Source organism: Saccopteryx leptura, chromosome 8, assembly GCF_036850995.1.
Source record: "Saccopteryx leptura isolate mSacLep1 chromosome 8, mSacLep1_pri_phased_curated, whole genome shotgun sequence".
Taxonomy (NCBI): domain Eukaryota; kingdom Metazoa; phylum Chordata; class Mammalia; order Chiroptera; family Emballonuridae; genus Saccopteryx; species Saccopteryx leptura.
The window spans coordinates 1,083,985-2,193,984 of record NC_089510.1 but is presented as its reverse complement, the minus strand read 5'-3'; the positions used below and the strand labels follow the sequence as shown (position 1 = coordinate 2,193,984).

Genomic DNA, 1,110,000 nt, shown 5'->3' with positions numbered 1-1,110,000 from the left:
CAGAGGTAAGTGACGTACCGGGTCCGTAACGGCAGAGCTGGGATGGAGTCCCTGTGACCGCCGGCTGGCCGGTGCCTAGGAAGTCGCGAGGTGTCCCGGGGCTCACACCCTCCAGGCCCTGGGAGGGTGGGCCGTTGGGGGGACCGGAGCCCACGGGGGAGGAGACCCTCGCCTTACCCGCCATGGCCAAGCCCCAGAAACCCTCCAGACCAGCGTGTGGGTGGGGGGTGAGGGCCGGAAGGGAACGGCACTGCCCGTGGGTGCTGGCAGGCCCCAACCCCGTCCATGGAGCCGGGCGTCAGGCTGGCCAGTGGGGAGAACGTGAGAATCCGAGGGGCCTGGCCTCAGCCGAGTCTGCAGAGCTGGGGTTCCACTGCACATCCATCCGCTCGTGGGGCGCAGGGGGCCTGGGAAGCCCCCACCCCCCACAGCTGCCATCCTGGGCTGCTTGGCCAGCCAGCCAGAGAGCCCCAAGCTTGCTGTCGGGGCGTCAGGGGACACGGATTGGGGGGGCAGGGAGGGAGGCAGGGGGAACCGAGATAGAGGAGAAAGCCACACAGCGCTCCCACCTGCCCCAGCTGGTGTCTGCACCTGTGGGCAGCGCGGGGTCTCAGAGCAGGCCAGCTCCTCCTCCAGCCGGGGCTGGGCCATGTGCCCCCAGGTCTGTGTCCCTGGGGCCAGGTCAGGAGCCCTCTCCTCACCTCAGACCCCTCCTCCAGCCGGGGCCGGGCCATGTGCCCCCAGGTCTGTGTCCCTGGGGCCAGGTCAGGAGCCCTCTCCTCACCTCAGCCCCCCCCCCCATAGCGGCACAGCGGGAACTCCCCAGAACTCGGATCTGGTGTCCCCTTTTCCAACAGGAACGTGACAGGCCGTCCACACAGCACTTGGGAGGCCCCCCACCCCCACCCCATAGCCACAGAGACCTGTGCCGTCACCAGGTCGTGCCTGCCTTTCCCGTGACCCACCCTCTGACTTCCCTCAGCATATTCTCATTCTGAGCCGTGACACCCGTCACACTGTGGGTTTGCTGTGCCTATTACAGTTTCCCCCAATACGCATTAAAATAATTACACGACTGAAAATCTTCCGTTTTCCTGCCGCCCCACCTCACCTCATCCCACCGGCTGTATTTCACTCGGAAACACCGAGCATGTCAGAGTACCTGGGTTGCAAGAAACAGGGACTGAGTCTGACCACTGGAAAGAAAAACAGGGTTTTATTAGAAAGTTGCGGGGTGTGGGGGTGAGAGGGGCAGTATCCAGGACAGGGAGGGAGGCAGAGTCCCTCGCTCACGAAGGACAGGGCTAGTAGGTCCGGTCAGTGGGTAGAGGTGCCCCGGGGTCTGGACTGCAGCCCCATCCCACTCAGCCACTGGGGTGAGTGACAGCCAAGCACTTTCGATCTGTAAGTCACTCTGTGATTCAAATGCCAGGTAAGGCTTTGGTGGGACTGCCCGGTTGGGAAGAGAATCGTCCCGAAGTAGAGGTTGCCGGTTCAATCCCTGGTCAGGGCACATACAGGAACAGATCGATGTTCCTGTCTGTCTGTCTCTCTTGCTAAAATCAATAAATGAAAAAAAATTATTTAAAATTCCAGGTAGATAGTGCCCATAAGCCTGCATGGGTCTTTGCCCACCAATAAGAGGGACAGTTATAGAATGGATGACACACCATCAAACCCCCCACCCCGTCTGATCCCTTAACTGACAGTTGTCTCTGCAGCTGAGTGTCTCACCAGTGTCACACTAAAGGGACAGCCAGTTTCGTCTGTTTAGGGCAGATTTGGTTTGGGGCGGGGGGTGTGTGTGTGGCATTTTTACATTGTTGATTTGTTTGATGCTGAAGCTTTTTTGGGAGCAGGGTGGGATACAGGGGAGCATTCACAGCACTATAATCATCTAGTGTTTAAAAATAAAGCCTGCTTTAACTAGGTTTAAAGTATCTTAATGATCATAATGGGCCGATGCTCTGGGCTCCATGAAAGAAATTCTTCCTGGTTCACATTCCAAGCCCAGGCGGGCTCCTCCTGGTTCAACTAGAAAGCCGGACGCCCAGTTCTGACCAACGGAGAGCAACTGAGTGAGACTTCCCCCATAGCCACACTTGTTTTTTTCTTCTTTTCCATCCGTTCTTCCTGCACTCCGCCCACTTTCTTTTAGGCAATATATATATTATATATGTTGCATACATTGTACTGTATATATATTGTGTGTGTGACAGACAGCCCAGTCCAGCTGCCCTTCTGCGGGCCCCTGGCCTTTAGTGTGAACCCCACCACTACCCTCAAGTGTCCCATCTGCCCTGGATGGGCCCTGGGTCCGTTCCCTTTGACCTCGGAACCAAGGGCGGCCCACGCAGCAACTCCCGTGCCACGGGGTCAAGTGCCCACCGGTTCCAGTCGCTCTGCCCGCTGCCAGGATCAGCCACAGCATTGATGAGGCCCCTGGCTGAAAGACTATTAAAGAGTTTCGGGACCGCAGGGCATCAAACCCGGCAGAGACAGACCTTCCCGAGCTCGGCCTCCCCCCTCCCCCCCACTCCACTCCCATCCGAACCAGCGAGGTCTGGTGCCCCCCGGTGTCCTCACGCGAGAGCCCACCCTCCCTCCACGCCACGCCTCCTGGGCTCCACAAACCCCGCTCCTCGAAAAGGAGGCATCGGTCTGTTGTCGAAGGAAAATGTAAAAAACCCATCAGAGTCATAAAGCGCAGTATTTTTATTACACATTGTTTGATGCAGCATTTTCTCCCCAGGAGACGCTCAGTGTCCTCCGGGCACCGGTCCCCTCCAGAGCTCGCAGGGCACCCAGAGGGCGTTCGCGGAGACGGTGTTTGTAATTAAAAAAATACAAATGGGCACAGCTCGAACGTCTCGAGGGCACTGGTGCTGACAAGGAAGCGAACCTGGGAGCCGAGCAGGACGACGTTCAGGAAATCTAAACAACGCACTCCTGGCCATTCCCACCGGGGGTTCTGATTTTGGAATTCACGCGGTCGACATTAAAATTTTTTTATGTCTTTTATGATTTCTGAATATCCATAGAGCTAGAAACACTTAAGACCCCCACCCACACCAAGTTCCCACCCCGAAACCTGGGCCACCAGACGGGCAGCTCTGCCCAGCACCCCCTTTACGCCCCGCCCCTCCTGCACGGGTCCCTGTCCCATCCCTGGAATGTCCACCCCGTTTCCTCCCCGCCCCTCCTGCACGGGTCCCTGTCCCATCCCTGGAATGTCCACCCCGTTTCCTCCCCGTCCCATCCCTGGAATGTCCACCCTGGGCACCCCCGTGAGATGCAGCTGCGTCTGCTCATTCGCACCGTGAGCCCCCGCGGGAGACCTGTAACCCTGCCCTAAGTGACCAGGTGCAGCAGGTCCAGGAAACGGGCAACGTCAGACCTGCAGAATTTCTCAGTATGCACCCCCATGACTTTGGGGAAGGGAATAATTGGGGGAAGAGGAAGGTAGAGAGAAGTCCTTCTGGCTATCACGTTGAGGTATGTCACTTAAACCACTTCAGTCCGCACATGTTGACATGGCGTCACACACATACAAAGTTTGCATCTGGCCACAGCGCCCTCCCGGGAATCATTTACTGGTCTCGTAATGGTCCTTCCTTCCAGTAAATTCTCTGCAATCTTACCAAACTCTGCCCCTACTTTTGGATGTTCGAGCTATGTCTAATTTTCTAATTTGCAAGTAAATTTTAATGTCTGCATCTTTCTCCATTTTAAAAAACAACCACATACATTTCCTAGCCTGACCAGGCGGGGCGCAGTGGATAGAGCATCAACCTGGAACACTGAGAACCCAGGTCCAAAACCCCGAGGTCACCGGTTTGAGCATGCGATCACAGACATGACCCCATGGTCGCTGGCTTGAGCCCAAGGTCGCTGGTTTGAACAAGGGGTCACTAGCTCTGCTGTAGCCCCCGCGGTCAAGACATATAGGAGAAAGTAATCAATGAACATGTAAGGTGCCACATGAAAAATTGATGCTTCTCATCTCTCTCCCTTCCTGTCTGTCTCTCTTGCTTAAAAACAAACAAACAAAAACACTCTTTCCTTCAACCAGGTTTCTAAAAGTGGGATTTCTGAGCCGGTGTACAAAAATATATAGGGAATGATACATTTGGTAAAAACTGCATTTTAAAAAGCTGCAACAATTTCAAGTGCAGCAAGCAAAGGAAAAGAGTATCAAGTATACCGGAACATATTCCCGCTTCACATAAATACTTAAAAATCATTTCCGATACATCTTTGCTACTGTTACTGGCAAGGAAAGAGAGAACAGTATTTTGGAGTTGGGAATCCAACACTGCGGATCCCGGGCTGGACGTTCAGAATGACCTGAGCCGTCCTTTAATTAAAGCTGGAGTAAAAACTGGACCAGATGAGCCCGCAGGGTGGAGACTCCGTCATCTCAGAGAACAAGGCACTGTGGGAGACCAAGGTCAGGGGCCAGGGGTCGACCTGAGGAAGCTCCCACCGGCCAGAGAGGCATTCTAAGGGTGGGAACTGGGACGGATCACAGCACGTCGGAAATGCTAAGACCCATGAAGTTATGATGACAGTCGATGGAACAGAACTTCGCGGGTCACTCTGGAGGATGAGTGACAGCTCTGCGTCAGAATGCTTTTGGAACCCGAATGACCTGCGGGCCAGTTCCCCTGTCTGAGCCAGCCGTGCAGAGGACTGCCCCTGGACCGACCCGTGACAAGGGAACAGCACGGACCACAGGGAGTTCACGGAGGGGCAGCGACCATCGACGGCTGCCCAGGTCACGGACAGCAGCACCGCAGGACTCCGAGGGCCCCTCAGGGAGGTGCACACCACCTACCCTAGGAAGTGTTCCTGCCGAAACGTCTGAGCCCAGCTCAGGTCAGACCACGGCTTTACAGAGCATCCACACTGGAGGGCGGGCGGGGAGGCCGTCGGCCAGATCCAGACGGTGGGGAGGTCCTCAAGACCAAAGAAGGCTTCTTCAACAAAAGACTTAAAAGGGGAAAAAATTAAGCTGAGGGGCACCAGTGAATTAAGTTATTTAAGAGCCATATTAACCAATCATAATGTGGGACCCTTTTTGTTGTTCTTATTGTTAGTTGTTATTTTACCACTGACTAGGGGTGGGGGAGAGAAGTAAGGCAGAGAGAGAGGAAAAAAAGCATCAACTTATTGTTCCATTGAGTTGTTGCACTCAGCTGTGCACTCACAGGTTGCTTCTCCCGTGTGTGTGCCTGATCGGGCATCAGCCCTGGGACCTCAGTGCACCAGGACAACGTTGTATCCACGGAGCCGCGAGGCCATGACCTGGGATGCTTTATCTGGATTTCAATTTAAACAAAGTTTTTTTTAAAGAGTCGTTTTAATAAGACAGCTGTGGATTTGTGAGCACTGACAGGATTTTTTTAGGATAGTAAGGAATCACTTCATTTCTTTCTGGCACACAATGGTTGGTGGACCTTTTTAAAGTCTGTACCTTGTAGCGAAACATACTAAAAAGTGTACAATTACAATAATGTCTGGAATGTATCCAGATTCGAGTGGCCACGAAGGCAGGGATGGAAGCTGAGGGACGTTTTCGACGGGGTTCATCATACGAACACTCCTACTTTTTTGTACGTTTGAATTCTCTGTCTTTAAAAGGAATGTCCTGTTTCGGACCGGAGGCCCCGCCCAGACCTGCGGAACCGGGCTCTCCAAGGTGGGCGCTGGAGCCGGGCCGTGCCCAGGAGACTCGGACGTAGCTTGTCTGTGGGCTGCCATCCGGGAAGCAGTGACTCGGCGGACTCCCAGGGAAACCGAGGCACAAGGACAGAACACGTCCTGCTCGAGCTCATGCACATTCCCGGAAGAACTCAAGCTGTCTGACTCCGGCCGGGGGTCCTTTCTCAAGACCACAGGCAGCCCCCCCGAGAGCCAACGCCCTGGCTCACCAATCATTCCCCAATCAGGCACCTGGGTGCTCTGACCCGGGCCGTCCAGGTCCGCCCCCTCCCTGAAATCACCACCCCATCGGGCTACCCGACCCGTGAGGCCCTCGGTGTCTATGATGGCCAAGGAGGAGACCTGCGCGCACCTGCACGTGGGAACTCCACACTGAAGTTCCGGGGACTGACAACCGAGGTTGTACACGAAGACCACAACCCCCACCACCCCCCCCCCCCCGGCCGTCCCTCAGAACTCACAGCCCAACAGAGTCCCCTATGTCCTCAGCCACTTTCCGGCATGTTCCTCCCCCCTGTCCGCAAGGAGACCAGGACGCCCAGTGCTGGCTGGCGAAGGCGCGCCGAGACGCTCACTCCCCGTGACAGAAAAGTCTAAAACGGTGCGATTTTTGGAAAAGAAAGCTGGCAACGTGCATCCTATGAGCTTTAAAATGTTGACACCCTTGGACCCAATAATGACATGTCTGAGAATAATCCAAACATTTTTTTAAATGAACATGAAAATGTTATGCATCATGACGCTCTTCACTGCACAGTAATAGGCAGAACAGCCCAGGTTTCTAACAGGGTTCTCCGCAAACTCGAGCCAATGACTGCTGGTAGCCACTCAAGTTGCAGTTTCTAAAGGTCTGTAACCTGGAAAGGCAGGGCCATTGGTCCAGAGAGTTGATTTTCCCAGAAACAAATGAAGAATTTAACAAACCCTTAAAAAAATAAAAGGTCAGCATGGCCAAAAACCACCTGAAAAGGATTTTCCTAAACACTCTTATTATAAATCAACTGCGCACACCCGAGCGGCACTGACGCGCAGTCACATGGAGCATGCGCACAGGGAGCCCTGCGAGCGCGCACGCGCCCCAGGGAGCGAGGCCGGGGCGTCCAGGGCGGGGCGCCCCTCTCCAGCCGCCTGGCTCCCGGGTGGGCCAGAGGGAAGACCGAGTCTTGCGGGGACGTGTCTGCAAAGCCATCACTCCTGAGAACTGAACGTGCGATGCCCATGGCGAGTCCCGTCTGCCAGCGCTCCGCACGAGGTCGCAGGGGCACCGCCTTACTTCCGTGCGAGCTGGAAAGGAAGTCGGCTCGCCCCCACGGCCAGAACCCACGCTCAGCCACACGTTGTTAAACCCCTTGTGCCCCTTCTCTGGACACCATGCTGTCCTGTCCACTCACGCTGCTGCCCGGCTCTTATCACGCGGACACATTTTTTCCTTTTTCATGTTGAACTCGAACCAGAAAAACCCCAGCGTGTCGTACTTGATTCTGCATCCCAGCTCTTCCCACAGACCCGGTGTAGGCTTTTCATGCTGAGATCTGCTTTTATGGACTTCCTTTCAGGAACTGTGGTTTATGCAATTCTACAATAATAAAGAACAAGCAATGAAACGTTTCTTAAAAACCCACTTAAAATGTTTTTTATTCCCCAAGGATATTAAGAATTAAATGTCAGCTAGGAGACTGGGACGGCGGGTTATCAAGTGGCATTCAGTGTGTAATAAACCACAATCGTCCCAAACATAAGTCTGTAAAACCTGTTACCTAAATACAAATCGAGCACGTACAAGGAAACCCTTCAAAGGTGCTAGTGCTATGAGACTGCAGTGTTAGTTCTATTTATTGATGGGAGGGAGGGAGGGAAACATGGACTCCGTTGGCCCACCTGCTCATGCTGTCCTTGGGCGACTCTTGGCCGTGCCCCACTGGGAATCAAACCCACAGCATCGGTGTCAGGACAATGCTCCAACCAACCAAGCTACCTAGCGAGGGGCTAGTGTTACCATGTTTCAGATGTTCCCATGCTTCATTTACATGAATACTGCCAGTTTGTGAATTCTGAACACCGCCGCAGGACAGCCACCGTGCCAGGGACTTCCATGTGACTTCACCCTCACACGGAACACGCAGCGAGAACAGACGGTCCCACAGCTCACGCAGTGGGGGGTAAGAGCCAGTTTCTAGTCCACACATGACTCCACGGCAAAAGGAGCATTTAATCCAAACAGTGAGCTGACTAGATGCCAAAATTCTACTTCCCTTTCCAACAGACAATAAATAAAACTGCGAAAGCATTTGTGGGGTAGTCACGACCACGGAGGCCACACAACTGCAAACCACAGTCTGCGTTGAAAACGCCTCTGTACCCCACGCAACGGAGCACCGCGGTTAAATCCCGTCATCGTAACCGCTCAGGAGAACGCGGCATCAGGGTCTTCAGAGGGCAGAGAACGTGGGGAGTCGGCACGTGTGCACTTGGTGTTCCTTTGTTTTCTTTTTTTTTTTTTTTTTTTTTTTCATTTTTCTGAAGCTGGAAACGGGGAGAGACAGTCAGACAGACTCCCGCATGCGCCCGATCGGGATCCACCCGGCACGCCCACCAGGGGCGACGCTCTGCCCACCAGGGGGCGATGCTCTGCCCCTCCGGGGCGTCTCCATATTGCGACCAGAGCCACTAGCGCCTGAGGCAGAGGCCACAGAGCCATCCCCAGCGCCCGGGCCATCTTTGCTCCAATGGAGCCTTGGCTGCGGGAGGGGAAGAGAGAGACAGAGAGGAAAGTGCGGCGGAGGGGTGGAGAAGCAAATGGGCGCTTCTCCTGTGTGCCCTGGCCGGGAATCGAACCCGGGTCCTCCGCACGCTAGGCCGACGCTCTACCACTGAGCCAACCGGCCAGGGCGGTGTTCCTTTGTTTTCTACTGAAGATTTCACGAGAAGAGAGATACTGATGTGCCGTTTGGGAAAAGGCCTTTTCAAATTCTCTAGGTCTAAGGAAACACACGCTTCAAAGAGAAAGGAGGCTGGAAAAAGAACCCAGGCACAGGACCCCACGGACGCACCCGGAGCACACTGCGCCCCGTGAAACACACCAGTCCCCGAAAGACAAAGGCTCCTATGAATGACGCCCCTTATTCGAGGGACTTGGGACAAACTCACAGAAAGCAGAATGGGGTGGCCAACAATGGGCAAATGGGGAGTTATTTTTAGAATAACAGGGAATTCCTTTCAGCATGATAAGGATGCTGTGGTTTTGCTTTCAATACGTGCAGACAGGTTGCTGCCCGCGGGCGGGTGAGTGCTCACTCCATACAGTATCTGAGGTCCCTCCTTGAAACAAAATGGGACAAAGGAGCTCCTCAAAAAAGGAGAACCAGTGAGGGAATAAAAGTTCCTACATCAAGAGAATAATCTATCAGGAAAATACTTCATTGAAGCTGAAACGTGTGACCTGCAGGAGCCCTTCAGCCACGACCTGGAGAGAGGACGCGTCACCTTCTTCTCCCGGAAGACGCTGCCAAGAACCAGACACAGTTACTACGCTTGCATGGGGAGCCGTGCAGAACTCTGCGTGAAGTTGGGTTTGCCATGAAACCAGTTTTTATTAAAGAAATTAAAAGTGAGAAGACAACAGGGGACCCTACACCGCTGCTCGTGACTACGTCATCCCCGTGTGGAAAACAAGGGAGCAACAGCCCAGAGAGCAGCCCGCTGCGTCCGTGTGCCCGGAGGACGCGCAGCACAGCCACACGCGGACACCAGCGAGGACGCCCCGGAGGACGCGCAGCGCAGCCACACGCGGACACCAGCGAGGACGCCCCGGAGGACGCGCAGCGCAGCCACACGCGGACACCAGCGAGGACGCCCCGGAGGACGCGCAGCGCAGCCACACGCGGACACCAGCGAGGACGCCCCGGAGGACGCGCAGCGCAGCCACACGCGGACACCAGCGAGGACGCCCCGGAGGACGCGCAGCGCAGCCACACGCGGACACCAGCGAGGACGCCCCGGAGGACGCGCAGCACAGCCACACGCGGAAACCAGCGAGGACGCCCCGGAGGACGCGCAGCGCAGCCACACGCGGACACCAGCGAGGACGCCCCGGAGGACGCGCAGCGCAGCCACACGCGGAAACCAGCGAGGACGCGCAGCACAGCCACACGCGGACACCAGCGAGGACGCTTCACTGCCAAGTCGACAAATGACAGGAGCATGTGGCTTGTGCCCTGTCACCGCCCCCTGGCCGCAAGATGGAGCTCCGGGCTGCAGAGGTCCCCACTGGGAGCTTCCTGCACCGCCCCGGGGCGTGCACCTGTGTATTCGCTAAGTCCTGAGAGGGTACTAACAAAACTACAGGAAAAAAGCCAAGGGATGATGAACGAAACCCCCTGTACTCGACTCAGCAACACGCGTGTGAAATGGGAAGAACCCACACTCTGGGAGGTCTTCCTCACGCGGTCCCTCACACTCACGTCACCGCCTCACCAGAATCTGGTTTCTGTAATCCCCCGTCACGCGGTCCCTCACCAGGATCTGCATTTCTGTAATTAGCTATTCCACTGAAATGAAACAAAATAACAAGAAAGGAAAAAAGCTCTCCTGTTAAATGCACAAAAGGGGCATTATCTTTTTTAAAGCACTTTTCTCTGCTCAGGAAACACACTATCATGGTCATGAGAAGAGGTTGAAAAGTCACTTTGGCAAACAGATTAATCTGCTCTCATTTTTAATAATCAAAATAGTACACTTTTCATGGGCATATAATTTTTCAGAACTTACACCGCCACAAGGTCAAGAATTATTTCTCATCAACTAAATTAGATCACAACAGGAACTTCTTTTAAAAAAATTTTTTTTCAAGTGCTCAAGAAAATTCAAGTTTGGGGGGAAAATTACGGAAGTGCTAAGCAGTGTCTGCTCCCTCAGAGACTCTAACTAGGATAAGTCTCAGGGTAAGCCACAGGAAGTCTGCAATAAGGAGAAATGAGGTCAGTGTACACTCACTTCTGCACAACTTGAGCTGAAAAGCCAAAAGCATTGAGCCAAATAAGAGCCTCCTTCGGGGTCAGGGCTCTTTTGTTCAGTTCTTTAATCCCTAAATTCTCATCACATGACAGCTCAGAAAAGCCCATGCTCTTACTGACAGTAATAAATTGTGTCCAAAAACATCCCAAACCTGGTTCTTTCCATCTCCGCCACCTCATGTACGTCCTTCCTCTCACCTGAGGAAGAGGGGAGACAGAAGGGCAGTAACCTGGGAAGGAGCCCGTTTATAAACGTCAGGCTGGAGGGGAAATGGTCACGCCCTGCCCTGCCCTGCCCTCTGTAAGGCAAGTGGACGACAGGATTTCTGCCCCTAGGCAGCTCTGGCCGGAACGGGTAACTGACCAGCAGAGCCGGACAGGGACACTTCCTCCAACCAGAAGGCCCTGCTACTGATCTGAGTGCTCTTACATAGGAAACGAACACTATGCAATTATAACATGGCAGACTACCTCCCCTTACTATTCATCAATTTCTCAACCCATTCGACTTTCACAGAATCCAAGGAGAATTATTTTAATTATTTCTCATTAAATAAAACTACAACTCCAGAAAAAGAAAAAATAATGCCCATAAAACAATCTAACACACACATTACCCAACCTGAGAGAATACCCCTTCCGTCCACCCCGCAGGAAGCCACTATCCCCGCTTGGGGACACTGACTGGCAGAACAGCCAGACCTCATGGCAGCAGCCAACACGCCCCGGAGCCGACCTGCCCTCAGCGCCCCCTCGCCCGCTCCTCCAGCCGTCCTGAGACAGAGCAGGCTCTCCCTGCCCCCTGCTGCAGGGCCCCACGCTCTCTGACCGCACCTGCCCTCAGCACCCCCTCGCCCGCTCCTCCTGCCGTCCTGAGACAGAGCAGGCTCTCCCTGCCCCCTGCTGCAGGGCCCCTCACGCTCTCTGACCGCACCTGCCCTCAGCACCCCCTCGCCCGCTCCTCCTGCCGTCCTGAGACAGAGCAGGCTCTCCCTGCCCCCTGCCCTCAGCGCCCCCTCGCCCGCTCCTCCTGCCGTCCTGAGACAGAGCAGGCTCTCCCTGCCACCTGCCCTCAGCGCCCCTTCGCCCGCTCCTCCTGCCGTCCTGAGACAGAGCAGGCTCTCCCTGCCACCTGCTGCAGGGCCCCTCACGCTCTCTGACCCGCACCTGCCATCTCAGCAGCAGCAGGTGCTCCACACGCGTGATGTGCAAAGAAAAGGTCATGATGTAAAATTCCCTTCTCCCAGCAATAAACAGAAAAATAAACGTATTAACTTCAAAAATGACTATGTTTGTGGGTTGTAAAAAACCAGCACCAAACGTCCACGGTTATTCCGAGCCACACTGAGAAATGACCACTCCGACACTGTGGATAAGAGAGTAACTTCCAAGCAGTGTCGCACGGTGGGAAGGCCCACAGGGTGACCCTGTCTGACCGGCTCCCTCTACAGCAGGGGTCGGGAACCTTTGTGGCTAAAAGAGCCATGAACGCCACATATTTTAAAATGTAATTCCATGAGAGCCATACAACGACCCGTGTACATTACGCATTATCCAATAAAAATTTGGTGTTGTCCTGGAGGACAGCTGTGATTGGCTCCAGCTCCCCCCCCCCCCATGAACATGAGCAGCAGGAAATGGATTGTAATACGAGAATGCATTATATTTTTAACATTATTTTTTTCATTAAAGATTTGTTTGCGAGCCAGATGCAGCCATCAAAAGAGCCACATCTGGCTCATGAGCCATAGGTTCCCGACCCCTGCTCTACAGCGACTGCAGGCTTGCCAGCCGGGCGGGCACACGCCTCCTGCTCAGCGACCCCCCCAGACGGTGCAGCTCCTCTTATTCTGTGGCAGGGCAAGATTAAGTAAAACAACTTGAAAAAAAAATTTAAAAGCAAGCTATCACTGGAACAGTTTTCTACTCTCTCTTTTAAGAGGGGGACCCATAAATCAAGTGAAAAATGCCTGAATGAGAGACAGCGGCAGATTCAGAAAGAGTAGGGTCAGCTGGAGTCTTCACCGCCCTCTGTCACACGACACTGCAGCAGCGCCGGGGCGGCGGTCAGAGGGTTCTGCCTACGCAGACACAGCCATTGTTCCCGCTGCGAAACACATTTCAACTCCGTAAGTGGCTTCAATCAACCTTCTGCACCGCAAACTGACACACCACTGGACGCCGTTTCCTCAAAATGACTTTATTTTTAAAATTTACTTAAAGCTAAAAACGTTCTTTTTAAAAAATACAACAACAAAACAGAACTCTAAGGTGCCTGAACAGAACCTTGTGGAAAGGACACCATAGCCAGGGTTTAAAAAGGGCCTGCAGAGGCACACACGGCAGCTTCAAACTGCGTCTGTGGCTAGTTCTTGTTAGAAAATGTCTTGATCGAATACACTTGTTCCGTAACAGATGATGTCAGGACAGAGAGCTAATCTTTCCCTAGTAAGTACTTGCTCAGGACATAGGTGAGTGCACTGAAATCATATTGCTTCTTTAAAAAACCACAAAAACATCAGCCTGGCATTCCATGAAGAGAAGGCCACGCCCAACGCACTCATCTTTTGACCTCTGGGGACTAGGAATACCCGTAAGTCTCATCGAAGACCCCGCTCCGCACACCTACCGGGTAGAGGAGTCTCGGGCACCGTGACTTCCACCGTCGTCTGAGAAAATACAGAACTCCAGCTGCTTGGACGAGGGAGCCTGGAAGTGTGTCAGGTTCACAAACACAACAGACGGTGCAACTACTCAGAGGAGCTTTGAGGGACTTGATGTCACCAACAGGGCAAAAAACAACATTGTGGTTTTCTCTTCAGATTTTATTTGAAATCTAATTCCAATTGTCAAAACTACAAAACGGGGAAGACATGAACAGGCTTCGCGAGGCCTCGCATCCTGAGATGAGGCCGCTGCCCGGCAGGCCCGCTCTCCAGCTTCCGGTGGAGTTCACAGCAGAGTCCATCGTGGACAGGGCCACAAGGAGAGCGGCCGACACGGCATAGAACATAACAGGTCTACAGAGGAGTTACTCATGAGCTCACCATGCGTTCACAAACAGATAAACAAAATCCCAGGAATGCTTTCATTTGATTAAAAAAACAAAACAAAACAAAAAAAACCCCAGACCGTTCAGGCACAAAACAAAATCGCATTTCCAATAAGTGACAGCATCTTAGAACTCTATGTCAGTGTTTGTTTTTCTTAGACTTTTTGTGAGACCTGTGTGGTGACCGGGACTGGGATCTGGATTTCTTCCCTGATTTTTTGGGGGATCGAGACCGCGACCGCCTAGACCTTTTGGGTGTCCTTGAACCAGACGGTGATCTGAGGAAACAAACAGAAACACGTTATCGCAGCTCTCGGGGCGGCAGGGGCTCCTGACAGTGTCTGCAGCGAGCTCATCGGCGGACTCGACCCAGCGGCACACACAGGCCGCACGCTTCCTTCCCAGACTCGGGCTCGCCCGGTGCGTGCACACGGCCTGGGCACCCCGCCTGCTCAGCACAGACCCTGACCTTCCTGCCGCCCCGCCCCCTGGGGTGGGGTCTGCAGTCTTAGGGAGCCCCTCACTCACTGCCTGCGTTCCTCAGGCTCCCGCCTCCACAACCACGAGGTCAAGTTCAACCTGGCCTCTCACACCAATCACAAAACTAGAACCACAGGCAGCCTGCAGCCTCTCTCCCTGAGGGAAGAGGCCCCACTGCCCAGGGCCACGCAGGGGAACCGCTAACTAGCCAGCGCTGTTCTGTGAGTGCTGTTCAGAAGGCTAAACCAAACACAGGCACCCGTGTGTGTGAACACACATGTAATTACTTATCTAGTCATAGAGATTTTACTACCGACGGTGACAATATGAAGTTTTAGCTCTCAGGAAAATAGCACCAGATAAGAAAAATTTCGGAACCACTTTTCTGGGACTACAAGGAAAAAAGCAGAGAGTAAACTATAGACTGAAGAGACATTTATTTTCACAAGTCTCTACCCAAGAACTTGCTGTCAGGACTGCTGGAGGAGGGGAGTGTGCTCTTCCTTCAGCCCAGACCAGAACAGATGCCTGGAACCCTGAGCGGAGCGCACAGGGAGGTGGAGCCGCCAGGGAGCCCAGGCCGTGAGCCCGCGGGCCTCTCCGCGCTGTGCGAGGCTTCCCAGGCTCAGCCGCAGGGCCCGCCCCTATAACGACAGGGTCTCTGTTCTGTTTTCTAAACCCTTTCAAAAATGGCTGCCAATCAAATTTTCTAAAGCTGGTGGAATGACAAGGAACTGCAGGCAACGGCGTGCGCTTACCTCTTGGCCTTCTTGCTCACGTCCCTGGGAGAGTCCTTGTGAGATGACCGGGACCGGGAGCTCTCCTTATGGGACCGCTCTGACCGCTCCGAGCGCTCCGACTTCGGAGAGGGGGACTTGGCCCGCCGGCCGCTGCTGCGCGAGGGACTCGGGGACGCACTGTGCCTCCTCTTCCTGTGGGCAGAGCCCCCCCAGGGAGTGAGCCAGGCTGGCACTGCGCTCTGGGCCCGACCACACCTAGGGACAGACTGATCGGGCCCAAAGCTGAGCCCAGTGAACAGGCCTCTCCTGGGCTGAGATGACCAAGACAACCGCACTTTCACTAAGCTCCGATCAGGGATGTTTTCTTATGTTAATGTCACCGCCCTGAAACTGGAATTGTGGTTTACATATGAAAACGGGGCCGTGTGGCAGGTCCCTCTCCAGTGGGGAGGAAAGGGGGGAGGGAGGGGAGGAGCAAGGCCATTTAACATTTGGGGAACACGCATGGAAGACCATCTGGAATTCTTTACACTAGTCTTGCAACTTTCCTGTAAAGCTGAAATTATATCAAAACAATAATAAAAAAAAAAGTAACATTTATTATTTATGCAAAAACTATGCTACCTGTAACTATCTGCAGTGACTAAGCCAGAATTTTTTATCTGCATTCACTTGGTTTTTACCAGGTTCACTGAAGCAATGTTCTCCACTAAACCAGAGTTAGAGACTTGAGTCGGTGACACGGACTAGAATAAAGACCAAGGGAGGGGCACGTCCTCACAGGCTGGGGAGGGGGGCTCAGCAGGAGAAAAATGCTTCTGCTGGAGACAACAAGGAAGACGGGCCAGCTGTGCGGTCACTTGGGCCCGAGGTCTGACACTCAGCATGGTCACTGCATTCTCGGGCTGCGCTACCACTAAGGCGCCGGCACAGGCAAAGGGGAAGACAGGAGGTCCCGGGACTCCACGCTGACCCCCGCCCCCGCCAGGGAGCCAGACGCGCTCACCATGGGAAACACTCGGGCTTGTGGGAGAATGTTATAAAGAGGACCCCCACTGAGCACCCCCAGCACAGGGGAGGGGTGACAGAAACGCCTACCTCTCTTTCCTTGTTGGGGTACACTCATCCTTCTCCTTCTTGTCTTTGGACCGAGATTCCAGTTTCTCTTTATCCTTCTTATCTCTTTCTCGTTCTCTTTCTAATTCTTTCTCTTTTTCCTGTTGTTTTTTAAAGAAAGAACAGTCATTTAAAAACATGAATCTTGGTTAATCGCATTTGTGTGTGTACTAACATCCTCTCCTCTACCTCACTAACTTTTAAACCACAACAGAAGGAATAACACCATGTAAGAAACACCACCTCGTCTTCCAGGAAAACCAGCCACTTCTGTCCTGTGGCCAGCGAGCACACCGTGCCCCCCCAGGCAGCGGCCCCCACACCTCTCCTGCCCCCCCCAGGCAGCGGCCCCCACACCTCTCCTGCCTGCCGCCCCCCCGCCCCCACAAGAACAGTACTTCTGCTGTCACGCTACAGGGGACAAGGAGACGCAGAAGGCCCTGTGCCGCGCCCAGGGGGTCACAGAGCAGTTGGGGCTGAGACCTCCCTGTGGGGGCTGTCCCTCTCCAACACAGCTGGACAAAGCCCGCGCCACACTGACCTGGCCACCCCCCCCCACGGTAAGACTGCAGGGACACTAGTCAGTCAGCAAGCTGATTTAATCAGCACAGAGCTGTTACCAAGGCAATAGGATAAAAAGGAAAAAGAGCTATTCACAATAATTGTCCATCAGAAAATCTTACTAGTTAGAGACACAAGTACCAGCTGTATAGGAAAGTTTAAATCCTAATTTATGAAAAGAACTATGTGGCTATACAATTATATAAACCAGAAAAGAAAACTTATTAGTCTGTCCTCAGATGTGACAATCGCCACTTCTGACTGAAGGAGCCCACAGAGCCAGCTCCCCACCAGCAAGAACCTGCTGCTCTCCGATGGACGTGCCCCTAGTGAGCACCCCGAGGGCTGGGGGGGCCACAGGCTGGCACGTGCCTCCTGCCAGTGCCCAGACAGGAGACACTTTCTGCTCTGTGGCCAGTGACTGTCGGGCGTGTTTGGCTCTGCCACTGGCGTGACCCACAAGCTCACTCACAGCAACGAGGCGGTGGCTACCCTCTGCCGACCAATCATACACTCAACCAGCACCCCGCCTGCCTGACAATCACATGGTGACACATGCCACCACCAAGGCACAGGGGGCGTCCTGATGGGGTCTTCTGTGCAGACCTGACCCCTGCCACCATCTCCAGGGGGGTCCGTGTGGCACGCACACAGAGCGTGTTTCTCCATCAGCGCGCCAACCCCAATGCCACCCTGTCTCTGGGCCGCTCCTCGGGGCTGCCCGCCTCTCAGGCTCACCAGCCCTCTCCCGACTGGGTCTCCCCTGTGGGGGCAGATCTCAGCAGGCCCTCCCTCGCTACAGGCAGTGCCTGTGGTAAAATACCCTTTTCCCAGTGGAAATTATACAACATCAAACTTCAAATGTTCCTAATTGTCCTCCGTACCCAGCATTCGTACACCAAGGATGCAGTCTGGAATCTATTTTCCTTACCACACCAATACACCAGTATTCAAGGTAACCACACAAACAACTCCAGGACACAGTCGCTGCTGAGCACACGCACTGCTTACTCGTTGAAGAAGCTTATCTCTGTAGTGTTCTACTTGCTCCTGAAAGCTCTGGCCTGGTTTTTTAGGTCTTTTTCCAGATTCCAATTCATCCTGAAACTTCATAACTTTGAGCTGTGAAGTAAGACATTCATATAATAAATTTCTTCATCACTAGCTTTTCAAGTATTGCTTACCTCTTTTATGTAATTCTTTTCTTTGCAACAAGTATGTAAAACAGAAGGGCAAACACAGCAAGCAGCAACAGCTAAGGGCGTGGCAAGCAGAACCCCACACAGAACTCCGTGCAGGAGCACCACTGGTCAGACGGGCCCAGCCCCCGGGAGGCCGGAGACCGTGAGAGTATCTCCTGCCCTGAGGAACTCGCCCTCTCAGCACAACGACACCGCGTGGGGGGGGTCTGGTTCCCGCACAGGCCCGGCATGGGGGGCCCACAGGAGCAGCGGACACCAGCGCGAAGACCCCACAGCGAGCACGGAGGCTGGGGCTGTGCGGACAGAGGGGGAGCGTGTGCGTGTGCGCGTGCATGTGCGCGCACGAAGAAGCAGAGACCCCGGAGAAGGGGCAGCAGGCGAGGGCCTGAAGGAAGTGGCCACGGGGACGTCCAGCGTGGCGGGATGTGCACGGGGAGGTGCCAGGGGAGCCGGCGCAGGGGGGTGGGAGGGCGAGGGGCTGGCGGGGCGCCGGGCGAGGCCCACCTCGATCTCCCGCAGCTTGGCCCGCTTCTCCTCGCTTAGCTCCGAGTACTTGGAGAACTTGGCCTCCGCCGTCTCCTCCCGGATGGGGTTCGAGTACAGGTGGTGCTCCTCGGACTTGGAGCTCTGCGTGTCCTCCTCGTCCTCACTCTCCTCCTCCTGACTGTGGGGACGAGCGGAACACACTGCGTCAGCGTCGGACAGGCCAGCGCAAACGGCCGGCAGTTTAAATAACGCTGACAAGATGTACGAGGACAGTGCAGCACTAAGCCTTTTTTTTAAACAAAATATATGTTTCATTAAATAAGAGACAATTGTACAAAACTCTCTGTTTCCTCCACAGAAAAAGTCGGGGCTCCAACACCATCACCCTCTAAAAGCTCTGCTTATGCTGACGCCGTGTGTACCTTCTGCGCTGCGACAAGCTTCGCAGCAGTTCCGTGAGCCCGCAGGGCAGAAAGCTCCCTGTGGCTTCCCGTGTCCCCTGCAGCAGGGCCTGGGGCCAAGAAGACACCCAGACACGGTCAGTGCAGCACGCAGCCGGTCCGATCCACACACGCCCCTAGATACAGAGAGCAGCGTGCAGATTTTAAATACTGGCACACTGAACGGTTCTGAAAGCTGAGCTGGCTCTTTGCAGATAAGAGGAAAGACCAGGTGCCTGGCTGGGGAAGGATACAAAGTAAAAATCTCCCCTGCATCCCAGAACTGTCCAGTGGGAACAGACAGGTGGGCAGCTCTGTGGAGAGCGGGTCAGGCTAACGGAATGTTCCTGAAGGGCATAGAAAGCAGTTGTGAGCTGCAGGACTGGGCTGTGTGTGTGTGTGTGTGTGTGTGTGTGTGTGTGTGTGTGTGAGGGGGGGGTAGAGGAGAGGGGAGAGGGAGGGAGGGAGGGAGGGAGAACTCTGGGTAAAACAAGTCCTCTGCGTACAAACTCAGAGGACAGTGACACTGTGACACTGACAGTGCTGGCTCAGCCTCGTACCTGGGTCATTTCCCTCCAGCTTCTGAGCCTCCCCGGCCCTTGTATGTTGGTATCTGGGTACTAAATCCATTCTGCCATAGGAGTGTGTGTGTGAGAGAGAGAGAAAACTTTAGCAAGACAGTTAATAGTCAAGTGCTGGCCACGTAGACTCAGGACACACTACTAAGAAGACTGGTTTAATTTCTCACCCAGACGTCCCTTCCAGAACATTGCTAAAGCACCGTACACACCCCATACTCCAGAGCCCACGGGCATCAGTACCACATACAGATAGAGAACAATACGACTTAGGGAAGGAGAAGTCAAAATCAACTATTAAAAACAAAACAAAAAACTATTATTTTTAGAAATAAACTTTTCACTTAATAGTTCGTTCATATGTCAGAAAGCTCCTAAATGCACTTTTTAGTTAATATTTGAAACACAAGAATTTGTTTATGGTGCATAAAATTTTTACGGGTATTTCAGATGCTCTTAAACAGTTAAGTGCATGTGTGCATGTGTGTGTAATAAGGCAGGTGTCTGCTGAAGGACCCCTCTGGAAAGGGTCAATCAGTAAGAACCAACAGCTCATTAAATCGTGGGACCTATGTGATGGGAATCACTTTCATTCCAGCCTGCTGCTTACGTTTGTTTCTATGTGTTTTTTGGTTATTTCCGACATTCCCTGGTAAACTTCTTGTGAACTCATCAGGATGACTGCGTCCAAACACAGACGACCACAGAGCAGATCGACGTGCACTGACTGGGACTAACACCCACGGCACTGGTGACAAACGTGGGTCACAGAGCAGCACGCACAGGATGGTCTGTGTTCAGGAGACACACCTGTCCCTCTCGATGCACCAAGGGCCTCAAGGGGCGGGGTGCACACTCCACACTGAGCATGCCACCGAGACTTCAAGTGAGCGGCTGCTCTGCAGCAGTTTAAACACAGTTGTTTAAACGACAACGCTGTGTCCGTGTGAAGGCCCCAGCAGTGTCCCCACTGGCTTAGACCTCAGCTCTCGAGGCGCCAGTTCTAGGTCAGATCTCATCACAACTCCACCTTGCTCTTCTCACAGAAATGGAAGTCAGGACTCTAAACCCACAGAACTCATTACAGAGGAAGTTATATTATTAGCTGGAACTTTTCTCCAAAGTGTTCAAGGTGCTACATATTTTTTAAATCACATTTCTGCCACAAATAATAATTCCTAGTTTGAAAAAACAGCTCCTTAGTAAAAAGGCACTTTGGATTCAGCCATTAGCGAGCAGTAGTGAGACAGAGAAAAATTTCAAGGACAAGAAAGCTGTATGTGAAAATCTTTCCTCCTTGCTGTGTGCTTTCATAAAATCATTTTTATGCTTTATTTAGAGCTCCTAGTAAAGTCAGAAAATGTAAATTGTATTTTCGGTGCTCTATGCTTACCGTATGAATGAACGTATGCGTATTCTACTCTCCACAGTAAAATGCACTCCCATTCCAAACTAACAGATAACAAACTTACGCAAAAAAAATCAGTCATACCTTTAGCAACAGAACCAGCTGAGCAATAATACTGAAGCTCGGCGAGCCTCTGCCCATGCCTCTCCCTAAATCAAACAGCCACCGCGCAGGTGCACACGCCCCACCACGGCATGGCTCTGCAGGGTGAGGTGTCAGTAACGGGACTGTGGATGTAAAAGGGGTTGAGCACACCACTGTGTGAAAGCAGAACTGTTCCCAACGCCTACCCTCCTGACAGGCTCAAATCACCATTTCCATCAGCAGAACACAGCCATGTTCTGGAAACATGCCACAAGCATGTGGACACGCTCCGCTCACACCAACAATTACAGAAAGGCCCCAGTGCTGTCACCTGTCCTCGTCAGACTGTGTCCCCACAAAGGCTGGACATCTCAGCAACCTGCCTGTGGCCACCACCCATCTCCTGACCGCACAGAGACAACGCCCAGTCGTGCTGGGACCGTCCCTCCGCGCCCCCTCCCCCTCCGTCTGAGAGCAACAGCGCACGAGGCCCAGAGAACAGGAGCCTGCCTGTGCGTCGTACGCCACCTCTTCTCCCGCTGGGGGAAACTAGCTTCCTTCGCTGCGACTTAAAAAGGTGTCTGATGCTATCTAAAAACTACAAATGTAAACTTGCAGGGGAGTTTAGGAGGAGGGATCCCTATGATTCCATTTGGCGTTAATCGCAAGAACAACTTTGGGGTGATTACCGAAGAGCAAACTTCAAAATTCTAATTTCTTTATTGGTTCAAGGAAACATCCTCCCTCTAGTGCTGGGTCTTTGGAGATTGTCACATTAAATGACACACAGTGGTCGCAACGTGGTGTGTACTGTCCAGCAGGAAAGAGGCAGGTCCTTCCCGTTCGCATTTTAATAACCACGCTCTGTGACACCACAGTAGAGATTTAAGACAAACGCAGGGAACTGCTGAGTAGCTGCTGGGCTAGAACCTAACACCCGGCACAGAAAAATAAGCCCAAAGGGGGAGAGAAGCCAGACACAGCGGGCCAGGAGCCACAAGCTCTCGCCTCCTGGGGGACAGCGGAGAGCTGGAACGACCCCTCCACAGCACTGACACGGGAGGTCCCCTTCCCCAGGTGGAACGACCCCTCCACAGCGCTGACGCGGGAGGTCCCCTTCCCCGGGTGGAACGACCCCTCCACAGCGCTGACACGGGAGGTCCCCTTCCCCAGGTGGAACGACCCCTCCACAGCGCTGACACGAGAGGTCCCCTTCCCCAGGTGGAACGACCCTCCACAGCGCTGACGCGGGAGGTCCCTTCCCGGGTGGAACGACCCCTCCACAGCACTGACACGGGAGGTCCCTTCCCCGGGTGGAACGACCCTCCACAGCACTGACACGGGAGGTCCCTTCCCCGGGTGGAACGACCCTCCACAGCACTGACGCGGGAGGTCCCTTCCCGGGTGGAACGACCCCTCCACAGCACTGATGCGGGAGGTCCCTTTCCCGGGTGGAACGACCCTCCACAGCGCTGACACGAGAGGTCCCCTTCCCCAGGTGGAACGACCCCTCCACAGCGCTGACGCGGGAGGTCCCCTTCCCCGGGTGGAACGACCCCTCCACAGCGCTGACACGAGAGGTCCCCTTCCCCAGGTGGAACGACCCTCCACAGCGCTGACGCGGGAGGTCCCTTCCCGGGTGGAACGACCCCTCCACAGCACTGACACGGGAGGTCCCTTCCCCGGGTGGAACGACCCTCCACAGCGCTGACACGAGAGGTCCCCTTCCCCGGGTGGAACGACCCTCCACAGCGCTGACGCGGGAGGTCCCTTCCCGGGTGGAACGACCCCTCCACAGCGCTGACACGAGAGGTCCCCTTCCCCGGGTGGAACGACCCCTCCACAGCACTGACACGGGAAGCCCCTTCCCCGGGTGGAACGACCCCTCCACAGCGCTGACGCGGGAGGTCCCTTCCCGGGTGGAACGACCCCTCCACAGCGCTGACACGAGAGGTCCCTTCCCGGGTGGAACGACCCCTCCACAGCGCTGACACGGGAGGCCCCTTCCCCGGGTGGAACGACCCTCCACAGCGCTGACACGGGAGGTCCCTTCCCCGGGTGGAACGACCCCTCCACAGCGCTGACGCGGGAGGTCCCTTCCCCGGGTGGAACGACCCTCCACAGCGCTGACACGGGAGGTCCCTTCCCCGGGTGGAACGACCCTCCACAGCGCTGACACGGGAGGTCCCTTCCCCGGGTGGAACGACCCCTCCACAGCGCTGACACGAGAGGTCCCTTCCCGGGTGGAACGACCCCTCCACAGCGCTGACACGGGAGGCCCCTTCCCCGGGTGGAACGACCCTCCACAGCGCTGACGCGGGAGGCCCCTTCCCCGGGTGGAACGACCCTCCACAGCGCTGACGCGGGAGGTCCCCTTCCCCGGGTGGAACGACCCTCCACAGCACTGACACGGGAGGTCCCTTCCCCAGGCTGCCGAGTCCCCGAGTGGATGAGGGAGAGCATGCAGTAAGGGACTGAGAAGGCTCAAAACTTAGACTCTTACTTTTGATTTTCTTCCTCTTCTGATTCTTCGTGCTGGTCAAACAGCTCCCACTTAGACGTCGTCACAGCTGAACGAGGGAGAGAAGACGTTATCCAGAGGTGAGGCAGCGTGTCCGCAGCAGCGCGGGAGAACCGAGCTTGAGAACCGACACTGTGCTCTCGTCTGACAGCTGCTCTACGGCTACGCTGATCTAGCCTCTGCACGGCCCTTCCACACTCGCTCCAGCTCCTCCCTCCCCATCTGCACTGAGTGTGTGGGGGGACAGGACCGTGTTCCGCATCCTGTGCTGTGACAGATGGCGCGCCCGTGACGCACGTCCCAGGAAGTAGGAAAGGCAAACGCAGAAGTCCCCCGCTACGGGAGGGTCGACGCTGGGCTTCCCTGAGCCCAACCCCCCGCTACACTTCCAAGAGCTGCAGCTGCCCCATCGCTCTCTACGGGGCACCTGAGCCCCAGTGGCGCCCAGTGACTTCTCTAACTGCCGTCTCAGCACGACACCCACACAACCTAAGGAAACCCCAACTACAGCCGCACAGACACCAGCCCCCAGATGTGAAATACGGCAGCACAATCCCACGGGCGAACCATGCAACACGTGACAGGAAAACGCGCACACACACACACACACACACACACACACACACACAGTGAGGAGTATGCTACACACACGCGTGCACATACACACACACACCAGTGAGGAGTATCCTGCATGCACACGCGTGTGCGTACACACACCAGTGAGGAGTATCCTGCACACACACACACCAGTGAGCAGTTTCCTGCATGCACACGCGTGCGCACACACACACACACCAGTGAGGAGTATCCTGCACACACACACACCAGTGAGCAGTTTCCTGCATGTGCGCACACGCACACACCAGTGAGGAGCGCCCTGAAGCTCAGCGCTTGCTTTACTCACCCTGTGCCTCCAGCTCAGACTCATCCACAGCCTCCCACTTGGAGGGCGCGACCTTGAATATGGGCTCATTCTTCTTGGAGTCATCGGTGGCGTCCACTGTCGAGGAGAGACAAGCCGTCAGTCCTGGTTTCCAGGGGCCTACATTCAAGAGTTGATGGGCGTTCAACCAGCGTGCATAAGGATTTTAAAACATGCAAACCCGAGTCGTTAGCAAGACCTCTTTCCCCATACACGTGTCAAAAAGGTGACAACAGCCAACACAACAATAGCTGTCCGATGTGAATGAAATCAAAATTATACTTTTTCTTTTTTGGCCAGATTAGCAAAATACATACTGCTCACAAAAACTAGGGAATATTTTATTACTTCATATTCATTTTGAAATACCCCCTAATTTTTGTGAGCAATGTATTTCTTGGGTGTGCCACAGAATTTTAGAGATTAACTTCTGTGTACCATGAGATGAAAAGGTTGAAATTGTTGCACTGTATTATTAAAAAGTAAAATAAAATAAGGTCACAGATAGACTAATAATTCTGGTGTCAATAACTAATCCAAATCTCTGCATGTGGAATCCGATTTTTAAATAGTGTATAAATCAACACAGAACATAAATGTTGTTATTATTTCAAGCAAATGGAGAAGTAAAAGAATCTTTAATACCTTCACTTAATTGCTGTTTAAACCAGAGACTGTATAGACTGCTCAGTATCTTAATATGATTCAAATGCAGTGAAGAGCTTAATTCTTATTTCCAAAACTGATGTTCGGCAGCCAGGAAATGGAATGTGTCAGGAATGCTCACAATAAAAACAACGGATAAAACCCGACACCTGGGATTATGAACCTGACTGTGCACAAGATTCCACCTCTAGTTTCCTGACAGCTGAGACAGAGACATGCTCCTGGATGAGGCTAACTGTCCCAACAGAGGGGCGTGACCGAGAGAAACCCCTTTCTGGCCCAGTCAAATGTATTACTGGGTATCTGAAATCTGAAAAGGCAGAAATAAAAAACAGATAAGCTAACAAATGACACCTTACTCAGAAATTATAACCTTTAACCATATCCGCTTGTGTGGAAATTAAACAGTCTTAGGACCCAAGTTATTAGCGAGACGGAGGTAATCAGTCTGAAGCCCAAACTCACAAGGCACTCCATCAAGATCATCATCAAAACTCTTTATGGGGACCCCGTCGAGGTCGTCGATGGGAGCAGCGTCAATGGGAATCCCATCCACATCTTCTAGAGGGGCCCCGTCGAGTTCCTCCTCAATGGGGGCCCCGTCAAGGTCATCCGGGACATCCTGTGGAAACACACACACTGGTATCCTGTCTCCAACTTCCTCATGTCCATCACGCTGCAGAAGACGAGGGTGCCATCGAGGCGAGCCCACCAGCTGGACACCCACATCCCAGGCCCACGGGGAGCACAGAGACAGCCCGACAGGGCAGCAGCCATGGGCCCCGCATTATCGACCAAATGGTTACTAAGTGCTCGCTGGCACCAGGCACCAGGGGAGGCACCGGGGAGGCAATGAGCAGAAATATGGCTGGCTTCCCGGTCCCTTGTCACAGGGCTTAGAATAGGGTGGGACAATCAGATAGTCACCACCACACCTGTGTAACTAACTGCCTCTAGGAGCCGCCACCACGCATGCTGCTAGAGTGTGTCACCAGCAGGTCTCCCCAAGGGGCAGAGGAGACGGAAGTGACGCGCACACTGAGGTCTGAAGGACCTCGGGCAGAGAAGAGAGGTTCCGGGAAGAGGGACTCGCACCAGGCACCAGGCCCAGGGCCGGGAGCCAGTTAGGAGGTGCTCGTGAGGGTGAGACTGGGAACACAGCCGGGTCAGTTACGGGGTCGAGATGGACCGAGGCGCCCTGAGGAGGGGAAAAGCCCCAGGACGGGGAGGAGCGACCCCTGCACGGCACTGCGGCGTGTCCTCTGCACGCGGGACCTTCAGTCTGACCGAGGGAGATCGTGCCACACTGCGGCTACTTGCTCTTATCTAATATGTTACAAACCTCTTCATGTCAGCTAATGAAACACGAGTCACCAACTCTCACAGAAGGAAACAAAATGGACAGTTTGCCACACATCACTTCAATGCCTGTAACCCAGTAACAAATCCACTACACGGTGGTCAAGAAGTAGTGTCCTCACGAGGAAATGTCACACCTGGGACATGTCCCACCTCCACAGCACCCCCAGAGATAAATTTTAAAACAATCAGACAAGGACACTGAGTACCTACCTCCGTTTCCTTTTCTTCAATAATATTTACAAGTCCTAAGAAAATATTTTGAAGCTTGATCAAAAATGGTTCTGGATAAATCGCCCAATCTTCCCACGCCCTGAAGCAGGTCATTACCCGTTGCTAAACAAACAGGGGAAAGACAATGAATTACGATTTAGAACAAGATATCTCAAACTTCAACTCACAAGAACGAACATCACAATTTGCTGGATTTCATTCTTTTTAAATTTAAAGAAAATAACATCACTGCCATGTTCTTAAACAAATCAATGTCACTTTTTAATTAAAAAATAAAACTCCAAATAAATATAATGAAAAAGAAACAGTAACTCTTTGCTCTTGACCACCCAAGACCAACTTCCCACACGTACCACAGTCCCACGAGAGATTGGCCACACTCCGGAAAAGTTATCTCAGAAACTTAGGAAGCTTGGATATCAGGGTAGGCAAGTTTTGACCCAAATTCCTTTCCAGGCCAATGAAACACTTCGTAATTCTGGCTAACACTTGTTTCTGTCCCACTCCTAACCTGTCAGTATAAACTCTGACTTATGGTCAGAATTCAAGGTCAGAGGATTTTTAAGTGGAGTTGTTTATTTGGATCCCCTAAATGGTGGGGTCACTGGGCATCTTCCCACACTAAAAATTTTCCTTACAAAATAGTCTTCTTTCTATAAAAGTATATCTATTCAATTTTAAGGTAGTTAGTTTGGCTTTTCTTAAACTTGGTTTACAGCATAAGGTTATAAAAATTAGTAATGCAAATACTTGGTAAACCTGAGTAACTACAATGTGTGTTCCTAACCCAGCCAAATGATGAAAGTCAGGGGCCGCGTGACAACAGGGCCACGTTCTGGGAAGGCTGCAGAGCAGCTCCGTCACCGTGCGGTCGTCACAGCGTCACAGAGCACGCACACAGCCTCAACGTGACAGCTGGCGACCACACACTGAGGCGGCACGGTGCCGCCCGCTGGCCAGGCCACAAGCCTGTACACAACAGGAGACTAAGCCAAACACAGGGCAAAATGACCATCAGGAGATTCATGAGGCTGCAGTCGGTGAGATGACAGACCATTCTGCAGCAAACTTTTACAGTAAAAGTACAATCAACACATAAACCAATAACATGGTGCTTTATTATAGTTATCAAGTATTACGGACTATCTCGTACTTCCATATGCTGACAGTAGGCTGGTTCACACCAGCATTGTTCCAGTCATGAGGATGTGCTGCACTACCGCATGACGGTGGTTATGACGTCACTAGCCTAGGAATTTTTCAACTGCACTGTGACCTTCCAGAACCACCGTCTTTTACCCACACGTCGCTCTGCATGCATCAGTGTGTATGCTACAGAACAAGGATCACTTGTGGTTTGTGAAAAGAGAAGACTAACAGTCAAATATTTAAACAAATCACTTAAAACTAAAACGCTTGACAAAATAACATTAGATAATAAACTTTAAATTTGGGAGTATGGCCCTGGCCGGTTGGCTCAGTGGTAGAGCGTCGGCCTGGCGTGCAGGAGTCCCGGGTTCGATTCCCAGCCAGGGCACACAGGAGAAGCACCCATCTGCTTCTCCACCCCTCCCCCTCTCCTTCCTCTCTGTCTCTCTCTTCCCCTCCCGCAGCCAAGGCTCCACTGGAGCAAAGTTGGCCCGGGCGCTGAGGATGGCTCTGTGGCCTCTGCCTCAGGTGCTAGAATGGCTCTGGTTGCAGCAGAGCATCGCCCCCTGGTGGGCGTGCCGGGTGGATCCCGGTCGGGCACATGCGGGAGTCTGTCTGACTGCCTCCCCATTTCCAGGTTCAGAAAAATTAAAAAAAAAAAAAAAAAAAAAATTGGGAGTAGGTTTTGATAATGAAGGTAGCGCTGCAGTCCATTCCAAAACAGTAACTCCTGAAAGGTGCCAGTAGGAGTTGTGCTTGCCTCACGAACCCCCAGCCCCCACATACACAAGGCAAAAAAGAATAAAGCAGCAAACATACCTTGAAGTTCTCCGACTGTAAATGGCCTTGAATTGTACGATAGGTGGCATTGAGGTCTGAAAATATCTGACATAACTTTGTTTCAAAACTGAAATTGAAATAATACATTCTTTATCATAGCAGTTGTTTTAAAATCCTCCGTCTACTTCAGCATGTTATGGGCCAAACCCCTCCCAGACTTAAAAAAAAAAACCCCAAAAACGTATGAATAAATTAATCAAGTAATCTCCTAACAATCAAGAGCTAGGTAAACCCTAGAACCGTAACTGAACTGCTCTACCTCCTAGTGTTCTGAGCATTTCCCTGCGAAAACCCGGAAGAGTCTGAAGGAGACCCTGTGAGTAGCAAGGAACCTTCCCCCAGACACTGAGCCACCCAGTCTGATCACTTTGTTTTATGAAAATGGAACCAGAAGTCAAGTGACTTGTCTAAGGCAAAAACAGCTAACAGCACAGCTCAGCTTAGAGCCCATGCCTCCAAATGTCCATTCGGAGTCAGTCCCTAGAGAACAATGTCCTTAATTCATAAACCCCAAATGGGGACTCTGGGAACTCAGGAAGAGTTAGTTACATTTTCATCCCAGCGAGCAACACGCCTCCCGCTGACTGGGGACACTGCCCGGGATGTGTGGTGATGACCTAAACGGCACACCCCGTAGTGAGTGACTGCTGTCCTGCGTTTCTTTATGCCTGCAATTACTGCTATTGTTTCAGCTTACTTATTACACAAGTGGCTGAATGGTCAATAAAAAGTTACTTTTTAAACTGTTCCTAGTTGTTCTATTACCAAGTTAATCAAGAAACTGATATAAACACTTAAAAAATAACTGCTAATTTAGCTTAAAGTGGTTTAGTTCAATGAATGCAATCCAACTTTAGAAAATTCTATGATTATGAAGAAATTCAAATTACTTATTACTGAAAGGTGTTAACAAAACCTCTCTTCTGAACTCCTTACCCTTAAATGTTTACATCAAGACTATCACCTGACATCATCATACTTACAATTTTCTATAATATGAAGCATTGGCAACTTTTGCGGAGGAGTTGTACAGCACGTCAGACACCAGATACAACCTGGCAATCTGGAATACCAAAGACAGACAGCCCGTCAGCAAACAGCACACCTGGAGAGACTGCTCACTGCGTGTGCTGGAGTCAGCGTTGTGGGGCGAATGCTTCCGTGCGACTCAGTGACCACTACCTCCGAGACTGGAGACAGGACGCGTGACATCGCCCCCCCAGGACCTGCAGAGACAAGGGCCCGCCGTACCTTCTTGGGCAGCGGCGTCTTGAGGATGGACAAGGACTCGGTGATGCAGTCCACGATCTCCTCGGCGGCCTCCGCGTTGTTGAGGCAGAAGACCATGGCGTCGCCAATGTCGTTCTTGCGGGGCGTGAGCCCCCGCAGGATCTCCTCCAGCTTGTCCCTCTGCCTGAACGCACGTTCCGTAAGCTCATCAACACTTATCAGCACAACACTCAGATCGCTTACAGTTTCTGCTCACAAACTAATCTCTTTAAAGCCCAACCAGTAAAATAACTGACGATTAAATTGTGTTAAGTCTGATTTGTAGAAGTCCCCCAAATATTCCATTTTCTGAAGAACTTGGATGAGGATGACTTAATTTTCCTGGCCTTAAACTAGTAAGTGATTCTAGTGATTTTTAGATACAAATTAAATAAATTTAAATTTATGGGTATTTTTAGCGCATATCTGAGAGTATCCCAGTCCTATCATCCCACTGCACTGATCCAGAGCCCTCCTGTCCCTTACTCTGAAGGAGGGCCGCTGTCTGAGCACCACAGAGCACGGGGCAGGCTGGGGCAGGGGACAGGCAACCCTTACAGCAGCTGTTCTGAACACAGGACAGAAGGGAAGAGCTTACTCTTCCTTCAGCGCTCCCTTTTTGCTGGGCTCCTCCACGAAAGCCTCCGTTTCCTGCTCCTCCGACATCCCGTGCAGGTATGGGTTCAACGGGGGCGGCCTCCAGAAGGACCCGTTCTTGAACATTCGGAAATCTTCCGTCCGCCACTTGGTTGGCGAGTCCCCCTAGAAGAGACACAGCGTGTCAGCAGTCGTGCCGGCAGTGCGGCCAGGAGGGACAGCAGGAGGGACAGTGAGGGTCGTGCCGACAGTGCGGCCGGGAGGGACAGCAGGAGGGACAGTGAGGGTCGTGCCGACAGTGCGGCCGGGAGGGACAGCAGGAGGGACAGTGAGGGTCGTGCCGACAGTGCGGCCGGGAGGGACAGCAGGAGGGACAGTGAGGGTCGTGCCGACAGTGCGGCCGGGAGGGACGGCAGGAGGGACAGTGAGGGTCGTGCCGACAGTGCGGCCAGGAGGGACGGCAGGAGGGACAGTGAAGGTCGTGCCGACAGTGCGGCCGGGAGGGACAGCAGGAGGGACAGTGAGGGTCGTGCCGGCAGTGCGGCCGGGAGGGACAGCAGGAGGGACAGTGAGGGCGGGACTTGCCTGCAGGATGGAGTAGAGCTTCCATCTGTAGTACACGTGGGCTGGCGTCTGGTTTTCAAACAGGAACCTGCGAGCAAACAAAGGACACATCACGCTTTCTGGTGAAGAACCGTCCTGAGTACACGACCGAGAAACACCACCTGCCTCTTGAGTTCTAAACGGAGCCAAAGGCGAAGGCCGAGCGGAAGCCTCCCCGTGGCCCGCGTGCCCCAGCTGTCCCCTCGCCCGCCCGGGGCCCCTGGGCCCTGACGTGAACACTGCAGTGCAGGCGCCTCACTGACACCCACGTGTCAGGTGCTGTGTCTGACAAGGAAGAGATTTCCCCAAGATACCACTTCAAACACTGGTTTTTAAACTACTTAGAATACTAAGTGAGTACCTCAGGCATCATACTTATTCAGAAGAATAAGAAATTTTCTAGGAGCCTCAGTTGTTCTAAATTGCATTTATGAAAGACTCTCACTGAAAAGCATAGGAAATGGATTTCCCACTAAAGAATGCTCAAAGCAATGCTATCACTCAACTCAATCCAGCTCAGAGGAACTGACCAAGGTCCATTCTGGCCCCGTTCCTAAAGCTGCCTTCTCCTCCCACTGCAAAGATAACCTGATACTTTCAGAATTTTATTCTTGGAAATACCTTTCATTCTAAAAATGAAGCAAAGAGTATTTTTAAAATTCACACTTGGTGACAAATGAAATGTGGTACGCACATGCAATGAAATATTTTTCAGACTTAAAAGTAACAGATTGTTGACAAATGACAAATGCCAAACCACAGACGCCCCTTGAAGACACAGTGCTAAGTGAAATAAAGCAGTCATGGAAGTACCATGACTGCATGATTCCAGTTACAGGAAGCACCCGCAGTAATCTCCGTCAGAGACAGGGCTGAATGGGGCTGCCAGAACCTGGGGACCAAGGGGCCCGGGAACGGGGGGTCGCTAAGTTGTGGGAGACTGCAAGTGGCAAGGCCCGGGAACGGGGGGCCCGGGAACGGGGGGTCGCTAAGTTGCGGGAGACTGCAAGTGGCAAGGCCCGGGAACGGGGGGCCCGGGAACGGGGGGGTCGCTAAGTTGTGGGAGACTGCAAGTGGCAAGGCCCGGGAACGGGGGGCCCGGGAACGGGGGGTTGCTAAGTTGTGGGAGACTGCAAATGGCAAGGCCCGGGAACGGGGGGCCCGCTAAGTTGTGGGAGACTGCAAATGGCAAGGCCCCAGCACTAAGTGGTACAGCTTCAGCCATGGAAGACGAGGGAAGTCCTGGAGGTGGAGAACTGTGAGGCCACACAACAACCTGAGTGCCCTCAATGCCAGTGAACCGGTCATATAAAAGTGGTAAAAACGGTCAATTTTATGTCATGTGTATTTTAGCACAATCAAAAACATGCAGACCTGAACATGGGATTGTTGATCTCTCTGTTCATGATCATAGCTTCAAACATGGGCCCTTCACGTACAACAAACTCTATCATTCGATGTATCAGGGCGAGCAAATTCCTACAACAACAACACAGTTAAAGAAAATGGATTCAGACCTACCACTAACACAACTACACTCGACCTAAGTTACTACATTGTGCAAAAATAATTATTCTGATGACTAATACAGAATTTTATACCAAAAACGTAACCTGGAGCACGTTATGCCTTGTGCATTAGGAGGGCGGGACAGGGGGATGGGCAGTGAGGGGGGGGAGGGGAAAGGAGGGGAAATCACAACACGGCTTCACAGTAATAAAGGCTTAATTCTCTAAATGCCACTTAACTGCATTTTCCAAATGCAATAATTAACTTATGAATCACAACTAATTAGAAAGCTGCAAATACATAATATCAGTAACTTAGAGCTTATTACATGTTATCATAGCCATCTAAAAACTTACACACTACCTCAGTTTTAAAAGAAAATATCCCTAAGCCAAGCACTTCTGTGGTGGTACTGAAATATTATACACATGACTACCGTATATAAAAATGCACAACTATGAACAGACTTAAGGCCTGATTGATAAAAACTCCCCCGGCTCCTGTGCCGTTGCGGCACATGCAGAGCAGACGGGAGTTTTTACCGACTCTGACCTCTGACGAGGCAACATCCCTTTGGGCCACACTTCCAGCGAGTGCACACTGTTCACAGCATGTCTGACTCTGCCCGGTGCTACGGCTCAACGAAGCAATTATACTGCCAAAGCCCTCCACGAATGGAGCCCCCTTCTGAAAATACTCCAGAATAAGGGACATGGTGGGATGCCGTTCACATCCCTCATAACAAGCACTTTCCAGCAGTTCGGCCGAAAATAAACATGTAACTTTTTAATACTTTTTTTATTTTACGGGGCTGGGCTCATAGCAACTATTTTTAACTTCTGAAACTGGGTCCTAAAATCACAGCTTACTGGACTCCAAACAGAATTTTAGGCATTGATCCTGATGTCAGGCAAAATGCTCAACTTATTCCATGCTGCGGCTGCTTTCTCATCTCACCAGCCCCCAGCAGAGCTGGCAAGTAGAGACTGTGAAAAGCAAAAGGATGTTGGCTCGTGGTACAGGCACTCTCTCAACTGCACCTCTAGCATTCCCAGCTCAAACCAAGTTGATAAAACTGCTACAATATAAATAAGGATAGAGTTACAGAATCAGACAGACATTTTTGGCTCTAGAATGCCTGCTTCAGAGTACATGAACAGCAGAAATAACTTATGCTGATTATAGTTATTTTCTCACATTTTTCAAACAAAGCTACTTAAGTGGACACTAAAATTTCTACATAGTAAAAAAAAAATGAAATTTTCTTGGCCTCCTAAAAGGGGTCCTAAAAGAGGTCAAGAAAATTATAGGAAGGTTTAAATCTTTACAAATGGAAAACTACATTTTTTAAAACTACTGATTCAATTTCGCACTGTTAAACCAAAAACCAAAACCAAAAAGCATTACTTAATTTTAAATCTAAAAATTATTTTTCTTTCAGAGTAGTAATTTCTCTGCAAATTTGCAGTTCTTGATTTCCAAATATTAATGTTTTTAGGTCCGTAGTTAATGACATTATTTTGAATGAAGGGATGGACACAGTGTGAAGTTACGATTCAGTTCCAAAACTCACACTGGTATGTGTCAAAGAACAGTGAAAGGAAATTTCATGTATCATAAAAAGTAACATCAATTTCTAGGTGGGTAAATATATAAATTCGGAAACTGGTAGGGATTAAGTCAAAAGCAACTTGACTTAGGCATGAAGGGTACAGAAAAAACGGTTTAGCAAGTTTAAAACAAAGGAGTCATTCTCATGGCAAGTCAAGGTTTTTTAAGCAAAATGTACTCAAAATTTTATTTAGATAGAAGCTGATCCACTACTAGTTGATATATGCTTTTTCAAAGCTAGAAATAGTTCCCTGAGAAGGATTTATCAGTGGAAGAAAAAACCCACTCTAGTTTTAAACAGGCTTGTAACTGATAAAATCTATTTTTTTTACAAAATTTAAAGTTCAAAAGAAGTTTTAAAATCTTGCATATGATTATTTAAAATCAGAATCTGACAATTAGTAGTTGCTAACTTGAGTTCAACATGATTAAATAATTGTAAGCACACTCTTTTTCCTAAAGCATTGTGTGTCTATTTTTAAACGGGTGACTTTTCTACCAGAAGAAACAGTGTAATACAAAAAGGTGATATATTTTAAGTGTGCTATTATATTTTAAAATGGTAATTATCTTACTCTGGGCAACAACAACAAAAAATAAAAAACCAAAAATATTTTTCTCAGTTATAATAAAACCACATCATTTATTGGAGTCGATCGTACCAATGTCTGGTCAAAAACTGTATACTTTCCCAATCCATCCCATGATGCTTTCCTGGTCCCGCTGCCGCAGACAGCTCAGCTGGTGCTGCTCACCAAGGCCAATGTCAAAGAGAATTTGGTATTCTTTTGTGTTCATTTATTATTCAACCAGTGTTGTGTTCCTGTGTTTGGGAAAAGGCTTAGCTTGACTGAGCAAGAGCACACCTACGGCATGAATTCCTCGACTTCAACATTGTGTTGCAAAAAAAAAAGAAGGAAAATAAAAAAATTCCAAACACCTCTGTTATTGTTTTTTAAAGCTTCTAATATGTTCAATGTTCATGAAAATAATAGAAATTCCATCTCAAATAAAAAATAAAAAAAAAGCAAAGCTATGCCTTCAATCAAGAAACTCAAACTAAGGTGGCACATTAAACATAAACAATTCAGAAACAAAGAAAAAAACTGACTGGGTCAAGGTATAACGTTATCTAAAATTTAAGATACATTCAAAACACTTCCTTTCCCATCACAATAATTTAATAGCACCAAATTAAATCTATTAAACACATTCTAACTAGTAAAGCTATAAAATTCCCTACAACAGTAACAATAAAAACAAAACCAATGATAACATAAAATTGCACAGTATATACTGAAGTTAGTTAAATTTCACATATCCCCAAAAAAAGTCCTGGGAAGGAACCATTGCTCAGTCAAGATATCACCTTTCCCTCAACACCACGTTTTTTTAATTCAGAGGGGATATTGTCTATACTTAGATCAGTAATAATAAAGAAAAACATGTACCTTTCTGTTGGGATAACCACTTTGACTATGGCTTGCGACAGAGTCTGTATATGAAGTCACATCAGATAATAAACATAGAATATGTGAGTATTGTTAACAAGTAACAAGCAAAAATATACATATGCATTGAAAATACTACACATCTAATCACAAGTTTTGCAGGCAATCACTGCTTTTGAAGTAATCATACACTAAGCAATTACATAGAAGCAAAACGGATGTGTCCAGTGAACAGGAGACGTTCACCCAATGCAGACTCAGACCACTCCCGCCAGAGTGCACCTCAGCGCACTGGCACAGGGCACACCGACAATTATCAGATCAAGATTTTAATTTGTGCAATAATTAACGGTTTGCTTCTGACCATAATACAGTTCGCTACTTTGTTCCCAAGCCTTTAAAACCAGCCCTGTCATTTTAAGTGTAATTAATTCATAATTCAACCAACAAATTCTTGTAACTTGAAATTAAGTTGGTTTTATGTTTAATTTTAATAAAAAGAAAATACTCACCCTTTGCTCTTACTAGAGTAGTCAAATGTTTTTAGAAAAACCACATATGCCCTCAAATAGTCAAATATCTCAGATCTTGAGAACTAAATTATTAGCTAGCTGCTATCCAAACAGTTTAACTATTTAGGAGGTCTAACTGAAAAGTCATCTAGCTAAATACAAAGTATCAGTTTCCCAGATTATTAGATACTGTACTTAAGCAAAGCAGGATACACCAGTGGACCAATGGGGGCGGGGGAGGGACTTAATAATAAGTGGTCAACAAGGAGTAGGAGCCACAATCAAACAGGGTTTTCATTGGCTTAGGCAGGGAACACATCTACTTCAGAGTTGCCAAACAGAATTACACATTTTCTATAAAATTGTTGAAAAGAAATACTACCACAGATTTAGTATTTACAAATATATGCGGCCCTATGTACACTTTTAAAATTACCTTCTCAAAATCCTCCTTGTTTTTAGGTGGCGGCAACATAGGGGCGTTGGGGTTCTTCAAGCGCTCCCTGGGCTGCGCGTTGAAGGGCAGTCCTGACGGGGGCGGGGGCAGCGTGTGCTCCATCATGGAGGGCGGGATGTAGATGGGGTGTGGGGGGATAGGCACCGCTTTGCCCCAGCCCAACTTCATTTCAAATGACATTATCATCTTTCCTACGAGAGACGACCGGGAAGAAAGGTCACCTGGGCAGTAACAACTCGCAACAGGGAAGGTTTCTGGGATCTAAATTCGTTTTTGGTTTTTCTTTTTAGAGACAGAGAGAGTCAGAGAGAGGGACAGACAGGGACAGAGAGACAGGAAGGGAGAGAGATGAGAAGCATCAATCCTCAGTTTTTCATTGCGACACCTTAGTTGTTCATTGATTGCTTTCTCATATGTGCCCAGACCATGGGCCTTCAGCAGACTGAGTAACCCCTTGCTCAAGCCAGCGACCTTGGGTCCAGGCCGGTGAGCTTTGCTCAAACCAGATGAGCCTGCGCTCAAGCTGGCGACCTCGGGGTCTCGAACCTGGGTCCTCTGTGTCCCAGTCCAACGCTCTATCCACTGCGCCACCGCCGGGTCAGGCTGAATTTGTTATTAACCTCTCCAATTCTGGTCCATTTCTTTATCTCTAAAGCTTTTATAAATACACCTGGCCTAGCATGGTGCAGTGGAGGAAGCGTCGACCTGGAATGCTGAGGTCACCAGTTCGAAACCCTGGGTCGGTCAAGACTACAGGCTGATGTTTCCCATCCCTCCCCTCCTATCTCTAAAAAAATCAATAAATAAAGTCTTAAAAAGAATTCCTTTAAAGTTTTTACAAATACTTTCCAGAACCAAAGAAACAAAAAACAACCAACCACCTCTGAACTCTGCAAGGGACAATACAAACTTTCTTACCATTCAAATTCTTCAGAGCTCTTTCGGCATCTCTCCTGTTCATGAAGGCCACGAAGCCACAGTTTCTCTCTCGCGCCCGCTCCTCGTCCGTCCGGGGCCACATGATCTTCACGCTGGCCAGCGGGCCGAACCTCCCGAACTCCTGGCAGAGCATTTCCTCGTTCATCTAGGAAAAGGTGTAAGAGGTTTTTGTATGCCAAAAAAAGGGGGAAGAAAGCATCCTGTGTCACAGTAAACAAACTAGCTTTTGCAAAATGAAGAGAGAGAGATCAGTGCTACGTCTGCCCATTCAAGTACTAAACCTCCAGGGCCTGGCCGTGCAGCTCAGCTGGTTAGAGCGTCGTCCAACACGCCAAGGTCACAGGTTCCACCCCCAGGCAGGGCACGTGTACGAATTCACCAGTGAACGCATGAGTAAGTGGAACAGCAAACCAATGTTTCACTGTTTCTCTCTCTCTTACATCAAACAAGAAAGTGCTACCAGCACTATATTCCACAACAGAACTCGCCCTCGTGTGGCATTCCACATTTTTACACCAGAAACAACTGCTTCACACCAACCAGGGGACAGGGTGAAGAGGCCGGGGGCTGGAGGAGCCCAAGCACGCCTCCCCTGGCCTCTCTGCCCTCTGAGACCCCGCCCCTAAGGCCAGTCTCTGCAGGCACTCGGCAGTGCTGTCCAGGCAGCAGTGACCGCCACATCTGAGTTCGGAGGGAGTACTAGTTGGTGATGAAAGCATAGGAAGGATCTGATCACCCTTCCTTCCCAGCACCCAGCTACAGGTGCAATCAAGAATGGGGAAAACGGCGAACACGCAATGAGGTCCAAAACAGATCTAATTTTTAAAGAGTACACTGTGTAACCACCACTACATTCCACATAAAACAACACTGATGTGGGGGAAACAAATACTCCTTTGCTGTTATGAGGAGAAAGAAAGGAAACCCGTAAGGAACCACACTGTGCATCCGGAGGGACTCTCAGAAGTGTGTCGTCCACTACTGGCCATGCCCACGTGGCCAATAACAAAGTTAGCAGCTAGTGGACCACTGCAAATTCAAAATGCGCACAGTGCAGCTACAGAAAGAGGGGACAAGGCCCTGAGGATGGCTCCCAGGAGCCTCCACCTAAGGTGCTAAAAATAGCTTGGCTGCAAGCATCAGCCCCGGATTAGCAGAGCATTGGCCACAGACGGGAGTTGCTAGGTGTTGCCAGGTCGGGGTGCCTGTGAGAATCTATCTCCCCTCCTCTCACTTAAATAAAAAAATTTAAAAAAGGAAAAAAAAAAGAAAGAAGGGACAAGCCCTTAAGAAGTTTATCAAGACAATTCAGCCCACAGAAACACTCTAGTTCCATCCCATTTACTGACTTCAGATTCCTGACTTAATTTTTTTGCTGACTGATAGGGCAGTTTTCTCTCTAAGCACAGCAGTCTATAGGCGACCCTCCGTCTCACTGTCCCGTCATCACCTGTGGGTTAATGTTTCCCAGGTATAAGTTTGTGGTGCTTGGATCTCCCACGTCATGCGACCCGGGTGCATAATCATCCAGAACTAAAAAAAGAGAGAGAAATTATAACCTGGAAAATACAAAATCAACACAATTTCTATTCATTAAAGAAGCAAAAACACGGTATTACCACCAGATGATCTATTTCTTCTGGAAGGCGCATCCACTGAAAAGAAGGAGAGAGCTGTCAGTGCTCGGCCCAGGCGCCCACGCGCGGGAGCGAGAACACAGGCACTTACTGGAGCGCCGCTGCCCGTCCGAGTCAGACTGCGGGGGCTCGAAGCGACTCAGCCTGCCCTTCGTCTTGTGTCTCTCATCGCGCTCCTCTTGAATTCTGTTGGAAACATTTACAGTCACTAATAATGAGCCCAAATGTGTTTGCTCACCCTTAATGAAAATAAAACTTAAACAGGCATCACCTTCAAATAAGAAGACCATCCTGAGCTATAAGAAGCACGAGAGCATTTCCGGGGCCTTGTGCAGTCAATGAAGGCAAGGCCCACGTGGAGGGTGAGGGAGAAACTCAGCATGAAAACTGAGACTCTGCTCCTCCTCGCTAAGCCTGACCATTCCTCAGCTGACACTGCAGTGACTACACTGTTTCCACTGCAAACAGGACTCCGGCCATTAGTCCACTAAACTGCACCGCGTAAGGCCAGCAGCCTCCACGCTGGCTGAGACGCTGACATGCTTCCGAGCACAGGGCACAGAGTGCGCCCCCGTGTCCAGAAACCGTCACGGGAGGCCCGTGTGCTCGCTCTCCACACCGCGTGTGTCAGGGCCACACACCGAGAGCCGTTCTCAGTGCCAGCGAACTTACTGTTTCAATTCTTCTTTGAAGAGCTCCAAATTGCTTTTTTTCTTCTCTTTCTCCCCTTTCTTCAGTGGCTATAAAGAATATGACAAGTTATACTTCAAACAAAAGAAGATTAAGCAAAACTAAGGGTTCGATAATCATTTAAAATTTTTATTTTAGTGTCAATTACATTCTAATGATTTAAAAGTTTTTTTTTCTTTTCTTTTAAAAATCAGCTGTTCTTTATTTATTTTTTTAATTTATTCATTTTAGAGAGGAGAGGGAGAGACAGAGAGGAGAGACAGAGAGAGAGAAGGGGGGGAGCTGGAAGCATCAACTCCCATATGTGCCTTGACCAGGCAAGCCCAGGGTTTCGAACCGGCGACCTCAGCATTTCCAGGTCGACGGTTTATCCACTGTGCCACCACAGGTCAGGCCTCTAATGATTTAAATTAAAAAGAATGAATGCTTCTGTTATCAGTTTCCCTTCCTACTCTCTCAAATTAAGAATTAAACAATTTTTAAAACAACTAAACAAAATGACAACCAGCAGTTGTAAAGGAGCTACTAACATTAGCCCCCAAAGCCTGCACGACTGAGCCCTGAACACTGTTGGAGAGAACAAGGGACAAAAATTAATGAACATAAAGTCACTGAGCCACCACGTAAATAACAGAACGAACAACTACCAAGAGCATGCACTTTTCAAACAGCCACTTTGAGAAGACGAGCCACTGAAACAGTCGGTAGCTCCTTTGGAACTTGTACAAAATTACTTCCAAAACTGCTTTTGGAAGGACCTTTTGAAAGTGCCAAAATTACTTAAAGGAGAGAGACAGTCTTTTTAACAAGTTCCAGGACAACTGGACATCCTCGTGGAAAAGAATGAAGCTGGAACCCTAGTTTGCAGCTACAGGAGTGGGCCAAGTCCTTTTACAGTGGTCATACAAATAAACACTGATAAACAGTAACACAGAAATAAACTCGGTTTTGCACACTCACAACTGTCAACCTAGTTTTGCCCACCCTGTATAAAAAAACTTCACTCAAATGGTTCATATACCTAAACAAAGAAGCTAAAACTATAAATTCTTAGAGAAAAGCACAGGAGTGAATCCTCATGACCTTGAATTAGGCAACAATTTCTTAAATGTGATGCCAAAAGTACAGGTGACAAAAGAAAAGAATTTATAAACTGAACATCAAACTTTTGTGCTTCAGAGGACACTTGTAAAAAGGGCAAATATAACCCCACAGAACAGAACACATCTCTGCAAACCACACAGCTGATAAAAAAAACTTGACTCCAGAAGGCGTAAAATCTTTTTTTTTTTTTTACAGAGACAGAGTGAGGGATAGACAGGGACAGAGAGAGATGAGAAGCATCAATTCTTCGTTGCGACACCTTAGTTGTTCAGTGATTGCTTTCTCATATGTGCCTTGACCGTGGGCCTTCAGCAGACTGAGTAACCCCTTGCTTGAGCCAGCAACTTTGGGTCCAAGCTGGTGAGCTTTGCTCAAACCAGATGAGCCCGTGCTCAAGCCGGTGACCTCAAGGTCTCAAACCTGGGTCCTCCGCATCCGGGTCCGACACTCTATCCACTGCACCACCGCCTGGTCAGGCTACATGCAAGTGTTTACAGCAGCATTATGCTATTATAATGGACAGAGTGCACACAGCCCAAACGTCCATGCAGTGTGGTAAATGGACAGACAACATGCACACACATCACACAGATGAGCCAACCCCAGACAGGCATGAGGACAGACACAGGTCACCAGACGGAGGAGCCCTGAGACAGGACACTGAGGGGCCGGACACAAAAGGCACATGCTGTACGATCCCATCTGCACAAAACGCCCAGTCGCCCAATCCAGAGAGACATCAAGTAGGCTAGTGGTTGCCAGGGGCTGGCTATGACTAAACACAGGTGTGAGATTTCTTTCTGGAATAATAAAAATGTTCTGAAATTGGACATCCGCGATAGCTGCACAACTGTCAAGGTACTAAAAAAAATCCCCTATTATATAAGGATGGATTTTATGGCATGTGAATTGCATCTCAATGAGGCTGCTACTATTTTTCAAAATTGCTTTCAGGACTACTTCAAGTCACATGAGAGAAATCAGCCATTATCCAATGTCGTCCTATCTCTTCACCAAACCTGAATCTATCTACCTTCCCACATAAAAACGTCACCCTCAGAAAATAAAAGTTTCTTAGTAATTCTCAAAGGGTCACCAGTTCTGACAATAATTCCAAATCAATTCCAACACACTGCAGGTGCCAGGGCACACCGCTGGAGTCCGTTGGTCCCAGGTAACGACACGGCGTGCACCTCAGACTTAACCAGCCCGGGTCAGCACCGCGTGCACCTCAGATTTATTTATTTATTTATTTATTTATTTATTTACTTATTTTTGCATTTTTCTGAAGCTGGAAACAGGGAGAGACAGACAGACTCCCGCATGCGCCCGACCGGGATCCACCCGGCACGCCCACCAGGGGACGATGCTCTGCCCATCCTGGGTGTCGCCATGTTGCGACCAGAGCCACTCTAGCGCCTGGGGCAGAGGCCACAGAGCCATCCCCAGCGCCCGGGCTATCTTTGCTCCAATGGAGCCTTGGCTGCGGGAGGGGAAGAGAGAGACAGAGAGGAAGGCGCGGCGGAGGGGTGGAGAAGCAGATGGGCGCTTCTCCTGTGTGCCCTGGCCGGGAATCGAACCCGGGTCCTCCGCACGCTAGACCGACGCTCTACCGCTGAGCCAACTGGCCAGGGCCTGCACCTCAGATTTAACCAGCCCGGGCCAGCAGCCGCCTCAGAACACAGCCACCGCTTTCCGCTCTTCCCTCGCCGTGCACCCCGAGAACGGGAGCCTGAGACGCGCTCAGCTGAAGAGCCCCCCAACAATCTGCACGGCCCACTGACTTAGTCACTCTCGTCTAAGATTAGGCATCAAAACCCAACCTCTGCTCCCAAAACAGTGACAAAGGATGGAAGTTCTGCTTCCAGCAGAGGACGGGCAGCACCAGGCAGGGCCCCCCCGCACGGCACGGCCCAGGGCCACTTCTCTGCGCGGGACTTACCGGCTTTTTGGTCTCTATCACAAGAAGAGACGGCGGTCTCTCATTGGATGACTGACTGGGAGGGTTTTTCTGATCGGCAAATCTTGACGACGGCTTATAGATTTTGCCTCGCTTTTCATCTGTTTCATGTTCTTCTGAAATTTAAAATGTTAAATTTCAATATTACTTTTATATTACTTAGGTTTTATTTACTTGCTATTTTTATTCAGAAATAAAAATTAATAAATGCTTTTACTACTAAAAGAAGATCGATCACTATTGACCAAAAATGAAGTTAAATTCAAATATCAGTACATTACTCTAAAAAAATACTAATTTAGTAGTTTTATAGTAAAATTATAAGAAACATTAAAATTTTCTGAAAGCGTTCTGCTGTCTTAAAACTTGAAAGAGGAAATATTTCTAAACCTCTGGATCCAGGGTCTCCCTGATCAGCACCTGGCGGCTTGCCTCGCTGACCACTGCCCCCACTAGAGGGCGCTGACAGACAGGAGCCGCTGACCCACAGCAGCCGGGCTCCCGCCCTCCAGCCCTCCAGCCCTGCGCCCGGCTCTGTCCCCTCAAGGCTGCAGCACCCCTACCTTTGGCAGCGTTCACAACACCCCCGCGTACAAACGTCTTCACTTTGTTGCCGTCGCTTCCTTCAAACGCAGCAAGAAATTCCTCGTAGATCTCAGCAGCGGCCTTCTCATCCTCCTAAACACAGAGGAGTGTGTAACCATAGCTGCACATACAGACCACCGCACACAGATGTGAGCTAATCACGGAATGATGGTAACGGGACCCTCCCTTCACCAGGAAAGCAGGTTAAGCAGTCCTAATAGGCCATATCTAATCCTTAATAAATACTATTATTAACACTGAAACTAAGAGAGGCTTTTTGAGTAAAATTTATTTAGAAACAATTCAAAGATCAAACTATATGACAACTGTCTACATAATAGATATTATTCTATTAATGTTTACATTGTTCTCAAGGTACAATGATTTAACTCAATGAATACAAAAATTTCCTTTATAAACCACTAAAGACATAAATACTGAAAACTGAACTAGCATTAGGTCCTGGCCTGGTGACTCTGTGGATAAAGCTTCGTCCCAGCACGGCGAGGTTTCAGGTTTGATCCCCAGTCAGGGCACATATGGAAGTAACCAATATATACACAGCTAAATGGAACAGTTAAATGAAACAAGGAGCTGATGCTTTTCTCTCTCTCTCAAATCAATGGAAATTTTTTTAAAAAAGAAAGAAATTGAACTAGAATTATCTCTGAACAGCGGGCATGAAACAAACAGCTCAGAACCGTGACAAGTTCCATTATAACTATGCCAAATGTTCTCAAAATGTGTAAGAAAGGCCAACGGAACAGGATAGAAAATAAATCCAAGAGCAGGTGAAAATTTAGTGTTCAGTAAAAGTGGCAAATCACATCAGTGAGGAGCAGATGGATTTTTCAATGAGTGATGGTGGGGAACACCTTCACAGCTATTTAAAAAAGATTAAATGAACCAATCCTTCATATTTTGACACAAATACAAATTGCAAATATATCAGATTTAATTTTAAAAAAAATAAAACTGGCCCTGGCCGGTTGGCTCAGTGGTACACGTCGGCCTGGCGTGCAGAACTCCCGGGTTCGATTCCCGGCCAGGGCACACAGGAGAAGCGCCCATCTGCTTCTCCACCCCTCCCCCTCTCCTTCCTCTCTGTCTCTCTCTTCCCTTCCCACAGCCAAGGCTCCATTGGAGCAAAGTTGGCCCGGGCGCTGAGGATGGCTCCATGGCCTCTGCCTCAGGTGCTGGAATGGCTCTGGTTGCAACAGAGCAACGCCCCAGATGGGCAGAGCATCGCCCCTGGTGGGCGTGCCGGGTGGATCCCGGTCGGGCACATGCGGGAGTCTGTCTGACTGCCTCCCCGTTTCCAGCTTCAGAAAAATACAAAAAAAAAAAAAAAAATTTCTTTACTAGGTGAGAGTTAAGAGAAATTTCACTGAAAAAACAGAACCCCTAAGACAGGACTGGAAATTCTGATTACATAATAATTCTTTCTACACGAAAAAAACAACAGGAGCAAAATACACTTGATCTTAGCCAAAAGGCCGAGAAGCGATACCAGGAGCAAAATAAACAGGCAATGGAGGAACTGAGACAAAGCACTGCCGTGTGTCAGACACAGGTTCACACACCTGATACACGAAGTGTATACATATACAGATAACCCACCGACTCACAGAAAGTTAGTTTAGTTATGAACAGATCGTTCAGAGAAACAAACACAAGAGAAACTGCAAATGGGAATGTGAAACTACTGAGATACTCCATCCTTTCTCGTAGCAGATGGGCAGAACCTCACTGATAACGTCCTCTGCAGACAGGATATGGGAAATCACCTCTCAGAAACTGCTGCCAGGAATGCAGAACGGCCCTGCCCGTGCAGAGAGCAACCCGACAATATCCAGCCCAGCTATTCTTAGTACTTACCACCAACCCAGTCACCTCACTGAAGGGAATATCTATGATACAGAATACCTCTCAGTGATACAGTAGCAAAATAAACCGTCTGTACAGTACTATCCAATAACAGCACTACCTGCAATGACCAAAGACCCAAACATAAATGCCCTCAAGAGAATTTTAGTTGAAGAAACTACTGCAATCTACACAGCCATTTACCCTCCCCCCAAAAAACCCACCTCAATCTCTCATACACAATGTACAATGAAAAAAAGCAACAAGGAGAACAGTGTGCTGGACACAGCGTGCTTCCTGTGCCTCTAAGAAGACTGGGCACAATTTACATGTACACACTTGCTGATGCAAAGAATAGGCCAGAAAGGACCTAGCCCGTCCCTTTCACAGCAGGGAGGGAATGGGGAGAGGACCGAGGTGGGAGCTGCCCCACTACGCTCGCTCATGTCACAGACATGGCCGGAGGTGGCGGCCGAGTCTCTGAGAAGCGTTTCTACGGCCTCCCCGGATATGTCCACCCCCTTTAGGCGCCTTTGTTTCCAGGGACAACTCAAAGTCCAGGTAAAACATTACCTTCTTCTTCAGTTCTTCCTGCTCCTTCTTACTTAAAGTTCGCTTGGCTGTACTCATTTTTCCAATACTGAATGCTTTCAGCTTGTTTTCCAGGAGAGGCTGTGAAAAGAAAGAAGCAGCATTCACATACACACCCTCAACGTGTCCATAACAAGTTTTCAGGAGACAGCTCGTTAGAAAAGTAACTCAGGGTAAAGAAGAGCGGAGGTGCTCTAAGCACCAGGGCTGCCTCCTTCAGCTCAGCGCTGACGCGAAGCGGTCAGTCCTCACTTCCCAGCCAAAGGTCACACACAAAAGCCACCTTTTAGAAAAAGATTTAAGAAAAAACAGGTTTGAACTCATTCAATTCGCTTGCTGGCAGCGAGAAGGAAAGCGCTTGAGGAGGGAAAGCGTCCGGTCTGAGCCAGGGCCGCGCAGGGGGCAGCCGCTGACCAGGAGGGAGGGAGGAGGGGCAAGCGCCCGGTCTGAGCCAGGGCAGCACAGGGGGCAGACGCTGACCAGGAGGGAGGGAGGAGGGAAAGAGCGCGGTCTGAGCCAGGGCAGCACAGGGGGCAGCCGCTGACCAGGAGGGAGGGAGGAGGGAAAGAGCGTGGTCTGAGCCAGGGCAGCACAGGGGGCAGAGGCTGACCAGGAGGGAGGGAGGAGGGGAAGCGCCCGGTCTGAGCCAGGGCAGCACAGGGGGCAGACGCTGACCAGGAGGGAGGGAGGAGGGGCAAGCGCCCGGTCTGAGCCAGGGCAGCACAGGGGGCAGCCGCTGACCAGGAGGGAGGGAGGAGGGAAAGAGCGTGGTCTGAGCCAGGGCAGCACAGGGGGCAGACGCTGACCAGGAGGGAGGGAGGAGGGGCAAGCGCCCGGTCTGAGCCAGGGCAGCACAGGGGGCAGACGCTGACCAGGAGGGAGGGAGGAGGGGCAAGCGCCCGGTCTGAGCCAGGGCAGCACAGGGGGCAGCCGCTGACCAGGAGGGAGGGAGGAGGGAAAGAGCGTGGTCTGAGCCAGGGCAGCACAGGGGGCAGAGGCTGACCAGGAGGGAGGGAGGAGGGGCAAGCGCCCGGTCTGAGCCAGGGCAGCACAGGGGGCAGACGCTGACCAGGAGGGAGGGAGGAGGGGAAGCGCCCGGTCTGAGCCAGGGCAGCACAGGGGGCAGCCGCTGACCAGGAGGGAGGGAGGAGGGGAAGCGCCCGGTCTGAGCCAGGGCAGCACAGGGGGCAGCCGCTGACCAGGAGGGAGGGAGGAGGGGAAGCGCCCGGTCTGAGCCAGGGCAGCACAGGGGGCAGACGCTGACCAGGAGGGAGGGAGGAGGGGAAGCGCCCACTCCGGCTCTGGCTCCGCAGCAGGAAGGGAAGTGCCCTCCACCCGCTGGCCCAGGTGCCGCGACCACGCATCACGTCCCTATAATCCCACTGGCCCCTCAGCTTCCTCGTCCTCTCTGCTTTCAGTGCTTCCCCACTTCCTTTCCTATTTGTCATTTACACTTTACGGAAGTTCCGTGTCGTTTCTTGGGAGTTTCTGGTGCACAGCCTTTAGAGTCATATTGTTTTTCAGTTTTTGTTTTGTTTTATTTAGTGAGAGGCGAGGAGGCAGAGACAAACCCCAGCATGCACACCGACCAGAATCCACTGGGCCCTGGCCGGTTGGCTCAGCGGTAGAGCGTCGGCCTGGCGTGCGGGGGACCCGGGTTCGATTCCCAGCCAGGGCACACAGGAGAAGCGCCCATTTGCTTCTCCACCCCTCCCCTCCTTCCTCTCTGTCTCTCTCTTCCCCTCCCGCAGCCAAGGCTCCATTGGAGCAAAGATGGCCCGGGCGCTGGGGATGGCTCTGTGGCATCTGCCTCAGGCGCTAGAGTGGCTCTGGTCACAGCAGAGCGACTCCCTGGAGGGGCAGAGCATCGCCCCCTGGTGGGCAGAGCGTAGCCCCTGGTGGGCGTGCCGGGTGGATCCCGGTCGGGCGCATGTGGGAGTCTGTCTGACTGTCTCTCCCTGTTTCCAGCTTCAGAAAAATACAAAAAAAAGAAAAAAAAGAATCCACTCGGCAAGCCCACTGGGGGGGACAATGCTCTGTCCAGCTGGGCCGCATCTCTGTTGCTATGCAACCATGCTATTTTAGCACCTGAGGCCAAGGCCCTGGACCCATCCTCAGCACCAAGGGCCAACTTTGCTCAAACCAACTAAGCCATGGCTGTGGGACGAGGGTAGGTGGGTGGAGAAGCAGATGGGCACTTCTCCTGTGTGCCCTGACCGGGAACCAAACCCGGAACTTCTATACACCGGACAGATGCTCTACCGCTGAGCCAACTGGTCAGGGCTGGTCACATTCTTTACAAAGTGCCCCCACCGTTTCTGGTCCCCACCAGGCGCCACACATCATCACCACACTGTTACTGACTCTGTTCTCTCTGCTGTACTTCACATCCTGTGACTATTTTCAACAGCAGCTTGCACGTCTCAGTCCCTTCACCTGGCCCCTGCCCCCTGACGACCAGCAGTCCGCTCTCTGTGTCTCAGTCCCTTCACCCGGCCCCTGCCCCCTGACGACCAGCAGTCTGCTCTCTGTGTCTACGGGTCTGTGTCTCAGTCCCTTCACCTGGCCCCTGCCCCCTGACGACCAGCAGTCTGCTCTCTGTGTCTACGGGTCTGTGTCTCAGTCCCTTCACCTGGCCCCTGCCCCCTGACGACCAGCAGTCTGCTCTCTGTGTCTACGGGTCTGTGTCTCGGTCCCTTCACCCGGCCCCTGCCCCCTGACGACCAGCAGTCTGCTCTCTGTGTCTACGGGTCTGTGTCTCGGTCCCTTCACCTGGCCCCTGCCCCCTGACGACCAGCAGTCTGCTCTCTGTGTCTATGGGTCTGTGTCTCGGTCCCTTCACCCGGCCCCTGCCCCCTGACGACCAGCAGTCTGCTCTCTGTGTCTACGGGTCTGTGTCTCGGTCCCTTCACCTGGCCCCTGCCCCCTGACGACCAGCAGTCTGCTCTCTGTGTCTACGGGTCTGTGTCTCGGTCCCCTCACCCGGCCCCTGCCCCCTGACGACCAGCAGTCTGCTCTCTGTGTCTATGGGTCTCTGTCTCGGTCCCTTCACCTGGCCCCTGCCCCCTGACGACCAGCAGTCTGCTCTCTGTGTCTACGGGTCTGTGTCTCAGTCCCTTCACCTGGCCCCTGCCCTCTGACGACCAGCAGTCTGCTCTCTGTGTCTATGGGTCTGTTTCAATGTTGCTTGTTTGTTTATTTTTAGTTCTTTAGATTCCACGGAGAGGTGAAGGCATGTGTATTTGCTTCTCTGACAGACTTGTTTCACATTGTATGTTCTGGGTCCAACATACTGTCACAAAGAACACTTCACTCTGTCATGACTCAGTAATGTTCCACAGTGTGGTGCACCACAGTGTTTTTATCCACTCATCTACTGAAAGGCACTTGAAGTCACCTCGTTCTTCGTCAGCGACACTGCTGTTTATGAAGGTCACTTCGTCCCTTCACTGGGAGCACATCACAGAGAGCCAGGGTGGTGAGCGCCAGACCAGCAGGCAGAGCCCACTGATGTACAGCAGGTTAAGGTTCTGCACAAGTCAGCATTCATCAACTAATTCTGAGTATGAGAAAATGGTACCTCAGAGAACTCTTCATTTAGTAACTCAGAAGCACTTTCCTTCCGAAATGTGGCTTGAATAAACTGTAGACCTTCAGATGTTGAGTTATTCATTTAACTGTTAGATTGTGACCCATAACTCAAAAGAAATGCTGATTAAATACAACCTAAAATATTAATCTGTAACTGACATCTGAAAGTTTCTCCAGCACCTATGAAAAAGAGATGTTAACCAATTGCAAAATTAGAACTGATCAGTCCCATTACCATAAAGGCTTGCCTGGAAATATGCAGAATGAAGAAATAAAACTGCTGCAAACTATTGTAAAGCTGCATTAAAATCTGTTCAAAAAAGCAGAGCAGTTTGTAACCCAAACATCAACATTGGGTTTCAGGAACAAATTCAAAATAATTTCCCCTCAAATAGAAGGAAATATGTTTCACCATCATCCAGTCAACACCTTTATTTCAACTTCACAAGTTTATACAAATTGTAAAATCACATATAAATTCCGTGAAAGACATAATTTTCAAAACAAAATGTTTGGGCTCAAATTTTATTTATATCCTAAGAGCTAAGCCCGAATGGAAATGGTCATGGGAATTAAGGCAACTGTACGCAAAGAAATACAACCATCCACTTAAAAATTTTATTTATAGAACTTTTGCAAAAATTTTAAAAATTAGAACTGAAAACAGTATTTTTAAGTGTTCCTGGAAAATGGATCTCAGCAAAGTAAAAGTATTTTTATACGGAGAAATACTAAATAGGAAAATTAGTGTTACCAGTCAGTGTTAATACTGGCTAGTGCTGACTATCTGTATTTATTGTATTTTCCAGATTTAATCATAAGAAAACGTTATTTTAACAGAAGAGCACGTTTCAGATCCAAGCAGTAAAGAAACTCCTTCCCCAAGTTCCTGCAGTGCCCGGGCCAGGGCACCCAGCAGGACGGAGGCCTCTGTGGCCCCCCATCCAGGGCAGCCCCCAGAACTGGGCACTGGCAGGAGCAGACAGCGCTCTCCTGCTTCCCGGCAGGACAACGGCTCCCTGAGGACCTGGGCTTCCACCACCTGAGCGCCTCCAGTGACTGGCACTGGGCACTGGGTTCAGTCAACATTTGATAGAGGGGATAATAAATCTGACCATTAACCATCTGCCATTCAAACCCTCCTTGGTTTCTGAACTAAGATTTAAAGTTCTAAATAAAACATACCTCACTTATAAGTGAAAAAACATTGCCTTGAATGAACTTAAGTTTGTCAATAACCCAGAGACAATGAAGAGTGCTGTCTTGAACAAGACAAGATGCAACAACAAGCACAAAACCGGGATGTGCAGCCAGCAGCCTCCGGGTGGACGCAAAGCCCAGCACGCTGCCTCACCTGCGCGGCACTCACTTTGGAGAGGTTCTGGTGAGGAGGGTCGCCAGGGCCTTCGCGGGCGCTCTCGCTCCTGTAGCTGTGTTTCCTGGGGCTCTTAGCGCGTGTCCGACTGGGCGCATCCCCGTCTGAGGGCCCGGACGCCTCGATCTTCAGAGAGAGGAAAACAAGTGTTTAAAATCACACGGGCAGTACTGAAAACCAGACATAGCCCCGATGGCCAAATACTGACAGATTTAGGTACACGCTATCAAAACTCACATTCCCTACTGTCGTCATCGATTTCAGACCAATGTCACAGGTCTGGAGAGAGGGGCAAGTTCTCACTGTTCTTACTTGCTACTGAAAGCTCAAATTCTGTATCAGTAACAAAGAGCTGTTTACTTTGAAGTAACAGGTCCACTGGCCTTCACTTTCAAGAAAATATCTGCCTTGTACCACCAGAGTGTGATTAACCTTACCATGTCAGTTGCTCCTTAAATCAAAATAGTATTCCACGAAAGAAGCCAGTTCATTCTTCAACTTAAACAAGAAAACCAGATCTAACATCGTAACTCCATGGCTCAGAAGAACTGTGTGGAGAAACGGGCCTGCTCTGGCTGTGCCGTGGGAAGGACATTTGGCAATGCCGCCTTGATTCAGGTGCCAGCATTTCACCCATCAGTTGCTTTTTCACCGTTAAGTGCCAATGTCAACACAGTGAAAAAGGAAAATGACGCCTTTGTGTTATTACAAAATTGTTTTGAACTCACCGACCCCCTGATAGTCTCAGTGACTCCCGGGGTCTGAAGACCACACTTCTGAGGACTGCTGTAGTAACTTATGTAAAGAATGTTTACTGCAGTACTACTTGAAATGTCAAAGCCTTGTAAACAAGAAGTATATGCCCATTCCTGGAGAAACACCTTCACAAGTAACTGGACCTCCCCTTGTGGGACATTAGGACGCCATCAGAAAGATTAGGGGAGGGCTCAGCACGAGACGGCAGGGTTTCCGCACAATGAGAACAGCATGAGCAAGCACAACACCATGCCACAGCCAACAGACAGTACGCACATGTGTCTGTGCACACAGCTGTATGAGCACAATCAAGATAAAAGGAGACATACAAAATAGGTTCCTAACATGGTGTGACAGACCAACTATGGGACTAGAACAAACAGAGGGCACCTAACAAAGATGGCGGAAGAAAAAAGGGCACATACATGAAAACTGTTTATATTAAGGAAATGACACAGACTGTCTTTTCTACTCACGTGTGCATCTGAAGACCCAGATGAATGCGCATCTGACGATCTGGTCTGTGAGTATGAAAAAAAGAGGCAATATTAAATGATGAGAAAATGTCTTACCATGCTAACAAGTGCTTCTCATACTCGATTTTTCCAAACTTGCAGCAATTTCATCTCAGCTAGTAAAACCACACAGGGGCAACATCTGACTTACAAAAACGTTGGGATCCAAACTGTATAAGTCCATTCTTTAAAATTCAGAATGTGTATTTCCCAAAATACGATAGAAATGAGTTAAGACACACTGGCCTGGCAGCAAGTCTCACTCTACACAGCAGAGAAGCCACCCTCTCCGACCACCCAAAGCCACACCAGAGGGTGCTGATACCCAGAAACCCACGTCTAAACCCTTGATGTCGAACAAAACGTACAAATCCCACTGCAGAAATAGTTCAAGAAACACAAAACCCTGTTATCCAATCCCGGACAGGCCCTGTTGGCAACCTGCTTTCAGGGCCTCTTTCCTCTGGCCGGTCACTGCCGGCCACTGCTCCAGAGCTCAGTCTCCCAGCCCTGGCCCTTCATAACGATGTCACTCCCAAATGTCATCTCATTTTTTCTTAACTGGTCGACAGTTCAGATTATGTCCAGCATACATCTCACTGGTGTCTCACTGTGCACCCAAGAACAAAGCCCCGAGCTCCAGGCTATTTAAGCCCGACGTATATGGATCCAGTGTTACTCCATCTTATCTAGACCTGAAGCTAGGAACAGCTGCTCAGACTTGCATACTGCATCAGTTTGTGCCTCTGAACTCCACGTACTGGGTCCCAGCCAAACTGGCCCAGAACCCCGAGGAGGGCGACACCCCACCTCCATTCTCCCGTCCTCGTCACTGTCCTGCCTCGGCTTTTCCTGTGCGTCTCCTCACTCCCTTCCGTCTCCTGCTGACCTTCCTTAGAAGGTGACTGGTACAGAAGAAGTGCTCTTATATTTAAATTAACTAGAACAGTGAAAGAGTTTTTAAAACGCAATTGGAAATGTGCCCATTTGCAGACACTTAAAAATTAGAAAATCCGCCCTGGCCGGTTGGCTCAGTGGTAAAGCGTCGGTCTGCCATGCAGGAGTCCCGGGTTCGATTCCCGGCCAGGGCACACAGGAGAAGCACCCATCTGCTTCTCCACCCCTCCCCCTCTCCTTCCTCTCTGTCTCTCTCTTCCTCTCCCGCAGCCAAGGCTCCATTGGAGCAAAGTTGGCCCGGGTGCTGGGGATGGCTCCATGGCCTCTGCCTCAGGCGCTAGAATGGCTGATTGCGGCAGAGCAACGCCCCAAGATGGGCAGAGCATCGCCCCCTGGTGGGCAGAGCGTCGCCCCTGGTGGGCATGCCGGGTGGATCCCGGTCGGGCGCATGCGGGAGTCTGTCTGACTGCCTCGTTTCCAACTTCAGAAAAATACAAAAAAAAAAAAAATTAGAAAATCCTCGAGAATAAATCATTTCTCTTAGAAAAGAAAAAGAATTCAGTCAAAAGACTGAATGGTCTGGGGGTAAAGAGCAACTGCATTCCAATGTAGCAGTGTTAACCTGCTAGGTAACAAAAACAATATCCTAATCACACACTAACAAAAACATCAAACACCCAGAAACCAGACAAACAAAACACACACAACCTGTGTGAAGAAAACACAAACTTTAACGAAGGATTCGGCTATTCAGGTCACCACCATGCCCAAATGTATTTACTTATCTAACACAGTTTCATTCAACAGCTCATAATCCCAAGGGGGCATGGAGGGTTGCCAAAAATAACTCTAAAGTTCACCCAGAAGAATAAGCACAGAAGAGTAGCTAAGAATTTAATTTCCTATGCCACCACATTCAAATCATTTCTAGGATTTAAAAATAACAGCATGGCTTAGGAAGATGAATCAGCTGATCTCAATTAAACGTAAGATGGCACTGGTCATGTTTACTGCAAACCAGACAGTTTCCGCTGATACAGAACTACAGCTATACATACAGCATGCAGAATGGAAATGTTTACTGCAAACCAGACACTTTCCCCTGATACATAATTACAGCTATACAGCATGCAGAATGGAAATGTTTTTAGGCTTAAGAAGTTATATTCAAACAGTAGTTAATAAGTTTTTTATTTTTGGTTTTGTTTCTGTTTTTAGGTGAAAGGAGGGGAGAGGATGAGACAGACTTCCACATGAGCCTGGAGCAGGCTCCAACCTGCAACCCCATCGGGGTCCAATGCTCAAGTGCTCAATTATTTTTAGCGCCTGAGGCTGATGCGCTCCAAGGATACTCAGCACCCTGGGCCACACTTGAATCAATGGAGCTGCAGGAGGGAAAGAGAAAGGGGAGAGAGGCAGAGAGATGCACACGTCTCCTGTGTGCCCTACCCAGGAGTCGAAACAAGGACATCCATAGCTGGGCTGAAGCTCTACCCACTGAGTCACTTGCCAGGGCCAATAAGACTTTAGAAGAGTAGCTAACTTCCAAAGCTGGTGGCTCAGGTAAACAGTAAACACAATACTACTTTATAAGCTGAGCCTCTCCCTCTTCTTAACCTGGAACTAAATGACATTGTCTTGGACTTGGGTTTTTACTTTTTAACTTAAAAGCAACAAATTAATGCTTAAAGATCTTCTGAAGTCTGCAGCACAATTGTTCATCCAAATGATAAGACCCAAAAGCAAGAAACGGAAAAGCAGAGTAAGGGCGGTTTGAGGAAGTGAAGAGGCAGACAGGAGAGAAACGTGTCTTAGGGTAAACTGCTGGCACAGCAGGAAAATCCAAGAGGAAAAGGACTCTTCTGAAAGCTGCTGAGCTGAGATCAGGGTCAACCCAACCACACTCAGGATCCTAAAACTTGGGGGGCGGGGAATAAAGACTTTTCTTCCAGGTGGGTCCCGCTTTACCGCAGGTGAAGCACTACCCCGGGAGTGTCTCTCCAGCTCGGCCACGCCCCGGTTCAGCCAGCTCTCCACGCCCCTCTCCTCCACCGTCCAGCTCTCCACACTCCCTCCTCCTCCCCCTCCTCTCCTCCACGCCCCTCTCCTCCACGCCCCTCTCCTCTCCACGCCCCCCCTCCTCCCCCGCCCAGCTCTCCACACTCCCTCCTCCTCCCCCTCCTCTCCTCCACGCCCCCTCCTCTCCACGACCCCTCTCCTCCCCCGCCCAGCTCTCCACACTCCCTCCTCCCCCTCCTCTCCTCCCCCGCAGGAAGCCGCCAGCACCTTTGTGCAGAGATGACCCCCCACTCCATCTCCACCCTCACCCTGCTCCTCCTGGGCATGTGCACCACGCGTCTGCACGCTGCTCACGTCCAACACACCTAAGACTCCCCCTGTCCTCTGGACCTCACTTCCGACACCGGGTGAGGGCTCTTGATCACTCACTCTGGAAGAAGTGACAGGTTACGAGCACAAACTCTGGAATCAGCCCCCCCCCCCCACTTGTAGCGTGTGTACAGCGGAAGAGCACCTGCCCGGGGCGCGTGTGGTGACAGGTGGACACAGTGAAGGATGGCGATCTGTGCCTGTAAGGAACGACCCCCTGCTGAGTGCCAGCCAGCAGCTGGCTCTTCCTGGGCTCCTTCCCTATCAACCAAGTGGAACTCTGCTCATCCTGCCTCCAAGGACACCGCTGTGGCCACCTCCTCCTTCCAGCCAACCATCTAATGGTGCTGTGCTTTCCAAGAGACATACAATAAAATAAGACACAGCTCCCTCCCATCATTAGGAGCTAATAACAGACAAGAAAAACGTGGCTCTGTCACAAGAGCACAGGCAAATCCCAGCGGGAGTGAGAAAAGCTTCCCAGAAAGGATCTGCAAGGAGGTCTTCCACACAGGTCTCAGCATCACATCTCGTTAACTTCACACTGGTCAGCACCTCCAAGTCCCTCCTAAACCACGCCCCAGAAAGGCCTTCCTAAAGGGCTCTCCTGCCTCAAATGTGCCATGGCTCTGTCCTTTTACTCTCTAGCATTCAAAGAGCACCACTTACCTTTCCGTCCCAACCCCTTCCTGTCATAGGCAAGCACCCCCTGTGCTAGTAAACCACCCCCATCACCAATCCATTGCCCAGCCACTGCTCTCCCTCCTCGCCCACCTCTAGCCTTCATGCCTGACCAGGCGGTGGCACAGTGGATAGAGCATAGGACTGGGATGCAGAGAACCCAGGTTCAAGACCCCGAGGTCACCAGCTTGAGCACATGGTCACTGACTTGAGTGTGGGATCACAGACATGACCCCATGGTCGCTGGCTTGAGCCCAAAGGCCACTGGCTTGAAGCCCAAGGTCGCTGGCTTAAGCAAGGGGTCACTTGCTCTGCTGTAGTGTCCCCCCCCCCCACATCAAGGCACTATGAGAAAGCAACCAATGAACTAAGGTGCCTTAACAAAGAATTGATGTTTCTCATCTCTCTCCCTTCCTGTCTGTCCCTATCTATCCCCCCACACAAAAAAACAAACAAAAACAAACCCCAAAAACCTCTACTCTATTCAGAAGGACTAATCATGTCCTTCCATGCTGTTGAAGGTCCCACCCTCCACTCCCAGCTGCCACTTCTTTGCTAAACTTTCAGGTACTTCTGATAGCTCCGTCTTGTACTGTTATGTGTCAACTCATTCCACTAGACAGCACGGTCCCCAAACGTGAGTAGTCTCATTTAATGTTTTTTCCCTCAATTTAAAGCACATCTGGCAAGTGACAGAGCCTCAATATACCTGTTGACTTAACCTGTTCCAACAAGTACTCACACAACAAAAGTGAGTGCCACACGTTAACATGCTATGCTGTCCACTCACGGGGCAGCTACCTAGCTTAATGCCACTCTCCAAGCCAAGGTCACCTCTCAAAAGAATAAACTCTATCCGATCACTGAAAAGAAACCATATATACATAACACAGACATAGACAACAGGGAAGCAACTGCGGAGAAAGAAGGTAGAAGGAGTGCAGGAGGGGAAGGTAGGGGGCAAAAGGGGGGACAGGGGTGGAAAGCACTTTGCATGGGGTGGGGGCACAATGCCATGTGTAGAGAGTGTTATATTGAGGACACTTGAAACCACGTCTACACAATAAATTTAAAAATTTTTTAAAAGGGATCACTGAGACACTCACTATGTATAATCAAGTTAAACAACAAACCTGAAATGACCTTTAAAATTACATCCAAAACACTACCAATACATGAAAAGTTTTAACGTATGTTGAACGTCCTAGAATTTATTTAAACTGAGCAAGGGACTACTGAAAAAAAAAAAATTAACTCCTCAAAGAGACATATAACAGTACCTAATAGTCTCAAGTGCTACAGGCAAATGTATCTTGCTTTCAAACAAATTACTTCACTGAAATATCTAGCACATGGCTAGTGCATAAGAAAATGTTAAAGCTACTTAATAATAGCATAAGAAGCAAATTATTTGTCATATCAATATTTTTTAGTTTACTGTCCTATAGCAAGTTTTTATTTTTATTTCAAAATTGATGCTTTTAAGCAAAAAGGGAAAGAGAGGCAGGAGTCTTCAACTTGCATCCCAAGTGGGATGCAGGAAGACAAATGGGTATCTTTATAGGGTTACTTTCAAGGAAAAACCCCAGCAGAGGGGAAGGGAGGGGCGGGGAGGACTTTCAGAAAACTATCAATTCAATCCAGTAAGACAGCCTGACCAGGCAGTGGCACAGTGGATCGAGCCTCAGACTGGGACATGGAGGACCCAGGTTCGAAATCCCAAGGTCACTGGCTTGAGCATGGGTTCATCTGGTCTGAGCAAGGCTCACCAGCTTGAGCCCAAGGTCACTCAGTCCGCTTTAGCCCCGCCCCCCTTCAAGGCACAGAAGAAAGCAATCACTGAACTAAGGTGCCGCGATGAAGAACTGATGCTTCTCATCTCTCTCCCTTCCTATCTGTCTGTCCCTCTCTCTGACTGTTACCAAAAAAAAAAAAAAAAAAAAAAATCAGTAAGACATGAATTTTTACCCATCTCAGCTGTCATATTCAGGCACCAATGCTGCAAATACTCAAGTTTCTAAAAAGCACTGATTAAGAAAATCGAAGTTCATAATTCCACTCTCCACCCAAAAACACAACCTTCTACACATAAAACTAACCACCACATATTTTAAGATAAGACTACAAACATATTGAAATAAAAATTCAGTTTAAACTAAAACTGGAAACTATGAAGAGCCCAATTTTCAAGGTTGTGTTTTGTTTGTGGAGATTTTCACATTTAAATCTTACATATCTTCAGGCACTCAAAAACAGAAACAAAGAATCCTGTCCACGGCAGGAACAAATACCCAGGGATCACAACAAGCCCTGGGGGGACCCTCATTTTACTTCTTTTCCTCATTTAAGATTTTCCTTTGATTTGAGGGAGGGAGGGAGAGAGAGAAGGGGTGGAGGGAGACAAAGAGAGAGAGGAGCGGAGGCTCCTTGCTTCACTGAGCTGCTCCTTTCAGCTGTGCACCCCTGGCTGCTCCTCCTGGGCCCCGACCGCAGGCAACCCACGTGGGGGCTCCTTACTTCACTGAGCTGCTCCTTTCAGCTGTGCACCCCTGGCTGCTCCTCCTGGGCCCCGACAGCAGGCAACCCACATGGGGGCTCCTTACTTCACTGAGCTGCTCCTTTCAGCAGTGCACTCCTGGCTGCTCCTCCTGGGCCCCGACCGCAGGCAACCCACGTGGGGGCTCCTTACTTCACTGAGCTGCTCCTTTCAGCTGTGCACTCCTGGCTGCTCCTCCTGGGCCCCGACCGCAGGCAACCCACGTGGGGGCTCCTTACTTCACTGAGCTGCTCCTTTCAGCAGTGCACTCCTGGCTGCTCCTCCTGGGCCCCGACCGCAGGCAACCCACGTGGGGGCACCGGGACAACACTGTCTGCTGAAGGTGAAGGCCTACCAGGATCTTACTTGTTTGGGTTTTTTTAAGATTTTACTTATTTTATTGATTTGAGAGAGAGACAGAGAGAGAGAGGGAGAGAGATCATAGTAGCTTCACTTTAGTTGTTCACTGACTGGTTCTCACATGTGCCTTAACCCGGCAAGTCCAGGGATTTCCAACCGCGACCTCAGCACTCCAGGTCAATGCCCTCCCCATCCCAGATCAGGTTCTTCACTTATTCCTACCAGTGAAATACTTGGGTTAATCAGCAGTTCATCAAAATTGTTCCCAAACCAACTTCACTGGATGTCAAGGAAGCCAGAAGTACTTTATTTATCTATCTAACCCAGTTTTGGACAATAGGGCAAAAAATCAGCATTGTCAGAGAGCAATAACAGGGCACACAATTCAATATTAGTACTGTTCCCAGCACAGGAGATGCAGAAGGAAAGAAAATATCACATTCTCTTCATGTCATTTTTGTCAGCCAGCAAATAAAACAAAAAGAACTATTAAAATCAAAATATAATTTGATAAACTAAAGTCTAAGGAAATAGGTTTAACAAGTTTATAAGCAAATAACCATAGGCTCTTTGACCCACCTCCCAAAATCAGAGCCACACAAGGCATCATCAGCACCTCTCCCCCAAAGTGACATCTTAGTCCGATGCTCAACAGGAGTGCTGCGCAGGAAAACTTGTCTAGCTCATTCCTCACTTCTGTATTTGCCAGGCTTTAGAATGAAAAGTATAGCACAATCACACAGGAAATAAAAGGGCACAGGATCAGTTTACCCGGGACAACCACACATAAAAGTTGTCATATTACTATGCATATATAAAATGGAACTTAAAAATCTTGTGTACTGTACATTTTTAAATTCAAGTTTTCCTCAATGCCTAGAAATACAATTTACAAACATCTCTCTCTACACCAATGGGAATTTAAGCACCAAAGAAGGAGCATGAGACAATCTTTTCACACCACCTGTATCCTAGGCTGTCACTCATCTGCTGTCCCCGGAAGGAGGGAAATCATCCAGAGGTCAAAGGCTAGAAATGACAACCACGGTTGCGTTAGCCAAAATGACCCCATACTCTCCCCAGTGATTTCTGGATTTGTGTTAAAAATAAAAAGCAACAATCTGGACAGTCATTACGACAGTCAATGACTTAGCTTCTAAATCTCAGGATTAGACTTTATCCTAACATTCTGAAAAGTACTTTTAATTTCCTCCACGAATAAAAAGGGAAAAGAACTATTATTATGTGCTTTATAGACATTAAATCATTTAATCCTTACATCAACCCTGTAAAAAAAAAAAAAAAAAGGAATTATATCCATATTACACAAGAGGAAATGAAGGCTCAACAGCTTATGCAGTCTGCCTTAAAATTGTAAATAAAATTAATTACCAAAGCAGGGTTCGGAATCCGAATCTACTTTATTTGTTAACAAAAAGACATGTCAATTACCATCTGCACCCTGAGCCAGTCTGATTCCTTTCACAGACACCAAGAGAAGAACCTCTTAGTGGCATCCCTGGATAACCTAAAGCAATTATACTTTCAAAGATCACTGGAAGACCCGACAGTTGAACTACAGACAGGTCACAGCCTCACACCACCGGGCGAAGGACTCTTGCAGAAAGGACGACTGCCCGCAGACAGGACAATGTTCTCCATGCATCCAAGGCCTCAGGACAGGAGCCACCTGCACACGTTACTGGGAGGAGAAGCCGGAACCGCCATGCTTCCGCGCGCGTCGTTGCGAGACGCAGCCGGCTTCAGTAACAGGAACACCCCGGGGAGGAGCAAGCAGGCACGCCGGTGGTCGCCCTGGGTCGGCGGCCAGAAAGCGGGCAGGGGGCGGGGCCCGTCGACTCCACGACCCACGCGGGAGATGCACATGGCGGAGGGGAGAACACGATCCAGTCCACGCAAAGCCACCGCGTCTCCGCAACTAACGGGCGTCCGGGGGAGCCGGTGCTCAGCTCAGGCATCATGCACCGGACGGCGCGAGCGCGAGTCGCGCTTTCTGGGACACCGGGCACCACGCCCCGACTTCCCGGGAACACGCCTTCCCATCACACCCTCCCCGCGCTGTAACAGCCCCGCTCCGGGCGCCGCGCGCCCTCCTCCGTGCCCATCGCGGAGCGCGACACCCCCCGCCACTTGTACCCGGAGTCCGCGGCGGGCCCCTCCGAGGAGCCGCGATTTCATGACCCGCCCAACGTGGCCATGGAGCCCCGCGCCGCCCGGTGCAACCAAGGCCCCCAGGCCCGGGCAGCGCCGCCCGCGCCCCCGGAGCCGCCGCCCCGGGGAGACACCGAGCCCAAGATGGACCCGGACACCGGCGCCCGCCCGGCCCCGCGAGCGAGGAAGGGAGGCGCGACCACGTGCAGCGCGCAGCCCCAACCGCGCCGCGTCCCTCCCCGGAGGTCGTCCCCGCGCGCCCGGCGGGCTCGGCGCGGTGCGTTCCCGGCGCGGGGGACGCGGAGGGCGGCCGGACGCCGAGCTTGCCGACCCCCCGGCACCGGGGACCAGACGCGGAGAAGCCGCGGCCGGCGCTCCAGGCAGCGCTTCCCACCGGAGACGCGAGGCCGCGTCGGCGCCGCTCCCGACGCCCCGCCGGGGCCCCCGGTCACTGCGAGGCCGAGCGCGGGCCGCGCTGCGCCCGGCGGCCACGAGCCAGAGCCGGGCGGGACGGAGCGGGGAGCAGGCCTCTCCGCCTGCGCAGCACGGCGCGTTGGCGCCCCGGCCGGCCCCCTGTTCCCGGCTGCGGGCTCCCGCCCGGCCTGCGCCCCCGGCCGGAAGCGCCCGTGAGACCCCGACGACGACGACGAGAGGCCCCCCGGCCGCCCGAGTCCACGCAGAAATACCTTTGAACTGGCCTTCTGAGACCCGCCTGGCGTCTTGTCCGCCATCTTGAGCTTCGCCCCTCCTTCCGCGGCGGCGGCGGCGGCGACGGCGGCAGCAGCGCGGGCGAGTCGAGCGCCGAAGCGGCGGATCGCAGCCGAGTTCGACGGAACGCCTGCCAGGCTGGCTAATCAACTGCCGAGACGCGGAAGTCGCGCTCGAGTGGGGCGCACGTGACTTCCGGTGCCGCCATTTCTTCCCCTTTCGGCCCTGCCCATCACGCCGGTGTTTCCGGTCGCTGGGAGGCGGGGCTTGTTCCTGGACCCCAAAGCGGACTCCGAGCGTCATCGTCTCGTTCTGGCTGTCGGGGGCCCGCAGATGCCGCGCTGTTTTCGGGCGGCGGATCGGGGCGACCGGTGGCGTCCCCGGGGATAGAGAGGCGCTGATGAGCGGGACGGGGTTCGACCAGCCCGGGGCGAACGCGGGGCCGGCGCTGCGTGGACCGGGCGGCGTGGGCACGGGCTCGCGGGCGCGGCGTGGAGGGAAGCCGGCCTCCACCCCGGGTGCTCCGATGCAGAAGAGTGCCCTGAGGGCGGGGGACAGGCGCGCTGGGCCAGCCGTGTGCCTGAGGTCCTGGCGGCGGGGCGCCCCCGCGGGGGCCGGACCCGGCTGTAAAGCCGGCGTGCGTGGGCAGTGCCCCCTAAGCCCCACACCCCTCGGGTGGGCGGGAGCGCGGCTCCACGGCCCCCGGCGCCCGGAGCGCTACGGGGGACAGGTTCTGCCCCGAGGGCGCTGCGGGCCCTCTGCGGGCTGGGGGAAGGCGAGGTGGGCAGAGGACGAGGTCAAGGCCTTCCTCCCTCCCTCGTTTCTGCAGAATGACCCCAGCCCTTCCGGAGTCTCACCGCCTGCCCAGGGGGCCGAGGCTTACAGGGACGAGTGATCGCGCCCTGTCTTGACGTGACTTAAAGCCTGATGAGGCGTGGGAGGGCCCAGCAAACACGCTGGTGCACAAACTGAGGCTGCCCGGAGGGACCAGTGGGGGTGGGGTGGGACATTTCACAGAGAAGGGAGCATTGGAGCCCAATCTGAAGAAGTCCAGTTTTGTCTGTTGGACGGGAGGGGGGGGGGGGGGAATGGGAGGTTGTCTGCAGTCTGAGCCTTGTCACCCTTTCTCAATTCTGTGCCTCTTACCCCACCCCCTATCCTGGCCACTAACTGAAGGCCACTCAGTGTTCTCTTATTGAAGGTGGTACTTCCTCCAGGACCCTAGGGACCTCCGTCCCCCATCTAAATTAGAGATGGCCTCCGATCCCCAGAAAGGGCCCTTTCCCAATCAAGATGCTCATCAGACAGATCTTCAGCATCGTGCGTGCGCAGTCGGGGATTAGGAAGTGAAATCATCAGCTGCAGTGGATGGAGGGGCGGCTGGCTGTGCCTGGTCTTGGCCGGGCCCTGCTGCAGGCCGGTTTTGTCTGGAAAGTGAATGAATATATGCACGCTCTTCATTCAAATCCCTACTGCTAAAGCCCCACTGCTCATAAAAATGTTTTACTAAATGTTTACCCCTAAAGCAGGGGTCGGGAACCTATGGCTCGCAAGCCAGATGTGGCTCTTTTGATGGCTGCATCTGGCTCACAGACAAATCTTTAATAAAAAAAATAATAACGTTAAAAATATAAAACATTCTTATGTATTACAATTCATTCATTTCCTACCGCTCATGTTCATGGTTGCAGGTGGCTGGAGCCAATCACAGCTGTCCTGGACAACACCAAATGCTTATTGGATAATGCGTAATGTACACAGGTTGTTGTATGACTCTCACGGAATTATATTTTAAAATATGTGGCGTTCATGGCTCTCTCAGCCAAAAAGGTTCCCAACCCCTGCCCTAAAGAGTTAAAAACAAAGCTAATGCAGACTTCCTTCTCTTTTTCATTCAATAAAGCCCCAGTAGAACTCAAACAAATGTGACCTGACCAAAAGTGATGCATAAGCCTTTAAGGTCTAGTTAAGTATACTTTTAAAAACTCACAACCACGGCAATGAGCAGAGTTCTCCTGAATACATATGTCATGAAATCTTTGCCCTATTACTGAAAATTAAAGAGGAGGAAATAGCATGAATAGACAAGTGGAATCTCACAGAACCTGAAGTTTTTCCTTCGACTCACAATTCCTGTGGCCAAGGAACTACACATGCATAGTTCGAAAATCATACAATTTACTGCAGTTAGTATTACTTTCTCACAATCACGCTAATAACCAGGCTATTTTTCTGTCCCACACCTCTCACCTGTTGGTCATGGTTCTCCCTGCAGCTGGCTCAGCAGTGACCACAGAGCAGTGCCAGTTGCAGCCCACGGAGGGGTCTTGCTTGGCTCCAAAAGGGAGGTTTTTGTTTTTTTGAAATTTGTGTCAGCCCTGGCCGGTTGGCTCAGCGGTAGAGCGTCGGCCTGGTGTGCAGGGGACCCGGGTTCGATTCCCGGCCAGGGCACATAGGAGAAGCGCCCATTTGCTTCTCCACCACCCACCCCCCCCTTCCTCTCTGTCTCTCTCTTCCCCTCTCGCAGCCAAGGCTCCATTGGAGCAAAGATGGCCCGGGCGCTGGGGATGGCTCCTTGGCCTCTGCCCCAGGTGCTAGAGTGGCTCTGGTCTCGGCAGAGCAACGCCCCCTGGTGGGCAGAGCATCGCCCCTGGTGGGCGTGCCGGGTGGATCCCGGTCAGGCGCATGCGGGAGTCTGTCTGACTGTCTCTCCCCGTTTCCAGCTTCAGAAAAAAAAAAAAAAGAAATTTGTGTCAGCATTTTAAAATCGGGGGAGTTGACATTTTTATCCTCAGATTTACAGCTTTTCTCTGAAACAAGGGGAAGTCTAGCAACAAGCCACAGCGACCTCTTTGAAAGGGTGCTGGGCTCTGGGCTTCACCAGGCCTTCACCACACACGCGTGTGCTCAGAACTAGTAAATGCACCATAGTTAGACACAGAAGGCCTCTGAGTTTCCTACTTGTCAGTTTAAGAAACATCCCAACCTGTAGAGAATTTTTATGAGCTTATTTGAGCCAAACTGATGCCATATGCCGGGGAGCAGGATCTCAGATGCTCCTGGGAATAAGTTTTGCAGCTGCTTTTATGCATTTAGAGTCAAGGAGGTGAGATAAGAAAGGTTGCATGGAAGCCGGCGAAAGCCAGGCAGGAACTGGGTCACAGGACAGTTAATAAGACTCAGCGCTCTCTGGAGGGTGTTCTGATGTTTCACTGGTGTGTTCATCTAGACTGGCAATTTTCAACCAGTGTGCTGCCGGAACTTTTAAAACGCAGTACCTGACTATGCAGCTGGGCACTGACCTTTTGTTAGATTGTCAAAAAAAAAAAAAAAAAAAAGCCAACAACACCCAACACAACAATAGTGGTCTAGTGTAAATGAATCAAAATTATACCAACTTTTTTGTCAAATCAGAAAAAATTAAAATTGTTGGTGTGCAGCAGGATTTTAGTAGTTTGCGTGTGCCATGAGATGAAGAGGTTGAAAAATCACTGATCAAATGCATAAGAACAGCCCTGGTCAGTCGGTTAAGAGCATCGTCCCAAAACAACAAGGTTGCGGGTTCGACCCCCGGTCAGGGAACACTTGGGATGCAACCAAAAAATGCACAACTGAGTGGGACAGTGGATGCTTCGCTTCCGTTCCCTCTCCCCTCACCCTTCCTCTAAAAATAATAAAAATAAAACCTGGTGGAGAGCTCAGTTGTTTGGAGCATCACCTCAGAGCACAGAGGTGGCCAGTTTGATTCCTCCGGTCAGAGCACATACAGGAACAGCTCAACATTCCTGTCTCTCTCCCTGCTCATAAATAAGTAAAAAATTAATAAAGGCACAAGAATGGGCAGGGATGACTTACAACCTTTCACTGAGTAAGTTTTAAGCTGCAGTGTGACCCCACCATGCCTTTGCCCAGTTAGAAATTTGTGAGGCGATCACTGTGAGGTTGCTTTCCATAGGACTCACCCCCCCTTTTTTTTTTCATCCACATGCTTATCGTATACAACTTTAAGTCTTACTCAGGGTGACGATCACAACATTTCACCGTCAGCCTCCCAAGCACCAAGGAGAACGCTGGGCAAGGCAGGTTCTGAGCTTAGGGCGCACACAGAGACTCACGGTTTTCCCAAATACATTCATTGCCTCTTAAAATATGCGAGAGAGGAAAAAAAGACATAGACAAAAGCAGCATTTCACAAGATACGCAACAAAAGAGAGACCTTAAACAGGACGGCGTCTCCGGTGGCGTGCCTGAGACGCAGGGGCGGTGGCGCTGGGGTGCTCCCGGGATTCTAAGTGGCTCCTCCCTGCTCTCCAGGCTTGAGGATGCAGGCGGGTGACAGCACAGTCCCATCCGCGTGTGCACTTGGCAGTAACGGAACTTCTGTCCCGCGCCAGGTTTTAAGGAAGGAAGGCGGACGGGGAGGGACAGTCGCAAAGCAGATTTGGCTCCTCTGCTAAAGGTGCCTGGTGGCTTCCAGGAAGAGGCAGGGACCCTCGGAGGAGGAGGGTGTGGTCTGTGTGGCATGGGAGGGTCTTCGGAACTGGATTGCCCAGCCCAGCCTACCCCGCAAAGCGAGCCCAACAAGGGTTTCAGTGGCGATGCCAGCCTCCCCTCCCTACCCTCCCCCACCCAAAAAGTGCCCGACTGACTTACTGATGCTATCCAGAGTTCTTTCGACAGTAGTAATTAGCAGTGGCATTTTTTGTTGTTGTTGTTAAACTACAGATGCCTGGGAAATAACACAAGTTAAAAATGATGTCAAAAAGCATATAGCCCGAAGATGGGGTCGTAGAGCTATAGGGACCTGTTGGAGATAATAAAGATTGCTACTGTGGCCATGATCCTGATGGGAAGGTTACCGTCACTGTGCAGCAGCTGTTGTGTCTATAGGACGAGACAAAGCGTGGTCCCGGTGGAGTATGGGGAAAGGGGTATTCCCAAGTGAGCAGGTAGAATGTGGTGTGTGTGTGTGTGTGTGTGTGTGTGTGTGTGTGTGTGACCGTGGAGGACTGAAGTTGCCCGTAGAAGGTCATCACAACTAGCAGAAGGCAACGTCTCCAGACTTCTCACTTGCTGTGGCCTGGCAGTCCAAAGGTGGGCTTGATGTGGACCACCCAAAGGTCAGGCCTCACTTAACTGGTGACTTGCCTTCTGCCAGTGGGGAGCCTGCCTATCCCCATGAAGCCTGAAACTCTTAAGACAAGACCAGGTGATACAAAAGGCTGGGTGGTAAAGAGAAAATGCGCCAAGACCATTTCTTTATCAATTTCATCTGGTTGCCAATTAACAGAAGTCCAACTCTAGTGGGTCTTACACATATAAGGTGGTTGGCCAGTGGCTCAGTAGATAGAGCGTCAGCCCCATGTATGGACATTTCAGGTTCGATCCCCAGTCAGGGCACACAGGAGAAGTGACGGTTTTCATCTGCTTTTCTCCCTCTTCCCCTCCCACAGCCAGTGGCTGGGTTGGTTCGAGCATGGCCATGGGTACTGGGGATAGCTGGTTGGTCCAACTGTGTCAGCCTCAGGCACTAAAACTAGCTTGGTACTGGAGCCTTGGCCCCAGAAAGGGTTGCCAGGTGGATCTGGTTGGGGCACATGCCGGAGTCTGCCTCACTATCTCCCCTCCTCTCACCTGAAAAACAAAACAAAACAACAAAAAAACCACATAACGCTTTATTTTCACATTGCCACCATTGTCTTTTTATCAAAGAACGTGGCATAATTTTCATTTTCAAGCTTTATTTATTGCTTTCACATTGATGTTGCATATTTCTTGTTACTTTTTATCATTTCTGTTAGAATAGAATAAAGCTTTCCCATTATTGATGTGCCCTAAATAATTGTTTATAGGCTGATTACTAGACACTAGTGTTATGCCCAACCATTTTGCTGAATTCTTCTTTGTATAGTTTTTTTTTTTTTCCTCTTGGGCTTTTCAGGTATACAATTATATCATTTGCAATTAACTACAGATTTACGTCCTCTTGCCCCATTTTTGTTTCCCCTCTCTTTTGCCGAAGAATGCCGAAGGTTAGTCAACCCTGCTAGATAGAGTCACAGTGATAGTTTCGTGCTCAGAAAAACCAGGACAACTCCATGACTTGGGAAAACAGGAACAAGTTAGAAATGTACTGCTCTGTGCACCAAGGAGAATGAATGGGTCGTGGGGAGGGCTGACAGGGGGAGGAGGACAGGTAGAAATTTGTGTTAGTGTCCTGCTGTGACAAATAAGCGCCAAGCTAGTGGCTTATGGCACACTGTGTCATATACACATAAAACATTTACATATATACTGTGCAATATATACTGCTCACAAAAATACGGGGATATTTCAAAATGAATATGAAGCGATAAAATGCCCCCTAATTTTTGTGAGCAGTGTATGTGCATGACATTTCAATGTGCTGGTCTCAGTCCTGGAGGTCAGAAGCCCAGATGTCCCGCGGGCCTGTTGCTTTTGAAGGCTCCCAAGAAGGACCCGTTTTCTTGCATTTTCGGGCTTCCCAAACTCTCCGGTTCGTGGCCCTTTCTCTGTCTTCGGAGCCAGCAACGTAGCATCTTCTGTCCTCTCTGAGCTCCGCTTCCGTCCCTGTCTCTGCTGTCTTAACTCCGCTCCCTCTTAGAGAGGACCCTGCGATTAATTACACAGGGCTCGCCATGGCAATCCGGGATAATCTCCCCGTCACAAGAGCCTTAACTTAATCACACCCACAAAGTCCCCTTGCCACACGAAGCAACATATCCCACAGGTCCTGGGGATTAGGGTGTGGGCGCCTTTGGAGGGCTATTATCTATTTACCCACACCGCGGGATTGCAAATGAACTTTCCGTGTCTGCCTGCATTTGGTCACTGGCTGGCAGGCGGAGCAGGGGTCCCGCCGGGAAACTGAGATGGGAACAGTCCTAACAGATGCTGAGTGCTGAAGAATTCAGTGGGAAGGTGGAGTGGTCCCAGGGAGGATGGGAGGAAACGGTCTCTCGTCAGACGACTTACAGGGTGCAAAGGGGACGGAAGTGTCATTATCGGAGTGTCACCAGCGAAGACAGATTTCAGTCCAGTTTGCTCACGGCCACAGCTGCGGTGCCTACAACACAGCAAGCCCCTGAAGGCGCTCAATTAAGTCCTTGTTAATGAAAAAGTCTACTTGCAAGGCCGGTTTTGGGGGGGGGGGTTTAGGGGGAGCTCAGGAAGGATGCTGTGCAGTTGTTTTTTGGGGGGGGACGGAGTTGCGTTCTGCTCACAAGAGTTTGCCGCTGGGGCTAACTCCCTGAGATCACTAGAAGCTGCTCAGAGAGCAGGGTGCAGACCTTTTCTCAACGTCGTCTCTTTGTTTTAAGGAAATGCAAACCTCTTGCTAATTTTCAACAGCTGTGAAAGTCTCCCATCAGTATAAAGTTAGAAATGATATGAATCTCCCATTCCCAATTTTAAAAAAATTTATTTATTTTTTTTTGGCAAGAATTGTGTAATTTGGAAGAGCGCCCTTCTCATTGTGAGATTGGGAGGCAACCCAACTCACGAATCACTTTTAATGAAGGCAATTAAGACCTTCAAATTAAAAGAGAGAAAGAAAAATAGAGAGAGAAAAAGAGAAAGAGAGAGAGGGAAGGGAGGAAGGAGGGAGGGAGGGAGGGAGGGAGGGAGGGAGGGAGGGAGGGAGGGAGGGAGGAAGGAAGGAAGGAAGGAAGGAAGGAAGGAAGGAAGGAAGGAAGGAAGGAAGGAAGGAAGGAAGGAAAAATTGTGTGATCTCGCTCCAGGGGCTGCAGTGTCATGTGTCACTCGGCCGCATGGCGGCGCTGCTGCCACCGGCAAACAGCACAGCCGCCTGCTTCACCGGTGACAGGTGAACACAGGGGAACTCTGTGAGTGATCCCAGGGCTGCGGTCCCGTTTAGGTTACAATTAACCATCTACTCTCCTGTCCTCGTCAACCAGGCTTTGGCTGAGCAATGGTGCTGGTGCTGAAAGAATAATTTAGAAGGGGAAGTTCAATATGGAACAAACAAACAAACAAAGCGGTATACCGTGTTGCTCATTTAGAACAGTCCACAAAATATTAGTGACAGTAATAAAACTATTAGGGGTGACACCTTTGCACTCAGGCTTGCTCTGCTTCTCCAGGGCGGGGCGGGGCTGAATCCCCCGGGAGGGGGAGGGGAAGAGGAAACATTTGTGAAACAAACGGTAAACACACAGGAGGTGGCAACCTTGCCACTCCTGAACTGCTCAGAACCACCCAGACACTAACTAGAAGTTCCTGAGACCGAATTCTAAAACCCCTGCCGGGAATTTCCACAGAACCCAGCTCAGGTTAGCTCCGTTCTTGGGCTGACCCAGTGCGCCCAGGGACATGACTCCCAGGGGCTACGTGGGTAAAGGAAGATTTCGGGGAGACAGGGTGTGAGCAGAAACTAACTGTATAGTACAAAGGGATCTCGTGATAGGATAGAATTTGTTTTTATTGTGGTAAAATACAGATAACATCAAATTGGCCATTTGAACCATTTTTTAAATGCTTATTTTATGTATTTTAGAGAGGAAGAGGGAGAGAGAGAGAGAAAGAGAGGAACATCAATCTGTTCCTGTATGTGCCCTGACCGAGGATAGAATCAGCAACCTCTGTGCTTTGGGACGATGCTCTCACCAACTGAGCTCACCGGAAAGGGCATTTGAACCAGCTGTAAGGGTACAGTTTAGTGGCATTAAGTACATTCACCACCATTCGTCTCCAGAAGTTCATCTTCCCCAGCTGACACTCTGTCTCCTGTTAAACACAGACTCCCCCCATTCGTCCCCAGGCCCCTGGCCCACAGCCCCGGGGAAAACACCATCCTCACTTTCCATCCCTACGAACCTGACTCCTCTCTACATCTCAGGTAAGTGCAATCGTCCAGCATCGGTCATTTTTGTGACTGGCTTATTTCAGGTGACCTGCTGTTTTCAAGGCTGATCTGTGACGGAGCAGGTTTGAGAGTTTCCTTCCACTTTAAGGTTCAGTAACATCCCACCATCCGTCTGTCTTGTGGATCCATTCACACGTGGAACATGGGGGTTGCTTCCGGCTCTCGGCTAGTGTGAGTCGTGCTGCTGTGCCTATCGTCAACACGGTTTTGAAATCATGGCAAACTCTCCACCAGCTGTCCTGAAAGCACCTCCTGTCGGGTGGGGGTCAGCAAACAAGCCAGCACCACGGATACCCCCATGTTTGAGGTCTTCGGCTCTTCAGATAGGAGTGTTCGGTGTGGGGGGAGAACATCTGAGGCAGGGGTCGGGAAACTTTTTGGCTGAGAGAGCCATGAACGCCACACATTTTAAAATGTAATTCCGTGAGAGCCATACAACGACCCGTGTACATTACGCATTATCCAATAAAATTTGGTGTTGTCCCGGAGGACAGCTGGTGATTGGCTCCAGCCACCCGCAACCATGAACATGAGCGGTAGGAAATGAATGGATTGTAACACAGGAGAATGTTTTATATTTTTAACGTTATTATTTTTTTAATTAAAGATTTGTCTGCAAGCTAGATGCAGCCATCAAAAGAGCCACATCTGGCTTGCGAGCCATAGGTTCCCGACCCCTGGTCTGAAGGCAATCACTGTGCATTTCCACTTGGAAAAAGTGGGAATCGGTCACTACTGGGATCCCACAAACTGGCCACCAGCAATGATCCTCATTTGTGTGACGTCATTGAGACTTTCTACCTGCATGAGCAGGTGAGATCCATCAGACAACTGGGTGACCACGTAACAACTCACGCAGGTCAGGGCCCCCGGAACCGGGCACGGCCAAGTATCTGTGGAGCTCACCCTGGGGGGCCATGGAGAGAACTAAGACCCAGGCTGGCTTCCCACGGCCTCGGGGGTGACGTCCCTGGTCACCTATGCAGCATATGCATGTTGGGGTTACCCTGACCTCTTCTGTAACTGGTACCAAATCATCCACTATGTCCTTTCATTTGTACCATTCCATCACATAAAGTAATTTTGTACCCCTCCCCAAAGTGAAATCACATAAAATAAAGACAGAGTGTTGAGGTGAAAGGAGTCTTAGAGCCCAAGCATAGCTCCCCTCCAACTCCCCTTCGAATTCTGGAATCTTCTCTACAATCAGTGAGCTTCTGTCTGCACATGTCCACGGAGAAGTACTTATCTCATTCAGGTAGATTATTCCACTGTGATCCAGTGTGGATGGCAGGAGGGTGAGGTGACTGTGGTTGGCTTATCTACGGAGCACCTGGCTGACTAGGGGCCACACTATCTGCATAGAATCTGAGTTCTGCTAACAAGAGGAAGGAGGGTGAGTAATAACACTGTCTCCTACGCTGTGAGCATCTAAGCACTTTTTTAGAAAAACTATTGATCTCAGTGGCATATATTAGAAAACACTACATCGCTTGCAGCACCTGGAGACCTATTTTTTTTTAACTATCACACATGTGACCTAAACCTAACTCAGAACATGGATTTCTAAAACTCTGAGTGTTGGTCATCGATCTGGAAAAGACACAACGGGCCCGAGTGAAGCAGGTAAGGCAGCGGCACCTAGAACCACGCCGGCACCTAGAACCACGCCGGCGCCTAGAACCACGCCGGCACCTAGAACCACGCCGGCGCCTAGAACCACGCCGGCACCTAGAACCATGCCAGCACCTGGAACCACGCTGGCACCTAGAACCACACCGGCACCTAGAACCACGCCGGGGCTCACCGAGAGTCAGAGAGGCAGGGGCAGGGTTCAGCCGGTTGGCACCAGTTTGGCAGAACTGATACCTTTTTGTTGAGTTCAGCGGACTGGTTGTTACAATGGCACTTGTCATCAGGGCTCTCTCTCAAGGGGGCGCCTGGGCAGCCGCCCAATGTGGAAATCACACATTGACATTCCTCACTCTTTTCTAATGTTCATCTGCGCAACGGCGTGTTCTAAGTGCCCATAGTCGTGTTCATTCCGTCCACAGGTGAAAGAGATGGCGAGTGAGGACGCCAACTAAGAAGCAATATGGAAATACTTTAAATGACGGTTCTCTTGTTTTTTTGTCAAGTATTACTATTTTTTCCATGAATATTTTAACTCTTTCTTATAATCTAGTTTGGTGTCCCTGTTTTATTGTTCTTATTTAAGTATTCAATGCATGAAATAATAAACTGCCCTTCGGTATATCGTTTTCGGTTTTGTGTTTTTTATTCTTAAAACGGTCTTAATTTGGGCAGAGAACCGATGGTTAAATTATTTGTGTCCCATCCCTGACATTACACTCACAGCACATCTCACTCCCAGCTAAGGTGTGCCGCTAGACCTGTCGTGTCCAGCAGAACTTCCCGTGACGATGGAGACGTTACATCCGTGTTCCCAGTGGAGCCCTCTGCCCTCCTGGGCATGCAGTCTTTGTCTGGAGCGCTTCTCCCGGCTGCCACCAGGATGAGGAAGTCCGGGCCCTCTCCTGAGGTCACTGCCCCAGCCTCGGGCATTTCTACAGGAGGCCTCAGATTCTCCCGTGACCCGCACCTCCACCGTGCACAGGGGTGTCTGTAGGGTGCACTTCTGGAAAGAAGAATGCAGGGCTAGACAGTCTTCACATTGCTAACCGTGATAGGTATTTTCCAGTTGTCCCTCGAGGGGTGGTCTCTGTCCCAATTCATATTCCCAGCAGGGCATCTGTCCAGTGTTTTGGGCTGCTACTGTAGTATCCTGAAGGTATGGGCGGATTCCCCACATAGGACATTAGGTTGTTTCCAATTGGGGTCATTACAAACAATGTTGCAGTCCTCCTGTGCTTCTCTAGGGTAATTAAAGAAAATAGGGAGAAACCCAGGAGGCAGCCGCAGCACAAAGGCTACAAGGGGGAGAGAGCCCCATGGTCCCCAGAGCACAGGGGCAGGCGGAAGATCAGAGGGCACAGGTGGGCGGCTAGCTCCCTACTAGGGCCGTGGCCATTGGTAAGGATTTGGATTTGACTCCAAGATCAAGGTCGTCTGCTCTGCAGTTTGAAAAGATCCTTCACCCTGCAGCATGGAAAATGGTTTTGAGGGGTCCTGGCCAATTGGCTCAGCAGTAGAGTGTCAGCCCAGTGTGTGGAAGTCCTGGGTACCATTCTTGGTCAGGGCATGCAGGAGACACGACCATCTGCTTCTCCACCCCTCCTCCCATATATTTCTTTCTCTCTCTCACTTTTCTCTCTCTCTCTCTTTCTCTTCCCCTCCTGCAGCCATGGCTCAATTGGAGGGAGTTGGCCCCAGGCACTGAGGATAGCTTCATAGCCTCCGTCTCAGGTGCTAAAAATAGCTTGGTTGCCAAGCAATGGAGCTGCGACTCCAGATGGGCAGAGAGCATCACCCCCTACTGGGCTTGCCGGATGGATCCGGGTCGGGGCACTTGTGGGAATCTGTCTCTGCCTCACCTCCTCTCATTGAATAAAAAATAAAATAATAAAATGAAAATGGTTTTGAGGGAAAGACTGGAAGCAGGAGGCCAGGCGATGACGACAGTAGGAAGAGGTCCCGAAGGCCTGGCCAACGTGACGGGCACAGTCCTCCACAGGTTGCGCCACATGGAGAAGAAGTGGAGCAGGCCCTGTGCTGCGCCCGGCAGAGGGGTCCACGGAGTGCAGTGCGGGACACGTGGACCCACGGGCCTCTGTCCTCAAGGACCTGACTCCCCAGCGAGGGATCCAGAGACGACGCAGACAACAACTTCCACCCGTGTGGACGACAGTCCCGTGTGACAGAGAACGGTGCACACAGGCTTTGACATGAGGTCATTCTACATTCAAAACCCTGCCCTTCCGCTTACTGTGTTCCAGTGCTCCAATCTCCCTCCCCCTCTCTGTCTCTTTCTCTCTTTCTCTCTCTCCTGCAAGTGTTCACGAGAGGACTAAAGGAGATCATTTTTTTAAAAAAGCACCAAACAACAGTAAAAAGGAGCGCCTGAATTATATTTAGTGGATGAATGGGGGCGGGGGGTGGGGAATTCCCTTTCTGGGCCCTCTGTCTCCCTGTGCCTCTGCCGGCCTCTCCGGGCAATCACTCTGGTTCTTAATTCCTGCTACCCACACACACACACACACACACACACACACACTCCGCACCAACCAACAAGACTGTTGTTCGGGGTCCGTTCTTTCGACCCAGCTCAGTGACACTTGGCAGGCGCCTTCTGCCAGCATAAGTTGCCAGGCAAGGCCAATTCATTTCTTCCACTCCCTCGGGCTTAACCTTTTCCAAAGTTACCCTTTCTTTAAAAGTAAAGCAAATCCCCCCCCACGCCTTTTTCCTCCCCCTTTTATCATCAGGGAATTTAAACTACACTCCAGACAGTGAATGTATCTGGTTAACGAACACCAAAAGGACTGTGGCCGAGTTTATTGTTTCAGACCGAGCTTCATGGGGAGACCAGTCAAAGCGATGGCGTTTGCTCGACCCTCAGTTACTCTTAGTTAATCCGGTGGTTCAGCATGCTGCTCAGGGAACACGCCATCCCACCGGCTCCGGATGACTGTGCCCCACTGGCGAACAGAGAGTCAAAGAAGAGGATTCTATGCAAGTGGGCAGGTTGAGAAGACGGAGGTCGTTTTAAAAGCCCCTACGCTCTCAGCGCGAGTCGCAGGTATCCGCTTAAATGGAATTTCCTTTTAGCGTCTGTTTTCCTCTTCAGATCTTCTCACGTTTTTAAATGGAACTCCGAGGAACCCTGCTCTTAAGCTCCTGAAACCACATCAGGTATTTTAAAGGGCTTTCTTTGGCGTGGAGGCCCTCACGAAGATGATTTGTTTTGGCAGTTATGGGACTTTTGCCTTCCTTGTCCGTAAATAATTGAAAACTGACAAAGTAGGACGATGATAAAATATAGCAGCTTGCTGATTCAGGTCACAGCCACCGTGGCAGAGGGAAAATAACGTTGTTTTTACAAAGTCACGTCACCAGAGCTTTCCACTCAAAGACACCAGATCGTCAAGGTGGCAAATCAAATGTTAACGCTCATGTGTACCCTGTCATATCTTCCTCTGCTCTCATACAAATTTCATATATCATACATACAGATACATATATATTAGTATATACTATAAATGCATGCATATGCAAGGCCGTTGTTTCCCTATGTCTTGTATAACAACATGAACTCAAAAGCTTCCGGTTTAAGCCTGGCCAGGTGGTGGCGCAGTGGATAGAGCATTCACCTGGGATGCAGAGGACCCAGGTTCGAAACACCGAGGTCGTAGGCCTGAGCGTGGGCTCATAGACATGACCCCAAGGTTGCTGGTTTGAGCCCAAGGTTGCTGGCTTGAGCAGGGGGTCTCTGGCTTAGCTGGAACTCCCCGGTCAAGGCACATATGAGAAAGCAATCAATGAACAACTAAGGTGCCATAACTATGAGTTGATGCTTCTGATTTCTCTCCCTTCCTGTCTGCCTGTTCCTGTCTGTCTGTCTGTCTGTCTGTCTCACTAAATTAAAAAAAAAAAAAAGGAAAGAAAGGCTTCTGGTTTAAGAGATTGAACTAAACACACACATTGGCCACCTGTTGCTCCAGAGACCATCATTATATAGATATTTTTTAAGGGGAAGAGATGGATACAGTTAAAACGACAAAGGACGCAGATATGGTGAGAGAGAACCCTGGCATGGGCAGTTAATGAAAACATCACATGTATTTATTTGCTTACTTCCTTACTTATTGTAATGCCAGTGGTCAAGGCCAGGCAGGTCCACACTGGATCCAGGCAGACGGTGGGCAGGTGAACCGCGGAGCCAGAAAGCGGTGGGTCATTCCCGTTGATCGGAGGCTCACAGAGACAGGCGGGTGAACAAACAAAGGAAAGCAGCTTTTTGCAGTGGAGGACCAGGGATCAGGACCACCACCCCTCATGGTGGTGGCCGAGGGAACCAGGGAACCGCACCTCGCGGCGGCGGGAGAGTGATCTGGCTGAATCACCCCCGAGGGAAAACACCCCTAGCTTCTCCTACAGAGACACACAGGCTCTCTGCCACGAGCTCCCGCACTAACCGTGCAAAGTGCTCGCAGCCGGAAAACCAGCCAGCAAGCCTCACACAGCTCTTTGCCCCACAGCCTACTCGTTTGCTTATTTGCAGTGCAAAAACGTATGCATTGTTTATCTCCGGAATTTTCCAGGTAACATTGTTGGATGGTGGCTGACTCTGGGCAACCGAGACCGCGGAAAAGTAAACCTGCATTTCCAAGGCGGACATCGGCCTGGGAACCATCTACCAGCCCCGCCCCCTGGAGAACATTGGGTGTCGCAGAAAACTAGGTCCGTGCTGCCGGTGAAAAGAAGGTCAAAGATGTTCCCGTTAAGACAAATCCCTTTAGTGACGTGATTCGAGTGTTTCCTATTTCCTGACAGTTTGAAAAGTCCAGGAGAGCCGGGTCCCATGTCTCCTCTGGACGGGTGCTCAGTCTTCCTCTCTCGGCTTGGCAGAATGTTTGATGATGTCCCCGAGTGACGGCTACTCTGACTTCTTGGGTAAGCAGAGCTCTCTTTTATTTTTTTCCAATCACAGCTGTTGTACACCTGCAACTAACAGAATAGTGCACCGGCACACCGCGCTGTAGCAATGGGGACGCTGAGGAAGTTCTGCATCCGGTACCACCTGTGGTTTGCTGCTTCTGATCTTATTCTCACTCCTTACTGTATCAGAAGGTGGCGATGTGACGTGTGGCCCGGACAAGCGATCCTCACTGTTCCACGGCTCAACTCGGGGATCAGAACCAATGCTCTTCCTGGGGGCGGCGGCCGAGGTGGGTTTTGTTTCCAAATTGTGGAAGGGATCCCAGTTTCCAACAGAACGACTCTCTGGGCCCCATGAGGCTCCACGCCAGAAGACACCGCGGGGACATGGCTCAGTGCACTGTATGTGCTCCGGAAAGGTTAGCTCTTTTGTCATGGCTCAGGAAGTGGCCTTTGTCACTCTCCCAGTCACCGCACACACTCGCCACCGACTCCTTGGCAGAAAGGCACGAACGACATCCTGTAACCTGTACATCCGTTCATTCCCTTAAGAAACCTTCAGGTTCTTTTCAGGTGCTGTTTTTGATTTTTGTTTTGTCTTGTTTTTGAGAGAGTAGTCTACAAAAAATGAGGATGCAACACATTCCCTGATACACCCATCCTTTTATTTATTTATTTATTTACTTACTTACTTATTTTAAATGAGAAGAGAAGAGATAGAGAGACATGCACCCTGACTGGGATCCACCAGGCAACCCCCCACCTTGGCCTGATGCTCAGACCAACCGAGTCATCCTCAGTGCCCAGGGTAACACTCAAACCAATTGAGCCACTGGCTGTGGGAGAGGAAGAAGGAGAGAAGGGGGGAGAGGGAGGTGAGGAGAAGCAGATGGTCGCTTCTCCTGTGTTCACTGCCCAGGAATCAAACCCTGAATGTCCACACACTAGGCCTATGCTCTATCCACTGAGCCAGCTGGCCAGGGCCAAGCTAAAATTTCTAATTGTTCTAATTGTTTTTTTGGGTTTGTTTTTCTTTTTTTTAGTTTTTTCTGAAGCTGGAAACGGGGAGAGACAGTCAGACAGACTCCCGCATGCGCCCGACCGGGATCCACCCGGCATGCCCACCAGGGGCAACGCTCTGCCCACCAGGGGGCGATGCTCTGCCCCTCCGGGCGTCACTCTGCCGCGACCAGAGCCACTCCAGCACCTGGGGCAGAGGCCAAGGAGCCATCCCCAGCGCCTGGGCCATCCTTGCTCCAATGGAGCCCCAGCTGCGGGAGGGGAAGAGAGAGACAGAGAGGAAGGGGGGGTGGAGAAGCAAATGGGCGCCTCTCTCATGTGCCCTGGCCGGGAATCGAACCCGGGTCTCCCGCACGCCAGGCCGACGCTCTACCGCTGAGCCAACCGGCCAGGGCCTCTAATTGTTTTTTAATTGGAATCTTTTATATTTTCTGTAATGCAAAAGTTTGTCTTCAATTTAAATATTTATACCACTTGTTAAATTTATGGAGGAATCTTATCACATTCGTTAAAACTTTCCAGGCCCTGGCCAATTGGCTCAGCAGTAGAGTGTCAGCCAGGTGTATGGAAGTTCCGGGTTTGATTCCCAGCCAGGGCACACAAGAGAAGCGCCCATCTGCTTCTCCATCCCTCTCCCTCTCCTTCCTCTCTCTCTCTTCCCCTCCCGCAGCCAACGCTCCATTGGAGCAAAGTTGGCCCAGCCACTGAGGATGACTCCATGCCTCCGCCTCAGGCGCTAAAATGGTTCCAGATTGCAGCGGAGCAATGCCCCAGATGGGCAGAGCATTGCCCCCTGGTGGGCATGCCAGGTGGATCCCGGTCGGGGGCATGCGGGAGTCTCTCTCTCTGCCTCCCTGCTTCTCACTTCAGAAAATACAAAAAACAAAAACAAAAAAACTTTCCAAACATATTGACTGTCAAGATCGCGCCTTTGTCCCTGATTTTAATAGCCATTGCTCCGATGTCCTGCTCCGTCGGGGGATGTTGCTAACTGTAACTCAGTCTTTTTCAGGGCTGGGTTGTTTCTGTCTCTCCTGTAATAACTGGGATTTGGATTAGAAAACCTACTTAACTTCATCAAATGTTTTCACTTATTGCTACAATCACATAAGTTTTACCTTTCATTTCATGATTTTTCTAAGTCATGTTAACCTGTTTTCCTAAGGTTCTAAAACAATCCAATCCTGGAATGAGCACGGCATGATTATTCCTGTGCTACTCAAACCATTCCAGACCCCGGGGAAAAACCAGACAGCTCCTCAGTTCCCCGTGCATTCTGCCGTCTCCTTAGGGCCAAAACCTGCGACAGAATCTACCACACAGGCCCTGGGTGCTTGGCTCAGGCAGTTAAGAGCATCACCCCAAAACAGGGTTGCAGGTTCGATCCCCGGTTAGGACACACATAGGAAGCAACCAATAAATGTATGACTGAGTGGAACAACAAATGTTTCTCTTCCCCTTCCCCTCTCTCTCCCTCTCTCCCTCTGTCTCTCTAAAAAATCAATAAAAATTAAGCCTTGGCTGGTTAGCTCAGTTGGTTGGATGTTGTCTGGGAGCACAAAAGTTGCCGGTTGGATTCCCTGGTCAGGGCACATACAGGAACAGCCCAATGTTCCTGTCTGTCCCTCTCTCTCTCAAAAAAAAAAAAAAAAAAATATATATATATATATATATATATATATACACACACACACACACACACACACACACACATATACACACACTATATATATATAAATATATATACAAAAATTTTACTTAAGATACAAACAATTCTAAATAAAATATTATCAAATTAAATCTAGCAGTATGTTAAAAGAATAACAAATGATATGAGAGAATAATTTGAAGACCTAGATATTCAATAACAACAAAGTTAACTAGTGTAAAAGAATTTCAAAAATGACTAAATATCATAAAGCAATAATAAATATATTTTAAAAAAAAAACAAATAGCTTTCCACTACACTAACAACAAACAGAATTGGAGATGGGAAAAACATACCTTTATCCATACCATAGGTTGTTTTATATTTTTTAAACCAAATTCTTGAAAGACACATTATTTTCAGTGTTATCAGTACTTGTGGGCTTGGGAAACATTATCCTGAAAATGGAATGTGAACATGAGTGGGCCCCGAGTGCCGTCTGATGATTCGTTCACGCCAGGGTGGTTTAGGGCCGGGGTGGTTTAGGGCCAGGGTGGTTTAGGGCTAGGGTGGTTTAGGGCCAGGGTGATGGGTACACTCCCGACTCATCCCACCTTCCACTAACGCACGTCCACCAAGCCTCACGCAGAACTATCCCAGGGCTCCCCTGAAAATTACTGACTGAACTGTGTTTCGCAGGAGAATTTCTGAAATAAATTTCTTTTCGTTTGGGCAGGTCTTTGGATCACGGGCATGGCCGATGTTCACGTTACGTCTGCTCAACATGGTCTTGCCCCTGTTCACGAGCTTAAAAAATTAAATTAAATTAAAAAATACTGCACATGTCACTTAGATAGAAATTCCCCTGGGAAGCAAGGACGGGGTGGTCTCATGTTTTGGAAGGTTCCTGTTTCTGGGAATACAGGGACTCCCTTACGGACGTAAGGGACATGAATGGCACGCCACTGCTGTGCCGTGTGCAGCACGACAGGTCCGGCCGCCGCCCGTGGAGCGGACAGACGAGGGGGCTGAGTGAGGACAGCGCTCCACAGAAATTGTGACAGGCTCATCACATCCCCGGGGAACAACAGCACGAGAGCGGCGGGTGAGGAAGAATTCGTTATCTCCAAGTCTAACTGAACAAAAGGGGGCTTTATCACTGACATGGCCCGTGGATTCTAACACGACACAGCGAAGTCCCTCCTGAGTTCAGCTCCGTCTCCAGCTCCCTCCACCGCAGGGGGCCCGTGCTCTCTGACCAGACAGAGAAGCAGCAGTTCCCCGCTGGCCTGCCTGCCACCCTCTCTCTGCTGCCGGCCAGCGTGAGTCAGCCTTGGGCCGAGGCCAGCATGAGTCCGCTAGCCGGCGGGGACTCTCCCCGCGGCCTGGAGGCTGGCCCTGCTACACCCTCGATGCACACGTGTACAGTGAGGACCCAGGGTCCAGGACAAAGTGCGGGCAACATCCCTGGGCAACACAGGGCCTGAGACCTGGGTAGGCTCTGGGTGATGGGAAGAGACAGCTCAGGTTTTTCCTCCAAAAGAAATAACTTGTTCATCGTAACACAAGCCACCAAACTGTGCGTATTGTTTGGTCTCATAATTCCCTGTGGGGGAGGAAATTTACATCCAGGAGGAAACAACCTGAAGGAAAAGTAAAGCGGCCAAAGGCATTCCCCTAACAGGGCTGCGAGTTCCCCTAACAGGGCTGCGGGTCCCCCTAACAGGGCTGCGGGTGATCACGACGAAGTCTTAGCCTCCCAAACTCGGCCGGTGCTGGAGAACAGGAACGAACGGAACCAGGACGCAGACCAAGGGGCTGGAAATGGCAGGGCGACGTACTGTGCCAACGCGGAGAAACAACTCCATTTAGAACAGAACAGACGATGGAATTCACACGCAGGTTATAATTATACGAAACCCCAGCAGCGTCGCGAGAAGCACTAGGAAAGAATTTAGGACATTGCTGATGGTGTAGAATTTGTGTGTGTGTGTGTTGTTGTTTTTTTAATCTGGATTTCTCTATTTTAAAAAAAAAAAGAAAGAAAGAAAAACACCCAGTATGCAAATAAGGCTAAATGGCAACTGACATGGACCTATAGGACCTTATTCAGGTCAGGCTTAAAAGGAAACAGCAGGAGCAGTTGCTGGTGGGCTGGGATTGGTTGGGGGGGGGAGCTACCCCCCCACCTCCCAGGGTCCTTAACAGAGCCCAGGCTCTGAGGCCCCCACCCACTCCGGGCAGATTGCCCTGATGTCAGCCAGCCTGAAACACGAGCACGCGCGCGCGTCTCCGCATCTCTGGGTTCCTGGTTCAGCGCTCTGTCCCTCTTCCGTGTGACTAGCGATGCTAATCGCCCCAGGCCACCTCCCCGGAAGCTGACTGCTTGCCCAGACCACCACCGTGTCCGTCCACCTTCATTCAGCCCTCCACGTCCTCACCCGGGCGACCCCAGCACCTTCTTCTTCACGTGGGCCTGTCCCCTCGACACCCGTGGCATTAATGCCTTTAGCTGGCTCATGCCCAGAGGCCCCCGTCTCACCGGAGTTCATCCCTTCACAGCGCAGTGGCTTTTCCGTGTTTGAAGGGTCTCGACTAAAAGACAACCGTCCCTGAAAAAAACGTACCGTCTCAGCCGGAGCTTTGCCGTCTTGCGGCCGGGCGGCCCCTCCTTGGGTGAGCAGGGACACGGGAGGAGGCCCGGGGATAACGGGGACAGCCTCCTCCCTTTCGCGAATTCCTAGTCTGCGTCTAGCACGTTTTACCCCTCGGTGTTCGCAACAGCCTTGCGAGGAAGCCCGATGGTCTCCCTGCGCGGGTCAGAGAGGTGAAGAAACAACTTGCCCGCGATCACAGAGCTGGTATGCGACCAACTCAGACCTTCATTCAGCCCAGGCCTATCTGACTTGAAGGCCGGGGCTGAATTCCACACCCCACACGGGGTGCCCTGTGCCGTTCCAGGACAAGCACGGGGCTGGGAGTCACACGCCCAGCTGGGTGGCCTCGCCCACGGCGGCCGTGGCTGCTCTGGGTGCCAGCTGCCTCATCTGGACAGCGAGGGAACTGGACTCGAAAAGCTGCCCTCAGGGAGGTACAGAAAGGTTTAGGGCAAATGGCCAAAACGGTCCCCAAAGGCCCTCCTTTCCAATTTCACCCTGAGGACCCCTGACAGGCCCTGCCAGGTGCCCACGTGGCACCGCTCTCGCTGGAGAGAAACCAGGAGAAAGGGTCGAGGGTGAGCACCCCCGTCACATTTCCCCCAGCTGTCACGTGAGGAAACAGGCGCGGGACCTCTCACACATTTGGAAAGAGAATCCTTTCTGATAGCGAGCTCTGAGCTGGCCATCTGAAGCTCCGTTAATAGAAACATCTTCCCCCGCGCTGTGGGGCAAGTCCTGGCTGCGCGTCCCTGTGGGCACAGGGTTGGCGGCGACGAGGTCCTCGCACAGTGGGCTCTGAATTGACAGAAAGGGCTGGAAGGGGGGGAAATGCCGCCAGATGTGTGTGGTTTCTGCACCCAGGACTCAGGAATGTCACCAGACTACACTATGTCACCAGAGAAAACACGCGGAAGGCAAATGAGAGGCAGCACTGCATTTGGGGCAAACCCCTGAACCGGTGAGGCAGGGAGGCGCCAGTAGTCTCCTAACGGGGACTGCCACCAGGGGACACCTCCCTGGGTCACCCCACCCACACCTGAAAGCACAAGACTGCCCTTCCCTGAGTGTTACAAAGCGCGCTAGCTGAAATCCAACCTTCATCAAGCCGGAAGGCATTCAAAAGCCAGCTTCCACCCATCTGTCCCTGATGCTGAACCCGAATTCCCCCCCCCCATGTATCCCCATGTCTCCAGGAGCTGTTTGTCCCTCCTGAGTCTCTCCAGCAAGCCCTGGGCTGGCCCGGACCTTTAGCCTGGTTCCTGAGGGACAGTCAGGTCACTTGGCACCTGCAGGAGCTGCCCTGTCCAGGAGAGGGCACGTGTCAACCAAGCTGACAGCACGCAGTGGTGGCTGGGCCGCTCCCTCAGTCCTTCCCTGGGCTGCGCGCGCCTGAGCAAGCGCGCGCACGGGGGGGGGGGGGGCAGCGCAGGACCCCTCGCCTCGGTGCCGCGAGTGGAGCGGGTCCTCCGGGAGTGTGCAGCGCTCCAAGAGCTCCCGGCACGTGCAAAACTGCAAGCGTGTTTACACCAGGCTCTCAGGAGGAAGACAGGGTCAATTCCGAAAGCTCACACCGCAGGCTGAGCTGGTGGGAAGGTTTTCTGCACCTCCCACGCACGCAAGGTCTCACTCCGCGCTGGTCCCCCGGGTCTCGCCTGGCTTCGGTGCCTCTTGAGGCCATCCCCAGAAGGGATGTGGGGGGTTCTCTTTGGTATGTTGTTGGAATTGACCTTTCAAATTCAAAGCAGAGCGCTGCAAGTCTTTCCTATCAGACCAGCCCATGTTCTGTGTCCTTTCTTTCCAGATCAATTCCCAGTTCACGGCAAACACGCTCCTATTTTTAAGGTCTCGGAGGAGTACAGGTGGGGGTGGTGCGCAGGTGTCCTGGGGCGGCTTTGTGCTGGTGTGGGGGGCGAGCCCATGGGAGGGACTCTGAGGTGTAGAAACCACTTCCCCAGTCCCCGAGGGTCACAGCCAGCAGCTTGCGTGTTTTCTATTTTTGGGTTGGCTTTTCTGGGCTGCGGAGGTCAGTTCACCGGAGAGGATTCTTCCTGGGGCAAAGCCAATACAGAGCGTGTAAGTTGTGCCTGGCTCTGGGCGTAGAAAGCCTTGCGGGTGGGTGTTCTTCGACTTCCCACCAAGGTCCATCAGGTGCCTACTGCGCGCCAGGCCCTCGGGCAGGGAGAGCAGCGAGCAAAAAAGCCTGGGGCTTCTAGTTCAGTTGAGGAAAAGAACAAATAAATACACACACGCTACACCACACATTAGATCGTATCAGAGAATGAAACAGAAAAAAAAGGAAAAAGTAAAGCAGGGTGAGAAGGCAGAGAGTGAGGGGGGCGGGTATTCTAGATAAGCTGGGGGCAGAGGTTTCTGAGAGGTGGTGACGTTGAGCGGGGAACGAAGTGAAAGGGGGAACGTCAGGACAGGAAGTCATTGAGGCAGAGGGAGGCAGAGAATAATGCAAGTGCAAAGCCCCTGGGGGCAGCTGTCACCCCACCAGTGGATCAGGGAAAGGCACCCCCTTCTGGGCAGGCAGCCCAGGGCCTGGGCTAATTCTGGGCTGCTCATCAGACCTCCCTGTCCAATGAGCCAGGCCACTGTGCAGGGGACAGCCTGCACGTCGTGAAGTCTCCTAGGGGCACAGGCTGGGGACCTGGAGGAATCACACCAAGGTTGGTTCTGTTGGGAAAGAGACAGGATAGTCTCAGGGACAGGGGTCACTAGCAACCACAGTCTTAAAAAGATTAGTGAGTTAGGTCCTAGCCGCGTGGCTCCGTGGATAAAGGTCAACCAAGCATGCCAGCCAGCAGTTGTAGGTGTGACCTCCGGTCAGGGCACGTACCAGAAGCAATCAATGAGTACACAGCTAAATGGAGAAATAAGTGAAATGAGTTGATGCTTCTCTCTCTCTCTTCCTCCCCACACCCCCGCTCTATAGAAGTTAGTGATTTAGAATAAAAATCCTTTCCTTACATGAACTAACCACCAATCACATGGGACGGATTTAGGAGTGGCCCCTCAGTGGGACTCCTCCCAACTCCCCACTGGGGAAATGATTTTCTGCCACCCACCGTGCAGCTGAGGTAGGATTTAAGGACATCGGCCCTAATGACGATACTACTTCCATTTGGAAACTAAAGGCTGGCTGTTTCCACATCCATCTCACAGAGAAATCCTCTTCTTCCTCCCCCACTTTCCTCTTTTCTCTGTAATATTTGCACCATGCTTATCTCTCCTGAGACAAGACATTCTGTGTGGTGAAGTCAGAAGAAGCTTTGCATAAGTGTAAAATCACTAATACTTTTTCAGTTACAAAATAAACCAAGTAAAATAGACTTTCCTCACCCCTTCTTCCATCTCCAGTTCCTGTCCTTATGAGACATTTTTCCCTCCCTCTTTTTTTTTTTTTTTTTTTTTTTTTTGTGACAGAGAGAGAGAGAAGGACAGACAGACAGGAAGGGAGAGAGATGAGAAGCATCAATTCTTTATTGCAGCATCTTAGTTGTTCATTGATTACTTTCTCATAAGTGCCTTGACTGGGGAGCTTCAGCAGACCGAGTGACTCCTTGCTCAAACCAGTGACCTGGGTCTCAAGCTGGAGAGCCTTGCTCAAACCAGAGGAGCCCATGCTCAAGCAGGCGACCCCAGGGTTTCGAATCTGGGTCCTCTGTGTCCCAGTCTGATGCTCTATCCCAGGGGTCCCCAAACTTTTTACACAGGGGGCCAGTTCACTGCCCTCAGACTGTTGGAGGGCCGGACTATAAAAAAAAACTATGAACAAATCCCTATGCACACTGCACATATCTTATTTCAATGTAAAAAAACAAACAAAACAGAAACAAATGCAATATTTAAAATAAAGAACAAGCAAATTTAAATCAACAAACTGACCAGTATTTCAATGGGAACTATGCTCCTCTCACTGACCACCAATGAAAGAGGTGCCTCTTCGGAAGTGTGGTGGGGGCCGGATAGATGGCCTCAGGGGGCCCCATGCAGCCTGCAGGCCGTAGTTTGGGGACGCCTGCTCTATCCACTGTGCCACCACCTGGTCAGGCTTCCCTCCCTCTTTATCCCTTCCTCCAGCCCCTCTCCCTAGAAACCACTTCACTTTTATCCATGTCTATGAGTCTCAGTTTTATATCCCACCTATGTGTGCCATCATGCAGTTCTTAGATTTTTCTGATTTACTTATTTCACTCAGTACAATGTTCTCCAGGTCCATTCGTGTTGTCGTAAATGTCACTATGTCATCGTTTCTTATGGCTGAGTAGAATGAGAGATTTGTTCTCTGGTTTACTTCTGAACAGTTTAAAATGTCTTACAAATCTACTATTGCTTCAGCAAGCCCATATCCCATTTCTCGATATTATTCTCATGCCGAAAAGTAATGTGAGAAAACAAAGTTGGGGTGCCGTATTGTGTTGACATGGACGCGAGCTGCCTGTCTTCCCTCAGCGGTTATCATAAAGGCATTGGTGGTGGGGGACGGAGCATATGCGCATTGCCGAGGGGCCCTCTAGAAATGTTATTTGAGGGTTTCCAATGCTGTCTGGAGCTAGGGTATGGGACAGGATTGTAGAGAGAAGAGCTGTTCCATTCCCACCTCCCACCCCTCTCCACACAGACCCAACTGAATCAGGTTAGTACAGTCAGGAAGCCTCCAATACAGGAATGGCCGCTCATGCGATTTACAAGTCGGAAACAAAGTTCAATTCCACTCTCCAGCACTCAAATCTATTTGGTAATCAGAAGTGAGCAAGCCTGGCACTGGCTGGTTGGCTCAGTGGTAGAGCGTCATCCCGGCGTGTGGACATCCCGGGTTCGATTCCGGGCCAGGGCACACAGGAGAAGCGCCCATCTGCTTCTCCACCCCTCCCTCTCTCCTTCCTCTCTGTCTGTCTCTTCCCCTCCCGCAGCCAAGGCCCCATTGGAGCAAAGTTGGCCCGGGCGCTGAGGATGGCTCCATGACCTCTGCCTCAGGCGCTAGAATGGCTCTGGTTGCAGCAGAGCGACGCCCCAGATGGACAGAGCATCGCCCCCTGGTGGGCATCCCGGATGGATCCCTGTCAGGCGCATACAGGAGTCTCTCTCTCTCTGCCTCCACGCTTCTCACTTCGGGGGTGGGGGTGTGTGAGCCTAAGCATTGTTCCTGGGTGGGAGGTCAGAGCAGCAGGGAAGGGTCGAGACTAAATCAAAATGAATGCATTTGGACCGTAGGATTTTGGAACATAAAGATCAAAGGAAGTGTGCCGGTGGGTGGCCATGAGAATAAGGATGTTCCTGAAAAAAATGCTCCTTGTTCACTGTGTAGAAATAAATCATGTGCTGAGGGAACTCACTAGTAACCCCAAATTCTTGTGGTTTTCACATCAATAGGGCATAAGATGAACATAAGATAATTGAAATACACTCTTAAAATGTCAATATAGGGCTTCTGGTCAAGATGGCGGTGCAGGTAAACGTGGTTCTTACATCTGCCCACAAGCACACCAAAACTACAATCAAACTACAGAACAACCATCACCCAGAACCACCTGAGAGCTAGCTAAACAGAAGTCTCGTAAACGTGGGATTAAAGAAGAGGCCACATCGAGACTAGAAGGAGGGGTGGACACATGGAAACGGCTGGTCCCACGTCCACATGTGGTGGGTAAAAATCAGGAGGGACGTCTCAGCTTCAGACGTCCCCCCCTGAGGAGCCAGGGGTCCCAGTCTCACACCAGGCCCCCCAGCCCAGGGTCTCAGGGTTGGAACGAGACGTCCCCATAACTTCTGGCTGTAGAACCAGCAGGGATTGAGGGTGACAGAGATGGAGGCCTGCTTGAGTCCCAGACGCTCCTCTTTTCTTTAAAATTCTTTTCATTGACTGATTTTGAGAGAGAGGAAGGAACACACACACACACACAGAGAAACATCTATTTGTTATTCTATCTATTCATGCTGTCATTGGTTGATTATTGCCGGTGCCCTAACCAGGAATCAAACTCGCAATCTCAGCATGATGGCACGACTCGAACCAACTGAGCTACCTGGCCAGGGCCCAGGCAGTTCCTCTGAAAGGGTCCACACACAGACTATCTTGGATGCACTCCCTCTGGGCTTCAGTGCTGGGACAGCAGCTTAGAAGGCCGTAGGGACATACAGGAAGGAACGGAATCATTTAGCTTCAGCACGAGGGCTGGAGGAACAGCCTTCTCCCAGAGCGAGCGCAGGCAGGCACGTGGTCCCCTTGCAGAGCGCCCCCCCTGCAGGGCAGGCAGGTGCTGCATCTGAGTCTCCACGCTGGCTACTTTCCTCTCACCCTTGTGTTCTCTGAGACCCCGCCCCGTGTTCTCTGAGACCCCGCCCCCGGGTTCTCCAAGACCCCGCCCCCGGGTTCTTCAAGACCCCGCCCCCATGTCCTCCCAGACCCCGCCCTCATGTCCTCCCAGACACACCCCCCCCCCGTGTTCTCTGAGACCCCCCCCTGTTCTCTGAGACCCCGCCCCCGCGTTCTCTGAGACCCCGCCCCCGCGTTCTCTGAGACCCTGCCCTCGTGTTCTCTGAGACCCCGCCCCACCCAACATGCAGGCCCACCCCAGACATTTCCAGGGGCATTACCATGCAAATAGCCAGCCTTGGCTCATGCTACAGACTTGCCTAAAATCTCCCAAAGGTCGGTAAACGCCAAGCAAACAGCGTCCGGCCTTGGCCCACTACAGAACTCGTTCTAAGCAGCCCCAAGCTCGGCATGAGTGGCACCGGGACCTGGACTCCACTCAGAGCTTGGCCTCTCCCGGGCAGCTCCAAGCCCTGCGCAGGGGGCAGCCACCTGCACATTGCTCTGTAGCTCCTGCCGGGTGGCCTGGGGCAGGGCACAGGCAGTAGCTGACCATGGCCTGCAGCTCCCTGGGGAACCCAAAGCCAGCACACTCACTGGACAGATTCAGACCACGATGAAGCACCATGCAACCACCTCAAAGGGCGGTCACACTCCGGGGGCGGACTGGACAGGCACCAGGGCCTCGCTGAAGTGAGCACTGCTCTGTGCTGTGGGCCCCTGCACCGCAGCTCCCTCGATCTACTTGTAGTTGGTCCTTGCAACCAATCAGCCTGGCGTCAATACCTCCGATTGACTTGCCAACAACAATCTGGTCTCAACTACAACTGGCGGATGTCCACAGTCCACACAGAGGGGGCACTGCCAGCTCGGGTGACCACAGGGACTGCACCACCAGGCCCTAGAGTGCCGCGGACCAGCACAGCTCCTAATAATGGTGCAGAATTGAGGAAACACACTTTGTCAGAACAAAACCGATGGGACCGAGAGAACTCTTTAAACTTCCTGGCAGTATCCAAGTGAGTCACAGCCCCAGTTCGCTTTATTATATAGACCTATGCAAATCAAGGACCAAGATACAAAGTTGCACATCAAAGGCTAAGACAGGAACTCTCCCAAGGCAAAAACAGGATAATTAGTGAAATTTACAAACATCTGAAACAAAGAGTCAGAGGAAGGGCATGTATATTGCTTCCCGCAACCCAAGGAAGGAAGCAGAGTGGGTGCAAATACTCAGCATCAAAGCCAAAGGTGGAGATGGAGGGGGGAGAACTTAGCCCCCTGCCAAGCCTCGAATCTATAATGGCTTTTTGCCATTAACGGTCCACAACACTAGAGGACACCTACTGCATGAGGCCACTCCACCAAGACCACTGGACCCAGTACACAGCCACAGACACAGGGAGAGAGTCAAAATGAGGAGACAAAGAAATGCGTCCAAAATGAAAGAACAGGAGAAAACTCCAGAAAAAAGTAGTGAAAAAGCAGGGAACAAAATGGAGACAAGCAACCCACCAGACGCAGAGTTTAAGACACTGGTCATCAGGATGCTCGATGAGCAGCCTTACAGGGGAAGAGTGGAGCGATCCAGTGAGAACTTCAACAAAGAGGAAACAAACACAGAGATACAAAATACTTTTATATAAAAACCCGTCAGAAATGACGAGTGCAGTAACTGAACTGAAGACCACACTGAAAGGCATCAACAGATTAGATGAAGGAGAGGATCGGATCAGAGATTTGGAAGACAAGGTAGAAAAAACACTCCATCAAAACCACAAAAAGAATACCAGAAAGTGAGGATAGCCGGGAGCCTCTGGGACAACACCAAGTGTAGCGACATTCACAGCGTAGGGTACCGGAAGGGGAAGAGAGAGAGCAAGGGATTGAAGACCTATTTGGAAAAATAATGATAGAAAAATTCCCCAACCAGGTGAAGGAAACAGACAAGTCCAGGAAGCACAGAGAGTCCCAAACAAGATGAACCCAATGAGGCCCCACACCAAGACACGTCCTCATTAAAATACAAAGGTGAAAGACAAAGAGAGGACCTTACGAGCAGTCACTGACCTACCAGGGAGCTCCCAGAAGACTGTCAGCTGATTTCTCAACAGACACTTTGCAGGTCAGAAGGGAGCGGCCAGAAACATTCAAAGTAGTGAAAAAGCAAGGACCTACCACCAAGATGACTCTCCCCAGCCAAGCTGTCATTTAGAATCACCGGACAGATAAAGAGATTCCCAGACAGGAAACGGCTAAAGGAGCTCATCACCACCAAACCGGTGTTACAAGAAATGTTAGACGTCTTTTAAAAGAAAGGGGGTGGGGGGGAAGATCATAAATATGAATAACAAAATGGCAATAAATCCATATTTATCAACAATTACTTTTTTTTTTTTTTTTTTTTTTTTTCATTTTTTTTTTTTTTTTTTTTTCCATTTTTCTGAAGCTGGAAACAGGGAGAGACAGTCAGACAGACTCCCGCATGCGCCCGACCGGGATCCACCCGGCACGCCCACCAGGGGCGACGCTCTGCCCACCAGGGGGCGATGCTCTGCCCATCCTGGGGGTCGCCATATTGCGACCAGAGCCACTCTAGCGCCTGAGGCAGAGGCCACAGAGCCATCCCCAGCGCCCGGGCCATCTTTGCTCCAATGGAGCCTCGGCTGCGGGAGGGGAAGAGAGAGACAGAGAGGAAAGCGCGGCGGAGGGGTGGAGAAGCAAATGGGCGCTTCTCCTATGTGCCCTGGCCGGGAATCGAACCCGGGTCCTCCGCACGCTAGGCCGACGCTCTACCGCTGAGCCAACCGGCCAGGGCAACAATTACTTTAAATGCAAGTGGATTAGATGCTCGAGTCAGAAAACACAGGGTGGCTAAATCGATAACAGAATGAGAGCCTTCTGAACGCTGCCTACAAGAGACCCACTTCAGTTCAAAAGACACACGGAGACTGAAAGCAAAGGGATGGAAAAAAATTTCATGAACATGGGAACAGTCACAACAAAAAAGCTGGAGTAACAACACTTATTCCAGACAAAATATTCTTTAGAACAAAGGCTGTACCAAGAGACAAAGAAGAACTCAGCAACTCTACTTCTGAGTATTTATCGGAAGAAACCCAGAGCCCTAGTGTGAAAAAACACACATCTCCACATGTTCACTGCAGCATTATTTACAACAGTCATGATATGGAAGCAATCTAAGCGTCCCTCATTAGTTGAGTGGATAAAAAAGAAGTGGTGTATATACACAGTGAAATACTACTTGGCCATAGAAAAGAATGACATCTTGCCATTTGCAACAATATGGATGGATTTAGAGGGTATTGTGCTGAGTGAAACAAGTCAGACGGAGAAAGACAAATACCATACGACTTCAGTTCTACAAGGAATCTAGAGAACAAAATAAATGAACAAACGAAACAGAAACAGACTCAGAGGCACAGAGAACATTTTGATGATTGCCAGAAGGGAGAGGGTTTGGGAGGGCTGGGTGAGAAAGGCAAAGAGATGAAGAAGCACAGAACAGTCACTGGACGTAAAGTGCAGCACAAGGAATAGAGTCGATAATATTGTAATAACTATACAGTGCAGGTGGGTACTAGATTTTATTGAGGTAATCACTTCATAAATTATATAACTGTCTAATCACCGGCTGTATACCTGAAACTAATATAGTACTGTACATCAATGGTAACTGAAAAACAAACAAAAAAAACCCCATATTTTAAAAAGTAGTTTCTATCCCTTTGGTGTTGTTGTAGGGTTGTTGTTTTTTAAGTCAATATACACTGCTCACAAAAACTAGGGGAGCCCTGGCTGGTTGGCTCAGTGGTAGAGCGTCGGCCTGGCGTGCAGGAGTCCCGGGTTCGATTCCCAGCCAGGGCACACAGGAGAAGCGCCCATCTGCTTCTCCACCCCTCCCCCTCTCCTTCCTCTCTGTCTCTCTCTTCCCCTCCTGCAGCCAAGGCTCTCCATTGGAGCAAAGTTTGCCCGGGCGCTGAGGATGGCTCCATGGCCTCCGCCTCAGGCGCTAGAATGACTCTGATTGCGGCAGAGTGATGCCCCAAGATGGGCAGAGCATCGCCCCCTGGTGGGCATGCCAGGTGGATCCTGGTCGGGCGCATGCACGAGTCTGTCTGACTGCCTCCCCATTTCCAACTTGGGAAAAATACAAAAAAAACAAAAAAAAACAACCCCCCCCCCAAAAAAAAAACCTAGGGGATATTTTATCACTTCATATTCATTTTGAAATATCCCCTAATTTTTGTGAGCAGTATATATAAGATACTCTTCAATTAGCTTAGTAATTGGCACCTCTATAATTATGCGGATAAATATTTTCAACAAACAGATACTGTGTCTCAAAGAAAAGGAAAATCATCACATTGAAATAGAAATGAACGGGTACATGAACAGATCCTCGCCATCACTAATCACCAGGGGAGCGCAAATCAAATCCACAGCAAGGTCTCACTTCGCACCCATCGGCACCAGCTGTTACCAATGAGGCGAGGAACAAGTGCTGGTTCGGGTGTGGAGGAAACACGTGTGCACTGCTGGCGGGTGTGTACACTGGTGCAGCCGCTGTGGAAAACAGTACGGCGGTTCCTCAAAGAAATCAAAGAATTGCCATGTGACCCAACAATTCCCCTTGGAAGTCTTTATCTGAAAAATAAGGAAAACACTAAATCGAAAAGATACAAGCACCCCATGCCCAGTGCCGTGTTATTTACAACAGTCAAGATATAGAAACAACCTAAGTGCCCGTCAACAGGTGAGTGGGTCAAGAAGGGGTGGTACACGTATACAATGGAATATTCCTCAGCCATCAAAAATAATGAAATCCTGCCATTTTGTGACGGCATGGATGGACCTCGAAGGCATCACGTTAAATGAAATGAGTCAGACAGCAAAAGACAGACACCATATACGATATCACTTATACACAGAATTTAAAACAAAACCAAGCCCATGGCATCAGAGACCAGATTGGTGGTTGCCAGAGGTGGGGGGCAGGGGCGTGGGAAAATTGGGAGAGGGGGTGGTCTAAAAGTATAAACTTCCAAATGTTCTAGGAGTATAATTACAGCACGGTGACGATATAGGTAACAGTACTGGGTTGCATATTTAAAAGCAGCCAGGACAGTAAATCTTAAAAGTTATCATCACAAGAAAAAGGCACTACCTGTGGTGACAGGTGTTAACTAAGTTGATCTATACAAGTATCACAGCATTGTGTTGTGTACCTGAAACTAATACAATGTTGTATAACAAATGTACCTCAATTAAAATTTTCAAAAATTTTTACTTTTTTTTTTTTTTTTTTTTTTCATTTTTCTGAAGCTGGAAACAGGGAGAGACAGTCAGACAGACTCCCGCATGCGCCCGACCGGGATCCACCCGGCACGCCCACCATGGGGCGACGCTCTGCCCACCAGGGGGGCGATGCTCTGCCCATCCTGGGTGTTGCCATATTGCGACCAGAGCCACTCTAGCGCCTGAGGCAGAGGCCACAGAGCCATGCCCAGTGCCCGGGCCATCTTTGCTCCAATGGAGCCTCGGCTGCGGGAGGGAAAGAGAGAGACAGAGAGGAAAGCGCGGCGGAGGGGTGGAGAAGCAAATGGGCGCTTCTCCTGTGTGCCCTGGCTGGGAATCGAACCTGGGTCCTCCGCACGCTAGGCCGATGCTCTACCGCTGAGCCAACCGGCCAGGGCCTTCAAAAATTTTTAAAGAGAGAAAAACAAGAAAAAAACCTAAATGGGACCATTGGCCAGTTCGCTTCTTTGAGGCCCAAACACAGCCCAATAACTGAGAGGCCTTCCCCTTGATCTTTGGGTGGTCGGCAAAGTCATTAGTCAACAGAGCCAAATAGAACAGTACAACGATTGAAATTTCTTTTGAGAGCCATTTTTTATTAACTTAAACTATATAGGCAGGTACATTTCTTACCGAGGTAGCACCTGCACATGGTATTTTGTGGAAGAGCCACACTCAAGGGGCCAAAGAGCTGCCTGTGGCCCGTGAGCCGCAGTTTCCCAACCATAGTACTAGGCCATAATATCCTATTTTTTCCTGCTGTATTAATCAATCACTGTAATGGTTGATATTGTGCTAAGTGCAAGGCTCATCTATGAAGTCTTGGGACCTGCCATTTGCCTCTTCACAGAGATCTTAGTATAAATATATGGCAAGTCTTCTGGTGACATCAGATGTTATTTGTTTATGGGAAAATGCTATTTAAAAATGGACCTTCCTGCCATGCCTAATCAATATCCAGCCGTCACACACTGCAGGAATACCTGTCTCTCTCTGCCTCTTTCTTATCAGAGACTTTCTAACCAGATCCAAACGGTGGCCCCATTCAACGATACTTACGGCTGAGCTTGGGGCCACGGCGCCAGTATTTGTGTTGTTTTTCCCCTTCTCATTGGTTATGCTCATTTAATTATTCACAAAGCTTTTGAACAGCAATTTAAAAAAAAAACTTAAAATGAAAGAGGAGGCCATGTGAGGTACAAGGCTGAGCCTCTCTGGTTTCCTGTCTGGAAACGGAGATCCTGGATTCACCTTGCCAAGAGCACTCTGGGAATTAGAGATAATGTATGTAAAGTGCCTGTGCCGGTACCCACATCCAGCATACGATCAAGAAATGGAAACAACTGCCATAAACGGGAAGAGAGTCTCACTAGATGACTTGAAAGATGAAGTGACATTTCTAAGAGTCTAGGACTCTGAGTTCTAACCTTTTAAAGGCTTACCGCACTGAAGAGAATCTCCCAATCACAGATACGTGTTGAGTGCTTACTACTACGGGCAAAGCACTGCATGTCCAGGGCTATTGTCAATAGGCGGAGGAGGAGCAAGAACTGAATCACCGATTTCACGCCCTTGTAGAATTGGTTCTCCAGTAAAATGAATGGAGACTACGGAAAAGTCCCCTCCCAGAGCAAGCAAGAGCCAGTGACAATCTCTTCCTCCCCGAAGGGTAACAATTCTGAATGAGGATGAACAGAACATGCAGATAGGAGACCTTCGTCGTCAGGGATAGTAGGAGCTTTAGCCAGGAAACAGGAAGGGCAGAACTGGGAGAAATAACTCCAGAATGCAGACGGCCACCCAAGCTCAGGAAAGCTGCGGGAGGGGCGGAAGGCTCGGGCAGGTCCGGTCAGGGCTTAGGGACTGTTGATGGGGAGATGGCGACCCCAAAACACCCTTGACAGCAACCTGAGAGGCTACCCCTGCCCCCCTGGACCCGAGAGAGGAGATGGGAGCAGGTGGACACGCAGGAGCAGCGATGGACTGCAGAGAAATCAGTGGCGTTTGGATTGCACACCTTTTATCCACCAGTGTCGAGGCACCACCAGCCCATGCCCTGCCGTATTATTTTGTTACCTCCATGTAAGATGTAGTAAGTGTATCATACAAACCTTCACAGGGGATGGACATTTAAAAACAGATCTATGGCAACGGAAGTTGTCGCATTGTATTCTTCACCTTCCACCAGGCTTTGTGCGCGCCCACTCCGGAGAGAACAGGTGAAGTGGGGGGCGAGAGGGACATAGGGAGGTGCCGCTCCCTGCGCAGAATCATCAAAGGCAAAAAACACCCTAACAAGTCTCCCTGAGCTATTCTTCCAAAGAGAACCCTGCCTGTCGCCACTTCAGTAAACAGCCAGGCCTAGCGCCAGAGAAGAACTCAATCCCCCACCACCCTCTCCGGCTTCCGGCCCTCTACCTGGCCTTCCGATTCCGCTTCTCCTCAAAGGTTGCCATAGTTACACACCCGATGCCACTGCCAGGTGGTTCTCCGCAGGTAGGATCCTAACTCTCAGACCCTATAATCTGGTGGTAACCGTATCTGACCTGGAAGAGTTGGGATGGTGGCGCTCTTCAGTTGGTGGCTATTCTCAATTTAAGGAGGAAGGGACGCCCTCTGGTTAGGCTGTATCTTCTGAGGAGAGGGACAGAACCTTCTAGAGCTCTCTTTGTACAAAGTCTTGGGTGCAATAAAGCGCCGGGTTTTGTTCGTTTGGTTGGTTGGTTGTTCGGTTGGTTGGTTTTGGCAAAAAATGAGAGGAGCAAAAAAATTGCTTCCTCCTCAACCAGGTGTATTAGCTGTAAATATCAGAGCACATTTTTTAAATGCGGGTTTTACACAGAGCTCATTGTCCCTATAAGAGAACATCAAATTTGCTGTGGAACTTTTTTATATACTTCATATGATTACTGTAGGGACAAAACACAAAGAAACACAAACTCTACGGGTCCTGTTTGCTCCAGCTCCTGGAAGTGACCGCATGTGGGCAGCCAGGACCCCTCAGTGCCCGAATGTGCAGGGCCTCCACGGGACTGCCCACACCACTCTTGGGGTCTCGGTTTAACAAGCCTTCCATTGGGAGAACCCAGCTGGTTTCCACCCCTAAACGCTGGCACACTGCCTTGTCAATGGCACCGGGCGATACCTTTCTGCCAAGGGCTTGGTAGTCAGGCCGGGGCAGCCTCGGGATGCCTTATCACCCAGCGCACCTGCCGGGCCAGCGGCAGCCCGCTCTGCTATCTGCTGCATCTGTCAGCCAAGCCCAGGGGGTGTGAGCATGGTCCTTGCTGACAAGCAGCAGTTAGTTACTGGAGTTAAAGACAAACCACACAGCCCAGCCTGCGTAGGGTCTGGAGAACTCACCTTTATATCTCAAAACACCAAAGAAAAATTAATGCCACCGTTTGGTAGCAATTAAGTAAGTCCTATTTCTGGGGGTGGGGGGGGGTGGTGTTTGTTTGTTTGTTTGTTTTGTTTTAAATAAAGTTAGGTGAGTTTTTCTGGTTTCTCAGTTCCTTTTCCCTTGGGTTTGTCCAGGTATAGCCTGCACGGCTTCTCTGGGCTGACGCCAAAGACCTTCGGGAACACCCCTCCACAGCTGATTTTGCGCCTCGAGTGGGGCGGGAGATATACAAGAAAAGAGAGAAGCAGGTCTCTCAATGACTTCCTGAGAGGCTTATATAGGAAGGTGACAACAGGTTGTGCTGATGTTATAAAATACTGAGTGTTTTCAAGAACACTGTATTTTATCATGGTCAGCCTCACCAATCCTAGCCATCAAGGCAAATGTGATTTTATCTAACTATAGAGTTTTTACACATGCATTTACAGTCAATTCCTTTCTCTTCTATTTCCCTCAATTAGCGAAGAGAGCTGATTACGTAACGAAGAGGTTGGCAGATAAGAATTATTACAGGATCAACATTTTTTGGCAGGCCCTCGCTCGGGCTGTCTGTGGCATAAAACAAAGAGACTATGAAAAAAAAAATTATTTTCTGATCTGCCCTAGATTCATTCAGGGTTAGCATTCCTAGGCCTGATTAATAAATGCCTGAATTTTAATCCCTTTTCCTACAAATTAGCCTGGTCTTTAGTCCAGATGTGAAAGAAACTAGACTTTGCTTTAAAACCGCAAAGCTATGCAAGTGGGAAAACAGAAAATACTAAAACAAAATGCAAGCTAAGTCACTTGGGCAAGATATTAATTTAAAACCCACTAATCAGGAATTTGTGATGTCAGGAAGGCATCAGATAGGAATGTACCTTTGGCCTAATTGTGTAAGAGTTTGCTAAGCCAGAGGAAAACTTTTTTTTTCCCCCAGAGAGGAGGCTGAAACTTTTAAAGACACTCTTTCTATTACCTGTTAGTAATTTTAGACACTTACAATACCGAATGATTTCTTTTTTTTTTTTTTTTTTTAATTTTTTTTTTATTTATTCATTTTTAGAGAGGAGAGAGAGAGAGAGAAAGAGAGAGAGGAGAGAGAGACAGAGAGAAGGGGGGAGGAGCTGGAAGCATCAACTCCCACATGTGCCTTGACCAGGCAAGCCCAGGGTTTCGAACTGGCGACCTCAGCATTTCCAGGTCGACGCTTTATCCACTGCGCCACCACAGGTCAGGCATGATTTCTTACTTATAAAGTAATTCTTGTCCACAACCGAAGTCCTTGAGCCCCTGCTAAGTAAACAAACCTTCCTTGGCTTACCTATAAGATCTGCTATAGTGATGAAGGTGGCCTTTCATTTCTACAATACAAGCCTTTCCCCAAATCAAACGCTCCTAGTTTTCTATGAGCAAAGCAGCTTGTTGGATGTTCTGGTGTAAGTACATGAGATCAGAAGCAACTTGCCGAGGTTCAAATCCTCCCCACCCCCATCCCGGGCTTCCATCAACTGGGCAGGTTATGTAGGGTTATGCTGCCTCCATTGTTAAAAAAAAAAAAGGGGGGGGGGACAATAATAAGTATACCTAAAAGATTTTTAAAAACCGTTAAGCACTTAGAACACTGCCTGGTCCCTTATAGTTAGCTCCGGTTGCCATGACACCGTAGTGTAGGTAGACACAGTCATAGAGCCCTAAGGCCTCTGTCGAAGAGAAACTTCTGTGAAATGGTAACCGTTTTTAGAGCAGAGCAGACAGGGTTTTTTATTTCCAGCTCCCCACCCCCGCCCCCGCCACCTCCCCCCCTTTTACAAGGCTCACGGGCACGTTGTCACACGCAGTGCATCACAACGTTTTCCGATTCTTCCCTCGGCCTCTCTTCTGGCTTCCTGCCACCCAAGCCTGCCAGGTACCGCTGGTCAATTATGCATAAGCTTCTTCCGAGCCACCGCCTCCCAGTCTCTCCGAACTGTCCCTGCTCGCTTTTCGGTGGTTCATGCGAGGATCCACCTCTCCCTGAAGTCACCTCTCCTCGGTGCCCTCCACCAGGATAAACCCTCGACTCAAGACACACAGCCCTGCCGGGGGGAGCCCGTGTCCGGAGATTCCGCCCGGTCCTGAGCAGCCCGCCGCCACTTCTCGGACTCGGGGCTCCCCACACAAGACCAGAGACGACGACGAGGATGGCGAGAGCGACCGGACAGGCCAGTGATGGGATGGTTTCTTCGGACAAGACCAGGACGGGGGAGAAGGGAGGTTCATGACGCACCTGCCTAAGTCCGCTACACGAACGGATATAAACTGGGGCTTGGACGCGGTGCCGACAACGGGAACCGCGCGCGCTCCCGCGCGCGCGCGCACACACGGGGAAAGAGGGGCTGTCCCGGGTTTCTGACAGTGACACGGGCCTGATCCGGACATGGACCCACAGCTCCCCTGATTTCCGGAGCGTCCCTGCCCCCGCCACCTCGGGACTCACTGTGCGCGCATCTCCGCGCCCCGCGCGGGCTAGCGCGCCCTGCCCTCCCCTCCCCGCCGCTTCCCTCCCCCCGCCCCCGCGGCCGCTGCTCTACGCCCCTCGCGAACGCGCTCCCCAGTGTCCTCTCGAACGCCCGCCCGCCCGCGTGGCTGCTGGGCTCCGAACCCCGGCGCCGACCCTCGCCCTCGGCGCGCGCGGCCGAGTCGCTGGCGCAGCCTTTGCCCCCGCATCAATCATTAACGGGCCAGCTCGGGCTGCGGCGGCCCGAGGAGGGGGATGGTACGGAACTCGAGACAGGGGACAACTCCATCCCCAGAGGCGGCCGCGAAACACTAGCCGGGGAGGCCCCCGCCCGCCCTCCAGCGCCTCTGCTCCCACGTCCCCGCCTCCCGCGCCGGGGGCAGCGGCGGCTGCGCCCGCACCGCGCGATGCCCAGTCACCGGGGCAGCGCCGCCGCCGCAGTCCGCCGCGCCGCCGCTGGGGCTGCCGCAGCGCGGGCGGCCCGGAGCCGGTAGCAGGGAGCCTGGCGCAGGGGACGCCGAGCCCCGCGCGCCCTGCAAGTCGCCGGCCGCTCACAAAGTGATTCTTATTTATTCACTTATTTTTAGGACCGGCTGCTCGGAGGTTCAGGTCTTCCCTGGAACCTGCAGCGACGCCCCCGGCGCGCGCACAAAGGCTCCGACGGCGGCCGGCGGGGGCTGCGGAGCGCGCGGGAGCCGGCGCCAGAGGTCGCCTGTTCACCGGAGCCCGCGCCAGAGGTCGCCTGTTCGCGTCCTAGCCAAGCCCGGGGCACCATGCCGCGGCGCCTGCAGCCCCGGAGCACCGGCACCAGGGGCCCCCCGGCCACGACCGGGGCGGCTTTGGAGGACGTCTCGCGCCCGCACCCCTCGGCCTCCGGGAACCCTTCGGCCCCGGCCAAGGCGCTGCTGCGCTGGGACGAGGTGCCCGACGACTTCGTGGAGTGCTTCATTCTGTCCGGCTACCGGCGGCTGCCCTGCACGGCACAGGAGTGCCTGGCCTCGGTGCTCAAGCCCACCAACGAGACGCTCAACTTCTGGACGCACTTCATCCCGCTGCTGCTGTTCCTGAGCAAGTTCTGCCGCCTGTTCTTCCTGAGCGGCCGCGACGTGCCCTTCCACCACCCGTGGCTGCTGCCGCTGTGGTGCTACGCGTCCGGCGTGCTGCTGACCTTCGCCATGAGCTGCACGGCGCACGTGTTCAGCTGCCTGTCGCTGCGCCTGCGCGCCGCCTTCTTCTACCTGGACTATGCGTCCATCAGCTACTACGGCTTCGGCAGCACCGTGGCCTATTACTACTACCTGCTGCCGGGCCTCAGCTTGCTGGACGCCCGGGTGATGACCCCTTACGTGCAGCAACGCCTGGGCTGGCACGTGGACTGCACGCGCCTCATCGCCGCCTACCGCGCGCTGGTGCTGCCGGTGGCCTTCCTGCTGGCGGTGGCCTGCACCGTGGCCTGCTGCAAGAGCCGCACCGACTGGTGCTCCTACCCGTTCGCGCTGCGCACCTTCGTCTTCGTCATGCCACTCAGCATGGCCTGCCCCATCATGCTGGAGAGCTGGCTCTTCGACCTGCGCGGCGAGAACCCCACGCTCTTCGTGCACTTCTACCGTCGTTACTTCTGGTTGGTGGTGGCGGCCTTCTTCAACGTCAGCAAGATCCCCGAGCGCATCCAGCCGGGCCTCTTCGACATCATCGGCCACAGCCACCAGCTCTTCCACATCTTCACGTTCCTCAGCATCTACGACCAGGTGTACTACGTGGAGGAGGGCCTGCGCCAGTTTCTCAAGGCACCGCCCGCCGCGCCCACCTTTTTGGGCACCGTGGGCTACATGCTGCTGCTGGTCGTCTGCCTGGGGCTGGTCATCAGGAAGTTCTTGAGCAGCTCCGAATTCTGCAGTAAAAAGTGAGCCTCCGCCTTGCAGGCAGGAGACCGCTGGTTTGCCCACCCCGTTTGGACTTTTCTGTTGTCCCTACTGTTTAGTTTGTTTTCCAATTGTGTTGTGTTTTCTTCTTTGCGCAAAGGAGGGCGCTGCAGAGCCACAGGGGGCAAGTCCGGTTCCACACGGGGCTTTCGAGGCACTTGGGGCTTTGGTGTAGGGAAGTGGGTCTAGCAAGAGGGAGAGAGGGTCACTGGGTTTTTGTTTTGTTTTTGTTTTTTTCTTTTTTTGTCCCGGGAGACAATTCAGATGGTGTCTGTGACATCCCGGGGTTTTTAGAAGGCAGTGAATAAAATCCCAAATAAAACCCCCAAACAGTTCGATTTTCAAATCCTCTTCTGTGCCTGTGGTAACAAGAAGTAGCTCCTGTGAGGTCAGGTATGCATTCAAATGGGTAAGTAGACAAAATCCGGGGTACTTCCCTTTCCGTCTGAGGAATGCTTGGATTCGTCCAAAGAATGGAGCTTTGTAGGACATGTGCACCAAGATATATAAGCCCAGGGCTTAACCTACTAGAAAATGCATGGAATGTGAACACGAGTTAACTACTTCAAAAGGTTTCTCGGATATCGTTTAAATAGTAATATATATATATATACAGTGATCTCTCGTTATTTCTCGAGCCTGTGCTGTGCACTGAATTTTATTTGTCCTCCTGCAGTTTTGAATTTGGTGATCCTTTCTGCATTGCACACACTTGAACTAGAAGTCAGGGCAAGGTGCCCGAGAGTCCTCAACTACTTTCATAAACAGTGTTTCCTGAAGGCCTGTGCGCCGGGGACTCAGTGAATTACTCTACCTTAGTTAGACTACTAGTGAGGAGCTCAGTGGTCTGGGTAGATCCCAGCTGCCCGTTTACTTTAATGTATTCCATGAAACCTATTTTTTCTTTTTTTGTTTGTTCTGTGTTTACTCTTATTCTTTCCTTCCCTACTTATTTAAATTACCACTGGAATCAATGTGCCTTTTGAAGCAATGTCCAAATGGCTGGCCCTCAAAGACAGGGGAATAAGCTTTTTTTTTCCTTACTGGACTGCAAATCAGGGTCTAACATTCCACCCAGGAGGGAAGGAAGATGGTGTTGGTTTTAAGTTTTGGGTCGCGCCGGAAGTGCTGACCAGGACCGGCCGCGCCTAGGGCTTCTCCTCTAGGAGAAGGGGCCAACCCACTGGTGTGGCTGTGGCTCCTCGCGTAGCCGTCAGGGAAGCTGAGGGGACGCCGTTCTAGCCTGATGCCATCTCTCCTCGCTTAAAAAATATAATACTCAGGAATACACGAGGCAGTTACATGAGGAACGCCAGGAGCGTACTACTTGAATCGTGACTGAAATTTTTGAGTTCTAATACGATGACCTCTTGCCTAGCGTCAACACTGAAATCTCATTGGGATGCAGACCGGTGGTAAGGAATGCCGGTCATCCGACGTCGTGGAGAAAGGAGTGGACGCGCTCCTGGGGGCCTTTCTGGCAACCACCCTGGCCAGCGTTAGGTAGGACATTTTTCTTGTCCATGCTGGCCTGCACCTGAGACCACTGAGGCCGTTGATTTGAATACTGAACACACTTCCTGACTCATCCTTTGGTTGTGAGCCAAATACGTCACTGAATGGGAAGTCTTGACTTGATGGGGTGACTCAGATCAAGCACATAAAGCAGACGGACACCTACCTCAGCCCTGGTAGGTGACGCTCCTGAAAACATGGCTGGTTTTGTTTGCCGCTTTTTTATTTGTGACGGTCTTGGTAAACCGAGAGGCCCGGCACCGTTCCCTGGAGGAACCAGTGTGTTCCGTGTGTCCATCTGCACGCAGAAGTTCATTTCATCTGTGTCTCCATTTGATGTGGAGCCTCTCGAGGGGATTGTAAATACACTTTGCACGTTTGCGGACGGGGATCGGCGTCTCGTCTTCTGCTCGAGTGCAGGGAGGGGGCTCCCGCTCGGTGACCGAGGCTGAGAATCGGTGCCTACTACCGATGCCATTTCTCACCTGCCTCTTCATCCAGTACCTGCCTTCAAGGGCAGCGGCGGGAGGCCGGGCATGTCCACCTGCGCGCTTATTCGCCCGGCGCGCTTGTCTCCTCTGGAGCTCCAGAGAGCGTGTGCTGGCTTGGGAGCTGGAGACGCGGGTCGACGAGTGTTTAAGGGGGGCCTGTCGGGAGAGAAGACGGCTTCTGAAAAGGGGCCGAGGCGTTTGAGAACAAGACGCCCGTCCCGGACTCGTCCTTCGCCGTTTCTGCCGGAGGTCTGGGTCTGCATGCCGAATGCTGGTTCTCGCCCTGTGTCTCTTTCCCTAAGCGGAAGCCCCTTCAGGATGAAGTTATTATTATGCCCGTTGTCATTTCCAAACAGTTGTGACGTGTGAGCCCGGTAAGATGTGTGCCCGTTTCCCTCTCAGAGGTTTCGGCACCCGTTCCGTCCCGGAGAGAAGGAGGACCCCTCTCCCCTCCCTCCCCTCCCCTTTTCCTCCCCTCCACTTCCCCTTTCCCATCCCGTCCTCATTGTGGTGCGCCCCGCCGCACACGGACTGACAGAAGGACATCCTGGCCAGCCGGAGCCGGCGCTGGTGCTTTGCCTCACGCTGGTGCGCAGAGAGGGTCCCGTGGACGGGCGCTGCCCGAGGCCAGAGAGGTTTGGGAACCTGTGTTATTTGCTAAATTATATCGGATTTCTGTCAAGATAAATGATGATATTTTAGAATCAGCAAATATTTACTAAAGTCTCCCAGTTTGCGTGGAACCCCCCGGGTATGTGACCTACCTACGTCGGGGGCCATAATGGCTGTGGGAATAACATAGCTTTAAAAATAGGTCTGCCCTCTCCATCTCGCCGCATCCTGTAAAGCTCAGGTTTTACTGGGTTGGCGTTCAGCTGTTGGAGAATGGAGGGCAGTGAGGAGGCGCTCCGTGATGACCTCTCCGCCACCTAGTGTGAGAGCCTGTCGTGGAACTCACCTTCTTTCCACTGGTCCGTCACGATCCAGGGGATGTCACAGGGAGCAGCGCCATCGAGTCGTGCCACAGAGATGAGGGCGTTTGATCTCCGTGCCTGTCCCCCTGTGGGGCTGGTCTCTGGGTCTGACTGGGGCTCATTCAGTTGATGGTCGTGGTGAGGGGGTCCCTTTCGTCCCCGTGCTGGCTGCTGCACCCTCAGCTGAGGAAGATGACCTTCCCAGAGAGAGGAAGTGAGTTCTTTGGTCATGTCACGACTGGCTTGTAAAAATAAATGTGATCTTTTTCCACTGGCTGTCCACCTTCTATAAATAGTCCAGGAAGACCGTATGGGGCTCCGGAGTTAGCTGGCTGGCTGGAGTGGCCTCCACATGTCCCCATTCATAAATCCTGCCTGTAAGTGCTTGCCGTCAAAACAAACAAACAAACAAAATGCTCAGCCTAACTCATCATGCTGCTTCAGGGCACATATTTCTAAGGATGCAAAATGAGGGGATGGAGGTGAATTTTATAAATTTTTTTTTCTGGTTTGGTGCTGATTCCGAGGGCTAACAGCAATAAAAACAGGTACTTTTATCTTCAATTTCTTCACAACTTGATTTAGTGAGCCTGTACCAAGTCAGAACAGAAGTTACGGCCGCGTTTGTCTTCACGCCAAGGTTGTACCGTTGGTCCGAGGCGACACAGTTGTTTTCAAACTGACATTAGAATGTGGGCCGGTCGTGTGCTGGGCTGGGAGTGTGTACGGGCCTGCACGGCTGTGATGGCTGGCCAGCCACAAACACGAACGGGAGAATAAAGACGTATATTGTAAAACACACAATTGTAAAATAGAGTGAAGTAAGATGCCCGCTGTCCTTGAATTCAGATGATAAAATATTACGCAAAAACGTTCATTTCTGTCATCGTGGGTTGTTCATCTGTTGACGTCGGCCAGAGCCGACCGCCTTCTGTCAGCGTCTCTGAGTTGATTCTCACCCCTTCGTTCATGTGGTCCCTTCAGTGGTCCTTGAGCGTCCACTGCAGGTTGGACATGGGGGGGGGGGGTCCATCACATCACAGCCGGCACCCTTTGTCTGCAAGTGGGCGGGGTGGGAGCACCAGAAAGCCCCCGTGAGGCCAGGGACCAAACTGATCTTCGCCACAAGCAGAATGTCCCAAGCCACCCAGTGTGGCTCTTTCTCCTATTAGCATAAGAGCAGTGCATAGAATCTTACTTCAATTAACATGCTACTTACCCACAAGTTTCTTTCTATTTTTCTCTTTTATTTTCTTTCTTTTCTTCCTTCCCTCTCTCCCTTCCTCCCTTCCTCCCTTCCTTCCTTTGTTTCTGTCTGCCTTTAGGTTGTTGAGGATTTTATGGTTAAAAATAATTACAAAATTGAATGTAAATCCAGGCGAAGGGAGAGCAGGCATCTACTTACAAAGGAGTTGAAAAACTTTATCAGGACCAGTTAACACAGACAGTAGTAACAATCACCTTTGGAAGGGTTATAATAGCCACACCATTATGAAGTAAGGTTCATCCAAAGTGCCTAAGTTGTGATGTTATTAAGTGTCTGAATTTCATAGCTAACCTAAGCTTTTGTTCTTTTTTAAATGCAAGCTGAGATGCTTACCTCTCCAAAGATGGGTGTTCTTTAGTCTTTTTTTCCTCCTTTAAGGTCTTCCTGTTGTAATCTATGAGACATGTCTTAGAAGAAGAATAAAAAAAAAGATCTGGAGGAAATTATACAGAGAAAGTATCAGATATTAAACAATAAATAAAAGAAAAGATAAAAGACTGGACGGAGGCATGCGAGTTAGGGAGAACCGAGGGCTAGGTCCTGTCGGCTCGAGGGAGCAGCCGCCAGTTCAAGGAGGGACAGCTTCACCCGGGTTTACGTTTTGTCCCTGGAGGAGCGGGTGAACCCTCCCACCCCCGCTGTTAGCGCTCAGACAGGCGGGCGGGGAATCCTACCGGGCAGCCTAACCACACCCTGCAGCCTTGCGCCTGAGCCCGGGCGCCCAGGTGTATACGAGTGGCACACGTAGGTACCCCCTGGCTTCGTGTCCTTCATGTGCTCCGGTACAACGAAGGCTTCAGGGGATAGAGAGCACCGGACAAGTGCAGTTTGCCTTCTGAACCCTTTTCTTGAGAGATGACCAGTGTTCTGCCGTGTAGCGCCTGGCAGAAAGCGCGCAAGCCTCAGCAGGCTGGGAAGGGAGCCCCCGCCCCCGCCCCCACCCCCACCCCCACCCCCACCCCCACCCCCACCCCCACCCCCACCCCGGGCCAGGGCCGCAAACCGCTGTGTTTCTTCCCGAGAGGCCTCACGCCTCTCCCCGTGGAAGATCGTATTTCTTCAGTGGGACTGTTTCTCCAACGTGAAAGTGGGTGGTCAGCCCTCCCGAGTTACTTTTCCGAAAGGCTGATAAATACAAACGGCTGTTGTGAAGAGGTCATCGACGTCATGCCCCCGTGGCTGCCCGATTTCTAACCGGTTGGCAGGCTGTTTTGTTCTAGAAGAGCTTCTTCATGAAGAGCCTGTGACCAAGTAGCAGAATTGGAATGTTTATTTATAGGTCAGGGGCCAAGAGTGCTCATGTGGCTGTTTATTGTGGCAGGATGTGACTTTTGAAAGCTCTGAACACACAGCTACCTATATGCAACAAAGTGCTGACTATTTACCTCTTTTTTTTTTTTTTTTTTTTTTTTTTTTTGGAGCTTTTGAAGCTATTCCCCCACTAGACGGCGCTTCTAAATGTAATGCCTGAACTCAACTACTTTTTGTTCTTGAACAATCTCTGGAAGCTCTTCCAAACACAGCATTTCTTAAGGAAAACCTTTTGAACGTGCAAAAGTTGCAGGACCCTTATCTCGGCCTTGCGGCTCCACCCGAAACAGGCGCCCCGCCCTGTGGTGGGCGTGGGGAGGTCCTCAGCTGGCTGTGGGCCCTGCGGCAGAGACGGCCCTTCCCCGCAGGGCGGCTCCCACGACGTGGGGAAGACGCACCGTGGAAATAAACCTGTCCCTGGATGAAAAGAGTGCGGGGGGGGGGGGGGGGTGCACTGATTTCCTTTCTACTTTTATTTCCGTCTCTGCTTGCGAAGCGTCCTCTGTTTTTCATATGCTGGATGCCAAATGCCAATAGGAAAATTTTGAAAGCGGGACTCTTAAGTTTATCTTTTATAAGGTTGTAGTAGCAATTTGTCTATGAAAACAGGCCTCAGAGGCACACAAGTGAGAACCAGCACCTTTTAGAAAGCCTTGTCCTGTCTTGGGCATTTAACCACCTGGATCTCTCACCCAACGGATTAAGGCCTAGCAGGTCTTTTAAAATGCCGATGCCGTAGCGTTTATGAGACGGGGTGCTCAGAGTCGGCCGGCTGGCCCGAGGCCACCATGTGGGTTTCTCAAATTCGTACAGGAATCCACCCTCCACCCCCTTGCTGACTGACCCCACCCAGCCCACAGCCCAGTGCCACCCTGGAAACACTGGGAAATAAAAAACATAATAAATAATATGTTAAAAAATTTTAAGGAAGAAAACTCTCAGATATGTTACACGTGTGTCACAAGGCTAATTAAAAATCCTTGTTGGAAACTTTGTTAAGTTCCCTCTCCCGGCGAGGCTGAGCACACAGGGTCTACTGTTCCACCCAGCCGGTGTCTGCCATCCAGGCTCTGAGCAAACTGCTCTCGGCGACTGAGTCTCAAGGCAGTAGAGGGCCGAGGAGCAGGCCACGGTGTGGGGGCAGAACCGTGGGGAACACTACAACCCGAAACACGCTCAGCCCCGGCACCTGCTCCTGACTTCTCTGGAGTGGGAGGAAGAGCCAAGGCCTGTGTGCCCTCACTGCACAGACCAGGGCGAGGGTGTCCCGGGCGGGGGGCAGGTTCCGAGGGCCGCTCAGGTCTCTGCATGGAGCCCGCGGTAGGGGTGCTGAGCGCTTACCTCCCCCCCCCCCATGGCCTCCACCCTTGACGCCTTCGCTCGCCACAAGCAGCTTTGATGACAAAAGGTTCCTCAGAGGATTCCATTCCGGCCTTCTCAAACCATCTGCCTTCAGGGAGGTCCATCCATTTCTAAGCCAAGGGTCCCAATAGGACTGCTGTCCTCAGAGTCACAAGGACGGACCACCAGCAGGTCCCCTTCCTGCAGTGCAGGGATGTTAGCGGAAGGGCCGCGCTCAGTGGGGGTTCCTCAGCTCAGAGGCAGGCGGAGGATTTCACAGTGACCAAAGAGAGACCTTGTACCAGGCAGGTTTTTTTTGTTTTGTTTTCGTTTTCCATTTAATGGGGATCATGGAGGGAGGAGAGAGGAATGCAGGCACGAAGGAAGAAAGAAACAGTTCTTTTTCCCTACCGCTTGCTACATTAGCTTTCAGGCCACCCGGTCTCCCGCCATCACACACATCCTACCCAGCAGTGTGGAGAGAGCTAGCGGGACTTTCTCGGGACGCACGAACGTCCCACCCGGGGTTTCAGAGCCTGCGCGCACTCCGCCAACCATTGTTTGTTCACAATTCTGCACTATCTGGTAAATGAGCAAAAACAGTCCCCAGGAATGGGTGTCACTTGGGTCAGTTCTGTGCACGTGGCTGAACTAATTTGTGACGCACCTCTGTCCTGTGGTTTGCTCTGATCTTCCCTCGGGTCTTGCATATAAAATTCTGTAAAACTATGCATTTCTTTTTTGGCTGAAAAAATGAATGTATGAAATAATAAATTATTTGTAAGCACAGCGTGTAGGATTGCATTTGTACGCCTCTGTGTGTGTTCAGAAGATCTCTTCCAGCAAACAACTTATTCCAATATTAATAGGAAGCATGTGTAACACTAGTAAGTAAGCGTGATAAGAATAAAACATCATCCTTTTTATAAAAATAAGCGGAGCAGAAGGGAAGAGTGTAAGTTTGTCCTGAAGAAGCACCCTGAGGATATTATTACTTGACACTTTTTAGTTAAATGAAATAGAAAATTCATGAGTTGCTCTGAAACTGTATCTTCTAAGAAAATACTTGTAAGTCTGGACAATGAGGATTTTCCTTAAAGCCCCCTGCTTTCCAAGGGCGCACGCGGCCCGTGGGCTTCTGGGTAATACAGACCCCTGACCCCTGCTGGCGGGTGGGAATTGGCAGTAGCCCTGCCCCCAAATAACCCCAGCAAGGACGCCCGGCCGGTGGAGACGGCTCCGTTTTTAAGTCCTGTTGACTCTTGTTTCAGGCAGGGTTTTGTGGTTATTAGGAACAGGAGGCCTCCTCTTGTTTAAGCCTGGAAAGGTCTGTAGGAAGAATCCCGGGGAGTTCAGAGGACGCACGGAGCTGACCGCGCAGGCCGCAGGAAGGACAGCGGCAGGGACGGTGCAGGAGGCTCCCGCAGGACTCCTGCCCCCAGGGAGCCGCTCTCCAGCGCCCGCTGCTGCACGAGCGAGCCAGCGTCAGCTGTTCTCGGCCCGGGTGGCCCGTGCCCAGCTCAGATTCCGGGGAGGAGAGTGTCTGATTGTCCTAGCGCAGCTCACACGCGCTCTCCTGGCGTCAGGGCGCGCACACCTGTGACTCGGGGCCCTTTCCGGAATCACATGGAGGGAAGAGGCTAAGTCTCCAAAGGAAGAGAGACCGGGTAGATGGAACAGCGGCTGTCCACTCCACTGTCCACCCGCTTTGGCTCTGTGGCTCACAGGCACACCGCCGTGATCCCACCCCGAGGAGGTGGATGGTTTGCCCAATGGGCACTATGCAAAGCACTTTTCCAAACCAAGTGTCTTAGGGTGTGGGGCCCCCCGCCTGAGCTCTGGAGCACCTGGTGACAGAAGGAGGGAGGGAGAGGAACCGTGCCAGCAGCCCGCAGCCACTGTAACCACAGCCCCGTGCCCCGCTGGCCCACACCCTGCTTTCCATATGTGTTTTCCTTACTGCAATACGGCTGTTATTTGTGTAGTCTGAGTCTCCTCGCCCCCTTCCCAAAGTCAACCCAACGTCCTGACGTAGCACTGCAGCGAGCTCCGGGCACGCAGGACCTCCACACGATGGGACGTCCCCTCGGTCAGGGCAGGATGTGGCCGGCGGCCCGCGGACTCACCGCACAGCGGCGGAGGACTGGGCGGCTGAGAGGCCAACTCCCACTCACGTCAGCAGCGTGCTGCGTCGCCGGTACAGGGCGGCCATCGCATCCCGTGGTCTGGGGAGCACAAGCCCTTCATGGTGAGAGGAGCTCCTCGGTCCCGTGGGCTGGGAGGACCTCTGTCTACCTTGCTCGTGGCCACTGCCCTTGTGACCACCCAGTATCTCCTGGGTCTGTTCCAGCCATCTGCCTGCCGGCCTGGAGACCCATCTCCCCATCCTGCCCCTCATCTGCTCTATCTCGGAGCTGATCACAGGCTCCCATACCCTCTGGCTGTTCGTTAGGTCCGGGCAAGGGAAGAAATGGAGAAAGATTAAATGAAAGGAGAGGGCAGGACACAGGGATGTCCCCCTTGCCTCCTCTGCCTTCTTCCTGTATGGCTCCATTTTCCCCCTGAGATTCTCAGCGCTGGCTGATGCTGAGGGAAACCAGGATAAAGAATAAAGCCAGCTAATGGAGTGGTGCCAAAAGGGTAAATCACAAAGGGAGCCTTGATCAATCTGTGCCTGAAGCCTACCCACTTTTGGGCTTTCTGCTGTGGGAGGCCATCAGTTCCCTTGATTGTACAATCTGGTTTCAGTTGTATCTATGCCTTGCAGTGCGAAGCATCCTGACTGGCCCGTAAGGTTTGCTAACCGTCCGACCACGTATCACAGGATTCCAGCTTCACTCAGCCGGTCCATATTTGTGGCTCTGCGTGTGACATACACGAAGTACTCAATTGTAGAGTGCAGATTTCTGTACTGGGGCTCAGGGCTGCCCAGGGACCCTGCTGTGTTGCCCTAACCGCTTTCTCTCCTGTTCTCCACCTCAGGCTTTTCATCTCTCTGACCCCGCCCCCGACTCTCCCCTCCCATCTGTCTACCGATTCCCATCCCTGCAGAAACTACCCTCTGCCTGCGGCCCATTGTTCTCCAGGGCGGTCAACTATTCTCCTCAGTAGGGCTCTTCCCACGGACGCTGAGAACGGGCTCCTCTATCTCCCGCATGCCGAAAGGAGAAAGCCACCCTCTCCCCACCGGGTCCCCGCTCCACAGCCGACCTGGGGCAGGAGCGGTTTCCAGGCCTCCCACTCACTCGTTCGCCCACTGCGCTCTGTCTCCCTTCATCTCACGAGAACGGTTCCTGCAGGGTTTCCAAGAACCCCCTTCTTTTTTTTTTTTTTTTTTGTATTTTTCTGAAGCTGGAAATGGGGAGAGACAGTCAGATAGACTCCCGCATGCGCCTGACCAGGATCCACCCGGCACGCCCACCAGGGGCAACGCTCTGCCCACCAGGGGGCGATGCTCTGCCCCTCCGGGGCTTCGCTCTGCCGCAACCAGAGCCACTCTAGCGCCTGGGGCAGAGGCCAAGGAGCCATCCCCAGCGCCCGGGCCATCTTTGCTCCAATGGAGCCTTGGCTGCGGGAGGGGAAGAGAGAGAGACAGAAAGGAAGGAGGGGGAGGGGTGGAGAAGCAAATGGGCGCTTCTCCTATGTGCCCTGGCCGGGAATCGAACCCGGGTCCCCCGCACGCCAGGCCAACGCTCTACCGCTGAGCCAACCGGCCAGGGCCCAAGAACCTCCTTCTTGACCGACGGGCATTTCTCAGACACCCTACCTAATCGACTCCATTCTCAGGAAAGTCCTCCCTCGGCCCCTGTGACCTCCAGGATCCCCTGCCCACCTCCCGTCCTGCTCTCTCAAAACCTCCTCTGCTGGCTCCTCTCCGCTCGCTCATGCTCACGGACGTGAAGGACATGGTCAGCACCGTGACCCGGCCACCTGACCGATGCAGGCAGGTGGCAGTGCCACCCTTGTCCTGGGAACCTCGACCTTGTGCCTCCGGCTCCTCCAACCAGCCGGTGCACCGGACACCAACCGGGGGGATGTCTGTTCATCAGTCCCTGTCAGCCCCACATGGCTGGGGTGGAGTCCGCTGTCTGCAACTGCAGCCCCCCGGGACACAGGCAAGAAGGACCGGTGACCAGAACAGGGAAGCCATAGCTCTCCGCTCCTCAAAACCAACCGCCGGCAAGCGGCACGCCGGGCTTCTGGGATTTTACCTTCCTTTTCCCTGGAAGACAAAGTTGGTTCTGTGTCAGGCAGCTTTTTCACAGAGTTTACATCTATTCCAAAGCAAAAAACAAAACAAAAACCAAACAACAACAAATAAAACACCCAAAAACCCCCAAACATGAAGAAGAAAATTACCTAGGAGTTTTGGGGTTTTTCCCCCCTTAATGTCAACTTAACATAGCTGAAGAGATACTACACAAACACTTAGACGATGTGTCAAGTGGAACAATAAGTTTAAATAATTTTCATAAAGAAATTCAGCTCCTAACAACAAAAATGCATGAAATAAAAGAGTACACAGAGTAACAACATTAGATAGGTGCTCCATGAGGCTTTGATGTAAACACTGAAGGGAGACCCCCCACCCACCCCAGCCGGAAGCCATCAGAAGTCAGCCCGAACTCCTCTTTCCCGGGACAGAGGTCCTTATCGCTGTCACACACTCTCCTACTTCTTCTAGGAGTACCCTCAGTTTTCTTTTGAGAGAGAGACGCAGGAAGAGTGAGAGAGAGAGAGAGAGAGAGAGAGAGGGAGAATGAGAAGCATCTACCCCTAGTAGTTGCTTTCCCTTCAGCTGGGCACTGACTGCTTCTCCTACATGCTTTGACCAGGGATCGGTCCTTGAACTCAAGCCCAGACAGTGTCCCCTTGCTCAAGTCAGTGACTTTGGACTTCAAGCCAGCAACCTCTGGGCTCAAGCTGGTGACCTTTGGGATTGTGGAAGGATTCCCCCCCACCCTCCTCCACTCAAGCCAGCAATCCTGCACTCAAGCTGATGAGCCCGTGCTCCAGCCTACAAGCTCGACCTTGGGGTTCCAAACTGGCGACCTCAGCACTCCGGGTCATCCACTGCACCACCACCGCTCAGGCAGCAGTGCCCTGAGTTGTCTCTTAGGAAGAACTCTACTGCATTGATGAGAATGCTCTCCCTGGGCGTGGGTGGGCGTGAGACGCAGGTAGACCTGCAAGGGCAGAGTGTCTATGGATCCCAGACCTGCCAAGACTCGCCCGTATGTGTCTTCCTGCAATTCTGTGAGGTGCCCACAGCCTTGCCTAAGTACTGCCTCCTTCTTTCTTAGTATTCTTCCTCCCTGAAGTAAGCCAGAGGGTCCCATTTCCTGCAACTAAGGAATACAGACGAGACTTCCAGTTTCTAGTCCGGCGTGTAAAGAGCTTAGACGTCGTCACTCCGCCCCGACAACAGTACGAAAGCTGAACAAACGGAAACACCAACAACTGTTTTTAGATCCGTCAGGGCAGTGGGGTCACGGGGCAAACCAGCCTCCTCAAAACCGGAGATATTTCTTTCTTTTTTATTTGTTTTTTATTAAGTGAGAGGAGGAGAGGCAGAGACACAGACTCCTGCATGTGCCCTGACCGGGATCCACTCATCAAGCCCCCCCTACCAGGGGATGCTCTGACCATCTGGGGTCATGCTCCCAAATGAGCTATTTTTAGCACCTAAGGTGGAGGCTTCAAGGAGCCATCCTCAGCGCCTGGGGCCCATGTTCTCGAATCAATCAAGCTATGGCTGTGGGGGGGGGGGGAGAAAGAGAGAGAGAGAGAGAGAGAGAGAGAGAGAAGCAGGGGTGGAGCAGTGGGAAGCATCAACTCATAGTTGCTTCTCGTATGTGCTTTCACGAGCAAGCCTGGGGTCGCAAACTGGTGACCTCAGTGTTCCAAGTCGACGCTCTATCCACTGCACCAACGCAGGTCAGGCAGAGAAGGTGGATATTTTAAAAATCTGATTACCTGTGCAATTTATAAAGTACTTCCTAAAATCATAGAATTAATCAAAGAGGCCCCATATCCTGTCTACTCACACAACTTCCATCCTGCCTACCTGGAACCCATGTATCTGTAAAAATATATGTGAAAAAACAAGAGTTAGGGAGAAGGCATGCAGACATTTTCCGTAGAAAATGTAACTCTGAGAGTTATATTGTTAATTAAAGATGACTTGAGTAGGTTTTTACTTCAGCATTTCATTCCATGGTTCCCCATGTTGGTTGATCCTTAGCTGCTATAAATCTGTTTTTTGTTTGTATTTTTTCTGAAGTGAGAAGCGGGGAGACAGAGAGACACAGACTCCCACATGCGTCTAATCGTGATCTACCTAGCATACCCACCAGGGGGCAATGCTCTGTGCATTTGGGTTGTTGCTCCGCTGCAACCAGAGCCATTCTAGAGCCTGAGGCAGAGGCCATGGAGCTGACTTCAGCACCGGAGCAAACTTTGCTCCAAAGGAGCCTTGGCTGCGGGAGGGGAAGAGAGAGGCAGAGAGGAAGGAGGGGGGGTGGAGAAGCAAATGGGCACTTCTGTGTGCCCTGGCCGGGAATCAAACCCAGGACTTCCACACACAGGGCCGACGCTCTATATAATTCTGTTTTGATAATCTGTAGGTATCAACATCAAGTTCTTTCATATTCTTATCTTAGTTACACAGAAATGCCATGAAGGACAGAGAGAAACAAGTTTCTGCAGACACCCACCTGTATACTCCACCAGCTGGGAGACGATGGACACGTCTTGCGTCCCAGGCAAGGAGAAGATGCATGGCCTCCATCCTGGTGTGGTTTCAGTCGATTGTTTTGGTTTCCATTTGCTCTTTTTAATTTGTAATTTTGGTGTTTTTCTTTGTATCACTTTCAGCTCCCACAGAACGGGTCCAATATAAAAGATGGCAGACGTGGAGTCCCGCCAGCAGCCCCTAGTTTTGGTCCCCGGTGTGACCTGTGTGTCTGACCGCATGTCAAGCGTGTACCTGGACAGGTGCTGATGTCTCACAGAAACCCACGAGGGGACCTGGGGCACGAGGTATAAATCTTGGGGCTTCCCTCCGTTAATTATTGCGAATGGAATCTGGCTCAAAGGAACTTAAAAGAGAAAAGTGATGAAGTAAAGGTTGGGGGGGGGGGGTCGGGGGCACCAGTGGCCGTTGGGTAGTCTTCCCACCCTGGTGCTGGACGGAGCCACTTGAGCCCCGGCCTGTCTGGCTGCGGTGGGGAAGGCACGGAGCTGTCCCGCAGAGCTGAGTCACTGCCACCCAGTGAGTCAGACTCTGTCTGGTGCGGATGCGGTTCTCCTGTCCTCCCTGAGCGCAGCGAGCCCGAGCTCCACCGGGGACACCAGGGTACCTCGGAACATACACCTCTTTCTCCCCGTCCATGCTGTTCGGTCCCATAAGCAGTCGTGTCGCTCGGCTCCCCGCACACGTGCTGGGACTATTCACAACAGCTCTGCAGAACCCACCCCCACCCCCCTGCCCCAAGGAAACAAGTGCGCTCCGGAAAAGGCGGGGCTGCGGCCCCAGGGCCTCCTGTGCGCGCACCGCATCCAAGCCGCACCCCGCCCCCTAGCCCGCAGCCAAGCCGCACCACGCCCCCTAGCCCGGAGCTACCGCAGCAGGGGGAGCGGGCCCCACACTGGGGGCAGCGGCGAGCATCCTGCCCCTTGCAAGAGCCCGAAGAGCTGTGCACGCACACACGCCCCCGACTCACACGCCCTGGGCACTGCGAGGTGGCCAGATGCCTCCCGGGCGGTACAGGTCTCCAGACAGGAGGGGCAATTGGGCAGTTCGGGGTGGGGTGGGGTAGTCGCTCTGGTTTGGTTCCCCCAGGAATTCGGGCACGGCCCATGCAGGCTCGAGGTCCAGGGCTCCGCGCGTGGGCACTGGTGGGGCGGGTGGAGCGGTGGGACCCGAACTCCCGGCCCTGCAGATCCCGAGAGCGCAGCGTAGTGGGTGAGCTCCTGCCTCCCGCAGCCACATCGGCAGACCTGGGCCAGGGTCGGCTTAGGAAGCTACTCGACCCCTCTGGGCCTCCATCTCCTCACCTGTGAAATGGGGTTAGAGCTACTTCCCACTTCATGGTAGTGTGAGGATTCCCTGCATGAGTGCAAAGCTGTTTCGCTTAGAGTCCAGGGCACGCTATGTGTTCCGGACATTTTAGTGGCTGTTCTATCGGCTCAAAGTCTTAAGAACTTGTAACACACCCAGTCCATGGGACCCCCGGGGCGGGGGGAGGGGGTTGTGTGCACCCCGGAGGAAAAAGCTGGATGGAGTTAACTTTCTACTCAGTGCCGTCACAGAGAAGAAATACAATGCAAGCCACACGTGCAATTTTCCACTCCCTACATTATAAGAGAGGAAAAAAAAATGATGAAATTAATTTTAGTGATATATTTCCTTTAGCCCACTGTATCCAAAATGTTGGCATTTCAACATGTGGCCTGGGCCACATTTCAAGGCCTTCAACCTCCTGTGAGCTGGACAGCACAGTTCAGACTGGTCACCGTTTCAGTCTCAGCTCCAATGCCACCAGCACCTCTGATTATCTAAGTAGCTGCCCCTGCCTCCAGCCCCACACCCCCCCCACACACACACGTGTTCAGCATGGCTTCACCCTATTTCTAACACATCACCTCTCACCGTGTGACATCGCCTGTTTGTCATCTCTCTCTCCCCATTGGCACCTCAGCTCTGAGACGGCAGAGGGGGACCCTGGACACCAGCACGGCCCCGCACCCTGCGGCCGCTCATTTGCTCCTTGCGGCCTGACAGGCAGCAAAGAACCTAATAAGTGGACAAATGACCGGAGGTGGGAGATCGTCCTACTTTACAGACAGACAGGGCCAGCACCCGAGGGTGACAACGAGGGTCTCTCGTCCGCGCGGAGGTAGTCATATTGCAGTCGAAGAATTTACAGGACGCGCAGTGTTCACCGGGACGTGGAAACAGGCTTCTATAAATCTGGTGACTGATGGAGCAACGGCGAGTGACGCAGCCGCGACCTTTACGCGGAGGGTTCTAGACGGATTCACCCAACTGTGATGAGGTATCACCCGTTCGACAGTCGTTCGTTTTCTTTACGGAGGAACTGAAATGTGCCAACGCCAATATATAAGATTTGTAAAAGAAGAAATAGTTCTCAGAATAAACACTGATACGTAAAAATACTAAACTGAAGAGCCAGTTAACTGTGGGGTGGGTGACCCTGCACTAAAAAGAGAATCAATGGCCTGGCACGCCAGCGTGGGTGTATATATGCTCTGTCGAGACAATTTAGCAATAGTGTTCTCTTGATAAAACGAGACATTTGGGCTATGGGTCAATAACAGTAGTTAAAACTGAGTTCTGGACAGGCTACAGAATTAAGGCAATAATTTTTTATTTTTATTTTTGGTACCAGTTCTAATGGACTCTTTATTACAAAATGGTTAGTAAAATGGCGATTTCCAAATCTGGCTGCAAAGAATTACCTAGGGGACTCCTACAATACAGATGATTCCTGGGCTCTAACCTCGGAGACTAGAACTCAGGCACCCTACCCAGGCTCTGGAAGCTGTCGTTAAGAGAGCTCTCTTGAGGTCTCCAGGGGTCAGCTGGGTCTGGGAACCCTCTCTCTGCAGCAGGACTGTCCAAGTGTCAACAGACGCGGATGCTCCAGGACACGGAGGCTCACTCTCCAAGCGCCTCTCATCTGCCTGGGTCCCTCCCAAAGCCCTCTATGTAATTTTGCATTTGTAATGTTGTGTTCTTTTTCTGAAAGGAGGAAAAAAAAATTGTCATGTGTTCTCTCTCTCCACAAAGCCTTGATCTGTTCCCGGCCATGAACTCGACTGTAGTCAGAAAATTACAGCCGCAGAGCAAGCCTGGCCCTTCGCCTGGTTTTGTACAACTCACAGCTAAGAATGGTTTTTACATTTTTTTAATGGTTGAAAAAAAAAAGGGGGGAAAGAAGAATAACTCTTTATGTATGACACACAAAAAATTATATGAAATCCAAATTTCAATAGCTAGAGGACAAGTTACATGGGCTCACAAGCTAGGCTCGTACACTTCTAAATCGTCGGTGACTACGGCAAAGTCAGACCTGAGGAGTTACGACAGAGAGTGTGTGGCCTGCAAAGCTTAAAATATTTACTGTCTGACCCTTTACAAAAAAAAAAAAAAAGTGGGCCAACTCTTTGACCTACCATCAGATGATGACATTATAGACAGCAGAAAGTTGATTGGAGAGGGTGACTTTATTAAATATGAAAAGCCTGATAAGGAATTGTTTGACGTAAACAATGGTAGAAGTGAGACACTTGAGTTCTCGGGTGGTTAAATTCAATTGTAACGACTGTCAAAGACTTTCTAGAACCATAGTATCTTCCTTAATATCATTTAGAGACACGATGGCAGAACTGAAGGGTTTGTAAGAGGATTCAGGACAGAATGATTACCAGTAAAAAAACAAACAAAAAAAAAAAAAACAAAAAACCACACACACACACAAACAAAACCTTTCCAGGTTGAAAACACAGGAAAAAATCTTGGAGGATCATTGTAAAAGATGTATGCAATGAGATTAACCATGAATAATAAAATAATGTGTGTTCTGGGTTGTGGAAAAGTACTGTAAGATGTTGCTCAAGTTATACTTCAAAGTGTGTGGCTGAGCCAGTGAACCCAACACTTGAAACAAAGCTAAAAAAAAAAAAAAAAATTAGAACAGCAATGATTAGGTGAACTGGACCAGAACTGTGACAGATCATTGAATTCTGGCAACAAAGCAGATCGAACAATATTGATTTACTTGTCCATTGTCATTGACGGATGACGGGAATGTATGCGGAGTCGTGAGGGTCACTCTGAAGCTCTGAGAGGGAGGAGGGACGTCTGTCAGAGGACAGTCGTCACAGCACCCTGAGCTGGTGTGTCCAGTCGCCGGTCAGGGTCCGTAGACGCAGCCAATGTCTCAGCCGAGCAAGCAGCCAAAGAGCAAATCAATGGGGAGGATTCGTCAGTGAAGATGTTCGTTAGGGCCCTGGCAGGTTGGCTCAGTGGTAGAGCATTGGCCTGGCGTGCAGAAGTCCCGGGTTCGATTCCCGGCCAGGGCACACAGGAGAAGCGCCCATCTGCTTCTCCACCCCTCCCCCTCTCCTTCCTCTCTGTCTCTCTCTTCCCCTCCCGCAGCCGAGGCTCCATTGGAGCAAAGATGGCCCGGGCGCTGGGGATGGCTCCTTGGCCTCTGCCCCAGGCGCTAGAGTGGCTCTGGTCGCAACAGAGCGATGCCCCGGAGGGGCAGAGCATCGCCCCTGGTGGGCGTGCCGGGTGGATCCCGGTCGGGCGCATGCAGGAGTCTGGACTGTCTCTCCCCGTTTCCAGCTTCAGAAAAATACAAAAAAGAAAAAAAAAAAGATGTTCGTTAGGTTGAGAGGTCAGTTAGAAAGGCAGAAGCTTTATGTTTAATAGTCATTCTGACATTGCAGAACTCATGACTGGATTGTACACAGGAAAGTGAGAGATCTTCCTTAGCTGACACTGGGGCCCGGGGCTTTGAAGACCCAGGTGATCTATCTGCTCAGTCCCGCTCCTGATGGAACCCCGTCCGTGTGGCGGCCATTTATTCTGTGTCTTTTAGAGGGAGCACAGCCGTCCGGGTTCCAAAGGCCACCCGGGAATAATGTCCCAATCCTAGTTCAGCTTTCCCACTTGTATGACGAGAGAAGGCTCTTGCGAGCTGGAAGCCCGGGGAAGTGTTGGTGACCTGAAGGAGGAGTGAGTCACCAGGCACACACAGGCAGAGAGGAAGAGCAGCCACGTCTCGGAGCACCTGCCCTGTGCTCGACACTGGGCACAGGCTACTTCGTGGTCTCCACGTTCCCCCGGTACCGTTATCCTTGAGTCCACCTTCCACGTGCAGGTCTGAGGAAACAGGGTGAGTTTCTAGCTTCTACCGTCCGGCCAGTGACTGTGGAGTTGAACTGGAATGCAGGTCTGTCCCTCTGCCCAGCACTGTGTCTTCACCCTTCCAACTCATCCTGCTCCGGCAGGCTCTCCGCGCGGAAGATCACGGCGTCATCAATAGGTTTTCCTGGCCTGACCTGTGGTGGCGCAGTGGATAAAGCATTAACCTGGAAACACTGAGGTTGCCGGTTCGAAACCCTGGGCTTGCCTGGTCAAGGCACATATGGGAGTTGATGCTTCCTGCTCCTCCCCCCTTCTCTCTCTCTCTCTCTCTCTCTCTCTCTCCTCTCTATAATGAATAAATAAAATCTAAAAAAAAAAAAAAAAAATAGGTTTTCCTGCTTTAATGACCAGCAAGGCCTTTCTTTAAACTTACCTGAGTTATAAAAACTAAACTCCTACCCTCCGTTAATTCATTATACTGTCTCTAAGATGGAAGGTCACATTACCCGTCGTGGTCCCTCTTAAAGGGACAAATTCTTCATCTCAAAAATGTCCTCTTGGCCTGACCTGTGGTGGCGCAGTGGATAAAAGCGTCGACCTGGAATGCTGAGGTCGCCGGTTCAAAACCCTGGGCTTGCCTAGTCAAGGCACATATGGGAGTTGATGCTTCCTGCTCCTCCCTCCCCCTTCTCTCTCTCTCTCTCTCTCTCTCTCTCTCATTCTCTCTCCTCTCTAAAAATTAATTTTAAAAAAAGTAAAAAATAAAAAATAAAATAAAAATAAAAATAAATGTCCTCTTCTAGGCCCCTTGGAGAGTGTACGCATTTACACACCCAGACAGGCCATAACAATTGTCTCATAGGTTGATGCAAAGCTTGGCTGACCACAGGGGGCCCCAGACAGGCAAGCAGTCCTCCTGACCCCTGATTCCAGGGGTGACTCCGTGGTTTCTTTTCCACCACACTCCAGTTAGAAGTGAGGTGGTAGTTCTAAGTCTCTCCCCGACTCCCTGGGGTGGGTTCTTTACACAAACCATCACAGCAATGGATCACGTGGTCTTTGCTTAGGTGATGCTCAGTGGTAAAAACACATTCATCATTAGAGGAATTATTATCAGCTTCTTTTAAAATTGGTTAAAGAACATGTTGCCGTTAAGACGTCCTTTAGTTCCCAGACAATAAAAGCTGAGGGAGTTCCTCACCGTCAAACCAGTATTACAGGAAATGTTGAAGGGGCCTTTTATTTTTAATAAAAAGGTAGAAAATAATAAATAATAAAATGGCAATAACTACATATCTATCAACAATTACTTTAAATGTGAAGGGCTTAAATGCTTCAGTCGAAAGACATAGGGTGGCCCTGGCTGGTTGGCTCAGTGGTAGAGAGTCAGCTGGCATGTGGAAGTCCTGGGTTCGATCCCCGGCCAGGGCACACAGGAGAAGCGCCCATCTGCTTCTCTACCCCTCCCCCTTTCTTTTCTTTCTCTTCCCCTCCCACAGCCATGGCTCCATTGGCTCAAGCAAGTTGGCCCTGGGCACTGAGGAGGGCTCTATAGCCTCCATCTCAGGTGCTAAAAAATGGTTCCAGTTACAACAAAACAATGGCCCCAGATGGGCAGAGCATCGCCCCCTAGTGGGCTTGCTGGGTGGACCCTGGTTGGGGCACATGAGGGAGTCTGTCTCTGCCTCCCTGCTTCCCCTCCTCTCACTGAAAAAGAAAAAAAAAAGACTTAGGGTAACTGAATAAATAATAAAATAAGACCCTTATATATGCTGCCTACATGAGACATACTCCAGATGGTAAGACACACACAGACTAAAAGTGAAAGGATGGAAAAAGATATCGCATGAAAACGGAAATGAGAAAGAAAATCTGGGGTAGCAGCACTTACCTCAGGCAGCAGACTCAAAGCCACTCAACACGAGATAGAAAAGGCCCATGCCTCCTATGTTCGTCACAGCATTGCTTCCCAGAGCCGAGCCGCGGGAGCAGCCCAAGTGCCCCTCGATAGAGGACTGGGTAAAGAAGAGGCTGTACCTGTCTACAATGGGATTGTACTCAGCCATAAAACAAAGCGATATCTTGTTTTTAAAAAAACTGTATTGAAATTATTGGGGCACCATTGGTTAATAAAATTATACAGAATTTCTAATATAAAATTGTGTAATGTCAACAGCCATTTAAAAAATTAAAAATCTAAAAAATATGATACAGAATTCTACAATGTGTATATTCTACAGTGTATATTACACTGTGTCTTCTCCACCGCAGTGGAGTCTCCCTCCATCACCATGTTCCGCCTCTCCCCTCCCCCACCCCTCCCCTCCCCCTTCCTCCCTGCAGCCCCCACACTGTCGTCCATGCCTGTACCTTTCTTCCCTTTGCTTATTCCTGTCACTGTTTTTGCCCATCCCTCGACCGCCGTCCCCTCTGACCGCTGTCAATTTGTTCTCTGTATCCATGAGTTCGCTTCTATTTTATCTGTTATTTTGTTCAGTAGATTCTACACCTGAGTGAGATCATATGGTGCTTGTCTTTCTCTGACTGGCTTATGTCACTTAGCACAGTGCTCTCCAGGTCCATCCGTGCTGTCACAAAGGGTAAGATTTCCTTCTTTTTTACAGCCAAGTAGTGTCCCTTGTGTAAACATACCACAGCTGGTGTATCCACTCATCTACTGACGGGCACTGGGGCTGCCTCCAGATCTTGGCTGTTGTGAATAACGCTGCAGTGAACACAGGGGTGCACATATGCTTTTAAATGAGTGTTTGAAAAAAGAATGAAATCTCATCATATGCAACAACACTGAGGGACCTGGAAAATATTATCCTAAGTGGAATAAGTCAGACAGAAAAAGACAAATGCCATTTGACTTATTTATATGCAGAGTCTAAAGAGCAAAATAAATGCACAAACAAAACAGAAACAGACTCAGATAGAGAGAACATTTCGACAGTTGCCAGCCAGGAGGGGGAGTGGGGGGGGAAGCAGTTTGGTGGAAAAAGGAAGAGATTAGATGTGCCAATTGCCAGGTGTAGAAATAGTCACGGGGATGTAAAGTACAGCATAGGGAATGTAGTCAATAATATTGTAGTAGTGACGTATGCTGTCAGATGGACACTAGACCCATCGGGTGATCACTTTGTATGGGACAATATATAAATCTCTAATCACTGTGTGGTACACTAAAAACTAATATATTATGTCATCTATAGTTAAATTTTTTTTTCATTATTTAAAAATAAATATATTAAGGAATAAATAACCCAGAAAAAAGACCTTAGTAAGTTATTTTATTGACTGGTAGATATCTCATTCTTTTTCCTCTTTTTCCAAGTGAGAAGAGGGGAGATAGAGAGACAGACCCCTGCATGCACCCTAACCGGGATCCACTCGGCAACCCCGCATCTGGGACCATTGCTCTGCCCATCTGGGGCCATGCTCACAACGGAGCTATTTTTAGCACCCGAGGTGGAGGCCCCAGGGAGCCATCCTCAGCGCCTGGGGCTGATGCGCTTGGAACCAATCGAGCCATGACTGCGGGAGAGGAAGAAAGAGAGAGAGAGAGAAGGGGGAGGGAGAAGGATGGAGAAGCAGATGGAAGCTTCTCCTGTCCAGGAATCAAACCCAGGATATCCACACGCCGGGCCGACGCTCTACCATTGAGCCAACCATGCAGGGCTAATTTGTATCTATTTCTATTCCCTCCAAAACTGTGTTCTCAAGTTTGTCAGAGATTAAAGTATTTCTTTTTTTTTTTTTTTTCCCTAATCACAAACCATTCAGAAGAGGCTATAGGAAGAAACTACCATCAAGAAAAGCTGTCTTATTAAAGAATCCTGTGCACTCTAATTTAGTTGGCTTCCTTTGTAAACCTGGGCCTAATCTCAGAATAAACAGAACAAACGGTAGCTCGCTAGATGGCCCCTGGAAATCTGTTTGCTGTACCGCAGAGGCGCAAGCCAGGACTTCCTTAATTAGCAGTTCAGAAAGCTCGTTTCCCAACTTAGAAGCAGAGCGGAGAGATGACCCGGCACCAACCTAAACAGACATTCCATAATTACAGGGCTTCAGGCTTGGAGTTACTTCATGTAATCTTCGCATGACCCAGAATTCAACCCAGAAGAGGAAAAGAACGGCATTTTCAAGTCTGCTCATGAAAATTAGGGACTAAGCTAGAGTTAATAAAACGGAGAGAAAGAAACACCGGAAGATGTTACTCAAAGCAACGTAATTCTTACTCCTCAACGCAAAGTGAAAGAAATATGTCATTGTTCATGTGCCATTGTAACAGGTAACACTTTTGCTTGTAGATTTCTGAAAAAAGAATATAATACTCTGGAGGTGAGCCGTTCCCTGCGGGAAAACCAGTTTAAGATTCTGCTGCTGGAAGAAGCCCGGAGTTTATCAGATCTGAATAAAAGATTGATTGATGGTGATTCTGGGTTTAAAACTGAAAGCCCAGGCCAGCCGCTGACTTTTCACATTATGAGAGTATTGACAGCCCAGTAAATCAATAAGATCAATTCTGGTTTCTATGGGATGGGTTTTATAAGAAGAAAATTATGACATGGGATTATGCTTTTCCAGAAGTCATCATTTACTTATTTCACTGGCTGTCATTTGTGAAAATTTTTATTTTGATGTATTTAATGGATAGTATTCACATGGTACATTAGAAAGCCTAGTCTACTAAAAAATGCCTTTCCCCCCCATCTATTGCTGATAGAGGTGATCATTTCAACCTGCACGCAGGGTGTACTTGATTTGCAGAAACAAACAATCTGATCATCTGATTGATAAACTCAAATTCAAGCAAACAACTGCTAACTTTTAATTATGTTGAAACTGATCCTCTTTCTGGGAAAAAAAAAGAAAAAAGACACAGAGAGCTTAAAGATAGCCACATCATGCTGTGAAGAAACATCATCAGAGCCGTGAGTCTTCGTAAATAAACGGTGTCTTGTTTATTCAACACCTTAGTTACTACTTAAGCCTTTTCTCAAAACCAGGTTACCAATTCACCCGAGCTTTGCCTTTGGTGAAGCCCATCTCTCAGGTGACTTAAAGCTGGGAGGGAAGGTAAATGACCTTCCATGAGTTTAAAATGAGCTATAAGAGGAAGCCTGCACCCTGACACTGACCTTTAGCCTGGTCTCCTCCCTCAGGTCCAGGGGGTAGAAATGATCTCACTGAATAATGCAGACATAAGCACTGAAACAATAACATATGTTTCCAAATTGTGCTTTCATAAAATAAGGAGATCAAGATTTTTTTTTATCTTTTAGGATGACCAGACACTTGGTTACATTTAAAATAAAGTAATGAGAAGTGCCTGTGTGGGCCCTGGCTGGTTAGTTCAGTTGATTAGAGCACTATCCCAGAACACCAAGTTGTAGGTTCGATCCCTGGTCAGGGCACATTCCGGAAGCGACCAATGAATGCACAACTAAATAGAACAACAAGCGAATGCCTTTCTCTCTCTCTCTCTCTCTCTCTCTCTCTCTCTTCCTTCTTCTCTTTGTCTCCTAAAACTAATCAATAATTTAAAAAAGTTTTTTGGCAAAAATCAGTATTATTACAGTATCTTTTAATAAGTTGAGCATTTTATTCTCTAATGTGTAGCCCTCCCCCATCCCAAAGAAACCAGTAAGAGGGTGAGAAAAAAAATGCTACTCTATTGTACTGAATGCACAACTAAGTGGAAAAATAAATAGATGCTTCACTCTCACTTGCTCTCTCTCTCTCTAAAATCAATCAATAAGTTTTTTAAAGCCTGACCAGTAGTGGCACAGTGGATAGAACGTGGACATGGGACACTGAGGTCCCAGGTTTGAAAACCCGAGGTCATCGGTTTGAGCGCAGGCTCACCGACTTGAGCTTCGCTGGCTTGAGTGTGGGATCAGAGACATGACCCCATGGTCACTGGCTTGAGCCCAAAGTCGCTGGCTTGAGCCCAAGGTCGCTGGCTTGAATTCAAGGTTGCTGACTTGAGCAAGGGCCACTGGCTCAGCCGGAGCCTCCCGGTCAAGCCACATATGAGAAGCAATCAATGAACAACTAAAGTGCTGCAACTACAAGTTGATGCTTCTCATCTCTCCCTTCCTGTCTCTCTTTCTCTCGCTCTCTTCTCTCTCTTGGAAAATATTTATTTTCTTTTTAAAGTTGCCAGTGTGGAAAGAAGTCGCCTTTTCTTTTAATTTTTATTTTATTTATTAATTTTAAGAGAGAAAGGAAAGAGAAAGAGAGAGCGAGAGAGAGAGCAAGAAACATTACCTGTTCCACTTATTTACGCATTCATCGCTTGATTCTTGCAAGTCGCCCTGACCAGGGAAGTGCCCCCTCTATGAGGACAAACGGAGCAGGCAGCTTCGCGAGGGACACACATGGAGCAGTGAGGCAGGCAGGGGACAGCGCCTAGCCAGCCAGACCAGCGGATCAACCCCTGTGAGCCATGGGGTGGAAGGTGAGTGTCCCGGCCAGGTTGCCCTCACACCCTAAGGTAATTTCCAGGCATTCTCTGACCTTGTCTGGGGGTACTGCCTCAGGACCTCGTGTTCTGATCACCCTGTGCAGGGCCTCAGCACTGAATGACTGACCCACATGCCCCGGGGGAAAACACTCAACATATGGGTTTGTCTGGATAGGGGCTAGTTAGGAGGGACTCTCCCGGTCATCCCAGAATTAAATTTGTCCTTCAAAAGTCTAGACCAAGAACAGCCAAGCTTGCTGGGTGGGCCCGGTGCTGGATCTGCAAGCCCTCCTTAGCTGACAATATCGCAGCGGGGTTTGTCTGGGGCGGGGGTGGGGGAGCATTTGGAAAGGGTCAGCGAGCCTACCCTTTCTGGGACCTGCCTAACCCACAACGATAAAGGTGGCGGCCAGGGCGTGATGTCCACCCTCGGCTCCAGGAGGGGCCCCGCGGAGGAGCCAGGGTCAGACCCGCTGCTCTCTCGGCACCGCGGTCCCCACGTGACCCTCCCGGCCGCAACCCCCTTGCCTGCAGGAGAAACCTTGTCCTGGGCCAAGTTCAGCGAAGCGCGTGCCCTGCCCTGCCGACCGGGCCCTGCTCAGAGCTCTGGTGCCACGTGGTCCGCGCCCCGCACCAGCTGGGGTGCCTGCTTCTGGGTGCGAGTCCCAGAAACCCCTGCTCAGGTTACTGCCTAAAGCAAAGGCAGCCGTTTGGCTACTAGGGGGCTCTCGGTTTAAGCACTGAAGATAGATTCCGACTGATTCAGGACACCGGTTTTCTGAAACCACGTTGGCGAAGGCGAAGGCGAGGGGGGAGGGGCCGCGCAGCCTGGATGGGGCGGAGGCAGGACCCTGACGCTGCTCCCAGCGCTGTCGCCGCGGGACACAGGATGCTGCTGCTGTCACCGTGACGGCCACCGCCGGAATGAACCCTCCGCTGTCCCACCTTCCTCTCCAGGTCACCTGCTCGGGACTCGCAGGACCGTGCAGGTGGGTCTGAGGGCCGCTCCGAGGAAGAGGAGCCTGCGCTCAGTGGTGAAGCTGCCCTGGACTGGGGCGGTCCGGTCCTGGAAGGCGTCTCTGTCCCCCGCCAACATGCGTGTGTGTGTGTGGGGGGGGGGACAGATCGCCACACGTGACCCGTGCTGAGAAGCAGGTCCGAACCTCACGTCCGCACACCGCGTTCATTCAGAAGGGAGAGCACCAGAGTCCCGCCACAGTCCTGCCCCTGTCCCTTCCTGTGGTCACACGGGAATTCGGGACGTGCCAGAGCCTGTCACCTGCGTCAGACACTGGGATTACTGGGACTGATTTACGCCAATTAGGGGTCATCCTGGGGGTGGGGATGAGGGTAATCCCACATAAAAAAAACAGGACTCATTCAAAATGGGCTGATGCTTGACGGATGTTCAGTTGGAAACACTCCTTCTCCAACAACAGTCGCTGGTCTTTCAGAACTTACATTTTCATGCCTTCTCTTATTTTATATATATATATATATATATATATATATATATATATATATATATATATATATAGATATAGATATATAGATATATAGATATATAGATATATAGATATATATATAGATAGATAGATATATAGATATAGATAGATAGATATACAGATATACAGATATACAGATATATAGATATATAGCTATATCTCCCAAATTGACTATAGGATCCTTGTGAAATAAGGGCCAGGTGTTTTTTTGTTTTGTTTTGTTTTGTTTTGTTTTCTACACACAGAGAGAGAGTCAGAGAGAGGGATAGATAGGGACGGAGAGAAATGAGAAGCATCAATTATCAGTTTTTCGTTGCAACACCGTAGTTGTTCACTGATTGCTTTCTAATATGTGCCTTGACCGCAGGCCTTCAGCAGACTGAGTAAACCCTGCTCGAGCCAGTGACCTTGGGTCCAAGCTGGTGAGCTTTGCTCGAACCAGATGAGCCTGCGCTCAAGCTGGTGACCTCGGAGTCTCGAACCTGGGTCCTCCGCATCCCAGTCCAACGCTCTATCCACTGCGGCACCGCCTGGTCAGGCAGGGCCAGGTTTATAATCTTAGAATTCCCTCCATGGTTAACATAGGATAGGCCAGTGGTCGGCAAACTCATTAGTCAACAGAGCCAAATGTCAACAGTACAACGATTGAAACTTCTTTTGAGAGCCAAACTTTTAAACTTAAACTATATAGGTAGGTACATTGTTATTATAACCTGTGCACCCGCACGTGGTATTTTGTGGAAGAGCCACGCTCAAGGGGCCAAAGAGTCGCGTGTGGCTCGCGAGCCACAGTTTGCCAACCAGGGGGATAGGCCCTTAGCAAGTGACAGTGAATCAAAGATTGTTCCTCCGTTGTTCCATTGTCAGTGATCAATTCATCAAGACCATTAAAGTAAAGTTGAAGCAAGTCAAATAATTCAAGGACTAGAGTTTTCAGTCATTTCGCCAGAAACTTACCTTTCACATAACAGGGACCACAGGGATTCCTTTTAAAGGATTTTGAACTACTTGGGTGGGGGGGGGGGGGAATGACTTCATTTAAGTCAAGCATTCTCTTATTTCTCTTGGAGCCCTAAAATTGTCAAGAAGGGTGTTATTTATGAGGTCTGTATTTCTGGTGTTGCCTCCGAGTGTGTATTTCTAATCAGTCCCTTTACCCCTTTTCTCCCGACCCCCCGTCTGCAGTACAATTAGTACAATTAGTGATTAGAAGAGACACACGTCTTCAAAAGTGTGTCCTGCCCTCGTTAGTGCCAAAATTAATCTCCCTTGGGTGAACTGACATAACATACTTTATAATTACTATTCTCACTCTGTGAACTCTTCCGTAAGTCTGACTGCAAAGAAGTCCTTCCGAGACCAGCCTTGTCTAGTTTTCATCATTTGCCGGTGAGCACTATTTTTTTTTTTTTTTTAAGTTGGTTTCAGAGTTCTTCTGAACATTCTTTGGGACTTATGTAAGTTACATAAGTAACTGGCTTACATCGCTAACTTGGAAACTTAGTAAAGGCAAAGGTTTATGGATTCAAGTGTCCATTTTCATAAGTTGTTTATATTCAAGTTTAAAAAAAAAAAAGTTTCCAAGGCTCCTCCTAAGCTTCCAGAACCCTCCCAGGTTGAGGGAGAAAGTTGGAACCTGCCGTCTCAGGATGGAGCTGTGGGTGGGGGTTGGAGGCCCGAGTCCGCCCCTCCGGCTTGTACCCCCCACCCTGCACTTTCTGCCTGAAAGAACGGGAGTGAGGGTATCCAGCCCCACACCGGGGTTTCCCGGGTCCTGACACTCCACCCCAAGGTCTTTGAGCGAGGTGAGTATTTCATTGCCACGTGCCTCCGAGACTTCGTGGAGGTTTCTTTCACAGTAATATCTACAAGCAGCTTAGTTGAATATCATTTTGATCAGTTCTTCTGGGACTGAATTTGCTTTATGGAAGATATGAAAGTTGCTCTAGTTTTCCTGGTGGTGGCGCAGTAGACAGTGTTGACCTGGGACACTGAGGTCCCTGGTTCGAAACTCTGAGGTCGCCAGCTTGAGTGCGGGCTCATCTGGCTTGAGCGTGGGGCTGCTGGCTTGAGTGTGGGATCACAGCCATGACCCCAAGGTCGCTGGCTTGAGCACAGAGGTCACTGGCTTGAGTCCAAGGTCACTGGCTTGAGCAAGGGGTCACTGGTTCAGCTTCAGTCCTCTGGGTCATAGCACATACCAGAAGCAATCAATGAAAAACTAAACTGAAGCAACTACAAGTTGATGCTTCTCACTCTCCTCCCTCCCTTTCTCTCTCTCTCTCTCTCAATCAATAAATGAATAAGACATAAAAGTTGCTCTTAAAGATCAAGACCCCAGGCTCTGAGAACTGAGACTCTCTCTAGCCAGTTCATAGACCTGTGGTTCACCTCCCTGCAAAGGACGCGTAGAAGTTCTTACACGTTTTTGGCCCCGAACAATGTCTTTAAAATTACTGAGAACCTGAAGACCTGTTTTTGCTGGGTTACATCTATTGATATTTACAATATTAGAGATTAAAAGAGAAATTTAAAAATATATATGTTTATCAATTCATTTTAAAGTAACCAAAATAAACCCATCAATACTAACATAAATGACATTTTATAAAAATAACTATATTTCCCCTGGCCGAATAGCCAGGTTGGTTAGAACATCGTCCCAAAGCACAGAGGTTGCCGGTTCAATTCCTGGTTGGGGTACATACAGGAACAGATGGATGTTCCTGTCTCACTCCCTAAAATCAATCAAATAAACTACAAAAAATATAAAACTGGATTTTCCAGAACAACAACAACAACAAAAAAGATGTGGTGAGAAGGGAGCACTATTTTACATTTTTAGAAATCTCTTTAATGCAGTGCCTGGCCCCATGGGAGACAATTAGTGTCACATGCTTCTGACATTAATTTGTTGCCATATGCTATTTGGGGGGAAGTATATGAAGAACATATGACCCCATACAGACATGAAATTGCAAAATGGAAGAGCGTTTTAAGAGTCTTTTCAGATAACTGAAGACTCTCTTTTGTGCCCCTGCACCCTCGCTTAACAAGTGGCAGCTTCTGAAAAGCTGTTGCTGTGTGGAGGCTGAGACCACATTGAATATTTTGCACTCCGTTACATTGAAATCCATTGGTCCATCAACATTTTGAAAAGGTATTTCGTGTCTGCGTGATTTTGACCCCACGCGCTCCCTGGAATGGTCTTGGGGACCCCAAAGGGTCTCTAGTCCACACTTTGAGAACCGCAGGCATACAGAGCGTCAGATATGCTTGGTCTACAGTCTACAGCACGAGCCGCCGTCTCTTTGCGTGAAACACAATTAGATAAAGAACGCTACCTGCAATCTCACTTATCACATTAACAAAAGCTGCACTTGTATTTTAATGATCCTTGCAACTTATGTAAATGAAACCAAAGAATAAGGTTGAGTTTTTGGGTTTTTTTGTTTTTTTTTCCAACCACCTTTGTGTAGAAAACGTAGCTGTCTCCTGTATCAGTCTCAACTCGTGTGTGCCAGGCACTGAACAGATAGATAGATGCTGGGGATACAGAGGTAAGACGGACAAGGTCCTCGCCCGGGATGCGCTTCTGGTCTTACAGGCAGCAGACGGTAAGCAAGGACACAGACAGAGGGTCACCTCAGGTTCTGGCTGGCGCTTTGAAGAACGCAGGGTCCCACAAAGTGCAGCTCTGATGTGGCCTGGGAAGCGAGAGGGAAGAGGATGCAGCTCTGAGTCTGTGTTGATCTATGTGGGAACCGCCAGGCCCGCCGGGCAGAGAGGAGGGGTGGTTGGGACCCGCTGCGGGCAGACGACGGGCAAAGCCGAGGCAGGCACTGCTGGGGTACGGTGGGGGCCCTGTGGGGGCTTGGTCTCTTTCCCCAACCCTTACTGAACTCAAGGGGTGCTGCATTTAAGAATGAGACTCTGCAAGGTAGTTTTATTGACTTGCATCAAGTCAAGGAGACAGGGGACTCCCGTCCAAAGCTCCCTCTCCTTGACTGGAGGCTTAGGCATGAATGATACACCTTTATTTAGTCAATTACATGTTGATTTCTTCTTCGGACTTGGCTACATTTAGCCCCCCCCCCCCCCCAGAGTTCCTGGTTGCTTACCCTGTTAACTGCTGGGTCTGCAAAAGTCTATGCTACCTGTTCACACTGAACAAGAATAACATTTAGTTACAAATGACATTTAGAGCGGCTCACACCTGGAGACCCCTTCTCCTATCTAACTCAGCGACCTCTGAGGAATCACTGCCCCGTCTGGGCAGTTCAGGCCCCTTGAGGCAAGGTGTCAGCCCCACAGGGGTGTCGGGGTAACAGGAAGGTGGTTCCGGAGCTGGGCCCCGGTCAGGAGAAGACAGCAGTGGGTCCACCTGGCCCACCCCTTCCACAGACCGAGGGACTGCCAGGCAGGGAGGAACGGGTGAAAGGAACTGGCTCTCTCAGGGCATCTGTGTGCAGCCTGTGGGGACGGGGTGAGGGGCAGGGGAGCCCAGGCTGTGGCCCCGGGGGCTTTTCTCACACACTCGAAGGAGAGTCACCGACAAGTTTAAAGCCCAGCTCTACCGCTGGAGACCCTGAGCCCGTCATTCAACACTCTGTGCCTCCGTTTCTTCATCAGGAAGGTGGGGATACAATGACCTCGACCTCGCCGAGATCTCATGAGGACTGAGTGATTTAATTTAATGAAGCATTTAGAGGTCTCTGTGCCCCCGGGGTCATAGGCAGGTCAGTTCTCGCCCAGTCCACGAAGGGGCGGAGATGGGTACACGCTCGCGGTGGGCAGGAGCTGGGAGCCGGCTGCACCCTGAGGGGCAAACACACACGATGGAATGCCAGTGGTCAGCAGGAAGCAGTGGACAGAGGTGTTAGGTCCGACCACAGGAGGGACGCACAAGGCCTGATGGGTTCTCTGAGAAGTCTATGTACGCATCTGCAGACAGGCAGGCCGAGACCCCGGTGGCATCAGCGGAGAGCTGCAGGCCGGGGGTGTCTGATGCAGGGACTGCGGCAGGCCTGTGCTCCCGTGGGGGTGGGCGCACCCGGACGTGCTCAGACGAGCGTGCCCTGGTCTGTGGCCCTGATCACAGGCTGTCGCCCCTTCCCGACCCTCGGGCCCCTACTGATGAAACCAGCCACCTTCGCGCTTTGGGACGAAGCTCTAACCAACGGAGCCATCGGGCCAGGGCAAAAGTGACATTCTGAACCTTTTCTGAAAGGTTACAAACCCAGGGGAGCAAGAGTGGAGGGGGCAGGGCAAAGAGGAGGAGGAGGGGAGGCCAGCATGGGGCTCCTGGCAGGCTGGCCCCTGGTCAGTGGGAGGCACAGCTGGCCTCCCGTCAGTGGTGTGGGAAGTTTCCAGAGAGGCCGCCTGGAACCCCTGCTCAGAAGAGTCCTCTGAGGGAGAGAAAGAGAAGAATCCCTCTTTCCGTGGGTTCTCGCCCACCCTCTACCTCTCAGTGGTCAAGAGCCTCTTCATTCGAATCTGCGTCACTGGGCACTGACTTCCTGCAGTTCCGACACCATTTCCTGGCCCCCTCTGGTGGCTCTGAGGACACAGCAGAGACAGCTGCCACCTGCCCGCCCGTGAGCAGGGGCAAGCCAGGGACCCTCCCTGCAGCTTCCCGGGCCCTAGGGAGCCGGCGTGGCCCCACAGGTCCTGTGTGTCTTAGACCTCAGCGGTGACAAGGAGGGCCCAGGGTGGGGGAGCAGGGGCCTGCTGTGAGGCACAAGGCAGGGTAAGGACAGGGCGGTGCCGTGGGACGCCGTGGGCCCCGTGGCTGGGCAGAAGGCGCTGCAACACCATGGCCGCCCCAGCAGCAGAGCTCCCTGAGCTGGTCGCACAACACGATCAGACCCACCTGCCTGGGCCCCGAGGACGGCGCTGTTCCCAGAGGGTCAGCAGCAGCACGAGTGAGGAAGACGGCTGGGCCCAGGCAAGTCCGTCTGTGGGGACCTCCTCACGGGTCTTCTGGGCCCAGGCAAGTCCGTCTGTGGGTCTTCTGGGCACAGCAGGACGTCTGTGGGGACCTCCTCACAGGTCTTCTGGGCACAGCAGGACGTCTGTGGGGACTTCCTCACGGGTCTTCTGGGCCCAGGCAAGTCCGCCTGTGGGGACCTCCTCACGGGTCTTCTGGGCCCAGGCAAGTCCGCCTGTGGGGACCTCCTCACGGGTCTTCTGGGCCCAGGCAAGTCCGTCCGTGGGGACCTCCTCACGGGTCTTCTGGGCCCAGGCAAGTCCGTCTGTGGGGACCTCCTCACGGGTTTTCTGGGCCCAGGCAAGTCCGTCCGTGGGGACCTCCTCACGGGTCTTCTGGGCCCAGCAGGACGTCCGTGGGGACCTCCTCATGGGTCTTCTGGGCCCAGGCAAGTCCGTCTGTGGGGACCTCCTCACGGGTCTTCTGGGCCCAGGCAAGTCCGTCCGTGGGGACCTCCTCACGGGTCTTCTGGGCACAGCAGGACGTCCGTGGGGACCTCCTCACGGGTCTTCTGGGCACAGCAGGACGTCCGCGGGGACCTCCTCACGGGTCTTCTGGGCACAGCAGGACGTCCGTGGGGACCTCCTCACGGGTCTTCTGGGCACACACAGCAGGACATCTGTGGGGACCTCCTCACGGGTCTTCTGGGCACAGCAGGACGTCTCCCGTGTGCCCGCGGCCAGTGGCGTGGCTGGCTGGCCGGGAACCTCTGTCTCCTGCCGCGCCGGACAGTGTCACCTTAGCCTCCTAAATCACAGCTCTCAGTAGCTGCTTGTTATTGGCGTGGTCTGATTATTCCCTTTCCTTTCCTACAGATAATGCCTGAAAAACTCGACCACTGCTTCATAAATTCAGCCCCCGGGGAGGGGGGAGATACCCATGAATATCCCTCTCGTCACCCCCTCCTGAAGACACTGCTACAAGGTAGCTCTTACCAAATTCAGAGGGAAACAGAAGCCACCGTGAAATGATGATGTCAGTGAGGCGTTTTCAACTCCTTGAAGAGAGAGGCTGCCCTTCAACCCACGTTCATTTCAGAACCAAAGTTTTTCCCACCGTTTCCAGGAGGGGGCACAACTTCATTTTAAGTTGATTCTTGGTGCCTTGCCCTTCACAGCGCACTCTAACCTCACCCCACGCGCGCACACACACACGCCCCCTTCACTCCCGTCGTGCAGTGGACTGGATAAACAGCTCACTCTAACCTCACCCCACAAACACACACACACACACACACGCACACGCCCCCTTCACTCCTGTGGTGCAGGGGACTGGATAAACAGCTCACTCTAACCTCACCCCACAAACACACACACACACACACACACACACACACAAACGCCCCCTTCACTCCCATCACGCAGGGGACTGGATACACAGCTCACTCTAACCTCACCCCACAAACACACACACACACACACACACACGCACACGCCCCCTTCACTCCCATCACGCAGGGGACTGGATACACAGCTCACTCTAACCTCACCCCACAAACACACACACACACACACACACACACGCACACGCCCCCTTCACTCCCATCACGCAGGGGACTGGATACACAGCTCACAGCCTCACTTCAGAATCTGTGAAGCGCAGCCTCAGGCAGGCTCCCCTTGTAGCTGCAGGACCCCGAGTGTTTGTGGGGGCTTCCTGAGTTTTCTGGGCAGGGCCGTGCCCACCGGGCCCAGACGTGGGGCCGGCAGGGGGGGTCTGACACCGTAGATGCATCTGGCTGAAGTTCCAGTTCCTGTAGTACATATTTTCCCTCGTTTTCCTGTGGCCTGTGCCTCCCAAGGGCAGACAGGCCTCAGAGGGCTGCATTACCCAGACGGAACTCTGCTAGTAAAACAGATGAAAGGCTGGTCTGCTTCCAGCGCAGGGGCACACACACAGGCAATGCCACACAGTGTCAGATACCACGTGGAGTGCTCTTCCTCCCCCCCCCCCCAATCTTTTGTTGGTCTACATTAAAAAGAAATTGTTTTTTGAGGTTACAATTCAACTTTGTCATCAATACAATGAGCCTATGTTGCTGTTTGTCCTTGAATCAACGTGGTGTGACCTCATGCAAGTCAGCCCAGGGAAGCCCCCGCACAAACGCACTACCCTTTGGGCACTGGGTTGGGAGGGCGGGGCCTGCTGCTCAGAGTCCTCGTGCACCCCCCTGCCCCCCGCCCCGCCCCCCACCCCTGCACGTGACGCCCCAACACTGCCTTCCGCGTCAACCCTGGACCCGAAATCACCGATGCCAGCCGCGACCCTGACTCATTTTACGTCTTTAATTCTGTGTGACCTCTTGGAATTTTATTGATAATTAAAATTAAATTTTTAAATCTTATTTAAAAATTACTTAATTTATTACTTAATTACTTAATTTTTAAATAAACTGCAAGGTCTGACACTTTTGCTTAGTCAAGCGCAAATTTTAGTGCATACGGGAAAAATTTTACTGCATTTGAGTCACAGCTTTAAAAATTGAAATTATTATTGTCCCTAATGTTATTGTGTTATCTAATGACAGTTAGCCTCGTCTGTCGTTATTCATTTCTGTGGCAGGCAGCCTAATATGTTGGTATATGATTTTTTTCTTTCAAAAAAAACTAATGTAATTAAAAGGCATTAATCTATTGCGTTCTCCCTCTCTCTTGATCCTGCAATCGTTTATTTTATTACTTAATTACTTTAATTACTAAATTGGCTTGAGTATTTAGAAGATAACCAATAAAAGGAAAATGTTTTTTTCTGTCTGTTCTTATTATTCTTTTTTTCTTTTTTTTTTGTATTTTTCCGAAGCTGGAAACGGGGAGAGACAGACAGACTCCCGCATGCGCCCGACCGGGATCCACCCCGCACGCCCACCAGGGGGCGACGCTCTGCCCACCAGGGGGCGATGCTCTGCCCATCCGGGGCTTCGCTCTGTTGCGACCAGAGCCACTCTAGCGCCTGGGGCAGAGGCCGAGGAGCCATCCCCAGCGTCCGGGCCATCTTTGCTCCAATGGAGCCTTGGCTGCAGGAGGGGAAGAGAGAGACAGAGAGGAAGGAGAGGGGGAGGGGTGGAGAAGCAGATGGGCGCTTCTCCTGTGTACCCTGGCTGGGAATCGAACCCAGGACTTCTGCACGCCAAGCCGACGCTCTACCACTGAGCCAACCGGCCAGGGCCTGTTCTTATTATTCTTCATTTCACTGTCCTGACCGCAGTGACGCACAGAGGGGTGTCCACGTGCCCCCTGCGCCGTGTCCAGGACGCACGGGGCAGGGCACGTCCTGAATGGGAGACCCCTCGTGGGTCATGGAGCCCGGTGGCCAAGCGGTCCGCCTGCTGAGACCGAGCCCCGCCCCTGCTGCCCGCAGTGAGTCGGCCCCTGAGGCTCTGCAGGGACCGCAACCCTCGCTCCGCCTCCCTTCATCTTCTTCTGTTGTGTATGTCACTCAAATGTCAGCTCCAGGGGGAGCCAGGCTGTTGCCTGCTCCGCGCCGCTCCCCGGGAACGCGGGACAGTCCGGGTGCATTTTGCTGAAGGACAGAGGACTGCGGTGTCGCTGGGCACTTAAGGCGTGGGCCCCTGTTCACGCCCGGTCCGAGCAAGCGTCAGCGTCCCCCCGGGTGCTCACTTTGCCCCCTGGTGGTGCCCACTCTGCAACCGCAGGCTGACCTATCGCTGACTCCAAGGTCGGGCCACCAAAGACCATTCCAAAAAATGACGAATGGCTGAGGAGTTAACACTCGATACAGAAGAGCATCCATTCTTCTTTTACATTCTTTTCTCACCGTTTTACTGGTCTCTTTAGGGTGGGGTTGGAGAAAAAGCTCAGCTCATTAGAAGATACCGGTAACTGGGTAACTGGTAATGATCAATTTTTAAAAATGTGTCCATTGGTTTGAGAGAGCGAGAGAGAGAGAGAGAAAGGGAGAGAGAGACAGAGAGATGGAGAGAGAGACAGAGAGATGGAGAGAGAGAAAGAGAGAGAGAGGGGGGGGGAGAGAGAGGGAAGCATTCTTTTGTTGTTCCATTTAGTTGTGCATTCATTGGTTGCTTCCCGTACGAGCCCTGACCGGGGATGGAACCCACAACTTTGATATCTCTGGACAGTGCTTTAACGGCCTAAGCAACCAGCCAGGGCCCGATCTACGCCAATTTTAATGATTTATTTCTCATTCATGGAACGGATGCCCAGGAGTACCTCTAACCGCGTCAGAATTACTAAACATTATATTCAAAGTGGGAAGGAGGAAAGAAAGTCACTCTAAGGTACCTGAGCTGCCCATATAAGATGTTCTTTCAAGACAGGTAATGTAGAAGGTTAGAATGAGACATCCTAAAAACCGCAGAGCCCAGCCTCAGTCTGTAAAAGAAGAAGCCAGGGAACATGAGACGTTTGTCTGCCTCACAGTTAAGGGGTGGAGCCTGGACCGGAAGCCAGCACCCTTGACTTTTACCCCAGGCACTGTCCTGAACTGCAGAAGTATGAGAAAATGGCTCTCTGGCTGTTTATGGTACCAACTGGCATAAGTTATTTGAGATAGATGGTCCAGGGTTATAGCTCTCGATAGTGGACATTGGCTGAACAATGAAAAAAGAAAGCTTCATTGGCAGATAATATACTGATTCGTGAAGATTTGAAGTTACCTTTAGGATTTATTTATTTATTTTTGCATTTTTCTGAAGTGAGAAGCAGAGAGGCAGAGAGACAGACTCCTACATGCCCCTGACCGGGATCCACTAGGCATGCCCACCTGGGGGGGGCGATGTTTGGCCTATCTGGGCAGTTGCTCCGTTGCTCAGCAACTGAGCTCTTCTTAGCACCTGAGGCACAGGCTATGGAGCCATCATCAGTGCCCCAGCCAACTTTGCTCCAATGGAGCCTTGGCTACAGAAGGGAAGAGAGAGATAGAGAGAAAAGGAAGGGGAAAGGGTGGAGGAGCAGATGGGCGCTTCTTCTGTGTGCTCTAACCAGGAATCGAACCCAGGACTTCCACATGCTGGGCTGACGCTCTACCGCTGAGCCAACCGGCCAGGGCCAGGAATTATTTACTAAAAAAAAAAAAAAAAGAACCACGTATTATAGCACATACGTTTCAGAGGTAGAATTAAAGAATATGTTAAGCATCTACCACTTTACCACATTCATGACCTATGTCCTATAGAGACCACAGGATGAATAAATGGTAGTACACACTTACAGAACACCATATGCAAGTCTCTGTCCTAAATGCTTCACACTGACTCACACACCAAACCTTCACAACAACCTGCTTTTATCATCACCCCCACTTCACAGATGAGGCCACTGAGGCTTGGAGCTCTCCACCAAGATCCAACAGCTTGTAAGTACAGCTCTCCCTAGGCCTGGCCAGCATAACAGGAAAAGGTGGATGTCAGCGCGGATTTAAGGAACAATAAAGGAAGAAAGAATCTTAAAAGCTACAAGAGCAAAGCAGTTAGTCCCCTACAAGGGAGCTCCCACAAGACTATCAGCTGATTTCTCAACAGAAACTTTGCAGGCACAAAATATTCCACGTGATGGAAAGCAAGGACCTACAACCAAGACTACGCTACCCAGCAAGGCTGTCGTTTAGAACAGGAGGAGAGATAAAGAGCCTCCCAGACAAGAAGAAGCTGAAGGAGCTCATCACCACCAAACCAGTGTTACAAAAAAAGTGGAAGTGTCTTCTTTAAGAAAAAAGAAAAGATTAAAAATATGAATAACAGAATGGCAATAAATACATATCTATCAATAATTACTTTAAATGCAAATGGATGAAAGGTGTCAATCAAAAGACACACAGTGGCTGAATGGATAATATAACAAGACCCATGCATATACTGTCTGCAAGAGATCCCCCACACAGACTGAACATAAGGAGATGAAAAAGATATTTAATGCACATGGAAATGGAAGAAAAGCTGGGATACCAATATTTATACCAGACAAAATAGACTTTAAAACAAAGGTTATATATAACAAGAGACAAAAAAAGGACCCAGCAAATCTACTTTTGGGTATTTATCCAAAGAATCCCAAAACACTAAACCGAAAAGAAATACACTCCCATATGTTCATTGCAGCATTATTTACAACAGCGAAGGTATAGAAGCAACTTAAGTGTCAATAGATGAATGGATTAAAAAGAAGTGGTATTGATATATACATATAATAGAATATTACTCGGCCATAGAATAGAAAGAAATCTTGCCATTTGTGACAACATGGATGGATGGACTAAGGGGGTATAAGCACTGAGTGAAATCGGTCAGATGGAGGAAGACAAGTGTCATATAATTTCACTTATATGTTGAGTCTAAAAAACAAACAAACAACCACAATGGAAACATACTCACAGACAGAGAGAACGTTCTGATGGTGAGGGGATAAGAAGTACAGTTGGTCATAGACAGAGAGAACGTTCTGATGGTGAGGGGATTAAGAAGTACAGTTGGTCACAGACAGAGAGAACGTTCTGATGGTGAGGGGATAAGAAGTACAGTGGGTCAGACAGAGAGAACGTTCTGATGGTGAGGGGATTAAGAAGTACAGTGGGTCAGACAGAGAGAACGTTCTGATGGTGAGGGGATTAAGAAGTACAGTGGGTCAGACAGAGAGAACGTTCTGATGGTGAGGGGATTAAGAAGTACAGTTGGTCACAGACAGAGAGAACGTTCTGATGGTGAGGGGATAAGAAGTACAGTTGGTCACAGACAGAGAGAACGTTCTGATGGTGAGGGGATAAGAAGTACAGTTGGTCACAGACAGAGAGAACGTTCTGATGGTGAGGGGATTAAGAAGTACAGTTGGTCACAGACAGAGAGAACGTTCTGATGGTGAGGGGATAAGAAGTACAGTTGGTCACAGACAGAGAGAACGTTCTGATGGTGAGGGGATTAAGAAGTACAGTGGGTCAGACAGAGAGAACGTTCTGATGGTGAGGGGATTAAGAAGTACAGTTGGTCAGACAGAGAGAACATGCTGATGGTGAGGGGATTAAGAAGTACAGTTGGTCACAGACAGAGAGAACGTTCTGATGGTGAGGGGATAAGAAGTACAGTTGGTCACAGACAGAGAGAACGTTCTGATGGTGAGGGGATAAGAAGTACAGTGGGTCACAGACAGAGAGAACGTTCTGATGGTGAGGGGATAAGAAGTACAGTGGGTCACAGACAGAGAGAACATGCTGATGGTGAGGGGATAAGAAGTACAGTGGGTCAGACAGAGAGAACGTTCTGATGGTGAGGGGATTAAGAAGTACAGTGGGTCACAGAACAGTCACAGGGGCATCAAGTGTAGCACAGGGAATAGTCAATAATATTGTAATAACTACGTCTGGTTTCAGATGGGTGTTGGATCTGTCACGAAGATCACTTTGTACATTATATAAATGTCTAGTCACAAGGTTGTACACCTAAAACTATATAACATTGTACTGTATGTCAACTGTAATCTAAAAACATATATATATTTAAAAACAGATTAAATTAAGCCTTAGCCAGTCGGCTCAGTGTTAGAGCATTGGCCCGGTATGTGGATGTCCCAGGTTCAATTCCCAGTAAGGGCACACAGGAGAAGCGCCTGCCTACTTCTCCACCCCCACCCTTTGCTTCTCTCTCTCTCCTCTTCCCCTCCTGCAGCCATGGCTTGATTAGAGTGAGGTGGCCCTGGTGCTAAGCATGGCTCCATGGCCTCCACCTCAGGTGGTAAAAAATGGCTCTAGTTGTAACAGAGCAACGCCCCAGATGGGCAGAGCGTCGCCCCCTGGTGGGCATGCCAGGTGGATACTGGGTGGGCACATGCAGGAGTCTGTCTGACTGCCTCCCTTCCTCTCAATAATAATAATAATAATAATAATAATAGATTAAATGATTTCAAAAGCTATTTTTTGCTGTACAGTTAGTTGCTATGAGCTCATTTCATGTATTGACGTCTTGACAGCTGGTTCTTCAGAATTTGACTCTATCTGGAGACAGGACCTTGAAAGAGGCAAATAGAGTAAAATGAAATTATGAAGGTGGGCCCCAACCCAATCCGACGCGTGTCCTTCTAAGAAGAGGGGACGAGGACACCCCCACCGCAGAGGGAAAGACCGAGTGGAGACACAGGGAGAAGACACCGTTCAGAAGCCACGGGAGCGGCGGAGGAACCAGCCCTCAGACCCTTGATCTTGGACTCCTGGTCTCCAGAGCCCCGAGGGCATTAGTTTCTGATGTTTACGCCTCGCAGCTTGCGGTTTTCTGTCGTGGCCGCCCAGCAAACTAACGCGGAGGGATAACGGGTCGTATAGAAACCGAGGGCAGAGGTACAGGACGAGTGAAAGTTAGCCCGAGGACCTCCACACCAGACACACACACACACACACACAATCTCTCTCTCTCTCTCTCTCCTCTGTGTCTGACTTCCTCCTCTTCTGTCTCAGATGGGCTTGCTCTGCGTGGAGGGGAAACCCGGCTTGCACTCCGCTCCTCTCTTTCAACGTCAGAACATGAATATGCCCAGGATGGGCCCGACTGGCCCGTGTTCGACCCCAGACCTCTCTGTTGTGCCCCTGTCAGGTGTCTCTCCACCACCCACCCTTGCGTGGCCTGTGTCCTGAGTCCGGGGCCTCCTCTGGTTCCCTTTCTTTAATTTTTTATTTATTTTTATTAAATTTAATGCAGTGACATTGATAAATCAGGGTACATATGTTGAGAGAAAACATCTCCAGATTATTTTGACATTTGATTATGCTGCATACCCCTCACCCAAAGTCAAATTGTCTTCCATCACCTTCTATCTGGTTTTCTTTGTGCCCCTCCCCTCCCCCCACCTCCCTCTCTCCTTCCCCCTCTCCCCCAGTAACCATCACACTCTTATCCATGTCTCTGAGTCTCATTTTTATGTCTCATCTATGTATAGATTCGTATAGTTCTTAGTTTTTTCTGATTTACTTATTTCGCTCCGTATAATGTTATCAAGGTCCATCCATGTTATTGTAAATGATCTGATGTCATCATTTCTTATGGCTGAGTAGTATTCCATAGTATATATGTACCAAAGCTTTTTAATCCACTCGTCCTCTGACGGACACTTGGGCTGTTTCCAGATCTTCGCTATTGTGAACAATGCTGCCATAAACATGGGGTGCATTTCTCCTTTTGGAACTGTTCTATGGTGTTCTTGGGGTACATTCCTAAAAGTGGGATAGCTAGGTCAAAAGGCAGTTCGATTTTTAATTTTTTGAGGAATCTCCATACTGTTTTCCACAGTGGCTGCACCAGTCTGCATTCCCACCAGCAGTGCAGGAGGGTTCCCTTTTCTCCACATCCTCGCCAGCACTTAGTCTGTGTTGTTTTGTTGATGAGTGCCATTCTGACTGGTGTGAGGTGATATCTCATTGTGGTTTTAATTTGCATTTCTCTAATGATTAGTGATGTTGAGCATTTTTTCATATGCCTATTGGCCATCTGTATGTCCTCTTTGGAGAAGTGTCTATTCATTTCTTTTTCCCATTTTTTGATAGGATTGTTTGTCTTCCTGGTGTTGAGATTTACAAGTTCTTTATAAATTTTGGCTATTAACCCCTTATCAGATGTATTGTCAAATATGTTCTCCCATTGTGTAGTTTGTCTTTTTATTCTGTTCTTATTGTATTTAGCTGTGCAAAAGCTTTTTAGTTTGATATAGTCCCATTTGTTTATCCTGTCTTTTATTTCACTTGCCCATGGAGATAAATCAGCAAATATATTGCTCTGAGAGATGTCGGAAAACTTACTGCCTATGTTTTCTTCTAAGATGCTTATGGTTTCACGGCTTACATTTAAGTCTTTTATCCATTTTGAGTTTATTTTTGTGAATGATGTAAGTTGGTGGTCTAGTTTCATTTTTTTGCAGGTAGCTGTCCAATTTTCCCAACACCATTTATTAAAGAGGCTGTCTTTACTCCATTGTATTTCCTTACCTCCTTTGTCAAATATCAGTTGTCCATAGAGCTGTGGGTTTATTTCTGGGTTCTCTGTTTTGTTCCATTGATCTATATTCCTGTTCTTATGCCAGTACCAGGCTTTTTTGAGTACAATGGCCTTGTAGTATAACTTGATATCAGGAAGTGTGATACCTCCCACTTTATTCTTCTTTTTTAAGATTGCTGAGGCTATTCGTATTCTTTTTTGGTCCCATATAAATTTTTGGAATATGTGATCTATATCTTTGAAGTATGTCATTGGTATTTTAATTGGTATTGCATTGAATTTATAGATTGCTTTGTGTAATATAGACATTTTAATAATGTTTATTCTTCCTGACCATGAGCACGGTATGTGCTTCCACTTGTTTGTATCTCCCTTGATGTGATTCCTTGACTCCCCTCGGCCCTCTGTCTGCAGCCCTCTCAATGCTCCCTGGCTCGGAAGCATCTCGGCCTCCAGCCGGGGGGCTTGTCCAGGTGCTGGCCAGGCCCCCGCTCCGTCCCCAGCACTACCCACATGCAGAATCCCGGGGTTTCGCTCTCTCAGCTCTGCCAGGTTACGCTCCATGCCTTGAGCCCCTGACCACGTTCCAGAAATAAGCTGACACAGCTCGGCACCCTCTGTCTCTGTGCCCTCGGCCTGTCTGCCCTCTCTGCCGTCGTCTTCCTGGTGTTCTGGAAGGGCTTGAAGAAAAGCACATGGTTTTCCAACTGCAGCGTTGAGCCAGAAGTCTATTCCGGGGATTTTCAGGTAACCCTCTGTGGACATGTCACAGTGGCTGCCTCCTGGCCCGGTGGCAGTAGCCAGGGCGGAGAGCCCTATGCAGGCTGTGGCCTCGCCCCAAGATCAAGCAGATAGCGGGCTTATACGATTTCATTCGAACAAAAAACCTTTAACTAAAAATAGAAAACCTTAACAACCACTGCGTAACCCCAAGCCCGGCTCCTGCATGTTTTACGAGGCGGTGGACACGCAGTCTTGTATTCTGATTTGTTTACCTCAGGCTGCATTATAAATATCTTTTCATATCTCTGTAGCTATTTCATAGTCAGTTTCCTAACCCAGGGCCTGGCACATGATGGGCCCTTAGTAAATAGTGATTCAATGAATTGTAATATTTATCAGCTGCTCTTTCTAATTTTTTTGTTATTAGAGTCGTAACTTTTTCTTGTTGATTTTAGAGAGAAAGAGAGAGAGAGAGAGGCATCCCTTTGTTCTTACACTTACTGATGCATTCATTGGTTGCCTCCCGTGTGTGTTCTATCCAGAGATCAGACCCACAACCTTGTTGTTTTAGAACGATGCTCTAACCCAGGGGTCGGGAACCTATGGCTTGTGAGCCAGATGTGGCTCTTTTGATGGCTGCATCTGGCTCACAGACAAATCTTTAATTAAAAAAAAATAATAACGTTAAAAATATAAAACGTTCTCATGTATTACAGTCCATTCATTTCCTACCGTTCATGTTCATGGTTGCAGGTGGCTGGAGCCAATCATAGCTGTCCTCTGGGACAACACCAAATTTTTATTGGATAATGCATAACGTACACTGGTCGTTGTGAGGTCAGGAAGTAAACTTCCCCCCTTTTATTCAAGTAGTCAGCTAGCTAATTGCAGAAACCCTTTTGACAAAGAAGATGGCTAAAAGAAAAAAAGATGAGGAGTATCGTACTTTTCAGCAGGAATGGACAGAGGAATTCGCCTTTGTGGAGAGAGCAGGTTCTGCAGTGTGTCTAATATGCAATGATAAAATTGCATCGATGAAATGGTCAAATATAAAGCAGCACTTCGACACACGCCATACTACATTTGCTTCGAAATATCCAGCGGGGGACAGCAGGAAGAAAGCATGTCAAGACTACTGTGCAGAGTGCAAGCTAGTCAGCAGCAACTCCGTGTTTGGACCCAACAAGGTGACTGGAGTTCGGCTAGCTTTGCTGGTGCTTTAGATATTGTGAGAAATGGAAAGCCATTCACAGATGGGGAGTATGCCAAATCATTCATGCTTGATGTTGCCAATGAACTTGTTGACAACTTTTCGGATAAAAACAAGATAATCAAACGAATAAAAGACATGCCTCTGTCGGCAAGAACTGTTCACAATCGTACCATCATGATGGCAAATCAAATTGAGACAACACAAGTGAAGGACATAAATGCAGCACCATTCTTTTCTCTCGCTTTGGATGAGTCAACAGACGTAAGCCATTTATCCCAGCTTAGCGTGATTGCAAGGTATGCTGTCGGTGACACACTACGTGAGGAAAGTCTTGCTGTTTTGACTATGGAAGAGACAATAAGAGGGGAGGATTTATTCAAGTCTTTCACTGAGTTCGCTAAAGAAAAAAAAATCTACTGATGGATAAACTTATTTCAGTGTGTACTGATGGTGCTCTGTGCATGGTGGGGAAAATCAGAGGATTCGTAGCGCTTCTTTGTGAACATGAAAAGAGACCCATCCTAAGTTTTCACTGCATCCTACATCAGGAGGCACTTTGTGCTCAGATGTGTGGTGAGCCTGATGTCACTGGTCATTCGGGTGGGCAACTTTATTGTTGCCCGAGCTTTAAATGATCGCCAGTTTAAAATACTGCTGGATGAAGTTGGGAATAATTATCCTGGTCTGCTTCTGCACAGCAATGCACGTTAGTTGTCAACAGGGAAGGTGCTCAGCCGTTTCAGGGCTTGTCTGAGTGAAATCCGGACTTTTCTTGAAATGAAAAATGTTGAGCATCCTGAGTTAGCTAACACTGAGTGGCTTCTGAAGTTCTACTATCTCGTGGACATGACTGAATATCTGAACCAGCTCAATGTGAAAATGCAAGGCATTGGAAATACAGTCTTATCCCTTCAACAAGCAGTGTTTGGATTTGAAAACAAACTGGAACTCTTCATTGCTGACATTGAAACAGGTCATTTACTACACTTTGAAAAACTAGGAGAGTTTAAAGATGCACGCACAGCAAGTGACCCTGCTCAACATCTTGATCTCCAGCAGCTAGCGGGCTTCACATCTACTCTGCAGTCATTCAAAGCACACTTTGGAGAATTTCGTAAGCGCACTTGTCTTTTTAAGTTCATCACCCATCCACACGAGTGTGCAGTGGACAGCGCTGACCTGAGTTACATCCCCAGTGTTTCCATCAGAGATTTTGAGCTACAAGCTGCTGACCTGAAGGCCTCAGACATATGGGTGAATAAGTTCAAGTCACTGAATGAAGATTTGGAAAGACTTGCATGACAGCAAGCAGAGTTGGTTAGCAAACACAAGTGGGGAGAAATGAAAAAACTTCAACCCGCGGACCAGCTGATTGTCAAAACTTGGAACGCGCTTCCTGCCACATACCACACACTACAGCATGTGAGTATTGCTGTACTGACAATGTTTGGCTCTGCATATGCATGTGAGCAGTCTTTCTCACATCTAAAGAACGTTAAGACCAACCTACGATCACGTTTAATGGATGGAAGTCTCAACACCTGCATGAAGCTTAACCTCACCACATATCAACCAGATTACAAAGCCATCAGCAAACCATGCAGCACCAGAAGTTGCATTAATGGTAAGAAGTACTTTATTCTTCATTGCTTAGCAACAGCATAACAACGTTATTAAAAAGAATTCAGAGACTTATTGTGCTTTAAAAGTGTTGGTCTTACATAAAATGCACACATTTACTTGTATTTAGTGTTAAACATATTGTATGGCTCTCATGGAATTACATTTTAAAATATGTGGCGTTCATGGCTCTCTCAGCCAAAAAGGTTCCCGACCCCTGCCCAAGAGCAATGGGGACTGTTGCAGGGTTCAAATAAAGGGACAATGTTGCATTTCAAACAAACAAAAAAAAAAAAATGAAAGAACACCACAGCTTGCTTACAATAGGAAGCGTGGATGGAGGAAAAAGCGAGACCTCAGCGAGGACCCCCGAGGGCCGGCAGAGACTGGACGGCCGTGCAGAGAAGGGGGCAGGCTCACGGACCGGGCAGGCAGGAGCACTGAGCTTCGGTGGCTGCAGGTGGGGCGTGAAGGGGAGGAAGACGGTGTAATGACCCGGATTCCCGGCACAGGCGCCACGGGGCTTGGCAATACCATCCAGGCAGAGACGGCAGCCCGGCCGGAGCCAGAGAGCGCACTGGACACTGGTGCCCGAGCGACAGCAGGTGGAGCTGCCTGTGAAATAAGAGAAAATGGGGCTCGGGAGCTCGGGGAGCCAGGCTGCAGCTGGGCACCTGGGAACCTCAGCACAGAAGTGGGAAGAGCTGTGGGACTGCGAGGAGCTTGCTGTCTCTCGGGGAGGGGCGGAGGAGAAGGGGGTGGCCTATGCTCAGACCCCCAAGGCGTGCTGATGGTCAGCAGGTAAGGACGGGCCCAGGGAGAGCTGGCTCTCAGGAGACGCCAGGTGTTGGGTGGAATCCAGGGACACGCTGAGCCGTGGGAGCCAAGAAAAGATGGGGAAGGAGGAGCAGCCCGTGTGTTGGTGTGACAGGGACCGCAGAGTGGCAGCAGGGAGGGCCCCTGTGTGCTTGACGAGGCAGCCCCAAGCTCAGCGATGGGACAGGAGCCAGGTTGCCATGGGTTGAGAAGCATCTGAATTTCAGACAAATTATCTAGGCGAGAGTTTTAAGACGTGCCACAGAAATGCAGCTGAGAGAGAGCCTCGCTGGAGGGGAAGAAGAAGGCAAAAGAGACTAGAGTGCTTTCCGTGATACCAATGGCTCCCTGTACCATCTATTTAAAAACAAAATAAGGCTCTCTCAGGTTGGATCAGTGGATAGAGCACGGGCCTGGCGTACGGACGTCCTGGGTTTGTTTCTCAGTCAGGGCACACAGGGGACGCAACCCTCTGCTCCCTCTTCCCTTCCCACAGCCACTGGCTTGATTGGTTTGAGCACCTGCCTCAGGTACTAAAAGTAGCTTGGTACTGGAGCATCAGCCCCAGACCGGGGTTGGCCAGATAGATCCTGGTCAGGGTGCATGCAGGAGTCTGTCTCACTATCTCCCCTCCTCTCACTGAAAAAAATAATAAAATAAAAAAGAAATACATTTAAAAAGAAATAAAACACACAGAACTCCCTCGTCTACTGACACGTCAGGGGGTCCCCAAGGTTTGGCTCCACTAGCTCTGCATCCTACTGTTCTCTCACCCTCACCCTGTGCTGTGGTCAGACGGGTTATAACGTTCATGGTCCCCGAGGAAAATGCGTGGTTCGCCGCTGCCCTGGTGTCCTCCCCTGAAGTGCCTCTGTCACCTCCCGAGGCGCGGCATGCCTGCCCTGGGCTGCTCATCGCTGGCTCTTGAGAACCCCCTGTCCCTCCAGCCTGAGAAACCCCAGAGCCCGCGGCTCACCCCACCCTGGCACCCTTCGTCGTCTTCCTTGCCTATGCTGTGCGGGCGATCTCTCTTACGCCCCTACTTTAATTCCTGAATGGATGGACGGCGGCTTACTTACCACTTCATAAACTTTCCGTCTGCAGCGAGAGTTCAATACACCTGAATGAACCAGTGTTTCTCTCTCATACACAGTGGCCGCCGACGCCCTAGCAGGAAGCAATTCCCACACCGCTGACGATGACCACGCCGTTCTGGGTCCCGGCATCTTCATCCAATAGTAGTAACTCCCCGGGCACCACCCCCCCCCCGGGCGCCCGGCCTGTCGTCTGTTTTACACCTCGACCCTGTGAACCGGCTTCGGTTATCATCCCCTGTTATAGACGAGGACAGGAAGGCTCAGAGAGGTGAAGGAAACAGCACCAGGTCACACAGCGAGTGAATGGCAGAACCAAGACAGAGTTCAGACTAAGTCCCGGCCCTTGGAGTTCACGGCCCTACCCAGGACACAACGCTGACGCTGCTGACTTTGTTCTGCTTTCCTTACTGACTCGAAGAAGGAAGAAAAACAGTCGTAGGAAATGCTCTAACTGTGCTCTCCGTGAACATTCATATAAAAGACTGAAAACCATCCTGCTTCAGGAAGCCCTTTCGGACCAGCAGAAAAGTCCATAGATTCCGCCCTTTTTCTTCTTTTAAAATTCGGCAACGAGGAAACAACAGAAACAGTAGCACCTCCGAGAAATAGCCAGGTGGATGACAAGCACTGAAAAAGTCAGTGTGGTTGGGAAAGCATGGCTGTAATCAATCATCAAGTCCTTAACTGGGCAGGTCACGGTGGGTGGTCATGCCCCAGGCCTGTAACTTCTTCAGTGAGAGGTGTCTAAAGGTCAGGGTGGGTGGTCTTGCCCCAGGTCTGTAACTTCTTCAGTGGGAGGTGTCTAAAGGTCAGGGTGGGTGGTCATGCCCCAGGTCTGTAACTTCTTCAGTGAGAGGTGTCTAAAGGTCAGGGTGGGTGGTCATGCCCCAGGTCTGTAACTTCTTCAGTGAGAGGTGTCTAAAGGTCAGGGTGGGTGGTCATGCCCCAGGCCTGTAACTTCTTCAGTGAGAGGTGTCTAAAGGTCAGGGTGGGTGGTCATGCCCCAGGCCTGTAACTTCTTCAGTGGGAGGTGTCTAAAGGTCAGGGTGGGTGGTCATGCCCCAGGCCTGTAACTTCTTCAGTGGGAGGTGTCTAAAGGTCAGGGTGGGTGGTCATGCCCCAGGCCTGTAACTTCTTCAGTGAGAGGTGTCCAAAGGTCAGGGTGGGTGGTCATGCCCCAGGCCTGTAACTTCTTCAGTGAGAGGTGTCTAAAGGTCAGGGTGGGTGGTCATGCCCCAGGCCTGTAACTTCTTCAGTGAGAGGTGTCTGAAGGTCAGGGTGGGTGGTCATGCCCCAGGCCTGTAACTTCTTCAGTGAGAGGTGTCTAAGCAAACTTTGCCCCTTATTTCTGTGCATCTAGGTTAAGGCACCTTGGAAATAAGCATGACCACTCTCAACACAGCGCCTGGCGTCCTGTAACCTGGTTCCCACCCTGCCTTCCCTCACCTCCAGCTCATCTTCCTTACGGTCTCTTCTTAATTCCCAATGCCTAAAAGAAGCTGCAAAACTGTCACTCTCCGGAGCGTCTGAGGTCTTGTTTCCTGGCAACTGTCATCAGTGTTAGCTCCAATAGACTCATAAAAATCCTCTACAAGTCGACCGAGGTAACGGAAGATGAGGAAGGAGGGATGCGGGCAGAAAGAGACAGTCGCTTTTTCTTGGATTTTATTTAAGCAATACTTAATACTTAGTTGTGAATGGTCGACTGCCGGGCATGATTTTAAGAGCCAGTTTCTTACAAAAATTGTATTTGTCCATGAATTTCCTAGGAACATTCTTTCGTGGTGAGACAGTCAGGTGGCTTTCGCTCTTCACACTTGTAAGAGCGACTCTTTGCTTACACGACCCTGTTGTCCTGGGACAGACACACCAAGCGTCACAACGTCCCGCCACCTGGAAGGAAGCCCAGGGCCCACCCCCAGGGAGCCATCCCGCAATCGGACCGTGGTTTCTCTTTTCACAACCAGGTGGCCGTGGAGGTTTTTTTTTTTTTTTTTTTTTTTGTATTTTTCTGAAGCTAGAAACAGGGAGAGACAGTCAGACAGACTCCTGCATGCGCCCAACCGGGATCCACCTGGCATGCCCACCAGGGGGCGACGCTCTGCCCACCAGGGGGCGATGCTCTGCCCCTCTGGGGGGTCGCTCTGCCGCGACCAGAGCCACTCTAGCGCCTGGGGCAGAGGCCAAGGAGCCATCCCCAGCGCCCGGGCCATCTTTGCTTCAATGGAGCCTTGGCTGCGGGAGGGGAAGAGAGAGACAGAGAGGAAGGAGGGGGGGAGGGGTGGAGAAGCATATGGGCGCTTCCCCGTGTGCCCTGGCCGGGAATCAAACCCGGGACCCCTGCACGCCAGGCCGATGCTCTACCACTGAGCCAACTGGCCAGGGCCCGTGGAGTTTTTTTTTTTATTCATCTAATAATACTGCTCGTTATTTATTGATGATGATTATCTAACAGCTCATTTGTTTTTATTTGGAAAATCATTTTTAACTAGATATTCACTATAATAAAATTAAAATACAGCTCAATCTTTGCTAATGGGTGGGCATTCTTCATATTAAGAAAAAAAAATCTATTTCTACGGCATTACAAAGACATTGAGTTTCCAAGATTGTTTTTCAATGAAGTCAGAGACATCCGGCGACGGTCCCTCCTTGGGCCGGATTCCCGGCGATGTCGCTGTGTCTTTTCTTTTAGAACACTGGTTCGACTTTTAAAGTGGGGCAGTCCGTCCTTGCATGATGTGAGAGAGTTCTCTTTCGGTCTAACTCTCGTCTTCTTTCTGATCGCCCAGGTGTTCCCTCAAAAAGTGGTCCGTGAACAAGTTTTAAAGTGAAAGTAAAATGAAATTGAAATGAAAACTGCAGTGTGTCGAGGGTTGAGACTGATGACAACCAGTGACACTGAAGCAGCAATCGATGACACACCCCCAACACGGCTTCACCGGTCAATTTCCCCAAACAGTTCAAGAAGAAGGACCCCCGAGCTGGCGTCAGCAGCACGTCCGCACTGAGGAGAGCTGACGCCTATCCTTTTCAAACTATTCCAGAAACTCAAAAGGAGGGAAGACCTCCAAGCTCATTTTCCAAGGCAAATACTACCCTACTTTCAAAACCAGATAAAGACACCACAAAGAAAGAAAATTATAGGCCAATATGCCCAATAGACATAGAGGCGAAAATCTTCAACAAAATGTTAACAAACCAAATTCAGCAATAACCTTAAAAAGATCATATACACCATGATCAAGAGGGATTTAGTCCTGGGATGGGAGCTTGGTTCAACGTTCACAAATCAGCGGGAAAAATGAAGGATAAAAAATCACATGTTCATATCAATAGATACAGAAGAAACATCTGACAGAACCCAACACCCATTTATAATAAAAAACCTCTCAAAAAAGTGGAAATAGAGAAAAACAAACCTCAACATAATAAACCCACAACTAACATCACACTCAACGGGGAAAAGCTAGAAGATCAGGAACAAAGCAAGCATGTCCACTTTCACCCCTTGTGTTTAACATAATAGTGGAAGTCCTAGCCACAGCAATCAAACAGGAAGAAGAAATAAAAGGCATCCAAGTTGGAAAGGAAGAAATAAAACTATCATTATTTGCAAATGACATAGTACTCTGTAGACAGAATCCTAAAGATCCCACCAAAAGAACTACTGGAACTAATAAATAAATTCAGTAAGGCAGCAGTCTACAAAATGAATACTCAGGAACTGGTTGAATTTTTATACACCAATGAGGAACTATAAGAAAACAAAATTAGGCCCTGGCCGATTGGCTCAGCGGTAGAGCATCGACCTGGTGTGTGGAAGTCGCAGGTTCTATCTCCAGTCAGGGCAGACAGGAGAAGCGACCATCTGCTTCTCTCCTCCTCCCTCTTCCCCTTCTCTCTCTCTTCTTCTCTCACAGCCAGTGGCGTGATTGCTTCAAGCATCAGCCCCAGGCACTGAGGAGAGCTTGGTTGATTTCAGCATTAGGCCCAGACGGGGGTTGCTCGGTGGATCCCGGTTGGGGCACATGTTGGAGTCCGTCTAACTCCCCTTCTCTCACTTAAAAAAATATTAATTGTATCAAAAAGAAAATAAAATACCTACAAATAAATTTTTTTTTTTTTTTTTTGTATTTTTCTGAAGCTGGAAACGGGGAGAGACAGTCAGACAGACTCCCGCATGCGCCCGACCGGGATCCACCCGGCACGCCCACCAGGGGCGACGCTCTGCCCACCAGAGGGCGATGCTCTGCCCCTCCAGGGCGTCGCTCTGCCGCAACCAGAGCCACTCTAGTGCCTGGGGCAGAGGCCAAGGAGCCATCCCCAGCGCCCGGGCCATCTTTGCTCCAATGGAGCCTTGGCTGCGGGAGGGGAAGAGAGAAACAGAGAGGAGGGGGGGGGGCGTGGAGAAGCAAATGGGCGCTTCTCCTATGTGCCCTGGCCGGGAATCGAACCCCGGTCCCCCGCACGCCAGGCCGACGCTCTACTGCTGAGCCAACTGGCCAGGGCCCCTACAAATAAATTTAACTAAGGAAGTGAAAGAACTATACTCAAAAAATTATAAGACACTGAAGAAAGAAATGGAAGAAGATACAAATAAACAGAAGCATATACTGTGCTCATAGATAGGAAGAATTAACATCGTTAAAAGGTTCATGCTACCAGAGACAATCTATAGACTCAATGCAATCTCTATCAAAATACCCATGGCATTTTTCACAGAACTAAACAAATAATCTTACAATTTATATAAAACTACAGAAAAACCCAAATAGCCACAGCAATCTTGAGAAAGAAGAACAAAGTTGGGAGGTATTATGCTTCCTGATAGCAAAATAAACTACAAGGCTCTAGTCATCAAACAACATGGTCCCGGCATGGAAACAGACACACAGACAGCGGGACAGAATAGAGAGCCCAGAAATAAGCCCACGTCTTCATGCTCAACTAATCTATGACAAAGGAGGCAAGAGCATACAGTGGAGTAAAGACAGTCTCTTCAATAAATGGGGAAAATTAGACAAATACATGCAAAAACATGAAACTAGACCAGCTTCTTACACCACAGATAAGAATAAATTCAAAATAGAATAAAGACCTAAATGTAAGACTCAAAACCAGAACACTCTAGAAGAAAACATAGACAGTACCCTGACATTGTTCTTAGTAATATTTTTTCCAATGCATCTCCTTGGGCAAGGGAAACAAAAGAAAAATTAACAAACGGGGCTTCAGCAAACAACGTTGTTGCACAGCAGAGGAAACCACCATCAACACCCGTCAGAATGGCTATCATCAAAAAGTTCACAAACAAGTGTTGACGAGGATGTGGAGAAAAGGGACTCCTCCTGCACTGCTGGTGGGATTGCAGACTGCTGCAGCCACGGTGGGAAACAGCATGGAGGTTCTCAAAAAATTAGAAATTGAGCTAACTGCCTATGACTTAGCAATTTTACTTCTGGTTATTTATTTGAAGAAACCTGAAAACACCAATTTAAAAAGACATATGTATCTTTATGTTCATTACAGCCTTGTTGGCAATAGTCAAAATATAAAAGCAACCTGAGTGTCCATCAATGGTCTACTGGATAAAGAAGAGTTGGCACATATACACAATGCAGTATTACTGGGCTATAAAGAGGAATGCAGTCTTCCCATCTGCAACAGTGTGGATGGATATTTCCGATGGCTTTAGGCGACCCCTGTGTTTTGGTCGTTCGACCCCTGCCGGGGTCGCAACCCACAGGTTGAGAACCGCTGACCTAGAGGGTAGTGTGCTAAATGAAATAAGTCAGACAGAGGGAGACCAATACCGTACGGTGTCACTTATCCGTGGAATCTAAAGGACAGTATAAACAGACAAACAGAACAGAAACAGACTCGTAGACACAGAGAGCAGACCAACAGCTGCCAGAGGGGAGGGGGGTTGGGGGCTGGGCGACAAAGGCAAAGGGACTGAGAAGCACAGATCGGTGGTTACAAAATAGCTATGAGGATGTAACGTGCAGCACAGAGAGTGTGTTCAGTAACATTGTAATAACTATGTATGGCGCCAGATGGGTGCTTGAATTATGGGGGTGGTCATTTCATAAATTATACTGTTGTCTAACCACTATGCTGCCAACCTGAAACTAATATAATATACTAACTAAATGTCTGACCAGGAAGTGGTGTAGTGGATAGAGTGTTGGCCTGGAACACTGAGGACCCAGGTTCAAAACCCGAGGTCACCAGCTTGAGCGTGGGATCATAGATATGACCCCATGGTCACTGGCTTGAGACCAAAGGTCGCCGGCTTGAAGCCCAAGGTCACTGGCTTGAGCAAGGGGTCAATGAGTTGCTGGAGTCCCCCCCCCGTCCCATCAAGGCACATATGAGAAAGCAATTAATGAACAACTAAGGTGCCACAGCTATGAGATGATGCTTATCTCTTTCCTTTCCTGTCTGTCCCTGTCTCTCTCTCTCACTTATTAAAAATAAAAATAATAATAATAATAACATACTAATAAAACTAATATAATTGAATGTCAACTGTAATTGAAAGAGGACAGAGGGAAAGGGGATGATAGGAGGGGATAACCTGAAGGGAAGGGGGGAGGGCGCTGTGGGGAGGGGGGAAGGGAGATGTTGAGGGGAATATAGGGGAGGGGGTGCATTCGGGGCAGCTCTAGAATCTATGTAAACAAAATAAATTAAAATCAATTAAAAATGATTTTTAAAAAAGAAAACTATTAAGTGCTTAGGCAGTGGTTCTCGAACTTTTTGCAGTTGGGGCACATTTAAAATTCTACAAATAATTGTAGGTGCACTATATGCAAATTTCTAAGAATATGTTATAATAATTAAGTCAAATATTAGAGAAAAAATATAAAGTCCAAGCGTGTTTTATGGTAATTAAATGAAATAAAAACGACAAAATTAAATTTAAATTTATTGACATTAAAAAACATTTTTGTTACATTTTTTGAGTTATGCTTTTTAGAATTTGTAAAAAAGGGGTTAAAAAATTAAAAATGACAAAAATTATCTTTATATATAGATAGAGAGATAGATAGATAGATACATTCTTAGTAAGATTTAGTAAATTCCGCAGGTTCTGGCACGAATGTGTTAAGTTTCTTCATTCTTGTGTTTATGAGAAACATGAGCCTGATGTGTCCTAGCGATTTCTGCAATGTTTGGGCATATATTTGAAAGGCAAACTCTCATTTCCTCATCAATACATTGAAGAATTCCTCTCTTTTTACTCTTAATTGTGTTGAGTGCAGAAAACCCCCTCCATACATATCATCTTAACTTTACATCAAACAAAGGATAGAAGAAACTTGCCTCCAGTCTTTCCGGGGAACATGGAGGGTAGTGTAAACAATTCAGCACCACAGTTTAACAGCCTTTTGCAACCTAATCAGGCAAGTGAGGTGGAGGGTTGGGCAGACTATCAGCTTATAGCCAATTCCTCACACTTCTGTCTCCCAAAAATCTAAACTCCAAAAACCCTGTTGGTTTTTTGGTCCCCAACAGGCACATATTTCTCTGGAATACCATGGGGTGCACATGGAAATCTTCTAGGGTGCCCTGGTGCACCCTGGCGCACACTTTGAGAACCACTGGCTTAGAAACTGTCCCAGCACACGCCCTCCCCGCCACCACCACCCCACCTCCTCAGCTTTTGTGGCTCTCCAGAGCTGCTCCCTGAACTCCCCTCTGAGAGCAGAGGTGGCAGCAGAGCTGGGCGCAGGTGGCATCTGGACAGACCTGAACACCTACTCCCAAGCACGAGCCACTCTTCCAGTGTGGGGGTCCCAGTTCTGAATGATGCCCCAGGACATTCAGGCAGACGGACTGACAGACAGATCTGTCCCATCCTTTGCCCATCCTAACTTTTCACCACCTTACACCATTCCCCTGCTGAGATGCAAATATCTCTTACTGGAAATCTCGGGGGCAGATATTATGTCATTCATTCATTCATTCATTCATGCCACCGACACTAGTCGTGCGCCTGCTGTGTGCCCAGCACTCGGCTAGGCTCTGAGGATAGGGCGCCCACAAAGAGCTCGTTCCCTCAGTGGGGTTACAGCCACAGGTAGAGGAAGCCACACGTATAAGAGTGAGGACTCTAAGTGATGGAGGTGCGGGTGTAACTGTGTGCTGAGCACAGCAGGGGAGATAAAGGAGTAGGTTCTAACTGAGGCAAGAAGCCAAAGACGCTCAGATCAGTGAAGCTTAACGTGAGTCTTGAAAGAAGAGGAGGCATTTGCCAGTAGAGGGGGGTGGGAGGGTGGCAGGAAGGGGTGGGGGAGGGGGAGGGTTCAGGGGTGGGGTGGGGTTGAGGGGGCACGGTGTGGGGGTGGGGGCAGCCCCTGGCAGAGGACGCAGCAGGAGCTTGCCTGCTTGGTTGCATGTGACAGAAACCTGACCCCAACTGGTTTGAGCAGAAAGGGAATGTGTTGAGGAACCGAGCGAGATGACAAACAGTCCAAGGATGAACGTGCCTCGTGTGGGCGCACTCAGGGCCTCAGCACTGCCCGTGGGATGCGGTTTCCTCCCAGTGCCCTCTGAGACGGCCTCGGGAGTGTCCGGATGGTGGCCGCAGCTCCAACCCTGCAGCCACTCAGGTTCCAGCGTCAGGAGACAAAGTGCCACCCTGTCCCACTCTTCTCAGAAGTGACTCGTCCTCCAGAAATGTCTCGGGACGCCCCGTTGGCCCTGGGAAGGGCGCAGTCCTGGCTCATCCCTGAAGACATCACTGCGGCCAGGGGAGTGTGAGCCTCTGAGTAACCGGCCTGAGTCATCGCTCCCCGGGGAGCCAGGGTGGAGCTGCCCTCACTCACCAGCACAGCCAGAGCCGGACGGAGCATCGGGATGGACCATCCAGGCCCTGACGTCTCAGGAGAGGGAGGTGGACAACAGATGTCCATGCAGAACACTGCTGGCCCGTGTCACTCTGACCAGGAACCTGTGGCCAAGCGGTCCAACACCACAGAGCCCCCCGCGGACCAGCACCAAGTCAGAACCTCGGGAAGGCTGGATCTCTGGCCATCACCCCCGGGAGCAGTCCGCTTCTCGGCAGTTCACACCCTGGGAAAGGTTTTCTCCTCACCTGCATTCAACCGGAGAGCCCCTGCCTCCTGGGCAGCTGGAGAGCCTGTGGCCACAGGGGACACCTGGCTGGCCCACGAGAGAGGACACACCCTTCCCTTCGGCCCTCCCCTCCCCCCCCACCCCTCCGTCCACCACAGCCAGGCCACGGGCAGTGTCCCCTCAGCTTGTCACCTTTACTTCCCCTTCCCGCCATCTCTAAGGGAGCAGGAGTCCTGCAGGCTCAGGGCCGGGAGCCCAGCTTCAGGTCTGTGCAGCGGCCTCGCTCCTGGGTCTCAGAACCATGTCTTCTACCTGCTTGTTGCATGTCATGTGCTCCTTAAAGCGAAGGCATGCTCTCACTCTCGGTACAGATCTGTCCTCTCCTGGGGACTTTCTGACTTACGTACAGTTCCCACCATCCCCACAGCCCTCACACGGATGAGGGGAGATTTTATACACACACACACACACACACACACACACACACACACACATCCATACGCACTTTACAGGTAGGTATGTATTTTTAAATTTGTCTTTATTGACATTTTTGTGTTTGTTTTCTTATTTTCTACCTTTCCCCGTGGGAATATGTGTTCCACAGGGGCAAAGACTTCGTCTTACGCATCAGATATATCAGATATCCTCAATGCCTAGGGCCTTATGCACCGTAGGAGCTTCACAAATATTTGATGAATGAATGAAAGAAAGAAAGAAAGAATGAATAAATGAATGAATGAATAGGATAATCCCTTGGAGAAGGGCAAAAGATGGGAAGTGAAGATCATTGAATTGCTGGAGTAATTACCCCCAAAAACTGAGAGGAATCTGGAAGTGATTGGGTTTAGTTTGAGTCAACAGGCAAGATGAAGTTTCCCGTCATCAAAAACTTAAGAGATGGTTTATTTTCAGCTACAGAGGAATAAAGCAAGTTCCATTTTGGGAGCTACCGGGTGGCTCAGTGGATAAAGCGCCCACCCGGTGCACCAGAGGTCCGGGTTCAAACCCAGGCAGGGCACCCACCGGAAGCGATCAATGAACACACACAACACAGTAGAACACCATGTTGATGCCTCTCTCTCTCTCTCTCAAATCAATGGGAAAAAAGTTAAAAAAAAAAAAAAAAGTAAAGTTCTGTTTTGGTGACATCTACATCTCTCTCATAAGCTTCGTATATGCCGCACAATTGATAAAAACACGTTTTCACACATGTGTAAAGATGACTCAATTAAAAATGAGTGTCTGGTTTGACGGAGAAGATTCTAGTTAATGATTGAGGCACTAGCACTAGGATCACTAATTGTATCTATGACATGTGACCAAACTAAATATAAAAAAATATTTCTGATTTCTTTCAAACACTGATAAGATTTTTACATATTATTAAAATAGTTTTAAGTGTCTTCAGAAAAAAAAAAACCCACATTCTTGTTGTTGTTCTTTTAAGTCCTCTGAAAATATAATTAAGTTGCGTTTCATAGAAGTCTAAGCCCCTCTGGGGCAGGTGTCCCCAGGCTGCGCTATCCGGGTCAGAAACGCAGCGGAAGGTGCCCACGGCGCTCACAGCGCAGTACCCGGGTCAGAAACGTAGAGGAAGGTGCCCACGGGGCTCACAGCGCAGTACCCGGGTCAGAAACGCAGCGGAAGGTGCCCACGGGGCTCACAGCGCAGTACCCGGGTCAGAAACGCAGCGGAAGGTGCCCACGGCGCTCACAGCGCAGTACCCGGGTCAGAAACGCAGCGGAAGGTGCCCACGGCGCTCACAGCGCAGTACCCGGGTCAGAAACGCAGCGGAAGGTGCCCACGGCGCTCACAGCGCAGTACCGGGAAGGACCTGCATTAGGCACTTAGTCTTCTAAAGTGAGATGCTGGCCATTCTTCCGGAAAAGCTCTCCTTGAAACAGCTTCTGCCGTTCTCGTAAGGGTAACGTGAACTACCTGCTATTTTTAAATGCTTCTCTTTTACTGTCTGAGCCGGCCAGAGTGGACTCCGCTGTTTGCCCGAGCAGCCTAACCAGTACAGCCCCCTCCAACGTCTTATTCTTGGGAGAAAGTGGGGGAGGTCTAGGTGCTAATGTGTGTTTACAAACATCAAAATACAGTGAGCCCTTCATTCTAAATATGCTTCTTGGCAAGAGTATCTACTCATGGATCTGTGCACAAGAACTCAAAGACCATGTGGAGTTCCTAAATACGGATAGTATCTAAAAAGCTGACTTCAGTTCCTAAAAAGATTTAAAATGGACCTGCCTCATGACTCGGCAATTCCACGCCCAGGGATTTACCTGAAGAAACCTGAATTAGTGCTCACTGCACCCTATGTTCACTGCAGCCGTATTCACAACAGCCGAGCTCTGGAGGCAGCCCAAGTGCCCATCAGTGGACGAGTGGATACACAAGCTGTAGTACATCCATACAGTGGATGACCACTCGGCCATAGAAGCAAAGAAGGAAATGTTACCATTGTGGCAGCATGCATGGGCCTGGGGGCCTTGTGTTCAGTGAAGTAAGTCGGTCAGAGAGAGACAAGTACCCTATGATTTCACTGGTATGTGGACTCTAAACAACCAGATAAATGAGTACACAAAACTGAAGCAGACTCACAGAGACAGAGAGAGAACCGGTAGCTGTGGAGATGGGTGGAAAAGGTTCAAGGACCGGTGGTGGCGCAGTGGATAAAGCGTCGACCTGGGACGCTGAGGTCACTGGTTCGAAACCCGGGGATTGCCCGGTCAAGGCACATACGAGAAGCAACTATTACAAATTGATGCTTCCTGCTTTGCCTCCATTCCCTTCCTCTCTTTCTCTCTCTAAAAAAATCAATAAATAAAATCTTTAAAAAAATTTAAAAATATATATAAATGGGTAAAATTACACAATAGTCATGGGGATGTGACATACAGCACAGGGAATAGAGTCAGTAATATTCTAATAACTACGTTTGGTGTCAGATGGGTACTAGAATTACCAGGGTGATCACGTCCTTACTAGGTTACATCACGTCCAATCGCTGGGTATACACGTGAAACTGATGTAACATTGTATGTCAACTATAACTGAAAAAATTTTAAAAAACATTTTAAAAAATTTCAGAAAAGGCAGTTCCATTACTAAGGCCTCATCACTATTGTAACCTGACACCAGGGTCTCCTCCCAGATAAAAGGGCGTGGGGAATCTCCGGTCTGACAGTTCTACAGACATACAGTCGTCATGGAAGTGTCGCAAACACAGCACTGTCGCTCACTGGGCCTGCATAAAGGAATTCCTACACTCCAGGAACTGCCTTCCAGATCCTTCTCCTGCTTGTCACACGCTTCTAACACTTGTGAATCAAGAGATCCGTGTGTGGCAGCTGGGGCCCTGCCCTGTTCACGCGCGGACCACGCCCAAGGTCCAGAGAGGGCTCCTGCCTTTAAAAGAACAAGGACGGCTGGCTAGCAGGGGTGCGGCCCCGCCCCATTGTCTTCCCGCCCCGCCCTCTCCCCCTCAGTCTGACCCCCTGCCCTGGATGCACTGCTGCTGCTCCGGCACCTCTCAAGATAATTGGAGACTGTCATCTGAGATGAATTGTGTTGAAGAAAAGGCCAGTGAAAATGGACTTCAAAGAGGCTTTGAATGTTCACTGGAGAGATATTCTCCAGGATTTTATCTTCAAAAATGAAACTGGAAATTCAAAAATTAAATTTATGTTGCAGTGAACAAAACATCATTCCTATGGGCCACTTGGTGCCGTTCTCACGATGAGCAAAGAGCGGACGACTCCATGCGCATGAGAGCAACCTTTTCCTACAAAAATGCGTTCCAGCAAAACAAGAACATCCCCCCCTTCACTTTTGACTTCTATAATATTTTTTTCTTTTTTTTTATTGATTTTAATTTGTTGTTCACATAGTTACAAGTGTACCCCCGAATAGATCTCCGTCTCCCCCCCCTTGTTCTCCTTGATACCTTGGCCCCTCCCCCCACCGCCTTCCCCCCCTTCCCTCCCCGATTTATGATCCTGCCCCCCCTCTCTCTGTGATGAGTATATATTTTCACCAATGTCTTTCTTTGCTCTATAGTATTCATAATGTAGAAGATGACCTTTGAAAAAAAATACTGTGGGCCCCCCTTTCTTTTTTTATTTACTCACTGGCTTTTCTTTCATATTTTGGCATTAAAAATCATTCTTCTTTGGAAGGAATTTCCGGTCAGCAAGCTTTTTTTTTTGGTTTCTTTCCTTCGGCTGTCCACTGGAGGAACTCGTCCAGGTCTTCACGTGTCAAGAGAGCCTTCGTTCCCTATGTCTTCCCACACCACTGGCACCCGTTTCATGAAGCCATCCTTGAGCCACCGCCACGGCTCGAGTGGGCACTGGATTCACAGCGTCTTTTCGGGTGTTTACAAAGATGAGGAACTGACCAGAGACGGACCCACGGGGATGTTGACACATTGGGCCTCGCTGGATGTGCTAAGAATAGGCAGCAAGGAGTGTCTGATGCGGCACAATTTTTGTAAGCGGTCAGCCCGCTGGGGGATATTTTCGTATGCCTATGACTGGTTCTCTGTGCTGTCTGGTGGACAGGAGGGACGGGGTACTATACGCTTTGGGTCACGAGGATCATTTCACCGACCGCGCGGCTTCTCGACGGAGACCCACCCACCGGGTCGCTGTCCCGGCTCCTTCACCCCTTCCCTCCTGCCCCGAGGTCTGTGGCTCCCTGTCCACATCAGGGCTGCTGGGCTCGAGTGCAGAAACGGGTTTCCCGGGAGTGGACCTGACACACACTTTCAGAGTCCACTTGAGCCTGTCTCAGTTTGAACACATTAAGCTTCTCAGGACATTTAAGGTTTAGAATTCTGTTCAGAACAGTGGCTTCACACGTCCAATGTGTGTTTCTAAGACCCAATCATATGTGTTCTCGTAAACTTTTTTAACATCACACCATGACATCGATGTCTCTCTGTGTGTCCCAACAACAACAGAGCCACCAGTGTAGGGACCCCAGCTCTCTGGTGAGGACACGAACACAGTCGCAAGTCCGTAACTTAAGAAGTACCATTGTATATTTATGCTCAAACAGTTTTCTATTCATTTAGTTGTGTTTAATATTTTTGTCTTTTAGTTTTAAATTTTGAAAACTTTTAGCTTACTCCTAAGAATGAAGTACATATTTTCTGGCTATGATAACTTCAAATCATTACCAGAAAGTGAGTTGAGCAATATTTTCACTTTATAATTTAAAATAGGACTTTTCAAACATAAGACTTTTTAATAAAATGTCATCTAAAACATTTATGTGGTTGGATGGCAGATTCTTGAAATGTGTGCCAAATAAACAAACATTTATTTTGCTCTTTGCTTGTTTTAAAGCGATATTTATTGGGTTGAGAGAGCATGTTTCAGGATATAAAGTAGTTTGCCAAATTCTGTAATCCCTATTTTTTTTAAAAAATGTTGCACAGGGTGTGGTGCCTTTAGAAAAATTTTGAGAAGTTGTAGTTCTCGGTTTTTTTCTTCTCTTTTTTCAGAAATAGTAAAATAATGCAAACTCCACAGAGAACTATTAGTTCCTACTATAGGCTGATGGGCTTCCTCACTATTAAAAGTCAAATTATTCCCTGCAACTAGTTGTTACTACTTTCCCCCAGGAGTGGCTATGCTGTTAACTCATTATTAGAAACGGAGTCTTGATACCGACTAATTTAATGTTGTATTTTTGTTTTTTTGAGGGGTTTTTGTTGGCTGTTGTTTTGTGTGTTTTTTTTTTACTTAGAAAGGTGTCAACATTCAGCTACATCCCTCTTGCAGTGGTATGGTTGTTGAAAATCTCAATAAACCCACTGTCTTCTTGTATTTCTTTTATTAATCCCTAGTTACTGGGAAGCACTCAACAAATTAAAGATTTAGAATTGTTTTACTGGTCCCGGTTGGCTGGCCCACTCCGCTGGCCAGAGGTCCCGGGTTCCACCCTCTGTCAGAAACAAAGAGTTGATGCTTCTCTCTGTCTCTCTCCTCAATGGAAAAGTTTTAAACATTTTTGAAAAATAAAGTTATTTTTCTATAATTAGAGGAAAGCCTTGATCTCACAAAGCTGGAGTTGCTGTTCTTAGAAAAACAAATTCTCTGTGAATCTTAACTTATCCTTTTCAGAGATGCTTGCAAAAAAAACACATTTTCCGAACCTGAGAGGTTGGGACGCAATGGTTCTGCCTCTGTCTCGTCACCTGACACAGTTAGTGACACAATGTCTCAGTGGCTGAAAACGCACGCCTGGCGCCTGCGCGGAAACCTTCCGTATTCTCACACACCAGCGACACAGGGAAGAACCTCCAGACGAGATATTCAAGAAAGACAACGAGAGCAGGGGCAAAAACAGGAGAAGCTCTCTTCTGTGTCCCCTTTCTTGCCTTAGGTGTGGGTGTTTGAAGGAGACAGAAATAAGGAATCCAGGTTTTTCAGCAAGCGCTCATACTTGTTTAAAAAGCCACTAGGGAAAAACACTTCCCAAAGCAAACCCTGACCCTACCACACCCCACACCCCATGACCGTCTGTGGATCCTGGAGGAAGCCAGGTCGCGCTTGGGTACCAAGGAGCGGCGGGGGGGGGGGGGGGGGGGGGGGGGGGCGGGGAGGTGGGGGTCACCCGTCCTCCCTGTCCCCACAGGCCCCTGCAGGTGGGTGGGACCGGGCTGTGGGTCCCAGGTGTGGGGAGGAGACGCCCGCCCGCCCCCGGAGAGGAGAGGAGGCGCTCCTGCCCGGGGCCGCCCCTCCCGCCTCCGAGAACAAACGGGATATTCAGCCGAGGCCAGTGGCTGCCAGCAACTCCTCGGGGAAATGAAACGTCGAGTCAGGCTGCACCGTGAGCGCCTTTAAAAGCGCCCGGACACCGCTGGACGCGCACACGCGGATACCTGGCTGCCCGCGGCCGTACGCGCGTGTGTGTGCGCGCGTGAGTGAGAGCGCGCGCCGCGTGTCCGAGCCGGGGCGCAGCAGAGTCCGAGTCGGCACTGTGCGCGGGGAGGCGGGCGAGCCGAGGGCGTCTGTCTCCACGGCCATGAGCGGTGCGCGCGCCTGGGCGGTGCTCGGCCTGCTGCTGGCGGCCCGGCTGTCGCGGCAGCAGCCCCCGGAGAGGTAATGCTCCCCGCCGGCTCCCTCCTCCTTTTCTCCCTCCTCCTCCTCCCCCCGGGGCAGCCCTGCAGCCTCGCGCGCAGCTCTGCGCAGTCCACTCCGGGCGCCCCGGGACCTGGTCCCGCACGCAGGCTGTCCCCAGGCCCCAGGTCCACGCCGGGCCGCGGGGCTCCCGGCTGGCTGCGGCCCCCCCGCCCTGGCCGCCAGCTGGCCACTCGGCTGGCCCGGCCACCACGTGGCGAGGGCGTCATCCGACCTGCGTCTTCCCTGCCCGCGTGTTTACGCGGACGGAGGGAAGCATTAGGGCCCACTTGTGTGGACTCTAGTTGACTTCTGATTTTTCCCCGGGGAGAAAGACCGATGCCTACTAGGGGAAAACTCGCGTGAGGCCCAGCAAGCTGCTCCCATCCACTTAACTCTTCGCCGACCTCTGAGCTGCCAGGCCGCCCCAGTACCTGGACCAGGGCACCCACCATGGCCAACTTGGGCATCTCCTCGAACACCTCCATCACTACAGACCTCCCTTTTCAGTGGGGGGGCTCTCCCGATGCCCAATGATTTTCAGAGAAAGAGAGGAGAATTAGGCATCTCTCCAAACCTAGGAAATGTCAACTTTTTTTTTGAATTAACCAATTGCTTGTCTACCTTGAAACCATGCACTTCACACAGCCTAGCTCTCATTTCTCTCACTGCCCCTCACTGGGTGGGGACTGCGGGAGGGAGAGGGGGTGGGGGAGGTGGAGGAGGGGAGAAGGGGGATAGAAGGTGAAGGAAGGAGAACACACAATACAGTATACAGATGATGTTATAGAATTGTGCGCTTCAAACCTGTATAATTGCATTAGCCAATAATTTTGATAAAAATTGAAATAAATAAAAAAATAAAATTTTCATTTACTAGTAAGATACTTGGAGGAATTGGCTGCCTCTGGATGGATGGATGGATGGATGGATGGATCTGGTGTTGTTATGATGGAGACAGGGAGCAACTGGACAGAACATGCTATCAGGCTATAATTGAAATCTCCTGAGAGCCAGCAAGCTTTCAGATCCCTTACGGTGCAGGCATTTATTGATCCACACTCACTTCATCCATATTAATAGACGCCTTTCTCTTGTTGACGTGTCCCCCTCCCGTTTCCCAGGCCCGGTTTCACGTGTGGCGGAGTTCTGACTGGAGAGTCTGGGTTTCTCGGCAGTGAAGGTTTTCCTGGAGTGTACCCTCCCAACAGCAAATGCACTTGGAAAATCACAGTGAGCACATTTTCAAACGGTCCTCTCCTGGGAGTGGGTGCCCAGAACAATGGAAGACAGGCTGCTTTTTTTCCCCCTCGGAGGTCAAGGTGCGGGTGAGGGGCCAGTGTCTGACGGTGAGATGTTGGATTTGTCGCAGCTATTGGGAGGTTTTTTATTAATAGAACTAGTGGCGCCCGGCATTAGCGATCGGAGAGCGTGCCAGACAGAGCTCGGAGGGATAAATCCTTAAAGCAGATGTGTTTCTGAGAACCCTGCGTTTCGTGGATTAAAAATTAAGGCTATTTTCAGTCAAAGGCCTGTGGCCCTGATTCTTAGAAGCTATTTGTTGCCTGTGCCTTGCATAACTGTCTCCCCCGGGGGAACAGAAGATCAAAGTCAGTGCTTACCCCTGACCACTTCGCGTGCATTACAGAAAAAGGGGCAGGGGAGGGAGACAAAAAGTCCCGGTTAATGTCCCCGACTTGAAACCACCAGTGAGAGCCATTAGAGAATGAGCATCGATTCCATTTATATGTGGAATCTGAAGGACAATATAAACGGACACACAGAACAGAAACAGACTCATAGACACAGAGAGCAGCCTGGAGGTGGCCAGAGGGAGGGGGGTGGGGGTCGGGTGAAAAGGTGAAGGGATTAAGTACAAATCGGTAGTTACACAGTGTCACAGGGATATAAAGTGCAGCATAGGGAATGAAGTCAGTAACGCTGTAGCAACTATGTAGGGTGCTGGGTGGGTAGTGGAAATATTGGGTGAATATTTTGTCAAATATCAGCTTGTCTAACCCCAAGCTCTACACTTGACACTAATATAATACAAAATAATATTGAATGGAACAAAAGTTAAATAAATTAGCAAAAAAAATAAATAAATAAGAAGAATAATCATCAGAGGGACAAAGGCTAATAAAATGCCTGTGCTGGTTAGTAATGGCATAGATGATGCTGAGGATAGGACTCAGATTTAAAGCCATCAGCTTTTCAGAAAAAGATGTTTGGATTTACAGTTAGCTAGATTGAGTCATCTTCCCCTGTCAGCAGAGTAGCGACTGTTTTCTTCTTCATTCTTTGGTTGTTGGGAAGCTGTTTGGTAATGGAACACCGTGGCTCACCGAGACATCCATTCACTCAGAATACGCCACCCACAGATTATGATTTTTAAAAGCAGCTCCCTCCAACAACAGCACTGTGTGCCAGACACTGTGCCAGGTAATGAACAAGGATAATCTCACTGAATGCTCCAGATCACTCTAAGAAAAGGGCATAATTATCCCCATTTTATAGAAGGGGAAGCAGAGGCCTAGAACAATTGGTATCAATCTATTTGACCAAACCTTTGGTAAGTCCAACTTTATGGAAAGTGAAACTTATTTTACAATGAGGCATTCCCAACAAGGTCATTTGATAGACAGATGAGAGGGGTTCCCCTCCATAATATAAGCCCTGACTCTGAGTGAGAGGGGTTCCCCTTCATAATATAAGCCCTGACTCTGATTGAGAGGGGTTCCCCTCCATAATATAAGCCCTGGTTCTGAGATGTATTGATGCCCTCCCATCAGATATCAACGACCTGATGAGCTGGCACAGACTCTACCATGTTGCAGCGCCTGGGGCCAGGAGAGCATAAGTCATAGAAAATACTTTTGAAATACTGGTATTAGCATAAATGTGAAAGATGACTCAGAAACAAACATAAAGGTAACCTCACCAGAGGTGGCGCAGTGGATTGAGCACCGCCCCAGGATGCTGAGGGCCCCGGGTTCAAAACACCAAGGTCCCTAGAGCGCGGGATTGCCAGCTTGAGCGTGGGGTCGCCCCCTTGAGTGCGGGATGATCGACATGACCCTGTGGTCACTGGCTTGAAGTCCAAAGTCACTGACCTGAAGCCCCAGGTGCTGGCTTGAGCTAGGGGTCCCTGGCTGGGCTTACGCACCCTCCCCTCACACACTTACAAAAAGCAATCAGTACACTAAAGTGAAGCAACGGTGAGTTGATGCTTCTCATCTCTCTCCTTCCACTTGCTCCCCTGCTTGTCTCTTTCTTTCTCTTAAAAAAAAAAAAAGTAACCTGGTTTTCATATTATAGTTGAATTTCATTGGAATTAAATGGCTACAAGGTCAAAATGACCCAAGAAATTTTATGACTGAGAGGAATCCTGGCCCCAACAAGGAGGAATTCACAGTTGGCTATTTATTTGGGGTGTTACGGGACACCCCTGTGTGGCGTCAGACTTGGATTAGGGGGGGCGGTGTCCAGTAAGGTTTTCCTTGGTAAAGAAAGGGGTGCCTCCAGAGAGGCCTGGCTGCCTCATTCTTCTGTGGGGGGCAGAGGAGGTGTAGATGCTTCGTTTGGACGCAGTGGAAGGCCTGTGGGCTCGGCAGTCACACCTCCGAGATTCACCTTCTCCTGTCACTCATCAGCCGTGTGACCAGGACGGATCTCTCCTAACCCTCCGGACTGTTGTGAAGATGCAGGAAGATAGTGCAGGTAGAGCCCTTGTTGTGAAGATACAGGACTGTTGTGAAGATGCAGGAAGATAGTGCAGGTAGAGCCCTTGTTGTGAAGATACAGGACTGTTGTGAAGATACAGGAAGATAGTGCAGGTAGAGCCCTTGGGCTCAGTGCCTGGGATGCAGTGAGTGCTCAATACATGCTCGCCATCACTGTTTGATTGCCATTATCCTCGTGATTGCTGGTGTTGAGTTGTCCTGTCTTCTGCCCCAACGTGGCAGGTCACTGCCCACTGCTACCCCTCACCACACTGGCCAGACTGGGCTTGTTGGCATCAGCTCAGAGCAATGCTGACCCTCAGGGAACAAGTACATGGTCATCTATATCGAGGAAGACCTTCCTCCTGTGCTTGGGTTCCCCGGTTGTAATCTTACCGGAGCAACTCTGTGTGAGCCGGGGCAGAGTCGGCTTCCAGAAACAGAGACCAACAACAACAGCGGCTCCGACAGAGGCTAAGTCCTCCCTCCCATAAAGGACCGTGGAGGTAGGCAGCCACCCAGGAGTCGTGTGGCGGCTTCACAACCATTAGGCACCCAGTTATCTTTCTCCCCCCCCCCCCGCTCTGCACACCCCCTTATGGTCCAAGATCTCTGCTCCTGTGCCAGCCATCACGTTCCTGTTCCAGCCGACTCCAAAGGGAACAAAGGCCAAACCTCCTCCCTTTAAGGACATCGTGCAGAATTACATGCCACTTGCTCCTTACCTGTCACTGGCTGGTTCTTAGGTATGTGGCCACTGCTGGCAGCAAGGTGGCTGAGGGTCACGTCTTCTGTCACTGTGGAAAGAAGGGAAAATGAGCAGTGGACAGGCAGTCTTGGTGACATACTGATTTGGGGCATGAAATTGAGAAACAAATGCCAACCTTTTTGGGGAGAGGGGAATAAAGAGTTGTCTCTAGAAAGCGGGGCTAAGGTGGAAGAAATGACGCCCGGTTCGCTTTCCGAGTTAGAGGCTGTACGGTTTCGTCTCTGGGCCCGTGGAGTTGTTCCTGCCGCCAGGGGCTGCCTCTCCGGTGCCTGCGTTCAGGCAGCCACCACGGCTCCTGGAGGAGCTGGGCACGCTCTCTTGGTCTTCACGAGAGCCTCAGCAGAGCGTGTACAAAGGCCCTGGGTGCCTCAAGGTTTCCTTGTGACACCACCTTTGTTTCTTTGTATCTCACAAGGAAGAGCACAGATTCGTTTGCGAAAACATCCGTGGCCCTCTGGTTTGTCGAAGTAGCGGACTGGAGCTCCCAGCTCCCGTGGACCGTAGCAGAGACGAAAGAACTGTGGTAGCGCTAACCCGGTAGCCCTGAGGCCTTTCATTCACTCAGTGATGTGTGTCAAGCGCTGGGCACTGTTGGGCGGCAGCGGCGAACCAGGCCGCCAGGCTCTTTGCCTTCGTGCTGCTGGTTTGGGGGTAGACAGGCAATTGTTGTTTGAAAAACAACAAGAAGAAATCAAGTATTGATAAATTATAGAACTAGAATAGATATCACATCACAGACAGAACAGCGATGATGGGGGGGGGACAGGAAATAACAAGTGTTGGCAAAGATGTGCAGAAATTGGAACCTTTGTGCATTACTGGTAGGAATGTCAACCGGTGCCACTGTGAAAACACTATGGCAGTTCCTCAAGAAATTAAATATCGAGGCCCTGGCTGGTTGGCTCAGTGGTAGAGCATCGGCCTGGCATGCAGGAGTCCCAGGTTCGATTCCTGGCCAGGGCACACAGGAGAAGCGCCCATCTGCTTCTCTATCCCTCTCCCTCTCCTTCCTCTCTGTCTCTCTCTTCCACTCCTGCAGCCAAGGCTCCATTGGAGCAAAATTGGCCTGGGCGCTGAGGACGGCTCTATGGCCTCTGCCTCAGGCACTAGAATAGCTCTGGTTGCAACAGAGCAACGCCCCAGATGGGCAGAGCATTGCCCCCTGGTGGGCATGCCGGGTGGATCCCGTTCGGGCGCATGCGGGAGTCTGTCTGACTGCCTCCCTGTTTCCAACTTCAGAAAGATACAAAAAAAAAAAAAAAAAAGAAAGTAAATATTGAGTTGCCGCATTACTAAGGCATTCCATGTCTGGGTCAATTCCCACGGGAAGGGAAAGCAGGGACTTGAACAGGTATTTCTGTGTCTGTGTTCATAACATCATCACTCACAATAGGTACAAGGCAGAGGCAATCCAGGTGTCTGTCCACAGAAGAATGGATAAACAAAACGTGGTACAGACATACAGGGAGCACTATTCAGCTACAAAGTAGAGAAATTCTGACACATGCCCTCCACATGGATGAAGACATCCTACGTGACATAAGTTAATCACAAAACGGTCAGTACTGTAGGACTCCACTTAGATGGAGCACCGAGAGCGGTCACATCATAGAGACAGAGTAGAGGGTGGTGGCCGAGGGCTGCGGGGAGCGAGAATGGGAGTTCATGTCTGATGAGGACAGAGTTTCCATCTGGGAAGATAAGAAAGTTCTGGAGGTGATGGTGATGGTCACACAACAGCATGGATGTACTCATGTCTCAGGACTGCACATTTAAAAATGGTTGAAAGGGTTAGCTTGGTGACGTATATTTTTTTTAATTTTTTAAAAATTTTTATTCCTGTATATTTTTTAATTTATTTATTCATTTTAGAGAGGAGAGGGAGAGACAGAGAGAGAGAAGGGGGGGGGAGGAGCTGGAAGCATCAACTCCCATATGTGCCTTGACCAGGCAAGCCCAGGGTTTCGAACCGGCGACCTCAGCATTTCCAGGTCGACTCTTTATCCACTGCGCCACCACAGGTCAGGCCTGGTGACGTATATTTTATCACAATAAAAATATATTAAAAATAAAGTGATGGAGACCCTGGCCGGTTGGCTCAGTAGTAGAGCATTGGCCTGGCGTGCGGAAGTCCCAGGTTCGGTTCCTGGCCAGGGCACACAGGAGAAGCATCCATCTGCTTCTCCACCCCTCCCCCTCTCCTTTCTCTCTATCTCTTCCCCTCCTGCAGCCAAGGCTCCATTGGAGCAAAGTTGGCCCTGGCACTGAGGACGACTCCATGGCCTCCGCCTCAGGTGCTAGAACGGCTCCAGCCACAATGGAGCAATGTCCCAGATGGGCAGAGCATCGACCCCTGGTGGGCATGCCAGGTGGATCCCGGTTGGGCACATGCGGGAGTTCGTCTGACTGCCTCCCCACTTCTCACTTCAGAAAAAACAAAAAAATAAAAATAAAGTGGTGGAATATTGTGCAAGTCCATTTACACGAAATGTCCAGAAAAGGAACCTATAGAAAGGGGAAAAGGAGATTGGTGGCTGCCTAGAGCAGGGGAGAGTTACAGGAATTAACAGGAAGTGGTCAGGTGGGATCTTATTGAGAGGATGGAAAGGTTTGAAAACTGCCAGTGATGGTTGTACAACTTGATGTACTAAAAATCACTAAATCATGCATGGGTGATTGAAATGGGTGATTTTATAATTTGTAAAATATACCTCAAGAAAGTTGCAAAACACACACACACACACGCACACACAACATGGTGGCGGGATAGAGAGTGGCTATGGTGTTTCATTTAGGTGGGATTGTCTGGGAAGGCCACTCTGAGAAGGTGACATTTAAGTGGAGTTAGCCATGTGAAAGACTGGGGAGGAGCATTTTAAGCAGAGAGACCAGCAAGTGCAAAAGTCCTGAGGTACAAAGAAACTTGATTTGTCTAAAGAACAGCCAGGCCAGCGTGGCTGGAACAAGGGGGACATGGGAGGAGAATGTAAACAGGTGAACAGAGCCCTACAGGTCATGGTGAGGAGAACTTTGAATTTTAATGGAACAGGAGTCCACTCAAGAATCTTAAGCAGAGGACTGAGGTTACAGTGTAGTCCCCCTTTACACAAGGGGAATATGTCCCAAACCCCCAGTGGATGCCTGAATCCAGAGACATACTGAACCCTATCTATACTATCTTTCCCCCTATACATACATATATACATATGATAAATTTTAATTGCACTAGATGAACAATAACTAGTAATAAAATAGAACAATTACAATGCTATATTGTAATAGAAGTTATGTGAATGTGGTCTCTCTCTCAAAATATCTTACTGTATTGTATGTACAGTGTGATTGTTCTGGACAAAGGGCTGACTCACGTCCTGGGTGGGATGGAGTGAGATTTCACCAGGCTACTCAGAAAGGCAAGCCATTTCAAACTTACGCATTGTGTATTTCTAGAATTTTCCATGTCCTATTCCGGGGCCATGGCTGACCACGGTTACGGGAGCCGTGGAAAGGGAAACCGTGGATAAGGGGTTCCTGCATCTGATTGGAAATACGGTCTGGCTGCTGAGTGGAGGAGGAACATAGGGAGTGGAGAGTGGAAGCAGGGAGACACCACATCAGTGGAGCTGGGGAGACAGGGGAGGGTGGAGTGGACCCGGGCGGTAACGAGGGAGGCGAGTAAGCACGGAGTCTCCCGCGTGCTGACTCGGCAGCTCGGAGTGCAGCTCCATCACCAGCCCAGGGGCGGGATGCACCTGGCTCCAGACAGGGCCATGCTTCGAGTGTGTCCTCCGAGGCTGTCAGGGGAAGCCCCCCCCCCCAGGGCTGGCAGAACCAGCCCATGTGTTTTCCTGCACCTGCAGTCAGTAAACCAGGATAGAGTGCCCTCTGGGCAACTCAGCGTCGTTCTTATTAAAGCAACACAGAGACCCCTCCAGATGGATGGGTCGTAGGGTGCCCTCCAACTTGGGATTCCCGTGGCTGGAGAGAAATACCCTCACAGTCCCTGCCTCTCATTCGATTCTTCCAGAGTGGAGGGGTGTCCCAGAAAGGTGGCTTCCACCACCACTTTGTTTTTACTCAACTCTGGTGGGGAGAGGGGTGAGGAAAGCCCGATTTCAGCGTCTGTACCTTTGAGAAGGATGAATGGTACCCACACACCCAAACTCCCTAGCCAGTTGTGCTGGGCCTTCTGGTACGGAAGTACAGGATACAGACTGGACATTCAGATCTGTCCTGCATGTCCACTAGCCAGCACTTTAACCTTTTCCTAGTGATTCCTTAGACTGCTGTACTGTCTACTACACCATTCACATGGGCTATCTAAATGTAAATGAATTAAAAAGTAAAAATGACAGATTTCAGTTCCTCGGCCACACCAGCCGCATGTCAAGTGCTCAGTAGCTGTGTGTGCACAGTACCATCCACATCAGCTAGTATAGAATACGGATACTTTCATCACAGAAATCTCCTCTGGTCACGGCTGTTCTAGAGAAGTTTCAAGCTCCGTTTTCACTGGTGTCAAGGTGTCGAGGATGCGGACGTGCCGTGCTGCTTAGCGGACTTCCGCTTTGCACACAGGGAAGCTGACACTTCTTCTGCATCGTTGTTGGAGCTGTGACTGGAATCCAGCCTCTGGACTCACTGCTATTTTTCTGGCCTCCAACTCTTGGTGACTCCATGTAGTCTCAGGTTTTACTCATTAATTTTGCTGTGTTCTCAAAAGTCAGATATTAAATGAGGTAATGGAAGGGTGAAGAAACCATTAAATATTTTGTAACCCACGATGGCGTGGAGGGTTTCTTAAGTTTTCTGTTGATTTTTAGGGTTGTTAACCTAAGAGCATCTGCATGAAATGGCTAGGGCAGGGGTTAGGTATGTTCTGACAGCAAAGGTATGTGTAATCCTCTGAAAAACGGTGTCTTTTCTCCTTAGCAGCTTGCGAGGACAAGTAGAATTAGGTTGAGGCAAAAGTCACCCCAAATGATTAAGGATGAGAACCAATAACTCAACCTATACCCCAGTCCTGCAACAAGAAATGAAATTCCAAGTACTGGCTTCCCAACCTCTGGAGCCCTGTATTTCAGTGGTCCTCCTGCCGGGTCCACGTGCCCCCAGGGGCAGGACTGTGCGCACCGTGTGCAGGAGACAGTGCGGCATCTCTGAGGTGTGAGAGGAACTCGGGAGAGTGGATCATTGTCAACGAGAGCACAGCCACTGTGATGTCGTTCGCGGACACGTAGGCCAGGCCCAGGCACCGGGCTGGGTGCTGGGACAGAAACATGAAGACAGAGGTGGTCTGAGCAGGGGGCTCCCCGTGATGCTGTGCTCCCCGGGCCCTCAGCGGAACGTGAGATAAAGCCCACCAGGTTTGCCTTCTTGGCCCCAGAGGCGGCCCGGCACGGAGATCACCTTTCCACATGAGAGGTCAGGGAAATTGCCACAGTCCTGTGGTCATTCACTGGGAAAGCAGAGGTTCATCTTGCCACCTCAACACAGAAGCTTTCAGAGGAAATCCGTATCTAACTGAATCAAGTCTTAAAACTCCTCTATTAGCCAGTTTTAACATCCTCTGCAGTACGGCCCCCTCCGCCCTGCCTGGGCTCCCAGCTTACCGGTCCCCTCTGTGGGCACTGAGCCCCTCCTTGTGCTGAGACAATGCTGAGTACACAGTAAGTGTTCAATAAATGCACACTTGTTCCAGGTTTTTAAGGATAAAAACAAGAGAGTCCCCAGACCATAGATAAAAGTGTGGAAGCTTTTATAAAAATATATGACTCTTGGGAAAAGCTGAACATTGACTAAATATTTGATATTGAGAGAGTATTGTTACTGTTTTCAGGTGTGATTATGGTGCTGTTTGTTTGTTTTGTTCTTTTTTAAATCCTTGTGTTTTGGACTGAATTGTTTCCCTAAAAATCCGTATGTTGAAGCTCGAACTTCCATGAGACTGTGTTTGGAGATGGGGCCTTTAAGGTGGTCATTAAGATTAAATGAGGTCCTAAGGTTGGGGTCCTGATCCAACAGGAGTGTTGTCCTTATAAGAGGAAGAGACAGCAGGGGGGCAGGGAGCGCAGAAGAAAGACCATCTGCACGTCAGGAAGGAAGGTCTCACCAGAAACCAACCCAGACGGCATCTTGATCCCCGCCTCTAACCCTCCAGAAGTATACGCCAGTAAATTTCTGTTGTTTAAAAAATCAAAAACAAAACGCCATTCCATGGATGATGTTATCATGAACTCATTGCAAACTTGGCAAACGACCGATACGTCTACTCCTTGGCCTTTTCATCCACAACCTGTGCGTTTTTAATCTCATCGTAGAATCAGAGTTCATATTGATGATTTCACGCATTTTAAAAAAATAGGTATCAGTAGCAAAATACATAACACCTTGTGAAAAAGACTCTTCAGAGTTGGACCTGGGCTAGGAATGGATGGCCCACTGAGTGGAACCGGCTGAACCTTTGAACTATGCAAATGAGAAGAAACTTTAGCCGAGAATGTCGGCGAACTCCCCTCCAATAGGTATATAGAAATGATTTAACATTGGTTCCTTAAACAATCCCATCTGAATGTGTTAGGCAGTTGCTCTTACTATCCTTCAGAAACAGCAATTAGTATGCAAAGATCAATGAAAATAACTTGAGTTCTTAGATTTAAAGCTGGGGAAACTCTACAAAACAGTTTTAAAATAAGATAAGCCATGTATGTGGTCCTATGGTTACAAATCATTGAAATTATGAGGTATTTAATATTTATTTTTATTTCAAAAAAATTTTTTTCAGGCACAGAGCCAATTATTGAAAGGTCCAGTTATTTTCGAGCTTGGGAAAAATCAAATGTTTGCGCCATTTAAAACTTGATATTTATTGAAGTCCTTTAACTCGGAAGTAAATAATGAGGGAGGGTGAGAAAGTCAAGACTTTGTCAGAAATGGCAGGAGAATTATAACAATGAGTGGAGTCAGTTCCTTTTAAGCTTGAAAGTATGTGGCAAATTTTTCCTTATTTAGCTAATTCATGCAGAAGAAAAAAAAAAGCATAAATTATATATGTGGGTTTTCAGATCTCCCAGGTAACACATGTACTATCAATTTGATAACTACCTATCCTGTTTTTCTATTCAGCTAGAAATTAAATATACTAGTTGTTATACAGAGCATAGATCTAAAATAATGTGTGGTTTTCAGCATACCTTCTGTCAACCCATGGTTGACGTCAGCTTAACGTCCACACGTATCCCCAGTTTGAGGTGAGGAAACTCTAGTCCGTTCAAAACAGCTCGACTGTGATACAGTCGAGCCTACCTGGGGCTGTGTGCCCCTCACTGCCGGTGTTCTCTGCTCTGTGCCAGTCTGGCTGGTATGTTATGATCTGGTCCCATCTGCTCTTGCTCTGCTGTTGAAGCTTCAGCTGCTCAGCTCCAACCCCAGAAAAACCATCTTACTTGGAAAGGCAAAGCAAGACTCCCACAGCCCTAGGAGAACTGCCTTATATAGACAGAAGTCTCCGCCCCTGGCCCCTGATTGGTCTGCCCTCATGCAAATGAGGACTCCAAATCCTCGCAGTTTGAGTGTTTCTAAAGGCACAGTCCTGATTGGTCTGAATGAAGCCACTCTGATTGGTCAGTGAAGAAGCTGATTGGGGGGAATACAGCTGCGCAGCTCTGATTGGATGGGTAAAGCCTCAGTCCTATTGGTTGAAATAGGATTCTGGAACTCCTCTATATAAGGGCTGGCTCAGGTGGTGGGAGCACAGTGCGAGCAGATCATTTGGTGCAGGCTTTTCCCTGAAGTGCAGTTTGCATGAGAGGTCGTTGTGTAGAAACGGCTGCCAGGCTTTCTGTTTTGTGTGTGGGTGTTTTTTTTGTTTTTTTGTTTTGTTTTGTTTTGTTTTTAGTCCAGTTAGCCCCTGGGAGCCCTTTTTAGAAAGTATCTTCTTTCTCAGGGTCTACACTTAAAATATATTGTATCGTTTTATTCATTTGCCTCCAATTCTGTGAGGGATACGTTTTAGTGTGCCCATTTTCATTAAGTGGGGAAACTGAGGTCTAAAGAACTTGTACAGTGCCTGAATATTGTTACGTTTGCAAATGGCATGAGAAGCACAAGATTTCTGGCTCAGTGACACAGATGCACCACTACACACTTATTTAGCAAACAGATAAACATTTATTCAGCTCTTATTGAGTACCTACCATGCGCTACACATTGGGTTGGGCCCAGGGCAGGTACAAAGACCAGCCATCGTTTCTGTTCTCTGGGAGTTTATAATAGGGTAAGGAGTAGACAAGAGCATCCGTAGTAGTCACATATGTAGATAATTACGATGTTTACTGTACGTGGTTTTCAGTATGGACAATTTGAAATACAGGCTTCTTTCCATTTATTTAAATTGTTAAAGGTCTTAGATCACTTAAGATGAAAATATTTACTGCCTCATGCAAATAATAGAAGATGCTATGACCCATTTTACACCTGTCTACTACTCTAAGACTGGAGAAATTGTTTCTATGCCCCTTTTGGTCGTTCGACCCCCGCCGGGGTCACGACCCACAGGTTGAGAACCGCTGCCCTTGTCTGATGGCACAGAGCTATTTACCATACACTCCTGGATATTCCCAAATATGCCTAATAAACAGTTATGGGCCATTGCCTTGGGAGTGATGTTATTAATGTATATTAAAGTCATCACACAGAACCCATGTTCCAAAGAGCCTGATTAAATTTAAGTGACATTCCTATTTTATTTAAAGAAGTAATAGATTAAAAATATGATGGGATTTATATCTTTATGATCACCTTCATGTGGCTTCATGAGCAGAAATTCCTCAGTGGTGGGCCATGGGCTGTGTAGAAATCGAAACATATAGTGATGTTCTGGTAAGATCAGTGCGAGGTATATCATTTGAGAAAACAAGTAGTGAATATAAACAGGAACTCAATATTTAAGTCAATTATACCTAAGGGCATAGCAAGGGATTCTAAAATTACTGTAACTATTATATGCCTGGCATAGGCGCTCAGGAGAGATAGGGGAATGGAATTTTGGCCTTAAACACATATTTCCTGGCTTTAAACTACATGTAGGATTTAGCATTATCCAAGAGACTTAAATACCAACCTTAACTACGGTTTTGTTTTGTTTTTTAAAAAAGTGTAACGTATGCATTGTTGGACTAGGCTCAGTTAGGTCAGCTGCCTGGATAATAATTTAACCCAGTGCTTGAGTTAATATGATTGACATCTGATTCCTCAGTAGAGATGACTATAATTAACAGAGAAAGTCTGAACGACCAGGCTTGAGCCCTGACTGATCAGCCTAAGAGCACCATAGCTGGGGTGGGGGTGGGGGTTGTATCATGTTTTAAATAATAGAGTACAATTCAGAGACTTTGTGATTCTTGATGACATTTAAACTGTCCCAGTTGGGTTTCAGGAGGTAAGATAGGGAAAAATGAAAACATTTTCCTTGCTGCCTCAATCCTTCTGGGAAGCAGGAGGAGTATAAATCCTAAATAAATAAGCAAGGAGGCGACATATTCCACTGGGTCCTCCATCCAGTTTTTTATGGTTTGGTGTTTTGTTTTGTTTTTCTAAATGTGTTGAGTTTTCCTCCTTTGCTTCTAAAGGTTTCTGCTGCTTGTCTTCCTTTGCTCTTTCACATGGGAATCAACTATGTTTTTATTGATTGAACACCTGATGTTTTATAAATGTGTTTGTAGTGCTTGTATTTTTTTTTTTTAAATTCATTTTAGCAAGAGAGGAAAGAAGAGAGAGAGAGAGAGAGAAAGAGATCAATTTGCTGTTCCACTTATTCATGCATTCATTGGTTGATTCTTGTATGTGCCCTGACCAGGGATCGAACCCACAACCTTGGCATGTTGGGACAATGCTCTAACCAACTGAGCCACGTGGCCAGGCTACTACTTGTATTTTCAGTGCGATGCTCAGGCAGATGCCTTAGAGAGGGCTAACTGAGTAGAGAAGGAAATGACAAAACATGAAAATGGAGTCTTCACTGGGTATTTCTTTTTTCTGAAAGAGGTTCTCTTTACTGGATTAATGACCAAAAAAGGTCATTCCTTTCTGAAACATCCCTATAATAATGGAGCACAGAGATAACGCATTGAAAACCCCTCTGTTACATACATTGAGAAGGTGTATAATAGAGGTTAGAAACCCAGAAAGAGTTTTTAAGAACATATTATTAAAAAGACTAATTTTTTTTTTTTTACTGTCACATCCTTTGCTCTCCTGAAGAGTTCAAGGTGTGATGTGGAATTGTGGGTGAGTTTGAATTATACCGTGACTTTGAAATCTTACAAATCTATCAGGTCCTGGCCCTGGCCTGTCGGCTCAGCAGTAGAGTGTCAACCCAGTGTGTGGAAGTCCCGGGTTCAATTCCCGGTCAGAGCACACAGGAGAAACATCCATCTGCTTCTCCACCCCTCCTCCTTCTCTCTCTGTCTCTCTTCCCTCCTGCAGCCATGGCTCAATCGGTTCAAGCAAGTTGGCCCCAGGTGCTGAGGATAGCTCCATGACCTCACCTCAGGTGCTAAAAATAGCTCAGTTGCTGAGCAACAGAGCACCAGCTCCAGATGGGCAGCGTATCACCTGGTAGGGGGCTTGCTAGGTGGATCCTGGTTGGGACACATGTGGGAGTCTGTCTCTGACTCCCTGCCTCTCACTTTAAAAAAAAAAGAAAATCTATCCAGTCCTGACAGTCAAGAAAAGAGAGAGCAGTCTCATTGGTTAATTGCTTTAAGAAGGTTTCTCCTTTTTTGCACATTGTTCTGCTTAGAATTAGGAAAGCATGCCTGTGGATGGCCGCTGTCCCAAGTCCCTTGCTGCACAGGAGCTTGATATGTGCATTGCCGGCCCCTGATCCGATGAAGAATGCCATTCGCGCCGTCAGCGTGTCTGCCGCCCCTCCCCACGAAGCAGCCCTCTCCACACAGCAGCTCTCCCCACGAAGCAGCCCCTCCCCACGAAGCAGCCCTCCCCACGAAGCAGCCCTCTCCACACCAGCAGTGGGGCTCTTTTGGACACTGTGACTTTTTTAGGCTCGCCACTGGGGAGAATAGCAGTGCTGTCTTCAGGTACACAGTTTGTTAGACAACGAGAGCCCATGGGGCTGGTGTCCGGGAAACCACCAATATAAACATCTACACAGAAATGAAACGGCCACACAGAAATGGGGAGGTGGCATGAGAGGTGCCCAAGCCTCTGCCATTAAATGTCACCTCTCATCCACTACCTCACCCCAAGGGCACTCCTGAGCATGACGCATAATGAAGCAGTGTGTCCCCCAGTGTGGAGCCAGCCGTGGCTGCCCCCAGGACCAGGCTGATGAGGACACGGGGAACTCAGTGGTGATTCTGATGCTGCTTTGTGCTCCTAGAAACAGATCAGTAGTCGATAGGGGGCCTGAGTGCTCACCACACACTGTCCAAAAGACCCAGGGCTACTGTGGACCTTGGGAAGAAATCGTAATGTATTAATTCATTTAAAACTATGTCCCGGCCAGGGCTGGAGGAGGTGTGAGGTGGCTCTTGCTGGTCAGGGAGGTGTCCCAGACATGAGTACCAGTGGCTCAGGGTGACCGGGTTCAGGATAGAGGGTTACACCTGTGGTGTTCCTCGGCAACTAGAACAACAATGGGCATCGGGGACGCTTGCTGACCTTCACTGGGAATGCGATGGGGGCTTCCAGAACTTTCTGAGGTTGACACTGGGGTCGGACCTGCTGTGCGAGGGTGATGTGAGGATGGAAGGGGCAGTAGGAGAAAGGCCCTGGGCACAGCGCTTGGGGTGAGCAGTCCTCAGGTAATGGTGTTGGCGATGACTTTTTTTCTTTTTTGCCAGGTAGCTAACACTGTGTTGGACACATGCAATGGGACTTGAGTGACAGAAAGAATGTATGTATGAATGAACGAAGAAATGAACCAGTGTATGGGGCAATTTCTCCACCACCTACCTTTAGGCAGAACCACACAGAAGCGATAGTTTCTGCAGAAAAGTATCCGTTGACCGCCAGACAGATCTGGAGATGGGGACTTGCTCTGTAAAATCTCGGAGTGGGTAGAATGCCGCGGTTGAAAGGGATGGTCTCACCCTGTGTCTGCCCTTCTGCGTCTCTGGCTGTGTTCTGTGTGTGCTGTCTGCCCCCGCCCCTGGGTTGGCGCCTTGTACTGGGTGACTGTCAGTCAGCAGGACAACATCCGTGACGCACACAGGGCAGCCTACCGTCGTGGGTTTAATGTCAGTGTCCGACTCTTCCCGCCCCTGCACGGGTGAGGGCGAACGTTCCGGATGCTTCCTGGAGGGAAGCTCCCCTCGCCCCCTCTCTATGCTGACATCCCACCGCAAGCGGCGGTGCCGGTGCAGGTTACACTTCTTGTCCGTGCGGTTGGACCACGAGGCGACATTCACGCTGGTTCGGAAGGCTGTGAGCTTGATGTGCACACCTGTTATGGATTGGAACGTGCAAACAGTTAAACGGGAAGACAAACAGTACAGACTAAGAGAGTATAGTCTATTAGCTAATTAACTTTAGGAAAAATACTAATTTTTTTTTTAGAGCCAACAAAAGCCTATGAAAATGTAAAGTAACATGAGGCTGAATGGTATAGATGAGGTCAATTATTCTTCTAACATATTTTAACATTTGTAGGCTTGTTGAATGAACTAGCATTATAACATAATATCATATTCAGCATTGTGTTTAAGTTTTAGGTATTTCATTTCTTATTTCTATTTTTTTTTAAACAAAGTGAGAGGAGGGGAGGCAGAGATACAGACTCTCGCACGCACCACAACCCAGATCCACCCAGCATGCCCCATATGAGGTGATGTTCTGCCCATCTGGGATCATTACTCCGTTGCTCAGCAACCAAGCTATTTTTAGCACCTGAGATGGATCCTCATTGCTGGGGCCAACTTGCGGACCAATCGAGCCATTGTTGGGAGGGGAAGAGAGAGAAAGAGAGAGAAAAGGGGGAGGGTGGAGAAGCAGATGAGCGCTTCTCCTGTGTGCCCTGATCAGGAATCAAACCCAGGACTTCCACACGCCTGCTGACTCTCTACCACTGAGCCAACCGGCCAGGGCCAGGTATTTATTTCATTTAGGCCACAAATCTCTTGATTATAAAAACAAGAACATTGTAGGTGGAAGTCTTCACATTTTATGAGGATGAATGAACAGTGAAATTGTCATCCTATTAGTGACAATACTTGGCTCTGGCTGAATAGTGATTTTCACACTGACCCGAGGTACGTATTCACGACTATGGAGTACATCCAAGAAAACAGGTGTGGCAACTTGGGCTGCAGAGCAGTGTGACAGCGGCAAGATTGTTTCCCTGCTCGGTGTTATTTTGTGAGCTCTGATGTAGACTGAAGGTGGGCACGGTTATGGATGCAGCCAGATGCTGGAATGAGAAGTCACAGTATTATTTTACTGGACTTAAGCTTAACACACATCTAATGAGCACCTACCCGGTACCAGGTACTGGTTAGGCACCGGGGAACTACGCAGACAGGCACTCGTGTCCTCGAGGGACTTTGCATGCCTGGCATGGACCGGGAACAGCAGGAAGGCAGCGAAGGGAACTCAGGGGAAGGCAGCGGACACCGAGCTCAGACAGGGAAGGGGGCAGGTCTTGTGCAGCCTTGTGCACCAGTGTGGGCTGTGAGGAGACAGAGACGACGCAGGGAGCAGAAGGAAACTGCGAAAATGATCGTTACCCTTGGAGAGACAGGCGAAGAGATCGTGCACGTAAAATAGAAACAGGATGCTAAGAAAACAGTAAGAAAAACCACGCTTGGAAATTAGTGACTTGATAAACAGATAGGTGCATAGAAGGGCTGGAGGGTGAACTTGAAGGAGACACTCAGAAAGTAGACCAGGGGGAAAAGATACAATAAAAACAGGAGGAGAGCAAAGACGAGAAAATGAGGGGATATATCCGGACAGGCTCCATCTGACTGGTGAGAGTTCTAGAAGAAGAGAACAGAGAATATGGAAAGAAGGGAATGATCTAAGTACAATCAGTGGAAAAAAAACAAATACCATGGTGCATCTTTGTTCAAAATCCAACAAACTTCTGGAGGGCGGGGTTGGGGCAGAATCTTACGGGAAAGAAAAGAGCATCAGCCCGTCGGAAGTCAGGCAGCCACGGGACAGTGCCAGTCCCACGTGATGACAGTTATTATTTATTTATTTTTAGAGAGAGGCAGGAAGAGAGAGACAGACAGAAACAGTTGCGTGTGCCCTGACCAGGGATCGAACCGGCAACCTCTGCATTTCGGGCGATGACAGTTATTTTAAAAGCTGCCATTCTGTGCAAACGGGGCAGGCAGGTGTAAGCCCAGAATAAAGACGTTCTTAGAGAAGCAAGATCTCAAACATTTTATCTCTGTACACCCTTTGTCATAAAACAACTAAAGGATGAGCTCCAGGAAAATGAGGGATAATATAGCAAGCAAGAAAAATAAATAAATGAAGGAGCCCTGGGGGAGGGGTTTCCTGAGTCGGTGGTGCAGCAGGGGCAGCAGCCCGGGTTCCGGAATGGAGCTGATAGGGTACCAGTGCCTGTCCATCATCGAGACGGGTCTTAGTGATAGGTCCATAGAAAAGTAAGAATACTTAAAAGAACGAGGCAACTGTTTGCCCTGGGAAAACAACGTGCCAAAAAAGAATTGGGACAGCTTGGCTCAGTAGCGAGTCATCTAAATTTATGTGGTCGTAATAACGGACATCCTGACCACCGCTCTGAGCAGAATGTTGATGGAGCCATGGAGGGTGGTGACGGTCAGCGAGGAGAGAGCATTTTGAAGGGTTAATCCAGGAAGTAGCAGCACAAGCATGTCACTTAGAAACAAGGAGGTCAGTTCCAACCCAAGCCGTGGAAAGAATAAAACTATTTGCCTCTGAGGACTCAGAAGATGGATAGGGGTGCGGAGGGATACAGTTACTCTCCAGGACAGCCCGGTGATGCTATTTTACATCATAAACGGCGGGCGCTGGTTTCTTTTCATAGAAGAACCAGGTTAGTTCTCTTGGGGAACCCTGCTGCCACCATGCAAACCCTGTTTTCTTCACGAGCACACTGGCTGCTGATTTGAACTTGTTCTTCTTTTCAAATGTGTTTATGACCTCACTGTGATTCCTCTCTCTCTCTCAGAAGGGAAGGGCGTTTTGTTTCATTCCTTAAAAAAAAAAAAAAAAAAAAGATAATTTTGCGTTTCTGATCCATGACATACTTCTCAGATGAAATTACAGATCCCAAAAATATTTTCTTGAAAATGTCATTTCAGATTTTTCTCTTAGGCCGTGGCATTCCACACATCACACTCACATGGCATGCAGAAGAAAGTGTGGGTGCCGCACGACAAAAAGACCCCGGGCTCGCAAATAAAAGGTCTCCCCCCACCCAGGCTTTTGTGTACCTGTCTCCCCCAAGCCTTGCTTTAAGACAACACGTACGGGTGACCCTTTTCTCCAAGAATCTCCACCAATGTTGCTTTTCCTGTGCTCTGTTCACTTGTGTTGACAACATCTCGAGAATTGAAAGGATAGCCAAACATGACGGAATGTACTTTGCTCCATTGTTTTCTTTGTTTGTTTTTGTTTTGTATTTTTCTGAAGTTGGAAATGGGGAGGCAGTCAGACAGACTCCCGCATGCGCCTGACCGGGATCCACCCGGCATGCCCACCAGGGGGCGACGCTCTGCCCACCAGGGGGCGATGCTCTGCCCATCTGGGGCGTCGCTCTGTTGCAACCAGAGCCATTCCAGCACCTGAGGCAGAGGCCATAGAGCCATCCCCAGCGCCCGGGCCAACTTTGCTCCAATGGAGCCTTGGCTGCGGGAGAGGAAGAGAGAGACAGAGAGGAAGCAGGGGGAGGGGTGGAGAAGCAGATGGGCGTTTCTCCTGTGTGCCCTGGCCAGGAATCGAACCCGGGACTTCCACAAGCCGGGCCGACGCTATACCGCTGAGCCAACCGGCCAGGGCGCTCCGTTGTTTTGAGGGTGAATTGCAGCGTGCACCTTGTTCCTACTGGATGCTCTCAGTGTTGTGTTTGCTCCAAACTGTTTGTTGTCACTGGCTGCTGTGCCCATGGCCTGAGACTGTGCCTGCTTTTTGGTGGTCACGTCACCCTCCTGATTCCTGTAGAACTTACAAGCACCAAGAACAGGGGAGATATCACCTGCACTTACCTGTCACTGACCTGGGGGGAAGGATGACTCGGGCATGTCCCTACTATCCAGGTGTTAATCGTGGTCATTCACAGCAAGTGCACATCAAACAGCCCTTCCCCCCATACCAGTGGCCAGCACAGCAAATGGTTACTTTGTGCTCACGCCACAGTCCAGTGCAGGGGACAGCTGTCCTGGGCAGTGACTCCCTGGGCAGCTAGCTCTGCTGTCCCCAGGGATCTCCTTGTTCCCACCCCTCCGCCCCCTCCTGGAAGCACAGAGAACCCCAGGGGGCTGCACGGGACATTGTACGGCTAGGGCTGGAGGCGGGGACCCCACTCATACCTGCAGCCTGTTGACCACCACTTAGTCACATGGCGCCACCCTAACCGAAAGGGATGCTGGGTAATGTCGACTTCCTGTGCGCCCAGGGACAGGGGACACAGGACCGGTGAGCATGTCCACAGCGTCGGCAGCGGTCGGGCCCCAGGAAGCACAGTGGGCAGCAGTCAGGGGGCCAGGGCTCTGCCGCCCGACTGGCCGGGTGGCTTTCGGGAAGTCAGTATAGCCACTCTGAGCGGTTTCTCCTTCCAATAAGGTGCTCATACTCCTTGCCTTGAGCCCGGGAGTGACTTTACGTTGTTATTAAATGTATACGCTAGCCGTAGGAGTTGTGGCCCACACGTTTGTTTTTTTTAAAATAAGGATCCCAGTGATTTATTCAATGACTCTGAATTCCTGTAATAGTCCAGCGTTGGACAAGCTATGGACAAGCTCTGACCTCCAGAGCTTGCCTTCTGGTGCAGAGGTGGGTGATGAATAATCTCTGGGGACAGCTCCTGACTAGGTGACCGGACACAGCTGAAGGGCTCAGGACAGGCCTGTGTAAAAAGGGGACACTTTCAACTTGAAGCTGAGACCTAAATGAAGAGGTGGAGGCTGACAGTCGGACGTGACTGTGTGCAAAGGTCCTGAGGTAGAAATGGGCTTGGAGGGTCTCTCGGACAGCCGGGTTGTCATCTGAGAGGGACAGATGCCGGTGAGAGCTGGTCAGGGCCGTATCATTGTAGCAGGGCCTTAATCTCCCTGGGTCTTGGTGTCCTGGGCAGCAAACTATATAATACCAATCATGCCAACTTCACAAGGCTGCTTGTAAGGGACACAGTGAAGTAACATGCAGAACGTGCTTGAATGAAAAGAGGCACGGCCCCAGTGTGGGGCTGTGAGGGACAGTTTTATTCCGGGTGTAATGGGAGAGTCCTGGACCGGTTTCAGCGGGGGGTGTCACCCAGTCCGCTGGTGCCTCTGGGCGGGGCCTCAGGTGGTTGAAGGTGCCTTTCCTCCTCCCAGACATCCGCGTGTGAAGGTTGTGTTGTGTTGTGTTTGTGGGTGAAATCCCCAACCAAAAACAAAACAAGAGCCTGACCAGGCGGTGGCGCAGTGGATAGAGCATCGGACTGGGATGCGGAAGACCCAGGTTTGAGACCCCGAGGTCGCCAGCTTGAGCGCAAGCTCATCTGGTTTGAGCAAAGTTCACCAGCTTGAGCCCAAGGTTGCTGGCTTAAGCAAGGGGTTACTCGGTCTGCGGAAGGCCTGCGGTCAAGGCACATATGAGAAAGCAATCAATGAACAACTAAGGTGTTGCAATGCGCAACGAAAAACTAATGATTGACGCTTCTCATCTCTCCCTTCCTGTCTGTCTGTCCCTGTCTATCCCTCTCTCTGACTCACTCTCTGTATCTGTAAAAAAAAAAAAAAAAAGATTATAAAAAAAAAACAACCAAGAAAGTTCAAACCATCACATGCTATTTCCACTAGTCAAAATTTTTTATTTTCTAAACATTTATAAATTCCCTTAAAAAAAAAAGAAATAAAAAGATTACTTGACTATCCGTGAATAAAATCTTGTCCTCGTCTCGTTGGGCCCCTCTCTTGAGATACAACCAAGCACGTATTTGTACGTGGAGTTTCCCGGTTCCGCGCGGGGCACGTGTGAGGCGGCACTGCCTCTCCGCGCTCTTGAACTTGCTGTGGGATGAAACGCGCCCGGCATCAGAGCAGAGCGCGCTCACCGTCCCAGGGCGACCGCGTCGTGGACGAGGGAGGTCTGGGGGAGGTTGGAACGTGGCTTTGACAACCATGGGCGGGGCTGTGGAAACCTCTCTCTCCGCTCCAGTTAGTCAGTGACGAGTCAGGGAGAAGAAAAATCCCCACCGACACTGAGGATAGTGACGCTCCTGCGGAAATCTCGCCCACCCCTGAGCAGCTGGCCCTGGATTTGCACTGTGTGTCCTGAAAACGAACCACCGTCGGCCTGAACCGCGGTCCCCCGTGGTTCGCTGGCAGCCGCTTGGCAGAGGGCATCATCGGGAGACTTGGCACGGTCGCCTGTGACAGTCAGGCCCCCCGGGGGCTGCGGGGGTGAGTGAGGTCACTGTTGCCGCACTGGCTCTCGGGACTCCCGGCTGCGGAGGAACACGGAACGCAAGCGCAGAATTGCTTTCCTCCCGGCAGACAAACAAATCCCCCGGTTGGTGTCATCGCACGCCAGCCCCGGTAGCTTTGTCCAGGTGCCGCCAAAAAGCTCCCTAATGGCGTTTCTGCATGGAGTGTGAGCCCTTGACAGTCGATTTGGAATCTAGAGCTTCTTGAAAGATACGTATCTTCCGTTCTGTAAAGAAAGGCTTGGCAGGACGGCGGCCGCAGCCCCCACCCCCCCCCATCCCCCCGCCGGCCGGACAGGGCTGGGACTGTTAGAGCCGCACACACGGTGGAGCCCCCAGGAGGTGGTGGCTTGGCCGCTGATCTGTGAGAAGGAACTGGTTTCCCATTTGGCTTCCGAAGAATTCTTGCATTTAACATCTTTGTGACGCACCTGAGACCAGGTGCTGTCCAGTGGCCGGCCGGGGACAAGGCAGGGGACAAGGCGGGGGACAAAGCAGGGGACAAGGCAGGGGACAAGGCAGGGGTCAAGGCGGGGGACAAGGCAGGGGCCAAGGCGGGGGCCAAGGCCGGGGACAAGGCAGGGGACAAGGTGGGGGACAAAGCAGGGGACAAGGCCGGGGTCAAGGCAGGGGACAAGGCCGGGGACAAGGCGGGGGACAAGGCCGGGGTCAAGGCAGGGGACAAGGCCGGGGACAAGGCGGGGGACAAGGCCGGGGACAAGGCGGGGGACAAGGCGGGGGACAAGGCCGGGGACAAGGCCGGGGACAAGGCAGGGGGACAAGGCAGGGGACAAGGCCGGGGTCAAGGCGGGGGACAAGGCGGGGGATAAGACTGGGGACAAGGCGGGGGACAAGGCGGGGGACAAGGCAGGGGGGACAAGGCAGGGGGACAAGGCCGGGGACAAGGCCGGGGGACAAGGCCGGGGACAGGGCGGGGGACAGGGCGGGGGACAAGGCCGGGGACAAGGTGGGGGACAAGGATGGGGACAAGGCGGGGGACAAGGCCGGGGACAAGGTGGGGGACAAGGCAGGGGACAGGGCAGGGGACAGGGTTGGGGACAAGGCGGGAGGGACCCGTGCCTCCTAGGGCCCTATCTGCCAGGGAAAACTGACCGTGAGTTGGTACCTGGGTTGAGCCGTGTCATGCTCAGAGACCGAGGGGCGGGCTGCCCACTGGGAGAGCCCGTCCTGGGAGGCAGTGGTCCCCAACCTTTTTTGGGCCACGGACCAGTTTAATGTCAGAAAATATTTTCACGGACCGGCCTTTAGGGTGGGACAGATAAATGTATCACGTGACCGAGACAAGCGTCGAGAGTGAGTCTTAGACGGATGTTACAGAGGGAATCTGGTCATTAAAAAAAAATAAAACATCGTTCAGACTTAAATATAAATAAAACGGAAATAATGTAAGTTATTTATTCTTTATCTGCGGACCGGTACCAAATGGCCTACAGAACAGTACCGGTCCGCGGCCCAGGGGTTGGGGACCACTGCTGGGAGGGGAAGGGTGCAATCTGGGTTTGCCTCCAGGAAGAGGTGGCGTTGGCACCATTTCCCTGGCTCATGCTCAGGGAAAGGGCAGAAGAGTGAAAGTGTTCAGGGCAGAAGGCATAGCCCGGGAAGGCCCAGGGTGGGTTTTTACTTTATTTTTAATTTCTCCCCTTCACCCAGAAAATTCCAGGATGCCCAGGTTGTGGAGGGATTGTAACAGTGTTGTCCCATTTCCAATTATCTTTAAAACACAGAACACACAATGCTGTGTGTGGACTCACTGTGCGCACAAAGGTATCTCGGCTGATACGGAAGGAAACCCGCCATGTTTGGGACAGTGGTCGCTTCCGAAAAAGGAGGGAGGGAGGGGGCCTGGGCCTAGGACAAAGAAAAGCTAACCTCATTTTATCGGAAAATGTGAATTTATTTTACCAAAGGAGACCTTGAAAAGGTGTTGACAAAACAATGATCGATCCTGGCTGGTTGGTGCCTAGGCATTTGTTATATCACTCTCTATATCTCTGTACTGTTCTATATTTTCACAATATATATTTTTTTAAGATTTTACTTAATGATTTAGAGGGAAAGGGAGAAAGGGAGAGAAAGAGAAAGAGAGGGAAGTTGTAGTTGCTTCACTTTAGTTGTTTATGGTTGCTTCTCGAATGTGCCCTGACCGGGCAAGCCTGGAGTTTTGAACCGGCGACCTCAGTGTTCCAGGTCCGTGTTCTGTTTCCTGCGCCACCCCAGGTCAGGCTCACAATTTTCTTAATGAAGAAAAATCAAGGCTACCGACTGTGGCCTCTCTGAGTGGAAGGGTCATCTTCAGAGACGACGCTTTCCGAAGTCCTTCAGACTGACCTTCTGGGACTCTGGGATCGTGCGGCACAGCGGCATTGGACGAGCTTGGCGGCTGGTGTAAGTGTGAGCTACAGCCTCCGTGCCCCCGGCAACCGGTCCGCGGCGCCTCCTGCTCGCTATCAAACCTCTCCTGGGCCTCCAGTCAAGACGGCGCTGGTCTCTGGTTACGGCGGACACCCACCCGCTTCCTTCCGAAGAGTTTCCGCCAGGGGCGTTGGGACCAGCCCGTGCCCCGAACCACAGGGATTCTCTCGCTGAACGTCCTGTGTCTCATTCTCAGGGAGGCTACAATGTCTCCTTGCAATGGGAGCAAGTGAAGAACTTTCTAGAAGGAATGATGATGGATCCCCGCTGGGGGTGAGTAGCCAGGGCCTGCATCCATCTCCACAGCTGACGACAGGAATGAACCAACAGAATCTTCTTGGTGTCAGAGAACTGGGAACTTGGCAACGAGAGGAGATGGTGCCACCCTGTGCCCTTCCGTGTCATCGTCACCTAGAGACCTCGGGACTGTCTTCCCCACTTCTAGTCATTTCTGGCTCCTGGTTCACTGTCACTGTCACTGTCTTTCCTCCTTCTCATGGTTCACAGTAATTGCAACGTCCCTGTGGATGACCCTCCCCTCTCCAGCGAGCTGATCCCCCAGCATTCCTCAGCTGCCCGCTGCCATTGTCACTGCCCTCGCCTCCGCCACAATCTAGGGCTGCTCACCCCGCTGTGCCCTGATTTCTGTCCTTATTTCTGTCCTCAATTCCATGGTCCGTCTCCGCCGGTCATTCCCCTGCCCTCGTCCTCAACTCTCTTGTTGGCTCTCTCTTCTTCCACGGTCCCTCACCTGGCAAACACCCCTCTCTGCTGGCCCCCAGCTGCCACTGCCAGGACCAGCTCCCTGCCTGCGCTGCACCCCGACCCAGGGAGCTGGCAAACACCCCTCCCTGCTGGTCCCCAGCCGCCACTGCAGGTCCAGTTCCCTGCCTGCGCTGCACCCCGACCCAGGGAGCTGGTCGTGGCAGTGGCGGGCCTGATACGTTTCCCCGTCCCTTGTCACCCCGGTCCTCCGTTCTCGGACTCCCGAAGCTGCCCTCAGACCTGCTCCTGCTGCTGATCCCCTTGCGTTCTGTTTCAGCGAGGAAAGAAAAGCCATCAGGAGAAAAGTCTCATGGGCTCCTCCCACCTCGGCGACTACCCTGCGTGCACCTGCCTTCTCCGACACCCAGACACACACACACACACACACACACACACACACACACACACACACACACACACACACACACACTGGGAGAATCGTCGGAGCTCCTGTCTGGGTCACCTCCTCCACCCGTGCCTGAGGTCACATCTCCGTCTTCCCATGCTTGCTCAGTGACACTTCTCCGGCCATTCTCCCTCTCTTACTTCATCCATTTGCTTTGCCAACTCTACAGAATGAGTCCCATTGGGAGCAAACGTGCCTTAAAACAGCCCACATAGCCCTGGCCAGTTGGCTCAGTGGTAGAGCATGGTCCCCGTGTGTGGATGTCCCCAGTTCAATTCCCGGTCAGGGCACACAGAAGAAGCAACCGTCTGCTTCTCCACCTCTCCCCCTCCCCTACTCTCCACCTCTCTTTCTCTTTCTCTCTCCCACAGCCATGGCTCCACTGGTTCAAATGAGTTGGCCCCAGGAGGTGAGATTGGCTCCCTGGCCTCTGCCTCAGGCGCTAAAAATAGCTCAGTTGCTGAGCAACAGAGCAACACCCCAGATGGGCAGAGCATTGCCCCATAGGTGGCTTTCCAGGTGGATCCCAGTTGGGGTGCATTTCTGCCTCCCCTCCTCTAACTTAATAAAAGAAAAAAAAAAAGCACCAGCCAATGTAAAATCCTGTCTTGACCTCACATCCCCTTCCAGCAACACTTCTTGAAAGGTTCACCCATATTCCCTGGGTCCAGCTCCTCTCACTTCCTTTTCTCTTCATGTTTGTCTTATCAGGCTTTGTCCCTGCTGCTCCTCAGACACAGCTTTGTCGGAGTGACCGCCAGCCTTGAGTTGCTAACCCCAGTGGCCATTTCTCGGTCCTCATCTTCCTCTCGACTCAGCCGACCGCTCCTTCCTTCTGGACACAGCCTCTTCCTTTGGGCTCTAGGCCCCACCCCTCTGGTTGCCTACTACTTAGGGTCTCGATCTCTTTTGTGGTTTGACCTCACCTTGAAGACCGGATAACCTTGGCATGCCCTGGGGCTCTATTCTTAGACGTCCCTCCTCCCCCCCCCTTTTTAAAAAAATCTACACTCATCTCTAGGTGGAATGTCTCATGGCTTTGAATCACCCTCCATAATGTCTATCAGCACATGGATACCAATAGTCGTTTTTCCTGCGAGGACAATCCAAACTGAACTCGTTGAGTTCAAAATATTTTTCTTGGCTGGGAATTTTTCAGTGACTCATAGAGAGCTAGCTGGCTTAGAGTCAAGGTTACAGATGGTATCTCACTTTTCACAGATGTCTGATCATGGGATAAAAGCAGAGGTGGTATGCGACAAACAAAAAAAAAAACAAGAAGTTCTGTAACAGATCTCAGCGCGAATGTTTAATATTCCAGTAGCATTTTCTGCTATCCATTTCTTAGGCTGTGGCTTTAGAACTCCTGATATTCACGTTATCAAGATAAGCTCCTAGCAACTTCCTCAAATAATTAAAAAGGGAACAGCCTGATGACCCAGCAATTCCCCTTTTGGGGAATTTACCCAAAGAAACCCAAAACACTGTAATTCGAAGGACTATATTCATTGGAGCATTATTTACAACAGCCAGGCTATGGAAGCAACCCAGTGTCTGCCCATCCATAGATAAATGGATAAAAATGTAGTTGTACCTGCCTGACCAGGCAGTGGCGCAGTGGATAGAGCGTCAAATTGGGACGCAGAGGACCCAGGTTTGAAACCCCGCGGTCACCAGCTTGAGCGTGAGCTTATCTGGTTTGAGCAAAGCTAACCAGCTTGGGCCCAAGGTTGCTGGCTCGAGCAAGGGGTCACTCGGTCTGCTGTAGCCCCACAGTCAAGGCACAGATGAGAAAGCAGTCAATGAACAACTAAGGTGTCGCAACTGATGCTTCTCATCTCTCTCCCTTTGTGTCTGTCTGTCCCTGTCTGACCCTCTCTGTCTCTGTCACACACGCACAAAAACTGTAGTCGTACATACATTCAAGGGAATGTTACTCGGCCATAAAAAAGGAATGAACTTCTAATATGACAGCATGGATGGACCTATGGGAAGTGAGCTAGGTCAGTCAGAGAAAGACAAACGCCATAGGATTTCGCCGATGTGTGGAATCTAAGGAACAAAGTCAATGAGCAAACAAAACTGAAACAGAGTCACAGACACAGAGAGAGAACTGCGGCTGCCAGAGGGGCGGGGGTGGGGGCCGGGTGACACGGGTGAAGGGACTGAGAGGCACAGACTGGTGGTTACAGGAGAGCCACAGGGAAGCTGTACAGGGAAGTACTTACTGTACAGCGAGGGAACACAGTCAGCCATACTGCAGTCAGCGGGTAGGGGCAGTTTGGGGTATGGGGAAAACAGAGAGGGCACCAAGCTGCACCCCTGAAGTAAAAATAAAATAAAACTGAAAGAAGGAGAAAGCTCCTAACCTCTAGACTGCAGCCATGGCAAGACCAGAACATTCCCCTTCTTGCGACGCTCCGTGACTGTTTCTCCATTGGGATGGGAGGTGATGATTGACAGAAAAGCAAAATAGCCCTGAAACACTTCTTATCGTAAAAAAAATAAAAATAAAAGAATTCATGGCACTGAACTCACCAACATGGGGAGCCATGTTTCTGTGAGAGCATCAGTTGACTCTTGAGTTTTCTGACAGTTCATTAAAATGAATCTAAACCGCCTGACCTGTGGTGGCGCAGTGGATAAAGCATCAACCTGGAAATGCTGAGGTCACCAGTTCGAAACCCTGGGCTTGCCTGGTCAAGGCACATATGGGAGTTGATGCTTCCAGCTCCTCCCCCCCTTCTCTCTTTCTGTCTCTCTTCTCTCTCTCTCTCTCTCTGTCTCTCTGTCTCTCTCTCTCTCTCTCTCTCCCTCTCTCCCTCTCCTCTCTAAAATGAATAAATAAAAAAATAAAATAAAAAATAAAATAAAATGAATCTAAACCAACCAGTGTGGCTTGTGGGTTATTTTTTTTTTTTTTAAATCACCGACCCTTGTCATCTGTAAGATGTGACAGAATGAAATTTTTTATGCTCTTCAGCGGGGGACCTCGTCTAGATAAAAAAACGATGAAAGGAATCTGATCGCGACTTTATGACTCAACTCCTTGAACGAGGAAATTAGAAGGTGCTGGGAACGGGGCGGGGCATGGGCTTTTGTGAGAATTCTGCCACATGCTCTGCAGCCATCTTCCTTTACGTTGTTGTTGCTGTTCTCGTGCCTATTCAGGGGCTAAGGAGGGACGTGTTGTCAGGATTATGTGGGGGAAGCCGTGGGGAAGAAAGTTTTACCAGAAAGAGAGGAGCCATGCTTCCCACCCACGTGCTGTGTTTCGGGTTACCTGGTAACCAGCGTTTCCAGCTGGGGATCGAAGGCTCAGGGGCTTTGAGAAGGGGTGATTCAACCAGTACGTTAATGTCGCCGGTCTACGTGGTTGGTCTGGGTCTTCCAGGACCCAGAGGGAATGATCCAGAGATTAGCTGTACAATTGTTGAATACCACCGCCCCCCCCCTCCGTGTTCACGCGTTAGAGAGAGTCCATCTGGTGAGATTGTCCCGTTGATTTGTGAGCCGTGACCCTTCCCCTGTCCCTTTGGCACTGTTTTAGCATATGCCGAGGTCCGATCAGGACCGGTGTTCTCCGTGAGCGATGAATCAACGACTCAGACTGGGCCTGGGACCCACGCTGTGTGCCCTAGAAGACAGTGGCATTTGTCCGAGATGACCCCTCTTTGAGTTTTATGAGGCATACCCCGTCGGGCGCAGTTGAGGCTGGAGGGGAGAAAAAGCGTCCTCGTAGCCAGGGGCCGAGTGGGAGCCCCCCACCCATGTTGCTCTCATGACAAAGTTTCCAATGGGCTTCTCCACCCCCCCGCCCCCGGCAGGTCCCCAAGGGCAAAGTGGTCGTTCTGCACTTCCGCTACCTGGACCTGGAGAGCGACAGCCTGTGCCGCTACGACTTCGTGGACGTCTACAACGGCCACGGCAGCGGCCAGCGCCTCGGCCGCTTCTGCGGCACGTTCCGGCCGGGGGCCCTGGTGTCCGGCGGCAACAAGATGCTGGTGCAGATGGTCTCCGACGCCAACACGGCCGGCAACGGCTTCATGGCCACGTTCTCTGCCGCGGAGCCCAACGAAAGAGGTACGTCCCGGGCCCTGGCCGGTTAGCTCCGTCGGTGAAGAGAATCATCCCGCAATGACAGGGTTGCGGGTTCGATCCCCGGTCGGGGCACACACAGGAAGCAACCAAAGAATGCACGACTGAGGGGAACAACAGATGAGTGCTGCCCTTCCCCCTCCCCTCTCTCTCCCTTCCTCCCTCTGTCTCTACAAAAGAAACATCAATAGTGGTCAGGTAGATGGTTGGTGGCAGCGTTGCTCTGCAGCTGTAATGTTGCTGGTTCAGTTCCCGATCGGGGCACATACGGAGCAGCAGCACCAGATTCTTGTCTCTCTCTTTAAAAAGAAAAAAAAAAAAAAGGTGCGTCCCTACCTTGTGGCAGTAACCACAGTGACTGAAGGCCTACTGTGTGTCGGCGCTGGTCTCGGCACTTTATATGTATTCACCCCTTTAATTTAAAGTTTATGAGACGCTCTTCTATAACAGAGAGGTCATAAATGCTGCTGAACCACCAGGAGACCGTCACAGATCAGTTCCTTTTTCTTTTTAAAGCCCATATATATGTTAAAAATTCAACTATGGAAACTCAGCGAGTAAAAACATGAGGTCTGTAGACACGTGTACACAGACCGCTAGAGGAAACACACCCCTTCATTCGATGGCAGCCCCCGCTCAGACGCAGTCATGGCAGGTGGTTCTCCAGTCTGAGAGGGCTGAGAACTCCCGCAGTCGTTTTTAAAAATGTCAGGGGGATCGTGCAGTCACATTGTTCCACAACATCCTCTTTTCATTTAACACCATGTGCTGGGATGTTTTCACATCAGTACACATGAGCTCCCAAGGATAGAAACCTCTACCCTCAAAAGATAACTGCATTGACTGACCTGTGGTGGCGCAGTGGATAAAGCGTCGACTTGGAATGCTGAGGTCGCCGTTCAAAACCCTGGGCTTGCCTGGTCAAGGCACATACATGAAGCAACTACTACAAGTTGATGCTTCCTGCTTCTCCCCCTCCCCTTTCTCTTTCTCTCTCTCTCTCTCTCTCTCTCTCTCTCCTCTCTATAAAAACCAATCAATAAAAAATCTAAAAAAAAACCCTTAAGGAATTAAGTTTAAAAAACAAAAAAGGTCATTGCCGAGGGCAAGATCTGTTAGGTCCGCAGCCTTTTCCCTGAGGGCAGTCAGTCCTCAGTCTGACCTGGCCTGGGGTTGCCGAGCAACAGGACTGGACTGGGATGTCCGAGGTCGGAGTCTGCGGCTGACAGAGTAGCCAGAACGTTTGGGAGGGAGTCCCGGCTGGAGCTGCAGGGGGCCTGGGGCACACGGTGTCCACATAAAATCCACCCCTTCCTTGGCCGACAGCTGCATTCTGCACGAGTGGGGAGGGCTCAGAGCCTGGCACCAAAGCGTCAGTGGGAAGATGGACGGACAGACACTGAAGCAGCTGCCAGCACCAGACAGACATGTTTGCAGCTTGGGTCCAGCTGAGTTCAGTGCCAGCTGCAGCACAAATCATTTTTATAAGAACACCACAGAATCTGGACCCCGTGTAATGTATGGTTCATAATGTCCACTGTCCCCACCATGTCAGGAAACCAGAAAAGAGCACCTACATTCCAGAAAAAAAAAGTTTTCAGTCCGTGAAAACTGACCCCCCCCCCAGACAACTCATATGTTTTGCAATTAGCAGACAGCACTTTAAAGCAGTGATTAGATATATGTCTAAAAACTTAAAAGAAAATCATATATATACATACATATATATGTGTGTGTATATATATATATATATATATATATATAAAATAGGTTGAAAACCTCAGAAGAGAAAGGGCAACTATAAAAAGTAGTAAAATGGCTGGCTCTGGCTGATTGGCTCAGCGGTAGAGTGTTGACCTGGTGTGCAGGAGTCCCAGGTTCAATTCCCGGCCAGGGCACACAGGAGAAGCGCTCACCTGCTTCTCCACCCATCCCTTCTCCTTTCTCTCTCTCTCTCTCTTCCTCTCCCACAACCAAGGCTCCATTGGAGCTAAGATGGCTCGGGCACTGAGGGCGGCTCTATGGCCTCCGCCTCGGGCACTAGAATGGCTCTGGTTGCAACAGAGCAATGCCCCAGATGGGCAGAGCATTGCCCATGGTGGGCATGCCAGGTGGATCCCGGTCGGGCACATGTGGGAGTCTGTCTGCCTCCCTGTTTCTCACTTCAGAAAAATACTAAATAAATAAATAAATAAAATGGTAATTCTAGAACTGAAAGACACAGAATCTGACATTTTAAAATTTACAAGCAACTTGGAGATGAGAGAAGCAAGAGCAGTGACTTTGAATAGAAAGGATCTGATATGAAGAACCAGGAGGGGAAATACTGACACGAGAGAGCCCCAGCTCCAGACGGTGAGACAGTGTCCAGTGGCCCTGCCCGTGGGTCATTTGCATCCCAGAGAGTCACAGAGGGAATAAGGTGCAGGAAAAAAATCTGAAGAAATAACGGCTCCGAGCTACCAAGCTTTAGTGAAGTGTGTCCATGTCCAGACTGAGATCAACAGACCTCAAATGGGCTCGATAACCCTGAAGCCGCACGGAGGCACATCTAAACTAAAAATGACAGAAATCGAAAGATGGGGGGACATCTTAAAAGCACTCTGATAAAACCCAGAGGACGCACCAGGGAAAGAGGGCTTGTTTAATCAGAAACGAGGGTGTCCGGAGGCAGGCCGGGGCCGGCATTTCTAAAGTGCCGGACAGAAGTGCCAACCCAGAATTCATAGCCAGTCTTCAAAACCGAAAGCGACATCAAGACTTTTTTTTTTTTTTTTTTTTTTTTTACAGAGACAGAGTGAGTCAGAGAGAGGGATAGATAGGGACAGACAGACAGGAACGGAGAGAGATGAGAAGCATCAATCATTAATTTTTTGTTGCAACACCTTAGTTGTTCATTGATTACTTTCTCATATGTGCCTTGACCATGGGCCTTCAGCAGACGAAGTGACCCCTTGCTCGAGCCAGTGACCTTGGGTCCAAGCTCACCTTTGCTCAAACCAGATGAGCCCGTGCTCAAGCTGGCGACCTCGGAGTCTCGAACCTGGGTCCTCCGCATCCCAGTCCGATGCTCTATCCACTGTGCCACTGCCTGGTCAGGCAACACATTTTTTTTTTCACTAAACACGTGCATCACAAGAAATCGTAAAGTAAGCTCCTCAAGCTGAAGGGAGGTGGTAACGGGAAGGGTATGGACAGATTGGAGGCCATGAGGAATGGTAAACATAAAAGATGATCATTCTTCTCTTTAATTTCTTTCCATGTGTCCATTCAAAACTAAAACCAGTTTAACACTGCATTGTGGAATGTATGATATATGTATAATGAATGTCATATATATATATCTCACAAGAATAGAACAAAGGCTGGAGAGATAAATGGAACTACACTGTTGCAACCCTGGCCAGTTGGCTCAGGAGCAAAGCATCGGCCTGGCATGTAGAAGTTCCAGGTTCGATTCCCAGTCAGGACACACAGGAGAAGCACCCATCTGCTTCTCCACCCCTCCGCCTCTCGCTTCTCTGTATCTCTCTCTTCCCCTCCTGCAGCCAAGGCTCGACTGGAGTGAGTTGGCCCCAGGTGCTGAGGATGGCTTGGTTGGTCCAAGCACATCAGCCTCAGGTGCTAAAAATTAGCTTAGTATCAACTCGTGCATCAGCCCCATATGGGGTTGCCAGGTGGATCCCTGTCAGGGCCCATGCAGGAGTCTGCCTCACTATCCCCTCCTCTCACCTAAAATAAAAATAAAAAAAAAGGAAAGGAAAAAATTATTGAAGATGTGTCACATACAACTTTTTGTTTTTTAGGTAATAAGAGTTTTCTATACCACCTAATTCCGTTTTTATCCATGGGCACGGATTAACATGTATGCCATGTGTTGAGCCTGCATGACTTCTGAATGAGTGCATGCCCAAATATTTTCTCTTTATCTGTCCAAAAAAGAAAATGAAAGAAAGAAAAGAAGCGATAGTCCTGACTCCACTCCTTTGCTCTGTGCTGACGTGACGTCAGGTAGCAGAGAGCACTCAGCCTGTGCGTGTGTGCGTGTGCGCGCGCGCGCGTGTGCGTGCGTGTGTATGTGTGTGCGTGTGTGTATGCATGTGTGTGTGCACACATGTGTGTGTGCGCTCACGCGTGTGTGTACACGTGTGTGTGTCACGTGTATGCGCACATGTGTGTGTGTGCCCATGCGTGTGTGTGAGTGTATGTGTGTACGTGTGTGCACGTGTGTTTGTGTAGAAGAGACTTTGGGACGACCTTTAAGAGAAAGTTTAAGAGCTTCTGCCATCGTCTTTATTTCCTATAATATCGCCTAATATCCCAAATTCCTACTTGCCTCATGGTCGCGTTGTGATAACCTCTACAAAGATATAAACTTGGATTTCTTCCCCTCTATTTAATAACATCAGGGGATCAGTATTGTGGAGGACGCCTTGAGAGACCTTCCGGCTCCTTTAAAACCCCCAACTGGCCAGACCGTGATTACCCTGCAGGAGTCACTTGTCTGTGGCACATCCTGGCCCCCAAGAATCAGGTGAGAGCCGCCCGAAAGTGTGAAGTTACTTCTGTGTGTGTCTAGACCATGTGAGAGCCCCCACTCTCGAGAGCTGCTGCCCATGCCGCGGGCACAGGTCTCCCTGCCCAGGAACACCAGATCCGGATGGCTTTTGTGCTTATTTGACTCACAAAGTCGTGGGCTCACGTTTCCTGTTCCTAATTTCCGTGTGCAAAGCAGGTTTTGAAACACGAATGGCAGGCACCTCGCACGTGAGATGGTTTAACTGCTGTAGGAGATGTTACAGCAGCAGCCACCACTCGTTGTGGGAAGACAAACGTCCCCAGGAGCACGTGTGCACGCTCAGGGTCCCCTTCGCTCCCATAGCAACCCCCTCGCGTCCTCGTCCTCGTAGCAGGCGTCCCCGTCGCTGAATCAGAAGCAGCCAGCGGCCTCACTTTGACAGAGCGAATGTCAACAGGCCCCATTGTCTCTTCCAAGAACAGGTGGTCTGCTGAGACAGCTCATCTGCTTGATAGGGTTTGGGTTTTTTTCATTATTGCTGTCACTGTTATTTAAAATAGAATCTGTGTGGGTCCTCACAACTAACTTAATTCATCGCTGTGAAACCGACCCACAGAGAAGGCCTTGTTTCCAGTGCTCATTAGTTTGTGGTTACCTGAATTTGCACCGGGATCCACTTCTGTATGTTAATGGCAGGACAGAACGCCGCCTGGGAATGGACCAGGCCCACTCTGGGGACATTTGAAAATAACCCCCCCCCCGTACTTTCATACTTTTTTTTTTTTTTTTACCAAGGAGAGTCGCAGTCCCCTGCGAGCCTGAGGAGAGGACGAGGGGACAGTTTCCCTGGCGGAGACCCCGCAAGGCCGCCCGGACCCCTCTGACCCTCTGCTTTCACTCCAGGTCATCGAGGTCAAGTTCGAGAAGTTTGACGTCGAGCGGGACAACTACTGCCGGTACGACTACGTGGCCGTGTTTAACGGCGGCGAAGCCAACGACGCCCGGAGAGTCGGGAAGTACTGCGGGGACAGCCCACCCGCGTGAGTGGCGCCGGCGTCTTCCTTCGGGACGTGTCCATGGCCCTCGCGTGTCTCTCCTTCGGGACGTGTCCGTGTCCGTGTCCCTCGCGTGTCTCTCCTTCGGGACGTGTCCGTGTCCGTGTCCGTGGCCCTCGCGTGTCTCTCCTTCGGGACGTGTCCGTGTCCGTGGCCCTCGCGTGTCTCTCCTTCGGGACGTGTCCGTGTCCGTGGCCCTCACGTGTCTCTCCTTCGGGACGTGTCCGTGGCCCTCGTGTGTCTCTCCTTCGGGACGTGTCCGTGTTCGTGGCCCTCACGTGTCTCTCCTTCGGGACGTGTCTGTGTCCGTGGCCCTCACGTGTCTCTCCTTCAGGACGTGTCTGTGTCCGTGGCCCTCACGTGTCTCTCCTTCGGGACGTGTCCGTGTCCGTGGCCCTCGTGTGTCTCTCCTTCGGTTGCTCGGTCATCTATCTTTTATTTCCTGAATGATTGTGTGTTGCCATGTGTTCATGACTCCCTGTGTTCTGTGACCGGGGAACTGACACCAAGAATAGGCAACCTGGAGAGTCAGGTGGTCTCACCATGTCGGAGAGGCCTGGAGAGACACACACACACACACACACAGACACACACCATACACAGCCACACACACACACACACACACATACACAGCCACATACACACACAGACACACACACAGACACAGAGACACACACACACACACAGACACACACCATACACAGCCACACACACACACATACACACACAGAGACACACACACACAGACACACACACACACAGACACACACACACACCAGACACAGCCACAGACACACACACGGACACACACTCCAGGGGCGGGTGCCGAGTCAGATGCATGCAGAGGTCACCGCCCTGCAGACGTCAGGTCACGACAAGCAGCATCAGAGCGAATGAGACAATTCTGAGGGGAGAAGACAGGAGGCTGCCTCCTGGGTGTCCCGAGCAGGCAGCCAGGCAGCAGAAGACAGACCCAGGTGACCTGACCTGATCAGGTTCCGTCCTGGACCTTTCCAAGCCTCAGAGCTCCTCCTGATGTTGTTGCTCGGATTTTTGGTGTGAGAACCTGAAAGCTACTTATCAGAGCATTTCTGGAGCTGCACCACTGGCTTGCTAGCTAGCTGTGTGACGCTAGACACGGTGCCCAACTGCCTAACTCCTCTCTACTGTATTTTGGTGCAAGATATACTGCTCACAAAAATGAGGGGATATTTCAAAATGAATATGAAGTGATTAAAAAAAAGAAGCATTTGGCCCTGGCCAGTTGGCTCAGTGGTAGAGCGTCAGCCTGGTGTGCAGGAGTCCCGGGTTCAATTCCTGGCCAGGGCACACAGGAGAAGCGCCCATCTGCTTCTCCACCCCTGCCCCTCTCCTTCCTCTCTGTCTCTCTCTTCCCCTTCCACAGCCAAGGCTCCATTGGAGCAAAGTTGGCCCTGGCGCCGAGGATGGCTCCATGGCCTCTGCTTCAGGCGCTAGAATGGCTCCGGTCACAACGGAGCAACAGCCCAGATGGGCAGAGCATCACCCCCTGGTGGGCATGCCGGGTGGATCCTGGTCGGGCGCACGCGGGAGTCTGTCTGTTTGCTGGCCCCCCCTGCTTCTAACTTCAGAAAAATACAAAAAAATAAGCATTTGATTTTTTTTATTAAACGAGAACATCAGAAAAGCAAACAACAAGTCAAAGAAAGTGGTTCAATTATGCAAATGAGAGGCAAAACCAACTTTTATTTCATTGGTGAAAATGCACTACATAAAAGGTGGAAAATACTGAAATACTGCAGTATCTATACGTTCCCTGGTCCCCTAATTTTTGTGAGCAGTTCACATCTGCGTGTACAACACTAGGAAAAGTGACAACACGTGAAATGACTGTAGCTTGCCGTGGAAATCACCATTCTGCCCAAGTGAACACCCTCCCCTCCTCTGTTGCTCACACGTAATTCGATTATATGAATCACTGCTTTTACATACATTTCTACGGTTTCCACAGGCACTTGGAGTTAAAGCAAGGATTCTCCTTTGTTTTTTTCAGTTTAAATTCATTTATATTTAAGTGCGATCGTTACAAAGAATTTTTTTAATGCATTCAGGCTAGTGGCAACTTAAAGACCGGTCTATCTGAGTCCGGCAGCATGGGTGCCCCTGAATGCTGCTGGCAGCAGCTGGGACACCCAGCGTGTGTGGGCGTGTGTGAGGTAACCGGATACAAAGATGGGTCAGGAGTGGGCAGGGTGGAACGGGCAGATGGGTGAGCTGGCAAGAGAGTGTCCTGGGTGAGCTTCTGACAGGGGGTCGGGCGGTCAGGGGGGCTCTTTGGAGGAGAGGCGATCTCTTGGAGGAAGAGTTAGAGGCAGAAGGAAGGACAGACACGTTCCAATCAGAGAGAACGCCATCAGCACAGACCCAGGAGAGACGCACGCTCTTCTAGAGCCTATCCCCGGGGTGGGGGCCTAGAGAGAGATGGGGGGGTTGGTCGGGCGCCCCATCCTGCAGACATGGGAGCCCTCGGAGTGCGTTTAGGCGGGAGGTAATGGGACCAGCGCCCCTAGAACCCGTCCCAGGCATGGTGAGCAGGGCTGGTTGGGAGGTTGTGACAGGGCTCCAGGCCCAGTCGGGGTAGGAGGGGGGAGAGAGAGAAGGAGGGAGGGGGAGGGAGGGGGAGGGAGGAGGGAGGGAGGAGTGGGGGAAGATGAAGAGGAGGCGGAGGAAGAAGGAATATTTAGGAAGCACCGTAGGCAGGACAGGGCGGTTGATTGACTTTGATCGAAGGAGAGGAAGAATGGGGTGTGACACAGCAGAAAGTGTGTGACACACGGAACCGTGTCCTTCACCTGTTCCCAGATTGCTAGGGCAGAGTAGATTTCCTCTCGCCTTCCTGGCGATTTGTAACGTGGCACGCGGCCCTCCATCCACCCGTGGCGCCCCAACTCTGTGACCTCCACACGAAAGCTTGGTGGCAAGTGTGACAGAAATAGGAGTGTTACCAAAGGACCCCCTTCTTGAGAAAATTCAGAGTCCCATGTGTGCTTCCAAGATGCGGTCAGAGCATGACCTCTATGATCCTGACACCCGGCCTGGCGGGCTGACCTGCGTGTGTTGGTCTTGAAGGTTTCCTTCGGTGCTTACCATAACTTGACGAAACATTTGGTGACGGTGGCAAACAAAACAAGAGGAACATTGTGTCGTTTGTCTGTTGAGAATTGTGTTTCATGCATACCGTTAGTAGTTCGTATGTATTTAATGGGATGAGTTTTCAAAAGCAAGGTAGAATATTTCTGTCCAAGGCGTGATTCTCAGAAGGGTTCTTACTGTCACCTCGTCACTTGCTGTCCACGATGCCAACAAAGAGATCCCGCCAAGGAGACGCCTCGGAGAAAGCACATTAGTCAGCCCACCCATTAACTCAATTAAATGACTTCTTTCATTTTCCACTTCTGACTTAGTTTTTAAATAGAATTAGACAAACAGCATTTCTTTTTTTTTTTTTTTTTGTAGCGTTGTTTAAATGAGAACAGCAACAGCTTAAATGGAGCTGCTATTTGTCGTGCCCTGAGATTTAAGAGAGCTGTTGAGCCGCCCGTGATGGGCGCCGCTAAGTCGTTAGTACCGACGAACCAGCAAGCCCCTGAAATAGCTTTCAAGTTGGAGTTTGTAACGGTGTCATTCATGGCCATCGAAACAAAGTGTCCCTTTCTCTTTCTCCTTCATAGAGTTTTGCTACCAGGAGGATACACAGAGTTGTTTCCGTGCAGAAGAACACTCTTTAAGAATGTTCGGCTGAGCCCTGCATGGCTTTTATTTTTTTATGCGCAGGTGACCAGCTCTTTGGCCGTGTCTTCGCAAGGTCTGGGAGAATTTGTTCCTTAAATTTCTCCATCGGATTCTCCGTGGGCAGCGTCCCTAGCTCTCTGGGACAGCTGGGACCCAGAGCCCTCATTCAGAGAAGCCGTGGGGGTCTCGCATTTGGCTGACTCCCAGCCGCCGCCTCCATGTTCACATGGGTCCCTGTGTCTCCCACGGTCTCCAGACTCACCTGGTCCTGGGTTCAAAGCCCAACTCTCCTGCAGACTAGCTGCAGGGCCACAGGCAAATCACTTGAACCCTCTGAACTTCAGCTGCCTCTTCCATAACGAAGGGATAAGAATATGGTGGTGGGCCTTGACCAGTTGGCTCAGTGGTAGAGCATCGGTCCTGTATATGCATGTCCTGGGTTCAATTCCCAGTCAGGGCACACAGGAGAAGTGCCCACCTGCTTCTCTGTCCCTCCCCCTCTTGTTTCTCTCTCTCTCTCTCTCTCTCTCTCTCTCTCTCTCCCCCTCTCCTGCAGCCATGGCTCCATTGGTTCAAATGCATGGGCCCTGGACACTGAGGATGGCTCTGTAGAACTTCCACCTCAGGCACTAAAAATAGCTCGGTTGTGAGCATGGCCCCAGATGGGCAGACAATCGGCCCCAGACAGGGCTTGCCGGGTGCATCCTGGTCAGGGCACAGGCAGGAGTCTATCTCCTCTCCTCTCACTTGGAAAAGAAGAAAAAATCGATTAAAAAAAAGAATAAGGTTGTGGTGCAAATAGAATTGGAGGGTGTGGGTCAAGCACAGGGGGCCCCCCTTAGCGAACGTGCAGTAAATGGTAGCGATGAGTAGGAATAGTGATGCGATTAAGGTTTTCACCCTTTCGAGGTATTTTAGCTTTTAAGTTTAAACCAGCACAGTAGTAACTTGCCAGAAATTAATGGAAAGCTAGGAGAGGCTACCTTTCAGAGAGGTGCCACTTAACCCTACAGTACATGTATTCATTACACACGTTTCTGTTCCTTTAGGCCCATTGTCTCTGAGAGAAACGAGCTCCTCATTCAGTTCTTCTCAGACTTGAGTCTAACTGCGGATGGATTCATTGGTCACTACAAGTTCAGGCCAAGGAAACTGCCCACGACCACAGCGCCCACAGTCACCACCACGTTCGCCGCCACCACAGGTGCGTCCCTCGGTCCTGAAGTCGGTGCGCAAAACTTAAGGCGTGTTTAAAAAATAAAAATCCTTTGAAGTAGGAAAAAAAAATCAGAAGGAAGGTGGTTGACCCTAAAATAAGCTAACTAAGATGGTAACATCTGTAAGGGAATAATAATGACACCCGCTTAATAAAAGGATAAGGGGGTAAGCATACTAATAAAGCTATTAATTTTTAAGTGTCACCTAAGAAAATTACTAGGAACCCTGTAACCGATCATTAGAAGACTGATTTTTTTCTTTCTTTCCTCACACTTGTAAAGTGATGGTTTTCTTTTTATTGTGTAGAATTATAGGTTAAGCCTGTTCAGTAGATTGTAGGTTGCAGTTCTAGAGCTTTGCTACCTACCTGTTCTCACTGTCATCATCTCCCAATATGTGGCTGGATTCTCTTGTTTTGTTGTGTGTGTGTGTTTTTTTTTCTTCCTTCCAAAATGTGTCAAATACACAATAGGTTACTTTTCAAATGGGAGTCAATCGAACGAAAATAGCTGACGTGTCCCAGAAGTCATTTGCACACTCTGGTCCGGGACACATCTTAAGAATTGGAAAGGCAGAGAGGGAGACCCTAGCCCCACCCACTGGGGGGTCTCAGGCCTCAAGGATCAAACTCTAAATCCAGGGAGGAGGAAAAAGTGAGAAGGAAGGTTCTAAGGCAGGGGTCCCCAAACTTTTTACACAGGGGGCCAGTTCACTGTCCCTCAGACCGTTGGAGGGCCGGACTATAAAAAAAACTATGAACAAATCCCTATGCACACTGCACATATCTTATTTTAAAGTAAAAAACCAAAACAGGAACAAATACAATATTTAAAATAAAGGACAAGTAAATTTAAATCAACAAACTGACCAGTATTTCAATGGGAACTATGCCCCTCTCACTGACCACCAATGAAAGAGGTGCTCCTTCCGGAAGTGCGGCTGGGCCGGATAAATGGCCTCAGGGGGCCGCATGCGGCCGGCGGGCTGTAGTTTGGGGACCCCTGTTCTCAGGGTAATCAAGGAGCAGGCTGAGATAAGATCAACCCCATAGCGAGGCCGTCCTGGGCTGGTTATTCCCCGGAGCACCCCTCCCCCACATGTGCCACCTTGTGGCCTGGACCGGGCACTGCCTCCCACTCATCTCAGTGGACCCTGGAGTCCTCCTTCTTTCTAGTGAATTCTCAGGGTCACGCCCATGGTGCTGACGGGTTCCCCAGCTCTTTCTGAATGTCCAGTCCTAACCTGTCCCTGGCATTGCAAACACGGGCTTGGAATTCTCTCCTGGGGTTTCGCAACTGGTTGAATGAAAACCCATCAAACTCAACTTGCTTCTTATCACGCTGTTTTCTGCCTTAAACCAGCTTCTCCACCTCTGCCCCCCAGGCATGGCCCACAGCAGCAGAGCCAGCACTTAGGTCATGTGTGACCCCTCCCTGCATGCTTGTCCCCCACCCCCACCCCACAGCATACACACAGGGCCAACCCCACTGTTCCCCCGTTAAAGTCATTCGGTGCCACGCACGGCCTTAGCCGCTACTGAGCTGTTAAAACGTGCCCGCTGACACTGAGGAACTGCAGTTTTAATTTAATGAGATTTAAGAAGCCCCGTGTGGCTAGTGGCTCCCTGCGTGGTCAGCGTGGGGACCCGGCTCCTTGGCGTGTCCATAGGCCCTCCGCACGTCACTCCCGTTCTCTCCCTACTTGCATCGTTAGTCCCGGTTCCCGCTCTCCTCGCTCTCCCCGCTCTCCGAGTAGTTCCGATTTTATCCTGAGGGTGGGCGGAGCGGCGGATGGATTTAAGCAAAGTTCAGGATCAGACGTCACTGTGAAGATCGCTCGGGCGCTGGGCGGCGAACAGATCAGCGGGGTGAAGGGGACCCGTAGGCCTGTAACCACAGGCCCTGTGAACAGGGCTGTGACAGGCGCACAGACAGATGCTCAGTGCTGTGCGAGTCACAGACCTTGGGAGAGGGTGACAGGGCTTGGTGATGAACCGGACCAAGAGGGGGTCAGAAAGGTGTCAAATAGGCCTCCCGGGTCCCTGGCTTGCAGAGCACCCAGAGGACAGTGTAGCCATTCAGTGACGCTGAGAACTAGGGTTGGGGTGGACTTTTTTGTCGTATTTTTTTGAAGTGAGAAGCAGGAAGGCAGTCAGACAGACTCCCCCATGCGCCCGACTGGGATCCACTGGCGTGCCCACCATGGGGTGATGCTCTGCCCATCTGGGGCACCACTTTGCCACAATCAGAGCCATTCTAGTGCCTCAGGCAGAGGCCACAGAGCCATCCTCAGCGCCCGGGCCATCTTTGCTCCAATGGAGCCTTGGCTGCGGGAGGGGAAGAGAGAGACAGAGAGGAAGGAGAGGGGGAGGGGCGGAGAAGCAGATGGGTGCTTCTCCTGTGAGCCCTGACCGGGAATTGAACCCAGAATATCTGTACACCAGACCAATGTACACCAGGTTAGGGGGCTTAAACAACAGACTTTTACTTCACCATAGTTCTGCAGGCTGGAAGTCTAAGATCAAGGTGTCGGCAGGGTTGCTTTCTTCTGAGGGAGGCCTGTCTCCTTGACTTGTTGATGGCCATCTCCTTCCTGAGTCTTCACATGGTCTTCCCTCTGTGTGTGTCGTTCCTAATCTCCTCTTCTTATAAGGACACCATTCCTATTAGATTAGCACCCACCCTACTGATCTCATTTTAGCCTCATTACCTCTTTAAAGAGGTAATGCTCCAGCACCCCAACCAAACAATTTTGTTCCAGTTGTTTTGTTTAGTTCTTCCTAGAATATTGCCACATATAAGTGAAGAATTAGCAAATATTTTTGAAGCTTTTTTTTTTTTTTAATGATGGTAAGGGGGGTGAAATATGTTCATTTTGTTAAGTTGGGGTTTCTCAACCTTGGCATGGTTAACATTTCGGGCCACAGAATTCCTGTTGTTGTTGGGCACGTCCATTGTGAGATAGCTTGAGCAAAGTACCCACTAGATGTCACCCCCCACCCCGAGTTGTGACAACCAGAAATATTTGCAGACGGGCATACATGACAGGCTCAACATACATGTTTAGTAGTTGGTTGCGTCTAACTACAGATCTGACACACTTGACACAGGAGCGGTGTCTCTAAAAACCCTGCGCTACTCACATTTAGGCAATTGCTTAAGTTAAATGCACTAGAGACCTCCCTCCCTCCTCGGGGGACACACCCTACGATTCCTTGGGCACAGTGAAGAACTCACCTGTCGTTCCTGAGTTCGTATTTGTGGTACTAGGTTATTCTCATCAGGACACGTGAAGACTGTATCTATTTTTGGTTATAGTATTCGTTTTATAAAAAGGGAGGAAGGAAATAGGGCTAATTCTAGGTTATCTTTGATCTCAGGTTTAAATTTCAGCGAAGGGTATTGAGTTAGACGGAGGACGTTGGACCAGTTGCTGGTCGCACAAAAAGTTTCTTTGGCAAGCCCTCTGATTACATTATTTCATTGCAATGACGTCTGGGCGGCTCCAGGCAGCGGGTGGGCATATGAAGTTGACGGATTCGTATCTAAATACCCATTGTACTTGAATTGATTTTCCTGAAGCTCCCTGTCTTTCTTCTTTGAATGAAGGTGTCAGACCCACCGTGGCCACGTGTCAACAGAAATGTCGGTGGACAGGTACCCTGGAGAGCAATTACTGTTCCAGTAACTTCGGTAAGAGATCAGACCGGCCTCTTCTCGTGAGTGAGGAAAGCGAGATTGCGCACTTAGTCTGAAGGGAATGACCGTGAATGTGACAGGAAGGGGTCAGCTCCACTCGGGATGGAGCCAGGGAAACACGTCCGCACACGCGGAGGCGGCTGGCTGGCCCTCTGCAAAGGGTTCGCTTTCACCACCGCGGAAAAGATGCGTAGACAACACACACTCCTGAGACAGGGGGCCGCCAGGATGCGCCCTCTGACGGGCTCGGTGCTCCTGAAAAAACAGCTGTGCGTGTTTTTCTCTCGCACGTGTTTCACGTATTGGTTACTTTTTCACACGTCTGTAATTTCCGCATCAGTACACGAGAGGCAGGCGAGCTGGCCTCTCGCACAAGAAATTCAAGTAGTATTTCCTCGTTGGTGTCCTACCAAGGACGAAATTAAAACTTGGAAATCTGAAATTCATTAGGAAACACCGATAAATTGGGACTTGAGTAGGCGCTACTTAGAACGCCTGAGCTTTCTCAATTAAAAAAAAAAAGAAAGAAAGAAAGAATTGCACTTTTCATGAAAACCACTCAAGAGCCAAAGATACCCAACATCATGATGTTGCTTCTTTTCAAAAGGACCCTTTAAGCAAAGTTTGACCGGGAAACGGAAGCTGCCGTAGCCCGAATAGCTAGCCCAGGACTGGGGGCCTCGGCCAAGCGGGCAGATGTGCTGTCCTGACGTGAGGTTACGTAATAAAAAAGCAGCTGGATTTTGCCGTTTTTTGTTTTTTTTTTAAGCAAGACGATGTTGTGTGACCTCTCAGTTCTATCCTTTGACTTGTTAAATGGGATAGGCAGGGTGGATGAGAAAGAGAACATCAAAGGCCCAATAACAGACAGATGTTTACGGATAATTAGAGAGAGACAGCGACCCATGAGATGGGCCGAAGTTGCAGGAGCGAGGACAGCTGAGAGAGGGGTGGGTGAAGGCGCAGAAAGGCAGGCTCCCACCCACACAGAGAGCGAGGGTCCCATCTCCGTGGCCAGACCCCGGCATGCAACCTCTTAGGTGTGGTGTGGCCCCTGGAGATTCAGTTGTTGAGCACGCCCCGTGGAGGCTGAGAGGCCTGTGTCTTCCACGTTGGCTGAGACGTGGTGAGAGTCCTCCTCTCCGTCACAGACTACAGCGTGGCTCCCTTTCTTCAACCTGAATTTCAGTGACAAGCGTCCGGAATCAAATCAGACACCTCTGTTAGGGCCATCGTGGGTCTCTTGAGCATGAAAATGCATCTCCTCTGAGACCTGGAGAAATGTGAGATTCTTCCGGGTCCTGCCTGCGCCTGCCCGCAGGGCGACACGGTCTCACGGCTGTTCTCTCCCACAGTGATCGCTGGCACCATCATCACCACCGTCGCTCGAGGGGGCAGTCTACACGCCACGGTCTCGCTCATCAACATCTACAAGGAGGGGACCCTGGCCATCCAGCAGGCCGGCAAGAACATGAGTGCCAAGCTGGTCGTGGTCTGCAGGCAGTGCCCGCTGCTCAGACGGGGTGAGGAAGCGGGAAATCCCGCGCCTGGTTGCAGGGGAGCTCGGGGGACAGGGAAGGGGACGGGGCGGGGGGGGGCGCTCCGAGCAGCGCCTGGGGGTGCCCCTGCTGCGGCTGCTTCCGGGAGAGAAGGAAGACCAGGGGGTCGGGCAGAACCAAGCGCTGGTCCTGGTTCTCGTGCTGTGTGTGGACCAGGAGGAGGAGGTCAGCACAGGGGAAGAGGTTCGGGAGATGTTCGGCAAGAAAGGCAGCTCAGAGCTGAAGTTCAGAAGAGAGAGAGGAGAGGCGTGTATGGGCCAGAAGGAAGGATTGGGGATCATTTTCAGAAATAGGATCATTCAATCCATAGATGGGATTGGGTTTTATAAGAGAAATTATGGAAAAAGGAAAATGACTCCAGAGCCAGAGGCACATACTCTTTTTTTTTAAGTTCTCCATTGACTTCAGAGAACCAGAGAGAGAGAAGCATCAACTCATTGTCCCACTTAGTTGTTCCGTGAGCAATGCACTCATGGGTTGCTTCTCACATGTACCCTGACTGGGAGTTGAACTTGGCACCTGGGGCACACCAGGACAATGCTCTATCCACTGAGCCACCTGGCCAGTGGCTAAAAATTCTGGAAGAATTTCTAAACAAGCTCCTTAACTTAGAAAAGTAATATATGTTAAATATATATAATTATATTATATTATAAATATACTAAATTATAAATATATTGTTATATATTAATATATGTTTTATATATATATATTAAGTTTAAGTAAAGAGAGAAGGATAGAAAATAAAATGTGAAGCTGTTTCCCTTTTAAATGCAGAGGTCCTATGAAAAGCTCCTTCCAGGAAGTCTCTACCCATCAATACACTTAGACAAATGGGATCAGACTAGACATACCTTTTGCAACTCCCTATACACACACACACACACACACACACACACACACACACACACACACACACACGATATCCGTGCGGACATCTTTCCATAAACGACCCATGTAGTTACAGCCCTCTCTCTGGAAGGGCAGTGAAGTGACTCCTGGTGCCCCACGGTGTGATGGTCAGGTCTCTCTGCCCCATCTCGTCTCATCCGTGTCCTCACTCTCATTCCAGGACTCCCAGGACCAAAACAAAACAACCAGACAGACAGACAGACAGAGATACAGAATGTTCACTTCAAGAAAGCTTGACTCTGACTCTGGCTGGTTGGCTCAGTGGTTAGAGCATCGGCCTGGAGTGTGGATGTCCCGGGTTCAATTCCTGGTCAGGGCACACATGAGAAGTGACCATCAACTTCTCTACTCCTCCGCCTTCTCTCTCTCTCTCTCTCTCTCTTCTTTTCCCTCTCTCTCTCTCTCTCTCTCTCTCTCTCTCTCCCCCTCCTGCAGCCCTGGCTCAGTTGGAGAGAGTTGGCCCCAGGTGCTAAGAATGGCTCCAGAGCCTCTGCCTCAGGCACTAAGAAGAGCTCAGTTGCTGAGCAACAGAGCAACACCCAAGATGGGCAGAGCATCGCCCTCTAGTGGGCTTGCCAGGTGGATCCCAGTCAGGGCACATGCAGGAGTCTCTCTGCCTCCCCTCCTCTCACTAAAAAAAAAATACACACACACACACACACACACACACACACACACACAGAAAAGAAAGCTTGACTCTAAAGTCAGGAAGCCGCAGTCTCGTGTGGATTTTTCAGAGGAAGTAGTGAAGGCACTATGAAAAAAGATAACCCTTCTTCCCAGTACGGCCGGTAACGCCATATCACGCACATCCAAGTGCGAACACGGAGAGCTCCTGGTGACGCGGACAGTCCAGCCGTGGGATGGCCCCAGCCCGTCCAGCCTTCGCACGCTCAAGACCACGGTGACCACGGTGTCAGCCCCCAGGGCGAGGGTGATGCAGGAGGAGCAGCAAACGCGCATCTCCCTTGCGCCACCGGCGGGAGAGGGAGAGGGGAGGGCGTCCTCGTGCGCACTGCCGCCGCGACGGTTTTCTGCCGCGATGTGAATCCTCAGAGCCGAACCCATCGAACCGCGGTGCGGGCCCCCGTCCGGGTCCAACCTAGCCAGACACACGCATATGATGAAAAATGGTATCAACAGAAGTGCTTTATTCGTACCTGTCACGCCGGTGGCCGAGGCCAAGCAGGTCCACGTGGGATTCGAGCAGACGGCGGAGGAGCTGCGGGGCCGGAAGTGCTGGGCCATTTCCGTTTATTAGGTTCTTGCAACAGCGGACGAGCAACAGGCCGGGGAAACCGCTTCTCACGTGGCTGTGAGCCAAGAGCAAAATCAGCCCTCGCGGCGGCGGGCACGGGGTCCCCTAAACGGCCCCTCGCGGTGGCGGGCACGGGGTCCCCCAAACGGCCCCTCGTGGCGGCGGCGGGCACGGGGTCCCCCAAACGGCCCATCGCGGTGGTGGACGGGGGGGGGTCCCCCAAACGGCCCCTCGTGGCGGCGGCGGGCACGGGGTTCCCCAAACGGCCCCTCGCGGTGGTGGACGGGGGGGGGTCCCCCAAACGGCCCCTCGCAGCAGCGGGTGGGGGTCCCCCAAACGGCCCCTCGCGGCGGCGGGCACGGGGTCCCCCAAACGGCCCCTCGCGGCGGCGGGCACGGGGTCCCCCAAACGGCCCCTCGCGGCGGCGGGCAAGGAACCGGCACCAAGTCCTGGCTATGTAGCCTGACACAGGCTAAGGGCTACAGACGTGGCTCTGCCCCATGCTCACGCACTAACCCTGCAAAGGGCAAGCCCCCCACGGCTGTTTTCCCTGCGGTACCTGTGTTCTGGGGGACGACAGGATGCAAAGAAGTACGCGATCCAACCGCGCCCTGAAGAAACTCACAGACTATAGATGCCTGAGACTGGGGAAACCTTCAAGGCAGCAAGGCCTGAAGACCGGCCGTTAAGTTGCCAAAAGTGTGGAGAACCCAGGGGCCCTGTGGGAGTGGGAGAGGCCGTGTGAGGAAGGCACTCCAGGGAGCGCTAGAGGTAGCCTGAGGAGCGAGAGCCCCTCACATGGACACGTGTGTCGTTCTTGGCCAACGCACAGTAAGTGTGCCGGACCACAGCACCCAGAGCAGGCGTGACTGTGCCTCTTCCTCCCACCCGGGCTCCTCACGTCAGCACAGCTACGTCAGCACAGCTGGGACACTAGATTTCTGTTGATGGGAGTCTTAAACCAGATCTCCTCCTAGGTAGAATAAACGAATCGTTGTTTCATTTATATCATTGTATCATTAATGTTTATCTAGCCTTAGCCCGGCCTGTGGAAGTCTCAGGTTCGATTTCCCATCAGAGCACAGAGGAGAAGTGACCATCTGCTTCTCCACCCCTTCCCCTTTCTCTCTCTCTCTCTCTCTCTCTCTCTCTCTCTCTCCTTCTCTCTCTCTCTTTCTTTCTTCCTGTCCCACAGCCATGGCTCAAATAGTTCGAGCAAGTTGGCCCTAGTCGCTGAGGATGGTTCCATAGCCTTGCCTCTGGCACTGAAATGGTTCTGTTGCCGAGCAACCGAGCATCACTCTGTAAGGCAGCGGTTCTCAACCTGTGGGTCGCGACCCCGGCAGGGGTCGAACGACCAAAACACAGGGGTCGCCTAATATGTATTTTCCAATGGCTTTAGGCGACCCCTGTGTTTTGGTCGTTTGCCCCCCGCCGGGGTCGTGACCCACAGGTTGAGAACCGCCGCCGTAAGGGGTTGGCCGGGCAGATCCCGGTCTGTCTGTTTGCCTCTCCACCTTCCTACCTCTCACTTAATTTTAAAAAAATGTAATCTAGAGATAAAGTATAGGTGAAGTTGTTTCAAATAAACACACATAGAGAAAAACTTAATGTTTTCTTTCTTTCTCTCTCTCTTTTTTTTTTTTTTAGGTCAAAATTACATTATTATGGGCCAGGTGGGTGACGATGGCCGAGGCAGAGTCACGCCTAGCAGCTTCGTCATGCTGTTCAAGACCAAGAACCACAAGCTCCTGAACGCCCTGGAGCGCAGGCAGTGCTGAGGGCGGCCTGGGTCCTCGGGAGCTCCGGCCTGTCACTGCCGCCGAGAGAGATCTATTTTTCTCCGTAGAAACACAGCCTCCCTCATCCTGTTGAATATCGAGCACTCAGAAAGATTCCCTCTTCACACGACGCAGGTGCGGGACCTGCAGGACCGCGGACGGAGGCCGGCTGTGTGCCCGCCCCCGGGGCAAGCAGACGCCTCGGAGCGGCGCTGGGACGTGAACGGGACCACACGCAGACAGCATGGAAGCGTGTATTTATACATCTCTGTGAAAGGGGATTTTAGAAATGGGGTTTTGTGAAGATGTTTAAAGAGAGAGAGAGAGAGAGAGAGATTTCATAAGTGCAATATTCACTCCAAGGAGTTTATATTCTTTTCTTGCCTTTTTAAAGTCAGTGCTTAATAAAATATTTTTAAATGATTCTTATGACAGCCATGAAACTGCTTTTCTATATAAGGGGGGGAGGACACTGAATAAATAAGATTCCTGGCTATTTACATAGAAGTAAATATGTACTGTCTTTGTAACGATTTACACTTTGCCGGAAGACGGCATATGCCGAGAACTTGGGGGCTAGGTGGATCCGGTGGTGTGCACAGACGATAATTCTTCTCTGCAGAAGCAGAAGACGTGAGCGCTCACGTACCATCCTTCAGGGATCGGGTCAGCGCCGTCGTTTTGTAATAGAAATCGAAGTTCAGGTATATTTAGTGACTTGTCCAAACACACATCTCTCCCTCGAGGCAGAGCAAGCCCTTAAGCTCCGACATCCTCGTTCCAAACCCAGGGCCCTCACTGCTAGGACAAGTTCCTCCCTGCCCCAGAGGGAGCCGTGCTATCCTGACTGACCAAGTGCAGCCCTCTGTTCTCCCAGCCTAATCATACCTGGTCGCTCTACCGGACTTGAAATCAGCAGCGAGGCCCTGGCCAGTTGGCTCAGTGGTAGAGCGTCGGCACAGCGTGTGGATGTCCCAGGTTTGATTCCTGGTCAGGGCACAGAGGAGAAGTGCCCATCTGCTTTTCCACACACACACACCCCCCCCCTCGCTTCTCTCTCTCTCTCTTCTTCTGTAGCCATGGCTCCATTGGAGTGAGTTGGCCCCCACCACTGAGGATGGCTCCATGGCCTCAGCCTCTGGAGCTAAGAAGAACTTGGTTGCTGAGCAACAGAGCAACGGCCCAGATGGGCAGAGCATTGCCCCCTAGTGGTCTTGCCGGGTGGATCCTGGTCGGGCGCATGCAGGAGTCTGTCTCTCTGCCTCTCTGCCTCTCACTGAATGAAAAAAGAAAGAAAGAAATGAGAAGGGAGCCTGACACCCTACCCTGTTCTCATTACCTGGATCAGGGTATATCAGTGTGATGCCAGGGCCGAGGCCAGGCAGGTCCTCACTGGATCCGGGCAGACGGGAGAGGAACTGCGGAGCTGGAACGCAGCGGGACGTTCCAGTTTAACAGAATCTCGCAGCAGAGGGTGAGCACACAGGCAGGGGGAGCCACTTCTCACGCAGCAAGCGAATGAACAGCCAGAACGGACCCTCCCAGCGGTGGCCAGGTGACCCCTCACCCACCCTGAGGGCAAACACCCGTAGCCTCACACAGACCACACACACGTGCCCCGTGCTCACACACAGCTACTCAGGCAAAGTGCCAGCGAGCGAGCCCAACACAGCTGCCTTCCCACAGTCAGCTAGGGTGCACCCGCCTTTCAAAACTCTACATGGCCTGACCGGGTGTGGCTCAGTGGATAGAGTATCGACCTGGAATACTGGGGTCGCTGGTTCGAAACCCCAGTCTTGCCCGATCAAGGCACATCTGAGAAAGCAACTACCATGAGTTGATGTTTCTTGTTCCTCCCCTGCCCCTTCTCTCTCTAAATTTAATAAATAATTTTTTTAAAAACAACTGTTTAAAAAAAACAAACCCAAACTATTTTCACTCAGCATGGGAGGAACCATGAAAGGGTGCCCCATCGTTTGCACAGAGCCGCTCAAAATGCCACTGTAGCTGCCACGGCTGCGGCCACAGCCCTCAGGACGTTGCCGGCCGAGGTGAGAGCCACCCCCAGCCGAATGGGACGGAGAGACATTAGGGACAAACAAGGACTTGAGTCACACGCTCTCCCGTAGTAGAAGCAGAATTTTAGAAAATAGGGAAATATTCTTTGGCGTGAAAATCCAAGTATCATATATGCTATTTGAAACTGATACCTAAAATGTAAGGACACACAAAAGTTGAAGAGACAGAAAAAGGTAACTATACTGGGAAAATATCAAGTCTGATGTGGATTTATTCATGTTAGAAAAAAAAATAAACTCAAGATGAAGAGGTTTACCAGGAGATACAACGATCCCAACATCTGCAGGCAGCTAATAACATCCTTCAAAGTAAGTAACGAAAGCTGGTGTTTGTCGGAAGACCAGAGGGGGATCTGAACACATTTTCTCAGTAATTGGCAGGTTTAAAAGAAAAAAGAAAGATATAGAAGATGGATCCACACAGTTAACTAGATTCGCCTGATAGATGTCTACGGAACAGAACCAAAAGCATATTTTAATCTCAGTATGGAACAATTTCAACACCTGCTCTCTTACTGCCCCATGAAACAAATCCCAACAAATTTCAAAGAACTGATAACATACAGACATCCTTCAACAACAATGAATAATTAGATGAAGAATAAAAAGCAAATAATAGTAAAAATATATATATATAAGGAAAAACCTGATGTTGGACATTGAGAAATGTGCATTTCAATAACTCATGATCAAAAGGAAATTATAAAAATAAAATATTAAAAATGGAATAACAAAAATGCTAAACTAAAAAATTTAAATGTGTGGACCATAGCTTAAATAACACTTTAAAACATTTTTTTTTAATTAGGAGAATATGGGGGATTTTATATTTTATTTTTCGGTTACAGTTTACCTTCAAGATTATTGTGTGTTGGTTTCAGGTGGACGGCATAGTGGTTAGACAACCCTACTTTACAAAGTGTTCCCCTCGACATTCCAGCATCCACCGGACACCATACATAGAGGAGGGTGTAGCTTTGCATGTGTACTATAAAAACTTCCTTAGCTGAAGCTTATTCTTGTTTTTAATTAACATTTCTATCTTATTTTTGAAATAATTCTAGACTTACAGAAAAGGTGTAAAAATAGTGCAGTTTAGGTATACATTTCACCCAGCTTCCCCAGCTTACACCATCCTAGCTCAAGGGTCAAAGTCAGAAAACAGACAGTAGAATACTATCGGTTATACTATAGGCCTTTTTTTTTTTTAATTCAGTGAGAGATGAGGAGGCAGACAGACAGACTCCCACATGCGCCTGACTGGGAGCCACAGGGCATACCCACTAGGGAGCGATGCTCTGCCCATCTGGGGTGTTGCCTTGTTGCTCAACAACAAAGCTCTTCCTAGTGCCTGAGACAGATGGCCGTGGAGCCATCCTCAGTAACCAGGGCCAACTCACTCCAATTGAGCCATGGTTGCAGGAGAGGAAGAGAAAGAAAGAAGTGTGAAGAGGGGTGTGGAGAAGCAGATGGTCATTCTCCTGTGTTCCCTGACCAGGAATCCAACCTGGGACATCCACATACTGGGCCAACACTCTACCACTGAGCCAACCAGCCAGGGCCTAAACTTACAGGCCTTATCTGCATTTTACCATTCTCCCCCCCCCCCAACTCAGTGTTCTAGGATATGACCCAAGATCCCAGATTGCATTTAGTTTCTGTCTCCATGGATGGTCTCCTCCAATCTGTGCCAGTTCCTCAGTCTTTCCTGGACTCTTTTATTTTAATTGAATTTATTGGGATGACATTGGTTAATACAATTATACAGGTCTCAAGGGTACAGTTCTATAATACATGGTCAGTGTGTTGTGTTGTGTGTTCACCAGCCCACGCCACGTCTCCTTCCATCGCCATTTACCCCTTCACCCTCTCCTACCTGCCCCCTTCCCTCTGGCCAGCCGCACACTGTGGTCTTATGTCTAGGTGTTTATCTTCACTTAATCCCTTCCCATTTTCCGCCCAGCCCCCAACCCGCTCTTCCCATCTGTCAGCCGTCAGTCTGTTCTCCCTATCTCTGAGCCTGTTTCTATTTTTGTTAGTTCATTTTGTTCATTAGATCCCACATATAAGTGAGATCATATGGTACTTGTCTTCCTCTGACTGGCTTACTTCATTCAGCAGAAGACTCTTCCGGCCCATCCCTGCTGTCACAAAGAGTAAGATTTTTATTTTTATTTTTTTACAGCGTAATAGTATTATTCTACTGTGTAAATAGACCACAGCTTTTTTATCCACTCGTCTCCTGACAGACACTTGGGCTGTTTCCAGATCTTGGCTACTGCAAAAAAAAAAAAAACTGCTGCAATAAACACAGGGGTGCATATCTTCTTTTGAATTAGTATTTTTGGGATTCTTAGGATATATTCCTGAAAGTGGAATCACTGGGTCAAGAGGCAGTTCCCATTTCTAGTTTGTTGAGGAATCTCCACACTGCCTCCCACAGTGGCTGCACCCATCTGCATCCCCACCGTGCAGGAGGGTTCCCTTTTCTCCACACCCTCGCCAGCACCTGTTTATTTATTGATGAGAACCATTCTGACAAATGGCAGGTGACATCTCATTGTGGTGTTGATTTGCATATCTTTGACCATTAGTGACATTGAACATATTTTCATTTGTCCTTGAAGAAGTGTCTGTTCAGGTCCTTTGCCCATTTCTTAATTGGTCCTGAACTGGGTCACTTCCCAGGTGAAATCTACCAAACGTTCAACGGAAGACTAACACCTGTCCACAAACTATTCCAAACAGCCAAGGGGAGGGAAGCCTCCCAATGCATTCACGGACCTGACTGGCTGCATAAGTCCTTTTTTGAAAACATATGTTTACCTCTGACATAACCCTGCTGTTTTGCCTGTGGTGTTGCTGTAATTTAATTTACTCAGAAACCATGTCTCTTAAAGATGGTTATTTTTAAAGCATGCAGCTAGCACCTAAAAAAAATTTTCCTTCACTGATTCTGAGTTGTTCTATCTTAAATATTTATTTCAAATTGGGGGTGGGGAGAGCAGGAAAACGCAATGTGGAATGATCCAATGAAGGGAAACACTGTAACTGGTGATCCTTTTAAGTATATTTTCAAAAAACACAACATATCTACAAACAGGGAAGTGATGTCAGAAAGCTAGGAAGTTAACTGACGACTGAGGAATTCAGAGCAGCTGTGAGGCTGGTGGCCAAGGCCAGGGAGGTCCACACTGGACTCGGCTGACGGTGGAGGAACCGCGGAGCCGCAAAGCACTGGGTCATCCTGTTGATTAGAGTCTCCCAACGGAGGACCAGCGAACAGGAAAACTGCCCCTCACAGCGGAGGGTCAGTAACCTGCACAAACGGCCCCTGCAGCGGCGGGCAAGCCATAGGCTACGCACACGTGTCACGTACTAATCATGCAAAGTGCAAGCCAGCAAGCCTCCCACAGCTGTTTGCCCAGCAGCGGCCAACGGCGAACGCAGCAAGGATATCGGAAAATGCCGGAAGATGCCAAATAACATGCTCAACAGTGTGTGAGCTCGTCGGGTTTATCACGTCTGAAGCAGGTGACCGGGGCCGTCGGGGGAGACGGGAGGCCGTCGTGGAGGGGGTATTCTCTCTGTCATGCGTGTGCTCTGGGCTTTGACAGGTGGGCAGAACCTCTGAAGTGACAGCTTCAGAAATCCAGCGGCCAGGAAAGGCGAGAAGGGCGTGTGCAGGACAATGGCAGCGGCGGACGGACTAAGGGCAGGACAGACACGGGAAGCACTTGCTCACCAGTTACCTGCTGGCGCACCTGCAGCCATGCAGCCAGAGGTCACAGCTACAGAGTCCCCGTGTGCGATAAACCCTCGTGCTCGGGATCTGAGGGCGTGACGGGGCGGGGGGGGGGCAGGGAAGCGAGAGAGAGCGAGGTAGACAGGACCGCGGAGGGGGCGCCCCTCCCTGGGTGTCTCCCGGCTGTGACGCAGCTTCTGCTGCCGGGCCTCAGCTCGGGGCTGATTCTGACCTACTGGAGAATCTTTCTTATGAATGATTTTTAAGAACAACTTTGATTTTAAAGGTATTAAAATATTTTTTACAAGACTTTGTTGCTCTGTAGGACCCCGGTATGCATTTTGTATTGCAATTTATTACCGGCATGGATTTGTAAACAGTTTCTTATTTTCATACTGAATCATATTACTTTTTATTTTTCTTTTATTTTTATGTAGTGAGAGGAAGGGGAGGCAGAGACAGAGTCCTGCATGCGCCCTGCTGGGATACACCTGGCTTGACCACCAGGGGGTGATGCTCTGCCCATCTGGGGCATTGCTCTGTTGCAACCAGAGCCATTCTAGCGCCTGAAGCAGAGGCCACAGAACCATCCTCAGCGCCCAGGCCAACTTTGCTCTAATGGAGCCTTGGCTGCAGGAGGGGAAGAGAGAGACAGAGAGGAAGGAGGGGGGGAGGGGGGTAGAAGCAGATGGGCGCTTCTCCTGTGTGCCCTGGCTGGGAATCGAACCTAGGATGTCCACATACCAGGCTGATGCTCTACTGTGGAGCCAACCGGCCAGGACCTGAATCATGTTACTTTTGTAACTGAAATAAGCAGCAGGGTTAGTTCATGTTTACTCTTTTAAGAAAATATAAGGATAGAGTAAAAAAAAAATATTCCATGTAATTACAATTGGAGGTGGGAGGGGCACAGAGGGGTTTGAGGTTGATGTTTTGCATTTTAGGTCTTTCTTACCATGATTAAAAAAAACCCATCCAAACACTGAGTTGTATACTTTAAAAGAATGAATTTCAGGATGTTAATTATATCTCAAAAAACGTGTATGATGCCCAGGCTGGTTGGCTCAGTGGTAGAGCGTTGGCCTAGCGTGCAGAGGACCCGGGTTCGATTCCCGGCCAGGGCACACAGGAGAAGCGCCCATCTGCTTCTCCACCCCTCCCCTTCTCCTTCCTCTCTGTCTCTCTCTTCCCCTCCCGCAGCCAAGGCTCCATTGGAGCAAAGATGGCCCGGGCGCTGGGGATGGCTCTGTGGCCTCTGCCTCAGGCACTAGAGTGGCTCTGGTTGCAACATGGCGACGCCCGGGATGGGCAGAGCATCGCCCCCTGGTGGGCAGAGTGTCACCCCCTGGTGGGCGTGCCGGGTGGATCCCGGTCGGGCGCATGCGGGAGTCTGTCTGACTGTCTCTCCCTGTTTCCAGCTTCAGAAAAATGAAAAAAAAAAAACAACAAAAAAAAACGTGTATGATAATACAATGGACAGACTGTCAATTTACAATCAAATGTCAAGTTTTATTCACCTTTCTTACAATATGCTGTCATTGAAAACACACCTCATGAGTGATCCATGCACACAGTAAGCATTCCATAAATACTTTTATTTAATAAGTAGGCATTTTTTAAATTGACTAAAAATCCTGATGTAAAATCCCAATTGGGAAGTGCATAATCCCATTGTAGACAAAATATATAACTTTACAATAAACATTTTTATAAGAATTTGCCCCAAAGAGGGAACACTTATAATTTGGGAATTAAAAAGCTAAAAATAAAAGGTGAGATAAATACATACTAATATATTCCGACAAGGACCCTGCATGGGTGGTGCTTACAGACCCAGGGCTGCCTGTACCCTGAGGCCTGAACACCATCTGACATTCAGTTAAGAAGGTAATTATACACCTAACAACCACTTCACTGGGAATGTTACAAGAATAGATAAGCAACAACCTGCCAAAAAAAAAAGAAATTCTAACTACATCATTTGTATGAACATAGGGGAAAAAATTTAATATATATTTTTATTCTCCAACTTAAAATAAATCAATACGTTTCATGTTAAGCAGCAAGAATGACCTGGCAGTAAGCATGAAGCCACTTTCAGAGATGTTTGTTAAACCCTGTGGAAAACACTTCAGGAGGTAAGTTCAAGAACCTCCGTCCAAATAGAAAACAAATCCTTGCATTAAAGGGTGGGTCCTCTGATGTTTACAAAAATAAGAGAGGCAGTGACCACACATGATAAAGAACTATCTTCTAAATCCTTATTTTGGGTTAGCTTTATAACAATGAACATTCACTCCAACTTGAAAAAGAATTCTAGCACTATTATTATACGGAAAAGATAAAAACTACCAAATGCCTAAGCTTGGAGAGATATCTGTGCTGACCCATCAACATAAGCAAGCACTCTAAAGCTACAAATAAGAAGTCTGCTAACAGTATTTTTTAAAAGTGACATAATTCTATAAAAATTAAATATGGGAACTATATCGATGCATGGAAATGTATATATCAAATACCATTCAGTGAAAAAAAGCAAAATTAAAAATATAGTGATTACAACCATGTAAAAGTAAATATAGTACAATAATAAAAGTGAAGTGACTTAAAATTTATAGACATAAATAGATTCAAATAATCATTATGGTCATTTCTTTGTTACTTAAGATTATAATAAAACTAAAAATGGACTATTGTGTTAAATAAAACTATACTCCTAAATGATGAATAACTATATTCTATGTGAAGTCCTAAAACAGAGATTTTAAAAACCACGATGTCAGTATGTCCAGTTAGTCTGTGGACAGAAATCAGCCCACATTTACTGGTCTTTCATGGACAGAAATGTGTACAATAATAACAGCCCTTCTCAAACATAGAAAGAAAGAATGTTAGAGCGCTATTCAAATAAGAACACGAGGCAGCATGCTTTCCAAAATCTACCTGTGCCTTCTGTCTGCCTCTGTGAAGAGCCACTAACCGCGGGATTTCAAAAACTAATTCTATATATGTACTTTACGTAACATTTAGGCTGTGAACATTGTAAGGAATGGCTTTAACTTGACTCTTTGTTTCAATATGTATCTTAGCGGTTTTATTGCCAGTGATGCAGAAACAGTCTTTCAGATTTACTACTGGGGAGTTCTTTCTCTATGTGATTTGGAGAGCGGTCAGTTTCTTGGGTAAAGCATAGCGTACTTCGAGGTCCGGAAGCCCAGCAGGTCCCGGACCTCGTTCCGGAAGGTGGACAGGTCCTGGCGCAGCTCGCCGAGGCTCTCCACGGTGGCCTGGTCCGTGCTCTGCGTCCGCTGCCTCATGGAGGTCAGGTAGCGGTGCACCAAGCAGCACATCACCTTCTGGTAGTTCTCGTCCCTCCTCTGCTTCAGGTTCCGCCATTCCTTCAAGACAAGCGGGCACAGGGCATGGACAGTGGGCACAGGGCACGGACAGCGGGCACAGGACACGGACAGCGGGCACAGGGCACGGACAGCGGACACAGGGCACGGACAGCGGGCACAGGGCACGGACAGTGGGCACAGGGCACGAACACAGGGCACGGACAGTGGGCACAGGGCACAGACAGTGGGCACAGGGCACGGACAGTGGACACAGGGCACGGACAGTGGGCACAGGGCACGGACAGTGGGCACTGACAGCGGGCACAGGACACGGACAGTGGGCACAGGGCACGGACAGTGGGCACTGACAGCGGGCACAGGACACGGACAGTGGACACAGGGCACGGACAGTGGACACAGGACACGGACAGCGGGCACAGGGCACGGACAGTGGACACAGGACACGGACAGCGGGCACAGGGCACGGACAGCGGGCACAGGACACGGACAGCGGGCACAGGGCACGGACAGTGGGCACAGGGCACGGACAGCGGGCACAGGGCACGGACAGTGGGCACTGACAGCGGGCACAGACAGCCTCTGAACGAGGTGGGCTTTTCAAAAATATTCACAATTACAAACACACCTTCTAAGGCCGCCGCTCTTGAGTTATAAAATAACATTTGACGGCTGTCTAAAACAGGAGCAGCCTGCAGGTTTGTTTTATTCATTCACCTATAGGCTTGTTGTGATTCAAATATAGTCATAGGGCCTGACCAAGTGGTGGTGCAGTGGATAGAGCGTTGGACTGGGTCACAGAGGACCCAGGTTCGAAACCCAGAGGTGGCCGGCTTGAGCCCAAAGGTCTCTGGCTTGAGCAAGGGGTCACTCGCTCTGCTGCAGACCCCACCCCCACCCACCCAGTCAAGGCACATATGAGAAGCAATCAATGAACAACTAAGCAGATGCTTCTCATCTCTCTCCCTTCCTGTCTGTCCCTATCTGTCCCTCTCTCTGACTCTCTGTCTCTGTTAAAACAAACAAATGGAAACAAAATTAGTCCCAGGAACCCGCAGATGATGGGACGAATTAGACCCATCGGTGAAGTTGACCCACTCCCCAGTGTTTATGGCCTGTGGGCTAAGAACAGTATTTATCCATGAACATTTGTTATTAGTTTGATGGTAGGAAATAACTGAGCCCCAATCAAACAAAACATTATCCCTCCAAAATGGAATTCCATTCTTCTCAGTAATAGATCTGTATTACAAACATTATTATTACTTGATTACTGTTACATGTTTAATTTCATCAATAAAAACAATGAAAATTTATGTTCTTTCTTATATTACTACTCATATAAATCTTTGATTTTTGTCTCAGCCTACAGTCTGAATTATTTACTATCTGGATCTTTGCAGAAAATGTTTGCCAACTTCCGGTGTATAGCAACATGTACTGAATTATACATGTAGTAAATAACTTTCAAGAAGAACCAGAAAAACAGGAAATGACTACAGTAGTTATTGTTTATCGAGGCTCACAGAATAGGGGTTATGAATCTTTTCTATGTTTAAAAACTGAGGTACAATTTCACTAAAAAAAAAAATTGCAGCTCTCTCTCTCTCTCATTCTCAATAAATACTTACTGACTCCTTACTTTATGTCTAAGCCATGCATCGGGGATCCAGGAGTTAAGAAAATCAGACAGTCCCAGGCCTCAGGAAGCCTATATACAGATTTATGCCTCAGGAAACATCTGAGATTGGGAACCGTTCAAACTTCTGTGTTGCAGTCCTCATCTTACCTTCAAACTGTTCTGCCGTTTGACCTTGCCTTTCGAGGTGTGAGAGCAAATCCATTTACTGAGGCTGCTGAGCATGTAGCAGATGGTCTTGGGTGAGGGGATGATGTTAAAAGGGGGGGGGCAGCGTACACTTGTCGTCAAAGTAGCTGAGCCACAACTTGGCGCGCGCAAACTTCCATTCTTTGTCTTCATGATTCTGCGGGGGGCAGGTGTAGACGCAGTGCGGGATGGGCACACGCACATGCACATACATGCACACGCACACACACGCACATGCACATACATGCACACGCACACACACAAACACGGGGTGGGGTGGGGGGTGGAGAAAGAGAGATCGTTTTAAACTGTCCAAATGTTTCCACACCTTGTAGGTAAAAAATCTGGTTCAGGGTTTGCTGTTAATATACGTTCCTTGCATTTAAAGAAACCTCACTGTAAGATGACACCGATTCTGGTAACTATCTGGCGGCCCCCGTCCACCGCACAAGCCCGGTGTGACCTGCAGGGGGCGCACTCACCGCGATCAGCTGGAAGCTCTTGTGCAGCATGGCCACCAGCAGCTTGGTGAGCACGATCACCACCACGGCGTTGTACGTCCCCACGATGACGGCCCCCACGAAGGACTGCAGCTCCTCGCCGTAGCTGAACCGCGTGACAAAGATCGCCACGTGGGCTAGGGAGAAAATATACCAGAACAAAGCAAAGCAAGTCCCAGCGAACCTGTAAAGATGATCACGTTTTTGTTTAAAAGACAGTGAAAAGAAGCAAGTAGCAAAAAAAAAAACACAAAGCATTTATTTGTCTCGACACATTGCACAGTGCATGCTGGTAACCCAAGAATGAGCATGCTGTGTAAAAATAAATGAGGTAAGCCTGACCAGGCGGTGGCGCAGTGGATAGAGCGTCAGACTGGGATGCAGAGGACCCAGGCTCGAGACCCTGAGGTCGCCAGCTTGAGCGCAGGCTCATCTGGTTTAAGCAAGGCTCACCAGCTTGAGCCCAAGGTCGCTGGCTTGAGCAAGGGGTCACTTGGTCTGCTGTAGCCCCCCCAGTCAAGGCACATGTGAGAAAGCAGTCAATGAACAACTAAGGTGTCACAACGAAAAACTGATGATTGATGCTTCTCATCTCTCTCCGTTCCTGCCTGTCTGTCCCTATCTATCCCTCTCTCCGACTCAGTCTCTGTAAAAAAAAGAAAAAGAAAAAAAAGAGGGGTGGTATTTTATCTGCCTCACAACAACTGGCTGTCCAATTCCTTGTTGAACACACGTAGAGTATGCACGCATTATGATAACAGTAAACTAGAGGAAAACATTGTTCATGACGCACACTCTAATAATTTTCCACTCTAACGTCCTCCTAACACGTGATAAAACCGTGAGAGACTGCTTTGGTTGTAACAGTGACTGAGAAGCAGAGAGGCTGAATGAACATCTTGCAGGATGTACAGCCGACAAAGAACTGTCCTGCCCAAACACCAGCAGGGCACAAGCCGCCAAGCGTCCCTCTCTTCAGACAGACGGCAACGGGGAGACAAAAAAATAAGTTGGGCCTGCTACCTATTTAAGATTCTATATGTGAAGATAACTATCAAATGATTCATAGAAAATAGGTATTTCTTATTAAAAAGGAACTTCTTTTTTTTTTTTAAGTGAGAAGAAAGGAGACAGACAGACTCCCACATGGGCCCTGACTGGGATGCACGTGGCAACCTCCCATCTGGGGCCAATGCTCTGCCCATCTAGGCCCGATGCTCACAACCGAGCTATTTTTAGTGCCTGAGGCAGAGGCTCCATGGAGCCATCCTCAGTGCCTGGGGCCAATGCACTCAAATCAATCGAGCCATGGCTGCAGGAAAGGAAGAGAGAAAAAGAAGGGGAAGGGTGGAGAAGCAGATGATCACTTCGGTGTACCCTGACCGGGAATCGAACCTGGGACATCCATACGCCAGGTTGATGCTCTACCACTGAGCCAGCGAGCCAGGGCCAAAACAGAACTTCTTAAAGAAAACCTGAAGTTCTGTTTCTGTAGGTTCTAGTTCACACACAGCACAAGGGAAAGAACTATTATTTACTAAAAAGTTTAAGGCACTCACGAATGGAAGGTGTCGTTGCTCTGCTCTTCACAGAAGATGCCCACGCAGTCCTTCTTCTCTCTGGAGCTGTAGCCTTTATCATAGAGTTGTGTCAACCCAATCGTGAAAGAGAACAAAACAAGAAGGAACATCCCAAGGAACTTTCCAAAATCTTGAAGCATCTGTCCCATTGAAATCTGGAATACACAACACAGGGGTTCATGAAAATTACCAGGAAGACAAAATAGGAAATACTAAGTGACCGGTCCGTAACAGGACGACGGAAAGGAGCCATAAGCTACTCCTCTGCGCCATCTGGCGGAGACAGCTCAGCACGTGCAGAACGTCTGAAGTCGCTGCCCAAGGACACCCCCCCACCTCCCCCACCCCCGTCACGCCAAGCCTGCAGGGGCATCGCGGGGGGGGGGGGGGGGGGAGGTAGAAGTGTAAGGAAGAAGCTAATCTGTGAGGAATTAAAGGAAACCCCCTGCTCAGGTCCAAAGGGAAATACGTGCTCGTATTTACTGCTTCTTCAAGTTTATGAACATATGACCAACATGACAAGGCATTTCATCGAGTTTTTGCAACCAAGAATAAACCAATTCCCCAAGGACTGCACGTCCTCCTGCAGGACCGCCCTCTCTTTTGCTGGGGTAACTGGTTTTCTTTCACTGGGGGCCTGTTAGAAGAAAATAACACGAGCGCAAGCCCCGTGGCCGGGTCCAGTGTTGACATGAGCGTCTTTTGCCGTGTAGACCTGTGCGGTCCACCTGGGAGCTTCGTCCAAGCCGGATGTCATTCTGCAATACTCTTCGGCATCTGGGGAATCATCAGCACTTTATTACAAAATTTCTGGCATACGGATTTGGAGAGTAATTCGACACTACCCTTTCGGCTCGGCGAGTCTCTCCCTACACCTCGCCAACAGATCGGAAGTCCACAGAGACGCAGGTGCACACGCGGATTCCACCGCGGCCCTGGCGGAGGGAGCACGGGAGAGCATCCCGGCTGTTGTGTGTCCGATGGAACGGTCCAGCTACGCGTGCGGGGGGGGGGGGGGGGGGGGAGTGCGGGCGGGGGGGGAGAGTGCGGGGGGGGGAGAGTGCGGGGGGGGGGAGAGTGCGGGGGGGGGGAGAGTGCGGGGGGGGGGAGAGTGCGGGGGGGGGGGAGAGTGCGGGGGGGGGGGAGAGTGCAGGGGGGGGGCGGGTGCATAAAACAGGGAGGCAGAAAACCAGGGCGCGGACAGTGTGGTAACAGCTCCCGTGTCTGTCTCTCAAAGGCTCTGTCAGATCCATGTTTTCGGGTAGAGAGGGCTTCGCACGCACAGGAAACCTCTGTAAGTTTATGCAAGAAACTGTTCATGTGCACCTGTAAGGAGGTGGTGGGGCTGGGGGCTGGGAGGCAGCCTTTCTCACTTTGAACTTTCTTTGATTTATGCATTTATTCATCTTAAAGTACACCCCTTTCTCTCTTTCTACTCTCTCTAAAAAAAAAAATCAATAAAGTAAAATATTTAAAGCACAAAAAATAGTGTTTAAAAATAATCCTCCCTCAAATTTAACCAGGTCAGATTTATATCATTAAATCCAGCTTCAACTGAAGTTCCTAATTGCCTCAGCCTGCCCAAGCAACACGAGCCACACAGCGATGACACAGGCGGTGACAGCAGGAAGGTGGCCCTGCGTGAGCGGCTCACCCAGAGCGGAGCCACGCCGGATTCTCTGGGCCACCGCACGGAGCGCCGGTCTGCGGCAGTGAGAGAGAGGCCCTGAGCCCGACGCACACCTGACCCCCGTGTGGCACTGGCCAGAGTCTCAGGGCTGCTTCTAGAATCATAAAGCACGAGCCGTGTGGGTCGTCTTAGAAAAGAAACCATTTAGTCAGACCGTGAGTGCTGAGAATAAAGGCGCACTGTGTCAGTAGAGAAGGTAGTAAGTCATGACTGTGAGAACTCAGTAAGTGCTTTAAAAGGTTGCCTTTGAAGACAATTTAGAGGCTGAAATTTATACAGAGATTTTTTTTTCCCCAAGAGTGGCTATGTATGATGTTATTTTAATTTTAAGAATTTAGTCCCAAAGTAGAAGGCTTAATTTAACATGACTAAGTTTTAAGAGTAATTCAATTACAATGTGAAGATGGGCAATATTTTAAAGAAAAAAAGAGAGCAATGTGTAATAAGAAACCCACAGACTTCATGACCTGATTTTTAGAAGCACAACATTAGTCCTGGGGCCATGAGGTCAGCCCAAAGCGAGGACTGGGGGGACCTCCGAGCTGATCCAGACCCGGGAGCACGTGAGCCACTCACAGGAAAGGCAGACGTTAAAAACAGCACATTTATTTTAGTCTGAGAAAGTACAAGACGTATTGATTTCTAAAAATAATAACAGTATTTTCTTACATGTTTACCTAAAGCTTATTAGCAAATTTTAAGAAATCTGAAATATGAAAACTAAGAATTAAGCATCAGTCTCAAGTGCTAAAAATAGCTCGGTACTTGAGCATCGGCCCCAGATGAGGTTGCTGGGTGGATCCTGGTCAGGATGCATGGGGAAGCCTGTTTCTCTATCTCCCCTCTTCTCACTTAGAAAAGAATTAAAAAATGGGGGGTTGGGGGGTTTGGAGGAGGGTATGGGGGGATAAATTGATGGACGGAGACCTGACTTGGGGGAGGAGGGCGAACACACAACACGGCGCACAGAGATGTGCTGAAGAACTGTGCACCTGAAACCAACAGCGTTTTGTTAACTAGTGTCACCCCAATAAATTCCATTAAAAGGGTAAAATAAAATATTAAAAAAGAAATGAGTGGAGACAGGTAATGAAAATATCAATACTGAAACATACGCAGCAGGTAATACTGATAACACACACAGAGAGAGAGAAAAATATACACATCTCTCCCCGTCATCAGAAAAATGGAAATTGAAGCAAACTACTAAGAGCTCAGGAAGAGGCAGCGCGAACACCACTCAAGGTGGCGGAGACGGTGCTCTGGCTCCGGCACTGCCTGTGGGACGGCACGCACACACCCTCCCGGAGAGAGACAGGCTGGAGGCTCCGGAGAGGTCCCCCTGCGGGACGCGGTCACGCCCCTGAGGACTCGTCCTGGGAAATGGGCGCGCGGAGGCGAACCGCCGCACGCACACCGCCCTGCGCACGGTGGCCAAACGCAACGCCCTGCGGACGAAAGGGCGCAGCCACAACGCCACGTCTCGTCCTCCCCAACCTTCCGCCAGGGAGAGCGGTCGGCATCGACCTCAGAGTTCCCGTCGGGTCATTGGCGCTGAAAACCTGCTCTGCGTGTGTGAGCGTGGTCCAGCTCCTGGCACCGGAACCGCCGGCACCCAGCCTGGCTTCTCTCTGCAGCCTCGCCTGAAGGACACGCTGTCTCCTCTGCCGTCCAAGCGGAAGGACACGCTGTCTCCTCTGCCGTCCAAGTGGAAGGACACGCTGACTCCTCTGCCGTCCAAGCGGAAGGACACGCTGTCTCCTCTGCCGTCCAATCGGAAGGACACGCTGTCTCCTCTGCCGACCAAGCGGAAGGACACGCTGTCCCTCCCTAAGCGTACCTCGCTTCCAGACCCCACGGTTCGGTTTCTGCTCCTCTCTCTCTGCTCCATTCCAGGCGAGCGGCTCATCCCTTTGAGGCCCCAATCAAATGTCACCTCCTCTAAGAAGCCTTCCTGACTCCCTCCAGGCACTGTTCAGTCATGCTCCAAAGCAGTTTGTGTATAATCTCTAAAATTCTATTTTTCACTTTATACTAATGTTTCTGTCCCTTCTAGCAGTCTTTAAGGGCAGGACTATGTCAGTGAGCTCCAGAGCCTGGTATGTTAATTAAAATGTTAAATGCATAACTACCTTTTCTATGCCTTTTGACCTAACTCAACCACTTTCTGAGAGCAGTCACCCCACCAGGCGGGAAAGGCCAGTATTAACTCCGTCTTCCCGAGGGGCGGACGGAAGCTCAGAGAGGGGCGGCGAGCGGCTCAGGGCGACAGAAAGAATGCCAGGCAGCAGTGAATTTCTGCTTCCAAAGCCTCACAAGTGCTTCCCTGACACGTCACCATGCGGCTGTATCTGGGCTCTCCCATGAAAAACCTGGGACTGGGTACAGTGAAGAGGGATTTAGTTCGCACCAACAGTCCCTCCCCCCCCCCACCCCCACACACACAGCACGGCTTGCTGAATTAACACGTGAATAAACACACAAGACAGATGCAACTGTTCACATTTCACGCCAGGTCTCTTGCTAACGCTGAGTGAGCTGAGCCGGAGTTTCCTGAGCGTCAAAGGGCTGAAGGCCGGACGCTGTGTCAGACCCGGCCACCCACAGCTGGTCAAGATCGGCCAGACTTCACTCCGGTCTGCTCAGTCAGCATCTGCAAGGTCGAGGTTGGGGTCGGGACTTGGGGCTGCAGGTGACGGGCCCCCCCCCCATCTCCGTGGCTCTGAAGCCTCTTGTTTGAGAACCCTGCACGACCCCTGAGTTTTCCTCGAGCTCTGACACTCTGTGCTTCTTAAAAGAAAAATAATCTATCCCCCAAATCACAAAACCCCTAACATCACTCTGGACTCATCACAAACGACAGCCATGGGCCCTTCACGCCACACGGGCCACTGAGAACTCTAACGATTACCCAGCGAAGCCCCACGACGCACTGGGAGTATACACCATGCACTCGCGTGCCGGTCACTCCATTCACCCGTCCAGTTTTCTGGTGTCGTGTTCGGGTCAGCCACTGCTAACCCCACCGGCCACAGAGGGGCTGGAGGAACCTCTGACCATCTGTGGGAGGCGTCAGCCGTGCATCTTACACTGACCCATTTGCTCCTCTCAGCAGACACGGAGCCCCTCGGGCACAGGGGTGCGGTGAGCAGGGCACTGCAGGGCAGGTCGTGACCCGTGCTGTGTGCTCCTCTCTCTCCGTGCTGTCTGGTCACCCCACTGCCAGTGTTATAAGTTCTGTATTACATTGGAAACACGTGGATAAACCAGGAGTCGTTTTTAAAAATCTATAAATTAGTAAAGTCTGTTCACAGAAGTATTATACAATGAAGCTTAGTGAGGAAGCCTGACCAGGCGGTGGCGCAATGGTTAGAGTGTCAACCTGGAACACCGAAAACCCAGGCTCGAAACCCCAAGGTCGCCGGCTTGCGCACGGGCTCATCCAGCTTGAGCACAGGGTCGCCGGCTTATGCGTGGGATCATAGACATGACCCCATGTCTGGCTTGAAGCCCAAGGTCGCTGGCTTAAGTCCAAGGTCACTGGCTAGAGCAAGGGGTCACTGGCTTAGCAGGAGCCCCCCGATCAAGGCACATATGAGAAAGCAGTCAGTGAACAACTAAGGAGCCGCAATGAAGAATTGATGCTTCTCATCTTTCTCCTTTCCTGTCTGTCCCTTGTCCTTCTCTCTTTCTCTCTCAAAAAAGAAAGAAAAATTAGCGAGGGAGTCATATTACTTTGCAAAAAAACAACAACAAAAAAACCAGAGAGTCCACTTTGCCGGGTGGTCAGACCGTGAGCTCCAGAGCCGTATCACCTGGGCGGGAACCCTGGCAGCCTTGCTCAAGTCACTGAATGTCTCTACGCCTCAGTTTCCTCCTCTGTAAAACGGGACACAAGAGTCTGCCTCTCAGAATGGCTGTGAGGATTAAGAGAGGAGATACATATAAATAAAGACCTGAGAACAGTGCCGTAGTAAGCACCCACACACTCACGGCCATTATTACTATGACCACCTGCTTATAGATGCTATCTTACCGTCTGCTTGTTAAAATATGTAACGTTACTGACTTCTGCCCGCCCCCACTCTCCTCTGCTGCAGTGGGTGAGCTAGTGGCTCCGTGCTGGCAGGAAAGCCATCGGCCAGGAGCAGGTTGGCCTCGGCAACGAAGCACAGGGTCAACGCCTGACTCCACTTACTCCTTCTCTGAGCTGTGCAACCGCTATCATCCCCAAGGGGCGTCGTTTGTACAGTGGAAATGAAAACAACAAGCGTGGTGACAAGGACGCTGAAAGGGGAAAGCACTCCCCACGCGCCCAGGGCACCCAGGACGCCCAGGAGGCGCTGGCTGCTGGCTCCACCTCTGAAGAAGGCAGCCACGGCCACAGACAGGGCGACCTCCCTCCTGGTCGGCCCTCTTCCCTCTCGCCAACCGGTGCCGGTTCTCCAAGTCAACAAACATCATTAAGCAACGTGAGAAAATGACCTGTCCTCCAGGAATGTTTTTTAACTTAGTAGAAACAACACAACTGACTGGTTTAGACAAACCGAGTTCAGATTGCCTTCCAGGGTAGACCAGCCTCAGAAGTGCCAGTTCACCGGGAGGAGCGTTCCCCTGGCACAGGAGCAGGGACAGACGGCAGCCGGCACGCGCCTCTCTCCAGGGGTCCCCCCACTCGTCCCCTCCGCCTCCTTCCTCCTCGCCCCCCCCCCCGTGCTGAACTCCGGGGAGCATTCTCTGACACCCCCCTGCCTGCAGCTCCCTCTCCCAACGCCACTGCCCTCCTGCCACCCTCGTGGGCTGTGAGCTCCGTATGGAGACAGGGCAGCTCGCCCGTCTTAGGGTCCCCAGAGCCCAGGGCCCTCCTGTCACCCTCGTGGACTGTGAGCTCCATACGGAGACAGGGCAGCTCGCCCATCTTAGGGTCCCCAGAGCCCAGGGCCCTCCTGTCACCCTCGTGGACTGTGAGCTCCATACGGAGACAGGGCAGCTCGCCCGTCCTAGGGTCCCCAGAGCCCAGGACTCTCCTGTCACCCTCGTGGGCTGTGAGCTCCGTATGGAGACAGGGCAGCTCGCCTGTCCTAGGGTCCCCAGAGCCCGGGGTCCTCCTGTCACCCTCGTGGGCTGTGAGCTCCATACGGAGACAGGGCAGCTCGCCCGTCTTAGGGTCCCCAGAGCCCAGGGCCCTCCTGTCACCCTCGTGGACTGTGAGCTCCATACGGAGACAGGGCAGCTCGCCCGTCCTAGGGTCCCCAGAGCCCAGGACTCTCCTGTCACCCTCGTGGGCTGTGAGCTCCGTATGGAGACAGGGCAGCTCGCCTGTCCTAGGGTCCCCAGAGCCCGGGGTCCTCCTGTCACCCTCGTGGGCTGTGAGCTCCGTATGGAGACAGGGCAGCTCGCCCGTCTTAGGGTCCCCAGAGCCCAGGGCCCTCCTGTCACCCTCGTGGGCTGTGAGCTCCGTATGGAGACAGGGCAGCTCGCCCGTCCTAGGGTCCCCAGAGCCCAGGGTGCACCAGGAACCGGATACGACTCCAACAGGCAGAGGATAGACAGGGCTGGGACATTCTAAACAGGGTGACCCCAGTGACACGGACGTGGGAAAGCACAGGACACGTGTGACATTAGTGATGGAGACTGAGACAGGAGGACAGGGAGAGAGGGCCGAGCGGACAGGCCGCCTTTCCCCGGCTCCCTGCCACCACACCGACGCCACGAGCCAGCAGAAAGGATGCAGTCACTGCCGAACACAGGACCACGTCATGTATTCCACCACAGGACAGTCTCGGATGGTCCCTTACAGCATCTGTCCCAACTGAGTAATTAACAGCATCCCTTTCGTTCCCCCAGTGTCTCCATGTGGATGATAAAATATGGTCATGTCCAAGCCTGGCCTGTGGTGGCGCAGTGGAATAAAGCATTGACCCGGAACACTGAGGTCGCCGGTTCGAAACCCTGGGCTTGCCTGGTCAAGGCACATATGGGAGTTGATGCTTCCTGCTCCTCCCCCCTTCTCTCTGTCTCCTCTCTAAAATGAATAAATTTTAAAAAATAAAATAAAATATGGTCATGTCTGAACCAAGGGAGAGATCTGTCTGTACCTTACTGAATAGGTTATATAAGCCGTTTAAAAATCAGTCTGTCAACTCCTAAATCTGCAAAGATTTGAAAGGAAATAATGTTAGCAGATGCAGATAAATTTAACAAATAACTGCAGTAATCACATAAAAACGTGGCCCGAAATAGCAGGTTATGCACATAAAGGGGGAAAGCTGCACTTCTGCAAAGGTAGTTACCATCGCCAACTGCCTCCTCTCGTTTATTTTAGTTTTATATTTATAACTGAATTACTCTACCTTATTTTAGTTTTATATTTATAACTGGATTACTTATGATGAACAAAACGTGTTTTTTAAAAAAGGTATTAGAAGTGTTATACATGAAATTATTCCAGAATAGAATACTTCGGCACGGTTACGTAATACAAATCTGTCATGTCAGTAAGACTACACCAGAGAGCAACACTTCTCTTTTAAAAAGCCTGCAGACAGGACTGTGCAGGTGCCTGGCCCACTCTACTTTCCTGCCCTCTCTTCCTGACTAACCAGAGCTTGGTTTCTTGAGGGACAACACGCACAATTAAAAGTGCCTATCTGCTCAGACGTTCCTGTAGCCGCAAATAGCCAGGCCACCCACTTCTGGTCACTGGGTTACAGGTGGAGGTGTGTGGAAAATGACGGTTCTCTTGGTAGAAAGGGGAAAACGGCTCTCTGCTCCCCCTCCTCCTGCTGGGCGTGGAGCTGACACGATGACCACAGTGGGGAGCCCGCTGTTGCCTGAGAGCCCACGGGCGACCTCCTGTCTGAGACCATCTGCTGTGTGACACCACAGTGCTTGCACGATGCTTCCAGATCCTTCAGCTCCGAGACCCGCCCGCCCTAGACAGTCACACACGGATCGGTGGTCCACGGTGGCCGGGACAGGGGTGGGAGCACTAATGCAACAAAGGCATCAGGACGCTTCCCGAGGGAATGCAGGTGTTCTACGTCCTGGTGGTGGTGGTGATGACACAAGTTCACACATTTCAACACTCATCAAACCGTACACTTAGGACGGGTACCTTTTATTCTATGTGAATTATACCTTAATACAGATACTTTTACTTTAAAAAGATTTTTTTTTTTTTTTTAGGTGAGAGGAGGGGAGATAGTGAGGAAGACTTCCACATGTGCTCTGACGGAGATTCGCCAGGCAACCCCGTCTGGGGCCGATACTCAGACCAACCGAGCTATCCTCAGTGCCTGGAGCCAACACTCTAACCAACTGGACCACTGGCTGTGGGAGGGGAAGAGGGAGAGAAGGGGGGAGAGGGAGGTGGAGAGAAGCAGGTGGTCGCTTTTCATGTGTGCCCTGACCGGGGATTGGGCCCGGGACTTTCACACACCAGCCAGGGCCAATAAAGATACTTTAAAAAAAATCCTTTGCTGAACTAGATCATAATATTAAAACATATTAATGATTAACCTGCAGACATTTGAAAATATATATATGAACACAATAAATATAAATACTTGCTGGCCTGACGTGAGTAATACGTCAGCTTTCCGGTGTTAGAACGCTACACGGCGTCCGGCCGGAGGGGCGGGGACTGGCTCACCTGCAGCGGGCCCAGCACGGAGCTCGTCGTGTACATGAAGAAGAGCCGGAGGTAGCTGAGGACGTTCGCGAACGCAAACAGCCCTTCCGCCACCAGGGTGGGGTGGAACGCGTCCCAGTCTTTCCGGTCCGCGAAGTCGTGGAACTGAGGGCGGGGAGGAAAAGCCAACGGTCAACAGCTCTCTCAGGGAGGACAATAAAATCATATTCCAGTTCTTGAAAGAAAAAACAAACCCCAACCCATGTCAATTATGGTCTCCTTGTGGGAGATCACTGCTTATACTTGTATCAAGGTCTCCTTTTAATACAGGGGGGTCCTCGGGCTACGACAGTCTCGACACAGGACGTTTCGAGGTCATAACGCTCACTTCCCTGAGAACCTGAGACAGTTGAGACATGAGTGTTTCGGTCTGTGCCCTCAGCATCGTACCTACGGACTGTGTGGGCGAACTAGTTGGGTTGCAGGTGGCAGAACACACGGTAACTTCGCATGGGAGTGAGGGAGTTGGCGTCCCCCACACGCCATGTGGGACTGTTAGAAGCACAGGTGTTCCATCTGTGTCCAGCTAGGGTGTGTTTCGACTCAACACCAACATTCAGGTTACGTCTCTGTTGTGGGAACGGAACTGTGTAGTAACTGGAGGCCCCCCTGTAGTAATAACATTGTTTTAACTAAATAAAAGATTTCTACACGGGGGAGGCAATATCACTACTCTATAGGAGGTTTCCTCAGACACGGGTATGTTTTATTAAAAAAAAATTAAACAATTTAAAAAAAACGTCATTAGACCTGTGTGAATGAAATGTTTGCTAGCTTTTCTGAAATTCCACAACACAAATTTGAGGGACATTTACATGTCAGTTGGTCAGCCGTCATATAAGTTAACCTGGCCCCCTGACTAAGGATCCTAGAATGAACCGTAGATGTTCCTGTCCTCTCTCAACACCGAGGAAAAGAGTGCCCAGCTACCGGACGCAGAGTGGCCACGTGTTCTGGTGGCCTGGGGCAGTCGCAGGTTATCCACCGGTTTTCCCGGCACAATTAATAAGAGCGCTCGTCCCCTTTTACCCTCAAAGTGACCTGGTTTGGTTAATACGTGACTTGGGCATCCCACTGCTAGGGCTAAAAGAAAAAACAATGGCCCTCAACTCTTTTTTTTTTTTTTTTACAGAGACAGAGAGTGAGTCAGAGAGAGGGACAGATAGAGACAGACAGACAGGAATGGAGAGAGATGAGAAGCATCAATCATCAGTTTTTCGTTGTGACACTGTAGTTGTTCATTGATTGCTTTCTCATATGTGCCTTGACCGGGGGGGGGGCTACAGCAGACCAAGTGACCCCTTGCTCGAGCCAGCGACCTGGGGTCCAAGCTGGTGAGCTTTGCTCAAGCCAGATGAGCCCGCGCTCAAGCTGGCGACCTCGGGGTCTCGAACCTGGGTCCTCCGCAACACAGTCTGATGCTCTATCCACTGCGCCACCGCCTGGTCAAGTGGCCCTCAAGTCTTTATTGAACCATATATCTATATGTGACCAAATTTTATTTCTTAGTAATTTCACAACTGAGGTTATTGAACGTATCTAACAAAGCCATACTACTGATTACTTCAAGAAATAGAGTTTTTTTAATAAAGCAAAATGATATTAGATAACCAGCTCACCTTTGCTATAGTCTATAAATTGGTGAAAACAAACAAACAAAAAACCTCAGAAAATACTGTATCTTTTAGTTCCTCAACTGTTACACTTAGAAGAATTTTAAACTCAGAGTTTAAACAAAGATAGTTAACATAAAATCTATGGCCTTCTCTGGGCTTTGGGGAGTGAAAATCTTTATAAAAGTAAAATGATAAGGTATTGTGAAGGCTAGAATTCTTGTCAAATTCTAAATTTAAAAAGAAATCGGCATCAGAAAAATAGTTACATTTACATTGCTTTTAAAGCTGCGTAAGGTGATAATCATAATTTGGAATGTGTAAAACACTGCATAGTAAATCCCATGTAGATAACTCCCTCTCGACCCTGCAGATGTAAAGATATCAAATACTAATTAATTTAAGTAACTTAGTGTTTTCATTTTAACATAAACAGGTTAATGAAGCACATGAGCGCCGCTCAGATATCGGGAATCAGCACTTGGTAGAAAGAAAACGCCCAGCACAGGTCGGATTTAAATCCCGTCTTGGACAAGCTACTTGATGGTTCTGAGCTCGTTTTCCTTACTTGAAAAGTGGGGGACGCACGTCTGTCTCATCGAGTCCCTGCGAGGAGGGAATGAGATAAAGCACAGCGGGTACCAACCAGGGCACCTGGCACAGTAATAGGTAACCAGGCAACCAACGCTCCTGGGCAACAGGCATCCTCCCGCCCCAGGAAAGGAAGGAGACCGAGCACTCCGTCCCACGCACGGGGGCGTCAGGCACAGCCGTGAGCACGCGGGCGTCAGACAGGGGAGGTCAGACAGGAGAGGTCAGACACAGCCGTGAGCGCGGGGGCGTCAGACAGGGGAGGTCAGACACAGCCGTGCGCGCGGGGGCGTCAGACACAGCGTGAGCGTGGGGACGTCAGACAGGGGAGGTCAGACAGGAGAGGTCAGACACAGCCGTGAGCGCGGGGGCATCAGACAGGGGAGGTCAGACACAGCCGTGCGCGCGGGGGCGTCAGACACAGCGTGAGCGTGGGGACGTCAGACAGGGGAGGTCAGACACAGCATGAGCGTGGGGACGTCAGACAGCCGTGCGCGCGGGGGCGTCAGGCACAGCCATGAGCCTGGGGGCGTCAGACACAGCGTGAGCGTGGGGACGTCAGACAGCCGAGAGCACGGGGGCGTCAGACACAGCCATGAGCGTGGGGACGTCATGTGAGCACGGGGACATCAGACACAGCCGTGCGCGCGGGGCGTCAGGCACAGCCGTGAGCGCGGGGACGTCAGACAGGGGAGGTCAGACACAGCCGTGCGCGCGGGGGCGTCAGGCACAGCCGTGCGCGCGGGGGCGTCAGACAGGGGAGGTCAGACACAGCCGTGAGCGTGGGGACGTCAGACAGCCGTGAGCACGGGGGCGTCAGACACAGCGTGAGCGTGGGGACGTCAGACAGGGGAGGTCAGACACAGCCATGAGCGCGGGGATGTCAGACAGCCGTGCGCGCGGGGGCGTCAGGCACAGCCGTGCGCGCGGGGGCGTCAGGCACAGCCGTGACCCCGGGGGGGCGTCAGGCACAGCCATGAGCCGGCGCGACTCTGAGCCGGGTGGCCAAGCACCGCGGGGCTCTTCCTAAGTAAGCCTCGTGTGTGCCTCCAACCGACACAGCAGACAGTCACCTTGTTGTGAGCCACCACCTTGAGGGCAAAGGTCGCCAAGTAAAGCGAATTCATGACAAAACTGAGTTGATTACGAGATTCTTCTAAAAAGTCTTCCAGTCCTTCATACCAGAGTCGCTTAATGTCAGACCAAATCATCCCTAAAAAAATAAATAAGGAAGGAAGGAAAAAGATCAGATAACACTGTTTTTGATTCAATAATAAACTGAAAAATACCATAAGACTGAACATGTTAAGTAACATCTGCATCAGCGATAGCCTCATAAAAAAAAAACAAAAAACTTTTCAGTTAAAAAAATATTCTCAAAATTTGAAAGAAAATAACCTTAAGTTTCATGCGATAATATCTTTCCAAGAGAGGGAGTAAGCTCAAACAGGCATAAAAGAACAAATAAACTGATGCCACACACCCACACCCCCCAAAGGGGCTCAGTCCCCCCTCTTTCCTCCATCTGCACTCCCTCCTACAGTGACATCCGTCTAATCTAACAGCTATAAATACCAGATAGGCGGCACTTCCAAACTGCTCTCTCTAAACCCAACCTGTATTTATGTAACAGCTGATACCTCTAAACCTCTCTCTTAAGTTCCCCTGGGATAGGTACCCAGACCGAGGAGCCCCGTTCTCTGACTGCCGTCTCTCTGAGATACTGCGAAGCCTAACTCGTTGCCAGGGAATATGACTTTAATTTGATTCTTGTGTAGGCTTGGGTGAATTGCATCTTCTTTACAAAATAAAATAGTCTTTCTCTTCATAATGCCATTTAAACAGTAGGTTATAAACAAATAGTACAAAATTTCCATTCTGTATGACCAAGGCATATACAACCACCTTTCAGAAATCGTTTAAATGAATTGGGGAAGAAAGTGTTTCTTAGAGATTCCTTTGATCCCCATTATCTCTTAACCTACTCAGATGACAATATACGCTAATTTCACATTGAAAAACATCTATAACAATGCAATTTGGAACTCCATGTGATAAAGTATAAATTATTCCCTAGGCTAAAACATACCATTTCAGAATAGCAGAAACACAGGAAATATTAACAAAAAGACACTATTTAATTGTCTTTGACCTAATGTTCAGATGTGTTTTTTTATTTTATGCAGCTTGTTTTATTTTGTAATGGCTTTTATTTTTCAATCACAGCTGACACGCAATATTGTATGAGTTTCACTTGGACACACAGGGATCAGACACTTATATGACTTAGGAAATGGTCACCCTATAGGTCCAGTGGCCATCTGGCACTATACAGACTGAATACATTATTGATCGCATTCCCTATATTGTATTGTGCATCCCTGTGACTGTGTTCATACTTGGCAATGGGCACAGCTTGCTCCCTTCCCCCTTCTCACCCAGCACCCCCCCCCCAAACGCCCTCCCACCCAGCGACCATCAAACGCTCTCTGTACCTATGAGGCAGCTCTGCCTTGTTCATCCATCTGGTCTCTCAGATCTCCCACGTAAGTGAAATCACAAGAGATTTGTCCTACTCTGTCCCACCCGCCCCACCCAGGACAACACCCTCCACACCCACCCATGTTACTGCAAATGGCAATATTTCACTCCCTCTGAGGCTGAGTCAGATTCCGTTGGACACACGTACCACCTTTTCTTTATGCACAGTGGTAGTCAGCCTGGTCCCTACCGCCCACTAGCGGGCATTCCAGCTTTCATGGTGGGCAGTAGCGGAGCAACCAAAGTATAAATAAAAAGATTTAACTATAGTAAGTTGTTTTTATAAAGATTTATTCTGCCAAACTTAGCGAAAATCCGACATAAAGTACTTGGTAACTATTATTATATGCTTTCACTTGCTGTAACTCTGCTTTATAAATTTTATAAAGTAAAGTTACTTCCCTACTTTATACATCACCATTACTGTGGAACCGGTGGGCGGTTAGAAAATGTTACTACTAACAGAGATACAGAAGTGGGCGGTGGGTATAAAAAGGTTGACTGCCATCGCCCTGGCTGGTTGGCTCAGTGGTAGAGCGTTGGCCTAGCGTGCGGAGGACCCGGGTTCGATTCCTGGCCAGGGCACACAGGAGAAGCGCTCATTTGCTTCTCCACCCCTCCGCCGCGCTTTCCTCTCTGTCTCTCTCTCTTCCCCTCTCGCAGCCAAGGCTCCATTGGAGCAAGGATGGCCCAGGCGCTGGGGATGGCTCTGTGGCCTCTGCCCCAGGCGCTAGAGTGGCTCTGGTCGCAACATGGCGACGCCCAGGATGGGCAGAGCATCGCCCCCTGGTGGGCAGAGCATCGCCCCTGGTGGGCGTGCCGGGTGGATCCCGGTCAGGCGCATGCGGGAGTCTGTCTGACTGTCTCTCGCTGTTTCCAGCTTCAGAAAAATGAAAAGAAAAATAAATAAATAAATAAAATAAAAAGGTTGACTGCCCCTGCACTAGTCTGTCAGTGGACAACACGCCTGGATTGCTTTCCTAGCTTGGCTACTGTGAACAATGCCGCATGTCTTTTTGAATTAGTGGTTTGGGTTTCTCCCAATAAATAACCAGAAGTGGAATTGCCAGGTCCTTCTTTGTCTCATTCTAGACTTTGTTATAAAGTCTATTTTGTCTGAGATAAGTGCTGCTCCCTAGATTTTTGCTGTTGTTTCTATTTGCATAAAATACCCTTTGCCATCCGTTTACCTTCAGTCTGTGTGTGTCTTTTGATCTGAAGGAGGTCTCTTGTAGCAGCATATATATGGGTCTCGTTTTCTTATCCATTCAGTTACTCTATGTCTTTTGATTGGAGCATTTAATCCATTTACATTGGCAAGTATTAAGTTATTGCCATTTCATTATTTATGTTTTTCATCTTTTTTCCCCCTTCTTCTTAAAGAAGGCCATGTAACATTTCTTGTAACACTGGTTTGGTGGTGATGAACTCCTCTAGCTTCCTCTTCTCTGAGAAGCTCTTTATCTACCCTTCGATACTAAACAGTAGCTCTTTATCCACCCTTTGATACTAAACAGTAGCTCTTTAATCCACTCTTTGATACTAAACAGTAGCTTTGCTGGGTAGAGTCATCTTGGTCGGAGGTCCTCGCTTTCCATCGCTCTGAATATTTCTTGCCAGTCCCTTCTGACCTGCACGGTTTATGTTGAGACATCAGCTGACAGTCTTCTGGGAGCTCCCTTGTAGGGAACTAACTGCTTGCTCTTCTCTTGTAGCTTTTAAGATTCTCTCCTTGTCTTTCACTTTTGGCCTTTTAATGGTGTTGTGTCTTGGTGTGGGGCCTCTTTGGGCTCATCTTGTTTGGGACTCTCTGTGCTTGCTGGACTTTTGTGTCTATTTCTTTCACCGGGTTAGGGAGGTTTTCTGTTATTATTTACTCAAATAGGTTTTCAGTTCCTCTCTCTCTCTCCCTCCTCCTTCTGGTACCCTAGGGTGCGAATGTTGGTGTGCTCAGTGTTGTCCCAGGGGCCCCTTCAACGATCCTCTTTTTTTTTCCTTTTGCTGTTTTGATGGGGTGTCTTCTGCTTCCTTGTCTTCCAGACCCCTGATCCGACCCTCTGCTGCATCTAGTCTACTGCTGACTTCCTGTAATGCATCCCTCATTTCAGTTATTGCATTCTCTTCCTTGTCTCCTCATTTGGGCAGCCTCCCTGTGCTTGTCTCTGTGCATCAGGTAGAGTTGCTGTGTCCCCTGGTCTTGGTCGAGTGACCTTGTGTAGCAGGTGTGCTGTGGGGCCCAGTGGTGTATTCTCCCTGGCCACCTGAGTCCAGTGTGGCCCTTGTGTGGGTTTGTGTGCCCTCCTATAGTTGAGCCTTGATTGCAGCTGGCATGTCAGTGGGAGGGACTGACCAGCAGGCTGATTGGTTATCAGGACTGGCCGTGACTCCAGTGGTGGGGTTGTTGTGCAGGGGCAGACCCTGCCGAGCAGGACTCCAGATATGGAGCCTATCTACACCTGCACCCGGGAGGGCCACAGCTCAGCAAAGGAACAATGGCTTCTGTCTGGGAGAGAGCTGCCCCTCCGGGCCTCACTCGAAAGCCAGACAACTCAGTTCCTCCCAGTATGACCCTGGCTGTGGCCCCAGCGCTGGAGCTCAGAGCCAGTGAGCCAGTCAGCATGTTAAGTCCTGGGTGGACATTTAAGAGGAATACCCGGGACTCTGACAGCCCTCCTTCCCACTCAGACATGACCCTCTGAACCAGAATCCCTGCTGGTTGTCCCAGCGCTGGAGCCCTGCCCTCCCCAGGGGGCACCTCCCAGCCCCCCGACTCTCAACTGCCACCGCGGGTGTGAGCCCAGGCTCTGTCGTGTCTCCACCCCTCTGACAGTCACAACGTGGCTCCTCCTCATGTCCTCAGTTAGAGGAGTTCTGTCCAGCTCTGACAGTCACAACGTGGCTCCTCCTCATGTCCTCAGTTAGAGGAGTTCTGTCCAGCTCTGACAGTCACAGCGTGGCTCCTCCTCATGTCCTCAGTTAGAGGAGCTCTGTCCAGCCAGGCTGCGGGCCCTTCTCCGTCCTGGCCGTGTAGTTTAGCTGTAGCTGTGACATGGCTACGGGAGGAGGCGAGGACATGGTGACCGCTCTGCCATCCACCCGGAAGACCGTTCTGTCTACCTGACTTTAAACGTGGATGTACCACAGACTGAACTCTGCCAACAGTGAAACAATGACTGAAATCAAGTTACTTGAAATTAATTTCCCCCCAAAAAGGAAAATCCCAAGTATGCACATTGATTTTATAGCTGAAGGAGAATTAAAAGCCAACAGCATCCACGAACTGTTCTCCAGTTGTTTAAGGACCGAAACAACCGAAGGCACATTCATCGATCAGTGCTTTCAACCATATACAAGACTGACCGTCCATAGCCCTTTACAGCAGACAGTAGAGAGAGGACTCGGGAATGCTGGGGTTAAGAGCAAGGCTGAAGGTCCACAGAGAAATAAAGGAGACGTCATCCAAGCCCAGAAACACACACTGGTCAGACCACAACGCCTTACCTCCCAGCCCAGCACAGAAGGGCAAGGGCAGCAGTCACTTAAAATACTCAATACTCAGCATACTTACAAAAAACAATTTTCACAAAACGGAATGTCTTAAAAAAAACACTTGTAATTTCTAAAAAGCTCTAGCTATCAATACAAAAAACTGATTTTTTGTGTGAGTCGCTAAGAAAACAACTACAAAAGTTCACAGGTTCTTTAAAGAAAAACTAATGATATAATAAAACAAAATACTTAACTCTTAAAATGCAACCAAATATAAAATATATTACATTTCAAAATATGTAAAAATAGGCTTACACTCTTATACCCCCCAAAAAGCATTCATCAGCAAAATTTGTTTTTGTTTTAACAAACTATTTTAGAGACTGAGAATTTAAAAAATTTTAACTTCCATGTAATTAAGTAATATTATATAAGAGTTCTGTTTCCTTATCAAGTTCAGGAACACTTTCCTTTACAAAAATGTTAGTTAAGACTTCAGTGATCACAGAAGTGCTCAAATTCTTGATGCGTAAACAGTGTAAAACCACCAAGCGAATGCACTTGTTTATGCCACCACGCAGAGGAGAATGAATGGGCCAATAGAAGCAGAGCCTTTCAAACAAACATGACACTCACCAAAGATCCACAGTATAAGCAGGTAGTCTATCCTCTCCAGGGCTGGTCCCATCGTGTTCTTCTTATCCTCGTTGTAGACGAGAGAGTACAGGTTCAGCAAGAGCAAGAACGTGAAGTAGGACGCTCCGTGAATAATGAACTTCATGAAGGGCGTGTGGATGATTCTGCCAAACTGAGATTTGGGGGCGATCAAATAGCAAAGAGACAGAAGCGGCCAGCAGATGCCCACTGTTAAAACGGTCATTATCTTCTTACAGGTGGGCTTCCGTCGGTACCCGGACATCTGGCCAAACCAGACCGTGTTCAGAAACTGCTGGCAGTTAGACTGGGACACGAACTGAGAAGGAACAGACAGACAGACACACACAAAAGTCACGTGAAACCTGTAAGCAGGACCTGGTAATACCACTCTTTAATGGCTACTCAAAGCTTTCATAATAAACTCGCTTTCACGTGGCCCACACAGCTGTTTTTCTTAGACGTAGTCAAGATTGGAGAGGCTAAGAGCACAGGCTCCTGAGCGAGAAGACCTAGGTTCACACCTGGACTCTGCCACTTAATGACCTTGAGCACGTTTTGAAACCTCTCTGAGCCTGAGCCTCAGATTTCCCATCTGCAAAAATGGAGATAGTAATAGTATCTACTTCATAAATGTCCTGCAAGGATCGCATGTCAAGTTCTTGAAATAGTGCCTGGTTCACTATTTCACTAGCATGCACTGTTACACTAATGACCATTACTTAGCTACTTTGCAACATTTAACTTATAAATACGCTTATAATATTGTTTATGAAATTTCAAAGTTAACAAGTAAAGTCCACAGAAACAGACTTCAGCCCACAAAAACTGACGATTTCAGTTACAAGAAACCAAGATGGCGATCGCGGTAGCGAACCCAAGGATACACACCACATATATTTCTGAACCATAAAAACTGAAAATTTTAAGAGCAATAAGGATACTAAAATATTCACAAATAAGAAGAACATTCCAATTCTACTTCAGGTATAGAAAAGTAACTTACAGAAGTTGACAAAGCTTTTCAGTTTACGATTTCCAGAAGCAGTGTGTTCCTAACAGAATACTCATGCTGGGACATTAACACAGGGATTCTGTAACTCTACACACAGTGCTGTGGTCAGGTTTGACATTATCAGAGTCAAGCACAAGTGGTCATAATGGCATTCAGAGAGCTAAACAGTGTTTAGTCAATCTTGTTTTAAAATGATTCATCCTGAGATAGAATATAATTTGTAGAATGCAACACTGTAGTAAAAGAGAGAGAGTTTCTATTGTCGTTTACTGTGCTTGTCAAAAATTTTCCTAATATACTATGCTTTTGGGAGCTTAAGTCTTACTTCATTCTTAGGCGTCTGCTCAGATTCAGGTGTTCTCAGGAAATCTTAATTGTCCTTCAAGACAAAATACTGGAGAGAGAAACAGCTTTCTCTCCCACAAATTACCCAGCTTAGTAGCATCCCACACTTAAGTGGCTTCACCTTTTCCCCAGTTAACAAAGCAATCTCAGGACTGTTTGCTGTCCTTGCCTCCCTCTATATAACGATTTAATTAACAGTAGTGTTAAATATGTAATTGGAAAAGCAAAGTTTCCATTAGAAATGTTACAGGTCCGTGGTGGGTTTAAAGCAGGGGTCTCAAACTCAACTCAGCATGTGGGCCGCAGAGCAAGATCACAGCTGTTTGGCGGGCCGCACTAGATCTACAAAAGGCAACTGTTACGCAACACTTTTCTTGAACTTCGTGGATTAGTCTGCAGGCCGCACAAAATTGTTTGGCAGGCCACATGCGGCCCGCGGGCCGGGAGTTTGAGACCCCTGGTTTAAAGTGTAGACTCACATTATTTGGTACCTCGTTAATCAAAAGGTGGGCCATCACGGTTCCTGCCCCTCAGCGAGCCTGTGATCGCTTTCGGCAGGAGGTTCTAGAAGTGATGCTATGAGACCTCGGAAGGTCGCTCCCAAAAGGTCATGTGGCTCCCACCCTGAAGAACACTAGCTCTTGGAGCCATACCCTGCCACGCAAAGTCCTATGAACGTGCGTGTGGCCACCGTGCTGCAAGGAAGCCCAGGCTCTACGTAGGACTCGGGTCAGCGCTGCGAGGATTCTCAGACTGTCCTCGGGCCGTGCCCCTCCGTGGTTCCGGTTCTCAGGAGGCTGTGCCCCTCCGTGGTTCCGGTTCTCAGGAGGCCCACCCTCTATGGATCCATCCGCCTGAGCACTCCACCCACTCAGGCTCCGGACCTGCTCGTGAGGAAGCCTCCAGATCAGTGGTTCCCAACCCCCGGGCCGCAGACCAGTACCGGTCTGTGGGCCATTTGGTACCGGTCCACAGAGAAAGAATAAATAACTTACATTATTTCCGTTTTATTTATATTTAATTCTGAACGATGTTTTATTTTTTAAAAAATGACCAGATTCCCTCTGTTACATCCGTCTAAGACTCACTCTTGATGCTTGTCTCAGTCACGTGATACATTTATCCGTCCCACCCTAAAGGCCGGTCCGTGAAAATATTCTGACATTAAACGGGTCCGTGGCCCAAAAGAGGTTGGGGACCACTGCCCCAGATGACTGCAGCCCCCATCACCTGAGCCACCTCCAGGTGAGGCCTTCAGCTGGGGAAGAAGAGACATCACCTTTGCTGTGGCCTTGTCTGATTCCTGACCAAGAGAATCCAGAAGCAGGAAACCGTGATGATAAAACTACTACAACATGGTTATGAGAGGCTGTGTTATGCCACTAGGTAGCAGGGTAGCTGTTAGGATGAATTCCCCAAATAAAGTCTTCCAACATTTTGGGAAAACATTATCTTCTTCGAATGTATTTAAAAATCTAGTTGAAAAAGCTATTTTACATTTTCAATCATCCTTAAAATTATGTAGTATCTTCCTTTCAACTAAAAAGATCATCATTTCTTGTTGCCTTTTCCTTCATCTTCTTTAGAATTAAACACTGTGTGTCCTTCGGGAGCACAATGATGTCATCAGGAAACCACGTCACAGGCTTTTCTTCCCTGACCCCAAATAACCTGGTTCTTCCCGCCTTTCTGTGATGCTCTTTGCCCGGTCACTGAGGTTGCTTTTTTTGTTTCTTTTTGCTTTGTTTTTTAACCTTTTATTTATTGATTTTAGAGCGAGAGAAAGTGAAACATCAATGTGTTGCTTTACTTATCCATGCATTCATTGCTTGACTCCTGCATGTGCCCTGACTGGGGATCGAACCTGCAACCTTGGCTCTAACCAACTGAGCTACCTGGCCAGGGCCTTGAGTTAATTCTGTACCTTGTGAGCTCTCTATTCTATCCTTTGCTAAAATTTCCTGTCAACTTACGTAAAATATTAAGTTGTGGAACAAAGAAGTAAATAAATTAACCAAAGATCTAGTCAATAATTATTGTCTAGTCAAAATACATATTAAAGGGAGAACACGTCACCGGGTTTCTATTCTCTGTTCCTACTTACACCCATTAGCATTGTATTTCCTTTTTAAACCACATAGGTATTTTATTGATTTATAAGCTCATAGCTACTCTGATCCAAATTCTTGCACTTAATTTTTTCCCCTATAAATGTTCTACCTCAACTAATAATCTCGGAATACTAAGAAAGTAATAACAATAAAACAAACACAGGTTTTGAAGTCAGAGTCCTGGATAAGCCATAGACTATCGAGGTAATCTTAAAATTCCTGTATCAAAGCTACCGTGAGGCTCAAATTTTCAACCAAGATTAAAAGAAAAAAAAGTCTGTCCCTAGCATCAAAGGTCCTGTATTTTGCCTTCTATCATTACCTACTTCAGGTCACATTTTTGTATTAAAATGAATTTGATAAATGAGCTTTATTATCTCTGTTGATATTACAATAATGGGTCTTAGAAGCAATCCCTTTAAAGTGCCATTTATCAATACTCTATATTGCTGGCTGGATACCACTGTCTGTGTATAAAATGTTCAGTGAGTTATCCTTGAAACAAAATGTAAAATGCTTACCTTCCTGCTTCAGGTTCCTGAGCGTGTGTGTGTGTGTGTGTGTGTGTGTGAGAGTGTGAGTGTGTGAGTATGTGTATGTGTGTGTGTGTATGTGTATGTGTGTGTGTGTGAGTGTGTGTGTGAGCATGAGTGTGTGAGTGTGAGTGTGAGAGTATGTGTATGTGTGTGAGTGTATGTGTGTGAGTGTGTGTGTGTGTGAGTATGTGTGTGTGTGTGTGTGTGTGTCTGTGTGTAGTACAAATGGGCACATCCCTTGACGGGAAGGAATGTATGTGGTCAGGAAAGCCAGGTTCAACTGAGTCACCTGTCACCTGCCTCTCCACCTCTGGGTTTACAATGAATTAACAAGCAAGGGCCAGAAAACATAATGTCTGATACTTTATTTTTAAACAGAAAGGCACCATTCAGAAAAAGGTAAGAACTGTGTGATTTCACACATAGGTGGGATTTAAATCTGAGGCTCATGGACACAGATAAAAGTGAAGTACTTACCAGGGGGAGGGGATGGGGGGAGGGGGGAGGGGGAAGGTGCAAAGAGGGACAAATATATGGTGACAGAAAATTATCTGACTTTGGGTAATGGGTATACAACATAATCAACAGCTCAAATGCTATAGAGATGTTTACTCAAAACCTATGTACTCTTATGAATCAATGTCATCCTATTAAAGTTAATTTTCTAAATAAATATATTTTTTAAAAAAGGCACCATTACTATAAAAAGGACTCTATAACCGATCAATAAAACAAATCACAAACAACAAAACACAAAATGGAAACTTCATGATGAGGTCATGACACAAGTCCTCACCTGTGTAGCTACTATTTTGCAAAAACGTTAAACTAATAATGTATATTATTATAATTAAACTTGTTTAAATAAATAATAGCAACTATATCTGGACACTGGCTGAATGCTAGTACTCATGATACTAAACTATTAACTACATCTCCTTAATTATTTCTTGAAACTAAAGCTCAGACAGGTTCAATAACTTTCCGGGGGGGGGGCACCCAGCTCCATGAGGCAGAACTAGGACCTCAAGCCCCACACACGCAGCAAAGCCTCCACTCCCCACTCGACAGCTGGGGGGGGGGCATTTAAACATGTCCCAGAAACCCTCCTACCTCCTTCTGGTTATATTTGATGGCAAGCTTCAGCCGACTCAAGTTCATCCTTTCTTCTAACAAGCCTCGTTTGTCCAGGGGCTCGTCGCTGGACGTGTGGTTGAGAATGACCTCCAGTTCCCGGGAGTTCCGGGCTTGGGCCAGCAGGTCTTTAGCAAACATTTTACACTGCCGGGCTAGCTCCTCGTAGTCATTCCTGCAAGATGCAACGACCGGTGATTAGAAATGTCACCGCCATCCTGCAGCTAAGCTCCTTTCACAGAAAACGACCGTGATACTTCAGCGCGGCGGCGCTGCAGGAAGTCTCAAGCTGCTCGGTTCTGTGCCGTCAATCCTAGGAAGCTGCTGGTGCACTGTTCTCCCACAGCCGTGGGGAAACTGTAACAGTTACGTTCCCAGTGTTCACACTGATCACCTTAGATAAACACAGCGTTTCCTTCCACGTACTGATGCTCCTAGAAATCCTGATACTATTTGTCAACCAGTGCTCCACTTAACTCATTTGACCTTATTCTTTAAAAGTGTGACATAAAATATCCTTTCATATTATCTAAACAGGAGATGATATATTAATGCTAGGTAGTAAATACTATTATATCGTTTTTAACTAAATAATTTTTCAATAACGGCTTACAACATGTTCATGCTACTTCTGACATTAAAATAGTATTCTGATACACTTTTAAAGTTGAAAAAAATTCAAGTTAGGAAAAGACTGAAACAAGCCCAGTAAATAACTCTCTTTCCTAGAAACTTAGGATTTAACTGCTGTTAAAGGCAGACTAAATCAATTTGTGGGAAACTAAGAAGTTTAATAGATACATATATCTCTTTAATAGCAATTATATTAAAGTTATGCCTGAGTATAAGACAAGGTGGAGTGAGGGGAGGGAGGACTTGGAGAGGTTACAAGTCCTTCTGCTCTTGCTCAGGGTCACTGCTGCCACCACCCCAGGATGCTGCAGCAACACTGAGCAAAGCAGGAACCTCAGGGTGGTCCAGGCGGGTCAGAGAGTGGGTGCGGAAGCGGTGACCTAAATGACACCAGGGTCCACTCCACTGAGGGGGAAGGAAAACCCCGAGGAGAGGCCAGCAAGGCCTGGTCATCCTGGGTCGCGTGGAAGTGGACGCATGTAAGAACTTGGCCTATAAAAACAATCTGGCTGACAATATTCTGAAAAAAAAAAGAAGATATAATTTGTCATTTCCACTCATCCCCACCTGAATTCCACCTCCACGAGGCTCAGTTCTTTCAAATCAGCGCTGAGTTCAAATGCTCTCAGAATCGGATCCTCCTCTGTCAACATTATCAGAGCAGGACTGGCCAAACAGCGGTAAATGTCCAGTCGGAACCTGTGGTAAGATGTGAGTGACCCCATGGTGTGAGAGAAAATTATCCCAGACACCGTTAGTGCTTTCAAGTCACAATTTTCATAAATTTAACATTAGACTCTTATAAAATCAAAAGAAAATACAACAAATACACTTATTATAAGATAACTTGCATAAAAAGACTAAAATATTTTGAGATGTAAATATTGAAAAAGTTTATATCTGTTGTTTTTAAGGAAATTGTTTTAGTATTTCTTTTCATAGATTCAAAACTATTCTTCAACACAATTTAATTTAAAATTTTTCTATTCCTGAATCCAACATTATTTTAAATGAAATATACTAATACATTTTGATTATTAAATTTTTCTGGCCCCAGCCAGTTGGCTCAGTGGTAGAGCATCGGTCAGCGTGTGGAAGTCCCAGGGTTCAATTTCTGGCCAGGGCACACAGGAGAAGCACCCATCTGCTTCTCCACCCCTCCCCCTCTCCTTCCTCTCTGTCTCTTCTCCTCCCGCAGCCAAGGCTCCATTGGAGCAAAGATGGCCCAGGCGCTGAGGATGGTTCCATGGCCTCCGCCTCAGGTGCTAGAATGGCTCTAGTTGCAACAGAGCAACACCCCAGATGGGCAGAGCATCGCCCCCTGGTGGGCATGCCGAGTGGATCCCGGTTGGGGACATGTAGGAGTCTGTCTATCTCCCTGCTTCTTACTTCAGAAAAAAAATAATAAAAATAAATAAGCAAAATTTTCCTTCTCCAATAGGACTATTTTAATGTGCTAAAAACATGTAACACATGACTCATTCAACCAGATTATTTTTTAAAGGTGTTTCAAATCTTAAGAGTGAAATCATGTACTTATGCATAATCTACCTAGTAGATTACTCTTTTACCTTCTGTAAACTAATTAATGTTCATATTCAATACCTACATAAGAACCAAATCAGAAACATTTTGCTAGAATTCTTTCATTTATAAATATATAATTCTTAATTTATAAATTTAGTGGGTGTTATGTAGTGTATATTTTTCTTTTAAATATAAATTTAATACATGCTTGTTGTTTTAGAAAAGGAAGTACTATAGAAACAGGATGCTCCAATCAGTTGAATGACAATCATGTGTCACTGTTTGTTCTGGTGTAGCAGATACGCTACACTGGTCAGAGAGCACACCGGAGCCGAGTCACTGTTCCTCTACAGAGCGCTCCCTCCACACGACCAAACCTTCATCTGAGTCAGCCCGGTGCACACTGGGGGCCACACCCTGGGGAGTCCCTGAGACCCCACTCCATCCCAAAGGTCCGTGGGCACAGAGCAGGTGGCCGCTCGCCTCAGGGAACCCACAGACGGGCTGACAGCAATCAAGACTGCTGCTGAGTGGCCGCGGACCCAGCCCTGGCTGAGTTTGAATCTGACTCCGTCTGGTAAACACCCCTCGTCCCTGCCTGGTGGCTCACTGAAAGCCTCACTCATACAACTCGCGTGCCCCCGGAGGCTCTCTCAGAGACCGAGCCCGACGGGCAGCTCACAGGTGAAGGTGGTCTCGGGGAGTCCGGGCCTTTTGCTGACACCCCCTGGGGTCAGTGCTGGTGGAAATCGGCCTTGTGCAGCTGAGCCCCTCCCACGCACACCCAGGTCCAGCCGAGCGTCCACAAACTGGATCACTCCGTACCCCCAAACAGGTAGCACAGGGCCCGTCACTGGCCGCACAGGACATCCAGCAGGACTGGAGCCCACCCAAGGCACCCCGAGTCAATACAACCAGCGGTGCAGACCACATCACTGCACGACCCAATAAGCTCCACAACCAGCACACACACAGGGAGGCAGGGAGGCCTCAGCAGACACCAGACCAGCTGGGTGGATTCGGCTTTGCGTAGCCAGCCCCTGCATGGCAACTGTACGTGGCACTCGGGGTCAGTTCCCGGGGCCGGCTGACGGGCGAAGCCATCCACGGACAGGCTCACAGCAATCAAGACTCAGCTACAACAGCAGAGCTCACATGACTCCCACGAGAAGCGTTCCGGGAGCACCGAGCTCAGGAGAGTCAAGACCGCTCCTTCGAGCCCCAGAGAACAGCGACGCATCAGGCCGCTGCACCGCAGTGCAGAGCACCGCCCACACTGCACCGGAGCACGGAGCACCGCCCACTGCACCGGAGCGCGGAGCACCGCCCACACTGCACGGCCCACGCTGCGCCGCAGCGCGGAGCACCGCCCACACTGCACGGCCCACGCTGCGCCGCAGCGCGGAGCATCGCCCACTGCACAGAAACTCCTCGGCTGTGCTCACTGTTTCCAGCTGGGGAGAATGGGGAGAGAAACAGACTTCAATACGTACTGTGTGAGAAGAAATAAGACACAACAGGTTAATACTGATTTAGATAGAAAACAAATTTTGTTATAAAAAGATAGGAAGTGATATCTCTACCCCTTCTACTTGGAAATTCTCATAGATTAATAAACTGTTTCTTTTTTAAAAATGTTTATTTATTGAATTTAGAGAGAGAGGAAGGAAGAGAGAGAGAGAGAGAGACAGGAACATCAATCTGTTCCTGTATGTGCCCAGACCAGGGATCAAACCGGCAACCTCTGTGCTTCGGGACGATGTTCTAACCAACTGAGCTAACTGGCCAGGGCAATAAACTCTCTTTCTATAAAGCAAATGGTGCCCTCAGTCCCCACCAGCAGAAATATGAAATAAACCTTACTCATAATTTGAAGAAGTTTCCTAATGATTCAACTTTTAGGAGACATTTCTAAAAAATTAAAATTAAAAAAAAATGCAGTCCTCATTGTATTAAGCAAAGGAGCTAGAAGTCTGGCTTTCATAAACTCATCCCAGTACTATATTTCGTAAAAGCTTCAGAAAGAACAATAATTAAATTAAAAAAAAAACAAAAAAAAAACTTCACTGACAAGCATCTGACTGCATTACACATCTATTTACCTGGAGTGCCGGAGGCTGTCCTTCTTGTTCTTGGCGGAGCACAGCGTGCACTCGCAGCCCACGGCGTGGGGCCTGGGCAGGGACACCTCCCGCTTCAGCAGCACCGTGAGGATCTCGTAGTTGTTCCGGTGGGCGGCCAGAATGACCGGCGCGACGTCCATCGTGGTTGAGTAATCGGGATTCTGAATCTGCTCCATTAGTTTCTGAAAAGTATTTACGTCAATGTTCAAAAGCTGTGTGTGACTTCAAAAAAATACCCGTCATCATCAGAGGAACAAAATGGCAAAATAAATAAATAAAATTAAAAAAATATTGGAAGACACAAGGAACATAATTCTTTCGAGGGACACGATCGACATTTTGCAGGATGAAATTTTTTTTTGAAACTTCCAAACTTAACTTTAGCTTAAAAATGTAATACAACCAAGTCAAAATCTTCAACAGGCGGGTGATGGGTATGCAACAGAACTAAATGACAAGATAACATGGAAATGTTTTCTTTGAATGTATGTACCCTGATTTATTGATGTCACCCCATTCAAATAAAAATTTATTTAAAAAAAAACAAACCAAAAAAAAAATCTTCAACAGGAAACATCCATAGGACTCAAGTTCTGTTCTCCTAGAGAAACTCATTAGGAAAAAGTATCAGAAGACGACGGACCGTGCATGACAAGGACAAAGAACAAGGGTTTTAGAAAACAGAACATACTGAAGAGAGAGACAGAAATGGGAAACACAGGCGGAGCATAAACGCGCGAGACAACCTTGGAAACCCCTGCAGCGCGCCTGTCACGCGGTAGCAATGGAGCGGCTGGAAGGGGGTGCGTGCACAGAGCGCCTCTACTGCGCGCAGTTCTCGCCACGCTCTCCACCATCGCCTCACTGCCTTCTCGACAGATGCACAAAAACACCAACAACGGCCGCCAGCACGGCCACTGGACGCTCATCACCTCGTTCCATCCCCACGGTCGCCGCAGAACCCCGCACCTCCTCCCCACGGCGGAGCGGGGGCTCAGAGCAGTTCGCGTGCCCCAGGTTCACGCAGAGCCGCCAAGCGCGGCCCGGAACCAACCGCCCGGCCGCTGGTACCCCAGGGCCTGAGCTCTTGTCCCCACGTGGAAAAAGGAGTGCACACACATCATAAAATATCTAAAAAAATTACAGGAGAGCTGAAGGAAGAATACAAATACTCCTGTTCCTACTACACACCGCCAATCCATTTTACATTATTTCTTTCTGGTCCTTTCTTTACCACGCCCCCTTTTAAGGACTATCTTTGGCATAAGTGACTTGACAGCAGTAATTAAAAACAACGGTCCCTCATATTTGGAAGATCAAGGGCACTTTTAATGGTTTCATCAGGCGAGAGCCCAGAATCTTCCAGAAAAAAATTCATGTATAGAATTCTGCATGCCATGTAGGGAATTTCATAGACCGTATTTTAAAGATATTTTATTTTGCTAATTTAAATAACACTATCACAAATATCTTTATGAATGTGTTTTTTTCTTTAAATTTAGGATTACCTCATTAACACAGAACCCCTGAATTGCAATTATAGATCAAAGGGCCATAAACACTTTTGACTTTCCTGAAGCACATTGTCAAAGTCCTTTAACCTTTTAATAGCTTCCATTACCAATAATATAGGAATGTACCCAGTTCACTCTAAAGGTTTATTTACCAGCACTGGGCAGGATCATACGTAATGAAAAATTATCATAAATATTTACTTCCTTTTGAACACTGGCAAACTTTAATATTTTCTACATATATTTTTGCCCTCTTTAATGAATAGGTTGTTTATATGCTTCCCATTTATTGGGAATTTCAAATTAATGAATTTATCTAAGATTACAGAGAATTCTAAAAGTTTAGCCCTTTCCCACTTATCAAGGGTTATAAAGAGGAGAAAATTGTATTCAGTCCCTTAAGAGGAAAATGGTCCTCATTTTTCCTATGAAATATACTATACTATATGAAATATACTATATGAAAACACTACTAGAGAGAGATAAAAGTTAATAATTTCATTGTTGATAATATGAGCTACATGCTAAAAACAAAACAAAACAAAAAACAAAAAAAACCCTCGTATTTTTAAGTCAAAATTTATTAAGAGCGTGACCCCTGGTGGCACAGTAGATAAAGCATCGACCTGGAACGCTGAGGTCACTGGTTGGAAACTCTGAGCTTGCCGGGTCAAGGCACATATGAGAAACAACTATGAGTCGATGCTTCCTGCTCCTACCCCCAACTTCTCTCTCTCTTTTCCTCTCAAAATAAATAAATAAATAAATAAATAAACAAAATTCGTTAAAAGGCAATTTTGACAAACCAAGAATACAGAATGAATTTACTGAAATGGTTAAAAGGGTATATAGAATATTTAACATTGCCTATCTAGAAGTCATAGGGCTGTCAAAACGGGATCTTGCTGTCGCTGGAAGAATTCAAACAAGGGCTTTTTTGTTCGCGGCAAAGTAGAAAGTGTTCTTCCACGGAGCAGATGCTGACTCCCACGGCCTCACAACCCACGATTCAACTGGCAGCGGTCACGGTGATGAAACAGCAGCCGCAGTTACTCCAGTCCTCAGCACACCCCGCCCTCCAGCCAGGAAAGCGGACGGGTGCACAGAAGGTGGAACAGGTGTACCAAATTCCAGTGGTGACCGCAGGACAGGTGACAGGACGTGGAACAGGACCGTGGGTGTTTCTGACCCTTTGGGCGGGGGCTAGCTTCTTAGCCCTGTTTTCCTCTGTTCCTGTTGGTTTTCTGCCACCGGTTAAACTAGCTGGTACCATCCTTCTCTGGAGGAAGTCACGCTTGCACAAATTTTTTGATAGTTAAACTTGAGTCAAATATGCAGTTAGTACATAATAAAGTAGGCAACTTAGCAGAGTTTCTCACTGTTCTCAGATCATGCCTGATAACCTACAACCAATTTTTAATTCTTTCTTAAGCAATACTTTCCTTCTGAGCATAGCCAGTTTACACTCCAGGAGTTATTTAAATGCTTGTTGTGCTATATGATGCACCAATAATGAATGGTACAGTTTTTAAATTTTGATATACAACAAATATCTCATTTTTAAAGTATAGTATATCTGACTGCTAATGAATATCTTCCTAAAAGCAATAAAGAAATATAAAAAGAGTAAAAATAAAATCCTTAATTTGGCAGTGAGACCGCTGCTACCCAGGGACATTCCGCTACATTTCTGTACGGCTCCCTTTTCTATGCATATTTATAACCCTGGACTGAATTACATACACAGTTTACTGTTCTCACTTTTTATCCACTTTCTATATCACGTTTTCCATGTTCCTAATATTCTTTTAAAAATACCATTTTAATATTGATGTAGTTATTTAAATTTCCAATCTTCTATTTTGAGATATTTAGGGTTTTTTTTCACTGCTACAAGTGTGATCACAAGTCGCATTTTTATCTACACGTCTGACCATTTCCTAAGCAAGTTCCCAGAGGAGGAAGCGCGGAGGGAAAGAATTTGAACACTTCCTGCTTCCCTGAGAAGGAAGAAAGGAAAAGAACACAAGGAAAGGAGCCAGCAGGGGAAACTGAGTCAGCCAGCGATCAATCAACGACATCCCCTAGTTCTCTAAATGGTGCGTAGAGTCGCTCACAACGCAAAGCAAGGGTCTGTACGTAGCTATGGCCAGTGATCTGGAGACCCCTCCCCATTGCTGACCCACCCGAAACTCCCCCTCCCCTCTCCTTGAGTCCTGGGAAACCTGAAACAAAGGAATCACGCGCCCATTGCTTGGATACTGTAAAGATAGATAACCTGTGAGAAAGTCAACTTCGGGGAGCCCGTGTTTTGGAGCTACAAGCCCATGTGCTCCGCTGGCTTTAATCACTTCTCCTTCCTTCGTCGATTAGGTTGTCTGAGTGTCCATCCTCCGTCGGGCCGCGTCCTGACACGTCCTGACACGTCTGCCCACAGCTAGCCGAAGTCCCGCCTGACCGTGGTGTGCGAGACGGCACCACTCCCCGCCATCGGCGATTTTTTTTTTAATCTTGTCTAATTTGACAAGTAAATATCAGTATCTTGTATTTGATTATTGGTAAGGTTTCATGTTTTATATTCTCTTTTCTTTTTTTTAGATTCTTTTTTTTAATCCTTTTATTATTATTATTATTTATTCAGTTTTAGAGAGGAGAGAGAGAGAGACAGAGAGGAAGAGAGAGGAGAGAAAGATAGAGAGAGAGAGAGAAGGGGGGAGGAGCTGGAAGCATCAACTCCCATATGTGCCTTGAGCAGGCAAGCCCAGGGTTTCGAACCGACCTCAGCATTTCCAGGTTGATGCTCTATCCACTGCACACCACAGGTCCGGCCTATATTCTCTTTTCGAAGATTTTTTTTTATGTCCTTTTCTGATTTTGGTGTTTTTCATCAACTTATCTAATATTAAGAGGATTAACTTGTGAGCTACGCTGCAACCATCTTTTGCCAGTTGTCCATCTGCATTCTAAATTTTGCTTGACGTCTGAATTCCGGATGTTTCCTGTCTACGCAGCCAGAGGCTGGGCTGCTGACGTCTGTTCATCGCTTGTACACTTAGAAAGTCCTTCCCCTTCCAGCAAGCTGAACATTCGCCTACCTTTTCTTCCAGATTTATGATTTCACTGTTTATATCTACTTCTTAAATTCATGTAGAAACTGATTTGATTTTTCAACTTCACCTGCAGAATGTTCCAAGCTAAAAATACTGGTCCGCACTGATGGAAATATCATGAATTTAGAAAAGGTTTCCTGACAGCCACATTATTCTTAGTGCCTATTTACTTTAAAGCAATATTTTACAGAGTAAAAGAAATCTATTTCCTTAAGACAAAATAAATTTGGGGGAAGAAAAATAAAGGCAATTGAGCAGGAGATCTATTTTGGTTTAAAACTCCAAATTAAAAACAACAACAACAACACTGGAGAGCACTGACTACTGTAGTTGGAGGTCTCGCGACAACTTTGGTCGATGGCTCAGTAGTATAAGGACAGTGCCCACTACATCAGAGTCCACTGCCACCAAAAAGGCATCTCTGGATTTTAAAAAGAAAAGTTAAAAATGAAAACGGAGGATAAGAAGGTAAACTGTTTATGTTACTAGTTCATAAATAAAACCATTTTTTAAAATGTGAACTGTATTTATACACAGTAACTGAATTCCCTCAAGTGTAGAAGGTCAGAGCAGCACAGCTCCGTGTCATCGTGTGCCACTCAGGCGGGCTCTGTCCTCGCTCCGCCGCACGGGTCGGGGACACTGAACGCTGACAGACAGCTTTACTCACGGGACGGTGCTGATCTGTGGCGTGGGGGAAGCTGAAGACAGTTTTCAGGATCTTAACTCTTCAACTTTGAATCAAAAGAATCTTAACATTCCAAATCTATGAAAGAAATTGCCAGGAACTATTCCTACAGACAGTCCAATAAAAATGACCATCGACGCAACCAGATAGGAGACGAAAGAAAAGACATAAATGGGGTGGGGGACAGGGGGTGCCCTCTGGTCTCAGCTTGAAAACATACCTGGCTGACCAGCACGGTACGAGTCTGAAATTAGTGTCCGTGGTCTTAGCAAGCAAAACTCACCAAGAGCTGGTGACCAATGTCCTTAGGGACAGGACGGAAAAGTGACTTTGTCGTTTTAACCTCTAATCTTAGAGCTCATTTTGAAGCTTCAACTTTGACAGGAGAAAGTAATGACAGGCTCAGAAAATGGGGACTTTCTGTAACAAAAGTCCACCTACAGTTTCATTGTAACACTTGACAACTGGAATATCAGGTTTGGGGGTTTCTTTTCTTTTTTTGGTTGCTGTTTCGTCTTGTTGTGTTTTTTTTTTAAGGAAAATCATTAAGGCAGAAAGGAAACATGGGGAGAATGATTGAATCTAAGAAAATGTCCCTGATTATTTTAATCTGTATATTTTTATACTGTTATAATCTGTATCGACTATTTAAATCAATGTTCTCTTAAAAATAAAACTACACCAGTTCTTAAGTATTCTCCATAGCTGGAAGGAATAAAGGCTTCATCTACTTTACCTAGATAGTTAAAAATGGAACTAAAAATTACAGACTTTATAGGACTAAGCAGCCCTGGCTGGTTGGCTCAGTGGTAGAGCATCAGCCCAACGTGTAGAAGTCCAGGGTTCAATTCCCGGCCAGGGCACACAGGAGAAGCACCCATCTGCTTCTCCACCCCTCCCCCTCTCCTTCCTCTCTGTCTCTCTCCTCCCCTCCCGCAGCCGAGGCTCCATTGGAGCAAAGATGGCCCGGGCGCTGAGGATGGCTCCATGGCCTCTGCCTCAGGCGCTAGAATGGCTCCAGTTGCAGTGGAGAAATGCCCCAGATGGGCAGAGCATCACCCCCTGGTGGGCATGCCAGGTGGATCCCTGTTGGGCACATGCAGGAGTCTGTCTCTCTGCTTCCCCACTTCTCACTTCAGAAAAACACAAAAATAAAAAATTAATTTAAAAATTAAAAAATAAAAATAGGACTAAGCATCCCCAAACAGGATCATGGGCCACACTCGTCATTAGGACTCACCTATGTATTCTCGTAGGAAAAACTCCCCACTCTGATAAAATCTTAATTCATTATTTTGTCTGCTGAAACTTTTAGGGTTCATTGGGCTGTAGCCTATTCATTGAAGTCTAGCATTATTACTCCTCTTCTTAGGAAATGTTTCTCTTACCTGTTTAGTTTTTGCTGTATTTGGTCAGGTGAAGCAAAAGAACAAACAACAGAAAACAAAGAACCGTGCACTCAGTCCTACTTTACAGTTCCTTTCTGATTTTCAATATTAACTGTAAAGCTACATACGGTAAACCACTGCTCTCAAAGCGAAAACACCAGGAAATTCCAACCACCTGAAATGTAACCATGGGTCCAGCTGCAAATTTCCCCAGAAAAAAACACATTGCGCTCACGGTCACTAACTTCAGGGGCATCGTTTCCCCAAAGGAACTGCCTCCACCACACTGACTTATGACGGGGAAGGAAGAGGGGGAGGGGAGGAGAGGGAGAGGGGAGGGGAGGAGAGGGGGAGGGGAGGGGAGGGGAGGGGAGGGGAGGGGATGGGAGAGATGGAGGGGTGAAGGAAGGAAGGAAAGAAGGAAGGAAGGAAGGAAGGGAAGAGGGAGGGAGGAAAGAAGAAAGGAAGGAAGGAAAGGAGGGAGGAAAGGAAAGGAAAGGGGGAGGGAGGGAAGAAGGAAGGAAGAAAAGAGGGAAGGGAGGAAGGAAGGAAGGAAGGAAGGAAGGAAGGAAGGAAGGAAGGAAGGAAGGAAGGAAGGAAGGAAGGAAAGGAGGGAGGAAAGAAAAGGAAAGGAGGAGGGAGGGAAGAAGGAAGGAAGAAAAGAGGGAAGGGAGGAAGGAAGGAAGGAAGGAAGGAAGGAAGGAAGGAAGGAAGGAAGGAAGAAAAGGAAAGGAAAGGGGGAGGGAATGGGAGGAAGGAAGGGAAAAAGGAAGAAAGGAAGGGAGGAAAGAAGGAAGGAAGAAAAAAGTAAGAATGAAGGAAGGGAGGGAGGGAGAAAGGAGGAATGGAGGGAGGGAGGGAGGAAGGGAGGGAGGAAGGAAGGAAGGAATAGAGGGAGGGAAGGAAGGTGGGAGGGAGGGAGGTGGAAGGAAGGAAGGAAGGAAGGAAGGAAGGAAGGAAGGAAGGAAAGAAGGAAGGAAGGAAGGAAGGAAGGAAGAAATGGAGGGAAGGAAGGAGGGAGGGAGGTGGAAGGAAGGAAGGTAGGAAGGAAAGAAGGAAGGAAGAAAAGGAAAGGAAAGGAAAGGGGGAGGGAATGGGAGGAGGGAAGGGAAAAAGGAAGAAAGGAAGGAAGAAAAAAGTAAGAATGAAGGAAGGGAGGGAGGGAGAAAGGAGGGATGGAGGGAGGGAGGGAGGAAGGGAGGGAGGAAGGAAGGAAGGAAAAGAGGGAGGGAGGAGGGAACAGAGAGAGGAAGGGAGGGAGGAAGGAAGGGCAGGGAAGACAGCGGGAGGAAGGAGAGAACACCCCGCGCGGCGGCCTCGCGGTACCTGACAGCCGTGGTCCAGGAGAAGCTGCAGGATATCCAAGTTCTCATTCTCAATAGTTATCGTCACAGCGTTCCTGCCAAGGACATCCATGCAGTTTATGTTCAGGTCATCGGAACTGCTTTCCTCCAGAATCTTTTTGACCATATAATAGTCACCTGAACAACAAATACAAACACGGTTCAGCATTCATGACACATTAAATACAAACGACTGCAACAAAAGCCTAGCCTGTCGATATAAAAGATTAAAAGAACCCTAAACTCATTTTTGTATGTGGAGATGTGCAAAGAAAATGCGAACATTTCCTTGTTGAAAACCTATATCCTGAAAAAAAATAATATGTACATCAGCTGCAAGCATAAAAAGTAAAAATATAAAATAAAATAATTTAAATGTGCAGTTTGACGTCAATGTTGCTATTTTAAAATTCATAACTGAATTTAAAAAAAAGAAGAGGAACTTTTAGAAGACATATAAAGTGACAAAGAATGTCCAATGAGCCTGACCAGGCGGTTGCACAGTGGATAGAGCGTTGGACTGGGATGTGGAAGGACCCAGGTTCGAGACCTCGAGGTCACCAACTTGAGCGCGGGCTCATCTGGTTTGAGCAAAAGCTCACCAGCTTGGACCCAAGGTCGCTGGCTCGAGCAAGGGGTTACTCGGTCTGCTGAAGGCCCGTGGTCAAGACACATATGAGAAAGCAATTAATGAACAACTAAGAAGTCACAACGCGCAACAAAAAACTAATGATTGATGCTTCTCATCTGTCTCCATTTCTGTCTATCTGTCCCTGTCTATCCCTCTGACTCTCTCTCTCTGTCTCTGTAAAAATAAATAAATAAATAAATAAAAAACAAAAAAAAACCCTATTTAAAAAAAAAAAAAAGAATGTCCAATGACATGGACTGGGAGCTAAAAAAGCTCTAAGCCTCAAGTTTTGCATCTCAAACACACATCCATGTCTACTGGTACATCACAGTGGTTAAAAATGGAGAATATTGTTAAGAGGTTTCACATACTTTAGAAAAGTAGTGTGAATATGTATCTATGCTTGACAAAGGAATGCCTGAAATTCCTCTCCTCTTCTCTGCATACTCCCAACACACACACACACACACACACACACACACACACACACACACACACACACACACCCCTTATCTCATAAACGACTCTGTTTAAATGACCAGGCACCGTCCAACTCACACAACTCTCAGAAGGACCAGGAGGCCAAAGTCAGAATATTGCAAAGTAACAGTGTAACCTGTCGGGAGCATGGAGACTTCCTTCTAATTCTAGCCCACATCAAAACAGCGGACCCGGCCTGACCTGTGGTGGCGCAGTGGATAAAACATCGACCTGGAAATGCTGAGGTCGCTGGTTCGAAACCCTGGGCTTGCCTGGTCAAGGCACATATGGGAGTTGATGCTTCCAGCTCCTCCCCCCTTCTCTCTCTCTCTGTCTCTCTCTCTCTGTCTCTCTCTCTCCCTCTCTCTGTCCTCTCTAAAAATGAATAAATAAATAAAAAATTAAAAAAAAAAAAAAAACAGCGGACCCATAGGGAAAAACGAGAATAATTATGAAGGTGATCATTTTCACGGAGGGCTCACTATATTGTCCGCTGACCACCCGCTGAAGTACTAAGAGGAATAAACCAAAAGAGAAATGCTGGTTAACTGGACAAAGAAGGCAAACTGGGCCTTGATGATCTTAATTATACTTGTGAAGGTAACATGAATAAGCCATTTTAAATGACTTGCAAATACAGTTGTTATTTAGACATCTGTAAATAAAAAACTGAAAAAGAACAGAGTGAAAACCTGAGGAAAAAGAAATGAATGATTTCATGGTACAGAAAGGGTAAGTTTGAAAACCTAAGTGAGTGAATAAGAAAGGTACCATTTGGCCCTGGCCCATGGCTCAGTGGGTAGAGCGCTGGCCCAGCATATGGGGTCCAGGTTCGATCCCTGGTCAGGGCGCACAGGAGAAGCAACCATCTGCTTCTCTCCCCCTCTCTCTCCACCTTCTTTCTCTCTTCCCCTCCTGCAGCCAGTGGCTCCACTGGTTCAGACCTCAGCCTCAGATGCTAAAAACAGCTCAGGTGATTTGAGCATTGACCCCAGATGGAACTGCTGGGTGGATCCCATTCGGGGCATATGTGGGAGTCTGCCTCACTATCTCCCCTCCTCTCACCTAAACAAATAAATAAACAGGTAACATTTTTTTCTAGCAAAATTTCAAATACTAGATTTGCTATTATTTTTAATCAATGACTTTCAAGTCCCCAGTGCATGTTGGAAGAAGCTGGATTGTCACTTGCCGGGGTCCAGCCCCGCGGGGGATCCAGGGGTCCCACAGGAGGAGACGGCGTCGGCGAAATCGAGTGAGAGAGCCGAATTCTTTTCTTTCTCTTTATTCTCTTGTTAGCATTTACTGCCAGGCATCTCTCTCAAATGCTAGTACAGCTCCTTTTTTATACACACACACCAAGTTACAATTACATGGTATTAATCATTGCTTCTGTTTCACTATGTTTACATGTTTCCAGATAACAGTTAATTTATATCTATAAACTACAAATCAGGTGGCAAATTATTCAAAGTACAATTAAAAAATAACTTGAATAGCGATAACATCGGTAAAAGCTTTTAAGGGATTAGTACTAACTAATAACTCAACTTTACTGTTGTTGTGAGTCAAGGGGCAGAGAGAGATTAACAGACAAAATCATTAAGGACTAGCAAAGGACCACCACTTGCTCAGGCAAATGGCCTTGAGTTTATGCAGTGTCCTAACTTTTCTCACAAGACTTCAAAAGGCTTGCTTATTAAGAAATTGTCATAACATCAAGAGTAACTTTTGCTTAAAGATATATAGAGTGCACCTGCAAGATAGCTAGTAGCAACATAATATTAGAAGGCATTAATTGCTATTGCTTCTATGGATTCTTCTATATTCCTCTTTATTATCTGAACGAAAAACCTTGGGAAAGTATATAAATCTCATGAGAATGTCTCACTGAGAAAGCCCAGTAACTGCCTTTAGTGATAAAACAAGTCTTTTAACAAAACATTTTTTACTAGCCAGCTGCACTCCTATCCAAGGCCATGCAACAGGCCACTCCACTACACTTTACCTAAGATTCTAATGTCTAGTTAAACTTTATTTATTTACTATATTCATATACTAGCTAAGTTCTAACTATATTCTTTCTAACATGATTAATAAGAAATTCTCCTACAAACTTAACCCTTTACGAGGGATATCATAGCCAGCCTCTTATGTTTATGAGCCCAGATCAAGGGGCTTACAGGCTTTTCTGTGGAACTTACACCTTCTGTCTCATTTCCAAAGAAATTACTACAAATCTACAGGGAAAGTACGGTACTATTATCCCTGTGCTACAAATAATAGCACACACCCAGAAAAGGGGGGAATATAAGGCCAGATTAAGTCAAAAGATTAAAGGGGGAAGTGTCATTGTGCCTTTCCTTGCGGTGACTTTGTCAACCCGCAGCTGTTGGTCTTACTGCGGTGACTCTATCTTCTTTTGCTGTGACTTTGTCAGCCAGCAGTTGTGGATCTTCTTCTGCTGTGACCTAGTTAGCCAGCATTAGTGGATTGGCTCCCGACAGTCACTTTCTTTCCTCAGCTTGTATCTCTGTGCCCCAGCCTGGTTCGGCCATTTGTGCTGCGGCCTGGATCTATTCACCCCCTTTATCCGCCTCAGTTTCTATATTCTCAGTTCCCAGTGAAAGCCGCCCTGTTAAGGTTAGTGAGGAAAGCGGAGCATTTCTTACTCCCTATTTCCTTCGGGGTTTGATTAAATATTTAGCCAATTTTTCGCTCAACCATACCTTCGGGTGTATTGCAAAACACCTGGAGGCTCCAAGGATAGGTTTTTCTGTTTCTGGTTGAAGATCTTGTTGAGTTTTGGGGGAGATTTATCGGTATCGCTTCCTACCGCGCCATTACGCTGACGTCATGAATTGTCACTTTCTTGATGGCACATTTCCCTCAAGAAGGAAACCAATCACAAAAGAAAATATCTTCCTCATAGCACTGCTAATTAATAATACTGATGCTCCATGGTCAAAACGTATCAAACATTTCACAAAAATGAAGCTCTTAGTCACAAACTGAACTGAGAGTGAACACAGACAGACCACTGGAAATTTATCACTAATACTGCGACATTTAAAACCATATTTCAATAACGTAGTAGAAGAACACTACCCATAAAAACTGATGTGTTTTCTTTGGTTTTATGATGTGTTTAAGTGAGAGTTTTTAATTTATCCTGCTTGGGACTCATTAGGCTTTCTGAATCTAAGAATGTCTGTCCTTCATTAATTCTGTAATATTTTCAGCCATTACCCAAATATTGCTTTAGCCGCATATTATTTTTTCTTCTATTGGAACTTCTATTCGACAAGTTGGATCATCTCATCCAACTTCTGTGTCTCTCGAAATTACTTATTTTCCTCTTTTTCTCTCTTTCCTGCGTTCTGCAGAATTTCTTCAGATCTCTCTTCAGTCCTCTTAATCTATTTCTGATTAACCCATGCCTTGATTTTTTTTAAATTTTAATGACTTTTTAAAATTTCTATAAGTTTTATTGGATTCCTTTCCAAATCTTTTGATTTACTTTCTTTCTTACATTTTTCAGTTCCTTATTTTAAGTTTTTAATCATCTTAAGCACACTTATTTTATGGTCTCTGTATGACAATCACAGGAAGGTCTTAAGGACTTACTATTTCTTGTGTCTGCTGATTTGCAATAATGGATGCCTGTCTTCTAACGTTTTATTTACTTTTTATTTATTTACATGAAATTTACTGGGGTGACACTAGTTAACAGAAGTATACAGGTGTCAGGTGCCCCATTCTACAGCACGTCATCTGTACCCTGTATCGTGTGTTCAGCCCCCAAGTCCAGCCTCCGTCCGTCACCACTCATCCCCCCTCCCCCCTCCCACCCCCTCCCCTCGGCAGTCACCACACTGTAGGATGTGTCCACGGTTTCCTCTTTGCTCAATCCCTCCACCCCCCTCCCTGCCCCTCCCTCCACCCCCTCCCACCCCCTCCCCCCTCCCACCCCCTCCCCTCGGCAGTCACCACACTGTAGGACGTGCCCATGGTTTCCTCTTTGCTCAATCCCTCCACCCCCCTCCCTGCCCGCCAAAACTGTCAGCCTGCTCTCTGTATATGAGTTGGTCTCTATTTTGCTTATTAGCTCATTTTGTTCATTAAATTCCACATGTAAGTGAAGTCATATGGTGCTTGTCTCCTTTCTCTGACGGGCTTATGTCACTTAGAATAACGATCCCTGGGCCCAATCATGCCGTAGCAAAAGGTACGATGTCTTTCTTTTTTTACAGACGAGTAGCACTCCATTGTGTAGACACAGCACAGTTTTGTCCACTCATCTACTCATGGGCACTTGGGCTGCTTCTAGATCTCGGCCACTGTAAATAACACTACAATGAACACGGGTGCATATATGCTTTCAAATTAGTGTCTCAGGTTTCTTTGGGTCTATTTCCAGAAGTGGAACCACTGGGTCAAAAGGCAGCTCCATTTTTAATTTTTTGAGGAATCTCCTCACTGCTTTGCACAGTGGCTGCACCAGTCTGCATTCCCACCAACAGCGCATGAGGGTTCCCTTTCCTCCACACCCTCACTAACACCTGTTTTTGTTGATTTATTGGTGACAGCCATTCTGACAGGTGTGCGGTGATATCTCACTGTGGTTTTTAACTTGCATTTCTGATAAATCATAACATTGAGCATCTTTTCATATGTCTAATGGCTGCCTGTAGAATACTTTGAGGAAAGGGGTTAGTTCTTCCTTGAATGTTTGGTAAAATTCACCTGTGAAGCATCCAGTCCAGGTCTTATGTTTGTTGGGAGCGTTTTGATTCCTGCTTCAGTTTCACCAGCTGTAACCTGCCTATTCAAGTTCTCTGAGGCTTCCAGATCGCTGTGGAATGTTGTATGTTTTTAGGAATTTATCCATTTCGTCCAGATTGTCCAATTGGTTGGCATATAGTTGCTCATACTATTTTCTTACAATCCTTTGTATTTCTTTGGTGTCAGTTATTACTTTTCCTCTTTCATGTCTGATTTTATCTAGGTCCTCTCTCTTTTTTCCTTGATGAGTCTTGTTCAAGGTTTTTCATTCTTGTTTTTTATTTCAAAGAACCAGCTCTTGGTTTCATTGAACTTTTGTATCATTTGTTTAGACTCTAGTTTGTTTATTTCTACTCCGATCTTTGTTATTTCATTTCTTCTGTTCACTTTGGACTTTGCTTGTTGTTCTTTTTCAAGTTCCTTTAACTGTGAGATGAGATTGTTTGAGGTTTCTCTTGTTTCTTGAGATAGGTCTGTAATGCTACAAATTTCCCTCTGGGGACTGCTTTTGCTGTGTCCCATAGATTTTGGGTTGTTGTGTTCTCATTTTCATTTGTTTCAAGGTTTCTTTCCATTTCTTCCTTGATCTCATTGTTAACTCATTCACTGTTTACTAACTTGTTGTTTAGCCTCCATGTCTTAGTGCATTTTTCAGGGGTTTTTTTCTTGTGGTTGATTTCTAGTCTTATACCATTATGATCAGAGAAGATGCTTGATATGATTTCAGTCTTCTTAAATTTACTGAGACTTCTTTTGTGTCCTAACATGTGGTGGTCTATCCTAGAAAGGATCCCATGTGCCCTTGAGAAGAATGTATGTTCTGCTGCTTTGCGATGAAATGCTTTGAAGAGATCAATTAAATCCGGTGAACCTAGTGTGTGGTTTGAGGCTGCCCTTTCCTCGTTATTTTCTGTCTGGAAGATCTATCCACGGATGTCAATGGGGTGGTAACACCCCCTGGTGTGACTGTATTTATCTTCTGAATTTTTAAACTGAGGGTTGCAAACTCACCTGCCTGCGCCTCACCTGTGGGAACCCTGGCCGCCTGGTTTGAAAGCCTGTCTCACAAAGAATGTTCTGCCTTTGCTCTCTCCAAGTAACTTGGAGGTTTTGCTGCCTTGTGAACCTTTTTTCTATTAATTAATTTCTCAGTTTAAGTCTTCCAAGACCAGGTAGGAAGAATTTAAACCCAAGCCAACGTTAGGCAGGAGCAGTTACCAATTCTTTGGGGAGTCTTACTGACAAGCCGCTTTGTAGCCCCCTGTGCGGTGGACGGGTTCTTCTCCTCCTCTAACCCTTTGCCGAAGGTTTAGTCCTTTAAGGACCCTGGTCTTTATGCCCGGATGCTGTTCCAATTCCCCACTATGTGGCGCCTCAAGACCTTGTGACCTTTTCCCACCTGAGCATTAAAATCCAAATTCCTACCATGTACAGACCGGAAACTCCCATCCCCCCGCATGAGGCAGCCAGAGTGTCAGCTTACACGCTCCTCTGATTCTCAGGCTTTATTCCATCTTTGGATCCCGTGGTGTTTCCTCTCCTTTCTTCAACACTCAGCTGTTCATGTAAGTGGATGTTTGATACATTTTAGCTGTCATTTGAAGCAGAAGGGTTTTTAGATCACCTGGTCAGCCATATTGCTAGAGACAGATAAGTATAAAGAACTCTATAATTCTTGTAACATTTTATACATTTCAGGCATAGCCAAGAATAACTGGTATACATTTTAAACGTTCAGATAGCAATTTAAATAGTAATTGTATTGTAAGCCCTAGCCAGGTAGCTCAGTTGGTTAGAGCGCCATCCACTGAGCCAGCCAGCCAGGGCTCCTGCACAACATACTCAAATGTTGTGCTTACTGACAGTCGGTGAAATGTGTTAGAATTCTGTCTACAGTGTGCCCCTTACCTCTCATTTCTGCAGCACAATCCTTATTATGTTGGGTCCCCCTGTCAACGTAAACTACCCAGGAATATGCACTTTTTCCTCCCATCCAAGTACTAACCAGGCCCGACCCTCCTTAGCTTCCGAGATCAGACGAGATCGGGCGCGTTCAGGGTGGTATGGCCGTAGACATGCACTTTTTCCTTACTACGGCCTTCCTCTTTCCCCCCTTCCAACAGTCCAAAATCTCTTCTCAAGCAGAAAAAAAAATCCCATAAATATATTAAGGAACGTGCTATTAAAACAGCAAGCTTTCTATTACTTCACCCAGAAATGCTGCCCTCTTTTCAATACGCTCAGCCCAGAAGTAGGAAAGCACAGTTTATGCAGGAATTCAGGCATCAAAGCACCCGCCTTACAGTGCAACGGTCATGCCACAAGGGTGACCAGAAGGCTCCAGGCTGAGCCAGAGGCTAATGTTGAGATTCAGCTCTCTCCATCGCTGCTCTGACCTCACGGTGAAATTTCAGGAAGGCCTCCCAACCCATTCCTTGCAAATCAGATTTCCTGAGAATGCTCCTCATGGGGAGTTGGCAGAAACTGAATCCTAGACTGAACCTATTTATCACTTCTTCTTTTTTTTTAAGTGAGAGGAGCGGAGACAGAGAGATAGACTCCAGCATGCACCCTGACCAACCAGAATCCACCCGGCAAGCACCCTACAGGGTGATGCTCTGACAATCGGAGGCCAATGCTTGGCAACTGAGCTATTTTTAGTGCCTAAGGAGGAGCCTCCAGGAGCCATCCTCAGTGCCCAGGGCCAACCTGCTCTAGTGATGGCTATAAGAAGAAGAAGAGAGAGAAGGGGGAGAAGGAGGGGTGGAGAAGTAGATGGTCGCTACTCCTATGTGTCCTGACCAGTAATTAAACCCAGGACTTCCACATGTTGGGCCAATGCTCTATCTACTGAGCAAAACTGGCCAGGGCCAACTTCATTTTTCTACATGAGAACTGATCACTGATTGTCAGCAGATTAAGGGGCTTCCATACATCTAGCTCATGAATATAAATGAAAAGCTACCATCTGCTCAACAGTTACTCAAAAGAGGTGAGAGAACGTAATTATATTTACTTTCTGCTCCCTTAAAAAAAAATGGTATGAAGCCTTTCTCCAGCCAGCGAGCCTGAAGTTACACCACAGGCTTCCACAAATAACAGTGGCTCATTACCATACCGGCTTTCAAGGGGACTAGAAAAGACATGGGTGGCAAACAATTAATGCTTAATATTTCATAAAGCAACACATTTGCCAGCTGTCGTTTCCATTAACTTTTACCCTGGCATGGAGGCGTGCTGTGTCTAAAAAGAATGAGTGTACTTTCTGAGAATTTTCCTCGTGAGAGACCAGACTTAACTTGATGTTACCGGAACAGGAATTGGCAATTCGCTTTTTCTTCTAAATGTTTTACAAAGATAAGGAACCAGTGTTGAATTTGAGATGACTCTGACCCATTTTCAAAATCAGTAAATAGTTACTATTAAGCGGCCCCTGCCTGGATTGGCCCTTGTCTAGCTCTGTGGAACTCACTCACATAAAAGCCAGCTATACATACTACAAAATCTTTTTTTTTTCTTAGATTTTTTTTTTATTGACTCCTTAATCTGTACGTACCTTTCAAGGCCCACCCACCCACTGACATACACTTTAGTATTAACCAACCACCTTGTCTCCACAATGTTTGCTTCAGGAATTCTTCCTAAGTGTAACAGATCGTGAACATTGTATACATGCAGAGTAAGCTTACTACATGAAAAGGATCAGAAACAGGGACTTCTACAGCAGATCTGCTCATGTGCTGCTAAAGCTTTTTACTTTTATTGGATACATTTAATCTGCAAAAATCAAAGTTTATAAAGCATTCATAGAGAGCAAGTTTAATCTTCAACTAATGCGTCCAAATGTGAACATGTCTTTTCTTTTCTTTTTTTTAGATTTTATTTATTCATTTTTAGAGAGACAGGAGAGAGAGAGAGAAAAGGGGGAGGAGCAGGAAGAATCAACTCCCATATGTGCCTTGACCAGGCAAGCCCAGGGTTTCGAACCAGCGACCTCTGCGTTCCAAGTCAACACTCTATCCACTGTACCACCCCAGGTCAGGCCGAATATGTCTTTTCTAATACAACTGATTTTCACTGATGTCATGAAAAGCAGATCAATATAACAGTGGTTAAGAGGCCAGCCTCAAGAAAGGACCTAGTTCTATTACTCCCTTAACTAATGTAACCTTGGGCAAAGTAATTTTAATATTCTGCTAAGACTCACTTTTCTCAATTTGTAAAACAGGGATAATAACAGATATGGCTCTTGAGATTGTGAGGGTTAAATGAATTCTCAGGGACAAGTATGTGTACTCGACTGCAGACAACTGTTTTAGTAAACAGTTTCTATTTGCTTTGATGAAAGCTTCAATATAATAGTAGAAATTATAACTACTTTCGGATATTTTCACTTTTAGATTTGGTTTGGGTAACACTAAAAAAGGTTTACAACATTAGTGAATACAAACATGCAAACAAACACTGCTATAATTCATATTTATTTTCTCCATGTAAATATATACCATTAGTGTAGGAAATAAGGGTTTTTCCCACTCTAACTCAAGAGTTCATTTTACGCCTGACCTGCAGTGGCGCAGTGGATAAAGCGTCGACCTGGAATGCTGAAGTCGCTGGTTCAAAACCCTGGGTTTGCCTGGTCGAGGCACATATGGGAGTTGATGCTTCCAGCTCCTCCCCCTGTTCTATCTCTTTCTCTCTCTCCTCTCTCTCTAATAAAAATGAATAAATAGAATCTAAAAAAAATTTTTTTAATTAAATTTAAAAATAACGCAAGTGAATTAAAAAAAAAAAAAAAAGAGTTCATTTTACTATACCCAAAACAGGGCATACGTATTTACCCTCATTAAAAAGTTTTAACTTTTTTTAAAAGATTTTATTTATTTATTTTTAGAGAAAAGGGAGAGAGGATGAGGAAGCATCAACTCATAGTAGTTGCTTCTCATCTGTGCCCTGACCAGGCAAGCCAGGGTTTTGAACCAGCGACCTCGGCATTCCAGGTCAACGCTTCGTCCACTGCACCACCACAGCTCAGGCAAAAAATTTTAACTTTATATGGAAAGAAAAATATGCATGTTTACTTTCTACCCAGCCCCAAAAGCCAAACATCTCCGAGGATTAAAACTTTCTCCCGTTTGAGATATGCCACACAACAATCTTAAATATACACACCACACAAGTACTTACTCGACCCACATTCCTTAGTTTGACAGGAATATCAAATTCCCTTTCCTGACAGACTCTGTTTGCTTTCCAGTGCCCACAGCCCATCAGCGGGGGGACGCAGCAGTGATTTACCCGTTCTGGTACAACACAGGCTTTTCCCTTCCCCTCGGAGAATTAGTTCTTAGGGAAAAGAGCTCACACAACCCACTCCATTAATACCAACCAGTTTTATATACTCTGCAAACAATGACTTCTGTGAGGTTCGCAGACGTATACTCTGCACCTCTTCACACTGCAGAGACTCTCCAAAGCTGTGTTCACAGCAGACTTTCACAGGTACTTTCAAAATACAGGTTCATACTTTTACATAAGAACATAAAGGTGGCAGACATAGCTGGCCTTTACATGTCAATGTGTTTGCAAAAAGGTTGTGTCAACAATAAAATTCTATTTCAAAAGCAGCAAGAGAAGTTGGAGAGGCTGTTGCTTATTAAAAACACACCCGCACATACCAACATATCAACAAAAAAAACCTTGTAGCTAATCTTTTCACAGTGTAAGGGGCCCTTTGGGCTTATGCTGTGGAAGTCTGTATGATCCTAAACAGAGCTTTCCTAAGTGAGCACGGCCGTTGTATGGTGTGAAAACTAATCAAGGGAAACCTCATTTGAAATGGTGTCAGGAGGCCAGAAAGGGGTGCTCAATGTGCAGCGCCAGGAGAGGTTCAACTGCGGAAGAGGCCCGGCTGGCTTGGCTCAGTGGATAGAGCTTCAGCCTGGCTGTGGACGTCCAGGGTTCCAGCCCCAGTCAGGGCACAAGAGAAGTGACCATCTGCTCCTCTCCCCTTCCCTCTTCCTCTTCTCTCCCTCTTACTCTCCCACAGCCAGTGGCTCAGTTGGTCTGAGTGTTGGCCTCAGGTGCTGAGGATAGCTCGGTTGGTCCGAGCATCGGCCCAAGACAGGGGTTGCCAGGTAGATCCCAGTAGGGGCACCTGTGGTAGTCCATCTATCTCCCCTCCTCTCACTTAAAAAAAAAAAATACAGGAAGAAGTGATTATCAATTACTGACCCCAAGAGAAAAATCCTCAACAGGAAAGAATCAGTGGTAGGCCCCAATATAAAAGATGTCCACTGCATGCCTACAAGACCAACGTAAAAGATGTCCACTGCACCCCTACAAGACCAACGTAAAAGATGTCCACTGCATCCCCTACAAGACCAACGTAAAAGATGTCCACTGCACCCCTACAAGACCAACATAAAAGATGTCCACTGCACCCCTACAAGACCAACGTAAAAGATGTCCACTGCGTCCCCTACAAGACCAACATAAAAGATGTCCACTGCGTCCCCTACAAGACCAACGTAAAAGATGTCCACTGCACCCCTACAAGACCAACATAAAAGATGTCCACTGCATCCCCTACAAGACCAACGTAAAAGATGTCCACTGCACCCCTACAAGACCAACGTAAAAGATGTCCACTGCATCCCCTACAAGACCAACGTAAAAGATGTCCACTGCATCCCCTACAAGACCAACGTAAAAGATGTCCACTGCACCCCTACAAGACCAACGTAAAAGATGTCCACTGCACCCCTACAAGACCAACGTAAAAGATGTCCACTGCATCCCCTACAAGACCAACGTAAAAGATGTCCACTGCACCCCTACAAGACCAATGTAAAAGATGTCCACTGCATCCCCTACAAGACCAACGTAAAAGATGTCCACTGCATCCCCTACAAGACCAACGTAAAAGATGTCCACTGCACCCCTACAAGACCAACGTAAAAGATGTCCACTGCATCCCCTACAAGACCAACGTAAAAGATGTCCACTGCACCCCTACAAGACCAACGTAAAAGATGTCCACTGCACCCCTACAAGACCAACGTAAAAGATGTCCACTGCACACCTACAAGACCAACGTAAAAGATGTCCACTGCGTCCCCTACAAGACCAACGTAAAAGATGTCCACTGCGTCCCCTACAAGACCAACGTAAAAGATGTCCACTGCATCCCCTACAAGACCAACGTAAAAGATGTCCACTGCACCTCTACAAGACCAACGTAAAAGATGTCCACTGCATCCCCTACAAGACCAACGTAAAAGATGTCCACTGCACCCCTACAAGACCAACATAAAAGATGTCCACTGCGTCCCCTACAAGACCAACGTAAAAGATGTCCACTGCGTCCCCTACAAGATCTCCACCACCACAGCAACTCAGCCAATGAGAAACCGTCATCCCCTTCAACTCACGATGTTCTCCAACAAACTTCTGTTCGACGCTACCTGTCCCGACTTCCCTTTCCCCATAAAATAAGCTTCCTCTTCTCTGTATGCTGGACGTGCCTGTGGCTTTTGCTGTGTGCGGCTTGCTTGCTCTGAACTGCAGCTCTTTGCTGTTCCCAAACAAGCCCATTATTAATAACTTTAAAGGTCAACCAAGGCAAGCCGAATAAATGTAGAAGGAGAAAATTTACGGCAGTTTTGGGGTTTTTTTTGTTTTTTTACACAGAGGAAATAAAAGTAGTCTTAGGGCAATCAATTTCCCACGCCTTTTATTACGTGCAGCAGGAGAAAGCATGCATAAGCAAGCATACTTCATACGGCCATAAAAGTGATGGATCTCTAGCTGTTGTTGGTTTTGTCTGTTGTTTTGTTTTGTTTTTAAGAAAAAACATTAAATATATGCCACATTTTTTTGCCCTGCAATTATTTTGCTCTACCTTCATTTCTCAAAGAAGGCCCAGGAGCAATCAACCTTCCTCTCCCATAAAAAGCATGCACAACGTGGTGTGCATCTGCAGAAAGTTGGAGAACACTACCTCAGCCCTGACTTTTTTCTCCACCGGGGATCCTGACATACCCGATGACTGTCCACAGTCACTGAACACCAAGGCATGGGGTGGGTGAAAGTCAACACTGTCATCACAGAAGTGATCTTAATGAAAAGGAGAAAGGAAAACCCGGCGAGAACCCTTAAACACGAGGCATCTTAAGCAAGGTCATGAATTTTCTTATTAGACAAACCCCTTGGGCTTCAAAACAGAAAGAGTGGGAGCGCCCAAGGGGGAGAGGCCAGGTCATTCAGGAGGTCAGTACAGAGGCAGGGTTACTCAAGTCCCTGGGTCCGCGTCCCCTCCACGCGCCCCGAGCGCAAGACGCCAGGCCGGTGCCCCGGGGGCCACGGGTCCGCGCGGGGAAGGCGGGTGGCACCGCGCTCGGAGCGCAGCGGCGGCGCGGGCGCCCGGAGGGGAGGCCCCGGGGCAGGCCGGGCATCGGGCGGAGAAGGGGGCGCGCTCACCCTTGTCGCACGCCAGCAGGAAGAGCTTCTCGCTCAGGGTGTTGTCCTCCTTCACCTCCCGCACCTCCTTGAGCGCCATCTGGTCGCTGGGCGGCGAGGACGAGGACGCCGAGGAGCGCGGGGAGGCGTACGGGGAGCCCGCAGGGTCCACGACCGGGGACCCGGCCGCCGTCATCGCGCCCAGGGCCGCCCCGCGGCCGGAGAACGGGTGGGTCGTGCCCGCGGCCGCCCCCGCGTACGGCCCATTGGCCACGAAGGGCATCACGTCCCGCGGGAGCCAGCATTCGCCCTCCACCGACAGCCCCAGGTTGGTGGCGGCGCTCGCGCGTCCCCGGGGCCAGCGCCCCCTCCCCGCCCGCCTGCGCCCCGGCCGAGCGGGTCCGCGCCGCTCCGGGGACGACAGGGTGGCGGGCGCCAGGGTGGCGGCCGAGCGCGGGGCCGTGCCAGGAGCTGCGGGGGCCGCGGGGCGGCCCGACCCAGGCAGCGCACGGGAGGGCGGCGGGGCAGCGCTGGGGGACGGCTCCGCTCCGCCGGGGCCGTGGCCGTGGCCGGGGGTCGAGGGGCGCCCCAGGGGATGCTCGCGACTCTCCTCGCGTCACCTTCCGCTCCGCCGCTAACGATGACACCGGGGCGGGGCCTGGGAGGGGCTCAGCGCGGTGGGCGCGGCCTACGGCGCTCCGCTCCGCCCCTAACGACCTGGCCGCCCACCCCTAGCGACGTGAACGCCCCGCCCCTAGCGACATGGACACTCCGCCCCTTGAGACTGGATGCTCTGACGCTAGAGACCTGGATGCTCTGTCCCTGACGACCTGGATGCCCCTCCCCTAGCGACATGAACGCCCCGCCCCTAGCGACTTGGACGCTCCGCCCCTAGAAACCTGGATGCTCCGCCCCTGACGACCTGGACGCCCCGCCCCTAGCGACATGAACACTCCGCCCCTTGAGACTGGATGCTCTGACGCTAGAGACCTGGATGCTTGGCCCCTGACGACCTGGATGCCCCGCCCCTAGCGACTTGGACGCTCCGCCCCTAGAAACCTGGATGCTCCGCCCCTGACGACCTGGACGCCCCGCCCCTAGCGACGTGTACGCCCAGGCCCTGGAGACCAGGACGCTGCTGGAGGGCTCCCGGCTGAGCCTGCGAGCGGCCCTGGCACAAGTGCGCGGCCCGAGGTCGCCTCCCCGCCGGCCCCTCCCGCACGGAGGTAAGTACGCAGCGCTCTGAGTCACGGAGCCGCTGACGATTCGGGTTCGGGTTAATGCGGAGCGCTGTGTCCCCTGCTTCGCCGCGTGGGCTACCCACCCGCGTTTCTGAACGCGCTGCTTTTTATCAGCTCCTTTGCGGTCGAAGATGCGCGTCCCGTGCCGGATGTCGTACATATATTCGCGTGGAACTCAGATGTACTGACATGTAACTATGAATGAGTACATTCTTAACAATTTTCTTTGGATTGGTTCATTTTACAGACACCAAGAGAGAAGCAATCATCACTTGTTCCACTTAGTTGTGCCCTGCCCGCTTCCAGTATGTGCCCTGACCCGGGGATCGAACCTGCAACTTTAGTGTTTCAGGCCGGCGCTGCTACCACTGACCAAACCGGTGGGGTGGATAAGTATATGTTTAGGATCGACTCTTGCTTGCATCACAGACCTTCAAGTGGTTTCTTTTTCATCTTCACATTTATAAATCCGATTTTAAAAAGACCCATGCTATTTAGGCAGAGCTCACTGAAGCACGGTAAGAGCTACATTCCTTGAATAGTTTATTTTCTTAAGCAAGCAAGCTTTTATTTAAAGCATGTTCTTGCCCTTTTACAACCTGGGGAGGGAGGGAAAGACCAGGAATTATATGGCTTAAATAATTCTTACTGCTTTCCACCCCCGACCATACAAAACTCTAAATCGTGTCCTCACAGCCTTAGGTTTTCAAAGCAGTACATACTTTCACTTCAGAGCATCTCGTATTTTAGGGAACTACATCCCGTTCTTCTCAGGTTGATTTGTTCCAGCCTGTCCCTGCCAACACTACCTCCCAAATGTCCTAAATATATATATCTTTCTTGTCATCCGAAGCCTTCTTTAGACATTCTGTAAGAGGCCCTACTAGGCAAGATTTTCCACCTTTTGATCTTCATGTCTTTACTTCAAAATAGTGGATTATCTGTTGGATCTTTTTAGCCTTTTTATACATATATAGCATATATCTAGATCATAAATCTTCCTATTCTATCTTGTTGAATTCACTTTCAAGTGTGTGTATTTGGCAGAATGTCAAAGTTGCTCGCTGTGACTTTATGACCAGAGAGCCTGGCGGTACGGGTTTGGGTTCATGTGCGTGAGCTTGTCCAGTAACATGCTTACTCAGTAGGAGGACCACCCTGACCTTGACCCATCCGAAAGTCCCCGTGTTAGAGGGTAAAACTTCAGAGAGCTCAGAACTAAGCGTACCACGTGAAAGTCTCTTCAAGCGTCTGAGTTTAGGTGGTTCCCGTATGACTTCCACAGGGGCTGGGTTAATTCCTTCGGTTCAGGGGAATTCCTTTAGCAGAGGGAACCACGTGTCAATCCAGAGTTATCACAGGGCTTCTTCCTTCAGAGTCCGCCCAGTGGCAACTGTGTCCTGTTCCTCAGAAGTCTTGGCATCATCAGATGTCAGGTGATACACCCTTGCCGGTCTGGTACCTTTTTTTTTTTTGTGACAGAGAGAGGGAGAAAGGGACAGATAGGGACAGAAAGGAAGGGAGGAATGGAAAAAGATGAGAAGTATCAATTTTTTGTTGCACTACCTTAGTTGTTCATTGATTGCTTTCTCATATGTGCCTTGACCGTGGGGCTACAGCAGACGGAGTGACCCCTTGCTCAAGCCAGTGACTTGGGCTCAAGCTTGGTGAGCCTTGCTCAAACCAGATGAGCCCGCACTCAAGCTGGTGACCTCAGGGTCTTGAACCTGGGTCCTCCATGTCCCAGTCCAACTCTCTATCCACTGCACCACCGCCTAGTCAGGCTCTGGCACATCCTTGATATAGCAGAACATCCCCTGCGTGGTCTGCTTACAGCAGTGGTTCTCAAAGTGTGCACCAGGGCACACCGGTGTGCCCTAGAACAGTGGTCCCCAACTCCCGGGCCGCAGACTGGTACCGGTCTGCAGAGAAAGAATAAATAACTTACATTATTTCCATTTTATGTTTAAGTCTGAACAATGTTTTATTTTTAAAAAAATACCAGATTCCCTCTGTTACATCCGTCTAAGACTCACTCTTGACGCTTGTCTCGGTCATGTGATACATTTATCCGTCCCACCCTAAAGGCCGGTCCGTGAAAATATTTTCTGACATTAAACCAGTCCGTGGCCCAAAAAAGGTTGGGGACCACTGCCCTAGAAGATTTGCAGGTGTGCCCTGTGGTATTCCAGAGAAATATGTGCCTGTTGGGGACCAAAAAACCAACAGGGTTTTTGGAGTTTAGACTTTTGGGGGACAGAGGTGTGGGGAATTGGCTGTAAGCTGACAGTCTGCCCAACCCCCCACCTCACTTGCCTGATTAGGTTGCAAAAGGCTGTTAAACTGTGGTGTTGGATTGTTTACACTACCCTCCATGTTCCCCAGAAAGACTGGAGGCAAGTTTCTTCTATCCTTTGTTTGGTGTAAAGTTAAGATGATATATATGGTGGGGGTTTTCTGCACTTGGTAAAATTCTTAGGTTGCCTTGGAAACATGATCAAAGATCTCATTGATTTGCTAATGGCCCACTTTGCCCTATAAATAAAGCAAGATGCGCCCTGGCCGGTTGGCTCAGTGGTAGAGCGTCGGCCTGGCGTGCAGAAGTCCTGGGCTTGATTCCTGGCCAGGGCACACAGGAGAGGCACCCATCTGCCTCTCCACCCCTCCCCCTCTCTTTCCTGTCTGTCTCTCTCTTCCCCTCCCACAGTGAGGCTCCATTGGAGCAAAGATGGCCCCGGCGCTGGGGATGGCTCCTTGGCCTCTGCCCCAGGCGCTAGAGTGGCTCTGGTTGCAACAGAGCGACGCCCCGGAGGGGCAGAGCATCGCCCCCTGGTGGGCAAAGCGTCACCCCCTGGTGGGCGTGCCAGGTGGATCCCGGTTGGGCGCATGCGGGAGTCTGTCTGACTGTCTCTCCCCGTTTCCAGCTTCAGAAAAGTGCAAAAATAAATAAATAAATAAATAAATAAATAAAGCAAGATGCAGTTTGGAGGCATGCTTTGTTCTTGCCAGCAGCAATGACAGGGCCCTCCTGACCCCGTATTTTCTTAATTCCTCATCGTTCCCAGTTGGGACCCGGGATTACTAGCTGTGTTGGTTTGCGGCATGTGCCCAGATATAAAAATAAATATAGTTACTCTATTATACCATTTCATTACAGAAATACCACGCTTTTTGTTAACACATCATTATTATATTTATTATTAACACATCATTATATTATTTTTAGATAAATACACCCAAATAAAATGGCTAGATTTCTCTAAAAGAAGTGTGATATTGAATCTGATTCTGGAAGTGAGCAAAAGTTAAGTGTAAATAAAATAGGACTTGAAGGCGGATGGGCAGAATTTAATTTATAGCATTTTCCATCACTTAACACTGAACAATATGATTGGATTAGAAACCCATTCATGGAAGCTTCAAGTGATTTTGGTTTAACATTAACAGAAGAAGAACTGGCAGCTATATCCACTGATCGTGGATTGATGATTAAACATAAGGAATTGTCTCCTGAAGCCTTTTGGATTTCTATAAAAGAAGAATATGTGGCAATATCTAAAAGAGCTTTGAACATTTTACTACAATTTTCAACAAACTATTTTTGTGAATTAGGATTTTCTACCCTCAACACAATTAAGAGTAAAAAGAGAGGAATTCTTCAGTGTGTTGACGAGGAAATGAGAGTTTGCCTTTCAAATATATGCCCAAACATTGAAGAAATTGCTAGGACACATCAGGCTTATGTTTCTCATAAACACAAGAATGAAAAACCTTAACACATTCACACCAGGACCTGCCGAATTTACTAAATCTTACAAAGAATGTATCTATATATATATATATAAAGATAACTTTTTTGTCATTTTTAAATTTTTTAACCCTTCTTTTTTACAAATTCTAGAAAGCATAACTCAAAAAAACGTAACACAAAAATGTTTTTTAACATCAGGATAAATTTAATTTTGTCGTATTTATTTTAATTACCATAAAAGCATGCTTGGACTTTATATTTTTTTAATATTTGACTTATAACATTTCTCAGAAATTTGTATATCGTGAGCCTACAATTATTTGTAGGATTTTAAATGCGCCCCCATTTCAAAAAGTTTTAAGAACCAGTGGCTTACAGGGAGTCCTTGGGTTAGGACAGTCTCTACATATTTCAAGTTTACGACGTTCACTCCCACAAAAACCTTAAGAAATTGGGATGTGAGTGTTTCAGCTTAGCCGTTAGCATCACACTTGCAGACCAGGTGGGTGAGCTAGTCGGGTCACACGTGGCCAAAGAAGACACAGAAATGTGACATGTGTGAGGAAGCTGACGTCCCCCGGTGAGCTTCCCTACGCCAGTTTGGACTGTTAAAAGCGCAAGTGTTTCATTTCTGTTAGGCTTAGGGTATGGTTCGACTTACACCAAAATTCTGGTTACCTCACTGTCCTAGGAACGGAACTGTGTCCTAACCGGAGGACCCCTGGTATTTGCTTCCGTCACGTGGAAACCGATGGCGGAGGTTTGATGAACAGAACTTGCACTTGACTCCGAGAGCAACTCACCACGCCGCAGGATCAGAAGAGGAGCCACCCCCCACTCGGGCCGGAGGGGAGAACACCAGATCCCAGTCCAGTCCTCTAAGCCGACTAGAGCCCATCTGCATCTCCAAACTCTCACTGCTCCCAGACGTGTACCGATTTCTTCTCCTGAAAGGCCCACAATACTCTGTCTGTCCAGAACCTCTACCCAGGGGTCCCCAAACATTTTACACAGGGGGCCAGTTCATTGTCCCTCAGACCCGTTGGAGGGTTGGACTATAAAAAAAAAAAAACTATGAACAAATCCCTATGCACACTGCACATATCTTATTTTAAAGTAAAAAAACAAAACGGGAACAAATACAATATTTAAAATAAAGAACAAGTAAATTTAAATCAACAAACTGACCAGTATTTCAATGGGAACTATGGGCCTGCTTTTGGCTAATGAGATGGTCAGTGTGCTCCTCTCACTGACCACCAATGAAAGAGGTGCCCCTTCAGGAAGTGCGGCAGGGGCCGGATAAATGGCCAATGGCCTCAGGGGGCCGCATGCGGCCCGCAGGCCATAGTTTGGGGACCCCTGCTCTACGCCTTTCCCTCTGCTGACCCTCATCACAGAGCTTTTATCCTTCCTGTGGTCTGTGTCACATCCTTCAAGAGCCCGTCCCTGAGCACCCTAACTAAGGTGACCTTCAGCCCTGTTCCCAGGTGGGTCTCTGTCACACCACGGTTTCACTGCTCCTCCCACATCTGTCACTACCCGAGGGTCCCAGCTGCTCATCCCTTGTCCCTCTTGGCTAGGACATGAGAGTCCGGAGGGCAGGACACGCCATCTGTACTTTTCTCAGCTGAATGTCCGGTGTCTAATGTCATACCTGAATCGTAACAGACTCATTTACGTTCTTGAATGGGTTGAGTCACTAGAATTACGTCAGCACAAATTAAAGTTGTAGCGATGTGTAGTTTGGTCTTTACTAAAATTCTTCATGTTAAATGACCATAGGACCACGTTCATTCAAAAATAATCTAGTAATTGTTTTTAATTTTTTATTTTTAATGGGAGAGAGAAAGAGAGGCAGACAGACAGAAAGGGAGAGAGATGAGAAGCATCAACTCTTAGTTGTGGCACCTTAGTTGTTCATTGATTGCTTCTCATATGTGCCTTGACGGGGGCCGGGGGGGTTCCAGCTGAGCCAGTGACACCTTGCTCAAGCCAGCAACCTTGAGGTCATGTCTATGGTCCCACACTCAAGCCGGTGACCTTGGGGTTTCAAACCTGGGTCCTCAGCGTCTCAGGTCTATGCTCTATCCAATGCACCACCAGCTGGTCAGACTAATAAAAAATTTTTTGTTTTAATAATTAGTTTCACAATTAGTTTTACTAACTAGTAATCAGGAATTGTTTTACTAATTATTTTAGTTTCTCTTTTCTGGAGAATAACCTTATGATAGGTTACCATATTTTTCGCTCCATAAAACGCACTATTTTTCCCCCCAAAAGTGGAGGGGAAAATGCCCGTGCATCTTATGGAGTGAAAAATAGGATATTTTATTAAATACTTTAACACACCATTTTGTTCAGAATATTGTTTTTTCTTATTTTCCTCCTTAAAACTGCAGGTGTGTCTTATGGTCAGATGCATCTTATGGAGTGAAAAATATGGTAATTTTCAAAGTTGTATATGTTTCTTTAAATGAAATAGACACTGACACATTTGTGCATACACAGAATTTTTATTAAATATACTTTGAGAAAAAGAACACGCTACAGTACTAAATTTTGTGTAAATTGGATAACTGAGTAACTATCGTGGTGAAAAAAAAATCTTAAGGGGGAAACATGATTTAAATAATTTCACAAAGGAACAGGAACATCTTAGTCGTCATTTTAAAGAAAACCATCATCAAAATATAAAAGGAAAGGAAATCTCTCTCTCGTAGAAGAATATATTTCATCGTTCTACCTGGTGATGATTTCAGTTAAAAATTCTAAACACCTGAGCTGTCTCACGCTTCCCAACACGTATATTCTCATCAGTGGCAAAAAGGGACGTGCGACTTCTCACTCACACGGACATAAAGGGACAGCACTTCTGTTCAACAGCACATTCACCGGCACGGACGGGGGAAAATGAAGGGCCAGATGTCCGAGTTCAACTGTGAGCGAAGAATCTCCCTACTGCTAAAAATTCGGACAATAAAAACGGGGGTCTCAGGCTCAGCTGTTCCCGGGTAACCCGAGCATGAATTAGCCAAACATTGCCAACTCACAGGAGGTGGCGGAAGAAGAACAAACAAACGTGAGAATACTCTACGTTCAATAGTAGCTTTGCGTCCCGTCCCGTACTGCTCAAGCAGTCTGGTGGGCAGGTTCTAAGTTATCTAGGGCCTCAGTGTTGACCGGAACGAGCATCTGTAATAGGAAGCTGACGTTACGGGGTCAGCATGCCTTGAAATCCTCTGGCCAGCGTTCGGCTGTAAATAGTTGGAAGAAGTCCATCGAAAAATAACCATCACGCACATCGGCAATGGATATTTCTACAAGAAGTTTTCACATACCAAATAGCTACAAACTGAGACAAACACGCAGTGTGGGGGTGAGGGGCACAATAAATATAGTACTTAATGGTTGGCTGACTTACCAATTATACATACTGTTGAGGAAAAACTAGGTTATTCAGGTACAACATATACACACACACACTTCTCTAGTAATGTCCTATCAACATATATATGCTGCCCATCATGACCAAACTAGCGTGGGTAAAGTATCAATGCAGTTAAAATTAAGTTTTAAGTAAAAAGCTCTGGCTTCTTACATAAGGGAATGAACTTTGGGGTTTATTCAAGAGTTAGTTCTGATTTATATATATAAAAAATTAATGTTACTAGGATAATACTTGTCACTTAAAAGCTTCAGACAATATAGAAATTTACAGACAAGTTAAAAGTTTTAGACTACTGCTCACAGAGGAAGCCCACAGGGATTAAACCGGATGACTCTGAAAACAGGGATAATCAAAATTAACACACACAAATCAAAACCCGTTTCATAGTAGGAACGGCAAAAAAAATTTTTGTTTTGTATTGATTTTTTTTTTGAACCCTGAAAAAAAAAAAAAGAATATTAGTCTTGTTTTAATGAGACTTGCAGGAAATGAAAATAATTTAATTAGGAAGTATCCACTTGATGTGGAACATATTCTATGATTGGTATCTACTAGTCAATTAATTGTGTTATCCAAAAAGGGCTTGAAAACTCTTAACAGGTATGAAGAGGATATTGAATTCATTCATGAATTTTACAACTGTTTTGAGCATACAAATCACCTCTGGTTTCAGACCCACTATCTTTCAGAATTCTGTAAACTGTGAGGCATTCAGTGTGTTTGCTGTGGCAGAATAGCATACTGAATGTTTATTTTAATCTGTTCAGTCCTTTCCCCATCAGGCATGCGAACACTGTCATCACCATCTTTGGTTTCACTTCCACGAGGTCATCGGGTAAGGCGTATATCCGGGCACCGATCTTTCGAGCAACTGAAATGGCGTATCTTGAAAAGACAAGAAAAACATCCTGGTCTTTGGTATCTATCTACTGTGTGTTCACTTCATATATATGTTAACACAAGAATGAAACAGTGTGATTAAGATATAACTTGACAAAAAAGTTAAATTTATGACTCTTTACGAGTCCTACCCCTGCCCAAGGTGTGTGTACTTAACAGTGTGAATTTTTAAAGATTAGTAACTCTGCCCGGAAGGCTTTAAGAAATCGAAGAGGCACGATGTTCCGAACAGAAACCGTAAAGGCTTACTTAGCGTTGTTCAGCCTGTCCTCATCAGAGAGGTCTTCTCGCTTCACCATTTCTTGACGAACCGCGTTTGGTGCGATGGCATCTATTAAATCGAGGACAGGTAAACTCGTGCTAATAGATTTGTCCTAGAGAATAAAGATGACAGACGAATATTCATGTCAGACCAGGCAGGGGGTCATAACCACAGACCTGAAAGCAATCTGTACATTTTCATTATACTTCATTCAGCTTTCCTGCAACCAGCGCACATCAAAAACCATTTAAAATGCACTTTTTTCTTCCATCTTTACAGAGGTTACAGAGTAGATGGAGCTGTCACCATACCTAAGGTCTGTGGATATGACAATTCTTAAAGTGTGCTAACAACTTTTTTTTTTTAATTAAGTGAGAGGCGGGGGGGAGGGGCAGAGAGACGGACTCCCACATGTGCCTGACCAGGATCCACCCGGCAAGCCCACTAGGGGGTGCTGCTCTGCTCATCTGGGGCCACTGCTCTGTTGCTCAGCAACCGAGCTATTTTAGCACCTGAAGTAAGGCCATAGAGCCATCCTCAGTGCCCAGGGCCAACTGGCTCCAATCATTTGAGCCATGGCTGTAGGAGGAGAAGTGGGGGGAGGTGAGGAGAAAGCAGATAGTCATTTCTCCTGTGTGCTCTGAATGGGAATCGAACCTGGAACTTCCACACACTGGGCTGATGCTCTACTGCTGAGCCAACTGGCCAGGGCCTATACACAACTTTTGAAAGGGAGTAGAAGGTGAATTTTAAATGAATAGTTTTGCAAATTCTAGGAATAATATATATATTTTTAGACCATGGATTCCTAAGCCGTCACTTGATACTTTTCAACGAGAAAAATGACAGGAGAAGGAACTAACATGCACAAAGGCATTATTCCTGCTGCGTTCCATGCTCAGCTTATCTGACCCTCCTAACAGCCGGGTGTTCAAGGGAGCACAATCTCTCTTTCAAAGAGAAAGCACATCAGGTTCACAGGCTTGAGTGACTTTATCACTTAGTCAGTAACCTGTGATTTCCGCGTGCTCGCTTTTCTGCGGTGATTCAAACACAGACGGGCAGCTTAGCGGCTGCGATATGTTGACGGCTCATTGGCCTGTTTGTGAGGTTTTTCTTGTTTAAGTTTGGGGACATTGTTTTATTCACTTGTTTTCTTTTCCGGCTCTCTGGAGGTGTAAGACAACGTGGTAAGATATCTGAAGCATACATCTTGATGCTGTGAAACAATGACTCTCATCTCGTTAACATGCCCAGCAACACAGGTTTTATGCAGATACACACATATATGATGAAAACATGTAAGTTCTATTCTCTTGGAAAACTTCAATGATACAGTGTAACATCAACCAGAGTCATCACGTTATATATATATATACTTCAGATCCGGAGACTGCATTTATCTTGTAGCTGGAAGACTGTAGACCCTCCGTGGTATCTGAAATATTGCTTCACTCAGATACAGCAAACAAGGATTTTTCCACCCTTTCCCTATGATTCACCTCAGGAATCACTTTGAGTTGAATGAAAACCTAAGTTTCAAAGATTCTATCAGGTCCCTTATCTTCCTATTTCCAAGAAAATAAGCCCATCTTCCATCTCCTCTGATTTGTACATTATCAGCGAAAAACATTTTACTTTTGCAAAGGGAGGAGGAGCTGGAATAAAAACCCTTAGTTTCGTATATAAATACATTTTCATCATTTTTCCTTCCACGTTCCTTCACTTGATCGTAAAGAAAATATAAGATCCTGGCTGGGTAGTTCAGTCGGTTAGAGCATTGTCCTGACACTCCCAGGTTAGGGGGTTGATCCCTGGTCAGGACACATACAAGAATCAACCAATGAATGCATAGATAAGGGGAACAACAAATCGATCTCTCTCTCTCTAAAACCAATAAATAATAATCAATCAATAATAATAATAACTCAAATCCCTCTTCTCTCTAATGCTCAAATCAAATCAAACTTTCTCCATCAGGTTCCACCAACTATTCAGTTGGAAACAACCCACCGGGTTTATCCATTACCATTAGCTGCATTAATTCTTTGGATTTTATCATTTACTCTGTAGTACTGTTACTTTCTTCAGTGAGACAAATTTGTCTTTCAAATAAATGGTGAAAACCCTCTGAGGGTCAAATTAATTTCTTAAATTCTGCACCTTCTTCTTTGCCCAGGAAGGTTATTTAATAGTAAGAGCTCAAAAATAAACTTTTCTCCTAAATATTTTCTGTGCTTGACTTAATTATATACATGTTATTTTTTCATAAAGCATAAATGCCTCTAATTCCCAGTATAACATTTTAATGAGTCAGTGTCAATTAGAGAATTTTATATGTTCTCTTTCCTGTTATTATATTTTTAAAGTTGTTTTGTCTCTAAAATCTATAAAGGCAAATCATGGACCGAAATTCTTTCTGTCTATTTGAATAAGCAACGTTCACAGCTCCATGTCATGAGTCCCTTCCAAAAGGGAAAAGAAAGAACACACTTTGAACTAGGAACTCGGGCAAATCTCAGCCAACACCCAGCTGTCCCGAGAAAGCCACTGGGGGGCTTCGTTTTTGGTGAAGATGAGAAGATGGAATTTATCCTTTTTTTTTTTTTTTTTTGTATTTTCCTGAAAACGGGGAGAGACAGTCAGACAGACTCCCGCATGCACCCGACCGGGATCCACCCGGCACGCCCACCAGGGGGTGATGCTCTGCCCCTCTAGGGCGTCACTCTGCCGAGACCAGAGCCACTCTAGCGCCTGGGGCAGAGGCCAAGGAGCCATCCCCAGCGCCCGGGCCATCTTTGCTCCAATGGAGCCTTGGCTGCGGGAGGGGAAGAGAGAGACAGAGAGGAAGGAGGGGGGGGTGGAGAAGCAAATGGGCGCTTCTCCTATGTGCCCTGGCCGGGAATCGAACCCGGGTCCCCCACACGCCAGGCTGATGCTCTACCGCTGAGCCAACCGGACAGGGCCGGAATTTATCCATTTTTGACCTTCCTTCTGCTCTACCATGTTTCTGAACACACAGAAAAAAAGGCAAAGAAGAGAATAAAGATGGGTAGATAGCTCTTAGGAGAACTCTTGTAGGGGGCCCTGCATTGTCACTCTTTTATTTCGCTAAATAATAATAATAATAATAATAATAATAATAATAATACAACGTGCTAATTTTTCACTTATCATACACAATCACCACAAACACGAGGCTCACTGAACGGACGTGTACAAGCGGGCATGCTTCGTGGTGGCTGACGTCAGCTTGCATGCAAAAGCCACAGAATGGAAACGCATGGCTGTGAGTGAGCATGTATGTGCGGGTGACATTTCTGGGTGCTTTATGAACCGTCCACGGATGCTCGGAAGGGGGTGTTAACGTGCCACCGAGAAGCCACACGACAAGGCGGTTTCCTCCTACCAGTTTTCTCAGCGCCGTGACGCGGGTCTGGCTGGTCCTGCCATGCCTTGGACATGGTGTCAGTACCATTCTGAGACCGCTGCTAGGGGAGGGGGGCACAAAACGTTATAGGTCCTTATATAAATGGTGTCTCCTTCTGCTCTCTTGTTCATCTGACAGTTGGGATATTTGGGCCCCTAGTCTGTTTCTGTCTTAAAGATCAGGTGGACCATCGTCTGATAATATTAACCAGCAAGCACTTCTACACCATGAAGACAACCCATCAAAAATAGGTAAGAATTCAAACTTATGTCTGGTTTCCACATCCCGAATCAATCAGTGTGCCTGAGCTCACACAATCAAGTTCCTGAGACGGAACGTCCATGGAAACCCTGAACCCAAACCAGCATCCTTCCCAATAGAGATGTCTTCCTAAACTTAATTTCTTGCCAAAAAAGAAAAAAAAAATTTAAGTAGCTTTTCATTACCTTGAAGCTGGAAATAGAAGTACTTTTCTTTGCATTTTTAAGAGTCTGATTGACCCACTTGATGATAACCTCATCGTTGACTTTTTCGCCTTCCCCGAGATCTGATAACACGTTCAGTGTGTACCTGTGTAAGAGAAAAGGCACGTCTTCGAGACGAAAAGGGGTGATATCTGCTCCCAGAGCCTATATATCAATGTTTAGATAAACATGGAAGAAACATTTCAGTTCTCGTAAAGATTTCTAATCTTCGTCTGGTGTTTGCTCTTCACGACATTCCAGACTTACAATTACTTACAAAGACTAGTCTATCACCCACAGTCAATCATTTAAAAGCAGATATTTTTGTAGTCTATTTTTTCTGTTCTTATTATATCTTTAGAATGTACTAAAATTTGAGTTCGGGTGACTGGGGGAAGCCCGTCCCCATATCGCTGTAAATGCTGCAGCCCTCACTCACTCACCTCCTCATCCGCTGCAGCCCTCACTCACTCACCTCCTCGTCCACTGCAGCCCTCACTCACTCACCTCCTCATCCGCTGCAGCCCTCACTCACTCACCTCCTCGTCAGCCGCAGCCCTCACTCACTCACCTCCTCGTCAGCCGCAGCCCTCACTCACTCACCTCCTCGTCCACTGCAGCCCTCACTCACTCACCTCCTCGTCTGCCGCAGCCCTCACTCACCTCCTCATCAGCCGCAGCCCTCACTCACTCACCTCCTCATCAGCCGCAGCCCTCACTCACTCACCTCCTCATCAGCCGCAGTCCTCACTCACCTCGTCAGCCGCAGCCCTCACTCACTCACCTCGTCAGCCGCAGCCCTCACTCACTCACCTCCTCGTCAGCCGCAGCCCTCACTCACTCACCTCCTCGTCAGCCGCAGCCCTCACTCACTCACCTCCTCGTCAGCCGCAGCCCTCACTCACTCACCTCGTCAGCCGCAGCCCTCACTCACTCACCTCCTCATCCACTGCAGCCCTCACTCACTCACCTCCTCGTCCGCCGCAGCCCTCACTCACTCACCTCCTCGTCAGCTGCAGCCCTCACTCACTCACCTCCTCGTCAGCTGCAGCCCTCACTCACTCACCTCCTCGTCAGCTGCAGCCCTCACTCACTCACCTCCTCGTCAGCTGCAGCCCTCACTCACTCACCTCCTCGTCAGCTGCAGCCCTCACTCACTCACCTCCTCGTCCGCTGCAGCCCTCACTCACTCACCTCCTCGTCAGCTGCAGCCCTCACTCACTCACCTCCTCGTCAGCTGCAGCCCTCACTCACTCACCTCCTCGTCAGCTGCAGCCCTCACTCACTCACCTCCTCGTCAGCTGCAGCCCTCACTCACTCACCTCCTCGTCAGCTGCAGCCCTCACTCACTCACCTCGTCTGCTGCAGCCCTCACTCACTCACCTCCTCGTCTGCTGCAGCCCTCACTCACTCACCTCCTCGTCAGCTGCAGCCCTCACTCACTCACCTCCTCGTCAGCTGCAGCCCTCACTCACCTCCTCGTCCGCTGCAGCCCTCACTCACTCACCTCCTCGTCAGCCGCAGCCCTCACTCACTCACCTCCTCGTCTGCTGCAGCCCTCACTCACTCACCTCCTCATCCGCTGCAGCCCTCACTCACCTCCTCATCAGCTGCCACACCAACGCCAGGGTGAGGGTGGCATTCCCTTCGTTCAGGTCCTGCCCGGCGATGCCCACCAAGGAGAATTTGGCCTTATTCTTCCCAAGCTCCACTGCATAGTTGCAGTTTTCAATCTACAGGTCGGTATAAAAAAAAATTTTAAAGAGTAATATATCTCCGGACTCTGCCAGCCTCGTTGGGTCACCTGCAAGAGAACAGCGATGACACCGGACATTGCAATACGGAGTTTCACTTCATCATCGTCTGGGGGAAATTAAGAAAGTGCTTGTTCCCGTGTCACCGCTGAACATATCGAAAGCATGGAGGGGTTGGTTCACCAGATAAACACCTGGCTGGAGAGTTTTCAGATCCCTCTCATCTGGCAAGTCTAGATGGTCTAAGATGACAGAGCTTTATTGGTGGCAAATCTGTTGACGGAAAATCTAGGTTTCCTGCATTCCATTAATAGGGGTAATACATCCAGTTTTGTCTAAACTTAAAGGAAAGAGAAGGCTGTTGTTTCCCTAAGAGTCTGACTTCATCTCCAGTATTATTTATCTAGATCTTCCTATTCAGCTGAAATTCCAGTTTCAGCCTCCTTTCTTTGACCAGGGTTTAACCCGGCGGTTCTCAACCTGTGGGTTGCGACCCCAGCGAGGTCGCCTAAAGCCATGTGAAAATACATAATACGTATCAGGTATTTACATTCCAAATCATAACTGTAGCAAAATTACAGTTATCAAGTAGCCACCAAAATTATTTTTTGGTTTGGGGTCACCGCAACATGAGGAACTGTATTGCGGGGTCACGGCATTAGAAAGGTTGAGAACCGCTGGTTTAACCCTTTAACTGGGTGACAATAATCTATTCCTTGTCTGAACCCCCAGTGCTCCTTGGGTAACGCGTGGGCCCCAACATATACTCAGTGTCTTGTCTCGTCCTTTCTGCAGCCATCACACAAGGGTCTTTCAGAAAGCAAAAACCGTAATGCGTATAATCTGTATCACACTCCTCCCTCCCAGCAGGTGCCCTGGCTACAGCGAGACTCTGAGGAGTGAACACCAGGTAAATTACTTACACACACACACACACACACACACACAGAACTGACTCGTATATAAACTCTTCACAGAACTGATTCATATATAAACTCTTATGTATTTGAGTTTCTCTCCACCAAAACTGTAAGCTCTTGCAATCGTGGCTTGTATCACCAGTAGTGAAAAGTACTTGCTAAGTAATTTTTAGAATCAAGGGAGCTTTAGTTAAGAAAAAAAAGTGTAACTGGTTTCTCCTGACCTTCTGTCCCAAGTTTGTGGAAGCCTCATTACAGAACAATTCATCCTAAGACACACAGACGCTTTTTCCTAAGAATAAGACAATATTTCCAGAAAAGGACCACACACAGTAACAGAATTTGCACAAATAAGTGGGTATTATTTTGTTTCTCGTTCTTTTCTCTTTCACTTATTTTTTTTGTGTGTGAGAGAGGCAGACAGGCAGAGAGAGACAGACAGGAACATCGAGCTGCTCCTGCATGTGCCCCGACCGGGGATTGAACCAGCAACCTCTGTGCTCCGGGACGATGCTCCAACCAACTGAGCTATCAGGCCAGGGCTTTATTTTTATTGACTGATTGATTTTTAGAGAGAGAAAGGACAGGAGAGAGGGGGAGGGGAAGGAGAGCATTCATCTGTTCCCCTCAGTCGTGCCCTCACTGGCTGCTTCCCTGGTGTGCCCTGACCGGGGATCAAACCCAGAATCTTGTCATTTCTGGACACTCTAACCAGGAGCTAACTGGCCAGGGCTGGGTATTGTTCTCTACAAAAGAAAATTCAAATTCCCCAAGGTCATTTTTACAAATAAAAAACGACAGATCTTTTGAACTTGCTGCAATATCTGCTTGGTTTCCTAAATTAAAAAAAAAAAAAAAAGTCTTTGATATGTATTCATTCCCTTAAAACACAAAGAAATAAATGATATTTCAACATCCTTTCATCTTCCTAGTCGTCATCTGACATCATAAATCTAGTCTCCCTGCTAGAAGTCCATGCGATAGAAACGCACAGGTTTGAAAAAGTGGCCCAGGCTTCGAATTCACAGAAAACAGCATCAGAACTCCGATTCTGCCTCCGTGTGAACAGGAGAGACTGAAGACCAGCCTGTTTTCCACGCCCACCCATTTCATTAGGAGAATTCTCTAGCAAATTGTAATAATCATTTTAATAGAAAATGTGTTTCGATGAAAGGCCACCGGTTTTATAATCTGACCAGAATGCCTGAAGGGATAACAGTGAGGAGCTCAGAGTTGCCAGTCCAGAGCCCGAGATGCCGGAAGCCACCACCGTGAAGGGAAAACCAGAAACGGATGCAAGCGTGAGGGAAAAGCTGTGTTCTCCATTTTGGCAACATTAGATGCCAACTTTGGCAAAACACTCAAGATATGAAAAGGCAGACCCTGCCTGTTGGCTCAGTGGTAGAGCATCGGCCCAGCATGTGGAAGTCCCGGGTTCAATTCCCAGCCAGGGCACACAGGAGAAGCACCCATCTGCTTCTTCACCCTTCACCCTCTCCTTTCTCCCCCTCTCTCTTCTCCTCCCGCAGCCAAGGCTCCATTGGAGCAAAGTTGGCCCAGGTGCTGAGAACGGCTCCATGGCCTCTGCCTCAGGCGCTAGAATGGCACCAGTTATAAAGGAGCAACGCCCCAGATGGGCAGAGCATCGTCCCCTGGTGGACATGCCTGGTGGATCCTGGTCGGGCACATGTGGGAGTCTGTCACACTTCTCACTTCAAAAAATACAAAAAAAAATGTTTCAGGTATAACGACTCGTTCAATTTTTGTTTTCCTGCTACATTTTGCACCTGACAGTTCTTCGTGAAACACTTCAGTAAAATTGGTTCCATGATTAGAATTGTAGGCAAATCAAATAAAACTTAAAGTGTAGGCAAGTCTAATCACTAGAAATACTGAAAAATATGAATAGAAATTTCTTAAAATTATACTCCTCATTCCACTAATTTTAATATCATGATGCATTTCCTTAGTCTTATTTTTAGTTTTTTTTAAAGTATAAAGTTTATTAATACCTATTCATTCTAGAGAGGCGAAGACGACATGTCCTTTTTTGTTGTTTTGTTTTGTTTGTTTTTTTTGTTTGTTTGTTTTTGTATTTTTCTGAAGCTGGAAACGGGGAGAGACAGTCAGACAGACTCTCGCATGCGCCCAACCGGGATCCACCCGGCACGCCCACCAGGGGCGATGCTCTGCCCACTAGGGGGCTATGCTCTGCCCCTCCGGGGCGTCGCTCTGCCGCGACCAGAGCCACTCTAGCGCCTGGGGCAGAGGTCAAGGAGCCATCCCCAGCACCCGGGCCATCTTTGCTCCAATGGAGCCTTGGCTGTGGGAGGGGAAGAGAGACAGAGAGAAAGGGGGGGGTGGAGAAGCAGATGGGCGCTTCTCCTGTGTGCCCTGGCAGGGAATCAAACCTGGGTCCCCAGCATGCCAGGCTGATGCTCTACCGCTGAGCCAACCGGCCAGGGCCCTTTTTGTTTTTTGTGGGGTTTTTTTTGTATTTTTCTGAAGTTGGAAACGGGGAGGCAGTCAGACAGACTCCCGCATGCGCCCGACCGGGATCCACCCGGCATGCCCACCAGGGGGTGATGCTCTGCCCATCTGGGGCATCACTCCATTGTAACTGGGGCCATTCTAGCGCCTAAGGCAGAGGCCATGGTGCCATCCTCAGCGCCCGGGCCAACTTTGCTCCAATGGAGCCTTGGCTGCGGGAGGGGAAGAGAGAGACAGAGAGGAAGGAGAGGGGGAAGGGTGGAGAAGCAGATGGGCGCTTCTCCTGTGTGCCCTGGCCAGGAATTGAACCCGGGACTCCTGCATGCCAGGCCGACACTCTACCACTGAGCCAACTGGCCAGGGCATCAACGACATGTCCTTTTTAACTGCAAGCCTCTGTGTGTGTGCTTTAAACAAAATAGATTCATACGCATATATGCTATTTTGTATTCTGCTCAGTTCCATATCACTATTCCTAAAATTCTAAAAATGCTGTTTTTCAATGGTGCATTTCCCTTCATCTTATGGGTATATCCTAATTTACTAGTAACTCATTATGGAACAGCTAAATTATTTTCATTTTTTTTCTTTGCTCTGTAAATATTGCTATGATGAGTAGTTTGGTACACGACTTCCTGTCCTTCTGAATATTTCACCAGGATTGATAATAACTGAAATGATTAAATCAAAGGACGTTTTGCAGATTACTGCTACGTATTTCCAAATGGAATCTAGAAAGATTATACAAACACTTCTAACACTGGATGCAGTGCCATGCAATTCTTTCTCATCTTATTATTTTTGTTAATTGTTTCTTATTTTAAATTGCACTTCTCTATCATGGACGAACAAGTTTTCATATGTATTATCCATCGTTCCTTCTTGTCTTGTAAATTGGTCACTCCTATCGGTCACTGTCCCATTCGGCTATTATCATTTTACTACTAGCAAGCCAGTTTTAGAAGTTGATTTGTACGACTGTTTATATGTAGAGCATACTAACTACTTGTCACATTTGTTGCAAATATGTTTCCATGTTTACTGTGTCTATTGTTTGCTTTTTAATTTTGCTATGGTATTTACTTTTGTAGCCAGAAGTTTAAAATGTATATGTAATTTGCTATGCCATTTTTTCCTTGTAATTTCTATATCATTCCAATGAGATAATCGTTCACCTTTTTTTACTTGTCTCTTCATGTTGACTTTGATTTTAAAAAAATGTGCACGAATAGCACGTGCCTTCCCAATTTGAGTTGTTAAATGTTAAACACAACCTTCTATTATATTTTTCATACTTTTTTTATGTGTGTGTGTGTGTGTCTGTGTGTGTGTCTGTGTGTGTCTGTGTGTGTGTCTGTGTGTGTGTCTGTGTGTGTCTGTGTGTGTGTGTATCTGTGTGTGTATCTGTGTGTGTGTCTCTGTGTCTGTGTGTGTCTGTGTGTGTCTGTGTGTGTCTGTGTGTGTGTGTGTGTCTGTGTGTCTGTCTGTGTGTGTATCTGTGTGTGTGTCTCTGTGTCTGTGTGTGTGTCTGTGTGTGTCTGTGTGTGTGTGTATCTGTGTGTGTATCTGTGTGTGTGTCTCTGTGTCTGTGTGTGTCTGTGTGTGTGTGTATCTGTGTGTGTATCTGTGTGTGTGTCTCTGTGTCTGTGTGTGTCTGTGTGTGTGTGTCTGTGTGTGTGTGTCTGTGTGTGTGTGTATCTGTGTGTGTATCTGTGTGTGTGTCTCTGTGTCTGTGTGTGTCTGTGTGTGTGTCTGTGTGTGTGTGTCTGTGTGTGTGTATCTGTGTGTGTGTCTCTGTGTCTGTGTGTGTGTGTCTGTGTGTGTGTATCTGTGTGTGTGTCTCTGTGTCTGTGTGTGTCTGTCTGTGTGTGTGTCTGTGTGTGTCTGTGTGTGTGTCTGTGTGTGTGTCTGTGTGTGTGTATCTGTGTGTATGTGTGTGTGTGTATCTGTGTGTGTATCTGTGTGTGTGTCTCTGTGTCTGTGTGTGTCTGTGTGTGTGTGTGTGTGTCTGTGTGTGTGTCTGTGTGTGTCTGTGTGTGTGTGTGTCTGTGTGTGTGTGTGTGTATCTGTGTGTGTATCTGTGTGTGTGTCTCTGTGTCTGTGTGTATCTGTGTGTGTGTGTGTCTGTGTCTGTGTGTGTGTGTGCGGCTTTCACAGCCACGGTCACTATGGTCATTCACCTTCTTCATGTTCCCCCCGAGGGCGGGGTAAGGAGGCTTGTTGACGTGGCTCCAGTTGACGGGCACACGGATCATCTCATAGAGCTGGAAGATCACCAGGGCGTCGGAGAGGTCACTGGAACGGGAGAAACAGAGGGTGAGGGCGGAGAAAGGGTGGGACCACCAAATCTGATGAAACACACCAGAGATGGACTTACATCCTTCCAAGGACAGCCGGGTCCACTAAATGCTTCGAGAAGTGACGGGATATACACACCATTTGACCCAGAACTCCTAATCTAGGAATCTGTCTGAAATTTTTTCATAGATCTTTACAAACCTAGACATTATATGTACAAGGACATTCGTTGCCATAGGATATATAAATTTGGAAACAACTTAAATACCAGGTGGTCGACGGCTGCTGAACAGCCTACATACCATGGACTCCAGGGCCACCATTAGAAGGGTGGATTCCCAAGCTCCGACATGAAAAGCTTTACAAACATACAGTGTGTCTGTAAAGTCATGGTGCACTTTTGACCGGTCACAGGAAAGCAACAAAAGATGATAGAACTGTGAAATCTGCACCAAATAAAAGGAAAACCCTCCCAGTTTCTGTAGGATGATGTGGCAGCATGTGGCATGCGCAGATGATGATGTAATACCGTGTATACAGCGGAGCAGCCCACGGCCATGCCAGTCGAGATGTGGACGGTACAGAGGAAAGTTCAGTGTGTTCTGTGGCTCGCTAAATTCGAATCCGTGACCAAAGTGCAATGTGAATATCGGTGTGTTTATAACGAAGCGCCACCACATAGGAATAAGATTACTCGGTGAGATAAGCAATTGAAGGAAACCGGCAGTTTGGTGGAGAAACCCCATTCTGGTAGGCCATCAGTGAGTGATGAGTCTGTAGAGCAGGGGTTCCCAAACTTTTTACACAGGGGGCCAGTTCACTGTCCCTCAGACCGTTGGAGGGCCGGACTATAAAAAAAAACTATGAACAAATCCCTATGCACACTGCACATATCTTATTTTAAAGTAAAAAAACAAAACAGGAACTGTGAATTTAAATCAACAAACTGACCAGTATTTCAATGGGAACTATGCTCCTCTCACTGACCACCAATGAAAGAGGTGCTCTTCCGAAAGTGCGGCGGGGGCTGGATAAATGGCCTCAGGGGGCCGCATGCAGCCCGTGGGCCGTAGTTTGGGGACCCCTGCTGTAGAGGCTATACAAGATAGCTACCTAAGGAGCCCTAAAAAATCTGTGCGTGAGCCCACATCGAACTGCACTGAATAGGTATGAAACTGGGAGAGTTTTCCTTTTATTTGGTGCAGATTTCACATTTCTATTGTCTTTTGTTGCTTTCCTGTGACCGGTCAAAAGTGCACCATGACTTTACGGACACACTGTATATGCAATTAAAAAGAAAAAGCATGCGGTCAACATGGCATGGTGTATTATTTATTAAATTTGTTTTCAAAATTAAGAGTATTTCAATACCTATATGTTCTATGGGCTGTTAAGAGCGATGATCTCTGGGCAGGAAAGAAAGGAGCACAAGAAGCGTAAGGGCTGGACTCTCGTGTTATGTTTTATCCTACATACTCGTTTCCCGGAGCCTGTACAGTGGGAATGGAGCTTACGTACTGCTTATGTATCATGGTTTTTAAAACTTTAAAACAATAACTACACAAAAATCACAATAGCTAACTCAGGAGGCAGCCATTCATGTTAAATAATGAGGGTTAAGAGGGAGGCATCCAGCCCTGGCCAGTTGGCTCAGTGATAGAGCGTCGGCCTATGGACGTCCTGGGTTTGATTCTCAGTCAGGGCACACAGGAGAAGCAACCATCTTCTTCTCCACCCTTCCCCCTTTCTCTCTCTCTCTCTCTCTCTCTCTCTCTCTTCTCCTCTCCTCCTGTAGCCATGGCTCAATTGGAGGAAGTTGGCCCCAGACACTGAGGAGGGCGCCATGGCCTCTTCCTCAGGCACTAAAAATAAAATTGGCTCTGGTTGTAATGGAGCAAAAGACCCAGATGGGCAGAGCATCAGCCCCTAGTGGGGGCAGATGGATCATGGTCAGGGCACATGTAGGAGTCTGTCTGACTGCCTCCCCTCCTCTCACTAAAAAGAAAAAATATACACAACAAATTATGGCATAATTGAGGGTTTTGGCAAACAAATAGAATGTGACTTATAATGAAAAATATTGATATAAGAACTATTCATACAATATTACTATTACTCTAATCTGTTAAAATTGAAATAATTTATTTTCCTAATCAATAATTATAAGATTGTTAAGATGAATTATCTTTATCAAACTATTTGTATCATCAGGAATTATAATTAGGCCCTGGCCGGCTGGCTCAGCAGTAGAGCATCAGCCCCATGTGGAAGTTCTGGGTTTGATTCTCGGTTAGGGCACACAGAAGAAGTGCCTATCTGCTTCTCCACCTTTCCTCCTCTCCTTTCTCTCTGTCTCTCGCTCTCTCTTCCCCTCCCACAGCCAAGGTTCCATTGGAGCAAAGTTGTCCCGGGCACTGAGGATAGCTCCATGGCCTCCATCTCAGGTGCTAGAATGGCTCTGGCTGCAACGGAGCAATGGCCAGATGGGCAGAGCATCGCCCCCTGGTGGGCATGCCGGGTGGATCCCAGTCCGGTGCATGCGGGAGTCTGTCTGACTGCCTCCCTGCTTCTAACTTTGGAAAAAATACCAAAAAATAAAAATTAAAAAAAAAACCCAAAACCAAAAAAGAATTATAACTATTATTATCTTTTCAACCAATACTATATTTTTCTTTCTTTTTTTTTAAGGTGACAGGAGGGGAGATAGTGATGCAGACTCCCTCATGGTGCCCTGACTGGGATCCTCCAAGAAACCCTGTGTGAAGCTGATGCTCAAGTACTGAACTATTTTTAGTGCCTGAGGCTGATAGGCTTAGACCAACTGAGCTATCTTCAGCACCTGGAGCAGACGCTCTAACCAACTGAGCTACTGCCTGCAGAAAGAAAAGAGGCAGAGATGGGGGGAGAGAAAGGGGAAGAGAAGCAGATGGTCACTTCTCTTGTGTGCCCTGACCAGGATTTGAACCCAGGATGTCCATACACCAGGCCAATGCTCTACCCACTGAGCCACTGGCCAGGGCCAATATTTTTCTTTTAAAACCATTCCATTGCCAATTCCCAGCATTCTGAAACTAAACATTGGCTAAAACTCTCACAATTTTTATACAATGTCCTCAGGTAAATATACCTATAGCTTGAAACTAGAACACCTGGATCCTAGCCATACAGCTGAAATGCAATGAAACAGTTACCTGTACAGGTGATTAATGTAGGGGTTGACCCCCAAGGAATTCATCCAGTTTCGAAACGTCCGCTCTTCCTTGCTCTCTCCTAGAGTGGACACAAGCTCACACTGATGACTCAGGACAAAAAGGAATGCGGAACTACACTGTAAACAGTTCAGGCAGGTGCAAACAGGCCAGCCATACTTTGCCATGGTTCCTATCATACCACGAAATGTTTAGGGGGGAAAAAAAATAAAATCTCTCATTGCCAACGTCCCATTTTCCCCTCTGTCTAGAGAGCCTCTGTGGGCTCTAAATTTTTCCATCGAGAGAGCTCTTCACTCAATGTCTGTCAACTACGGAGCCGTGGGTTTCTCTGTCCAGAGAAAGTAACAAACCAAACGTCTGTGTTCGTATAGCCGCAGTTTGAATTGCATGCAAAGGGACTGGCTAAAAATCAATGAAAGGGCATGTTTCAGCAGTCAGGGTAATATCAGCACGTGCGCTCAGCAGACACGGAAAAGCAGTCTGACTCCACCTGCTCAGATACGGTCTTACACAGGAACGCTGCCGGGCACAGAAACCAACATTTTAATGACACCCAACAGCAAGGAAGGAGACGGGGATTCCCGGTAACGTACAAACAGGGCATGAGGGAACGGAACTATTTCATAGCCTTCTTGAGTTATTTTAGACGGTCCCTATTCAAAATACAGAAGGGACACATTGTAGCATAGCAAGTCCCTAGACCTCTACGATCACCTCCAGAAGAAATTCCTGCAGGCACCACCACGGGACCTGTGATGACCGGGGCGTGCCCTCAGAGCAGAGTTTATGTATCCTTTCTACGGGAAACGTAGGCTATTGTGTGACACAAGTGAGCAGAGAGAGAGATGTACTCCTCTGGACCTGTCTGCCTTCTAGTTCTCTCCCCCTCTGCCCCCCACGGGTCTCAAGGAGACTTAAGTGACTACTAGTGGTACTGTTTGTCTATCAGAGTTAGGGGACAGTGGATGGGATGGCCCAGCCGGCAGCTCAATGCCAGACGCCTGAAAATAACGAAACGTGGACAGTACACCTGTAAAGCAGATGCCAGGTGCAAGCCGCTTACTAGACTTTGTCTCAGGGAGATTCCCGGGACAATTGGGCCTATGAGTCTACAGCTGCCTGAGCTCCAGGGGCCCGTTCCTGTCGAGCCAGCCCTGCAGGTGTCTTCAGACGGGCTGCCCCAGATACGACAAACCCGCAGGCCCAGGGGAGAAACCAAAACCTTGCAAAATCTAAAAGGTTCTGGGTGGGTTGTTTTTTTTTTGCTGTTATTGTTGTTTTTTTGTGGGCCAGCTATTCAGGAAATAATCTGTCCCCCATACTTCCATATGGCCCAGAACCTGTCTGAATTCTTGCTCTCTTTCAATTATACAACCACATCATTTCTGGTTTCACTTTCCTCCCCTCATGCCTGCAATAAAAAGGTCACTGATCATGCTACCGCTTTATAATAAATAACCTATATGAGAACCTTTAAAAAAAAAAAAGAACCAAGTTAACCTTAATATTTCTAGAAACCACACCCGGCTTCTTTGATCAGAGTTACTGAACGGGTGCAAAGGAAACGTCTGAACTTTTCTGAAAGTGACAATAAATATAAACATATTCTCATCAACAGCTTGATGCATGTGACACAATCTCTACCACAATCTCTTGTTTTGTGGCATATAAATTTTTTTTTCTAGTCATTCGAGAATTTTTACATCATTTCCATCTCTGAAGATCCAAATGATGTTTTAAAATTATAAACAGGAATAGTGTGACAACTGTTTAATTTTGAATTAAAATAATCTCTAAATTCTTCTGAGCCTGAAAATAGAGTGAATAACATTGAAAAGAAGATACTTGGCCCTGGCCGGTTGGCTCAGTGGTAGAGCGTCAGCCTGGCCTGTGGATGTCCTGGGTTCGATTCCCGGCCAGGGCACACAGGAGAAGCACCCATCTGCTTCTCCACCCCTCCCCCTCTCCTTTCTCTCTGTCTCTCTCTTCCCCTCCCGCAGCCGAGGTTCCATTGGAGCAAAGATGGCCCGGGCACTGAGAACGGCTCCATGGCCTCTGCCTCAGGTGCTAGAATGGCTCTGATTGCAACAGAGTAACGTCCCAGAGGGGCAGAGCATCGCCCCCTGGTGGGCATGCTGGGTGGATCCCAGTCGGGGTGCATGTGGGAGTCTGTCTCTGCGTCCCTGCTTCTCACTGAATAAAAATAAATTAAAAAAGAAAAAAAAAAGACACTAAATTGTCTCTTGACCAAGTTCCATGAATATTATACATTTCAGAGGTCTGCATTTCTTTCTATAGTTCTCAACTAATTATATAATTTTTTTACTTAATTTTTGAGACCCAGACAGTAAAATAGATTTTTTTTAAGTGAGCATTTATTTATCTAATACCATTTCAAGTTGTTTTGGTAAAAAAAAAAAAAAAACGCTCAAAGTCAGCAGCACGGTGCATTTGTGCAAGAGCCAAGGCAAAACATCTGTATTCCAGTTGGAAACATTGTCTGCAATGCGGACAACTGAAGCAATCTTAGGAGAAAAAAACAACAACTGTAAAACATTCTTTTCATTTTCAGGGTCAAACTGACATCTGCAACTGATAAAAAGTTTCAGAAAGAGTAACAAAGATATGAAAGACAGGCCGAAAGAACAGGAACTAACGTATTTAAAACAGCCCCCTCCACATGTTCGGTGATGTGCTCTCTCCCTCGGCCTGACCATCACTTGAGCACAGACTGTATGCTCACTTTTCGTTCACGAAAAGTCATCGTGACTCATGCTGTCATTCTTCGAGAGAAGTATGATGAGTCTTGCTTTTATGTATGAGAAAACCAAGGCTCACAGAGGTCAATCAGATATCTGACGGTGGAACCATGATTAAACAAAGTATAATTCCGTGGCCTAGGGATTTTCTGACACCACAAATGAATTCTGACACGATCTGTCTGTATGCATCAGCGTCCACATTGGGCTTCATTGAATAGGAAGGTTTAATATTTAGCTGGGCTTCCAATGTCCCTTGAGTCCATACAATAAAATGCTTTGCCAATGAGGACATACTAATATATGAATATGGGATTTCTTAAGGTCAAGCTTCAAACTTTGTAAGGATCCAGGAACACAAATTTACAGAGGAAAAAAAAAAATTCCAATGACAGTCAAAGTCAAATACATTTCGGCAGATGTATCAGGACATACATAAGTTCTAAATAAAGATGATTGATAAATATTTCCCATGGTATGCTTGCTTGTATACATATTAGTAAATACTAACGGACTAATGGAAATATTTAGCAATCCGGTGCACACTGAAAAATTCCAAAAGCATGCTGAACACTAGCAAAAGAATTCAAACGCTACAAACAGGAGAATGAGCAAGTCAGAGAAGAAAATCCAGCAAGAATCTGGGGACTAAAAGAAGCAGGTCATGTTTAATATGCCCCTCTAAACAATGCTTTCTCACGCCAGCCATGGAGGAACTCGGAAAGCTCCCAGACGCGTAAAAACGCAGCCGTCTTCCTTTCCTGTTTCATTTTTCAGAAGTGCTCACTCCTCACCCTAAATGTCTCCGCTGAAACATCCACGTTTTTCTCTCTAGCCTCCCTCTTAGTGAGCTGAGTGGAGGAAGAAAGTCCCGATTTTATCTTACTGGGCCTCAGAGAGAGTGGACTGAATCAGTCGTATGCCTTAAGAGAACGTATTTGCTAACTCTGAAACTTCATGACTAAACAAACAAACAAACAAACAAAAAACCCTGTAATTATAAAGAGACACATTGGAACTCTGGCTGTGTCGGTCAAAAAGAAAGGATCATGAAACTAACTCGTTCTGTCTCACGAGGGGAGAAATGAGAAGCGTGCGTGGACGAACACTGAATCATCCAATTCTCCCCACCAAGCAGGGTCCTGACTTGAGGACTGCCTTCTCCAAACCAGGGCCACCAGCGGGTGTGGTTTAGGACCGCCCTCTCCTCCCACCTCTGACGGCTGCCCCCCACCAAGGCTGCTTGACGCTCATGTGGGTTTTGGTAAGCGTGTGAGCGAGAGGGTGGGAAAGGGGGAGAGAAGAGGAGAGAGGCTGCAGGAGACAGGGTGCAGGAGAAAGAACTAGATACAGAGAATGTATCTGTCATTATGATGATTCATATATTGTAGGCTTCAGTGACATTCAGTCAACAAAATACAGCCGGAGAAACAAACAAAACCCTCTGTGCGGTAGATCCTCCGCAGATCTTTTCCAAGACGGCTGGCGATACAAGAGGTTTGTGTGTTTACAGGAGAGTGATAAAGGCTTTCACATCAAACCACAGAACCCAACTGTCCATACTGATCGCTAATGTGTTTACAGCGATGCCATCCCACCATCGCGGAAGGCATGTCAGGTGGGGAATTGACAAAATATCAAGCTACGCTCCGCTAGTCTAATTACGTTTCATTTGTGTTTCTTGCTTGTCATCATGCATTCTTTAGGCATATTAAGACTGAAAAAAATAAAAATAAAAACACAGCATGAACAATGCAAAAAAAAAAAAAAAAAATCAACCCAGACAGAAAGAATACATGGTTCTAATTTAAAAAAGAGCATTCAGAAGGAATATATGATAGAGTATAGGAAAGTACTAAATACAGTACCTACATTAGGAGGGGTCAGATCTGCATTTCACGAAGCAAAACAGGAAAGTATTATCAATTATGAGACAGATAACAATAGCCCCCACACAAGACAAGTCATGAATATCATCAATTTTTTTTTCACGTACACTAAAAACATTAAAAAAAAAGAGGACAATACTGGAGTCAAAAACTGTAGCTTTCAAAGGAGAAAAGAAGCTACGAATAATTATGATTTTTTTCTTTCCAATAGATAATTCATTGTCCATCTGCGTGGTGGAGTTATGTTATGTGGTCATTGAAGAGGATATTTTTCACGTATGACAGTTTTCACTATCGTCTTACAAAGAAATGACAGACAAGTAAGAGTTACCCCAGCCCTCTCTTCTAGCCAACACCAACAGCAACTTTCTGGAACTTGAATGTCTGACGGGACGCACAGACCTACAGACAGTAAAATACGTCCCCCCCCCTCCCCCGGCCCCCCTCCCCTACCTCCAGCAGTGAGGCAGGACGAGACCACAAGGAGACACACACCGTGTATCCAGTAGAGGCAGGAAGAACGTACCTTCCAGTAAATTCATATCGATGTCATTATTATCGGGCTTGTGTAGGCATGGGTATGTGTTAAACAGATTAGCTACAAACGCTAAATTAAGCTTAGGGTTGCCTGAAACCACATCTGCGGGAGTGACGAACTGTCTGCAGCCCAGCTTGTCGGCTTCTTGAAGCATGAACCCAGCACGCTTCAGGTCATTTTTCTCCTAAACAACGAGATGGAAAGGGTCAAGGTTAAACTTTTTTCCTGATTTACATATTTAGAAGCCACTGCGACTCTTCCCGGGTACGCATCTATCTAACCGCGGCGCGAAATGTGAGGCCAGAATGGGCAGGAACTCGAAAGCAACGTCCCCGTTTCTTTTAAATCAATCGACAGGAGTAAGTCTCTGAGTCTGCTGCCTGGGCTCAGAGTAGTATTCCACCCTCCTTGCTGAGATACTCGACAGAACTCTGCAACACTGTATCAGGAAGCTCCCGCTGCAGATCCAACTACAGGGAGCTTGACCAAGGCCACGTACTCCAGTCGCCCGCTGGTTCAGAGGCTCAGTTTTTCTCACCCATTCTGTCCCAAATGATATTTTCAATAGACTCTTTTCTCAATGAAAACAAGTTGGGTGACATTATATTTTAATTTAAAAGAATATTAAAATCAGAAGGAACAACCACCTTCCACAATAGCAAGAAAGACCCCATGGAAACAAAGCAGGTGATTATCCACAGGGGAGTCGATACACAGACTGTTAGGTCCACAGAGCGACGTACAGCAGCGTGAGCGACTTCGGAATACACAATGTTCAAAGTAAGGACTAGACATGTAAGCAGAACGCGATCAACTTGAGGCAGAGTTGAGAAGTAAAATAACTTAATTTTGCAAGGGATCTATTGATATTTGGTTGAAGAAAAAAAAAAGCAGAAAAGCAAAAAAAAACACACAAAAAAACGGTGACCTTAAGATGCAAGGCGCCCACGATCACAGTCAGGGAAGGCAGAGGGGCGGCCAGGACAGAACTGCGGAGCTAAAACGGAATTTAACGCCATGGTCTTCGCTTCCATTGTCGGGTTGAGAGTTCCGAGGGGCGCGTTACAATCTCAACACCAACAACTACAAACAAAAGATACTCCGTTCTCATGTTTCCTTGGTGTCTTCTGATCTGCGTCAGATCGGAAGTTCCTAGGACTTCTATTTTTTACCTTCATAAGCGGGGCACTTGCGGAGTCAGTCCTGGGATACTCTTTACCAGTTATTTTGTAGCATGTCCTTCCACCGGAATGTGTCTAACGCCCTCTTCTCATAATTAGATAAAGGACATGCAAGCACTTTTAATATCTGTCATTCCCCTCCCACAAAATGCACCCTTTTCAAGTATACAGTTAAGTGATTTTCCGTATATTTATAAAGGCGTAAAACCACGACCACTATCTAACTCTGGAATATTCTCATTATCCACCTCCCCACACCCCTCCCCCAAAAGAACGAATAAACAAATGAACAAATGGATATGAGCCCACGATGACAGTATATCATACACGAATTACGCCGTATCTAATTCAGGGCAGCAGACTTGCAGAGAAGTAAGAGGAAAAGACATCAGAACACTGATAGGTGTAATGCTGTTAAGCAGCAATAAAACCTTGCTAAGGTAAACATCAACAAAGCCCGACGTGGGCACCTCATTTAGATCTTACCCCAAATAAACTTTAAAAAGGCAAATCTGACATTTATGAGCCAACGGGATGTGTCAATGTTGACTGGCTATTGAGATGATATGATGGATGATTGTTAATATTTACGGGTGAAATAAAGTATGGTGGATCTATTTTAAGTGTCTTTATCTTTTGGAAAATACATACTGAAATACTTATTGATGAAAAGACACGATGTCTAGAATTTGCTTCAAAATAACATGGGAGAGAAAGGAGATTTGGCAGATGGTAAAACTGAAAACACAAGCCACGAGGTTGATCGCTGTTGAACCTGGGGTGTGCACACGTGGTACTCCGGTTTACTAAGTCCCTTCACTTCTGAATATGTCTGAAATTTTACATGTTTATTTTTTAAGCTCCTAATATTTTTTATTCAAACTAATTGGCACATTTGCATCATTTTCCAATACGAGCTCTCTTAAGATGTTTCATTACAATAATGTGGAATACGATGGAGGAATGACTTACGTGGCCTTTTAAACTAAATATTGTGAATGTTGTACTTTTAAGTGCTTGATAGATTTCCATACAAACGGTATCGCCTGAACGGATCATGATGTTTAGACAGAGCCATCCCTGGCACTGACAACGTAGGCTGGAAGAACGGGCGTCCTGGGAACTGTGTTACTTGGATGAGGGTCTGTGTGAGCCCTTCCACGCCATAAACAGTAGGGATTGTCACCTTTTATGGTACGTGTCTCGGCACAGCAGTTGGAAGCAATGGCACTCCATTGCTTAGCGATCTCACACTGGCTTGTGGCCCCCTTCCTCGGACACAGCGATGGCCACAGAGACACTCCGTGAGTTCCAGCTACATCGCAGGGAAAAGGACCTACAGATACAGGGTTGGTCCCGCACACACTCAAGGCTGGACGTCTGCCACTCCCTTCTGCCGTGACAACCAGATGACGCGGCACGGAGACTGGCAGCTTAAGGCGTGAAAAAGCTTCCCAAGACCAAGCGTGAAGGGAGGGCTGAGGACCCCACCGGGAATGCTCCCTGTGGACAACGGCAGTCTAGATTCGACTGTCCTCACGAGTCAGATTCAGGGACCTGGGGGCCAGAGCAATGGGGGGTCACAGCCGGGGGCAGGTCTCACTACGGGAAGGTGGAAGGAGTTCTAGACCCGGACGGTGGTGGCAGCGGCTGCACCCAGTGGGAACAGCTCAAGGCCCCCGTCCTGCTCACCAAGCAATGGCTAAAATGGTCACCAATTTCATCTTATGCTTCTTTTACCAAAACTTTAAAAACACTTTTAATGAAACAGTGGACTCACATTAAACCCTGAAAGGTCGATGGGGATGGCAGGCCCGTCATCCCGGTCCCCTCGGGGTGCGATCTGATCCAGCAGGTGAAAATAGGCTCTCGAATCCTTCGAGGAAAAGAGAGGAAATGGAAGTTTTTAAATGAATAACATCGTCACGGGACTTCGGGGCGAGGGGGGGAAGTGCTCAAACTTCCCCTTTGGAAAAAGCCCTTGTCCCGAAGAACAGAAGAGAACTATTCACCGGACTGATTCCCTGTGGGTTTCTGAGGGCGCGATGCGACTCTGCCCTTCAGAGCTTCCAGGAATGCTGTTCCCCGCCCTGGAACATACCCTTCCTCGCCTTGTTCATTTGTACGTCCCGCTGACCGTCAGGGTTAAGTATTATCTCTTGAGAGCCTTCCCTTGATTCTCGAGAATGTCACCACCCGGTAACAAATGGTTCAATGAAGTCACATCCAAAGATGTGGCTGGCACACGCGTCCTGGTGCGTACACGGGGGCCCCTCCCGTTAACCAGCCCTCCCCATTTGACTCAGACTGGACTTGCGACTTGCTCCCACCAGTGGAATGCGGTCAGAGTGCAGTTCTGGGGCTTCCAGAACTTCTTAAGCGAAGCCTGAAGCGTTTCCACTTGGAACTCCCAAGTCCAAGGTCTGGGACCCTCATGCTGTGAGGACGCCCAAGCTGGTCATGTGGACAGAGGCCTCCAGGACAAGCAGAGCCACCAGACACATGACCGCGCCCCTGCCCGCGTCCCGGGCCAGCCCAGCTCACAGCAGGACGCAGACTCAGTGAGCCCAGCCGGGACCATCAGAAGCTGAAACCCCCAGCTAGGCTGCTTTTAACAGTAAAAGATGAGAATATCCCATGTGTGCTGCTTGGTGGCAAATCAGGCGTAGAAGGTACGCCAGCCTTCTGTACGCGAGAGTGCGGGCGAGAGCCCGTTGGCGGAATGGAACGTTCATCACGGGGAATCCCGCTCAACTGCGCCAAGGCGGACACAGTGTTTGTTGACTGAATGACAAAAATTCGAGCAAGAGAGATGGAAGACACCAAAAAGGGTAGGAAATAAAGAAAAGGAAAAGCTGAACCGTGAGAATCAGAGAAAGATGCTGCACTTTTATCATCAAAGCCCAAACTCCTCTCCTACCTGGGGCCACGTGAACAAGGGTAATGTACACCCATGTCCGTGGAAGGCTCAGGTGACCGAAATTACTTTAACATTTTGGACATTGTTATGTGTCATTCAAAGCATAAATTGGAACTATACTGAAACTCAACTCCACTTAAGAAATAAATTACCCTGACCAGGCGGTGGCGCAGTGGATAGAGGGTCGACCTGGGATGCTGAGGACCCAGGTTCGAGACCCTGAAGTCTCTGGCTTGAGGAAGGAATCACTGGCTCAGCTGGAGCCCCCCGGACAAGGCACATATGAGAAAGCAGTCAATGAACAACTAAGGAGCCACAACAAGTTGATGCTTCTCATCTCTCTCCCTTCCTGTCCCTCTATCCCTGTCTGTCTCTCTCTCTCTCAATTGCTAAAAATAAAATAAAAATTAAATTTAAAAATGAATAAATTAAAAAGAATAAAATAAAATAAATTAACGTGGCTTCACCAAGAAGCAAATCTCAATGTATTCTGTAACTGCCTGCATTACTGCGGCCCTGAATGCAATGTAGGAGCTCAGGTTCTGAGGGCAGTCTTCCTTAGACTGGTCAAGAGGAGAGCTGGGGCGGAGCACGGGAGGAAAGCCTACTTCCTCCAGCCGACTAAAAAGCTTTACTTTTGGTATCACTTAAAAATGTCTTCGTCTTCCAGTGCCTTGAAAATGACCATTGTGAACATGACAGGTACAAGGTACCACTTTTAAAAAAATCATCGTTACGCAAAATACAGAAGAAAAGTTATTGGCATGGTTGTTGCATAGAGTTACGTTGAGAGCAATTCATCAGTGAACCTGCGTTAACTACCTGGTGATGAACTCAGAAAAGTGGTGAGAACTTGCATGTGAAGATTTTGAATAGGCCTTAATTTTGAAACTAAAAAATGCCTGGTTACATCATTCTAGTCTGGGTGTGTCCTCACTGGCACTGTGGGCCCACTGCCCCATGTGTCCTGGTGAGAGAATGTATTGTCCAGTATGAAGTACAGCTTTTCTTTTTTAAGTAAAAGGAGGGGAGATAGTAAGACAGACTCCCACATACATCCTGACCAGGATCCACCCAGTGACATCCATCTGGGGCCAATGCTCGAATCAACCAAGCTATTTTTAATGCCTGAGGCTGATGTTCAGAACAACCGAGCCACTGGCTGCAAGAGGAGAAGAGGGAGAGAAAGGGGAGAGGGAGAACAGAAATAAATGGTCACTTTTCCGGGTACCCTGACTGTGGATCGAACCCGGGACATCCACATGCCAGGCAGATGCTCTACCACTGGCCAGGGCCCCAGTTTTTTTAAAAATATAAGATTTTGTAGAGGATAACTCTCAGAGAAGTACAAAATTCTGCATCCTACACCGTGCCCCGGGGGACGAATTGCTTTTGCACCCTCCTGCACCCTGGCTTGATGTGGCACGTTTGAGCGTGACGACAGCACCTTGATGTCCTGGCTGAAGTTGTTGATGGTGTGCCAGCCCGCGTTGGTCAGGTGGTAGTTCACCCAGCGCAGCAGCAGCTCCTCGGGCGACAGCTTCATCAGCTCCTCCAGCTCCTCCCCGTCACTCAGCAAGGCGATCAGAGCTGCGGGGAGGAAGGGAGAGGGGGGGGGATGCCACACGTCAGCGCGCTTTGCTGCAGGCGTGCGTCCCGGAGCTGCACGTGCTGCTGCTGCTGCTGCTGCTGCTGACCGTACCTTCGTTCTTGGAGAGCTCGATGTCCGCAAACAGGCCCACTTTGATGATCTGCCAGAGGAGCCCCAACACCAGGTGCGGCTTTCCCTCCTTGAGGTCCTGCGCGCCGATGTTGACCACCGTGCAGCCGATGGCCGAGGCGGAATTCAGGGCCAGGTTCAAATTTTCCTGAATGGCCAAGGAGAAAAAAAAACACCCATGAGGAGGGGTGTACCTGCCAGAGTCAACGCATGGTGAAGGGAAGTAAGGAAGGGAGATTGTGGCATTTCAGATCTTTGAAATGTAAGTAGTATTTTTCTTCTTCTTCTCTTATTTTATTCAGTTAGAGGAGGGGAGGCAGAGAGAGACACTCACATGCGCCCCAACCAGGATCCATCCCCATCCCGCAAGCCTACTAGGGGGCCATGCTCTGCCCATCTGGGGTGTTGCTCCGTTGCTTGGGAACTGAGCTATTTTTAATGCCTGAGTCAGAGACCATGGAGCCATCCTCTGCACCCAGGGCCAACTCACTCCAATTGAGCCATGGCTGCAGGAGGGGAGGAGAAGAGAGAGAGAGAGAGAGAGAGAGAGGGAGAAAGAAAGGTGAGAAGGGGAGGGGTGGAGAAGCAGATGGGCACTTTTCCTGTGTGCCCTGACTGGGAATCAAACCCAGGACATCCACATGCCGGGCTAACGCTCTACCACTGAGCCAACCTGCCAGGGCCTATAAGTAGTATTTAAATGAGCAGAACACCAATACTCAAAAGAAAATGCTGGTTTTGACAATGACCTCTCTATGCCGATGACTTTCAAATACCTGTCTCCCAGCCCCCGCTCTGAACTCTACACCTGCAATCTCACTTGCTTAGGTCTACCTGGGTGTTTCATAAGCACCTCAAATGCAGCAAGTTCAGAAGCAAAGCAGCTGTCCTGCCAGGCTTCCCTGGTCTTCCTCTAACCCCCTGTTACAACTGGCTTTTCTTTACTTCCTGTCTTGGTTGACAGGACCCCCATTCATTCTTGCCTTCTTCCTTCCTAAGTCAGAAATCCAAGCAGACTCCTTGTTCTACCTCGTCCCCCCAAAACAAGTCACCAACACCTGTCCATGCCACCTTCCGAACACCTCCGGAAACTGTCCACGGCTTTCTTCAGGTTCCTCAATTCCTTCCTGACACCCATCGCCAACAATCTACAGTCTGTCTTCCACAGCACTCCCCTGTCGGTGACCACAGTAAAATAGAACCCGGATGGTGTTCGCTAGCTTGAAACCCCTCAGGCCCTGGCAGGGTGGCCTGAGGGGGTGGAAAGAAGTCATGGGTTCGATCTCCAGTCAGGGCACATTCGAGAAGCAACTGATGAGTGCACAACTAGATGGAGCAAGCCAGTGGAACAATAAGTTAATGCTTCTCCTACTCTCTCTCTCTCTCTCTCTCTCTCTCCCCCCATTCCTCCCTCCCTTCCTCTCTCCGTCTCTCAAATCAATGGAAACATTTAAAAAAAAAACAAAACAACCTTCAAACGTTCCCTGTCACTCCTTCTAGGTCCTCTCACTCACGACACAGGACCTCTGAACTCCTCTGGGGCACCCTTTCCGCAAATGTCCGCCAAGTCCGTCAGTATTGCTTAAATGCAGCCCATGGCCTTTCTGATGACCCCACACAGAACAGTGGCATCACCCCGGCCTCTGCGGGCACACGTGTCCCTACTTGACTCCTGAGCGTCCTCTGATGGAGTCTGTCCTCACAGGTCTATCGTCGTATCTCCCCCACTCAGAGTAGGAGCTCTGTGATAACAGGTTTTCGATACGTTTGGGGCTGCTTCCCAGGTTCTTAGCACATGGAGCCTGCTCCACAGGTACTGACTGGATAAGCGGGTGAACGGGTAAGTGATGAACGGAACGGAGGGAAAGGAGAAGGTCAAGTCCAACTTCGTCATCAGGCCTGCCTCTTCTCATCCGACGTCAGTCCACTCCTTCAAGCATCCCCGAGACCTAGAGTAGCAGTGATACCCCACTCATACCGCAAGGATGAGCTCTCTAAAAATAAAACTGTAACAGCTTAGCCCCTGAGACCCATCCTGCAGCTACAGTTACAGAACCTTTCTCCCTTTATTTTCTTTAATGCACCGCATACACGTACCACAGGTGAAATCAATTAAGTTTATACAACATTAAGAAATGTGGTATTTCAGTGTCGGCCCAGCATGTAGAAGTCCTGGGTTCAATTCCCGGCCAGGGCACACAGGAGAAGCGCCCATTTGCTTCTCCACCCTTCCCCCTCTCCTTCCTCTCTGTCTCTCTCTTCCCCTCCCGCAGCCAAGGCTCCATTGGAGCAAAGATGGCCCAGGCGCTGAGGATGGCTCCATGGCCTCCGCCTCAGGCGCTAGAATGACTCCAGTTGCAGCGGAGCAACGGCCCAGATGAGCAGAGAGCATCAACCCCTGGTGGGCGTGCTGGGTGGATCCTGGTTGGGCGCATGCGGGAGTCTGTCTGACTGCTTCCCCGTTTCCAACTTCAGAAAAATACAAAAAGAATAAAAAAAAAAAAAAAAAAGAAATGTGGTATTTCAGATTCAGCACCGTAAAAAATTGTGACATGTGTTCTAGAAATAAGCCATATGTGAATATTCTCAACAGACATTACATGAAGCATCCTGACATACAAGATGTGAAAATAATATAATAATTATTATTATTATCCAGCAATTACACTCAGAAATGGGCTTCTTCAAGAATGGTGGTTTCGGCAAGGGATACGCCCTATTATTGGCTTACTGGAGCAGGGGACACAAAGTTATGTTAGTCAACATCGAGTTCTATAACTCTCAAGGACAAACAGGAAGTGGGGAATCCTCCACATAGCCTAAAATTAACCCCGGGCCACGGTCCTGAGGTCACAGCTTATAGGAGGGACTTGACCACATCCATCAGCAAACGCAAGTACTGCACATGCCCCCGGGAACGAAGGGGACAGCTCAGCAGGGTTCAATTCCCACAGCGGCTGCTGCGACTCGCACACTAAATAGCGGCTGTCGCTGCCACCACGTCAGAGTGGCAGTGTGGCCCCAGGGGCTGGAAGGAGAAGCGAGTCCTGGACCGTTGGGACCCCTGGGGTCACGGCCTGGCTCTGACACTGTCACCTCTCGGTGTCTCAGCCTTCACCAGCTCTCAAACCACCGTGACTTGTTTTCTGGCTGCTGGGAGGAGTCAGGGGGACAACTCATGGAGTGCGTCTAGAACAGTGACGGGTACCCCGTAAGTACTCAGTCAAGACTGACACCCACCCACTGATCCAGACAGTCTGAGGGAAACTGTGGTGACGATACCTGAACAAGGGAAACAGTGTGGTGCCTGAACCTGAACAAGACGTGAGTGGACAACCTGCCCACAGAACAATTACAAAAGAACAGCTAAATATTTTGTGAACTGGTAAAAAAAGTAGGCACTATTTTTTCTTTTCAACCGACCAGTGAAAACACCAGCATGCAGCAGATCTTGATTAATAAAATGACAGTGATGACAGTAACATAATCTGGATACTATCATCTTAAGTCAAGAGGTTCATCCAAAGTCCTTTGGATCTTAATTGCATTCATTAGAAAATGTAACTAAGTTTGTATTTAATAAAAACCTAGTTTTCATTTGAAACTGAAATTATGTTAAATCATAGGTTTTACTTGGGCCTAAACATCCATTAAGAAAGGCCTTATAGGCCCTGGACAGTTGGCTCAGCAGTAGAGTGTCAGCCCGGTGTGTGGAAGTCCCAGGTTCAATTCCTGGCCAGGGCACACAGGAGAAATGACCATCTGCTTCTCCTCTCTCTCTCTCTCTCTCTCTCTCTCTCTCTCTCTCTCTCTCCCCTATCCTCCCATAGCCATGGCTTGAATGGTTGGAGCAAGTTGGCCTCAGGCACTGAGGATGGCTCTGTGGCCTCACCTCAGGGGCTAAAAATAGCTGGGTTGCCGAGCAACAAAGCAGAAGCCACAGATGGGCAGAGCATTGCCAGTAGGGGGCTTGCTGGGTGGATACCAGTCTAGGCACATGCAGGAGTCTGTCTCTCTGCCTTCCCTGCCTCTCCTTAATAATAAAAAGGAAAAAAAAGTCCTTGTAGTCTGACTAGTGGAGACACAGTGCATAAAGTGTTGACCTGGAATGCTGAGGTTGCTGATTCAAGACCCTGGGCTTGCGCTGTCAAGGTACATATGAGAAGCAACTACTACAAGTTGATGCTTCCTGCTCCTATTCCCTTCTTTCTCTCTCTGCCTCTCTGTCTCTCTCTCTCTCTCTCTCTCTCAAGTCAATAAATAAAATCTAGAAGAAAAAAAGGAAGGAGGGAGGGAAGAAAGGAGGGAGGGAGGGAAGGAAGAAGAGAGGGAGGAAGAAAGGGAGGGAGGAAGAAAGAAAGGGAGGGAAGGAGGGAGGAAGAGAGGGAGGGAGGGAAGGAGGGAGGAAGAGAGGGAGGGAGGGAGGGAGGGAGGAAGGGAGGGAGGGAGGGAGGAAGGGAGGAAGGGAGGAAGGGAGGAGGGAAGGCCTTACATTTTACAGCATAGTAACATTGTTACTGGCAAAGTGCAAATACTCACAGAAATAGTGAAAGGGGTGAGCTTTTTCTTGTTAATGGCTCTTTCGTCAATTGTATCCGGTTCAGATAAGTTGATCATTTTGCTAAAGAGAAAATGGGAAAAATTTAGTGTAAAATTCCCAGCAATGTTTTCAGTTTATTTTTGCAAGCAGGCAAAATAGTTAAATTTTGAAAAGAAAGAGGAATCCACTTCCTTACAACATTACACTGTAATTCACGTCAGGGACTTTATTGTAAAACTAAAAAAAGATCCTCTAACCCTAAAACAACTTCATCACGCACGGCCGTAGCGACAGCACCACTTCATCCTGATTTTCACAAACGGTCCTGTGTTTTCTGTACGTGAGTCTTGTCTTTTTTTTTTTTTTATTCATTATAGAGAGGAGAGAGAGAGAGAGAAGGGGGAGGAGCAGGAAGCATCAACTCCCATATGCGCCTTGACCAGGCAAGCCCAGGGTTTCGAACCGGCAACCTCAGTGTTTCCAGGTTGACACTTTATCCACTGCGCCACCACAGGTCAGGCTTGTCTTTATTTCACGTCACGATCACCGGCACACAGCGCGGCAAAGACTGTCTCGAGAAGCCGAGCTTCAGAGAGGAAGCCACACGGTGACAACGACTGTCCTCAGACAGGAAGGGAGCCAGAGACTGGGTCTTTCTAAAACTTTCAAGAGTTCAGACACGTTTCAAGAAATGACTACACATCTTATCTCTCTGTTCTAGAAGATATTTTGGAAAACATCCAATCAATTAATAATAGGCATTCCCTCCGCAGGTCAGAGGAAGGGAACCAAGTTGCAGGTGGACATCACAGTATATTTTTGCTCTTCCCTTTTATTTTATTCTTTTTTTTTTTTCTGTATTTTTCTGAAGCCGGAAACAGGGAGAGACAGTCAGACAGACTCCCGCATGCGCCCGACCGGGATCCACCCGGCACGCCCACTAGGGGCTACGCTCTGCCCACCAGGGGGCAATGCTCTGCCCCTCCGGGGCATCGCTCTGTTGCGACCAGAGCCACTCTAGCGCCTGGGGCAGAGGCCACAGAGCCATCCCCAGCGCCCGGGCCATCTTTGCTCCAATGGAGCCTTGGCTGCGGGAGGGGAAGAGAGAGACAGAGAGGAAGGAGAGGGGGAGGGGTGGAGAAGTAGATGGGCGCCTCTCCTGTATGCCCTGGCCGGGAATCGAATCCGAGACTTCTGCACGCCAGGCCGACGCTCTACCACTGAGCCAACCGGCCAGGGCCTTTATTCTTTTTTATTACACTTTTTTTTTTCTGAAGTTGGAAATGGGGAGGCAGTCAGACAGACTCCCGCATGCGGCCGACTGGGATCCACCTGGCATGCCCACCAGGGGGCGATGCTCTGCCCATCTGAGGCATTGCTCTGTTGCAACCAGAGCCATTCTAGCGCCTGAGGCAGAGGCCACAGAGCCATCCTCAGCGCCTGGGCCAACTTTGCTCCAATGGAGCCTTGGCTGCGGGAGGGGAAGAGAGAGACAGAGAGGAAGGAGAGGGGGAGGGGTGGAGAAGCAGATGGGCGCTTCTCCTGTGTGCCCTGGCCGGGAATCGAACCCAGGACTCCTGCACGCCAGGCCAACGCTCTACCGCTGAGCCAACCAGTCAGGGCCTGTTTTTTTTTATTTTTTAAATCATGAGGCCTTGCTTTCAAGGTCTGCATTCCTATGGAAAGAAGGTGAAGGGATTAAGCCAAAGAAACATATACACGTCACGCACAGACACAGAGCACAGGGTGGGGACAGCCAGAGGGAAAGGAGGTGGGAGGTGGACACGGGCCGAGGGGGTGACGGGGACGGACTTTGTTTGGGGTGATGGCGCACCATACAGGGTGCGGATGGTGTTTTGTGGAGTTGGATGCTTGACACTGGTACGGTTTTGTGAACCAACGTCATCCCAATAAACTCAACCCACTTTTAATAAATAAATAAATATAAAAAGTTCAAGCGAGCTTCAGCCCTTCTGCTCCCCGGGAGGGTCTGTCCTCTCTCGGCTCAACTGAGGACACCTGTGTCACTCCATCTGACAGGTGTGCCTCCCCAGGACCGAGCCAGACTCCAGGCAGAAGGAACAGGGTCTGCGGTCCCACCGACCCCGCCAAGCCTGTGCCCTCGGTGGTTTCGCTGGAGCGCAGGCAGGGGACGGTGGGGACCTCGTTCATCTGCTCACAGAACTTGTCACATGTCATGTCCTAAAACAGTAGTCCCCAAACTTTTTACACAGGGGGCCAGTTCACTGTCCCTCAGACCCATTGGAGGGCCGGACTATAAAAAAAACAACTATGAACAAATCCCTATGCACACTGCACATATCTTATTTTAAAGTAAAAAAACAAAACGGGAACAAATACAATATTTAAAATAAAGAACAAGTAAATTTAAATCAACAAACTGACCAGTATTTCAATGGGAACTATGCTACTCTCACTGACCACCAATGAAAGAGGTGCCCCTTCCGGAAGTGCAGCGAGGGCTGGATAAATAGCCTCAGGGGGCCGCATGTGGCCCGTGGGCCATAGTTTGGGGACCCCTGTCCTAAAAGCTGGTATCCTGCACTCGGAGGGAGGGGAAGGTTTTCTTTCTTTTCAAGTAAAATCACTAAAAACAGGCTGATGGAGATATGCTGGATCGGGAATAACGGCTAAGTGTGGGTGATAAGAATATTTGTGATGGTTCTTTTCTTCTTTGTACGTTTTGTGTTTTTAGACACATTTTTTTTATTTAAAAAAAAAAAGAGGCCCTGGCCGGCTGGCTCAGCGTGAGAGCGTCTTCCCGGAATACGGAAGTCCCAGGTTGTTTTGTTTTGTTTTGTTTTTTGTTTTTGTTTTTTTTCTACAGAGACAGAGAGAGAGTCAGAGAGAGGAACAGATAGAGACAGACAGATAGGAATGGAGAGAGATGAGAAGCATCAATCATTAGTTTTTCGTTGTGACACCTTAGTTGTTCATTGATTGCTTTCTCATATGTGCCTTGATAGTGGGCCTTCAGCAGACCGAGTAACTAACCCCTTGCTCGAGCCAGCGACCTTGGGTCCAAGCTGGTGAGCTTTTGCTCAAACCAGAAGAACCCGCGCTCAAGCTGGCGACCTTGCGGTCTCGAACCTGGGTCCTCCGCATCCCAGTCCGACGCTTTATCCACTGCACCACCCCCTGGTCAGGCAAAGTCCTGGTTTGATTCCTGGCCAGGGCACACAGGAGAAGCGCCCATCTGCTTCTCTACCCATCCCCCTCTCCTTCCTCTCTGTCTCTCTCTTCTCCTCCCGCAGCCAAGGCTCCATTGGAGCAAAGTTGGCCCAGGCACTGAGAACAGCTCCATGGCCTCTGCCTCAGGTGCTAGAATGGCTCCAGTTACAATGGAGCAACGCCCCAGATGGGCAGAGCATCACCCCCTGGTGGGCATGCTGGGTGGATCCCAGTCAGGTGCATGTGGGAGTCTGTCTCTCTGCCTCCCCACTTCTCAGTTCAGAAAAATAAGAAAAACGCTTGCTCTGCACCAAGAACTCCGCTGGGACCACAGCACACGACAGAGGTAAGACGTGCCCTTTGAGCATTTCCAGCGGAGAAAGCAGACACTGACCACAGAGTCGGGGGCACGGCAAGGCGGCACCCCACCCTGCGTGGCGCTGCAGCACTGATGCGGTCGGTGCACCTTTAGCTCCCATTCCCCCGTGTGCTTGTCTGTCCCCATCGAGAATCAACACCCCCACACACCCATCAAGAACTGGAAAAAGGAGCCCTGGGAATGTTTCAAAATACATCCGAGGCGTAACTCCAAAGCGTCCTGCCAGTTTGAAGGTGCAACGATAACACAGACATCAGAACATTTAAAATCACATTTGAAAGAAAACCCTGGGACACAGACGGCATTCACCCCCTGCGGGGTGTCAATTCTTCCAGACCTACGCGGCCACCTGTGAACTGATTCCAGGGGACAACGGGTCTGCTCACGCGTCACTGTCACTGACCGCTCCTCGGTGGGGACGGTCAAGGCCACGGCTCCCTCAACCCTGGGGGCTCAACTCACCACAGAAGGATGCCGTCTGCGAGTGACCTGAAAAGACTGCCGTCGCCAGGGTTCATGGGGAGGAGGTGCCTGCAGTCCGGGTCGTCCTCCAGGGCTTTGTTGATCCAGTTCACAAAGGCCACCTTCTCTTCCTCTGCAAACAGAAAAGGCTCGGTAGCAGACCTCCCGCCGCAGAGCGCAGAGCGCACAGCGCACGGCTCGGGGGAAACGCCGCCGTTCTGAGATGATCAACGCCAATGACTACGGCTCCACTGAAACGCTAAAGGGGTGTCAGGGGAGGGGAAAGGGGAAGTCACCCCACTTTTTTTTTTTTTTTTTTTCATTTTTCTAAAGCTGGAAACAGGGAGAGACAGTCAGACAGACTCCCGCATGCGCCTGACTGGGATCCACCCGGCACGCCCACCAGGGGCGACGCTCTGCCCACCAGGGGGCGACGCTCTGCCCATCCTGGGCGTCACCATGTTGCGACCAGAGCCACTCCAGCGCCTGAGGCAGAGGCCACAGAGCCATCCCCAGCACCCGGGCCATCCTTGCTCCAATGGAGCCTTTGGCTGCGGGAGGGGAAGAGAGAGACAGAGAGGAAAGCGCGGCGGAGGGGTGGAGAAGCAAATGGGCGCTTCTCCTGTGTGCCCTGGCCGGGAATCGAACCCGGGTCCTCCGCACGCTAGGTCACCCCACTTTTTCATCTGCTGCTGCACTAGGCACTTTTGGGGGGGGAGGGAGGGATAGATCTCGTAAAATGAGCACAATAAACAACTCAGTTTGATTCTGGAGTCTTTCCAAATATAGATTGCTCCTGAGAGCAAATGGATCAGCAGAAGGCAAGCATCGAAGGTCAGAGACACACACACACACACACACACACACACACACACACACACACACACGGGGGGGAGGGAATAAGAAACAAATGTCTACCATCACCCTTGAAAAATTCACAGACTTGTTATTTGGGGTTTACAACAGAGACACTTGACTTCAATCAAGAGTTTTTAAGGCTCTGGTCAGTTTGCTCAGTGGATAGAGCATCAGCCCATCATACAGATGTCCTAGGTTCAATTCCTGGTCAGAAGCACACAAGAAAACAACCATTGGCTTTTCTCCCTCTCCACCTTCTCTTCCCACAGTTCAGTGTTGGCCTCAGGGTCAGGTGGTCCCAGTGCATCAGCCTCAGGTGCTAAAAATAGTTTGGTTGATTTGAGCATCGGCCCCAGATGGTGTTGCCACGTGGATTCCCATTTGAGATGCATGTGGGAGTCTGTCTCACTATCACCCCTCCTCTAAAAAAAAAAGAGTTATTCAAATAACATCCAGATCTAGACACCAGCACTATTCTCAGCCACTTGCACCATCACCTGCCCAACACATAGCTACTGGCGTGAGCACCTTGACCTTTAGGGAGAAATGCTGTTGCGTTAATGCAGGGTGCAAAATCGGAAGGGACTGAAAGGAAAAGTGTTCTATTGCTCTATTATTATATAACTATAAAAAACCTTTAACAATATAAAACATAAAAGGAAATGAGTCCCATGTCCATCACTGGGTAATACGCAGTAAGCTGACCTTCTCCATGACTGCCCCCATTCCAAGAATTAGGCAGTCCTCCTTAGAGCATATCTGACAGGTGACCCAAAAATTTAATACAATACACAACACAGATACACACACACACACACAGAATCAAAAAGATACAAACAACTACTAATGTTTCTCTTTTGTACTTATTATAATCTCCCTTCTATCTCCTTAGGGACTTACTGCCCAGGGATTTAAAGATCACTGAGACACTGGAGCTTCACGATAAGATAAAACAGATAAACAAGGAAATGCAATGTAAGGAAAATAAACACACCACAAGAGAGATATAAGCCATGTTTTGAAGAATTTGAGAAAAGAAATAGCCCTCGCTGGAGGCACAATGAATAAAGCATTGTCCCAGAGCACCGAGGTCACCAGTTCGATCCTGGGGTCGCTGGCTTGACCCCGAGGGTGCCAGCTGGATCCTGCGGTTGCAGATTTGAGCCCCGGTCAGGGCACATGTGAGAAGCAATCAATGGCACAACTAAGTGGAACGAGTTGATGTTTCTCTCTCCCTCATTCTCTGCCTCAACCTCCCTCCCTCTCTTCCTCTATCAAAGAAAAGAAAAGAAAGATAAAGAAGAAACGGAGAGAATAGAAAAGATCACTTCTGGTTGGGGTGGATGAAGAAAAGGCTTTCTGGAGAAGGTACTATGTCATACTAAGTCAAAGGCAGGTTTTAATCCATGAAGCTGGGCAGGGAAAGGGACCAGGAACGAGACACACCTCACAGCCACGAGCCGTGACAAAGACAATGGACACACGTTGCAGAGAAAGGGGAGAAGCAGGACCTCCTGTGCAGTGTTCGCGGGATGTACCACGGTACTGATACTTTGGGAAGACAGTTTGGCAGGGTTGTCTTTTTATTTATTTTTTAAATGCTATGCCTAGAGCTCCCAATGTGACCTGGCCACTCTACCCGCAGGTGTCCCCAGGTGTGCCCCTCAGAGAATTCAAAGCCTGTGCCCACAGCGAAATGTAAACACGGGCGTTCAAACAGCCTCGTCCTAGGAACCCCCAGCGTGAAAACAACCCAAACGCCCGCCGGCCGCCGGGAGGGGCTGCGAGTGTGGCACCCTCCCCGGAACAGAGGGCTGTTCAGCCACAGACAGGGACGGAGCGGGAGGGACGCCACAACACGAGGGAGCTCTGAAGCTGTCCTGCCACTGAAGCAGCCTGCCAAGCGGAAGGCCACCACCGCAGGGTCCCACTGAGGTGACTCTCCGGAGCAGGCGAACCCCGAGATGGAACGCACGCCAGTCAGCAGCTGCCAGAGGCTGGGGGTGGGGGGGCGGGGAGCGGCAGCGAGCGTGGGGCTTCTCTTCGGGGTAATAAATGGCTGTCGATAAGATAGGGATGATAATGACCGCCCGACTCCTGAACAAATCTGCCCAGCTGTGTACACTTTCTAAAAGGGCGCATTTCACGCTATCTCAATCGCATCTCAGTAAAGCTGATCTTCTAAAAAGAAAGAAAGAAAAAGGCCATTCAATGTATCTCTTGTTGTAGATAATAGTTACCTGGGTGTGTTCATATATATATAAATCATCAAACCATATAATGAAAAAAAGCGCCCTTGATGTACTTAACTATGTGTATCATATACCTCCACAAACAACTCAAATGTGTAGTGAAGGACACAGAAGAGTGGTCCCCTCTGAGGAGGAGTACGTGCTGTGAGAGACAGGAAACTTCTCAGGAGAGAGAAATGTCATGTTTGGGTCTGGTTGGCAGCTACATGGATGTAGGTAGTTACAAGATATATATATATGCACGTAAAAATTCAGAAATTACAGCACTTGGCTAAATGTGCATATTACCTCAATTAAAAGGTGGGGGTTTTTTTGAAAGGAAGAAGCCTTTTCCATTAGACTAGACAGGCAGAAATGTAGTCAAAGAGAAAATAATAGACCTGGCCAGTTGTCTCAGTGGTAAAGCATCAGCCTGGCATGTAGAATCCGGGGTTCAATTCCCAGTCAGGGCACAGAGGAGAGATGACCATCTGCTTCTCTTCCTTTCCCTCTCCCCCTCCTCTCCCTCTTCCCCTCCTGTAGCCATGGCTCAATTAGTTCAAATTCATCACCCTGGGCCAAGGATGTCTCTGTGGAGCCTCTGCCTCAAGTGCTAAAAATAGCTCGGTTGCCAACATGGTCCCAGATGGGCACACATTAGCTGCAGATGGGGGATGCCAGGTGGATCCTGGTTAGGGCGCATGTGGGAGTCTTTCTCTATATCCCCCCTCCTCTCACGTGGAGGAAAAAAAAAAGAGAGAGAAAATACCTTTCCAAAAATGGAGGCAGCAGGTATAGACCACTGCCAGGCAGGAGAAATGCTAGGGCACCGTTCGAGGGAAGTCTGGTTAGAGAGGGAGAAAAGCAACAGGATACCTCACAGATTTAGATCTCAAAGGAAGCCAGGAGAAAAAAGCTACAGAGAGTTCTCATGAACTCTTGAAAAACTTCACAAGCACAGGTCTAATTCTGTCACTTTCATATGAACAAAAGGAACTTGGCCAAAGGCTCTGTGACATCTCGACCCCAACAGGCAAGCATCACGCGGGGCAAAGCATCTCATCCTAAGAGCAAACGGGACTCTGGGTTTCTCACCAGGCAACGGTCCAATGGTTCTATCAGATCAAGCAAATCAGGAATGGTGCTCTCTTGTCACTGGGACGCTTGCTAAATGGCGAATCGGGAATCTCGGCTCCCGGAACAAGAGAAGGCAAAAGTCCTCGCAATAAAACCTCTCCACAGATGCCTAGATTGGGTCTAAAGGTAACTCGCTTTAACAGTCGGGATGAAAATATCCATTCAAAGGCGATGCCTGAACACAGTCCACACTGAATAGAAGTCATATTTACTGTGTTGTTTCTTACTTTTTTTAAAAAAAGATTTTATAATATTTATTCATTTTAGAGAGGAGAGAGACAAAGAGAGAGAGAGAAAAGAGGGGGGAGGAGCAGGAAGCATCAACTCCCCTATGTGCCTTGACCGGGCAAGCCCAGGGTTTCGAACCGGCGACCTCAGCATTCCAGGTCGATGTTTTCGTCCCTGGTGCTGTTTCTCCTCGTCGCACGCAGCGCCAGACACATAGGAGGAACTCACGGATTTCCCTGGTTCCAGGGTTTTTCACTCCAACATCTCTGGAGTTTGAGAGACATTTCAAATTTGACGGCAAATTATCATTTAGTCTGGTGCTCCCCCCCCCCCCCCCCCCCCCCCCCCGGTGTTCATCAGGCAGCAGCAGCAAGGACCACACACAAGATCTTAGCTCGGACGGACAGGAGGCCTGCAGAATGAACGCGTCAGCGACAGGGGGCGGTGTGGGGGGGGGGGGGCTCACCCGAGTAGGAGTGCTGGGTGCCCTCGCTGGAGATGGACGACGTCCCTCCAATGGCGGTGATCCCTTCCCGCTTGTTGATTATTTTCCGGAACGTTCTGCTGATGTCTTTGCTCTTTAACTCCTGCATGAGCTGGAATGAGATAAAAAGGTAAGATGGAGCCTCGATCAGATCAGCACAGAAGGCCTGGCCACAGGAAGGGAGAGAACTATGCCGGCTGCTGTATTTATTTGGAATGACGTCATAATCAACCCTAACCAGGTATCCTTGCTCTCAGCACGCAGCGCTTGGACTCGCCCGATTAACACTCATGTCATTTTACAAAAAGAAAAACAAAGCCTGACCAGGTGGTGGCGCAGTGGATAGAGCGTCGGACTGGGATGCGGAGGGCCCAGGTTCGAGACCCCAGGGTAGCCAGCTTGAGCGCGGGCTCATCTGGTTTGAGCAAAAAAGCTCACCAGCTTCAACCCAAGGTTGCTGGCTCGAGCAAGGGGTTACTCAGTCTGCTGAAGACCCACGGTCAAGGCACATATGAGAAAGCAATCAATGAACAACTAAGGTGTTGCAATGAGCAACGAAAAACTAATGATTGATGCTTCTCATCTCTCCGTTCCTGTCTGTCTATCCCTCTCTCTGACTGTCTCTGTAAAAAAAACCAAAAAACAAAACAAAAAAACAAAACAGACACAAGTTTGCACCCCAACCACTAGAAGATATTTTGTTATAATTAAGCTTCAATTCTTCTTCCAGACTTGCCCTGGATCTATCTCTTCTACTGAAACGAAACAGTAACTAACTACATGATAGAGTTTTCAATGCCTCCAGGAGGGTATTTTGCTGTCTGAACATCGCAGATGTATACAGGTTGACGTAGGGAGGTCGGCTCATGTACGAAAGACCCTGGAATTAGAGAAACGCCCTCTCCCAACCACTGACTCGCTGGACTTTCTTGAGGATGGTTAGCCTGCATCATTCAGTACTCCAAGCACCAGCCATGGAGAGTTTTAAAAAAGGCAAATCCGATCACATCACGTCACACTCTGTCCCTCCTCTGTCATGGCTTCCTGTTGCTGTTAGGCTAAGATCAACAATCCTACAAGAGCCCGCAGGCCCTGACCCCGACTCACCTCTCCGGCCGTATTCCTTTTCCCTTAACTAGCTCAGCTCTGGCCACATGGACCTTTTTTCCCCAAGTGCTTAACAGCATCTACTGTCCCTAAAGCCACAGAGTCTCGACAGAGGCCATCGGCTCTGCCTGCCTCGCAGTTCATTCACCACCCTCCACACCCCGTTCCGTCCCTTTTCTTTGTTGAAGGTTTTCTCTTCAGATCTCGGCTCAGTCTTTGCAGCTTTGGGGACCCCCTCCCCCGCCCCCATGGAGTCCCTGGGTTCTCCAGCCTCCCTGTCCAAATCCAATCCGTTCTGCTGTAAACTCTCGGGGAGACCCGTCCTGCTTTGCCATAGCAACGGTCACAGTTCTCTTTTATCCGCTTCTGGGGACGCTGCCTTCCCCACGGCACGCACACTCCACGAAGCAGGGGCCACATGGCCTCCTGTGCAGCCCAGGACTCACTGTGCCGGGAGGGAAGGCAGTTTACATGTCACAAATATTCATTTCATTCTGTGGGTGGTTATATTTTTCACATGAAAAATACAGTCGCGGTGGTGTGGATGCGAGGAGGCAACAGCTCCTGGCTCAAGTGCTGGCTGACACCGGTCATCTCTGTTGGCCCGAGAGATCTGAGACACATAACACTCAACACACAGCTCCACAATCACATTTTCGTTCCTTGGTTGAAGTCGTCCATATATTATTCCCACCTTGTTCAGTTCCTTAAGCTTCGGTATTGTTTCATATGAAAAGAATGCTACCCTAGCTAGCCTCGAAATATTCCTGGTGGCCCTACTCAAACGGACGATATAACTCATCACCAGGAAATGACCGCTTCCTGGGAGGTACAGCTTCCACATCGTAGCTATTTCAGTGTGTGTGTGTGTGTGTGTGTGTGTGTGTGTGTGTGTTTCATTTCCCAAGGCCAAATACGAAGATATAAAATTATTCTGCGCACAGAGATAGTCCATGAACACGCCATGCAACTACAGTTTCTACGAGGGCATGAATTGTTCTTGTTCCCTAAGCCTGACTTCCACTCCAACAATGTTTGAGAATGATTGTTTTTCTTCCGCTTTACGAATTATTTGTGGACATTACTGTCGTTATCATCGCCATCATCATCATCATCATCATCATCGATTTTAAAGCAGTGCCTGTTCTGGTCTCAGCAGCCAGTGTAACAAAACGGAGCAACGACCTTATTAACACCCCTCCCCCCCCCCCAAAGAAGGATGGTCATTGGCCAGGGGAGGGTGAGATTACTTACGGACACAAACTCTTCAAAACTGATCTTGCCATCTTTGTTGTTGTCGGCGACGGCCAGGATTTTCTCCACAATCTCGCGCACTTTGTAGCCAGGCAGAGGGAGGCTCGCTTCCTTAAACAGGTCCTGCAGTTCGTAGTCACTGACATATCCGCTGTTGTCGATGTCTGTAAGACAAATGAGGAGCGGTCGGCTATCAACGGCACTCTTGTTGGCGAGACACGTTCCGACGGCCGCCTGGTCCAGTCACAGGCAGGTAAGCCACCTGTCCCTTTCTCCACAAGCGGCCGTAACCTTGGCTCCTGCATGTGAACTATACAAGGTGTTCTACACACTGTATAAAAAACTCGTATTTAAATGGACTTTTTGCCCTGGACAGTTTGCTCAGTGGACGGAGCGTCAGCCTGGCATGCAGACGTCCCGGGTTCTATCCCTGGTCAGGGCACACAGGAGAAGCGACCACCTGCTTCTTTCCCCCTCCCTCTCCCCCTTCTCTCTCTCTTCCCCTCCCACAGCCAGTGGCTCGACTGGTTTGAGCACTGACCCCGGACGCTGTGGATGGCTCGGCTGGTTCAAGCATCGGCCCCATACAGGGGTTGCCGGGTGGATTTCGGTTGGGGCGCATTCAGGAGTCTGTCTCCCTCCCTCTCACTTAAATAAGTAAAAAATTAATTAATTAAGTGGACTCTGCCCCCGTAGGTGTAGGACTGCCATACTTATCTTTAAGTACACAGCACACACATTTCTCCACAGATGAAGAATTCAGGGTTAGCCCATGACTAAGCGCCAAAGAACTCAGTAAGGACTGGGAAGTCTCAGCTCTCGAGACACAGCACGGCCCCAACGGTCAGAAGGGAACACCCTGCCCGCCCCCGAGCCTTGAACTTCTCCACGGAGTTCACGCAGTGGCTTTGCCGGACCGACCCACGCTTCCGTGTAAGTGATGCACGTGTAAAACGCACGGAAGGCGTGGCTGGTCTCCATTTCACCCGGTGGCAAGTTCTGTTTCAGGTGTGAATAATTCACGCCTTCCTCATCACGAATTCATGAGCCCATTATGTAGGCGGAGCCATGTTTGATGTCCCCTGGAGATGAAGTGTCCCGGCAACAACTTCACAATTTTGGACTTTTCAAAATAGGTTTCCTGGCGTTTTCACGTCAGACCCGAGAGGCCTCCCCTGGGTTGCCCTGGAGACTGGACGTCACTGGTTGACACAGAACACAAGTGACACAAACAATTTTGCCCAGAACTGGCCGCCGAGCCTCGGACTGTTGGGTGAGTCGCCTGGATCCACCGTGGACAGGCTCTCACGGCCCGTTTGGTGACAGCTGCTTTTGTTCCTACATTGCTTTCTTCCTCCCAGTGAAAGAGCTGCCCTCACAACAACTGAATTAGCGACAAAGGCAGACACTTTTCTTTAAGTTTCATGCCCATGTTTCAGAATGAATACTCTTCAGGACAGTGAAATTTTTTTTCCAACATAGAATCTACGGATAACCAAAACACCGCTGTGTCTCCAAAGTCAGTCGGGAAGCTACATGGCTCGGTATCTCGATAATGAATACCGCCTTCTTGGAATGCAGACCAAACCTCATTATTCAGTAGACCACCCTATTCTCATGATTTAGTAGATCACCACCAGCAGTTCAGAGCTGTTTCCTATCATTCCGAAATAGAAAAAAGAATAGACCAGGCTGGCTTACTTCCAGACCAGCACGGTGCTGGGGAGTACCTAAAAATAAACAAGACAGAAGAAAAGTTGTTCACCTGCTAACCACCATGCTCACGAACAAGAATGCTGCAAGTCAGGGCTCTGCAGACAGAAAGACGAGCATGCACCGATCCTGGCCCCACCCTCCCTGGTCTCTGCTGTTTGGACATGATGACACAAGACATAACAGACACCATTTTACAGGCACTGATTCTTGTGCCAAGATTTGTGAGGGACATGACTTATCTCATGAAATCCTTACCTCCTTCAGTGAGTTGATAATACTACTCTAATTTTGAAAAGGAGAAAATCAAAGTTTAGGTTAAATAACCAGAATGATCACATCTTCAGAAGAAATAAGACATTCCTCCAGCTCAATGAGAACAACAACCACAACTGACATGATTTAAAAACGGGCAGAGACGTGAGGAAGTCAAGTACAACACAGGGAATACAGCCGATACTGTTACAGTAACTATGAATGGTGCCGGTGGGTATCAGAAGGTAACGGGGACCATGTGGTAAAGCAGGGGTCCCCAAACTACGGCCCGCGGGCCGCATGCGGCCCCCTGAGGCCATTTATCCAGCCCCCACCGCACTTCCGGAAGGGGCACCTCTTTCATTGGTGGTCAGTGAGAGGAGCATAGTTCCCATTGAAATACTGGTTTGTTGATTTAAATTTACTTGTTCTTTATTTTAAATATTGTATTGTTCCCATTTTGTTTTTTTACTTTAAAATAAGATATGTGCAGTGTGCATAGGGATTGGATTTGTTCATAGTTTTCTTTTTTTTTTTTTTTTTTTTTTTTTTTTTTCATTTTTCTGAAGCTGGAAACAGGGAGAGACAGTCAGACAGACTCCCGCATGCGCCCGACCGGGATCCACCCGGCACGCCCACCAGGGGGCGATGCTCTGCCCATCCTGGGCGTCGCCATGTTGCGACCAGAGCCACTCTAGCGCCTGAGGCAGAGGCCACAGAGCCAACCCCAGCGCCCGGGCCATCTTTGCTCCAATGGAGCCTTGGCTGCGGGAGGGGAAGAGAGAGACAGAGAGGAAGGCGCGGCAGAGGGGTGGAGAAGCAAATGGGCGCTTCTCCTGTGTGCCCTGGCCGGGAATCGAACCCGGGTCCTCCGCACGCTAGGCCAACGCTCTATCGCTGAGCCAACCGGCCAGGGCCCATAGTTTTCTTTATAGTCCGGCCCTCCAACGGTCTGAGAGACAGTGAACTGGCCCCCTGTGTAAAAAGTTTGGGGACCCCTGTGGTAAAGTATCTGACTGTCTAACCACTGCACTGCACACCTGAAACTAATATAAAGTAATACTGAATGTCAGCAGTAATTGAAAAATATTTTTTAGTTACAATTTTTTTTTTAAACGAACAATGGACTTAAGTTGACATTTCCCCAAAGGAGACGCACAAACGGCCAATAAGCACCTGGAAAGCCGTTCAGCACCGAATGTCTAATCATCATGGAAGTTCAAATCAAACCCTCAGTGAGATACCACTTCACACCCATGAGGATGGGCACCACTATATCAAAAACAAGACAGAACAGAAAATAACAAGTGTTGGCAAGGATGTGAAGTGATTAAAGCCCATGTGCATTGCTGAGTGGGATTCTAAAATAATGCAGCCACCACAGAAAACAGGATGGTGGTTCCTCAAAACAATTCACCATAAATTTACCATATGATTCACCAATACCATTTCTGAGTACATACCCAAAATAACTGAAGACTTGAACAGCTATTTGCACACGCATGTTCATAGCAACATTATCATCAACAGCCAAAAAGACAGAAACAACTCGAGTGGCCATCGACAGATGAATGGATAGACAACCCGTGGCACAGACATACAATGGAATATTATTATTCAGCCTTTAAAAAGTAAGGGAATTCTGACACATACGATGACACAGATGAGCCCTGAAGACATTAGGCTGAGCCAGTTACACACACAAAAAGAACACACAAATATTTTATGATTGGACATGTATGAGGTCCCTAGAGTAGTAACATTCCTAGACACAGACAGCAGAACGGCAGGAGTCCTAGTGGAGGAGGGGAGACGGACATTGTCATTAACCGAGTCTGGGAGTCTGGTGACAGCAGGGGACGGTGAAACCGTTCTCGACACCGATGGTGGCATGACAATGTGAATGTACTGGACACAAGTGACACTACATGGCAAATTTTTTGCCTATCTAACCACAGTTTTAAAAAAAATAGGACAGGCCCTGGCCGGTTGGCTCAGTGGTAGAGCATTTGCCTGGCATGTGGAAGTCCTGGGTTTGATTCCCAGTCAGGGCACACAGGAGAAATGCCCATCTGCTTCTCTACCCCTTCCCCTCCTCTTTCTCTCTCTTTCTTCTCCCTCTCTCTCTTCCCCTCCTGCAGCCAAGGTTCCAATGGAGCAAGTTGGCCCCAGGCACTGAGGATGGCTCCATGGCCTCCACCTCAGGCGCTAAGAAGAGCTCGGTTGCTGAACAATGGAGCAACGCCCCAGATGAGCAGAGCATCCCTACCAGCCAGCTTGTCAAGTAGATCCTCATCTGGTGCATGTGGGAGTCTGTCTCTCTGCCTCCCCTCCTCTCACTGAATTAAAAAAAAAAATAGGACAGAACTATTCTAATTGCCCACTTCTCCCCAGGGACTCTAAGACACCCCCCCTGGTTCGACGGGAGAGGCCTGAGAGAAGTTTGCTGGTGCAAACAAGCAGTGGGCTGGCCGAGCTCACGAGCAGCTCTTCACCTGGTAGATAAACAGGACACACTCTGCGGCTGCTGGTCCTCCGCCCTCACGGAGCCAGGTACCTTGCTGTCAGAATCGCCCCATCAATGAATTATTGATTCAAAATATCATTAAATAAATATTACAGGATTACATGTCCCTGAGTCACAAAGATTGCAGTTGGTGCGCTACACAAAGGAAAGGGATGACTAATTCATTTGTTTTCGCTACGATCTGGGCGGCGCTTTTTTAGTCAGGCTACGAAACGGCACCTAGGAAAGAAAAGGATCGCCCACGTGAAGAGATGCGTTTTTACGACACACTTCCTCTATTTCAACGCTTAACATGAGCAAAATATTCCAACAATTGTCTAGTTTCCGTCTCGAAAAGACTCTGGGCCTGGCATACAATATGATCCAAAATTTATTTATTTATTTATTATTATTATTTTTTTGTATCTTTCTGAAGCTGGAAACGGGGAGCGCCTGACCAGGATCCACCTGGCACGCCCACCAGGGGGCAACGCTCTGCCCACCAGGGGGCGATGCTCTGCCCCTCCGGGGCGTCCCTCTGTCGCGACCAGGGCCACTCTAGCACCTGGGGCAGAGGCCAAGGAGCCATCCCCAGCGCCCGGGCCATCTTTGCTCCAATGGAGCCTTGGCTGTGGGAGGGGAAGAGAGAGACAGAGAGGAAGGAGGGGGGGGGGGGTGGAGAAGCAAATGGGCACTTCTCCTATGTGCCCTGGCCGGGAATCAAACCTGGGTCCCGCGCTTGCCAGGCTGATGCTCTACCGCTGAGCCAACCGGCCAGGGCCCAAAATTTATTTTTAATAATGATTTTTTTTTTTTTTAGAAATCATACCAAGGTCATGCAACGCCCTGATGACAAATCAGTGGTCCCCCAAATAAAGACGAGAGGCAGAAGGCAGCATTCGCTGTGAGCCGAACTCGGCCACCGTGCAGACTGTATTCTGTGCTGTGGGGACGGCTGGCCATGTGGGGGCCTGTCCTGAAGTTGGCAGAAGTCACTTGACTTCCTAGCGATGATTTGTAAGTCAGAAACTTCCTGAAGGCTGTACTTTTTTTTCTTTTCTTTTTTTTTTCCAAGAGCTTTACTTTTTCTCTTTAAATCTTACTCTGTTTTGGTCTCCAAAACCCATTCCGCACGGCAACGCAGCTGCCTTCGTTTCCCTTTGTAAGAAATCGAGGTGCAAAAAAAACAGCGCTTACTATATTATCTGACCCGGTCTACCTCCTGACTCCTGAGGAAGGGGCGGAGGCTGGTGACGTCACCAGCCCAGCCAGGGTCAGCTGGCCGGCAGCTTTCGGCCGGTTCCCCTTTCACAGGCAGGCCTGAGCAGACTAGAGCTCGTCACTGGGTTTCTACCAGCGAGTGAGCAACCCTGCAGAAGAAGAATTGCAATTCAAGAGCACGAGGGGATGTCTTTGGGTGGGTGGGGCGAGTAACAAAGCTGTTAAAACGATCATATCATAAAGACAAAACACTGGATGGCTTAAAAAAAAAAAAAAAAGCGGTGGAAGAAAAATAAGACACAGGACCTTTACTGACCACACTGAAGATCTCTTAAATGATGCATGAGGGAAAAGGAACGTATAAGCCAAAGTGGCCCTTTAAGAAGAACAGTTAAGGTTTTCAAACATTCTGCATGAAGTCAAAAAGCTGTTATCATCAGTGACCAAGGCATCGAGGCCAAAGTTCGGTTTGCAGACAGGGGAGTGTCTCTGTGTTTCTCTCCCCTCCCCTCTGTAATGAGGATATCATGTTCGGCATATTCAATTCTACGGTCATTCATTAACCTGAATTATCCCTCGACAAAGAAATGATCAAAGAATTCAAGCTACAATTGCCCTAGAAATTCAAGCCTGGTTTCAGTGTCTCTTTCAAAAAGAAGGAATCCAGTGAAATCTAGATAGAAAAAAAAAAAAAAAAAAGGAATAAAAGGAATAAATCTCAGGGTAAATGGGTCACGGCAAATGCAGTCACAGGGACTGTCCCACCCTGGACGCCCGAGCCCCAGTGGGAGGGTCACGGGACACTGAGTCAGTCTCAGACATACCTATTTTATTAAAGGCTTCCTGCAGCTCTTCCAGCTCCTCCCGAGAAATGGTCATGGTGCTGTTTTCCATCTTTGGACAGGAAAGACTGCCTTCGGGTCTTTATATCTTAAAAATAAAAAATAAAATAAAAAGCTACGTTAGAAAAAAAGAGCCCTTTAGAAACATTTCTCTGAGCAATACAGAGTACACTGACAGACAGTACGGTATCACCTGAGAGGTCTGGCTGACCAGGAACAAACAAATACATCCTCCGGTTTTCCACAGGGAAGAAACACCGGTTTTCCACACCCGGGGGCTGTGTCTTAACAGCCGGCAGGCATGATTTCCCGTTTACGCTTCACACCACTATTTCAGTCACAGAGACATTTCGAGTGTGAGAAGAGTGTAGCAGTTGTGAATGCCAAGGAAGAGATGGGGGAAAAAAATATTCATTCGCAAACAATGTCCCCAAATAGAAGCAAGTAAGAAGAGTCTGACCACCACCGGGGTCCGGCGCTGATGGCCTCCACGGTCAGCTCTAGGACTGTCAGCCATTGCTGCCGACACGCCCTTCCGCTGTGTAAGGTCCCTCCCAGATGTGTGGGTCCCTTCCTACTCTGAGCAAGCAATACAAACTAAAAGATTTTAAAAAAATCATGTAAAACTGGGTTGTTAGAAAAACAGACTAGTAGTCGATGCAGAAAGTAATTGGTAACACGCCCAATATAGAAAATTAGCATTGATGGTCTACTTGTGATCACAGCTGCTTCCCGACACATAACATAAAATTCCCGGTGATCCCACCATCCAGAAATATCAACTCTGTATCATTTTATTTTCTATATCTAATCTGCTGTACTTTTCAAGTACCTGTGTACCTTTTTAAGGGGTGAAAAATGTGAGTATACTGCTACATTATAATTTTTTTGTACTGATACATTGTATGTTCCATGTGTTTTTTATTTGTTTGTTTTTTTGGTGTGTTTTTTTTTTGTGAGAGAAAGAGAGACAGACAGGGATAAACAGGCAGGAAGGGAGAGAGAGGAGAAGCATCAATTCTTCCTTGAGACACTTTAGTTGTTCATTGATTGCTTTCTTATATGTGCCTTGATGGGGGGGGGGGCCTCCAGTTGAGCCAGTGACTCCTTGCTCAAGTCCATGACCTTGGGGTTTTGAACCTGGGTTCTCAGCGTCCCAGGCTGATACTCTATCTACTGTGCCCCTGCCTGGTCAAAGGAATCCATGCTTTTCTTAGTACATTTAATGGTCGCCTATTAAAACATCAGCACTTATCTGGTAAATCTCTTGTTTTGGGGTATTTCCATTGTTTCCAGCACTTTCATTATAAACAATGCTGCGATGAAGATGCTTCCAGATAAATATGTGTACATATCTACGTTTATTTCTGTAAGAGAAATATCTCAAGATGGAATTACAGTAACTCTTTTAAAGCTTCTGATACGTATGTAGCAGGGCAACTCTTTTTAAAAACGACTTAGTGGTTTGGCTGTTCCATGGGAAGAGAAAGGTGAATATCAATCATATTGCCTTCCTCCTGTGCACCCCCGATTACGTCGTAGCGTTAATACACACTTCAGATAATAAGTAAAAACGAGTGTTTCTATAAAGTAACAAAAACGAAAGCAAAGTGGGAAACTTTTTACATATATATATATATATATATATACACACACTTATATTTGTACAGTATGTTCAACACGGGCCCTGTTAACTTCTCAGGGAAATAAGATTATTTTTGAAATTAATTTTTTTTTTTTGTATTTTTCTGAAACTGGAAACGGGGAGAGACAGTCAGACAGACTCCCGCATGCGCCCGACCGGGATCCACCCAGCACGCCCACCAGAAGGCGATGCTCTGCCCCTCCGGGGCGTCGCTCTACCAGGACCAGAGCCACTCTAGTGCCTGGGGCAGAGGCCAAGGAGCCATCCCCAACGCCCGGGCCATCTTTGCTCCAATGGAGCCTTGGCTGCGGGAGGGGAAGAGAAAGACAGAGAGGAAGGAGGGGGGGGGGGGGGTGGAGAAGCAAATGGGCGCTTCTCCTGTGTGCCCTGGCCAGGAATTGAACCCGGGTCCCCCGCACGCCAGGCCGACGCTCTACCGCTGAGCCAACCGGCCAGGGCCTTGAAATTAATTTCTGTGTTAAAATTTTTCACTCATCCTTTAAAAATAATAGGAAATGGCGTGAAGCCCTCCAAAGGGTGAGGCTCCTGCATCATTTGTCGCCCGTCTGCCGACGTGTTTGGTGGCTTTTCTGGTGTTCTTTCAAGAGGATAGATTTCTAGCTTTTACAATTATTCTGGGCCTGGTTCTAATGAAAAAAATGTCATGAAATCTTTTAGTTTTAAATATATCTATTCCACTGCCTACTATCTGATTCTACACTGTTTTGTTTTTCTTTTTCTTTTTTTTAGTCTGAAAGACATCAGTGGAGCAGGAATCAGGGGCGAGTGGAATCTGTCTTCTTCCCCAGAAGCCGTTTCTTACATCTCAGCGACGGACACCCCCATTTTACTGAACTCTCACCTCTAAAACGGCTCACTGGCCCTGGCCGGTTGGCTCAGCGGTAGAGCGTCGGCCTGGCGTGTGGGGGACCCGGGTTTGATTCCCGGCCAGGGCACATAGGAGAAGCGCCCATTTGCTTCTCCACCCCTCCCCCCCCCTCCTTCCTCTCTGTCTCTCTCTTCCCCTCCCACAGCCGAGACTCCATTGGAGCAAAGATGGCCCAGGCGCTGGGGATGGCTCCTTGGCCTCTGCCCAGGGCGCTAGAGTGGCTCTGGTCGCTGCAGAGCGACACCCCCTGGTGGGCAGAGCGTAGCCCCTGGTGGGCGTGCCGGGTAGATCCCTGTCGGGCACATGCGGGAGTCTGTCTGACTGTCTTTCCCCGTTTCCAGCTTCAGAAAAATACAAAATAAATAAATAAATAAAAAAGGCTTCCCGTATTTAAAACTACTATTTACAGGCCATCTTATTTTCTCCTGAAAAGGTTAAGGAGTCCTTTTAAGATTCTCCAACACAGTCCTCCGGCTCTGCAGACTGCTAATTCTGTCGAAGTTGGCTCTGCGCCTCTGTGGTTTTTGGTCATCCTGCATATGTTTCTCATATTCAAGATGGTTCCTCTCCCTTGCCTCCAGTTTTAAAAATAGTAGTTCAATTTTAGCACCTGCAGACCACAGAACGTCTGCAAATTAAAGGTCCCTGGGTTGACCCTGCCTTGGAAATGATAAATATACCTGGGGTCCTCGTCTTTGTTCTATTCAAATTTACGTCATGGGCTAATGACATTAAAAAAAAATTTTTTTTTTTTTAATTCTCCCATCATCTGGCAAAGCTAGCACAGGAACTTACTGAAAAACCAACTTACCCAACCCATGCAATAGAACGTTTCTTATTTTTAAAGCTTGGTTTTTATAAAGTATAAAGAAGTTGCTTCAATTCCTTGGGTACTTGAATGAAACAAATAGAAAAATATAGAACAATCTTCAAGATATCCTCTTCAAAGAACACAGCAAGGTGCAGAAGAGTAGGTATGAGGGGAGAAAGGGGGTTAGTCCTATCAGTTGTGGGTGTATGAAACATTTTTGGAAGGCTACAAGAAAAAGGTAGCACTAATTGATTGCCTCTTCAGGGGATTTGGGGGGGGGGGGTTGAGGCAGAGTGGGGAAGGGGCTTATTTCTCATTATGTATACGTTTTATTTATTTTTAAGAAATATAAACTTCTTAAAAATAACTAAAAACAATACAGTGAATTGTAATAAAACACTGAAAATAATAAATACCAGTGGTTTGCAGGTCCATGTCATTGAATGCTGATAATAAAAAGCTTAATATGTGTTAAGTGCCTATATACGTTATCAATTTTAAATAAGAGCACACATATATTTCATTACAAATGGAAATACTGTGATTGAAACAGTGAAATAATGTATAGCTCTCCACAAAGGCATGAAGAGTCAGCAGTCCAGTGGCTAATGGAAAATATGTTGCCTCTTTTACAAGTATAGACTCATTCAGAAACATAGTATCAGTATTCGTCTGAGTTTTCCCAAAGTTGTGCTAATATTACGATTCTTCAAAAACTAAGTACAGTATAGGGTGTACCTTTACCTTCACAGGCATTTTTACATACCACAAGAAACGTACTGCAACATATATGGTTGGCTAAGAGAATAGAGTACCGTAGTTTGATTTGGTGTATAAAAGACTAGTTCCAGTTACATGATCCCCAAAATGAATCTTTGATTATGATGTTCTTAAAAAAAATAAAAATTTCCTGCTACAATAAAATAGCACTGACCTTTTTTAAATGTATGGCAGAGAATGGAGGCCATCAACAAATTTTCAAAATAGTAACATTTTAAAAGAAAAGCCCAAAGGCCCTGGCCGGTTGGCTCAGCGGTAGAGCGTCGGCCTGGCATGCGGGGTACCCGGGTTCGATTCCCGGCCAGGGCACACAGGAGAAGCGCCCATTTGCTTCTCCACCCCTCCCCCCCTTCCTCTCTGTCTCTCTCTTCCCCTCCCGCAGCCAAGGCTCCATTGGAGCAAAGATGGCCCAGGCGCTGGGGATGGCTCCTTGGCCTCTGCCCCAGGTGCTAGAGTGGCTCTGGTCGCAACATGGCGACGCCCAGGATGGGCAGAGCATCGCCCCCTGGTGGGCAGAGCATCGCCCCTGGTGGGCGTGCCGGGTAGATCCCGGTCGGGCGCATACGGGAGTCTGTCTGACTGTCTCTCCCCGTTTCCAGCTTCTGAAAAATACAAAAAAAAATAATAATAATAAAATAAATAAATAAATAAAAGAAAAGCCCAAAGACCCTATAGCTGGGAATACAATATTTTTTTTCTCACTAGACCCCTCCACACACACGTAGTTGATTCATGGGTCCCTGCGCTGTCCTAAGTACTTGGTGGCCTTGCTCATTTAATCCTCAGCACTGTGAGCTGGGGGTTGTCTTCATGGTGGTAACTGAGAAAGGGATGTTTCACAGGGGGCAGTGACATTCTCCAGGTGTCAAAGCAAATCATCTCTCACATAAAACGTCTAATAGCTAAGCTGTGCTCAGAGACCCAACTCTGTCTCACGCCTGCCTCTCGGTCAGTACGCTCTGCAGTAACCCAAACATCATCTAATAGCCAGCTGTATAAACACATAAATACTTGTATACTAATCATACCACAACTCACAAATATATGAGGCACATATTATTACTGACTTGTGAAATAAGAGCATGCATGTTCAAAGGCATCGGTCTCTGGAAAGCGCTTTGGCAAAGAGTTTTGGGTAAAAAAAAAAAAAAAAAAAAAAAATCCCAGTGAGACCCACTCCCTACTTCTCAGGCACCGTACTTGTCATTCCTGAAAACACTCAAGAAAAACACTAGAATTCACTTTGCAATGTGAGAAGTACAGAACACAGCGTCTCACCAGCACCACACACTTGGTGCTGAAGCACACATACCTGGGTGCCCGAGACTGCCAGCTGCCAAGGACAGCCCAGAAGGGCACAGGTTCCAAGAGTTGGTTCCAAAAGACGCAGCCCAGAGACAGCCGGGATCGCGGGCCAGAGAGACCCAGCAGCCGAGCAGGTGATGCTGAGCTCTACAGAGAGACACAGCGTCCCAGGGATTTGGACACAGGCTCTGTGTTTCTCCAGCAATCCCAACACTGCTTCCCTCTTCCGCCTTTTCTCGCTCTCTCTCTCTCTTTAGCCTGTATCATTTTAACTGAAACCTTGTTTCACCAAGTAAAGCCTCTATTTTTTTTTTTCCTCTCTCTTAATCCTCAAGTGTTCCTTGACAGAAGCAAACATATATTTGGAACCTGAGGAAGTATATTCTAAAGTCGAACTTCTCATTTTAGATGAAACTGGATCTCATCTTTCATCTTCCCTCAAATTTCTAACTTCCTTGAGATTTTAAAAGCTCTGCCAAAATTAGCATTACGCGGTCCTTTTTATGGATCAGCGGGCTCTCACGTCCCTGGAGCAGGTTCAGAGAAAAGGGCATCGGAACGGCCCTGGGACAAGACTTCCAGGCCGTTAGAAAGCGCACCGCTAGGAGGGACCAGAGCTGCTCCCACGGGTTACCTTTTGCCTTCCCGGCTGTTCGGTTTTGCCTCCCACCACGGCGGCCCGAGACGGGGTCCACCTGAGATTCTGAGTTCAAAATGCTTTTCTTCCCTTATTTCACCTTCTTTAATGTAAAAAAAAAAAAAAAAAAGCACATATTACTGAGCTTTCAGTGGGCCTGGCCCTATGCTAACCTCCTCACACACATGAGCTCACTATGTATTTATCTGTTCTTCTACTGATAAAATAAACATCCTCCCTGAAAAAAAATGTAAATTAGAGGCCAATGGACACTAGGTAACCTACCCAATGAAGGCAGACAAAAGAACAGATTGGAAAGCAAAGCAAATATTTCCAGGGCCCAAGCTCTTCAATTCTACGTGTGGTTCAAGCATCATGGGGGGAGGTTGTGTGTGTGTGTGTGTGTGTGTGTGTGTGTGTGTGTTGTTTGTTTTTTTTTTCCCTGGCTGTACTTTAAAGCAGTAGTGTGTGTGTGTGTGTGTGTGTGTGTGTGTGTGTGTGTGTGTGTTGTTTGTTTTTTTTTTCCCTGGCTGTACTTTAAAGCAGTAGTCCCCAACCCCCGGGCCGCAGAGAAAGAATCAATAACTTACATTATTTCCGTTTTATTTATATTTGTCTGAACGATGTTTTATTTTTAAAAAATGACCAGATAATCTCTGTTACATCCGTCTAAGACTCACTCTTGACACTTGTCTCGGTCACGTGATACATTTATCCGTCCCACCCTAAAGGCCGGTCTGTGAAAATATCGATATTTTCTGACATTAAACCGGTCCGTGGCCCAAAAAAGGTTGGGGACACTGCTTTAAAGGAAGTTTTTAATTTGTCAGTTATAGTTTACATGCAATATTGTTCTGTATTAGTTTCAGGACTACAGCACAGGGATTAGATAATCATGTCCTTTACTAAGTATTCCTCCAATGTTTCTAGTCTGCACCTGGCACCATACATGGTTATTAAAACTTTATTGACTACATTTCCCAGGCTGTACTTTACATCCCCATGACCATTTTGTAACGACCAATTTGTACTTCTTAATCCCTTCACCTTTTACACCCAGCCCCCCCAAACCCCTTTTCCCTCTGGCAAATATCAGCCTGTTCTCTGTCTCTGGGTCTGTTTCTGTTTTGTTTGTTCATTTACTCTGTTCATTAGATTCCACATACCAGTAAAATCATATGGGATTTGTCTTTCTCTGAGTTATTTCACTTATAATAACCTTGCAAATACAAGATTTCATTCCTTTTTATGACTGAGTACCACATCTTCTTTACCCAATTATCTATTTATTGATGGACATTAGAGGCTGCTTTCATATCTTCCTTTTTTTTTTTTTAGGTAAGAGGAGGAGAGATAGTGAGGCATCCTCCCGCATGCACCCCAACCAGAATCTACCCGGCAACCCGTCTGAGGCCGATGCTCCAGTACTGAGCTATTTTTAGCACCTGAGGCTGATGCTCTCCAACAGAGCTATCCTCAGCGCCCAGGGCCACGCTCTAACGGTTACCAATCGAGCCACTGCCTGCAGGAGGAGAAGGGGGAGTGGAGAAGCAGATTCCCCTGTGTGCCCTGACTGGGAATTGAACCCAGGCTGTCCATACACTGGGACGATGCTCTATCCACTGAGCCACTGGCTTTGGCCTCCATATCTTGAGTACTATAAATAACGCTGCAATGAACACAGGGGTACATGTGTCTTTTTGAATTCACGTTTTGGTGTTCTTTAGATAAATACCAAGAGTGGAATTGCTAGATCATAAGGTAGTTTTATTTTTAATTTTTTGAGGACCCCCCCAACTGTTTTCCACTGTGACTGCCCTAATCTACAATCCCGCCAACAGTGCACGCGGCTTCCCTTTCTCCACAGCCTTGACAACACTTGTTGTTCGTTGATTTATTGGTGAGAGCCATATTGACAGGTGCAAGGTGATATCTCAATGAGGTTTTGATTTGTATTCCTCCAATGATAGTAATGTTGAACATTGTCTTTTTCTACGTCTATTGGCCATCTGTATCTTTTTTTTAGAGAGAGAGAAATACCTATTCAGGTCCTCTGGCCATTTTTTCATTGGACTGTTGGGTTTGGGACCAGCTGGTTTTGGTGTTTACATGAGATCTTTAAAAATTTTGGGTAGTCACCCCTTATCGGATCTATATTTAGCAAATATTTTCTTCTGTTCAGTAGGTAGATTTTCTGTTTTGTCAAAGGCTTCCTTTGCTGTGCAAAACCTTTTCATTTGATGTCGTCTCATTTGTTTATCTTTTGTTTTCCTTGTCCAAGAGATGTATCAGAGAGAGAAAAATATTATCATACTAAGAGCAAAGTCAAAGAATTTATTGTCCATGTTTTCTTCTAGGGAGTTTTATGGTGTTAGGTCTTACATTTAAGTCTTCAATCCATTTGGAGTTTATTCTTGTACATGGTGTAAGAAGATGGTCTAGTTTCATTGTGTGTGTGTGTGTGTGTGTGTGTGTGTGTGTGTGTGTGTGTGTATCTGTCCAGTTTTTTGTTTGTAGTATTTTCTTATAATCCTCTTTATTTCTGTGGCGTCACTTGTCACTTCTCCTCTTTCATCTCTGATTTCATTTATGCATGTGCTCTTTTATTTTCTTGATGAGTCTGGTTAAAGATTGATCACTTCTGTTGATCTATTCAAAGTATCCGCTATTGGTGTCATTGATCTTTTGCATTTCTGTCTTAGACTCAAGTTCATTCATTTCCACTCTGCATTACTTCCTTCCTTAGGCTCATTTGCTTTGTTTGCTGTTCTCCCTCTAGCTGTTTTAGGTGTCAGGTTACCCTGTTTATGAGAGATTCATCGCTCCTCTCCTTCCTGTACCCCACCCTCCAGACTGTGGCATGTTTGCCGGCACCTCCCAGAGGCTCCTGAAACAACTCTCACGTGTTTTTTTTTAAATACTTGTTTTCTTTTTGCTCTTCTGAGGCGATATTTTCTACCTTGTCTTTCTTTTTTTTTTTTTTTTTTTTTTTTTTTTTATTTTTCTGAAGCTGGAAACAGGGAGAGACAGTCAGACTGACTCCCGCATGCGCCCGACCAGGATCCACCCGGTACGCCCCACCATGAGGCTACGCTCTGCCCACCAGGGGGTGATGCTCTGCCCATCCTGGGTGTCGCCATGTTGCGACCAGAGCCACTCTAGCGCCTGAGGCAGAGGCCACAGAGCCATGCCCAGCGCCCGGGCCATCTTTGCTCCAATGGAGCCTTGGCTGCGGGAGGGGAAGAGAGAGACAGAGAGGAAAGCGAGGCGGAGGGGTGGAGAAGCAAATGGGCGCTTCTCCTGTGTGCCCTGGCCGGGAATCGAACCCGGGTCCTCCACACGCTAGGCCGACGCTCTACCGCTGAGCCAACTGGCCAGGGCTACCTTGTCTTTCTAAATCTCCTATTCAATCCAATGTGCTGTGAATTCCTTCTAGTGTGGTTTTACAGTCTACATTTCTCACTGGCTCTCTTTTTATGGTTTCTGCCGTTTTTGTTTTTGTTTTTTTACTCTCTGTTGAAGTTCTCACTAAGTTCTTGGAGCATCCTTATAACCAGTGTTTTGAACCCTGCATCCTGTAGACTCCTGTCTCCACTTTGTTCAGTCCTTTTTCCGAAGATTTCTTATTTTTTTCATTTGGGATATGTTCATCTGTCTCCTCATTTTGTCTGCCCTCTGTGTTTGCTTGTGTTTAGTAGGCAGAGCTGCTCTGTGTCCCAGTCTTGGCAGAGTGTCCTATAGTAGGTGACCTGTGCGGCCCCGTGGCACAGTCTTTCTGATTACCTGAGCCAGGTGCTCCCAGGAGAGTCCCTGGTGTGCGGTGTGCACCCTCCTGTTTCAGCCGGGCCTTGATCGCTGCTGGCACATCAGCAGGTGGGGTGGGTCCTCAGGCTGACTGACTAGCTGTGAGGACCGGCCACAACCAGCACAGCATACAAATGGCTGTGTGGGCTGACCCCTCGGAAAAGGATTCCCCACAGTGGGACCTGTGCCTGCTGAGACCGCCCTCTGGGGTGCTGCTTGTAGAACTAATGGGGGAGGGGTGCTCCCTTGTGCTGTGAAGCCGGCAAGCAGGTATATTGGTTCTGAGGCCTGTCTAGAGAAGGACGCCTGTGCAGGCCAAGGTTTGGAGCTGCCCGTCACTGGCCCCAGGGCCACTTGGTACAAGCTACAAGTAAACTGGCCTGGAGGGATGTGGGAGAGGCCAGCTGCCGCAAGCACCAAAACCAAGCCTGGGGCCACTCAGCAGGAGGCACTGAGCACCCTGAGGTCTGACACCTGCGGGCTCAAGTGGTATGTGAGTTGGTTGCAGCCGGGTCTCAGGAAGTCACCAGGGCAGGGCAGGTGGACTTCACTAGGTTAATGCAGGTTCAGACTTGGCACCAATGCCAAGCCTAGGACCAGTGAGCAAAGGCGTAGGGCACATGGAGGCCAGCAGACCTTTGAGAGGTATTAAGACAGACTGCAGCACCCGTCAGGGCCGGCCATCTACCGCTGTAAGAGCCTGTGTTGGTGCGAGAGCTGCGTGGCATGGACCTCAGGAAGTCACCGGCGGGTCGAGTGGTGTTGACCGGCTAATGCGGATTCAGACTTGGCCGTGTGTGTGTGGGGGGGTGTTCAACACAGGACAACAACGACAGTCTCTCCAGCACCTGCCCTAAAGCCACACAGCTCAGCTTGTGTGTCCCCTGGCGCCCCAACAGCCCCCGTCCCTTTGCTGGAGCCCAAGGTCCGTGCCTGCGAGCAAGTAATTCTGTGTGCAGGCCCTTACGGGGATCCCTGGGTTCCCTGCAGGTCTTGGTCTCATGTGGACGCATTAAGTGCCCGCTGTTGTGGGGTCCCCCCTGCTGGGCACCGGTTCTCCAGGCTAGGGGACCTTGTGTGGAGCAGGGGCCCCTTGCTCCTAGGAGACCGCTGCAGCCTTACCAATTCTCAACCACCCCACGTGGGTCTGGGACCCCGCTGTTCCGGCTCCGCCCCTCCTTCCAGCTTCCACGTGGCCCCACCCCTTCTTCCAGCCTCCACGTGGCCCCGCCCCTCCTTCCGGCTTCCACGTGGCTCCGCCCCTCCTTCCGGCTTCCACGTGGCTCCGCCCCTTCTTCCGGCCTCCACGTGGCCCCGCCCCTTCTTCCGGCCTCCACGTGGCCCCGCCCCTTCTTCCGGCCTCCACGTGGCCCCGCCCCTTCTTCCGGCCTCCACGTGGCCCTGCCCCTCCTTCCGGCTTCCACGTGGCTCCGCCCTTCCTTCCAGCCTCCACGTGGCTTCCTCTGTAGCCGTAGTTACAGGACGTCTGTCCAGCTGGTCCTCAGATGGTCCTCCCGGCTGCCTGTTCTGTAATTTAGCTGTAACTCTGATGTGGTCACGGGAGGAGGAGGGAGGGTGCTAGCTACTCCGTCATCTTGACCAGAACTCCGCATCGTCGTTAGGTTGAAAGAAAGGATGGGAGTCTGACCTGCAGCAGGAGCAGAGGGGGGACCCCGGAGAGCCCTGAGCCGCCCCACCGCTGGGGTCCTAGCTGCCACCACATCCGGGGAGGGGCCGGCCCCAGTCACCACCACCGCAACCTGAGCGGGGCGAACAGAGACCCCGCACGACGCTGCCGCCCACCCTCGGCGCGGCGCCACCAAGCCCAGCACCGTGGGCAGCGGTGGCCCCGGCGGCCTCACATGGGTGCCACTTGCCGGTGATGGGGAGGGAGAGGGGGCAAGAAGGTCATCTCAACAAAGATTCTGGGAGCAGTAAAACGGTTCCGTGTAAGGAACAGATACGGTTTCATCGGCAGGAACAACATCAAGGTCGATGTGTTTGTCCACCAGGCCACCCTAAAGAAGGAGAGCCCAGGACGCGCCTGCGCAGGGCGGGAGACGGAGAGACTGTGCAGTCTGAGGGTTCGGAGGCGGCAGATGTCACAGGCCCCGGCGGGGTTCCAGGGCAAAGCAGGGAAGAGGCAGCAGACCGTGAGCGGCAGGGGTCTCCACGCAGTTACCAGCAGGGTTAGCAAAACAGTAAAAGGGGGGCGGGAGTGAGGGATCAGAGAGTGCTCCAGGCCAGGCCACCAGTGCCAGCCCTACCGCAGGCAGGTGACAGGTCCCACCTGCTACCCTATGGGCTTCAAGCACGGTGTTCCAACCCTCCTGTGCAGGGAGAAGCCGGGGAGGGTGCCCACACCCAGGCTGCAGGGGAATAAGGCAGACCAGCTGAATCCACTGGACTATAAACCCTTGGTACCTTTTGTGGTTACCTAAAATCCTTTTATTGTTTTTAAAGCCAGCCAAACTGGGTTTCTGTTGCTTGCAACAAAGAGTCCAAAAAAATTGAAATTACAAAGAGCACTTAAGGCATAATTTACAAAAAAGAAAACGGAAGGGGAAGTCAGTTCTTCAAAGGATAGAAAATATTTGGACATTCTGAATCCAGAAAGAAAATGAACCACAATCCTATTTTCTGAATAAGCTGAAGAAGTCTAGTTTAGAAACATTATTTCTGTCACAATGTATACTTTTACCAACACGGCTCACCTGTGGAACCGTCTGTCCGTCTGTGGATAGTTTCCCCCAGGGCAAGCTGAGCTGAGGATGACATCCCTGCCTGATAGCTGGTGGCTTCTTTGCACCACCCCCCTTCACTTTATCCACAAAGATTCTTCCCATTTCTCTCTCAATTCCCCTCGAGCTAACAATGACAAACTGAGTAGTCAGCTCTCCGAGAAATGGCAGGTCTTTCTGGTGTGAGGCAAGGCAGGGTCATCTAGCTGTGATAATAAACACTCAAGGGCAACAAATCATTAAAACCAGGAACTAATGCATCGTGCATATAGGGTGGGGGTGGGGGGTGGGCGGGGGGTAGTAATTTATCCAAATCAGTGAGAATCAAAAAGTACCTGTAAGTCAGGCATGTTTACAGGCTTATCCCCAAGCACCACCTTCCTGCAAGTTGGTCCGATTTCCAAAGAGGTGCTGAAATCAGACCTCAGAAGGAGCCATACTAGAGTCGCCATGTGGTACACTGAGGAGCTTCCAAAGTACACAGGGATCAAGAAAGAGACTCTCAAAGCACGACTGAGGCCAGAAAAATAAAATTCCCTGTCTAGTCTTACGATAGCATTTTTATACACAATCAGATCGCTAATGTAGTTATGGCTTCTCCATGAAATAAGCCTGAAATAAAATTTAAGGGGGCAGGCCCTGGCTGGTTGGCTCAGTGGCTAGAGTGTCGGCCCAGAATATGGATGTCCTGGGTTCGATTCCCAGTCAGGACACACAGGAGAAGCGACCATTTGCTTTTTCCTCCTCCCTCTCCCCTTTCTCTCCCTCTTTCCCTCCCACAGCCAGTGATTCGATTGGTTTGAGTGTGGCCCCAAGCATCAAGGATGGTTCCATTGGTCTTGGTCTGAGCATCAGCCTCAGGTGCTAAAAATAGTTCAGTACTTGAGCATTGGCCCCAGATGGGGTTGCTGGGTAGGTCTTCGCTGGGGGCTGGGGCACATGCAGGAGTCTCTGTGTCTATCTCAATTCTCTCACCTTAAAAAAATGTATGAGGGCACATCAAAAATGACACCCTCGGCTGAGGCTGTGCACCAACCACAAGGAATGACACTTCACGGACAAACTAAACTGGCATTCAAGAGCAAGGCCCCTCAGTCCCGGTTCAAGATGGCGGAGTAGGAAGATCCTGAGCTCCCCTCCTCTCACACCAACCCTACGAGGACATAGAGAACACCTAGCTCTGAGAACAACCTGAAGACGAGAACAGATTCCTGCGGCTACGGATATAAAGAAAAAGCCACCGTGAAGCAGGTAGGAGGGGTCGAGCCTCAGTCTAGTCAGGACCTACCCCACCCCTCAGTCCTGTGTGGTGACTCACAAACAGCAGGACGGCACAACCCTGGAGGTCGTCCCGGAAGACTGAGGCGTCTGGCCCTAGCTGGAGGCGGGGCGGGTGGGGGGGCCTGCACCAGGAAGAGGGGTCGTCCCGGAAGACTGAGGGGTCTGGCCCTAGCTCGGGGTGGGTGGGGGGACCTGCACCAGGAAGAGGGGTCGTCCCGGAAGACTGAGGGGTCTGGCCCTAGCTGGAGACGGGGCGGGTGGGGGGACCTGCACCAGGAAGAGGGGTCGTCCCGGAAGACTGAGGGGTCTGGCCCTAGCTGGAGGCGGGGAGGGTGGGGGGACCTGCACCAGGAAGAGGGGTCGTCCCGGAAGACTGAGGGGTCTGGCCCTAGCTGGAGACGGGGCGGGTGGGGGGACCTGCACCAGGAAGAGGGGTCGTCCTGGAAGACTGAGGGGTCTGGCCCTAGCTGGAGGCGGGGCGAGTGGGGGGGACTAGCACCAGGAAGAGGGGTCGTCCCGGAAGACTGAGGGGTCTGGCCCTAGCTGGAGGCGGGGCGGGTGGGGGGACCTGCACCAGGAAGAGGGGTCGTCCCGGAAGACTGAGGGGTCTGGCCCTAGCTGGAGGCGGGGCGGGTGGGGGGGACTAGCACCAGGAAGAGGGGTCCTCCCGGAAGACTGAGGGGTCTGGCCCTAGCTGGAGGCGGGGCGGGTGGGGGGGACCTGCACCAGGAAGAGGGGCCCCCATAACTTCTGGCTTTGAAAACCAGCTGGAGTCACATCTGGGAGCATCAAAGGGCCGTAGGAAACCAGGCTGTGTTCTTTCTGAGTCCTGGCCCAGGGGCAGCAGTGTGAAAAGCACTTGGGTCACAGGTGAACGTGACACAATGACAAAGTGTAGGAGGGTGTGTGCTGGAGGGACAGGAATCTGCTGGGACGTTCTCCTGAGTCAGTGGGGGTGGCAGGTGTCATTCCCACCTCCCCCCCTTTCTTTAACCGAGCTGGTCTGGCGCTGGCAAGTGACACATTAACCTTGCTAACCCTGCCCTGGCATTTCCCTGAGGACCCTCTCGTGCTAGCACCCCTCCAAAGGGGCTCCTGTTTGGCCACACCCAGTGGGTGGCCTCTGTCAGCACCAGCATATACCAGTGTGTCTGCAACAGTGTGGCTGGACCTCACAGCTGGCCACACCAAAGGCTTGCCGTGCACACCAGTGAGCCTGTGACAGCTGTGCCCACATCACACAGCCTGTGGGCCGGGGACCATCCCAACCTGCCAGTGTGTCCGTAGAAGTTGTAGCCCAGCTGCAATAGGAGGCCCCATTAATCCACTTAGGGGACAGACACCTCTGGAGCACCTGGCTCTGGTGACAGGGGGAACTCCATCATTGGGTCTCAGAGGACACCTTCTAAACAAGGCTATGTTTTTAAGACCAGGAGATTCAGCTGACCTACCTAATACCTAGAAACAAACAGGTGAAGTGAGGAGAGAAAAGAATATGTTACAAACAAACAAATGAAGGATAAAACCCGAAAGAAACATATGAAACTGAGATAAGTTGTCTACTAGATACAAGAGTTCAAAGTCTTAACCATAAAGAGGCTCATCCAACTCTGCAGACAGCGAATGAACTCAGTGAGAACTTCAACAGAGAGGTAAAAATGACAAAGAAGGACCTATCAGAACCGAGGACTGTAACAACTGCAATAAAAAGTACACTGCAGGGAATCTACAGCAGATCAGAGGACGCAGAAGAATGGGTCAGCAACCCGGAAGACAGGATAGTAGAAAATACCCAATTGGAAGATCAGAAAGACCTTCCTGACCAGCGCTGGCACAGTGGACGGAATGCTGACCTGGAACGCTGAGGTCACTGGGTTGAAACCCTAGGCTTGCTGGTCAAGGCACACACAGGAAGCAACTACGAGTGAATGCTTCCTGCTCCTCCTCCCCTTTCTCTCTCTCTATCCTCTCTCTAAGATCAATAAATAAAATCTTAGAAAAATATATAAAGAAAAGGAAAATACAACCTGACCAGTAGTGGCACAAGGGATAGCGCACTGACCTGGATTCGAAACCCTGAGGTCACTGGCTTGAGTGTAGGCTCACCAGCTTGAACACGGGGTCACCAGCTTGAGTGTGGGATCATCGAAATGATCTCATAGTCACTGGCTTGAAGCCCAAGGTCGCTGCCTTGAGCCCAACATTGCTGGCTTGAGCAAGGGTCACTCTCTCTGCTGTAGCACCCCCCCACCCCCGTCAAGGCACATATGAGAAAGCAATCAACAAACAACTACATTGACACAACCACAAGTTGATGCTTCTCATCTCTCTCTCCCTGTCTTCTTGTCTATCCCCACTTCTCTCACTCACACATTGGAGTATTAGCCACACAAAAAAAGGAATCTTCCCATTTGCAACAGTACAAGCAGACCAAGAGAGTATTAGGCCAAGTGAAATAAGTCAGAGTAAGACAAAGACTATATATATCATGTCACTTCTGTGTGGAATCTAAAACAAACAAACAAACAAATGAACAAACAACACAGACATAGATACAGAAAGACGGCAGGTTGCGGAGGGTTGGGTGGTGGGGGTACGGGCAAAAAGGGTGAGGGGGATTAGGAGGTACAAACTTACAGTTATCACATAAAAAGTCACAGGGTTAGAATGTACAGCATAGGGAAGACAGCCACTGATGTCTCAACAACGTTGTGCGGTGACAGAGGGAATAGTGGACTTTTTGTGCTGGTCACTTGGGAAGGTGTGACATTTATGTCATGCTCCAGAAATTAATATAATATTGTATGTCAGCTACACTTGGGTTAAAAAGAGCTTTACGCTCCAGAACGAAAAATACATAAGTAAAAAGGACAGAGCCTTCTTTGTCATGTCTATTTGCTGCTTTTCTTCTTGTTCTGGACGCCCAGTTTACATCTTCATGAGATGTCACTGTATCTCTGTTCACAATGACACCAGCTGTCTACTTATACTCTGCTTACACTGCATAGGAGGAGAAACCCCAGAAGCTGAGGAACATCCCACAGCTGGCTTTCCTCTTGTTTTCTGTCCTTGTTCCTCCGAACCATGCTTCATAGAAAGACTTTCCTTCCACAGAATGTGGCCTCAACAATTTCAGCGGAACCTATGCCCCGAGACTCTCCTCCGCTGTGAATAACTCTCGGGTCCCCTGTCCCCTGAGAAAGGTCTCGTCTTCTTCCTCCTGCGGTCTCTCCCTGATCCTCCCGGAACCTTCCTTCCTGTTGTTTTTCTCTCCCTAGACCTCCGTCCTCCCACAGTCAAATCCTCGCCTGCCCTCACAGCACCGCTCAGATTTCACCACCAACTTCTCCACCGCCCTCATCGCCTCTCAGCACGTTCCCCGAGAATATCTAGTGCGCCAGGTTGTTGTGTCAAGCGTTGAAGGCAATCAATGACTGACACAGGGTCCTGGCCCTCGGGGAATTTGCAATCTAGTAAGGGAGTCAATAAGCCACAGATAACGGCGAGGACGGCAAACACAGGAGAGTCCCCTGCTTATCGCATAAGAGCTGGGGCCACAGCTCGAAAGACGCAGGGGACGTGTGTGGGGGAACGGAGTTGGCTGGCTTTGGGTGAAGCTGGAGGGGTCGTTTTCTCCCAGACAGAAGGGCTGGCAGACACCATCGTTCCAGGTACGGGCAGGTGACACGGGCAGGTGACACATCTGAGTCCCCATCAACCTGGCTCACACTGCTGGCCCCACCCTAGTGTTGTTCCCTGAGACGCCGCCCCCACCCACTCTCTGGTCCACTCAAGCTGCTTCCGGCGGCTTTTCCATTCAAACAGCCCGTCCTGGCTCATGCTGTGGACTTCCCTAAAACCGCACAAACCCCAAACCAGCAGCAGCGACCCTGCGTGCCACGAAGCTCTTGCTACGCAGCTCCAAGCTTGGCAACAGTGACAGATGACCTCAGTTTGCAGCCCAGCCGTTCCCAGGCACCTCCAAGCCCAGCACAAGTGGCAATCATCCGAAGGACACTCTGTGGCTCATACCAAGTGGCCCTGGGCAGGGCACAGGCAGCGGCCGACTTGGGCCTGCACCTCCTCCCAGGAGGCCCAGAACCAACACACCCAGGGGCCAGCTCCAGACCACATCAGAGCACCACCCAACCAGCTCCGCAAACAACACACCAGCAAAGGGTGGACGCAGCAGGCGCCCCAGCACGGCTCTACCGCCTCCTGCTCCGAGGGCCAGCCCCTCCCTGCACGACGGCTCCCCTGCTGGGGTCAGAGTCTGTCCTCCAAACTCATCAGCCCGAGGGTCAGTCCCTCCACTGGGGTGCAAACAGCAATCAGGCTCAACTACCACAGGGGTGCACACACAACCCACACAAGGGACCCTCCTGGAGCACCCCGCTCAGGCGACCAGGGAGGCTGCACCCCTGAGCCCCACAGGACACTGGCTATACAAGGCCACTCCACCACGCCCAGGGGGGACGTACCAGCTCTACCTGATACATAGAAACAACCACAGGGAGGCAGCCCCAACGAGGAGACAGAGAAACACACCCCAAGTGAAAGACCAGAACAAAACAGCAGAAAAAGAAGTAAACAAAATGGAGACATGTGATGGTCAGGTGCAGAGTTCACAACCCTGGTTATAGTGTGGAGACTGCCGGGGGTGGGGTGGGGGGAATGGAGGCGGAGGAGGGTCCGGGGGGATAAATGGTGATGGATAAAGACCTGACTTGGGGGGGGGGGGGGTTGGACACAATACACAGATGTGTTGTGGAATTGTACGCCAGAAACTTGCATAATTGTGTTAATCTAGGGGTCCGCAAACTACGGCCCACGGCTGCATGCGGCCCCCTGAGGCCATTTATCCAGCCCCCTGCCACACTTCCGGAAGGGGCACCTCTTTCATTGGTGGTCAGTGAGAGGAGCACACTGACCATCTCATTAGCCAAAAGCAGGCCCATAGTTCCCATTGAAATACTGGTCAGTTTGTTGATTTAAATTTACTTGTTCTTTATTTTAAATATTGTACTTGTTCCCATTTTGTTTTTTTACTTTAAAATAAGATATGTGCAGTGTGAATAGGGATTTGTTCATACTTTTTTTAATAGTCCAGCCCTCCCATGGTCTGAGGGACAGTGAACTGGCCCCCTGTGTAAAAAGTTTAGGGACCCCTGTGTTAATCAGTGTCACCTCAATCAAATTCAAAAATTAAATAAGACAAAAGAAAAACACTGGTTATAAGGATGTTCAATGCTCACAATGAGAACCTCAACAAAGAGAGAGGAAACACAAAAATGGAGATAGAAACTATAAAAAAGAACCAGTCAGAAATGAAGCATACAATAAATGAAACGAAGACTATTATTACAGGGAAGCAACAGTAGATTAGCTGAAACAGAGGGTCAAATCTGAGATTTGAATGGCAAGGTAGCAAAAAAAAAAACCAAAACACCCAATCAGAACAGGGAAAAAAAAGGAATCCAGAAAAGTGAGAATAGTTTAGGGCAGGGGTCCCTCAGGGGGCCGCATGTGGCCCGCGGGCCGTAGTTTGGGGATCCCTGCTTTAGGGTGTCCTCTGGGACAGCAGCAATCATATCAATGTTCGCACTGTAGGGTTACCAGAGGAAGAAGAGAGAGCAAGGAACTAAAATCCTACGTGAAGAAATAATGATGGAAAACTTGCCTGACCTGGTGAAGGAAACAGACATACAACCCAGGAAGTGCGGAGTCTCAAACAAGATGAACCCAGACAGACCCAAAGTAGGACACATCATGATAAAATGCCAAAAATTAAAGACAGAGAGAGAAGATCTTAAAAGCAGCAAAAGAAAAGCTACTTACCTACAAGGGAGCCCCTCCCTCCCCCATAAAACACTGTCAGCTGATTTCTCAGGAGATTCTCTGCAGGTCAGAAGTGAGTGGCACAAAACATTTAAAGTGATGGAAAGTGAGGACTTGCAACCGAGATCACTATGGCCAGCAAGGCTGTCTGTCGTTTAGAGGTTTAGAGTCAGGACAAAGAGCTTTCCAGCCAAAAAAAAAAAAAAAAAGGCTAAAGGAGTTCATCACCACCAAACCAGTGTTGTAAGAAATGTGAAAAAGTTTTCTTGAAGAAGTAGAAAAAAATAGGAATCATAAAATGGAAATAACTATGTACCTAACCATAATCACTTTAAATGTAAATAGATTAAATGTTCCAGTCGAAAGACACAGAGTAGCTGAATGGACAAGAAAACAAGACCCTTACAGATGCTGTCCACAGGAGACTCACTTCAGATCTAAAGACATACACAGACTGAAAGTAATGGGATGGAAAGAGAGATATTTCATAAAAACAAGAGGGAAAAGGCCAGGATAACAATACTTGTAGTAAAAGTAAACTTTAAAACAAAGGCTATAAGAAGAGACAAGGAGGCCCTGGCCGGTTGGCTCAGTGGTAGAGCGTCGGCCTGGCGTGCAGAAGTTCCGGATCCACCCGGCACCCCTCTTTAGCAATAATACACATTCGTGGGCACTCACCACAGACCGAGCCCTGCTCTACACGGTATCTACCGTCTCTCCTCATCTTCACCGCGGGACAAGGCCAGTAATATTACTGTTCCCGTTTTCCAGTTAAGGAAGTTGAGGCCACAGGCTTCACAATCCCTGGGAGGGCTGGGATCCACTCCCGGGGCGTCTGCAAGCCCGGCCCCTCAGTTACACATCCCCTTCATAACAGGGTCCCCACACGTCCCCTCCCATCTCGGTCTCTCAGGTTAACAGGCTGCCACCACCTCCCGGCCAGAGCTGCCCTACCACCTGAATCTCCAAGGTGGAACAGTCAGTGCAGCCTATTATGTAGTCACGGGACATTATGGAGAGAAAGGTCCCGACCGTGACTAAGTTTAACGCCAAGGATCTCATCGGAATGAGCAGCCCAACACTTCCAGCCAAGAATTTCTATGTAAACAATTCACAGCAACAAAGCCGTCCTGGTCCACCTGGGTCCCGGCCCACCTGAGTCCCGGTCCACCTGGGTCCTGGTCCACCTGGGTCCCGGCCCACCTGAGTCCCGGTCCACCTGGGTCCCGGTCCACCTGAGTCCCGGTCCACCTGGGTCCCGGTCCACCTGAGTCCCGATCCACCTGAGTCCTGGTCCACCTGGGTCCCGGTCCACCTGGGTCCTGGTCCACCTGAGTCCCGGTCCACCTGAGTCCCGGTCCACCTGGGTCCCGATCCACCTGAGTCCCGATCCACCTGAGTCCCGATCCACCTGAGTCCTGGTCCACCTGAGTCCTGATCCACCTGAGTCCTGGTCCACCTGAGTCCTGATCCACCTGAGTCCTGATCCACCTGGTCCTGGTCCACCTGAGTCCTGATCCACCTGAGTCCTGGTCCACCTGAGTCCTGATCCACCTGAGTCCTGGTCCACCTGTGTCCTGGTCCACCTGGGTCCTGGTCCACCTGGGTCCTGGTCCACCTGGGTCCTGGTCCACCCGGGTCCTGGTACACCCGGGTCCTGGTCCACCCGGGTCCTGGTCCACCCGAGTCCTGATCCACCCGGGTCCTGGTCCACCCGGGTCCTGGTCCACCCGGGTCCTGGTACACCTGGGTCCTGGTACACCTGGGTCCTGGTACACCTGAGTGGGGGATTCCTCCCCAGCCTGTTTCCTTGTCAGGGTCTGAACTTGACCCTCCGAAACCCATGTCAGTTTAAACTGGAAGTTTTTCAGTTTTTTTACATACATATACATCAAAACACTGTTTTCAAGAGCTGAGACTGTGCGGTACTTTATTTAGGCACCTGAAGAATCCATCCCTGACCCTCATTATCAATCGGAAAAAGGAAGGAATTTTCACATCTGTGTCTTTTCACTTAGAAAAAATCAAAGGGGAAACAGGACATGTAAAAATGGGAACAGCAGGTGTCTTGGGAGCGAGGCTGGTGGGAGTGCGGACGATTTTTTTTTCTCTAGATAGCTGCACAATTTTCACAAAGACTCTAAATATGTTAATTTTATAGCGGACAGGAGATGAAGACGAGGAAAAGAGGGAAGAGGCACAGTGACTAGTTCCTGCCTGACAGTTAGAAAGAAGTTTGGTAAAAAGAAAGGGATAAACCTTGTGTCCTATAGAACAAATCCGCGGTGATGTCTCACGAAACGCCCTACAACCCAGACACATTGTCAAAAACCAATGGCCAGGGCGGTTATTTTTCTGACCTTGTATGGCTTCTCATCTCTGACACACCACGTGTATAATCACACCCATTTACTTCCCTGGTCTATAAAACTCTGCTGGGTAATTTTAATCAACATCTTACATCACTTCCAATTTTTTTTAATTTTTTTCTTTTTTCTTCTTTTCTAAATGAGAGGAAGAGAGATAAGAGAGACAGACTCCTGCCTGTGCCCCCACCGGGATCCACTCTGCAAACCCCCGTCTGGAGCTGATGCTCTGCCCAACTGGGGCCAGGCTCAAAACCGAGCTCTTTTTTTAGTGCCTGAGGCAGAAGCCTCCACAGAGCCATCCTCAGCACCCAGGGCCGAAGTGCTCGAACCAATGGAGCCATGGCTATGGGAGGAGAAAAGAGAGAGAGAGAGGGAGGAAGGGGGGCGAAGCAGATGGTTGCTTTTCCTGTGTGCCCTCACTGGAAATCGAACCCAGGACATCCACACGCCTGGCCGACACGCTACTACTTACTGAACCAAACGGCCAGGGCCTTGCCTCATTTTCAATGACTGGTCCACAGCAGACGTGGTTGTTCTAGGCTTCCCTGCACACTGGACATACATGTAGAACCACTGACACAAAATAACCCTTCAATTAAGTCAATACTTCACGATGGCTCAGTGTTCAGTACTATTTATGTTAACCATCACAGGAGATGATATAGAAGACATACTGGATTCAGTTTCTGTACTCAAAACATTTGTTTTTAAAAGATTTTATTTATTAATTTTAGAGGGGGGGAGAGAGAGAGAGAGAGAGAAAAGGGGGGTTTGGAGGCCCGGGCCAGTTGGCTCAGCAGTAGAGCGTCGGACTGGCGTGCGGGGGACCCGGGTTCGATTCCCGGCCAGGGCACATAGAAGAAGCGCCCATTTGCTTCTCCACCCCACCCTCCTTCCTCTCTGTCTCTCTCTTCCCCTCCCGCAGCCAAGGCTCCATTGGAGCAAAGATGGCCCGAGCGCTGGGGATGGCTCCTTGGCCTCTGCCCCAGGCGCTAGAGTGGCTCTGGTTGCGGCAGAGCGACGCCCCGGAGGGGCAGAGCATCCCCCCCTGGTGGGCAGAGTGTCGCCCCTGGTGGGCGTGCCAGGTGGATCCCGGTCGGGCGCATGCGGGCGTCTGTCTGACTGTCTCTCCCCGTTTCCAGCTTCAGAAAAATACAAAAAAAAAAAAAAAGAAAAGAAAGAAAGAAAAAGAAAAGGGGGGTGGGAAACATCAGCTCGTCATAGTTGCTTCTACTGGGCAACCTGACTGAGTAAACCCAGGGTTTTGAACCAGTGACCTCAGCGCTCCTGGTCAATGCTTTATCCATTGCACCACCACAGGCCAGGCTACTCAAACCGTTTAAATTCATTCATTTATTCATTCAGGAGAGCATCCAGATTTCTTTTGGAAAGCAGGGTTAGTGGCAAATATTTTTTACTGACTCTATTGGAGTGACATTAGTTACTAAAATTACATAGCTTTCGGGTGCACAATTCTATAATACATCACCTGTATATGGTTTTGTGTGTTCCCCACCCCAAATCAAACCTCCTTCCGTCACCTACCTGGCTCGGGCACTCCAGGGGCCGTAAGGGACACAAATAGAAATTTAAATAGCAATGTTTGTATTGTGTGTGTGACCAATAATGTTCAGCAAAAAAATGTTAGGAGATGTTCAAAATGATAAGATCATTTTTAAAGGGTCACAGAGTTGCTGGTGTGGCCCAGACACAAAGAACAGAACGTGTTTAAGGGACACGTGGTGATGGAAAGGGACAGCGTGGCATCTCAGGTATGACGAGAGGAGCCTGCTGAAGAGTAACTTTCTGTGGTACAATTCCCCCCCTTCCCGCACCCGCCACCGTTCCACCACGAAACCAACTGGATCTGAAGGGGACTCGGGCACTTGGTGAAGTGGACACCACCAGGACCACAGGCCACCAGGACCACAGGCCACGAGGACCACAGGCCACCAGGACCACAGGCCAGGCAGGACCACAGGCCACCAGGACCACAGGCCAGGCAGGACCACAGGCCACCAGGACCACAGGCCACGAGGACCACAGGCCACGAGGACCACAGGCCAGGCAGGACCACAGGCCACCAGGACCACAGGCCACCAGGACCACAGGCCAGGCAGGACCACAGGCCACCAGGACCAGAGGCCACCAGGACCACAGGCCAGGCAGGACCACAGGCCACCAGGACCACAGGCCAGGCAGGACCACAGGCCACGAGGACCACAGGCCACCAGGACCACAGGCCAGGCAGGAAATCGGAGACTTGAGCAGATGTCTGCCGGGAGGGACGGCCACATCCAGGGACCAGACGAGGGCTTACATCTCAGGGCAGCTTGTGTCAGGGAAACAAACCCCTCAACTCCTCACCTCATAGCCATGCCGTGACGCTAATCATAAAAATACTACCCAGGGAAGACGGCCGGGTTCAGCCTGCAGTGACTGAGTTTTACCCCGTGAGGACTGGAGCAGCCTTCCCCGATATGGGTACTCATGACAGAAACGACACTGTCATAGGAAAATAAAGATGTTTCTCACGCACCTCAATTCTGACGCCTAAGGATTTCTCCTCGCTACAGGGGCTTCAACAAATCAAACGCACTCAAGACGGCAAGCCATCCCATTCCGAAACGAGCCGCAGAGACACGGAAGTCGTGGCCAGTGTTTGCCTGACACCACCCCCGGGCGGTCTGGGTGAGGGAGGCGTGTTTGTGCCAACGCTGAAATAATCGCTACTGTGCCCTGGGTTCCAAAGTCAGCTTCACCGACCAGCTCCGTGGACTCACCCAAGAAAGCGGCCCAGCTCTCCTCCTCAGCCTTTTTCTTGTACGAAAACACAAACAGGCGAGAGGCCTAAACACATCTTAAAACTATCACAAGGGGCTCTGGTGGGTTTGGCTCAGGGGGAGAACATTGACCCGGTGTGTGGATGTCCCAGGTTCAATTCCTGGTCAGAGCACATAAGAAGCAACCATCTGCTTCTCCTCCCCTCCTCTCTCTCTCTTCTCCTCGCGAAGCCATGGGTCCATTGGTTTGAGTGCACTGGCCCCCAGGCACTGAGGATGGCTCTGTGAAATTCCAGCCTCAGGTGCTAAAAATAGCTCCGTTGCGAGCATCGACCCCAGACATGAGTTTCCAGGTGGATCCTGGTTGGGGCACATGCGGGAGTCTGTCTCTCTATCTCCTCTCCTCTTAACTTGGAAAATAATAATAAAAAAATAAGCCCTGGCTGGTTGGCTCAGCGGTAGAGCGTCGGCCTAGCGTGCGGAGGACCCAGGTTCGATTCCCCGCCAGGGCACACGGGAGAGGCGCCCATTTGCTTCTCCACCCCTCCGCCGCGCTTTCCTCTCTGTCTCTCTCTTCCCCTCCCGCAGCCGAGGCTCCAATGGAGCAAGGATGGCCCGGGCGCTGGGGATGGCTCTGTGGCCTCTGCCCCAGGCGCTAGAGTGGCTCTGGTCGCAACATGGCAACGCCCAGGATGGGCAGAGCATCGCCCCCTGGTGGGCAGAGCATCGCCCCCTGGTGGGCGTGCCGGGTGGATCCCGGTCGGGCGCATGCGGGAGTCTGTCTGACTGTCTCTCCCTGTTTCCAGCTTCAGAAAAATGAAAAAAAATAAAAATAAAAAAAAATAAAATAAAAAAAAATAATAATAACAGCACCAGTCTTCATAATAATCAACACTGCAGAGAGCTGAAAACATACAAAAATGAGGAACCGTGCCAGAGACAAAAGGAATCGGCAGCTCTTGTTTGCACACTGCTCTCCAAACTGGTCCACCTGGAAGAGGTGATGACCTGCGTCCCCTGCACCCCGAAGTTGTACTGCTGGGGATTGGTCCAGGAGAAACTTCAACACAAATAGAGAGGTTGGCAAAACCGGGTTTACACCTGTCCTTATAAAAAATGCAATCATCAATCAATAATAACACGAGAATAAACTTCCACATACTCACAGCTGTAAACCTACTTTTGCTTACCCCATGTATGCCAAAATACAGGTCAAAAGCACAGCACTGTTTACAGGATCAAAAGTTTGTACACCACCTTCATGCCTGATATCAGAAAACTAGATAATTGTAGAATATATTGCATTTCGTGAAGCACTGCACAACAGTTCAGGTGAAGAAGATCATCTGTACGGACGTGAGAAGATCTTGGAAAGGGGTTAAATGGCAACGATGGGCAGCAGGTATCATTTGTAAACATTTCAACCCATTAAAATAGTTCTCCATGCCTGACTAGGAGGTGGCGCAGTGGATAGAGCGTCGGCCTGGGACGCTGAGGACCTAGGTTGGAAACCCTGAGGTTGCTGGCTTGAGCCAGGGGTCACTGGCTGGACTGGAGCTCCCCAAGTCAAGGCACATATGAGAAAGCAATCAGTGAATAACTAAGGTGCTGCAACTATGAGTTGACGCTTCTCATCTCTCTCCCTTTCTGTCTGTCCCTGTCTCTCTCTCTCACTGAAATGAATGAAATAAAATAGTTCTCTGTTATTAATGGAAATTTTCATGACAAATACAGAGATGGACAGGAAGAATAATTAACATGTGCCAACCTCAAGACTGTTGGCGGGGGTGGGGGGGGGTGGGGAGGCCGGCAAGATCTCCAGGGTCTTATTCCTCACAGAAAATAAAGAGCTGATATACAAAATAAACGGCAAATTGCTGACATTTCTTCAAGCTGGAGAGAGAAAAATAGGAGTCTATATTACATTATTCCTTTTCACATTTCATTATTTTATAATTAAAAATACGATAGGAAGTTGAAACAGAAGCATAGTGCATTAGGGCACATCCCACAACTGCGTACAGTGGTCCTTCTTTCCACAATACGTTTTACTTAACCCTCCTCTTTACCTGGTTTTAAACGAATATATAGGTGAAAACCTATTTCTAAAGCGAATGACGTAGTCACTCCCCTAAGTTAACATTTCAATTTGGGAACGCACAGGAAAAGCTTAGATGTGTGTCGGAATCTGTTTTTTAGGCTTAAATAAAAAGCACCTGGAGTGAAAGGCTACAGCGTGAACCGGGGTGGACGCAGCAGACCAGCCTAGATGCGCCTGCACGAACATGGAACGGACGGCACAACCTTCTGCACAGGTGATGTGAACCGACGGGCAATGCACTTTATTTTTAACCCTGAGAACCACCCCTAAATGGAGAAAGAAAAGCTACTGTTACTAGTAAAGAAACTCGAGCTCAGGAAGGTTGAGTAACTTGCCCCACACCAACCACCCAGCTGGTACACGCTTGAGTCATATAATTAAAACCACAGAGTCAAGGTCCACATTTTCCCTCCTCCATAAAAGGGGAGGTTCGGGAAAGCACTCTGGACCTGCCACACACAACGGCCTGGACTTCTTCTGCTTTAGAATTAGTCTGACTCTGCCGGACTCCTACAGTCTTAGGAAATTTTGCTGTAGTTCACTTCAGAATCTGAAAATAGCATTAATGAGCTGATACAATGTTTCTCTGTGTGTGTGTGTTATGTGTTTTAATGCGATGGATTTTCCCTTTAAGTCTGTTTATTCAGTTAGGATAAGCGTCTCCAGGCAAATTTGCTAGAGGTTTTACCTTTAGTTAATAATAATGGGCCCTGGCTGGTTGGCTCAGTGGATAGAGCATCAGCCTATCCACTGTGGATGTCCTGGGTTTGATCCCCGGTCAGGGCACACAGGAGAAATGATCATCTGCTCATCTGCTTCTCTCCCCTCTCCCTCTTTTTTCTCTCTTCCCCTCCCACAGCCAGTAGCTCCATTAGTTCAAGTGTCAGCCCAGGCATTGAGAATAGCTCAGTTGATTTGAGCATTGGCCCTAGATGGGAGTTGCCAGGTGTATCTCAGTTGGGGCTGGGTTGTATGCGGGAGTCTGTCTCCCCTCATCTCACTTAAAAAAAAAAAAGAAGCATATCCTAATATGTCATTCATATTTCTAAAAATTATTCCTTTTAGAAAGGACTTCCAAGCAGTGACAGTCACTTACTTATAAGGATAAGTTAACATGCAATGTAGCAATATATATTAAAAATAAATAAATAAATGGGGTAAAAATTCAGAATAAAACCTTAGAAGTCATCTGGTCCAATCCCTTCTATTTACAGCTGAGAACAATGAGGCCACACCTATGGACCCAGAAGACAACAGTCACCAAGAAAACAACCATCTCCACCGGAGGGCAGAAGTAAATATTGGGGGGGGGGGAATATATTAGGGAATGAAACTAGACTTATAAATATCTAACATATGTATCTTCAGGAGTAGCCTTCTTACTTGGTCCTGTGGACAAAGGATTCCATGACACAAACAGCTCAAGGGGACGCTCCAAGAGAGAAGTAGTACATGCCACAAAGCACAGGCTGGACAGTGGACCGTCACGCCTTTGACCATGACCAGCATCTGACAGCCTGCAGTTTATCTGCACACCTACCTGGTGAGTAGATTAAGAGATGACATAATTGAGCTGATATCCAACCTATCTTCACCAAATGGGCAAGCAGCTTTCAAAGATACCTGCCAAGAAACTGTGTACGGAAAACATACTACAAGTACAAGAAAACGGGTAGCTCAGTTGGTTACAGCATCCTCCCAATGTGCCAAGGTTATGGTTTCGATCCCAGGTCAGGGCACATACAAGCATCCACCAACGAATGCATAAGTCAGTGGAACAACAGATTGATGTTGCTCTCTCTCTCTCTCTCCCTCTCTAAAATCAATCAATAAATTCAAAAATAAAAATTTAAACCAGGCAACTGTGACCAAGTTGGACATACAATTCAAAATGATCAAGACAATCAAATTACAGCCTTACATCGTGAGGGGCAATAAACAGAGCCCTGGGCGTACACTGTCCTGTGAAATGTTACATAAGGGTATTATAAAATCCTGGCGAACAGCGCATTTTTTGCTAGTTAAATAGAGTGTCTTTTCTATCCTGCGAGACTGAGAATTGGGTTGGAAAGATCTGGGGGAGGGGAGGGGAGAAGGACAGTGAAGGAACCCTTAAAACCATCAATCCCAGTAGAAGGATGTAATCAGAAAGGTCGATACACTTGAATAACTCTCAAAGCAACTCAAGCCCAGACACACAGCGACGACGGGAGATTCAAGTCAGCACTTGGAAGAAAAAAAAAGCAAGGATAGGTTGTGCTTTTCAGCGCACCCCTGCCCAGGGCCACTCCCCCGGGCCGTGGTCCTGAGGGGGTCCTCAGCAACGGGGGTCTTCTACAGCCCTGTGACCCTCGCGGGCGGTCAGCATGACCACAGACTTTCTTAAGGCTGGAAAAGGCCACGCCATTAGTAGCATTTGTAGCTATGCAAAGTAACACAATAAGGGTAATCAAGTATCATGCTTTGGTCAGTAAACTGATCCAAACTGGGGATCATAAAGGAATGCTACGCCCGCCCCGTCCTCTGGGAGAACACAATTGAGCGTTCAGGCTGGTTCCTTAACGCCAGGACCCGCGCCCGCCTCGGCCTTTGTTGGAGTCTGGACATGATACAGGAAGGGGAATTCTGATTCCTGAGAGAGTCACAAAGGGTTGGCTTCTTTTTTTTTTTTTTTTTCTCCCTCTTTTAAAGAATGACGTGAAACTCATCCACGGCACTCACTTTCTGGAGCTCACCGTCTTGATGTGTCTGTCCGCTTCTCTGAGAAGCACCCCAGTGCCACCCTCTATTCTGACTCCCCTAAATAAAGCCAGGGCAGGTAGAGAACGTCTTCACCTTGGACTTCTGTCTGAGAGCTCGGGTCCCAGACAGAGGGGAACTTGCATTTAAAAAAGAGCCGGCCCCTTTTCTTTTTAAGAAAACTCAAAAGAAGAGTGTATTTCACTCTTTGGCATAAAGAACCTATGCAAACGGCCAGCGGTGTCGGTGACCAGGTTTCCTGGGCATGCATCATTTAAGACCTTCTCAGCTTCCCGGGGCGGGGAACTGCTCCTTTTCTGCTTTTACTAAGAAAAGAGCTTCAAGGGAGACGGGCTTTGTGGCAGCTTTCTGGAGCAAGGACAGATGGCGGCTGGGGGTCGACTTCAGAAGCGGGGATGAACGCTCAGCGCGGGAGGGCTTATCTGTACACTATTCCGGAGGAAACTTTCTCTGGGAAGTCTGCAGCCTCGTCTCCAATTCAATAAAGCCAGCGACTACAGCTCGGCTCGGGAGCCAGAAGAGCCCAAGCTCCATGTGCATTCTGGTTCTTAACAACCGGGAAGAGAAAGCCTTCATTCCACGCAGACCTCCTCTGCAGACTTCAGACGCCTGCATACCGTCTCCCCACACCCCTTGCACTGGTGACAGTCCTTGTCACCCTCTGTCTTATACACCAGTGGGACCCTTTAGGAAAAAAAACAAAAACAGGAGTTTTGCTTTTCCATGATTCAACGGCAGACTAGAAGAGAGCCGTTTGGTCGGACTGTAACAATCAGGCTCCGGAGCAGTAATTACCCGTGCCCCGTACATTACATTCTAGCCGGCACAGAGAGAGCACATTCAGTCACATCCGTGTTTTCCTAAGGCTTTTTACACACTTCTAAATGGAAGATCGAAGCTCAATCAAAAACTGTACATGAACATTCTTTTTAATCCAACCCCGAATAAGCCAAAACAGTCCTTTTTGTACCTAACGAGTGCTGCGTTAAGGAAGCTGTCTTCAAATATGAAAAAATGAGAGAGGGTTTAAGATGATATGATCCTTATACCACGATTAGTTACAATTTGCATTGATTAGGCAAAGTCTAATCCCCAAAGCAAGAAATGTCCTAGAAAACAAATGAACAAACAAAAAACACCATGAGGGTATTTATCTCAATTTAACAATCTTACTAAAAAAAAAAAAAAAAATTAAAAAAGGCAGTTCTAGACTCTGAGACTACTCTTAACATAAAGGAAAGTTTTGCATACCTGCTTCCACTGGTCTTATCCCCTGAAATTTGGAGGTCCAAGAAGACAAATCCAGAAAATGTAAAACACAAGTCTCTCTAAACCGTGTCTGTTCCCAAATAGTCCTCGGCCAAATTCAGCGTTTGACCAAAGAAAACAAGCAACTCCACACTGAAGTGTTCTGCCTGCAAGGGCAGATTTTAATCTAAAAGAACTTGGTCTCAAGTAGAAAGGCCAATTTGCAACATGGGTGTGGTTTGGAACTATAAAAAAAAAATCAAGAGGCAAAATGTAGGCGCCATCAGCATTTCCGTGGATTCTGACTGTGCTGAAGGTGTTATCAGGATGCTCCCAGGAGCCTTCGGAGACCTCTCCAGCAGGTCTTCCCCTGTGGAACGGGGCTGCCCTGTGAGCCCTGACATTTTTATTAACAGATCTTTGCCATTCTAATTTTGAAGTGGCAACTTAGTTTTCGCCACTTGAAACAATCATTTAGCAATTAAGACGACATTGGGATTCCTGTAAAGAATCAGAAAACTGTGTTCAATGTTACTCCAACCAACCAAAAAAAAAAAAAAACAACACAAAAAAACAAACAAAAAAAACCCTACTGAATTTCTTTTGTTTACAGTCACTGGACTAATTTCAAGCGAAGGTACAAAATTACCTTTGAATGATAACTGGAAACATGGTATAGAATTACACAGAGCTCAAGCCAGGGAGTGCCCAGAGGGGAATCGTCCCATTCCCACTCCATAGGGAAGGCAAGAACAAGTTCACGTATAAAAATCCCTCATCTGCTCTCACGGAATGGTTACTTCTCGGAGGAGGAAGTGGGAACACCTTTGATGGTCGCTCCATAAAAGTAATGAACGGCTGTTATAAAACCGCTTCACAAAGTGAAAGAAAAAGTGAAGGTGTTGTGTGTTACAAGCCAGTTTAAAAAGGAAAGTACACGCATCGTCTAATTCCATCTCTGTGAAATTCTAGAAAATGCACGCTAATGTACCACACTGTGTACGGTGGACAGCACGGAGAGCAGTGGTCCCCGGGGGGACGGGTGGAAGGAAGAACGCCCTGACTGTAAAGAGATGTGAACAAAACTCTGGAGGGCAATGAAAACGTTTTGCATCTCGAGTGTGCTGGTGACTTTGTGGGTGTATTAAACTCTATGAAGTCCAATTTCCTGGGTGCTGTCTGTGAGACCCAAATCACACCTCGATGACTGTTCCAAGTAGGCACACACCTGTGCACTGAATATTTAAGAGGCGCCCGTATTAAAGAGGGCTCACCGCTGCTCCACGTGGCCACAGGATGGTGCTGAACGAGGGCCACGAAGCAGAAATACCGGGAGAAGAATTCTGCACCGATAAAAGGAAACACCTTCGGGCCCTGGCCGGCTGGCTCAGCGGTAGAGCGTCGGCCTGGCATGCGGGGGACCCGGGTTCGATTCCCAGCCAGGGCACATAGGAGAAGCGCCCATTTGCTTCTCCACCCCCTCTCCTTCCTCTCTGTCTCTCTCTTCCCCTCCCGCAGCCAAAGCTCCATTGGAGCAAAGATGGCCCGGGCGCTGGGGATGGCTCCTTGGCCTCTGCCCCAGGTGCTAGAATGGCTCTGGTCGCGACAGAGCAACGCCCCAGAGGGGCAGAGCATCGCCCCCTGGTGGGCAGAGCATCGCCGCCCCTGGTGGGCGTGCCGGGTGGATCCCGGTCGGGTGCATGCGGGAGTCTGTCTGACTGTCTCTCCCCGTTTCCAGCTTCAGAAAAAAAAAAAAAAAAAAGGAAACACATTCGGTCCGAGCGGTCCCACCCGGGCTACCTGGGGAACACCGAGGTGCTCTTCCCCGGGCCTGCTCCCACACAGGCTCAAAGTACATTCTGGGGGTGCAAACGACACTGTGTTTGAGGTTCCTACATAGAGAGTTGGATGAATGTTTCTTGCATCAAAAATTCCATTATTTTGGCTGAACAGGTGGTGGCTCAGTGGACTGGGACACGGAGGACCCAGGTTCGAAACCCTGAGGTCACATGCTTGAGCGCGGGCTCACCTGGTTTGAGCAAGGCTCACCAGCTTGAGCCCAAGGTCGCTGGCTTGAGCAAGGGGTCGCTCTCTTTGCTGGAGCACCCCCCCCCCCACATCAAGGCACATGTGAGAAAGCAATCAATGAATAACTAAGGAGCCACAACTATGAATTGACACTTATCATCTCTCTCCCTTCCTGCCTGTCTGCCCCTCTCTCTGTCTCTGTTTAAAAAAAAAAAAATCACTATTTCAAAGAGAACCCTTAATGGATGTTTGTGACCCTGCCACCGTGGTACGATCATGTATTTGGTGTTTCTGGTCCCCCCCTCCAAAAAAAAATTTCACTTTGCAGGAAATTATCCATTAAAACCCAAGGCCTCCTTTTAAAAAATGGATCCAGTATGGTTATTTCCTGATTGCTTTTTAAGTAATATATAAAATGAAAATACTTGGAAAATAAGAAAATTCAAACTGATCTTAAGCACGCCATTCAGAAACGGGCAGAACCCCGTGGCGAGTTTCCAGGCTCTCTCTCTGCACGTGTGCAGAACACACGTCGCCGTCGCTGTTCTCTCTTCAACACGTTGGTGTCTCTCAACAGACAGGGTGGGGCAGCAGCAGGTGTAGAGTCGTTCACATGGAAAATAACACAGTAACTGACAACTCACACTACAAGAACAAGCTGTGTTTCGCATTCTCACGCGGTAAGCCTACTGCTGCCCCAGCCTGTACGGTGTGAGCTAACTTTACTTTCTTTTTTATTTATTTATGATTTTAATTTGTGTTTACAGAGATTCAAGTGTCCCACCGAATATATCTCCCCCCACCCTCTTATTCCCCCTTGGCCCCCCCATGTCCCCTCCCCCCAATGCCGTCCCCCCTTCCCTCCAGGATTTGCTGTCCTGCTCTCTATAACGCTGTGTCATGTGTATATACCTTCATTAATCTCTTTCCCTTCTCTGATGCCATCTTCTCTTCTACTTTCCCTCTGAGCGCTTTCCCTCTGGTCCCTTTGATCCCATCTCTGTCTCAACTCCGTTCCTCAGTTCACATTGTTCATTAGATTCCTCAAATGAGTGAGGTCCTATGATGTTTTTCTTTCTCTGCCTGGCTTATTTCACTCAACATAATAGTTTCCAGATCCATCCATGCTGTCGCAAAAGGTAAGATTTCTTTCTTCCTCACGACCGCGTAGTATTCCATTGTGTATATGCACCGCTGCTTTTTAATCCACTCGTCCACTGACGGACACCTGGGTTAGCTAACTTTATCACGTAAGATGTTTCCCATCTCATCGAGCGTTTTTGGAAAACACGCCTTGCATACTTCTGTTAGTCGTCCACGTCGTGACTGCACCAGGAGCGATTTAATGAGCACTCGTGTTGGTGAGGGAGGGGCTTTCCAGCGTGTTCCCTTTGGAAATAAGGCTCCCACACGCTCGAGCTCAGATCCTGCACAGGAAACGAGGGGACACACGGTCCTGCATCCAGCGTCTCCATCATTTTATCCACCGCATTTTGTTTCACGCAGTTTCAACGTCCACTGTGCCGGGAAGTACGGTAGACACTTACGATGAGCGGTGTGGTGGCTTCTGCCTCCGCTGACGCTGGTTTGGTTTTGTTTTTTTCATCTTGAGTGTCTGCTGTGAAAATGTATTGATTTTTCTTTTCTAAGTGAGAGGCGGGGAGGCAGAAAGATAGGCTCCGGGCATGTGCCCCGACCAGGATTCGCCCAGCAAGCCGTCTGGGGCGGATGTTCTGCCCATCTGGGGCCGCTGCTCCATTACTCAGCAACTGAGCCGTTTCAGCGCCTGAGGCGAGGCCATGGAGCCATCCTCAGTGCCCGGGGCCAAATTCCTCAAACCATTCAAGCCATGGCTGTGGGAGGTGAAGGGGAGGGGGAGAGAGAGAGAGAGAGAGAGCGAGAGAGAGAGAGAGGAGCAGAGGGGTGGAGAAGCAGATGGTTGCTTCTCCTGTGTGCCCTGACCAGGAATTGAACCTGGGACTTCCATACGCCAGGCCAACACCCTACCGCTGGGCCAACCAGCCAGGGCTAAAAGGCACTAATTTGATCTCAGTTAACAACTCAGTAGAAAATGACGTCATGTGAGTCACCCATCAGGGTCAAGTGCATGGTGCAGTTTTAACAGCCTGTGAAGGCAAAAGTATTGTTTGAGCTGTTACAGATACTCAATAAACACTGGAAAATAATAAACTGGATTCAGAGTTGCTTGTGTAACTTAAACTACTTGATACAACAAGCACACTTAGAGAAGAACCTACTGTTCCATCTTTGCACCTTTGGGGCACAAGCCATACTTTTAAAATCTCTGTAAACCCATAGATCTGTTTTTTGGGTTTTTTTTTTAATTTTTTTTAATTTTTTTTTTTTTTTTTTTTTTTCTGAAGCTGGAAACGGGGAGAGACAGTCAGACAGACTCCCGCATGCGCCCGACCGGGATCCACCCGGCACGCCCACCAGGGGCGATGCTCTGCCCCTCCAGGGCGTCGCTCTGCCACGACCAGAGCCACTCTAGCGCCCGGGGCAGAGGCCAAGGAGCCATCCCCAGTGCCCGGGCCATCTCTGCTCCAACGGAGCCCTGGCCGCGGGAGGGGAAGAGAGAGACAGAGAGAAAGGAGGGGGGTGGGGGGTGGAGAAGCAAATGGGCGCCTCTCCCATGTGCCCTGGCCAGGAATCGAACCCGGGTCCCCCGCACGCCAGGCCGACGCTCCACCGCTGAGCCAACCGGCCAGGGCCCCCATAGATCTGTTTATAAGAAGTATTTCCATAATACGTAAAGAATTTTTTTTCTTTGTCTTAAAAACAGTTCATTTCTCAAACTTCTAAAACATCAGGGTAACGATTAACCTTGAAAGGGGTTGTAACAACTAGTGGTCATAACTAGAGGGTTCTGGGATTATCACTTTGGTTTCTTGGTCAAAGTGTTGGTTTTGTAGGAGAATGTGTGCAACTTCATCAAGTTATTATACACTTATGATTAGTACATTTTTGTGCTTGTATATACTATACATCAATTAGAGATTCAAAAATACAAAAACAAAGGAAAAGAAAATAAAAATCCTAGTTCCTTGCCTCCTACGTTCCAATTAGGTAATCTGTCCAGACATGAATTAACATATTTGGTAAAAGTAAACCAGAAACCTCATCTCTAAAAATCCAAGTTTTACTCATTTTATTCTTATCATTTTTTTTAATTTTTTTTTTTTTTTACTGATTCATTTCAGAGAGAGGAAGGGAGAGAGAAAGAAAGAGACAGAAACATTGATCAGCTTCTGCATGCTCCGTGACCAGGGATCAAACTGGCCACCTCTCACATCGGGACGACGCTTCATCCCACCGAGCCACCCGGCCAGGGCTCAGTTTGACTCACTTTCAATTAAACATTCCTAGCACCGTTCCTGTATGAACAACGGTGCAAGGAAACAAGGCACATGCCTTACAGGGTTGGGGCGTGTGGACAGCATAATCAAACTGCTGAAGTTTAATAACTTCACATCAGTTCGACACGTGGTTTTCTGAGTGCCTCCTCGTGTCCAGGATGTCGCAGGGGCTTCCTGCACCTGCGGACTGAGGGAGAGGAAGGGCAGCGGCCTCAGGGAAGAGCCCAGAAACCAGCCCCGAGCCCGGCCGGCGACAGGCACGCCTTCCATCCTCTCCGTCCAGCGACTGGGAAGCGTGAGTGGGTTCCGCCTGTGAGCACCTTGGACGATGTCTCTGAGAATAAGCGGGTGTCATAACTTGTCATCAACTTGTATTTTTTTTCTTTTCTTCTTCTTCTTTTTTTTTTTTTATTATTTTTATTTTTATTTTTTTAGCAAGAGAGAGAGAGAAGAAGAGAAAGAGACGAACAGGAACAGACAGGAAGGAACAGAGATGAGCAGCATCAATTCTTCATTGTGGCATCTTAAGTTGTTCATTGATTGCTTTCTCATATGTGCCTGGATTGGGAGGTTACAGCAGTGTGAGTGACCCCTTGCTCAAGCCAGTGACTCTGAGCTCAAGCTGGCGAGCCCACGCTCAAGCTGGCAACCTTGGGGTTTTGAACCTGGGTCCTCAGCATCCCAGGCCAAGGTTCTATGCACTGCGTCACTGCCTGGTCAGGCATAGACAGGTATTATTATGAATACACGGGCAGAAAGAGTTTTTAAAAGGACAGCCGGAGCGGCTGGAAGCGCGTGAACAAAGCTGCGTTGAGTCCCCAGAGCACATGGTGTGCGGGGAGAAGCCAGGAGCAAATGATCCCGGCGGAGTGATGTGCCCATTGCAACATCCATCCTTCGTTCCTGGACCAAAAAGGACCAGAGAAGCAGGCATTGCGTGCATCGCTCCCCGGGAGACACACAGAGGTGGGCACTGCTGCAGGTCGGCCCGAGACATCCTGCGCAAGAGTCCCGACACATTCCTTTCAATAGGACCGGCTCTGGAATCCAGCAAGCAGCTCTGGAATCCGGCCCTGAGGTGACCCTGATACAGAAAACGACCCACTTACATCACATTTTCTCACACACATCAACGTAGTGCCCGCAGCCCCACCAGCACCAGAACCAGCACCGGAACCACCGCCGTCTTATTTGTCAACAGAGGAGACAACGTGTCTGTGGCAGCCGTAATAACTCCCCCCAACGTGCCCAAGACCCGAGTCCTCAGAACGTGTAGCGAGCACGTGACCTCACAGGGCAGAAGGGGCTCTGCAGACGTGATCAAGGGCGAGGGCGTGGCATGGGCAGATTATCTCGGGATGCCCAGACAGGCCCAGTCGAGTCACACGAGTCAAAGAGCAGAGAACGTTCTCTGCCGGGAGAGGGGAAACAGAGGAGGAGGTGGAGGGGAGACTCCAGGTGTCAGAGGGCTGGACCCACCCTGCTGGCTGTGAAGACGGAGGAGAAGGGGCCAGGAACCCAGAAATGCAGGTGGCCTCAAGAAGCCGGAAGTGGCCTTCAGTTTGTGCCCTGTAAGAAACGGGGGTCTCACCCTGGCAAGCTGGCTCAGTGGTAGAGCGTTAGCCCGCCGTGTGGAAGTCCCGGGTTCGATTCCCGGCCAGGGCACACAGGAGAAGCGCCCATCTGCTTCTCCACCCCTCCCCTCTCTCTCTCTCCCTGTCACTCTCTTCCTCTCCCGCAGCCAAGGCTCCACTGGTTCAAGCACATCCGCCCCGGGTGCTGAGGACGGCTCCAGGCCTCTGCCTTAGCGCTTGATGCCGGCTGACCCCAGATGGGCAGAGCATCAGCCCCAGACGGGGGCTGCCAGGTGGATCCCAGTCATGGCGCATGTGGGAGTCTGTCTATCTCCCCTCTTCTCACTTGGATAAAAAGAAAAAGAAAAAAGAAATCAGAGTCTCAGGCCTACCACCTCAAGAAACTGAATTCTGCCAATACCACAAATGAGCCGTGGAAAGGATCCCCCCTGCCCGGGGCCTCCGGAGAGAAACACAGCCCCACCCATACCCTGATTTTAGCCCCGCTGAGCCCCATGTTGGAACTGTCAGATAATAAATGTGCTACTTAAGTCACTAAATCTGTGGCACTTTGTTACAGGATCAACAGAACACGAATATGGGCTCAGAAGAGTTTTATTCAGAACAGGATGTTCTCATTACCTTGGCCTCACGTTGCCCAAAAGAGAGAACAGCTGTCATCGGGGAGAAGTGGAGGAGGAGCCAATACTGGCTTCACACAGTTCTCCTTAAATAAATAATCTCTCTGAGAGGTGATACACACTTATTGGAAAGTTAGTCAAATATTCAGTTTAGTAGCTAAAAACAAACAAACAAACAAAAACAAAAAACACTACAAAAATTAAAATAATCAAGACTGTGTTAACAACGATAAGCACTGGTAACTCCCTGCCTGAACCCCCCCTAACTTAACAGACTGGGGCCCAGAGACTGCTGCAGTCGACACGAAATGCCACCCAGCAACTGGGTGCCGTGGTTCTCATCAGTGGTGTTAAGACCACCCTGCAGAGCTTACTTCAAATGTTCATTCCCGACCCTGGCCAGTCGGCTCAGCGGTAGAACATTGGCCCGGCGTGTGGCTGTCCCGGGCTCGATCCCCCGGGAGGGTGAAGCCCACATTGGCCCGGCGTGTGGCTGTCCTGGGCTCGATCCCCCGGGAGGGTGAAGCCCACACCCGGTTCTTAAGGTTCTATAGCTTCCATACTACGCCTCCCCCCATCCAAGGGCGTTTGTAACTTCTGCACCAAACTCAGAGCCTCTCCTGGCTGCCAAGGGACAAGTGGCCCCCAGGGACCACATCCCAATCCTGCCTGAACACATGTCCTCTGTGGCTCACTCAGTGTCTTTTAAATTCTGGAGCTAACACATAAAAATGAGGATACCGGCCATGGCCAGGTAGCTCAGTGGATAAAGCATCCTCCCACCGCACCGAGGTCGCGGGTTTGATCCCCGGTCAGGGCACGTAGGAGAAGCAACCAACAGGTGCACAACTAAATAGGACAATGAAGTGGAACGAGGAGTTTGATGCTTTCCTCTCCCTCCCTCCCTCCCTCCCTCTCTTTCTGTTTCTCTCCCTCCCCCTTCCTCTCTCTCAAATCAATGAAAAAACGTTTCGTAAAAATGAGGACGTGGACATAAAATTCACATTTGTATTATCTTCTCCACAGCTGGCTGTGGCCTCCACGATCTGTCACAAAGTCATCCTTGTAGGAGTCACGAACGAATGGACGAGTGTTTACCCCAAAGTGGCCCAGACTCTCGGAGGGCAGAGGACTCGACGTAAAAAGACAATCTTCTTTTGAACATCTCTAGATCCTTAAAAGACCAGGACTCATGAAAAAGATAAAATAAAGTATAAAACAGCCAAACCTTGTATTGTTAGAGGACAAGAATTCCATAAAAATCCAAAGTTACCAAACGCAGCATCGTATGGCACATTTAACTTTTTAAAATTACATATAAAGCAAAAAAAAAAAAAAAAGAAAGAAAAGATGTTTATTGTCTCCGAAAGACCCTATTACCCGATAGCCCTTTCTATTTCGCAGTAAACTAGATTACAGAGGATTATTAACTAATTAGGAAGTGATCATTGTGCAATAAAAGTGTACAAAATCTTTTTTTTTTTTTTGGTCTCAAATTATCTGTTATTGGCATGGACGATGAACTGGTTGAAATGATTGCTATGTCACCATCAAATGACGGCCGTGTCACCGACGGAGACTGACTCCATAGTGGCACAAGTCTGGGTACCTCTTGAATTTCTGACTGTTGGCCATAAGATTAGATCAGTCAGTGTCAAGGTGAAAACATTTGATTTTCAAAATTCTTCCTTCTCTTTCTCACTTTCTTCTTTCCAAGGCCAGCACTTATGCGGGAAAAATACAATGTATCCCTCTGACTCCCCTTTCTTCTCAGAGACCTCCTAGGAGGAGAATGGATTCTGTTGTTCTTTCCCTCCTGGTTGGACACAAAACAGGTCCAAGAGTGAATTCAGGGCAATTCTCAATCATCCGCTAGGTATCTTTCACAGGTGCGTTCGCTGAAGACCTAACCTTTTCTACTGACCAAACGGAAGGAACAAACGAAACCAGGGCTCGGGCCAACCCACAGTGAAACGGTCCACTGCGGTGACGAACAATGGCTCCTTTGGAGGACGAGTTGCACAGTGCTTTCGTGTACTGTGTCACGTGCAACAGAGTCTTTTGTGAATTCTATATACAAAGTATCTGTAGTAGTTACACAGTGCTTTCGTCACGTGCCACCGTGTCTTTTGTGAACTCTATATACAAAGTATCTGTAGTAGTTACACAGTGCTTTCGAGTACTGTGTCACGTGCCACCCTGTCTTCTGTGAACTCTATATACAAAGTATCTGTAGTAGTTACACAGTGCTTTCATGTAAGGTGTCACCTGCAACAGTCTTTTGTGAACTCTATATACAAAGTATCTATAATATGATTTTTTTAAGCTGAACAAAATGCATGGCTTTATGGTCAACCCACCCCTGCCCCGACCCTCGGTGTGAACTCAGGAAGCTCACGGAAGAGGAACACTTCAATGCGCTATTTATCCCACGTGAGTCTGAATGGATGATCTCTGCTTGTGCACAGGATCAACAGAAAGAGCCAAAACTAGGAGGACGCTCCCTTCCCGAACGTTTTCTCTTTCAACTGCATTCTTGCTTTTTAGGAAAAATAATCTTTTAATCTTTAGTTGCCACTTCTATTTACTTACATTGCAATAAAAAAACAAACAAACAAAAACCTAGTTCAACGACTTCAATAAAACATCTATTTCAGGGCCCTGGCCGGTTGGCTCAGTGGTAGAGCGTTGGCCTAGCGTGCCGGTTCGATTCCCGGCCAGGGCACACAGGAGAAGCGCCCATCTGCTTCTCCACCCCTCCCCCTCTCCTTCCTCTCTGTCTCTCTCTTCCCCTCCCGCATCTGAGGCTCCATTGGAGCAAAGTTGGCCCGAGCGCTGGGGATGGCTCCATGGCCTCTGCCTCAGGCGCTAGAATGGCTCCGGTTGCAACAGAGCAACGCCCCAGATGGGCAGAGCATCGCCCACTGGTGGGCGTGCCGGGTGGATCTCGGTCGGGTGCATCGGTAGTCTGTCTGACTGCCTCCCCGTTTCTGGCTTCAGAAAAATACAAAAAAAAAAAAAATTACAAAACATCTATTTCAGTACCCAGGAAGGCAGAGCAAACATACCAGGATGTGCACAGCTCTGGAGTCGGAATTCCTGGGAATGAATACATACTCTGGGGTTGTTTTTTTTTGTTTTTGTTTTTTGTATTTTTCCGAAGCTGGAAACGGAGAGAGACAGTCAGACAGACTCCCGCATGCGCCCGACCAGGATCCACCCAGCACGCCCACCAGGGGGCGATGCTCTGCCCCTCCGGGGCATCGCTCTGTCGCAACCGGAGCCACTCTAGCACCTGGGGCAGAGGCCAAGGAGCCATCCCAGCGCCCGGGCCATCTTTGCTACAATGGAGCCTCGGCTGTGGGAGGGGAAGAAAGAGACAGAGAGGAAGAAGAGGGGGTGGGGGTGGAGAAGCAGATGGGCGCTTCTCCTGTGTGCCCTGGCCGGGAATCGAACCCGGGACCTCTGCACGCCAGGCTGACGCTCTACCACTGAGCCAACTGACCAGGGCCCATACTCTGCTTTTTAACCTTGGGTACATGTCATTCCAAATCCGTGTTCTCACGGCCAAAAATTGAAGATGATGATGATGATATCAACTTCAGAGAGTCTGGGGAAAGGGTCAATTAAAATAAACAGCAAGGAGCTTAGAAAAGAACCTGAAATTGAAGAGGTGCTCAACAGATGTTAGGCATTATTTTGAGTATGTATTGGTGATTTGTGATTTTCATAAAATTTGTGGTCCCTAATAGTAACATATATGTATGTGCTCCCACGTACATTACCTATTTTGCATAATATATAAATGTGACTATTGCACGTTAAAATGTACATGTCATGCAAAATTAGACATAATTTGCACAGATGACATTCGCCAGTAACTGATGGAAAGTTGCTTACTGAAGAAAGAAGCTGGAGGGAATTATGTGGAAACGCTGAACTTGAATAATAACTCAGGAAGGCACTGCCTCTACTGTGCGACTCTAACACCATTCAGCGCTGCTTCTGGGACAGGGGTCGTCGGCAACCTCGGCGCCACAGGCCAAGTCTGGCCGACAGACAGCCTGCTTGGACCTGACCTGTGAACTAAGCGTGGTTTTTGCACAGTTCAACCGTTGAAAACAATTCAAGAGTGATCGTTTGTGACATGTAACAAGTATAAGAAATTGACACTGTAATGTTCATGGCCATAAGTAATGCTTCCCGGAACACAGCCAGGCTCATCCACTTACATGTGTTTGCTGTTGGGGCTACAAGAGCAGAGCTCAGATGCTGAGCCGGAGACCACCTGGCCCACGAAGCCCAGAATACTTACTAGCCTGTCTCGATACAGAAAACGTGTGCTGACCCGTGGTCTACCCTGTTGTTTCCACGAGGACAAGGACTGCAGGAGCGGAGCTCAGCGCCTGGCGCATGTGTTCAGCACCCATGTGATGAAAGAACAGGGCACCAGCATAGCGAGCCCAAGGCGGGGCTCCCGGCACGTCCTAAAGATCACTGCTCTCGAGTGACAGAGAGCCCTTTTCAAACAGAGAACAAGAGAGAACTGCTCGCGTCTGTGTAACCCAACGAGGGTCTTTGTTACGGCCGCTCTCGTTCTAAGGGTGTCATTTAAGGCCACGGTGAAGCGAGTGGAAAAGGGCAGATACTGAAGACAAGTTGAAGAGGAGTTCTGCACTTCCCATGGGAGCTCTGCATCACGGAAATGCAACTGAAGAAAATCAGTCTGGAAAAAGCATTTATACAAACAAAATACACACACACACACACACACACACACACACACACCCTGGGGCCCGAGTTCACCATAAACTCATTTCTAGAAGTGGCTACAAAGTTTGCAAAGTCTTAAATCACATGTATGTACGTGTATGTGTGTGTGTCCAAATCACAGCCAACATGAGGTCTCACGGTAATCTAAACGAGGTCCAGAGTGCCGCCCTCAACCCAGGAGTCGCTCGTGCAGGGAGGTACAGGGACAGCCCCAGTCTCGTGGAGAGCTATCAGCATGGTGACGGTCCCATTGTGGTCACAACTTCAGACACGGCCCAGTAGACAGAACTGGAGGATGTCTAGCTTGGAGATCAAATCCCAGTCCCGCACTGGAATTAATTTAAATAGTTACTAACTATTCCCGTACACTTCCCGTCCCTGCTGGAACTGTCTTTGTGTTTCCTCTCTGTTGGTTTGGCAAACTAACCCGTTACTTTAGCCCTAAAGAAGGGGAGGCAGAGGAGTTTGTTGTTCATGGAATAGCCATGTGCTTGTTCTCTCTCAAGTCCAGCAGGGTCACGTGATTAGTTCCAGCCAATGAGCTGTGAGTAGGCGTGACTCCGGACCCTCTAGGCCAAACTTTCAGCATCCCATCTGCCAGTTCCCCTACCCCTGCGAATACCATCTGGAAGCCCCGTGTAAAAACGACATGCAGGGAGTGATGTCACCACTGACCAGCCTCAGCTGGATCCTTTGCTCATCCTCACACTTCCTTTCCTGCTTTATGGCTCTCCGGCTTCACTTTCTTTTCTTTTTTTTTTTAAGTTAGAGGAGGGGAGATAGACAGACTTCCACAGGCGCCCTGACTGGGACCCACCTGGCAACACCAGTCTGGGGCCCAGGCTCGTGTACTGAGCTATTTCTTTTCTTTTTTTTTTTTTTGTATTTTTCTGAAGTGAGAAGTGGGGAGGCAGAGAGACAGACTCCTACATGCACCTGACCAGGATCCACCCAGCGTGCTTACTAGGGGGTGATGCTCTGCCCATCTGGGCTGTTGCTCTGTTGCGACTGGAGCCATTCTAGCGCCTGAGGCGGAGGCCATGGAGCCATCCTCAGCTCCCGGGCCAACTTTGCTCCAGTGAAGCCTTGGCTGCGGAAAGGAAAGAGAGAGACAGAGAAGAAGGAGAGGGGGAGGGGTGGAGAAGCAGATGAGCGCTTCTCCTGTGTGCCCTGGCTGGGAATCAAACCCGGGACTTCCACACACTGGGCCAACACTCTACCACTAAGCCAACCGGCCAGGCCTGGAGCTATTTTTAGCATTTGAAGCTGATGTCTCGGACCAACCAAGCTGTCCTCAGTGCCCAGAGCCACACTGGAACCAACCGAGTCACTGGCTGCAAAAGAGAAGGGGGGGGGGGGGGAGAAGCAGACGGCCGCTTCTCCTCTATGTCCTGACTGGGGATTGAACCCAGGACGTCCACATGCCAGGCTGATGCTCTGCCCACTGAGCCAACCAGCCCTGGGCTTCCTTTTCAGGAAACGCATGTGGCAGTGGAGTTACTACTCGGCAGACAGACATGATGTTGCAGCGCCCTGGGCAGAGCTCGCTCAGTTTCCCTTCGTTACAGTCAGCAAGTACGCCGCTAATCGGACTGACTGATTTCGGTGTGGTCTTGAACACAGACATGCTGTCTCTTCTGGCTGGCAGGGAAAATGTTCAGTAAAATGAGGATTGAAGCCGATGTCCTTCGATCCACTCCTGATGTAAATCCACAGGAAACCGTGCGGCCTGACAGACTGCAGGCTATCAACGTCTACGGCCCCGGGTTCAGTTCTCAGCTCAGCTCCGCCCCGCTGTGTGAGTCGAGTGACACGGCCTCTCTGAGCCTCTCAGTCCCTCCCCCCGTCGGGCGTCTGTGAAGGTCAGCAGAGCTGGTGGAGGCAGAAGCGCTCACTGGACGCTGGGCTCTCGCGGCCCCCGTGACAGGGACAAGTCTCCCCGAAGCGAATCTGAGTTTCTATTAACTGTGTTTTATTACACAAGCAAAACAATCTTCTCGGCTGCCTTGAAAGCAGAGACAAGTATGCTTTTGGCTTTACCCTGAGCCGAGAGGGGATGACAGTCTCCAAAGTAAACTCGAGCATCCAAAATGGCAACAGAGACCTGTGGTGGCGCAGTGGATAAAGTGTCGACCTGGAAATGCTGAGGTCGCCAGTTCAAAACCCTGGGCTTGCCTGGTCAAGGCACATATGGGAGTTAATGCTTCCAGCTCCTCCCCCTTCTCTCTCTCTGTCTCTCTATCCTCTCTCTGGCTCTCTCTCCTCTCTCTCCCTCTCTCCTCTCTAAAAAAAAAAAAAAAAATGGCGGCAGAGCAGGTGGGTGTTACACACACCCCCCCCAGGACTGAACTGGGGGTACAGGGGCACGTCAGAACCATCACCCCGATTAACCAGCTCCAGACGGCACGGAGAGGGGTCCTATAACCGAGGAGTCCCGGAAGAAGCCAGACGGGGCGGGGCAGGAAGGGCAGAGACGCAGAAAGGGCTGCCCCCTCCCACGAGCAGTGGGGTGGCTGAGGTTTGAGGACCGGCTCAGCTGTGGGTGTGGGGGGGCTCCCACTGGGAAGCACAGAGCCTAAACTCCAAGTGGGACTCCTCAGCCCTAGAGGACCAGAGCCGGGAAGGAGCACCCCACAGCCGGGAAGGAGCACCCCACAGCATTCTGCTGTGAAAAGCGGCGAGGTTTCTGTCCACCAGAAAAAGACAGGCGTCCATAGAGACGCCGGCACCTTCTTAAAGGGCCAACGCACAAAACCCCATTCACAGTCATGTACCCTGGGCTCTGGCGGAGGGAGGCTGAGTCGATTCAAGGTGCCTGAGTAGAGAATCAGGGGTCCGTGGCTCTGGGGACAGACACGGTGGGGGACAGCCACCAGGACCCCTGTGCTGAGTCGTTCTCCAATACTAGAAGTCACCGTCTCTCTCAGGGGGAGCCCGCCCCTCCATCAGGCATTAGCCTGGGGGAGGACAACGTCCCCACCCTCGGATCTCCCTCTCACCCCCCCCCTGAAGAGATCAGGCCTGGCTGAGGAGTCAGGGGCCTTGGCCAGGGAGTAGAGGTCTGGACAGACTCAGCAGACTGCGTCACTGAGGGGACAGTGACGCAGCTGTCTGGCTTCGAGGCAGGGGCCATTCCCACACCCCCTCCCATGACTCTGAGTGGCATTTCCCCCTCATGAAAGACTCGGTAGAACCACTCTCCCGTCAGCCAGCAGACCCAGCCTCCGTTTTCCAGGGGCCCTGCCCACCCGACTGCCAGCGGCTTCACAGACTCAGACCTGTGGCTCAGGGGTGGGGCCACAACCCACCACCTTCTCTGAAGCCGTATCAGCCCCTTGTCCTCAGGGGAGCTCCGCCAGCCCCATCCTCCCTGTCTCCACCAGAGGTGCTTTCAGTGAGTAGAGGTGGGTCTCGAGGTACCTTGGGACTCTTACTGCCCTGCCCATGGGCCCAGTGCTGGTCAGAGCCAGCCTCAGTGGGCATCTTGGTCCTTCCCACAAGCCCCTGAGCCCAGCAGAGGCCCCTACAAACTGTGGATCCAAACAGGTTGCCGAGGGCCAGTCACCGTCAGCATCTCACACTGGTCTGCACCAGTTCCCTCCTAAGAGGCCCAGAACCAACAGACCCAGTGTCCAGCTTCAGACAACACCAGAGCAGCGTCCACTTAGCTTCCCAGCAGCACAGCCAAAGGGAGGTCTTGTCGGCAACCAAACCCAGCGGAGGTGCATTCAGCTCCCACGGTCAGCACCTGCCCAGCGGCTCACCTGTGGTGATCAGGGTAGAGCCCCACAGTCAGCCAGCAGGAGGGTCCATCTCATGCACAATGAGCCAAGAACAAACGAGACTCAGTCCCAACAGCAGGGCCCACAAACCCCACACAAGGGGCCTTCCGGGAGCACCCAGCTCAGGTGACCAAGGAGACTGCACCCCTGGTCCCAACAGAACACCCGCCACGCCACGTAAGTCAGCTGGCAGCTCCCCCAGTCTTCCCCATGAAGACTGGGACCAGCAGGAAACCTAGCTGCTACATAGAAACAAACTCAGAGAGGCAGCCAAAGGGGGAGAAAAAGAAACAAGTAACAAATGACAAAACAGGAGGAATCTAAAGAGCTAAATAAAATGGAGGTAAGCAATTTATCAGCGATGGAGTTCAAAGTAATGGTTACATGGATGCTCAAGGAACAAAGAGAGAACTTTATCAAAGAGATACCAAGCATAAAAAAAAACACAAGGAAACCATAAAGAGGAACCAGTCAGAAATAAAGGATACAATAGACAACATCGAGAATAGTCTGGAAGCCTGGCCGGCCGTGGTGCGGGGGAGAGAGTATCAGCCTGGTATGCTGAGGTCCCAGGTTCAAAGCTCGGAGGCCAACAACTTGGGCACGGGCTCATCCGGCTTGAGTGCAGGCTCACCAGCTTGAGCATGAAATCATCAACATGATCCCACGGTCGCTGGCCTGAAGCCCAAGGTCACTGGCTTGAGCAAGGGGTCACGGGCTTGGCTGGAGCCCCCTGGGCAAGGCACATATGAGAAAGCAATCAATGAACACCTAAGTGACGCAACTACAAGTTCATGTTTCTCTCTCTCTCTCTCTCAAAAAAACAACAACCTAAGAATATAGGAATAAACTTTAGTCAAGAATAATACAGCAATATGGGTGCATGAATTATAACAAACGCACCACCCTGACGTAAAGCATCAATCACAGGGTCAACTGTGGGTCCGAGGGGGTTCACAAAAACTCCGTACTTTCTGCTCAATTTCTCTGTAAAATCAAAGCTTTTCGAAAATATAAAATGTAATACGAAAAGGTATGTCATCACAATGAGATACCACTTCTCACCCATCAGTTGTTAAGATGCCCTTAAAGAACTGAAGCCCCCGGTCAAGACACATAGGAGAAAGCAATCAATGAACAACTCACATGCCACAACTATGAATTGATACTTCTCATCTCTCTCCCTTCCGGTCCGCCACAAGAACTTTTAAAACATGTAATACCTGACTGTTTAGTCAGGGGCACTGACTTCTTCTCCCTTCAATTGTCAAGTAAAAAATGACAACAGCCAACACAGCAATAGCTGTCCGGTGGGAATGAATCGAAATTATATTTTTTGGGGGAAGGGTCAGATGGGCAAAAAAAAAATACATTTTTTGGCATGCTGCAGAATTTTAGTAATTAGTTTACAAGGTGAAAAAGGTTGAAAATCACTGGCATGAGAGACCAGGAGTCAGCATAAACCTTCACCCCCTGAACTTGGCCGCCCCCGCCCTGGCTGTTACAACGGAAAGTAAACCTGCCTTCTCCGTTCCCCCACATTTGGTTTCTACCTAATGGCTCTCGGGATGCGACCGTGAATTCACGCATTTTTAACCCTCCTGCAGGAACCACACGTTTTCGGAGGGCGCGGCAGGAACCTTCTGCAATCGGGTACGTTCTAGTCGCTCCAAACATATTTGTTGAGAAAACTTCACCTTACGCCCAGATTAACAAAATGAAACCCCAATACCTTCCCCTGGAGGATAACTAGTCATTCAGAACTGGTTTGGGTCACCTCCTAATGTCACCTAGAACTGAAGTGGGCTACTCAGTGCCGCTGGCAGAATAGCAGCTATTTCAAAACACGGAATAGCAGCCAAGGGCTTGTTTCTTGGGAGAACTGGCCAGGAAAGGGGGTGGGGGGCGGAAATAGAATCAAACAAGAAACTTCCAGAGGACAACAATGGGCACAAAGCAGCCGCCACTTGGTAAATGAGACTCATTAAAAAACAACCACCACACATCCTGACCAGGCCGTGGCGCAGTTGGTAAAGCGTCGGACTGGGATGCGGAAGACCCAGGTTCGAGACCCAAGGTCGCCAGCTTGAGCACGGGCTCATCTGGTTTGAGCAAAAGCTCACCAGCTTGGACCCAAGGTCGCTGGTTCGAGCAAGGGGTTATTCAGTCTGCTGAAGGCCCATGGTCAAGGCACATATGAGAAAGCAATCAATGAACAACTAAGATGTTGCAATGCACAATGAAAAACTAATGATTGATGCTTCTCATCTCTCCGTTCCTGTCTGTCTGTCCCTGTCTATCCCTCTCTCTGACTCTCTCTCTCTGTCTCCCTCTCTACTCTAAAAAGAAATAAATAAAATAAAAATTTAAAAAAAAAAACCACCACCAAAAAATAAAATAGCAACAAACAAAAAATCCCCATCTGAACCATTCATTTCACGATGATAGTAAAATGTCAAGACAACAATTATTTTCTAGCAGCCCACCTATCTCAGACCCCCCACACTCCAGCCGCCTGGGAGTTTCCAGATCATCTACTGCGGAAATTCTCTGGCCCCAACCCAGACCTAAAGGAGAAATGCTGCCTTGGCAGAGTGGCCCAGTGGGTCAAGTGTCCACCCGGCGAGTCAGAGGCTGTGGCTTGACCCCCGGGGTCAGGGCACGCAGGAGAAACAACCAATGAGCGCACAGCTCAACGGGACAGCTAAGTGGAACAGGCTGATACTTCCCTTTCCCCCTCCCCCTCTCAAATCAGTGGGGTGGGGGTGTGGGTGGGGGGGAGAATGAGACATCTTGGGTTGGAACCAGCAATCTGCTAACTCTCCAGGTCACTCTTACACATGCTCAGGTTGGACAACGCGTTCAAGTACCTGCCGTTTCCTGAACAGGCCAGCTGTTTCCGGTCTCTGGGCTTCTGCTCCCGATGCCCACCCCCGCCCTCCCCCTACCCCCCAGGCATGCTCCGTCCTCTGCTCTCTGTAGGTTGAACTGGTACCATCCTTTCAAAGCTCAGCTCAAGGGCCCTGACACCTTCCTCAACCCACGGCACAAAACTGACCACCCAGCATGAGTGCGCCCCCAAAGTTTCATCCTGCCCTTCCCCCAGGACCCCCTCTCATCACGGGGCTCCCCCTGAGCCTGCCTCCTCCGTCTGACCAAGAACCAGGGGTACAAGGACTAAGTCTCCCGCCCGGCCCCACCCCTGCCCACCTCCCTTCCCTCAATCACGTCCCTCGGAGTCGGCAGAGGAGAGAAAACAGTCTTGTGGAACAAGCCTCCGCTCAACAAGAATGCTGACAGGCACACCCGACCCCTCTGTCCCTGGTGGAAATCAGTCGATGTCCTGCCAAGTGACATCTGCGGTTTAGGGGGGGCGGTCACTGAAGGCACCCCGGCAACACAGACATCGCTGGAAGGGCTCCGTGGTCAGAAGAATCATTGAGGACTGAGAGAAGTCACATAAATGTCACAGAGAAATATGATTCCCTCTGGTCAGTGAAAGAAAAAAAAAAGTAGATTAATTGGAAGAACCCTAGATTTGGGGCTAGACCAGCTCTGTGAGGATAGGGACCCTTGATCTCATCACTATGGTCCCCACACCGAGAGCCCTGACACGCTGTCAAGTTAAAAAAACATGGCCTGGCCCTGGCCGGTTGGCTCAGTGGTAGAGTGTTGGCCTGGCGTACAGAAGTCCCGGGTTCGATTCCCAGCCAGGGCACACAGGAGAAGCGCCCATCTGCTTCTCCACCCCTCCCCCTCTCCTTCCTCTCTGTTTCTCTCTTCCCCTCCCGCAGCCAAGGCTCCATTGGAGCAAAGATGGCCCGGGCGCTGGGGATGGCTCCTTGGCCTCTGCCCCAGGCGCTAGAGTGGCTCTGGTCGCGAAAGAGCGATGCCCCAGAGGGGCAGAGCATCGCCCCCTGGTGGGCAGAGCGTCGCCCCCTGGTGGGCATGCCGGGTGGATCCCGGTCAGGCGCATGCGGGAGTCTGTCTGTCTCTCCGTTTCCAGCTTCAGGGAAAAAAAACAAAAAACAAAAAACCAAAAACATGGCCTGAGCAGGCGGTGGCACAGTGGATAGAGCAGGGGTCCCCAAACCTTTTACACAGGGGGCCATTTCACTGTCCCTCAGACCATTGGGGGGCCGGACTATAAAAAAGAACTATGAACAAATCCCTATGCACACTGCACATATCTTATTTTAAAGTAAAAAACCAAAACGAGAACAAATACAATATTTAAAATAAAGAACAAGTAAATTTAAATCAACAAACTGACCAGTATTTCAGTGGGAACTCTGGGCCTGCTTTTGGCTAATGAGATGGTCAATGTCCGGTTCCATATTTGTCACTGCTAGCCGTAACAAGTGATATGACGCGCTTCCCAAACCGTGACGCATGCGTCCCGCGTCACCAGAAGTAGTACTGCACGTGAGCAACACCGCGCTTTGTGGTGCCACCACATACAGTGCTCCTCTCACTGACCACCAATGAAAGAGGTGCCCCTTCCGGAAGTGTGGCGGGGGCTGGATAAATGGCCTCAGGGGGCCGCATATGGCCCGCGGGCCGTAGTTTGGGGACCCCTGGTAGAGAGCATCAGATTGGGACACAGAGGACCCAGGTTCAAAACCCCAAGGTCACCAGCTTGAGTGCAGGCTCATCAGGTTTGAGCAAAGCTCACCAGCTTGGACCCAAGGTCGCTGGCTCGAGCAAGGGGTCACTCACTCCACTATAGCCCCACAGTCAAGGCACATATGAGAAAGCAATCAATGAACAACTGAGGTGCCGCAACAAAGAACTGATGCTTCTCATCTCTCTCCCTTCCTGTCTGCCTGTCCCTATCTGTCCTTCTGTCTCTGTCACAAAAATAAATAAATAAAATTTGAAAAAGACACGGAAATGAAGACACGGACATGAGTTCCGTGTGCCACTTCCAAGCCAAGGACCCTTCCCCCGGGCAGGCCAGCCTCTAAGTCTGGGCCACTTGTTGGTGAAAGGTCGGCCAAGTCAGAACTGGATTATAACCACTTCCTTACCTCACAGTTTACCAACTGCCCTCACCTCCAATGTCTTGTTTAATCATCAAACCCGCAGTCAGAGAAAAGGCCTCCCTTCTCCTGGGATCACAGACGGAACGGCAGACTTTGACTCTCCCTCCATCCACAGTCCTTGACCACGGGCCAACGCACGACTCCAGCTATCTGAACGTTAAATCACCAGGAGCTCATATTGTTCGACCACTAAACAAATACGCAGAGCCTTTATTTATTTATTTATTTATTTTGTATTTTTCTGAAGCTGAAAACGGGGAGAGACAGTCAGACAGACTCCCACATGCGCCCGAACGGGATCCACCTGGCACGCCCACCAGGGGCCACGCTCTGCCCACCAGGGGGTGATGCTCTGCCCCTCCGGGGCGTCGCTCTGCCGCGACCATTGCCGCTCTAGCGCCTGGGGCAGAGGCCAAGGAGCCATCCCCAGCGCCCGGGCCATCTTTGCTCCAATGGAGCCTTGGCTGCGGGAGGGGAAGAGAGAGACAGAGAGGAAGGAGGGGGTGGGGGTGGATAAGCAAATGGGCGCTTCTCCTATGTGCCCTGGCCGGGAATCGAACCCGGGTCCCCCGCACGCCAGGCCGACACTCTACCGCTGAGCCAACCGGCCAGGGCCGCAGAGCCTTTAGATAACCTCTTTCAGCCTGACGGTGATCTTGGTTTAACTTGGCCCATTTGAGGGTAAGAAAAGGGACCGGGCCCAATTGCTACGATTCTTATTTTGCTGAAATTATTTGCATTCATCTGCATGACATCTTTTGCTAAAAAGAAACCATCACTGGGTTTCTGTGAGCCGTGTTTCCCGCCTGACACCCCACTGACCTGGTAGTACTTAAAACTCTTCAAGAACCGGGCCACTCGTGGAGACATCCCCTGGACCACAAGAGTGTCCCGGTGAACCCACACCTGAGAGAGAGAGGAGAAGGGGACTTCGCAGTGACAGAGTGCCGACAGTATTCACGGGAAAGAGGCAGGAGTCTCTGAAAACTTGCTGGCGTCTTCTCAAAAGGTTATAAATACCGCCCGACCTGGGTGGCACAGCGGATAAAGCATTCGACCTGGAATGCTGTGGTCACCCATTCAAAACCCTGGTCTTGTCCGGTCAAGGCAGATAAGAGAAGCAACTATGAGTTGATGCTTCCTGCTCCTCCCCACCTCGCCTTTCTCTCTCACTCTCTCTAAAATAAATAAATAAAATATATTTTTTAAAAAGGTGATAGCCTGACCAGGTGGTGGTGCAGTGAATAGAGCATCAGACTGAGATGAAGAGGACCCAGGTTCGAAACTCCGAGGTTGCCGGCCTGAGTGTGGGCTCATCCAGCTTGAACGTGGGGTCACTGGCTTGAGCGTGTGACCACAGGCATGACCCCATGGTTGCTGGCTTGATCCCAAAGGTCGCTGGCTTGAGTCCAAGGTCGCTGGCTTGTGAAAGGGGTCACTTGCTCTGCTGGAGCCTCCCCAGTCAAGGCACATATGAGAAAGCAATCAATGAACAACTAAGGAGCTGCAATGAAGAACTGATGCTTCTCATCTCCCTCCCTTCCTGTCTGTCCCTATCTGTCCCTCTCTCTGTATCTCTCTGTCTCTGTCACACAAAAAACGGTTATAAATACTAACTTGATATCTATCTAGCTAAAGGTTCAATTATGTACTAACTTGATACTGTCTTTCTACCAAATTATTGATGAATAGCATTAAAACCCTAACTAGAGACTCATTTATCAAACCTCGAAGTTCTAGTGTGCATTGATTTTTATCTATAAAATGACACAGTGAGTATATATCACCCAGAGAGAGAAAAAAAAGAAAAGAAAGAAACCAACATAACCATAAAAGATAACATTTAAGATGACAAAGTAAGATGAGACAAAAAGTCCACTTGTACCTTTGATCATAAGTTGTAAATGAGTCCGTTCAGAACCTGCTTCTCTTCTCTCTTAGTTCAGCTATTGAATCTAGACTCTGAGCACCAGTTAGAGGAACAATGTGTGAGAGCAAAGGTGGTTCCTCTCCCGGAGGCATTCAGATTGCTCGATCAACATCAGGTTCGGGCCACAGATGGTCACGCACTGCTTGGAACAGTCGTGATCTGTGGAGATAGGCTAACTCAGGTGTTTCTGAGTACGGGGGGCGCCGCAAGGGAGGTCATTGTTGGGGACAAGGTTTAGAGACAATCAGACCTTGGCCCAAGGGGTAACGAACCTGACAGATCCTTCTCTACACACTGACCAATGTTTTAGACTCAAACTCAATGCGAGCCTATTTTGACAGCACCGGTAAACGCTTATGTTTCTTGGCTCTCCAACAAATTGTAGGGACTTTTCTCATTTTTAAAATTTTTTATTAAAAGATGAATTATTTCCTGGAACTAGGCCTTTAAAGAATGTAATTCATTGAGTTGCTTAATAATAAAGTAAATCTGGTTTCCTCTAATATTTTGAGTCTTACGGTCAACCATTCCCCAAAACCTTTTGCTTTTTATCACAAAGAAGCCTCCTCCCCCCACCCCAACAAAACCTCTTCCACCTTCCTAAGACATCCCCCCACCATACTTTCCTGTTTTCTTTGTTGGTTGTCTTGGATTTTTTTTTTAAGGCGGCAGGTCTGTATGTAACCAGTTATCATCCAAATACTCTTATAGTTTTATAGCTCTGGATTGCTCAAAAGAGTAAATCATAAACATTTAGTTGACTATAAAGTCTGAAGTCCTCATTCACAACTGGACTCTGTGAACAAACTATCTGTAAGTCTGCTAGAAAATAACACAAGGCCCTGGCCGGTTGGCTCAGCGGTAGAGCGTCGGCCTAGCGTGCGGAGGACCCGGGTTCGATTCCCGGCCAGGGCACATAGGAGAAGCGCCCATTTGCTTCTCCACCCCTCCGCCGCGCTTTCCTCTCTGTCTCTCTCTTCCCCTCCTGCAGCCGGGGCTCCATTGGAGCAAAGATGGCCCGGGCGCTGGGCATGGCTCTGTGGCCTCTGCCTCAGGCGCTAGAGTGGCTCTGGTCGCAATATGGCGACGCCCAGGATGGGCAGAGCATCGCCCCCTGGGGGGCAGAGCACCGCCCCTGGTGGGCGTGCCGGGTGGATCCCGGTCGGGCGCATGCGGGAGTCTGTCTGACTGTCTCTCCCTGTTTCCAGCTTCAGAAAAATGAAAAAAAAAAAAAAAAAAAAAAAAAAAAAAAAAAAAAAGAAAATAACACACTCCTGGCCCTGGCTGGTTGGCTCAGTGGTAGAGCGTCAGCCTGGTGTGTGGAAGTCCCGGGGTCGATTCCCGGTCAGGGCACACTGGAGAAGCGCCCATCTGCTTTTCCACCCTTCCCCCTTCCCCTTCTCCTTCTCTCTCTCTCTCCATCTCTCTTTCTCTCTCTTTCCCTCTTGCAACCATAGCTCAGTTGGAGCAGGTTGGCCCCGGGTGCTGAGGATGGTTCCATGGCCTCCACCTCAGGCACTAAATAATAGCTCAGTTGCCAAACAATGGAGCAATGGCCCCAGCTGGGCAGAGCATCACCTGGTTAGGGGGCGTGCCGGGTGGGTCCAGGTTGGGGCACATGCGGGAGTCTGTCTCTCTGCCTCCCCGCTTCTCACTTAAGAAAAAAAAAGAGAAAAGAACACACTTCTGATAAAACAAGTATAGAAGAAAACCTCTCCTGCTCATGATCACCCCAACTCTCTCGCCCTGCCGGTGTGGACGGGGCTGCTAAGCGGCACCTCGTTTTTACGGAAGCCGTGCTCTCTGCTTCTCCCAAGAAAAGGCAAACAGGAACTTTCAGACATACACCGCAGTGCTGAAAAGAAAGATGACCCATGTTAACACAGGCCCCCCCTCTCAGGTGACTTCTGAGTCAGCACCACTTCCCGGAATCACGCTGTACAACTGTGTGACGTGCAATAAACCTGAGTGTAGCACAAAGGCCACCTCCCCTCTCCCTGACGGCCACCACTTCCCGCAATCACGCTGTACAACCGTGTGACGTGCAATAAACTTGAGTGTAGCACAAAGGCCACCTCCCCTCTCCCTGACGGCCACCACTTCCCGGAATCACGCTGTACAACTGTGTGACGTGCAATAAACCTGAGTGTAGCACAAAGGCCACCTCCCCTCTCCCTGACGGCCACCACTTCCCGCAATCACGCTGTACAACCGTGTGACGCACAATAAACCTGAGTGTAGTACAAAGGCCACCTCCCCTCTCCCTGACGGCCACCACTTCCCGCAATCACGCTGTACAACCGTGTGACGCGCAATAAACCTGAGTGTAGCACAAAGGCCACCTCCCCTCTCCCTGACGGCCACCACTTCCCGGAATCACGCTGTACAACCGTGTGACGCACAATAAACCTGAGTGTAGCACAAAGGCCGCCTCCCCTCTCCCTGACGGCCACCACTTCCCACAATCACGCTGTACAACCGTGTGACACACAATAAACCTGAGTGTAGCACAAAGGCCACCTCCCCTCTCCCTGACGGCCACCACTTCCCGGAATCACGCTGTACAACCGTGTGACGCGCAATAAACCTGAGTGTAGTACAAAGGCCACCTCCCCTCTCCCTGACGGCCACCACTTCCCACAATCACGCTGTACAACCGTGTGACGTGCAATAAACCTGAGTGTAGCACAAAGGCCACCTCCCCTCTCCCTGACGGCCACCACTTCCCGGAATCACGCTGTACAACCGTGTGACGCGCAATAAACCTGAGTGTAGCACAAAGGCCACCTCCCCTCTCCCTGATGGCCACCACTTCCCGCAATCACGCTGTACGACCGTGTGACGCACAATAAACCTGAGTGTAGCACAAAGGCCGCCTCCCCTCTCCCTGACGGCCACCACTTCCCGGAATCACGCTGTACAACCGTGTGACGCGCAATAAACCTGAGTGTAGCACAAGGGCCACCTCCCCTTTCCCTGACGGCCACCACTTCCCGGAATCACAGATGGATTCAGAGCTTTGTTCAGGCACAGAGTCGGGTGACCTGAGTGAGTGATGGGCAGAGGCCAGAAGCAGGTGGTCTTTCCTCTCCTGGGAGCACAGACCCGGAGGATGCAGAACACCAGCTCAGGAGAAGGGGAAGGAGAAACAGGAAAGGGAAAGATGGCTCAGACAGCACAGGGAGGGAAGACCTTTCTCCCCTTCTCCCCTTCCTCCTCTCTCTCTCTCTCTCTCTCTCTCTCTCTCTCTGAAACCCCATGAGAGGTGATGTTAGGCTCCTGTGGTGGTGAGGCTGGATGGTTAGCATTTCCTCAACAGCCAAGGGCCACTGATCCAATCTGGGGACCCGCTAGCCCTGCCTCTGAACCAGCTGTCCCTGACCTGGGGCCCTATCAGAGGTGTCTATCTGCACACGCCTGCCTCCAGTGCAACGAGTCCACATAGACTCCGGAACTTCCTGACCTCGTTCAGGTCTGGACCCTTCCTTGCTTCTGGACTGCGGTTCTCGGACCACAGTCCCAAGGCCTGGGATCAGGGTAAGGGTCAAGACTCACAAATGTGGGCCCTGGCCGGTTGGCTAGGCGGTAGAGCGTCGGCCTGGCGTGCAGGAGTCCCGGGTTCGATTCCCAGCCAGGGCACACAGGAGAAGCACCCATCTGCTTCTCCACCCCTCCCCCTCCCTCCTCTCTGTCTCTTTCTTCCCCTCCCGCAGCCAAGGCTCCACTGGAGCAAAGTTGGCCCGGGCTCTGAGGATGGCTCTGTGGCCTCTGCCTCAGGCGCTAGAGTGGCTCTGGTTGCAACAGAGCGACGCCCCAGATGGGCAGAGCATCGCCCCCTGGTGGGCATGCCGGGTGGATCCCGGTCAGGCGTATGCGGGAGTCTGTCTGACTGCTTCCCCGTTTCCAGCTTCAGAAAAAAAGACTCACAGATGTCCCAGGGCTTCTAGCAGGCAGGGGGAAAAAAGTCCTTACAAATCCAGCCACCCTAAAAGAGAATAAAAAATTACATAAAAACTAGAAAGGACACCTGACCGCCTTAAGAGTCCTTAGGCTCATACGCAGGGTTTCCCATGCAGCCCCAACTCCATGTGTCTCCTGGCTCACTCTACCAACTCACCTCTGTTACCCCAGTTCCTCTGAAAGAGGGAGGGAGCCCAAGAGAACAGGCGTTATGGGGCTCCCAGATAAAGTGCTGCTGCCTCAGCCTCCACAAATGCTTCGAGAAGAAAAAGGACAGAAAGACTAAGTGGAGGCCCTGGCCGGTTGGCTCAGCGGTAGAGTGTCGGCCTGGCGTGTGGGGGACCCAGGTTCGATTCCCGGCCAGGGCACATAGAAGAGGCGCCCATTTGCTTCTCCACACCCCCCCCCTTCCTCTCTGTCTCTCTCTTCCCCTCCCACAGCCAAGGCTCCATTGGAGCAAAGATGGCCCGGGCGCTGGGGATGGCTCCTTGGCCTCTGCCCCAGGTGCTAGAGTGGCTCTGGTCGCGGCAGAGCGACCCCCCGGAGGGGCGGAGCATCGCCCCCTGGTGGGCAGAGCGTTGCCCCTGGTAGGCGTGCCGGGTGGATCCCGGTCAGGCACATGTGGGAGTCTGTCTGACTGTCTCTCCCCGTTTCCAGCTTCAGAAAAATACAAAAAATAAATAAAGAAAGAAAGAAAGAAAGAAAGACTAAGTGGAGTAATTAAAAACAACAACAACAGGAAACAGAAGGACTCATCACTGTGGTGTTGTTTCTCAGATTAGGGTCTGGCTCACAGAATGCTGGGAGTTTCACCAGCCCAAGCCTGGGAGCCTTCTCGGCGGATGCAGCCCAAGCATCTGTTAGGGTTTACTGCAGGTAATGTTTTGCATCTTGTGAAAGATATTTGATTAAGTTATTTAAGCTCTCTGTGCCTGGAGTCGGGAAGGGCTGGGAACCAAGCTCAGCCCAGCCACGTGCTCACTGTGGGACCTCAGAGATAGGATTTTTATCCAGGCCTCGGTTTTCTCATCTGGAAAATGGGAATAATAAACAACTGCATTGATCTCACAGGATGGAGTGCTCAGTACACTGGCCGTGAGAAAGACTCCTCACTACTGGTTACCAATATTACTATTATTATTTTCAGCACATTACATAAGAGTCATTTTATCCAGGATGGTGGTAGTAGGTAACTCCAGATTTTAATATGTGGGCTTTATTTATTTATTTATTTTTCATTTTTCCGAAGCTGGAAACGGGGAGGCAGTCAGACAGAGTTCCACATGCGCCCGACCGGGATCCGACCGGGATCCACCCGGCATGCCCACCAGGGGGCGATGCTCTGCCCATCTGGGGTGTCGCTCTGTTGCAACCAGAGCCATTCTAGCACCTGAGGCAGAGGCCACAGAGCCGTCCTCAGTGCCCAGGGCCAACTTTGCTCCAATGGAGCCTTGGCTGCGGGAGGGGAAGAGAGAGACAGAGAGGAAGGAGAGGGGGAGGGGTGGAGAAGCAGATGGGCACTTCTCCTGTGTGCCCTGGCTGGGAATCGAACCTGGGACTCCTGCACGCCAGGCCAACGCTCTACCACTGAGCCAACCGGCCTGGGCCGGCACTTTTTTGAAGAGTATGTGACGTTGACAATGTGGCTGTCCAATCAATTTTGACGCAAGTCATGATAAAAAAAAAAGTCATCCTGCGTTCCCTGGCCGACCTTCCCTCGCCCCAGGAGCTGTGTCTCTCCCCTCAAGGGCTCTCCTCTCCGTATCTGCATGAGAAACAGCCGGTGGAAGAGGGGGACATGCCCTCCACCTACTCCCTCAATGCTGAGTGCCCCGCCATGGGAAGGCTGTGTTTTGATTTGCAAAATGGCTATTTGCAACACCTGTTCCAACTAAACAAATATTCCAAACTGGGATTTGGGGTTCTGAGGGGTTGCCTTCTGGCTTGTTTTTCCAGGCTGAGAGTCTGAGCACAACACTCCCTCCCTCTCTCTCTCTCTCTCTCTCTCTCTCTCAACAGTTCCTGGGTCATCAACAACACGACCATCCCTCACCACGTGCTGACAGTGTCGACTGTCTCTCCCAAACACACTCTCAGTCCGAGGGCTTTGGGCCAGCCTGTGGATGTCGTCTGACAGTGTCGACTGTCTCTCCCAAACACACTCTCAGTCCGAGGGCTTTGGGCCAGCCTGTGGATGTCGTCTGACAGTGTAGACTGTCTCTCCCAAACACACTCTCAGTCCGAGGGCTTTGGGCCAGCCTGTGGATGTCGTCTGACAGTGTAGACTGTCTCTCCCAAACACACTCTCAGTCCAAGGGCTTTGGGCCAGCCTGTGGATGTTGTCTGCCCCCGACCACCTCAGCTACGGTGACCCTTCCAGACTCCTCAACTCCTTCGCGTGCGGATTCCCAAAGCCCCGCCTCACGCCCTCCTCACTCTGTGTACTCAGCCTGGAATAGACCCACCATCCCTTGCCTCATCTCTTCCAGTGACAAGCCATCTGCCCCTCGGCCACTAAGTTCCCCCCTTTGGATTGGTCTCCGAGAGCTTTGGATCCACAAAATATTTCAAAGTGGACTGTCCTGCTGCCAATGCAACTTCCTCTTGGGGCCAACCACCTCAAAAAGTAAGGGTTCGTGCGCCTGACCACTGTCGTGACGCAGTGGATAGAGAGGGCATCGACCCCAGGATGCTGAGGGGCACCGGCTGGAAACCCTGAGGTCGCCAGCTTGAGCAAGGGCTTGCCGGCTTGCGCTCAGGATCGTCGACATGATCCAAGGCCGTGGCTTTAGTCCAAAGGTCAGTGGCTTGAAGCTGAAGGTCGCTGGCTTGAGCTAGGAGCCACTGGTTCACCTTGAGCACCTGCCCAGGTCAAGACAGTATGAGAAGCAGTCAACGAACAACTAAAGGAAAAGCAACTACAAGTTGATGCTTCTCATCTCTCTCTCTCTCTCTCTCTCTCAAAATAAATAAATAAATAAAGCAAGGGTCAGTGAAACAAGCATAGGGCTAGTAGCGAAGAGATGTAAGTAGAGGATCTGGCTACACCACGAGCTAGCTTAATTAAGCATACTTCAATTCCTCCTCTATGTAACGAGGGAATGATGTGGATAATGTGGTACCTTACAGCTCTGAGATACTAAATGCCCACCCTCCCCATGTCAAAATAGACCACTTATATACTCATGCAATAACTATTGAGGGTCTACTACTGCCAAGCCTGGCATCGTGAGGGGTTCAAGACCAGCCCTTATCAAATGAGAAATAAGACAATTACATCAGTCACTGTAAAAAAAACAGAAAGAAATAATGTCGTGATCGGAGGTACTTATTAGATAAAAAAGAAAAGCATGACCAGCCTGTTACCAACACAACAAGCCTGAAATTAAAGTAATTTTCAGCATGTCCTTCCCTCTCTGCATCTGGTCTTTCACCAGATGCTTTTTTCCCTTTACACCATTTCCTAAATCTGTGCTCTCCACTCTGCACTTAGCAGGCAGGCCTTGGGCAACACTCCTCCATGATGATTTGACCTCTGACCCCCAACATTTCAAGCTGGTGTGACTGGACGACTGTTCTGCTACAGATCCAAGGTGGCCTTCCCCAAATTACAGAACATACACAATCAAATCCCTTAAAAAAAAAAAAAAAAAAAACTGGCCCTGGCCGGTTGGCTCAGTGGTAGAGCGTCAGCCTGGCGTGCAGGAGTCCTGGGTTCGATTCCCGGCCAGGGCACACAGGAGAAGCGCCCATCTGCTTCTCCACCCCTCCCCCTCTCCTTCCTCTCTGTCTCTCTCTTCCCCTCCCGCAGCCGAGGCTCCATTGGAGCAAAGATGGCCCGGGCGCTGGGGATGGCTCCTTGGCCTCTGCCCCAGGCGCTAGAGTGGCTCTGGTCGCAACAGAACAACGCCCAGGAGGGGCAGAGCATCGCCCCCTGGTGGGCAGAGCTTCGCCCCTGGTGGGTGTGCCAGGTGGATCCCGGTCAGGCGCATGCGGGAGTCTGACTGACTGTCTCTCCCCGTTTCCAGCTTCAGAAAAATACAAAAAAAAAAAACAAAAATACAAAAACCAAACAAACTATCCACGCCTCTCGTCCTCTCTCCCACAAACAGTGGCTGAGAATATACTTTGTACTTGGTGCTGGGTAGGATGTCTTGAGTCATAGACTAGAACCTCCCATAGGTTTCACAGGGGCCGGGCCGAGAAGTTGGGGCCTGTGCTGACATACAACAATTCAGAAATTGAAAGCCGAGGGGAATCCTCACAGCACAGAGGGCAGCAGTCAACGCTAGAGGATTCCGAAGGTGGAGAACTGTTTTCTAGTCACAGTCATCAAAGCAAGTTTCTAGGAAGAAGTCACATCTGAACTCCTTACTCCCAGCACTGTGGGCAGGACGTCACGCAGGGAGGCACACAGGTATTCTGGCCCAAGGGCCCAAAGTGACCGAGACAAGGAAGGAAGGCAGTGTCAAGACCAGCAAATGGTTAGTTAGGTCAGCGTTGGGAGAGGGGATACTTTTTTTTTTCTTTTTTTTTAAAGAGAGGATACCTTTTCAAAGAACTGTACAAGGTTACTTACTGGAAAGTTTAGTAGCAGGAATAACTATCTGCTTCAGCCAGACCACACAGTGTAAAAGATGAGGATCTTTAACAATCTAACCAGACTGTGAAGAGAGAGTAACAGCAGAGCTCTGGAAATCAGAAAACTGTGGGGTTCCATCTCCACCCCCGCGCCCCCCGCCCCAGCTTCGCCAAGGAGGGGTTCCGGGGAGGCCACCGCAAGTCATTGAACCTGGCTGGTCTCAGTTTTCTCATTTGTAAACTGAAGCATCTGAACCTCTGACCTGTGAGGTCTCTAGCGTTCAAACCTAAACCTACTGTGTATTATTTCTGCCATTAAAACATTCATCACGGGCTGGGGGGGGGGGGGGGTATGGAGGGAAAGGCTATCTGTATTCCCTTTCCATGAGGTTTCTCTCCCTGAACTAAACATGTCTTTTCCCTAAACGTTTTAATTCTATGCATATGCCTCCTCCCACATCATAAATGTAACAACCTAATAATATTCAGCGTGTATGTGTGTGTGTGTGTTTCTGGTTCACAGAAACCATAGGTTACTCAAGAAAGGTGTGCCGCACAACCTTCCCCCTTCCCCTTGTAACCAACACCGCAGCCCCAGGGCAAAACGTCTCCGCAGGAGCCACACAATGTGACAGGGTACATACACAAAGGAGAAAGAAAAAGGGCGACCTCTGTTACTCACCTAGGCCAGTTCCTTTCCAAAGCCTGAAATAACAGTAACGTAGAAAAGGGGGGGGGGGATCTTAAATTTTAGAAAGTCTCTACTTTCTAAAAATAAATAAATAAATAAAATGCAGCGAACATGCGGAAAGTTTTTGGCGCTGAAATTGATCGAAAAGTTTACTTTTTCGATGGCGCATCCGTCAGCAGGCGCGCACCGCTCCTGGAAAGGCAGCGAACCGGCACCGCGGGCGCGACTCGCTCCGGCCCTATCGATCCTCTCTGCACCAAAAGGCCTCCGGCACCGAGCCCGACCCAGAAGGCGAGCGCAGCAGACTGGGTCGGAACGCGCCGGCGGCCGCCGCCCACCCAGGTGGAAGGGAGCGAGTTCCCGAGACGCGGAAGGGCGCGCAGGGGGCGGCACGCAGCTCCCGAGCCGGCCGGGCCAGCGAGCAGCAGGGGCGCACACCTTGGCACCTGTGCGCCCCCAGCCTGCGCGCCTCGGGCAGGAGCGCGCACCGCCCCGCACGCCGGGGACCCCCGGCACCGACGCCCTCCAGCCGCGACCACGCCGAGGGAGCTCGTCTCCGGCCTCGGCGCCCAGCCCTGCTCCCCGGGCACCCCGCGCCGCGACCCCCGCACCTACCGCGTCCCGCCGGTGCCCGCAGCTCCGCTCTGCGGCTGCCTGGCTGCGCTCGCCCGGCTGCCGCGCTCGCGCCTCTGCGCATGCCCGCCCGACACCCAGGCCGGCACGCGGGTAATCCACCTGCCGGGTTTTGGCTGCGGCTCCCGGGGACGACGACCCGAGTCGCTGCGCCCGGTTCAGCAGGAGGGTGCTGGGAGGGGCGAGGGGAACCGCGTTCTCCCGGCCGCCCGGTTACGCAGGACGCACGCTCCTCCCCGCCGCTGGGGGACCACCTCCATCCCTGGACCACCTCTCAGAGTCACCTGCGCGGTTTGCTCAACCGCTGACCCCGCACCCGGAGTTTCCCACTCAAGTAGGGCGTAGGGAGGAGGCCCAGCAGTGGGCACGTCTAACATTTTTCTACGGGGAGACCGCTGCCACCAGACCCCGGCGTGCCATGCACGACGCTTTATGAACCAGGGGGCTAGAGAAAAGGGTGACATTTTCTCTCCCCCAACACTTTCTGGGATTTCACCAAACACTTCCTCGTCACTTGACAGAGCCACACCTGCTTTAAAAATAAGTAACTGCACCCCACACGCAAACAAAGGTGGGCTATTTTCCTTCTGCGTGTGAGTCACGGAAATGGAATGCAGCCCCGGGAGTTCTCACATGGTTTGTAGTAGCGTCATCTAGTCTTGTCACTTCAGCTCTGTCCCCGGCAACGGGGCGGGGGTGGGGTGGGGTCCTATTTTACTGCCCCCCCTCACTGCCTAGCACATTTCTGGGTACAAAACAGGTACCCAAGAAATCCTGAGATGGTTATCAGTGGGGCTGCAGAGAGACCGGAAGGAAGAAGGATGCCGAAGTTATTTTAGGAACCCAGAGGAACTGATAAGCAATTAAATATGGAAGTACGTGGGCCAAGTTTGGGGATGATAAGGATTTTTCCTTGCCTTCCACCTAGAGAAATCGGTGGATTTAGTATGCTTCTAGGAGCCCAGATATGCAGAAGGAATTGAGTAGGCAAGCTGTCACAAAAGCTTTCTGTGTGTGTGTGTGACAGAGAGAGGGATAGATAGGGTCAGACAGAAAAAGAGAGCGATGAGAAGCGTCACTTCTTTATTGTGGCTCTTTTGTCTCCTTGGTTGTTCATCGATTGCTCTCTCTTATGTGCCTTGGTGGGGAGGCGTTGGGAGGCTACAGCAGAGCTGGCAACCCCTTCAAGCCAGCGAACTTGGGCTCAAGCCAGCAACCTCGGGTTTTGAACCTGGGTCCTCTAGCATTCCAGTCCAAAGCTCTATCCACTGCACCACCGCCTGATCAGGCGAAAGATTTCTTAACCTAAACACAGGTCTGCCACACAAGCCAGCCATTCCATTTGTGAACGAAAAAGGGGGCTTTAATAAAGCTGACAAGTCCAGTACCAGCAAGTAACCTCACAGGGTGATCTGATCATAAACTCCTAAATGGGCATAGTGCATAGTCATGGTGCATAGTCCCCACCCCCACCCCCACCCAGGCATGTAACTTTTTCAGTAAAAGGTCTATCTTCGCCTTAAGCAAAACCCCGTCTGGTTGTTCTTAAGCATCTAAATTAACATGCTTTTGAAATGCCAGTGTATTCCTCTCTTTTTCAGACTCCCTCTGAAGCAACCAGCCTCAAGAAAGCCCGTAATCTTGTTGACTACCCTGTTATCTAATCCCGAATCCCTGTTTTTCTCTCCCCCACCTCCGTGTAGTCTTCCTTCCCTTCCCTTCTTAATTCCAGATGTATCAAAGAAACTGCACAACTGGTGTGTTCTCCAGAACATTTGAGATCTTGCTTCCCGGCAGTTGTCCTAAGTTTGGCTCAGAAAAACTTGCATAAACATTCTCTCTACAGCTTTGAATGTTGCTTACGTCGATGCATTCATAGGCACTATTACCCACGAGAAATGAAAACATATGTTCAGCTCAAATCACATGGAGGAAGAGCGTTTGGAGAAAGGGTATGCAAGTTCCCAGTTAGCTGATAGGAAGAGGGCAGGACTGTGCTGGTCAGAATGGTTGGAGAAAGACGTTTAAAGCAGCGAGGCTAGTTAACACCCGTCTCTTCCCAACTCGTTCCCAGGAAGCTACAAACTTTTATGAAGGACACCAAGTGTCACACCTTGAGGGTAAACTACCGATACATCCTTGTCTTTTGAGTACTGCTCCTTACCTCAAATTGGCTCAGCTAATAAAAAAACGGTCAAAGTGAATAGAGGCTCTAAAATACAAAACTAAACAGCTAACTAAACATTATCACACATTTGGAGGGAGGGAAATCACCATGAGAGAGACCCCACTTCTACAACTAATATTAGAGAAAAGCAGACCTAGAGAACAGTCAGAAGAAGGCATTTTTGAAAAGTATAGTTAGCCTGACCTGTGGTGGTGCAGTGGATAAAAGCTTCAACCTGGAATGCTGAGGTCGCCAGTTCAAAACCCTGGGCCTGCCAGTCAGGAAGTTGATGCTTCCTGCTCCTCCCCTCTTCTCTCTCTCTCTCTCTCTCTCTCTCTCTCTCTTGCCTCTTTCTCAAAAAAATGAATAAATAAAATCTAAAAAAAAAAAAGCATAATTAATACACGAGATGTCACATATACACAAAGTTAACTAGGGATTTGGGGGTTTAAAATGTCGCTGACTGAGATACAAATTGAATGCATGTTTCCAAACAGACACAGGTGGTGAGCAGGAAGGGTCTGGAAGATCAGGCCAAGTAGTTACCTCAGAGAGAAGTCAGCCTAATAGGCCTTGGGTGGGGGGTTGACCTTTAGGGCATAGAAGGGTGATGAGGGGGCAGCTTATTACAACCTCCATCCTCCCCTATGCCTTGCCTATCCCTATTTGAAATAAAAAAAAAAAAATCAGGTGAACATTAACCGAAACATAAGAGCTGTAGAGCGTGGTGGAGACTGCTCAGTGTCCCACTTTTGGAAAGTTCTCATTGTGCCGCTCGACATTTACGGAAGACCTGCAGGAGTTCTTATTTTTGCTAACAGACAGAAATCTGGAGAGGGTCTTTGCTTTTGGGGTGGGTGGGGGGAGAGAAAAGCGAGCAAGGCGTTCAGCATTGAGTTCAGACCTTCCCAACTCGAGGGAAGTGTGGTGTACCCCTGGAGCCAAGACTGGTGCCACCAAGCTCCCCCTCTGGGTACCACACTCAGCATCTCAGCCCCGAGAGCCGCCCCAGCTCTGAACTGTGTCTGTCAGCATCTGTGCTGCATGCATCTCAGTCTGTCTTGGGCATCGTGAGCAAGACTGTCCCAGGGTCTCAGAAAAGCCCGAAAGAGCACATTAAGATGTTAGCTTTAGCGTGACCCTGGAAAGAATTAAGCATATAGGTTATTTTGGGGGACTCTGGGAATGCTCAACACATTTTTCCGTATAAATTAATGGTGTTTGTTTCTTTGCTTTAGTTTGTCTTGACTTGCAAAAAGCTTTCACAGGAAGGCTCTGCTTTTGGATAGTGGGGAGAAAGCCTGTCTTTCGGAAATGATGGCATATTGAAATAATGGGAAATGATGAGCTAGCCAGTGACAGATACAGGGTTGTGGTCTGCCCCACTCTGTCCTTGGATCCTTCCTGGAAAGCCAAAATTAAGTTTCCCAGGTTCGCCCGTCATTAGGGCTCCGGGTACTAGATTTAGGCTCTACCAAGCCCTGTGAGACCTGGCAGGAAGCCGAAGGGTGAGAGAGAGGCGGGGCGTGTTCCTCTGTCCGCTGTTTCCAGATTCTGTCAGTCAGCACCTGCCTAGGCAGGAAATCTGGGGGCTTCTTGAACTCCCATGATTCTGTAGATTTTCTGCTTCTCACCTTGAACCTTTTTATTCTTGAACTAGCCAAAGGGACTCCGTTCCTGAAAAATGCACTGTCCATCTGAGAAGAAGCAACCTGTCTTACTCAAAAATAATCAGGAAATAAAATGAGAAAATGAGTACTAGGAAACTGAATACAAACATCTTAGTAAAAAGTACAGAACACTTTTAACCTTTGGGTGGACCTTCCTCAGCAGGACTCAAACCCCAGAAGCTGTAAAGAAAAAGATGTGTTCCTTTCTGCCTCAACTACCTGTAAATCACCCATTCTCACTTCTGAAATCTAATGCTTTGCCCCACCCCCACCCCCACCCCCCACCCCCACGCTTTTCTCCTTTGTCTGAAAATGTCACCTATACCCAATGTTGCCTCACTATCTTTGGAATTCTCATGCATATGTGAATTCCCCAAGCACGTTAAAATTGTGATGTTCCTCCTGCTAAAAAGAAAAAAGTAAAAAAAGAAAGGAAGGAAGGAAGGAAGGAAGGAAGGAAGAAAACCTCTTTCCTCCACCTTTATTTCTGTTGCAGAACTAATAGGAGGGTAAGAGCAGATGACACAGATGAAGTATTTTCAGTAAAGTCAAAGTACAATGATTGCAAGTGCAAATTAATCATTGCCACTCAAACCAACTGGATAGCATCTCAGTGTCATACTTAACAATAGGGATGACAATAATTCACTGCTAAGGTAGAAATCTCTTGCGTACATGGGAAAGCAGTCCCATTCCTGATTCCTGGTTCCTCCCAGGAATGGAATGGAGTGGAGTCCTAGTTCTATAGCACACAGCCTTAGGAGATGTGAAACCGCTACATGAACTGGATAACAAGTAGCTTTCCTTTTGAGTTTCTCAAATATTATTAGTTTCCCTACTGAGAACTAGATGTTTTTTGTAATTTTTTTTTTTTTGCAGTGTTTCTACTAAATGAGACACATGTGTTTTTGCTATTTGGCTATACAGGTCCACTTATTCTGCTTTATTTAGTTTCAGCATGTTGACTGGTATTTGAGGCTTTATTCACTTGAAGCCAATGGACATGTGCCCTTTTTTTTTTTTACACCTGTCAATCTGTTTGACAATATTCAATACCTAGTAATATTGTTGATGCAGGGGAATGGCACAATTGTATTTGGGGTTTGAAAAGACTGCTCTTTCTGCTGTGTAGAACATTTCCACAGAATATCAGCATTAAGTAGAAAAAATTTTTTTTTCCTAATTATTAAACGTGCAAACTATTCAATAATGAAGGTGTATTTTGAAGTTCATTTCGGGTGGAAAAAGGAACCTGTCAAATTGTATTTTTTTTATCTCACTTTTTAAAATTTTTATTTATTTTTTTGCATTTTTCTGAAGCTGGAAAGGGAGAGGCAGTCAGACAGACTCTCGCACGCGCCCGACAGGGATCCACCCAGCACGCCCACCAGGGGGCGATGCTCTGCCCATTGGGGGGGGAGGGTCGCTCTGTTGTGACCAGAGCCAGTCTAGCGCCTGAGGCAGAGGCCACAGAGCCATTCTCAGTGCCCGGGCCATCTTTGCTCCAATGGAGCCTTGGCTGTGGGAGGGGAAGAGAGAGATAGAGAGGAAGGAGAGTGGGAGGGGTGGAGAAGCAGATGGGCGCTTCTCCTGTGTGCCCTGGCCGGAAATCGAACCTGGGACCTCAGCATGCCAGGCCGACGCTCTACCACTGAGCCAACCGGCCAGGGCCTTTATCTCACTTTTAAAGGATTTCTATTTTAATGTTTGCTCTGTGATGCTAATGATACAGTAGAATATTGACCTAATACCACAAATGAAGTTAAAAAACACACACACACACAAAAAAATCCAATGCATTATTAATGGGACTTGCAGAGCTGGGCTGCAAAGAGTTTGGGTATTTGACAGAGAAACCTAACGATCTCGGTCTCATTTGAGTTGTAGTGCCACCTAGTGGTCATTCCAACCGCAAAAGTTCCAGGAGGAACTTTCCGTTTCAGATGGAGTGCCGCAGTTTCCTGATCTCCCTGTGGAGCAGATAGGACTTCTCCCGTCCTTATCTTTCCATTGCATAGTATTTCTATATTTCTTTTGGCATTCACTAAATTTTTCTTTGCTTTAAATTTTCTGGGTTACTATATCCTTTCTACATCCGCAGATTGTACAGATAGGACTTGAAAGGGACTTTGTCTTGCTCACCTTTGTGTCACAGAAGAACCCGACACAACGTCTCGCACAAAAAATACCTTCTTGAATTAAATTAGGCTCCCAATGTATTGTTTCTAACGCTTGTTCTAATTCAGCCTTTTACAGTGACAATGCTATTCAGCCATTGCCTCTCATGTCATTTTTATTTTTGCCAGGGGAGAGTGGGAACGCAGTCCCCAGTGACCACAAATCACGCAGTCCAGTTTCCCACACTTGTGGAAATCACAGTTCGTGGTCATGGTATCTCCTCTGCCAAGTTAGTATTAACAATGTGATTTTTACCATCTTTCTTCATATGATCCAAAAATCAACACCTAACATTTGTTACTTTTTTAGTTGATAAACTGTTTTTCAACCTAAGCTTTAAAAAATATTTTTTTATACATTTTGGGATATGTTAACCATACAGATACAAATAGTAATATAACACCCACCCAAATAGAGCAAATATTAAACTTGTCATAATTAATTCAGATCCTCTTAAATGAAAACCCTCACAGGTATGTTGAAACCTCACAATTTCATTCTTCTGCAGTTAATGTATAGCTTCCCAACCCTTATATGTATACATATATATTCTTAGAATATATGTATGTATGCATAACTCACACAAAGTCTTTATTTTGTGGTTTTATGTTTTTGGTTTTTTTTTTTAATTGATTTTAACGAGAGGAAAGGAGAGAGAAAGAGAGAGGGACAGGAACATCCATTTCTTCCTGTACATGCCCTGACCAAGGATCAAACTGGCAACCTCTGTTTCCGGATGAAGCTCGAACCAACCGAGCTATCTGGCCAGGACTTTGTGTGTGTGTGTGTGTGTGTGGTGATTTTAGAATGATATGTAAGTGGTACACTATTATGTACTCCTTTGCAATTTGCAACATCATTTTCAGGATTTTTCTTGGTTAGCACGTGTTGCATAATGCATTCATTCTTTTTTTTTTCTTTTTTTTTTATTAATTTTTAGAGAGGAGAGAGAGAGAGAGAGAGAGAGAAGGGGGGAGGAGCAGGAAGCATCAACTCCCATATGTGCCTTGACCAGGCAAGCCCAGGGTTTTGAACCTGCGACCTCAGCATTCCAGGTCGACACTTTATCCACTGCGCCACCACAGGTCAGGCGCATAATGCATTCATTCTAACTATAGAATGATATTCAAGCGTATGACCCTACCACCTCTTATTTCATCTTTACCACGATCTTATAAAGTATATATTATTTATTCCATTTAGAGGTGAAACGCTGAAGTACAGAGAGGTTAAGTAACTTGACCTAGGTAACACAGTTTCTGAAAATGGAATGAGAATTTGTGCATGGTCTCTAATTCCTAATCCTAGGATCTTTCCACTGTATCATTCAACTATTTAACAAATATTTACTGAACACCAACTATGTGCCAGGCCATGATGTAGGTTCCTGGGTATCTAAGTAGAGAAGATCCTACTCTCAAGGAGCCTATATTCTAATTACCGGAGACAGTCAATAGAATAGTATGCAACACAGCACTTGGTTCTGGTTCTAAGTGCTGTGAAGAAAAAGAAAGCAGGTGGAGGCGAAGAGTGGCATTTCAGCGCTCTCTGGTGGCGCTCCAGCAAATACCTGAAGAGGAGCGACGAGAGAGGGGCGTTCAAGGTCAAGGCAAGGGGTTCAACAAATGCCAACTCCCTGAGGCAGAAGCATACATGGTTATCATTCCATAACGTTGATATTTGTCTTCTTTTTAGATACTGTATCCACTCTCCATGTGCAAAGAACACGTGGAAGCCCACTGCGCGGCTATGCCTGCTTACACGCACTCTTTTGACATGTTAACGGTCTCCGGTGATGGGTTGGGTTGGGCCAGAACATGTCTCCAGACAGAATCCACAGATGGACTGGAGGCGCCCCTTAAGATGGCAACGCAGCACTGCTGCTCACCGGAGGAGAGACCTGGACACACAGCTCGACCCCCTTTCTGTATATGAAAGACTGGGGAAATCTTCCAGGACACCCGGGTGACAAGAAGCTAGAAAAGCTGCGGAAACAGAAAGGGCAGGGAGGAGCCCCCTTCTGCACCCTGCGTCAGAAAAGCTGCCGAGAGAGGGAGAGGAACACGAGGATTATACAGCCAGGGTTCTCGTCTTGGCTCTAACCCCGCGGGATTAGCTCGGTTCCCAGGTGTGTGACGTGGAGTCCAGCCGGTGTGCCTCCTCGCACTGGGGAGCGGCTGTACCGAGTGTTTCCCTGTGGGAGCTAAGGAGCAGCGCGCCCCGGCCCCGCCCCCGGCCCCACCCACCCCGCTGTGAGGCCCCGCCCACTGTGAGGCCCCGCCCACTGTGAGCCCCCTAGCCCCGCCCACCCGCGCGCCTTCCCTGCCGGAAGCCGCCGGGGAAGCCCGCCCTGCGCGTGCGCCCGCGCAAACCCCCCGGGCCGTCGCCCTCGGCGCAGAGGGGCGGGTCTGGCGCGCGCAGCCGCCGCGGCTTCCAGGAGGAGGTTTGAACTCCGCGAGGCCCCGTCGGGCGCCGCTCCTTCCCGGCAGAGACGCGGCCGTGGGGCCGCCGCGAGCCCGCCTGCGCGCCGTGGACGGGCCCCGCGCCGCCTCAGCATGGGCGAGCCCGGCCTGGAGCTGGCGTCCATGATCCCCGCCTTGCGGGAGCTGGGCAGGTAGGCCGGCCGGCCGTCGCGGTCCTCACGTGGGGGTCCCTTCCCCGTCCGCACGCGCGCTCGTCCGGCCTCGGAGGCGGCGGCCCGGGGCTCCCCGCCCGGCCCGGTGGCAGCGCTCGCGCGGGAGTGGCTGTTCAGCGCTCCGCGTAGACCCAGAGCTCCGGTGCGGGGAGAATCGGCCACCGGCTCTGGTTCTGGTTCCGGTTCTGCGCGCGGCGGCCCGCTCCTCCCGGGGGGCGGTGGGGAGACCGCTGGCCGCCCCGGCTCGGCGGACCCCGGCGGGGCGCTGCCCACCCCGGAGGACGGCGCGGACCGGCCTCCCTGCGTCCCGGGGCCGAGGCGGGGTGTCCTGGGGGCGGGCGCCACTCGCGGGCGCTCAGCTCCGGCCGCGGTCCCCGCGTCCCGGCTCCTTATACGGTTCCCACCCGCGGAGCGCTGCGTCCCACTCGGCTCCCGGGTGGCGGGACCCGCCGCGTCTGGTGTCGCACGCTGTGCACATGGTCACTGCGTGTTCCCGGTCAGCAGAGCAGCACCCGCCTTTCCAGCTGACGGCGGAGCCACCCGGACCAGCGCCCGTAGACCCGGTCCACCTTCTGGGCTCAGCGCCCGTGGTCCGGCCCACCTTCTGGGCTCAGCGCCCGTGGACCGGTCCACCTTCTGGGCTCAGCGCCCGTGGACCGGCCCACCTTCCGGGCTCAGCGCCCGTGGACTCGGCCCACCTTCCGGGCCAGTTCCCGTGGACACGGTGCACCCTCCAGGCTCAGCGCCCGTGGACCGGTCCACCTTCCGGGCCAGCGCCCGTAGACCCGATCCACCTTCCGGGCTCAGCGCCCGTGGACTCGGTCCACCCTCTGGGCTCAGCGCCCGTGGACCGGTCCACCTTCCGGGCCAGCGCCCGTAGACCCGGTCCACCTTTCGGGCCAGTGCCCGTGGACACGGTGCACCCTCCGGGCTCAGCGCTGGGCCCGGCGTGTTCTGCTCGGACGTGGAACCCATTCGCTGATGCCGGCTTCTCCGTTCCGTTCTCGCTCCCTCCGAGGCATCGGCAGGAGGCTCTCCCGTCCATGGTCACCCTCCGGGTCCTTCACTGGCAGCCACGCGAAAGGCATGGATTGGAGAGAGCTGCTCCGCAGAGCACTGTCCCTGCCGGTGTGCAGTGTCCTGGCTGTCCCGTCGCCGCTGCCGCAGTGTCCCAGCGTGTCCGCCGTATGGGAGGCAGCGAATGTTCCCTCCAGGGAGATGCGGAGCCCCGAAGGACACAGAGAGCGACCCCGTGCGCCGGCAGGCCCCCAGGCCTCCTCTCCCGGCTGGTGTTACTCTTGCGGACGGTGGCAGTGAGATTTCTGGGGAAAGTGGGATGTCATGCAGTGATGCTTGGGCTCTTCTTGCTCTGTGTCTCTGAGGTGACAGTTGTTCCAGCCTTTTCTCTGCCCGGCCTTTCTGGGTGGGCGCCTGCTCTCAGCTGCACTCTGCTGTTTGATGAGGCCTGATGTCTTTTGCCAAGGCGTGTCCATCGGAAGTGCAACTGCGTGTACTTTTCTTATTTTTTATTTTATTTCTTTATTTTTTATTCAAGTTCACCGATGTAGGGGTATTTCAGTAAATAATACAGTGTTCATTCATTTTCCAGACCAAGAACCTGAGAATCATTCTTCACTGCCCTGGTGCTTTGGGGCTGTGTGCTTGGCTCTCTCTTCACCATCTTCCCGAGTCACTTTATCTCTAGCCCTGTGACTTTATAGATCAGCTAAATGCCGATAACTCCCAGACTTTTATGAGATGTCAGTTCTGTTGCTTACGGAACATCTACACCCAGGAATGAAAATGAACACACCAAGAGCAGACCTCCTGATTTGCTGCTCCTCCCAATGGGTCATTGTAAATGTACCCACCAGCAGCCCAGGAGTGATCCTTGATTCGTGCCCTTATCCCCGGTGACCCATCCGTAAGTCTCATCAGCACTTCCTTTAAAAGACACTTCTCATCTTCCCTGCTGCCACTGTAACTCTCATTTGGACGACTACTGTAACCAAATGAGACTACTACTGTAACCTCTCAGCTTATCTCTCCATTGCCATCCCCCCCCCCCCCCCGTTTACAGTGGAATTCCCACTCAACAATCAAAAGTGATTTTGATAACTGTGAATCATACTGTAGATTATATAGCATCAGTCCCCTGCTCAAAGCCTTCCTCTGGCTTTCTGTGGCACACTTGGAATAAAATCCAAACTCCTTTACCACAGCTCTAAAACCCTGTGTCATCTGGCCTCTGCCTGCCTCAGACCTCATGACCGAGTGTCTGCCCCTTGCTCCCTCTACTCCAATAGCATGGTTCTTATCTTCTGTGCCCACCAAGGTCCTCCCTGCCCTCAGTCCTTGTCACTTGCTGTTCCTTCTCTCTGAACACTGGCCAGTTCCATTCAGGTGTCATTTCAGAGTGGCCTTCTCCGATCCTCCTGTGTAGAATTACTTTGTAATCACAGGTTGTGATAGATGCTATTAAGATATTAAATGAGACAGTGGGAGGGAGATATGGTCCAGGAGCAGCTGCATTAGCCAGTAGGGGAGGTTTGGATGGCAGAAAGCAGCCAGTGATTGGAAAGGTGTCTGGGATGGAACAGGAAGTCCAAAGGCCCCTATGTGGGAGTGAGCCTGCGTTTGGAAGGACGGGAAGGAGGAGGAAAAGGAGGCGGTGGGATTAGTAAGGATGAAGGGAGAAGCAGGCAGGGGCCTGGTCCTTTAGAACCTTCCAGACCAGGGTAAGGAGTTGGCTTTTATTTTAAGTGCGGTGGGAAAACCATTGGAAGGTCTAAACAGGGAAATAACACCATTGAATTCATGTTTTAAAAACATGTTTAGCTGCCTGATTGGGGGTAACACAATGGGTAGAGCGTAGACCTGGAATGCTGAGGTCCCAGATTCGAAACCCCGAGATCACTGGCTTGTGCGTAGGCTTTGCAGTTTCAGTGCAGGGTTGCTGGCTTGAGCCCAAGGTCGCTGGCTTGAGCTCAGAGGTCGCTGGCTTGAGCAGGGGGTCACTGGCTTAGATGGAGCCCCACATTCAAGGCACCTATGAGAAACAATCAATGGAGAACAAAAAGTTGATGCTTCTCATCTCACTCCATTCCTGTCTCTCTCACAAAACAAAAAAGCCCCCCAAAAATGTTTTACCTCTCTTCTTCTTAAAACCTTCCCAGCGTCTTGTCTCGTTGCCTTCTGTACAAAATCCAGCCTCCGTAGTTCACCCTTTGGCCTTGTCTGAGATTCTGGAGCAGCCTGTGTTTATTCCTGAGCCTTGGTTTCTTTCCTCCGTGGGGCTCGCCTTTCTCCCTTCCCTTGTTTTCCCTGCCTCGCCCCTTAGGGACCCTGCTTTTTTATCTCCTCCTCCAGGGCGCCTTGACTGCTTGGCCCTTCTCAGGACTGAGTGGCCCTCTTGTGCTCTGTGTTGGCACCATGCTGCGTTCAAACGATTTGCCCTTTAATTTACAAATTGTTGTGGGGCAGACGATGCACAGTATCCTCCTGGTTATCTGGTTTTGAGTGCGTCCTCGTAGGAGGTAGGTGCCCGAGTGTCTGCTGCTTATGTCAGAGCATCCTGTGACGCTTAAGTTTCCACTCAAATAGTACAGTGTGTATATGTACACACACACACTGTCCCCTGTCCCCCAAGTGGAACTGCTGTGTCTGCCCGTGCTCCTGTCTGGCCTCGTCCGCGTGCACGCAGCGTCTCGGCCCAGCAGTGCTCCGGGCACAGACGGAACTTTGCGTTCTGCCCTTTTGGCTTCCTGTCCTGCCCTGAGTGTTTTTCTGTGTTGTTAGGTGGTCATCATCTTTCTCATACGAATTGTTGCACCCTGTTCCAAAGAGTACATAAATAACTTAATAACTATCACCCTAATGTAAGTCACTGAAGTGGTTCCCTATTCCAGTGGTCCCCAACCCCCGGGCCGCGGACCAGTACCGGTCTGTGGGCCATTTGGTACCACAGCCTAGGAGTGATCCTTGATTCGTGCCCTTATCCCCGATGACCCATCCGCAAGTCCACAGAGAAAGAATATTATTTCCGTTTTACTTATATTTAAGTCTGAACGATGTTTTATTTTTTAAAAATGACCAGATTCCCTCTGTTACATCCGTCTAAGACTCACTCTTGACTCTTGTCTCAGTCATGTGATACATTTATCCGTCCCACCCTAAAGGCCGGTCCGTGAAACTATTTCCTGACATTAAACCGGTTCGTGGCCCAAAAAAGGTTGGGGACCACTGCCCTATTCCCCCTGTCACAAATGACGCAGTGCATGTTTTATGGAGACAGCGTCTTGCTTCGTCTGAGTTCCTTCCTCAGGTCCCTTCCCAAGGGTGAGATAGCTATGTCAAAGGGCACGAATGGGTTAATAATTCCTGCCCACGAGCTCAGTGGCACAGCTTCCCTGGTCTTCCGAGAGGGGTGGGGGGTGGGGAGAGAGTGCACCAGGTATGTCCCTGTGTCTGTTGGTGTCACTGGGGGGGGGGGGACTGACCCCCAGGCTGATCAGCTTTGAGGACCGGCTGTGACCACAGCACAGGAGCTGCCTAGCAGGAGTCGACCCTACAGAGCAGGACTGGCTTCAGTGGGGCTTTGCTGCTCCCCCAGTCTGCCCCTTGAGTGTGTCATTCATGGAGGTGGTTGGGTTGTAACCCAGGGTGATCTGAAGCTGACCACAGGTGCACTGGCTCTGGGGCCTCCCGGGAAGTGCAAGGTCAGCCACCACCTGTGCCCTGCCTGGAGCACCTGGCATGAGCTACAGAGCACTGTGCAGATGGCTGCTACTTGTGCTGGGCATTGAGGTGCCCGGGAGGGGCCAATGAACCAATGCTGGCTATGGCTCCTGCCAGGCCTGGGGCCACTTAGCAAGAGGTATGGGGTACACAGAGGCCAGATGCTGCTTATTTGAGATTTTAGGAAAGTGCAAAGCAGGAGCCAACACAGGCCATTTGTATGGAAAAGTCACTGGTAAACGGCTTGGGTGGGCCAGCAGGTTGGGTGGGGAGGGGTCTCGGTCCAGCTGGGTGGCGTGAACAGTGAGAGCCAGGATGATGGGGACTCAGATATGGTGTCCACCTGCTGGCTCTGTAGGGAGGGAGGTGTCTCAGTGAAGGAACAGTGACCTCTGCCAGCACTTCTGTGTGAGAGAAAACTGCCCCCATTGATGTTGACGGGCACAGTCCAGTTCCTCCCCGTGTGCCCCTGCTGCCCTTCAAGCTGCTGCCCCAGCGCTGGAGCCCAGAGGGAGGGAGTCTGAGGCAGTCCCTGTGGGCCCTTTAAGAGGAACGCCTGGGACTCCAGCAGCTCCGTCTCCCTCAGCCACAGTCCCTGCTGGTTTTACAGCCAGAAGCTGTGGGACTTCTCTTCCCGGCTCTGGAGCCTGGGCGGGGTCCTGGGCTGGGGCTGGGACCCCTTGCCCTTCAGAGGTGGACCTTCACACCTGAGACCTCCCTCCTGATTTTAAACCACCTCCTGCAGGGTGGGACCAGCCCGTCCCTTGTCCCCGCCCCTCCTACCAGTCTTGATGTGGCTTCCTGAACTCCCTAGACTTCCCTTCAGCCAGATCTCAGGCGGTTCTGAGTGACGGCTGCTCTGCCGTCCAGCTGTGACTTGGCTGTGGGTGTGGGAGGAGGTGAGGGCGTGTTCACCGGCACTGCCCTCATGTTTACCATGCGGGCCTGCATGTCTGACCTTTGGTGTTTTCATGATGATGAGTCTTGGAATGGGCTTCCTTGGGTTCATCATGTTTGGGACTCTTCTGTGCTTCCTGGACTTGCGTGTCTGTTTCCTTCACAGGTTAGGGATGTTTTCTGTCATTTTTTTTCCCCTTAGGTTTTCAACTTTTGGTTCTGTAGTAGAGACCAATAGTACAGTCTCTATGAATGTCCATCTCCTCATCTGCAAATTAAGGGTCAATATTTCGATCTTATTGCTTGTAAAAAATGAAATAATACGGACAGTAGTTTTTAGCTTTTTAGGTATTACATGATGATAACCTGTAGCTTTAGGCTAGGTATTTCTTGAGGTCTGTAACTGTAATTTGACAACCTTTTGGACATCCCACTTAGTTGTTTCCTTGAGACCTTAGGCTCAGTATTTCTCTGGCTGGCTTTGTTTCTCTCCCCAGACGGGGCTTCCTCCTGTGTAGACTGTGGTGAGGGATCTCAGCCCACCTCGGGGAGAGGGCGTGGTTGAGTGTGCAGTCTCCCCCCACTAGTCTGTCTCTTTCAGAGTCCCAGCAGAAGCTCCTGACGTTGCGCCTGGTGCATCACAGGTGCTCGGTAAATATTTGTTGATCGCATGAATGAGTAATCCTATGCGATGGAACACAGACTTCCTACTCTGCTCTTATATTCTGTTCTGTGGTGGTTTACACCAAATCATGGAGTTTAAGTTAAATTCATTTAGGATTCTAGGATACCATTTTTTTATTTAACTATTATATCATCTCTTTATTATTTTTCCTTGATTGATCCTAAAATACAATATATGTATTTTTTCACATTTTTTAAGTTTTTGTGATAACTTTTTTTTTTTTTTTTTTTTTTTTTTGCATTTTTCTGAAGCTGGAAACAGGGAGAGACAGTCAGACAGACTCCCGCATGCGCCCGACCGGGATCCACCTGGCACGCCCACCAGGGGGCGACGTTCTGCCCACCAGGGGGCGATGCTCTGCCCATCCTGGGCGTCGCCATGTTGCGACCAGAGCCACTCTAGCGCCTGAGGCAGAGGCCACAGAGCCATGCCCAGCGCCCGGGCCATCTTTGCTCCAATGGAGCCTCGGCTGCGGGAGGGGAAGAGAGAGACAGAGAGGAAGGAGAGGGGGAGGGGTGGAGAAGCAAATGGGCGCTTCTCCTGTGTGCCCTGGCCGGGAATCGAACCCGGGTCCTCCGCACGCTAGGCCGACGCTCTACCGCTGGACCAACCGGCCAGGGCCTGTGATAACTTTAAACATACAAAATAAGACAAAATGATACATTGATTTTCCATGTAGTCACCACCCAATAATCAATTTATGGGCCTTTTCCTTTCAACTCATTACTTTGAAGCAAATTACATCATTTTATCAATAAATAACAGTAATTATCTCTGAAGGGTAAATACTTTTTTATTTTAAGTGAGAGAAGGGGAGAGAGACAAGACTCCTGCCTGCGACCTGACCGGGGTTCCATCCAGCACCCTTGTTTTGGGCCAGTGCTCGAATTAACTGAGCTATGTTTAGTACCTGAGGTTGATGCTGATGCTGGGACCAATGAGCCATCCTCAGCAACCGCTTAGGCCGTGCTTGAACCAGTCCGGCCACTGGCTGTGGGAGGGGGAGAGAGAGAAGGGGGAAAGGGAGGGGAGGAGAAGCAGATGGTCGCTTCTCCTGTGTGCCCCGACCGAAAATCACACCCGGGACATGCGCACACTAGGCCAATGCTCTATCTACTGAGCCAACCGACCAGGGCCAAGAAAGACTTCTTAAACACACCACAATACCATATCACACCTTAAAGTAATAATCTCTTAATAACATCAGATATCCTGTCTCTGTTCTAATTTTCCCAGGGGTCTTATATTACGGGCTAACAGTTTTTATTCTGAATCAGATTCAGCGTAGGTTTATACGTGGTTTATAAGTGGTTGATACGGCTCTCATGTCTTAGTTGTAGGTCTCCTGCTCTCTTTTCCTTGGAATTTATTTGTTGAAAAAACTGTGTTCTGTCGATTTTTAACAGTGTAGGTCAGCTCCACTCAATAGAAATATAATGCATATGTGAAATTTGGATGTTCCAGTTGCCACATTATACAAAGGAAAAGGAAATAGGTGAAATTAATTTTTAATTATATATTTAACTCTGATAATACTTCAACATGTAATTAACATAAAGTTATTGAGATGTTGTGATTTTTTTTTTTTTTTTTTTGCATTTTTCTGAAGTTGGAAACGGGGAGGCAGTCAGACAGACTCCCGCATGCGCCCGACCGGGATCCACCGGCACACCCACCAGGGGGCGATGCTCTGCCCATCTGGGCTGTTGCTCTGTTTGGACCAGAGCCATTCTAGCTCCTGAGGCTGAGGCCATGGAGCCATCCTCAGTGCTCGGGCCAACTTTGGTCCAATGGAGCCTTGGCTGCTGGAGGGGGAGAGAGAGACAGAGAGGAAGGGGGGGGAGGGGTGGAGAAGCAGATGGGCGCTTCTCCTGTGTGCCCTGGCCGGAATCAAACCGGGGACTCCTGCACGCCAGGCCAACACTCTACCACTGAGCCAACCAGCCAGGGCCAGATGTTGTGATATTTTTTTGTACCAACTATTCAAAATCCAATGTATATTTTATATGTAGAGTCCGTCTGAGTTTAGGCTCAGCAGATTTAAAGTGCTCGGTCCCTACTGCGTGTGGCTGCTGTCACCACGGCGGCTGGCCACCGTGCTGGCCTGGGCGGTGTAGGCTTTGCGGATTGGATGCTGTGGTGGAATACAGCAGGTCCTGTTTTCCTCGTAAATTGGTGGTAACATGTATTTAGGTTTTCCTTTAAATAGAAGAATATTGTGACTGTCAGTGTTAAAATTATGCACATTTGATAAGTTGAGCATTTGAGAATGTCTTACGATTGAAACTGCGACTCCCTTCAGAGGTGCGGCCCTGTCTGTCTGTGTTTCAGCGCCGGTCCAGAGGAGTACAGCACCGTTGTGCAGAAGCCGCGGCAGATCCTCTGTCAGTTTATTGACCGAATCCTCACAGATGTGAACGTTGGTGAGTAGTTATTATGTCTCATATTAGAACTCAAGTTGTTTTCCTTTCCGGTCTGGTTGGATAGCTCAGTTGGTTAGAGCATCAGACCGAAGCACAGAGGTTGCTGGTTTGATCCCCAGTCAGGGCACATACAGGAGCAGAACAACGTTCCTGTCTCTCTAAAATCAAGAAAATAAGCATTAAAATGAGTGAGTGAATGAATGAATGAATGAATGGATTCTTTTCCATATAGACAACATTTTGCAAGCAGTTTTCTCCATTTAGTTTTCTAAAATTAGTATTTACGATAGTTACTATTTTCAAGCAAGTTACTTACAGTATAATTTGTTACATAATGTGAATTAGGCTTTTAAAGTAAGTCTTTTCCTACTTGTTACCTAGATTTTCCTGCTGCTTACTATGACTTCTTTGGTAAAAAATATTATTATGGATTAAAAAACATACTTGGCCAGTTCCAAAGATGTGGCTGAGTTTTAGTTAGGTCTTGTGCCGGTGGTTGAAAAAGACAAATGCCGTAAGAAACTGGTGACTCTGTGTGTGAGTTGTTGCGTCGACTCCTGTCTGTGTTTCCTGTCCGTGGCAGTCTAGAAGACAGATGACAGACAGATGACAGACGTGATGGTGTCGCCTGTGTCATAGGTGTCAGCGCTGCAGTGGAGGGCAGTCCCTCAGCGAGCCGTGCGGCTCAGGGTTTATACACTTGATTCCAAATTTGGCACAGATTTTATGACTGGTGATAGTTACTCACCTTTCTCTTTCCAACCAGTACAAGTACGCGTCTCTGAAAAGCACAGAGGACTGAGAAGGCTTGCAGGGTGTGCTCCTCCTGTTAGCCCCCCAGCCCCTCCCCGGGTGCCCTCTGACCCCTCGTCATTTAGGGGGAGGCAGCCTCGCTGCACCTTCCCCTCACCGTGTCCTCGACTGGGGACGAGGCAGTTGACTTACTGTATTGTCATCATGAATGTGTTTGTCTGCCTCCCCGTCAGGGGACTGTTTATCCTCAGACCTGAGCACAGGGCGGGCATGTTGTCGGCCACGGGACACATTTGGTGAGGGGATGCGTAACCGATGAGTGAGCACGGTTACTCAGCATCTGAAATGAGAAAGGGGGGCGGTGGCGGTGAGCCCCTTAACAGAGCACCGCTGACTTGTCCCAGCTCTGCAGTGAGCCTTGTATTTTTAGTTGCTCTAGAACTCGTCAAGAAAACGGACTCTCAGCCAACCTCGGTGATGCTGCTCGATTTCATCCAGCATATCATGAAGTCCTCCCCACTGATGTTTGTAAACGTGAGTGGGGGCTGTGGGCAGACGGAGGCCAAAGGCAGCTGTATCGGTGAGTCCTGGTGTGGGCATTCGTGCAGTCTGTCTTGTGACACCTACCTCCTCTCTGGACAGAACACGTACATAGACATATTCTAGCCGTACTTGCTATAAATTGAAGGAGCAAAATGGTGGTGGTTACTTTCAGGCATCCTAATTGTTTTCTTCTGTTACGAGCTAGATACCCACAATGCAACAAGCTTTATCAAAGTTGCTTGTTTGCCATGGAATACCTTAGCTGTTTTCTTTTTTCTGGTTTTGGTAATCTCTTTCTCTAGGTTAGGCATTAACAAAAATGGCCCACAGGCAGGCTGCCTGTTTTAATTTTTATTTATTTATTTATTTGTATTTTTCTGAAGTGAGAAGTGGGAGGGCAGAGAGACAGACTCCCGCATACGCCTGACCAGGATCCACCTGGCATGCCCACCAGGGGGCGATGCTCTGCCCATCTGGGGCATCGCTCCACTGCAACCAGAGCCATTCTAGCACCTGAGGCAGAGGCCACAGAGCCATCCTCAGCGCCCGGGCCAACTTTGCTCCAATGGAGCCTCGGCTGCGGGAGGGGAAGAGAGAGACAGAGAGGAAGGAGAGGGGGAGGGGTGGAGAAGCAGATGGGCGCTTCTCCTGTGTGCCCTGGCCGGGGATCGAACCTGGGACTCCTGCACGCCAGGCCGACGCTCTACCACTGAGCCAACCGGCCAGGGCCTGCCTGTTTTTATAACTATTTATGGTAACACAGCCACACTCATTTATTTACTTATAGTTGAAACTACTGAGAAGACAACATTGAGTAGTTCACATGGAGACCACATAGTCCTTGGACCTATCTGGCCCTTTAAGAATGAGTTTGCTGGGTTTTTTTATGGAGGGGGTTTGTTTGTTTGTTTTTGCTTAACCCCTTCACCTTTTTAGCCAAGCCTCACAACCACAACACAAACGAACAGATAAACTCATAGACACAGACGTAGTGTAGGGATGTGACCATAGGGAGAGCGTGGGGACGGAGGAGAGAGTGATAGGAAAAGGACGGAGGAGAGAGAGAAGGGATGAGTGGTGATGGAGGGAGACGTGGCTCGGGCTGGTGAACGCACGGTGCAGCACACAGACGGTGTGTTACAGAACTGTCCACCTGAATCCTGCATAGTTCTATTAATCAGTGTCACCCTAATCAATTCAATAGAAAAGAAAGAAACAAGAATGAATGTTCTCACACCTGTCCGAGATGTGGAAGTTTTTTTTCTAGACTTACTCCTTAGTTTTCCCACTACTGGTTCTTTTTTTGGCTTCCTCCTAAAGAGATGTGAAGTAAACATCTTTTTTTATGTACAATGCACAGAATATTAAAAAGAATTTTTGCATGAATTTCAAGATTCAACTTTGATAGCATATCCTCCAAAAAATCCCGGCTGCCTGGCTTCGGACGGGCTTTGTCGCTCCTTCGTAATGCTTTGTTAATACACACTGTTCTGCATTTCTCCTGTCATTGTGGTTTTTAAATTGTATTATAAATACTGGTTTTTCTATATTCTTTTCACCCTGTTTTTTAAACAATAGATGGTGACCCGTTATGGGTTCTGAAGATGAACTAGAACAGACTGGAAAGTTTCATAATACACTACATGGAATGAGAATAAATCCTGTTCCATGAAACTGGTTTCATCCATTCAAATAAATATGCCTAAATGTGTTTGGTCATGACATGAAAATGTGTATCTTAGCTTTAGTCAAAAAGTTCCATAAACTGTATTACAGGGTTTAAGGGGACGGGACTCTGACTGACGTGTTCTTGTGCACTTGGGACGAAGTCGCCGCTCTGTCAGTAGTTGTTGAAGGAAGGGGTGATCGTGCCTCTGCTCTCGAATGAGTGTGTATTTAGCCTCAGGCACTGTGCTGAAAATTCCACATACAGTGTCTCACATGACTCTCACAGTCACCGTAAAGTACGGTGTCCTCATTCCCCTGTCACAGGTGAAGCCAGAGGTTTGGAGCACGAGGGAGTGGAAAGCCAGCACCTTGTCTGTTGGACTGCACAGCCAGTGTTCTGAATTACCCTCTTTTCCTTGTAGGGGGGTTTAGACTCCAGTTCGTAACGTTTGTACTTCAAATTATCAAGCACTTAGCAAACTAATGAGTGTTTCTGGTGTACTTGTTTTGTCTCTCTCGAAGACTTCAGCAACTGGATCATAAGAAGGCTCCTGAGAATCGCCGCCAGCCCCTCCTGTCACCTGCTGCACGAGAAAATCTGTGACGTCATCTGCTCGCTGTTATTTCTCTTTAAAAGCAAGAGTCCTGCCCTTTTTGGCGTCCTGACAAGGGAGTTACTGCATCTGTTTGAAGACTTGGCGTGCCTGCACAGCAGCCACGCGGTGGGGCGCCCGGTGGAATGGCCCGTGGTCGTCGGCCGGTTTTCGAGTGGGTTGGACGAGCACGTGGGGTACCTGCAGCCCGCGCCTTTGCAGTTCCCGGGCCTGCAGAATCTAGAACTCACCGCAGTCGCCTTGCTGACGGTTCTGACTCGCACCATCGCGCTTCTGTTTGTCAGGAGGCAGCAGCTTCTGCTCTGGCGGGTGGGCTGTGTTCTGCTGCAGCACGGCGGCCCGAAAACGCAGTCCCTGGTGCTCAGCCTCCTGACCGAGCTCTTTGAGCTCGGGGGGCTTCCCGCACAAGCAGCCGGCCCGTTCTTCAGCTCGTTTCTGGAATTGCTCAGACACCTGGCGGAGCTGGAGGCTGACCAGCTGGCACTGTACGAGGAGCCGCTGTCCAGGCTGATCCGGACGCTGTTCCCCGTGCGAGCAGAGGCCCGCGGGCACGTTGCGCCCGTCTACTTGAGCATGCTGCTGGAGAGCCTCCGCGGAGTGTTCCAGGCCAGCGTGCTCACCCGCCTGCGCTCGGATCTGCTGCGGGAGGCGCTGTGCCACGTGCTGCGGTATTTCCTCACCTGCGTGCCGGCCGGGTACGAGTCCGCTCTGCCGGTCAGGCGGGGCCACGTGAGGGCCATCTGCAGAGCCCTCGTGGACGTGCTGGGGCTTCAGGCAGATGCACAGGTAGGTCACTGTGACCGTTACCTGTTCAGTATGTGTTTTTTCATAATGTGCATATGCATGTATTTGAGATGTGATAATGAGAATAGAATATTTTAATAATAATGCACGTTGAGAAGGGGGTGGTTTTCATAATCTACCTGGGCTTCCTATAGTGGATATTTTACTCTGATTTCAGAAGAACCTGTCCACTAAGTTGGTAATGAACCACCAATGAAGTCTGATGCTTTAAAGTAGGATTTGTGAAGTGTATGCACGCTGGCCACATTATTAATTAAAAGGGGGCCAGTTAACAAACGGGTTTTATCTGCCATGTTGTGATCAATGACTCTTAGAAAACTTATGGGATGTAGCACTTGCTAGTCATCCTCAGTCACACTTCTTTTCCCGTTTAACTCTGGGAGACCAGCAGCACAAGAAAACAGATCTGCGTAATGTGATCAAATACAGTGGTACCTTGAGATACGATCAGACCACCATACGAATTTTTTTTTTTTTTTTTTAATATACGAGCTGCAACTCAGTCCATATTTTTGTTTGAGATCCGAGCGAAATTCTGAGATACAAGTAGTGATTCGGGTAGCTGCCGCTAGTTGGCGCGTTGGTGCACGGGTCCAGTATTGGCAGTTTGATATACCAGTTGACTGACTTACGAGCTCGGTTACAGAACAAGGTACCTCTGTACTTCTGTTTGCTTTATCTATGAGAGTTGCTGGATTTATAGTACCGAAGAGCAAGTAGTTCCCTGAGAATTTCTTTTGCAGCATTTTGATATGGGGAGAAACAAGTTATAGGGAGAAGGGTTTGTTCTGCCCTCGGAGAGGAGAAGCACAGTTCTAGACAGAGAATTGTATGTAGACTTAGGTCTCTGTTTTCCTGATGAGTCTTTGGAAATAGTTACCTCATTAGAAAGCTTACAGCTCACACCTAATGAATGCGTTTTTGCTGTCTATGAATAATATAAGCATTCTCTAAGAGAGAGCTTTTGAATTGTCTTTGCTTTCTCAGTATTTGTTGGGCCCGCTCTATGCTGCTTTAAAAATGGAAAGTATGGAAGTTATTGAGGATGTTCAGTGCCAAGCTCAACAGGAAAACCTCAGCGGTGACGGTGACGATGACGGAACGTCCCCCAAAAGGTGCCGGCTCAGCAGGTCTCTAACCTCTTCCCAGAGAGCAGCACGTTGGACCAGGGAGTACGACCTGCTTCAGTCTTTACTTAGTCGCGTAGTAAAACTTCACTTCAGTTCTGAAAATCACCTTCAGTGCTTCGACTTAAATACACGAACAACATTTGTTCTTCCTGAAGGTGTTTGCAGGAGGGCTTAAGATATTTTAATAGTGCTGGTATGAAAAATTTCATGACTAAATATGGTTGCTTAAAAGACCCTCAGGCACTGATCAGCTGGCTCAGTGGGTAGAGTGTCGACCCAGCCTGCAGACATCCTGGGTTCCTGGTCAGGGCACACAGGAGAAGTGACCACCTGCTTCTCTCTCCCTCCCTGTCCCCCTCCCTGTCCCCCTTCTCTCCCTCTTCCCCCCCACAGCCAGTGGCTCGATCGGTTTGAGCGTGGCCCCAAGTGCTGAGAAAAGCTCAGTTGATTTGGGCATCAGCCTCAGCTGCTGGGTGGATCCCGGTCGGGGCACATGTGGAGTCTTGTCTGTCTATCTCCCCTTCTCTCACTTAAAAAAAAGTAATAAACACTTTTAAAAGTCTTTACTTGCCTATCTAGTTTAACTTGTTAATATATGAAAAATCTCTGAGATTGTACATCTAATAGCAATTTTAAAAAATGTAAACAAATAAGTGATATTTTTTCGTCATATGGCCAAAGAATTGCTCTATTTCAGACAGCCCTAAAAGTTGTTTTAGATCTTAGGATAAATGTGAGTAGTTGACATGTTACCTTCTGTTTTAAGTATTGTTCGCATTTGAACCGACTTACATTAAGTGTATGTATACTTGCACTGTGGTTAACACTGCAGGGTTCGTCGTGTGGATATGAGCAGCAAGGGTGTGCTGTGGCGCGCACTGAGACAGAGAGCTGAGGCCCTGCTGGCCGCTCTGGACGGCGGCCGTCCGCAGAGCCCCACGCTGGAGACTCTGGAGGGCATCGCTGTCGTCCTGCAGCTGACCGCCCTGTGCACTGTCCACTGTCCTGAAGACACGGACGGGTGAGGTGACTGGTGGTTTCTGGGTGGGCCTCCTGTAAAATAAATACAGATTTGCCGTTTAGGAGACCTCATTCGCTTGATTTGTGTGACCTTAGAACACGTACTCCGTCAAACAGACAAATTCCTTTTTTTTTTTTTTTTTTTTTTTTTTATTTTTCCGAAGCTGGAAACGGGGAGGCAGTCAGACAGACTCCCGTATGCGCCCGACCGGGATCCACCCGGCATGCCCACCAGGGGGCGATGCTCTGCCCATCTGCGGCGTTGCTCTGTTGCGACCAGAACTATTCTAGCGCTTGAGGCAGAGGCCACAGAGCCATCCTTAGTGCCCGGGCCATCTTTGCTCCAATGGAGCCTTGGCTGCGGGAGGAGAAGAGAGAGACAGAGGAAGGAGAGGGGGAGGGGTGGAGAAGCAGATGGGCGCTTCTCCTGTGTGCCCTGGCCGGGAATCAAACCCGGGACTCCCACACGCCAGGCCGATGCTCTACCACTGAGCCAACCGGCCAGGGCGACAAATTCCTTTTTTATCGAGCACTTGCTAAACACTAGGTACTGAGATACGTGCTGTGTGTAACACTTAATTTTTCAGTTCTGTGAGGTAAATGGTTGTTATGCCTACTTTACACATGAGAGATCGGGGCTCTGTTTTGTCTGAGGTCCAGACTTACCTTCCTGAGCGTACATGTTAGAAAGCAGCAGGAGACATTTTTATGCAACTCAAAAGCCAATGTTATTTTAGTCAGATACTGAGTTTAGAAGTACAAATTTAGAACTTGTTAGAAGTATATTTTTGGTTCAGTATTCTTAATATAGGTTAATTATTCTATCAGAAGAAACAGTCGGATGAGCTCTCTCTGAAGAGTGTCTTTCGATGCCACATGATCGACCAGTACTCCTTGTTGGTTTTTACAGGATCGTTTGTTCTGTATTTCCTGATTTACTCTTTTAAAAATGACAGTTTACATGCAGTATTATTCTGTGTTAGTCTCAGGTGCACAGCACAGTGTTGAGACAGTCCTGTACTTTACAGAGTGGGCCCCCACATGTGGTTACTATGACACTACTGACCACGCTCCCTGTGCGGTGATCTCTGTTACTATGACACTACTGACCGCATGCCCTGTGCGGTGGTCTCTGTTACTATGGTACTACTGACCGCGTTCCCTGTGCGGCGAACTAGTCAGGGCAAAGTTATGGAGCAGATTTTAAGAAACTATGTCAATTTAGCCTGACCAGGCGGTGGCGCAGTGGATAGAGTGTTGGACTGGGATGCAGAGGACCTGGGTTCGAGACCCCGAGGTCGCCAGCTTCAGTGCGGGCTCATCTGGTTTGAGGAAAAGCCCACCAGCTTGAACCCAAGGTCACTGGCTCCAGCAAAGGGTTACTCAGTCTGCTGAAGGCCTGCGGTCAAAGCCCATATGAGAAAGCAATCAATGAACAACTAAGGTGTTGCAACGCGCAATGAAAAACTAATGATTGATGCTTCTCATCTCTCTGTTCCTGTCTGTCTGTCCCTCTCTCTGACTCACTCTCTGTCTCTGTAAAAAATAAATAAATAAAAATTAAGAAACTATGTCAATTTATACTGCATTACAGTTGGGATTTGGGAAAACTTGAAGGAATAACTAATTAGGCTGAAGTCTCCTCTTGTCCTATTATTAAGAAAGAATTTACTAATCAAGTCAATAATTATGCAGGCATATCTTTGGTCATTTTTAAAATTTATTTTATTTTTTTACAGAGACAGAGAGAGAATCAGAGTGAGGGATAGACAGGGACAGACAGACAGGAATGGAGAGATGAGAAGCATCAATCATTAGTTTTTTCGTTGCGCATTGTGACACCTTAGTTGTTCATTGATTGCTTTCTCATATGTGCCTTGATCGCGGGCCTTCAGCAGACCGAGTAACCCCTTGCTGGAGCCAGCGACCTTGGGTCCAAGCTGGTGAATTTTTGCTCAAACCAGATGAGCCCACGCTCAAGCTGGCGACCTCGGGGTCTCGAACCTGGGTCTTCCGCATTCCAGTCTGACGCTCTATCCACTGCGCCACCGCCTGGTCAGGCTCTTTGGTCATTTTTAAGCCTAGAGATTTTAGCTTTAAATATCCTAGATTAATTTTAAATACCAAATCCTGAGAGTGATTTAGAAAGACATAAAGAGATTAGACTTAAAAGAATAATGACATATTAATTGGTTTACATACATATTTACTTTGATTTGGTTTAAAGTTGTATGTTAGTTTTATGCTGTACTCAGAATTTCTTTTGGCTTACTATGTATATTAGGTTTGACCAACGATTCATTTTAATCTGTGTGTTAAAAATGTGTTAACTACAGCCATAATTTCAAGGACTGTCAACAGAAGTATATGAAGAAACCTTCCGTAGTAATAACTTGGATGTCTTTGGATTTTTACACAAAAGTGCTTAAGAGCTGCAGGAGTTTGTTGGAATCTGTTCAGAAACCTGACCTGGAGGCAATCATAGATAAAGTGATAAAAATATATGACGCTTTTGTTTACATTCAAGGTGAGTACACATAAGCAGTAAGAATAATCTTGAGAGATCTGAGTAGTAGAGAAATCGATTTTTTACCCAACACGTGTTTGAAACCAAACAAATGTTTAAAATATCCTAAAGTGTTTTTGATTTCAATTCTGTTAAGTTTGTCAGTAATTTCCAAGTTCCAGATTTATGTGTGTAATATATAACTTTAAAGTTTTTTGATTTGAGAACCTGAAGAACGCAGTGGTCCTCAGCAGCACGCAGATGCGTATTGTCAGAAGTCACACCTACTCTGTCTGGCTTCACCGGCCTGAGAGCACAGTCTCAGGGTCCTGGACCCTGTCGGCCATTTGTTCTAGTTCTGCCTGATGTTGAGGACACCTGTTTCATTGGAAAAAGACAAGGAGATGCTGTAACTGACCACCTGCTGTGTGTTTTTGTAGTGAGAACCCCACTTGAACTGACCCCCTGCTGTGTGTTTCTGTAGTGAGAACCCCACTTGAACTGACCCCCTGCTGTGTGTTTCTGTAGTGAGAACCCCACTTGAAGTGACCCCCTGCTGTGTGTTTCTGTAGTGAGAACCCCACTTGAAGTGACCCCCTGCTGTGTGTTTCTGTAGTGAGAACCCCACTTGAAGTGACCCCCTGCTGTGTGTTTCTGTAGTGAGAACCCCACTTGAAGTGACCCCCTGCTGTGTGTTTCTGTAGTGAGAACCCCACTTGAAGACGACTTTCTGGGGGAGGTGTGTGGGATGCTCTCCCTCCCGTGGATTTCCTCCCATCCCGACGACGGCTCGTGGACGCTGACCAGCTCTGCCCCTTGTCTTCTGACCTTGAGCCAGCGGGTCTCGGACGGCTTCTGTAAGTGCTCACGGCTCCACCCCTCCCTCTGTGGGGCCGCTCACCTCTGACTTTGCAGTGATGAGCAGGGGAGGCACGTTAATAGTGCAAGAACAGGTCAGACATGTCAGAGTTAAAAACTAGGATTTGCATGTCCTCAGCTCTGTTCTGTCACACGGGTCTCCAAAAATGTCGGTCCAGTTTACACTCCTGTTAGCAGAATGTGAGAGTGTACATTGTTTCACATCCTCACTTTAAAATCTTTGCTATCTGCAAAGAAGAGAAAAAATGTCAAGGGGGTAACTTATCTAACAACAATAGTTATTTTTTTGGTTATGTGATGGGTGTGATTTTCAATTTGCATTTCCTTGATTATATAGTAATATTGTACATAGTACTTTTTTCTGTGAAAATGGGTTATTTTTGGAAAAGGAATTTTTTTTTTAAGATTTTATTTATTGATTTTAGAGAGAGAGGAGAGGGGGTGTGGGGCAAGAAGCATCAACTTATGGTTGCTTCTCAAATGTACCTTGACCAGGCAAGCCCAGTTTCAAACCAGCGACCTCAGTACTCCAGGTCGATGCTCTGTCCACGGTGCCACCACCGGTCGGTGGAAAGGGAGCTGACTGTAATTATTATTATTGTTGTTGTTACTGTTTTTGCTGTAGAGAGAGAGGGAGCAGCATCAGCTCACAGTTGCCTCACTTTACTTGTGCATTGCTTCTCGTATGCACCTTCGCCTTGACCAAGGAGCTGTCCCCTTGCTCAGGTCAGCAACTTTTGGACTTAGGACAGGGACCTAGGGGTTTTTATCCCAGTCACCTTAGGGCTCAAGCTGGCGACCTAGGGATTGTGTGAACGATCCCCATCCCCTGCTCAGGCTGGCGAGCCCACACCTAACACTGTTGAGTTCACGCTTAAGCCGGCGACCTCAGGGCTGTGAACTGGTGACTTGAGCGTTGCAGGTCAACACTTTGTCCACTGCACCCCCACTGGTCAGGCTGGAAAGGGAGTTCTTAATTAGATTAAATAGTATATGTATTTTAGATGCACCTCACAACAAAGAATGCACATATGAGTGTACGTTACATATAAAATTAACCCTTAGAGCCTTACCAGGCGGTGGTGCAGTGGATAGAGTGTTGGACTGGGACACAGAGGACCCAGGTTCAAAACCCCGAGGTCTCCAGTTTGAGTTTGGGCTCATCTGGCTTGAGTGCAGGCTCACCAGCTTGAGTGCGGAGTCGCTGGCGTGAGCCCAAGGTCACTGGCTTGAGCAAGGGGTCACTCGCTCTGCTGTACCCCCGCCAAGGCACATATGAGAAAGCAATCACCAAACAACTAAGGAGCTGCAACAAAGAATTGACGCTTCTCATCTCTCTCCCTTGCAGCCTGTCCCTCTCTCTGACTTTCTATCTCTGTCAAAAAATAAAATGAACCCTTGGAGGTCTTATTTAATAACTTAATTTCTCAGCACCACAGGCACAGTCACGATGCGTCTTTCTTCTGACTCTGTTCCCGAGAAGACTGCTCTTTGAGTGGAGAGCGGCGGTTTACAGCTGGGCCCTGCAGAGCCCCCAGGAAGTCATCAGGATGAGTTGTGTCCACGGGTTTTTTCTCCTGTTGCAGAAGCAGAATTCGTGTAGCAGAATTCCTAAGGTTCTTGTGTACGTCTCATCATTTTACTGTGAATAGATAGCGTGGTTGGAAAGATCACATATGCACGTTTATCTGAATTGCTGATGTCAGCAGAGCAAATGTTATGTCTTGTTTTAGAATTTAACTCTTTTATCTTCGAGGCTTTGCCTTCCTAGTACTTGTGCCCCAGATTAAGCAAGACTATTCAGATCACAGAATTAAGCTAGAAGTTTTCATCCTTTTCTTTTCTTGTTCCCTCAGAGATAAAGTGAAAGACGATTCTGATACTGTCAAGAAAGAATTTGCCTCTAGACTTGGCCAGCTGGTCTGTACACTTCATGGTGCGTTTTACCTGACGAGTTCTTTCACAGAACCTTTTGCTGAGCGTGGGCGGAGCGACCTCTTGTGTGCGAGCCTGAGAGCCACTTCCCGGCACGGATGTGCCTCTTCGCGGCTGAGAGCCGACGTTTTCAAGCCATTCCTTTTCTTACTGAAGAAAAAAGTACCCAGTGCTGTGAAACTCGGTGAGTGCTTTGTTATTTGATATTTTAAAACCTACTTAACCCCTGTTTTTAGAATCAGTGATAGCATTAGCCTGAAGCCTTACAAGTTGGACTTGCTTGATAGATTCAGTGCTCGTGTCAGGATTATTTATCCAGGGGTGTTGGGTAGAGCAGACTGCATCGCAGAGCTCACAAGGGAGTAATTGGGGGATGTTAAAATGTGCTTATGATTTCACAGCATCCTGGGGCGTCTACCTGATGTCCGGTCCAGGGGAGTGTGGTTCAGTGTTCTGTGTCCTCTTTGGTGATAGCAGGGACCTGCTGAGTGTGTCCCCCACCACTGCCTCGGGGCTTCAGAACCTCAGAGAGTTGGATACCGCCCCGCAGAGACCCGTAGACGGAATCTCCGCAACCACTTCCCAGTGGCAGGGGTGTGGGCTTGTTGGGAGCATGAGATTTACGCAGATACTTGGGAGACCGCTTGTTTGGGTTCTAATTTGTAACTTGTTCTCAAGTTTTCAAGACAGTCTATAATAGCTAGCTTCTAGGACTTCCTCCATCTGTCAAGGAAGACGAACAGCAAGGCTTAGGTTGCCGAGTTCACAGTTCCTCACAGTAGTGACACGTACTTTTAAGTCTGTCTGGTAACACACAGATCTAAGTGACTAGTCACTTTTACTACTTAAAAAAATCCTAGAATTTATTTTAGATAGAAATCATTTCTACCTTAATAAGTATAAAGTATATTTAAAATTGTAAGTTCATTGTAATTCTCCACAATTCTCTATATGCTCTACAAATTTAAATACTTAGTAAATATTGACATCATAAGGCAACTTAGAATTCTGTGTAGCATATTATTTATAGACTGTTTTTTACACAAAAACTCCGATATCTGATGTGTGAAATTAGTCATTACTCTGCTCTTGCCTTTTAGCTTTTATAGATAATCTAGGTCATCTTTGCAAGCATCTTGATTTTAGAGAAGACGAAACAGATGTAAAAATAGTTCTTGGAAAGCTGTTAGATTTAATGGAAGACCCAGACAAGGACGTCCGAGTGGCTTTCAGCGGAAATATCAAGCACATCCTGGAATCACTGGACTCTGAAGATGGGTTTGTAAAAGAGGTGGGTCACCTTTACTTTTAAACACTTGTGTTTGCATCAGCCTGGCCTTAAACGATTTAACTGGTGAATTTCGTTGTTCCAGCTTTTTGTCTTGAGAATGAAGGAAGCGTACACACGTGCTCAGATCTCGAGAAACCATGAGTTGAAGGACACCTTGATTCTCACCACAGGGGACATTGGAAGGTGCGTTGGGCGGCGTTTATACGCCTCCTTACTTGTTTTGGCAGGCTTTGTGTTGTCTGCTGGTGCTGGGCGTGGCGGTATGAGAGATGTGATACCGTGGGAAGAAATCTGGCATCAGCGTGTGTTTGTTTGTGGGTGTGTGTTTGTGTTTGGGACCCTGGAGGTCACCGTTTCTCTTTACTTCCAGGGCCGCCCGAGGGGACCTGGTGCCCTTCGCCCTGCTCCACCTTCTGCATTGCTTACTGTCCAAGTCGGCGTCGGTCTCCGGAGCCGCTTACACGGAAATCCGAGCCCTGGTTGCCGCGAAAAGTGTCAAACTGCAGAACTTCTTCAGCCAGTACAAGAAGCCCATCTGTCAGGTGCGGCCGGCGGCGGGCACTGTGGGCAAGAGCGGTGCTCGGCAGGAGTCAGAACAAGAGCATACACCTGCTTTGGTGCTTTTTTTGCCTTAAAAGATAGAGTTTTTATAATGATGTATTCCATTTATGTAAGAGAGCCTACATCTTTCTCGTTTTATATTTTAGCATCTTGGACTGAAGATGCAGGTTATAAGGGGGAGAGGGAAAATTCACCTGATAATAGACTGGATTATCATGCTCTATTTTTAAGCTAGGAAGAGTTGCTTTTCCATTGTAGCCTTTCTTTCAGTGATGATAAACTTCTGTGCTTTGATATTCTGGATAAGGGATTTTAAAAGGTTGACTGACTTGATGGCTGGAAAGTTAGGATATGTTAAAATATTGACTTTGCCCTGTGTCGGTGAAATCCTAAGAAAGACATTCAGGTTTCTTAACAAATCCTGGCTACTACCCTGTAAAAGGGAGGTTACAATTACTCTGTCCTGTTAAGGTTCTTACAGCAACTGAATGAGTTAGTTCAGGGGTATGTTTAGATCGCTGTCTGGTCCTGTGTGTGTCCTTTGTGTCGCCTCACAGAGTCTCAGCACAGTCTCTCCTTGTGTGGAAACTAACACCCCGTTTCGCTCTAGTTCCTGGTGGAATCCCTGCACTCCAGTCAGGTGACAGCCGGCCTGGGCACCCCGTGCCAGAGCGCCGAGACGCGCCAGCAGGACGTGGCGCACCAGAGAGACATGGCCCTGAACACGCTGTCTGAGATCGCCAACGTGTTTGACTTCCCGGATCTCAACCGGTTCCTCACGGTACGTTGCGCAGCGGGGTTGGCGTGTGCGGAGTTTCACTTCCGTGTTTTCTTTTGTTCTAATATTTTTAAAGACAAATTGGCATGTGCATTGAGGAGCATGCAGACCCTAGATTTTCAGATTCTGACTTTGATTTGATGTAATAATGTTACTTATGGTATAAAATTTTAAGTTCATGTTGCTTTGAGTAATTGCTCTATATCAGGAGTCGAGTCCCTTTTTGGCTGAGAGAGCCATGAACGCCACATATTTTTAAATATAATTCTGTGAGAGCCATACAATATGTGTAACACTAAATACAAGTAAATGTGTGCCTTTTATGTAAGACCAACACTTTTAAAGTACAATAAATCTCTGAATTCTTTTTAATAACATTGTTATGCTGTTGCTAACCAATGGTGAATAAAGTACTTCTTACCATTAATGCGACTTCTGATGCTGCATGGTTTTGCTGATGGCTTTGTAGTCTGGTTGATATGTGGTGAGGTTAAGCTTCATGAAGGCATTAAGACTTCTATCTGTTAAACCTGATCGTAGGTTGGTCTTAATGTTCCTTAGATGTGAGAGAGACTGCTCACATGCATACATAGAGCCAAACATTGTCAGTACAGCAATACTCACACACTGCAGTGTGTGGTATGTGACGAGAAGTGCGTTCCAAGTTTTGACAATCAGGTGGTCCACGGGTTGAAGTTTTTCATTTCTCCCCACTTGTGTTTGCTCACCAACTCTGCTTGCTGTCGTGCAATTCTTTCCAAATCTTCATTCAGTGACTTGAACTTATTCACCCACATATATGAGGCTCTCAGGTTGGCAGCTTGTAGCTAAAAATCTCTGACGGAGACACCGGGGATGTAACTCAGGTTGGTGCTGTCCACTGCACACTCGTGTGGATGGGTGATGAACTTAAAAAGATGAGTGCGCTCACAAAATTCTCCAAAGTGCGCTTTGAATGACTGCAGGAGATTAGATGTGAAGCCCGCTAGCTGCTGGAGATCAAGATGTTGAGCAGGGTCACTTGCTGTGCATATGTCTTTAAACTCTCCCAGTTTTTCAAAGTGTAGTAAACAACCTGTTTCAATGTCGGCGATGAAGAGTTCCAGCTTGTTTTCAAATGCAAACACTGCTTATTGAAGGTGTAAGACTGTATTTCCAATGCCTTGCATTTTCACATTGAGCTGGTTCAGATGTTCAGTCATGTCCACTAGATAGTAGAACTTCAGGAGCCACTCAGTGTTAGCTAACTCTGGATGCTCGATGTTTTCCATTTCAAGAAAAGTCCAGATTTTGCTTAGCCAAGCCATGAAATGGCTCAGCACCTTCCCTTTTGACAACCAACACACATTGCTGTGCAGAAGCAAACCAGGATAATTATTCCCAACTTCATCCAGCAGTGTTTTAAACTGGCAATCATTTAAAGCTCAGGCAACAATAGAGTTGATCACCCGAATGACCAGTGACATCACCTCACCAAGCTGCTCGCCACACATCTGAGCACAAGCGCCTCCTGATGGAGGATGCAGTGAAAACTTAGGATGGGTCTCTTTTTATGTTCATGAAGAAGCGCTACAAATCCTCTGTTTTTCCCCACCATGCACGAAGCACCATCAGTACACACCAAAATAAGTTTATCCATCGGTAGATTTTTTTTCTTTAGCGAACTCAGTGAAAGACTTGAATAAATCCTCCCCTCTTGTTGTCTCTTTCATAGTCAAAACAGCAAGACTTTCCTCACGTAGTGTGTCACCGACAGCATACCTTGCAATCACGCTGAACTGGGATAAATGGCTTATGTCTGTTGACTCATCCAAAGCGAGAGAAAAGAACGGTGCTGCATTTATGTCCTTCACTTGTGTTGCCTCAATTTGATTTGCCATCATGATGGTACGATCGTGAACAGTTCTTGCCGACAGAGGCATGTCTTTTTATTTGTTTGATTATCTTGTCTTTTTCCGAAAAGTCGTCAAAAGTTCATTGGCAACATCAAGCATGAATGTTTTGGCATACTCCCCATCTGTGAATGGCTTTCTGTTTCTCACAATTGCTAAAGCACCAGCAAAGCTAGCCGAATTCCAGTCACCTTGTTGGGTCCAAACACGGAGTTGCTGCTGACTAGCTTGTACTCTGCACAGTAGCTCTTGACATGCTTTCTTCCTGCTGTTCCCCGCTAGATATTTCGAAGCAAATGTAGTATGGCGTGTGTCGAAGTGCCGCTTTATATTTGACCATTTCATCGATGCAATTTTATCATTGCATACTAGACACACTGCAGAACCTGCTCTCTCCACAAAGGCGAATTCCTCTGTCCATTCCTGCTGAAAAGTACGATACTCCTCATTTTTTTTGCTTTTAGCCATCTTCTTTGTCAAAAGGGTTTCTGCAATTAGCTAGCTGACTACTTGATTAAAAGGAGGGAAGTTTACTTCCTGACCTCACAACAACCCGTGTATGTTAGGCATTATCCAATAAAAATTTGGTGTTGTCCTGGAGGACAGCTGTGATTGGTTCCAGCCACCCGCAACCATGAACATGAGTGGTAGGAAATGAATGGATTGTAATACATGAGAACGTTTTATATTTTTAACATTATTATTTTTTTTATTAAAGATTTGTCTGCGAGCCAGATGCAGCCATCGAAAGAGCCACATCTGGCTCGCGAGCTGTAGGTTCTCAAAAGATTAATGCTAATTAGTTGAACTGACTGAGCCCTTCTGTCGTTAGTGCTCTGACTGGTGCTGTTGGTAACGCAGAGTCTAACATGGTAACTTCCACCCTAGAGGACTCGGAGTAATCTAGGATAAACCTGGCGACACCCGTGGTCTTCTGTGACCTCGGATGACAGTTTCCACCCTAGAGGAGTCGGAGTAATCTAGGATAAACCTGGCGACACCCGTGGTCTTCTGTGACCTCAGATGACAGTTTCCACCCTAGAGGAGTCGGAGTAATCTAGGATAAACCTGGCGACACCCGTGGTCTTCTGTGACCTCGGATGACAGTTTGGAGGACGAGTGGTTTGGGAAGTCATCAGGGCTGAGATGTGAGGGACGGATGGAGGTTTTTCTTCTCGCCCTTTCTCAAAGGCAAAGTTTGTACTACTTTCAGCCAATGTTATAATAGTGGTTTACACGGTTTTTTCTACAGTATTATATTTTAACAAACTTAAATTACTTCTAAATTGGTCAGATCGTGATGTTATACAGTAAGGACTATAGCGCTATTCTTCCTTCTCGTTCAGTATTTCCAATGTGGGAGCCAAAAGACACATGTTTATTGCAGCATTTTCTTTTATTTATTTATTTTTTTTTTCTGAAGCTGGAAACGGGGAGAGACAGTCAGACAGACTCCCGCATGCACCCGATGGGGATCCACCCAGCACGCCCACCAGGGGCCACGCTCTGCCCACCAGAGGGCGATGCTCTGCCCCTCCGGGGCGTCGCTCTGCCACAACCAGAGCCACTCTAGCGCCTGGGGCAGAGGCCAAGGAGCCATCCCCAGCGCCCGGGCCATCTTTGCTCCAATGGAGCCTCGGCTGCGGGAGGGGAAGAGAGAGACAGAGAGGAAGGGGGGGGTGGAGAAGCAAATGGGCGCTTCTCCTATGTGCCCTGGCCAGGAATCGAACCCGGGTCCCCCGCACGCCAGGCCGACGCTCTACCGCTGAGCCAACCGGCCAGGGCCGCAGCATTTTCTAAGAAGCAAAACTAAACAAAATCCTGAGAATGAACTTAACTAAAGTGAAGGAACTACGAGTTGATGCTTCTTATCCTTTCTCTCTCTCAAAAACAAAACATAAATTTTCTTTTATTTTTATTTTTTTAGCGGAGAGGGAGAGACAGGCAGGGACAGACAGACAGGAAGTGAAAGAGATAAGAAGCATCAATTCTTTGTTGCAGCTCCTTAGTTGTTCATTGATTGCTTTCTCATATGTGCCTTGACTTGGGGGCTCCAGGAGAGCCAGTGACCTCTTCCTTAATCCAGTGACCTTGGGCTTCAAGCCAGTGACCTTTGGGCTCAGACTAGCGACTATGGGGGTCATGTCCATGATCCCACTCATGCCGGTGACCCCGTGCTCAAGCTGGTTCACTCTAGAGCTAGATGATCCCACACTCAAGCTGGCAACATCTGGGTTTTGAACCTGGGTCCTCAGCGTCGCAGGTCAACACTTTGTCCACTGGACACAACCTGGTCAGGCCAATACATAAAGTCTTTAAAAAAAATAATGAGCATGAGTCTATTTTAACACCCACTTGTGGAAAAGGATCTTCTTTGCCTATTGGCTGCCTCTCTGTGTGACAACGTGAACTCTGTCACCAGGGACCTTGCCTGGCTTTTCCCTTCACCTGCAGTGCTAGGTCATAGTGGATGCTCGGTAAATACAGTGTGTTCGTAAAGTCATGGTGCACTTTTGACCGGTCACAGGAAAGCAACAAAAGACGATAGAAATGTGAAATCTGCACCAAATAAAAGGAAAACCCTCCCAGTTTCTGTAGGATGGTGTGGCAGCATGTGCACATGCACAGATGATGACATAACACCGTGTATACAGTGGAGCAGCCCACGGCCATGCCAGTCAAGATGTGGACGGTACAGAGGAAAGTTCAGTGTGTTCTGTGGCTCGCTAAATTCGAATCTGTGAGCAAAGTGCAACATGAATATCGGTGCATTTTTAACAAACGTCACCACATAGGAATAACATTACTGGGTGGGATAAGCAGTTGAAAGAAACTGGCAGTTTGGTGGAGAAACCCCGTTCTGGTAGGCCATCAGTCAGTGACGAGTTTGTAGAGGCTATACAGGATAGCTACCTAAGGAGTCCTAAAAAACCTGTGCGTGAGCCCACATCGAACTGCACTGAATAGGTATGAAACTGGGAGAGTTTTCCTTTTATTTGGTGCAGATTTCACATTTCTGTTGTCTTTTGTTGCTTTCCTGAGACTGGTCAAAAGTGCACCAGACTTTATGGACACACTGTAAACGAATAAATGGTAAATCTGAACTCAGATACGTCATACGTGGACTTCAAATTTGCATTTTACAATAGTTTTGTACATGGTGTATGTTGACTGCTTCACCATCCAGACAAACGTGGTGTCTGTTTTCCAGAGGACGTTGCAGGTGCTGCTTCCTGACCTGGCGGCCAAGGCCAGCCCCGCCGCCTCCGCCCTCATCCGCACGCTGGGGAAGCAGCTGAACGTCAACCGCAGGGAGATCCTAATCAACAACTTCAAGTACATCTTCTCCCACCTGGTCTGTTCCTGCTCCAAGGATGAGTTAGAGCGCGCTCTCCATTATCTGAAGGTCATCCAGTGTTTCTGCGTCACTCCTGTCTCAGTTAGCACTGAGGGAAGCTGCAGTCACATTCCTGCAGGGCGGGGGGTGGGTCCCTGACAGCCCCTCCTAGAGTCAGACAAGTTCAAATGGTATTCTGTAAATAAGCTTTGTCCTGGGCCCACAGGAGCTTAGTACATAGAATTATTTTTGATCATTTCATCATAATGGGATATGATAATTATTCATTCATGGATCAGATTCTCAGCTCATTTTATTTTAGATTTTTTAAATTGATTGGAACTATAAGTTGACTTATATGCAAATAACTATATCTATAGGAAGAGGCAGTTTCCTTCAAATGGAGTATAATGTTAGCATTTACCTAGTTACTTTGTGCACTGCTTACAGTTTCGCTCAGCTTCCTGCTAGTTTTTATATTTGAAATGACAGATTGTGTGTCTTTTTTGGTGTCATATTAGCAGTAGTGTCTTTCAAAAAAATGAGATATTCTGTATGATATGCATGTGTGTGACCTTCCTGTTTACTCTGACGTTAACTTTTTGGGGCTGGGAAGGGAGAGAAGATGAGAAGCATCAGCTCGTAGTTGTGGCACCTCAGTTGTTCCTTGATTGTACCTCATGTGTGCCTTGATGGGGGCGAGCCAGTGTCCCCTTGCTCAAGCCAGCGACCTTGGGTTTTTCATGCCAACAGTGTTTGGGTTCAACCTGGTGAGCTTTGGGATTGTGTGAACTGTCCCCCGCTCAAGCCAGGGACCCCGTGCTGACGAGCTAGCGACCCCAGGGATTTGAACCGGTGCCCTCAGTGTTCCAGGTGGACACTATCCACTGCGCCTCCACGGGTCAGGCGCCCTGTTGTTAATTATTTCACGTGTTTCATGAGATGCCAGCAATAGCTCTCTTTCCAGATGAGAGTTACTGAGCACTGAGTATGTTTATTCGTGTTGGAGAAGAAGATCCGTGTCACAGGGGGAATGATACTGAGGAGTGCTTTTGGAGTGCTCACAGTGTGTCAGAACCTTTGCCAAGCAGCTACGAGTCATTTCACTCGCAGGCACCTGATGAGATAGCAGTACTGTTCTCTTTCCATTTCTGTGGGAAGTAAGGCAGGGACAGGTCGGGGGCGGTCGCTGGTTCAGCTCCCAGCACAGCTAGTGACAGAGCTGGGGCTGGAACCCAGCAGTGCATGGAAGGCTGTGCTGCCTTTGTCCTCGGGGGCTCTGTGTGTGGGAATGGTGAGCTGATGGCACTCCGAGGCCTTCCCCAAGACTAGGGCTTCCTTTCCAGGTTTTATTTCCCAGTAAAATCTGACCGTGTCTCTTCAGTACCTCTAGCCAGCGGGGACCTCCCAGGAGAGAACGGGATGAGAGTCGTTTCCCATCGCTTTTAAAAACGTCATTAGTACAGCTTATCGCTGATGTAGAACTCTTGAATTAAAGAATCAGTATTTTTAGGATGTTGGTGTGGAGAAAAAGCTAAGGAAACGTTCGCTGTCTTTGGGTCAGAATGAGACGGAGATCGAGCTGGGGAGCCTCCTGCGGCAGGACTTCCAGGGGCTGCACAACGAGCTGCTGCTGCGCCTCGGGGAGCACCACCAGCAGGTCTTCAACGGGCTGGCCATCCTCGCCTCCTTCGCGTCCAGCGACGACCCGTACCAGGGCCCCAGGGACGTCATCTCACCGGAACGCATGGTGAGGCCTGTGTCCTGGGGGCTCCTCTTCCTGCCGCCGAGGGGGGGACTGGGAAAGCGCGGTTCTGGAGTTCCCTAGATGCTGGAGAGGAGTTTAAATTTTACCTTGGGATCTTTATTTTGAAAAGGTTGATGATTTTGATTGTATGGTCACAGCAGGGCATTGACAATATGTATTACCATGTAAAAACAGACATTTTCAGCCCTGGCTGGGTAGATCAGTCGGTAGAGCATCGGACTGAAGCACAGGGGTTGCCAGTTCGATCCCAGTCAGGGCACAGAGAGGAGCACATCAATGACATCAGTGTTCCTGTCTGTCTCCCTCCCTCAAGTCAATAAATAAAATTAAAAAAAAAAAGAAGGTAAAGAAAAATACACATTTTCAAATGACTTTAGATTTTTTTCCCCACTGGGTTAATAATGTTTCTTTTTCTTCACTGGTTGACTCGTGTGTGTGCCCTGACTGGGGACCAAACCGGCCCCCTTGGCGTATCAGGACATCACTGTGACCAGCTGAGCCACCGGCCAGGGCTGGAAAATACTTCCATTGCTGCTCTTCTCAGCTCTTCTTTTGCCGTTTCCTGCCCGTATATTTGAAAGGGGAATATTCTTCGCAGGTTACTCACATGCCCAGCTTCAGTTCTTTTCATCTTGCTGTGTTCTCAGTGAGTGGTGCTGTGACTTGATCCGACTCCCCAGTGACTCTGCGTAGGGGACTCTCCGTGTTCCCACCCTGCAGGCTGAGAGGGGTTAAGGAAGTGACCCCACAGCACTCGCTGGGAAGAGTCAGAATTGGGATTCACGCCCAGGTCCGGCTGACTGCAAGCCCGTATCCTCTCCGCTGTGACCCCCTTTCAAGAAAGAGTAGCCCCGAGAGTGCCCTGGTCAGTGCTGCCCATCCTCTGACCCTTCCCACGGTTACCCCAGGGGACGAGGACTTCTGGGCAGCAGCCTCGCTCTGGCCGGCACCGCCTTCTCCGGCTTCGCTCTGCGTGCTCTGGAGGGACAGTGGTGGCCTCTCCTGTCGTCTGTGCCTCCGGAGGGGAAGCGCCCCCCTCGCTGAGTCCAGAACCCAGGGCTCCTGGTTTCCTCACACAGCTCTGCATAGTCACGTTTGGTCGTGGTGCTAACACATACAGAAGTTTCACTGGTTCTTAAAATACTAGATGTGACAATATAGGCATTTGGAGAAACTTAATTGCCAAATGTCTGTTTTTGTTATTCTAATAGGTCAAATAGAAGTGGTGTTAGTTAAATAATTAAACTGTTTGCTTCTGAAATTTGATCTGTATGAAGGATATATAATATGGGGTTTCTTTTTTTTTTCCCCTTAGGCTGATTATTTGCAGCCCAAGTTGCTGGGCATCTTGGCCTTTTTTAACATGCAGTTACTGAGCTCCAGTGTCGGCCTTGAAGACAAGAAAATGGTAGGTGGAACCGGTCCAGCTTCAAAATGCTGGAATGGAAATCTTACAGCATGTGCAGGAAACGCGGCTTCTGCTGCTCCCTGCAGACAGTCACAGATAGAGAGGAGTCGGACAGAACACGGCTTCTGCTGCCACCTGCAGACAGTCACAGATAGGGAGGAGTCGGTCAGAACTCGGCTTCTGCTGCCACCTGCAGACAGTCACAGATAGGGAGGAGTCGGACAGAACACGGCTTCTGCTGCTACCTGCAGACAGTCACAGATAGGGAGGAGTCGGTCAGAACACGGCTTCTGCTGCTACCTGCAGACAGTCACAGATAGGGAGGAGTCGGTCAAAACACGGCTTCTGCTGCTCCCTGCAGACAGTCACAGATAGAGAGGAGTCGGACAGAACACGGCTTCTGCTGCTACCTGCAGACAGTCACAGATAGGGAGGAGTCGGTCAGAACTTGGCTTCTGCTGCTACCTGCAGTCAGTCACAGATAGGGAGGAGTCGGTCAGAACACGGCTTCTGCTGCTACCTGCAGTCAGTCACAGATAGGGAGGAGTCGGACAGAACACGGCTTCTGCTGCTACCTGCAGACAGTCACAGATAGAGAGGAGTCGGACAGAACACAGCTTCTGCTGCCACCTGCAGTCACAAATAGGGAGGAGTCGGACAGAACACGGCTTCTGCTGCTACCTGCAGTCAGTCACAGATAGAGAGGAGTTGGACAGAACGCGGCTTCTGCTGCTCCCTGCAGTCAGTCACAGATAGAGAGGAGTCGGTCAGAACACGGCTTCTGCTGCTACCTGCAGACAGTCACAGAGAGGGAGGAGTCGGACAGAACACGGCTTCTGCTGCTACCTGCAGTCAGTCACAGATAGAGAGGAGTTGGACAGAACGCGGCTTCTGCTGCTCCCTGCAGTCAGTCACAGATAGAGAGGAGTCGGACAGAACACGGCTTCTGCTGCTACCTGCAGACAGTCACAGAGAGGGAGGAGTCGGACAGAACACAGCTTCTGCTGCCACCTGCAGACAGTCACAGATAGGGAGGAGTCGGTAAAACACGGCTTCTGCTGCTACCTGCAGTCAGTCACAGATAGGGAGGAGTCGGTCAGAACACGGCTTCTGCTGCTACCTGCAGACAGTCACAGATAGGGAGGAGTCGGTCAGAACACGGCTTCTGCTGCTACCTGCAGTCAGTCACAGATAGGGAGGAGTCGGTCAGAACACGGCTTCTGCTGCTACCTGCAGACAGTCACAGATAGGGAGGAGTCGGACAGAACACGGCTTCTGCTGCCACCTGCAGTCACAAATAAGGAGGAGTCGGACAGAACACAGCTTCTGCTGCTACCTGCAGACAGTCACAGATAGGGAGGAGTCGGACAGAACACGGCTTCTGCTGCTCCCTGCAGTCAGTCACAGATAGGGAGGAGTCGGACAGAACACGGCTTCTGCTGCTACCTGCAGACAGTCACAGATAGAGAGGAGTCGGACAGAACACGGCTTCTGCTGCTACCTGCAGTCAGTCACAGATAGAGAGGAGTCGGACAGAACACGGCTTCTGCTGCTACCTGCAGACAGTCACAGATAGGGAGGAGTCGGACAGAACATGGCTTCTGCTGCTACCTGCAGTCAGTCACAGAGAGGGAGGAGTCGGACAGAACACGGCTTCTGCTGCTACCTGCAGACAGTCACAGATAGAGAGGAGTCGGACAGAACACGGCTTCTGCTGCTACCTGCAGACAGTCACAGAGAGGGAGGAGTCGGACAGAACACAGCTTCTGCTGCCACCTGCAGACAGTCACAGATAGGGAGGAGTCGGTAAAACACGGCTTCTGCTGCTACCTGCAGTCAGTCACAGATAGGGAGGAGTCGGTCAGAACACGGCTTCTGCTGCTACCTGCAGACAGTCACAGATAGGGAGGAGTCGGTCAGAACACGGCTTCTGCTGCTACCTGCAGTCAGTCACAGATAGGGAGGAGTCGGTCAGAACACGGCTTCTGCTGCCACCTGCAGTCACAAATAAGGAGGAGTCGGACAGAACACAGCTTCTGCTGCCACCTGCAGACAGTCACAGATAGGGAGGAGTCGGTAAAACACGGCTTCTGCTGCTACCTGCAGTCAGTCACAGATAGGGAGGAGTCGGTCAGAACACGGCTTCTGCTGCTACCTGCAGACAGTCACAGATAGGGAGGAGTCGGTCAGAACACGGCTTCTGCTGCTACCTGCAGACAGTCACAGATAGGGAGGAGTCGGACAGAACACGGCTTCTGCTGCCACCTGCAGTCACAAATAAGGAGGAGTCGGACAGAACACAGCTTCTGCTGCTACCTGCAGACAGTCACAGATAGGGAGGAGTCGGACAGAACACGGCTTCTGCTGCTCCCTGCAGTCAGTCACAGATAGGGAGGAGTCGGACAGAACACGGCTTCTGCTGCTACCTGCAGACAGTCACAGATAGAGAGGAGTCGGACAGAACACGGCTTCTGCTGCTACCTGCAGTCAGTCACAGATAGAGAGGAGTCGGACAGAACACGGCTTCTGCTGCTACCTGCAGACAGTCACAGATAGGGAGGAGTCGGACAGAACACGGCTTCTGCTGCTACCTGCAGACAGTCACAGATAGGGAGGAGTAGGTCAGAACACGGCTTCTGCTGCTACCTGCAGTCAGTCACAGATAGAGAGGAGTCAGACAGAACACGGCTTCTGCTGCTACCTGCAGACAGTCACAGATAGGGAGGAGTCGGTCAGAACACGGCTTCTGCTGCTACCTGCAGTCACAGATAGGGAGGAGTCGGTCAGAACACGGCTTCTGCTGCTACCTGCAGTCAGTCACAGATAGAGAGGAGTCAGACAGAACACGGCTTCTGCTGCTACCTGCAGTCAGTCACAGATAGGGAGGAGTCGGTCAGAACACGGCTTCTGCTGCTACCTGCAGTCAGTCACAGATAGGGAGGAGTCGGTAAAACACGGCTTCTGCTGCTACCTGCAGACAGTCACAGATAGGGAGGAGTCGGACAGAACACGGCTTCTGCTGCCACCTGCAGTCAGTCACAGATAGGGAGGAGTCGGACAGAACACAGCTTCTGCTGCTACCTGCAGTCAGTCACAGATAGGGAGGAGTCGGACAGAACACGGCTTCTGCTGCCACCTGCAGTCAGTCACAGATAGAGAGGAGTCGGACAGAACACAGCTTCTGCTGCTACCTGCAGACAGTCACAAATAGGGAGGAGTCGGACAGAACACAGCTTCTGCTGCTACCTGCAGACAGTCATAGATAGGGAGGAGTCGGACAGAACACGGCTTCTGCTGCCACCTGCAGTCACAAATAGGGAGGAGTCGGACAGAACACGGCTTCTGCTGCTACCTGCAGTCAGTCACAGATAGGGAGGAGTCGGACAGAACACGGCTTCTGCTGCCACCTGCAGTCACAAATAGGGAGGAGTCGGACAGAACACGGCTTCTGCTGCTACCTGCAGACAGTCACAGATAGGGAGGAGTCGGACAGAACACGGCTTCTGCTGCTACCTGCAGACAGTCACAGATAGGGAGGAGTCGGACAGAACACGGCTTCTGCTGCTACCTGCAGTCAGTCACAGATAGGGAGGAATCGGACAGAACACGGCTTCTGCTGCTCCCTGCTGTCAGTCACAGATAGGGAGGAGTCGGACAGAACACAGCATCTGCTGCTACCTGCAGTCAGTCACAGATAGGGAGGAGTCGGACGGAGGGTGCTCTGTGTCAGTGAACAACAGAAGTCATGGCATTTGCAGTTCTTTTTTTAATAAAGGACAGAAAACTCAACCCAGACTGGCTTAGAAGGAATCTGTTGGCCCTGTCACTGAAAGTAGGAGGGCAGCACAGCATCCAGTATTGCTGGATTTGGGGCACCGTGTTCTCAGAACCAGTCTCTTATCTCCCGGTCCCCTAGATTGATTAGCTCAGTGCTTACCTGCCAGGGGACGGCCCAGCAGTCTCAGGCTCCCCTCATCCCAACATCTATCCCAGGGGTCGGAAACCTGTGGCTCGCGAGCCAGATGTGGCTCTTTCGATGGCTGCATCTGGCTCACAGACAAATCTTTAATAAAAAAAAAATAATAACGTTAAAAATATAAAACATTCTCATGTATTACCCTCCATTCATTTCCTGCCGCTCATGTTCATGGTTGCAGGTGGCTGGAGCCGATCACAGCTGTCCTCCGGGACAACACCAGATTTTTATTGGATAATGTGTAATGTACACAGGTCGTTGTGTACAACGAAATTACATTTTAAAATATGTGGTGTTCATGGCTCTCTCAGCCACAGAGTTTCCCGACCCCTGTTCTAGCTCACGGGGAGATGGGAGCCAGCGATCAGGGGAAGCTCAGAGAAGTGCTGCCGAGTTGACTGTTGGTCCACGTCGGTCTGATGTGGTCAGGGCCATCGTGGTTTTGCACACTGAGGACACGAGGTGTCTGTGGCAGGCGCAGTCACCACACCTGGTGGTGGGTTGTCGGTTCATGTTCACCTGTGTCTGGCACAGGATGGTCTCACTGTGATTGCTGTCGCCATTGGTCACCCCTGGGAGTTTTTGTCCATAGATTGGGAGACATTTATATATTGATGATTTGCTTTTACCTCTGCGGTCAGTAAAATTACAGTTAAAATCCGTGAGTAGAAGTTTACTTCAGTCTAGACTGCTCTTCAATAACCTCGAGGAGCCAAGACAGACACGGTACAATGTGACACTCCACAAACTTGAGCTACACTGCTGTTCTTTGCTGTCTCCTGGTGAAGTCAGTCCCCAGACTTCTCGTTCGTCTGCACGGCCTCTTCCGTATTGGTATCCTGATGAGAGAGTCTGAAGTCTGAGAAAACTAGAGTTTGCTTTAAACCACAAAGCTCTCGCACGTTCTGGCATAGTTATGGCTGGGCTAGAGTTTCTCTGCTCCTTCATTGGAGTCGGAGCTGCTGACACAAGTCTGGGTCTGTTTCACACACAACAGAATGTGTGTTATTGGTTACTTGTTCTACTAAACTCAGAGCATCTCAAATTCAGTGTCGTGAGGATGAAAATGCATGTACTGCATAGCAGTGGGGCGGATTTGCAGAAAAATCACACAAGGGTATTCTTTTTTTTTTTTAATTTTATTTTTTCATTTTTATTATTTTTTTTATTTTTTATTTTTTTTGCATTTTTTTTTTCTGAAGCTGGAAACAGGGAGAGACAGTTAGACAGACTCCCGCATGCGCCCGACCGGGATCCACCCAGCACGCCCACCATGGGGCAATGCTCTGCCCACCAGGGGGCGATGCTCTGCCCATCCTGGGCGTCACCATGTTGCGACCAGAGCCACTCTAGCACCTGAGGCAGAGGCCACAGAGCCATCCCCAGCGCCCGGGCCATCTTTGCTCCAATGGAGCCTTGGCTGCGGGAGGGGAAGAGAGAGACAGAGAGGAAGGTGCGGCGGAGGGGTGGAGAAACAAATAGGTGCTTCTCCTGTGTGCCCTGGCTGGGAATCGAACCCGGGTCCTCCGCACTCTAGGCCGACACTCTACCGCTGAGCCAACCGGCCAGGGCCTATGTTTTCATTTTTAGAGAGGAGAGAGAGAAAGGGAGAGAGACAGAGAGAGAGAGGAGAGAGAGACAGAGAGAGAGAAGGGGGGAGGAGCTGGAAGCATCAACTCCCATATGTGCCTTGACCAGGCAAGCCCAGGGTTTTGAACCGGCGACCTCAGCATTTCCAGGTCGATGCTTTATCCACTGCGCCACCACAGGTCAGAATCCACAAGGGTATTCTTTTTTTTTTTCTTTTTCTTTCTGAAGCTGGAAATGGGGAGAGACAGACAGACTCCCGCATGCGCCCAACCGGGATCCACCCAGCACGCCCACCAGGGGCGATGCTCTGCCCACCAGGGGGCGATGCTCTGCCCCTCCGGGGCGTCACTCTGCCGCGACCAGAGCCACTCTAGTGCCTGGGGCAGAGGCCAAGGAGCCATCCCCAGCGCCCGGACCATCTTTGCTCCAATGGAGCCTTGGCTGCGGGAGGGAAAGAGAGAGACAGAGAGGAAGGAGGGGGTGGGGGTGGAGAAGTAAATGGGCGCTTCTCCTATGTGCCCTGGCCGGGAATCGAACCCGGGTGCCCCCCACGCCAGGCCGACGCTCTACCGCTGAGCCAACCGGCCAGGGCCAGGTATTCTTAATAAACGGGAAAATCACCGGCCAGAGGACCGCCAGGACTAAAGTAACAAATCACCTTCAAGGGAAGAAGTACAAACCAGAGCTCATAGATTTCAAACTCTTACTTCCTACACGAGGAGGTGGACAAGGAGGACCGGCCAGCATCTGTGAGCCTATGTGGCCAGAGGCTTGATTCTCCTGGGAGGTCGGAGGTTGGGGCAGGAGCCCGTGGGCGGGGCCCTCTCCCGTCCCTTTGCCGGCAGGCTGTGTGAATGCCCTGCTTGCTTTCTAGGCCTTGACCAGTTTGATGGCCTTGATGAGACTGATGGGCCCCAAGCACGTCAGCTCTGTGCGGGTGAAGATGATGACCACGCTGAGGACCGGCCTGCGGTTCAAGGACGACTTCCCCGAGCTGTGCTGCAGGTGAGTGGCGGCCGCGCAGGGCTGTCTCCGCATTCCTGGGGGGCTGTGGCTCTGTCCATCTGTGCCTGCCCCGCACATGCGGCTCGTAAGCCACTGGGGATTTGTAGGCTGGGCTCGTTGCTAATCCAGCTTCAACATTGCGGCTAACAGTAAGGCGACCGATACGGTGTGAGCTTCTTGGAGGTTCTGTGTGTCCTTAGACTCTGGCTCCCTGTAGATGGGCAGTCAAGGTGATAGGTTTAACATCACGTGACGTGCCTGTGTTCTGTGTGCAGGGACCGCTAACTTGATACTTGATATTGTTAGGCTTGTTTATGTCAGTTTGTTTAAAACTTTTAGAGACTTTTTTTTTTTTTTTTTTTTTACAGGGACAGAGAGAGAAAGTCAGAGAGAGGGACAGATAGGGACAGACAGACAGGAACGGAGAGAGATGAGAAGCATCAATCATCAGTTTTTCATTGCAACACCTTAGTTGTTCATTGATTGCTTTCTCATATGTGCCTTGACTGTGGGGCTTCAGCAGACCGAGTAACCCCTTGCTCGAGCCAGCAACCTTGGGCTCAGGCTGGTGAGCTTTTGCTCAAACCAGATGAGCCCGCGCTCAAGCTAGCAACCTTGAGGTCTTGGACACGGGTCCTCCGCATCCCAGTCCGATGCTCTATCCACTGGGCCACCGCCTGGTCAGGCTTACCCTTTATTACTTTCAAAATCATATAGTACGTTTGTTTACATTGTCCCAAATTCAAATTTGTTTAAGTTACACTCAGAGAACCTAGCTGCTGTTCCTGCATCCTGCATTCATCTGTATTAACTCGTGTGCAACGCCCCCTTTCTGAAAGCATGAACAGACTCACACACACATATGTTTTTCTGTTACCCCTGACAACGCCCCCTTTCTGAAAGCATGAACAGACTCACACACACATGTTTTTCTGTTACCCCTGACAACGCCCCCTTTCTGAAAGCATGAACAGACTCACACACGCATGTTTTCTGTGTTAACCCTGACAACGCCCCCTTTCTGAAAGCATGAACAGACTCACACACATGTATGTTTTTCTGTGTTACCCCTGACAACGCCCCCTTTCTGAAAGCATGAACAGACTCACACACGCATGTTTTCTGTGTTACCCCTGACAACGCCCCCTTTCTGAAAGCATGAACAGACACACATGTATGTTTTTCTGTTACCCCTGACAACGCCCCCTTTCTGAAAGCATGAACAGACACACATGTATGTTTTTCTGTGTTACCCCTGACAACGCCCCCTTTCTGAAAGCATGAACAGACACACATGTATGTTTTTCTGTGTTACCCCTGACAACGCCCCCTTTCTGAAAGCATGAACAGACTCACACACGTATGTTTTTCTGTGTTAACCCTGCCTCAGCGGTGTCATATGGTGAGTGCTATTTTCACTTGGCTTTCCTGTCTTAACATATTTAGTATTGGGGTATACAATACTGATCTTGATTCCATTTCTGCAGCTACCTTGTGATTTTATTACCTGTATGTATCATTGTTCATTTAGCTAGTAACTCACTGATGGGCCTTTATACATTATAAAAAGAATGTGATTTGTAACTTTTCTTGTTTAACTTTTATTTATTGCACAGAGCTTGGGACTGCTTCGTTCGCTGCCTGGACCACGCCTACCTGGGCCCTCTCCTCAGTCACGTGATCGTGGCTCTGCTGCCGCTGGTCCACACGCAGCCCGTGGAGACCGCAGCCATCTTCCATTTCCTCATCATTGATCACAGGTGTGTGGCCGACCCGGGCAAACAGCTTGTCATCACTGTCTTTATGTCTCAGGGTACAGGGTTACTGTTACGTGGAACTGGTCATATTCTTTTTAAAATAGTTTTCACTTGCTTTTTATTTTTCCATTGATTTGAGAGAGAGAGAGAGAGAGAGAGGGAGAGGCATCAACTCATCGTACACTTAGTTGTTCCATTCAGTTGTGCACTCAGTGGTTGCTTCTCACGTGTGCCCTGACTGGGGATCGGACAAGTGACCTCGGCGCACCTGGACGATTCTCTCCACCGCGCCACCCACCCAGGTCCTAGTCCTCTCTTTACTTTAGAGTTCATCAGTAAACAAAAGTAATTGGCAGATATTAAGACAATCCATACTGAACTGATACTATCTCGGTTGTGATATGGCTTCCACTGAAATCATATTTTAAATTTATTCATTAGTAGGCCAGCAACTCAGTTGTTTTTCATCAGTGTTGTAAAAGGTGAGGCTGGTTTACCGTTCCTCTCGCAGCTGAGAGGCAGGTAGTCGAGTGTCGTGTGGAAGGTTGCAGGGGATATTCACCTGCTTGCTAATTTTCCTTAGTTGAAACCCTTACTCCAACGTTAGATTAACTTTTAAACCCATCTCCCTTCCTTGGAGCTTTTACTAGGTTTCCTCCTGTGGTTCACATGTAAAAGCCCCTTTATCTGAATCACTCCAGCAGACAGAGACGTTCTCTGGTTCTGCATTCCTGACCGACAAATTCCAAATTGCTTATCCGGACATTCTCATGGCTTCCCAGAGCCTGGCCACATCTTTACAATAGTTAAAATCCTCCCCCAAGACTCTCTGGAGCGCACACCGGGGCGGGAGCGATCCAGGCTGCCGGGGCGGGACCTGCGTGGTTTCCGTCCAGCTCGGCGCCTTCAGCCCGGAGCGTTCCTGTGCATCTCACACTGTTTCCACTTTGCCCTTATTGTCGTGAGTCGTGGTCCCTGTGCTTCTGAAAGGCCAGGACGCGAGGCTGCCACTCACCGAGGTGCTCAGACACTGTTGCTTTTCCCGTTCATCACTTCCAGTAACTGCCCCATCAGGGAGAAAGTAAAGAAGAAAAGGGTAATGGTAGTGTTTTTTTTTGTTTTGTTTTTATTAAAAACTTTTGTTTTTGATATGTTGTACATGATAGAAGAGCATAATCACTAATGTCCATCACTTTTCAAATATGTTTTGGGTTACCATGCAAGTAGTGTATCTTTGCTGTTTGTTATTTGTTATAGAAGAGTCATTTCTCTGCCTTTTTTGTATCACTGAAGACTCCTCTGTCACTCGGTCCTCAGTCGAGGTTCTCGGGCTCCAAGGGGAGGAATTGTGTCAGCTGTCTTTATTGTTGCAAACTCATGTCTAGTGCATAATAGCACATTGTACTTACTTGGTGAATATCTGTTGCCTGAGTTAATGAAGACTAGAATTTAGAAATACTTTATTTGGACCCAGGAAGATTTGAGTATTACATTTGAAGCAAATTAAAAATTGTTGCCTTAGTAAGGAATTATTTGAAGTTTTCTCTAAAATTCTTCATGAGAATTTGTTTTAGGGCTGGATAAGCTGTCTATTGCCGCATTACAAAACACTCCAAAACAGACTGTCTTAAAACAGTGAGCAGCTTGACTTAATCAAGAGTTTTACAATCGGGGGTTCAGCTGGTTGATTCCATGGCCGGTCTGGTGAATGGTTGTTGGTGTGAGAGCAGTCAGGCTTCTGGTAGACTCGGCTGGGCTCTCCCTGTTTCCATGTGATCTCAGAGCCTGCCTGTCCACGTTGTCTGTCCATGTCCACAAAGCCTGACCTTGTTGGTGGCAACTCAGGGTTCTCGTGAGTACAAACCGAGCCAGCAGCTGTCAGACTAGAGCATGCCTACCCAGACCGGCACAGTGTCCCCTCTGCCGTCTTCTGTCTGTGAGAGCAGGGCACACACCTCGCACAGATTGGGGAGGAGGTGACTATACCAAGAAGTATCATTTGCTCACGGCCACCAATGTAGCAGGCTGCCACAGGCTTATTAGGTTTGATTTTTTACCACTCGTAGTAGCTGAGCGTTGCAGACATGGTTAGGAAGAATACTTTGCATGTCAGTGATTGACTCGCACTTTTAAATTTGCATTAGGTTGGCCTGTCGGCCCCCGCTTTATATACTTTTCATGTGCGTTCTCTCTGCAAATAATTCTTTCTTCTCCAACTGACTCTTAGGGACGCCGTACATGATTTTCTTCATGAAATATACTTTTTACCTGACCATCCGGAATTAAAACAGATAAAAGCAGTTCTACAGGAATACAGAAAGGTACTCAATTTTTTATTCATGATTCAGGAGATCATTGATACAAAATTATTCCCAAATTCCACTACATTTGAAAGAAATTCTTTAGAGTCATATCTAGGGACAATACAGTCATGTTCTGATGGCTGATTCCTGGTGACTAGATAATCCTGTCATGAGTCCATGGTTTCTAGAAGGAAGTTCTAGCATTTAGATCAGAGATGTGACAGCATGAGATAGAAAAGAGTGCAAAACATGCCTTTCTTGTGCCTTCACTACCCAGGTCAGTGTGTTCCATTTACAGTCCCCAAGAGAAGCCACCGCAGCTGCACGCCCTGTGTAACAGAGCAGGCTATGGAACGATTCCAGTTATATTCTGCTGTAAACAGTGGTGTGGGAATCGGGTCCAATATTCCTGAGCTCTGCACGGGGAATGCACGGTGGTCCGTTACCTTGAGGTCCAGTGGACTCTCTGAAGGGATGGAAATAGTAGTGGTGACTCCATAGAATTTTACGGCAGAAAGTGGGGTACCTGACCTCAGATCAGAGAGGCAGAGGTGTTGACTGCAGACCCCATGGCTGGATGTGAAGACCTGTTTTCTCCTTCTGTGGGTAGTTCATCCCAGTCGGAGAAAACAAGGAGCCCAGGTGAGAAGGGGAATCATCTGCATAGTCTGCAGACTTGTTTCAGGGCCGTCGTGTGGCCCTTTGTAAGCTGAGGGAAACTTGTATTTCTTACCAAGAAAGATTTATTTTACGTAAGTAAACTCTTATTTAGTTGAAAAATGTTATTATCTGCAGCTTCAAAGATTTTAAAATGAAATCCCTTTCCCTGAGAATTACTAACAATGAGACAGGCTACACTGAGGAAGAGATGGAAATAGTATTTTAAAGCTGCTCTTAACGGGGGTATGACTTAACTACTTTAACGGGTAGCGTAGGGACCTGGCCTTCCAAGTGGTTGCTGACGGGGTCATTGACCGGCACGCCTCTGCCCCTCCCACAGGAGACCGCTGAGAGCGCTGACCTGCAGACGGCTCTCCGGCTCTCCATGAAGGCGGTCCAGCACGAGAACGTCGATGTCCGCACGCACGCCCTCACGAGCCTGAAGGAGACCTTGTATAAGAACCAGGTATGCTGAGATGTGGTTTAAGAGCTACAGAAGAGGGAGTTTGGAAGTTCAAAGACCAGGTGACAGTACTGTGTTTACTTGAGGTTCAGTGGGTCCCATGAAAGTGATATTTTAAAAGTTACCTGTTTTTCAATTACATTGACATACAAAAGAAGAGATTTTTATTTTATGTAGATGATCAGTCTGACACAGAGTGAGTAGTCCATGCGATGTCCTTTGATGCTGAACGTCCGTGGTCTGCGGTTTTTGTTTGAAGGACCGTGGTGTGGTGGTTGCACCTTAGGTCTGCGCCTTCCTGAGTGGGGGGTGTGTGTCTGAGCAGCACAGCTTATGTGAGTCTCCTCGTATAACTGCCCATAGATATCTGCCATGTAAAATTTTGGTAATTTTGCCATTTTACATTTTGACTGAATTAACTTGATTAGTTTTGATGGAGCTAAATTTTTAAGTATACTTTTTCTTGGGGCCAGTGAACTTTATTCTTTTCGTTGTCAGTATAATGTAGATTATCTCTAATCTTGGTGACAGTGAGAACTGAATTTAAAATACCAGATTGGCCCTGGCCAGTAGCTCAGTGGATAGAAAGTTGGCCCAGCCTGTGGACATCCCAGGTTCAATTCCTGGTCCGGGCACACATGAGAAATGACCATCTGCTTCTCCCCCTGCCTCTCTTCCCCTCCTGCAGCCTGTGGCTTGATTGGTTCAAGCATGGTGCTGGGTGCTGAGGATGGCTCTATTGGAGCACATCAGCCTCAGGTGCTAAAAATAGCTCGGTTGATTCAAGCATTGACCCCAGACTGGGAGTTGCTGGGTGGATCCTGGTCAGGGTGCATGTGGAGTCTGTCTCACTATCTCCCCTCCACTCACTACAAAAAACAAACAAACGAGGTGACTATAAACCTATACATTGGAAACATTTAACTGAGGAACTAATTTCTGCATATCAAGAACTTACATGATACGACGTGAAGGTCTAAGACCCTCCTGAGTTAGTGTTACGTCTGTTTTCATGACATGAGGAAGCACCTACTTAGGACAGAGTGTTTAGTTTACTCAGCATGGTGGTGATGGGCACGTGCTTCTGGACCAGTGAGCCTGCACGGCCGGGGTGCAGAGCAGCCAGTGTGGAGGCGGTCCCACCACACGGGGGGCCTTGCTCTCCTCGCGTCTGTGATTTGTGCCACCCTCACTGTGGGTCTGCGGTACGCGTGTCACATCCTCGGGCTCTGCCCTGCACGTCACTGACCCCACCACTGACCACTGGTCCAGACCGCGACCTGGGTTCCATCTGTGAAGGTACACGTGTCACAGCCTCAGGCTCTGCCCTGCACGTCACTGACCCCACCGCTGACCATTGGTCCAGACCGCGACCTGGGTTCCGTCTGTGAAGGTGCACGTGTCACAGCCTCAGGCTCTGTCCTGCACGTCACTGACCCCTCTGCTGACCACTGGTCCAGACTGCTACCTGGGTTCCGTCTGTGAAGGTACACGTGTCACAGCCTCAGGCTCTGTCCTGCACGTCACTGACCCCTCCGCTGACCACTGGTCCAGACCGCGACCTGGGTTCCGTCTGTGAAGGTACACGTGTCACAGCCTCAGGCTGTGCCCTGCACGTCACTGACCCCACCGCTGACCACTGGTCCAGACCGTGACCTGGGTTCCGTCTGTGAAGGTACACACGTCACAGCCTCAGGCTCTGTCCTGCACGTCACTGACCCCACTGCTGACCACTGGTCCAGACCGCGACCTGGGTTCCGTCTGTGAAGGTGCACGTGTCACAGCCTCGGGCTCTGTCCTGCATGTCACTGACACCTCCGCTGACCACTGGTCCAGACCGCGACCTGGGTTCCGTCTGTGAAGGTGCACGTGTCAGAGCCTCGGGCTCTGTCCTGCACGTCACTGACCCCACCGCTGACCACTGGTCCAGACTGCGACCTGGGTTCCGTCTGTGAAGGTGCACGTGTCACAGCCTCAGGCTCTGCCCTGCACGTCACTGACCCCACCGCTGACCACTGGTCCAGACCGCGACCTGGGTTCCGTCTGTGAAGGTGCACGTGTCACAGCCTCGGGCTCTGTCCTGCACGTCACTGACCCCACCGCTGACCACTGGTCTAGACCGCGACCTGGGTTCCGTCTGTGAAGGTACACGTGTCACAGCCTCAGGCTCTGTCCTGCACATCACTGACCCCACCGCTGACCACTGGTCCAGACCGCGACCTGGGTTCCGTCTGTGAAGGTACGCGTGTCACAGCCTCAGGCTCTGCCCTGCACGTCACTGACCCCACCGCTGACCACTGGTCCAGACCGCGACCTGGGTTCCGTATGTGAAGGGCCTCGAGCTTTTTTTTGTTTGTTTTAAAAGGGAGCATGATTTTATTGAAATGTTTGAGTACAGTGTTGGAAAATCTTAAAATCCTATATTCTAAACCAATGCAATTGCTGCACATGACGGATTCCTGAATCTATTTGACGTCCTAAGAGAGGACAGTTGCAACGTGAACGTCTGTAAGTTGATTCATACAAGCTGGAGGCTGAGCGGCTCCAGCACATTGACATTCTCTGTCTGGCTCCTCATCGGGCTGCTTTTGCTGAGTCGGCCTCTGTTCCACAAAGCCAGGCTCAGTGTCTTCTTTTTCTTTTGAAATGTATCACTTTAATATGAACCGCAGTTTTAACATTGAATTTGAGATGCTCGCTTATATATGCTTTACTTTTTTGCTAGAAAGAAAGTGATACAAACGAGGTTGTTCTAAAGTGCTCTCACAAGTACAGTAGCTCAGTCTTAACTGGCTTGAGGGTGGGCTCTTCTTTCTTAAGGTTTTGATTACATCATCCTCAGGAGACAGATGAAGAAGGGTTATTTGAATCACCGTATTTTTCTTTAAGGACACCTTTTTCCTCTTACCTCCTTTAAAAAATTTTTTTTCTTTTTTTTTTTAAGTGAGAGAAGGGGAGGCAGAGACAGACTCCCATATGTGCCCCGACCAGAATCCACCTGGCAAGCCCATGAGGGGGCGATGCTCTGCCCATCTGGGGCGTCGCTCCATTGAGGGGGCGATGCTCTGCCCATCTGGGGCATTGCTCCATTGAGGGGGCGATGCTCTGCCCATCTGGGGCATTGCTCCATTGAGGGGGCGATGCTCTGCCCATCTGGGGCGTTGCTCCATTGAGGGGGCGATGCTCTGCCCATCTGGGGCGTCGCTCCATTGAGGGGGCGATGCTCTGCCCATATGGGGCATTGCTCCATTGAGGGGGCGATGCTCTGCCCATATGGGGCGTTGCTCCATTGAGGGGGCGATGCTCTGCCCATCTGGGGCGTTGCTCCATTGAGGGGGCGATGCTCTGCCCATCTGGGGCATTGCTCCATTGAGGGGGCGATGCTCTGCCCATCTGGGGCGTTGCTCCATTGAGGGGGCGATGCTCTGCCCATCTGGGGCATTGCTCCATTGAGGGGGCGATGCTCTGCCCATCTGGGGCGTCGCTCCATTGAGGGGGCGATGCTCTGCCCATCTGGGGCGTTGCTCCATTGCTCAGCAAGCAAGCTCTTAGCACCTGAGGCGGAGGCCATGGAGCCATCCTCAGTACCCGGGGCCGACTTGCTCTAAATGAGCCATGGCTGTGGGAGGAGAAAGGGGGGAGTTTGAGAAGCAGATGGGTGCTTCTCCTGTGTGCCCTGACAGGGAATCGAACCCGAGACTTCCACACGCCAGGTTGATGCTCTACCACTGAGCCAACCAGCCAGGGCTTCTTCCTACCTCTTTTTAAAAAATCATTTCCACAGAACCCTTTTCCCTTTTTTCTTTTCTCTCTAGTAGTCTTTTACATACTTTTCAGTTTTCTTGTTTTAACTAATAGCTGTTCCTCCAAGGTTTATTTACGGGAATATTGGTTGACTCTCCTGAGTTCTTCTTCGTCTTCTTCATTGTTTCTTTAGCTTGTTACTGTACATACCATGTGATACTTTAATTACTGGTTTACATGTCTGTTTTCCCATTAGATTGTGAACTCGGGTTAAGAACTGTGTCTTACTTTTTTATGCTGATGTAGTCATACTCAGTCATTGTTTAGTAGGTTAATGATTTAAACTTTCAAACACACTTAAAACACACTTAATTATTATAATACTATGGAACATGTTGTGAACTATAATATGTGAACTTACCAAAAACTAGCTGAAAAGACTGCAGATATGGGAATTTAATTTTGTCCTTTTCTGATTGACTTGATTGGGTGGCACTGGCGAACGTCACCACACAGGCCTCAGGTGCCTGGTTCTGCGGCACATCTCTGTGCCCCGTGTCGTGTGCTCATCCCGCACGTTCAGTCTCCGTCGTTCACTCAGATGTTCCTTAATACACGAAAGCGCTTTAGCTAGAAACGTATGCTAGTTTGTAGAAGCTACGTGCAAACCTTTTTCTTTTTCTTTCAGGAAAAACTGATAAAATACGTGACAGACAGTGAGACGGTGGATCCCGTGGTCTCGCAGCTGGTGACGGTGCTGCTGAAGGGCTGCCAGGACGCCCACCCCCAGGCCCGGCTGCTCTGCGGGGAGTGCCTGGGGGAGCTGGGCGCCGTGGACCCCGGCCGGCTGGACTTCTCGGCTGCCGAGACCCACGGCAAAGACTTCACGTTCGTGGTAGGTCCCGGAGAGGGGCGTGCCCGGGAGTTCTCTGTCCTGTCGGGGCTGCCGTGCCTCTTTCCCAGGGGCCCGTTCCGTGCTCCGGGTGGAGCCGCGCTAACACGGACAGTGTAGGTGACTGCTACGGTTGTTCCTCCCTTAGTGCTACTGCAGAGCTCGTTTGACAACAAGAATGAAGTGTGAGCCCGCTGTGCTGTGCCGAGTTCTTTAAAATAAGCTTCCTGATCTACTTCTGACAAATCCTTAGAACTTAATTAATTATTTAAATATTGCTCTTCAGCCCTGGCCGGTTGGCTCAGCGGTAGAGCGTCGGCCTGGCATGCGGGGGACCCGGGTTCAATTCCCGGCCAGGGCACATAGGAGAAGCACCCATTTGCTTCTCCACCCCCCACCCCCTCCTTCCTCTCTGTCTCTCTCTTCCCCTCCCGCAGCCGAGGCTCCATTGGAGCAAAGATGGCCCGGGCGCTGGGGATGGCTCCTTGGCCTCTGCCCCAGGCGCTGGAGTGGCTCTGATCGCGGCAAAGTGACACCCCGGATGGGCAGAGCATCGCCCCCTGGTGGGCAGAGCGTCGCCCCTGGTGGGCGTGCCGGGTGGATCCCGGTCGGGCGCATGTGGGAGTCTGTCTGACTGTCTCTCCCCGTTTCCAGCTTCAGAAAAAAGAAAATAAATAAATAAATAAAATAAATATTGCTCTTCAGGCCCCGGCTGAGTAGCTCAGTGGATAAAGCATAGACCTGTCGTGCCAGAGTTCGAGGGTTTGACCCTCGGTCAGGGCACATACAAGAGGCAGTTAATGAGTACACAACTAAATGGAACAGCCAAGTGAAACATTGCTTCGCTCTCCCCTCCCTAAGTCAATGGGAAAATTAACTATTACTGTTTAAACACTATTGCTAAGTGTTTCCAAGGGAAACTGATTTCCTGGGGTGTTCTAAGAGTGTACATATAGGAAAGATTCTTTGGCCAAAGGACTTTGGAAAATCCTGTATAAAAAAATTAAACATGCCTGACCAGGCGGTGGCGCAGTGGATAGAGCGTCGAACTGGGATGCGGAAGGACCCAGGTTTGAGACCCCGAGGTAGCCAGCTTGAGCACAGGCTCATCTGGTTTGAGCAAAGCTCACCAGCTTGTACCCAGGTCGCTGGCTTGAGCAAGGGGTCACTCGGTCTGTTGAAGGCCCGCGGTCAAGGCACATATGAGAAAGTAATCAATGAACAACTAAGGTGTCACAACAAAAAAATGATGATTGATGCTTCTCATTTCTCTGCATTCTTGTCTATCTGTCCCTATCTATCCCTCTCTCTGACTCTGTCTCTGAAAAAAAAAAAACAACAAAAAATTAAACACGACATTTAATATATTGGTGCACATTGTGAGTCTCCAAGAGAAAGTTTTATTCAAATTATTTCTTGGAGCTTCTCAAGTGACCAGGGTTCTACAGAATGCAATTTAGAGAATGACATATATACAGTTTTCTTTGTCAGGGTTAACAAACAAAACACGGCAAACTGTTAGTCACTGAGAAGTGGAATGGCTCTGCTAGGCGTATGAGCAGCCTCCCCAGCCCTGGGTCTGGCTCCGCTGCTGCAGCTCGAGTTTACCCTCAGCCTGGCCACCAAACTCAGCTTGAACCTCCTGTTTTTCTAAGTTAAATTCACCGGGGAAGATACAGTTCAGTAGAACAAGTTACACAAATTATCCATGCATTTTTTTCTCATTTGCATTGAGACTGGAGTGGAAGATTTGAATTTTGCGTATGGATTGTTGATGGAGCTGACCAGGGCTTACCTCGCGTATGCAGACAATAGCCGGGCCCAGGACTCCGCTGCATACGCCATTCAGGTGAGCGTGCGTGCGTGTCGACGGGGCTGGTCTGGGCCGTGGGCCTCGGGCAGAAAGCCCTAAACTCTGTGCTGTGAAAACTCGCGTTTTATTTTAAGCTCAATTGAGAGCACGGCCCCAGGTGAGTGTTACCAGGTGGATCCTGGTCGGGCACATGCGGGAGTCTATCTATCTCCCTTCCTCTCACTTAGAAAAGAGGGAAACCAAAAAAAATAGAAAACTCTTATTTTTTTAACTATCGTTTTAACTATCAAAGTAATTCAAGATCATGATAAAAATCCTAGAGTACAGAAGTATATCCTCTTAAGAGATTATAAGGTACTTTGAAAATATTTCTACATATATATAAATATGTATGTTTTCTCCACCAAACAAGGATATCATATTACTTGTGATGCTCTATAACTTGAGTTTCTTTTTGTGTTTAACAATTTGTCTTGGGTAAATTCCATTTTAATACAATTCATTTTCTTCAATGACTTAATTTTCAATATGAATATATAATTATTTAAGAAATGTACCTGTATTTTCCATATATAAGACGCACTCTTTTCTGAAAAATTTGGGGTCTAGAAACTGGGTGGATCTCATACAGTAGTTGTGGCATTTCCAATGCCATAGATGGAACTGAGGACAAGGCCATCTATGAAGACAGGGACTCGTCATCAGACACAGAGGAGGAAAGGATAATGGATGGGAGTTCTGACAGTGATGAGGAGTTGTGTGAGTTTTATGATGAATAAAACTAGAGTTCAATAACTTTATGTAATACATTTTTTTTTCAAATGTCGGGCCCCAAAATTAAGGTGTGTCTTATACATGGGGAATTACAGTATTTGCTACATTGAGGTGGTTTAATATTTTGCTTTTACCAAAAAAAAAACAAAAAAAAAACGATTTAGAGAACATACATACATTTCTGAGCACTTAAGTGATATGTCAATAATATAAATGCCCAGAAATTAAAATGTGTTTCAGAGCAAGTATAGAATTTTATAAAAAAAAAGTTTTGGTACTGGCTGGTTGGCTCAGGGGTAGAGTGTTAGCTCGGTGTGTGGAAGTCCTGGGTTCGATTCCCAGTCAGGGCACACAGGAGAAGCGCCATCTGTTTCTCCACTCCCCCCCTTTCTCTCCCCCCCAACCCCGAAGCCGTGGTTCGGTTGGAGTGAGTTGGCCCTGGATGCTGAGGATGGCTCCATGGCCTCTGCTTCAGGCCCTAAGAAGAGCTTGGTTGCTGAGCAATGGAGTAATGCCCCAGATGGGCAGAGCATTGCCCTCTAGTGGGATTGCCAGGTGGATCCTGGTCAGGGTGCATGTAAGTCTGTCTGTCTGCCTCTCTGTCTCTCACTTAATTAAAAAAAACAAACTTTTACAAGTTCATACTCCCATGACAAATCCTTTTTTCTTCAGAATTTTAAATCTTTACCAGTGTTACGGATAAAAAATGGTACTGTTTTAATTTACATTTAATTATGAGAGAGTTATAACATTTTTTATATATTTATTGCTTTTTTGAGAATTTTCTCTAGATCTTTTCCCATTTTCCTCTTAGTTACTGGTTTATTTTTGTTGATATGTAAAATCTATTTGGATATAACAGAAATTAACTCTTTGTCTATTATACATGTAATAAATAATTTTCCAGTTTGGCTTTCTTTGCCTTTTTAATTTTATTTATTTATTTTTAATTAAAAGTTTCTTTGTTTCATTAAACGTTCAGGTCTGGTATTCAGGGTGAGACGTCTCTGTGACAGACAGATGCTAGATTATTTTGTTGTTGAGATGTTGCTTACAGCTGTGGTTCTGGATGAGGTCGTAGGTTCTGGTACTGAGGTCCAGACAGTGAGGTCAGTGTGGGAGGACGGAACAAGAGAGACACTGGAAGGAGCTGTACGTCAGGTGGGAGAACGTGCTGTTCCACAAGACGGGGAAGCGTTTCAGGAAATGTAGGTGACCTCCTGTGTGTTCAGTGCTGGCCACAGCTGTCGTTTAAGGACTGACAGTGGACTCGGCTTGTTACCTAGAGGTCATGCGGACTTGGTCAGAGTAGCCCCAGCGGAGTGCCGAAAGCCTCGTGGAGGATGTGGGAGCATGCGTGGGAAGTGGGGAGTTAGAGACCTCCCAGACACGTCGAGGGCGGGGCAGAGGAGCAGCTGGCTGGGCAGGAGAGGGGGAGGGCGGGCAAGCCCCAGGGCGTGCCTGTGCTGCTGGGGCAGCGTGGCAGAGGGACACGGGCGGCCCAGGAGGCGGTGGAGATGGAAGTGCAGTGTGGCAGTGGGACACTGGCGGCCCAGGAGGCGGTGGAGATGGGAAGTGCAGTGTGGCAGTGGCAGAGGGACACTGGCGGCCCAGGAGGCGGTGGAGATGGGAAGTGCAGTGTGGCAGTGGCAGAGGGACACGGGCGGCCCAGGAGGCGGTGGAGACGGGAAGTGCAGTGTGGCAGTGGAAGAGGCTCTCTCATGAACAATGAGGACGGCAGTTCCTAGTGATGAGAGAGAGACACTGGTGCTGACATTGCCGAGCTGGGTGGGGCAGGACGGACGGATGGGAGAGGACACAGATGGGTAGAAAGGATGGACCGATGGGGGAGGACGGACAGACGGACAGGGCAGGATGGACGGACGGATGAGGAGGATGGACAGACGGATGGGGAGGATGGACGAACGAGGCAGGACAGACAGGTGGGGAAAGACGGATGGATGGACGCTGCAGGCTGTATTCTGGCTGCCGCTGCTTCCTCAGGGAAGGGAAGCACGGTGCACACCAGTGGGTGTGAGCACCTGTGAGTGTGCGTGGTCCTGGAGCGAAGCCGGGGATTACTAAGGCTGTCTGTTAGCCGGAGCAACTTGGCCAACCACCAGAAAAAGCTGGCTTCAAATAAAACTGTAGTAACACTTTCACGTTATGTGAAAGTGAGTTTTGGATATTGCTGTATTTGAACTTACCTTACTTTTATTTTAAAATGCCAAATAAAGTATAAAGTACATATTTTGCTAGACACTACTCACATTTTGTAAGTCTTAGGAATACAGCTATTGCATGTGGTTGTTTTAGTAGAATTGGAAAGAGTAACGGATGATGGAAGATATGGTACCCAACCATATTTGATTGTTTTCAAGATTGCTATTAGAGACAAAGATTTTTTTCTTCATGTATAGCATCTTGTTTTATTTTTAGGAAAGTAAAATATGATCATTTAATTCCTGGGCTTGAGGAATAAATTGGTCTTTAACATTTACATTGTATTTTTAAAATTTTAAGCTCAGTATTTTATATCTAGAATGTGAGATATTTTCACTGTTTTGTATTTGTAGTTGCTTTCATTAAAATTCAAAATAGATTAAATTCTAAGATTTAAACTTCTGAAAATATAGAAAAAAATTTTTTTTTCTTCCAAATAGCCCTTTTAAAAAAAATAAAATTTTTTTATTAGAGGAGGGAGGCAGGGAGGCAGAGACAGATTCTCTCATGTGCCCGACCCCAATCTACCCAGCAAGCCCCCTACAGGTCGATGCTCTATCCATCTGGAGCCACTGCTCTATTGCTCGGCAACCAGGCTATTTCAGAGCCTGGGGGGAGGCCATGGAGCCATCCTCAATGCCCAGGGCCAAACTGCTCCAACCATTTGAGTTGTGGCTGTGGGAGGGAAAGAGAGAGAGGAAGTGAGAGTGTGAAGGGAGAGGGGGAGGAGTGGAGAAGCAGATGGTCACCTATCTTGTCACCTTTCTTGTGTGCCCTGACCAGGAATTGAACCCGGGACTTCCACACGCCCGGCCAACACTCTACCAACTGGCCAGGGCCCAGATAGCTCTTACTCTTATTATTTCAATACATGCTATATATAGAACATAAACTGCATGTTCACGTACTGCCCCAGCTTTGTGACCTTGACTGAGTCACCTAAATTGATTCTAAGCATTGAAATAAAGGTCCTGAGCAAGTTCATGAGCCTTAATTTTACAATTCCGTGTTTTTCCATGTATTTTTATAACTGATGGGTAGACTGTTGAGTGTGAACGCTTCCCTGTGTTGCTGTGGACTCACAAATGTGAACTTGGCGTCTGTAGGAGTTACTGTCCATCTACGGCTGCAGAGAGACGCAGGTGGACGGCCCCGGCCCCCAGCTGTGGAGAGCGTTCCCGGAGCACGTTCGGGAGATACTGGAGCCTCACCTGAACACCAGGTTGGTAGACTCCTTCAAACTGGTTTCATACACTTGTCTGACTTTATAAGAGTAACTTGATTATTTCTTCAATGATATTTTAGCATTCAGAGTTTTTTAGTATGTTCAAATAAGTATTTTTCATTGTGATTTAAGTTTATAATCTTGTTAAAATGAAAGTACAGTTTGCTCATTGGTTAAATTCTATAAGTATTTAAGCACATTTGTTGAAGCTAAAAGGATGGGCTTCCAAAATGGTCAGCTGTCCTGGTACTTTGAAAGAACCTACTTTAAGTTGATTATGGGTTAGTTGAAGCTTTTGATACATGTAATTAATATAGAAGTTTAAAGTTAGTCTCAGTGTCTTTATTAACCCCAGTTAGATAAGCCATTTCTCCTCATGAACAGGTTTTCTTCTTGTACTTTTAAAAAATAGTATAATAAAAATTATTTGTATAATTATCTGTATACCCATAATAAATATTGGTCTCTTAATCTTCGTTTTGCTAACAGGAGTAACTTACCAGAGGTGATCTATTTTAAATAGATCATCTTCTTCATATTTTTCCATTAATATTTTAAATATATCTCATCATTTATTTTTAAAGCAAAGAAAGACTGAATCCCACGAACTATGGCACTCTTCATGATAAGCATAGAGGAGGAAATCTGAGAGTTACAATCTCAAAATTCTTTTATGAAGGGAACAGTGTGGGCATATAAGGTTATTTTTAAGTGAGAGGAGGGAAGGTGGAGAGGTAGACTCCTGCTTGCACCCCAGCTGGAGTCCACCTGGCGACCCCTGTCTGGGGCTGATTCTCTGCCCATCTGAGGCCCGTGCTCACAACCAAACTATTTTTAGCACTTGAGGCAGAGGCTCCACTGAGCCATCCTCAGTGCCTGGGGCCAGTGTGCTTGAATCAGTGGAGTCTTGGCTGCGGGAGGAGAGAGACAGAGAGGGAGGAGAGGGGGAAGAGTGGAGAAGCAGATGGGCACTTTTCCTGTGTGGCTGCCGGGATTCGAACCCGGGACTTCCACTCGCCGGACTGACGTTCTACCACTGAGCCAACCTGCCAGGATGGGGCATATTTATAAAAACCAATTCATGTAGCTGATTTGTGGAAGGTTTATATAAGTATAACCTGAACATACTTAATAAAGACAACAGTAGACTTATTTCTATGCTCCTCCAAAGTGAGGTATTCAAATACAAGTTTAAATAATAGACTGGTAAACAACAAAAAGAAGAAAAACAGCTTTTAGATCGGAGAGCTCACAGAAAGGTGCCATCAGACGTCAGATGTGGTTTCCTCTCTGGAGCAGAGCGGTTTTCCACGGCGGTTCTTCCTGCCCCTCCACCTCTCCTGACGGGCACCGCGGAGCCGGGTTCTCAGGCCCCGGTTTCCATGTTGGTTCTTCCCGCACCCCCACCTCTCCTGACGGGCACCGCGGAGCTGGGTTCTCAGGCCCCGGTTTCCATGTTGGTTCTTCCCACCCCCCACCTCTCCTGACGGGCACCGCGGAGCCGGGTTCTCAGGCCCCGGGTTTCCATGTTGGTTCTTCCCGCACCCCCACCTCTCCTGACGGGCACCGCGGAGCCGGGTTCTCAGGCCCCGGTTTCCATGTTGGTTCTTCCCGCACCCCCACCTCTCCTGACGGGCACCGCGGAGCCGGGTTCTCAGGCCCCGGTTTCCATGTTGGTTCTTCCCGCCCCTCCACCTCTCCTGACGGGCACCGCGGAGCCGGGTTCTCAGGCCCCCTCTGTGTGCTCTTAATGAACCGACTGGGGCTGACGTTCGGTCTGCTGAGAACCTGGGGTGCTCTGCTCTTCGGAGCCTGCTCCCCGTAGTTTCTTGCAGAGCGCTGAGATCGAAATAAAGACTGGAACTGGGACAGCACGGTGCAGACGTCCTTGCTTCTGCACTCGGCCATGTTTGTCATTTCCTGTACGTGATGGGTTTCGAATAGATCATCTTCAGGGAACAGTTTTCGGGGGGTTTTGTTTTCAGACTGAAGAATGGTGGCTACTTTTCTTCTTTCGTGTCGTCTGACTTTCCCGATGGAGAAGTCACCCCACTGCCCCCACCCTGGGACACCAGGACCCTGTAACCCTTTCTCCTGGGCCACCATCGAAGTGCTCCTCCCCATGCACTTGGTTTTTCTCCGTCCCCGTCACTGTCACCACACGTGGCATCAGACTCTCCCTTTTTACTTTTGGTTTGACAGAGCATTTTCATTTTGGGGTCAGCAGGGATCTTCGGGGGTTCAGGGGAACTACAGAACCCTTTTCTGAAGCTCCGATGGACAATTTGGAAGGTTTGCCGTTTGAGGTCCGTGTTTCTTCTTGCCTATTTTTTGGCTTCTTTGTCTTCTTGCTCACTGGTGATAGTTCCCGCACGCTGTAAGGTGACGACCTCATATTTGAACGTGAAGTGTTCTTGGAGTGATGTTCCTGAGGCGTTCTCTGATGACGTCACTTCAGTGCGTTTGGCTCACGCTGCTCAAGGCTTTGGGGCCACTGTGAGCACGTCTGTCTGTTTCTTCAGAAGCCTGTGCGCTGCTGACCCGGCCGTTGCTCATGCAGTCGCGGTACAATCAGGCTTTTTACAAACTTACAAAATTGGTATCATTACCGAGAGGAGATTTAGTTGCTGTGTCAGGTGTCAGTTCCCTCGTGGCGTGAGTGGCTTCAAGCGACTGTTGTATCCGCTTCTGTTTTTCTTTTTAACATGCCTCTTCAGTGCCCTTTTTTCCACTCCAGTCTGCCCACGCTCCTGGTAAGGTTTGGGCTTCTCTTCACTTCTCTCACCTTCTCAGCCCCGTGTTTGAGGGTCAGAGCCCGGCTGAGCCACGGTGGGTGTAGGAGGCGGGTCTGCTGCGGGCTCATCAGCCTCTTCCTCGACTCTAAAGATAGTATTTTCAGCCCTGGCCGGGTGGGTCAGTGGGTAAAGCGTCGACCGGGTACCAGAGGTCGCGTTTTGACCCCTGGTCAGGGCATGTAGAAGAGGGGACCAGGGAGCCCCCAGCTGAATGGAACAACTAAGTGCAACGAGTGGATGCTTCTCTCTCTCCCTCTCCCACCTCCATCAGTGGAAAAACGTGATTTCTCATCCTTTTTTAATTTTATTAACTTTGTTTGGACTCACTGAAACACATAAATTATGTTATTTTTATTTAGAAACTGTTATTTTAGGTACTAGATCACATCCTAATTGGATATGTAAACTTGGGTAAGTTAGTTTACTTCTTTGGACCTTGGTACCATGCCTAGCCTTGTATTAATTCTTTATAAGAGCCTGAAGTATGCATACTGAATTGCTAGATACATTTTTATATTTAGAAACCTTTTAAACATAATTTTATTTTTTATAGGCAGCATTATTTAAAGATACATTTTATTAGTAGAAAATGGAATTCTACAGTTAAACTTTGGTTTTTCTTGTGTGAGCATTCCACCCTTTCTTCTGTAGTCTGTGTTTTGTGGCCTGTGTTGCTAGAGGCTGTCTCTGACCTGGTGGCAGGTGTTTGGCCCTGGAGTCACGTAGCTTTGAGTTTGAGTCCTGGCTCCGCATTGGCTAGCACAGAAGTATCGGGCAAGTTGCTTAACATTTCCAAGTTTCAATTTTTTTTTGTCTTAAAATGTGGATAGTTTTATTTACCTTGAATGATCATTGTTAGAAATGAAGATAATATTAAAATGTACCTAGTAGAGTGCCTAATATTTGCCTGATACTCATTAATAATGCTTTTTCAATCCCAGCTTGTTGAATCAAGTCCTTGCTTTTTCTGTGAGGGAGGGGCTAACTTTCCACGCTAACGTTTTTGCAAACTTGCTATTCAATTTGATTTTTCATAAGAAGCCAACATTATATGCCTACTTGTTTTTGTTTTTTTTTTAAATTTTCCATTGATTTGAGAGAGAGGGAGGAGGGGGAGAGAGACATCCACTTATTGTGTCACTTAGTTGTTCCGTTTCGTTGTGCACTCCTCGACTGCCTCTCGTTCGTGCCTGGACTGGGAATCGAACTCTGCGTCCTCGCTGTACCAGGACAGCGCTTTACCCACTGAGCCACCTGTCCAGGGCTGCTCACTTGTTATCCTTTCCTGAGAAGCAACGTTTAAGAGGTCATTTGTAAGAGTGATCTCAGCAAAGCGGTACGAGTTCTTAGGGTCCTTCTGTTTCTACATGTGGGAGCTTGAAGGGACCTCTCAGATGATCTCTCAGTGGTGGGACTCAGGAGGTTTGTGTGGCTGGGATCTGCTCGTGGGGCTGTCGCCTCGTAAAACCACGAGGTCAGTAGAGGGCAGTGTTAATGGAGTTGAGCCATGTTTGTTTGAAAGCTTCTGTATAAAACACCAAGATGTCAGGTTACTCGACAGGTCACTTTTATAGCTCGGACTTCTTGATTCTTGCTTCAGAGGGCCTGGGAGAAATAATGGCTTGCACCCTGATATTAGTAGTTTTCTAGCTAAGTTCATTATAAAACTTGGTAAATCACCTGGAGAATTATATTCATGATGATTTAGAATAGCGATGGTTAACTGAGAGATTACTGAATTTTTAGAAATTTGGGATATGGTGAGATCCAACATGTTTGCTGGGGACCTTGCATACAGGGCACTTTCTACGCCTGTCACTTCCTAACCTTATTGGTGATTGACAGGGAGCCCAGGCTCCTAGAGATGCTCCACACGTGTGTGTGAGAGCATGTGGACAGTTCTGTGCTACTGCTCAGGGGTAGGCACAAAGGTGGCGTGGAAGTCATGAGAGAGGTGAGGACTGAGACAGGCCCTGAGGAGCGTCTGGAGGGGCGTCACATCCAGCCGGAGGTCAGACCGGAGGGAGCAGCTGCTGCTTCTCTGCCTTGGGAGGAGGAGGGGATGGCTGCAGCTCAGCCAAGGTTACGGATGTGAGTCTGGGAAGCAGTGGTTGTCCTCCACGCAGTCTAGAAGATGAGCTCTTGGCGCAGGTGGCAGTGGAGTTGGTGTGGGTGTTGTGCGGGGAGCGGCGACTAAAATGGTCACTGTGGAGAGCAGGAGAGAGTGGCGACTGAAACGGTCACTGTGGCGAGCGGGAGAGAGTTAACGGGCAGAGCTCGGAGCTTCCTGGGCAGCAGACAGGCCTGCCGAGGTTGAACAGGACCGGAAGTACTGATCTCACAAGCAGCCGAGTGGCCTTCCCACTTCTCAGTGCAGTGGCCCTGGGTGTCATTACAGGGGAGGCAGATGTTTAGATTGACCCCAGGCTGGGAGGTTGGCAGGTGAGTCCAGCTGGTAGAGACGGGGTGGCAGTGGGGTGCATAGGGGGTGTCCCCCAGAGAATGGTTGAAGGGCCATGGAGACCACGCTGGTCAGGGAAAGTCAGTGAAAGGCACGATTGTGATGAAGAGGGTGTAGCTAGGTCAAGGGACAAAAGACCTCAGTGGGGGACAGATGTGTAAGAGTAGCTGGTGAAAGAAGGGAAATTTGGGAAGCTGTGGCCTAGAAAGGCGTCTACCTAGTTCATTTTGAAAGTGGTAAGTCTTTCTGTATTGGCAAGGGAGTCATGATAAAGAAAAAGAGGAGAAGACCATCAGAAGGTTCCAGTCTGATGAGAAATCCAGCCAGACATGGAAGTCACTCAGGATGACTAGACGTGGGGAGGAGAGAAAGCCCCGAGCGTGTACTGACAATATCAGTGAGTTTGCTAATCAGCGGGGTTGGTAGATGCCCTGATGAGGAGAGAACGACATTCCTGGGGGGCTTGAAACTCAAAGGAGACCTTTCTTACGGAAGGTAAGAGGGGAGTTGGTCGGCTCTGAAAGGAGCAGTGAGGAAGAAGAGGCAGACTGGAGTCCTTCGAAGTGTTACTTATGTGTTAAGAATGACCTCCCACCCCACCATCAAGAAGAATATAAGAACAGTAGTTGTTTTAACTGGGTTTCAGTAAAGGCCAAGCTGTCGTAGGATAGTGAGTGATAGCTTATAGTTTCTTAGACTTTTACTAAAGATCTTAACAGATAGAAATCTAATAATATATTTTTAATACACAAATTTTCAAAATTACAGATACAAGAGTTCGCAGAAGTCAACAGATTGGTCTGGAGTAAAGAAGCCAATTTACTTAAGTAAATTAGGTAATAACTTTGCAGAATGGTCAGCATCTTGGGCAGGTTATCTTATAACAAAGGTAAGAGAGCCCTGTTCAGAATTTGTTACCTGAACAGAAATTCTAAAGGAAATGAGAACACCTATCTGAATGTGTAGTACACGTGGGAGGCAGTGAATAAAATATTTGTGCTGCTGATAGAAGTTTCTGTAGAAAATATGTAACTAATAAAAAGTAACAATTTTGCTATTGCTACTAGTAACAGTTTCTGGGTAAGAAGGGAATTACCCAGCAGTTACCAGTTTAGTCAAGCAAATTACTGTGTTTTTAGTGTGTTTGTAAAATGTCTGTTACTTTATGTCTGCTCATTTTGAGTTGCCAAATACTGTTTAAAAGGAAGTTGATACCTTATTAGTATTTATTACATCATAAAAAGATTCTTTATGTAGTAAAAAGATACATTATCTGTTAGTGGTTACCTTTTTAAGAATATACATGATCTGAACTTGCTCCAAACTAAAAATACAGATTTTCCAAAAAATGAAATTTCATGGAAAAATAGATGTATTTCTCTCCCCCCCCCCCTTTTTTTAGCAAGTTAGAGAGAGACAGAAAGACACACATATAGTTAGGGGATGAGATGAGAAGCATCAACTCGTAGTTGCAGCACTTTAATTGTTCATTGATTGCTTCTCATGTGTGCCTTGACTGTGGGCTCCAGTTGAGCCAGTGACCCATTGCTCAACCAGAGACCTTGGGCTCAAGCCAGTGACCTTGAGATCATGTTAGTGATCCTGCACTCAAGCTGGTGACCAGGTGCTCAAGCTGGTGAGCCTGCGCTTGAGCCAGGTGAGTCTACAACCTTAGAGTTTTGAACCTGGGTCCTCAGCATCCCAGGTCAGTGCTCTGTCCACTGCTCCATCACGTGGTCTGGCAGAGAGGCATATTTCTGATGTTTTCTGATGTGAAATTTTGACATATGCAGAGAGAAAAAGGTACTCTGTGTTCCAAGAAAATGTTTAAGGCAAATTTGAAAGTCAAAACTCTTTAAAAAGTTAATATTTATGTTAGTGTTTAAAATTATAATAACATATCATAATTTGGATAAAGTTTTTTTTTTTAATAAACATACTAAAATGTGAAATGTGAAAATGTTAATTACTTCCAGTTGTGGAAATTTTTTAGGTTTTTTTTTTTTAAGTGATGCGTTTATATTTGAAGAAGGAAAGCCTTTAAAGTTTTGTAAGAGAACAAACAGACAGTGATGTGAGTGTATCAGAGGTTAGGTCAGGGGTCAGGAACCTATGGCTCGCGAGCCAGATGTGGCTCTTTCGATGGCTGCATCTGGCTCACAGACAAATCTTTAATAAAAAAAAAAATAACGTTAAAAATATAAAACATTCTCATGTATTACAATCCATTCATTTCCTACCGCTCATGTTCATAGTTGCGGGTGGTTGGAGCCGATCACAGCTGTCCTCCGGGACAGCACCAAATTCTTATTGGATAATGCGTAATGTACACGGGTCATTGTACGGCTCTCATGGGATTACATTTTAAAATATGTGGCGTTCATGGCTCTCTCAGCCAAAATGGTTCCTGACCCCTGTGTTAGGTCACACTAATACAGTTTTATTCTTAACTCCCAGTAATTTAATTTTCTATTTATTTTTTTCCTATAGTTAATCACTGTTTCTTACTTATTAAATATGTTAACCTTATATTTCATGGGCTGGCCCTGAGCATATTTTTGGTTACTTTTCTCATCTGTGTGCCCAGAAAATTAATACACTAAACTTAATGTTAGCCAAGGAAAATATTCCGTAATCAGGGAAGTGCATCTGTAACAAAACATGGCGCATTCTACAATGAGCTGTAGGTGGAGGACTGTGTAGGCCGAGTCGTGGGCAGCCCGGGAGCGGAGCTGCGTGTAGGGTCTCAGCAGTGCTGGCACTTAGGGGCGTTTAGGTACAAGAGCGGCAGCTAGCTGGACTCTTCCCTGCTTGAGTCCCCACCCTCTCTCTGTGAGAGAGTCCCCGCTCACAGGAATAGATAATCTCACCTTTCCCTTTGACATTCATCAGCAGAATGAAGTGTGTAAAGCTACTCACTGTCCCTCGACCGTTGGATTGACAGGTGCGGCATGATCTCGCCAGTAAAATCTTCACCTGCTGCAGCATCATGATGAAGCATGACTTCAAGGTGACCATCTACCTGCTCCCGCACATTCTGGTGTACGTCTTGCTGGGGTGCACCCCGGAAGATCAGCAGGAGGTGAGGCTCTGCCCGACCCACGTTTGTCCCGTGCATCCAGCGCCACACGGTAGGCTGTGGGGGTCGGTGCCATATCTGCGGCTACGTCTGAAGGCTTGCAGCGTCCTTCGACCTTTAATCAGTCAGTCAACACTGATTGATGCTGAGTGCGGAAAACCAGAACGTGTGTGTTCTGTACGCCCCAGCAGACTCGAGACATTCGAGGAGGACACAGGAGCATGAGGACCGTGGTTTTTCCTGTGAATTAGGGTGGGGAGGGAGAGTATTCTATCAATCATTTAATAATATTTTATGTGTTTAGTTTTGTAACATGCAGTGTGTAACACTTTAAAAATGATTCTTCATAATAGCATAAGTAGCATATTATTATGTTCCTAAAGTAAAAATTCAAGTGATACGGATAAATCAAAGTGTACTCTTGGACTACCATTCTAATCTATATGTTCAGAGGTCATTACTGTTATTAATTTGATGTATATTTTTCCAGACCTTTTTTTTTTAATGCAGTGTGTTCTGTTCTGTTTTTTATAATAGTTTCCTATTCTAGGTGTTGTTCTGCAACTTGCTTTCTTTTTTTCAAATTTCATTCAGTGAGACTGTGCCGCCCTTTGTTCTGTTAGTGCTGTATAACATAATCCCACTTGGTAGCTGGTGCTATGATTGACGTAACTACTGCTGTATAACATAATCCCACTGGATAGCTGGTGCTGTGATTGACGTAACTACTGCTGTATAATGTATAACATAATCCCACTTGATAGCTGGTGCTGTGATTGACGTAACTACTGCCGTATAACATAATCCCACTGGATAGCTGGTGCTGTGATTGACGTAACTACTGCTGTATAATGTATAACATAATCCCACTTGATAGCTGGTGCTGTGATTGACGTAACTACTGCCGTAGTAATGACGATCCTTTCCGGTGCTCTGCTCTTACAGACGGTGCTGGGGGAGCCCCGTGGCAGCTCACACTGTGAGAGTGTGTGTGCAGGGTGGGTTCCGAGAGCAGAGCTGTGGCTTCTGTGGTGTGTGCACTTACGTGTCTCTTAGAGACTGCAGAACGCTCACACCTGTGCCGTCCTGCCAGCAGTCACAAGTCTCTCCGTCTCCCAGACTCTTGCCACCACTTCCTGTTTCCAAACATTTAAATTGACGCAACATGATTATAGATTAAAAAAAAAAAAGATTTTTTTTTTTGTTTTAACTTGTGTTTTTATTATCCCCAGTACTTATGTTTTTTGGCCATTTGGATTACTTTTCTATAAATTATCTATTCCTATCCACTGCTTGCTTAGAGGTGTGTGTCTGCCCGTTTTCACTCACTGGTAGGGGTTCTGTGTCCGTCCTGGGCAGCAGCTGTGCCGCCACAGCCAGCAGAAGTCCTCCCCAGGAGCGGCTTTCTTCCTGGCCTCGGCTGACACCCGCCGCTGTGCAGAGCTTCCAGATGTAAATGCCGGTCAAACACCAAGCCTTTTATGCGGAGCCTTCTCTTAGTCCAGCGGCTTTCGACCTTTTTCATCTCATGGCACACATAATAACTAAAATTCTGCAGCGCACCAAAAAATACATTTTTGCCAGTCTGACAAAAATACAGGTATAGTTTTGATTCATTCACACCAGACAGCTGCTGTTGCACTGGCTGTTGTCACTTTTCTGTCGCACCGGCGAAGGGGACAGAGGCCAGTGCCCCTGCCTACACAGTCAGCGCCGTGTGCTGTAACAATTCTTGCTGCACTGCAGCGAGCCTGCCTCAGCACACCAGTGGGAAGTTGCTGTCCTAGAAGAATTTAAACATATTTTTGTGTTTACATTATAACTCTTTTACAGATTTTCTTTTTAATGTAAACTTTTATTAGCTTAACTATAGCTAAGAGGGATAATTTATTATTAATTGTTGGTGTGTTTTTTCTTTTGAAAGTTGTTGCCTTAGTCGTAGAATGGCTCAGTACTAGTACGCTGACATGTAGACACGTTATCCACCACACCACGGTTTCTTCTCAGGTTCACGCAGAAATCATGGCCGTCCTGAAGCATGACGACCAGCACGGCACGGGGACCCAGGACAGCGCGTCCGACCTGTGGCAGCTGAGCACCCAGACGGTGTTCTCCATGATCGACCACCTCACGCAGTGGTCGCGGCACAAGCTGCAGGCGCTGAACGCGGAGAAGTTCCCGCAGGGCAAGCCCGGCCGGGACAAAGCGTGCCCACTGGGTGAGTCCCGGCCACCGGCTCCACAGGTCTCAGTTATGTCCAGAGCAGCTCCTTTCTGGGTCAGTCCTGCTGTTTCAGCGATAGCTGTTAAAAGACCTTTTTTTTTTTTTTCTTAAGGTGGCCTTTTCACTGAGAAAAAGGAGTGAATTTATAGTTAGCAAACCTCTAAGTCAGCGGTTCTCAACCTGTGGGTCGCGACCTGGGGTCACGACCCACAGGTTGAGAATCGCTGAACCACTGCTCTGAGTTCTCAGTCTCATTTTCTCAGGCAGGACACCCGCTAGTTCTTGTCAGTGTGACGCAGGACTGATGGGACCGCTGCTCTGAGTTCTCAGTCTCATTTTCTCAGGCAGGACACCCGCTAGTTCTTGTCAGTGTGACGCAGGACTGATGGGACCGCTGCTCTGAGTTCTCAGTCTCATTTTCTCAGGCAGGACACCCGCTAGTTCTTGTCAGTGTGACGCAGGACTGATGGGACCGCTGCTCTGAGTTCTCAGTCTCATTTTCTCAGGCAGGACACCCGCTAGTTCTTGTCAGTGTGACGCAGGACTGATGGGACCGCTGCTCTGAGTTCTCAGTCTCATTTTCTCAGGCAGGACACACACTAGTTCTTGTCAGTGTGACGCAGGACTGATGGGACCGCTGCTCTGAGTTCTCAGTCTCATTTTCTCAGGCAGGACACCCGCTAGTTCTTGTCAGTGTGACGCAGGACTGATGGGACCGCTGCTCTGAGTTCTCAGTCTCATTTTCTCAGGCAGGACACCCGCTAGTTCTTGTCAGTGTGACGCAGGACTGATGGGACCGCTGCTCTGGGTTCTCAGTCTCATTTTCTCAGGCAGGACACCCACTAGTTCTTGTCAGTGTGACGCAGGACTGATGGGACCGCTGCTCTGAGTTCTCAGTCTCATTTTCTCAGGCAGGACACACACTAGTTCTTGTCAGTGTGACGCAGGACTGATGGGACCGCTGCTCTGGGTTCTCAGTCTCATTTTCTCAGGCAGGACACCCACTAGTTCTTGTCAGTGTGACGCAGGACTGATGGGACCGCTGCTCTGAGTTCTCAGTCTCATTTTCTCAGGCAGGACACCCGCTAGTTCTTGTCAGTGTGACGCAGGACTGATGGGACCGCTCAGCATGTTGCGGATTAAAGTAAGAGGCTGAGTGTGTAAGTGGTGGAGTGTGGCAGACACTCTTCGTGTCTGTGACCTTCTCTCCTCCTTGCAGCAAGTGGACGGCGTCTGTCACCTGCCTGCCTCTGCGCACCTCAGCCACAGGCTGGCATGGCCGTGGCATGGTCCCCGCCCCCCGCCCAGGCTTTGAGGCTAATTGGAAGCCTTGACCAGCAGCTCTTGCAGAGCCTCCTCTTCCCAGTCCTCCGTTTCCGGGCGTCCCCGGCCCGGGACCTGTGCAGCTCCGGTGTTCCTGTGCCTGAGCACGAGAGTTGTTTCCTAAAGATGTTTTTTACTTTTTGAACAGGCAGTAATTATCTGTCTGGGGGAATGTTTTTCTCTGGAATGTGGCTGATAGATCCCATTATCTAACACGTAATGTTTGTCCCTGTTTCTGCCTGTGGAAGTGGCATCATAAAGCCAAGCATGAACTCTCCGGTCACCGTTCCCGCTAACATTGCAATGAACATTCTAGCTCTCAAGGATAATATTTACAACGGTTCAAAAGTATAATATCTTTAATATTTCTTATAATTTGAAATGATACACATTTTTTGATGGAAGTAAAGGACTTATTTTAAATATTATATATTTATTATTGCAGATTTTACTTATTTTTTTAAAAGTTTTAATTGAACTTATTGGGGTGACACCGGTTAGCAAAATGACCCAGGTTTCGTGTGCTCAGTTCTGCAGCACGTCATCTGTGCACTGTGTTCACCCTTCCCCCGACTCAGGTCTCCGTCTGCCACCATTCACCCCCCCCCACCCCCTTCCAACTCCCCCACCCCCAGCAATCACCACAGCGGTGTTTGTGTCTGTTAGTGTTTTCTGTTTTTTTCTTTTTGCCTTTTTTTGCTCAATTTACTATCTCTATTATTTAAATTTGGGAGAAATTTATTTCTACTCCATTTTCCACATACCATTACGAATCATTATTAAAACTAATATGTTTTAAATAAGAATTCAGACATTGGACTGCTCTCATTTAGAAGTTTCCAACTTATGTCAACACAGGTTGTTAAAGAATTCTAAACTTTAAAATTAAAAGGCTTATTGTGATATTTCAGCTTTTCCCCTACCGATGGCTATACTCTATCAATGCTATTAGTTACCAGTAATTAATAACTTCTTTATATCTTTTGTATCGTGTTTGTATCTTTTCAGCAGTTAGTGTAGTTTTGTGCCTTATCCTCACCACAACATTGTAAGGAAGGTAGGATGGACAATGAGACTCCTTTTATTGGTGAGGAGACAGAAATTCTGGCACTTTCTGTGATTGTCCCCGGCAGGGGCTGTGAGGACGGGGGCTGAGGCAGGAGTCCTCCGAGCTGGCGTCTTATTGACAGCTGCCTTCTGAGTGTGGCCCCCTCATATATGCTGATGACTTTGCTAGTGCCGTAGATGGAGTTTTTAGCACAAGGGCACTGACGTTGAGGTGAACCCTCGTGGACTTCCCTTTTCTAAGTCTTCAGTGGCCTGTCTCCTTCTGCCGCAGTGTCCCCGGCGGGTTACGAAGACTATCAGAGTGTGGCCCGCTTCCTGGACCTCATTCCCCAGGACACGCTGGCCGGGGCGTCCTTCCGCTCCAAGGCGTACACGCGCGCTGTCATGCACTTCGAGTCGTTTATCACGGAGAAGAAGCAGGACATTCAGGAGCATCTGGGATTTCTGCAGGTTCGCAGTTCGTACAGTGAATTGAATCGTGTTTATTGCCAGCCCATGTTGTTACATTGTTACATTGTCCGTTCTGTCGGGTGTGGAGATGCCGTGCTGGGAACTGGGTGTCTGTAAGCACTGCAGACGCTTACAGACCCGTGGGGAGAGAGAATCACTGATTTAATGTCATTGCCTGGGTACAGTGACATCGGTGTGCCCTGAGGAGGGACAGTTAACTCGTGTTCTGTGAGGGCTGTGGCGAGAGACGGGGTGGTGAGCCCGGGCTCCGTGGGAGCTTCTTGGGGGTGACGTCTGGGGGTCTTGAAGACCGAGTGGGTGGTAAGTGGAAGGAGGCGGACACGCCACACGGAGCATCCCTGTGGGTCCCGGAAGGAGTGCGGAGGGAGTGGCGGAGGGAGACCTCAGAGGACGTCTGAGCTGCCCGGGGCTCTGGGGGATCTGAGCAGCGAAGGGCTAGGAGGGCACTGGAGCGGAATGCCTGTGGCGTTGTGGAGGGAGGAGCCGGGCAGGGCTGGAACGTCAGGCGAGCAGGCGTCACTGTTGTCATGGGAAACGGGGGCGGACCTTGGGGGGCGGGGAGGGGAGGCACCCTTACAGCAGGGATCAGCCCTGACCTCGTCTGAGAAGTGGTTCAGGGGACCCTTCGTGAGGAGAGAGAAGGCCTGGAGGGCAGGGGTGGCCAGGGCGGTGGCACTGATGCGGGAGAGCAGCTCTGCTGGGCGTCTCCCAGGGCGGGAAGCAGTGCGGCCAGAACGGGCCTCAGGAGCTGTGAGCCCACCCCTGTGCTGTGTCCCCTCGCATTGTGTCCCTTGTTCCTTGTTCAATCACCCCCCTGACCCCTGACGGGATGCTCACCATCCTGGGTCTCCCTCCCTCTGTGCGCTGCCTGCCGGCTCGGTGCAGCTCCAGCCCCCCTGCCCTCGCCCGTCTGCCTGGGAGCCGCTGGCCGTGGCTGGGGACCCTCAGTCCCAGGACTGGCTTTCACTGCTTTTCAGTTCGCAGCCCAGCGCTGCGGCCGCTCTTCTGGATGTCTCTCCCTAGAGGACCGCTTCCTCCCCTCAGGTCTTACCCTCCTCCCTTCTCAGCTGCGTCTCCGACATGGGCTGCGTGCTGCGCTGCCCGTCTGCAGATACTGCAGCCTCTGCATGAGTTCTCCCCTCCCCTTCCCTCCTTCCTTCCCCTCCCCCACTCCCCTCCCTTCCTTCCTTCCTTCCTTCCTTCCCCTTCCCCCTCCCCTCCCCTCCCCTCCCCTCCCCTCCCCTCCCCTCCCCTCCCCTCCCCTCCCCTCCTTCCTTCCCCTCCCCCACTCCCCTCCCTTCCTTCCTTCCTTCCTTCCTTCCCCTTCCCCCTCCCCTCCCCCTCCCCTACCCTTCCCCTTCTTCCTCCCCCTCCCCCTCCCCTCCCCCTCCCCTTCCCCTCCCCCCTTCCCCCTCCCCTCCCCTCCCCCTCCCTTTCCCCTCCCCCCTCCCCTCCCCCTCCCCTCCTTCCTTCCCCTCCCCCACTCCCCTCCCCTCCCCCCTTCCTTCAGTGCAGGCCTCTGCTCAGCTCTCTGTTCCAAGCAGTCACACCTTCCAGCATCCTGCTTCCCCCAGGAGCGCTGACACTCTCTGGGCTGCAGAGGGTACAGACACGCTGTGCCACCCCCTTTGATTTCCTACAATCCCTTGGTCTTCGTGCTCCGGCAGGGGCTCCGTCTGTTGCACTCCGCATGGCTTTTAGAAGAGTTGTCTGTCTCACCGTCAGGCACCTCTCCCCTTTGCTCTCGGCCTGCTCCGCCAGGACCTCTGGCCCCATCCTGCCGTCCCCGCTCTTGTCACCAAACCCAGTGTTCCCGGCCCTCCTGTCAGCCTGCACTGTTCGACCACTCCTTCCTTAAGCAAGGCGTCTGCTTCTCCCCCACAACTCCTGGGGCACCCCTTCTCTATGTATCCTCAGACGCTCCGGTTCCTGCTTCCGCTTTTATTGGCCCGCTCGTGCCTGGTTACCGCCTGCCCTCCCTCCCTGGCGCTGCCCTCTCCGCTCATTTCCCAGGCTGCCAGCCTGTCCCGCCTCCTCTGAGCTTGATGCCCCTCAGCGTGTCTCTGCCCCAGTCTCTTTGGACCAGATGGACGGCTTGGTCTCTTGAACGCATCCAGATACCAGCATGTTAAAGTGCTTGTTTACAGGGCTTTTTATTTCAGATTGAATGAAACACTTATAAACTGTACTCAACAGAATTTTTTTAAAATTGGGTTTAAAGAGAGTTGGGGACCTTGAGGCTCTTTACAGTGTGTTAGAGTAACGGTTAGGAACACAGGTTTGTCTTTAAGTGTGGCAGGGATAGAAAGTCTGGGAATAAAAGTGATTTGATTGTGTGTCGTCAGCCTTGAGAAGAACTCATCGCTGCTCGGAGAAGAAATTCTCGTACATCCCTTTCACATGAACTGGTGTTTCATGGTCGTCTTTCCCCTCGTTTGATTGTTTCCAATGGCTGAACACAGAAACTGTACGCCGCCATGCACGAGCCGGACGGGGTGGCGGGGGTCAGCGCGCTGCGGAAGGCGGAGCCCTCGCTCAAGGAGCAGATCCTGGAGCACGAGAGCATCGGCCTGCTGAGGGACGCCACCGCCTGCTACGACAGGGCCATCCAGCTGGAGCCCGACCAGGTGAGGGGCCGCGGGGCGCCCGCACAACTCAGTCCCTCCCAAAAACCAAAATAAACTCAGTCTCTCTGCCGTCTCCACCGGGTCCCAGGGTCCCGGGGACTAATCAGCGCCGAGCGTGCGTTCCTGCGTTCCCTGGTTGATGACGCTCGAGACTGCGCCAGATGATCTCATACAGCCCTTCCAGCGCCAGGCCTCTACGACCTGGTGCACCCCCACGCCAGGGCGATTTTTCACGGAGTATCTTTATTTTAAACGGTGTGTCAGATTACTCCAAAATTAACATAGTGTCAGCCTGCTACTAAAGGTGTAAGACAGGCATCAGTTTTTGATGGTAATAGTGATACTCGAAGAAACTGAGATTTCCCACGCTCCCTGCCAGTGTCTGCGACCCCCTCGGAGAGCTGAGTGAGGGGGGTGCTGCCGAGCCCAAGTTTATCGGGAAAGGAAGGGGCTTAGAACCGCTGATTTATAATCCCGGCTGAAGTTCTCTCTAATCCTGGAGTACTGCTTTGTGTCGTGTTTAACATGTTTATTTTCTCAGAGGCTTGGCGTCCAGGGCTTTTGTTTTTCATAGTCTTGTGTTCAGTTTTAAAGAATATTGCATAATTCCATTAAACTTTTTTGTTACTAAAACACAAAATCTGTATTAATAATGCTGTGTCATTGAACTTTTATATTTTATGTGACAGTTATGACAAATAATCTTTAAATAAAATATTAAAGAGTTATTTGTTACTTTGATGTTTGATTTGAACCAAAAATTAGGCCACCTTTGGGCAAAAATAATGAATTTAATCTGAGTTTTTTAAGGTTGTCTGCATTTTAAATAAACATGCAGATGTGTTCTGACATGGGTAGGAGACTGCCATATGCCAAGCCTGATGACGCTGAACTAACATGCATGGGCTCCACGAGAGGCATAGTGTTTTATAAAATAAATATTAAACCATTTTGGGTTCCCAGGATACATTTGAAGTGACGATTGTTATTTAAATATCTTTAAATTTTTAGATCGTTCATTATCATGGTGTGGTGAGGTCCATGCTGGGTCTTGGCCAGCTATCCACTGTAATCACTCAGGTGAATGGAGTGCATGCTAACAGGTAATGTCTTTTAAAAGAATGATTTTCCTTTGTTATTGTACCTGGTCAGGGCACACAGGAGAGGTAACCATCTGCTTCTTCACCCTTCCTCCTCTCCTTTCTCTCTGTCTCTTTCTTCCCCTCCCGCAGCCAATGCTCCATTGGAGCAAAGTTGACCCAGGCGCTGAGGATGGCTCCATGGCCTCTGCCTCAGGTGCTAGAATGGCTCCAGTTGCAACAGAGCAACACCCCAGATGGGCAGAGCATCGCCCCCTGGTGGGCATGCTGGGATGATCCTGGTCGGGCGTATGCGGGAGTCTGTATGACTGCCTCTTCCTCACTTCAGAAAAAAAAAGAAAAAGAAATTAGAGAATATTTAATATTCATGCTGCTATTTATTTTTATAGATTTTTAAAAATAAAACAAATACTAGTTAATTAATTTGTTACATTTTTAAAATGTGTTTTTACTACAGAAAGAGCAAGGAGGACTTTTAAGGGCATTGATCCTCCCTGATTCTGTTACCTTCTTTATAACATAGAAATATAGGGGCCTTTCATTGTCACTGGTTAACTAAGTGGAAAAGTGCACCCCACCCGGGGTCTCATATAGCAGGTGTTCAAATGGGGTACTAGTAAAGAAGAAATGTGGGGAAAGTCTAGCTTCTTGTGTGGAGTCATGATCTAAAACATCACCAGCTATCTTAGTGCCACTTAAATAGAATACTTATGGAAATTAATTACCCATACATATCAGACTGTTTTTGCAAACTCATATTTCGGAGTTCCTGAAATCAGTCTAAGAGTAGACATAGACTTGAGTGAGCGAATGTCGTACACTTTGTTTCTCTGGGAATACCTCCTTTGTGACTGTCACGCCCTCACGTCACTGAGTGTCTCTGCACTCCGCTCCTGCCCCTGACATGCTGCGTCCTCTCCTGTCATCTCACCTGAAATTTCATTCATCATCCCCGAGTGTTGGGAGTGGCTTACCCCTGAACATCTGAACACAGGTGTGTTCAGCTGGCTCTTCCTCTTCTCCCTTTGTTCAAGTGAAGCACGGAGCTCATCTTACAGGTGCACTTTGTGGTTATCCAGGTGTTCACTCTGCTCCAGCGCAGGGCCCGATCTAATTCATCAAGGAATGGCATTTTCTAATGGCTCCATCGGCAGTAATTGTTAAAGAGATGTTTGGGGGAAATAGAAAGATGAAAATTTAGGAGGTTCTGCCCTGGCCATGGCATAGTGGATAGAGTGTCATCCTAGAGCACTGAGGTCACAAGGTCAATCCTAGGGGCACCAGCTTGACCTCAAGGTCGCTGGTTCGAGTCCTGGTCCGGGCACATATGAGAAACAATTACTGGGTGTGCAGCTAAGTGAAGCAATGAGTTGATGCTTCTCTCTCTGTCTCTTTCTCTCAAAAAATAAAAAAATAATTATTGTATCTAAGAACAAAATACAGTACAGACACAATAAACAGAACAATAAATAAATACAATTAATAGAGGATAGAAAACAATGAAAATAATCTTACATGCCACCTCAAATTTAAATAAGTAGAAGCTACATTGATACTGTTTCTTTTAACAGGTCGGAGTGGACAGATGAGCTGAACACTTACAGAGTGGAAGCCGCTTGGAAACTGTCCCAGTGGGATCTGGTGGAAAACTATTTGGCGGCAGGTAAAGTTGCATCTTAAAATACGAGCAGTTTTACTGTGTCGTAAACAGTTAGACTTAAGTAGCAAAGTCACAATGAACCTCTCGGCTTGTTTTACAAGAGCCTCGTGTACGTGTTCAAAGCTGCATGGGACCACCTGGTCAGCGTGTCCTCCGACCACGTCGCCCAGTGAGGCCGGTTCGCAGACCTGGCTCTCACACACGCCTCGGCCGTGGTTTGTTTTCCAGACAGGAAGTCGACCACCTGGAGCGTCAGACTGGGGCAGCTGTTGCTGTCAGCCAAGAAACGAGATGCCGCCACTTTCTATGACACGTTGAAACTAGTGAGAGCGGAACAGATCGTGCCTCTGTCGGCGGCAAGCTTCGAGAGGGGCTCTTACCAGCGCGGATACGAGTACATAGTGAGGTATTGAGAGCTTCCTGTGTGTCCCTGGTCTGCGCATGTCGTCTGATGGCCCAGACTCTTCTGATTCATAGACAACGGATAGTTTGTTTGCCATCGTGCGTGGCTAAACAAGATGGCTTTTTCATTCTTTAACTCACAATCACCCTATTTTAAAAATGTTTTAACATACATTCTGTGCCTGACCTGTGGTGACCCAGTGGATAAAGGGTCAACCTGGAACGCTGAGGTTGCTGGTTTGAAACCCTGGGCTCACCTGGTCAAGGCACATATGGGGGTTGATGCTTCCTGCTCTTCCCCCTTCCCCCTCTCCCTCTCCCTCTTTCTCTCCCTCTCCCTTTCCCTCTCCCTTCCTCCCTCTCTCTCTCTCTCTAAAATGAGTAAAGTCTAAAAGAATGTTCTAACATACATTCTATTGATTGGGAAGGCGATCATGAGATAGAAAAAATAAAAAACCCGCCTGACCTGTGGTGGCACAGTGGATAAAGCGTTGACCTGGAACACTGAGGTCACCGGTTCAAAACCCTGGGCTTGCTTGGTCAAAGCACATATGGGAGTTGATGCTTCCTGCTCCTCCCTTCTCTCTCTCTCCCCTCTCTAAAATGAATAAATAAAGTCTTTAAAAAAACAAACAAACAAAAAACCCCAAAAAACCCTTGTATTTGTCCTGATGTAATTCATAGTTTATTTTTTATACAGCTGATCTGAATAATCTAGACATCTGTGCTTGGCAATCGGTGTTCACTACTTGTCCCCTTTCCTTCTTCAATGCCCTTTAGAAAGGCATTTGACATTTCCCCCCCAAAATGTAGGCATTACATTACTAGAAAGGAATATTAACTATTAGAAGTAAGAAAGAACTTTATGGAAAACATTTTAGGTCTCTTAATTCATCTGAAGAAAATAATTAAACATGGTTTAATTGAACTACAATAAATTGAAAAGATAAGCATTTATTTTTATTTTTAAAAATTTTTTTATGGATTGATTTTAGAGAGAAAGAAGGGGGGGAGAGAGAGAGAGAGAGAGAGAGAGAGAGGGGAACATAGATCTGTTTCTGTAGGAGCCCTGACCAGGGATCAAACCAGCAACCTCTGCGCTTCAGGATGATGATCTAACCAACTAAGCCATCTGGCCAGGGCAAGCATTTGTTTTTAGTTAGAAGAATTTACTATGTTTGTATAACCACCTTTGGTAACAGCTTAACGAAACCAAGAAAGAGTTTGAACCACCAGTTTTATTTCTGTTCTGTTACTGTCTTCCCGAAGGAAGGGGAGAGAGAAACATCGGTTTGCTGTACCACTGCTTGTGCACTCACTGGTTGATGCTTGTCTGTGCCCTGACCGGGGATTGAACCCACAGCCTTGGCGTGTCAGACGGTGCTCTGGCCCCCTGAGCCGCTCGGCAGGGCCCGGAGCGATAATCTTGAACACTGACGGAGTCAGACACCGACGGCTGTACACGGGAGAGAGGCTGTTGTAAAAGTGTCATGAGTGTTTCCATTACTCTTGGGTAAAAAAGAACCACGTGACGTCATTTTGCATTTTTTACTGGCATCTACGTGCCAGGTCCTTCTGTGTATAGATAGTTAGGTTGACATGTAACGATCCAAGTTTTCTTTTATCTTTACGTAGGAGATAAAGTTTCGTTTTCACACATTTGAGTTTAGTTTTATATGTTCTTCTCTAATCCATAGGAATTTGGGGATCACAGCAAAGCACTAAATATTTAAGTAAACATAAGTTGGTATTTCTACCCCATATGAAAAGATGTTACTATTTATATTTGCTGAGGATATATATTAAAGTTCTTCCAAGAAAACTGGACACATCAGATTCTTCATGGCTAATTTAAAGTACATGCTGTATGTGTGAGGTCAGTAAGGACGAATGTTACATTGAACACAAGCCCCCTCTCTCTGCAGATTGCACATGCTCTGTGAGCTGGAGCACAGCGTGGCGCCTCTCCTCCCCCAGCCTCCCGGCAGCAGCGCTCAGGAGGACGCCCTGGACTGGGCGGCCCGGCTGGAGATGACCCAGAACTCCTACAGGGCCAAGGAGCCCGTGCTGGCCCTCCGCAGGGCTCTGCTCAGCCTCAGCAAGAGGTGCCACACTTCCTCTTACGCAGCTACCGTGAAGTTAGAAACGTACTTCCAGATTATTCGAGCGTATTTATTTTCCCTCATTTTCTCTCTGCATACACATATTTCCGTTTTGGGTTTATTTTGTTTGTTTGGGTTTTTTGTATTTTTCTGAAGTTGGAAACGGGGAGGCAGTCAGACAGACTCCCACATGCGCCCGACCGGGATCCACCCAGCACGCCCACCAGGGGGCGATGCTCTGCCCATCTGGGGCGTCGCTCTGTTGCAACCAGAACCATTCTAGCGCCTGAGGTGGAGGCCGAGGAGCCATCCTCAGCGCCTGGGCCATCTTTGCTCCAGTGGAGCCTTGGCTGCGGGAGGGGAAGAGAGAGAGAGGAAGGAGAGGGGGAGGGATGGAGAAGCAGATGGGCGCTTTTCCTGTGTGCCCTGACCAGGAATCGAACCCGGGACTCCTGCACGCCAGGCCGACGCTCTACCACTGAGCCAACCGGCCAGGGCCATACACATATTTCTGTTTTTAATTGTTGAGGCTACCCTGTGTAGTTGAAGTGAACCTAGAGTGTAAGCATCACGTGTTCCTGCCGTGTGTCTTTCTCTTAGTGCAGAAGACTTACCAGGAGGAGCTGCAGACACAGGTCAGTGATAGGTCTTCCAGACACAGCGTCGATAACATGGAGCGCTTTAAGAAAATAAAAATATTTTTTAACAAATGAAGTTTGGACTCCTTTGACATGATAAGGATGTCCTGTGTTAGGAAGGGGTGTTCTGGTTGTCACGGAGCACATGTGACAGGATGTCCCGTGTTAGGAAGGGGTGTTCTGGTTGTCACGGAGCACACGTGACAGGATGTCCCGTGTTAGGAAGGGGTGTTCTGGTTGTCACGGAGCACACGTGACAGGATGTCCCGTGTTGGGAAGGGGTGTTCTGGTTGTCACGGAGCACACGTGACAGGATGTCCCGTGTTGGGAAGGGGTGTTCTGGTTGTCACGGAGCACACGTGACAGGATGTCCCGTGTTGGGAAGGGGTGTTCTGGTTGTCACGGAGCACACGTGACAGGATGTCCCGTGTTGGGAAGGGGTGTTCTGGTTGTCACGGAGCACACGTGACAGGATGTCCCATGTTGGGAAGGGGTGTTCTGGTTGTCACGGAGCACACGTGACAGGATGTCCCATGTTGGGAAGGGGTGTTCTGGTTGTCATGGAGCACACGTGGACATGCTCTCTCTCTGCTGTTGTGTCGCCCGCAGCCGAGACACGGCGGAGATGGCGGGCGAGTGCTGGCTACAGAGCGCCAGGGTGGCCCGGAAGGCCGGCCACCACCAGACCGCCTTCAACGCGCTGCTCAACGCCGGCGAGTCCCGGCTGGCCGAGCTGTACGTGGAGAGGGCGAAGTGGCTGCGGTCCAAGGTACCGTCCCGTGTCCGTGTGTCCGTCCGTGTGCTCCCGCAGCTGGGGACTCCTGCAGCGGCCTGAGTGAGGCCACCCGCGATGTCAGTTCCTGGCTTCTCTTCCTGTCACGGTTCTTCCCCTTTCATCTTCCAGGGTGGGGGGCCTTCCCCCTTCATCTTCCAGGGTGGGGGGGCCTTCCCCTTTCATCTTCCAGGGTGGGGGGGCCTTCCCCCTTCATCTTCCAGGGTGGGTCTCCCTTCACCTTCCAGGGTGGGGGAGGGGAGGCTCGCCTTCTGTCCCGCGGGCCCCAGGGTTTTCCAGTGCAAGACGGAAACTCGTTCCTTCCGTTCTCATCTGTTGTGCATGTCGTTCCTGAGGGAGGGACCAGTCTTCACCTGGTAGTGACCTGTGCACGTCAGGGGTGCGTGTGTTGAGAACTCAGGCAGCACTTGTCAGGGAACACAGCCCTGTCCTCATACGTCCTTGGCAGGTAGTGGGTCAGGTGTGGACTGGGCAGTGTCGCTGTGAGCATTCACTTCTCGTTAGTTCAGCCTGTCGCGAAGGGCTTAGCATCAGACCCAGGGTCCCCCGTGGGCCCCGATTAAAGCTGCAGTCGTGAGGAAGGGGCTTTCTCAATGTCGTGACTGTGACGCTCCTGTCCCAGATTTACGTGGCTCTCACTTGTTTCCTCACGCTTGCCGCCAGTGCAGAGCGAGTAGTAGGCGTCGCCTGTTCTGAAACCGACGGTTACCAGGTGGTTGGTGCAGCTGGGGTCGCCCCACTTCCTGGTGGTGGACAAAGGACAGGAGAGAAGGTGCTTCCCCGACAGGAAGTGAAGGTCATCGTCCAGGCCATGTCAGTTACCGAGCTAGTGCTCATCTGTGTGTTACAATACCTGAAACACAGTAATTTGAAAATGCAGTTTATCATCCAGTCCTCAATGCCCGTTTCTCCTCCCAAATTCCCTTTATTCTGGGAAGGACGCCGCTGCCTTCTCTCACCCAAGGCAGGATCTCTCACGCTCCCGCCCTCTCCGCATCCGGCTGGAGACGGAATCTCCTTTAGAAGTGTCTTCAGCATTCTCTCCCTCTTCATCGTCTCTGCTGCTTTGATTCCTGCCATTCGTAGGCGGAACAATGTCACTAGCCCTCTGGCTTCTCAGCTGTTCTCTGAGCACAGTGCTGCAGACTGCGGGGCTCCCCAGAGTCACACACACTGATTCAAGTCCCGCACAGCGTGCCTGTGCCTTTCGGGGTGCGTCTGAGCGCGGAGCAGTCCACAGGGTCCCGGACCTCCAGTCTGTCTCTTCCGTTTTCTTGGCCACCCTCACAGACCCTTGAAGCTAAAACCGACTACTTGTCTTTCCCAATGAAATTTTTTTTTTTCTTTCTACCAAGAATGTTGTTCACTGAATTCTCTGCCAGGACAGTTGACACTCATTCTTTAAGACCTAGTTCAGGCGTTCCTCATTTCATAACCTTTCCTGGCTGCCACTCTCCCCCACTTTCTTGTCTTCTCAGGTGCATTTGGGGGACAGCGCCCTCTCTCTTTGCCCCCACAGTGCCCCTGTGAGTTGCTCTGTTATAGCTCTTGGCACAGTGTGTTGTCTTATATAAAAGGCTGTTTCCTCATTTGACTGTGAGCTCTTCAAATCAGAGATTTTGATTGATTTATTCATTTTTATCCCCAGACATACAGGTACATCTTCAGTTTCCTGCCTTTGATTGACAATAACATGAATGAGTAAATGAATATAATTTCTACATGGAATGAAGACACACTTCCCTTTTGGGATTTTACTTTATAGAGTAGAAATATGAGCTGAACGTGAAATTCAGATGGGTTTATACATTCACTATCCTGAACTTGACATCTTAATGATTTTATTTGTTTCTCAGAAGATGGAAATATGTTCTTAAAGTAAAAGGTTTGCTGTTGGTCTTTTTTTTCTTTCAGGGTGATGTTCACCAGGCACTAATTGTTCTTCAAAAGGGTGTTGAATTATGTTTTCCTGAAAATAAGACTCCAGCTGAGAGTAAGAGCATGCTGATCCACGGTCGAGCCATGCTGCTCGTGGGCCGGTTCATGGAGGAAACAGCCAACTTTGAGAGCAACGCCGTTATGAAAAAGTATAAGGCAAGTAGATGCGTCATGCAGCTTCATGTGACACTCACTCTCTTTTTTTTTTTTTTTTAAGATTTTTAAAAAAATTTTATTTATTTTTTACAGAGACAGGGAGTGAGTCAGAGAGAGGGATAGACAGGGACAGACAGACAGGAACAGAGAGAGATGAGAAGCATCAATCATTAGTTTTCCATTGCACGTTGCAACATCCTAGTTGTTCACTGATTGCTTTCTCATATGTGCCTTGACCGTGGGCCTTCAGCAGACCGAGCAACCCCATGCTGGAGCCAGCGACCCTGGGTTCAAGCTGGTGAGCTTTTGCTCAAACCAGATGAGCCTGCGCTCAAACTGGCGACCTCAAGCCATTCTCAAAGCGAATTTAAAATGTTATTTGCATGTAGTACAAGAAAATGTAGTCCCAGTGAGTCTTAATGAGGCTAAGTGTCCACCTGAGAGAATTAGAAAAGGAAATAAAAAATAAAAAAACAAAGACTGTAGAAGACGGGAAGTAATAAAGTAAGAGCCAGTGGCTGGAATGTGTGTGGCAGATAAGCTGAGAAAGAGAAATAAAACACAGGAAGTTGTAGGTGCCTGGGAGGCCCCGGGGTCCGACTGAGGAGGCGTCAGGGGGATGTGCACAACTGGAAACTGAGGCCCGCTGGAAACAGCGACTGAGGAAGGGTCACCGGCGGGGATGAGACAGAGAACAGCATGTGGGGGGGCAGACAGACCCGTTCACGTGAATCACGCGTGTCAGTCTGTCGGGACACAGCCGGAGAGAGAGAGTAAACTGACAGGTAAACTGACCTGGAAGGGCAGACTGAGGCCGACCGGCCTGGGCATCAGGACGCCACAGAGCTGTCGTAATCGAGCTGAGTGTGCTCCCGTGAGGTTAGACGAGAGCACCAGGACGGGGCCCAGGGAGGGGCCTCCGGGGGTGCCGGGAGCCCTGGGCGTCGTCTTCTCAGTGAAGGGTGCTGTGTCGTCCGGGTCCTTACAGGGAAAAGAGGTCGGTGGTGTGTCGTCTGGGTCCTTACAGAGAAAAGAGGTCAGACCCGGTCTCCTCTTTACACCATAACAAAAACAAACGTCACAGGTAAGTGGTAGAGCTAAGTGTGCAACACCAAATAATAAAGGTAATAACAAAGGTCCCAAAATATACATAATACAGGAGCTTATCTTCACACCTAGCGGTTTGAAAAAGTTAGGACTTCTTCAACAGATCAAAACCCTAACTGTAAAAGAAACACTTGATACATTTCACTAGCTTCACATGATGAATTTCTGGTTATCAAAGATACTGGGGCCTGACCTGTGGTGGCGCAGTGGGATCAAGTGTCGACTTGGAATGCTGAGGTCGCTGGTTTCGAAACCCTGGGCTTGCCCAGTCAAGGCACATATGGGAGTTGATGCTTCCTGCTCCTCTCCCTCCTCTCTCTCCCCTCTTCTCTAAAATGAATAAATAAAATCTTAAAAAAAAAAGAAAAGATACTGGGAAGAGTGTAGAGGCAGCCCTGGCCAGGTAGCTCGGTGGGTTGGAGCGTCGGCCGGAAGCACAGAAGAATGTAGGACGAGCCGTAGATGACGAGGTTTGCATTACATCAGTGATAAAGGCTCAGGTCCAGAATACTGTAAGAACTCATGAAAATCAATAAGAAAAATACAGAAAACTAAAGAAAATTTTTTTAAATGTATTGATTTCAGTCAGAGAGTAAGGGGCATGGGGAACAGAGAGACAGGAACATCAATCCATTTCTGTCTGTGCCCTGACCGGGGATGAACCCGGCAACCTCTGCTTCAGGACGATGCTCCAGCCAACAGCTATCCGGTCCGGGCTTATGATCATTCCAAAACGACCTTTTTATGTTTTTAAAGTCCTATCCTTTTCAGAAGTTTGATATTATCTCTGCTTCCTTTGATTTTTTTTTAATAGTAAAAATGTACACACACACAGAGGCAGAAAAGACTAATGGAAATTACTTTGATGTATCAGACAGAGTCGCAGTGTAATGGAGTTTTCTTTTCCTATGTAGCAAATTATAAAGTAGACCAGCGGACAGTGGCAGGTGCCGACTGGCCATCCTGAGGAAATGTTTGTAAGAAAGTCGCTGTTCTTGTCCACTGGAAGAGTCTGGCAGACTTGGCCCTCCCCCATGGGGCCTCCGCTGTGGGTCTCAGTGCCTGTCCATGCTCCCCCAGCCCAGTGCGGGCCGTCTGAGGTGCTGTCCCCATGGGGCCTCCGCTGTGGGTCTCAGTGCCTGTCCATGCTCCCCCAGCCCAGTGCGGGCCGTCTGAGGTGCTGTCCCCATGGGGCCTCCGCTGTGGGTCTCAGTGCCTGTCCCTGCTCCCCCCAGCCCAGTGCGGGCTCTCTGAGGTGCTGTCCCCATGGGGCCTCCGCTGTGGGTCTCAGTGCCTGTCCCTGCTCCCCCCAGCCCAGTGCGGGCTCTCTGAGGTGCTGTCCCCATGGGGCCTCCGCTGTGGGTCTCAGTGCCTGTCCATGCTCCCCCAGCCCAGTGCGGGCCGTCTGAGGTGCTGTCCCCATGGGGCCTCCGCTGTGGGTCTCAGTGCCTGTCCCTGCTCCCCCCAGCCCAGTGCGGGCTCTCTGAGGTGCTGTCCCCATGGGGCCTCCGCTGTGGGTCTCAGTGCCTGTCCCTGCTCCCCCCAGCCCAGTGCGGGCTGTCTGAGGTGCTGTCCCCATGGGGCCTCCGCTGTGGGTCTCAGTGCCTGTCCCTGCTCCCCCCAGCCCAGTGCGGGCTCTCTGAGGTGCTGTCCCCATGGGGCCTCCGCTGTGGGTCTCAGTGCCTGTCCCTGCTCCCCCCAGCCCAGTGCGGGCTCTCTGAGGTGCTGTCCCCATGGGGCCTCCGCTGTGGGTCTCAGTGCCTGTCCCTGCTCCCCCCAGCCCAGTGCGGGCTCTCTGAGGTGCTGTCCCCATGGGGCCTCCGCTGTGGGTCTCAGTGCCTGTCCATGCTCCCCCCAGCCCAGTGCGGGCTCTCTGAGGTGCTGTCCCCATGGGGCCTCCGCTGTGGGTCTCAGTGCCTGTCCATGCTCCCCCCAGCCCAGTGCGGGCTCTCTGAGGTGCTGTCCCCATGGGGCCTCCGCTGTGGGTCCCTGCTCCCCCCAGCCCAGTGCGGGCTGTCTGAGGTGCTGTCCCCATGGGGCCTCCGCTGTGGGTCTCAGTGCCTGTCCATGCTCCCCCCAGCCCAGTGCGGGCTCTCTGAGGTGCTGTCCCCATGGGGCCTCCGCTGTGGGTCCCTGCTCTCCCCAGCCCAGTGCGGGCCGTCTGAGGTGCTGCCCTGTGCTCTCTTCCAGGATGTGACCTTGTTCCTGCCCGAGTGGGAAGATGGGCACTTCTACCTCGCCAAGTACTACGACAAGCTGATGCCCATGGTCACAGACAACAAGATGGAAAAGCAGGGCGACCTCATCCGGTACATCGTCCTTCACTTCGGGAGGTGCGTGTGGGACTGGCGTCCGCTGATCAGACGTGTCAGGGTGACTGCTGATAGTGGACTGTTGTCACAGATCTCGGCATACTCAGGATGTTTTCTGCTTTGCCGCTGATTCAGCCTAACACCTCAGATGAGATATTAATAATCTCTTTATATTTTTTCTTCCCTTTAAAAAATAACTATTTTAATGGAGGTAAGCATGCGTACTTTTTTTTTTTTTAATTCAATAGCCCTAGTAGATACAATGAAATTAAGTGCCCTCATTTCAGACTTCATCCCGAGTGTACCGCCTTGGAATTCCAGAAGACCCTAATTCGTGTGTGTTGAATGGTTGTATTTCATTGCCTGTGGAGTCTTTCCCTCCAGCCCATGTTACTAAGAAGTAGGGGATGGGGTGTGGCAAAAGTTGGTTTACAGGTGTTCATATGGAAAATAATAACAAAAATAGAATAAACTCTGTTTTGCATGCTCACAGCTGTAAACCTGCATTAGCCTCACCCTGTATAGAAGAGAATGGTTTTGATATCAGGTTTATAGAAAGAGTTTATGTCTTAAACTAGGTGACAGGTGAAATACAACTTAATTTTGTATGTTACAGTAAATGCTGTATTATCTCGTGCCTACTGTTTACAGGATCACAAATTATTAAGAGGTAATAATGACATTCCAGTTATTTTATTATGCGTGTTATTGCTTTATACTAAAGGGTAACTCACTTCAGAGCAATAAATCTATTTAAAGTTGCCTATTATTAGGTATGTTGACTTCTCAGTTTAATATTTTCAGGAATTAAAGCAATATATGTTTATCTGTGATTGTAGGATTGTAAGATTTTAGCCAAACCTTTCTTCCCAAGATGGAATTCAAGTTTTATAAAATCTAAACCAGTTTTATTTATTTGATTATCATTGCTTGTTATCGAGGCAGAATTTCTTGCTTATTGGTGGTTTGAAATGGAAGCGTAAACAGAGGATATTATTTTCCTTTTCTACAGTGACCAGTAGCTTTCGTTTGCTCTTGAGCGTTAGTATAGACCATGTACATTGTGTACAGGGTTTATTTAATAATACATTTCTTCTAAGACTGAGTTCTTCTGAGTCGTTAATGTGTATAACATTGTTAGGTATAGTGGGAGATATTTGTAAGTGTAGTTGAAGAAAATAAGGCTATTTTAGAGCATATTTTATTCATAGATAAAATAAAACATTTGGTTGCTTAAAGGAGTACACTCAGGGCCCTGCCTGGGTGGCTCGGTCAATAAAATGCCAACCCCGGGTCTGGGCATGAGAAGCGGTCAGTGAGCGCACAACAGGAATGAAAGAACTAAGTGAAGCTTGATGCATCTTCCTCCCCCCCTTCCTCTTCCTCCCTCCCCTCCATGCTCGCTCTCTTTTTCTGTCTCTTTCCCCCTTCCTGTCTCTTTCTCAAATCAATGGAAAAATCAAAGGAGTACACTCAGCTGTCCAGATCGATTTATCCTCTGAGTGGTTGGATTACTGTCACTACTAATTAAGCCTTAGTATTTGCCCTCCGGGAACGACAGGCCAGTTTGATGGAGGGACCCTGAGGCACACGGAACATTTAAATAATGGTCCATAATAGAATGTGTGATCAGGAATAAAAAAAAATGGTATAAATGTCTCTCTGGTATTACAAGATACCAGAAGCAAAGCAAACGAGCCCAGAAGTCATGAGTTTTGGGCAAATCTGAAGCCAAAACTCCGGCCCTGGCTTCCTGGTCTGTAAGGTCTCCCTTTCCGCCCTGCCCTGCTCTGCTGCGGGTCAGGTCGGCCTCGGGAAGAAGATGGGGTGTGAGGCCTTCAAGTCAAGGGGATGGTGTGGCTAGCTTTTCACAGGTCTGGCAGAGAACCAGGGTCAGAGTGGTTTGTGGAAAGGAAGGAGATGAAGTCTGACCTCATGGAAGAGGTATGCGGGTGCGCAGGAGGAGGCTGAGGTTGGAAAGTTGTAAAGAAGCAAGATTGTGTCTGTTTTAATCCTAGGCAGAGTCATTTACGTGGTCTTAATAATATAGGTGGTTAATTCCTGTTTTTGCACAGGGGGGAGAGCATGATTAAACTAGAACTTCAGGGATGTTAGTCCAGAATTTATCGAAGGGAAGGAAGGTAGAATCAGGTAGACTGAGTTATAGTTTCCCAAAAGTGAGTGACAGGGCTGACCGGGGCTTCCGGCCGAGGAACGCAGCAGAAGGCACAGAGCAGTGTGGGAGCAGTGCGGGCGGACGGGCTCTCAGGAGGCCGTCCTGCGGTTCCTTGAGGCACTGCGGTGTAGGGCTCGGTGAGGAGAGCAGTGAGGGAGGGCGGGGAGGAGGCCAAGACGACCTGTACCATGGGAAGTGCTGACACCACAGCTTCTGTCAGGCTCTCTGTAACTCAAGAGGTGGTTTAAATCCTAACATGTTACTATCTAACATAAACAAGGGACACTGTGTCACGTGTAATCCTAACATGTTACTATCTAACATAAGCAAGGGACACTGTGTCACGTGTAATCCTAACATGTTACTATCTAACATAAACAAGGGACACTGTGTCACGTGTAATCCTAACATGTTACTGTCTAACATAAACAAGGGACACTGTGTCATGTGTAATCCTAACATGTTACTATCTAACATAAGCAAGGGACACTGTGTCAGGTGTAATCCTAACATGTTACTATCTAACATAAGCAAGGGACACTGTGTCACGTGTAATCCTAACGTTATTATCTAACATAAGCAAAGGACATTGTGTCAGATGTAAATCCTAACATGTTACTATCTAACATAAACAAGGGACACTGTGTCACGTATAATCCTAACATGTTACTGTCTAACATAAACAAGGGACACTGTGTCATGTGTAATCCTAACATGTTACTATCTAACATAAGCAAAGGACATTGTGTCAGGTGTAATCCTAACATGTTATCTAACAAAAGCAAGGGACACTATGTCAGGTGTAAATCCTAACATGTTATCTAACATAAACAAGGGACACTGTGTCAGATGTAAATCCTAACATGTTATTATCTAACATAAACAAGAGACACTGTGTCAGGTGTAATCCTAACATGTTACTATCTAACATAAACAAGGGACACTGTGTCAGGTGTAATCCTAACATGTTATTATCTAACATAAACAAGGGACACTGTGTCAGGCATCCCCTCTGTGACTGCAGGTCCCTGCGGTTTGGAAACCAGTTCATATACCAGTCGATGCCCCGCATGCTGTCCCTCTGGCTGGACTTCGGTGCCAAGGCGTATGAATGGGAGAAAGGTATGATTTTGTACGTAACATTTTAAGGAACCAAGAAGAATTACGGTGTTTGTACAAAGTCAGATTTGGCTTGACAGTTTAACTTACTAAAACCTAGGAATGATTTTGATAATTAAGATTTTATAAGTTCAGAAAAAGCTGTAATTGAGAAATTTAAAAAAATATTTTATATGTGTGAACAAGAAACTGAATGTTAAAAAGAAGAAAGACTAAACATAGACTTTTAAAATTAAAATACAGTTAACGAACAATATTCTGTTAGCCTCATGCGTCCCACACGGTTATTCAACTTTCACACGCCTGGCAGAGGGACCAGCGCGTGAATCCGATGCCACCGCCACTGCGCAGAATCACCACACTGTCAGCTGTCTTCCCTGTGCTGTAACCTCCATCCCCAGGATCGCTCATTTCATAACTGAGTTTCTCCCTCTTCTCCCCTCCCCTCCCCTCTGACAGCCACCTGTCTGTTGTCTGTACCCATGAGCCTGTGTCTGTTTTGTTTTGATTTTAAAATACTTAAATGTAGATTTTTAAGTAGTTGCTGTTCAGAGCCTGCAGTGGAAACTCTTCTGATTCCCTGATGAAGCTGACACTGAAAATACTAGTTTAAGCCAAATAACTTACCATAAAAAGTACAATGGGTTGTGGCTTGTTCTGTTTGTATGTTTGTTTGTTTGTTTTTGTATTTTTCTGAAGTTGGAAATGGGGAGGCAGTCAGACAGACTCCCGCATGCGCCCTACCGGGATCCACCCGGCATGCCCACCAGGGGGCGACGCTCTGCCCATCTGGGGCGTTGCTCTGTCGCAACCAGAGCCATTCTAGCACCTGAGGCGGAGGCCACAGAGCCATCCTGAGCACCCGGGCTAACTTTGCTCCAATGGAGCCTTGGCTGCGGGAGGGGAAGAGAGAGACAGAGAGGAAGGAGAGGGGGAGGGGTGGAGAAGCAGATGGGCCCTTCTCCTGTGTGCCCTGGCCGGGAATTGAACCTGGGACTTCCACACGCTGGGCCGACGCTCTACCACTGAGCCAACCGGCCAGGGCTTGTTCTGTTTGTTTCTAGTGACAACTAATGGCCCTGGAATTTTTCAGTGGCTCCTAAATGTCTGTTCCTGTTTGGGCAGAGAAAACTTCTTTTCACCAACGGGCACGTGATCCGATTCTGTACCTGAGGAATGTGCAGCAGCCCCCTCCCCCAGGCCCGGGGGTGCCCGACACCACGGGTCACAGACCCCACTTGGCTCCCGCAGGCTGCTGGCCAGGGGTCTGTGCTGTTCAGGGTCACCTGCTCCGGACCCTGTGACCGCCCCGCAGTTAGTGAGTGGCGTGGCATCACTCATTCTGGGCGTCCTTTGCTGAAGTCTTCACGGGCTCAGTACTCGCCGGGCAGCTCGTTGCTCTCCATCCCGGCAGGTCTTCTGTTCCTGTCTTTCACCAGACTCACTGAGCACTCCTCACATGTGGCTGTCTTTCACCAGACTCACTGGGCACTCCTCACATGTGGAGTCCTTCTGCAGACTCACTGAGCACTCCTCACATGTGGCTGTCTTTCACCAGACTCACTGGGCACTCCTCACATGTGGAGTCCTTCTGCAGACTCACTGGGCACTCCTCACATGTGGCTGTCTTTCACCAGACTCACTGAGCACTCCTCACATGTGGCTGTCTTTCACCAGACTCACTGGGCACTCCTCACATGTGGCTGTCTTTCACCAGACTCACTGAGCACTCCTCACATGTGGAGTCCTTCTGCAGACTCACTGAGCACTCCTCACATGTTCCTGTCTTTCACCAGACTCACTGGGCACTCCTCACATGTGGAGTCCTTCTGCAGACTCACTGAGCACTCCTCACATGTGGAGTCCTTCTGCAGCCTCACTGGGCACTCCTCACATGTGGAGTCCTTCTGCAGACTCACTGAGCACTCCTCACATGTTCCTGTCTTTCACCAGACTCACTGAGCACTCCTCACATGTGGAGTCCTTCTGCAGCCTCACTGAGCACTCCTCACATGTGGAGTCCTTCTGCAGACTCACTGAGCACTCCTCACATGTGGCTGTCTTTCACCAGACTCACTGGGCACTCCTCACATGTGGAGTCCTTCTGCAGACTCACTGAGCACTCCTCACATGTGGCTGTCTTTCACCAGACTCACTGAGCACTCCTCACATGTGGAGTCCTTCTGCAGACTCACTGAGCACTCCTCACATGTGGAGTCCTTCTGCAGACTCACTGAGCACTCCTCACATGTTCCTGTCTTTCACCAGACTCACTGGGCACTCCTCACATGTGGAGTCCTTCTGCAGACTCACTGAGCACTCCTCACATGTTCCTGTCTTTCACCAGACTCACTGGGCACTCCTCACATGTGGAGTCCTTCTGCAGACTCACTGAGCACTCCTCACATGTGGCTGTCTTTCACCAGACTCACTGGGCACTCCACACATGTGGCTGTCTTTCACCAGACTCACTGAGCACTCCTCACATGTGGAGTCCTTCTGCAGACTCACTGAGCACTCCTCACATGTGGAGTCCTTCTGCAGACTCACTGGGCACTCCTCACATGTGGAGTCCTTCTGCAGACTCACTGAGCACTCCTCACATGTGGAGTCCTTCTGCAGACTCACTGAGCACTCCTCACATGTGGAGTCCTTCTGCAGACTCACTGAGCACTCCTCACATGTTCCTGTCTTTCACCAGACTCACTGGGCACTCCTCACATGTGGAGTCCTTCTGCAGACTCACTGAGCACTCCTCACATGTGGCTGTCTTTCACCAGACTCACTGGGCACTCCTCACATGTGGCTGTCTTTCACCAGACTCACTGAGCACTCCTCACATGTGGAGTCCTTCTGCAGCCTCAGGCACGGTAGCAAAACTAGCAGGAACCTCTTTACTGTTCTTCGCAACCTCACAGATCAAAGAGTCCTCTTAGAGCAGGGGTCCCCAAACTTTTTACATAGGAGGCCAGTTCACTGGCCCTCAGACCGTTGGAGGGCCGGACTAAAAAAACTATGAAAATCTCTATGCACACCGGACACATCTTATTTTAAAGTAAAAAAACAAAACAGGAACAAATACAATATTTAAAATAAAGAACAAGTAAATTTTAATCAACAAACTTACCAACATTTCAATGGGAACTATGGGTTTGCTTTTGGCTAATCAGATAGTCAGTGTCCGGTTCCATATTTGTCACTGCTAGCTGCAACAAATGATGCAAGTGTTCATCAGTTAGTCTAGATTGGGTTGGACATTTAAAATTTTTCATCCTAGAAAATGTCTGTTCGCAGACATAAGTGCTGCCAAAAATTGTTGACATTTTAAGGGCATGGTTCCTGATATTAGGATATGTCTCTGATGAGAGAGAGGCATAGAAATTAGGCAAGTTGTTTGACTTGAATGCGTCTTTCAGAGAGTCACAATTCTGCAGTTCAGCCAGTTCCATTTGGTAAATTGAATCCACATTTTCAGTGTCAATAGAAAATGGGTTACAGAAAAGCTGAATGTCCTGTTCATGGAGATGAAGCTCTTTAAATCTAAATTGGAACTCCTTTTGCAACTTTTCCAGTGAATCCACACATACTTCTTTTGGGAATGCAATCAAGGGTTTTTCCGCTAACAGATTTTGAGTTAAGGGGAGATGGCAGAAATTTTCCTCCTTCACTTGTTTAATAAGGAGGCCTAATTTTACTTCAAATGCTTTTACATGTGACTGCATATCACAGATGAGCTTCCCTTTTCCTTGAAGTTGCACATTGAAACTGTTGAGTAGCTCTGTTACATCTGTCAGAAAGGCGAGGTGCCATTTCCATTCTGCATCATTGAGCTCTGGTACTTCTTTGTTTTTTGAAAGCATAAAAGCTGTGATCTGTGGAAGTAAGTCATAGAAATGTCTCAAAACTCTCCCTTGACTCAGCCAACGGACTTCGGTGTGGTACAGAACATCTTCATAGGCCACATTTAGCTCAGACAGAAATTCCTGAAATTGCCTGTGGTTTAGTGCATTAGTTCTAATGAAGTTAACACAACGTACCACAATTTTCATAACAGAGTCCTACTTCAGTGATTTACTACATAACACTTGTTGGTGGATGAGGCAGTGTATGGCTATTGGATGAGAATGGTTAAGTTTGTCCATCTCTAGGTTAATGCGAGCGATTACTCCTTTCTTAGGCCCCACCATACTAGGCGCACCATCAGTTGTCACACTGGATAGTTTAGCCCAGTCCAGCTCCAAATCCTTCACAGTTTGGGACACCTTTTCACAGATATCCTCTCCTGTAGTTGTTCCTTTGATGCTTTGCAGTGCAGCAAGCTCTTCTGTGACTTCAAAATTGTCATTCATCCCACGAATAAAAATTAGAAGTTGTGCAGAATCACGACCATCATTGCTCTCGAGTGCCAAGGAAAAATAAGAAAGTTTTCTCGCAGAGTTTTGCAAATGCTGATGCAAATTGTCCCCCATTTCTTCAATCCTTCGTGTTATTGTAGGTCCTGAAAGACTAACTGTACTAAATAAGTCTGCCTTTTCTGGACACATCTCTTTGGCAACAGAAAGAAGGCACTCTTTAACAAATTCTCCCTCCATGAATGGTCTGCCAGCACATGCTATTAGCTTGGCAACTTGAAAACTTGCTTGCAGTGATGAAATATTTAGCTGCTTCTGCTTCACAAAAGTATTTCGCTGAGTTGACAATGAATTTTTCAGTTTTAATATTTTATCTTTTCTCACATCTCCAACCAAACAATCATATTTATCTTTATGTTGAGTTTGATAGTGTCAATGCAAATTATACTCTTTGAACACAGACACTATATTCTGACATATAAAACACATAGCTCTTTCCTTGTACTGCATGAAAAAGTAATCATATGATTCTGCATGAAACAGAATCATTCACTGTTCTTTGAATATCCTACACTCTGAGTCAATTTTTCTCTTTCTTGACGTCATTGTTTCCTCGGGATTCCAAATTGATAATAGTTAAATACCTATATATATATATATATGCTCTCTGCCCCTCCATATAGGTCCCATGCTCTCTGCCCTTCATGTAGGTCCAGGCCTCTGCCTCCCATGTAGGTCCAGGTTTCTGCCCACAATGTAGGTCCGTGCCCTCTGCCCCCCATGTAGGTCCAGGTCTCTGCCTTCATGTAGATCCAGGTCTCTGCCTCCCATGTAGGTCCATGCCCTCTGCCCCTCATGTAGGTCCATGCCCTCTGCCTCTTGTATAGGTCCATGCCCTCTGTCCCCATATAGGTCCAGGTCTCTGCCTCCTATGTAGGTCCATGCCCTTTGCCCCTCATGTAGGTCCATGCCCTCTGTCCCCATATAGGTCCAGGTCTCTGCCCCCTCATGTAGATCTAGGTCTCTGCCCCTCATGTAGATCCAGGTCTCTGCCTCCCATGTAGGTTCAGGTCTCTGCCCACAATGTAGGTCCATTTTTAAAATCCAATTAAAAAATAAATAAAAAATATACTTACCTACTGCAGCAGCCGCTGCCGCGCTGTGGACCCGGCGCCTCGGTCTTCAGTCTTTTAGGCCTAGATACGCACGTCGCGCGCTACAATGTCGCGACGTGATCATCTAGGTAGGACAGTGAGCGCTGAGCGCAATACAGGAAAGAGAGCGCATTATTTCAATTGTAAGCGCCAGAGCGCTTACAATTGAAATGAATCAGGGAACCAGCTGAATCCCCGTAAGTGCGACGGGGGCTGGGTAAAAGGCTGTCGGCCCGCGGGCCATAGTTTGGGGACCCCTGTCTTAGTGTATACAGACTGTAGCCACCTCAGCGTGCAATTGTTTTCTTTCCGTGTTGTGGAGAACTTGCACCCTTTCGCTTAACCGAAGCTCTCTGTGGCTTCTTGGGCACTCTACGGCGTGTCTGAACTGCCAGTGTCATGACTCTTGTGCTTGGGGGCTGTCATTAAGTAAATAAGGGCGACTTGAACACAAGCACAGTGATGCCACCCTGGTCGACCCGACAGCTGAGAGGGCCACTGAGTGGCCAGTGTGTGCAGTGTGAAGACTCGTGTCCCAGGGAGGACAGGCCGGGTGGCAGATGTCACCACGCTACCCAGCATGGCATGTGACTTAGAACTTAGGACTGCCTATTTCTGGAACTTTCCACTTAGTATTTTTAGACAGTCCTTGACTGCCAGAAACCCTTCGTACATTTTATAAAATGGAGATGAACCGAAAAGGTGGAAAGCAGAGCTGTGGACAGAGGGCATTACTACACATCGTAAAGCCGTTTCTAAAACAAAACTTCTGTGAGATGAACTGATACGCTATTTTATTCTTTTTAATTTTTAACATTTTTTTACCTTTGATTTTCCTTGCAGCTGGCCGCTCTGACCGCGTCCAGATGCGGAACGATCTAGCCAAGATCAACAAGGTCATCCTGGAGCACACGGGCCACCTGGCCCCATACCAGTTCCTGACCGCCTTCTCGCAGCTCATCTCCCGCATCTGCCACTCGCACGACGAGGTCTTTGTGGTCCTGACAGAGATGGTCGCCAAAGTGTTCCTGGCCTATCCCCAGCAGGCCATGTGGATGATGACAGCTGTGTCGAAGGTGACGTGTCAGGCCCGGCGGCACTGACGGCTCGGTGCCAGGGTGCGGGGGCCGGGGCTCCTCCCTCCTGTCAGGTTGGCAGTGAAACACACATTTCAGATACTTAGAAAAGAAGGACATGATACATGTGTCGTGTTTCCATTTGGAAACATTTGCCATAGCAAATGAAGCGACTAGTTAGTTTAGGACCAAAGAATTCAACATGCTTTTTCTTTTATAAGGTATGTACATTTTTAGTGCTTGGTATAAAATGGCAACCCATTTCAAGTGTTTTCATCCAAAGTACTTGAACTTTTTTTTTTTTTAATATTTAATTTTTTAGTGATTAGAGGAGGAGGCAGGGACAGACTCCCGCATGCACCCAACCGGGATCCACCCGGCGTGCCTACCAGGGGGCCATGCTCTGCCCATCTGGGGTGTTGCTCTGTTGCAACCGGAGCCATTCTAGCACCTGAGGTGGAGGCCATGGAGCCATCCTCAGCGCCTGGGCCATCTTGGCTTCAGTGTAGCCTTGGCTGCGGGAGGGGAAGAGAGAGACAGAGAGGAAGGAGAGGGGGAGGAGTGGAGAAGGAGATGGGCGCTTCTCCTGTGTGCCCTGGCTGGGAATCGAACCCGGGATATCCACATGCCGGGCTAACGCTCTACTGCTGAGCCAACCAGCCAGGGCCCAAACTACCTGAACTGTTAATACTAGAAAAAATTAGTTGCATTATTTTTTTTTTTTGCATTTTTCTGAAGCAGGAAACAGGGAGAGACAGTCAGACAGACTCCTGTATGCGCCCGACCGGGATCCACCTGGCACGCCCACCAGGGGGCGACGCTCTGTCCACCAGGGGGCTATGCTCCCATCTTGGGCGTCGCCATGTTGTGACCAGAGCCATTCTAGCGCCTGGGGCAGAGGCCAAGGAGCCATCCCCAGTGCCCGGGCCATCTTTGCTCCAAAGGAGCCTTGGCTGCGGGAGGGGAAGAGAGAGAGACAGAGAGGAAGGCGCGGCAGAGGGGTGGAGAAGCAAATGGGTGCTTCTCCTGTGTGCCCTGGCCGGGAATCGAACCCGGGTCCTCCGCACGCGACGCTTTACCGCTGAGCCAACCGGCCAGGGCCATTATTAATGGAACTTTACAACTTGGTAAATATGTTTGTTTAATAAATATTTTAGAGACAAGCAAAAATACACAGAGATATAAAATATTCACTATTCATTCATGTTTTATGTATATTTATGTATTTTCTATGCATATTTTGGCCTTAATTTGGATTGCATTGCTATGTAATTTTATATTTTTTCACTTAAGATTGTTATCATACATATTTCTATGTTATTAAATACCCTTTGAAGACACAATATTAATAATCCTATAAAACTTTATAGTAGTTAGCCATCTATATTTTAATTGTTGATTATCATTAAGGTTTATTACTGTTTTTTGCTATTGTAACACATTTGGAATCATCTGTATTTATTCTCATTTCTGGTTACTTCTTCAGGGTAGATCCCTAAGAAGGGAATGTATCTTCAGGGTAGATCCCTAAGAAGGGAATGTATCTTCAGGGTAGATCCCTAAGGAGGTAATGTATTAGGTCAGAGGAGAGGAGTGTCTATGACTCTGGATACTGTCGGAAATCTTGTCTCTGTATAAACTCTCATCATGAATACTTTTGAGGTTGATTTTTGTTCAAAGTTTTATCTTTTTAAAATCTTGTATAAAACTTCATTTAACTTTTTTTTTATGACAGTCGTCTTATCCCATGCGTGTGAACAGATGCAAGGAGATCCTGAATAAAGCGATTCAGATGAAAAAGTCCTTGGAAAAGTTTATTGGAGATGCAACTCGCCTAACAGATAAGCTTCTGGAACTGTGCAATAAACCGGTATTTTCACAAATCTTACGACCTTGTAGACCAGTGTTGGGTAATTTTATATAAAACTTCCATAGGATTTTAGCTGGTTTTCTTTCCTTGGATTAACTAGGTTAAAATTCTAACATATATCGGTTTGCACAGATACCGGACATCATCAAATTGTATACTTTAAATGTGTGCGGTTTATCTTAATAAAGTGGTTTTAAAAATCACTAATATATGTCCCTCTCACATAGCTTCTAAATTTCTAAAAGTTCTTCATGTGAATTTAGAGTAAATGACCCATATTTATTAAGAACAAGGTTACGTGAGGCTGTGAAGGAAGCCGTGGGTAAAGCATGGGGTTAAAATGTCTCCAAGGGTGTGTTCTGTCGAATCTTTAAACTCTGAAGGCGTGTGCCCTAAGCTGCAGTCACGAGAGGGAGGAGGAGGGCCGGGCTGTGGCCTTCATCCTGGCCGTGCGCATCGCTTTCCTGCCAGGACGCAGGCCCTGGGCTGAGGGAGACCGAGATGACTAAGACGCACTCTCCTGTCTCGAGCTCAGTCTCGTAGGAAAGTCGCAGGCGGTGGCTCTCACTGTGACCACTCCTTTATTCCGTAAACTGAGACTAGAGTGAGGAAGTGCTCACGGGAGTGACCCACTCGTCTACGTAAGGGATCCGAGGGGGAAAAGCTCTGAGGAGGGTGTGGGAGAGGCAGAGTGGGCAAGGCTCGTTACGAGGAGGGGAGGCCCGGTGAGGTGGACAGCTCTGTCTCTCTGCACACCGTCACCGCTGGCTGTTGCTAGGTGAGAAGACACAGACTGCCCCCGTCTCGCCTTCCCTCCACAGCTCACATCTTGAGAGAGTAATCTGGTTTTGTTTTAACCAGCTTGAATACTCTGGTTTCTGAGGCACTGGACATTGTCAAAAACTGTTGTGGTAATGGCCAAGACATATTGAACACTGGAATCTGTACAAGTTCCTAATTCTTTATCTGAAACCTTTGTGGCCCGCTACATTTAGAAATTTAGAACTTTTTAGATTTCTAAAGGGAGTATACAGTACATATACTTTATATTGAGTATCATAATCAGATACATAATTATTTCTGTGGTGAAACGAGACTCCGGTTTCTCATTTAGACACTTACAGTCCTGTGATGTGGGTATTCTCATTGATTTGGCAGAAGAATACCAAGAAGTTAAAATGAGACGAGGTGTAGAAGTGACTTAGAAAACTACAGGCTGTGGAGCCGCTGTCATTGAGATACTGCAGAAATGAGAGCATATTTGGGGCAGCACTGAGGGTTCTAGAATTCAGGGTGAACAGAGAATGTCGAGCCTGCCCCCCTTCCCCGCAGGTGGACGGAGGCAGCTCCACACTGAGCATGAGCACGCATTTCAAAGCGCTGAAGAAGCTGGTGGGCGAGGCCACGTTCAGCGAGATCCTCATCCCGCTGCAGTCCGTCATGATCCCCACGCTGCCCTCGGTCCCGGGCGCCCACGCCAGCCACGACCCCTTCCCCGGGCACTGGGCTTACATCGCGGGCTTTGATGACACGGTAAACTTCAGTTTTACAGAAGCATGACTCTGTTTTTTTAAATTTCGTAACGAGAACCTTTTCAGCTGAAGTTTAAAAGCGTTTTTCTCAGAGGCTAAATGAAGTCTATTTGCGAAGGAAAAGTGATTTGTAATTCAGAAAAGAAAAATGCTTACACTGGTGAGACAAAAACCAGTGACAAAAATCCCACGTTAACCGAGTCTTTAGATTTTCACAGGCTGGTGTCTGTGTTGGGATCAACTATAATCTTTACCTTTTATACAATTTGGTTTTTCCATACTTTTTTTTTCGTTATATATGGAGAACAGAAAGAAAAAAATACCACCTTTTGTTTGTGTTTTGGAAGGAAGTGAAGTTCAGCTAGAAAGAGCTTGACTCTTTGATTGGAGTATGATTGTGACTGACTTTTAAAGAAATGGTGCTAACAGCACTTCTGAGGAAATACTTTTGAAAACTGTATTTACTCCAATACTTCTGTGACTCAGAACAGTTGCGTAACTGTGTCAGAGCCCATGATTAAATCACACAGTGCAACGTTATCGCTTACAGTCACACTTTGTTGTTAACGTTATTAAGCAATTTTCCTCACCTCATTGGGTCACTTGATTTTTCAGGAGTTTCTTCTTTCAAAAATCAAGTGACTTTCCATAGGTAAACATTTCTTACCATTAAAAACATTTAAAAACAGTGTCTCAGGCTCTGAAGAAAGGTCCTAAGAATATTTCAAAAAGATTATAAACATTGTGACTGCTTCAGGGGCTGGCTAATGTGGATGTGCATGACCTCACACTGCTGATGAGATAAAGGGCCTTGTGCTTCACCGTCATTCCTAACGCGTGAGTGTGTGTCTCCCACCACGCGCCCCGTCCTTTTCGTGGGTCATCAGTAAGATAAAAGAAATTAAAGGATAGGTTTTCTGCATAATGCGGATGATTCTCCTTATTATGATGTCGTATCACAATGTTTATAATACATGCAGAAGTTAGAAACAGACTGGTCCTGATGCACCGCGTCGTCTTTCAGGTGGAGATTCTGGCTTCTCTGCAGAAGCCCAAGAAGCTCTCGCTGCAGGGCTCGGACGGGAAGGGCTACATCATGATGTGCAAGCCCAAGGACGACCTGCGGAAGGACTGCCGGCTCATGGAGTTCAACTCCCTGATCAACAAGGTGGGCAGAGGGCGCGCTCTTATTCAGAATGACCGTCACGACTGTCGATGTGGTGCAGGTTCTCAGAGCGCCAACAGGTCCCTCTTAGAAAGAAGGAAGGCTTGACCGATGGTGGCGCGGCGGATAGAGCGTCCACCCGGGACGCCAAGGTCCCCCGTGTGAAACCCTGAGGTGGCTGGCTCTGAGCGCGGCTCACCGGCTTGAGCAGGAGACCGTTCATAGGGTCCAAAGCTCGCAAGCTGGGGCCCAGAGGTCATGGGCATGAAAAGCCCAGGGTCGCTGGCTTGAGCAGGGGACCGCTCATAGGATCCAAAGCTCGCAAGCTGGGGCCCAGAGGTCATGGGCATGAAAAGCCCAGGGTCGCTGGCTTGAGCAGGGGACCGCTCATAGGATCCAAAGCTCGCAAGCTGGGGCCCAGAGGTCATGGGCATGAAAAGCCCAGGGTCGCTGGCTTGAGCCAGGGGACGCTGGCATGTCCCTGGTCAAGGCATGGCGAGAAGCTCAGTGCACAACTACAGTGAAAGCAACTACTGGTCGATGCTTATCTCTCCCCCTTCCTGCCTCTCTCTCAAAAAAAAAAAGAAAGGGGGGGAATGAAATGCAGTTCCTTTCATTCCATTTTCAATTAATTTTTAAAACTAGGATAAAATATAGGTAACATAAAATTGACCATCTTAACCATTTTTAAGTGTCCAGTTCAGTTCAGTGGCAATAAGTACATTCATATTATTGTACAACCGTCACCACCATCGTCTCTCCAGGAAGCCTTCATCTTCCCAAACTGACACTCTGGGTCCACTACACAGTCACCCCTGGCCCCTCCCCCGCCTTGGCACCCACCACTCCACTCTCTGTCTCCGCGTTTTACTGCTCTGGGCCTCAGGTCGCGCAGTCACACCGGCTCTTCCCTTTCCACTGGCTTGTTCCACGGGGCGTTGTGTCTCCAAGGTCCGTCCCTGTTACAGTCTGTGTCCGAGTGTCTTCCAGCAGGCTGAATAGGTACACACGTACGGGGGTGCCACATGCTGTGACCCGTTCCCCTCAGCGCATGCCTGGGGAGCCGCCCCCTTTGGCTGTGAGCCCGGTGTGCGCAGCTGTGTGTGCGCTCGGGAACAGCCTTGAGAAAACGTATAGGGTGTATTAACGAGGGAAAATATTTCCCTCTTCATGTTCCAGTTATCTGTAGTGTACTTTTTTACATCAGATTTATTTATGTTTTATGTTTCGTGCTAGAAAGAAAATATCCATTTGTATTTTTAACAACACGCTGTTTAAAGGTGATCATTAGTGGGGTTTTTTGTTTTATTGAAGTACTTAATTTCTTTCTCATAAATTTTATGAAAAGTCTCATTAAAGGGTTAAGAATATCTGGTCTTAGATATTTTGAATTATTCTGTAGCCAGGTCTTAAAGAATGTACAGAATCTGTTTTTCTGTTGGTAAAAGTAACCCATGCTTGCAGAAGGATGAAACCTCACCTCTTTCCTCTACGCCCTGGCCAGGCTCCCCACGCTGTCCGACACTTCACTGGGACCTCTTCTGAGCAGAAAAAGATACAGTACCAGATGAGTTCACTTTTTAAACAAGCCAGTTAGGATTTGTGTTTAGTTTAATCAAAAGTAAGTTAAAAACTAATGCCGTACTTAAAAACCCATTTCAAAAGCGGTATGAAGGGAAGGAATAGTATTTATTTTAAAATGTTGTTTGGTAAATTGGTCACTTAATTTACTATTCAGCTATCCGTATGTTTGTCCCACAGCTTTCTGACTATCAAGTGGCCTGGCTCTGGATACATATTGATCTTAATCAGCCTTGTTAGTGGTTACCTTCTTTCATCACTATTGCTCCACTTGCCCATGGTCAAATAACGTAGCCTGAGTGAGCAAAGTGGGAGGTTCTCCATGTTGGTCTAGGAGGCCGCACACTGGTCTTTACTGGTGATTCTAATGCCTTACGGCTTTGCTACATACTGACATTTATGTATCTGCTTGTTTCTAGAGCTGACAGTGTTTTTGGTCAGTGATAGTACCTTTGAATTGGACAGGTTATCATTATAGATATGCATTCTTAGTTTATTTCATACAGTTCCAGAATTAAGCAAAATGTGCTTCATCCTTAACCTAATCTATTTCAGGATTAATCAGATGAGATGTGGAAAGCTTTCTTATGAGAGGATTTTTCAAATGAAGGTGTAATATTAAACTGCAAGAATAAGAAATAAATCTAGGGGATATCAGAAAACTCACATTCTTTTGTTTGTGCATTTGTGAGATAATTAAAATTAAACAGCCTTCTCTGTGCCTTTAATGTTTCAATAACATTTTGGAAGCAATAAAAGCAAAAGTATTTTGTCATTGTTAAGTACAATACGCAACTATGATATTTTTTGTATGTATGATATATTGTTGTCACATTTGGTATAAAATTAAAAAGAAAGACTTACCCAAATCATTTTTAATGATTTGGAAAGAGATTAAGGATACTGTCCAGGTAGTTTCCTGGCCTGTCATTCTGAAGAAATATTCATGTACACCACATGGTAAACTTTTATTAACCTTCTTTTGCTATGACATGGTCACTCTTGAGCTATATTTGATATGATGTTTAGAAATTTTTAACTTTTTAAGTTTATCTGTGTTTTTTTAATAGTGCTTAAGAAAAGATGCTGAATCTCGTCGACGAGAACTTCATATCCGAACATACGCGGTGATCCCGTTGAACGATGAGTGTGGGATCATCGAATGGGTCAACAACACGGCTGGCTTGAGACCTATTCTCACCAAACTGTATAAGGAAAAAGGTGCCGAATTCATTTCTGCAATATGAATATATTTATATAATATACGTATAATGACTGCTAACGTATACTGTGGGTATGATTGTTATTAACATATGTCATTGAGGATTTTTTTTTTTTTTTTTTGTATTTTTCTGAAGTTGGAAACGGGGAGGCAAACAGACTCCTGCATGCGCCCGACCGGGATCCACCCGGCATGCCCACCAGGGGGCGATGCTCTGCACATCTGGGGCATAGCTCTGTTGCGACCAGAGCCATTCTAGCACCTGAGGCAGAGGCCATAGAGCCATCCTCAGCGCCCAGGCCAACTTTGCTCCAATGGAGCCTTGGCTGAGGGAGGGGAAGAGAAAGACAGAAAGGAAGGGGAGGGGGAGGGGTGGAGAAGCAGATGGATGCTTCTCCTGTGTGCCCTGGCCGGGAATCGAACTCGGGACTCCTGCACGCCAGGCCGACGCTCTACCACTGAGCAAACCAGCCAGGGCTTTGAGTATTTTTTTGATGTAAGCCATGATAAAATTTCTGTTCAAATCAGATTCTGTAGACAGAAGTTCTAAATGTTTTCTTTCCTTCCTTCCTTATATTTTAATTTCTTTTATCTTCATTCCAAAAGGGTTGAGGTAGCTGGCAAAAATGTATATGAATATATGTTTTTCACAGAGTTATTGGTTAGCAATTCTGGAACTGCTTTACGTGGACACTGGAATCAGCAGATAGTTAACTGTATTGGAGCTAGTTTTTCTGTCCTGAGAAAGAAGAAGAAAGGGAAGGGTAGATCAGAAGAGAGCCTCCCACTGGTCGACCCTGGGACAGTATGAGCACCAAACTAGGTAATGGTAGGGTTGGGTTATAACCCCGGGTAAAATAAACAGACCCACACTAGTGTAAACACATATTTGAATAACAAGAAATCGGGAATTACGACCAGTTCTTCCTACAGTAGAACTGAGGTGACTCAATGTGAACGAAATGATGGAAAGAGGAAGTCATCAATTCGCAAACACCATAGTGATATTTGTTGCAGACAGTGAATCTTGGTGGATCCTGAAATTAAAGTGTGACAGAAACAGATTATTTACAGAATCTCAAGAGTTTATCCCCTAAGACAGTTTATTAATTACAACAGGAAAGAATAATAACTTCACAGTGAGAAAACAAAAATATAACTGCTCAGAATCCTTTAAAAATGATAATGTAAAGAAAGACAAAGATAGAAATCTCCCAGATTTGAGCACAGGGAGGAGATGTAACAACCGAACGCAAAATAGGACCCTGGATTGGGCCCCGATCCAGAAAAGGCTGTTGTAGGGCAGGTGGTGAGATCTGGTGGTCTGAAGGTTCGTTAATAATGTCACAGCAGCCTGACCGGGCGGTGGCGCAGTGGATAGAGCATCGGACTGGGATGCGCAGGACCCAGGTTCGAGACTCTGAGGTCTCCAGCTTGAGCGTGGGCTCATCTGATTTGAGCAAAAGCTCACCAGCTTGGACCCAAGGTCGCTGGCTCAAGCAAGGGGTTACTCGGTCTGCTGAAGGCCCGCGGTCAAAGCACATACGAGAAAGCAATCAATGAACAAACTGAGGTGTCACAATGCGCAACGAAAAACTAATGATTGATGCTTCTCATCTCTCCGTTCCTGTCTGTCTGTCCTTGTCTATCCCTCTCTGACTCTCTCTCTGTCTCTGTTAAAATAAATTTTAAAAAAATGTCACAGCATATTGAGTTTCTGGTTTAGATGACTGTCTGTTATAGAAAAGATGAACAATGAGAAAATCTGGATGATGAATATATACAGGATCTTTGTATCTTTTATGCAGTTTCTTGTAAGTCTGAAATTATTTGTAAACTGTTTTTAAAATGCATGCGATACACACATTAAAAGTAAACATATTGTTTGAGTGAAGTAGAAAATGAGTCTATCAGTTTTCCAGGGCCTTTGTAACACAGTGCTGCAGCCTGGCTACAGTGTCCTGTCACAGTTCTGGAGGCCTGCGTCCAGAATCACGGTGCCCGCAGGGCCGGAGCCCTCTGAGGGCCGGCGTCTTCCAAAGCCCTCCTGCTGGTCTCCATGGCAGGTTCCGGCTGACGGCTGCAGCGCCGACCCCGGACAGCCCCCTGCCACTGTCTCTTCCCGGAGGGACACTGGTCACCATGCATTTGGGGCCCACCCTGGTGACTTCATCTTAACCTGATCCCATGGACAGAGACTCTATTTTTAGACCCTATTTCCAAATAAGGTCACGTTGATCGTTCACAGGAACCAGGGGTTAGGATTTGAGCATATTTTTCTGCGTAATACATTTCAACTCACAGCATTAAGCAGTATTGATAATTGACTATATTATGGGTTTTGTGCTGAGCATGTTATGTACATCGGTGGTTTTCAACCTCTTTACACTTGGGGACCCATGAAAATAGGAGAATTATTTTGGGGACTGCTAAGGCAGAAATTGCCTTGAGCATAAGTGAATTCGAGTAAGATCACTGTGTCTGTAACCCTTTTACAACATCAGGGTGATGAACTCTTCTGCAGCCTAGCAGGAAATTTCTGGTGGACCAGTCTGTGGAACGGCGGTTGAAAAACACCAGTGTCCATTATTTTATTCATTATTCCTTCTTCATGAAGAGCGGCAGAGGTTGAGCCATTTACCCACGGTCACACAGCGAGGGTGCTGGTTGAAGAGGGGCAGTCCAAGCATATTTGCATCTGGTTTCAGAGAACTTGCTGCTGACTGTTTTATTCAGAAGCATGAAGTACTGTGGAAGTTTTACTTAGCGCTTTTGGATTTAAAAATGTATATATTTTCCACTTTACCATGAACACACAATTAAACTATGTAACATTTGACTCTTAAGAACCTCAAATCGCAAATTTGTCCACGAAGCTTTTAGCTGTGCCTTCGGTATAAAAGCATTAAACCAGGTGGATCTGAATGGGGTGTGATCAGCTGGAGTCACACCAGTCCTCTGCTGTGGCTCAGCAATAATGTCAGGGCAATATTGAGTTTCTGGTTTAGATGACTGTCATAGAAAAGATGAACAATGAGAAAATCTGGATGATGAGTACATACGGGATTCTTTGTATCTTTTATGCAGCAGAAGGAAGGGCCGCCTCCCGGGCGGTTTGCCTTGTGCGGGGTGAGGTTGAGAAGCAGCTGCACTGGGGCCCTGGTAGGCTCAGCCGGCCTTCGCCCAGGGCAGACTGGCAGAGCAGCGCAGTGCGTTCTGTAGCAGTGGTTAGGGTGGCCCTGTACCACGCACTGACTGACAGAGAGATCGCTGTAATTTTTTTTTTTCTTTCTTTTTTTTTTTTTGAAGCTGGAAATGGGGAGAGACAGTCAGACAGACTCCCGCATGCGCCCGACCGGGATCCACCCGGCACGCCCACCAGGGGCGACGCTCTGCCCACCAGGGGGCGATGCTCTGCCCCTCCGGGGGGTCGCTCTGCCGCGACCAGAGCCACTCTAGCGCCTGGGGCAGAGGCCAAGGAGCCATCCCCAGCGCCCGGGCCATCTTTGCTCCAATGGAGCCTTGGCTGCGGAGGGGAAGAGAGAGACAGAGAGGAAGGGGAGGGGGGTGGAGAAGCAAATGGACGCTTCTCCTATGTGCCCTGGCCGGGAATCGAACCTGGGTCCCCCGCACGCCAGGCCGACGCTCTACCACTGAGCCAACTGGCCAGGGCCGATCGCTGTAATTTTAACGAGGGCTGTGGCAACTTGACGATTTTTACAAGAGGCACTGTTCGCGTTGGGTTTATTCTGAGTGCTGTTTTTGGTGTTATCTGATTCCACAACATTGGTTTTAGTTGACGTCAATTATAACCAACAAGATAAACTTTCCTCTGTGTAGAGAATTATCCACTCTTGCTTCTGAATAACAATTTGAATAAGAGTAGACGTGTCCTGTCCTGTACTAACAATAACAGCAGCGAACGCCCGCTCCTCCCCGGCCTGAGTGACAGGTGCCCGCTGTCCTTGCAGGCGTCTACATGACGGGCAAGGAGCTTCGCCAGTGCATGCTGCCCAAGTCGGCCGCCTTGTCCGAGAAGCTCAAGGTGTTCCAGGAGTTCCTCCTGCCCAGGCACCCGCCCGTGTTCCACGAGTGGTTCCTGAGGACGTTCCCTGACCCGACCTCATGGTACGTTTCCACGGTTACAGTACGCTGTCACGGCCGGAGCTCTTAGAATTGTTCTCAGTGCCTGTTCCCCGGTTTGCTGAGGGCCCCGTGTTTCTCAGGTACAGCAGCAGGTCTGCCTACTGCCGCTCCACCGCGGTCATGTCCATGGTGGGCTACATCCTGGGCCTCGGGGACCGCCACGGCGAGAACATCCTCTTCGACTCCTTCACTGGAGAGTGCGTCCACGTGGATTTCAACTGTCTCTTCAATAAGGTAGGTGGTTGGCTCCCGCGCGTTCGCGGTGTGTTTCCTCCTGACGCGCTCTCTTCCTGGACGGACCCAGTGGCAGCAGTGACGGGCACGGGGGCCCAGGTTCCCGCAGCCCTACGCAGAGCAGCTCAGAACTGCGAGAGCTCAGAGAGCGCTGAGCCTAAGCCCAGAAACAGAGGTTTGGGTGCTAATTCAGCCAGTTCTTAGCCACATGAAGACAGACAGAGCAGTTGCCTTGACGGAGACTCACTGTTAGAGAAACGGTCATTCGACCGGACGGTTTCCGACTGTCAGCTTCAGAACCATCGAGAGTTTGTTCTGTAGTGCAGACATCAGGAATCGTCCCAGGGATTCCGGTTCTGTAGGTCCAGAGTGGGGCCTGGAAACACATCAGGCCACGTGGTGTTTCCTCCGGCGCCGCCTCCTCTGGGGTTGGATCTCAGAGAGCAGGTGGCAGGTGGACCCAGGTGTCTCTTCATCCTCATTCTCTCTGGGTGGCCTTCTGCTGTCACAGAGCAAATGGAGAACAAATCAGGGATAAACCACACGTGTAGGTTAAGCATACAGGAGAGGAGTTCAGGGAAACTGGTGGGGGGTGAGAAAGTCCCACGACAGAAAGGTTAGGTAGGCAGTGGCAAAAAAACCCCTAAATGAACTGAATGTCATTGTATCCCATGCTGCCTTTCCTGAGGGCTGTGAGCATCTAACATGTGGCTGTATTTTTTCCTTCCTGTTTTAAAGTGAGAGTCTTAAAGAAATTAAGAGGCTCTGGCTGGTTGGCTCAGCAGTAGAGCATTGGCCCGGTGTGTGGAAGTCCTGGGTTCAATTCCTAGTCAGGGCACACAGGAGAAGCGACCAACTGCTTCTCCACCCTTCTCCCTCTTCCTTCTCTCTCTCTCTCTCTCTCTCTCTTTCCCTCCTGTAGCCATGGCTCAGTTGGAGCAAGTTGGCCAGGGGTGCTGAGGATGGCTTCATGGCCTCACCTCAGGCACTAGGAAGAGCTCAGTTGTTGAGCAACAGAGCCACAGCCCCAGACAGGCAGAGCATCACCCCCTAGGGGGCTTACCAGGTGGATCCTGGTCAGGGCACATGCAGGAGTCTGTCTGTGCCTCCCCATCCTCACTGAATAAAAAAAAATTTTTTTAAAGAAAAGAAAAATGTGACAGCACTTATTGTACCTTATATTATTCAAGAAGGACAGTAAGGGAGTTAATATAAGACTGTTGGCTACATACAAGTTTCTCTGTGATGTTGCTCACCATGGTCATTCAGTGAAAACTGAGTCCGTCCATCTCCAGCTATTCTCTGAGAGGCGGCCTTTAAGTTCCCCGGAAGCCAGTGCAGAGTCCTCTCGAGCCTTTAGGATATCAGCCTCGAACAGGGTTACAAATACAGATGTTTTGATGGTATGCTTCCTATTTACGAAATCAATATAGGCATGAAATTCTAAATCTCTTGCATAAAGATTTTAACATTCTAACAGTATTACTTTTTAATGAAACACCCTGTTTGAAGGGAGAAACCTTTGAAGTTCCAGAAATTGTTCCATTTCGCCTGACTCACAACATGGTTAACGGAATGGGTCCCATGGGCACGGAAGGCCTTTTCAGAAGAGCTTGCGAAGTGACGATGAGGCTGATGCGAGATCAGAGGGAGCCTTTAATGAGGTGAGAGTCTGTGTCCTCAGCCTGCGGTGACTCTGAGCTGGGGTAGGGGTGGGGCTGGGCTCCTCATGGGTTTCCTTTAGTAGAAGCCACTTTGATTCTGTTGAAGTAGACATCTGTATAAATAAAAATGTAAATGTTTGTTCAAAATCTTAAATCTCTGAAAGTTCTTTACCAATTGCTTTGAAATTTTGACACAACGTTGCATTCACATACACGCATGTTTTTATGTTTTTATCTACCTACTATTATATAGATGTCACACCTGTGACAGGTAAAAACATGCTTTTAAAAAAACAGCGCCATCTGTTGGACGTAAAAGCAACACATACTATACTAAGTATTTTACAATTCCATTTCAACATTATGTGAGAAATATAAATCGCACATGGCTGAAGATATTTTCCATCGAATACGCAAGGAAAATTTAAATATGAACATGGATTTCACAGCAGAAATCTACAAAAAAGCATTGATAATGATTGAAGATTTGTGCTTAGAGATTGCAAACAAAGTTCTCAATCAGTTGGGAATGCCATCACCGAATCAATCTGCTGCTGCTTCGTTTGATGTAGAATTGCATGGTGAACAAAATTACAACACGGGTGATCTTTGTCGTATGTGCAATCAAATATTCCTAAGCTAACGCTTGAGCAAAAAGGCATTTATGATCAAATAATGCAAACTGTCAATAACAGGGTTGGAGAAATCTTCTTTGATGCACCAGGAGGAACTGGTAAAACATTCCTAATTAGATCTATTCTGGCAGCAATTCGATCCCAAAGTGACATAGCCCTAGCTCTTGCGTCGTCTGGAATCGCTGCGACATTGCTACCAGGTGGAAGAACTGCTCATTCCACTTTGAAATGGCCATTGAACATGCAATTCATTGAAACTCCCACGTGCAACATTTCCAAAGCATCCGGTATGGGAAAAGTATTGCAGAAATGCAAACTTATTGTTTGGGATGAATGCACAATGGGGCACAAAAAAAACGCTCGAGGCTCTTGATCTATCATTGCAAGATTTGTGTGGAAATATCAGACCATTTGGGAACGCATTAATATTGCTTGCAGGAGATTTCAGGCAAACATTACCTGTAATTCCTCGATCAACACCAGTGGATGAAATAAATGCTTGCCTGAAATACTCTACTTTGTGGCGACATATAAAGACGTTAAAATTAACTATAAATATGTGTGTCCAGCTGCAAAACGATCGATCAGCTGAGATATTCTCACATCAGTTGCTGGAAATTGGGAACAGAAAGGTGCCGGTTGATCTGACCTCAGGACGAATTTCATTGTCTCATAACTTCTGCAATTTAGTGACGTCAAAAGAAGAATTGGTTGAAAAAGTACTTCCCAATATTTAAACCAATTATAAGAATCACGATTGGCTGAGTGAACGAGCCATTCTTGCGGCCAAGAACAAAGACGTCTACGAACTTAACAGTAGTATTCAGTCTAACATTCAAAGCGAGGCAGTCACATACAAGTCCGTCGACACTGTTGTGGAAGCAGATGAAGCGGTTAATTATCCAACAGAATTTTGAATTCACTCGATCTGCCAGGGATGCCACCGCATGTACTGCAGTTGCAAAATTGGCTTGCCAATTATCATGTTGCAAAATATCAACCAGCCAAAGCTTTGCAATGGCACGCGGCTTGCAATAAAAAAATGAATGAGCAACGTCGTAGAAGCAACAATGTTGACAGGACCTTTCAAAGGTGAAGTCCTCATTCCTCGCATTCCTGTGATTCCAATGGATATGCCATTTCAATGTAAGAGATTGCAGTTCCCAATTCCATTGGCGTTTGCAATCACCATCAACAAAGCTCAGGGCCAATCTTTAGAATTGTGCAGTTTAGATCTAGACATGGATTGCTTCTCACATGGACAATTATATGTTGCATGTTCTAGAGTCGGCAAAGCAGACAATCTCTATATCTGCACAGACAATGGAACAACAAAAAATATTGTATACCTACAGGCATTGTGTAATTAAACCTATTAGAAACGTGTGCTTTCTCTTTTCTTTCTTTTCCATTTATCCAGACTGAGCCACAGCAACGCGTGGCCGGGCGCAGCTAGTTTTTAAATAGTAACTTTGTGTAATGTACATACCGTAAAATTTATATATAGATCCTTTTAAAGTGCACACTACAGTGGTTTTTAGTATAGTTACAGAGTGCAGCCCTCATTGCTGTCTGGTTAGAAAACATTTCCATCACCCCGGAGAGAAATTGGCAATCACTCTCCGTCCCCATGCCCCCCATCGCCACGCAGTCCCCCCTTCGGGCACACTCTCCCACCTGCCCCCTCTTCAGTCCCGTCCCTCCCCTCCCCGTGCACCCTCCCATCGCCATGCCACGCCCCGGCCCCCCCTCCCCACATCGCCCCCATACCTACCAACCAGGATGCTGCTTTCTGACTGGATTTGCCTCCTGGACATTCCGTGTATAAGTTGGATCGCACTTGACTTGGGAGGGGAACACACAACAGCCTACAGATGACGTGATGTAGAACTGGGCACCTGAAACCTGCATAGTTTTGTTAATTAATGTCACCCCCATAAATTTGATAAAAAGGAAAAATAAATTTTAAAAATGTATGTCTTTAAGTACTTCATTCCATTTAATTTTGAATTGTTGATTGCTAGTGTATATAACTGGTGTTTATATGTGATCTTGTGCCCTGCAACCTTGCTGAACTTGTTTATTACTTCTAATAGTTATTTTAGATATCTTACAATTTTCTCTCTACAACAGCATGTCACCTACAGGTACAGTTTTACTGCTTCCTTTCCAGTCTTCATCCCTTTTCTTTTTCTTGCCTGATTGCCCAGCTCCATCAGTGTTGAGGAGACGTGGAAGTGGTCTCCTTCCGTGTCTTGTTCTTGGTCTCAGGGGTGGAGAAATCCGCCTTTCACCATTAAGTACAATGTTAGCTTTGGGAAGGGCTTCTGATGCTTGGACAGCATGGGGTCAGGGTATCAACCCCTGCGCTTTGGAAAATCTGTGTCTAACTTTTAACTCCCCGAAAACTTAACTACTAATAGCCTACTGTTAACTGGAAGCCTCAAATTAACATGTATTTTGTATATTATATACTGTATTCTTACAATAAAGCAAACCAGATTAAAGAAAATGTTACCAAAAGTATCATGAGGAGCCCTGGCCAGAGAGCTCCGTTGCTAGAGCATCATCCTAAAATGCAAAGGTTGCTGGTTCAATCCCTGGGCAGAGCAAGTACAGGAATGGCTCCATATTCCTGTCTTCCTCTCTCTCTCTCTCTCTCCCTGTCTCGCTCAAATCGATAAATAAAAATTACAAAATAATAAAAAGTAAAATCATAAGGAAGAGAAAATTTAAATCTAAATTTACTATATAGATTTATTGAAAAAAAAATCCTCATATAAGTAAGGACTTGGTAGTTCAAGCCCACATTATGTTGTTCATGGGTCAACTGTAGTTTTTTTTTTTAGTTTTTTTTTCTTTTTTGTATTTCTCTGAAGTTGGAAACGGGGAGGCAGTCAGACTCCTGCATGCGCCCGACCAGGATCCACCCAGCATGCCCACCAGGGGGTGATGTTCTGCCCATCTGGGCGTCACTGTTGCATCCAGAGCCATTCTAGCGCCTGAGGCAGAGGCCACAGAGCCATCCTCAGTGCCGGGGCCAACTTTGCTCCAATGGAGCCTTGGCTGCGGGAGGGGAAGAGAGAGACAGAGAGGAAGGAGAGGGAGAGGGGTGGATAAGCAGATGGGCGCCTCTCCTGTGTGCCCTGACCAGGAATCGAACCCCGGACTCCTGCACGCCAAGCCGACGCTCTACCACTGAGCCAACTGGCCAGGGCCTCAACTGTAGTTTTTAAAAAGGACCTACAAAGCTCATTTATTCACCTTTTCACTGCAGACCAGTCGTTGTGGTAAAGTGCGTTAGTTGGCTGGCTGTAGGCAAGAGCAAGTTCTGGAGGGAGGAATGAAGTGCCTGGTGACCCTGTCTCTCTGGACAGGTCAGGAAGTTCCTTCCGGAGGAAGTCAGTAGCTGGGGCCCTGCTGATCAGTAGAGGTGGCCCAGCAGAAGGGAAGCGAGTGCTCTGGGGGGTGGGGGGGGCACGGCCTGCCCGGGAAACGCGGGGTCCCCTGGCGGACTCCCTGTGGCACTCCTCCCTGTGCTGTGCTGGGGACTGGACCCCGAAAGCTCTCGCCCCCCGAGGGCGCTTTACTCGTTTAAACGTTTCCCTGAGGACAACCAGAAGCCACTGGAGGTTTTTTTTTCTTAATTGAATTTACTGGAGTGACAATAGTTAATAAGACGACATAGATAGGTTTCAGGTGTAGCGTTCCTTAACCCGTCGTCTGTACGCTGCGCGGCATGGCGCGTTCTCCACCCCACGTCCTCTCCTCCGTCACCATTCACCCCTTTGCCGCCTCCTGCCTCCCCCACGCCCACCCGGAAGCACCGCTGCTGCCTCTGTCTGAGTTCCTTTCCTCGGCCCAGTCCCTTCTGCCAGCACCCCCCTCCCCCCCCACGGGGGCAGTCTGTTCTCGTTGTTTACGTTGTTCATGGGATTCCACATGCAGGTATTTATCTCACATAGCAGTTTATTCCTAGCGGGTGGTGTGAGCAGAGCTAGACTAGAAAAGGTCTTCGTGAAGCTGGTTTACACATTTAAACTTCTCCCTGAGAACAACCGGAAGTCACTGAAAGGTTTTAAAATCAAAACCGGGGGAAATAAAAGGAGAAAATGAAATCATCAGATTTGCACTGTAGAAAAATTCCAGTTCTTGTTTGGGCTCGAGGCCGGAAAACTGGTTGGAGTATTGTCGCAGTGACTCAGACAGTGACAGCGACAGTGAGGGTGGTGATGAGTAGAGTGTCAGGTGGTTTCCAGGTAGAGCCAGAGGACGAGGCGGCAAGGAGGATTCCTAGAGATTTATTCAGGGCCAGTGGGCACACAGTGTTGCTCGTGACTGATTGGAGGCATATAAGAGAAACAGTTTGAGGAAGAGTCATGAAGTTCTTTTATTTTATTCATTTTAGAGAGGAGAGAGAGAAAGGGGGAGAGAGAGACAGAGAGGGAGAGAGAGAAAGAGAAGATGGGGAGGAGCTGGAAGCATCAACTCCCATATGTGCCTTAACCAGGCAAGCCCAGGGTTTCGAACCGGCGACCTCAGCATTTCCAGGTCGACGCTTTATCCACTGCACCACCACAGGTCAGGCCAAGTCATGAAGTTCTTTTAAAAAATAAGATGCTAAGTGGGTGTTTCCCACAGGTGACTGGATTTGACAGAGCATAGTAGAAAACTCTGGGCGGGGGTCTGTCTGTGGTCGCTCTACATATTTCATGGCTGTCTGGAGCCGTGGCAGGGGATGAACTTCACTCAGAGATTCAATGGCCAGGTTACAGTGTGCGTTCAGAGAGGGCACGGGAACATCTTCCTGTCCTCCACCTTGTCTCCTCCGCCCCGCCCCACCTCACGCCCCTCCTCCACAAACAGTAATTTCACATATTTTACTGAAACAGTAATAATGTGTTGTAAATTAACCATTATCAGCTTCTCATCCGTCATTTATTCTTCACCTATTGTCAACTTCATTAAGATTTTTTTTACGAAAATAACACTGCAATTTTTTTTTTTAGGATTTTATTTATAGATTTTAGAGAGAGAGCGAGAAGGGTGGTGGTGGGGGTGGGAAGCACCAACTTGTATTTGTTGCTTCTCACATGTGCCCTGAGTGAGAAATTCCAGGGCTGATGACTGTGCCACCACAGGTCATGGATACTGTATTATTACAATATTTTCTTTCCGTTTTAGTGTCTTAAAGACTTTTCTGCATGACCCTCTTGTGGAATGGAGCAAGCCGGTGAAAGGGCATTCCAGAGCATCACTGAATGAAACCGGGGAAGTTGTCAACGAGAAGGTTAGTGTAGCTAGTGTGATGCGAGCTGATACCATGCATCTCTCCAAAGGAAAACTGACTGTGAACACTGCCAGTGACTGACCACAGAGTCCTTGGGACTCTGGTTCTCTAGCATGTCAGTGCCCTAACCCTTTTTACTGTCACTGCTATCATTAATGTTATCATTTGTGTAATCAAAGCCTCGTTCAGGACACACTTGTTTAACCACAGACAGCTCACAATTGTGAGGGAGAGAACCTTGAACAAATTGAGTGAACTTACAGAGCAGCAGCTCTCAGCTTTAACATTTTAACTGTTCTGATTTTATATTCATCTTAAGTATATAAAAACAATATATAAACTTAGTCAACACTCTTCTATCTGTAGAAGTAAATTTTTAATAGCTGCTTAGTTATATCACTACATTTTTATTGCAAAATAGTTATTTGAGCACTTAAAAATGGAAGGTGTACAAAGATTAAGACATGGTGAATTGACTAGCCATGTGGTTGACATGTAAAACTGTTTTAATACAACAGTTGCGTTTGTGTCTACACACAGATGTCCATGGTAGTTAAACAAGACACAACGTTGAAAAGACCACGTTTGTTAAAACAAAAGGACTGGGACTAACAGGTCGGGACTGAGTGGCAGCAGCATATTCACTCAGCTCTGGGTATCTCAAGTTTTACAGTTTGCATTGAGAGTTACTTCTTCTATCGACACTGTAAGGAAAACAAAAAAGAATTCACCCCCTCCTGATAGTCCCTGGAATCTGAGTCCAGAAGAACGGCTGGCTGGTTGGTGTTGGATCAACACTGCAAGCCGTCCTATCGTGCCCTGTGGTACTCGTTTCATTTCTTGTACTCTCCTCTTACAAAAGGGGCTCTGATCCGTAAAATAACATTAGCGTTTGTAATAACAGAAGGGTAGTGATTCCAAATCATCAACATGCACAGGTCACTGGGTCCTTAGAACTTATGATACTCAATTTTTCCTTTTAGGCCAAGACCCATGTTCTTGACATCGAGCAGCGACTGCAAGGTGTTATCAAGACCCGAAACAGAGTGACAGGCCTGCCTTTGTCTATTGAAGGCCATGTGCATTACCTTATACAAGAAGCTACTGATGAAAACTTACTCTGCCAAATGTACCTTGGCTGGACCCCATACATGTGAAAAGAAATGACTTCAGAGAATACGTTAAATAATCTAAAATCAACATATTTGGTGTTAATCTGTTTTTATCTGTTCAATTCTAGAGTACAAGATAAGTTGTTTTATGTTCTCGTAGCAATTGGTATTATTTCCAGTTGTTAATAATATTGAAAATAATATATGTTGTTATTAAGAAATAAACTTTCTTAATATGTACTGTGTCTTATAACTAGAGAAAGGGAACATCAAATGTTCTTATGCTCTAAAAATATGTATTTGCAAGGATCAAACCAGTCTTACTTCATCTTACAACTTTTATTTTTAAGTACTTGCTAGCCTAAGGATTCATTTGGACAACAAAAAATTATATTGAATAAATTTTGTGGATAAAGCGCTGTGCTAGATTTGTTCAGAGCTTATGTCCCTTGCCCTCGGGAACTGACAGTCTTATAAAACAGATATAAACATAAATAGCACATCAGTACGTTCACTTAATATAACTTTTTTTTTTGGATGGTTGAAAGTGTGATAGGGAAAAAAATAAGACAAAAAGCATGAATGTGAAAACTGTATGAATATTTTGTGATTGTTTAGATGCTGCCATGGCTCGTTTGGTGAATCATGTCATCCCAATAAATTAAAAAGGGAAAGAAAGACCAGTGGGGAATTTCTGAGCAGAGGAAGCCTATGAACACTGCTGTTTTGTATGGGCATTCATTCTCTGTGCTCTTTGGTTGTGGTGAGAAAACAATTAGCAAAACAGCTTACACTTTTATTTACTTTTCCATACCTCTGCCCCATGTTTATCTTCCTCAAAATCCATCCTCCCTCCCCCCAAAAAAAACTATTTGAGAAAAAATAATAAAGATGCTGCCATATTCGTGCAGAATCCCGTGGCCTGGAAGACAGCAATACTTGAAATTTCATATTTGAAAGTCTAAAAAAAATGTTTAATGTGGTTAAATTTTTTCGTGTTTTTTGCAGAGGACTTAAAAAGTAATTACAAAGCAATGAGGTTATTACACTCAATAAATGGAAGACTTTTTGTAACAGAAGATTTCACTTAAGTTTCCTTCCAAGACTTCCACTTCTGTGTACCACTGCAAGTGTGATGGGGAACGAGGAGGAGCCAGAGGTATGAACGTGAAATCCAAACATTTCCATCTGAAGGCCTAATACTGAGACTTAAGGAGGAAGCTGGTGGCAGGCAATGGAGGGAGGCAGGAATTTTTTTTCCAGCAAATAACTTGTTAAAGAGCGTTTTTTTTATTTTGAGAGAGAAATGGAGAGAGGGAGCCATCAACTTGTCTACGTGTACTGCTAGTTGCTTCTAGTCTAAGCCCTGCCTGGGCCCCAGCGGGCGATCACCCGGTCCTAGCGCACAACGCCCGAACCCCAGCGAGTGATCACCGGACCCTAGCGCACAACCACAGATGACCCCCAGCCCTAGCGCACAACCCACAGGCGACCCCCGGGCTCCAACGGGCGACCCCGAGCCCTGGCAAAGTGATCACCGGGCCCTAGCGGGTGACCCGCGGACCCTAATAGGCGATCCCCCGGTCCTCCCGGGCGACCCCTGGACCCTAGCGGGCGATCCCCGGGCCCTAGCGGGCGATCCGCGGGCCCTAGCCGGCAATCCGCAAGCCCTAGCGGGTGACCCCCGGACCCTAGCGGGCGATCCCCGGGCCCTAGCGGGCGAACCCCGGGCCATCCCGGGCAACCCCCAGACCCTAGCGGGTGATCCGCGAGCCCTAGCGGGCGATCCCCGGACCCTAGCGGGCGACCCCCGGACCCTAGCGGGCAATCCACAAGCCCTAGCGGGCGACCCCCGGACCCTAGCGGGCGATCACCGGACCCTAGCGGGCGATCCGCGAGCCCTAGCGGGCGATCACCGGACCCTAGCGGGCGATCCGCAAGCCCTAGCGGGCGATCACCGGACCCTAGCGGGCGATCCGCGAGCCCTAGCGGGCGATCACCGGACCCTAGCGGGCGATCCGCAAGCCCTAGCGGGCGATCACAGGACCCTAGCAGGCGATCCGCGGGCCCTAGCGAGCTACCCCTGGACCCTAGCGGACGACCCCCGGGCCCTAGCGAGCTACCCCTGGACCCTAGCGGACGACCCCCGGGCCCTAGCGAGCTACCCCTGGACCTTAGCGGACGACCCCCGGGTTCCAGCGGGCGACCCCAGACCCTAGCGAGCGACTCCCGGGCCCTGGCGGGCGATTCCCGGGTTCCAGCGGGCGACCCCAGGACAAGGCCTCGTCCCCCGCAACACAGGCTGGGGCTCATGGACACTTTTAATAGAAACTCCGCTGTGTGCGCCCCTGCAAGACACCGAATTATCCACTAGACACCGATTGAGGAATAGGCGGCCTGCAGGGCCCAGCATCTCCGGCGGACAGGGTGGTACCACGCACGCGCCGGGCGCGCGGCCGCAGCAGCGCGGACACGCGCGGGACGCGGGGGCGAGCGCGGCGGGGCGGGGCTGGCCTGGCTCGGCCGCTCTAGGCCGGCGGGCGCTCTGTGGTCGGGCAGCCGTGTTGTCATCTTTGGGAGCGACGGCCGGAGGCGGCGGCGGCGGAGGTCTGGCCCGAGCGGAGACAATCGGGGGTGACAGCGGAGATGGGCGTCCCCAAGTTCTACCGCTGGATCTCGGAGCGGTACCCATGTCTGAGCGAGGTGGTGAAGGAGCATCAGGTGGGCGAGAAGGCCGCCCGGGACGCGGGACGGCGCACCGCGGGCGGCGCAGCGGCGAGGACGGGCTGTCCCCGGCCCCGCGGGCCCCGGCGTCGTCCCGCGGAGCCCCGTCCGTGCCCGGGGGCGCGGCGTGCGCTCCCCCCTGCTAGGGATCGCGGGCCGCGGGCCGAGGGCCGCGGGCTCTGGGCCGCAGACAGGCCTCCGCCGCGCAGGCCCGCGCGCCCACTGCGCCTGCGCAGCCCGGACGCGGACTTCCGGGAGCGCGCTCTCCCGCCCGCTGGCCCGCGCTTGCGCGCTGCGCCTCTGGGGGCCGCGCGGGGCGCTGTGACACCCCGTGCGGGGCTCACTCTCGGCCGGGAGACACGAGTGAGCGGGCTGTGCTGGTTGTACCCGCGGCTCCGGGGCGGCCCCCGGAGCTCCGCCGAGCCCTCCAGAGGTGCCCTGGAGTCTCGCCTCGGAGCCCGGGCCCTGGCCACGTGGGGGACGCGCGTCGGCTCGCCTGCGGTCCGCGTGAAGCGGGACGGAGCTGGGTGTGGGCGACATTGCCGCCCCGACACGAGGGGAAGGTGACCGGCGCTCCGCGGGAGCGCGTACAGCAACGCTGGCCCTCCGGCCCCTTTCCCGTGGACGGCGGCCGAGTGCCCGCCGCTCACGATCGCGCCACCTGTCGCGTGCGGCGTGGGTGTGGATCGGACTCCCGCGGTCAGGTGTCATTTCATTCATTCGTGCTCTTACTCGGTCTCGTGGGCACAGAAGTCGGTGTAGGGAAGCATCTCTGGTCCTCCCGGTCTCTTCGAGGGTCCGGTTCCTAGGGGACGGACCTCTTTCACGCGGTTCCACGAGGTGCAGGCTGCGGGTGGGGTTAACCGTGCTTCGCCACAGTGATGTCTCACGTAAGGGGTGACCCTGATTCTCAGGGCGGTGCTGAGAAGACCGCATGCCTAACCGGGCGCGCAGTGGGTCTGCAGCCAGCCCTGTGGGGGCAGGGTTCGGGAACGCTGGTGGCGGTGGTGGTAGCACAGTCCTTGCTCTATGAACCCTCACATGAAAACAGAAAGCAATCAGATAGCAAAACTTAAAATGCATAGAACTATAACAAAACCATACAACAGGGTTACCCCTACACATTCCAAAATACAAGCAAGGGGACAGACTACCAAGGGCCTTTAGACCCATTCGTGTTGGCCCCTGTGCAAGAGGAAGACAAACGCAGTGGGAGACACAGGATGGACTGGGAACAGAGCTCCATGTGGTCCCTGAAAGACCTCAGGGCCCTACACAGCGGGTGCACTAAGGAGTGCTGGGGGCGGCGCTTCTACCTCCTGGGAGCGCGCCCCGCGGACTGGCCAGGCTCCACTCCAAGGCAGGGCTTGCCCTGAGTTGAGACTACTGGGAGGGAAGTAAAATTTTATTGGAAAAGGGACAATAGAGATAAGTAGAAGGTCCAAATAAAAGTTACAGAGTCAGGCAGGCCCTGGCCGGTTGGCTCAGCGGTAGAGCGTCAGCCTGGCGTGCGGGGGACCCGGGTTCGATTCCTGGCCAGGGCACATAGGAGAAGCGCCCATTTGCTTCTCCACCCCTCCCTCCTTCCTCTCTGTCTCTCTCTTCCCCTCCCGCAGCCGAGGCTCCATTGGAGCAAACATGGCCCAGGCGCTGGGGATGGCTCCTTGGCCTCTGCCCAGGCGCTAGAGGGGCTCTGGTCTGGCGTCGCATCGCCCCCTGGTGGGCAGAGCGTCGCCCCTGGTGGGCGTGCCGGGTGGATCCCGGTCGGGCGCATGCGGGAGTCTGACTGTCCCCGTTTCCAGCTTCAGGAAAAAAAAAAAAAAAAAAAGTTACAGAGTCAAGAAACCTTAGCAAACAGACTGCCAACCCAACCCCGCTGTTTTTGACATTATCCTAGAACAGCAGAAGAGGGAAGCTTTGTGAAGTTACGACTTTCCTGAACCCTTGCATTTTAAAAGTTCAGGGAAATTAAATTTACATAAAAATGAGCAGTAGACAGGTACCAGGGTCAAACAGCATACAGTTATTACAGGGGAAAGAAGGAAACTAGGCAGGGTTCCCCCAGACAATCAGCTTGTAGTAAAAACACGCACATACAACAGACCGGACGACCCTCTAGTATTTCAGAATGAACTAAAAGGTGCTGGGAAAAGGAGGTAAGACATGAAAGAACAACATGCATCAATTATGAAAGTCTGTTACTAAGGTGGCAGGACTTAGGGAAAATTACACATAAATGAAAAAATTATTTCAGAAGTGAAGCCAGGCAAGAATAAATGATGCCATAAGAAAAAAAAAAAAAAACAAGGGTGAAAAGAAATTTTAAAAGATAAAAAAGTTTTAAGAGAAGGTAAGAATAACATAATGGGGGTTTCTGAAAAAGGAAATCAAAGCACCATCACAATAAATATTAAAGCTATAATTAGGCCTGACCTGTGGTGGCGCAGTGGATAAAGCGTTGACCTGGAACACCGAGGTCTCCGATTCGAAACCATGGGTTTGCCTGGTCAAGGCACATATGGGAGTTGGTGTTTCCTGCTCCTCCCCCTTCTCTCTCTCTCTCTAAAAAAAATAAATTAAAAAAAAGCTGTAATTAAAACTTTCCTGAAATTAAAAAGAAAATTGAAACTTCATGTTGAAAGAATAACCATGTGCCTAAGGATATTGATTCAGATGACCAACACTAAGACCTATTCTAGTAAAGTTAACTCAACTTTAAAGAAAAGGGAAAAAAAAGCCTTTGGTTAGTTAGAAAAAAAGAACACATGCTTTATAAGGAAAAGAAAATTAGGTTTCCATCACAGCACTTATGCCAGAAGAAACTGGAGTAACATGATAGTCCACTGACATTTGAGCAAAAAGGATAAGCTGATAAACAGCTATCTGTGTGCAAGAATTCAGGAATATTATTCCTTTGAGCACTTCCTTGAGGAGTGAGCTTCACACAAACTGACTCGGGAGACACCAACAGGCCCCGGGTGGACAACAGATACACAGAAACAAAATGAGGGTTGAGGGAGAAAGCTTAGTATATAGTAGCTATATGCTCTGACAGTGTGTAGGCAGCACAACTGCGAAGTAAATGGATGGGGAGAAGGGGAAAAACTTGGGCAAAGAACATTTTTTGCATCACCAGGGCTCAACATTGGTGGTGATATCGATATTTTTTTTCTGAAATCTGTGTGGGTGATATGATAAATGCCTAATATAGGTAGTTTTAATTCTATCATCTCTTGAATGCTTGAGAACCAAGATTCTTGGTATGTACAAATAGAGTTACAGATGCAGTAGAAAAAAATGTTAAGTCAAAGCTCTTTAGTCATGAGTTGGAACTGGAAGCATCAGTATGAACCTGAGACACACACGTGTGTGTAAAATTTCTAGCTCTGGCCCTCTGCCATCCCTCAGTCCATGGAGCAGGCCTAAACACAGCGCTCAGTCCAGTAGCCATATATATCCTTGTACCCAGGTTACGGCCTTGAAGTGCCGTATTCACTAAAAGAAGTCAGGATTTCTTGGAGAAATGACAGATTCTAGGTCAGGCAGGAAGTATTCCAGGCGGCTTGGGAACTCGTCATGATGCGCAGCGAAGAAGCTGCTAACGGGGAAGAAGAATGAAACCTCTGACCAATAACAGCTGCCATTCTCGAAAACCGTGAGACTGCCGACACACCCGAGTCCAGCTTCCACTGAGGTTGTTGCTGATGTAAACTAGTTTCTTCCCAGGGTCACCTGCCCCTGTCCCATGTGTCCTTGGGCCAGTGGTTCTCAAAGTGTGTGCCAGGTGGTAGATTTCCAGGTGCGCCCGATGGTATTCCAGAGAAATATGTGCCTGTTGGGGACCAAAAAACCAACAGGGTTTTTGGAGTTTAGATTTTGGGGGGGCAGAGGTATGCGGAATTGGCTGTAAGCTGACAGTCTGCCCAACCCCCCACCTCACTTGCCTGATTAGGTTGCAAAAGGCTGTTCAGCTGTGGTGCTGGATTGTTTACACTACCCCCCATGTTCCCCAGAAAGACTGGAGGCAAGTTTCTTCTATCCTTTGTTTGGTGTAAAGTTAAAATGATATGTATGATGGGGGTTTTCTGCACTCAACACAAGAGTAAAAAGAGAGGAATTCTTCAATGTATTGACGAGGAAATGAGAGTTTGCCTTTCAAATATATGCCCAAACATTGAAGAAATCACTAGGACACATCAGGCTCATGTTTCTCATAAACACAAGAATGAAAAACCTTAACACATTCATGCTGGGACCTGCCGAATTTACTAAATCTTACTAAGAATGTATCTATATATATAAAAAGATAAATTTTTTTGTAGTTTTTTAACCCCTCTTTTTTACGAATTCTAAAAAGCATAACTCAAAAAATGTAACATAAAAATGTTCTTTAATGTCAGAATTTAATTTTGTCATATTTATTTCATTTAATTACCATAAAAGCATGCTTGGACTTTATATATTTTTTCTTTAATATTTGACTTAATTATTATAACATATGTCTGAGAAATTTGTATGTACTGCGCCTACAATTATTTGTAGGATTTTAAATGCACCCCGACTTCAAAAAGCTTGAGAACCACTGCCTTAGGCTGTGGCTGTCCCCACGTCTGCGTTTCCCAGATACCTGGCATTGCTGTCTCTGAGCCTCTATTCCTGTAGTGCTGGAAAGACCTCCCCCCCCTCAGGGAGGCCTCTGACCCCTCCCGGTGGCCTGTCCTGCGGAGAGGTGCATGGTCTTGTTGCTGGTCGTTTTCCTGTCCGCCTTCCCTTGCTTGGTTACACCTAAGGGCAGGAACTCTTTCTTTTTCTTTTTTTTACAGAGACAGAGTCAGAGAGAGGTACAGACAGGGACAGACAGACAGGAATGGAGAGATAAGAAGCATCAATCATTAGTTTTTCGTTGCGACACCTTAGTTGTTCATTGGTTGCCTTCTGATATGTGCCTTGACTATGGGCCTTCAGCAGACCGAGTAACCCCTTGCTCGAGCCAGCGACCCTGGGTCCAAGCTGGTGAGCTTTGCTCAAACCAGATGAGCTCACACTCAAACTGGCGACCTTGGGGTCTCGAACCTGGGCCCTCCGCATCCCAGTCTGATGCTCTATCCACTGTACCACTGCCGGTCAGGCAGGAACTCTTTCTTGAGTGGTTCACTTCTTTCATAGTGCCTGGCAGTTAACAGCTGTTCACTCCGTGTTTGCTGATTTAATGAATGAGTGATAGAGATAAAAGGAGAAGTAGAGATGATGTTCTAATGAGGAACACATGCAGGGTGTGGCAAAAGTGGGTTTACAGTTCATATGGAAAATAATAGTGATTAATAAATAATGCAAGAATAAACCCTGTTCCATGTAATCATAACTGTGAGCCTGCTTTTGCCCCGCCCTGTAAAGCTGATAAAAACTTAACACTTACAAAACAAAGGTCATGTGATTACGATGATGGTAGTCCTCTGTGATTAGAAGGCAATACAGTGCTGTCCTCATGCCCAAGGTTTGTTAAGCACTTGCCATGTGTAAGCACTGTGGTGTTTTATATGCATTCACTTACCTTTTGTAGCTGAGAAAGCTGAGTGTCAAAACGATTGAGTTATCCAGAGTGCTTGACTCCACAGCTAGCAGAGTCATTGTTGGAGTTGAACTTGGCATGGACCAGGGTTTGATTCCCAGTCCGGGCACACAGGATAAGCAACCATCAGTTTCTTTTTTTTTTTTTTAAAGCATTTATTGATTAGTAGAAGCTTAAACAGTTTGCATAATATTTTCAATACAATATCTGGGAAGGACTATTGGAAAACTCCAAATGAAGGCACTAGAGGGGAACAACCATCAGTTTCTCTACCCTTCTCCTCCCCTTCTTTCTTTCTTTCTCTCTCTTCCCCTCCTGCTGCCATGGCTCGATTGGAGCGAGTTGGTCGGGGCGCTGAGGACCGCCGTGGCCTCTGCCTGAGCTAAGAACTTGGTTGCTGAGCAACGGAGCAGCGCCCCAGATTAGCAGAGCATCGCCCCCTAGTGGGCTCCCAGCAGGGGCGCATGTGAAAATGTGTCTGCTTCTTTTCCTCTCACTGAGTAAAAAAGAGAGAGAGATTAATTTGTGGCTCCACTTATTTATACATTCATTGGTTGATTTTTTTTCTTATTGATTGATTTTTTTTTTTTAGAGAGAGAGAAGAAGGGAGAGAGAGAGACAGAAACAGAAACACTGAACTGTTCTTGTCTGTGCCCTGACCAGGATTGAACCTGCAACCATCTCATTTCAGGATGACACTCTTAACTAACTGAGCTATCTGGCCCAGGGGTGATTGATTCTTGTATGTGCTCTGACCGGGGATTGAACCCACAACCTTCTGTTGGGTCGACACTAAGTGACTGGGCTACCCAGCAAGGGCACCTTCTGGACCATTTTTCAGTGCACAGTCCAGCAGTGCTGAGTGCATTTACAGTGTTGTGCTACAGCTTGTACTTTTAAAACCAGTCTTCTCTGCATTTTGTTACAACTTGCTACTTGACTATGGAAATCTAAATTTTCAAATTACAGGGAACACAGGCTGGCATTTCTACTTAAAGCATTGCTCCGTGTTGGAGCTCATCTGTCGTATTCTTGGCTGTACTCACTATCCTACTGCATTCACTGTTACGTCCCTGCCCCTGTGTGTGGCAAGCACATCTTCAGTAGATATTTATGGACTGAATGAACTTTTTAACTACAGCATATTATATAATCTATAAAATATACATAGTATATAAAACACTGTATTAAATGTTTATTAAAACAGTATAGTGTATTAGTATGTCTTAAAACAGAATATTAAGAAATGAATTGAAGAAGCAATTGTTAAAATAACAATTGTTAAGTAGTATTAAGAAACTAGAGAAAACACTGGGGGAAAAAATTTTTGTTGCATCCACAAAAACACTTGTTCTTACCTAATTCGAGTATGCTGATCTCAAATTTGACATTAGTTTTTCTCTGTAAGCTACAGTTTTTTTTGCAATTCAAGATTTTAGATTTTCATCTTATTGTAAAATTTTCAACATTTAATTTAACATAATGAAGTAGAATGTCTTCTTGGGCATCATCTTTGTGAAAATGTAATAATTTATATAATGCAGTAAATACACTAAAAGATATGATTGCATCAGAATTTGTCTATAATTTTGAAATAGGACATATTAAAACACTTATTTTAATCATAAAGTTTGCACAAAACTCATTTAAATTCTATTCAGGCAAAAATTTGTGTTTGTAGCTCTTGCGTTTGTGTTTGGTTGAGGACAATCTAGTTTGATGCTCCAGCAGTAGTCTGTTCATCATTAACAGCTCCAAGATTTTTGGGAAACTGATCAAGGTGACTGTTCAGGAAGTGAATCTTAACGCTCATGTTACATCCAATGTCACAGAAAGCCAACAGCATCCTTTGAACCAGAAGTTCATAGTTTTCTGCTTTTTTGTTGCCAAGGAAGTTCTTTGTAACTGCCACAAAAGACTGCCATGCTGGTTTCTCATCCTTATTCATCTTCCTGGCAAATTCTTCGTCATGTATGAGGGTTTGAATTTGAGGTCCATCAAATACACCTGCTTTTATCTTTAAAGACAAATCAGGAAAAGCAGACATAACATGTTGAAAGCATTCACTTTCTCTATTCAAAGCCTGAACAAACTGCTTCATTAAGCCAAGTTTGGAAGTGTGGGAAAAATGATCCTGTCTCAATTAACTATAGGTTCATTCACAATATTTGCATCCCTGCTTCCAGAGCTTCAGGTTTTGGCCACTCCTTCTGTGTCCAGTGTTTCTCCTGAGCTTGGCTGTCCCACAAACACAGAAAGCAAGTATACTTCGTGAAACCTCTCTGGTGTCCTAACAGGAAATTTACCATTTTTAAGATCCACAGAAATGATCTAGTTATGCTCCTCATACTTTGGAAAGTTGAGGACAATTTTTTATGTCATTCTTACTAAGTCATTCAATTCAGGTTGGCTAAACTGCTGAGCGGTTAATGACTGCTTGGCATCAGAAGAAGACCCTTCAGATTCTGCAACCATTTCCTCATGCATCTTATCAAAATACACTTGATCATCATGTTCACTTTCTTCGTTCTTAGAAGAAATAAAGCCATTGAAAACTGGAACCGTGAGTGTCTCAGAGTGTGGGATAGGTCGTATTGCTGAAGGAATATTAGGATATGTGATCATATGCCGTTTTTTCTTGCCGATGCCCTTTGAGTGGACTAGACAGAAATAACAGTCACTGCTGTGGTCCTTAGGTTCACGCCAAACTGTGGGAATACCAAAAGGCATCCCTTTGTGTTTTCCTTTTGTCCAGTCACGAAGCATTTCCTCACAATTATGACACACAATATGAGGAGCCCAATTCTTGTCCTGATTACCAAGGGGAACTTGAAAATAGGCAATATATGCACATGTCACAAATGATGAAATATTGCGCCTTTGACGTTGAAGTGCATAATAGCGACATATATAACAGGAGGTGTCAGGACTATTACATTTACGCCTACTCAAAGAAGCCATGATTCAATCTTAAGACAAGAGGATGTTTTTATCAGATAATAATTTTTAACATTTAAAAACAACTACAATTATGTAAAAGTGATGTTTGTAAAACATTAATTGCCTTGTGGTTATGTTCAATCCAAGAGTCGTTGCCCTCTAACTCCAATTTAAAAATTAATGCATGCCATTAACTGTAACAAAAAGAAATTAAAATTGCATAAAAACTAGAGCATGTACCAAAAATCGGATTTCAGATTTGGAATCAGCAATGCAGAAATATATAGAAACAGTTCTAAAACCTCATGTAACAGAAAATGAAAAAAAAAATTGTTCCCCAGTGAATTAACGCTCTTTTGAACAGTCAAATAGATATTGTCTTAATGTGAAAGGCATTTTGCAAGGACACTAAGTAGGATGCAAAGTTATACTAACAAAAAGAAGCTGGTGTTGTGAGAGAATTAGATGCAGAGATGTTAGTGTGGTACTTAGCCACAGTTGAAAGCAGGATGTGTGTGCCTTCCACGTGAGTGTGGAAGGCTAGATTGCCACACAGTCAGTAAAAGGAGAGCTTTATCGATTTATTCCTTACATATTTTTGATTTCCCACTTTGTGTCAGGCAGTGTGCCCAGACTTCCACACGTGAGCACATCAGAGACCTAGCCTGGGGGGTCAGAGTTCAGCAGGGAGGGACACACATTAGACTCCAGCTCTCCACAGCCATGTGCAGAGCACCTACTACGTGCCTGGCACTCCTGTATTTGTTGGGAACACAAAACAAGTACGATAGGACATGAAGAAAGGAGCTTTCCTGTCCCCTTGGCTGAGGAAGGCAGAGCTTCCAGACAGAGAGAGCGACGCTGCATCCTGAAAGCAGAATCAGAATCCATACGTCATGAAGGGAGGAAAGAGTTTCTGGAAGTGGGAACAGCATCTGTAAAGCCACGGAGGTTTGAGACAGTGCAGCGCAGTGAGGGCTCTCTCATTTAGTGTCGTTAGCTTGTAGGTGTTTGTGGAGGCAGGGGAAAGGATGGGATGGGCGGGAAAGGTAGCCCCCAAACCATCCATGACCTTTTTTTGGTATTAAGGATTCGTAGTATCATATGGATTTAAGGAAGTAAGGGAGCAGCATGGTCAGGTTATGTTTCATAAAAATGGCTAAAGAGTGGTGAGAGAGAAAGCTGGAAGTAAGCAGGCCAGTTGGTAAACTGAGGCAGGAACAGGGATAGGGAGAAGATGGGATGGCCTGACACCATGGGAGTGGACAGGGGCTGCAGATACACTCGGGATGCTCACAGTGACCCTCAGACTCACTGGATTTGGGGTTGACACAGAGGGCAGTGTAAATAAGATAACCTGGAGGTCTCTTTCTGTTACAGTTTCTAGTTATTGCAGAACAAGATTCTACTGCGTGTTCTCACTGTCTTTGCTACTTTGGCCAGTCAGTGATTGCTTAATCATGCTGTATCCTTCTTACTAATCAAGTTTAAGAGAATTTTAAATTTTTTTCTAAAAGGAAAATTACAGGTTTTTTTCAGACTATAAAGTGTACTTGTTTTGTAAAAATGCATATAATACAGAAAGATGTAAAAGCTGTTATATATCTAGAGGAAAGTAAAAAGCAGCTGGAATCGTGTCATCCAGAGTTAGATGCCATACCTCAGTTTTGGATACATACTTTCATTAGTTATATCAATTGACGATTCCCGTTCCAGACGACTGGGTGTGAATGCCGTTGCTCTCTTTTCTAGCTCTGTGGCTTTCCTCTTCTGTAAGATGGGGAGTCTAAATGTTTCCTCTTCTGTAAGATGGGGAGTCTAAATGTTTTCCTTTTAAGGCTGTTTTAATTAAGCGAGCCAGTGACTATAAATGTTCTAATAAATGCTTAATAAATGGCAGCTATTGCTTTTTAAAAATTTTTTATTGATTGATTTTGGGAGGTAGGGTGGGAGGCATTGACCTTGTGGTTGCTTCTCAGATGTTCCCTGACCAGACAAGCCCAGGGCTTCGAACCTGCAACCTCGGCATCGCAGGTCGAGGCTCCGTTCACTGCGTCACCACAGGCCAGACAGCTATTGCTCTTTATTAAAATATGTGTTTCCCGGAACCTTACCAATAATGGGTCCTGTCAGTCTTCCTGATCTTTGCACACATGATGGGAAATGGTGTGTCATTTTAATTGAAATTTGGAGGAGTCGAACGGCTCTGCGTGTTTATTAGACTTTTGTGTTTCTTCCTTGCTTTGCATTTTCCGTGCTTTTAAGTTTTGCTCTTTTTCTTACTTCCGTTTTAGCATTTTTGTATATTGGGAATGTTGACTTTGTCCCAATTTGCAAGCATTTCTCTACATTTTGTCATATTCATTAAACTTGTTTATGGCTCTTTTTTTTATCCCTATCGATTTAAAAATATATTTTTAGATAGCCAGCTCCACTGTTTGTTTGATGTATGATTTCTGGCTTTCCCCACCCTGATTACCAAAATATTTGTATATGATTTTTTTACTTACATTTCTCAATTAAAATTTCTAATCCTCGTGGAATTTATTCTGTTATAAAATGAGCTAGCTTTGTTTCTGCATGGTTAGCTAGGTGCCCCATTCCTTTCTGTCATGGATTTGAAATGCCTCTGGTTACTGCGTTTCTGTATGCCCTTAGACTACTTATAAACTATTTGGTTAAATCAAGTCGTTTTATAATTTTTAATGTATAGGACAGATTTTTTTTTTCATTACTCTTCTTTTCAATATTATTCTTTGTATGTTTATTCTCCAAGGGAAGCTTCGTAATAATTTTATAAAGGACCCTCAATCTTCTCTATAAAAGGTCATTTAGATTTTGATTGAGGGTTTTCAGATTTCTTGAAAATCTTGAATGTACTTTTAAAATCTTATGATTACAGTTATTTCAGTTGTATCTGTTATTCAGTAAGGGCATTTACAATTTTATGTGGTACATACTACAAGTGGGTGCTCTGCTGAAATGTTTTCATAGTGTTTATTGATTCAGAGGCCAAAACTTTTCACACCCCTAAAGTTCAAAGACATGTCCTTTTCTCAATAATAGAAGCTGTTGTTACCTGTGCATGTGGTAGGACTTGAATGCTTGTTTCAGAGTTGTTTTTCATTCCTCATTAAGTTTATACAAGGAAAGCCCGTTGTATTTTTTTGTTTGAAAATACAAAATACTTTTTTTTTTTTTTTTTGTATTTTTCTGAAGCTGGAAACGGGGAGAGACAGACTCCTGCATGCGCCCGACCGGGATCTACCCGGCACGCCCACCAGGGGCGACGCTCTGCCCACCAGGGGGCGATGCTCTGCCCCTCCGGGGTGTCGCTTTGTCACGACCAGAGCCACTCTAGCGCCTGGGGCAGAGGCCAAGGAGCCATCCCCAGCGCCCGGGCCATCTTTGCTCCAATGGAGCCTCGGCTGCGGGAGGGGAAGAGAGAGACAGAGAGGAAGGAGAGGGGGAGGGGTGAAGAAGCAGATGGGTGCTTCTCCTGTGTGCCCTGGCCGGGAATTGAACCCGGGACATCTGCACGCCAGGCCGACGCTCTACCACTGATCCAACCGGCCAGGGCCCAAAATACTTTTTTTTAAAAATTAGTATGTAAGGCAGACTACTCTAAAAATTCTTTAATTGCACTAGGTATTGTACCTATTAAGTTGTGTCCATGTCAGTTCCTGATTGAAGTGCATATATTTGTTTCAGTGGTGTCTCCCTTACTCGCTCACCAACATGTAGACAGAGGAAAATAAGTGAGACCCAGAGGCTTGAAGGCCTCTTAGTAAAAGCAGAGACCTGTTGGCCGTCGGCTACAGAGTAAAAAGAAGTCGGTTTTCAGAGTTAACGAAATTACTTGGCATAATCTAAGCTTTTAGAATTAATACAACCAAATCAGTGACTCTGTTTTGGTGAAACCAAATATATAGTAAGGCTTTAAGTCATTTGTAAAATCTTTTAGTGACCATGTACACGTAGCTTTTTTGAAACAGATGGACATTATTTATCCAAACAGAAAAACTGAGGCGTGGAGAGTTCCTGTCAGCTAGTAGGAAGAAAGGAAATCAATCTTTTAAGTACAAAGTGAGCCACGCACTTTTTTTGGGAGGGGGTGTTTTCCCAGGTTATCTTATTTTAAATAATTAATTTCCTGACAGTAACTTTGATCAATTGCTACACAATGTATGTAACCATATACTGTGTCTCTGTCTTAGCAGTTCTTCCTGTTTTTGTCTTTATGTTCTTTATTCAGATGTGGCTGTTCACTCAGTTTTATATATATAATAAGGCCGCCCCAATATCCTGCTTTTTATCAGCTGCTTTGCCCAGCTGCTTGGATATCCCTGGTTGATTATAATAATGATCCTAACCATTTTTGTTTGTGTTTTAGATTCCTGAATTTGACAACTTGTATCTGGATATGAATGGAATTATACACCAGTGCTCCCATCCTAACGATGATGACGTTCACTTCAGAATTTCAGACGACAAAATCTTTACGGATATTTTTCACTACTTGGAAGTGTTGTTCCGCATCATTAAACCTAGGAAAGTGTTTTTTATGGCTGTGGACGGTGTGGCTCCTCGAGCGAAAATGAACCAGCAGCGTGGGCGGCGTTTCAGGTAAAAGGTTACCTCTTGCTTCATTCAGAACGCCGCTTAGATGAATCAAATGCATTTTAACTACGTATAACGGACTTAACACAATGAATCCTCTCTTCATGTTTCTTTTCTGCTCTACTTTCCTTAGCAATGGAAATGTACCTACAGTGTAACATTGTTTCAGTTAAGTCACAATAATTCAAGAGAGGGGCCTTTCTCAAAGCCTGTGTTAGGCTGGGGCGTCCCTCTGCTGTTCCTGGTGGCGCATGGTCAAACATCTGGTTGATAATTTGCAATGGTAGCAGTAGAGACAGCTGCTGTGTCGTGTGCCTGGGGCTGGAAACTGCAGAATGAACAGAGCAATGGTTTTAATCAGAATATCAGGGAAACTTAATTTAATTCAATAAACATTTGTCAGATGCCCAGGCTCGGGGTGGACGATGACCCCTCTCCCCGCCCCCAACCGAGCTTGCGTCCAGGGCAGGTGAGACAGAGGTGACTGATGAAGCGTGGGGACAGAGCTGAGCTGGGTTGGCACGCCCACTGTGCAGGTGGGCAGAAGCGGGCATACGGCCGTGGGTACAGGAAACAGTTCATTCATGTGTTATTATGTATTGATTACTCTTTTGTTCTGCATGTGAACACCTGTGCACCTACTTTGGGCTCACCCTGCAATACCAGCCCTGGAGTTGGAGAGCAGAAGTGGAGGGACGAGAAGAGGGCGTGCACAGAGAGAGGGTGTGAAGTCACAATCCTGGACGTGTGAAATGTTCTGAAGGACAGTGAGAGCCTGCTGCCTCTTTGTTTATGGCTCGCAGAAGTCAAGTTAAAGAGGGTTTTCGAGTTGAAGGAACAGAAGCCTAAGTTCAGCTTATTTGATGAGTCATTAGCATAATGAGCCTTCACCGTAGAGGCAGGTTAAGGGCACCCGTGAATCAAATGTGGGGATCGTCAAGGGCCGTAAGGGCACCGTGGAAGCCAGCACTGAGTGTGGGAGGAGGGGGGTGTGTGTCAAATACCAGCAGAGAAAAGATTCTGAAGATACTGGAATCATTGTGAAATCTTTGAAGACAAGGACCATCTCTTACCAAAACTTAGATTCTCAAGTACCATCCAAGACTTATTGAACCTGAATCTTTATAAGTTGGACACTGGAAACTGTTTTTACAAGACACCCCTAGTATTTGTTGAACTAGTTTTGGGAGCTACGAGGCTAGAAAATTTAGTATTGAGGAAGGGTTACATCAGCCCAGTGTATCAGTCAGTATTCAGTCAAGGTAATAGAAACCTAGCTACTTTAAGCAGAAAGGTCTATAATAGAATTAGGTGCATATAAACATTGTTATAAGAGCCCAAAGGGTGAGCCTTCAAGAATGACTTCCAAGAAGAGCTAACACTTCTCCTTCTCAAACTGTTCCAAAAAATTCAAGTAGAGGGGAGACGTCCAAACTCATTTTACGATGTATGCATTATCCTAATTCCAAAACCACGTAAAGATACTAAAAAGAAAACTGTAGACCAGTATTTCTGATGAACATAGATGCTAAAATCCTCAACAAAATATTAGCAAACCAGATCCGGCATTGCATGAAGAAGGTCATACACCATGACCAAGTGGGATTTATTCTGGGGATACAAGGTTGGTACCACATCCACAATATGATATACCACATAAACAAAATGCAAGCTAAAAAGCAGGTAATTATATCAATAAATGCAGAAAAAAGTATTTGATAAAATCCAGCACCCATTTATGTTAAAAACCCTCAGTAAAGTGGGAATAGAGGGAACATACCTCAACATAATAAAGGCCATCTCTGACAAACCCTCAGCCAACATCATACTCAGTGGGTGAAATCTATAAGCATTTCCTTTAAGATCTAGAACAAGACAAGGATGTCTACTGTCACCACACTTGTTCAACATAGCACTGGAAGTCCTAGCCACAGCAATCAGACATTAAGAAGAAATAAAAGATATCTTAATTGGAAAGGAAGAAGTAAAACTGTCATCTGCAAATGACATGATAACTATACATAAGAAAACCCTGTAGACTCCACCAAGAAACTACTATAACTGATACATGAATTCAGTAAAGTATCAGGATACAAAATAAATGTTCAGAAATCAGTTGCATCTTTATACACCAATAATGACCTATCAAAAAGGGAAACCGAGAAAACAATACATTAACAATTACTTCAAAAAGAATAAAATACATAGGAATAAATTTAACCAAGAATGTGAAAGACCTATACTGGTAAATTATAGTCACACGGAAGAAAGAAACTGAAGAAGGTACAAATAAGTGGAAGCACATACCATGTTCATGGATAGAAAGAATTAACATCATTAAAAGCAATTTATACATTCAGTGCAATTGCTATCAAGGCACCAATGACATATTTCACAGAACTAGAACAAATAGTCCAAAAATTTATATGGAACCACAAGAGACCCCCCAAAGCCACAGCAATCTTGATAAAGAAGAACAAAGTTGGAGGAATCACTCTACCTGATACCAAACTATACTACAAGGACATAGTAATCAAAACAGCATGGTCCTGGCATAAAGACAGACATACAGATCAGTGGAACAGAGAAGAGAGTCCAGAAATCAATCCACCCCTACATGGTCAAGTACTATTTGACAAAGGAGGCGAGAACATACAATGGGGTAAAGATAGTCTACTCAAGAAATGGTGTGGGGAAAATTGGACAGATGTGCAAAAAACAATAAAGAACACTTACTACACCATATGTACACAAGAATAAACTTAAAAACTTATAATGCATTAAAGATTTAAATCTAAGACATGAAACTATAAAAATACTCGAAGAAAACATAGGCAATAAAATCATGGCCATTTCCTACAGCAATATTTTTTCAAATATATCTCCTCGGGCAAGGGAAACAAGGGAAAGACAAACAGGACTACATCAGACTAAAAAGTTCATGCACAGCAAAGAAAACCATCAACAAAATGAAAATACAATCCACTGAATGAGAGAAGATATTTCCAATACATCTAATAAGAGATTAATATCCAAAATTTATAAAGATCCTTTAAAACTGAACACCAAAAAAAAAAAAAAAAATTAAAACATGAGCAAAGGACCTGAATAGACACTTTTCTAAAAGGGACATTCAGATGGCCAATAGACATATGAAAGGATGCTTAAGGTTACTAATCAGAGAAATTAAAACCACAGTGAGATACCACCTCACACCCGTCAGAATTGCTATCATAAATAAATCAACAAAGATGTTGACAGGCTGTGGAGAAAAGGGAACCCTTATGCACTGCTGTTGGAATGCAGACTGGTGCAGCACTGTGGAAAGCAGTGTGGAGTTACCTCAAAAAATTAAAAATGGAACTGCCTTTTGACCCAGCAGTCCCATTTCTGGGAGTATATCCTAAAAATCCCAAAACACTAATTCAGAAGAATGTACGCTCCCCTGTGTTCATTGGAGCGTATTCACAACAGCCAAGATCTGAAAACAGCCCAAGTGCCCATCAGGAGATGAGCAGATACACAAGCTGTGGTACATATACACAATGGAATACTTTGCAGCCACAAAAAAGAAGGAAATCTTACCGTTTGTGACAGCAGGGATGGACCGGGAGAGCATTGTACCGAGTGAAGTGAGCCCGTCAGAGAAAGACAAGTACAGTGTGAGTTCACTCATCTGTGGGATGAAGAAAGTGAACTAATGAGCAAAGCCGAAAGCGGTTCCTACATAGAGAGCAGCTGACCGCGGTCAGGTGGGAGGGGCTGGGTGAGGGAGGTGGGGGAGCGATAGAGCAAAGGACAAACACCCTCATGGACACAGACAGCGGTGTGGACAATGTGGGTGTGGTGGAGGGAGGGTATGGGGGGATAAATGGTGATGGATGAAAACGACTTGGGGTGGTGGACATACTCTGTGGTGTACAGAGATATGTTGTAGAATTGGGCACCTGAAACCTGTATAATTATGTTAACCAGGGTCACTCTAATAAAATTCAAAACAAGAAAAAGGACGTCCATGCACACCGTACAACAGACGCACCAGTAGGTGGCACTGCGACGGCCACTCTCAAGGAGGTGAGGCGCTCGGGCCGCTTGGGAACAGGTAGTTCCAGGAACTTCTTTCAGCTGTGATTCAGAGATGAACAAATTACCACCCGAGCTGAGCCGTTGGCTCCAAGATGACATCACTTTAGTTGAAATTCAGCTAGAATCTAGACTCTAGAGCCCCAGAGCATCTGCGTGGTCCTTAAGGGAAAGATAGACGCCCGTGCCTGCTTTTCAGTGCCTGCAAGGAGGCAGAGTGACGCGGTCTCTTCTGTGGCTGATGGACACCCCGCCCCCCCAGCACCCACACCCCGGCTGTCCAGTGCACCTGACCCCACTCGCCCCTTCCAAAACTTGCTGGACGCATCTGACAAAATGCAAGTCCCGTGCAGAAGCCTGGCAGCGGGAAAGCCCACGAGTCTGAGTGTTTCAGCTTTCCAGCGCCCCGCCCCCAGTATCGGAGGGCAACGAGGAATGGAGCGGAGACAACCCCGCCCCCCATCGGCCCTGCTCTCTTCACTCACAGCCTTGCATCGTAACCCTTCCACTTGTCTCATTTCACCCGTGTCTGTCCTCAGGCTTTCTTCCCCGCCAGGCGTCCCCAAACTATGGCCCGCGGGCCGCATGTGGCCCCCTGAGGCCATTTATCCAGCCCCCCACCGCACTTCTGGAAGGGGCACCTCTTTCATTGGTGGTCAGTGAGAGGAGCACTGTATGTGGCGGCTCTCCGACGGTCTGAGGGACTGTGAACTAGCCCCCTGTGTAAAAAGTTTGGGGACCCCTGCGAGACCCACCGCACCGCCTCACAGATGGCAGACGGACTCCACTGCCTAGAGCTGAAGAAGGGGCCCTTTGTCTGCGGCATTCTAACCAAGTCGGCCTTTCTTTTCTCAAACTTCGTGTGGCCACACACTCTCTGACCGCCCCTGTCCAGCCTCCTTTCCTGGTCTTCCTCTGCTTTTTCTGAAATATTGATGTTTTCTTAAGGTTCCATCCTGGGTCCTGAGTGATCTTATCCAGTGACTTCAGTGATTGTGTCTGTACTGATGACTCCCACACTTGTCTTTCTGGAAGATGCCTCCGTCCAGGGCCCCTGATATCCAAGTGCCTGCTCAGTGTCTCCTCGGACTCCACAGATACATTTCAGGCTTAACGTGTTCAGAACTGAACTCACGTTGCCTCAAAGGTGCCTGCCTTCTACCTGGCCTGTTTCAGTGAATGACAACACCATGCAGATAGCTGCTCTACCAATACACCCAAGAGTAGTTTGGACTTCTCCCCCCCTTTTTTTCCTCTCTTATTTAAGTCCTTTATCCAATCTCTTAAAAATTCCTCATCTCAAGGCCCTGGCCGGTTGGCTCACTGGTAGAGCGGCGGCCTGGCGTGCAAGGGGTCCCGGGTTCGATTCCAGGCCAGGGCACACAGGAGAGGCACCCATCTGCTTCTCCACCCCTCCCCCTCTCCTTCCTCTCTGTCTCTCTCTTCCCCTCCCGCAGCAAGGCTCCATTGGAGCAAAGATGGCCCGGGCGCTGGGGATGGCTCCTCGGCCTCTGCCCCAGGCACTGGAGTGGCTCTGGTCGCAACAGAGCGACGCCCCCGGAGGGGCAGAGCATCGCCCCCTGGTGGGCAGAGTGTCGCCCCCTGGTGGGCGTGCCGGGTGGATCCCGGTCAGGCGTATGCGGGAGTCTGTCTGACTGTCTCTCCCCGTTTCCAGCTTCGGAAAAATACAAAAAGAAAAAAAAAAATTCCTCATCTCTATGACCTAGATTAATAGTCTGACCTTGTCCCTTTCTGAAACATTCTCTTGTAGTCACATAAACCTTATGGCGGTGTCATTTTCCATCTCCCACTGGAGCTTCTCTTTTGCTATATCCCAAGAACTTGTCACATTGTAACAAATTGTTCAATCTATGAAGGAAGGGGAGGGAAGAGGGAGAAGTGGCTTTCACTGGAGAGGTTACCACCCAGTTGCAATCTTTAGAATGTTGGTTATATGGAGGTGGTTGGTAAGAGGGAGAGTTCAAGGTGAGGCCACGTGGGTCACAGAAGGAGAACGCCACAGGGCACAGTGACAAGGCTGCAGAAAAGGTGCGTGAAGCAGAGCTTCCTAACCTGCATGCCGCGTGGCACGCTGGTGTGCCACCAAGAGTGGCAGTTCTGAAACGGGACAGGAATTCGGATGCTGTGTTCACACCTCCTGCGTCTGCCTCCCAAGCTCGTGTTCCTTCTGCCTGGTGCACCTGACAGCCACAAGGACGAGTTGGGTTTACCAGCTGGTGCCAGTAATGCTATTAAGCTTTTATTCCAAATGTTTTTATGAGGAGACCTGAAGGAAAAGACCCTGCACAAATACAGTGTGTCCATAAAGTCATGGTGCACTTTTGACCGGTCACAGGAAAGCAACAAAAGACGATAGAAATGTGAAATCTGCACCAAATAAAAGGAAAACTCTCCCAGTTTCATACCTATTCAGTGCAGTTCGATGTGGGCTCATGCACAGATTTTTTAGGGCTCCTTAGGTAGGTATCCTGTATAGCCTCTACAGACTCAGCACTGACTGATGGCCTACCAGAACGGGGTTTCTCCACCAAACTGCCGGTTTCTTTCAACTGCTTATCCCACCCAGTAATGTTATTCCTATGTGGTGGCGCTTCGTTATAAATGCGCCGATATTCACGTTGCACTTTGGTCACGGATTCGAATTTAGCAAGCCACAGAACACACTGAACTTTCCTCTGTACTGTCCACATCTCGACTGGCATGGCCGCTGTGTACACGGTGTTATGTCATCATCTGTGCATGCACACATGCTGCCACATCATCCTACAGAAATTGGGAGGGTTTTCCTTTTATTGGGTGCAGATGTCACATTTCTATCATCTTTTGTTGCTTTCCTGTGACCGGTCAAAAGTGCACCATGACTTTACGGACACCCTGTATAAACGGTAGTTAACTTCAGAGCAGGGGTTACTTGGAGACAAGAGATCTTGGAGTGTGTTGACCACACAGGAGCCTGGCCTGGGGTTACTTGAATGCAAGTACGCAGGATTCTTGGAGAAACGCCTTCAAGAACCAGATGTCCTTTGTGATTGATAAGCTCTGAGACTCTGACTCTTCTCGTGTCCTTGATCATGAGGAAACAGTAGACGTGCAGGATTGGGGATGAAATGGATGGGAAAAAGGCTTTTGTAGCTTTCTAGTTTTATCTGCTGAGCTGTGGCTTTTGGAACTCAATAAATATGCAGTGACGCAGTTTCTCGGGGCCGATTCCGCCTAAGAGTTTCAGCCTCTGCTGCACTACTCTCATCTGACGTGTCTTACTCCTTGCGAGTCCCGTAACAGAGACCTAAAGAGACAATTACAGTTTTATAATTATTTTTATGTAGTATTCTTAGAAATCATGTTTACAATGTACTTCTTCTTTGATCGTGAATGTAGATACAGGGTGAGGCAAAAGTAGGTTTACAGTTGTGAGTGCATAGAACAGCTTACTTCTGCATTATTATTTGTGAATTGTTGCATTATCTTCTGCACGAACAACTGTGAACCTACTTTTGCCACACTCTGCATAATGGGTGTTGAACGCTCTATACCAGGGGTAGTCAACCTTTTTATACCTACCGCCCACTTTTGTATCTCTGTTAGTAAAATTTTCTAACCGCCCACCGGTTCCACAGTCATGGTGATTTATAAAGTAGGGAAGTAACTTTACTTTATAAAATTTATAAAGCAGAGTTACAGCAAGTTAAAGCATATAATAATAATTACTTACCAAGTACTTTATGTCAGATTTTTGCTGTTTGGCAGAATAAATCTTTATAAAACAACTTACTATAGTTAAATCTATCTTTTTATTTATACTTTGGTTGCTCTACTTTGGTTGCACACCATGAAAGCTGGAACGCCCACTAGTGGGTGGTAGGGACCAGGTTGACTACCACTGCTCTATACTTTTGAGCTTATTCTGAGAAGCAGTTTGCAGTATACTGGTGATGAGAAAGGAATTACTTTGTAGTTAAGTGTTTGTAATGATGACAGTTTCACACTGTTACAATGTTCTATTCGCATTGTCCTTACCTGAAAAACCTCAGTTCTTCAAATAATAGACACAAGCAAGACTGAGGCTCATCTTTACCAATATAAGTATTTCAAAACGTTTATGGTTTTGAACCTTAAAATGGACACACTGGTATTTTTGTTATAAAGACATCTAAGTAACAGTTTACTTTATGGAAAGATCTCCACTTTTTCCCAGAAAGTTTAAGGTGTTTCCTGCCTTCTCATTTAAGGTCAGCAAAGGAGGCAGAAGACAAAATTAAAAAGGCCGTGGAGAAAGGAGAGACTCTCCCCACGGAGGCCAGGTTTGACTCCAACTGCATCACCCCAGGTAAACTCACTGCGGGGACACTCTGAGGGGCATAAATGTACATTTTATTTTATTTTTCCAACTATGTCTTGTCATTTTTACCTCCAGTTATTTTTTCCTTAGGATTCCATGCACTTTATTTGTCCAGTTGTGTCTCCTCACGAGACGGGCGGGTTGCTTGGTCATGAGCGCTCCTGTGAGGACCACTGTGGGGATGGGCGGTGTGGGCGAGAGCAGACAGGTCTCCTGCAGAGGACAGGACTTCGGACCTAAAGGGAGCTTTTAGGGTCTGGCCACCGGCCACCGTATTTCCCCATGTATAAGATGCACCCTTTTTCGAAAAAATTGGGGTCTAAAACTGGGTGCGTCTCAGACAGTGGTTGTGGCATTTCCAATACCATCGATGGAACTGAGGACGAGGTGATATATGAAGACAGTGATTTGTCATCAGACACAGATGAGGACGAGCTAATGGATGGGAGTTTTGACAGTGATGAGTTGTATGAATTTTATGATGAATAAAACGTGAGTTCAATAACTTTACGTAATACAATTTTTCAAATTTCAAACCCCCAAATTAAAGGGGAAGTAGAATTGGGGCAGAGGAAGTAGAAGACCTAGGTTTATTAGGAAGTTGAAACTCTGCCCTTTGAAAATATTTGAGGCGTGGTCCTGAGGCAGCTGTAAGTCACATCCCTTAGCTGTCCCTGTGTGACAGTAGCTTCATTTCAGGATAACCAGTGAAATTAGAAACAGTGCGTCTTCTGCGTGGGAGCGTCTTATACATGGGAAATACAGTCTGTGTGAATACGGACTCTGGGGCTGTGGTTCATCTCAGCCCACGCGGCCAGCTTGTCGTGTTCCAAATACAACGCCGAGGCTCCCAGCCGCCAGTGCTGTTTCTGTGGCTTAAAGAATAAATGAATTCGTTAGTATTATAAGTTTAATGTTATAGACAACAGCATACTGTACTTCCTAGATCATTGTCAAACATCATTACAATCCTTTACTTTGGAAAAAAGTAAACTTGAAATCTTACTTTTTCATGAATTCTTTACTAACTGATCATTTTCTTTTTCATAAAGTGCCCTAGTCACACACTGCTTGGTTTAATCACCAGCTTTCTCCTGATTGTGGTTTAACACTGTATTGCCTTGACTACTGACCATCTCGGCTTTCATAAAACATAGTCATCCAGACAGTTTCCAGATCCATACGGATTTTCCAGGTTAAGAGTAGTAATACTAACCGCAGCCTTTGCTGTGATTAGCAACCTGAATAAAGTTGCATGCCTTGCCAAAAAAAAGAAAAAAAAGAAAAGAAAAAAACAAATCTTCAGACTCCAGCAGAGGAAGTAGAAGATCTAGGATTATTAGGAAATTGAAACTGCCCTTTGAAAATATTTGAGGCGTGGTCCTGAGGCAGCTGTAAGTCACATCCCTTGGCTGTCCCTGTGTGACAGTAGCTTCATTTCAGGATAACCAGTGAAATTAGAAACAGTCGTGGTGCTTGTTGGGGAAAGATGCAACAGGACGTGTTTCTAGAGGAGAAGCTTCTGACCTCCTTGGGAGGTCTCAGACCTCATGAAACGGGACACCGAGATCCCGTTTCATATTGTCACTGGCAACACACTGTTTCTTATCTCTCAAATTAAACCTTTTATATTTATAGGGACCGAATTCATGGCCAGACTCCACGAACATCTGAAGTATTTTGTAAACATGAAAATTTCTACAGACAAGTCGTGGCAAGGAGTTACCATCTATTTCTCAGGTCATGAGGTTGTTACCTTTTTTTATTTTTTATTTTTTTACCTAAAGAGTTTTTTTAATTGAATATTTTAATGCAAATCATATTACCAAACTTTTTAAAACATTATATTTAGACTCCCGGGGAAGGAGAGCATAAAATCATGGAGTTTATCAGATCGGAGAAGGCGAAGCCAGACCACGACCCCAACACCAGACACTGTCTGTACGGCTTAGACGCTGACCTGGTGAGTGAGGCCTGCCGCCCGAGTGCTGGGCCGTGGTGCTCAGCACCTGAGACCACCCGGTCTCTGTGCAGGGGGCTCGCTGGCTGCGGTAGTGACCGCCGCTTCTGCCATGACAAGAGCAGCTGGAGGACCGGCTCTCGTGCCCTGTGTTTTGGTCACCAGGCCTCCCTGTGGTGGGCGTGCTCACCTCACTGACCCTAATGCTGTGAGTGACCTGCTGAGGTCAGGGTGGTGGCCCTGTCACCCTCATGCTTAATACGTGACTTTACCACCTGACTTGACCCCAAGACCCAATCACTTCATTGGATTGTGTGTGTTTGTATGTGCGTGTGTGCATGCATGTGTGTGCATGCATGTGTGCGTGTGCGTGTGTGTACGTGTTTACGTGTGCGTACATGGGTGGGTGCGTGTGTGCATGCACGTGTGCATGCGTGTGCGTTTGTGTACGTGTTTGCGTGTGCGTGCATGGGTGGGTGCGTGTGTATGCATGTGCACGTGTACGTGTGCGTGTGTGCACATGTGTGTGTGCGTGTGTGGAAATTTTCAGATGTAAACAAAAGTGGAGAAGAGCCTGCTCGTGCCCTTTATTTACCTTAGATCGTTTCCAGCTCCCGTCCTTTGCCGACTGTCTCCTTTCTCCTGCTTCTCTGGATTCTGGAAGCAAACCCCAGACCTTGTACCACTGAATCTATAAATATTTCATAATGTTTCTCCAAAGAGGGTTAATTTTTGAAAAAAATAAATAACACAGTGCCATTAGCCCACATAAAACAAAAATTAACAATCGCTGTTGAATATGTAAATAACCACTGAGTATTTTCCTTTCTCCGATGGCCTCATCAGTGTTGCACTTTGTTTTAATCAGTACAGAAAAAAAATAAACACGACATCGCCATTGTTGGTGTAGCTCACCAGACTGCTTACGTACTCTGGGGATTAGAATGCTAAGTGAGGACGCTTGTCTCCCGTTCCTTCTGAGTGTTCTCACTCAGAGGTGTCCCAAGCCAGGAAGAGTTCCCCTTCCTCCTGCTGCACAGCTCTGGCCTTGGGCTCCTTGTCCAAGCCCATGGCCAGTGGGAGGTGTGAAGGCCAAGAGGAGTTTTCACACACATGGGGACGTGTTCTTGTGGGGAGTGTGCAGTGAATGTCTAAGGTAAACACTGTTTCCTTAAGAAAGTACACACACTTTACCCCATTCGTAATCTATCAGGGGATCATATTTTGATGTTTCTGTATTTACTGTGCTAACAAATTGTTTCATTTTCCTTAAAGTAATTATGCTCTTCTCTGTATAGAAATATTTTTTATTTGATTGCTCTTGTGAACCTGATACTATGAAACATGATGGAACAGACATTTCTTAATCCTTGCCCACAGATTATGCTTGGATTGACCAGTCATGAGGCACACTTCTCTCTGCTAAGAGAAGAGGTTCGGTTCGGTGGCAAAAAGACACAGAGGTCAGTCATTCCTTCTGCGCACACTACAGGGAGACCGTGACCCTGTGCAGACACGGTCCGTGAATGGTCGTTCTCGTCTGTGCTTACCTCACAGCACGCGGTCAGCCAACGCACTCGGCTCTTAGCTGTGATGAAGTCCAGTCTGTTTCTTTTGTTTCTTGCACTAATTTAAGTGTAATGTCCACAAAATAAAGCTTTTCCCCATTTTATGCTGAGTTTAATAGCTTTAGGTCTTTGATCCATGTTGAATTAATGTTTTGTAAATGGTGTAAGATAAGGATCCCACTTCATTCCTTTGCATGTAGATATTCAGTTTTCCTCCACCACGTGTTGGCAAGGTCATTCCCTGTTGAATGGTACTGGCCCTGTGGTAGGAAATCACTCGACCACATGTACACGGGTTCATTTCTGGGCTCTGTCGTCTATCCCGTCGGCTGCATGTCTGTCTGTGCCAGTGCCACAGTTTCTGTTTTTGTTGCTTTTGTTTTTGTTTTGAGAAAGAGAGAGGAAGGGGGAGGAGGGGGAGAAGCCTCAACTCAGAGTTGTGTCACTTTAGCTGTCCATTGATTGCTTCTCGTACATGCCTTGACCATGAGGGGCTCAAGCAGAGCCAGTGACCCTTTGCTCAAGCCAGCGACCTTGGGATTATGCTGATAATCCCACACTCAAGCAGGCGACCCTGTGCTCAAGCTGGTGAGCCCACACTCAAGCTGGTGACCTTGGGATTTGAACCTGGGTCCTCAGTGTCCCAGGCTGACGCTCTATCCACTGCACCGCCACCGGTCAGGCTGTATCACAGTATTTTGATCATTATAGCTTTATAATAGTAAGTGTTGAAATCAGGAAGGGTGAGACCTCCAATTTTGTTCTTGTTTTTCAGGATTATTTTGGCTATTTGGGGTCTTCTGAGATATAACAATTTTTAGGATGGAGTTTTTAATTTTTGTAAAAAAAATCCTTGGACTTTTCTTAGGGATGCACTGAATCTGTAGGTCCTTTCGGGAATGTGGCATCTTGATGTTAAGTCTTCTGCTCCATTGAGATGGGCTGGCTTCCTTTATTCCTTCCGGCAGCGTGTGGTAGTTTCACTGCAAGCCTTTTGCCTTCTTTATTTTACTTTTATTAAAAACTAGCTGCACCCGGCCACGCGTTGCTGTGGCTCAGTCTGGATAAATGGAAAAGAAAGAAAAGAGAAAGCGCACATTTCTAATAGGTTTAATTACACAATGCTTGTGGGTATACAATATTTTTTGTTGTTCCATTGTCTGTGCAGATATAAAGATTGTCTGCTTTGCCAACTCTAGAACATGCAACATAATTGTCCATGTGAGAAGCAATCCGTGTCTAGATCTAAACCACATAGTTCTAAAGATTGGCCCTGAGCTTTGTCGATGGTGATTGCAAACACCAATCGAATTGGGAACTGCAATCTCTTAAATTGAAATGGCATATCCGTTGGAATCACGGGAATGCGAGGAATGAGGACATCGTCACCTTTGAAAGGTCCTGTCAAGATGATTGCTTCTACGACGTTGCTCATTAATTTTTTTACTGAAAGCCGCGTGCCATTGCAAAGCTTTGGCTGGTTGATATTTCGCAACATGATAATTGGCATGCCGATTTTCAATTGCAGTACGTGCGGTGGCATCCTTGGCAGATCAAGTGAATTCAAAAATTCTGTTGGATAATTAACCATTTCATCTGCTTCCACAATGTCACATACAAGTGTTGACGGACTTGTGACTGCCTCGCTTTGACTGTTAGACTGAATAATATTGTTAAGTTCGTAGACGTCTTTGTTCTTGGCCACAAGAATAGCTCATTCACTCAGCCAATCGTGATTCTTATAATTGGTTTGAATATTGGGAAATACTTTTTCAACCAATTCTTCTTTTGATGTCACTAAATTGCAGAAGTTACGAGGCAATGAAATTCATCCTGAGGTCAGATCAACCAGCACCTTTCCGTTCCCAATTTCCAGCAATTGATGTGAGAATATCTCAGCTAATCGATCGTTTTGCAGCTGGACACGCATATTTGTAGTTAATTTTAACATCTTTATATGTCGCCACAAAGTAGAGTATTTCAGGCAAGCATTTATTTCATCCGCTGGTGTCGATCGAGGAATTACAAGTAATGTTTGCCTGAAATCTCCTGCAAGCAATATTAATGCGTTCCCAAATGGTCTGATGTTTCCATGCAAATCTTGCAATGATCGATCAAGAGCCTCGAGCGATTTCTTTGTGCCCCATTGTGCATTCATCCCAAACAATAATTTTGCATTTCTGCAATACTTTTCCCATGCCAGATGCTTTGGAAATGTTGCACGTGGGAGTTTCAATGAATTGCATGTTCAATGGCAATTTCAAAGCCAAATGAGCAGTTCTTCCACCTGGTAGCAATGTCGCAGCTATTCCAGACGACGCAAGAGCTAGGGCTATGTCACTTTGGGATCGAATTGCTGCCAGAATAGATCTAATTAGGAATGTTTTACCAGTTCCTCCTGGTGCATCTAGTAATATTTCTCCAACCCCGTTATTGACAGTTCACATTATTTGATCATAAATGCCTTTTTGCTCAAGCGTTAGCTTAGGAATATTTGATTGCACATACGACAAAGATCACCCGTGTTGTAATTTTGTTCACCATGCAATTCTACATCAAACGAAGCAGCAGCAGATTGATTCGGTGATGGCATTCCCAACTGATTGAGAACTTTGTTTGCAATTTCTAAGCACAAATCTTCAATCATTATCAACGCTTTGTTGTAGATTTCTGCTGTGAAATCCATGTTCATATTTGAATTTTCCTTGCGTATTCGATGGAAAATATCTTCAGCCATGTGCAATTTATATTTCTCACATAATGTTGAAATGGAATTGTAAAATATTTAGTATAGCGTGTGTTGCTTTTATGTCCAACAGATGGCGCTGTTTTTCAAAAACATGTTTTTACCTGTCACAGGTGTGGCAACTATATAATAGTAGGTATATAAAAACAAAAACACGCATGTATTCTAATGCAACGTTGTGTCAAAATTTCAAAGCAATTGGTGAAGAACTTTTGGAGATTTAAGATTTTGAACAAACATTTACATTTTTATTTATATAGATAAATGAACAAACAAACAAAAGCTGGCACGCTGTACATTTTATGCCCAGAATCTATGCACCCAGTGACTGGAGCCTGCATCTTCAAAGCACTCACTCATTTTGCACACCCCCCACCCCCGCCCTGGAAGCCTTCGTTCTGTTCTCTGAACTTGGTTTTTGCCTCTGGATTTTTTCTTTTGTGCCCTTGGTCAGGTTTATTACTATGTGTTTTATAACTTTGGATGGCGTTGTAAGTATAATTGTTTCTTTATTTCCTTTTTGGATTGTTTGTTGCTGGTTTGTGAAAACACACTGATTTTTGTGTGTTTATCTGCTGCTCACTAGCAGCTTTCCTGAGGACTCTGGGATTTCATGTGTGTAGAATTATGTCATGTGTAAATAAAGTGTTAGTTCTCCTTTTCCAGTTTGGATGCCTGAGGGCCCTGGGTAGGGCGTCCAGGGTAGTGTTGAGTAGCTGTGTGGAAATGGGCCTCTTTGTCTTCTCTGTGGTCTTAGAGAGCTCTCAGTCGTGGACCACCGAGTGTGATGTAAGCTATGGGTGTTTTATAAATTCCTCTGACTACATGAAGGGAGTTTCCTTCTATTCCTACTATGCTGAGCGTTTTTGTCATGAAGGGTGTTGAGTTTTGACACTTTTTTCTGCTAGGTGATTGTGCGGTGGTGTTTCCTTTGCTTATTGACATGGTGTGCGGCTTCCCTTCTCTCCTGCGTGGAACCGTCTCTGCACTCCTGGGACAAATCCCTCTTGCTGTTGGTGCAGAATGCTTTTCTTCATATGCTCTTGTCAGCTTGAATCTGTAGCTTTGCTCGGAGAATGTGGACCTGTGCACCCAGCCAGGGAGGGGGAGGGAGGTGACAGAGCTTCCCCGTGGTGGCCTCCCACAGCACAACCGTGGACAGGGAAGGACAGGCTGCTTGTCTGCACACTGGCGCTGGGCACAGCCTTACACGCCGGTCCCGTGGTTTCTCAGAACATGGATTAGGCTTTCTTAATTCGGAGAGTGCTTCCATAGAAAGCATGATGTGAACCAAGTATTGTGAGCTTTGTGCTACGTGTGTTATCATTGTAATCGTATTTTTAGCTTTGCGTTGTCCTGCAGCTTTCGTACATATTACATCCCTTACAAGAATTGATTATCTTCTAATGATAAGTTTTAAGTCTTGCTCCATTTTTAAACTTGGACATTAATTAACTGTGTTGATCATCTGACTGAATCCAGGGTCTGCGCCCCGGAGGAAACCACGTTCCACCTGCTGCACCTGTCCCTCATGAGAGAGTACATCGACTACGAGTTCTCGGTGTTAAAGGTAAGGAGCCCGGCAGCCTGGCGCAGACAGGGGCGCGCGCAAGTGTCTGCAGGAATCGACTCCTTCTCCGTGTCCCTGCAGGACAAGATCACGTTTCCATACGACATAGAGAGGATCATAGACGACTGGATCCTGATGGGCTTTCTGGTCGGCAACGACTTCATCCCTCACCTACCTCATCTGCACATCAACCACGACGCCCTGCCTCTGCTCTACGGGACCTACGTCGCCATCCTGCCCGAGCTCGGGGGTGAGCACTCGTGCCTGCACACCTGCAGGGGGGGCCACGGGGGCTCCTCTGAGTGAAGGGGCAAGCTCTGCAGTTACCAACGTCAGCAGTTCATAAGCAAAGAGAATGACCAGACTTCCGGAGCCTCAGTGATTGATAGATACCTCACTGACCTGTGCCCTTAAGTGTTTAGAAACTCAGTCGAGATCGGTGGTTTCTCTTCTGTCATAATTAAGCATAGAAATCCAGTTTTTCTGGATGGGTGGCATCAGGGCCTAGTCCGAGGGAGGAGGGAGTCAAGTTGCAGGGAAGTAAAGCGGCAGAGTGGCAGGTGCTGGTCCCCCTCCTCTCTCGGTGACCCCGGGGAACGCTGTGCACAGACTCCAGACCCCGTTCAGCGTCCTTCACTGTCGGCAGGTGGTGCAAGTGTGCGGGGATCACGATTACGTGAACCTGGAATTTTCCATGTTTTGCTTCGGTTCTTTCTTACTGTGTCTGCCAGTCCCAGCAGGTCCAGAGAGACTAGAGCCGTGTGGGGTCGAACCCTGCGTTTCCCTTGTTTAATGATTTGTAGAATGTCAACATTCAACACGTTGCAGAACTTTGTAGAATTGTTTTTTAAAAATGTCATCTTTTACTGCATATTTAGATTTTGTTCCCTTTAGGTTATATTAATGAAAGTGGCCATCTCAGCTTACCTCGGTTTGAGAAGTACCTTGTGAAGTTATCAGATGTAAGTAGCAACAAGTTTTTGTTTTCCTGACACAGGGTAGCTGTAGATGGTCAGTATGATTGCATGATACCAAAAGGAAAAAGAAAAAATTGTTTTGTAACTTTAACCCAGTTGGCTGGTCATCCTGTGTACATAATTTTACCTAAATTATTTTTATTTTCTCTCCACTTCTCAGAGTCGTAGTTGAGGTCCCCATGTGCATGAAAAAATAACATCCTCGGATTCCCTTTGCCCCAGAAATAGTCCGTGTTAAAAACTTGTCTTGTATTCTTCCAGACACACTTAAACGACTTTTAAGTGAATTTGCGTATTTCTGTGTAGTTTGACAGGGAGCATTTCAGTGAAGTGTTTGTGGACCTCAAGTGGTTTGAGAGCAAAGTGGGTAACAAGTACCTCAACGAAGCAGCCGGCTTTGCGGCAGAAGAAGCCAGGAGCCACAAGGAAAAGAAAAAGTCAAAGGTGTCCATTCTTTTAAGTGTCCTTCCATTTTTTTAGCTGTAAAGATAAGGCTTATATTTCTTGTTTCTCATTTTTTTGCTTATGATTTTGGGTTCCTTTATTTCATTTTTGTTTCTTCTATGGGTGTATTAAAAACTATTTTTGATTTTTCTTTCTCTACTAGAGCCTATCATTTAAATCTGATCACTGAAAAGCAGTTTCTTATTTTTACCCTTGAAGAACATTATTTCCTTTGCTCTTCTATTTGAAGTGTAGAAAATATTCCTAAATATCATAGCCCAGAAAATTAGTTATCTTTTTAAAACATGGATATGTATAGCATTTAATGTTATGAGACATGAATGAGATCAGTGATCTTTCTGGAGAAATAATTTGTATATAAAATCCTGTACGTAACACAGCAATAGGCCAGGTCAAGAGTGATGAATAGCACAATATCCCAGAAATGTTAAGTGCTCATTAAATGAATAATAGAATTAGTTAGAATATGCTAGTGCCTTGTAAGACATCTCTGATAAGGCATCAAGGATACCGTGTATGTTTTAGCTGGGAAAAGAAGCCTCAGCTTATCTGTAATTACTGGATTCTCTGGACATTGATTTCCTGTATCCTCCTTGCTCTGCTGGTGCCAGTCGGGGCTCTTGCTCCAGGAAAGGCACTGTCTTTGACTTGCCTCTCAAGTCCTCCTAATTGTGTGAGTTTTTCTTGGTGGAGCTTAAGCACCAGCCACTTAGCATTCTGGTTTGTGTTTTCTTCCCTAAGAAAACAGCCTCTGTGACTTTTTGGGAACCTGGACTCACACATCTTACATTTCAGCCAATAATCCCTGGCCCCGCCCACCTCAGCTCTGTCCTTAAACTTCCCAAGTCCCTCAGGCATCTGTGGTTGACAGAGACACCTCCGTAACACGAGAGGAGCTGGGGAGCTGCCCCCCCACCCCCCGTGTGCCTGAGGAGCAGGACGGGATGGGGGTCGGGTGGGACCACCTGGTGAGAGTCCCTGGCAGGAGCGAGGGAGTCAGAATAGGAGAGGGGAGAAAGGTGACAGCACGAGAGAGGACGAGGACAGGAAGGACCTGACGAGATGGAGGAACTACAAGGAACAGGTGGCTGCACACGAGAAAACAGACGTGAAGGGTGGGGGCGGAGTCAGGGCGGGGGTGGAGTCAGGGCGGGGGCGGAGTCGTCAGAGTGACGGGCCCTAAAGGTGCAGGGAGGAGGTGCTGTTTCTAATCCCTGGGCTCCAGCCTCGTCAGTGACACTGTGTTCACAGTGGCCCTGAATTCGACACATAAAAATGTTAAAATTGATCAGTTATAAAAGGATTTGGTATTGATTATATCATTTTCTCTAAGTAAATGAAATATTTTTGAAGTGTTTTTTTCTTAAAGCACTTATAAAATTAAATATATTTTTCAAAAAAATTATGTACATTTCTTTTTTATATTTAAGACAATTACTTATTATATATTTTTTGCGAGGCCTGCATGTTAAGTTCTACAATTAAAGATTTGTCACTTTATGTCTGACCAGGCGATGGCACAGTGGATAGAGTGTTGGACTGGGACTGGAAGACCCAGGTTCGAAACCCTGAGGTCACTGGCTTGAGCATGGGTTCATCTGGTTTGAGCAAGGCTCACCAGCTTGAAGCCCAAGGTCACTGGCTTGAGCAAAGGGTCACTCACTCTGCTGTAGCCCCCCCCCTCGTCAAGGCACATATGGGAAAGCAGTCAGTGAACAACTAAGGTGCTACAACAAAGAATTCATGCTTCTTATCTTTCTCTGTTTCTGTCTGTCTGTCCCTATCTGTCCCTCTCTCTGACTCTCTCTCTGTCTCTGTCAAAAAAAAAAAAAGATCACTTTAGAAAACCAAAAACATTTAGACAGTATTTGAGAATTATTTTTAAAATAAACTTTTATAGTGTGTCACTTAAGTGTCATTCTGTTCAGTATCTTTTTTGAAATCTCCCTGTGAAACATCTCACTTTAAAATACATCTTGCGCCCTGGCCGGTTGGCTCAGTGGTAGAGCATCGGCCTGTCGTGCGGAAGTCCCGGGTTCGATTCCCGGCCAGGGCACAGAGGAGAAGCGCCCATCTGCTTCTCCACCCCTCCCCCTCTCCTTCCTCTCTGTCTCTCTCTTCCCCTCCCGCAGCCAAGGCTCCATTGGAGCAAAGTTGGCCCGGGCGCTGAGGACAGCTCCATGGCCTCTGCCTCAGGTGCTAGAATGGCTCTGATTGCAACAGAGCAACGCCCCAGATGGGCAGAGCATCGCCCCCTGGTGAGCATGCTGGGTGGATCTCGGTCGGGCGCATGCGGGAGTCTGTCTGACTGCCTCCCCGTTTCCAACTTCAGAAAAATACCAAAAAAAATAAATAAATATAAATAAATAAATAAAATACATCTTGCCATTAAGTTTATATTGATTTATAATCTATTTTTATAGGGCCAGGAAAATGCCGTGTGTTGGGCCGCTCTAGATAAAAATAGAGAAGTGGTGGCTTTGAAGGGTGAGTACACACTATGTGTTTTAATGTTACCTTCTGTACAGAAGGCTGTTACAGATTTCTTTTATTAGTGCTCAGTGAGTCATGTGTGGCACAGATTTCTGCGATAGCTTGTGAGCATCTACTTGGATGTGTATCTCTCAGAGCGTAGCCGTAGGTGAAGAAACAACGTCCGTCATTGTCAGCCACGCTGTCTCTGGCGTTTCTTGCAGACCACCCGGAGGAGGAGACGGAGGAGGACGACCTGTTTGAGACCGAGTTCAGACAGTACAAAAGGACGTACTACATGACAAAGATGGGGGTCGACGTGGTGTCCGAGTGCGTGTCCGCCACCGCTCACGGGTGCTTCAGAGCCGGGGCAGTCGGCCGGCGGTTCTGCGTGAAACAGCCTGTTTTTGATACTTACGGGAGTGGGAAAGAGGGCTTTTTGGTTTCATGACTCAGTCTCGATGAGAAGGTGATATTAACTGACTTGTGTGGGATTCCTATGATAAAAAGGGCCAGATAGAAGTGGTTAGTTTTTGCTTCTCTCTCCTAACAGTGACATCACACTTACCCCAGAGGCCACCGGGCTCAGCCCCAGGTGACAGGTACTCCAGAAGATTCTTCAGAACCGGGTCTCTAGAGCTCTGGCTTTCCTGCTTTTAACTGCAGCCCACGATACGAATTAGCGTGCTCATGCTTCATTTACATACTTGAACTCGCAAACACGTGCCAGGTGCCTGCCAGGTGCCAAGCCGTATTTTAAGCATTTAAAACTATTCACTCATTTAATCCTCACAGCCATTCTGTAAGACAAGTAGAGTTACTGTTGATCAGTGGAGGAGGCTGAGGAACGAGAGGTGTGAGCGGTCTGCTCACGGTGACCGAGCAGCAGGGAGAGCCCGGCTTTCTGCTTCAGAACGTAGAGTTACTGTTTATCAGTGGAGGAGGCTGAGGAACGAGAGGTGTGAGCGGTCTGCTCACGGTGACCGAGCAGCAGGGAGAGCCCGGCTTTCTGCTTCAGATCGTAAGCCCCCCGACGGGGTGAGGCTGCTTCTCCGAGTGAAGCTTTCAGGAAATGCTGTGTACCCCTATTAGGGCAGTATGCATAGGTATTTTCTATACTATTATTTTTACTTTTTAAAAGTGAGTATGATAAAGCCCCAAATGTTAGATCTTTTCTGGAGCCGGCCCAGGGGTGGACGGAAGCTCTCAGACTCTGCTCTACGCCCTCTCAGACTGTCTCCTAGTCCGGACAGTCCTTCTGAAGGATCTCATCCCTCCTGACCCCCGGGACCCACGGACACAGGGATTCCGGCCCAGCCCACCAGCTCATCGGAAGCTGTGTCAGGTGGCGTCAGCAGGGAGGAATTTTGAGACTTGAGAAATAAAATGTCTACGATACTTATACCTTGACCCCTTTATTCTGTCGTTCTCATTTCCTGGGCTCCAGGGGTGGAGAACCGTAGTGCCTGCAGCTGGCACTCAGTCGGCTAGGCAGCCAGTCTTTGGTTTGATTTCCCTTCCTTTAATATATTAAAACACAGACTTATGAAATGAGATACCAGTTGTTTGCACAGAAAATAAATCTTTCTAAATTGTTTTATTCATCACTGGTCCAGAGTAGTGGTAGACTTCTTCCCTTAATTACTGGTCAGGACAGAAATTGGTGAAACTATTTTGGAAAGCATATATGCACATATATCCAGAAGCCTTGAAATATTTATTCCTCTGACCCCAAAATTCTAATTGTTAATCTATCTTAAAAATACAAGCTCAAACACAGAACATTTTTGTACACACAGATATTCACTATAAAGTCTTTTATAGTAGTGAAAAATTATTACACTATATTTCCAATAAGAAGGTTCGTTGTAATCATCTTCACCTCCTCATTATAGCCACCATCTACACCAGAATCTGCAGGTCTGCTCAACTTGAACTTACAAAAAGCCCATAATAATTTAGAAAGATGCTTTACATTGTTAATAAGTACAAGTTTTAAAAGCAGGACACAAAAAGTGTGTGTGTGTGTGTGTGTGTGTATGTGTGTGTGTGTGTGTATACTTCCATTAAAAATAAACAAAAACACTGGAGACATACCGAAGTATAAACAGTGATTGCTGTAAGGTGATAAAACATGCTTTTCTTCATTATCTAGATTTTCAGTAATGAGGAAATGTTTCTTCTATAATGAGAAAGTAATACGTTTCATTTTTAAGAGTGTAGCCTCATGAAAAGCGGAGATCTGGAGCGTTTGAGTGCATCTCTGCTTGAGGTTTGGTAACAGGCACCAACAAGTTTATAGCCCTTTTGGATTTAGCCTAGAGCTCTTTTTTTTTACCCCCTGATGAAGATTTACTTTATCCTAAATGACAGTTTTTGAGAAAGAAGAAGGAATTAAGAGGGTAGATGGTCTGTGGATATAGCATGTCTCACAGTTTGTCCTAACTGCTGTAACGAGGTTTGAACTCTTTCTGATTCCCTCCCGGAAGAAAACCCCCACCCCTGTCTCTCAGAGTGCCCGCCGTCTCATGGTCTGGCGGTGCCCCCCGTGTAGAGAGCTGCACGGGCTGAGTCCTCAGCCTCCACCCCAGAGCACTGCACATTGACGGAACAAACAAACTGCTCAGCGGGTTTACACGCCCTGGTGGCCGCTTTAGGAAAAATAGAAGGCAAACCTTGACTCTGACAGGATGGACGTTTTTTTTAAAATAATGTTTTGGAGTTTTCCTAATTATAATAATTATCGAACTTGCTCATTAATTAAGTGAAACATTGAGGCAGAGCGTGGTTTCAGCAGATAGGACGCTCTAAAGACAATGGCCTCTCTTTAACAAGCGACTTGATAATGAAAACCCTCTGTTCTGTTTTCAGTGACTTCCTGGCCGCCCAGGCTGCGTGCTACGTTCAGGCCATCCAGTGGATTCTGCACTATTACTACCATGGAGTGCAGTCCTGGAGCTGGTGAGGGCAGTCTGCTGTCGTCTCGTTTAGGGAGTTCTTTTCCTTTTGTTTATATTTTTTGGTGGCATTTTTTAAAGTTAGTTTGAGAGAGAGAGGAAGCGGGGGGAGAGAAAAAGGAAAACATCAATTGGTTGTTCTGTTTATTCATACGTTCGCTGGTCAATTCTTGTCTGTGCCCTGACTGGGGATCGAACCTGCAACCTTGATATTGACACAAGCTCGAACCAACTGAGCCACCCGACCAGGGTCTTCAGTTTCTTTTTGTTGTTGTTCTAGTTTTTTTTAGTAATTAAATTTAATGGGGTGACATCGATCAATAAGAGCACATAGGTCTCAGGTGAACGTCTCTATAGCATTTGATCTGTTGATTGTGTTGTGTGCCCGTCACCCAAAGTTAGACCATTTTCTGTCCTGTGTTTGTCCCTCTTTACTCCCCTTGCCTGGCATTGGTTTCAGCAGATACCACTTTTATCTGTGTCCATGAGTCTCAGTTTCATATCCCACCTGTGTGTGAAATTATACAGTTCTTAGCTTCTTCTGATTTACTTATTTCACTTAGTTCTCAAGGTCCATCCATGTTGTTGTAAGTGGCAATGTGTCATCATTTCTTATGGCTGAGTAGTATTCCATTGTGTATATGAACCACATCTTCTTTATCCAGTCCTCTAACAAGGGACACTTTGGTTGTTTCTATGTCTTGACCACTGTGAATAATGCTGCAATGCACATGGGGCTGCATGTGTCTTTGCATACCAATGTTTTTGAGCCTTTTGAGTAGATCCCCAGTAGAAGGATTGTTGGGTCATATAGTAATTCAATCTCAATTTTTTGAGAAATCATCATACTTTCTTCCATACATTCCCACCAGCAATAAATGAGGGTTTCTTTGTCTCCACAGCCTCTCCAGCACCTGTTATTATCTGTCTTGTTGGTAATAGCCAATCTGACTGATGTGAGGTGGTATCTCATTGTAGTTTTGATTTGCATTTCTCCAATAGCTAGTGAAGATCAGCATCTTTTTATATATCTGTTGGTCATTTGTATGTTCTCTTGGGAGAAGGGTCTGTTCAGGTGCTCTCTTCATTTTTTTATTGGATTGTTTGTTGTTGAGTTTTGTGAATTCTTTATATATTTTGGATATTAACCCCTTATCTGAGCTATTGTTTTTAAATATCATTCATCTCTCATTTGGTTGGCTGCCTTTTTGTTTTATTGTCGGTTTCTTTTGCTGTGCAGAAGCTTTTTAGTTTGATATAGTCCCGTTCATTTATTTTTGCCTTTATTTCCCTTGCCTTTGGGGTCAAATTCATGAAATGTTCTCTATAGCTGCAGTATATAAATTTAGTAATTATGTTTTCTTCTCTGTAATTTTTGTTTCAGATCTTATATTTAGGTCTTTGATCCATTTTGAATTAATTTTGTTTGTTTGTTTGTTTTTGTATTTTTCCAAAGCTGGAAACGGGGAGGCAGTCAGACAGACTCCCGCATGCGCCCGGCCGGGATCCACCCGGCATGCCCACCAGGGGGCGATGCTCTGCCCATCTTGGGGCGCCACTTTGTTGTGACCAGAGCCATTCTAGCACCTGAGGCAGAGGCCATGGAGCCATCCTCAGTGCCCGGGCAAACTTTGCTCCAATGGAGCCTTGGCTGCGGGAGGGGAAGAGAGAGACAGAGAGGAAGGAGAGGGGGAGGGGAGGAGAAGCAGATGGACGCTTCTCCTGTGTGCCCTGGCCGGGAATCGAACCCGGGACTCCTGCACGCCAGGCCGACGCTCTACCACTGAGCCAACCGGCCAGGGCCTGAATTAATTTTTTTGCATGGGGATAAGGTGTAGTTAAGTTTTATTCTTTGGCATGTGGCTTTCTGATTTTTGCAGCACTATTTATTGAGGAGGCTTTCTTTTCTCCATTGTGTGTTTTTGGCTACTTTGTCAAAGATAATTTATCCATAGATATGTGGTTTTATTTCTGAGCTCTCAATTCCTTTCCATTGGTCTTTATGTCTGTTTTTTGTGGCCCACCATATTGTCTATCCTTGAGAATGTACCATGCACATTGGAAAAGTATGTATAATCTGATGTCTGGGATGACATGTTCTGTAAATGTCTATTATGTCCATTTGGTCTAGTGTGTCATTTAAGGTCAATATATATAAGACACCAAAATATATAAGACATCTTTTTTCTTTTTTTTTTAAAGAGAGAGAAAGAGAGACAGGAAGGGAGAAAGATGAGAAGCATCAACTCATAGTTGTGGCACTCTAGTTGTTCATTGATTGCTTTCTCATATGTGCCTTGACCAGGGGTCTACAGCTGAGCCAGTGACCCCTTGTTCAAGCCAGAGACCTTTGTGCTCAAGCCAGCCACCTTTGGGCTCAAGCCAGCGACCCTGCACTCAAACTGGTGAGCTTGTGTACATGCTGGCGACCTTGGGGTTTCGAACCTGGGTCCTCAGCATCCCAGGTTGACGCTCTATCCACTGCGCCACTGGCTAGTCAGGCAAGACATCTTCTAATGGAACAGAAAAAATAAACAGACAAAAAGACAATCATAGTTGGAAATCTCAAAACATCATTGACAGTTTTAGATAGATCATCTACAGAAAATCAATAAAGAAATACGTGCCTTAAACAACACATTAGACCAAATGGTGCTATTTTTTAGAAAGGTAAATACAGCTACGTTTAAATGAAATAAAAATAATCTTTTCGTAAAGATAAACCTTTGTATGACAGAGATACTTTCAGCCCTGGCAGACGGACCATAATAAAAGCCCTTTATTAATCTGAAGATTTTAAAATCCTCTGTCATGATGAGCCAAGACTGACAAAGCCTTTATAATTATTGGGTCTGAGTGATTGTTAGGTGGGGTTGTTTACTATATTATTTTCTACATTTTCTGTGTTTGAGGAAATTTTTTTAGCAGGAGTCATTATTGAGGAATGGGTTATTTGAATGTTAGACTGTGATGGGGCTAAAGGAAAGGAGAAAAGAATTATTTGCTTTTTTTAGAAATAGTAGTAATTTTCCATCTCTCTCTGCTTCCTATTCCAACAAGTTTTATCTACACTTCCTAACTATCCACCCAAACAGAAAAATAACAAACCAAACTCTGGTGCAGGGAAAAGTAGTGAGCTTACCAAGAGCCTCCTGACTACCTCATTACTTCCCTCTAAGAATGTGTTCTTTGGAAGAGTCACACTCAGCATTTTTGGAACTAAGCCATTATGTTGCATACGTCCTCCAATTCCACTGTACATCCCAATATTGGGAATGTGAAGCTGTACTTCAAAAATTAAGTGGAGGAGGATGATTTGACTTTGAGTGAGGGGTATGCAGCATAATCAAAGGTCAAAATAATCTGGAGATGTTTTCTCGGAACATATGTACCCTGGTTTATCAATGTCACTGCATTAAAATTGATAAAAATAAGATTAAAAAAATTAAGTGGATATAACATTTGTCGCCATCATATGACCTAAATTTTCTGAGAGTACTGATTTCTTGTATTCAAGGGGTAGAAGTATTGGGTGATCATTTTTTCCTTTAGGATTATTGGTATGTGCTATGAAAATAAAACGTGGAAACATGTATACTTACAATTGACCTGCTTCATAGCGTCACCCGTTGTCTGACGCTCGATTTTGTATTCTAGGTATTACCCTTACCATTACGCACCCTTCCTGTCTGACATCCGCAATGTCAGCGCACTCAGAATCCATTTTGAACTAGGAAAACCTTTTAAACCATTCGAGCAGCTTCTTGCTGTACTTCCAGCCGCCAGCAAAAACCTGCTTCCCGAATGCTACCAGGTGGGTTTTATAACTAAATGTTTTCATGTTCTTTTTCATATTTGGGACCTCCTCCTCCAAACTAGAACCATAGTAACCCAATTTCTTTAATAGCTAAATGTACCTTTATTTTCAAAAACAGGAGTTTTTAAGTCCCTTGCAAAGTAATTCTGATTTGAAGTGAGCTTTGTTTTCAAAGCGCAGGCAAACCTTACAAACCATGTAGAGCATAGACAGCTCTTTCGTCGCCAGCACCTCTGTGCACGTCCGCAGTTTGTCTCTGCGCTGGTGAAAATAAACGGGACAGGCAGACTCTGAGCCGTCTGCTTCGTCCAGAAATGGACACTTCCACTCCCGTCCTCTTTTACCTTCTCGGGTCAGGTGAGGTGTGGTTCCGGTACACCACTTACCCCTACAGAAATGTCGCCTCAGGCTGTACTTGGGCTTAAGCGTTTTGTTTATCGGCTGTGGATGAGAGGCTCTTCTCCTGTTGCCATGGTACCTGACGGGGTGGGTGGGTGGGGACTAGGGGCAACTGAGTCACCAAAACTAGACTATGCCTACTACGCTGATGCTGGGGGTGAGATTCATTAAGCTCCTCTACAGCATCAGTCTGGTCTTCAGATTCCATGGCCGGGTCCCAGGACTAGAGTAAACACGCACACGCGTGCACACCCGTGCACAGGCACGCACGTTGCCTCTGGTGCCGTGTCAGGCGCCCTGTGCGCCCCCTGCAGCCGGCCCACGGGCCTCCCTCTCTCTCCTGTTTCTCTGAGTCTCTTCCCTTCCTTTACGGACACTAAGGATTGATACTTGGTCGCTTTATAGCCATATCTGCCTGCCTGCTCTGTGGCCACGGCGCCCTGGTCATCGCACAGTTTGAGTGTTACCCTGAGGAGCACGCTGTTCTATTTCTTAGAAGACAACCTCATGCTTTCATGTTTCAACTCGCTTAAAAAAAATCTCCAGTAAAAATAGGTCTTACTGCACTTTTCATCTCTGCTGTGAGTGGTGAAGAGATTCTTGAGTCTCAGGACTGTTTTCTTTTTAAATCATCTTAGGCGATAGTCTTTATGTTACTTAAATCAATTGATTAGGGCATTAAAGTAAATTCTTTAAGGTTTAAAGTGGGAGGAGTATTAGAAGGCTGTGAAATAAACTGGCATTTGCACAGGAAAACAGACTTTAGGTGGGCGGGCCTTGCATAGTGAAAACACAAGAGAAGATAGAAATGGCAGAATTTAAATCCGAGGGCCGACAGTTTGCTGCGTGACCAGGGGAGTGGGGCGTGACGAGAAACTGGGCAGTCGGAAGTGCCGCGGCTGAAAATCAGAGCGGAGCAAGGGCATTGCCCATGTCGAGACATAAACATTTAGTTTTGCTTTGCTTAGAAACTTTGAGCTGTAACCTTTGAGGAACTGTTATAAATATGTTCACAAAAAACTGTATCGATACTCTTCTATTACACTATTCTGTCTTTCCCCAGCATTTGATGACCAGTGAGGACTCGCCAATTATAGAATATTACCCACCTGACTTTAAAACGGACCTAAACGGGAAACAGCAGGAGTGGGAGGCGGTGGTGCTGATACCGTTCATCGACGAGGTCAGTGCGTGAAGGCGTTACGTATGTGCACGCGGTCTGGCCGACGCAGAGACCGTTCCACATACGCTCGTGAGCCGTGGGCTTCAGTCACTGAGTCTGCGTGGCTAATGAGATTAACCACAATCTTCTTTCGTGTGTGTAATTTGTAGCTACACTAATGATAAGAGCCTGGAGTGGCTTCACTAACATCAGGCAAAGTGCACTGCTGAACATGGAGTGTTACCAGAGACCAGGAGGGATATTTTATACTGATTCAAAAGTCAACTCAGTTTATCAAGAAGACATAAAAATTCTAAATGTTTATATACTTAATAACAGAGCTTCAAAGACAGGAAGCAAAAACAGTCAGAATAGAAAGGAGACATCGACACCCACAGTTACAGGGGCAATGTCCGGCCCCTCCCTGAGGGCGGGGCAGTGTCCGGCCCCCTCCCCGAGGGTGGGGCAATGTCCAGCTCCTCCCTGAGGACGGGCAATGCCCGGCCCCCTCCCTGAGGGCGGGACAATGTCCGGCTCCTCCCTGAGGGCGGGACAATGTCCGGCCCCTCCCTGAGGGCGGGACAATGTCCGGCCCCTCCCTGAGGGCGGGGCAGTGTCCGGCCCCCTCCCCGAGGGCGGGGCAATGTCCGGCCCCCTCCCCGAGGGTGGGGCAATGTCCAGCTCCTCCCTGAGGGTGGGGCAATATCTGGCTCCTCCCTGAGGACGGGCAATGTCCGGCCCCTCCCCGAGGGCGGGGCAATGCCCGGCCCCCTCCCTGAGGGCGGGGCAGAGCGAGACCGAGACTCTGGAAGGAGGGAGACCTGGCCGGTTGATCGGCAGTCCCAGAGCGTGCGCCCACCTACCACGGGACACATCTGCTTTCTAAGTGAATAAGGAGCCGTTGCCAACATCATCGGCTGTGATATAAAACGTGTCTCAGTCAGTTTGAAGGGCTGACGTCACACAGGTTCTCTGACCGCATGGAATTAAATTAAAAATCAACACAAATGTCTGGAAGATCTGCAGAATTTTTGAAATTAACACACTTCCAAATAACCCGTGGATGAAAGAAGAACTTGAAAGGGAAGTTCAGATCCATTTTAATTTGAATGACAATGAAAACAACACAAGGAACCTAATCTGTGTGATGAATTTTAAGGAAAATTTGGGTTCCTAATGCTTATTATACTAAATAAAAAATTAAAAATAAATTATATAAGCTTCCTACCATAAGAAGCTACATAGAAAAACAAGATCAAATTAAACCCAAACTAGGCAGAGAGCTGTCTATTTATGTGGAAAAACCTAATCTTGGTCCATAGCTCACACCGTGCCCAAAACTTAATTCAAAATCCATCATAGCTCTAAATATAAAAGCTACAACTGTAAAATTTCTTGACATAAACAGGAGAAAATCTTAGACAAGATGCAGAATGCACTAAACATAAGAAGAGAATTGACCCGGGTTCGATTCCCGGCCAGGGCACACAGGAGAAGCGCCCATTTGCTTCTCCACCCCTCCGCTGCGCTTTCCTCTCTGTCTCTCTCTTCCCCTCCCGCAGCCAAGGCTCCATTGGAGCAAAGATGGCCCGGGCGCTGGGGATGGCTCTGTGGCCTCTGCCTCAGGCGCTAGAGTGGCTCTGGTCGCAACATGGCGATGCCCAGGATGGGCAGAGCATCGCCCCCTGGTGGGCAGAGCGTCGCCCCATGGTGGGCGTGCCGGGTGGATCCCGGTCGGGCGCATGCGGGAGTCTGTCTGACCGTCTCTCCCTGTTTCCAGCTTCAGAAAAAATGAAAAAAAAAAAAAGAAAAGAAAAGAATTGAAAAGTAGGTTTCATCAAAATAAAAAAATTGCTTTTCAAGAGACACTTTTTTTTTTTTGAATAATAAACGGCTTTATTGAGCATGGAGCGCATATCCCTCCCTGCAAGGTTCCCTGGTCCCGAGAAAAGAAAGATGGAGGAGATGGAGGCTAGGGAAGTTGCCCAAAAGACACTATTAAACAATGAATAGGTAAGCCACACATTGGGAGAAAGTATTTGCACAGCATATATGTGCGAAAGACGGGTGTGCAGAGTTTATAAACAGCTCTTCCAACTCAATGTAGGAAGACAGGAAACCCAATTGTAGAAACAGAAAACCTAATTTTTAAAATGGGCAAAACATTTGAAGGGACATTTCAGAAAGCAAGATACACAAATAGTCAGTAAGCTCATAGAAAGTATGAAGCATCATTAGACATCAGAGACCTCTACAGTGAGGCCATGCTGAGATGGCACTGCACTGCGCTCTCAGCAGAATGCAGAAAAATTAGAAGATTGAAACAGTACCCAATATTGGCAAGAATGTGGAGCAACTGCAATTTTTATGCATTGATGGTGGAGTGTAAAACAGCACTAATAATTTTCCTATCTGTCTGGCACTTCCTTATCAAGTTAAGCATAAAGCTACCCTAGAACCTAGCAATTCCATTCTTAGCTATTTACCAAGAGGGGGGATGCTCACAGAAAGTCTTGTGCAGAGTACTCCTAGTGACTGAACACGGATCAGCCCAGTAGCCATGAACAGCACGGGCACACAAGTTGTGATGAGCCCAAGCCATGCAGCACTGCTCAGCAGTCCAGGAAGAAGAGGGGCTGATGCCTGCCAGCCACGTGGAAGAGACTGAGAAACAGTCTGAGGAGAAGAAGCCAGACACACGAGAGAACAAACCAACCTCTGGTGGAAGAAAGCAGAACAGGGGTCACGTCGTGAGTGGGGAGTCGGAAAGGGTGGAGCGGGAAGGACATGCCGGATGACGAGTGTTCTTGGTGCGCAGCTGTCCAGTTCCTCCCCGCGTCCGCTGCAGGCCCACGTGCTCCACTGAACCTGAATTCTGCCTCAGTTGAATACGTGGTGTTGGAGGGGAGGTAGGGTGTAAGTAAAATACCATTGTGGAAATTCAATTTACTGTTTATTTCCTGAGAGAGTGTCATTTATTTTATTGTATCCCTTACAATATCTGTGGTATCTTAAAATTGAGAAATTATGGTACAGTATTATCTGTTTCACTCCATAATCTTTTTCAAGCTCTTTGCTGCTTCTTTCTACAACTCTGTAAAGGCTTGGAAAGTGGCATAGATCGTTACTAGAGCGAAAGTCTAGGAAGACACTCAGGAAACGGTTCAAGAGTTCTTTACAAAGTTAAACATAGATTTACTGTCCGACTCAGCAGTCACCCTCCTGGAGTGTGATTTTTAAAATTTATCCTAGAGAAATGAAAACGTGTGGCGTACACAAAAACCTGTGTACTAGTGGTCAGAGCAGGTTATCTGTGATCATTCCAAACTGGAGGAAATTTAGATGTCCCTCAGTGACTTAGGGGTAAACACACTGCAGTCAGTCTGTGGGCCACTACTCAGCAGTAATTATTGATAGAAACAATGTGGATCAAAAAAGTCAATCTCAGAAGGTGGTATATGACATGCTTCTATTTATATACTGTTATTTCTTAAATAATATTCCTGAAATGACAAGATTATTGTCATATAAAACACAGCAGTGATTGCCAGGGGTCAAGGTTGGGGACACAGAGGGGCTAGTTTCTTTATGACGATGGGACGGTTTCTGTTTCTGTTTGCGTGGGGGTTACCCGAACCTGCAATACACACGACAAGCATTCCACAGCACTGTACACACACAGAGGAGACCACAGGCAGGAGCTAGGGAAATCTGTGCTGCCCGTAGCTCAGTTAGAGCGTCGTCCTGATGTCAAGGTTGTGGGTTCGATCCCCAGTCAGGGCACATACAAAAATCAACCAATGAATGCATGAATAAGTGAAACAAATCAGTATTTCTCTTTCTCCCTCTATTTCCCTCCTTTCAATAAATAAATAAAAAAACAAAAACAAAAACTTTAAACCATTGCAATTCTAATTGGAATTATGTTAAATATAAAATAATTTCAAAGATAAACATTTCTGTACCATTGGCAGAATTTGTAAAGTAAAAGATCAAGGTTCTGTAAATTATGATAAATTATAATAAAGATGATAAACTCATATTTAAATTTTGATTCTCAGCTCTGGCTGGTTGGCTCAGCAGTAGAGTGTCGGCCCAGCATGTGGATGTCCTGGGTTTGATTCCTGGTCAGGGCCCACAGGAGAAGCAGCTGTCTGCTTCTCTCCTCCCCCTTTCTCTCTCCCTCTCCCACATCCATGGCTCCATTGGTTCAAGCACATTGGCTCTGGGTGCTGAGGACAGCTCCATGGAGCCTTCTCATCAGGTGCTAAAAATAGCTTATTTGTGAACATGGCCCCACACGGGGTTGCTGGATGAATCCCAGGCAGGGTGAATGTGGGAGTCTGTCTCGCTGTCTCCCTTCCTCTCACTTGGAAAAGAAGGAAACAAGAAAAATTTGATTCTCTGCTGTTCTTATCCCCACTTTAGTGACTGCTTTTGGAGTAATCGGTTCAGAGGAATTTGCAGAGGCAAGAAATATATTCTGACAATATTCCAGGCCTTTGAAACCATGAATAATAGCAAATTATCTTTTCGTGTAACGACATGGAAAAGGATCCCATTCAGTCAGATTTTCGTTTTTCAAGAACACAGATCATTCGGTGTCCTGAGGGAAAGTACTTATTCTGCATGTTGAAATGAGGGGATCTTTATACTTTCAACCCCTCTCTTTGGTCTCCACCTTCAGAAGCGACTGCTGGATGCCATGGAGCTGTGTAACCACGCCCTCAGAAAGGAGGAGAGGAAGAGGAACCAGCACAGCGAGTGTCTGATGTACTGGTTCGACGGGGACACAGAGTTCACCTACGCCTCTCCCTGGCCCGGGAAGTTCCCCGCCATCCAGCGGTGCTGCACCAGGTGACCCGCCCCCGCCCACGGCCCCACCCCACGACCAACAGGGAAGGCTTGGGAACAGAGAGTTGGAGAACGAACAAATAATGTGTTAGAACAGTTATAGTCAATTTATAGTTAGTCACCTCCCACTTTCCCAAGACGAGGCATCTCTCACTTGTTTGTATGGTTCTCTGCCTCTCTCTCCGTCTTCCGTTGTGTCCCGGGATTTCCCTCCTTAGCCTGCATCCCTGTCGCTCCTGCCCCTCCGGGGTGTGGGGGGCTTGTTCCCTGTCCCCTCCAGCATCCAGTGGTGATTGGCCGGCTGGGACTCGCCCCGCCACCCCTCTGGGGAGAAGTGGAAAGGAACACGGAGCCCCTCTGTTTTCTTACCCCAAACCCACTTCTTTTTCTTCCTCGTCAAAATGTCTTCCTTGTTTAATCCTCTTCTCTCGCTGTCCAGACCAATGCTGTGCTCAGGGGCAGCTAGTTGCAGACAAAGGGAACACCTCTCACTTAGGATGTTTTTTCTTTTTTTAAAGCAAGAGAAAGGTCAATAGACATAAAATATTTACTTTCCATTCTAGGTTTTAGAATATGGAGGATAGGGAGGTTTATATGTAGTTAATATGACCCATTATTTTAAAAAATAATTATATGTATAGTTTTGTTTACATATGTGTGTGTGTGTGTGTGTGTGTGTGTATATATATATATATATATATATATATATATATATATATTGTTTTGTTTTAAACAAATGGAGAAAACTTGCATTCAGTCTCCTACAGGCATGGTCGTGCCTGTCTCAACAGAGAACCTGGTTGTCTTTGTTTGTGAGGAGGAGTTGTCGGTGCCTTGTTTAAAAGCCAGGGTGCTGGTCAGGGCACATATGGGAGTTGATGCTTCCAGCTCCTCCCCCCTGTCTCTCTCCTCTCTCTCTCTCTCTCTCTCTCCTCTCTAAAATGAATAAATAAAATAAAAAAAAATAAAAATAAAAAAGCCAGGGTGACCAGTCCCTGGACAGCGGCTCAGAGGATAAAGCTCCGTCCTGGCACTATGGTCACTGGTCAGTCCCCGGGCAGGGCGTGTAGGAGAAGCAACCAGTGAGCACACAGCTAATGGAGCGACTAAGTGGAGCAGCGAGTTGTTGCCTCTCTCTCTCTCTCCCCTCCTCTCCCTTCCTCTCTCTCTCTGTCTCAGAATCAATGGAAAATTTAAAAAAAATAAATAAAAGCAAAGATGACTCTTGCAAAACATTCAAGGGGATGCTGAAAAACTGATTGCGTATAACCTGTGAATTTCTGGTGACCTGTCTTGGCTCCCCGTCCAGGTACCAGAAGATCTCTCTGGACGCCTGGCACGTGGACATCAGCCGGAACAGGATCACCCGGGTGGACCAGAAGGCGCTGTACTTCTGCGGCTTCCCCACCCTGAAGCACATCCGACACAAGGTCAGCCGCTCCGCTCAGAGCTCCGTGGGGCTCGTAGTGAGTGTGCCGGGATTGCAGAGAAGAGATTGACATTAAATCCCCTGCCGTTCTTTTTTCACTCAAGTTTTTTCTGAAGAAAAGCGGGGTCCAGGTGTTCCAGCAGAGCAGCCGCGGGGAGAACATGATGCTGGAGATCTCGGTGGACGTGGAGTCGGAGGAACTGGTGAGTGTCCCGTGCTTGGCAGGGGCTCCTGTGGCACAGAGCTGTCCTGCCTGCAGCCTGGCTGCCGAGGGGTGTCCACGGGGAGGGCGGCCGGAGCCCCGCGTGGGCCTGGGCCCTGGACCTCAGTCTGGGCGGGGCCGGAGAGGGGCTCTGGGTGAGAGGAGTCGCCTGACCTGGGGGTTGTGGGAGAAAACAGGTGGGGTGCAGTAGCTCCCGCGTCTCAACCTCTCTGTGAGTGAAGGTTTTCTTAACACTCGCTCTTGTGTGGGAGTCCACGTGCAGCGCGAGGGAAGGGGAGATGGCCGGGTGGACGGAGGAGGTGTGGGGGGTGCGGGGGAGGGTGCGGCTGGAGAGGCAGGTGCTGCCAGGACGCGGGAGGGACGGAGGAGGTGTGGGGGTGCGGGGGAGGGTGCGGCTGGAGAGGCAGGTGCCGCCAGGATGCGGAGGACCGGGAATTCCAGGCTGAGGCGTTGGGACTGGTTTTTTTTTCATGATTGTTATCTTGAAATCGGAATTTTCTTAAAGATGAATTTGGTGGCCGCGTAATAGGCTGTTGCACAGGAGAGAAGCGGAGGGGCAGGGACAGCCTGTCGGTCAGAGGCTGGGTGTGGAGGCTTCCTGTGGGCAGGAGGGGCCTCGTCCATCGCAGGGCACTGGCAGATGGGCTGTGAGTGTCTGCGGCACACCAGGACGTGTGTTTGCTGGTCTGACAGGTGTAGTTTCGATTCATGCACACTGGACGGCTGTTGTCGTTATTTTGTTTGACAACCTACGGAAAAGAGAGGAGGTCAGCGCACCGACTCTGGACAGACACTGCACGTTGTCAAAGTCCTGGCAGCCTAACGGCTGGAAATTGTCAATCTAAGTGAACAGGACTAAATAAAATCGACCTTTTATCAGTTGTTCAAATCTAGGAGTTGAAAAGAGGAGAAAACATGAAATGTGACTGAGGATCTAGGCTAATTAACCCGGAAGTGATGGCCGTTTACTGGAATAAAGAGGTTAAAAGCGAGGGTCCCTGGGGTGAGGGACCAGTGGTCAGTAGTCAGGGAAGTTCAAGGTGGTGCTCGCCCTCTGCGGTGGGCCTTTCTCAGCAGGGACTGTGCAGGGCGGAGGCCCCTGCCCTGAGCCTCACTGGTATGTGGTGGAGCAGCTGGTCTCCACTTAGAGTGAGTGCGTTGAGGACGCTTCTGCTTCCGTGCCGTGATTGGGAAGGCGGAGGAGACAGTCACATTGTAGCATCCTGTGCTTTAGACGACCACTGCCCACCGGGGAGGGCCCTTGTCCCCAGCTCAGCACCTGGCGCTGGCGCTGAGGGGACAAGTGCGCAGTCGTCAGCACGAGGCGGGTCAGGCCCCGGGCTCATTGCCCTGAGGATTCGAGGGCTCAGCATCAAGAAGTGCTCAGCCAGGCCTGACCAGGCGGTGGCGCAGTGGAGAGAGCCTCGGACTGGGACGCAGGACCCAGGTTCGAGACCCCGAGGTCGCCAGCTTGAGCGCGGGCTCATCTGGTTTGAGCAAGGCTCACCAGCTGGAGCCCAAGGTCGCTGGCTCGAGCAAGGGGCCACTCGGTCTGCTGAAGGCCCACGGTCAAGGCACATATGAGAAAGCAATCACTGAACAACTAAGGTGTCACAACAAAGAATTAATGCTTCTCATCTCTTTCCATTCCTGTCTGTCTGTCCCTATCTATTCCTCTCTCTCTCTCTAACTCTCTCTCTCTCTCTGTCCCTGAAAAAAAAAAGAAGTACTCAGCCGTTAGGAAGGGTGGGGATGGAACAGTGACCCTGACAAGGTGTCAAGAGAAGTAAGAGAGATGCCCCAGGTATGCAGCATCACCGAAGTGTGGGCTGGGGGCTGCTTCTAGTGCAAGAAGAACAGAAACTGAGAGAAAGGCTGTGAGTTTGCCGTGCAGGCGTCACGGGTGGCCTTTGAGGGTGCATTCTCACCCTGAAAGCTGGAGCCCCTTCCCGAGGACTGTGGGACCCAGTAGGGGAGAGCAGAGGCAGCAGGCCGTGGGGGCCCTGGAGAAGGTGCTCCTCATTTAGCAGAAGGCTGGAAGCACAGAGGCGGGGGGGGGGGGGCGGCCCCGGAGCTGAGCGCACAGGAGAGGGGCTGCTGGAGAAGGGGGGTGCGGGCGAGAGGAGGGCGCTGTGCAGTGAGAGCAGTGCCCGGGCGGCAGGGAGGGGCTTGTCCACGGCTTCTGTGACAGCGTCACTCTGGGTAGGAGGGCAGCTGCTTCCAACGCTGAGGGAGAGGCTGGGAGGACGCAGTCAGGACTAGAGGTGTGGACAGAAGAGAAGGGACAGGACAGTTCCTGGAGCCTTGTTCTGACGATGAAGCTTGTTTTATTGATCAGAATAGTCACTCCCTTGTAGCTCACAGTAGGTAATGTCTAAATAGAATCCATAAAATTAAAAGTTAGCACCAGAAAGTCAGGAGATAGTCATCTCTAACTGCGAAACCGGGTGGACGCAGTGTCCCCACTGTAAGGCCTGTGTTCTTGCCCCAGGATACTGACCACAGCGTGAAGAGAGGTCAGGTCTCAGGTCCTCTTTTCTACTATCTGACTTCTGAGATGGATCGATGAATAATAACCCTTTTCTAGGCATTTCTGCTCTTCCCCCCCCCCCCTTAATTTCTGTAAGAAAAGTAAGTGAAAGAATAATAAAAACTATGGAATCGTAGAATTTTACAGCTGGATAGAATTTTAAAAAACAGCCAGAGATTGACTAGACCTTCCCTCAGCTAGGAGACAGCAGAAGGTAGGCTTCCCACTGCGTGTGTCTGCTCAGGTCGGCAGGGACTGGGGACACTGACATCTTGTCCGTGAGCGCCCTTCTGTCTGATTGTCCTGAAGCTTGTTTTCTCAGTAAGCACTTCCATCCAGGATTAAGACGAGGGGGCGCTCCATGCACGCTGCTGAGAAAGCGAGTCGGAGGCAGACTCCCTGTGTCGCAGGGCGTGTGCGCCGAGGGGGACCTGCCTCTCCAACCCGGAGGCGGGCAGAGCGCAAGGTCTGCTTGGGTAACTCGCACAGGCTCGTGCTGCGTTCAAGGGCCAGGAAAGGCCTGTATTACAGACAGCTGAAAAATAACTTTTCCAAAAAGGAAAGGAAAACAGAACTTGAAAACATCCCAGAGATCCTGGGGAGCGTACTATAAAGAGAGGGTAGTCAGCAATTAGGTGCAGCGTAAGGACGGGGAAACTGACAGACTCCCGCGGGCAGCCGTGGAGCTGAGTGGACGTGGAGGGGCGGCGGGAGCGAGAACGGGGGGGGGGGGTCCCCAGCTGGCGTGCGCAAGCGTGTGCCCGTCTCCGTCACGGCCGCGGAGTCCTCTGCCGATGCTCAGCCCACAGTCGCAAACAGCTCCCAGTTCTTCCTTCCGTTTAACGTTGCCTCTGAAATGTCCCGCGGGCCTGAGCGGTCTGAGCGTGCTGCTGCTTCCCCCGCAGCGGATTGAGAGCGTTGCCGCCGCCGTGCTCGGGAAGCCCGTCTTCGTCAACTGGCCTCATCTGGAGGAAGCGCGCGTCGTTGCCGTGTCAGATGGAGAGACCAAGTAAGCCTCCACTGATGATGTTTACAGATGTCTGTTTGCCTTGCTGCTTCGTGGCTTTTACTGATACAGTTGTTAAAATATTTGCACTCTGCAGTGACAAGGACAGCCCTCTGGTCACAGCACTTGAAGTTCAGCCCCGATTGAGCTCATGGCCCAGCACAGAGAGCAGTGACAGAGTGGTCCTGGGCGCAGAGCTCAGCACGGGGGATGGAGGCGGTGGTTCTGAGAACGAACTGTGTGTGGGGCCAGGCAGGGACGAGACTTACCAAGGGTCACTTTGCAGATTACGTCAATGTCCAACCACCAAGCTACTCACCTGAAACTGCTATAAGCTAATAGTAAATGTCAGCTGTAATCGGAAGATGAAAATAAGGTAGCTAGGACGTTAGCGAGTCTATTCTGAGCCCTCCGTGGGGGCCGCCGGCTGGCACCTGCTTTCCTGCCTGCTCCGCATGTCCGCCTGCCAGCTGGGCAGCAGTTCCCAGCAGAAGGAGGCGCCTTTCTCACACCTTTTTAAAATTTTTCAACATTGTTTTAGCTTTGGGCCCTTTGCCTTTCTATATAAATTTTAGAATAAATTGTGTATCTGCCAAAATCGCGGAGAGATTTAATAGGCATCGTATTAAACCTAGGCGTGAGTCCGGGGGGTCTGCGGTCTACCCTGCTGAGTCCTCTGACCCGGTGGACCTGCGTGTCAGAGTCCCTGGTCCAGCTTGCAGAGCCTGCATGTGTTCTGTTAGGAGCGGAGCTCAGCGTTTAACCTGCTTTGAAACAACCGTAGATGGGGTGTGTGCAAGTTCCATGTCCCAAGCCAGTCTGCAGAAATCCGGAGGATTTCTGCGTGTTGGTTTTCTGTCCTAGGATTTGGCTGAACCTCCCTCCCTGCCGTTCTACCGAGGAGGGCAGGCCAGATGCTCCGTATGGGGTCTGGGTTTCCTGGCTGTGTCCTCTCAGCCGGGCCTCCAACCCACAGGGCTCCGGGGAACTCTGGCAGGCGCGGTGGCTGTGGGGTCAAGTTAACCATCTTTAGCAAAAATGCTTTCTAATTTTTATATTTTTATGATTTAGATCGTTTCTGAAGAGAGAAAGATTAGTCATTTGTTTTTAAATCTGGGTTAAAATAGTTGACAAGATTTTGCTCTGAAATTTATATTACAGTTTTTAAAAAGAAAGCTTTTACATTTTGTTTTGCTGTTTTAGAGTGTAGACACCTTTTTGCTTTGCCAACTCACCCTGCTAGACCTCTCTATTAAACTGCAGATGTGGGGGCCGTTTTATTTTCGCATTTAAGGTTCTACGTGGAAGAACCCCCAGGAACACAGAAACTGTATCTGGGAAGAACAGCCCCGCCCTCCAGAGTGGTCCATCTCGGGGACAAAGAACAATCCACCTGGACAAAGGAAGTCCAGGGCATTTCAGAGCAGTGAGTGTCCTGACGCGCTCGGTGTCACAGAGCTGCAGCGGGGCTCCTGTGCTCGTCACCTCCGCTTCCTGCCCACCATACCTCACGATCTCCTCGCACCCAGAGCCCCCCTCTGCGCGGTCCCCTCCCCAGCCCCGCCCCAGCCCGCGGCCCAGGCCCACGTGGGGCTCCCCCAGCTCACCCCCCCCCGTGGACTGTGGAGCCACTGCAGGACACCCCTCCGCAGACATGCTGCGGTCAGGGCAGTTTGTGGGGCTCCCCCAGCTCACCCCCCCCCCCGTGGACTGTGGAGCCACTGCAGGACACCCCTCCGCAGACATGCTGCGGTCAGGGCAGTTTGTGGGGCTCCCCCAGCTCACCCCCCCCCCCCCGTGGACTGTGGAGCCACTGCAGGACACCCCTCCGCAGACATGCTGCGGTCAGGGCAGTTTGTGGGGCTCCCCCAGCTCACCCCCCCCCCCCCGTGGACTGTGGAGCCACTGCAGGACAGCTCTCCGCAGACATGCTGCGGTCAGGGCAGTTTGTGGGGCTCCCCCAGCTCACCCCCCCCCCCCGTGGACTGTGGAGCCACTGCAGGACACCCCTCCGCAGACATGCTGCGGTCAGGGCAGTTTGTGGGGCTCCCCCAGCTCACCCCCCCCCCGTGGACTGTGGAGCCACTGCAGGACACCCCTCCACAGACATGCTGCGGTCAGGGCAGTTTGTGGGGCTCCCCCAGCTCACCCCCCCCCGTGGACTGTGGAGCCACTGCAGGACACCCCTCCACAGACATGCTGCGGTCAGGGCAGTTTGTGGGGCTCCCCCAGCTCACCACCCCCCCCCCCGTGGACTGTGGAGCCACTGCAGGACACCCCTCCGCAGACATGCTGCGGTCAGGGCAGTTTGTGGGGCTCCCCCAGCTCACCCCCCCCCGTGGACTGTGGAGCCACTGCAGGACAGCTCTCCGCAGACATGCTGCGGTCAGGGCAGTTTGTGGGGCTCCCCCAGCTCACCCCCCCCCCGTGGACTGTGGAGCCACTGCAGGACACCCCTCCGCAGACATGCTGCGGTCAGGGCAGTTTGTGCAGAACGAGCCCCTAAGAAGTGTGTGTCTAGAGAAGAAAGCGTGTACAAACCATGAACTACTTGATAAGTTTTCAAACGCGTAACCAGAACACAAGTCAAGAAACAGAACCAAAGAAAAACTTCTGTCCCTGAAAGCCAAGGATTCTGACACCAGACCCTTCCAGGCCTTACCGTCCGCCCCCCGCCCTGTTCCCCTGCCCCCCCGCCCTGCCCCCCCGCCCTGTCCCCCTGCCCCTCCCGCCCTGTCCCCCCTGACCCCCCTGCCCCCCCCCGCCCTGTCCCCCCTGCCCCCCACCCTGTCCCCCCTGCCCCTCCTGCCCTGTCCCCCCTGCCCCCCATCCCCCTGCCCCCCCGCCCTGTCCCCCCTGCCCCCCCGCCCTGCCCCCCCGCCCTGTCACCCCTGCCCCTCCCGCCCTGTCCCCCTGCCCCCCATCCCCCCTGCCCCCCCGCCCTGTCCCCCCTGCCCCCCACCCTGTCCCCCCTGCCCCTCCCGCCCTGTCCCCCCTGCCCCCCATCCCCCTGCCCCCCCGCCCTGCCCCCCCGCCCTGTCACCCCTGCCCCTCCCGCCCTGTCCCCCTGCCCCCCATCCCCCCTGCCCCCCCGCCCTGTCCCCCCTGCCCCCCCGCCTGCCGCCACCTGGCCCTGCGATTGCTATTTTGATTTCTAACTCAGAGGTTCCTCTTTCTGTTGAATGTTGTATGATTGATTCATACAGAATGTACTCTTTTTGAAGCTGACCTTTTTGCTCAGCGCTGTGATTCTAACATTCATTTGTGTGGTTAGGTATACGTCCTTGGCTCCTTTTCGATAATGGTGCTGTTACGTAGCGTGTTTGTTTAGAATTTATCAAAGCGTTTGAGGGTGAGCTGATGGTTTGGATAATCATTACCACCCTCGAATACATACACACTCATACGTGTCTGTATGTTTTATTCTTTCTTTTAGGTACCTGAGAAGAAAAGGAATCATAATAAATGAAACATTTGCAGTCGTGTATGCACAGTTACTCACAGGTCGTAAATATCAAATAACTCAAAATGGTGAAGTTCGTCTAGAGAAACAGTGGTCAAAGCAAGTTCTTCCTTTTGTGTATCAAACTATCGTCAAGGTGAGTGCCCCTCAACTCCCAGCTCCGTCTCAGAGCCCAGGGTCGCACACTCTGTAAGAAGACGGTGTCATGTTAACCCTTACATAGCGATGTATCATGAAGACTAGTACACTTTGTGAAATATTGTCTTTTTAAAAGGAGTGTTACATACTCAGACACTCTGAGGTTAGGAACTTGTCCTTTTAATTTACTTTTTAACTTAATCTCTAAAAGAAAAATTCCAGGATCAACTTTTATATTCTTGCATTTTTAGATTTTTATTCTCTAAAAAAAAAAAGGTTTGGCTTAAACAAATTAGTAAATGCAGAAGACTGTTGTGCTTATAATCTCAGGTGTGGTATGGGATCAGAACGTCTCAAAGCGTGTGGATACCCCGTAACTCGGGGAAATAGGATGGTGCTGTGGTTAAGAGCACAGACGCCCCAGCCGGCTGCCCAGCTGTGTGACCCGGGGCGGGGCGGGGTGGGGCGGGGCGGGGGGCGCCCCGTCTGTGACAGGGGCCGGTTGTGGCCTCCCGCAGCGCGCTGTCCTGGGACTGAAGGGGCTCGTGGCCGTGTGCAGTGCCGGGGATGGCAGTCGGCGTGGGAACAGCCGGGAACTGTGGCTGCTAGTGTGGCTGTGTGGACGGTCACTTCTGAGACGCGCAGACCGCACGGCCGTGGTCCCCTGGGGAGGACGCTGGGTGCCGCTCAATCCAGGTTCTGACCGTGATGGTTTCCTTTGACCGTTCATCCTCTGCAGGACATCCGCGCCTTCGACTCCCGTTTCTCCAACATCAAAACGCTGGACGACTTGTTTCCTCCGAGAAGCACGGTCTTCATGCTGGGAACCCCCTACTACGGCTGCACTGGAGAGGTCAGTCCCTGTTCCTGTTACGGATTGATCTTTCTCTCTTCTTTGAGGTTAACACGATTCTTTAACTTCTCTTCCTTGAGGTGTCAGAGAAAAGGTGACACCACAGGGGGAAAATAAGGAAGAACTGACCCCTCTAACTCGTGAACAGAGGCAGCGTCTGGCTGCGCAGCCTTCCGCTTGAGCGGGCTGGGGTCAGGACGTGGGGGGAGAGAGAACTCAAGTCCTTCTCTCCTTGGCGGTGTGCTGTGGTGGCGGAGATGAACCAGTCCTGTAGCTACGTTAGACCATGCTGGGGTTGATGGGTGTGCAAGTGTGCTGCTGTTCTGGCGAGCTCAGCGCTCTCCCGGGAAAAGGTATGAGCAGATCTGCATATAGTCCACGCCCAGACAGGCCGGATTTCCTAGTCTGCTGGCACAGGAGGAAGGAAGCAGGGAGACTCTGGTGGCAGTGAGCCGATGGAGTGCCCACACCTTGCCCTCTGATGCCGTACCCCGCTGCAGAGAACAGGGCTCCTCGGAGACACGGCTGGGGCCGGGGCCAGGCGGGCAGGTGGGCGTCAGCAGGCCTGGAGCCTCTGGTGTGTCAGGAAGGGAGGGAGAGCCCCTAGGAACGATGGCAGGACATCACGTCCCAGAACCAGGCTGCAGGGGCTCCTGCCGGTCGAATCTGGGACAGTTTGAGGATCAGAATAATTATGTGCAGGAATGAACTATGAACCATTGGGGCAGAGACAGGAATTGATGATTTCATGGTGGAGATGAACAATTGGTGACGGGAGGCACTCTTGCTTAGAGCGTTCTGTCCGGGCCAGTGAGGGGAGTGTGCTGGGGGGCGTGTCACGGTCCAGCCTTCAGGATAGACTGACCTGGGCAACAAGCACCTCTGGAAGTGAGTCTCGGGCAGTCTTAGATCAGGAGCAGGAAGTTCTCATGGTCTTGAAAGTGTTTTCCCACAAAACATGCATTAGTTTTAAATTCAACAAATAACTATAATTGTACAGTGAAGAAATTGAGCACCGTCTTGATGGTATGGTCAAAGTTCTGATGAGTGACAGGTGAGCATCCCGCCCCTCCAGATGTGACGTTTCTGAGAAGCCCACAGCCGCTGTGCACTGTTCTGCTCACAATACCTACCCTGAGCCTAATCACAAGGGAGCCTCAGATACTTCCAAAATGAGGGGCCTTTTCCCTAAGGGCAAGTGAGGGGGAGGAAGGGACCCTGCCCGCAGATGCCGCTGCTGTGAAGGAGAAAGGGAAGGCCTGGCGGTCACTGTCCTGTGTTAACGGAGCTGAAGGGAGAGGGGCCGAGAGCGGGTCTGGTCACCGCCCGGGCCTGCCGTGCAGGGAGACGGCTTTCCGTCAGGGACACGTCAGGTCCCCTGACAGAATGGGAATGTGTAGGAGAGTCTAGATAAAACCGTTTCAACAGTGTAAGTGTTGTACTCCGTAACTGTGCTGTGATTATATAATGAAATATCCTTCTTAGGAAATAGACATGAAATATTTAGGGGTGAGGGGCAGATACATATAATATACCCTCAAAAAGTTCAGAAAAAGTAATTATGTAGATTTAAACACACATACAGAACACATGTCAAAACAAAGGGAGTAAAATTTACAATATGATCACATTCACTTAGAAATTCCAGGAGAGTAACTGATATCCAACTTTTTTGTGTTATCATAGTTTAGAAATAATAAACACTTTAAGTAAGTAGAAAAAGCAACTAAATGAAATGTAGTGGAAGAGAATAAACATGCTGTGATTTTTCCTCCCAGGTTCAGGATTCGGGGGATGTGATTGCGGAAGGTAGGATCCGTGTGGTGTTCAGCATTCCCTGTGAGCCCAACCTTGACGCTCTCATACAGAACCAGCACGTAAGTACCGCGGTCCGTCTTGTCCAGCTGAGGCCCGAGGAACTCGAGAGGTTTAGAATGGTGCTCTTGACAACCTCTTTGAATGTATTGTAAACATCTTGTTTAAGTCTGATTAGATTCCCAGTAACATCTGTAGCAGTGTTATTGAGAACTAAGGGTGGGGTCTGCTCAGAACTTCATGTACCTGTGGGGGAGAGAGCACTGACCCCCATTACTGCTCTCTGACGGTCATCACGGGCTGCTGTATTCAAGCTTCGCCGTGGCACATGGACTAGCGTGCCCACTAGGAATCAACTTGGGCTAGTTAAATGTTTCACAGTTAGTCAAAGCCTGCATTTTTACTTCCAAGTGACAGATGGCCTTCTGCACAAGTTTAGTGTCCCTCCTTAGCTCAAGGGGAACCGTTTCTAGAGAAAGTTTGGAAATCGCACTTAAGGTCACAGCACCGTTTTTCAGGGCCCTTTCCTCAAAGGTGTTCACTGGCTTCCTTTGACGTTCCCCTGTGGAGGTGGGGGCTCCTGGGAGGGGCCACTGTTCTTACTGATTGGACAGTCAGCGTGACTGAAGTGAGGCCATGTGGATAGTCAGCGTGACTGAAGTGGGGCCACGTGGACAGTCAGCGTGACTGAAGTGGGGCCACGTGGATAGCGTGGCTGAAGTGGGGCCACGGGGACAGTCGGCGTGACTGAAGTGGGGCCACGTGGACAGTCAGCGTGGCTGAAGTGGGGCCACGTGGACAGTCAGCGTGACTGAAGTGGGGCCACGGGGACAGTCAGCGTGGCTGAAGTGGGGCCACGGGGACAGTCAGCGTGACTGAAGTGGGGCCACGTGGACAGTCGGCGTGACTGAAGTGGGGCCACGTGGACAGTCAGCGTGGCTGAAGTGGGGCCACGGGGACAGTCAGCGTGGCTGAAGTGGGGCCACGGGGACAGTCAGCGTGGCTGAAGTGGGGCCACGGGGACAGTCAGCGTGGCTGAAGTGGGGCCACGTGGACAGTCAGCGTGGCTGAAGTGGGGCCACGTGGACAGTCAGCGTGGCTGAAGTGGGGCCACGTGGACAGTCAGCGTGGCTGAAGTGGGGCCACGTGGACAGTCGGCGTGACTGAAGTGGGGCCACGGGGACAGTCGGCATGGCTGAAGTGGGGCCACGGGGACAGTCGGCGTGACTGAAGTGGGGCCACGGGGACAGTCGGCGTGGCTGAAGTGGGGCCACGTGGACAGTCAGCGTGGCTGAAGTGGGGCCACGGGGACAGTCAGCGTGGCTGAAGTGGGGCCACGGGGACAGTCAGCGTGGCTGAAGTGGGGCCACGGGGACAGTCGGCGTGGCTGAAGTGGGGCCACGGGGACAGTCGGCGTGGCTGAAGTGGGGCCACGGGGACAGTCAGCGTGGCTGAAGTGGGGCCACGGGGACAGTCAGCGTGGCTGAAGTGGGGCCACGGGGACAGTCAGCGTGGCTGAAGTGGGGCCACGTGGATAGCGTGGCTGAAGTGGGGCCACGGGGACAGTCAGCGTGGCTGAAGTGGGGCCACGGGGACAGTCAGCGTGACTGAAGTGAGGTCACGGGCAGCAGCTCTCGCTGCTGTCCTGTGCGCTGACGGTCAAGTGTGTAGCTCCCTGCCCTGCAGAGTGAGTGTGAGGCTTCAGCACACCCAGGGGGAGATGGACATGTGGAAGGCAGGCAGATCGGCCTGAAGTGCTGCCCTGCGGCCCCTGCCCCTGGGCTCTGGCCCCTGGAAGAAGCCTCCAGAAAGCACAGTCAGGAAGCTGAGGGTGTGGCCCCTAGATTAGAAGCAGGACTGTGCTCTGGGGGTCCGGGGAGGAACCCGTGTTCAGGCCGTGGAGCCTGGCTCTCTGGGCCTGGAGGGACCCCCACCCCCACCCCCGGACTGTGCTGGAGGCTCTACCGCACGGTGCTGTGGGTCGGCCTCCCCCGGGCACTCGCGGTCCTCACGGACTTGAACTTCTGCTCAGGCCTGCCTTCTCTTCCCTGACCGCTCAGCTCTGGGTTTGCACTCTCCGGGGTATCTGTGTGGTTTTCGTTCATTTTAATTGTACTAGAGCCAGTGTTTCTACAGGAGTCCAGTCTGTCCTTTGCCTGGAAGGACAGCGGGCCTCCTTGACCCTGGACACTGAGGGCTGGTTGCCTGCCAGCTGACCCATTTCCAGGTGCCCCTTAGAGAAGCAGCTCTAGCTGTGACAGGGAGCTGCTGCTGAGCTCTGCTGTGGCCGTGAGGGCCCGTCGGTCTGTGTACACGACTGCCCAGTCTGACCCGGTTCCGGAGGGAAACGGTGGTGAGATCTTGAGGAGCCGGTCAGTGTGCTCTGACAGTCACTGTGTGTGCAGGCCACCCAGAACGTTGACCCACTCACGGGGGACTGCAGACAGGACCTTTGAAAGAGTAATGGTGGCTGAATCAGTTCCCTACCAATCTCTGGAAATTTTGTATTTATTGGTGATAAAAATCCTTGTTTTCATATGAAATATGAATATAAAATATTTTTATAATTCATATAAATATAGAAGTTTTACATTTACATATTCATGAATATGAGTACAGTACGTGAAACCCATATAAAATAAGTATGAGCTATCATGCACAGTGTGTTAGAAGTACACAGTGGCTGACCCCAGTTGGTACTGGACTTGGGAGTAATTTGCCTTTGGTTATAAATTATATGATCTGATACGTAAAAAAATACTGCCAGTCTTCGTGGTTTGCTCCCTTACTTGCACAGATTAAAAGATGAGCTCACAGGAGCCTGCTACTCTCAGGTGACAGTGAAAGTGAGGGAACAGTGTTACTTGTATCCGTACATGAGGATACTTTTGGCTTTTGCTCAGTAGCCGCTCTTTTGCTGACATACCCATGTTTTAATTCATCATTATGATAATCAGGGTCTCCTTCCGTCCTGGGTCCTGACTCAGCCCTGCTTGGATAGGAGAGTCAATGTTCTCAGTGTAATTCTTGTCTGCAGCTTGCTGCTCAGCACTGAGAGCTGATCTCTTGAGACAGTTGCACAGACGGTGTGAACCCCCCTCCCTGGCACCCACCCTGGGGAGTTCTGCCCGTCAAGGAGGGGGAGGGGCAGAAAAGGTCTGTCTACAGATCCTTTAGAACAGAAAAGAGAAGTGATCCCTGACTTTTCAGAAATCTTATATAGCCACAGTCCAGTGCTTAGTCCTGTCCTGGTTGCTGCCAAATGTGATTTATTTTAATTATTTTTAATGTATCAATTTGAGAGCGAGGATTAAGGGGAGAGAGGGAGAAACATTGACTTGTTGTTCCACTTATCTGTGCATTCATTGGTTGATTCTTGTATGTGCCCTGACCAGGGATCGAACCTGCAACCTTGGCCTATTGGGACGACGCTCTAACCAACTGAGCTACCTGGCCAGGGCTCCTCCAAATTTTAAACGTAAAGAAATAACATTTAATGCTTTGTGTTTCTATAATTGACCTTTTTGTTTTTATATTCAAAGAAATATTCTATAAAGTACAACCCAGGATATGTGTTGGCCAGTCGCCTTGGAGTGAGTGGATACCTTGTTTCAAGGTTTACAGGAAGTATTTTTATTGGAAGAGGATCTAGGAGAAAGTAAGTTTATGTTAAAGAAATTTACTTACAGTGACAGAAAAAATTGAATGATAAAGATTAAATGGTTACTATTTCAGTATATATTTTCACTTATTAATTGCTTTGGCTTCTCCTGAAAAATTATGCAGAAATTTCTTGATGATCTTTTATTTAAATGGCACGTGTTATTAGGTGGTTGAAAAGGACAGTTTTTAATTTTAGCAGTTAACAAATTGAACCTTGAAAAAAGGTATCAAGGTGTGTGTGAATTTCAATAATACCTTTCCCTGCATTTTCTCATTTTACTCTGCTCCCTAGTTACGTAATCTGTGTTAACTGTTACGCTTTGTTAACTTAGATTTTGAAGCCTTTCCTCAATTTTTTTTAATTACTGCTACTTTGGAAATAACCATGATAACTAAAATAAAGAAGAACAATCCAAACTAAGCTTTTCTAAGAATTAAAAGCCAAACTTTGGTTCTCTGAACAAAATTTTAAAACTCTTCTGGTGTGTGTGCGTGTGATTTAAATTCAGCCCTCACGGAGAACACAAAGCCAATGTGGGGCTCAATCTCAAGTTCAACAAAAAAAACGAGGAGGTCCCTGGATACACCAAGAAAGTTGGAAGCGAGTGGATGTACTCCTCGGCCGCGGAGCAGCTGCTGGCCGAGTACATCGAGAGGTGAGTGCCCGGCGGGGCCCCGCAGGTGCCCGGGAACGGGGCGGGGTCTTAGCAATCTTGCCCTGCTGATCCCAGTGTCAGAGAAAAATGTTTCTTTTAGGAAGATTTGACAGGTGGTGCATATAAACTCTTTCTTGGCATTGGCAGACTTTTATTTATTTTAATTTAAAAAGTTTTAATTACAGTTGACATACAATGTTATGGGAGTGTCAGGTGTATAGCATAGTGATTAGACAGTTGTATAACTTACAAAGTGATCACCCCAAAAAGTCCACTACCCATCTGACCCCATACACAGTTCTTGCGATATCACTGACTCTATTATTACCTGGGCTGTACTTGAAATCCTTGAGACTACTTTTATCATCTCAGTTTGTACTTCCTCACTACCATCCCCCTTTCCACCCACACCCACAACACCCATCTCATCTGACAACCATCAGAATGTTCTCTGTATCCATGAGTTTGTTTTTCTTTTGTTTGTTCGTTTATTTTGTGTTTTAGATTCTATGTGTAAGAGAAGTCATGTGGTATTTGTCTCGGTCTGTGTGAATTATTTCACTTAGAAGAATGCCCTCAGGGCCCATCCATACCGTTGCAGACGGTGAGATTTCATTCCTTTTCATGGCTGAGTCATACTCCCTAGGGCACATGTATCTTCTTTATTCATATTTCTGTCAGTGGACACTCCAGTGGCTTCCATATCTTGGCTACTGTAAATAACGCCGCAGCAACTATGGGAATGCGTATGTCTTTTTGAATTAGGGGTTTGGGTTTCTTCAAATAAATACCCAGAAATGGAATTGCTGAGTCATATTATACTGTTTTTCAGTTTTTTGAGGAACCTCCATACTGCTTTCCACAGTGGCTCCACCAGTCTGCATTCTCGCCCACAGTGTGTGAGGGTTCCCATTTCTCCACATCTTAGCCAACTCTTGTTGTTGATTTATTGCTGACAGCCATTCTGACAGGTGTGAGGTGGTATCTCATTGTGGTTGTAATTTGCATTTTGCTGATGATTAGTGACGTTGAGCATTTTTTCATATGTCTTTTGGCCATTAGTATGTCTTCATTGGAGAAGTGTCTAGGTCCTCTGCCCATTTTTTAATTAGATTGTTTGGGTTTTTTGGTGTTAAATTATGTGAATTCTTTATACAATTTTGGATATTAACCCCTTATTGGATATATCATTGACAAATGTCTTCATCCATCTAATAGGTTGTCTTTTCATTTTGTTGATGATTTTTTTTCTCTATACAGAAACTCTTTAATAATCTCATTTGTTTATTTTGTTTGCTTCTTTCTTTCCCTTCCTAAGACAACACACTCTAAAAGATATTACTGAGAGAGATGTCAAAGAGTTTACTGCCTGTTTTCTTCTAGGGGCTTTAGGGTTTTGAGTCTTAATTTCAGTCCTTAATCCATTTTGAGTTTATTTTTGTATATGGAATGAAAAGTGGTATAGTTTTGTTTTTTGCAGGTATCTTTCTTCTGTTCTCAACACCATTTATTTAAGAGATTGTCTTTATTCCATTGTGTATTCTTATCCCGTTTGTCATACATTAATTGACCATGTAGGGCTGAGTGTATCCTGGACTCTCTATTCTGTTCCATTGACCTATAGGTCTGTTTTTACTCCAGTACCATGTTGTTTTGGTGTCTATAGCCTTGTAGTATAGTTTGATATCAGGTAGTATGATACCTTTAACTTTGTTCTTCTTTTTCAAAATTGCTTTGGCTATTCAGGTTTTTTGTGATTCATATTCAATTTTAGGGTTATTTGTCCTAGTCCTATGAAAAATGCCATTAGTATTTAATAGAAAATGCATTAACTCTGTAGAGTGCTTTGGGTTGTATGGATATTATAATGACGTTAATTCTTCCTATCCATGATCATGGTATATACTTTCATTATTTGTGTCATCTTTAGTTTCTTTCTGCAGTGTCTTAGAGTTTTCAAGTATAGGTCTTTTACTTCCTTGGTTAAATTTATTTGTGGGTATTTTATTTTTTGGTGCAATTGTAAATGGATTGTTTTCTTAATTTCTCTTTCTGATAGTTCATTGTTGGAGTATAACCGATTTCTAAATATTAATTTCGTATCCTGCTTCTTGGCTGAATTCATTTATCAGTTCTAGTACTTTTTTGGGAGAATCTTTAGGATTTTGTACATACAGTATCATGTCATCTGCAAATAATGACAGTTTTATTTTTTTCTGTTCCAACTTGGATACCTTTTATTTCTTTTCTTTTTCTTTTATTTTTTTCTCTTTCTTATTTTTGGCTGATTGCTATAGCTAGGAATTCCAATACTGTTTTGAATAAACAGGTTGGACAGCCTTTTCTTGTTTTGGATCATGAGAAGTACTGTTTTACCTCTTTCTCATTGTGTATGATGTTAGCTGTGGTTTCGCCATATATGGCCTTCATTATGTTGAGGTATGTGCTCTCTAGTCTCACTTTGCTGAGAGTTTTTATTATAAATGGATGATGGATTTTGTCAGATCCTTTTCTGTATCTGTTGATATGATCATAGAAATTGTATGCTTGATTTTGTGTGGTATCACATTATTTGAATTGCAGATGTTGAACCAACTTTGCATCTCAAATATAAGTCCCACTTGATCATGGTGTATTATTTTTTAATGTATTGCTAAAGTTGATTTGCTAATATTTTCTTGAGATTTTTAGTATCTATGTTCATCAGGGATATTGGCTTATAATTTTCTTTTTCTCTAGTGTCTTTGTGTGGTTTTGAAATCAGGGTAATGCTGGCTTCGTAAAATGAGCTTGGGAGCATCTCACCTCTTCAATTTTGAATATTTTGAGTAGGATAGGTATTAAATTTTTTTCTGAATATGTGGTCAAAATTCACCTGAGAAGCCATCCAGTTCAGGACTTTTGTTTGTTGAAAGATTTTGATCACTGATTCGATATCATTGATTGTAATTGGTCTGTTTAGGTTTTCTGGTTTTTCTGACCTCAGTCTTGGAAGATTGTATGTTTTTAGAAATTTATCTTTTTCTTCCAGGTTGTTCAGTTTGTTGGCATATGATTGTTTGTATAATAGTATTTTCCTATAATTTCTTTGGTGTCAGTTTTTAATTCTCCGCTTTCATTTCTGATATTTATTTGAGTCTTCTCTTTTTCATAACTGCATAACTGATGAAAGTGTCATCAATCTTGTTTATCTTTTCGAAGAACCAACTGTTGGTTTTATTGATCTTTCGTATTGTGGTTTTAGACTCAAGTTTGTTTATTTCCACTCTGATTTTTTTTTCTTCTACTTTGGGCTTTGTTTATTGGTCCTTTTCTACATTAGGTATGAGGTTGGATTGAGATTTGAGATTTTCTTGTCTTGAGACAGACCTGTATTGCAATGAAATTTCCTCTTAAAACTGTTTTGGCTGTGGCCTTTGGTGTTTGGCTTGTTGTATTTTTATTGTCATTCCTCTCATGATACTTTTTAAAGTCTTTCTTGATTCCATTGTTAATGTAGTGATTGTTGCATAGCATGTTATTTAGCCTCCGTATGTTGGTGTGTTTTTCAGTTTTCTTTTTGTAATTGATTTCTGGTTTCATATCACTGTGATCCAAGAAGATGCTTGATATTGTTTCAGTCTTCTTAACTTTATTGAGACTTGTTTTGTGGCCTAACATGTGACCTATTGTGGAAAATATTCCATGTGTGCTTGAAAAGAATGCATATACTATTGCTTTGGGGTGAAATGTTCTAAAAATATCAATCAAGTCTATCTGGTCCAATGTGTCATTTAAGGCCACTATTTCCTTGGTAATTTTCTGTCTGATGATCTAGCCATTCATGTAGTGGGGATGTTTAAGTTCCCTACTATGAGTGTTAGTTGTTGATTTCTCCCTTTATGTCCATCAAGATTTGCTTTATCTATTTAGGTGCTCCTGTTTTGGGTATGGAAATGTTACCAGTGTTTTATCCTCTTGTGGGTGGGATTGGTCACTTAATCATTGTGAAATGTCTTTTATCTCTTGCTACAGCCTTTATTTTAAAGTCTGCTTGTCCAATATTAGTATTGCTACCCTACCTTTTTTTTTTTTTTTTTTTTTTTTGAATTTTTCTGAAGTGAGAAGCGGGGAGGCAGTCAGACAGACTCCTGCATGCACCAACCGGGATCCACCTGGCATGCCCACCAGGGGGCGATGCTCTGCCCATCTGGGGTGTTGTTCTGCTGCAACCAGAGCCATTCTAGCGCCTGAGGTGGAGGCCATGGAGCCATCCTCAGCGCCTGGGCCAACTTTGCTCCAGTGGAGCTTTGGCTCCAGGAGGGGAAGAGAGAGATAGAGAAAGAAGAGGGGGAAGGGTGGAGAAGCAGATGGGTGCCTCTCCTGTGTGCCCTGGCTGGTAATTGAACCCAGGACTTCCACACACCGGGCCGACGCTCTACCGTTGAGCCAACCAGCCAGGGTCTACCCTACCGTTTTTAAATTTTTCATTTGCATGAAATATCTTTTTCCATCCTTTTACCTTCATTATGTGTGTATCTTTCGTTCTGAGGTGGGTCTTTTGTAGGCAGCATATATATGGGTCTTGTTTTCTTACTCATTCAGCTACCCATTGTCTTTTGATTGGAGCATTTATTCCATTTACATTAAAGGTGATTATTCATAGCTATGTAGTTACTGCCACTTTATTAGTCATATTTTTTATATTTTCTTATTGTTGTTCTTTTTGAAGAACTCCCTTTAACATTTTTTTGTAACACTGGTTTGGTGGTGGTGGACTCCTTTGGCTTTTTCCTGCCTGGGAAGCTCTCTATCTGTCCTTGAATTCTAGATGATAGTCTTTCTGGGTAGTCATTTTCCTTATATGTTCTTATTGTGTCCTGCAAAGTTTCTGCTGAGAAGTCAGTTTGCAGCCTTGGGGGTCCCTCTGTAATAACCAGGGGCTTTTAAGATTCTCCATCTTGACCTTTTGCATTTCAGTTACGATGTGTTTGGTGTGGGCCTCTTTTGAGTTCATTTTATTTGGGACTCTTCCACGCTTCCTGAACCTGTGTGTCTGTTTCCTTCACCATGTTGGGGAGGGTTCCAACGTTACTTCATCAGACAGGTTTTGGTTCCCTGTTCTCTGTCTTCTCCATCTGGTTCCTATGTGGTGTGAATGCTGCTGTGCTTTATATTGTTTCAGGGGCCCCTTAAACAATCGCCATGACTCTTTTACTATTTCTTTTCTATTTGCTCTTCTGATTACGTTTTCTACTACCTTGTCTTTCAAGTTGCTGACTTAACCCTCTTCTTCAGCTAATTTGCAGGTAATTCCATCTAGTGCAGGGGTCCCCAAACTACGGCCCGCGGGCCGCATGCGGCCCCCTGAGGCCATTTATCTGGCCCCCCGCTGCACTTTCGGAAGGAGCACCTCTTTCATTGGTGGAAAGTGAGAGTACTGTATGTGGCAATGCCGCAAAGTGTGGCGTCGGTCACATACAGTACTACTTCCGGTGACGTGGGAGGCACGCGTCATGGCTCTGGAAGCGCATCACATCACTTGTTATAGCTAGCAGTGACAAATATGGAACTGGACATTGACCATCTCATTAGCCAAAAGCAGGCCCATAGTTCCCATTGAAATACTGGTCAGTTTGTTGATTTAAATTTACTTGTTCTTTATTTTAAATACTGTATTTGTTCCCGTTTTGTTTTTTTACTTTAAAATAAGATATGTGCAGTGTGCATAGAGATTTGTTCATAGTTTTTTTGTTTTTTTTAAATCTACCATCTTTTTATTTTTTTATTTTTTATTTTTTTCTGAAGCTGGAAATGGGGAGAGACAGTCAGACAGACTCCCGCATGCGCCCGACCGGATCCACCCGCATGCCCACCAGGGGGTGATGCTCTGCCCCTCCGGGGCGTCGCTTTGTCACGACCAGAGCCACTCTAGTGCCTGGGGCAGAGGCCAAGGAGCCATCCCTAGTGCCCGGGCCATCTTTGCTCCAATGGAGCCTCGGCTGCGGGAGGGGAAGAGAGAGACAGAGAGGAAGGAGGGGAGGGGTGGAGAAGCAGATGGGCGCTTCTCCTGTGTGCCCTGGCCGGGAATCGAACCCGGGACTCCTGCACGCCAGGCCGACGCTCTACCACTGAGCCAACCGGCAGGGCCTGTTCATAGTTTTTTTATAGTCCGGCCCTCCAACGGTCTGAGGGACAGTGAACTGGCCCCCTGTGTAAAAAGTTTGGGGACCCCTGCTCTAGTGAGTGCTGCTCATTGCAGTGACTGTGGTCTTCGTTTCTACTGGTCCTTCTTTATGCTCAAGTTCTCACTGAGTTCATCTGCTCTTCCCCTGAGCTCACTGACCCTCCTTATAACCAGTGTTTGAACTCCCTGGTGCCCTTCAAGCTGCTGCCCCAGCGCTGGAGCCCAGAGGGAGGGAGTCTGAGGCAGTCCCTGTGGGCCCTTTAAGAGGAACGCCTGGGACTCCAGCAGCTCCGTCTCCCTCAGCCACAGTCCCTGCTGGTTTCTACAGTCAGAAGCTGTGGGGACTCCTCTTCCCGGCACTAGGACCCTGGGCTGGGGGCCTGGGCTGGGGCTGGGACCCCTGGCTCCTCAGGGGGAACTCTCACAGCCAAAATGTGCCTTCTGGTTCTTATCCTCCACACATGGGAGTGGGTTGAGCTGATTCCTTGACCCCGCCCTCCTGCCAATCAAATCCTTTGTTGTGGGACTTCAGCTCGGCTCTGGGCAGCTCTCAGTGCCGGCTCTGCAGCTGACTTGTAATTCTGGAGTCGTTGTGGGCAGATGACAGTGTTTACCTACCTCCCTGTCTGACTGGAGGCACACGTGTGAACTTAATTCTGTGTCATGGAGTGTCTTAGCCATTAGCTGAAATAGAGTGGGGAATACTGTACTTACAGTATTTAAAATGAAAAAGGATGTGATGGTTTTCTTCTCACCGTTGTTTCTGTTCTCTCTCTCTGGGACCTGCTGGGTCAGTGGTCTGGGCTCCCGGAGCGCCTCACCGTTTTCCGTGCCGCACCGTTACACTGCCCTCTGCTGGTGGGAGGGTCCGTGCCGCACCGTTACACTGCCCTCTGCTGGTGGAGGGTCTGTGCCGCACCGTTACACTGCCCTCTGCTGGTGGGAGGGTCCGTGCCGCACCGTTACACTGCCCTCTGCTGGTGGGAGGGTCCGTGCCGCACCAATAGACTGCCCTCTGCTGGTGGAGGGTCCCTGCTGCACCGTTACACTGCCCTCTGCTGGTGGAGGGTCCGTGCCGCACCGTTACACTGCCCTCTGCTGGTGGAGGGTCTGTGCCACACCATTAGACTACCCTCTGCTGGTGGAGGGTCCATGCCGCACCGTTACACTGCCCTCTGCTGGTGGGAGGGTCCGTGCCGCACCGTTAGACTGCCCTCTGCTGGTGGGAGGGTCTGTGCCACACCATTAGACTACCCTCTGCTGGTGGAGGGTCTGTGCCACACCGTTACACTGCCCTCTGCTGGTGGGAGGGTCCCTGCTGCACCGTTACACTGCCCTCTGCTGGTGGGAGGGTCTGTGCCGCACCGTTACACTGCCCTCTGCTGGTGGGAGGGTCCGTGCCGCACCATTACACTGCCCTCTGCTGGTGGGAGGGTCTGTGCCGCACCGTTACACTGCCCTCTGCTGGTGGAGGGTCCGTGCCGCACCGTTAGACTGCCCTCTGCTGGTGGAGGGTCCCTGCTGCACCGTTACACTGCCCTCTGCTGGTGGAGGGTCCGTGCCGCACCGTTACACTGCCCTCTGCTGGTGGAGGGTCCGTGCTGCACCGTTACACTGCCCTCTGCTGGTGGAGGGTCCGTGCCGCACCGTTACACTGCCCTCTGCTGGTGGGAGGGTCCGTGCCGCACCGTTAGACTACCCTCTGCTGGTGGGAGGGTCCGTGCCACACCGTTAGACTGCCCTCTGCTGGTGGAGGGTCCGTGCCGCACCGTTACACTACCCTCTGCTGGTGGGAGGGTCCGTGCCACACCGTTAGACTGCCCTCTGCTGGTGGAGGGTCCGTGCCGCACCGTTACACTGCCCTCTGCTGGTGGGAGGGTCCGTGCCACACCGTTAGACTGCCCTCTGCTGGTGGAGGGTCCGTGCCGCACCGTTACACTACCCTCTGCTGGTGGGAGGGTCCGTGCCACACCGTTAGACTGCCCTCTGCTGGTGGAGGGTCCGTGCCGCACCGTTACACTGCCCTCTGCTGGTGGGAGGGTCTTCAGCTCTGTCTTGTGTCGTTCCAAAAACTGCTGTTCCTCATAACCATTTTTAATTTAAAAGTGCATCCATATTCTCTGACATTCCCTTTTAAAATATCATCTTGTTCTTAAAATGAGTGAAATATCTTTTCATTTTCTCAAGGTAGTATTCCTAGATTTTTCTTCTTTTGTTCTCTGTTTTCTCTAAGTGGGTCTTTTTGTTTGTTTGTTTGATTTGATTTCTCTCTCTTCATGTTGAAACTTTTCCAGTTGGCTGGTGGGTCTCAGGTGTCCAGTCATATTTAAGAGTGAGGCGCAGAGAGTCTGACTGGGATTTCCGCGTGGTTTGGTGGAGCCTGCCGGGGCTCGGCTGTTCCTACGGGGGGGTGTCCAAGTATGACCCCTGCCTGTGTGTCTTCCCTTTGAGGCTGCGGGTTTCCCCAGAGAGTGTCACAGCCTTTGTCTTAGAGGACAGGTGTGGAGAACAACGCTGACTCCCGCATCCTGGAAACTGAGCAGGGAACGGGGTGTCACCATGCTGTGGGTGCTGTGACACCCCCCCTAGTGCTCCCTTTAGGACTGAAGGGCCTGTTGCAGCAGGGACGCTGCTGTCTGGCACCTGCGGCCATGAGCTCTCTGCAGGGACAGCCAGGCGGAAGAGCTCCACCTCTTCTGCAGTGATAGCCCCTTCCCCCCACAGCCGTAGGTCCAGTGCCTGGTCTGCAAGCAGCTGTGAGGGCCCAGCACCGTGACTGCTCCAGCTGGACAAGTCCAAAAGGCCATCCCGGTCTGGGGTCTCTGGGACTGGCCAGAATGACACAGCCCTGCTTCTCCTGGGTGCCAGCCTGCCTCCTCCATCTTCTCTCCCTCCTGCGGGGACAGGCTCCTGCACCTGTGCCTGCACCCCAGTCTGGTTCCTCAGGACACTGTGCTGCCCGTACACACGTGCAGTGGTCATGCTGTCCCTGTCCCCTGTGCAGGGGGCCCCTCCTCTCCACCTCACGCCCTGCCCCCGACCCCACTAGCCGCGCAGGTGTGCCTGGCGTACCCAAGCAGGAGCACCATGTCCCTGCTGGCCTCTGAGATATGCAGACTGCGGCTCTCACGCCAGTGGTGGCGTGCAGTCCCGTGACTGTCTACTGCTAACGAGGCAGAGTTTTCTGCTGAAAGGCTGCTAGACTTCCTTGCACCCTGCAGCAGTAGAACCCACTGGAGCCCACAGTGCCTGGGCTTTGTGGACTTCCACAGCTCAGACCAGCCGTCTCCTGCTGACTTCCCGTGCACGGGGCTCAGGTGCAGGGCATTCTGTCCGTCATGTCAGTCAACACCTGTCCGTCCCGTGTTCCGTTTCTAAAACTGCTAACACCTCACATGTGCTGTCAGGCTCTGTTTCTCCTCGCGGCCTCTCCAGGTCTGTGCCCTGTTCCGTGCGCTCTGTGGCTTCCGTGGGCTGAGAGGGGAGCAGCGGACACACAGACATTTGTTCTGCCGGTGCACCTGAGAGCCCTGTGCTCTGGGGACGCAGCACTTCTGAGGACGATCGGAAGAAACCTTTAATGCATTTTAGTGGCTCTTTTGTGGAGTGCTCCAGCTTTGCTGTCAAAATTAGAAAATGTACCTGTCGATGTAATTTTAGTCCATTTATCAACATGAGCTAAGGGTATAGAGCCAGAAATTGAAGTTTATTACAGTTTACAACTTGAATCATTGCTCCCTCAGCGACTGAAAGGTTTGTGACGGCCTATGGATACTTTCAAACATTGTAGTCTCTGTTCCTTATTAATGCTCTGTAGACAGTAACCAGCTCTCAGTATATTTCATATGTCCCCTTAGCATCCAAAGTTATTTGATGGGAAGTGATGTGAAGTTTGCCATATGATTTTCTAAAGCAGTGTTTTTGTTTGTTCGTTTGTTTGCCCAGAGCTCCAGAACTATTTAGTTATATCGCCAAAAACAGTCAAGAGGACGTGTTCTATGAGGATGACATTTGGCCTGAGGAAAATGAGAACGGGTGAGCAAGACGTGTGACATGTGCTGCCTCACAGGTCCGTGCAGGGGTCCCAATGAACATACAGGAGTAGTTTTTTTAAGAACTTATATTACTCCCCACCTGACTGGTGGTGGCGTAGTGGACAGAGTGTCGACCTGGAACACTGAAGTCCCAGTTTTGAAACCCCAGGGTTGCCGGCATTAGTGCAGGCTCATCCGGCTTGGGCATGGGATCATGTCTGTGGCCACTGGCTTGAGCCCAAAGGTCACTAGCTTGAGCAAGGGGTTACTGCTCGGCTTGAGCCCCCCAGTCAAGGCACATATGCGAACGCAATCAATGAACAACTAAGGTGCCGCAACACAACTATGAGGTGATGCTTCTCATCTCTCTCCCTCCCTGTCTGTCTCGTTTCCCCTCCCACCTCTCTCTCTCTCTTAAAAAAAAAAAAGAATGTATATTACTTTAGGGGACAGGGTTTTATATTGTTTTGTTTTTGCTTTAAGATCTTAATACAATTCTTTATTTCTTTTAGGACAAAGTACTTTTAAACTAATTTTGTGACTTTTAGAAAAGTACTGAGAATGAACATATTCAGAGTCACTCCCAGTTAGGGATAGTGACCGATGTCTAATTAATTACACATGGATGACTTCCATACTCTGCAGCCCTCCGGAGGTTTCTGTTGGGCCTTTGATGTAGCCCTCACGAGGCTCTAACCTGTGGGAAACCGTTTGTTTTCCACGTAGTGCCGAGAAAGTTCAGGAGATCATGACGTGGCTGAAAGGACACCCGGTCAGCACCCTGTCGCGCTCCTCCTGTGACCTGCAGACCCTGGACGTGGCCATCGTGGAGCGGATCGAGGAAGAGGTCGAGAAGTGCAAGGTACCGCGCTCTCCATCCTCCGCCTTGACGCAGTGGGAAGCCGATTGATTGCATCCCTTTCTGTAACTTTGATTCTCCTTCCCACGTGCCTGCTGTGGGATCACGGAGCTGTCCCTCTGCCGACAGCGGCAGGGGCGGAGGGAGTGGGCTGTGCCGCCGACCACGCCCCCGTTCCGCCCCCGCCCCGCCCCGTGCTCCTGGCCGGGCAGACTGGGCACCTCCCCTGACTTCCTTTCCTCGTGTACACCGTGTACACCGAGGATAAACGCACCTGCCACGGGGTCACCAGAGGGCTCCCCGAGGGGGTGTGGTGCCTCCCTGTCGCCGTCATTCACCTGGGGACCCCGGGCTGCTGCAGCTGCGCTCTCTCGTCAGTGTGAGTGCAGTAGAAAAGCACCAGGTGTGACTGCCTCTCTGGGGAACGAGGGTTTGGTGCTTTGAAAGGTCATTGAGTTCAGCTGAGGACAGAGTCTGCATTTCTTTTTTTCTTTGTCTTTTTACATTTCTTTTTAAAAATCTACTTGTCCGGCATTGTTTTTTTGTTTTGTTTGGGGGATTTTGTGTGTGTGTTTTCAGTGAGAGAGACAGACAGGAAGGGAGAGAGATGAGAAGTATTAACTCACAGTTGCGGCACCTTAGTTGTTCATTGATTGCTTTCTCATATGTGCCTTGACCGGGGGGCTACAGCAGAGCGAGTGACCCTTTGCTCAAGCCAGCGACCTTGGGCTCAAGCTAGCAACTATGGGGTCATGTCTATGAGCCACGTTCAAGCTGGCAACATTGGGATTTCGAACCTGGGTCCTCCGCGTCCCAGTCCAGTGCTCCAACCACTGCACCACTGCCTGGTCAGGCCCAGCACTGTTTTTGAAATGAGTTTTCTACTTAATAGAAGTTTGTAATTTTAAGCCCCCAAATTTTACTTTAACCCATTTGGACACAGAGCTTCCTAAAACGTTTTACACGTTTCTCTTACTTTATAAACAGAAGATACACGTGCAAAGCTGTAGCCTAATGTTCTGGTTACAACATTTTTTAAATTATGTGTGCCTGTAAATACAAGGAATTAAAAAAAATCTATTAATGTGTCAAGGAGGTACAGTTATGAGTGATGTTTATCCCTTTTAGGGCAATAAACAAACACAAAAGGACAACATTCTGAGCACAGTCGATATGTTTATAATGCAGGATTATCATTAACACTCTCGGTCGTTTTCTTACTGGACGGGGATTCCCAAGCTCAGCTAATTATAAAAATTGCTTTGCTGGAGGCATTTTTTAAAAAACACGGCTCTGGGTTCCGCCCCTATAGTGGTGCTGCTCGCACTTGAACATGCAGAAGGTCCCAGGCAGGTCTCATTGGGACACGGGTTCTGGTTCCGTAGCTCTCAGGTAAGCACGAGACTCTGTTTCTGACGAGCTTGCAGGTGACCACATTTTGAATAGCCAGCCCCAGAACTTCTCATCCAGTAGTTGTGATTTGGGGTTTAGTGTGAAAATCCCTGGTGTATTGATTTGCCTAATGGGTCAGGTGTGATTGCTGTGTCTTCTCATTGGTGCTACAGTGTATCGCTACCTGGGGTGTGTCATCTCCCATGCTACAGTGTATCACTGCCTGGGGTGTGTCATCTCCCATGCTACAGTGTATCGCTGCCTGGGGTGTGTCATCTCCCATGCTACAGTGTATCGCTGCCTGGGGTGTGGTATCTCCCATGCTACAGTGTATCGCTGCCTGGGGTGTGTCATCTCCCATGCTACAGTGTATCACTGCCTGGGGTGTGTCATCTCCCATGCTACAGTGTATCACTGCCTGGGGTGTGGTATCTCCCATGCTACAGTGTATCGCTGCCTAGGGTGTGTCATCTCCCATGCTACAGTGTATCACTGCCTGGGGTGTGGTATCTCCCATGCTACAGTGTATCGCTGCCTGGGGTGTGTCATCTCCCATGCTACAGTGTATCACTGCCTGGGGTGTGGTATCTCCCATGCTACAGTGTATCACTGCCTGGGGTGTGGTATCTCCCATGCTACAGTGTATCGCTGCCTGGGGTGTGGTATCTCCCATGCTACAGTGTATCGCTGCCTGGGGTGTGTCATCTCCCATGCTACAGTGTATCACTGCCTGGGGTGTGTCATCTCCCATGCTACAGTGTATCGCTGCCTGGGGTGTGTCATCTCCCATGCTACAGTGTATCGCTGCCTGGGGTGTGTCATCTCCCATGTTACAGTGTATCGCTGCCTGGGGTGTGTCATCTCCCATGCTACAGTGTATCGCTGCCTGGGGTGTGGTATCTCCCATGCTACAGTGTATCGCTGCCTGGGGTGTGTCATCTCCCATGCTACAGTGTATCGCTGCCTGGGGTGTGTCATCTCCCATGCTACAGTGTATCGCTGCCTGGGGTGTGTCATCTCCCATGCTACAGTGTATCGCTGCCTGGGGTGTGTCATCTCCCATGCTACAGTGTATCGCTGCCTGGGGTGTGTCATCTCCCATGCTACAGTGTATCGCTGCCTGGGGTGTGTCATCTCCCATGCTACAGTGTATCGCTGCCTGGGGTGTGTCATCTCCCATGCTACAGTGTATCACTGCCTGGGGTGTGTCATCTCCCATGCTACAGTGTATCATTGCCTGGGGTATGTTAGAGCCAATTCTCCAGGCACAGTTCTTTACTCTGCTTTTTAAAATCATTTTAGATGTTCTGTATTCTCTCCCCTCTTGCGGTTGTCAGTGGATGGAGACCAGTTGGGTCTCTCAGTCCTTCCGGTCGGGAAACAGGGGCACCCTGTCAGTGAGGCCATCCCTGGTCACCCTGTTTGCAGCTGCCCGCCTCCTGCCTGCTCTGCTCCTCACTGTGCTTTCTACCTTCAAACTCACTATCTTTTCCTTATTCTGTTTCTCTGCTGTCTCCATCAACTGGAAGACAGGAACACATCACTGCTCCGTCCCCACACCAAAACCAATATGTGGCCCACAAAGGGAGCTCAGAAATTGTTGTTGGGCGAATAAACGCAGTGTCTCTGTAATATAATAAAGTGTGCTCTGTTGAAGGGCCGGGGTATCTCACAGTGCGCACACGTGGGCCCCATAGCGTGCAGGTGCTGCAGCCTGGCCGTCTCGTGTCCCCTCTCTTACTGCCCTATGCTCGGAAGACGGGTGACCGCTGCAGGCTGAACTGCTGCCGTGTTCCTGGTCGCGAGTTCAGTTCAGAGTGTGTTGTGTGACGGGTGGTTGTACAGCGCTGGGCATCAGCTAGCCTGACAGTCTGTCACAGCACAGGTCACAGGTGGTGCGCTTCCATCCCACAGATGGGAAGGAGTGACGCTCCGTGACGTGTAAGCTGACGGAGTTATTAATACAAGCACCATAGATAACAATGCAGAGGGCTTCTGCCAGCATTTTGTAGGTCAGAAAATTCAAACATCAGTGCTTGTTTCGCAACAGAGTTCAAAAGCAGGGATTTTATTAAATGAGTGGTACCTGTTTATAAGTAGCAACAAAACCCACAATATTGGCATAGATCAATACTTTATACCTTTAAAGAAAAAGTCTTTGTTGACCATTGTTTACAGTACTTTTTAGAGTAAAGAAGTCATTTGCATGGGCTAGCATTTCCATCACGTGTGACCGTGGGTTCTGGCAGGCAGGGTGCTGGTGGGAAGGCTGCTGCCAGTGCTCAGTGATGGGCAGAGCTGTCTCCCAGAGCCGGGCACGCTCACCACAGACATATTCATGCCGTGAGCATCCACCAGGCTGCCTCCTTGTCATTCTGCATGTTTCTATCTGTCTTATTCTTTAAAAGTGCTACTGTAAGTTAGAATTTATTTAGCCTGACCTCTGGTGGCGCAGTGGATAAAGTGTCGACCTGGAACGCGGAGGTCACCAGTTTGAAACCCTGGGCTTGCCCGGTCAAGGCACATACAATAAGCAATCAATCAATGAACAACGGACAGTGAAGCCACTAGGAGTTGGTACTTGTCAGTCCCCGTCTCTCTCTCATCTCTCTGTAAATTCAATAAGTAGAATCTTAAAAATAAAGAAAGAAAGAAAAGAATTAGTTTATCATTCCTCCTTGCTGCATCTGAAGAACCGCAGTCATCAGTATCTGAAACGCTTTGTCTCCTCAGCAAAGGAAGAGCAACAAGAAGGTGCGGGTGACTGTGAAGCCCCACTTGCTGTACCGGGTGAGTCCCCGCTGCCAGGGTCAGAGCGGTCCCAGCGGGCAGACGCCGCGGCGCCGTGTGCTGTCGCTGTAGCCTTGAGATCCGGCCTGGTCGTAAGCCGAGCTGTCTCCCCTTCAGCCTCTGGAGCAGCAGCACGGAGTCATTCCCGACCGGGACGCGGACTTCCGGCTCTTCGACCGCGTGGTGAACGTGCGGGACAGCTTCTCCGTGCCCGTGGGCCTGCGGGGCACCGTCATCGGGATCAAAGGCGGTAGGAGCCTGGCGCCGGCCCCTCAGCGTGGGGCGTGTCCGCGGCGTAGCAGGCAGGGATGATTAGAACAGGGGCCTCTACATTCTTTTCTGTTGGTTGTTTTGTTTTAGTTTTCAAAGAAAAATCTTTTCTGTCTCGTGTCAGCCAGTGTCTAGGAAGTGATTAAAAGAAGGGGAAGCTGGGTGAGGACTGCGGGAAACCTGGCAGCTTCTACAGAACTCGTGAAATCGCAGGAGACCTTGGAGCACGTGCACACGCCCTCGTGAATCCGCGAGGAAAGCTTGTCGTGTCTCCCGAGTCAGGTCTCCGGCTGGTCTTGCTGGATGTGGACCTTAACGGTCATCGTGACCTCTTGGTTTCCATGGAGAAACAAATAAATGTGAATCATGAGCTTATTTACAGTGAAGAGTTTCCAGTTCAATATGCACATTAGCTTGAATTTTATAAACACGGCTAGATTCTGGATATAGAACAGACCCACCTATCTATTGCACAGCCGTGGGCAAATAGTTAACACTTCTGTGCTGTACACTTAAAAATGTTAAGATGGTAAGTTTTATGTTGTGTTTTCTTTTACCAAAAAAAAAAAGTGAGAGAGAGTGGAGAGGAGACAGAGGGACAGCTAGGACCTCGGGGTGCCTGGGGGGAGTCCCAGCAGGGACCCCAGAGAGTCTGCCCCACATAAAGCGGCCCCTCTGAGGCTGGGCCCAGTGCTGGCCGTGCAGCCCTCCCCATCTGGCACCCCCGCTTGCTGTCAGGAGGGAGGAAGGGCAGGCGGACCGTGAGCCCGGGAGAACTGCTTTTTCAGCGCCAGCCCTATGCCAGGCGCTCGACACTTCACATGTAGCCCCAGGTGTTATTCCCCCCCCCCCCCGTGGTTAGGTGACTGCCCTGTCCTCACCTCGGTGGGTGGCGGTGTGGGGTTCGAGCTCTCGCCTTGCTCTTTCCTAACTGTGGGCGTGGCTCTCCACGGTTCCCATCCTCTAACTGTGGGCGTGGCTCTCCACGGTTCCCATCTAACTGGGCGTGGCTCTCCACGGTTCCCATCCTCTAACTGGGCGTGGCTCTCTGCGGTTCCCATCCTCTAACTGGGCGTGGCTCTCCACGGTTCCCATCCTCTAACTGTGGGCGTGGCTCTCCACGGTTCCCATCCTCTAACTGGGCGTGGCTCTCCACGGTTCCCATCCTCTAACTGTGGGCGTGGCTCTCCACGGTTCCCATCCTCTAACTGGGCGTGGCTCTCCACGGTTCCCATCCTCTAACTGTGGGCGTGGCTCTCTACAGTTCCCATCTTCTCATCCTCTGGGCGTCTCCCCTGTTTAGTTGAATTCTCTAAAAGAGAATTTTCTTCTCTGATTTGTATTTTTCTGAAGCTGGAAACCGGGAGAGACAGTCAGACAGACTCCCTCATGTGCCTGACCGGGATCCACCCGGCACGCCCACCAGGGGCGACGCTCTGCCCACCAGGGGGCGATGCTCTGCCCCTCCGGGGCGTCGCTCTGCCGCGACCAGAGCCACTCTAGCACCTGGGGCAGAGGCCAAGGAGCCATCCCCAGCACCCGGGCCATTTTTGCTCCAATGGAGCCTTGGCTGCGGGAGGGAAAGAGAGAGACAGAGAGGAAGGAGGGGGGTGGGGGTGGAGAAGCAAATGGGCGCTTCTCTTATGTGCCCTGGCCGGGAATCGAACCCGGGCCCCCCGCACGCCAGGCTGACGCTCTACCGCTGAGCCAACCGGCCAGGGCCTCTTTTCTGATTTTTTTTTAATGTCTTGGCTCTCTTTCTGGCTGCTGGAAATGGAGAGAGGAGGGCGTGGGCCGGGTGTGGAAGGGTCCGAGGGGGGCAGGGAGGCAGCCCCCTGCCGCAGTCTGCTCCCCTGCTGCGTAGGCCTTGCAGACGGCAAGCCTGCTGGGTTGGACGCAAGCTAGGCTCCCGGTCAAGGCCTGAGGAATCTGGTGAGCCGCGTCTCCTCCTCCGACGGTCAGTCCTTGGGAATACTTGGAATTTGTGTTGAGAAGGGTTGAGAGCTGCGTCCACCCTGAGTGGGGAGAGCTGTCACTGGTGAGCCGTGTCTGGCTGGACATGTAGAGAAAGCGGGGTATTTGTTGTTAGGGCCCTCGGCTGAGAGCTCATCTCCATGGTGACTCCCCTGAGCAGTGAACAAGTGTCCGCTGTCTGGTGAGGAAGTGGCCCCTCCGTCAGACAGGCAGTGGGGGCTGGAGGGGGAGTGTCCCCTAACGTGTCAGGTTGGAAGGTACAGCAGGATGAGTTCTGCGGGGTGGTCTCACCTGGGGGGGGGACTGTGAGTGGGGAGGTCCTCCCCCACACCAGGAGCTAGCGAGTATCAGAGAAACACAGCTGGAGTCATGGAAGGTGGGGAGTCATTGTAGCTAATGATGTTGCTTGACCTTGGTGAGGGGGGTAATGTGACCTTGGCCGACAGCCCACCTTGCTGTCTGCACCCGCGCTCCCTGCCCAAGAAAAGACGCCTCATGTCTCAGCAGTGACCTCCAGTCTCCACGTCACTGTCAGCCGGAGCCCTGGGGGCTCCTGCCAGCTCCATTCTGCGGTCCCACCCGCAAGCCGCACACCTCCACGGCTCCGTCGTCTCCGGTAAACCGCAGACGCTGAGGTTACGCTCTGGCTAACGCTCTTGCTGTGAAGGAGTTCACACGTGTACATTGCAGAGAGAAGAGGGCCGTCCCCACACGGGACTTAGAATACCACTTTACCTGAACACGTAAGGTGACCCGGGAGCCTGTTCACTTCCATGCTGTCTGTTCCTCCACACCGTTTTCTGGTAGTTCTGTTGCTTCTTACATTTCAAAACCTCAGGATTTTTCATCATCTCTTTTTCTTTAACAGCCAGTAGAGAAGCTGATGTACTGTTTGAAGTACTGTTTGATGAAGAGTTTCCGGGAGGCTTGACAATAAGGTGTGTGTTTCCAGAGATCATCATGGTTTACAAACACGTCCCCATGGCCCCTGGCCTCCGTCCCTCCTCTGTCCGCCATTTAAGTTCCTGTTGCGCCCAAGACACCCTGCAGGCCGCTAGGGGCGCGACAGTGACCAAGACACAGGTGCTCTCTGCCTGTGGAGCCTTCGTTAGCGTGTGGGAGAAAATCAGCTGTTTGTAATATTAATTAATTAATTGTGACCAGTGCGGGGAGGGGAGTTCCCGTGTCTGTGACAGCGTGCCCTGGCCTGAGGCTGCCAGAAAGCTGGGCGCTGCGTCAACGCCAGCGAACAGGGAGGGAGAGAGAGTGCGGAAGAGGGAACAGCATCTGATACCCCAGTGTCCTCCCCTCAGAGACTCGGAGACTGCGGTGCTGACCGGGTGCTGACCGCCGGTGACCGCAGGCTAGCGGGGGGCGAACAGCAAGGCCCTGCCCTGTGCAGGCGGGCTCAGGACCTGGGTGTCTTCCGGGTCTTCCTCCTCAAAACAGCGGGAAGCCATCAAAATCAGACATGTGGCATGATCCGTTTTGCATTTTTTAATGTGTAAATAACTTGCAGACCAGCAACTTTGTGAATTTAGTAGCATCCTAAGCCTTTGTCACCTGTTTTAATGTAATTGTGGGTAATTAGCTCAAACTCAACAGGGGTGGTTTCAGGTATGAGTGGCAGGTGTCATAACGGAGATGGGACATTGAGCTGACCCTCGAGGAGTTTGACTGAAGGGGAGAGAATATAACCAGAGCTCGGGGGCTTAGAGGAAAAGAACTGAGTTGTTATTTTTTTGTTCTTATTTTAATTTTATTATAAATTTATTTTGTTTTTATTATATTTTATTTTCACTTTTATTAAATGTCTTGGAGTAACACTAAGTTTCAGGTGCACAACTTTATAAACAACATCTGTGTGCTCCATTGTGTGCTCACCAGCCCACGTCCGGTCGCCCCAGGTCACCACACACTTGACCCCCTTGAACCCCCTTGTCTGCCCCCAGCACCCCTCCAGTCTGGTGGATTCATTCTCTTGTGTGTGTCTATGTGTTTTTCTTTGTTTATTCTTTTTCTTTTTAAATTGTATTTATTGGGGTGACCTTGGTTAATAGAATCGTGTAGGTTACAGCTGTGTGGTTCTGTAACACATCATCTGTGTATTGTATTCACCACCAGGTCAAGTCTCCTCCCTTCCCCGTTTACCCCCCCACCTCGTCCACCTCCCCTGCCCTCTTGTCATCACCACACTGCTGTCTGTGTCTATGTGCCTTCTTCCTTTGTTGCTTTTTTTATCCCACATGAGAGAAGTCACATGGTTTTCGTAGTTTTCCACCAGAGTAGTTCACTTAGCATGATATTCTCAGGGTCATCCGTGTAGTTGCCAATGGCAGCATTTTTTGGGTTTTGTGGCTGAGTAGTATAGCCATGAGTAATGTAATAAGTACAATCTTTATCTGGTCACTGGTCAGAGGACACTAGGTTTTTCCTTGTCATGGCTATTCTGAATAATGCTGTAATGAACACAGCGGCACACATATTTTTACAAGTCAGTGTTTTCAGATTTTGTCTCTGTATAGCCAGAGGAGAGATTGCTGAGTCATATAGTGGCTCTATATTTTATTTTAATTAATTAATTTACTTTCAGTAGGGAAGAGGAGGCAGAGACAGACTCCTGCATGCGCCCCAACCAGGGTCCACCTGGCAGGTCCACTGGGGGGGGCGATGCCCTGCCCATCTAGGGCATTACTTCATTGCTCGACAACCAAGCTCTTCTTAGTGCCTGAGGCGGAGGCCACAGAGCCGTCCTCAGCGCCTGGGCCAACTTTGCTCCAGTGGAGCTTTGGCTGCAGGAGGGAAAGAGAGAGAGACAGAGAGGAAGGAGAGAGGGAAGGGTGGAGAAGCAAGTGGGCGCTTCTCCTGTGTGCCCTGACCGGGAATCGAACCCAGGACATCCACATGCTGGGCCAACACTCTACCACTGAGCCAACCAGCCAGGGCCTATTTTTTATTCTTTGAGGAGCCAGCATGCTGTCTTTCGTAGGTGCTGGGCCAGTTCACTGCCCCACCAGCAGTGCACAGCCTCCCTGCCCTCCAACACCTGTCACGTCTTGACTTGCAGATGACGGCCATGCTCACATGTGTGAGGTGGTGTCTCATGGTGGCTTTGATTTGCATTTCTCTAGTGACTAGTGATGTTCAATGGCATTTTATGTTCAAGTTTCTCTACTGAATTTAAAGGCACTTATTGATGCAAATTATGGACTGTGCACCCAAATTACCATAGTTTTCGCTCCATAAGATGCACTTTTTTCCCCCAAAAGGGGAGGGGGAAATGCCTGTGCGTCTTATGGAGCGAAAACTATGGTATTTTACTAAATATTGTAACACACTATTTGGTTCAGAATATTTTTTTTCTTATTTTCCTCCTTAAAACCCTAGGTGTGTCTTATGGTCAGGTGCGTCTTACCGGGCAAAAAGTACGGTATTTGCTGCTTCTTCCCCGCACATTGTTTCACTGTGATTCTGAGGCAACACTGTTGCCTTCCAGGTGCTCGGCGGGGCGGGGCTACCGGCTGCCGACCAGCGCCCTGGTGAACCTGTCCCACGGGAGTCGCTCCGAGACCGGAAGTCAGAAGCTGACGGCCATTGTGAAGCCGCAGCCCGCTGTCAGTCAGCAGAGCGCCAGTCCCTCCGTCTTATCTGGGCAGCTGGGAAGTCTGAATCATTCCCCGCGGTCCCTCTTCGTCCCGGCCCAGGTGAGACCCCCGTCTCTCCCTTCTCTGTCTCCTGGGCAGCTGGGAAGCCTGAATCATTCCCCGCGGTCCCTCTTCGTCCCGGCCCAGGTGAGACCCCCGGTCTCTCCCTTCTCTGTCTCCTGTACAAATCACAGGCACACCAAATGGAAACCTAATTTGACTTAGTGTTTTTGCTTTTAAGTTATTTTTTTATTTTTTTTAAGTGAGAAGAGGGGAGATATACGAGCTCCTGCAGGCGCCCCGACCGGGATCCACCTGGCAACCTCTACTGGGGGCCGATGCTCGAACCAGTTGAGCCACTGGCTTCAGGAGGGGGAGGGGGAGAGAGGGAGAGAAGCAGATGGTCACTTCTCCTGTGTGTCCTGAGCGGGAACCCAGGATGTCTGCACACCGGGCTGACCTTCTATCCACTGAGCAAACCTACCAGGGCCAAAAGCTTTGATTTAAGTCAATCCCAGATTTATTTTAAACTAGTAGGCTAGTAGAGAATGCTATTGATAACATTCTACCTATGTTATAAAATTAAAACATAATCTTGAAAATGTCTTTTTTTTTCTCAGTATTTATTTTTAAACTAATGTTTAAATTTTTTTCTTTTGTAACCCAACTGTGCTATGCTGTCTGCTATAGAATGACAGAATTTTCAGGTGAAAGGGCAAGGCTATCAGAAGCATTTCCAAGTCCCCCCGGTGTGCGTGGGGGGTTTCCTCTGCTCCACCTTCCTGGGGACGGGAAGTGAGTGGTTTTGTGTGAGACACTCACCTTTGTTTAATTCCGTGGCCACAGATCATACCACACTCTAATCCCAATACTACGTGTTTATTATAGACTAATTAGAAAACACAGACCAGGGGATAACAACAAAGGAAACAGAAGCAAAATTCCTCTCCAAGCCTCCTGGGAACTACTGTTAAATTTTGGTGCCTAGTTTGCAGTTCTAATCTACATGAAATCAGCTCCCTAAACAATAGCTGATTTTTAATCTATTAGATTCCTTTTGGGTAAAACAAAGATTTTTTTTTTTTTTTGTATTTCTCTGAAGTTGGAAACGGGTAGGCAGTCAGACAGACTCCCGCATGCGCCCGACCAGGATCCACCGGCATGCCCACCAGGGGGTGATGCTCTGTCCATCTGGGGTGTTGCTCTGTTGCAACCAGAGCCATTCTAGCGCCTGAGGCAGAGGCCATAGAACCATCCTCAGCGCCCGGGCCAACCTTGCTCCAATGGAGCCTTGGCTGCGGGAGGGGAAGAGAGAGACAGAGAGGAAGGAGAGGGGGAGGGGTGGAGAAGCAGATGGGCGCTTCTCCTGTGTGCCCTGGCCGGGAATCGAACCCAGGACTCCTGCACGCCAGGCCGACGCTCTACCACTGAGCCAACTGGCCAGGGCAAAACAAAGATTTTTAAAATGAAGTCAGATGTTAGTTTAAATGAGGTAATATGCCATTACATTGGAGGACAAATCTGTTGGTGAGGATTTATTAATTAAGTATAATCTTTTGTGCCGTTTGTTATACTTTAAATCCTTTCCAGTAAAACCATTCAAAACCAATTACCTTGAAGAAAGCCATTTTCACGCCAATAGAACTCACCTTTATGGTGACTATACTGAGCTCCAGAAAGGAAGAGTTGAGATTTCAGATAATGAAAGTTAAATATCTTCTCTTGTGCGAAATCATTTTAATGAATAAGTTATTTGGTTTTTAATAAGCATCTCAGTTTTTTCATGTTTCAACTGAGAAGTCTCTTGTGCGTTGCAGGTCCCGGCCAAGGAGGACGAGTTCTGCCACATCTGGCAGTCGCTGCAGGGCTCCGGGAAGGCCCCGTGCCCCCAGCCCGCCCTGCCGGACAAGGTCGGTGTCCTGGGTGGGCGTTTCACCTCAGAGCATGTCGGGTGATACTCCTTTTCTGGGTGTGCAGCGATCAGTGTTCTCCTGAAGTTCTAGGAAGTAGACTTAACAGCTTTGGTCATGACTTTCCATACTTCCATTCAGCTATATAAACATTTTTGGATCAGAAAGTAAGAGTATAGACAGTTTTTCCTTGACATCAGCTTTGGATTATTTTTAGTTCTTTACAAAAGTCATAGCTATAGTTCAAACTGAACAAAGGCTTCACGATACTCATTAACTTCTTTATCTGCACTTGAACATGTCACGTGTGCTGGCGGTGGGTCTTAAAGAGAAGTGGGCAAATTCACGGCCTCGGTGGAAATGAAGGGGAGAGAGGTTCTGCTGAGAGAGTGGACACAACAGTGAGAGGTTCTGCTGAGAGAGTGGACACGACAGTGAGAGGTTCTGCTGAGAGTGGACACAGACAGTGAGAGGTTCTGCTGAGAGAGTGGACACGACAGTGAGAGGTTCTGCTGAGAGTGGACACAGACAGTGAGAGGTTCTGCTGAGAGAGTGGACACGACAGTGAGAGGTTCTGCTGAGAGAGTGGACACGACAGTGAGAGGTTCTGCTGAGAGAGTGGACACGACAGTGAGAGGTTCTGCTGGGAGTGGACACAGACGGAGAGAAGAAGAGAATTCCCGTGCCTTTGTCGCAAGCTGCGGGCCTGTCTTCTCAGCCTGGGTCTCGTTTGTAAACCCGTATCTGACACCACAAGGGCCCGTTTACCCTGGTACCCTCCAGCGATGGTGATGGCGATGGTGATGGCGATGGCGGCATTACCCGGGCCGGAGGGGGCAGCCCAGGGGAACGGGGCAGACGGAACCTGCCCGCTGAGCGTGACGACACGCTGACCCCTGGCCGGCGTGCTGGGTCTCCCGTAGGCCGTGTGCACCTGCGTGTGACCCAGATCCGGACTTTCAGGCCCTTTTTTCCCCCCTTTTTCAAAATGTTTTCCATTGATTTGTCGGGGAGGAGACTGAGAGAGAAAGAAGCATCAGCTCATTGTTTCACTTAGTTGCTCCACCCAGTTGTGCGCGCGCTGGTTGCTATTCTTACATGCCCCGACCAGGGGTTGAACCCACGACTCCGGTGCGTGGGGTTGGCACGCCCCCTGAGCCACCCCGCCAGGGTGCCTCTTGTCCTCAGTGTGTGTGCTACGTCTCAGCACTCACTCTCCAGGACTGCTCTGTACCACCCTTCGTTCTGTGAACACATGCTCACTTCGACCAGGGTGGCGGAGCCTGGGAAGGGAGGTCCGGCTCTCGACCTCCACGGAGGGGTCGCCAGGGGACGGTGGAGTAGGTACAGGGTGTGAAAGGAAGAATGAGCTCATTGCTTCAACTTCTGTCTCAGGCACAACTGAACTTCCAAACCAGGGGAGGCGAGAGGAGTGTGATGAACCCAGAGACACTGCCCCCTTTCCCACACAGGTCCCAGAACACCTGCCCGTCCCCACCCCACCCCCACAGGGACGGGGGTTCTGAGGCACATCTACAGGGGTCTCTAGAGGCTGTTACTTCTGTTGTGAAGGACACTGACCTAAAGTTTAATCATTGCTTTAGTTTCTGTAGTTAACTTCAAGCAAAATTAGATTCGATTCTTTTCTATTAAAAGTAGCATGTTGGTAAAAGGATTGTTTTCTCTGTATCTTGCTAAGGAATGCCCACAGAAACATCTGGAGTGATGATCGTTATGCCAATAACGGTTACTTCTGGGTGGTGGAATTTGAGTGGTTTTAAAATTCTTTATACTTTCCTGTATCCCTTATTTGTTTTCTAGTGAGCTATATAATTTTAATAAAAATAATCACTTATTAAACATTGAAGAAAAGCAGTTGTTATTATATCTTAAGAGTTTCTTTAAGTCATTTATAAGAATTTTGACTTGCAGGGTGCAGTTCTACCTCAAGAAGTAAGTCAAGTGACTCAGCCTCATGCGCCAGGCTCGAGCGACGCCAGCGTTCAGTGTCAGCAGAGAGAACAGGAGCCTCACAGGAAACGTAAGTGTGGAGTCAGAGAAGTGTACTGTGCTGCTGAGGGCCTCCTGTTATCTGTCTTCATCAACAGCTGTGCCGAGTTATAATCCACGAACAACGTTGATCATCTTGAAGTATGCAATCAGTGGGGGTTTTTTGGTATTTTCACAGTTATACAACCATGACAATATTGAAAACATTTTCATCCCCCCCAAAGAGAAATACCCCCCCTGGTAGCGGGCCCTCCTCCAGCCCAACCCACTAACTTCCTTCCAGCCTCTGTGGCCTGGCCTCTTCTGGACACTTCAGACCAGTGGACTCGTGAACTGGGTGACCTTTCACGGCGGGCTCTTTTCCATTGGCGTGATGTTTTCAGGGTTCATCCGTGTTGTATGTTGTGGCGTGTATCGGTATGGCCTTTCTTTTTCTGGATAAAAATACTGCACTGTACGAATGCTGCATTTTGTTCACCATTTATATGTGGATGGACCTGTGGGGTGTTTCCACGATGGGGTTATAAAGAGTAAGGCTGCTGTGACCGTCGGGTACAAGAGTCTGTGGGAACCTAAGTCTGCAGGTGTCTTGGGTGTAGATGAGTGAGGGGAGCTGCTGAGTGAGGCATGTGTTCAGCTCTGCGTGTGACATGCTGTGCAACTATTGAACTCTCCCCCCAAAATGGTGGTTCCTATCACATTTCTACCAGCAGTGCATAGGGTCTGACCTTCCCACACCTCCGTCATTCTTGTTATCGTCCGTCCGTCTTTCCCGTCCCAGCCGTCCCAGCGGGTGTGACGTGAGCCTCTGGGCCTTGCACTCACGACCCAGTGGCGGCTCCAGTGTGAGCGTCTTCACACGAGCTCACGGCGGTCTCTGTATCTTCTCTGCTGAAGTGTCTGTTGAGAGTATTTCCTCATTTTAAAATTGTTTGTCTTTTTATTTTTGATTTGTAAGGACTCTTTCTATATTCTGTCTGCTGTTTTTCTACTTTGTTTTTGTTTGCTTGTGCTTCAAGTGTCATGATAAAAGCCATTGTCTAATCCTGTGCATGCTTTTTTTCTCAGTTTTATAGTTGTAGCTCTTACATGTAGTTCTTTCTTCCATTTGTGTTTGTATAAGGTGTGAGGTAGGGGTTGTATCCATTCTTTTGCACATGGATCATCAGTTGTCCCAGCACCATTTGCTAAAACACTGTTCTTTCTCTTGTTAAGTCAGTGGATGTAGATGTGTGGGTTTATTTCTGGCCTCTCAATTCCATTTTATTGATATCTGCCATCTTTGTGGGAACAGCACACTGTCTTAATTACTGTACCTTCATTGTAGTTTTGAAATTGAGGAATTTGAATCCTCCAACTCGTTTTTCCAGATGGCTTTTTTTTATTCTAGTCCAGTGGTCGGCAAACCGTGGCTTGTGAACCACATGTGGCTCTTTGGCCCCTTGAGTGTGGCTTTTCCACAAAATACCATGTGCGGGTGCTACCTCAATAAGGAATGTACCTACCTATATAGTTTTAAGTTTTAAAAATCTGGCTCTCAAAAGAAATTGCAATCGTTTTGTTGATATCTTACTCTCTTGACTAATGAGTTTGCCGACCACTGTAGTCCCTGCAGTTTCATTTGAATTTTAGGATCAGCTTGTCTACTTCTGCAAAAGTGGCAACTGAAATTTTTTTAGGGATTGCGTCTATCACTTTGGGTAGTATTGTTCTTTTAACAATATTAAGTCTTCTTATCCATGAACACAAAATGTCTTAACATTTATTTAGTTCTTTAATTTCTTTCAATGATGTCTTATAGTTTTCAGTGTACAAGTCTTGCACATTTTTGTTAAATTTATTTCTAAGTATTTTATTCTTTTTTTACTGCTGTTGTCAATGGGCTTGGGTGGTTGGGGAAGCTGTGCTGCTGGACCCTACAGGACCCTGACTGCACGAGGCCACTCCACCAAGCTTGGGAGACAGCAGACAGGCAGCTCCACCTGACACACAGAAACAGACACAGGGAGACTGCCCCAACCAGGAGACAGGAGACACACAGCTCCACCTGATACATAGAAACAAACACAGGGAGAGTGCCCCAACCAGGAGACAGGAGACATGCAGCTCCACCTGATACACAGAAACAAACACAGGGAGACTGCCCCAACCAGGAGACAGGAGACACGCAGCTCCACCTGACACACAGAAACAAACACAGGGAGACTGCCCCAACCAGGAGACAGGAGACACGCAGCTCCACCTGATACATAGAAACAAACACAGGGAGACTGCCCCAACCAGGAGACAGGAGACACTGCAGCTCCACCTGATACATAGAAACAAACACAGGGAGACTGCCCCAACCAGGAGACAGGAGACACACAGCTCCACCTGATACATAGAAACAAACACAGGGAGACTGCCCCAACCAGGAGACAGGAGACAGGCAGCTCCACCTGATACATAGAAACAAACACAGGGAGACTGCCCCAACCAGGAGACAGGAGACACGCCCAAATGAAGAAGCAGAAAGGAACTGCAGCAAAGAACTAAACAACATGGAGACAAACAATCTGCTAGATGCAGAGTTCAAAATACTGGTCATAGGATGCTCAGTGAACTCAGTGAATGGACCAGTCAGAAATGAAGGATACAATAACTAAAATGAAGAATAATTTACAGAGAATCAACAGTAGACAAACCCAAAACTCAAATCAATGAAGGTAAGGAAGCAAAAAAACAACCAGTTAGAACAGCAAAATGAAAAGGAATAAAAAGAAAGGATAATTATAAGTAGTGTTGTGGGAAGGAAAAGAGAAAGAACAAGAAACTGAAAACCTAGCTGAAAAAATGACAGAAAACTTCCTTCGCCTTGTGAAGGAAATAGACATGCAAGTCCAGGAAGCACAGAGAGTCCCAAACAAGATGAACCCAAGTGGCCCCACACCAGGACACGTCCTCATTAAAATACAAAGGTTGAAGACAAAGAGACAAAATCTTACAAGCAGTGAGAGAAAACCAGTTAGTTCCCTACAAGGGAGCTCCCGTAAGACTGTCAACTGATTTCTCAGCAGAAACTTGGCAGGCCAGAAGGGACTGGTACACAATATTCAAAGTGATGAAAGCAAGGACCTAAAACAAAAATTACTCTGCCCAGCAAAGCTGTCATTTAGTATCAAAGGACAGACAAAGAGCTTCCCAGACTGGGAAAAGCAGAAGGAGTTTATCTTCAGTATTATAACCAGTATTATAAGAAATGTTAAGGGTCTTCTTGAAGACAAAGGAGAAGATTGAGGAAGAGAGAAGGGGAGGAGGGAGAAGAAGAAGAAGGGAGGGGAGTCGAGGAGAAGGGGGGAAAGAAGAAGAAAAGATTAAAAAGATGAACAATAAAATGGCAATAAATACATATCTCAACAATTGAATCTAAAAACAAAATAAATGAATAAGCATTAAAGAGGCTCAGATAAATACAGAGGACATTTTGACGGCTGCCAGATGGGTGGGGGTTTGGGGAGATGGTGAAAAAGGTGAAGGAATTAAAAAGTCATTGGTAGTTACAGAATAGTCACAGGGAGGTAAGGTACAGCATACGGAATATAGTCAGGATTCCAGTAACTATGTATGGTGTCAACTTACATAATGTCTAATCACTGGGGTGTATAATGTAAGTATACACCTGAAAGTAATATAATGATGTGTGTCAACTGTAATTGAAAAAAAGAAAAATAGGCCCTGGCCGATGGCTCAGTGGTAGAGTTTCGGCCCAGCATGTGGATAATCCCGGGTTCGATCCCCGGTCAGGGCACACAGGAGAAGCAACCCTCTGCTTCTGCTCCTCCCTCTCTCCTTCTCCCTCTTCCCGTCCTGCAGCCAGTGGCTCGATAGTTCGATAGTTCGAGCATGGCCCTGGACCACTGACAATAGCTCTGTTGGAGTGCATCAGCCTCAAGCACTAAAAATAGCTCGGTACTTGAGCATCAGCCCTAGACAGGGTTGCTGGGTGGATCCTGGCTAGGGCGCATGCAGGATTCTGCCTCTCTCCTCTCCACTCACCAAATAAATAAATAAATAAAGCAATCCAGTTACCTGTTTTGAGTTTAAACACTTGCTAATTAAATTACTCCAAACTATAGTACAGATTTTTAAAAATATATGTACAAATAGTCTGTTATTAATATTCTCTTACCAACTTGTATGTTTTTACTTTTCATTTCGACAGTAATGTGCACTGTGCTCCACACACACTAGGAGATGCAGAGATGAGAATCTTCATCTTGCACTTACTTTTTCTCTTCTTTTTTTAAAAATTTGATTTAGAAAATTAAATTTAACAGGATGACGCTGATCAGTAAGAGCACATAGGTCTCAGGTGAACGTCTCTATAGGGTGTGAACTGCTGACTGCCTGTGAGCCCGTCACCCGAAGTCAAAGCATTTTCTGTCCCCGTAGATGTGTCCCTCTTTATCCTCTTCCCCCTCCACTCCCTCCCGGGTTCACTCTTATCTACGTCCATGAGACTCAGTTTCATATCCCACCTCTGTGTAAAATGATACAGTTCTTAGCTTTTTCTGATTTATTTATTTCACTCAGTATAATGTTCTCAAGGTCCATCCATGCTGTTGTAAATGGGACTAGAGCATCATTTCTTATGGCTGAGTAGTATTCCAGTGTGTATATATGAACCACATCTTCTTTATCCAGCCCTCAATAGAGGGACACTTTGGTTGTTTCCGTGTCTTGGCCACTGTGAATAATGCCGTGATGAACATGGGGGAGCGTGTGTCTTTGTGTACCAATGTTTTTGAGGTTTTTGAGGGGTAGATACCCAGTAGAGGGATTGCTGGTCAGATGGTAGTTCTATTCTTACTGTTTTGAGGAGCCACCGTACTGTTTTCCATAGTGTCTGTAGCAGCTTACATTCCCACCAGCAGTGGACGAGGGTCCCTGTTTCTCCACAGCCTCTCCAACACTTGTTACTTATTACCTGTCGTGTTGACAACAGCCAGCCTGACAGGTGTGAGGTGGTTTCTCGTTGGACGTTTGATTTGCATTAGCACTGCTTTTCTCTTCTCTTGATCAAACTGTTCCCAAACTGCAGCAAATGGCTCGTTATGTTTAAAACACGACTCATTTGTTATTCATCTATTCAGTCGTGCACATGACGGAATGCACGGATAAGCAACACAGACAGGTTTTCCATCCTCGTGTGGAGTCTGAGCCCAGACAAACAGAAGTTCCATCATCTGCAGTAATGGTGAGAAGTGAAGCAGCTCGTGAGGAGAGAGAACAGGTGGTCAGGGGACACCACCTGGGGACGGAGCCTGTGACTGGAGGCCCCGTGGGGGGGTTGGGGGGGGCAGCTCCCTGCAGGCAGGCGGCAGAGGCAGGCTCCTGACTCCGTACTGCACTGCATAGACACACGCTTTCATGTACTTACGTAGAACGGACATGCAGCATTAAATAGTGCTTCAAAATATCTTTCTAAAAAATTATCTTTAAAACACTGTTTGTGGTTCTATAACTTTAGTTCAGTTTGATAACTGCTGAGTGGACTATATTTTTGCATCGATATCTATATGTTACCTTTTCTTTTATAATTTAATGTCCCTGTAAATCTGATATAGTTTAAATATGTTATATTGAATTGAAATACATTATCCTTATCCTTCAAATAATTGTTTACATAAATATATGTAAATTATTTTAATTATATGGACGTCTAGTTAGTTTTCTTGTGTGTCTTAGTAAAGCTTTGATGTTGATACCTGTCAACTCACTTTTTCTTTTCCTTTTCTTTTCAAAATTCCTTCCTTCTTCCCTCCCCGTCTTTCTCTCTCTCTGTTCCACTCTTCCTTCTGTAGCTTGCCCGCCCCTCTCTCAGCAGCCCCCCCTGCCTGTTGCCCCTTGCCTGCGGTTCGCTCTGTCCTGGTCGTTCCTCTGCTGGTGGCACCGCCTGCTTCCCCACGCAGGAGGTCCCGCTCACGCCTCAGCCTCCGGAGCTGCTCCCTCTGGAGTTTCCTAAGCTCGTTCCTTCTCTGTGTCCTGGGCTCTTGTCCTGTTTCCTCTGCTGGAACCCTCACCTCCCGTTCTGCCCGTTGGAACCTGTTACCCTCAGGGCTCGTGGGACGCCCCCTCCTCTTTCCAGGGTGTCCCTCTCCTCCCTCCTCTAGAACGAGTGCCCTCAGGACCAGGACCTTTGTCCTCTCGGAGTTATGTGACTCTAACATAGAACCTCTTGGTGGTAAATGTTTGGTTGCTTTATTTGGTGTGCAAATTCTTTCCTTCACCAAAATTTCCACTTTCTCGACCCTAGTTAAAGAAGAGTGTAAGAGCCCTAACACTGAGAGCCGGCTACAGAAAGCGCCACATAACCAGGTGAGCCTTCTTCAAACGGAACACCCCGCTGTCAGCGGCTCCTTGCAGCTGGTGGCTCTGCCAGCCCAGTCAGCACCATCAGGAAGATGGTTGAATTATACGACTTTTAAGGGCCTCTTCTATGACTCTTAGACCATAATTTCCTTTATTCTAAGAAAGGGGTTTATCAACTTCTCGTGCCATGGACCTCTGGTGAAAACCTCTGGACTCTTTCACAGAGTCATGTCCTAATGCTGAAGCAGCACAGCAGATGTGGAAGAGAAGCAGCTGTGCTGAGAGTTAGAATCACCCTGTTGTGATTTACAGCCCGTGTTCATAATTGACTGAGTTAATGGGGATGAAGCTGTGATTTCCCCTCACCAAGTTCGCACCCCTTCCCCTGTGATGCGGGGGTGGGGGGTACACTGCACGTTAAAACGCTGGCCAGTGCCCCACACACTGTCGGATGCGGGAGGAGGGTCGCTCTGCGCAGACAGCTCACGTGTCCTGCCCGATCCCAGCGTGAGAGCTACCGCAGACAGGCCAACAGGTGCAGGTGCGGACGTCCCTGGGAACCGCAGGGTGGCTGGCCGGGTGCAAGGCCGCTGGGCCCCCTGGTTAGACGGGCCCCGCTGGGCCGTCGGGCACGGAGCGCGGTGCCCCTCCCCGTCCTTGCCTCGTCCTCACGCACAGACGCTGCTCTTTCAGCCACACGCTGGGTTCGAGAACTTCCTGGCGTCTTTGAACATCTCCAGGGAGAACGAAGTCCCGCCCTCCGGTCCCGAGGAGCCCCCGAGTGAGGAGCACCTGTCGCCACAGTCGTTCGCGATGGTGCGTGTGCGTGTGCGTGTGCGTGTGCATGTGCGGACAGAGTGTGTGCACGGCGGTGTCCCAGTGCGCGGCCGTGAGCGCGCGGCCGGCTCCAGCCCTGGACCTCGTGTGGCCCTGGTGCGGGCGCGGCGCGCACCTGTTGTTGGAGAGGCCAGGCCCTCTGCTGACCGCTCGGACCCCTGCCGTCCGGCTCTGCCGCTGGGCGCTGCGGTCGGAGGTTGGGCAGGGAAGTGTTGGTATTTTTGTTCTTCCAACTCTAGAGGGTTGGTTTTCCCTCCTGAATCAGAAGGTAGTAGTTTTCACGTGGGCACTGCAGCTCCTTAAGAGAAGGAGCAGTCAGCTCTGAAAGCCCTCACCGCTTCTCCCCCCACCCCACCTTCTCCACACCCATCGTTCTCAACACAGAAGGGGACGCGCATGCTTAAAGAAATCCTGAAGATTGACAGCTCGGACGCCGCGGACAGCAAGGCTGGAGCCAAGCAGGCCGGGGACGAGGCCGCGGCGCCCTCGGGCAGGGCCAGTGAGCGGGCGCCGGCTGCGCAGCCCGGTCCGGGACGCAGATGCGGTAAGCAGGCCATGAGAGCCGTTCACTCCCTATCACGTGCTTGTCACGGATAAAACTGCTTTTATTTTTAAAAGGCTATAATTAAGTTACAAATAAGAGTAATTTTTGTTTGTATCACATAGAGAGTAACTGTAACTAATAGGTGTGTAGTTACCAAATGTCTCCTTGGAATACTGAAACCACTACTCTTGCAGATAAATACTCAGGCTGCAGACCCCAAACCTAGAGAGAGTTTCACATTTTAGCTTCTTTTTTTCAGTAATTTAAAAATGATTGTGTAAGTTAACTATAATATATAATACTATATATCAGTGGTCCCCAACCCCTGGGCCGCGGACTGGTATCGGACCGCAGAGAAAGAATACATAACTTACATTATTAACATTTTATTTATATTTAAGTCTGAACAATGTTTTATTTTTAAAAAATGACCAGATTCCCTCTGTTACATCCGTCTAAGACTCACTCTTGACGCTTGTCTCGGTCACGTGATACATTTATCTGTCCCACCCTAAAACGGCCGGTCTGTGAAAATATTTTCTGACATTATACCGGTCTGTGGCTCAAAAAAGGTTGAGGACCACTGCTATATATCACAACTTTTCTAAAATTCTTTTCAGTTTATAAAATGAGAATACCAATTCAGGTGACTCTTGTGGTAATTCTATGGCACATAGAAAACAGTACTGTGTCTAGCACATTGTAGGAGCCAAAAGTTAGCATTATGTTAAAATAACTTGACCAACACAAATAAAAATGAAAAGAAGCTATAAAATCAATTTAAAAATAACTAATGGAAGCAGACATTGAAAAACAGATACTTACCTTAACTCTATGAAACCTATAGCACAGCATCTGGGCCGTGGTTGAATTTCAATAAATATCCGTCATTGTCCCCACCCTCTGTGTCCCCCACACTTCAGTATTGTCTATAATTATCTACAAGAGGCTGCCGGGCACAATCACTACTGTGGGGGTGGGGGGGCAGAAGTTTCTCAGGCAGGTGGAAAATCACTTTGACATAAGCAGACCTTAGCTTATTGAGGATCAAAATCTGAGGCCTTTCTCCATTTATACTCCCGTGAGTATTGGGATAAGTAATTAATTTAAACTTCCAAGAACTGATCAGAAACTGTTTGTCATCGTGACAGACAGGCCCTTGAAATAGGGCAAAGTAAAAATTTTAAATGAAACTGGATAAAGCTGGTCCGCTGTCAAAAGCAAGTACCTTTTATTTGATTTCAGTCTGGTGAAAAAAAATCACAGCCCCCAGGGAGGGTCAGGAGCGGCCCCAGCCCAGGGTCACAGCCCCCAGGGAGGGTCAGGAGCGGCCCCAGCCCAGGGTCACAGCCCCCAGGGAGGGAGGGTCAGGAGTGGCCCCAGCCCAGGGTCAGGAGCAGCCCCAGCCCAGGGCCCCAGCCACGCCCCTCAACCCCTGTCCTCTCACACAGAACGAGGCGTGGATGTGCCTGTCCCTGGGCTGTGCGCTCGCTCTGTGAGCTTGTTGAGCCTAAAGAATGGGAATTTTCAGAATTTTTAAATCATTTTCTATATAAAAGCACTGTAAAGGGTAATTTCAGAAAAAATTTTAAGAAGCATCATTTGGAGCGACAAAAACGTTCATTTATTGTGTCTCAGAACGTAAGGTAGAATGTTGAGAAGACTGCAGCCAAGGCCCCAAGTCTTAGAATTAATTGTAGGTCAGCTCAGGGAGCCATCTGGGTGAAACGTTGCCTGTAACCCACCGAATTCCCCACGTACAGGACGCTCCCATGGATAAGACGTGCCTTCATTTCGGGGCCCAAGATTTGAAAAAAAAATGTATTTCACAGTTATTTACCTCAAGTTTTATTCATCATAAAACTCACACAACTCCTCGTCACTGTCAAAACTCCCGTCCCTTAGCTTGTCCTCCTCTGTCTGATGACGAGTCCCTGTCTTTATAGATGGCCTCGTCCTCAGTTGAAATGTCACAACCACTGTATGAAATGCATCCGGTTTTTAGATCCCAAATTTTTCCAAAAAGTGCGTCTTGCACACGGGGAAATATGGTAACTGTGGAGTTATCCCATTCTCAAGATGTTCATTTCTGGCTGTCAGCTACCTATCGTATTTTAAAATCTTTATTTGGATCATGCATTGTTAATCAATGACAGTCCCTAGAAATCTTCATTAAATTCTAAGTAACTTTAGGCAGTACTATACTGTTCTTATATTTGCTTCATAGGAGATGCCTCTTTTCACCTTTTAACAATGTTTTGCTTGTATTCTATGAAACCCTGCAGTAACTGTGTCGTTTTAGATGCCGTGTGATCTAGTCATGCCCTCTTCTCTTCTCTTCTCTTCTCTCCTCTGCCAGCACCTTACCTGAACACACCTCCCGGGGCTCGTGAGCACCATCATGTGCGGCCCGTGGACAACATGTGGTGGACTGGCTCCGGCCCGCTTCCTCCTGTGGCCACACGCGAGTTGGAGCTCTGCAGTGTGTGCTCCTACATGGGACTGCCACCGCCAGATTTCTCCTTTCTTAGAACATCACAGGTATCGTATACGCGGGGTCCATTTAAGGAAGTTCTTGAACACTGAGCTTCGATGCACTGAAAGTCTTCAGCGAGAAGAAGTATAACCGCTGACTTGTTTTTTCACTTCATCAGCAGCATAGGCACAGACTTGTCACTCTTGTGGTTCCATTTGGGCCGAACAGGAACCTCAGCGAGCCCAGCCACAGGGAGCCGGGCGGGTCCCCGCAGTGACGGAACCAGGGGTCTGTCTGAAGGGTCTAGGGTCCAGCGTTTTGATTTTAGAAACTCCCCCTTTTGGGGGCACCCCAACAAACTTTTGTTTACTTGTATTATATCCACATTTACCGTATTAGAAATTAAAACTGAAAATTTTGAAAGTATTTATTTAAAAGTAAGTTCCCAAAACACATTAGTGACTGCCCTGGCTTTACAGTTTTGCAATTTTTTTTATGTCCAGCTTAACAGAAGCTCAGTCCTCCTACCGTCTGACTCTCCATCTCTCGTGATGTGTTGTTTTGGTTGAAATACCTGAAGAAAGTCCAGCCGCACGGAGACAGATAGTTGGAAAAGGGAAAGAATTTTAAAAGCCTTTTCATGTGATTGTGGATATTCTTTGATACCACAGTGAAACCTAGAGTTTTCTTAAAAGTTAGCTCCAGTGTAGAATCTGAAACCACATGAGTTTTTTCTTCTCTGTGTACTTGTGGGAAATGGGAGTAAAAGGCACCAACATCTTGATTACTGTTACAGACATGGCCCTGACCCCCAGGCCCCCTGGGCCCCCACACTGCATCCTCAGGACCCCTGGCCTCAAGATCCCTCTCCCTCTGTACAGCTGACCCCCAGGACCCCGGGGCCCCCACACTGCATCCTCAGGACCCCTGGCTACAAGACCCCTCTCCCTCTGTACAGCTGAGTTCCAGGACCCCGGGGCCCCCACACTGCATCCTCAGGACCCCTGGCTACAAGACCCCTCTCCCTCTGTACAGCTGACCCCCAGGACCCCGGGGCCCCCACACTGCATCCTCAGGACCCCTGGCTACAAGACCCCTCTCCCTCTGTACAGCTGAGTTCCAGGACCCCGGGGCCCCCACACTGCATCCTCAGGACCCCTGGCTACAAGATCCCTCTCCCTCTGTACAGCTGACCCCCAGGACCCCGGGGCCCCCACACTGCATCCTCAGGACCCCTGGCTACAAGACCCCTCTCCCTCTGTACAGCTGAGTTCCAGGACCCCGGGGCCCCCACACTGCATCCTCAGGACCCCTGGCCTCAAGATCCCTCTCCCTCTGTACAGCTGACCCCCAGGACCCCGGGGCCCCCACACTGCATCCTCAGGACCCCTGGCTACAAGACCCCTCTCCCTCTGTACTGCTGAGTTCCAGGACCCCAGGGCCCCCACACTGCATCCTCAGGACCCCCGGGCCCCCACACTGCATCCTCAGGACCCCTGGCTACAAGATCCCTTCTCCCTCTGTACAGCTGACCCCCAGGACCCCGGGGCCCCCACACTGCATCCTCAGGACCACTGGCTACAAGATCCCTCTCCCCCTGTACAGCTGACCCCCAGGACCCCGGGGCCCCCACACTGCATCCTCAGGACCCCTGGCTACAAGATCCCTCTCCCCCTGTACAGCTGACCCCCAGGACCCCGGGGCCCCCACACTGCATCCTCAGGACCACTGGCTACAAGATCCCTCTCCCCCTGTACAGCTGACCCCCAGGACCCCGGGGCCCCCACACTGCATCCTCAGGACCACTGGCTACAAGATCCCTCTCCCCCTGTACAGCTGAGTTCCAGGACCCCGGGGCCCCCACCCTGCATCCTTAGGACCACTGGCTACAAGATCCCTTCTCCCTCTGTACAGCGGAGTTCTTGACACTTTCTTGCCTAAAACAGATAGCAGGAGTAAACTCGCTACCTTCTGAAAAAGTAGAATTTTTTTAAAAGAATCCTTTTTGTAAAAGGAAAAGAAAAAGGCTAACGTAAAGGATTATAATTTAAATGTGAATATAAAATCAGTCAGTACCTCCAAGTCCTTTAGATTTTTGTAATTTATATCGGCCAAATATCTGCTATTTGGAAGATGGCGTAACGCAGGAGTCAGCGAATTTTTCCTGTAAAGGTGCAGACAGTCACTCTTTTGGGCTCTGCGGGCCGTGTGGTCTCTGTCACGACCACTCACTGCCAGTTGTGTGGAAACAGCCACAGGCAACACAGAGAGGAAGGATTGAGCCCATCCCGGTGACACCGGTGTAGAGGAAACATTGCTGGCATTGGGCGCCGGCCCTCGGCTAGCTTAGAAAGCGTCTTACTCTGTAAAAGCGGAAAGAGAAGGCAACAGTTCTGAAGTCTTTGTGTGCTAATCCAGAATTTAGTCCTCTTTAGAATTCTTGATTTCTTTTTGATTTTTTTATTTTTCACAGAGTGTCAGCTGACAGATTCTGTGTTGACACTGAGCTTTGGGGGAGGAAGTCGGCCTCCGCGGCCGATGCCTTCCCAGACGCCACCTTCTCTCTTCCAGGCCATGACGGTGTGCCAGGTGAAGCTGCCCAACGGCCTCCTGGTGCACGGGCCGCAGTGCCCTTCCGAGCGCGAGGCCAAGGAGAAGGCCTCCTTTCTGGCTCTGAAGCAGCTGGCGGTGAGAAGGGCTCGCGACCGCGCCACCGGCTTTGATGGCTTCCGGGGGGGGGGGGGGGGGGGCTCTTGTCACCCCTTCTCATGCCTTGTACCTGCTTCCGCAGGGCTCCCTGGGGCTGACCTTCCCTCCGCCTCCGCCCGCCTTTGCCAGTTTCCCGGAGGCCTTCCGACCCAGGGCCGCGCCTCCGACCTGCCCGCTGCTGCCTGGTAAGACGCTCTGCTCTTCTAAGTGTTTGGTATCGAGGCACGAGACCGAATCACTGATCGCAGCGCCCGGGGCGTGTGCGCGGTGGGCCTGAGCCCCGAGCCGCAGGTGCGCCTGGCAGCGCCCACCGCGCCCGCAGCCCCTAGTGCGGCGGAGCCGAGTGCACGCTGTTCTGGGCCGCCCGGTGGATTCGGGTTTCAGTCCGACATGAAAAACGCAGGTGGGAGAAAAGACGGGTGAGGGTCAGGCTCTGCCGCGCTCGCTGCGGAAGACTGTCCTGGGGGGCAGAGGCGGAGGGGTTTGCAAGCTCGTGGTTGTCCCCGCCTGTCCTCCACGTGGAGGGCCTGCTCCCTGCAGCGGAGGCCACGCCCCGCCGGGCTGGGGGTGGGCGCGTGGCCGTGGGATCAGGACCCTTCTGTCCTCCCGTGCAGACAGGACTCAGGCCCCAATGGGCTCTGAAAAATGAGTGGCCCCTTCGGAATCCGTTTCTGTCTTCATGCCAGACTGCCCGGGTCTCTCAGAGACTCACATTGTGTCGTTCTGATTCTAAATCTTACGTTCATTGAACATTTAGAACCCCTTTTCCCTGATGAGGGTCGGCTTCTTCAAACCCTAATCATGGTCATCTTAAAACTGGTCACTTGTTTATTTCAAGTTTGGGAAGTTACTTTTCTGAGTCTCTGAGAAGCCAGGTATTGTTCCCGGAGTTCTTCCTACCTCCTGCTCGCTGTGGCCGTGTGAGGGTTCCTCGTGCTGCTACACAAGTTATACCTTCGTTTTACCTAAACTCCAACTAAAAAATCGTTTTAAAAGTGTAAGCCTAGCCTGACCTGTGGTGGCGCAGTGGATAAAGCGTCGACCTGGAAATGCTGAGGTCGCCGGTTCGAAACCCTGGGCTTGCCTGGTCAAGGCGCATATGGGAGTTGATGCTTCCAGCTTCTCTCCTCTCTGTCCCTCTCTCTCTCTCTCTGTCTCTCCCTCTCCTCTCTAAAAAAAGAAAAATGAATAAAAAGTGTAAGCCTAGAAGGACAAAGAGATAAGAGAAGAAATATCAGGAAATGAGGGATTTGAAAAGAGCTTGTGAGGAGGAAGGCAGGCGGAGGGGCGGGGCTCTTCAGCGCGGGAGGGCCGAGCTGCACACTCCGGTCGTGGACCCGCTGCCGGGAGCTTCCCCGCGCCAGACAGGCGTAGGCAGAGGAGTGGGGCGGGTCAGCGTCTCTGTGGAGTTACGGGGCCCTTCCGGGAGCCCCCTCCACACAGCCGGGCAGTGGGCGGTTTGGGCAGAGCCCCCCCCCCCCCCAGAGAAGGGGGCGACACCAGGCACAGGGCAGAGGACGAGTTATTGGGCTGAAAACCCAGCCTGAGATACTTGTTGTTTTTCCATTCTGTTTTCTGACTGTAGGCAGCCATAGTCCAGGTAGTAGGAAGTTAGATGGAGGATGGCTCTTCAGAGAAACTCATTGAACTCCACCAAATAACACCACTGACTTTTGGAGCGTGCCCCAACCAAAAGGCTGGTTCACTGCCCATTGTGGTAGAGAAGCCTAGGGCACCTAACCCCGGCCCCTCCCACGCAGGCCCCCTCCCATGCAGGCCTTGCTGCCAATCACCGCTTTAGGGCCTTGCTCTTGGCATAGGAATAGATGGTAGACCTTGAGAGATCCTGGGCCTTTCAGGAAAAGAAAATCTCTAAAATTAAGAGTCCAAAACAAAGAGAATTGAAAGGGATCTGGAAACAGATTATGTAGGAAATAAAACTTCAAAGACAGTCGTTGTTAATATTCTTAGTGAAATAAAGCAGTATTGCAAGAAAAATGAGAAGAAGAATGTATAAAAAAGAATCATTGCAGAATAAGACTCAAATGTTGAGTTGTATGTTTTATTTATTTTACTTTTTGTGTGTTCTTCTGAAGTGAGAAGCAGACCCCCCCCCCCATGCGCTTGACTGGGATCCACCAGGCATGCCCACCAGGGGGCGTTGCTTCATTGCTCAGCAACTGAGCTCTTCTTAGCGCCTGAGGCAAAGACTATGGAGCCATCCTCAACGCCTGCGCCAACTTTGCTCCAATGGAGCCTTGGCTGCGGGAGGGGAAGAGAGAGACAGAAAAAGGAGAGGGGGAAGGGTGGAGAAGCAGATGGGCACTTCTCCTGTGTGCCCTGGCCGGGAATCGAACCCGGGACTTCCACACAGCGGGCCGACACTACCACCGAGCCAGTGGGGCCAAGTTGAATGTTTTAAATCCAGAAGGTAAAGCCCAAGCAAAGCCACGGTCCACTCAGGAGGGAGAACAAGCTGGACCAGTCGGAAAAGAGGGAGGAGGGGGTTTGGGGGCAGCACACAGACCCAGCCCGTGTCCCGGAGTTCCAGGAGAAGGCCAGAGGGCCCGGGAAGGAACTAGAGGCAGACAGCCTAGAAGCTCAGCACCGAGTGGGAAGGGACAGTCTGGCGTTGGGAGGATGCGTCCCACAGATCCAGGGTCAGGAGGGTGTTTAACTGTTTCCAGGGGCAGCGCTAGAAAGCCACTGAGCATTGAATGCCCCCGAATTCCAAGGCTTTTCTGTTGTAGCCAAACTATGACTTTCTTCATGTTATGACAACTACCCAAGGTGCTCAGTCTTATCAAGACCTCGTTTTCTCAATCTTCCTCGTTCTCTGCATCCTGGAATTTTTGCACGTATAATTCATAACAGTCAAATACCTGTATTATGTATGATTCTCCTAATGCAAAAATCTTCTGTAGCAGAACTTTAAGGAAGCGATACTGCCTTGTGGTTCTGGCGGCCTTCCCGTCTCTGTCTGTCTGACAGGGCAGTGTGAGCGCACTGACCTCTCTGTCTGACAGGGCAGTGTGAGCGCACTGACCTCTCTGTCGGACAGGGCAGTGTGAGCGCACTGACCTCAGCCTTGACGATGGCCCCCTGTGGAGCTGTGAGCCGCAGGCCGGGCCTCACGGCCCCTTTGCTCCGCTGGGCTCTGCCCAGAAGCCTGCCCTGCACAGCTTCCCAGGGACTCACGAGACAGCCTCACCGCAGGCTTGCAGACTCCTGGTTCATGGCGCTTTCCATATTGACATTGTTTGAAAATCCTTCAATTAAAAATACTAGAACAGGGGGAAGAAAGTCTCCATGTAATGAAAATGACCACATTGGACGAACTGAATTCTTTGGGGTTTCTTGCAGGCTGGGAGCAGTTTATGAGCAACACCGCACTGGGGGCAGGTGAGAGCCTTGAGATACTTCCCCCTAACCCCACCCCACACCCATGCCTGGCCTTCTTCCTGGGGACCATTTCGGGGACCTTCTCGTTGCTTGTAAATACATAGTATGACAAGTATTCCGAACACTCACATCAGTGTACGTTAGTCTGGGCCACTGTAGGCCGGACAGCATAATGGTAAGTAAGCTGACTTCTGGAATGGTCCGCAATCCTGAGAGGGGCTTGGAGAGTGAGTGTTATGAGCAAGAGTGGTCTTGAGTATACGCCTCTTCACCAAAGAGAGAGACGCCAGGAGGGGGCTGCACACGGAGGTCCTCACTTTTGGGGCTCGGATGAGACCGTCTTTATGAAAAAAAAATATCCTGTGATTTTTGACAGCTAACAAAAGGCCTGACTCGTCTCATCTCTATCGCACAACGCCCTGGGGACCAGGTGTGCCAGTGTCTGGAAAGCCCTTTCTCCACAACCCCTATGCCGGGACCGTGCCCGGGGGCGTGGCAGCAGGGGTGCACAATCAGTTCATACCCCTGCAGGTGAGTTCATGCCCCTGCGGGCGCGTTCATGCCGCTGCGGGCGCGTTCATGCCCCTGCGGGCGCGTTCATGCCGCTGCGCATGCGTTCATGCCGCTGCGGGCGCGTTCATGCCGCTGCGCATGCGTTCATGCCGCTGCGGGCGCGTTCATGCCTCTGCGCGTGCGTTCATGCCCATGCGGGCGCGTTCATGCCGCTGCGCATGCGTTCATGCCGCTGCGGGCGCGTTCATGCCCCTGCGGGCGCGTTCATGCCGCTGCAGGTGAGTTCATGCCCCTGGAAGTGCGTTCATGCCGCTGCAGGTGAGTTCATGCCCCTGGAAGTGCGTTCATGCCGCTGCAGGTGAGACCTGGAAAGAGAATTCTATGTTTAAAAGGAGGTTTTAATGCTCTAGACAACTGATAAAAATTGTTTATTCTGTAATTACTTACTCAGTGCCACCTAGAAGCCCAGTGCTGGTCTGGGTGCTGAGATCATTGGTTATGACCAGTAGTGACCAGTCTGACCTGCCCCGCTGTCTTGAGTTTATGTTCTAATTAGTGATGGAACTGTGGGAAGTAGTGATGTCTTTTTCTAGCACAAGGTGACTTAAAGTCAGGAATAGAAATTTCCTTTATATGATATTTAAGGTATGAAGAATTTTTAAATATTTCATTCCTGAGGTGTTTTAATTTCTAAAGTCTGGTTTGGACATTTATAACAAAGTCACAAGTCAGCAATGATGGACAAATAGTAGCAGCGTGGTTTACGTATTTTCTGACAGTAGTGTTTTTGTTTGTTTTAGCCCACATTGTTAACCAGTGATGCTTTTGTTCCTTACAGGTGACTAAGAAAAGGGCAGCAAACAAAAAGAACAGTGAGAATAAGGAGGCCCCGAGCTCCCCAGCCAACGTACTGCAGGCTGGCCAGCCCGCGTCTTCCAGCGCCGCCTCGGGAGCCAGCCCGCCGGGGGCCGCCGCCGCCCAGCCTGCGCCCACGGCCCCGCCCACGGAGGACACGGCCCCGCCCACGGAGGACACGGCCCCACCCGCGGCAGACACGGCCCCACCCGCGGCAGACATGGCCCCACCCGCGGCAGACACGGCCCCACCTGCGGCAGACACGGCCCCACCCGCGGCAGACACGGCCGCCCAGGGCCACACCCCGTCCCCGCCGAAGGCCGCGCCAAGCTCGTCTTCAAGGAGGAGATCGAGAAAGCTGGCCGTCAATTTTGGCGTTCCTAAACCTTCTGAATAAATTTGGTACTTGGAATTAAATTAATTTCTTTCCTTCCCACCCACTTTTTTATAAATCCACATCTCTGTCTTCATTAAAAAAAAAAGAGAATGTGCTATTTTAAAACAGTCTGTTTCCACCGAAAATTTTTAATTTTTAATTTGTCCAGCACTCTTCACGCTGTTTAAAAGACTGTATCAAATTGTGCATCTTAACTGTGTGCAGTCTGCTTCACATTAATTATACCTCAATAAAGCTGTTGTTTTTAAAAGACTAAATTAAACCTGGTGTTGAAACCAGTGGGCCGAGCAGTCCAGAGCAGCAGCCCTCTGACCACCGGCCTCGTCCTCAGACACGTCCTGGACTCGGAATTTGACCTGTCGCCGTAACAGGAAACAATCTTTCTACACGATCATTGAGGGATAATTAAATGAAGCGTGACATTGGGCCTCCAGTACCATTTACTGAATGTGGATGTTATTTTGCTTTTTAATGATGTAACAGAATTGTCAGAAAAATGGCTCTTATTATAACTCATGTTCTGTTGTTTCTGAGGGTCCTGGACCCGCTGGGGTGGGGGGTGCGGGGGCTGCCAGTTTACTTTATTCTGAATTTTGTACCAAAGCCACTTTAGAAGACTGACCAGAATATTTCATGCAACTAACTACTTAGAACATAAATAGCAATCTAGATTTGAAACAAGTAAATTACACTTTTTTTTTTTTTAGATTATTCAACAACCAGCACTGGTCATTTCTAATAAAATCAAGTGTCAGAATTTACAGGGTACAACAATTACAAATTAACCTTCCAGCAGACAGAAGTAGGAAACGTCAATCATGTGAGTGAGAATAAACTGTGTTGCTCTTTCGTGCGGCTCGCTCAGCCGTGTGTGAGCGATTCGTCGCTGGTCCGCGGGCCCTGCTTCCCGGGACCAAGGACGTTCTCATTTTCTAACCATCCACCGTGTGCTGCGTATTACAAGCACAATCACTCTGTGGTGTGTCTTATTTACATGACAAATGCCTCTCGTTCTCTGTCCCCTTTTGTAGCTTTATACAGAACTGCTCGGTGAGGCCGCATCTTGTCTTTGCATGTCACGTGTGGTGGTGTAATTTCCAAGCTGTGGCTCTTGAAATTATTTTAGAATTTTTAGAAATGTATCAGTGGTACCAGGGCCTGAATTTTTATATCTATCTCTATATACACACACACATATATATATATGTATTTATCCTTTAGTTTTTGTGATGTGCTTATATTTTTAAGGAAGTAAGTTATACTTTTTAAAAAGTTGGAACCACAATTTTTATATGGAGCGGCTGCTTCTGACATCTAATTTCATGTAGCTCATCGGAAACTCTGCCTTGAGTCTTAGAGTAGTCTTGTTTGTTTTTTAAAATGCTGGTACTGAACAAAGTAGGTTCCTTTAACTGCTGCCTCCAGAGTTTCCCTGAATGTTCGCAGGATATGTGTCTGTTCCAGTGCCTTTCGTGTAAGAGAGGAGTGCTCAGCGTCTGTTGTCAGCGTCGTGTGAGCTTCTGTGATTCCTGTCCCCCTTCCTAGACCCACAGGCCCAGCAGTTCCCAGCAGTCCCTGCTTGGGAGTGTTTACCTATCTCTGGTGGGACCCTGCGTCCTGAGACTCTGGTCGTTCTTAGCCTTTGTCCTTACTGCCTCACAAACTGTGTATTTGTTTTTAAAGGAAGTGTCTATTATGAGAATACAATACAAAAAGTTATATTGTGATAGTAATCATCTGTTTACAGTGTAACATCTCTCACCTTATGTAACTGTACAAATGGCCACAGTCAAACCCTCCCTCAGCACCCGTGTGACTCATGTTTTCTTAGCTCACAGGCAGGACGGCACACGTGACCTTCTGGGGGCCACGGGGCCATTGACGGACAGTTTTGGGAAACTTGCAGTTCTTCCCTTCTGGGGGGGGAGGCAGACTCGGCCGCCCAGAGTTCAGATCTGTGTCTGCCCAGCCCAGGAGCCTGCTGTGGACGTGGTGTGAGGGCCGTGGGGGCCGGGAGAGCAGGGCGCCCAGTTCTGTGTGCTTCTACATCAGGGGAGAGTGAACTCCAAACAGCCTTGTTCAGTCGTTTCTTTCCTTCCGGGTTTTGTGTTTTTTTTAACTTTTTGGAGCCCATTAAGTAAAAGCTGAAGATTGATCTTTGTTTCATTTTTTTTTTTTTTTTTTTGTCTCTTTTCACTGTTTCTTCCATCACCATCACCTGGTCGCTACCTGAGTTTTATAATTTGACAGAATCTATCCATTGATTTAAAACACCACGCACACCAACATCTTACATATCGGAGACGCAGCTGTGTGGAACATCAATTTCACCTGTAAGGGAACCTGAGTTTCCGTTTAAAGCTAGTTTTTCTCGTTTGTTTGTTTTTCAGAGTGCTAAAGAGTTCTTTCAGGACTAAAATACAACGAGATCTTTTCTTTCCCCCTATTGTGGGGAGGGACGGAAGAACACGGTGCGGGGTTTTGTTACTTCTTTTTCTGATCAGGTGTTTGCCGTGGTTAGGCTGGAATCCCCACTCTCCTCTGGAGTGTCGGTTGTGGGGGGCGGAGAGAAGGCAGGTGGGAGAGGAACGCCGGTCACTGCGTGTCCGACAGGGACAGATTCTCTGGCTCCCGGCACGGGACAGGCATCAGTGTGCTGCACGCGCTCGCGTTGTGGTCAGCTGCTGTCTGCGTCCACACACCTGCATTCTCACCGTGGTGGTCTAATGTCCACCAGAAGGTAGAGCTGCCCACTCTCCACCACAGTCCAGCCCTGTGTCCTCTCCTGGTGGGGGGCCGTTTTTAAAACACCAGTGCAGACGTTCCCCCCGCTGTGTTCCTTAGAGCCGTCTTGCTTACGGATTGTGTGTTTATGGTAGGGGAGAGGTAGAAGCGAGTCCATTCATTGGAGAGAAATGACTGTGATGGCATTGTCACCTATAAGAAAACAAGTCACAGGAACTCCCTACCTTGCTAACGACGGTGACATTGCTCAGAGCAGCGGGGACCCTCACACAGGTCACGGGCACTTTGTCAGTGAGACGCTCTCTCTGGCCGGAGCTTCCTGTCTTGGTGAAGCTTAGACTCCCAGACGCGAACCAGACCGGGCACAGGTTCCAGACGCCACCGGCCACATGGGCACAGACGAGCCCCGGGGCCCGGCCAGCGGGCACGGCGAGGTGGCACTGCTGTGGGCCGGCGGGCAAACTGCCGGGACGTCCCCGGTCCTCCCGGGTGTGAACGGTTCCAGCAGCAGCGAGGGCGGCAGCCGCCCAGGCCCGACCGTGTGAGCCTGCGCGTCAGGGCGTCTTCTGCCCTCAGCGCCACTGGTCACGGAGACTCCGGGTTTGCACGGTCAAACCCACGACGCTCGCTGTTCCCCCCACCAGGGCCAGGCGCTATCTGAGCGGTCAGTACGCTCTCGGGTGGCCCCGGCCCAGTAGTGAAGTTTCCGTACACGGTGGAGCTGTTGGGAGCCAAATTCTTGTGCCATTTCTAATGAAACGAGAGGGGCAGGATTTGGGTCCACGGTTTGCTTTAACTCTTGTTGCTGTTGTTGTGGTTGTTTTGAATTTACTGGGGTGATGTGGTTTGCCAAACCGGACGGGTTCCGGGTGGACAGCTCCGTGGAGTCCGTCTGCCTACTCAGTCCAACTGTCCCTCCCTGCCCCTCCCAGCGAAGGGGCTGGTTGGTTGGTTTTGAACCCTTTTTTTTTTTTTTTGCCTTGGTCTCATGTTTTCCTCGCCTCGCCAGGTCTGGCGCGACCCCCGCGTTTGAGAGTGGGCTGCCGGGCGCGGCCGAGTCACCGTGTCAGTGTCACCGGATGGCTCGCGCTGGGCTCGCTCACACAATCTCAGTGTCATTCACACATCATGTATCTCAGTTCCTTTCTGTTCTCCCATGGCGATGTTTGTAAGTCACGTGACTTTTCTCATTGATCTTATACAGAGCAGTATTTTATTAAAAATTCAAAAGGGACGACTTTCGTGCTCCTTTTGTAGTTTGTTTGTTTGTTGTTGTTGTTTCTAAATATCTTTACATTATCCGCAATTAAAGTGTTTTAAACTTGCATTGAAATGGACTCGGAGTGTGTTTTTTGTGTTGTCAAGTTGTCCGTCTGTAGACCTGTAGCGTGAAGTTGGCCGTGCACTGCTGTGGGGCGGGGAGGGCTTCCCCGCCCGAGAGCCCCCGAGGGCGCGTGGGTCTCCATCAGACGGTTGACAATGGACCACAGGCTGTTGTGCTGCTGTGTTCACATTAATGTCGGAGCAGAAACGTCCCCCGAGCCGCTGGTGTCCCATAGCTCCGTAGCTGTCTTCTGAATCCACGTCCTTCAGTATAAACCGGTCGGCACTGTTGGTAAAAAAAACAAAACAAACGAACCTGAACTGTGGGTGCAGAGGGCCGCTGTTCCGACTCGGCTTCCTTCTCGCTGGTGGTGACGAGGTCACTGTCCTGTTCACGCTGCCCAGGGAGGTGAGGTCCGAGTCCCCGGTTCTTCCCCTCCTGCCGGAGGAAGACGGCACCCCGGGTGACTACAGAGCCATGTCACACACGAGGGGCACAGCGGGTGTGGGACAGTAAGTGAAGGTTTGTCACGGTGGGTGCAGGTCTGTTCCTTGGGTCTCAGCGGAGCGCTCTGAGGGGGCACCAGGTTCCTCTCTGCTCTTTCCACTGCGCCCCTCAGTGCACAGTTCAGAGTCCCCGGGGCACCTGTCGGGGGGGCTCCTGTCCTTCTGTTCCTACCCTGCCTGTCACCATCCCCTTGACCGTTGCCGCCATGCGGAGCCGGCCACGCAGGCGGAGGCTGTAATTCCCACTCGGAAGCCCGGGGAATCGGCCAGACCGGCGTCTTGCCGATAGTGGCCCCGTCTCACAAGGCATCTCTGCTGCATAACCTGAGCTAAGGCTCTGAGACGGGCGGGAAGGAGCTGGGAAGAAGGGGCTGAGGGGGGTGGTCTCTTCCTGCTACGTCTGCGTCCAGCTCCCCCTGCCAGTCAGGCTGTTCCCACTGCTGCCCTTTACTGCGGACCCCAGGGAGCCACGTTCTGGTGAGTCCGGCCACTGCGGTGCCCCAGAGGCCCCCGGTGGAGTCCCCGCTGCTGTTCCCTGTCGGCCCCCACGCCGAGAGCCACGGCCACTGCCCTCTTCTCCCCGGTCCAGAGCATTGCCGGGCTCTCTTTTAAATCTTGGTGCCCATATTTTGGCTGGGAATCAAAACTGCAACCAAAACCCACTCAAGCTTAGGAGAGAAATTCTGTCGGGAGAATCCAGTCCGTCTCCCTAAGGAAGTGTTGGACGCCCAGGCCAGCGTCCTGAACGGTTTGCGTGGCTGGTACTCTCGTAGCCTTCCGTGTGTGCAGTGCTCACCGACGCAGGTCTTCCTGCACTCGCCCCTTCCTAGGCTCCAAGGTTTGGGTTCAGTGATCTAGGATTGACATTGACACTGTGTATGCAGTTAGTTTTATTATGAATGTGTCCTTTCCTCCCGTTTGCTATTCAGGGCTTGTCATTTGAGGGTTTAGCACAAGCACAGAGGTTACCAGTATGAACAAGACCTAGCCGGCCACCCACCTGGCGCGGCTCCTGGGGAACAAGCCTGCCGGAAGGGAGCCGCACCGGCAGCGGGCGAGGGACCCAGGGGAGGGCGGGGCAGGTCGTCAGCCGAGTTCAAGTGACGTAGGGTGCAGAGTAAGAGCGGGCAGAGGTGAAGTGAGGGGCATGGTAAGGAAGGCTGTCTTCACCAAAGCTCTTCTGTTGGACGGTAGCAAACATCTCACGTAAATGAGCTGCAGGGAAACCACCCAGAATCCAAGAACGGGGCCACAGCTGGGTCTCAGCGGGGCCGGGACCGACAACAAGACAGCTGTGGGGAGCAAACACCCGCCGCTCACCTCGCCTGTCTTTTCTTTTCTATTTAAAGTTTCTTCATGCTTCTTTATTTATCGATTAATTGATGTTAGTGAGAGAGGAAGGGAGAGAGAGAGAGAGAGAGAGAGAGACAGGAACATTGATTCGTTCCTGTATGACCAGCAACCTCTGCACTTCGGGACGACGCTCCAACCAACTGAGTCACCTGGTCTGGGCTCTGCCTTTTCTTAATTTTTTTTAATTAAAAAAAAATTATTTTATTTTATTTATTCATTTTTTTTAGAGAGGAGAGAGACAGAGAGGGAGAGAGAGACAGAGAGAGAGAGGGGGAGGAGCTGGAAGCATTAACTCCCATATGTGCCTTGACCAGGCAAGCCCAGGGTTTTGAACCGGCGACCTCAGCATTTCCAGGTCCACGCTTTATCCACTGCGCCACCACAGGTCAGGCTTGGGCTCTGCCTTTTCTATTGAACACGCGTGGCTTCCATGTAGCGATGTACACACACTGCTTCCATTCCAGTCGCCGGCCTGGGACCAGCGCTTGCATCTCCGACTCAACTCCAGACGGTTGTCGGGTCAGATGTCTGCTGCCCGGGCCGCGAGGTCAGCGGACACACGTGCGTGGCTGCCAGGGCCGCTCACGGACAGGGGTGCACCCTGGAGCCTGGCCAGCATGGCAGGACACCCCCCAAATGCTCCTCCGATGGGAACTACAGTGTGATTTTGAGGAGGTGTGGACCAGACCAGATGGACACGCAGTGCTCTCAGTGACCAGTGAGGACGGCAAAGTGAAACGAGGAGTGTGGGAGCAGTGTGTCCCGGACCGCCCTCCTGACAGGCCTCGGGGGTCCTGCAACCCATGAGTGGTTGGTCAGGAACAGCACGTGGGCCCCACCCAGCCTTCCTAAGAGGAATCCCTTTCTCCCGCTCTCTCCCGCACGACCCGCTGAGTCTTTTCATCGTCTACGAAAGAACAGATCTCTCCAAGAACTTCCTCAGCCTGGAACGCCATAAACAAGCACTGCCTTCAGCAGCCGTGTCCCTGGATGCTCAGGAGCACGGACTCCCCACCAAGAATGCACCCCCCCACCCCCGAGTCGGGGCCGCCCCTCCACCGCCCCGGGGTCCGCAAGGGTGGTCACTGCTCTTTGCTATTGTGGCAGAACCGTGTCCTACACAAGGCGCTTGGGCGCAGATAGACGGGGAGCCCCTCACCCCCGCAGCCAAGACTGGGCGTGTCTCCACTAATGAGGCACAGTGCTTGCAGGCGGCTGTCACACCGTTAATTACATCACACCGTTAATTACATCTCTGTGGACACAGCACTCAAGTTTCCTGCTCAGGGCTCAGTAATAGTAACTGTTACTACCTACGGGCTACCCACTGGGTGCCTGTCGCTTTATGTAACAATTTCAATCCTGGGAACGTTAACAATATTAAAACATTATTAACTCATTTCACAGATGAGGAAATGAAGACACAAAGCGGTGCCCGGCCGACAGGTGACAGAATGTAACTGATCGGGCAGCACAGGTGGGAGCCCCCCACCCACGATCTCACTCACTTTCTCTCTTCAAGTTAGTTTTAAGTTATGCAATACGTCGCTGCCCTTCCTCCCAGAGCTGCCAGCGCGGCGGGAAGAGGGACATCTGCTGACCGGCTTTGGCAGGTCATCGCTGTCGGCATGTGGCGTGGGTCCCTCAGTCCATTTTGAAATGGCGCACACACTGCGTCCACACACAGCTAACTTCAAACTGTCTTTTGTTTTTACTTTATATCACCGGCTTCGTGCTTTCTGCCTCGTTCTGAAACTGGCCTTTTCCCCCTCGACCAACAAACACCGCTGAGGCTGGCGTGCTCTGCCCGCGCTGGTCTGCCCGCTCCGCTGAGCGGCTGGCAACACGCACCAGTCAGTGCTGCCCACCTCGGTTCAGCGCCCACAGCCCCCGGCTCCTTCGCGAGACTTTTCTTTTTCTTCTCTTTTCTAGAGCCAGGGGCTGGGGGTGGGGGGCGGGAGATCTCCACCAGAAATCCAGATGGACTTCAAGGAACGAGGGGAAGAAGGGGCCCCCGGCAGAGTCAGGGGAACCGGGTCACCGCTCAGGGAGACGCGTCAGGAGGGTCCCGGGGCAGCAGCCGAGGTCCTGCGATGAGCCCGGCACCAGCAGGAAACTCGGGCTTCCAGGGAAGAGCTGCAGAGGAGAGGGGGTGAGAAGCCAGGACTCTCAGCGAGGATACAGACGGCATCCCTTCCCCGAGAGGCGCCCGTGTGTTCATCACGCGGTCCTTCTGCCTCGTGTGAGACCCTAAAGAACTCATTTCTGTCTCGGTCAGAAAGTTAAAAGTAAGCTGGTGCGCCTGACCTGTGGGGGCGCCGTGGATAAAGCGTCGACCTGGAACGTGGAGGTCGCCGGTTCAAAACCCCGGGCATTTGTCTGGTCAGGACACATACGAGAAGCAACCCCTACGAGTTGATGCTTCCTGCTCCTCCCTCCATCTTTCTCTCTCTATCCTCTCTCTAAAATCAATAAATAAAATCTTTTAAAAACTAAAAAAAGGCCCTGGCCGGTTGGCTCAGCGGTAGAGCGTTGGCCTGGCGTGTGGGGGACCCGAGTTCGATTCCCGGCCAGGGCACACAGGAGAAGCGCCCATCTGCTTCTCCACCCCTCCCCCTCTCCTTCCTCTCTGTCTCTCTCTTCCCCTCCCGCAGCCAAGGCTCCATTGGAGCAAAGATGGCCCGGGCGCTGGGGATGGCTCCTTGGCCTCTGCCCCAGGCGCTAGAGTGGCTCTGGGCGCGGCAGAGCATCGCCCCCTGGTGGGCAGAGCATCGCCCCCTGGTGGGCAGAGCATCGCCCCTGGTGGGCGTGCCGGGTGGATCCCGGTCGGGCACATGCGGGAGTCTGTCTGACTGTCTCTCCCCGTTTCCAGCTTCAGAAAAATACAAAAAAAAAAAAAAAAAAAAAAAAAAAAAAAAAGCTGGCATGATTTCCAGGCACAGAGGGACATTTGTTTGGCAGAGAATCAGAGACTCTTGCTTCTCTCACTCCGGGGCGGGGGCGGTGCGCCCACAGAGCCTGCGTAGGAACCGGGCCCGGCCCCCGCTCACTGAGTTCTTCTCTCCGGAGAGGAGCAGTCACGGTGGATGTTCAAGCGTCCTCGTGAGGAGACACGGCAGGATGGGGTGCAGGGCCCCCGTGCGCAGGGTCAGGAGGTGCTGGGGTCCAGCAAGGAGCCGGGCGCGTCCACCTGGGGTCAGCACACGGTGCCGCCTGCGCTGCGGCAAAGGATTCACACGGTTTCCGTGGTGGCCCTGGCTTTTCTGCTGGGCTTTGTCGTCCTTGGTACCGTTCTGTGACCATTGCGAGAGACTCCTTCCTGAATTGGACACACACACACACACACACACACACACACACAACTGCTTTCCTCACCTCGAGAGCTGAGCCGGCCCCTGGGGGCGGCTTGGCCGGGGGTGTGTCTGGGGTTACGGGGCGTGATGTCCCAATCACACTTCCTCAGGGCCGCGCCGTGAAGGAAGTCATAACGTTTGCTGAGATGTCATCGTGCGGTGCTTCTACATTCATTCCTGACAAGTAATTCTGGTCCCGGTGAGAGGAGTCACCTTTGAGTCCTCTGTTGTCCCCTCCCCCACGGGCCCCTCTTGTAACCACTTCCTTTTTCTCCACCCTCACGGTTGTCATGTTCACACAGGTCCCCTGCTTCTCCCCGGCCCATTGCCAAGGTCTTCAGCTCCCCCTGCCTCCTGTCCTAAGTCACGCTTGTCCATGAAAAATAGAAGGATAAACTGTGCAGACAGAGTACCTTACAGCATTCTGCTATTTGACTCTCCTCCCCAATACTGTGAGGTAGGCATTTAAGAAGTTTCTTTTTTTTTTTTTTTTTCTTTTTCATTTTTCTGAAGCTGGAAACGGGGAGAGACAGTCAGACAGACTCCCGCATGCGCCCGACCGGGATCCACCCGGCACGCCCACCAGGGGCGATGCTCTGCCCACCAGGGGGCGATGCTCTGCCCATCCTGGGCGTCGCCATGTTGCGACCAGAGCCACTCTAGCGCCTGGGGCAGAGGCCACAGAGCCATCCCCAGCGCCCGGGCCATCTTTGCTCCAATGGAGCCTTGGCTGCGGGAGGGGAAGAGAGAGACAGAGAGGAAGGCGCGGTGGAGGGGTGGAGAAGCAAATGGGCGCTTCTCCTGTGTGCCCTGGCCGGGAATCGAACCCGGGTCCTCCGCACGCTAGGCCGACGCTCTACCGCTGAGCCAACCGGCCAGGGCAAGAAGTTTCTTTTTAAGCCCTGAGTGGTTGGCTCAGTGGATAGAGCACCGGCCTGGTGTATGGACATCCCGGGTTTGATTCCTGGTCAGGGCACACAGGAGAAGTGACCATCTGCTTCTCTCCCCCTCCCTCTCCCCCTTCTCTTCCTCTTCCCCTCCCACAGTTAGTGGCTTGATTGGTTAGAGCGTCAGCCTCAGGCACTAAAACTAGCTCAGTTGGTTCGAGCATTAGCCCTAGGTGCTGAGGCTAGCTTGGTTGATTTGAATATTGGACCCAGAGAAGTAGCCGGGTGGATCCCGGTCAGGGCACATGCAGCAGTCTGTCTCTCTATCTCCCCTCCTCTCACTTAAAAATAATAATGAATCAATAAAAAGTTTCTTTTTATTTTATTGTGGTAAGAACACAGTATGAGATGAGAGGGTCCCTCTTCACAGGGCTGTGAGTGCATGACAATGCTGTTGACTGGAAGCACTGTATCTTACATCAGATCTCTAGAATGACCCCTGAAACTTCATGCTCGGAGAGTCCCGTTTACCCCTCCTTCCGACCCTGGGAGGCGCCACCTCGGGCTGGGCTTTCCCTCAGCGCCCAGCAGTGAAGAACAACACCACGCGAGGCTCCGCCGTGGTGACGCTCTAGAATACTTAGACCAAAGAGCTCTTGAGGCCCTGGCCGGTTGGCTCAGTGGTAGAGCATCGGCCTGGCGTGCAGAAGTCCTGGGTTCAATTCCCGGCCAGGGCACACAGGAGAAGCGCCCATCTGCTTCTCCACCCCTCCCCCCTCCTTCCTCTCTGTCTCTCTCTTCCCCTCCCTCAGCCAAGGCTCCATTGGAGTAAAGATGGCCCAGGCGCTGGGGATGGCTCCTTGGCCTCTGCCCCAGGCGCTAGAGTGGCTCTGGTCGCGACAGAGCGACGCCCCGGAGGGGCAGAGCATCGCCCCCTGGTGGGCAGAGCGTGGCCCCTGGTGGGCGTGCCGGGTGGATCCCGGTCGGGCGCATGCGGGAGTCTGTCTGACTGTCTCTCCCCGTTTCCAGCTTCAGAAAAATACAAAAAAAAAAAAAAAAAAAAGAGCTCTTGAAAGTTTCCAAGAAAGAAGAAAAATCGTGCAAAGGATCAAGACATCTCAGAGGAGGCACCAAGCACTGGAGGGCCATGCGGCGGTGCCTGCAATCAAGTTCACGAGGAGGAGTCGCCACGTGGAATTCCACACCCAGTCGGAGAGCCAGTTGGGTGTCGGGAGGGAATCAGAACAGGTTCTACTATAAACAGTTGATCTTTTCAGGCCACTGTTTCTCAGGAAACGGCTAGAGGAGATACACTAACAAAGTGAGCGTGGGAGCCAGGATTGGAGATTTCATCGGAACGGAGAGAAAGGTCCCGTTTCCCAAGAAGAGAGCGTGTCCTGAGAGACAGCAAAGCCGAGTGCTGCAGGAACCTAGAGGCTGGAAGAAGAACAGCTCCCACGCCTGACCCGTGGTGGCGCAGTGGATAAACTGTTGACCCGGAACGCTGAGGTCGCTGGTTTGCCTGGTCAAGGCACACATGGGAGCTGGTGCTTCCGGCTCCTTCCTCTTCTCTCTCTCTCTCTTCTCTCTAAAATGAATTAAAAAATAAATAAATAAACAGCTCCCAGAGAAATGGCTTCAAGACTAGGAAGCCGGGAAAATTGCCAATGTTTCTGAACACCTCAAGAGGTGGTTTAGAAACCAATCGAACCAACGGTATTTGGGTTCCGTTCCTAAGTTCATAGAAAAGCAACGCAGGGAAGTCAAATCAGAACCTTCAAGGAAAAGAGAAAAGTTTTGCAGAAGAGAAAAGCAGCGTAATGGAGATCCGACAGAAAACAGCATGATGTAAGAGCATGCAATCAAAAGATGAGAGCAAGTTTTACAGGTGGGGGCAGGTTTAGGAAAACAAAAAATACTAATAACTTAGTAACTGTCACCATCCCAAGCCTGAGGGGGCACGAGGCCACTCCTGGGCCACAAAGACACCCTCATAAAGACAGAGGCCTTTTGTAGAACTAAGTGGCTAACCCGCGGCAGCTAGAGAGACCTCGGAACAAACACGCTATGACCCCATTCTCCCCCTTCCCTCGAGGTCTCGCTGGTGCCCCCTACTGGCCACGCCCATGGACCTCGCCGTGGAGTGAGGGAGCCGCTGATGGAGTCCAGCCTCCCCAGACACGGAGCGGAACGGGGAGGGGGGAGGAGTCAGTCTGCAAAGGTAACCAGAAGCCACACAGCACAGTGGTGAAACGCTGGGTGTCCCTACGGGTTTTTATTATAGTCATGGAAACAGCAGATGAGATGTATTTGTGTGCACTCTATTCCATGGTGAAAATCAATAGGTCATGCCCAGAAAAAAAAAAAAAAAAAAGTGTGTTATTTGTTGAAGGAAATACAAAAAAAAAAAAAAAAGACTTACTGTGACTGCCTAGCATAAAATAAAACAATAAAGAAATTGACCACGAAGATCTCGGTGGAGTCCTAACACCCTGTGATCTCATGGGCCCTCGGAGGGAGAGGATACATTTGACTAGGGAAACTTCTACCTGAGGAATAATTCAGAGATTTTTACAAAAATCTATACATGAGACATTCTGATAGCCTCAAAATGTGAGTCCACGGATGACTCGTTAAGCACAAGAAGGAGAAGGTACCTCCGTCGTGCGGAGATTGGGCGGTCACTCTCTTAAACAAGCGGTCGAGCCTGGCAGGAATGACCGAGAGAGGGAGAGAAGACTGACATCCGTGTGTCTCCATGTTGCGCAGAGGGAAGAACGCCCATCTCCAATTCTGGTCCAAAGCGCAGGTCCTGGTGCCGACGGAGGGAAACAGCCAGACGGGCGAGGTTCCTGGCTCGAATCCAGGCCAGGCACCGGGGAGAGATCCAAGAATCCTAACAGTCCGATGCCAGCTGTGAACTTGTGAGTGGATCTAGGTCAGGGGAGAAAAAATCACAATGACGAGGTATCTGATGGAACAACGGGCGTCTTCGTGGACGGAGGGTCTTCCCGAGCGAGTGAGCTGTCGTGGGTCTCGGGTGTGGCGATGAGGCCGCACCTTGTGGGGGACACACACTGAGGCCTTCAGGAGTGAGGTGTCGTAACATCCGCTACCCACCTTCGGACGGTCTGGAAGAAAGGAACCGTAGGGAAAGATGGCGATTGTGTGGTCAGACGTCAGATGAGGACTGTTTGGGTATGAATACTGGTTTTTCACCTTTTCAGCAGGTTCCAAAAACAGCTGATTTTTCAGGTGCCTCTGCGGAGGAACAAGTGTGGGCTCTGTTTTTCATAATAACCCTTCCTGAGTCACTGACTGTCAACTACGAGCATGTTGTGGATAGAAATTGCCATGATCAAGTCCTTCACGTCTAGGAAACCAAAACAAAGCTCAGAGGTCACAACGGGGTTGCCTTAGGCTCACCTCACCTATGAATTTGTTTTAAAAAAATTAATTCTTTTTTTTAGGTGAGAGGAGGGGAGATAGAGAGATAGGCTCCCACATGTGCCTCCTCCCAGCAGACCTGTCTTGGGCTGATGCTTGAGTACCGAGATATTTTTAGTGCCTGAGGCTGACATGCTTCAAAGAGCTATCCTCACTGCCCAGGGCCATGGCTGGAATCAATTGAGCCACTGGCTACAGGAAGGGAAGAGAGAGAGAGAACAGGGAAAGGGAGGGGAAGATAAGCAGATGGTCACTCTCCTGTGTGCCCTGACAGGGGATTGAACCTGGATGTCCATATGCCAGGCCGAGGCTCTATACACTGAGCATTGGTCAGGGCCAAACATTTTTTTTTTTTTTTTTTTACAGAGACAGAGAGTGAGTCAGAGAGAGGGATAGATAGGGACAGACAGGAACGGAGAGATGAGAAGCATCAATCATTAGTTTTTTGTTTTTTTGTTTTTTGTTTTTGGGTTTGTTTTTTTTTGTTTTTGTTTTTTTTAAATTTTTTTTTTAGAGAGGAGAGGGAGCGACAGAGAGAGAGAGAGGAGAGACAGAGAGAGAGAAGAGGGGAGGAGCTGGAAGCATCAACTCCCATATGTGCCTTGACCAGGCAAGCCCAGGGTTTCGAACCGGCGACCTCAGCATTTCCAGGTCGGCGCTTTATCCACTGCGCCACCACAGGTCAGGCCAGGGCCAAACATTTTTTTAAAAATTTCTATTTCAGTTGGCATTCAGTTTGAAAACTATCAGTTTCAGGCATACAGCACAGTAGTTAGAACCGACACAATTCTGAACCAGCTGGGAGACCGCATCCTGAACTCCACTCCCCTGTCGCTACGGCAACCAGAACATCTTCCCTCTTCCTCGTGGCAGGAGTCAGTCGAGCCACCAGCCAGAGGTTTGGACTCTCAGACATTTGTCCTTGCCACATGGCCACATCGTGGTAAGCTTGCTTACCTCGGGGTCTCACCCCTCGGACCTGAACGGTCCTCCTTGAATTAGTGCCACCGTGTTAGACAGACAGCCCATGGGAGACGTCACCTGTCACACGCCCTTACGGGTGTTGCCTCAGCAAACCCGCCTGCCTTTGATGGGTCTGAGCATCTCCGTGGTTGGATTCAAGTCCTTGAAGACCCCAAAACGATCTTTTAATTTGTTTTACAATCCTCAGATCTTTTTTTTTTTTTTTGTCAACAATGTTTACCTTTGATAAGAATAAAAGCTAATAAAACAAAATAAGCCAAGGTTGATAGAAGAAACATGACTTTTTTTTTTTTTTTTTTTGAGAAAAATGTAAAAGAATCAAATCAGGTATGTGGCAATTAGAATTTTTTATTTTTTAATTTTTTAATCTGGCGGTTGAGTCTAAGGGCTGGAATCCACCCTGGAGAACCTCTCAGGCTGTCTCTTCCTCTGGAGAGATTAGTAACAGGAGGCTCACTGTGGACAAGGCCCACCGGGGGTGAGGACGACGGGGACCCGACTCCGGGGACCAGGTTCAGTGACGCAGATCCGCTTTATTCAGGAAGTAAGTTAGCTTATATACACGGGTTCAGCCTGTAGGGTGTTACAGTGTGTTCTTCACAGCCAGGGGCTGAAGGGTCAGGGAGCTGCCTGGTTGGCGCTGAATTGCCTCCCCACAGCGGGCGAGCTCCCTCCTGGGTGTGCCCAGGAGGGTTTCAGGTGCTGGGGTGTTCTCACAGCATTGCGTCAGCCACAGCTGCTAGGAATGCGCTCTGCACTCTACCTACAGCTCACTCGCCAGGGGGCCACCCACGGAGGTGACACCCACGGAGGTGACACCCACGGAGGTGACTCCCACGGAGGTGACACCCACGGACGTGACACCCACGGAGGTGACTCCCACGGAGGTGACACCCACGGAGGTGACACCCACGGAGGTGACTCCCACGGAGGTGACACCCACGGACGTGACACCCACGGAGGTGACTCCCACGGAGGTGACACCCACGGAGGTGACTCCCACGGAGGTGACACCCACGGAGGTGACTCCCACGGAGGTGACTCCCACGGAGGTGACACCCACGGACGTGACTCCCACGGACGTGACACCCACGGAGGCGACACCCACGGAGGTGACTCCCACGGAGGCGACACCCACGGAGGTGACTCCCACGGAGGTGACTCCCACGGAGGTGACTCCCACGGACGTGACTCCCACGGAGGTGACTCCCACGGAGGCGACACCCACGGAGGCGACACCCACGGAGGTGACTCCCATGGAGGTGACACCCACGGAGGTGACACCCACGGAGGTGACACCCATGGAGGTGAGGGCAGAGCCAGGTCTGGAAGCCAGGTCTCCGCACGTCTGTCTCAATAACCCTTATGCAGCCTGTCCGCTCACCTGCTGTGGTGCAACCAACCCTCTTGCAAGGTGAGCAAACAGCGCGCGGTGACCTGTGCCCCATTGTCAGACAGGGAACAGCGGTGGTGAACGGTTAGGGCGAAGGAAAAACACGGAGCTGAAAAGACCGTGGTCGGTCAGGGGCTGGGCGGGGACATGGAGACCCACACGGCTGAGCCTTTCAAAGTAAGTAGCAGACATCAGCTGCAACTTTCTTGTTCCTCTCGGCAACAAAGAATTGACTCTCCCAAACTGGGGCTTCACCTGCTCACCCGGCTGCGGGACTAGCCGAGCTCAGTGGCTGATACTAAGACCCACCTAGGCTCCCAACATTGGGCCCCAGCTGTCAAAAATGTCTGTGCTGGGCGGGACTGACCAGGAGGCTCTGCTGCTGTTCGTAGTGACCACGGAAGTGTTCAGACACAGAAAAACAGTTTCCAGAATGTGGGGTATGTGGCTCATTTTCTTGCCAGGTTTTAACATTCTAAACAATAAGCCGGGTGGGTTTGACAGGGTGTATTTTCATTTTTAATTCATTCCTTCCTCATTTTCCTCTAGATTTTATTATGAAAAAATTCTAAACACACATAAAAAGTGAAAAATTTTTTCAGTGAACATCTATATATGCACCACCTAAATCCCACCATGAATATTATACTATTTCTTACTTATCACATGCCTATCCCTCTAGCAGTCTCTCTGTCCATTTAATAATCCACCTTATTCTTTTTTTTTCCAGTGAGAGGAGGGGAGTCAGAGACAGACTCCCTTACATGCCCGGACCGGGATCCATCCAGCAAGCCCACTAGGGGGCGATGTTCTGCCCATCTGGGGTGATGCTCCATTGCTCAGCAACCAAGCTCTTCTTAGTGCCTGAGTCGGATGCCATGGAGCCATCCACAGTGCCCAGACCAACTTTGTTTCAATGGAGTCTTGACTGTGGGAGGGGAAGAGAGAGACAGAGAGAAAGAGAGGGGGGAAGGTGGAGAAGCAGATGGGCACTTCTCTTGTGTGCCCTGGCCAGGAATCAAACCCAGGACATCCACACATTGAGCCAACACTCTACCACTGAGCCAACCGGTCTGGGCTAATCCAACTGATTCTTGAATGCATTTCAAAGTAAGTAGTGGACATCAGTATATTTTCCCCCAAATAGTTCATCACGCACATCATTACATAGAATTCAATATTTTTACAGTTCTCTTTTTCCTATAGAGCTAAAATTTACATACAGTGAAACACACAGGCCTTAAATGTCCCATCCCTTGAGATCTGGCACCTAAATCATCACCGAGACACACGGCAGGAACGCCAGGGGCAGAAGGTCCCGCACACCCTCTCCCAGTTCTCTCCACACCAGCACCCAGAGGCCATCATTATTCCGAAACTTTTTTTTTTTTTACCACAAATTAATTTGCAAGTTCTCTAGAACTTCATATCAAGGGGAAAACACAGTATGTACTCCTTATGTGTGGTTCCTTTTACTCAGTGTGACGTTTTGGGACTTGTCCACACGGAGTGTCTCTCTGTTCGGAACAGGGGTCCATGGGTGAGGAACACGGCTCCCGGTGATTCTCTGGGAGACAGACGGATGGCAGAGCTTTTTCCTGTCCGGGGCTCGGAGGGGCGTAGCGGCGAGGGACGTTCTTGTGCACGTCTCCCTGTGGACACTCGCTTTCATTTTATCTCGGGAAAATACCTAGGACGGGTCGATGGGTCACAGGACAGTTTCATAAGAAACTGTTAGAGATAGTGCATCAAAATTACAACAAAGATATGGAACCATCTGAAATCGAGCTGCGTGGAAGTCCTACAGCTAGAGAGTTAAAGAAGCCACATCAAGGCTGGTAGGAGGGGCGGGGACAAGGGACGGGCTGGTCACGCACCACGTGTGGTGGTTTAAAATCACCAGGGAAATCTCAGCTGTGGGGGTTCCCACTGAGGAGGGAGGGGCCCCAGCCCCAGCCCAGGCCCCCAGCCCAGGCTCCCAGAGCCAGGAAGAGAAGTCCCCACAACTTCTGGCTGTAAAACCAGCAGGGACTGTGGCTGAGGGAGACGGAGCTGCTGGAGTCCCAGGCGTTCCTCTTAAAGGGCCCACAGGGACTGCCTCAGACTCCCTCCCTCTGGGCTCCAGCGCTGGGGCAGCAGCTTGAAGGGCACCAGGGGCACACGGGGAGGAACTGGACTGTTGGACATCAGAGCAAGAACTGGGGGTGGGAGGGCAGCTTTCTCCCAGACACAAGTGCTGGCAGAGGCCATCGGTCCCTTGCTGAGCCTCTTCCCTCAGAGCCAGCAGGTGGACACCATCCCTGAGTCCCCATCATCCTGGCTCTCACTGTTCACGCCGCCCAGCTGGACCCTGAGACCCCTCCCCACCCAACCTGCTGCCCCACCCAAGCTGTTACCAGTGGCTTTTCCATACAAATGGCCTGTGTTGCCTCCTGCTTTGGATTTTCCTAAAATCTCTCAATAAGCAGCATCTGGCCTCTGTGTGCCCCACACCTCTTGCTAAGTGGCCCCAGGCCTGGCAGGAGCCACAGCCAGCGTTGGTTCATTGGCCCCTCCCGGACATCTCCATGCCCAGCACAGGTAGCAGCCATCTGCACAGTGCTCTGTAGCTCATGCCAGGTGCTCCAGGCAGGGCACAGGTGGTGGCTGACCTTGCACCTCCCAGGAGGCCCCAGAGCCAGTGCACCTGTGGTCAGCTTCAGATCACCCTGGGTTACAACCCGACCACCTCCATGAGTGACACACTCAAGGGGCAGACTGGGGGAGCAGCAAAGCCCCACTGAAGCCAGTCCTGCTCTGTAGGGTCGACTCCTGCTCAGCAGCTCCTCTGCTGTGGTCGCAGCCGGTCCTCAGCCTGGGGGTCAGTCCCCCCCACCCCAGTGACACCAACAGCAATTAAGGCTCAATTACACCTGGACAGGCACACAGCTCACACAGGAGTGCACCTGGAACACTCTGTGCTTCCTGGACTTGTACGTCTATTTGCTTCACCAGATCAGGAAAACTGTGCATCATTATTTCTTCTAATAGGTTTTCAATACCTCTCTCTCTCTCTCTCTCTCTCTCTCTCCTCCTTCCAATACCCTATGATGCAAATGAGGGCATGCTGGTTGTCCCAGAGACCCCCTAAACTATCCTCATTTTTAAAATTCTCTTTGCTGTTCTGATGGGGTGTCTTCTGCAACCTCATCTTCCAAATCGTTACTCCTCCACTTTACGGAATCTACTGCTGATTCTCTCTAATCTCGTCTTCATTCCAGTGAGAGTATTCTTCTCTGACTGGTTCTTTTCCATGTTTTCTTCTTCTTTTCCATGTTTTCTTCTTCTCTCTCTTATTTCTTTGTGTCCTGAAGTTCTCACTGAGATCACTGTGCTTTCCTAACACCATCGTTTTGCACTCTGCGTCTAGTGGATTACTTGTCCCCACTGTGTTTATGCTTCAGACTTTTCCGGACCTGAGTTTGGTTCTGGTCTTTGATCTGGGACATGTCCCTTTGTCTCCTCATCTGGGGCAGCCTCCCTGTGTTGGCTTCTCTGTGTTAGGGAGAGCTGCTGGGTGTCCCAGTCTTGGCAGGACGCCCTTGTGTTGTAAGTGTCCTGAGGGGCCAAGGGGGGCAATCTCCCCCAGCACCTGAGCCAGGTGCTCCAGGTGTGTTCTTTGTGCGGGCGATGTGTGCTCTCCTGTTGTTCTTAACCCTTGATGATTGTTGGCTTATCACTGGGCAGGCCTGACCCCCAGGCTGACTGGCTGTAAGAACTGGCTTTGACCACAGGGGAGGAGCTGACCCCAGGGAGGGAGCAAGATTCACTCTAGCAGGACTCTGGTGAGTCTGCTCTTGGTGTGTGTTGTTTCCAGAGTGGATTAGGTGGTGCTCTGGTGTGCTCCGAAGCTGGCCACCTGGTGTGTTGGTCTTAGGACATCTGGGAAGGGGCTCTGATGCAGGCCAAGGTCAACTGTGGCCTGTGCTATGCCCGAAGCCACGTGGTAGAAGCTACAAAGTTACCTGCAGTGGTGTCCACTTGTGCTGGCCTTGGAGGTGCCTGGGAGAGGCCAAGCTGTGGACGTGGGCCAACTGCCGAGCTTGGGACGAGAGGCACAGGGTGTGCAGAGGCCCAGTGCTGCTTGTTCGGTGTTGGTGAACCTTGGAGAAGTTTTAGGAAAGTCTGAAGCATAAACCCAATTCCGGCTGAGGCCCCTTGTGTGGAGAAGTCACTGGAAGTGGTTTGGGTGGGCCTACGAGTTAGAGGCTGTGGGCTCTCAGGGAATCACCAGGTTGGGGCACAGAATGTGAGCCAGGTTGATGGAGACTCAGATATGGCGCCCACCTGTGCATGCAGGGCTCCACAAAAAAACAATGCCACACTTCCTTCTAGGAAAAAGCTTTCCCCACCTCCACCTTTGCCCTGAAGCCAGACAACTCAGTCCCTCCCGGATGTCCCCTGACCATTTGAGCTGCTGACCTAGCCCTGGAGCGTAGAGCTAATGAGTTTGTCAGCAAGTGAGTCTGTTCACAGAGCCTTTTAAGAGTAATGCCTAGATTACTTGTGTCTGTTGCATTGGGAAATACGGCCATCTTACCTATGTTGATTCTTCTAGTCCATGAACATGGGCTATCTTTTCATTTCTTTGTGTGTTTTTCAATTTCTTTTAATAATGTCTTGTCGTTCCTAGCGTCTAGGCCCCTCACAGCGTTTGTTAAGTTTATTCTGAGGTATTCTGTTATTTTGTTGTTGTTGTTGCAATTGCAAAAGGAATTATTTTTTCATTTTCGGAAATGTTAGTGTTAGTAGATAGAAATGCAATGGAGTTTTATGGCCCTGGCTGGTTGGCTCAGTGGTAGAACATTGGTCTGGTGTGTGGATGTCCCAGGTTCAGTTCCTGGTCAGGGCATACAGGGAAAGTGACCATATGATTTGCTGGTTTGAAACCCCAGGCTTTCCTGGTCAAGACACATATGAGCCTGACCAGGTGATGACACAGTGGATAGAGCATTGGCCTGGGACACTGAGGTCCTAGGTTCAAAATCCTGAGGGTGCCAGCTTGAGCATGGGCTCATCCAGCTTGAACACGGGGTCGCCAGCTTGAGCGTGGGATCATAGCTATGACCCCATAGTCTCTGGCTTGAGCCCAAGGTCGCTGGCTTGAGCAATGGGTCACTCAGTCTGCTGTAGCTCCCCAGTCAAGGCACATATGAGAAAGCAATCAATGAACAACTAAGGCGCCGCAACAAAGAATTGATACTTCTCATCTCTTCTCCCTTTCCAGCTCTGTCTTGGTCTATCTGTCTGTCTGTCTCTCTCTGTCTCGCTAAAAAAAAACAAAAACAAACAAACAAACAAAAAAACCACACACACACATATGAGAAGCAGCTTCTACTAGTTGATGCCTTGTGCTCTTCTCTCCCCCCAAATCAATACATAAAATCTTACAAAAAAAATAAAAGGAATCATCAGTGAATGCTAACGTTACTGGTGACAGCTGGAGGGATAACAGGATACTTCCATAGTCTCCAGTGTCTCCTTGTCAGAGGCTATTAATTACAGAAGGAATTATGGTGACTGTAGAATGAAGAAACCTGGCCGATGCCACCTTAACCAGCTGCCTCATAGACTTCACGTGGAACTAACTACGAGACAGCTCACTCGTCCTGATACGATGTAGCGAGGGGCACAGCTGGGACAAGGGCGATGCCAGCGGGGCTCCACCCCCAGGGTTCACCTTCATGCATATTCATGAAGCTGGAAATGAAAGCACCTCCAGACGCCGCCTTCATCTGCCCCTCGTCGCTGCCCTGCTGGAAAGAGCTCACCCTTAATTTTGTGCTGTTCTGGCCCAAACGCATGGCCCGACTCTAATCAGAGGAAACCGCAGACAAACCACAAAATGAAGGGCGTTCTGCAAAATCGATGCCTTGGGCGCCTCGCCAAAGACAGAGGTCAAGTGATGATCCCAAGTCAAAGGAGACTGAAGACCCCCGACAAGTGAGGCATCCCAGGATGCGGGCTCTTCTTGTGTGGTTAGGGACCCTGTTGTGACAGTCGGGAAATCTCAGTGAGAGCCCTGGTGGGCTGATGGTACTGTGTGTGAGGTTGCCTAAGAGAATACGCTTGTTTCGGGGGAATTCTGACTCAAGTATTTAGGAGCAGATGGGCATCGTGCCTGCAATTTATTATCAAATAGTTCAGAAAAAAAGGGGGGATGGTGGCCCTGGCTGGTTAGCTCAGCGGTAGAGCATCAGCCCAGCGTATAGAAGTCCTGGGTGTGATTCCTGGTCAGGGCACACAGGAGAAGCACCCATCTGCTTCTCTACCTCTCTCCTTCCCTCTTCTCTGTCACTCTCTCTTCCCCTCCTGTAGCCATGGCTTGAGCCAAGTTGGCCCTGGGTGCTGAAGATAGCACCATGGCCTCAGCCTCAGGCTCTAGGATAGCTCAGTTGCTGAGCAACGGGGCAGCAGCCCTACCTAGATGTGCAGAGCATCGCCTGATATGGGCTGGCTGGGGGCATCCTGTCTCACTGCCTGCCTGCCTCTCACTTAATTAAAGAAAAGGGGGGTGGGTGTCATCATCAAAGACCTGGGCAAGAGGGCAGCTGGGGCTGGCAAGGTCACCGGGTCTGCCCAGGAGGCTCAGACAGCTAAATGAATATCAACCCCAATTCCTGCTGCCCCAGTCTTAGTCAGTGGTGGAGGAAGTCTCAGAACTGTCTGTCTCAATTGGCCACTTAAGTTTAGTAGTAAAAAGCTGGTTACAGACTACAGTGCATTGCAACACCTTCAGAAGGAAAGGGGAATGTTCTCTGGACCATTTGGGGTGTGTGTGTGGAGGGGCAGTGTTTATTAGTTTTTTGTGGGGTTTTTTTTTTTTTTTGTATTTTTCTGAAGCTGGAAACGGGGAGAGACAGTCAGACAGACTCCCGCATGCGCCCGACCGGGATCCACCCGGCACGCCGACCAGGGGCGATGCTCTGCCCACCAGGGGGCGATGCTCTGCCCCTCCGGGGCGTTGTTCTGTTGCGACCAGAGCCACTCTAGCACCTGGGGCAGAGGCCAAGGAGCCATCCCCAGCGCCCGGGCCATCTTTGCTCCAATGGAGCCTCAGCTGCGGGAGGGGAAGAGAGAGACAGAGAGGAAGGAGAGGGGGAGGGGTGGAGAAGCAGATGGGTACTTCTCCTGTGTGCCCTGGCTGGGAATCGAACCCGGGACTTCTGCATGCCAGGCTGACACTCTACCACTGAGCCAACCAGCCAGGGCTTGTTTATTAGTTTTAAAGTCAGTACTTTTTAATGGAAAATAACATGACCAAAAACTCTGTCACGGGGCTCTGAGACCCATTCGGACAAAGGTTAATTGAGAACAACACGAGAATGGGTGAACAGATGAACAGGATGAAGAAAATGTGGTGCTATGCTAATATTTGGAAAGTCTGGGTAGAGGGCACATGGGAATTCTGTGCTATCTTGCAACTCTTCTGTAAGTCTGAAATTGTGTCAGAACTAACATTTAAAATGAAATATCCAATTGGAGGTCCCAAAGAAGAGACAACGGACTCTGGGAAGAGGCAACATGTACAAAGCAGGACATTTCCCAGAGCTGAAGACCCAGGTCCTTGGTCTGAAGGATTGCAGCAGGGTGTCTCCAGTTAAGATCAGTTAAAAACAAGACCTCACCTAGGAAAACCAGAATGGGTTTGAATAGAAACATCTTAAAGCCCCCTGGGAGAGAAAAGACAGAGCCCCTACAAAACAATGAGAACTAGACTTCCCATCAGTCCTAACAGCTGGACGCCCACGGAGCGATATTTCCCAAGTGCAGAAAGAAAATCACTCTCAATCCGGTATTCTCTACCAAGCCGGACTATCTTTTGAAAGTGAGGCTACACTCAAGACATTTTCAGATCTTCAGATACTCCAAACGTCTCCTGCTCAGACCCTGATGGAAAGCACTCTGATACTTACTAATATAACCTAAGAAAAGGGAAATTGACTCGGGAAGACGGAACTTGGGAATGAGATGGGAGGGGCCATGCTGAGTAGATACATGAATAAACACGTGGTTACACGTCTAGACACGGAGAGACGGAAAAGAGAGACAAAGAGCGTGTGCAGGCTCCCAGTGGAGCTCACGCAGGACAAAGCTCTCTGCCTTCCGACTCTCTCTCTCTCTCTCTCTCTCTCTCTCTCTCTCTGTCTAAATGCCTGTTCTCGCTCACGGTCTGGTTAGTGCCCCATTTCCCTCGGCGGTGCTTTTGGCTGGTGATTTTGTCTATAAGATGGGTCCCCCGAGCACAGTCCTGGAACGCTCTGCAAGGGCCCCTAAGCATGAAGAGACTCTGGGCATTCCATAAGCATCACTGGGGCATAAATTTTAATACCACTGACCATACGTTCCACGTTAACAAAGCGACAATACACAGGGTGGGGCAAAAGCGGGTTGACCGTCGGTCGTGCGTACACGAAATACAAGAGTTTATCCTGGTGTTATCATATTTATTACGTATTGTATCATTTTCCCTCCAGGCCACAGTAAGCCTGCTTTTGCCCTGTACCTCGATGAGATAAATAAGCTGCCTTGACCCAGAAACGCCCATAAATCAAGGTCATGTATTGTACCGAGCAGTTGACAGGCACGTGACCAGAGGGGGGCGGGAGCCTAACCCTGTGTTTCCTCGGGGGAGATAGGGTTCAGGGTTTGCTAATTCCGGGAAGGTAAGACCTTTAGAGAACTGCAAATAATGAGCATCAATAGTACCTCTTTTTATTTATTTATTTATTTTTTTTATTGTTTCCGGTTGACTTAAAACCAAGCGAGCGTGTATTGTTCGTGGGACCTTCTTTCTACTTTCTTCCCCTGAGCTCCGGAGCGATTGGACTGCAGTCCAAGGCTCACCTGCTCTGTGTGAACTCAAGCACAAGGTTCTGCAGCTGCACATTGTGACACGACCTGAAGTAACCAGATTTCAAAACAGGGCCCTTTCCTTCCTCGACAGGATAGAATGTAAACAAGCCTACCAAACGTCCTCTTTGCTAACCCGCCCACCCGAGGAGCGTGGATTACTCAAGTCGTACACACGAATCAGGAGCGGTCAGTTGTGACGCGCGGCCCTGCGGAAGTACGTCATTTGGTGAAACCCCCCCCCACCCCCCACCCCAGGTCGACGTAATTTGGCCCACGTGTCATCGGGACGGAGCCCATTTAAAGTCCTTCTGGAACCTGCAGCTTCTTTTTGGGGACAGGCTGCGTTTTCTGAAAGGGCTGTGCTCAGTCTGCTGAAATCAAGAATTCCGAGTGATGTACGCAGAGGACATCACCGTGTGCTCGGAGAAAAGGAGCTTTCTGGAGCGATGGAGGCACTTTCTATCGCAATAGTGGCGGTGGTTATACGGCTGTATATTGTTGTCAGGATTCATTCATAGACTGGACGTATCAGTAAATCTGATACAAAAGAAAATAAGAATTCTGGGGTATTTGGGAAGGAAACAATGCCAACAGCGGCTAAGAAATGTGTGGAGAAGGGTTTCTTTCCTTGATCTGCCTTATTCTTATCCAAAAAGCGGAGACATAAGTGTCTATTGTTGAAAACTTCCTAGTCACGGCTCATTCCCCACACTCCCTTCTGCTGTACCATTCTTGACTTTGGATTTTTAGTTGCCTTATGCAGTAATTCTGAATTTTCCCTCAACTCCCCGGACTCGCCCATTTCCGATTCTGTCGCATCAGACATCCCTAGTTGGATGAAAAGATGTTGGACGGCGACTGAAGCAGGATGTCTGAGATGAGAAGTGGAAGTATTCTGCTTCTTCGTGGCGAGGGTCTCTCTCCCTCTCTCTCACTTCCCGGCCTCCGGGTGTTCATCAGCACAAAAGGCAGGCTGTTCACAAACCCGGGCAGTCAGCACCCCGGCTTCGTCCCCCTCACAGCACTGGCAGAGGAGCTGGAGAAGGACAAGATTTCCCGTCACCTGGTACACCCCAGGAGGGGGAATTTTTAAGAGATGGAGGAGGTATGAGTCTGTTCATGTTTCTGACGCCGGATGCCTTTCAGGAGCGGGGAGACAGGGCAGATACCTGGGCAGGGGCGGCAGGTGTGACTCCGGTTTCCCTGAGATTAGATGGTCACCCTTTCTGAGACAGCCAGCAGCAGCAGCTCAGCCAGGAAGAGACCCCCGTGGGTGCCAGGGCCCCCTCCCCGCGTGCAGACAGGCCCTGGAGCTAGGTATTCAGCGTCCTCTCTGCTCAGGCTGCAAGGGACCGCACAGGTGCTGACCGCCACCCGCTGGGTTGGCACAGGGTTATCGGGCAGTGAGGGGGACACGTTCTCGTCGTAGACGTCGGGACAGAGCCGATGCTTCAGGCCCCCTGAAGAATCAGTGTGTAGGGGAAGAGGCCAGCTTCCCTTGTGGACCCGCTGTCATTTCCTCCTGGGACAAGAGAGTGACACTTGCTGGCCGGGCGCTGGAGGGGCTACAGTGAGAGAGCATGTAGGACCGTCCACGTGAGGACGGTCGCCGTGATTGGCACAGCTGTTACCAACTTCCTTCTCTTTACGCTTTATTTGCCGGGAAGGCTTTGTTTACTTGAGTTAACGGAGTAACTTCCTGCAGTCTAGGTTTTCTACCCTAGGATTTCCAGTAATTACTCTATCTTTCCATTTCCAGTTCCTCCCGTGAATTTGGTCTAAGCCAAAGTCTTCTTTTTATCCTTGTGTTATCATATTTATTACGCATTGTCTCATTGAGAGTGAGAGTGATTTTCTTTCTGCACTTTGAAACTCTTGAATTTATTTTTAGACCGCGATGGGCATCAGACTGGGCATTTGAAGCGTTTGGTTCTCATTCCTTCCAGCTCGGCTGCTTTGGGGAGTGAACAGGCTTCTCAGCGAGGGCAGATGGGGACCCCCACAGGACACGGGTGAAGAATGGGCAGGTGCTGGACCTGACACTGACCCGAGGATGGAAGCCAGAGCTTACAGCCGTGACTACTCAGACTTGTGCAGGAGGACAGAAGCAATCCCAGCTGATGTCTGTATTCGGGGGGTTCAGCGTGGTGGGTTGGGGTGTGCAGGGCTCAGGGGGGGGGTGCCTAGCAGCTTTTGGGACCACCGACATGGGGAGCCAGCAGAGGGAGTCCAGGTCTGGAGAAAGAAGGCATTTCTGAGGACTGAACACAGGTGGGAAAGACCACAGTTTTATGAGACCTGAAGCTTGTAGAATTTGGGGGACCCACTTTAAGAAAAAAAAACCATAAAAATAATTCGCTTTTCCAAATGCTATGAAGCAGAGGGCTCTGAGTTTGCTGGGGCAGCCCTCGGGGCCAGGGCAAGTGCGGGCTTCGTGGGACGCCCACCTCTGTCCCACAGCGGTGCTCAGGCTCGGGGCTCACCGTCAGGAGGGGAGGTGCAGACCGGGAAACTGAGGCAGGAGCCAATCCAAGTGACGCTGGGCTCCCGAACCAGGGTTAAGAGAAAGGGGGTGGCTTGCTAGGCAGGCTGGTGTCCAGGGCCCAGGCGTGGCATCCCAGACACCAGACTTGGTCACGCGGCACAACCCCACGCCTCCCTGACGCCCGGGAGGCCTGCCATGCCCAGACCAGCGCAGGGGTCAGGGAGGGCTCAGCCCCCTCCGCGTCTGGTGGCCACGTCAGGCAGAAGGGGAGTCGGGCGCATATTAATATGGATTGATTTGTTCCTTCAGTCACTGCGCAGCTGCCTTGTTTATCTTGGAAGAGGAGACCAAGGTCCCATCTGGCTCATCAAAGAGCTCACTGCGTAAAACAGTGGCTGACATCTGAACGCGGGAGCCAGTGTGGACCCTCACCATCTCCGAGGAGTGAGGAGGACTGATCTGGATTTCAGCACTGTGTCCCAGAGGAGCCTAGAAGCTGTACGGTGATCAGGCGTCCCCGATTCGACTTCCCCGTGCAGTGGGACACTCCCGCTGGTCAGCAGGGCTGGCAGCCTCTTTGAGACTACTCTTGAAGCGGCTATGAGGATGCTACTTATCGGTACTGAGACCGGAGAAAGACATGACCACACACAAGTTAGATGCAAGAATCACACAGGCAGTTTATTACTCACAAATCCTTTTGGCGTGTCTGGGTACAGCTTAAGGGGGGCCCTGTCGGCGTGCTCCTCTCGGCTGGCTTTGGTCAGAGCTCAGAGCGGCGTGGAGACAGTCCACATCAACGTTGGAGTCTGGGCGACTACTGCAGCAGGGGGCCCTCAGCTTTAGTACATTTTCTGACCAACACCTTCTAACAGGTGTCAATCTACAGAATTATTACCTCAAACCACCTTTTTGGAATTCCTGGCAGGGAACCCCCTTTATGTCAATCTACTGAAATGTTTACATTAAATCATTTTTAAAGATGTTCTTATTTACATTAACTTACAAAGTCATGATACCAAGCCAGTTATCTATGTATAACTTCACACACACACTAACTGGGCCCTGCTTGTAAGTCAGAGTCTGCTTATCACATCTGCACCCACTATATTAATTCCTGTAAGAATGAGGCGGCACTTGATCACCAGGTGTGCAGGCTTTATTAGGGGAGAAAGACCTGCCAGGGCACTTCTCTGAAAGAAGGGCCCCCAAAACAGACTGAGGTAAAACTTTACAGGGTTGGGGATAGCCTCAAGCAAGGGGGTGCTGGTATGTTGGCTTTCTGGAATACTCCTCTTTGGGGTGATTGACCAGCTTCCTGGAATTCCTTTGTCCCAGGGGTGATTGTCCGGTAGTTAAGGGTGGGGTCAGGCAGCCAAGTGGAACAGCAAAAGGGCAGTTGTAATTCATGTATCTATCAATTGCTATCCAGATAGCATAACTTTATTTAATTTCCTTAATTGCTTTTAATATTATATCCTAATTATTTCTATATATCTTCCATATTTTTCTATAAGGTCTACCAGAAAGTTCTGTCCGTTTTTGGAATAAAACAAAATACAAATTTTTCTTACCGTCAATAAACTTTATTAAATAATATAATTGCCATTATTATTAATGATTTCTTGCCAGCGTGAGGGCAATTTGTATATCCCATTTTTGAAAAAATGTTTCTTTTGATGAGAAAAATTGAACCAGTGCTTGTTTGATATCTTCTTCATTTTTGAATTTTTTGCCCTTCAAAAAATTTTGTAAGGACGAAAACAAGTGATAGTCGGAGGGTGCTAAGTCCGGGGAATATGGTGGATGTGATAGACATGCTTCTGTAGCATTTCTTCCTTGTTGAAATTCGTAAAAATTACAGTGGCGTAAATGAACTTTATCAGTAGCCATGGGTACACTATGGCTTCACACATAAGACTAACGTGAATCAACTTTGTTTTAGTTAATTTGCTATGTCAGTATGTATACATTAAGTGATAAAAATAGAGAGGCACAGGGGCCTGACCTGTGGTGGCGCAGTGGATAAAACGTTGACCTGGAAATGCTGAGGTCGCCGGTTAGAAACCCTGGGCTTGCCTGGTCAAGGCACATATGGGAGTTGATGCTTCCAGCTCCTCCCCCCTTCTTTCTCTCTGTCTCTCTCTCTCTCTCCCTCTCTCTCTCCTCTCTAAAAAAAAATGAATAAGTAAAATAAAAAAGGTTTAAAAAAAATAGAGAGGCACACATGCGCCAAATAAACATGTGCTTACGTGTCGAAACTTGTTGTGATAGAAATGGACAGAACTTTCCAGTAGACCTTATATATATTTAATTACTATAACATTCTATTACTGCAACACATCGAAAGGCCCGTGTTTCAGAAACTCCTCAGGACCGTGCTCACTTGAGGTGGGAGGACACATGACTAGTTTTCTTAGAGGCCGGAGAGCAAGCAGGTCCCTGAGCTCAGCTTGGAAGAACCATTCATTTTCCTGTGGGGTGTGATAGGGACTGGTGGCCTGAGCCGGCCCTGAGGGACGGCACCCAAGTTCCTTCGGAGTGGGGGGCTGGCGGATGAGCTGTACCCCGGGGTCTGCTCTGAGAGGAGAAGGTGGAAGGAGGGACAGTGGTGGGAAGAGAGCTGGACAAGCAGCCACAGTGGCTGCCGCCGAGGTCAAGCCCAGAGTCTGAGGAGCAGCAGCGGCCAAGCCAGTCGAAAGCCTGAGGAATGGAGTTCAGAGCAGCAGTGGCTCTGAGTCAGGAACACCTGACTGACTGACCTTCAGAGTGTCCGAGCCGTGTGCCCTGTGGCCCTCCATCTCCTGTCCCCGAGGGCAGAGCAGGGGCGCACGGTGCCAGCAGAGAACAATGGACAGGACCCTTTGTTCCCTGTCCCTCTGCTGAGACCACCGTCTGTCCAGGGCAGGACAATCAGCTCTGTGGTTTGAGTCTGACATCTCTAAGTTTAGTTTATCCCACACCCAACTCCCGAAAATGCATGCCGACTTTTGTGCATCTGAGCATCTGCTGAGGAAGAGGGCGTCGATCCGGGTCTCAAAGTTGGAAACATTAAGAAACTCTAAGCTAAGTGGTTGCCAGGTCCTCGTTTTCACATTCAATGATTTTTTGGTCATACTCAAAATCACTGATTTGAATTTTGTCAAAAAAAAAATCGCTGCCACCAATGCAATGCCACCAGGAGGCCCCAATTTGCAGAGAGTGGGGGATGGGAGGAAGGGTGAATGGAGAACCTTTACTTGAGTTAAATGGCTCCAAGGGAAAGTTTGCAATCCAAACCAGAGACAGAGTCACTGGCAGAAGCTGCAAAGCGCGCTCTACCAGGCAAAAGGGAGGCTGGCTTATACAGAGAAAAATTCTGGCCAACTTCATGCAAATGAGGACTCTGTATGTGCAGAGTTTGATTGGTCCAAATCGCACTGTTTTGACTGGTCCTTTTTGAAATAGCTCTGATTGGTTTTTAAAGACACCCAATCAGCTGAGGAAGGTCCCATTGGTCAAACACAATCCCAGGAGCTCCTTTATAAGGGTTGGTTCGTGCGGCAGGAATGCAGTGCAGGGGGCAGGCAGCCGGGTCTGCCACTTTTCCCCTGAGATTTAGTGTGTGCGTGAGAGGCTTCTGTACACAACGGCTGCTAGGTTCTGGTTTTGAACTTGAGCCCAATTAACCACAAGGAAGCCTTCCTCCTTCGGGTTGACAATTTAAAAAAAGGATCAGAAAGGAAGGGTCAGAGTCCTAGAAGCCCAAGCACTACCCCGTTAAAGAATCTTCTAAATCAGGGGTCGGGAACCTATGGCTCGCGAGCCAGATGTGGCTCTTTTGATGGCTGAATCTGGCTCGCAACCAAATCTTTAATATAAAAATAATAACGTTAAAAATATAAAACATTCTCATGTATTACAATCCATTCATTTCTTACTGTTTATATTCATGGTTGCGGGTGGCTGGAGCCAATCACAGCTGTCCTCCGGGACAACACCAGATTTTTATTGGATAATGCGTAATGTACACGGGTCGTTGTATGGCTCTCACAGAATTACATTTTAAAATATGTGGCATTCATGGCTCTCTCAGCCAAAAAGCTTCCTGACCCCTGTTCTAAATCATAGTAACAAGGGAATACAAAACAGCTTTCTCTGTTGTGAAAGGGGACCTTGGTGGTTAATTTTACATGTGAACCTGGCTAGGCTAGTGGGTACACTGTGTGGGTGCTCAGTGATTTGGTCAAACATCAATGTAGTTACTGTGAGGCATTTTTCTTTTAAAGATGTGATTAGCTTGACCAGGCGGTGGCGCAGTGGATAGAGCATTGGACTGGGATGCAGAGGACCCAGGTTCGAGACCCCAAGGTCGCCAGCTCGAGCTTGGGCTCATCTGGTTTGAGCAAAACTCACCAGCTTGGACCCAAGGTTGCTGGCTCCAGCAAGGGTTTACTTGGTCTGTTGTAGCCCCCGGGTCAAGGCACATATGAGAAAGCAATCAATGAACAACTAAGGTGTCGCAATGAAAAACTGATGATTGATGCTTCTCATCTCTCTTCATTCCTGTCTGTCTGTCTCTGTCTGTCCCTCTCTCTGACTCTCTCTGTCTCTGTAAAAACAAAACAAAACAAACAAAAAGATGTGATTCATATTTAAACCAACAGACACTGAGTAAAGCGAGTTACCCTTCGTAATGTTGGTTGTCCCCATTCGATCGGTTGAAGGCCTCAGGAGCCCAAGCTGAGGTCTCCCAGAGGAGTAAGAATTCTTACTGCAGCGTAGGAACGTTGCCTGAGTTTCCAGCTCGCTGCCCTACGGAATTTCGACTCAAGACTGGACGTCACCTCTTACCTGAATTGCTAGCCTGCCACACTGGCCTGGGACTTGCCAGCCCTCACAAGCATGTGAGCCAAGTACTTAAAATGTCAATCATTTCTCTCTATCCGCCTGGTTCCGTCTGTCTGAAGGGCTCTGGCCAGCGCACAACCCATCAGTCATTCATTTCTGTTGGAATCCATGGGAGTCCGAAAGACCGGAGTAACAGGCTTTATTGAAAGGAAGAAAGGAACCCTGCCTGGAGTGCTTCTCCAGGGGAGGAGAGCACTGGTTACAGACTAGGGGCGAATTAAATAGTGTTTGGGAGAGCCTGAGAGGATACTGAGGCAAAAGTTCTGGTATGTCCGGAATGCTCCTCCTTGGGGAGCTTGCCAGCTTCTTGGAATTCCTCTGTTTTAGGGGCGATAATCCAGTAAGGGTGAGGTCTGACAGATAAGCGGAACATCAAGCGGGCAGTTTGGAATTCACATATCTATCTTATTATTTTTATTTATTTATTCATTTTTAGAGAGGAGAGAGAGAGACAGAGAGGGAGAGAGAAGAGAGAGAGAGAGAGAGAGAGAGAGAGAGAGAGAAGGGGGAGGAGCTGGAAGCATCAACTCCCATTTGTGCCTTGACCAGGCAAGCCCAGGGTTTCGAACCGGCGACCTCAGCATTTCCAGGTCGACGCTTTATCCACTGTGCCACCACAGGTCAGGCTGTATCTATCAATTTCAAATTACAACACTTGGGGTTCTGTATGGAGGATGGAACAGAAGTGGTTACCCCTGGTAAAGGCCATCCTGAGGCCATTTGAAGGAAATGAGGGCTTTTGCACAGGGGAGGACATAGAGAAGAAGAAGAAAAAATTACTCTTCCAGGTGTATGTTCCAAGCTTCAAGAAATATGGCCCAAGAACCCAACTGGGTAAATTTGGCTAAAAGCGTGTTGGTTTAACATCACAATTGGGTCAAAAGAACGACTTAGTTAAATACGAATATCTTTCACGCTTTAATGGTGCCCCTCCGCACTGTTCAATGTTTTCAGAAAAGGCACCTATTCACGTGACTTTGATGTATCCTTTTCAAAAAGAATAAAAGGAGTTGTCAGAGGCACCGGTTTTTGCAGAGCGGCTGGTGGAGGAAGGGCGGCCCCCGGGCTGGGGCTTGAATCCCGCGGGGTGCCCGGCTCCCCGCGTGGCTGCTCCCACAGCGGCGTCTATGGGCACGCATCACACGGCGCATCTCACTCAGCTCCCCGGGAGGGAGGCCTCGCGGGTGGGCTCCGTGCACGAACGCGTTGGGCCGCGTGGGGAGCTCCATTACGCCGCGCTCTGTCTGGCGATGCACGGAAAGTGACGAGGTCGGAGAGAAGCGGGCACCCCTCGGGGAGCTCAACAGGGCGACCGCGAAAACCACAGTCGGCGGGCCCGGGAGAAGCGGGCAGGACCCACTACCCGCCACCCGGCGGAGCGCGCGTCCCAGACAGCACGCCCTCTGACGTCACGGCGTCGGGGCGGGGCCAACGCCGGCGGGGCGGGGTTAGCTGCGAGGTGGGGTGGGGACAACGCTGGGCGGGATCAGGCCCAGAGCCGGGTGGGCGGGACCAGTCCGATGAGGGCGGAGCCAGCGCGTGGAGGGACGGGGTTAGCGCGAGGAGGGCGGGGCCAGGGCGGGAAGAGGCGGGGTTAGCAGCGCGGCGGGGTGGGGACAGCGCTGGGCGGGCCCAGGCCCAGAGCCGGGCGGGGCGGGGGCTATCGGCTGAAAGGGGCGGGGCCCAGAGCGGGGAGGGGCGGGGTTACCGCGGGGGGCGGGGCCGGATCTCTCCGAGGGGAGGCCCGGGCCTGGGCGGCGCTGGTGTTTATAACGCGCCCGCGGGGCGGGCGGCTGCGGCAAGAGGCGCGCGGGGGTCGGGATGCCCGGGTTGTCCGCTGGCCCGGCGCAGGGGCGCCCGCGCGCGGGCTTCGTGCTGGGGGTGGACGTAGGCAGCTCTGTGATCCGCTGCCACGTCTATGATCGCGCGGGGCGGATCCGTGGCTCCAGCGCGCAGAAGGTGACGGGGGAGTGGGCGCCGGGGTCGCGGGCGGGGACCGGCCGGATCTCCGCGCTCCCCGCCGGCAGGGCCGAGCGCGGTGCGCCCTTCCCGTCCAGGCCCGGGCCCGGGAGCCCTGCACCTGGGCGTCGCCTCGGCGGCCTCACCTGGCGGGACCGCGGCACCGGGCGGGGCGGGCGGGCGGGGCGGGCGCTCCAGCCCAGGGCACTCGCTTCGGGACTCGGGGTTCCCTGCACTTCCTGGGTGGGCCCCAGCCCGGCCTCCGCGTGCAGGTCCACATGCGGCCCACGGTGCCAGGGAGCCGTGTGGCTCGTTCCTGGGTCATCACGAGAGGGCCGGATCCCCGCGCGGGCATGGCATTGCCATGATGTGGGAGGAGAGGGACGACTTCGAGGGCTGCCTTGTCACTGCTGGTCTCCTTGGCATGGTTGAGACTTGTAACAAAAATATATAGCCACATAATTTTTGGTTTGGGAAACCCACCGAGGCAGTAGTGACTGACAATCAGTCCTGGACAGAGCGGCCAGCCGACAGGTGCTCTTCTGTGCTCGTCTGAACGCACTGCAGGTTTCTTCTGCACAGTTACCGGCGCACGGGAAAGAATGTTGCAGGTCCTTGTTTGCTCGTCTGTCCGAGTAAGGGACAGGAGCCCTTGGTCACCTACACCCACTCCCGCAGCACCGGGGACGCCCAGTTTCCTGGGTTCTCACCCAGCTGCCACCACCCGGGGAGAAGGATCTTTCAGCCACAGCGGTTGCCCAGCAGCCGCGAGTCTGCTTTGAACGTTTGTTTTGAGGAAACAGCGGGTGTTCCATTCTGGTCTAGGGGCCAGGCCAGCGAGCTGGGACTACAGCAGCTCCTTGGGCCCTTCTTGGGTCACCTGTGCGGGGACACTGCTCACCCACCCAGGTCCCCCCAGCCCCCTGCACCAACCGGAAAGGACAGATGAAAGGCCCGCACTGTTCTTGGGCGATGGGGTGCTCCTGTCTTTGCATAACTCTTTCGTCCCAGCACAATGATACTTTTAACAGGCTCCCTTGTAATTCTAGACACAAAGTACTTTTGTTTTAAGCAATGGGGATTTTTTTTTTTTTTTAAGAATTCAAGTATTTGGAACCAAAAGGAGACAGAAGTTGTTAGACTCGACAAAGTTTCACAGTTGCTATAGTATTTGGGGCAAATCTTTTTTTTTTTTTTTTTTAGAAATGAGGCAAGAATCTCAAAGATGAATCACTAATGTTGTGAGTAGCAGGACAGAAGACTGGTTTGCTCAGACTCCAAACTGGAGGGTGGGAGGGGCAGATGTCTAGAAAATAAAAAATGCAGAAAGTCCCTGCCTGAAAGGAGGAAGCACTATCTTAGACGAAGGTGTTGAAAGCCATGCCTCTCTGACTGTAGGAGGATTTTACAGCTGTGCTTCTTCAAGTGTGTGCAGTTCAGCGGCTGCTGGGACTGAGAGGAAGCAACTAAGATTTAGAAAATTGTGTAGCAGGTTTGCAGATTAATTTTTATTATCATCGACCTGCGTAAAACATTTGAAAAATTTTTTTAATAGGGACAGAGAGAGTCAGAGACAGGAACGGAGAGAGATGAGAAGCATCAATCATCAGTTTTTTGTTGCGACACCTTAGTTCATTGATTGCTTTCTCATATGTGCCTTGACTGCGGACCTTCAGCAGACCAAGTAACCCCTTGCTCGAGCCAGCGACCTTGGGTCCAACCAAGCTGGTGAGCTTTTTGCTCAAGCCAGATGAGCCCACACTCAAGCTGGTGACCTTGGGGTCTCGAACCTGGGTCTTTCCGCATCCCAGTCCGACGCTCCATCCACTGCGCCACCGCCTGCCTGGTCAGGCAAAACATTTGGGATTTTGTTTTTTTAAATAAAAAAAAATTCAATTACAGTTGACATTCAATACTGTATTAGTTTCAGGTGTACAGCTAGTGGTTAGACATTTATATAGCTTATGAAGTAATCACCCTGATAAACTAGAACTCACCTGCACCGTACAAGTTATTTCAGTATCATGGACTGTTCCCTGAGCTGCACTGGACATCCCCCGTGACTGTTCTGTAACTGCCAATTAGTACCTCTTAATTCCCGTCACCTTTTTACACCCAGCCTCCCCAAACCCACCCCCCCTCACACACAACCAGCAGTGTGTTCTCTGTATCTATGAGCTTGTTTCTGTTTTCTTATGTCATTTATTTTGATTTTTAGATTGCACATGTAAAGTGAAATGATGTGGTATTTCTTTCTCTGTCTGACTTATCTTACTTGGCCTAACACTCTCTAGATCAGGGGTCCCCAAACTACGGCTTGCGGGCCACATGCAGCCCCCTGAGGCCATTTATCCGGCCCCCACCGTACTTCCGGAAGGGGCACCTCTTTCATTGGTGGTCAGTGAGAGGAGCATAGTTCCCATTGAAATACTGGTCAGTTTGTTAATTTAAATTTACTTGTTCTTTATTTTAAATGTTATATTTGTTCCCGTTTTGTTTTTTTACTTTAAAATAAGATATGTGCAGTGTGCATAGGGATTTGTTCATAGTTTTTTTTATAGTCCGGCCCTCCAATGGTCTGAGGGACAGCGAACTGGCCCCCTGTGTAAAAAGTTTGGGGACCCCTGCTCTAGATCCATCCATGCTGTTGCACATGGTAAGAGTTCCTTCTTTTTTGTGTCTGAATAGTATACACACACATATACCACATTTTTTTTTCCTTTTGCAAAATCTCTAATTTCCTTTTACCAAGTTGCAGGAAAGTGGAGATGATGATAGAGGAGGAAAATAAGAAGTCAGCTTTGCTTCCCACAGGACGGGTACTGCTCTGGGGAAACCTGGGAAGAACTTGACCACCTCTTCTTAGATAAGGGAACAGAGTTAAGAGATAAGATAGGATACTGTTGCCTTGGAGGGAAATGTTTGCTTGTAGTGATTTTCTCTCCAGGGAGCCTGGCTGCTCTTCAGGGAGCCTATGCTCAGGAGTGAGCCAGCCAGCTTTGCTGACAGAGCATTACAGCTTTCAGATAAAGAACTGAAGAATACTAAGTACCCCTGTTCAAATCAGTGCCATCAGGCCTGGAGGGGCTTGGAGGCTATGTATAGAAACTAAAGCTTCTTGTTTTTAAAAAAAACATGGCAAGAGAAAGCTCACTGATAATCATTTCACCACAATTTCTAAAGGTTCTTTCAGGAAGGTTTCACACAGGTTAAAGAAAGTTTCTTTTTTTGTTTGTTTGTTTGTTTTGTATTTTTCTGAAGTTGGAAAGGGGAGGCAGTTAGACAGACTCCCACATGCGCCCGACCGGGATCCACCCAGCACGCCCACCAGGGGACAATGCTCTGCCCATCTGGGGCATCGCTCTGTTGCAACCAGAGCCATTCTAGCACCTGAGGCAGAGGCCACAGAGCCATCCTCAGCACCCGGGCCAACTTTGCTCCAATGGAGCCTTGGCTGTGGGAGGGGAAGAGAGAGACAGAGAGGAAGGAGAGGGGGAGGAGTGGAGAAGCAGATGGGCGCTTCACCTGTGTGCCCTGGCTGGGAATCAAACGCGGGACTCTGCACGCCAGGCCGACGCTCTACCACTGAGCCAACCAGTCAGGGCCTAAAGAAAGTTTTGAGTAATAATAGTCCACATGTTGAAATACACATCATTCTGAAAGTTTAAATTTAAGTTAAAAAGAAGTTTTATATGGGTGTAAATCTATCCAGAATTTTTCTGAGGAGGGTGTTGATGGTGGAGGTGGTGGTTTTTTGTGTCTTGATGGAATAAAGCTGGGAGGGAGACCTGGGTTGCTGTTTTGGGCCCGGATTTTGACTGACTTTGTGACCTTTCAGCAAGTCACCTTACGGGATCTTTGTCATAGATGAGTCAAGAACCCAGCCTTGAAGTTGTATGGAGGAATACTGCAAGATAGACACATTGTCTGAATGTTTGGAGCTTCTCAAAGGGCGGAGCCGCAGAGAGAGCAGGTGTGCCTTTCTCGGGCACTGGTGAACCCAACGGTGACCTCTTGGACCATCAGCCCAGCCCTCTCCTTTGGCAGATAGGATCCCAGAGACGCGGGACGAGCTTAATAACAAGGTCTCCCAGCCAGTGAGCGCAGAGTTGGCCCCTCACTCAGGTCTCCCGGTGGCCGTGAAGTTTTCATTTTTCCTCAGTGTCCAATCCTGAATAGAGAGAGTGTGATGAGATGTGTCAGTGTACACGCGTCCAAGGCTGTGGAGAATTGCTGTGAGTTTATCTGAGCCAAAACCGATTGTCAGTTGCTGGAGAGCAAGACCTCCCATCTTCCAAAGAGTCAGGATGTGCAGTTTCTTGTATGCATTCGAGATTGAGGTGGGATTGTGAGGAAGGTTATCGGAGGAAGGGGAAAGCAAGGCAGGATTGGATTATAGGGTAGGTAAGATGGTGTGCTCTCTTCAGGATGGTCAAGCTTCATTATTTACTTACTATTTTTTATTGAATTTGTTGGGGTGATGTGGATTAATACAATTACATAGGCTTTAGGTGTGCAGTTCAGTACATCGTCGGCGTATGGTGTTCTGTGTTCACCACCCCAAGTGGAGTCTCCCTCCATCACCATCTGTCCTGTCCCCTCTGCCCCTTCTACCTCCCCCAGCCTCTCTTTCTCTTGAAATCACCACACTGTTGTCTGTATCTGTGAGGTCTTTTTTCTTTGCTTAATCCCTCCGCCTTTTCCAGCCAATCCCTAACCTCCTTCCCCTCTGATATCCGTCAGTCTGTTCTGTGTCTGAGTCTGTTTCTATTTTGCTTGGTGGTGCATTGTGTTCATTAGATTCCACATGTAATAATCCTTTGTATTTCTGTGCTGTCATTTGTGACTTCACCTCTTTCATTTCTGATTTTATTTGGGCCCCTTTTCTTTTTTTTTCTTTTCTTTTTTGTTCTTTTATTTGATGAATTGGCTGAAAGGTTTATGAATATTGTTTCTTTTTTCAAAGAACCAGCTTTTTTTTTTAACCAGCTTTTGTTTTCATTGATCTTTTGTGTGTTTTTTTTTAGACACTATTTCATTTATTTTCATTCTGGTCTTTACTGTTTACTTCTTTCCTTCTACTCACTTTGAGCTTTGTTTGGTCTTTTATCTAGTTCCTTTAGGTGTAAGGTTAGGTTGTTTATTTGAGATTTTTCTTGTTTCTTGAGGTCGGCCTGTATTGCTATGAATTTGCCTCTTAGAACTGCTTTGGTTTTGTCCTGTAGAGTTTGGGTTGCTTTTTATTTGTTTGTTTGCTTGCTTGCTTTAGTAAGCGAGAGAGAGGGACAGACAGGGACAGACAGACCAGAAGGGAGAGAGAAGAGAAGCATCAATTCATAGTTGTGGCACTTTAGTTGTTCATTGATTGTTCTCATATGTGCCTTGACCTGGGGGTTGGGGAGGAGGAGGGTGTTTAGCCAAGCCAGTGATCCTTTGCTTAAGCCAGTGACCATGGGCTTTATGGCAGTGACTATGGGGCCATGTCTGTGATCCCACACTCAAACTGGTGGGGTTTTGAATCTGGGTTCTCAGCGTCCCAGGTTGATGCTCTTCCCACTGGGCCACCACCTTGTCAGGCGTGGGTTGTTTTGTTTTTGTTATCATTTGTCTCAAGGTATCTTTTGATTTCTTCTGTAATGTTGTTAACCCATTCATTACTTTGTAGTGTGTTATTTAGCTTCCTTGTGTTTGTGTGTTTTGCAGTTTTCTTCTTGTAGTTGATTTCTAGTTTCATACCATTGTGAATGGAGAAGATGCTGGATATGATTTCAGTCTTAAATTTATTGAGACTTATTTTGTGTCCAAGCATGAGGTCAATTCTGGGAAATGTTCCATGTGCACTTGAATGTGTATTCTGCTGCTTTGGGGTGCAGTGTTCTACAACTATCAATGAAATCCACCTGATGTATGTGTCTTTAACGCTGCTGTTTTCTTGTTGGTGTTCTGTCTGGATAATCTATCAATTTTAACTAGATGTTAACATCCCCCACTATGACTGTATTACTGTTGATCTCTCCCTTTATGTCTGTCAATAGTCGATGTTTGTTTTATATCTTTAGGTGTGCCAATATTTGACACATTAATATGTTCAAGGGTTATTCTCTTGTTGGATTGATACCTTATATTATTATGTAATGTCCTTCTTAGTCTCTTGCTGTAGGCTTTGTTTTAGAATCTGTTTTGTTTGATATAAGCATTGCTATCTCAACTTTTTAAAAATGTCCATTTGCATGAAATATTTTTTCATCTCTTTATTTTTGATATGAAGTGGGTCTCTTATAGACAGCACATATATAGGTCTTATATTTTATCCATTCAGCCACTTTATGTTTTTTGGTTAAGGAATTTAATTCATTCACATTAAAAGTCATATATTAATAAGTATGTAATTGTTCCCATTTTATTATTCATATTTTTTTTTACCATTTTTTCTTCTTAAAGAAATCTTTTTTTAACTTTATTATTATTATTTTTATATTTTTCTGAAGCTGGAAACGGGAAGGCAGTCAGACAGACTCCTGCATGTGCCCGACCGGGATCCACCTGGCATGCCCACCAGGGGGCGATGCTCTGCCCATCTGGGGCATTGCTTTGTTGTGACCAGAACCATTCTAGTGCCTGAGGAAGAGGCCATGGAGCACCTGGGCCAATTTTGCTCCAATGGAGCCTTGACTGCAGGAGGGGAAGAGAGAGACAGAGAGGAAGGAGAAGGGGAGGGGTGGAGAAGCAGATGGGCGCTTATCCTGTGTGTCCTGGCCGGGAACCGGACCCGGGACTCCTGCACGCCAGGCCGATGCTCTACCACTGAGCCTACTCGCCAGGGCCATTTTTAACTTTACTTTAATGATGAACTCCTTCTTTTTCTTGTCTGGGAAGTTTCTAATCAGTCCTTTGATCCTAAGCGATAGCTTTGCTGGGCAGAGTAATTTTGGTTTAAGGTCCTTTCTTTTCATCACTTTGAATATTGTGTGCCAGTCCCTTCTGGCCTGCCAAGTTTCTTCTGAGAAATCAGCCGACAGTCTTATGGGAGCTCCCTAGGAGGGAACTAAGTGCTTTTCTCTCGCTTCTTCTACCATTCTCTGTCTTTAATCTTTGGCATTTTAATTATGATGTGTCTTGGTGTGGGCCTCTTTAAATTCATCTTGTTTGGGATTCTCTGTGCTTCCTGGACATGTTTGTCTATTGACCTTGCCAGGTTTGGACAGTTGTCAATCATTATTTTTTCAAATAGTTTCTCAATTCTTTTTTCTCTCTCTTCTTCTCCTTCTGGTACCCTGTGACATGACTGTTGTTACACTTGATGTTGCCCTTGAAGTCCCTTTAACTATGTTCAGTTTAATTTTTTGTTCTGTTCCAACTGGCTGTTCTTTGCTACCCTGTCTTCCAAAGTGCTGATTCAATGCTCTGACTCAGCTAAGCTGCTGTTGATCCCAGCTAATGTATGCTTCATTTCAATGATTGTTTTCTTTGTTTCTGACTGGTTATTTCTTATGGTTTCTATCTCTGTGTAAGATCTGAGTTTATCTATTCTTCCCTGGAGCTCACTGAGCATCCTTTTAACTAGTGTTTTGAACTCTGCGTCTGGTAGATTTCTTGCCTCCATTTTATTTAGTTCTTTTTCTGGAGTTTCCTCCTGTTCTTTCATTTGGGACCTGTTTCCTGTCTCCTGGTTGGGGCAGTCTCCCTGTGTTTGTTTCTATGTATCAGGTGGAGCTGCCTGTTTCCTGTCTCCTGGTTGGGGCAGTCTCCCTGTGTTTGTTTCTATGTATCAGGTGGAGCTCCTGTCTCCTGTCTCCTGGTTGGGGCAGTCTCCCTGTGTTTGTTTCTGTGTATCAGGTGGAGCTGTGTATCTCCTGTCTCCTGGTTGGGGCAGTCTCCCTGTGTCTGTTTCTGTGTATCAGGTGGAGCTGCCTGTCTCCTGTCTCCTGGTTGGGGCAGTCTCCCTGTGTTTGTTTCTATGTATCAGGTGGAGCTCCTGTCTCCTGTCTCCTGGTTGGGGCAGTCTCCCTGTGTTTGTTTCTGTGTATCAGGTGGAGCTGCCTGTCTCCTGTCTCCTGGTTGGGGCAGTCTCCCTGTGTTTGTTTCTGTGTATCAGGTGGAGCTGCCTGTCTCCTGTCTCCTGGTTGGGGCAGTCTCCCTGTGTTTGTTTCTGTGTATCAGGTGGAGCTGCCTGTCTCCTGTCTCCTGGTTGGGGCAGTCTCCCTGTGTTTGTTTCTATGTATCAGGTGGAGCTGCCTGTCTCCTGTCTCCTGGTTGGGGCAGTCTCCCTGTGTCTGTTTCTGTGTATCAGGTGGAGTTGCGTGTCTCCTGTCTCCTGGTTGGGGCAGTCTCCCTGTGTTTGTTTCTGTGTATCAGGTGGAGCTGCGTGTCTCCTGTCTCCTGGTTGGGGCAGTCTCCCTGTGTCTATTTCTGTGTATCAGGTGGAGCTGCCTGTCTCCTGGTCTTGGCAGGGTGCCCTGATGCAGTTGGTGTCCTGTGGGCCCCGGGGAAGAGTCTCCCTGTCCACCTGAGCTGGGGGCTCCAGGTGTGCCCTGTGTGGGATGCACGTCTCCTCCTAGTGTAGCTGAACCTGGGCTGCTGTTGTCACGTGTGTGTGGGATTGATCCTCAGGCTGACCGGCTTTGAGGACTGGCCCTGACCACAGCAGAGGAGCTGTTCTTTGGGGCTGACCCCACAGAGTTGGATTTGCTTCAGTGGGGTTCTCCTGCGTGCTGAGTCTACCCTTAGATTTGTTGTCTGTGAAGCTAATTGGATGGTACTTTGGTGTCGTCTGCAGCCAGCCCCCAGGTGTTTTGACTGTGGGGGTCTCTTGGGAGTTGGACAGGTGTAGGCTAAGTTTTTCCACTGCCTATGCCCAGCAGGGGTCCAGCTGGTAGGAGCTACGATGGATCTGCTGTTGGTGGCTACCTGTGCTGGGCTTGGAGGCTCCTGGGTGGGGCTCTGCTGCAAACTGCGCCCAGGTGACAGCAGTGCCAGGCTTGAGGCTGCTTAGCAAAGGGCACCGTGAGGCCACTTATTGCTTTTGGGGGGTTTGTGGTCCTTGGAGAGCCTTTAGGAATGTCTGCAGTCTTGTCCCAGGTCAGCAGGTCAGCTGCTTGTGAGGAACAGCCCCGGAATGAGGATTGGGCTGGTGTGTAGTTTGGGTAACATGGGGTCCCAGGAAATCACCAGGGCGGGGCACACAGTGTGAGCTGAGTTGATGGAGACTCAGACTTGGCACCTGCCTGTGCCGGCAGGCTCGGCGGTGGGAGGGTTCAGCAAAGGAGCAGGGGCGCCTGCGGCCCTCCTGTGAGGGAGGGTAAGTGCTTCTGGCCCTGCCTCCAAAGCCAGACTGTTCAGTCCCTCCCCGGGCGCCCCTGGTGCTCTTTGAGCTGCTGTCCCTTTGCTGGGTCTGACAGCAAGGGCGGCTGCCCTCAGGCAGGAGCCCTAGTCCTATGCGGGTAAATCCCCCTTGGTTTTCACAGCCAGGTGTTGAGGGAGGACTCCTCTTCCCAGAACTGGTGCTCTGGCGTGGGGCTGGGACCCCTCGCTCCTCAGGGGGGACGCCTCCTGATTCGTAACTGCCACACCGCAGGAAAGATGAGCCCCTTTGACATTCCTCTCCCTCCTGCCAGTCTGGACGCGGTTGCTTCTTTATGGTCTGAGTTACAGGAGGTTTGTCTGTCCAGCTGGTCTTCGTTCTGTAAGGTATTGTGATTTTGTTGTGGTCGTGGGTGGAGGCGAGCACAGTGTTCACGCGCTCTGCCACTGTGGGTCCACAATGAATTAGAAATGAGAAAGAACACTGACAGCCTGACCTTCAGATAGTTTGAGTTCTCAGGGAAAGGGGGGTCTGGCTAACTAGCCAGCATTGCTATGTAGCATCTGGTTTGTTATATCCACAGGTACAGAATAAATAACTGAATTGTATTTAACCAGAGTATCGGGAACTCAGTTCGCTTTGTGGCACTTTATCGATTAGACATAGAATTTGTATTTATTTTCTCAATTGAAAATTACACCTCTGCATTATGAGGGAAAAAATATATAACAGAAACCCTAACTTCCTACTTAGAGTATTGGATTGATATTGCCAAATAAATAGCTTAAAAAGAGAGAGAGACAGAGAGAGAGAGAGAGAGAGAGAGAGAGAACTGAAAAGATCCTCAGAGACAGGGAGAGAACAGGCTGTTGGTCTTTTAGTTAAAACAACAATTCTTACATTAGCAGGCTTGTACTAGGCCTCAATTTTATTTCTTTTGGCATTCTTTTTTTTTTTTTTTTTTTAACAGCAGTGATACATTTTAGTCCTTTTCTCTCATTTGTAATTAAAACATTTTTTATAAGCTTTTTTTTATTTCTTAAGTGTGAGGAGGGGAGATGGTGAAGCAGACCCCCACATGCGCCCTGACCGGGATCCACCAGCAAACCCTTCCTGGGGCTGATGCTTGAATCAACCAAGCTATCCTCAGCAACTGGGCCAGTGCTTGAGCCAATCGGGCTATTGGCTGTCAGAGGGGGGGAGAGAGAGAGAGAAGGGGGAGAGGGAGGGAGAGAAGCAATCTTAAGTTCAGGAGTTTACAAAACATTGTAGTGTTATTTTTTTTTCTTTTTTTGTATTTTTATGAAGTTGGAAAGGGGGAGGCAATCAGACAGACTCCCGCATGTGCCCGACCAGGATCCACCCGGCAGGCCCACCAGGGGGCGATACTTTGCCCATCCAGGGCGTCGCTTTGTCACGACCAGAGCCACTCTAGCGCCTGGGGCAGAGGCCAAGCAGCCATCCCCAGCGCCTGGGCCATCTTTGCTCCAATGGAGCCTTGGCTGCGGGAGGGGAAGAGAGACAGAGAGGAAGGAGGGGGGGGTGGAGAAGCAGATGGGCGCTTCTCCTGTGTGCCCTGGCCGGGAATCGAACCCGGGACTTCCGCACACCAGGCCAACGCTCTACCACTGAGCCAACCGACCAGGGCTGTAGTGTTCTTTATTTTACTTTTATTTTCCAAGTTTTCTATAATAGAGATGCGGGGTTTTTTGGTGTTTTTTTTTTTTTTGTATTTTTCCGAAGTGAGAAGTGGGGAGGCAGTCAGACAGACTCCCGCATGCGCCCGACTAGGATCCACCCAGCATGCCCACCAGGGGGCGATGTTCTGCCCATTTGGGACGTCGCTCTGTTGCAACTAGAGCCATTCTAGTGCCTGAGGCAGAGGCCACGGAGCCATCCTCAGCGCCCGGGCCAACTTTGCTCAAATGGAGCCTTGGCTGTGGGAGGGGAAGAGAGAGACAAAGAGGAAGGAGAGGGGGAGGGGTGGAGAAGCAGATGGGCACCTCTCCTGTGTGCCCTGGCCGGGAATTGAACCCGGGACTCCTGCACGCCAGGCCGACGCTCTACCACTGAGCCAACCGGCCAGGGCCGGAGATGCGTTATTTTATAACAAGGAAAAAGTAAGACTTTTTTTTTTTTTTTTAACAGGGACAGAGTGAGAGAGAGGGATAGATAGGGACAGACAGACAGGAACGGAGAGAGATGAGAAGCATCAATCATCAGTTTTTCATTGCAACACTTTAGTTGTTCATTGATTGCTTTCTCATATGTGCCTTGGCTGTGGGGCTACAGCAGACCGAGTAACCCCTTGCTCAAGCCAGAGACCTTGGGTCCAAGCTGGTGAGTTTTTGCTCAAACCAGATGAGCCTGCGCTCAAGCTGGCGCGACCTCAGGGTCTCAAACCTGGGTCCTCCGTATCCCAGTCCGACACTCTATCCACTGCGCCATCACCTGGTCAGGCTAGTCAGACTTTTTAAAAATGAAAATTAACAAATAAAATACCGAGTTCTGGTTCAGACTATGTTGGAGCAAGCACACTTCCCCCTGCCCCTCCCACTGAACGCAGACACAAAGCCTGGACGGACTGCACAGAGCAGCCCTCTGTGGACTCAGAAGCGTGCGTGGGGCAGGCAGCACGGTGACAACTGTTGTTTTATCGTGTTTTGTACACCTGAACTTGGCTAAGGAAGGAGCTCTCAACACACACACACACACACACACACACACACACGCACGCGGTAATCTTGTGAGGTGATGGACATGTTAATTACTTGACTGTGATAATCCTTTCACAATGTATACAGGTCTACCAAACACCACACTGTACACCTTAATATTTATAGTCTGTCAATCATACCTCAAGAAAGCTGGGGAAAAAATCAATCTAAAAAAGAAAAATATAATAATTAAAATTTTAAATCACTAGATGGGCTCCATACTAGAATGGGAGTAACAGAACAAAGTCAGTAAACTTGAAGATGGACCAATAGAAATGATCTATTCTGAATAATAAGGAGAAAAAAATATTGGGGAAAAAATTGAGTAAAGCCTCAGGGATCTATGGGAAAAGAGCAAAAGATCTAATGTTCATGTCATCCGAGTTCCCCGAGGAAGAAAAGAAAGAGTTCCACGTAGAAAAATATTACTTCAGGGCAGTAATAGTGTTAAAGACCATCCAAGGTCAGTAAGTTTTCAAATCTTAATCTGTATAATCTAGAAGCTGAGAAAACTCCTAACAGGATGAGTGCAAAGTCATACACATACAGAATCAGCACAATTAAAATGATGAAAACCAAAGCAAAGGGAAAAAAATGGAAAGCAGTGGACACATGACATGCATGCAACACGGATCTGGATGACCAGACGTTTCACCAGAACCAGGAAGGTGGGGAGGATGTTACTCTGTTGCTGAGGAGCTGAAAGAACCGGTATCCACGATTCTACATCAAAATTCCAATAGGGCTTTTTGCAGATATAGACATGATGAGTATAAAGTCTGACGAACTAAAATAGCCAAAATATGTTGAAAATCATCAAACTGGAAGAACCACAGTACCCAATGTCAAGACTTACTATAGAGCTGTAGTAATCAAATAGGTGTGCTACTAGTATAAAACAGACAAATAGATCGTTGGCACAAAATCAAGTGCTGAAATAGACCCAGGTGCTGTTGGCTTGATCTAATGTGTTTACTAAATCTTCTCTTTTCCATAGGTAGAGAGTCTCTGTCCTCAAACTGGCTGGGTTGAAATTGATCCTGATGTTCTCTGGCTTCAATTTGTTGTTGTCATAAAAGAATCTGTCAAAGGTAATTGAATTTATAAAAATAGAAATACTAACGTACACCTTTGTTTGTAATAAGAGTGTTCCTCGGGAGTCTATAGAATTGTGTGGGTTTCCTAAGTTATAATTATACAAATAGTACTTTATTGGGGTCATTGTCAATCAGTTTTGACCAAGGACGATGGAAGGGCAAACAAAAGCGTTACTTGGGAGTTGGAAACTTACGTATTTTGTTAGAAACCCCAGCTGTGTTCTGAGAATGAGAGGAAGGGACAGAGTTATAAAGACAGCAGAAGGGAGCCTTTCAAAGAGTTATTATACAAGTGGTTTTGAAGGAGCTGTGATCGGTGCTGGCAACTGGACTTCCATTATTCTGTACACGACTGACTGCTTATATCTATTGCTAGGTGGAAAGTTTAATTTTTATTTATTTTTTATTTTTTTTATTTTTTTGTATTTTTCTGAAGCTGGAAACGGGGAGAGACAGACAGACTCCTGCATACGCCCAACCGGGATCCACCCGGCACGCCCACCAGGGGGCGACGCTCTGCCCCGCCAGGGCGTCGCTCTGTTGCGCCCAGAGCCACTCTAGTGCCTGGGGCAGAGGCCAAGGAGCCACCTCCAGCGCCCGGGCCATCTTTGCTCCAATGGAGCCTCGCCGTGGGAGGGGAAGAGAGACAGAGAGGAAGGAGATGGGGAGGGGTGGAGAAGCAGATGGGCGCTTCTCCTGTGTGCCCTGGCCGGGAATCGAACCCGGGACTTCTGCACGCCAGGCCGACGCTCTACCACTGAGCCAACCGGCCAGGGCCTGAAAGTTTACTTTCTAACAGAGTTCAGTGATGCAGTCAGTCCTAAAAACTGTATCAGGATGTAGCCATTGGGTTCAGTGAAGTTCAGTGTCACACAGAGGGCAAGTTAGGGCAGCTTCTGGGAGGCCTCCCTGTGCCATTTAAGAGGGCTCTCATCACCATAGCAACTTCATTTCGCTAATTTTCTTTCCCAACACCCCTCCCCCGTGTTTTTCAGGGGATATTTGCAGTTGATAGTGAAACATTCTCAAGGGATGGTGACAGACAGCGTCTCTGTCCTCCGATTTAACTTAGCCAGAGTCTAAAGGCTCACCTTCCTTCTGTATTCCGGCTTGTAGCTAGTGCCTGTTTGATTTCCTATTGTGTACAGAATACAGAGGATTATAAACAAAATCTTATACTTAGTTCCTGCTGGCAGGAGTACAACTGAATAACCTTTGTTGTAGAATAAGGTTTTGTTTTCTTCTGTGTGGCCTCTTGATGCAAATGCCTTCCTGGCTCAGCTGTGGTCTGAAATCTTAACTCTTTGAGAATGTGTTCAGCGTAGCTTTTTAAAAGAACACGGTGAAAGATGACTTATAAAGGTAAGTTCTGAAAGACCTTTAACTTTGTGTTTCTGGCTGAATTACTTCTCACTTTTTTTTTTTTGTTGAAATATTTCCAAACCTATAGGAATTTGCAAGGATAGTGCATCGAATACCTGTATTCCTTTCTCTGAGATTCAGACATGCTTTGCAATGTTTGCTGTATCTTCCTTTGCAAATTTCTCTTGACTGATCCATTTGAGGTTTGGCTGTGTGACATAGTAACCTGTTGTCCCTAAACGCTTCAGTATTCAGTTCCAAAGGTAACTGCCATAGGGCAATTACCACACAGGAAATTTAACATTAATAGCTGTCTGATAGTTGTTGGTGCAGACTGGACGCCAGCAAGAACCCCAATTTTGGGGTGTGGTGAAGAAGCATACTTTGTTTAGAGCAAGATCGCTCAACTGTGATTCAGCCTGGCTGTGAGTCTCCTCTTCCACAAGGCAGCTCAGCTCTGCTCTGCTGTTTAATCTTAAGTGTTTCAGCTCCAGCCCAGCGAAGACGAGTCCTCTATCCTGAACGAAAAAGGGGCTCCCAGAGCCTGAGGAGAGCGGGCTTATATAGACAGAAGTCCCCGCCCCTGGCCCCTGATTGGTCTGTCTTCATGCAAATAAGGACTCCAAATCGTCGCAGTTTGATTAGTTCAAAAGGCACTGTCCCGATTGGTCAGAATGAAGCCATTCTGATTGGTCAGTGAAGAAGCTGAAGGCTAGAGCGGTCCAGCTCTGATTGGATGGGTAAAGCCTCAGTCCTATTGGTTGAAATAGGATTCCAGGAACTCCTCTATATAAGGGCTGGCTCAGGCGGCCGGGATGCAGTGTGAGCAGGTCGTTTGGTGCAGGCTTTTCCCTAAAGGGCAGGTTGCATGAGAAGTCGTTGTGTGGAAACGACTGCCAGGCTCCGCTTTTTAAAATTTGAGCCCCGTTAGCCACCGGGAGCCCTTCTTTCTCACGGTTAACGATAGTAATGTTTTCTAATTCTTAGTCTTCACGATTCCCCTGTTGTCACAGTCATGAATAACTTGTTTTCAATCTAGAACCCAATCAAAGACGAGGCATTGCATTTGGCACTCCGCCTCTGTCGTCTCCTTTAACCTAGAGCGTGTCCTTTGTGACAGTGACATTTTTCAAAATTACAGCCCAGTCTGGTAGGCTGTCCTGCATTTGGGACTGTCTGGTTATTTCCTCATGGTGAGGTTCAGGTTTAGTATGTTTGAAAGGGGCAGGGCACTCTTTAGGGGGTGATTTGCTTTCCTCTGCTCAAACTGAAGTTGTCTCTAATTTTCCCAGTGGGATAAAATGCTTTTTTAAAAGACCATCCCATCACAAAAAAATTTGCTATATTTTAAGAAATTTTGCCCCCCCCCCCACCTCTGAAAAACAATCCCATTGCGTTTTTATTTGTACCTTAGCATCTGTTTGCATGGAAAAATAACACCTGAGTTTTAATAATGATACTACTTTTGTTGGGATTTTCCTTTATTGCCATCAATCTTTTATCAAGATATCAAAAAGAAAATACAGTCTGACTTACTTTTGATAGCGTTTGTGTTTTTCTAACATTTAAAGCCAAAAGGCCATTTTGCTATTAGAATATGACCTTTTTTCCCTTTTAAGTAAAAAACAAAACAAAACAAAAAACCCACTCAAAATCATCTTAGTAATGCTTTCTTTATTAGCTCCAATTGCGTTATTAAAATGCCAGTTGGTTAATGGAAATATTAGGGAGAACACTTTGTAGAGTATGTGATTGTCTAACCACTGTGCTGTGCACCTGTAACCAATACAAAATAACATTTAAACAATAAAAAGAAAGAATAAAAGAAGAAATGCTAAAGCTAGCTGTTTTCCCTAAAGATTATACTCATTACTTTTTTTCCACCCTACAATTTATAGAAAAAAAAAAAAAAGCTTGTTGGCTTCTAAGCATGTATGTTATCTTTATCTTTTAGCTGCAGGGATAGAGATGAGTCAAGTTGTGGGTCTTGGCATTTCAACGCAGAGAGCGACTTTTATTACCTGGAACAAGTAAGTGCAATATGCCCTCTATTGCTGGGTTCACCCCACGGTGAGCACACCGCCGAGAAACTTGCTGTGGCGGGGGGGGGGGGGGGGTTAAACTTGTGGATTAAGAACAGTTTTGAGCCTTGGCCGGTTGGCTCAGTGGTAGAGTGTTAGCCCAATGTGTGGATGTCCTGGATTCGATTCCCGGTCAGGGCACATAGGAGAAGTGCCCATCTGCTTCTCCACCCTTCCCCCTCTCCTTTCTCTCTCTTTCTCTCTCTCTCTTCCCCTCCAGCAGCCAGTGGCTCGATTGGCTCGATTGGCTCGAGTGCATGGGACCCAGGCACTGAGGATGGCTCCATGGAGCCTCCACCTCAGGCACTAAAAAGAGCTGGGTTGCCAGTGGTCCCAGATGGGAGTTGCTGGGTGGATCTCGATCAGGGTGCATGCGGGAGTTTGTCTTTCTGTCTCCCTTCCCCACACTTGAAAAAAAAAAAAAGAGTTTTGATTGGTGAAGCTGGATGAAAGTAATCCTACTTTCTGGCTTACTGAAATATGCTTCCTGCGTGTCATCTGGGCTTGCCGAATATGAAATCATACCAGTAAGAGGACTGTTGCTATTCTTAAAATTATCCATTCGTTTATTTTGCTGAGTTTTTTCAAATAAGCCTTGGTTGACGATCTTAAAAATTAGTGTATACCTAAAAAGATTCAAGGGAACCTAACAGACTTCAGAAACCCAATACTATAAGTATGGTTTATATTTTCTGTCCAAATTTAATATTTAAGCTCATCTTGCATAAGACCTATATACAGATTAAACATGTTTACAATATCCTAATAACTACCATACAGTGAATGGCTGTGATAGGACTTCAGGCTCCATTATTCCTACAAAGAAACCTGCTATTTTGGTATTGTCTGTTTTCACAGAGAAAGAAACTGAGGCTCAGAGAAGTAAGTTGTTCAGGGTCACTTAGTTAATAAATAGAGCAAGATTTCAAGCTATCTTTTTACCCCAAAGTATAGGCTTTTCCACTTCCCCATTTGCCTTCAGCACATGTGATTTTTATTTTATTTATTTATTTGTATTTTTCTGAGTGAGAAGCAGGGAGACAAACTCCCGTATGCTCCTGACCGGGATCTACCAGCAAACCCACTAGGGGGCGATGCTCTGCCCATCAGTGGTTGTTGCTCTGTTGCTCAGCAACCGGGCTTTTCTCAGTGCCTGAGGCAAGGCTATGGTGCCATCCTCAGTGCCCGGGCCAACTTTGCTCCAATAGAGCCTTGGCTGCGGGAGGGGAAGAGAGACAGAGAGAAATAAGAAGGGAAAGGGTGGAGAAGCAGACGGGCGCTTCTCCTGTGTGCCCTGGCCAGGAATCAATCCCGGGACTTCCACACGCCGGGCTGATGCTCTGCTGCTGAGCCAACCTGCCAGGGTCTGATTCTTATTTTTAAAACAATAACAAAAACACGGTAAAATGTTTCTTTGTTCCAAAACGCCAGACTCCAAAGAGCATCTTGAGTTTGCGGCAAGGAGGGGGAGGCAGACTGGTGGTGGAGGGTGGGCACAGGGGGAGACAGACTGGTGGTGGGGGGCAGGGCACAGGGGGAGGCAGACTGGTGGTGGGGGGTGGGCACAGGGGGAGGCAGACTGGTGGTGGGGGGTGGGCACAGGGGGAGGCAGACTGGTGCTGGGGGGTGGGCACAGGGGGAGGCAGACTGGTGCTGGGGGGTGGGCACAGGGGGAGGCAGACTGGTGCTGGGGGGTGGGCACAGAGGGAGGCAGACTGGTGCTGGGGGGTGGGCACAGGGGGAGGCAGACTGGTGCTGGGGGGTGGGCACAGGGGGAGGCAGACTGGTGCTGGGGGGTGGGCACAGGGGGAGGCAGACTGGTGCTGGGGGGTGGGCACAGTGAGAGGGCTCAGAGATGTCATCAGGCTGAACTCACAGGGACCTGGCCTTTAAGTCCATGCTGGTATTTCTGGGCATTTGGAAGGATAGGATAGAAGTGACAGAGAATACAAGAGAAAGAACGAGTTAGGAGGTGATGAAGGTGGGAAGTGTTTGGCTCGGGGCAGGTGCATGTGGACACCCCCCGGGGGGTCAGAACACTGGTTGGGTTTAGAGGGAGCCATGGCTCCTTCCTCCAGGTGGGTGCTCTTTCTGTCACGAGGTGATCCGTCTTAGGTTGGTCCCTGCACCTGCTGTCCCCCTGAAACTCCCCCAGCGCCCCCGTCTAACTTTCCACTGGGTGACGTGGGTATAGCACGTCTGAAACAGGTAACATGTTTTTCAGATGAAGTGATAGAGGAATTCAGGTCGTCGCTGTGCCATGCAGACAAGGGCTTCTAAACAGTGGCACTGTTGGCCATTCGGGCCAGATAAATCTTTGCTGTTGGGGGCCGACCTGGCCTCTACCTGCCAGATGCCAGCAGCCTCTTCCTCCGGGTGTAACACCACACGTGTCCCTGGAGTGCACAGAATCACTCCTCGTCGGGAGCTGTAGACATCCGTGAGGTCCGGAGAAGTAGGGGTGTCCTCTGGCGGGGTTATACGGATAGAAGAGAAAAAGCCTGAGGATTTGGACAATGACCCCCCCCCCCCCGCCCCGCCCTCTAATTTAAAGGGAATCAGGGAACAGAATGCTGGCAAACGGGATCGTGGTGCGTCCGGGAAGGGAGCGATGGGAAGTCGAGGTGGGGTGTGTTCCTCGGGAAGCAGCCGGCTGGAAGGGTAACAGCGGCTGGATTTGGAGATCTGGTCTTTGGTACAGAGCCTGTCCTTCTCGGAGCCCGAGGGTGGTCACTCGTGGCACGAGGCTCGGAGGGTTAGGAAGCGTGGTCTTCGTGTGGCGATGGGACCGCTCACTTCTAGGAGACAGAGAAGAGTCGATTCCAAGGCCGTTCACTTGCCTCACTGGTGGTGGTGTTGTGGAAGGTACAGTGTTCTTCCTAAAACAATGAAATTGTGAGTTTCTTCTTGGCTGTCCTTTCTGGAGATGTTTGTTTTCTTTTAAGAGTTTTTGGATACTTGGCTTGTAGGAACAGAAATACCAGATATTAAGGAAAGGACAGAAGGAGGGAAGGAGGAAGGGAGGGAGAGAGGGAGGGAGGGAGGGAGGGAGGGAGGAAGGCAGGAAGGCAGGAAGGGAGGGAGGGAGGGAGGAAGGGAGGGAGGAAAGGAGGAAGGCAGGGAGGGAGGGAGGGAGGGAGGAAGGCAGGAAGGCAGGAAGGCAGGAAGGCAGGAAGGGAGGGAGGGAGGAAGGCAGAGAGGGAGGAAAGGAGGAAGGCAGGGAGGGAGGGAGGGAGGGAGGCAGGAAGGCAGGAAGGCAGGAAGGGAGGGAGGGAGGAAGGCAGAGAGGGAGGAAAGGAGGAAGGCAAGAAGGCAGGGAGGGAGAGAGGGAGGGAGGAAGGCAGGAAGGCAGGGAGGGAGAGAGGGAGGGAGGAAGGCAGGAAGGCAGGGAGGGAGGGAGGGAAGGAGAAGGCAGGAAGCCTGTATTCTAAAATAACTCTCCATGATGTCCCCTCCATGTTGGTGGCTTTGCCTTCCTTTTGTGCTAACAGAAATGGTGAGCTGTTCTGTTTCTTCGGTGACTCCGTCTCTCAGGGAGGCTCCTGACACCTAATCTCAGATCAGGGTGTGTGCCCACGGGTAACACACCTGAGTCACCGGTGCCAGGACTCGCCCGGGCACTGGGCACTCCAGGGGGCGAGCCGTGTGCTGGTGGCTGACCGGAGTGGAGGTGAATAAGAGCCCCAGCCCCCAGGAACGGACAGTCCCCTGATCCAGGACAGAAATCCCTGTGTCTCCTCAGCACCAGATAGCTTTTCTCTCTCTCTCTCTCTCTCTCTCTTTTTTTTTGTAGTATTTGATACTTGTGTTGATGCGTCTTACTGATGAGTCATGACACAAAATATATTCAGAGCCACAGAATGGGGGGGCGTGTAGAGAGGTGTGAGGCGGTTCACTTACAGGATTGCCATTTGTGTGGGCAGAGAGGGAATAACCCCCCTCAGTGGACATTGGACTGTAGGTGACTGCCTGAGCTCCATATTCTGGCCGGTCCTCTGTGGTATGAGTTTATATGGTGCTGCTTGCTGTCTTCTCCTGGATCGGACCGACTGCTGTTGTGCGTAGGCAATTGAGCGCTCCTCTGTTTGACTTCCCTGGTCGTAAACACGCAGAAGGAGGAGGATGAGACGCCTGTCTGTTCACAGCAGGGTCCCCGGCTCCCGGCACAGATCACGTGTCAACACCAGACTCGAGTGTGTCAGGAGCCGCTGTGTAGACTGGCTCCGAAGGCTCAGGTCAGGAGCCGCTGTGTGGACTGGCTCCGAAGGCTCAGGTCAGGAGCCGCTGTGTGGACTGGCTCCGAAGGCTCAGGTCAGGAGCCGCTGTGTGGACTGGCTCCGAAGGCTCAGGTCAGGAGCCGCTGTGTGGACTGGCTCCGAAGGCTCAGGTCAGGAGCCGCTGTGTGGACTGGCTCCGAAGGCTCAGGTCAGGAGCCGCTGTGTGGACTGGCTCCGAAGGCTCAGGTCAGGAGCCGCTGTGTGGACTGGCTCCGAAGGCTCAGGTCAGGAGCCGCTGTGTGGACTGGCTCCGAAGGCTCAGGTCAGGAGCCGCTGTGTGGACTGGCTCCGAAGGCTCAGGTCAGGAGCCGCTGTGTAGACTGGCTCCGAAGGCTCAGGTGCTGACAGGTGTCACTTCTGTCGAGAGCACAGCCTGGCAGGGCGACGTTCTCCCACCCACCGGACTCCTCTTTGGCGTCCAGGCGAGGACGTGAGACTCTGCTGGTGCGAAGCCTGTGCCCTCGGAGCTGGCGGTCCTGTGGAGGAGACGGACGTGTGCGTGGATGGCAGGGGTGCTCCCCGATAGGGCTCTGCCTTGTAGAAGGCCCCAGCCTCGGTAGCGGGGTGGGGGGCTGGGCGGGGGGTTGGGGAAGGCTCCCGGAGGCTGGAAGGGGAACAGGAGTCGGCTCCGTGGGAGAGCAGAGCCCTGGAGGGTCAGAAGGGTGCGTCCGAAGCATCCACAGTGCTTCGGAAATCAGGGGGGAAGCCGGGCGGCACCACGCCCGAGCCTCTGTCTCCTTATCTCCTTCCTCATGCTGACCTCATTTCCGGCCACCAGCCCCCTGCCCTGGCCACGTTGGCTTGCTCTCTGTTTCTTGAACGCCCCCCTCTGGTTCCTGCGTCTGGAAGGAGCCGCTGGGCACCTGTTCTCTCCATCCCACCCTTTCTTACTGAGAGTTCTCTTCTTCTCTTCATTCAGACCTGACCTCAGAGATTACTTCTTCTGGGACTCCTGCTCTGACCACGTTATTTTATCCATTGCTTTGCCTTTTTATGTCCTCTTTCTTTTTTGTGATAGAGAGAGAGAGAGAGAGAGACAGACAGACAGACAGACAGGGACAGACAGACAGGAAGAGAGAGAGATGAGAAGCATCAGTTCTTTGTTGTGGCTCCTTAGTTGTTCAGTGATTGCTTTCTCATATGTGCCTTGACTGGGGGGCTACAACAGAGTGAGTGACCCCTTTATTAAGCCAGTGACCTTGGGCTCAAACCAGCGACCCTGGGCTTCAAGCCAGTGACCATGGGGTTATAACTGTGATCCCAGACTCAGGTTGGCAGCCCCATGCTCCAGCTGGATGAGCCTGCACTCAAGCTTGGCGACCTCGGTGTCTTGAACCTGGGTCCCCCGCATCTGGTCTGACGCTCCATCCACTGCGCCACCGCCTGGTCAGGCACCTTTTCATGTTCTTCATTTCCCGTCCCATTATCTAAAATCTTTCCTTATTTGCATGTTTATTTACGACCTCTCTCTCGGAGAAGTCAGAAGTCCATGAGGATGGGCCTTTCTGTCTCCCTGTTCTCACTGGGTCCTAGGACGGTACCTGGTGCACAGCAGGCACTCAGACCTGTGGGCGGTGGCCGTGGACCTGGCGAGGGCGACAGGGCTCCCGGCCCGGGGAGGGGGCTTGGCTGGGGGCAGGCGTGGGCCTCCTGTCGGCGGTGGGAAGCTGTCAGAAGACAGTGAACACGAGAGTTCAGGAACCGAGTTCAGGTTTTAGAGAGAATATCCTTGAAGCAACGTGAACGCTGGACTTGGGGAGAGGGATTCGGACGAGGCCGTCTCTTTGAAGGCTTCTGATCTCCCACCTGCAAGGACCCCCACCCCATTAGATCGGTCCCTTGTCACAGCATAATTGTTGTATGAGAGGGTATTTTCATGGACTCCTCTGTTTCCTGCCCCATCTCAGAGCATGAGCTGCAGGGGGTCTCAGGGAGCCGCGGGGGGGGGGGCATGAGCTGCAGGGGGTCTCAGGGAGCCGCGGGGGGGGGGGGAGCCTCAGGGAGCCGCGGGGGGGGGTCTCAGGGAGCCGCGGGGGGGGGTCTCAGGGAGCCGCGGGGGGGGGGTCTCAGGGAGCCGCGGGGGGGGGGGGCCTCAGGGAGCCGCGGGGGGGGGCCTCAGGGAGCCGCGGGGGGGGGGGCCTCAGGGAGCCGCGGGGGGGGGGGGGCCTCAGGGAGCCGCGGGGGGGGGGGCCTCAGGGAGCCGCGGGGGGGGGGCCTCAGGGAGCCGCGGGGGGGGGCTCAGGGTCCTCTGCCCCCGGCGTTCGTTGGGAGCGGTTGAAGGGTGCCCTGAGCTCAGGCGTCGCTGGGGCCGGCGGGGCAGCGGGTCCGGGGGGACAGGCGGCATCTGCGAGGACGTGGGCGGCCTTGGGAGCAACGGGGACAGCAGCCACCTGAGGGGAGGGGGCTGACGGCGGCGGCTGGCCTGGAGGTGTGGGCTGGGGGGGTTCTGCGGGGAGGTCGTTCCTGAGTGTGGGTCTGATTTCTCAGAGAGAAGGGGCCCAAGGGTGCCGCCCTCAGCGGACACTGGCGTGCACCTCCCATCAGAGCGAGAACAACCTGTGGAGGAAACGGGTCGGCTGCGCTGAGGGGAGGGGGTGGAGGGGCAGAGCCGTGCTGTCCTGGACGCTCAGGGACAGAGGAGGGGGCTGTCTGGAGCCGGCGCTGCAGGAAGGCCAAGTTCAAGTGGAAGAGGTGCTGAAGCTCAGGGGACACTGGTGACCACGCTGAACGGTCTCTGGTTGAGGTAGTGGGGGCCCTGAAGAGACAGGGAGGGGGCTCAGCGAGGTGGCGCATCTGGGGTCAAGAGGGGTGCTTTTGGTTCTGCGTCAAAGATGGGGAGACTAAGTGTCTGAGAGACTTCTGGTCAACATGGCAGTGCCGGTGAACACGCCCTCACCTCCTCCCACACCCACAGCCAAGTCACAGCTGGACGGCAGAGCAGCCGTCACTCAGAACCGCCTGAGATCTGGCTGAAGGGAAGTCTAGGGAGTTCAGGAAGCCACATCAAGACTGGTAGGAGGGGCGGGGACAAGGGACGGGCTGGTCCCACCCTGCAGGAGGTGGTTTAAAATCAGGAGGGATGTCTCAGGTGTGAAGGTCCACCCCTGAAGGGCAAGGGGTCCCAGCCCCAGCCCAGGCCCCCAGCCCAGGCTCCCAGAGCCGGGAAGAGAAGTCCCACAGCTTCTGGCTGTAAAACCAGCAGGGACTGTGGCTGAGGGAGACGAGGGAGACGGAGCTGCTGGAGTCCCAGGCGTTCCTCTTAAAGGGCCCACAGGGACTGCCTCAGACTCCCTCCCTCTGGGCTCCAGCGCTGGGGCAGCAGCTTGAAGGGCACCAGGGGCCCACGGGGAGGAGCTGGACTGTCAACATCAAGGGGGGCAGTTTTCTCTCACACAGAAGTGCTGGCAGAGGTCACTGTTCCTTCACTGAGACACCTCCCTCCCTACAGAGCCAGCAGGTGGACACCATACCTGAGTCCCCATCCTCCTGGCTCTCACTGTTCACGCCACCCAGCTGGACCCTGAGACCCCTCCCCACCCAACCTGCTGGCCCACCCAAGCCGTTACCAGTGACTTTTCCATACAAATGGCCTGTGTTGTCTCCTGCTTTGGACTTTCTTAAAATCTCAAATAAGCAGCATCTGGCCTCTGTGTGCCCCATACCTCTTGCTAAGTGGCCCCAGGCCTGGCAGGAGCCACAGCCAGCGTTGGTTCACAGCTTGGCCCCTCCCGGGCCCCTCCACGCCCAGCACAGGTAGCAGCCATCTGCACAGTGCTCTGTAGCTCATGCCAGGAGCCCCAGGCAGGGCACAGGTGGTGGCTGACCTTGCACCTCCCGGGAGGCCCCAGAGCCAGTGCACCTGTGGTCAGCTCCAGATCACCCTGGGTTACAACCGACCACCTCCCTGGACCCACAGAAATGCCACCCGATATGCTTTGATGGGTTCGTGTGCCGTGCAGGCTGGTTCTGACGCTGACCTGGGCCCTGGCCCCTTGGCCGCCTCGGCGGCTGCGGCTCCTTGGACAGCGTCCGTGGGAAGATGGAAAGAGCCATCAGCTTTACGGGTTCTTTGGGAGCCAGACATTTAAGAAAATCTTTCTCAGGTCACTAACTGGTCACACAGAAAGCAGAATAGCACTTTCAGAAATGTCAACAACCACACAACGGGGAGCAGGCACTTTGGCAAAACTAGTTTGGAAAGGTCACGCACCGACAGCGACTGCTCCAGCCCTGGTCCCTGGACGGTGCGGTTCTCCCTCGGGCCTGGTGAAGTCTTGTTTTGTTTCGTACAATCACATGCCTGGAGTACAGGCTCGTTTCTTGTAGCACAGGCTTGAAGCCTTGGAGCAGCAGGTCACACGTCGCCTCGGTGGGCGGTAGGCTAGACCTCGTAGGCTTGGGTACACGCACCCTCCCGGTGTTTGCACAATGACAGAGTCACCCAGTGACGCCTTTCCGGGGATGCACCCCCATTGCTGAGCAGCCTGTGGTGGTCACGGTGAGGCCTGTGGCCCGATCTGTGGAGCGTTAGCATTTCAGTCGTAGAATGTTTCCAGTTAACCAAGTTGCAGATGTGCCCATGGGTGTGGTCCGCTTAAATAAGAGTGGGAAACGCCGCTCTTGGGAACTGAACGTGGTGACAGGTGACAGTCACGCGGGAGATGGGCTGGCGGGGTTGGGCGTAGGAGTTGAATAGATCTCAGCGGCTGGTTTGCAGGAAGCCTCGAAGGAAGAATGATTTATTTCTACGCCGTCCCTCCGTTCTTGACTTTTATTGTCGTGTTGACCCAGGGTTGATCGAATCCTTTCATTAGACACATTCTGGTCGGCCGGGTAGGCTGCTGGTGGCCAGGCGAGCCCTGAAGTTGACAGGTGTACAAATTGGGTCAGTCTGTCAGCTCTTCTGTGGGTACAGAGGTTTTTATCGGATTCTGTATACCAAGATAAGTGTGAGGAAGGGGAGAAGACGTAGCTTCTTTATCTGGCTTTTAACAGGGAATAAGCAAATTGTTAAAAGTCTTTTCATTGGTCTTATTTTTTAGGAAATGTACCCATTGTAATGCTTTAAAAAGGATATCTTTTTGGCTAGAATCTGATTAAAATTTCTTGTTGTATATACTACATAATAATGGTTATGAAAGGTGTTCAGTTTATAAATCAAAGAGAAGGAAGTCATTTGGAAAGCCCCGTCTAATTACCGGTAAGTAAATCATACTTGGAAAGTCGTTGTGACCTCTAATTTTGTCTTCTCTTACGGCAGATCTATTAGATAACATAGTCTCTGGTTAATGCCGAGTTTCAAAACATTGTTTCCATTTTTCTTAGGAAAACCGGCAAACATTTTCACAACTTCATTAGTTGGCAAGATCTACGTGCTACTGAACTTGTAAAATCTTGGAACAGTTCTCTTATCATGAAGGTAATGTCTTTCTTCTCTGCAAGTTGGAGATTCCTGTTTTTCTTGTAAATGTCCCTTAAGTGTAGGCTTCATTGTATAATCTCCTGCCTGGGCTGCTATTGGATGTTCATAAGAGAATGCATACACACTCGTCCCCACACCAGTGAGATTTAACAATAGTTACCCCAGAGCGTCTGTGGTAGACTGAAGTCCTTAACAACTATCCTTCAAGAAGTCTTGAGGTGGACCAGAGATTCACACGTCAGTGAGAATTCATGTTTTTGTTTCTGGAGAAATGGTAAAAATGCAGACTTGTGTCCAGAAAAGATACGGCAGTAATGCCCCGAGTTCCTCATCTTTGGTTATAAAGCGCAGAACACACATTGAGAGGCTTACCTGGCAGGCAGTCAGTAAACTTACCCTAACCCCTGGCAGAGGGCGCAGGCGGGGCTGGGGGCTGGGTGCAGGGATGGCGTCAGCTCCTCGCTCCTGAGCGGGAAACTGAGTCACAGGGAGAGAGTTTTCCATTCCTCAGCTGTGGTGAAACCACAGTATTTGTTGTTCTAATCAATATCACTTATTGGTTATTTTAATACTTCTAGTGCCACACAGGTGCCATCTCGGCTGGGGTGCCCGCACCTGACCATGTGGGGGGCACCATTTTTACTTGCTAAGTGTTTGGAAACATTAATTTTAGGTAAAAACAAACACGAATATATTACAGGGTATAAGAGCAATGCATGAGTGAGACACTGGCCGTAATAGCGTACACATTGATTTCTTTTTCTTTCTGTTAGTTTAACATATAAAAAAATGCACCCTGCCCTGGCCAGATAGTTCAGTTGATTGGAGCATCGTCCCCAAACACGGAGGTTGCTGGTTCGATTCCCCGGTCAGGGCTCATACAGGAGGAGCTTGGTGTCCCTGTCACTCTCTCTCCCCCTGCCTCTCTCAAGCAAAACAAAACAAACAAAACAAAACAACAAAAAAGTCAGTGACTTCGTAGATGAGCTCACTTGCTGACTTGATTGCTTCTTTGTCCGTTCTTCCGGAAGGTTCTCTGATGGAAAGCAGGGGGTGAGCTCGTACCAGTCACTCTGTTTCCTCGAGGCTGGGCTCAGGGCTCACCACCCAGACAAAACTCAAGAAATATTTGTTCAGTGTGTGACTGAAAGCACTAGTGTTCAAACTCGTAATACTTTTGGGGGTGAACTCCAAACCAGTTATCTAAATTTTAACGGAAAATCCCTGAAAGATCCTAAATCTTAATTTTCATAGAGAAAAGTATACTGTGCTTCTCTGGTGGAAGAACCCCCCACCCCCCCGGTTCTTTTGAGGCATTTTTTTTAACATATAACAAATCAGAAGAAGGATGATGGGTGGCTACTTTCAAAACTTTTAAAAGTCTTCAATTTAATAAGTCATGAAAATATAAAGAAATGCCGAAGGTTTGAGGACTGACCCAGGGGAATGGAGTCAGGTGGCACTGACCCTCGTGACGAGAGGGATCGGGTCTGAGGGTCTCGTGTGCCCTATCCCTGCGGTTGGTAACGCTGTGTGTGCAGCGCAGTGGAAATCTCCTAAAGAGAGTGGAACTTTAAATATTCTCCCAAAATCTGTGTTGAAAACATTAAACTGGGACTCACTGTTCAAAAGAAAGGGACAAGACTGATAGACATGCGAAGAGAACTCAGCCTACACGTTTTGAATAACGAGCTAAAAATGGAAGAAAAGGAAGTTCCTATTCCTGTTTTTCAGTAAATAAACCCAAATCTTTACATTTATTTTTGGGAGAGGGGTGGGTGGGAATAACAGAAAAATGGAAGAAGTGGGTAAATTCTCCATAAATGAATGCTTCATAAAACATCGGTCTCAGAAGTTGAATTCTCCTAGTCCTCGTAGTACCATCTTTCCTCAAAAATAAGACAGTGTCTTATATTAATTTTTGCTCCTAAAGACGCGCTAGGTCTTATTTTTAGGGGATGTCCTATTTTCGGGGAATCAGGCTAGGTAGCAAGATTTGGGGGTTTTTTTGTTTGTTTTTAGTATGTGTTACAAACTTCAAAACTCAGAGCTTATTTTCTGTGTAAGGATTTGTTTTTAAGGTGAGAGGAGGGGAGATAGACTCCTACATGTACCCTGACCAGGATCCACCCCAGGAACCCCATCTAGGGCTGATGCCTGAATACTGAGCTATTTTTAGCACCTGAGTCTGATGCGCTCCAGTGGAGATATCCTCAGATATTCCCGGGCCACACTCAAACCAACTGAGCCACTGGCTGTGGGAGGGGAAAAGGGAGAGAAGTGGGGGAGAGAGAGGTGGGGTAGGGAGGTAGAAGCAGATGATCGCTTCTCCTGTGTGTGTCCTGACTGGGAATCGAACCTGGGATGTCCATACGCTGAGCCACACTCTATCCACTGAACCACCGGCCTGGGCCCAAGGCTTTTTTTTTTTTAATTAAAGATTTTGATTATTAAGAGTAAATTTAAAATTGCATATGTTTCCTCTTCGATCATTAGGTACGTATAGATGGTTTAAACATCCCAATTTAAGTACTTCATGTGTAGGGAAAATTCCTTCTGGGTTAATACTAACTTGATTAAAAATACGATTAAAAGTCATAGCAATATATTATAAAATTAAACATATTACTAAAAAAAATAACAAGAAAGCCTTCTCCCTTGACTCTCCCCTTCATGTCCATCATGAAAAGTAGGGAAAGAGGTAGAAAACAGTGACTTTAAAGAGACTTTTAGAGGGACGTGAGCCTACACGATTGTCCTAAGTCCTGAGAACACTCTGAGGAGGTAGGTGACTTGTTTGTTCCGGGCTTGGTTGCGTGTGTGTGTGTGTGTGTGTGTGTGGAGCTAACAGAGTCGCGTCGAGCACCACTGTTAAACGCACTTTTCTCAAACTGCTTTCTAAGTAGCTGATCCACGGTTCCTGCCGGGTGCTCCACCTTTTCACGCGGAGTAAACGGTTTTTAGCGGCCAGTTTGTTCACCTTCACGACCCAGCAAGTTCCTCTGAGATTGGCCTGGGTTTTACAGAACCTGCTTGAGGTAAGGAAAGAGCGTGTGTGTGTGTGTGTGTGTGTGTGTGTGTGTGTATGTGTGTGTGTATGTGTATGTGTGTGTGTGTGTATGTGTATGTGTGTGTGTATGTGTGTGTATGTGTGTGCGCGTGCGTGTATGTGTGTATTGTGTGCGTGTGCACATGCGTGTGCGTGCTGTACGTGCATGGAGACAACGGCACGTTCAAGGAATCAGAGCAATTTGGTTATCGGAGGAAATGAAGCATGACAGTTTGGGATGGGCTTTGACTCATTTATTTTTTAAAGCCTTTTTATCATGTCGGTCATAAACACATACAGAAACATGAACAAAACAAAAATGTCCCCATTGCGAGAGGCCCTGGGGGTGGGGGGCAGACCTCTGGGTCATGTGTCTGTCAGAGGACCAGGGAGTGCTGGAGAGGGGCCAGAACGAGGGACGTCTCAGGGGATGAGGTGCCCAGGATGTTAAAAGTGTCGTGACAAGCACTGCAGCATCTCTGTCCGCTGGTGGAAAGAGGTTTGGATACTTTGTTTTCTTTGGTGTGCTTCACGCTAAGGGCTGCCGCATATTTTTTTGTAAAATGCCGGGTAGTGATAGTTTAGATTTTCAAAGCCGTTACGGTTTCTGACACTAAAACCTTAGTGTGGATGCTGAAATTCGAATGTCGTATGCTTTTCATGAGTCACAGAGTATTCCTGTTCTTTTTCTTTTTAACCAGTAAAAATTTGGAAACCATTCTTGTTGTAAGAGGCGATGACCTGGGTTTGACCTGTGGGCCATAGTGCCATCTCCTGTTTTAGGCTATTTCTATTTAGAGATATTTGTACCTTTAAACTAAAAAAATGTATAGCCTGACCAGCTGGGGTGGCGCAATGGATAGAGCATTGGACTGGGACACAGAGGACCCAGCTTCAAAACCTTGAGGTCGCCGGCTTGAGAACAGGATCATAGACATGACCCCCATGGTCACTGACTTGAGCCCAAGATCTCTGGCTTGAGCAAAGGGTCACTTGCTCTGCTGTAGCCCCACCCCCCAGTCAAGGCACATGTGAGAAAGCAATCAATGAACAACTAAGGTGCCGCCATGAAGAATTGATGCTTCTCATGTCTCTCTCTTCCTGCCTGTCTGTCCCTATCTGTCCCTCTCTCTGACTCTCTCTCGCTGTCTCTGTTTCTCTCACTAAGAAGAAAAAAAAATGTGTAAACTTTATTTTTCATCACCAAAATAACACATGGTTGGCTTAAAACGGAAGCATTTCATACCCTCTCTCTAGTAGTTGTTTAGAACCGTTAGAAATGGTTCCTCTGTGTATATATTGATTTTTATCCTAAGTGGGATTCCGTTGTGTTTACTGAATGCCACCTGGTCGTGTACTGAGTCACTGAGCCTTTCTGAACTGACTTTCTTTGCTGTTGCGTGTTCAAGGTGCAAAAGGCGATTGAAGAAGGAAATTGCTGCTTTGGGACTGTGGATACCTGGCTGCTGCATAAGCTCACAAAAGGTGAAGGTCGTCTGCTCGCTCTGTCTCACGTCGCCGATGTTGGATGATAGTGGTGTAGCTAAAGGGTGAAGCTACTTTTCTCCCTCCCACGTCCCAGGCATGTGTCCCCGTTGTTACCCTGGTAACAACATGGTATAACAAAGCTCCATTAACTTCAGATTTGATGGAAGAGGAGGGTGGTTTTTAAATTGTGGTGAAACCTCCAATATAAGATGGAAGAACAGTCTTAATTTCAAGAGTACTAAAATCTGTCCTCAGTGCCAGATCACCCCCTTTAACCTGGGTGTGACTGGAGGCGATCAAATTGCGTCTCTGACCCCCTTCTTCATCTTTATTATTTTTTTTATTCAGTGAGAGGAGGGGAGGCAGAGAGACAGACTCCCGCATGCACCCCGACCGGGATCCACCTGGCAAGCCCACTAGGGGCCAATGCTCCATTGTTCAGCAACTGAGCTCTTCTTAGCACCTGAGGCAGAAGCCATGGAGCCATCCTCAGTCCCCAGGGCCAACTTGTTCCAATCGAGCCATGGCTGCAGGAAGGAAAGAGAGAGAGAGAGAGAGAGAGAGAGAGAGAGAAGGGAGAAGGGCGAGTGGTGGAGAAGCAGATGGGCACTTCTCCTGTGTGCCCTGACTGGGAATTGAACCCAGGGCTTGCATACGCTGGGCTGATCTCTACCACTGAGCCAACCAGCCAGGGCCCCACTTCCTCATCTTTAAACTGGGCATCACAACGTGACAATGTGCATGAAAGTGCTTTTGTAAATTATAAAAATTCATAAATGTTTAGTGGGAAATTGCTTTGGAGACTGTGCCCTGGAAATACACATTTTGGGATGAATTTTCAGGCAAAAATGAGAAAAAAGAAGGACTATAAACTAGGGATAGGTGTTTCCATTACCTGATAATAAACGATCGTTTCTGCTGTAAATCTAGGTTCTGAATATGCCACGGATTTTTCGAATGCCAGCACGACTGGACTCTTTGACCCGTTTAAGGTACAGGGTTTTTCCTTCCTTTTAGAGTCATCCGTGTTTGTGTAGCTCGGTGTGGACCCTGATGTGTATTTTTATGTCCAGATGTGCTGGAGCGGCCTCATCACCTCTCTGCTTTCCATCCCGCTCTGTCTCCTGCCTCCCGTGAGGGACACGAGGTAACGCTGAGCTGTGGGTCCAGACACCGACGACATGGTTGTCCCCGGATGCATTGTGCGTTGGGGAGGAAATAGCAATGCGGTTTAAAGCTAAAACAATATTTGGTTTTTATGTTTTGGGGGGGGGGTTACCTCAATGAATGTACATTTGTATAACTTTTTGGGCTACGCTAAAAAACAATTTGCTTAATTTAAAAATGAATGGTTCTAGCCCTGGCTGGTTGGCTCAGCGGTAGAGCGTCGGCCTGGCGTGCGGGGGACCCGGGTTCGATTCCCGGCCAGGGCACACAGGAGAAGCGCCCATTTGCTTCTCCACCCCCCCCTCCTTCCTCTCTGTCTCTCTCTTCCCCTCCCACAGCCAAGGCTCCATTGGAGCAAAGATGGCCCGGGCGCTGGGGATGGCTCCTTGGCCTCTGCCCCAGGTGCTAGAGTGGCTCTGGTTGCGGCAGAGCGACGCCCCTGAGGGGCAGAGCATCGCCCCCTGGTGGGCAGAGCGTTGCCCCTGGTGGGCGTGCCGGGTGGATCCCGGTCGGGCGCATGCGGGAGTCTGTCTGACTGTCTCTCCCCGTTTCCAGCTTCAGAAAAATACAAAAAAAAAAATAAATAAAAAATAAAATGAATGGTTCTAGCGCTATAACGTATTTTTCCATCAATTGTGTTTGAAGCTTTAATTTTGGATCAGTGGATGAAGACATCTTCGGTGTCCCTGTACCCATAAGAGCCTTGGTGAGTTGAAGATCTGTGGGTTTCTCCTTGTACGGCAAAAAAGTAAATGAGTCGAGATGAATAGTTGGGATTAGATATGAGACCAACAGGGTCTTTGCAGAATACCATTAGGGTGAAATTTTTCTTTTTAAGTTCAAGTTCCTTGGCTATAATCAGAAATGTTTTCTGTATTCTGGAAAGCAGATTGCTAGCCAGTCTTTTATCATGGAAGTGCTTTATAACCTTCTCTGACTTCTCTATATATTGTTTTTCAGAAAACTTAAAAAGAGAAAGTTGTATTCTGAGTAATTTGGTTTATATTTGATATTCTGAGATAAAAAAAAAAGAAAAGAAAAAAGAACAGGAATAGGGCCCATGCTTAGTTTATATTTGATACAGTGTCACTGTAAACAGTGTTAGGGCAATTAAAGAAGTACATTGTATTTACACTTTCTAAATCCTTAGTCAGCATCTAGCTGTGGAAGAGTGAAAAAGGAGCCGTTTCTGGTGTGTGAAGGTTCTTTCTCGATTCCTCTTTCTCTCTGGATGAGTGAGTCAGAACTTGGAGAATCCCCAAGATTTACCACCCAATTGAGAGGCCGTGCAGAGCTTGTCTTTGACTTCCTGTCATCGCTCAAGCGAGAATTGGGGACCCTCCGTCCCTAGATAGACAGTCGCCATAGTGGTCAGAGGAAAAAAGTGGGGGGAGGGGAACTGAATTCCCAAATTACAAATTCCTGGTCATTTAGAGAGGAAGGAGGCTCAGGTGTGGATTAAGGTACGGCTGGAAGAATTATGGATGAGTAAGAAAGTGTTCTTCAGATGAGTTTTGGTCCTTCACATATGGCTGGAACGGGTATCTACATTTAACTATATTAACAGAAGGTTATAATTTTTTTTTAATAAAAAATGTACAGTTGGGAGATGCATTGTTTTGTTTTGTTTTGTTTTTACAGAGACAGAGAGAGAGTCAGAGAGAGGGATAGATAGGGACAGACAGGAACAGAGAGAGATGAGAAGCATCAATCATCAGTTTTTCGTTGTGGCACTTAGTTGTTCATTGATTGCTTTCTCATATGTGCCTTGACTGTGGGGCTACAGCAGACCGAGTGACCCCTTGCTTAAGTCAGCGACCTTGGGTCCAAGCTGGTGTTTGCTCAAACCAGATGAGCCCGTGCTCAAGCTGGTGACCTCGGGGTCTCGAACCTGGGTCCTCCGCATCCCAATCCGACGCTCTATCCACTGCGCCACCGCCTGGTCAGGCGCATGGTTTGAGTTGCATCTGTTTGTAGTTAAACCTATACCTATCACTCTTCCTGAAAGAGAAATTTGTGAGGTCAATTATTTTGACTAATGAATGAAACCACCTGTTAAATGTAAACAAAAAAATCTTGGGTTTTTTTTTCCCTGCACAATTTTTATTTTTTTACTTCTAAGATTATCCCTGTCATACTTAAAACTCATGAAGTAGGTTGCCCAGTAAAAATTCCTGAGGCACATGAGTTATCTACACAATGTTAGTTCTAAGGACTCATATTCTGTCCTCATTGTTCTCTGTTCTTTCCAGAGATTGTTTTTCTTAATTTATTTATTTTTCTTAAGTAAGAAGCAAGGAGGCAGAGAGACAGACTCCTTCCTGCATGTGCCCCGACCGGTTTCCACCCGGCAAGCCCCCTACTGGGTGATGCTCTGTCCATCTGAGGCCACTGTTCTGTTGCTCAGCAACCGAGCTATTTTAATGCATGAGGCCAGGCCATGGAGTCATCCTCAGCACCCAGAGCCAACTTGCTCAAACCATTTGGGCCATGGCTGTGGGAGAATAAAGACAGAAAGGAGAGGGGGAAGGGTGGAGAAAGCAGTTGGTTGCTTCTCCTGAGTGCTCTGACCTGTAATCAAACCTGAGATGTCCATACACCAAGCCAACGCTCTACTACTAAGCCAGAGGGCCAGGGCCTCCAGAGATTTTTTTTTTTTTTTTTTTTTTTTTATGGAAAAAGAGAAAAGGGAAGAAGATGCTGAACCGTGAGAATACAAGTGAGACCGTGGGATGCAGTGAAGGGGCCCCTGCCAGGGCCTGGGGGTCTCACGTCTGAACGTTTTCGGCAGGTGGCCGACCAGCAGTCAGCCATGTTTGGAGAGTGCTGCTTCCAGCCAGGGGACGTGAAATTAACCATGGGAACTGGAACGTTTTTGGATATTAATACTGGAAATTACCCTCAGCAGAATTTTGGAGGTAATTACAATTTATCCTATGAATAAAATACCACTTTTGCATATTTAGCTCTCATGATACTGTTTCCCCATTTCATATTAAGGATACTCTCTAACACACTTCTCATTATTATTTATCCCCACTGACCTTTTACCTTGAGATTAAAAGCATGAAAAATGAGAGCGATGTTACAGAAAAATGAAGAAGGACTAGGGTATTAGCTTTACAAGAATCTACCTGGAATAGGTTGTATGTGTGTAAAACATCTTTCTAAGCCTCTAAAACATCTTTTGTGTGTAAGAAATTTATTTTTTCTTTTTGTGAATTTTATTTTTGAGGTGATCATTCTCAATTAGTGATTGTTGCATGTGAATGACAGTTACTAAGAATTTGTTCTCCCCAGTGGGAGAAATCCTGGGAGAATTTCTGGTATAAACTGAGAAGTCTAATTGTATCACTTTTACACCCAGGGTGGCCAGGGAGCTCTCAGTCTGGCCTCTGGTCCCCTCACGTGGTTACTTAGTAACATGGTTACTTAGAAACACGGTTACTTAGTAACGTGGTTACTTAGAAACACAGTTACTTAGTAACGTGGTTACTTAGTAACGCGGTTACTAAGGGGTGGATTTCCAAATCTTCATCCTCCCTCCCACCCCCAGTAAGCTCTTTCTTTTCCCCTGCCCGGAAATGGAAGCTGGAAGATGTTGGTCAGTTGGTCACTGCATGGGGCTGTTTCTGTTTATGAATCTCCTTTAGAAACCCCAGGTGAATGAATAGATCAGACAGCTCCTATGCCAACCAACCTCGTAATATCCTTTTATTTCTCAGTTAGATGTTGCTTCTGTGTCTTCAGAGGCACTGACAGGCAGAGCTGAGGAGAGCTACTATGTATGTTCCTATCCAGTGCCTGGCCTGTGCTGAGTCCTTTTCATGTGTCAACTCAGTTTGTTCACACGAGGGCTCGCTGGGGCAGACCTGAGGCCACGAGGCGAGGCGTGTCCCAGACCCCAGCGAGTGGAGGACAGAGGACTGGGGCTTGCGTCTGACTTCAGAGCCACTTGGCTGATGTTTTTTAAGTTAACCACGTTATTCCATGGTAGATGTCTCCGCCACACTTTAACTGTTTACTATACACACTTCATTGCTCGTTTTTAAGGCTTTTACCCGTTAATTGGGTGGAAGATTGGGCCAGAGGTCGTGTGCTTGGCCGAAGGCAACGCGGGAGACACGGGCACCGCCATCCAGTGGGCGCAGCAGCTGGGTGAGTCGTCACGCCAGGCTGAAGGGCGCGGGTCAGCGGGAGGCCAGCGGGGTGCTCAGAGGAGACAGGGATCAGTGGGCGCAGCAGCTGGGTGAGTCGTCACGCCAGGCTGAAGGGCGCGGGTCAGCGGGAGGCCAGCGGGGTGCTCAGAGGAGACAGGGATCAATGGCCCGTGCTGGAGGGCATGTGGGATGTTTCTTCCTGCTATGGGGAGGGTAAGAGGCTAGGCATTCAGGAGAGGCCGGGAGAAGCTCCTCTCTGCCGGTGGGGTGGGGGCTGGCCCAGCCCGCCCCTGGGGGAGTCTGCTTGCAGTGACATCACTGCGGCCGGGTCTGCCGCTCACCTTCCTGGCGGAGGGGAGAGGCCCAGTCCTTCTCGTCCTGAAGGAAAGCCCAGAGCCCAGGGTGCTTGCTCCTTGCCCCTCCCTGCCTGCCTGCCGCCCCCCCCCCCCAGCCTGACCCGGGAGAGAACACAAACTGGGTGCTGTTTAAGAGCACATCGCACCCTGAGGGAGGGCGACCATGTTCAGTTACGCATGACAGGTGGCTCCGATGGGGGGTGGGTAGTGGAGGAAACAAGGTTAACATTACAGGATTCCCAGATCAGAACCAGGAGGCGAGCCCCCAGGAGCCGACCCCCTCCCCAGTCTCCTCACCTTGTCTCCCTGCCTCGCGTGGATGGCCATGCCATTGTTTCTGTGTGTCCTTTCTGTTTCTTTTTTACAAAAGTGTGAAGATACATGCCTGTTTTCTTACCCCCTCCCCCCCCTTACATAAAAGGTCATCTGTATGCCCTTGTGTGTTTTGCCATTTTCACTCAACGTAGATTCTGGGACTTGCTTCACATCAACCGCAGGGATCCTCCTCACCCTTTTTCACAGCTGCGTATACTCCACCGTGTGTACTACGTATACGTAGCTTAGCCAGCGGATGGCCCGCCCTTGGGCATCTGAGTCGTTTCTGATATTTTGAAAACACAGATCATCTTGCACGTTTGTGCTTTATGTTGTTGGAGGTGGGTCGTGAGAATAAATGCCCAGAGGTGGCATTGCCCTACCAGAGGACGAATACATTGCCATTCTGTCGGATAGGGTCACATTCCCCGTCCTGGGAACGGTTTCATTCTGCATCGCCCCGGAGATGGCCGCGATGGTTTCCCCAACAGCCTCTGCTCACGCGGAGTCTTCCGCATAATCAGACGGTCTGGTTGGGTGAACGGCGGAAGTTGGGGCTGACGTAGGAGTCTGAGGCAGGGGTCAGACTTTCGAATTTTTGCCACCCTGGGTGGGTGAGAAGTGACGTCTCAGCATTGAGGTGGCGTTTCTCTTATTTTGAGTCAATTTGAATTTCTTTTCTCCTGAGCCCTGCTCCTCAGACCAGCAAGAGGAGACTTATCTAGACGCTCCATCTCTGCACCCAGTGTGCAGGCCAACCCGTCTCTGGAATCAGGCTGTCCCAGAATGTATCGGAGGAAATAGAGAGCAGGAAAGCTCCGGCCGGTCCAGTGGTCCCTGGAGCACCGCTGTCGGCCAGCTGGTCTCCTCTGCGCTCGCAGACAGCTTGTCCGTGAGCTCCATCCGGGAGCCCCGGTGGCCCTCAGTGGGGGACAGGGTGGAGGCTGCCCGCTGCAGGACCTCCCGTCGGCGAGCTCGCCTGAGGACAGTGTACGTGGGAGGTTGTTCAGAGAAACTCTGTAGATGGGGACAGACCAGCCAGTGCAGACTGTGGGTAAACCAGACTTCTCCCCACCCCCTCGTCTGTTACCAAAAGTGTTCCTTAAACCAGCCATCTGGGGTGTCTTCCGCATCCTGATCTTAAAATGTAGGTATTTGGATGTGATTTTTTTTTTTTTTTTTTTTAGCAAGTACAGATTTCCAAACCAGTGTTTTCTTTTTAATAATTGGTTTTTGAGGCGCTACAGACTTTGACGTGGTATGTGGGCATTTTGACCAAGTGAGTGGGACTGAACGGTAACGGGAACTGTCACCCTGAGTGAAATTGATCGCTCTTACTGAATGAGCCTCGGTAACTTGAGCCCTAACCGGAGGTGGTTCTTAGTGGAGCTCACGCACAGCGACAGCAGCCTTCAGCCGGTCAGCAGAACTGCTTTGTAGGACAACACAGTGGTCCCTGCTGAAGCAGGTCCCGGACGGGAGGACCCCGGCCCGACAGTGACACCCCTCGGCGTATAGCAGCCAGGAGGAGTGTGTACGTTAGCCTAAAACTGGGAACCGCCACGTGCACCCCTGCTGCAGACCAGGCTCCTCAGGAACTGGTCAGACGCTGGACTCCCCCACGGGCGTGGACGGGTGACATGCAGTGAGTGACTCACGCGCTGTGTTGAACAGGGGGCTCTGCATCCCGATCTGGGTGCTGGTGACCTGGGTGTGTTCACACTAGGAAAGGTCACCCCACTGTGTGGACACTTAGGATTCGCCCGTTTGCCTGTGGGTGTGACCTCTGTCTGTAGGAAGCACACGAGTGAATTAGATCCTGATGTTTTGTCTGTTTTTTAAAGAGTGACTTTGGAAACATCCATCGTCACTGTCCCTTATGAACCGACACACACCACTCTGGTAGCTGATCTTCCCATCAGAAAACTGGAATGAGTCTCATCTTCAGGAGAATACACTTTTTAATGCCAGAAAACACACAGCACTGATTTAAAAACAAAACAAAACAGCTCAAGTACCTTTAGAGGACAAAGTCAGGCTCGCTGCAGTCCCAGCCTGTCTGTCCCCCGGGTCCCCCCAGGGGCTCGTGAACCTGGGCAGGTGTCAGACCCCCCTGGTTCCAGGCTCTGTCTCCCCCTTTTTAAGTGAGCACCCTTTCCTGTTAAATTCACAGTAAATGTGGACACAGGTCAGTACTCGTCATGTAACCTAATTCTCTGTCCCTCCCCAACCCCTCCATTTTGTTTCAGAGTTTTTTTTTGTTGTTTGTTTGTTTGTTTGTTTTTTGGGTTTGCAGATCTTTTCACAGATGCCGCCGAGACGGAAAAAATGGCCAAAAGTTTGAAAGATTCTGAAGGAGTTTATTTTGTCCCGTCTTTTAGCGGATTGCAGGTAGGTGGAGACTTCGTCCAGGGCAAGTAGAGATCTCTCCCGGCCCCACCCCGCCGACCAGGGCGTGCCGCTGACCAGGGGCGTGCCGCTCGCTGCCCCACAGAGGTGGGCGCCCGGCGGGACGCGGGTGGGAGGCACGGCCCGGGCTGGTGTCTCCGCGCTTATGCAGTGTGAACTCCAGGAGAGGCCCGAGCGCCTCCAGCCGGCGTCGCTCAGAACGCGGTCCCGGTGGGAGCCAGGTGCGGGCAGGTTTATCACAGACCCGGCACAGGAGACCAGGATGAGTGTCCAGGGAAGTGCCCGTCCTTACAGGAAGTGCGTCCCTGAAAACTAGAAACACGTGGGTGGCAGCACACACACGCTCACCCACACACACATCTGCCTGGGTATATTTTGCACTGCTGTACAGATTGTGTTAAACTTTTTTTTTTAAAAAAAGCAAAATTTCTAACTCTGGCTGGATAGCTCGGTTGGTTAGAGCATCGTCCCGAAGCACAGAGGTTGCCAGTTCGATCCCCGGTCAGGGCACAGACAAGAATAGATCGATGTTCCTGTCTCTCTCTCTAAATTGAATAAAATAAACATTTAAAAAATCAAAAATTCTTATTGTGATAGATTATTGATAATTTTGCCTAATCAAAAAGTGAATCCAGTAAAAGACTTGATGCTCTAATATTTAAATTTGTATTTAATTGAAAGATCTGTGATACTACATTTACTATCTGCATATTGTTACAAAGACTTTTTAAAAACTTTTCAGGTATATTATTGTGAAGAAATGGCATTTTTATTTTAAACAAGGAGACAGAAAGGAAGGGAGAGAGATGAGAAGCATCGGTTCTTTGTTTGCGGCACTTTAATTGTTCGATTGTTTTCTCGTATGTGCCTTGATTGGGGGGTTCCTGCTGAGCCAGTGACCCCTTGATCAAGCCAGTGACCTTTGGAGTTAAGCCAGCGACCATCGGATCATGTCTGAGCCTACACTCAAGCAGGCGACCTGGGGTTCCCAAACCTGGGACCTCAGCGTCCCAGGTCAACGCTCTGTCCACTGCACCACCACCTGGTCAGGCTTCTGTCCCTTTTATCGACTCTAACCCACTTGAAAGTCCAGTTAAAAAGTTATTGTAACATAGAGCGTCATTTTGGGCCATTACTTATTTTAAAACGACTCAACTCCGACTAGGGATTGTTCTTCTCTGACATGGTCGTTACTGTGTAATGTGTCCTTGCGTCTGTAGCCGTAACTGAGAACAACGATACTGTACTCTTGCTGTCCCCGCCTCAGGCTCCACTGAATGACCCCTGCGCCTGCGCCTCTTTCATGGGGCTGAAGCCGTCCACCGGCAAGCGCCACCTGGTGCGGGCCATCCTGGAAGCCATCGCGTTCAGGTACCGGAGCCCGCCCTGCGCGCGCCCCTCTCCCCCCGGGCCGCACCGCCGTGTCCTGGGGTTCATTTCTGCAAAACCGGACATTTCTTCGTCCTCATTGAGGCTGTGCACCTGTAGTGTCGTTCACACTGTTTGTGACATAAGCAGTTCTGACTGCTCGTTTTTGTAGCATCTCTTACTTTGCTTCATAGTCAATAGTCCCAGCACCACTTAGATAGGAGATCTGAAAATTCAATGCTTTTAAAAAAAATATATATATATATATATCCAATTTCCAAATCGTAAGAGATTCACAATGTGGACTTTCAAAGGTTTTTGTATCTGTATTCGTGAAGGAGATTCCTGATGTGCTCCCGCGATACTCAGAGGTCGAATCGGCAGAATTATTCCTGATGTGTGTTTTCCTGCGCTCGTTTTGGTCGGAGTCACTGATTAACAGCGAGAATGGGGCTGTCATGGATAGGGAACATTTTAATGTTTAAAATAGAATTTCCTGGGTTTATAAAACGATTCCTTTTATAGTTGATGAATCCTATTAGATGTTACCTAGGGTATGTCTTCTAGGTAGCGATCTTTTCCATGGGTGCTTGCTGGCTAGTTTTATTTGTGGGAATACTTATAGAGAACATGTTCAAAAATAAGAACTGGGTTCTTATTTGTGTCAGGTGATAAAGCACCAGGCCCTGAGCCTCTCGATCAAACCGCCGTTTTTGTTTCTCTCGATGACAACACGTAGAGAATAACTGTGGTTTCATGTGTCTCTCAACTGTTATCTTATTTTCTTTTTCTTTTTCACTAGAAACAAACAGTTATTTGAGGTGATGCAGAGGGAGGTCCGTGTCCCTGTGACAACCATCCGGTGCGTAGACTCTGTTCCTAGTCGGTTTGAGGAGAGATCAGAAGTTGGTGGCAGGAGCCTGACCTGTGGTGGCGCAGTGGGTAGGGCATCAACCTGGGACGCTGAGGTCGCCGGTTCAAATCCCCGGGCTTGCCCGGTCAAGGCACCTAGGACAAGCAAGCAATGAACAACTAAAGTGAGGCAACTAGGAGTTGATACTCATTCTCCCCACCCCAGTAAAATCTTAAAAAAGAAAAAAGAGGCCCTGGCCGGTTGGCTCAGTGGTAGAGCGTCGGCCTGGCATGCGGGGGACCCGGGTTCGATTCCCGGCCAGGGCACATAGGAGAAGCACCCATTTGCTTCTCCACCCCTCCCCCTCTCCTTCCTCTCTGTCTCTCTCTTCCCCTCCCGCAGCCAAGGCTCCATTGGAGCAAAGATGGCCCGGGTGCTGAGGATGACTTCTTGGCCTCTGCCCCAGGCGCTAGAGTGGCTCTGGTCACAACAGAGCGACACCCCCTGGTGGGCGTGCCGGGTGGATCCCGGTCGGGCGCATGCGGGAGTCTGTCTGACTGTCTCTCCCCGTTTCCAGCTTCAGAAAAATACAAAAAAAATAAAAAGAAAAAGAAAAAAAAAAGAAAAAAAGAAAAAAGGAGTTAAGTGTCAGGTGCTGTTAGTATTTTCATCACTGTGGTTATTCAAGAGTTCGAAAGGCACTTAAACCTATGGCTGCTTTGCAACAAAATTCTTGGTCATAGGAAGGTGGAGAGGAGAGGAGATTTTGGATTTATGGAGACGGTAAAGCAGTGGAGTTTGGAAAGCTCTGAGCACCCGTCTGTGTCTGATAAAAAGCGCTGCCGTCTCTCGTTTGGGGCGCCTGGCTGGCCGTCTGACACAGCAGCCTGACGCTCCCTCTGTGGGGACGTCTCCGTGAGCTCTCACGGTGTCTGGGTTCACTCGGCCAGCTTTGAACCAGGCCGGGACAGACAGCAGAAGCAGGTAGGAATACCGAGCCCAGGAGCGAGGAAGAATGTTCCGGGGTTACTCAGTCAGGTTCTCTGTCTTCAGGTCAGTCTAAGCGATATCATTTTAGAATTGAAGAGTAAAATCTCAGATCTGAAAAAGTACGCGACGTTTTGAAAAAAACTGACTAGTGTTTCTACGCTTTCGCTGAGGTTGGTGATTTATCTCTGGTTCCGCCTTGCTTCCCACAGGGCGGACGGAGGAGTGTGCAAGAACAGCTTTGTCCTGCAGATGACCTCCGACCTGATCAATAAGGACATAGACAGACCCGCCCACCTGGACATGTCCTGCCTGGGCGCGGCCTCCCTCGCGGGCCTCGCCGTCGGTACGTGTGGGTCTCATCAACTCGAGAGCCGTCTCCCGAGCTGTCTCTTACAGGTGGTGTTTCTCCTCCCAGACCGCAAAGGTGCAGAGAGAGTCTGGACACCTGGTGTCCCCGGAGCTCCCTGAGCTTGTGCCCGCGACTCACACAGTCCTCCGTGAGCTCCTAGGTGGGCTGGCCTCAGGCGCCCCCTCCTCTCTCCTCGCTCCTCCAGTCCTGGTGTGGGGCGCGCACAGATCGCTGGTCCGTGGCGTTAGAAATGACCCCCTCCTTCTATGTGGCCGGCGCTTGTGGAGGCCCAGCTGCGTGGCCGCCACTGCTGGGTGGAGAGTGCAGAAGACACGGCCCCGCGCAGGGGTCTCGGCTGGGAGCAGCCGACGAGTCCACTGCTTGTTAAACTCGGTGTGAAAACCAGCCAGTGGCCAAGGCACATGGGGTAGCCAGGCTTCCTGGAGGAGGCAGCGTCCTGCTGGGTCTGAAGGGTGGACAGATGGCAGGAGAGGGGAGGGTCCGAGGTGAGCGTCCAGCAGAGAACACACCGCCCGCACAGCGAGTGCCGACGTGGGCAGAGCCACAGGGGCCGGGCAGGGGCCTGGAGGGCCAGGTGCATGGACGCCTGAGAAAGGGAGCTCGGGCTGGGGGTCAGCACTGGACAGCCACCGAGGACTCAGAGCAGGGTAGGGACTCCGGCAGGTCACATGTGGCCGTTAGTGAAAGGGTTAACTTGGGGAGGGTCACGAGGGGACTGTGCGTGGCCAGGCAGGGGCCCTTTACGCAGCAGGGTGCCGCCTTGGGCCAGGGAGTGTGGCGATGTACTCCTTGTGGGAGGGAAGAGTGTTGTGTTTGTGCGGAACAGAATATTTCACACTTGCAAGTTTGAGGCTCAGAGCAAAGTCACAGAGCCAAAAGGCATGAAATCTTGGTCAGTTCAACTTAAAGTTTATTCTACTAAAGAGCTGTTCATCTGATTAAAATCATTACAGTCACTTTCATTTGTTCATTGATGATTTGACTAATTCAAGTTTAAGAAAATAACTTTTCCTTTAAAAAATTATTCCCATTTACAAATTTAAAGTTGTTTGTATATTACAACCCTCAGAAATTTAATATAGTTAATTAAAATATATTTTTTCTTTTAGATTTTATTGATTTTAGTGAGAGAGAGAGAGAGAGAGAAAGGAGTGGGGGGGAAGAGTAGGAAGCATCAACTCATAGTAGTTGCTTCTTGTATGTGCCTTGACCAGGCAAGCCAGGGGTTTTGAACTGGCGACCTCAGCATTCCAGGCCAACACGCTTTATCCACTGTGCCACCACAGGTCAAGTGATATAGTTGAATTTTAAAAATAATTTCACATAATTAACTGAACAAACTTAGACCTGTACCAAGAAAAATCTTTCAAAGTACTTAAACAACTCTTGCAAATTGAATAATTTATGTTTATAGTTATAGTAGATCAAATTCTTGTAAAAATTCTAATAAATTTATAAAATCAAATCCTTTTACACTTTTCACCTCACAAGAAGAAACATGTCAGATCCTCTTGAACATTTAAAAGACTTTAAATGGCAAACACATGCAGATTATTCATATACATCGTAACAGTGACTTGAGTTTTATCTGCTTCATTGTATCTGTATTTAATTTCAACCCTGTTTAATACAGTGGAATGTCACTAACTTCTGGGAGGCTGTTTCACCTTCAGGATGCCTTGCTGGATAGATTCTTGAACGTGTTTCTTGCTGCTATCATAAATCCCGTGATCCTCTTTGTAAAGAACAGTCTATGCCGGAACCCCAATATTATCTTGAGAAATTTAAGTAACTTGTATGAAATGCAATTGTTTGAAAAAAGAGACTATTTATTCTATTAATTCCCAGCTTTGAATTTATGCATGTCCTAGAGAGTTGCCTCTTGCCTCAAGATACATTATCTTTTCTTTAATTCTATAAGAAGAAAATATACTAAGAAATTATTTATTTATTATTATTTTTTTTATTTTTTTGTATTTTTCTGAAATGAGAAACAGGGAGGCAGATAGACTCCCGCATGCGCACGACTGGGATCCACCCGGCATGCCCATTGGGGGGCGATGCTCTGCCCATCTGGGCCATTGCTCTGTTGCAACCAGGGCTATTCTAGCGCCTGAGCGGAGGCCATGGAGCCGTCCTCAGTGCCCAGGCCAACTTTGCTCCAATGGAGCCTCGGCTGCGGGAGGGGAGGAGAGAGACAGAGAGAAAGGAGAGGGGGAAGGGTGGAGAAGCAGATGGGCACTTCTCCTGTGTCCCCTGGCCGGGAATCAAACCTGGGACTTCTACACACCAGGCCAACGCTCTACTGCTGAGCCAACTGGCCAGGGCCACTTTTATATTTTTTAACAAGTCATGAAGTTACCTGATGACAGGAAGTGGTTGTCCTAGATATGATTTGGAGACTGATCACACTTAAGGAAAACTGATAGTTAGAAACCAAAAGATTTTAATATCCTGGTGTATCTATTCCCTGGGATGATCAATCTTGCAGAATTCCGAAGCAACAAAAAATCCTTTGGATGATGTTTTAAAATAGTGTTCGGCAAACCGCAGCTCACGAGCCACACGCAGCTCTTTGGCCCCTTGAGTGTGGCTCTTCCACAAAATACCACGTGCGGGCACTACCTCGATAAGAAATGTACCTACCTATATAGTTTAAGTTAAAAAAATTTGGCTCTCAAAAGAAATTTCAATCGTCGTACTGTTGATATTTGGCTCGGTTGACTAATGAGTTTGCTAACCACTGTTTTAAAAGAACAATTGTTATGCCAGAGCAAACGATGGCCCTGAACCATTGCCTGGCCTCTGTCCACAGGCTGCAGGCACTGAAGTGGGTCGCACAGTGGAAGAAAATAAAAGAACAATTGCTTCCCTTTGCACCGATTCACATAGATGTATGGATAGACTTGATGGACCCATTTCTTTGCTTTGAAAATTTGAGAAGGTGCTTCCTCCCCAGGGTTCTGGAGCGACAAGGAGGAGCTGCGGAAGCTGCGTCAGAGCGAGAGGGTTTTCAGGCCGCAGAAGAAGTGGCAGGAGTACGAGGAGAGCATGGGGAACTGGGTCCGAGCCGTGAGGCGCTCCATGAACTGGTACGACAAGACCTAGCGCTGCCCAGCACGGCGGAGGCCACGGGCCGCGGGGGGTGACAGCCAGACAGGGTGTGGGCTCGGGGACCCAGCACCGAGGGACGGGGAGATGGAGGTGACCTCTGCTGCCCAAGAGGAGCGTGGCTTCTTTTTTGAAAACAACAGCAGCAGCAACAACAATTTTAAACACTCTCACTTTTTTTTACCCAAACTTTGGAAAGATTGTATGGCAGCAGTACCTCAAAACTTTGTATCTTCTGTTTCGCAACAGATGCCAAAGGACGTGAGCCTTGTACAAGCTACGTTTGGACAGTGATGGGTCTTTCTCTTTTAAAATACTGGGCCCTGTGGTCTGTGTGAACATGACCGTGTACTTACTGTCCAAATCAGCAGTTTTGGGTCAAGACCGATCACAGTTTGTTCCAAAATTATATGAAATGTATTCTTTTATTTAAAACTAAGTGGACTGTTCAAAGTCCAGATAGCTAAAAACAACAATAACTGAGGAAATGTGGAATTTTGAAACATTAATATTTTATACTTAAAGCCATAATTATTTGATTTGTATCCAAATGTAAGTTCAATATGTGTGTCTCAGATGGGTTTATTGGTTTGTAGTTCTTTATTGGACTTTAAGACACTGCCTTAATATTTTCTTGTTTAGCCAAATCTGAGCATTATTTATGTATTAAAAACACTGACAAAAAAACCCAAAATTTAGCAAATGAAACTAACCAAGGGTATTGATTCCTAAGGAACAAGAAAATGCTATAGTTTTTTTCTTAAATAGCATTTCTTTCCAAAAGTCTGGCTAAAGTATAACATTCCCCCCCTCCTTTTTTAAATTTTTTATTTTACAAAATGCAAGGATAAATCTTGCCTGCCTTCTCCTGATTTTTATCTTTCTTAGCCGTTGAGTTGTTTGCATAAACGTCACTTGTGTTGATGAAGTGCCTCACTGTGGGGGCTGACTTTGAAGAAAGTGTCCTGGCTTTCCAGTGACTGGACAACTGTCTTCCTCGGGTATTCTGCGTGTCCCGGTATCTTTGTCACTTTGTTCAGTCTACTCATCTCTGTGAGATGTGCAGCAGGCAGCTGACGGAGCCCAGGCACGCGGAGGGAGGAGCAGGGGACAGCTCTCTGTCCTCTACCTTCTTCAAAGAAGCCTGGAGGACACACCCTGGAGGCAGCCGGTCACCTCCACACCTGTTCTCAGGTTAACCGCCCCTCCTTCCACTTGGGCTCGGTTCCTCATTGCCGGAAATGATGGGTAGACCCTCCCTGTGGGTCCCGTGTTATCACAGAAAGTCCTGCGGCGAGCCGCTGATTAGTAATGTAATTCAAGGAGTGACTGTTATAGGGGGTCTGGGGGTTCTTTTTTGTGTGTGACTTAGGAAGTCCCCCCCCCTCAAAAAACACAAAAGAAATGATGGAGAAAATGCAAATGTGTTGGTAGCATTGTGTTCGAATGTGTTGTCTGTTCACGAGCTGAAAACAAGAATGTTCCAATTTTACTTGTATTTTCCTGAATGCCATGATATATCATCACATTAAAAAAATTTATTTTTTACATTACAGTTGACATACAATATGAAATTAGTTTCAGGTGTACACCCCAGTGATGAGACATTTCTATAACTTACGAAGTGATTGATCACCCCGATAAATCCAGTACCCACCTGGCACCATACATGGTTTTTACAGTATGACTGACTGTTCCCTGTGCTGGGCCTCACATCCAGCGCCTGTCTGTAACTGCCCCTTCGTGCCTCTTAACCCCGTCACCTTTTCCACCCGTCCCCCCAACACCCCTCCCGTCTGGCAGCCATCAGAATGTCTTCCCTGTCTGTGAGTCCGTCTTGTTTATTTGTTTTGTTTTCCTAGGTTACATGTATCAGTGAAATGATACATTTCTTGTCTTTCTCTGTCTGACTTATTGCACTGAGCATAATACCCTCTGGGTCCATCGTGTCGTTGCCAGGGGTAAGATTTCACTCTTTTGTGTGTGTGTGTGTGTGTGGCCGAGGAAGATTCCATGGGACAGATGTGCCACCTGTCCCTCATCTGATTGTCTAACGAGAGACACTGAAGGTGCTCGCCTAGCCTGGCTGTTGTCATCACCACTGCAGTGAACACAGGGGCGCATGTGTCCTTTTGAATTAGTGTTTTTGATTCCTTTTCATGGAAGCCTAGAGGCGGGATATACATGTCTGCTTCAGAGACAGAGCTGGCAGAATTAGGGGTCAGATTGCATTTCTGCCACTTCCGTGTCAGTGCACTTGAATTTTCTTCTTAAATGATTGTTTTGATCCAGCCATGTGATGCAGCCATATATTTATATATATATATACATATATGGTGTTACTAAGTGCATTAATTAAAATTTGGAAATATTTTTATGTTGAAGGGTTTTGTTTACTGTAGTAAGTCGGATACTGTTACACAGATATCTAATTCTTCATTCTTTCTTCGCTAACATCCTTTTTAAGAAGCGTGGTGGCCAGTTAAAGCCTTTATTATCAAAATCACGTGACAGCTGCTCTGTTGTTCTGTTTCCTGTTGAGTCTGCTTCTCGGGGGGACGTGATTTCTCAGGAAAACAATTCTACCCTTCTGTATTAAGGTATACCAAATTATAATATTATAAATATCCAAAAAAGGGCTTAGTTCATCTCTTTTTCCTATTTTTCTTTCTCATCATAAAAACCACACTCCCAAAGAGAACCTCTGTTAAATAATGTGGGAAAATAATTCTGAAGAGTTCTTTTTGGAATCAAACCTCTGAAAAATCAGTGGCTAATTTTTCTTTCCTTTTGTTTGTCCGGAAGTGACTCTTTTATTTGTAATATTGTAGGCTGTTTTCAGTGACACCGTTTAGTAACTCTTTCATCAGATTGAACCGAAATCAGAAGTGGGGGGCCACGGGGGCTTCCGTGGTTTGTAGGTAGAAACAGTTAATGGTCAAAGTCAAACTGAGCCAACGTTCCCCATCTTTCAGGTTCATTTCATTATTTGTCTGCTAATGTGCAAAATTTTAAGAAAAATGGCGTGCCAATATTGGTCATCGTGTTTTATTCTCCCGTTATGGCCTGTCAGGAGATCTGTAGCTAGCTTATCAAAGAGCAGAATGTTCCTGTACAATCCTTCTTAAGTGGTACTTGCTTTTACCCTATAGACATACTGATTTTTCAGGTGTTTCTTTGTTTGTTTGTTTGTTTTATCCAACTATGAAATGGTCCCTCACCCTCAGCATTGCTGACACTCGGGGAAAGCCCGTTCCTAGTTTCAGGGGGCTGTTCTGTGCATTCCAGGACGCTTAGCAACATCCCTGTCCTCCACCTGTTAGCCACCAGCAGCATCCCCGGAGTCATGGTGCTCAGAGATGTCTCCGGACATCGCCGCATGTCCCCTGGGAGGCACAGCCAGGGGGGGGGGGGGGGGGCGTCAGACTGTGAGAAGAGAACTGAGGACTCGGTGAAGGCCGAGTGTCTGTCAGACTCTTTCTCTCTGCTTCGTTTCATCGTAAGAAGAGTTGGTTAGCAAAAGGGGGGGGGTGTATTAAAATACGGAGGGTTTCGACTGTGCAGGTCAAGGAGGTTCAACTAAAAACCTCATCGTCATGGCCTCCCGCCGTTCGTGGCCCCCGGCCCTGCCCCGCGCCCGCATCCGGTGTGGACTGATTTGAGCGGGGTCCCGGCTCCCGCACGGGTGACGCGATCTGCCTCCCGTGCGCCTCCCGCGCGCTCTGCGTCCGTGCGCGCCTCCGCCGCGCGCACCTGCTTCCGCCGGACTGACCTCTGTGCCTTCACGTCCGCGGGCGGATTTTGACTCTGTTTACAAGTGCAACTTGTTTTGCACATACAGTTTATCCTTGTCGAACGGGAGCGGCTTACATTTGTTGCAAGTCAGGTTTGGTTGGGTTAGGAAGGATGACGTTCTTCTGTGTGAGAGCTAGAATCTTCCTACTGTTTGTTTAAACATTCTTCATGCTTATATTATATATTTGCATATGTATTTATGTAGCGAGATACACACCAATAAGCACACAGGTTTACATTGATTTTTCTGGGGTATGACTGGAGACTTGCTAGTCACGGGTTTTGTGTGCGTGACTGCAGGCGGCTAACAGATTGAGTCTTAAGAATGTCAGGCACTCTGGTGTTAGACGGAAGGAACTGGAAATAGCCCCTTTTGCAAGGGACTTATGACAGGGACAAATGCTGAAGTAGAAATAACCTAGCCTAGGAGTTTGAAAACAATTTTATAATTATTTGAGGGGCAGGGGGACATGGCTGGACTCGGGGGGCTCTTCAACTTTAAATGATTCTAGAGTCACCCCAGAGATAGTCTAGAAGGCTCGATTCTACCTCCAAAGGATTTGGAACACCCCTGGCAAGTTCAGGTCATGTTTCGGAATCAGAGTTAAAAGCCCCAAACACACCCTGACCTGTCTGGTCCCAGAATCACCCTTTCTCATAGACAAAAGCCCTATGGTCATCCAGCTCTCTTCAGTTAGGGTGGGTGACACCCCAAAGAAGTCAAATGGGTGTCCCAGAATCCCGTGGGTTTTGTTAGGTTTGGAGCCTGACAGCCGTAAATATACCAGCATTTATTGTTAGTAACTGGCTATGTTGTCACCGTACCCCCAGGGACCCGTGCACCCAGAGGAACGCAAGAAAGGTCCTGGCAGTGGGGTGACGGAGGCACAGACCTGAAGAGCCGTCTCTCTGAGATTCTCTGTTGTTTCACTTCCGCCGTCTGTCCCGTCTTTACTATACGTTTGGTTTCTGTAAGAAAATGGCCACGTCTGTGCGGATGTCTATTGTTTAGAAAACGGATGATGCAGACTCCAGTGTAGACGAGCGTGTCATTTTGAGAAACTGCCAGACTGCTCTCCGGGGCAGCTGTCCCCTCTCACCCCCCCACCCCCCAGCAGTGCACGAGCCACCCACGTTCTCCACGTCCTCCACGTCCTCGCTGGCGCTTGTTGTATGAACGTAATCCTGAGATCACCCTGACTGTAAAGCTAACTATAAACATAAACCGATCCCCAAATCTAATCATAAGCTTAACCTGAACCCGAATCGTAAACCCATCTGTAACCTTAAATTTAATGTAGCCCGAACCCTAACCCTTACCCTAACTAACCCTAAACTTATCCATAAGTTTAACCCTACACTGAAATGTAAAGCAAACCCTAACTGTAAAATTCTGAACCCTAATACAACCCTTAACCCTAACCTTAACCCTAAGTCCTAAACTTAAACCTAAAATAAACTTAACTGTAAACCCAAAGCAAACCTAATCTTAACCCTAAATTTTAACCTAACCCTAAATCTAACCTTAACCCTGTAACTACACCTAACTTCAATCATAACCCTAACCCTAAACCTTACATAGCCCTAAAGCTAAATCCTAACACTAACAGAAATCCTAATTCCAACCTTAACACTAACAATACATCTAAAACTTGACCGAAATCTAACAACCTTAACCCTAACTCTACCCCAATCCAAACCCAAACCCTAACCCAAAAATCTAAATGTAACCCTAACTCTAACCAAAACCCTAAATCTATCCTAACCTAAATGTAACACAAACACTAACCATCTCTCTACCACCAATAATCTTAATTAAAACCTGTCCCTAACCATAACTCTAACCAAAATCTAAACCAAATGCTCAGCCTAACTTTATCCTAAAATGAATTCTAACCTAACTCTATCCCTAATACTAACCTGAACCATAAACTTACTCCAGATGCTAACGAAACCTTAAACTTAATCTTAACCCTAAATCTCATTATAACTCAAAACATAATTTTAATCCTAACTCAATTTTAGCCCTAACCAAAACCCTGACCCTAACATGACCTAATAAACTAAACCCAAACTCTATACTTAACCCTAACATAATAAACCTAACTGGAAACCAACCCTAGTCTTAATCCTAACCTTAACATAACTAAATATAACCTTGACCTAAACCTTAAATCTAACTTTGACCCTAAACATAACCCTAAATCAAACCTGAGCCCTAAACCTGATTTCTAACATTAACCCTGCCCTTAACCCTAACCCTTCTCTTACCCTAAACTGAACATTAACTTTGTATACCCTACAACAAATACCCTAACCCTAAACCTAAAACAAAACAAAAATACTAATATTAATCTTAACTCTTAACCTTAACCCTAACATTAATCCTGACCCCAACAATAATCCTAATCATAAAACTAACCATAACCATAAACATAACTCTAAACCAGGGGTCGGGAACCTTTTTGGCTGAGAGAGCCATGAACGCCACATATATATTTTAAAATGTAATTCCGTGAGAGTCATATAACGACCCGTGTACCTTACACATTATCCAATAAAAATTTGGTGTTGTCCCGGAGGGCTCCAGCCACCCACAAACATGAACATGAGCAGTAGGAAATGAATGGATTATAATACATGAGAATGTTTTATATTTTTAACATTATTATTTTTTTATTAAAGATTTGTCTGCGAGCCAGAGGCAGCCATCAAAAGAGCCACATCTGGCTCGCGAGCCATAGGTTCCCAACCCCCTGCTCTAAACATAACCTTAAAACTAATCCTCGTGCCAAAACCTCACAGTAAATCTTGACACAAGTCCTAACTCTAGTCGTCAACTGAAACCTCCTTCAAACCCTAACACTTAACCTAACTTTGAGTCTAACCATAACACTGACATGAACCCTAAAACTCACCTTTGACCTAAACCTAAACCAAAACCTGAAGTTATTTTATTTTTACAAATTTCATTAAAAGTCTGGAGTGACAAAAAAAAAAAAAAAGTCTGGAGTGACATTGATGACTAAGATTATCCCTCAAGTGTGCAATTCTGTAAAACATCATCTGTGTATTGCATTGTGTGCTCACCCCCCAAAGTCAAGTCTCCCTCATCACCGTGTATTTGACCCCCTTGTCCGCTGCTCCCCTCCCCCCCTTCCTTTCTCCTTTGGGAACCACCATCCTGTTGTCTGCGTCTGTGAGTTTGTTTCGTTGTTTATTTGTTTGGTTCATTTGTTGCTTTTTGTTTTATATCCCACATACAAGTGAAATCGTAAGAGTTCCTGTATTTTCCATCTGACTTGTTTCGCTTAGCGTAATGTCCATTTGGATTGTCACAACTGGCGCGATGTCATCATGTCCTAGGGTTGAGTAGTGTTCCATTGTATCTATGCACCACATCATCTTTATCCAACACTCTGTCGGGGGACACTTCAGTCCTGTCCATGTCTTGGTCATCACGAGCGATGGATACATATGAATAAAAGTTTTCAAATTTTTCAAGTGGATACCCAGAAGAGAAATTGTCAGATCATGTGGTAACTCTATTTTTAATTTTTTGAGGAATCTCTGTTTTGTATAATGGCTGTACCAGTTTACATTCCCACCAGCAGTGAATGAGTGTTTCTTTATCTCCACAGCCTCTCCAACACTTGTTATTACCTGTCTTGTTGATAATAGTTATTCTAACAGGTGTGAGGTGGTATTTCATTTGTGGTTTTGATTTGCATTTTCCTTATAGCTAATAAAGCTGAACATCTTTTCGTATATCTCTTGGCCGTTTGTCTTTCTTCTTGAGAGAGATATTTATAGGTCCTTTAGCCATTTTAAATTGGACTGCTTGTTATTTTGTTGTTGTTGAGTTGTATGAGGTTTTTTTTATATTTTTTTGATATTAGTCCCTTATCGGAGGAGTTGTTTGCAAATATCTTCTTCCATTCAGTTGATTGCCAAAGAAATTGAAACTATAAAAAGGAACCAAACAGAAACCCTGGAGCTGAAGGCTCGCTCCGTGAGATGAAGAATGCATCAGAGAGCGTAGGAAAAGGAGCAGACCGGAGGGAGGAGAGAATTAGGGAGCTCTAAGATAGAAATCTAGAAATGGCTCAGGTAGAAGAAGAGAGAAAACTGAGACTTAATAAATAAATAAATAAATAAATAAATAAAAGAATCCTATGAAAGCTATCTGACTTCTTTAGAATCAGCAATATAATAAAAATGGGTTTACCAGCAGGAGAGGGGAGGGAGAAGGGAACAAGGAGACAATTCTAACAACTCATCGATGAGAACTTCCCAAACCCAGGAAAGACCCGGACTCTCACATTCAAGAAGCTAAAAGGACACGTCATCATCTCAATCCAAAGAGACCCACACTCCAGGACACATCATATGAAAACCTGAAAAGTTAGTGACAATGAGAATTCTCATGACTACCAGGGGGAAAATAAAACTGCAACCTACAAAGGAAACCCCGCTAGAATATCGCAAGACTTGCAGCAGAACCCTTACCAGCCAGGAGAGAGTGGAATGAAATACTCCAAGTATGGAAAGAGAGGCATCAAAGGCAGGAACCATGGATCCAGCCATGTTATCCTTTAGAGATGAAGGACAAAGAAATGCTTTTTCAGATAAACAACAGCTGAGGGAGTTAATTGCCCCGAGACCCACCCATTATGAGACATGCTGAGAGGAGCTCCCGTACCTGAAACAAAAATGCAAAAATCTACGGAGCTGTGACTAAGGCGAGAAAAGGACAGACAAGCAGGAAATCACACCCGTATTTTAGAACCGGGAATTAAACAATAATAACGGTGGTTAAAAGGGGGAAAGCATAACAACAACAACAACCCTGTAACTTCTGCAATTTGGGAACGTGCAGAAAAAGGGATAAAACATCTAAACAGGGAGGAGAAAAAAAAAGACTGAACTTACAGGTGAATAACAGTAAGGTGAGACATTTTACACAAACCCAACAGTAACCATAAAACAAATGGGAAGCTGAGATTTTTTTTTAAAGATTTTATTTATTCATTTTAGTGAGGAAGAAAGAGAGAGAGAGAGAAGGGGGGAGGAGCAGGAAGCATCAACTCCCACATGTGCCTTGACCGGGCAAGCCGGGGGTTTCGAACCGGCGACCTGAGCATTCCAGGTAGACTCTTTATCCACTGCACCACCACAGGTCAGGCTGAGATTATTTTTTTTTAGAGAAGATCTCTGTGCTTAGGGAGGATGCTCTCACCAACGGAACTATTCAGCCAGGCCTTGGAAAACTATTTACGTCAACGTTCGCTCAGAAACTCCTATCCCACTTATCTCTAGTAAAAAAACACTTGTTTCTAATAGTCGTATTTAGATCACTCTCTGAGGATTTCATGAGACTTGAATGTGGTTAACCATTACCTGATCTTTGTAACAGAGCTACTGTGAGCTTATGTAACTAACAAGCCCCGCTGGAATGCAGACGCGACGCTGGAATGATTGTACAGTTTGGATAATCTCAAGACGTGCCTGTTTTAGTAAAAAAACCAACAGCCTTGGCCCTGGCCGGTTGGCTCAGCGGTAGAGCGTCGGCCTGGCGTGCAGGGGACCCGGGTTCGATTCCTGGCCAGGGCACATAGGAGAAGCGCCCATTTGCTTCTCCACCCCCCCCTCCTTCCTCTCTGTCTCTCTCTTCCCCTCCCGCAGCCAAGGCTCCATTGGATCAAAGATGGGCCGGGCGCTGGGGATGGCTCCTTGGCCTCTGCCCCAGGCGCTAGAGTGGCTCTGGTCGCAGCAGAGCGATGCCCTGGAGGGGCAGAGCATCGCCCCCTGGTGGGCAGAGCTTCGCCCCTGATGGGTGTGCCGGGTGGATCCCGGTCGGGCGCATGCGGGAGTCTGTCTGACTGTCTCTCCCCGTTTCCAGCTTCAGAAAAATACAAAAACAAACAAACAAACAAAAAACCCCAACAGCCTCGAGCTAGCTTTTATTTAGTCAAGATTAGTCCTAGGTCACGAGCACTTGAAGATCATGTAGGTTATTTTCCTGTTATATTTCTCTAATTCATATAAAGTGGTTGTTTGTTTTTAAACAACTTCAACAGGACTCCTTTACAACCTAATTTTTTGTTTAAAAAGTGAGTCCTGGCCATACCTGGCCAGAGGTAGATGAATACCGTTACTGTAGCATACAGACAGACACAGACATACAAACAGATCTCCGAGCTTACATTTTACAACCGTTAGCTTTTTGTGTCCCAGGCACAAATATACTGCCTGCAAAAATTAGGGGATATTTCAAAATGAATAGGAGACGATAAAGTATCCCCTAATTTCTGTGAGACGTGTAATACAAAAACTCAAAAGAATCGGATCCAAATCACTGTGTTCCCACATGTATAGGACGCTCCCATGCAAAGGACACACCTTAATTTGGGGGCCCAAAATTTGAAAAGAAATTTATTACATAAAGTTATTGAACTCAAGTTTTATTAATCTACAACAATGGGCGCAAAAACAAGTGCGAAAAAGTGCAAAGTGCAACTTTAAAAATCCACAATCACTGTATAAGACACACCCAGTTTTTAGACCCCAAATTTTTCGAAAAACGGTGTGTCTTATACACGGGGAAACACAGTATGTTTCTGGCCGATGGACTGAATTAAGGCTTAATTTTTTAGGTGGCTTCATTTCTTGCAAGCTATAAGAACTTCTCTACAATGGCTTTCAAAGTGAACTCATCTTCTAGAAGTTTCTGGATCAATAAAAGAATGTGTTTTGTGGTCTCTGGGAGGTTTGGGATCATCCTCTCTTTTAAGGGTGGCCCTTCAGGGGGACTTACGTGCACAGTGTAAGCTGGAGACCTCAGAATGTAAAGAAAGCAGCCCCAGAAAGACTGACTTTTTAAAAGCCAATCAAGCTCACCCACCAGGCCGCGCACCCTGACGGCACAGGTGTGGGTCTGCCAGGAGAAGGAGGTGCCCTTTTTCTAACCGGCCCACGTGTGCTGTGCATTCCAACGGCCCTTGTTTACCTCGGACCCCAAACACCCCAACTCCCAAAGCCCTTTCTCATGCAGGATCTTACTGACTTCTCACACCTCCACGATATATATACAATAGAAGAGGGTTATCGGCACGATCTCGTAAAGGAAGCAGGAGGCTCTGAGGTAGAAAAAGACAAAACTCTGAGGGAAAACTGAGATTTATTATGTACTTGACACAACATGACCATATACAGACATTTTTAAAGGTAACATAAAATATATATTTTTTATCATGCTCGTATTTCGCCACTCTATTAGACTTTCTTTGTGAAACCCATGTAGGAAAGGGTGGTGTGTCGGCAGAGGCCGAACTGTGACCACTTGTGGACATCAGGTGAAAATCCACTGTGTGGCCTCTCCTAAGACGAGGAGCCAGGACAAGTACTATCTGGAAAGAGAAGGGGATACCCCAACCTTGGCCAACACCCCCTCGAGCACCCAGGCAGCGAGGGCTGTGAGCGACTGTGGACCCAGAAGTGGTCCCTGCGTGGCGTGCTCTCTGAAGGACGGAGCTGGTGCTCAGACACTAGGGAGACGCTGCTCTCACGCCTGTTTACATTTGGGATAATTAATACAACTGACACTCATGGAGAGTTGTCCTCAAAATACGCAGGCAGCTTGTGACACCAGTCATAAGGGGCTTCCTGAAAGGTCCAGTCAGGACGGACCTGGAGAGCATCACGTGGAGTGAAATAAGCCAGGCCGAGAAAGCCAAATAAATATCATATGATCCCACTGACATGTGGACTCCAGGGAACACAAGAAACCGAGGAACAGAATATTATAGACACAGAGGTGGGTCACCCAGAACAGATGGATGGACAGCTGTCAGAGGCACGGGGGAGAGGGGCGGGATCAAAGGAGGGGAAGGGGTCAGCTGGATCATAGGTACACCTGACACACCCTCAGCAGGGTGGCGAGAGCCGGAGGGCAAGGGGGCGGGGCAAAGTGGGGGGACATGGGGCACGGCGGGCGGCACGATGCAGGGGGTAGAGGTTGTTCTATTTAGTGGGACACTTGAAGCCATCTCAACATGATAAATTAGTAAAAATTTAAAAAGGAAGAAGGTTCCAGTAAAGCCAGTGAACGGGGCGACAGGTGGCCAAGACCCGGCGGCCACCGGCGAAAGCGTTGAGTGCGGTTCTGGCGCCCCCTGGTGCTGAGCGTTGAGGTCAGCGCGTCTGAGCAGACCGTGCAGAGCCGGCCGGTGGTCATCGTACCTGGGCGGGGACCAGAGGCCCCCGGAGGCCAGACCGTCTCTAGGGCCTGGATTCTGGGGCCACACCGCTGCCCCCTGCCAGGGTCTAAGCGTGGTTTGCTCGCTTCATTCTTCGTGCCTGTCACCCCACTGCCCAGAGCAGCGCCTGGTACGGACTCGTTTTTACTTAAACCCCAAAGGGGCATATTTCACTGGAGAGAGGACTACGTGGTCTCGCTGCTCTCTGGGCGCCCTTCCCACCGGCTGAGAGGCAGAGGAGAGCAGCGAGGCTCAGCACGTGTCCCCCTCACCCGCACCCCCGCACTTACAGTCCCTGCCCGGGCCCCAGAACTCCTCACCTGTCCAGTGTAGAAAGGCTGAACGTGGGACCGGCCAGGCTCACCTGGTGGGGTCAGCCGGGTCCCCCTTCTCACCCTCTCTGCGCCCCCTGGGGGTAAAACAGCCGTCACAGGCAGGTGCAGCCAGAAAAATGCTCCCGGGACAATGTAAGGGACAATTATTGTCCGGAAAAACAGCCTTTCAAGTGACACTCCCCAGGACCCCTCCCGAGTTCAGTTAGTGAGGCCAGGGGGTGACATGCAGTCGCACTAGAGCACCCCAGGCAGAGGGGGCTTCAAAGAGGCCGCACCCACCTGTCTTCGCCTCCCCCCATTACCCTGAATTTACCAGTGAGGATACTGAGCCCTCCTCCCCCCAAAGTGAAAGGTTCTCTCTGCGGTTACTACTTCTCAGGCTTGAGAACCACAGCGACCCGCTTTCCTGCTGGGTGGTCCTGGAAAGGAGGGGTCCACAGGGGACAGATTTCCGAAGTAGCCCCCCCCCACACTCCCACCTCTGCGGGAGGCTGACCTGTGTGGCCCATTTCCCGTCATCAACACGCTGGCTGGACATCCTCCCCCAACCCCCACCTTCGTGACCTCCTTCAGCCGCTGGCACGAGGCAGACGCACATGTATGCCATCCTCTGCGGTCCGCCAGGCCCCTCCCCCGACTGCTCTGCAGTCCGCCAGGCCCCGCCCCCGACTGCTCTGCGGTCCGCCAGGCCCCTCCCCCCGACTGCTCTGCGGCCCGCCAGGCCCCTCCCCCCGACTGCTCTGCGGCCCGCCAGGCCCCTCCCCCCGACTGCTCTGCGGTCCGCCAGGCCCCTCCCCCCGACTGCTCTGCGGTCCGCCAGGCCCCGCCCCCCGACTGCGGACTGATGGTTGTGGACGCAGGAAGTGCCCACACCTGTAGAGAGTGTGTAAGAGTTTGTCTGAGCCAAGCTGGGAATGTGTTCCAGGGGGAACAGAGCTCAGAGGCTCCGCAGAGGAAGGGGGTCGCCACTGCAGAGCCTGTGCTGATGGAGAGAGGCCATGGGGGGCTTGGGTTCGGGGACAGTGACCAAGAGAGTCTGCTCTCTCTCCAGGTGGTCATGGCTCGTCTCAAAGGAGTGTTAACCGAGACGCGTGGACACAATGACCGAGGCTTGCTCAAGGCCAAGATGAACCTTTTACTAAAAAGCTGTAGGTCTGGGGTGTACGACCCACCGGGACCCGCCCAGTTAGGAATGTGTGATCAGGCCACCCGGTGAGGTTGCTTTCCATAGAGCCCCTCCTCATCCACAGGGGGCAGCTAGTGACAGGCTGCTCAGTCTGCTTGTCCCGGGTGTATCTGGAGCCTCAGGACTGTGGACAGACGCGGGACAATGTCTTCCTTCTGCTGGAGACCAGAATTCTCAACCAGAAGCCAGAACCTTGAGAAATTCGCGTTCCTCTCACTTGGGGAAGAAAACAAAAGCCCAGAGGTGGGCAGTCTGGGCTGCGACCGCGGCCCCCCATGCCAGCCAGTCCCGGACCATTCCTGTTTCCCATTCGGCCACCTGAGGCCAGGAAAGCAGGGGACCCAGAGGACGCACGAGGCGATGGTGACTTCCACCCGCTTCTCATGGGCCAGAAGAGAGTCACAGCCACGCCTCGCTGCTAGTCCTGCTGGGAGTCATTTTGTTTTTGTTTTAGATTTTATTCGTTGATCTCACAGAGAGAAGGGGTGAAGGGAGAGTGAGAAGTGTCAACTCATAGTTGCTTCACTTTAGTTGTCCCTTGCTTGCTTGTTGCTTGTCCTACGTGCCCTGGCCGGGCAAGCCCAGGGTTTCGAACCGGTGACCTCAGCGTTCCAGGTTGATGCTCTATTCATTGCGCCACCACAGGTCAGGTTCGGAAGTGCCGTTTTTAAAGTCTGTCAAAAGACAGGGGCTCTATCCTCATGAGAAACGATATTTTCCATCACTTTTTAATCTACAACGATGATCACAAGCTACACTTGTTCATGCACAGATAGTTGTTCCAAGTGCCAGCCATGTATGGGGCCGGGCATGGAGCTGGTTGTTTGGAGTACAGCGGTGAAGCGAACAGATAGAGGTCACTCAGGGCACTCGCCATGTGCAGAGGACCTGGCATCTATTACCCCCTCTAGTTCTCACCACAGCGCCGAGGAGTAAGCACTAAGGCAGGGGTCCCCAAACTACGGCCCGCGGGCCGCATGCGGCCCCCTGAGGCCATTTATCCGGTCCCCACCGCACTTCCGGAAGGGGCACCTCTTTCATTGGTGGTCAGTGAGAGGAGCATAGTTCCCATTGAAATACTGGTCAGTTTGTTGATTTAAGTTTACTTGTTCTTTATTTTAAATATTATATTTGTTCTCATTTTGTTTTTTTACTTTAAAATAAGATATGTGCAGTGTGCATAGGGATTTGTTCATAGTTTTTTTTTATAGTCTGGCCCTCCAACGGTCTGAGGGACAGTGAACTGGCCCCCTGTGTAAAAAGTTTGGGGACCCCTGCACTAAGGGATGCTCCCACAGGCACGTCATCTAATCAAGGCTCTGTAATTATGTAACCGTCCAAATTCAGACCCCTGTGAGTCTACTCCAAAGCTTTGGTGCTCTTAACAATGTTTCCACCACTGTGATCTCTATTCCGGCTGCACTCAGCGCCTGGGGCCTGCCCCTCGGAGACTCTGGTTCAGCTGGTTGGAGGTAGAGCCCAGACACCCACCGGATACTTGCATCAGCTTATTTTGTCCCCACAACAAAACAACTGGCGATGGAGCTGTTTTTCTGTTTAAAATCAGGGAAACTATAAGCTCCACAGAGGGAGCCTTACTTGCCCCCCCCCCCAAGAAACCCCCCCACACACAGCAAGTCCACATGGAACTGGGATGTGTGCTCATATCTCTCCTTTCTCCAAAGAGCTGTCCTTGGCAGCTGGTCATTTTGGGAGTGACCGGTCAGCCCTTCCGCCCCAGCCCCAGCCCAGTAGCCTCCTTGGGCACAAGCGTGTCTGCGATAGGCAGGCCGGACCAGGAGGTGCGCGGAAGCCCAGCCTGCTGCGAGGTGGGGCCCAACCTGGGGATACAGCAAGCCGCGGCTTCCCCCTCCCCAGCTGAGCCCAGTGGGTCACTAGCCAGAGACTGACGGGGGGTGGGGGGCCGGCAGGGAGGAAGGACTGCAGGGCCAATGCTGAAGGAAGTCACATGTTGGGCTGGGGGAGGTCACCGTCCTGACCCAGGAAGGGAGAAGGGAGGGAGATATTTCAGGCCTGAGAGGAAGGACCCAGCCCACAAGATGAATCACCCGGGACAGATTATCCTGAGGAAGACCTTGGGGGTGGAACTGTGATAAGCACCTTCCTCCCAAGGTGACCAGGAGCCCACGGCCAGCTGGCCAGTAGTCAGCGAGAGGCCTGGTGTGGCTGGAGCACGCAGATCTCTCTGAGGACTCCCACCAGCTCCAGTCTCTTTCCGGCGGTGACTTCTCCGTGACCACACATGAACAGGACGAGGAGCGCCTCCACGTGACAGGTGAGAAGGCGGGACCTTGCAGGTGGGTCACTTCCTCAAAGTCACGTGGCCAGAGATGGGCTCTGCCGCTGCCCGCCCCCTCCATGCCCCTCCCCAGCACGTGACAGGTGAGAAGGCGGGACCTTGCAGGTGGGTCACTTCCTCAAAGTCACGTGGCCAGAGATGGGCTCTGCCGCTGCCCGCCCGCTCCATGCCCCCCCCAGCATGGACGGGCAGTCTGACCAAGGAAACTGCCAAGCTCTAGACCAGGGGTCCCCAAACTTTTTACACAGGGGGCCAGTTCACTGTCCCTCAGACCGTTGGAGGGCTGGACTATAAAAAAAAAACTATGAACAAATCCCTATGCACACTGCACATATCTTATTTTAAAGTAAAAAAACAAAACGGGAACAAATACAATATTGAAAATAAAGAATAAGTAAATTTAAATCAACAATCTGACCAGTATTTCAACGGGAACTATGCTCCTCTCACTGACCACCAATGAAAGAGGTGCCCCTTCCGGAAGTGCGGCGGGGGCCGGATAAATGGCCTCAGGGGGCCGCATGCGGCCCGGGCCGTAGTTTGGGGACCCCTGCTCTAGACTCACAGTGCAAGTCAGCCTCCAGGTCTCATGCTTACTTCCGGGTGCAGGTCACCAGCCGTGTCCAGACTCCTCACTGTGTGAAGGATGGGGGACGGAGGCGGTCAAGGGCTCCCCAGCATCCCACAAGGAGTCTGGCAGAGGCTACGTAAGCTGACCCCTGCCCTCCAGCTCATGGGCCGGGGCACAGCCCTGTTATCTGGGGTTAGAAGAATGTTTGTGAAGCGGCTTCTGGGTCTCTGTGTGGTCCTGGACCAACAGCATGGCCTCGGGGTGTGTCTGAAATGCACATTTTGGGCTCCATCCCCGATGGACTGTCTCAGAACCTGGGGGGTGGGCAGCCCTCTGTATGTCAACAAGCCCTCCGGCGGGGATTCCGATGCTACCGAAACTCAAGTGCATGTGTGCACGTGTGCGCGGGTGCACACACACACAGACACACAGACACACACACATCATTGTAGTTATTTACTATAAAATGGCCTTCTCATGATCTTAACCCTCAAGTTCCCAAGTTCAGTTAAAAAACAAACCCTGTCCACCTGCTGGCCCGTCCATCGACTCACAAACCTGGAACGTGCACGGGTCCTTGGAAACGCCTCTCTCACACGGGAGAAACACGCAGGCCCCTTTGAAAGGGCGCGGCCCGTGTGCTATGCCCCGTGCACAGAAGGGCGGCTTGACGAGTGTTCACGCCGTTGCTTGGATACGTTCTCTCGTCTAACCACGTTTAGGCCCCGACGCGGTGCTAAAGTCAGTAAGTTCCAGATGGACATAGGCAACTACTGTCAACACTGCGAAAGTTCACCTTAAAGCAGGGGTTCCCAAACTACGGCCCGCGGGCCGCATGCGGCCCCCTGAGGCCATTTATCCGGCCCCCGCCGCACTTCCGGAAGGGGCACCTCTTTCATTGGTGGTCAGTGAGAGGAGCATAGTTCCCATTGAAATACTGGTCAGTTTGTTGATTTAAATGTACTTGTTCTTTATTTTAAATATTGTATTTGTTCCCGTTTTGTTTTTTTACTTTAAAATAAGATAGGTGCAGTGTGCATAGGGATTATTTGTTCATAGTTTTTTTTTATAGTCCGGCCCTCCAATGATCTGAGGGACAGTGAACTGGCCCCCTGTGTAAAAAGTTTGGGGACCCCTGCTTTAAAGTGAGTGATGTCAACCGTGTGGCAGAGAAGCTGATCTGCTGAGACCCAACGGCAGCTGGCAGCCTGACCGGGGCGCTGCCCACAACCGCGCGGCAACCGTTCAATTTGACAGCACGCGTGACCCTGTGTCATGAGATCATCCTTTCCCTCCACAGGGGTCCTCGGGTAAGACAGTCTTGACATACAATGTTTTGAGTTTACGACACTCACTCCCATAAAAACTTAAAACAATTGAGACGTGAGTGTTTCGGCTTACGCCATGAGCGTCGTACTTATGGGCTACGTGGGCAAACCAGTTCCAGACTAGCCTGGAAGAATTCTTTTTTTTTTTTTTTTAAAGTATTTTTTAAGTCTTTATTTTTTATTTATTTATTTATTTATTTATTTATTTATTTATTACAGAGAAAGAGAGTGAGTCAGAGCGAGGGATAGACAGGGACAGACAGACAGGAATGGAGAGAGATGAGAAACATCAATCATTAGTTTTTCATTGCACTTGCAACACTTTAGTTGTTCATTGATTGCTTTCTCATACGTGCCTTGACCATGGGCCTTCAGCAGACCGAGTAACCCCTTGCTCGAGCCAGCGACCTTGGGTCCAAGCTGGTAGACTTTTGCTCAAACCAGATGAGCCCGTGCTCAAGCTGGCGACCTCGGGGTCTCGAACCTGGGTCCTCTGCATCCCAGTCCGACGCTCTATCCACTGCGCCACCACCTGGTCAGGCCGGGAACAATTCTTCAAGAAGGTGGAGAGGCCTGCATCAGGTCCTCCACATCAGCTGCTTCTCGAGCTGAAGCAGCTGTGATGCAGGTAGACTCATCCCAGCGTCTCCTGCATGTTCCTCAGGCCATCCTGAGCCACCTGACCCAGTGTCTCCAGCACCTGCTGCAGGTCCTCCTGCCTCCCCAGCTCCCTCCTCCCCATGAGTCCCCCTCTCCCACCTTCCAGTGCCCCTTCCAGGGAGCCAGCCAACCACAGGAATGAAGGTAAGGAATTTATTTACACTCAGCTTTTGTCATTTTTTTTCTGTTACTACAACAGTGTACAGTACAGTAGTAAGTGTATCGACGTCCTTTTTCTGTGGCTCAGTTGTGCATTTATGTTCTAGATCAGCGGTTCTCAACCTGTGGGTCGTGACCCCTGTGTTTTGGTCATTGGACCCCCACCGGGGTCGCGACCCACAGGTTAAGAACCGCTGTTCTAGATGATGATTTGACAACTGTGTGTTAGGACAGGTACGTGACTTAGACTCCCGTTGGGGAGGGGGACAGACCAACACACAGCGTGACAGCCGCCGTGACAGGCCAGCACCAGGGAGGGGGCGGCTGTGGGGACGAACATCCCAGGTAGAGCGGTCGGCCAGGGATGACTTCCCAAGGAGAACTGGATCACAGAGGGCGTTTCTCTCACTCAGCCCTCAGCACGTCACCCCCTTCAGAGAAGTCCCTCTGGCAGTTCCAGCAGAGACCCCCCCCCACCCACGCACACACACACACACACACACACACCAAGCCACCGTCTCCCACTGCTCCTTCTATAAGCTGAGCTCGATGGCCAACAGGACACTGCTGGCCCCCGATCTCACAGCGCTCCCCTCCCGGAGCTGGGAGACGGACAGGAGGGTGGCGGTGGGCTCGGAGGAGAAGGCAGGGGGCTCCCTGGAGGGTCGTGCTGAAGAGAGAGTGATGGGGGCTGACCGGAGGAGAAGGCGGGGGGCTCCCTGGAGGGTCGTGCTGAAGAGAGAGTGATGGGGGCTGACCGGAGGAGAAGGCGGGGGGCTCCCTGGAGGGCCGTGCTGAAGAGGGAGTGATGGGGGCTGACCGGAGGAGAAGGCGGGGGGCTCCCTGGAGGGCCGTGCTGAAGAGGGAGTGATGGGGGCTGACCGGAGGGAAGGCGGCTGGAGGTGAGGCTCCCTGGACTGAGTGGCTCGGGCAGGTGTGTCCGAGAAGGTGCCTTTCAGAGGCTTCCTCAGGCTGGCCGCACAGTAGCGACAAAGCCGTGAGGAGAGCTCTGTCCCCGCTCCGCGTCCCTGCGTTCTCCGACGCTTTTTTAATAGCCTTCTCCAGACGCAAATCACCTGGATCCGGGTCCTGGGAACCCACCCCCCTCCCAGCTGCTCTAGATACTTCAGTAACAAAAGCTTTCTCTCTGGTTTGCGTTGCTGAAGTTCTCCTGAAGCACAAATGAAGAAAACTAACGAAGCAACCCCGGCCCTGGCCGGTTGGCTCAGTGGTAGAGCATTGGCCTGGCGTGCAGGAGTCCTGGGTTCGATTCCCGGCCAGGGCACACAGGAGAAGCGCCCATCTGCTTCTCCACCCCTCCCCCTCTCCTTCCTCTCTGTCTCTCTCTTCCCCTCCCACAGCTGAAGCTCCATTGGAGCAAAGTTGGCCCAGGTGTTGAGGATGGTTCCATGGCCTCCCCCTCAGGTGCTAGAATGGCTCTGGTTGCAATGGAGCAACGCCCCAGATGGGCAGAGCATCACCCCCCGGTGGGCATGCCGGGTGGATCCCGGTCGGGTGCATGTGGGAGTCTGTCTCTCTGCCTCCCTCCTCCTCACACATACACAAAAGAAGCAACCCCACACGCTCTCCAATCCCAGCCCAGAACGCATCCGTGGGAACTGTCTTAAACAGGGACACTGTCTCCTGATGGGTGGGGACACTGAGTGGGGGGCCGTGTGTCCCAGTGGACTTGATGTCACCAACGTGCAGACAGCACTTGCTACGTCCAGGCAGCGCCCTGAGCCCCTACGTGTGAGGCTCTCAAACCTCACAGCCCAGAGAGGTAGAAACAGTCACCGTCCCGTTTACACACAAGGAAACCGAGGCCAGGAGGGAGCAGGTGGCTCTCCCGTGGTCACAGGATAAGCAAACGGTGGGGGCAGAATGGGAGCCCCTTTCCAGCCGTGTCTCGCCGCGCGGTCTGGGGACAAGCAGCGTTCCGGGCAGGCTGGGAGTTGTTAGGGACCCAGATCACCGCTCGCTCTGGGGTCAGCAGAGGGAGCCCAAGCCCCCGGCCCACTAGTGCAAGTGCCCCCGGCCTGTTGTGTGACTGACTGTGGACCAGCGCCGGCTACAGAGACAACATGCCCGGCTGTTGACAACCTGGTTTGGCGTCTTGGAAGGAGTCGGGTACGGTTCCCCCGTGAGGCAGTTCTCAGCTGAGTAGAAGATGAAATGACCTGAAAATCACTCTGACCCCAGAGAGAGCCCAGAAACTTAAAATAAATAAATAAAACTGTTCCTGGACCAAGCAGCAGCTAGGTGGCAGAGTTGGGACTTAGACCCAGGCTAATCTGACCCCAAAGTCTACGAGCTTTTTATCCAGCCAAGGCCCCCCGCTGGGTGCTGGGGCGCAGAGATACGGGAGGCAGGGGCCTGCTGGCAGGGTGCCCGTGCGGCGAAGGCGGAGGCAGGGACGTGAGTGAGCCCAGGCAGGACTCGGGTGGGAAGGGTTCCTTCACGAGCGGCTCAGGGACCACAGAGCGCAAAGCAGAAAATGAATGAAGGTGTGTGTTCTCCTCCAAGGGGCAGGTGCTGACTGCTGGGTCCCCTGCACACACCCTGGCGCCCCCTCACCGTCAGTGAGGGTCTGATGAATGTGTGAACGAGGAAGAGACCGAAGTGCCCAGGACAGAAGGGAGGCTGTTCAGGGAAGACTTTTCAGATGGGTTCCCGCTGGGGTGGGCCTTGCAGGATGAGTGGGGGGTTCGCCAGGTGGAGAAGAGGGGAAAGGCATTCCGGGCGTATGCAAGGGAAAGACAGGGTGGGATAAAACGTCTCTCAGCTCCTTTAAGAAAATCATAACCCACAAACATGCACATGCACAATCCATACAAGCCCTGGCCAGTTGGCTCAGTAGGTAGAGTGTTGGCCCAGCATGTGGAGGTCCCAGGTTCGATTCCTGGTCAGGGCACACAGAAGTGACCATCTGCTCCTCCTCCCCTCCCCCTTCTCTCTCTCTCTCTCTTCCCTCCTGCAGCCATGACTTAATTGGTTCGAGTGCCATAGGTGCTGAGGATGGCTCCATGGAGCCTCCACCTCAGGCACTAAAAATAGCTCAGTTGTGAGCATCGGCCCCAGATGGACAGAGGACCAGCCCCAGACAGGGGTTGCCAGGTGGATCCTGGTCGGGGCACATGCAGGAGTCTGTCTCTCTATCTCCCCTCCTCTCGCTTGGAAAAAGAAGAAAAATACACACACACACACACACACACACTCACGTTATACACATACTATATACAACCACAACGAGAACTTCACTATGTACAATACAAGGTCCCTTCTTCTTTTGGTCTATTTCCATTTTGTAAATGTTCGTGGCAACCTGCTAATTTGCTGTGACACGGACACAAAATTTGGGGACATTGGGGTCTGGCCGGGGAATCTGGAGCCGGAATGTAAGGACCTTTGGCAGCTAGGGTGGTGATTTGGACCCTTTCCAGTCCTTGCCTCCCCCACAATTCCTTGGTCCTTCTCTGGCTGTCTGTGTGGCTCCCTGTGTCCCTGGCCAGTCTTCCTCAGTCGCCTCCAGCTTCTCCTTCTCCCTAGCTGGTCCTCGAAATCCTGCTGAGCTCCTGGGGCTCTGTGCTGGGTTCTACGCCTGACCCCAGCCTTCTTTGCCCCCCATGGCGTCCCATCCATGCCTTGGTCTGCAGGACACCCCGCCCCTTGCTGTGGAGATCATCCCCCTCGAAAGCCCACACCCCCCTGTTGAGTGCCAGGCACACACGACCGGCTGTCCTTCCAGTGACCTGCAGATATCTCCAGCTCCAAAGCCAAGTTCATCACCCTCCGACCAGCTCCTCCGCCATCCCAAAGCCCTGTCGCCCTCACCAGTCATGCACACACCGTCTCACAGGACGCACACACGGTCTCACAGGATGGACCCTCTCCCTGGGGCCTCCTCATCCCGTCCGTTCTGTCCCCAGTCCCCTCCACATCTCTCCAGGCCACCTACTGTCGTCCTCGTCCGAGGTGGCCTCTTCTGTCCAGATAACTTGCCCAGTCCGCCTTGTCTTGGGCCACTTCCTACCAATTCCCTGTTGAGGGCTGCCATGAGCCTTCCGAGAAAGAGATGGGAGCATGTGACACCCCTGCGTCCCCTTAGGATAAAGCCCAAACTTATCAATATTCTCTAAATGTATCCCCAGTCCCCCTGTTGGGCCTCCTCTCTGCAACCCCCCCCCACCCCCAACCACTGCCTCTAACGCTCTGTTCTCCAGACCCCTTGGACCTCCATGGACGCTGCTTCCTCTGGCTTCAAAATCTCTACCTACTTAACACCAGCTCCTTCCTTCTGGATCCCAGTGTAGGAACACCTCCTCCGGGAAGCCCTCCCTGATTCACTCAGGCTGGATCTGGTGTCCCTGTCTTTATGTTCCCAAAGTCCACCGTGCGTCCCCTTGCCCAGCTTCATGCCTGACACCTTCCTTTTTATTGCAGTGGCCTGAGTCTGTCTTCTCCACGAGATGGGCAGCTTCATTGGGAGGGGAAGGGCAGATGTCAAGGCTAAAACTCTGCAGGTTAAACCCCCAGCTCTGCAGTGCACCGGCTGGCTGTGGGGGTCTGGAACTTCATTTAGTCCCTCCCTGATTTGCTTCCTCCATACTGGAAAAGGACGTTCATTATGATGCTAATAATACCGTTAACAAGAATAGCTGTTAGAGCAGTGGTCCCCAACCCCCCGGCCGCAGGTACCGGTCCGTGGGCCATTTGGTACCGGTCCGCAGAGAAAGAATAAATAACTTACATTTTTCTGTTTTATTTATATTTTAGTCTGAACGATGTTTTATTTTTAAAAAATGACCAGATTCCCTCTGCTACATCCATCTAAGACCCACTCTTGACGCTTGTCTCGTAAGTTCGACAATTATATTTAAAAATACCACAGTTTTTACGCCGGTCACATAATTTTATTTTGTGCATATATCCGTCCATGAAAATATTTTCTGACATTAAACCGGTCCGTGGCCCAAAAAAGGTTGGGGAGCACTGTGTTGGAGGACCGGAGGAGCCAACATGCTGCTGTTCTCAGTGACAGCGCCTGGCACATCGTAAGTGCCATCCACGTGTCTGATGACCTAGTTGGTCCTCAGACGAGCCGGTCCAGGAGAGCTGACTCTGGGTTTATTGGACCCGTGGCTATGTCCCCAGAACCTGCGCATGGGGCCTGGTCACGAGTGCGACCCAGATGAATCTCTGGTCTCAGAGAACGGCGATGCGTCTAGTACACGTCCGATCTGGACAGGGCACCCTGCAGATGACGGCGGAGATCTGCGGAGGCCACTGTCCACAGTGCCTTGGCTGGGAAGGTTCCAAGGCAGGGAGGACTCGATGGGGGCTCTGTCTGGCCCCCAGGCGGGCGCTGAACTCCAGTGCTGAACTCAGGGGGGACCGTGGACTGGAACCAACCCGCACATGCAGCTTCTGAACGTGGCTGCGCTTCCTCACGGTGGGGCAGCCCCAGACTCCTTCCGCGGGGGGCGGCTCAGGGCTCCGAGGGGACCTTCCGGCAGAGGCCGAGTTTGCACGGCCCCTTAGGACATCGCCCTGCAAATCCTGCAACAGGATCACTGTGGTCACGCCTTCCTGGTGGAAGCCCTCAGACACCGGCCGAGATCCACGCAGGGAGAGCACCAGAGAACCCCCCTCTCTTTAGATTAGCTATTATTAACAAGACAGGTAATAATAGCAAATGTTGGAGAGGCTGTGGAGTAAAAGGAACCCTCATACACTGTTGGTGGGAATGTAAAGTAGTACAACCATTATGGAAGAAAGTATGGTGGTTCCTCAAAAAACTGAAAATAGAACTACCTTATGACCCAGCAATCCCTCTACTGGGTATATACCCCCCAAACTCAGAAACATTGATACGTAAAGACACATGTAGCCCCATGTTCATTGCAGCATTGTTCACAGTGCCCAGGACATGGAAACAACCAAAAAGCCCGTCAATAGATGACTGGATAAAGAATATGTGGCACATATACACTATGGAATACTACTCAGCCATAAGAAATGATGACATCGGATCATTTACAGCAAAATGGTGGGATCTTGATAACATTATACGAAGTGAAATAAGTAAATCAGAAAAAGCAGGAACTGCATTATTCCATACGTAGGTGGGACATAAAAGTGAAACTAAGAGACATTGATAAGAGTGTGGTGGTTACGGGGGGGAGGGGGGAAAGGGAGAGGGAAAGGGGGAGGGGGAGGGGCACAAAGAAAACTAGCTAGAAGGTGACAGAGGACAATCTGACTTTGGGTGCTGGGTATGCAACATAATTGAACGACAAGATAACCTGGACTTGTTATCTTTGAATATGTATCCTGATTTATTGATGTCGCCCCATTAAAAAAATAAAATTATTTAAAAAAAAAAAAGAAAAAGAAAAGAGAACCCCCCTCTCCTCATGGGGAGGCGTGCCAAAGCCTTTGGTGGCCGTGTTTTAAAACCACCCCCTGAGCCAACAACACCGCCATTGCCGCCTACCTGGACCGGTGGGTAGGCCGCTCTCTGGTCTGCTGGTCCACTTTGTCCAGCCCTACCGGTCCCCTCAGGGAATCTCCACCCGGCAGCCAAGGGCAGCTTCTGAACACACAGATCCGATGAGTCACCCTTCCTTCCTATCCCTCCAATGTCTTCCTCCTGAACTTGCCACTGACATTGGAGCTCCCTGACGGGTCCTCACAGCTGCGTGCGGGTCGGTCCCCAGAACCTGCCTCCCACCTCCGAGGCCTTATTTCTCTTTCTGGAGCACAGCTCTAGTGCCTGCCTGGAGCTCATGCTTCCCTGCTGGACTCCTTCCTGAAATGTCAGCCCATCCCCCACCCCCCCACAAATCCTGTGTCCCTCGGACCTCAGCTGGCATGCCACCTCTTTGGATCTAAAACAGATCCTCCGACATCCATCGCTGGCTCTCCTGCAACTCTGTTTTGGTTTTTGTTTGTTTGCTTTTAAGTGAAAGAAGGGGAAATAGACTCTTGCATGACTCCTCCCCCCCCCCCCCGGGGATCCTAGTAATCCCTGTCTGGGGCTGATGCTTGAATCAACCAAGCTATTCTCAGTGCCTGAGGCAGACAGGTGATTGTGGAGCTGCTGTCTGCTGCAGGAGGGGAAGAGGGAGAGGACGGGGAGAGGGAAAGGGAGAGAAGCAGATGGTCACTTCTCATGTGTGCCCTGATGGGGATCCAACTGGGGACATCTGCATGCAGGAGCAGCCATCAATCCACTGAGCCCACCAGCCAGGGCTCCACAACTCTGTTTTAAAACCTCTGCTCGCCCCTGGATGCCTGAAGTTATGCTTCGGTTTACTTTTGACCTGTCTTCTTCACAAGCTAAGAGAGAGACCCTTGTCTTTCCCGTTCCTGGTTGTGCGCATGGTCCCCAGCCATGGCGCCAGGCACGAACATTTGTGGATTGTGCATGAATGCACGAACGATTGCACGTCGTTTTCCAGGGTCCTTGCGTGAACTGGAAAAGCAATTCTAGAGTCAGGCCCACCTTGTTTCCAACTGGCTCTGCCGCTAATTAGCTGGGGACTTTGGGGAAAACACCTTCGCGTCCCTGAGCCTCAGTTTCTTCATCTGAAACTTGCGTCCAGCAGCCCGCGCTCCCTGGACCGGGTTCAGGACCGGCGGTCCCGCCAGGAGTGGGTCCCTGGGAGTGAGGCCGAGCTGCGCCACCCGCCGTGCTCGCCAGGGGTCGCCCCGAGCGCACGCCTAGCCGCCCTCGGAACCCCGCGCGCTCCGGTGGCTCCGCCGCCCGACGTCTCCATTCCGTGCGGGTTATCCAGGCCGCAACCTGACTCCGACCGTCCGCTAGGAGAGGGATTCCAGGGGAGGCTGCCGGACCTGGGCTCTCACCTGCTGTCCCCCATCCAATAGACGGGGGTGGGAAAGAATAGGCGGAGCCAGTTACCCCCGCAGCCCCAAGGAAGGGGGTGTCCTCCCACGAAGCGGGGCTCGGAAGCCCGGGGGACAGCGGAACCAGGGGCGACCTAGAATCCCTCCCCCCAGCCAGTTCCGTCTGGGCTCTCAGCCAGACGAGAGGACAGGAGGACAGCGGGGGGGGGGGGGGTCCTGGCCGAGGGTCCTGGCCGAGCCCCGCGTTGCCCTCCCCCACCCAGTCCCGCGCCCCGAGCGCAGTCCCTGGGCGACCCCGTCGCCCCGCAACTTGCGAGTTAGGGACCTCTGGGAATCGAGCGTCGCGGAGCCGGGAGAGGGCGCCGCGGGAGCGCAAGGGGCGAGGCGCGAGCGCGCGCCGGGAGCAGGCTGCTGGGTCCCGCGGGCGCGGGGGCGCGGGGCGGGCGCTCCCGGGAGGCGGGCGGGGGAGGGACGGGGGAGACGGGGGAGGGCGGGGCGGGGGCGGGCGGCTGCCGTGTCCCCGCACTGCCCGCGCCTCGCACATTCGCACCGGCAGCTCGCGCGCAGCCCGGCGTCGCCCCGCGCGGCGCTCGCTCCTCCCTCCCTCCTCCCGTGAGTGGATCCCGCGCTCCCGGCGAGGCTCAGGCGCGGGGTGCGCTGACGGGCGTACGGACAGACGGCCCTGGGGGACGCCTCGGCCCGCGCCTCCCGGGCGGGCTATGTGGATTGCCCTACCGGGGTCGGCCCGCGGGATCAGCGCAGCTCGGCCCGCGGTCCCAGCGGCCAGCGGGGACTATGAACCGGAAAGCGCGGCGCTGCCTGGGCCACCTCTTTCTCAGCCTGGGCATGGTCTACCTCCGGATCGGGTAAGGGCCGCTCGTCGTAGCCCCTGCACGCGTGTCCCGGCAAAGTTGCCGTGGCCCAGGGAAAGGTGGCACCGCCGTCGGCCACCAACTTCTCCGGCCCGTCTGAGAGGCCGGGTGGGCGCGGTGCGGGAGCGGTGGGCGCACAAAGGCCCCCCGCAGGTGGGCGCCCCCGGAGTGCGCCCAGCTCGAGCGGCACGAGCGAGGAGACTGGCCATCCTGAGGACGTCTGGGTCTGGAAGCCCCCAGAACCAGGGACAGCCAGCAGGGACGCTCCAGCTCCTGGGGGACTCAGACGAGGGCTAGCTGCTGCAATGGGTCAGCCAATCCTAGGGGCCTCTGAGACCCGGGCGTGGGAACAGCAGGTCCAGCAGGAACACTGAGCGCGGACCCGGGACCACAGCCGCTCCCAGGGAGCTCAGTCCTCAGAGCCGGAGAGGTGCGGGCAACAGCCGCTCCTGAGACAAGGAGCAGTCCCGGGTGGCAGGCGGGGCCGGTCCGTGCAACAGAGAACAGGTACCCAGAGGGAGGGACCGCCGCTGGCGAAACAACACACAAACCTTCCCAGAACGCCGGCACCACACAATTTCCAAGGACCCTGGGACTCCCAGCGCCCTGTCCTGGGCCAAGAGGGACAGCGCCTCCCAGCCGAAACACACGCGCGCGCGCGCGCGCGCGCACACACACACACACACAGAACGAGAGCTGGCCCGAGACACGGAGGGAGACAAGCTCGCAGAGCCAGCGCCCGAGAGGGGCGGGACACCCCGCCCCCTAAAACTGGGTGCCGGAGTGTGTCTGCGCGCGGGCGCGGCGGCCCTCCCCGCTTCCCCACAGCCGTTCTGCGGAGGTGGGGCTTGGGGCGGCGCTCCGGTTGGGGTGGGAGGTGGGGGCGTGGGGCGCGCGGGACGCGTCTGGGAGCTGCCTTTGCACTGCCCGTCACCCTTTGTACTTGGGAGATACTGCGGGGGAGGCACGGAGGGGTGAGGGTGGGGGGCTTCAGGGACGGATAGAGGCTCTGGCGCTAATCGGCCGCCTTGGCGGGTGGCACACAACCTGCTCCCCCGCCCCCAGCAGGGAACCCCCCCCCCCCACCCGCTCCGCTCCACGTGGGGAAGGGGCGGGCTGCGGGAGCCGCGGCGCGGGGTGCTGTGTGGCAGATCCTTTGTGTTTTGCCACTATCCCGCCTCCGCTTCGCCCACCCCGCGTCTCCGAAGCGGGGTTTTCTCAAACTGACCCGCAGTGGAAGCGAGCAGGTGCGCCCAGGGCGGACCAGGCGGCCGGCCAGCCCCGACCGCGGGCCGCGAGGCGGCTGCGGGGCCCGCGCGCTGCCCGTCCGGCCGCCCGCCTGCCGGTGTGTTCTAAGTGATATTGATTCGCCCGCGGCTGAGTGGCTCTTCTCTTTTCTCCCTTTCATCTTCACCTTGGCCCGCGCGCCCGCGCCACGCGCGCATCCAGCCTCCAGGAAGCCGGGCCGGCTGATTGGCGCTGGCCGCTGGCGGCTTTATCTCCTTGTTTTAATTAGAAACGAGGCGGAGGGGGCTGGGAGGGGGGAGGGAAAGGGAAAACAACAGAAAACAGCCTCCCCTGGCCGCGCCGCCAGCCCGACCTCCTGCCGGCGGCGGTGAGCCCTCACTGACCCGGTTGGGGCTCGGTTGCCCCAGAGGGAGGCACCCAGGGAGGGCGCCGACCTGCCGCCCAGCAGATGCCCTTTGGGGACGTGGAGAGAGGTCCAGGTCGGGAGGAGTTGCAGGGTCATTCCGGTCCAGGCCCTGCCGCTGCTCTGTGGGCCGTGGGTTATCCATCTGTAAAATGGGCGTGAGGGTTCAAGCCCCTAAGAGACCTTCTAGTTCCCCAAGTGTGGCTGGTTTCTTCCTGCTCAGGACTGATGGCAGGCACGGGTGCATTCTTTATTTTATCTAAGTAGTTCAAGCGACAGAAGCACTAGCCTCTTGTGACAATCAGATCCAATAATAATCATAATAAAAGAGCAACTTCTAAGCACTGTCCTTGTTTTAACATATTTACTTTAAAAAAAAAAAAAAAACAATCCTCTGAGGTGAGGACTGATGATTAATACCCTCATTTTAGCCAGGGAAGCACGGGGGGGGGGGGGGGTGTCACTTGTCCGAGGTCACACAGCTAGTCCATGACGGAAACTTGGATGGCACCCTCGCTCTGACCTCGTTGCTGCTGGGCCATTGTTCTTATGAGTTTCTGACCCTCATCTATCATTGTGCTGCTCTGCCCGTGTGGGGATGTCCCTGGGGTCAGCTGGGTGCTCACAGGCTCCTCCTGACTTGTGGCCAGAACCTCCACTTCATCTTGTGAGGACACCTCTTCCCCCAGCGCTTCTGACATTGTCACTTGGTGTGGGACTCTGTTCTAATGGCTAGGATGCCGGGCTCCTGTTTCCAATCCATCACGGGCTAGCTTCTGTATCTCAGCCTCTGCGAGCCTCCGTTTTCAGATAGGTCAAGGGGAGAGAGGGGTGAGTCCTGACAGCGGGGCTCTTTGGAAAGGTCACGTGGGCTAATGTTTGTGACAGCACCGGCCATGCTGCCTTTGGCCATCTTAGGGGTGCTGCAAAAGTTCCCCGACGCCTTCAGTGTGTATTTGGGGAGCAGGCGTTCCCCCTCAGCAACAGTTCTCAAGCTCCACCGTCCACTTATTCAGTAGCCATTTAGTGAACCAGCTGATGGCCTTCCTGCCCTCAAACAGCTCGTAGTCTAAGGAGAAAGGCAGGAAAACAAGGGAGCAGACAAAGTTAAAAATAAACGCACACACGAAGACATGTCCAAGGGCCCGAGCAGGGAGTAGCCAGAGTGCGGACAGGCAAACAAAACAGAGATCGTGATGGAAAGGTGAGGAGGGGTGAGGTGGGGAGGTCACAGGCACGATGACAAAAAACCAAAGCAGGGGAAGCTCAGGGCGGGAGAGAGCTTGTAGGGAGAGATGTCAGCACGGACCAAGGGCCTGAGGCAGGGAGCAGGCTGGTGGGAGGCAGGAGCCAGAGGGAGAGAGGACAGGGATGGTCAGTTAGGTGCCCGGAGAGGAGCAAGATCAGCAGCTCTCCGGCGCTGTTGGTACAGAAAGCCCGGTTCCTGAACAGCTTCCCACGCCCGAGCTCCAGGATGGGCAGTGGGAGGCACCTAGCCCAGGGGCTGGCCGTGGCCCTAATGTAACTAGAAGCTGTCATTAATGATACAGAATTCGTAACTATCTTATAGATATATTATAGAATTATAACCAGAGGGAGACGTCTGCGGTGAGAGCTGCTCTTTCAAAGTAGGCTAGAGGATGACACAGAGGGAGACTCCCCATAAATGGACCATCTTTCTATAAAGGAAGGGCTTACCTGCACCATCAGGGTTACCATGGGAATCTGTTGGGAGTTATCTTGAGATGATGAAATAGCCCCGCCCCCAGGCCAGGTAGCCACGAGTCACATGGGTGCCCCTCTTTGCCTTCTACCTTCCCCATGTCTCCCCTTAGCTCCACCCCATCCATCAGTCCATCTGTCCACAGCTCCCTCTGCAGCCACCCCCCCACGCCCACTGCCACCAGGCCCGGCCACCGCCACCTCTGGCCTGCCCACTGTCCCTGCTCCTGCTCTGGCATCCTCCAGGCCTCCCATGGGGCTGGAGAGACAGGGTCCTGTCGGGGTCACACTTACAGCCCTTCACTGCTTCCTGGTGCACCTGAGAAAATTCTAGCCCTGAGTGACCTCTTGTCCCCAGACTGTCCTCCTTCCCAAGCTCTGCCCCCCTGTGGGGTCTTTCTCGTCCTTGGAAACCCCAAGCTTTGTCCCTTCCCGGGACTTCTGCATTTTCTGTTCCCTCTTCCCCGAACACTCTTCCCCAGACCTTTCCACTGATGGCCACCGGTCAGGTCTCTGCTTCCCTGTCACCTCCTCAGGGAAGCCCTCCTTGATCACCCCAGCTAAAGTGGCCCCTGGCCCTCCCTTTCCAAACCCAGCCCCAGCTGCCATCCCAGCATCTTTCCTGAACTGTCTGCATAGCGTGCCCAGCAGTCCGGAACGGGATGCTGGGTTCGGTTATGACGTGGACGTTGTCTCCCTGGGTATCTCCTGTGGGAGTGGGCACAGTGTCTCCCAGCAGGGTACCTGGCACTGTAGGTGTCCAATATGTATCAGGTCAGTGAATGACTCCCACCGGAATAGCCATAAGCTTCCCCCAGGCCAGTCGTGTCCAGTGAGGGGATACACGCACTCCACCGGCCTGCTGGGAGAACATACTTAGACCTTCTAGTCACGTGTTCTCTGTGAATGTTTTTTTGGTAATCACACATTTTCTTTAAAGGTTTTTTTGGGGGGGGGCAATAAAACACACACACACGCATACACACACGAGAGTATATAAAACATACCCACATGCACACACACACGTGCACACTTATGAAGTATATAAAACACGCACACATACGAGAGTATATAAAACATGCACACACACGCACATGCATGCGCACACTTGAGTATATAAAACATGCACACACACTCACACACGTGTGCGTGCACACACAAGAGTATATAAAACATGCACGCACACGCACACATGCAACACACGAGAGTATATAAAACACGCACGCACACGCGCACATGCACACATATGAAGTATATGAAACATGCACACATACGAGAGTATATAAAACATGCACAGACACGCACACACGTATGCATGCACACACGAGGGTATATAAAGCATGCACACACACACACACACGAGAGTATATAAAACACGCACGCACACACGTGCACACATATGAAGTATATAAAACATGCACAGACAGTTGTTTTTGTGGTGAACATCGGGCTCCCATCGCCCGTTCAGAGGCAGCGGCTGTGTGAAACTTCGCCGTCTCCCTTGTGCGCCTTCCCCGTTTCTCCACGTAGGGAGAGTTGATCCCTAAATAAGGTTAGGGTTCGTTTTGCACGGTCTGAACCTTCACCTCAGTCAAATCCGGCCGTCACGGCAAAGGCAACTTGCTTTAGTTCACTCTACGTTGGACGTAGGTGGTATCGAGAAGGGCAGTGGAGCCTCCCTGGTTATTGTATCGACCCCCCGACCCCCCCCCCCCCGGCACCGATACCTGTGGGAAGTCGTGAAGGAGTGGGCGTGGTTGGGGGTGCAGTATCGGGGACAGTTGGGCGACTCCTGCCGGGATCTGCAGGGTGAGGTGCCCGGGGCGGACACCCAGGGAGGACCTGTGGGCCGCGCCCTCCACCTTGCGGGCCTAACGCTCCCTCTCTCTGTGTCCCCCGCTCCAGCGGCTTCTCTTCGGTGGTAGCTCTGGGCGCGAGCATCATCTGTAACAAGATCCCAGGCCTGGCTCCCAGACAGCGGGCCATCTGCCAGAGCCGGCCCGACGCCATCATCGTCATAGGAGAAGGCTCGCAAATGGGGCTGGACGAGTGTCAGTTTCAGTTCCGCAACGGCCGCTGGAACTGCTCGGCCCTGGGGGAGCGCACCGTCTTCGGGAAGGAGCTCAAAGTGGGTACGTGCCCCCCCAGCCACCGCTCACGGGGTGGGGTCGCGCAGGCCGCGGGGAGGTCAGGACTCTCCCGGGAGCCCTCCGGGACCCCTCACCTGCCCCGCGCTGGGATGCACCCCTTTCTCCCCCTTCCCCCCTATGGGCTCTGGAAGGCGCCACGACTTGAATTCGGATTTCCCCATGAGGACGGGCTGTCAGGGTTGAACCCCGACCACCCCAGCTCTGGATGTCAATGCTGAAAACCAGTGGTCCAGAGGCCAGACGGCCGATACAGCACTGACGCTATTTCTTTCATGGAAGCCCCAAACTTTACTTTCTCCGTTTTACCTAGAAATATCCATTTCTGGCCTCTTTTGAAAAAAAAAAAAATAGGCGTACACACACATTCACATTGTTATGATGGGCCCGGGCTGAGCACACAGCTTCCGCCGGGGGCGCCTGGGCAGCCCGCGCCCTGCCGCAGTCCCCACCACTCCCTGTTACCCACCCGGTGTCCACCGTCATGTGATTCACTTGGCCGCTGGGGGGCATCTCAGTTTGCAACCCCTATTTTGTGGGAATTGTGCTGTTGGACACATGTACACACATAACACACACACACACACACATGCATGCACACAGTGTTAGGCCACACGTTTGGTTTTAAAAATTAATTGTGAGAAGAACCTGGTGGAAAGGGGTTTGGTTGGCGAAAGCCCCGTGGCCAGCGAGGGGAAGGCCACATTGTGTGTTTGCTCCTGGGCATGACCTGGGGGGTGCGGGGGGGGCACTCTGCAGCCTTGCTTGGAGCTGAGCGGTGGGCGGCGCTGAAAATCAGGCTAGCCTTGGGTCTCTCTGGGCTGAGGTGGTTCACCCGGTCAGCTCGACAGCTCCATGGGCACCCCTGTCTCTCCCTCAGCCCTGCCGTCAACAAATCCAGCGGTTATTGAAAAAATTCACCCCAAATCCAACCATGGCTCTGAGCCCTGCCCTCCTCCCTCTGGGATCACACAGCTGATGCGTGTCTGGGCTCCCAGGTCCCCGCCTCCCCCGCCACCCTGCTGGCCCCTGACCCTCCCGCAGGTGCCCCTCGGTAAACAGCATTCAGAGTGTGCCGTTTGCCTGTGTAAAACTCTGGGATCGGGATGAAATGGCAACTGCTGACCTCTGCTCCCTTCTGTCCCCCATCTTCCTCTTCCTCCCTGGCCACCCAGCCTCATCCCGTTTCCCAAACACACTCCACAGGGTCCCGCTTGCTTTGGGAATGCAGCCCCGGGAGTGCCTGCTGCCTCGGACCCTGAGCCCCACACCCCTGAGCCCGTCCTCTGTCTGTCCCGCTCTCACAGAGCCTCCCCTCACCCCCTGTCTCGAGTTCCTTTTAGCCACGAAGCCCGATCCCACCAGCCGAACACTTGGTGCTGTCTGCGTCTCCCCCTCGCCCGCGGGGACGGCTGGCACCCGCCAGGTTCACGGCTGGGTGTTTCACGGAGACATCTCGGTCCTGCAGAAGGCCTCATATTGTCACCACCGTCTGTAGCCTCCTGATTCACACCTGAAGGGACTGCAGGGCCGGACCCCAGGTTCGGGGTGAGGTTGGCGGGGGCCCTCTCTACACACACGCGCACGCTCCCGTTCCAGCATCTCTGTGGTGTAGGAGTTTGCCCGGCTCCAGGTGCTTTGTCCCCTCTTGCCGACGCCAGGGCTCCCTTTGTAGGCGGAGAACCACGGCCCAGAGAGAGGGAAGGGACTGCCCCCGCTCATGCCCAGAAATGGCATCAACCCTGAGACTCCAGTTTGGGTCACTAAAGATCCCGTCTTTCTTGTGAGCCTCCCCTTGTCCTCACCTGTGGTTTCGTCCTCTGCGTCTTGCTCACGTCCCTGGCCCCTGTTTCCGGGACCCAGGTCTGGGCTCTGGGGTTATTTCAGTTAGGAGGAAACTGAGGCTCAGAACGGACCTGCCCATGGTCAACACAAGTGAGAGGCAGAGTCTGCCAGGACCGGGTGGATCCCGGCACAGCGTGTGGTGCTGGCTTAGCGGGCCCACCGGTGGCCAGTAGTGCCTGCTGGGGCGGGCGAAGGCTGTGGGGCGGGAAGTCCCTGCCCTTTTACAGCTGGTCCCCCAGCTGCAGGTGGCCAGAGTTGCAGAACCAAGGGACCCACTGCAGGCTGAGGCGGGGAACTAGGGCCAGTGCATGCGGCCAGTTCGCCCTGGAGAGGAGCCGAGGCCTGAGACCAGGGGCATTCCTCAAGAGGCGGGCTGGGGTAGGCGGAGGTGGCCTTCAGCAGCACAAGCACAGAGAAGGGTCCAAGAAAACCCAGGGGCAGCCCCGCCTGGGCTGCAAAGAGAATGGAAGCCAGCGCCCGGAAGCTTGCGGTCAGTCTTTGCATTTCTAGACGGCGGGAGCGAGGGGAGAATTCTGAGCACGGGCGTGACGACTGAAGTAAGTCACCGTGTGTGAAATGGCCATTGTTCGAGGGTTTGGGGCCCACAAGACGGCAACATCATATGACTCAATCTCATAGGAATTCTGGAATTAAAAGGTGGTAGAGAATTTATTTGTTCATTGTTGCTCACGGATTCATTCGGGCATTCACCCTCTGTGGCTGGAGGCTGTTCTTCCATCCCGTGTGGTCGGGGGAGGCCTCTGCACTCAGGAGTGAGGGGAGCCTCAGGCATGTTGGAGGAAGAGTGTGTCAGGCAAAGGGAACGGCAGGTGCAAAGGCCCTGAGGCAGAAGCATGCTTGAGGAACAGCGAGGAGGCTGGTTTAGCTGGAGTACAGTGAATGAGGGGAAAGAAAGAGGACGGATCAGAGGTCAGAGAGGGAGCCAGGAGCTGGACAGTGCCACGTCCCTCAGGCCAGGGCAGCGATCTGGACTTTCCCTCCGGTGAATGCGCAGCGAGGGGGTGAGAGGATCCACCTTCACACCCAGCAGCACTGCTCTGGCTGCTGGGAACAGCTCGGACTGCAGAAGGGCAGAGGTGGGAGGTGGGCATCTGGCACGGTTCTCTAGGCAGGAGGTGGCCTTGGATGTCTGCTTTGGAAGTAAGCTGCCAGGGTGGAAGGAGACGGATGACAGAAGGGCCACTTAGCAAGGAGTTGCCCTTCCAAGGCGGTGGTAGAGGAGCGGAGAAGAGGGCACCAAGGTTGGACCCCCACCCTGGCAGCACATGCGGAAGTCCAGTTTCACTCTGGTTGGGTCCGCTGACGGGGCTTGACTTTCGGCTGTGTGTCTCACCGTGGCCAAGGGCAACAGCGCTTCCGTTGACCAGGCCTGGGATTGTGGTGGCTTGTGAGTCTGTTGGTCAGCGGGGGCTCCTGCCACGAAGGAGCCCAGGTCGTCGGGCCTTCAACACGGATGTTGGTTCTCTCCCCGGACTGGAGGCTGGAAGGCCAAGATCAAGGGGCTGGCAGGTCGGGTTTCCTCTGCGGCCTTTCCCCTCGGCTTGCCGTGTCCTCACAAAGTCTGTTCTCTGCGCGCCGGCGTGTGCGCGTGCCTGCCTGCCCTAGATGTCTCCGTGTGTCCTAATCTCCTTATAAGGACACCCGACGGACTGGATGAGGGTCACCCTGATGGTCTCACTTCAACTTCATCCCCCTTTTTAAAGGCCGTATGGCCCGATACAGCCCCATTCTGAATTACCCAGGGGCGTAGGCGTGGGGGCGGGGGGCACAATGCCGTGGGGTAGAATGCGCAGGCGGAGCTCTGTGCTTCCGGGGAGAAGGCACGTGGCGCCCACGTGGTTGTGGGGTGGAGCTCAGAGGTGCCACTCCGCGGGGGGAGGAGTGGACTGGACGGTGGAGGTGGGGCCTGAGGAGGGGGAAGAAGGTCATTGGTCAGGGACTGGGGCAGGAGGAGGGAACAGCGCTATAAACGTAGGGACGTTGGGTTGTTGTTACAGGAAGGGTGGACGCGGGTCCGCAGTCTCAGGAAGCGGCGTGTCTCATGAGCCTCAGGTGGGAGGACAGGTTGGCCCTTCAAGGGTTTTGAGATGCCAGGGGTTATTGGGACATGGTGTGTGGCCCACATCAAGCTTATCAGCTGCTACCCAGCGTGGCCTTGGGGGGGAGGGGGGACTTATGAAGACATTCTACCCACGTCCGGGCATTTTCTTTTCTTAAATAATACGTCGACTCCCCCCCCCTACCCCCCACTCTCGAAGCTGCCACTCAACACAACAACTAGAACCAGGACGGCACGCTGCTCTCACTTCCGGGGAGCATCTGGCACGCACCCCCCCCCCCCCCCAGGCCGCACTTCCTTCCTCTGTCCTGAATCTTGGGTTTGCCGTTTCTCGCGCGTTTATGCCCGATTGATCACGCTGGTCTCTTCCCCAGGTGTCCATCGTTTGGTTTTATTTGCGTTGAATGTTGTGAAGAAAAGCATTGCGCTGCGCAGCAGGCTTTGGGCGTCGACCTCTGCGCTCGCTGGTAACAACACTCCCCTGCCTGCCCGAGCTGCTGTCCATTCGTGTTGGCTGGTGGGAGGGGACCCCGGTCTGCACCCACCCCTGTGCTTCGGGCTGCGGGGCAGGTGGGTTGCCTCTCAGCATCAGCTTTGCCAGCAGTGCCAGCACTGGGCTCCTGGGCACTACTCCTGGTGCCCGTGCGCCCGCATTTCTCTTGGGGAGACACAGGGGAAGGGAGCTGCTGGTCCCAGGGTGTGAGTGTCAACCTGATGTCCGTGGTGATTGTGCCAGGTGCCACTCCCGGCCACAAGCAGGTGGCTCCTCGGGGTCACCAGCACTGGGGGGAGGCACCCAGACTTCCTCACCGCTGCCGGGGTGGGGGGGAATGCGTGTGAGGTGCTGCCTCACCATCACCTTGATTGGCACTTCCCTGGGAAGGGAAGCTGTTGAAACTGCGTCCAGTGTTTCCTGGTCGAGCGTGTTTGCTCTTCTGTGAGTTGCCTGTTCCTATGTGTCGCCCATGATGTCTCCACGGGGTTGTGTGTTCTCTCCCACCCCCGCCCTGGGGTTTCCCATCATGGTGGTTTCCTGGTGCAGGGAGCGGTGCGGGGGGCTGGGCCCGCTGTCTCCGTAGGGGGCTTGCCTCACTTGTCTGTGATGTTTTCACGGAGGACCGGTGGGGGCCAGGAGCTGGGACACCCTTCCTCACATGTCACCCCACGTGGGCTCCCCCGCACGGGGAGGGAGGCCCTCCTCTTGGGCCTGCAGTGAGGTGGGGGCTGACCCGAGTCTCCTGCCTGTTTTGTGGCAGAGCTGGGACCGATGATAGCGGGTCCCTGTTGCCAAGAGAGTCTCCTGTTTGTGTGAGGAGCCTGCCGGGGCTGAGAGTCCCGAGGCTGCTGTGAACTTGAGAACCGTGTCCTGTTGCCGGGCAGTGGGGTCAGCTGAATGAGTCCTGGCCTCAACCTCACACACACACAGCCAGGTTCCCACCCCAGCCCCGCCCCTGCCTTACAAGGACCTCACCCCTGTGCTCTCAGTCTGGGCATCTGTGGATGGAGAGTCCCAGGCCCACCCACCTTGCCTGGGGCGGGGGGGGGGGGGCACCCCCCCCCACAGGGTGTGAGACCCTGGCATCTGCTGGGTCGGAGCCCTCGGAGGAAGTCCTTCTGCCCCCTGGGAGGTCCGCTTGCCTGTCCCAGGTAGGGATGCCCACTCTAGATTTGATTCTTGGTGCCATAGGAGGGGAAGGTGTGTGGAGTGGGATGGGAGGAGCCGTTGGTTCTGTCACTAACAGAAAGAGTGAGCTCACACTTTGGACTCGACCAGTCTGCCTGCTTCTCACCACCCCCACCACCGCCTCCTCGTTCTAACCTCCCTCTTTAGAGAGTTGTTGGCTGGACAACCACGTCAGCCCCCTAATATACCCTCACCTCCCCAATCTACACAGCCATTCACACAGCGTCTTCCCCGTGTTCTGTGATCACGGAACCACCCCCCCTTTCCAAAAACAAAAACCAAAACCCAAACCTGTGTAAAACCCTACCATGGTTTCCTGTTGCTCTGGGAATAAAATACTGACAGCCCCCCTGGTCCCTCACAGCCCTCAGTGACCTGCATCCCAGCCCCACCTGTATCCCAACCCCACCTGTATCCCAGCCCCACCTGCATCCCAGCCCCACCTGCATCCCACCCCACCTGCATCCCAGCCCCACCTGCATCCCAGCCCCACCTGTATCCCACCCCACCTGTATCCCACCCCACCTGCATCCCACCCCACCTGCATCCCAGCCCCACCTGCATCCCAGCCCCACCTGCATCCCACCCCACCTGCATCCCACCCCACCTGCATCCCAGCCCCACCTGCATCCCAACCCACCTGCATCCCAACCCACCTGCATCCCAGCCCCACCTGCATCCCAGCCCCACCTGCATCCCAACCCACCTGCATCCCAGCCCCACCTGCATCCCAGCCCCACCTGCATCCCAACCCACCTGCATCCCAGCCCCACCTGCATCCCACCCCACCTGCATCCCACCCCACCTGCATCCCACCCCACCTGTATCCCAGCCCCACCTGCATCCCAGCCCCACCTGCATCCCAGCCCCACCTGCATCCCAGCCCCACCTGTATCCCAGCCCCACCTGCATCCCAGCCCCACCTGCATCCCAGCCCCACCTGCATCCCAACCCACCTGCATCCCAACCCACCTGCATCCCAGCCCCACCTGCATCCCAGCCCCACCTGCATCCCGCCCCACCTGCATCCCAGCCCCACCTGCATCCCAGCCCCACCTGCATCCCAACCCACCTGCATCCCACCCCACCTGCATCCCAGCCCCACCTGTATCCCAGCCCCACCTGCATCCCAGCCCCACCTGCATCCCAACCCACCTGCATCCCAGCCCCACCTGCATCCCAGCCCCACCTGCATCCCAGCCCCACCGGCCTTCTTCCGACCCCGGAGTGTATGACAGTCCTTCCCACCTCAGGGCCTCCGTCCTGAGTGTCCCTCTGACTGGCCGCTCTTCTGCGCCTCCATCCTGGGCTGACAGGCACCCCGCCCCGAGGGCAGCCTCCACGGGTCTCCTGTGCGGTGAGGCCTGGCCGTCACTGTCCACCCCTCACCTGGCCGTCACTGTCCACCCCTCACCTGGCCGTCACTGTCCACCCCTCACCTGGCCGTCACTGTCCACCCCTCACCTGGCCGCCCTTCCTCCGTGTGGCTTGACGACTTCAGGGCAGGTTCTTGATCTCGTTGCTCCTTCTGCAGCAGTTGTGGTGGTGGCTCAGCCCCGCAGCCTCCTGCTCGGTCCTGGTGGTGGCTCAGCCCCGCAGCCTCCTGCTCGGTCCTGGTGGTGGCTCGGCCCCGCAGCCTCCTGCTGGGTCCTGGTGGTGGCTCGGCCCCGCAGCCTCCTGCTCGGTCCTGGTGGTGGCTCGGCCCCGCAGCCTCCTGCTCGGTCCTGGTGGTGGCTCGGCCCCGCAGCCTCCTGCTCGGTCCTGGTGGTGGCTCGGCCCCGCAGCCTCCTGCTCGGTCCTGGTGGTGGCTCGGCCCCGCAGCCTCCTGCTCGGTCCTGGTGGTGGCTCGGCCCCGCAGCCTCCTGCTCGGTCCTTTTCCCAGCCAAGGACCCAGACCATGTGGCAGTGATAATGGTCCCTGGGTGGGGGAAGAGGGGGTCACTTACCCCCGGAAGGCACTCAGAGCTGTGCCCAGCACACTGCATGTGCACCGTGAATCATAGCTGGTTGTTGTCATCTGTCTCTTGGGCCAGAAAGCAGCTCTGTGAGGGAGAAAGTCCCCCGACGCAGTGCCTGGCACGGGAGAGCATGGCCACCATGGCCCCGCAGGTGTGCAGAGAGACCCCTGCCCCAGTGCCTTCTGGAGCAAGAGCAGGGGCAGAAGCGTGACAGGGAGAAGCCACTGAGTAGTGGCAGGTAACCTGCCCACCCAGCATTATTCAGGCCTCCACTCAAATGCTACCTCCTCCAGAAAGCCTTCCTTGACTGTCTGTCTAGCTTGAGACAGCCCCAACCCCGGCAGTTCACCCAGTGCTTCTTTCAGAAGTAACTTTACTTAACTTGGCAATGATGTATCCAACCTCAGGCTTCTCCCCAGCCACAGGGAAGTCTGTGGAGCCAGGACCTCTCATTGTCAGTCATGTTTCTCTGGAACTCCAGCGCCCAGCACACAGTAGGTGCTCAGGAAACGCACGGCTCCCAGGCAGGTCAGATCCTCTCTGCCCAATATGCCAGCAGCTGTCCTGAGCCCTTGAGGACGGGGCCCAGGCCTTGTGCATCTTCTGGCTCCCAGGTCTGGGTGGCTCCTCGCACACAGGACACGCTCTCCTCTCTGGTGTGTGCGTGACAGCTTCCCATGTCTGACCAGATACACAGGCTTGAACATTCATTCCCGCACACGCTCACCCTCATCTGTTTTAGCCCAGTGTCCTGTGAGCTCTCTCTCCCGTCTTCTCTGCCTGGACTTGGAGCGGGATGAAAGCGTTGACCAAGTCAAGGCCTAGGGAAGACCCCGCTTCTGTGGCGTAACTCAGAGCACCCGTTCCCAGGGTGTGTTCAGGAGAACGTCTCCCACCAGCTTCTCTGGGGGGGGGGGTTCCTTGGGTGATACGTGTGTGAACCTTGCACACCACACTTGCTGCTCACGAGAGCCCGAGTCCCCACCTGCACGCTGAAGGTTCCCAGAGTCCCGCAGACAAGACAGCTGCTCACGAGAGCCCGAGTCCCCTCCTGCACGCTGAAGGTTCCGAGAGTCCCGCAGACGAGCAGCTGCTCGCGAGAGCCCGAGTCCCCACCTGCACGCTGAAGGTTCCGAGAGTCCCACAGACGAGACAGCTGCTCAGGAGAGCCCGAGTCCCCACCTGCACGCTGAAGGTTCCGAGAGTCCCGCAGACGAGACAGCTGCTCACGAGAGCCCGAGTCCCCTCCTGCACGCTGAAGGTTCCGAGAGTCCCGCAGACGAGACAGCTGCTCACGAGAGCCCGAGTCCCCACCTGCACGCTGAAGGTTCCGAGAGTCCCGCAGACGAGCAAGCTGCTCACGAGAGCCCGAGTCCCCTCCTGCACGCTGAAGGTTCCGAGAGTCCCACAGATGAGACAGCTGCTCACGAGAGCCCGAGTCCCCACCTGCACGCTGAGGGTTCTGAGAGTCCCGCAGACGAGACAGCTGCTCACGAGAGCCCGAGTCCCCTCCTGCATGCTGAAGGTTCCGAGAGTCCCGCAGACGAGACAGCTAGCTGCTCACGAAAGCCCGAGTCCCCACCTGCACGCTGAAGGTTCCGAGAGTCCCGCAGACGAGCAGGCTGCTCACGAGAGCCCGAGTCCCCACCTGCACACTGAAGGTTCTGAGAGTCCCGCAGACGAGCCGGCTGCTCACGAGAGCCCGAGTCCCCACCTGCACGCTGAGGGTTCCGAGAGTCCCGCAGACGAGACAGCTGCTCACGAGAGCCCGAGTCCCCACCTGCACGCTGAAGGTTCTGAGAGTCCCGCAGACGAGCCGGCTGCTCACGAGAGCCCGAGTCCCCACCTGCACGCTGAGGGTTCTGAGAGTCCCGCAGACGAGCCGGCTGCTCACGAGAGCCCGAGTCCCCACCTGCACGCTGAAGGTTCCGAGAGTCCCGCAGACGAGACAGCTGCTCACGAGAGCCCGAGTCCCCACCTGCACGCTGAAGGTTCCGAGAGTCCCGCAGACGAGACAGCTGCTCACGAGAGCCCGAGTCCCCACCTGCACGCTGAAGGTTCCGAGAGTCCCGCAGACGAGACAGCTGCTCACGAGAGCCCGAGTCCCCACCTGCACGCTGAAGGTTCCGAGAGTCCCGCAGACGAGCCAGCTGCTCACGAGAGCCCGAGTCCCACCTGCACGCTGAAGGTTCTGAGAGTCACGCAGACAAGCAGGCTGCTCATGAGAGCCTGAGTCCCCTCCTGCACGCTGAAGGTTCCGAGAGTCCCGCAGACGAGCCAGCTGCTCACGAGAGCCCGAGTCCCCACCTGCACGCTGAGGGTTCTGAGAGTCCCGCAGACGAGCAGGCTGCGCGAGCAGGCTTCCCCCGGAGGGTCTACCCTTCTCTGACTGTGGACTCGGTGACACACCGGTGGCATCCATGTTAGGACACACGGCTCCAGAGCCCCTCACGGGTTGGCCATGCTCACGGTGTGGGTTTTCCACTAACCAGGAATCCACCAAAGTGGGGTGCTCGCTCACCCCGCCTAAACCTGACCTCTCTCTGCAAAGGCACAGCGGAGGCCCCATCCTAGCTGCTGACACTGACGTGGTGGTGACCTGTCATTCTCATCAAGTGACCCTTGGAAGTCCCTTAAGTCCGCCACGGAACGCAGAATACCCGGCTTTCTAGACAAGTACAGTAAGACCTTGTGTCGCGTGTATACACCCTGGAGACTGCAGAGCACACATCCGAAGTGTATACACATCGGAGAGCGTTTTCTGAGTGAGTCCAGCTCTCTGTGGGATCATGCAGTGTTTGTCCTGCTGTCGGACTTAGCTCACTTAGCGTAGGTCCTCGGGGCCCACCTGTCTTGCTGCAAGTGGCGAGTTTTCATGTTGTTGTTTTTATGGCTGAGTAGTATTCCATTATATAGGACCAACACTTCTTTATCCATTCGTTCTTCAATAGACACCTGGGCTGCTTCCACATCTTGGCTATTGTAAATAATTCTGCAACCAGCATTGGAGTGCAGATAGTTCTTCCAGATGGTGATTTCATTTTCTACACACACACACACACACACACACACACACACACACACACACAATTTTAACTTATCTTCCCCTGGGTGCATTTTCTTGAAGTCAGTAAACTAATGGGATCACACACCATGCCCCCCACCCCGCCTGCCCCATGTGTCCACCCGTTTCATTAGGTCTCTGTCCCACAGACAGTAGCTAGAGTCTTCTGAGTGTGAGCCGCTGGTGCGGGTCAGCACAGGCCCAGCCCTCCGGCGCTCCCGGACTGGCCGGGCGGACGACAAGGCCAGGGCTGACATGCGCCCTGGGACCTGGTAGGAAGAGGAGTGGGCCCTGGGTGAGCGGGCCGGTGGGCAGGTGTGGGGGCCCGGACAGCTGCCTGCAGGGTCACCCGAATGGGCTGGCCCACAACCCAGGAGTGGACAGCGGTGGCCGGGGAGGGGCAGCCAAGGAAAAGCTTCCAGCCAGGAGCTGGGGCCCCAGAGTAATGGGCACCCTGGCTGGCAGGATGGGGGAAGGGAAGGCAGAGGAGACTGGGGAGAGGTGGGGACAGTCCATCCACAGGGTGTCACGGTCAAGACCAGAGGTTGCCTGGGAGGGGACCCGCATGGAGGGTTTCTCTCTCCTGTCTCGGAGGGTGAGACCCAGAGTGCTGGGAGATAATCAGATTCTTAGCACAGGGAGACATCTGCTGTGCCCCCAGCATGACTGTCCACAGAGACGTGGTGACTTCCGGATGTGCCCTCCTGGGCATAGCTGCATTCTTTTGCAAATACTCATGACCTCCTGTTTGGCCCTTCCCTGCCAGATTTTTCCAGGGATGGGCTCCCGTGACCCAGGACTCAGGCCCCAGAGACTTCCCTCCTCTGCAGACCAGGAGACTCCCGGTGCGTTTCTGGGCTCCTGCTCCTGATACACATGTCACCCGGTGTCCTCTCCCGCGGTCACTTCAGCAGATCCCCTCTCTCTCCCCGGGGAGGGGGGGTGACTGGCTGAGCCTGCGAGGGTCCCTCATCTGGGAATCCGCATGCCTGGCACAGACCCGCCCTTTGACCCGCTCTGGGCTGTGAGGGTGGAGGGGGTGGGCGTCTGGTGGACTGAGCCGGTGTGCTTGGAGGGGTGGGTTTGAAGCCCCATCCCGCCTGCCTGGGCGGCAGACAGAAGCAGCAGGGGCGGGCCGGCCCCAGCCTCCTTTGCCCTTTCCTCACAATGCGCCCTCTTCCCGGAGCACAGACCCTCCTCTGCCTATTCTTGTCCAGAACCAGCTAACAAAGGCATCTTCTCTCATTTGCATTTTTTTTTTTTTTTTTTGGCAAGCCTCGGATCATCCTGGGTTTTAGTTCTCCTGACAGTACTTTTGAGATGAGCCTTTGGTGATGACATTCTCGTTACACACACACACACGCACACAAACACACACACACACACACACACTTTTTTACACACACAGCCATTCATTCGTTCAACCATCTAGGCTTTGCAAATAAATAAATCCAGGTTGTCACAACATACTGGGAAGAGACTGCGCGTTCAATTCCACACAAACTGAGGATGGCTAAGGTGCTGGGCCACGAGCAGAGGGAGGGACAGTCCAGACAGCCCCTCAGCGTAGGGACATCCCAGCAGCGTCTGATGGGTGTGGTTCAGCAGCAGTGTGTCTAATGAGAGCTATTGCTTACTAACCCTCCCAGCCATCCTGTGGGCCGGTTGTGTGCTTTGCTTTATTTGCTCCGAACAACCTTAGGAAGCAGGTGTTTTCTTACTCCCATTCTACAAAATGGGGAAACTGAGGCCCGGGAGGTCAGCTCATTGACTCAAGGCCCTGCCATGGGGAAGTGCAGTGGGGACATGAGTGAACCCGGGGTTACGTCTCTGGGGCCCCCTGCTTTGAGACCACTGGGATGCACTGCCCGTCACGGGGCAGGTGGGAGAGGAAGGGCGTTTCTGTGCTGACAGAGCACAGTCTGCCAAGGCGTGGAGGCAGGAAGGAGCAGGTGCTGACCCCGGATGGCACAGGGGGTCAGCAGCACTCCCTCTGTCTTGCTTGGTAGAACGAGAGACCCTTGGATGGAACCTGGGCGGGAAAGAAGGGTGGAGGCTGGTGACCTGCACCTGCCCCTCGGCCCCCAGGTTCCACCTCTGTGGGCCCTTCACCTCAGTCAGACTCGGGTCCCCCGGTCGTCCTGGGTGTTCCCCGAGAGGCAGGCTGGTGGCCGTGGCTGGAGCCAGCCAGAGGTGGCTCTCCGAGTCCCAGGAGGGCTATGAACTGTCATCCTCCAGGGCTGGCAAGAGCAATCTTTTTTCCATCTGTCTGTTTTCCAAATCAGCCTCTGTTTCGGCCTGTGTCACGGCAGATTGCTCATGCTCTGACCCCATCAGCTTTAAATAGAAAGAGAGAGAGAGAAAAAAAGAAAAAATACAATGCACTTTGTGGTTTCCAGTAAGATACCGTAAATACACCCAGATAATATATTCCGGTGCGAGCCGTGTACAGGGGCCGTGCAGGGCGGAGCAGTGGAATCTTTCGGGCAGGCCTGGACACCAGCGTGTTTCCTCTCTGCCCGCCAGGATTGTTATGGAGCTGGAATGTGGGGAGGGCGTCAGCCGGCTCCCCGTGCTCGTCTTGGTGATAACGCCACCAGCCTGTCCCCTGGGCACGTCCAGCGAGGCCCGGGCTGTTCGCGTGTGTGTGGGAGGGGTGTTCACTGAACCTTCAGGGGCACCTTGGTGGGGTCCTCCTCGTGGCCCCCTTTCGCAGATGGGCAAGCTGAGAGGCGGAGCAAGCAGAGTCCTTGCTCAGGGCCAATCGGCGGAATGAGGAGCAGGGAGGAGGGACTGAGAAACTCCGTATTATTCGTGTTCTGAGCGGACGCCCCTGGGCTCCTGGGTGGACATTGGACTTGGAGATACGGCTGGGTTGAGGGTTCAGGAGGATGTGATGTGGTGGGGGTGAGGGTGAGGGTGGGATTCCACATGGGGAGCCAGGAGACCCTGGCTCACCCCCGCCCCACGCCCCCCCAGGTCTCGTCGAGTCACTGGAGGTTTCGGACAAGTCTCCTGACCTCCTTGAGCCTGTCATTGCAGGAAGAAACCGTGGGCTTCATGTCTGTGGCTCTGGGAGTCTCTTTTTCTGGTTCCAGGGATATCAGGGTCTCTACCCAGGGCAGGGTGGTCGGGCCAGCAGGGCCTGCCGCTGTCCTCTCTGTAGCTTCAGCGACCCCCACGGCCCCTAGCTCACCTGCTCCCACCATGGGCAGCCCCACACCAGGGCCAGCACACCGATGGCCCCTGTGCCTGGAGCCCCTCTCTCCCCCACAGAGAGCCTTGTAGCTGGCTCTTCCACGCTCCAAAGTAACCCCGCCAGACGCCCCCTGCTCGGACACGGTCCTACTCTCCCCTCCCCACAGTCCTCGCTGCTGCCCAGTGACCTGACCTCCCTACCCGTCCCCTCAGAGTCGAGGCTGACCGTCTAGATCCCTCCTGTTGGTTTCCCCAGACCCCAGCGCCGTGCTCAGCACCTAGCAGGCGCTTAAGAAATATCTGTGGTGTGAAGGAACGGGGCCCACAGCTCCGCCCAGGAGACCAAGGGGAAGGCCAGCTTTGGTGGGGGTTCTTCCTCTGCGTGAGGGCAGGAGGCCCAGGTGGATGTCAGGGCCGAGGGGAGGGGTCAGTTCCCGGGGGGGGGGTGCATGGTCAGCGATGGCCAAGCCCGGTGTCTGCCGCTTTCCCAGCCCAGGTGACAGATCCAGGGAGGAGTCTGGGCTGCGGTCCGCAGGACTGGCGTGGGTCTCGTGCCCTTGGGGTGGACGGTAGCTCAGAGGCTGGAGCTGGGCCGACCGGGTTAGGACCCTTGGCGAGTTATACCACCGCATTGGGCCTCGGCTTCTGCATCTGCAAAATGGAGACAGGAGCAGCCCCAGCTCATAGGCTTGTTGCCGGAATAAGGGAGCTCATCTGTCTTGGGTGCTCAGGACAGAGCCTGGCTGATAGGAAGCAGTTTTATCACTTTGCTGTGCTGGCCATGAACCATGTGCCACACGGGGTATATAGTCTCCCTCCATTTCTGCAGCGATAAAAGAGACGTCTGTGAAGCACCCTTACAGACTTCCTGTGAGAGACAAATGAGGAGGCATTCAGAGAGTCGCCCAACTAGGGGAGCACCCCCAGGCTAAGAGAGTGATCCTCCTCCATGCACTGGGCACAGCCAAGGTCTGAGATTGGGGGGTCCTCTGGACTTGTTAGAGACAGCATCTGACCTCTAGGTTTTCATCTTGACTCCGCCTGAGCTGGGCACCTCTCTGAGCCTCAGTTTCCCTACTGATAACACACGGAGTTGTTAGTCCCCTGGAGTGGGTGGCCAAGAAGGCATGGATGGCTGGAGTCCAAGGTGACCTCTCACCCTGAGAGTCCGAGATTTTAAGATTCTGGGATCTCTTTCTACCTTTTATACCTCCAGCAAACCCTATTCTTGGCTTAGCAAGCTTAGCCCATCTGAGCTGATAGTGGTCTTATAATTTATTAATAAGCCTTTAAGTAATAACAACTGAGTGGCATCTCTTCACGGAAATAGAGGCATTTTGATAAGAGTCGGTGCCTTCGGCCAAAGGAATGGTCAGCCTTCGGACGCAGCCAGGAGGCAGGCAGGGACTGAGGAAGGCCACTGCCGACTTGAGCCTAGATTCCCAGTTCCGGCTGGTTTCTAGGTGGGGGTGTGGGGGGTGTCTCAGTGAGTCACAGTTTCCTCACCTGCACAATGGTGGAGAAATAGTGTCTCTTGTCAATGGGACTGTTGCAAAATAGTCCCACAGGGAGAGCCAAATGTGAGTCAGGTCCACAGTGGGTGTTCAACCAGTGTTGCTTTTTTTCCACGCTTCTCCCCCACCCCCACCCCAAACCAAAGCAAACCCCGAGCCCGTGGGTAACTGCACGGACACCCTGGGGGAGGTCACGCTGGACGGGGCTAGAGTTCCTCACCACCCTGAGCCAGCCTCCAGAACCTCCGTGAGGCGGTTCTCCTTAGGAACAGGTGAGCGTACTTTCCAGAGCACCCACGTGGATCAAGGTCATGGGTTGGTGGCCACCGTTTGGAGCTTTTATTCATTTATCACTTGACCAATATTTGCTGAGTGCCCACTGCTACTTGTCGGGCCCCGAGGACACAGCAGGGAAATGTGTGATGGCCCAAAGTGGACATCTTCAAGGAGATTGTATCGAGGGACAATGGGGGTGGCAGGTGTGGTAGGAGGAACAGAGCATAAACACCTGAGTCTGAAAGAGAAGGAAGTTCTCCTGGGGAAGCTGTAGCCGGTGGGGGGGAGGGGAGGCTCTCCCTGTTGCTCCCAACAGTGCCTGCGGTCTCCTCCCCCGTGACAACCATTCCTGTCCTCACGGCTGCTGGTTGAAGTGCTGGGTGTGGACAGGTGACACCCGCTGCCTCCCACAGCGCCATGGCTAGTCACCGACACGGAAAGGGAGGCTCGGAGAGGTTAGGGGACGTGCTCCGTCTGGCAGGGTTGACATTGGGGTTCAGGTCGGTTTGCTCACTCGCTCAACCCTCACGCATCACAGGGAAGGGGCTTGTAAACAGCGGGAACCAGCTAGCTGGCCAGCCACGGTCCCTGTTCCCTTGTGAATCCGTTTGGGTGGCCACACAGACAGACGTTGGGTCCACCTCAGACATGGGCCTCTGCGTGAGGCGTCTTGTCCTGCCAGGTGTCACGGAGCCCGGTGGTGGCAAGACGGGACACAGCGGTCACAGCAGGGACGAGAGCAATGGTTGGTGTTGACTGAATGCTAACGAGGTGCCTGGTGCCATGCTCAGCGCGGGGCCTGTGTCTGTGACCCAGCCCACTCCGTGTCCTGCCGTGTTCAGGTGCTGTTATCCCCGTTTCACAGAGGCCAGAAGAGGTTCAACAGACCTGCCCTTAGCCCCGCAGCCAGCCTGACGCCCAGGGCCCTTTCCTCTGGGGTCCAGGTTGGAAGGAGGGAGGTGCGGCTGGGCAGTGCCAGCCTCATGTTGGTGGGCAAGGCCGATGTGAAGGTCCATGGTGGTGAGCCTTTCGCATCCGGAAGCATCGTAAGACTTAAGCAGCCAGACCCTGGGAGCTCCAAAGCCGAGAATGACCGCACCTCAACGTCCCTCAGACGGCAGGCCACCGCCTGCACTTCCCGGGGGGAGGGGGAGGTGCTGAGTGAGGGCCCGCTAGGCCACCCATGATGGCATGGACGTCCCTCTGGTCTGGAAGTCCACCTTGGACTCAGAGGGTCCGACGGGGATCTTGTGTGGGAACCGAGCCTTCGTCCTTGTGTTTAGTTCATTGTCCATCACCTGCCCAGGCACGGGGGCTCAAGAGACCCCAGGGACTGGCCACCACTTGGTGGTGGCGCCCGGCACAAGGAGCCTGGGAGAAAGGCAGGTCTCAGAAGACCAGTCAGGCCCTGTCCCCTTTAACTTGCCTCCTCCACTCTTGGTCTAAGGGGACCCATCTCCTTTCTTGGAGTGGTTTCACCCCTGGGGACAGCTCTTGGTCCAGAGCCAGAGCCTGCCGCACAGCTCTGCAGCCCACCAGTTGGGTGGCCTTTACTTTTGTTAACATTTTTTTGAGCCCTAAATGGATGGGTGGCTAACATCCCTATGTTGTAGTAGAGACACTGGAACACAGAGAGGTTAGGGACTCGGCCCAGGTCACACAGCACGGGAGGTGACGGAGCAGGGGCTTCCCAGGATCCACCCTGCGTCCTTTGTACTTTCCAACTGACGATTCCTTTTTTTTTCTCTGACGTCCAAGAGGGCCTCATCTCTCCACTGACCGTCCCCTTTAAGTATGTTCTTCCCTGTCAGGTGGACACTGTGGTCCTCAGAGATGATGCCCAGGGGTTTTATCTTTGTTTCCCCTCAGGGACCCCTGGGCTGGGATCCATCTTCCCCCCGGGCTTGAGGGTCCTGGGAACACGCAGGGGAATAAACTTAACCCTTAGATCTGTGCAGAGACAGGAACCAGGGGACAGACCCCAGGACATTCTGGTGCCCTCCTCCTGTTCTAGCCATGTCAGAACCCCCAGCGTGTTGTCCAGCGTTGTCCACGGCGGATGTGTCCAGTCTGCCCTCTCCAGGGAGTCTGTTTAGTGCTTTCCCCCCCAAAATTCAGATTCCTTCTTCACAGAGCCCAGCTGCAGGAGATGGACACTCTGTTCCTTCCTACCTGCTGGTGGCCAGTTCTGTCTTCCACCCGTGGGCCCACAGGTGCCCGCGCCTTCCTGTGAGCCCAGCCAGGCCCCGGCGGGTCGCGGGCACCGGTCCGAACCTTCGTCCGACAAAAGCGTCGGCAGGTGCCGGACCTGCGCGCACGTCCGCCCCGTGGCCGCCCCATCCAGGGGGCTCTGTCCCGGGCCCTGTTAGGTGCGTGTTAGGCACAATGTGCGACGCGGGTGTGATCCGGTGTGCGGAGTCTGGAGCCGGTCGGCGTGGGGCGGAGCTGGAACGTGAGCCCCTGTTTTGACAGGGTCCGGGGCGGGGCTGTCAGACCAGGGGGGCCTGGCACCCCGAAACCCTCCAGTCCAGCCCTGACCGGGCCTCCGTCTGCAGGGCGGGGTGCCGGGAGGCGGGGGTGCCGGGAGGCGGGGGTACCGGAGTGTCTCAGCGGCCCCGGCGCGGGAGGCCACGTGGGTGGGGAAGGGCGTGTCTGCGTGGGGGTCAGAGTGACCTGGGCTCAGAGCCCCGGAGGACCCCTTCTCCACCTCCTCCGCCTCCGCCTGAGCCGCCTTCTTCACCCAGCAGCCCGACATCCATCTCCCCACCCCGTCGTGCCCGTCGGCGCGGCTGCCTCTGGCCGCTCTGGGCTCAGGGGCCTCTTCCAGGAGGCTGCTTTCCCCGAACCCTACCCCACCCGGGCTCCGAGAGCGAACTTGCCAAGGGTCCCCTCGGGGTTCGCACGACACGAGTGCCTCGGTTCACGGCTGCTGCCCGCGAACCCGTTTTTGCAGGTGTAGACACGGAGATTCCGGGAGACCAGGAGTACAGGTGGCCGTGCTGTCTGCGTGGCCAGTGTGAGAGCTGTCTGTGCGGTTGGTGTGAGGGCCGTGTGCACCTGCGCCGTCTGTGCGGTCGGTGTGAGGGCCGTGTGCACCTGCGCTGTCTGTGCGGTCGGTGTGAGGGCCGTGTGCACCTGCGCCGTCTGTGCGGTCGTCTGTGCGGTCGGTGTGAGGGCCGTGTGCGCCTGCGCCGTCTGTGTGGTCGGTGTGAGGGCCGTGTGCACCTGCGCCGTCTGCGCGGCCGGTGAGAGAGCTGTCTGTGCGGTTGGTGTGAGGGCCGTGTGCACCTGCGCCGTCTGCGTGGCCGGTGAGAGAGCTGTCTGTGCGGTTGGTGTGAGGGCCGTGTGCACCTGCGCCGTCTGCGCGGCCGGTGAGAGGGCTGTCTGTGCGGTTGGTGTGAGGGCCGTGTGCGCCTGCGCTGTCTGCGCGGCCGGTGAGAGGGCTGTCTGTGCGGTTGGTGTGAGGGCCGTGTGCGCCTGCGCTGTCTGCGCGGTTGGTGTGAGGGCCGTGTGCGCCTGCGCTGTCTGTGCGGTCGGTGTGAGGGCCGTGTGCACCTGCGCCGTCTGTGCGGTCGTCTGTGCGGTCGGTGTGAGGGCCGTGTGCGCCTGCGCCGTCTGTGTGGTCGGTGTGAGGGCCGTGTGCACCTGCGCCGTCTGCGCGGCCGGTGAGAGAGCTGTCTGTGCGGTTGGTGTGAGGGCCGTGTGCACCTGCGCCGTCTGCGTGGCCGGTGAGAGGGCTGTCTGTGCGGTTGGTGTGAGGGCCGTGTGCACCTGCGCCGTCTGCGTGGCCGGTGAGAGGGCTGTCTGTGCGGTTGGTGTGAGGGCCGTGTGCACCTGCGCTGTCTGCGTGGCCGGTGAGAGGGCTGTCTGTGCGGTTGGTGTGAGGGCCGTGTGCACCTGCGCCGTCTGTGCGGTCGGTGTGAGGGCCGTGTGCACCTGCGCTGTCTGTGCGGTCGGTGTGAGGGCCGTGTGCACCTGCGCCGTCTGTGCGGTCGTCTGTGCGGTCGGTGTGAGGGCCGTGTGCGCCTGCGCTGTCTGCGTGGCCGGTGTGAGGGCCGTGTGCGCTTGCGCCGACTGCGCGGCCTGTGAGAGGGCTGTCTATGTGGTTGGTGTGAGGGCCGTGTGCACCTGCGCTGTCTGCGCAGCCGGTGAGAGGGCTGTCTGTGCGGTTGGTGTGAGGGCCGTGTGCACCTGCGCCGTCTGCGTGGCCGGTGAGAGGGCTGTCTGTGCGGTTGGTGTGAGGGCCGTGTGCACCTGCGCCGTCTGCGCGGCCGGTGAGAGGGCTGTCTGTGCGGTTGGTGTGAGGGCCGTGTGCACCTGCGCCGTCTGCGTGGCCGGTGAGAGGGCTGTCTGTGCGGTTGGTGTGAGGGCCGTGTGCACCTGCGCCGTCTGCGTGGCCGGTGAGAGGGCTGTCTGTGCGGTTGGTGTGAGGGCCGTGTGCACCTGCGCCGTCTGCGCGGCCGGTGAGAGGGCTGTCTGTGCGGTTGGTGTGAGGGCCGTGTGCACCTGCGCTGTCTGCGTGGCCGGTGAGAGGGCTGTCTGTGCGGTTGGTGTGAGGGCCGTGTGCACCTGCGCCGTCTGCGTGGCCGGTGAGAGGGCTGTCTGTGCGGTTGGTGTGAGGGCCGTGTGCACCTGCGCCGTCTGCGTGGCCGGTGAGAGGGCTGTCTGTGCGGTTGGTGTGAGGGCCGTGTGCACCTGCGCCGTCTGCGTGGCCGGTGAGAGGGCTGTCTGTGCGGTTGGTGTGAGGGCCGTGTGCACCTGCGCCGTCTGCGTGGCCGGTGAGAGGGCTGTCTGTGCGGTTGGTGTGAGGGCCGTGTGCACCTGCGCCGTCTGCGTGGCCGGTGAGAGGGCTGTCTGTGCGGTTGGTGTGAGGGCCGTGTGCACGTGCGCCGTCTGTGCGGTCGGTGTGAGGGCCGTGTGCACCTGCGCCGTCTGTGCGGTCGGTGTGAGGGCCGTGTGCACCTGCGCCGTCTGTGCGGTCGTCTGTGCGGTCGGTGTGAGGGCCGTGTGCGCCTGCGCCGTCTGTGTGGTCGGTGTGAGGGCCGTGTGCACCTGCGCCGTCTGCGCGGCCGGTGAGAGGGCTGTCTGTGCGGTTGGTGTGAGGGCCGTGTGCACCTGCGCCGTCTGCGTGGCCGGTGAGAGAGCTGTCTGTGCGGTTGGTGTGAGGGCCGTGTGCACCTGCGCCGTCTGCGTGGCCGGTGAGAGGGCTGTCTGTGCGGTTGGTGTGAGGGCCGTGTGCACCTGCGCCGTCTGCGTGGCCGGTGAGAGGGCTGTCTGTGCGGTTGGTGTGAGGGCCGTGTGCACCTGCGCCGTCTGTGCGGTCGGTGTGAGGGCCGTGTGCACCTGCGCTGTCTGTGCGGTCGGTGTGAGGGCCGTGTGCACCTGCGCCGTCTGTGCGGTCGTCTGTGCGGTCGGTGTGAGGGCCGTGTGCGCCTGCGCCGTCTGTGAGGTCGGTGTGAGGGCCGTGTGCACCTGCGCCGTCTGCGTGGCCGGTGAGAGAGCTGTCTGTGCGGTTGGTGTGAGGGCCGTGTGCACCTGCGCCGTCTGCGTGGCCGGTGAGAGAGCTGTCTGTGCGGTTGGTGTGAGGGCCGTGTGCACCTGCGCCGTCTGCGTGGCCGGTGAGAGGGCTGTCTGTGCGGGTGGTGTGAGGGCCGGGTGCACCTGCGCCGTCTGCGTGGCCGGTGAGAGGGCTGTCTGTGCGGTTGGTGTGAGGGCCGTGTGCACCTGCGCCGTCTGCGTGGCCGGTGAGAGGGCTGTCTGTGCGGTTGGTGTGAGGGCCGTGTGCACCTGCGCCGTCTGCGTGGCCGGTGAGAGGGCTGTCTGTGCGGTCGGTGTGAGGGCCGTGTGCACCTGCGCCGTCTGCGTGGCCGGTGAGAGGGCTGTCTGTGCGGTTGGTGTGAGGGCCGTGTGCACCTGCGCCGTCTGCGTGGCCGGTGAGAGGGCTGTCTGTGCGGTTGGTGTGAGGGCCGTGTGCACCTGCGCCGTCTGTGCGGTCGGTGTGAGGGCCGTGTGCACCTGCGCTGTCTGTGCGGTCGGTGTGAGGGCCGTGTGCACCTGCGCCGTCTGTGCGGTCGTCTGTGCGGTCGGTGTGAGGGCCGTGTGCGCCTGCGCCGTCTGCGTGGCCGGTGAGAGGGCTGTCTGTGCGGTTGTTGTGAGGGCCGTGTGCACCTGCGCCGTCTGCGTGGCCGGTGAGAGAGCTGTCTGTGCTGTGGGTGTGAGGGCCGTGTGCACCTGCGCCGTCTGTGCGGTCGGTGTGAGGGCCGTGTGCACCTGCACTGTCTGTGCGGTCGGTGTGAGGGCCGTGTGCACCTGCGCCGTCTGTGCTGTGGGTGTGAGGGCCGTGTGCACCTGCGCCGTCTGTGCGGTCGGTGTGAGGGCCGTGTGCACCTGCGCCGTCTGCGCGGCCGGTGAGAGAGCTGTCTGTGCGGTTGGTGTGAGGGCCATGTGCGCCTGCGCCGTCTGCGCTGCGCGGCCGGTGGTGAGAGAGCTGTCTCTGCGGTCGGTGTGAGGGCCGTGTGCGCCTGCGCTGTGTGCGCGGCCTGTGTGAGGGCCATGTGCGCCTGCGTCGTCTGTGCGGTCGGTGTGAGGGCCGTGTGCGCCTGCGTTGTCTGTGCGGTTGGTGTGAGGGCCGTGTGCGCCTGCGCTGTCTGTGCGGTTGGTGTGAGCATGGTGGGCAGCGGGTGGTCAGCCACAGAAGGGTGGGCAACCAGCCCACGTGTCTTTCTCCTCTGCTGCCCGGCCAGCTCCCTAAGGGACACAGCGAGGACGGAGCGCGGGTTGAATGGGGGTGTACCTATGACGTGATGGGGGGTCGGGGCTCGGCAGTCACCGTCCGGGGGGACACGTTCCTGGTGGGAAGGCATGGGCATTCCGGCGGCCTCTGTGGAGCCAGCATGGAGAGCTCAGCCTGCCTTCTCGTCCAGGCCTCCCCCCCCCACGCCTGGACTGACCCCGTCTTTCCCGCTCTCCCTTCTGCCGCAGGGAGCCGGGAGGCGGCCTTCACCTACGCCATCATCGCCGCGGGCGTGGCGCACGCCATCACGGCCGCCTGCACCCAGGGCAACCTGAGCGACTGCGGCTGCGACAAGGAGAAGCAGGGCCAGTACCAGCGGGACGAGGGCTGGAAGTGGGGCGGCTGCTCGGCCGACATCCGCTACGGCATCGGTTTCGCCAAGGTCTTCGTGGACGCCCGGGAGATCAAGCAGAATGCCAGGACGCTCATGAACTTGCACAATAACGAGGCGGGCCGGAAGGTAGGCGGCGGGGCCGGGCGGGCGGCGCCTGCAGGGGGCTCAGTGCAGGCGTGGGGTCGGTCCTGAGCCACAGAGCTCGGCCCCGGGCCTGACTCTGCCGTCGGGGTTGGGGATGTGGCGTGAAGCCCGTCACTTGCTAGAGGTCGGTAACGGGAGCTCTGTCCCAGCCAAGTGGACGGAGCTCAGCAGGACGGGCAGAGGGAGGCCGTTGGGTCCACGGCATCACCGGAGGGGTTGTGGAGAATCCAGCAGGAGCCGCCACCCAGCCACCACCGTGGGGCAGGGCTGCTCTCGTGTCCTTGATCACCTCAGCCAAAATCCGGAGCTCAGAGTAGGGGGGACTCCCGTTGACCGTTCCCTTTCTGTCACCTCAGGTCCTCCTGGATCCTGAGCTCAGCTGGGAGGAGAGCTGGGGATGTCCCGGGATATCTCTCATGGACGCGGCTGGGATAGAGTGGGCTTGCACCCCCTTCCACTCCATGAGAAGCAGGCTGTCCTAATGCAAAGGACTGGAAGGGTCTGCAGGCCCGGACCACCACACGAGGGCCACGGGGTGAGGTTGTCACAGAGGGAGGTCCTGCAGCGTGGGGACAAGCCACGGCCATGAGACACGGGGTTCGTCACCAGGAGAGGAGGAAGCTCGTTGTCCCGGGAAACGTCTGGGCAGAGGCAGTTTGGCCAGGCATCTCGGGGTCCCCGAGTCAGTGCTGCCTGGCTCTGGCCATGCCCTGGCCTCACCCTGGGTGCCCCCGAAGGGGAGGTGCTCAGAACCCACCCTGGGGGCCCCAGGCCAGAAGGCGCTGAGCAGGAGAGCTCAGCTGCAGGGGTGGAGAAGCGTCTGTGCGCTGGGCGGACTGACAGGAAGGAGGGCTCAGTGCTGCCTGGCGGGGGACAGACCACTGCGGTGACGGTGACGGGACTTGTACTGCATCACTGGTGGCCACACACGCGGGTTCGAGACACAGCGTGGCTGAGCAGCCTGGAGGGTCCCGTGGTCGATAGCAATGCCCGTGTTTGTTTGTTGGTTAAGTGAGAGGAGGTGAGACAGAGACAAACTCCCGCATGCTCCCTGACCAGGATCCACCTGGCAACACGTCTGGGGCCGATGCTTAAGCCAGTCAAGCTGCTGGCTGCGGGAGGGGAAGAAAGAGAGAAGGGGGAGGGGAAGGGAAGGGAAGAGAAGCAGATGGGCGCTTCTCCTGTGTGCCCCGACCGGGGGTTGAACCCAGGACGTCTGCACGCCGGGCAGATAGTCTATCCACTGAGCCACCAGCCAGGGCCAGGGCCAGCACTCTCTGCACACTCCCATGGCTGTGGCACGGTTGACAGAGGGCTGCCTGCTCTCAGACCGGAGCTCCGTCACATCACACAGTCTTTCCTGGGAGGAGGCAGAGCTGGCGGGAGTGTCCTCGGGGCTGCGGGGCGAGGAGGGAAGGGGACCAGGCAGCAGAGCACGTAGCTCAGGGCCTGGCACTTGGTTGGTTCTCAGCACAGGTGCTTGTAATTGCAAGTTGTGCAAACGTGTGTCATGCAGGAGGGAGTCTGTCTGGTAAGCGGTGTGTGTGGGGGGGGGTAGTCTGCACACCTTGGAGGGGAGCAGGGTCCCCTGCTTACAGCTGAGTGAGAGGGGCCAAGCTGGCCCTCCCTTCATCCCTCAGGGACCCCTCCCTCCCCTTCTGCAGCCTCTGGCCACGTCCTGTGTGTAAGAGCCTCCTGTTGTCCTCAGTGAGTCACACCAGCAGAACCGCTCACCTGGCTTGCCCCGGGACGGTGCCCTGCCTGGCCCCACCTGTTCAGTCCTGTGGCTGGGACCTAACCCCCTCACCCCAGGGCCAGCACACCCCTCCAGGCTGCCCAGATACTCACTCCTCCTTGTTTCTGTGGTCAGAGCACGCCCTAGGGCACTGGTCACAGGTCACAGGCTCCCTCCTGCCCTTGAAGTTTTCACTCCCCAGGGGCAGAAAAAAGGAAGACCAGCTGCTTCCCTCTCTCAGCCTCTGTCCTCATGCATGGCTACCTGGTCAGGCCGCCATGAGAATTAGAATTAAAGACAAGAGTTTCTAGCTGGAGCGGTGGGCAGGGAGAAAGGTTCAAGTGGGAGAGGGTTTTCTAAGCCACACAGCTCCGGGAGTGTGGGCTGTGGTGACCACTCCAGGCCGCTCCAGGGTGGTACAGATGCTGGAAGCTGTCAGCTATCACAAGGGGCTTTTGGAGGAGGTAGATCCCTAAGGGTGAGCGGAGTTTGGCTAGGCAGGGAGAGAGGTGAAGCCGGCTGAGGTCTGGTCTGCAGAGGGAGTGACCAAAGGCCCAGAAGTGGGGACTTGGGGCAAGTTCAGAGGCCTGGACTGGCTGGTCTGTGGGTCCCTGCTAGGGTGGACAGCAGCCAGAGAGCCTGCAAGGTCCCCTGTCAGGCCAGGGAGTGAGACACCCCCCCACCATGTCTCCGCAGTATGCACAGAGTGAATGGCAGGATGCCTCATGGCCACCAGGGAACCGCTGATGGCCCTGGGCAGGGCGGGGCAGGGCGGAAGTCATAGGCACTGACTGCAGGAAGGCAGAGGGGGCCCTGGGCCGGGTCAGGAACGGGTGTGGATGGAGCGGAGCGCAGGCCGGGCGCTCCCAGCCAGGGAGACCAGCCCGGCTCCGCTCTGGTCTGTGTGTCCGGGCAGGCCCTCGTGGACGGCTTCCCGGAGCAGCAGGAAGCTCCGTGTTTTCCAGGACCCAGCGGCGGAACTGGGGACGCCCCAGTGTACACGGTGCGGGGGGCAAACGGAGGCCCAGTGACGGCCTCCACTGGTCCCCAGTCCCCCAGGGCAGTGGCCACACTGCTCAGCCAGATCACAGCGGGAGGGTGGTCTTTCTGACCGGCTCTCTCTGCGTCAGGGCACCCTGAGCATCGGGCACACATCCAAGTGGTCAGGGGCAGGGGCGGCTGTCTAGTCTGGGGTCCATAAGGCTTAGTGTGTATCAGTTCTGAGCCCCATCTCTCATCGGGGCCTCAGTTTCCCCACCTGTTAAATGGTACCATGTCCTTCAATTTGTTTGAGATCCCAGGCACTGGCCAGGCCAGGGGAGGGCTCACTCAGGAGCTGCCCAGAACCCTGCGCCATGTCATTTATGCAAAGGCGTGGGGCCCCAGCCCAGAACCGCCCCCAGCGTAGGCTCCCAGGGCCCCCACGCCCCGCACAGCCCGTGGAGGCGGGGAGCGACAGGAGAACGGGGCCGTTCCACAGCCACTCCTGGCGGAGCCTCTTGGAAAGGCTCACAGATGTGTTTATCGCTGGCTCTCTGGCTGCTGCTGCTGCTGCTGCTGCTGCTGAGGGACAAGACCGAACCTGACCACGGGCTCTGGGGCTTGTTGGCAGCTGGTGCGGGAGGAGGAGCGGCCGGGGCGTCGGGGAGGGGGCACGTATGGAGGGAGACGCGGGGCAGCCCCCAACTCACCTGGCAGGTGGGGGCGTCCTGCTCTCCCAGGGCTGCCCGGGTGGGCAGAACCAGGTGCTGGCCTGTGGGCTGTGGGCCGCAGGGCCGGGCGGGGCGAGGGAGCCTCGTGGGGAGGGCCAGCCTCTCCCTCCCTCATGGTCTGTCTCGTGCCGTGGGGTGGTCTGCAGGGTCCACGAGTCACCATGACTCGCTGCAGAGACAGAAATGAGGGTCTTTCCCCATGGGAACTTGACCAGGGCCGTCACAATCATAGACTGCTCGGCTGGGGGACGTAGACCCCCTCACCGGTGGGGCTTGGAGTCACAGGGTGTTTGGTTGGGCGGATCAGAGGCGTCGAAGCCCAGGTGGAGATGTTGGGACAGTTGGATCTGCCTGACTTTGGACAGTTTCCTTCCCGTCCCCCGGACAGCGAGGGAAGGAGTGGACCACAATTCTTGCCCTCAGTGTACGCAGTTGAGTCAGAGATAAGAGGAGTGAGAATCGTAACTTGGGGCTCACACCGCAGGGGGAAGCGCCACTCAGTGAGGGCTCAGAGGGAGCCTGGGGGAGGGAACGCTCTTGGGGCAGAAGTCTGTAGATGAGGGGAAGAAGAAGGGACCATTAGAAGGGCTTTGAAGGGTGAGTAGGAGTTCTCCAAGTGAGAAAAGAGGAGGTAATAGAGGGATGTCCTCAAAAAACATGGTTGGGAAGGGAGGGGGTGCTCCACGTATCATAGTCTGATTTGACAGGTGGGGAAACTGAGGCCCGAGTAGGGATGAGACACGGAAGTGACACACACTCAGCCTTAGTCTCCCCAGGCTAAGTGGCTGTCCCTGCTCCTGTCCACTTGGATGTGTGTCCAGGCCTGTAGCTGGGCTGGGAGACCACCTGCCTGCTGCGACCTGGCTGAGCAGTATGGCCACTGTGCTGGGTGCCCGAGGGCCAGTGGGGGACAGTGTGTTGTGGAGGCCTCGCCGCACCCAGAGAGTTAAGTGTGTTGGGAGCTCTGGGGGCCTCAGGGGAGGGCAGGGCCCTTCACATCCCTTCCTGGGAGTGTGGTGACTGAGCTCAGGAGAGGCAGCCAGGGGACGGGGGCCCAGCTGGGAGAGGGCCGCCCCTGCTGGAATGCTGGGCTTGCTCCCAGGGAGGTGAGCTCAGGGGGATGGAATTCCACCTGAGCCAAAGTCACCTCCCAGTCCCTGCCCAGCCTCCTGCTCACAGAGGGTGCCGGTCTTGTCCCTTCCTGCCCTGCCCGTCTGGTCTGGGTGCTCCTGGGAGCTGGAGTCCCACCCTACCCTGGCCGCAGGCAGGCCTGTGAGTCGGGACAGCAGGGACCCGGCCAGGTTGCTGGGGTGGGGCCCAGATAAGGCTGGCTCAGCTATGCTTCTCTCCAGTGTCCTGAGGGCCACTTGCATATTTGACCAGATAGACTAGAGTGGTCCATGGTGGTACTCGAGGGCCCCAGAAAGCCAGGCCCTGCCTGGCCTGAGTCTGGCTGACCCAGCCGTGCTCTGAGGAGGTGTCCTCAGGCCACAGTGCCCTCCATTCCTGCCCCGGACGTGTGTTTTCACCTTCTCAGGAAGAAAGGCCTCTAGCCAGGACTTACGAGACTTGGATCAGGGGGCAGCCCTGGGAAAACCTCATCACTCCATGGCCTTGATTTCTTCCATGGAGGGGCCTTATGGTCTCATGGTCTCAGAAAGGTCTTCCAGGTCTGGTCTGACACGTGTATCAGGAGAAGACACGGGGTACTTAGTACACAGGGTACTTGCAACCTTGTCTATAGCCACCCCTCTGCTGGAGTCCACCAAGCTTGTTCCTGCCTCAGGACCTTTGCACATGCTGTTTCCTCTGTCAGGAAGGCTCTTCCCACAAATCTTTGCATGATAAAGGCCCTCCCTGACTCTCATCCCATATGTCCATGTCATCTCTCTCTGTATATCATACCCAGCTTTATTTTATATGCGATGCTTATCGTCATATAAAATGATCTTAGTTACATGGGTCTTTATGTGTTTCTGGCCTGTGTTTTCTCACAACAATGTCAGCACTATGAGGGACAGCCCAAGCTCATGGCTGTGTCCCCCAGTACCTAGAGCAGGGTCTGGCACGTAGTAAGCACTCAGGAAGTGAATGAGAGAATGAAATAAATGACAATTGTCTGCTCTGACCTTGAGAAATTTCCCAGGAACATGACTGCCAGATTAAAAAGCAAACAAACAAAAAAAGCAGTCGTCCCAGTGAAATTTGTATTTGAGAGGAAACACTAAACTGGTTTCCAGAGCGGTGGATCACCCCAATGGGGATCCACCTGGCATGCCCATTAGGAGGCGATGCTTTAATCAATGGAGCTATTTTTAGTGCCTGAGGCGGAGGCTCCACAGAGCCATCCTTAGTGCATGGGCTGATGCATTTGAACTAATTGAGCCATAGCTACAGGAGGGGAAAAAGGAGGGGGAGAGGCAGAGGTTTGCTTCTCTTGTGTGCCTTGACCAGGAATTGAACCCATGACATCCATACACCGGGCTGATGCTCTATCCATTGAGCCAACCTGTCAGGGCCTCTCATTATCATTTTGAGTTAGGTTTTGTACAAAGTGTGCATTTCAAGTCAATAATCTTTTTTTTTTGGTCTATATCTGCTCAGTCTGGGTACTCTCCACAGCCCCCACCGCCCTGTGGAGGGGAGCAGCTCCGGGACCGGGCCAAGGAGAGCTGTAGAATCATTTTAGAACCAGAGAACCTTCCTTCCTCGGGCCCACTGTGTGGATGAGGGACTGACAGGAGGCACCGACGGCTGGGCAGAGCCCCACGCAGCAGGAGAGCGGAGGGGCAGGACGCCCACCAGGGCCCAGTTCCCTGCTCCTGAGGCTGGGCGAGGTGATGACAGGGGCCCCGAGAAGAACAGCAGGGACAGCCCTCTGGGATGCCCAGGCCCAGGCTGTGTGTGACCAGAGGAAACACCAGGACAGGTCCGGAGCGGAAGCTGCTGACCAGGGGTCAGGGGAAGCAGCCCAGACCCAGATAGAAAGAAGATGCTCGAGATGGAAGCCTGAGGTCTCCTCCCATTTTCTCTGAGGATGACCCAGCAAGGGCAGGGCCCGCGGGTCTCCTGTTGAGGCCACAGTGACAGCAGGTATCCGGGGAGGGAGCTCACAAGGCGGGGAGGCTGTGGTGTGGGGAGCAGAGACCGGGCAGGAGCGGCCCCTCCATGGAGGAAAAAAACGTCCGTCTGCGCCCCCCCCCCCCCCCCCCCCCCGCTTCCTGGAGCCCAGTGCTCCGGGTCCCACTGGGCTTTGGATGGACTGCCCAGACCACTCCCCACCATGGGCCACCAGGGGCAGGCCCCGAGGAGGCCCAGCCTGGCGTGGGTGTGCGGCTGGACCAGGACTCGGGAAATAGAGGAATGCCGGGAAGATGCCGCTTAGGGCTCCTGTGAGACGGAGCTGCTGCTGGACACTGGGAGCCGCCGCGGGGCCGGCCGAGTAGAGACGGTTCCTATGTCGGCAGGGAAAGCGAGTGTCCTCATTTAATCCCCACCAGGTCCAGCGGGCGGGTGTTCTCGCGAGGCGGTGAGTGTTCTCGCGAGGCGGTGAGTGTTCTCGCGAGGCCGTGAGTGTTCTCGCGAGGCGGTGAGTGTTCTCGTGAGGCGGTGAGTGTTCTCGCGAGGCGAGGGCTCCCGTTCTCTCCATTGCGCCGGCGGGAAAGCGGGGAGGTGTGGGAACGTGCCCCAGCGCCGCGCGGCCAGCAGGTGCCGACGTCCCGGGACCGAGCCTCTGCGGTCTGGCTGCAGACTAGTGAGCGCTGACCAGGCACTGTGGCCCCAGCTCCGGGGACTCGGGCGCAGGTGTGTTTGGCCCCCCATCCCAGCCCCAGTGCTGCCCTATGGTGATTCTAAGACATTGCCCTAAGATTCTGGGTCCCCTTCAGAAGCTTGGAGGCTGCAAGTTTTGGGGGACAGTGGACTGCTCAGGCACTGTGGCCCCAGGAGAGTGCCCAGGCACCTCTCCTTGCCTGGCAGAGGGCACCTCTGGGCCCAGGAGGGAACCTGGCTGTGTGGAGAGGAGGCATCTGCCTACACGGTGCTCCACCCCAGCAGGGAGGGCCTTGTGCTGGTACGGGAGGTTCAAGGCGGGAGTGGACAAGGAATGGCCCAGACACACTGCTGAGTTACATCGCTACCCCAGGGCCCTTGCACTTGCTGTTCTCACCCTCCAGGCACTTTTCCCCGGCAGAGACCTGGGGCACCTCCTGTTTCAGTGGCGTTTCTGGGCTTGCCGGGCTGGTTGCCAGCAGCCCAGGAGCCACACACATTCTCTCCCCCAGGCAGTGTTCTCCTTGCCCTTCAGGCAGCTGGGGGCCAGCGGGGCACCTGGCGTCCAGGAGGTTCTCTCAGTGATGTGGGGTGCTTAGAGCTGTCCTGGCTGTTGTCACAGGCCACGTGTGGCTGTTTACATTTAAATAGATACAATAAAACATTTGGGTCTTCAGTCCACTTTGGAGCGGCTCTGGCTACCACCTTAGACAGCTCCGTTGTCTCGGAAGGTCTGCTGGCCAGTGCCCACTGGTGTAGAGCAGTCTGTTCCCCTCCCCGAAGCGAAGCGGTGGCCAGCTCAGGGCAGGGGTCTCCGAATAGCGGCCGTCTGGTTTCTCTGGGCCGGAGCTCCCAGTGTGGCTGCTGGTTCTGCAGCCAGAGGCTCATTTGAAACCACCCCGGCGCGAGGAGACCCGAGGGGCCTCCCGAGTGAGGTGGAGCCAAGGGGTCTTGGTTACACCGGTTACACCACAGTGAGACCAAGTCAAAAGGCAGCCACCAGGACAATCGCAGCCTTTGTCCTCAGGAGGGGGACTGGGACTCCTGGGTGTTATCAAATCTGCTGGGATGAGGGGTGGGGGTGGGGGTGGGAGCAAGTGGTGGTGAGGAAGGCAGGGGAGGGGGGCAGGAGGGGGCCTGGAGGGAGGGGATCGGCCTGGGGACATGGGCAGGATGTTGCAGGAGTGGCTGCTGTCACTTCCCCCAATCCCAAGCACTTGCTTGTCCTGCGAGGAGAAATCCAGGTCCCGCTGTGTCCTGTGGAAGAGCCCCTGGCCTGACACGGGGCTTCTTTACTTGTCATCCTGCCGTGTGCGTCGGAGGTGCAAACAACAGCTGTTGCTCACCGTGGTCTGTCTGCACGACCGAGCCCCTTCATTGACCCGACAGCCTTGGCGAGGTCCAGGCAGTGACCTGAGCCGTGGGCCAGGCTCCCGTGCGCCGTCCCAGCCGCATTGGCATCAGGGTTCCCAGGTTCTCAGGGCCTCCCAGACCCAGGGCCAGCAGGCATGGGCAGTGTGAAGCCAGCATCTGTGCATTCCTCTCTAGGCCTGACATGACCTGTCCTCTTCACAGGTGACCTCCCAGGGAAGGCCCTCTAGTTGTCACACCCATTTCACAGGTGAGGGAAACTGAGGCACAGAGTGGTTAAGAAGTGTGTCCTGCAGTTGCCCATGGGGAGAGCGTCAGAGTGGGGGTTCCCTCCCAGCCATCCTGCCTCTGCTGCCCACACTCTGTGCGGCCTCTGCTCAGCCCACAGTGGCGTGTCTGTCTGTTAGTCTGTGTGTCTGTGCAATAGTGTGTCTTTGGGGGGATAGGCCTATAAGAATTGGGAGTATATATTTGGGAACAATAATGATTCTGACAACGTTGTTTGCAAAACCTTCCTTTTACACATGTGTGGCCAAGACTGGCACCATCCTCCGAGTGAACGGTGTAGCTGTGCCCACTTTGCAAGCGAGGCACCTGTCGCTGAGGCTGGGTGCCGCCCCGTCTGCTGGGAGGGCAGCTCTGGAGGGCATTGCTCTCCCTGGGCTTTGAGAGCCCTGTGGGGCAGCGGATCGGGCAGCTCCTAGCCACCCTCTGCTCTTGACTCAGGAAAGGACGTTGGCCTTCTGTCCCGGGCGGGGACCAGGCATGCCAGGGCTGTGGACAGAGCCACAGTGAGAAACCTGACTTGGCAACTTGTTTGCTGCGTGACCTCGGTCAGTCCTCTCGCTCTGAGCCTCAGTTTCCCCCTTGGGAGAACGGCGACAATGGCATGTGCCTCTCGGCACCGTGGTGCTGAGTATTGTTTTTAGTAGGAACAGTGATTTTAAAACCCCAGTAGGTTTGAAGCCCTACATTCCTACTCCTAAGGGTCTTTCTGGCTCTTAGTGTCCACTTTCTTCATGCACCGGCCACAAGGTGTGCTCAAGGACTTGGACAGAGGGAGATGCCCAAGAGATCCCTGAAGTTTTCACTTGACTGAACAGAGAGGGTCACAGGGGACGAAGCCACTGTGACCCCACGTTGCTGCGCCTGTCTGAGACGGGGGAGGTCCGTCCAGGTCTCCTGGTCATGTCCCAGTGGCCACCTCTGGACAGGGCCTTGCCCTTGCTCCTTCCCAGCCCACGCCATAAGTCCCCGAGCACGTGCCATATTCAGCAGAGGTGTCCGTAAAGTCTGTTGTTTGCTGTGGAAACAGCACAGGCTCAGTCAGAAGTTTTCGTCTTGCCTTTAAAAAATTTTCCCATTGATTTGAGAGAGAGAGAGAGAGAGAGAGAGAGAGAAGAAGGGGGAGAGAGAAAGAGAAGCATCAACTCATTGTTCCACTTAGTTGTGCACTCACTGGTTGCTTCTCATACATGCTCTGACCGAGGATCGAACCTGCACCCTTGGTGCACTGGGATGATGCTCTACCCATGGGGCAGCCCGGCCAGGGCTTCTCCTTGCCTTTTGAACTCGAGAGTCTGTGCCTTCAGTATCTGTTCCTATGGGCTAGGCTTCAATGTGGGGTTTTATTTGTAAACACCTGTTTAGACCTTGTCTTACTCCAGGCACTGTTCTAAGTGTTCCATGTATATTAGCTCGTAAAATTCTCCCAAGGGCCTGGCTTGTTAGGTACCGTTATTATTCATACCTTTGTACAGACAAGGACAGTAGAGCACAGCGAGGTTCCCTGACTCGCCTGCAGTCCACAGCCCATAGGCAGGGAGCAAGGACCGGGATCCAGGCCATCTGCTCGAACCCTACTCCTGCTGTGCCTTGTTCTTCTGTGTGGACCACTCACTCACTCGCTACCTCTTCATCACACGCATCCGGTGCATGATTCTAGAGACCAGCCAATGACTTAGAAATGGCCCCTGCCATCGGGGAGCCCACAGCCTCGTAGAAAATGCAGAACAAGCAGATAAGGGGAAAGAAAAAATATATATGTTCATTCGGAACACATTCACCGACACCTACTACGTGTCAGCCCTGTGTTTCAGGCACTGGGAATCAGAGGAAAGTAGACAGACATCTGCTCTTGAAGTGTGTACACTGTGACAGTGGAGTACTGCGTGTATTCATGGTGGCATGAGCTGGATTCGGTAACGGGAAGTGGAGGGGCGGTGGGGCCCCAAGACTGGAGGTCTCACCATCCGGGGGCTGCTCTGGATGGGCGGATGGTGGATGGATGGACAGATGGAAGGATGGATGGAAGGGATGAATATATGGAAGGAAGAATGACTAGATAGATGATCGAAAGATAGTATTGGGAAGGGTGTCAGGTGGCATGACTGTGGAGGGACAGGTGGATGAATGACGGATGGATAAAGGGATGGAGGGATGGGTAACCGGATGGCCGTTTAGAAGGTTGAGGTGAAAAGCTGAGCTCACTGCAGGCACGTTGGACATTTTCCCAGCGAGGTCACCAGACTGGCAGAGGAAAGAAAGGGTTGGAAATCCGTGCATCCATTGGTTCAACAATGTTCATTAAGCACCTGTTTATGCGCCTGGGACGGTGTGAGGCTCTGGGGTTAGGCAGTCCGTGCCTTTAGGGAGCTGACATTCCAGAAGGGAGGCGGGGGACAAGCGAGTCAATGACACCCCCGTCAGAGTAGCACAGGCTGTGCAGGGGAGACCTGGCGGGGTGATTTACATTAGGCAGGCAGGAGGGGCATTCTGCACGCTGAGCGCAGAACAGGAAGTGAGGGAGTGAGCCACCTGGGGAAAAGCATTTGAGACAGAGGGAACAGCAAACACAAGAGCCTGGGGCCAAGAGTCTGGGGAGCAGAGGGAGAGGAGGTGAGGTGGCAGGTGGGTGTGTTTGGGAGTCGGGGGGTGGAGGGGGGCGGACAGGGGAGATGGGCAGCTCGCCTCCTGCACCTCCTGCGAGGCGTGTGGGTCTGTTTGGATCCTGGAAAGCCAGCGGTGGACTTTGAACTTGGGCTGGTGTAAGCTGGGACAGGCACCGCCCTCCCTGGTCCCCTCCCCTGCTTTCCCAGCCCTGCACCCTCTTGGCATGCTCACAGTTGGGAGGCTTGTCAGCATTTTTAATTACAGCTCCCGGTGCTCAGCAGTTTACAACTCAACCGTAAAACAGGCCCCGGGCAGCATGTGGCATCTCTGAGTGATTTAGTGCTCACCATTTCCATATTTAGTGCCATCTAATGCCCGCAGGACGCGCTTTCAGAGAGGAAAAAAGGAGGAGGAGGAATTTGGGGGGGGGGGGTTGGTTAAGTTTTTTTTTTTCCTCTTTTTTCTTTTTTCTTAACACATAGGTCTATTTTTCAGTTGCTTCCTGAGATGGTTTCCCAGCCTTCAGACACTCACAGGGTGCCAGCCAGCAGCGCATTCCGTGAGTGTGTCCGTGTCCCTGAGAGACACGCTGCCCCTTCCTTTCCTCTCGAAAGTGTGCTCTCCGGCAGGGGAACCCTGCGATTACAAGCATCTTGGACTTGCGTGTGTGACTTGGGGACACAGGCACCAGTGACCAAATGTTTCACATACTCTGGCTGGACTTCGGGTGACTTGCTCTTGTGCCCTCCTGAAAGGGGGCTCCTCCAGGCCAGTCCTCTGCCAGTCACCCGAGATGTGGTCGTGCCCCCGAGTCCCCTGGGGAGGTGAGGCCCTGGCTCCCCGGCCACGCCCGGGATCCCCACTCTGAGCAGCAAGGATTTTGACGGGCGCTGCCCAGTAGACATTACTAGGAGCCACATGTGTGTCCATTGACATTTTGTCTCCTGGTAGCCACTCCAACAAGGTAAAAAAGGGCGGTGTGAAATTTACTACTATATTTTAATTGATCTCATGCACTCAGCACGTTGTCAGTTCTGTATGTGTAACCAGTAGGAACACATGGAGGGATGTCACACTCTTTTCTTTTCCATGATGAGTCTCTGAAGTCTGTACATCTCCATTCAGATGAGCCACCACACGAGCTGTCACGGGGCTGATGGCTCCTGCTTTAGCACAGGTCGTGTTCTGGCTTGAATTCCTCCAGTGATGGGGATCTCACTCCCTGATTGCTCTCAGGTGGGAGTTGCCTCATCAGCCAACTAGGGAGGGCCAGTTTTGCTTCCAGAAGAGGTGGGCATTCTCCACAGAGAAGAGTCCTGTAAAAGTATGGAAGGTCCAACCCCTTGAAGTCCTCTCCCTCGTGTCCCCCTCCACTGCCCCGGGAGGTGGGCACCTCATGTACTCTGCCTCAGTTGTCACCCTGAGGTGGTGCTGTTGCTGCCACTCTGAAGCCCAGTCTTCTCATGGAAGGACCAGGCTCAGAGAGGTTAAGTGATGTACCCATGGTCACCCAGCCAGGAGGTAGCAGGGCTGGGACTGCAGCTCAGGGAGCTGAAACCCCTTCTCCTTCCATTGGGACAGGGTCCAGTTCCCTCTGCACGACCTGGCCCTCCCAGACCAGTCACATGCAGCCAGACACACAGGACCGGCCCACGTGGTACAGACGGGGCCCAGAGATGGCCGGGCGGGTGAGCATCAGAAGCCACAGCCCTGGGGGGCCAGGCTGGGGCACGCTGAGTCCCTCCGAGCCCTGGGTCTCAGTTCCCACAGCCTGGTAGCCCAGAGCAGCGAGGAGTCAGTTACTCTTCAGGCACACTCATCCTGTTCGTCCCCCTTGACCCCCTCCCCCCAGCTGGAAGCTGCCCTGGAGAGAGATAACCCAGGGTGTTTTTCCCGGTCACCTGGCCGGAAAATTCCTGACTCCACCGTGGTCAGAAAACCGGCTGTCTCGGGAGGTGTCTCTGTGCCGTGTCCTCTGGGCCAAGCCAGCCTACCCCCTGCCCCCAGATCCCCATTCCTGCACTGGACACCCCACACACGGAGTTCCCACTCTGGGATGGGGACTTTCAAAGGGCCTCATGGTACCTGGTCAGCTAGGCATGGCCCTGCTGGGGTTCATCTATGGGACAGCCAGGGGCATAGAGGCTGTTTGGCTAAAATGGCCTGGCTCCTGGGTCCTTCTTCCATGCTCTAGAACATTGACCTGTTCTGTTCCTGTCCAGAGCCCCTCCCTGGGGGCTTCAGTTTTATGTTTTTTTTTGTTTTGTTTTGTTTTTAAGTGAGAGGAGGGGAGACAAAGAGACAGACTACTGCATGTGCCATTCCAACTGGGATCCACCTGGCAACCCTGTCTGAGGTCAATGCTTGAATCAACCGTGCTATTTTTAGTGCCTGAGACTGATGTGCTTGGACTGACCAATCTAGCCTCAGAGCCCAGGGCCATGCTCGAACCAGCCGAACCACTGGCTGCGGGAGATGAGGAGGGATAGAAGGGGGGACAGGGAGAGAAGCAGATGGTCACTTCTCCTGTGTGCCCTGACTGGGAATCGAACCTAGGATGTTCATACCAGCCAGGCCTGGGGCTTCAGTCTTGATCATTTGTGGGCTGTGTCAGGGCCTCTTTCACAAGACTCCTCATGAAGGAAATGGCCACCTAGGCTTCTGAAAAATTCTTTTATTCGTCCATTCACTCTCAGTTGCTCACTCACTCTTTCATTTGGCAGATGCTTGCTGAGCATCTCCTGTGAGGAAAGAGGCCTCTTTTCTTGGAAAGAAAGACAGACAGAGGCTGACAGGCAGGAAGGGAGAGAGATGAGAAGCATCAACTCCTAGTTGTTCATTGATCGCTTTCTCATACGTGCCTTGACCAGGGGGCTCCAGCACAGCCAGTGACCCCTTGCTCAAGGCAGCGACCTTGTGATCATGTCTGTGATCCCACACTCAAGCTGGTGACCCCAGGGTTTTGAACCTGTGTTCTCAGCGTCCCAGGCTGATGCTCTATCTACTGCGCTATCAACTTGGTCAGGCGCAAAATGTCTCTTGAACAAGACAGACGAGAGCAGTGCATTCTGGGGCTGGCACCCAGGCAGGGAGGGCAGAAGCAAGCAAGCCGTCCTCCAGTGCCCTGCGTGCTCGGGGTGTGAAACGGGACGTGATGGGGAGACATGGGGAGAGGCTGTGTGCGGGCTGCTTCCAGGAGCAGAGGAGGTGCTGAGGGGCCGGAGGAGGGGGCAGCTCAGGGGCGCGAGGCAGCCATGGGGTCGACGTGGTCCCGGACGTCCACAAGTGAAGGCTCGCCGGGGGTCAGAGTCGTGCAGCCATCACCACACCCAAACCCCGAACATCCTCATCACCCCCAAGGAGTCACACACCTGTCAGCGGTCACTTCCTTCTCTCCCCTCGTCCCCCAGCCCCAGGGAACCACTAACCTGCTTCCTGTCTCTATGTATTGGCCAATCGTGGACATTTACGAAGGTGGAATCCTACAACATGTGACCCCTCGTGACCGGGTTCTGTCACCTAGCGTGATGCTCTCAAGGTTTGTCCATGTTGTAGCAGGAGTCGGGGCTGCATCCTTTTTCGTGGCCGAGGAATATTGCACTATGAACAGGCCACAGTTTGTTGACCCATTCTCCAGCTGGTGGATGTTGGGTGGTGAGTAGTGCTGGGTGAACACTCGTGTGCACGCTCCACGTGGATGCGTGCTTCTGGTCTGACAGCTTCCCCCGTGTTTGTACCACGTCCTTAAACTCCACCATCGCCAGGGGTGTCGTTGAAAGAGCCTCGGTCTCTGAGTCGAGAGGAGAAAGATCAGGGCAGATGTGGGCACCAGCCTGCTGGGCAGCCTGGGTCTTCGGGCTCTACGTTCCCACGGGGCTGGCCAGGGGCTCTGCAAGTCAGCAGGTGCCATGGACACTGGCCCGACCCTTGTCCACAGGGCAGCTTGTAGCTAACTCACCGCCTTCCCATGGAAAACGGCCAAGCGACCGTCTGGCTTCTGAGTGCCTCCTTGTTCTTCATCTGTTCTGTCTGCTGTGCCTCCCTCCTCACAGCTTCCTGCACGAGCCCAGGCCTCTGCCCTGTCCTCCCTGGGTGCTGAGGGGCTTCTCAGTGCCGCACACCTGTCTCATGAGCAGGCCTCTGCCCTGTCCTCCCTGGGTGCTGAGGGGCTTCTCAGTGCCGCACACCTGTCTCATGAGCAGGCCGGGCCAGCCCCAGCCTGACCCACTGGCCTTCTTCCTGTTTCCCACCTGCTCCTGCTCTCTGCCCCTGTTCGCACAGGCCTTTGCTCGTGCTGTTCCGTGCTGTTCCCTCTGCCTGGCCTGCCCTGCCCTTCCTGTGGTCTAGCCAGCTTCTCCTCACCGTCCTTAGCTCAGGGGTCATTTCCTCACTGCCCCATTCCAGTTGGTTCCATGGTCACTGCTCTCAGTCATTCACTCAGCAAGCATTGACTGAGGACCAGCCATGGTCCAGGCACTGGTCCGAGTGCTGGGGACACAGCAGGGAGCAGGTGGACCACGCCCCTGCCTTCGGGCCGTCCACATTCCCGTGGGAGACTAGAGAAACTGAACAAGGAAAAGGCGCCGTGTCAGGCACTGCTGCCTGCAGGGAGCACGGGAGACCGGGGCGGGGGTCGGGAACGTGGCCTTTGGAAGGGCGAGAACTGAGCGAAGGCCCAGGTGGTTGAGGGAAGGAGCCACGTGGAGAGTGGGGAAGAGTGTTCCTGCCAGGCGCAGCCAGTGCTAAGGCCCTGAGGCAGGAGCATGCTGGGTGTGCTGGAGGGAACAGGCCTACGCGGGGAGGTCAGAATGGTAGTGAGGGGTGGCCCGGGGCAGATGGAGAGAGGACAGTCCTGTGAGCCCCAGGTGCCCAACCCCAGCGTCAACAAGCCCAGCATGTGGCCAGCAGACAGCGTTTTAGCCCCTACCCTGGAGTTTAGGGCAGATCCCAGTCATTATGTTATTTCTCCCACGAATGCTTACGTGGGCATATCTGATCAAAAAGGATTTTTTTTCTAAGAAAACATAACAATAGTGTTACTATTACTCAGAACACCACGGGCAGTAACTGCCTCAGCTCAGATTCCTCTATTGTCTAAATACACTTTCCAGTCGGGCTGGGACAGGAACCATGGTAACGGGACCATGTTGGTAGAGGGTGGCGTTGGCCTCGTGCCGCAGGACAGTGGGACGCACACCTGACTTCCCCCACCAGAGCACGAGCTTCGAGAGGGCAGGGAGCTTGCCGTGTTCTGCCCGGGTGAGTCAGCTCGTTGGAGAGACTGGCCGGGGCGGAAGGCTGTCCCATGAGCAGCCACTGCTGACCGTGGAGTCCGTCTGTCCTGCCCTAAAGTGCAGTTTCTGCTTTAACACCGGAGCAGCTCCCTGCAGGGCTACGCTAGCACTGCTCCAGGTGAGCTAGGCTGAGCCTGCCCAGGGCCCTGGCCAGCGAGCCCGTGGAGCCCACCTGCCGGCCCGCGCTGTCTGGGCCCCTCGCCTGTGAGGACTGTGTCTGACTCTGCGTGAGTGTGTGTGTGCAGGTGTGCCCGTGTGTGCGTGCGTGCGAGTGTGGGAGCTGTGCTGTGGCTGTCTGGGCCCCTCGCCTGTGAGGACTGTGTCTGACTCTGCGTGAGTGTGTGTGTGCAGGTGTGCCCGTGTGTGCGTGCGTGCGAGTGTGGGAGCTGTGCTGTGGCTGTCTGGGCCCCTCGCCTGTGAGGACTGTGTCTGACTCTGCGTGACCGTGTGTGTGCAGGTGTGCCCGTGTGTGCACGAGTGTGGAGAGCTGTGCTGTGGCTGTGAGTGGAGGACCGTGGGAGCCTGTGCTGTGCAGGAGGGCATGGCGTGCAGTGACATGTAGGAGGGTGTGCGTGAGGGTCCCCGTGTGTGTGAGCACGCAAGGTTGATGGGGATGTGTGTGGGGGGGTGGGGGTCTGAGCAGGTGGGGTGTGCGTGTGACTGTGAGGGAGGGAGCAGGAGAGTGAGCACACGTGACAGGGTGTGGTGTGGACAAGTGTGGGGTTGCTGGGGGGTCACACATGTGGGGAGGACGTGTGTGTGCATGCACTGCACGTGGGGATGTGTTTGGGCATGAGTGGGACGATGTGCAGGGCAGACAGGGACTGAGGGAAAGTGGGAGCCTAGAAAGAATCTGGACGTGAGGGGCTATGCGTCTGCAAGACCCCCACTCACCGAGGGCTTGAGAGCCAGGCGACAGTCCTGGGCTTCCCCCCAGGACGACAGGTGGGTGGACGGTGCCTGAGCCGCTGTAACCCAGCCAGCACTGCATCTCAGAAGGTCCCCATGATTGCCAGAAGGTCCTGACCAGTGCGGTTGGCGTGGCTCTTCCCAAGGCCCCCCGTGGCCAGGCTAGCCCCGCCGCACTCAGTGGCCCTGCTCCGTGGAATCCCACCCGAGGCAGATAGGAATAGTTTCCTGAAGTCGGGGCATCCTATACGACTTAAAGAATGTGACCAAGAAGAAAATACTCCAAATGTTTGCTCAAGAAAAGCTGTCTTTCTCCTCTTTCATCTCAGTTGCCCAGAGGAATACAGCTGCACTGGATGAAATGTCGCTTTCTGCTCATGATGGATTGACACACAGGGGAGGGACTAGAGGAGCAGCAGGAGGAGGAGGAGAAGGAGGAGGAATAGCAGGAGGAGGAGGAGCAGCAAGAGGAGGAGTAGCAGCAGCAAGAGGAGGAACAGCAGGAGGAGGAGGAGGGGCAGCAGGAGGAAGAGGAGGAGGAGGAACAGCAGGAGGAGGAGCAGCAGCAGAAGGAGGAGGAGCAGGGAGCAGGAGCAGCAGCAGGAGGAGGAGGAGGAGCAGGGAGCAGCAGTGTAGCCTCTGGCCCTGCCACCTGCAGCCTCCCTCCGGGCAGCTGTAAGGAAGTGGGAGAGAAAGGGGCTCTGGTGCAGCACCTGCAGGGCTCCGGCTGGTCCCATCAGAAGCTCTGGGGCTGAAATGGCCCTTTAGGTTTGTCCCCAGTTGAGTCGGGGACCAGGGCTTTGGAGCCCACATCACCTGTCTCTGGGGCACCCTGAGCAGGCGCTCCCATGAGAAGAGCACCTCCTGGGAGGAACTTGGCTGCAAACATCAGCAGCCAGCACTGCAGGCAGCAGAGAGTGAGTGCTTGGTCCCGGAGGAGGACCTGGGTGGGCAGCAGTGTCCCTGCACAAACCCACCCTGTGAACTGTGGCCTGGAGTGCGGGTGGGCAGCAGTGCCCCCTGCACAAACCCACCCTGTGAACCGTGGCCTGGAGTGCGGGTGGGCAGCAGTGTCCCTGCACAAACCCACCCTGTGAACCGTGGCCTGGAGTGCGGGTGGGCAGCAGTGTCCCTGCACAAACCCACCCTGTGAACCGTGGCCTGGGTGCAGGGCTCTCCCACCCTCCACTGTGCATGTGTGTAGCTGCAGGCCAGACCACCCGGGTTTGAGTACTGGTTCCAACACTTCCTGACTGGGACCCCTGTGCCTCAGTGTCCTCATCCGCAAGATGAGACTGCTGATGATCAGTCTCTCTCAGGGTTTCTGTGCAGATTTGGCGAGTCGCTCTCTGTCAAGCACCTGAAACAGTGGTGGACACCAAGCCAGCAGCTCTTATTGGGGTTGGGCCTGGTTCCCGCCCTCATGGGGTTCACAATCGGGTGGGAGGGTCGGGTGTGCAAATGGGGAGGTGCAGCACAGAGCAGCTGGGGCGTGAAGCCAGCGTGCCGCTCTCTCCCGAGAAAGCGTCCCTCTTATTCGAGACTGACACGAAACTCACACCTGCCGGTAAGTCAACACCCACGATGACCCAGCCACGTTCCCCAATGCCCCCCCCCCGGCCCAGCCCTGTGCCTTTGCTCTCCATCCTGATGCCGCTGCCACCGGGTGTGTGCCGTCGAAGGAGGAGACAACAGGGAGGCGCCTGGGGTGGTCTGATGGACCCAGTGCCCCAGCCGGGGTCTGGCACGTGGCCCAGTGGGAGTCACGAAGAACGTGTGAGGAATGGGTGACTTACAGGAGCGTGGGCTGCGCGGGGGGCACTGTGGCTGGCAGCAGTGGGGGCACCTAGTAGCTGGGAGGCTGAGGGGCAGAGAAGGGAGCGGTATTAGAGGAGGGGCCCACAGGAGCCGTGGGTGTGGTAGGGGGACGCCATACACAGAAGGAATCGGAACCAGTGCCCCAGCCTCTCTTCCCACCCAGTCTTGTGCAGAGTTCCAGCTGGCTGCACCGCAGATGTAGGACACACAGATGGCCCTCGGGAGCAGAGAAGAGGCCCACAGAGACTTCCGGGCACTCTCAGGCTCTCACGGCTCCCTGCCTCGACTCCAGCAGGAACCCCGTCTTGTCTAGCTCCTTAGAGTGACGCCCACGAGGTGCCCAGGAAACACAGGTAGCCGAGGCATGGAGACGTGGGACAGGAAACCAGCCAGGCTGGGTGACCTCCACGCCCAGCAGCTCTGCCACCTGCTTTCTGAGCCTCCGGAACTGGTGCCCTGCTATCGCAGGCGACCCGTCTGACTCGGCTGGTTCAGAGGAGGTTAGGGAACTGGTGTCCTGCTGGGGGGAGGGTGGCTGGGGTCCCACAGGGGACAGAGCACCAGCGGTCACATGCACGGGGGGTGTGTGTGAATGCTGCAGGGATCGGAGCAGGTGGTGGGAGAGGGACAGAGGTGGCAATCCTGGGAGCTTCTGAAAGATGCCTGGGAGTCTCGTGCCAGGGGGCAGCTGCCCAGATGAGCGTCAGGTGTTTGCCACAGGATGGGCTTCTGGGGTGTCAGCCCAGACGAGGGAGAGGGAGGGAGGACGGAAGAGCTTCTTCAGCAGGGTTCACGTGGCAGTCACGGTGACCCGGGTGGGGGTGGACACTCCTGTGAGGCTGCCCCTTCTGCACCACCCTGACACCGAGTCCCACTTCTCCTCCTCCTTCCTCGTTGGCTTATCTTCTCTTAAAGATTCCCGTCTGGTTCCTTCATTGTACAGTTGGGGGAAACTGAGGCCCAGGAAAGGAAAGGGACTTGCCTGCAGCCACACAGCCTAAAGGAGACAGAACCGGACCTGCAGCCGATGGCCCTTCCCCCTCATAACCCTGCTCCCCGCCTCTGCGCGCCCCGTTGTCACGGAGGAAACGAGGCCACCTCATGCAGGCTGGGGGCCTGTCAGGTGCCACCCGGCACGGGCCTGGTGGCCCTGCTGTCATTCAATCCTACGGCTACCCTCGGAGGGGAGACCCGCTGCTATTTTGCGACGACCAGAGTCACCGAGCGGTGCTAGCGTCCGAGTAACAGAATACTTCCTAGATGTGGCTTTCGTGATAGGAGCTGGCTTTTTCTTGCAAAGGGCACGTCTGGGCTCAGTTTCTTCCGGAGGCTCAGCAGTGTCGTCAAGGGCCCAGGCTGTCTCCATTCTCCCCCGGGGGTGGGGGCGCTGCCGCCGCCCACCTCCCCAGCCTCTGAGGCTCTGGCCCGCTGATCCTAGGATGGCTGCCCGAGCTCCGAGAGCCACGGCCACCCTGTGGTGTCCAGAGATAAGACGCGAGGAGTCTCCCTCTGTCTCAGGTCTCGTTGTATCAGGTGGTGTCTGTCTGGGGCGCTCAGCCTCCCTCTCAGAGACAGTGGGCCGTGGTGGGAAAGTGGAGGTTCAGACAGGGGCCAGGCTGTCCCCTCGGCCCTTCCTGTGTGGCCCCGCAGGGAGGGCTGGAAGCGGGCGGGTTCTTAGATTACCTGGCCCTGTCGCTGGTGCTCTCTCCCTGATCCAAGCTGACTTTTGTCGTTACAAGGGGCTGCCGTGTAGAGATGGGTTCTGACTGCCTGGGTCACTGCTCATCCACCGGGCGCACAGGGTCCAGAACTGACTCCTCCCTGCAGAGGAGCCTGGCTAGCCCCCACCTCCAGGCCTGGAGGCCTGGCCTCCCAGGGCCCCTTCATGCACACCGGCCCTCGGCTCGCCAGATCTCCATGTGGAGACAAACCGTGGGAACCAAGAGCTGCTGCCGGCTCCACGAAAGGCATGTCCACCACACAGAGGAGAGGAGCTCTGGGTCCTGAGGGTCTCTGAAGCCCTAGGGACAGACACCCAGCCCAAGCCGGCTTACAGACAATGGGACATCACTTATTTGTGGAACTGAATGCTCTTAGGGTAACGCGTTCGGGCCCAGTTGGGTCCATAGTGCAGACGCTCTTCCTGGGACCCATCACACACCCTGCCCTGCTTCTTAGCTCCGTCCACGCTCAGACCCATGGGCCTGCAAAGATGCCTGTCCACAGCTCAGCTCTCACTCTCTCCGGTTCTATCTGGAGGGAAATAACAGTTCTTGTCTGTGGTTTGCACCAATCCCCGGGGCTCGCTCTAAATGGTCCTGACTGGCCTGAGTCACCAACCTGTCCTTAGCTATGACCAGTGGGGTCTGGGAGCCCCGACGGGTGGGACCCGGGAGCCCCGACGGGTGGGATCTAGGAGGGACCTGGGAGCCGTGAGGGGCAGAACGGGGAGGGATGACCAGGGTTGCTGAGGGATGGCAGGTAGGACGACTGCAGCTTCAGTGACAGGAAGCCTTGCTGAGGAGTCGGTGTGGGCAAAGCCCGGGGCCACGGCTGGCTTGTTAGAAAACGGGGCACAAAGCGGGGGGCGCCCCGGGCAGGAGAGAAGGTGCAGAAGTCCTGCTGGGGTCGGGTGGGGTGGGGACAGGGCGGCCCTGAGGGCGAGGCCCTGGAGGGAAGGGCGGACTGAGCCCGCGGTGGGGACGAGTGGAGCCACAGTCCTGGAGGGGGCCCGGCAGGAGGGACAGGTCCCCAGGAGGTGGGAGAGCCCTCCTGGACCATGGGACTGTCGGGGACCCCAGGTCCTTCCCAGGGGAGGTGAAAGGAAGCCACAGAATCCAATGCTAGGAAATGGCTTTCGGTATTTCAAGATTTAGATGCCCCTCTGAATGCTGCGTAGGGTGCCAGGTTCCTGGTCGGGGCGCCACGCGGCACATCTGACCTCTCCCTCAGAGCTCCTTCCTCCTGTAGCACCTTCACTCCCCTGGGCAGCCCCATGGGGTGGGACTGCCCAAGAGGCCACTTTGATCATATCTATAGTGTATGAATCAAGGAATGTTCTGGAGCCAAGTTTCTCCCAAGGCCCCTCCCAGGCCGGAGAGCCCCACCCTGGTGCTTGTGGGTTCTGGGCAGCACCTGGCACATTGTTGGTGCTTCCTGGGGGACCTGTCGGAAAGAGATGGATGTTCTCCGCCCAGTGGTGTGGAAAGTCCTTCCTGCTGCTCCAGACGGGTCTGGGGCTGGTCTGGGGCGCGGAAAACAGGTTCAGGATGGCCAGCCCCCCCTCTCTGCAGGGATCCCACCTGCAGACTCCCCAGACGGGGCGCTCACTACCCCTCCAGCACCCTCCAGCTCTGGGCAGCTCTATGGGGGGCTGCGCTGGTATCCGCTGCCCTGTGACTCCCCCTCCACCTTCCCAACGAGGGTCCCAGTTTAGCCCTCTGGGCGCACAGTCTCTCCCACTCACCCTGCCCTGAGACAGGCCTAGAAAGTGTGTGTGGGGGGCCAGTACCCAGGGCATAAACTGCCTTCCCTAGACCAGGCAGCCCCAGCTGCTTCAGTGTGGGGTCTTCATCCCCCTCCTCTGCACATGCTCTATTTCTGTGCATAACCTGGACAAAAAAATCACATAGCAAGACCATCTCCTCCCTCGTAGTGGGCAGTAGATCTCAGTTAATATGGCTCTGATCAGATGGTTGGCTTCTCAGCAGTCTCTTAGCTCATATTGAATTGTATTTCATCTAAAGCTTTAAATGGTTCTCTGGTTCTCAGTGTCTCCTATTTTATGCTTTTGCAGTCATTTTTTTTTTTTTTTAAATACAAAACAATTACAGGTTTTTACCTCACTTCTGGCTGGTTTCAACCACACGTTTAAGTCCGTGGAAGTGACGGAGTCCTGACTGGGACATAACTCATTGTCTCCCCCGTGAGCACCTGGGCTGGCTGCAGCCAGATTTCATGGCACCAAAACCCCCTTCTGCTCCCCAGACACCCTTCCCGGCCACTCACCATCTCTGGATTTCCTCATTACGCTCTCAACACACACACTTTCCCAAGCCTCATCCCTCCCTGTTCCTCCAGCTCTGGGCAGCTCCGTTCCCCGTTGTGCACAACCTCTGCATCCGTCAGAGGCCTGTGAGTCCCCCTGGGTCCCCCGCAGCCCTCCACCGACCACTCACCACTGGGTCCTGCTGACGGTGCTCCTTCTGTCCCCTGCACGGCCACCGTCTGTGCTGGAACACCATCGTGTCTCTGGCCCAGGCTGCGGGGGTTCCCCACTCACCAGATTTCTCTGCTACCATTCTGCCCTCCTTGAACCTCATGGCCACTCCCTTTGGAAGGGTCTTTAAAGCTGCCCGTGGGACCCCTGTGTTGGTCCCCTTGGTTCACAGGTGACCCGATGCTCCCTGAGTGTCCCCAGCTCCCTCTCCCTCACCCTCTTCCTCCGCTAGTCATGCCTGCCTCATCCTGCAAAGTCTGCCACTCTAACTTACTCTCCTGTTCTCCGGCTGCCAGCCTCGTCCTGGGGGAGGCTTCATAGAGCAGCACGGGGCGCCCCCCCCCCCCCCCGGGACAGGTCTCCCTGCCCCCACTCTGTTCCTTCAGAGGACTTACTGTCTATAATCGGGTTTGGGGGGGTGGTGGATGCCAGGCTGCCTGGCCTGGGTCTGCTGCTCCAGGAAGGCATGGACATGCCCCCCCCAGGGCCTCCGGGACAGGCGTGATGCCAAGGAGCAGACAGCTGGTGCTCCGTGCAGAGTGAGAGGGCAGGGAATGCGTGCGTCCTGTAGGAAAGGACGCACACTGGGTTCTCCTTTCGCCTTGCGTCTGGTCAGCCCTTTTCTGTGTCAGAGGCGGTGGGGGACAGAGGTGCGTGTCCTGCCCCAGGCTCTCAGGAGGGTCACTGGCAGAGTCTCCGGGAGCAGACACTGAGCTGGAAGTCCAGGTCCGGCTATTCATTAGAGGTCAGGCAAGGGGAGGGGCAGAGCTGGAGCTGTGATGTGTTGGTGGGAACCCTGGAGCAAGGGCTGCCCATCAGAGTGGCCAGCCTCCCCTTCCCCACTGCCAGCTGCCGGGAACGGCTGCAGGTCTCGGCCGCTGGGACATACCCTGAAGAACCCCACAACTGGACGCTGTGGGCTGGTTCCGCCTGGTCCCCTGGTGTGCGGGAGCTGGTTCCCACAGGCTTGCGAGACCCAGCATTAAACATCGGGAATTGTGAGATGATTTCTAAACCTTTGGTAGCTTAAAATCAGGGTCTTTTTCCTGAGAGCTGAATTACAAGCACACCACTACCTGTACCTATGAAGCAAGACATCCCTTGGCGGGGAATTTGGGTGGCATATCTCCATGTCCACCCTAAAGAGCTATTGGCCTGATGGGTAATACCGACAGGTACACAGTCATCACAGGGCCAAGGTGACAAGTACTCAACAACCCAGGACAGCTATGAAACCACAAAGGAGTCACTGACTGCTCTGGCAATCAGGGAAGGCTTTGTGGAGGAGGTGACTTTTTTTTCCTGACATGGTAGAATGTTCAAAAGGAACAAAAGGTAACCCTGTGAAAAGCAGAGCTCCTATCAGCCTGGTCATTCTGTCCACTCCAGAGGCCGCCACTCTTAACAACTTCTCACATATCCTTCCGGAGATACCATTCTGTTCTGGGCTTGTATGAATATATGCATAAGTTTGTTTTTTTTTCTCACACAAATGAGCTCACGCTCTGCTCACTTTTCTGCCCCTTGCTCTGTTCTGTTAACCATGCATCCTGCCAACTATCCCTCGTCAGTAAGTCCAGACCTGCCTCGTTCTAATGGCTGCTGGACCGTCCAGTTCACAGATGCACCATCCTTTGCAGAACTAGTCCCCCTGGGTGGACTTCAGATTCTTCCCTGTGGTCTTTCTCATTTCTTATTATTTTTTTAATGAGAGAGAGAGAGAGAGAGAGAGAGAGAGAGAGAAAGGAAGGGAGAGAGTTGAGAAGTATCAGTTCTTCATAGTGACACCTTAGTTGTTCATTGATTGCTTTCTCATATGTGCCTTGATGGGGGAGGGGGGCTTACAACAGAGTGAGTGACCCCTTGCTCAAGCCAGCGACTTTGGGCTCAAGCCAGCAACCATGGGGTCGTGTCTGTGATCCCACTGTCAAGCCAGAGACCTCAGGGTTTCGAACCTGGGTCCTCAGCATCCCAGGTCAACACTATCCACTGCACCACCACCTGGTCAGGCAGGTCTTGGTCATTTTGTCTGTGCAGGAGCCTCCCCGAGGGCTCACATTCTGTCCTGGGATTGTTGGGTTGAGCATCTGGCATGGCGGTCAGTACTGGCCTCTGGGTAAGGAAAAGCACATGCAGAAATGAGCGGTGGACGTGGAGGAAGGAGCATGGGACTGGGCTCAAGCCGCACACACCCCTCTCCCTGCACAGGAGTGGGACTTCGCTACCGCCAACTGAGCTCTTTTTAAAATCACAAATCCTGCTCCACTGGCTTTCCACTTAGAATAAAATCTCATCTCCTAGCCTAAGGAGACAGGATGACTAGGTCATGTAGCGGTCTGCACAGGACCCTGAAACAGAAGAAGGACACTGAATATAAACCTGGGAAATCCAAGTAAAGAATGGACCTCAGTTAATAACACCGTATTAGTGTTAACACATTAATTGTAGCATTTCTGTAAGATGTTAGTATAGGGGAACCAGATGCAGTTGTATAGAAACTTTCTTCACAATTTTTCTGTAAATACAAAACTGTTTTAAAATCAAAGTTCATTTGCCATAATCGGTTGGCTTAGTGGTAGAGCGTTGACCTGGTGTGAGGATATCCTGGTTTCAATTCCCGGCCAGGGCACACAGGAGAAGTGCCCATCTGCTTCTCCACCCTTCCCCCTCTCCTTTCTCTCTCTTCCCCTCCCACAGCCATGGCTGATTGGAGTGACTTGGCCCCAGGCACTGAGGATGGCTCCATGGCCTCTGCCTCACACGCTAAAAAATGGCTCCGGTTGAAAAGTGGCTTCAATTACAACAGAGCAAGGGCCCCAGGTGGGCAGAGCATCGCCCCCTAATGGGCTTGCTGGGTGGATCCTAGTCGGGATGCATGCCCGAGACAGGCAGGAGTCTGTCTCTGCCTCTCCTCCTCTCACTTAAAAAACAAAAAACCCACAGAAGTATAAAGAATAATTATAAAGCACCCAGATCTAGGGAAGAGCATTATTATTGCTGGACCATAAGACCCTCACCTCTGAGTGCCACGTCCACCACTGTGCCCTCCTCTAGGAGTAGGCTGAGCCACTGCAAAGGGAATCGCCCTAACCCAACGGAGTTAAATTAGATGCCATATTCAAAAGCGTGACCCACTGTGTGTACAGTTGATTACTATAAATGTTCAGGTACTTACTCGTTTATCCACTTTTTCACCGTGTGACAGGCGCAGGGGTCCCCAAACTTTTTACACAGGGTGCCAGTTCACTGTCCCTCAGACCATTGGAGGGCTGCCACATACAGTGCTCCTCTCACTGACCACCAATGAAAGAGGTGCCCCTTCTGGAAGTGCAGCGGGGGACCGGATAAATGGCCTCAGGGGGCTGTATGCAGCCCACGGGCCGTACAATCTGGACCATGAAAATGCTCGTACACGATGACCCAGAAACTGTGCCCCCTCACACATCCCCACCCCAGTGCCCGGCGCACAGAAGGAGCTTCGTAAATGTTTCTCATGAGGAAATCAGGCTGAAGATGGTGGGGAAGGAAGAGAAGCACCCGTTCCAAATACACCTGCTTCCACGTTACATACAAAGGAAGCCTGTCTGGAATGCTCAGTTGGTTCGACTTAGAGCATCGTCCCAAAGCGCAGAGGTTGCTGGTTCAATCCCTAGTCAGGGCACATACAGGAGCAACTCACTGTTTCTGTCTCTCTTTCCCTCCCTCTCCTCTCTCACTGAAATCAATAAACTTTTTTTTTTCATTGAGAAAGAAAGAAAAAGAAGAAAGGGAAGGAGGGAAAGAAAAGATAAAAATAAGATGAAAAACAACCTAAATAGCTTGTACTATGGGGGGTGGTGGTAAATGCTCCCTTCTTTTATTGCTGGAATATTCCAAAGTGGGGGGTCAGTGAAATAAAGCCCATGGGCCATCTGTAGTCCACTGCTTATACATGTAAATAATGATTCATTGAGAACTGACCGTGAGTACCTTGAACTGCAAAGCAAGGGAATCCCACAGCGTGTTCTCTTCAGTGTCCAGCTTTTCCCACTCGGCATTACAGCTTACAGATCTGTTCTCCTTGTACTCGTAGCTCATTCTGTTCCACTGCTGTCTAGTATTGCATCGTCTGATTACAATTCATTACTATTATTATCCCCATTCTACATACGGGTAAACTGCAGCACAGCAGGCTCGAGGAAGTTGCCCAGGGACACCCAGCAGGTTCATGTTAGATCTGGGATTTAATCTCAGAGTTTGGGATAGTCTGTGCATTCCCCTCGCTCCCCTGTACAATGCTGCATCTCATGCTGTGATGAGGAAAACCCAGGCTGGGGCACAGCATCCAGCCTGGGGGCCGGGGAAGCTGAACTCAGAGCCAGGGTGTCCACCGGGCCTGGCAGATGTCCTAGTGATGAAAGCACTTGACCTCTGAAAACCATAGCTCACGGTCAGGGAGGTAACAGGGAGCAGTGCGGACTGTGGCAACGAAGGAGGAAGACAGCTGCTGGTATAGCTCCAAATAGTGCTGGCACGTGACATGCTGGCACAGGTTGTGGGGAGCCAGGACACAGCAGGCTGGCGTTTTTGGCCAGAGCCTATGCCAGGAGGTCAGCACCCAGCTGCCTTGGTTGTTAAAGAATTTGACTATTGCCCTGAAGTTTCTGTTTGAAAACACACACACACACACACACACACCATGGAAGTCTACCTTTTAAAGGCTCCTGGGGTTTTTTGATTATATTTTGGGGTTTGGTTTTTTTTTGTATTTTTCTGAACTGAGAAGTGGGGAGGCAGAGAGACAGACTCCCGCATGCGCCTGACCAGGATCCACCCGGCACGCCCACCAGGGGGCGATGCTCTGCCCATCTGGGGCATTGCTCTGTTGCAACCAGAGCCATTCTAGCGCCTGAGGCAGAGGCCATGTAACCATCCTCAGCACCCGGGCCAACTTTGCTCCAATGGAGCCTTGGCTGCGGGAGGGGAAGAGAGAGAGAGAGAGAGAAAGGAGAGGGGGAGGGGTGGAGAAGCAGATGGGCACTTCTCCTGTGTGCCCTGGCCGGGAATTGAACCTGGGACTTCCACACTCCAGGCCGACCCTCTACCACTGAGCTAGCTGGCCAGGGTCAAGGCTCCCAGTTTTCACCTGTTAATTCAGAAATTATTTTAAACTGGCACCAGCCAAAGAGAACCTCTGTGTGGTCTGAACTGGCCTGAATTGTTGTCAGCCCCATCTAAGGACCCAGAGGAGCTGGGGAGGCCAGCTGGATGCAGGTGGCAGGCACACGCCAGGGCTGGAGCTGAGGGGCACCCTGAGTCCAGGCCTGGGTTTCCTGCACAGAAAGGAAAAACAAACAGCACCCCAGCACAGCACATGGGGGCAGAGGTGGGCCGGGGGAGGGGGGGGGCGGTGCGTGCAGTGACTGACGTGTGCTGTGCCCCCTCCCCAGCACATGGGGGCAGAGGTGGGTCAGTGGGCGGTGCGTGCAGTGACTGACGTGTGCTGTGCCCCCCCCAGCACATGGGGGCAGAGGTGGGTCAGTGGGCGGTGCGTGCAGTGAGTGACGTGTGCTGTGCCCTCCCCAGCACATGGGGGCAGAGGTGGGTCAGTGGGCGGTGCGTGCAGTGACTGACGTGTGCTGTGCCCCCCCCAGCACATGGGGGCAGAGGTGGGTCAGTGGGCGGTGCGTGCAGTGAGTGACGTGTGCTGTCCCCCCCCAGCACATGGGGGCAGAGGTGGGTCAGTGGGCGGTGCGTGCAGTGAGTGACGTGTGCTATCCCCCTCTCTCCCCCCGCAGATCCTGGAGGAGAACATGAAGCTGGAGTGTAAGTGTCACGGGGTGTCAGGCTCCTGCACCACCAAGACGTGCTGGACCACGCTGCCGCAGTTCCGCGAGCTGGGCTACGTGCTCAAGGACAAGTACAACGAGGCGGTGCACGTGGAGCCCGTGCGCGCCAGCCGCAACAAGCGGCCCACCTTCCTGAAGATCAAGAAGCCGCTGTCGTACCGCAAGCCCATGGACACGGACCTGGTGTACATCGAGAAGTCGCCCAACTACTGCGAGGAGGACCCGGTGACGGGCAGCGTGGGCACACAGGGCCGCGCCTGCAACAAGACCGCCCCACAGGCCAGCGGCTGTGACCTCATGTGCTGCGGCCGCGGCTACAACACGCACCAGTACGCCCGCGTGTGGCAGTGCAACTGCAAATTCCACTGGTGCTGCTACGTCAAGTGCAACACCTGCAGCGAGCGCACGGAGGTGTACACGTGTAAGTGAGCCCCGCCCCGCAGCACCGGAGCGGGTCCCCCGTGGGGCGTGGGGTGCAGCGGTCTGTGCGCTGCTCTGCGTGCGCTGTGTCTGGACGCCCGGGCGCTTCCCAGGCCTGGGCCTGCGCGGGGAGCTGCGAGAAGGCTGAACTTGAACTTGTCTGTTCTGCTGTGCGGGCCCCTCCGGGGTTTCCCGCGGTTCCGGTGGGAACCTGCGCTCAGGAGTCCGCAGGGGCCAGGTGTCCAGTCCAGGCCCAGGGCTGCGCGCGCGCCCTGCAGCCTGCGGCCCTCCACTCGCGGCTGTAGCAGGAACCTGCCTGGACCCTTGCGCCTCCTCATAGCAATATTTAACAATTTATTCTGATTAAGAAAAAGAAAGAAAAGAATAATATTAATTTATTTAATTAAAAAGAATCCTCCCACTTCGTCGGGATCCGTTTTCTGCAAAGTGGACAGTGCGCTTTCTTTGCAGGAAGATGTTGCTGGATAGGAGCCGTGTTACCTGCCTGTACAGAACGAGTTTCTACGCAGATATTTCTGCTGGTTGATTCTGCCAGTACCCCCCCCCCCGCATTAGATATTCGAGTACATGGCAGGCACCCCTTACACGTATGTAGACACACACACACGCACACTTTTGTTTTTTTGCTGTTTGCTGCTACTCATCCAGACCATTAAGCTGGTCGACATTCAGAGACTTGTTTTTCAGCATCCATTCCTTCAGTTGTTCCCAGCTCCAACTCCATTAGAAACATCCAGTTTGGAATTTAGAGAAAGAGGAAAGATAATTAATAATAATAATAATTAAAAAACAAAATTCCCAGCAGTTTCCATCTTTTGGAAAGTGAGCCACTGGATAAGAGAATATTTTGTAAGAGACTATTTTTATACGAATGTTTTATTTATATCGAGTCTGACCGTGTCATTCCGTGGCCTGTGTTGCTGCTTCTTTGTTCCCGGACTTGCTTTGGGGTGAGGAGGGGTGGGGCCTGGGTGTGGAGTGGGGGTGGGGGTGGGGCTGAGGACCCTGTACAGACAGGGCTGGGTTTTCGAGGTCTGTGGGCCGAGTGGGCAGAAGCAGCAGTGGGTGCCTGGGCAGTGGATGCCTGGGCAGCGGCGTCATCGGTGTCACCTGGGAAAGGAGTGAGACCCCAGCACCGGACTAGGAAGCTCAGGCCTGTATTACAGCAGGGTCCCTGACAAGCCATGTGATGGGCAACTCTGTGCCCTCCGAGTTGTGTGGTCATCTCAGGGACTTGGTCAGTGCTGCTCGGCAGAGGTCAGCTCAGGGAGCCAACTGACTCCTCAGCAGGGCACCCTGCCATCGCCTTGTGCCCCCAAGGCGGGGTAAGGGTGAGCGGTCCTCATCAGTTAGAGGGTGGGGTTAGGGTGAGGTGTCATCACCAGTTAGAGGGCAGGGTGCCTGGGCGAGGGGTCCTCACCCCAGGAGCAGCTAGCAGGGCTTCCTGGATGGCACAGTCTCAGGGCAGCGGCCAGAGAGGGGTGTGGCTGAGGCCTCTGCTCTGGCCCCAGCCTCGTCCAGCTGTCTTCAAGGAGGCTGTGTGTGTGTGTGAGTGTGTGTGCATGTATGTATGTGAGACTTCACGGGTCTTCGGGTAGTCACGTGATTCTGTGCTTTCGTGTACCTCCGGGCTGCTGATATGTGTGTGTCTCATGTGCTCCTGTGGGTACCCAACCACCATCTGTCCATCTGGGGGCCTGCGTGTGTCTGCTTGGGGGCAGGGCTTGTGGTGTGGAGTCAAGACTATAGGGACCTTGGGCAATTGTGTTGAGCCACCTAGGGATGGCACCTCTGGACTCGATGCCCACGGACACTGGTTCAACTCAGGTGCCTCTGAGACCACAGCCCCTGTGCCTCAGCGCGGGGAGCCCCTCCATGTCTAGGCTGTATCGGACACTCCATTGTCAGCACCGGGCCTGGATCACAGCTGGACAAATAAAATGGCTGGACAGTTGGTTGATTTCTTCCCTTGGACCATTTTTTTCTTCTTTATTTGGGTGTCAGGATGGGTAGGCCTGTGAGGGAATGAGTGGATGATGGATGGATGAGTGGACAAGTAGATGGGTAGGTCAGTGGTTAAAGGAAGAGAAAAACACAGAAGTTTCTTGAAGCTGCCATGTCACAGTCTCTCTGCTTTAGAAAACATAAACATCTACTGTGAGCAAAGAGGCTTCCCCAGCCTGTCCCTCTGCTCCTGGCTGGCCTGCCACCCGAGAGCGAGGGGTTCTGACCAGCCTTCCTGGAGGATGGTTTAAGTTAACCTCATATACAAGATCCCAGAAATCACCCCTGTCTTCTCTTACTACTCAGGTGGGGAGTGGGCCTGACAGGAGGGCAGCTCGCTGGCTTGTGAGAATGGCAGGCTGGCTCCCAGCCATCAGGGGGCACTGTTAGTGACCAACCCTCCCTCCCAGGTGCCCAGTCCAGCTGTGCTCTGAGCCTCAGTTTCTCCATCCCTACAAGTGAGACAACAGTAACTGCATCACTGGACGGTTGTGAGGGCCCTCCCAGGGATGATTGTTACAAAGCAATGGATGGGTGCTAAACGTCATTATGATTAGATGGTTATTGTTACTATTATTACTGTTCTTTCCATGAAGTGGTAAGGTTCTTCAAACACAGCTTAGGATAATCAATATTTTGCTCTGTGTTAGGCAAAGGTCTTTTCCCCTTTTGCTTTATTCCTAAAGCAGCTTTCCAATAAAACTGACATTAAAAAGGCAAAACCTTAAGAGGGTGAATAAAAAAAAAGAAAATCAGAAGGCCTAAGGTCCAGGTGGACGACAACCGTGGGAGGTACCGCTCAACACGAACCCCTCACAGCCACGGGGGTGCACGGCGTCCTCAGAGCCCCTCACGGCCACGGGGGCGTACGGCCTCCTCAGAGCCCCTCACGGCCACGGGGGCGCACGGCCTCCTCAGAGCCCCTCACGGCCATGGGGTGCACGGCCTCCTCAGAGCCCCTCACGGCCACGGGGGCGCACGGCGTCCTCAGAGCCCCTCACGGCCACGGGGGCGCGCGGCCGCCTCAGAGCCCGACCCTCTGGAGGTTCAAGAAGGACTGAACGTCCTTTGTTTTGTTTTGTTTTACGTAAGATCTGCTTTTTTAATAATGTTAACAAACAGCATGAGGAGGGAGCAAAGCACAGTAGCGAGCTGAACTTGACCTTGGTGCCACCCATGTGTGGCCTGTCGCGGCCCAGATCCCTGTGTGAGTGACGGAGACCCTTAGGTCCAGAGTGGGACAAGGCCTCAGGCAAGGCCACACCACCCGCCGGGCAGAGGAGAGACCAGGGACGGGACTTGTGCCTCTTGGAAAGGCCCACACGTCACGTGGAGGACGGGGTGGCAGGGACGACGTCCTGCTTGCTGTGCCCGTGTACATGTGCGGGTGCAAGTGCGCTCACACCCACTGGACTCACCTTCTGAACTAGCCCGAGGCCTGTGCCCGGAGCCACTCTGCAGGGGTGCTCTGGTGGCCGGTCAAGGGGACCCCAGGGCTTCCCATTCTCCTACCCACACCCCTTCACTCAAGGGAACCCCTCAGCCAGACCCAGATCAGGAGTGGCCTGGGTTGATGTTTCCCCACCTGTGACGGAGCCGTCCCCTGCGATCTTCAAGGCGGGACTGTGACGTGTTTCCTGAGACCCCACCCCCGAGAAGCGAGGGACAAGGGCTGGAGGCTGGGCTGTCCCACAGAAGCCCATGGCACCCGACCCTGAGCCTTCTGTCACCTCCAGCAGAAGCTTAAGGAAGAGAGAGAGAAAGGGCTGTGGACCACCCTGGGCGCCCACGCCTGACACCGATTGTCATCGTCAACTTTTCCCACCTGACTGAGGGCGTCTGACAGGTCACTGGGGTCGGGCACTTCTTCCTGGGGGCGGGGGGGGGCACCTCACAGCCCCCGCACCTTCCTCACAGAGCCTGGCCACTGTCACCTTTCACCGGGAGGAGTGCCACCGCCGTCTCCAGGCCTCCGCTCATGTGCCGTCAAGCCCGCCTTCCGCGCTCTGGCTGGACCGATGCACTCCCTGCCTGCAGCCAGTTCCTCGGTGCCTGGCGGCCTGACCCTGGGCATGCTGGCGGCATCTCCTCTCGTCCCCCGCAGGGCGGAACACTGATGCCATGTGTGAGGGCATTGCCCTGCGCCGGGCCAGGTTCTAGCAATGTTCATGACGTCTCCCTCTGACCTCCACACCACACCTTGCACGCCTGTGCCTTGGCTGTGCGCTCTGCCGGGAGCACCCACCTTCCTTCCCTCCATCTGACTGACTCCTGAGCTTCTGAGGAGCCTTTCTGCGCTATTGCAGGAAAGATGGGAGCCGGAGCCCCCTGTGTGCAGGTGCAGCCCTGCGGTGGTTCCTGTCCTGAGCAGCTGGCATCGGAACCACACCCCCCTTCCAGAGCTCCAGAGCCACCTTCCTGCTACAGGCAGGGAGGTGAAGGGACTCACCCACACGAGTCACTGATCGGGCTCTGTGACCAGGAAGTGTATCAGTTAGCTATTGCCAAATAACAAACCACCCCCAGACTCAATAACTTCAAACGATCCTGTCATCGCTCCTAAGTTGGGCAGTTCTTCTGGTCTTGGCTGGATTCCCTCGGGCACCCGTGGTCAGCTGTGGTTTAGGTAGGTGACTGCTGATCTTGGCAGAACTCTGTCGTGTGTTTGAGGCCCATTGGCTACAGACTGGTCTGGAATGGCTTTACCTAGGATGGACGGGCCTCTGTCACATGATCTCATTCTCTAGTGGGCCCAAACCTGTGCACCTTGGAGAGGAAGAATTCCAAAAGCAGGAGCAGAAGCTCCCAGGCTTCTCGAGGCCCAGGGTCAGCACTGGCCCAGGTTAGCTCTGCTGCATCCTGTGGGCCGGAGCAAGTCGCGGGAGCAGCCCAGACTCTAGGGCAGGGGGAGTGAACCTTTTTATACCTACCGCCCACTTCTGTATCTCTGTTAGTAGTAACATTTTCTAACCGCCCACCGGTTCCACAGTCATGGTGATTTATAAAGTAGGGAAGTAACTTTACTTTATTAAGTTTATAAAGCAGAGTTACAGCAAGTTAAACCATATAATAATCATTACATACCAAGTACTTTATGTAGGGTTTTCACTAAGTTTGGCAGAATAAATCTGTATAAAACAACTTACTATAGTTAAATCTATCTTTTTATGTATACTTTGGTTGCTCCGCTCCCGCCCACCATGAAATCTGGAGCGTCCACTAGTGGGCAGTAGGGACCAGGTTGACCAGCACTGCTCTAGGGTCTGAAGGGGACTCTTTCTCACTGGGGTGGGGGCGGCTGCATAGTCACATAGCAACGGGTGTGGGACTGGGAAGGGACTCGCCACAGGACCAGTGAGCAGACACCCCTGTCTGCTGTCCTGAGCAGGACTGAGTCTTAGCACCGAGCACGTGGCAGGGGCACAGCCACTCTGTTTAATGGACCCCCCCCCCAGCCCTCCCTGGAGCCTTAGCTCCACCTGTCTGTCCGTCCCCTTGTTCCAGAATCCGTCTTAAGTCTTGTCTTCCTCTACCTCCCGTCCATCAGCAAATCCCAGTGACTGTGCTTCAAAATATTCCCAAATCTAACCACTCCGTCTGCACACCCACCAGCTGTCTGTGTGTCTGAGTCAGGCCAAACCTTGACCACGCTCTGGTCCTCTCTGTAGGCCACACTGCTGGACTGTCTCCCCGCCTCCCTGTGGGCTGTGCACCAGGGAGTGAGGGTGACGCGCTCCACTCCCAAGCCCACCTACGCCTCCTGTGCCTTCCACTTCGGGGAGGCTGTGAGGTGTGGGCAGTCGAGCTGCAGAAAAAGAGGTCCCTTGGTCCCTGCGTGGCCACCTGCTGGTCAGGAACACCCATGGGTAAGAAATGCATCTGTTGTGGGAAGTCCCTGACCTATGTAAGCTCACCTGTTACAGCACAGAGCCCGTCCCTAACTGGACTCCAGCCACAGTGGCCTTCTGTTCTTCCAACACACTAGCTTTCATCCTGCCCCTGGGCCTTTGCATGTGCTGTCCCCTCTGATTTTTTTTTAATACCTGGATTTTCCTGGTCAAAAAGATTTGACTCGGCCCTGGCCGGTTGGCTCAGTGGTAGAGCATCGGCCTGGCGTGCAGAAGTCCCGGGTTCGATTCCTGGCCAGGGCACACAGGAGAAACGCCCATCTGCTTCTCCACTCCTCCCCCTCTCCTTCCTCTCTGTCTCTCTCTTCCCCTCCTGCAGCTGAGGCTCCATTGGAGCAAAGATGGCACGGGCGCTGGGGATGGCTCCTTGGCCTCTGCCCCAGGCGCTAGAGTGCCTCTGGTTGCAACAGAGCTACGCCCCGGAATGGGCAGAGCATCGCCCCCTGGTGGGCGTGCTGGGTGGATCCCGGTCGGGTGCATGTGGGAGTCTGACTGCCTTCCCATTTCCAGCTTCAGAAAAATACAAAAAAAAAAAAAAAAGATTTGACTTAATGTCAGCTCTTCAATAGACCCTCCAAACTACCCGGGCTTAGAAACAATGATATGATTGTTTGAAGTCATTGAGTCTGGGGGTAATATGTTACTCAGCAATAGCTAACTGATACACTTTCCCATGCAGGCAAAGAGTCCTGGTCATAGAGCCCAGTCAGTGATTTGTGTGGGTGAGTCCCTTTCCCTTTCACCCTCTGCTTTTTTACTCTTTGGGGCACTTACCACTATCAGAAAATGATATTTCTCGTTCCTTCGAGGCTGTACAGTATCATGGTTAAGAGCCGGATGCCCTGTGTTCAAACCTGGCTCTGCTCTGTGCTGGCTGTGTGGTGTAGGGCCAAGAACTTAACCTGTCTGTGCCCGTGTGTCACTCACTGTTTACAAAGTGGGGTTCGCCACGTGAACTGTGAGACGCAGCGCCCGGTGCCCGGTGAGGGCCGTGGAGTGTGAGGTGTGGACGTTGCTGGTTTCTTAAGCTTCCCGGGGGCAGGACTTTGCCTGTCTTTGTTGCCGGCGGGTCCCCAGTGCACGGCACACATGAGAATGAATAAAGAGCTGGAGCCTTTTCCCAGACCCACCAGGCCCCTGCGGGGGTGAGGGGGGGGCAGGGCTCAAGGGGGGCAGCGTCTGAATCCAGAGCTGAGGGTCGAGCGGCGAGGGGCTGGCGCGGGGCGCAGAAACGGATCCAGTCCCCCTGATGTGGACGCAGGCACATCTCCATTCACAAGGTGGCTGCTGGTTGCCACAGCAACCGCCCCGGTCCCGGAAGAATGTGCCAGAGACAACGGAGACCCCGGGGGGCCCCCAGCTCAGTCCCCAGGATGGCGGGCTGCCTCCGACCCAGAGAAAGCATCACACCATAGGCTCACACATGCGCACACGCGCGCACACACACACACGCCTGTGGTTGCACATGGACACGGAGCAGGAGACACCCAGACACCTGCACACGCCCAGCGGGCTGCACACTGCCAAGGCTGGGACCCTCACCCAGGAGGTGGGGGCGCACACAGCTGCAGGGCCGGAGCCCCAGGCCAACCCTCACATGCGGCCACCGCCAGGGGTCCAGAGTCACGGCCCGAGGCCAGGACCCTCACCCAGGAGGTGGGGGCGCACACAGCTGCAGGGCCGCAGCCCCAGGCCAACCCTCACACGCGGCCACCGCCAGGGGTCCAGAGTCACGGCCCGAGGCCGGCCACAGACTGGGCAGCTTGTTTCACCTGGGAGGCCTTGGCTGGACCTTCCCCGCTCACCTGTGGTCCCTGGAGCTTTGAGGCCACAACTGTGCGTGTGCGTGTGCGTGGAGTGTGTGTGGTGGGGGGACAGGTGGGGGTCAGGCATGTGCAGGCTGGAGGAAGACCCAGCCCCGTCTCCCTCGGGAGGGAGGCCGTGCTCGGACTGGCGATGGCCGTGTCTGGGGAGAGACGACTTCTGCGGCCCCAGGAAGCACCGCTTGAGCTCCCGCCTTGCACAGAGGACTGTGCCCCAGAAAAGCCTCTGCTCTGGGCCCGGAGCTCTGGGGGCTCCAGCCGCAGCTCTGCCCCTGCTACAGTGTGGAGGTGGACAAGGCCCTGCGCCCGCTGAGCCCGGCACATCACTGCAGAGCACGGCTGGTTTCAGGTGGGGTTTCCCGAGCTGCCAGAGCACGGGCTGGTTTCAGGCGGGGTTTCCTGGGCTGCAGAGCACGGGCTGGTTTCAGGCGGGGTTTCCCGGGCTGCAGAGCACGGGCTGGTTTCAGGCGGGGTTTCCTGGGCTGCAGAGCACGGGCTGGTTTCAGGCAGGGTTTCCTGGGCTACAGAGCACGGGCTGGTTTCAGGCGGGGTTTCCCGGGCTGTCAGAGCACGGGCTGGTTTCAGGCGGGGTTTCCCGGGCTGCAGAGCACGGGCTGGTTTCAGGCAGGGTTTCCTGGGCTACAGAGCACGGGCTGGTTTCAGGCGAGGTTTCCAAGGCTGCAGAGTACAGGCTGGTTTCAGGCGGGGTTTCCCGGGCTGTCAGAGCACGGGCTGGTTTCAGGCGGGGTTTCCCGGGCTGTCAGAGCGGACAGTGGCGGCAGGGAGTACCCGCCATCCACCAGACTGCGCCCTGGGCTGCCTGCAGACCCCAGCCTGCCTTCAGTCCCCCTGCCGTCGGGGTTCTGGTGGTGACGGGGTGGGGTAGGCTCTGCCTAAAACAGGCCTCCGACAGGGTTCCGAAAGTGCAGCCCCCAGACCTCTCTCGGGGGACCAGGTGGTCGACAAACTGCGGCTGTTTCCGTGGGAACGCCAGGCGGTGAGCCTTTTCCACACTCGTCCCCTCCCCGGTGCCCAGTGAGTGCCCAGAGGCCCCGGGACACATGCGGCACCGTAGCCACTGAGCACAGAGGCAGGTGTGACAGCCAGGAGACCCGATGAAATGGAGAACAATGCTCTTCCCGCCTGGTTTTGCCTGACTTGACTGGTTTTAAAACAACAAAAACAAAAAAGCTCTTTTCCATGAAGAATGTGTTATTTGTGTCAACATCGTGGGTTCTTATCCTGCTGAGCAAATTAATACATAAACGTCTGGGTTTTCTCCGCTTTCCTCTCTATCTCTGTAAACACAGAGAGGCGTGCACAGCGGCAGCAGCTTTGGGTCTGCCACAATCTGTGAAAGTGAGGGGGTGTCCTGAGACCCTCCCACCCCCGAGGGAGACCTGCTTCCTTGAGGTTCATGGCTACGACCCTCGTCCAGGGTCCGGGAGCCATCAGCCTCGGGAGCCAGGGCTGGGTCCTGGCTGTGTACCAGGCCCCATTCGAGGGGCTTCAGAAGGGTCTTCTCAGGGAACCCCCAGCCCCACCTTGTGGCCAAGGTGCTGTGTAGACCAAGGGGAGAAGTTCAGGCCGAGTTTCCAATCACCCCACGAGGCAGTGGAGCCAGGAGGTGGCAGACTCATGACTGAAACCCAGGCAGTCAGACCTGAGAGGTAACCCCCTCACCCCCACACAAACCCCACCACCCCTGCCCCTCGCTATGAGCCATGGGTTGCGAGATAAATTAAAAGACGCCCATTGCTATTTGAATTTCCGACAAGCAACAACAACGATGAAACGTGTGAGGTAAGTGTGTGCCAGACATTGCACAGGATACAGAATTCTTACGCTGTCGTAAGAATAGCTTGTTTATCTGAACTTGACATTTAAGTTCAGCATCCCACCCCCTTAGCTAGTCAGGCCTACGACAAGAGGTAGTCCCAGAGTGGCTGCAATCTATCTACCCCATCCCACCCCTGCCACCATCCCACCCAAAACAAGCTTCCCTCCTTCTGCCTCTGCACCCCACCCCCGCCCCACCCCAGGTAACAGAGAAGGACTGGATTGCCTGTAGCCTCGCTCTGACCCCGTCTGGCCTCCAGCGGGCACGGCTGGAGAGCTGCCACTCAGCCACAGCATCTGGAAGGTCCACAGGCCCTGGGGCTATCCCCCCCGCCCCACAGGGACACCCATTTTACAGACAAGGAGACTGAGGCTTGGTTCCCAGGGCCTGTTGTCTAACAGTTGTTTAGACATCCGGGATGTCAGGACCCTCCTCTCCACAGGGACATCTGTCCTCTGCTCAGAAGAGCCCCCAGCCCACCTGCCGGCGGGCAGCCCACACCTGGGTCGGCGCAGAGAGGTGACGGAGAGCAGAACATGGTGACCCCGCCCGGCCGCTGGAAGGCAGCCAGGGCCACAGCTCCCTCAGGGACGTGGTGGCCACTGGGTCAGGGTGCCCGCAGTGGACTTTCTCACTTAAAATGGTTACTTCCCTGAGCGAGATCCTCTCTCCCCAACCTGGCCCTCTTCTCGGCCCGGCTTCATTTGTCCCCTTTGATGTCTGAGGGGTCCATCCGTGCCCGTGGCTGAGCACCACCTGCGGCAGACAAGGCGCCGGGACGTCAGGAGCCCCAGCGAGCGGCACTCAGCAGAGAATAGACAGCGGAGTTCAGACAGGGTGGTAGAGGCGTCGAGAGTGTAGGTCTGGGTTTCAGACACTGCGAGCTGTGTGACCCTGGGCAGGTTGCTTCCCCTCTCTGGGCCTCAGCCTCCACTTCCTACTATCGAGGGTTAGTTAGTGTGTGGCAGGCCCTCTTCTAAGCACTTCCACACATCCTCTCCTGCGGTCCTCACAGCGTAAGGTAGCTGCTGCTACCAGCCTGAGCCTGTGCATCCCCCGGGACTGCGGGGACGGAGGGCCATCCACTGGGGCACTTGAGCAACGGAACTTCATTCCTGGCAGGCTGGAGGCCGGAAGTCCAAAGTCAAGGCATCGGCCGGGTGGGTCCTCCTGAGGCTGTGAGGGAACCCTCTGTTCTGAACACCGCTCTCTCCCCGGCTCCGAGGGTGTGGTACAAATCTCTGGGTCCAAATGTCCCCCTTTTATGAGGACATCTTGGATCAGAGCCCACACTAATGAACTCCTTTTAAATCTCCCCCCTCCAGCCCCTGGTATTCCTAGCTGTCCCAGCCTCCAGTACCTCTCTGGACGTCTCTGACCACTGTGCTTCTGTCTCTCGTGCTGGACAGTAGCTGCCTCCCCCACCAGGCTGGGACCATGCCTGACCCTGACCCCGGTCCAGTTCCCACACAGGGCCGGGCCCTCTGGGCTCACTACATGCTTAGTGGATAGATGAATGAATGAATGAAGGATTGATTAATTCATCAAGGACCAGGCCTTTCTTTTCTTCCCTGTTGGGCTCTGAAGTGTTCAGAGTCAGGGGCTATTTCCTTCTGCTCCGAGGGCCACGCTCTCAGCACCTGCCCCACCTGAGCAGGCCCTAATGAATGTTTGTTGATTGACTAATGGAAACAGACCTTTGCTGTTCCCTCTGTCTGGAATGCTCTTCCCCCCAGACAGACACCCCCTGAAGGGCACCCAAGTTATGCTGCCTTTTGGGATGTTGATTTTAACCTGGTGCATTACGAGACAAGAAGCAGAAAGAACCTTCGACCCTCCCTTGCTTTCCTGCCTAAGATGGAAAGACCCGGCCTGAGGGAGGAAATCTTAGGGTGTTCTCCAATCTGAATCGAGTCTGGTGGGCGGGAGGGTGACAGCAGATCACCCTCTGGGTCCCGTTGCTCCTGGGTCGCCTAGCAGCACCTACCTGTCAGGTGTGTTCTGTGCTTCCCGATTACCTGTGAATAATCATTTATTCTCATTTATTTTGAAATCAAAGACCCATCCCCCCCCCCCCTTTTCTACTTTGTTCAAAACGTCACAAGTACCAGTGCTGCCTCCCTGTCCTTGGAAGGTTCATGCCCATGTGATCTCCCCGTGCGCACCTGTTAGAATGCGACTTTCTCCGGTGTATCTGCCTCCGTTAATTTGATTATTAGCCCGGCCGAAAGAACGAGAACCTCTTCGAGTTCACCTTCAAGTCTGTGCTCGAACGTTACCTTTGCAACGAGGCCCGAAACCCTTCTTAAAGTCAAAAATGCCGTTTTCCTTCTAGAAATCTGACCTCCCTCCCTTGGCGCTGTTTCCACCGCCGCACTTGGGATATTGTGCGCTCCCTTACGCCGTTGACTGTTCGTTGTCTGTGTTCCCACCATCACCATAAAGAATGTATTTTTTTTTAATACCCAGAGTGTTTTGATCCACAGTTTTGTGTCATTTCTCTCAACGCCTACGAGAGCATCTGGCGCTTAGTAGCTGTTCGCTAAACACTCGCTGAATAAGGAAATGCCGGTGACTGCTGTCGACACCTTGATCTCTCTGAGCCCCAGAAGTAAAGTAAGAATAACAACAATAATTATATGACAATAATCATAAGAATAGGAACAATAATCAGAGTGATGAAGACGGTTGGGTGGGGCAGCGGTCATGGGCATGTTTACAAATATCTGTCCATCCTTCATGCACACAGTGGGACCCTGCCTAGGGCCCCCCTGGGGGGTGGCCATGTGACTCGCTTTGGCCAATCAGAATGGAAGAGGAAGAGATGGGTTTCTTTCCCAGACGGGGGTCCTTTAAGAGACAGTAGCAACTCCTCACACCCCGGTCCCCTCTGACCCTCTGCCGCAGGGACTGACCACGTCCCCCCACTGGGGGCGGGGGAGTGCTCCGCCCGCCTGACCCAGTGAGCGCGCAGGGCAAAGCCACGGCTGAGAGCCATTGTGGACGGGCTGCACATGGGAGAAAGGAACTTTTGTTGTTTTAAGCCGCTAGGATCTGGGGCTTTTGTTACTGCGGCATAACTTGGCCTGTCCCGACTGCCGGTCCTGACAGATCAGATCCGGCTGAGCTCCCGGGTGACCCTGGGGGCTCCTGCCCCTTTGCTCTGGGGGGTGGGAGAGGGGAGGGCGGACCTGCACCAAGAACAATGACGGTGGCTTTATCAGCGTTGTCTGTCTAATGACCCAAAGTGTCCCATCGTATGGTCATCATGCCCAAACCAGGCTCTCACGGCTGCAGTCCCTCCGGTGTACAAAGAGGTGAGACATTTGCCCAGGGAGCAGGGAGGTGGCCAGGCCAGGACTTGAGCCCAAGCAGACCAGCCCCACCGGGTGGACTCTCCCCAGGGAGCCATGCTGTAAGGGTCTCTTGTCCCCACCCCTGTCATTCTTGGGTCCCCGTTGCCAGCTGGAGGCCTGGCCTCCCTGTCCCACGTGGGCCCAGGCTGCAGGCAGGGGGTGCCAGGTCCTAGTACCCTTGCAAAGACAGTTATGAGGGAGGGGGTCTGCCAGTCACTGAGGGGCTGGGGTCTGACAGGCACCAGGACACAGACTGTGAGCCCTACACAGGCCCCACGCATCCGTGTGGGAGTTAACCCCCCTCCGGGGCTCTCTGTCTCTCTCATAAAGAGCACCATGCGCTCCTGGCCCCTGACCAGGCGCCATCGCTTGGGTTGGAGAGTGACCCTCTGGTTTCACAATGGGGGGGCCAGAGGCCCCCCGGGAAGGCAGGGGCTCAACCAAGACCACCCAGCAGCGATGGGACCTCAGCATGCCTAGATTTCACTTTAGGAAAACCAGTTTCTGTGATTCGACACGCCCCCTCTGAGAGCCGTCCCTATTTAAATGTGGGGTTGGCGATGAGGAATCTCCCCAGTGGGGAGAAAGGAGAGAGACATCTGCTGTGCCCGGAGCCTGGGACTCCCCAGGAACACCCCCCACAGTCGCTGGGGGGGGGGGCGGGGAGTTCAGGGCAGGGAGTCTGAAGGCGCCCAGCAGAGCGGCCCTGTATCTGAGGTCACAGCACTGCTGGGGAGGGGCCCAGCCAGCATGCGCACCTGGGCTCCCCACGCGCACCTGGGCTCCCCACGGGAGCGGGGGGCTCCCCCAGCCAGCACACACACCTGGGCTCCCCACAGGAGCCGGGGCTCCCCCAGCCAGCATGCACACCTGGGCTCCCCACGCGCACCGGGGCTCCCCCAGTCAGCACACACACCTGGGCTCCCCCAGCCAGCACGCACTCCTGGGCTCCCCACAGGAGCCAGGGCTCCCCCAGCCGGCACACACACCTGGGCTCCCCCAGCCAGCACGCACTCCTGGGCTCCCCCAGCCAGCACGCACTCCTGGGCTCCCCACGAGAGCCAGGGCTCCCCCAGCCAGCACGCACTCCTGGGCTCCCTATGGGAACCAGGGCTCCCCCAGCCAGCACACACACCTGGGCTCCCCACGAGAACCAGGGCTCCCCCAGCCAGCACGCGCACCGGGGCTCCCCACGGGAACCAGGGCTCCCCCAGCCAGCACACACACCTGGGCTCCCCACGGGAACCAGGGCTCCCCCAGCCAGCACGCGCACCGGGGCTCCCCACGGGAGCCAGGGCTCATCCTGCAAGAGCAGGTCCCGCCTGGCAACCGCCGTCTCTACAAAAGCTGCCCCTGCAGGGGTGGGAAACTGAGTCCGGAGCTGAGAACCCCCCCCCCCCCCCCACCCAGCATGGCAGTTTAGGGAGAGGCAGAGTCGCGCAGACGTTAGCTCCTGGCTCTCAATGACTCGGGCCAGGGCTCCCAGCCTCAGCCTCAGCCTCAGCCTCCTGGACGGTACAGGGGTCATCCCTCCCCGAGTGACGGGAACACAGGCACTGTCCCAGTGGAGCCTACGTAGAAGCTCTACTCGATCAGGCGTCCCTGATTCGACTTCCCCGTGCAGTGGGACACTCCCGCTGGTCAGCAGGGCTGGCAGCCTCCCCGAGACTGCTCTCGAGGCAGCTATGAGGATGCTACTGATAAGTGCTGACACTAACTGCCACCGGAGGAAAGACATGACTGACACATAAATTAGTTGCAATAATCACACAGGCCATTTATTACTCACAAATCCTTCTGGCGTGCCTGGGTACAGCTTAAGGGGGCCCTGTTGACGTGTTCCTCAAGGCTGTCTTTGGTCAGAGCTCAGAGCAGCGTGGACACAGTTCACGTTCACGTTGGAGTCTGGGCGACTACTGCAGCAGGGGGCCCCTCAGCTTTAGTACCTTCTCTGGCCAATGCCTTCTAACAGGTGTCAATCTACATGATTATCACCTCAAACCACCTTTTTGGGAATTCCTCCCAGGGAGTCCCTTTTATGTTAATCTACTGAAATGTCACATCAAGCCACTTTTAAGGTGTTCCTAGGGAAGCTCCTTGTTTATGTTAACCTACAGAGTTATGACATCAAGCCACCTCTTATCTATGTATAACTGCACTCACACACTAACTGGGCCTTGCTCGAAAGGCAGTCTGTTTATCACATCTGCACACACTACACTAATTCCTATCCAGACGGCATAACTTTAATTTCCTTAATTAATTTTAATATTATCTTAATTACTTTATATATCTTCCATATTTTTTTATATTTCTATATATTTAATTACTATAACATTATATTACTATAACAGGTACCCACAAAGCTCGCTGTCCTAAGGAGTACTGTAGGGTGTCTCCTCGGGGTCTTGCATTCCCTGCTATCTAGGGACCTGTGACAGTGTCCCGGGAAATGTTCTCAGGAGCGGAATTGCTGAGTCACAGGCGGGACAGGTACTCAGGAGCGGGATTGCTGAGTCACAGGAGGGATATGTTCTCAGGAGCGGAATTGCTGAGTCACAGGCGGGACAGGTACTCAGGAGCGGGATTGCTGAGTCACAGGCGGGACAGGTACTCAGGAGCGGGATTGCTGAGTCACAGGAGGGATATGTTCTCAGGAGCGGGATTGCTGAGTCACAGGCGGGACAGGTACTCAGGAGCAGGATTGCTGAGTAACAGGCGGGATATGTTCTCAGGACGGGATTGCTGAGTCACAGGAGGGACAGGTACTCAGGAGCGGGATTGCTGAGTCATAGGCGGGACAGGTACTCAGGAGCGGGATTGCTGAGTCACGGGTAAATATCATCCTGCTAGGTGGTTCTCCTGGTTGGCGACACCACCTGCTGTCCCCCACACGAGGCACCAGGTCCTCTCTGCTCATGCCCCTGCCAGCACCTGGCAGGACCCAGCACACCAAGTCCTGCTGGTTTAATTGAGACGTAAACTGGTCTGTGTGGCTCTCTGGTTGCGGACAGGCTTGCCCGTCTCTTGCTATGTGTATTGGCCCCATCCGTCTCCTCGTCTGTAAACGGCGTGTTTGCACGCCTCGGCCCGTTTCCCGCTGGGGCCACAGCCTGAGAAACCTTCCCCGAGCCTCCTACGTGGCCGACTTCCCTGCCCCGCAGACCCGTCTCCCGGGAAGTGGGCACCGGCCGTGTGTGTGCAGGCTCCCTGGGTCCCTGCAGCGTCCCGGGCTCCGCCTCTCCTGGGCACAGGTGGACTGGGCTGTGCTGCCCTCTCACCCCTGTGCACCCTTCTGCCTCATCCATTCGTGTGCTGGTTCCCATCACAGTCAGAACGATGTCCCACCCCCTCACGTGGCCACAGGGTCCACAGAGTCTGGCTCCTGGTGTCCCCTCTCCTGAGGCCTCTCTTGCTGGCTGGAGCCAGGCCTTCCGGCTTGGGTTTGACCTGCCATCCTCTTCCCCATCTTCAGGGGCTCCACATGCCCCCCATTCCAGGTGGGTGTCTGTTCAGAAGTCGCCTCCTCACGGACGCCCGCCTACATACCCTGCCTAAATGTTGGTTCATGGCTGACCCCAAACCCAGGTCTCTCTCATTCTGGCATGGACCAGTGCTGCTCACTAAGTCATACGTATTTGTGTTTCGTGGTGGTTAGAGGTGGGGCAGCTGGGGAGTGCCAAGTCCACAGTGGGCAGAGTGGCCCCTGGGTGGGGCCTGAGCTGACCCCCTACACTCTCCCCAGCACCATCCTGACAGAGTTCCTAGGGTAGTTGTTAACTCAAGTCCCACCTGGATACTCAGGATGTCCCCCAACTCCTGTCCTGAGCCCCTCTGTGCACTTTTTTCTTCTTTTCCAAGTGAGAGGAAGGGAGCTAGAGAGATAGACTCCCACAAGTTCCCCGACCAGGATCCACCTAGCTACCCCATCTGGGGCCAACGCTTTGCCCATCTGGGGCCGTGCTCACAACCAAGCTATTTTTAACACCTGAGGTGGAGGCTCCATGGAGCCATCCTCAGTGCCTGGGGCTAATGTGCTTGAACCAATCGAGCCATGGCTGCAGGAGGAAAAGAGACAGAGGGGGGAGAGGGAGAGGAAAGCAGATGGTCTCTTCTCCTGTGTGCCCTGACCAGGAAATTGAACCCGGGACATCCACATGCTGGGCCAACGCTCTACCACTGAGCCAACTGGCCAGGGCCCCCCTGCCTACTTGTAAGTCACGGCACTTACTTAGCACAGGAGAGGGTGCTGGGCGAGGAAGCAGAGAGGCCCCGAGGGCTGCGTTCACCAACTCAGAGCAGAGCCTCCCCTGCAGGTGCTGGTCCTCCTGCACCCATGAGATGCTTCCAGGACATTCTTTGGGCACCAGGAGTCCGTGTGGACGGCATCACATCAGACCTGTGCAGGGAGGAAGCAAGTGGACCCCGTCCACCTCTCCTGCCCTGCCAGCCACCTCTTCAGGGGAGCCACGAGGCGGCAGGGGCCCAGGACCAGCCGCCGGCCAGCAGGGCCATCCGCCACACGTCTCTCTCCCCCAGCGGACTGCGAGGAGCCATCTCCTCCGGCGTGAGCACGGGGATGCCTGGGCGTCACCTCGGGAGCAGCTGGAGTTACCAGCAGGAACAGGAGGACTGGGCCGTGCCCGTCTCATTAGCCGGAAGCGCGCGCCTGACGCAGTGTCCCTGCGGGAACCTGTAATGGGACCACGCAGCCGGGCTCTCTCTCAAGGGACAGTCCCCTCCAGGGGCTTGTCTTAGGGCAAGGAAAGACATTCTTTTTCTTTATATTTTGTTTTATTTTTATTTTTTTAGCGAGCGAGCGAGCAAGAGACTGGAAGGTAGAGAGATGAGAAGCATCAACTCATAGTTATAGCACCTTAGCTGTTCATTGATTGCTTTCTCAGATGTGCCTTGATTGGGGGGGCTCAAGCTGAGCCAGTGACTGACCCCTTGCTCAAGCCAGCAACCTTGGGGTCATGTCTATGATCCCACACTCCAGCTGGATGAGCCCACACTCGTACTGGCACCCTCAGGGTTTTGAACCTGGGACCTCAGCATCCCAGGTCAATGCTCTATCCACTGCGCCACCACCTGGTCAGGCTGTTTCTTTCTTCTTTTTTTTTTTTTTCATTTTTCTGAAGCTGGAAACAGGGAGAGACAGTCAGACAGACTCCCACATGCGCCTGACCAGGATCCACCCAGCACGCTCACCAGGGGCGATGCTCTGCCCACCAGAGGGCGATGCTCTGCCCATCCTGGGCGTCGCCATGTTGCGACCAGAGCCACTCTAGCGCCTGAGGCAGAGGCCACAGAGCCATCCCCAGCGCCCAGGCCATCTTTGCTCCAATGGAGCCTTGGCTGTGGGAGGGGAAGAGAGAGACAGAGAGGAAGGCGCGGCGGAGGGGTGGAGAAGCAAATGGGCGCTTCTCCCGTGTGCCCTGGCCGGGAATCAAACCCGAGTCCTCCGCACGCTAGGCCGACGCTCTACCGCTGAGCCAACCAGCCAGGGCCTGTTTCTTTATATTCTACACATATTTTTTTTCTTCTTTTTATATATTTTAATAGCAAAAGTAATACATGTTCTCTAGTGTGAAAACACACGGGAGCTCTAAAATAAAAGACGAAAACATGCCCGTCTCCTCCAAAGCCTTCCTCTCCACTGGGAGCAGGACGCTGTCCCCGTGAATGCAGACGGGGACCCCTCGACCTCACTGCTTGCCTGCACTGCAAGGTGTGTCCTGAACGTCACAGCACACACAAGCTGACTGGCTGCCCCCCCCACCCCCGTTTGAATCGGGAGAGAGTGTCGCACAGCAGGGAGGCAGCCATGCTCATCTCATCCACCCCCTGGTGGGTGGGCATCATTCCATTCGCTTTTCCACCACCACACGCAACCTTGTTACGAAGATCCTTGACTGTCTTTCGTTCTGCGCCGGTGTAAGCCTCTCTGTGAGACGCATGTCCTGGACGTGGGGCTTCCGGGTCTCACGGGTGGTGGCGGTTTTCACACTGTGATCGATTCCCCCAGTGCAGGGAGCTGACCCCCCACCCCCACCCCTGGGGCAGCTCTGCATAAGCCCTGCCGGAGCTTAGCTTTGCTCCAGGAAATTCGAAGCACTGTTAAACAACCACCCAGCAGGGCACCACACAGAGGGGCTTCCTCCCACCCCTACCCAAGTTCTGGGTTGCCATGGACAACCTTTCATTCCTTCCCACTGGCTGATTTTATTTCTGGACAATCCTTCCTGGGGGCTGATCCTGGCTGGGATCTGTGTGAGTTTCCTCCGCAGCCAGCCAAGGTGTGACGTCCCCTCTACGGGGGTCTGCAGGGGCCGGGGCGGGGGGGGGGGGCCGGGACAGGAGCCGCCTCCAGCCAAACACCCGGCTTGAGGATGGAAACTGACCCCCAGCTCTGTGCTTCCCTGGGAAGGCGTCGTGAGTCCACATGAGAGAGAGAGAGAGAGCACAGCCCCAGAGCATCAGGGATGCTGTTTGTCACCAGATGTTGGGAGGCAGGGGTGCTAATTTATGCAAGCAAGCAGGAAGGGGAAGCTGGGGAGGGGAGGCCTGGGAGGGTGGGCGGGCAGGGCTGGGGAAGCACACAGGGGGAGGAACTGAGGGGGGAGGGGCAGAACATGCAGGGTCTCCTGGCAATGACCCCGGGAGGAAGGATCCCATTACCAGTTCCTGCAACACCGTCAGAATGTCTGTCATCGGTGTCCTGGATTCTACACTCTGTGACAAAAAGCTCTGACCTCATGACTCTGAGCCCCTGGTTCTATGTGAAAGCTCCTGGTGGTGGTGGTGGGGGCACACAGGGGGAGTTGGGGCTTTGGGGCGAGGCTCCTGGAGGTCCAGTCCGGTTCGTGCGCATGCTGGGAGCTCCAGCGAGCACACTGGTCCGTTTCTCAGTGTCCTGGCTTGGAAAGCGGGTGTAGGATGCTGTTGGCTCACGGTGTCCCCAGGGGCATCTGTCCGGCATACACAGGCCACCTAGAAGGGAGCCAGGTGCCCCGTGGGTGCCCAGCCCAGGCTAGGGGTATGTGTGTTCTTCAATTAGCTTTGACACCAGGGTTTCAGGATCCGGTTCTGGGGGCTGAGGCCCGGGACTGAGCTATTGCTCTGAGCGGCTTCTCTGGGTCTGGGAGCAGCATCCCGGGTGGGCGGGCAGGCAGGCGGGCGGGCCTGGGGCTCTGGTCCACCCATGTCCGGCCCTGCACAGCAGGCAGCCTCTGGGAAGCAAAGCAAACACGCGGAGCGGAGGAAGCTCGCGGAGCGGAGGAAGCTCTCGGACGGCGGGAAAGCAAACAAGGGCCGCTTCCTCCCGCCGCAAGCTGCGGACGCCAGCCCTTCCCAGGGTCCTTCCTCGGGAGTCCTCCTCGGGCGCCCGCCCGTGTTTGGACAGCTTGACTGGTGCGGGGCAGAGAGAGCGGAGAGGTGGGGAGCGCGCCCGGCCGGGCCAGCCTCGGCCCCACCCTGCCTGCCTGCCCCTCCGCAGGGCACCGCTGAGCTGCCTTCCTGGTCACAGGCCCAGCTCCGGCCAGGACGGAGGGACCGGGCTGGGAACACAACACCATCAGTAGTAAGACTCAGCACTGACTTGACCGCTGTTTCCTGGGGGCCAGGCATCGTGCTGAGGGCCACATGCAGACTCTCGTGTTTAACCCTCATCACGGCAGCAATAACAGCAGGTTACTGTACACCATTTGGCAGATAAAGAAACTGAGGCAGCCTCTCTCCACTCTTATTCAACGTAGCGCTGGAAGTTCTAGCCAGAGCAATCAGACAAGAGAAAGAAATAAAAGGCATTCATATTGGGAAAGAAGAAGTAAAGGTTTCACTTTTTGCAGATGATATGATCCTATACATCGAAAACCCCAAAGACTCCACAAAAAGACTTCTAGAAACAATAAACCAATACAGTAAGGTCGCAGGATACAAAATTAATATACAGAAGTCAATAGCCTTCCTATATGCCAACAATGAAACATCAGAAAACAAACTCCAAAAAATAATCCCCTTCATGGTTGTAACAACAACAACAACAAAATACCTAGGAATAAATATAACAAAGAATGTAAAGGACCTATATAATGAAAATTACAAAGCATTGTTAAGGGAAATTGAAAAAGATAAAATAAAGTGGAAAAATATTCCTTGTTCTTGGATAGAAAGAATATAGTCAAAATGACCATATTACCCAAAGCGATATACAAATTTAATGCAATTCCCATCAAAATTCCAATGCAATTTTTTAAAGAAATGGAACAAAATATCATCGGGTTTATATGGAAGTATAAAAAACCCTGAAAAGCCAAAGTAATCCTAAGGAAAAAGAACAAAGCTGGGAGCATTACAATACCTGACTTCAAACTATATTATAGAGCCACAATAATCAAAACAGCATGGTATTGGCAGAAAAATAGACACTCAGAGCAATGGAACAGAATAGAAAGCCCAGAAATAAAACCACATGTATATGGTCAAATAATTTTTGATAAAGGGGCCAACAACACACAATGGAGAAAGTCTCTTTAACAAATGGTGCTGGGAAAACTGGAAAGCTACATGCAAAAGAATGAAACCCGACTACAGTTTGTCTCCTTGTATTAAAATTAATTCAAAATGGATCAAAGAACTAAATATAAGACCTGAAACAATAAAGTACATAGAAGAAGACATAGGTACTCAACTCAGGGACCTGGGTTTTAAAGAGTATTTTATGAGTTTGACTCCAAAGGCAAGAGAAGTGAAGGCAGAGATAAATGAATGGGACTACATCAGACTAAGAAGTTTTTGCTCAGCAAGAGAAACTGACAACAAAACAGACAGACAGCCAACTAAATGGGAAATGATATTTTCAAACAAAAGCTCAGATAAGGGCCTAATATCCAAAATATACAAAGAACTCATAAAACTCAACAACAAACAAGCAAACAATCCAATAAAAAAATGGGAAGAGGACATGAACAGACACTTCTCCCAGAAAGAAATACAAATGTCCAACAGATATATGAAAAGATGCTCATCTTCATTAGTTATTAGAGAAATGCAAATCAAAACTACAATGAGATACCACCTCACACCTGTTAGATTAGCTATTATCAACAAGACAGGTAATAGCAAATGTTGGAGAGGTTGTGGAGAAAAAGGAACCCTCATTCACTGTTGGTGGGAATGTAAAGTAGTACAATCATTATGGAAGAAAGTATGGTGGTTCCTCAAAAAACTGAAAATAGAACTACCTTATGACCCAGCAATCCCTCTACTGGGTATATACCCCAAAACCTCAGAAACATTGATACGTAAAGACACATGTAGCCCCATGTTCATTGCAGCATTGTTCACAGTGGCCAAGACATGGAAACAACCAAAAAGCCCTTCAATAGAAGACTGGATAAAGAAGATGTGGTACATATACACTATGGAATACTACTCAGCCATAAGAAATGATGACATCGGATCATTTACAACAGAGGTCCCCAAACTACGGCCCACAGGCCATATGCGGCCCCCTGAGGCCATTTATCCGGCCCCTGCCGCACTTCCGGAAGGGGCATCTCTTTCATTGGTGGTCAGTGAGAGGAGCATAGTTTCCATTGAAATACTGGTCAGTTTGTTGATTTAAATTTACTTGTTCTTTATTTTAAATATTGTATTTGTTCCTGTTTTGTTTTTTACTTTAAAATAAGATATGTGCAGTGTGCATAGGGATTTGTTCATAGTTGTTGTTTTTTATAGTCCGGCCCTCCAACGGTCTGAGTGACAGTGAACTGGCCCCCTGTGTAAAAAGTTTGGGGACCCCTGATTTACAACAACATGGATGGACCTTGATAACATTATACTGAGTGAAATAAATCAGAAAAAAGAACTATATAATTCTATACATATAGGGACATAAAAATGAGACTAAGAGACACAAACAAGAGTGTGATGGTTACGGGGGGGGGGGAGGAGAGGAGGGGCACAAAGAAAACCAGATAGAAGGTGACAGAGGACAATTTGACTTTGGGTGAGGGGTATGCAACATAATCAAATGTCAAAATAACCTGGAGATATTTTCTCTGAATCTATGTACCCTAATTAATCAATGTCACCCTGTTAAAATTAATTGTCTAAATTAAAAAAAAAAAAAAGCTGTTATGAAAATTTGAGAAAAAAAATATAAAGAAACTGAGGCAGGACTGAGTCATGTTTACAACCCGGATGCAACAGCGGTGGGCACTACAATCTCAATACACCACCCACCGCCTTTCAGGAGGTGACAGCCACGCTTCCAGCAGGGAAGCTGGTCTGAGCACTGCCTGCCCGGTCTCTCTCTTCAGCCCTTTCAGAACCCCATGGGCTGGATGTCACTGAAGGCCCAGTTTTTCAGCTAAGGGAAACTGAGGGACAGAGAAATGGAGCCCCTTGCCCGAGGTTATCCAGGCAGAGAAGGCAGGAGCTGGGATTCAAGCCCAGACTGGTCCAGTGCCAAACTGGCGTTGCTGACGGCTGCACAGGGTGACGTGTTGTCCTCCTACTGCTGTGACAAATTGTCACAGACTCAGAGGCTTAGAGCAGCCCCGGTCTCGTCTCGTCTCGTAGTGTCTGGGGGTCAGTGGTCACTTTCCCGTAGCTCCCTGCAAGGTGCTGGCGGGGACGCTTTCTCCTGGAGCTCCCGGGAGGAGAGTCCACATGCCCGCCTGGCCACCGCCCAGTGGCCCCTGGACCTCCCGGCTGCTGGGCCCTTGCTCTGTCCTCCGAGCACAGCCCCCCGTGCTCTGCGCCCATGACCACCACCCCATCGGCTGCACCCGCCCCACCCAGGGGCATCTCCCCGCTCCTGACCCCTAATGCCCTCACGCACCCACAGTCCTTTCTGCCAGATGAGGTGACACACGGTCAGGTTCCAGGGAGCAGTGCAGGGACGGATGGGCTGTGGGGGCCGTCCCCCTGCCCACCGCCCACAGCGAGGCCTGGCTGCGTCTTGCTGAAGGGGATGGGGGTGACGAGCTCCCCGTTCCTGGAGTATGGAAGTGCGTTTCAGGCCCACGCAGAGCCCTGGTGGCGTGAGTGCTTCACTCTGCCCGAGAGGCCTCGGCACTCACTGTCGAGCTGTGTTGGCCGTTTCTGGGGGGAGAAGTGGAGGCGGCCCTCACTCCAGCACGTGGCCTACGCACTCCTCCGGGAGGTCAGCACAGCCAGGGCGATGTTCCCGTGAGGTGAGGTGGGTCCCAGCCTCCACCCCACCCCCGGGGTGAGCTTACCTAACCCCGCACCCCGGAGGAAGCCCTCCCTCCAGCTCCGGCACACGGTGCGCGTCTAATGAGTGAGCGTGCGTGCAGCGAACGGGGCCTCACACGCGTGTGCGGGAGGAATTGGGCCAGCCCTCCGGAGCAGCGCCGCCCGAGAGAACTGTCCGTGCTGACAGTGTTCAATGGCCGCACTGCCCGGTGGGGTGGCCATGGGCTCCACATGGCCACTGAGCACTTGGCTGTGGCCCGTGCAGCTGAGGAATCACACTTTTTAAGTCACTTTTTTTTTTTTTTTTTTTTTTTGTATTTTTCTGAAGCTGGAAACGGGGAGAGACAGTCAGACAGACTCCCGCATGCGCCCGACCGGGATCCACCCAGCACGCCCACCAGGGGCGACACTCTGCCCCTCCAGGGCGTCGCTCTGCTGCAACCAGAGCCACTCTAGCGCCTGGGGCAGAGGCCAAGGAGCCATCCCCAGCGCCCTGGCCATCTTTGCTCCAATGGAGCCTTGGCTGCGGGAGGGGAAGAGAGAGACAGAGAGGAAGGAGGGGGTGTGGAGAAGCAAATGGGTGCTTCTCCTGTGTGCCCTGGCTGGGAATCGAACCCGGGTTCCCCGCACGCCAGGCCGACACTCTACCGCTGAGCCAACCGGCCAGGGCCTTAATTCACTTTTTAAACATGAGTGGCCGCCTGGGGCTCTCATAGCTCCTGTGTTGGAAGAAGCAACGTCGAGGTCAGCCCGGGACCTGGGCTCCCACAGACTAGGCCCTGCTTCCTAGCCTGGCGTCCACCTGGGTTGACCCTCAGGACCCGGGTCTGGACCGAAAGCTGCAGCTCCAGGGACCCCCCCCCCCCACTGCTGCTCTCTGAGGGGCACCGGCAGAGGGTTAACAAGGTTCGGTTCTAGACCCCTTATTGCAAATACCGCGATAAAGTGAGTCATAGGAGCGGTGTCTGGTTTCTGAGTGCCCAGAATAGCTGTGTTGACACTATGTCAGGGGTCCCCAAACTTTTTACACAGGGGGCCAGTTCACTGTCACTCAGACCGTTGGAGGGCCGGACTATAAAAAAAACTATGAACAAATCCCTATGCACACTGCACATATCTTATTTTAAAGTAAAAAAACAAAACGGGAACAAATACAATATTTAAAATAAAGAACAAATAAATTTAAATCAACAAAGTGATCAGTATTTCAATGGGGACTATGCTCCTCTCACTGACCACCAATGAAAGAGGTGCCCCTTCCGGAAGTGCGGTGGGGGCCGGATAAATGGCCTCGGGGCCGCATGCGGCCCACAGGCCGTAGTTTGGGGACCCCTGCTCTATGTACTGCAGTCCATTAAGGGTGAATAGCATTACAGTTTTTATATTATATTTTATTTTTTTATTGTTTTCTTTTTCTTCTTTTTCCAAGTGAGAGGAGGGGAGGCAGAGAGACAGACTCCCCGCATGCACCCTGACCAGGATTCACCCAGCAATCCCCATCTGGGGCCAATGTTCTGCTCATCTGGGGCCGTGCTCACCACTGAGCCATTTTTAGCACCTGTGGAGGAGGCTCTACAGAGCCGTCCTCAGCACCCGGGGCCAATGCACTCAAACGAATCAAGCTATGGCTGTGGGATAGGAAGTGGGGGAGAGGAAAGGGGGAGAGAAGGGTGGAGAAGCAGATGGTCACTTCTCCTGTGTGCCCTGACCAGGAATTGAGCCAGGGACTTCCAAAAGCTGGGCCAACGCTCTACCGCTGAGCCAACTGGCCGGGGCCAGCATCATGGTTTTTAAAAACACAATACTTGATTTAAAAAAGACTTTCTTGCTAAAACACGCTAGCCATCCTGCGAGCCCGCTGGGACATGTTACTGACAGACTGGCTGGGTACAGGGTCGCCACGAACCTTCAGTAGGTGATGTAGGATCTGCACAGCGCCGAGGCAAAGCTCGATGAAACAAGGCGTGTGTGGTCACGAAGGTCTCAACCCCGGTGCTTGGGGCTGAGCCGGATCCTTCTCACTGTCCTTGGGCGGAAACCCTCCCACCTAAGAGCCCGCTCCTGTCCCAGCTGTGATGAGTCTGCCTCCAGCCTGGCCGGCGTTCACTGAGGGCCTACTGTGTGCTGAGTGCCTGGCAACGCTGTCTCCATCTTGTAGGTGAGGAAGAGCGGGTCTGGCCAGGGCCAGTGACCCCGAGTTCCTCCAGGGCAGAAAGGCGGCACTAGCCCACAGGCCCGGGACTCCTGTGCCGGCTGCAGAGAAACTTCTAGAGCAAAGGAGCTCAGGCTCTCGGCTCAGGAAAGACAGGGAGTCAGGGCCGCCTGAGGCTGGCCCCCCAGCACTCTCGGTCTGCCGTCTGGCTCAGGAGGGGAGGGGAGGGGAGGGCGGGTCAGGGCCCGAGAGCTGCCCGCAGGCCGATGGCGAGGTTGGCAGAGGCTGGGCAGCGTGCCTCGTGCCAGGCCCAGTTTCGTTCAGGGCTGAGAAACAAAGGGCCCTCACGGGGTGTAATCCAGGCCGCGGGAGAAGAACGGTCAGGTGCGTGGAGAGGCAGGTTCACATGGAGGGGAAGAGAGTCCGGCGGGCCTGCTGGCACGGGGTCCCGGGTTCCGGCCGCACTCCCAGGGCGACAGAGGGTCCCTGGCAGCCCGTGAAGGCCCCGTTTGTGCTATATGTCAGCAAGAAGGGCAGGCCTCCTCGGGGGGCGAGATCGTGTGGCCCGATAGCACGGCCCGGGCCTCTCCCTGGGGGGCCCGGCCCCCCCGTGAGGACTGCCGGCCATTGTTAGCTGCACCTCGTGTGAAGGAAAACGGGACACAGGCGGTCAGCCGATACCTGTGCGATCCGGCCGCTGGGACCAGCTCCACCGGCTGCGGCTCTGGTTACACGGCCCGGCCGGACAGGCGAGGGGGGCAGGCTGGCCCCGGGAGGGGCCGGCGGAGCTGCTGGCCCAGCTGCAGGCCTCGGCGTGTCCCCCGCAGAAGGGGTGGGTGAGAAGCACGAGGCCACAGGAGGGCCCTCCCCAGCGCCCTCCCCCCCACCACGCACAGGAGACAGAGAGGACGTGAACACCCCCTGCAGGAGCCCGTTCCGCCCACGGCCAGCGTGGGGGAGGAGGCGGCCCCCACGTGCGGTGTCTGCGACCTTCCGCGGTGTGGCTGTGGGCTGCCACCGGCTGCAGCGTCCCCCGTGGCTGTGCGACTCTCCTCTGGCCGGTCTTGTGATGATGACCGCCCTGTTTTACAGGTGAGACACCAGGAGCCACGGTGCGTGCCCAGTGTCACGCAGCCGCCACGTGGCAGAGCGGGCCGTCGGGCCAGACCGCCAGACCCCCGAGCCCACGAATGTCATCAACCACGGCCCGGCCTCGCCCCCTCCCTCCACGGCGTGGCTCAGTACCAGCCGTGTCCTGAGCGCCGGTGGTGAGCCGGGCCTCTGCCCGTGTGTTCTCACACGGAACCTGTGGGGCCGCCTCACACAGTGGTCACTGTCACTGCTCCCGTCGTGCAGAGACCAACACTCAGCTCCAGGAAGTGGCCGTGCTCGATGGACTGGGCAGGGTCCCGGCGGGAAACAGACAGCAGACCCACAGCCGCCGACCAAGGGGCTCGCTGCAAAGGCGGGGCAGGACCAGGGGAAGGGAAGGGTGCTGAGAGCCCGCCTGGGGCAGCCGCAGCTGGAGGAGGGGGCTGACCAGCAGGGGCCACAGCCAGCAGCCGCCCTGCAGGAGGGGGCCGGGGACGTCTGCTCACCCTCAGGGTCCCTTTCAGGTTAACAGAAACCAGAGGGCTGGGAGGCGGTGGGCACAGCCCCAGGGTCAGGCTCCGGGCACAAAGCAAAACCACGAGTGGGTGCGGAGTAGCCAGTGGGGGATGACCAGCCCGCTGTCCCCACAGAGCCGGTGGGGGGTGGCCAGCCCGCTGTCCCCACGGAGCCGGTAGGGGGTGACCAGCCCGCTGTCCCCACAGAGCTGGCACACTCCAGGGCCCCGGGCTCCCGCAGAGGGCAAGCACTTCCGTCCGTCGGTTCTCGGCTGGCCATGGCCCCGGACCAGGCCCAGGGCTCACAGCTGGCATCAGCCGCAGGGACGACGGAGTCCCCAGGAGGCCTGCCCCCTGCAGCAAGCACTTCCTCGCCCACCTGCGAAGCTCCTTCACGCCAGGTGGGCCCCAGGCCCCACGCTGGAGGCTTCGCTGGGCACGGAGTGAGCCCCTGAGGTGTGGAGCCTGCAGAAGCCTTGACTTCTCCACCCACCACGGGTCTCCCCTGGGCGTCCGATGGGCATCAACAGGGCACAGAGAGGGCGGAGGGTCTGGACGTGCACAGGGCATTTTACAAGAGGTTTACGAATAGAAAATGTCCTTAACGGATGTCCCTATGTGTATAAGTGCATGTGTGTGGTTATGTGTGTGTACACACTAGCTGTATATATGTGTGTGTGTATGTGGGGTTGTGTGTGCATATACACACACACACGTCCACCCTCAGGCACAGACAGACAGACGTGCGCTGCACTGTGGCTCTTCTGTATGACTGCACTTTGTCACTGAACGAAATGCACAGGGGTCCCCCGAGGGCCTGACCCTGGGACAAAGGAGATGGAGGAAGACCTGGACACAGCCCTGGCCTCTGAGAAGCCCTTGAGCCGGGTCAAGGACCCCATCACTGAGCAAGGATCAACCACGGGCCGTGGGTCAGAGCAGACCCCAGAGCAGAGGCCAAGACTCATGGGAACCAGTCACCATGAGGACCTGCTGTGAGCCAGGATGAGGGTGGGACGGGGAAGGCCAGGCGGGGCTGCACCAGGATCCGGACTCAGGCGGCTGCCAGCCCCTGGCCCTGCGTGGACCATGGGTGGATTCACACAGGTGCGGGCTGGACACAGACGTCCCCTCAGTGGGGATGACTGGAGAGCGTCAGACAGAGGCACGGCTCCCCGGGGGTGTGGGCAAGGCTCGGGGAGCCCCAGGGGACAGAGCGCCACGTGGGCTAGCCACAATGGCACGCCATCAGCACCCTCGGCCCCAAGAGGCAGGGCAGGGCGTGGCTCACACGTGACCTGGAGTCACAGGAGGGCACTGGGGGAGGGGAACACAGTCAGCACATGGGGACCCTGAGCACAGGGGGATGGGCAACCAGTCAGACGCAGAAGGGGGGACACAGAGGTCAGCCCTGGGTGTAGAGCAGGGCAGGGGTCCGGAAGTATATGTGTGAGGTGTGTGAGGGGGCCGGGGGGGGGCAGGTAAAGGAGAAGCAGCCAACCCCGCAGGCGGCAGGCGGCGTTTGAACGCAAGCTCTTTGGAGCCATCCAGACGGGGTCTGGGGGGCAGCCCCGCCCCGGGCTGGGCTGAGGACCTGCTGTTTCCTCCCTGTGGCCTCAGGGTCCGAGAGCCAAGTCTGCTGGCAGCCCAGAGTGTCACACAAGCTGCTGCACAGGTGACAGGCGGCACACGTGTGGGGCAGGTCACCTCTGCCCTAGACTGTGGACAAGAAGCAGGAGGAACCTGGGTGTTAGACCCAGCCGGCCATAGCGATGACCTCAGAGCTGCTGGGCACATGGCTGGGCAAGGGGGAGACTTGGGGGGGACCCCTCAGGGCTCACCGTGACCTGACACCCTGGATGCCCAGGTGGCCAGGAGCCACTCCCGGAACCTAAGCTCGTGCGGGACTAGCTGCAGGGCCCTCCCACCCCCTCCCACCCGCACCCCGATGCCCTAACTGCCCTCCCACCCGCACCCCGATGCCCTAACCACCCTCCCACCCGCACCCCGATGCCCTAACCGCCCTCCCACCCGCACCCCGATGCCCTAACTGCATCGAGCACCTGCCAGAGGAGCTGCAGGGCCCTCCCACCCGCACCCCGATGCCCTAACCGCATTGAGCACCTGCCACCACCAGCCCAGTGGTGCCCCTTTGCCCTGTTGCCCCCTCCAAGGCCTTCCCCCCCCCCGCCCCCACGAGCAGGAACACTAACAGAATGGAGGTCGCGGCACTTTGTCAGGACGAGCCACCTGCTCTGTCCACAGCGGCGTGGTTGTGACTTTGCGACTGTTCCGCTTTGGAAAGAGTTCGCCTCGTGCCTCTTCTGTCAGAAACAGAACATTGAGTCGTGTGGGCCCTTTCAAAGCGCCTAAAACGTCAAGAAGAAACTGGTGCGATTCAGCTTTTAACAATAGATGTTATTGAACCCAATACGTTCTAAACGTGATGTTGACACATGGCACCGGCCACACGTCCAGGGCTCCGCAGCCACATGTGACTCGTGGACGCTGCCCTGGACAGCGCAGGGCTAATGATGAAAGCAGACGGGAGCGAGAGGAGGGGTCTGCTAGGGGCGGCGGAAGCCGAGGGTCTTCTTCCCGCGTGAGGGAGCGCCGGCCCTGGACGCCCAAGGCTGAGCTGGATTTGGACGTGGGGGAATGGGTGGGGTCACCCAGGCCACGTCCATCTACAGATGGGGAAGCCGAGGCCACAGGAATTGTGAGCAAGAAGCCTTGGTGTGAGTGACTGGGAGAGGGCACTGTGTAGAAGGTGAGAAGGAGGGATGAAGGGAGGGACGGAGGAAGGGACGGAGGAAGGGACAGAGGGGGACACTGTTAAGGAGACGGGGGGTCGGGGACAGAGGGGGGTGAGGAAGCAGAGAAAGGACCAGAAGGGAGGTCTGCAGCTTCCAGAGATCCGGCTGCTGCCTCCTGCTGAAACCAGCAGATGCTCTGCCCACCGTCGCCCTGGTAACGGAGAAACTCCAGAACAATTTGTCAGTGGTGGTGGGTCCTGCTGTTCCCTGGGGAACGTGGCTCCCTGCGGAGGCCACACCTCTGAGCAGGCTGGGCCCCGTGGACCCTGGAGTCCAGCCCCGGCCCAGTGCTAGAGACCGTTTGCATCCCCACCTGTGGGGGTCTGCCCCTTCCAAACTCACCCGCTTTCCAGCGTGGGGAGCCCCTCCTTCCTGGTGAGCCTGCCCCGACCCTGCGGACCCCACCTGGGAGGGCCTCTCCCTCTCTCCGAGGGGCAGCCTGCCTTTCTGTGCTTCGGGCCTTTGGGCCCACCTCTTACCACCTTCCCCTGCTGGGGACAGCCAGACAAGGTGCCGCCTATCTCCAGCCTGTTGGCCAAACACTGTCTGCCGACTCTGGTTGGTTCTTCTTAACCAGCCCCCAGGCACAGGGTCCAGGAACAGTTCGAGCAGCACCGAGTACAAATGCCCCCTCCCTCATTCTAGGACAGACCTTCATTAATGGGACCCAAGGACAGGTTTGTCCAGCCGGCTGTGAGCCCATCCTCCCTGCGCTCTGCCCGGCTGCCTGCAGGTGACTTCATCTGTTTCTGTGAGAAGTCCACCCAGGAGAGCAGGCATGCCACCGCCCGCATGTCCTGGCTGTCTGAGGGTTTCCCGGGCAACTGGACAGGGCAGCCTGGGACTCCTGGTTATACCCCAGGTCTTCCTGCTCAGACCAGACACCTTGGCACCCTTCCTCACCTGTCTTTTTCCTTCGCCTCCCACACCTGGTCCTTGAACTCATAGACTTCTCTTCTCTCCTCCCCTCCCCCTCCCCCTCCTCCCCCCCCTCCTCCTCCAGTGCCCCCCTGGGTCCGTCCAGGGGGCTGCGACAGCCTCCTAGCACACTCATTCACAGCCTCTCTTAGCCTCCTTCAAGTATTCCCCACCGAGCGAGCGGGAACGTCACTACCCGGCTTAAAAACAGCCCACTGGGAGTGACGTGTGACCACCTACCGTCGCCTCACTGGGTCTCCAGCCGCTTCCCCTGACCCCTGCACCCCAGCCACACGGGCCCTTCCAGTTCCTGGTCCCCCACAGCTTTCCCCCGCTGGTCCCATGGCTTCCCGCCTTTACACGGCAAGTGACTTTGGCCGAATCACTTTTCTCTGAGCCCGTTTCCTCTTCTGTGAAATAGGGAGAAGGACTTCTGTATCTGTGGCAGGGCCCTTGGGAGCAACGTGAGAATGCCCCCATTCGGATCAGAGCACGTGGCCGTCCCAGGACCGCGGCACGTGCTGCTCCCTCCACCTGGAACGCCCCTCAACCAACCAGAGTTGGCTCCCTGGTCCCACCCCCAGCCCACCCCGCCCCCAGCTCAGTGGCTTCCTGTCGGGGCAGGTTTCATGCCCTCTGTCACGGTTACAGGTGTTCCCCTGTCCCTGCCTAGGTGACGAGGTCCCCGCTGAGCTGGGCGCTCCCCACCGGGGGGGCCGGGCCTGGGCTGCCTCGCGAGGTCTCCCCCAATACCTGGTGCTCACAGCAAAGCTCACTAAACCCCCCGCCCGGGAAGAAGGGTGCAGCTCCCACTTCCCGCAGCGCTCAGGACCAGCAATGCGCTTGCTCACTCTCCGCCTGAGCTGTCCGCACCCCCCAACCTTGGAGCCCCCGGCGGGTCACTCCACCTCTCAGGGGGTCAGTTTCTCCTCTGCTGCTTCCTTCACAGCCTGGTGGTGACAAGGAACACAGTACAGGGACTGCAGAGCCCTGGCTCACGGCTGCTTGGGGGGCCCAGCCCTGGCAGGGTCTCTCTGGTACCCCGGGGCCCCCCTGCAGGGCCCCCTCCCGACCCAGGAGCTTCCCCTCCAGATTGTGGCTGTGGTGACCCCTCCTCCCTTCAGGCCCCGGAGAGCCCCCCAAGCTTCTGTGGTCCACGGCTGCTCAGAACCCTCAGTCCGAGTCCGGGCTCCAGGGTGCCCCAGGGTCAAGGCTTAGACCAGCCTGCCCCGACGGGCCACGGCTCTGATCCCAACGGGCATTCTCACGTTGCTCCCAAGGGCCCTGCCACAGATACAGAAGTCGTTCTCCCCGTTTCACGGAAGAGGAAACGGTCTCAGTGAAAAGTGATTCGGCCAGTCACTTGCTGCGTGAAGGCGGGAAGCCATGGGACCAGCTTCCCGAAGCCGGCAGACCCAGGTCAAGGTCAGGGGAGAGCAGGCTTGGGGGGGCTGGTCGAGGCCAGGCCCTGCAGCACGGTGCAGGTGGGGAGAGGGCTCGTGGCTCAGGCTGCTGGGAGGGCCCCTCTGGACTGTGAGTGGACGGCCCTCGGCTCTAGGGTTCACTGTGTGACCTCGGACAGGTCCCTCCCCTCCTCCAGGCCTCAGTCTCCAGTTCTGGGAAACGGAGTCACCAAGTCCACCTGGGAGGGCTGGAGAGAGGCTCAGGGCTGGGGAAGGGGCCCGGGGAGGGGCCGGACTGGGGGGCAGGGGGAGGGGCCTGGGGCAGGGGGAGGGGCCTGGGGAGGGGCCGGACTGGGGGCAGGGGGAGGGGCCAGACTGGGGGGCAAGGGGAGGGGCCTGGGGAGGGGCTGGACTGGGGGGCAGGGGGAGGGGCTGGACTGTAGGGGCAGGGGGAGGGGCCTGGGGAGGGGCCGGACTGGGGGGCAGGGGGAGGGGCCGGACTGTAGGGGCAGGGGGAGGGGCCTGGGGAGGGGCCGGACTGTAGGGGCAGGGGGAGGGGCCTGGGGAGGGGCCGGACTGGGGGGCAGGGGGAGGGGCCGGACTGTAGGGGCAGGGGGAGGGGCCTGGGGAGGGGCTGGACTGGGGGGCAGGGGGAGGGACCGGACTGTAGGGGCAGGGGGAGGGGCCTGGGGAGGGGCCGGACTGGGGGGCAGGGGGAGGGGCCTGAGGAAGGGGCCGGACTGGGGGGGCAGGGGGAGGGGCCGGACTGGGGGGGGCAGGGAGAGGGGCCTGGGGAGGGCCTGGACTGGGGGGGCAGGGGGAGGGGCCGGACTGGGGGGGGGCAGGGAGAGGGGCCTGGGGAGGGCCCGGACTGGGGGGCAGGGGGAGGGGCCGGACTGTAGGGGCAGGGGGAGGGGCCTGGGGAGGGGCCGGACTGGGGGGCAGGGGGAGGGGCCTGAGGAAGGGGCCGGACTGGGGGGGCAGGGGGAGGGGCCGGACTGGGGGGGGGCAGGGAGAGGGGCCTGGGGAGGGCCGGACTGTAGGGGCAGGGGGAGGGGCCTGGGGAGGGGCCGGACTGGGGGGCAGGGGGAGGGGCCGGACTGGGGGGCAGGGGGAGGGGCCTGGGGAGGGGCCGGACTGGGGGGCAGGGGGAGGGGCCGGACTGTAGGGGCAGGGGGAGGGGCCTGGGGAGGGGCTGGACTGGGGGGCAGGGGGAGGGGCCGGACTGTAGGGGCAGGGGGAGGGGCCTGGGGAGGGGCCGGACTGGGGGGGCAGGGGGAGGGGCCGGACTGGGGGGGGCAGGGGGAGGGGCCTGGGGAGGGCCCGGACTGGGGGGGCAGGGGGAGGGCAGGAGGCATGCCACACCTCCCCTGCCCCCATCACCTCCAGCACCGCCTCCCTCTCTGGGGCTCCATAACTCATTCTGTGGTCCATTAACCACCAGTCCCAACTCTGGCCCTGGAAGTGGTCCAGTCGCAAATGGAAAATAAAAACAACGACCCGGAGGAGTGGCGGCCGGCAGAGCGCGAGCCTGTGGTTCCGAGGACAGGTGCCGCCTTCGATCCGCGCGGGTGGGATGAAGGCCCGTCCACACCGGCTGCTCTCTCCGCCCTTCCGCCCCGGACCTGCGAACTGCCCTGGACACTGCGCAGATGCTGACCCACCTCCCTGTCCTCCACATAGAGACCCGGGCCACCCCTGGGAGGGGGTCAGGCACCTTATCGAAGGCTGCCCGCCACAGAGAGCCGGCCAGGGCTGAGCTGAGGCAGCCCGGTCCCTGCCTGCTGCCCACGGACGGTGTCACCGTGGGGAGCGGCCTTTTCCCTTGTCAGCGGAGGAGCCTCTTCGGAATCTGAAGGAGTTGGAGCGAGCTGGACGCTCCTAGCCGGGTCTCGACAGTTTAGTGGAAGGTCCGTCCACCACTCCCCCTCACCGGGGGTCTTTGGGTGAGGGCTTGGCCCTTGTTTTCCCATCTGCGAAATGAGTTCACCACGGGGAAGTTTCTCAAAGGAAAGGAAAGCAATCTTGGGATTCCTCCTCCCTGGCCTGGGAGGTGGTTACCAACCTCACCCTCCACCTGCCCCTGCTCACGGCTCCACCCCAGCCCTCCAGAGGGGCCGCCCCAGCTAGGACCTAGAGAAAAGGCCCTTACGTGGAGGTGGGGGGCATGGCAGGGGGTCCCAGAGAGACCCTGCCAAGGGGCCTGTCTCTGAGCAGCCATGAGCCAGGGCTCTGCCGTCACCAGGCTGTGAAGCGAGTGCCAGAGGGGAAACCGATCCCCAGACAGGCAAGGGGCCGGTGGGGGTGGCAGACAGGGTTAATGTGAGCGTGTCCACTGGTCCCCCATAGAGCTAGCTGCGCAGTCCAGCAGGACAGCCACCGGCCCCCTGGGCCCCAGAGCACTCGCAGTGTGGCCAGTCCGGGTAGAGAGGGGTCGAGACCCCCTGGGTTTTAGGGACTTCGCACAAGGTAAGGTAGACTGTCTCGGTTAATAACATTTTCAGTACAGATGCATGTTTTGCTGAGATTTTAGGGAGAGTCACGTAAATTAGACCATAAACATGCATTTTTTACCTCTATCTTTCTGCATGTCCCTAATGAGAACCCTGGGAAGTGCGAGAGGACGCGTCTGGTTTGGCCTCTACGACTGCCCCACGCTGGCGTGCCACGCCCACGGGCTGCCCTCCACACCACAGTGCTGGCTCCTCTGTGCCCGGGGCCGGGAGGCTTTGTCCCAGGGTCACCGTGAGTATCCCAGAAAGGACGCCCGCCAAGAGCCCACGGCACACTCACGGAAAGGTGAGCGGTGATGATCGCGGTGGTCGCTGCTATCATTACCCGCCGAGGTCCAGAGAGGGCCGCACCTGGCCGCGGGGTCACGGAGCAGGGCAGTGGGATCAGTGGCCTCCCTAAGATGGGGGGCCTGGGGGCCCCCTGCGCCCGCACCCTGGCTGTTACAGGCCTTGGCGGCAGGAGGCGGAGGTGGTGTTGGGGGGGGGCAGCTGGGGCCCCCTGCATTACTCAGGTCCAAGTGCCCAGCACAATGGCATGAATGACCAGGCCAAGGCCAGGTGGCCCCGAGCAGCCCAGGCCCCCAGCTGCTTAGCATAGCAGGCGGGGGTCCCCCCCCTTCCCAGAGAGGGCTCCAGGAGCAGCTATAATGTCCCGATTGTTGGGCAGTGCCGTGATGGAGGGCCTTGTCACATTTTTGTCCCCGTTACTGGGGTCCCCATTCACGGCCACTGTCACCGCGCTCGGAACGAGCTGGGCCTGACAGCCTCCTTTGCATGAAAATTGGATGAGAAATAAGCCTTGTCCGAGGCTCAGCAAGGCAGACAAGGAACTTCGCCATCCCTGCCTCCGAGGGGGGGCTGACCCTGAAAAGGCCAGCGTCAATTGCCGCCCTCCCAGCCTGGCGAGGAGGGGCGGTCTCACTCCCGTGAAACACCTTCCCCTGGGTCTCAGTTCCCTCTGGGCCTAAACCACGATGGGGGAGGAGATTCCCGAGTGAAGGCAGGCTCTGTAGCTCAGAAACACCACGTGGACAGTAAAACGTCCTTGTCACACCGGCCGAGGCAGAGCTGCTGCCTTGGCTGGGGGTGCTGAGAGACGGGGGTCGAGGTGGGCAGAAATGCACCTGTCTGACCCTCTTCTCCCCCCTTGAGGGCGTTTCCCCATCCAAACACCGAGCGTCCTTCGGTGGGAAGCCGCAGACGTAAGGCTATTTCTACAGCAGGCGTAGAATCAGCCCCCGGCGGCCACAGGCTTACGGGGAAGGCGACTGAAGGCCCCGTGGCGGGGTCTGACCCGACCACCCTTGAACACCTCACTGCGAGCAGGTGCACGTGCCAAGGTGTGTGTCTGGAGAGGCTCGTGCAGCCTGCCCCGGCTAGCAGGGATCAGAAACAGTCCCCCCAATATAAACGAGACCGCCAAAGAAATCACGAGTTCCCCAGACCTGGGAACGCCAGGCCCCGCAGACACGGACGGGGCGGGTCTGTGAGATCTGAAATAGAGGGATGTTTGAGAAATGAGTAAACGAGAAACAGAAACGGAAGTGTCGACCGACAGGAGGGTTTGTTTCGGGCGGGCCATTTGCAGAGACGCGTACCTGGAGTGCAGCTACACAGACCATGTCCACCGTGGGTCACAGGAGTCTGTCGACCCTGTGACCACCTCTGGACAACGCGGGACGTCAAGAAGGAAGGTTTGCCTTTACCCTATGTATTACACATCAGCACGGTGATTGCTTCTTTCTCCCCGGAACACGCATTTCCTTTAAACGTGTAATTAAGAAGCATCCCCTGCAGGTCCTCCTTGCTTGCTACTTCGACAGGATCGTCTCAACCAGCATTTAGCAAGTTCTGCTGACGTCCATCCCTGCTGTGGTTATGATGCCCATGGCCAAAATGCCCCCAACACATGCCCACTGAGAGAAAGAGAAGTGCCAAGAGCCTCCTGAGCTGGATGTCACAAGAGTAGCCCACACAGAACAGGTGCCAGCCCAGCAGCAGAGACAAGACGGAGGAGAAACTGGCTGGGTTTTGCAGGCTGAATAGGAGTTCTCCAGACAGATCAGCAAGGAGAATTTCAAGGAGAGGGAGAGGAGAAAGAGTGGCATGCTGTGTGTATGTGTGTGTGTGTGTGAGAGAGAGAGAGAGAGAGAGAAAGAGAGAGAGCAGGAGGAGGAAGTGGGCTGTAGGGGAGATAGTAGGGAGTGGTGAGGAGTGCGGCTATAAGAGAGCCTGTGCCCTTTCTAAGGTGCTTCAGATTCACTGTTTAGAGTACTGTGCCACCAAAATAAAACATATCAGGGGCCACCATTTTTCAACTCCTAACTTGCTCCCTTTCCCTGCCACAGGTACAAAGGAAGCCAACCCAGCCAGGGCCCTGACTCTGGGTCACGACATGACCTCCACCTGTCCCAAGCCAACCAGGAGGTGACATTGTCTTCAACCCCCAACCCCAGTCCGGTCTGGTGTGACTGAAGCCCCTCTTGCTGCAGTTTAAACTGGGGCCTGTGAGGAGGCTACTCTTTGTGGGGGACGGGGGGGGGGGAGTAGACATTTGCGGTAGCTGGTGTTTGCAGCCAGCTGCATGCTGGGCACCTCAGCCTGGCGTTCCAAGCCAAATGGAGGATGGCCCCAGCACCCTGCCCTGATTGAGCCCCAGAGACACCGGCTGGGGGCGGGGGCGGGCCCACTGTGGCCTGAACGGCGTTTACGGCAGCTGTGAGCACGTTCGGGGTGATTACCCTATAATTTGTACGGAGTCGCGGATCATTACCAAAATGACAATTAAACACGGGCACCCTGTAATTACCTGTTTTATGAATTAGGTCCTGAGGTATTACGATCAGATTTCTGAGTCCTCCCTCTCCCCGAACGCCGATGCCTGTCCCCTGCCGGCCGGGGCCCAAGGCCCACTGCGAGGCTCCCCTGAAGCTCGGGGCTGACCTCAGCCAGTGGTCCCCAGCACAGGTGTCCGTTGTCACCACAACGACATCGTCAGGTCCTGGAGGACGGAGGCAGCTTCCCACACGTGTCCATTCCAAGACCGCGGCACCGCTCACCCCGAGTGTTTGCTGAGGACCCCCACGTGCGATGGACACACATGGGGCACTGCAGGGATAGCGGCCGGTGCCTCAGACGGAATTCCCTGTCCTGGCGGAGACAGAGCCAAGTGACCATCCCCAGAAACCAACAACACACACGGCACATTAGAGCCGAAGGAAGGAAGGCGAAGGAAGGAAGGAGGTTGGGGAGGGAGACGGGCGTGGTGCGTGGACGAGGGTGTCGGCATTTTGGCCGCTGTGATGAGAGAAGGTCTCCCTGAGAAACTCAAGGCCTTGGGAAACGGAAACGGGGCGGTGAGCCCAGGGACGCGAGCCCAGGGATGCCCAGGGGAAGAGCCAGCCTTCCTGGAGAAAGCACTGTCTCCTGCGCCCTCCCCAGCCCCTTCCCAGCTGGGCCGGGGGCCTGACCGAGTCGCAGAGCACAGGACCTTGCCCCGAAGCTGCTGAAGGAGTCAGCCCCGGCCCTCCAGGTCACTCCGGGCGGGCGGCGAGGACGAGACAGAGACAGAGGACTCACACCTCCCGTCTCACAGGTCTCAGCGACTGCACTGTGAGGGAGGTGAAGCAGGCGAACGGGTCTGCCGGTTCTGATGGCTCTTTGGAAAAAAAAAAAATTAAGCAACCCAAGTCAACATTGTGCAGTTCCAAAGAGCTACACAGTCGAAAGCAACAGGAAGTGGTACAAGAAAAATAAAAAACCTAGTATTTTAAAATTTTAACCGTTGTAGCCTATCAAACCATCACAATTTGGGGGCGGCATTTCTTATGGTCAGAGTCCGTGAGGCAGTAGGGTCTAAAAGGGGGTCAATTTGGATGAGACTATAAATGAGAGGTGACCGTGACGAGGAGCTCTGTGCGCCTCCGCTAAGATCCTCGCAGAAGCATTCTTGCCAAAGGTGCGTGAACTCGTTCTGAGCTCGAGAAACACCGGACAGATCCGACCGAAGGCCAGAAAGGCCCAGACTCAGGAACCAAGTTTGGGTCTGGTGCCACCCGGGCACAGAGCAGGCCCCTGGCTCACTTGACAACTGCCGTGCGGGTGGGCGCGTCATGGGAATGGCACCCCCCTCCTCCGTCTGCTCTTGGGGACGCCTCACCCCTAAACACACGCGCCTGTCACACAGCAGGTGGGGTGAGTGTGCGAGAAAGAAGAGAGTCCAGATGGAGGAGCCGCCACGTCGTGCTGAGTGTCCTCGGGGCCTCTGTGAAAACAGCCCAGAGTTCCGAACTGCAGAGTACAGAACTGGGGACTGCGCTCTTCATGGTTGCAGTGTTGGTGAAGCACGAACGGGCAGAAAATAAAGGACTTACACAGTGCAAAAAGTTAACAGGCCCTGGCTGGTGGGTTCAGTGGTAGTGTCGGCCTGGTGCGTGGATGCCCCGGGTTCGATTCCCAGTCAGGACACACAGGAGAAGCAACCATCTGCTTCTCCACGCCTCCCTCTCTCACTTCTCTCTCTCTCTTCCCCTCTCACAGCCAAGGCTCGACTGGAGTGAGTTGACCCCGGACACTGAGGATGGCCCCATGGCCTTCACCTCAGGTGCTAAGAAGAGCTTGGTTGCTGAGCAACAGAGCAATGCCCCAGACAGGCAGAGCATCACCTCCTAGTGGGCTTGCCAGGTGGATCCCAGTTCGGACGCCTGCAGGAGGAGTCTGTCTCTCTGCCTCCCCTCCTGTCACTGAATGAAAAAAAAAAAAAGTAAATAAATAAATACAATAAAATAAATGTTCTTAATATATATATTTACTCCAACCAATCCAAATATTACCCTGGCAATGTGAAATCCACACAAAAAATGTTAACGAGCTATTTTCCATATTTGTAACACTAGGTCTGGAACCCAGGGCGTATTTGATCTTCACAGCACCTCTCCATTCTGACTCACCACCTTTGAAGTGCTCAGGAACCTCATGTGGCCGGTGGCTGCTGTATTAGAGCGGGTCTACAGAGTGCTGGCCATGCAAGGGTGGTGGTCAGGGAAGGCCTCCTGGAGGAGGCAGCTTCTGAGCAGGGACCTGGAGGCAAGCGAGTGAGCCAAACAGCTAAGTGGGGGAGAAGCAGCATCTCAGGCTGCAGGGTGAGCACACCGGCGGCTGGAGCAGGGTGAGCAAGAGGCCAGGCCAGAGGGGCACTGGCCTGTTTGGCACTGTGGCCACTGTGAAGACAGGCTTTTCTTCTGAGGAGGTGGAAGCCGTGCAAGGTGTTGGGCAGAGACCGGGGCCCAGCCTGGCTTGGGTTCTAGAGGGAGAGCTCTCTGTCCATGAGTAAGAAGACCAGGCCTCGGATGGAGGGGAGGCTTTGGGGACTATCACAGCACCTCGTTCTACGATGTGGCACACAGTGGGCGTCCCCCACAAGCCAGCGTTCCCCAATGCTCTGCGAGTGTGAGTTTTCAGAGGAGACCCCCACTTCCCAGATGCCAAGAGCCTGTGTTCTCTGCTCCTTGGAGACAGGTGGGCACCCCTACCCCCCAATCTCCCTCCCTTGTGTCCTCTGACATTGGCCCCTCTATCTTCAAATTCCTGGAATTGCTACCGGTGATAAATGGCTCCTAAGAAAGGCTGCCCTCAGGCACTCTGACGGGGCAGCCTCCACTTCCTCTGCCCAGTGGTGGGCAGGTGGCTGGGCAGGGGCTCTCCTGACCCTGCCAGGAAGCCCCCCCCCCACCCTATCCCAAGCCCCTGCACTCCCCCTCCCTAACCCCGTAGGGACAGCCCAGCCTCGGATAACTCAAACCTAGGATGGTGGGCAGAGCCTTCCCCTGGCTGGTCTGTGCCATCTCCGATCTCTGCACACACACCACACCCTTCTCCTGGGCCAGGCCCTGCTGCGGGCCATGCAGACACAGGCAGGAGCAAGACAGACAGACGCCCCGTGGAGCTGGCCTTCTGGGTCTCCAAGGTTACCCAGCAGCCCTCCCTTCCCTCCCTCGTTTTATGGGATGCCCAAGGACCCCTGGCCCGTCTGACCACAGCCCAGCAAAGACTCTCTTTCTTGCCTGCAACCCAGGACAGCAGCTTCTCAGGGGGTCCACTGCTTTGGGGCACACAAGCCATGGTGAACTCCACAGGGAAAAATCTAGGCTAGACACAGAGGGAATAGACCCTGAAGTAAGAAAGGAAACGATTGCAAGTTTAAATAAATGCTTTGACATAATGCATGACTAGGAAAAAAAAAAGAAAGAGAGAGAGAGCACCAGCTGACCTGACCCCGCCCACAGGAGCAGCAGCTCTCTCTGGGGAGCGAGCGGGACCCTAAGGGCCTTTGTCTTTGTTTTTCTGTTTTCCAGACTTTCCAACATTCAGACATGTCGACCAAACACTCCAGGGCTTCACAAAACAAACAAGTAATAAGAATGTGATAAAAAAAAAAAACAACCGCAGTATTCAAACCCAGCACTCCTGAGAACCTCCCGGAGTGACCGTGTCCAGAGTGACTGTGTGTGGCTGGCAGAGCCAGGAGCTCACCAGCCCAGGGCGCAACGGGGGAGGCACGCAGCCGGGAGCCGGGCAGCTGGCCTCCAGGAGCTGGGCTTGCAGAGAGGGAGAAGGGGTCCGGCAGAGAGAGCAGTGTGGGAGGAGTGAGGAGTGAGGAGTTCGGAACCACTGGGCCACATAAGGGGTGGCTAGCTGCAGGTGGAGGAGGGTAAGGGGGACACAGGGCCCTGTGTCGTCCTGTGGGCACTGGGGAGCCACGGATGGGGTGGGAGCAAGAATGTGGAACATCACCCAGATTCCCCTCCCCCTCCCAGACGACACTGAGCTGTCCTCCTTCGTGGTACAAAGACCCTCTGCGTCCCGACTCCCCCAGAGGCAGCTGGATCCAGGGGGTGCAAGTGGTGGCTTTAGAACCCGGGGTCCACCCCCCCCCCGGTCTGCTGCCCCCCAGCTGTGTCCTCGGGCTGTGACCGACCCCTCTGGGCTTCAGGTCTTCACCCCAAACTGAGAGTGGTCCTCCAACACCAGACTCCGGGGAGGGTGCAGCTGAGGCCGTCAGGTGAGTGGAAGCCAGGAGGTCATTCAGGAAGGGGCTGGACCGACAGAGGCGCCCAACCAGTCCACCTCACGGGTCACTCGGAGAGTCCGTCCGGGGACACACCGCGCTCAGTGTCTGCGGGCAGGAGGACTCCTGCAGCGGCTGTCCAGCGGCCCGCGGCCCTGGGGAGATAGATGGCCCACCACGCGCACTCCCCGCCCACCCCTGTGCTTGCTCCGGATGGTCCACGATGCCCTAAGGCCTGGGTGGGGGGCTGACTACGTGCTCTCTCTCCATCTCCTCGGCAACCCTGTGTGTGTGTGGGGGGGGACATTCTCACCCCCATGTCACAGAAGAGGAAACAGTCCCAGAGAGGTGAGGGACCTGCCCTTGACTCTTCATCCAGGGGGCCCCTGGTGCCCTTTGTGGGTCTGCCACCCAAGAGGCCCTGGTAAACCCCCCCCTTCCAGGCAGGGGGGTGGGCACAGCGGGAGAGGGCTGCCAGCGGGCAGGGGCAGGGGAAGCAGAAGCACCTGGGTTTCCCAGAACCCTCTCAGGTCCCGGAGCTCCAGGTGATGGAGCCGGTTGGCAATGGGACCTCCGGTAGGAAGAGGTGGGGGGTGGGGGCACTTTTCATCTGGATCCCAAGGCCCTTCCCCCTCTCCTTAGTGGGGGGCCCACGATCACTCACTTGGAGCCGCAAGTGAGCTGGTTCTGAGGCTCACCTGTTGCCCGGCAGGTATGCCAGGGCTTGAGAGGGGGTGGGGTCCCCAGGAAGGAAGCATCCCCCACCTCCAGCTGAGGCACTCCAAACTTTTGAAGTCCCATAAAAGCTCAGACTTTCCCTCTCTCTGCCAAACCTCATCGGTGTGCCTGCCTGTCAGCCTCTCCCTCCCGCAGCCCAGCTGGGGCGTGAGGCTGGGAAGCCCAGCTGTGTATCCGTATCCATGTGCCAGAACCGGGACCCAGCTGCGTATCCGTATCCCTGCGCCAGAACCGGGACCCAGCAGCGTATCCGTATCCGTACCCCTGCGCCAGAACCCGGACCCAGCTGTGTATCTGTATCCGTATCCCTGCGCCAGAACCCGGACCCAGCTGTGTATCTGTATCCGTGTGCCAGAACCCGGACCCAGCTGCGTATCCGTATCCCTGCGCCAGAACCCGGACCCAGCTGCGTATCCGTATCCCTGCGCCAGAACCCGGACCCAGCTGTGTATCTGTATCCGTGTGCCAGAACCCGGACCCAGCTGCGTATCCGTATCCCTGCGCCAGAACCCGACCCAGCTGCGTATCCGTACCCCTGCGCCAGAACCCCGGCCCAGTTGTGTATCCGTATCCCTGCGCCAGAACCCGGACCCAGCTGCGTATTCGAATCCCTGCGCCAGAACCGGGACCCAGCTGCGTATCCGTATCCCTGCGCCAGAACCCCAACCTAGTTGTGTATCCGTATCCCTGCGCCAGAACCGGACCCAGCTGCGTATCCGTATCCCTGCGCCAGAACCCGGACCCAGCTGCGTATCCGTATCCCTGCGCCAGAACCCGGACCCAGCTGCGTATCCGAATCCCTGCGCCAGAACCGGGACCCAGCTGCGTATCCGTATCCCTGCGCCAGAACCCGGACCCAGCTGCGTATCCGTATCCCTGCGCCAGAACCCGACCCAGCTGTGTATCCGTATCCCTGCGCCAGAACCCGACCCAGCTGCGTATTCGAATCCCTGCGCCAGAACCCGGACCCAGCTGTGTATCCGTATCCCTGCGCCAGAACCTGGACACAGCTGCGTATCCGTATCCCTGCGCCAGAACCCGGACCTCTCCGAGCCTTGGTTTCCATTTCAGGAAAGGGCAGGGGGTGGGGGACATTTTAGGGAACCTCTAAGAGGTGACCCCCCCAGTCTGGGGGTGTGATGCCTCGGGTCCACTAGGCTGCTCGCTGCCGGCCTGGCCTGGCACGGCCCTTCCAGCTAGCTGTGGGGCAGACTAGCTGCTTTCCGTGGTTCCGAGCCAGAGCTTGCCCCGCAGCAGGCAGGCGGGCTGGGTGGTCCCTGCGGGGGTACCTGGGAAAAGAACCAAGCCCAGACAGCAGGCCCAGCCTTTCCCCGGGGGCGAGGCGGCCTGTCTGCTCCGTCCCGGGACAGTCAGAGGAGTCTGGGAGCCCTGTGTGCTGAGCACCTGTTGAGTGCCAGTTCCCAAGGGAAGCGTCACTACCTTGGCGCTTCGTGTGCTGAAATACCGACGATCAGAGAGGCCAGGTCCCAGCCAGGGGTCTCCGGGCTCAGAATCCTGACCCCACCTGTAGCCCTGGGTCCCCACAGCAACCCAGAAGCAGTTTTTGTTTTGCAGCTGGGACCCTGCCCAGAGAGGACCTCCACACACCTTCCCGTACGCTGGGCACAGGAGCGCCTGGGTTTCAGAAGGTAAAATTTCTAGGAAAACAGGTAAGGAGTGGAATGGGGTTGGACCCGGCCCCAGCGAAGGGGAGAGGTGACACCGTGTGCAGGCGGGACTGTCTGTACCCCTTTTTGTCATCCCCAGAGGCCTGAACTGCGCTCTGTCCTGCACTTAAACACAAAGCAGGTTGTGTTTTGTTAATTATTTTTTGCCAGGCTGTGTAATGCGCAGGAACTTTGCCAGCGGTGGAACCAGTGCGCTGCTCACGGGCAGACAGGGCCTTCCACCTTCCAGGACTTCCCTGAGAGTCCCCCACCCCGTTCAGAACGTCCCCTGTTGCTATAAAGCAGGCCTGTGTCCGTCTGCACGTGCAGCTGTGGGACACGGAGTACAGCCCATGCCTGTGTGCGAACACACGGTTTACCCTCCTTTCAAAGTGTTAACACCAGTCAGTGAAAGAGTGTCGCATTTCTCCCGAACCTGAGTGCATTCATGATAAACAGGCACAACCATCTGACGTTGTCCTCTCTTCTGGTATCATTCAGCCAGAACGTGTCATGTGTTAATCTCTCTCTAAACACATACACACACACACACACACACACACACACACACACACATTTCCCCATGTATAAGATGCTCCGATGTATAAGACGCACCTTAATTTGGGGGCTCGAAATTTGAAGAAAAAAAAAAGTTTTACATAAAGTTATTGAACTCAAGTTTTATTCATTATAAAATTCATACAACTCCTCATCACTGTCAGAACTCCCACCCATGAGCTTGTCCACATCTGTGTCTGATGACGAATCACTGTCTTCATATATCGCCTCGTCCTCAGTTCCATCGATGTCATTGGAAATGCCACAACCGCTGTCTGAGACGCATCCCGTTTTTAGACTCCAAATTTTTCAAGAAAGGGTGCATCTTATATACGGGGAAATATGGCATATGTGTGTATGTGTGTGTGTGTGTGTGTGTGTATGTGACTTGTTACAAATTATGTTCCTCTTATTTCTCTTTAATAGGATGACTAGGGCATTGTATTGATTTAAGGACATCACCGGTTGCAGGTGGGTAATATGATCTGTGATTTGGCATCAGGAGAGACAGGAGCCATTGCAATAAATGTTATTGAAAGTGGAGACAGTTGGTCTGAGCTCCGACCACGGGGCCACTGCCCAGAAGACAGGTCACCGTGCACACATCAGACAAGTCCTCGGGGCGTGTTCCACCGAGAAACACCATGAGGGCCCCCTCTGGGTCCGGCCTCTGCCAGCCCTGGAAAGGAGGCCCAGGCCCATCCACCCTCAGGATGAGGCAGGAGGGCAGGGCCCAGGACCGGGAGGTGGCCCTGAGCTCCTGAGATGGATCTCAGCTCTGCCCGCGCCCCTGGCATTCTGAGAGCCACTCAGCCACGAGGAGAGAGGGGCTTCTTTGAGGGGAAGGGGAGATGCATGAATAGGGGGAGAAACAGAAGGGACGGAGTGAGGGTTTGGAGAGAGAGATTTCCGGAAGGGACTGAAGCGGGGCGAGGGAGGGGAGCAACACGTGGTTGTGGGAGGGGGGCCTGGTCTGAGCAGAGATGATGGTACACAAAGGGGGCACAGGGACAGAGGGGAAGACACCTCCTTCCTGGGAAAACAGAGTCAGACACTGCTTGGCCACCAGGGGGCAGTGCTGGCACAAGGCAGCTTGGTTACACGCAGACTGTGTGAGTGGCAGAAGGAGAATGTGGAGCCAGGGAATTACATGAATAAGCTACTCAAAAGCATGTATCTTGTGATTTCAGCATTGACCACAGTGGTTTACATTTGTGGAGTAAGTTCTTTATTATTATTTTAAGTGAGAGGAGGGGAGGCAGAGAGACAGACTCCCGCATGCACCCCGGCTGGGATCCACCTGACAAGCCCACTAGGGAGCGATGCTCAGGCCATCTGGGGCTGATCTTGCAACTGAGCTATTTTTAGAGCCTGAGGCGGAAGCTCCATGGAATCATTTTTAGTGCCCGGGGGCCAATACGCTCAAAACAATTGAGCCACGGCTGTGGGAGAAGAAGGGGGTGGGGGTAGAGGTGGGGTGGAGAAGAGGGTGGGTGCTTCTCCTGTGTGCCCTGACCAGGAATTGAACCCAGGACTTCCACATGCCGGGCCAACACTCTACCACTGTGCCAACTGGCCAGGGCTTTTTTTTTTTTTTTTTTTAATGCAAGTAGAAACATATGTAAATATGTAATGTTACACAAGCGTGGAAAAGCTGTGGTTTAGGACACTTTCAGGTGTGTCGTCCAAGCTGGCATAAGCAGAAACAGATACTTTTCTCAGTCATTAAAAAGGGCAACAAGTAGATTTACCTTCCAGGGAAATGTAACAACAAGGGTCAAATTATGTGCCAATACTACAGTCTCTCACTTTCTCTGTGGGACTGACCCTCTCTGCATGGGCCCTGCCCCCTCCTCCAGGAAGGCTCTCTTGTCCGGGTTAAGAAGTGCAGGAGAGGGGTCAGCACCCCACTTCTCCAGCTGTAGGTCTCTGGGGGCAAGAGAGACCAAAGACCTAGAACCCAGTCTGGTTGTTTCTGATGGTCCAAACCTCCATCATGGGACCCTCCTGAAACAACCCTCTGGCCAGGGAGGAGAGGCACAGATTGGCACAGGCCAGCGACACACAGGAGGGTGGAGCCCCCCAGCCAGGACCATGGGGGCTAACACTGGAGAGGAGTGGGTTCACACATGCAGTGGGGCACTCACCAAAGAAGGGGTGCTGGAGAGATAAACAAAAGTGCCCACTGTGGGGACATGAATCCACTGAACTCATGGACACGTTTCTCATTACGGAAACGACTGTAGATGACGCAGTGACAGTGGTGAGGAGGGTGATGATGACAAACCTGACGTTATTAAGTCACCAGGTGCTAGGGACACTTCCAGGCATGTTAACATTCCCGATGGCATTGCTCCCTCAACCACAGTTGGGGGGGGGTAGGCACCGTTGATATCATCTCCATTTGACAGATGGGGAAACTGAGACACGGGTGCTGTCAGGAACTGTCCCAGCACCCCAGAGCTGTCCAGGTAAGTGCTTCAAAGTCAGCTCTCCCTCCTCCAGATCCCGCGGCCACTCTAAGGAGACGGGATCGTTCCAGAAGCTTATCATGCAGTCAGGGTGACACGTTCAGACACAAATAGCTGAGAGGCGGTGGCAGAAGTCCAGGGAGACCCCTGGCACGGCGGCAAGGGGCTTGAGAGATGGAGGGGCGCTCGGAGGAGGAAGGAAGGGGTTCCTAAGAGAGGGCACATAGGAGCCTCAGTGTCCTCATGCACAGAACATCCAGGGCGGACAAAGGTTACTGGACAGATCTCCTCGGCTCGCCGCCTCGTCGCCTGTGTGTCTCTACTGCCAAACATGGTGTCCAGTTTTCCTGCGTCTGACCAGACACCTCACGGATCAGGGTGCTCTGAGCTGCACAAGGCAGCCCACCCCAGCCGGAGGCAGGGCAGGCAGCGTCGCGGCTGGACCCTCAGGTTTGAACTCGGGCTCCTCTGTAGATGAGCTGCTTTGGGGGTTCGAACAAAGTCTTTGAGGACCCTCCCGGGTCTGGCACACCATCACGCACGACCGACTGTTTCCTGTGCTGTGAAGCTGAGGTATTTTCAGGGTCTGCTTCCGGCAGTGTGGGCACTCGGCCCCCTAACTTACCCGACGCCAGTCAGCCAGCCTTCTGTGATTTGAGTTCTTAACACCTGCTTTTCAGTGTCTTCCCAAACGCTTGTACTCCACAATGGCACCTGCCACACTGCGTCTGGCTCGGTTCAGCTATTCACTGGAGAGAAACGTGTCCTCCCGGTCCTGGTGCCCAGGGGCACGGAGAGGACGTGGGCAGAAGTGCCTGCCCTCAGGGAGCGGTCTGAGAAGGACCGGCAGCAACTCACCGTCCCGGTCACCAGGTGGCAGCGGGCTGCAGCAGTCCCCGCCGAGGCTCCTGCGAGCTGGGTCACGGCTCTCCACCTGTCATCACTCCACGGAGGCTTGTGCGTTGCTGGGATGACACGTGCGGCATGTAATTGCCACTTAAGAGCCCTTCAACAAGATTACACGATGACTTGGCATCGAGGTGAAAAGTTACTGTAGCTACGAAAAGGAGGGAGCAGAGCGTGGGGTGACAGCTGTGTGGAGCACGTGTCTTGTCACAGACAGAATCATCATGCTTTCTTGCAAAGCAACCACCGGAGGGTTGCCATTCCCCCCCCCCCCCAAAAAGGCAAGACTTGCACACAGAGATGAAGCTGACACTGTCACCAATGCGGGCAAGGTGGCTCGCCCATCACACGTGTCACGAGGAAACGCCAGCATCAGAACTTGCAGGACGGGCGTCAGAAGTTTGGAAGATATAAAACTGAGACTCGTGGACACAGATCAAAGTGACGGGGTTACCGGGGGGGGGGGGGGGCTGTGGGCAGAGGCAGATTTAATGGCGGGCACACTGGGCGCACGCCCTGGGCCCCGCAAAACCCCAACTTTGCACTTTTTTCTAATGACACCAAGCTTGGTTTCCATATGTGCAACTTTAACATGAATAGTACATACTATTTTTTTATTTATTTAAAAGTATGGTTAACATGTATTTTTATTTTCCCTGTCTCTCTTTTTTTTTAAGGGGCCCAATATTTTCTTCTGCGCCCGGGGCCTCAACCGACCTTAATCCGCCTCTGGATGTGGGGGAGGGGAGCAGAGGACGGGGTGGGGGGAAGGGTTGTAAAGAGGGACAAATATTTATATAAGGTGACAAAAATGATTTACCTTTGGGTGACAGGTGCACAACATAATCAACAGCTCAAATGCTATGAAGATGTTCACCTGAAACCTATGTACTCTTATTGATCAATGTCACCCTGTTCAAGTGAATTTTCTAAATCAACTTTTTAAAATTTAAAAAAAAAGAAATATACTAGAAGCTCCACTCTCAAGATTTGTTTCCTTTTTAGATATTTAGGTGCCTGTTACCAACTGATCGTTTTGTGAAGTTCCGGTAATACAGCGTTTTATTGATACATATATTTTTTCTTCATTTTGTAAAACCTAAAATCTGTCTTTATCTTCAAATGAATGGCCACGTTATTAAAAAAGAAAAGAAAGAAAGAAAGTTCACGAGCGGCTGCCTGGGGGGCTCACGGGGACGTGACGTCACTGCTGCGGAACGCGGGGTTTATTTGGGGGACGACGACATTCCAGAAGCACCCAGCCCTGGAGATAGTGTCAATATGTACTCCACCCACCGGGATCGCACACTGTCACGTGATGAGCTGTACTGAACGGGAATTATGTAGATCAACTTAAATAAAGAACGAATGGCACACGGCGTATTACAGGGGGCGCGGTGAGAGCCAGGGCCGCCCCGGAGAGGAAGGCGGAGAAGAAGGCTCGCCTATCCGTCACCAGGATGCGCTCTCGGCCTCCGGCCATCCCCACGGGGACGCCTGCGGGGGCGTTACAAAAACCGCACGCGTGACCACACCAGGGCGCTCATCTTCACTCCAGGAAGGGCCTCCATGAAAAATACCACGGGTGACATTCCACACACGTCTGTGGGCGTCTCCTCCCGCGGACGCGCAAAGTCATACATCGTCCTGTCGGTGGCGCGCCCAGCACGGACGGAGAAGCGGACAGAAGGGGCGGGTGGCTGGGTCTCTGAGTGGGGTCCGCTGCTGGGGAGAGGGGCCGACTCCAGACCCGCACTCTCCCCACTGCCGGCAGCGGGCTCACCGTGGGCTTCTCCTGCTGGGTGAGCCTTGAGGACAATGCTCTGCGAAGTTAGGACGATGGATTTAGCCTTGGTCAAGTTCACTCTCTTAGTCCTGAGTGTGAACTCCTTTGAAGACCACTCGGGATAGCTGGCCTGAAGTTCTGGAAGGTGCACTCAGCTGGGATACGGACCTCTTCAGCAGGTGGAAAGCATCAAGGATTTAGGACATTTTTTTTTCTTTTTTTTACAGAGACAGAGAGAGAGTCAGAGAGAGAGACAGGAACAGAAAGACAAGAAGCATCAATCATTAGGTTTTTGTTGCGACACCTTAATTGTTCATTGATTACTTTCTCATGTGCCTTGACTGTGGGGGCTACAGCAGATGGAGTAGCCCCTTGCTCAAGCCAGCGACCTTGGGTCCAAGCTGGTGAGTCTTGCTCAAACCAGATGAGCCCACACTCAAGCTGGCGACCTCGGGGTCTCAAACCTGGGTCCTCTGCATCCCAGTCCGATGCTCTATCCACTGCGCCACTGCCTGGTCAGGTGGATTTAGGACATTTCTGCAGTGAAGTGAGGGGCAGGGAGGCAGAGACAGACTCCTGCATGCCCTCAGACCGGGATCCACCCGGCAAGCCCAATACCTGCGATGTGCTGCCCATCTAGGATCATTGCTCGTTGCTCAGCAACTGAGCCATCTCAGTGCTTGAGGTAAGGCCATGGAGCCATCCTCAGCACCTGGGGCCAACATGCTTAAATCATTCAAGCCATGGCTGCGGGAGAGGAAGAGAGAGACAGACAGAGAAGGGTGAGGGTGAGGGGTGGAGAAGCAGATGGTCACATCTCCTGTGTGCCCTGACCAGAATCGAACCCGGGACTTCCACACGCCAGGGCTGACACTCTACCGCTGAGCCAACTGGCCAGGGCAAGATTTAGGACTTTTTAAAAAAAATCTTGGAAAAGACAAACTGATCCATAGATGTTGACAGCTGTTAGGACATTTGGCTAAAAGGATGGACTTTGAGGAATCATGGGTGGGTACCTAGGAAACAACATTGTCGCCTTTTTTTTTTTTTTTTTTTTTTATTTTTCTGAAGCTGGAAACGGGGAGAGACAGTCAGACAGACTTCCGCATGCGCCCGACCGGGATCCACCCGGCACGCCCACCAGGGGCGACGCTCTGCCCACCAGGGGGCGATGCTCTGCCCCTCCGGGGAGTCACTCTGTTGCGACCAGAGCCACTCTAGCGCCTGGGGCTGAGGCCAAGGAGCCATCCCCAGCGCCCGGGCCATCTTTGCTCCAATGGAGCCTCGCTGCGGGAGGGGAAGAGAGAGACAGAGAGGAAGGAGGGGGGGTGGAGAAGCAAATGGGCGCTTCTCCTATGTGCCCTGGCCGGGAATCGAACCCAGGTCCTCCGCACGCCAGGCCGACGCTCTAACGCTGAGCCAACCGGCCAGGGCCCATTGTCGCCTTTCTAAGGAATACGTAAGAAATGCCTTTCCAAGTCCGTATTTCCCGCAGCCCCCGAATTCCCTTGGAAAAAGCTTTGATGGACTGACAGGAATTTCCTGCCTCATCTGCCTCTGCCCGTTCCCCCCGGGGGGAAACTTGGGTGCCAGGCCCCCCGTCTCTGGCTGGTGTTACAGCCCCTTTTCACGGAGTGTTTGATTTTATCCATACACTGATTAAAACAAGGTGTCAAAGGCTGAGCAGTCTTTTTGTTGTAGTAATACAAGGTTATAGTAATTAAATATATAGCAATATAAAAATATGGATGATATATAAAAGTAATTAAAATGATATTAAAAATAATTATTAAAATTAAGTAAAGTAATGCCAATTGGATAGGAATTAATAATCGTGGCTTGCTGCCATAACTCTGTAATGTGATAAACAGACTCTGACTTTCAAGCAGAGCCCAGTTAGTATGTGTGTGAAGTTATACATAGATAAGAAGTGGCTTGGTGTTATTTACATTAACTTTGTAAATTAATGAAAATAAGAACATCTTAAAAAGTGGTTTAATGTAAACATTTCAATAGATTGACATAAAGGAGGTTCTCTGCGAGGAATTCCCAAAAAGGTGGTTTGAGGTGATAATCATGTAGATTGACACCTGTTAGAAGGCATTGGTCAGAAAAGGTACTAAAGCTGAGAGGCCCCCTGCTGCAGTAGTCGCCCAGACTCCAACGTTGATGTGGACTGTCTCCACGCTTCTCTGAGCTCTGACCAAAGCCAGCCGAGAGGAGCATGCTGACTGGGCCCCCTTAAGCTGTACCCAGGCACGCCAGAAGGATTTGTGAGTAATAAATTGCCTGTGTGATTATTGCAACTAATTTGTGTGTCGGTCGAGTCATTCCTCCGGGGGCAGTTAAGAGTAGCATCCTCATAGCCGCCTCAAGAGTAGTATCGCCTGACCTGTGCTGGCGCAGTGGATAAAGAGTTGACCTTGAATGCTGAGGTTGCTGGTTTGAAACCCTGGGCTTGCCTGGTCAAGGCACATAAGGGAGTTGATGCTTCCTGCTCTTCCCCCTTCCCTTTCTCTCCTCTCTAAAATGAATAAATAAAATATTAAAAAAAAAAAAAAGAGTAGTCTCGAAGAGGCTGCCGGCCCTGCTGATAAGCAGGAGTGTCCCACTGCACAGGGAAGTTGAATCAGGGACGCCTGATTGACGTAGAGCTTGGGCTCTACTGGGACACTTTTGCAGTTTTATTCCATTCGTATTAACTCAGAAAGCACCAGAAATATCTTCACACGACCTGTCAGGATCGTTACAGGTGCCATGGAGGCTCTGCATGAAACATTTTAAAAATTCCGCAGAGAAACTTCAAGCCATCCTTGAGCGGTGTAGAGTGAGTGCTCTTACGTACGATACCAGGTCGCATGTCCCAATTTTTCTCAAGTGCGTTATTTAATTATTGTCAACGCCTATCACACCACCCACCACAGGGTGTCCTGTCACCTAGTTAAGAATGATGTTGAACACGCTCATGGACAAAAGAAAGGTCACAAGGCTGGACTCCTGCGCTGAGAGACTCGAGGTAATTTAAAAACCTAAAAACCTCAGAATTCCTGTATGTGTCCATCAATGGCTTTGCTGATATCAGATGAGGCCATCTGAAATACAACTTTAGCTGAATAGTTTTAAAACCATCTTGAGTATGTATTTTCTAATATGCACAAGATTTAATAAAAAAAAAAAAGATAAATGCTGGAACAAAATGTTCCTATAAAATGTCCATATTCTTATTTGATATATTCCTCACCTACACTCTACGTATTATTGTTAATGCAAAAAGGCATCACTAATGACTCAGTTGTATTAATTTGGTCATCACTGATAGCCTAAAATAATTTTTTTTAATTTTTCTTAAGTGGGGGGGGGGGGGCAGAGAGACAGACTCCCACAGGTGCCCCGACCCGGGATCCACCTGACAAGCCCACTAGGGGGCGATGCTCTGTAACCCTAAAGCAAGGGGCCAACTTGCTTCAATCAAGCCATGACTGCAGAAGAAGAGGAAGAGAGAGGAAGAGGAAGAGAGAGAGAGAGAGAGAGAGAGAGAGAGAAACAAGAGGAGGAAGAGTGGAGAAGCAGATGGGTGCTTCTCCTGTGTGCCCCGGCTGGGAATCAAACCCAGGACATCCACATGCTGGGCGGACGCTCTACCAGTGAGCCAACCAACCAGGGCAATAAATTTATTTCCATTCGATGCTTCTTAGGGGGTTTTAAAAATTTTTTAATATAATTTGAAATATGGGACATTGCTGTCTTTTTATATTGAAGCAAATAAAGTGTTCTCATGAAAACTTTAAATGGGTCCGCATCGACGCAGTGTCTGTTTCTAACACGCCGCTCGCTGTACCGATTTCTTTTGCGGGGCCATTCTTTCTTTTCCGGAAGACGGAGTGATTGAGGGGTGGGCGTGGCCCTGGCTGTAATTGAGCTTCCAGGGTGTGTGGACATGGGGGAGGGGCTCCGTTTGGCTCGGATCTGGTGGATCCGGGGTTTCTTTTCCATGACATTTAAGATCCCTTTTTTAAATAAACTTAAATTCCTGGAGAAAATATTCTACATGTACTATAGTAAAAACAACCACGAATCATTACTGTTACTCACTGTTTTTAATATGTTAGTGATGTTAGTAATGATCATGCTTCCTGCTTATGGAGCACTTGGAAGCCTAGCCTAGCCTCCACTAGAGGCTCAGACCTTATTTTTGAGAAAACAGGTGCTCTTACTATGCTGTTTATAAATGAGAAAACTGCGGCTCAGCAAAAACGCAAACCATCCAACGCTGACGGTGCTCCATCGGATCCCGACCGCCGGTGGATTACCCTTGCCGAGAGAGATGCGGAGTCTCTTAGAAATCGTAAAGCAGACATTATGGCGGATGCTACACAACCATTTCTAAATCAGCCATGCTGTAGGGCTCTGAGGTGGACTGGCATGAAATTTCTGGTGGACCGGCACCAGACGGCGGACGAGCCATTGAAAACCACTGTTCTAGCCAACGACACACCTAGGTTGTATGCTTTAGCCTTCTGCTTGTAGGCTGCATGGCTGCACTACAAGGAATAAGCCTGTATTATAAGCATGTTACCATATGAAACAACATGAGATTAAATCAAGCCCAAGAGAAAAAGGATGCCATCAAGAGACATGGTCCTGAAATCCATGTAATTTTATTAACCAATGTGACCCCAATAAATTCCATTTAAACAGAAAAAAAAGAGCTGTGCTAAATGGGATATACATGCTGGTAATCCCAGCATAACACGGCACACGGCTTCACGGCAAACATTTTTCATACGTAGAAAGTGCCTCTAAGGATCCAAGATGGTGGTGGGGCAGGGTGGATGTTACACCCACCTCCTCCCAGGACCAAACAGGAGTTTCAACTGAGTTTAAGATCAATCATCCTGAATAACCAACCCAAGACTGAATGAAGAGGAGTCTTTTTTTTTTTTTTTTTTTTTTTTGTATTTTTCTGAAGCTGGAAACGGGGAGAGACAGTCAGACAGACTCCCGCATGCGCCCGACCGGGATCCACCAGGCATGCCCACCAGGGGGCGATGCTCTGCCCACCAGGGAGCGATGCTCTGCCCCTCCGGGGCGTCGCTCTGCCGCGACCAGAGCCACTCTAGCGCCTGGGGCAGAGGCCAAGGAGCCATCCCCAGCACCCGGGCCATCTTTGCTCCTATGGAGCCTTGTCTGCGGGAGGGGAAGAGAGAGACAGAGAGGAAGGAGGGGGGAGGGGTGGAGAAGCAAATGGGCGCTTCTCCTATGTGCCCTGGCCGGGAATCGAACCTGGGTCCCCCGCACGCCAGGCTGACGCTCTACCGCTGAGCCAACCGGCCAGGGCCTGAAGAGGAGTCTTACCATCAAGGATCCACAGAAGAAGCCACATGGAGACAGGTAGGACGGGCAGAGATGTGAAAAGGGCTGGCTCCTCTCCCATAGCAGCAGCTGAAATTTGGGGGTGGGGTATCTCAGCTGTGGGGGGATTCCCACTGAGAAGTGTGGGGCCTAAACCCCAAGCCAAGCTCCCCAGACCACAACACCATAGATAGAAAGAGGCACCCACACAGCATTCCGCTGTGAAAAGCAGGGAGGTTTCTGTCCACCAGAAAGAGACAGGTGCCCACAGAGACGCAGGCACCCTCTTAAAGGGACAACGCACAAAATCTCATTCACAGCCACTTACCCTGGGCTCTGGCAGAGGAGGAACCAGAAGAACATAGTTAAAAGAATAAAATGCAATGAATATGTACCTATCAACAATCACTTTAAATGTAAGTGGCTTGAATACTCCATTCAAAAGACAGAGGGTAGCTGAATAGCCAAGAAAGCAAGACACATATATATATGCTGTCCACAAGACCAACCTCAGAACAAAAGATACGCAGACTAAAAGATGTTTCATGTAAATGGAAAATTTAAAAATCTGGCATAGCAATACTTATATCTGACAAACTTTAAAACAAAGGCTATAATAAGAGACAAAGAAGATTACATAATAATAAAGGGAACAATCCACCAACAGGATGTACCCCTTGTAAACACTTATGTGCCCCACATAGAAGCACCTACTATGTGCAGTAAATCTTGATGGACAGAAAGAGAGAATTCGACAGCAGTACAGTCACACTAGGGGATTTTAACAGCACGTTGACATCCATGGATAGATCTTCCAGACAGAAAATCAACAAGGAAACAGCCACCTTAAATGACACATTAGATCAGCTGGATTTAATTGATATTTTCAGAGCACTTCACCCCAAAGCAAACAAAATATACATTCTTTTTTAGCGCAATGTGAAACATTTTCTAAAACAGACCGCATGTTAGGACACAAAACAATTCTCATTAAATTTAAGAAGATTGAAATCACATCAAACATCTTCTCTGACCATAATGGTATAAAACTAGAAATCCGTCACAAGGAAAATAACTGAAGACCATACAAAGACATGAAGGCTAAATAACATGTTAGTAAACAATGAATGGGTTAACAATGAGATCAAGGAAGAAACCAAAAGACACCTTGAAACAAGTGAAAATGAAAACATAACAAATCAAAATCTACGGGACACAGCAAAAGCAGTCCAAAGAGGAAAATTCATAGCATTACAAGCCTATCTCAAAAAATAGGAAAAAAATTCAAATAAACAATCTAACTTTACACTTAAACTTGAGAGAGAACAAAAAACAAAGCCCAAAGTGAGTAAAAGGAAGGAAATAATAAAGATTAGCGCAGAAATAAACAAAATAGAGTGTTAAAAAAAGTACAAAAAAGAAAAATGAAACTAATAGCTGGTTCTTTGAAAAGATAAACAAGATTGACAAACTTTTAACCAGACTTATCAAAAATAAAGTATGAGAGAGGACACTCATAAATAAAATCAGAGATGAAAGAGGAGAAAAAAACTAATACCAAAGAAATACAAAAGGTTTAAGAAAATATTATGAACAAGTATATGCTAACAAATTGGACAATCTGAACAAAATGGATAAATTTTTAGGAACATCCAATTTTCCAAAACTGAATCAGGAAGAATCAGAGAATCTGAATATACAGACTACAGCTAGTGAAATTAAAACAGTAATAAAAAAAACAAAACTCCCAACAAACAAAAGTCCCAAACCAGATGGCTTCACTGGTGAATTTTATCAAACATTTAAAAAAGAAATAGCACCTATTCTTCTCAAACTATTCCCAAAAAATGTAAGAGGAAGGAAGATTCCCAACCTCATTCTATGAGGTCAGCATTATCCTATTTCAATACCAGAGAAAGACATTACAAAAAAAAAAAAAAAAAAAAAAAAAAAGAAAGAAAGAAAAAGAAGAAGAAAGAAAATTATAGGCCAATATCCCTGATAAACAAAGATGCTAAAATGCTCAACAAAATATTAGCAAACCACATCCAACCATACTTTAAAAAGATCATACACCATGATCAAGTAGGATTTATTCTGGGGATACAAGGTTGATACAATATCCACAAATCAAGAGATGTGATTCACTACATAAGCAAAATAAAAACAAAAAACACATGAACATATTAATAGATGCAAAAAAAAAAAAAAAAAAAGCCATTTGATAAAAATCCAGCACCCTTTTATGATAAAAACTCTCAGCAAAGTGGGACTAGAGGAAATATACCTCAACCTAATAAAGGCCATCTATGACAAACCCACAGGCAACATCATACTAAATGGGCAAAAACTATATGCATTTCCCTTAAGATCAAGAACAAGACAGGGATGTCTGCGATCACCACTCTTATTCAACACAGCACTGGAAGTCCTAGCCACAGCAATCAGACAAGAAGAAGAAATAAAAGGCATCCAAATTGGAAAGGAAGAAGTAAAACTGTCATTATTTGCAGGTTACATGATACTATATATAAGAGAACCCTAAAGATTCCAACAAAAATTTCTAGAACTGATAAATGAATTCAGCAAAGTAGCAGGATACAAACTAAATATTCAGAAACCAGTTGCATTTTTGTACACCAATGATGAACTATCAGAAAGGGAAACTGAGAAAACAATACCACTCACAATTGCTTGAAAAAGAATAAAATACCTAGGAATAAATTTAACGAAGGGTGTAAAAGATTTGTACTTGGAAAATTATAACACACTGAAGAAAGAAATTGAAGAAGACACAAATAAGTGGAAGCATATACCGTGTTCATGGATAAGAACTGACATGATTAAAATGTTCATATTACCCAAAGCAACCTCTAAATTCAACGTAATTCCTATCAAGATACCAATGGAGCATTTCACAGAATTAGAACAAATATTCCAAAAATTTATATGGAACCACAAGAGACCCCAAATAGCCACAACAATCTTGAGAAAAAAGAACAAAGTTGAAGGAATCACACTACTGTACCTGATATCAAACTATACTATAAGCCTATAGTAATCAAAACAGCATGGTACTGACATAAAAACAGACATATGGATCAATAGAACAGAATAGAGATCCCAGAAATAAATCCGCACTTTTATAGTCAATTAATGTTTGACAAAGAAGGCAAAAACATACAATGGGATGGTAAAAGCCAGTGGCCAAGGCCAGGTGGCTTCACACTGAATTGGGGGAGACAATAGAGGAACTGCGGAGCCAGAAGGCATGGAACCATTCCTGTTTATCGGAGGCTCACAGAGACAGGCAGGTGAGTAAACAAAGGAAAACTGCTTTTTGCAGCGGAGGACAAAAGATCAGGAACACCACCCCTCACGGTGACGGCTGAAGGAATCAGGGAACTTCACCTCGCGGTGGTGGGAGAGTGATCTGGCAGAATTGCCACTGAGGGAAAACACCCCTAGCTTTTCATACAGACACACACATGGCTTTCTGCCACGAGCTCACGCACTAATCATGCCAAGTGCTCGCAGCCCGGAAACCAGCCAGCAAGCCTCACACAGCTGTTTTCCCCACAATATACGTATGAAAAGTTGTTCAACGTCACTAATCATCAGCGAAATGCAAATTACAACCACAATGAGATACCACCTCACACCTGTCAGTGGCTATCAGCAATAAATCAACACAGAATAAGTGCTGGCGAGGATGTGGAGGAAAGGGAACCCTCCTGCACTGCTGGTGGGAATGCAGACTGGTGCAGCCACTGTGGAAAACAGTATGGAGATTCCTCAAAAAAAAAATAGAACTGCCTTTTGACCCAGCGATCCTACTTCTGGGAATATATCCTTAGAATCCCAAAACACTAACTTAAAAGAATGTATGCAGCGCTGTGTTCAATGCAGCATTATTTACAATAGCCAGCATCTGAAAACAACACAAGTGTCCATCGGAAGGTGAGTGGATAAAAAAAGCTGTGGCACGTTTACATGACGGAATACTACACAGCCATAAAAAAGGAGGAAATCTTACCTTTTGCAACAGCATGGATGGACCTGGAGAGCATTATGCTAAGTGAAATAAGCCAGTCAGAGGAAGACAAGTACCATATGATCTCACTTATATGTGGGATCTAATGAACAAAATGAACTAACAAGCAAAACAGACCCATTCTCATAGAGAGCAGGCTGACAGCTGTTGGGGTAGGGCTGTGGGGTGGTGGTGGAGGGATTGAGCAAAAAAGAGAAAAAACTCATGGACTCGGACAATGTGGTGAAAGCAGGCTGGGGGAGAGGTGTAGGAAGGTACGGGGGATACATGGTGATGGATGAAGACCTGACTTGGAGGGGCGAACACGCAACAGGGTGTACAGATGACGTGCTGTAAAATCTGGGACCTGAAACCTGTATAATTACATTAACCAGGGTCACCCCGATAAGTTCAATTAGAAAATTTTTAAAAAAGGAAAGAGTACATTCTACCATAACAAAAAGTATATGGTGTAGCAACTATGTAAACCAGCAACAGTGTCTTTTCTTATCAACACTATGTGGCGTAGGGAATTGAGGGCTGTCCTTTTATCCCGAGTGGCAGGCAGCACAACAGGCCTGTGTACACCAACACCACCACCACACACACGTGAGTAGTGTGCTGCACGGGGACGTCACCGTGGCTGCGTCACTGGGTGACAGGAATTTTTCAGCTCCACGTTATTCCTAGGGGACCACGGTCTCGTATACGCAGCCTACGGCAGACCAGGATGCCATGATGTGACGCATGCATACACAACTGTGTGCACGGGGAATATCTGTATAGGTGTCCTGCGGTGGGATTCAGCCAGTTTGCAACCAGTTTGGAAGAACCGGTACCTAATTTTCTGTCGAGTTCAGTGAACTGGTTGTTGAAATGGCATTTGTCATCAGGGCTCTCTCTCAGATGGGTGCCTGGGCAGCCGCCCAACGTGGAAATCACATTCACATTTCTCACTCTTTTTTAACATTCATCTGCCTCAACAGCGTGTTCTAAGTGCCCATAGGAATGTTCATTCCGTCCACAGGTGACAAAAACTGCAAGTGAAGATGCTAATCAAGAAGCAATATGGAAATAGCTTAAATAATAGTTTTATTGTCTGGGAGATTTTTTTTTCGGTCAGGTATTATTTACTATTTTTTATGAATATTTTAAAACTCTTATAACCTAGTTTTGTGTACCTCTTTTATTGTTCTTATTTAAGTAGTAAATGCATGAAATAATAAACTGCCTTTAGGTATGTCGGGGTTTTTTGGTTTTTTATACTTACAATGGTTATTAGGGCAGAGAACCAGTTGTTAAATTATTTCAACCCCACCACTGTGTACACCCATGTGATTCTGATGTAGTCTGTTCACAGGTTAGAGGAGGAAAAAGTTACCCTGTAAGCCTGGAATTGAAGCGACCAGTTTGGGCAAAGGACAAATGACTTATGACCCTGACCATAGTAACATCCTTGGCCAAAAGCAGCCCAGCTGTGCCATTTCCGCTCCCTGAGCCCCGGGCCTCCTCTTCCAACAGGCAGAACACATGGTCAGTCATCCACGTGTCTGACCCCAATGTTGCACACTGTCTGCCTGTTGCTTAGGCAGGGAGCCCGATCTGGTCACACGCTAGTGAGAGGCAGCGCCCAGACCGCCCGGGTCACTACCCACCCTCCTCACACACTAACGGCAAAGGTGGGTTTTAGCTCCACATCGCGTCAGTGGTGACAAAGAGCCGAGAAGCTGGTGACGCGTTTCCTCCCCAGAGTCCTCCCTCTCTGACTTTCTGACCCTCCCTGGCCGCTTTTTTCTTTCCAGCCTTATTTCCAGGAAGAAGTGCCTTCCCCATCGGCACCGAGAACAAGGCCCCCGGCTCGGTGAGAATCACTTGACGGAGACAGTCTCCTGCATGCCTCACAACCACCCTGAGACGCTGAGACTGTTCCCAGCTCCGTTTGCAGAGGAGAAAACAGAGGCTCACAGACGGCGTTCAGCAACTTGTCCCAACTGACGAAGAGAACTCGCCCGGCAAATAAAACAACTGGAGGAGGCAACCAACGGTCCTAAACACCGCGATTCACGAGCAGTCACTTACTTCCCATCCACGCTGGGTCGGACTCCACGAGTAGCCGGCGTGCAGTCCGGGAGCTCGGATGAGAGCCACCGTGGACAGGACGAAAACAGAGACACAGCTTGTGGGGCAGCCGTGTGAGGCTTGCTCGCTGGTTTACCGGCTGCAAGCCCTTCGCCTGATTGGTGTGGGAGCACGTGGCAGCCCCACGTGTGTGTGGCCTATATAAGGCTAGGGAGGCAGGTGCTTTGGGGGGTTTGGGGGGTGGATTGCCCGCCCACCACTCTGAGGGGCCATTTTGCTGTTTGTTTGCCTGAGAGGCAGTTTCCCCTGCCTGTGTGCTTGTCTGTCCTTGTGAAACTTTATTAAACAGAATGGCCCAACCCTTTCCGGCTCCACAGTGTTTCCACCGTCTGCCCGAATCCCACGTGAACCTGCCTGGCCTCGCCCCTGGCACGACACATCTCCCTCATCTTAATCCGTCCCTTTAATATGTCTATTTTTTGTGCACGTGTGTGTAGAAATATTAGTCCCTATATATAATTTATAAATAAGTAGGTGGCAGAAAATGGGGATCTATACTCAAAAAATATATACGTGTCTTTTGTTTTGTTTTGTTTTTAGCAATAAGGTGTGCTGCCAAACCAGTGTGGACCCCAATGGTTAATGGAACCTCTGTTTTCTGTAACATGGGCGTGATGAGAACAGGCTCTGGTGTCACGGGGTTATTTTGAGACGGAGTGAGCAAGTGAAGGCAGGGTGCCCAGCACCTCCTCGTGGGACACTCTCTAGCCATTTTAGTGGTCATTACGGCTTGCTGTCTCTTGTGTGTCCCCCTCCCTGTCCCCTTTGTGCCCATATTTACCCAGAGATGTATTCAGCACCTGCTCAGATCTAGGTCAGGGGTCCCCAAACTTTTTACACAGGGGGCCAGTTCACTGTCCCTCAGACCGTTGGAAGGCCGGACTATAAAAAAAACTATGAACAAATCCCTATGCACACTGCATATATCTTATTTTAAAGTAAAAAAACAAAATGGGAACAAATACAATATTTAAAATAAAGAACAAGTAAATTTAAATCAACAAACTGACCAGTATTTTAATGGGAACTATGGGCCTGCTTTTGGCTAATGAGATGGTCAATGTCCAGTTCCATATTTGTCACTGCTGGCCGTAACAAGTGATATGACATGCTTCCGGAGCCGTGATACGTGCGTCCACGTCACCGGAAGTAGTACTGTAGGTGAGCGACGCTGTGCTTTGCGGCACCGCCACATACAGTACTCCAGGAGCACAGGATGCACCTGCTGACCACCAATGAAAGAGGTGCCCCTTCCAGAAGTGTGGCGGGGCCGGATAAATGGCCTCAGGGGGCTGCATGCGGCCCCCTGGGGACCCCTGCTCTAGGGCTACTGGCCTAGGAACCCCGAGGACAAGCAGGCTTGGGCCCTGGCCTTGGAGGAGACCACAGGGACAGTTTCAAATGAGTAGAGGGAGGTCACATGTCTTCAACAGGCCTTGACAGGGAAGGGTGTGACCCACCAGAGATTCCTGGGAGCCTTCCCAGAGGAGGTGACCCCTGGGTGGGGTCTGAATGATGACCAGAACGTCACAGGAAGCAGAAAACATGCGTCTGCAAGTCAAGCCCCCTGTGTGTCATTTATTGGGCACCTATCTTGTGATTGGCATTTGTTCTAGCCAATGGAGTACAACTGCGAGCCAGCTAGCCCTCATGGAGAAAACAGCCCTACCGGGAGAATAGTCATGAGTAAACAATATAGAGAGTGGGGCGGCCACTAGCTAAGAAGAAACTACAGTAGGGCAGGGGACTTGGAAGCACTGGTGGTTCTGGAGTGGATGCTCCTGAGAGGGGAGCATCAAGTCGAGGACAGGGAGCAGGCATTGGAGGAAAAGCATTCCAGGAGGAGGGACAGCAAGTGCAAAGGCCCTGTGGCAGGGATGTGGGGCATGGGCTCAGGAAACAAGCCCGTGGGCCTGGGCAGAGTGAGCGAGGGGGAAGTAGAAGGAGATGGGGACAAACAGGGCAGATCGCAGCCGGTCAGGGGGGCTTTGTCCCTGCCTCTGACGGGAGTCACGGAGGATGTGGAGCAGAGAAGGGCATGATAGGACTTCCGTTCTCCGAGCTCTCCGGCTGCTTGTGGAGAATGGGCTGTAGGGCTGGGGGAGCAGGGAAGACGGTCCAGGCAGCAGCAGCTCCAGGCGGCCCCTCACCTGGGCTGGGAGGGAGGGTCCCCCAGACTCTGCTCCCCCCACCCCGCCCCACCCTGCATCCCAGCCCAGGCAGGGTTTGCTCAGAAAGTCCTGCCAGCTCCCACCACCCCCACCCCCTCCCCGGGAAAGCCCGGGCTAGCGGAAAGAGACGTTCAGAAAGCGCCAACCCTACAATTACCCGTAAGATGGATTCTCCTCCCTGACAGGGCACGGGAGACACGGAGCCTGTTATTAACCGAGGCCTAATTACAGTGTCTCGGGCGGCGCTGCTCCCCGCGAGAGAAGCACCGGCGGCCTGCAGAGCGGGGCTAATTGTTCCCTGCGCCCTCCTTTCTGTCGGAGGCATTCAGTCTGCCCGGGATAATTACACAGCCCCTCCCCCAGCGGGGCTCGGAGACGGGCCCGGCTGTTCTCCCGGGGCTGGGGGGCACTCAGCGTCCTGGGGCTCGGAGACAGGCCCGGCTGTTCTCCCGGGGCTGGGGGGCGCTCAGCGTCCTGGGGCTCGGAGACAGGCCCGGCTGTTCTCCCGGGGCTGGGGGGCGCTCAGCATCCCGGGTCTACATTTGTCAGGAGGACGCTTTGGTCGTCAAGGCCCTCGGCAAGGGTCCGAGTCCCTGCACGGCCCCCGGGTGGCCCGTGGGCCTCCCACTCATGCACTGTCCGGAGCAGTGCCCGATGTGTGAGTTAATGGCTTCCTAATACCTCGGAGCCTCCGTTTCCTCGTTGGTTGAACTGCCATCCGAGCATCCTTCCGCCGGGACCTTGGATAGACGCTCCAACGCCGGGGCTGGCACGGGGTGGGCACTAACACCGGGCACCGGGCGCGCCCCAGGGTCACGTTCTAGAGGTGAAAGAGGTTCGGTGTGCGGAGCACTACCGTGAGCGGGACACACACTGTTAGTAAGTCTCCACTGAATGAGGGAATGGTCCCCTGTGAACAACAGCTCACAACCAGCCTGGACGAGGGAGAGGTGTTGTTCCCATTGCACAGAAGGGAAAATCAAGGCAGAGAGAGGGCAGACGGCTCTCCCAGGGTCACTGCCACCCATCAGCAGGTATGTGTGGTCACCAGAGCCTGGCGAGCTGGGCAGGGAAGCAGAGTGACCTTCCTAGAAGTGAGCGTCCTTCTGTTGACCTTGGCCAAGTAAGTCCCTTCCCGTCACTGGGCCCGAGTCTCCTCACTGACCTGAGACTTTCCCAGCTGTCCGATGACAGGAGGGCATCGGCATGATCCGTCCTTTCCCCCAAGGCTACCTGGGGACAGTCTCCACCTGGGGCCTGCCTGGCATCACACCCTCCAGCAGGACCTTCTGCTCCTACTCACAGAGGGGACAGATCTCCCGTTCGGCACCCTGAGACGGACCTTCCATGAGCCACCATCGCTTAGAAGCCACTGGGTCCATTTGTATTACTACCTGTCACTTATAGGGTGTAATACTGGATTGGTTGGCTTGTTTATACAAGAAACCACTTGTTTAAGTGGAAAAAAAAAAAGTGAATGTGCTTAAAGAAAGGTCAGTGCAAGGACAAGGGCCCAGTGACATGGCACAAGTAGGGAGGGGCCACAGCTCCAGGACAACGCAGGGGAACCTGGAACAGCAGACCCCAGAAACCCTCCCCTACAGGTCCCCAGACACACAGAGAGCTGTCATGCTATAGATTCCCTTGACAGGACTGCTGTACTCTGCAGTGTGTCCCGCAGAGGTCTCTGGGCCTCAGTTTTCCTCAAAGGGGAAAGGACGGGCCATTGTAGCCTTCCCTTCTCCCAGGCCTGGGTCCCTGGCTGGACTGGGGTCCCCAGTTACATGCCAGGGCTGAGTGAGATGTCAACACTCAGTGGCTCCGTTTAGGCTGATGGGCTAATGAGGGGGCCCCTGACAGCCCCAAAGACCTAACAGGTCTATTTTCAGGAAACGTAACATCTGGTTCTGCGCCCGGTCCTTCTCCGCACCAGCTGCCCGGCCTCCGCGCTCACCGCCGACGTCTGCACCTGACAGATTGCCCTTCTGATATCTTTATTATGTTTTGAAAAGATGCCAGCGGGTCTCCTGACCCACCGTCCTTTCCCGGAGAAGTGCTCTCCCCCCGCCCGGGGCGTTCCCATGTCAGCCGGGTTAAGGATGTGACACCAGCGGCAGTTCCTGGCCAGAAGTTCCCCCTGTCACCAGGACGTCTCCATAAATAACACCCGGGCTCTGCGAGAACCCCCGCCCACCCGGGACAGGGGGTTGCAGATGTTGGAGGAAGGCACGCCGGCCGTTTCCACGTTTCCTGCCAGAGGTCAGGGGCTCAGGCGAGTTTCGGGAAGTAAGGAGTTCTGAAAGAGAAACATGATCGATAAGGAAACGGAAGCACCACAGGGTATATGTACTGTCCAAAGCCTAAGCTTGTATTCGATACTCTCCTACTTCTCCTGCAGAAATAAATGCCCTGAAAAGGTGGGCAGGCGTGCTCATTCACCCCCTCACTCACTCATTCACTTCTTCATTCTAAAGCGTGCGTTTGTCTATAGGACAAGTGACCTGCTTTGTTCAAGAAATGACTGACATGAATATAAAAAAACAGGGGGAGGGGGAACGTGTTTTAGAGTCAAAGACGCTTGAAAGACCCAATAAGCCAAATGCAATATACAGGCTTGTTTGGATCCTGACCTGATTATATTAGTTATAAAAAAACAAAACAAAACAAAACACTCTTGAGCAGAAGAAATATTGAGTTAGAAAATAGTCAGTGACCATTGTCTAATTTTTTTAGACACAATGATAGTTGTGTGGCTACTTTTTAAAGATCCGTGTGTATAAAGTCTGGGATTTCCTTGAAATTATTCCAGACAACTCCCAAACACACACACACACACACACACACATACACACATGCACACACACCAATGGGGACTTTGGAATTTAATAAGACAGCGGAGTTCGATGGTGGTTGACTCTGGTGGGAAGTAAGAGAGGGTATGCACTATTGTGTAATACTCTCTAATTTTTTTTTAAAAAATGGTCAGAAGACCTGAATAGACACTTCTCCAAAAAGAACATACAGTTGGTCATTAGACATATGAAAAGATGCTCAATGTCATTAATCATCAGAGAGACGCAAATTAAAACCACAATGAGATAGGCCCTGGCTGGTTGGCTCAGTGGTGGAGTGTTGGCCCAGAGTGTGGAAGTCCTGGGTTTGATTCCCGGCCAGGGCACACAGGAGAAGTGCTATCTGCTTCTCCACCCTTCCTCCTCTCACAAGGCTCCATTGGAGCAAAGTTGGCCCGGGCACTGAGGATGGCTCCATGGCCTCTACCTCAGGCGCTAGAATGGCTCTGGTTGCCGCAGAGCAACACCCCAGATGAGTGGAGCATCGCCCCCTGGTGGACATGCTGGGTGGATCCCGGTAGGGTGCATGCGGGAGTCTGTCTGACTGCCTCCCCGCTTCTCACTTCGGAAAAATACAAAAATACACAATGAGATGTCACCTCACACCTGTCTGAATTGGCTGTCATCAATAAATCCGCAAACAAGAGGCTGTGAAGAAAAGGGAACCCTCCTGCACTGCTGGTGGGAATGCAGACTGGTGCAGCCACTGTGGAAAACAGTATGGAGGTTCCTCAAATAATTAAAAATGGAACTGCCTTTTGACCCAGTGATTCCTCTTCTGGGAATTTATCATAAGAAACCCAAAACACTAATTCAAAGGTATATATGCCCTCTCATGTTCATTGCAGCGTTATTTACAATAGCCAAGTTATGGTAGCAGCCCAAGTGCCCATCAGTGGACGAGCGGATAAAAAAGTGGTCACATATATATAGATAGATAGATAGATAGATAGATAGATAGATAGATAGATATGCTTGCTCACAAACATCAGGGGACCAGGAATGTGCAGATACTCCAGTACATACTGGATACTTTCAGCCTTTTGTATAGTGCATTTTCACAAATGAAATAAAAGTCGGTTTTGCATCTCATTTGCATAATTGAACAACTTTCTTTGACTTGTCGTTTGCTTTTCTGATGTTCTTTTCTAATAAAAAAAATCAAATGTTTCTTTTTTTAATCACTTCCTATTCATTTTGACATATCCCCTAATTTTTGTGAGCAGTGAAGAATGGAATATTATTCGGTCATAAAAACTAATGACAGCTTACCATCTGCAACAGTGTGTCTGGACCGAGAGGGTAGATAGGGACACGAGGAAGTCAGAGAAATGCAAATACCCGATGATGTCACTTCTCTGTGAAATCGAAGGAACAGACTAGGACCCCTGGTCAGCAAACTGCGGCTCGCGAGCCACATGCGGCTCTTGGGCCCCTTGAGTGCGGCTCTTCCACAAAATACCACGTGCGGGTGCTACCTCGATAAGGAATGTACCTACCTATATAGTTTAAGTTAAAAAAAATTTGGCTCTCAAAAGAAATTTCAATCGTTGTCCTGTTGATATTTGGCTCTGTTGACCAATTAGTTTGCCGAGCACGGGTAGACAAACAAAACTGACACAGACTCACCGGCACAGACAGAGAGTCGGTGGCTGCTCAGTGGAAGAGGGGGGGCGGGCTCCCAGACTCACCGGCACAGACGGAGAACCGGTGGCTACTCGGTGGAAGAGGGGGTGGGCCCCCGGGACAAGGTGCAGGGACTAAGTAGGCAGCACAAGGTGGCAGTCACAGAGTCGTCCCAGGGCAGTAGCCAGAGCACAGGCAGCCAGGCTGACAAGACTGCGGTAACTGTGACCGGTGCCAGTGGAGGGGCTGGAACTGTCAAGGGGACACTGTCTAGGGTATGTGGCTATCTAACCACCGAGCAGTATACCCTGACACCAAATACAAAACAAAGTTTAAATGTAATAAGTAAAATAAAATAATAAATAAAATGAAACATTAGAGTAGAATCAAGGGAGGAAAAAAATAGACAGACAATAGAAAAAAATGAATAAAACTAAAATTTAAAAAGGTCAACAAAATTGACAAACTTTCAGCTAGATTCTGCCCTCCCCCCCAACCCCTGCAAAAAAAGATGGAAGACAAGAATTAACAAAATCAGGAATAAAAGAGGGAATGTTCCTACTCATTCCATAATAATTAGCAGGATTATAATAGGGAGCATTATGAATTATTTTATTCCAACAAATTACGCAATTTGTTGGAATACAACTACCAAAAAAAAGTATCAAAACTAAAGAAGAAAGAAATCTGAAAATAAATTTGACAAGTCAATACATAGATTAAGAATCAAAATCTTCCCTCAGGACAAAACGGACTAGATAACAATTCTGTCTATTCTCATCTTGAAGTACAACTAAAAACCCTGTTTCGTATGTAGAACAAATAGAAGACCCTGGAATTTGGAGAGAAGAAGAAAGATGAGCTAGACACCTCAAGACTCAAAAAACAGCCGGCGGTGAGTTTCCTGGGTTTTCTTTTTTGCCTCATAGACCTCAGACTAGAGGCTGGAAAAGCTGGCAGAAACACCAGAAATTTGTTAAGTTCTCCAAAAAGCCTAATTTCTCTAGTTAAAGGACTGGAGAAGGAGCAACCTAGGGATACAAAAACCTTTTATCTAATAGCTCCCCTGCTACAGACAAAGCACCCCCTCTCCACAGAGGAAACTGGGCCCCCCCTTCTGTTAGCAAAGGTTGTGAGAGGGGGGGCAAGACATTCATTCTCACCTAATGGTAATTAAGTGCCCCTCCGGCACCCTGCTGGGGTGGTGTCAGAGGAGGCCCCGTGGAAGTCAGGACTTTCACCATGGCCTCGTCAAAACGAGACACCTGCTTGACACGCTGGTGGCAGCCACGTGAGGAGCAGTAACAATGCGTTCGTCTTTCTCACAGTCACGTTGTGTCCATAGAATCCCAGTGGAAAACGTCCGTGCCCTGCAGTAACGGGGCATCAGCCACAGGGGTGTCACTGGAGGCTGATGAGGAAAACCAACGTCGCCTGGTCTTCTCCCTCCGGACAGCGTTGAGGTGCCTCTTCCTTTCCCCAGAAATGCAGAGTCGCAGGAGACCCCAACACAAAGTATCTCAGTAAGTTCCAAAGACTCACAGCACGATACACAAAATGCTCTGGGTACAATGGAAGTCTCTCATTATCCCAAGGACCAAGTTGAAAATCTCAATTTGAATGAAAAAAACAACAACAAAAAAAAACAGTAACTGGTGCGTGACATAGAGATGTTAGGGTGTTAAAGGAACCGTCATAAAAATGTTTGAACAACTAGCCTGCTCTACAATCTATAAAACCATAAAAAGCAGAACGAGATTGCACTCTTTTTTTTTCTTTCTTTCTTTTTTCTGAAGCTGGAAACGGGGAGAGACAGTCAGACAGACTCCCGCATGCGCCCGACCAGGATCCACCCAGCACGCCCACCAGGGGGCGACGCTCTGCCCCTCCGGGGCGTCGCTCCGCCGTGACCAGAGCCACTCCAGCGCCTGGAGCAGAGGCCAAGGAGCCATCCCCAGCGCCTGGGCCATCCCTGCCCCAACGGGGCCCCGGCTGCGGGAGGGGAAGAGAGAGACAGAGAGGAAGGGGGGGTGGAGAAGCAAATGGGCGCCTCTCCCATGTGCCCTAGCCGGGAATCGAACCTGGGTCCCCCCGTATGCCAGGGCGACTCTCTACCGCTGAGCCAACCGGTAGAGAGGGCTGAGATTGCACTCTTTAAAAATAAAATAAACACTAAAAAATGTTTGAAGGAGCAATTGGGAACCCACTTGAAAGAAACGAGAAAATGGAGAGTCTCGGCAAAGCAATATTATATGTATATATATGCACAGAATAAGATCTTTAGAATTGCAAAAATACATAGCTGAACAGAAAAAGGGAGAGGACTTGCCAAATAATAGACATCACCATATCTGAGCAACAGAGAAAATTTAACCTGGAAAATAATGAGCAAAGCCTCACAGACCTGTGGGGTTGTAAAAGAAGATCTAATATTCGGGCCATCGAAGTCCTCGGAGAGGAGGAAGAGGCGGGGCTGAACATTTATTCCAAGAAATAATGGCTGGAAAACCCCCACATGCTGACAGAGTCAGGAACCGGGATAAACGCAAACGGGATCAGCAACTGTAAGATATCTTCACCCAGAGACATGACAATTAAGTTTCTGAAACCTAAAGACAAAGGGAGGAAAAAAAATCTTGACGAGCAAGAAAAAAAAATACATAATACCTTCCCTGTTAGAGAAAAAAAACAGGGCAGACGACTGTTTTTATTCCTCCCCAGAAACCACGGCGATCAGAAGGAAGGTGCACATTTTTCAAAGGAGAGGACAGAACTCTTCATGACCCAGAATCCAATACCCAGCAAAACGATCCTTCAGAAATCAAGGGGAAAAATCAAAGCCTTCCCAGAGGAAGGCAGCAACACTATAAGAGTCATTGTCACCAGCACACCTATAAGAAAAGAACAGGCAGGGAGGTTGGTGAGAGAGAAAACAAATGGTGACAGAGGAGTTTGGTAACATCAGGGAGAGAGAACAGAGAGCGTGAAGATGTGGGTAAGTACACAGATGCTCTACTCCTCGTCAGTGTTCTAAATTATATCACGTGGTTGTAGAAGAACCTGTGATACTGTCCGATGTCGTTATCAATGTACGAAAGAAAATCGTTAAGACCGTTATGCTACAAAGAGGGTATAAATCAGGGAAGATAAGATAATGTAAAGATGGTACAATGTCAAACCAAAGTGGTAAAGTCATGTCTGTGTAATGTAAGCTCGGTAACAGCCACTAAAGTCTATACGAGGAGACACCACAAGCGCACGATCAGAAATGGAATCATAACGGTTGTTCAGGCGACCCAGGGCGTCAGGAAAAAAGAAGTAGAGACATATTTTTAAAAGAAAAGAAAACCAGAGGGAACAAACAGAAGATAAAAATGTCAGACGAAAGCCCGTAAGCATCAATCATTCATTTCACGAAATGCAAATGACACCGTATGAAATGTAAATGAAAAGACAGATGAGCCAGAGTAGATAGGAACATGACCCGCTGACGTCCTTTCAAAGATGTAGGTAGCCTTAAAGTCAAAGGATGGGAAAGTTATAGTATGCAGACACTAATCAAAAGAGAGCAGGAATGGTGAGTGAGCACCAGATGACGTCTTATTACGTAGCTACAGCGATCAAGACCGTGCGGTATCTGGTGGAGAGATGGACAGGTCAATCAGTGCAACGGAGCAGGAACCTCAGAAATAGACCCACAGAGGGTGTTGCCAGCCAGGTGTTTTGCAAACTAGTGCAGAAAGCAATTCAGTGAAGGAAAGCCAGTCTTCTCAACCAAAGGTGCTAGAACGATTAGACATCAATAGGCGAAAGATAGACCCAGACTTAAACCTCATATGTGATGCCCCCCCCCCAAAAAAAAATGCATCAGAGGTTTAAATGTGTAGCTGTGAAACTTATAGAAGAACTCTTAGGAGAAAGGCTTGGTGTGGTGAATAGTTCTTAAATATGACACCACAAGCACGATCTATAAGAGAGAAAAATCAATAAACTTGACCTTCATCAAAATTTAAAACTGTAGCTCTGCAGAACGTTCATAAAAGGATAAAAGAGAAAATTAACGGACTGGGAGAAAATATTTTCCAACCACACATCTGGCAAAGGACCCTGTCTAGAATGTATAGAAAATCCTCAAAACTCCTTATTAAAAAAAATAATAATAAAGAGAAAAGCAAGCAATCCAATTTAAAAATGGACAAAAAAGAGATATTTCACCAAAAAAAAAAAAAAAAAAAAAAGACTATATGGGTGGAAAATAAACACATGAAAAGATATTCTTTTGGCCTGCTTGATGTACAGTATATGAGAAATAACAGTGTCCAACAATAAACCAGGATTTTATTTTGCTGAGTTGTTCCAAAAAAAAAAAAAAAAAAAGAAATAAAAAGATGTTTAATATCATTGGTCATTAGGAGAAAGCAACTTAAGATCATGATAAAATATCTCTATACATCTACTGAACATCTAAAATAAAAAAATACTGGCCTGACCTGTGGTGGTGCAGTGGATAAAGCATCAACCTGGAATGCTGAGGTCGCCGGTTCGAAACCCAGGGCTTGCCCAGTCAAGGCACATATGGGAGTTGATGCTTCCTGCTCCTCCTCCCTTTTCTCCCCCTTCTCTCTCTCTCTCTCTCTCTCTCTCTCTCTCTCTTTCTCCCCCCTTCTCTAAAATGAATAAATAAAATCTTTTAAAAATAAGTAAATAAATAAATAAATAAATACTGACACTATCAAATTCTGGTGAGACTATAGAAAAACTGAATTTGTCATACTTGGCTCATGGGAATATAGAATGCTACAGTTACTCAGGAAAACAGTTTGGCAGTTTCTTTGAAAACTATACTACAACTCAGTAATTGCGTTCCTGGGCAACTGCACCCCAGAGAAACGAGCACTTATGTCCACACAAAATCCTGTACATAAATGTTTATAGCAGCGTTATAGGTCATAGGGCAAAACCCAGAAATACCCAGAATGCTCCTCAATAGAGGATTAGTTCCATGAACTTGGACACAGCCATACCACGGAACACTACTCAGCGATAACAGAAGTGAACGATTGATACGTGCCCCAGCGTGAGTAGATCTGAAAAACGTTACACTGAGTGGGGGGTGGGGGCGAAGGCAATCCCGGGTCACATACGGCACGATTCCGTTTCACGACAGATTTAATTGGACTGAAAATTCCAATTATGAAGACCAGATTAGCAGCTGGCAGGGCTTAGGGTCGAGGAAAGGGTATGATTGAAAAGGGTAGCATGAGCGTTTCTTGGGGATAATAAAATATATTTTTTTTGTATTCTGATTGTGATGATGGTTCCATGAGTCTACACACGTAAAATTTCATAGAATTGTAAACAAACCCTTGGAAAAGAAAAATACGAGTGCATGTAAAACCCTGACGAATTTAAAGAAGGTCTGTAGTTCCCTTCATTGCATTCACTTCATCGTCCATTGCCTGGTCTTGATTGTTGGACTATGGCTGTGAAGATAATGACGTGGGGTTAGCTGGGTGAAGGGCCCAGGGGAACTCGTGGAACTGTTTTTTTGTAATGCCGCAAAAGTCTAAAACTATTTCAAAACCAAAGGTTTAAGATATGCACCCAAATCTAATGAATAGCAATGCCACTATGACTGCTATTACAATAATACCTAGAGTGTTAAATATATAGCATAGAAGGAACTAAAATCAATGACAGCAACAACAGGGAAGTCAGGAGGACCGTGTTGAATTCAAATATGCCAAAGTCCTTGCAGTGTCCAGGCAAGGGGTATGTGAACCCATTCGTATAGTAGACTCTGATACATGCATGGTGCATATGGTAATCTATAAGGTAACGACTGAAAAATAGCAAAGCCGTGTATGCAGTTTCCCAAATAACAGAAGACACCGAGTCATTCAAAACACTTCAATAAATACAAAAGTCGTCATCCAAGCAGGGAAGAAGGGAAATGGTTTCAGGTGGGACAAGTCAAAAAGCAGTCGGTAAGATGCTCGATGTACACCGAAATATACCAGCTTCAGGTAAAGCGTAAATTGACTGAAAACCCCGCCAACGATGAGAAAAACACTGTCGTGTTGTTTTTGGAAGGAAAAAAAACAACTGTAACTATATGCTATTTTCAAAAGATACATCTAAATTAAAAGATGGTGACTAGATTGAAAGTTAATGACAGGGCACAGGCAGACACACAGCAAGACCGAACGTCAGCAGGTGCACTTGTGTTAACACCAAGCAAAGGAAACATGAAAGCGAAAAGCGTTAGTAGGCATAGAAAGCGAGGTCCTTCATATTATTAAACATTTACCAGGACTATATAACAATCCTAATTTTAGAAACACCTAATAATCTGACCTCAAAATATGTAAAGAAAAAAACATTTTTTTTAACATTACAAGGAAAAATAAACAAATCCATAGTCATATTGGCGGATTATAAAACACTTCTGTCAGGAATTGATAAAATAAAAACACACAAAAAACCCCAGTAAGGATACATAAGATTTGAACAGCATGGCAAACAGGCATAACCTAATTAACATGCATAGAACTGCGCACAGAAAAATGTTTCTCTTTTTCTGCACAGTTGGAACATGGATCAAAAAGCTGACCATATCCTAGTCTGTAAAGCAAATTTTTGCACATGCCAAAGATGTAAAATCACCCAGAGTGTACACTCTGATCACAATGCAGTGATGGTAGAAATCAGTAACTCCACCCTTACTTTTCTTTTTTAAATTAAAAAATACACCGTTCCAAATAACTGGTGGGTCAAAGAAGAAACAAAAAATTAGAAAATATACTAAACTGAAAAATAACTGGGTGTGGTCAGGAAAAGAGACAATCAAAGAGATGTTTGTGAAGGGATGAAGAAAAACAAAAGACTCAGACACAGACGACAGCATGGTGATTACAGGAGGGCGAAGGGGGTGCACAGTGAGGGGAGGGGACTGGACTTGGGGTGGTGAACACACGATACAATACACCAGGGGTCGGGAACCGTTTTGGCTGCGAGAGCCATGAACGCCACAGATTTTAAAATGTAATCCCATGAGAGCCATACAACGACCCATGTACATTATGCATTATCCAATAAGAATTTGGTGTTGTCCCAGAGAACAGCTGTGATTGGCTCCAGCCACCCGCAACCATGAACATGAGCGGTAGAAAATGAATGGATTGTAATACATGAGAATGTTTTATATTTTTAACGTTATTATTATTTTTATTAAAGATTTGTCTGCGAGCCAGATGCAGCCATCAAAAGAGCTACATCTGGCTCGCGAGCCATAGGTTCCCGACCCCTGCAATATACAGATGATGTATTATAGAATTGTATACCTGAAACCTGTATAATTTTAGTTTCAAATGTCACCTCAATAAATTCAATAAAAAGAGAAGAAGAAAAAAGAGACCCCTGTGAAAACCACTGTCATCTTAGAGTGACTCTGGGCATCATCCAGGCTGGGCTCCCTGAGGAGTAACATCAGAGGCTGTACACTACAGGAGTGGAGAGAAATAAACTTTACTGAGATAATTCAGCAAGTCACAAAACAAGTATAAAAGGAAGTAATAATAACAAGCTCCCACAGGGAGGATTAGCATGCAAATTTGCTTCAAACATTATTTAAGATCTCTAGTGTTCAACAAAAAAAATTTTAGGATACACACAAAGAAACATGGAAAGTATGGCTCAGAGAGGCATAACAAACCATAATTGTCTGTGAGAGTGAGCAGATGGTGGACTTAAAACACAAAGACATCAAAATAGCAATTGTAAATATGTTCAAAGGATTAAAAGAAACCAAAAGTAACGGAGAAAAGAAAGGTATGGTGACAATGACACATCAAATTGAGACTATCAATTAAAATTATACGATCAATAGAAATTATTTTAAGAGAACCAAAGGGAACTTCTGGAGTTGAAAAGTACAATAACTGAAATGAAAATTCATGGCAGGAGATCATTTGAGTCTCTTTGAATTGCTATAAAAAAGAGTCAGGAAACTTGAAAGTAGAGATTATAAAATTTGAAGAGCAGAGAGAAAAAAAATGACAAGAAAATGAACAGAATCTCTAAGAATTGTGGGACTTTATTAAGCACAGGGATATCAGAGGGAAAAAAATGAAAAAATATTCAAAGGAACAATAGCTAAAAGCTACCCCAAATTTTTGAAAAAAGAAAAAGTTAACTTTCATATTTAGGAAGCCCAGTGAACTCTAAGCATGATAAAACATAAAAAGATACACAAACAGACACATCATAATAAAAATACTGAAATAAAAAGACATAGAAAAAACTTTGAAAGTAGAGAGAGAAAAATGATATCAATTACAAGAGGGTGCCTAAAAGATTAACACCTGACTTCTCCTCAGAAACAATGGAGCTCAGAAGGCAATGGCATAACATATTTAAGTGCTCAAAGGAAAAAAACAAAACAAAAACCAAGACCCTGTTAACCAAGAATCCTATATTCAGAAAAGCTGTCTTTCAAAAATGAAGGTGAATTAAAAACATTATAAGATAGACCAAAACTGAGAGAATTTGCTGCTAGCAGACCTGCTTTACATGTAATACTAATGGATGCTTTTCAGAATGAAAACAAACGACCCCAGACAAGGATTGAATCCACATGAAAACAAAAAACAAAATCACTAGTAAAAAAACAACAACAACAAAACACAAAAACATAATTGCAAAAGACAATGCCAGTGCATATTTCTTCTCCTTCTGTTAATGTATTTTTAAACTATATAAAGTACAATGTATGTAATGTATTATTGGACCAAAACACATAGAAATGTAATATATTTGTCAATAGCAGTATCACAAGAAGGTCAGTGAAAGTAAAGCTGTATTGAGAGCTAAGAAATTGAATCCAGGTGGTCGATTAAATCCACAGAAACAAACAGAAAGAGCCAGAGAGGATAAACGAGAAGGTTAACATAATGAAAACTATAAACACATCCAGTCGTTGCTCGGTATTGCGGGGGGAACCGGCTCCAGGACTCCCGGCAGATGCTGAAATACACGGATGCTCAGGTACCTTACATAAAATCGCCTGGCCCTTCACACGTGTAGACTCCCAACTGCAGACCAAAAACCGCTGTTTTCCATCTGTCGCCGGCTGAATCCATGCATCCCGCAAAGACAGACGGCCAGCCGGAACTTGCTCTCTTCTCTTCTTTTAACTTCTTGAAAAGACGTTAAATGATATAAACTAATGATTATAACAATATATTGCTATGTTTCTAGCATTGATGGATATAATATGTATAAAAATAATATCTATATAAAAAAAAGAGAGAGAGAAAGGGGAACAGAGCTAAGTAGAATGAACAATTCCAGTTCTCACGGGAATGAAGCTAGTAGAAACCCAAAGCTTATTCTGGAAAATTAAGATGTATAAATATATAGTTAGCCCTAGGGCACCCACTAAGTAAATAATTCAAAAAATATACAGTAAAAAAAAATGATTAAACTATCACTTTGATTTAAACCAGGGGTAGTCCACCTTTTTATACCTACCGCCCACTTCTGTATCTCTGTTAGTAGTAAAATTTTCTAACCACCCACCGGTTCCACAGTCATGGTGATTTATAAAGTAGGGAAGTAGCTTTACTTTATAAAGTTTATAAAGCAGAGTTACAGCAAGTGAAAGCATATAATAATCATTACTTACCAAGTACTTTATGTCAGATTTTCACTGTTTATAAATCTTTATAAAACAACTTACTATAGTTAAATCTATCTTTTTATTTATACTTTGGTTGCTCTGCTACTGCCCACCATGAAAGCTGGAACGCCCACTAGTGGGCGGTAGGGACCAAGTTGACTACCACTGATTTAAACAATTTAAAATTATTAGAAAAAATATATTTACTAGATGCACAATAATCAGGAGAAGAGGAATAGAGCAACAGAAAAGACAAGATATGGACATCCAACCATGTTCATAATGAAATAAATTGAATTAAACAATCCAGTCAAAAGGCAGAGATCTTTGGACTAAACTTTAAAAATGAGATCCAGGCCCTGGCTGGTTGGCTCAGTGGTAGAGCGTCGGCCTGGCGTGCAGGAGTCCTGGGTTTGATTCCGGCCAGGGCACACAGGAGAAGCGCCCATCTGCTTCTTCACCCCTCCCCCTCTCCTTCCTCTCTGACTCTCTCTTCCCCTCCTGCAGCCAAGGCTCCATTGGAGCAAAGATGGCCTGGGTGCTGGGGATGGCTCCTTGGCCTCTGCCCCAGGCGCTAGAGTGGCTCTGGTCGCAACAGAGCGACGCCCTGGAGGGACAGAGAATCGCCCCCTGGTGAGCAGAGCGTCGCCACCTGGTGGGCGTGCCGGGTGGATCCCAGTCGGGCACATGCGGGAGTCTGTCTGACTGTCTCTCCCCGTTTCTGGCTTCAGAAAAATACAGAAAATAAATAAATAAATAAAGCAAGTAAAAATAAAAAATTATTAAAAATGAGATCCAGCTCTACGCTACCTACAAGAGAAAAAACTTTAGATTTAAAAATACAAATAGAGCCTTGGTCAGTTGGCTCAGTGGTAGAGCATCAGCTAGGTGTGTGAATATCCTGGGTTTAATTCCTGATCAGGGAACACAAGAGAGGCGCCCATCTGCTTCTCTCCCCTACTCTCTTCCCCTTCTCTCTCTCTCTCTCTTGTCCTCCCGCAGCCATGGCTTGATTGGTTCGAGCGCATCGGCCCTGGGCACTGAGGATAGCTCTGTGGAGCTAAAACATAGCTTGGTTGCAAGCATGACCCTAGATGGGCAGAGCATCAGTCCCAGATGGGGGTTGCTGGGTGGATCACTGTCAAATTCATGCTCTCTGCCTCCCCTCTTCTCATTTGGAAAAGAAGAAAGAAAACAAAAATAAACTGATTGAAAGTAAAAAGATGGAAAAAGATAAATCATCTAAACATCAATCATAAAAAAATCATTAATATCAGACAAAATAGGCCCTGGCCGGTTGGCTCAGCGGTAGAGCGTCGGCCTGGTGTGCGGGGGACCCGGGTTCGATTCCCGGCCAGGGCACATAGGAGAAGCACCCATTTGCTTCTCCACCCCCCCCTCCTTCCTCTCTGTCTCTCTCTTCCCCTCCCGCAGCCAAGGCTCCATTAGAGCAAAGATGGCCCGGGCGCTGGGGATGGCTCTATGGCGCTAGAGTGGCTCTGGTCTCGGCAGAACGACGCCCTGGAGGGGCAGAGCATCGCCCCTTGGTGGGCAGAGCATCGCCCCTGGTGGGCGTGCCGGGTGGATCCCGGTCGGGCGCATGTGGGAGTCTGTCTGACTGTCTCTCCCCGTTTCTAGCTTCAGAAAAAAAAAAAAATCAGACAAAATAGACTTTAAAACACATACACACACACAAAAATGTTACTAGAGAGAAAATGTATGTTAAAATCAGTCCACCAGGACAATATAACACATGTGAATATATGTGTATCTAACAACAGAGACGGTAAGGACGGTAGGAAGGAAACCGGACATCCCTGAAGGGAATCGGGACAATGCAACAGTGAACCTGGGGAATTACAATATCCTAGTTTCAGTAACGACTATGATAACTAGGCAGAAAAATCAGAGGAGAGAAATGACTTGAACAGCACTATCCTGTCATGAGACCCGAGACGTGGACAGAACACTGCCCAGCAGCCGCGGAATAGACACAGGGTGGGGCAAAAGCAGGGTTACAGTGGTCAGTACATGAAACACAGAGTGTATCCTTGTGTTATCGTTTATGTATTTATTATCGTGTTCTTTTCCACACGAATAACTGAAGACCGACCCTGCCCCACCCTGTACTCTGCTCAAGCGCACACCACACATTCTTCAGGGCAGACTACACGTCAGCCACAGAGAAAACCTCATAAAGTTAACATGGTCTGAGTAATGCAAAGTATATTTTCAAATCATAATAAAATGAAATTAGATATTAGTAACAGAAAGATTTTTGAGGCCCGGGCCAATTAGCCTGGTCAATTAAGAGCGTTGTCTGGTTGTGGGTTCAATTCTTGGTCAGGGCACGTACACAGAAAGCAACCAAGGAATGTACAGCTGAGTGGAACAACAAAGGGGTGCTTCCTTTCCCCTTCCCCTGTCTCTTCCTCTCTCTGTCTCTCTAAAAATCAATACGAATGAAGCCTTGGCCGGAGAGCTCGGTTGGAGCGTCGTTCTGGAGCACGGAGGTTGACGGTTTGATTCCCTGGTCAGGGTACATACAGGGCAGCTTGATGTTCCTGTCTCCCTCACACTGGAAGGAAGGAAGGAAGGAAAGAAGGAAGGAAGGAAGGAAGGAAGGAAGGAAGGAAGGAAGGAAGGAAGGAAGGAGGGAAGGAGGGAAGGAGGGAAGGAGGGAAGGAGGGAAGGAGGGAAGGAAGGAAGGAGGGAAGGAGGGAAGGAAGGAAGGAGGAAGGAAGGAGGGAGGGAGGGAAGGAGGGAAGGAGGAAAGGAAGGAAGGAAGGAAGGAAGGAAGGAAGGAAGGAAGGAAGGAAGGAAGGAAGAAAGGAAGGAAGGAAGGAAGGAGGGAGGGAAGGAGGGAAGGAGGGAAGGAAGGAAGGAAGGAAGGAAGGAAGGAAGGAAGGAAGGAAGGAAGGAAGGAAGGAAGGAAGGAAGGAAGGCGGGAAGGAGGGAAGGAGGGAGGGAGGGAGGGAGGAAGGATTTTTTTTTTTTTCTGAAGCTGTAAATGGGGAGAGACAGACAGACTCCCGCATGCGCCCGACCAGGATCCACCCAGCACACCCACCAGGGGGTGACACTCTGCCCACCAGGGGGCGATGCTCTGCCCCTCCGGGGCGTCGCTCTGTTGCGACCAGAGCCACTCTAGCGCCTGGGGCAGAGGCCAAGGAGCCATCCCCAGCGCCCAGGCCATCTTTGCTCCAATGGAACCTCAGGTGCGGGAGGGGAAGAGAGAGACAGAGAGGAAGGAGAAGGGGAGGGGTAGAGAAGCAGATGGGCGCTTCTCCTGTGTGCCCTGGCCAGGAATCGAACCTGGGACTTCTACATGCCAGGCCGACGCTCTACCACTGAGCCAACTGGCCAGGCCACATTATTTTAAATAATATGTCCAAGAAGAAATCAGGGGGGTGATTTAAAAATACGTTAAATGAAATGAAAATATTTTAAATGAACAAAAATAAAGATAGAACGTTTCAAAACTTTTGTAATGTAGCTAAAGCAACACTTAGAAGGAAATTTATAGTTGTACACACCTAGATTTAAAAAGAAGAAAGATCTCCAATAAAGGACCAAATTTGCTACCTTAAGATACTGGGGAGCAAACTAAATCAACCAAAAGCAAGCAGAAGAAAGGAAACTAATAAAGATTAGAAAGGAAATTAATGAGACAGAGAATAGCAAAAACAGTAGAGAGAAATCAATGAAACCAAAAGCTGAGCCTTTGAAAAAGATCAACAAAATTGACAAAGCACTAGATTGATTGGTAAGAAAAACACACATCTATAGAAGACTCAAATGATGTTAAACTCAGGAATAGAAGAGGAGACACTACGACAGACCTCACAGAAATAAAATAGGAATAATATGGACGACTGCATGCCATCAAATTAGGTGACTTAGATTAGACAGCAGAGGTTGCTGGCCGCATGAAGTCCTGGGGTGAGGGGGGGGGAGCTGGGAGGGCAGGGTGGGTGGGGACACACTTATCCCCATTCCCTCCTGTCCCTGAGGGTGTGAACAGAGCCTCAGAGACTGGGCGGTTCTCCCAGGCTCCGCCACCCATGAGCTGGATCATTTAAACCAGTGGTCCCCAACCCCCGGGGCCACGGAACGGTACCAGTCCATGGGCCATTTGGTACCGTTCCGCAGAGAAAGAATAACTAACTTACATTATTTCCGTTTTATTTATATTTAAGTCTGAACAATGTTTTATTTTTAAAATATGACCAGATTCCCTCTGTTACCTCCGTCTAAGACTCACTCTTGACGCTTGTCTCGGTCACGTGATACATTTATGCGTCCCACCCTAAAGGCCGGTTCGTGAAAATATCTTCTGACATTAAACCGGTCCGTGGCCCCAGAAAGTTTGGGGACCACTGGTTTAAAGGGCTTCTCCATTTCTGAGCCTCAGTTCACCCCTACTGCAGACACCTGGGTGTTCGCACTTCCGTGGGATTTTCCCCAAGCGCAGGCTTGCACCAGCGATGGGAGTGCCGGGTGCATTAACCACATCAGATTCCAAGGTGTGGACGATGTATGTCCAGTCCAAATCTCCTCGGGCCCTTGGGTCACCTCCCGGAGACGGAGCCGCTCGGTGCTGGGCAGCTCTGCTTCCCTCAACACTGGTTCGGTCCGCTCTGCCGGGGAGAGAGCTCAGGGTCCTGGCCCACAACACAGCCCAGCTACCTTGCTTTCTTCCCAGCTCAATGTATTGGCCTCACTTTACTGCCAAATCTTCGTTGCCGTGGCTACCTCCTGTTGAAGGAAGTGGTGGGGTATTTTTTCATTTAAATTCACTTAAGTAGAAACATTGATTTTTAAAAATCTAATATTATGTAAAAAAAAACCCCAAAAACCAAACATGTCAGACAATGTGCATTGCATGCTTTGGGGAAATATATTCTGTACATTCTGTTTCTTGATGTTGAATAATGGCCACGGGGTGGGGCCGGGTGACCGGGGAGTCGGGGCCAGAGGCAGACTGTGCCCAAAGTGCTTAGGAAAGTTTTTTGATTTTTGAACCATGTGAGCATAACGAAGATCAAAAAAAATAATAATAATTAAACGAAAAAGTAAATCTAAAATCAAGACAAGCATGAAATAAATTATAGCGAAGCTCCCTTGTAAGGCAGGCACCTCAAAGGTGGCGCCCAGGTGGCTGAGGTTGGAGGGGCGGGGGGCGCGCTGGCCGGGGGCTGTGGGCCCCTCCAGCTCCGGCTGTGGTAGTGGGTCCAGATTCCCAGGCACCCTGCCCACGCCCCACCCTCCACTGTCAGCCCCGGTTCCCAGCAGGTGCCCGGGCACAGCTCCCTCCGCACAATGTCCTGTCTGTCCCGGCGCCCAGCCAGCTCTAGCCTGCCCGCAACCACACTGTCCCATCCGTCCTTCCTCCCTGGCCACCACCGCCCTGCCAGCCCCACTCCCTGGGCTGCATGGGGACTTTGGCCTCAAGGTAAGGGGCTGGCTAGAGTCACCTCTGATTTGAGGACCCCTTCCCCCCGCCATCCTGCACAGCCCCCATGCTCAGGTCTCAGGCTCTAGAGGATCACGATACCACACACAAACAGCCCCACCTTGAGCCCGGTCTGAGCACTTTTCACACCGTCCCGCGTTTATCTGCACAGGGGCCTGATGAGGCGTCATCGTCATCGTCACCACCCTGTTCTCCAGGTGGGCACGCAGGGGTGGGCTGAATCACCTGCCCCGAGGTCGCACGTTGGAAGAAGCAGAGCCTGGATTTGAACCCAGGACTCATAACCCCAAACGCAGGAGTCCCTAACCACTGCGCAGCCAGTGGGTAGGACCCAAGAGCCCTTCTGGAGCCCCGGTTCCTGAGGAGTCCCAGATGGGACCCAGAGGCCCAGAGAGGGAGGGCCCTGCACATGTCACCCGGCGAGGCAAAGACAGACGGGCAGAGCAGACAGGAGGACAGACCCGCCCATGAGCGGTGAGGTTCCTAGAGGACTGTCCCGTCCCCAGTCCCAGGGGCGTCCTTTTGCACACCTGCTTGTGTGCGTGTGTGTGTGTGTGTGTGTGTGTGTGTGTCTGACCCAAGAGGCTCAACGTGGCAGGTCTACTGCCCACTGCCCACTCCCCGAGCCCCACCCACTGCCCCTGCCCATGTGGCCAGGCCCCCCCTTATTGGTCCCCTGTCACCTAAGAGAACACATGTGTCTTTCTGTGGGAGGCGCGCCTCTCCCCGGACATCGGTCCCCTGGAGAAATGGACAAGAGAGGGAGCCGCAGAGGGGCCTGGTCCCAGCAGGGAGGCGGCGATGGCGGTCATTGGACAAGAGAGGGAGCCTCAGAGGGGCCTGGTCCCAGCAGGGAGGCGGCGATGGCGGTCATTGGACAAGAGAGGGAGCCGCAGAGGGGCCTGGTCCCAGCAGGGAGGTGGCGATGGCGGTCATTGGACAAGAGAGGGAGCCGCAGAGGGGCCTGGTCCCAGCAGGGAGGTGGCGATGGCGGTCATTGGACAAGAGAGGGAGCCGCAGAGGGGCCTGGTCCCAGCAGGGAGGCGGCGATGGCGGTCGTCTCTGCAAACAAGCTGCCGCGTCGGCTTGATCTGTCGGTGACCCTCGAGTGTGTGCCCTGTGCCCCCAGTCCTGGGGACCCAGAGGAGCAACACTGTCTTCTCTACCCTAAAGGAGTTCCCAGTTTGTTTGACGAAAGAAATGTATAAAAAGATGGCAAAAACAAAAAAAAAAAAAAAAACGCATTTTAACGAGGGCCACGTTCAGAGGTTATTCATTCGTCCGACCGCCGTTGTGCAAGGGGGGCTCCTGTGTGCCCCCGTGGAGGGTAGGGTCGTGAACAAGAGGCCGTCCCTGCCCTCCTGGGCCTCACTCTCCGTCCAGAGAGGTGGCTACTACCTACATGTCAAGGAACAAGTAGGTCTAGAGAAAAAAAGCAGAGGAACATTCAGAGAGTGACCGTGGACACTACTGTAGATAGAGCAGTCAGAGAAGGCCTTCCCGCCCCAGGGACACATGAGCGGAGGTCTCTGTGACACACGGAGGAAGCCCTAGGGCAGTGGTCCCCAACCTTTTCAGGGCCACTGTTTAATGTCAGAAAATATTTTCACAGACCGGCCTTTAGGGTGGGACGGATAAATGCATCACGTGACCGAGACAAGCGTCAAGAGTGAGTCTTAGACGGATGTAACAGAGGGAATCTGGTCATTTTTTTTTTTTTAATTTTTTTTTTTTTGCATTTTTCTGAAGCTGGAAACAGGGAGAGACAGTCAGACAGACTCCCGCATGCGCCCGACCAGGATCCACCTGGCACGCCCACCATGGGGCGACGCTCTGCCCACCAGGGGGCGATGCTCTGCCCATCCTGGGCGTCGCCATGTTGCAACCAGAGCCACTCTAGCGCCTGAGGCAGAGGCCACAGAGCCATCCCCAGCGCCCGGGCCATCTTTGCTCCAATGGAGCCTTGGCTGCGGGAGGGGAAGAGAGAGACAGAGAGGAAGGTGCGGCGGAGGGGTGGAGAAGCAAATGGGCGCTTCTCCTGTGTGCCCTGGCCGGGAATCGAACCCGGGTCCTCTGCACGCTAGGCCGACGCTCTACCGCTGAGCCAACCGGCCAGGGCAATCTGGTCATTTTTTTAAAATAAATCATCGCTCAGACTTAAATATAAATAAAACGGAAATAATGTAAGTTATTTATTCTTTCTCTGCGGACCGGTACCAAATGGCCCACGGACCGGTACCAGTCTGCGACCCAGGGTTTGGGGACCACAGCCCTAGGGATAACATAAGGGAAGAGTAACCAAGGAGAGGGAATGGCATGTGTGTGCAAAAGCCCTGGGGCAGGTTGCATTGCGGGCAGTTTCAAGGAATCGCCAGGAGGAGGCCGCAGTGGAGAGTGAGAGAGAGAGCAGGGTAGGACATGAGATTGAGAAAGATGCGTTAAGTTGTCAGAGAGAAGGGGCGTTTTGGACGAGGGAATATCATGAGTGGAGGCCCAGAGGTGGGAAAATGCAGGAGGTGGCCCGGCACGGACCCTAGCTCAGCAGAGGGAAGGGAGCGAGGCTGACCACTGACAGCCCAGCCAGGGCAGCGCCTGAGCAAGGGCACGTCAAGGTCGTCCTTCAGCCAGACAGCCCTCCTAGTAAGCCTGCCCGTCACCTGGCTGGCACTCCTGGCTCCCAGGCCCCTGTCCTTGGGGGTTCCGACCTCTCCTCACAGCCTTCCCCAGCAGCCAGCAGCCCTGCTGAGCTCACAGGCCTGGCGCTAAGCCCCAGCCCACTGGGTCCCCGAGTCACCCTCGGATAACTATCTTCCCTCGTCAGGCTTCCTTCCGTTCCCCGTGTCGACAGGGAGCTGGGGTGTGGGCCTGAACTTGGGGCTTTGGACCTAGAGCCGACCAGCTAAGACCCTCGTGCAGACAGGAAGACTGAGGCCAGAGAGGGCGGGCCGGGCCAGGTGTGCGTGTTGGCATTTGGGAGGGAGCATGTGATGCTGGTGCTGCAGATGTCCGGGCAGTGGGCCGCCGTTCCCCGCTGTTTGAACAGGTGGTGAGCTCCTCAGCCGAGGTTCCTGTGACTCCCGTTGTCAGGGAGCTGCACCCGCCCAGCAGAAACGGGTCCCGACTCCAGCAGAGCAGGGAAGGCCCGTCTTTGACACCCAAGCCCCAGGACGGGCAGGCAGGCTGGCTGGCTGGCGGGACTGATCACAGTCCAGGAGGACGAGGTCCTGCTCCGTGCCCACAGCTTGACGTCACTCGTGCCTTGGACCCTCGTAACACAGCAGCAACGGTCCCTGTGCCTTTTTATGCACGGGGAAACTGAGGCCCGGCAAAGGAGACGGCGTCCCAGGACGCCACTGAGAATGGGAGCCCCAGATGTCCAGGCCAGGTCGCCCGTCACAGGTGGAAAAGAAAAGCAACCAGCCCGCTCCCTGCCGGCCCTTCTCCGGGGGCCTCTGGGCACGAGCAACAGCTCCCTGATGTGGGGGGGGGGTCCCACTTCTCTTCTCAGATGAGGAAACAGAGGTGCCGGAGCTTTGCTGACTTAGCAGCCGGTGGAGAAGGAAGAACCCCAAAGCTCCTGTCCCCAAAGCTCCACCCACCCCATCTTTCCAAACGCCCACAGCTACTGCCGGTAAGATGCCACCCCGCCCTTTGGACCCACAAACCTCTGGCTGCCTCCATGTGGCCCACAGCCCGGACCTCCACAGGCAGGGGCAGAACTGGGACATCTGAGGTCTGCGAGGTCAGGGCGTGAAAGGTCAATGCCCTCAGCTGGGCCGTTCTGAGGCTGAGGGTGGAACAGCCGGTCCCAACGGCTCCTGCCTGAACGGCCACCTCCCACGGTGGAAACCTGGCTCAGGACCAGGCAAAGCATCCAGCAGCCTCACTTACATGCCTCTCGTAACGGGGAGCTCAGTACAGATCCCATCCCAGAACAGCACGGCTAGGGCTGGGGCCAGAGTCCAGTGGGTCCATGCCAGGGGAAGTATGAGCTTTGGCTCAAAAACAGTTGGGAGGCATGAAAGGCACAAGCTGAGGAAGTGGCAGTGTTAGGAAGGACACCCCGGCAGCCGTACTGGGGAGGGGGGAGCCTCCAGGAAGCAGGGAGTCCGGGCCTGAAGCTAACAGGGTCCAGGACGCAGGGGCTGCAGCCAGGACAAAGGGAAGCGGTACTAATGAGGGTGAGAGAGCCTGGGAGGAAGATGGGGAGCAGAAAGGAAGACGCCCAGCCTCCCCCAGAGGGGCTCTGCCCTTTCCACCCACCACCAGCCCACGCAGCCCGGCCCACTGGTGGCCAGCGGTGGATAGCGGCCATCGTGGGGGGTGAGTGAGGGACCATAAGCCTGGGTGCAAGTCCTCCCACTCAGTAGCTGTCTCCCTCGGGCATCTCCTCCACCTCAGCTTCCTTCCCCACGAAACTGGAGCCACAAAGAGGCGATGCTCTGCCGTCCCCGATAAATAAATGTCAGCTGCTGCTGTCTTGCAGGTTGTTCCGTATTCCTGGATTGAATAAACGTCTTGGGCACCCAGGCAATGACAAGCACAGGGTGGGGGTGGGGAGGTGAGCCCCTCTGGAGCAGGTGGGTCCCCCCCACCCAGGGTCCCGGGCTCAGGCAGGAATTACCATCACAAGCCGGGTGATGAGCTCACCCACTCACCCCTCTCCAACAATACACAATCAGCCCATAGATCCCTGGGGCATGCCGGGAGCCAGGCGGGCATTTGAATATGAAAGGGTGAGAAACAAAAAGGGCTCTGGGGGTTGGGGGCAGCCAGAGGGGGGCGAGAGGGGTGTCTGTGCGCAGCCAGGGCTGGGTGCCGCCACACACGCTCTCCCGCCGGCACACGCGCTCTCCCGCCGGCACACGCGCTCTCCCGCCGGCACACACGCTCTCCCGCCCGCACACACGCTCTCCCGCCGGCACACACGCTCTCCCGCCGGCACACACGCTCTCCCGCCCGCACACGCGCTCTCCCGCCGGCACACGCGCTCTCCCGCCGGCACACGCGCTCTCCCGCCGGCACACACGCTCTCCCGCCCGCACACACGCTCTCCCGCCGGCACACACGCTCTCCCGCCGGCACACACGCTCTCCCGCCCGCACACACGCTCTCCCGCCGGCACACACGCTCTCCCGCCGGCACACACGCTCTCCCGCCCGCACACACGCTCTCCCGCCGCCACACACGCTCTCCCGCCCGCACACACGCTCTCCCGCCGCCACACACGCTCTCCCGCCCGCACACACGCTCTCCCGCCGCCACACACGCTCTCCCGCCCGCACACACGCTCTCCCGCCCGCACACACGCTCTCCCGCCGGCACACACGCTCTCCCGCCCGCACACACGCTCTCCCGCCGCCACACACGCTCTCCCGCCGCCACACACGCTCTCCCGCCCGCACACACGCTCTCCCGCCGCCACACACGCTCTCCCGCCGCCACACACGCTCTCCCGCCCGCACACACGCTCTCCCGCCGCCACACACGCTCTCCCGCCGGCACACACGCTCTCCCGCCGGCACACACGCTCTCCCGCCCGCACACACGCTCTCCCGCCGCCACACACGCTCTCCCGCCGGCACACACGCTCTCCCGCCGGCACACACGCTCTCCCGCCGGCACACACGCTCTCCCGCCGCCACACACGCTCTCCCGCCGGCACACACGCACACTCGGACGGCGCAGGTGCAGACCCACATCTACACACACAGACACACAGGCAGGAGAACTGCCCGCACGCCCACACCACCACAGAACAGCAAGGAGACAGTAACGTGGACAGGCATGGAGCCTGTGGCACACTCCATCCACAGCCTCCAACGGTCAAGAAGTTTTCACAAGATATATATATATATATATGTATATAAATTATTATTATTATTATTATTATTATTATTATTATTTTTCTGAAGCTGGAAACGGGGAGGCAGTCAGACAGACTCCCGCATGCGCCTGACTGGGATCCACCCGGCACGCCCACCAGGGGCGATGCTCTGCCCACCAGGGGGCGATGCTCTGCCCCTCCGGGGCGTCGCTCTGTTGTGACCAGAGCCACTCTAGCGCCTGGGGCAGAGGCCAAGGAGCCATCCCCAGCGCCCAGGCCATCTTTGCTCCAATGGAGCCTCGGCTGTGGGAGGGGAAGAGAGAGAGACAGAGAGGAAGGAGAGGGGGAGGGGTGGAGAAGCAGATGGGCGCTTCTCCTGTGTGCCCTGGCCGGGAATCGAACCCGGGACCTCCGCACGCCAGGCCGACGCTCTACCACTGAGCCAACCGGCCAGGGCAATTATTATTTTTTTAATCCGACTCAGAGAAAGGGAATCTCAGTCGATTAGGGCACACCCACCTTCCCGCAGGAACCCTGGAGATGTGACCCTTCCATCAGGTCATGCCCTCCGCCAGGCCCCTCGGCCAGGCCAGCGTCTCCCCTGCACGCCCTAAAGCCAACAGGCCTCCTCCTCGTCCCCTGTCACTCCCGCACTAGCCTGGCAGCGGGGATGCCACCCGCCACCTCTCCTGCGGGCAGGGGGGTCAGGGCGGGAGGCAAACCAAGCCCACCTGCTACCGGGGAAGCGTGGCTCAGGCTCAGCGCTCAGCGCAGCGTTGGAGAGGCCCCAGGCGCCCAGGGCTCCCACCACCCAGCGCAGCGGAAAAGCGGTGGGAAGACCCCAGGAGCCCCGAGGTCGCCCTGCCCCTGTCCTGTCCTCTCCGGCGGCGGCATGGCCCTGCGCTGCCTTGGTTCTCTCGCCTGGGCGACGCAGGAAGGAGAGCGCCGGCCTCCGGACGGGCACCAGGACTCCCGGGGGTGGTGCGCGGCGTGCGGAGTGATCTGCGCATCCGGCAGCACAGGGCTGGCTCTCGCGCCCTTTCTGCAGCGCTGGGGGCTGGAAGCTCAGAAAGCCGAACAGCGTCACTCATTGAGTCGCGGGCAGGGAGGAGAAAGCAGGAAAGGGCCAAGGTGGGCACACGCCACCTGAGAGGAAGCACTTCGGTCGCCCGCTGGAAACAGCGACCCCCGGAGGCTCCCCGCAACCTCACTCCCTCGCCCGGCCCCGTGCCAAGTTCTCTGCGTCCTGAGCTCTCTCAAGTCTCCTGACATAGTCACTTTCACCTTACAGACGGGGAAACTGAGGCCCAGACAGGCAGCACCGCAGGGCCAGCTCCAGAGATCTTCCGTGCCAGAATTGGAAATCAGACCCAGGCCTTGAACTTGCCTGTTCCCCTCCTACAAAGAGGGAGCCCGAGGCCCGCTGAGATGCAGCAACGTGTCCAAGGTCACACAGCTGGACGCAACCCACCCACATCGCAGCACACAGCTATTTGGGGGAGGCGACCTTGGCCATAGGACTTCAATGCCCCCCGGAATCTCGAACAGTCATACCTTTCCCTTTTACCGATGGTAAAGTGGTTTTAGAGGCCTTCATTGTTCACCCCAAATTCCTGCAAATTCCCAGGGCAAAAGACGAAGGCAGAGCTAGGACTAACAAACAGCTGGGGAAGGAGGGGAGCTGGTAAGTAGCCACAGCAGGAAACCAGAGCTCCTTATCAACAGATCTTTCTCCAAATGGGGGAGTCCAGAGATACAGAAAGAGTACCCACAAGGGAGTGAGCCTCCCGTCAGGGGAAGCATGTAAGTCAGGGTTAGAGGAGTACCCAGGAGGGCTCCCGCCGAGGTGATCCGGGGACCGGGATTCATAAAGGCACACAGTAGGGCCCCCAACAAAGCCTCATTATGAGGTTGGCCGGACCGAGTCAGATGCCAACCAGGGTGCTGAAATGAGCCATCCACCTGTGGTTCCCGGAGGGCCCTCACCCCTCGGAGCACAGGACACCCTGTGGGGGACATCGCCCTAGACGTCCTCCCTCCATGGCTTTCGACGTCCAGACTGCAAGGCGGAGCCCATGCCCTCCCTGCACGAAAGTATCCCCAGTCTGCTCTTTCCGACAGCGAGAACCCTCCCAGGGTTGTCCGGGAAAGTGGCCGCCCTGTCACCTCCCTGGAGACGTCACCTCCCTGGAGACGGCACCTCCCAGCCTCCCACGCACCGCTAGACCGCTGTCATCTTCTAACACCGTCATCAGAATGTGCCCCTGCTCTCAAACTCACTCCCTCTTGCTCCCAGATCCCTGAATAAAGCACACCCGTCCCCCCAGCCCTCCCCACCTCCTTACAGGTTGTTCCTGAGAGTGTCACTTTACGTGTGTGACATCGGCTCCCCTCAGAGCCCGTCAGCTCCGGGAGGGCCTCTCCAACACACGACACCAGAGCCTGGCACACAGTAGGGCCTCAGCGAGTGTTTGAGGGAAACAGGAAGACAGGGCGCTCTTGGTTGGATCACCAAATGCAAGTATGGCGGGGACCCGGGGATGACCGTTCTGTTCTGGAACAAGGCGGGTCAGTTGGGCTGGCTCTTGGGCTGGCACTGACCTGTACGGAGGACACAGGAGGGAGCCAGGACTCAGACCCAGAATTAAAACCACAGCAGGCGCCTTGACCGGTCGCCCTGTTGTCACCCTGAATGAGGTTACCAGCGCCATTGCTGTATCAATTGAGAACTGGGAGGGTTTAGCGAAGCTGTCTCCGAACCCAGGAACCCCCTGCAGCCCTCGGTGTGGAGCTCGGACGCCTCTGAGGGGGCTGATGAGGCCTGGAGGTGGGCAGGTAAGTGAGGAGAGAGACATCCCTGGGCCAGTCTCGGGAATGTGGATGCAGCACACGCAGCAGGTGGGCATTCCAGGTGTGCCCCACCTGAGACTCCCTTCTCCTGGGACATGGCCCCACCCAGACCGCTCCCTCCTTCCGGGAGCCCTGCACGGTCTGCACCCCTTCCTGGGCTCTGTTCCCCATTGGCCGCTGGACAGTTTGCAGAACCTGCGTCGGGTTCACGGAGAGCGGGGAACCCAAGGGACCTTGGAAGGTTCGGTCAAAGACTATTGTTGAGTCCGGGATCCTAGTTCCTTTAGCAACAGCTTTTCCTCTGAGCTCGGCTTCTCGTCTATGTTCCTCCCGCCGACTCTGTGCGCCAACGGTGACACCCACGGCTCTCCCCCGCACCTCACCTCAAACCCCGTTTATTTCTCTCCTGCTTCCTTGACCCCCGTGTCTTCTCCAGGTCACCGTGCACATCTCGAGGCTCTGAAGTCAGGTGGGATCGTCACATCCTCCATCCAATTGTCACGGGCAGCCGGGGGCTTCTCCCAGGCTTACCTCCCGCCGTGGCTGAGCCAGGAGTCGGCTGGCTTTTCCCGCCCTGAAGACGGTGCTCTCTCTCTACTCTTCCATCCCGCTGCTCCTCCCCTGGGCGCATCTCTGCCCTGGGACGCCCGCTGAACGCAGCGGGTTCTATCCAAGACGCGCTGACCCACGGGTCCGCCTCAACCACGCCCCCTGCAGCTCCAGGCTCCACCCCCCACCCCGGTTAGTGTCCAATAAAGACATCAGTTCTCCCTAATACTTTGCCACCACGTCACATGGGCTGCCACACTTTGAAGACTCTGGTATCAGGTTCCACGTGGCCTGTCACTCACCAGCTAAGCAAAAATACTATGTATTTTGGGTTCTTAGGGTAACACCGCCCTTCAAATAACAGATTTCGGTAAGAGAAGGCTGCCAGCGAGGGCCAAGAGCCCCAGAGTCTCAGTGGCTCATCCCTACAAAGGCGTGTGCCTCCCTCCTGTCACAGTTGCGTGGCGGGTGGCCCAGGAGCTCGGCTGCATGCGGTCACATGGGGACCCAGGTGTCTTGTGTCCGAATGTGCACTGGCATCTTCAGTGTGTGGCCTTGACGTTGTCCAGCCTGTCCGTGGAGACAGCCGGGGAGAGCAGGAGGGGCCCCTTCTGGGCCGGACCAGGAAGTGGCACAGGTCACATCTGCCGGTGGCCCTAGTGGCCAGACCAGGAAGTGGCACAGGTCACATCTGCCGGTGGCCCTAGTGGCCAGACCAGGAAGTGGCACAGGTCACATCTGCCCGTGGCCCTAGTGGCCAGAACTCAGTCTGCACGTGCAGCCAGCCTGAGACATGTGTCTGTCGGTGCGCCCAAGCAGGCTGGAAGTGTGCCAGCTGCAAATGTGGGGTCCCGAGGGTGCCCACAGGGGCCTCTGTCAGTGCTGCCTAGGCCTGGGGGCCTGTATGCTGCCCACGACACACCCACGCATCCCCGGGGGCTGACACATGCCATCTGCAGGACACTGCCCTCCCCCAGGCCGAAATGGCAAGTGTCCACTCTGTGCCTGCCTTGGAGTCTGTCCAGCCCCCTTCCTGAGCCGTGCACTGCACGCATTGCTGTGGAAAGAGATGTCCACCCTCCAGATAGCCCCGACGCAGCCCAGCCCGGCGGGCTCCAAATGTCCTCTGCTCCCTGAGATCCCTGCTTTGGGGACTGTGGCATGAGCTCAGCCCTCGTAGCAGGGAACCTGCCTCTCACCTTGGGGTTCAAGGCTTCCAGAAACAGGCTCTTCCCACTCACTCACCCCTTCCTTCTTCATTCCCTCCCTCCCCACTCTTCCCTCTGACACCTGCCAACCTGCTGTTTTGGGGTGAGTTGTCTTTCTTCCAAATTCAAATGTTGATGTCGAAGCTCCACTGTGGTTAAGTTACAACAAGGCCATCAGGATGGGGCCCTAATCCAAGCTGGCTGATGTCCTTATACGATGAGGAGATCAGGACACAGACACACACAGAGGGAAGGCCGTGGGAAGACACAGGGAGAAGACTGGGGGTCCACAAACCAAGGAGAGAGGACTCAGAGTAATCCCACCACCACCACCACCGCTGACACTCAGGTCTCAGGCTTGCAGCTTCTGGAACGATGAGAAACATATCTGTTGGTTAGGCCGCTTCCCCCTGGTGGTTTGTTACGCAGCCTTAGCTAACCAATACGCCTCTTTCCACAGCCGTGTCCCCACCCTGGAATGCCCTCTGTGCGCCTGCTGAGGTCACAGGATCCTGCTTCTCCCCCGCATTCTCAGTGGCCATCTCTAGGGTGGCCTCCCACCCTGCACAGAGCGGGTGGCTGGCCCCCTCGTCCCTGTGGAACCGCATAACTGCACCTCACGTGCAGAGGAATGTTGGGAGCACACACAGCCACAAGCAGCTAAGGGTGCTACCAGAGGGGAGAGGTCCCCAAACGAAGGCCTCGGTCTCCACGGCGCTGAGCACGGGTCGCTGCCGCTGAGCTTCTGAGCTTCTGAGCGGGACTGTCTTCCCAGGCTCCGCCCCCTCCCCACTTAAACTGGCTCTGTGTCTGGGCGCCGGCCCCACCCACTGCTGCTGCTCCGCGTGGCATCGGGCACAGCAACGGGGCCTCACACCTGCCCTGCCCCCTGGGGCCTCAGCCCCTCCGTCAACATGGAGCACAGGGCTTGACCCCTGGCGGCGCAGTGGGCGGAGCATCCCCCTGTGACGCTGAGGTCGCCAGCTCGAAACCCCGGGCTTGCCCGGTCAGGGCACATACAGGAAGCAACTACTACGAGCTGGTGCTTCCTGCTTCTCTCTCTCTAAAGATCAATGAACAAAATCTCTCTAAAAATTAATTTTAAAAATCTGAAATAAGTAAATTAAGAAATAAAAACACGCAGTCCAATGTTGAGGCGCTTTTTATTCTTATTCGGCCAAGTCCACCCCCCAGCCCCCCCACCCCAGACAATGCACTCGCTGAGTCCACTTGGCTCCTGTTTTGGGAGAATCGAGAAACAAGACCAGATATGCAAACGAGATGCAAATACAATGCACACGACTGCTTCCGGGCAGACACTGCTCCCCCTGGCACCCTGACAGCGCCTGGTTTAGTGCGTGGCCCAGCCCTGGCTGTGGTTGGCATGGAAACGGGCTTGTGAGGGGCTGTTGGAGGCTCGAGGAGGCCCGAGAGAGTGAGCTAGGTTCAACCTCCACAGCTAGCAGCCATCTGGTTCACACTGGAGGCGGGCACTGCCCCTGGAGAGCGCGTTTTCGCAGGCGCTGCAGATAAGCCCCAGACAGACTGTGGGTTCTGACGAAGGAGTTGTCCCGAATGGACTCCTCTCCCGGAACCAACTGTCCCGAAGCCCACAGCCCCAGAGTTTGAATCTTGGCTCCCAAATGCCCACCCGCCAGACCATGGGCAGACCAGCCACCAGGGGCCTCGGAGATGCACTCTCCTCGTCTGTCTGTCTGTCTGTCTGTCATGAGGGTTCCCCGAGTCCCGCCCGGGGCCCAGCACCGGGCTGGCCTTGAAGGGTCTACCCCAGGGGGCTGATCCAGGCCCAGCACGGAGCAAACCCTCCTTCCCTCCCCGCTGTCCCTTCCTCTCAGGGGCGATTTTTATTCCCGTTCCAGCTGAGATGAAACAAGTCAAAGCAGAACATGAAATCTGAGGAGGATTCCACCTTAAGGAGGAAAAGAAAAAAAAAGAAAAAAGAAAAATCCGCCTCTATAACAACAAATAGCTGGAGCCGCTGAGTTACTCAGCGGGATCGGTCCCCTCGAGACAAGTCTAAACGCTTCAGCGTTATGAAAACGCTGAGGATTGCTTCGCTCCTGAAAATTTATGGCCCCCAAATCATTCCTGAAAGACAGCGCACATTCCCAGCGAGGCTCTTCCCTCCTCTCTCCCAGCACGCGGCTGCGTCTGGGGCGCAGGCCTCGCGTTTCTGCCCCGAGGTGTCGGTTCCGCGGCCGGAGGGGCGGCCCAGTGCACAGCAAATGCTCAGCGAACATCGGTCTTTGCGTATTTCGACGCCAAGTGGCAGCGTCCAAGGACGATCTCCGACCCCCAACCAGCGGCACAAACGCGTGTCAGAGCGAGCTGGCCGGGCAGGGGTCGAGGCGACTGCCCCCAGTCCTGCTGCTCAGGGGACGAGGGGTTCTGCTGGGAGCACACGGGGGGGGGGGAGCTGGGGCAGCCCCCCGCCCCCGTCACTGGGACCCAGAGCTCAGGCCACCCGGCAGGTCTTCTGGAAGCACTCGACCAGCTCCTGGTGGGCCAGGTGGGCAGGTGAGGTTTGAGTTAAGACCTCCATGCACCGCCGGCCACACACGGCTGTCCTCAGGGCCCCAAGGTGGTCGCTTTGTGAATAATATTTTTATCAACCCCAAAATGAGGGCATTAAGTGAACCCTTCAGGGCACAACGGACTCTAGAGAGAGAGACTGGGCTTACGGCCTACCCACTCCCGGTTCTCAAGTTTGGTCTGAGCACCTCGGGCCACTTCCTCAGCCCTGTGGCTGCCAGCCCCCTGGTCACCTCCCCCTGACCCCTCCCCGACTAGCTTCCATCTGACCAGGCTCTCCGCCCTCACTCCCACACTTCCCTGCCCCTTCATCCTCAGACCCACCTGTCCACCCCTCCTCAACCTTCTGATCTCCCAGGAGGCCGCCGCGGCCCCCAGCCCTCTCCCACACGTGTCTTCTCTTGTCTCCCGCGGGCCCCAGCACTCACCACGCGCCAGCTACCTGCCGGGCACTTCCCCACATTAACTCCCTGGCATCCCCATAACCACCCTGTCGTGAGGCCACAAGGGAAAAAGGATCCACAGAAATGGGGACCAGAGAAGGCAAATCACTTTCCTGGGGTCACACAGCTGGGAAGTGTCAGGACCAGGACTCAACCTCGGGACACCTCTGGTTTCACAGCCCTAGCTGGTCCTCACAGTTCGCTGCCTCCCTCCAATATCTGCTATTTCCTGGGGGCACTTTGAGGGCAAGGCCCTGAGCTGCCCACCTGCCCCCAGCAAGCTCAGCTTGGGTCACCATGACGTCTCCTAAGCACAGAGTTCAAGGAGGTCTGTGCAGAGCCCTCTCCCACTGCCACACGCCTTTGTTCACTCTGAGGCCCAGAGAGGCTAAGTGACTTGCCCCAGGTCACGCAGCAGGGAAGACGCAGGGCAGGAATCCCAAAGCAGGTGTTCTGACAAGTTACAGGTCTCAAACTCAGGGGCAGAGCTCATCCACGAGGGCACCGGCTGAGGGCTTTGGGTGGCCACCGCCTAACGGGTTCCCACTCCCAGCTGCAGCTGGCGGTGAGCAGCTGCGAACACCAGTCTGACTCAAGTTTGCGATTCTTTAAGGGGAGGTGGAGACCCAGATTTTTATGGGATCCTCCTGTTTCTTTTTAACATTGATTGACACTTGCCCTGAATGTTTGACAGAACTCGGGACACAACAAAGACATCAGGCGTGCAGGGCCGAGCCAGGCACAAAGGTCCCCTGGGGAGCTTGTGGCCTCTCTGAGGAGGGGTGTCAGAGCTCCAGGGGACAACCCTTCCCCACAGGGAGGAAGCTGAGCCCCACAAGGCAGCTGCGGTCACACAGGGCACCACGGCAGAGCCAGGCCAGCCGGCCCTTCAGCGAAAGGGATAAAATCCCAGCAGACTGGCACTGCCCCCCCCCCGGCTAAGCCCAGGTGCCCGAGCCTCAAGCAGCTCTGAGGACCACCGGGCCCTGTGTGGTCAGGAGGCAGACCTGATGTCTCGAGCCTCCCTTGACCCACCTGCAAAATGGGGCAAGCCAACAAGGAGCGCCTCCCCTCTCCCCGTCTTTGTGAAGATGATGAAAAGGAGTAATTGATTTCCTTTAGGATGAGAAGCAAAGAGTCCCCTCTCCACCCTGAATACAGCTGGCAGGACTGGGAGCCGGGGCAGGAGCTCCGTCTCCATCCCCACAGGGGCCTGGTGGCTGGGCTGGGACCACCTTTCACAGACCGAGAGCTCTGTGGGCAGCTGGCACACGCATGGACCTGGGACCTCTCAGGCTGATGGGGCAGGCCTCTGGGCTGGGCTGGGCTGGGGTGGGGGAACTCTCACCCCAGAGGGGCCTCTGGGCTGGGCTGGGCTGGGACCACCTTTCACAGGCCGGGAGGCTAGGCTTGGCACAGCTCTGTGGGCAGCTGGCACACGCATGGACCCGGGACCTCTCGGGCTGATGGAGCAGGCCTCTGGGCTGGGCTGGGGTGGGGGAACTCTCACCCCAGAGGGGCCTCTGGGCTGGGCTGGGCTGGGACCACCTTTCACAGACTGAGAGCTCTGTGGGCAGCTGGCACAGGCATGGACCCGGGACCTCTCGGGCTGATGGGGCAGGCCTCTGGGCTGGGCTGGGCTGGGCTGGGGTGGGGGAACTCTCACCCCAGAGGCCGGGCTGCACTCAGGGATCCCTTTGAAGTTCAAAGAATGGGCCCCGCCCCTCCGAGGCGGGCAGTAAATCAGGCAGGAGAAAGGAAACTGTCCTCCCCGGCTGAGTTATGGTGGCCATGGCGAGACAGCCCCCCGCCCTCTGGGACTGCCGGCCCCACCCTTACCTGTCCCTCCAGCCCCTGTCCTGCCCCAGCTGGCCTCTCCATCATCCCTGCTTGTTTCCTGGTCCAGCTCCTCCATCCCTCTCTCCCCGTCCCCGCCATCCACCTCCCAGGGTCTCTGGGCCGAGGCCCCTCTATGCATATCTGCTCCATCAAGGAGTTTAGCCTATGCTTGCACACCTCCTGTGACGGTGAGCTCACTCCAACACTCAGCCAAGATGTGACCCGGATAAAGCTCTCCTTTTCGCGGGTTTGGGGTGGGCTTTCCAGTGGCTTTCCCATCTGCACTCCTGGGGGTTGGCCCCAAACTCTGGGTCACAGGCCTCCTCCTCCTCGAACCCAAAACCACTCTGCAGAGATGGGGGGTGACACAGCCCCCTCCTGTGGCTCTCCCTGCCTCAGAGCTCCCCAAGGACGCGCAGGGGACCTGCACGCTGACCGGGAGGTGTGAACTCCGGGATGAGGGTCACGCGATTGGCACGCAGGGCTGTGGACTTTGAGTGGATGAGTGGGTCGGGGACAGGAGTGTGTGACCCTAGAGTGGCCATCAGTCAGACACGGGTGTGAGAGCATGTCTGTGCAGCAGTGCATGTGCACGCATGTGCAAGTGGGACAGAGATGTGTGTGCAGGGCCCACAGGCAGAGAAGTACAGATATCGGAGGGCGTGAGCTCCGGCACACGTGTGAGAGCGTGAGTGTGAGTACATACGTGTCTGAGTGCATGTGAGTGTGTGTGAGCCTGTGGCAGAGAAGGTGGGGTCTCGGAGGCGGTGGGTGGGCTGTGTCCCTAGCCCTGGACGGGTGACAACACGGGGCAGGAATAGAGCTGGAGCTCACCTCCCAGATGTCCGTGCCAGGCACCCTCAGGAGAGGCAACGTGTGGTGGGAGACCGCAGACTCATCTCAGCCCAGGGACCCCCACGGCTGGAGGGCCGGGGGAAGCGGCCTGGCTCCTGACCCCCAGGGGCCTGGCTCCTGACCCCCAGGGACCTGGCTCCTGACCCCCAGGGGCCTGGCTCCTGACCCCCAGGGGCCCAGGGACTCAGAGGGGGTCAGGCCGCAGAGCGGGCAGCACTCACCACCCAGCCTGCAGGGTCTGGATGGGCCGCTGTCCTGCGCACGGAGCTGTCCAGGGGTGCCCCACCCCCTCCAGGCTGCGGCCACAGCTGCGTCCTGCTGCTCTGGTCTGGGTCAGTGAGTGCTCTCACCTGTGGGCTGCACACAGCTGGCCGGCCAAGGGGACGGTCTGAGTGAGACCTGCTCCTTCTAGGACCCTGCCCTGCTCAGCTGTGGGTCAACGAGGGACCCCCAACCCACTCTTGGAAGCCATCCCAGCCTGCCCACCCTGTCCACCTTACGTCCACCACGGCCAAGCCCTCCTGGTTCTCTCTCCTCCGCCTCCCTGCACCCCATCCCTGGCTCTCAGTTGCCATGGCAGCCACCCAGGTTCAGGCCACGAGCGCCTGGTGCCTGGACCACGCAGCAGCCCCTCCTTCCTGACCTCCCGCCCCACCTTGCCCACTGACACACCCACCGCCACATGCGTGCGCATGCCCAGCTGGCCCTCTCGGCTCACACGCACGCCCTGCGTAGCCTCGGCCAGGCCAGGCTCTGTGTCCAGCCCTGCCGTGCCCCACCTGCAGCGGGGGAGCCGTGGCCCCCCCAGCGCGGGAGAATTCCCAGAGTGGGTGCCGGAAGGGACCAAGGACGCTCTTGGTGTATCGGTGACGAGTAACCACATTTTTAACGAATCTAAAACTATACGTGGGAACCGATTCGATCGCATAACAGAAACTTCCAAAATGTTCAAGAATTTAAAAAAGGCCCTGGCCGGTTGGCTCAGTGGTAGAGCGTCGGCCTGGCGTGCAGGGGACCCAGGTTCGATTCCTGGCCAGGGCACACAAAGAAGCGCCCATTTGCTTCTCCACCCCTCCCCCTCTCCTTCCTCTCTGTCTCTCTCTTCCCCTCCCGCAGCCGAAGCTCCATTGGAGCAAAGATGGCCCGGGCACTGGGGATGGCTCCTCCGCCTCTGCCCCAGGCGCTAGAGTGGCTCTGGTTGCAACAAAGCATCGCCCCCTGGTGGGCAGAGCATCGCCCCTGGTGGGCGTGCCGGGTGGATCCCGGTCAGGCGCATGCGGGAGTCTGTCTGACTGTCTCTCCCTGTTTCCAGCTTCAGAAAATTAAAAAAAAAAAAAGAATTAAAAAAAAAAACCAGGTGGTGACGTCCATCCGGCATGGTTTACCCGAGGCTCCCGCTCTGTTTCTGGGCGACACCTTCTCCCTGCAGTTCTCTGGGTGTCGGCTCTGCCCTCAGTGTGACTTGTCCCCAGGGACTAGTGGGCGTGGGCCGTCCCTGCAGACCCGTCCCTGTGGTGAAGGGTCGGGACTGTGTCTGGAGGCGACGGTGGACACAGTCACCTGCTTCACTTCCTGACACCGCAGCTTAGTGGGGAGAAGGGAGAAGTGGAGGCTGAGGGGGCCACAGGGGGGGACCCCAGCGAGTGCCCAGCCCTCCGACGGACGTTCTGGCTAAGGTACCACCTGCTCGATCACCTGCCCCTGTCTGGGCCTCGGTGGCAGTAATACGAGAGACGGCGTGGACAGTGCCCCTGTTTGGGCCTCGGTGGCAGTAATACGAGAGACGGCGTGGACAGTGCCCCTGTTTGGGCCTCGGTGGCAGTAATACGAGAGACGGCGTGGACAGTGCCCCTGTTTGGGCCTCGGTGGCAGTAATACGAGAGACGGCGTGGACAGTGCCCGACTCCCTACCCACTCCGACTCCCAGAGCCCAGGCCCCGAGGGATCATTTGGTCGTAGGGGGCAGGCGGGAGCCACCCCCACCTGTCGCCTGTGGGGTGAAGTGCTTTGAGGCGGGAGCCACCCCCACCTGTCGCCTGTGGGGTGACGTGCTTTGAGGCAGAACAAATTGCTAGGGACAGTTTCTCATTCTTCTCGGGGTGGACGATTTCCAGGAACTTCTTGGGTGTGGGTCAGTGATTACTTTTTTTCCTCTCCAAGTCCTTTCTAGTGACATTTTTATCATTGCATTGGTAGTGACAAATTCTCACCAGTGGCCCCACCCCACCCCACCCCACCCTGCTGCAGCAATGACCAGGATGTGGCAAACTTCTGTCCACACGCTGGAGGCCATCCATCTGTCTGCTGCCCGCTCACTTCCGTCAGCCGCAGAAGACCCGAAAGGCTCGGTGCTGGTTCTGTCACGGAATCATGACCCATGTGTGGTTATTTAAATAGAAAATCCAGTCCTTGTTACCTGCCACCCGCCCCCCCCCCCAGCCACACTGCAAGCGTCCGGCGTCCGGCGCCCGCATGGCTAGGGGTCACCATCCCGGACCGTGCAGACACGTCACACCTCCCTCACTGCAGAAAGTCCTTCTGGCCAGTCGTCCTCAGGGAGAAATCCAGTGGGCGACCTCAAGACCAGTAGCCCCTTTTCCCTCGATCTTCAATGTCCACCTGTCGTTTCCAGCTCAGAGCCTCGGTTTCCCCTCTGTGAGATGCGGGTGATAGGGCCGACCTTAGAAGGATAAGGTCAGGGCTAGGAAGTGCTGAGCCCAGGGCCAGCGGTGACTGGAACGTGGTCTAGGGTCCAGCCTGTTCCGGGGGGGCAGGGGGGTGGCAGGAACGGTCACGGAGGAGCGGCCAGCACGACACCACAGTTCACACGTCCATCTGGTTGGGTGTCCACTCCTCTCTGATCAGTGACCGGACCCTTGTGTCTCATTGGGGCTAAGACACATGATCCCAGAGGCTGGACGGTCACTGTCCCATGTCAATCGAGACTTTCTTATAACCATTCGCTTGGGATCGGTCAAGGGGTGGCTGTGACCAGTCATCGGCAGATGTCAGGGAAGTCTGCTGGGGGTTTCTGGGAAGATATGTCCTCCCTGATTGGAGACAGGACCATGAGGAGAAATTCCCTTCAACTCTACAGTGCCTGGAGCCTTGGCAGCCTTCTTGTCACCATGAAGCACAGCTCTGCAGGGAAAAGGGCCACCTGGGGAGATGGGAGGACTGGGCTCTGGAGCCTTGGTCGAGCCCTCAGTGCTCACTGTCCGTCTCACCTCCGGACTCCTGTCGAGGAAGAGGGAATGGCCTGATGGATGTGCTTCTTACCGCAAGAGCATACTGAGCGGTTCTAGTTCCAGGTGATTCCGCGTTTCCCAGGTGGGCAAGTCACCTGCATGCATTCCCGACAGCACAGGGGACGCAGGGGCACGGGCATGGGGGAGGGCACTGCCCCCAGGAGGGCCGTGCTGGACCCAGAGGGGGAGGAGGGCGGACATGGGGTCCCTGGGGTGGAGTCTGCCCGCTGGTTGGCGGGCTCGGGGAACATGGCACATTTTCAGGAATAGTTTCAAGTGGCAGGGTGCTCTATGGGTGGGTGGGGGGCAGGCTGACGGGCAGAGGCTGGAGGCAGAGAGACCAGGGTGGAGTCCACACAGGAGCTCAGAGTGTGAGAGCCCCTTGGTGGGGGGAGGGGCAGGAGACTGCATGGCAGGAGGCCAGAGGTGTGAGCTGAGGACCGGACAGCCGCAGACCGGGGCTCGGTGACAAAGGACGGAGGGGACACTGGGAGGAGAAGCTGAGAATGCAGTGGGCAGCAGAGGACCGAGGACAGGGCCCTGGGGATGGACGTCAGCCCCCGGGAGAGGGCACAGTAAGGCCAGAGAAGAGGTAGGAGGTGCATGCAGAGAAGTCTCCAGAAGGATGGATGGGCGGCCGCCCTGCCTGCTTCTCAGACGGCCAAGCCTGTGGTCCTGCCCTCTCAGTCCATCTGGACCCCTCAGTCACCTCGCCCCCCACCCAGCCCGGCGCTGACCCGTGGCTGCGGCTCCTAGCAGCCTCCGCTCTGGCTCCCTGCAGGGCCACCCTCCCCACGGCGGCCAGAGGGCGGGATAGAGACCAGCTGGTCACACCCCTCCTCTCTTCCGCACCCTCCTGGGCTCCCACCTGCCCTGGAGCAAGAAGGAGCCAGCATCCCCTTCGCCACGCCTGTTGCCCTGAAGAACCCCCACTCACCCACCCCTCGCACCTTTCCAACCCCGTCTCCGCCCCTCGCCCTCTCGCTACTGTTTTCAGACAACTTGGCCTCCACGCTGTCCCTCGAATAAACCAATAGCAGCTCCACGGTCTAAACTCGGCACTGACCGCGCCCACGGCCTGAAACACGGTTCTTCCAGGTCTGTGCAGGCTCGTTCCCGCACCCTCGGCGGCGAGGGCTCCCCGGCCACGCCCCTGAGCGACCGCTCTCCACGCACGGTCTGTGCGCGTGCGCTGAAGACCAGGACCGCTCCGCCAGGACGGAGTTCTTTTTTTTTTTTTTTTTTTTGAAGCTGGAAACGGGGAGAGACAGTCAGACAGACTCCCGCATGCACCCGACCGGATCCACCCGGCACGCCCACCAGGGGGTGATGCTCTGCCCCTCCGGGGCGTCGCTCTGCCGCGACCAGAGCTACTCTAGCGCCTGGGGCAGAGGCCAAGGAGCCATCCCCAGCGCCCGGGCCATCTTTGCTCCAATGGAGCCTCGGCTGCGGGAGGGGAAGAGAGAGACAGAGAGGAAGGAGAGGGGGAGGGGTGGAGAAGCAGATGGGCGCTTCTCCTATGTGCCCTGGCCGGGAATCGAACCTGGGTCCCCCGCACGCCAGGCTGACGCTCTACCGCTGAGCCAACCGGCCAGGGCCAAGGACGGAGTTCTTGTCCACTCTGTTCACGAGTTACAGCCCGAAGGCTTAGAGGCCTGTGGGGCCTCGTAGGAAGGGGGTCCATCAAATGTGATGGGCTTAATCAAGGAAGGAGGCCCCCAGGGTGGTAAAGGCTACCGGCAGCCCTCTCTGAGCTTGGCGATACATCCAGACTCTGGGAAGTGTGGGTGTGCAGGGAGGAGAGGAACAGGACCTGGGGAAGTTCGTGAGGGCGGCTTTCTGTCTCCGGGAAGGCAGCGTCAGCATTGTCGGGGCCGATGGGCAGGGAGCAGAAGAGGCCGGAGGGACGAGGACAGAGTCTGGGGCAGCTGTGGGGGCAGAGCCTCTGGAGAAGGGACGAGGACAGAGTCTGGGGCAGCTGTGGGGGCAGAGCCTCTGGAGAAGGAACGAGGACAGAGTCTGGGGCAGCTGTGGGGGCAGAGCCTCTGGAGAAGGGACGAGGACAGAGTCTGGGGCAGCTGTGGGGGCAGAGCCTCTGGAGAAGGGACGAGGACAGAGTCTGGGGCAGCTGTGGGGGCAGAGCCTCTGGAGAAGGAACAAGGTAGGGGGGGCGGCGGGGGGGGGGGGTAGAAGGAGGTCCAGTCTGTTGAGACGCCTCTGAAAACGGTCCCCGGTCTGACTACAGTGTGCCCAGTGGCAAACCTGACCCCAAACTAGTCTGGTTCATTCAAGGAGGATTGGCCAGGCAGGAGAGCTCATAATTCCATCCGACAAACATCTGTCAGGTGTCTGTCTGCTCTATGCTGGGCCCCGGGTCCAGGCACCAGGGAAAAACTCTTGTTAGTGGTGTAGCTGCAACACAAAGCCCGGGAGAAACGGAGCCTTTCTTTCTCCTACCCCTTCTGTAAGGTCACGAAAGTCACGGCGTGTCGGGGTTCCTTTTTTTTACTTGGCTGGTGGGGAGCTCAAAGTCAGATTGGAAGGTTGGCATTTAAAACTGTGCAGAATTAGGCCCTGGCCAGTTGGCTCAGCGGTAGAGCGTCGGCCTGGTGTGCGGGGGACCCGGGTTCGATTCCCGGCCAGGGCACACAGGAGAAGCGCCCATTTCCTCTCTGTCTCTCTCTTCCCCTCCCACAGCCAAGGCTCCATTGGAGCAAAGATGGCCCGGGCGCTGGGGATGGCTCTTTGGCCTCTGCCCCAGGCGCTAGAGTGGCTCTGGTCGCTGCAGAGCGACGCCCCGGAGGGGCAGAGCATCGCCCCCTGGTGGGCAGAGCGTCACCCCTGGTGGGCGTGCCAGGTGGATCCCGGTCAGGTGCATGCGGGAGTCTGTCTGACTGTCTCTCCCCGTTTCCACCTTCAGAAAAATACCAAAAATAATAAATAAATAAATAAATAAAAAATAAAACTGCAGAATTTTTTTTCAATCTACAGATGATGTGTTATATATAGAACTGTACGCTTGAAACTCATATGGTCTTATCAATCAAAGTCGCCCCAATGCATTTCATTTAAAAGAGAAAGATACTATACAAACTCAAAAAAAAGCAGTCACTGGATCCAGGGAAAGAAAAGCCATCAGAAAAGAAATAGTTTGATGGCAGAAGGAACTCTCGGGATGAGAGCTGTGTGTTGGGCTTTAGAGTAACCCGGTATCCAGACTACAGCAAGAGCGCGGAGGGCTTGGGAGAGAGGTCCCGAGGCAAGAAAGAAAAACGAAAGAACTTACCTAATTTGCTTGAGCATTGTGGGCAAGAAAGAAGGCCTAAGAATATTTGACAGAAAGAATAGACCCCTTGGGAAAACAATGAAGATAGGTGTCTAGAGAACAAAATTTTGAAAATTATTAATTCCAGAAAAAAAAAATGGAAGTTCATACAAGATACAATATATAGTGAATAGGATCCTCCTTAAATATTTACTTAGGCCCTGGCTGGTTGGCTCAGCAGTAGAGAGTCGATCCTGTGTGTGGGAGTCCGAGTTCGATTCCTGGCCAGGGCACACAGGAGAAGTGCCCATCTGCTTCTCCACCCCTCCCTTTCCTCTTTTCTCTCTCTCTCTTTCTTCCCCTCCTGCAGCCATGGCTTGATTGATTCAAGTACATCAGCCCCTGGCGCGGAGGATGGCTCTGTCTCAGGCACTAAAAATAGCTCAGTTGTGAGCATCCCTCCCCCCAATATGGGCAGAGCATCGGCCCCAGATAGGTGTTGCCAGGTGGATCCCAGTTGGGATGTATGCAGAAGTCTGTCTATATTCTCTCCTCTCACTTAAAATTAAAAAAAAAAAAATTACATAGCCATAATAATTAAAACCGTCGAACTCTATGGCCTGTGTAGCGGCATCCTCACTGTCTTCCCAGAGTGGATCCCTGGAAGGTTTCTATCTTGCCCGGCCCTGGGGTTTCCGAGCTTCCATGGCATTTGTTCATGGGGTTACACTTCAAGGAACACTGAAACAGCCGTGGTTTAAACCACGAGAGCAGATTTATTTTTATCTCCTGTGACTACGAGCCGGCAGGTACTCAGACCCGGCCTGGGTGGCTATACCACACTATGCTCTATGCTCGGGGCCAGGGCTCCATCTGGCCTGGCTCCGCCCCCCTCCAGCCCCCGCCCCTCCCGCATGCTCGAGTTCCCGCAACCCAGCCACGCAGCAGCCGGAACCAGCGCTTAGAGCTCGCGGGCCAGGGCGGCAGCCTGTGACCACTCCCAGCTGCGCGGGCGCCCCTGGACGAAGTGCAGCCTGCTACCTGGGAGGGGCAGAGGGATGTGGGTTAGGTAAGGACAGTGCCTGCCGCGGGTGGGTATATGGTTCTCTTTTGTCCGTTATAGAAGAATAGCCTGCCAGGGGCCTGACCCGCGGTAGCGCGATGAGTGGAGCCTCGACCTGGAATGCAGAGGTCGCCCGGTTCGAAACCCTGGGCTTGCCCAGTCAAGGCAAGCACGACACGCGACAAGCAAGCAGTGAACAGCTAGCTGAAGGGTAGCAACTATGTTTCTCACCTCCCTCTCTGTCCTCTCTCTGCAGATTAAATCAATAAAGCAAAGCTTTAAATAATAAAACGGCGAGTGTTGGGATGAAGCCCGGCCGTTCTCAGGGGAGTGCTGAGCTCGGCGTCTGCCTTGCCGGCGACTTTGTCTTCACCTCCTTGACAAGGAACCGACACGAAGTGTCGTCGTCGTCACTGGATGGAGGGGAAGACTGCTTTGCTCCAGTCTTCAGAGGACATCAACCCACAGTGTCACAAAGCATGAGGCCGTCTCTCCACAGAGGAGGAGACACGGCCCAGAGGTGTTAGGTGACTTGCCCAAGGTCACACAGCAAAGCCACGGCCCCGACGAGAGCCCACGTCTTTGGAGATGCCGTTCAGCGTGCACCTGGTCTGCACTGAACTCAGCCCTGCAGGCCGTGCAAGGCGGCACCTCTCACTCCCCGGGACCCAGAAATCCCACCCTCCAGTCGTCTTCAACACGGCTCCTGGCAAAGCCGGGAGGCTAGAGTCGCCTTGGAGCCACGCAAGCCCCTGCAAAGTCCAGGAAACGGGGGGAAATAACTCATAATGACTTTCGGGCAGAGTCTGGGTGAAACTGGCAAACAATGCACTTGAGAGGTGGGAACATTGTTCTCCCGTGAGTGCGAAGCGTTTCCAGCAGGGTGGGTCTCCAGCCGACCGTGAAGACCTGGACGCGGCCAGAGTGTGTAATCCCTTACCGAGGGCCCGGGAAACCCCACGTCGGCACCCAGACAGTTGGTCACCAGAACCACCATCCGCTGTCAGCCCCTGAGAGGCGTCCAAGTCCCTTTGATTAAAATGCATAATGCAGCTTCAAAGTGGCTCAAAGTGAACTCTGATAGTGTCCGGGTCAGTTTGTCTCTCTGCATGCTTACCCTGTGGAGCTTCGTGTGTGTGTGCATGCGTGTGTGTGTGCATGTGTGTGCGTGTGTGCGTGTGCGTGCGTGTGTGTGTGTGTGTGTGTGTGCACGCATGCGTGTGTGTGTTCCTGAGAGTCTCATACAGAGGACGAGTTTCAATCCAGGCCCGCAGGAAGGACCGTGCTGGCTGGGGAACTGCCCTCTGACTCATCCGTCCTTTCTGTAAGGACAGAAATGACTCCACTTCTCAGCGACGGTGTCCCGAGGATGGGAGAGCCCGGGCGGTGGCCGGGGACGCAGAGCAGGGACCTGGAGAGCTTCCAGAAACCACCTCATCCCCCGGAGGCTCGGAGACGGCACAGACTGGCCATCATCACCCCAGCAAGCCTGTGTCCCGAGGCCGGGGGCGGGGGGGGGGGTGTCAAGAACCAGGGTCCCAGGGCTGGTCGGGGGTGGGGGCGGGGTGTCGAGAACCAAGGTCCCAGGGCTGGTGCTTCCTTCCTGGCTGACTTTTCCCTCTGCTGGGAGCCTCGGGGTTCCTATCTGTAACATGGCCGCAGACATGAGTCGAGCGTATTTCAAACTAGTCTGAGTGGTTGAATTCCCATTTTTATTCTTCAAAGCAAAACCAGTCGAGGAGTCCCCCAGATAGAAACAGCTGGAGAAGCACAGTTGCCCTCTTCTTGGCCTGTCTGTCCACCATGGACACCAAGGCCCCCCAGGAACTGCGGGGCCCCAGGGAAGATGGACTTCAGGCATGAGCTGAGCACGGAGACTCTTCCAAGGTGGAATGCTGGGTTCCACAACCGTGAGGAGCTATGTCTACACCCCGGATGAATTCTGGCTGCTGGCCCTGGGCAACAGCACCCCCCTCCTGCCCTCACTGCAGCTCCGTGCACTGCCCACAGCGCCCTCCAGTGCCCACAGCGCCCTCCACTGCCCACAGCGCCCTCCACTGCCCACAGCGCCCTCCAGTGCCCACAGCGCCCTCCACTGCCCACAGCGCCCTCCAGTGCCCACAGTGCCCTCCACTGCCCACAGCGCCCTCCAGTGCCCACAGCGCCCTCCACTGCCCACAGCGCCCTCCAGGGCCCACAGCGCCCTCCACTGCCCACAGCGCCCTCCAGTGCCCAGACGGGCCCTGCTGCTTGGAGGGTCCCTGCCCTGTGGACACTGGGCCCCGTGGGCCCCTCTTGGCTTACTTCTCCAACCAGGATGAGCAGACAGGGAGCTGTGGGGACAGCGTGCCTGCCAGAGGGCCGGGGGCTTGAGTTGGGGTCCGGTGTCCGTTACCAGCTCGCCAGGTGACTTCGGGCAGGTCCCTGTACCTCTCTGGGTCTCAGTTTCCAAGAGCTGGAGACGGCCTGGGTGTTCAGCAGTGGGTGAGTGGGAAAAAGATGTCTCACACGCGCGCACACACACACACGCACACACACACACACGTTGTCTCCAGCCATGATGAAGAGGAGCGTCCTGCCATCTGGGACAAGGTGAATGGACCATGAGGATATTACGCTCAGTGAGATAAGCCAGGCAGAGGTGACAAATATCACATGCTATCACCTATAGGTGGGAATTTAAATAAAAGAAAGAAAAACATCGAGCTCACAGACAGTAGAAAAGTGGTCGCCGCCCGCCCCTCACTGCCCCTAGTCACATGGGCCAGGCATGCGCCTCTCTGACTGGACAGGCCTGAGGCGTGTGCTCAGACCTGAAGCCTTGCATGACCATCCTCCCTCAATCCTTATTCTCTCCAGAGATGATACGTCTTCCCTCGGAAGGCAAAGCAGGTGCCGGGAAGGCCACGTCCACAGCGGGTCACCAGAGAGAACTAGGGCTCCCGCTTGTGTGAGCGTGAACCCCACCCGCAAACCGCAGCTCCCACGGGCGCCGACTCCTGACACTTTGGTGGAGGGAACAGAGCCACCCAGGACCCCGGTTCACACACCGTCTTTTCTCTCCCTGCGGATCCCGACGGAGATATTTCAGGACCCCTCCAGCTCCCCGGGGGCAGTGATCTGACTGCCTCTGGGGGCCGGGGATTCAGGGCCTGGGCCGCCAACAGCAGCCGGACATCATGGACACTGTGCCGTCCAGCCCGGGCCTGCTGGTGGGCCCTGAGCTCACCTGGCCCGGCCTCTCATCTCGTCCGACAGCTCTGTCCTTCCCTCGGCAAGCGGGCTCTGCGTCCTCCTTCAGGTCACCATCAAGTGCCCGTTCTCTTACTAGGACATTTCAGCAGCAAGGGTGGTCCGGGGCATTTAATTACAGCAGAGAGCACCGAGGGGGCAGCCGAGTGTCCACAGAGGACGGTCACACGTGTGTGTGTGTATGTACATCCCGTCCCAGTCAGGGGATGCGGCGTGGCCGCGTGAGGTGACTGCAGAGCAGCGTTTGCTAACACGGGAAGAGGACACCGTGTATGGTCTCAGGGCACAAAGGTCCCTTCTTCCTAATACGAACCTGCCTGCACAGCCACAGCTGAGGGTCGCCTCCGCTGGAAGAAATGCAGGCAAGTGTTTGTCTTCCTCTCATTTATCCACTAAAGTTACTTCAACCCCCCTGAATCAGGTTAAAATGGGGACTTTACAGAGACACCAGGCTTTGTGGTTCTGCGGCCACGATGGCCGGTGCAGGGCCAGGGCTCCGGGGGGTGTGACAGGCGGGGTGGTCACCTCCGGGAGTCAGCCCGGCATCTACAGCTTTCTGACGACGTGCTGGCCGCAGCAGAGTTCTGTAACAGGACGCTCGGGGGCCAGGGGCTCTGTCGAGGGGACCGGGGGGGGGGGGGCTGAGCTGGGCCTGCCGGCCGGCCTGGACACCAATGGTCAGCGTCCCTGCAGCAGTGGCCCCGGGGCCGAGCCCTGTGCCCAAGCTGCAGGACACGGCCGCCCGTCAGGTCTCCAGCAGCCCAGTCTGGAAGACACTGTTGTCCCCACCTTAAAGACAGGGAAACTGAGGCTCAGACAATGGCACCAAACCACCTGGGGTCTCACAGCTAAGCACCACCAGAGCCAGGACCCCAAGTCAGGCCAGGAGGACTCCAGAGGGCTTACGATTGAATGACAGTGCCAACTTACAGCCAGGATTCCACCTGCCCGCTCAACACCGCTTGTCTCCTGTCACAGCCTCGTGATGTAAAACTAGGCACAGAGAGGTTATGCACCTTACCTGAGGCCACACAGCCTGTGGGTGTCAGAGCCTGAGACTCCCCCCCCCCCCTCAGCACACTCCAGCTTCCACGATGGGGGGAGTCCAGAGGGAGCTGGGCAGAGAGCCACCTCCTCTCCCTCAGGGCTTGGTGGGGAAACTGAGGCAGTTGTGGGTGGATGCTGGGAGCTACTGATGACCCCTTTCTCAGGCACCCCAGCCTCTCTGCCTTGACCTTCCCCAGAGACGGAGGATCTTGGGCGTGGAGTGATCAAAGCATCCACTGGAGGTGCTCCTGTGAGAGCCACCAAGTCTCACGAGGAAGCCCAGAGAGGGGCGGTGACTTGCCCAAGGTCACACAGCACAGCAGCAAGGCGAGGCCCACGGGCCTCCTCCCCGGCCACCACAGGCTGGAGGAAGGGGGTTGTCAAGGAGGAAAGAAGGAGAGAGCCTGCCCCTTCCAGGCAGAGAGAGATTCCTCACATCCAGCGATCACGTCATCAGGCCAGGACGCCATGGCCCCGAGTCTCCGTCTCTGTCCTTCATGACCTCATCTCTTGGCAGGGCCCCAGCCGAGCACGCGGTGCCTGGAATCAATACCTCCTGGCAGGGCCCAGGGCTCTCTCCCTGTCCCACCCCCACCCTCTCCCCCGCCCAGGCGGCCCTGCCCGGCACTCATCGACCCACGAGCCGCCTGCCGCCCACTCCTACACAGGAAGTCCAGCCAGGGCCCCGCCACCCACCGCAGGCTGGACGGGAGCCCTGACCCCTTCCAGCGGGTCACCTGGGCTGAGCTCAGTGCAGGTGGGAGCAAGCAGCCTCCTTTCAAATCCAAAAAACTGCCTGACCAGGCGGTGGCGCAGTGGATACAGCGTCAGACTGGGATGTGGAGGACCCAGGTTTAAAATCTCAAGGTTGCCAGCTTGAGTGCGGCCTCATCTGGTTTGACCAAGACTCACCAGCTTGAGACCAAGGTCGCTGGCTTGAGCAAGGGGTCACTCGGTCTGCTGTAGCCCCACGGTCAAGGCACATATGAGAAATCAATCAATGAACAACTAAGGAACCGCAACAAAGAACTGATGCTTCTCATCTCTCTTTCTTCCTGTCTGTCTGTCCCTGTCTTTCCCTCTCTCTGACTCTGTCTCTGCCACAAAAAAATAAAAAATCCAAAAAACCCCACACACTCCCTGCCCTGTGGGGGGACAGATCCCGTGGCCCCTGGGCTGGTGTCTTGATGCTTCGGGGCCCGGGGAAGGGGTGGTGGTGACGAGTCCAGCTTACAGAGTGACCGTGGGTCCCACTGTCGAACACAGAGCCTTGAGGACAGCGGGCGCTCCGGGAAGGCGAGGTCCCTCCTCCCTGTAGTCTGACGCTTAATGCAGCACACGTGGGCCCGTTGTCACACTGAACAGGCTCAGTGGGGACAGGTGCCTCCTTCTACAGAAGGGACGGGGGAGGTTCAGACACAGGTCCATAACCCCACACCCCACAACGCCAGAGTGCAGCTCAGGGCTGCATCCCAGCACCTGGGCCCTTTATTATTTTACTTTATTTATTTATTTTAGCAAGGCGGGGGGGGGGGGGAGAAGGGGGGAGGGGCAGGAAGCATCAACTCCCACATGTGCCTTGACCGGGTAAACCCAGGGTTTTGAACCGGCGACCTCAGCATTTCCAGGTCAACGCTTTATCCACTGCACCCCCCCAGGTCAGGCTGGGCCTTTTAGATGCTAGGTCACCCCGTTCACTCCCCAACTCACAGGTGGGAAGGCCAGGGCTCAGAAAGGTCAAGCAGTGCTGAGGGTCACAGGCAGAGGCGGGTGGGAGCTTAGCGTCCACACTCCCAGGCCCATGGGGACGGAGCGGGGTCTTCAAGGCCCGAGGCTGGAGTGTGCTATGACCAGAGGCACCCTGCAGGGCAGTCACTCTGACTGTTGTGGAGTGCCTGGCCCTCGCGGAATCCCCGGGGGATCGAAGGCCGTGTCCTGCTTGACCAGGACACCATGGCAGGTCCCTGCTGTCCAGGAGCCACCAGCTTCCGGGCACTGAGACAGGGGTCCCGGGAGGGGAGGAGCTGAGAGGTGTGGGCCTGACTCGGCTGGGGTGGAGCTCAGGGCCTGGGCACCGGCCAGCAGGAGCAGACAGACAGAGGGCCACTCTGCGGGCAGATCGTGGGGAGTGGCCAGACTGAGGTGAGCAGGACAGCGGGCGCCCCCGTCCGAGTGGGCAGGGGACCAGCCACGTGTGCTGCCAGGTGGAGACACAGCTTGTGCTTGTTGTTGATACTTTGTTTCTAAGAAAAACAATGCATCCAGATATTTATGTAAAATCTCAGGGAATCACTGAAAACACATGCTCTCAGACAGAACCCGGGTGCACGTTGAGGGGGGCCTGTCCAGAGAGGGCGGGGGGGCAGCCACATGGTCTGTGGGGGCGACGCCCTCACAGGGCAGTGGTGCAAACGCCTCTTGGTCCGTCCAGAGCCGCATGGGGGGGGGTGGCTCTCCCCAGCTTCCAAGTGAGGGGGGGTCCTCGTGTCGCCCACCCCTGCTCTCTGCAGGACAGCGTTAGGGTCCAGAGACAGCCCTCAGCCTGGCCCCCTGAGACTGGCACCCTGGCACCCTCAGCCTGGCACCCCAAGACTGGCACCCTGGCAACCTCAGCCTGGGACCCCGAGACTAGCACCCTGGCACCCTCAGCCTGGCCCCCTGAGACTGGCCCCTTGGCACCCTCAGCCTGGCACCCTGAGCCTGGCGCCCTGAGACTGGCACCCTCAGCCTGGCACCCCGAGACTGGCACCCTGGCACCCTCAGCCTGGCACCCTGAAACTGGCACCCTCAGCCTGGCACCCCGAGACTGGCACCCTGGCACCCTGAGCCTGGCGCCCTGAGACTGGCACCCTCAGCCTGGCACCCCGAGACTGGCACCCTGGCACCCTCAGCCTGGCACCCCGAGACTGGCACCCTGGCACCCTCAGCCTGGCACCCCGAGACTGGCACCCTGGCACCCTCAGCCTGGCCCCCTGAGACTGGCACCCTGGCACCCTCAGCCTGGCACCCAGAGACTGGCACCCTGGCACCCTCAGCCTGGCACCCCGAGACTGGCGCCCTGGCACCCTCAGCCTGGCACCCCGAGACTAACGAGATCCCCTGAGCAGCCCTGGGTTGGGGGCAGTCCCTGGCGTCTCGGCTGAGGCTGCTCCTTCTCTGCACCCCCAGGGCAGGCAGGGCACTGGGGCCAGAAGTGAGAGCGGGCGGCCTGGGTGGTGCTGGGCTGCGGAGGGATGGTGACACTCAGCCCTCCCACCTCGAGTCTCTGCGTTTCATTCAGGGCACACCCTGCCCCATGCGCCCCACTCACACCGGCCCAGACGCCCCCCGGGGGGCCATGCACAGCATTGGGCCGGGGCTGCCCTGTTGACCTAGAGAGGGTGTGGCCCCTGCCGTTGGCAAAAATGCCCCCCACCAAGATGTGCACGTCCTAATCCCTGCATCCTGTGGACGTGTCACCTGACACGACCAGCGAGACTCTGCCGATGTGTTTGAATTAAGAACCTGGAGATGGAGGATCAGCCAGATGACCCAAGTGGGCCCAGGGTGACCCTCAAGTCCTTATCAGGTAGACGAGGAGGGCAAGAGGTCAGAGTCACTGGAAACACTTGAAGCTGCAACATTGTTAACTTTGAAAGACAGAAGAAGGGGCTGCAAACCAAGGAGCCTAGGCAGCCTCTAGCAGATAGAAAAGGCAAGGAGCCCTGGCCGGTTGGCTCAGTGGATAGAGCATCAGCCCAGTGTGCATATGTCGCAAGTTCGATCCCTGGTCAGAGCACACAGGAGAATCAACCATCTGCTTCTCTCCCTCTCCCTCTCCCCCTTCTCTCTCTCTTCTCCTCCCACAGCCAGTGGCTTGACTGGTTCAAACATTGGCCCCAGGTGCTGAGGATAGCTCAGTTGAGTCGAGCATCGGCCCCAGACGGGTTGCTGGGTAGATCCCGGTTGCGGCACATGCGAGAGTCTCTCTCTATCTCCCCTCCTCTCACTTAAAAAAAAATAAGAAAGCTGATGCAAGGAAAGGACTGTCCCCTGGCCCCCTGGAGGGAACACAGCCCTGCCCACACCTGGATTTCACCCCTGTGAGATCCATTTTGGACTTCTGACCCCAGAACTGCTGAGAACGTAAAGGCACTCAGCCACTGGGTTTGTGGTCCTCTGTAACAGAAACAACAAGAGCAAATAACACAGGGGCGTGCTGGCCAAAAGGGGGCCTGGGACCGGGGACGTCCGGGCTAGTGAGGTGCCTGCAGCTCTCACACGGGGCGCCCGGTGGCCCTGAGCACACCTCCCGCAGGGCAGCGCCCAGGAAGGCCACACGGGGGTGGCCCAGCCTCGCCCACGCTGCTCAGTGACCAGCCCTCTCATCTCAGCCTCACCTGCATCCTCTTCCTGCTGTGGGGACAGGCGTAGAAACGGCCCGATTTGTGCCGAGGCCAGAGCCTGTGCCAGGTCTGCCCAAAACCGTGCCGGTGAGGCCTGGACTCACCACCACCCCCCGGCTGTCCCGAGGGGCTGGAAACCGGAAGCTCCAGCCGCACGCTGCGAGGGAGCTCCGTGCTGTGGGGGGGTGAGGAGGCCTGGGTGGGGGGGACACCCCCGGAAACCAAAATCTCATCTGCATTGTCCCCACCACAGCCAGGGGCACCCCCTGAAAACGGAGGCTGGACCATGACCTTCCTCTGCTCAGACCTTCAGGGGCCACTCCTCACCCCATGCAGGAGCCAAAGTCCTTCCCACGGCTGACCTCCCTGCCCTCACCCCATCCCCTTCTCCTCTGCCCGGCCTGGCCCGCTCTGTAATTCAGACACACCGGCTGCGCCTGCTCTGTGCCCCGTGCGCACTTCCTCGCGAACCCGCCTGCCCTGCACCACGGTCACCCACCCCAGCCACGTGGTCTTGTTCCCATGAGGTTACTAGGTACCATGCACTCACTGGTCACTTCTGTCCATTGACCGTAGCTCCCCGAGGGCAGGGACCATCTCTGTGTACCCCCAGGGCCTGGAGCCACGCCCACACAGAGTACCTGCAAGTACCCCCGGGCCGGAACCCGGTGGAAGCTTCTGCTCCGACACCCTCCCCGCCCTCTCCCCTGCGCCCTGGAGCTTGCTCTCGGGTGTCCCCCAACCCCCGCGCTGGCCTGTGGCCCCAGACCTCCGGAGTCGGCACAGACCATTTCACCTTAAAGAGAAGCAAGCATTCCTGGGTGCCCCCTCCCACCGCCCCGCGCACACACACACACACACACACACACACACACACACCACCTCTGGTGCACGCAGGCACGGCACGTGTGCCGACAGGCCAGCACGAGTGGATTCCAGGAGCCAAGGGAGCAGCCCGCCCGGCCAGCCCGGGGAGACTGCGACGGGGGGCTCCCCCAGCCCCCACCCCACCTGCTGCGTCTCAAATCTGCCACCTGGGCCGGCCCTGCTCCTAGGTACGTGCAAACACAACACATGCACACACACATGCACACACACACACACATACACACACGCACACACGCTCTCACACACACACACACATACACGCACACACGCACGCACGCATGTGCACACATGCATGCGCACGCGCACGCACACATATGCACACGCATGCACGCACGTGCACACACAGACACTCCCTTTGGAAATTCCAGGATCTCAGAACTTCAGAACTTTTAAAACTTGGTCTTGCCATTCAGCCCACGTTCTGCTTGAACGTCCGAGCCGTGGCAGACTGTGTCCTTCCAGACCCTCGGGCCTCTCGAGAGCCCAGCAGGAGGGCCCCGTGAGGTCCCCCGCGGCAGACGCCACCGGCGGCCCCCAGCACCACCCCCTCTTCTTTCTCGGGCTTTCAGCCGAGCTCCCGGAATAAAATCTCACCCCAGCCTCTCTTGCGTCTGGAAGTGGCCGTGCGACTAAGCTCCCATCGGTGGGATGTGAGAAGCAGTGCCCAGTGTTAGCTTCCGGCAGGCTGTCTCCAAAGACATCTGATAACCCCTTGTTTCCTCCGCGCCTCTGCTTGGAACTAGGATGTGATGGCTGGCGCTCTGGCAGCCGCTTTGGACCAGAAAGACCAGATCACGTCTTTTGTTGGGTGAAGCCAGGAGCTAGGAGGCTGGTCCCCACGTCAGCACTGTTCCCCCCACCTTGCAGCCTAAATACAAAAGAGATAAAACTTTCTCTCTCTCGGTTGAGTCATTGCTCTTTGAGGTTTTCATTTAGAGTCCAACCCTCTCATTGCAAACCCTGGGCTAGCGGGACTACGTCAGGCCTAGACCCGGATGAGGCTAGCTGATGAGTCACGCGTGGCCGGGCCGGTGGAGGACACTGAGGAGCCCCCGGGCTGGTCCTGCTGAGTGCTGTGATGGTCACAGGACCCTCTTCTCCCAGGTCGCCTAGGCTAGACCCCTGTCTCATCCCCACCCGTGGAGGGGCCCCGAGAGGCAGCCCCCGGTGGAGGCAGCGGGAGGCCCAGCCTGGGCTCCACCAGGATCCCGGGCGAGCCCCGCCTCTCTGTGGCTGCGTGAGTGCCTTGACCGTCCCGGGTACCGACACCCTGTCTCCTGTCCCTCCCTGCCCCCAGACCCAGGACTCCTGAGTCCTGATTCACCCTCGTCTTAAAGCCAGAGGTCCTCAGGGGTCCTTGAGCTCACACCCTGCTCCTTCCACAACACCCCGGGAACATGGCCCCCCAGGGGCTGCTTGGATACCCCCCCTCAGGGGACAGGGGAGACACCCCTCCTTGGCAGCCCGGCCCAGACCCTCTGAACTCAGACTGAGACGCCTGGGCTGCTCATGGGACCGGAATCAGCCCCCGCTGTGTTCCGGCCCTGTCCTCTGGACCCCCCTGGGGACCGGAATCAGCCCCCGCTGCGTCCCGGCCCGTCCTCTGGACCCCCCTGGGGACCGGAATCAGCCCCCGCTGCGTCCCGGCCCGTCCTCTGGACCCCCCTGGGGACCGGAATCAGCCCCCGCTGCGTCCCGGCCCGTCCTCTGGACCCCCCTGGGGACCCGGACCAGGACTCCCCAGGCCGCTCCCCTCCACATTTATGCACATTGGCCGCACCTCCACTTTCTGAATTCTGCACCCCAAGATGAAGTCTGGGTGGGAGAGGGGAGGGGAGAGAATGAAAGTCCGCCGGGGTTCCCGGTGGGCTTGGTGTTTATCTCCTGAGCAGGCCTCGCCGAGCCTCGCAGGGAGCCCCGTCTGCACACCACGTGAGGCGCGCTCATCTCCATGGCAACCCCCGAAGGCACACGCGGCTGTGAGCCCCGTGCCGCAGACAAGGACGCTGAGGTGTGGAGAACGTGGTCCACAGCCGCTGCCCCAGCCCATCCAGGTCCAACCACGGGGTATCCTGCTCCAAGACCCTCACCCTTCCTGGGGCCCGAGCCTGTCCCGCCCCCGGAGAGGCCCACCACCTCCGCGGGCCCCTCCCTCGGTCCACCCCCGGCCCACGGCAGGACGGAACTCCAACCTGCAGGACGCGTCAGGAACAGGCGAGAAGAGGGCTGTCCTGGCCCCTCGTGCATGCCTTAAGTATCTAAATTCTTTTTCACAATTATCTCAAATAGTAATTACTGCCGGAGCAGATGCGCTTATCACGGACAAGAAACCACCTGCCTTCCCATTTCTGTCAGAAGTGGAAGCACTGACATTATTTCTGCGATTTGCTTCAATAGCTGTTTTCACTGTAAATACCACCTTAACCACAAGAAAAATACCCTGGGTGACGCTGGAGGCATTCGAGGTTTCGGAGGAGCTGTTCCGTGTGGGCGGGCGGGCGGCGTTTCTGGGGGGGCGGGAAGGGGCACGGGAGAACGCCGCCCCTCCGTGCCCGTGCAGTGCCCGTGCGGAGGGCCCGTGCCCAGCTAAGGGAAGGTTGTCGTTCCGGTGGGGGTCACATGGTGCTCCCCAACACCCCTTCCTCCTCTCTGCCCCCAAATCCCACCCCCTCTGCCAACTCCAGCTACCCACCCCCGAGGCACACCTCGTTCACACCAGGGAACATGGATATCGAGGGGGTGCCCCCCAAGCGCCATCAGCCACGAGGGGCCTCAGCTCCGGAAGGAACCTCTAGGAAGCCGGAGATCGGAAGAGACTGGGTTTCCAAGATCTTTCGGTCTCTAGGCTCACACAGTCGGGTGCAGGGGACCCTGGGGAAGAAACGGGGACATCAGGCCTACAGCCTGAACCCGGCCCACCCAGGGGAGCCCCTTTCTACGGAGCTGAAAGGGGGCACAGCACTGCCTCCCGCGGTCAGAGCCGGCTTGTCAGGAGGGAGTGACCTCCCCGGGCATTGCAAGCAAGCCTGCATGGTCACTGTGGGAAGGAGTGTCCAGCTCTGGGTGAAGGGGGAGCGTCCTATGACAGGGCGGGATGGACCACGGCCAGGGAGCAGGCCTCCCAAAATCCCCTCCAGTGTCTTCCGCCCGGTGGCCTTGGCCAAGCTGCCCGGCCTCTCTGAGCCTCAGCGTCCCGTCTGTCTGTCCACCAGACAGGTAGGCTCGGAGGCGCTCCCGGACCCCCTTCCTGGGTAGCACAGGTCAGCCGGCCCCTCCTGACACCAGCTCCAGGGTCCTGCTCTGAACAGCCACTCTCCCTGGGCTCTGCGCACCCAAGCCATCGGCACCCTTGTCACGGTCAGTTAGTATCATGGTCAGTTAGTATCCCCGAGCGGTCACCAAGGGCCAGGCACCGTGCTGAGCACTGGCCGTCCTACGAGATACATCCATCTGATCTCTGTGTCCCGGTCCCACTGTCACCCCTGATCTCACAGACGGGGAACGACACTCTGAAGGTGTGAGGGAGCCGCCCAAGGCCGCACAGCTAACGGGGGGCAGGCTGGACAGCAGACACGTGGTGTCACTCACGTGGTTCCCTCGAGATGGAACCTCTTCCCACGTCCAGGGTGCGGGCGTGGGGCCCCAGGGAGACCCTCAGTACCAGAGGCTGCGGAGCTGGGGTTTCAGCTGGTGTCCCTGGTGGTGAGCAGGGAGGGGCAGCAAAGATGGGGGCAGAGAAGCAGAGCGGGAGGGGTCCCTCCAGCGCCCCCTCCCCAGGGCTCCGGTTCCGCCCTCCACCGCCCCATCCTCCTCAGTTGTTTCTCTGCTGCCCTCGTGTGGCCAATCCAGTAAGTGCAGCCTCAGGGCGGCGGGGTTTTGGAGGGTCTCAGGCATCCGCAGAGTGAGGAGGGGTCACCCGGGACAGAAGCAAGGGGCCCTGCCCCCTAGTCTCACCCATCCCGCTCCCGCCTCTCACGCCCACACGCTCTTCCTTCCCAGCCTGCTCTGCCTGGACACTCCTCCCTGGGGTCCCAGCCTCTCTCGTCCATCTGAAGTCGGCCCTGCTCTGCGTCCATCGTCACTCTGATCACCGCCTGCTGTCGCGTTTGAACCGTGTTTGTTGACTGCTTCTCCAGCAAAGCAATGCTGGCCCCCGTGCCCGGCACACAGGAGGCGTTCAGTAGTGACCTTCAAACAGACGGCTGCCGGACATTCCCACCAAATAGGCATCCCCACGCATTCACCCCCATTATGGGGCAGCTGTGACTAAAATGGGGTCCCGCCTGCCCAAGGGTCCCAGCCCTGCCCTTCCACCCTCCCCCCCCCCCCGCCACAGGGCACCCTGCAGAGTGGGGGAGGGTCAGCAGTCAGAGCCCTGGGGGCTGCACTTCTGTTGGCCCAGCCTCTCCGGCCCCTCCCGGGATGGGGTCTCCAGGGATCGCAGCCCACCTCAGCGTCCCCTGACGGGCTAAGCTGAGCAGAGAAACCAGGGAGCTCAAAGAAGAGCAAAGCCAAACTGCACATCCCCTCCCTTGTGGCGAGCATAGACCTTCAGTAATGTGATCTGACAGACACAGTCATTCATTAGCTCAGGAGACATAGCGTCCTGTGGCTTTATGCCTGTCCGGAGAGAGCTGGAGAAATGAACCCGGTGGGGCAGACTGCTCCTGGGGAAGTCATGCTGGCTCGGTCCCTTCACCTCACACACCTCTACCTGGCTGTGAGACCTCGGGCAACTGCCTCTCAGGTGCAGGGCGGCTCCCGTGAGAAGGCTCACAAAGGCCTGACCAGGCGGTGGCGCAGTGGATACAGCGTCGGACTGGGACGCAGAGGACCCAGGTTCGAGACCCGAGGTCGCCAGCTTGAGCGCGGGCTCATCTGGTTTGAGCAAGGCTCACCAACTTGGACCCAAGGTCGCTGGCTTGAGCAAGGGGTCACTCAGTCTGCTGTAACCCCCCCGTCAAGGCACATATGAGAAGGCAATCAATGAACAACTAAGGTGTTGCAATGAGAAACCAATGATTGATGCTTCTCATCTCTCTCCCTGTCTGTCTGTCTGTCTCTGTCCCTCTCTCTGACTCTCTCTGTCTCAGTAAAAAAAAAAAAGGAAGGCTCACGAAGGTCCCTGGGGCCCTGGGACCCCTGTTCTGAGCCTCCCAGTGCTCCAGCCTGGCAGGCTCAGCAGGCAGAAGTGTGTCATTGGAAAAGGGGCCGTGTCCGGGCCCAGGGGGACAGCCAGTGGCCTAAAGGGCCGTCGTCCACCTGCTCGGCCGCCTCGTAAGAGCCTGGTGGCAGCGTTATGCCGTTCTCTATGGGGGGGGGGGGGAACAGCCTGGCCCCAGCCTCCACATACGGAACTCTCTTGCGCCCGTGTGCCCAGAGTTAGGGAGGCAGCCACCTGCCTTGTGCCACACGCTGGCCTGGGGGTGCCCCGTCAGTGCTCAAGGAGAGCTGTCTGCACCCTGTTTTTCTGGTAGGGAGACCGGCTCAGAGCTTGCCCACACTGCCCAGCTGGTCAGGGTCCCCACGCCATGGTCTCGGTCCAGCACAGACTTCACAGCCCACAGCCCGGCCTGCGGGGGCCTCTCACTGCCCCCTTCTCCCCGAGTGTCTCCTGGGTGCTCCCAGACATCTGGGGCCACCTGACTCCGTTTCTCGACCTCCTCATTCTCGGCACCCCCTGCTGGAAGTCCCTGGGTCACTGAACCCGATGAGTCAGATGTGCTGTCACGAGGGGTGACAGGTCGGTACCCCCCACAGAGCTGCCACATGCCCTCTCTCTCGGTTCTCGGCACAACCCTGTCATGCTGGTTCCGTATTCACCCCCCCTCACGGGCGAGGTAACCAGGCAGGGAGGTGAGAGGGGACTAGCCCAGGGCAGGGCAGGGCCAGGATCTGACCCCTGCAAGCCCGGCTCCAGGCTGCGAGCCTCCCACCACCCTGCGCGGTACTGAAATCCGGAGAGCACCGAGCTCAGAGTCCAGGCTCTGAGGTCTGTAATGGCTGAATCACAGACCCCCCCCCCCCCAAGCATGTGGTCTCCTGACTGCAATGTGCCGGTGACCTCCACCTCCGGGCAGCGGAAGATGTCTGGGCACCCGTGCCCTCCAGGGAAGTGGCCACGGGAGCTGCTGCCCTGGTCCCCAGCGCCGGCCTGTCCTGCTCACACCACCCAGGGCCCTGGTTGTCCGTGTCCGCCTGGTGGGCCCGTCCCTCCTTGGTGCCGCAGCCTCCTGAGCGGGGCGGCCACACCACACGCTCCAGCCCAGCGGGGGGACCCTGGGGGCCGGGCCTGACCCACAGGGAGCACACCCGGGCCGGCGTCCCACGCGTCACAGCGCCCCCTGGTGGCCACGCGCGTGTCCTGCTCGGCCGTGGGCGTGGGCCGGGCCTTCCTGCGCGGAGCCATCGGGGCCTGGCACCAGGGCGGGGCGCGCCCCAGGGAGGGAGGAGCCTGTCCAAGGACCCCCGTGGGTAGCGAGTGGAAGGCTGCAGACCAGGACGACCGGCGACCCTCTGGAGGGAGAGGCTTCGTGGCCAGCTGACCCTCAGCCCCTCCGGCAGGGACCGGTCCTTCCGGGAACCTGGGCTTCCTGTTCCCTCTGCAGGAAGACGGCTCCGGGTCAGGGACCCTCCAGCCGCAGCTCCGCCCCCGGAGACGGGACGGGACAGGGCAGGGGCCGGGCCTGCCCACCACCCTCTGTGCCCAGCGGGGTCAGGGACCCTCCAGCCGCAGCTCCACCCTGGGGACAGGACAGGGCAGGGGCCGGGCCTGCCCACCACCCTCTGTGCCCAGCGGGCAAAGCCCGCCTTCGCACAGAACCCACAGGGCCGCAGGGGCAGAGGCTGTGGCTTCAGTCTCCACCACCCAACAATAGTCCTTGCAGCCAGCAATGTCCGGTCCAGCAGAGCCACCTTCTGCCTCAGTGGGCAGGGCGCAGGGGGCGGACAGCTCTGTGCTGCCTTTCCTGGCAGGTGTTTGGGGGAAGGACAGAACCTGCCTGAAAATAGGGGAGCATGCCCCTGACGGAGATGCCGGGTCCTGAGTGACTGACCCTCCACCACCCTCAGTGAACTGACCCTGACGGAGATGCCGGGTCCTGAGTGACTGACCCTCCACCACCCTCAGTGAACTGACCCTGACGGAGATGACGGGTCCTGAGTGACTGACCCTCCACCACCCTCAGTGAACTGCCCCTGACGGAGATGCCGGGTCCTGAGTGGCTGACCCTCCACCGCCCTCAGTGAACTGACCCTGACGGAGATGCCGGGTCCCGAGTGACTGACCCTCCACCGCCCTCAGTGAATGTGCCCTTTGTGCCATCTGCCTCACAGACTGGAGACAGGGGGGTGGTAAGGAGGTGCCAGGCTTGGGCTGGCAAAGACACAGACCTGAGATGGCGTGCTCCCCCCAACTCGGGCAGCGACAGCCCCAGAGGGAGGTGGACGCCCCCTCCACGGGAGCCTGGCGTCTGCGCTTCCAAGCGAGCCCTCCAGGACACGGTGGAGGACGCAGAATCACAACGTCAGGTGGGCGGGCGGCGCCAGGGGAACAGTCTGGGCCTGAGGGCACAGATGGGGACGCGGAGGTCTGGACGGGGCAGTGGCTTGCTCCCCGTTCCCCGTCATAGCCCTCGTCACACCACAGAGCCTGTCACCCGGGACCCCAGGCAGCAAGCACACACAAAACATACAACAGAGTGTCCGTGCCCACGCTCTGAAGAAAAGTGCAAAGCATAAAAAGGCTTTGTGGGAAGGCATGTGTGGGTGGGGGCAGGGCTGATAGCAGACATGGGGTCAGGGAAGACCATGACGGGCAAGTGACACCTGAGAAAACACCTGAATAAAAGGAGGGAAGGAACCTTATGAACTCCTGGGAATAAAAGCTCCAGGCAGCGGACACAGCCTGTGCAAAGGTCCTGAGGCAGGACCGTACCAGGTGAACACAGGAGCAGGGAGGAGCACCACGGATGTGGGGAGGGAATGAAGACGATGAGGTCAGGGAGGCGGGCAGGGGCCGGAACTGGAGGTCTTCTCGACAAGGGAAAGGGATTTAACTGTATCCCAGCTATAGCGGGAAACAATGAAGGTGGGCAGTGATAACAGGTAAGTTATTTAAAATAATTGCTCAGGTAGCTGTGAGGGAAAAGGCTCACAGGACAGGAGGGATGTCGGGGGCCGGGAGGCAGAGGTGGTGGGGCTGGAGCCCCGCTGTTGGCCACCGAGGGGGCAACACTGGCTCTCATGTGTTCTGAGGGCTGACTGCATAGGATGTGCCATTGTTGGAGGCGGGGGGCTAGGGAGGAGTAGAAGCCAGGAAAAGGCTGGGTTCTGGAGTGTCCTGAGGGTCCAGTTGGCAGGACTCACTGGATGGTTCAGATGTGGAGGGGGTGAGAGAGTGGGGTCTGGCCACCATGACATCGCCCCATGCATTTCTTGACCAAAGGCAGCTCGGCCCTGCCCTTCCCCCACGGAGACGCCCGGAACCCAGCGTGTGGCCAGCAAGGGCCTGACACCTGCCCACTCCTCGCCCATCGAGGTGGCCTCACGCTCCGGGGGACCTTCTGGGAAGAGTCCCTCTTCGGTCCCCGTGCCCAGAGAGAGGGGCCGGAAGCCGTGCAGGGGACAGTCCAGCTAAGATGAGGTGGACGGGGGAGGGGTGCACCCAGAAGAGACCAGGGTTGGGGTGCCCGGGACCACCAGGCAGACACCAACCGCCGTGCCGCCTGCCAGTATGCACAACAACTGATGTCCAGTGGACACACACTGTCCCCCCTGCCGGTATGCACAATCACTGATGTCCAGTGGACACACACTGTCCCCCCTGCCGGTATGCACAACAACTGATGTCCAGTGGACACACACTGTCCCCCCTGCCGGTATGCACAATCACTGATGTCCAGTGGACACACACTGTCCCCCCTGCCGGTATGCACAACTGATGTCCAGTGGACACACACTGTCCCCCCTGCCGGTATGCACAATCACTGATGTCCAGTGGACACACACTGTTCCCCCTGCCGGAATGCACAATAACTGATGTCCAGTGGACACACACTGTTCCCCCTGCCGGTATGCACAATCACTGATGTCCAGTGGACACACACTGCCCCCTGCCGGTATGCACAATCACTGATGTCCAGTGGACACACACTGCCCCCTGCCGGTATGCACAATCACTGATGTCCAGTGGACACACACTGTCCCCCCTGCTGGTATCACAACAACTGATGTCCAGTGGACACACACTGTCCCCCCTGCTGGTATGCACAACAACTGATGTCCAGTGGACACACACTGTCCCCCCTGCCGGTATGCACAATCACTGATGTCCAGTGGACACACACTGTCCCCCCTGCTGGTATCACAACAACTGATGTCCAGTGGACACACACTGTCCCCCCTGCCGGTATACACAACAACTGATGTCCAGTGGACACACACTGTCCCGGGGGCCCGAGGAGGGGTCACGAAGACCACGCCTATTCATGGTTAGGAAACGGAGGCCCAAGGAGGCCGATGCCCGCCTAGCCGGTGTCTCTCAGCTGGGGCGGCTGGGCTCACGTCGGGCGTCAGCCGGTGGGGATGTCTGTCCCCCACAGGTGGTAGGTGGGCTTCCCAGGGGAGTCCCTGCCCACGGCAGCAACAGGGCATTCACTCTGCCCAAGCTGAGGACACTGGGGTCTCAGAATGCCTCTCTGCTGCCTGCCCACCGCCCAGCCGGCTCCCCTGGTCCCCCCACCCTGCTAGGCCCTCTGGGGGGGGGTGCAGTATCGGCCCAAGGGCATCAGCCTGGTGACCAGTTCCCAGGGTAGAAGCGTAAATACTGACACAGCAGTCACAGAGCCCACTGTCCTTTCCTGTCCCCACCCTTCCTGCTTGGTCCACAGGGTGGAGGCAACGAGCACATGAACCTTGGCCCCTCCAGGCCAGACCAGCCTCCAGCTTCCGACCCGACAGATGGACTGGGAGAGGGAGAGGGCTGGCCCAGCGCTGACAGTTCAGGGTCGAGCGTGAGAGGGTCCCAGAGTGTGGGGACCCTCGGGGTACCCTCCCCCAAGGGGCATGCAGAGAGGACCCTGGAGCAGGTGCTTCAGGTATTGGCGGGGGGCAGTGCAGGTCACACACAGGCCCCAGCCTGGGGCCTCACCCCCCAACTGCTGTTATCACAGCCTCCCAGCCCCTCCCTTCAACTCTGGCCCCAGCCTGGACAGCGGAACGGACTCTGACTGCCACCTGAATCGCCGGAAAAGACCCAGCCTTTCTCTCAAGCAGCTCAGAGTGCACAAACATACTTGTTATTCATTCAACAACCGTGTATCAGTGCCTACCTATGCTATACCTGGTGCTGAGTGTGGGGGAGACAGAGATGACGTTTCTGTGTAAATTCTGAGAAGGGCCACCCCATGGGGATGTCTGAAGGCAGAGGGGGCACAGAGCAGGGACGTGCTGACTCTGCATGGGGCGATTGGAGTGGGGCATTGCGGGATGCACAGGAGTTCGCTGGGCACTCCAAGCCCAGGGAACGGACTGGGCAGAGGCACGGAGGGTGTGAAGGTGTTGGAGGGAGGGGGGAGGCTGGTGGCTGGGGTGGCCAGCATGCAGGAAGTGGACAGGGAGTGACGTGGGTCTGTGAGACTGAGGCTCGGTGCTGTGGGAATGGGGAGTCAGGCTAGGTTCGCACAGGAGAAGAGCAGAGCCGTGTCCTCCACTAGCTTGGCCCCAGGCAGCCTCCCCTCAGTTCCTGACACAGAAAAGCTGAGCGTCCTGCCCCTCACCGTCCGTGGCTGGACTCCCCCCGAGTGGCCTGGGCAAAGCATTCCTTCTACCCGTCTGGGCCTCCGGGGGGATGATCTTGGAGGGGGAATGAGTTTGGGGAGGCAAGAAGACCAGACATGTAGCCCCCTGTCTCTCTCAGAGGACGCCCGGCCCAGACCCCCTGCCGTCGCTGTGGGCACCATGGCAAGGTCTCCTCTGAGGGCCAGAATGACCAGGCTGAACAAGGGGCTCTGCAGGTCAGGCGGCTGCCAGAACCAGGCACCAGAGGAAAGAACCCCCCCCCCCCCGCCCAGAGCAGTGGCAGCCCATTCTTCTCAGGGGCACCCCACTCAGGTCCACTGGCCACAGACGTGCCAGCACAGACACGACCACCAGTGCCCGTCGGCCCAGATGTAGGGCGGCCTCTGCCCCAGGGTGCCCTGGAGTCTGTGTGCACCCGCAGGCCCAGCCTAGGCTGTGCCCCTCTGCCCCCCACGTGTGCAGAGCTAGACGACCAAGTGTGCGACCGGGGGCACCTTCAGCTGGAGAGGGGTCCCCAACCACTGTGTGTGACTGCGTGTGTGCTGTGTGAATGCGTGTGTGCTGTGTGTATGCGTGCACCTGTTTGTGTGTGCACGGGTGTCTTATGTGTGCAGCTGTGTGCACTTTTGCACGCACGTGTGCTCTCTGGTGAGAGGCATCGTAAGGTCGCTGGCCCGTTTGTAAATCAGGATACGCCTCGTCTGACTGTTGTCTTTGAAGAGTCGTCTGTCGTTTTCGGAGAACCGTCCTCACCGGCAATGTCGTGCACAGCTGCTTCCTCCCCGCCTACTGCTTGTCTTCTTGTTCCCTCGAGCGGTGGACGTGAGCCGTCGGGCACGCCTGCGTTCACACCTCCTTGCAGACTCCGGCGAGTCACCCGCACCCTCTGAGCCTCAGTTTCCACCTGCGCAGAGAAGAAAAGAACCCCTCTGTCCCCGGTTGCAGGGCGGACGCAGTGACAGCTCACAGAGGCGGAGTCCCCGTCCCCAAGGCTGCGAAACAGAACCGTCCAGCACTCTGGGTGGTGCCCATGGCCCTCAGCACCACCACGGAACACTGGACGGTGGTGGTGCCCGTCCGTGGTGAGGGCGGCCGGTCCGCGGGCCAGGGAGGCTCTTCAGGATGGGAATTTTTGGTCCTGTTGGTGGGACAGAGGCGTGGCCCCAGGAAACAAGGGACACGCTTGTTCAGGGGAGGGGAGCCCACCCCACCCTGCCAAAGTCAGGGTCCAGCTGAGGCCGCACTCCCTGCAGGACCCCCTCACTCAGCACCCACGGCCCTCCCCAGCTGGCCTCCCTCAGACCCCCACAGACACCCTTCACCCCCCCACACACACCAGACGAGCAGAACCCCTCATGAGCCCGGTGAGGTGTGGTGCCCACCTGTGCACAGCTGCGCCGACAGTGAGCAGAGCTGCCACCAGGGGGCACCATTGCCCCACAGATGTGCCAGGACTCAACCAACGTGGCAAGGTGCCATGTCCACCCACAAGAGGGGAGAATGCCCCTCTCACAAAACCAGGGGGTCTGGACAAGACCTGACCTCCCAGGCGCCATCCTAGGTCCACGCATTCCAGGCCCGGCTCGCACACCTGCAGTGACGGGGACCTCTCCCCCGCCCGGCCCCCAGCAGCGGCAGCTCTTCCCACAGAAGGGCCCCACGGTGCTCTGGGCCCCCCCCTTTCGCAGAAGCCCCGAGGTTCTGAGACGCCGCGGAGACGGCCAAACCCGAATGTTGTCAGAGGATAACGTTGCGTCGGAAAACCACGAGAAGGAAGTCTGGCGTTTCCACAAAAGCTCAAAACTTAAGACGTTTATGTAAAATTTCTCAATGTTTACACGTTGGCTCAAACCATTTCTAAATATTGTAGCAGCCAGGCCGTGGAGCCCGCAGGCCCCGGGCTCGCCCACGGGGCCGGTTTGCGGTGTGGCTCGACGGCTCGCAGGAAACCAGCCCGATGGGGCGCCCGTGTGTGCGGTCAGACAACCCCCTGGACGGGGGCCGGGGGCGCCGCGTGCTCCTCAGCTGGGCCTGTGTCGGGAAGCGGGGTCATCGGCGGAGACCCAGGTTGCAGGAGGCTGCCTGGTGCTGGGGACTAGCAGTTCACCTCCACTTGTACGTCCAGAGAAGTCCTAAAACAGGATGTCCACTGTGGCCCCGTCTCAGGGGCAGGAACCGGGGGCAGCCTGGGCGTCGTCACCGGGGTCCAGTGTGGGGCCCCCTGCAGAGGGCTCTGCAGCAGCCGGAATAAAGGTGCTGAGTGAGCCACTGAGAAACCGAATGACGTGTAGACCATGCGACCGTTCAAGGATTAAATAGGAGGCCCTGGCGTTGGCTCAGCGGCAGAGCGGCAGCCCGGCCGGCCTGTGGATGTCTCGGGCTATATGTGGAATCTAATGAACACAATAAACTGAGGAACAAACTAGAAACAGAGGCAGGAGGCCGCCACCGGCTCGGCAACGGGCGCGCACGACAGGAAGGTGCTGCAGGACTTAGGAAAAATCACACGGAAGACACAACATCGTGAAAAGACGGGTCCCGGGGACCCCCAGCCTCCAGGACCGAGAGCCCAGATCTCTGCAGCCTCATCGTGTTTAGTGGTCTCTTAGCTCATCAAGCAAATTAGCAGAGCCTGGGTCACATTAGTCTACAGTGGATTCAGGCGCAGAACTAATAGCTTTCAGGTATGCAGGAGAAGGCCCTAGGGCTCAGCTGTTTCCTCTAAAACAGTCTCACCAGTGCATGCCGGGCAGCGTTCTGCCCCTGCAGGACTTGGCGTCCAGAGTCCGCACCCAAGACTTGTCTCAGGACCACAGTCTGATTCCCAGCCATGTTCCTACAGCAGGGTCACCAGGAACAGAGGGACAGCTGTCAGAGGGAAGGGGGGCGAGGGGGTGAGATCAGAGAAGGTGAAGGGATTAGCTAAAAACATGTACATGTAACACATGGACACAGACAGCAGGGTGGTGACAGCCAGAGGGAAGGGGTGGGGCAGGTGGCAGTGGGCAGCGGGGGGGGGGGGGGGGGGGGGGACAGATAGAGACTTTGCGTGGGGTGGGGGGACCTTCTCAGCATCTAGATTAGTTCTTAACAGAGATGAGGTCACAGAGTAAATTTCTCTTTGGCATTATTCGTGTGTGTGTGTGTGTGTGTGTGTGTGTGTGTGTGTGTGTGTGAATTCAGCTCTTTTAAAAAAAACAGATGCCAAGACAGGATTAAGCCCTGGCCGGATAGTTAGGTGGGTTAGAGCAGTGGTCCCCAACCCCCGGGCCGCGGACCAGTACCGGTCCGTGGGCCATTTGGTACCGGTCCGCAGAGAAAGAATAAATAACTTGCATTATTTCAGTTTTATTTATATTTAAGTCTGAATGATGTTTTATTTTTTAAAAATGACCAGATTCCCTCTGTTACATCCGTCCAAGACTCACTCTTGACGCTTGTCTCGGTCACGTGATACATTTATCCATCCCACCCTAAAGGCCGGTCCGTGAAAATATTTTCTGACATTAAACCGGTCCGTCGGCCCTGGCCGGTTGGCTCAGCGGTAGAGCGTCAGTCTGGCGTGCGGGGGACCCGGGTTCGATTCCCAGCCAGGGCACATAGGAGAAGCGCCCATTTGCTTCTCCACCCCCCCCTCCTTCCTCTCTGTCTGTCTCTTCCCCTCCTGCAGCCAAGGCTCCATTGGAGCAAAGATGGCCCGGGCGCTGGGGATGGCTCCTTGGCCTCTGCCCCAGCGCTAGAGTGGCTCTGGTTGCGGCAGAGCGACGCCCCGGAGGGGTAGAGCATCGCCCCCTGGTGGGCAGAGCGTCGCCCCTGGTGGGCGTGCCGGGTGGATCCCGGTCGGGCACATGCGGGAGTCTGTCTGACTGTCTCTCCCCGTTTCCAGCTTCAGAAAAATACAAAACAAACAAACAAACCGGTCCGTGGCCCAAAAGAGGTTGGGGACCCCTGGGTTAGAGCATCCGCCTGAGGTGCAGAGTTGCCGGTTCAAGGCCCGGTTACGACCCACACAGGAGCAGATGGGTGCTCCCATCTCTCTCTCTTTCCCTTCCCCCCTCTCTCTCTCAAATCAATACAATAAACATTAACAAACAAACGAAGACGGGATGAACACGCTGGGGTTTGTTGGTGGGAATGACTATGAGAGAGAATGGGGAGGGGGAGGGGCCGGGGAAGGCTGGGAGGCGGTCTGACCCCAGGGAGGGCGTCCCCTGCGGCCACCCCGTCCCCCACCACCGCCTGAATCCACAGAGAGAGATTCAGCAGGGCTGCTGGCAGGCCACAGTCCAGGGGGCCGTCAGAGCGGTCCTGTGTCCTCCACTGGGTGCCTGTCCAGCTCAGGCCCTGGCTCGGGCCCCCCACGGAGAGCCTGACCGCACGACACAGGCTTTCAAAGGGCCTGACATGGTGGACATGGCCTCACCCCACAGAGCCGGCAGAAGCCCGGGCTGACAGTGGACGTGGCCACTAGTTCTGTGTGGCCCCGCCCCCCGTGTGGCACGGGAGTGGACGGTGAGGCCACGCTTGCTGGACCAGAATTGCTGCCTGTGATCTATCCCAGCACAGGGGCCAGGCTGGACGTCCCTCCCGGGGGCTGGGGAGGGATGGGGTGCTGGTGGACAGAGCCGAGGAAAAGGAGCAAACAGGCTGTGAACAAGGGACGCTAGAGGAACCCTGGCCAGCATTTCGTCATCTCAACAGGCTCCGATCTCCATCGAGCCAGGTGCCAGAGAGGGGCACCCCAGCCTGCACCCGCTCCCGCAGCCCGACAAGCTCAAACGGGAGGGGCTCGCCCCGTGAGCCGCATGGAGGGACCGGATGAGCTGCTGATAACTGGACAGGTCCCGGTCTTACGGTCCAGGTCACACTTACCTGCTGTGACATGGTCAGGTGAGCACCCGCATTGTGGGTGAGGTGATACCTACACCAATGGCCAAACACGGCAGAGCAGCAGCGAGAGACAGCCTCTTCGGGGGTGTGACACCAATGGCAGGTGTCCAGCCCCAGGGGCCCTTAGCCAGGCCTATGCTGAATGGCTGTCACAATGCGCAAGTTGACCGTCAGGCACAAAGAGCAGATTGAGAGAGGTAACAAGTGACAATAAATGTAGATCCCCAAACAGGGTCGTTCTGTAAGCAAGCCTAGGCCAGAGGCCAGAGAGACTGGCCTTCTGTTTCCTGAAAAGTCTGGCCTTTGCCCTTGGCCCCTGGGAGGTGAGCTCTGGGCCCCTGGGAGGCCATGACTGGAGGGTCTTTGTTCACCCGGGGGCATTGGGCACTGGATAGTCTAAGGATGTGACTTATGACAGAGGCTTTGGGACATGGCCTATCTGAACACTAACGGTCAGCCACGCTGTCCTGGCCGGTTGGCTCAGTGGTAGCGCATCAGTCCAGCGTGTGGATGTCTCAGGTTCAATTCCCAGTCAGAGCACATAGGAGAAGCACCCATCTGTTTCTCCACCTCTCCCCCCTCTCCTTTCTCTCTGTCTCTCTCTCTTCTCCTCCCACAGCCATGGCTTCACTGGAGCAGTTTGGCCCCAGGCACTGAGGATACTTCCATGGCCTCTGCCTCAGGTGCTAAAATAGCTTGGTTGCTGAGCAACGGAGCAATGCCCTACATGGGCAGAGCATTGCCCCATAGGGGACTTGCTGGGTAGATCCTGGTGAGGGCACACGTGGGAGTCCAGCTCTCTGTCTCCCCACTTCTCAGTTAGGAAAAATAAATAAAAAAGTAAAGGTCAGCCACACTGACTGTATGTGACTGAGCTCCAGTAAAAACGCTGGACCCTGAAGGCTCCCGGGTTGGCAACACTCTGTGTGAACTGTCACCTGTCATGCCAGGAGAGCAACACACCACAGGGACCCGGGAGCCTGACACTGTGGGGCAGGTGCTGTGGGGACCCTCCCGCTCCCGCCTGGTGTCTGCAGTGAGGACACACCGCAGGGACATGGGAGCCTGACACTGTGGGGCAGGTGCTGTGGGGACCCTCCCGCTCCCGCCTGGTGTCTGCAGTGAGGACACACTGCAGGGACCCGGACCTGACACTGTGGGGCAGGTGCTGTGGGGACCCTCCCGCTCCCGCCTGGTGTCTGCAATGAGGACACACCACAGGGACATGGGAGCCTGACACTGTGGGGACCCTCCCGCTCCCACCTGGTGTCTGCAGTGAGGACACACCGCAGGGACATGGGAGCCTGACACTGTGGGGCAGGTGCTGGGGGACCCTCCCGCTCCCACCTGGTGTCTGCGGTGAGGACACAGCACAGGGACATGGGAGCCTGATACTGTGGGGCAGGTGCTGTGGGGACCCTCCCGCTCCCGCCTGGTGTCTGCAATGAGGACACACCGCAGGGACACGGAAGCCTGACACTGTGGGGCAGGTGCTGTGGGGACCCTCCCGCTCCCGCCTGGTGTCTGCAGTGAGGACACACCGCAGGGACCCGGAAGCCTGACACTGTGGGGCAGGTGCTGGGGGACCCTCCCACTCCCGCCTGGTGTCCGCAGTGAGGACACACCGCAGGGACATGGGAGCCTGACACTGTGGGGCAGGTGCTGTGGGGACCCTCCCGCTCCCGCCTGGTGTCTGCAGTGAGGACACACCGCAGGGACCCGGAAGCCTGACACTGTGGGGCAGGTGCTGGGGGACCCTCCCACTCCCGCCTGGTGTCTGCAGTGAGGACACACCGCAGGGACCCGGAAGCCTGACACTGTGGGGCAGGTGCTGGGGGACCCTCCCGCTCCCGCCTGGTGTCTGCAGTGAGGACACACTGCAGGGACCCGGACCTGACACTGTGGGGCAGGTGCTGTGGGGACCTTCCCACTCCTGCCTGGTGTCTGCAGTGAGGACACACTTGCAGAAACTGTCCTGATGGTTGGCAGCTTCCGAAACCCCTCACAGGCCCGGAACTCTCACCAACCTCAGAAACTCTAGAACCGGAAAGGGAACAGTTTTCCGAGAGGCTCCGGTGAGCCGGCAGCAGGCGGGAGGCTGTGCAAGTGCTAATTCCGCCGCCCCAGCAGCTGTGAGAAACGGGGGGACCCCCGCACTGCTCTGGACACAAGACCTGGGGGGTCCCCTCGGGGAGTGCCTATGAGCTGGGGGGTACCCAGGACAGTGTGGGGTCGACTGCAGTCCCCTGAGGCCTCTGCCAGCCAGCCAGGTGCTGCCCATCTCTAGCTGGGGTCCCCAATCTGCCTCTCTAATGGAAGTCTGCTCCCTACAGGTCCCTGCCTGGTAGGTGGCAGCATCTGAGACTTGCTAGCTCTGGTTTTCAGAAGCAGAAGGAACACAGACCGCCAGGCCAGGACAAAGGAAGTCCCCGAGGGCAGGGTGGGTACAGGGCGTGGGCCGGTGGGCCTCCCCTGGCAGGCTCACACCATGGTTAAAGAGTTTTAATTAACCATCGCATCTTAAAACGGGGAGATTTTACATCAGCATGTACTGTGGAAACTTGTCTTGAAGAATAAGAACATCTGGCCATCTGGACCCAGGTCCCCAGCAGGGGGGGCAGTTTCTGGAGCTGCAATCGGCACCCCAACCACAAGGGGCACGCGTGCCCCGTCTGGCACAACCCCCGATGGCCCCGTGTGTCCCCACTTCTGACCCCCACGCACAGTAAGAAATGGATTTTACACCACGGCCAAAGCCGGTGGCCCACGGGTGTGCACACACACGGACCCCGCACCAGTTTTGTGACACGGCGCCTTCCCTCTGCCAGGTGTGAGGCGCCTGGCGGTGGCTGCCCGGTCACACAGCTATCCGCTGTGTCCACTGCAAGCAAGACCACGGAGTCCTGCTGCTTCCTGTTTCACATCCATGCTTCAGAGAAGGGGCCACGGACAGTGAGTGGCTCAAGTGTGCTTGGAGGCGTCACACCCGAACCCGCCTCCTCCCCATCCACAGCGGAGACACGGATTTTCTTCTCCTTCAGGCTCCTGCGCAAGTCTCCCGCAGGACCTGATGCGTTCGGGCCGCAGGGACAGGGCCCAGCGCTGGGGTTTCCTGGAGAGCACCCCCAGGGTCACTCCGGCTGGGGTCCACGTTCGGGGACGGGAAGAGGGGAAAGGAGGGAGGAGCAGTGGGGGAAGAGAAGGTCACAAAGCCAGCCCATCTGCACCGTGACCCTCTCACCCTCACAGGGGCCCCGAGTTCAGGGCAAGTTCCTCGAGTGAGACAAGGAAGGGCTTCATCGCCAGACCTGCTATAGACTCGGGCTGGAGGCAGGTCGTGCAGACTCCCTCGTCCAATCAGACACTTCCCGGAAGCACAGGGTTTTTTGTTTTCTCATTTTTTTTCATTTATAACCCTGTTGAGCTATCAGACTTTTTATTTTTGCAATGTATTTGTATAACCTTTTCTTTTTTTTATTCAATGAGAGTAGGAGAGGCAGAGACATGCTCCCGCATGCACCCCGACCGGAATCCACCTGGAAATCCCACTAGGGGGCAATGCTTTGCCCATCTGGCCTGTTGCTCCATTGCTTGGCAACCAAGCTCTTCTTAGCGCCTGAGGTGGAGGCTATGGAGCCAATCCTCATCCCCCAAAGCCAACTCGTTCCAATTGGGCCGTGGCTGCAGGAGGAGAAGGGGGCAGGGGAGAGAGGGAGAAGCTGATGGTTGCTTCTCCTGAGTGCTGACCAGGAATCAAACCCATGACTTCTACACACCAGGCCAATGCTCTATCACTGAGCCAACCAGCCAGGTCTGTGCCACTTTTATAATTGAACAAAAACACAATAATTTTTTTTTTAAGTAAAGTAATCACAGTGAAACATGAAATGGGAGTATCAATTTGGGGAATACAGGTCATCCAGTTGAGTCCAAAAGCCCCAACGTGGTCTCTGTTTCCAGTCTTTGGTCATCACCCAGGCTCGGCCCTCTCACTCCGCCTCCAGGGCACCGGAAGGGACCCTGGGACCCTGAACTGTTTCCCTACACCTCCCGCTACCAACACCCCCACCAGGAACCCGAGAGGGACCGAGTCAGCAGAATTAAGTTAATTTACAGTTATAGCAAGAACCGCCCACCAGCCCGGCCCCGCCCACTGGGCGCTGAGCATCCAGCGCAGAGAGGCACACGGGCGGAGCGCGGAGGGCGGAGGGCCCGGCGGAGGGGCCCGGCGGAGCGCGCAGGCGGCCGCCTCACAAGGCGAACGTGCTGAAGAATATGTGCATCTTGGCCAGGAAGGTGGTCACGGAGCCCTGCCGCCAGAGCTTCATCTCCACGTCCAGGGCAAAGTCCCGGGGCTGGCGCACCGCCCGCTGCAGGAAGACCACGCCCGTGTAGGCGTTGAGACGGCGTGTGCCAAAGTAGCCCTCCTCGTTGCCCCGGGTGATGGTCAGGGCAATGGTGTCCCCCGCAAAGGCGGGCACGGGGCTGATGCGGAAGATGTGGGCCGGCACCAGGAGGCCCGTCTGGAAGTTGAGCTGGTAGTAGGTGATGCGCGCCGGCGAGTTCTGGCACTCCAAGAAGTTGAGGCATGTGGTGCGCTCACACTTCCTGCGGGGCGGGACGGGATGCACAGGGCCTGGTCAGCGGAGGCCGTGCCCTTGGGCCCTCCCAACCCCTGCTGCCCGCCACCCTGGACGTGGCGGAGGCAGACGAGGACCCTTAGCAGCCTGGTAGCATCTGCTGGGTCCCCCTACCCATGCAGGTCTCAGTTTCCTCATCTGTTAGATGGGTCAGTAGCCCTGAGGTTTCTCGGGGAGTGTGGGGGGCGGTGTATGAATGCGCAGCGCTCAGCCCAGGGCCGTGCACAGCCTGTCCGCAACTCTAACAACCCCTGTGCTCCTTGCTCTCCTCCTTTCTCCATCTCTTCACCCGCCCACTGTCTGCACAGATTCCCAGGCCGGGTGTTTCTATTGTCTCAGCCACTTCTCAGATTCCTTTTCTCCTCCCAGCTGACGGTTCCTAGGCCCCTTCCTCCTCTGTCAGCCCCGTGGAACGCCCTTCCCTTCCCCAGGAGGACGCCTCGAGGCTCAGCCCTGCCAGAGGAGGGGGAGGGGGAGGAGGAGCAGGGGGAGGAGGAGGAGGAGGGGAGGAGGAGGAGTAGGGGGAGGAGGGGGAGGAGGAGGGAGAGGAGAAGGGGGAGAAGGAGGGAGAGGAGAAGGAGGGGAAGGGGGGAGGAGGAGGAGGAGGGAGAGGAGCAGGGGAGGAGGGGGAGGACAAGGAGGAGGAGGAGGGAGAGGAGGAGGAGGAGAAGTAGGGGGAGGGGGAGGGGAGGAGGAGGAGAGAGAGGAGGAGCAGGGGAGGAGGGGGAGGAGGAGGAGGGGGGGAGGAGGAGGAAGGGGGAGGAGGAGGGGGGGAGGAGGAGCAGGGGGAGGAGGAGGAGGGGAGGACGGAGAGGAGGAGGAGGAGGGAGAGGAGGAGGGAGAGGAGGAGGGGGAGGAGGAGGAGAAGTAGGGGGAGGGGGAGGGAGGGAGGAGGAGGAGGGAGAGGAGGAGCAGGGGGAGGAGGGGGAGGAGGAGGAGGGGGGAGGAGGAGCAGGGGGAGGAAGGGGAGGAGGAGGAGGAGGGAGGAGGAGCAGGGGAGGAAGGGGAGGAGGAGGAGGGGGAGGAGGAGGAGGGAGGAGGAGAAGGAGGGAGAGGAGGGGGAGGAGGAGGAGGAGAAGGAGGGAGAGGAGGGGGAGGGGGAGGAGGAGGAGGGGGAGGGGGAGGAGGAGGAGGGGGAAGGGGAGGGGAGGGAGAGGGGGAGGGGGAGGAGGGGGGGAGGGGGAGGAGGGGGGGAGGAGGGGGGAGGAGGGGGGGAGGAGGAGGAGAAGTAGGGGGAGGGGGAGGGAGGGAGGAGGAGGAGGGAGAGGAGGAGCAGGGGGAGGAGGGGGAGGAGGAGGAGGGGGGAGGAGGAGCAGGGGGAGGAAGGGGAGGAGGAGGAGGAGGGAGGAGGAGCAGGGGAGGAAGGGGAGGAGGAGGAGGGGGAAGAGGAGGAGGAAGGAGGAGAAGGAGGGAGAGGAGGGGAGGAGGAGGAGGAGAAGGAGGGAGAGGAGGGGGAGGGGGAGGAGGAGGAGGGGGAGGGGGAGGGGGAGGAGGAGGAGGGGGAGGGGGAGGAGGAGGAGGGGAGGGGAGGGAGAGGGGAGGGGAGGAGGGGGGGAGGGGGAGGAGGGGGGGAGGAGGGGGGAGGAGGGGAGGAGGAGGGAGGAGGGGGAGAGGGAGCAGGGGGAGGAGGGGGAGGAAGGAGGAGAAGGAGGAAGGAGGAGGAGGAGAAGGAGGGAGAGGAGGAGGAGGAGAAGGAGGGAGAGGAGGAGGAGAAGGAGGGAGAGGAGGAGGGAGGAGGAGGGGGAGGGGGAGGGAGGAAGAGGGGGAGGGGGAGGGGGAGGGGGAGGGGAAGGAGGAGGAGGAGGTAGAGGAGGAGGGTGGGAGGAGGAGGGGGGAGGGGGGAGGAGGAGGAGGAGGAGGGGGAGGGCAGGGGGGAGGAGGGGGGAGGAGGGAGGAGGAGGAGGAGGAAGGGGAGGAGGAGGAAGGGGAGGAGGAGGATCTCCGCCACACCGCGGGGCCCAAGGCTCAACGTGAAGCACAGCAGCAAGCTGCCCCCGCCTGCCCTCTGGGCCCTTGGCGTCTCCATCCTACAGTCTGTGTAGAAGCTTGCCGCTTCCCAAGACGGGATCCTGGTGAGGCCCCAGGGCTCGGCCCCTCCAGAGAGCTTCTGAGCTGAGTCCTCCCACCGGCTCCGGCCACACACATGGCCACGCAGCGCCAGGGCCAGGGTGGAACAACATCACCAACAGGGAGCCTGGACCCGCGTTTACACCCCGCCGGGCGGGCGCTGTGCTCACCACGCTTTCACTCATCCGATGCCCACAGCCCCCCGGGGCCGAGGGGTGCTACTCCCAAGCTTCAGATGAGGCAGCTGGGACTCGGAGAAGGGAGGGCCCCTGCTCAGGTCACGCAGACATGCTCCCTCCATGTCCCTACACACGTGCACATGGACAGTCCCCACGTGGAGCAGTGAACGCTGGCGCGCTGCCCGCAGGGCACACTCAGGCTCTGGGTGCCCAGTGCTCAGCGAGGCAGACGCAGGAGAGCTGCCAGGTGGAGGGAGCATGCTGGGGACAGCCAGGTGACGTGTGACGGCACAGCCCCGTGTGCTCTATGCTGAGATGAGAAGATGGACCCTAAACTGTCAGCGGCTGCGGGCTTTGCTGGAGTGGAGGGGCAAGGACTCTGGTTTGCGCACTGTTCTTGTTTGAGTATTTCCGTAAGCCTGGGTCACTCTTGCAAAGGGCCATGGCTCGCTCTCTCCACTGCCCGTGCTGGGGAAAGCTATGCAATGCAGCCACATGAGGAGGCCCACGTGGTGAGGAGCAGGGGAGGGCCCCCCCCAGGGCCCCACCCCACCCCAGAGCCATGTGACAGAGGGCAGGATCCTCTCGCCCGGTGAGACCTGAGCCTGGAACCACCTGGCTCAGCCTGGGTTCTTGATCTCAGAACTGTGTGGGGGGGAAGGTGCTGAGTGTGAGGGTAACGTGCCACACAGCAAGGCGACTGAAGTGTGCGTGTGTATGTGTGTGCATATGTGCACACGTGTGTATGTGCGTGCATGTGTGCACACGTGTGTATGTGCGTGCATATGTGCACACGTGTGTATGTGCACACGTGTGTATGTGCGTGCATATGTGCACACGTGTGTATGTGCGTGCATGTGTGCGTGTGTATGTGCACACGTGTGTATGTGCGTGTATGTGCGTGTGTATGTGCACACGTGTGTATGTGCGTGCATGTGTGCGTGTGTATGTGCACACGTGTGTGAGAAAGACAGGCTTTCTGTGCATTCTCCCTGCACCCTCAGACTCTGGACTTCCTGCAAAGTGCTTCCACCTGAGCCATCTGGGGTCAGTCTGTCCTCAGGCTGCAGTGGGGGCGGAAGGAGGGGGGGGCAGGGGCCACGGGTCACCAGGCCACGCCCCCACCCCCGGCAGCACGGGATCCGTGCAGACACTCACGTTTCCGAGACGCGGACATAGTTGGGGGGACACTCGAAACGCAGGCAGCGGAAGCCGCCCTGGATGTTGTGGCAGGTCTCGGTCTCAGAGCAGTTGTGGGTGCCCAGCACACACTCGTCCAGGTCTGTGGGGAGGAGAGGGGGTGACGGGAGGGTCCCCCACGGCGGGGGGGTCCCAGTCCAGAGCAGCTCATCCCAACCACGAGACAGCTCACTGTCCAGCCTGTGCCTCCAACCTCCACCCAGCAGCCTGAGGGCCTCACTTACACGTCACTCATCTTTTGTCCTGTTCTCTTGGGGCTTTCTGTCTCCCAGAATAAAACCCTGGTCCCTCCTACGGATGGACACCAAGCGCTCCAGTACAGGGACTCTCAGGCCCTCTGCTCTGCCCCTCCTTCCACTGGGGCCACAGTCCTGCTACACACCAGGGAGCTGCCCCCATGCCCTGACCCTTCTCCCACCACAGGGCCTTTGCACATGCTACTCCCGCTGTTGCAGCCCTTTCTAAACATCTTCCCACGACTGTGGCTCCCTCTCACCTTTCAGGTCTCAGCTCAGGACGTGACCCTGCCTGTCCTGCAGTGGTCCTCCTGCCCATCACCTCCATGCATCCCACTTCATTCTCCTCGCACAGCCTGTCCTGCTCTCAGACACGCCCATGCTATTCCCTGTGTCTGTCTGTCCCTCCTCAGTGTGAGCTCCAGGGAGGTGGAGAGGGGGGCGGTGTCTTCCCTAGTCCCAGCGCTGCCCATCTCTGACTGGGGAGTGACTTCTTCATGCAACTCTGATCAGCCTCTCTGTGGCCACTTTTCCTGCACGTGGGGACCCACCTCCCCCTCGTGCCCAAAGACATGGGGGTCCAGTCCTTGGATAGCACAGCAGACCCTTGTGGACAGAGACAGGGACCCCTGAGGCCTCTCTCCTGCGGGCATCTCACTGGACGGGTCTCTCGTGCCTTGTGGAACCACAGTGTCTCTGCCCTGCACCCGGGGCACAGCCCAAGGTTGAGTCCAAGTCCAGAAAATTCTACGCTGGGTCGAGCAATAGAGGACTGTCAGCTGGTCACCCCTGACCCAGGGCAGCAAGCTGCTGGCCATGCTGTGGGTATGCGTCCGGCTTCAGAGCTCCTGGGCACAGCACGCCGGGCATGCCTGGGTCCTGGCTGAGGCCCCGGGGCGGACACCCTGGCTCACCCTTGCAGGACCTCCCATTGGCCGTCACGGTGTAGCCCCGCTCTGGGCATGCGCACTGGTAGCTGCCGGGCACGTTCACGCAGCGGAAGGTGCAGAGGATGCCGGCGCCCTGAGCACACTCGTCGATGTCTGCCAGAGAGAGGTTCACCGCTGACCCCGCCCAGCTGCCGGCTCAGACACGGGGAGAGCGACGTCCGAGGCCACACAGCCACACCGGACTCTCCTTCTCGTGCTGGGGGTGCTCAGCTGGGGCACTCGGGTTCCAGACAGGCCAGGACGCAGCGCTCACTGACCCACTGAGGCAGGAGGAGGAGCCTAAGGCCAAGCTCAGGGCCACAGCCAGGGGGTCGCAGGGGTGGGACGCCAACTTGGCTCTGAGGCTCAAGCCTTTGTGTGTCCTGCATGCCCCGGCCCAGCAGGGGAAGGGGGAGGGGGCCTCTCAGGGGGGGCCTGGGCAGAGCAGTGGTACCTGTGCAGGTGTGCCCATCCTCGGCCAGCTGGTACCCTTGGCGACAGTAGCACTGGTAGGAGCCGTAGATGTTGGCACACTCCTGGCTGCAGCGCTGGGCTTCACATTCATTCACGTCTGCAGGGAGACCGGCTGTGGTCACGGGGGCCCCTCCCAACCCAGAGAGGAGGACCAGGCTCACCTGGGGCTGCCTCTGAGAGCACATTTAGCACCATCCAGCATGCCCTCGGGGAACCGTAAGGACAAGTGGCCCGCCTGAGGCAGGCAGCTGAGACGGGGGCAGGGCTGGGCTTGCTGGGGAGTCCCGGCCTGGCCTGCTGCCTGGAGGAGGCAGCACAGTTTGGACTCAGATCCCCTGGTTAGGAGCAACTTCCCAACTGAGGCTCCCCAGCTCCTGGCTCAGAGGGCTCTGGGAAGTGTCACCTCGGTGCTAACGAGGACCTCGTCTGCACGGGGCTGGAGGTACTGATGTGCACGAGGACAGGGTGGGCAGAACGGTGTGTGTGTGACTCAGTGACAAGTCATCTCACGGCTCAGATGGAACATCGACTGGATGCTGAGCTCCCGCGAACAAGGTCGAGTCTTTCATTCACCCAACCAAGAACTGCCGACCTCTTATGATGTGCCCGGCCTGCCCCAGGCACTGGGCATGTCCTCATGGACAAGAGGGACTGTCTCCACCAGCGAAGCTGACACCCCCGTGTGTGTGCGGGGGAGGGAGGGGGGCGGGAGCGAGCTGACGAAATGCGTCCCACGTCCAGTGTGTGAGGAGGTGGCCAGTGCACTGGAGGAAGAGCAGAGCAAGGGGATGGGCTGTGTGCGGTGGGGTGCGATGCAGAGCCGTGGGGGGGTGCGATGCGGAGCCGTGGGGGGTGCGATGCGGAGCCGTGGGGGGGGTGCGATGCGGTAGCCGTGGGGGGGTGCGATTGCGGAGCGTGAGCCGTGGGGGTGCGATGCGGAGCCGTGGGGGGGTGCGAAGTCGGAGCCGTGGGGGGGGTGCGATGCAGAGCTGTGGGGGGGTGAAGCCGGAGCCGTGGGGGGGGGTGAAGCTGGAGCCGTGGGGGGGTGCGATGCGGAGCTGTGGGGGGTGCGATGCGGAGCTGTGGGGGGGTGAAGCCAGAGCCGTGGGGGGGTGCGATGCGGAGCTGTGGGGGGTGCGATGCTGGAGCCGTGGGGGGGGTGCGATGCTGGAGCCGTGGGGGGGTGCGAAGCCAGAGCCGTGGGGGGGCGCCCAGGGAAGCACCTGGAGCAGCAGGAGGACCCCGAGCTGGACACGGGCCTAGTGCACTGGGGGCCATGTGGTCAGAAAACAGAGAGGGGGGCGAGGGGGAGGGAAGGCAGCCCCGCGGGGCCCCTGGAGGCCACCATCCGCGTCCCGGTCCTCAGGGCCTCACGGCAGACACAGCACGCACACAGAGTGGAGGGACCATCTCCTCCACCCGGCTCGGAGTTCCTGGTGAGGGGCCACACTGTGTCACCTGGGTCTCTAACATCCGGAGGGGCTGAGCGTCGGCAGCGGGTGGGGATGGGGTGGGGATGCATGACCAACGCAACGCCTGGGGGCACAGGCCTCTCCTCACAGGTCCACACACCAGCCAGGGGCAGAGGAGGGGCCCTCAGGCGACCACGCAGGCACGTGAATGTGGGTGACAGTGAGGATGTCCGGTGTGGGAGCCCCCACCCCTACGCTGCCTGGTGTGGCGGGCCTGGGCACACTCCCCTGCCCACAGCAGGGCCAGGTCCTCCACCAGGCCAAGCGACTGATTGGGGAGAGGTGTACGGCCTCCCCAGAGTTCTCACAGACCCCCTTCCCCAGGAGAGGAGTCAGGAAAGCACCTCCAGGCTGGGAAAGGGCTGGAGACCCCCAGCCCCACCCTCCGCCCCTCCACTGAGCAGCCTCAGGACCCCCTCCACACCCGTCCCACCACATGTGACAGCCTGTCACACACCGCCCCTCCCTCAGCCCTGGGTGCCCCCCACAGGTGTAGTTTCACTCATGGCGTGTTTGTTCAACATTTTTTGGTTTTTTTTTTTTTCATTTTTCTGAAGCTGGAAACAGGGAGAGACAGACACACTCCCGCATGCGCCCGACCGGGATCCACCCGGCACGCCCACCATGGGGCGAAGCTCTGCCCACCAGGGGGCGATGCTCTGCCCATCCTGGGCATCGCTATGTTGCGACCAGAGCCACTCTAGCGCCTGGGGCAGAGGCCACAGAGCCATCCCCAGCGCCCGGGCCATCTTTGCTCCAATGGAGCCTTGGCTGCGGGAGGGGAAGAGAGAGACAGAGAGGAAGGAGAGGGGGAGGGGTGGAGAAGCAAATGGACGCTTCTCCTTGTGCCCTGACCGGGAATCGAACCTGGGTCCTCCGCACGCTAGGCCGACGCTCTACCGCTGAGCCAACCGGCCAGGGCCTTGTTCAACGTTTGAATGCAACAACAGCATGTGAAGACCAGGAGATTTTATATGAATGTCTGTCGTTCTGGTTCCGGGAAAACCACGAAGACTGGGTCATGGGCTGGTGCTGGTGGGTGGCTCCCATCTGTGGCTGCCACACACCCCCTCCCGTGCCAGCAGATCCTGGGCTGTTCAGGGGGCCACAGCCTCTAGCTCACATTCTACTTGCTTCTGTCCCCTGCCTGGTCCCCAAGGCTCAGCCGTGTGACCAAGGGGCAGAGGCCAGGCCGCCGTCTGAGAGTGTCCATGGACACAGAGCCCTCGCCCCCATCTGGGCGCCTGAGGGGGGCTCCCGGCGGGAGAAGCCACCCCCGTGCGCGGTGGCGGCGGCCGAGGAGGGCTGGCACAGATGGAGGCGTGAGAGCGGGGGCTGGCACTGTGCTGGGCTGCAGGTGTGGGGGCACCCGCGTGGGGTCAGAGGTCAGAGTGAGCGTACCTTCGCAGCGCTGGCCGTCGGCGGCCAGCTGAAAGCCGGAGGCGCAGGAGCAGCGGTAGGAGCCGGGCGTGTTCTCGCACGTGTGCTGGCACAGGCGGCCGGGGGAGGTCCAGCACTCGTTCACGTCTGTGGGTAGGCAGCAGGCGGTGGGTGGGTGGGGGCCGCTCGGGGAGCCAGCTCCCCCGCCCCCGGGAGAAGAGGGTCCAGGAACACAGGGAGGCAGGGAGAGAGCCAGACAAGGAGAGAGGGAGGGGGGCAAAAAGACCGGAACCTGGGAGGGAAACGGTGCGGGAGTGGGAGGGCCGGGGCAGGGGGGGGAGGGGTCTCGCACCAGCCCCACCTACCGACACAGGCCCCACTGAAGGCGTCCAGCTGGAAGCCGGCTTTGCAGTCACAGCGGTAGGAGCCGGGGAGGTTGTGGCACACCTGGCCCTCCCTGCACTGGTGCACGCCCGTCTCACACTCGTTCACATCTGCCAGCGGGGATTGGGGGGGGGGCGTAAGAGAGGTGCCTGAGGCCCGAGTCCTTCCCGCAGGGGCCTCCCTCCCGCAGGCCCGGGACCCAGGAGGGCCGAGGCTGGCCAGGGGCGGGGTGGAGTCCGGCCTCACCCACACACTTGGTCCCATCCTGGCTGGCGTGGTAGCCGCGCCCGCAGAGCAGCGGGTTCCGCTGGCATGTGTAGGAGCCCACCGTGTTGATGCAGCTGAAGCCCGGCCGGCAGGGCTCCGAGAGCGACGTGCACTCGTTGATGTCTGTGGAGGTGGCGCGAGTGACCGAGTGACCGGGAGCCCACACGCCCCTCCAGGCCAGCCCGGGTCAGGATACGGGGTCAGCCTGTCCCACCCACATGCCGCGGCACAAGGGGCTCCAACTCTAAGGGGCCACTAGAGCCAGAGGGTCAGCAGGGCTGACCTCCAGGATGACCACGGCCAGTCACGCCCTGCCCCGGCTTCTCCACACCTGCTGATCCATCCAGTTCCTCCTCCACAGCTGTCTCTCACAATGCACCCAGCCCGCTGGCAGCTTCATCACCCCACCATGCTTGGCCACAGCCCACTGGTTTTATCATTGAGGAAAACTACCACTTTATAAACGTATTTGTTTCTTTAATCTGTCCCCTCCAAGATGTCTCGTTAAACGGCTGCACCCCTACACAGAGCAGGTGCTCCACCAATGTCAGCGAGTGAACCACTGAGGGACTGTTTGTAGTCAGGCAGACCCCCCCCCCCACCTTGCCCTGACCCCGGCTGGGTGCCCCAGGGCTGACCACAAGGACCTTCTGCCCTCACTCCTGTCGTACCCCGAGGGGCTGCCCATCCCCCATGACTACCTTGGGGCACACATATGAAGGGGGTGCCTTGGGTAGAGCTCCAGACCCAGGCTGGCTGGAGGGAACAAGCCTTCGGATAAAGTGAAGACCCCTCTCTGTCCCTCAGGGCCCTCCCTGTGAGACGGGGACACCCATCTGACACACTGTTCGTTACCAGGAGACGGTACGAGACACAGCTGTGTCCTGACAAACCTCTCCCTTCCGTGGGCACTCAGCTGTGGGCAGCCCCACCTGTCTGCTGTCCTTCACCCCTTCCCCCCAGAGTTGAGTGTGGCACCAATCATGGCTCCGCTCCGGTGCCATCAGTCACCGGGGGTGCAGGCCTGGGGACGGTGGGCCTCTGGCTGCACAGGACTCACACTGAAGCGCGTGAGATCTGCCCAGACCCACACCAGGACAAGGAGGGCAGGGTCTGGCAAAGGGCGGCCTCAGCCCGCGAGTGCAGCCGCCCGGGTCTCGCTAGCATTCTTTGCAAGCGGAAGTTTCAGGGTCAACGCGGGTGCGTTTTGCGAAGCTTGCGTTCTAGTCGTGCGCATGCGCGCAAGGGCGCGCGCCAGGACAAGACACAGACTACGTTCCTTCCTGTGGCCTGGGCTAAAGGAAATCTGGTGCACGTTCTCCTGGTCCAGCTCCACAGCGGGGTGAACTGAGGCCACAGGAGAAGTAACAAAGTCAAGGTCGGACCGCTCAGGGTAAGAGCGTCTGTTCTGCAAGGCCGGGTACGACACAGGCCGGGACCCTGGGGCTGGGACCGAGTCAGAGGCGCAAGCCAGGCCCCTGATCTCTACACCTCAGAGCCTTCCCCCCGGACCCCTTGCAAAGGCACCGTGGCAGGGCGCCTGCCCCACTCACCCACGCAGTTGCCCTCGGGGTCCTGCAGGAAGCCCTCCATGCAGCGCTGCCTCGCCTGGCAGTAGAAGGAGCCCTTGGTGTTCTGGCACGTGAAGCCCGCCTGGCAGTTGTGGGTGCCCAGCTCACACTCGTCCACGTCTGGCACACAGAGGCAGGGAGGGAGTCAGGGGCCCGCAGGCTTGCCCGATGTGCCCACCGTGACCCTGATGGTTACAAAGGTCTGCACTGTGGGCCTCGGGCATGCCCAGTAATAACGAAACAATGACACCACGTTTACTGAGCTCCCCTACGGCGGGCCCTGTCCCAGCACTCCGAGATGTATTTATTTACACAATGCTCACAACGACTCCAAGAAGCAGGAGCTACGACAGACCCCAGGGAACACAGGGAGCACCAGAGCACAGACACGGTTCTACAGTTAGGGGGCGCTGGGCAGGGACCAGAACACTGTGCTCTCAGCCACTACCCCAGGCTTCCCTGGACAGGCAGAGGTGGGAAGCATGCTCTGATCCCCAAGGTCACATGTCCAGACTTCTCTGCTAGTGGCACTGGGCAGTAGCACGGCATGGAGCTTCTGAGGACAGAGCTGCCCGCTCCACGGTGGCGCGGGGCACTCCACAACTCACACAGCATCTCCCCACACCTTCCCCGCGCACGTCCTGTGCAGCGGGCACATCCAGGACACAGAACAGAAAGGCGACATGCCGAATTAACGGCAGGGCGAAACCTCCTCGGCCCCACTGGCTGCCCGACAGGTGCTTGAATCTGTCTGTATGTCTTCTGTCCACTCATCCTTCCCTCTACCCGTCCCCTCTCTGGTTACCAAAGCGCCCACCACTTGGCCACAGCAGCCGTCTCTGGGAGGCCCTGCGCTGGGCTCCCGGGCTCCCCGCAGCTTGACACGGTGGGCGTGGCCCTGCGTCTGAGGGGCAGCCCAGCCCCACCTCCACTCTGAGGAGCCCAGCGCCTGATGAACAGGGTCAGGGGACGCTGGGACCTGTCCAAGGAGTGGCACGCATCCCTGGCTTCTTGGAGGGAGGCTGGCCCTGGGTCTGCACCCGCCCTTGTGGCGCACATGGGTGTGCGCGCACGCGCGCACACACACACACACACACACACACACACACACACGTGCAAAGGGGGCTGGGCTCACTCCCTCCTTGCCCACCCTCCTCTGACTCCATCCCCCACCTCCCTGAGCTCACACCCAGACGCAGAGCTACTTCTCCAGGGCTGGTCACTAGGCAGCACTACACTCCTCTGCCCTTCTTGCTGACATTCTTCTGGCCGTTTTTAGTTAAAAAAATAAAGCGCTTCCTCCCACATATAGGACGGACTCCAACCCCTTCCTGAACAGGGCCTGCCAAGCCTGTCACCGCCCCAACGCTGCTGGTGAGCCCCGAGACTCTCCTTCTGCTCCCCGAATGTGCTGAGACCTCTCTCCTCTCAAGAGGCCTCGCCTTGCTGTTCCCTCTGCCTGGACACCCTTCCCAGGAGCCTCTCATCATGCAGATCTCTGCTCTGACTTCACCTCTGCAGGGCCCCCCCTGAACCCCCGTGTAACACAGCAGCCAGCCAGAGGCTGCTCTGCCATCCCCTCGTTTCCCGGGTGGCCCCACGTCCCTCATCAGGAGATAAAGAACCAGGACACCACACTGGGGGCGGCGTGCCCCTGCCACCCAGAGCCCTGCGGACACAGGGAGCAGCTCAGAAATCTCCCCTGAAATGGTTCAATGAACCCTCTCCCTCCTGCTCCCTCGGAGGCCAGACTTCTCCAGTGGAAGTGCCCCGTGGGGCTCCTCCCCAACGTACCAACAGGGCAACTGAGGCACAGTGAGGGGGGACACGTGGCACACGGACACCGGCAACTGGCAGCAAAGCCGGGGGCGTGCCCTGGCCTCCCCCCCAGCAGCCTGAGGGGTGGGTCAGCGGGGGAGGGGCGACGTGGGGGCAGAGCAGGGGTGTGACCGCCTGCGTGCTCACCTGTGCACTCCCCATCCTCGAGGGCATAGCCGGGCTGGCAGGTGAGCGCCTTGTGGCAGCGGAAGGAGCCCACGGTGTTCACACAGTGCTCCCCCCGGCTGCAGGTGTGCAGGTCCGTCACACACTCGTTGATGTCTGCAGGGAGAGCGAGGCCCTCAGCGGCCACGGGGTGCTTCCCGGACGGCGGCGGACCGCGTCCAGCACGGCCCTCTGGGCGCCCACTCCTCAGAGCGGCTGCCCGTCGATGCCCACTGCCCGGGCATCCGTCACTCAACACAGATTTACGGAGGGCCTGCTGCGTGCCAGCGAGCCCCGGGGTGCACGGTGAGCGACAGACAGAAGCCCCAGCTGCCGTGGGGACACTCCCAGAGAGGGCCGGACAGACGAAGGAGCAGACGCATAACGCGAAGGATGGTCTTGCGTGCGTGGGCGAGGAGCGGGCGTGCGTGCGTGGGCGAGGAGGAGCGGGCGTGCGTGCGTGCGTGGGCGAGGAGCGGGCGTGCGTGCGTGCGTGGGCGAGGAGCGGGCGGGCGTGCGTGGGCGAGGAGGAGCGGGCGTGCGTGCGTGCGTGGGCGAGGAGCGGGCGTGCGTGCGTGGGCGAGGAGCGGGCGTGCGTGGGCGAGGAGGAGGGGCAGCGCTGAGGGGCGGGGTACCACTGAGGGGCGGGGCAAACAGCGGTCGGGGAGCGCCTCACACATGTGAGTGACAGAATGAGCCCACCAGGTACCCCCGCTAGAGGGACAGCGATGCCAGGGCCCCCACGAGGGAGCATGTCAGGCAAGGTGCACAGGCACATGACGGACTGCTGCCCACGGGGGCAAGGGTCAGCAGTCAGCCTCTGAAAAGTATGGTGAGGATGCCCGAGCAGAAGGTGAGAGGAAGTGGAGCCCAGAGGTCTGCAAAGCTGTCTGGACAGGCCGCTGGCCAGGCGCAAGCACCAGCACCTGGACAGGGGACTGGCAGGAGCCCCTGCGGCCACACTGAAGGGGACAGTCAACAGGCTGCAGGAGACACACCTGAGCTCACGGCAGGGGTCTGAGGAGAGGCACTAACTTGAGAGCGGTCAGCCGCTGAGGTCATCCGGGAGACTGGGCACAGAAAGAGGCGGCCAAGGGCTGACCCCCAGGACGGGCAGCAGGGAAGGGGAGAGAGAGAAGCAGCAGCAGGGGGTGGGAGGGCACAGCTCAGACAGCGCTGCTGGTCTGCGCTCTGGATGCAGGGACGCATGGCCAGTGCCCGCGGTGGGGGCAGCCGTCACTCATTGCCTCAGCCCTTCCTGGACCTGCCTATTCTGTGGCTGGTGCTCGGTCCGGGTGGCCCAGTGGGAGTGTCGGTCATGGCCCCTGACCTCAAGGCACTGCCAGCCTGTGACAGGCCGGGAGGCCACTCTGGGGAGAGGACGTTCTCAGGCCCCAGACTAAGAGTCTCCTCAGGACAGCAACACTGAGTCGAGTCCACAGGAGGAGGGGGACAAGGTGGAAGAGGGGCGCAGGCTGTGGGGGGTGAGACATCCGAAACTCACAGATGAACAAGTAGGGCCAGGCCAACCTGCGTGAGGTGGGGCTGGGGAGGGAAGGGGAGTGTCTGGGGTCAGCGGTCTCCGAGGGAGGCTTGGCTGAGCACAATAAGAGCCTCTGCCGTGCAGGCTGGAGTAGCAGAGGAACACCCTCACAGGACCCCATAAACGCCGGAGCCCAGGGTCCCCACCCAGGGAGGAATCCTGGTGGGAAACCACTGCAGAGACTGCTGACAGAGGGTTGCTAAGGGGACCAGGCGGCTCACGGGAAACACCCCTCTGCCGTCCTGAGACACTTCCGCAGCTGAGAAAGCAGGTCTCCTGGAGGGGAGGTGGCAGGGCCACAGCCCACAGCTGGCACAGCAGCAGGGAGAAGAGACCCCCTAGTGCCCAGCCCAGAACTGTGCCCCCCCCCCTCCCGCTGCAGGCTGCACCCGTCCATCTTCTCGAAGCCCAGCCCACCTAGGATACTCTTCCTAGGAGCCAACACGGTTCCCCCCCAAGGGCAGAGCACACAGGCCAACAGCAAAGCACGGGGAGCCCCCACAGAGGTCACATATCCTGGAGAACTCCTCTGGACTGGACACTACCCGACACTGCCCCACTTCAGCTTACTTACCTCTGGTGACGGGAAACTCACTACCTAGGGAGGCTGCCTCGGTGTACCATGACAGTGACATCAAATCCTTGTACATGCTACATGTTTGATCTCCGCAGCGACCCTCTGAGAGGGAGCTAGGGCTGTCTCCTTGGACAGGCTCCAGGAGGAGAAACGGCCTGTCTACGGTCTCACCACGAGAAAGTGGTGGAGCCAGAATGTGAGCCCAGGCCAGCCCTGCAGGTGGGCACCAGCCGCCCACCTCGCCAGCCGGGCTGGAGCTAACAGGGACCCACAGGAGGCCTGCGGTCCACTGGGGACGAGCAAGTGGTGGGAAGACCGTGTGCTCACGGGGACCCAGACGAACAGGACAGGGAGACAACGGGCCCTGGCGAGTCCGTGGGGACGAGTACAGAGGGAGAGAGGTGAGTGGAGGCTGAGCTCATAAACCTGCTGCATGGAATGCACCTCCCCTCTTTCCATCCCAGAACCCATTTTCCGCTGCCCGGCAACCCCCTTAGCACCAGGCCTTCCCTGCGGGCCACACGGAGCCTGCCCGGCTGCACAGACACACACAGACACACCCGGACAGGGCAGCCGCCCAGGCTCACAAGCACGTTCAGGCGGGGGCATGTTGTGCCGGTGGCAGGAAGCCAGGCAAACATGACTGCGGAGGCCACACGGCCCAGCACCGCGGAGGGCGAGGACGAGGACACGCTCAGGCTGGACACGGTCCCCAGACACAAACACGACAGACTGGGCTCTGGGCACGTGCCCTGAGTGCACCTGTGCTGTTCCTAACCCTCCACACCTTGGTGCCCCTGTTCCTTCTGCGTGGGGAGCACCGGCCACCCCTGGAGACAGGTGCACACGTCCCCTCCCCGGGGAAGCGTGGGCAGACACTGCAGCTAGAACAACCTCTCGCTCGGCTTGTGTTTCTGTTGTCGCACTTCCCAGTCTGCCCCGAGCACCTGCTACTTTGAGTCTACGATGCTTCCTCCGGACGCAGGTCAGCATCAGGTCTACCCTGCTTGCTGCCCACAGGGCGCCCAGCCTACACGGGCACTAAGGCAGGTGGGAGCAGCTGCTGCTACCAGGGCACTGGCCGCATACCCACGTGCAGGCCAGGAGCGGGCACCAGCCCTAAGGCGAGAAGGGAGAGGAGCCCCACAGCCTGTGGTGACACAGCGAATGCACACCATGCTGGGGCGCAGAGCGGGGTCCGTCAGAGCCCGGCCTGTGCCTCCACCCCTGGAGGGGACTCTGGCTGCATTTCAGGACGGCCTCAGCCACCGACATGGAAGCTCACTGTGCCGTGACCCCCAGCGGAGGACAAAACCGAGGCCCGGTGACAAGAAGTCATTTGTCCAAGGCCACCGAGCTTCTAGCGGGTCCTGCGTCACACCCTGACCCTTACCCTCTTACCATCTATCCCGCTGCCCACAGGCCTGACCCCCTCACCTGTGACCCACCGCGTCGCCCACCGACAGGGGCTTTCTGACACTCGGGCACGTCCCTGGGGACAGCCGCCTCCCGGGAGCGCCGGAGGAGAAGCAGGACAACACACCAGGACACGGAGGACAGGACACGGGGCGCCAGCTGTGCCGGGAGCTCACAGGCAAAGGGCCGGCCCAGAGCGTGCGGCCGGGCCCGGCGTGGCAGAGCGGGGTGCCGGACGTGAGCTCTCGCTTACCCACGCACTTCCTGTGCACGTTGAGGATAAAGCCCTCGGCACAGAGCACTGTGTGGTTGACACAGTAGAAGGATCCCAGGGTGTTCACACAGAACTGTCTCCGGCTACAATCGTGAGCACCCAGCAGGCACTCGTCCCGGTCTAGTCACCGCCACGGGGGAGGGGGGAGAAACAGAAGGGCCATTAGCGTGGGGCAGGGCCTGTCCCGGAGAGCCCAGGGACGGATGGGGACACCCCCAGACAGGGGCTGCCCGCCCGGTGCTCAGGGGCCAGGCCAGCAACAGGAAGGAAGGAAGGAGCCAGAGAGGGCTCTATGGACACCACGGGGGCCATGCCCCCCCCCAGAGGGGGACCAGAGCTCTGGGCCCCTTGTGGAAAGATTCTACAAAGTCTCAAGAGAAAACTGAAATCTGGACTTTTTTTTTTTTTAATTCTTGAGGTTTTCATAGTTGGTAACTAATTTGGTTATTTCAAAGAGGATGGAGCCCAGAGGATCTCCTGCAGGACAAGCTGCCCCTTGGAATGCCGGCCTGCAACCTCCGTCTGGACTTGACCGCCGGGGCCCTCTGAGGAGACATAGGCACTGGCCCGCAGGCTGGCCAGGCCTGAGGGAATTCCCACCCAGGAGAGAGGACCCTCGTGTCTCCAGGGCCCTGAGAAATGGGGAGCAAAGCCCCCAGGGCAGCTGAGACCTGCCCCCGTCACCTAAGACAAGGGCCGGACAGTCACCACCATCATATGCCCTGGGCAAGTCTCCTGTCCTCTCTGGGCACGAGATGGTCACCATCCACACCAGAAAGCAGTCTCGGCTGAGGGTCAGGTGAGGGTCTCAGCTTCAGGCAAGGATGCGGGTGCAGGCGTTTTCCTGGATAGACTTGTCCCGGTACTCCCAGGCCCCCATCGGGGTCCCCTCTCCTGAACTTGGACCTGAACTGAAGTGTGTGTGACACCACCTGCACGCTCCACATCTGCCCTGTCTCTGGACAGGAGGGGGTGCAGCCCCGAGGCCCCCCCAGGCCATCCTCACCTGTCCCCTAGGCCCCCATCGGGGTCCCCTCTCCTGAACTTGGACCTGAGCTGAAGTGTGTGTGACACCACCTGCACGCTCCCCATCTGCCCTGTCTCTAGACAGGAGGGGGTGCAGCCCGAGGCCCCCCCAGGCTGTCCTCACGTGTCCCCCCTTGCAGGAGCAGGTCTCTCTGAGACAAGATCCAGACTGGGCAGGGTCTCTGGCGTGGAAGGGACCTGCTTTTGGGGCACTTCAGCCTCTCTGTCCCGGGCAGAGGTAGCTAATGGTCACCCACATTCACTGTCCCCTCCTGGGTTTCAGTGACAGAATCGAGCATGGCGGTCCAGCTGGGACCCCTCCTCCCCAGCCTTGCACCCCGAACAAGAGGGACAAATGCCACCTCCAGCTCCTGCCTGACCACGGGGCACGCCCTGCCCCTCCCCCATCGCCACCGCGGCCGGCGCAGGGACAGCATAGCCAGATTCAACGCTGACCACGCAGCCGGGGGCAACCCTTGAGGACAGGGTGGTGGGAGTGTGGTCCAGGGACCTGGCGAGAAATTCAAACTCTCAGAGACCAGCCCAGATGACAGGGTCAAGACCTCTGGGGACTGTGGGATCCTCAGGATGCGTGTGGTCAGCAGGTGTCCAGGTGACGCTGGTGCACGCTACAGCACAGCAGACAACATAGGACAGGAGGCCTGGCGTCCAGGCCATCTGGGAGCCCCCGGACGGCACACACACCGTGCCTGGTGACATGTGGGGATCTCTGCTTCTGCTCTCTGGGCCCTTCGTCACCAGCAGCCAGTCCCGTGCCCTCATGGATGCTCCAAGAGCTAGATCCGGCCACCGGCCACCATCCTGTTTGCCCGCTCCCCACACTGGGGTCCCCATCACGGGCAGCTGAGGCTAGCCCAGGCGTGAGCACCCCGTGGTACTCACCTTCACAGGACACACCGTCCGCCATGATGGCGTAGCCCGGGAAGCAGGAGCACATGGCCGTGTCCCCCACCATGCGGCACACCTGTTTGCACGGCCCGTCCTCTGGAGGGAAACCGCACGGAGATCAGAGGCCACCAGGTGCAGGGACTGGGAGCCCGGGAACCCCGCTCCTGGGTCCTGTGACGTGCTCCCCTGTGAAATGTGCTCACACATCAGCTGGTGTCGGGGTGCAGAGTGGGCTGACAGGAGTGAGAAGCAGAGAGACAGGAGACAGAGGAGGGGAGGGGAGGGGAGGGGAGGGGAGGGAGCAAGGACAGGGGGACAGAGGAGCAGACAGACAGGAGACAGCGGGGACAGGGGGGCAGAGGAGCAGAGAGACAGGAGACAGGGGAGGGGAGGGGAAGGGAGGGGAGGGGAGGGGAGGGGAGGGAGCAAGGACGGGGGACAGAGGAGCAGACAGACAGGAGACAGCGGGGATAGGGGGACAGAGGAGCAGACAGGCGGACTGCACACATTCCTGTCTGCAGGACAACCCACAGGCCAGGGCGCAGTCTCTGAATCTCACAGGAACTGAGACCAAACAGCAGCTAACGGGCTTGCCAGGGGTCACATACCATCTCCCGCTGACCTCTGGACCGCCCTCCCCCCAAATCCCACCTCCTCAGCTACACGCAGGTCAGACCAGCGAGACCACCCCTGCCCCTAAAGCAGCGGCTCCCCCTGACTGGGGCATCCCGCCCGCCCAGCACCGGAGGCGCACAGCCCGCGAGGGGCCCAGGCGCTGCTGACCGGGTTACCTCCGCAGGTGTTGGGCTGCGGCCGTGGGAGCGGGATGGTGTTGGGGGCCTCGTGGGAGGATTCCGGGCTCAGCGCAGAGTCCTCCGCAGCCTCCGGCTGTGGGGGGCCATTGTCTGTGCGGGGCAGAGCAGACAAGAGGGGCTCTGTTTCGTGGCTTCAGCCCTAACGGGCAGCACGCCCACACCCGACAGAAACTGCCTCATTTCACCCCACCCCCATCTCACAGGGGGGGAAACTGAGGCCGAGGGAGCGGCGTCCTTTAGGTAGGACCGGCCTCACAGCTTTACTGGGGCTTCACCACCTGGGCCCGGCGCCTCTGGGGACACGGACAGGGCTGGTGGGAGCCTCTGCGGCCTGGGCCCTGGTCCTGCACCCGAACCCAGAGCAGACCCTGCGGCGCAGACCCTGCAGGCGGAGTTCCAGGAAGGAACCTATCCACGGGGCCTCACAGAGTCCGTCACCGGAGGCCCCGGCTCCTGCGGGTTCCCACGTGGGGGGGGGCGGCGTCCCCACCACTGGAAGGCTGCCCCCGTCCCTCCGCCCCCCCCAGGGTCAGCCCCGCCCCGCCCACTGGGTCAGCCCCCGCCCCTCCGCGCCCCCCCGCGCAGGGTCAGCCCCCGCCCCTCCGCCCCACCCCGCCCACTGGGTCAGCCCCGCCCCGCCCACTGAGTCAGCCCCGCCCCTCCGCCCGCCCCCCCCCCCCGCAGGGTCAGCCCCGCCCCGCCCACTGGGTCAGCCCCCGCCCGCCCCCACTGGGTCGCCCCCGCCCCTCCGCCCGCCCCCCCCCCCCCCGCCAGGGTCAGCCCCGCCCCGCCCACTGGGTTCAGCCCCGCCCCGCCACTAGGTGTCAGCCCCCGCCCCCCCGCCCGCCCCCCCCCCGCAGGTCAGCCCCGCCCCGCCCACTGGGTCAGCCCCGCCCCGCCCACTGGTGTCAGCCCCCGCCCCCCAGCCCCCCCCCCCCCCCGCCCCCTCCGCCCCCCCCGCCCCCCCCCCCCGCCCTCCGCCCCACCCCGCCCACTGGGTCAGCCCCGCCCCTCCCGCAGGGTCAGCCCCGCCCACTGGGTCGGCCCCGCCCCCACAGGGTCAGCCCCACCACTGGGTCAGCCCCCGCCCCGCTCTCTGGATCCTCACCGGGGCGGCAGGTGCGGCCGTCGTCCTGGAGGGAGAACCCCGGGAAGCAGGTGCAGCGGTAGGAGCCCACCGTGTTGATACAGAGGTGCTGGCACAGCTCCCCCGGGAGCAGCAGGCACTCGTCCTTGTCGTCGCCGGGCAGGCTGTTGGGCAGCTCGGTCTCCACGCCCAGGGACAGGGCCTCCCGGCTCCCCAGCTGTGCCTCTGAAACTGGGGCAGGGGTCAGCGCTCAAGATGGGAGCCGGGCTGGCTCCTGAGGCTGGCTGAGGCCTCAGGACCCCAGAAAACCAGTGCCGGTCCTCGTCAGAATCCCCTGTATGCCCAGCTGAGACAGCATGGGTTGGGGGGTGAGGGGTGGACGGATGGATAGTAGACGGATAAGAGATAAATAGATGGATGAGGGATGGACAGATGTATAGATGGATGGATGGACGGATGGATGAGGGATGGATGGATGAGAGATGGATGGACGTACATACAGGTGACTGGATGGACAAATGGACCGATGATAGATGATGGATGGTAAAAGAGGGATGGGTGATGGACGGACGAGGGGAGGCTTGGGGAAGGGCGCGGCACATGGAGGAACGGACAACACACAGACCAGAGAACGGGTGGGGGGTGAGACGATGGCTGGATGAGAGCAGAAGGGGGTGAGTTGAGAGGGGAGGGTTTAGGGAGCAGGGAGCTGGTAGTTCAGGGAGAAGTGGACGGTGTTGGGAAACTGAATGAGGTCACCGTCTCGGAAATGACAGGCCAGACAGGGTGCCCTGTCAGAAACCACAGGACTCTCATCTAGAGCAGAGCTCGTGCCTCAAGCCACCGACGGCCGTGGACCAGGGTCCCCCCAGCAGGCTCAAGGCCCCCGCGGCGCCCTGCCGTGCACCCTGCTCACCCTCGCACCCTGGCCCAGGGTGAGGGGCGCCCACCTCTCTCGGGCGCAGCCTCGGGCTCCGGAGGCTGGCGGACCTCGGGCACGATGAGGGGGTCTTTGCCCTCGCAGCAGGACAGCATGACGTGGTTGCAGGGGTAACCCAGGTTGGGGTTGGACTCGCAGGACTGGCCCTCGGCCCGCACCCGGAGCCCCAGGCCGCAGCAGTCACAGCATTGCTGGGGAGAGAGGAGGGCTCACGTCCACACCCCGGCCCCTTGCAGCCTGCCTGCCTCCCCCGTGGCTCTGAGCCCCGGGACGACTCCTTGAGGGCCCCCAGCAAGCAGCCTGGTCCGGCTCGGCAGAAGAGCTGATCAACGAGAGTGATTTAATCTTGTCCCATTTCTTCTGTCCAACCTGTGACCCCGAGAGTGGAGGGGTCACCTGCCACCACCTCCCATGTCCAGCTCAGAGGTGCCACCACCTCCCATGTCCAGCTCAGAGGAGGGCTAAACACGAATAAATGGCTCCCTCACACCCCCTACCCCCACCCCACCCCACCCACCCCCGTTTTCACCAGCAGAAAGGAAGCCTACTTCTCTATCTAGGCTGGCTAAACGGACCCCAGGGTCCCCTGCAGTGAGAAGCCACTGGGCAGAGCTGTCAGGAGAGGTTCTAACCGGGGCTGACCCCGCTTGGAAGTGTATCCTTTCTGCATGGGCCCTCCCCTCCTCCTTTCTGGAACAGATACGGTGCCCGCAGTTCTAGTGACCCTCTTGGGACACGAGCTGACCTTCCAGACGGAAGCTGCAAGCCCAAGAGGACCGAGCAGAAAAACCGAAGCCAGAATTTATGAAGACACTACGGTCGCCCCCGTCCCAGGCTGCTCGCCTCTTAAAAAAACCCTCTCCCATTGCTTAAACTAGTGCAGAAGGTCGACTATGATAATAGTCCGGGGCTGGGATCCGGCCGGTTCACACCGGTTTGGCAGAACCAACTCCTAATGTTTTGCTGAGTTTGGCGAACCAGTGGCTACAATGGCACCTGTCACCAGGGCTCTCTCTCAGGTGGGCGCCCGGGCAACTGCCCCATGTGGGAATCACTCACATTCCTGACTCTTTCTGAATGTTCATCTGAGCCACAGTGTATTCTAAGCGCCTGTAGTCATGGTCATCCCGTCCACAGGTGAGAAAAATTTGACAGAACTGTGCTTGTAATATTTGTTTACTCATCGCATAAAACTCTTTACATGTTTGATGAAATACTGCATGTTGATTCCCTCGTGTGTGTTACTTCAGTAAACATGTAACATAAAGAGAAGAAGTGCCAGACCACCCAGGGGTGACAACTTATATTGCTTTTTTGTCAAGTGTTATTATTTCTTCATTAATATCTTAAAACTCTTTCTATGACAATTTAGTTTTGTGTATCTCTTTTATTCTTATTTAAGTATTAAATGCATGAAATAATAAACTACCTTTCTGTATATCATTGTTGTTTTTTTTTTTAATACTTAAAACGGTCATTTGGGCAGAGAACTGGTCAAATTATTTGAATCCCACCATGGCAACAGTCCCAACTGTTTCCTCCTCCCGCATTCACTGTCGCTGCCGGGAGACAGAGCAGCTCCTCTGAGCAGAAGGGAGATGACTTGCCGACCTCTCGGTCATGCCTAGTGACAGGCTTTGGCCAGTCGGATGTGAGAGCAGTCACCCCGTGCTGAGCCCAGGCCCCCGAGGCCCCGGCACACTCTCTCTCGCTGCGTTGCAACGCTGCCCCAGCTGGCCTTCTGTGGGTGGGGGACCACACAGAGCAGAGGAAACTCGCCCCAGCAGCAGCCGTCCTAAATCATAAAGCACCTGTCGAGCCATCAGCGGGAGGCTGACCCACAAGGGAACTCAGCGCAGGTCAGCTGAGCACAACCCAGGTCAGCATCATCACCCTGACTCATGAGATAAGCTGGCCATGAGCCGCTATGGTCTTGGATGGTTTGTTACACAGCAATAGCTAACTGACACACCAGGAGCCGATGGTGGAGATGGCTGCACAGCAGTGTGAGTGCACGTCTCGTCCCTGAACTATGCACTAAATAATGACTAAGAGGGTCCGTTTTTTTTCGTTGTATCTGGCACAATTAAAAGTAATTTAAAAGGCGGGAGATCCTTCCCCCTGCCTCTTCCTGCTGCCTGGAGCTCCCGGAGCCATCCTGGACCACGAGGCAGCAGACTGCAGCTGGCAGGGCAGCTGGACAGAACGGCCTCCCTCCCTGATGACCGTGCGTGGCGGCCCAGCCTGCAGCCTACGACAGCACCGCTGTGTCTCGAGAGCTTCCCGTTCCTTCTAACCACACTGACGACCGTGCGTGGCGGCCCAGCCTGCAGCGTACGACAGCACCGCTGTGTCTCGAGAGCTTCCCGTTCCTTCTAACCACACCGACGCCGAGTCCTGGCCCCAGCCTGCAGCCTACAACAGCACCACTGTGTCTCGAGAGCTTCCCGTACCTTTTAACCACACCAACGCCGAGTCCTGGCCCCAGCCTGCAGCCTACGGCAGCACCGCTGTGTCTCGAGAGCTTCCCGTTCCTTCTAACCACACCGACGCCGAGTCCTGGCCCCAGCCTGCAGCCTACGACAGCACCGCTGTGTCTCGAGAGCTTCCCGTTCCTTCTAACCACACCGACGCCGAGTCCTGGCCCCAGCCTGCAGCCTACGACAGCACCACTGTGTCTCAAGAGTTTCCCGTCCCTTCTAACCACACCGACGCCGAGTCCTGGCCCCAACCTGCAGCCTACGACAGCACCGCTGTGTCTCGAGAGCTTCCCGTTCCTTCTAACCACACCGACGCCGAGTCCTGGCCCCAGCCTGCAGCCTACGACAGCACCGCTGTGTCTCGAGAGCTTCCCGTTCCTTCTAACCACACAGACGCTGAGTCCTGGCCCCAGCCTGCAGCCTACGACAGCACCGCTGTGTCTCGAGAGCTTCCCGTTCCTTCTAACCACACAGACGCTGAGTCCTGGCCCCAGCCTGCAGCCTACGACAGCACCGCTGTGTCTCGAGAGCTTCCCGTTCCTTCTAACCACACCGACGCTAGTCCTGGCCCTGCCTCCTGAGCTAGTGCAGACCCCACACAGCTCTTCATCTTCTGTCCATCCCTCCCGGGCCCTTGGCTGGAGGCCCGGCACATCACCAGGCAGTGGTCACTGTCCACCAGGCGAGCGGACAAGCCAGAGGACTCCAGCGGCCCACCCCCACGCTGTGCCGCGGGCCTACGAACCCCGTTTCCCCACGCTCCTGCCCCTGGGCCTTTGCTCACACTGTTCCCTCTGCTCTCTGTCCTCATCCTGATCCCACTGCCCATAGAGAAGAGCCTCTGAGTGGATGATCCCCACAGCTGCCAGAAGGGGCCTGGAGGATGTTCTTCAAAGCTCTCCACGTCCACATCCCATGCAGAGTAAATGCCGTCTCATGTCGGACGGCATCTGCCCCTCCCCTCTCTGGCCTCACTCACTGCACTCCAGCCACACAGGCCCCTGGCTGCCCCTCACACAGTCCAAGTGTACATCTGCCTCAGGACCTTTGCACTTGCTGTTCCTGCTGCCTAGAGAATACGTCCCACAGACGTCCACACGGCTCCCTCTTCCTGCTCCAGGTGAGGCTGTCTCCAGCCACTGTGAGCCAGGACTCTGGTCCCTCCCTGTCCCAGGACCCTCACCTTTGACACTCCACACACTGACACACTCCCTTCGATCTCCACCTGTCCCCGACTAGAAATAAGACCCGTGTGGGCAGGGGTTATTGCATCTCCTCGGCCTAAAACGGGGCCCAGCACGCACTGGAGCTCAGTGCCTATTCCGTGAATTAACAGGTTGACATGGTAACTGATGAAGAGACCCCCCCACCCAGTTGTGAGGGTCACCCCATTGTGGAGGCCCCCCGGGAGGCCCCCAGGGACCCTCAGGCCCCGGCCACAGAGGGACAGGTCGGGCTTGCCTTGTACAGGGAGACGTCGCAAGTGTCGCTGTCCTCGGGCCCGCAGCCCTCGCCGTCCCTGGCCCCCAGGACGCCGGCCACGCAGCTCTTCTCCTTCAGGTAGGACACACAGCAGTGCTTCTGGGCCGTCCTGCAGCAGAGGGGCCCTCAGTCCCCCTGGGGACTCTCTGCCCATCTCGCAGAGACGGGAGCAGGGGCGCCGAGCGGGGAGACCCACACGAGCGGCCCTGCACCCCAAGTCATGCGGGCTTGTTCCTTCTTCACCAAGAAGACGTAGGTCTGGGCCCCACTGGTCTCAGTGCTGTGTCCCTGACCCATGAAAGAGGGGAAAGGGCACTCCCAACCCCCCTCAGGGCCCAGAGAGAGAGCAAGACCCAACCCTGGGCCAGCCTGGAGGGGAGGAGCCTCCCTGTGCCCCTGGAGCTGCCCAGGGGCAGAGGCGCTGGTGCGCCAGCACACGCGGGCAGAGCCAGGGGTCACGAGGAAGCAGGGCCAGAACCCTTGCGGAAAAGCATGTCCCGGCGAGGGGAGAGGGCTGGCCAGTGACAGAGCAGCTGTCCGTGAAGAAGTGAGCGTCCCGTCACAAGAGGGATGCAAGCATGCCCTGGGGCTACTCAGAGCCAATGCCCAGGCCTGGGAAGGGTGCGTGCGCTAACTCCTAAGCGGCCTCACGCTGGCGGGACAGCAGAGGGAAAGGGGAAGGATGGGTCAGAACTTCAGGCTCTGCAGGAGGCCTGGTGCGCTGGGGGGAGGAAGCGGGTCTCCTCCCGGCCACGCCCCTGACAGCGAGCCACATGGCCTCTCAGAGCCCAGCCTTCCCGGTCCGGTCCGGGAAAACAGGCAGGCTGGGGAAGACGGTGCGGGCCTGGCCCAGGAGACCCTCTGCTGAGACACTAGTCAGAAGAGACGGGCACCACTGGCAGCAGCAGGATGCTGCCATCATGCGGGCATCAGCAGGGCAGCAACATGCGGGCAGAGAGGACTGGGCCCCCAGCTCAGAGCTGAGCCGATACCCGCGTGGGCAGAGCCCGCCCAGCACTGAAAGCAGCCCGCCGGCCCCCAGGTGGCACGGTCCTTCTACGCCCGTCCACGCCATGCACCCTCGGACGAGTGCCAAGCCAGCTGTGAATGTACCGGCTTCAGTGCTCCGGGACCAGCTCGGCAGACGGCCCCCAGCCTGCCACCCCGTGCCCCTGCAGGAGGTGAGCGTGTGCTCGCCCAGCACCGTCGGCCCCCAGCCGGGCCACCCCGTGCCCCTGCAGGAGGTGAGCGTGTGCTCGCCCAGCACCATCCGGTCCGGGCTCCCAGGCTGGCGGGGGCCCGAGGAGGGCAAGCGGGCAGCCGCACGGGCACGCGCACAGCCGCACGCGCACGCGCACCCCTACCTGCAGACGTCGCCCTCGGCGCCGCTCTCGGGGATCTCCAGGCACTCGTCATTGTCGATGGCCCACTGCTGCCCGGCCGCACAGCAGGTCTCGATGAGGTCCTTGGTGGACGCTGCGGGGGCGGCACGGACACTGTCAGCTCCCTGGAGGAGCCCTGCCGAGGCGTCCAGGGTCCCCAAGTGCAGGGGCGCTGCAGGGGCGCGTCCACACCCCGTTGCCGAGCGGGGCACCCGCTCTGCACGCTATGCTGCCTGCAGCTCCGGGGGGGGGGGGCACGTGGAAGTCGGGCTGCCCCCCCCCCCGCCGGGGGTGGGGGTGGGAGGGGCACAGCCAGGCACGGGCATCAGGGAGGACAGAGGAGACAGCCCTGGCCCGGGCCAGCCCCTTCCCACCACCTCCCTGAACCACCACATGGACAGCGACCCAACTCGGACTCAGTTTCCAAGGAGCCGGACCTCCGACTCCACCACAGGCCAGGACGAGACGGGAGAAAGCGTAGGCAGCAGCTGGGGGGGAGGGGGGGTGAGAGCTCAGGGGAGTTTCCCGAGAAAGTCCACGGAGAGGGTTTCTGGACGGAGGATGGGGGAGAGGGAGGGCAGGGAGAACTTTTTTCTTTAAAAGACTTGATTTATTCAATTTCATAGAGAAGAGAGAGAGAGAGAGAGAGGGATGGAAAAAGGGAGAGAGAGAGAAGGGGGAGGAGCAGGAAGCATCAACTCCCATATGTGCCTTGACCAGGCAAGCCCAGGGCTTCAAACTGGTGACCTCAGTGTGGACATCTTAAAACTCGAAGGCACAAACAACAGTCCACTGAGAAATGGGCGAATCCAACCACCTCAAAATCCAAATTCTCTGCATAACAAAGACCTCCGTGGACCAATACAACTGACTGTTGACGGGTTAAGAGACATTTCTGGAATGTGTACAACTGACACAGAGCTGCTGCTGAGAAAACAAAATCACCTGAAAACTCACAAAAAGAAAGAAACACCTCCCCGCCTGACCAGGCGGGGGTGCAGTGGACAGAGCATTGGCCTGGGACACTGAGGACCCAGGTTCAAAACCCCAAGGTCACCAGCTTGAGCAAAGGGCCACTGGCTTGGCTGGAGCCCCCGCCCCCCGCCCGTCAAGGCACATAACAGAAAACAATCAATGAACTAAAGTGACACAACTATGAGTTGATGCTTATCTCTCTCCTTTCCTGTCTGTCTCTCTTAAAAAAGAAAAAAAAAAAGGGAATAACTGGTGTGATAAAAGTCAGCCTTGTGGTTGCCAGGGGGTAGGTAGGACAGAACTGGCTGAGAAAGGGTCCTGGAAACATTCTGGAAGCACTTGAAATGTTTTATATCTTGACCAGGACGGAGCTGCCTGGGTTACACGTGTGGGAAACTCCACTGGGCAGTTCTACAAAGGCTTGTCTGCTTTGCTGTCCATCAATTACACTTCACAAGAAATAAAAGAATCAAAATAAAACAGCGTATAGCGAGTACTGTCCTATTAATCCAAACTAAACAATCCTCCATTAAATCGTACTAAACCCACATGGTATTATTCTTCAACGCAAACAAGACAGAAGGAAACGCAGGAGCTGTAACAACCAAACACCGACGAGACAACGTTCCTTGATAAAGCGAGCTATCGACAGTAACACACGTCGGGGACAAGCAGAGAAATACAAGCGTGGTCTGAGGATTCAACGGAACCAGGGAACCGGTCATTCTGTTAAGTGTAGAATCACGGTACGTGGAAACACAGGAAAAGGTCTTCACTTTCTAGAGTTGCAAGCCTGTGTCAAGACTGAGCTGTTTCCATCACACATGCATGGGCACCACACACACACACACACACACACACACACACACACACACCTCAAACGAGAGGAGGAAGGAGACTGGACAGTTAATCCTCAGAGTTGTACGAACGTTCACGGACCTCCTCGTGCCTCCTGACCCTCCAGAGGACGATCACACAAAAATTTTTATTTTAAAATGTGTAAGACAACAGTAAGAAAAAGGCAAATGTATGTTGTTCTTATTTCCATAACTTGGTTATCCAACAAACATGATTTTAAGTTAATAAAACTGGAACTGGAACTAATCTCATGTTCTGAAGAAAAAAACAACAAAACACCTCACTCCTGGGGGTCGGCAAGCATGAAAACAGGACTCCCTGCTCAAAGGGTTAAGGGACTGAGACACCTTCCCCGAGACCCCTCGCCCAGAGGCGGATTTAATGGCGGGCGCACCAGGCATGTACACCCTGGACCCTGACTTCTGAAGGGCCCCGCAAAACCCCAACTTGACGTTTTTTATTCCTAATGACAAGTTTAAAGGGTCCAATATTTTCTTCTGCACTCAGGGCCTCAACTGACCTTAAACCCGCCTCTGCCCCTCGCCTAGAACGGCCTCACGCAGGGTCTGTCCCAACTGCCTGGTGGGGGCGGTTCCGACTGGACCCCAGGATGTGGGTGTGTCATGGCTGGTGGGTGTGTCATGGGGCTGTGACCACATAGGGGGGTCTGGGGTTGGTCCATGTTTGGCTTCAGACGGGTCCTCGGGGAGCTCTGGGAGGTGGCTGTGGCCTCTTGGAGGGCAGGTGATGCGAGGGCGGCTGTCACCAGGGACAGGGGACGAGAAGCTGACCCGGCACAGTACAGAAAGGGAGCCTGCACGACGCTGGGCTGCCCGCTGACCGGGAACAGGGCGAAAACGCCCGATACGTCTCGCTCCGGGAAGGGAGGTGCAGAACAGGCACGGTGCTCAGAGGATGTGCCCAGATGTGTGGGACCTCACCGGGGTCACCGGCAAACCCTGAAACGCTGGCTGGGATCAGCCCAGTCCCGGGGGGCGGGGAAGAAGCTTTCCCAGAACAAAGACAGAGCAAAGATCTCACCACTTGGACGCGAGAGCGGACGGCTCACAGGCTAAGAATGAGGCCGTGCCTGGAAGACGGGCCTGTAATCAGGACACTGCAGGCATGTTTCTAAGCCAGAGCATGTTGCCAAGTGTGGGTGTCCACAGCGGTCCCTCGGTGGCCGGGGGGCCTTGGTCTACAAGGAGAGCCGTCCCCCGCCCCCGAGCCGTCCCCCACCCCCGAGTCGGGCTCACAGCTGACTACGGGCAGAGGTGCAGCACCTGCTGAGGCCTCAGGTTCAAGGGCAGACACCCCTCTCCCTCCCACGCCTGCAGGACCCCTCCCAGCCCCTCCCAGCACAGCCTTCCAGTAACTCGTTCAAACAAACCAGACCCTGCGGCCAGCCAGACCGGCACGGAGACACAGCCGTGTCCTGTCCCTCCCCAGAAAGACCGTGACTCATCGGTTTCGTTGGGAGCTGGCGACACTGCTGCCACCCTCCAAACCGTGCTCACGCTCACACCCACGCTCACACTCACGCCCACACTCACGCTCATGCTCACGCTCACACCCACCCCCATGCTCATGCTCACGCCCACACTCACGCTCACTCATGCTCACACTCACGCTCACGGCCACGTTCACACTCACGCCCACACTCACTCACGCCCACGCTCACTCACGCCCACGCTCACGCCCATGCCCACACCCACGCTCACGCCCACGCTCACGCCCAGGCTCACACTCACACTCACGCCCAGGCTCACACTCACGCCCACGCTCACGCCCATGCCCACGCCCACACCCACGCCCACACCCACGCTCACGCCCACGCTCACGCCCACACACCCACGCCCACACCCACCCTCACGCTCATGCTCACGCCTGGGCCCGACGGAACTCAGTCCTCAGAGCAGTGTCTCGTTTTATAGGTGCGTCCCATAAATGACCGTCTCCTGCTTCCTCGTTCTCTCCGGGTTTCATTCACCGTCAGCCATACACCTACGTCTGATACGGGAAGACAGTTACCCAGCCAGCAAATTCTGGTCTCCTCAGGCCAGGACATACTATGAGAGAAATGTAAACATCGTTTGACTTTTACCTTCATAGTGACTGGCCAAAAAAATAGAAAATAACACAAACATTAAAACATCACCTAAAAAACTAGACGCATGTTTTTCTCTTAGAAGCAAACAGGAAGCAAGTTTCCTGCAAAGCCCCAGGTGGCCACGCTGCCCTGGTGGAGTGGACACCAGTCCTGCCCAGAGAGGAGGCAGCGAGCACCCTGGGAGGTTAGCAGAGGGGCCTGGGGGGCCACAAGTCTGTGCCCTTGGGCGCCCGGCGTTCTCAGGTGGGAAGCCACTGGGCCAACCTGGGGCCCTTTGAGGACCGATTCCCAGGGACTGCACAGCGGGCTTTCCCTCTTCTCCTCATCCGCCTACGTGGCACTGACCCCACTCAGGCCCTGACTGGGTCTTCTCCCCGCCACCCCCCCACACACAAAGAGCTCCATGCTTTGTCTTGTGCCCCTGCAGCCGACAAAGTGGCTGGTGACTCAGAACATTCACAGTGAACAGCAGCAAGGGGCCCCGGAGAGGAGGGCTCACACCTCCCACCCTGAGGGCCGTAGCTGGGCACAGGTCGAGCCCAGAGCCAGGAGGTCAGAGAACCTGCCCTGCCCAGGACCCCGCTCAGCCCCCCCTGGCTGAGCCACCTCAGACACAACCCCTGACCTCTCTGTTCCTGGACCGGGCTTCCAAGGGGGTCCCGTGGCGACAGGTAAGGGACGGAGACTGTCCCGGGGTGCACTCACCACCCCCCTGCTGCTCACCCCCCGAGGACGCCCAGCGCTCTCTGGTTGGGTCTCCACCTCCAGCCCAGCGCTCTGCCCTGTTGCTCCAGACACAAAACCCCCAACGCTGGCTTTGACCCCCCAAAGTGTGGTCTGGAGGTCATCCTGGGGTCGCCCATCTCAGGAAGCTCACAGCACGCCCCAGCCCAGGAGCTGGCGTCTTAGAGAGACCCTGGTCCCTAGCCAGAGACACCTGCAGAGCTGTCCTCCACTGCCTTGTGGCCTGTCTCCTGCCGTCCCATAGCCCCCTGCCACCCTGCTCTTTGCTGACCGGGCCAGACCTGGATGGGCTGCAGCGTGGGGCCCCGTGGAGGCACGGCCACCTCCGCTAAGGCCACACTCCCTCCGGGGCCACAGCTCTGGCCGGGTTCCCCTTCAGGCCTGCTGGGCCGCGGACCCTCCCTCACTTCTGCACGGAACCACCCAGGGGCACTTTCTTCAGTCGCCCCTGTGCGCCCCCTGCCCCGTGCGCCCCCTGCCCCGCACGCCCCTGCCCCGCGCACCCCCTGCCCCGTGCATGCACTGCCCCGCGCACCCCCTGCCCCGTGCATGCACTGCCCCGCGCTCCCCCTGCCCCGTGCAAGCACTGCCCCGCGTGCCCCCTGCCCCGTGCATGCACTGCCCCGCGCGCCCCCTGCCCCGTGCATGCACTGCCCCGCGCGCCCCCTGCCCCGTGCATGCACTGCCCCGCGCGGCCCCTGCCATGTGCATGCACTGCCCCGCGCGCCCCCTGCCCCGTGCATGCACTGCACCGCGCGCCCCCTGCCCCGTGCAAGCACTGCCCCGCGCGCCCCCTGCCCCGTGCGCCCCCTGCCCCGCGCGCTCCCTGCTCTGTGCAAGCACTGCCCTGTCCTGCGCGTCGACGTCACTGGGCAGGAAGGTCTGGGAGGAGAGCATTGGGAGCCAGGATATCGGGGACCCCATCCTCCGAGCTCACTGTCAGTCCTTGGACATCCACTCACCCCCCTGTTCTGGCCTCTGTGGCCTCACTGTGTCATCTAGGGTGGGGTGGGGTGGAGGCGGCCGGCACTCTGAGTCTGACTCGAGCAGAACGCCAGGCCCACAGCACGCTGTGCGGGTCCTCGTGTGTGTGAACTGGTTGCCGACATTTGCAAACTGGGGGGCTGCTTTCGGGGCCTAGCCTGGGCCTACCTGCCCCAGGGCATGAACAGGAGCTGGGGGGCCGCTGGCCCTGCACTCAAGGTGCAGCCTGCCCCCCGTGGCCCCCCCGGGCCAGGGCTCCCGGCCCCCAGCTCTCTCACCTGAGCACCAGGCGGGCTGGGCTGCCCCCTCCCTGTGCTCGTCCCAGCGTTAAGTCCACCCGGGGCGAGTGCTGGGGCAGGGGGGTTTCACCTCTCTGGCTCCCACTGGATCCCTGACACCCCACCAGACGTGGCCCACGCCGAGGGGTGGGGCAGGAGAGGGGGTGGCCATCAGCCTGTCCCCACAGCTCCCGAACTCCGGGAGCTCCCTTTGCCGGAGCCGGCCTTGCTGCCCTCGCTGACCTGGGGCAGCTCACGTCACCGCCCTGTGCCCGTGACCCCACCTCTGAAATGGGCATAACGACAGCCCCCCTCCCGCAGGGTGCCGCTGGGAGGGAGGACCCGGGGGAGCACCCCTCCCCGGAGTCGGGGACGTGGGCCGCTGCCGGGACGATCTCGGACCCGGGTGTCCGCTGACGCAGTGGCTGAAACAAAGGCCCCGGGCAGGGAGGGGCGGACGGGGAGCGACGCCGTGCTGACCACACGGCCGGGGCAGGGGCGACGCCGTGCTGACCACACGGCCGGGGCAGGGGCGACGCCGCGCTGACCACACGGCCGGGGCAGGAGCGACGCTGTGCTGACCACACGGCTGGGGCAGGGGCGACACCGCGCTGACCGCATGGCCGGGGCAGGAGCGACGCCGCGCTGACCACACGGCCGGGGCAGGAGCGACGCTGTGCTGACTACACGGCCGGGGCAGGGGCGACGCCGCGCTGACCACACGGCCGGGGCAGGGGCGACGCCGCGCTGACCACACAGCCGGGGCAGGGGCGACGCCGCGCTGACCACACGGCCGGGGCAGGAGCGACGCCGCGCTGACCGCACGGCCGGGGCAGGGGCGACGCCGCGCTGGCCGCACGGCCGGGGCAGCTGCAGCCCCGGTGGTGGGGGTCACAGGAAGCGGCGGTGAGCACGCCCCACCCAGCCCCACGAGCCCACGAGGCCCGCTCCTTCGCTGGACGGGACACACATCTGCTCACTTAACTAAAAACACATCCGTCCTCCTGGAGCGCGGCCAGCCCCAGGCGGGGCAGCAAGGGAGCCCACCGTGCCCAGCGGCCACTCTGAGCCGACTCTGTCTCGTTCTCTCTCCTGCTCTGCTCAGCAGTCCTGGGGCGGGGGGCGGGAGGTGGGGGGGGTGAGACCTTCCTCTCCCGTTTCACAGACGTGGAAACTGAGGCCCCGAGAAGGTGCGTCGGCTGTCTGAGGTCACACAGCCAAGAGGCGGGGCTCATTCCCGCGGACGCCGTGCGGAGGACCAGGACCGCCCTGGCTCACTCGCTAGCGTGACTCAGCCCCTAGCCTGCTTCCCCGGCGTGGAGCTCTGGGGTAGACGAGGAGGTCCTGGCCATCCCAGCCCGCCACGTGCTGACCTCGGTCAGATGGGATGCCTGCCCCTCAAAGTCTCAGACACTGCAGGACAAAGGGCCCCAGGGCCACACAACCCAGGCCCAGCCTGAGGGAGGTGCCAGCAGGCAGGTGAGGCCCACACAGCAGCCGCTGTCCCCAGGGAAGCCCACAGCACAGGGTTCTGAGCTGCAGGACACTGAGGCATCCAGGATTTTGGGGGGCCCAGGGGCAGGAGGACACAGAGGCCTGGCTAACCCCTGGAGAGCCGCATCCTCTGCCTTGGGCCTGGCGTTGGACAGGAGGCAGCCCGGGGCTCAGAAGTGGCCGGCTGAAATCGCAGCGCCCAGGATGCCAGCTCTCAGTGGAGCCCAACGACGCCCAGCACCTGGGGCCCAGCTCCAGGAAAGACCCTCAGTGAGGCCACTGGGCAGCGAGAAAGCTGGGGCCCCCGCAGGAACATGATCTGCCCAGGGTCGCACAACAAGCGAGGGTCAGAGCCAGCCTCAAACCTGGGGAGCCTCGTGCTGGCCAGCTAAGCAGGAATCCTGGAGGTATCGGAGCAGAGCACAGGCGAGCGTGGGCAGAGCGGGGCCACCACTTGCTGCTGGGCCATGGGCCAGGCACACGTTCCCCCACCCCCCGGCAGGAAAGGACCCATAAGGTCCTCGCTGAAGGACACGAAGTACCAAGGTCCTCGCTAAAGGACACGAGGTACCTGAGCACCCGGTCCAGCATCTGGGGTACACACTGCACCCACAGCCCCGGTCCTCCTCCCTCCCCTCCCTCACAGCCGTGGGGAGCCCCTCCCATTAGCAGGAGCCCCGGAACCTGGGCTGACCCCCCGCAGTGGGGCCATTGGATGTGGACAAAGCAACGGTTCAGTTAGAGTCAAGCCCGGACTCGTGAGTCCCTGTGTGTGTCTAACGTTTCACCTGGGGCCTTTTCCAGGGGGGGCGGGGGAGCAAGCTGGGGAGACCCACAGGAGGATGAGGGAGCTGGGGGAGCAGGGAGGAGCGGTCCCAGACCAGCAGCCCCCTGCGGGCCGCCCACCGACCAAGGACACCCAGAGGCGTCAGCCCCCTGAGGTCAGCCACGCCTGGCCCGTGGACTCGGGACGGATGCCGACTGTTTCCCGTGTGTGCTGCTGCAGAGGCTCTGTGGCGGGCTGCCGCGCATCACGGTGGCGATAAAGAGCATGTTCACACCATGCCCGGGGCGTGTCCCCGGCAGGAAGCGCTGGCCGTGGTTTGGCGAGAGCAGCCGTGTTTACTGGGAGGGGGGCCAGCCCTAGATCAAGGGGGTTGGAGGACAGCACCGTGTGCACACTGCAGCCATGGCGAGACACCAGGGTCCATGTCCCCGCGGCCACGCTGGGGGCGTTTCACAGCACCCTGCTCGTTCCCTCCTCAGTGCCTCCCAGCATCTGACCAAGGAGCTCCCGTATTCACGCGACCGACTGTGCGCCCAACACATACACATACATACACATACATATATATACACATACACATGCACATATACACATGCACATATAAACACACATGCACATATATACACATACATACACATACATATATATACACATACACATGCACATATACACAGATACACATGCACATATATACACACATACACATGTATTCACACACGTACACACATACATACACACATACACACACATACACCTACACAGATACACACATACATACATACAGATACAGATACACACATACACATACACACAGATACACGTGCACACATATATATACACATACACATGTATTCACACACGTACACATATACACACACATACACACATTCATACACACACATACACAGAGATACACACATATACACACATACATACAGATACATATACACACATACACATAGGCATACACACATACACACACATGTACACATACAGACATACATGTACACACACCCATATATGCACACACATACACATGTACATGTACACACGTACACATACATGCATATATACACGCATACATACACATACATACATGTACACATACACACACATACACACACATATACACACACAGCGGAAGCTCAGGAGGGATGGGAAGAGCCTTCATGTTGGTCCCTGCTGTATCCCGGGCACTGGGAACGGTAGCGCAGGCAACCTCATAAGTATCTGTCGAATAAGGAGAGCGAGGGAATGGGCGCTCCCGTACCAGCAGGTGTAATAACAGTGGTTCGCCATCGAGGGGGGCAGGTGGACAGCATCCACCAGGACCGTAAACGTGTCTTCTGTGTCTTCTAACACCGAGTGCTCGCTCACCAGCCAATGTCCCCCCAGAAGAAATACGTATGTCTGATCACCTGTGGGGTGCATGGTGACGCTCTTCCTGAGGACCCCGGGCTGGAATCAGCCCCCAGGCCCTTCAACAGGGGAGCAAGCGGCGAAACTGGGCCCATCCACACAACGGAGCACACTACTCGGCAACAGAAAGGGCCAGCTGTGAGGCCTGCAACCAGGGACCCCGAGAGAGGCCATGTGAGTGGGACAAGCTGGACCCGGGGGGACCGTCTGCGGGGACGAGCCGGACCCGGGGAGGACCGTCTGCGGGGACGAGCCGGACCCGGGGGGGACCGTCTGCGGGACGAGCCGGACCCGGGGAGGACCGTCTGCGGGGACGAGCCGGATCTGAGAGAGGCCGTCTGCGGGGACGAGCCGGACCCGGGGAGGACTGTCTGCAGGGACAAGCCGGACCCGAGAGAGGCCGTGTGAGCGGGACGAGCCGGACCCGGGGGGACTGTCTGCAGGGACGAGCCGGACCCGGGGGGGACCGTCTGCGGGGACGAGCCGGACCCGGGGAGGACCGTCTGCGGGGACAAGCCAGATCTGAGAGAGGCCGTCTGCGGGGACGAGCCGGACCCAGGGAGGACTGTCTGCAGGGACAGGCCGGACCCGAGAGAGGCCGTGTGAGCGGGACGAGCCGGACCCGGGGGGACTGTCTGCAGGGACGAGCCGGACCCGGGGGGGACCGTCTGCGGGGACGAGCCGGACCCGGGGGGGACCGTCTGCGGGACGAGCCGGACCCGGGGAGGACCGTCTGCGGGGACGAGCCGGACCCGGGGAGGACTGTCTGCAGGGACAAGCCGGACCCGAGAGAGGCCGTGTGAGCGGGACGAGCCGGACCCGGGGAGGGCCGTCTGCAGGGACAAGCCGGACCCGGGGAGGGCCGTCTGCGGGGACGAGCCGGACCCGGGAAGGACCGTCTGCAGGGACAAGCCGGATCTGAGAGAGGCCATGTGAGCGGGACAAGCCGGACCCCGGGAGGACCGTCCGCGGGGGCGAGCCGGGCCCGGGGGGGACGGTCCTCGGGGACGAGCCGGGCCCGGGGGGGACCGTCCGCGGGGGCGAGCCGGACCCGGGGTGGGCCGTCCGCGGGGGCGAGCCGGACCCAGCGAGGACCGTCTGCGTGGCTCCCTTCATACAAGCCCGACAGCCGGACCACGAGAAGTCAGGACAGTGGGCTGTACGGGGCAGGCACTGAGAGGTAACCTGGGGCTGACTCGTGAGGCTTCGTGACCCGAGTGGTGGTTACCTAGGGGTGCTCATTTGTGAAAATGTCTGATTGGGTTTTACAAACTAAAAATTAAAATGAAATACATATGCAGGCCCTGGCTGGGTAGCTCAGTGGGTTAGAGCAGTGGTCCCCAACCTTCTTGGGCCACGGACCAGATTAATGTCAGAAAATATTTTCACAGACCGGTCTTTAGGGTGGGACAGATAAATGTATCACATGACCGAGACAAGTGTCAAGAGTGAGTCTTAGACAGATGTAACAGAGGAAATCTGGTCATTTTAAAAAAATAAAACATCATTCAGACTTAAATATAAATAAAACGGAAATAATATAAGTTATTTATTTTTTCTCTACGAACTGGTACCAAATGGTCCATGAACCGGTACCGGTCCATGGCCCAGGGGTTGGGGACCACTGGGTTAGAGCATTGTCCCAATAAGCCAAGGTTGTGGGTTCAATCCCAGGCCAGCGCACACACAAAAATCAACCAATGAATGTATAAATAAGTGGAACAAGTCAGTGTTTCTCTCTCTCTAAAATCAATTAAAAAATATAAAGAACTGCATATGCACATTGACCCCCCCCCCTGGTGGGGTGTGGCAAAGAGATGTTCCAGGAGGCCTTGCTTGTTTTTTGGCGAGAGAGACAGAAACAGAGAGAGAGACAGACAGACTGGAAGGGAGAGAGATGAGATGCATCAATTCTTCCTTGCAGCTCCTTAGTTGTTCAGTGATTGCTTTCTCATATGTGCCTTGACCAAGGGGCCACAGCAGAGCGAGCGACCCCTAGCTCAAGCCAGCGACCTTGGGCTTCAAGCCAGGAACCTGGGGTTCTGATGTGACCCCACGCTCAAACTGGTAGCCCCTGCTCAAGCAGGACGAGCCTGCACTCAAGCCAGCGACCTCCAGGTTTCAAACCTGGGTTCTCTGCGTCCCAGGCCAACGCTTTGTTCACTGCACCACCACCCGGCCAGGCTCACTGCCTTTCTATTATTATTATTAATTGATTACAGAGAGAGAAAATTCAATTTAGTGTTCCACCCATTCCTGCATTCAGTGGTCGATTCCCACATGTGCCCTGACAGGGTTTTGAACCAGCAACCCCGGTGCACTGGGACGACACTCCAACTAACTGAGCTCCGAGGCCAGGGCCCAGAGGCGTTGCTTCTGGATGACAGAAGGCTGCAAACAGCCCGAGGGCCCATCGCTCGGGACAGGCGGGACAAGCCACAGCGGCGCTCTAGCCGGAGAGAGCACTCCGCCTGCCGGGAGGGACGCGTGAGCCGAGACGCAGGCCAGGACCCAACACTGCACCACGTGCCCGTGCTTGTGAGAGCTGTGCCCACCCCACATCGCTGCAGCCGTGCTGACCAGCGGCTCCCCCATGGGACCCTGGGCCCCGCAGTGACCCCGAGGCCTTCACAAGGGGCCATGAGCCCAACGCGGTTTCCACAGCAACGCTCTTGCATCACCTCCGTCCATCACACCGTTTCTCTCGCGAGTTCTCAGAGGACGTCCCCAGAGACGGCGCGGCAACGTGATGACGCCATCACTTCGATGACTGGCGGGGACGTGATGACGTCATCACTTCGATGACTGGCGGCGTGAGTGGTCACGCAGTCGGTGTTTTCTAGAACGCTCTACAGTCAGTTCCCGAAAAGAGGATCAAGAAATTGGCCCTGGCCGGTTGGCTCAGCCCAGTTAGCTCAGCGGTAGAGCGTAGGCCTGGCGTGCGAGAGTCCCGGGTTCGATTCCCGGCCAGGGCACACAGGAGAAGCGCCCATCTGCTTCTCCACCCCTCCCACTCTCCTTCCTCTCTGTCTCTCTCTTCCCCTCCCGCAGCCAAGGCTCCATTGGAGCAAAGTTGGCCTGGGCGCTGGGGATGGCTCTGTGGCCTCTGCCTCAGGCGCTAGAGTGGCTCTGGTCGCAACATGGCGACGCCTCAGATGGGCAGAGCATCACCCCCTGGCGGGCGTGCCAGGTGGATCCCGGTCGGGCGCATGCGGGAGTCTGTCTGACTGCCTCCCTGTTTCCAACTTCGGAAAAATGAAAAAAAAAAAAAAAAAGAAACATCCTTTGCAGTCAGGGCAACGCAAATCAAAACCACAGGGAGACACTGCTTCACACCCACTGTCCTCAGGAGGACAACACCGAGGGTGGACACGGAGGTGGAGAAAGTGGCACCCTCGTGCACTGTTAGAGAAAAAGCCAAAGTGGGCCCTGGCTGGCGGCTCAGTGGACAGAGCGTCAGCCCAGTGTGCAGATGTCTCGAGTTCAATTCCCGGTCAGGACACACACAGGAGAAGTGCCCAGCTGCTTCTCTCTCCCTTCTCCCTCTCCCCCTTCTCTCCCTCTTCCCCTCCCACAACCAGTGGTTCAGTTGGTTCGAGCATCAGCCCCGGGCGCTGAGGATGGCTCATTTGGTCCAAGCATCAGCCCCAGGTGAGGGATGCTAGGTAGATCCTGGTCGGGGGTGCATGTGGGAATCTGTCAATCTCCCCTCCTCTCACTTAAAAAATAAATAAATAAAAGCCAAGTGGTGCAGCCCCTGAGAAAACAGCTCTACTGTTCATCCAGTGATTAAACGTCAAGTTTATGTGTATAACCCAGTAACCCAGCAATTCCACACCTCAATATACCCCCAAGAGAAACGAAAACATAGGAACATATATGTACATGTGAATATTCACAGCAGCGTATCCACAAGGGCTACAAGGCAGACACGCCACAGTGTCCATCGATGGAGGAACGTGGTCCATCCCACAGAAAGGCAGGAAGCACCAACACACGCTACAATGTGGCCGAACCCCGGAACACTGGGCTGAGAGAGTGGCCAGGGACGTGCCACACACTGTGAGTCCGTTTACACAGAGTAACCAGGACGCGCACATCCACATCCAGAGACACAGACAGACCGCAGACGGGCGGGTGCTGGGCCCCCAGGGGCAGGGCTTCTGCTTTGTGCGATGAGGACGGTCTGCGATTAGATTCTGGTTGATATTGGCACCACTGTGCTAACATTTACTGAGTCGTACCCTTAAATAGCAGGGGTTATATGATGCATGAACAACATCTCAATAAAGTTGTTTTAAAAGAAAGAGAACATAGTTTCTGTGGACGAAAAAGGGGCCCCACACTGACCATGATGAGCTCAGGGCTGGCCTGCCTGGTGGCTATGCAGACTCGGAGACCCCACGTAACCGCACGGGATGGTCGGACGTGAAAAGCGTCTAGCTAAAATCATTTCCTGGTGGGGAGTCATGTCATAGGGAGGTATTCTTCTCCAACAGAGATCCACACTGACCTTAATCGGGCCTGTCTGTGGTCTTTCTGCATCTACAGTAAAGCACCTGATAGCCTACCTTTAACATAAGGTAAGAGTCATCTTTTCTGGACTCCTCAGGGTGCAGCCACCCACCAGAGCAGAGACCACAAATGCCCTCATTGTTACTGTTACCATGACCATTGTTACTGTTACCTCTCCTACACCCGCCCACTCCGTCGGTAACTATTCCTTTTACTTTGTAGTCATTCCCAGAACTGTCCCTGCGTTGCTCCCTCCCGCCTCCCTCCTCCACCCCCCCCCCCCGATGGGTTTCACGTCACCCCCTCATCTTCCCCTTGGATTCTGACTTCGACAACAAGTCGCCATTTCCCGGAGCGTTTTCTCGATCCGTGGAGACCTTGCTTCCCGGCAGTTGTCGACAGTTTGGCTCAAAGAAGCTCATAAAAATTCTTACAGGTCTGGACGCTTCTGACATCGACATTCTAGGAGTCGAGGTCGGGAAGGCTCCGCCTTGGCCCCAGTCCCTCGCCAGGGGAGCAGCTGGGACCGCACCTGTTTGCTCCGAGTGCCTGGCACAAGTCCAGATGGCCTGGCAGGCCAACGCGCGGAAGGTCTGGATACCCCGGCCGCTTCCAGGTTGCCCCCCCTCTACTGGGACGCCCTGCAGAGCCACGCTGCCCGTTTCCCTCTCGGAATGCCAGTTTCTCCTCCATAAAATAGAATGACCACACAGACTCTCTCAAGGTGGCCACAGGGTAATACAAAGCTCTGGCAGGTGCCCCACAGAGGACTCATCCCAGCTGCCCACCAGGGCTGGGCAGGCAGTAAAATCGGGACTAGCAGCCTGTCCAGTCCGATGGCAGCCTCTCTTGAGGGCCAGCCAATGGCACGGACACCCGGCGTGTCCACCATCACCGACCTTCAACCAACGCCACAGAGCTGGAAGCTGTGTGACGTCTTCAGGTTTTAGGTAAATGTTGGGACGTGACTGCAATGCTTCCACACGTGCTCTGCGGAAAGAAGCTCACAGGTGGGACAGACACGTGTGCAACATCTTAGCAGGACAGTGGGCAAAGCGGGGGCCAACGCTGGCCTCCCCTCCCCCTCACAGCCCCTGCTCCGGAGGGGTTCTCACTACAGCCTCAGGTGCTGAGCACCCCATTTCACCAATGAGGAAACCAGGCTCAGAGGGGTGATGTCTCAGGTCTCAGGCCACATAGTGACCGGGGACTCACAGCGGACCAGGGTGGGAAGCCCAGACCTCCTGTCTGCTATCCGGGTCCCGGTTGTTCCCAGAAAGCCCTGACAGGGTCAGACATCCCATTCCAAGACTCCACGGGCTAGGTGTGAGGAGGGGAAGGGCCAGCTGGGCCCACCTGTGCGGTCTCCTCACACATTCAGCTGCTAAGCAGGGCCGTGGTCCCCCTGGGGGGCGGGACCCCTCCACAGCTGGCCCTGGAGCCCTGAGCTCTTGCAGGAGGCGTTTCTGCTGCCCAGGACATAGGCTCGAGGGTCCTGGGGGTCCCCAGCCCCAACACAAGTTGAACCTTCCATGGGCAGGGTGCAGGGAACAGAGTCTAGGTGAGTCCCTGTCCCCTGCTCCCTAGAGCCGCAGCCTGGTGATCCCGGGGGGCCCTGGAGACCCACAGACGTTTGAGAGGTCCAGCGCTGGCTCCGGGGGCGCAGAGCGAGTCCGGGAGAGCCCTGCTCCTGCAGCCTCCCCTGCAGCCAGAGGGGGCACATAGCACAGATAAGACAATACCACCTCCGGTCTGACACCTCTTGGTTCCCCACAAAGGCCCAAATCTTCAGCCCAATGATAAGCATCTCACCCTGGGCCTGTCCCCCCCCCCCCCCCGCCCCAGCCGCTTCCCTTACCAGCCACACAGCCTCCTCTCTATCCAGTTCATTCCCTCGGGCTGCAGGGCCTTTGCACACGCTGTACCCTGTCTAGAGCACGCCCTTCTCCCGGCTTCTAGAATCCCATCACCCACTCAACAACCCCTCCTGCTCAAATGTCGCTTCCCCTAGGAAGCCCTCCCTGATTGCCAGGAGGAATCAGACTCCCTGCACCCCGCCCGACACACACAAGCTCACAGAGCATGGAAACTTCACACCCCTGACTTCTGGTCCTTCACTTCCCCATAACCCGGAAGCTTCCAGAGGGCAGTGGACTCTGCTCAACACCACACGCTCTCCGCCCCTCACGGCCTGGGTCCCCTCTCTGCCCCTCACGGCCTGGGTCCCCCTCTCTGCCTCTCACGGCCTGGGTCCCCCTCACGGCCTGGGTCCCCCTCTCTGCCCCTCACGGCCTGGGTCCCCTCTCTGCCCCTCACGGCCTGGGTCCCCTCTCTGCCCCTCACGGCCTGGGTCCCCCTCTCTGCCCCTCACAGGCTGTGTCCCCCTCTCTACCCCTCACAGCCTGGGTCCCCCTGGCTCTCAGCAAGGACGGTCAGGAGGAAGACAGACGCGGGAAGCCTGTACCCACCGCTCCCTACAGGGCCTGTGGGCATGGCCCGCGTGCCCTCCGTGAGCTGAGGACTCAAGGGGTAAAGCACAGAGGAGCCCCATGCCCAGCACGGGTGTTAAGCACCATGTGGTATCTGCAATTAGGATAGTCATTTGCATGTAAATAGCCTCTCTGTCCACCTGAACATCAAAGCACTGAGAGCCCCTGTCTGCAGGAGCTGAGGAAGAGGGGCCTCCTCCCTAACATGTTCCAGGGGGCCGCAGATGTTACACTGGAGCTTTCCCCAGAGGCCGCGAGAACCGCTGACCCCCGGAGGGCTGCCCTGGCTCAGGGTTCCCTCCCTGTGGCCCAGGAGGGCAGCAGGGTGGGGGGTAGGGTGCTCGCCAGCCTGGCAGAAGCCCCCTCACAAAGCCCCTGAGTGACAGTAGACGTCACATCCCTCGGCCTGGCCCACGACGCAGGCATGTGGCTTCCATTAGGCCACATCTGGACATGCTCAGAGGCAGCCCGGATCCCTGGCAGGGTCCCCGCTTCCCCCCACCCCTGCCCCAGCCTGGCCTGGGGCAATGGCTGGAAGCCGCCTTCCCAGGCCCCAGGGCTGCCATGGCAACATGGCTGGGGGTCATTTCCGGACCCATGGCCATGGTCTACTCTCTGCAGGCCCATAGGCAAGCAGGGCAAAACCACCTCCCCAGGTTCTCCTCACAGAGGGTCCTCCCATCACTGCGACCCCACAGCCCTCCCCACTACAGCTTCCAGGGGCCTCTAAGAACCCCCCCACTTCTCCCAAGATGCTCAACTGGGCACCTGACCCATCCCCCACCAGGCCTCCCTGCTGCATGCACTCGGCTATGACCACGAACAAACCCCTGTGCTTAGCCATGTACGGCTTCCTGCCCCAGGAGACCCCGAGAGGGGACAGGCTGCGCCCGCTTCTCCCTGACACAGACAGCATGCTCCCCAAATGTCGGCTGAAGTAGGGAGCAGGTTGGAGAACGGACAGTGACAGCAGCAAGTATTTCCGCTCCTCAGCGAGTCCTGAGTCCCCCGCTGCCCGCGGGAGGTGAATCAGCTCATTCAATGCTCAGAACAGGGGCTCCTCGCTGCTCAAAGATGGGGGACTGAGGCACGAAGAGACCAGCCATCTGCCTGGTGACAACGTGTGGACTCTGGGTGAGGAGGAGGACAGAGGCTGTGTGGGGTGGTGGGTGGTGGGCCAGCCCTGAGCATCTGGCCAGCGCCCAGCTCCTGGGTCCCGTGAAAGCCATGCTCTCGCCAACCTCCCACACCCCCTGCACACCACAGCGGCGGCGGCCTGTCCCTGCCCTGATCACTCTCGCCTCTGGGCCCTGCGTGTGGGGGGCCTCCTGCCACACAGCCTCAGACAGATCCGGGGCCCTCTGTCAGACACCCTACCCCCAAGCAGCCCTCATCAAAGGCCATACTCCAAACCCCACTGAGCCCAGGCAGGAAAGAAAAACAAAACCCAGGAATCCCAAGAACAAAGCCCTTCTCCAGGATCCAAAAGCCCAGACCACAGAGAGGCCCCCGGCGGCGAGGCGGGGCGGGGGCCGCGGCTGTTCTGGAAACACTTGAGGCAGGAGCCCAGACGCCGTGCATGTGCCCTTCTCGGAAGGAGCCTCCCCGGGCACACGTGCACCTCGTTATGGCTCCCCATACTCCTCCCTCCCCACAGGCTCCGGTCGGGGGAAGGAGCCCTGCAGCAGCGCCCCTGTCCCAGCCCAGCCCCCCCGTCTGTGGCCTGGGACCAGGCCTCACACCTCTCTGACCTCAACGTGAGGAGACACTCACCCCCCTGGCTTGTGCAGGAAGGGGGCCGGGCACTGCTCTGGGCGGGGCCGCTCCGTGCCCCACCCCCTGGGAGCAGGCTGGCTGCAGAGCTGTAGGGGCTGGCGGAGCATCGGGCCTACAGCTCAGGAGGGGCCACCAGTTCACCCCGCACTGCATGCGCACAGGCTTTGCCCACGGGGTGCCCAGCACTTGACAGATGGTAAAACGGGGCCTAGGCCAGTTAAGAGACTTGCCCAAGGCCACAAGGCTGTGACCAGCAGGGTGGGTCAATGGGAATGCTGCAGTTTCCCAAAGTTTCATGCCCCCTCCTCCAAGCAGCCTTCCCAGATACCTTCCGAGCACTCTCCCTCACAGCCTCCAGCCTGTGAACCAGGACCACCACAGGGGTCCACTCCTGCCTTCCCAGGGCCTGCCAGGACCTGCTCATTATTTATACCTAATGAATGTTACTAGAGTGAATGGCATGAGACTCTAGAGGGGAGAGATCTCTAGATGACGAGACAGGTCCCTAGGGCACCCTCGGAGGGGAGACAGAAAGAAAATGGAGTTCGGGGAGGGGTGGTCGGACACACAGAGATTCAAGGAAGGCTTCCTAAAGGAGGTGCTACTTGTGCCCCCTGGAAGCCGTGTGGACATGTGTGGAACAGAGGGGAGATACACTCATGGATGGCAGGGGACTAGGGGGGAGGAGGGATGACTGACCGAGGGGCGGCCCAGAGCCCCGATGGCCACAGTCATTCCTTCACTCAGGATCTGCAGAGAGCCAGTGGTGGGCCAGGCCCTGCCGGAGGCCGTGCACAGAAAAGACAATGTGGTGGCCCTTCGGCTCACAACAGTAACATTCTACTGGGAAAAACGGCAGCAAGGTGAGAGGAGGGTGTGGTGTTCTCTTAGCTGGGGTCCAGGGAACAGAGGGCCAAAGGGAGAAGAGGCGTGAGCCCCACGGACACCTGGAAGAGCATTTCAGGAAGAGGGAGTGGCAGGTGCAAAGGCCCTGGAGCCACCAAGGTGCCTAGGCAGGTGGGCTGGGCAGAGGGCTGCTATGTTCTGAGTGCTTGTCCCCTAACCCCAACCTTGAGTATCTGGAGATGGGGCTTTCGGGAGGTGATCAGGCGACGGTGGAGCCCTCATGTCAGAATTCGTGCCTTTCTAAGAAGAAACACCAAAGAGCCTGCTCTCCCTCTGGCGTTATCTCAGATGAGAGGCGCCCTCACCTGCTCTGCCACGTGAGGACGCAATGAGAAGCTGGCCATTCGCAGACCAGCAAGGGGCCCCTCACCAGATGCCCGAGCCTGAACTGGGATCCCAGCCCTTAGAGCTGTGAGAGACGCCCGTCCATCACGGAAGCCACGCAGTCCGTGCTATTTCTACCACAGCAGCACAAACGGACTAAGACAGGGTGACGGAGACGAGGTCCGGGAAGCCCACAGAGGCCGGCTGTGTGGGACCCGTAGCCCCAGAGGACTCCGGCCTCCACACTGAGCAGGTGGGAGCCACGGCGGGGTGCGGAGTCGGGGGGGTGAGAATGGCTTGTGTGTCAGCAGGACCGGCTGGAAGAGGTGGCAGACCTCGTCCTGGAAAGAGCCCCCCGCCGGGGAGACCACATCCCCACGGCCGTCACCTCAGAGACCGAGGTCCCAGCTGTGCCCAGAGGCTGTGGCCAGGGAGAGTGCGAGAAGGCAGCCGCCTGAGGTCCAGAGACCCCGCCTCCTGCTGGGGCACCGTGCACCCAGCCCCCCCCCCCGCCCCCCACCCCCGAGCCGGAATGTCCTCTGGGGGACACCCCTCCCGCCCCCAGCCCTGATGGCGGGGATGCCTCCTGGGCCCTTGGTCACAGTCACACCACGCACGTAGGTGAGCACCAACTGAGACCAGAACCTCGCCCCCACCCATCCGTTCCACCCCAGGGGCCGATAAGCCAGAAAGAAGCCGTGTGTACGAGGCTCCTGCCCTGCCATGAAGGACCCCAGACCAGGCTCCCGGCCCAGGCAGCTGTGCAGACACCCAGGGCAGGGAGGGGCCCGGGTCGCCCTCCTCCCACTGAGTGCCCCCAGACCCGGCTCCCCGGCCCAGGCAGCTGTGCAGACACCCGGGGCAGGGAGGGGCCCGGGTCGCCCTCCTCCCACTGAGCGCCCCCATGCAGGAAGTAAGAGGGACTCACCTTCAGGCTCACCTCTGGGGACAGAGTGCACAGAGTTGGGGTCAGTGTCCTCCTCGGGCCCAAGACGGGACAGAACCGGCGGCTGCCTGGGGGCTTCCTGGACGGGCAGGATCCGGGGGGCCTCGTAGGGGGGTGGGGGCAGGGTGGCCTGGCTGCTGGGCTTCGTGGGGTCTCCAGGAGAACTCGACGTGGCCTGAGACTGAAGGACACTGGCCATGCTTGACCCCGGCACGGGGCCGGCTCCTACCTGCCCAGCGCTTTGGATGGTGGCCTCGGAGTCCGGGATGAGGTTCTCTTCGGGCCCCGCTCTGCTCTCGGCCCCCTCCTCCTGGACAGGGAGACTGGGCCTGGCCGGGCCCGTGCTGGGCGGCCCGTCGAGTGCCCTGAGGCCCCCGGCTGACAGGGGCTCCCTGAGGTCCTCTTCCTCCCTGTCCCCCCGCCCTCCGCCCTGGCCGTCCTCGGTCACTCTCCTGGCTTTGGCCTGCACTGGGGCTGGCGGACCCAGGGCCGCAGCTGCTGTTGGCCGGAGGAGGGCGGCTAGCCAGGGAGTGGCCTGCACGGCGGACAGCGGCTGACTTTGGCCGCCCACAGTGGCCGGGCCGCCGGTGGCCGCTTGACGCTCGCCCCCCAGAGCCGTGGCCGCCTCCGCCGCCTCCGCTGCCGCCTCCGCCACCTCCTGGTCGTAGCTGTACGGGTCCTCGTAGTGTCGCTCCGGGTCGGCCTCCTCGGCCTCCGAGAAGTTCCCGGCGGCGGCCGTGGGCAGGACCTCGGCGTCTTCGCGGCAGCTGGGGACGCGGTAGCAGATGAGCTCGCCCCCGGTGTCGGGACAGTGGCAGGCCCGGCACGGCGGCAGGTGGACGGTGTGGCCGGCGGCGTACTTGCGGCCACTGTGGACGCAGCCCACCTGGCCGCACTGCGGGCAGCTGTCCGCGGCCACCACAGCCTCAATGCAGTTGGGCGGGAGCTCAGGGCACGGCATGAACTGGCAGCTGATCTTGCCGCCGCCGGGCGGGCAGGAGCACTCGGTGCTGCCAAAGTCCACGAAGTAGGACCGGCCGGCGGGCACGCGGCCGCGCACGAAGCCGCCCTGCAGGCAGTCGTAGTACTGGTAGCCCTCGCAGGCGCAGCCACGCTGCACGCAGGAGGCGCAACACGCGCCCGGCTCCAGCGCCTCCTCGATGCAGTTCTCCAGCGGCGGGCACTCCACGCCCGTGCAGTCCTGCCGGGGCACGGCCACGCCCCCGCGCGCACCCAGCGCCACAGCCAGGGCCAGGGCCAGCCAGGCCCCCACGGGCTCCCCGAGCAGCACCATGTCCCACGGCCAGCCAGGGGCCGCCTGGAGCCAAAGGTCCCTCTCCTGCGAGGCCCTGGGGGGGGGAGGACATTGTCAGCACCGTACAGGCCACACGTGAGAACACACGCAACCCCCGCCCGGTACACACGCCCACACGTGCACATGGCTGCACACGGCCTCAGCCTTCCACATGCACACCTGTGCACCTCTCCATGTCCCCAGGCACACACTCCTGGTCATGTGCGTTTGGGTGTGCTTTACCACACGTGTGAACATCACGGATGGGGGCTCCCACTCAGGCACCAGAATCACCGCTGTCCACAGTGCATCACGCCCCACTCATAGTACTGTGACCACACACCCCCGCTGCCCTCACACACACACCCTCACACTCACACACACCCTCACACACACACACACCCTCACACACACACACACCCTCACACACACACACACCCTCATACACACACCCTCACACTCACATACACCCTCACACTCACATACACCCTCACACACACCCTCACTCACACACACCCTCATACACACCCTCACACACACCCTCACTCACACACACCCCCTCACTCACACACACACACCCTCACACACACACACACCCTCACACACACACCCTCACACACACACACACACATCCACCAGGCACAAGTCCAGCAGTCTGGGCACCGGGCTCTCTCACGGCCTCCATGACAGGCGCCAGGCGCCCACAGCTGCTGACAGCTGGCCCCGATCCTCAGTCACACACACAGCCACACGCACCATCTCACCCACAGCCCCCGTGGGTTTCCCACACACACACACATTCATGCACACCTAACCACCAAACGATTTCTCTCCCCAAACGCTGCTCAACCCCCAGCCATCCGCCCAGAGGCCTGTGACTGACAGCCAGAGCATCTGGTAGGGTGGACGCTGGGCAGCGGCAGGCCCCCTTCCAGGTCCGGGCACAGTCAGACAGCCCCTGCCACATGCCTCCGCAGACCCCGGGCTCAGGAACACCCTTCCCCGAGATACCCCTTTGGGGTACAAGTTTAGCCACAGGGGACACCCCTACCAGCCTCCTCAGCTGCCCTGGCAAAGGTTACCACCATTTCCACAATTATCGTGGACACCTGCTGCCCCTCACCCCGCCCACCCTGCACCTCTCGGTCCTGTGCACTCTCTCTCTGTCCACTCTCTCCCACGGGCGGCCCCGCACCTCTCAGTCCTGTCCACTCTCTCCAATGGGCGGCCCTGCACCTCTCAGTCCTGTCCACTCTCTCCAATGGGCGGCCCTGCACCTCTCAGTCCTGTCCACTCTCTCCCATGGGCGGCCCCGCACCTCTCAGTCCTGTCCACTCTCTCCCTGTCCACTCTCTCCCACGGGCGGCCCTGCACCTCTCAGTCCTGTCCACTCTCTCCCTGTCCACTCTCTCCCACGGGCGGCCCTGCACCTCTCAGTCCTGTCCACTCTCTCCCTGTCCACTCTCTCCCACGGGCGGCCCTGCACCTCTCAGTCCTGTCCACTCTCTCCCTGTCCACTCTCTCCCACGGGCGGCCCCGCACCTCTCAGTCCTGTCCACTCTCTCCAATGGGCGGCCCTGCACCTCTCGGTCCTGTCCACTCTCTCTCTGTCCACTCTCTCCCACGGGCGGCCCTGCACCTCTCAGTCCTGTCCACTCTCTCCCACGGGCGGCCCTGCACCTCTCGGTCCTGTCCACTCTCTCCCACGGGCAGCCCCGCACCTCTCGGTCCTGTCCACTCTCTCCCACGGGCGGCCCCGCACCTCTCGGTCCTGTCCACTCTCTCCAATGGGCGGCCCTGCACCTCTCAGTCCTGTCCACTCTCTCCAATGGGCGGCCCTGCACCTCTCAGTCCTGTCCACTCTCTCCAATGGGCGGCCCTGCACCTCTCAGTCCTGTCCACTCTCTCCCACGGGCGGCCCCGCACCTCTCAGTCCTGTCCACTCTCTCCCTGTCCACTCTCTCCCACGGGCGGCCCTGCACCTCTCGGTCCTGTCCACTCTCTCCAATGGGCGGCCCTGCACCTCTCAGTCCTGTCCACTCTCTCCAATGGGCAGCCCCGCACCTCTCGGTCCTGTCCACTCTCTCCCACGGGCGGCCCCGCACCTCTCGGTCCTGTCCACTCTCTCCAATGGGCGGCCCCGCACCTCTCGGTCCTGTCCACTCTCTCCCACGGGCGGCCCCGCACCTCTCGGTCCTGTCCACTCTCTCCCACGGGCGGCCCCGCACCTCTCGGTCCTGTCCACTCTCTCCCACGGGCGGCCCCGCACCTCTCGGTCCTGTCCACTCTCTCCCACGGGCGGCCCCGCACCTCTCGGTCCTGTCCACTCTCTCCCACGGGCGGCCCCGCACCTCTCGGTCCTGTCCACTCTCTCCCACGGGCGGCCCCGCACCTCTCGGTCCTGTCCACTCTCTCCCACGGGCGGCCCCGCACCTCTCGGTCCTGTCCACTCTCTCCCACGGGCGGCCCCGCACCTCTCGGTCCTGTCCACTCTCTCCCACGGGCGGCCCCGCACCTCTCGGTCCTGTCCACTCTCTCCCACGGGCGGCCCCGCACCTCTCGGTCCTGTCCACTCTCTCCCACGGGCGGCCCCGCACCTCTCGGTCCTGTCCACTCTCTCCCACGGGCGGCCCCGCACCTCTCGGTCCTGTCCACTCTCTCCCACGGGCATCCCTGCACCTCTCGGTCCTGTCCACTCTCTCCCACGGGCATCCCCGCACCTCTCGGTCCTGTCCACTCTCTCCCACGGGCATCCCCGCACCTCTCGGTCCTGTCCACTCTCTCCCACGGGCGGCCCCGCACCTCTCGGTCCTGTCCACTCTCTCCCACGGGCGGCCCCGCACCTCTCGGTCCTGTCCACTCTCTCCCACGGGCGGCCCCGCACCTCTCGGTCCTGTCCACTCTCTCCCACGGGCGGCCCCGCACCTCTCGGTCCTGTCCACTCTCTCCCACGGGCGGCCCCGCACCTCTCGGTCCTGTCCACTCTCTCCCACGGGCGGCCCCGCACCTCTCGGTCCTGTCCACTCTCTCCCACGGGCGGCCCCGCACCTCTCGGTCCTGTCCACTCTCTCCCACGGGCATCCCCGCACCTCTCGGTCCTGTCCACTCTCTCCCACGGGCATCCCCGCACCTCTCGGTCCTGTCCACTCTCTCCCACGGGCCTCCCCGCACCTCTCGGTCCTGTCCACTCTCTCCCACGGGCATCCCCGCACCTCTCGGTCCTGTCCACTCTCTCCCACGGGCGGCCCCGCACCTCTCGGTCCTGTCCACTCTCTCCCACGGGCGGCCCCGCACCTCTCGGTCCTGTCCACTCTCTCCCACGGGCGGCCCCGCACCTCTCGGTCCTGTCCACTCTCTCCCACGGGCGGCCCCGCACCTCTCGGTCCTGTCCACTCTCTCCCACGGGCGGCCCCGCACCTCTCGGTCCTGTCCACTCTCTCCCACGGGCGGCCCCGCACCTCTCAGTCCTGTCCACTCTCTCCCACGGGCGGCCCCGCACCTCTCGGTCCTGTCCACTCTCTCCCACGGGCATCCCTGCACCTCTCGGTCCTGTCCACTCTCTCCCACGGGCATCCCTGCACCTCTCGGTCCTGTCCACTCTCTCCCACGGGCATCCCTGCACCTCTCGGTCCTGTCCACTCTCTCCCACGGGCGGCCCCGCACCTCTCGGTCCTGTCCACTCTCTCCCACGGGCGGCCCCGCACCTCTCGGTCCTGTCCACTCTCTCCCACGGGCGGCCCCGCACCTCTCGGTCCTGTCCACTCTCTCCAATGGGCGGCCCCGCACCTCTCGGTCCTGTCCACTCTCTCCCACGGGCGGCCCCGCACCTCTCGGTCCTGTCCACTCTCTCCCACGGGCATCCCTGCACCTCTCGGTCCTGTCCACTCTCTCCCACGGGCGGCCCCGCACCTCTCGGTCCTGTCCACTCTCTCCCACGGGCATCCCTGCACCTCTCGGTCCTGTCCACTCTCTCCCACGGGCATCCCTGCACCTCTCGGTCCTGTCCACTCTCTCCCACGGGCATCCCTGCACCTCTCGGTCCTGTCCACTCTCTCCCACGGGCATCCCTGCACCTCTCGGTCCTGTCCACTCTCTCCCACGGGCGGCCCCGCACCTCTCGGTCCTGTCCACTCTCTCCCACGGGCGGCCCCGCACCTCTCGGTCCTGTCCACTCTCTCCCACGGGCGGCCCCGCACCTCTCGGTCCTGTCCACTCTCTCCCACGGGCGGCCCCGCACCTCTCGGTCCTGTCCACTCTCTCCCACGGGCGGCCCCGCACCTCTCGGTCCTGTCCACTCTCGCCCACGGGCGGCCCTGCACCTCTCGGTCCTGTCCACTCTCGCCCACGGGCGGCCCTGCACCTCTCGGTCCTGTCCACTCTCTCCCACGGGCGACCCTGCACCTCTCAGTCCTGTCCACTCTCTCCAGGGCAGCCCTGCACTCTCTCTGCCCCCTCTCTCCAGTCATGGCACCCTGCAGTTCCCAGCTCTGCGCTGCCCTTTCCTCGCAAAGCCAGGGGGATCTCAGAGCAGCTGACCAGGCCCACCAGAGGTCCCAGACCACGCCTGTGTCAGGTCCCCAGCCAGGAGAGCTCTGCACAGACACCCCCCGGGAGCCGCTGACCCCCCCCCCTTGAAGGCCCTCATGTGACAGTCTCTCAGCGCCCTCCTTCCCCAGCCCCTCCCCAGCCCCTCCCCACCATCCCTGCAGGCCACAAAACGCCCCCTTCCCACCACGCCCCGCCCTCCCCCACTGCCACCCTTGCAAAAGCCACGGGTCCCCACAGCCTGCTGTGGGTCGGTGGCTGGGCTGCCCCTACCAGGGCCATATGCTCCCGTCCTCAGATGACGGCCCCTCCTCCACACACACCCAGCCCGCAACCCTGGAATACTTTTACAGTCACTTTGATAAAAATTGTCTGATTTTTGCCCAGCCAGTTGGCTCAGCTGGTGAGAGTGTTGTCCTGACCTGCCAAGGTTGCGGGTTCGATCCCCAGTCAGGGCACAGACAAGAATCAACCAGTGAACGCACAAGTGAGCGGGACAGAAGATCAATGGTTCTCTTGCTTCCTCTCTTCCTTTCCCTCTCTCCAAAAAGTAAGTAAATAACCCACATAAAAAACAATGAAATTGTTAGATTTCTTTAAAAAGGGATAAAATGACAATGTATTAGTATTTCAAGTGTTTCTCATTTCAAAACTAAACATAACAGTGAGAATGTCTTACGAGTTCCTGACGGAGGAGAGAAAGAGCAGAGCGCAGAGCGCGCTGTCTCCAGAGGAAGCTACCCAGAGCCACTGCCTCCTCCGAGCTGAGCTGAGGGCACAGGACCCGTGTCTGGCCGGGGAGGGGCAGAGCCACCACGGCTCAGTGTCCAGCACCACAGAGAAAGGGGTCTGCCTCTGCCAGCACTTGGCCAGCACTGCGAGCAGGTCCTCGGTGCCAGGCCCCTCTCAGAGCAGAGGGTTAGCAGTCGATCAGACAGGCCTCACGGCCATTCTTCTAGCACTGACCTCTGCGGCGGGAGGCCAGTCACAGACCCATAGTGATTCAGGCCCTAGCCGGTTGGCTCAGTAGTAGAACGTCAGCCCAGCATGTGGATGTCCTGGGTTCAATTCCCAGTCAGGGCGCACAGGAGAAGTGTCCATCTGCCCATCTGCTTCTCCACTCCTCCCCCTCTCACTTCTCTCTCTCTCTCCCTTTCTCTCTCTCTCCCTTTCTCTCTCTCTCTCTCTCCTCCTGCAGCCAAGGCTCCATTGGAGTGAGTTGGCCCCAGACGCTGAGGATGGCTCCATGGCCTCTGCCTCAGGCACTAAGAAGAGTTTGGTTGCTGAGCAATAGAGCAACACCTCAGATGGGCAGAGCATCACCCCCTGGTGGGCATGCCGGGCGGATCTGGGTAGGGACACATGCGGGAGTCTGTCTGTCTGCTTCCCCTCCTCACTGAATAATAATAATAAAAACAGCGATTCAGTGGGTGTCTGACTGGAACTAAGTACAGTAAGGAAATAAGTGAACGAAAGCAGGGAATAGGACAGGAAGTGACGGGGGGGGGGGGGGAAGTGTGGAAGAGCCGACTCTAGCCAGGATGGTCAAGCAAGGCTTCTCCAAGAAAGTGGCATCTGAGCCGAGAGCTGAGGGAAAGAATGGAGACAGCCACATGAATATCAAGAGGCAAAGCACATCAGGCAGGAGGTACAGCAGGTGCAAAGGGCCTGCGGCAGGACCAGGGGAGGGAGCTAAGGGCTAGCAGAAGGCCACTACTGCTTAGCAAATGAGCAAGGGCGAGTGTGATGACAGCCACAGCGATGGGGCCTCTGGCTACAGTACAGGCTGCCAGAAGGAAGCCGTGGGCCTGGAAGGGCTCTATTAAGGGCCGCCGTGCAGACAGCAGGGTGGCCAGGCCAGGGCAGAGAGGCCAGGGAGGCAAGTGACAGGGGGCGGGGAGAACAGTGGACAGGGCAGTCGACAGGACCTGCTGCCAGACTGCGAGGGCGGAACAGGAGTCCAGGAAGAGCCCAGGTTCTGGCAGAAGCACCCAGAAGGCTGGGACTGCCCCTTCCTGGGGCAGGGAAGGCAGAGGAAGGAGGGCTGTGGACCCACAGGGGGACATGCAGCCCAATCTGGGCTGTACTGAGCTTCAGAGACTCCGGGATCAGCCAAGTGAGATGGTAAGAACGTCTCTGGGATAAGGAGTCTGCCCGGGCCAGGGGCACAGGGGAGTCACTGGTTTCCAAGGGGTGACACGCACAGACCCCCAAGCTGAGAAACCACTGCAGGAGGGTGAAGGGCTCCGTAAAGCCAGTCTGATTAGGAATCGGTCACCGGGATGGCCGAGGCCGGCAGAGTCTGTGAGGGGACGCTCCACATGGAGATGGGGTGGGCGGCAGGAAGGCCCTCGAGTCAACGTGTAACGGTGTCATTCGAGAAGAGAAACATTTGCAGACGAAGACCTAACCCCTCCCCCCACCCTCCACCTGCTTTGCCATTCATCACTCACTCACACGAGCAGCACCTCCTAAGAGGGAACGTCCCCCCACCCCGAGGCAGCGGGCTCCCCCCCCCGGGGCGCCTCCGCACCCCTCCCACCCCGAGGCGGCGGGCTCCCCCCGGGGCGCCTGCGCACCCCTCCCACCCCGAGGCGGCGGGCTCCCCCCCCGGGGCGCCTCCGCACCCCTCCCACCCCGAGGTGGTGGGCTCCCCCCGGGGCGCCTCCGCACCCCTCCCACCCCGAGGCGGCGGGCTCCCCCCGGGATGCCTCCGCACCCCACCCACCCCGAGGCGGCGGGCTCCCCCCCCCCCCCGGGCCCCTCCGCACCCCTCCCACCCCGAGGCCGCGGGCTCCCCCCGGGGCACCTCTCCCACCCCGAGGCAGCGGGCTCCCCCCCCGGGGCGCCTCCGCACCCCACCCACCCCGAGGCGGCGGGCTCCCCCCCCCCCCGGGGCCCCTCCGCACCCCTCCCACCCCGCTGTGCATTCTCCTACAAGTCAGTCCCCTAGTTCTGCTCTGCTCACCCTCCTGGCCCCCACTGTGGCCTGGCCCTTGGACCCCACAGCCCCAGCATGACGTCCTGCCCGCACCCAGATGATTCCATATCTCAGTTCACCCATCACCCCCACTGCAGAACCAGAGGAACGATAATAAAAAGAATGGGCCCTGACTTTGTGTACTTCTTGTTTGCTGTGCACACCTAAGCGAGGCTCTTGCCCTCTCTGAGTCTCGGCTCTGAGCCTGTGTACTGTGAAGGGGCTTGACCATACCTTCAGTCACGGCCAGGGGTCTGCAGACACGATCTAGCCCATGACGGCATTTGTTTGTCCCACATGGTGGGTTTTTGGTTTTCAATTAGTTACCAGTATTTACAATTTGGAAATGTTTGCGTGAAAATTCAGGCTTCCAACTCTTGAAAACCACCGAGCCCCGGCCACCCTAAGGTGTCACACAGGACACGGGGCTCACAGTTCTCCACAAGCCTATACGACCCTTCCCTCATGTGCCTGTGGCTGGGTGTGCTTGAACTCGGGGTCTCCCCAGGCTCACCTCTGAACTAGAAACCCCATGGTCATTCCCCCTGCAGCCTCCCCCTGGGAGAGTGGAGGTCTGGGCCCCTGCATGCTGCTCAGAGCCCCCCTGGTGCTATCTGAAGGCTGTGTGCCCATCCATAACGGGACAGGACTGGCTGGGGTATCTGGAGGTGGCCCAGGGTGGGGGGCAAGGGCCGGGCCTCAGGGGTGGCTCTCCCAGAGAAGTGTTGGCCTCCGGAGGCCCTGATCCATCACTGTAGCGCTCTGCACGGCGTGTGCGCCCATGGCTATGTATGTATGTATGTGGGGGGGAGGGGGTCACAGGACCAGAGAGGCAAAGCCAAGCCCCCACAGGCTCTGCCCTGTACCACACACCGAAAAGCTGGGTAATGCATCCACATTAATAACAACATGATTATCACTCAAGATGATGATCATTAGAATGCCAACTGACATAGTGACCACTGGAGTGGACACTCTGGACAGTAGCACATGTGCAACTAGGAGCAGAGTGTGATGCTGAGTTGTCAAGCCTAAGACCTCTGCACCAGGTCCACACACCCACGGTGCGGGCTCACCGGGCATCTGTCCGGTGGGAGAAGGGGACAGGGCAGACCCCGCTCCCCGCCCTTCCCCACCCTGCTCTGCACTGAGGAGGCTGACCTCCTCAGAACGCGTCCCCAGATGCCCGCACCCTCCGATGGCCGCTCTAACAGCAGGTGGGGGATGGGAGAGGGAGGCCAGAGGGTTTCATTTCCCGCCCCACCCCCTGCCCTCCTGTTCCACAGCCGCAGCTCCCGTTCCTGACCCTGCTGGGCTCTGAGACCTGCCCCTCCCCCGCCCCTGCAGGCCCAGGGTGCTGAGCCCCCCTCCCATTGCTGCTCCAAGAGCTGGCCACCCCTTGCAGATCCCCGCAACCCTGCTCACGCCTGTTCTAGGTCTCCTCATCCCGCTGGACCCTGAGAAAGAAGATATCTACCAAGAAGGGCTGCTGGTGGCCTCACCGGGCTCAAATGTTTTAAACGACAGCCTAACGCAGGGGCCTCGCACACAAACCGCACTCCAGAGAGAAACCCGCACTGGACCACCTGCCTGCACTGTGCTCCTGCCCACTGAGCCCGCCCTTATAAAGGAGTTCCTAGAATTGTATTTCAACCAATAGGACCAAGGCGGCTTTCCTCGTCCAATCAGAGCTCGATCCTCATTGGCATTTTCACCAACCAATACCAATCAAAATGCAAGGATGTGGAGTCCTCATTTGCATGAGGATGGACCAATCAGGAACCAGGGTGGGGACTTATGTCTATCCAGGCCAGCTCCCAAGACTGACAATTGCACCTTCCCGATGAACTGGAGCAGAGGCACAGACCCTCGTGGGGAAGAGGGGGACTGCTTCCCGAATAGGGGGCCTTCCCCCAGGGCTCCACAGCCACACTGCCACCTCACGGAGCTATAACGCTGCTGAGCTGTCCTCCCGCCAGGCTATATCACAGCTGAGCTGTTTGCACTGAATTAAGTTCCTTCTTCACCGCACTCTGAATCAGGGATTCCTGTGGCCACTAAATTGGCACCAAATACCATTGCCATTGACCATTGGTTGATACCCGTGAGGGAACTTCATTTCCTGCTGGGACCCTGACAGGCACACCCCCAGGAGGACCCTGCAGAACTCGAAGCCGGTGACTTCGTGTACACAGAGTGGCAAGGGTGGACGTTAACACAGGACACTGAGTAGGTCGAGGTAAGACACAGAACAAGAAGGGCCCGACACCAGTCACCGCGATTACAAAGGCAGGCACCCAAGGTAAAGCCAGCCAACAGCTCTGCACTGGACCTCTGCCTGCAGTGGGGGAGGGGACGGCGTGAGGGTGGAAAGAGTGGGACAAACTGACCAATAAGATAAGAGGGTGCCCTGCAGAGACCAAGACAATGGTGTGTTACCAGTTCAGGAGCGTAGTCAGCTCAACTCTCAGCTTCTAAGATCTTGCTGGAGAAACCCAAAGAATCCCATGCTGGGCCCCTATCCAAGCAGGAACCCCGAGAGCCTTGGGGGGCCAGGCCCTGCATCGGGAGGGCAGTGTGACCACACCCAGCCAATCCACAGACCTTACCTGCTACTTTGCCGCGACTGGCTGAGGGGCGGGGCAGACATCGCACCCAAGCAGTGAGACTTGGGACTTGTGATGCTCCTCCTAAGGACCTGCATGAGGCGTGTCAAAGCCCCTCCACAGCCCGGCAGCCTCTACCTGGGTCTCCACAAGCACTGAGCCACCTGGGAAGACGGGGACCACCCTGGGGGAGACACGTGCAGGCGTGTTCCTCTCGGTCACTGCACTGGGCACCTGTGTGAGCCTCCTTGGAGTCCCTCTCTGGGAGGAGGCAGGTGTCCCCCCAGGGTCCCCAGCTGAAGCCACGGAGAGCTGAAAGAGCCTGGCCCAGCCCTGCCTACACCCCGAGCAGCCATTGTGCCTTCAGCTTCCGAGCGTGGGGGTGGTTGCTTACGCACTGACGCATGACCTGAACCACCGGGACCAAAACCAGAAATTGCACGCAGAGACTGCAGAGGTGGGACACTTCTTCAGGACAGGCGTCTGCCCCTCAGCGCCCAGGGGTGGTGGGAGGGACTGCTGTAAATTACACAGGTCTGGGGTACAGTACGCCCCCCCCTGCACAGGCGGGATGCCGGAGGGGATGTAGCATGAAGGAAGAAACCACCCGCGAGGGACAGCAGGGCTCCCGAGGGACTCCAAGGATGGACTGAGCACGAAACAGGAACAGCCGACCGCTCTGAGGTGTGAAGGCTGGCCGACGCCGGCATTCTTACAGGATGACTATTTTCTTTAATTAATTTTAATGGGGTGACTGATAAAATTGTCTTCCGTCACCTTCTAACTGGTTTTCTTTGTGCCCCTCCCCTCCCCAAACCCCCTCCCTCTCCTCCCCCCCACCCTGTAACCCCAACACTGCTGTCCATGTCTCTGAGTCTCATTTTTATGTCCCACCTATGTATGGGATCATATAGTTCTTAGTTTTTTCTGACTTACTTATTTCGCTCAGTATAATGTTATCAAGGTCCATCCATGTTGTTGTAAAAGATCCTATGTCATCATTTCTTATGGCTGAGTAGTATTTCATAGTATATATATACCAAACTTTTTAATCCACTTGTCCTCTGATGGACACTTGGGCTGTTTCCAGATCTTTGGTATTGTGAACAAGCTGCCATAAACATGGGGGTGCATTTCTTCTTTTCAAACAGTGCTATGGTGTTCTTGGGGTATATTCCTAACAGTGGTATAGCTGGGTCAAAAGGCAGTTCGATTTTTAATTTCTTGAGGAATCTCCATACTGTTTTCCACAGTGGCTGCACCAGTCTGCATTCCCACCAGCAGTGCAGGAGGGTTCCCTTTTCTCCACATCCTCGCCAGCACTTATTCTGTGTTGTTTTGTTGATGAGCGCCATTCTGACTGGTGTGAGGTGATATCTCATTGTGGTTTTAATTTGCATTTCTCTAATGATTAGTGATGTTGAGCATTTTTTCATATGCCTATTGGCCATCTGTATGTCCTCTTTGGAGAAGTGTCTATTTCTTTTGCGCATTTTTGGATTGGATTGTCTGTCTTCCTGGTATTAAGTTTTACAAGTTCTTTATAAATTTTGGTTATTAACCCCTTATCAGACGCATTGTCAAATATATTCTCCCATTGTGTAGTTTGTCTTTTTATTCTGTTCTTGTTGTCTTTAGCTGTGCAGAAGCTTTTTAGTTTGATAAAGTCCCATTTGATTATCCTGTCTTTTGTTTCACTTGCCTGTGGAGACAAATCGGTAAATATATTGCTGTGACAGATGTCAGAGAGCTTACTGCCTATGTTTTCTTCTAAGATGCTTATGGTTTTACGGCTTACATTTAAGTCTTTTATCCATTTTGAGTTTATTTTTGTGAATGGTGTAAGTTGGTGGTCTAGTTTCATTTTTTTGCAGGTAGCTGTCCAATTTTCCCAACACCATTTGTTGAAGAGGCTGTCTTTACTCCAATGTATGCTCTAATCTCCTTTGTCAAATATCATCTGTTGATAAAAGTGTGGGTTTATTTCTGGGTTCTCAATTCTGTTCCATTGATCTATATGCCTGTTCTTATGTCAGTACCAGGCTGTTTTGAGTACAATGGCTTTATAATATAACTTGATATCCGGAAGTGTGATACCTCCCACTTTATTCTTCCTTTTCAAGATTGCTGAGGCTATACATGTTCTCTTTTGGTTCCATATAAATTTTTGGAATATGTGTTCTATACCTTTGAAGTAAGTCATTGGTATTTTAATCGGTATTGCACTGAATTTCTAAATTGTTTTGGGTAATATAGACATTTTAATGATGTTTATTCTTCCTAACCATGAGCACGGTATATGCCTCCACTTGTTTGTATCTTCCCTGATTTCTTTTATCAATGTTTTATAATTTTCCGAGTACAAATCTTTAATCTTCCTGGTTAAATTTATTCCTAGGTACTTTATTTTTTTTGGTTGCAATGGTAAAGGGGATTGCTTCCTTAATTTCTATTTCTGACAGTTCATTGTTAGTGTATAAAAATGCCTCTGATTTCTGAGTATTGATTTTATATCCTGCCCCCTTGCTGAATTCATTTATCAGGTCTAGTAGTTTTTTTACTGCGACTTTAGGATTTTCTATATACAATATCATATCATCTGCAAATTATGATAGTTTTACTTCTTCTTTTCCAATTTGGATGCCTTTTATTCTTTTTTCTTGTCTGATTGCTGTGGCTAGGACTTCCAGAACTATGTTGAATAAGAGTGGTGAAAGGGGGCACCCCTGTCTTGTACCTGATCTTAAGAGGATTGCTTTTAATTTTTGCCCATTGAGTATGATGTTGGCTGTGGGTTTGTCATAGATGGCCTTTATCATGTTGAGGTATGTTCCCTGTATTCCCACTTTGCTGAGAGTTTTGATCATGAATGGGTGCTAGATTTTATCAAATGCTTTTTCTGCATCTATTGAAATTATCATGTGGTTTCTCTCCTTCCTTTTGTTTATGTGATGAATCACATTGATTGATTTGCAAATATTGTACCAGCCTTGCCTCCCAAGAATAAATCCCACTTGATCATGGTGTATGATTTTTTTCATATATTGCTGGATCCGGTTTGCTAATATTTTGTTGAGGATTTTTGCATCTAAATTCATCAGGGATATTGGCTTATAATTTTCTTTTTTTGTGTTGTCTTTGCCTAGTTTTGGGATCAGAATTATGCTCGCCTCATAAAAGGAGCTTGGAAGTCTTCCTTCCTCTTGAATTTTTTGAAATAGCTTGAGAAGGATAGGAGTTAGTTCTTCTTTGAATAGTTGGTAGAATTCACTTGTGAAGCCATCAGGCCCAGGACTTTTCTTTTTTGGGAGTTTCTTGATAACTGTTTCAATCTCATTTGTTGTAATTGGTCTGTTTAGGTTTTCTGATTCTTCCAGATTAATTTTTGGAAGATTATATGTTTCAAGGAATTTGTCCATTTCATCTAGGTTGTCTAGTTTTTTAGTGTACAGTTCTTTGTAGTATTTTCTTACAATATTTTGTATTTCTGTTGTGTCAGTTGTTATTTCTCCACTCTTGTTTCTAATTTTATTTATTTGAGTCCTCTCTCTTTTTTTCTTGGTGAGTCTGGTTAAAGGTTCATCAATCTTGTTTACCTTTTCAAAGAACCAGCTCCTGGTTTCATTGATCCTCTGTATTGTTTCTTTAGCCTCTATGTCATTTATTTCTGCTCTGATCTTTATTATTTCCTTCCTTCTACTAGCTCTGGGCTTTACTTGCTGTTCTTTTTCTAGTTCTTTTAGATGCAGGGTTAAGTTGTTTATTTGAGCTTTTTCTAGCTTCTTGAGGTATGACTGTAATGCTATAAACTTCCCTCTCAGGACTGCTTTTGCTGTGTCCCATAAATTTTGAGTTAATGTATGCTCATTATCATTTGTTTCTAGGAACTTTTTAATTTCTTCTTTGATTTCATTGTTTACCCATTCATTATTTAATAACATGCTATTTAGTTTCCAAGTGTTTGAGTATTTTTCAGTTTTTCTGTTGTGGTTGATTTCTAATTTAATGCCATTGTGATCAGAGAAAGTGCTTGATATGATTTCAATCTTCTTAAATTTGTTGAGACCGCTTTTGTGCCCTAACATGTGGTCTATTCTAGAGAATGTACCATGAGCACTTGAAAAGAATGTATAGTCTGCTGTTTTAGGATGAAAGGTTCTGAAGATATCTATTAAATCGAGTTGATCTAATATGACCTTTAAGTCTGCTGTTTCTTTGTTAATTTTTTTTCTTGAGGATCTATCTAATGATGTTACTGGGGTATTGAAATCCCCTACTATTATAGTATTGCTGTTGATCTCGCCCTTTAAATCCATCAAAGTCTGCTTTATATATTTAGGTGCTCCTATATTAGGTGCGTAGATATTTATAACGGTTATATCTTCCTTTTGGAATGCTCCCTTTATCATTATGTAGTGACCTTCTTTATCTCTAACTATAGTCTTTGTTTTAAAGTCCATTTTGTCTGATATAAGTTTTGCTACCCCAGCTTTTTTTTCATTTCCAGTTGCATGAAATGTTTTTTTCCATCCCTTTATCTTCAGTCTATGTGCATCTTTTTTTTTTTTTAATTTTTTTTTTTTTTTTCTGAAGTTGGAAACGGAATGGCAGTCAGACAGACTCCCGCATGCGCCTGACCAGGATCCACACAGCATGCCTACCAGGGGGCAATGCTCTGCCCATCTGGGGCGCTGCTCTGTTGCATCCAGAGCCTTCTAGTGCCTGAGGCAGAGGCCACAGAGCCATCCTCAGCACCTGGGCCAACTTTGCTCCAATGGAGCCTTGGCTGCGGGAGGGGAAGAGAGAGACAGAGAAGAAGAAGAGGGGGAGGGGGTGGAGAAGCAGATGGGCACTTCTCCTGTGTGCCCTGGCTGGGAATCAAACCCGGGACTCCTGCATGCCAGGCTGATGCTCTACCACTGAGCCAACCGGCCAGGGCCTATGTGCATCTTTTGATTTAAGGTGTGTCTCTTGTAGACAGCATATGTATGGGTCCTGTTTTCTTATCCATGCAGCTACCTTTGATCGGATAATTTAATCCATTTACATTTAAGGTTATTATTGATATGTAATTGTTTACTGCCATTTTATTCTTTAAAATTGTATTCCTTTTTTGCTATATTCTTTTTCTCCTTTGATCTGTTTACAACAGGTCCCTTAGCATTTCTTGCAGCCTTGGTTTGGTTGTAATGAATACCTTGAGGGGTTTTTTTTGTCTGGAAAGCTTTTTATTTCTCTTTCAATTTTAAATGATAGCCTTGCTGGATAAAGTAGACTTGATTGTAAGGCTCTTGTTCTGCATTACTTTGAATATTTCTTGCCATTCCCTTCTGGCTTCAAGTGTTTCTGTTGAGAAGTCGGAAGTCATCCTTATGGGGGCTCCTTTGTAGGTGATAGTCTTTTTTTGTCTAGCAGCTTTTAATATTTTCTCTTTATCACTTAGTTTTGGTACATTAATTATGATGTGTCTTGGTGTTGATTTCTTTGGGTTTCTCCTTAATGGAGTTCTCTGTGCTTCCTGAACATGTGAAATGTTTTCCTGCCTTAATTGAGGGAAGTTTTCAGCTATGATATGCTTGAACAAAGTCTCTATCCCTTGTTCTTTCTCTTCTTCTTCAGGAACCCCTATGATGCAGATGTTATTTCTCTTCATGTTGTCACAGAGCTCTCTTAGAGTTTCCTCAGACTTTTTGAGTCTCTTCTCTTTTTTCTGCTCTGCTTCCGTGCCTTTATTTATTGTGTCCTCTAACTCGCTGATTCGATTCTCTGCTTCATCCATCCTGCTTTTAATTCCTTCCATTGTGTTCTTTATTTCAGATACTGTATTTGTCATTTCTGACTGATTCTTTTTTATTATTTCAATGTCCTTTTTTATATTTGCTATCTCTTTTTTTTTTTTTTGTATTTTTCTGAAGCTGGAAACGGGGAGAGACAGTCAGACAGACTCCCGCATGCGCCCGACCGGGATCCACCCGGCACGCCCACCAGGGGCAACGCTCTGCCCATGAGGAGGCGATGCTCTGCCCCTCCGGGGCGTCGCTCTGCCGCAACCAGAGCCACTCTAGCGCCTGGGGCAGAGGCCAAGGAGCCATCCCCAGCGCCCGGGCCATCTTTGCTCCAATGGAGCCTTGGCTGCGGGAGGGGAAGAGAGAGACCGAGAGGAAGGAGAGGGGGAGGGGTGGAGAGGCAGATGGGCACCTCTCCTGTGTGCCCTGGCCGGGAATCGAACCCGGGACTTCTGCACACCAGGCCGACGCTCTACCGCTGAGCCAACCGGCCAGGGCCTATTTGCTATCTCTTTATTTAGGTGTTTGTAATGACTATTGTTGTTCTAATATCTTTGAGCATCCTAACAATCATTATTTTAAACTCTGTATCTGGTAATTTGGATATATCTGATTCATTCAGGTCCTTTTCTGGGGATTTCTCTTGGTTCATTTGTGTTGCATTTCTTTGCCTTTGCATTTTCTCTGTGTAAAGGAAGGTTTTGGCCACTGGGTATGGCCTCTGTTCCCTAGGTATGGTCTGTCTGCAGGCCCACCTCCCCCTCTTCTCAAGATGACTATTTTAAATAGCATCCTGTCTTTAACGTGCTCTTAACAGACTTCAGCGTGAAAGCAGCCAAAGGCTATTGCCGACAGGTTCACAACGGTGACGTCCAGGGATGCCGTCCAGGCGCCCTTGCTGGCCTTCTCCACAGCACGTGCTCAGTGACGAAGAGCCCCAAGGACAGTGGCGTTCAGGTGGGAACAAAGACGGGGAGCTGCCAGCATACAGAGTTGGGGAGTGCATCCAGCCCCACGGGGGGGGTCTCTGACCCCCACGTGGCAGATCCAGGCTCAAGGCAGGGGCAGAGGGCAGCCTGGGGTCACAGCCTGGCCGCCCCAGCTTTGGTCTTTGTTGATCACATTCCCTGCTCTGGGTGGGTGTGGGGCAGACTCCAGTGAGGCTTGGGGTCAGTTCTCAGGCCATCAGTTGAATGTGGGCAAGATGGGACAGGGGAGGGGGAACAGCACAGTCCTTCCTGGGGGTGTCCGCAGAGGCCGTGCTGAGCATGGGGACACCGCAGGGCGTCTGGGGCGGGGAGCATGTGACACGCGGTGAGAGGGGCCTCCGGGTGCTGCCGGCTCTCAGCCACCTCCCCTCACCCGGGCGCAAGGCCTCTCTCCAACACCCTCACCGCCGCCCCCTCCAAAGACAAACGCACACCCCTAAGGAAAGTGACACCAACCCCTCACAAGGCCTCTCTCCAACACCCTCACCGCCGCCCCTCCAAAGACAAACGCACACCCCCTAAGGAAAGTGACACCAACCCCTTCGATAACATAACCTCACACCTGACCACAGCAGGCCCCAGATGAAAACCCTCTCTCGGTTGGCCAGGTCACCCCGCTGCCACCCAGACACCACCGGGGGACAGGGATTCATCACCAGAGCCACCGTGACGTCTGTGACTTGGCGTCGTGTGGTAAGGAAATCCTCCCGGCTCTCAGAGCATTCGGGTGCAGGCCACCCTGAATTAGAGCAGCTCAGGTTGGTGCTGGTCTGGCTGGAGAACTTGTGGAATGTCTGTCTTTAAACAAGGCACAGAGACATCAGCTCACCGGGATGACAGAAGGGAAGTAAACAAGCAAGCCACATGTTGACACGCCAGTTACACATGCAGCAGTCTCAGGACCCCCTGGCCCACCCAGAGCACCTCGGAGGGCAGCACTCCACCCCTCCCAGAAGCCGGCCCTCTGGGGCTGCCCCCGACCCCAAGTCCAACCAGAGCCAACCATGTGCGGGGTGCCCACATGCTGACGCTGTGATGCTGCAGTGTTAGCAAAGAAACGTTTTAACAGGACTCGTGACACAGAAGCTGGCTTCCCGACTTCCCAGGAGAATCAGAAAGTGCGGCCTGACAGCGGAACATCACAGGCCCCGCCGTGATCCGCGCCCACTCTGCGCCCCCATCCTGGGCTCACTGGGCCTCTCTGTCCTCCCGGACCCGCCCGGGCCCTGGGGCTCCTCTTGTCCACGCCCAGAGGGGAGAGGCCCCAGGAGGTGGGAGTTCCAGCTTCCTCCTGCCCAAGGTCACCTGAATGTCCAGGTTCCCCAGGTCAGGGTCGCCCCTTCTCTATGTGATGGGCACTGGGAACCTGCCCAGCGCTGCCCAGGTAGCCTGGTGGGCCTCAGGGCGCCAGGCCCCAGGGAGACACAGTGCGCCAGGCCCCGGGGGACACGGCGCGCCAGGCGGGGGGGGGCACGATGCGCCAGGCCCGGGGGGGGGGGGGACACAGTGCGCCAGGCCCCGGGGGACACGGCGCGCCAGGCCCCGGGGGGACACGGCGCGCCAGGGCCCGGGGGGACACGGCGCGCCAGGCCCCGGGGGGACACGGCGCGCCAGGGCCCGGGGGGACACGGTGCGCCAGGCCCCGGGGGGCCTCGGTGCGCCAGGCCCCAGGCGGGAGAGGGGGGACACAGTGCGCCAGGCCCCGGGGGGGGGGGGCACAGTGAGCCAGGCCTGGGGGGGGGGACGACACAGTGCACCAGGCCCGGGGGGACACAGTGCGCCAGGCCCCGGGGGGGGGGGACACAGTGAGCCAGGCCTGGGGGGGGGGGGACGACACAGTGCACCAGGCCCGGGGGGAAACAGTGCGCCAGGCCCCGGGGGGCCTCAGTGCGCCAGGCCCCGGGGGGGGGGGGGGACACAGTGAGCCAGGCCTGGGGAGGGGGACGACACAGTGCACCAGGCCCGGGGGGACACAGTGCGCCAGGCCCCGGGGGGCCTCAGTGCGCCAGGCCCCGGGGGGGGGGGGGGACACAGTGAGCCAGGCCTGGGGGGGGGGACGACACAGTGCACCAGGCCCGGGGGGACACAGTGCGCCAGGCCCCGGGGGGCCTCAGTGCGCCAGGCCCCGGGGGGGGGGGGACACAGTGAGCCAGGCCCGGGGGGACACAGTGCGCCAGGCCCGGGGGGGGGGGACACAGTGCAGGCCCCGGGGGGACACGGTGCGCCAGGCCCAGGGGACACGGTGTGCCAGGCCCCGGGGGGCCTCAGTGCACCAGGCCCCGGGGGGGGGGGACACAGTGCAGGCCCCGGGGGGACACGGTGCGCCAGGCCCCGGGGGGACACAGTGCGCCAGGCCCGGGGGGACACAGTGCACCAGGCCCCGGGGGGCCTCAGTGTGCCAGGCCCCGGGGAGGGGAGAGGGGGGACACAGTGCACCAGGCCCCGGGGGGGGGGACACACAGTGCGCCAGGCCCCGGGGGGGGGGGACACAATGCGCCAGGCCCCGGGGGGGGGGCACAGTGCGCCAGGCCCCGGGGGGACACGGTGCGCCAGGCCCCGGGGGGACACGGTGCGCCAGGGCCCGGGGGGTGGGGGACACTGTGCGCCAGGCCCAGGGGCCCTCAGTGGCATTCCCCCAGCCGGACGGGACGCACACTGCAGGCGGGGTGCCGGAGTCTCACACCATCTTGGCCCAGGATGAGGACGCAGGAGAGAACTCTCAGGAGGAGGAGGAGGGAAGCAGGACGAGGACACAGGCGGAGCCTTGGCCAGAGCCTGGAGCCAACCTGGTCCCACGGGGAGCCCTGGATGTGGCCGGGCCCAAGACTCGTCCCACGCATGGGGCTGTCAGTCACTGGTCAGGGGCCGACAGGGAAAAGAGGGAGAAAAGGTCTCCCAGAAATGTGGGGGAGGCGACCCTGTGGACCCAGAGCAAACATCTGCACAAGGGCCGCTAGCAGCCCAAACCGGGGGGCAGTAGGGGTGCACTGTACCTCCAGGGAGGGGACACGAACAGGACAGCGGCAGCGGCCACAGCATCTGCCGTACAGACACACACACACACACACACACACACACACACACTCCCGGGCAGAGGCTGGGAAGACAGTTTGGCCCTAGAAACTGTCCAGAACACGATCTCTAACTTGTCACTCAGCCCGTCCTCACCCGAACCTCAGAAAGGCGAGGAAGCCATGTCCTAAGACAATGCCCGCACAACACTGCTCACAGCCACCAGGAGGGGGTGCCACCCAGATCCCGTCCACAGACAGACAACACGTGGCCCGTGCACACAGGGGAACAGCACTCATCCTTCTGAAGGACAGAAACCCTGGCACCGGCCGCAGCACGGTGGATCCTGGGGACGGCGGCCTCAGCGAAATACGCCAGACAGCAGGACAGAGCCCACGGTTCCACTCGTACTGAGACGGGAGAGCCAGAGCCAGGACAATCCCACGGCAGGAAGAAGGGGGAAACTGAGGCAGAGAGCGGGACAAAGAGGCCGCGCAGAGCACAGCCAGAGCCAGGACGATCCCGCGGCAGGAAGAAGGGGGAAACTGAGGCAGAGGGCGGGACAAACAGGCCGCGCAGAGCACAGCCAGAAGCCAGGACGATCCCGCGGCAGGAAGAAGGGGGAAACTGAGGCAGAGAGTGGGACAAACAGGCCGCGCAGAGCACAGCCAGAAGCCAGGACGATCCCGCGGCAGGAAGAAGGGGAAACTGAGGCAGAGGGCGGGACAAACAGGCCGCGCAGAGCACAGCCAGAAGCTGGGACGATCCCACGGCAGGAAGAAGGGGAAACTGAGGCAGAGAGCAGGACAAAGAGGCTGCGCAGAGCACAGCCAGAAGCCAGGACGATCCCACGGCAGGAAGAAGGGGAAACTGAGGCAGAGAGCAGGACAAAGAGGCCACGCAGTGCACAGCCAGACGCAGAGTGTGCCCTCCTCAGACCCGGAGTGCTGGATCCCTTGCCCAGTAAAAACAGGAGGTCCCTGGAGCAGCCCAATTCCTAGAGACAGAAAGTAAGCTGGGGGCGGGGGGCTGGGAGAGGGGAACGGGGTGTGAGTGTTCGATGGGTGCGGAGTCTCGGTTTTGCAAGATGAGACCATCCTGGAGACAGACAGTGGTGACGGTTACACAACCGTGTGAGCATGCTGAAGCCAGTGACCTGGACACATAAAAATGGTGACATGGGTCAATTTCTTGTTATGTCTGTTCTACTGTAATAAGAAATAAGAACAGTAACAGTAACGGCGTGTGGGTGCTGTGGAGCCGAAAGCATCAGCCAAAGAGCAGAGACAGGAAAGGCAATCGCAACACCGAGGACCCAACAGGAAACAGGGGCTGTTCCTGAGACCGCCCCTCCGTCCGGAGCTTCCCGGCACCAGAGCCAACAGGGAAATGAGAGGATGACCCGGTGCTCCGTGTCTAATAAGAGGAAGTCATCTAGTTCACGGGGAAAATAAACTCGTACTTGGCACAGCGCGTTAGGAGGACTGTGAACTGCTGATAGGTGGACCTGGACAGCCGTCCCGTCCTCCGCGGTGGACACGATGCCAGACGCCGGACCCAGACGCCGGACGGAGGCTTCCCAGGGATGTTTGATTTTTATTCCACCGTGCTCGACAGAGAAGGAAACTCAGTCCCAGGCAGGGCGAAGGACCCGCCCAAGGTCACGTCACCGCGGGAAGGTGGCGACGTCACCGCGGGAAGGTGGCGACGTCACCGCGGGAAGGTGGCGACGTCACCGCGGGAAGGTGGCGACGTCACCGCGGGAAGGTGGCGACGTCACCGCGGGAAGGTGGCGACGTCACCGCGGGAAGGTGGCGACGTCACCGCGGGAAGGTGGCGACGTCACCGCGGGAAGGTGGCGACGTCACCGCGGGAAGGTGGCGACGTCACCGCGGGAAGGTGGCGACGTCACCGCGGGAAGGTGGCGATGTCACCGCGGGAAGGTGGCGACGTCACCGCGGGAAGGTGGCGATGTCACTGCGGGAAGGTGGCGGGGGGGATTTGAACTCAGGTCTGTCCGGCCAAGGCACTGTGCGTGGCAAGAGTCCTTCAGTTTGTCAATATTCATCGGGCATCCGCGACCCGCCAGCCCCTGGTACAGGTCCTGCCTGGGATGTGGCGGCAAACAAGACCAACCAAGGTCCCAGCCTCACGTGCCCAGCATTCTGGTGGAAGGAAGCGACGTGAACAAAAGACATCAGAAAACAACGTCTGTGTTGTGACAGAGAGGGTGGGGACCCTCCTTTGGCAAGGGTGGTCAGAGCAGGCCTTCCCCAGGAGGCGACACTTCAGCCGAGACTCGCCTGGCAGAAGTGGGGTGCCACGCAAAGACCTGGGGAATGGAGTCCCAGGCAGCGCTAACAGCACGTGCAAAGGCCCTGAGGCAGGAACCGGTTTGACACTGTAGCTGGCACGCAAAGCACAAAGAAGGGAATGGGCGTCAGGCAGGACAGAAAGGAGTCGGGGGGAATCCCCACGAGGGGAATGAGGAAGTCACCAGAGCCCCCACCTCCGGGCTCAATCAGAGGCAAAGAGTTCAGGGCAGGACACCCTGCGCTGCTGGCAGCCGAAGTCAACAAGACGAAGGAGCTAAAACCAGATTCCTCCAAGATGGGAGGAAAAACTGACCAGAGACCGACCCCAAAGCTCATGACAGTGAAAACTGAGTCAAGTCAAAAAGGGGCCAAGGGGGACAAATGCCACAACACTTCTGGAAGGGACCACGTTAGGAACCAGGCCTTCTCCCCACCAGGAAGCAGAGACAGAATGTGGCGCCACTGAATTCAAAATCCGGAAACATATAAAATCCCGAAAACTGACGGACGGTGCTCACCCCTCCTGCGAGCTGGCCCGTGTCCCCCAGACGTGGGCTTCACCCCTCCCGCGAGCTGGCCCGTGTCCCCCAGACGTGGGCTTCACCCCTCCCGCGAGCTGGCCCGTGTCCCCCAGACGTGGGCTTCACCCCTCCCGCGAGCTGGCCCGTGTCCCCCAGACCTGGGCTTCACCCCTCCCGCGAGCTGGCCCGTGTCCCCCAGACGTGGGCTTCACCCCTCCCGCGAGCTGGCCCGTGTCCCCCAGACCTGGGCTGCGCGCCCCTCCCGCGAGCTGGCCCGTGTCCCCCAGACCTGGGCTGCGCGCCCCTCCCGCGAGCTGGCCCGTGTCCCCCAGACCTGGGCTTCACCCCTCCCGCGAGCTGGCCCGTGTCCCCCAGACGTGGGCTTCACCCCTCCCGCGAGCTGGCCCGTGTCCCCCAGACGTGGGCTGTGCGCCCCTCCCGCGAGCTGGCCCGTGTCCCCCAGACGTGGGCTGTGCGCCCCTCCCGCGAGCTGGCCCGTGTCCCCCAGACCTGGGCTGCGCGCCCCTCCCGCGAGCTGGCCCGTGTCCCCCAGACGTGGGCTGCGCGCCCCTCCCGCGAGCTGGCCCGTGTCCCCCAGTCGTGGGCTGCGCGCCCCTCCCGCGAGCTGGCCCGTGTCCCCCAGACGTGGGCTGCGCGCCCCTCCCGCGAGCTGGCCCGTGTCCCCCAGACGTGGGCTGTGCGCCCCTCCCGCGAGCTGACCCGTGTCCCCCAGACGTGGGCTGCGCGCCCCTCCCGCGAGCTGACCCGTGTCCCCCAGACCTGGGCTGTGCGCCCCTCCCGCGAGCTGGCCCGTGTCCCCCAGTCGTGGGCTGCGCGCCCCTCCCGCGAGCTGGCCCGTGTCCCCCAGACGTGGGCTGCGCGCCCCTCCCGCGAGCTGACCCGTGTCCCCCAGACGTGGGCTGCGCGCCCCTCCCGCGAGCTGACCCGTGTCCCCCAGACCTGGGCTGTGCGCCCCTCCCGCGAGCTGGCCCGTGTCCCCCAGACGTGGGCTGCGCGCCCCTCCCGCGAGCTGGCCCGTGTCCCCCAGACGTGGGCTTCACCCCTCCCGCGAGCTGGCCCGTGTCCCCCAGACCTGGGCTGCGCACCCCTCCCGCGAGCTGGCCCGTGTCCCCCAGACGTGGGCTTCACTCCTCTCACAGCCTAGAGGGACCGTCTCCACCCGAATAAAACCTGCTTTCTCTCTCTCTCAACTCTCACTCAGACCGCTCTTGAAATCCTTCCTGCATGAGTCAAGATCCTGGTGGCTGCAGACCGAGCTGCTGGCCGGAGGAGCAGGCAAGGGGACAGGGGTGAGGGGACAGGGGTGAGGGGACGTGAACATCAAGAAAGGAGAAAAGTTTGGAAGAGAAAACAGGTCAATCACCCACATCCAGCGCCCCAGGTGACAGGGGCACTCAGGAGTCAGAAGTTCAGGCCCTGGCCGGTTTCTTAGTGGTCAGAGCATCAACCTGACGTGCAGACATCCCGGGTTTGATCCCTAGTCGGGGCACATATGAGAAGTGACCGTCTGCTTTGCACCCCCCTTCTCTCCCTCTTCCCCTCAAGCAGCCAGTGGCTTGGTTGGTCCGAGCACATCAGCCTCAGGCGTTAAAAATAGCCTGGGTGATTACAGCATCGGCCCAGGATGGAGGCTGCCGCGTGGATCCTGGTTGGGGCACTGCAGGAACTTGTCTCTATATCTCCCCTCTTCTCAATAAAAAAAAAAAAAGAGAAGTTCAGCTTTAGTAATAATAGTTTCTAGGTATAATCAATAGGCTTAATAATGCAGGTAAAAAGCTTTGTCCCAGGAGCTGGATACAGGAATGGGCCCAGGTGACTTGATGAGGCTGCAGGCCACCCACCGCTGTGCCCCAGGCCCAGGAGCTCCACAGACAGGATGCTAGCTGAGCCCCGATGTTCCCAGGATGGAAAGCCCGCGGACAAGGACACAGATAAAGAAGTGCTGGTCAGCAGACGAAGAAACGCTAGAAGAATCCCTGAGTGGCAACTTTTATCCAGTTAACTTTTCCTAAATTCCAAACGCCTTACTTCCCCCCTTCTTCCCCTTAGAAATTAAGAGTCGGCTGGGATGAGGTGTTGAGATGGTTTTTGGGTACAGAACCCCCATCTCCTCCGATCTCCAGCCACCTGAACAAATCGCCCACGAAGATTCACTGCTGGTCGCTACTTATCTGGCTGAGAGGGGACAGGCCGCTGGAACACGGGTGTTTTTCCGGTTTCACGGGGTCTCCACAAAGCATCCCATCCATTTAGTGGATACTGTTCCGATAATAGGCTGTTGGGGGCACCCCACCAGGTCCCAGCACACGAGGAGCTCAGTAAGGGAGCTCAGGAAGTCTGAAGGGGAGACCAGTCGTACTAAAATACAAAACCGATGAGCACCGTCACTGGGGGACGCGGGCGCGTAGGCGGGAGAGCCAGAGAGCCAAGGGGCGTGGCCACCATAAAGGTCTGGTGCTGGGCAGCTGGGCGGGAGGGGGGGGGGGAGGACTACAGGAGCCCCCGGGGGGGGGGGGGCTGACCTCTTGTTCCCCCGGGTGACGGTCCCTTGAAAGTTTGTTCAACTGTACACTTTTAGGTGCTTTCTGTGTGTGTGCTTTTTGACAACAAAAGAGACGTAAAGAAAAAAACAAAAACCACGACAGCAGTCCAGAAAAAAGGAGGTAAAGACCAGAGAGGGCTTTGACACCGCAGCAGAGCTGAGAAAGCAGCCACACACGATCAGAGGAAAAAAGGGATCAAGTCTGGCTTCTGTCTTGATAGTCATATTTTCCTCCACGTCCCGTGAGCCAAAGTCTGACTCACAGACGGTATTGTTTGCACAAAGGCCGCGGAAGGCACGGTGCAGGCACGGGGTGCGGGCACAGGGTGCGGGAACGGGGTCCAGGTCTGCAGGTGGCAGAGCCCGAGCGGGTCAGGTCCCCGGGAGAGATGCCCGCCCGAGGCAGGAGGCACGGGTGGGGTGGCCTGTGGCCTGTGATCCCCCGAGGAGGAGGGCGGGGCCTGTGGGGTGGCCTGTGATCCCCGAGGAGGGCGGGGCCTGTGGGGTGGCCTGTGATCCCCGAGGAGGGCGGGGCCTGTGGGGTGGCCTGTGATCCCCGAGGAGGGCGGGGCCTGTGGGGTGGCCTGTGATCCCTGAGGAGGAGGGCGGGGCCTGTGGGGTGGCCTGTGATCCCCCGAGGAGGAGGGCGGGGCCTGTGGGGTGGCCTGTGATCCCCGAGGAGGGCGGGGCCTGTGGGGTGGCCTGTGATCCCCGAGGAGGAGGGCGGGGCCTGTGGGGTGGCCTGTGATCCCCGAGGAGGAGGGCGGGGCCTGTGGGGTGGCCTGTGACCCCCGAGGAGGGCGGGGCCTGTGGGTGGCCTGTGACCCCCGAGGAGGGCGGGGCCTGTGGGGTGGCCCGTGATCCCCGAGGAGGGCGGGGCCTGTGGGGTAGCCTGTAATTCCCGAGGAGGGCGGGGCCTGTGGGGTGGCCTGTGATCCCCGAGGAGGGCGGGGCCTGTGGGTGGCCTGTGACCCCCGAGGAGGGCGGGGCCTGTGGGGTGGCCTGTGATTCCCGAGGAGGGCGGGGCCTGGCCCAGAGCACAGCGGGAGGCACAGGGTCTCTAAGCATAGGCTGGGTGAGGAGTCCTGCCCCGCAGGCAAGCAGGCAGGCGGAGGGCAGAGAGGGTGTCGGGGTCTCCACGTGCTCACTGGTCCCTGTGCACCCTCCACGGGAAGCTCACCAGGGGGTTAAAACATCCCTCGGGGGGAATAGCCAGGTTTCCCCCCTGAATAAAGAGTTTCACGCCACTCTGCGCCCTGGGGGAGAGGGGGCCCTGCACACAGAACTGCCCTCCTCACGACCAGCGTTAGCGAGGGAGAAATGATCAAGGGGAGTGAACGTCCAGGAGGCATCACCAGTCTCTGAGAAGAGGGAGCGCTGCGTCTGGCACCGGGAGGCAGCGATGTTTTCCTTCCCCCCGTCCGTCCGTCTGTCTGTCGTAACTCTGGGAACAGAGTTCCCAGGCGGGCGGGCGGAGGGACCAGAAACACCCGTGTGCCTGTGGCAGCCAAGGCTGAGCTCACTGTGCTCCCCACCTGGCATCCCCTCGCCCTCCACCCAGCCCTGAGTGGACGGCGCCACACCCTTGACCCTTGACGTGTGAAATCCCAGGGACTCCTCCGCGCCCAGCTGGCCCGGGCGCTGCAGCCAGAGGCTTCTCGTCTGACCCCCACACACAACTCCTCAAAACCCTGAAGGGCTCCTGTCACCTCTGGTCCCTTTGAGAACCCGGGAAAATCCAGGGATAACCCAACCCCTCCACCAAAAAAAGGCAAAATACAAAGAGCATGACCGTGGACACGGGGCCATGTGACCGCCGGGCATGGACACGGGGGGCCGTGTGACCGCCGGTGTGGACACGAGGGGCCGTGTGACCGCCGGGTGTGGACACGGGGGGGGGGGGGCCTGTGACCGCCGGCGTGGATTCACTCACCCTCCTTCCAAGGAGAGCCCCCCGGATTTCACTGGGGTTCACGCCACTCCGTTCTCAGTCCGTTCAATGCCTCCCATCCCTCTAACTCGGGGCTGAGCACTGAGCCAACCTGAGCCCAGGAGAGCCAGTCAGTCCAGGTGAGACATTGGGCAGACAGCCTCTGTCTCTCCCGCTGTGTTAGACGTGAGACAATTTATCATCAAGAGTCCCTGAAGCCATCCTGTGGTCAGGTGGAGACTGTCCGAGGCTGGAGCAAACTCAAAAGAAGGAAAGGAAGGGGAGGGAAGAGAGGGGGAGGGGGAGGGGGAGGGGGAGGGGGAGGGAAGTCCCCCCTCTACAGGTAGAGAGGAGAGAAACTGAGTCACGGTGACAGCTGCTGAGGACCAGCCCCAGCAGAAAAGCTCGAGTTCACAATGACATAACCCATGAGCTCAAGCTCACTTGGACCAGGTTTTCTGTCACTTGCTCCTGAGAGTCTTTACAGCTATACGAGCAGACACCAGAAATGGCTGTCTATCACACTAGGGGTCTCAGACTCCCTGAGGCTTATGAACCCCTGGTTGAAGGTCCCTGGCCCAAGGGTAAAGTAAAACTCCCAGAGCGTCATTCCAAGCCCGTCACCATCTCTAGCCCCACCTACCGTTCCTGACCCCCTTCCCTCGGCTGCCTGCCACGTACCCAAGTCCTGCTAACCGGGGAGACTGGCTCCCAACCTCTCATCTTCACCCAAATCAGGATGCCCGCCATTCTGAGTCCCCGCACACCCAAATCCCAACCCCTCCTCTGAGGCCAAGCTCTGGGGCTGCGTAAATATGTGAATGGGTGAGCGGATGTGATGGGTGGGTGGGTGGATGGACGGATGGATGATGGATGGATGGATGGATGGATGGATGATGGAGGATGGAGGATGGATGGATGGATAGATGGGTGATGGGGGATGGATAGATGATGGATGGACGGATGGATGATGGATGGATGATGGAGGATGGATGATGGAGGATGGATGATGGATGGATGGATGGGTGATGGAGGATGGAGGATGGATGGATGGATAGATGGGTGATGGGGGATGGATAGATGATGGATGGATGGATGGATGGATGGATGATGGATGATGGATGGATGGATGGATGGATGGATGATGGATGGATGATGGATGGATGGATGATGGATGGATGGATGATGGATGGATGGATGGATGGGTGGGTGGCTAGGTGGGTGGGTGGATTGATGGATGAGTGGGTGGATCTGTGGATGGGTGGGTGAGTAGAAAGACGGGTGTGGAGATGCAGGACACATGGTGGGCTAACTGGTGGGTGCATCAGCACGGGGACAGGTGGCTGAGGGATGGCTGGGAACTGGACAGGAAATGGTCAGTGGACAAGGGGATGCATGAGTGGCGGTGGATACATAGGCAGGCAGGTCAGCAGTGGGGGTGAGAACTAGGAACGTCCTCCTGACCCCCAGTCAGTGTTCTTCCCAGCCCCCGGCTCCCCCGACAAACCCAGAACAAGGCCCATGGCTCTCCCACAGGCGGCCTCTCAGGCCAGCTTTATGCCGTGGGTGAATAGCGTAACAAACACAGGCCCTGGCGTCAGACTGGCCACGCCCCCGGCCCAGCTGAGCCGCCTCCCGCTGTCCGCACGGACCGGGCGCTGGCTCTCTGCGCCCGTGCTCCCACCTGCTACATGAGAAGCACCGTGCGCTCCTCAGGGGGTGCTGTGGGGTGAAGTTACAAACCACCACGCCTCCTGGCCAGGAAGCTCCGTCGGTTAGAGTGTCGTCCCGGAACACCACGGTCGCAGTGCGAGCCCCACTCAGGGCACACAGGGGAAGCGACCAATGAGTGCTTCTCTCTCTCCCTTCCTCCCTCCATCTCTCTAGAATCAACCAAGTAAAAAAAGAGAAGTAAAACAATCCCAGAGGCTCTCCCAGACATAGAACAGTCAGAGCTGACAATAATTTCTATCCTATTTTTATTTTTATTTTTTTATTTTTTTATTTTTCTGAAGTTGGAAACGGGGAGGCAGTCAGACAGACTCCCACATACACCCGACCAGGATCCACCCGGCATGCCCACCAGGGGGCGATGCTCTGCCCATCTGGGGCGTCGCTCTTCTGCAATCAGAGCCATTCTAGCGCCTGAGGCAGAGGCCACAGAGCCATCCTCAGCGCCCGGGCCAACTTTGCTCCAATGGAGCCTCAGCTGCGGGAGGGGAAGAGAGAGACAGAGAGGAAGGAGAGGGGGAGGGGTGGAGAAGCAGATGAGCGCTTCTCCTGTGTGCCCTGGCTGGGAATCGAACCCGGGATTCCTGCACATCAGGCCGACGCTCTACCACTGAGCCAACCGGCCAGGGTCTATCCTATTTTAAAAAATTGTTCCAGCCTGACCTGTCAGGGTAGTGCAGTGGACAGAGCACTGACCTGGAATGCTGAGGTCACCGGTTTGAAACCCCTGGCTTGCCTGGTCAAGACTACTACGAGTTGATGCTTCCTGCTCCTCCCCACACTTCTCTCTCTCTCTGTCTTTCTTTCTCTCTCTCTTTCCTCTCTACAATGAATAAAATCTTCAAAAAAAACATTAAAAAAAAAGGTAAAAGTGAACATTTCTTTAAAAAAAGAGAACTCTGGGAACAGCACCCTTGTCTGGGAAAGAGGACCATCCTGTGGGAGTGACCCTCCAGGGCAGACCCTGAGAATGGGCTCACCATCACCCCGCCCCCAGAGAATGAACCCGCCTTGGGGGTGTTCAGTGGCCCCCACAGGGACACAAAGGTGGGATTTCAGGCGCTGCGGTAGGTCAGAGGGGGGTGAGCGCTGGGGTCCACCCCCTCCCTAGCCGCTCGGACTTCCTTTCCCGGCGTCCAGCCCCTGAGGTCAGAAGTCCAGTGCAGAGCGCAGCCATGCGGAGAAAGCCAGCAGGGACGCAGGGCTCCGGAGAGGGGGCAGCGACCCCGAGGAGGGCCCAGGCCAGGTTCACGCCGTCTCTGGGCACAAGCAGACCCTCCCTCGCTTTCCTGTTCCTCCTTTTTTTTTTTTTTTTTTTTTTTTTTCCATTTTTCTGAAGCTGGAAACAGGGAGAGACAGTCAGACAGACTCCCGCATGCGCCCGACCGGGATCCACCCGGCACGCCCACCAGGGGCAACGCTCTGCCCACCAGGGGGCGATGCTCTGCCCATCCTGGGCGTCGCCATGTTGCGACCAGAGCCACTAGCGCCTGAGGCAGAGGCCACAGAGCCATCCCCAGCTCCCGGGCAGTCTTTGCTCCAATTGAGCCTTGGCTGCGGGAGGGGAAGAGAGAGACAGAGAGGAAAGCGCGGCGGAGTGGTGGAGAAGCAAATGGACGCTTCTCCCGTGTGCCCTGGCCGGGAATCGAACCTGGGTCCTCCGCACGCTAGGCCGATGCTCTACCGCTGAGCCAACCGGCCAGGGCTGTTCCTCCTCTTTTTGATACAAGAGATTTTCTTTCAAGGGAAGCTTAGAGACTACGAGTCCTTTCTGTAAGGGAGGCAGACACTTGCGTGTGTGTGTGTGTCCGTCTGGGCGAAGCACAGATGTGAGTGGCTCTGGAGTGGGTGGGCCTGTGAGGTGCAGGTATGGGTGCACCTACAGGAGCATGTGTGTATACGTGAACTCTACGAGTGCGTATGTGAGTGGGTGTCTGAAAGGGAGGTGTGTTGAAGCATGTGCAAGCATGTGTGAGTCTGCACAGGCGGTGTGTGTCTAGTACGTGTGTGCACACACACAATGTGGGCCTAGCGGGTCCCCGTCCCTTCTCCATCCCCAGCGGGTGGGTCACCGCCCCCCGAGGCCCCTGACCATACACTCTCCCCACCTGGACCACACGGCCTCCTTGGTCCTTCCACGACTGCTTCCTTCCCTCCGGACACATCGCTGCTCCCAGTGCATTCACAGCTCCCATCTGAGTCCACCCCACACCCCGCGCGTCCACCTCAGCCGTCGGACTCAGCGCAGAGGGACCCGCCAGCGTCACTGTACGGGGGCTCCGGTGTGCCCAGTGCCGGCACACTGTGTCGGCTGCATTGCAGTGACACCCGACCCCTCGAGGGTCCCGGGGGCAGGGGCTGGTGGCTCCACCTGGGGGGCCGACAGCGTGCACCCCGTGTCTGCCTGCTGCTCTCCCCAACTGGATGGAGACTCTCCGGCAGGGACCCTGCTCCCCTGCTGCCCCCTCCCAGGGGCTGGCCCGCGTGGCCACTCCAGACACTCTTGATGGAAGGGTGACGACAGGTGGATTCATCAATGACTTTGCGCGGGCCGGCTCCGGGCTGACACAGACACGGAATGAGGTCTCCGTCTGAGAGCCACCCACACTCATCCCAGAAGGAGGACGTTTGCCTGAGGTCCCCTGGGAGCCTCGCAGGGTCACCAGCACAGTGCACGTCGCCCCTCAGGCCTTCTCTCAGTGTCCCCCTCAGCCTGGCAGGCCTGGGCGTCCCAGGCAGGGGGCAGCGGGCTGGAGCAGGGATGGGCGAAGGGACGCTGAGGACACACAGGGAGACAGAACGGCAGAGCAGAAACAGATGCCGGAGACTGCGGGCCGGGCGGTCTGCGCAGACGCGCTCCCTCCGCCCCCCCCCCGCCCCGCCCCCACCCCCCCCGGGCGTCTGGCAGGAGGCGCGTGGAGGGGGTGGGGGCAGCGGGCCTCCAGGGGCCATGCCGGGCGGTGCCCAGCCATCTGCACGGTCCTGACACAGAGGAATTTCTCAGGCTGCCAGGAGGGAGCTGGTGTGTGGGAACCGGGGGGCGGGGTCTGGCCTGGGCTGTGCCACCACTGTCAGGCCCCCGAGGCTGCCAGCCACCGCAGCCAGAGCGGACGTGGACAGCAAGCGGGATCGAGCTCGGACTCCCTGAGGTCAAGGGTCTGATTTTAACCCCGCTCTCCCGTTGGGCTGCTGGGCGGCTCAGAGCCGGGACCCCTGGAGTTCCAGCCACACTTGGGTCTGTGCAGGGCCTCCGGCACAGCAGCTGTGGGCAACCCTGGAAGGATGCCAAGCACATAATGTGAAGACCCTAGGACCACGCATGGCAATTCACAGGCTGCGCAAGGTCAACAGAAAAGAGAACACCTGGCCCGACTGTTCTAACTGCACCCCGGCTCCTGGGTACGCCAGGCACACCTTCCTGCCCCTCAGCAAACTCCTGCGCATCCCTCAAGGCCCAGCCCAGAATGCCCTCTTGTGGAAACCTTCCCTCAGAGCTCACGCTGCCTCTTCTGATCACGCCCAGCTTAGTACACAGAGTTCCCAAACCTTCAGGGTGCAGAGGAGGGAAAAACAAGAGGTCGGAGCAAACCCTCAGGAATGGCTGACTCGGCTCACGTCTCCTCACCACGCCGGGCGGATGTGGCTGGGCCAGAGGTCAGGACCCTGCAGCCCTTACTGCACCGCTCCACCCCTCGTCCAGCAAGGCCCACCCAAGCCGGCAAAGAGCTGCTGGTGCTCGTCCTAGGACATCCCCACCTTCTCTTTCAACTGGCGAGAGAGGGACAGGAAAAGGCAGGCAGAAGGCATTCACCTGGACACGGCAGAGGGGCTGTGGGCATCCACCTGGGCACGGCAGAGGGGCTGTGGGCATTCACCTGGGCACAGCAGAGGGGCTGTGGGCATCCAGCTGGACATGGCAGAGGGGCTGTGGGCATTCACCTGGGCATGGCAGAGGGGCTGTGGGCATTCACTTGGGCATGGCAGAGGGGCTGTGGGCATCTCTGCCCACTTCCAGTAAGAGAAGCCAAATCTTCCTCTGGGAGCCACCCTCTCTCCCCCTCGGGCCTTGGACAGCCAGAGAGGCCTCCTGTGCCACCCACAGTGACTGGCTAGGGCTGGGGTGACAGTCATACAACCCTGTCACCCCAGCCCAGACTGAGCTCCTGAGCTCAAAGGTGTGAGCTGTGGGCCTCTGAGCTCCCTGCCTGCTTCACAGTAGAGCCCCTGGATACAGCCAGACCTGAAGCCGGCCGGTCCCTGCCTGACAGCAGAGCCCCTGGATACAGCCAGACCTGAAGCCGGTCCCTGCCTCACAGCAGAGCCCCTGGATACAGCCAGACCTGAAGCCGGTCCCTGCCTGACGACAGAGCCCCTGGATACAGCCAGACCTGAAGCCGGTCCCTGCCTGACGACAGAGCCCCTGGATACAGCCAGACCTGAAGCCGGTCCCTGCCTCGTGTCAGAGCCCCTGGATACAGCCAGACCTGAAGCCGGTCCCTGCCTGACGGCAGAGCCCCTGGATACAGCCAGACCTGAAGCCGGTCCCTGCCTGACGGCAGAGCCCCTGGATACAGCCAGACCTGAAGCTGGTCCCTGGGTATTTTAATCCCAGGACACGTGTTCAGCTGTCCTTCCCATCGCCTGCATCTGAAATAACATGACGATGACAAGAACACAAGGGCAGTGTCTCCTTGAGTTATCTGCTGCTGACGGGACTCCAAGAACGTCTGAGTCTCTGAAGTCACTGCACTTGGTCCCCCCCTCCCCCCCGGTGGACACCGCTTGGGCCGGCGTGCTCAGAGAATGGCTGGAGCACGACCCCGGAGCCATGCGGGCGTCAGGACCTGGCGACCCTGGCCCTGGCCACAGCCCGTTAGCCCAGGGAGAGTGTTATGCTGGGCCAATCAGAGCTGCTCCCCAGGACTCTGACCCAGACCTGGGAAACACAGACCACAGCTGGTAGCGGCTCAGAGCCAGGGCGCCTCCAGGCTGGGAGGGTGGGCACACTCCAGTCATTTTCAGGGAACCGACCAGAAAAAAGGTGCAGACAGAGGAAGACAGGGGTGGGAGGCTCTGGCTCCAGCGACCCCGGGGTCAGAGGTCCCACGGGGACGGGAGGCTCTGGCTCCAGCGACCCCGGGGTCAGAGGTCCCACGGGGATGGGAGGCTCTGGCTCCAGCGACCCCGGGGTCAGAGGTCCCACGGGGATGGGAGGCTCTGGCTCCAGCAACCCCGGGGTCAGAGGTCCCACGGGGATGGGAGGCTCTGGCTCCAGCAACCCCGGGGTCAGAGGTCCCATGGGGATGGGAGGCTCTGGCTCCAGCGACCCCGGGGTCAGAGGTCCCATGGGGATGGGAGGCTCTGGCTCCAGCGACCCCGGGGTCAGAGGTCCCACGGGGACGGGAGGCTCTGGCTCCAGCGACCCCGGGGCCAGAGGTCCCACGGCCGTTCCCAACAACGCGGGGGTGGAGGGTGAGGGGGTAACTTACGGAGGGTGGGGCCCAGGTCCTGGACGGGCTGCCTGCCACCCACTGAGAGACGGCCACCCCCCTCCACCCCATGCACGGGAAGCCACGCCATTCCCAGGGTGGACCTGGGGCAGGCACCTCCGGACACGTCAGGGGCAGGCAGCTGATGTCACCACCTTTCCATTTCCAGTGACAGGGACAGCTCCAGACAGGAACTCAGCTTTAGTCAGAGTAGCTCTTCGTGATCATCAACAGACTTAACGATCAATGCAGGTCAAAGGCTTGGCCCCAGGAGCTGGACACAGGAATGGGCCCACCTGACTTGATGAGGCTGCAGGCCACCCACCTCCGTGCCCCAGGCCCAGGAGCTCCACAGACAGGATGCTAGCTGAGCCCGATGTTCCAAGGACACAAAGCCCGCGGACAAGGACGCAGATAAAGAAGTGCTGGTTGTCTACGGCCATACCACCCTGAACGCGCCTGATCTCGGAAGCTAAGCAGGGTCGGGCCTGGTTAGTACTTGGATGGGAGAAGTGCTGGTCAGCAGACGAAGAAACGCTAGAAGAATCCCTGAGCGGCAACTTTTATCCAGTTAACCTCTCCCTGAATTCCAAACCCTTCACCCACCCCGTTTCCCACTGTAGGAAAGGTCGGCTGAGAGGAAGTGTCGAGATGGTTTTGGGGTACTGAACCCCCATCTTCTCAGATCGCCAGCCATCCGAATAAAGCGCCCGTCAAGATTCCCTGCTGGTCACTGCTTATCCGGCTGAAGGCGACAAGCAGCACGTACGCCGGTGTTTCTCCGGTGGCACCAGCCGTCCGTTAAATGAGTTTCTTCGCTCATGAAGGTGTCAGATCGGGTACACGGCTCAGAACACAGGTGGAGAGGGAGGGGTGCGGCAAGCAGACTGGAGCAAACCTCCCTCACACCAGGACCCACAGCCACCGGCATTATGGCGGGGCCCATCGGTACCACCCACGGAGAGTAATACTCACGACCTCCGCTCACCTGGGCTCAGCAACGCCCAGTTCACAGGACACGTGCTCCTCACGTCGTCCAGCCCCCACCTCCCTCTCCTTCCGAGCTGGAGCCCCGGTCCTACGCGCCCAGCCAGCCTGCGCCCCACGGCACCGACCGCAGGCTGCAGGGCACCCAGACTCCGCTGCTTCCACCCCCCACAGCTGTGCCCAGCCAGCACCCACAGTGCAGAGACGGGGGCCCAGGAGCAGCCCGAGCCCCCCCAGGAGAACAAGCACCCGCCACGACCCAGGAGTCAGGGAGGGGACATGCTGGCCGGAGGGGCTGCCGCCCGTAGGAAACATGTCAGGGAGGACCCAGAAAGCAGGAGGGTCCAGAGAGGATGTGAGGCGTGTAATGACCAGCCAGACGGGCCTTTCCCCGTGGGGCTAGAGGTGACCACGCACGTGTGACGACCAGCAAGACGGGCCTTTCCCCGTGGGGCTAGAGGTGACCACGCACGTGTGACGACCAGCCAGACGGGCCTTTCCCCGTGGGGCTAGAGGTGACCACGCACGTGTGACGACCAGCCAGACGGGCCTTTCCCCGTGGGGCTAGAGGTGACCACGCACGTGTGACGACCAGCCAGACGGGCCTTTCCCCGTGGGGCTAGAGGTGACCACGCACGTGTGACGACCAGCCAGAAGGGCCTTTCCCCGTGGGGCTAGAGGTGACCACGCACGTGTGACGACCAGCCAGACGGGCCTTTCCCCGTGGGGCTAGAGGTGACCACGCACGTGTGACGACCAGCCAGACGGGCCTTTCCCCGTGGGGCTAGAGGTGACCACGCACGTGTGACGACCAGCCAGACGGGCCTTTCCCCGTGGGGCTAGAGGTGACCACGCACGTGTGACGACCAGCCAGACGGGCCTTTCCCCGTGGGGCTAGAGGTGACCACGCACGTGTGACGACCAGCCAGACGGGCCTTTCCCCGTGGGGCTAGAGGTGACCACGCACGTGTGACGACCAGCCAGACGGGCCTTTCCCCGTGGGGCTAGAGGTGACCACGCACGTGTGACGACCAGCCAGACGGGCCTTTCCCCGTGGGGCTAGAGGTGACCACGCACGTGTGACGACCAGCCAGACGGGCCTTTCCCCGTGGGGCTAGAGGTGACCACGCACGTGTGACGACCAGCCAGACGGGCCTTTCCCCGTGGGGCTAGAGGTGACCACGCACGTGTGACGACCAGCCAGACGGGCCTTTCCCCGTGGGGCTAGAGGTGACCACGCTCGTGTGACGACCAGCCAGACGGGCCTTTCCCCGTGGGGCTAGAGGTGACCACGCACGTGTGACGACCAGCCAGACGGGCCTTTCCCCGTGGGGCTAGAGGTGACCACGCACGTGTGACGACCAGCCAGACGGGCCTTTCCCCGTGGGGCTAGAGGTGACCACGCTCGTGTGACGACCAGCCAGACGGGCCTTTCCCCGTGGGGCTAGAGGTGACCACGCACGTGTGATGACCAGCCAGACGGGCCTTTCCCCGTGGGGCTAGAGGTGACCACGCACGTGTGATGACCAGCCAGACGGGCCTTTCCCCGTGGGGCTAGAGGTGACCACGCTCGTGTGATGACCAGCCAGACGGGCCTTTCCCCGTGGGGCTAGAGGTGACCACGCACGTGTGATGACCAGCCAGACGGGCCTTTCCCCGTGGGGCTAGAGGTGACCACGCACGTGTGATGACCAGCCAGACGGGCCTTTCCCCGTGGGGCTAGAGGTGACCACGCACGGGAGGTCAGACCTCAGGGCACGGCCCTGTGGTGAGGAAGGACCCCCCCACACACACACACACCCCTCTTCTGATCAGTCGCAATCACAGAGAGCTCTCCGCGTCCTGAACATCCCCGGTCAGTTGCCAACCTTCCTCTTCCTCAGAGGCGGGGCGGCCCCCCGGCTCCAGGCTCGGGCGGGGACACGGGGCGGTGAGGACTTGGTCCTGCTCCAGAGCGCCCGTTATTCTCACGGGGACCACTGGCTGCGGGTGGGTGCTGCGGATTCTGTCCACAGCTGTGACAGACGGTCTCCTTCTAAAACACCGACGAGTGAGGCCGGGGAGGCACTCTGAAAAGCCGACCCCGTGCGGTGCGGAGGCCTGGGACGCAGGACGAGAGATGGGTTATGCTCATCGTCACCTGATCATGGAAGAGGAAGCCGACACCTAGTGGATTCTTCCCCAAGAGGGGACACCGGGCCCCCACAGGACCAGCCTCTGCCAGCCCTGCAGTCAAACCACCGCGGACAGGGATCCTGGGTGCCCAGGGTCAGACGGGGCGGCAGAACGAATCTGCTCTGAGGACACGCAGGGGAACAGACAACAAACACGGAGATGCCAGGACCAAGTGCCGTGAGGACCAGGGAAGCTGACGAAGTGATGAGCAGAGGTCTAGAGACGGAGAGAGAGAGACAGGGAGAGAGAGACAACACACATACACACAGAGAGAGAGAGAGAGGGAGAGAGAGACAGGGAGATTGGGGGGGGATGAAGAGAGAGAGAGAGGGAGGGAGAGGGGGGAGGGATGGAGAGAGAGAGACAGGGAGGGGGGAGATGGAGAGAAAGAGAGGCAGAGAGGGAGGGAGAGAGGGAGGGAGAGAGGGAGGGAGAGGGGGGAGGGATAGAGAGAGAGAGACAGGGAGGGGGAGATGGAGAGAGAGAGAGAGGCAGAGAGGGAGGGAGAGAGAGGAAGAAAGAGACAGGGAAAGAGGGAGGGAGGAGGGAGGTTTGGAGAGAGAGAGAGACGGAGAGAGAGAGACACACAGAGAGAGAGAGAGAGAGAGGGAGGGAGAGAGAGAGAGAGACAGGGAGAGAGGGGGTGGGATGGAGAGAGAGAGAGGGAGGGAGAGGGGGAGGGGTGGAGAGAGAGAGAGGAAGAGAGAGAGAGAGAGAGAGAGGAGCAGAGAGGCAGAGGAGAGGGAGGGCACAGGTGGCGTGCCTCAGAGGGACCGGTGTGTGTCAGGACCACTGTGTCCTGAGCTGGCCGGGATCCTCAGTCCCCACCCTGCCACCGGGCCACACAGTCCCCCCTCTGCCTGCCCAGTGCGTTCCCCAGTGGGCACCGGCCTGCTCGTCCCTCCCTGTCTCTCTGTCCTCCGAGGAGGCCACCGACTCACGGGGCGCTGGGGAGGTGTCCCCAGGGCCCCCAGCATTCTCGACCAGAAATGTTTTAATGCTGTGTTTTCATGTGAGGAGACTTGAAGGATAGAATTTTCTGGATCATGAAAAGCTCACCTAGTGGCCAATCACCCAGCTGGAAATACAGGGCCCAGATGGGGAACCCAGGCTGAGGGAGAAAAGTCTCTGGCAGGCTTGACAAGAACCGGCCTGTCCCACTCTGGTCAGGGTGGGGCGCAGGTCAACGTGGCACTCATCTCCCCCCACAACCTCTTGAAAACTACAGCTAAAGGACAGAGCAGCCGCCATGCAGAACCGCGGAGATCGGGATGAAGGGAAGTCCTACCCCTAGGGAGTTCAGGAAGTCACCTGGAGACTGACAGGAGGGGCGGAGATGAGGGGCAGGCTGGTCCCACCCCCACGTGTGGCAGATAAAAACCGGGAGACATATCTCAGCTGCAGAGGTCCCCCCCCCCCGAGAAGTGAGGGTTCCTGGCCCCACACCAGCCCCCCAGCGCCAGGAAGAGAAGCCCCAATAACTTCTGGCAGAGACTGTGATTGAGAGAGTCAGAGGTTGCCAGGGTCCCATGTACGGACTGCCTCAGACTCCCTCCCTCTGGGCTCCGGCGCTGGGGCAGCAGCTTAAAGGGCACCAGGGGCACACGGGGAGGAACTGGACTGTCGGACATCAGAGCAAGAGCTCGCGGGCGGACGGGGGGGGGGGGGGGAGGTTCGCATTCTCCCAGAAAAAAGTGCTGGCAGAGGCCACTGTTCCTTTTCTGAAAGCACCCCCCACAGAGCCAGCAGGTGGACACCACACCTGAGTCCCCATCATCCCGACTCTCACTGTTCACGCCACCCAGCTGGACCCTGAGACCCCTCCCCACCCAACCTGCTGGCCCACCCAAGCCGTTACCAGTGACTTTTCCATACAAATGGCCTGGCTTGACTCATGCTTCAGACTTTCCTAAAATCTCTCAAACAAGCAGCATCTGGCCTCTGTGTACCCCATACCTCTTGCTAAGTGGCCCCACACAGAGAACAAACACAGAGAAGCAGCCAGAATGCAGAGACAAAGAAACACGTCCCAAATGAAAGAACAGGAGAAATATCCAGAAAAATAACTAAACAAAGTGGAGACAAGCAAACTACCAGATGCAGAGTTCAAAACACTGGGTATCAGGATGCTGGAGGAACTCAGTGAGAACTTCAACAAAGAAATAGTAAGCATAAAAAAGGACATAGAGCGTCGGCCTAGCGTGCAGAGGACCCAGGTTCGATTCCCGGCCAGGGCATACAGGAGAAGCACCCATTTGCTTCTCCACCCCTCCGCCGCGCTTTCCTCTCTGTCTCTCTCTTCCCCTCCCGCAGCCAAGGCTCCATTGGAGCAAAGATGGCCCGGGCGCTGGGGATGGCTCTGTGGCCTCTGCCTCAGGCGCTAGAGTGGCTCTGGTCGCAATATGGCGACGCCCAGGATGGGCAGAGCATCGCCCCCTGGTGGGCAGAGCGTCGCCCCTGGTGGGCGTGCCGGGTGGATCCTGGTCCGGCGCATGCGGGAGTCTGTCTGACTGTCTCTCCCTGTTTCCAGCTTCAGAAAAATGAAAAAAAAAAAAAAAAAAGGACATAGAAACTATAAAAATGAACCAGTCAGAAATAAAGAATACAGTAATTAAAATGAAGAATAATTTAAAGGGAGCCTGACCAGGTGGTGGTGCAATGGATAGAGTGTCCGACTGGGATGCAGAGGACCCAGATTCGAAACCCTGAGGTCACTGGCTTGAGCACGGGCTCATCCAGCTTGAGTGTGGGGTTGCCGGCTTTAGCATGAGATCTAGATATGGCCCCATGGTCATTGGCTTGAAGCCCAAGGTCGCTGGCTTGAGCAAGGGGTCGCTGGTTCGGCTGGAGCCCCCCAGTTGAGGCACATCTGAGAAGCAATCAATGAACAACTGAAGTGCTATAAGGACCAGTTGATGTTTCTCATCTCTCTCCCTTCCTGTCTGTCCCTCTCTCTTTCAAAAAAAAAACACAATAATAATAATAATAATACCTTACAGCGAATTAACAGTAAAGTACATCAAGCTGAGTATCAGATCAGCAGTTTGGAATATAAGGAAGCAAAAATCCCAACCACAACAGTAAAAAGAAAAAAAAGTCCAAACCATCGAGCTGGTGCCCTGCGCTCCCGAGACAACTGCAGGCGCACCAGCCCCCCGCATCGTGGGGGCGCCCGAGACGCACCACCCCCCGCATCGTGGGGGCGCCGCGGGCGCACCAGCCCCCGCATCGTGGGGGCGCCCGGGGCGCACCAGCCCGCGCATCATGGGGGTGCCCCAGACGCACCAGCCCCCGCATCGTGGGGGCGCCCCGGACGCACCAGCCCCCGCATCATGGAGCTGCCCGGGGCGCACCAGCCCCCGCATCGTGGGGGCGCCCCAGACGCACCAGCCCCGCATCGTGGGAGCACCCCCGGCGCACCAGCCCACTCATCGTGGGGGTGCCCGGGACGCACCAGCCCCCGCATCGTGAGGGCGCCCCGGACGCACCAGCCCCGCATCGTGGGGACGCCCCGGGCGCACCAGCCCCCTCATGGTGGGGGCGCCCCGGACGCACCAGCCCCCGCATCGTGAGGGCGCCCCGGACGCACCAGCCCCCTGCATCGTGGGGGCGACCCAGACGCACCAGCCCCCACATTGTGGGGGTGCCCCGGACGCACCAGCCCCGCATCGTGAGGGCGCCCCGGACGCACCAGCCCCGCATCGTGGGGACCCCCGGGCGCACCAGCCCCCTCATGGTGGGGGCGCCCCGGACGCACCAGCCCCCGCATCGTGGGGGAGCCCGGGACGCACCAGCCCCCGCATCGTGAGGGCGCCCCGGACGCACCAGCCCCGCATTGTGGGGGCGCCCCGGACGCACCAGCCCCCGCATCGTGGGGGCGCCCCAGACGCACCAGCCCCCGCATCGTGGGGGTGCTGCAGGAGAGAAAGCAAGAACTGAAAGCCTGTCTGAACAAACAATCCCAGAACTTGGGGAAGGGAGTGAACACACAATACAGTGCACAGAGGTGTGTTGTAGAACTGGGCACCTGAAACCTACAAAATTATGTTACCTAACGTCACCCCCATAAAATAAAATTAAATTTAAAAAAAGGAAAAACACAGAAAATATATAATAACAATGACAGAACACTTCCCTAACCTGGTAAAAGGAATAGACACCAACTCCAGGAAGCACAGAGTCCCAAACAAGAGGAACCCAAGAGGCCCACACCAGGACACGTCCTCATTAAAATACCAAAGGCTATGATGACGGAGAGAGAATCTTAAAAGACAAGAGCAGTTAGTTCCCTACGAGGGAGCTCCCACTCCGCTGATTTGTCAACAGATGCACTTTAGGCCAGAAGGAGCGGCCAGAAATAGTCCGAGTGCTGAAAAGCAAGGACCTACCACCAAGCTTATGCCACCCAGACGGCTACCACTCAGAATCAAAGGGCAGACAATGAGCTTCCCCGACAGGAAAAAGTGTTCATCACCACCAAACCAGTGTTCCGTGAAGTGTCCAAGGGTCTGCTTTAAGAAAAAGAAGAAACAATAAAGATAAAAAAATGTGAACAATAAAATGGCAAGGAATCTATCTACCCACAACCGAATCTAAAAAACAAATGAACATGCAGAACAGAAAGGGACTCACAGAGAGAGAGCGTTTTGACAGCTGCCCGATGGGAAGAGGGCTGGGGGCGGGTGAGAAGGTGAAGGGGTTGAGAAGTGCAGGTCGGTGGTTCCGGAACCGTCACAGGGATGTGCGGTCCAGCACAGGGATGTGCGGTCCAGCACAGGGAAGCAGTCAGTAATATTTCAGGAACTATGTATGGTGTGGGATGGGTACCAGGCTTATCCCAAGGATCACTTACTATGTAAGTTACATAATGTCTAGTCACCGGGTGTACACCCGAAGTGGATACAATATTGCATGTCGACTGTAATTGAAAAACAAATGATTTGAAAAAACAAAACCAAAAAAAGAAAGAACTAGTCCAGGGGTCCCCAAACTTTTTACACAGGGGGCCAGTTCACTGTCCCTCAGACCGTTGGAGGGCCGGACTATAAAAAAAACTATGAATAAATCCCTATGCACACTGCACATATCTTATTTTAAAGTAAAAAAACAAAGTGGGAACAATATTAAAATCAAAAACTAGAAAATTTAAATCAACAAACTGACCAGTATTTCAATGGGATCTCACTGACCACCAATGAAAGAGGTGCCCCTTCCAGAAGTGCAGCAGGGGCCGGATAAATGGCCTTAGGGGGCTGCATGTGGCCCGTGGGCCGTAGTTTGGGGACCCCTGAACTAGTCTGTCCGATTCATTGGAGCATTACTTACAGCAGCCACATACAGAAGCAGCCTAAGTGTCCATCAGTAGACGAGTGTGAAGATGTGGTGCGTACACACAGTGGAATAGGACTCAGTCATTAAAAAAAAAAAAAAATGAGGCCCTGGCTGGGTGGCTCGGTGGACAGAGCGTCATCCCAGCGTGCCAAGGTCACAGGTTCTATCCCCCAGTCGGGGCTCACAGCAGAAGCAACCAATGACTACACAACCACAAGAAACTAAATAGAACGAGTTGCTACTTTCTCTTTCACTCCCTCCCTTCCCCACCCCTCTCTCAAATCAAGGGGGAAATTTCTTTAAAAAAGAAATCCTGCCGTCTGCAACAACATGCTTAGGTCTAGAGGGCATTCTGCTGAGTCAAACAAGTCAGAGAAACACAAACACCATGTGATTCCACTTGTATGTGGAATCCGACAAACAAAATAAACGGACAAGCAGAACAGAAACAGGCTCGCAGATGACAGAGAGCAGTTCGAGGGCTGCCAGATGGTGGGTGTGGGGTGACGAAGGGTGAAGGGCTTGAGGAGTACCGACTGGTGGTTACGGGACAGTCACAGGGACGCACAGTCCAGCACGGGGACAGAGCCAGCAATGCTGCGACCATACGTAGGGTGCCGGCTGGGCACTGGTCTTGCCGGGGTGACCACTTCGTAACCGACACGGATGTCTGGTCACTGCGTTGTAGACATGAAACTAACATAACATACATCAGTTGTCATTTAGCAGAAAAGAATTATTTAAACAAAAATACAAGAGCCGAGGTGTCCCCGCCATGCGCCCAGGGCCGGCCCTGATGCAGGTCCAGCATCTCAGTGACCACAACACGGAGGAGTGCAGGGGAGAGGTCAGCCAGGACACTCGGAGAACCCGCTGACGTGTGTGAGCGTCGCACGCCCCGGCCCCACTCACGCTGACTGAGCATCGCACGCGCCCCGGCCCCACTCACGCTGACTGAGTGACTGAGTGTCACACACGCCCCGGCCCCACTCACGCTGACTGACTGAGCGTCACACACGCCCCGGCCCCACTCACGCTGACCGAGTGACTGATTGTCACACACGCCCCGGCCCCACTCACGCCGACCGAGTGACCGAGCGTCACGCGCCCCGGCCCCACTCACGCCGACCGAGCATCACACACGCCCCGGCCCCACTCACGCTGACTGAGTGACTGATTGTCACACGCGCCCCGGCCCCACTCACGCCGACCGAGTGACCGAGCGTCACGCACCACGGCCCCACTCACGCCGACCGAGTGACCGAGCGTCACGCGCCCCGGCCCCACTCACGCCGACCGAGCATCACACACGCCCCGGCCCCACTCACGCTGACTGACTGAGCGTCACACACGCCCCGGCCCCACTCACGCTGACTGAGTGACTGAGTGTCACACACGCCCCGGCCCCACTCACGCTGACTGACTGAGCGTCACACACGCCCCGGCCCCACTCACGCTGACCGAGTGACTGATTGTCACACACGCCCCAGCCCCACTCACGCCGACCGAGTGACCGAGCGTCACGCGCCCCGGCCCCACTCACGCCGACTGAGCATCACACACGCCCCGGCCCCACTCACGCTGACTGAGTGACTGATTGTCACACGCGCCCTGGCCCCACTCACGCCGACCGAGTGACCGAGCGTCACGCGCCCCGGCCCCACTCACGCCGACCGAGTGACCGAGCGTCACGCGCCCCGGCCCCACTCACGCCGACCGAGCATCACACACGCCCCGGCCCCACTCACGCTGACTGACTGAGCGTCACACACGCCCCGGCCCCACTCACGCTGACTGAGTGACTGAGCGTCACACACGCCCCGGCCCCACTCACGCTGACCGAGTGACCGAGCGTCACACACGCCCCGGCCCCACTCACGCTGACTGACTGAGCGTCACACACGCCCCGGCCCCACTCACGCTGACTGAGTGACTGAGCGTCACACACGCCCCGGCCCCACTCACGCTGACCGAGTGACCGAGCGTCACACACGCCCCGGCCCCACTCACGCTGACCGAGTGACTGATTGTCACACGCGCCCCGCCCCACTCACGCTGACTGACTGAGCTTCACACACGCCCCGGCCCCACTCACGCTGACTGACTGAGTGACCGAGCGTCACACACGCCCCGGCCCCACTCACGCCGACTGAGTGACCGAGCGTCACACGCGCCCCGGCCCCACTCACGCCGACTGAGTGACTGAGCGTCACACGCGCCCCGGCCCCACTCACGCCGACTGAGTGACCGAGCGTCACACGCGCCCCGGCCCCACTCACGCCGACTGAGTGACCGAGCGTCACACGCGCCCCGGCCCCACTCACGCCGACTGAGTGACCGAGCGTCACACGCGCCCCGGCCCCACTCGCTGACTGAGTGACTGAGCGTCACACGCGCCCCGGCCCCACTCACGCTGACTGACTGAGCGTCACACACGCCCCGGCCCCACTCACGCTGACTGACTGAGCGTCACACGCGCCCCGGCCCCACTCACGCTGACTGACTGAGCGTCACACGCGCCCCGGCCCCACTCACGCTGACCGAGCGTCACACGCGCCCCGGCCCCACTCGGGGCTTCCCGCACACCCTCCGTCCTCACTCCACCCTACGAGGTGGGCACACCCTTCACCAGAGGGAGTAGCTGAGGCCGGGAAGGAAACCCTCACTGCCCAGGGTCACGTGACCCGGGCTGGCAGGCACACGGTGCCCTTTGCTCCCCACACACCTGGCTGGACCCTCGCCCCTCCCCACTCCAGAGCCCTCTGCCCACACTTCAGGCCGGTCCTGGGGACCGAGGGCAGCAGGACCAGTAGGGCTGCCCCAGTTCACAGAAGACAAAACTGAGGACTCAGGGGGTTTGGTGGCCTAAAGCCAGCAGGGTCCACCTGAAGGCCAAGGCCTCCCGTGCCTCCAGGCCCCCACCCCACCAGGCCCCGGGCCCCCGGCCCCACCCCCTCGGGCAGCCGGGCAGAGACCCCAGTGTCCCCCTGGGCCCCAGCCCCGGGCGGGCGGGCGGGAGGCCTCACTTCCGCCCCAGCACCGTGACTCGGAGGCGAGGTCACTCTGGCCCACAATGCAGCCGCTCTGCCAAGGCCAGCTCCCCACCCTCAAGGAAGGAAACAGCCTTTTCCAAGGCAGGACTTCCACTGCAACACCCTCCTTGCAGGAGAAGACAGGCATTCCTGCAGCCTTTCCAAACGCCGTGACGAGAAACAATGGTGTGAAATGACGCAGGGCTTGACCCGACAGGGGCCCTGGGAGGGGACCGGCCCCGGCGTATGTGAGCCCGTGGCGTGTGCGTGCCAGTGGTACCCTGTAATCCAGGGGCGGCCCGCCCGGAGCAGGACCTGGAAGTGGACAGGCCTGGACCCCACTCCCACCCCCCTCCAACCCACGTCTCCAACAAAAGAGGCCAGGTTTTCTCCTGTCCCTGGGTCTCCCTCACCCCTCTACTTTCACAGTACAGTGCTAGTAACACCTCCTCCAGGAAGCTCTCCCTGCTGACCACCCCCAGGCTCGGCTGAATGCTTCCCCGCCATCCAGGGCCTCTGTGCTCTGCTCCAGCACAGCCCTGACCAAAGCATTTCAGAACCACCTGTGTGCATCCCTGGGGGCCTCAGCATGGCCACCGGAGGGACCGTGAGCTGGGTCACACCGGAGGCTACGGCCAGTGCTGTGTGTGAGAGAGCCCAAGGCCTGGCTCTCACGTCCCTGGCACGGATGCCCAAGAGCCACTAACCAGGAACCGCAGCTGCACAAGCCTTGCCTGGCTGCTCCCAGGAAGGCCTGGTCAGAGCCGCTCACCTTTCGGGAGCAAGGCCACCACACCACCACGTCCCACTGCCCCATAAGGTCCTGCAGCCGGCCCCACCCTGCCCCCCCTAGCCAGCAGGGAGGGGCGGTGGGGGGTGCTTTAAAATCTCACTCACCTCCCTGGGAATTAGACCCTCATCACACCCACAATAAAAGAATAAAAGCGAAACCCCAGCCAGGGCCCAGCCCCTGACCACCCCCTCGCTCACAGGGGTCCTGTCCTCCAGCGGCTCCCGGTCACTGGCACCTGGTATGGCCTCTGCCTGAAGGTCCCCACTGCCCCCAGGGCCTGCTCTGGTCCCCGCCCTACATGCCTGCACCCTACTCCCAGGCCCAGACCAGCCTGTCTGCCTCTCCTCACAGGCACGGACAGCCCCGGGCACCACAGGGAGCACCCGCCTGTCTCCCCTCTGCGCGGCCCTCCGAGAGCAAGCTCTGTGGGGGCAGAAGACACTGCCCTGGTCACTGCTTTATCCCCCACACTCAACACAGTGACCAACCCTGGCCAGAGAGCTCCGCTGGTTAGAGCATCACCCTGATACACAAAGGTTGCATGTTCGATTCCCAGTCAGGCCCTGTCCAGGAACAGATCGATGTTTCCGTCTCTTTCTCTTCCTTCCTCTCTCTATAAAATCAATACATTCTTAAAATAAATAAAACAGAGACCTGAACCCAGCAGGTGCTCAATAAATATGTGCTGAATAAAAGAATTGAGTATCCTCTGTCCAAAAACCCTGAGATATAGGGTTGGAAGCTATGGCAACCGTTTTATGGACGAGAGAACTGCACCCCCCCCCAATGTTCATCACAGCCTTGTTCACAGTGGCCACGACATGGACACAACCACAGTGCCCTCGACAGAGGACTGGATAAAGATGTGGCACATCTATACTATGGAACACTACTCGGCCATAAGAAATGATGGCATGTGGCCATTTACAGCGACATGGATGGACCTTGAGAACATTATTCTGAGTGAATAAAGCTAAGAACTGTATGATTTCACACACAGATGGGATATAAAACTGAGACACCAGGGCATAGATAAAGGTGGTTACCAAGGTGAGGGGGATTAAGGGGAGGGGCCTTATAAGTGGGGACAAATATATGGTGACAGAAAATGAGATGAGGCCCTGGCCGGTAGTTCAGTTGATAAATTGTCAGTTCTGAGTAGAGATGTCCCAGCTTCGATTCCCGGCCAGGGCACATAGGAGAAGCGCCCATCTGCTTCTCCACCCCTCCCCCTCTCCTTCCTCTCTGTCTCTCTCTTCCCCTCCTGCAGCCAAGGCTCCATTGGAGCAAAGATGGCCCGGGAGCTGAGGATGGCTCCGTGGCCTCTGCCTCAGGCGCTAGGATGGCTCTGATTGCGGCAGAGCAAAGCCCCCTGGTGGGCATGCCGGGTGGATCCTGGTCAGGAGCATGCGGGAGTCTGTCTGACTGCCTCCTTTCCTCTCACTAGAAAAAATAATAAAATTTTAGGAAGAAGAAAGAAAGAGAGAGAGAGAAAAAAGAAAGAAAGAAAGGAAGGAAGGAAGGAAGGAAGGAAGGAAGGAAGGAAGGAAGGAAGGAAGGAAGGAAGAAAGAAAGAAAGAAAGAAAGAAAGAAAGAAAGAAAGAAAGAAAGAAAGAAAGAAAGAAAGAACTCTGAGGGTGAGTTACGGGTCCAAAGGAGCCCAGTGGCCGGCTGGGCTCTGTCCTTGCAGGACGCCAAGGCAGGGCCTTCCCGCACCCACTGTCCCCTGCTCCAGCCCCCCCCCCCCAGGCTCTGGATCTGTCCCAGTTTCCTGGCCAGCAAACGTGCTCTGCTCCAGGACAAACGGTGGAAACAGGCTCAGGACAGAAAGGGAAGCGCCCCAGAGCCCAGCGCAGGAAGGGCCCGTGGTCCAACTACCACGGGAAAAGAGGGGAGAAAGGACGGGCTCTTTCTTTTGTCCGTTCGCCAAACCTTGCGAGAAGTGACTCCGTCACCCCCTCATGGTCATCACAGTGGAAAGCTCTGTCTACCAAGCCAGGGAGAAGTCAGTGTGCTCCCCCGGCAAGGTCGGTAAAGCAGGGGGTTTAAAAAACAGCCTTCCACACCTCGACTTAAAATGCGCACACACACACAGTCACCCACCAATGTCCCAGCTGTTCTGAATTTAACAGACACTGTAGCCGCTTGGCTCAAACACCAGACCACAGGAAAGACGCAGAGTGGGAAGCGTCCCGTCACCTGGGCACCTGTGTTCCTCACCTGCCCAGGTGACCACCACATCTTGCCCCTGGTGTCTCCTCCGAGTTCGTTTAAGTCCCTCCAAGCAAACGTGTCTTTCTAGTTCTCATGTTACACAAGAGGCTGCAGGCTTCACACACCACCCAGCACCCTGTGTTCTTGTCTTAATGGGCCCTAAAGATCCTGCCATAGAGAGCACACCCCACTTTTCACAGCTGCGTAATATTCCACTGGAGGCCAAGCCAGCGGCCGTGTCACCCTGGCTCTCGGCCATCTGCCGACAGGCCTGTCTCCCCACCTGCCTGTAGCTCCATAGGATGGAGGACGGCCAAGCCTCCCTGCCTGGTCCTGATCTCGTAGCCAGCGGCGCATGTCTTAAAACAGACACCACCTCCCTACGCCTGCCGGCAGCTTTCAGCGTCCCTGCCCCTGCCTGGCTCTGCCGCCCTGGCCCATTCCGGCCCCCTCCCTTTGTGTCCCTCACACGTGCCCGCCCTGACCGCAGGTCCCACCGCAGGTCCCACCGCAGGTCCCACCGCAGGTCCCCACCCGGGTCTCAGCTCTGACATCCTCTCCTGGAAGGGCCCCTCCCTGCCCACCTGGGTTCGGTTACCCGGCTGGCTTCCTGCCCCTTCACAGCCTCTATACCTGGAAGAAACGCTACCTGATTCATTTCTTTGTTCCCCAGCTCACCCGGCCTGACCCCTCCAACCAGAACGGAAACCGCACGGGAGCAGAGACAATGTCTGCGCCGCCCACTGCGCCACCTCCCTAGCCCCGCCCACCCCACCCGCCTCGTCCGTGCGACCCCCGCGCTCCGCCCAGCCCGGAGCCCAGCTCCACGGCAGCTCCCGGCTGACGGAATCCTAACCGACGTCCCTCAAGGAGATCGGGGCTGGCAGAGCTCCGCGCTCCAGCGGGGGTGGGGACGGGGAGGGGAGAGGCTCTGGGAAGCCAGACAGGAAGGCTACACCCAACGGCCATGTGCACAGCAGGCCCCGGGACTCCACTGCCCCCATCCCCACTTCAGGACCAGGGGCGCTGGAAAACCAGCAGCCAGCACCGACTTCACAGAAGCGAAGACCAAGACCCCAGAAAGGGAGGGACAGGCCCCCTCCGCCCACCCTGCGCAGCCAGGTCCAGCACCCCCCTCCTCGGCAGGAAACGAACCCTCCAGGAGGTACAAGGAAGAGGCCAGGCAGGGCCACCATCCCCAAGTCCCATGTGGGTCTGAGAGAGCCGGTCTGCATTCAGTCAGTCAACAGACTTCCAGGAGAACCTTCGCTTACCTGACTTCAGCCACGTGCAGGTGGCGAACAAGAGAGAGCAGAGGGTCATGGGAATTAGGACTTAAATAACTCCGTGGCTGCCCCACCCAATGCCACCCATTGGAGATGGAGCCAGCCGGGAGGTGGGGGGGGGGGCTCCCTTCTCTGCCTGAGTCCCACCTTGTAAGGCATCTTGTCCACTGAGGCCTCAAAGGAGCTGAAGGCGGAAATTCTCACAACCCACAGCCCCCTCGTGCAAGGCAAACATCAAATGTGTAGTCCAACACGACACACCACAATGCCCTCAAGGTAATGCAGAATATCAAGAGGCTTGGGTCTGACCAGCTGGTGGCACAGTGGGGAGAGTGTCGACCTGGGACACGGAGGACCCAGGTTGGAAACACCAGGGTCGCCAGCCTGAGCGTGGGATCATAGACATGACCCCATGGTCGCTGGCTTGAGCCCAAAGGTCTCTGGCCTGAGCAAGGGTTCACCGGCTCAGCTGGAGCCTCCCAGTCAAGGCACGTGTGAGAAATCAATCAGTGAACAACTAAAGAAGACGCACTACAAGCTGATGCTTCTCATTTCTCTCCCTTCCTGTCTGTCCCTGCCTGTCTGTCTGTCTCTCTCTCACACACACACACACCTACACACAAAATTAGAGAGAGACTTGGGAGTCTTCGCGCCAGGGGTCATGGGATCACAGTGAGTGAACTTGGCCATCAAGATGACAGCAGGAAACAGCCCGGGCTTCCAGGACAACTCCAAAGAAACTCTGTATTCCTCTGGGCCCTGTGAGATCTCCACCTCAGACCCCTGCAGAGGACACAGCTCCCCTCACTCCTCAGCCATGTGAGATCTCCACCTCAGACCCCTGCAGAGGACACAGCTCCCCTCACTCCTCTGGGCCCTGTGAGATCTCCACCTCAGACCCCTGCAGAGGACACAGCTCCCCTCACTCCTCGGCCCTGTGAGATCTCCACCTCAGACCCCTGCAGAGGACACAGCTCCCCTCTCTACTCTGGGCCCTGTGAGATCTCCACCTCAGACCCCTGCAGAGGACACAGCTCCCCTCTCTCCTCGGCCCTGTGAGATCTCCACCTCAGACCCCTGCAGAGGACACAGCTCCCCTCACTCCTCAGCCATGTGAGATCTCCATCTCAGACCCCTGCAGAGGACACAGCTCCCCTCACTCCTCAGCCATGTGAGATCTCCACCTCAGACCCCTGCAGAGGACACAGCTCCCCTCACTCCTCGGCCCTGTGAGATCTCCACCTCAGACCCCTGCAGAGGACACAGCTCCCCTCTCTCCTCAGCCATGTGAGATCTCCACCTCAGACCCCTGCAGAGGACACAGCTCCCCTCACTCCTCGGCCCTGTGAGATCTCCATCTCAGACCCCTGCAGAGGACACAGCTCCCCTCACTCCTCGGCCATGTGAGATCTCCATCTCAGACCCCTGCAGAGGACACAGCTCCCCTCACTCCTCTGGGCCATGTGAAATCTCCATCTCAGACCCCTGCAGAGGACACAGCTCCCCTCTCTCCTCGGCCATGTGAGATCTCCATCTCAGACCCCTGCAGAGGACACAGCTCCCCTCACTCCTCTGGGCCATGTGAAATCTCCATCTCAGACCCCTGCAGAGGACACAGCTCCCCTCACTCCTCTGGGCCCTGTGAGATCTCCACCTCAGACCCCTGCAGAGGACACAGCTCCCCTCACTCCTCGGCCCTGTGAGATCTCCATCTCAGACCCCTGCAGAGGACACAGCTCCCCTCACTCCTCTGGGCCCTGTGAGATCTCCACCTCAGACCCCTGCAGAGGACACAGCTCCCCTCTCTCCTCGGCCCTGTGAGATCTCCATCTCAGACCCCTGCAGAGGACACAGCTCCCCTCTCTCCTTGGCCCTGTGAGATCTCCACCTCAGACCCCTGCAGAGGACACAGCTCCCCTCTCTCCTCTGGGCCCTGTGAGATCTCCACCTCAGACCCCTGCAGAGGACACGGCTCCCCTCTCTCCTCGGATGCTCCACCAGCACGTCCTGGTGCCCGCGGAGCTGAGGCTGTGTGTCGGGCACGGACCAGGCTCACGGAGCAGAGCACGTCCAGGGCCAGTGAGACCAAGTCCTTCCTCTCACGGACGCATTGAGAAAGGGGGTAAAGCGCTGGGCTTTCAGGTCAGGGCAACCCCGGTGGAAATCCCAGCTCCACCCTTGGCTTTCGGGAAGAGCCTTTGTGAGCTCGGAGCCGGAGGCAGGGGCTCCCTCCCCATCTGCAGGGGCTCCCTCCCCATCTGCAGGGGCTCCCTCCCCATCTGCAGGGCCTGTGCAGGAAAGTGACCTGCAGGATCGGGGACACGACCCGGGGAGAAAACCCGCATCTGAGGCCTGGCTCTGAGGTCCTCTCACGGGGCCTCCAGGCCACGGTCTCCCACAATCGGGCTGAGCACCTGCCGCTGCCACCTGGTGCCCCTGGCGCAGGCCCCCTGGCGTGCCCCTCCCGGCTCTGTCGCCCACCGCCTGGAAAGAGAGGAGGCTCACTCAAGACCTCCCCAGCCACAGGGCAGAGGGCTCTCCCTAGCTCACCTTCGGGTGGGCAGTGCAGCCAAAATAGCCCCGTCTACGCAGCAGGCTCAGCCAACACGAACAAAGGTCTATGCTGGCCGGGCAGAAGCCAAGCGTGTGCACGCTGGCCGGGTGGGGACTGTGGCCAAAGCCGGCTCCGGCCCCGCCCGCTGAGCAGCTGCGGTCCTAGCATCTCGTAGAAATGTGGACCTCATGCCACCAGACCTCGTGATTCTTCAGGAGACGACAGAAATCCGGACTTCTCTGTGAAACCAGCCAATTTTTAATGCTGGAAGCTAATTAAAAATTTAAAAATAATAACAACACGGTAAGAGCCAACACAAAGCGGGCAGGGGCAGCCCCAACCGAGGCTGGCCAATTTCCACGCCAGGAGGACAGTCCCAGCCGGGGCTGGCCAATTTCCACGCCGGGAGGACCGTCCCAACCGGGGCTGGCCAATTTCCACGCCGGGAGGACCGTCCCAACCGGGGCTGGCCAATTTCCACGCCGGGAGGACAGTCCCAACCGGGGCTGGACAATTTCCACGCCGGGAGGACCGTCCCAACCGGGGCTGGCCAATTTCCACGCCGGGAGGACAGTCCCAGCCGGGGCTGGCCAATTTCCACGCCGGGAGGACAGTCCCAGCCGGGGCTGGCCAATTTCCACGCCGGGAGGACAGTCCCAACCGGGGCTGGACAATTTCCACGCCGGGAGGACCATCCCAACCGGGGCTGGCCAATTTCCACGCCGGGAGGACAGTCCCAACCGGGGCTGGACAATTTCCACGCCGGGAGGACAGTCCCAGCCGGGGCTGGCCAATTTCCACGCAGGGAGGACAGTCCCAACCGGGGCTGGCCCATTTCCACGCCGGGAGGACCATCCCAACCGGGGCTGGCCAATTTCCATGCCGGGAGGACAGTCCCAACCGGGGCTGGCCCATTTCCACACTGGGAGGAATCAGACTCGGATGTAGCCTGTCGCTGCCCTTCCCCCATCACAGCTCTGGACATGGGAGGGGAGGGAGGGCGGGGCACTGAGGGAGCCTGAGGGCGACAGGTCCCTCCCTTCCCCCTCCAGGGATCTTCACCCCCATGTGCCTGGGGGGAGGGGAGGCCCACACACCAGGGCTCCCCATACTCAAGGGGCCCCAGGAGATCACCAGCACCCAGATCTTTTTTTCTTTTCCTGGCCGGACAGGGTGACACCTGTTGACCAAGGCTAGCTTTGGACCAGTCCAAGTGGCTGGCTATCACAAGCTGGTGAGGCAAGACTCTGCGACGGCCAAGAAGGAGGAGGCAGCACCCTGCTCCAGAAAGGATGCCCGGAGGGTGATGAGAAGCGGGTCAGCTGACTGAGTCAGGGCCACCCTGCAGACCGAGGCCCCGCCCTCTGCTCCCCACGGACACCCGGGCCCCCTGCAAGGGAGCGGCCAGCCAGCAGCCTCCCCACCCGGGACTCCCACCCCACTCAGGACAGCCTGAGGACTGTGCCCACGGAGGTGGGGCGCGTGGACGGTGCCTGGGAGTATGGAGTTATTGACATGTGTGACTGTGTGCAAAATCCACGGTATGGGGGGGCCAGGGGTGGGAGGGGGGGCGTTTGTGACTCCAAGTATGTGAGACACGTGTGTGACATGTGAGACATGCATGTGGGCCGGCCCCATGTGTGGCAGACGGCGAGTGCGTGTTAGAGATGCACACGGTTCACAGAAACACAACTGTTGAGTCAAGAGGCTCGTGTGTCTGAGAAGCCCGTGTGCAAGGCACGCCTGTAGGAGGCAAGTGTGCACAAGAGGGCGGGGCGTGAGGTGAGTGTGAGAGAGGACTGGGTCGGGGAGGGGGGACTGCTGAGCGCGGGGCTGGGAGACCCGCGGACCGGGTGCGCCGGGCACAGGGTGCAGAACTTCTGCGGGTTCCCGGGTGAGTCCGCGTGCGGCGGGGAGCGCGCCTGGGGGCCGGGGTAGGGGTGATCCAGGATGTGTGAGGCAGGGTGTGCCCGATCTGGGGTTCCAGTCTTCCCCCGCAGGACGAGGGACACCCGGCCTCGCACCGGGGGGGGCAGTAAGGGGCAGTGGGACCGGCTGGGAGTGGGGGCGACGGCGGGACCTGGCGGATGGGGGGGGACCTTACCGGGAGCCCGCTCCCCTGCAAGGCGTCGGCCTCGCGCTGCGCAGCGGCACCTCCCCGCGGTGGGACAAGGGCGCGCGGGGCGCCGAGCCGTCGGGGCACCGAGCGCTCCAGGCACCGAGCGGCGGCGGGCGAGGGCGCGGCGCGAAGGCCGCGGATCCCGGGTGGGGGGCCGAGTGCACTCACCGTGGGGCGCTGCGCACGTCCGTCCGTCGGCGCGTCCGTCTGCGGGCCGTCGGCGCCTCCGGAGCTCGTGCGCCCGGCCTGTGCGCGGCGCGAGGCGGGGCGGCGGCGAGGGGCGGGCCGCAGCCGCTCCCGGCCCCTCGCCTGCCTCCGCCTCCAGGGCGGGGTCTGCGCCGGCGGGCGGCTGGTGGGCAGCCCGGTGCCGCTCCCTCCGAGCGCGGTGGGCCCGCGAGGCCAGGAGACCGCCATGCCGGGCACCTCGCCCCCTCCCCAGACCAGTCTGAACTCTGTGCCCCGGGTCCGGCGCTGTTGCCCTCAGCCGTGGGGCTTTGTCCCGGCCGCCTCGGCCAGCGCCAGCTTCAGTGTCCCCACATGGAAGATGGACTCAGAAATCGGCCGCTCCGGGAGGACTCGCGGGTCCCCGGTGCAGCTCTGCAAAGAGGCCGGCCAGTGTGAAAGGGTTGTGGGCAGGCCCGGCTTGGCCCCAGCCTCCAGATCGGATCCAGGGGTCCCCACACCTCGCCAAGGCCCTACTGGCACTTGATACTGCTGCCACAGGCCCAGTGGGCACCCCGCTTTGAACCTGTCTAGGTTTATCATTTTCCTCAGCCCACAGGTAGCAGCCTGTGACCTCAGCCAAGGCCTTGACCTCTCTGAGCCCAACCTTTACTTCTCGTGAAAGGGTCAATCCCTGGGTGTTGATGGGGAGACAGAGAACCCCACGTCATGCCCTCGACACAGGGGCACAGGGCCCACCCATCTGGTGGCAAACACCCTGCAAGTTGTAAACTCAACACATCAATCACTGTGACTCTGACCCCCACAGTCCAGGCAAGGTGGACCTCCCATGGCCAGCTACCCACTCACCCCACTTGGCAGACTGGGCGTCTGTGCCTGTAAGAGGCCCTGTGAGGAGCAGGCATTTGGCAAAGGATGGCATCTCGGGTTCTCCCCCCTCCCCCCCACCAGGGCCTCAAAACCCCACAACAAAACCCAGCATTGCCAGATCGGAGCCAACTTTGTCCCAAAAGCAGCCCAAGAGACAGAGCCATTGCCCCCCCACACACACACACACTGGGCCCTAAAGGCCTGGACTCTGGCCCAGGGACCTGTCTCCCTCTCTCACTGTCGACTTAAGAGTCCTGGAGGCCAGTGGGGCCCAGAGAGCATCAGGATCCTGGAATTCTGTCCTTCCGTCTGCCTGCCAGTCACTCTTTGTCTCTTCTTATTGAAGTGAAATTCCTGTAGTGTCAAATTCAGCATTGTGTGAGCCTGCCGTTCGGGCCAGACAGGACATCCACAGCTTTCTCTCTTGTCCTCTCTGTCTCCCTCTCTCCCCCTACCCCTCTTCTCCCCCCCTCCCTCTCACTGTGCTTCTTACTCTCCCCTCCTGTCTCCCCCTCTGGGTCTCTCTTGTCCTGAGTGTCTCCCTCTCTCCCCCCACCCCTCTTCTCCCCCTCTCCCTCTCACTGTGCTTCTTACTCTCCCCTCCTGTCTCCCCCTCTGGGTCTCTCTTGTCCTCTCTGAGTGTCTCCCTCTCTCTCCCCACCCCTCTTCTCCCCCCCTCCCTCCCTCCCTCTCACTGTGCTTCTTACTCTCCCCTCCTGTCTCCCCCTTTGGGTCTCTCTTGTCCTCTCTGAGTGTCTCCCTCTCTCTCCCCTCTTCTCCCCCCCCTCCCTCCCTCTCACTGTGCTTCTTACTCTCCCCTCCTGTCTCCCCCTTTGGGTCTCTCTTGTCCTGAGTGTCTCCCTCTCTCCCCACCCCTCTTCTCCCCCCCCCTCCCTCTCACTGTGCTTCTTACTCTCCCCTCCTGTCTCCCCCTCTGGGTCTCTCTTGTCCTCTCTGAGTGTCTCCCTCTCTCTCCCCACCCCTCTTCTCCCCCCCTCCCTCCCTCCCTCTCACTGTGCTTCTTACTCTCCCCTCCTGTCTCCCCCTTTGGGTCTCTCTTGTCCTGAGTGTCTCCCTCTCTCCCCCTACCCCTCTTCTCCCCCCCCCCTCCCTATCACTGCGCTTCTTACTCTCCCCTCCTGTCTCCCCCTTTGGGTCTCTCCCAGTTTTTCTGTGGATCTGTCCCTCCATTTCATTCTGTCCTTGATCTCTGACTGTCCCTGAATCGCTCAGTCCTGGGGCCACTTTCTCCAGGACCAGAGGCCTAGACCAGGTCCTCTGAGACCTCAGGACCTCCAGGACCCTTTCCCATCCCTGCTAGAAGACACATGGCCCCGGGGTTGCTGCCTCACATCTGGGCAGCAGCCGTGGGCCCCGGGTGTGCCCGTCCCAGGGGCCTCCCTATAGCCCCGGGACACAGGGGAGGCTCCCAGCAAGCTCAGAAAGGAGGGAAGCCTCTTTCTTGCTCAGCACCACACAGCTGGGAGCCGATGAAGCCAGGAAACGCCCAGGGGCTCAGACAGGGCTGGTCACAGAGGAGCCGGGAGGGGACGCAGGGGCCCAAGCCTGGACTGGGAACCTGGGTCCCGCCTGCCCCAGCTTTCTGCCTACCCCCCCCCCGGGTCCTGTGCTGTCGGGTCCCCTTTCCCCTGGCAGAGCTGGTGTTCCCTCAGGGCCGATGCCCACGCTGTGCCCTCCGCCTGCCCGGAGGGCCCTTCCCCTGGACCCGCACAGGTGGCTCACCCTTCCCCTGAGATACAGCTGAGCAGTCACCACCCCAGCGAGCCCGAGCTGAGACCCCAGCAGAGGCAGCAACCGGTCCACCCTCTCTGCTTGCCGAGTGTTTGTCACTAGCTGATGCTTCATGCATGTGTCAGTGACTGTGAGGGGGACAGCCTGTGACTTCCAGGTGAGCCCTGTGACCTTGGGCTAGTGACTTCTGTGAATGTTTTTGTTTTAGATTTTATTTATTCATTTTAGAGAGAGGAGAGAGAGAGACACACACACACACAGAGGGAGAAGAGGGGAGGAGCAGGAAGCATCAACTCCCATATGTGCCTTGACCTCGCAAGCCCGGGGTTTCAAACCGGTGACCTCAGCGTTCCAAGTCGATGCTTTTATCCACTGCGCCACCACAGGTCTTGGCCTAGTAACTTCTGGACCATGATTTTCTCAGCTGTGAAATGGAGGTGATGACATCGGGGCCTGCTGGATGGGCTGTGGGGGAGATGACATGATATCAAACGTATCACTCATGTGAACGTGGACGCAAGGCGTGTGCCCAATGGAGACATGATGAGTGGGTGAGTGACAGAGTGACCCCTTCTGTCAGCAGGCAGATAGAAGCCCCCTGCCTCCCTCACCTGGTCATCTCCCTGCCCTGCTCTGTCCTCCCTTCCCTGCAGCTGGGGGAAGGGCAGTAGGCGGAGACTTGGCCTCACCTCGCAGCCCGCTTTCCAGGAGATGAAGTGGAGACACTCCACACTCCACCAGCCTTCTGTTATCTGAGCCGGAGAGGCAGCCGGCTGAGGCCGCCATCCCCCCCCCCCCCCCGGGAGCCCTGCCAGGGCCGTTATCGCGGGCGGAGCGCACCTCACCCACCAGGAATTTGGGGCCCGGATCTGGCTGAGACACAGTTGGAGGAAGTTTCAGGCTGATAAGTCTGAGTCAGAATGCTCAGAGTGGGCGCAAAGCTCTCCACATCAGTGACGATCTCGCCAGCGCCCCGGGCATGGTGGCGCCAGGGCTGGGGGGCACGGCTCACCTGCACCGCTTGCCCCCCCCCGCCCCCAGGCGGGAAGGAGAACACTCACGGGGCTTTTGGGTCTGGGTAGCCCTGGGCATCCTCTCTGGGCAGCCTTGGGGAGGTCACTGCACCTGCCCGGGCATCTGAGAATCGAGAGTTAACAGTAACAATGACACCACACGAGAGTAACTTGGGGGTTAGAAGCACACCTCTGCAGCCAGGTAGCCTTGCTTTAGAGAGAGCCGTATTCCTCACCACCCCCCACACTCAGCAGGCGGCTCCAGTCCTCTGGCCTCTGGCCTCCTCTAGAGAGTGGTTCCTGCCCCCGGGGGTTGTTCTGAAGATGTCGAGAGCACAAGCCCTCGGTCTAGTTGTTATGGTTCGCTGCACCCAGACCACCCCCCCACGTGAGCCAGCAGCAGCACCCACAGTCTCCCCGCACACCTGGGTGCAGACAGCATGCCTCGCATGATGGACTGGGACTCCCCACCAGAACTTCTCCTACAACCGTCTCGCCTCCGAGGGCCGACACGACACCCCTTCCTCCAGAGCAGGCTGGGCACCGGGCACCCTTCGTAGCTCTCGCCTCCCATTGTGCGTCTGTCGCAGACACAATGACTGGACAGTGTGGGGGAGGGGGCAGCTGTCTGGCCCCGGCTGCAAAGAGACAATGTCTGGACCCAGCAAGACTCCAGGGTAGCCCACAGATATGAGAAGGACAGCCCCAGATGGTGGGCAGTGATGGTCAAGCCGCGCCGTGGCACGACCTGCCTCCTGCTTCTCGACCGAACCCCAGGGGGACCACCCAGACCCAGGCTTGCAACATGGCCACTCTTGACAGCCACCTGGGACTTTTTTTTTGAAACACCAACGTCTACACTCTACTCTGGAACAATCACACATGGGTCTCCACAGGGCACAGATGGGCATTCCTATATTTTTTTAAAGCCCCAGGTAACTGTCAGATGCTGCCCAGTTTGGAGAAGTCTTCTTCAGGACCCTCCCCCTGTTCTTCCAGCTGTGCCCCCCCCCATAGGCGGAGGAGTCTGTGAGACGGAGGGGGGGGACGTGTGCCCACCTGGAGCTCATGCTCTCTCAGGCCAGTCCCTGGACTTCCCTCCAGCGGAAGAAAAAAGGGCTCTATGATGAAGGAAGCATGTTCAGTGCCTCCAGGTAACCTCACAGGGCGATCTGGTCCCAAATGCCCCCGGGGGCAGGTCACGGAGGGCAGCCACAACCCAGGCCCATAAGTTGTTCAGTGAAGGGCTTATCTGTGCCTAAGCTTGGCCATGTCTCTGTGCATCTCAGTGAACACACCTTTGAAAGGCTTCTTTTCGAGATCCCTGACAAGCATAACCACCCTCAAGGAAGCACACAATCTTGTTATTGTTTTTTCATTGATATTAAAGAGCTAGAGAGAGAAAGAGAGAGAGAGAGAGAGAGAGAAGCATTCATTTGTTGTTCTACTTAATTGTGCATTCATTGATTCCCATATGTGCCCTGACCGGGGATCGAACCTGCAACCTTGGTGTTTCAGGATGATGCCCTAACCGACTGAGCCAATGGGCCAGGGTTGAAAGCACCTAGTCTCACTGGCTATCCTGTAATCCAGTCCCTGCCCTGCTTTCCGCCGCCTCCATGCTGTCTTCCTGAGTCCCCCCTGAATCCCAAACGCATCAGAGAAACGGCAGACTCTCAGTGTGGGGAGCATTCGAGACCTTGCTCCTCAGGGTGTCCTGTCAGCACTCGGCTGACATAAACCTACAAATATCCTTTACAGGTTCGGACATTTCTTACACTGACGCTGCTCAGATGCCCTGAGCCCCAGGGTCTAAGCAGGCCTCTCCCCGCTGTCACTGCCCCCAGCAGTGGGCTGCATACCGATGGACACACCCCAGGCCTGAGGCCAAGGGAACAGCTGGCCAGTGGGGAGAACGGGGTTCAGACTATGGGTCCCGCCTCTCCTGCCCGTACCCCTCAGCGCCCTGCTCCTCAGCCCAACCGGAAGCCGATTAGACATCCGGAACTCCCCCCCGCCCCGCGCCTGCGCACCTACCGTGAACGCTGTACCCCCTGGGGCAGAAACTCCAGTCACCCCCACTCTGCGGGTCAGGAAAGTCACTACAGAACTTGACCCAGACCCGTGTCGGCCTGGCTAAAGACATCCTCCCACTCTCCCTAGCAGCCAGGTAGGACCATGAACGTTTAAGGCCATCGAGCAGGAGCAGAAGCGATGGAGTCCGCCCCGCCCCACTGGCGACCACGAGGACCCGGCGGTGGACACCGAGCTGGAGTGGACACTGAGCTGGAGTGGACACTGAGCTGGAGTGGCCACCGGGCTGGAGTGGCCACCGAGCTGGAGTGGACACCGAGCTGGAGTGGACACCAAGCTGGAGTGGACACCGAGCTGGAGTGGCCACCGAGCTGGAGTGGACACCGGGCTGGAGTGGACACTGAGCTGGAGTGGCCACCGAGCTGGAGTGGACACCAAGCTGGAGTGGACACCAAGCTGGAGTGGACACCGGGCTGGAGTGGCCACCTTGTGTGCGCGTGGGTGGGAGGAGTCCGCGAGCAACACGGAGCCCTCGAACCTGGCTTGGACCTTCCCGTGAAAGAGAAATAAGCTCTCAAATACGCTAAGCTGTTGTCCTTTGGGGTCTCTTTGTTACAGCAGCTGACCACTGGCCTCTTCAGTAGCCGCCTCGAAGGGTCTGCTGGGCAGCCTGGCACCCCACCTGCCCGGGAGTCACGGTTCAGAGCCGTGGGAGAGGCTGGCGTGGTCGGCAGCTGTGGCTCGTCCCACCCCTGCGCCCGGCTGCAGCCGCCAGCCCGAGTCTCCGCTGCAGAGCCCCCTCTCCATTCCAGCTTCAGGAGGCTCCTTCCACGGAGCTCAGCCTCCCCCCTGCTGGGTGGGCACCTGGCCCAGGTTTGATCCGCGAGAGTGTTCCGTCCAGAGAAGGGCTTGTGACTGAGGGGAGGGACCCCTTGTTTAATGCTCACTGTTCCTGCTGCCTGTGGCACATAGGCACGCACGCACGCACGCATGCACACGCACACATGCACACACACCCGCTTAGGAAAACCTGTGGAGAATGAAGCGGGTTCTGAGGACGGCAGGGCAGGGTGGGTGGAGGCCCCGGGGGAGGAGAGCGAGGAGGAGAGGGGACTTTCTGATGACACGGCCTGTGAGCACCTGATGATAGCTCCGCTGAACGCCGCCCTGCCCCCTGGATCTTTCAGTTACAAGGGTCAGTAAATAAAGCCCCTCCGGGGCTTCGGCCAATTCCAAGCTGGAGTTTTATTACTCACACCCAAGTCTCCGCTAATCTGTTTCATTGATGACGGGCAACAGTGTTACCTCCCAAGTCTGGAGCCTGCACGTCCCAGGCCCTCTTCGGACGCGGGGGTTCGGTATTGGGGGGTCAGCATTGTATGATGCTCAGACTCTCCCCAAAAGGGCTTTGCCTTAAATAAGTGAGACCGTGATTGGCATGAGGAGGAATAAACTGGGTGTGTTTTTTTCACCATACACTGTGTGCCTAGCATTTTAATAGGCACCCTACATCGATTAATCCATTTAATTCTCACCATGAGGCGCTAGGTGTTTTGTCACCGTTTGACAGACAAAGAAACTGAGGCTCAGGGGCGCAGAGGGCCTCAGCCCCGGGGGGCGTGACTGCAGAGCGTGCCCGCCTCCCCCCCCCCCCCCCCCCCCCCCCCCCGCACAGGAGGAAGTGGAGCTCGTCCCGGAGGCAGGGGCCCCCTCCCCATCCGCAGGGCTGTGCAGAGGGGCCCAGCCCCCTCGGCAGATGGTTGGAGGGGCTGGAGCCCAGGGAGTGGGGTGTGTGGAGAGGGAGGTAGAGGGAAACCGTCACAGTTTTGTTGGGGTTTTTTTTTCACGCCAGGGTTTCTCCACACTCGCCCAAGCTGTCTGCTGATTCCGGGAGAGCCGCCCGGCCTGATGCCGCCCATCTGGGAGTGATTAGCTCCCTACCTCCTATGGCCCCACAGATTTCGTGACTCACCCCCAGCCCCTCTCTCCGGCTGTGATGAAATTTCTGGCACTTCAGAAGGGTTCTGATCACCCTGGACAAGACTTGGCCCAGCCTAGCTGTTTGGTCCCGCTTTCCTGGCAGAGGGGGGTGAGCAAGGGGGTGGGGGGCAGGGGTGCTGAGCTCAGGGACTGGGCTGGGAAACTAGGCTGAAGGATCTCAGAGCCCCTTCCCTGGGGAGCCGTCCAGCGTCCAGCGTGGGAAGCGATTTGCCTCTGGCCACAGGGAGAAGCCCCAAGGAGCTGAAAGCAAGGGCTCCCCAGGACAGCTGAAAGATGGGGCGGGGCCGGTCCCAGCAAGGTTCTTGTCCACACTGAGCCTCCGTTTCCCCATCCTGTGAAATGGGAGAGGCTGACACTGATTTTAAGGCATCAGTTAGGAAATAACAATAGTAAAACATTCAACACCAGCAAAGCGACCTTCACGAAAGCATCTCTTCCAGCCACTCCTGTCCTGCAGGGATTGTCAGCCTGAGAAACACTCAAAGCCGTCAGAATTTTCATGAGTTTATTTGAGCCAGACTGACAACAACTGCCCAGAAGCAAAGTCTCTCAATGGATTGAGAAAAATGCTCCAAAAAAAAAAATGGCGTTTTCACCTCTCGTGTAAGACGTCAGAATCAAAGGGGAGGACAGGAGGAGGTGACATGAAATCCACTGGTGACAGATGAGGGAGGTGGGAAAAGGCAACGGGGAGGGGAAATCTCTGGGACTGGATAAAAAGTGAACTGTATAGAGACACAGATTCCTTTCCCATTGGTGGTTATGGGAGAGTTAACAAGGTAACAGTAACTTGTGGAGTTTTGAGAGGTTCTGTGGTCTGCTCCCGCGGGAGACAGTGTCTTCTGAAAGATTACTTTTACATTCCAAAGGCATGTTATTGTAGATGTTAAAGGTATATGTTATCATCGCTACAAAGACCACAGACAGGCTCAGTTAAGGTCAGCATGGACCACTGTGAGAGAAAAGTACTGGCCCAGGACAGGACTCCCCACCAGGAACTGCTTTTAGTCAGAAAGTGTTCACGTCAGGCCGCTACGCGTGGTTACTTTGGGTCTCTGAGTGTGCAAGTCCACCGTGCAGGCGCCTCTGAGCTCGTCAGGGGCAGCACGTGGCCCCTTTTTCATCCACAGTGTACATACACGCACAAATGTATTTATGTATGCTCCCAATTAAATTCTAATAAACACTCTTTCTGCTACATTTTTTTGAGATCTATACTGGCTATTTTTCTTTTTCTTTTTAATTTAGTTGAGAGGAGAGAAGATAGTGAGGCAGTCTCCAGCAACCCTGTTGGGGGCTGATGTTCGAGTACCAAGCTATTTTTAGTACCTGAGGCTGACGCTTGACCAATAGAGCCACTGGCTGCAGAAAGGGAAGAGAGAGAGAAGGAAGAGAAGGATGGGGAGAGAAGCAGATGGTCGCTTCTCATGTGTGCCCCTGACCAGGAATCAAACACAGGACATCCATACACCGGGCTGACACTCTGTCCACTGAGCCCACTGGCCAGGGCCATTTTCTTCCTTAATGGCTGCACCAGTTTACATTCTCACCAGCAGTGAATGAGGGTTTCTTTTTCTCCACAGCCTCTCCAACTCTTATTACCTGTCTTGTTGATAATAGTCAGTCTCACAGGTGTGAGGTGGTATCTCATTGCAGTTTTAATTAGCATTTATCAAATAGCTAGTGAAGATGAGCATCTTTTTCATATATCTTTCCATATATCTGTTGGCCATTTGTATTTCCTCTTGGGAGAAGTGTCTGTTCAGATCCTCTCCCCATTTTTTAATTGGATTGTTTGCCTGTTTATTGTGGAGTTTTGTGAGTTCTTTATATGTGTTGGACATTAACTCCTTATCAGCACTCTTGTCTGTGAATATATCATCTCCCATTTGGTTGGCTACCATTTTGTTTTGTTATGAGTTTCCCATTCTTTTTTCAATCATTCCTTCCTTCCATCCATCCATCCATCCATCCGTCCATCCGTCCTTCATTTATCGCTGTCCTCGAATCCAACCCCAAGGTCTCTGGCTACCCCACCCCACACCGCCTTGTTATGAGGCAGGAATGTACAGTAATTTCTGGAAGCACCCCCTTCTAAGAATGTGGGATGGAAAAACACACCTCTGTTTAAATAACAAACTTCAGCTTCTGAGGCTCCAAATAGCTCTGGGTTACCTGACAAAGCTCTACCCAACCAGTCCTGGAGAGCTGAGGATTTTAGGATGATGATGATTAAGGTGGGATGAGATGCTCCAAGCAGCAGGGTGACTGTCCTCCCTCTAGATCTTCCACCTGAAGCTCAGTTCCATCCCCGCCCAAACCTCCCAACCAAGAACAGAGCACAGTGGAAATATCCAAACTTTCAGAGAATTTTTTTATGAGTTTATTTTAGCTAAACCGAGGATATATGCCCAGGGAGCAGGATCTCAAAAGTTCTGGAGAATGACAGTTTTGCAGTTTCTTTTATGCATTTGGAATTAAGGAGGGCATATGAGGAAGATGACATGGAAGTGGGAGAAGGCAAGATCGAATTATAGGATCATTAAGCTTATGTCTTGTACACTTTAAAAGGTGTTATTAGAAGGAGAGGTCAAGCAAAATAGAGACAGACTCACGCACAGGCAGCGGGCTGACAGCTGTAGGGGCGGAAGCTGAGGATGAGGTGGAGGGATGGAGCAAAAAAGGACAAAAGAAAGAAAGAAAAAAAACTCATGGCCTGACCAGGCGGTGGCACAGTGGATAGAGCATCGATCTGGGATGGTGAGCACCCAGGTTCGAAACCCCAAGGTTGCTAGCATGAGTGGGAGCTGATCCGGTTTGGGCACGGGGTCGCCGGCTGGAGCGTGGGATCATAGACACGACCCCATGGTCGCTGGCTTGAAGCCCAAAGGTCACTGGCTTGAGCAAGGGGTCACTGGCTCAGCTGGAGCCCCCCCTCCAGTCAAGGCATGTATGAGAAGCAATCAATGAACAACGAAGGTGCCACCACTATGAGTGGATGCTTCTCATCTCTCTCCCTTCCTGTCTGTCTGTCTCTATCTGTTCCACTCTGTGTCTCGCTAAAAATTAAACACGCAAACAAACAAACAGACAGAACACTCATGACAAGGACAACAGTGTGGTGATTGGCGGGGGGGAGTTGGGGGGGAGGTAGAGGAAAGGGTGGGGGATACATGGTAGTGGACGAAGACCTGACCTGGGAGGGTGACCACACAGCACGGTGTACAGAGATCTATTGTAGAACTGGGCCCCTGAGACCTGTGTAATCATCTTATCCAGGGTCACCCCAATAAATTCAATTTAAACAAACAAAAACGGACAGGGCTCAGCTTAGGGAAAAGATAAGCTTTCCAGTAAAGAAGTTCCATGCCCAGGGCATGACTACCCACTGTGACCTGCCCAGTGAGGAGTTTGTGATCGGATCACCCTGTGAGACACCCCTTTCATTTCCATTCTCACTGCGAATGCCGTTCCAGAGACCCCGGATTCCCCCGGTGCACAGGGGGCTGCGGGCTCCCTGTCGTCCTGGCCGGAGCTGTTTGGAAACGTGCCGCGTTCCGGGACTCTTCCTCCCCAGCCCCCCTTCCTCCCTCTGCCCTGTCCCGAGTGTCTGGGCCGCCCGGCTCTGGCCTCTTCCTGCCTCCCGGCTCCCTTCCCCTCTGATCTCCTGGCGTATCTAATCCCAACTTGGCAGAGTTAGTTCGGGCTTCTTGGCAGACCCAGACGGGCATCGTGATACAGATGGCAGCTGAAACAGTCCTCGCTGTGGTGTACAGTTTATGAAGCTACAGTGTAACCCCCCTCTTGCATCCTTGCCACCATACTGGAGATTAGATACTATGTACCCCATTTCACAGCTGAGGTCTCTCTGCTTCACCAGGCAGCTTGTGTGGGTCCCCTGTCCCCACCCCACACCACCCCCAACTCTTCAGGGTCCACGTCCCAGTCCAAAGCATTGGCCTCAGGGGCCCCGGCTCAGCAAGCAGTGTTTTCTTCAAACTCGGAGGCCCTTGGGCCCCACTGGGTAAAAGCAAGACAAGCAGACCGAGCCCAGAACCCCGTTCCCGGGGCAGAAGGAGCCCAGGCCCGCCCGGCTCCGCTGAGCCCGGAGGAAGGGGTCCGGTCGGGAGTCCAGCCCTGGGGAGAGGCGGGTGAGCAGCCCTTCCATTCCCAGAGGCGGCTCTACGTGTTGAGAGAAAAGAGCTGTTCACACAGAGCGGGGCCTCCCTTCTCGGGTTCTGGCCCTTCCCTCTGACCGTCCTGACGGTGCCGCTCACCCTCGGCCAGGGCCCCCGCTGCCCTGTGGCCAGCTCCCCCTGTGGCCAGCTCGCCCTGTGGCCAGCTCCCCCTGTGGCCAGCTCCCCCTGTGGCTCTCCCAGGGCGGGGCCAGGGCCGAGCACGTGACCTCAGCCTCCTCTGCACGTGCCAACCTGAACTTCAGGTAACGTGACCCGAGCTGGAGGCCGTTACTTGGGAGTGACCGCAGGGTCCCTCAGCGGCCCAGCCAAGCATGCAGCGCAGCCTCTCTGACCCCACCGGGTGAGGGACTCATCGCAGGCAGGCTGGCCCGTCTGCGCCGAGCGGCCCTCTGGTCTCTTTCCAGCCCGCCCAGCTCTCCCGGGAGCCTGCCTCCACCTCCCACCATGGTCACAGCCCTGACCACCACTCCCCGTGACCCCTGTTGTCACGTGGCCTCCGCACCCATCCCTCCATCCACCCACCCGTGCAGGGACAATGCGGTCACAAGCCCAGGCCCGAGCAGGCCACCTGGGTCTGCGTTGTAGCCCTGCCACATACCCGCAGGGCTGGTCTTCTCGGTGCCCAGGTAACACAGCTGCGGCCTCAGCGAGCCCTGGCAAGGGTTGGGTGAGCGGGGTTCCCAGGTGCTTGAGAGGTGGCGGCTCGCGCAGGGTGCGCACTTAGTGACTATCGGCTAACATCACTCGCTCAACCAACCTTTCCAGGGGGACCCTCTACTCCGCGCCTGGCAGGGCGCGCGTCCCGCTGGGGGGCCCAGCAGGAGGGCGGAGCCCCCTCCGCCCACGTGAGGAGGGCGGAGCCCCCTCCGCCCACGTGAGGAGGGCGGAGCCCCCTCCGCCCACGTGAGGAGGGCGGAGCCCCCTCCGCCCACGTGAGGAGGGCGGAGCCCCCTCCGCCCACGTGAGGAGGGCGGAGCCCCCTCCGCCCACGTGAGGAGGGCGGAGCCCCCTCCGCCCACGTGAGGAGGGCGGAGCCCCCTCCGCCCACGTGAGGAGGGCGGAGCCCCCTCCGCCCACGTGAGGAGGGCGGAGCCCCCTCCGCCCACGTGAGGAGGGCGGAGCCCCCTCCGCCCACGTGAGGAGGGCGGAGCCCCCTCCGCCCACGTGAGGAGGGCGGAGCCCCCTCCGCCCACGTGAGGAGGGCGGAGCCCCCTCCGCCCACGTGAGGAGGGCGGAGCCCCCTCCGCCCACGTGGAGCCCACACTCGAACAGGAAACAGAAAGAAACTGAAAGCAAGCAGTCAGAGCTGCCCCCCGAGAGACAGTTTGGGGAGGCAGTGCGGGGCGGTGGTCAGCCTGTGGAGGCCGGGGCCAGAACGCCTGGGGTGCTAGCAGCATGATGACTCCAAGGCGCTCCGGACCCCGCTGGGCCTCGCCTCCTTCTCGACAATGTCGTGGGGACAGTCGTGCCTGCCTCGTTGGGTTTCCTGAGGAATGAGCGAGGGACAGGCGGGAAGGAATTCTGCAGGGATGGCCTGACACACAGGAAGTCCGTAAGGAAAGGAAGTTAGTGCCCGGGAAGCTGAGGAGTCCGCTGAAGGAAGGGGCCAGGGAAGAGAGGACCCGGGGCCGTGGTGGGTGCAGGAAGAATTTGGTGTTGATTCTGAGAGCTATGGGAGCTATGGCAGGATTTTAACAGAGGAGGCTGGTCCTAGAGTCCAGGCGGGGATGACGCAGTTTGGACAAGGGTGGCAGCGTGGGGATGTGGTAGGATTAGAGCAGGGGTCCCCAAACTACGGCTCGCGGGCCGCATGCGGCCCCCTGAGGCCATTTATCCGGCCCGCCGCACTTCTGGAAGGGGCACCTCTTTCTTTGGTGGTCAGTGAGAGGAGCATAGTTCCCATTGAAATACTGGTCAGTTTGTTGATTTAAATTTATTTGTTCTTTATTTTAAATATTGTATTCCCATTTTGTTTTTTTACTTTAAAATAAGATATGTTGGCTCAGCGGTAGAGCGTCGGCCTAGCGTGCGGAGGACCCGGGTTCGATTCCCGGCCAGGGCACACAGGAGAAGCGCCCATTTGCTTCTCCACCCCTCCGCCGCGCTTTCCTCTCTGTCTCTCTCTTCCCCTCCCGCAGCCAAGGCTCCATTGGAGCAAGGATGGCCCGGGCGCTGGGGATGGCTCCTTGGCCTCTGCCCCAGGCGCTAGAGTGGCTCTGGTCGCAGCATGGCGACGCCCAGGATGGGCAGAGCATCGCCCCCTGGTGGGCGTGCCGGGTGGATCCCGGTCGGGCGCATGCGGGAGTCTGACTGTCTCTCCCCGTTTCCAGCTTCAGAAAAATGAAAAGAAAAATAAATAAATAAATAAATAAATAATAAAATAAGATATGTGCAGTGTGCATAGGGATTTGTTCATAGTTTTTTTTATAGTCCAGCCCTCAACAGTCTGAGGGACAGTGAACTGGCCCCCTGTGTAAAAAGTTTGGGGACCCCTGGATTAGAGGGACACCGAGCAGAGACACTGCGAGGACTGGTGTGATGTTGGCAGCCAGGGGTGACTCCCTCGTTTCTGGCTCAGGGGGTGTTACTGATGCATTGGGAAGAAGAGCAGGTCTGGCCTTTCTGATGCAAGTCACAGAAAGCTTGACTCAAAGAGGCTTAAGCCACAAAAGAGAGAGAGTGAATCCATCGTGACAGAGTAGAGGAGAGAGGTGGACTACAGGCAGAGCTGGATCTAGGCGCTCAAATGTCTCCAAGAACACGTTTCTCCCCCTTTGTCCCTCAGGTCTCCTCCCCGCCCTTCCATTGTCCATCAAAGCACCTCTTCTGATGACCAAAGTCCCCTGAGCTCCAACCCACAACCCTTCACCTCCAGACAAAATGAAGCACCTGTCCACCGCTCCGATGTTTCTCTCTGATTGTCAAGGTGCCCGGGCCTGACCCAGGCCACTTCAGCAAGGGGAATGGGCTGGCTGCTCAGCCTAGGTTGTATGTATGCTCTCCCAAAAGCTGGATGGGATGGGGTGAACCTCTAAATGGAAATGGGGGGCTGTAGGCAGAGGATGGAGAGAAATCCGTGAACGTCCACAACAGGGCAAGTGAGTTTGCAGCCCTGGGTTTGAAGTCAACTTCTTCTACACCAGATCCAGACACTGCCAGATAGTAGCACACATTTAAACACACACACACACACACACACACACACACACACACACACACCATATTCTCTGTGAAATCCCAAACAGGCACAAGGGAACTTCATCGAGCTTGTCAGTGATTGGCTCTCAGCTAAGAATGCCCCAGCCAGTCCAGCCCATGAGAACCCAGAAATTCCCAGCTCTCACTCTGACATTGACTCGGAGGCCAGGAGGCCAGCGGACCAGACGCCCGGTCTGATGGGAAAGTCGTTGCCTGGGGTTAGTGAGTAATCACACAACAAGCAGATTACACCCATTGCAAAAATGTGAAGCCAGGAGGAGAGGCCGTGACCGGGGCCCAGTGACCGGAGCCCAGTGACCGGTTCTGTTAGAACCGTGTGTGGAAATACCAGAAAACGGGTCCGGGAAAGGCAGAGGCCACTCCGTGCAGAAATCCTCAGTTTCCTTAAACGCACGACCCGCTCTGTGATGCACCCCCAGGCTGTTACGTAGTCTGAGCTGTTTTTTGAACTGGATGCAAACAGACATCCCCGTCGCGTCCCCCACGGCGTGGATGAGAGCGCCCCGTGGTGTCCCCCGGCAGGAATAATGGCCCCCTGACTGACTCCAGCACGACGTAGAGCTGTAGGTGTCCTGGTGCTCCCCTTCCTCGTACAAATAATGCTGCTGTGCGTCTCCCGGTGACATTTGTATCCGTTCCTGAGGATGAGCATCCAGGAGGCGGGGGAGGGGGGAGGGGTGCTGAGTCACAGGGTTGCGGGCGTTCAAGTTGACGGCTCCTGCTGAACTGGGATTGCAGAGTGTGTACCTGCGAGCGTTCCCTCCAGCGGCTGGTGAGGGCTGGCCCTCCTCGCTCACCGCTGTTAACAGGCCTCCTTGATGCAGAACGGCGTCGGCTCGGCGTGGTTGCAGCTGACGGCGTCCCCTGTGTCACGCACAGGGACCAGCTGGACGTGCCTTCCTTGGCCACCTGCATTTCCTCTCTTGTGAAACTTCTGCTCTGTCCTCTGCCCTTGTTTTTTTCTTCTTCGCAACCACTAGCCTGGCCGTGTGACTCTGCCTCATAGCCCCTTCTGTGGGGCTCCCCTGGGGGCCTCAGAGCACAGCCCACACCCCTGGGCCTGGCCTGCGAGTCCGAGTCTGACAGTGGTTTGGCTTCGGTCTGAACCTCTGTTCAATGGGAGCATCTTTCCTGACTCCCTCCTCTCACAAGCTCCCCTCCCCTCCGCGCCCACCGCGCTTCCCCCAACTTGCTCGCCCACATCCTGCTCTGGGCCACCTTCCAGCTCCTGCCTGTGCTGTGGTACCTGCCAGTAAAACCCCTCTTCTCCCCACTGACTCCACCTCCTTGCCTGGACGCTTCTTTCTCAGCTTGCAGGTCTCAGCCAAAATGTCACTTCCTCCAGGGAGACCTCCCGGTTTCTCCCCATGCAGACTGCAGGGCCCACGTGCCCGTGCGCTCTGTCTCAGGGCACTGCTCCTGCGCCATGACGGTCAGCAGGCTCATCAGCCGTTGCCAGTGGACAGTTGGGTCTATGAGGACCAAGACCATGGCTGTTCTGTTCACACTCACATTCCTGTGGCCAGGAATGTGTCTGCACAGGCCCCTCCCCTAAGCCTCTGTGGGAGGGTGGGGTAGACAGAGGGGTGGACAGAGGCAAGTGGGGCCTTTACAGCACTCACTGTGCTTTCGGGGACCCCCTCCCCAGCACATTCTTTGCTCCAGCCCAGACCCGGGGAGGGACGCAGGGCTCACACTAGGGTAGAGTGGGGGGGGCACTGCACTGGCGGGTCAGGGAGCCGGGTTCGAGTCCTGCCTCCACTGCCAACAGACCGAGATCTCCGGACGAGCCTCTGTCCTCTCTGCCTTGGTCCCCCATCTAACAGAGGGAGCCCCGGCCTTTCCCCCGCAAGGCCAGCCTGCGATCTGACCCGCAATTCAGGCCCCGGGAGCGGGCGGACCCCGAGCCAGACAAAGGGGCCTTGTTCCCAGGGCATCCGTGGCTCTGACTGAACAAAACAACATGCCGGCTGGCTCCGGTGGGGGTGGGGGGGCAGCCTCTCTCCCCGTCCAGGCCCCACCCAGACGCCGGATGCCAGAGGCTCCCTGGGAAGAATGCTCTCCTTCTCCTGCCCCCGCCCCCCCCCCCAGCTGCACCAGGCCTTCATCGGAGCCTCCCCTGGGGCTGAGGCAGCCAGTCGAAGCCTGTGCCCCTCTTGCCCTGTGCCAGGCTCACGTCACCCTCCAGGCGGGCATGGCCACCAGCCCATTTAACAGACGAGGAGCTTGGGAGCCTTGGAGGTCATGGTCATGAGCCCTCAGACTCAGCCAGGAGGGCCAGGGGCTGGACCGCTCACGGGCAGCCGACTCCACTAAAGCCGTGCCCTGAGTCTCCCCACCGGACACGCCACAGAGCCTTCAGAATTCAGTTCTGGGGGGCAGGGGTTCCTTCTTCACCAAACCTCCCCCGGGCCTTCCCACGAGAAGGCGGAGCTCCGTGCAGGCTGCCCTTGGTGACAAGACAATGGACTGGGGCAGATGTCATCACCTGCCCTGCCGGACAGGTTCAAGGGGAGGAGCAGGCTCAGCTCATCCCCGCTTCGCATTGGGACCGCCGAGCTCCTCCCCAGGGCCCCCCCGCCAGCGTGAGCAGCAGCGACAACCAGGAGCGGAGAAATCTGGCTTCAGTCCCCATCCGGCCCCCTGCAAGCCGTTTGTCCTCTAGGGCAAGAGACTCCCCTCGCGAAGCTGCCCGTGAACCGTGAGTGGAGCCTACGGGGTGGACAGAAGAACAAGGCGCATGTGAACGACCCACACGCCCCTGGGTTTGTTCGAGGGGGAAGATGGGACCGTCAGGTGGGGACAAGGGAATGAAGCGCTGTCCTTCTGGCCCACGGCAGGCGGGAGTTTCACAAGGTACAGCCATTCCAGAAAACCACTGGGTGACACAGACTAATTCATGCCAAATACGTGCTTCTACGATGAGCAGAAATTCCACCCCCAGATTCCTACTTGAGAGGGGAGGAGCCTGTGCCCTCCAGAAGCCTGGACACGCTGGTCCCCAAACCCCTCCAACTAGAAACCAGTGCAGAACTAACTCACGTGCGTGGAGGGGTGGGGAGGGTGTCATGGACCCCCCGCGTCGTCGCTGAGCTCTGCACAGCAGGGAAGACGAAACATTGTGGCCACGCGGAGACAGCTCACAAGCACAGCCACATGCACGCAGCTCACAAGCTCAGCTCTGAGCCGCAGGGGGAGAAGAGGCACAGAAGGTGGCGCACATATGAGTCCAATTTTTACAAACTTCTAGAACAAGCAGAACCAATCTGTGCGTCTAGGAGTTAGGAGCGGCCCTCTCGGGGCGGCTGTGATCAGACTGGGGCCCCGAAAACTTTCAGGGGACCAGTCAGGTTCTGTTTCTCTTTTTTTTGCTAAAGAGAGAGAGAGACAGGAAGGGAGCTAGGGAGATGAGAAGCATCAATTCCTCGTTGCGGCACCTCAGTTGTTCATTGATTGCTTTCTCATATGTGCCTTGACGGAGAGGGGGGGCTCCAGCTGAGCCAGTGACCCCTTGCTCAAGCCAGCGACCTTGGGCTCAAGCCAGCGACCCTGCACTCAAGATGGTGAGCCCATGCTCAAGTCAGCGACCTCGAGGTTTTGAACCTGGGTCCTCAGAATCCCAGTCCTACACTCTATCCAATACGCCACTGCCTGGTCAGGTTCAATCAATAAGAATAATAATAAAATATATATATATAGCTTGATCAGGCGGTGGTGCAATGGATAGAGCATCGGACTGGGACGTGGAGGACCCAAGTTTGAAACCCCAAGGTCGCCAGCTTGAGCACGGGCTCATCTGGTTAGAGCAAGGCTCACCAGCTTGAGCCCAGGGTCGCTGGCTTGAGCAAGGGGTCATTTGGTCTGCTGTAGCCCTCCCCCCACCCCGGTCAAAGCACATATGAGAAAGCAATCAATGAACAGCTAAGGGTGCTGCAACAAAGAATTGATGCTTCTCATCTCTCTCCCTCCTTCCTGTCTGTCCCTCTCTGTGTCTCTTTCTGTCCCTGTCACACACACACACCAAAAAAATACAGTATATCACATGCAACTATTGATACAATTTATCCAGAAATGCATGTTTGGCTTAACCCTGGAGGAGCACAGTGTTCGGTTCACCGCATTGAGAAATGAAAGGAGGGTACCATTCAATCATCTCATTAGGTACAGAAAAAAAATGTGTTTGATAAAGCCAACATCTCTCAAACCAGGAGTCAAAAGGAACTTCCTTTTCTTTCCTTTCTTTCTTTCTTTTAAGATTTCATTTATTGATTTAGAGAGAGAGAACGGGGGGAGGGTGGCAGGAATACGACCTTCACAAGATGTGAGCCAAGGGTCAAGGTCAATACAGATCTTTTCGCACAACTGGATCGAGCTGTAACTCGTACACCATACAGTTAACCCATTTACAGTGTGCGTAGTTCCCTGGTTCTTAGTATATTTACAAGGTCACACAACCATCACGATTAAGTATTATCACCTCTCAAAGCAAAACCCCATGCCCGGGAGCAGTTGGTACCTGCTTCCTCCCTCCCCCAGCCCCCCCCCCCCCCCCAATCACAATCTACTTTCTGTTGTGGAGGATGAGCCAGCCCTGGTGACCTTTTATTACAGAGAATTCCCAGCGGAGGTGCAGAGCAGGGTGGGACGCCCCCACCCTGTGCATGCGCGCCACGGGGGGCCCTGTGGGGCCCAGACAGGGTGCTGGCACAGGGCCCTGCCCGGTCTCCAGGGCCGACTGTCAGCTGCCCCCACCCCCACTAAAATTCTGGCCAGGGTTCAGGCAGCATTATCTCCAGACCGATGCCCTCCCTGGGGAGCCGTCCAGGCAGGAAGGAATGTCCTGCAGGCAGGGCCTCCCTAAGGGGAAAGAGTCCCCACGTGGGCAGCGGGCCACTCACCTGCCCGCTCAGCCTCCCCTGCTCTTGGTCTGGGAAGCCCCTCCATCCAATAGGAAGTTCCAGGACCAGCCAGGAGAGAGCTGCAGTTGGGGAGGCAGAGGCCCAGAGGAGCCGGGGACGCTGTCCACATCTCCACAGAGCTCGGGCCGCAAAGGGCCGGACACTTGTCCAAGACTCCGAGGCCGTCTCAGCCCCCCTGCCCGGGGTGGGGTGCGTGGAGGGGCGTGGGGGCTTGGGGGGGGCTGGGAGGCTGAAGACCGTCCCAGTGAGCTCCACGGCCTCATTTGTCCCCATGTCCTCATGAGATTTTCAGAACAGTCCGACCCTGGTGCTACAGCACCCGAGGACAGGACCCCGGCACACTGGGGACAGGGTGTGGGAGAGAGAAAGGTCACCCGGCCCCCGACCCCCACCCTGAGGCCCGAATCCACTGTCGAGGGAAGAAGGGACTTGGGGTCAAGGCCACTGAACACACTGTGGCCCAGGCTTCTCATCTAGGAGGCAGCCCCTCCAGGACCCCTGGGGAGGGGAAGCATCTCTCCTGAGGACGACTGGGAGCCGCGGGCCAGTGCCGGGAAGACCCTGAGCGCGGGCAGCCGCGCCCCTCGCCCAGCCCCGTGCGCCAGCTGTGTCTGACAGGCTCCAGGGCGGGCTGAGCTCTGGCCTTGGTCTGGGAGGCCGTGGGCAGGGGCTTGCTCGGTCCAGCCAGCTCTCCCGGGGCTGCAGCCCTGGCCCCCCGGAACCCTGGTCCCAGGCCCAGGCGCCTGATCTCGGCCCCCTGGCTCTCAACAGGTGCCACCTCCTGCGCGGCCCAGCCGTCCACGCCTCCCGCTGCCGCCGCCGTGGGGAGCTTCCTGAGCCAGCTCTGTGCCAGGCGTCCTCTGGGAAAACACTCGCTCGCTGCCCACAGGCGCCCCCGGGCTTCCGTTCCAGCCCTCGGCGGGGAACACCACTGTACTTGCACTGGACGCTGGCAGCCGGCCCCTGGCCCTGGACTCTGCCCACTCTTCAGCTCAGGCCCCAGGGCAGCTTTGCCGAGGGCCAGCAAGCCTCCGCCCTGACCGCTCTCCTTCCCACATTCTGGGGATAAACCCAAGTCCCCGTGAGCAGAGAATCTGCTCCAGGCTGGCCTCATCGGAGAGGCAGCAGAGGTCGGGCCTGGAGGTTTCCAGGGTCTTGGGAGCCTATGCCGGACACGCACTGCCCACGCTGCTTCCTCAGGCCCCCGGACAAAGAACGGAAGGGGGTGGGGTAGAGAGGCCCACGGCACCGACTCTCTGGGGCACAGGAGGCCCAGCGCCACAGGCTGGGGGCATTCCTCCCCTGCTTTGTAGAAGAGGAAGAAGGCCCTTGCCCAAGGGCACATGGCCAGGAAGTGGCACAGGCAGGATTTGAACCCAGGACCCAGTCTCCAGCATGCCCAAAGCCGACCTCTTCTGCGTGGGGCGTGGGCCTGGCCCACCGGGGGAAGGAGCAGCAGCCTTGCTCTCAGCAGCCAGGTGGGGCTGGCGGCCCATGGCTGGGCAGCAATGCTGGGGCCCAGCCCGAGGGTCCACACAGGGCCCCTCCCCCGGTCACATGTATCAGTCCTCATACCTGGGCTCCTGCACCAGCTTCCCTTGCTGCCAAGAAGGCTGGGCCCTAGACTCTCCTTCTGGGACCAGCAGACAGAGTGGTGACCTCACTAGGGCCCCATCCTCTCTGCGGACCCACCTGCCTGGAGCAAGCTCCCTGGGCACTCACTCCCTGCACGGGGGCCCGGTCAGTCCCTCTCCCCTCCGTCCCAAGGGCTCCGGTCCCACTCTGGGGGACATGGTCCATGCACAGCTTAGAAGCTGCTCTGTGGGAACGACCCCTCCTGGGAGGTGGGGGTGGGAGAGGTGGAAGGCAGGGATGTGGGAGGGTCAGGGTCCCTCCCACCACTACACCCACCCATCCTCCCGGCCTCTTCTTCCCTAAGACCGCAAGGACTGCAGAGTCCTGAGTGAACTGGACTCTCACCAGGTGTCGGCCCCTGCCCTGGCGTACTTCCTGTGTCCTCTCTCTCTCCCTCTCTCTCTCTCCCTCTCCCTCTCTCTCTCTCTCATAGGCCTGAGTCAGAAGGGCCCTGGGAGACCAGCAGCCCCATCTATCTGCTGGTTCTCAGAGGGAGGTGGTGGACGGAGGGCCACAGAGATCTCGGGGCCTGTCCCAGGGGCTGTCCCAGGCCAAGGAGCCGGGGAGCTGAGGGGGGGGGGCCGTCAAGGCTTGGGCTGACGATGCTTCTCTTCCACAGGCTCGCCCAGGAGGGCAGCCAGACGGGTCAGGACAGCTTGTTCCTTCAACCGGACCCAGGGGAACCTGGCTGACCACGCCTCAGCTGTGTGGGCCTGACATCTGCTCAGCAGCCGGCCTTCTCCCTGCTCAGACCTTAACTATTTTTCAAAAATTTTTTTCCATTGATTTGAGAGAGAGAGAGAAGAATCAACTTGTTTCACGGAGTCGTTCCATTTTGCTGTTCACTCACTGGTTGCTGTTGTTCGTGCCACCACCGGGTCACTGCTTTATCCACTGAGCCCCCCGGCCAAGACCAGTCCTTCACTGGTAATTCTGCGCAAAGCGGACAGTGGACCCGACAGCATCCTGGGGTCTACAAGCCCCTGCTTCTGTGGCTGGGGAGCTGGCAGGTCCCCCCAGAACTCAGGTGATGGCCTCGCCTCTGGGGGCGCGTCCCAGGCGGGAAGAGGACAGGGGGGAGAGCAGCAGACGGCTGCCCCCACTGAGGGTCTGCGCTGGCACCTGCGTGTGGGACACCCCCCACCCCCCCCACCCCCACACATACACACACAGGCTCTCAGCTTCCCCCACACACAGGACACCCCCCACACACACACACACACAGACACAGGCTTCAGCCTCCCCCACACACAGGACACCCCCCCACCCCCCCACACCCACACACAAACACACACAGGCTCTCAGCTTCCCCCACACACAGGACACCACCCCCACACCCCACACACACACACAGGACACACACACACCCACACACAGGACACCCCCCACCCCCCCCACCCCCACACATACACACACAGGCTCTCAGCTTCCCCCACACACAGGACACCCCCACACACCCACACACACAGGACACCCCCACACACCCACACACACAGGACACCCCCACACACCCACACACACACACAGGCTCTCAGCCTCCCCCACACACAGGACACCCCCCCCCCCCCCCCCCCCCACACACACACAGGACACCCCCCACCCCCCCACACCCACACACACACACACACACACAGGACACCCCCCACCCCCCCACACCCACACACACACACACACACACAGGCTCTCAGCCTCCCCCACACACAGGACACCCCCCACCCCCCCACACCCACACACACACACACACACACAGGCTCTCAGCCTCCCCCACACACAGGACACCCCCCACCCCCCCACACCCACACATACACACACAGGCTCTCAGCTTCCCCCACACACAGGACACCCCCACACACCCACACACACAGGACACCCCCACACACCCACACACACACACAGGCTCTCAGCCTCCCCCACACACAGGACACCCCCCCCCCCCCCCCCCCCCCCACACACACACACAGGACACCCCCCACCCCCCCACACCCACACACACACACACACACACAGGACACCCCCCACCCCCCCACACCCACACACACACACACACACACACAGGCTCTCAGCTTCCCCCACACACAGGACACCCCCCCACCCCCCCCACACACACACACAGGCTTCAGCCTCCCCCACACACAGGGACACAGGCCGGGAGACGGAAGGACAGACCCCCACTCTGCCCCCCGGCTGTGACTGTCCAGCGAAGGCTGGAACCCGGCCGGGCGGCTCCTTCCTGGAGAGCCCACCATGTCCTGGGCGTGATTCTAGGCGCTGTGCATGGTCTGGCTTGTTCTTCGCCCTCAGTGCTGCTGTTGTTTCCATTTTTAATTCTTTTTTCGATGACAGCTGACGTTCGATGTCACCTGCACTGCTTCCAGGGGCGCAGCACAGAGGTGGGGGCTTTATGATCCCCACTTGACAGCTGAAGCGATGGAGACCAGGGGGGCCCAGTCACTGACCCCAGGTCAAAGGGAAGCGGGCAGCAGCAGCCAGCCCCGCCCAGTGCACCGCGGTGCCCCCACGCTGCCCCGCCCAGTGCACCGCGGTGCCCCCACGCTGCATGCCAAGGGTGCAGCCTGGTTCCCCCCCCCCCCCCGGGACACACCGCTGGCCCGTCCCCCCCTCCCCCAGCCTGGCTGCCAGCAGTTCCTTGGAAACTGTGGGTGGAAAAACAATTGTCTTCCTGGCCGGGAGCCGGGAGCTCCCTTCCCTGCGTCCGCAGCCCTAAATGAGAGAGCCGGGAAGGACCCAGCGGGGTGGGGAATGGAGCCCCCGCTCAGGAGTGGGATTGGGCCCCCGTGGATTTGGAGGGCAAGTGGGGACTCACCCCTCCCAGAAGTGGGATGGAGGAAGTGGTCCCCCACCCTGGCTGGCCCCCCAGGCACCAGCCAATTCCCTGCAACCAGAACAACAATGCAGTGTTTATGGAGCGTCTATTGAGTGCCGGATAGGTCCTCTCCCTGGGACCGTGTGGGGGCGGCAGACCCGGTCCCTGCCCCCTGGCTGTCTGGTGGAGAGAGCAGACAGTAGAATGAGCAGAAACAAGGAGAATACCTGTTTCTCCCCAGCACCTGGGAGGAGGTGAAGTGATGTCCATAGGCGCTCATGGAGGCTGTGATGGAAGTCACAGCCAGGGGGGCCTGGGCTTTGTGACCGTGCTCTGAACCGGCCAGCCACCAGCCTGGGGCCAGACTCTGTGCACTGGGCAGCAGGGGACCCTCCCAACAACCCCCTCGGGTGGGTGTGTCAGCATTCTCCTTTTCCAGAAGAGGCAACTGAGGCTCTGAATGGGGGGACCCCTTGTCCAGGGCCATCTAGTTGCAAGACGTCACACCAAGACCCTTGCCCAGGCCCTGGCCAGTTGGCTCAGCAGTAGAGCGTCGGCCTGGTGTGCGGGGGACCTGGGTTCGATTCCCGGCCAGGGCACATAGGAGAAGCGCCCATTTGCTTCTCCACCCCCCCTCCTCCTTCCTCTCTGTCTCTCTCTTCCCCTCCCGCAGCCAAGGCTCCATTGGAGCAAAGATGGCCCGGGCGCTGGGGATGGCTCCTTGGCCTCTGCCCCAGGCGCTAGAGTGGCTCTGGTCGCGGCAGAGCGACGCCCCGGAGGGGCAGAGCGTCGCCCCCTGGTGGGCGTGCTGGGTGGATCCCGGTCGGGCGCATGCGGGAGTCTGTCTGACTGTCTCTCCCCGTTTCTAGCTTCAGAAAAATACAAAAAAAAAAAAAAAAGACCCTTGCCCAGATCATAGACACCAGAGATCACCTGACCCTCCCCTAAACCTCTCTTGGGAACTCTTGGTATTTAGAGTCATGGGAGGGAGCTATCTGAGCAGGGCAGGGGAGGGTCAGGGCCCTGGCGGGCAGGCAGACTCCTACACTGGGGAAGCGGGCAGGGGCGGGGTGCTGACACCTCCTTTCTTATACAATGGCACATTACACTGGGGAACAAAATTTTCATTGCATCCACAAAAACACTTGTTCGTACCTAATTCGAGTGTGCTGATCTCAAATCTGACATTAGTTTTTCTCTGTAAGCTACAGGTTTTTTTTGCAATTCAAGATTTTAGGTTTTCATGTTATTGTAAAATTTTCAACATTTAGTTTAACATAATGAAGTAGAATGTCTTCTTGGGCATCATCTTTGTGAAAATATAATTACATAATATTTGAAAATATAATTTATATAATGCAGTAAATACACTAAAAGATATGATTGCATCAGGATTTGTCTACAGTTTCAAAATAGAACATATTAAAACACTTATTTTAATCATAAAATTTGCGCAAAACTTATTTAAATTCTATTCAGGCAAAAATTTGCGTTTGTAGCTCTTGCGTTTGTGTACTTGTTGAGGACAATCTCGTTTGATGCTCCAGCAGTAGTCTGCTCATCACCAACAGCTCCAAGATTTTCAGGAAACTGATCAAGGTGACTGTTCAGGAAGTGAATCTTAACGTTCATGTTACATACAATGTCGCAGAAAGCCAACAGCATCCTTTGAACCAGAAGTTCATAGTTTTCTGCTTTTTTGTTGCCAAGGAGGATCTTTGTAACTGCCACAAAAGACTGCTATGCTGCTTTCTCCTCCTTATTCATCTTCCTGGCAAATTCTTTGTCATGTATGAGGGTTTGAATTTGAGGTCCATCGAATACACCTGCTTTTATCTTCTCGAAAGACAAGGCAGGAAAAGCAGAAATAATATGTTGAAAGCATTCATTTTCTCTATTCAAAGCCTGAACAAACTGCTTCATTAAGCCAAGTTTGATGTGAAGTGGGGGAAAAATGATCCTGTCTTGATTAACTACAGGTTCATTCACAATATTTTGCATCCCTACTTCCAGAGCTTCATTTTCAGCCATTCCTTCTGTGTCCAGTGTTTCCCCCGAGCTCGGCTGTCCCACAAACACAAAAAGCAAGGATACTTCATGAAACCTCTCTGTTGTCATAGCAGGGAATTGACCATTTTAAGATCCACACAAATGATCCAGTTATGCTCCTCATACTTCAGAAAGTCGAGGACAATTTTTATGTCATTATAATCTCGCAGATGAGTTGAATAACCAATTGGAAGCGCTGAAAATAGGCAATATATGCACATGTCACAAATGATGAAATATTGCGCCTTTGACGTTGAAGTGTGTAACAGCCACATATATAACAGAAGGTGTCGGGACTATTCTTACATTTACGCCTACTCGAAGAAGCCATGATTCAATCTTAAAACAAAATAAGAGGGTGTTTTTATCAGATAATTTTTTACATTTAAAAACAACTACAATTATGTAAAAGTGATGTTTGTAAAACATTAATTGCCTTGTGGTTATGTTCAATCCAACAGTCGTTGCCCTTTAACTGCAATTTAAAAACCAATGCATGCCATTAACTGTAACAAAAGAAATTAAAATTGTATAAAAACTAGAGCAGGGGTCCCCAAACTACGGCCCGAGGGCCACATGCGGCCCCCTGAGGCAATTTATCCGGCCCCTGACGCACTTCCGGAAGGGGCACCTCTTTCATTGGTGGTCAGTGAGGGGAGCACAGGATGCATCCTCTCACTGTATGTGAGTATTGTATGTGGCGCTGCCGCAAAGCAAGTCATCACTCACATGCAGTACTATTTCGGGTGACGCGGGACACACGCATGCGTCACGGCTCCAGAAGTGCATCATATCACTTGTTACGGCTAGCAGTGACAAATATGGACCCGGACATTGACCATCTCATTAGCCAAAAGCAGACCCATAGCTCCCATTGAAATACTGGTCAGTTTGTTGATTTAAATTTACTTGTTCTGTATTTTAAATATTGTATTTGTTCCCATTTTGTTTTTTTACTTTAAAATAAGATATGTGCAGTGTGCATAGGCATTTGTTCATAGTTTTTTTTTTATAGTCCGGCCCTCCAACGGTCTGAGGGACAGTGAACTGGCCCCCTGTGTAAAAAGTTTGGGGACCCCTGAACTAGAGCATGCACCAAAAAAAAAAAACAAACGAATTTCAGATTTGGAATCAGCAATGCAGAAATATATAGAAATAGTTCTAAAACCTCATGCAACAGAAAATGAAAAAAGAACTGTTTCCCAGTGATTCATCTAGCGTCAGCCCCACCTCTGCGAGCCCTCCTGATAACTCTGGTCTGTCTTTTGAGCAACAACGCGGTTATAACTGAACCATCAAGAAGGATGCCCACACAGTGCCATTGCATTTCTAAGGGAAACTGCCATCACCCACCGTTCTGCCGCCCGTCAGCAGCAGAGCCAAGAAAGAATCTAAGGGTCCGTTGGTGGGCAAGGTGACTCACACCTCAACAAACAGCCTCAGGCCGATCTTTTGTTGTCTTTGTGTCAGTTAGTGATGGTTGTCTGTCTCTTCTCCAACAGTCAGAGGATTGTTTCTAAAACACACCCAGAGTTGCCCTGCCGGTTGGCTCAGTGGTAGAGCATCCACCTGGCATGCAGAGGTCCCGGGTTCGATTCCCGGCCAGAGCACACAGGAGAAGCGCCCATCTGCTTCTTCACCCCTCCCCCTCTCCTTCCTCTCTGTCTCTCTCTTCCCTTCCCGCAGCCAAGGCTCCATTGGAGCAAAGATGGCCCGGGCGCTGGGGATGGCTCCTTGGCCTCTGCCCCAGGCGCTATAGTGGCTCTGGTCAGGACAGAGTGACGCCCCAGAGGGGCAGAGCATCGCCCCCTGGTGGGCAGAGCGTCGCCCCCTGGTGGGCGTGCCGGGTGGATCCCGGTCGGGCGCATGCGGGAGTCTGTCTGTCTCTCCCCGTTTCTAGCTTCAGAAAAATACAAAAAATAATAATAATAATAATAAAATAAATAAATAAAACACACCCAGAGTTTGCTTTAGAAAGTGACACACAGGCTTGATGCCCACTTCACAACAGAGGGACTTTACAATGAGGGTCAGTGTCGCCAAAGACGGTCCAGTTCAGGGGACTCTGGGGACTGAGGACTGAATTGGGGACCGGACGCAAAGCGGCTGCCAGCCAGTCCTGCAACTTCGTGCCGTGAGAGGCACGGTGCTGCCCTCTGCTGGGAGGCGTCCCAATAAACACGCAAACCCACGCGTCTCCCGTGATGGTCTGCCTGCCACCTGTCCTGCTGTTCATGTCGTTTCTTCTTCCTGTTCACTCTGTTCCCTCTCTCCTCACCATGTTTTATCGCCCCCCCGCCCTATTTTATCCTTTCATAGCTCCTTTAGGCTTTATCTCTGCGATGGAAATATGGCTCGTCGGACAAGGTCACTTCCCCTCCAACCCCAAAATGAAGACGTCCTGGTGGGGACGCTGGCCACCCTCGAGTCACAGCGCATGGCTAAAGTTTCTCTGTGATCAGGGCAAGGGGGTGTGTATCCGTCAGAACAGGCAAGATTATGCTGTGTCTGCCGATGGTCCTTGAGGCCAGTTCAATGCCCATTGTTCTCCCCAGTTCGGGGTGCAAACGAGAAGACTTGATTCAGTGCAAACAGTCAACTGTGATAAGAACGGCTGTAGAACAGCATGGTCCGTAAGGGGCTCTGGGTGCGAGGTGGCCCTGACCACAGGGTGACCGGCGAGGCAGCTCCGCTCTGCTCAGCTACACTCAGCCAGGCTGGGGCAAACCAGCCCCTGTGCCTTTCCAGCTACAGCAGAAAAACTGCCCCCTCCCAGCTGACCTGGGGTGACTTATAGGGAGAGAAATCCCTGTACCTGGCCTCTGATTGGTTCCCTCTCTGGCACAGGAGGACTCCAGATCCTCACTGACTGGTCCAAAGAGCACTGCCCTGATTGGTCAGAATGGAGTTGCTCTGATTGGTCAGTGGAGATGCAAATGAGGATCTAGGTTGTGCAGCTTTGATTGGATAGGGAAAGCCTCAGTCCTATTGGTTAAAATAAGATTCCACGAACTCCTTGATAAGGGCCGGCTCAGCGGCAGAAACGTAAGGCAGGCAAGTTGTTTAGTGCTGGCTTCACCTTTCTCCTCGAATCGCAGCTTGCGGGAGAGGCGCCTGTTAAGCAACGGCTGCTAGGCTCCGGTTATTTTGGGAGTGGAGGTTGTTGTTATTTTTGAGCCCGGTTAGCTATCAGGAGCCCCTTTTGGTAGGTATGTTCTTTCTCAGGGTTGACATGGGCAACAAACCACCTAAAACCTCAGTAACTTGAAAAACAACAGTGTAATTCTTGCTCACACTGAATGTCCCTTCCAGTTTGGGGCTTGACTCACCGTGGACTTTTAGGGACTCTCAGACTGACAAATGCTATGGGTCAACATGTGCTTCTGCCATCTGGGGCCACATGGAGAATTGCCCGCTGGCTGATACACAAGCCACCAAGCTCCCAGTTCATAGAGCAAGTCTAAGGCCACGTCTGACGTCAGAGGGCAGCTGGGCGCAGGCCTGCCCTGGCCTGGAAAGTGGGGGCTGGGCTAGGACAATCCGAACTTGAATTGCAGTCTACTCTCGGGCAGTGGGGGCTGGGCTGGGGGTGGGCAGGGGACTGTGACCGCTACAGCTTGGGATTGAGGGACAGGAGTTCCTCAAGGAAGAGAGGAGCCCCAAACCACTGTCCAGGTAAGTAGCCAAGAGCCAGCCATCCCAGGTTGGGAGGACCAGGTGTGAGTGCCCCGGGACACTGTGACCAGAGTAGCCCTGAGGGACCCGCAGGGACCAGAGCTCCAGGGAGGAAACACACACTTAGTTCAGCCCAGGGATAATGCATGAGGTTCCCAGCCTGGGCTCCGCACAGACGTTCACTGTAGCTGTTTCACTCCCTGGTTCTCAGGAGGCTGTGGGTGGGCAGAGGTGTCAGGTGAGTAAGGAATGATTATCCAAGTCCCTTAGGGTTCTAAACCCCATTCTTCAAAGGCTGTCGGTACTTAGATTGGTTAAGCTCCTCAGACTCACGGAGCTCACTGGGAAACCTGCATTTAGTTAGCACCTACTACATACTGAGCTGTGTTCCCCTCTCAAGAGTCCCTGTTACAGGAGCATAGGGGCACAGAGGTCAGGGTCACGCTACAGCCAGGCAGGCCCAGCTCACCCCGGCATCCTCGGGAGTCCTGGGGGTCATCTGGGGCAGGGGAGCCCTGGGGAAGGATGACAGCTCCAGCGTGTGATTGCGAGTGTGGGGAACGACACAAGAGTCTTGCAGTATGGCGTCTCGGACACATTCCTGAGCTCTGAGAGGAGAAATGAAAGTGCTCCCTTGTCTGTGAGCTGAAGAGACAGCAAGATCGTGGGTAACGAGGACCAGATGGGTTTCAGGAATTTCCAAAGCCTGATTAGCATATTAGACAGAATCTCCTCCCAGCCACACACCATGACTCTGTCTGGATGTCTGGGCATCGGTTACTGAGATGACTGGTGGGCTACTCACACTGTCCGGGGGGTCCTAGAAGTGAGTGGACCTCTGGCTGGGACCCTGGCCACTTCCTCTGCTCAGCAGGAACCCCCCTTGCTTGTGACACCGTCCCCAAAGTTCCAAGGCCAAGGCCCACACTGAGAATCTAACACTCAGAGTCGGAACCTGTGGTGGGCAAGGGGGTAGAGGGGCCCAGAGCTGCCTGGCCAAGGGCTCATCACTGCCCCGATGCACAAATCATCCGTAGGAGGAGCTGACACCCAAGGGCACCCTCCCTGTGCCCACTGTCCCCATATGCAAATGTGGTTGTGTGGGAACGAAGGCATATTGCTGGTGCTTGGACTGTGCCTGGACTTGGAAGCAGTGGTCTGGGTCAGACCCATCATGGGGAGTGTCCTGCTCCATTCCCACCTCACACTAGTGGTGCATGTGCCTAGGCCAGGGCATCTCGTGGGGAAAGCCTGAGGCTGGGGCAGTGATCTGTCTTAGTCAAGGTCTCACGGCAAACCCAAGCTGCAACCACTGAGCCACACTGCCTCCCCCTGGGTCCTGGCTGCTGCCTGGAGCAAGGCCCCCTGACTGTCCAAATCTTGTTTGCCTGTCTATCCAGCAAGAGATTGGACAGTGAGCCATGAGTGTCCTTCCCATACTTACCCTGTGGACCCTAATTCCATCCTCAAATGACTCAGAGACCTCTGGGCTACTTCACTTCCACTGCCTCACACAGTCCCCTGTGGAGGGAGCAGCAAGCCTCAGAGATGAGGTGCCACCTGTCAGGGTCACTCCTCAGGCCACTGACAGCGGCAGGCTTGAGCTCAAGTTGGCCAACTCCAAAGCCTGCGTCCTTTCTCCAGAGACCCACCCCCAGCAGAGCCCCACAGCTCCTACTGACCCTGTCAACGGTGCCTCCCCCAAACAGTGACAAGGAAACACAGAGATGGTGCTCTGCCCCTTGGCCGGGCACAGCCTGGTACAGTGCTGACTGCTTCCCCGAGCTTCATTTCCCCATCTGAAATGAGGCCCCAGGTCCCAGCCCAGGAGGCTGCAGGGGGCGTGGAGAAAAAGTGGGAGCATGAAGGGTGGAGGACTGTGCTGTGGGGGGAGGGGAGCGTGAAGGGTGGAGGACTGTGCTGTGGGGGAGGGGGAGCATGAAGGGTGGAGGACTGTGCTGTGGGGGGGGAGGGGAGCGTGAAGGGTGGAGGACTGTGCTGTGGGGGAGGGGGAGCATGAAGGGTAGAGGACTGTGCTGTGGGGGAGGGGAGCGTGAAGGGTGGAGGACTGTGCTGTGGGGGAGGGGAGCATGAAGGGTGGAGGACTGTGCTGTGGGGGAAGTGGGAGCATGAAGGGTGGAGGACTGTGCTGTGGGGGAAGTGGGAGCATGAAGGGTGGAGGACTGTGCTGTGGGGGAGGGGAGCGTGAAGGGTGGAGGACTGTGCTGTGGGGGAGGGGGAGCATGAAGGGTGGAGGACTGTGCTGTGGGGGAGGGGAGCGTGAAGGGTGGAGGACTGTGCTGTGGGGGGGGAGGGGAGCGTGAAGGGTGGAGGACTGTGCTGTGGGGGAGGGGAGCATGAAGGGTGGAGGACTGTGCTGTGGGGGGAGGGGAAGTGGGAGCATGAAGGGTGGAGGACTGTGCTGTGGGGGGAGGGGAGTGGGAGCATGAAGGGTGGAGGACTGCTGTGGGGGAGGGGAGTGGGAGCATGAAGGGTGGAGGACTGCTGTGGGGGAGGGGAAGTGGGAGCATGAAGGGTGGAGGACTGCTGTGGGGGAGGGGAGTGGGAGCATGAAGGGTGGAGGACTGCTGTGGGGGAGGGGAAGTGGGAGCATGAAGGGTGGAGGACTGTGCTGTGGGGGGAGGGGAGTGGGAGCATGAAGGGTGGAGGACTGCTGTGGGGGAGGGGAAGTGGGAGCATGAAGGGTGGAGGACTGTGCTGTGGGGGAGGGGAGCATGAAGGGTGGAGGACTGTGCTGTGGGGGAGGGGAAGTGGGAGCATTAAGGGTGGAGGACTGTGCTGTGGGGGGAGGGGAGTGGGAGCATGAAGGGTGGAGGACTGTGCTGTGGGGGGAGGGGAAGTGGGAGCATGAAGGGTGGAGGACTGTGCTGTGGGGGGAGGGGAGCGTGAAGGGTGGAGGACTGTGCTGTGGGGGAGGGGAGCATGAAGGGTGGAGGACTGTGCTGTGGGGGGAGGGGAAGTGGGAGCATGAAGGGTGGAGGACTGTGCTGTGGGGGAGGGGAGCATGAAGGGTGGAGGACTGTGCTGTGGGGGGAGGGGAGCATGAAGGGTGGAGGACTGTTCTGTGGGGGGAGGGGAGCATGAAGGGTGGAGGACTGTGCTGTGGGGGAAGTGGGAGCATGAAGGGTGGAGGACTGTGCTGTGGGGGAGGGGAGCATGAAGGGTGGAGGACTGTGCTGTGGGGGGGGAGGGGAAGTGGGAGCATGAAGGGTGGAGGACTGTGCTGTGGGGGGAGGGGGAGGGGGAGCATGAAGGGTGGAGGACTGTGCTGTGGGGGGAGGGGGAGGGGGAGCATGAAGGGTGGAGGACTATGCTGTGGGGGGAGGGGAAGTGGGAGCATGAAGGGTGGAGGACTGTGCTGTGGGGGGGAGGGGAAGTGGGAGCATGAAGGGTGGAGGACTGTGCTGTGGGGGGAGGGGAGGGGAGCATGAAGGGTGGAGGACTGTGCTGTGGGGGGAGGGGAGCATGAAGGGTGGAGGACTGTTCTGTGGGGGGAGGGGAGCATGAAGGGTGGAGGACTGTGCTGTGGGGGGAGGGGAAGTGGGAGCATGAAGGGTGGAGGATTGTGCTGTGGGGGAGGGGAGCATGAAGGGTGGAGGACTGTGCTGTGGGGGGAGGGGGAGGGGGAGCATGAAGGGTGGAGGACTGTGCTGTGGGGGGAGGGGGAGGGGGAGCATGAAGGGTGGAGGACTGTGCTGTGGGGGGAGGGGGAGGGGAGCATGAAGGGTGGAGGACTATGCTGTGGGGGGAGGGGAAGTGGGAGCATGAAGGGTGGAGGACTGTGCTGTGGGGGGGGAGGGGAAGTGGGAGCATGAAGGGTGGAGGACTGTGCTGTGGGGGGAGGGGGAGGGGGAGCATGAAGGGTGGAGGACTGTGCTGTGGGGGGAGGGGGAGGGGAGCATGAAGGGTGGAGGACTATGCTGTGGGGGGAGGGGAAGTGGGAGCATGAAGGGTGGAGGACTGTGCTGTGGGGGAGGGGAGCATGAAGGGTGGAGGACTGTGCTATGGGGGGAGGGGGAGGGGGAGCATGAAGGGTGGAGGACTGTGCTGTGGGGGGGGAGGGGAAGTGGGAGCATGAAGGGTGGAGGACTGTGCTGTGGGGGGAGGGGAAGTGGGAGCATGAAGGGTGGAGGACTGTGCTGTGGGGGAGGGGAGCATGAAGGGTGGAGGACTGTGCTGTGGGGGGAGGGGAAGTGGGAGCATGAAGGGTGGAGGACTGTGCTGTGGGGGAGGGGAGCATGAAGGGTGGAGGACTGTGCTGTGGGGGGAGGGGAAGTGGGAGCATGAAGGGTGGAGGACTGTGCTTTGGGGGAGGGGAAGTGGGAGCGTGAAGGGTGGAGGACTGTGCTGTGGGGGGAGGGGAGCATGAAGGGTGGAGGACTGTGCTGTGGGGGGGGAGGGGAAGTGGGAGCATGAAGGGTGGAGGACTGTGCTGTGGGGGAGGGGAGCATGAAGGGTGGAGGACTGTGCTGTGGGGGGGGAGGGGAAGTGGGAGCATGAAGGGTGGAGGACTGTGCTGTGGGGGGGGGAGGGGAAGTGGGAGCATGAAGGGTGGAGGACTGTGCTGTGGGGGGGGAGGGGAAGTGGGAGCATGAAGGGTGGAGGACTGTGCTGTGGGGGGAGAGGAAGTGGGAGCATGAAGGGTGGAGGACTGTGCTGTGGGGGAGGGGAAGTGGGAGCATTAAGGGTGGAGGACTGTGCTGTGGGGGGAGGGGAGTGGGAGCGTGAAGGGTGGAGGACTGTGCTGTGGGGGAGGGGAAGTGGGAGCGTGAAGGGTGGAGGACCGCTGGTGAGAGGCTCCCTGAGGTCTGTCACTGATACCAGGCATGTCAGGAAGCCCCGTGTATCTTCCGTCCAGAGTGTTTCTAGGGCAGGATGTGAAGCTGCCCATCTCTGTGGGCCCCAGCTCTGCAGGCAGCCGCTGACCCGCTCACCATGGCCACACCTCCCTCCACCTGGCCGTTCACTTCTGGGTCCCATCTCATTTGGACACCTGCCTGTCCCAGGATTGCTGGTACAGGTGGGCGCCAGGGAGGGACAGAGAGGTCCAGGTGGGACGTGAGACAGAATACTCCCCAAGATACCCTTATTTCAGACCTTTGCCAGAGGGTCTGGTGGTGAGAAAGGGGCAGTTGTTTTGGAGTTGGACGGGTTTGGATCTCTCCACTGGCTTTTCCATTGTCTATGTGATCTCAGATCATCTGAGTCTGCCTCTTCTTCTGTAAAAAAGTAATGATGCCTGACCTGTGGTGGCGCAGTGGACAGAGCGTCGACCTGAGATGCTGAGGTCCCAGGTTCAAAACCCCAAGATCACTGGCTAAGTGCAGGCTCACCATCTTGAGCATAGAGCCACCAGATTATGTGTGAAATCGTAGACATAACCCCACGGTCGCTGGCTTGAAGCCCAAGGTCGCTGGCTTGAGCCCAAGGTCACTGGCTTAAGACCAAGGTCACTGGCTTGAAGTCCAAGGTCGCTGGCTTGAGCCCCAGGTTGCTGGCTTGAGCAAGGGGTCACTGGCTCTGCTGTAGCTCCCCGGGTCAAGGCACATATGAGAAAGCAATTAATGAACAACTAAGGTGATGCAACTACAAGTTGATACTTCTCATCTCTCCCTTTCTCTCTCTCTCTAAAAAAGTGATGACAACAATGAGTAACTTGTATTGAATGCTGGACACTGCTTTAAGTGCTTCATGCATTAGCTCATTTCATTCTCATGAGAACTCTTTGAGGGAGGTGCTATCACCTCCATTTTACCGATCAGTAAACTAAGGCAGGGAGAGGTGAAGTCACCCGGCTCGCAAGGGAAGGAGGTGGAACTCAAAGCCAGGCTGGCAAGGGACGGGAGCTCATGCACTAACCACTGCACCACGCAGCCTCACAGAAATCTCAGGTCCACATTGCTCCCAGCTAGTTGGCCCTGGGCCCGGGCCGGGTATCCCCAGCCAGGGCTGGCGGAGCTAAATGAAACAGACTCAAGGGCAGGCTGCCCGCGGGGAGTTCCTGGCTCCAAACCCCAAGCACTTGGCTGACGAGCCAGGGAGGCATCATAACGGTTTCCTTCAGCGGTGGCCAGATTCTGCCCGGCCGGGGGGGGGGGGGGGGGCGCTGCCAGGAGCTGCCTTTGCCCACACCCATGGCGCAGGCTGGGGACCTCCCTCTTGCCACTGCGGCCTCCCACGCCCCGTAGCATAGCCTCAGGAGTGGTCTCTTTGGGGTGGAGAGGGGCAGGTGCTGTTTCCCACACCTGCCTGAGCCCCCTCCACGCCCCCGCCCCCCGTGGAGCGCAGAGCTGTGACTAGGGGAGAAGAGACCCCTTCCCCAGGCCTCAGCCGGCTCACCTGCCCGGTGTGCCCTAGTATCTGTGGGGACAAGGGGCAGGGTGGCTACTTTCAAACAGCCTCTACTTGGCTGTCTCCGAGCTGCCCCGTGTTTCCTCCTACACACGCTCCAGCCCTGCAAGCTCGGGACTGCGACTCACCAGGAGGGCTGAGCAAGCCGACTGAGGGGCTGTCTTTGCCCGGGGCTCCTTGCCCAGGCCCGAGGGGACCTGGCTCCCCAGGTGGTGCACTTGGGCTCCAAGGTCTGCCCACTCCCCAGCGCGTGAGCGGGGGCCTCCACCTCCCAGGTCGAATGTTCCCGCTTTGGCAAGGGCCTCCTACACAAACCCCCACGCACCGCACCAGGCATCAGGGCTGGTCCCCCGCTGGGCTCCCACTGACAGCGCTTCCCAAGCTTGTCTGATGCAGACCACCCCCGCCTGTTCCCTCCCCCCTGGACTGCAGCACCCCCCACACCCCCCAGACTGCCACGCTGGCCCCTCCCCTGGCTTTTCACAGCAGCGGGTATGATACGCACGGGGCTGGAGAGCAGGACCCCAACGTTCCACTCCAGCCGTCCCGATTCCACAACACAGCCAGGAGGAACCGTCCTCACCGCTGACACCTACCAGGTGCCCAGGAAACATAGCCCGGAGTCCTCCGCGCGTGAAGGCGTCTATCCCCGGACCTCCTTTGGGAAAGGGTCTTTGAAAGCCCCTTACAGAGGGGAGACGGCTATGGACTCTGGAGCGGGATTCTGCTCCCCACTTCCTAGATGCGGGCTTCAGGAACTAACCCACTTGTGCCTGTGCGTCTGCCCCCAGGAAACATAAAAACACTCTCGTTCTTCCTCAGCGCGCTGCCAGGCTCCACAAGGGATGCCCACCAAGTCCCTGGGGCAGGGCTTGGCACCTGGCAGTTCCTGCAGGGAGCCCTGGACCACTCTGCCCCACACTGACCATCCCCACAAGTGCTCCAACCCGGCCCAGGGCTAGGAGACCCCACACACACCCACGCGCTGCCCTGCCACAGCCCCACACTGTGCAGAGCCATCACTGCCCAGCCCTGCTGCCCTCCCCCAGTTCCCGGACTGTGCCAGACCCGGGAGGCCCCTGGAGAGCAATGACCGCCCCCCACAATCTCCTTCACCCCTAAATTTGCGGCGGCAGACACACCAGAGCTGGGTCCAATCCCGGCCCCGCCACTCTCTAGATGTGCTTGTGGTGTGGACGTCCGGGCTTGCAGAGTCTCAGCTGTCTGGTCTATAAAGCAGGAATAGGGCCCTGCTTCGCAGGACGTGGAGGACGGAATAGAACGCCATCATTTCCTGGGCAGCTGCCTCCTGTCGGGCCTCCTGCTGTGTGTATTTTAAGTTTTTATTCCCTTTCGTTCACAGGAGGGAAGGGCCGCTCGCATCCAGCACATACACACGGTGCCCGGGCCCAGTCCAGAGCCTCCGGTTTTCCACAGACAAGCTCAGCAGCACAGTCCCCTCGCAAACCCTGGACGCCACAGGCCGCGCTGAGGACAGAGGATGAGGGGGCCTCACATCGGGGGCAGAGACCAACGACAGAGGCGGGGGGTGTCCAGATGCACGGTTAATGCCTCGGGTCTTGTCCAGGTCAGCAGTGGACAGTCTGTGATCTGGAACGTTCATCCCCCGCCCCCGCCCCAGCAAACGGGGTGTGAGGAGGAAGGTGGGCGGCAGGAGCTCCCCCAGGTGGCGAAGAGCATGCGTCCCAGGGAGGGGGTTGTTCTGGGGCCCAGCCTGGCCCAGCCCTACCTTCTTCCTCTCAGAGCAGCAGGGAGCTGGATGCCCCCCCCCCGCCTCACTTCCTGGGGGGCCTAAGTGTCCCCTTCAGAGTAGAACTGGGGACAGGGCTAGTGCCCACTTGGGACCCTGGACACAGAGGGTGACCAGGGCCCTGGGGAATCTGGGTGAGGCCAGTGAAGGCTGCAGCCCCTCCCAGGGCCCTGCCCCCATCCTCCCCGGACGGAGACCCTGCTCCCTCTGCAGAAACCCCAGCCTGCCCCCCCCACCCCCGGGCCTCAGTCTCCGCGTGGGGCCTCCATTTCCGCAGGACCTGGGTTGGCCACCTGCCCCATCTGAGATGTCCTCTGTCCCCTGCCCACTGGGGTCAGCAGCCCCGTATGCCTCCAGAGCTGAGGCCCTGGGCCAAGTGTTCTTCCCAACACTGCCCCTCTCCCGGGGCAGGGAAGACCACTGCAGAGGCAGGGGCCTGGGTTCCTCAGGCCTCCCCTTCACCTGGCGTGACTGCAGGCTGGGAGGGGGACAGCCCTCACATCCCTGAGGGGAACACAGATGGAGAACCGCTGGTGCTGGCTAGGAATTCAGCCCCCCCCCCGGGGCCTGGCTCTCAGTCCCCCACGTGGCTGTGCCCACTCCTCACATCCACGGACACAAGAAGAGGCGCCAGTCACATGACTTCAGAGGAGGGGGAGGCCCAGCCGTGGCAGAGATGGACGCCCCCTTGGTCTGACATGAGTTTGAGTTTCTTTTGACACCAGAGCACTCTGACTCCTGGAAGCCCCCCTGCAGCCCCCCTGGGCCTCACTTGCCCTCCTCTCTCCATGGTGAATGTCTGCTTCCATGGGGCCTGGCTGACCAGTGACCCCATGTGCTCTCTTCCTGGGACTACCTTCTGGCCTCACCGCAGAGGGCCTCCAGCACCCAGAGGGGAGAGAAGAGGGGCTGCTGGCCAGGCCCCTCAGGCAGGCCCGGTCAGGGACCGGCTCCGGGCCCCCCAGGGCCCCTGGCAGCTGCCCCCCCCCACGTTGTTAGAAAAGGAGAAGCACTCAGGGGTGGGCAGGGTGGGAGGCAGGCGGGCGCCACTCAGAAGGGCAGTGTCTCAGGGCACCTCCTGGGGCAGCAGAGGGGCGTCTGAGCTCCGCGCGGAGACACTGGGCGACTCTGACCCGATGAGCCCCAGGCCATACAAATTAAGGATGGAGTCAGCGATGATGCGGGCAGTGCGCTTCTGGTAGCCGCCCGAGGTCACCATGAGGATGGGCACATGGCGGCCGCGGACCATCCGGAACACCAGCTCATCCCGCCTGACGATCCCCTGTGGGGAGACGAGGAGGCTGGCGGGGCGGGCCTCGTGGTGTGTGGGTGGGGAGGTCCTGCCGCAGGTCTAGCCCTGCTCGGACTGCTGCTGTTCCCACCCGCCCTGACGGCAGCAGGGGTGCCGGGGCCCCTGTCCTGCTGCAGCCGACTCCGCAGGGCAGACGCCCCCCGCCCCCGGGCCAGGACGCACCTGTGGGCTGACGGACAGGCCCCCGAGGCGGTCCCCCTCCAGGACGTCGGTGCCCGCGTTGTACACCACCACGTCGGGCAGCTGCTCCTTCAGGGCTCGGTCCAGGGTCCGCTCCACTCGGTACAGGTACTCCTCGTCCTCCGTGCCCCACTCCAGCTCCACCTTCTGCCGGATGGCCTCTGGGGGGACACGGGCACCCCCAGTGTGGGGAGGAAACTGAGATCAGAGGGCACAGGAGGCCCAAGGCCCTGGCAGTGCCCAAAGGCAGGACTAGAAAATAGCCTGTCTGACTCCAGCCCTCTGCCTCTCACTCAGCCACACTGGGCTGCCCGCAGGACTACCGGTGAGAGCCCTGCACCCTGGGGACCCGGGGACCAGGCCAGACGTCTGACCTCCCTGCCTCCACGAGCCCCTGCCCAGACACGCGGACACCATGCTATGCTGGGCCCTCAAGTCCAAATCCAGCATGTCCAAGATTCAGAAACAGGCCCTGAGCCACCAGGGCGGCGGGGTGCCCACAGCGGAGCCACCAGCCCTTCTGGCGTAAACATCCCCACAGCGGGCAGGCCCCTGAGCTTCCTCGGCCCGCCCTGAGCACCCCTCTCTCTGGAGGGATCCCTTTAACCTGCCTGCCCTCATCGTCCGTCACCAGTCACATTAGCACTGACACCTGCCGTCTGACTGGGACTGTCCCGTGTACCCTGTCCTTCCTCTTGTTTCTTTTCCCTCGTTCCCCGCGTTCTACCAGACAGATGCGAGCCCAGGAGTCTTGTTTTCCTACCCCTGCTGGTTCCCCCACTCTAAGAACCCACGCGCCATTCATTAAACAGGCTAATGTGATCACGGGTGGGTCATGGGGCTTCCTCAGGCCTCAGTTTCCTTGTCTGCACAATGGGGACGATTCCCAGCTCTCGGGGACGCTGAGGAGGGATGAAGTGGCCTCCGCGGGGCCCAGCACACAGGCACTGCTCAGGGGACCCCACCCACGCAGGAGCGCACTCGGGCCGGGGGCGGGGCGGGCTTACGCTTGGCAAAGCGGTCTCCAGGGTAGATGTGGCGGTTGTAGACGTCCATGATGTACACGCGCTTGTCCCCCATGAAGTCCCTCTCGTGCCCATTGCCCTGCGGGGAGAACATGGAGGTCACGTGCGGGCACTGCCCTCAGCCAGGCCAGAACCCCCACCTCACCCCGCAGCAGTGTGGTTTGGTTTGCCCTGCGGCAGAGGGTCTCACGACAGTCAAGTGACAAAGCGGGGATTCGACCTCCAAACCTGGCCTGTGGCCCCCCCGGTGTGACCTGAGGCGGCAGCAGCAGCAGGACTCCAGGCCCGCCCTTCCTGAGCCTGGGACCAGAATGCGGTGCACAGAGCCAAGGGCTGCACTCACGTGACTGTGTTCAGGGGACTCAGTGTGACCATGTAACCTCGAGGCAGGGCCCCGAGCATCACCAAGCCACTGGGCCCACTGGGTGCCCTGCCCTGTCCTTGACCAGGGGCGCCAGGCCTGGGTTTCGAGTCCTGAGGCTCTACCCCTAAGGAGTCGGTTCCTGAGCAGTGGCTTTGGGGCCGAGCGGCCCTGAGACCATGTGAGTGGCACCTTCCCAGGGGCGGGTCCCCAGTGCCCCTTGACCAGGAAGCTGCGGAGGGCTTTGAGCTCAGGGGCGCTGCCAGCCTGGCTGGGGGGAGGGAAGGGGCATCAGGAGATGACAGGACACTGCAGAGGGCTGAGGGGCACACAGGCTGAGGCAGGTCCAGACGGAGGTGGCAGAGCTCTGCCTGGAGCTCCGGGAGGCCCCTGGCACGGGGGAGTCCCCCTGGGTGGGGCTGCATGACAGATGCTGGCGGAGGCACACAGGAGCTGGGGGCCCAGCAGACCCCACCCCACAGGGCACTCACCTGGTGGGCGTCCAGGTCAACAATGGTGGCCCTGGAGATGCCTTCCACCCGCTCAAACAAAAACTGCTCAGGGAGGAGAGGGAAAATGTGAGGGTCCCCAGAGGCCAGAAGACACACAGCCCCTCGGGGACTCCCGGGTGGCGAGGGGCCACGGGAGGAGGCCACATATGCTTCTGGCTACCAGGGCCGGGCAAAGACATCACAGCCCAGGAGAGTTACGTGTGTGTAGTCAGGGAAGGCTCCCTGGAGGAAGGGCCTGTGCTGGGCCCTGAAGGACCAGCTGCAGTCAGGGGTTGAGCAGGGGAGTGAGGCTGGCCCTCAGCAACAGCCCAGTAATCCTAGGGTAACGGGTGGGGAGCCTGGGGGGGACAAGGGGGGGGACTAGGGGAGGGCCCCCCCCACCCCCCACCCCCCACCCCCACCCCTCCACACTGGGCCTGGAGCTTTATCTACAAGCTCTGCCTTACTTACTATAGGGCCATGTCCTCATGCCCCCTTCCCTGGGAAGCCATCCTTCCCCTCCCCCCACCCTCCGATCCCCTGTGTCCACCTCTCTGAATGACCAGGGTCTGCTGGCCTACCCCCAACCCCCACCACCCCACCATGAGTGTGTGTGCCCTGTGAGAACAGGGGCCACTGACCCTGACACCCAGACGCAGGGTGGTCGGGGCACACTTGGGGTCCCTCCCACAGCCCGTGCTGGCTGCGTGACCTCACCCCCCTGGGCCTGTGTCCTCACCTGCAACGTGTGAGGGTAACAGGTGAGCCCCAAGGGCGGGGCTGGCTGAGGCTTGAGCCCATAGTCAAGGCCATTGTTACCCCCATCACTGTTACCCCCACCTCTTCCTCACTCCCTGTGCAACACCCCTACTTCTCTACTTCTACCGTGGAACCCCCACCTCTTCCTCGCTCCCTGTGCAACACCCCTACTTCTACCGTGGAAGTGCGCCCCCCCCTGGAAGTGCGCCCCCCCCACACGAGACCGGAGCAGCTCCCTTGGTCCCAAGGGCACAGAAGAGCATCTCATCTGGGTCTGAGCCCCAGCTGACTGAGCGAGGCAGTGGGACCCCCAGCGCCCCCCACGCCCCGTCCGCGTCTCTGTAATGGAGGTGACAGCACAGACTGGGAAGGGCGGGGCCCCAGGGCGGGCTGGGCGCTGAGCCCACGTGACCCCTGCGCACCTTGATGGCGAGCGTGATGTCCGCGTAGGCGCAGAAGCCCCCGCCCCGGTCGCTGGAGCAGTGATGGAAACCGCCACCTGCAGGTCAGGTCAGGTCAGGGCCGGCTCAGGGGCGGACCCAGGACCCCCGCCCGCCCCGCCTCCCAACACCCCTCCCTGCTCCGCCCTCAGGACCGCTCCAGGTGGGCAGAGTGCACCCAGCCCCTGGACACACTCACACCCAGCTCAGGGGGCAGCGCTGACATCCCAGCTGCCCTGTCAGAGATGGAAACTTCTTGGGGTGTCCCAACAAGTCAGCCGCCCCCAGCCCACCCACACCCTTAGGGGCCGGGAGCTCATCCTTCCCAAGGCAGTGAGTCCCCCAGAGCTGAGCCTGTCCATGTGAGTCCTCCCACTGGGGAAGGATGTAGGGGGGGGTGGCGGGGGGGGGGGCAGGGGGGGCAGGTCTAGCCAGGACCACCCAGATCCCGCCGCATGCGGACGAGGGTGAGCAGGCGGAGAACCCGCCACTAGTCCTGGCTGCCCACAGCAACCAGCAACAATGAGGGCCCTGGAACCCAGGGCCCAGCCTCCTCACCTCCCAGCCCTGAGACCACTGCCTCGGGGCCCCAGTGCCCACACAGCCGGTCCCCGGCTGCCCTACAGGGCCCTGCACTGCCGATGTCTGACACTGAGCCCAGTCACTGCCTCCCAGGCAGCGTGAAGCCGGGACCCGAGGACCAGGGACCTGCCACTTCCACCACTCATGGGGCTGACACTGGTTCACGATGAGCTAACAGCCACAGTGGACGAACCCCAGCCAGCATGAAGCTCGCTGACACCTCCCTGCAGCCCCAGCAGCCAATACTACCGCCATGCCCTCCACTTCACAGCAAGAGCCCAGAGAAGGTCAGCAACTGGCCCTGTGTCACACAGCTCACTAATGGCAGAACCAAGATTCAAACCAAGGCTGGTTCAGGATCCAGCTCTTAACCTCTACCAGGCCATGACACCGTCCACAGGGAAGGGCTTCCTGGTCCCCTCGGGAACCTGTAAGCACACGGCTGTCCCCTCATCTGTTCAGCAGAGTGTCCTAACACCGTGGTTAAGCCAGCACTAAGGATGGGCACCTGACCACACCAGGACGGAAGAGCCCCAGCCCCTGCCTGCAGTGCTCACAGTCCACGGTCGGGGCAGGGGCAGATCTGGGGCTCTGAGCAAGCCACTAGGGCTCTCTTGATGTCCATACGCTCATCAACATAACTGGACTGGACAGTAACGCCCAGTGCAGATGAGAGGCTGGACAGACAGCAGCACAGACTGTTCAGTGCGGAGCCTCCATGAGGGTCCCTGGGAGGGACGAGAACTATAGGTGCAGCCCTGCCATAAGCCAACTTGGTGGGACAGTCCAGGAGACGGGGCAGTGCTGGCCCTCAACGCCCCTGAGAAGGAAGTGATATTGATCCTGGACCTGTCTACCACATGACCAAGCCCCTGCAGGCTGTCCTGGGCCCCCACAGGTGGGAGGAGCCCTCGAAACCCTGCAGGTCTCATCCCCATGCAGACCTGTCCAGAGGATGGCATGGGCCTTCTGGGAGAGAGTGAGCTCCCCGTCACTGGAAGTATGCAAAGGCACGGAGCAACTTGGGGAACTCTTTCAGACAAGGATTCCACTCCAGATGGAGGCACTGGTGGGTTTCTCCCAGGCAGCAGAGCCTGGGAGCTCACAGCCTGGCCCTCCCCAGGCCCTGGCCGCCTCCCCTCCCCCACGGGACACTCACCCACATTGATGGCCCAGCCTCGCTCCACTGCCAGCTTCCCCGCCTGGGAGACAAGCACAGGTGAAGGCATGGTGGCCTCTCCATCCCTCACTCCCAGACCTGCTCAGCCCGCCCACCAACCCCGCTTCTGCCCAGCCCTGAGATGTGGCTGAGCTCAGAGGGGCCACAGGAGGCTGCCACCCCCACGAACTCGGTCCCAGGGGCAAGTGCCAGCCTGGCCAGCATGTGGGACGTGTGGTGCACCAGCCCCTCGGTAATTTTGGGAGGAAACTGGAAGAAATGAAAGTAAATACTTCTGGTTACGTACAAACTGACAGTTTTAATCTGCCTTTGGAAGGGAAAAGATTTTGCATGTGGAAATAGAGACTGAATACTGAAATCCCATAGGAAATGCAAGTTCTGGGGTGGGTGATAAGTTGTAATCTAATAAACTAAAAGAAGAGACAGATTCGCAAACTAAAAACGACAGGTCGGATCATCGTGCTCTGAAATCAGAACTGTCTCCCACTGCCGATCAACTCAGCAGCCTGTGGCTTGTTTCAAAGAAAACTACACACAGGGCCCTGGCTGGCTGGCTCAGCAGTAGAGCGTCAGCCCGGAGTGCAGAAGTCCCGGGTTCAATTCCCGGCCAGGACACACAGAAGAAGCGCCCATCTGCTTCTCCACCCCTCCCCCTCTCCTTCCTCTCTGTCTCTCTCTTCCCCTCCCGCAGCCAAGGCTCCACTGGAGCAAAGTTGGCCCAGGCACTGAGGATGGTTCCATGGCCTCCACCTTCTATCAGGTGCTAGAATGGCTCAGGAACAACGCCCCAGATAGGCAGAGCATCACCCCCTGGTGGGCAGGCCGGGTGGATCCTGGTCGGGCGTATGTGGGAGTCTGTCTGCCTGCCTCACTGCTTCTCACTTCGGAAAAATACAAAAAAAAAAAAAGAAAAGAAAAAAAAAAACTACACACAGGACATGAGCCCTCATTTTGCCTCCACCCTGAGGTCATGATGGGGACAGAGGGGGGCAGGATCCATCATTGGAGTCGTGAGGTGTGGTTTTCCACCTTAAACTTGAGTACACTGCAGCGACCATTTTAGGGTACATCTCTGGGAGATGGAGACGTCTCTCACACACCAGTAAATACGGTGACTCTCTCGGTGGTCCACAAAGGAACGGTGAATTCTAATGTTCGGGGATGGGACAGACTTTAACAGACCCGCTGTTGCTGGTCGCTGGGGAAGACTCAGGGTTCTGCTCAGCTATCAGGTGGGAGGTGGGCATTCCAGAGGGAGAGCCCAGGTGGGCAAGGCCCCAAGGGAGAAGGAGCCAGGCCTGGAGGGGCCCCCACACCAGCCCCTGCTGGTCGCTGGGGAAGACTAGGGGTTCTGCTCAGCTATCAGGTGGGAGTGGGCATTCCACAGGGAGAGCCCAGGTGGGCAAAGGCCCCGAGGGAGAAGGAGCCAGGCCTGGAGGGGCCCCCACACCAGGAGAAGGAGCCAGGCCTGGCGGGGCCCCCACCCCAGCCCCACGTCCCACCTGCCTCTCCACTTACCATGATGGTCCCTCCCGTCTGGGTCCGAAGGGGCTTCAGCACCTTCCTCTGCACAAGGAAGTTGGGGAGGAAGATGACAGGCGGGATCTCTGTGATGGTGGCGACAGCGAAGGACCACTGTGGAGAGAGGGACACACAGGCCATCGGCCTCCATGGCCGTGCCCGGGCGCAGGGCAGCGGCTGGGAGTCAGGGGTCCTCTACAGCCAGGCCCATGGTGCCCAGTGAACTCCGGGCTGGGGGCCATTGCTCTGGTAAAGAAGCGACCCCCCCCCCTCGACACGCACACACGCACACACACACCGGTCTGGCCCCCACCACGCCCTGGGCTCAGCCAAGGACAGTGTACGCAGCACATTTCCTTACACTCCGTGGGCCTGTATTCCAGAGCCCTTGGCTGCCCTCTAGTGCCCAGAGCAAGAGCTGAGGGGAGCTCCGCCTACCTCACAAGGGTGCAGCCCCAGCACGGCCCCACACCCGCTGTGCAGAAGGGGACCCTGAGGCCAGAGCAGCTCCCTGAGCAGTACGTCCCTGACAAAGCCAGGACCGGAAGCCCAGGAGTCCTGCTCCACAGTACAGTGTGGCCCTTTGTCCACTGGGCACTGGACCTCCTGCCTCCTCTCTGGCTGCCCCGGCAGGAGGGTCTCAAGCACCAAGACCAGGACACTGCTTTCCCGCGGCCCCCAGACCCCTGGGCAGGTGTCCACGCATCCAGATCCTGCACCGTCTCCTGCCTGCCTGGGAAGGCACCTAGGCCCCCGCTCCCTGCTCCGACTGACCCTAGGCAGAGGCTTGGAGGGGCTCTGGGTACTCCGCAGATGTTTACTAAGTGCCTGAGGCGGGGGTGGTCCAGCCTTAGTCGGGAAGCTTGCAGCCTAGCAGGGAAGTACCTGTGTTCAGGAGGTCAGGCACAGAGAAGGCTGCAGGAAGGAGCAAGGTGAGATGTCAGGGCTACAAGGCATCCAGTGGGAGAGGACTGGCCAGTGTGGCCACTGCGACCACCACCCAGGACTGAATGAGACTGAGGCATGGAGAAGCCTGCGAGAAAGCAGGTGCCTGCAAGGGGCCAGGGAGGCACGGGAACGGGGTGGCATCGTGCCTGCAAGGGGCCAGGGAGGCACGGGAACGGGGTGGCATCGAGAGGCTGGGCCACTGTGGCTTAGACACTGCCACCAGGGAAGACCTGTCTTCTGGTGCTGGCACTGCCCTGAGCACCTGTGTGGCCACCCTCCCAGACTGAGGACAAGGCTGAGGATGGATGAGGACAGGCTGAGGACGGATGAGGACAGGCTGAGGACGGATGAGGACAGGCTGAGGACGGGTGAGGACAGGCTGAGGTTGGCTGAGGACAGCTTAGGTTGGCTGAGGACAGCTTAGGTTGACTAAGGACAGGCTGAGGTCGGCTAAGGACAGGCTGAGGTCGGATGAGGACAGCTTAGGTTGACTGAGGACAGGCTGAGGTCCGCTGAGGACAGGCTGGGGACGGCTGAGGACGGCTGAGGACGGCTGAGGACAGCTTTGGTCGGTTAAGGACAGGCTAAGGATGACTGAGGACCGCTGAGGACCGCTGAGAACAAGGGTAAGGACGGATAAAGACGGCTGAGGCTGGGGAAGCTGCTCTAACCCGTTCCTCGGGTCCGGGAACCCGGTCACTGGTCTGAAGGGAGAGCTCCACCCAGCCTTGTCCCTCTGCCTGTAGGTGGAGGGACCACCGGCCGGCGGGGGCGGGGGCGCAGGAGCTGAGACAGTGTGCACAGCTGCGGGACCCACCTCCGTGTGTGTGCACGCACACTCATGCGTGTGTGCATGCGTGCATGGGGGTGTCGTGGGCCCCGAGAAAGCAGATGCCTCTAAGGGGGCTCCCGGTGACTGACGGGGCTCAAATTGAGCGGCACAGGCCAGCGGCCATTTCTGCGCAGGGGCCTCCCACGCGAACCGTCAGGGAGAGGCCGGCACGGTGTTCCCACCCGCAGCAGCCCTCACGGAGCAGCTCCTGGGCTCCCGGTTCACCAGTGGGGGCCGACGCCATCGCGGTCCAGCAGGCGCTGCGCAGCTCTGCCCCGCCCCCGCTCACACCCTCTCCAATCAGCTCCGCGCCATTCCGACCAATCAGGACGGCGCCCTTCACACCAATCAGACTGAAGACTCGCATCCTCCTCCGCGGGCCAATGGACTGGACAGGAGGGACAGGGGGGGACAGGGGGGGACAGGGGGGACAGGGGGGGACAGGAGGGACAGGGGGGACAGGGGGGGCAGGGGGGGACAGGGGGGACAGGAGGGACAGGAGGGACAGGAGGGACAGGGGGGGACAGGGGGGGACAGGAGGGACAGGGGGGGACAGGGGGGGACAGAGGGGGACAGGGGGGGACGGGGGGGACAGGGGGGACAGGGGGGACAGGGATGGGCCTCCATTCTCAGCCTCCCACGGAGACCGAGGACCGCGTTCCCGCCGGGCTGTAGCGCAGCGGCGAGGGGCCTCACCTGAGGGCCGCCTGGCCCGGGCGCACTGGGTAGTTTCTTTCTTCACCCCACCCTAACTGGGGACTCCGGTGGGCACTGAATTGGCGCCAGCGACCGCTGAGTGACAGCATGTCCGTATGCATGTGTGGGGCGGGGGGGGGGGGGGGGAGGAGGGACAGACCCGGAGAGGAGCGCGTGGCCAGCCCCACCTGCTCACCCCTGCCCAACAGCCTGGTACGGAAGGCCTGGGGCCATTGCTTCCTGTGAACACGAGTGGACACACAAATGAGCCACTGCAGGGACCCACGGAGTGGCTACGTCCTCCTCGGCAATCCCGCAGACAGACTGCAGGGCCGTGACGCTGCAGGCAGCCTCCGGAGGGTCCGATGTGGACACAGCGCCGTGACCAAGGCGGCTCTCCACCTGCGTCCATAGCGCCCTCTAGCCCGATGGCGCTCCACCCAGAAAGGGGCGTGCATCAAGCACGTTTAGGGAGCACCGCTGGTGTGGCCCACCTCCTGGACATCCCGAGTCCACTCTGGCAGGTTACAGGCTCCGGGACGTTCTGCCATAGACTCCTCCCTAACTGCTTCACCCCACTTCTCCCGCCTCCTGACCACAAACCTCCGCCTATCCCCTTCACGTTTTACATAACACCACTGTGCAGACTCCGCAAAGCTGCCATCCTGTGGGACCGCGCGTGGGAACTCCGAGCTAGAGACTGAGCTCTACGTGGGCCAAGCCTACAGTCACCAGAACACACGTGGGCGCCAGCCAAGGGGACCAGCCCCCATGGGAGAAGGCACCTGTCAGCCAGCGTTCCTCGACTCCTGGACATGAAGGGCAGGCGGGGCACATCAGCCCCTTCTCAGCCAGCAGTGGTCTCTCTGCACTGCAGTGTGGCTCACTGATGCTCCAGACCTGTGCCGTCCGGTCCAGGCGCTGCTGGACACATGTGGCTATTTGAGTATAATTGTCAGTTAATTTAATTTTTTTTTTTTAATTACAATTTTGTTCCTCAGTCACACTGGCCATATTTTAAGGCAGGGGTCCCCAAACTTTTTACACAGGGGGCCAGTTCACTGTCCTTCAGACCGTTGGAGGGCCAGACTATAAAAAAAAACTATGAACAAATCCCTATGCACACTGCACATATCTTATTTTAAAGTAAAAAAACAAAACGGGAACAAATACAATATTTAAAATAAAGAACAAATAAATTTAAATCAACAAACTGACCAGTATTTCAATGGGAAATATGCTCCTCTCACTGACCACCAATGAAAGAGGTGCCCCTTCCGGAAGTGCGGCAGGGGCTGGATAAATGGCCTCAGGGGGCCGCATGTGGCCCGCGGGCCGTAGTTTGGGGACCCCTGTTTTAAGGGGTGAATGGCCACATGTGGCTAGTGACTACTGGAGTGGGCAGAGCCCTTGTAGAATATTTCCTTCTCTGCAGAAGGTTCTGCTGGACACAGCTGCTCCGGTGAGGGGTGGGGTGGACTGGGAGAGACAGAAGGACCCAGCACCAGGGACAGATAGCTTATCTGGGAGGGCCCAGGCTGGAGTGGGGCTACCCTGATCTGCCCCCAAGTCAGGCCCTCTGCCAGCCCGGGCAGGGCAGGGCACTAGGGGACAGGCTGCATGGGAGCAGGACAGGCAGGCCCTCCGCCAGCCCGGGCAGGGCAGGGCACTAGGGGACAGGCTGCATGGGAGCAGGACAGGCAGGCCCTCCGCCAGCCCGGGCAGGGCAGGGCACTAGGGGACAGGCTGCATGGGAGCAGGACAGGCACAGGGCTCCGAAGGGTTCATCAGGGCCAAACCTCACGAATCCAAACCTGCAACTGCACGCAGGGAGGAGGTTGGCTACAGCCCCATGCGGAGCTCCAGCTGCTTGGTTTGGGCCAAGACCTGACAGCAGTAGAAGTGGGGCCAACGGAGAGAAGGGGAGATGAACCCACACGATCACCTCAGGCGATGGAAAAAGCCTATGACAAAATCGAACACCCTTCATAAAGTCAATCGACAAACTAGGAGCAGAAGGGAACTCCCCCAACACGACAAAGGGTATTTGTCACTCACACACACACATGTCCAACTTAGGGCCAGCCCTCTATGTCCCTGCACTCTGTCCTGTCTCATCTCTGAAACAGGAGCTCCTCCCAACTGGGCCCGGAATGAGGACTTGGGGCCACTGGAGAGCCTGTCCTCCCTGCCCAGTGTCAAGTACTCTGACTGCCCCTGCCCGCCCTTGCTCCACTCTGTGCACAGCCCTCGTCCCCGCCAACAGCAGTAGCTGGACTGTTACCTCTCTCTCCCAGAGGGCCCAGCCCCGGGGGATGGGCGGGCATGCTCCCTGCTGTACAATGCCGAGAATGACGCCTGGCACACGGTAGGTGCTTGTGGCACATGCTGCCAACCCTCTCCCAGGTCCCTACCTGCACCTGTCCTGAGGAGGCCACCTCACCTGTCCCACCGCAACTGAGCCTGTAAGAGCCTGGCCTCCTGCCCGGTCAGCACACAGTGGTCAGCACACAGCACACCCCGTGGGGTCAGGCTAGGCCACCTTCTGGTGAGCCAGGTGTAGGCCCCTGCTTCTGCACCTCCTGCCCAGTCCTACAGGTTCCACCTGCTGAAGGGCCCTGAGAGCCTGTTAGGGATGCAAGTTCTCAGGCCCCGCCCCGACCTCCTGAATCAGAAACTCAGGGAGTGGGGCCCAGCGCCCTGGGGGGTCACAAGCACTCCAGAGGGTCTGAAGTGGAAGCACATTTGAGAAACACTCCTCTAAGGAACAAATGAGTGAGTGAGCTGCGGTGAACCCGTGAGGCTTACCCCAGCCAGATGCCCACTGCCCACCAAAGGGCACGGCCTGCAGGCTTCCCCGTCCCAAGGCCGGGTCAGATGTCAGGGCCTCCACGCCCAGATGGCATTTGGGAACCCACCGAACTGCAGACACCGCTTCCCACTGCCTGCTTTTTTCAGGTGGACTTCCACCCTCACGAGTCCAGACCTGCAACTGCACGCAGGGAGGAGGTTGGCTACAGCTCCGCTCGGAGCCCCAGCTGCTTGGTTTGGGCCAGGACCTGACAGCAGTAGAAGTGGAGGCCAACGGAGAGAAGGGGAGATGATCCCACACGATCACCTCAGGCGATGGAAAAAACCTCTGACAAAATCGAACACCCTTCATAAAGTCAATCGACAAACTAGGAGCAGAAGGGAACTCCCCCAACATGACAAAGGTATTTGTCACTCACACACACACACACACACACGTACATGCACAATCCCACAGCTAACAGCACACTCAACAGTAAAAGACTAAAAAGCACCTAAGATCGGGAACAAGACAAGAATGCCTGCTTTTGCTACGTCGATTCAACCAGAAGTGCCAGCCAGAGCAACCAGGGAACAAGAGGAACATATGAAGTACTACAACTCCACAACCAAGACTAACGGCCCAACTTTTAAAATGGACCCATGACTTGAACAGGCCCTTTCTTCAGAGAAGATACACACATGGCTACAAAGCATTCAAAGATGCTTCATGTCATACATAAACTATTACCGAAATGCAAATTATAACCACGATAGGACACCACTTCACACCTGACCTACTACACAAGCCACAATATAAATGAATAAATAAATAAATGACCCCAGAAAATAAGTGCTGGTGAGGACATAGAGAAAACTGGAACCCTGGTGCAGTGGTTCGAAATATAAAATGGGCAGTTGTAATGGGAATCGTCTTGGTGACGCCTCAAAGAGTTACACAGCATTACCATATGACTCAGCAATTCTACTCCTAGGTCTAGAAGCAAAATAACTGAAAAGTGTTCACAGACAGAACGGGGTGGGGAGGGCGGACGGGCCGTGGGCAGGGCGGAGCGGGGTGGGCAGGGCGGAGCGGGGTGGGCAGGGCGGGGGGGGGGGGGGAGAATGTTCCACAGGACGCAGAGAAGGGCCAAGGCTGAGCAGCCCTGGAGGCCTCCAGAGCTCGGGGCACTGCTCAGGGGTCCACCACAGAAAAGAGACACTGTGCACGCCTGCAGGGTGAGCCGCAGGTTCCAGAGTGGCAACGCCCGAGATGGGCGTGGGTCCCCTCCGAGTGTCCCACTGCACCCCTCTCCCAGAGCAGCCGGGACAGAATCCAAACTCCTCCACAGCCTGCAGAACCCTGTGTGTCCTGGCCTCCCGGGGAGTGACCTGCCACCTCAGTGTCTGGTCCCCTCTCCCTTCAGGAGGCCACGTCCCTCCCCAGGTCCACGGCTCTGGAGCAGCCCGCCTTCCAAGCTCCTCCTGCGTCACCCACTCCCGTGACTTAGTCTCAGCGCAAACCTCCCGTCCTGTCTGTGAGGCCCGCCCCCACCGCTCAGCCAAGCCGAGCTCACCTCCACCCGGCCACCCTGTTTTTCTTCACAGCCCTTGGTGCGCTCTGAAATGCTTTTCTGTGCTTACTGCATTTTCAGTCTTCCGCCGTGAAAATGCAAATCCACGACACCAGCGAGCCTTGCTTGTTCGTTTTTTTGTGCCTAGTCCACAGTCAGCGCTCGATACGGATGTTGAGTGACCGAACACCCTTCACCTGAGTCGGTGGTTTGGAATTCATCACGTTTCTCTTTTTGCCTTGGCTGCCAGGCAGCTCCGGGTCAAATACAAAACTCAATCCTACCATCCTGGTTAATCCTTCCAGGTGGACACCGGTATTCCCCCCACCCTTGACCCCAATTTTCTGTCCCTGCACCCAGCCCTTCCTCTCTGGACTCGGGCAGGCATGTCCTCCTGGCCCAGCCCCTGGGCTATGGACTGTGACCGCGCATGTCCAAGCCCCAGGAAATGAGGGCAGCCAAGTGCCGGGCTTCCTGCCAAGGCCTCACACACCTCCCTCTCCCAGGAGCTGGGCATCAACCTGTTCCTGGTTCTCTCTCTCGAGTTAACACTGTCCGACTGCACCCAGCATTCCCACAGGTAGGCCAGAGTCTGGGAAAAGGGGGAGCAGAGCTGTGCCCAGGCACCTGGAGGACCGGACTGGGTGCCTGACCTGAGGCCTCCCCCAGGCCTGCCTGACGTCCCTCCTGGGAGACCCTGAGCAGGTGCGGCCTCTTCCTGAGCCCAGGCTTTCCCACTGATGCAGGGGAGGGGCCCAGTGACCTCTGCCTCTGAGTCTAAAATGAGTCTAGCTGGGAAGCCTGGGGGTTAGGGGTCCCACATTCTTTTGTTTTTTTGTTTGTTCATTTAGGTGAGAGAGGAAGAGAGATAGTGAGGCAGATGCATGCATACACCCCGGCCAGGATCCACCCAGCAACCACATCTGGGGCCAATGCTCAAGAACTGAGCTATTTTTAGAATCAGAGGCTGATGTGCTCAGACCAACTGAGCTATCCTCAGCTCCCGGGGCTGAGCTCAAACCAATCGAACCTCTGGCTGCAGGGGAAGGAGAGAGAGAGAAGGGGGGGCGGGAGAAGCAGATGATCGTTTCTCCTGTGTGCCTTGATCGGGACTCAAACCTGGAATGTCTGCACACCCCGGAGCTGATGCTCTACCACTGAGCCAACTGGCCAGGGCCCCACATTCTTTCTTTAAAAAAAAATTTATTGACTTTATTAGGGGTGACCGTGGTTAATAAAATTATAGAGGTTGCCAGTGCAAAGGGCTCCCACATGGTTGGGTGCAGAGAACCTGTTGCACCCTTGACCCCACCAGCACAGGATAACAGCACCCAATCTGATACAAACCCCCCGTCCAGCCCGCCCTCCGCTCCCACAAAGGGGCCCGACTGCCTCCTCCCTCAGAACCTCAGCTGCTGAGGACAGGCCGCGAGCAGGCAGCCTGAAGGCCCAGACGGATCTGCAGGTGGAATTTTAACATCTCAAATGAGCTGCAACATTAAGAAATCAGAAACTGCCACTCGATAGCCTGGGTAAAGCCAGGCACTCCGGCCGTGCCGGGCCTGCAGTGGGGCTTAGCAGCAGCCTGCCCCTGGGAGGGGCAGCACCCTTCCAGTGCCCCCACACCACCACCTCCTGCCTGACCATTTCTGTATGTGCCCTGCTGGGCCCTGGGGGGCAGGGGAGTTCCAATTCATCTTTAGCCTAACGGATAACAAGCCTTTAGCAGTGGAAATTCTTAGAACAAAATCTTAAAACTTCAGTCCACTATAAAAATAGGCCAAAATAGAACCGCTTTGATTTGACAAGGGCTGGGGCGTCCCCATCTGTCATCCCAGCAGGGGTCTCTGAGGCCTGTTCACCGGTCACTGATGCAGAAGCCGCAATCCCTGTGAGGTTTCACTCTCCACCAACTGGACATCCCACTTTCATACTCCCAGAGACGGGGAGCTCACTACCCCCAGAGCAGTCTCGCCTCTCCCTGGTGTCTGCCGCACCTTGCTCCTTCTCTCGGGGACCACAGACTCACATGCTTCCCCTGCACTGTGGACAGGAAATGAGCCCTTTCGGGCTGCGCTTCCCCAGGCTGAGCTGCCACTCACCCCCCGGCCGGCAGCCTTCCTGGCCCAGGGCAGCCCCAGACCCTCAGCCTTGTACCTTCAGCTCGTTGAGGTAGCGTCTCGTGTGAACCACCAGCAGGTCCTCGTCCGAGGCTTCCCGAGCCTCCACCAGCATGCCATCCGACAGAAGCTTCTCCTCTGAAACCATAAAGAGGGCACCTGCTTCCCTGCTGGGGGGTGGGGGCAGGCCCCGCCCTGCCCCGGGAGACGGTGGGCACTGCTGAGAAAGAGCCACCTCCCAGGTCGGTGTGAACAACGGGCCAGGCCCTTAGGCCAGGGCACTGCGGACACTGTGCACACAAAGATTCTTCCCAAGATACTGATAACTTGAGGTGAGCTCGGGTGCGTCTGCACAACTTTCAGAGGCAGACCACACACGGGTCAGTGATGTCAACTCTCGAGGTGAGACACACACTTTCACCACTCTGGGGGCCGGATGGGAGGCTGCGGAGTGTGGCTTCTCTTTCACACCTGCCTGACCCACGATCTCCTTCCTTCCTTACCCCTCAGAGCAGTCTCCCAGCCTGCAGCCACAGGGAGCAGCCTGAACTGAACGACACCCTTGTTTTCCAAGGTGTTTATATTTCACCGTGACTTTCTATTTATGGCACGTGAAACCGGCTTTTCCCATTTAGGTGACCTATGTTTCCCATCAAAACAGGTTTATTGAAGGTTTTTAAAAACAAAGGCTAAGTCAACAAACAATCTGAAGTAAAGAACGGGGCAGGTGGCGTGAGGAGACGGCATAGAGCCCGGGAGTGGTCTGCAAATGGCCGTGTTTGGGAAACGCTGCGTTATTCCATCACCGCCCACTCACGCACACCAGGGAGATCTGTTCCCTTTTGCAGATGAAGAAACTGAGGTCCAGGGTATGAAGTGCTCTAGAGCTCAGTTAGGACAGGCCCATGATGCTCTGGCCTGTGATGCTCCAGGTTCTACGGACATCAAAGGGGAAAACAAGGTCGCAACCGAGGGGACCTGTTTTAGTGTTACCCCAAGAAATCAACCATACAGCAGGTACTCGCCCTGACCCCACCCCAGAACGTGCCATGGCTCCCCATTGCCTGCAGGCACAGGGCCAGCTCTTTTCTTGGAGGCCCTTCACTATGTGGCCCCTGCCTCCTTTCCACCTACATCCTCATAGGGGAAAGGAGGGGGCCCAGGAGGGCTGCTGGCTCCGCAAGAGGGAGACCAGGGACCCTTCTGTCAGGCTACTAGGTGACGCAAGAGCCCCAGAAGGGGACATGGGGGGGAGTGGCTCAGACTGGAAGACAGAGCGTGAAGGACCATGCTCCGCAAGGCAGGAGAAACAGAAGGCAAGGGCAGGCTGGCTCTGCTCCTCTCCCTGGAGTTCTTGCCCTCAGTTTGTAGTCTTTTCTATTTAATATTTTCCAGTGAATATTCACACTGGCCACTGTTGCAAACATAACCTCAGTATCACTTGCCATAAACAGAAGTTAACCAGAAATAAGAATAAAAAAGAACAAATACAAGAGAAACAGTGTTCTTAATCTCTAATTTGATGCTATGGTCTGCAAGGTGCAGGGCCTTGGGCTTGGCTCGCTCCTGATGTGTTACAAAGGCAGCTGGGCTTCGTGTTAAAGATGGTCTAGCCCCAAAGTGAGACCTTCTCTATGCTGCTGTGATCCGGAAGGACTGAGTCATCCTACACCAGGTAACCCTGCAGCTAACATTTCCCACTTCCCTCAATGGAGAGAACAGGAGAATGTCCTCCTACCCGCCTGCTGTGACTCTGGAATTGGCCACACCGCTGTCAAAACACTACAAGCATCACCCAGCCCAGTGGGATGAGCCATGAAGGGTCAGAGCCTGGACCTCTGAGCTCCACACCCCCCTCTGCCCCTTAGTAGCTACGTGGCTGTTGGCAGGTTTCCTAACTTTTCTGGGACCCAGTCACCTCCATTTGTAATGCATGGAGTTGGGGTAAAAGGTCTCTTTCTCTAGGACTCTGAACTTGTGGCAGATGGACACTGGATCACTCCACACTTGAGCGTCCTCTGGACATCATGAATTAGCTCCCTTACTGCTGGGCTTCCAGGGGAGGACACAGGACTTAGGTCCACAGCGATGGGAAGCGAGGGAAGGTTTGGGACAGGGACATACTATGCTTACAAGTCTGTGTTGGAAATATCCTTTTGACAGTGTGGGTGGAAGGCAGTCTGGGAGCTGAGGCTGGAGGCAGGAGAGGCTGAGATTTGTTAGGGGAAGGTAGGGCGGGGGTAAGGGAAGCAGACTCAGGGACCAAAGTTGGGCCTCCCATACCTTTCAGGAAGCTGATCACCTTGCCCCATTTTCCCGCGTCAAAGGGGTGCAGCTTTTCCAGGCCCATGAAGGTTATGTTGTAGCGGGGCGAGTACACAATGGGCCACCGCGTCTCCGGCACATGCTGGTACAGCTGGGTGGCGTGCGGCCTTCCGTGGGCACAGGGACAGAACACACAGACAAGGATGGTCTCAGTGTGGGAAGCAGCCTCCCCCCCCCCCCGCGGCGCCAGTCGGCTCTGGTATACCAGACAGCCCTGACCTGGTACCACGAGCTCCCCACCCCCCCACCGCCGCCGCCGCCTCCGCCTCCGCCGACGAAAAGGGGCCGACGCAGCAACAGCAACAATAACAACGGATCCTCCCTGAGCATTGGCTCTCTCCCTGCACGGTCCGGCCCAATCCTCTCAGTCCTGGGAGAGGGAGGCTGCACCGTCGCGCCGGAGGAGGCTGGGGGCGGGGACCCAGCCCCCACTGCGGGTCTGCGGAGCAGCGGGTGCGCACCCAGGTGCGTCTCTGGCGGCAAGGCCTCAGCACCGCGCTGACAAATTATAACGATTACACGCAATAGCAGCGCGGCCCTAGGCCTGTTTCCTATAGAATGTGTGCCTGTCGCCAGGATGGAGAAAATGCACCTGAACCGCTGAGCAAGAAAGCGTCCCGGCTGCGCGAGCCGCGGTCCCGCAGGGAGGGGGTCGCGCAGGCTGTGGCCCAACGCGGAGCCAGGGACGCTGGTCTCTCCGGTCCCCGTGCCGCCGGCCCCCATCCACGCCGTCCCCCCTCCGCAGCTGTCGCCACTGCGGGGCCTCCGCGACGCTGGAGGGGGCCGCGAGCAGGCGTCAGACCCGCGACTATCGACCGGCGCCGGTCCCCCGGGCCGCAGAGAAATGACACGGGCTGACCCGGCGTGCGGGCCCGACCGTCCCAGCGCCCGACCTACCTGCGCCCGCACCTGGCTGGCCCGCCCCGCCCCGCCGCGCCGCCGACGCACTGGAGCTCCCGCCCACGCGACCCCTGGGAACACGGGGGCTTGCCTGCGCCCCACCCCGCGCCCCCACTCCCGCCCTCGCCACACTCACATCCCGCGGCCGGGCCCTCCCGGCGCTGGCCACAGCTCCACGACCAGGCGGGACCTTGCACGGCCCCGCCCAGGACACGCCCTCCGCGAGGGGCAGAGCTCCCGCAGGCCCGCGCCCGCGCCTGCGTCACAGAGGTTGGGAGTCCCACGCGGAGCGCTCCCGCAGGAAGGAGGCCACGCCCCCAACGCCTATCAAACGCTAAGCCCTGCCTTTCTCAGACGAATACCCAATGGGCTCTCGCCTGGATCGGGGAACCACGCCCACTGGGGGGAGGATGCCGCGCCAGTTTTCATCCCGTGCGTCCCAGAGCTGTAGCTTGCGGCCTCGCCCCGCCCCGGGGGCGGAGCCACCTGATCCCGGCCAGGTCGCCCCGCCCCCGTCCGCCCCGCCCCCCGTCCGCCCCACGTTGCTGCGCTGTCGCGAGGCACCTAGAGCGTGGAAGTCCCCCGCAGACCCTGCGCTGGGGCCGCTGCGTGACCTAGGGCAAGCCTCCGCGCTCTGGGTCTCGCTTCCACGAGTGAAATAGGAGGGCGGCGTCGCGTGCTCTGGCCTGATGGGTGGGATCCGTGACCTCGCAACTTGAGGTCACGTTCCCCCTCTTCCCTGGAGTGGAGCCCCCAGCCCTGTCTTTGGCGGCTCTGACCTGGCGCAGCACTCCCCGCACAAGGCATTGGCTCTCTGAGCCTCGGGTTCTTCACCAACAGAACCGGGCTGGGCAGCGAGTCCTCAGGGTGCACCGCACGCCCCCCTCCCCGACCCCGGGAAGCCAGACTACGCTCCCCCCCCCCCCCGCGGCAGCTGGCAGCGTCTAGGGGGCTGGACCCTGAGAGGCGGCCCCAACAATAGAGCCCCAGAGCATAGGGACAATGGACCTTTCTGTGGACCCAGCTGTCCCTGCCAACCAAACAGCAGCTGACCCCAAGGCTGCCAGGAGCAGGGTAGCTGGGATCCCTGGTGGCTCCGTGAGGGCGTCGGGGTCCCAGGGTGGGGCACCACAAAAGGGAAGGGCACAGGCGTTTCCCTCCATGTGCCTGTCACTTGATTGCATGATGGCACTGGATTCTCGCCGCCTAATCCTATGAGGGCGTGCCAGCACACCCCGATTTTATCCTGAGGTAGCTGGGGTTCAGGTGTGGATTAAACCATGACCAAGTGGCCCGGGTCGACTTGCTGCGGGTTTCTGGCCCTTCCGCTCTTCACCTATAAATGGGGAAGCTGGCAGAATCCAAAGACACAGTAATGCTGACAATGTTGATGGGGCGTGTAGTATGTGTTGGGTTCAATTCCGAAAGCTTTTTGCTCACTTAATCCTTACAGCAACCCTAGGAAGCAAACTATGACTGTCCCCATTTGACAGATGAAGAAACAAAGGCACAGAAGTCATTTGCCCGAAGGTCAGGCAGGGATGCAGACAGATGTAAACCTTGAGAAAGTGCATACAGGGGCCCGAGTCCTTGTGAGAGGGCAGCTTTATCTCAGGGAACTTGCTCTGTGGTCTGGGAAGGTACACAGACCAGCCTCTTGCTGGGAGAACCGGGGTCTGGGGCAGGCTGGACCCGGGAGCTGAGGCCAGAGAGAGTCACATTGCTCTGGGTAAGAGGAATTTTTTTTTTAAGTTGTATCTGGTGTGGATGAGGAGGAAGGTGTCCTGGAGAGCCCCAGGAGCTTGGAAACATCTTGCAACCACCATGCCCCCACCATCACCTGTGGGAGAAATAAACTATGTTGTGATTCCCGCTGTGTGTTTGGGAGCCTCTTTGTTACAGAACCCTAGCACGGCTGCTCACTGATCGCACAGGGACAGAGCAATGAACCCAGCAGGCGGGATACAAAAGCCTTTTGTTAAGCTCACAGTTTAGCTGGAGAGACAAGCATTAAACTAGAAAACTGTCATAATTACAGAATGTGGTTAAGTGCCGGCCTTAGCAGGCACCAGGCGGGGCAGTGAGCAAGAATGACAGGGCCCCCTGGTTTAGACAGTGGTTGGGAAGGCTTTTGTGAAGAGGCTTTTGTTTTTCTTTTTGTTTTTAACTATGTGTATCTTATTTTATTTTATTTCTCTTTTAATTCATGTGTGTGTTATTTTAAAGTGTCACGGGGATAACACAATACACTGACATATTGGATGTTGTATCATTATTATTTCCCCCTTGGAATATAGTTCAACTTAAAATGAATTAAAAGCCCCCAAACCATAACACTTCTTTTGAAAACTACAGGCATACAAAAGGACAACATTAACTGTAGAAATGCACCCAAGATGAGTAATTAGTTGCACTGGTGCCATCTTTTAATATTAGTTCATATTAGTTAAATCGACACAGTATTAAAACTATGACTTTTGAGTTCAAGAACACATCTATTTCCATTTTGGTACCAATTGCATACCTTTTTAATAATATTAACTAGTATTTGTTAAACCCATAATGAATGGCAAGCACTGTGAATGTGTACAATGTGTTTTGCTATTTTTTTTTTTTTTTACTGATGGAAAGATGATTTCTAAACAACCAGAGGAAACTGCAAGTGAAAATGCCCTGAGGCCAGAAGAAGCTTTGCGTTCAAGGATCAGAAAAAGGGAGTTTGTATTTTCTCCCCACCACATGGTTCCAGCAGGAGAGAGGACACACTCCCTAGGGCTTACTGAGAAGAGTTAAGTGAAGGGGCAGGTTATCTGAGGCTTATGTGGGGGATAAGGGAGTCAACGGGGCACCCTGGCAGCAGTAGGAGCCTTCATCCTCTGAACCCGGAAGGAGCAAGGGAGGAGTGGTTTCCTAGGACCCAGGAGAGCTGCAGCCAGTTGGCTCCTGAGCAACAGCCACTGCCCAAACAGGAAGTAGGGGAACACCTCAACTCTCTTCTCCTCCCGTCCTCTGAGGCCCATTGGCGCCTCCCACTGGCTGAAGTCAACCAGGAGCCAACTCCACGGAAGCCCAGGTGAAGGTGTCCTCCGGGGCACTCCGCTAGGGGGAACACTGTGGCCAGTAGATCTGGGGACTGGACGGTAAGTGGAGGGTGACGCTGGTGTTCAAGGTGACCTGGGCTGTTTTGACAGCCCCTTTCTGAGCCAACTCTGTGACTGGAGGGGGCTGGGCTTGAAAACAGACCCTGTGCCCTGCACTGCCTGCAGACATCTTTACTGACGCAGAGCTCTCCCAGGAAACCTGGTACTCAGCCGACCATCCATACCGTACCCCAAGTCAAACAGCTGATCCAACCTGTCACCAGGTGGCGTCCCCCCCCCCAGGAAGAGAAACCCCTGCACCTGTTTGAGCCCCAGCCCTCAGGGCCTCTTGAGACCACCAGGGATACTGGGATGCCCTGGGCGGTATGAAATCGTCACTCCCATCTCTGGGCTCTGAGCAGTTTGCTCCACCAGGTGGACTGGCCCTGAGGAACGCCACAGCTGATGAATGAATTCCTCACGAGCCCACGGCTCTACCCGGCTTCTGCCACCAGAAGGCGCATGAGACCAACAGCAAACAGCGCCCGCACTCGGGCTGTTCCTCAGCTGCGCCCCTGGAGACAGATGCAGACACCCGCAGACACCGGCACGCCCACCTCGGCACATCAGACACACGCTCTAATGCACAGACACACAGACAGGTGCAGGCAGGCATCCGACACAGGAGTCACAGACAGACAGTCACACCCCCGTGGCGCCTCCCGCCACGCCCCAGCCCAGGTCTGGCCACCGTGCCAAGTCTCTGATTCCTCTACTCACTTTCCTGCGTGTCCCAGGTGGAAGGTTGGACGCCCCAAGCACGCTCTTGTGGATCCCCGAACCTCTCTGCAATGCAGTGTCTTTCTCACTCTTGTACCTCTTTCCCAGAACAGGAAGGTCCTGAAGAAGCACAAATACTGAAGGAAGAAAGGAAGAAGGGAAGAGAGGAGGGATGGAGGGAGAGGGAGGAAGGAGACACACACATGATAGACACGGGACAGTGTGATGTACGTATATGTCAGGAGCAGGTTGGGCCTGATGTTTATTCAATGGGAGGGGGACTGTCTCTCAGAATCAGAAGACTATAAACCAAATGCAGATTAAAGACAAAACCTTGGAAGGGACCTCTGTGAGTGAGGGCCCTGGAGCTTAACAGGAAGCCTGCTTCTGCACGAAACACACAGAAACAGACGTGTAAGCTCGTGAATGTGTGTGGAAGCCCAGATAGGTGCCCTCGGCCGACTCCCAGACACACACACGCCCGTGTGGCTGCAGGCCCCGCCTGGCACCAGCCCTCAGAGACCCCGCAGCCTCCTCTGAGGAAGCAGGCTTCAGCCCAGCGGCTTCCGCACGCCCAGAGCACCCTCTGGGACAACTCCCATAGGTGCACTTGGCTGTTTCTGAGTAGAGGACCCTGCACCTGTCTCCTCCCCCAGACCCTCAGACCCCAAACCCCTCTGCCCAACAGGAGCTGGCCTTACAGCCGACTAGCAGGACCAGGAAGGGTGGAGAAGAGGGGAGAGCTCTTTCTGGAGAAACCCACGGTCAGGCAAACACTCAGGGGAGAGTCGGCCTCTGGCTGTTCGCATTATCTACACCCCAGCCCACCCTGCAGTGGAGAAACCCAGGCCCACAGGAGAGGGCGTGGGCTCCGTGTGGGTCCTCTTAGAGAACTGCAGCATCTCACACGCTCACACACATGCTCACACACACACAGACACACACACGCTCACACACACACACACACACGCTCACACACACACAGACACGCTCACACACACGCTCACACACACACAGACATGGCCACACACACACACACGCTCACACACACACACACACACGCTCACACACACAGACACACACACGCTCACGCACACACAGACACGCTCACACACACACAGACACGCTCACACACACGCTCACACACACACAGACATGGCCACACACACACACACGCTCACACACACACACACACACGCTCACACACACAGACACACACACGCTCACGCACACACAGACACGCTCACACACACACAGACATGCCCACACACACACACGCGCACACACACACACACACTCACACACACACAGACACGCACACACACGCTCACACACACACTCACACGCTCACACACACACAGACACGCTCACACACACGCTCACACACACACAGACATGGCCACACACACACACACGCTCACACACACACACACACTCACACACACAGACACGCACACACACGCTCACACACACACACTCACACGCTCACACACACACAGACATGCTCACACACACACACACACGGCCACACACACACACACACGCTCACACACACACACGCTCACACACACGCTCACACACACGCACACACACGCTCACACACACAGACACGCACACACACGCTCACACACACACACACTCACACGCTCACACACACACAGACATGCTCACACACACGCTCACACAAACACACACACACGCTCACACACACACACAGGGAATCATCACATTTTTCTAGAATAGAGGAGATGCTGAAAGGTTTTCTTTCTCAGTATAGAAAAGCACAAGGAAAAGGAAAGTGTTGTTGACCACGGTCCCCACAGCTGATGGGGGGGGGGGCATTTTACAAAGAACACTAATGCAAGCACCGGTTTAGAAAATTCAAACAGTGCCAAAAGATTATAAAATAAACACTAAAGTTTCCTTTCCTCGTCAGTCCCTCTGACTGAGCAGGGCCACTCGCTGCGCTTGTTTTCCGGAACACTCGGGTATGCCCGCATCCTGCTGATAAAAAGGGAGTCACCCTCTGCCCACCACATTGCACTTTGCAGATGTCCCCGCATAAAACAGGGCTCTACAATTCTCTCCACATCAACACAGTCTCACTTGCCGCCTTCTTTTTCACCACAGTGCTTTTATTCCACTGCATGTTTGCATTCTCTGTTGATGTGCATTTGTGTCTGCTTTCTTTGTTCTGATCATGCCCCCAACAAGCAACCTGGGTACCATGAACATTTCCATAGACCAGTGATTTCCAACCTGTGCACTGCCAGAATTTTATTTATTTATTTTAAAAAAAATTTTTTCTTTTTAATTGATTTCTTTTCTTTTTAATTGAAGGAAGAGGCAGGGAGAGAGGAAGACAGGAACATCAATCTGTTTCTGTATGTCCCCCAACCAAGGATTGAACCGGCCATGTCTGCATTTCAGGACGATGCTCCAACCTACTGAGTCATCCAGCCAGGGCAAGAATTTTATTTATTTATTTTCAAAATATTTTTAGTGAGAAGCAGGGAGACAGAGAGACAGACTCCCACATGCACCCCAACCGGGATCCACCCGCCAAGCCCACTGTGGGGTGATGCTCTGCCCATCTGGGGTCGTTGATCCATTGCTCATAATGGACCTATTTCAGTGCCTAAGGCGGAGGCTATGGAGACATCCTCAGTTCTCAAGGCTAACACACTCTAATCGAGCCATGGCTGCGGGAGGAAAAGAGAGAGAGAGATAAGGGCGAGGGGTGGAGAAGCAGATGGTCTCTTCTCTTCTGTGCCCTGACCAGGAATCGAACCCTGGACATCCACATGTTGGGCCAACCCTCTACCACTGAGCCAACCAGCCAGGATCCCCAAGAATTTTTAAAAAGTGCAATATCTAACTATTTATTTGGGGGCACTGACCTCTTGTCCCTTAGATTGTCAAGTAAAAAAAAAATGACAACAGCCAGCAAAACAAGAGCTGTTTGATGTAAATGAATCAAAATTATACCTATTTATATATCTATATCTATATCTATCTATATCTATATATCTATATATCTATATATCTATATATATATATATATATTTGGTGTGCTGCATAATTTTAGTGTTAGTTTATGTGTGCCATGAGATAAAAAAAAAAGTATGAAAATTTCTCCCATAGACTCAGAAATGGAAGCACAGGTCAAAGGGCATGTGCTTTTTAGTTCTGGTAGAGATTGCCAAAATGCTCTTCAAAGGAGGGTGACACTGATTTACACTTTTATCAACAATATATGAGAGAGAGAGAGAGAGAGAGACTGTCTCCCTACACTCATTAATTTTGCCAACTTGAGGAGTGAAAAGTCATAGCTCTGTGGTTTTTAATAGCTTTATTGAGATACAACTCACATGCTATAAAATTGTTCATTTAAAGTAGGCAAGTCAATCGTTTTTGTTTTGTTTTTGTTTTGTTTTGTTTTGTTTTACAGAGACAGAGAGTGAGTCAGAGAGAGGGATAGACAGGGACAGACAACAGGAACAGGAGAGAGATGAGAAGCATCAATCATTAGTTTTTCATTGCAGTGTGCAACACCTTAGTGTTCATTTGTTGCTTTCTCATATGTGCCTTGACCGTGGGCCTTCAGCAGACTGAGTAACCCCTTGCTGCAGCCAGCGACCTTGGGTTCAAGCTGGGGGGCTTTTTGCTCAAACCAGATGAGCTTGTGCTCAAGCTAGCGACCTTGGGGTCTCGAACCTGGGTCCTCTGCATCCCAGTCCGACGCTCCATCCACTGCACCACCGCCTGGTCAGGCTAGTCAATCGTTTTTAATATATGTATATTTAGAGTTGTGCAACCATAGCCACAATTTTATTTATTTATTTATTATTATTACTTTTAAAGATTTTATTAATTGATTTTACAGAGAGGGAGAGTGAGAAGTACCAACTCATAGTTGCTTCACTTTAGTTGTTCGTTGCTTGTTTGTTATATGTGCCTTGACCGGGCAAGCCCAGGGTTTTGAACCGGCGACCACAGTGTTTAGATCAGTGCTCTATCCACTGAGCCACCACAGGTCAGACCATCACCACAATTTGGGAATTTTCAACACCCACCCCAAAGAAACCTCTTAACAGTTTCTGTCCCATTTGCTCTCTCCCACCATCCCCTGGAAACCCTATTGTGTTTATTTCTGCTCTGATCTTTATTACTTCCTCCTTCTATTCACTAAGAGATGTTTTTGTTGTTCGTTTTATAGTTCATGGAGGTGTAATTTGAGATTTTTTATTTGAGGGTTTTTTTCCTTGAGGTATTCCTGTATTGCTATGAATTTCCCTCTTAGAACTGCTTTGGCTGTGTCCCACAGTATTTAGGTCATGTTTTCTGTTTACATTTTTATTTGTCTCAGGGCATCTTGATTTCTCCCTTGATCCTGTTTTTTAACACATTCCTTATTTAGTAGCATGTTATTTAGCCTCCACATTTGTGCATTTTTTTTTCCTTTTCTACTTATAGTTGATTTCTAGTTTACTACCATTGTATTGGGAGAAGATACTTGATATGATTTCAATCCACTTAAATTTACTGAGACTCATTTTATGGCCTACGAGTCATCTATCCTGAAAAATGTTCCATGTGCACTTAAAAAGAATGTATCATCTGCCACCTTTGTGTGAAATGTCCTAAAAGTATTACTTAAACCAATTTGGTCTAATGTGTCATTTAAGGGCACGATTTCCTTGTTGATCTTCTGATTGGAGGATCAATCCATTGTTGCCAATGGAGTATTAAAGTCCTCTACTATATATTATTGCAGGACTGTGGATTTCTCTTCTTATGTCTGTCAATATTTGCTTTTATAGGTCCTTCTACCCCGGGTGAATAGATGTTTGCAAACATGACATCCTCCTACTGGATTGATCCATGTGTCTCACAAAATACCCTCTCCTTGTTTGTCTCTTTTGATAGCCCTGGATTTAAAGTTTAGGTTGTCAAATATAGGCATGGCTCTCCCACTTCTTCTCGTTTTTCCATCTCTTTACTTTTGGTCTGTGTGCGTCTTTTGATCTGAGGTGGGTCTCTCATAGGTTGCGTATGTACAAGTTGTGGGATATTTATCCATTGAGCCGTTCTATGGTTGTTGTGTTTTTTTGGAGCATTTCATTTGTTTACAGTTAAAGTCATTATTGCTAGGTATGTAGCTATTGCCATTTTATTGTTTTCCAATTGTTTTTGTGGTTCTTCTCTACTCTTTCCTCATTCTCTTCCTTTCTCCTCTTGTATATTTATGACTTTCTAGTGTGGAATTTGGATTCCTTTCTCTTTAGTTCTTGTATATCTGTCATACATTTTTGATTTGTGGTTACCATGTGCTTGATACATACTAACCCATGTTTACAGTGGTCTACTTCAAGTTGCTGGTTACTTAAGTCCACACACATTCTAAAATCACTACAGTGTTTACTTACCCTTCCACGTGTTTTTGTCACTGGTTTTTACTTCCTTCGTGTGCATTCTTTTATTGTTGTGATTACACATGACCTTCCTACTTTTGTCCTTGAACCTTTTATAGTAGCTTTACAGTTGGTCGACCTACTGCTGTTACTAAGTGCTTGTGTTAGTGGGCTTCTTTTCATGTCTACATTTTTTTTGATTCACGTTTTTTATCTATTCTACTTTTAAAAAGTGTCTTTAATGTGTCTCGTGATACTGGTTTAGTGGGGATACGCTGCTTTTGGTCTTTCTAGTCCAGGGAGCTATTATTGCTGCTTCAATTTTCAATGATAGCCTTGCGGGGTGGAATCATGTGGACTGGGGATGGGAAGAGTTGGGGGAAGTTCTGAATTACTACTCTAGAGAAAACGGATCTGGAAAAATAATACATTAGGTTGGGGTATGAAACATCAAGAAAGATATCATGGCCCTGGCCGGTTGGCTCAGTGGTAGAGTGCCAGCCTGGCGTGCAGAAGTCCTGGGTTCGATTCCCGGCCAGGGCACACAGGAGAAGCGCTCATCTGCTTCTCCACCCCTCCACCCCTCCTTCCTCTCTGTCTCTCTCTTCCCCTCCTGCAGCTGAGGCTCCATTGGAGTAAAGTTGGCCCGGGCGCTGAGGATGGCTCCATGGCCTCTGCCTCAGGTGCTAGAGTGGCTCTGGTTGCAACAGAGCGACGCCCCGGATGGGCAGAGCGTCACCCCTGGTGGGCGTGCTGGGTAGATCCCGGTCGGGCGCATGCGGGTGTCTGTCTGACTGCCTCCCTGTTTCCAGCTTCAGAAAAATACAAAAAATAATAAGAAGAAAGACAAAAAAAGAAAGAAAGAAAGAAAGAAAGAAAGAAAGAAAGAGAGAAAGAGAAAGATACCATGCTTGCACAGCTGAGCGTCTAGACTGGAATTCGAGTCCACCACAGAGGAGAGAATAACCAGTCGTGAATAAAATGGAAAACAGGGCAACAACACAGCATCAGATCACTGCGGGGGGGGGGGGGGGGGGGATGTTCTGGGGGGGAAAGACTCCTCCCACTCAGCTCACTGCGGGGGGGGGGGGGGGGATGTTCAATGGTGAGGGGAAAGACTCCTCCCACTCAGATCACTGCGGGGTGGGGGGATGTTCAATGGTGAGGGGAAAGACTCCTCCCACTTCCTCGGAAAAGCCCGTGTGTGGTCCAGCAAGGTCTTTAAATCCCCACTAGCACAACCCTCTCATTTTGTAGCCTAGAACAGTGGTTCCCAACCCCGGGCTGCAGACCGGTACTGGTCCGTGAGCCATTTGGTACCGGTCCGCAGAGAAAGAATAAATAACTTACATTATTTCCGTTTTATTTATATTTAAGTCTGAATGATGTTTTATTTTTAAAAAATGACCAGATTTGGCCCTGGCCGGTTGGCTCAGTGGTAGAGCATCCGCCTGGTGTGCAGAAGTCCCGGGTTCGATTCCCGGCCAGGGCACACAGGAGAAGCACCCATCTGCTTCTCCACCCCGCCCCTCTCCTTCCTCTCTGTCTCTCTCTTCCCCTCCCGCAGCGAGGCTCCATTGGAGCAAAGATGGCCCGGGTGCTGGGGGATGGCTCCTTGGCCTCTTCCCCAGGTGCTAGAGTGGCTCTGGTCGCGGCAGAGCAACGCCCTGGATGGGCAGAGCATCGCCCCCTGGTGGGCAGAACGTTGCCCCTGCTGGGTGTGCCGGGTGGATCCCGGTGGGGCGCATGCGGGAGTGTGTCTGACTGTCTATCCTCGTTTCCAGCTTCAGAAAAATACAAAAAAAAAAAAAAAAAAAAAAAAAAAAGACCAGATTCCCTCTGTTACATCCGTCTAAGACTCACTCTTGATGCTTGTCTCATAAGTTCGACAATTATATTTTAAAATACCACAGTTTTTACGCCGGTCGCATAATTTTATTTTGTGCATTTATCCGTCCCACCCTAAAGGCCGGTCCATAAAAATATTTTCTAACATTAAACCGGTCCGTGGCCCAAAAAAGGTTGGGGACCACTGGCCTAGAAAACAGGAGCCAGGGGGGGAGGGTCAATGCCTAGTTTGGGGACGCCCAGGGAGCAGGTGCAGGAGGCACGGACCCGCCCACGCCTGCGCTTCTTTAAGCTGTATCCGTGCGCTCAGCGGCCACTGGGGTTTGTTGCAAACACTCAAATTGCTTCTTGATTGGAGTTCCCTGCTTAATTGGCAGCTTCCGGAGCAGCCCGTGTCTCCTGCCTGCAAACCTCAATTAACACCATCTTCTCTAAACCGGTGTGCCCTCCCTCGCCCTCCTCAGCGCCTCTGCGCGGAGAGGCGCCTCATGGCTTTGCCCAGGGGGACAGCTCGGGATGGGGGGGGGGGGCACGCAGGCCGCCTTGGGAAAGAGAGAGCTCGCTGTCGTCGCCACCCCCCACCCGTCCCCTGCTGCGTCACAGCCACTGCGTCAGATTCAACCCTGGGATTGCCATTGACTCCCCGTGCCATCTTTGACAAATCTCTGCGTGATCTTGGAGTAGACCCTGAAAGTCTCCCCCAAAATCGGGGTGGCCAGGGTTAGCGGATAAAAATACAAGACGTTTGTTTACATTTGAATTTCAGTAAATAACACAGAATCCTTCCATAAACTGAAATTCCCTCGGGAATTTGAATTTGGACGGCTTGAACTGAAAAGGAACGAGGTGCTCTGGAGGGGGTGGGATCATCTGTGCGACCAATCCTGGGAGAGTCGTGGCTGATTTATTGGGAGAAGGCGGGCTCTCAGATTCCCATTTGGGAGAGGACCGTGACTAATCTAAGACCATCAGATTCATCAGTTTGGGTAAAACCTTTCCTATCTCGCCTCTGGTCCCTGGAGACGCCTCTGCCGTCAAGGAGGAGCAGGTGTCGTTGGGAGTCCCACCTTCCGGAAGCCCGGAAGGGCTGAATGAACCCCAGTGCGGTGGCCTGCCCATCACCCTCTCTGGTACCAGGACCGATCTCATCTACCTAGAAAATGGGAGGAAATATTTGCAAGTCCTGTAGTGATCAAGGAGTCGTACCCAGAATATGGAGAGAGCTCCAACAACTCAAGAACCACGGATCAACCCAATTCAAAAACGGGCCAAGGACGGTGAGAGATTATTTCTCGAGAGAAGATGCGCAGGTGGTCAATAAGCACAGGAAAAGATGTCCGATGTCATTCATCGTTAGGGAAATGCAAATCAAAACCGCAACATCCATTAGGGTGGGTATAATAAAAGAGAGAGAGAAAGAGGGAGAGAGAGAGAAGGAAAACCGAGTATGACAAGCAATGGTGGGGGGTGTGGAGGAATTGGGACACGTGTGTACGGCCGGTGGGAAAGGAAAATGATACACCCACTGTGGAAAAAACACTGTGGATGTTTCTCAAAAAATTAAACATGGACTTATCATTTGATCCAGCAGTGTAACTTCTGCCGAGATACCCAAAAGGATTAAAATCGGGGTCTCAAAGAGATATGTGCACCCCCCATGTTCCTGGCAGCATGGGCCACACTAGCCAAGAGGTGGGAGTCCCTTGTGTCCTTCAATCAATGGTTAAACCAGAGTGTGGTCCATCCACACAACAGAACAGTGCGCAGGGTGGAGGGCTCCCAGGGCAGACCCTCCCGTGTCCTGTGAGGGGGGGTTGTTTCCTGCAGTCAGTGCTCCTCTCCTGGGGCAGACCCGTCCCGTGTCCTGTGATGGGGGGTTGTTTCCTGCAGTCAGTGCTCCTCTCCTGGGGCAGACCCGTCCCGTGTCCTGTGATGGGGGGTTGTTTCCTGCAGTCAGTGCTCCTCTCCTGGGGCAGACCCGTCCCGTGTCCTGTGATGGGGGGTTGTTTCCTGCAGTCAGTGCTCCTCTCCCGGGGCGGCCCTATCCAGCGTCCCGTGATGGGGGGTTGTTTTCTGCAGTCAGTGCTCCTCTCCCGGGGCAGACCCGTCCCGTGTCCTGTGATGGGGGGTTGTTTCCTGCAGTCAGTGCTCCTCTCCCAGGGCAGACCCGTCCCGTGTCCTGTGAGGGAGGGTTGTTTCCTGCAGTCAGTGCTCCTCTCCTGGGGCCGCCCTATCCAGCGTCCTGTGAGGGGGGTTGTTTCCTGCAGTCAGTGCTCCTCTCCCGGGGCCGCCCTATCCAGCGTCCTGTGATGGGGGGTTGTTTCCTGCAGTCAGTGCTCCTCTCCTGGGGCGGCCCCATCCAGCGAACCATGATGGGGGGGGTTACAAAGGCCGCTGTCCTGGTTCCAGAGTACCCCCCCACCTGCTCCCCACCCCTGGCATCTCTTG

General features: G+C 52.3%; 11 protein-coding genes, 2 long non-coding RNA genes, 4 other non-coding genes and 3 pseudogenes across 33 annotated transcripts; 11 read left to right on the top strand and 9 right to left on the bottom strand.

The window, feature by feature from the left end:
- Window positions 1-12,926: 12,926 nt before the first annotated feature.
- Window positions 12,927-62,059, bottom strand: U2SURP (U2 snRNP associated SURP domain containing). 7 transcript variants are annotated; one of them, XM_066347817.1, is made up of 28 exons: window positions 61,913-62,059; window positions 52,154-52,198; window positions 50,901-51,047; window positions 45,938-46,036; window positions 43,477-43,591; window positions 42,896-43,029; window positions 39,832-39,899; window positions 39,251-39,345; window positions 39,142-39,177; window positions 38,973-39,055; window positions 37,502-37,667; window positions 36,563-36,774; window positions 35,615-35,658; window positions 32,418-32,522; window positions 31,026-31,092; window positions 30,442-30,605; window positions 29,826-29,988; window positions 29,558-29,637; window positions 28,554-28,641; window positions 26,565-26,687; window positions 25,458-25,614; window positions 24,309-24,446; window positions 23,387-23,453; window positions 18,392-18,551; window positions 17,697-17,807; window positions 16,107-16,225; window positions 15,027-15,200; window positions 12,927-14,066 (listed from the first exon to the last, which is right to left on the bottom strand). In XM_066347817.1, the coding sequence occupies exons 1-28, from the start codon at window positions 61,955-61,957 to the stop codon at window positions 13,928-13,930; spliced, it is 3,144 nt and encodes a 1,047-aa protein (XP_066203914.1). In that variant the 5' UTR covers window positions 61,958-62,059; the 3' UTR covers window positions 12,927-13,927. The 7 variants fall into 7 exon arrangements, with proteins under 7 accessions (XP_066203914.1, XP_066203917.1, XP_066203915.1 ...); XM_066347820.1 differs by having other exon boundaries at window positions 24,309-24,404; XM_066347818.1 differs by having other exon boundaries at window positions 39,145-39,177.
- LOC136380170 (U2 spliceosomal RNA) lies at window positions 44,848-45,006 on the bottom strand (annotated as a pseudogene).
- On the top strand, window positions 53,208-53,283 carry TRNAG-GCC (transfer RNA glycine (anticodon GCC)). Its single transcript has one exon. It is a non-coding gene; the product is annotated as a tRNA-Gly (tRNA).
- A 6,004-nt stretch (window positions 62,060-68,063) lies between the features above and the next one.
- LOC136379601 (uncharacterized) lies at window positions 68,064-106,532 on the bottom strand. Its single transcript, XR_010746782.1, has 2 exons — window positions 105,136-106,532; window positions 68,064-69,021 (listed from the first exon to the last, which is right to left on the bottom strand). It is a non-coding gene; the product is annotated as an uncharacterized lncRNA (long non-coding RNA).
- On the top strand, window positions 99,601-105,137 carry PAQR9 (progestin and adipoQ receptor family member 9). Of its 2 annotated transcripts, none has more exons than XM_066346995.1 (2): window positions 99,601-99,953; window positions 100,837-105,137. In XM_066346995.1, the coding sequence occupies exons 1-2, from the start codon at window positions 99,933-99,935 to the stop codon at window positions 102,154-102,156; spliced, it is 1,341 nt and encodes a 446-aa protein (XP_066203092.1). In that variant the 5' UTR covers window positions 99,601-99,932; the 3' UTR covers window positions 102,157-105,137. The 2 variants fall into 2 exon arrangements, with proteins under 2 accessions (XP_066203092.1, XP_066203093.1); XM_066346996.1 differs by lacking the exon at window positions 99,601-99,953 and adding an exon at window positions 100,490-100,507.
- A 59,693-nt stretch (window positions 106,533-166,225) lies between the features above and the next one.
- Window positions 166,226-217,606, top strand: PCOLCE2 (procollagen C-endopeptidase enhancer 2). The gene is made up of 9 exons (XM_066347361.1): window positions 166,226-166,552; window positions 167,695-167,803; window positions 197,136-197,391; window positions 201,816-201,940; window positions 202,829-202,965; window positions 207,801-207,955; window positions 211,578-211,661; window positions 213,023-213,190; window positions 217,047-217,606. The coding sequence occupies exons 1-9, from the start codon at window positions 166,476-166,478 to the stop codon at window positions 217,175-217,177; spliced, it is 1,242 nt and encodes a 413-aa protein (XP_066203458.1). The 5' UTR covers window positions 166,226-166,475; the 3' UTR covers window positions 217,178-217,606.
- Window positions 217,607-224,488: 6,882 nt separating this feature from the next.
- On the bottom strand, window positions 224,489-281,015 carry TRPC1 (transient receptor potential cation channel subfamily C member 1). The gene is given in 13 exon segments (XM_066347354.1): window positions 224,489-226,398; window positions 228,146-228,265; window positions 228,267-228,341; window positions 228,667-228,868; window positions 230,244-230,419; window positions 239,609-239,752; window positions 242,925-243,064; window positions 248,518-248,854; window positions 253,656-253,851; window positions 254,877-255,008; window positions 257,939-258,141; window positions 265,986-266,140; window positions 280,380-281,015. Coding segments are annotated over 13 exon segments (2,370 nt in total). The 5' UTR covers window positions 280,642-281,015; the 3' UTR covers window positions 224,489-226,170.
- TRNAV-AAC (transfer RNA valine (anticodon AAC)) lies at window positions 264,059-264,134 on the top strand. Its single transcript has one exon. It is a non-coding gene; the product is annotated as a tRNA-Val (tRNA).
- Window positions 281,016-287,846: 6,831 nt separating the features above from the next.
- On the bottom strand, window positions 287,847-842,867 carry LOC136379798 (uncharacterized). Its single transcript, XR_010746802.1, has 2 exons — window positions 842,833-842,867; window positions 287,847-288,838 (listed from the first exon to the last, which is right to left on the bottom strand). It is a non-coding gene; the product is annotated as an uncharacterized lncRNA (long non-coding RNA).
- Window positions 289,538-402,054, bottom strand: PLS1 (plastin 1). 2 transcript variants are annotated; one of them, XM_066347356.1, is made up of 16 exons: window positions 401,937-402,054; window positions 337,930-338,035; window positions 331,411-331,574; window positions 329,032-329,161; window positions 324,112-324,244; window positions 320,078-320,159; window positions 315,521-315,686; window positions 315,266-315,408; window positions 312,679-312,774; window positions 309,706-309,901; window positions 304,511-304,589; window positions 301,202-301,316; window positions 295,457-295,590; window positions 293,840-293,963; window positions 289,951-290,075; window positions 289,538-289,686 (listed from the first exon to the last, which is right to left on the bottom strand). In XM_066347356.1, exons 2-16 carry the CDS (start codon window positions 337,997-337,999, stop codon window positions 289,551-289,553), a joined length of 1,893 nt encoding a protein of 630 aa, XP_066203453.1. In that variant the 5' UTR covers window positions 338,000-338,035; window positions 401,937-402,054; the 3' UTR covers window positions 289,538-289,550. The 2 variants fall into 2 exon arrangements, with proteins under 2 accessions (XP_066203453.1, XP_066203452.1); XM_066347355.1 differs by lacking the exon at window positions 401,937-402,054 and adding an exon at window positions 368,943-369,091.
- LOC136379721 (Y-box-binding protein 1 pseudogene) lies at window positions 348,207-350,231 on the top strand (annotated as a pseudogene).
- ATR (ATR serine/threonine kinase) lies at window positions 410,361-524,242 on the top strand. 2 transcript variants are annotated; one of them, XM_066347347.1, is made up of 47 exons: window positions 410,361-410,583; window positions 419,255-419,346; window positions 420,530-420,679; window positions 422,833-423,710; window positions 424,716-424,843; window positions 425,691-425,879; window positions 428,215-428,405; window positions 429,089-429,241; window positions 430,695-430,887; window positions 431,120-431,382; window positions 432,299-432,489; window positions 432,572-432,672; window positions 432,860-433,031; window positions 433,661-433,831; window positions 438,932-439,126; window positions 440,622-440,807; window positions 442,141-442,233; window positions 448,674-448,804; window positions 450,421-450,564; window positions 452,789-452,882; window positions 453,865-453,990; window positions 458,420-458,626; window positions 460,359-460,472; window positions 464,540-464,655; window positions 470,683-470,803; window positions 472,859-472,996; window positions 475,001-475,211; window positions 477,879-478,057; window positions 480,541-480,705; window positions 481,717-481,808; window positions 483,377-483,468; window positions 483,694-483,871; window positions 485,793-485,972; window positions 487,217-487,376; window positions 489,315-489,494; window positions 492,792-492,934; window positions 496,114-496,211; window positions 502,558-502,790; window positions 504,526-504,660; window positions 505,993-506,193; window positions 507,217-507,360; window positions 510,009-510,159; window positions 514,132-514,288; window positions 514,387-514,540; window positions 516,053-516,204; window positions 522,024-522,129; window positions 523,113-524,242. In XM_066347347.1, exons 1-47 carry the CDS (start codon window positions 410,525-410,527, stop codon window positions 523,284-523,286), a joined length of 7,881 nt encoding a protein of 2,626 aa, XP_066203444.1. In that variant the 5' UTR covers window positions 410,361-410,524; the 3' UTR covers window positions 523,287-524,242. The 2 variants fall into 2 exon arrangements, with proteins under 2 accessions (XP_066203444.1, XP_066203441.1); XM_066347344.1 differs by having other exon boundaries at window positions 424,716-424,900.
- Window positions 447,706-447,781, bottom strand: TRNAS-AGA (transfer RNA serine (anticodon AGA)). Its single transcript has one exon. It is a non-coding gene; the product is annotated as a tRNA-Ser (tRNA).
- Window positions 525,576-634,525, top strand: XRN1 (5'-3' exoribonuclease 1). 2 transcript variants are annotated; one of them, XM_066347349.1, is made up of 43 exons: window positions 525,576-525,962; window positions 538,868-539,100; window positions 547,428-547,525; window positions 549,176-549,285; window positions 549,390-549,500; window positions 550,878-550,960; window positions 555,294-555,381; window positions 555,463-555,631; window positions 556,276-556,343; window positions 556,665-556,802; window positions 559,247-559,310; window positions 559,520-559,625; window positions 562,167-562,256; window positions 565,910-566,066; window positions 567,532-567,651; window positions 572,318-572,487; window positions 573,794-573,914; window positions 574,018-574,116; window positions 577,572-577,675; window positions 578,967-579,098; window positions 581,109-581,271; window positions 582,013-582,126; window positions 583,905-584,003; window positions 587,484-587,599; window positions 588,114-588,260; window positions 598,372-598,461; window positions 599,187-599,322; window positions 603,445-603,501; window positions 603,619-603,751; window positions 606,614-606,683; window positions 609,242-609,449; window positions 611,207-611,299; window positions 613,232-613,340; window positions 619,605-619,666; window positions 620,354-620,476; window positions 620,882-621,041; window positions 623,401-623,582; window positions 626,089-626,205; window positions 626,309-626,411; window positions 629,590-629,628; window positions 630,005-630,159; window positions 630,980-631,398; window positions 632,101-634,525. In XM_066347349.1, the coding sequence occupies exons 1-42, from the start codon at window positions 525,888-525,890 to the stop codon at window positions 631,391-631,393; spliced, it is 5,226 nt and encodes a 1,741-aa protein (XP_066203446.1). In that variant the 5' UTR covers window positions 525,576-525,887; the 3' UTR covers window positions 631,394-631,398; window positions 632,101-634,525. The 2 variants fall into 2 exon arrangements, with proteins under 2 accessions (XP_066203446.1, XP_066203445.1); XM_066347348.1 differs by having other exon boundaries at window positions 630,980-634,525.
- Window positions 558,804-558,879, top strand: TRNAD-GUC (transfer RNA aspartic acid (anticodon GUC)). Its single transcript has one exon. It is a non-coding gene; the product is annotated as a tRNA-Asp (tRNA).
- GK5 (glycerol kinase 5) lies at window positions 665,398-719,070 on the top strand. 3 transcript variants are annotated; one of them, XM_066347357.1, is made up of 16 exons: window positions 665,398-665,614; window positions 678,630-678,723; window positions 682,046-682,121; window positions 691,775-691,868; window positions 694,778-694,909; window positions 696,330-696,405; window positions 697,339-697,400; window positions 697,482-697,555; window positions 698,221-698,281; window positions 700,367-700,493; window positions 701,629-701,733; window positions 704,703-704,797; window positions 706,083-706,186; window positions 706,986-707,045; window positions 708,236-708,422; window positions 711,356-719,070. In XM_066347357.1, exons 1-16 carry the CDS (start codon window positions 665,477-665,479, stop codon window positions 711,470-711,472), a joined length of 1,602 nt encoding a protein of 533 aa, XP_066203454.1. In that variant the 5' UTR covers window positions 665,398-665,476; the 3' UTR covers window positions 711,473-719,070. The 3 variants fall into 3 exon arrangements, with proteins under 3 accessions (XP_066203454.1, XP_066203457.1, XP_066203455.1); XM_066347358.1 differs by having other exon boundaries at window positions 665,399-665,614; window positions 708,236-708,369; XM_066347360.1 differs by lacking the exons at window positions 704,703-704,797; window positions 706,083-706,186; window positions 706,986-707,045; window positions 708,236-708,422; window positions 711,356-719,070 and adding an exon at window positions 702,326-702,573.
- LOC136380249 (small nucleolar RNA SNORA42/SNORA80 family) lies at window positions 711,132-711,241 on the top strand (annotated as a pseudogene).
- On the top strand, window positions 738,722-797,556 carry WNT7A (Wnt family member 7A). The gene is made up of 4 exons (XM_066347362.1): window positions 738,722-738,854; window positions 744,139-744,365; window positions 766,981-767,252; window positions 796,769-797,556. The coding sequence occupies exons 1-4, from the start codon at window positions 738,784-738,786 to the stop codon at window positions 797,246-797,248; spliced, it is 1,050 nt and encodes a 349-aa protein (XP_066203459.1). The 5' UTR covers window positions 738,722-738,783; the 3' UTR covers window positions 797,249-797,556.
- Window positions 842,868-933,806: 90,939 nt separating the features above from the next.
- Window positions 933,807-1,038,116, bottom strand: LOC136379790 (fibulin-2-like). Of its 4 annotated transcripts, none has more exons than XM_066347350.1 (18): window positions 1,038,047-1,038,116; window positions 981,609-982,975; window positions 961,004-961,115; window positions 959,619-959,748; window positions 955,688-955,868; window positions 954,759-954,968; window positions 953,627-953,740; window positions 952,830-952,931; window positions 950,880-951,020; window positions 947,073-947,207; window positions 945,090-945,227; window positions 943,516-943,659; window positions 943,251-943,379; window positions 942,907-943,032; window positions 940,014-940,130; window positions 939,545-939,673; window positions 938,353-938,476; window positions 933,809-934,916 (listed from the first exon to the last, which is right to left on the bottom strand). In XM_066347350.1, exons 2-18 carry the CDS (start codon window positions 982,918-982,920, stop codon window positions 934,559-934,561), a joined length of 3,702 nt encoding a protein of 1,233 aa, XP_066203447.1. In that variant the 5' UTR covers window positions 982,921-982,975; window positions 1,038,047-1,038,116; the 3' UTR covers window positions 933,809-934,558. The 4 variants fall into 4 exon arrangements, with proteins under 4 accessions (XP_066203449.1, XP_066203450.1, XP_066203447.1 ...); XM_066347351.1 differs by lacking the exon at window positions 1,038,047-1,038,116 and adding an exon at window positions 1,035,756-1,035,771; XM_066347352.1 differs by lacking the exon at window positions 943,251-943,379 and having other exon boundaries at window positions 933,807-934,916.
- Window positions 1,038,117-1,075,913: 37,797 nt separating this feature from the next.
- On the bottom strand, window positions 1,075,914-1,096,682 carry LOC136379797 (histone deacetylase 11). Of its 2 annotated transcripts, none has more exons than XM_066347363.1 (10): window positions 1,096,567-1,096,682; window positions 1,095,489-1,095,637; window positions 1,093,243-1,093,343; window positions 1,084,243-1,084,359; window positions 1,082,704-1,082,746; window positions 1,080,945-1,081,021; window positions 1,079,764-1,079,826; window positions 1,078,894-1,078,990; window positions 1,077,869-1,078,047; window positions 1,075,914-1,077,676 (listed from the first exon to the last, which is right to left on the bottom strand). In XM_066347363.1, coding segments are annotated over exons 1-10 (1,044 nt in total). In that variant the 5' UTR covers window positions 1,096,569-1,096,682; the 3' UTR covers window positions 1,075,914-1,077,460. The 2 variants fall into 2 exon arrangements, with proteins under 2 accessions (XP_066203460.1, XP_066203461.1); XM_066347364.1 differs by lacking the exon at window positions 1,096,567-1,096,682 and adding an exon at window positions 1,095,750-1,096,020.
- Between the last annotated feature and the right edge of the window lie 13,318 nt (window positions 1,096,683-1,110,000).

What these genes read in the sequence shown, in the direction of transcription:
- U2SURP (XM_066347817.1), bottom strand. Translation starts at nt 61,957, where the DNA reads ATGGCGGACAAGACGCCAGGCGGGTCTCAGAAGGCCAGTTCAAAG. An exon ending in TGGGAAACATTAACCCACAG is followed by an intron (nt 37,668 to 38,972) that starts GTGATGACGGGA and finishes ACCTTTTCCTAG; the next exon opens with ATGAACGAGGAAATGCTCTG. An exon ending in GTGAGCAAGAAGGCCAAGAG is followed by an intron (nt 14,067 to 15,026) that starts GTAAGCGCACGC and finishes TTGTTTCCTCAG; the next exon opens with ATCACCGTCTGGTTCAAGGA.
- PAQR9 (XM_066346995.1), top strand. Translation starts at nt 99,933, where the DNA reads ATGGCGAGAGCGACCGGACAG. An exon ending in TGGCGAGAGCGACCGGACAG is followed by an intron (nt 99,954 to 100,836) that starts GCCAGTGATGGG and finishes ACTTATTTTTAG; the next exon opens with GACCGGCTGCTCGGAGGTTC.
- PCOLCE2 (XM_066347361.1), top strand. Translation starts at nt 166,476, where the DNA reads ATGAGCGGTGCGCGCGCCTGGGCGGTGCTCGGCCTGCTGCTGGCGGCC. An exon ending in CGGCAGCAGCCCCCGGAGAG is followed by an intron (nt 166,553 to 167,694) that starts GTAATGCTCCCC and finishes CCCGTTTCCCAG; the next exon opens with GCCCGGTTTCACGTGTGGCG. An exon ending in CACGTTCGCCGCCACCACAG is followed by an intron (nt 207,956 to 211,577) that starts GTGCGTCCCTCG and finishes CTTTGAATGAAG; the next exon opens with GTGTCAGACCCACCGTGGCC.
- PLS1 (XM_066347356.1), bottom strand. Translation starts at nt 337,999, where the DNA reads ATGGAAAACAGCACCATGACCATTTCTCGGGAGGAGCTGGAAGAGCTG. An exon ending in GGAAGCCTTTAATAAAATAG is followed by an intron (nt 331,575 to 337,929) that starts GTATGTCTGAGA and finishes TTTGTCTTACAG; the next exon opens with ACATCGACAACAGCGGATAT. An exon ending in GTGTGGCAGCTGATGAGGAG is followed by an intron (nt 293,964 to 295,456) that starts GTGAGTGAGGGC and finishes TCTCTTACACAG; the next exon opens with GTACACACTGAACGTGTTAT.
- ATR (XM_066347344.1), top strand. Translation starts at nt 410,525, where the DNA reads ATGGGCGAGCCCGGCCTGGAGCTGGCGTCCATGATCCCCGCCTTGCGG. An exon ending in AGCATCTGGGATTTCTGCAG is followed by an intron (nt 478,058 to 480,540) that starts GTTCGCAGTTCG and finishes GGCTGAACACAG; the next exon opens with AAACTGTACGCCGCCATGCA. An exon ending in CAAACTGTATAAGGAAAAAG is followed by an intron (nt 510,160 to 514,131) that starts GTGCCGAATTCA and finishes CTGTCCTTGCAG; the next exon opens with GCGTCTACATGACGGGCAAG.
- XRN1 (XM_066347349.1), top strand. Translation starts at nt 525,888, where the DNA reads ATGGGCGTCCCCAAGTTCTACCGCTGGATCTCGGAGCGGTACCCATGT. An exon ending in GGTGGCAAAAAGACACAGAG is followed by an intron (nt 550,961 to 555,293) that starts GTCAGTCATTCC and finishes GACTGAATCCAG; the next exon opens with GGTCTGCGCCCCGGAGGAAA. An exon ending in AAGAGGTCGAGAAGTGCAAG is followed by an intron (nt 599,323 to 603,444) that starts GTACCGCGCTCT and finishes TTGTCTCCTCAG; the next exon opens with CAAAGGAAGAGCAACAAGAA.
- GK5 (XM_066347357.1), top strand. Translation starts at nt 665,477, where the DNA reads ATGCCCGGGTTGTCCGCTGGCCCGGCGCAGGGGCGCCCGCGCGCGGGC. An exon ending in GCTGCATAAGCTCACAAAAG is followed by an intron (nt 696,406 to 697,338) that starts GTGAAGGTCGTC and finishes CTGTAAATCTAG; the next exon opens with GTTCTGAATATGCCACGGAT. An exon ending in GACTCTTTGACCCGTTTAAG is followed by an intron (nt 697,401 to 697,481) that starts GTACAGGGTTTT and finishes TTTTATGTCCAG; the next exon opens with ATGTGCTGGAGCGGCCTCAT.
- WNT7A (XM_066347362.1), top strand. Translation starts at nt 738,784, where the DNA reads ATGAACCGGAAAGCGCGGCGCTGCCTGGGCCACCTCTTTCTCAGCCTG. An exon ending in ATGGTCTACCTCCGGATCGG is followed by an intron (nt 738,855 to 744,138) that starts GTAAGGGCCGCT and finishes CCCCCGCTCCAG; the next exon opens with CGGCTTCTCTTCGGTGGTAG. An exon ending in CGGGAAGGAGCTCAAAGTGG is followed by an intron (nt 744,366 to 766,980) that starts GTACGTGCCCCC and finishes CTTCTGCCGCAG; the next exon opens with GGAGCCGGGAGGCGGCCTTC.
- LOC136379790 (XM_066347350.1), bottom strand. Translation starts at nt 982,920, where the DNA reads ATGGTGCTGCTCGGGGAGCCCGTGGGGGCCTGGCTGGCCCTGGCCCTG. An exon ending in CGACGGCCAGCGCTGCGAAG is followed by an intron (nt 940,131 to 942,906) that starts GTACGCTCACTC and finishes GTCTCCCTGCAG; the next exon opens with ACGTGAATGAATGTGAAGCC. An exon ending in CAATGGGAGGTCCTGCAAGG is followed by an intron (nt 938,477 to 939,544) that starts GTGAGCCAGGGT and finishes TCCTCCCCACAG; the next exon opens with ACCTGGACGAGTGTGTGCTG.
- LOC136379797 (XM_066347363.1), bottom strand. An exon ending in AGACGGGAGGGACCATCATG is followed by an intron (nt 1,082,747 to 1,084,242) that starts GTAAGTGGAGAG and finishes CTTGTCTCCCAG; the next exon opens with GCGGGGAAGCTGGCAGTGGA. An exon ending in ACATCACGCTCGCCATCAAG is followed by an intron (nt 1,079,827 to 1,080,944) that starts GTGCGCAGGGGT and finishes CTCCCTGAGCAG; the next exon opens with TTTTTGTTTGAGCGGGTGGA.